Source organism: Manacus candei, unplaced genomic scaffold (genome assembly GCF_025592945.1).
Source record: "Manacus candei isolate 608988 ecotype Guabito, Panama unplaced genomic scaffold, ASM2559294v1 h1tg000050l, whole genome shotgun sequence".
NCBI classification, from domain to species: domain Eukaryota; kingdom Metazoa; phylum Chordata; class Aves; order Passeriformes; family Pipridae; genus Manacus; species Manacus candei.
This window is the reverse complement of record NW_026138098.1, coordinates 28,529,282-29,682,714: the sequence shown is the minus strand read 5'-3', so window position 1 is coordinate 29,682,714 and position 1,153,433 is coordinate 28,529,282. Positions and strand designations below refer to the sequence as shown.

Below are 1,153,433 nucleotides of genomic sequence, written 5' to 3'. Positions count from 1 at the left end.
TGCAGAATGCACTGAAAAGAAGGCTTTCCTATCTGGAAGAGAAGTGGCTTACACAAAGGCTACATTTTAGACTTAAATGTGGGACAAGGATCCACAATCGCACCTAAGGCCTTTTCAATGCAGATATTCAGACCTATTCTTACACTGTGTGATTGGACTTTCCATTAAATTAGATCAATACTTGGCTTCTTTCCAGATGTACTATCACACACTGGTGAAAAGATATTTTCTGTGATCCATAATGAGCCTTGCTGCTATTCCAATACTAATCACTGCTGAATATCAGCCAGGTAACAGATAAAACAGGAAGCTGTATAGTCTGAGTTGGGAAAAACATGGGCCTGAAGGGTCTGTCCCAAGTTCTTATGACTTTTCTTCATATCTTACATTCAAGATTGTAGAGCTGTGTGGTGGGAAAGACATTACTGGTGTTGGTTAAAAAAAAACCCAAGAACATCACACTCAGTTGTTTTATCTTCATGTAGTTTGTAGGTAGGTGAAAAATGGTTCATGCTGAAAAGTCAAGGGGGAGGAGGGAGACATTTTGAAAGAATAGTAAATAGCTGTAGAGCTGAGGTGTTTTATTCAGGAGAGGGAAGAGACAGATGTCCCTTACAGTGCTTGTGCACATTGTTCCTTCTTGATACAACAATATTGCTGGGAACCAGGGCTGCTGGGACTCACAAGGTACCTTTCCCTTTTTTAATTCCTGTAGCTTACCTTTTTTTTGTTTCATGACAGAATTTTTCCCTTTACTTCTTCATATTTACACTGTGCTGTAGACTTGTACAACTTTTGTCTTTTTGTATGCAACAGTGTTTATGCAGCTACCCCCAGGCATAGGGGCTACTGACCCTTCTCTTATTTGGGAAGGAAACTATTAGCTAAAGCCAATCATTGTGTATATTTCATATAAGTTCTCTTTCCTTAAGTGTAAATTACAAGTTTTTAAAGCAAACTCATCTTGTTTGTTATTTATAACAATAATTCTGTAAGTGCCTTGCTTAGATGTATTAAGGCAGTTATTAGTAATTAAATATTGATGCCTAAAAATTACTGAGTTTCTCCAAGGATAAAGGAGCTAGATATGGTCTGCAGAGTGTTACCTCAAATGTTACTGAAATGTTGAGCACACAATTACACTCTTATTAGGGTAATACCTTGAAAGAACTGTTGAGACATTTAATTGGTATCAAACAACATGTGACCGTTTGTTGATTAGATATCAATTACAGCAAGGCACAAACAGACACTTGATAAGCATGTTAACTGATAGGTTGCTTTTGTTATGCCAATTAAGTGGCTAAATAGAATTATAAATCATTAGAAACTTACTAAAGAGTTTGGCAGCTTGTCAAGTCATCTGTAAATATGGGGGGCTTCTGCCTGTGTGAGTGGAACTTGGACACTTTTTCATGAATTGGGACTATCTTTAGCATAGAGACTTTGGATAACCAAATACCCAATTTCATGAGAGTTATGCTTTTCCTCACTAACCAATTAATTTGATGAAATGAAGGTATAAATATTTACTAAGTTAAACACAGTAAAACCAGATAATTCACAAGATCTTCTTGCTCAGTTTTGCCAGCAGACATCCTATCTGACAGTTGTTCCTCATCATGATTTAATCTATGTATATCCATATACGTATCTGCCAACAAATTGATTTACATTCCTCCATATAAATTAAGACTTCTTCCTTTGTTAAGTTGACTAATGCTGCAAGAGAGTACAACTGAAAGTCTTGGAGGAGAGAATGTAATTCTCTTTTGCAATGCAAACAGTATGCTATTTTTCCATGATCTGTAGAAGAAGGGTTTTGTTTCAACCTTGAAACCACTTAGTGGAAGTTATAACTGTGATGAGAGTTTAATATAAAAAGTAAATTCATGAGCTTATAGGAATGGGAACTTCTGAAAGGAAGGAGAGAAATCTATGTGCATATACCTTGATGAGGCTCCTCATTAAATGATATAAATGAAAATATTTCAGGAGTTATGTTTCAGCCCAGGGCTTATTTGGACCAGTTATACTCTCATGCTGCAGCACAGAAAGGTAAGGAATGTGTGTTCCTGGAGATCTTGTCAGGAGATAGGTCTTGCTGTCTGTGTTATCTTTCTGCAGTTACGTTTACAAATACATCCAGTGGACCTTTCCTGTTCTGCCAGAAACTCTGAAAAGACTGGAAATATTCCTTTTCTGCCCAAGTTCCAGTAGATTTTTTTTTTCTGGATGTCCTATACTGTCCTGTGTCTGACACTTGGCAGCCTTTCCTCTTTGTTGAGTCACATAATGGTGGCCAGGACAAAAGGTAGTGCCAATGATCCAAAGGGACCAGTTTCCCATTTCCTGTTCTCTGTCCAGAGCTCATTCCCTTGGGTTTTTTAGGACCGTTGATTGCTGGTTTGGGGTGCCTTTCCCCCTTCATGTTTGCTACCACGCAATGGCTCTGGCATTCTGATCTTTGCATCTGCACTAAAGAATAGACATGGTTTATAATATTTTTTTTTTCTCAGATAACTCACAAGGAACAAAGGAAGCATTTCTGTCAAATGACAGATGATGGTGGTATTTTTCTGAATTCAGAAACTCCTGAAGGTTGTGTCCTATGGCATATTTGCTCAGATAGCCAATTCGTCTTGCATACAGCAGTGAGAATAGCTGTGTGGTTAGCATTTTGGTGGGGTTTTTCCCTCTGTGAAATGAAATTATATTTATTGCTTATGACTAAAATTAATTCATAGCAAGAAGGCTTGTCACCAAAATGCTGTAAATGTCAACAAGTGTTGTTATCATGATGCGATGTCAAAATTAACTTAAAATAGCTCTATTACATGCAAATGAAATGTTTCTTTGGGAAACGATCCATTCTGTGTCAACTTCATTACCTAAACTGCCTTTGATTACTTTGATGTGTAACATCTTTCTGTAATTCAAATACCTTAAATGAGAGCTCTATAATCATTGCTGTGCTTTCAGCAGAGGCAAGGTAGATGATTATGGGCTGCAACCTGCACAGAGAGCAGGTAGTTCTCAGCTATTTGTGTAACTGGGTTATTGCCACTTGTATAAAACAGTCTTGCTTGAGGAGTAGTCCCACGATGGGGAGGATGGGTAGAACTGTAGTTTTGAATAATTTCAGAGTTTTTTAAAAAGTTGTCACTAAAAGAGTTGCTGATCACTTTGTATAAAATATTCCAAGTGCTACTGAAGCCAAGAGCAACCTCCCTTTTTGTTATAATATCAAACAGAAAACTTGTTTTTTCCTTGTTTCAGATGCTAAATATGTAGTCTTCCAGCTCTTCTGTGCAAGATGTTGCTTTTTGGTGAGAGAAACTTAGCAGATGGAACATTACAAAGTTGATGTGTTTGGAGGGTTTTGGTTTGTGTTTTGTGGTGTTTGGTTGTGGTTTTTTTTTTTTTTTTTTTTTTTTTTTGTTGTTGTTGTTGTTGTTGTTTGTTTTGTTTTTGTTTTTGCTTTTTTAACAACGAAAAAAAAGTCCAGACTGGCAGGAATTTTTTGACTTGTTTATTTGTTAGAGGAACTTCCCTGGAGTTCAAGCTCAGTCTGTGCAACCCTGTCTATATATCACTTTAGAAGAGAAGAAATAAAATCAATCTGATGTTGGAACATTCTATTTCAATGTTTCCCAAATGGCGTTTTGTTTTCTTTTGGCTGTGATTTGAATGTTTTGTCTTTAGATATATTGATACAGAACAGAGAAGTAAAAATCAAAACAAGGCTTTGCAATTCGCCTGCAAAAATGTTTTGATTAGTCAAAAAGGAATAGAAATAATCACTCCTTGCCTTCCCACCTACAATTTGTCTTCAAAATGTTTAAACTTTTGAGTTTTTTCTGTATTATATAAAGCAAGAGATTTGAAACAGAGTAAACTTCTGTTGCCTTAGTGCTGCTTTCTGCATTGCTTCAGCTGTGCTCCTCTGATGCCTTTTGCATTGAGTACTTTCTGTTTCAAAAATATATTTAAAATAAGTACATAATTGCTGTTCATCTTACAGCTAAATGCAGAATATACTGTATGAGAGTCACATAAGTGTGTTGCTCTGTCAGCTGACTGCATTGCAGTAGGTCAGAAGTCCTTCATTTCTCCCTCATTTCTTGCAGACTAGATTTTCTCACCCCTGTCTCTCATGGTGCGTTTCTTGAGTACTTGAAAGATGTTACTGTTAGTTCTTTTGAGCAAGGAGTCATCCAAAATGAGGTAAAGTTATCACAGCACCATCTCCCTGTTTCTTCACTATCTTAGGAAAAAAATCTTCCCCTCAGAAAACTTCGGAGAAAGCTTTGAGCAATCAGTCTCATGCTTGCATTGTTGGAGTAACTTCTGTGTCCATCTGAGAATCTCAAGTTCTGCTCATGGCTTGGTAGGAGTTGTTGGGGAGGGGAAAGTCCTGTTCTGAGCTGCTGAAGATGATTAAAAGGCTGACAAAGGGTGGTAGTTCTTCAAGTGGAGAATAGAGATGATGTTAAGAGGTGAATTTCTGGGCCCCTTCAAATCACATTTGGTGCAAGTACTTCGCTGCCATGACCACAGCCCTATGGAACCTGAAGGTGAGGTGGCAGAAGCAAGTGCCATGTCACACAGCCTTGCTGCCTACGAGACGAGACAGCCCTGCAGCAGGCGCTTTGTTAACACACCTTCTGATTCAAAAGATGATGACCAGAACAAACAGAGGGACTTAAAGAACTTTCCACTTTATAATTCTTCCTAACGTGTTGCATTCTGATCCACCTTAGGAAAGGAGCCCTTTTTCCATTACTTTAATAGAGATGAACGGAGCTGGATTCTGTTGGGTACTTGGCTTATCTGTTGTTTCAGTTTGTTTCCTGTAGTGTTTGCTTTCCGTGGGAACTTGTGTAGAAATGTGATTTGCCAGTGAGTGAGTTTGTTTTTTTAATTAGCTCTTTCCTTCATAGTATATGATATATGTCAATGGAATAGCAACGTGGTACTGAAAATCAGTAAAACTGAGCTGTTTTGGGATGGGGAAAGAGCAATATGTCCTAAGTAGCTCAACTGCTGATCATTTTGCTTTACCAGATGTCACTTTTCGAGACCTTAAGAAGAGCTATCATTTGAATGTATATGTTCTGCTCCAGCTGCACTGTAAATTGGCTGGGTAGGACATACTGCTTTAAAAGATTACATTTACTGATAACATGGAGTGGAGGTGCTGTGATGGTATTAGAAATCCCTAGTTTCTCAGCTTGTACTTTGAGGAACATGTGAAGCTTGTGTTCCTGCTCTCAGTAGGACAGACCTGACCCTCTTCCCATTACAGATGATTTATTCTCAACCTAAATGCCCTTTCTTACTGGCAGAGGTTTCAACCATTCCCTTTCCCTGGCTGGTTCACAGGAAGGAAGGCTGCTGGTGCAGTGCAAGAGGGATACAAAGAGCTGCTAACAGTGAGAAAAACAAACCTGCACCTTTGAAAGTGTGTGGGACTATAGACTCCTACTAATGTCTGTGGCTCTTAGATCACAGGTGAAACCCTACATTCGTGTTCTTTCAGTTCAGTGGTAGCAGCAATACCTTGAAAATAACAGAGGAAGTAAGTAATAAAAGATATGGTGATGTTATGTTGGGGCAGATTATTAATTTGAATTCTCTGTCTTAACAAAAATGCCCATTAGGAAATTCAAATTAAATGTAATAAGCTGAGGTGCTGAAAACTACCTACCAGAAAAAAATCTTTCCTTTTACACGGGCTCCTTAAACTGAGAGAAAGGCAGAGAGTAGGGACAAGAAGCCAGATAGGCCCATTAATCTTCTTTGGACATCAAGATGGAAATACCATTTACTTATCTAGGATTTGTTTGAACGTTATGGACTAACACTGTAAAACATATTACACAGATCTGCCAGGAGGGAAAATAAAAGCACTTTGGTAAGAGCTGGACAGGGTCCTTTTATTTGACAACAACCTGTTTTATTTTTTTCTCACAAACTGCAGCCCAAAGTGCAAAGTTTGTCAAAACTGTTCAGCAGTTTGGGACAGTGGTGTGTCATCTTGTAAAACAAAGAGAACTTCACTTCCAGACTTGCCACACTTCTTGTTACCATAATTGTACTGAAGATGAGTGGAATTAGCTAGTTAGGATCTATTTAACACAGAACTATCTTCTGATAAGTATATAAGGATGCATCTCTTCTTCAAGACAATCTAATTCTGTTCTCTTTCCCAAGAGTAAAACAGCCCAGGTCCTTGTCCTGTATCCTCTGCAGCATGTATTCCAGCCCAGGAATAAATGACTGTACAAAACTAGGGGAAAGGATCAAAAGCCCTACCATCAGAAAAGTGTATGTGAATAATGAATGATCCTATTTTTTTTTTAAGCAGTTGTCTCAAACCCAGTCAGCAGCAGTCTGTTGAAAGAAGTTTGCCCTTGAGCTGAGAGTAAGGATGATGAATGGCATAAAGGATAGCTTTTCAGTTTTAAGTATTTGAAGATGAACTTTTGAAAAAATTAATAAAGTGTAAATTCCTGAACAAACTAGCAAAAAACAGGCAATGTTCTGTAACAACAATCAAAGATCTAGGACAGAAGATGAACTCACTGTTCTTCTCCATGCTCTGTTTCAGTTTGCTGTCTATAGATATGTGTATTGAACCTATCATCTGAGAAACTCTGAACCAGAAGCACTCTGATCTAATGTTTGCACTCCCTCACCTTTTCCTGGGGAAGTGAAATGCTTGCACTGCAGCTTTATAAATGTAAGTAAGGATTGATTAAAGAAACTAAAACCTCAGCTTACAGAAAACATGGAAATTGCACTCTAGAAACATCCACAAAAATGTATCCTCAGTGAGTAGTACCACTGGGCCAGATTTATAAAGTGTTACTTTCTCTGGTGAAAAAGGAGTAATCTAATTTTGTTGCATTTGATTGATTTGACAGTGCATGTTGCAGCATGGAGACACAGTTAAAAAACCTCATGACTCCCATGTGGCCCCGCTGCTGGATCTCCCTTCGGGGTTTATGATATAGGTCTGAGTGAGGAAAGAGAAAACTGGTACACATTCAGATCTTGTCTTTATATGGAATGTGGTCATACTAAAAGGAAGAAGTTGTATAAAAAAATTTAGTTATAACCCTTGAGGTAAAGCTGCTTTAAAGGTCGTATCTGAGCTTGAGTGTGCAGTGTCTGGGGCATACTTTGCTTATTGCATGTTAACATGTTCAGTTCTGTTATGAAAATATCTGTCTTTCAGTTTAGTCCTATTAGACATCATCATTCCGTGGATAAAATCTTTACCTTGTTGAAGCTAGTAGCAGAACACTTATTTTACTGGGTCATGATCCACTGCCAACTAATTCTGCATTTTACTGACACTAGATGGCATTTAAGACTTTCATACCAGCTGAAAATGGTCCAATGTCTATTAATTCTTTTCTGTAGTAGCCCCAGTTCAGGGAAGGTGTGGTCCCCTCTTCTGTGCCTTTTTTGCTAACAGAAATTGAATTCTGTTTGCCAGCTTGTTATTTACTGGATTTACCACTACTTGCTGAAATCCAGATGTGTTTTCTCTGTGTTCATTCCTCTTCATTATCCTGTATGTTATGAAAATCTTAAACGTGCCATGCCCTTTGCATGCAGACAGTCCTCCATTCATTCAGCAGTTATTTCAAGACAGTTGTTATCCCTTGTCATAGCTACAAGTTGTTTCTTTTATTTTTTGAGTCCAGCATGGTGGCCAATGTGAAAGTGGAGTGTTATATGGACAATTGTCACATCCATTAAAGGTTATGTGTAAATATATTAAGCCTATATTTAGTATTTCTGGGCCTTTGCTTTTCATTTGAAACACCATTTCTTCCTCTGCTGTGCTTTGGAAGGTGTCCTCTGCTCACCTGATTTGTCTCTTTCCTTAGCTGTCTGCCTCCAGTTCAGTCTGACTGAAAAGTGCACTTGGACTGCAAAATTTCTGTTGAAAGCCTTTTTTACTAGAGAAAGTCCTAAGGCATGTATTGTTTATATTCCTTCAAGATTAGTCATGATGAAGTGGAACACGAGAGAAAGATGAAGGCTCTCTGCAGATTTGCATCTTCTAATAATCCTCAGTACAACATGAATAGTTTGCCAATGCACCTCTCCTACACGAATATTTAAGTTACAAATATCTCTTCAGACCCAACACAACTGTGTTAAGCTTGTGTTCTGACAGCCTCTCTGTCCCAATTCCCAACTTCCTTGGGACTACAATAGCTATTTGTACTGGCTGACATTTTTAATAATACAAGATAAGTAATGGAACAATGTCAGACCAGAAAACAGGGGCCCACTTTTGGTTCTGAGATCATGAGAGAAGGGCTTGTTGTTCACTGTGTCTTGTAACCCACCACCTCCTCTTTTTGCAGTCTGACATTTGAACCACCCTTGCAGGCATGAGTTTAATTCATAAAAATGGTTCTGAGATGTGCTAGCCCATTTAATAAAAGAAAAAAAGTCAGAGACCAAAGGTTCAGCCTTCTCTGAGGCCACACTCAAGGCTGTAATTTGGCTACAGGCCTGGGCTGTCTGCGGGCCCACGTCTTGTCTCTAATTTCAGTCAGAATGTTTTCCACTTAGGACCTGTGGTGCTGATGAGGTGTTGGGCAACCTCCTGTTCCTCCACTTATTTTGCTGCTTGCTTTTATATGTTCAGGTCATTTAAATGTCTTTCAGAATAGAATTCAAATGCTCAGATGCCTCTGAAGTTGAGAATAGCTTAGACTCTCGTGTGTCAGGCAGAGGTGTACCAGACTGTAATTAATTCCTAAATTTCCCATGAAAGGAGTGTGCTTCTGTGTCCTTTATAAATGCAAGAAACCAAAGACTGAATTGCAACCTAGAACTTCAATCTTCTGTCAATGTACTTGTGCTTAAATATGTATAAGTAGCTTACATAACTGTTTACCAATACAATGAAGGCAGCAGCAACTCCTTCTTAAGTTTGACTTGATGTTTACAGATAGAAATTTGCTTCTGACATAGCAAGGAGATTATATTGTTTGTGTGACATGGGATGGAAAGGATTACAGTAATCTGTTCTTGTTTTACAGCCCTATGTAGGAGGAGAAGGATTATAGCGTGCTTCCATAGGAACATGGAAATGATGGGGAAATTATCCACAACGTTTTGAATAATGACCTGGCATACATTATAATATTGTGGCACTGCTGCTTTTGCCATGTAACCAAGTACCTTGTGAGCCAGTGGGTAGACACAGCTCTTAAAAGGGAAGAGAATTATCAGTTAGTTTTCTGTGAGTGTAGACAGTAGCAGTTTGAGTAAAATCAGGCATTCCAGTGGCATGAAGGAAAAGGCCTGGCTGCTTAATAGAAATGCACATTTTGAATGAACTGACAAAGACATCCTATTACTTGAATGTGTACATTCCTTGTTTTTTCCCCCTTAAAGAAGTCAGTCAGGAAATAGGGACACATTAGCATTATAAACGGTATTGGCAAGGAAGGGAAAGGACTAGAATGATTTATTTTTAACTTTTTATTTCATGAAAAGCTGCAGATATCCTTTTTTCTTTTCTTTTCTTGATATTTAGTGTTGTTTTACTTGGGGTTTCAAATGAAGAGTGCGAGGTCTTTGATCAAAGGATCAGAAAAGGGTGTTTGGTTTCAGAGAAGGAAGCTTTTTTTCCCCCCCCCCCCTTCATGGAAAGCTCCTTTGTGAGCTCTGATAGCAGGGTTTGTCAGGGGATCTCCCAGACTTTGTTGCAATTACATTAACAAAACTGAGAGTTTCCTCCAAACCTGCGGGATTGTTCCCTCACAAGTGTCTGAGGTTACTTCTCTGAACAAAATCTCCATTTCTTTCTTCACTCCCACCCAAAGGCAGGGCAGGAATACCCTGAGCCAGAGAGTAGCAGGCAAAGCCCTGTTGTCCTGCATACCTAACACTCTTTTTAAACATGGTTGTCTACTAGAGTCAAAGCATGAATTTTCCTTGTTAACCTTAGTGGGTTTGGGTTTGTTTTCTTTCTTCTTTCCTATCTGGAAAAATCCTTGCAAAGTGCTTCTGTAAGATCCAACAGGCGGGCAGGAGTCCCAGGCAGTGGATCCCCAAAAGAGTGAGCCAACTGACTTGGTTTTGGCTTGGTCTTGAGCTAATACTCCTTGTGTGCTGCTGTTTGATTGGGCAGGGAGGGATTTTGTTTGGTTGCAGTTGCCTGTGAGACCTATCCTTCAGGAGGCTGGCGTACAGCAATGCGTTATTGCAACATATCTATTGGGGCCTGGTTTCTTCAGTGATCAGGCAATGTGGACATTGCTACCTCTGCTTCTGGAGGCGGGTAGAGAATCACTTATGAAAAAATACTCTGAGCTAAAGCTCTGGGCTTCTTGCATTAACTCTACAAATCATCAGAAACTTCTGCTGGGTGGATGATGTAATTTTACTTGCATTTTTTGTTCTGTTTAATATTTATTAAAAAGAAATATTTGGTACTGGAGAGGTGAAAATAGGAGTGTTAGTGAGAAGGCCAAAAGACTGACAGCAGGAATGAAAAACAGACTGTAACAACTGGTGGAACCAAATTGTGAATATTTAAGAATCTTGTTACCTTGGTAATTTAGAAACAGTGGGCTGCAGTGCAGAGATGGGAATAAAAGCAGGTTGTAAATATGAACAGGTCAAGTCAAATCTGAATCAAGTGAAACCTGTCTATAAATGTGATGTACCCCAGGAGAGCCTTAAAATCTCTGTTAAGAAAACAGTTAATAAAACTCCTGGGCAGTGCAGCTCCAGGACAGACATGATACATGAGAAGTTTCCCTCCTGTAGCTACTATGCCAAACCTGCTGCAGAAGAGCTTGTTAGACATGTTAAGTGCCTGGTGCTGCTGGGTGGGTATGTGATGCCCAATGTTTGCCCATAGTGGTTTTCCCTTTTATGTCAACCTGAGGACAAGGACCTTTAAATCTTCAGGTGTCACAGGTGTCATGGTTGCTGTTGGGTTTACTAGGACTTTGCTATTTCAGAATACAGGTAGAATTCTTCCTATTTTTCCCCCTTCTTCATTTTCCACATTTCTTCTTTACTTTTCATACCTCCTCAGTATCTTGCAGCAGAGGTAAATTAATATCTTGCTCTCCAGTGAAGCTCTTGTTAGTTCAGAACACCTAAGGGAGTGAGAGCCTTAATATTATTCTGGAGCTGAAGTCTTCCATGGAAAAATCATTTATGGCTCAGAAAATTGCAGGTCAATTGTATTCAGTAAATTAGACTGTTTTACATTGATTCTTACCTGGTAAAAATACCACTAGCAGAGAATCCAGTCAGAGGTGTTTTTCTTTCTCTCTTCTGCTTTTCTTGCCATATTGAGTTCTGCTTCTGTCAGGAATAAACTAAATCTGTGACTGAGCCATTCTAGTAGCAGAAGTAATAAATTCTCACTAGAATTAGGGATGTTTTGTGGAAATTTCACTAAGGGATGTAAATGTGACTTTTTCCTTGAAGGATGCTTGTCTGCAGGTTTTTAAGAATTTCTGAGTCTGCCTCTTGCTTCCAGTTGTTACAACCTGTTTCAGAACAAAACCCAGATGCCTTTGAACTCCAGAAGATTCTGGGCTGCAGGAATGTTCCTGTCACAAAGATGTCACAGCTAGAATCAGGATAGGCAGCAGTGAGACAGCTGCTGCTTCTCTTGTCTTACCTAAGGTAGACACCTCAGAAACTTTCCTTGAGGTGTAGTGGAAAGAAGAGGGGTTTTTAAAATTTATTTGAAAGAGGAGACTATTTTTACAGAAGATCCTGAAAATATACTCTGAAATATACTTCAACTCCACAGAACTTTCTGTGATGGAAATGTGTTTTAATCAAGTCCCTGTGGAAAGGTTATTTCCTGTGCTGAAGAGGATGGGAAGATCAATGTCTTATTTCCATTCCTGTGGCCAAAAGACAGAGCTGATTAGAATTGCCTTGTGCCACTAGAGCTGAAAAAAAAAGCAGTGTCTCCTTTTGGTTTGAAGATGCCAGAGGCTAGCTATGTAATTTGTGATGGACAAAGGACAGTCTCAGAAGCTCTGGTTGCAAAATTTGTGATTTGCATAACTGCATTCATGTTTACTTTTACCCTGCAAAATCCCAAGAAGAACAAGAAAAAAAGGTGCCCCAAAGACACCAGTTAAGAATCACAAAACATCATCTATAATTTAAGTCATTAATAGGCCTCTTCATTATGCTGTAATTATTTATTGACTTTTATATAGTATGACCATTATGCACAGCGCTCACTGAACTGATGCAGTAGTCAGCAAATTTTAAAATCTTCTTACCTGACCTATTTTTAGCAACTTAATCCAGTTGTATAACAACAAGATTCTAAATTTTCATAAGTGAAAATAAAAGGAAGAGGAGGAGTGGGCAGAAGCAATTGGTAGAATGTGATGCTGTTTTTCCTGGTACTCTGAAAAGCCACGTGTGAGCCAAGCTCTACCAAAAAAGCTTCTGTAATATTTCTGTTTCTTAACGATTGCTTCAATTTCCCAATAGCCCATCCAGTCTTACATTCTATCCCAGAGAATGACCATTACCAGTTGCATCAGAGGGCAATTCAAAATCTGTGATGGAGATAATCAGTTCAAGGCAGCTTTTCTTCTTGTTCAAAAGCAGCTAGCACTGAGAAGCAGAAATTTTTTTAGTCCCACAGACTGAATGTGAAATACAGCCTAGAAAAGGGAGAAGAGCTGCTTTACCTGCTAGATTGTGAGGTTCATAGGTCACCACTGCTTGAGTACCTTGTATTCACCATTTGAGTTTGACCCTAACATTTACACCCATTCTTGTTTCATATCCCATTTCTACCGTGACACCCAAAAAAACCCCAAAAACCTGGAGAAATATTTGAAGAGCTGGAATTTCCCCCCTATTTGTTAGTATTTATTTTAAATTTTTGAAGGTGCTTTTCTGTTTTCATTTGGAGGAGGTTAGTGCAACAATTTTTTTCTCCACTGGACAGGACATTTTGCAGTATTTCATGTGTGCATACGTACAATTGTGCAGAATAATTTTACGGAATGTTGGATGAAAGTTAAATGTCTGTTCACTTTTGGAATTCTTAGATTAAAAAGAAAATGTGGGGATACTGGGGAAACTATGAAATAGGATTTAATGCTTACACAAAATAAAACCTGCTAATAAAATTGACAAATTCCCATCACCGTAGTTTGAGGTGGGGCAATTATCATTTGTGAAGCTTCAGTAGCCCTTGCTTTATCACTCCCAGAAGTGTCTTGACAGAGCACATGGTTTTGTAGAAATAAAACTTGCTCTGCCTTGTCTCTGTCCTTCAGTGATCTTAAATAGATGAATGGACTTAAGGAACTTGCAGGTCTTAGACTTGTGAACTTGTTTTGCTTTCTCTTTGGTGTAGTAGTCATAGAATCACTGAATATGCTGAGTTGGAAGGGACCCACAAGGATCACTGAATCCAACCCTTAGCCCTGCACAGGACCATCCCCAGGAGTCACACCATGTGTCTGAAAGCATCATCCAAATACTTCTTGAACTCTGTCAAGCTTGATGCTGTGACCACTGCCCTGGGGAACCTGTTCCAGCGCCCAAGCACTCTCTGAGTGAAGAACCTTTTCCTAATATCCAACCTAAACCTCCCCTGACACAACTTCAGGCCATTCCCTCAGGTTCTGTCACTGATCACCACAGAGAAGAGATCAGTGCTGTGACTGAAGGTGCCCTGTTGCTCTCTGAAGAGCCTGCACAGCAAGTACAGCCCAAGATTGTTGGCTGTGTGACTTCTAATGTAACTGTCATACATGCTGACTTTTGATGCATATCTGTTGTAAAATTTGCAGACAGGTCCTTTGGGGATCAGAGAAACCTCAAAATAGAAGCAGAGAAGTAAAGTGCTGGCAGGGCAGAGGTGAAAGCCCCTGCTCTTTACTTCTTCCATCTACACAGGGCAAATAGACATTCTCTTACATTCTTTGGAAACTCTAATTCTCTCCTAGGCAAACAGTGCAGCAGTATCCTTGAGGGGTTTTACCTCCAGAAGCTGTCATTGAAGATAAATCTACAGGCTATGAAAGAGAGCACAGGATCAGCCATCTGCTGTCCTTGGGGAATGACAAATATTTTTTGCTGTGGGGGAGGTGTAAGAGGAGGAGGAGGACAGGGATTGCCAGAAAGCACGTTTTTATGTGTAACCGAAGTAATGAACTCAAATGAAAGGAATAAAATAGAGGTTTAGAGTGGAAGTGCCATTTCTCTTTTAACTACAGCATTGCTACTGCAAAGCTATAAATTAGAACAGGGTAGTTAGGTAGGATGAAATAAAGGAAGAAAGGCAAGAGTTCTTGGTAATAGGAAACTCAGAGGAGCCCAACCTCTAGTAATTAAAGTACATCCCACACTGGCATTGTTTCAGGTCTGCTCTCAGCTGGTAATTAACAGGGTTGGCAGAAAGATGCAAGGACCAACTTGTACAGGAGGGGATGTGCTTTCCTTTCACAGCAGGAAACTTGTTTTTGTTAGTGATTAAGTGCCTGGTTTTCCAATCTTGGACTGGAGATTTGTAGCTGGTTCCTATGGCACGTTTTTCTGACAGTGGTGCTGAGAGAAATCCATAGGTCACCATGCAGTCTCATCTCCAATACAAGTTCTGCATGTTTTTTACCTTCAGCTACTCCAGACCTCTATACCATCTTTGTGATCCAGAGTTGTTGAGACCTTGAAATTCTACCATCTTGCTCTGCCCAGACAGGTAGAAGTCTGTGACCTATTCGATCTCAATATCAATATCTGTTTTTTCTCCCTTCTGCTTTATTTTCTTGTGGATAGAAACTCATTTTCAAGAATTCCAGGAAGGCTGGGGGATGGGAAAAAACTTAGAAACTGTTCTTTAAAAAAAAAAGTCTCAAAAAGAGAGAAAATATTAATGTGGGTCAATTGGCAGTTAATAATGGCTTACAGACAAAGAATAAGATAGGCAAATCCCACTGAACACAGAGAGAATCCATTTATTTTGATTTAGTGTTGCAGCAGGTGGAAACGAAAGACATTCAAATGCAACCTCACTGAGTTTTTGCTGCTCTGCAGCTCATTACCACTGCTTCATTGCTAGTGCTCAAAAGTGCCCATTGTGGTCAAAAGGGTATCTATAAGCATTAAAAAGAAGGTGAATTAAGGAGCTCCTAAATCCCAGGAAGTAATGCACACCATTAGTTTACAGCTTACTCTGCTCTAGCATATAAGAAAATGCTTTATTTTCTCTAGAAATCACCTTTCATTTCCAAGTACTCCCCCGTATTTCAACTGCTTTGGATGCTATAGGCCAGGTTTCCAGCTTGCATGCATTCATGTAAACCTCTCAAATGAGACCACTATGCCAATTTACACTTGTGAGAAGGTGTTCTGTTTATATAAAGTACCAGCTATATATTGTCTTATAACTGCCTTGTGTCTAATACATGATGAATGAAAGAATGGAGGTTGAACGAAGTAATAGCCAGTAATGTCTGAGTACTTGAAATGCTGTGGGTAAAGTTCTATGTGCTGAACCTGGTCAACTTTTGGATGTATATAAGGATCAGTGTCTGTCAGATCTGCTTCCTTCCTGTGGCAAAACAGAAATACTTCTATAGTTCTAATGTCATAAATGAAACGTGCTGCTCAAGGTTGAGATGTTCTTGTCACAGAAAGCTCATAAGGGTCTTGTACATGCTTGCTTCTGTCGAATTGAGTTTAAGTAACTTCCTACAACTGCTTTCATTCTGAAAAATGCTGACTCACTGAGCAGACAGAGGTCTAAACTTTCTGAAGGAACAGTGAGGAGACTTAGTGAGTTTCTGGCTAGAATATCATCTGCTGCTGCTGCTTGATTCAGGTAGGATGTCTCTGAATGACTTGTAGTGACCTCCTAATGCAGCATTAATTTTACTTGCATGGGAAGGCTTACAACCCTGTTCCAAATCGGATAACCAAGCATCAGTTCTCAACACAGCTTGATCTCTGCTTACTTTTCAAGTTACTAAATGGAGTGCCACAAAATGAGCATCTGTAGTTTAAGTTACACTTCCTTTTCCCTTTCCTCACCCCAGCCTGGTGTAATGCCCCTGTCTAGTAATTGTCCAGTTATGGCCTGAGATTTATGAACCTGACTCCGAATAGCCATTCAGCTTTACCCTGCAACTCAACATGACAGAGCAATAAGCTGGAAATTCTTCTTGTATTGAAAGGGACATTTTTCAAGGCAGAACTTCTGTTTTGGAATTTGAGTAGGGTGGATAGTTCTTTCCCCGAAATGCATAGAGACTGTAGGTATCAATGTCTTTCATGTCTCTTTGCTAATCTACTCCATGGCAACATCTTCCACTTATTTACTTAGCATAGGACTCAAGACATATCCATCTGTTGTCATCCCAATACACTTGCCTGAAGTAGAGGGAGATTGCTTAGAAGGCTCACATGCAGTCAGCAGCAGGGCCTTACTCCTGCCTTTCTGAGAGCTAATGGGATCACAGCCTGGGATCAAAAGGTTACAGTAAATCAATAGTCACAAATCTGCACTCATAAATCTCTGTGCAGAGAAGAACTACATAAGGGCCTCTGTGCAGGGTCTTATAGATAGATCTCATTCATAAAGATTTTGACTTCTTATTGTGGTACAGATATTTGTTTTGACAGAATATCGATGCTATGGTGAGCAGCCTTTATCAAGCTGTTCGTGCTGAGCTTTTTGGAGATGACATGTGCACCTGCCTGTCATTGCCACAACTTATCCTCCCACCAGATCTGTTCAGTGTAGTCTTTGTATTAGTTCTCATACCGTACAACTAAAGGGGATGGGAAGGAGCACCCCATCTATCATTGCAGTGGGAGGAATTACTGGGAAAAGTGAGATAATAGTTTCTTTTACTTAGTCTCCTTGAAGAATTCAAAGAGTTGTGTGTAATTTTTCAAGGGACAAAGATCTAATGTGTGGATGTTTTCTGTGCAGTCTTTTATGGCAGGAGGAGCAGTTTACAGGGACAACCTACACACAAGAATTAGGTTCACTCTCAGAAATAAGCAAATATCTTGTGTTCAGACGTTAGGTGCGTCTTCACATCTCATCTGCTCCTCTTAACTCTTCCTGTAGAGTTATTTCTATGTAATTCAGAGACTATTTTCAAATTATGAGGCTTGAATCTTGCCCAAATTATTCTTGGCTGCTGGAAAGCAAGCAGACAATGTTCCTTCCATGGTTGCTGTATCTCTGGTCAAAAGCTTTTCTCATTGTATTTCAATGCCAGGTTTATTTCAGTGGGGGGGGAGCTCGGTTGTTCCAGTTCTCTGCACAGCAGATGGGCAGAAATAGCAGGTGCACTTCCCCTACCCTCTGTGTCAGAGAGCCTCCTGTACTCAAGGCATACTCTTTGTGAAGATGTAGCTCATCTCTGAGGGCAGGGATAACAAACCCAGTGTGACCAAGCACAGGTCAGTGCTACTTGGGGCACTGCTGTAACAGCTTGCTGGAGCACATTGCCATAGATCATCCTTTCCTGTCTGTTCGATTTTTCTTGATGAAATAAATCACTTGGTTGTAGGTGAGAAGCCATGTGGCTTTGACACATATTCACTTCTCTTTTCTTCTTAAAGGAAAAAGGACTGTGCTTATGAAGAGATTGGACAGCGTTGTTCCCTTGATTTGTTATTGAATGTGGAAGTGATTTAAAATAGGATAAAAGGTGTGCTTATGAAGTGTGTAAACTACAGTACATAACTTAATGTGTTTTAAAACTGGAGCATATATAGGGCATGTACTTTAGTACGTGTTACTGTTCAATTTTGAGCTCTGGATCAGGTCCCTTTACAATGCACTTACTAGAGAACATGCATAAAAAATAAACATTTCTTTTAACTTAAAACTTTTTGCTCAGGAGATAAAAATACAGTAAGTCACAGCAAATGGAATTTTATTTTGGTTTCTTTGGAAATTTTTGTGTGAATGTAACCTTTGGGCTTCTGGAAGTTTATCTCCCACTATGATTTTTTACTACTTAGTTCATGGCCTGGACTTCTGCAAGGACTCAAGCTGAGACAGTCTAGGAACCTCAGTTCCAGTAGCTGGTGAGCAAAGAGTTGATGACAGAAGCCAAGGCATCTGAAAGTCTGGGCACTGTAGTCAAGGCAGTACTGATAAGCTAATGTACAGAAAAGGAGAAGGAAGGAGAAAATAGTTGATTATCACTAGTGTTAACTAGGTTCCTGACAACTGTAGAATTTCTTTATAATCTGAAATGCAACCTCTAGAGTCTCATATGTGGAGGGTTTTTATCCCCTCTATTGAAAGGACTTTTACAGCATGGTAAGAGTATCTGTTTACTGCTAATTATCTGAGTTTGACCAGCCTCTGTTGGCCATTCTTTCACTACTTCAGATTTGTTGTGTTTCCAGCATATGCAACTCAGACCTGTTTCCTTTTCAAACTGAGCCGTGCAGTCAAAAGTTCTGCAATACACTGCAAACATCAGGTTTCTATGATTAATTTTTTGGGTTGTGTTTTATGGGTTTTTTCCCCCCAAACTCTTACAGAAGTTATGTTCTTATGCCACAGTAATTCAAGTGACCCTCATCTGAACAGGATCCTCATTGCCTGAATACTGCTTACAGATGGTTTTGTTTCTTGAATATTCTCTTGAATATTTTTGTTTTGTTGGTTTAAATCTTGTCATTTACAAGCACAGAAATCCCTTGTTATTCCCTTTTTTTGGCTTAAAACCCTGTTTGAAACAGAACTCTGTTTTTAACCTTGAGATATTAACTTTTTTTTTTCCACATGCACATTTTGGCATGTGGAAAGAGTCTGTCTTTGGTGGCTTAAGAGCAGCTGGAGGTCTTGCCCTATGAAGTTTCTGATTACTCTGCCTAAATTAATCATGAGCTCATGGCAACCAGTACAAATAACTAAAACAGTGGAGGTGAATTAAGGGTAAGAATTAAAGATGCTCAGCACTGCAGCGACTAACTCTGAGTGACTTGACTCCCCAGTTAAACCACCAACCTTGATTTCAGTATGTGAGTTCCCTGGAGGTGAATTAGAGCATGTCCATGTAGTCAAGTGCAGAGTCATGTTTCAGAAGGAAGAGCAATTGACTGGGTATAAATAGTGCTTTGTTTCAACATGTAAAGATGAGTCTGCGTGATTTAGCTTTTTTTTTTTTTTTTTTTGGATGGACTCTTCTCTGAAAAGCCATGTTACCTCTATGTTGCTTTAACTGCAAAACCTAACAGGCTTATGTAGCAGTTCTCATTTCAAATTTACTTTCCTATTTGACTGTGTTTTGTTTGTGAGATTTTACTACACCCTGGCTTAGGCTGTGAAATTAAATTACTTTACCTCTCTTCCTATCACCATGCCAGTGTGTCAGTGATTTGGAGTCTGCACTAACTTGTGGGATTACTGTTTTGGATAGCTGATAATTTAACTCCATTCACCTTTTCAGCTAAGTTTCTAATAGGTGAATAAAATAGCAGGAAGTGTGAAACAATTCAAATCAAGCTTCAAGAAGTACAATGCGGAGGGGGAGAAAAAAAGTTGCTTGTGTTCAGGTGCTTGAAGCAGTGCAAGTTTTATGTTGGTGTCTCTGCCTACCTGCAATATTTGAAACACTGCTCTGTGTTACCTTAGATCCCTCTTATGCTATTTATAACACAAGGAGAACTCTTGCATATCTATTTCTGTCTTTACATTTAGGAATAAATTAGGTTTTAGTGTTCCTTGTTACTTCAGAGTGTTAATGGGAGTAATGTGTATTTCAAAGACTAAAGAGACATTTCACTCGGCAGATAAATATTTTTTTTATTATAGAGATACTAGTCAATAAGTAAATGAATGGTGGCTTTGCAAACCATTTATTAATGGATAGACCTATGAAATCAATCAGCTAAAGAGATAGTGACAGACATCCTGTCTTAAAGATTCACTCTGAGTTGGCTGACTCATGCTTGAAAATGCTGCAGTTTTACTTGAGACAGTACTTTTGAGTCAAGAATATCATACAGTGAAATAGATTTTGTTTTTCGAAGGTTCTCCATGCCTTAAATAGTCTTGGGAAAGAGTTGTTTTATGATTTTCTGGTACTGAGAGTCCCTTTGTACAGCCACAAGCTGGTCCACCCTGTGATTTCTCCTGTAGCCATCCTAAATGTGTCCAACTTCTTTTAATCCTATGGGCAAACTGCTGTCTCTGTGTGTTTTATCCTCTTCATTGTTTTCCTCTGAACTCCTGAACCATAGCTATCTTTCAAGTCATACTTCTAAAAATTAATTCACTAGCAATGAAGCTTTGTGTAGCTTCACTGCTGGAGCCTGGAAATTTAACAGAGTTCAGACACAAACTGGGACATGTGGCATAAACTCATGTGTGAAGTTTAGTTTGTATTATGAAGGCAATTTCATGACATAACCTTCCTTCAATATTAAAGGCAAACCAAATGTTATATAATATCTTCTTTAAGGAATGAAATTGGTTTTGAAAAATTTTCAAATGCTTTCTTGAAAATGGCTATGTTTTCCTATCAGAAAATATTAGTTTTTTCTTAGTCCTGTCAGTTTTCCTGTAGTCAGAGAACTCCTGCCTGTGTGTGGTCTATATATATATAAACAGTATGCACCTATATGTCTCTCTGTATAGGAAAATAAATATATATATACTGTTTTATACATTATCATTTTCCAGCTTTCTGTAATACAGAAAATGTGTAGACCAGATTTTTTATTATTTTCTTCCAGATGTCTTAGCCTGTGACTTTCTAACTTGCCTTTTGCTGGTAATTTCTGCTCATGTTTCTAATCTGGGGATTTCATTGCCATGCTGTTAACTGTCTTCCTGATGACTATTAGAAGCATTAAATAAGACTAGTAAAGATGCCTCCAAATCTCAATCATTTGTCATTTAATATTATATTTTGTTTGCACTACTTAAGCTATCTTGTAATTTGTAGGGTAGACCTCATCTTCAACCTGATAAGAATTAATTGAGAGGAAATTTATGCAACACAGTTTTGAATCTCTAAAAGCCATATGTTTTAAAGCTGCTAAGGGCCTCCATCTTAATAGTCTTTTTTTGTCAATAAGTAATGCAATCAGCTCAGCTCAAAGAATCTTCCTGTTGCAAGCTCATTCTCCTTTCTTCTAGAATTTGAGAGCTGTGAATGCTGCTGGTTCAAAGGTGTTTGTGGTAGTCTGCTCAAATTAAAAAAGTGAAGCTATGTCTCAATTCTGTAATAGCAGAATTCTGGTCTCAGAAAAATGTATGATATGTTCTAAAGCTACACTACAGTTATTGGCTGTGCCAGTACATAAACTAGCATGTTGGCAGGTCTCTGGACTTGTCAGGAAAGTTACATGAAGAGGATAGAAATTTCCATAAGGAATATTGGAATTTGAATGTCTTCACTCCTGGTGAAACAAGAGAAACTCTGTCTCACAGTACTTTTTCCGAAGCAGCAAAAACAATAGTTGCAGGTGGACAAGAACAATGTGAGATGCTTGAAAACTCTTATGAAAAGGTAATTTCAAAAATTTTATTCCTGCTTGTGGGGATTGACACCCCCCTCTCCCAGCTGTTTGCCAGAACTATTTTGTGCCACTGGCTGTTACTGATTTGTGAAGATCTGACTTGCAGAAAACTAGTTTTTTATTTTTGTGACCTCTTGCTGATGGCCCAAGGGGTTATTTATTCTCTGTTCATGCAGTGGATTGCTTATGTCTTTTGGCTCCTTCAATAGGAGCTGAATTTCAGAACTGGTCTATGTGAAAATACTGATTGGCAATTCATTTTTTCCTGCTTGCTTGCTTGCTTAAGACATCACTGAGCTGTCTCTTCCTGAGAAAAATGCTGCAGAGAAACATGATTTTTTTCAGTGTAGTGGGCAGATTTCTGAATTCTTGATAAAATATGAAAAAGCATCTCAATTCTGCCTGGCTTTACTTGCCACTGAAAAGCATAAGCATTGCTGTAAGAACCACATTTCTCAGGGCAAGGGTTTCATCAGCAGTATCCATCATAGGGCAGGAGAAAATGTTCTTCTGTGGTCTTTGTTTTCTAATAAATTATACTGAGTTAGTGGGGGGTTCTGTTTCCTTTTCCAAAATTGAACATCTTCAGTTATGTTGGAGATCTAGAAGCCGCCAATCAGGACAAGACAAAATTACAGTTTCCTTAGTTAGGGTCACTTAACACCAGTTACTCACTTCAGCATCTACTGCTGAACTGGAGGGGGAATCTGGATGCTCTCTAGTAGCACATACATGTTCCATCTTGAACAGCCATGGAAGTGGTAAGACTTTGTTTGTAAGAGTGATGAGAAAATGCCAGTGTAACCTCCCAAAGGATTTTACCAAAATAGATGTGGAAGACGTCTTCCAGAGCTTCCATAATGCAGTTTCAGGCCTTTTCTTCTAGATTAACTTGTGCTTAAGAAGGGTTAGAGAAGAAGTAGGTAAAGGAAGGAAAGCACTGATCTACTCTATTGCCTCCCTTTGCCCATCTCATTGGGGCAAAATTAATCTTAAATATTTTCAATTCTTTCTCTGCTTTTCACTGACTGTGTTTAGACATTTTGTCTTGTTTAGAGACTCTAGCTTCAGTTACTTTATTTTGTAAATTTGGAGAAGAGTTGAAATTTTTGGATAATCAGTGTGTTGCAACACTGCAAAATTACTGAGGTGCTTTTTGTTCGTATCTTTGTAAACTGGTTTAATTAGAGCTTAATGGTGCTATTTAGAGAGAGAAAATCTGATTTCCTTAAAGTTAGTAGTGACAATAATATGCAGTTACTTACTGACCTTTTGAGATAGCAGCTATTTTAGAAGAGAATAGATTAATTTTTAAAGAGCTTCTGAAATTCTATACTACAAAAATTTGTTTGAGGCTACACATCTGCCTGGTTTTGCTCCTGGTTTTGTTAACATAATTAAAATACCATGTTGAAATAAAGGAATCTGTTTCTCTAGCTGGTATTGCAGCATATCCCTAAATTCTTCTGTACAGGAAAGGAATGACAATACATTCTTGCATTATTTTAGAAGTACTGTGCAAGGCTTTTTAAACTTTCTGTTTTCTGAGATTACTCACCAGCTAACTTTTTCCAAGTTTCTTTTACACTTGGTTTATTTGCAGCTTTTAAAGTATAGATATTGGTGTGCTCAAAAATGTAGACTCTATGGGAAAAAAAAGTTACTATGGTACCTAACATTAACTTAGCATACTTCTTACAGTCCTCAAGGGAAATGTTTTTAAAGAATTGTCTTTTTTTTGTTGTTTTTTTTTCTTGTAGGTGGGAATAAAGAAGTGCATGGAAGAGTCAACCAAAGACAGACTGACTTCAGCTCAAACAAGGTATTGCTTTGTGACTTATATGAGCTAAAGCCATAAGTCAATTTTTGAAGATAAAACACTGTGTTGTGGTTTTTGATATGCTACTGGATTTTGAGTGTTTGAAAATGTTTATATTTTTTCCTTGCCTTTTCGCTGTTCCAAATGAATTCAGGGAGACTTATGTTTATTATTAAATCTTTCTATTATGAAGATGTCTGACTGAAAGGTAAGCATTCCACTAATGAACACAAAAAGGCAGATTGCAAATTTTTTCAGAAAGCACAGGATGCAAACTGTTCCTACAGATATCAATGTGCTACCATGTGTGGGATAACAGATAAAATACTGTTTTGTCGTGTTGCAATAGTAACGTCAAAATGCCCTAGAATCACTACAGTCCAAAGGAAAAACAGATTGTCTCTCACAGGGAGAATGATATCAATGTTGCATTTAATTGGTTTAGCTTTATTCATATCTAGAAGCCTTGCCTATATAAATGCTAATATGACCAGAATAATTTGTTATAATGTGTGTTTTTCTGAGTCTTGCTTTACCTTGCTAAATTGAAAGGTACCAATGGGAGGCACAATGCCACGGGAATGGCATCATAAAACACAATACTGATGACTTGCTAAACCACAAGGTAGCCTTTGAAATATGCTGTGTTCAGATTCCCTCTTCCTGGCTTTGTATTCATCCTCAAGGCTTTCCCTAGCTGTATAGATTTGAAGCATGGCTTATTTTCTGAGCTCCAAACAACACTGATTTAATTCAGTCTTCTTAGCCTTTAAATTTAACTTCTCTTCAAGTGTTCCAAACCCTAGAATCACTAAATATGCATGCATCTTTTATCAGTTTGGTTTTTTTTTCACCTGTTTTTGAACAGTGCTGACTTGGAGGGGATGTTAGTTTGTATAGATCTTGTCTGCAGGTAGACAAAGGAAAGACTGCAGTTCAGTGTGAGTGGGTATTGAGGGAGGCTTAATTTGATTCACTCTGTTGTGTTCAGAACAAGTACAGTGCTGGGAGATTAAAGAAAAAGATAAAAATCATGGTTGATATTCCTCTTACAATCTTTTTCAAAATTGTGATGCAAATCTGTGTGGATTGTTACTGACAGAGTAACAATCAGTGGATAAATTTCCTTACTCCCTTATTCATCTGTTTCACGAGATTCTTTTCTTTTCAATGCCAAAGGCCCCCTAAGTCTTCACTACACAGTAGGATATTCAGGTGACCATTTATATGTCTCAAAATATTATGGAAATCTGTGTCTTTCAGTCATTTTGGCCTTCTTTTTTTTTCCCCCTCAGGTTAATGAAAAATGGTCTTTACAAAACATTTCTATGCCCCTTTTTTAATTTTACTTTAGTTTTCTTTTGACTTGATATACGCTTCTTCTTTATAGGTATAATTATTGCATATATATTTTAGCAGCTCTTGATATGGCCCCCATGATATTTCCCCAAGTAAATGGAAAAATAGCTTATAAGATACATGCAAAAATACTGTTTATGTAAATAGCTGCACAAAATGTATCCAAATGTGAGGGAGGATAGAGCAACAACACTGTAAGATGTACCTATGCCCTTATAGATTAGCTGATTAAGGTATTTGAGCATAAGAACAGAAGAATGTGTAGAGTCAACTTAAAAGTCCAACTAGATTAGTATCCTTTTTTTCCCAAAGGGAAAACAACATCACCAATAACAAATGAGTGTAAGAACACAGCAAATCATTAGTAGTGGTGTCCAAGGATGCTCACCCAGACTCCAACGACTTTTAAAATAGTGAGTTGGGATTTGAAAGTTCTCAGTGGATTTTTCAACCTTGAATTTTCACTAGGCTGTCTAAAATATGCAATTTTAAATTAGTAAAGGCTTATGAGATATATGTTAGAGCATATGCACACTTGAAAGTGATAGGAGTAATTCACTGTAGTGTACACGAATTTGCCGTGGTCTTTCCAAAATTTCTTCTTATATGTGGAATTATTAATTCCTGCATTTATGCTTTAGGAATGACAAATAAGCAGATGATGATTAATGAAGCCATTTAATACTTTAATACTCCAGGTCAGAATTTTGCTGTAATTTTAAATAGACTCGTTATTGTCTTCATGTTTTATACCTATTTTAAGATCATGAATGTCATGCATGGATTTATTTTTTTTTTTGTGTGGACCATGTTATCTGATGATAATTAGAATGAGCACATCCAGCAGGCAGGGTAATTTAGCTCGTACGTACAGTTAGAAAACAGATTTTTAAGCAAATGACTGCATTTTTGGCATGGAAAGCATAAGGACATATGGCCATGTCACTGAATGTAAAAGAGCTGATTTAGTTTGTAACTTTTCTGACCATGTCTTAGAATTAAGTGAGAAATAAGTCAGAGAATTGTATATATTAAGGCCATAAATGGCTATGGTGATTATTTGATCTGACTTTTGTGAGCTATTGAACTCATCTGCATGCTGGCTTTCAATCCAAGACCTTTGCTTGAATTAGAGTAGGTACTGTGTGTAAACCTGTTCAATTGTGATTTCAAAGTGTGCAGAGATGGAGAATCCTTGGTAAGCTATTAATGCATCTTACCATAACAAATGTACCTCTTATTTCTTACCTGAATATGCCTGCCTTCAGGTTCAACTATTGTAGCCTGTTCTCTCTTTAGTAACCACATAGAAGAGCTTTCTCTGCCATCAAATTCTGCTCTCCCTGCACGTCTGTTACACCATGATGAAATTCTCCCCTAGTCACACTTTTAGGATAAGCAACTTTTTAAATTTTTGATTGAAAATATTAAGGTTTTTTTGTTGCTTTTTAATTATTTTCAATTTTTCCATATTCTTATTAAAAGCTGGGCATCAGAATTGTAGGTAACATTCCAGCGACTATTTCTGTAGAAAAGTGCAAAATTGAAGTACCTCTTTACAGTGTACCTTGAAGTACCTGCTTTAGGGTGTGTACCTCTTTTGAACTGTCATAGTCTGCACTCACTCTTTCCTTTTTTAAAAGTCTGATACATGCAAATGGGTATGAAAACTCTGCACTGAGCTGCACCTTCACAGCTAAAGAAAGATAGGCACAATTCATTGCTGTTGTTGCTGTGGGAGTCAGGTGCTGAAAAAATCTCCAGAGCAGTTAATTAGGGGTGAGATAAGAAAGGGTTTATTTGCCAAGGCAAAGATGTTACAAGACGCCTGCTGGCCCTGACTGAGATGTTACATTTCATAATACCATCCATCCAATCCCAGATGTGTCCACCCTGTGGCCTTTACTCTGGACTGCCCCGGGTCCACCCCCTGAAAATGGGTCTGGGGTGTGTTTCAGGACACCCTGTTCATCCCACCTTCTTCTCCCTCAGAGCACAAAAGGTACACAGTCACCCAATTCTTGACCATATTCTGTGGTTTAGGCCCTGATATGCTGTTCTGTCAACAATGTAGGCCTTGCCTTGACAAAAGACTAAACATTTCTACTGGATTCGGGAGTAGGGCTGATATAGGGAGCATAGAATGGGGTAAGAGGGCTAAGGAATGTGTAAACAAGGGTGCTACAGAGAAAGGGAAAGGGACAAGGGACAAAGGAGGGAGGGTTGCTGCTTTTAAAATCTACTTATAAAACTTATAAGGCTTACCAATATCAGAAAAATAAAAAAAACATTAGGGGCTTAAGGCATCACTGTTATCAGAAACTTCGACATTGGAAACCTGTATCAAGGTATTTAAAGATTTGCTGTATCTATGGTTTTGGTCACAGGTCTACGACAGTAATTGATAAGATACAACCTTGCTAGACTCCTTTGAAATCAGAAAAAGATGGAACTTAAGGGAGGAAGATGTGAAAAAAGTTGGTAGCAGGGATGTGAGTTTCATACAGTGATTAAAGTTTGGCAAAACAGGATGGAGATGGTGATGCCATCTGTTCTCTCTGTCCCCATTTGATTACATCCTCTTGAGATCAGGGAAAGCTTGATATCCTGGTGGACTGGGGGACAGCACTAGATAGTGGATTAGTTGCTTCAATGGTAAATTTTGCTCCTTCCAGTCCTGATCTTTTCCTGTTTAGTGTCAGATTGAGGATTGCAAAGCCAGGGATAAGGGATGAAAAAGCCCACTTTCTCCATATTTTTCTCACACCTTAAACTTCATCTCTGCCCTCCTTGTGTTCCTGTATTGACCTGTATCCCTGTCCCCTGTTACTTGTTGTTCAGAGAATGATTGACTGGAGTGCTGGACTGAAGTCAGCTTTTAGGGGATAGAGCTAGTTCACACCCTCCACTTTAAAACCCATGCTATACAACAGATAACAGTGGTCTTTTAGCACATTGATTTATGTGGAACTGGGGCTCTGCATGGCAGGCTGTGTGGTTACTGTGGTAGTTATTTTTCTGACTCTTATCTTGAGCCCAAGAACTATCTTTTCACAGATATTTTTCTACTCAGTGTATCCCATAATGTTTCATTTGTTACCTTAGCTATGTTTCACCATGTATTGTCCCAGTTTCTGCTCTTATTTTTTTCCCTGTGACATTTCATTGTTTACATTTCATTTTTCAGTCACTTATAGTCTCCATGGTAACAACTTTAGGGATGGTGTTTTATCAAGTTATTGACAAAATTTTGAAATTATACGTGTTTATTAAGATATCTCTTTGGCAACCACACGTGAAACTCAGTCTCTTAACAAAACTAATGTAACAGTTAAAATTTTGAGACCTCTTAATTGGATAGATTTTAATTGCTTTATTGGCAGTCACATGCTCTTTGATACAATTTTGGTTTCTGGCTATATTCAGCTACTCTTACAGCCCAGAGTAAAGTTTATATTTGGTATAGCAAAAGGAAAGTAAGTTTAAGTCAAGGGCTTCTGAAAACTCTCCATCATAAAGAGAGTGTAAGTGACTAGAACTGTTGTTCCATTTAAATAGCAAACCCAAGAAACCGTAACAAATACAGATTACCTAAATAAGTCAAGGTTGGGATGCTTCTGTTGAAGTGCAAATCTGTTGTCATAAAAATTTCTAGAAAGTTAACTAATTTCCACAAGCAGTTTTTCTATTGGATAATGATTTATTCATCCACTGTTTCTCCAGAGATCTTAGCTAGCTGCAAGAGCAGATATCTTAAATGAAAATAAACCCCATTTTTTTTAAATTTCTGCAGAAAAGGGTGGTATTGCTCTCCAAAGTTGTTTTGAGAATAACTGTTTTGTTTCTATTAAACTTTTCTTTTAGAAACTAATTAGAGGTTTAACCCTCCTATTTATTAAAACCTTGCCAATTTGCTCTGCAAACCTGATAACTCTCCCAGGCAATCTCCAGTGGCTGAGTCAGGCCTCTGGAATGTTATCAAGCAGTTACACAGGTCCTGAACTCTTGATCTTGGCTGTCATCTTCAAAAATATGGATGACTTGAGAACATTTTCATTTTGCAGGCATCGCTCTCCTGGCTTATGCCATCTCCCAGAGCCTCCTGGCTGCCTGTCTCCCACCTGCACCCTCCCTACTGCACAAAGGCCACTTGTGTTTTTCAGTAACAGGTGGGGCAGCTGGACAGCCTGAAATCCATAATGTGTTCATGTTCTTCCGAGCTCAGTCTATTCTGTTTTGTGATTGGATTCTTACCTGTCATAAATACATTTATGTAATTGTTTCATCTCTCCAAGGTGCGAGAGGGGCCTTTTAGATGTTCTGTAGAACATCCAGTTAAAACAGTGTTCCTGTAAGACCATCAGACTGAATGACAGCAGCTCTTTTCTTTCAATCTTGCCAAGAAGAATATAGTATAAAATCAGAGGCATGTAAATGTTTTGGTTTGCTACTTGAAGCTGTGATTTTATTTCTGCAAGTCCACATCATTCTTACTGAGTAACAGTGGGAAGGACAGAGAGGTATGCTGAAATTAAATCACTGAAAGTGCAAGTAATACTTGTGGAAAAAAATCATGGTTGCAGGCTTGAGCAGTTTCTTGCGTTGCCTGCAATAAAAGAATAAAGGACAGTCTTTCTTACTTGCTTTTTTTGACTCTCTATTATTGTACTGGTGTTGACAGTGTGTGTTGTAATCTTCTTAGTAGACTCCTGACTAAATGTTTAAGTAAAGCTTTTTAAAGTCCATAAGTGGAGACAAGGATGAGTTAATCAGGAATTTCATCTCTCAGTAAAGCAGTAGGTGTACTTGAAAAGGAATAGGATAAGTATTGGTGACATTTAGTTTTCATGCTTTTGAAAAGAAGGAAGGAAGCCTGAAGACTAGTGAAAGCACTAAATGCTCTGCCAGGTGTCATCCCGCTCTTTTATTCAATAAACTGCAAACAACAGCTTAAAGACAGAGGCTAGCTGGAATGTTAGTCAGAACTGTTTGCAGGCAAACTATCTTTTTAATGTTTTCAGGTGGCTGAAAACAAGAACAGAAGCATATCCACAGGTCCACCTCTTCAGGATGAGATAATGCACTTTCTTGTTCTCAAAGCCACAAGTTGTCTTCTCAGAGAACTGTTCTGGAAAGTGGCACTGGGTTATGACAGATGATGGAACTATGTAGCTCCCTTTTCTATTAAAGCACAAGCAATACGTGGAGGGTGATATGAGCAACTGTGAGTTGTGCAGTGTAACCTGCACTTCAGTGAGCACTACAGCTGCTTATAAAAGATCCCACGCTGCTGCAGATAATGTTATGACCATGCCATGAATATGGCAGAACATCAATAGCAGTTGCTGAAACAACACTTCAAATAAGATGAGCCTGAGGCTATACATACTCATCGTTATGGTTCTCTTTCAAATTTGGCATTTCAAAAAGTTATTGCAAATATTTTCCAAAGTGGGCCCCTTGGCTAGTTGGCATCTGGCAGTGCAGCACTCCTACAACACAATCCAGCTCCTTAATTATCACAGGAATACTTTAGACTGCTGTATTTTAACTCAAATATGTGTGTAATCTCTCTTCTGGAATGTCATGTCCATAAAATATTTCATGATGAAAGATTTTGTTTCCATAGAATATTTGGATATCTTGTCAATGTAGTGGTCTTGCAGTGAAGTGAGTAATGGAGCTCACTTGAAGTGACTCATAGAGGCAGTTTTTTATTCTAGGTAAGGGCAGCAAAGCCTTCTGAAATCTTGTGTCAAATATTTGGAGATTTGCTTCTGAAAACCCTCTGAAATCTCGGCATGGTGAGAAACTTTTGTATGCTCTGTATTCATAGGGATAACAGTGGTGGGGTTTTTATTCTTTAAGTGTTGCAGCTTCAAAACTTTTGTCACAGATTTTCAGATATTTTTGAAAGCTAAGTATGGGATATTTCATGTAATTGATTATGGTTTCAGAGGTAATATCCAGGTCTATGTGAAAAGGTTTATTGACTAGTTGCTTTCTAGTTATGTAATTGAAATGGAGTCTAAGTGATATATATACAGTTGCTTGAGAACTGACATATATTTCAAAAATGTCAGATTATTTTCTTGTTAATATAGGGTTCAGTCACCTGAGTCTTCACAATAGGAAGACATTAAGCTGGATAACTTGCTGCTGTGGAGCACAAATATGTTATTTTTTGATTATTTCTTAAAAAAGGAAAAGGTGCTTTGTAGAAATTATTTAAAAGAAAAGAAATGGAGTATGACCAAACTTCATGGTTTGAATACTATGAAAAAAATGCCAATTTTTATTTGCAGAGTCACACTCAAATGTGATGGTTTTGTGTGTGTTTGATAGTCAGTGGGTACAGTAGGAAGTATGTGATGTTATGTATTGAAGTGAAGGAAAAAGTTGTTTCTGCACTGTGTTTTCCTGTGAATTAAATAGCAGCACAGCAGTGATGGGGCATTGTATAAAACAACAAACATTATTCAAATTGTGTGCCTGGTATTGTAAAAATAAAACATTACTGCTACCTACAAGGTGTTCCTTCTAATAAAATTTGTAGAGAGAGAGTTGGTGCAATTTCTCAGTATCTTTCATGGTATCATTACAGAATCTATATAAAATGTCAGTTTATTTAATCAGTATGCTTTTCTGGGGTTTTGTTTCTCTTAGATCCTGTATATTCATATTACATCTGGCTCAGGAATATTGTTTTTCATTTTTTGCCTTTTATCACCTTCCTGGCCTGTCAGTGCATTAACTAACTGAAGGTTTGGTGATTTTGCTGTGCCTCAAGGGAGGCAAATGTTTTTCAAGTTCAAGGTATGTTGACTGAGTTGTGAGCTAAGCAGTTTTTGAGAGGATGTGTATGGGTTTACACTGAGTATGAGTGCCATAAGGTGAGTTCCAGCTTGTAGTGCAGACTATGACTAACAGCTCTAGGAATGAGCTTGGAACAGGTGCAAGTACTGTGGACTTGAAAATTTTTTGAAATTGTTGTATTAACCCCAAATTTGATCAGCTTTCTGTGGTTGCATAGTATTCTGGTTGCCTGTAATCACCATGTTTTTCCTAAAGCTTCAGACCCTTTCTGTGAAGAGAAAGAAAGACCCAAATTTGCCAGGAAGTTTTCCCTGGGTAGGGGGAGGAAGCCCTTATTTTAGAAGACAGGAGTTATGCCATACATCTGACTGTGTGCAGTATACAGATGGATGGTCTCTATTGTGTTAGCAACATTATGCAAAAAAAAAAAAAATCTTCCTTCTAGTGAGAGTAATAAATTATATCAAGTCATGTGAAATGGAAACAATTGGTTTTATATCAACACACCCTCTCTTGTTGAATTGGGTGGATATTAACTATGCCTCTTGCATAAATCCCTTCAGAACACTAAGCATCTTTTCTGCTAATTTTAAATTGTTTTTGTGTTGGTCTGTGTCTCTGGTGAGTTTACCTGGGGGAAAAGGAGATCTTCAGTTCTCCAGCTGGTGTGTGTGGTGGCTGAGTCCAATGAGGCAGCAGGGTTGGATTAGCTGTGTTAAGTTTGTGCCAGAAGGAGGAGGCTTGGTTCTGGTTCTTGCTTCTTGAAAAAAAAAAAAAAAAAAAGATTACTTAGTTTGCTCTTTTTTTTTAAGCCATTAAACTGTAAATGTAATAGAATTTAGCAAAATTACCCTCTGTAGAGCCAGATAGCCTAGATATAATGAAATATAAATCTATTATCTTTACAGCAAATGGGACAATCACACACAAAACTGATCCTCTGTGTGCAATAGTAAATAAGATGAGCAGTATATATCAGCTGCTGAGGAAGAAAAAAAAATCATGGAAAAGGAAATTTTGACATGTTGATACTCACCCTGTGATATACTTCTGCATTTCTCAAAAGGCATTGGCCATCTCCATTTCTGGTACTATTGTGTTTTAAAGAGAGGAGCCCACCAGCTAATATTTTTTAACTATTCACCATTGACTTTTAGGCCTTAAGGTTGTTTCTCTCAATATGTTTTTTAAAACCTGATATGTTGTTTTTAAAAATGCGTAGAACTTTGTTTAATTTACTTCAATCTTTAAACAGTTTACAGCTTCTGCTAAATTGATTTTACTGTTCTAATTAAACCTAGTTCTGAAATCCACACTATTGGTACATAGAAATGAGAACCCTCTGAATTACACCGCGTATCTCTTGTTTTTGGTAAGTGAAGGCTCTGTATAAGGCATGATTGTGGATGACTAAGAGCCAGGTAATGTGACAATGAATCAGTCACCTCTCTGCTTTGCTTTGTCTGCCCTCCAGGTCAGCAGTGAACAAATCCACAACAATCTCCCTGCTGGCTCGAGGAGTAGTGATGTACTCCTGTTACCATGGTCATACATGAGCTGCCATAACACATGGATTCTTTGGTGAATCTGTTTTCTGTCAAACTGTTCCCAGAACTGGAAACTTGTAATGATGATGGGATAGTCTTAACAGAAATATCATGGGTTTGATGCCAAATTATTATCTCTTTGTGTGCCTTTTAAAACTAAAGTGTGAATATTATGGAAACTGCTATTTTGCAGGACGCACTGAATATCTAGTCTGGAGCAAGAAGAGAGCATTTGGTACTAAGTACTTCTGAGAAAGGTAGAAAGCCATCTGCACTAGGCAACCATAAATGAATGAAGCCCAAGAGAAAAAGTTCCTCAGACTTCCAATGGGAAGTATTGAACTTCAACCTTCAAGCATCAAAGCTACTTTCTTTTCCTGTGATCACATGCTTAGTACTTAATATTTTAGCTCCAGTGATTCAGATCAGTAATACCAAATGCCACTGAAAGCCTTTCTGTGTTCTAATTGACAGCAAAACTTTGCAGTAGGAAGTTTCTTAAAGTTTGCAGCAATTATTTGCTTAACTGTGAATGGTATGTGAGCAGTACAGGAAGCAAAATCAACAGGAGGGGAGAGATGTTTGCCTCTGCTTCACTGACAGTACTGACAAGGACTGTGATTTTCAGTGCAAGAGCAGCATCAGTCAGAAGGGGAAAAAGCTAGAGATATACCTATTACAACCTGTTTGGAACTGAGGAGATAGGAGGTAGGAAAATGCATTGTTAAGTACCATTTTCAATAAACACCTTTTGGGGCTAGTTTTACTACTACAAAGTTAGCTTTCATATTGTAAATGGTCCTTCACTAAAACCTAGAATTAATCATCTGTTCCTTGGAGCCTTTGCACTAAGTAAAAAAATAAATAAACCAAAACAGATAAAGGAATGTTGGCATTCATAAGTAATGTATTGTGCAGTTCTTACACAGCACCAATGGCAAAATTCCAGCAACAAAAGCTTTGGTGCCTCTGAGCTGCCAGTTATCTCTGAGGAAAAGTAATTATGGTTATTTAGTGCAGGAGACTTAGATTTAAAGACTGCAGTAGCCACGAGGACTGTGTGAAGTATGTGGGAGTAGGAAGCATGTGTCTACTAAGTGAATGGATTATTACTCATGGCATGCACACAAGATCTTTAGACTATCAGGCTCATGCTCTCTATTAAATGTTTTGATTGTTCATTGGTTTTGTGTCAGTAGAAAAGTGATTCACATCCTCTAATTCATGTTTCCTATCAGAAGTGCAGATTGATGGTGCTCTGGAACCTGCATCTTTATCTCACTGCAGATATACCATCACACTCCAGGTGTCCCTTAAATCCTCAGGTTTGGGCTATTTAGAGTTGCGGTTTTCCTTGCCTACTGTTTCAAGGCCAATACAGTGCTCTCACCTTCTTGCAGTACTGCCAAATGGCACTACATGTTTGGAAAGGTGCACCCCTCTTCCCTTCCTGGCTCCCACCCCCTCCAAAAAAAAAAAAAAAAGGCTGGAAAAATGAGTGAGGGAGGAAATACCAAGTAATGGAGGACTCTAGTTCTAAAAAGACCTGAAGGACACATCCTTCCCTAACTGTCTTAGCTCCCAGCAATGGTTACATAGCTTGTAAGGCATGAGCTTCAGAGCAACAACCTTCCACAGCAGTCACTACAGGAAACCAATGTTACTGTTAAGGAAGCAAATACCTACATCAGGTGTCCTATTAAGTAAGCCAGGACACCACAGAATCATAGAATGTTTTGGGTTGGAAGGGATGTTAGAGATCACCCAGCTTCAACCCCCCCTGCCATGGCAAGGATGACACCCACCAGATCAGGTTGCTCAGGGTCCCATCCAACTGTCCTTGTCTGCGAAGCAAAGTTGAGCTTATGAGTATTCAAGGGACATGCTGGTTTAACTCCAGTGCTTACGTACTAATTAGACAGCAGAACGGGAGTCAGGGGAGTCTGGAGAGGCAGTCTAGTCTCCTCTCAGTGTGTATGCAGAGCAAACTACTGAATAATGATGAGTCCTAGTAGTGCCACAAGAACTTGAAGTGAGAACAACTTCATTTCTTTCACTTTTAGAATAGGTCTGTATCTGATAGCAATAAGACAAATCTGGTTAATAGACTTCTATACTGAGCTGGAGGACTCTTGTCTGTGGTGGAGCAGCTAGATTGACAGCTGCATTGACTGTGTTTTTTTTGTGGGGTGCATTGTTTTTCCCCCTGACTGGTCTGACTCAGCTTTATTGGAAGAGCTGAAAAAAATTCTGCCAAAAGCAAACAGTAGAGAGAGAATAACAGATGGAAATTCTTCCCTTTCTGTCTTCTTGTCTCTGTTCATGAAATAATAACTAGGCAAACTCTGATGACTCTTAAAACCCTATTTTGTCTTCTATCTCAGACTGTTCTGCCTTGGTAAGAGCCTTGGAAGGACCCTGACCCTCAGAGATTTGGTGAATTAAAACCATACTTGTGCTGTGGTCACATACAGTTCACTCCTTGCCCTGCTTCCGTGATCCTCTTGACTGGAGGCCCTCTGAAGCATCATACTACTCTGTCTTTGCTTGGATGTCTGAGTTTCCCAATGGAAACTGGATGTTCTGGGCTGAAGGTAACTACCTTTGGACAGGTTATCAAGACCCCAAAGCTGGGTTCTTTGCTGTTTGAAATAGTGGCCTCTATCTTTCTCTTCGAAAAACAATCTCTCCTGCAATATAGATTATTAATTTTGCAGAACAGAAGAAATAATAAACAACTTAATAAGGGGTAGAATTAGACAGCAAAACAAATGACTTGGGCATTTTGCCAGAATGGGAAGTTAAATAGATTATAGATATGGCATTATTAATTAGTATCAAATCTGCTTTTGTGCCATATGGATCACGGTGATTTTTCCCTTTGCCTCTCCTTCTTTTCATTATCTCTGAATTTCCTTTTCCATTTCTGATGTTTGCAAGTGATTATATTACTCTGAAAAGATTAAAAATGGCTTAATCATATTGAAGGAAAATGCTACGATCCTCTTGACTTTAATAGTAATGAAATCTAAATAAAGGAAGATCTTTAATTGGTAGGTAAAAATTGTTTGGGTCAAATTATCTTTATGTGATGGAGGAAAGATCAGTAAAGTGGTCCTAATTAATTCTGTGGTTCATTTCATCAGATCAGTGAGGTAGTGCTCTAGTTAGCACTACCTAGTTAGCTTAATTAGCACTTTGTTATACAGAAACATGCAGAAATGTGCTTGAATACCTCATTTTAAATTTCATTTTTAACAACGTCGTACAGAAAAAACCCATATCATTGTAGTAGAGGAGTTCAGAGTAACACAATCTAAATTTGTTAAAACATTTGAAATTGTGTTTTTGGCTTTGGAGAAACTTGCTTAATTCATCTGTGTCCCTGGTTTTGAACCTGTTTAATTACATGTGGGGTAGCAATTGAGCTCAATGGTAGGAAATGTTATGTATAAATAGATTACACCTAATTTAAAAACAATACAAAAAAACCCTCACACAAACATTTTTTTTCTATATCAAAGGAGTGAAATTTCGATGAAATTGCCAAAACTTTGATTTTAAAGAATATTCACAGAAAGAGGCATCGTTTACTCATGAAGATAAGTTTTCTTATTGGAACCTGACAACATTTGTGAGATTTAGTGTTTGATGGATAATCCTCTTACAGCTGCTCTTCCATGGAAAGCTAGAGATTAAGTTCTCCTCTTTACCTTTTCTGACATCAGTTTTAACCTCCATAACAGACACGAGATTTTCAAGAGTAAAGAAAAAGATATAGAGCCATATAAAGTGAACCACAGTCAAGTTATCACAGAGTTGGTAGACATGCAGCTGTTATTGTTGCAAAATATGTTTTTATCATCTCTGTAAAACAAGCATAGAGATGTAATTCTGTAGAACAGAAGGGAAGTAAGAAAAAAACACATGCAATTACAGGTTTTTTATTTGTACACAGATGTATGTACTCTCATTATATTAAAATATTAGACAATGAAATGTACACCACCAATAACTTCATTTCAGTGCACAGTTTCTGCACTCATTATAAAAACTAGCAGATTTGATTTTAATGAACCCTTCCCTCAAGAAGTGAACGATCAGAAATTACGTGAATGAAAGCACATGCTGAAAAAATTACCCTCTTTATTCCAAGTGAAGAGCCATACCTTCCCAAACCTTGTAATGCTTGGGGAAGCAGCAGCTTCTGTGAGGTGAGATGTGAGATAAGTAGCAAGGAAGCTAAATAATTAGAAAGGACAGGGAATATTTTTGAAGGAGTGAGAGCACTGCATGGAAATAGATAACTGTGATATAAAGTTATGATAACTGGCAATACTGTGCAGCACAAATTGGGGTTTGGAATGATTCCAGAGAGCCTTCCCAAACCTTTTTAGAACTTGTATTAGCTATATGACAGAGAAGTACATCACAGGTAGAAGAAACCAGGGGAAATTAAGACCATGGAAGATGTTATGCCTCTGTTCACCTTATACAGTGTTTTAAATTCTGCTGTGGTATTTAAGGGTTGGAATTGAGAAACTGGACTTATCCAGGAGTGTTATATATTTGTAAGCTTTCTATATGAATATAATAGGTATTTTTAATCAAGATCAGTGGGTTCCTAATGGGAAGTGCAGATTGGAGTGCTCAGGTGGGCTTTTGAAATGTGTCATATTGGTAAAAAAATATCTTTATAAACAACATTCAGGTAGGGCATGCAAAGGACTTATAAACTGCATTCTCTTGTGTTATTTTTGAGGACAGTTTAGAAAGATTTATCTCCATGTGTAAAATGCCCTCTTAATTCAAACTGAAGCACTATCTTATTGCATTAATTTAGCAGAATTTAAAACTGGATTTGTGGTCATAAATAGACCAGCACATCAATAACATTAGAAGGAGTTTTTGATCTGGAAAGATCAGTCAGTCTGGAGACTTAACATTATCTATGCTTCAAGAATCTTTTTCTGCCTATTACTTCATTCATTGGAACTTCAGAACATTATCAGCTTGAATAAATGTCCCAATTCCTGTTCCACCTTGGAATTTTTTCTTTCCCTCCTCCCACACATTTTGAGAGAACATGTTAGACCAACATGAAGGTTTCTCACACTTTGTCCTGTTTAGCTTAATCAAAAGCTTTTGGCACTGCTATGTGAACTGGCACTTGGTTGCTCTTCCACATCAGAGCTTGGTCATATGAAAGCCTGAGTAGTTCTCCGTGCTTCCATGGCTTGCCCTAAAAAGACACAAGAAATATGTATTATGTACTGCCTGTATTCTCTAAAGCAAAATAAATGGTAATTAAAACCAGGAAAGAATACCTTAAGTTCAAAGAAATAAAAAAACTTTTAAGACTTCTGGGTTTTGGTTTAATTAAAAAACAAACAAACAGACAAAAGCCCCCAACAAACCAAATACAAAACCAAACAAACAGAAAAGAAACATGGGAGTTGCATGTCCAACGTAAAGGAAAATAATTATATCATATTTTTTTCTGCTTCAATACATTTCAGTCCATCAGAAATGCTTTTAGTGTAAGTCAATGTATGTAATTACTGCTCAGCTGCTCTGATTGCTCATTACATGACAGACTGTTACAAGGAGAAGAGATCATTTGGCTGTCAAGATTTAGTCACAGTCATTAGTACTCACCTTTATCTTGATAGAGAATAAGATGTTTTACTGTAAGCTTCTAGTGATACATTATATGCACCATTGCATTTCCTAAAGACTGAATTGATTAAAACTTCTATTATCTTGTACCCTTTCAGTGTATGTGGACACTAATTTGGTTCCACTGAGTAATATTTTTTTATTATTCATCCTTTCTGTCGGACTTAGATATTCACAAACAAGATATAGTGGGAAGGTCATGAGAACTGTGTCAGAGTAAGAATTAAGACATGAGATAAAGCCCAGATGCATTTTGGTAACATAATCTCATACAGACTGTCCATTGTTTGAACTATATTACAAAGAATTCTTACTCTATGTAATGAAACTGTATAGAAGAAGGGCAAAATATTTTTTTGCTTATCTTTAGTGATATGTGAATGTGTCTGGTTCTTTACCAGGTGTTTTGTTTCTGGTTCTAATTCCTCTTCATTGTAAAGGTCTCATGGAAATATATAAGTAACATTGTTCACAATCCTGTGATTTCTTTTGGACAGAAATAACTGTCCTGCACTTGAGTGTTCCTCCAGAGCTCATTGATACCAGCTGGTGATTCTGATTGTGCTCAAACACCCTTGATCGGTAATGTCAGAAAAGATTTTGATTTGGTATAAACTAACATAGCTCTGAGGACTCAAAATTTTGATTGAGTCTGAAACATTCAAATTAAACAACTGTTTTTCTCCACATTGGGAAGTTTAATTCTCAAATATCCTTAAAAATTTCAAAGGAGTAAAGTCTACTGTGTTAATTTTAGGTCAGCCCCATAAACAGGGGGTGTGCTTTCTCTGCCAGTCCTGATTTGAGGGAACTAAAATTATTGCATCAGAAACCTGTTCCTTTCTCCTCATATGTGTTCATTTATTCCTTTTTCTGTTGACATTCGTACCAAAAGTGCCAGCAATGTTGTTTTATTTATTCAGGTTTATATGGGGGTTTTTTAAGGGTAGCCTGATGAATAGAGACACTGGTACTGGGTTGTGCTTATGAAAAACAGGATAGGAAAATGTAAATACATTTGTAAATCATGGTTTAGTACTGGACTGGACTGAACTAAAAGCTGGTGTTGAATGCATGTCTCTAGAACGTTCTATTCACTCTACCCCCTGAGCTGGCCTCTCAGGGCTGCTCAACAGAGTGTGCTGCATTACATTTGGACTGATTTTTGGAGTTTTTTCTGGTTACTAGAATGAAGAGAAGAATGAGACAGTATTTTACACAAATATACACATGGGAAACTCACCCTTTATTACTGAGGCTGTTGCAGCGAACAAGGACCTACCTGGAAAGAAGTTATGAAGGAGCATCTGATAGTGAGGCAGGAGTAAACCCTCTCCCAGAATCTGCTGCACCAATGGGTCACTGTGTGGGCTAGTGATGGAAGCAAAAAGGCAATGGGAGGGCAGGGAACAGTGTTTCCCTGTGTTCAGGGCTTTGGAGTGATGTAGCTCCTTGTTATATGGGCAGGTATGGATCTTCTTGCAGTTTGAGGTATTTTAACTCTTCTACGGTGTGCACTTTCTGACTAATGTGCATTTGTCCTAGATGTCTGCCTGTTTTCCCTCAAGGTTCCTCATACAAGGTAGAGTTAAGGGTTTTATTTCAATTTTTTTTAGTGTTGGGAATGAGCTGGGAGAAGGTAGTCTACACAGCATATAGCCCTGGGTGACTTCACCAATGAATATTGTCAGGCATAATACCAGGAAATTCAATTCAATTTTGTTGATGTTCTTTTTTCCACTGAGTGGCCAGGAACAGAAATATGTAATTTCTAAGTGTGGGAGAATGCTCACAGCAAGTGAAAGTCTTTAAAAACTTTGAGAATAGGTACTTGTCAGAGTCCCTGGAGAAGGAATGAAATGTCTGCAACGTGTTGTTTGTGCTGTTTTTCTTTTTAGAGAACTACAGTCAGCCAGTCAGGAAACAGAAACACTAATAGTTCAAGTGATCAGTCTGAAAAATGGATTACAAATAGCATGAACAGATGTTGTTGGACATATTAGTTGCAGTGGATTATTTCTGCAAATTTTTATGCCTGTGTTGGTCCTTAGTGGAATAATTCTCGGTATCAAGTTTATTAACATTGTTTGCTCATGATTTATTTATGGACAGAAAAATGAGCTACATTAGTTATGTAAATGGTGAATACTTCTGGCACAGACGTTTTGTCAAAGTGCCTCACCCTTTTCCAGGTATTAGTCTAAGCAGTATCTGACCAGTGTCTGCATAACTCCTTATGGTAGTAAGAGAACTGATGCCTTCTCATTCTGTAGGCTGTCTGGTCAGACAGCTAGTTCCACAGAAAGATTCAGCATCCTCAGTTACATCATTTTTATGGTTGCTTTGGTAATTTTTATCATAATCCTTCAAGGTTATGTTTGGTTTCATTTTGAAATGATGCTCAGGAGAGGTTAAAGAGGGGTCATTTAGCACTTAAAATTTGTGCTAAAGGTGTTTCTGATCAGTCATACTGAAACCATTGCAGGAAGTCACAATATGACTTCTGCAGGAAGGGTGAGCATCCTTTAGTGTTAAGACCAAAAAGTTTTTTGTCTTTTTTATCCGATTGCAGCCTGGTAGACCAGGGTAGTGTGGTGTCTAGAAATACCACCCTGGTGAAAACTCCAAGGAGCTGTCCTCTTTTGCACGTGTGCTGTACCTTCATTCACTTACGTGCTTTGCATTTCCCTTGCTGCTGTTCTTAACACTGTAGAGTATTCAGTTCTTATTTGCCACACAAACTATATCTCACTTGTGTTGCTTCCTGCCCTCATGTGTGACTGCTAGGAACAGACTGGAAAGAGGGTAGTGGGAATAGTAAATCTCCAGTTAAAACAGAACAGAATTTCTGCAAATTTCAGTCTGTACATGGTGAACTCTGAGCAGTGAGTTTTTCTTGTGTTTAAAGCAAGCAGCTCTTAAACCAGAATAAGACCTACATGTATGCACAAGTGGAAATTAGGATTCCTGAAGCAGGATGGCAGTAGTCTACCAAAATGCCCTGATGATGGGCAAGAACCCCAAAGGTTGCTACTTTAACAGTAACTGGTGAGCATTAAGAGTGTGGATGATTTTCTGTAGTTTTTTTCCTTTCCATTTCTCTACCACTTCTAAAGCTGCCAGCGCAGAACTGAGCAATTCTTTCCACCTATTCACACTGGATAAGTGGACAAATCTTGTTATGCACACTTAACTTGTCGTGGTTTGTTATTAAGCCAGAAAGCACTTTTTTCCTCTCTAAAACATTCATTATCAAATGAGATTTAAAATACAATCCATGTAAAGCAATTCATGTAGCCTAGGAGATTATCCTGGGAATAGTCATCTGATTCTGGAACACTTTAGGCTCCACAACAGCAACTTAAGAGGCTATTTGCAACTTTTAGTAATAACATACCTACATTAAGCAAAACAGAAACAATAGTCTGAGCAGCAAGAACACTAGATCCAAGTAGCTATGCTATAAAGCATTATTAATCCATGAATGTTGCATATTGCCTGATTTTTTTTTTCCTGGGGAATGTTTTCTCTAAGCAATGTTTAAGGCAAGTAACACTTGCAAACAGATATAGCTGGTAGCATATTTTGCTTGTTTATTAGTTATAGTTTCAATTTCTTAGATCTTCTGCTTCTGTGCTCCAAAATGCTAATGCTAATGGTTTAAAAATAGAATTTTGGACTGGAATACAAGTACTATTAGGGAAAAGGATTTGTTTTGCTCTCTAAATGCTACAGGAGAGATTAGTGACGTGGTGTGACAAGTTCTCCATATAGTGAGTCTCTCAAAGAAACGGGCCTTGGTTGTTTGTTCTGTGGTAGTATCTGTACACTCTGATACACAATCAAAAATGACCAGCCCATTGCAATCATATCCTTTGGGTTTTAGGGGTTTTTTTGCCAGATCTGAAGTGAAATAAACAAGGGCCACATTTCCTCAGCAGTCTGAATTTGTGAGTCTATTGAAAAGTTAGCATAGCACGAGGAAAGGAGCTGTGAGAACTAAAAATGATGCCCCACTGAACTGTGACATCTTCCTCGTTTTACTTATAGAATAACAGTCCTGAAATTCCAGCACTCTCAAGAAAGATTTAAAGAACTATGATGTGTTGCCCTTTATGGTAGAGCTACAAAGTATCAATTGCTCTGGATCCAAAAGGACTTAATACAGGAATTCTTGGAGAGTGTCCAGTGACGTATACAAAAGGTGGGACAATGTCTGCTCAGTTGTGAAACCACTGACAATGTGTCAGCATATGAGCATAGAGACACTACAAAAACAGTGCAGGGTGTAACTAAGACTGCTAGAGTGAATAGTCTAAGTTAAGGAGGAGAGGGAGAATCTGGAAGAAGAAAGGATCAAAATCAGTTTCAACTGAACAAAGAAAAAGAGACTTTGTAAGTATTACATGAAAGAAGAAAAAAAGGGGTATGTAGACCTTATATAACACAGGGGAGGGATGGTCTTGGAGAACTTGGGAGAGTTTTACTGCTAACAAATCTTGGTCCTTCTTTTAAAGAATCGTGGGAATACAGTTTGGACAGCACGGTCTTAGACACTAAGACTCCATAGGACCAAACCCCATACGCTGCCAGTTGCTTTCTTCCCATAGGCACATCAGCTGAGGCTTCATTTCTCAACACACTGGTTCACAGTCCTGACAAAGTAGTAGCTGTGTCAGTGCAGGAGGACTAATCTGTCTGACAGCTCCCATGCAGGACAGTTGGCATCTCTGAATTTTGCATCAGCATGACCTGGAATGAAGTACCAAAAAAGGGCAAATGTCTGACAGAACGGAATTAATTGAGACTGAGTTTGCAATCTGTTTTCCTTGGAAAAAATGAGTTTTTACCAGTGCAAATGCTAAAGTATGTTTGTTTGTTGGTTTGTTTGTTTGTTTGTTTTAATAGATAACTAATGAATATGGTATCACTGTAAAAATTTTCCATTGCAGGGATCATTGTTAATACCAAAGTAGGTCACTAATTTCCCATCAGCCTTGTAGCAATTGAGGAGATGCTTTCTTACTGTCTCCATGCAATTTCAAAACCCAGTTTACCATTTTGTTCTATTTAAAATGAGAGTTCTCAGATCCTCACAATAAGATTTGCAATCAACACTTTGTAAGGATGATATGAAGTGAAAAAGTAATGGAGTGTCAGAAAAATAGTACAGAAAAGGGTCCACAGGTTCTTTCCCTGTCCCAGCCATGTTTCTGCACTTTTATTTTAAACACAAAGCAATACCTTTTCCATATTTCATGCTGACATTATATTGTTTCTGATGTTTAAAGTATATGGTTTTACTAGAGAAAAAGAAATAGGAAAAAAAAAAGAATAAGAATTATCTGACTGAAAAATTATTCCAATGCAAAGAGGAGACAGAACTAGAGCGGGTAGTCAGTACATTCATGTGGCCATGGAAATGTATCCTAAACATGGAAGTTGGATTGGAATCATGCACCAGTGAAAACAAGAATGTGTAACTAAAAGTACTCAGGCGAAGCAAAAGCTGACAGGGAGAAAGTCAGAAAGACCAAGACTAAGGAGAATTAAAAAAATCCAACAAACAAACCCCCAAAGCCAGAAAAAATCCAAACAAGCAAATATAAACAACCCTACAGGGATTTTATTAATATACTGAAAGTAAGAAGGAAAATAAATGAAAATACAAACCCAAGTATGTACTCTAGAAAGAACTAGTGACAGGAGGACTAAACCAGTCTTCCTGTTTTTATGTAAGTCATTGGAACATGTATTGGTTATATATTTAATGAAAATGGGATTAATGAGGAGATAGAAGTGCGGGTCAAATATATGAAATAGTAAAGAATGATGTAAATCAGCAGGGGCAGGACCAAGAAGCCCACCCTAAGGCACTTGAGAATGGGCCAATCCCCAATGAATTCCCAAAGGAATCATGGTATCCCTTTATTTAAGGCGACTCAGGTAAATTTGCAGCTGGTCATCTTCACGGGAGTGTTGTGTACTAAATTATTACCTAGTTGATTGTTGTGCAGCTTCAGGATAGTAAGGCAATAAAGTTAAATCCAGACAAAGTGAATCTATGAGTATCAGATTACATTAAGTTAATTTATCCCCCACCCCCCTTGTTTCCCCTTTGGTTACTGGTCTTGTAGCCTTGTCCCCCCCCAAAAAAAATAAATTATTAGAAGACAAAAAAAAGAAAGCAAAGGGGTAAAGTTACTAGAAGGATTCCATGAGAATATTTTCTGGGAATTATGTCATTCCATGCATTCATAGCAGAACAGAAAATGAGCTTGAGGAGTAAACCAAAATGATTTACAATTGAAGAAAAGAGTCGGGGTAGTCCAACATAAATCTGCTTAGGAAGAGTTGCAGAATGATTTTTCAATGCTGAATGAGTAGGTGATACAATGGCAGATGAAGTCCAGTGCTGATAAATGTAAAATAATGATCCTAGGAAAAATAGCTTCTAATGCATATACCATGGTAAGTTTTACATCAGCTACTCCCATTCAGAAGGGAGATCTTTAAGGTTGCTGAGTGTAGTTCACTGCAAATATCATCCGTGTGCTCAGTCACACTGAAAAGGCAAATAGGCTCATAAAAATTATTAAGGGAAAAAAGGAGAACAAAATAGAAAACATCTTTATGCCATCTATAAATCTGGGCTTTCTGTGCACATTGAATGCAATGTGCAGTTCTGGTCACTCCTTGAAAAATGGCACAAGGAAAGCAAATGCAGAGAAGGGCAGCAAAGATGATGAGAGGCAGGGAATGAATTGTATGTGCAGATCTAATTAGGCACACCCTCAGGAGTTGTAGAGAGAATACAGCTGGGATATACAGAGCATAGAAGGCGTATAAGGAATTTCTCTTCAGTAATTCTCATGGCAGTCAGTGGTGCTGAGCACTGCTGTGTTCAGTTATAGCTCCTCTTTCTTTCACTTGGAATTGAGTATGGATGTAGTCTCTGGGAAAATACATGCCTTGGTCCATGCAAGTTCACTCATTTAAGCACAATAATATTTGGGTAGAATCTTCAAGAATTATCTGTAAATGGCAGATATTGATTGTCTTTATTGAAAGTGAACTCGGTACTATGGGAAATGGGATATTTTAATAGTGCTCTTAATGCTCCTCAGCCATGACTCACAACTATCTACATGAATCTCAATGTTTTGGTCAATGTTATGATTTTGCAGTATGAGCACATCAGCCCTTAAAAGAGCACCCAGTCCAAGAATAAGAGATTGGCTAATTTGTGAGTTCTATTCTGTCAAATGTCTCTTTCTCCTTACCATGAGCTCTGTAGTTTCTTTTTTCCTAATGTGAGATTTTTTTTTTTCAAGTAAGGCTGAAATGTCATTATCTTTTGGTATCAAGGACCACAGTGATTAGAACAGGAAAGACTTATATACTACAGATATAAAAGAAATTGTTTCTCATGGGTAAAATAATGAGCTGAATTAGTAAAGGAGTTTTAATAATCTAAATATATTTTACAAGGGATAAGAATAATCATTCTTGCTTCGTCTTCTGAAATAATAGTGATAGACTGCAGTTTGTATTTTAGTCTGCTGTAATGATGCTGTTCATAAAATATTTTTACTCATGATATGAGAGGCAAAGCCTTACCTTGACAAACCTTCTGCCTTCCCCACTGATTCCCCAACTTTGCTCACTGAATATAGCAGTCATCTGGGAACAGATCTGTGCATGAGCCTTTCTTGGTGTCTGTTATACCACACTGGAAAGGTGTCAGCCTTCACCATTATTGCAGAAAAGGCACTGAATACTTCAACCTTCTCTGCATCGCTGTAGTTATTCAGCCTCTTCTTCCCTGAAACAAAGTTTGTGCTAAACTTCTGTGAACTTAATTTTGGGCAGAACAGCTGCATGCTCCATTCCTTGAATAAGGATAGGAAATTTGTGTGGGTTTCTCAGATTAAAAAGCAAAATACGATGATAGGTTTTACATTTCAGTACTTGGACTGGAGGTTTGGCAGAATCATTTGCTGGAGATATACCCTTTTTTTTTAACTGTGAAGTCTGCATCAAGACACAGAAATCTCAATAATTGTCCATTTAATACTCAGAAGAGGAATGGGATTTCAAAACAAAAAAAAACTATGACCCTATGATTAAAGATTCAGTTTGGGCTGACATGGTGAACATGACCTGTTGGAGCAAGTCCAGAGGAGGCCATGAAGATGATCAGAGGGCTGGAACACTTCTATGGAGAGCCCTGAGAGTTGGGGATTGTTCACCCTGGAGAAGAGAAGGCTTGGAGAGAACCTTAAAGACCCTTCCACTACATAGAGGGGCTACAAGAAAGCCAGGGAAGGACTTTTAATAACATCATGAAGTGATAGGGTGTGGATAGGAGTGACTTTAAACTGAAAGAGGGCAGATTTATATTAGATATGAGGAAGAAATTCTTCACTGTGAGTTTAATGAGGCACTGAAGCAGATTTTCCAGAGAAGTTGTGGTTTCCCCATCCGTGGAAGTGTTCAAGGCCAGGTTGGATGTGGCTTTGAGAAACCTGGTCTAGTGGGTGGCATCCCTTTCCCAGAATCACAGAATATTCTGAGTGAAGGGACCCACAAGGATCATAGAGTCCAGCTCTTAAGTGAATGGGCAATACAGGGGTCAAACCCACGACTTTGGTGTTATTAACACCATGCTCTAACCAACTGAGCTGATCTTGGGGATTTCCATGGAATGGGATTTGGAACAAGATGATCTTTTAAGGTCCCTTCCAATACAAACTATTCTATGATTCAATGGTAATTTGAGTTTACAGCCTCCAATGGCAAGGTTAGGCAGTGAGTCCCTTGGGATTGAGCCCTCATCAAGGCAGGGAACTACAATATAGAGTTTTTGGAATTAATCACGAGAGGCTGTCCTTGTGCCTCTCTTGTGTCACTGGAGCCTACTGACATTGGAGACCTGGATGAGAGATCTTAGAAAAGGCATAAGCCCAGTTCACAAAAGGCTGTGTACAGTCATGAAAAATTTGTCAGAAATAATTAGACTTTGTCCCAGACACTGCTTTTAATCAGCTTAATCAGCAGCATGTGATACTGTGGCACTTCATTTATTTTAAACCCAAATTAACCTCTGTTACAGAGCCTCTGCTTAGTTTCCATAAATTAACAATGAGATATGACTTTTTGTGGCTGAGGTTATGTTAAAAAAGTCCACATGTGCAGAAAATAATAGCTAGCTAAATGGGAAGCTTGTTATGCTTCTCTTGCAGTTATGCTCATAATTACTTATTTTAAAGACAAAGTAGAGCTACATGTTTTCTGGTACCTTTGCTTGAAGCAATTGCCACATTGCAGATTACTGCCTATTTTTTTTTTATTTATGTTTCCTTCTTCCCCTAGTGCTTCTTCCCCTCGAATTGCCCATTTTGCCCAAGCAAGCACTGGAAACACAGTGCAGCAGGACAACATTGTCCCCCCTCTGCAGTGACTGGAAGACACTGCAGGTGAAGTCAAAGCCAGGGTCTTGCAGAGCTGAGAATATTTCTTCAGTACAGTTCCTTCCCAGGGATGGTGTGCTATTTGCCCCAAGTCTCTACCTGACCCTTATGTATCTCACCTTGACTCCAAATGTGTTCACCTTCTATCTACTACCTCAAATTGCCTCTCTACTTCTTTCCCTTGAGTATTCCCCCTTCCCATTGCTTTTATTTAGCTAATCCTCTTCTAATGTAATTGCTGTTTGCAGCCTTCTGTTAACCTGTCCTTTACATCCCTTGAATGTTACCTTTTACCTGGTCCAACGGACTGACATCCAGTCCCTCTGGAGCAATCCCAGCAAGATGAGTTCAGAGGCTGATGGTTACCTGTCAAAAGAGGTGCTGCAGCTCACAGGGAGTTCCTAAACATGTGGTTCTGACCTGCATAGGTGTGGGGTTTGGGTACAGCTTCGATGAGACACTAAATGGCAATAGACAGTATTGTGTTCTTCTACCAACTACCCCTTTGAGACAGTGTGGTGGCTTCTTGCTACAGTATTCCTAGTGCTGACTTCAAATTTGAAATGACTGTTCCTGTTGTGGTCAATTCCTGTCATCCTTCTGCACACAGAGCTGTTCCTGCTTCCCTCAGCATTCAGTTCAGGCAGTACATAGGTTGCTCTTAGAAGTGATTTTTTGTTTGTCCTATGGATGTCAAAAGAAGGAGGCCTAGTACAGAAATGGACAAGTACAAGTCTTGTACAGTTGCTGTTTGGAGTAATCTAAGGTAGATTCTGGCTATATATGTTGAAGAGTTTTGACTTTGACCTTGTGAAGTAGGTAGGGGAAAATGCATTTGAAAGTTAGAAAGTAGACTAGGAGAGAACAGAATATAAATAGATTTATGGAAGTGTCACTGAGTGAAGATGGAAGACAAAGTGCTGTTACAATTGCTATTTTCAAGATGAAACCTATTAGGCAGAGCGAGTACTGTGCTGGCTGTCTCAGCAAGGCGATGCTGCCAGAACAGGGTTGCAACACCAGCTTGTAATTTGAAACTCAGAAGCATTGGAAAAGATAATTTACCCATCCTTTTGTGCACTTCAGAGCTGGTTAAGCATGCAGGTGGGTAAATTAATCCTTATGTTGGTATTAGGACTTAATGAATCCAACTGTTTCTATTTAATCTGTTATAATGGGGGTTTCTTAATATGCCTGTATTGGAACTGGTTTCCAGCTCTGTCTCATGAATCTGTGGCTCCATGGTGAAACACAAACTAGTTTACAGCACAGCAGTTGCTCCTGAACTATGCCTTGAAGTCACATTGTGAGAGTGCAGAACTCCATCAGCTGTAATTCCAAAGAAGGATTGTAGTGATATTGCAGGCAGTATCATTGCCAGTGAGTAGCAATCTTGAATGCAAAAAGCCCCAAAACTTTGGTTTCATTTCATTAGGAAATCTTTAAGGACTGAACTAGTTACCTGTTTAAACTATCTGTTTTCTATCATATCAGTAAATAGAAGAAGTCTTGAATCTGCTGTGGGCTGCTGGAATTTACCAGCATATGCATTTTAAGTAAATATTTGAGGGGCAGCTCTTCAGCTTGTGTGAAATGTCAGAGTATTAAAGGCAGCTTCCCTTACCTGCATGTCTCTCAAGACTCTCTTCAAGTTCTAGCTGTGAAAAATAATAAAGAATTGTGAGGAAGGGAAATGTGAGCAGGCTGTGATTGCTTCCTGTCTTTGAGGGGGACTTATATTCACCGCTAGTGACATGAGGTAGCACATGCATTTAGATTTCACTGCGTATTATACCCCCTTTGCACTGAAGTATGTAACAGTGCAGGGATGGTAGAGAACCAAGAAGCTGTATGTTGAGCTTTGTTACTGTTCATGCAATATTTTTCATCTCTGCTCTTTCCTTAAGCCACAGGACTCTTCTACTTGCCACTTGGAAAACCTGCTCAGTGAGATTATGCAGAAACTCATAGGCCCAGCTCTGGAAACAGAGTAGAAAGATGCTCAGGAGCAGCAGAGGATGTAGGGCTACAGTGGTGCTGTGAGATCTTTTCATAGGAGGCAGATTTCAGCCAGGAGAACACTCAAGGGAAAGCTAGCAATGAGGGGATGTTTGTCCATTTGGTTGAAGGAGAAATGAAAAGAAGGATGGAGACAAGGCAGCTTCGCAATTGCCCTTTCAACTGAGATTTCTTTAATGATTCAAGTCTCACCTCTCCGCTGTACTGACAGAATGGGATTAAAAATAAGGTGAGTGGAAGGAGAGGAGGAAAGCATACTGAATAGATTTTAAGCAGGCCAGCTTCACAGTTTGGAACAATGAGCAGCTATAAGTACATGTATGCAAGTATTAAGCATTTCATTTGTAATATTGATAGATTGCATTTTTCTGCTGAGTTTTGCTACTGAAGTAAAAAACTACACTTAAGTAATTCAATAACGTGTCAGTGATAGCACATATTGCAGTATCTGAGTCTTGACGTTGTGGGTGACTGAAGACTCATTAAGCTCCCTGAGAAAGTGAAGGTTGTGTACCCACACTTCTTGTGTGGTATTATTTTTATCACCTACTTGTAATGAAGGACTAATTGTTTCTAAATGTTTTGAATATAGAGATACAGGATACATTTTCTGGTGTTCTCACTATGTAATAAAAATGGTGTTTCAGAACAGCGGTGAAGAATCAAAGACAAAAGCACAGCTAGAGCTTGTTTTGTCACACTATAAGCAAATGGTACAGCTGGTGAAGAGACTGTGCAGGGTGTGCCAGTTTGTACCTTTCTGTGAACACTGGGACTGTGCAGGATAAACAGGAACTGGTTGTGAACCTCCATTCATTGGCATCTACCCTGAGTACTGGAAGGAAATAGAGGGGTAACAATTCACTCTGAGTAGGAACTGAGGAATTAGGGTTACAGTTGCCTCCCTGCCAACAGCTGCTGAGTGTGATTGGGAATCAGTTCATGAGATGATGCTGGGAGGTTTTCATAGCAATGTTGGTGCAACTGAACCAGCAGGTGCTGAGATTTGTAGGATTTGTTACGCATTATTCACTAAAGGAGAATTGCAATCAAAACAAGTCAGTTGTTGCTGAAGAAATGTGAGACTCCACTCAGAGAGCTGAAGTAAGATAAAAACCACGGGAGCTCAACACTCCTCAGTGGGATGCCAAATCTGAAAGTGTAAGATTAGATCATTAGATTCAGACAGTGGTTTATGATATAATAAAAACACTAACGTCCTTTAGTACAGCAGAAGCAATAGATGTGGGAGACACCTGCATCTTGTATGATGCAGTGCATAAAAGACAGGGTGAATTGTATGGTTTAGCAGATGAGAAGTTCACGGAGACAGTCAGGGTCTGTGAACTTCGCAATGTACTGCCGGAGGGGCCAAGTGGATTTCCCTGCATGGAAGAGAGGAGATACAGTGTGCTTGGCTAGTTAGTGACTGAATATTCAGTGATATTTTTGTTGTTCTTATTCATTTGCTTCATGTCAATGTCAACTTTGTCAGCTGCTGTAAAAATATTTTTGACTGGAGAGCGGAACACCAGTGAGGTAGTGTCTGTGCTTCTGATATTTTAAACTGCTGGTATTGATAACTTTTGCTGTTTTGACATCCTTTATGTCATAAAATAGGCAGGGGAGGGGTATCATTGTGTATCAGAATAATTCCAGTAAAAAGTTTTAAGCATTTTAAAAGTATTCTTTTATATACTTTACTTAATTGAGATTGAGATATCATTAAGTCAAGAGAATTAAACAGTTGTTTCCAAGCCCAAATTCATGTTTATTTGGTAATTAATTAAAATGAATGTGATTGTCTCAATCTAGTTCTCTTTTGTAGCTATTAAAGGACCATATTTCTGATTGACTATATACTCCAAGGGAAATATACAGAGTGTATTCAGAATTGAAAGATGCACTGTAAGGACACTTGAACAATGTTGCCCTATCTCTTCATACTGACTGTAATCATGCTGAGAGACAGTTAAGGTTGAACTAGAGTCAAAGGAAGTAAGTATGCTTGGATAGTTAACATGCTTACTGTGTTCATTAGTGACAGATAAAACAGTCAAGGATGTAAAATCCCTCTCTATATTCTTTACCTCTAGAAAAGAAAATGGAAATAAAGTGCTATGTTTATGTGGAGAGGTTGCAAGTAGAAACCAGGGAAAAATGATTTTTTCCTCAAACCTTATCCCTAAATGTTTTTTCTATTTAATTTATAAAAATTCTGTGAATACAAATGTTTTTTAGACTCTTCAAAATATTTTGACAACATTTTTAATTACTGCACAGTTTACAAACACTTTAAAGCTTTTTTTTTTTTCAATCACCAGCATGAAGGCTGATATTTTTTTTCTGGGAGGTAAGAAACAGGAGAACAATTTCCATCAAAGGCACAGTCTGTTTGCCATAAGGCAGAGGGAGAAAATATCTGCGAGCTATCTCACTTCTTAATAATCATTCAGAAAGACGGGACGGAGATTTTAAGGCAAAGGGTAAACATTTGGAGAAACTTCAGTGGAGTAATTTCAGTATTCAGTAATTCCTACAATTCAGTAGGAGAATTTTTCATCAGATTCTCTGGGCAGAGGCTATGCCTGAAGTTTTTTTGAATGTGCCTAGAATACTGTGTGTTTGTAGGTGAGCTGGATCTTTGGTCTCCTATAAGAGAAAGTTATGCTATTTACCTGCTGATGGAGGTGCTTTATTAACTAGGCTACATAAGCTTTCTCTTCCAGTGCAGATCAATCCCATACAAGGGAGGATGACCTTCTAAGTCTTCTGTCCAGAATGCCCTGTGATTGCATAGATGAGATGTGGTTCATGGAATTGTGAGCTTTAACTTGATTTTACTTCTGTGATATGACAGGCAACTTGGCAAATCTGGTTATTTGGTTTTGTTTTTACCTCACTAGAAAAGTAGGATTGATGCTTTTGCTGCCATCTGCATCCTGGGGAAATAGCTCAGTTTGTAGACTCGTATCTATGTCAGGTTTGGGCCACAGGCACATATTTGTATGGTTCATCCCTGAGGTCATCTTGATATATTTGGGCTAGTTGTATGCAAACAGAATTTCCTTTGAGGACTGTTTTATATATATTTTCCCTTCACAGAATACTACTTTAACTCATGATAATTACCTCTATCCTTCCCAACTTTGCTAGTTGTTTTCCAACAGACAAGTATTAGAAGAGGAAAGCCATGGCCTAGCTTTGTTTTATGACTGGTGGTTGAATCTACTTACTGTTCAAAACAGCATGTCAAATCAAAGTCAAAGGGAGAGTCTTCTGGGTTAAATCATGGAGGTGGGGAGTGGAACTCTTCAGTGTGCCAGGGAGAATGTATGATGAATACAGTGTGATTCTGATGACTTTCAGATGGTGTGATGTTATCCTGCCTGACATTATCCTATTAGGTACATGATGTGAAATGGCATAATGTTGCATGTGATAAAACCATGTTGGATTAAAAGCTAGAACAGTAATGACAAAGCCAAACAGGCTAACAATAGCTTTCTTGTAAGCCAACAAATAAAACAGTTTTCTAAAATAACTATGGATCTTCCTATTCTGCTGAATTTAATAAGATTTCGTGCAGGCTTAGATTTTACCGTTGCACGTACCTTCGCACCCACACACAGTTTATTTCTGGTTCTGCCTATGAATTCTTAATGTTTAAGGTTTAATAGGAAATGCATTGGCTGAGTCAATTAGTGCTGCAGCTACTACTTTTTTGAGCCCCACCGTAACTGTTGTAAAGGAAAATGTGTCATAACCTTCACTGCTGTCTCCTGTATCAGTCATGAATAAAACAGAAGTGCAGGTTCATCTGGTTTGCCAACCCTCCGGTGTCTCAGAAAAACACACTTGAGTTTGATATTACTTCTTTAAAAATTCAAAATTATTTTACAATCCAGCCCTTCTCCAGGCTGTTGTAGCAATCAGTACATCCAGACCCTGCCTGGGTCCATCTTCACTAATGGAGAAGTTCTGTGAGTTGGACTTGTGTGAAATTATCACCGGCTTTAGGGGAAGAGGAAAGTTGACCTGTGGTTTTAGACTACAGGAGAACGTCCCAAGGATTTTCCTATATGTCACATTCCAGCTACTGGCAGCTGTCAGGATTAACTCCTTAGGAACTGATCTTTTATTCATTAATGGCACAAGCAGAGCACATTTTTTTTACGGTGTGTGTGTTTTAGTGAATTGTTTCTCAGCGTATCATTTGCAGGTGTCATGTAATTAAAGTTTAGTCTGGCCTAAGGTTTTTTTAATAGTACTTTTCCCATTTAGACTATCTCAGGGTACTTCATTGGATTGTAGAATGATTATATAGGCAATTAACTCAGTCATTATGTGCTCAGCAATAGTTCACACACAGCTTTGTACATTACGACCTGAATTTTATAGATGAATCTAATGTTGGTCTAGACATCAGAGTCATTCACTCCTCTTTTGGAAGAAGCCTTGTGGGACCTTTAAACTTCTACTTAGAGGCCAACAAAGGGTCTAGCTTTATGATTGCTATTAACAGAGAACAGCAGCTGGACTTTCCTAAGCATTAAACAGTTCAGTGTCAACAGCTGGTTACAAAAACATGTCCTGATCCCCTTTAAAGCCCCACAACCTCCTTCCCCAAAAGGAAGAAAGTCAATCCGAGAGCAGGACTGTGACAATTGTGTGTTAGCTTATAATTGCTTGGAACTGTGCAGTTGGCTTTCTTGGATAGTATATAGCTCCAGATGTCCTAAAAGTCCTTTGCTGTTCTTTGATGATGAGTATTCATCTGTGATACTGTGATTTTTTAGGCCCAACATTTTGACCAATAAATTATGCCCATCAGTCACACATGGTAGATAATGAAGCTTTCCTGTAAGAAACCTACTGTGAGAGGAACTCCCAGAGAAAGGCAGTCTCACATTATGAATAAATGTAAGGAGCTTGTTTGTGGGATTGATTTTCTGTTTCAAAATGGTATAACCATGAAAGGTGCTTCTCAGCCCAGACTAAGGCAATGTGCCAGATCACACTTGCTTTGAGAATAAGATGCTGATGTCCTGATTGACAGGACGTGCAACTTAACCTTTTACCATAAGAACAGAACTACTTTGTGTCAGGACAGGAAAAAAGGTCAAAACCAAAAAAAGTGGGTGTCTGTGTAAGAAAGAGTAAGCTCCAGCTTCTCGGAAGCAAGCAGAGATGGACAGAAAGAACAAACTGAACATCTTCTCAACAGTGGGCAATTTACTTCATTTTTTAGGGAAGGGATGTAAAAGTCCTTGTAGCTGTTTAAGTTAAAAGAGAATTTACAGCTGTTGTAAATACCCATTGGGCCTAGCTAAGATGATTTTCTACTGCATGCTTATGAACAGTTTGAAGACTTGATAGTATTTCTGGCTGTGGCTTTGCAGCAGCAGGAGCCACAGAACAAAATAGATCTGTTGTTACTTGTAGCTTGAAAAAGGAAATTTGGATTTCCCTGCGGTTCATATATAATTTCATGGCATTCGTTCATACTTTGTGCTTTATGGCACCTCACCTCCTTTGTGGGTCCTCTCAGAGGTAAGTAGGGATTTTATTAATTTTTTTTGCATTCCTGTGTAAATGCTGGAAGATTGAGCCAGTTCTTTAAAACATAGCTTATTGATACACTCCCTGTGAAACAGAATCTCAATTGGGCTTGTCAGTTGGAAGGTGACTGTCTCTGTGATGAGGCTATAAATGGTAAAAACATTTAAACCAGGCATGTAAGAAATGCTTTTGTAAGACAGGATTTTTTTGGTAGCCACGTTAGGCAGTGAGATTCCTTTAAGTGCATGGTTCTGGTACCTGTGTAAGAAATACAAGTGTAACAGCTCTGTGTTTGCCACCAGTGCACTAACACACATACTGAACGGAATATTATTTAAACACCAATGAACATCAAAAGGGTAAAAGCCACCCCACATTCCTCTGGCTTGCAATTCATATTCTCACACCTGAAAGTGGATTTGTTTTCAAATACTGTCTGAAGTCAGGATACAACTATCAATGTCCATCTAGCACCAGATCATTTAGGTCTCTGGAATTTTTCTGTATTATTTTCAGGCATTTTTATGTTAGAATATTCTGTCAGGCATTTCTCTTGCATCATGATTTTTAAAGTGATGTTATCCCCATACTTTTTTTTTAATAACCATTTGGCAGCTGACAGCACATATCTGTTTTCTTATATATTGTCTTCCATTCTGTATGCACTATGGTTTGTTTATTTTGTTGCCATTTATAGAATTGTGTTCCACAAGGCTGTGGGCAATGGTAATGATTTTTAAAGAAGAGATATATCCTTACAGAAATTTCATAAATGGAAAGTAATGCAGAGAATAAACAGATGCAATGAGAGAGCTAATGCATATTACAAATTGGCTTTTCACACCCTCATTACTCAAAGAAATGTCAGTCCATGAGGCTAAGCTGAAATATTATAGGTCTGTCTCAAGAAATATATGCTTATGTCTTCCAAATATGATTATTTCCCCTGTCAAAAGAAAATGGCATTTGACCTACATTGCTTAGGAAATTTAAGTAGTTTTAATAAGGAAAACATGGAAATTTCTGTAATTTGCATGCAACCATCATTCTTTTGAGTGCTTTCAATAAAGGACCCCATAATCTATAACACTTCGATGAGAAATAGAGGAGGAATTCTGGTGTTTGCTGTGATGGGATGAAACAAGTCTTAAAGACTTTTTAAAAATGTTGTAGTCATTGTATATGAAGTATATTATAATCATTGCAGAGAAATATTACACTGAAATGGTGCTGTGATTTCAGCACAGTAGTAGTTCATTGCTTAGCCTGTTCTAAGATACTGGCAGTATTTAAATTCAAGACCAGTTGCTCACCTGGCCCCAGGTGACAGAAGTCAGCCCTCCTCAGTTACAGTGTGGCAGTGTGCTGGAAGGTTGAGCAAAGCAAACGCTACCCTCATTTAGGTTCAAATTTCAAAACTTTTCTCATGTACCTCTCCATAAAGAAAATAAACAGGCAAAGAGCTTCAAGGACCTCTCAATCCTCCCTGACTTTCTCCTGTGGCCAATTTATAAGGATCCCAAAGCCAGAAGTGCTAGGACATGCTTTTATACCCAGAACAGGGTTTTTTTTGTACTGTCTTCTCAGAACAGGACCATGTGTTTGCAGTGCAAATGAAGAAGGACTGACCAGACATCTCTTTGACTTTTAGTATTTAATAATTGCTTACATTTCCAAATAAGTTAGATTTAAAGTTCTCAATCTGTATCCAAATCTCAGACTAGGCATTCACAAATCTAATTATAGTGTAAAGCAAAACATTTACATTAGGAACAGATGCCTCATACTAGGCACCTAATATTGGGCATGCTTCTTTTCTTGCTTTAAGCAAAAGGTGACTGAGCTGTGGGAGCCATTGCACTCTTCAGGTCAGGTGCTGAGATGTTGTCTTTGGACAGAGCCTTCTTTTTTTCCAAGCCAACAATATGTGTAGCACACAAAATGCAGGATCACAGCAGGCAGGCTTCTTTCTTCTTAGAATGAGAATACCCACAGGTGACTAGCAATGATAACAGGTTGAGGACCTGGAGTTTAGGGTTTGATTCAGCATTTTGATACCTGACTTAAAAAATGAAGTGGTTTGCTGTTCTGTTGCTCTTCTATCAGTATCTTCCAGTATATTTCAATATTTTTTTACTTCTTCCTCACAGTACTTCAGCATCTACAAGAAGTTCATTAGTAAAACTGATGAAAAAAAAAAAAAACGTGCTAAAGCCATGTCAGCTGCACTCTGTGGTACTGACAGGTTTTTCATGTTTCTAAAGTAGCTGTCATTTGGTCTGAATCACAGGAAAATTCTAATTGGGTCTAAACCAACTCTGAAATGTTGGTGCCAAAGGGCCACTTCAAAACAATTTTGCGCTTATGCTTAGCTGTGTTAACGTAACTACTGTCCTGTATTAAAATCAGATGCTAATGGCAACTCACTGGTAATAATGGGCCAATCTAGGTTTTAAGTTAGGTCTTTGCCATCGTAAAGCTTTAGGCATACAACTCTTTATGTTAAAGATAGCTCAAGAACACAGGATGAAGTCTTTCATCTGGAAAAAATGGAAGTTTGTCCAAATGAATTCACAAGTGTGATATGTAACAGCTTCCTCAGCTCTTCAGCACTTTTCTCTCCCATTCTGTCAGTATTCAAGTAGAGACAAAATTATTTTAGCTGCAGGTTGCATTTTTATTCAGCTGTGTGCATTAGGCAGTTGGTTTTCTAAGTTATCACTGTGAATTTGCCCAAGCTATTATGTAAGCACGAAAACTTGGACTGATGCTTGTTTACAGTTTCAGTACTTAAGTGGCCTTATGTTAATGCTGGGGTAAAGCATGAGCAATAGACTGTCTCTTGCCAAGGTAATGAAGTGGCTTTATTAATTCCAACCATAGGAGCCAGCACGAAGTAAACCACAACTTTCATATATTAGATCAAATTTTTCTATTTCATTGGTGCTGAGATCAAATGTCATGGTATTGGTGGGAACACTTTTTGGATAAGATGCACATAGTTTTCGTCACCAATACCTTTTAGAAAGCTCCTGATCAAAGCTTGGTAGGAATTGTAATTGAGCATATATCTGTGGGTATAGATATATGTATTGGACAAACTACCAAATGCAGTTAATAATCAACTGATACAGAGGAGCACCTAACTAGAGGCAAATTATCAACACCCCCCACTCCCAAGCAGATTGATGTTGTTTCTGATTTTTATCATGTGTATTCCGATAATAAACCTTTTTTTTTCCCTGTGAAATATAATTTTAATTTCAAAGGAGACAGCATTTCCTTGACCATGGATCAGTGATCAATCCAGCAGGCACTTTACTATATTGCATGCATCCACATTTTACTAGACAGAATAATTACAACCTAAAATATACAGCTTTTCTAGAACTGGGAATGTGATTAAACCCTGTGAATTAAAAGAGAAATTTGAGATAATTGCCAATTTAAAACTTATTAGTATGTTCCATTATGTTGGTTGTGTGCTCAGTATATACTCCCCATAATAACAGTCAATAGAGAGGACCAAATGTTGTGCTGAAAAAAACTGGTGAAGATCTAGTGAAGGCAATACAAATGTGTCCACTTGCAAGAGTGTTTCATTGCTTTGGTCTCACAAAAGGAAATTTTTCCCTTCTATATGTATAACCAGAATGTTCAAAAAGCCCTGAAGAAGAGGGGCAAGAGATTTGATTCAACACAGTAAAGAATGAGGAGTGATTTCTTAAAAAGAAATATTTGCTCTGGTCCATAAAGCAAGGAGGATTCCAAATTTTCTTTGGTTTCCTGGCTCTCCTAAGATTGTTGCAAAATCCTAGTGTTTTTGGTGGTAGAGCTCTGATGTTACCAATGCTGCAGAGTTTAGTGATGAATCGACCCTGTCATTTTGCCTTGCAGTTTTTTGAGCAATATTTAGCTGTCTTGGAGGAACAACTTTAAAAGGGTTATTTGGGGTTCAAGGTGACATTCTGTTTTGATGGTATCTTTTTCCTGTTTGTAGTTAGTTTAACTGGTTGGGAGCATTAGGGACAAGGTGTAAAAACTAATTCACTGTCTGTCTGCCTTCTGTTCATTTGAGGAAGCAGTGGCTTTCTGGAGCTTTCTCTTTCTCTTTTGCCTGGATTCGCCACTTTGAGGGAACTTTAGGCATTTGGTTTCACATGTCTCCATCACAGTGGAGCCTGGGAGTTTTGTTCTGTTGCACATTTGCAATCTTGTAGAAATCCATGAATGTTTATGGTGTTTGTGCTGCAAACAAATCACACGTTCTGGAAAACCATTACTAGATGTGGTTATTTCAAGGCAGCTCTTTCATATGGCTCCTCAGTTTCTTTCTCTTTTGTCTTCCTTCTTTAGAGCCTGTTTTTGCTAAGTGCAGCAGTAAGAATGGAGTTCTTCAAGCATGCACAGAGAGCTTGAACAGTAGTATTTGCTTATTAGAGCCTGCTTACTCTGCATCAGAGGCTCCAAATTTGGCTGTGGGCTCTAGCCAGACTGGCACAGAGTTCATGTACTCTTCCAAAGTCTGCCGAGGGTCTTGATGGAAATACAATTCTATCAGTAAAAAGCATGTTCTCCCAGGATCCAGGGCTTCCTCTGTGTATTGATTTTTATTTTTTATTGCTTTGAAATTCTTCTAATCAAAAGAAGAACCAGATGCTACGTTAATGCTTATTTCTTTCTACCGTCCTCCTGGTGCCACACATAGTCTCCTTCCACATAATTGAACAGTGCAGTTCAATTTAAAAAGATACTTTCTAGCAACCATTACCACACAGAAACATAGACTAAAAAGAGAGAAAATGCTCTCCACCATGATGGGGATTTTATGTATCAGCCATGTTGCTTAGTTTAATTGTGGATATTTGATGAGTCGAGATCTCTGTCAAACAAGAGCTTCTTTTCTTGGCTGGGGTATGTTAGTGAACCCAGGACACCTGAAGCAGGGTGAAATGGAACACAACAGATGGTAAATTTTTAGGGGTTACAGAACCCCCTGTTTCTTTATCCAAAATGCTCAGACAGTTTTTATTCTCTTCCTAATAAGCACTGTGGGTATTTTTGTGGAATAAAAATTGTTTCCTCAGTGTGATGCCAGCTCAGCTGGTGCTAAAGAAAAAACTCAGGAGCAGTTAACTGAGGGTGAGATAAGGAAAGGGTTTAATTGTGCCAAGGCAATAGATGTTACAAGATGCCCGCGCAACTGTACCTGAGATGTTACATTTTATAATAATATCTGTCCAATCCCAAGTGTTTCCACCCTGTAGCCTTTGCTCTGGTCTGCCCCGGGTCCACCCCCTGAGAATTGAGTCTGGAGGTCTTCTGGGACCACCTCTTCATCACCATCACCATCTTCAGAGCACAAAGGGTACAGTCACCTACTTCTTGACTCTGTTCTGTTTTTCAGGCCTAGATATGGGTGTTCTCTAAACAGTATAAGCCTTGCTTTGGCAAGAGACTAAACATTTCTACTGGATTCGGGGGTAGGAGGGTTGAGGAATGTGTAAACTACTTGTGCTACAGGGTAAGGGAATGAGGGCTGCTGCTTTTAAAATCTACTTCTACTACTTATAAAACTTACAAAAATTAGAAAAATAAAAAACTAAGAGGGGCTTAAGGCATCAGTGTCTTGGAACACCTCGGCTCTTTTTTCTTGATTTGGATTGACTTTCCAAAATACACATCAGGGCTTAACATGTATTTTGTTCCTTTAGGGTTCATTCATCACTGACAACTGCAGCTATTGAACGGCTGAGTAGTGAGATAAAAGGCTAGGTGGGACAAATGGTCTTCTCTTGCAAATATCTCTAGGGTGGCTGCAAGGTAGACCTCCCTTCCTAATTCTTTCTAGGAAATTCCTGGCATTTTCAAAGTAATTTTTGAAGCTCTTGCTTGGAGTTTCTCCACACTGAGTGAGAACCTGATACCTATTCCTTTCTGCTGTTCTTCTTTGGGATCTAATGTAGGTTCCTGTTGTTAATGATGGACGTCTGCCTCTCCTGTAGCCTTTGAAGCCTACTTCCTCAATCTTCTTGTATGCAGAGGGATTGATAGCTGAAAACTGATTAATTCTTATGAAACTCTTGTTTACATTGAAGGTTTCACTAACACATTTTTATGAAGGACTTAGAAAATTATTAAAAGGCTCTTTAAGAAGTGATTAGTCATTTGTTACAGGTTTTCCAATGCATCAATACCATGATTCTCATCAGGAGCCTTGCTTAATGTTCTGTATTGCTGCTGGAGGAATCAGTCTCTCCTGTTGGGTGTATCACCATGCTAAGAGCAGCATTTTAGCTCAGGTGGCTAAGGCAGATGCCAAGAGCATTGTAGCTGACTCAGGCTTCTCCACCCCTGGTCTGTTTTGAAGCAAAACATTTCTGTGATCCTAGCTGAAAAATCAGGGGATTTTTCTCGTGTGATATAAAATGGCTGAATGTTTTCGTGTAATTGAAGTTGGACAGCTTAACAGATTCAAACAAAATAATTTGGAAATTGTATATAACAGTTTGTTTGTGGTTTTGCATTCTATTCTGAAAACCAAGCACATTTCAAAATGTTAGAATTTTCTGGGGAACTGAAGGTTTGAATTTTAATTAGTTCTAATGCAGAGACCATCTGGGTCTCAGTGTAATCTGTGGGTGCTGCAGGATTATTCCAAGAGACATCTCTGTGTAACAGTTGTAACATTTGTAGCTCTGGTCAGTGTTCAAGCAGCTTCTGTCCTGCAAATGCAACCAGGTTGTTTTCAGCTGAAGTAACCACATATAGCAGTCCATCATAATTTTTAATAAAGGTAATGGAAGTGTGACAAGCTAAAAAATGATTAATGTACAGTTTCCCTCAGAAGCTTCCCTGCATCAATAGCAAAGTAGATAGGCAAGAAAAGACTTATTTTTGATGGGATTACAGACTCTCCTGTAATCTGGGGCTATACTCACAAAAAGAAACATCTCAAGGAACCTTATTTGTGAATTCTCCTTTTATTATCTTTTTCCAGAGGAAAAAAATCACCTGCAACATTTTATGCTCTCTATTGCAGTCTGTGTATAAAAAAATCCGTAAATAGGCAGTAAGAAACCCAAAAATGCAGTAAGAGCTCTCTGATCTCTTGGCCTTCATGCTGTAATGTGCCTTTTGTTCCCTGAGCTGGGTGGGCTGCATGGGCTCACTGACACGGGTAGTGTGGGACATGGAGGTGAAGAAGTGTGGTAGTAGTCTGTCCAAATGAAAAACAAACATCTTGGAAGTTGATGTGTCTTTTAGCTGTGTCCTGACAAGTTGGGTTGCATACTGTAGCATTTCTCATACATGGTTCAGTGTTGAGTTGATAAAGTACACTGCTGCTTTTCTCAGAATCACTTCTACTTAGGCTGGAAAACTCTGTAACTGGTCACCATGGAGGGTGGTGGCCTGCTACAATTGAACCTTTCTTTGCTGTGTTAGAAGACATTAGTATAAGAATTAATCATTTAGTGCAAAAGGTCAGCTTCCATACCATGGCCTCTCAAGGGTCCTGATTGTGTTTACAGTGCTAAATGTTAACAGATCCAAAGATATCAGGCATTTACCTTATTATTGGCTTCTTTGTACTGAAAGAAGGGAAGGTCAGGTGAGTCAGACCTGTTCAGTGCATAGCAAAAAAACCTGTGCTGGAATCATTATGAGCTGAAAAGGAAACCTTCTGCTGGAATTTTCTTACTTGCAGGTTGTGTCTGCAAGTGCTCTCTGCAGTGACAGTTTGTTGCTGGTGTTTTGCCCAGGATTTTGATGTGGTACGCTCAAGGGTTAAAAAACTAACTTGGAATAGCCCAGGCTGAAGAAATAATAAAAAATGAGATTCTGTAGTAGCTTAATTCTTGTACAAATATGTTCACTAAACCCAGATTAAAAGCAACCTGATAATTTTGAAAAAATAGGGAGATATGACTACTGTTACAGGTCATAAGGAGAACAATCTTTACATCAGACTGACCCTGTTCCAGGAGATTTTGAAAAGTAGCCAAGTTCTCAAACTCATGTTGTCTTGCTCCCTGTATATGAAAACTACATATGCTTAAAAAATCTATAAACTTTTGAAAACTTACCAGTAATGCACCTCAGCCCAAAATAAGGGACAGAACTGTTATACTGGGCAAAAAGCTGACCATTATGCAGAAATTGTAGCTATTTCCTTGGACAAGCATCAGGGGTGGTGTGCTGAGGATTTGCTTTGGGTTTTCCTAAGACACCAGGTAACCTTAGGCCCTTGTGAGGACAGAATGCAAATCCTCAAACAATGCCAGATCTGGCTTCTTTGAAGAGGCTTTACTTCACTCTGAAGGAAGCCCAGCTGGCCAGACAGTAGTGGCTCCTAATGTTACCCTCAACCCCTTGCTTTCTGATAGTGTGTACAGCCAAGTCTGCTGCCTCCCTGCCCTCCAAGGTGGAGGAAATAAGAGATGGAAAATGGACCAGGTTTTTCCTGCAGCTAAACCACAAAAGAGAGCAACATTAATTAACTGTAAAGGACGTAGAGGCCACTGCTACTGAGTTTCTGCAGCCAGAACATGTATTATTCCTAGGAATCCCAGAAATAAGTGACAAGCTCCTTTTGAGAGGGGAGTAAATTCACAACCCTAACCCTAAACCCTAATCCTGCCCTAATTGTAATCATAACCCCTAACCCTATCCCTAACCCTAACCCTTGCTAACCCTAACACTAACCCTAACACTAACCCTCACTCTTGCTAACCCTAACCCAAACCAAAACCCTAACCCTAACCCTATCACAAACCAAACCCCAAATCCTAACCCTAACCCTAATGCTAACCCTAACCCCAACCCTAACCCTAGCCCTAACCCTTGCTAACCCTAACCCAAACCCAAAACTAAACCCTAACCCAAACCCTAACCCTAACCCTAAGCCAAACCCTAACCCTAACCGTAACCCTATCACAAACCCAAACCCAAATCCTAACCCAAACCATAACCCTAACCCTTTCCCTAACCCTAACCCTTTCCCTAACCCTAACCCTAACCGTAACCCTTACTCTAACCCTAACCCCTAACCCTAACCCTTACCCTAACTCTTACCCTAACCCTAAACCCTAACCCTAACCCCTAACCCTAACCCTAACCCTAACTGTAACCTTAACCCCTATACCTCACCATAACTCTAGCCCTAAACCCTAACCCTAAACCCTAACCATAACCTTAAATCCTAACCCTAACTGCTAACCCCTAACCCTAACACTAAACCCTAACCCTAAATCCTAACCCTAAATGCTAACCCTAACCCCTAACCCTAAACCCTAAATGCTAACCCTAACCCCTAAACCTAACCCTTAACCCTAACCCTAAACCCTAAGCCTAAACGCTAACGCTAACCCTAAACGCTAACCCCTAACCCGTTACCCCTAACCCTAAACGCTAACCCCTAACCCGTTACCCCTAACCCTAAACGCTAACCCTAACCCTAAACCCTAACCCTAACCCCTAACCCTACCCCTAACCCATAACCCCTAACCCTAAGGTTAGGGTTAGGGAACAGGGTTTGTGCATAGCTTGCAGTTGCTGTGTGGACCAATCAGCGCTGACTTCGCCCAGTAGGGGTAAGGGTCTTTAGGGAGTAAATTCACAATTTTAGTCTTTAAAAAAAAACAATTAGGGAAGCTAGGATTTGGTAGCTATGGTTACCACATTTTAGTTTGGTTCCTTTCAGTTTAATTTAGTTTGGCAACTATGTGTTTACTATTCTGTGCCTAAAATGTAAGCAGTAAGCGGATCTTGGTAGCAGTGACCTGCAAGACTGAATAAACCAGCTCATTTGAAAACTCTACACTATGTTGTGAATTGAAAACATGCTCAGCTGCCTGTTTTTTCTGGATCCTGACTGGCTTGCTTATAATACCAGAATCATAAGCCTGTTTTGTTTGATTCTGCAGAGGGTGGAAAAGGAGAGACAACAGGAGGCAGGGAACTGTTTGTTATTTATGACCATATGTCATTGTACTAGCTATGCAGAAACCAGAACAGTGAGTTTAGAAGGAAACTCACTGAAAAGATTTGAAATGGATTTAATTAATTCCTCCCTCCCTCTCTTTTATCTCCGTCTGGAAAGAGCTGGCCCGTGTGGCTTTTGTATGGCTCTCTGCAGGATCAGGTGCCAAACTGTGGTAATTAAAATTGAGAGTGAGGAGGAGGTGGTAAGACAAAAAGCCTTTTTTCTTGGCATGCACCTCTGGTGCAGTATTACAAAAATAATTTGCTCACAATTTTTTCCAATTATTCAAAGCTTCAAAATCTCCTTAAAACTAGCTCCTTGCAGGAAGAGGGGGGGGATGGGGAAAGAAAGACAAAATTTCACACATTAGTTACCTTCTTCGAACTTGCACATCATTTCAGAACCTGTTCTCATTATAACCAGTTTTAAGATGGCCTGGCTTCAATAATGTGTATAGCCAGAGTTTCTGAATGGGGATTGTTGTTCCTATGAGTTGTTCCTATCTGTAGCTGTCACATCCCTGCTGTGTAGGGGTGTTCTGTAGATGCAAAGAAAACTGTCACTCAAAAGGTAAGCTCAAAAACTGGTGTTTCAGGCAGATACTAATCAATATGAAATAAGTGAGGACAATTTGTGCCACTGTATGTCAAGTAATTTGAAAGACACAAAGGTTTATTTCTGAAGAGGAAATCAGGCTGAACTGATACAGGATAAATCAGAGGTGCAGAAGCACTTATCTGCACTCCACTGTTTCTTTTAAAATTACTGTAATATGTTTTATTGTTGCTAGGATTTATAGAGAGTCTAAACAATGGTCACCATCATTGATCTTAAAGGGAGAAGGAAGAAGAGCCTATATATAAAAAACATTAATGCTATGCAAGTATATTCTTTACACTATGTCCCAGCATAGCCAGCTTTGTTATTTTTTATCTGTGGGAACCACTCTGAACTGCTACTGTCAGTCTGACTAAAAGCCCTTTGCTACACAATACAGCTAAAGAAAACCAGATCAAGGTATTCTATTAAGAATTTCTTATTCTTGTAAGTAAAAGTCAGCAGAGTATGTGAAAGAGTTGGCACAGCAGTTTGGACTCCCAGGCCACTAATTTACAGTCCACCATGAGGGAATTGCAGTGTAATACTATCATATGTAAGCACACAGGATGGTCACTGTTTGCACAGTTTATGTAAAACCCCAACATTATTTAAGGGAGGAGGGATATCACTGGTTACACAGGGAGGGTGTGTCTAGACACTGTTGAGGTGAAAGCTTCAGCACAAGTAACTTAAATACCCCCAAATATTTTTATCACGTTCTATGCCCTTTCCTAAAAAATAGTTTACAAGAAGGGTTCTTCAGAAGCTAAATAGATTGTAATACTTACATTCACATTCATATGAAATTTGTCACAGCTAAGACACAATAATGAGCTATTCAGAAAGCACAATCAAATAATGTTTACAGTACTCTTATTGGCCTTCTCCTGTGAGTTACAAGATGCTTAAAGACTGCTTTTGTCTCCTCCAAGTTGTGTCCTTTTTCCTATTTAATAAACTCTGATTTGTGTCTCCAGCCAGCAGAGCTTAGTGTACTGTTGCAGCTATCATTTTACTTTATCTTGATAAGAAAGTGTCCTTTGCAAGCAATACCAGGAATACTCACAAAGACAGATGGGTCACAATGGGTGTAGAGGTGGAGGGCAGAACTCCTGAGTGCTCAATCCATTGCTGGTGCTGATTCACTCTAGGATTGTGGGCATGCTTCATTGCTTGTGAAGGGCAAGTGCTATTTTTCGCTGTATTAAGTATATAAGTGGCTTTGCAGGATTAAAGTAGTTATTTAGTCATGTAACAGGAGAGCCAAAATGTCACCTTGCCTCCCTCCTGGAGATGAATGTGTATCTGTAGAAGGTGTTGTTGGAAGAATGTTGAGGTCTTCACTGAGATGGTATGGGTAAAGTTTTTCTAGTTGGACTCTAGAGTGACAGCAAATATGTCTGGAGGCTACTGTAAATGAACCTTTTTGGTGTCTGACATAGCATAGATAGGGTGATGAAAGCTCCAAAGAGATTTAAATGGGAGTAAAGTTGTGATGGTGGTATGAAAATGTCCTGAGAGGGAAAAAAACACACATGTATTTAATAGGTTTTGTCAACTGAACTCACAGTGTGTGTCAGCAGCTTCCCACCACCTCATCATAACAGGTACCTCAGGATCTTGACCCATTTCTAGTCACAAGGTCAAAGGCTAGGGAAAATTAGCAAATGACCTGAAAAAAAGGTGTGTTTTCAGTAGATCTTTTCAATGAAGTTGTGCCTATTTTTCCTTATTTATAACACTTGCTGACATTAAATGATAGGGTTTAGCTTTGTAACCAGGGATGTGTAATACCTTTTCATCTGATGTCTCACTCCATCTGACTGTCTCCAAGACTACCTTGGACTGCTGCCTAAAAAATCACATGTAACACGACAAAGTCACGGAAGCAGTGGTCAGTATGTTGGTCATAAGCGGGTATGAATCTCCTGGAACACAGATACCTTTCCATAATGTAGGTTATTGCCATAAGGCTGCTACCACTGTTAGTCTATTTTTCTCTGCCCAAGGAGACAGTGGGTGTACTGGAGTACCAAAGAGCTCGACAAGTCAAAGAGCCTAGGTATATATAGAGGTAAGCAGAGTTTCTCAAATCAAGGTCTAAAAAAAGTAAGAACAAAAGCGCACTCAGAAACCATTAAGCATAGTAGGAGAGCAGTTCATTGAGGAACAGTTAATCCAGCAAACATATGCACTGAGTGCATTTGACAGTGAATGAGAGAGAAATTGCTTCCTCTCATGCTACACGTCTCTACCTTAATTTTGAAGCACTAGACCTGCTAAGAATGCAATTGGTTTAGCAAGAAATAGTTCTGATCTACAGAAAATAATAAAAAAAAATCAGCATATTCCCCATCATGGGTGGTAGAGATGGATGGAATACCATGGGTGATGGCCTCTTGCTTCCTTTGTCTCCTAAATCTACCAAGCCAAGCATTTATTTTGAGATAAACCAGTGATTTGTACAGAAGCCTAAACACATGGGAACACACTGTCCTGCTGAGTGACAGGCAACAGATGAAATCCCCAGAACAAGCCTCTGCAGAGAATGGTTACTTGGTGCAATCTGACAACTTCATCAAATAGCAATTTGAAATATCACCAGAGAAGATGTTGTCATTTGCCTCCTCTACACTGACAAAAAGAGAAAAAACTTTTCTTGCTTTCTGCAGTGACATCTTGCTGGTTGTAAATGTGAAATTTCCAATGTCTGTAATTCACTGTCTTAAAAGCACTCTCCCTGCTTTGTGTTGTCAGCTCTATTATAGAGAGGTGTGATGTGCCAGAAACAGCTGACTATCTAATGGTGGTCAAAAGACTTGCAAGTGTGAAATGGCTTTAAAGGGACTTAAAAGGATAAGGCTGGGATCAGTTCCAGTCTTGAGTGGTCATTAGTTGATGTACTCTGCACAATTACTGTGTCTTTCACCTGCAGTTACAGAACTCACAAGCTTACAAAACCGGTTTTCTTGTATTTATTGAGATTTTTTTCCATGGGAGTCTCTGAATATACAGTATTAGTTTTTTTTCAGATTTTCTTCTTTTCAAAGAATTCTTCTGCTGTCAAGACTTTTCTGGATTCTCTTCTAAGCTTAGCTTAAAAGAAAGGCACAGCTTTCTTGAAGACCACAGATGCCAACATGTATTTGGCTGTAAGGCAACTGAAACAGATTCTTCTCTGAGCTGCCTGCTCTGCTGGATGTTCCTGGTGCTGCAGAAAGCACCACTGAATGGGACATGTACCTGCTCTTGTCACCCTGCACTTTACTGTCCACCACATGAACAGCTGCACTTTTGGAGTCCTGTTAATACACCGGGATCTCATGTGTAGTAGCCCCTGCTCTGTTCAGCAGAGAGGAACAACTGCAAAAAGAACTACTGCTGCCATTAGTCAAATATGCTGGAAGGCATCAAACAGCAATGTTTCCATCTTGCCCATCAGCTCAATTCTCCATTGTCCAGCCAGCATACACAGTCAAATATGCCACAAAACTTCCTGTGGTGCCACATCACGTAGTGTAGGGATTGCTACGCAAGCAGTGTTATTTATTATTTGAATCTACAGCTCATGGTCAGGTTTCTTTGTGCTAGACAATGAAAAAATTTTTTGGGAAACAAGAAACAGAGGGACCTCACACTGTTGGTGAAATCCAGCCATAATTCAAAGTTACAGCATAGTTGATTCCTACTTATCCAGGTCCACAGATTTTGTGTTCTTTTTTCTCATTGTTCACAGGGTTGCAGAATTGTACACGTAAGAAACAATTTGAACCTGATTTTTGGTGAGACTCTGAGAAATAGATGTAAGCATGTTATCCTGTACTGCTACCTTTCCAGAGTTTTTTTCCTCCCCTTATTTTGTTTTGCAGTAGTTCTTTGAGAGTGGAAATGACTTACCTACCTGGTTCTTCAGGGGAAATATAAATTAAAAGCATAGACTATTTGGGTAAGATATATGTGTTTATAATGTTGTATTTGGCCAGAAAGAAACAGTCTGAATATAGTAATGCAGACAGGTGCACTTCATGTGGTGTGATACCAAGCTTAGTTTATATTTGTGAGCGTGAGGTGCGAAGTTATGAGCTCTGAAAGTAGTGAAACATCTGTAGGCATGTAGTGCCTACAGTAGTAGGCATCTGTAGTGCTCAGAAAAGGCATACTTAGTTTCATAAGAACCTCCTTTCCCCTCTCCTACGCCTTTTGTTTCAGATGCATCGAAATTGCAGATCCACAAACCAGTGAGTTTCATGGGTCAAGAGATTTTTAGACTCTTTGGGATTACATAGTATTAATAATCCACTTTGTTTTTTCAGTCTAGTGAAGCAGTGACCTTGTGAAGGAAAGAAATGTTTCCACAAAAAAAAATGTACTCTTCAGTACATTTGTGATATTTTATAGCATTTACATCCATTAGGAATACACTTTCGGAGTGCAAACAAGCATAGCAAGGTGAAATGCTTGCTAGGAAATTGCCTGGCTTTTGACCCTTAAAATTCAGATTGTTAAATATAAGAATAGAGATAAATTTAAAACAGGATCTCAGTTTAAAGGAACCTGTCAAGATACTTTCCCATCCTCCCTAAGATATCTCCCCTCAGGCTGTTCCTTATATAACAAGACGCTAAAGAGCTTAAAATTAAAATCTGTTTTGGCTTTTTCTTTTTAATTTGTTTTTAATGGTTATTTTTCTCTGTCAAATGTAGACAATTAGTTCATTGTAGGGCAACATGAAAAACATGACTCTTGCTTTAGTGTGATATATGATAGAGGAATTCTGAAGAATGTGTTTGAAAGGGAAACCTGGAGAAATAAAGAATGTGAAATCCCATTTAAGAATGCTTGCTGGAAAATTGGAAAAAAAATACATATATTACATATATAATATAGATATATCGATTCTGATTTGTTTGAGTATGCAAACACATAAATGAATTAATCAAAATATTTCTTTCTGGTAATGCTGAAATTAGTCACACACATACTGCCAGTATGCACTGTGTGTACCTGCACAGTTCGTGTGTTTGTGCTCACATCAAGTAATCCATAATAGAATCCATAATCATAATAGAACCTGAAAATGTTGAAACAAAATATCCTTTTTTGCCTTTGAAAATTCTCTGTCAGATTCACTGAAACTGGCAGGCTCCCTCCCAAACTCCTTCACTGTAGGTAGAACATATTACCTGTTGTGGGGGAAAAAAAAAACGAGCTGACTAATTTCGCATGTAGTTTTAAGGATTCTGTATGAAAAAGCTTGTTTAACTTAGACATCATCAGCATTACATAGAAGAGTGCAATGTTATTTTCAAGGTAACTTTTGCTCTGTGTTTTTGTGCATGCTTAGTTATCATAATTTCAGAAAAAATATATTAATTTGAAATCTTGTCCAGTGCACATGGATATTTATAGATGAAAGGGTAGAACAACTTTAATTTGATTGGTGGCAAAAAAGAAAGGAAGTTCAGGCTGTACCATGGCAAGCTTACATGTCTGTCAGGCAAAGGATGCAGAAGGTTTAAGGGCAAGTGCACTGATTTATTTGACTGAAAGATAAAAAACTGAAGGAGCATTAATTTTAAAATCACTTGTTAGAAACATTTGTAAGCATTACAAGGGGGTGTTTCCATCTTACAGTGACTCCTGAAATGAACAGGGAGAACTAAATTTTAATACCTAACCATCAGCATCTGCCTTTTACATGTACAGTCATTTGTTCAGTTTCTCAAATCACTTTGCTATTTAAAATATTGAACACAGATCAGGTGTGGCAGACTTCCCAGTGGACATGAATATTTAGCTTAAACATCAGCAAAAATGGTCAACAGTGGTCCATGTTGGACTTTGCAATTTTGATCTTAAGAGAATGGAGGCAGGCAGAACCATCACCTGTGTGAATAGCACAGGAATGGTGGGAAGCCTGGCTTGCCTCATTTTGCCAAAGAGGAACCCTGGGCAGGAATTGCCTCTTGTATCTGCACAGCTCTCAGCACCTCGTTGCACAGCATCACTGTCAAACACTGCCTTTATTTTAATAAGTCTCCTTCAAAAGTTCACTGAATGTGAAATCTCCCACCAGCTGTAGCAGTCTTTGGATGGGCATTTTTTAGTACAAAATGGGAATTATGGCAACCACACTTTTTCAACACCCGTGAAAAAGAACCATGTTCTTCATTAGCTTACATTAGAAGTAACTTGCTAGCTCAGATATTTTATTTTAACAAGGGGGGGGGGGGGGGTGTGTGAGAGTTATTTTTGCATTTTTATTGGTGTCTATAATTATTTTTTCCTCTTTCTGCTCATTTTTTCACCAATGGGCGCAGCATGCTCATTGTTGCCTGCAGGTCAGGTTTCAAATGAGGCAGCTGTTCTGATTTGGACACAGGGTGGACAGCATCTCCCTGGCAACTGGAGCTGCACAAAGGTTGCCCACATGACCTGATACTTTTGTTTCTCCCCTCATTTTAGTAGCCATCACTACCACGGGAAGGGGTACTGCAGTACTAGGTAGGATATAATGCACAAATACATAAGTAATGACATGTCTTCATTTCCTGCACAATAGGACCCAGATATCTTTTCAAAACTTGTTTTATATTTGAAATGTATTCTTGTATGTGTACTCAAACATATAGATATGTGCTTAGGTTTCATTGTGTGTATGAAAATATTATCCAGGCAAATGCCATCAGCGTAGGGTTTGCTTTAGCTAACTACAGCATTGGAGCCAGCATAGAGCAGCAGGACAGAAACTGCCCTGTAGAGTAAGAGGCCTTTTTGCACATGGATTGTTATTTTGTTTTTATAATTCTCTGATAGAGAAAATTAGCAGTTGTTTTTGTTGGCATAAACTACTTCTGAATTATTGGAGACATCACTGTATTCCTGACATCAGCATCTCACCTGATGCCAGCTCCCTCACTCACTAGTGAATCAGTGGAAACTTAATACCTTTAAATATTCTTTCCTTACTGTGAGTCCAGACTGTATAAAACAGAAAATCTGAGGTCAAGTGTGAGCTTGATGTATAGTCTAGAGATACAAACAAACCAGTTGTATTTGGAAAAATGTCCTGAAGAACTGACTCTCCATTTGCTGTCAGTGAAGGTACACACATAGATTACAGCTATCAGTGAATTTTCTCCACTCTGCCTCCATATTTGGCCCTGGGAACTCCCAGACTTGCTCTTTGACTTCAGAGGTAGCTCTTGGCTTCTCCGGTTTTGAAGGGTCCTTCACTGTACTGTAAAACTCTTTCATACTACCTGGAAGAGTAGGGAAAGCCACATTTCAATGGTTTTCATGTCCTTCCCTGCTGAGAGAAAAGAGAGAGAGGAAAATGGTGTACCTTATAAAAAGTGACTGAGATCTCTTTAGCAAGGTGAAGCTCTGTGTTAGCAGAGACCCTTTTATGACTGTGCCAACAGCCTCATTTCATGGACTTGCAACTATCGCTGCTATTTTGGTGTCCTTGCTGCCCGTGACACCAAGGAGCACCACCTTGGCTCAGAGTGGCAGTTCTCCCCCTTGACTGTGACCCAACCCACCTGCTGAGGCACCCACCTGCGTGGGAGCTGCTCCCCTTGTCTGTGAGAGCAGGGCAGAGGGATGCCTGCAGGAGGAAAGTGCAACTGTCAAGTGGGAAGGACAGATGAGGATGGGTGAAAGATCTGGATCCAAAAAAAAAAAGAAAAAAAAAGGAAGTAAAACTGGAGAGAAAGTATGTAAAAATAAGTTACCATGGCTGTTATCAAAACCCTATGTGCCTGTTCCCACAATTAACACTTTTAATCCTGTCAGTTCAATTCTCTCTCCTCATGGAGATTTGCCTCTTAGACACCCTTGAAAGCATTTTCGTTACTTTTTTTCCTGTTTGCCTGTATACACTAGATGGGTTGCCTGGCTTTGGGTGTAATTGCTGCCAGATGCCTAGTTAGCTTAGGAGTGAAACATATACTACGTGAAAAAAAAATAACCTGCCAAGAATACTTACTAATAATCCAGCCTCTGCTAATTACTTGCTAGTGCACACAAGAGTTTCTTTTAGCATATAAAGTGCTGAGTGGTGCAAAAACTGAAACAAAACAATATTCATTTGAAAAGACGTTTTTTGGGGGGATATGGACTACGGTAATTGGCATGTCCAAGAGCACCGCCAAGATCCTTCACCCTTCTTGCTTCAGGGGGTGATTACTTCCTTGTGGTGCAAGTGGGTGATAATTACAGCCTTATGGCAGCTAGAGGGGCTGGGGGAAGCTGGGTCTTGGAGCCTTGCTGCTTTAGAGGGGATCTTTGCTCAGGACAAAGGGCTTTTCTGTCAGGAAGAAGTAAGAAAACAGATTTCCCTACAGTCGTGAGGTCTCTGGCAAGCCAGAAGGCATCGTACTGCTTTATTAGAGAAAGGGAATAGAAAAGCAGCATGAGATGGATATGACTAATAACAACGGGAGCCCTCAGGCCTGGATTTTTGGTTTGTTTTTTTTGGTAGTTTGACTCTCCCTGTGAAGGTTAACTAGGGAAAAAACCACTTCTCCACCAGAAAGCTTTCCCGACTGAAATATTGCAGCCATGCCTTCTGGCTCCTTGGTCTCTGAAGGCTGCAGAGCTCATTGTTCGGTTGAACAGTTTTGTGGGAAACAAAGGCAATTCTTGTTTTCCTACAATTTAGAACTTAAATAGCTTTAGAGTCATTTCCCTGTAGGAAAGTAGCCCACGCAGGCTATTCACCTGTTTTATTTTAATTTAAAGGTAAGACTAATTTTTCTGCCTCTCCTGAAATTCCTTACTGTGTTGGAAAACCTTAAATGAAAAGGCTGAGAAGAAGAGAACCATCTAGTATAGGAGTTTGGAAACCAACAGTAAATACAATTAAAATGTTTGGGAGAGAAAGTTTGGTTGGAAACTTGGAAAATCTAGCTTGGAACACAAAACTGCCCTCTGTCAATATAAGCTTTAGAAAGTATTAGCAGAAGAGTAGTAAAATAAATTGATATCTGTGGCAACTGGGCTACCTCTGCCTGTGTGTACAAGCATGTAACAGGCTAGTTGGTGTATTTAGAACTTTTTTGGAGGAGGTGAGTTAAATTCTGTGAGCACTGCTAGCTTCCCAGCTGTACAGCAGAATGGGTCAGGTGGTTGCTGTCTAGCACTCACGTATAAAAAAGGCTCTTTATTTCCAAGGGCAAAGGAAACGTGAGCTTCCTCAAACTGGCTGGCTGATATGCTCCTTTCTGCTCACTGTGTGCTGAAAATGAAAGACTAATTCTCTCTGCATGCCTACTTAGTATTTCATCTCTCTTGCAGAAGTTTTAGGGACCTTTTGTGAGTTAGTGTCAATATTTTTGTGCCAGCAGCTGTTGAGAGCGAGAGCTGCTGGGAGTAGGGCTTGTTAAAGTGCAGTCCTGGCTTTTGCAGATAGGCTGCTTGATAGAATGCTTTTTCTTGGTGATTTCTCATCCCTCTGAGGTAGCAAAACAAACAATGGAAATAATTTATGCTTGACTCTGATCCACAGCTTTTCTCAGCCCTTGGCATATATCCATTAGGAAACAAGTTGTCCTGGCTGAATTCCCCAGTGAAAAGGAGCTGAATACTCCATTTTATTTCCTATCAGTGTATATCACAAAACTAGTCTGGCATTAGTTGCACAGAAATCGTTGCAACAAAGCACCTCTGACTGCTGCAATGGGAGGAGAGGGTGGTGTCAGAATGCAAGCCTGAAGTGCCCGAGCTTCATCGAAAGCCTAATTAGATTTAGAAGACCTTTCCATTTGGATCAGGCTTTGGATCTGACCCAAGAAGAGCAGCCTGGGGCAAGGATGATCAGAAAAGATAGATTCAGAGAGCTGGAGGAAAACAGTCCACCTCTTGCCTGTGCTACTCTTGACTGAGATCATTGTTAAAGTCCCAGCTTGCAGGAACATGAAAGACTTTCTCAAGCTCTACACTGAGTTTAATTTGTAATCTCTGGTGAAATCTTTTTCTGCTGTTACTTCTAGGAGGAGAAACAACCGAGAAAAAGTTATTCATGGGAATGCATGAAGGCTATAATATCCCCTGGGAAAACCTCTCTGTTTCTGCCTGCCTCCTTTTTTAAGAAAGCTTTTCCAACTCTCCCTTATGGATAGGAGAAGCAGGAGAAGTACTTTTAAAAAGGATCAGAGTTCTCAAACTTTAATAGTTCTCAAAGAAGAAGTTCCAAAAGGCCCCAAAGGGATTATTTTAATAGGAAAAATTTGTTCTCTGTATATCCAAAATGGTTTATTAAGATCCTAGCATTTCCCTTGCTTCATGCCAGAAGAAATCTCTCAGTCAATGTCCGAAAGTCTGGTTCCACAGCAACACTCTTGTTTTTGCAATTTCCCATTGATTTACTTCCTGGTACCTGTCAAATCACATAATCCTAGTTATGTGCTTCATCTTTCTGCTTCCCAGGGCTCTTGGTATTTCTCTTGAGTCTTTTTTTTCCCCTTTTCAACCTTGTGTACATGTTCTGATCCGTGAAACCAAAATTCACCTACTTTTCTTCTGGCTTCCCTGTTTCAGACATTAGTATCCTTGTCTTCCGTGTTTTTCCTCCCCTCAGAGGTCCAGAGGGACAAAAATGTTTTGCTCTGCAGTGTGCAGACTTTCTCCTGCTTATTTACATTTCTCTTGCTAAGAAGTTAAAATATCAACAAAGCAAGTAGCAATCCTAGAACTTCACCTTTTGAAAATCAGAAAAAAGAATGAAAGTAATCAACTAACACTGTACAGTTTTTTTAGTAGCCTCTTGTCTTTTGGGGTTTTTTTTGGTAAATTTTCCTTATGGATATGTATCCAGCTGTGACATTTCCTCACTAAGTCTTAGGAGGAAAGATAATTGGGTCAAATGATGTAACATGACATTCAGTCTCAATTCTGAAGACTAACAGCTTGGCAGTCCCTGGACTTGAAACTCCAGATTCTGGGTATTTTTTTTCTGATCAGAGTAAATAAATACTTTAGTTTTCAATGAATCCACCAGGTAAGTACTGTGCTGAGATCAGCGAATGGAAGACATCTGACTGTCTCCAGATCAGTGATATGTGAGAGCATAAACAAAGACAGAAGGGCTAAACTCTAAATCATTAAGGTTACTACCACCAGGTATCTGTGGCAAGTGTTAATTACCTTGAGACGTTGCTATATCTGTACAGTTGTGGAAAAACCTACTTGTTTAGAGAGAAGCAAACAAATAAAAGTAGTTGGGGACTCTGGAAAAAAAAGTAACAAACATTAGTCATAGAAAATGATAATCCTTTCAATTTGCTTTTGAATAATTTTCTGAAATTCTTTACCAGAAATGCAAGCTTACATAAGAATGATGTTTCTCCCTTGAATTTTAGAAGGGTATTCCCACCACAACTAGCTGAAAGCAGATCTATCTACATGTCTGCTAGTGGGGACAGGAACAGCACTTGACTCCCACATTGTAAGGTAGTTCAGTGAATTGGTGCAGGCTGGTCATGTTCCTCACAGCCTGGGGGTTCTGTGGCAGTACAAACCCACTGACAGAGCTGCAGAAGTCGAGGAAGATGATGGTAATGTCTGGGGCTGCACAGGGAAGGGTGGGAAACCTTAAACTGCAGATTAAACTCATGTACCAGGGTACATGAGAACACATGTTTTGCTGTGAGAAAGGCCCTGATTTGCAACCACCTTGGAAGACCCCCAGGTTACTAGCTGTGGTTTCCTCCTGTTTTCTCTCAGAATTGTTTTACATATCTCATTTTGTTATCTTTAGGCAAATGAAGAGCTTGGGAAGTTTCTCTAAGATGCATTTGCAGTCCCCTTTTAAAGATACAGCAGGGATGCAATGTTTAAGGATATGCAAAAAGCACCTCAAATTCTCTGGAGATATTTTGACACAAGGAGCAATCCTATTTTCCCCTCAATTGACTCAGTAATGAAAGGATGGAATCCTGGAAACGTTTATTAGCTGCTAGGTGAACTGGAGAGAGACAAGTACTTTGATGTGGTCTCGAATCTCTATCAATCAGTAAATGCCGATGTCAGAGAGACACCAAAGGATACCAATCCTGTTTGCATTGCCTGGATTTCTGCAACTTAAACAAACTCCCTGCACATTAGTTTGGAAAGAGATGATAATTTAAAAAACCATTACTGTTAAATCAATGCTATTGACAGAAGATTGGTTTTCTCAAAAGTGTTAATAACTCATCAAAGCACATGATAAGGTGGCTGTTTTAAAAGGCATCTCAATGGGAAATCTAAGTTTGATTCCACATGATGTTTGTGTTTTTCAGAGATGAATTGCAAACAATATTTTGCTTGCTTACCGGGCTACATACAGCAGCATATAAATTGCTCAGACAGGCAAGGTGAATCAGAAGATAAATTTGCAAAGTTTAGAGCTTGATCAAGTAGTGTGGCTCTACCTTTTTCCTGTTAGTAAAGGGTCAGTCAGAAAGCATAACAGGTTCCACACTCTTAATCTTCTTAGGGTGTTGGGCCATCCCAGAAGCTGAATGCTGGCATGAGCACAAATAGCTGCAGTGCTGACATGACCTGTCAGTAAAAATATATGACTAAGGGTAAAAGGCAGTGTGTCTCAAAATCCAGGCTGGAATAATGAGTAGGACTTTGTCATTATTTTATTAAATGATTTCCTTCTGCTCGAATTTGAAGTACCCACTGCCCTTCTGTGACCTTACAGGACATGTGTCTTGGAAGACTTCTGGCAGAATTTTCACAGCCGAGGGTTGTTCCTGCAGTTGTGGAGTCTGACTTTTACAGTAAGCTTACTATAAAGATATATTCTTTACTCAACTATTTCATACACACCTCTCACTTGGCAAGTTTACTTCACTGTGCCTTTCCATAGGCTCCTTCCCGGGGAGCTTGCCCACACAGGAGCCTGCAGGACTGCTGGCTGCCCTTGCACTAACAGCTTGTTTCACAGTCCCTTTTAGCAATTCTGTGTCATCCTGAGCTGGTTTCTGACCACCACACACCCTGTGGGCATGCTATTCACTCTCTTTTGTTTATTCATCTCTCTACCAGGGTAATCCTGAGATTAGGGTACATGAGAACACATGTTTAGTGCTACTGTATGGAAACTGGATGTACTGATGGGATGCTGTTACCTCAGCAAAATACAAAAGCAAGACCATTAATCTTTCATTTGGGATTCAGACCCTGGATCTAGGCATTCTGTTCTTTTGCCTGGAAGAGAGAAATGTGAACCACTGATGCCAGAGATTAGTGTACATTATGTCCTATGTTTCTATTTTCTTCCCTCTCCTCTCCCAGCTCTGGTATTCACCCCAATGAGTTAAAGGCACTATCATTCTCAGCCTATTGAACAGTACAACTGTAGTTCATTAGCATCCAAATACCTTTAAGCTGATTGTATCCTTGGTCACACTGCTCCAGAGCTTACAGGATGAAAGTACCAAAAGTTCAGAAATAATGGGTTGCATTTTTGCTGAAGGGAATCTCTGATTAGTGAAGGCTTGCACATGTCCTGTATTGAGGAAATAAAAAATGCAAAGGAATTTTCTCTTTATTATTCGTGTGTAATCACATTAAAAATACTAACAATTAGGAAAATATTGCTGGAAAACATGAGGAAGTTTATTCATCATCTTCATATGTTTTTGCAGAGCTTTGATATTGTGTGGGTAATTAAGAAAGAGGTTATGAACTCGAGTAATTACCAGGCTGGTCTCTTTTAAGGAGTTAGTTTGGAGTGAGGTAAGAGAAAGGATTCTTGCTAACTTTTCTCTCTCAAATTCTCACCTATGCCAGGCTGGAGTTGAAATGGGGATGGACTCACTAAGAAGAAAACAGGCAAGCATGACTGTGTTTTGTTTAGCAGATGTATCAATCTGTGATGATTGAAGCATAACTGATGCATAGTGTTTTTTTATTGGGATAGGTGCTCTACTTGTTCAGTAATGGACTGAAAGGAGATACTGCAGTGTGAGACTGAAGAGCTTAATGTGAATGCCTGAGCTGGGATAGCTGGGGTACTGTGCCTCAGCAAGGAGGTGCATTAGCAGATCCATGTGAAAGAATTTCTTATGCCTGTTCTCTCCTGGCAGCAACATCACTAGAGGTTCACTCAGTGATAAAAAAATATGATAACCAAATGGTGCAAAGACATAAAAGCTGCTATCTGCTCAAATAAAAAGGTCACTAAGGTCATAAAAAAAACCTTTGCTGGAGCCATTTGCGTTGTCAGCTCTTTTTTGTGAAAATCCCTGACTGCAAAACTTGAAGTGACCCAACCCAGCAGCTCTGGGATTTACTTTCACAGGGGAGAACAAGCACGGCAAAAAACAAGCTATTAAATTGTCTGGATTGCTTGCCCCATGGAAAATGAGATCCTCTGTCTCCTGTGGCAGAAGAGCAGAGGAAATATCTGAGGTGGGTGGGAAGCAACACCCACCAGTGTCTCCACAACCTGCTAGGTTCTCTGTGGCACCGAGGTGTGGTTGAAGGCTCTGTTTCACCTTCTGGTTTGCTGACTTGGGTGCTGGCAGCTCACACAACCAGCTTAACCCACGCCAGGAATATAGCTATGACCTGACAGCTTAACCTGTAAGAGGAGCACAGCATGGACTCTCCATCTTGCTCAGCTATACACTTTATGCTTTGCCTGGTTGCGCTGCTGGGGCACTGTCATTTTTCAGCTTGCTGAACACAGATGTAAGTAAGTAATGTATACATTTCAGGCCTGCCACTGCCCAGGGTTATTTATGAATTAACATTTTTCTTTATCATTAGGTAGAAGTAGTTTGAGTGAATACATACTGAATGCATAAATCTGTCAGCTCCACTCAAATAGGGGACAGCAGCTGGAAAATAACATGCCAATTTAGGCAAATTTCAGAGAAAATCTTTTTCCTGTTCTCATGGCCCAGGGTGAACAAGATTTGAAGGCTCATTTCTGATGTAGTGGTACAGAGGCATAGCTTCTTTAAACAAAATAAACCCTTAGATAGCAAAGCCTGCTTAGAGTATGAGAGTGATTGTTGCAGGAGAGTTGATACACTAGCTGTGGAGGCAGGGGTTGCAGTCCAGCCATTTTCTCCAAGATAACACTGGGAAATGAGTTACCCACCTGATTTTGGCTGTGTTCAGCGTCTCAGTTCATCTGTGCCTCAACAAGGAAGTGCATTAGCAGATCCATGTGAAAGAATTTCTTATGCCTGTTCTCACCTGGGAGCAGCATCCCTAGAGGTACTAGAAACTCACGGCATCCCATGACATGTCATCACCTTGTGATGAATCTCTCCTGTTGTAAGAAGGTGTTGTCTGTTTTAGAGCAGCAAACAGTTTAATTACTGTCCTAGCTTGCAAGGGTAAAAACTAGAAGAGTCAGGATGCTGAAAATCAGGACTGTGAGACATCACAGCAGTGAGACACGTGGGGAAAAAAAAGGGGTGCTGGGCTGAAGCTCCTAATGAGGCTTTTATGGAATACACCATCCTCTGGTCTGCTGGTAGATCATGCTAGTAGACCTGTGGCCTGTGCAGTGCAGGGCAGCAAGCCCCACCTCCCAGGGGCTAAGCCTTCACCCAGCATTCAGATGGTGAATACATTTTTTTTCCAAGGCTCAGCTGCATTTTAAGGCTGAATCATTTTGAGGGCTGTTGGCTGGGAGTCTGCTGCCGCTTGAACTCATGGGGTTATGTGCAGAGTGGGGCTGTCCTATGGACTACAGATGTGCTTGAAGGAATATCAGTATTGTACAAAACCTGCCATCTTTGGTAGGGAGGCTTGAGACTTGGCTGGCAACACCCTCTCTGGAGACTGCTTAGGTTACATTCAGGCTTGGACTTTCTCCTGCTCTGCATGATACATAATCCCCCTAGGCTGACCCCATCCTGGCCAACTGGCTGCCAGCTCTAAGGCCTCTGTCACGACTCCTGGCCCATTCTCCTTCTCTTCACCTGCTCAGTGGAGGCTAGAGGGTCATATCTGGCTTGGCAGCTATTGCACTTACCAACCTGAATATTTCTGATTGTCACACCATAGTGGAATGATTGTCCTCACCTTTCCAGCAGGAAAGAGATGGCTCTGTGACAGAAGGAAGAGCTGACAAGTTTGTAACACGTTTGGGAAAAGGCTTCAGTGAACTCTGGTCTGGAAAGCGATCCTTGAGTAGACAGAAAGCTTTCCATAGTTACCTTGTTAGAGACACTCGTGTCTTCAGAGAAAGGCTAAAATAGTCTGAAAGAGGAATTGCATTTCTAAAGAGTGTAGCCTTTAAAAATATATATATTTAATAATAATATATATAATAATATATATATTATTATATATATTGATAGAAGGCACTCACTCTCTCCTGCCTGCTTTCCTCTCTCAAGATACTCTACACCAACACAAGCCATATCCAACTTACATGCTGATTTCTGCTTCTAGATGAAGGAATCTGAAAGGTCTGGAGTTCAGTTGGCCATTTATAACAACCAACCTTTTTTAAGAGATCTTTGTATTTCTTCCTAAAGCGCTTATAAATTTAGAAGATGAGAGAGAAAGGCAAAGATAATGTTATAATTTATTATCCTTATTCTACAGATAGGGAACAGAAACTCTGACTGTATTTTTACCATCTTTTGAGAGGCAGACAGACCTACTGCAACCTGAAAATCCAGAGTTACTGTCTATCTGGACAGCTGGAAGTGAGTCTCCTATGCTGACTAAAGGCTTCTCTCCAGTAAATGCAATATATGTACCCAAAAGGGCCTGGGAACCTGGGTCAGTGTGGCAGCAGCACACAACCAATATACTAGTTGCAGAACTTTGGAGGTAACCAGCTTTCTGCAACCTGCATGAAAGTTTCTGTGATAAACTGACTGCCTCCATCGTGTTTTCATGAAGAAAAGGTGGCTGGATCTGATAGCTCACTGTCCTCAAGCTGTGCCATTGTGTAAACCTTGTCACAGAGCTTTCGTGGTTTGTTCAAAATGAACTGAAGTTCCTCTGTCCTCAGAATGTAAACTCACTGCCTTAACAAAAGCCCTTTATTTCTTCTCCATAGCCTCAGCTATGTCCCTTTAGCAGCTGCCTTTTACTAAGATGTGCCTTAACACCTCAGCAGACCAGACGTTGAGATGTTATTAAGGCAGGCAGGTAAATTGAGTGCATCTCCTTGATGGCACAGTTCCTCCCCAGCATGTGGCAGTGAGGTAGCTGCTCCTCTGAGCTGTAATGCTGTAAGGACTTTGAGACCATCTGTTTGAAAAAATGCCTCTTTTACCTTGCCGGGCATGTCTGATGGAAGCCATCACAGCAGAGCAAGGTACTTTAAAGCCATTTATCTCACTGAATGCTGCCACTGCCCTCCCTTTCTCTTTTTATCTTTCATTCTTTCCCACTCTTTCCTTTGTGAAACATCAAGAAGTGATATCAACACATTGCACTAATCAAACAAGCATCTGTAGCACCTGCTTTAGCTTTTGCATCTGGCATGAAGGAATGCAAAATGTGACAGGTTTGACAGATGTAACTGTCATGGAAAGGAAAGCAGGACTTGCACTCTGGGGCAAGCACAGGGAGAAAAATTGGAAGAGTGAAAAGGACATGCTTTGTATCACACTGGCAGCTTACATCCAGTGCTTTCTGCTTTCCCTATTAGCATGCAGCAAAGAAGAGGGTTTCATCCTGGCAAGGACTTGGGGAAAGATAGGGAGCGGTCAGAGGGATGCACTACATCTCTTTCCCTCACAATATATGAGGAGATGGACCTGTGGTCAGCCCTCTGAATACAGCTCTTGTTCTGTAGCACTGGCCAGGAGGTCTTACGAACTGATTTGACTTGACAAGGCACCCCCATGGGCAGAGTTGCTACTCTGCGCTTCATCTCAGCCTGTGGAGAGTTACAGAGCTAAACGTGTGGCAGCTCTGCAGTCTGTCCCTGCTCCCTCCTGAAGCACGGGGGGCCACAGAGACAGGCAGCAGGTCCAGCTCTCCTCAGCCCCGCTGTGCCACTGCCTTCTCCTGCAGGGAAGCTGAAAACAGAAGAGTGGGATTTTCCAGAATCTGTTTTGTGCCATAGAATTGACAGCGATGTTGTAATCAGAGCAGCAAAGCTCCACTGAACTAGCAGACAAGAGAAGCACAAAAAAGAGGAAACTGTGTACATGTGGGGGTTTTTAAATACCAACCTTACATCAATCAAATATATTTGGTAATTACCAGGGGTGACCGGTGAAAGGACAGAAATAAGTGAGCAAATAGAAGGCACAGGGTCTCATTTCATATGAAAGGAATCAAAGGAGATATTCTGACATGTTCATAGTCCAGATTGGGCTACACTTACTCAAATTATCTCTGACCCCGTGAAAATATGCTTTCATTTTATAAAGATTTAAGTATTATTATGAGTTAGGAGGGTTGTATTAAGGGCACCGTTAGAAACTTTAACTGCTCCCAAGCATCCAAAAACAAGTCTGTATGCATGGACTGGGTTATGCTTCTGTTCAAAGGCAAGAATATACAAAATAATGGTATAGCCAAGTAACATTAAGCTGCATGCTAACAGGAGGACTTACTATTCTCAAAGGTGCTTTATTTGATCAAAACCAGGCTTTAGTCTCCTTGGCCTTGTCCACCTACACGCAGCAGACACCAACAGCAAAACAACCAAGACTTCACTGCCCACCGTTTCCGGTGCTGTGATATGTGATTTTGAGCAGAAGCGAACAACATGAGTGGTGACTGGCTCTCCAGGGAACACTGTCCTGGCACCCAATCACCTCTGAGCCCCTCGAACTCTCAAGGGGGGCCAATTTCAAACTATGACAACTGTAAAGGTTACATGTATCTGTGTTTCTTTCCTCAACTTTAATTCATTTTACTGAAATGGAAAAAATTAAAGTACTAAGGTGTCGTGGATCCAGTTAAGTCAGAAACTTTAAAAATATTTTTACCTTTACACACCAAGAAAATCGATAGATATGTCGAATCTCAGTCTACAAAGCACGTTGGAACCAGGAGGACAAAGTGACTGGGAAGAATGAGTTAGAGAAATGACAATTCTGGCTTCCATCAATTTTCTCCAGAAATGACATGTTTATCATGGAAGTCAATCCTGAAAGCAGCTGCATGCACAGCAAGTGTCATATATCTGAGATGATGCAATCTCTCTTTCCCTAATGTCAGATATATACCCAAGTTGTTAAAATGGCCTTCGGGGGCAAGAAAATTTGGTCTTTTTCTTGAGCTGACAACACATTACTCATGCATTAGACACTGTCTAGATGGTTGTGAGACTTGAGAATCTTTTTTCTATTTTTTTTTAGTAGACAAACATGAGCAATAGCATGAGGGTCAAATTTTTTCTTTGCCTCTCCTTTCTGTTGTTTCCTCTATTCTTCGGGCTGTGTATCTTTTTAAGCATGACATTTTGATGAGTGAAATACAAGAATGTGATACGTGAGAAATCCCAAAAGGTAGGCAGAGCTTGGTACTTGACTTTCTCTCCTGTTCACCTTAAGCAACAATTTGGTATTTTAAATGGTTTCCATTCTGTTATTTTGATGATGTGTGATATGGAGGAGGGAGGCAAAAAGGAAGGATGAGTAATAGAACAGCTCAAAAAAGTGGTAACTACTAGAAAGCCCCCTTGAGGTGGTTGTGATTTTTGGAAGGAAATAATTTATAGGAAGCAAAAAGAATATTCAAATTTAAAAAAAAAAAAAAATCCTGCTTTTAGGTTTTATATTTTACAGGACTTGCAGTCAGTTGTGGTAGTTGCTGCAGCATTTATGTTAGGTATGAGTTCAGTGCTGCAGGGTCCAGGCCACTGAGTGGAAAGAAAATGGAGTGTGTCATATGCTTTGAAAGCTCTCAGTTGTTTTAGCCTTAGTGGAAATGCAACCTGGGGGGCACCACAGCATGGCAGCCCAGTTTTGGCACCAGCACAATCTTCATCAAGTCACTTATCCAATCCATTTTGTTTGCTTTATTTCTGTGAACAAGGGATATACTGCAGTGATTACAGATAAAACTTGTTATGGAGTACAAGTTACCATCCCTGCTTGTCATGCCATCTATTTATGTAATAGGTAGTGCTATCTTTAATTAGAGAAAAGTGTATAGGAGTAAGAAAGTACATTTGTTGCAGAGTATAGATGCCTGATGAACAAAGTCTTGAAAGAAAGCAGCAACTATGTCAAGTGGAAGTGTTTTATAAATAACTAGCACATTTAAAGTCCATTAATGTTTATAACTCTTTCATTTACATACGGACTTATGTTTTTGAAGGTTTGAGTCACTTTTAAAACATTTGCCTTGCAAATTCTTTTGGATTTATGTAGTTAGGCTTTTATTGTTTGTTTTTATTCCCTCAAGACTGTGGAGTACTAGGGAGACTATGAAAAAAGCAATTAATGCTGCTAGTAGGTAAAATGCCATTATGGAGGGATGATGGCTTTCTCTTCAAACCTGTAAGAGTATTTGCTTAGACTGATGCAAACACAGTGGTTATCCCTGCTTCAGTTCCATGGCTGCCTGACAGTTATGCTTCCCTTCCCTTTTCCTGTATTATCTCTACCCTCTAGAAAGCTTATTTGAGCCTTTCCCCTTGGTTTTTTTTCAGTTTTCTTGTTTGTTTTTCTGTCTGAATAGGAATTTGTTGGTTCTGGCAATTCAAGTTCCAAAGGACGGCACAACTCTGGTCTGTTCTGTTCATGTATTGTAGGATGTGGGCACACAGCTGATTAGTGGTTCCAGAAGCAAATCCTGTTCTGCCCAGCTACTGTCTTTCCTATGAGACTCTGAAGAAATGGGTACCATATGTTCTTTCTGATTATTTGAACCAGATCAATCACAATTGCCTGGAAGAGCATGGGTCTGGCAGGATTACCAAACACTGTTAATTTAGGACCTGGTTTTGGTGAGAGCCAGGCAAGGGGGAAATTGTTTGCTATGTATCTAGCTATTGACTTTTAGCATTAGCACACCATGGAGTTTCAGAACCAGTTTGAATCTCTGCGTAGGTGAAGCTTGTGCTTTTTTTGGGGCTAGTTTTGAGTAATATGTTTGGGGATATTCACATTTGATGATGGGTACTGCTTCTCTCAAGGGGTGCTGGGGTTTGGCATTGAAGAGGGCAAGTTGAGCAGGGGATCCCAGTGGATGATGCCACCACCAGATTGGCTATTTTGCAGACAAGGAACCAACAGTGAGCTGCTCTGCCAACCAAGCAATCCAGGAAGTTAACACTTTAAAACTTAAATGCACAAGTTTCTCTCTTCATGAGCTTACATGAAGATCTCTTACAACGTGAGAGAGATCAGGGCAGCTGCATGGCTGTGAGGCCTAAAGCCAAAAATGGATTAAAGCTTTTGCTGCATGCAGCATATTTTATAAAATGGCTTATGCCACAGGTCACATGTATCATCATTTCTTTTGCTCGTTTAGCTTTCAAAAGGTTGGGAATAAAGCAATTTTAATGGAGTGCCTAGGAAAGTATATATGTTGTCTCTCATGTATGTAAATAATCACACACAATACAGGCTAGTTTTCATTTTCATGCCAAGAGTTTTCAGGAATTCTGGGGTTTCAGAAGTAGGAGTTAAAGATCTGATGTAACAGACCTGACCAAGAAATAGTTTGAACCTTGAGAAGCATTGACATTTTTCCCCCAACTCAAACTGAAAGAGTTACCGTGATTTTTTCATAAATCAAAGCTCTAAAATATTTTAAAAAGAAAAAAAAGTTATTTGGAGATGGAAGGTCGGATGGAAGATTTAAGTGGTCAATCAGATACTGTATTTGATTGCAACTTTCAAGATGTGAGCAGTGATCAATAACTTAAACTTCATCTCACAATTAAGAACACAATGAGCACTTTTCTGACTGATCAGGCTGACACTTTCTGAGAAATCTCAGTTTCATTGCTTTACCTGGTCCTCTGGGGCTCCTAGTCACCTATTTTGCTGAGCAGGGTGTGCAAGACTCAAGTCTTAAAAAGCATACACTACCAAAGCTGAGAAGAAACAAACAAGTAATGCAAGAAGCATGTTATGCTGTAAAAGAATTGTTAAGGCAAATTTTCATCATTTGGTTTAAACAGATTTTACATGAAAGTGAACATGTTTATCAAAAAAAACCTTATTCAGACAGAGGATTGGGTTACAAGAAGGAAATCTCAGAGCTAGTTAAGAATTTGTCCTGAAAATTCCTTGGAATGCTTCATCAAACTGTTTTTTGTTGTCTTCCTCTTTTAACACTGCTCTATGGAAGGAAGAAAATTTACTTCAGGGAAATGTTCAAAGTAGTTTAAAATATATGCAGTCCATATAAATCTTTTTAGTTCCATTTTTTAGCAACAATGATTTCTGTGAGCTGGCTTCAGCTTGAAATGCACTCAGGCAGTGTGTTTGTAGAAATAAACAAGTGAAAGTCCCTCTTTTTTTTGCATGTCATCAGTTGTTCTTGTTTTCCCCAATAAAGAGGTACTGAGGAAACATTATATAGGAGAGAGACAAGGGCAAATGAACCTGAAAGGGACCAGTGTTTCCTGGGCCTCGGAGGCATCATCGAAAATGTATCTTTATTTTTCAACTTCTTCATAAATGTTTGCCCTTCTGAAATTGTTGATAAATTGGCATATAACCTCTCTTATAAAACACAAGTTCATCTTCATTTCAAGATCTATAAAGACTTCAAGTTCTTTGTAGGAAGCAGTATAAATCCTGTGGTAAACTTTCAGGGCATCTCAATCACAGCAGGGCTTGAGACTGTCAGTTCAAACAGCTGAGGGTGGGATGGGGAGCAGACAGACTTTGTTGTTGTTGAGGACCATTAAAAAAAAAAAAAAAAAGAAAGAAAGCAATCCATGGTAGATTTTTTTTATTTTTGTAACAGAGCTGGCATGAAGCAGAAAAGAGCGCCTCAAATCTTATCCCAAAAAAGGCTTGGAAAATGTAAAATAAGTGAAAAAGACCAAAAGTCAGCAGTGACAGAATACTCAGGCTGCTTGGGAAACTTTGTAGTTTACAATAGCATTGCTATTTCTGAGCTTATACCATGAGCCACTTCTCCTCTAGGGAACTGTATTGACATTAGAGATGGGAACGTACCCCTGGTTGCAGTGATGTTTTGGCAGGAGGTAGAAAGAAAGTGGTTTACTTAAATATTCAGACACAGCCACTGCGGTGTCTCAAAGTATTGTTGGTTTCTGCCCTTCTTTAAAGTGATTCTGCTTTGAATCTTGTCTTAGTGAAGCCAGAAATGGAACTTACTAATGAAGAAGCCAGGATCCTTTTATCAAGTCTCCAGGGGAGTGCAGGGAGTTTCAGACCCTTTCCACGTCAACTATTCCAGTTTGTCTGAATCTCATAACCCAAATGAGTCTTTTAACCTATTCAACTAGGGTTTAATGCAGGGTTTTAAACCTGAACATATTAAATCACATCTTGCTAAGACAAAGGATTTCAGTAGCAACAAAGAACATCTGTTGACGCAGTGCATATACCCTGGTAGGGTTCTGCCCCAGGCATGGCAGAAGACCTTGTTCTAGGGCATCTGGAACTGCTCTGCCCTTCTAAAGAGAGAAATTTGTCCAATATCTTTGTACCATTTTATCCAGTTTCCAGGTATGAGATTAATTTCAAGACTGGCTTACTACCCTGACTCACAGTGATGCAGAAAACCCATAAAAAGACCACAATGAGCATGAGGAAGGGTAGGATTTTCGCCAGACATTGCAATTTACCTGAATACTGCACAGTGGAGTCTTATCATCTGGACTTACAGAAGGATCAAAAAACTAACCAGAAAATACAAGAGTCTCAAAATACTAGAGGAGACTCCCCAGCATAGCTGAGATGTTTTCCATTTTCACATTTCCTTTTTCAATTAAGAAACTGAAGTAGCTTGATGAAAATGCAAGGTATTGATTGCATGTATAGAAATTAATTTTAAGTGACTTTGGAGATAACATGCAAATACATAAGCACGAAAAGTACAAACTCCCTCTTGTCTTTTGCTCAGCATGTCATTATGGGAAAAATCCTTTTTTCCTCTCCTGACTGCATTTGAAATCTTCCTGAGCTGCCAACTGCAAAAACAAGGAACCAAGCTGCAGCTGAGGAGAATGCCTGAGCATTTAACTGAGTGGTGCCTGCACTTGGATTGGGATATCTTATAGCTGATCCATAGTATGTCCACTAAATATCATGAATGTATTTTTTAAAATTGAGATTTTTTTTATTGGTAGAATTACCCCAACTTTGGAAATTATTTGAATCTGAAAAACATTGTCTTCTACTTCCAAAGTTTTGAAAGGAAGCATTATTTCTATTTAAGAATAGATTTTGGCCAAACATTTAACAAGTTTGGAATTTTAAAATAAAAAATGCTTTGTGAAAATTATTAATACCAGATAAAATGTAAATTTTGTCAGCTGCCTTATATGTCAGCTTTTCTTACTTAAAAAGAAAAAGAACCAAGAAACCCCCTTCTCCATTGAGATTTCTACTTGTCCAACTAAGCCTTGTCAAATTCTGTCAGCTAAAGATGATTGTAGAGCAGCAGGTCAGACAGGAGAGCTCAATATCCATATTGCATGCCTGTCTCTTTTCCAGATTCACTCCATAATACCTGAAGTATCATCACAATCAGTAAATCTCACTTTGGAATTACAATATAGTATTTTTCATTAAGACCAGAGAACTGTTGTGATAGGGACTTACACAAAACCAGAACAAAACTAAAACAAAAAACCCAAAGAAACAATCCTCCATACGCAACAAAACAAACAGCTTGTTTATTGAGGAAAAAATGGAAATTTGTGTTGGGATATTTTCAAAAGGGTGGTGACTGGTTTAAGTTTCCATAGGGCAACTAAATCCTTGAGGTAAAAATTCTTATAGAGGCAGAATTCTCTCCTTGTCACACCTGTGCCACCCACTTTAGCTGTATTTATACACATGTACCATATTTATATATTTCTCTAGACAGTTCTCATTATTACCAATGACCAGGGATAGAAGACGGAAAGTGCAGATGATGAAATAAATTGGAGTGGAGGATGGAAATTCTGCTTTTTCATAGAAAAGCTGTCAGATGGATTAATGACTGGGCTGAGCCAAATAGCTCCATTATCAGATCAGATAGAGACCTCTCCCCTCTCTGGCTAAAATAATTGGAAGGGGGGCTCTGATATGGATTTTGTGAGAGCTGAGCTCCTCGAGAGTAAATTAAAGACAGGATAATAGAGTTCCTCACTACACATGTGTAACTACTACTCTGATAAATAGGAATGAATGTAATCTTACACAGGCCAGCAACATCCAGGTCTGTCAAAAATCTAGATATATCTGTATCTATCAATACAGATGTGTTTTATTTTCTTGCAGGACTAGGAGGGGACCTACAGAGCACAGGAATGAAATGGAAAATCACTGCGGTGGGTATGCCTTACCCACACAGAGAGAAAACTCCATTATCTTCCACTCACCATAAATAATACCTTTGTTCAGAAAAAGTGGGTGTGGGGAAGTGCAACACCCTCTCCCAACCTAGCAAAAGGAACAGAGAAAAGAAAGTAAAGCAGTGAAGAGAATGAGTTTAGTGTCCCACCCTGGCTCCCACCAGGGGAGTAGCTGGGACTGTGTTTGCCTTGAACCCACATTGCAGAGAAGTGCTCTGGGAGGAGTTCTAACCATCTGTGCTTGCAGTGGTCACTCAGACTGAAGTGACATAAAAATGTCCTGTGTAAAGGGCTGCTGAATGCTGTAATGCACCATTTAATTCTCTTTGAAGCAGCTGCATTGCACAGGCCACCTTCCTGCCGTTTGTGTGTGACCAAGTGAGTCAGCTCCTCACTGGTCCCACGTTGATTGCACAACGTGGAGAGGGGGAGGCTGCTAATCTGTACTTACCTCACAGGGGTTGGCGTGTTGAAAAATTAATAAAACAAAGTGAAAGGAGAGGTCAGAGAAACTAATTGACAAAATGAACAAGACAAATGATAAAGGGGGCTGGAAGAACTGGCTTGCTGTGTGCAGAAAGGCTGTAGATGAGATAGGAATGCTCCAAACAGTGATTGCAAGGTGACTTGACAATGTTCTGCAAATATTTGAGGGAATAAACATCACTGGGGAAGAGAAATTAGTACAACAAGATTTATCATGGAGAGCAGGAAGATGATCTGCCAGGAAAACTTTTTCAAAGACATTAATAGACGGTGAAATAAGCCTTTCAATGGCAAGAGGAGATGTAAGTCTGGGTGAGATTTTTTTAAATGTAATTGGAAATTAGCCACAGAGAACAGTCCTGCTTTGGGTGAAAGAATGAAAGTGTAGTACCAATGTAGGCATCTTCTGGGTTTTGATTCTCTTACACACTATTACTTCACATGAGTTTGTACCTCAGGGATGTGGGGTTCTAGGGAAACGATAGGAAATAAGAAAAGCAAGTTTGACACAAAGAACCAACCCTTTAACAGCATAAGAATCATACTCAACCTTGCTCAGAAGTCCACAATAACAACTGACAGTTGTCTCTGTAGGGGTTTTGTCCCTTCTTTGCAGCCAGAGAAGCCCTGTGTCTCATGATGAGCTTTTCCCCATGGAACTGTGCCCACTGCTGTCCGCCCCAAGACCTCAGCTAGAGAGTGCTCTGGTTCCCTTCACCCAGTGTGTCTTGCTTTTTTTCCCAGAGAATCAGAGTTGGGACGGGAGAGAAAGCCCACTGTACACCTGAGGCTCAGCCCCCTCCAAGGTGATTTCAGTCAGGGTGCTCCCATGGTGCAGGAGTTCAGACTTTGGACTTGAATGGACAGTCCAGCTGCTCCCAGCTCCAACACTTTATTTTGTAGCACCTTATTTTCTTTAATGAGCAGCCCTACTGAGGACTTTTCAAATTGTAGGTGTATAAAATCACTTGGTGTGTACTGACTCTTTGAAACCGAAGTGTGACACATCTTTGTTACACAACTTGTCTTCAAAAAAGCTCTATTAATTCCCCTTCACTACATTTTGGTGTGTCTCCTGATTTTGATATTTATTACAGCTTCTAACAATTTATATTCTATTATGTTACAACTATAGCTGTCTTTATGCCACCTTGTGTCAGTGGACCCGTGGAGGATTGTTCTCAGCAGAGCTGGGTTTAAAACAGCATCTCTGTCAGATTAATGGGTTATGAGCAAGCAGAGAGGCAGAAGTTTTCTCTCTGGAGCTCTGTAATTTCTGTCTTCTCCACCTGGCAGTACTTCTGGCTGGTGCAGGAAGTGACTCCTTGTTTCTGCTCACCAGGTGGAACATCAGATGAATGTGTGTCTGAGCAACTCTCCTGGGTGGACCTAATCTGCTTCTTTTTCAGAAGTATGTGTCTTGTCACAGGAATACTGTCTGTATTAAGATCTGAACACTGTTATTCTTTTCTTTCATCCATGCTTGTGTGTTTTTCTGTTTATCTTCCTGGATATGCTGTATGCCAGCCCTTTCCACATTCTGTATCTCCCTTTTTCTTCTGTTGAAACTCTCTTCTGGGATTTGATTTGTCTCCAGAAACCTCGTGATGCAAAACCAATTTTTTGGTGGGAGCTCTGATGGGGGATCTGATCACCCTCAATGAGGTGTAGTCCACACTTGTCATCACTGCTTCTGTTTTTCCCCTTATCCATCATTTCTGAGTCATAGTAACAATTCAGAGATCTCATTGAAGACGAAAACCTCATACTTGTCTTTACCATATGATCTCTTTCCAAACAAATGTTTCATACTACATAGTGCCTTCTCTCTGTTTTGTCTTTAGCTAATTTTTAATTTTGCATAAATTAGTTATGTGACCTTCATAAGAAATGCTAAGAAGAATTCTCTCTTCAAACACAGAAGGATTTTCTCATCATCCTACCCTACCTTTATTCTATTCCCTTTCGATAAGAATTGATAGTTGGATGTGAGTCTGTCACAGCATGTCACAAAGTGCCACCAGAATGCTCTAGCAATCATTTCCTGTAATAGGGATATTCCCACTTTGCACCCTATCAGAAGTTTTAATTTTCTGACCCCTGTTAATTGCAGTGGTGCCTGTCTCTAACTTGTTTGCAGAAGAATGCTTAAAACAAGGTATAGTGCTATAATCTGTTCTAAGAAACCTCTCCAAGAGGACTGGAATTGTGGATGCTGACTTGCTTTCACATGTTGAGAAGCCAAGTGGAACAGAATAACATACTGGTACCACAATTTTGAATCTCAGTGGGTTCAACTTGTTCTTCCTCCTCTGACCCAATTAACTGTATATAAATTTGATTCTGTGTGGCATATACCTTTTGACTGTTTTAAAATCTTTTCCCGATGATGTTGAGACTTTCAATAAAACATGAAATTATTTTCGTGACCAGATTACCTAAGATACTTTTTCATATAGCACAGTGTGAATAATGAAAGTGTGAAATATGCCTAAGTGATCTCCAAGACTATAATATCCGTGCTACTTAAAACTTACTTAAATTTAAAAAAAAAAAAAGTAGTGATCTGATTTTACTCCATCCTTCTCTCTGAGAAAATAACCTGCATAAAAATCAGATGCATTTTACTTCTTGATTCTTTATTACAGGGTTTTGGAGAACCAAATTATTTTTTTCTATCTCCCATCCAGAGGTTTGCTCTGAATATTGGAATCTGTCACACTTCTGTTATCTGGCTTTTCAAGTTCTCATTTTCAGAATATTAAAAAAAATAAAAATATTTTTCCTCCTCTGCAATATGTAGAAGGAAATGGAAAGAAGGTAAAATGCTGGGCAAAGCTTGTGGGAAAGCAAAGCAGTGATCTTACATCCCTTGCTTCATCTCATATTTCTCTTTGCTCTGACTACACGACCTTTTTTTTCCCAAACATCTTTCAGTTGTTTTCCCTCTAGGCCATCTTAGATACACACATCTCTTCTGTCTGCTTCCTACAAGAGAGGCACCGGCTCTTACCCACGGATTGTGTGCCAGTGTCACAAAGCATGTCCTCTTTGTTTGTTAGCAAGATGACCAGCACTAGCAGGCTACTCAGAAATGCCAACTTTAATTACAAATTTTACCTTCAAGAGGAGTACACAGATTATACCTGGATATCTTAAAAGCGCCTCTTGCCTTTTGAACTCTTATACTTTGAAAAATAGTAAAGCTTCTCCTCTCACAATTACCAGTCCTTACTTTCACCCTGTCCTGAGAGGAACCCAAACAGAAACAAATGACAACAGGAAATCTTGTGCATTTTGAGCAGGTAGGAAATAGTGTAATTTCTCATTAAAAACAAATAAAAAAGCACTGGGAATATGTTGCTTTTTTTGTTTGCTTGTTTTCTCCAAAGAAAACTGCCCCTTTGGTTCTTGAAGTTAACCATTGCAGAGGGTGTCTCAGAAACACTCTTGCTCCAGCTGCAAAACATAGTGCCAAGTGCCTCAGCCTACCTTAGTTTTAAACTTGCATGACCCACAGCTAGAGACTCATCACTATGCACAGTAATGTGAAAACAACTGGCTACTAATTTCTTTCTGGATGATGAACTACTTTGTATGTAATTTTGCTTAATAAATGACTATATAATAGATATATTAGTCACCATTTTGGCAGAGTAAAGTAGATGAAAATATAATGGTGTTTACTCTGTAGACCCATAACACTGTTATAGCACTATAAAGCAAGTCTGAGAACTGGGTCGTAGAAAAATATATTGCCTGAGGTGTACATCTATTGTACTATATTAAAATATATATATATATCTCATATACTTACTGCAGCATGGATCCAGGTATCAGGTGACGATGTACTTCAGATTCAAGAAGCTCTACACTAATATTGACTTCAAACTCTTATGTTTTTGGGCCAGTTTTACTGCAGTATTTAACTCAGATTGTTGAATCTTTCCATGTGTGACTTGAGAAAGATGGCTGGCAATTGATCTGCTTACTCAGAGTTCGTTCTTTAGGGACTTTCACAAAGAGGTGTTGTACATGCTGAACTGACCAAGGAGTTCAAGGTCAGTCCAAAAGCTTGGCAGGGTTGTGTTCTGTCACCCATGTTATTCAATTATCTTGCTGACTGGATGTGGAGATGAGCCCTTGGTGTTCACAAAGGAGAAAGCAAAGTTTGGGGATTTTATTAGTATGTTGACAGCTTTTGGACTTTGCTTCTGACCTTGGTATAATCAAACACACAGAATTTTTGCAGAAATCACTGCTTTAAAGGGGAAATGTAAGTTATCCTGAAATATGGTGCTAAGGGTTTTATGTTCAATGATCAGGAGAACTTTTTTCATGTCTTTAAAATTGTAGGAGTAAGGAAGGTTGAAGAACAAGTCAATCAAATGGCTTTCTTTCAAACTAACTATACTTAATCCATTGCAATTTTCTTGGATTCTTATCAGCTTCACTGCTGGTATAATTCCACTAATTTTCGATAACATCTCAAAAGAATGAATTGTCCCTTTACTCAGGAGATATTAAATAAAGCTGAAGAACATGATTTGCATCTGTCTGAGCTGCCTAGTGACACTATTTTTAGCCTTGGAAGGTTATGGCTGCTCTCCAGCTCTGAGAACAGACAGAAGTGCATTGATTCATTCAAACAGTTATACACATACTTAATATTTTCCCTGGGCTCTCAAACTGGTCACTTAAAAAAATTTCTTGATGTGAGTTTTTTGTTTGTTTGTTTGTTTGTTTGTTTTGTTTTGTTTTTCTGTAAGGCAGCATAAGATAATGTGCCCCAGGCTGTGTAGGTTCTAGAAAACAAAGTGCAGGTCACATGCTCCAGAGGTCAAAAGACACAGCCCTAAATTTGCTGTCTATGAGTTCAGGGACTCAAAGGTGTAAGAAGAAGAGAGAGAATTGAAGAGTGCAAGTTTATTGCACTTTTAATAGGTAGGGATAGAGTCAGGTAAAGTGCAATTCTTACTTCAACATTTTTTTTTTTCTACCATAACTGTCATTAATGAGATGAGAGGAAAAATTAAATACGTTGCTATAGGTTGATTTTCTTCGTGGATCTTTTAGGTCTAAGTTAAAATCTGTAAAGTTCCGGAATGACCTTATATAACTTTTAAAATAAGGTTTCTTTTCCCTTTTCTTTTCTTTTCTTTTCTTTTCTTTTCTTTTCTTTTCTTTTCTTTTCTTTTCTTTTCTTTTCTTTTCTTTTCTTTTCTTTTCTTTTCTTTTCTTTTCTTTTCTTTTCTTTTCTTTTCTTTTCTTTTCTTTTCTTTTCTTTTCTTTTCTTTTCTTTTCTTTTCTTTTTTCTTCTCTTCTCTTCTCTTCTCTTCTCTTCTCTTCTCTTCTCTTCTCTTCTCTTCTCTTCTCTTCTCTTCTCTTCTCTTCTCTTCTCTTCTCTTCTCTTCTCTTCTCTTCTCTTCTCTTCTCTTCTCTTCTCTTCTCTTCTCTTCTCTTCTCTTCTCTTCTCTTCTCTTCTCTTCTCTTCTCTTCTCTTCTCTTCTCTTCTCTTCTCTTCTCTTCTCTTCTCTTCTCTTCTCTTCTCTTCTCTTTTCTTTTCTTTTCTTTTCCTTTTTTTTTTGGGAAACAATCTGGTTAAGACTTTCTGAGCCAAAGCAGTTACTTCTAGAAGAGGCAAGCTGCCCACTTTATTCATATTCCATTGCAGAATATTGACATCATGTGAAAACAGTGGTAATTAATCTTAAAATACTCTAGTGGAAATCCCTGAGTAGTTAGTGTCAGGGAAATTAATTTTAACTTTGAAAAACTACACTTTATATTGAAAAACAGGGTAAAGTACTATGTGAAATTGAGGCAATACTGAAGCTTCTTTTGAAGCTAAATATTATTTTCTCATCCACTACAGTCATTTGAAACTGGGAGTTGTATTTTAGTCTTGAGAAACCCCTCTGGCATTCCTTAAGTTTTCTTCTTTCTCTGTAGTCCATGCTTTTTATTAGTGCCACAAGGACAGGATTTAGGTGACCAAACACAGACATCAATGTCTCACTGAAGAGTCACCAAAAAGCAATAAGCACTTCCAGGGCATGCTTTCTCTCTCTGAAAGTATTTGGATGAAAGTGTGATGAATTCTGTTCTAAACCATCTCTTTCCTCCTCCTAACTCCTGGGGAGTTTCTGGTCATTAGCACAGACTTAGGTATCTATACCGTGTGAGCTCCTTGTCACTGTGTCTGAGCCAATCTCTAGTAGGATCATGAGAAGGATTCTCAGACTGAAGGGAGTCTAACTATATGAAAAAGAACTAAGTAGAAAACATTTAAAGAATTTTATATTTCATAATAGAAACACTTGTATTTTAGTGAAAAACTGGTAGAGCTTTCAGGTTTGGCTTGAATTTCCTCCATAAACAAGCTGCTTGGTACTTTTTTCTGATTGGAATACTAAGGATATTGATGCTAAGTTTGGTCTTTGAGATACAAGAGTCACTGGATCAGTGGTCACCCTTTTTCAAAAAAATAATATTAACTGCCATTAGTACGGATTAAAGGATATCCTCCAAAAAATGCCAAAGTGCCATGTAGGGTGCTCAGGATATCTCCTGGCTTATTTGCTGATTAAAAAATGACTGTGGAAGAAATCAATATTGCTTGATCTAATAAATCCTTCATGACCTCTGTGGTGACATATGCTCTCTACCCAGTTTTCTCCTAGTTAAACTTCTAGAATGAACATTAAATACTAACTCAATATGAGTCAGTCCAAGCCCTCTATTTGTGTAGTTTCAGGTAGAATGACTGGATTTTCAGTAGCAGAGTTACCACAGTGAGTTGGAACTAGAAAAAGAAGTATCACAAATCCAGCAGAAGTGAAGCCTTTGCAGAAAATTGAACCTGGTGAATGGACTGAGTAAAAAGCTGTATTGTCTTCTTTTAGCTAGTCCTGGTTTATTTGGGAATGCCAGAAGCTGCTGGACTGCCAGCTACAAGGGTAGGAATTGAATATCCATGGCAGAGAAAGCATACACAGTGCCTCATTTATGTTAGCTTGCCTACAAACCTGCAGCATGCCCAGAGGTAGATCCAGCTGTGGTAGGAAGGGGAGAAGTATTTTCTCTTCCAACTCAGCCAGTCTTTAGATCTTTATGGGATCTGGGGAACTGTTAGAACTGATGGGAAAAAAAGTAAGACTATTAATAGGAAAATAATAATTAATATGTATTAAAGGAAACTAAAAGAGGTTTTTATAGCTTTATAACGAGTGCACCCAGCATGTGACTTTTTTTGACTGCAAGAGAATAAAAGAGCAGCAGCCAAAAGGCATGGAGTTAGACTTGTTCCAGCATGTGTTATAAAAAAAATGAAAGAAATAGAAATGGCACGATCATCTTCATCAGGTGTGCTCAAAGGGTTCTTTGTGCTGCTTAGTGGGAAAGGGGAGAATGCTGGTGTGCAGTGGTGGAGTGGCTTGTTCCAAGCAGCTCTTGTGGCTGGAGCAGAGCATTTCAGAAGAAGCCTCTCAGGGCTTTCTCCATGTAAAATAAAATACCTACAAGCTTTTTTCTCTGAAGGAATATAGCTGTGGTCTCTTAAACTCCCTTCTGCCTGCTGCTTTATATTATATTTCCCAGAGCACAGTGTATGTTGTAGCACTGGCTGGGAGCTGCTCAGGATGCTGGCAGACAGCATTCATCTTCACTGTGCCATTTTATACATGTAGGGAGGTGACTGTACCAGCCTAAATACCACTTTGAATTTCTTAAAGTTGGAAATGCTATTAGTTACCTGTCTACAATCAACTTTCCAACATCCTGATAATTCAGAGTAGAAAGACTGATATTTCTTTTCAGTCTGAGGCTCTATATTATCTCGGAATTTACATTTTTTATATTTAAAATGACTGCATTGCTATAGTAGTATAAATAAAGTTAGACTAGAAGATGGTTCATGTCCTGCAAGGATACAGTTGGACATTGCTAAATAGTGTGATGTAGGAACGATATGGATGCATTATCAAAAATGTTAATGCAAGTTCGGTTCCATTAAATTAAAAAAGTAACACAGATACAAGAAAAACTCTGTAAGAGAAAATTTATAGGGAAAATTTCAAAACAAAATGTTTTTAAAGTAGACCACCAAAGAGTTGATATTTTAGATTTTAATTGTATTGTTAAGATATAGCATAAGAGTTCACATGGCCTAATCCAGGGACTATACCACAGAACATCATGCTGAGCAGTGTAAAAGCATGTACAGTTATATCTTTTTTTCCCTAGGGCTTTTTTTTGGGTGGGGATGAAGCCATGCAGATGGCTTCTCAAAAGCATCCTGCTCCAATCACAAGAGCTATTTGAAATAATTTGTTTCTCCCTGCATTGAAGTGGTTCTGAACAGGCACAGCACTCACCAAAATATTTTTAATTCCCTCTAAATACATTCCCTCTTAATACATTTAAACCTATATGACAAATGAGTTCATCCATGATGGTTTTGTGCATTACTCATAACAGACCACTAAGGGTAAGTTCTCCAGCAGTATCACTTCTGATAGTGCTACATCCCTGTGACTCCAAATATTGACATGCTGTGGCTCTCCTTCTAAGCTGTTTTTTTTTCTTTTTTGGCAATCACAAAGTTGCAAAACATTAGAGACCCAGAATCAAATTTCACCTCATCTACTTCTGACTGTGGCCCATACTAAGAGTTAGTCCCTCCTAATGAAATGCTTGTGCAATTCTAGTGGTTGTAGCTCCACTGTGTCTTTTCTTGAGAGCCTAAGATTCACTATATGGCCTTTTTTTGGTGTCTTTCTTTTTACATCTTCCTTTCACACAATGAGTACACAAGATGATGCTTTCCCTTTGCCAGTGTCTGGGCTCAGGGACAAGTATTCACATTTTCAGACATTCCCATCAACACAGACTTGCTCCCAAGGCATGTCGGAGGGAGGCCAAGGGTTGTGTGGGAAGCAGAGCTGTCTGCTTTCTGCACTGCTCACCTCCCCTGGGTGGGGATGGGAGGGCAGGGTGGAGTAAGTGGAGTGGGCTTTGCTTCTGACAGTGCTGTGTTGGCTTGGTGGGTGTCAGGTAACAGCATCTCTGCATGTGTCAGTCTAGCAGCTTTTTAAAGAGCAGAATTACTGTTAAATTGCAGATAACATAAGATTTGAAGATCAAGCCCAACTATTTTCTTTCTGTAACTTTTGTCACCTGTTGCAACCTGTTTAATTAGTCTAGTGCTGGGGCCAGTTTTATGCACCCTGCCAGACTTACTGGTCTGTTTTCTTCCTGCAGTGCAAAAGAGAATTGGATGTCTCTGACAGAGTGAGATCTGCTTCTCAGATTCTCTGTTTTCTTTATAGCTCCTATCTAACAAGAACAGAGCTTGTTCGAACTTGTATCTGTGGATCACAGCTTTTCAAGGGCTTCCAGCCTGGGATAAGTAGTGGGTTTATCCCCTCCTAGTGCTTTCCCTGTAGCTGAGTGTCATTGGAGAGGGCAGCTTCTGGCTGCTGTGAACCTGCTTGAAACTTCTCTCTGTGATAAGATTATATCCAACAGAGCAGTTTTCCAGAGTTTGCTGAGTAGTATAAAAGGAGCAGAGTGTTACAGCATGGCAGTGAATCTACCAGTACATCCAAAGTCTCGTTCTAGTTGCCAACTTCATCACGTGCTCTGTTGTTTAGTAGATTCATTTGTATTTTAACTCCACAAAAGACTGCTGACAAGTGGGGGAAAAGAGGCAGAACAAAGTCATCTTCACAGGGCTGGTAGTGTGGAAGAGGTTCCAATTCCACCAGTGGAAATGCTCCAATCTAATTACATTTATTTTCTTTGCCTTATTTCTGGCTGCTTATTATAGGCATCAAACATAGAGAAGCTATACTGTATCAAATACTGACTTCATATGCCTGCCAATAAAAGATTTCTCCCACAAGTCACTGTTTAATTACAATTAATCTTTAACCAATTTAGTTTAAAAAAAAATTCAAATGAAGTTTCTGTTATTTCTTCTACTAAACTAATAGGATATGTGGCATTTCATCACTACCCATATTTCTCATTGCTTAAACTGTTTTCAATCCAGAACATAGCATTAGTACGTCATCTTTTTCTGTTTTATACTTTCTGGGACATTTAACTCAGATCCAAACACTTACATCCAGCCTGTTCTCACTAACTTTGTCATTGCAATATCCCAGTCACTTAGGAAAATGTGTTTTCTTCAACTAAGTTGCTTTTGCTGGTGATAGCTTTACTTACAAGTAGTCATGCCTTGGTGAGTGGAGTGTCTCTCCAAATCCTTCCTGACTGCTGGGGTGAGAGGTGTTTGTATCACTTATTGTGACTAAGGGGGTGTCTGTTATACCTGTTGTACCTGTAAGAGGAAAAGGTCTTCCCAGGACAAGCAGAGAACATGCTGAAAAGACTAATTTAGAGGGCATTTCTACAGACTGAGTTAACTTGAGGTCTGGAATAAGAGGACCAGGATAAAACAGAGTGAAAACAAACAACAGTCAGTTTAAAGAAAAGGAGGGCCTCTGGGCTTGCTTGCACTGTAGAGCCTTTAGAAAAGGTGAGTGATGCCTTAGCTTGTGTGGGGACAAGTGCTGCCCGTGGAGACAGAGCGGTGTTGCCATCCCTGTATGAAGCAGTCGGGAGAGGTCGTCTGGGATCCTGTCTGCAACTCTGATCCACCAAGTGCAAAACTGAGGAGGCTGAACTACCACAGGCACAGTCTGCAGCATTGACAGCCCTGAGGAGAAGAGATTAGAAGAGCTTTGTCTCTTCATTTGAACCTAATGAAGGGTGAGAGACAATATGGAAACTGTCTATAAATCCACCAGGAAAGACAAGAGCTGTGTAGGTGAAAGGAGTGTGTTGGCACAAAAGCCAAGAGCAGGTATAGTGGTATGAATGAACACAGGTTGCAGTGGAGAAACAGGTTCTCATCTCTAACAGATGGAAGTCTGACATAGTAGAGACAAAATGGTTTTTAAGGAGGAACATGACAGGTTTATGGGAGAGTTTATTTGATAGGTTGTCTACAAGAGCAAGTGGACCAGGCTAGTCAATCTAATCTTCTGTCACTGTCCTGAACTTGCTTTCAATTTGAGTCTACCAGTCAAGTCAGTCCTCTCTCTCTCTAGCTTCTTCTCTGTTCCCTCTCTCAGGAGTCTCCTATGCAGGAATGTGTATCCTTCTACAGCCAGTGACATCTATGGGAGGAGAAGATGTCCCCTTGCAATGTCCCTTTTGTCAGTGATTGCATCAGACCCAATGATGAATGTGCAAAATATTCCATTTTCTTTCAGTGTTCTTCTAAGAAGTTGATTCCCTTAGGCTGGGTTTTGCAGTGAGATCTTCCTGTATTTTCCATACAGAGAAGTCCTTTTAGCACCTATCACTCTTAGTGTGTCTCCCACATTGCTTCTGTGATAATCTAAGTGTCTAATGTTATACACTGATAATCTACTAGATCAGAAAAGGAACTTTACCTAGCATAGTAATAGGAATATGAAATTAAATTGATTGAATTGGATTTAGCTATTAGACTATTCATTCTCCTCTCCATTACCCTAACTTCAGTATCCCATTTATTTTAGCTGTGATACTGTATCCCATTTATTTCAGTTGCAATACTTTCCTTATAAAAAAGGCATGGTACTTCAGCTCTTGATGCTTCTCTGAAAGCATTTTGGCTTCTAGCTTTTAATCTAACTAGTTAGAGAATACAATAAGTGCTGAAGAGAAAGATCCATGCCTTCAAAGCTCAGTGCATCCAAGGCAAAATTGCAGGCATCCTGCAAAGGAATGTTTCTGCATTGTCCTGCCCAGCAAGCATCAGAGATCCTGTTTTAGCTGAGGTGGATGAGAGCTTAGAGGAATGAATCTGGACTGAAGTGTGGTCTCTCACGTTTTCCAGTTTAGGGTTAAGCAGTTATGCCCATTTCTATGGTGCCTGATTTTACTCTCCACACCTCATTAGGATAAAGGCAAAGAAAGGTAAAGTCTCCTTCACTTGGGTGTATCATGCCAGTGTGACAGACCTGTCTCTTCACAGGCATGTGATTTCAGCTCACGTAGCTTTAAGCTATGGCATTGTTTCCAAATAGATTTTCTTGCTTCTATTCTTATTACTGATCATTAATTATGGTGGATAAACAGTACCACACTCTCCATATGTTTTTGTTCTTCTTGTGAATTTTTAGCTGAAGTAAAGTGTAGAACTGTTACGGCAATTTAAAACGTCAGCTTTACAAAACCGAGGATAGAGCCTGATAATGAAACATGAAAGCAATAGGTATCTGTAAATTCTGCTTGCCTTCTGCAATTCTGGTTTAGCTTTACAACATGTTTGTTACTGCTTTTGCTTCGATTTTGTTTAATTTTAGATATTTAACACAGAAGTTTGTTACCAAAATGGGGTATGTAAAATATTAGAACACGAATTCAAACATCAGTGCTGCTTTCCCAGACTTAATGTTATTGCATCCTTGCTGAAACACTTGGAAATCTGTTGGCCTTGTTTACAGTCTCACCAGGGTTAAGGGCCACAAGATGTCAGTGTAGCACCAAACATGAAGAGATGGCAAGCCCATTTTCTGCAACCACTTAAATAGTCATTCTGCTAAAAACCTGTTGACTCCCAACTACGAGGTGAAGCACAGTGGTCAGGAAATGGTCCATGTGATGAGTAGTCACTTCTGAGCCTGGAGCACAGGGAAGCAGCAGGGAAAGGCAGGCACTTAGTAGGAGCTACATATGGAGGTAAAAGTCTGAGTATGCCTGCAGAAGTTGGGCAGTGCAGCTCCCATTTTCCTGTAAAAACATGCCCCAGGGCTTGCCCAGCTCCATTAGTTTCACTCAACCTGTTGATTGTTATTAACTGGCAGTCAAGAGAAGTGTGTTTTATTTTGCAGGGCCTACTCTATTACCATGTATCCTTGCACTATGAAACAATAATTCTTGATACTGTGAGGGAAAAATATTGATTAGTGGTGAGAAAAAGCAAGTGATAGAAAAACAGTTCCTTGCATTGTCTTCTGGGTGACTGCTAAAGAAAATCTAGTTCCTGAGTTCTGAGGTTGATAATACAAGAACTTGGGTTGGTTGTTATTTTTTTTCCCAGTCTTCTGTTTCTTTGAGAAACTATAATGTGGATACCATAGTGTGAGTCCAAGACTGAACAACCAAACTATTTGGAAAATGTGTCTTAGCACATCAGAACTCTGCTTTTCCAGGAGTGACCATTTCTCTATGCAAAAGGAACACTTGCTGTTTGCCTGCCTGTATCTGTACCCCCAAGTGTGATAACATAGGAACCCCATAGACAGTGGCACTGGAATAGTCCAGGGATGTCTGGGCCTGATTCTGTAAGTTAAACCAGCTGGCACAAACTAATCTGTTCTCTCACTCATTTCTTTTTTCTCTTCTATTTACTCTTGCCTCAGAGTTGCTATCTCTTGGATACTGTGTGCTACTTGGTAACTGGCAGCTATATAATGAGGGGTAAAACCATGCTTTCCCCTTCCAGTTCAGATTTGTTCAGTCACAGTACAGGTGACTACAGAAAAGAGAAAGAAATTGCAAGTCGTGAACTCATTGTTGGGTGTCGGATTTTTAGAAATAATTAAAGGATTCCAGATATTTTATGATCTGCCAAATGAATAATTCTAGAACATATTTTATTAAGGAAGATGAAGTTTTGTGCTAATCTCCTTGGGAAAGCCTTTCTTCATTAATACAAAGCTGTTAGCACAGTTGTGGCCTGGAGCTACAGTTTTGACTAAGCACCACTCTGAGACTCAGACACCTGCTTTTGGGATCTATTTGGCACATGTGCTTCCAAAATACTCCCTGTCTGTCTTATGGACTGAAACTAGAGCTCAAAATCCAGTGCTTGGCCACCATTTCCAGTTTGCACTTCTTAAATCTGGGTTTTTTTTGAGCTACCACTTTCCAGGCAAGTTTTTCCTTAAACCAGGTTATGGTATATCCCTGAGAACTGGGAAAGGGGAGCCATGGTTGGGAAATGAAGACCCTAGGGGGAACTGCTAGCTCATCTCTGTTTCTTCAGGGCAGAGCTCATCTGTAATGACTGGACATAATGACATGCATTTTTTTAGCTAATATTTTCTCACAGAATTTGAGCTCTGTTTAAACAAGTCTCTCAGTGCTGTAGTCTTTGAAACTGCTTGGGAAATCTGAACTGAGGGTAACAGAAGACCCTGTGTTTCTGTGCCTTTAAGTTAAGTTTAAAGCAGTATTTCATGCAGAGCTACCAGTCTCATCCAAGGCAAAGTAAACTTAAGTAACCTAAAGGACAGAAATTTCTGAACATCACTAAAATGTGATTTTGGTGGTATCTCACATAAGTAGAGTTTCATTTCATTGATGAAAATTGTTAAAAAGTTCAAAATGGATAACAGTGACACTAAGATCAAACTTTTTCAAGCACTTTCTTATCTATTAGGCCATGCAAGCCAGCAGTTACTGAACGTTGCAGGATAAGTGCCAAACTCTCAGCTTTGATATTTTTGTAAAAAACACTGTTTCAGTGACATGATAAAACTTGTTTTATTGCTATATTACTCGATCCTTTTCCTTTTTGATCTGTGCTGATCGGATACAGCAATCAGAATAACCAGGCAATTTTGTTTTGCATGATAAAACCTAGTCAGGTCTTAACTAAACACTTTCTTACCATTGTAAGTGATGGCAACATTTGATCCTATTTCTACCAAAATCAGTACATGAAAACTCACAAAGATAATACATTAAATAAACTAGGTCACTTATCAATTCTCCTTTTCTTTTTCTCTAATTTTTTGAACACAAAATGTTACTCTTTACATTGTGGGCTTTTAAAACATGCATATGTTCAGATTTTTTTGTGGTGAGAATACAAAGTGCTAAGCCTTCATTAATGTAGGGGCCCCTATAAGAGATACATATGGATAGATACTGTGATTTTGATTATAGCTTGTTAAATTATTACCAGTTTACTCAGCCAAAGTATTATGCTTTAGGTAGAAGAAATAAGTATAATTAGCTTGCTTTGTTATCTTCATTGGGATAGTGGAGATGGATGAATAGATTTTTGTGCTTAAGCTGGCAAATATTCTTGACAATATTTTAGGGTAGTTTCTATTTACATACTGACTAAGGACAACCTGGTGTTGGTGAAGCAAAGTGAGCTGGGAGAAAGAAAAATCAAACAGTTTAGCTTGAGGTAATGTTCCTTTCAGTCTTGTCAGATATGTACACTATATTCACTTTAAAAACTGCTCTTTAACTTCACTTAAATGATGTAATTACATATTGTTATCACCCCAAAGAAAAATGGATGTAAGGAAAAATAGGGATCTTCTAATCATATGGTAGATAAGAAAGAAATGGGTTACTTTTGAAGGCCTCATTTGAGAATGCTGAACTGAAGTATGTTTCCTGTGCTTAGTGATTAGTATCTATCTATAAATCCAGGCATGAAAAACTGAGAGTGCTAATGCACCCACAAGAGCACACCCAAATGATACAAAGATAGCTTTATGCAATGCATTTATCTGACAGAGAGAGGAATGGATCTGTTTCTCTTCCTTCTGTATTAACGTACTTCGGTTCACTCCACTATCCAGCCACCTTTCCATGGAATGGAGGTAATTACTTCATTGATGTTCTAATTACCATCAGATTGTGTTGTCGTTCAGTGACAGATGATCACAAAAGACTGTATATTTGACCACAGGCTTTAAAAATCCTCTCTCCTTCGTGTTGGTCTCATATACATTATACCTAGCACAAAATCTGCTGTCATCTTTTGTGCTTCTGGGAAGGTGTCATTTACAGAAAGGCTGGATTTTAGAGTTAATCTTTGCCAGGTAGGGTTGTGTTGCTGCTTTATCCCTTCAGTTTCCTATTGCTCTTCAACCTCATTTTCCCAGATACACCAGAAACAGAAATAACCCCCAAATCTTTGACCAAATAGCCACTGCCTGACACCTGCACCCCTCTCCCCCAAACCCTGCTAAGCTGCAACTCCAGGAGTTTAAGGTTCTAAAAAGAAGTTTTGGTCCTGAATAGGAGCAATTTCCCTTTGCTCAGTGGAACCTAGCTATTAAAAATACATACACACTTCTTTCAGGGCTGACTTTGCCATTTTGGACTATATATGATGTCAGCAACTGCTTGTCCTTCCATATCTCAATCTGGTTCTAAAGAAATGTAGCTGTGAGCTTCTGCCTGACTGGCACTGTTTGTCCTGCCAGGTGATGCAGTAGTTCTGAGATCAGTATTAATGAGTGTGGGAACAGAGCCATAGCTACATGATGCTATCAGCAGGTTGTGCTTCCCTTGAGAATGGATGACAAATTATCCACATTGTGTATCCTCACGGATTTGCATGCATGCGTCATGTTTGCTTCCAGTTAAGATATATTTCAGATTTGCAGTATTCCAGTGCAACAAATAGTGCAGGCATGATGCCATGCAGCCAAAGAGAATGTCCACTTTTTTTTGGCAGCAGAATTTTCCCAATATTAGTGTACTTATAAATATACTATTTAAAATGGGACCCTGAAAACTAATTGCTGTTAAAAATATAAAAGGTTAATAATGCCCAAAGAGAGATTATGAAAAACAGAAAGTGCTGTGTTGAAGAGCTCTCCAGTGTAATTGCCCAGATAACCTAGGGCCAGATGATATCAACAGTGTCAACTTTGCTCATGCCAGTGAACACCTACTTCATTCTATAGTCCTACTGCAACCAACAGCACTGCTGGGAGTGCTCAAGCTAAGGCTGTCAGAATTGTTGCCCTTAAGATCTTGGGAAACTTTTAAATGTCATTAAAGTTCTATTAATCTCAGTCACCTTACCAACAATGCCTATGGGAGGGTTGACTAAATACAGGCATTGTAAGCCTGACTTCAGGTACAGTTTATGAGTAAAATTGGATTAATGAAAGTATTTCTGCTGTGTAAAATGAATATGACAATGTATCTGCAATTTTTAATTCTTATTCTACTAAGGTTAGGCCAAAATCATACAGGCTTTTCGGGGTCTGTTGCAAATTCAAAACATGCAAATTTGCCCAAGGATAAAAACAATCTTGAATAAATCAGTTTAGGTCAATATTCAGGTCAATATCATGAGGAAGTGACTACAGTGTCTGAGCTAAATTTCAGTGAAGATTCAGGCTTGGGAGGACCTTAAACTTGTTTAAACTTGTAGAGAGAACTGTGAATGCTCATGTAGAATTGCAATGGCCTATAGGAACCTCTGTAGTCCTATCTGCTACCTATAGCTGGTGTTCGGAGCAGAGGTGTGTCGAAATATAGCTGCAGTTCAATTAATACAGAGAGAAAGGCTAAGAGGTAAAGTTAAAGTTAGCTGAAGTGAGGCTTGTTCCCCCTAGAAGTTTGCAGGAAAACGACAACACGTTTTTTTAATAACCCATCCAGTCACTGATTTGCACTTAGCTTCAAATAGAAGTACTGTATTTCCTTTAGCATTATATGAAATGCTTTCCTCCTCCTCTTTTTAAAGGAAAGCTTCAAAGTTGTCAACCTACAGTGACAATAATGCTGTTTAGAAAAATTCTCTGTGGCATGAAGTTTCACACCAAATGCTACGAAGTGAATAAAATCATCCTGAAAAATAGCACTTGAGCATGAAAGGCCATCTCAGCATGTTTGAATGATTCATGTGAGATGTAGTCAAGATTTATTTGATCTGAGTTTTTCTTATGAGCATAGAAATTCCTAATATCTAGAACAAAAATTATTCCAGTAACATCTTTGTGATACTATCCTCTTGTTGGGAAACTTCCTGGAGAATATTTAGGTTTTGTTTCACCTGTGGTAACCTGACTGGGTACATTGCTACATCATTCCTCATCTTTCTCAGGAACCAGGAGGAAGGCAGTCTGCCTTGTGATTTACCCAGGAGTCAGGCTGTGCACAAAGCAAACCATGTAGGTGCATGAACCATGACCAGACGTATGTTTATTTTCAACTTTAACAGCCCCAGCAATCCCTTTCAATGAGCTCCCTTCAAATATGAACAGAAATTGTCTAATAAACTTCAGACTGCATTTTTACCATGGAGAGTTTTCTGTCTTTCTGGCCTTTTCTTAGAGGTTTACTTTCTTTTCAACAGATCAGCAATGCCAAAAAAATCTGTTCCCTGCTTTTTTACTTTCTTTTCTTTATGTCTTCTTGTATAAAGCAAATTAAGTCCCTCAACTAGGAGTTAGGTTTTTGAGTTTGGGGCTTTTTTTTTTTATAGCAGCCTGGAGGAAGAGGTTTGAACACCTGCGGCCTCCTGATGGAGTGTTAGAGTTTGATTTTCCTGGGTCCTGATGTTCTTTCCCTTTTCTTTCTCCTCTTTTGGTGTCAGGCTAATATTTGTACCTTTTGATAAGCAGGCCTCCAAAGGGCCTTAACCCTAGCATTCTCAGGCTGTGTTACTTTTGATAGAACTAGACAGTTTTCTGATCACCAAAAGCTTTGAAGAAAAATTCCAGAAAAAGTAATTTTTTCTTTCTTTTTTTTCCTTTTTTGGGGGGAGATTTCAATCCCCTTAACACTTCTCCAGGAGAAGGAATAAATTTAGATTTTAAAAAAATAAGAAATAAAGGGAACTGCTATTCCCTTGGAGCCCTGAATAAAGAGCAGAGCAGGGAGCACAGAATACTTATGTGCCTGATAAATGGCTGTGTTGCTGAAAGCTAAAACTTTGAAATGGCAAGACAAGGCATGGAGGGTCTTATCTTGTACAAAGGATGATGTTGTACACTTGTTTTAAGGTAATCAGATTGTTAGGCTGACTGTGGGCTTTGAGTTACCTGGGACTTGATTAATACAGCAGATTACATATAAAACAGTTCACATGATGAAAACAGGAATAGTTCTCTGTGGAAAAAAAAAAAAGGCATTTGATAATCCCCTAACCAGCCTATGAGAAAGAACGTTCTACTGAGATGATTCCTTTCCATATGAATACAGTGGGGCTACTTAGGGAAACCCTCTTACCACCCTGTAAAGAGGCCAGAACATCACTGGAGCGATGAAGCTTCCCTGGGGATTTTAATGCTGGGGAAACTTTTTGTCAGCTCCTGCTGAAATTACATTTGGATAACACTGCCCAGACAGAAACACTGGTTGCTGGGAATCTGGTAAGAGGTTTTACAAGTCCTGCATGTTGATTTATGCCATGTGGAACCCCTGCCTTGTTTGTCTACAGAATAATATATGTTGTATAACTTCATAACTTCATAACTTTATAAGTATTGCTTATAATTTGAGGGAATGAAGAGTAGGAGTGGAGTAGAGCACACACAAAATAGCATCAAAGACTGGAAACATGAGATGTGAAGGACGGGGCAAGACCATGAATTGAATCAAATAATGGAAATGTTACACTAGAACAGAGAAAGACAGGGCCAGAAACTGGGAGATGTACAGATTCTGGTCGTCAGCAGGGACCCAGAAAACTCCTGGAAATGGTCTTTCAGAAGGAGTGTAAAAAATGAGAAACCAGCAAGAAAATAAAAAGCTTGGAAAATAAGAGGTTAGGTTTTCATCGTGTCTCCTCCACAGGATGGGGATTATGGGTAATGGGGCTGAAAAAGCATGGAATGAGCAGTTCATTTTGAAGTGGATCAAAGCCACTTATTTTGGACGGAGTAGGATTTGTCAGGATTGTGACAAGGTTAGAATGTGGGCCCTGAACTACTTTAAGGCATGCTCAAAGCTCTGCAAAGAGAGAGAAACTAACCTACTGCTACAGCTCACCCAAGAAAACTGCTGTGTGACAACTTCAAGAATTTAGGCCAAACTGACCAGGGAAAAGCAAAAAAGTCTTTAAAATTTAGTTTGCCATTTTCAAAGTTGTATTGTATTCCAGAAATACAGGAACTTTTTTTGCACAGAACTTATTGTTTCCCAATTACAGTAAGGCATTCCAATTTCACTTAAAAGCAGGCCTAATAAAAAAAACCCCTCAAAACCTTTCAGAAAATTGAATAGCACCAAAATCATAGTGTAGTGAGAGGTTTCTTTTTTAATTAAACTCCCAACTATCAAAATAAATAAAATTATTTGGATTTGATCTACCCTTTTTTTTAATTTAGGTTCATCCACCAAAGTGAAAAAAAATAAAAATCCATTACTCCCCAGATCTAATTAGTTCTGGATACAAGTACGGATTTTCTGCCCTTTTCTCTTTTGGTTTCAGCATTTACCCACCCAGTATCTCTTGATCTGTCAATTTTTTCTGAGCCTTAACTTAAGGAAGATATGGTTACTGTTGAAAAGTCTATTGTAAAGAGAAAGATTGATCTAATACTAACAGAGGTATTAAACCTCAAGGAATTGAAAGACACCTGTGGATATAAAAATAGAGGAAACATTTTCTGTGCCAATAAACTGTGAAAAGAAGAGTTCTATTTACTGCATCTGGCCAGCAGTCCCCTGACATCAAGGCACGCGTTCAATGCTGCATCCAGACAGGCTTCAATGGTGCTCAGGAAAAAGCTTGGAGCTTTAGACCTTAGCCAAACAATCAGTATGTCATTTAAGCCACATTTCTGATACTTGAGGCAGCTGTATATGTTACATAAATTTTCTTCTAGAAAAGCTAGTAAAACCACCCAGAATTTTCCCTGCCTGATGTCACGGAGTTAGACTGGCTTTCTGCTTTACAGAACATCCCAGTTTTCAGCTGTGCTCTGGGTGTAATTTGCCATTCTTAGTGGAGAATGAAGATTTGTCTGCACATAAAAGTTGCCTTTGCATAGTGTTGCTCATACAGCGGGAAGACACTGCATTCATATGCACTCTCTCCTGTCAGTGCAATATACAATACGTAAGATAAGTGTTTAATGAGACTCCAGTCATTCACTAGATTCTGTTTCTTCAAAGCAAATAACAGTGCACTTCAGAAAGTTAAACAATTGCCAAGCTCAGCAAATCTGTGAGAAGGCAATTGTGTTCTGCAAAATTTTCCCCTGCTCTCCCAAGTGAAACCCATGTTTGTTTTCTTTCTCTTGCTGTCATACACATGTGTCACAATCTGTCATACACATGTGATTAACACTAGGACCAGGGACTTGAGTGCTCTGCTAAATCTGACTGAAGCAATTTAATATGCTACCAAGCCCTGTGTTCTCCCTGTCCTTTGGCAAGAAGTTGCCATGTCTGTAGCCGGATTAGTGGAGAGGAGCATATGCAGCGCCTCAGCTATGACTGAGCAGCTCCTGCATAATTGCAGGCCTGTTGTCATTGAGTGCTCAGGCTAATTAGGCCAGAGAGGTGAGATCACACTGGTAAGAGAGTCTGTGAGTGGGAATGGCTGAGATGTTTGCACACATTCACTTCTGCTGCTTTTCTTCAGGTGTGCGGGAGGTCAGCAAAGGAGCAGGGAGGTCAGCAGGGTATGGGAACATCTTCAAACACTTCAGCTAGTTTCACCAGAGCTCAAGAGTCAAGCCTTAGGCTTTATCCTTGTGGGCTTGATCAAATTGCCTATGGTTTCAAGGTCTTTCTTGAAGATATTTTTTTCCTGAAGTGCTACTTTGTAAAGAGAAGTGGGCACACTAAGAATTAGAATTAAAAATATAGTCACACAACAGGAAATTTTCAGGTCAGTTTAAACACTTCTCTACCTCGTCTCTTAAAAAGCATAAAACCAAACACCATCATTAAAAATCTTTTCTTTTTTCCCCTCCCCAAACAATACTTTACAGTGGGGTTTTTTTTCTTTTCCTTTAATAGAATATACCCTCTTCGCTCATTCTGCTTTCTTTAAAAAAGAACATTAATCAAAAACACAAGTGCAAAATTTTCCACTCCATGCAACACTCCTCTATACTCAACATCATCTTGGAGAATGTCCCATCTCCTTGTGTCTGCTCCATTTGCTGATCTGACAATGTTAGGACATCAGGAATATGTGACCAGGGATTTATGGTTTGGACTACAGTGAAGTATGGGTGTCTATGCCCAACCTTTTAAACTTGGTTCTCTCTTTTCAAGTGAAAAAGTAACCAGAGAAAGGAGGTTATGAATTCCCTTGTGTTTTCTGCCTCCAAGAATCCCTGGTTAGAGTTCATGTATTTGTCATTGTCACCAAAGATGCATCATATCAGGTAGAATTATGAGGAAATGCAAAAAGAGTCATTTTCTTCCTTTTTAGTAGTTATCTGGCTGTGGAGAGGGGACATCCTGCTAGAACAACCCCTGGGGACTCAGTGTTGCTTGACCCAGAGCAGATGTGATTTTTCTGAGAGACTGAGCTGTGTGACAAGGGACAAGCTGCTAGAACAGTGTGGACAGCTGGTATGGGCTGTAGGAACAGCTTTTCATGTTCAGAAGATGTACAGAAAAGTGGCTGCAGCTTTCTGCACTGCCAGTAGCTGCCCAAAGCAGCACAGTAGGGAAACTCTTACCCCTAGGATGAACTGTAAATGGCAAGAACAGCTCCTCTCCTGTCTTGCCCAAGAGCAACAAAACCAGGATCTGATCTGGCAGGCTCAATGTCTATTCAATTAAGATATTTCACAGAGATTTCTGTCTTGGCATAATAAAACTACAACTTTTGTAACTGCAGACATAACCCTTCCCTTCTACATTCATCATGGAGCGATGGGACAACTTTGATTCTTTCCTTTCTGATTCCATTTCTCAGATCCAACAAAAAAAAGAAAGTAGTCAGCAGGGGTAATCCCTTGGGAGCACGGTATTTAGAACTCATTTGGCAGGTGATATTTACCCTGTTTTAAGAAGATTAGACTCTGTCATAGTCTGGAATACCTGGCAAGGTATCTCCAACATCTGTGATTGCCTTGCACAGTCTTTACCCTTTTAAGCATCTCTTTTGTAACACTGGAGGCCAGTCCTGGTTCATCCTCTGTGTGGGGCCCAAGGTTTTTCAAAAAACAGGAGTGTGAGAGAGAAACTCTGAGAGAAACTCTGAAAACAAGACACATCAGTGCAGTTGTATTGAAGTTACTATCGAGGCATTTATTGGTATGCCAATTGCACTTCAGCTTTCCAACTGTACAGCTCTCTTGTTTTTTGAACCTGCTCTTGCTTGTAGCATTTAAAAACACATCATGGACAAACAGTTTAAAGGCAATAGTGTAAAATGCCAACAGCAAAATAAACAGGGAAGTAGGAGAAATGAAGGAGTTTGTCAGTTCTGGGTGAGTTTTTATTTATTTATTACTTAATTTATATTTGGAGTGGGAAGGATGTGTAATCATGTGGAAAGTAAATTAAGACAGCTCACTTGTAGGTGTTAAGGAGAGAAACACCTAATTTTTCTGAAACAGATGTCTGTTGAGAGATGATAAGGTAAAGCACATTTCCAAGTTGAACTCCACTCCAGAAATTTTTGTAGGGGAGTGAGGGCAGAGCTCCCTCCAGCCCCCACAGTAGCAGTGGGGTCAGAAGATGATCCTGTCTCTGCTTCATCTGAGTTGGCAAAGCTGTTGCAGGACATAGAGGGAAGGAGCTTCCTTTTCTTTCTGTTTTCTTTCTTTGCTTCCTTCTAAATCCTCTGCACTTTCACTTCCTCTCCCCTCTAGCTCAGCTGGTGCTGCGCTTACTGGGCTACCCAAAAAATGCTCAACTGGCAGCTGTGTCAGGCAAAAGCCTGTGTAGAAGGAGTGTCTGAGACCATGTCAGTGGCAATGGCCCTTGTGGCTTTTATCTGCTTTATAGAAAGGGAAACTAGCATTATTCAATCAGTTATCTGAACTCTTGAATGGGTAATGAGAGTAACACTGAATCTCTTGATTAATGTTCATTGCAGAAGTCAGACCTGCTACCATAAATGCACTAAAAGGACAGAGTGTTTAAACCTTGGGTAGCAGATTCTCTTGAAGCCTTGGTAGAAAGGAAAAGGAAAACCTTTCTTTGCTATGTTTTTTTCTCAAAAGCATGAAAAAGGAAGCAGGTTGAAAAAGAAGACTCAAAGACTGCTACATCTGTAACAGACAAACAGATGGGGGATTGAGCCCAGGGCACTGGGGAAAAAATATCCACTGAATGCATTTCTTGGTCAGGTCAATCCTTTTAGGCAAATGTGTCAGATGTTTGAGGCTGCACATGCCTCCTGTATCACATATGAAAAGTGGGATGTGAAGCCAGCTTTGGCTTGAGAGGCTTGAATGTTAGTCCATGTTTGAGGCTGTGCTAGTGTGAAATGACAGCTACAATCAATGGTAAGACTGCCTTTTATGCATGTGTTTGCTATTCCAGCTGCTTGAATAAACATTGTGTTCCATCAAATTTCAGCCTGGGGATTGAACCTGAACTCGGATTATATTTTGTTTTGCCTTCCTTATCCCTTAGCTTCACGCTAAAGGTGGAACTGGCACCTTGGGGCCAGGTCCACTCAGTTATTTATTGTGGCACATAATAATTAGACATCTGACTTGGCAACTGCAAGCCTGTGCAAGGTACCTCCATGTGATATATGGAGCATGAGAAGTTAGTTGTCTCGGAATGGGAAAAAAAGGTAGAGGATATACTGAGTGGGGAATTTCAGTCAGAATTCATCAGTCATCAGCCAGAGCAATAAAGATCCTAGAAAGGTTTTACTACCCATCAGGGAAGTTCTGCACATTTTCTCAAAACTAAAAAGATACAGTGGGAAAGAGTGAGAACTTAACGTCTCATTTTCTAACGTTTGTTAGGTCACTTCATCCATCCCAGGAATATTTCTCACCTTTTATCAGGCCCACTTTTCATTTCTGTTTCATGTGCTGAGCTGCAGGTACATCTGCTTTAATCATTTAGTTGAATTTTCCAAATATGCAACAGTAGAATGAAAAAGCTTCATCAGCTAAGACACATATTTTCTATTAAATTTACATATTTTCAATTTTTCTTGTTATATTAAATAAATTTTTGTGGAAAAATCACTGAAGGAAATACTTCATTAAAAAAAAAGAATTTAATATCTTTTTATCTGACTTAAAAGAAATTGTAAGAAAGCCAACATTAAAATGCTGTAAATTGTAACAAATGGATTGCTTTTCTTTCTTTCTGGTCAAGCAACTGCTTTGATAAATACTTCCAGTTAGTCATAGCTTCATTATGAATTCCTACTAATAAAATAATATTGTCCCATAATTATTTGAAATTACATGAAACATTTTTGGGAAAAGATATTAAAATAGCAATGGTGATTATATAAGCAAATAGGAAATTCAAAAAGTACAGAGTGGGCATTTTTATTGCTTGTTGCATTGTGGGTCCTTTTTTGCCCTGCTCAGAAAGCTGACAGTGGCAATAAGTGTGAGTATATCATAAATGTAGGGTTGTGTCCACAGCCAAGGCTGGAACTGAGTGGGTGGGATTTAAAATGTGCTAAGCCTGTGGTAGGTTTCCAAAGGAAGTCTTTTAGCTCTGATGCCATCCAAACTCATAGGATGAATTAACTACAGGGATGTTGGAGGAAGTGGTGGTGCTGGAGAGGTTGTTTAGGGAAATGTAAACCTCACTTGCCAAATAGGAAATGAATTGATGAAGTAATTTTGGCTCTCTGAGTCAGTGAAAATGCCACATGTACTCATTTCTCAAAATGTACTTTTCTGCCTGAACTTGAAACACTGCCGAGTTCAGTGGGAAAACTAATGTATATAAACATACATTCCATATCCCCCAGTGACTCCAGAGGGGGGCTGTTGTGAGTGAAAGCCAGGGGCCCCCGTGCAGGACTGTGTGAGCATGGGGAGTGAGGAATACTGGTGTTGTGGTCTTGACCTTGACTTGCTATATGGCCTGTCTCGCTCTCTGTTTGAATCTGTTGGGTTCTAAAATGAGGAAAATATTGTTATTTAGCTGAAATAAGAGCTGTGCAGCTTAATGAGGCAAAGTTTGTAAGGTTTTCAACTACAGAACCTGCTATAAAAGAATGGTAATTGAAAAGAGGATCTGAGGGGCCAAGTCAGTGGCACAAAGTAGAGGATTCAAAGCCTTTGTAACACTGGGTGATGATCTGGTAGTGCTGCAGAAGAAAAAGTGTTATCTTTAGCCAAAGTCTCACATTATCATTAACTGTAAATTGGGTCTTATATCTTCTAAACCAGGGGTGACATCTCTGCAGACACACCCTGCCCTGGACATGATGGGAATTAGAACTTCACCCTGTGGTTACCCTGGCCTGGGCAGGCTCTCCTGTGGTGCTGAGCTCTGCTTGGGGCAGCGAGGAGGTTCAGCTTGGCAAAGTTATTCCGTGCTTTAAATGAGACCTGTGTTTTAAATATTTTGCTGGATGCGAGCTTTTAAAATAAGCCTGTTCAGTGCTATGCCCCACTGCTGATCCACAGCCAGTGGTGCTGGAGCATGGCTGGCAGCATCCTTTCTCTGCCAAAATGCATGAAGGAGCATCAGCAGGGTACTGGCTCAGACTTATGTGTTTCCTTTCTGGCTAATACCAGTGTCACAGTAACATTAACCAGAGCACAGGAGTGAAATGAGCCCTGAAAGTGTAAGTGGTATACAAACTTTGCTTGACCGATATGAAATTTTTCTGAATTTAAAAAGAATTTTTAATGTAAAGGCTTTGCAGGCCAGAAGAATTTACCCAGCTATTCTACTGTGTCAGGCAGCCAGTTTGAATTCAGGATATGTTTCTGACTGTTTTGCAGTCAAATAGAAAAGCCAATTCCTTATCATATTTTACATGTCTGCCTCAAGAAAACCAAAAGGTTTCTATACCAACAGTGCCATTACAGCACGAGCATCTAGGTCTGCTGTTTTGTAGGTTTTAATGTGCCAGTGCTGTGCTTGCTGCTGTCATTCTTTACCTACTTTCTACCTCGTGTATGAAGATGAAGGTTTTTTCCCCCTCTTCAATACAGTGCTGAGCTGATACATGTTTTGAACAGGGCAGCTTCAGTTCAAACTGGAAGTACTGCTAGGGCAGAGCAAACTGATGAATTGTAAATGCTGTTTCTGGAAAGATGTGTCCAATGCACTGCAGGTCATTTGAACTCTAAGAGACCACTACAGTTTCTTTTCAAAAAGAAGAGAAGGAGAGGGGAAGGGACAAGGTATCTGTAGCAAAAATATATTACTGTTGTAGAACATAATTACCAGGGCAAAATGAAGGATGTGATGTTGAGATGGGGCCTGGGGTGGGAATCACCCTACCTAGTGTGAGAAAACTGGTTGTCTGCCCCTGTGCAGTTGGCACAAAATTTCCTTCAGAAACTACTCACTTGACCTTCTTGAGTGTCAGTCATAAAATGAGATTAATTAGGATCTAGAAAGAATCTGTGGTTAATACACACAAGCAGGACTCTACTAAGGAGAGCCTGGCCATGTCCTGGGCATATCAGGTGATTTCCACCCGGGTCCTACACTGGGGTTGCAACCAAGCAAGGAATTTTTGCACCATTTTAGAAACACTTTAGCTGCTGTAGGGCCAAAGCACAGGGACATCCTCAGAACCCCCAGGTCAGGAGGGTAACAACCACATGGGGAATGTATGTGGGCACCATGTATAGCACAGGCTGAAAAGAATTGCTGTACATCTGTGTAGTACAACTGCTACTTTTGGGTGAGCGTTGGCACAGTGCTGGCTGTGAGATGGAGAGGGGCTGCTCAGAGCCACCCTGCCCTGACACTGGGAAAAGCTGTATAACCCACCTTACTGAACAAGGAGAAGCCAGGGAATTTCATTTGTCCTGTACTACCTTTCCTGATGTACACTAAGCATGGTTCTTCTCTTCTTCACAGTGCATAGTACAGTATTTTCCAGTTTAAGACCCTGATCTGAAGCCAACTCAAATAAATAGGAACAGTTTAGACAGCACTATAACTTGAATGAAATCTTTACTGCGTTTTCTTCTCAAGTTGCTCCAAAATTCCCTCTGCAATAAATTCTTAAATCTGGAGGCTGATTTCTTGTTAAATGCCCATAGGGAAAAAAAAAATAGTTTTCTCTAATCCAGAATCAAGAAACATGTAATTTATCTCTGGTTAGGAATCTTATTCAGTTTTCCCCTTCTTTAGTATCTTCATGGATTAAAATATTACCACCATAATCAACCTTTTTATTTTCATCGTGCATTTAGAAAGTCCATTCATTCACAGGATAAATTTATCTAATTGCATCTAAACCCAACGTTTCTTTCATTATACAAATAACTATAGAGACTTTTCCTGCAAGTAAGTGCATAAATACCACCTAAAAATTCTGTTGTCATTCCTGATTAGGAAATACAGCTACAGTCAGGCTAAAAGCCTGGCCAGCTTCAAAGTAGCTGAGCCTTACTGTTTTGGTTTTTTTTTTTCCAGATCAAAAACCACTAATGTATCAGTGCCCTTTCTGCTCTCTCTCTTGTAACCACTATAATCTATAATCTTTTGTATGCTGCATATCCAGGATGTGTTGTTAAGCACCAAGCAAGGAGAGATTCAAGCTTGAATAGCAGAGTGCAAAATTCTGACATAGCAACTGGCAGAGGATGGACACAATTATGTCCCTCCTCTTATTGTGCAATCCCCTTTTTCATTTCCTCTGTTACCCTCTCAGCTTTCACCAGAGCACCAACTGTCTTGTTAGGAATGTGTCTCCCAAATGGAGACATGGATTTGTAAAGATAAAACTAACTTGTAAGAGTTTTTTTCTTTTCCTTTACTGCACGCTGATGAATACAACATGGGCTTGACAAAGGGATTCTCCTCCTGCTGATAGACTGCAGGTCTTATCTGGAAACAAAAAAGAATTTATGGAAGTAGATGGAAGCAGTATTTATGTAGTAGTATTTATGGAAGTAGTTGTTGCTTTCCATAACTGCCTTGAGGCATCGAGCAACTGTGAGACTATCTGTTTTAGGGCTTTTTTTTGCCATCCATCACTCCAGTATTTGTACATATACTGTATAAAACAGATTAGGAAAGCAAAGACCATCATGGAACTCCTGAGTGTTTGACTCATCAGCTCTTTTTCTGCTTACAGAAAGTTTGTCTTGGTTGAAAAATATTGCCTAGGAGTGCCAGGAAAAGTTTTGTGATCCTTTAGTATAGTTTGAGATTTTAAAACTATTAGAGAGCAAGGAATTAAAAAGCATCTTTTTAAAATACCCATTGAGACATGAAGCTGTTGGATTATTCAGAAAGGTGTCCAGGAGGAAACCTTTCATGGGTTAGCAATTAGATTTATTTCCTGAGCAGCTTTGAGTGTAGTATTGTTGCCCGTAAACAAAGACACAAACCAACAGAGTGCCGGTTTATGGGTGCTTTATTCGGGGCCCCGGGAACCTGCGGGCTAACGCCCCAAGTCAGGATTCCGACGACCCTCGTTCTCAGTTCAACTTTTATACACAAACAAGTTTACATGTATTCTCACGGCTAAAACAATTACAGTTTCTATAGCAACCCAGGTGCAGTAGTTTATAACAATTAACAATCATCTACTTTAATCATAAATCTGCTTAAGTTGTCCTACCCCCCTAGAAACTGTTTAACAGACCCTTACCACATCTAAGGTACAAATCGTTACGTACATGCTTGACTACATCTTTTGATTATTGTTTCTACTTCTTCAGTACATTCTATTCCCACGAACAAGGCTGCTGCTTAACTCACTACTGTAATGTGTTGCTTTCTAGGCCTACCCTTTAACTTAAGCCTTAGCCATTCTACTACTAAATTTAAACTGCTTTGCAACAGTATTAACAGAGTGTCTGACATGTCAAGATCAGCCTTGAAACAATGCTCCAAACCACAAGAAACATCAACAGGGATAAATACATAGTTTCTCTGCCAGAATTTCTTTTTGTGAAATCTTTGTATTACTTGTGATTTATTGCCTACTTCTGTGCTCAGAAAATGATTTGTCTCCCACTATTTTTCATATCAGATGTCCATAATGTACGACTGTTGGATTTTATTTATCTCCTGATTTCCAGCCTAGAGTCTTTAAAACAAGCTTAGGTTCCTTCCTTTTATTGGTTACCACTGGCAATAAAGATTATACAGGCCAAACTAGAAAGACAAGTATCAAGTTTAACACAGAAGGAAAACAAACAATCAAAAAAACCCACCAAACCATAAAATTGAACAACAAAGATTCTCTCATGCTTTTTTCTTTAAATGTGTCTACCAGCTTCACTTCCAGTACAAGTCAGTGCACTCTGGCACCTCTCAAAACATGTCAAGTAAATAGGAGGGGAGACATGGAATGGAGAGAATGTTTAGATCAAATCAATTTTACCTGCAAATAGGTAAAACTGTTAAGGCCCAGCTGGGCTTAACTCTTACTGCTGAAGGACAGATGAAAGGATCAGGGAGATGATGTTTGTGTCACAAGCCCTCTCTGAGTTGCCAGCTGCCCAGCATTTCATCTCAACAGAGGACAAGCTCTGCCAGCTGACTTGCTCTGGTTGGATAAGTCAAGTTTGCTGAAACAGTAGGGTTTTGTAAACATGGCTCATTTTCATTGAAATTACTGAGGAGATGATTATGTTGGCAGCTTTGCAGCCAGATACCAGGGGCAGTGACTTCTGGAAGGCATTTTTCCAAGCTCTTTTGAGCACAAAGCTATTTAACTGGGTGATTTTTTTTTTTTTTTGCATAAGTAATGCTCTAAATGGGATGTAGCCATTTTGTACGCTCTTATGGCTGTTCCTGTGTATTAAAAGAGCAGTCATTCTAATTGAAGGCCTAGCTGGAAAAGAGGAAATGCCCATGTGGTCTAAGTATTCAGGGAATACAGCAATGATGCTATGAGGTCTCTGAGAAAAGAAATTACAAGCAGGAGATGGGATGAGGAAGGGAAAATGATGCAAATGCAGATACTCTGTCCAACCTATGAAAAAGAATGCTTAAGACTATCAAAGTCTGTTCTGTGATAAGTCAGCAAGTGAAGAGAGGACAATAAATCTGCCCAAGATGATGATACTGAAAGCAAAGATTTTGAGGGAGAAAATGGGAAAGGAGGTTTTGCTGAGAATGATGGCCAGATGTTGACATACAGACTTTTTTTTATTCAGTTGTTTTTTCTTTAATATTGTAAATATTAATTAAAGTATATGCACATCAGGAGTGCAAAAAAGAGAATTTTACAGAAATGGTTGGTTTTTTTTTTGCTTTTTTTTTTGGAGGAAGGTGTTTTGTTGAAACTAGGATGTCCTTGCCCATTATTACTAAAAATATTATGTAATAAATGAATAAATCTGAGATGTTTAAAACCCCAAGGCTGGCTGTGTGCAGCACATGGTTCACCTTCTGGCAGGGTCTGTGCTTCTGGGCTATGTTTGCTTTCCCTCCAGAAGCAGTCCACGGAGATGTCTTTTTCAAGTCCTCAGTCAGAGATGTGCAGTGCATCAGAATTGCTGTTTTCTGGCCAGCCATCATTGCTGTAACTCTGGATTAGGAGGTACTCAGAAATACACTCGCAGAGTTATTCTTTTATGCATCCCATGAATCAGTGACATCTGTATTCCAACTTCATCTCTTTGTATTTTTTTCTTCTGCTGGGGTCACTGTCATTGCAATTGTTTTAATTGCAGCTGATGAGTCGTGGGCTTTTGAAATCATTAGTGGTTCCTATGAGCTCTAGAAACAGAATAACATCATTTCTTTCTTGCTGTTCTTAGTCTTCCATGAAAGTGAAATCTATACAGAACTTAATTACATTTTATATCTTATGTGTTGTTTCAACTGAACTAATATTTACAAATGGATTTGATGAATATCACTGCATTTAAAGGAAGGACCCCCTCTGTGTTATCTTTTTAAGTTACTGAAAAGAAATCAGAAAGAATGAGTTCTTTAGAAAACTTTAATTACTAGTTGATTTCACTGACCTGGTAGGCTGGTGGCATCTGCCTTCCAGCCTTTTTCAAATCATTCTTCTTTCATGTGTATGTTTAGGGATGCATTATTATGTGACCATAATAATTATAAATTATAATGATTAAAAATTAGGGGCTTTCTGCTATCAAGTGTTTTTCTTGTTCCAGCCAAAGGCAAAATACAGCCTCAAATTTCTGTTCTCTTCTTTGTGCTAAGGGGAAGAGATTTGCAGATGAGTGTAGGAGGAAGGAAGCAGCTGATGGCAAGTTTAAGGGGGAAAGGAGGCATTTCGTGGAGACTTCTTGAAAGCCCTGATTCACATCCTTCTGTCAGAGGACAGTTTGATTTCTTGTTTCTGGCCACAACCTGAAGCAGCTTTTGAGCAGCAAAGGTTGTAACCTTGGTTTCAATTGTACTTTATGACTTCAGTTCTCTGACCCAGCCTTATCCATTAATTTCCTGTTTTGCCTCTGTGTTTCTAAACTTTAAAAAATGGTAAAGGAAGAGACTGTAGGCATTTAATTAACAAATACTAACAAGTTCATCTGCTGTCTTCAGCTTCCTTTTAAGTAGTTGTTTATGGCAAAGAAAGACAACTGTGTGTTGATAAAAGCAAACTGTATGTTTTCATAAATGAATACATCTGTCAGTTAAGGCAATCCTTGAGGTGACCCCTGAACCATCTCTGACCAGTTTTCTGACCCTCTCATCTGCTGTCAGACTTCTAGTTAGAGGAATTGGTTTTTTGCGCTTTTCTGAAATCTCAGTCTTCAAGATATCCCAAGACATTACCCGTCTTACAGCTATTCTATACTGGAGAGGGGGACCACCAGAAATTGGACTGATTCTGTGAAGACAATTATCCCATTCCTCTCCTAACTGTGATAAAAAGAATTCAATGAGGTCTACAAGGCAGTTGGGACATAAGGGATAAAAAAAGTCTCTATTCCTCTTCCAGTCCTGAATTTTTCATATACAAGCCCAAGAGAGAAGACAGGGTAGAAGCTCTGAATTATTTCTCATCCTCATCCTTTGGCTGTCAAATGTGAATAGGTTGGTTTAGTATGGGCAGCCAGCACTGCCAGAGCTTCACACTTTGTAATACAACTTCTGACTGCTGTAGCCCTTCTGTAATGAATTCTTCAGTAAACAGCCAAGTCCACAACAGACCAAGCAGCCCTTGCTTGCCCTTGTGTTCCCAGCTCCAGAACCCGGTGTTCACACACTGCAGAAATGGAGGTTTGGTGTGTGCAATACTCAAAAGGCTCTGCTAGGAAACTTTGGACCACAAACTTGTGGTTTTAACTCTACCACTTGCCTGTCATTCTTAGTTTAATAGTAGCAGCTAAGTAAAAGTTTATTTTCTATACTTTTTAGGAAATGTAATGATCAAACTAATTTTTAACCTGGCTGCTTTCTCTGTCCCAGTTTTACGTTCATACTTTTGCTGCTTTTTTTCTTTTGTTTGTCATATTTGTAGGCAGCTGAAATATTAATTTTACTTTAATAATCCAGTCCTTACATCTTACATTAGGCTAAATCAGGAAGGGAAAAATCCCTAAGCCAACCTGAAAATGATTCTTGCTTGATAAATGAATTCATATCTTTTCAAGGAGAAGAGAGAGCAAACCAAACCACAATTAATTCAATAAATTTTCCATCTTAATGTTTCAGGGGAGATTGACGCTGCTTACATAACAAGGGAATTTGCCTACCTCTGTTCCAACACAGCTGCTCTAGTTAGCCAGATGTGACCCAAGAGTTGCCCTAGGTGCCCTTTTTTTTTTGTTTCATTGGGCAATATATCTCTTTTGGGGCGTGTAAGGTGTGACTGACAGACATCTGTCATGAACATGGCTGTCTCTGCATTAGCAACATGGAAATAGATTTGCCCTGCTTCAGCAGACACTGGCATCTTCTGGAAACATTTTTAAATGTATTAGTGAATATTTAGAAAAGTTTCTGACTTGAATATTCCATTTCCTCTTATTTTATTCTCTCAGCATCTTTTATTAGCACAGTCATTTATGGTAAAGTTGACGTACTGCAGGGATTTTTCAGCTGGTTTTGCTTTAGCTGATGCTATTATTGGTAACCTTTTATTTTTTTAAATATCATTCATCTTTACTACTTAACTAAAATCTACAGTCCCCTGGCTGTGACATCTACTTCATCACCCCTGCAATGTATGATTTTTTCCAAGAGCTTACTTTTCTTCTTTTTAAACAGAACTGTACTGACGTATGTGGTGAGAGTTATATGTAAAGTAATTTAAGAGTTTCCGTTATCAGGGTTATTTTTTAATTATTTACTTTAGTGTCAGTAGGCTGCTGCTTTCTAATGACATTGCTGTCTTTCCCTATGACTTCCATGGGAGTAGGATGCTCTCTGGGGAGGAAGGAGTAGAGCTGGAGGGATGTAGATTTCTCTGTGGTGTTAGGTAAATAGTTCCACCTGCGCAGGTTTTCTGATTTTTGTCAAAGTTTATTTGTAATATTTATTTGTTTCCTTCTTTCAGGAGAAACGAGAAAGGGAAGCTCTCACAAAACATCATCAGACTGTCCTAGTTAGGACAGCTGAGACCAGTTCATCACTGGATGGGTGTAACCCAAAACTGTGTATTCTATAGCCTTCCATGCCATTTCCCAGAAACTGTTATCAATGAACCATTTACACCATCTGCACATAGAGCCTGACTCCTCAGGCTATAAACTAGGTGCTAAGAGGCCTGCGAGATAGAAGTTGCTCTTGTCCTCACACTCATTAAGGAACCCCCCGCCCTGAGGGAGGTACTGAGCATTCCTGCCTGAACTGGAGGATATATTATCTTGGAGTCTCGGGACCTTTTCTACCACTCGTGGGATCCAGAGGAAGACTGTAGATCACCGCTCTCAACCAGACTGCAGACCACTGCTCTCAACCAGACTGCAGATCACCACTCTCGACTGGACTGCAACCACCACTTTTCAACCAGACTGCAATCACCACTCTTGACCAGACTGCAACAGCATTCTCACCAACAGGTTTTCCCCTCTCCTTTTCCTTTGGACTCAGGGGGCCCAATGAACACCACTCTGTTCATGCCCCAGGGTGCTGGGTTATATATTTGGGTTTTATGGGTTAAAACCAATTGTTTGTCTGTATAATTATACTTATTGTATTATTTTATTAAATTGTTATTCTGATTTATAATCTCTCTTTTGAGTTGAGTTCATTTCCCCTGCTGGTTTACCTTTAAACCAGTACACAGACACAAACCAAAAACACAGCAGTCAAAAAGGCAATTTTCCCAGTTTTTCCACTTATTTTTTGTATCTCTTAGTTAAAGGAGCACCACTACAGCATTTTCCTCAGTAAGAGAGTACCAGCATGTTTTATGGAGGTTCATGTGTGACAGTGTTCCAGTCAGACTGGGGACTGTGATTGTAAGGGTGCAGGTACCTCAGGCAGGGACACTCTTTTGTCCCAATCTGTGCCAATGTCACTTGGGAGCCATGGGAATGTCATGCCAGGAGTCTGTATGAGGGAGGGGGCAGCTGCAGAGGATGAGGTGGGGCCGAATATAGTTAAAAACGATGGTAAAAGTCTAGTGAACAGCTCATTCCTTCATTGTGGGCTGCTAAATCAGTTGTGGGGTCCCATGGAAGGACAAATAATAAGTGATCTTATTAATTAAAGGCCGCATTATCATGGACTTCCCAAGGGGGCAGTGTTAACTTTGTGCAGAGTTAAATCTGATGTTTCTCAGTTCTGTGAGCTTTGTTTTGTGGCTAACTTGACATTTATTTATGTGAGTTTTAAACTTCCCAGATTTTGATCCTCAAGTTGTTTTCACATAATGGGAAGCAGAGACAAGCATTTCCAAGCATTGAGAAATACTCCCCACAACTCACCGAAATGGCATATCTCCCAGCTGCTTCTGAAGTCTGCCGTGGAACAGGCCCTGGTATTGGCACTCATTCTGCTTCTAGTTTGAAGGTTGTAACACTAAACTGATGAGTAAATTTGCAAAGCAGAGTTGAATGGATTAAAAAATCCCATTGCTCACACCAAATTTAACTTTTGTTCTGTTTTGAGGAATGATTTGGAATAGTTACTAACAATGAGGCCAACAGGATTCAAAGCAATATGAGAAATGGTGTACTTTTCAAAATAGACCATTTTAAACAAGCTGCTGTGGTATCGTACTTTCTTTTTTTTTATTTGATAATATGATTTTAAATCAAATCCAGCATTCAGAGTACAGTTTTCTCTGTGCTGGGTTCACTGTATTGTCCACTTGAGTCTCTATCTTGCAGCTTTACAGTTTACAGCAGGATGCAGTTTTCTGAATTAAATGTTAAGGATTGCAGAGGGAGTAAGGCAAATTCAGCAGTCACTACTGCATCAACACAATGGCTATGAAAATAAGTTTTATTGATCCGCACCTAAGTGGGTACATAAAGTATTTTTTGTTTTATAACTAATCCCTGTAGAAAAGGCTAAGATATATTTCTAAATAAAAGCATTTCCTGAAAGAGATGGGTATAGTTCAATTCTAAAATATTTTCCTTCTGCAAAACTTATAAAACAGCACTAACATAAATCACAGAGTAATTGGTCACAAAGCAACAACCCAGGTTATGGAATACATGCTCTCATGTAAATAGATAACCCATAGATCCTGAATGGATTTGTCTGTCTTGCTGAAGAATCTGTCTTCATCTGCTTTTCCTTCCAGATATCTCCTCTTGATGATAGAAAGCAGCCTATGGCTGGCTTCCATTCTGTCTTAGCATTGTACCAATGAAAGCTGCTTCACCTATTTTGTTGCCACTTTCAGGGAATTTTGTGGTATAAATCAGTCATTCCTGCTTCATAGGTAAAACCTGGACAGAATTAAAACAGGTCTGTCTTTCCTGGGGAACTCTAAGATGCAAACTACTCCCTATGCCAAAGACTTGACAAGTGACAAACCAGCTATGCCAGTCTGGAATTTATGTGTGTCGTGGCAGAGAATCCATCCTTGTCGGGCATTATAAGTGTTGCCATGGCCATGGTAAGGAGTTTATCCATCCAACTTGCACTCACAGATATGAGATGTTCAGGAAGGAAAATACTGCATTGTGGCTGAAGCAGCCCTGGCACAGAAGCCTTCCTGCAGCATGAACTTGTACTGTCAGAGCTGAGCTACTGTTCTGATGGTTGAGAAGCTGCATAATGCATTAAAATAAGAGCTGGGAAAGGCAAAATTTTTACTGTTTCTGACACAAGGGCAAAAAGACAATTACATAATACTTGTTTGAAATTCTGGAAAAGGCTGATATGGTAAAATGTTATATACTGACAATCACCAATGCTTTGCTGCTATTTTTTAATAGAGTATAGACTCCTGGCAGTACCCACATAATTTAAAAAAAAATAGTTTATGCACTAAATGTATTCCTTTTATATTAAAATGTCTTTTGGGATGCCATTCTAGGACCAAAACAGTTTGTCTGCTATGTAAATTAATTTCGTTCTGCTTGCTTGGATATATACAAAATGAAGATGAAATATCTCTAACATGTCACAGGTTTTTCCAGTTGCTAGACTGGAAAAAGACATTTTTTTTTCATCCCTGCAGACAGTATTATTTTCTGAACAAATTGGGAAGCCCTCCTTTATTTTTACCAAATAATTAAACCACTGATGGATTTCAGACTGATAGCAGACATTTCTGCAGTTTTGTGTGTTTGCTTATTGACTTCAGCCAAAATTCAGTTTACCTTTGAAAAATAATTTAGATGAAAAATTTCTAACCTGGCCTAGGTGCTTTCCAAATAATGGATCTGTGACCTTTGGAATATTTCTTGCTTTTCCACTGATCTGTACCTTTCTGCAAATGACTTGGATTAGCAACAAAATCTGGCATTGTGAGAAAATAATGATCCTGTTGGCTTTGTCAGGTAAAACAGTATATGCTCATGCAAAAGGGGTCCATACTCCATTTTCTTCACTTTGTGATTGTATCAACTAGCAATTTCCAGGAACATGAAGAGCAAGGGCTGCCAGCAGGTCACCTGCATCAGTAAAAAGGAAACACACCTGGAAAAGTGGGAGAATTTATAAAGAAAAACTGTTTTCTTTTCTATTTTGTTTTTGTTGGTTCTGACTGTGACCCTCAAAGGAAGGAAATGTCATCTCAACGTATGTGTCCAGAAATCTCAAAATCGGCGAAAGGTAAGGTTTATGTTTTTTTTTTTTATTATTTTTTTAGTGTCCACAGCTTATCTCTAAATGTAGTAGTAATAGGCACAGACAAACCTTTTCAGCTGTAGTCTCTGAAGACTTTCCAGAACAAATATTTAATGTTCCAGTTTTTCTTTCAACCTTCATGAGAGCATAGAGATCCCATCAAGAGCTTCAAAAATCACAGGGAATTTCCTTAGCAGTTTTTGTTTCAGCACTGTATAATTTTTGAAGCTGTGTTTTATAGCTTTCCTCTATCCACAGACAGCCATTTTCTACAGAATGGTCACAATTTTTTTTTTTAATGAACAATTGATTTGATCATTATTTGAACTGCAAGTCATCAGGCTCTCTACTTCTGTTAGCAAGCATACATGGCCTCTTGGATTTTGGCCTGTGTGTCTGTCTCATGTTACTTGTGCTCCTGTGTAGATGCGTAACAGCTTCTATTTCTGAGACAAGGTAGGAAAGAGATAGCAGGAAGGAAAGCAAATTAAGTAATTTCTTTGAAAAAGCATGAGAGAAAAAAAGTTCTGCACATCTCTTTGTCTCTTTTAGGTGATCTTATTAAATTTTCTTGAAGCTAGAAGGCAAGTTAAAAAGAAAATGTAGCCTCCTTAAACACTTTCACTGCTTTAGGGAGAGTTCAATTGCGATATAGTGCAAGGTACAATTAACACTTGCCCTGGCAGTGGCTATAAAATTTATGTTTAAAATGAGTAAGAGAAAAAATGTAACATAATTTTACTATTACTGTCAAAAATACACATTATTATTAAAAAAATAGTAGACAGTTTATTCTAACAAAATTACCTGTTTTAGAAAAATAGGAGCATGTAAGATAGTGATAAAGCACTGCTGAATTTTTGTAATCGTATGCTACTTTTATTACCATCTGAACACCATATTTAATCTCCTGAGTACAGCAATCAGGATAGGTGATGTAAGAGGTGTTTTCGATATTAGTTGGGCCTGAAACACTAATGTCTTCCAGGTTTTTTTAAATACAAAAGAAAATGGGAAAAAAAAAAGGCAGAAATAAAGGATAGTGTGGTGTACTACAAGGAAGAATGAGGTAACAAAATTACTGAGAACTTTAGTAGCATAAGTGATGCAGCTGGTACCAAATACTGAAAAGAGAATAGGTGTGATTAATGAGCCAGTGGCGTGATGCCAGTCTTGCTAATGAAAGGAGCATGGGCAAAAGTGGAGGAAGAGGAACTTCTGGTGCAGAACCTGAGGGTGGATATCTAGGATGGCAAAAAACATGCTGGAATAAAGGGTTTAATTGCAATGTCAAATTTGAAGGACCTGTGCAAATTAGGAGAAGCAGAAAACAACACTCAAAAAAGCACTTTATGCTTATAATGGGGTGGAAGTAAGACGGGAAAGCACAGCTGAAAAAGACATTTCTGGACTCAAACTGCCTAAGGAGGGGATAGTAAAGTAGTTCTTGGATACAAGCTACACTAAAATTGTTATTAAATATATAAGTTAATTAAACGGAAGGATAAAAATAGATCTGTAAATAAGTATAGTTGAATTGGAAATCCTGCACTAGAGGCAGGAGCAAAGTTTTTTAGGACAAGAGGAAAACATTTTAGGGGCCATTGTAAGAGCTGACACAGGAGAAAACAGGCCGGTTGACAGGTAGCAGGGAAGGGAGGGGAGCTGGGATGGCAGCAGAGAAACTTTCCAGTAGCTGAGGAGGGAATTGCATATTGCAGAAATATCTCAGCCTGTGCAGGTGTGGATGTGCCTGGACACAGACAAGTACTTCCCTTAGTCATGGGTTAAGAACAACAAATTAGGATTAAGAAAGGTGTTTGAGGACTCTTTGGGATTTCTCTGTTATTATAGTGCTAAGTAGCTGAGGTTCTCTGGCACCACTGTTGGGGAACAGAGGAATGATCAAAAGATCTAGGGAGGTACCCATTGTATTTAGGCTCTTGAGTTCAAAAAAAGCTTTGCAAAAATGTCTGCTACTCTAAAGCATTTAAATGCTAGCAGTGTCCTCAAGTTACAGGTAGAAAAGTCATCTGGAGTTTATTTTAGGAACAACAGAAAAAGCCTTCAAGGCAAAGGGCTGTGCATTCAAAAGGGTTATGAAATTACTGAAACAGAAATCAGGAGTTATGAGTTAAATACAGAAGAATCTAACCAGGAAATTAAGCTGCATCACAGAAAGTAAGAACAAGGTGATAATTATTTCATCACCATAACTGGTCTGCTCTGGCCTCCAATCGGGAGGCCTGGAGACACACCATCTGTAACGCTGCTGTCTCCTTTGAGAACACACGCAGGATCACTCTTGAAGAAAAAAGGCAACACAGAAAGAACCGTGTTTTGCAGAATACACCATCTAAGGGGTCTTTCTGCTGTGCCTTTTGCAATCGGATATGTCTGTCACATATTGCCCTCATAAGCCACCAGCGAGCCTGTAGCAAATGTGGATAGAGCCTTCCCAAATCTTCGTTCGCGAAGCCTGGCCATGGTGGGATTGAACTGGACACCCAAATGGCTAAAGAAGAGAAAAAAGCTTGTCAGTGATATATATGGGAAAAGGTGTTACTCGTGGCCCCAAAACAAAATGTTTGTTTTCAGTAAGGGAGAGATTATTGAACCTGAGAACAAAATAGGATAGCTGATGAGGTGGAAACACATTCAAGGTAGAAGAAAACCTGGAACAAATCACAATAAAGAAGGCAGGGAATTACTGCAATGACTTGGTCCTGCGTTAGAAACCAGCTCTGAAGGAGAGCACTGAGCTCAGATGTGCAAGTGAGTTCCAGGATGTCAGCTGGGATATCTCAGGAGGCTGGGTGTGTATCTGCAGCCTGCTCTAGTTTGGAGGAAAAACTGTTGTCTCAAAGCACAGTGAAAACTCAACCCTCAGAGCAGAAGGATGATGTTTCCCGCCAGAGCAGTGGGCACAAAACCAAAAACAATAAGCTTGCTGCTAGATAGTTCAGTCAGCCTAAAAGGCATGTATGATACAATTGCCTAATACAACAGGGAACTCAGCTCAGTGAGCTCTTTGAAGAATATTTTTCTATTGTAGCCGATAACAATATTCATTGCAGGTGTAAAATAATACTGCTCTTGCAGTGGTTTATATTCTTATTCAGTGGTTTATATTCTTTGACCTAAGTTTCTTGATCCTTTAACCTGTCCTGTCTAAAATGAAATCTCTACCTAGAAAACACCTTGAAGAGCACTTCTGAGCACTGTGGCAACCTATGAGCCTTATCAGGTCAATGAATTAAAGCTGTAGCAGACCTTGTTAGCCAGAGCCTGGCAATCAGTGATACAATGTAAAATCAATTCCAGGAAACTTTCTATGCTTCCAAAAGAAACCTGCAGGCTATAAAGTTAGTCCAGTTTCTCCCAGCTTTTGCAGACAAGATAGTGGAAGACAACTGGAATAGTTTTTCATATGCCTTTCTTAGAACACTTATGATTAATGCAGTAGCAGCAAAGTCATAAAACTGCACATACTGTGGAAAATGTTTATTAAATATGAGAAAATAAAACCATATGATTTGCCTTAGAGCCTAAACAGTAGAGCAATGGGTTAAATTGAACACAGGTGTCTATCCTAATCCATTTCTTTGAATATGTCCCACCTGTGTCAACTGTGGTGGGAGGTAATCCTTAAAGACAGAGTATTTGAGCAAAACACTGGTCAGGCAAAAGTAGGTCAGGCAAAACCAGCACATGTGCTGTAGGGCAGCCACTATGTGAGATTCAGGGTGGGATACTTCATTGGAATAGTATCTCTATCTTATCTCAGAAAGGTGTCTACCCCCAGGTAAGTTTTGTCCTTTATTTATCCATGAGTTTATTTTTGGAATTTATTCTTTTTATGTACTTATCTACTAAAGTTGTTCTGACTCAGCTGTGGACCGTACTCTACTGGCATTGGAAACTTTTATCTAAATTCTTGTACTCAGAAGTAAGACCCCAATAGGACAGTGTGGATAGCTATGCTAAAGGTTGTTGCATTTGCTTAGGAACCAGAAGGGTCAGCTACACTCCTGTTAGTGCATAATTCTCTTAGCACTCGCTTCTAAACAGAAGTTTGCAGAGCATGCACTGATTTCTAGCTAAGAATTGTCTGCCTTCCTCTTTTAGGCAGATAAAGGTCTGCCAACTGATTTTCCAGAGATGATTCAGGAGAGCTGGGTCTCCAGAGAACAGTAAACACTCTCATACTTTTTGTACTGATGACTTTTGTAAGACAGCAGCTTCATCAGAAATAAAAGCAAATTAAACTTAATCACAAAACGCTATAAATGAGATGACAAATGACCAAATGAGTATTATCTAGGTATTCATTTGATTGCATAACACCATTGATCTGTCAGAGAAGTCACACCCTGGGATGAGATCAAATGCTCAAGGTTAAATCAGTAGAGATAATTTGTAAGCACCTGAGAAGCATCAAGAAGCAGTACCGTTATATAGTGGTATTAAAGGTTAAGTGCCCTGGCTGTGAGTGTCACAGGAATGCAAATCTGTCCAAAGGACATTTTAAAACAGAGAGAAAATGACATGTTCATAGGCTGCTTAATTATCCATCTGTGAAATCTCACAAACTACTGTTGATTATTGTTTTAACTCTCATGCTTGCTGATGTCTGTAGGACTGATGAGTATATATTGCATTGCTTTATTTGTTGCAGAAGAAGGGAAGCAAAATGGACTAGATGCACTAGAAAAATAAAATAAAGGTCCTTTAGGCAATCCTTTTTTCTACATACCAGAAGAGAGCTGAGAGCTAATGGGTTCTGATTCAGATCAGCAGAGTGTTAAACACAAAAATAATATATTGTGTTTTGAATGAGAAAATGTGTTGTCTAAGCTGAATTAGAATTCTACACTGGATCACAAGTTTTTAAGCCTTTTAATTTACATTTGTAAAGTGATCCGGCTAGAGAGACATTTGACAGCAAAACAAAATAACCTTTCTGAACTAATACTTCCTGTTACCTGCTTAAGAGACTTTTTCTTTCCAAAGCTGAAATAAATAAAAGATGGGAAAAAATCAATATGCAAACTGGTGGAGAAATTTATTGGTTGAGAGTGTGGGCAGAACTAATTTAGATAAGGCTGTGTTTCTGCAGTAATCCAATGTTTCAAAATAACCTCCTTTGCAAATGCATGACCTTATGAGTAATCCACAGTTGATGAAAGTGTACCAGAAAAGTTTGCTTCACTTCTGGTACTTATTGCTGAAGTAAAAACATAGGTGTTAGTGTTATTATTTATTTTAATCAAGTTTTCATTTTGGTGGGCATTTTTTTGCCTTTTTGGTTTTTTTCTTTGGTTTGTTTGGTGGCTTTTTTATTTATTTGTTTTATTAATTTCTTCTAGTAATATTGTAATGGCTTTATTCTTGCAGGGCCTGTCTGCTTTTCCCATTGTCTTCTGTATCCCTTCTCTCTCACTCTTGGACATCCAAGAGCACTTCATGTATGTTTTTTATAGGCTTCTTGAAGTCAGTTGAATTCTTTGTCCTGAGTAACTGATGTGGTTTGAAGCTGGCTCCCTGCCAAGTCTCCAAACCTTACCACCAGAAGTCCGTCCCCCCCCAAAAAAAAAACCTCATGGAGAAGAGGGAGAAAAAAAAAATAAGAAAACCCGAAACGAGAGAGAGACAACCAAAGTGATATATATAAATATATTTACACTTATATACAATTAAAATATACAATTTCACAAGGGAAAGGGAACAAAACTAAACTAAAATATATATATATATCCCAATTAGTGACCCAATATCTAACAACTAAAAGAGTTAGCAAAGAAAATAGCTCTCTACTCTCCTGGGACAACTGAGAGTCGCCCTGGAATGATCGCCGGCAACCTCTGTCTCCCAAGGTCAGCAAGGCCTAACCAGGCCTCGCTCCCCAACACGGCAGACTCAACAGCAGGGAACCTGCACCTCCAAGCTGCCAGAAGGAAGGAGAGCGAAGGCCTCTCCTCCTTTCTTTTTATAGCCTGGCTTACGTAAAAATTGTAGGGAATACTGGGTAAATCCGGACCCTTCCTTGGTTACAAACTGGTCACCAAGGAAGGCCTAGCCCAAACCACCACAGTAACATACTCCGTGAATGCAGTATCTTGTGGGCTAGAGCAGAGGGTGGTACCAGTGTCTAATAGCTTAGAGAATCTACATTCTACTGCCTGGTCTAAGGGAGCACCTTGAGAAGGGTGGGATCTGTTTTTCCATGTGCTTACCAGAAATCCACATAGGAAACCATTCAATCTTATTTTCTCTGGACTCCTGAGAAGCCTGAGACAACAGCATGCACTACTTCCCCTGTGACAGTTATAAACCTAAATGTTCTTCCTGAAGCAAGGTAACAGTTTTTTACTAGTATCCCATTTAGAGGGTTTTTTGTTTTGGTTTGTGGGGGTTTTTTTTGGAATTAGGTAGAAAAAGCATATTTATTCCCCTGATTTCAATTGTATGAAATTTCAGTAGTGAGGATCTTTTTGAGATAAACATTTCATTAAAAATCTTAGATGTGATCCTTTATAAACAGTTTTTCCATTTGAAGATATAACTTTAGGCATGGTTCTATTTCAGCCAAAGACAGGCTCAGTAAAGCCTTCATAGCAGGACCTAAAGAAGATATTTGCTAGAGCCATGTGCTGTTGGACTCCTACTTGGCCTCAGTGGGCTCTGTGTGGGCTCTTAGTTTCCAATTCTCTGTGTCAGTCCAGCCTGTGGGTTTCCCAGCTGAAGCCTAGTTAGGCAGATCTAATTTTCCCAATTGATCAGTCTGCAATACAATAAACACAGCATTTCCCAGAGGTCTGTCAGGGAGAAACAGGTATTGTTTCTGTGTTGGATCTAAAAACTGCTATAGCTAACAGGACCAGCTGGACTCTTTTCCCACCGAATGTATTCAACAAGTTATGAATCACAAAGTCTGTTGCCGATCCTACAGTTTTGCTGTTTATGCCTTGCCTGCATCTCCAAAATAGCCAGGAGGCAATTGTTACTTCTTGTACCTTCCAAGTAACTTTGTCAGCTGCATTTCTAATCAGCCTTCACAAGTTATCTGTATTCTGCAGATCACTTGTTTCCAAGTTCTGTCCTTCTTGGAGTTCAGACTAGAGGAAACAGCTGTGAGATCCATCTTTAGATACCCAGAGTCTGTGTTTAAATGGGCAGTTATTACACTCTGAGTGATCTGTGGTTTATTTAGTCCTGAGATAAGTACCAGGATGTTTTCACTGGGTTTTGCACCAAATTGGAGATGCTAGGCAATGGAAGGTGAATGAATGAATATTCATATCTCATTTGGAAAGAGAGATGCACAGAATTCCTCATACCAAACAGTGTGCAGACTTTGAATTGTCATGACAAATGTGTTAAAAATGTGTTCTAGCCATGCTTCCAAGACTTCCAGCTTGGAATAAAGGAATCGTTCTTGAGGACGGGATGAAGGAATTTGTATAAATGCAAGCTGGTGGTTTGGAAGTTTTTAACAGCACAGCAGGGCCACTCCTTTTCCTTCTGTTTCTAGGAGAGGTCAGGAAGTTAACCTATGCAGAAGACATCCTAATTTCTGTTCCTTCTCATGAAGCAATTTTATCTGACTACCCACCTGCTAGAATGTTTTCAGTTTTGGGTAAACAACAGCAACAAAATCAGTGATTCCACAGGCATTGTTATACCTTACAAGGCCCATTACAGACCCACAATATCAGACTTTCAGTGTCCCACCCACAAAAATACTTAGTTTAGCAAAAAAATATTAGTTTTGCAAATAAGACAAAATAGTTGTTTTGGTAGGACTTACTCAATAGACCAGGATCTCTAAGATTTTTATTACATATTTGTGTGAGTGGATGTTCAAACTTTATGAAACTTTAGCATTGAAAACTCAGATGAGAACAAATGAGTAATATTTAATTGGTGCCTTTTTCCATAGCACATTGGGCCTGCCACCACTGATTTCAAATAAGTGATTAGAGTAGCAAAAGCCTTAAATTTTATCACATCCTCTGCTGCCTTATTATAAAGAGATTTCAGACAATAATGCCATCATTTTTCTTCCAAGTCCTCTTATTTCCTCATATAGTAGCTAACACTGGAGCAGGGAGAAGGGTCTTGGATGAATGTGTCAGCCAGATGTGGGAGAACATGAGTTTTGACTTATCAGAAGTGTCATCAGATCTCTCAAAGCTTAAGTTCTTGCTTGGGTGATATACCCATATTATTTCAGACCACTGAATAGCAGTATTTGATCAGAAAAGGAGAGGAGCTTGAGATCTGTTTCCTTCACACATTGGCAATAAAAAACCCACTGATTTTTTATGTTCTTTCACACTCCTTGAAACAAAAATTCTCTCAGATGTTTTGTTCAGAGCTCAGCTCAATGGGAAAAGGCATGTATGGGGAATATATGATTCAGCATCTTCACATTACAGACTTGTTTACTGATAAATATTGTGGAAAGTCTTGGTCAGAATGTAAGGTCTTTACCACCAAATAGTTACAAAAGTGTGGTCCTGTATGATTCAGGATTTCCCCCCTGGCTCTAATACCAGGAATTCCTGTAGTTTTCTTTTGACTCCTGTACATCTCAGCACAGTATTGCAAACTCCATCTCAAAGCTTCCTCAGCAATAGAACATTGCCACAGGCATCACTGGATGTGGGAGCTCAGGAAAATTCTCACAAGTACTTTTAGGATTTGAAATCCTATAAAGGTCATAAATCCCAATCTGGAATAGTTGGGAGGACAACAGTCCCAGGTATTTACCTAAATATTTCAATTATGTTTAGAAAGGGAGAAGTTGATGCCCTGGACCTATGAAAGTGGTTAAATCTTTCTGAAGAGAGAACAGGCTACAACACAATTTGGCTCACCATTGAGGGTTGACCTGATTGACCTTTTCGCACTGGAATTGTTTGGGATCTTGTACCAAAGTAGTAAAATATCGATCTATGGAAAACACCACTGGGTATTAAGCTACTAATATCAAATATTGTTTGTGTTATTTTAGAAAGTTGCAGTAATGGATACAGAGCAGCGCTGTGGAGCTTGTACACTGTTTTTCTTCTGCCTTTTGGAGAACAATGGAGTACCTTCATCTTGAAGTCTAGAACACTGAAATATTAATAGCTCTGTAAAGTTCCTCCCACCCTGACCTGTCTGGGCTTCAGTTTCCTTCAAGAAATCTTGCTATTAACATCTGCTATCCATCATGGGGAGTTGGAAAAAAAAATTTCTAACATTAAAGAACTTGAATGTCTGAATTCGCATAGACAGAGCTGCTAACCTTGCTGCACTACTTCTCTGTCCTTCTCTAACTCAGGTACTGACTCAGTGTCTGTCTTTGTATTTTTCAACTTTCCAAACAGGAACACAATTAGAAGTATCACTTAAATAATAAACAGTCTATATCACTCACTTTTCTGACAAAACGATATTTAAGAACACATCTGAAACATTCTATTTTACATCTGTTACTTCAAAGTGTTTCTTTATGATTTCCATCTCACTTCTGCATTTCCTTCCTTAAGCAAAATCTTAGTTTCCCCTTTGAGTACCTTAACAAAATCCTTGATTTCTCATTTCTCATTGTATTCAACTTCCTCTGAATTATTTTCAGATTTCTGCAAAAGAATTTTTACAATGACAATAAAACATTTATTTGAATTTATATGATCAAAATATTTTACTTCTGGGTTCCAAGACACTAGGAATTTTTTCTTTGTTTCTTTTACTTTAGATCATAATTATTAACTTGATAAGCCCTCATTTTCAAATTCATCAATTTCCTGTTGCTAAACTCATATTTAGTGACTGGCCAGTTCAATCAAGTGTTCCCTGTAGGATATTTTTTCTACATTTCTGTGTATTTGTTAGGGAGAAAAAAAAAACCCACACATGAAATAATCTATGAGAAATCTCAGGAGGCTGAAAAACCCGACATTTCTCTTATTCTTTTTGTTGTTGTTTGTTTATTTGTATAGAAATACAATACCAGAATACAGTCTCTTTTACCCTTAAACTCAAAACAATTTATTTAACAGGGAATCCTATTGCAAATAATTTAAATACATTGAAAGCGAAAATTAGATTTATATAAACAAGACAGCTTGAGTAACTTGAAGGGAAAGTAAGCTGAAATAAATTTATCATAGGGATAATTTAACTTTACTTCGATTTACTTTAGAAGATACATATTTTTAAGTTATATTATATCAGGGCTTTCTATGCATATTATTTAACATTAAAATATATAAAATAAATTAGCAAAGTAATGTGTTATTTGAACATTCAGAACTGGTTGACACTGTGTGTGTACTTTCAGAGATGTGCTGTATCTCTAAGGAGATGAAAAATAATATATTATTAGTGTATATTCTTATAATCTAAACATTGCCCCAGATCATCAAGTTTTGGAAACATTTTGCTTGCAAAATCTTTCTTATGCACTGTGTCGTGCTTCAGGTTGGCAGGAAAAGAAGAATTGACAGGAGATATTTACTTGTTGTACATTATTGTTCATAACCTGATGAAAAGTAGGGTGACCACTTTCTAATACCTGCAATTTCAACCTTTCAAGAAGTCACCAGGAGTCTAAAATATGTCTTCTGGTGATCACCATGCTTTCTAAAGGAAGCTAAATCAGAATTAATTTGTCTGTCTCTTTTCCTCATTCTTGAAATGAAAACAGCAGCCCATATGCTGTTTTAAGATGAGCTAAAAGTAATGATTACAGTGTTTCTTATTTCATATTTCTGAAAAGAGAAAATAACTGCACTTGAGTTGTTTTTTTTGGATATATGTGTATATATATATATATATATTAAATCCAGTAGCAAAACAACTCTTGTCTCAAGGCGAATTTCATATTTTTGAAGATTAAAAACTAAGGACTGAGAAATTTTTTCACTTCAGAGTCAAAAAACCTACAAGAAGAACTCGGAAAATTACAACATATTCAATGTTTGATCCATTCTGTTCTCAGCCTTAAAAAGAAATGATTAAAAATTCATTTTGAAGTTAGCTTTGCGTGTGTCCTGTAGATACAAGTCTGGTTGAGAGAGTGGGTTCAGATTTGTAGACATCTTTGTACATGTAAGAATAAATAAACAAGAAGGCTAAGAATAGATGAGAAAGTGCAAACCCGTTTGTTGGATTTTGCTGACAAATTCTCAGGAGTGACATGTAATACTTGGACTTGATGCAACTTTACCATTATCATTATAGCTTTAAATATTTAATGTGATATTATGAGGCAGTTTTTCTCATGAGGTATTCACACAGACAAACTAGTTTACTTTGCCTATATACCTTCTTTAAATAAGTTACTTCTGAATTTTATTGCTTCAAATACTCATAAAATGAAACGTAGAATAAGGTGTACTGTCTAGTAGCTGGAAACCTAAGTAAGGATTCATTCTTATACTTTTACATGCTACTAGCTATGCTCTTGTGCAAACTGAAATGCTCAGGTTGATCTTTTTTTAGCAGAAAATTGGTGATGGAGGCTTGGTCACTTCTGAGAGAAAACTGTTAGGGAAGGAATTTACAGTCAGACACAGAAATGTTGCCCTTTCATAGAATCATAGAATCAACTGGGTTGGAAAGGACCTCTGTGATCATCAAGTCCAACCCTTCATTTTTTTTTTAAAATTTTTTTTTTATAAATCCGGTCTGAGTTTCCCCCCATTCCATACTCCAGGTAAAATCCAGTCTGGGTTTTCCCCCGTTCTCTACTCCAGAAAATTCCAGTCCGGGTTTTCCCCCATTCTGTACTCCGGATAAAATCCAGTCCAGGTTTTCCCCCATTCCATACTCCAGCAGAAATCCAGTCTGTGTTTTCCCCCATTCCATACTCCAGATAAAATCTAGTACGAGGTTTCCTGCATTCTGTAGTCCAGAAAATTCCAGTCCAGGTTTCCCCCCATTCCATACTCCAGCAGAAATCCAACCCGTGTTTCTCTTCCCCCCCAGCCCCCCAAGTGGCCCCAGGTCGTGGGGACAGAGGCACTGCAAGGTGTGAACCCCCCAGGGTGACAGCAGAACAGTGTTTTATTTATTGTAACAAACTTTGCAGACTCTATTCACTGAAAAGTGAGGATACTCTGATAGTGGCGCCCTTCTGAGGAGCTACTACAGTGCAGAAAACTGATTCAAAGCTGGTTTTAAGCATTTTATGTTCTCAGTTAATGGAAAAATGGCATAATTAGCAGATTTAGCAGGAGAAAAGCAATTCTAGCCTGAGAATGCTTTCAAGCAGCCCATTTATTTATTGCTCTTAAAAGACGTCATTAAACTCCTTCATAACTTAGGAAAATGTGCCCCATCAGAAGCTTAATATTATTCTATTGCAAGGTAAATTTTAGCCATAGTATCTTCACCTCCCTCTTTTTCCCTGTGATTTTCTTCTCTGTTATGATGAGGATTAGTGGAAAGGGTAGAGGCTCCTTGTTCAGATGAATATGAGGTAAAATCAACATCAGTTGAAACCCAATGAAAAATGACTCAGGGTTGAATCAGCATAGAACTGCTGTTCCTTTCTGGTGATGACCCATTCTCTAAAATAAGGCTTAGCTGACTCTATGTGATTTTTCTGGGGACGTACCTGCTGTAATTGATACAGAAACGATAGGGCAGAAATGAGAGCATCTTCTTACCCTCCTGTCTGCTCTCTAAATTTCAGCTGCTTCAGCATATTTTTCTTTTCTCTTTATTCCTAAGATCAGATTTGAGTGTAGCTAAGAACTCTGGGATGAATTCCTCCTCTGTTAGGGTAAGAACTGAATCACTGAAGTGTAGTTCAGGTGGGAAACTGAGTTAGAGGAACTCACCTGCCACTGCACCTAATACATCAACCTGTAGGACCTTTGTAACACACTAGCCCCATATTCTTTAATTTCCCTTCTTTAGCAGGAGAATGGGTTTGACTGTTTCAGAGAGCAGAAATCAGGATGCAAGCATGGCCTGTGGCCTCAATAGAGAGAATATTGGTGCTGTGCTTGGGAGCTGGAGGATGCTTTTGCTGGAGTATCAGCTGAGCATTGCTTCAAAAGGCAAAGACAATAAGTGAAGGGGAAGGAAAAATAAAATTAAGTCTTATACACACCTAGAATTTAAGATTTGCTTGAAAGTCAGAAAAGATGACTCAGGTCTAAGGGCCCTATCCATGGACAACAGTATTGGAAGGCTAAGCAAGCAAAAAAATGCAATGAATATTAGTGGACAAGTATTTGATACATGGGATTCTAGTTTTGTTGTCAAAACAGCTTGTTATCTACAGTATGTACTGTTTTTCCATGTTGTAGTTTCAGCTTTCCAGAGCAAAAGTTCCAGGGAGAAAATGCCATCAGAGTAAAGTTTCAGCATATGAAGGATAGATAGATTGGAGAGGACAGGAATGGGGGACACAGGACTCTCTGACATATGCTGACAGAATTAACATGGCATGTGAAATCCATATTTCAGTACCTGTCCTGAAGCCTCTGATTGGCATCAAGAACATACTAAGACCTAATTTTTGTCTAGATGAGCAGTGAAGACCAGCGGCTGTGATTTCTCTAACAGTTCATGCTGCCATAGTACTCTGCTGCATTATTCACACTGGGCAGAACTCCAAATCCCTAACCCATGTTTTCCTGACGCATGAAATGTTTGGTGTCAAGTCCAGAACATCTTTCAATTTTTAAAAAAATAATATTTAGAATGGGAGAGAAGGACAAGGAAAGGGGGCACCAGGCCTGATGCAGAACTGTCATTAGCTGTGTAGGGATAACTGGCAGCATGATCAGGGATTCTGAAGTCCTTACTTAAATCAAACTAAAGCAGTTAACTTTTTGCTGCTTTGTTCTTTTTCTGCTGTTTTGTAGCATCACATTATAAACACCTGGGATCCTTAGAGAGTGACACTGTGGCTTTTGCTCCCAGTATCATCCTGACAGCATTAGTTTATGCCATATTTCTGATGTTCTCCAGCCTATTGCCTTTACCCAACACTTTGGCATATTTTTTATTTTCCTTACTTCCTGATAAACCTTTCCACTGTGTTTTCTCTGGAGGCTTTCAAAACTTCAGGCTGCACATTGCAGTCTATATTATGTCTGCATGCATGCCCCAACAACTTTGCTCTTGAGTTATATTTATCATTAATTTGAACATTTGGTTCTTCCCTGCTGGTCAGCTGTCAAATAAAAATTCTCTCTTTACTGTGCATGTTGTTGAGGGGAACACACTGAGTTGATGCAGATATTTGAGCATTGTCAGGAAATGCTTTAGTGGATTGATTTTATTGTACATGACTATTTTTTTTTTTTTTTTTTTTTTTTTTTGTGGTGAAAAATGCTAGTCTGGGAGCAAGAGAGACTGAAACCTTCTAGCTCCTCACATAACACCACATAAAACATTGAGTAGCAATAATCAAAGTGTCCTCATATGAGTTCAGCATTTCTGCTAGTTCTAAATCAGAAGAGATTGCTTTGAAAGACAAGACACTAAACAGTTTCCTGTGGTTTCTCAGTCCTTAGTCTCTGGTGAGATTGTAAGTACAGGTGAGAATTTCTGTCAACTGTGATTGCATTTTGAAAACTACAGATACTCCTTATTTAGGTAATTCTGTAATTTCCTTGGAGTTTTCTTTTAGTAGTAGCTCACTTTCTCCGCTCTGTCTTACTGACTTGCATGAAAGCTAATTAATGGTATATTCTGTTTGATTCTGTCTTTTTTCTTTTTTTTTTTTTGACAAAAAGTTGGACTTTTGAGTAATAGGAAGATCTTTGGAAAGCAAAAAAAAAAAACCTCTCTGAACTGTTCTACTGAAATCTGAGTTGTCACCAGAGAAAGTAAATGGAAGGTATCAATGGTTTAGTGATGAGAATTGTTCATCTTTTTGGTTACAAAACCGTGATTCTGATTTTTTTTTTTTTTTGTGATACAACTCTTTCTTCCTTCAGTGTCCTGTGTCAATTTATTTCAAAGTACACGGCACTCCATCAGAGCATCACGTCTACTTCTTACTAAGAAGAAAAAGAAATAGAGAAATTTATAGCCACTCTGCAATTGTAGTTGAAGGACAAATAAGATCTTACTGCAGACTGGAGGGAGCAGGGTCCTCCATGCTGACTGTAGACTTGAAATGCAGGAGTATCTTTAAAAAAAACAATTGAACAACTTCCTGAATTCCCATTTTGGCTTTTCGAGCTCTCTGTGTCACGTTAAGAGCCTTTCTCCTTCATCAGTTCTTTGCTATGAGAATAAATGAGTTGTCACACACTGAGTACTCTGGGCTAAACCCTGCCTTTAGATGTCTGGAATTTCATTTGTGTCAATGGAAATTTCATCCATGTGCACATCCATGTATTTTTGTGCCTATGGAATGGAATTTGCTTAACATTATGGATTCAGTAGACAGAGAATGGGAGGAGCTTTAACTTTTAAGAGAAAGTCACTAGTTCCTCTTCTGCAAATGGGATACAATTTCTACTTCTTATTTTTTAAGTCACCACATGAATTAATGAAAAAACCCCACAGTCAAATTTAGTGAACTCTTTATAAAAATGGATGATCTTTACAACAGCAAATTAGATCAGATTTGTTTTGTAATGCATATGCTTTTTAAAGAAACATGAGGTTGCAGCTGTTTACACAACAGGTAACTTACAGCAAGATGTATGAAGTGCAATATTAAGCATTGGAGGTGTTCAGCTGCTTAGAGTCATATCTAGACCTTATTGAAGACAAACATAAATTTTTTAGTTGATTTCATTAGAGATGAGTTTTCCAAGAGCTACCTATCACAACACCCTCGCGGTGTTTTTTACTTAAAGGGATTGACATAGAAATAAACAACTGTTGCTATTTCACCATCATATTTTATACTTCATTGCTAACATTGAAAATACAAGGATCTATGCCTTCTTTCTGTAGTTAACCTTTAACAGAATGTGGAATTCTTCACTAGTATTAACTTTCTAAAAATCTGTTGTCTTTACAGCAAAGTAGCATCCTCCTATCTAGATCACAAGTTTAGAGTAAAATCTATTGCTGTGGCACTATAAAAGAACATATCAACTTTTCTAAGGCTAATGAAGCTACTGAAATGAAAGTGTTATATTTGAGAAATAATACATATCATGAAAAAGTAAGTCAGTTTTAACAGAAGTAGCACTCAATGAAAAATCAAGAGGGTTGGGGGAGATTTTGGTGATGAAGTCATTGTAGCAATGCTGTAATAAGATATTTTCATTAGTAGTGACTTTCTTCCTTCCCCTTCCAACCTGAGTGTGGTGTTTTTATCTCTGTTTGGAAATGAAAAAAAACCCAACAAACTTAACAGGATGGATCAAAACTTGGAGGGAATATTTTTATTTACTTTTGGTTTTTTTTAGTTTGTTTGACTGAAAATGTCATCTCTTCCACTCTGAGAGTTGTGACAAGGATGCTGGATGTGCAAAACCAACGCTAAGATGATTTGTAATACAAAGGTCAAAGTAAACTTTACAGGGTAAATAGGAAGGGTGACAAGTGCAGCTATTTCAGAAACTTTTAGAGTGACTCAAAGCCTGCTGACTAAAATCAGTGGGAGCCAAGACTGGGGCATCAAAGAAATGTGAAGAGAACTTTGTTTCTAGATATTCTCTTGCACATAATGTTGTTCCTTTTATTTTTCTCTCTCTCTTTGTTCTTTCAAGAGTAGGACTTTCAGAGGGGTTTTTCTGAAAAGTTCTTTTGCTCTAATTCCTTAGTTCTTCTTTTAAAAATCAGCAATTTGAGAACTGAATTGCTTCCATCTCACTGGATAGAAAGGAAAAATTATCTGGTTACCCTATTCTTTGAGGTGAAATATGTTAGTATAATTTCCTTTTTAAACTAAAAACTTATTATAAGCTGTGTGCAGAAAACTGCAAAAAGAAAATATTAGCAAATCCTCCTGAATAACAGTCATGTCCCCCAAAATGCATTTTTTTCAAGAAAAAGGCTAAATTAATCCAATAAAGTAATTGACAGCTTTATTTACAGCAATATATTAGATATAAACTGCCAAGAAAATATTAATTAAGAAACAAACATTGCAATATTTATGAAACTATCTTCAGTATTAAAAACAAAAAGACAAACCCCAGAAAATGTGTGATGAATAATAGAGCAATTTCTAAATGGAATTAGTTGTTATTTTAAGTTCTCTATGTCACATCGTGACAGTTTTTTGAGATGTGAAGTGACAGGGAAGACTCAGAAGCCAGTCTCTCCCACTGAGTACCTCTGCATCTTGCACACTTTGTAGAGGTAGCAGTGGTTTCATCTAGGAAGTCCTTGCGTAACTGCCTTGGATCTTTTAGAGCTGAATTTGTTTGAATGTATGATTTTGAAATTTTGGAGAAAATAGAGGTCGGAGAGGGTCAGATATCTCAAACTAGAGGCTCAAAATGAGAAGCAATGTGTTCGAAATGAGTGAAAAGAAACATTTTCTACCTCTCTTGGCCAGTATTCCAAGTATATGCTTGAAGGACTTGACAGTATGTTAAGTATCCATTAACACACTTCCCTTTTGGAATTACTGTCACTAAAAGGGCCGAGACAAAGTGGATATATTCAGCTTACAACTGCAGAAGCTGACACGAGGGCCACAGCGTGAGCTCCTCTGACGATGGGCTCTGGCAGTGGCCTTGGAAACTCTCACCTGTAGTCTATAAAATGCATTGTAGCTGAGCTGTGGAAGACTGCACAGGATGGTTAAAGGCACGTGTTTCCCTATACAGAGACACAAGCAACTCTTTCCCCATCTCCTTTGTCACTTTATGCTCTCTTTCACTTAATAAATGAGCAAAGAGGAGAGAGAGGAGCTCTGAATTATACATTGCTGGCCTGGAGACTGTCAGGTTTGCACACTGAGCCCAATGTATCTTGTACAGTGGCCACACAACATCCTTTATCAGTTGGGTTCTTAGCTTCAGGGCACAAACATCATTATTTATACTATGTAGGAAGCTGTGTCACATGAATCAGGTGCATAATATTTCTGGGAATTAATGGTGACCTCTTGTAATGTAACCATTGACACTAACTCTAGAATAGATGCTTATTCAGAGGAGAATATATGGGGTGTTCTTTCTACTTCCAAAGAGTGAGATATGCAGGTAATATGGAAATTTTCTATCTTTATTTATCCTACCAGCCTGTACCAACACTCAATTTTCAATATCTTTTCCGTTCCTTTGACCATAATTTCTAGCAACTAAGTCCTTGCTAAAAACCTTATGATTTACTTGAGTTGTGTCCGAAGATATGCTCATTTCCAAAGTGCTTGGGAAAGTGTCAGGTGACTTCCATTATATGACCTACTCTGTTTTGCATCAGGAGAACAGGCATTTAGTAACAATTTGTAGAAGTTAAGAGTTCTCAAACTGCAGAAATGACTTGCAGATTCTGGAGTTTGAATTTGTATCCTTTGTTGGAACTTTCTGACATCCTCAGGTATTCCTTTGGAGTCTGCAATATTTCATGAGCTGGAACATCTTTCTCATTCAGTTTATGTCTCTCAGGTGGATCTGTCTCATTGATTTTATCCCCTGAAATGAGAAAAGGGTGTCTGGGACTGCACACATGCACAGGATGTATGGCCCACTCAGTCTGTAGGTTTTAGTTGTAGCTGTAAGTTTTCATACAAAGGTGAAAGGCTAAGTTAACTTTCCTAAATAACTTGCAACGTGTTTGAATGATGTCACTGCTGTTTTTCTTCCATGTATTCAGGGACTCTGAATTGCCGTAGCTCGTTCTAACATTAGCAACCCTTCCAATTTGTTTCCTTTGTTCTGTAAGTTCTAACACATTAATCAATCTTCTCTTAGATATTCTAGGGGAAAAGAACATGTTTTCATTTTATTTGCTCTTTTTGACATATGTCAAAAGTGTGGTTGTGCTTATTTTTTTTTTTTTTCGGGGAAAGAAACCTTTTAGTTTTCCTTTTATTCTCTTACAGAAATCAGCAATGTCAAGTAAGGTCTTCCCTTTTTATGCTGATGCAGGTCCCTCATGATAGAAGTAAGATATGACTCATACATATGTTACTGCAGAAACGTCTCCACACAAATAGGCTGAGGTAAAAGCGCTCACTGGAAGCTTCTTATGTATGATGTATGATCCAGTGTGTAGCCTGATTAAAAAACTGACCAAAGGAAGGAGAAGAAGGCAGAGAACTGGAATTTTTTGGCAGACTTCTCTCTATAGTGTTCATCTGACTTTTAGCAGATATTTGAACAAAGCTAAAGTTCCCTTCTGAAGGTAAATGTTAAGAGACTGACAATAATATTTCTCCTCTGTTTCTCTTACTACAGGAGTTTCTTAGAACTCTTGTTATATAGCATATAGAAAGACAGGCCTAAGACTAAATTGATGAACTGTCATTTCTTTTTAAGTATATTTGGATGAAAGAGCATTGTAAAAGCAACTCAGACTTCCTCTGGGAAGTAACATCTAAAAAGAAACATCTGGAGTATAGGGCTGGATTTGATTAATGGAGCTCTGTTCTCTTCCTCTTGTTGCACCATGAGTGCCACCAGCATCGAGCTGTGTAAGCAGGCTACTAAAGGCTACATGAGAGGATGTCCTGGTGGCTGTGAGGTACCTACACTGAAATGAGGTGCCAAGCAAAACACTGCTCACTCCTCTTTCATGTCCTGATTGCATGTACTCAGTGTGAAGGGAGAGAAAAGTAAGACTGTGGGCAATTTTTGCCTGCAGTTCTCAATGCTGATGCAACTGAGAACCTGATACTACACACAGATAACCACACTGAAACACTCAACACTGATTGCTTGTCTTGCTGAGTGCCAGATAGTAGGGTCAACAGAGAGCCTGCATACCTGGTCCCACAGCCATTGAGATTGGCAGAAATGGTGTGATTTTCATGGGGATAAATTTAAACTGTGTGTGTAAAGGGTGTCATTTGGAACAGGCTGTTGCACAGGACAGAAGTGCTGCACTGAAATAAATGGGTGAGATGAAGGCACTGAATGAAGTGCTTTTTTGTCAGGCTCCTTGGCAACATCCGTGTTAGTAAATTATACATGCACAGAAGCATCCTCTGGCTCTGAGCCCAGCTGCACAGGGTGACCAGTCCTCCCTGTAATACTCAGCCTCCAGACAATGGTGGGTGTATGCATACTGCCACTGGGAATGGTTTCCAGCTAGTATTAGTTCATAAACTGTGCTTGGGAATTGTTTTGGGAGATTGCTGCAATTTTGGAAAAATAAGTGCAATGCTTTGACAGGAGGACCATCAGGTTCCAGTGCCCGGGAATCAGTTTAAACATCATTTTTATATTTCAGGGCTTTCACACTGAAGTGCAGTGGCAGGAATAATACAAGCAAAGATGAAACCACAAAGGAAAGTGTGGAATACTTCTATGAATAGTCTTACCAAACCAAAAGCTCTTAGAAATGCTGAAGGCATCTTCTGTTACTCACTCATTGGATTGAATCTACACATATGATGTGACGTGGCATAAAAGGTAGTTGAACTGGCCATCTGCAGAGACAGACTAGTCTTACTATTCATTTAGTTTTACTGCAGAAGGCTTTAAGCTACAGTGTCTCTGCATGCAACAGGTGGTAGCAAGGAGAGTGTCAGAAGATAAACTCCCTTCAGCTAAAAGAACCAAAAAGCTAAAAGAATATTTTCTCTTTCTAGCTGGAGGAGACAGTAATTTCTGAAGCATTGCTTACTAGGAGAAAAATGGAACATTTATGTATTATGACTTTAAAAGAAAGTTTATGAAAGGAAGACAAAAGAATAAGTGTTAGTGACTTGTTAACACTGAGGGAAAAATCAAGACAAGAGCTGCCTGAGTCCCTGCTAACTGGCTACATCAGAACTGAGGCTTGGAGTAAAACAATCCTCTCACATGGCACTGAAAGGCCCTGACTTAATATTTGATGAGTCAGTTTGAGGCCTTCCCACATGGCAAATGCAGTAGATTATCATAACAGTATCAGAATATGGCACAACCAGAGTAGTTGATTTAGCACCAGATGAGGAGAGTGGAAATGATATAGGAGGAGGAAAGAGACTGGGGAAGGTTTGTCTTCCAGAGTGAGAGTGAGTGGGAGCCAGTTGTTACAGCATCAGTCAGAAGCTCTGATTGCTCTATGCTGCTGTGTTAATTCTGACAGTGGATGAGGCAACCCTCGGTCAGACTCTTTGGCTTAGAGCTTTTTCTGAATAGCAGAGGCTGTGTCCACCACAGAGATCTAAAGTGTGACTTATGCTTGCTTTCAGCATTACCAGCATGGCTGTGTTTTCCACTGCCAAGTACTAAAACACAGCAGTTGTCCTCCAGTGTGCCATGTTAAAGGAATGCCTCTCGCTAGTGGTTCCCAATCTTTATTGCCCTCACATGATGAGGACCTCTTCTGCAGTCAAAGGGTAAGGGGGGAGGCTTGGCACAGTGAGGGCTGTGTGAGGACAAAGGAAGTTTGTGGAGTCATGAGAGACATGCTGGATTGTACACCAAGGTGTGAGTGGGTCAGGAGGGGCTTTAGCTCAGGACTCTTTTGTCTAGTGAAGCTCTGGCAGTAGTTGCGCTACAGGACCACTCCAGGAGCCACACCACATACACACGATAAAAGATCCCACCCTAAACAGCTGCATCTGGTACTTAGGATCTTACAGTGAGACGGGAAGCAAAGATGTGACATAAATGTGCCCAAATGGAGAAGCTGGAGAAAGCTGGAAAGAGAGGAATTTGAGGTTCAGGAGTGCTGCAGTAGTTAGGCAACTCCGTGCAGCCCTTTCAGACTGCTGACAAGAGGGAACCACAAGAGCTCAAGAAAAGTTGACTAACACCAATTTGACAGTATTTGTTTTTGACAGACCATTTTGGTGTTTTTCTTTCGCCTGAGACTCTTTTAATAGCCTAAAATAGTTCACTTATGATTTTATTTATCCCTGCAGCAAGTAGGGGATCAGGAAATCAATGTTGACTTTTAGAACTGTAATTGAACATCAGGATCATCCCTTCCAAACTCTGTCCGTAGGTAGATGGTTAGCCACAACTCTGGATTTGTTCTGTATTATTTTATCATGATGCAATGATTAGAAATGTATCGTAAAATACAATCCTTCAGGCTACTCATGCTATAAGCAACTAAATAGTAATCATATCATTTTTCTCTAAGTGCATACCTAATGGGAACAGAGTACAAGTAATTATTGTACAAGGGGAAAAACGTCTGTTGTGAATATGATATAGAAAAGATAAATAGTTAAACTGCCTATTTGAGAGTGTTTCCAAGAAAATATGTGTTCAAACTGGAAATGTGTTGCCATGGTAGATATATTAATTATGAAAATAGCAACACATGAGTGAAAAAAAAGGCTTAAAAATTATTCTGATTTCGTGGGGGGAAGCAGTGGGCCAGAGGAGGAGGATTTGTCTTTTTAAAGTAAATACATACGTTAATGCTTTTTACTGGCACAAACAATTATCTGGGCTATTTGCAGCTCTCTCCTCTTTATCTCTCTGATGCATGAGGGACTAGGAAGCAGGAGAGTAGGGATGACATCTTCATAGCTGTCCATACCTCAATCAGTCTGTTCCCTTTGTTAACACACCTCCTGGTCAATAGGGTGTCTCCCATACAGCAATGAGGAGAACATTTATTTCCAAGAGAGAGTCCATTTCCTCTTTTGGCAACAAGCAAGGCTGTTTTTTATCACTGAGCTCTGCTGTATCTGCGTACTGAAGAGAGTTTTGAGATTTTTTTTTTTGAACCTTATAATGACCACCTTCTTTGAAAAAGATATCTATCACCTGTGTATGCAAGTAGACAAGTTTCCTGACTCCAAAGGCATTGTAAACCATTACTTGTTGTCTAATATACAGGGTTTTTTTAAAGAAACTAGTGGAAAAAAAGTAATCTGTCACCATCTAGTTCTCTGGAAATCTCATGGTCAGTTCAGGTGTTTAGAAAAAACAGCTGTAACAGAGAACTGTTGGACACTTAAAAGGTCATTAGAAATAACTCAGACGCCCCTGCAGAGCTCATAAGCCTTTGCACAGATGTTCTGAACTGAGAACTTGGTGTCAGAGGTACAATTTTTCCCAAATTAAAATCACTGTCAGATCCCATCTTGGATGGCAAAAATAGAAGAAAATGTCGGTAAGATCCAGCTCAACCCTTCCTTCGGAGTCATAAGACAGTTGGAGCTGCAGTGTAAGAACCTCTGAGGGGACGCAGCAGAGCCTTTTCTCAGTTGTTCACCTTTCCACCACATGTACTTTAAATTTCTTCTTTTGAATGACGTTAAGATGTAAAATGACCCAAATGCCACACAAAATGCCGGTTTTATGAAGTTCTGAGATCAGTGGAAGAAAAAAAATACTTCAGTAAAACCAATGTGGAAAATCTATTTTTAGTCACAGAATTAAAATACTGATCTAGAACAATGTCCCAGATAAAAAATATTTCTATACTTTTCATAAAAACATATACAGACACATACACACAGACTATGTCTGATGCTAAGTATGGTAGTGGTGTCCAGCTTTTATGGATGTAGAGGTGGTGTCCAAAATTTAAAATGAACATTCAATGAAGCAAGTTTTGGAGAGGTAGGAAGAATGACTGTACTTCAACTCTGGCTCTGAGGCATAACAGTGACTGTGTAACTGTCAATGAATAATTTGCATTTTTAATGCAGATACAAGATGGCCTTCAGCATTGGTTGTTTTTACTGTTTCATTCCCTTTCTTCCCATGAAAGTCCACTCTATAACAAGGCTATTATCCATAGTGGGAAAGCCTCAGCATGCTTACTAGAATCCTGGGCACTCACTCACCTCTTGATCAATAACCACAGAACAACAAATCTACCAGTGATCAAAATTCTTCCAGTAATCAATGTTAACTTCCATAACATTTGCGAAATGGAAATTTCTGTGTAAAATTCTTTGAGGGGAAAAAAAAATCCAAATTTTTATGGAAATAGGTACCAGAAATAATAAAATACTGAAATAGAGGAGAAAAGATTAAAAAAAAAATGGAGAGAAAAGAAGAAAGAGAATATGTTTCTTGTAAATTTTTCCTAAAGCTTTGCCATTTCAGCATATGATAGAATCCAGTCCTCCTTAGCAGCATGTCTCAGGCATTTTCATATGAATTAGAGCTCTTATAAAGATTATATATAATGCTTAGTATTTGTTCAATGATTATTCTTCTTCTAAATACTATTGTGGGTTTTGTGAACCTTCCTTCCATTCAGGTGGTTTATGAATACAATACAGTTCTTTTATTAAAGGAAAGAGCTGCTGGCAGGACTTTGAAAAGACCTTATTCATGCACAATGCAAGAGAAGGAACAGAAAGTCAATTAACTAGCTGTAAAATTCTCAAGGAAGGCAATTTTAGTGAATAAATCCAGAATTGAAAGACTGGAGAGGAAGTGCACTGGGAATGAATGATTAAAATTTATCAGGTAGGCTAGGGACTAGCAGTTATGTTCCATGAACATACACCATCTCCTCCCTAATCCACTCAACACTAATAACTACAACTATAAAAGGACTGTTAATGAGGGGCTGATCAAGCTAGATTGAATGAACTTGGCCATACCCCAAACAGACTTGGTGCAGCACCCTTTCCATCCAAGTTTCCGATAGTTTTCTAGGCAAGCAGACACCATAGCTCAATATTCTGTCGTAATTAGTGCTGGTGACTGTGTAGCCCTTAATGCTTCATTAGGAAGTGCAGCTTCAATGGTAGAAAACCATCCATGGGGAATGTAGAGCTGGTGAAAGAGAGGTGATGTTTCAAACTCCAGAGTAAGAATAAACAGCTGGTCTTTATTTCATTTTTTCCTTGTGAAAGATAATGCTGTATCATTCCTCCCACTACAGGAGGTGAGGGTATCAGACATTTGTTGTAATGGATTAGACTTCTCTTTCCTTCTTCTGTTGTTCTCTGGGGAAAGGAAGCTGATGCTTGCATTTTCACTTACTCTGCTGTTGACCTCAGTCATATTTACTCATTGTTTAGTTATTCTGTTTGCTTTAAGGTACATTTCTCTTTCCCTATCTCTAGTGTCTTGATGTGTTTTTCCAAACAAGTGGCTCTCTGAATTAGCTGATGTTGAGAGTCACAGATGGACAGGCTGCACTTTAGAGTTGGCAGATGGGGACTTGAGACAGAAAGATAAATCTCTTTCAGACTGTTGGGTTACTGGGGGGAGTTGATTAGGGGGTCTCTGAAGTAAACACACACTGCTACGTATCTAAGGTACTGGGAGATTTCAAATGATACTTTTAGCTAGATTGAGAGTTGTACTCAGCTGCTTGACTTGCCCCTGCGAACCAGAGGGGGCAGGCACACTCACTGTGTGAAGGCACAGTGAGCAGGCTGGCCCAAGGGAGCAAAGCTGCTAAGGTTGCATCACTGCAAAAGCAAGCCATAGTACCTGAAAGCTGCAAGGAACAGAGTTAGGGACTTAGGAGACATAGACATCCTGTTTTCAAACCATATTGTCAATTCCTGACTATCTAAGTTTATTTTTCTTCCTTCTTGTTTGGAAGGAAAATGTACTGTAAACAGACAGAATGGCATTCAAATGTCACCACTGGCTGTCCTTGAAACTTCAAAGGAATATGAGAAAAGCAGGGTTAGTTATACCAGTGCTTGATGTGGGAGTCCTTTGCATTTCCTTTGCTCCTCAGTGTCAACAGCAGCAGCCCAGTGAGAGCTGTGGCCCTGAGTGGGATATGTCTGTTCCACAACTACACTGGTCCTCTGTCAAATCCTGAGGCGCTTCTTAGCGACTTTCTTAGGGCATAGGAAAACAAAGAGAAAAATTGAACTCGGGGAATTGGCCAGTCCTGTTTCTGAGACTGCACAGTGAGTGTTGGTTGTTTGTGTTCCACCATAAGAGGCACGGTAGTTCGAACTTTTTTGATATTTTCTCCTCCCACATAATGAAACCCTTGAATTGATAAAAAGGAAAAATCACTTGAAATTGAACTGAAAGAAAGAGATAGATTAAAATACATTCTTCATTTTGTTTCTGCTTTGAAGTTTGGTCAGACTTTGGCCTGAGCAGAAGAAACATCCAGGAGTTTGGACGTGGGACACCTGGGACGGAGACCATGCAGTCTTATGGTAGTCTCTTGGTGGATGTGCCCTCCTGTGTGGTTTGAGATCCAAATAAACATATTTTCTAAGCAGCACTCATTGTTTCTAAAGCACAGAACACAGCTACTCCTGCCAGGCATCTGTTGCCTATGATTGGAGAGAAATGTCTTTATTATTAGTCAAGCACTACTTCAGTTTCAGCTGAATATGCACAGCTTGTTCAAAAATTTTCTTCTCCTAAAAGTAGGTTAATTTTAAAGGGTTATCCCTTTAAAATCCTTTTGCTATCCTTTAGAGTTAGGGTTATCCTTTTCAGGATAAAAGGGTAGCAAAGACTCTCATGCCTGTCAAACATCCAGAAGAGAAAACGATACATATTGATTTATTGACTTCAATTCACTGCTAAAACCTTCTTTTGTGACTAACAGTTGTCTCAGCCTCTTGCTGGTGATTAGTATGTCATGAGTTCTTGCGAGTCCTGATGAAAATATTGATGCTGTCATTGTGTCCAATGGGCAGGTGTGGAGCCCTGTGACTCCTGCAGATCTCTGCCAGTTCCACTGGTGGACCAAGCATTTTCTCCATGGCTCAGGCCTCCTTTGTCATGTTTGTTTGGAGAAGGACCAAAAAGAAAAAAGGTCAGAAGGAAGAATAATACAAAGATCTGGTTTTCTCTCTTACTTAATTTATTTTTAATGGGAAAAAACAACAAAACTAGGATTTTTTTTTTAACGTCAAACTTAATTTGGTTTTGACAAAAAAGTAATCTATTATTTCTATAGAACTTCCAGGAAAGTGATGATGAGTCAAACTCTCTTTGTTCCCTATGTGTGAACTTAAATTTGTCATTTTAATATAGGTCAGTTTTCAATTTGCTGGAATCTTCAAATACAAGATTTTAGTTTCTGCTTGTTCTAGGTTCACTGAGTAGGCTCTATTATTTATTCTTGGAAAATTGCATTGGCAAAATTAGAGGGTGAGCTGAGATTTGAAGAAAAATCCAGAAGTTCACTGCAATCTTGAGAGAGAGAGACAAAATATGGAAGGGTGTGTGAGTGTGTTTGTGTATCTATTCATACATCTTACAGAAGGTAATAAATAAGTGCCATCATCATCCACTTAACACGAGTATATTCCAAAGGCAAGGGAAGACTGGTAATCTCAGAAGGTTTTTTTCCAGGCTGATGCTGATCTCTCCCAAATGTGCACTGATGTATGAGCCTGGCTATGAGGCAAGGACAGTTACCTAGAAATGTCAGGTTACAGTAGAAAAAAAATTAAAGTTTATTTTCAATGTGTATTTATGCCATACTTCTCTAAAAAAGCAATATCTTTATGTTTTAATAATTATAGGCTTTTTATACTCACTCAATAATTCAAACATTTAATGTCCTTTCAAGCTTTAACTTTAGTTTCCTTTTTAATAGCATAAACTACATAACATAACATAAACTACATAACATGCATAATATAAGGGAAAACAATTTTTTTTCCCCTGTAAGTAATTACTCTCATATATTAAGAGATACACTTGAAAATGTTTTCAAATACACTTTTCAGGGAAATAAGAATTTCATAGAATATAAATTTCCTTTATTGCAACTCACAACTTGTCTAAACAGTAAAAGGGAGGGGAAAGTATAGAGAGAAAATGCTGCACTTTGCTCTGAACCTTAAATCAGACTTAAAGTGTTTGCACAGTAGTACCCTGGCTTCGTGAATCTGAGGCCATATTCATAATTCCAGCTTTTTTAGGATGGTCCTAACACTAGATTGCACCATACTTAAAAGAAGGAAATACATTTCTGATAGGCAGCTTATTCAGAACTTCAGGGAAGGACATGTAGTGTCTTCTGAGGATGGCAAAGAGCTTGAGCAGAGAGACCTTTTTTTTCTAAAGCAAGGCAAAATTCTGAAAAATCTGTGGTTTATTTTATTCCCCTCCCTATTATTTCTTTTTATATCTTTTAGCAAAAAGCACTTGATTCTTCATGGAACCAATTTTCCTTTCTTCATTAATGCTCATGCTTGACTAGAAAAGCCATCTCTGCCAGGTGTGCTGAACCTGGGTTGTCTGATGATTAGCATGAGGGTAATGAATCAGCCCAGGATTAACATCTGTGGGATAAATGATGCACTCCAGTTGAATGTAAATAGACAGTGTGTTATTCTTCTATTTTATAGTATTCTACCAAAACCCTATGTTTAAGAAAGAAAGAGGTTAAAAAACTAAAATCTCCAAAAAGTAGGGATGGGAAAACATAATATTTTGCTTTCAACAAAATTTGAAAAATATTTTCACCAGATAAGTTTTATAAAACCCTTTCTTGGTTCATGATCTTTTTCACTTCTAAATATGAATGCTATGTAAAGCTTTTTTAATATGATGAAAAAGCATTTACTTATTCTCCTAGGTTTCGTAAGGGAATAGTGTAAAAACAAACCCAAACAAAACCTGTATATTTTCATAAAAGCTAGATTAAATTAAAGCTTCAAAAGTTTCAAGTTCTGCTTAGAAATTCTGATTTTTATTTACTTTGCCACTTTATCACCTTGGTATCTCTACTCTGTGCAGAGTGGCACAGTGGAAATGTGTGTCCCAATTGCAGTTTTTAAATTCCTCCTTTAAAAAATGGCTTCTAGAACTTGCAAGGGTAGAGGAAAACTTTACCTGTGAGCACTTCAGTCTTTTTCTCCAGCTTTGGTGTTTACATTTGTTAACATTTATTGTTAACAAAAGAGAACAAAAATAACCTTGAAATGTTACATGTACATCTTGCTCTACAGCCACCTTTTCGGTGATGTGGACTGTAATATAATGAGAACCTTTCCCCATAAGGCAACAAACTGCACTATAGGAGCAATACAGGCCACTCTTACTGATGCTGAAGTATTAAGTCTTTCCTGAGACACTGATGTAAGAGAATACAGAGAGACACATATTTCTGCAAAGCAATAGTTCAGCTCAGAATTTTAATAAAAAGAACACCAAGGCAGTATCCTGTTATCTGAATTTTAATGACTGTATCTTTTTTATTCTGTCAGTTGTAGCAAGGATGTGAGATCTTTCATGAAACATTAATGACCCTAACTGCAGTCCTCTCCCTTTCCTCTTTTCTTTCTTTTTTTGTTCTCCTGATGTGATGTAAAATATAAATTTTTACAGTGGAGCTGCTATCTGCACAGGGCTGTATTGCTTGCTTGATCTTGCAGCAGTGGCTGTGGTTCCTGTTTGGGTGGAGAGCTTCCACAGAGCCTGCCTAGGGAGAAGTAAAAGGGTGGAGGTGGGTGGAGAGGAAGGTCTTGCTCATGACAGATCATAAGCAATTTAAAATATGGTACGTATTTCAGGGACTTTGAAATGAAGGACCAGCTGGATGTTCTCCATTAACCTCAGTCTCATCTGTGGACTCCTTCTGGTTGCTGGCTGGATGAACTGTCAAAAAGGTAGAAAGCCATGGGGGTGTCAGGTCCTTTCCCCTCCTCAACCTCCAAGGAGCAGGATGGAGAATGGGGTAGAGAGGGACTGAAGCTGAATCATTTTGAAGGCTCATTGGATGCAAGGGCACACCAAAGGATATGGAGGTTACTGTACTTGCCATGCACTGTAATGGGACTGCTGGGCAAAGTTCTGAAGGATAATGAATTCCTCCAACAACCAGTCTCAAACCTAGAAAGTGTTCAATGAATTGTTGGCATTTGACTGAATGCTCTCACATTATGACTTCCCAGGCAGCTTTGTAGGAAAATACACAGTTCCCAAGCCACGTGAAGAAACCTTGAGGCAAACAAGCATAGTTTAACACAAGGACAGAGGCCAAGCATATTTGGAATCCAGTAGTACGTGAAGTGCTGTAAAAAGTAAATTCAGCACTCTGATCCACAAAATGCATAATAGGAAATGTTCCTGTTTACTCAGAGAAAGCCTGCTGCTAACGTAAATATACCTTGTATGATGCCATAATATAGTGACTATAATGTAGCAACAGCAGATTTAAGTAGATGTGTTTATTTTCTTCCTAAGACAGTATGACACCTACATTTTCCATGAGAAGGCCGTAACCACACCGTTGTGACACGTTTATGTCACACTGTCTGCGATTCACTGGGACTGAGATATTTCCCTAGCAAATGTTCTGCCTTCCATGAACATCATCCTGTGAAACAAGGACACAAGGCTTTGGGGAGCAAATACAGTGATAGTGGCTGTCAGGCTGTGTGCTCCTGTGCTCTCATTACCTCCCCATTCCTTAGGCAGCCCCATGAGCTGGAAATAGCCTGGCCTCCAAAAGTTTCCCTTTTGCTGTCTCTAGAAAATATGATTTGCTCTTGCAAAAGCTGGAGAGTAGTTTTCTTCACCCAGTCTATCTGGAATTTGCGTCTGTCTGGGGGCTCTGGGTGAATTGGGATATCAGGTATATGCTATGTGAAGCTGAGGCCTCTACCTGAGCATATTTTAATTAAAGCGGGGGTTTATATGGAAAGGTGGACAGATTGCCGAAACTTTAGTTGCTCTGTTTTGCTTTTCAATAAGCATTCTTTCAGTTTTCTATGATTTTCTGCTCTGGGAGCTGTGATGAAAGTTGGAAAGGTGCACTGGTCTGTGAGAAAGAGCTTGGGGTTTTGAGTCTGCTCTGGTACAGCAGTATTTAGCACTGAGTTTGGTTAACATGGGCACGCTGAACAGCTGGGAAAACAAATGGTGTGGTAATGTAGTGTGCTGTTTAGCCATGGACTGGTGAAGTCTGCTGCTCTCCGTAGAGCCAAACTGATAAATGTGTGTCTGTATAGGTCTGATGCATATTTAGATTTCGTCCATTAGGATGATCTATTTTGGAATAAACTTGCAAATGAATAATGAAGTTATGTTCTCTGTGGAACAGACTTGACTGCTGCTATACAGCATAGGTTTGATAACAAGAACTACAGAATAAGCAAGACCCAAAGAAAGTCAGTGTGAAATAAAATTTAATTCACTCTGGCTATGCTAATTAAGGGAGCTTACACATTTTACCATGATTAAGTGAGATGCAGTGGTAGAGCTCAATATATGTGGGAGTTCATTTAGTTGTCCTACCTTTTTATTTAACAAGTGTTTCTTGATTTAAATGGAAATCTCTAATTGCAGAACAATCTCTGATGCAGTATGTCACAACAAATACACACATTCTGATACAAAAAGAAAATGCTGTCTATTTATATTATTTTCACTATTGTCTCAGGCTTTCTCAACTCTTCCCCTTTCCTTTATTCAGCATAAAGTTTACCATATGTCTACCTGAAACAAAAAAAAGGTAAGGATGCCTATTATCAATCAATCACTGGCATTTACAAGTGGAATTTAAACAAATCTGATGTAATAATTGTGGATGGTTGGTTTGAAATCTGAGGTTTTTTCCTGATATAAGCAGGAAAGTTTTTATGGAAAACAAATACGGACAACATGACATTTTGTGCTAAGAGATATAAATGAATTTCTTTGATCTTTAGAGAGATGCTCCTTATTGCAGAACCAGGGCCAAACTTAAGAGAATTATGAGTTTCTATGAAAGGCAGTTGTCAGAGACTGAAATGGTTGATGACTTATGCATTCTAGGAGGCTCCTGCAGGATTTTGACCTTTGCATTGTACCTCTGATGGGCAGTTGGGCCCATCTCTCCCTCCAGTGCTGAAGGTGTCAAGCCCTGAAAAGCCCGGGCCTCTGATGGCCCATCAAAGCCCATCCCCCCCTCTGCCAATCTTGAAAGGCGGGAACCAGACCAGACACAAAAACTCTGCGCAGGCCCAGGAGAGGTTGGAGGCTCGAGGCATGGCCCGTGACACTGACCATGGATATAATAACTCATAACTTCTTGGAGTGTGGGGGCTTCCCTCCTTCACCCCCGGCAGATCAAGGCCACCACTTCAACTGACAGACATGGAAGTGGCAACTCCCAAGTGTCATCGCTGGACCCCGTGGGCGGTGACTATATACGTTTTGTCCACTCTCAGCTCTTCTTTTTCCTTACTCTCCCTTACTCTTATCCTGTCTTTCTCTCCCCTATGCATTTTCTCCCCCCCCAAAGGTTATCTATGTCACATTGTTATATGACAACACCCAAAATGCTAGCATACCTGTTAATGCAGAATTGTTAAAATAAACCTTACCAATATATGTTTTCAGACACTGATTATTCAGTGTCTTTTCACTCTAATCCACCCCAAGGGAATTATTGATAAAAACCTGAGTTACTCCCACCCCCTTTTCCTGGGATGGGTCATAACAGCATTAATAGAAGGATGTTAGTGGAAGGAATGATAGATTGTTCTAGGGTAAAAAATAGAGGGAGAATTTAAAGTGAAGGAAAGGAAGGGTAGAACAGGAAAACCCTTATAACCCAGATAAAAGGAAGATGAAAATCCTCAGAAATGGAGTAGGCCAGTCTGAGGACTTCCACACACTGCTGTTTTCAGGGGGAGACTGTATTTTCATGCAGTGCAACAAACAGCAGAGGCATCCTGTGCCTGACTCGGTCTATCCTACAGTGCAGCAGGAGAAAGGCTTGCCTTCAAGATTAATCTGAATTCACTGAAAGCAATACACACAGGGGAAATACTTCTGTTGCTGTAATATTCTTTGGGAAAACAGGAAGCACTTGTAATGGAAAATGTGCACTACGAGTGATAAAGAGGGTCACTTCACTGAGGTTCAGTCCTGCAGCAAACACGACCTTTGTTCGTTTTCTAAGTATGAAGCAGTTATGGAAGGAGATAATGTTTCCACTGTGTCAAAGCTGGTTGTTCTAGAATTAATGTGAAAACCCCAGAGTTGGAGGAAACAGATTACAAGAAAGGACATAACAGCCAAAGAATAGAATGTAGACTAAGACAATACTTCCTGTACTAATTATTTAATGATATTCATGGCTTCAGCTGAGAACACACATGCAATGTCTGATCAAATATAGAAAATCTGAGTACACAAAGAAAATGGTTTTCTCATTCTATTAAGAACTTTATTAGTAAGTGGTAGCTTTATCGCAATACACACTAATTACATGTAGAGCTACATTTGCGTAAGACCACAGCTACCAATTAAAGCAAATAGATACTCAAATGTTTGGTAGATCTTAGTATTTTGGTTAGATTTCGGAAAATGTGGCTGTTAAAAGATTTAAGTAGAGCATGAAATAAGACAGTCTCTGTTGGTTTTGTCTAAGTAATTCTTCAGCACATCTGATGAGGAGATAGCAAATAATGAAGGAGATACATTTTTCTTGCCCTAGGGTCACTGAGGAGCCCCTTTTTTCTGTTTGGTAGTAAATTCATTACAAAAGTAATACTGAATGCATTTTGTTCAGAATGTTCAACAGATACAGGGAGCTTTGTTTTGTTTCTTTGTTTTTTCTGCCAAACATTAAGTCCTCAAACAGGAAAATTAAAGACCTCATCTAATTCATGTTTCATAGTGATGGTCTTTGTCATTACTTTAGAAACTTGTAGATTATTGCCCTGCCAGATATGTAATATTTTAAATAATAGCTGTCTGTGGAGGCAGCAGGTGTCATTTATCTCAGCATGGACAGACAAACAATGCAGAGCTCCAGGTCTGCCTTGCTGGTCAACTTGGTGTACAGCTGGGACAGCATTAGACAGTCCTGGATGAAACTAATGGGGGTCCCCTGGGTATTTTAGGAATCCAATTGACAAGTCACAAGACTTGTGTCACTGCAAACTAGTTGTATATTGGATCAGGATTTAGCAGTGGCTTTTGCTGCTGCACATTCAGACAAGAGTTCTTGTCAGTAGGGCACCAGTGACTGCTGTGATTACCACCTTAAAACGGCTTGGTGTGAATGGAAACCCCTATGAACGTTTCCCAAGCTCATTTTAGATGCCCTGTGGTGCCACATCCTGCATCTGTTACAGTTCTTTGCAACACTGCCTATGAAGTCTGCACATGAGACAGGTCTTGCTTCCTGGATCAATGCCATCACTTAATGTCTGTCTGGTGGAGCTCCTGCTTCTGCCTGAATTAGTGAGCTGAAATGTTACCTTTTCAGAAATTCCTGACAAGAATAACTGCAAGAGTGGCAAGAAAAACAGCAAGAGTTGAATGCACTGGTTACTTCCAACTCTGTTGCTGAGTATGCAATGCTGTTGTTTCTGTCATGCTCCTGTCTTGCATAATACTTTTTCATTTTTCTCTTCTTTCTACTGAAAATGAATTATTGTGTCTGTGTGTAATTGTAACCTCATTCACCATTGCACAGAGCACACTTCCCAGAGACACTGAGAGTATTAGGTTGCAGACAGGTTTTCAGTATGTTTGGGGATCTATCTTCACACAGCTACTGTTCTCTGTAACAAATTCTTGTTAAATACTTGCCTTTAGGTGTTTTTATTGCTGGAGATCCAATTTCCAGAAAGTCACTTGTCCATTAAATGCTAGTTGCACAGTTTTCTGGCCTCGTATCTCTTGTTCTATTTCCATTGACAAAACGGATTTCAGATGAGTTGCTCCAGGTATAAATCAGTGCAATAGAAGGCAGAATTTGCCCCTTTCCTTTTCAACCAAAACTGTGTGCTTTCAATACCTGGAAAACTGTAATCTTCCCTCTTTCTGACTTGTGTGATGCTTACCAGAATCCCCTGAAATCTATGACAAAGATAAAATAATCCCCCCTTACTTACTGCCTCAGTGATGTAATCCCTCATTCTTCAATACTTGCACTGGTGTCCAGCCTGCTATTTCAACATTTTTCTCTTTAAATACTCCTTCTGGAAGTGAAATACTTGTATGACTGATGCTTAAAAAATACATGTCGGGATAGGTGCTCTTCTCAAAGACAACACCTTTGCTCCAGTTTGTCTCTTGCCTTTCATTTTTGCTTTCTAAGCGAGGTGCTTTTCTCTCCAACCCTTGCACACTATTCCTCCCTTTCTTTCACCTAATTTTGAAAGCCTTCTCCTGAGCTTGGAATTTCCGCTTGGACCAGAATGATCTGCTGCAACTTTTCTCTTTAAGACCATCAGTATTCAGTACTTGTTCGATACCATATTTCTGCTGCTGACCAATATGTCAAGGCTTTTCGGTCAACTTGCCTATGGCATATTAACCTAAAAAGCTAACTATCAAATGTCAAATTCCTTTTGAGTCAGCTGGTAGAAACCGATCTAACAGGCTGGAACTGGGACTGTATGCATATGCCTTATGATCTGGGTGTATGCATTGTATTCCTTTGCAAATGGAAAGCAATGAATACAGAGCTTCTGAAAGGGAGATATGATTCAGGTCCCAAGTGCTCTGGGTGTATTCCATGTCAGGATGTGGAATATTCCACGCTCCACACCCTGGGGCTGATTGGCACTGTAAACAGTCAGCAGTTTTCTGCCGGATTTTATGCCAAAAGTAGGTTAACTGCAAGGAGAAACGAGATCAGCCTGAGTCAATCCCTGGTCCTGAAGTGGTAGTTCTTACTTTCTTAAAGCAAAAATTGGCTGTATGTAAGAAGATATAATCTCTGTGCTAAAGATAGTATGTTTGTTGAATATAAATGATGATAAGCCTTGTGAATATATGGCAGAGTGCCAGGGTGACACAAGTCTGTTCTTACTCTGAAAATCATGAGGGTTGGCAGAACTCAGTGGGGGGCAGATATTTGCTCTTGTCGTGTGCACAAGAGCCATCTAATATTGTTCCACATACTCTTGTTTACTAACACTCATCCTAGCAATGAGTGGGAATGACTTTCCCCTTCTCACCAAATAAAGAAGTATGCAAACATGTCTCCAAATAAACCAAGAAAACAAAAATAAACCCCCTGACGAAATCTGTGTAATGATGCAATGTGGTCAGTTAATTAAACCACATGGATTTCTGTGTTCGCCTGGTACTAACCCAACTTTCACAGGTGTTTAGAGCAGGAAAGTGTTTCCTTGATCTGGGTTCTTATCAGGGTTTAGGTTCCCCCACTCTGTGATTTTTCTCATTTCACGGAAAACTACTGGACAAGATCAGATATTTTTAAATTCCTTTTCCACTGAATGTTTTGGGGTGCAGAAAAATAACCTGTAACTATTTCTACCTACTTTTTTATTATTTCAGTCATTTAAGTACCTATTCTTTGGTTCAAGCAAACAAAGATTTCCTGTTTTCCATACTTGCATAATTATTCTGTAAGAACTTTAACATTTCAAAGAATGCACTCTTCCTAGTCTTTGCTAGTATCTGCATATTCTCTTCAGATTTCTGTCCTGATACTTACACTTAATGTATGAACATGAACCCAGACTCCTGAGGTCTGATTAGCTTTCTTGTGATTGACTAAGCCCCAGCAGATAAACTTTTATGTGTTGTTTCCTTTATTAAAATCTAGTCTACTCCAAACTGCAGTAGTGGAGAATTTCCTAGATGCCTTACAAGTTGTGAACCGTTCAGGATTTGAGTCTCCTGGCTGCAATAGTGGGCAGGAAAATTTTCCATTCTAAGTATTGGTGTAAATTTTGTTACAGCACATAACAGTGTGGCTTTGTGAGGACCATGAGTGAAAGAAAGGGAACCAAAGCTGAGCATTTCTAGGCCCACACAATGAATGAAATCACAGCTGGACTATTGGTTGTATATCTTGCATGTGGGTTTTTGTTTATATTTTTTTAAATATCCTGGTATGATAAAGAAAATGGTGTATGTGTGTCCCTGAAGAACAGTTATTCAAGAACAGTGTTTGGTACCTGAAGCCCACTGGAAAATTGCAAAGAGTTGCCTAATGCACCATTAATTTCATTACCCAGGTGGCTATTGGGAAAGAAGATACTGTGTAAGTTAGGGCAAGTATCCAATGAGATATCACCAGATTACAGAAACCTAGGCTGTTATTATATAATGTAAGAAATTGCCCTGAGATCTTCCTGGTTAAATTTGGGTTCAACATGTGTAGCTAAAGGTAAATTACCTCAGCAGTTATTGATCTGTTTATTTAGGCAGGACTATTTCCTGTGGAGCTCTGGTGCTGTTCCTCTCAGACTAAATCACATCCTCGAAGTTGTTCCTGTAACTATGTATCTGCTGCAAGGTACAGAGGCAATTGGCATTGACTTCACTGGTCTTTGGATCTAACACAGGAAAAGCCGCAGGAAATCACTGGAATGCCAGGTTTTAAAATGCTTGATCATTAGCTGGCAATCAGCTAATGATCAAGCAGAGACTGTGGTTTTTGTGGAGACACTTTCTTCATGACAGAAAAATTCTCTTAGAAAGTCTTAGCAAAATTCATTGCAGCTACAAGTACTTTCTACTCCCAACTCGACTACCTGTAGGCTCTACTCTGTCTTGCTGCATTTGGAACAGGTTTCTGTGGCGTGGCACCAACTCAGCTGTTGGCATAAGCAGAAGGGGAGCTGCTCAGCAGCAGCTGGGAAGGGCATTTCAGCAGCCCAGACCTAACCTGTTACCACACACTGAGCCCATTGATCCAGAAAGTGTTGTCATTTCAAGGTTAAGTGCACAATCTGGAGATGTTATGTGGGACGGCTGTCCCTGTGTTCATACAGTGTGTACCTAATGTGTTTATAGATTTACAGTTATACTAAATACATAGAACTTTTCCTCAGTAAATAATGCTGTATGCATTGAGTGTTGAAAATGTTATTTATGGATAAGAAACAACTAATACATGTTTGAGAATAAGTCTGTGTGTGTGTGTGTGTGCGTGTGTGTTCACAGATGCTGGTGTTGAATTATCAGCGAAAACAGTCCTTTTATAAATATGTAAGAATAGTTCATGGAGATCACATATAATTTCGTACTCTAGTAGCTCCACAAAAGGCAATAGAGTGGTCTATGTTACTAGGATAAAATCACAATATTAAACTTAATCTACCCATAAGATTAGGGAAAAATTGCTAATTTATTCTCTTTGATGCCTGTATGTGAAAATCTTCTGTGTCTCCTGTAAAGACATACACATGTACTCTTCCATGACAGAAGGACTAGAATCAAAAGTGAGAAGAAACTATTGTTAGCAAAAAAGAAACTGTCACCATCTGCAAAGGCAGCAGAAAGTCTGATAGAATATTTATATAAGCAGGTTTTTGTTTTACTGTATTACTCTGACCAAATAATTTTCGTAATAGCATATAGCAGTTTTTGTAGGCAGGAAGTAGCATCAAAAGACATTTTAATAAGAATTAGGTGAAGGTATTTGGTAGAAACAGTTATTCATTCTTAAAAGTGTAATAGAGAATAATTCACTTTTTACCGTTCAATCAACAATCTGATTTATTTGGGTTTTTTTGAGCAAAATAGGTCAAATCTCTATCTGGATATTTTCAAAATATCTTTTTTTTTTTTTCCTTGTATCATCGTGGGATATACTCTAGGACTAACAACAGAGTCTAATCATGAACGTAATGCACGCGCAAAGACAAACTCAGCCAGAAAGGTTTATCAGCTGGTCCATTTTGATTGCACTAAAATGGAAATTCTTCAAGTATATCATAATTTTGTTCTTCATGAAGCAATGAAGTAGCACAGTGTCCAGTGCAAAAGCTTAGCTTTACCCCTGTGCAACTGAGCTAAGAATTCTGAAGGAAGGGAAAACTGCAGCGACACTAACATTTTTTCACATGCTGAGACAGAGCTGTAACATGATTATTGTTAAACATGTCATAATATTTGCAACACAGAAGTTCATTTTTGTAGTCTTTTAGAGAGGTCATAAGAAGTAAACTTAGAAGCCTCATTGTAGATGATATTCTTTACTTGCTGTCTGAATCTATTGCAGTTAATAATTTTTCTCCCAACAATAGACTGTAATTTTGTTATGGATGAAGAAATTTCTGTATGAATGTGCTAACGGGCATAATTCTCTAATAGCATAATAGAGCCATAATAGATTTAGTTAATCTTCTGTTGTTACATTGTGAGCCATGCTCATTAATTATAGGGAAACAGCACAGGATTATATGTCTAGCACTAAACTGCTGTTACTGGGCTCTGGCCTGATGTAGAAGCTGCCACAGTGTCAGGTGAAGTCAACTCAGAGCTCCCATTAATGTCACTGCGCAAAATCTGTGCCAAATAGATGCTGTTATTGTAGGGGCTTTGGAAGGTTTGGAAGTTTTGTGTACTGGTTTACCCTGACAGAAGGTGATGACCCATCATGTCCCTGCCCCAAAGAATTGGGGCAGATTTCCTGCCAAAAAATGCCAATATTTCAGACTGTCTCTCAAAGTTTAAAGAAGGATTACATTTGACTTAGAAGAAACTACTAAAAATTATTAAGAAATATGGAAATACTTAAATTTTTTAGCATTTGAAATTTAAACAAACAACAAAAAAAATCTCTAGCATAACTTGGGTGGGGTGGGGATATGGTTTGTGGAAATATTTCCAGTTAATTTTGTTCAAAATCATCCTGAGCACCAGCTCAATCTCAAGTGTCAGCATTGCAATGTTTTAATACCATTTGTCTTTCTCTCTAGGATTCTCCAGACAAGTTGCACATATAAATCCTAATCAGTATTCTCTGCAGGACTTTTAAAAATACTACTGAGATCAATTTAAAATAACATTTCCAATGAATTTTTAGGCTGCCTACAATTATTTAAAAAATATTTATCATATACAATTAGGTTATTAAATTATTATCCCATCATAGAATGGAATAGAACAAAATTGATGTTATATAAAAATACAACACAATTTTGTACTCATTAAAGGGCAGGGTTGTAAAAATGGGATCTTGATATAACACACCACAGGCATCTTCTATATATTTTGGTTTATGCACGTGCTAAGCTTTAAAATCCTCCAGGCTGGCCTTGTCTTCAGAAATGCAGAAGTTAGGATCACTGAAATGAAAACGGGGAGAAGTGTGTGAGAAGCAGGTGGATGTAAAGAAGAGATACACTCTGACATCCCTCAGCACAAATAGATCATTGGAAAGAATAAGTTAGTTTACTCTCTCTTATTAGCTTTCTCTTCCTTATTTTTTCTTGTAATCCTCTCCCCATCCTCTAACCCCCCAGTGTCAGACAGTTACATCCTACTCCTAAAGAAAAGCTTTTCCATCTCAAGTGGCCTTCCCAAGCAGAGTCACAACAACCTTGTAGAAGTGGCTCTGATGCAAAGCTTGAGACGTGCTGGAATAATGTGTCAGAGTTTAACTCAACACTTCTGCTAAGTGATGCTTCTGAGGTGATACTGCCTTGGAGTGGATGAGGCTGGGGGTTTCTGAGCAGCTGATAAAAGCTTCCCAGAGGCAGAATATGATGCTAATGGGATTCTAGGGTTAATTAACTTCACATAATGAGGTTAATTAACAGGGTAGCAGTTAGAAATAAAGTATGACAGGTTACTGATGGCTTAGCACGTTCTTGTATTGTGTCAGAGACTCTCCATGTCAGGAGATGGGATTCCAGACCAGTACCTCATCTAGGCTTCAGTCTCATCAGCAGAAAGTAACTGTCTGATTAGTTCCAATGGTGAGAAATCATTTAGGTGACAGTGATCACAAAATGAGTTATGATAAAGGAAGGAATGAGAACAGCAGAATAAATGCAAAGGTCCAGACAAAGAAAATTTTTAAAAATGGCTAATAAGTTGGGTTTTTAAGGTAATTTTGGTGATTGAAGTGTACAAAATGCTAAAACAAACCAAAAAAAAAATCCTAGCAGTTTTTCTGAGGGATTGGACTGGAAGAAAAACATTGATGAAAGGCAAGGAGAAACAGAACAATAGTAGGAAGTAGTATGGCTCTGGGAGGAGTTTTGAAAGGACTGGACATTGAAGCAAAAGAATAAACAAGGTAAAAATGAACCAAGTATAAATAAGACATGGGGTTAAGGATGATTGGCATGGATATGCTGAAAAAAACCTGGAATAGCTGAGTCCCAAAATTAGTTGCTAGAACACAAAAACTGAGTAGAGGGCTGGCATCCTCACACAGTAGCTCTCAGTGCAGGAACAGCTGCCAGCCCAGAATACAGAAGGGCTGAGATGAGGAACCTGTAGGGTTGATGTGGCAGGGTGTGAGGATTTTCATCAGAATCTCAGTAAAGACCTTATCAAAAGAAATCTGAGTGTAATGATCTGAGAGACCTCTCTGAAAATTAATAGAGGAATTGGTTCTTCTGCTTGACTCTTTCCTTACTATGGCACCTCTGCCTCCTTCTTGTTCTGTGATGTACTCAGACATCCCCACTGAAAAGAGCAAGCATGGGCTCTTGCTAGCCTGGAGATTGAGTTTGGCTGACTGGTTACTACTGAGAAGTATCTGTGTAGTAGCCAAGTTCTCTGGGCCTTGGTCCCTCTCCTCTAGCCAAACACCAATTTTCACAACAACAGTGGCATGTTTGAGAGTTCTGCTTTTCTTTCAAACATGAGCTAAATTGGTTTCCAGGCTTAGGGGCTGGGTGTCTGCCAGCTGATTTGCACAACCATTGTCTCTTTAGGAAGCCAAGACAAAAAGAATTGGGAAAATTATAAACCTTACTTGTAAAAAAATAAAAAAACCCAAATAATTTAGTAAATTTCTTCACACCAGAAGAATAACATGCTGAGAAGCCTGAAGTATTTCTTTTCATCAAAACAACATCTAGACTAGCTATGATGTGTTTTCTAGATATCCTCAATTGAACTGTGAGAAAATCTTCAATATATCCTATTTGTGATTTCTGACAGCAAAAAGACTTGTCCAGCAAAAGGTGGTTTAAGAAAAAAACGCAAATATGCAAACCAACTCTCAGGCTAAATAGGTTGCAACACTTCCAGTGGAATCATGTATTTAGAAATACATGATTTCTAAAACATGTAGGCAAACTGCAATTCCTTGTTTGTGCCAAAGACACGGCTTTTATACAATATCAGATAAGCTGTTAGGAAACCTTGAGGAGTATTGTCCTGCACAGCTGAGAATGTGAAGCCAGCACACATCTTCCTGGAGAGGTTTCAGCTCAGGGCTCAAGTTCTATGAGGAGACAGTCACCGCTTCCCAACTGCTGTAATAGCCATGTCTGATCTGAAACAGACCCAGAGCTGCTCATGATGTCTGGGCCCAATAATATCAGGCTTTTTTCTTTGCTAGTAAAAACAGTTATTTTCACAATAAGACGCGGTGCTTGCCGAAGGAGGAAAAAAAATGACAATTTTTACCTTAAAAGGAGCAATTTGAGAAACTGGAGTCATTTTAGGAACATACTCCAACACAGCTGGAAATGCAATAAAGGTGTTGGTGTTTGACTTTGTTGAAAATGAGGAGAGCTAGCAATAGCCAAATTGAAAGCTAGAATTACATTAATAGAGCTCAAGCACATCGACACTAGCAAAGCTTTGAGGGGTCTGAACAGTTGGTGCAGAGGTGGAAAGCTCAGCAGTAGAGTGTGCAGTCTGAGTAGGGAGACTCTAGGGTGCATTTGTCTTTTCTAAACATTAATTTTTAATAAATAGGACTTCAGAGATTCATTCATGTCAACTCATATGTGTATCTTTGCCATTTCCATCCAGCTGTGTCATTCCATATTTGAGTAAACAATGTTTGCAGTCGTGCTCCTGTGACAACCCTGGCAAGCCAATGGCAGCAAAGTGCTGGGACTGGGTTGATAGTTGATGGCATTCTATGAAGTATTAGTAGTCATAGCTGGCAGAAAATTACACTGTAATGGCTGCAGGGAAGGTGAGCTGGCATCTTGGAGATATTGTTGAGTCTGTTGGGAGTGCATTATAAAGTATTAACACACTTTTCCTACACAGAGGGTGTCTGGTGCTACATGAGTCTTAGCAATAGCAAAAGGGGCTTGAATGACAGCTCTGGAAACTGTGATTTCTTTGTCTACAGCACAGACACTTTCTAAGCAGTAGCTGTGAGTCTCTTTTCACTGTCCTTGTCATGAAATAGAAACTCCCTTTTTCTGACCTTTGCTCATTTGTTACCATGGCAGGTGACACTCCAGACAACCCTTCCATCCCACCCTTCCCTTCACTAGGATCACCAGGACAAACATGACTATAGGGGATGATCATTACCTGTATAGATATGCCAAGCTATACTTTGCTTTTATGTTATGATTATGAATAATTAAAACAACACATCATCTTTAAAGTGTATTACCAGTACATTTTAGTATCCATTAGCCCTTTAAAAATAATTGGATATCTTCTTTGTTAATTTGCAGCATTTGGTAATTCACACTGGGTGATCTAGTCATTAGTGCAAATTATGCTTAAGAAGTAAAACTTAAATATATTCTGTTCTACAAAACCTTCCAAGGATGGTAGGAAAATGATTGTGCTGCCAGTTACTTGATTTGTGTGGTAGTATATTAAAGAAACCCTAGTAGAATTTAATTTGATGCTCTGGGTTTATGGCATATCCCAGGCTATGTTATGCTCAAAGAAGTAAAATTTTATTATAACTGAAACAGTAAAGCAAGTGTTTTTTTAAATATTGTCAAAAAAGAGATTAACTTATTTTCTTTTTCTCCTCCAATACCTGGTTGGGAAGGAGAAACCATCTCTCACTGATTTTTTCAGAGTGGAATAATAAGCACACAGACAGACTTACAACATTATTGTTAAAGACTGTAGAAGTATTGTCTTGAAGAGCTCTGCAATTGGTACAGTAAAAAAAAATTCTTGCAGCCCTGGTGCTGGTATAATTTCTTTCGACATACAAATAAACAGGTTTTCAGCAATAGGGAACATGTAATGAAGGTGTTGTCAGATCAAAAAAGAGGGGTTCACATTAACTCATTCTGAAAATGTAAGTTGATGTTTTCTGAATGGATACAGTCGGAAAAAAAATGCTTCTGCTGCTTTAAAATCAAGGAGTACTAATGGAGAGAAACTGAAATTACAAAATAAGTTGAAGGAAAATAAAATATCAGAGAGAGTTCTTATAGCTATAGGGCTGAGGTAAGGACAAAATGCATCTACAGATCTTTACTTTTGTGTGTGAACCATTTAATACAGGATCTCAAACACGATTAGTGATAGTGATAATAAAGTGTAAATTTGTAACACATTTCTCCTTCAAAGTGGCAGTCAGAAAAGGACAAATTAAAAAACAGCACTGCTATTTCCAAATGTTTTGTTTGTTAGTGGTTTGGTAGCTCTAGGTCCGAATCACAGTGCAGGAAGGGAGGCTACAAATTAAACCTGCTGGGTTTAGGATGCAAATATCTATTCAGTGTTCTGAAGAAGAAAAGGATAATTTTCTTAAGTAATGAAGCTGACACAGCGGTGCCAATTCCTTCTCTCTTCCTGTGTCCTTCTGTTATTTATCAGAGAAATTAACAGCTGTATTTACAGCCTCTAAAGTACTCGGCTAAGGAGGGGTCCTTGGAGACTGCAGAAAGACTCCTGAAGGATGGTGCCTCACACACCACTCAACTTTTAATTCAAAGGAAGTAAGACATGAAATGAGAGCAGATTATGGGCACAACACCAGCATGGCAGCATCTGCAATAGTATCTGCCACTGTTATTGGCTTGAGAGACCCAGCATGTTCAGACAGCTCTGTAAGGGTGGGTGGATGCACCAGCCCCCACATGCTGCTGTGAGCTTCCTAGACTGTCATATTTCTCTGTTCTGTATGTTTTAGGACTAAATTTTTTCATAGCCTTTTACAAATGTGGTATGGAGAATCTACAATGGTCAGTTAAGTATTTGTTATATATATATATAATACTTATAATTATTGATAGTGCTGTTTAAGTACCAACCATGCTGTGTTTAAGGTACAGTAGTTCTCCTTTTGCTTCTCACCCTCCTGTGTGGCAGGAATTGTGTTCTGTGGGCAAAATAATACAGATTTATTCATGCAGGCATGGGGGAGCAAACACCAGGAGTTTATTTATCATCAACTAGGATTTGACTATGTCTCTTAAAATGGTTGTATTAGAAGATTTTAGAGTTCAACGGCTGAACAAAATCTGCTTTTGCTAGCCGTGGTAAGTCTGACACAATTATGTCAGGCAACAAACTGCCATTTCATGAGCATATGCTTAAGCCGTTGCAGTGAATTATGGCACAGCATATCCCCATTATTCTCAGTCTGACTTGTTGAGTGAAAACAAAATAATAAAGTGTCTGCTGAAACGGTGATGGAGGTCAGACTCTGACCTATATTTAATGTTGTTAAATTACAGAATGACATCAGTGGAGTATGGATTGTCATCTGCTGACATCTTGTTCAACAGAAAACTGAAAACAGGGTTGTCTGGGCTCCTAGAAATGTATGTCAGAGTCAGTGGGTCCTTGCAGACATGCAGAGCCACAGTTAAGACAAAACAAAACCACCCACTATGATTTAAGGTCCCAGAAGCTCCAAATGCTTCACGAAAATGAAGCTGTGCACATCTGTGATGGGAAGCCCCTGCTGCAAACAGCACAGGTGTCAAAACATGTAGCCTTGAATAAGTGTGTGTCACATCACTCAGGTGCATCCTGTGGAGAACTAGGTGACCTTCCAATCACAGCAAGTAGGAGATACACTAAATTGGTGCCACGGAGGAAAAAACTCCAAGGTACTGCAATGAACAGGGTCTGGGATAGAACAGAAGCAGAACACTCAAAATCAATAGAGAAAAAAGAAGTCATGCTTGTTTCTCAGCACCGAGAGACAATGCAGCTCCAGCCTGAAAGGGGTGACTGTGCAGTCCTGTGTCTACAGTCCTTTGGAAACACCTACATGTCATGCCAGGAGAGCCGTGCCCAGCTCCCACCAGGTGCATCCTCCCTCTGACATTGAAAATTACCTTGTCATCTCTGGGGGATGCAGTTCTTTACCTTTGGGGGAGTTCTTAATTGCAATGGCTGTTTCAGCTCTTCTTTTTCTGTGTAGCCTACTTTGTGCAATGGAGAGTCAAATATCGAATTTATTCATAATATATTTTCTCTTGAATACAGTGGCTGGCCTAGTCTATACAACTATAGCACCATTTCCTTCTTTACTCCTTTGTTCTCTCTTAAAGGGAAAGGAGGTTCTCAGGCCTGTCATGGGGTTTGAATTGTCAACTTGTGAACTCCATCAGGTTATAGTATTCTTTGGATCAAGTTTTTCTCCATAGCCTCATACTTTGGAATAATACATTATCTAAAATTTAGGGACAGAATTGAATCTTTGGGAAACAGTGAATCTTAAGTAGATTTTTCACTCCTTTCTCAAAAGCAAAGATTTCAGGGTGTTTCTTGGGGCTTTTTGTTCTTTGTCTCTTTTTCTGTCTGAGCATATGTTTATTTTCAGTACCTGGAAACATACGAAAACAGAGAGGGGAAGAAAGAAAGGAAATGGAAGAGAAAGATCTTAAGGTCTACAAGCGTGTAGACCATGAGGTTAATGGATGCACCAGCATTCTGCCTATCTGTTCTAGATCACTAACACTATCTTGATGGTGCCATTTGAGAGTTGTTCCAGGACATCAGCTTTCCTTTAAGAAATACCCCACCTCACCACTGACCTTATTTTTTGAACATAATGTTAGACCTAGAGGATAGAAGGTAATGGATGGGAACTAATTTAATCTGAGCAGTTGTGAGTGTTGGATGAAGCTGTTCTGACTGCATGTTGACTTTCCAGGTAGTGTCAAGGTACAAAGTTTTGTTCAGATTTCAAAACTGCCATCAGTTCAAATTGCTGTGACAACACATCGAGTCAAGTAAGGATGTTCCAAGACTCTTCCTTAGCCATCCTGACAAAGCTGCTATTTAGCATCCCCAAATGCTGGTGTTCATTTCTTGGTCAAATCAGTCTGAGTTTCAGATGTGACAGAAATGCCATGCAGGAACTGAGATTACTAATATTTTTTTGTTGCAGTTGTTTTTTTCTATTTCCCTTTCAAATTATGACTGCAGAGAAAATATCTTTAAAAATGCAGCTGGATTCTACTCTCATGCCTTACTAGTGTAGTTTCATTACTTTGATGTGTTTCCTCCTTACATCTGTGTTAGTATCAAAAGAATACAGCTTATTATTTTTGGAACATGGAAACCGTTCTGAATAGGCCACACTTGCCTCCAGCACATACTCTCAACTCAAACTAAACGTGTTTTGATATCTAAAAGAGTAATTAAGAAAAAAGTCCTTTGTAATATGTCCCCTTTTTATTGGTGTTTCAAAATGCTAATGCTGAAATATACCATAAAAGAGTAATGTCATTGTGCTTGTAGACCAACAGAATATAGATAATACAGGATCCCTCTACAAAATTAAGTCTCTTCTTAAAATACCCACAAATTAACCAGAGATCACTGAGTGGTTCAGTAGCTATTGTGGGAGAGTTCTGAAGGTTTTTTGCTTAAATAATCACTTCCTACTAGTGATGACTACTGCTCTTAGGAGGGAGAAGTAACATGAGAGAAAAATATCTTTTTTGTGTTTTAATATATAATTTTCTGATGTTTGCAAATTGCTTTGTATCTAATAGGTATATGTAATAGTGATTAAAAATATTGGGCTATAAAGAAGTCAGATTCTCTTAAAAATATGACATTTTCTGGGGTGGAGGCATATGTAAGCATATTGCATGATTTCTGAAAAAAGGTGAAAATTTCTAAAAATATAGATCTTAATTACTTGAATAACGTATTTTCATGTCTCTGTGATCTAAAGTGCAAACTCCTTGAAAAACTTCATGTCATATATATTATCCCACATGTAATATAATTGGTTTCAACTACAAACTACCCACATAGGGAATCAAATGTGCTTAGTGCTCTTTTGGAAGAGGCACTACATTGCAGAGATGGTGTTTCTGATCCAACAGTGCAACTGTATGTGCTCATACCTTCCAGCCCACAAGTGATCCCCATGACCTCAGCACCCTTAGTCACAAGTGTAATGCACTTCAAATGCTTCTCTGATTTCTTGTTTTAAGGCCTATTCCAAAAATATCTTCCTGCAACTGCTAATTTGGGTTTCTCTCTTCAACCCCAATTAGTAAGTCTACAGGTATTTTTGGTTGTTTGCTTGTCTTTGAGATGCCTCAAGATATTGGCAGGTAGAAAAGAGATACACACTGACAGGTTGTGTGGTCTTGTGAGCATCACTTTCCCCTAAGGGAGGGAGGTCCTAAAGAGAACCCCAAAGAGGTCCTTAGTGCTCAAATGTATGCTCAAGTGCACTGCAGTATTTCTCAATTTCCTCTTCTTCTCAAAGATATTAGTCTGCCCTTCCTCCCCACTCTCCAGATTTTCAGTCTACATCTCGCTCACTTTCTGAGTTTCTCAACCCTCTTTAAGGAGCAAAGTTTGCCAGGGATAATGTGTTTTCCAAGCTATTTTTCATTTGTTGCTGGATTGCATTGTGTGGCCCACCTTCACTAGGAAGTGACATTAGGTGTCACTTCCTTGCTTATTACATGGTGACAGGACGTGGAAAGTACCCTCACAGAGCATATGGGGGAGTGAGAATCACAGAGAGCTGCTTAGTAAGTGTAATCCTTTAGAGATAACAGAAAAAATAAAAAAAGGTTTAACCTGAAGGAAGAATAGTATGGCTCAGGGGATGGGAGGAGGCTCAAGGGCACAGAGGGGGAAAACTGTCAGGCTGGAAATAATGGGGTTACAAGGATAAGAAAAGATCAGTTTGATGCTGCAGACAGAGAAGGCTTGGATATACATTTCAGCTTTCAGTGCTTGGACAAGCAGGAAGTTCTAATAGCTTTTGGCTACTTCCATTAGCAGGTTTTCAATGCAGCACTCTGAAAACAAGTGGTTAAACCAGCAGTGCAATAAATATTTTTCAAGCTCCATATAAGAATCCTCATCTTTCCAGGACAGAGAATCTCCTGCACTGAGTGGAACTATGGGATCTAAAAATAACAAATGCTTTGTTCCCTGTGGTTTTTGGAGAGAACCAACAAGGAAAAGCTCTTTTACTTTGCCTAAAAACAGGTAGCAGGTCTCACAGTTGTCTAGCGAAGGGAAAAGGGAGAGAAAAGAAGATAGCATTTGCATTTTAACTACAAACAGGGGAAACAGATGTTGGCAGAGTTGAGAACTCAGAAGTACTGGGACTATTCAGGCAAAGTTGCTGTGGTTTTGTCTATTTATTTTTCAGAGAGAAAAGGAGGGCTTTTCATTTTTTTGGAGTGTTTGCTTGGAAGGGACAGCTTGGGGGGGGGGGGGGTGGGCAGGAGGAAGAGGAGGCCTTGAGATAGCACACGAGAAGGAACATGAAATGTGCCCTAGGGCTTGCTCTACCTCATCACCACCAAAAATGCGTGCCCGGCTCAGATTCTTCAGACTTTGTGTCTGAGTACTTTCAGCAAGTTGAAAGCAGCCTTGAGGGATGTCAAGAGGGGAGGAGAGCTTGTCACACAGAAACTAGCATTTGATTAGTTTGGGTATGCAAGTGCCCTGAAACCTGCTGACTGTGAGCAGAGACATTAAACTAAATTAAGATTTCTTCCCCGTTTACCTTCTTTAAACTCATAGCCTTTTTCTTTCCACCATTTCGTTGGGAATAAACCAGAATATTGTTCTTTGAAATATCGCTCTAATCAGCCCCCCTCTGTCCCCTGTCCCTGATTCTGGCTAGATTACACCAGTGAAACTCTTTGGCACAGCAAACCAACTACCAGCTACATAGAAAATTTCTTTCGGGTAGACTTAGGATAAGCAGAAACACATTTTTAAAAAAATGGATAAAGGAAAAGGAAGAAACAATGTAATGTATTGTGTAAATTCCAGAGATTAAAAAAGTTCTTGTACAATTAGGAAGCAGAAAAAAAACTATCAGTGACACAATTAGAAGAATATTCATAGTACTACTACTAATTAATGTGTGAAATATTCTGAAAAAAGCTTTTGAATTATGTATGATAGCTCATTGCTTAACTGGAGACAAAAAAACTTGGCTTCTAATTCTGGCAAAGCCCTTTATTATGCAGGGTTTTGGTAAATCACTCCCTTTCACTTTACCCTTTAGTGTCAACGTGGAGCAGCAGAGACAGAATTCAGATCAAGACACAGTCCCATGGCAGGGAGGTCGGAACTAGCTGACCTTTCAGTCACCTGCCAACCAAACCACTCCATGACCATACTGGACAACACCCCAGTATACCCCTCTCTCTCAGATAGAAGTCACCTTCGAGTCACGCTTGGTTTTAGTGTTAAGAGAGAGAGCAGGGCTCTGCATGCTGTGCACACAGGCAGCGTGGGGGTGTGTGTGCACGGGCAGCACCTCTCCTGTGCCATATAAAGCAGCCTCAGAGATGCTGAGGTCGGGACCATCATGCTTCGGCTCTAAGACGCTGCTTTTGCTTTGCAAGGGAAGCTTGCCAGTCCTTAGCAGATGGGAGCAGCTGAAAGCACTCTTAGGGAATAAGGGAATTTGTCCATTATGCAAATCTTGTGTTTCCTTCCCCAGCAGAACATGCTTGCTGCAGATCAGGATGTTGCACACTCGACTTCGCAGCAGATTTATTAAGTCCTCCAGGCCTGCATCTACTTATAATTGCATTTGTGCCACATACCAGACATGACTGCACTTAGAACTTCTTGTAATAATACTCTGTAAGGGAGGAATCAGGCAGTGGCTATTCCAAAGTGTGTTCATACATGTGGCAGGGGCAGTGATAAATCTGTTCTGTTCTTTCCACCTAAATATTAAAAAAATATACTTTACTGGCTTTACCCGGTGTTTTTAAATGGTGAAGGGTCACAAGACTGTGAGAGATACACACATACAGGCATTAATGAATAATGCTTTGTTTCTATTCCATAGTGTTGTATTTAAAACTCAGGCAAAGTTTTCCCAGCGCTTTGGTTTTGTTTCCAGCCCTATTTTTATTTACATCGTTTCTTAACTTCAGTGCTTCTGGGCTCCCCTTGGAACAGAAGGTGTGTTCATCGCACTGGCGTTGGTCACCATGGTTACCGGCAGCGGCTGCGGGGAGGAACGCTGCTCCTATCTCTGCAACTTTGGGGAAGTGAAATTAGACATATTATAACCTGAAAGAAATATATGAAAGGGAGACAATTGAGGTTATGTTGTGCTGCTTTTCAGTGGTGTGCCTTGAATTATAACCGTCTTCTGGGTGATTCATGTAGCAGACCATTACTTGAAAACAAGGCATTAGTGATTAAAATTCATCAGGAGTAACAAAAGGCAGAAGTGAGCCTGTGTGCTCGCTGGAACAAGACGAGCTCAATGTGGAGTCAGGCTCCCGAGCCCACATGGCACAGCCCACGCAGCACAGGGATGATGTGCACAGCGCAACCCGCTTCACTAGCCCATCTTAAATGAAATTTTCTCGTCCCAATTAACCCCATCTACTACTCGCAGGGAGTGGCTTACTTGCCACAGGAAGATAGAGCAAGAGGACAGGCAGGCAGAACAGTGGGGGCAGGCTAGGACGAGGAAAGAGTGTGGTGCTGTGGGCTGTCTACAGATGCTGTGAAATGCAGATCATCATCTGGCCTCTGTGCTGACATGGACACTGCTGGCTCTCCTGGCAAAAATGGAAATATTCACAACCCCTGATATTCGAGCTGTTCTTTTCACAGTGTCTTCCACTTCTTCCTGTGGAGGTGTGTGCTCTAGGCAAGGCAGGTGCCCAGCCTCACTTAGGGAACTAGCGCAGAGCTTTCATGTGCAAGTCAAACGCAGCTTCAGACAGGCCCTTTCCCCTACCTAATGCTTTAATAATCCCTCCTTGCTGCTCTATGCTTTTTGGCCTAAACTCTGGCTGTTGCCTGCAGAGCTAATCATTGCCTGTGTTGTTCTCCAGAAATGTAGATGTCTGAGGAGAGATTCCTGCAACCCTCCAGCAGCCAGGCTACCATGGCAGGGAGTGACTTTGCCTTTGTGCAGCTGGTTGATGGCCACTGGGGCCAGGCACTCTGCTTCATATTGGGACCTTTAAATTATCCAGGGGCAAGTCTCCTTTGCTGAAGCTGCAGTATGCCTGCAGCCTTTTCTCTTCCCTAGTGTAGTGGTTTGGATCTTGTTTTCCCCCAGAGGCTAAGAAAAGTGGTAGACCCCAAGGGGTGGAAACCCCTGGAAGTTTTGAAGTTCTGCCCAATGGGCGCTCCTGCAAAAATGTCAACATCCCACAAGCTCACCGGAAGAGATGAGTTGTGTTTTGGTTGTTGTTGAAGTGGCCATGTTGTAGAGCCACGAGGAAGGGGCTCTGAGCCCCTTGGGCCCTCTGGGGCCTCCCAGCCCCTGGCTGGGGGGGGACTGCAAAGACTTGGAACAGTGCTAGGCTGGACTAAGTGTCTGTAGTTAAGCCGGGGGATGTTTTCTCCATGGGCGCAGAGCAGCAGCCGGCAAGCACCAGAGAAACGGTGGCAGAGAGCCAGGACAGATAACACCTGAACTGAAGGAGCAGCAGAAGCAACATGCAGCACCAGAGAAAGGACTCCTGAAAGGAGAGCCGGGAGAAAGAGAGCCAGCAGCCTGAGAGACAGAGTTCTGGGGGTAAGACTGTACCAGATCCCCTAAAACTCCCTTGAGACCCCTCTTGGAGAAGAGGGAGATGGACTCCTATTTTGGAGAGCAGTTTTGGACATGCAGCACCGGAGAGAGAGAGGAGCTGAGAAGCTCAAAAGATGTCCCGGAGCTGGACTGGGACGGCCAGATGGAATGCAGGGGGAGTTGACCTTGGCTCCCCCCTTGCACTGCTGCCACGGTGGCAGCCTGAGAGACAGGGCACAGAGGCCCTGCAAGAGATACCAGACCATCACGAAGACCCCCCTGTGTCTTCGTGATATGACGTGGTGATACGACCTTGTCTGGGGTTACGAAGCCCACGGAAGACCCCTCGGTTGGAGGCGATGGGGTCGAGAGAGGCTTGAATACCTCCCTCGTGAGTGCTGGCAGAAAGCCAGCTATCAGCTGCTGCATGTGGAGAAGACAGACAGACTGCTGCCTCAGAAGATGCTGCTGCTTAAGGACTGGAAGGGATCTGTCCTTCTTTCCCTCCTGGACTTTTATTTGGAGGGGAGAAGAGATCTGATCATTGTAAATACTATATGTCATGGTAGAGATAGTTTGTGATCGTGTGTATAATGTGATATGGTATTTATTTGTACAGTCATTGTAATATATTCCCTTTCCCCCACTTTGAGTCTGGTGTGTTTTGTCTGGAAAAACCCATCTCACATTAGGTTGAGATGTGGGAGGGGGAATGGAGCTAGGGAATTGGATTTTGGGGCTATCTCAAACCATGACACCTAGTGACATTTTGATCAAACAATGCTATCTTTGGTTATTTTTTGGGGAAAAATCCTTTAATTCCCACTCCTCTTACTCTGTCACTGCTGTTACCAGTCTTGTAACCGGCTCAAGAGGCATCTGAGCAGACAGGGACCACTTCAGGCTGTTGAAAGGTGAGAGAAAGCAAACAGGCTTTTTATTATGAGCTGTATGTTTGAGTGGTAGAAAATAAAAATCTAAGCAAAATTAAAAGTTAGTCAGGATTTCCCATCTCCTGTGAATTTGGGGATACAGTGACCATATTTCGGCCTTGTGGCAAAACCACTTTGCTTAGTTAACTTGACCTAAAAGACACTTTTATATGGAATTTCCATATCTTTTGGAAATAACTGTTTAATTAGTACCTTGAAGTCTTATCTGGTAACATCTAGCAACACTGATTCATTCTTGCTGCCTACTTAAGGAATATTTTATGTCATACAAATACTGAAACTTGTTTGAGACTACCGTAACGAGCTGCTCCATATTTCCAGGCTCCCCTCCTGCTATTTCCCAAAGCATCTCACTGAGTATGGATCTGCTTCACTGCTATTGACAGATTACCTCTATGGAGTTATCAACTTCTGTCAGTACCTTGAGCAGTTTAAGAGATTTTGCTGTACTGTACAGGTTGAATGTCCAGTATTTATCACCAAAGCTTTTTGGAATTATTTTCACTGAAATTACACACAAAATGATGAGCTCTTTTCTTCCTAGATTCAAACAGTTTGGAAGCTAAGATAAATATTTCTGGATAAAGAGAAGAATGATGAAACCTCTAAGGTCACTGACACCAAGATTTATGGCTGAAAAAAACCCCAAACCTGCCTTGCTCCAGATGATGCAAGACACTGAGTTTTTGCTCTGATTATCTTCATTACTGTGCTGAAAGGAGGGGAAGTAACCAAAGTTTCTCTTCTCTGACTTATTTTACTTTTTCCTCAACTAAAAATTCTTCCTGGGAAAACAAAAATATATTTAACAATATAATAATTTTCTGTGATTTGTCAAAGGGTGATTTATTAGGAAATTCCCAAACCTGAAATCACATTTTTTCCTCTTTTCAGCTTCCAACCTCTCCCTCAGGAGTTTTTACTTTAACCAAGGTTAAACACACATGAATGAGTAAGAAAGAATAAGCAAAACTTCAAACTTGAAAAGTTGAAAGTATGTAAGAAAGCTAAGCACAAAAATTAATGCAGCTTCATTTTCATTAAGATCTTTTTTTGGAGAGCAGACTACAGTTCTCACTTAGGTCTCGGGATAGTGCTGCACTAAGATGAGGGTGATGGAGGAACTGGTCTTAGTGGTGTTTGTGAGAGTGTAGGCAGCTAGTCTGCTCACAGTGGTGCCCAGAGTGAATGTGAGCAGACAGAGGGATCAGGCCCTGGTGGGAGACAGGGAAGAAAGTGTTGAAATGCCCTCCTTATTGAAGCTCCAGGGCTGTACCTTCAACAAAAACTGCTTATGTTGTGGGTTTGGGGATGGCAGTGAAAATTATTTTTTGTACACATATCTTTCTACTCTTTTTGGTTTTGGCATAAACAAGGAAACAATACTTGTTTGTTTCCTGCTAAGCTATTGTAATTTTCTCTAAGAATTGGAAAGTTACTGGAAACTTCTGTGCAAAACTGGTTCTTGTTTCCCCCAAGACCTAAACAATTATAGGCTCACCATTTTATTGTCAATTGTTCTAGAATTATTCCTTTGCAGAGTTCAAAGACAGCTCTGAAACCATTTAAACAGTCATAATATCCCCACCGCAGCAAATCACAGCACTAGAGCAGCTCCATCTTTAGCCTGCAACGACTGGGAGTTCTGCTGATCCTATGGTTCTGTCAAACACATTTGTTCAATCTTCATAACTTAGAAATATCAACTTGACAGTGTTTAATGAGGATATTTTCTGTTGTCCAATGGCTTTTCAGTTACACTTTCTCCAAAGTGTCTAGTTCAACGATCAAAATACACTCTTGGAAAGCATTTTGTCAGGAACGGTAATTTTGTAGCTCACCTGTAAACCCTGATGTTTTTCTTTTAGGTGAAGTACCTGTCTGTGCTCTTTACTACAGCATTGGATGAAACTGCATGAAATTGCTAAGCTAAAGCTACTTTTTCTTTTTTTTTTTTTTATTCACATCTTTGGGGTGTATTAGTGAACAGGAAATCATACACATAGCAAAAGAGAAGGCCATGCCTTTTGTCAGTATCTAGTTTCAGTGTAGAATTGATATTCATCATTTCAATCAGTAGACAACATTGGTACAATATCTGGAATATGATATTTGTTCTCTGGCAGTTTTTGTAAATATGTTGGCAAGTCTTCATGCCTGTTTCTATCCCTAGTCCATAGGCCAAGTGCTACCTTGCAGGACCCTGTGCAGGTCAGTGTCTTCTGGGACTCCTGCTGTCTTTCTCCTCCTTCCTCTCCTCATCATCTCATCTCTTTGGTTTTCCACTTTGCTGGTCCCTTCCCACCAGAAGTTCTTACCTTCACCCACCCCAGATCAATCATGACATTAGGAAAACAATAAAGCTATTCCTATGATCCTGAAAATATGTTTACCAGGACAGCTGTGTTCTCAGTCCTCTTGTGTGCTTTTCTTCTGCAGTGGCTTTTGTCTTGTCTGTTTGGCTGCAAGCATTTCTGAACTCACACCAGCTCCTACCCTGTGTTGCACAGTGGTTTTTGCATCACTGGGCTCTAGACTTGCCATGTTCCTAGGCATGACTGTAATGAATATAACAAACAAAATAACTTAGCCACTTTGTTCCACTTGGCTGAGCTTTCCTTTTCACTGTCACTTCTCCACTTATAATGTGTGAAGATAGGTCTGAGTGAAGAACGTGTTCTTTACTACCTTTAAATTCTTCTCTTAAAAAAAAATAGACAGATGGGATATTCCAAATGTACACAACAAATTATGTTCAAGGGAGATTTCACTGTGACTTTCAAGTCATGAGCAGCCAGTACAGGGCTGTCCTTAACTTCTCAGTAAAAGTGATTGGAAGGATAATTCTTTTTACCAGGTCTCCTGCTTTTAAATTTCCTCAAATTCTTACCCTTAATATGACATCATTACAGCTTTCATGGATAAATATGTATTCATTCACTTCCTTAGCATGGGAAACATTGGGAATTCAAACTTACTGTAGTATAAAAACAAAGTTTGTGTCTTAGAAAAAGAGGTATCTATATTACAGTACTGTATTCTTAGCCTAGGGTCTAAGTACATGCCATAAAAAAGCAGTAGTCTTTGAAATTCATTATCAGTGGGCCTGAAAAATATCCCACAGGCACTTTTCATTTTTGGTTTGAATCTGTTCCCTCCCTGTCAGCTGTGTTGGCTGCACTTATTTACACATCTTTAGGGAGAAACAGATGTCAGCAATAAAGGCAATAATGGAGCTGATTCAGTTTTTAGCTATTAGCCAAGATCTGCAAGCAGATATCTTGATGATACTCTGCATTTACCATGATAAATGTGAAAACATTTAACTTGGAAAGCCTTCAAGACAATGCAGTTATTTCCAGAGGGATTTACTGTAACTGGACCATTATCATCTTCAAAACCATCTTGTTTTTTTCTTTGGTAAAGCTCTGTCTTCACCTTTTGAACAATAAATGGTATTACCTAAGGGCTACCATGTCCAGGGATCCTCCCTTGGAAATGGCATTGGTGTGACTTCTGAGATTTTTTTGTCTCTTTTTTAACTTTTATGGGGAATAGAATTTTAGGTTATACATACTCCAAATACTTAATTCTCATACTGATCACATACCAGTCCTGTATTGTATGGGTTAAACACCACAAGAGATAGTGTTCAGTGCATGGAAATATATTACTAGAAATAAATTCAACTCTATTACTGTAAGTGTTTATTCTCCTCTTGGGGCTCAAGTGCTCTGTGAAATGGGGTCTCTGAGCCAGCCGCAGCAGCCACCCAAGGCATTTATGCAGTAAGTCAGGACAAGTGTGAGACAGCTCTCTGGCTGCTGTTGCCCTGAGACGGAAACAGCAGAGCCAAGTGGAGCATCAGCTCTGCCAGATGCCTGGGAAGGAGCTGAGGGCAAAGCCCAGGGCAAGCAGGAAGAGTGAGTCCGACTCTTCACTGCTTGCTGTTGTTTTCCATATAAGAGGTGCTGCTGCTGATCCCTGCAAGGCAGTAATCACATACATTCCCAACACAGAGCAAGGTAATCAACTGACAAAGTGATATAATCTGAGAAACCATTAGCTTTCTAATGACTCTTGGAGGTCTCATTAAAATTGGTCACTTACTGATTGTTCACATTACTGGAAATTTGAGCAAAACGTTTTGGGCTTTTTCCATGGCTGAAAAGTTAGGACGATTTTCTGTATTCTACAAACAAAATTAAAAAATAAAGAATAATGGATTTCTCTCAAGAGGCTTTAAGAGCTCCATTTGCAACCACTCCCTTTATTATTATCATAGTAATCCCAGTACCAACACTAATTTTTCTCTCTCAGTTCCTCCTTTCCAAAACATGGCCCCCCCCACCAACCCAAACATTTTTCAGTGTGGGGTTTATTACCTGTGCTTCTCTTGGTCAAGGAACTTGACAGTTCCCTGAGATTTTAGATCATGCTTCCTCATCAGACTGTCTCCTGTTAATTACTTTTTCTACCTAATCAGCACTAGCCAATTTTGCTCCCTGATATAAACTCTCTTCATGGATGGCAAGTAATCCGGGAAGTGAGTAAGAGAGAGCTCATTCTCTCAAACAGGGTACCGTGTAGACTCCACCAGGAAGAGGGAAAATCATTAATGCAATACAGGCTTTATGAATTTTGTGTTTTCCTTAGAAATTTGGGTAGGCTTAACTATTCTCTGACTTAGACCTAGCTCATCGATGACTAACTTAGGATAAACGTTTTTTCTAAACATTATTTTGACCTCTCTATTCTCACGACTGCACCTTATTAAGTGTTCATAACATCATTTCCCAGAGTGGCAGAGTGAGGTCCACTACATTACAAAGTAGGACAGGTCTCCCAGCCCCATATTAGAGCAGAATGACCTCAGTGGGGAGTGAGTGGGACTGTAAAAGGAGTCAATTTAGAAATCTGGTGGCTAGATAAAAAAAAAAAAAATGATGTATGTATTCCTGGGTAGCTGAAAAGATCTTTCAGTTTAATGCTCCATTGCATTAGCTGCCAATAATCAACAAGTGTATTTATATATTCTTACAAATAATATAGACATGTTTCTCAATTTTCACAGCCATTTTTTTTTGTTTGGTAATAGAGTGGAAAATTTTTGTGAGCCTGGAAAGTACACATTTGCTCAAAATGCAGAGAATTACTTCTTTCCTTTTATACTGTGCAAGACTGTGCAGTCCAGTTGATTTCTCCAACTGTTAGATGAAATTTCAGTTTACACTGGCTTATCTGCATTGTCTGGCCCCAAGCAGTTCTGTGGTTTGTTTGTGATAGTGTCCATCAAAATAAATCCATACTCTCAGGCAGCAAATGAAGCTTGATTTGTGCCAAATACATTGTACATTTACAGGTAGTGAGTGGGCTGTCAATGCACGTTAATAATAGGGAATTGGTTGTTAGGGAGTAGGCATTTAATAATGCCTGGAAACTATCTGCTAGCAATACTGCTGGAAATAAATAACCACCTGAGCTGCCTCTCCAGACGGGAGCTGTCTGGCATGGTTTACTAGAACTTTGCTATTGGGGTTATAGAAACTGAAGTATTTTGTGTTTTGTGATATATACAACCTGTCTGTGCATCTCATATCTGGCAGGGCCATCAATTCCTTTGATGAATGGAATACCGAGGATTGGTGTGTGACTATCTGCCCCCCTGAATAAATACCATGGAATATGTGACACATACCCCACCAACGTGTCTCATCCATAGCCTGGCTCGTGTACCATTCCCACAGTGCTCTAAGACTAAACTGTGCTTTGTCTACTCACTCCAAATAACACCTGAATTTGCTGAATTGTTCTCTGACAGACAGTGCTACTACAGCCTATGCTGGGTGGTATCTCTTTGCTCCCATGCATTCATTCAAGAAAGCTTATCCGAGGTGCAAAGCAGAGTAATAGGTTTTGTTAATGCAACCCAGACCTTTAGACAGTCTGGAAGCTTTATATTAAAGCAGTCTTTTTTTTACCACAGTAATGAAATGTAGTCACTGACTATTTTTATCTCCACACGTAGTGTCAAATTTAATAAAAATACAATGATTTCAGACAGGCAGCTTTTACAGAAATCTGATTCAATATTCAGATAATCATGTCCTGTCGTGTTTCATTGTCAAGTCACAACTGAAATCCTTGGTCTCACTCCTAAACCACAACACGATATACACTGGATTTGGGATTCCAGATAGCCAGGAAAGCACAGGTGTTGCCCTTGTTATGACAGACTTGCTGCTACTATGCCCTCTTCAAAATAATTTCAAATAACTTTTGAGGATGTGTCCTGATAAGAGCAACTGAGGAAAACATACACCAGAGAGGGAGTTAGAGGGATCTTGTTTGAGAGTTTTGTTGCATATCTGGAATAAGGATTCTTTCCAGGATTTTATTTCTCTTTTCAAGGTACTTTGAATATTACATGAAAAAGAAAAACAGGCTTTCAGTAATACACTGCAGCTGAATAATGTTTTCTTATTCAGTATACTACTTGAGCTATCTTTATCACTAAAAATATGCTGTATGTAAGGATGGATAGTGAAGTAACTGGATATTTATTGATATTTTATGGTGTAGCATCAGTTACCGGGTTGAGAAAAAAGTTGCAGAAGTTGCTGTGATATAAAGGTGACCCTTGAATCTGAGCTCCCTTAGAGAGTCCAGAGCCTCTATCAATGGATAACTTTCCTTGCTGATAAGTTAAATGAAAGTATGGGCTAAGCTTTTTATGCCAAAACCCTGCCTTTTTAGTAAAAAATTGAAATCCTATAGTAATTTCTACTACTGGAGTTTGAATAAGAACTTTCCCTTTCAAATGCATTAGTTTAGTAGCCTACTAACAGTTTCTAAAGTACTTTATCTGAATTTTACTGCTTTTTCTTCAAAGAAAAGGTCTTGTTTTAGTTTTGTTTGTTTTTTTTTTACTACGTTTTGTGAAATTCTGCTTGTCCAGTTTTCATTGATCCAAAGCATAAAAATCCTCTTTTTATTTCTTCTAAGAAGTTTTTTTCATTCTTTTAAAAAATCTTCAGGAGCTATGTATGCACTTGGATAACTCAGAAATAGATTCTCTTAGAACTTCTCTCTTGCCATGAGCTTGCTCCTCAGCAGAGAAAAAGTGGCTTTGACTCAGTTGAGAAAAAAAAGTCTCTCAGATGTTGCAAAGTCAGTGTTTGAGAAGCTCATACTGTGCATGTTCAACTTGCCACAAAATTAGCAACAGGCTCCTGCAGAGCCCCTGATGTGGAGGGACAACACAACCCACTGGTATGAGAAAACAGTTTTTGGAGGCTTCTCTCTGAAGTGCACAAAATCAATTCTAAAGCATAACTGAAACCTTTGACCAAAATACAACAGAATAATACCGGAATCTGGAATTTGTTTGTTTTTCCTTTGGATGTGTATTGTGAATTTCAGGTTCTCAGCTCGTCCCTTAGTAACTTATAAGCCACCACTGAAGACAGGACAACACACTTGAGGGATCTTTTCTGCAACCACCAGTTTTTATGTTGTGTGACTGTTCCTTCCTCACCCTAAACAGTTGAAATAACAGGACAATGAGAAAGTTGTTCTACTGTGGAGTTTGTGGGATGTTCAAAATACACATAGTAGGAAATGGTGAATGAAGAAAAGTAGAAAAGCATTGGTAGCTGAATGTTTAACCTTAAAACCAGTTTAATTTAGTTCAGGATTCCAGTTGAAGGCTTTGGATTTATTATGCATTTTTGGAGTTGATATTTTGCCTCAGTCTTGCATGCATTACAATGCCATTTCACCTTTTAAAACCTTTCAAAGGTATTCAGACATTTTTAGTAAGTAGACCATAGTACAACCAAGGAACAATACCAATGTACATTAAATTTCAGAGTTCCATTTTCCCTGGGAATTCAAGCTAATGCAAGATCTAAAACCTGTTTATTTATGGCCTGTGCAGGCTACGGCCTTGACTTTCAAAAGCAGTTTTGAGCTTTCCTTTTCAGCAGCAGTTTTGAGGGCTGAGAGCATCTGTCAGTCAAACATACAAAAAGGCTGTCGCTTGTCCCGGTTGCTTCTGAGTGCACCAGCCTCAGCTCTGAGTATGCAACTTGCCCTTCATACATGACCTTTTTATCAAAAAGATATATTTATCTGGAAGCAAATCACAAGTTTTGGTTTAATATGTATACAGTGAGGAGCTGAGAAGAGGGAACTGTAGCTTGTTGATAGTGTCAGAGATTCAGAATAGAAACTCTGCAAAGCTCTTTCCTCTCCATCCCTAAAGGTACAGAACTTGGGGAGACAGAGCTGTAAGACCAGCCAAAAGGATCATGGAGCCAGAGCACCTGCCACACACACGTAGTTCTGCCTGGAATTGTGTCTGTTCTGAGTTGTGGGTTCAGCCCTGGCAGTTCATTTTACTGAAGTCTGATACATTTACTTTCCACTCAAGAGCTGGCAGCCACTCAGAAACGCTTCAAAGTGAAACTTCCCAGTGGAACATATTATTAATTTAATGTCCAGTGCCAAGGCTGGTTGTCATTCCTCCAAAATAGATGTGATAAAACTATGGATCTTGCTATTGTATTTTTATACAGTTCCTGCAGAACTGAGTGGTTTGACATTTCCAGTCAAGTCCTGATGGTACAATGTGGCAGAACAGAGATGGGATGTTTTCAAAAGCAAAGCTGGAGTTGTTAGGTGATAATGCTTTCCTCTAGCTTGATGATGTTGTAAAGAATTTGAGAGCAACCAGAGATTAATAATGAACAATATCTGTCCAGTCTTGCCTTTTTTATAATGATGCTTCCCAACACAAATACATCCTGTCCAGTGGGCTCAACACAGCGAACATCTCAGTTCTGGTGTCTTGATAGATTACATTTTATACAAAAACATTTTCTTTGATGCTCTTTATGTTGTTCAACCAATAAAAGTAGACATAAAATTGTATTTTATTCCCCAGAATGCTAAGGAATGTAACAAGAGTGAATGAATCAGTATGGAAAATACAAGACTGGTCTTAATATGAAATTAAACTTTTGCAGCAAAGAGGTGGTCCATAAAAACTGTGTCTGAGTTTGCTGGGTATGATAAATTCAGGTAGAGCAACACATATAAGTTACTGGTTGACAGTTAGAAACCCTGCTCTTCAACAGGAGAGGGAATATCAGGATCAAAGGAATACTAACAACTTGATAATTCCTAAGTTTTACTTGAGACCACCAAAGAAGTCAGTGATGAAAGACATAAAAAAAACCCCAAAGCTAATTTTTGAGGTGACGCTCAGATCAGTCCGTACAACAGTGATGAATTGGGGAGTTTGACAGGCTGAACCCCAAAGAGATATTTGGAGCAAAAACTACCAATATAGAGGTGATTTTATAACAAGTGAAGAACATGAAATTATGGGACATGATACATGTGAGCATCTGCACAAGGGTTCCTTCTCCATCCACTGAGATGTTCTCTGTGTTTCCTAAGGACCCTTTTAGCACAGACTCGATCAAAAAGTTGTGATTAGAAACACAGAAAGAGGAAAGACAGAGCTTCATTGATGAGAAGGGAATTCCAAGTTTATTGTATCAATTTTACCAAAAGAAATAAGGAGACGAAAATTACAAAGTTTTATACCTTTTAAGGTAAACAGTAAATACAGGAGGTTTCTTGTTTGACAGAATATATGAAAAGTGTTGAAGCTTATGAAGGAAATGACAAAATCCTATTTTCTAGAGCTCCACTTGTTTTGTCTCACTGACATTCTTTGGCTGATTTGGATGGTGTCTTGATTAATGTATTTAATAGATAATAAAAGGGCAAATTTTGGGGGGGGGAGGTTGAATTATCTGTAGAGAAGCTTTGAATATTAAAGACCGACTAATATGAAGTTGAATTTTATGACTTTTTATTCCCAATTATTTTATAGCCAGATTTGCAAAAGTTTGTGTTCTTGACATGAGATGAACTACTATCAAATCACCAGGATGCTGAGGAAATTAGAAGTTTCTACAGTTGGTAAATAAGAAGGCAAGAAAAGATGATCAGTACAAAGGCTTTTGGTTTTTTTTATAACTTCATGGGAAAGTTACATGAAATTGCACCTTGAACTAAAATATGGATTTATATCAAACAGAGAGAACATAGGTTTTGCTTCTTTCTTACCTTCACATTAACTTTCTTTATTTCTGAACTAGAATAAAATTGGGAATGGAGTACTGCTGGTCCAATTAAGACCACTGTGTTGGCATTTGCTTCTGCTCTTGTTGCTTTGAACAACTTCAAATTATGAAGAAAAATATTTTTTATAGATCAAATAATGTGTGGAATTAAGTCAAAAGCGTGTCATAAAATTTGTATTAGACAAAATCAGGATGCAAGTAAGGACAGTGAAGTGTGGTTAGCTGGGTCTGAGAATCAACTATCTAACTATCTCCATTTTTGGGAGTGAAAGGAAGTAATAACTAGATATTACAAGTCTACACATGTATAGGGGCAGTCAAGACTGTTCTCTGTGTGAACTTAAAATTCTAGAAGAACCTTCCTCTTCTAATTAAAATAGGATATACTGAACAAATTTGCAATATTGAGGTTTAATAAAATATCAATAATGCTGCTAGCCCAACTTGCTTTCTCCTCTTGTGTCTAGAACATGAAAAGCTGTCAAGAAATGGTCAGAATCCTCATAAATAGTTTGTTTAATTTAGTCTTATAAATTAATTCATTAACTGTACTGTAGATTTCTGTTGCTAGAGGTGAGGCATGTATCGATTAACTTAGTAAAAATGTTATTCATCACACCATTTGAGTTGAAAATATAGATCCAGAACGTGTAAAACTATGGATCTGGGCTTGTGAAAAGGGAAGTCAAATATTTTCCAACCTTTTGACAGCTGCATTAGCATCAGTCATTTGAGAAGCTTTACATGAAGAGCTAACTGAAGAGGAATAATATCACTGAAAAATAATATCTTTTAAACTGGAGACATAATTACTTGCACAGAAAAAAAACACAAGGACTTAATACTTTTTGAAGGATTGAATTAGTATTAAAGGGATAGGTAAATGCAGAACTATTTTTAAAAGTTCCTCTAGAAGTTAAAGGGATGTACCCAGGAAATTTTTATCACAGGGCCAGAAAAACAAGTAGACAAGTAGATTTCCTATGGCAGAAGTAAAGTTGTTCTTTGTCTGCAAGGGCCACTTCTGACTTTTCTGAGACCAAAATTAGGAGGCATGATAACTTGTGTTCTTTTGAGTCAGAAATGACATGACTAGGTATTGCAGATACTGCCAGGGGCCTGTCTGAAGGAATGGTAAGAAAGGCTTGACCCTATTCTGTTGACATTATAAATAGATTTTTAGATCTGTAAAACCTGTGGTAGTAGCATTTATTTTCTGGTTTATATTGAAAATGTGTTTGTTTCTTTAGTTTTGCAATGTCATTTTATGATTTTCTCTTGTTTGCATGATTAAATTTTTCTCTATCTCTTCTCCCTGTATATTTGTACTTCTGTTTTGATGTGGGGGTCTCGTAGTGATTCTCTATTGAAGAATCTTTAGATAAATTTAGGCTACAGTGAATGAACCAGCCTGGTAACTAGTAGCAGGTTTTCTCCTTGAGGCAGATCTATGTTAAGCTTCCAGGGCAGCTCCTTAAGTCTGTTCTTTCACATCTCTTGTGATCTGGCCCTTTCTGTGCAGCAGAACTTGTTGCACTTACAGTCAGGTTCTGTCACTTCACTGCTGCTCCAGGGTGAGGTACCTTGCATTTCACGTGCTGAGGATGACACGTGGATCCTGGCTCCTAAATCTGGCTTTGCTGCTCCCTGGTGCTGTGGATCTTTGAGCAGCATCTTAATGTGTGCTCCTCCTTTGTTGCTCTGGGCCTGGGGTCCGTGAGTTTCTGCCCAGCACAGAGACAAGAGGGTGATTGGCAGGTTCTGGTCTTTTTGAGAGACAGCAGCTCACCCCTTCTGCTGCCATTCCCCAGCCATGCTTAGCTTCTACTTTGGAAAAGAAAAATGTAGTCCAGCTCACTTCCCAAGAAAGCTTAAGAAATTCTGTGAAAATAAAAAGGTAGGGTTATGGAGTCAAGGAAAAGTGCAGACCTGTGCTGAGCCCGGGACAGCAGTGCTCTGCCTGTTGGGGCTGTATTGAATTTCCTGGGCACGCTGAGGTGCAGCTGTAGGTATGGCATTGATCCTGGCACTGCAGACTGCACCGTGGTGGTGCCTGTGTGATCACATCCATATTTCACAAGTGAGTCATCGAAGCGAACTCTGCTGGCGCAGAGCAACCCTCCCCGCGCCAAAGCGGGGCACGAGTGGGTGGGGGCACCGAGGGCTGCTGGAGGTGTTGCTCCCGAGTCCCTAATTTGTCTGTGCAAGCAACAGATTAATACCATCAGCAAGGGAAAAGCGAATGTTGCAGTGCTGATTTACATGCTGTGAGAGGAGGTTTCCACAGGTTCCTTTTGCTTAGTCACCCGCAGGATGCTCATTTAAAAAAGAACAAACACGGAGTCTGATGATTACTGCGGGTAAAGCCTGTTCAGAAGCTATTAGGTACAAAAATCAAATACGCTTCCAAAGCAGCCTCACACAGCACAGGCATCCATCTTTTTACATGGATATAAAATTACTCTTTTTTCCCTTTCCCCTGCACGTAGAAAAAATATTATGTAAACATGCTCCTGAGTGTGGAACCATTTCTCTCCCTGTGAACATCTGTGTCTGTATCTAGTAGTTTCCTTGAAGGAGAAGAGAGCTAGGGGGTTTTTATCTACTGTTTAGCAAATAAAGCCAGTATGATCACCCTCTTTACTGTACTATATCCATTTATACTCCTTACACATACAAGAGATTTGTCTTTATGAAGTTCTTCAGCATTAACTGTCATATGCAAAAAGCTTGAGTGGCCAGTCAGCGAGTCAAAATGTATTAGAACATTGTAGCAAAAGCATTCCCTGTCTTTAGGGAAGACCTTCAAACAATAAAAACTTTCAAACAATAAAAAAATCCCTCTAAGCTGAACAGAACCCCAATAAACAGTCTGGCAGGAATGGAGCAGCATGAGATTTGCCTTTTGTAGACTGAATATCCTGTCTGGAGGCAGAGGAGCAGCTGGTGACTGATTGCCCTGGGCTCCAGTCAGCCAGCAGCATCTGTAGAAAAATGGCTGATGACAAAGAATTGTCCCTGTGAGGAAGGGAGAGTCACATATAACTCACAAGTAACAGAGTCTCCAGTTTAGAATGAAGATTATTTTATCTGCAGATTGACCTCTTACAGGTGGGAAACTTTTCTATTGCTGAAGGTCAAAAGTGTGGTCCACATTTATTTTACAGGACATAGAGCAATATTTACCTTAATATTACTCTGTAGTAACAAAAAGGACAATAAAGCCAGAGACAAGAAATATGTGAAACGAAGTCTCCTGCTGTATGTAAATTGGCCTATAGATTTCCAAGTCCCTCCTGAGTTCTTCATCTGACAGCAGGGGCTTGTTTATTCCTTCAGTGGAGAGCATGAGAAACTGGACCAAGAGACAGTGGGAATGGCATGGGTACGTGGTAGAGACTGTATTTGACTCCAGGAAAGCAGTTTTGGATGGATTTTTTGGTCTCTGGAAAACAGGTAACTAACTGATGCCTGACCACAATTAACAAAGCATGCCCAGTGCTCTCAGGCTTGTTTGAAAGTCCTGGCCCGAGATGAGCCCTCTGTCTCAGCTCACTATGTGTAACATGCAGTCACTAAGCCTCCCCTCTTTCTTCTTTCTGGCCACAGAGATACTCCTTTGGGAGGGGCCTAGCTCTGTGTTTAGAAACTAGTTAGCAAAGTGGGATGCTTTCTTCAGTCATATTTGCTAAATAAATGCTGCCTTAAGCCCCTAAGGATATCAGCTATACAAGTTCTCACCAGCCAGTGTGATTGTAGGCACAGTTGGCAGGAGTATCTTGTTCCACTGAAGGTTTGACGAGGCTGTCCTGGGCACTGCTGTGGAGCAGAAGGCTATTTCCACACCTGCAATAGAGTAGCAAGGCTGGAACTGCTCAACTAACACAACCGGCCTGCTTTCACAGAAGAGATGCAATTAATGCTCTTTAATGGAAATGAAATTCTATAGCAGCTGGTGATCCAAAATGTTGACCAAAAAAATGGACTCTAATGAACTGTGCAATCCTCTTAATTTAGTTAGTTTACATAATTACATTTCTACCTCCTACTCAGCTCAATAATTGTACCAATGACCTATCTTGAAAATGCATCTTAGTGCCTTAATGGAAAGGTTTAAATTATGTTGATCCATTATGTTAATAATAGTGATCAATAGTACTACTTCATGGCTGTTTATTTTTAAAGAACTGTCTATCTTGTGTTATTGTCACTGTAGTTGGGATTTACAGTTATAATCAGCTCTTCCAGGTGTTGCAGAGATAGTGAAGGATAGTTTCTGTGCTGACTGTTTGGGACAGTTAGAAGTTTGTTTCTTCCCTTTTTCTTCTGGTTCCTCAGTGTTTGAGAAATCAGTGAGCAATCCCCTGTTGTTCTGTAAACAATTCCTTGGGAGCAGTTTAACTTTACAAAATAGTAGCTTGGGGCCAGCCAACCTGTGAGAGCAGCTCTTCTTATGCCACATGGTGACATGTGAAGGCAATGTAGGGTCACTAATTTATACCAGCTGAGTATTTGACCTTACAAATCTCAGGTATTTGTCTACCTGGGATCTCTCTTCTGACATCAGGCCTATGACCAACATCAATGCAGAAGAACAGACAATAGTTTTGAGAAAGGTAAGGTCACAAAATCATACTTCCTGTTCGAGGAAAAAACCCAACATTCTGCTCTTGGCCTTGGGCATGTGGGTTTTTTTGTAGTGGGTTGGTTTTGTTTGTTTTTTTCAGGCTGTTTCAAGATGAGTGATTAAAATATGGAATCTAAAAAGCTCTTATGAACCTGCAGACCTAATGAATGTGCTCTGTAGGAGATGCTTATAATTGCATGTTGTCCTGAACCACTCCACATATATTATTTTTCTTGTTGCCTTTACAAGCACCACCCCCCATTCTGCTCAAGTAGCAGACACTTAGCCATGGTAAGCTCACAGGCTGGGAGCAGACAGGCTGCAGTAACTTTGCCTATTTATTTAATTTATAAATTAAAGAGATGTTAATACTTTCAGTGTTGTAAGACTTTGAAAAACTAGATATACAGTAATTGAGCTAAAAAAAAAAAAAAAAAAGAAAAGAACTTGTTGAGCATAAACTCCAGAAGAATTTTTCCTTGGTGTCTATCCTGTAGTATTATTTGAGCTATCACTTTAAAGGAAGCCAGGAAAAATCTTGCTAATGATAAATCAGTATGCCATAAATCCTTTCAAATCCCCTCCATATTAATGATACCTTTGTCAGTGCCACTGACGTTTTGTTTTGCTGCTCTTGTTTGGCTGCTGTCCCTCTGTCATTCAGGGGTCATTCCAAGTAATTCCCCTTTGACTTCTTCACCCAGAGCTGTGCTGAGGTTTTCACCAGGTATGGTGAGCCATACAAAAGTATCTGCCAAAAATTCTGTCAGTTTTCTTTTCCTATATATCTGTAGTCAGCTGGGCAGACCGGACAACAGTTCATGTTCACGATCACTGTCCATGAGTCAGATGTATCAGTAACATACAGAAATCTCATCAGCTTAAAACATGGCTTTGTGGGAGACTGTGAAATACCCTGAGAAAATACTTGCTGCCATGGCAAAGCTGTTGAGATCTAGTGTTGGAGTCCCTTGACAGCTTTCTTCACTAAAGTTTTCCCTTATTGGAACAAATCCTTTGGTCACTACAGGATAGTAATGATGCTGCAGTTCCTTGTGTGACTGTGAACTTCTATCAGCAGACAGCTGAAATTGTTTTTGAACCAGGAAGGTGAGGTATCAAACCTAACTGCAAATGGAGGCCTTCCAGTTTCAAAAGGAAAAACATTTTCATCAAACTTTGTAACAGGCCAAGGTAGCTGCAGACAATGGTAAATCACTTCTCTGGGAAAGGAAATGTAGAAATATTTCAAGGCATGAGGAGCAGGCATGGCAACTTCAATGCATAGAGAAGAACATGAGTTTTCTCTGTCCTTATTCAGTGTGGCCAGGAGGTGTGCATGACACATTCACTTCTATGCAAATGGTCATTCCTCAGCTTTGAAGTATGAACACAAGAAGGGCAGAACATCTCAGGGGCTCACCTTACTGATGCAAGTGCCTGGAACCAGGCTTAGCAAAGATTCTGTGAACACTCTGAAACAAAGAAGCCACAAAAGCAGCCTCAACTGTGGTAGATCATCAGAATTATGCAAAATTTTTCAAGAGAAAAGAAAAAAACCCCCACATATTGTCATCATTAGTAAGTGCACTCCTGGTGATATGAAGAGGCTTGAGTTGACTTATTTTATAAGTGAATTTAGCTTTGCAGTATGTGTGCTTGGATGCTAAAAAAAGTATCAGGTTTCTTCACAGAGTGCATAATTTTGCAAGTTTTATACTTATTTCAGGCTGATGATCTCCTGATTATACTGTGTCCTTTTGCTGCAGAAGTTGTTGATCTTTGCAGAAAAAAAAAAGAAAAAAAAAGACTGAAATGTAGAAACTGTAGTGCTGTTATTTTGTGTTGACAGGAAAGATGCACCAGCATGCAGGTTTATTCTTATGTGACACATAATTACTCAGAAACTATTTTTAAAACCAGGCTGAAAGAAATCACAAGGATGGCATAGATAAGCTGTCATTTGACAAACCTGCTTGGGTTGCATGCAGGGAAAGTTTTGAGGGCTGTAGGGACCATGGTTGCAGGTACCAACTCAGGAGGAGAGAGGGGAGCAGAGCATCACCTGCCCAGCCTGCTCAGTTCACATTAGTGACTACATCACCCTGCCTGTAATGGTCACTACTTCCTCCCTGCAGCATGTAATGTGCTCACAATCCCAGGGAAATTCTGGCCAAGGAAAAGCTTTCTGGCTGCTCTGCAGGAGCCCATCTCATTTTTTCTTACTGCAGATACTTGGCCCTATAGGCATTTATAAATTCTTGTAATGCCAGACATTCTTCTAGTTAATATACCTTCCGTGTTCTTAGACCATCGTGACTACAACAACATTATCCCCACTGTATCTTTAGTGTTTGCAGAGCTTTGTGCCAACAGGAAGTTTAGACTAATGGCCTTTTAAAAACCAGGCACAGAATCATCCTTGGGTTTGTCTTTATTCTGGGATTTCCAGGCACTCCATGTAGTGATCCTGTCCCACTGCTGCACTGAACTGACAGTAACCTCCAGAAATGAAGACAGCAAGTCTGGGAGACGAGCCTCTCTCACATACTGACTCCTGACACCTCATCCTCCAGAGGGGATGGTGCACAAGGCCACTTGCTTGTGCCAGTTCCCTCAGCTGGATGAGCTGGTGTCACTGCTTTGTTGGCTGTTGGTGTTTGAGGGTTGTGACACTTCTGTGACATTATCTCTCCACTGAAGTCCCCTGCACCCAGACCTGTTTGTTTATCCTCTACTGTACCCATCTCTCAGAGAAGGGAAGCATGTTTTTCTTTTATGTTTAAGAAACACTTTTCAGTTTTTCATCTCAATCAAGCAACCATTACATTGTGTTCCTCGTTTCCTACACAAACCCTTGATGTGCAGCTCCAGGTATGCAGGATTCAAAGGCACCTACTTTATTTTCATGCTCTCACACATCCAGCAGTTCCCTTCTTCAGTGAGAATTGATAATGCCTGAGTGAGATTGTTTCTTTGTCCTGTATTGTGTGGGTATCTGACATGACAGTCAAATGTCCTTCCTATCATCTCCTTTAGCATTCATCAGAGTAAAATATGTCCCCTCACCAAATGACCGCTGCAGCTGAACATTCAGGGATGTGTCTGCTCTGGGTGAGAGTGAAGAGCTTCAACTCCCAGAGTCGTCTACCACATTGACAAGGTTCTCCCTGTACCAAACCTCATTTTACTGAGGCTCTTGGTGCTGGCAAGAACATCAGAAGGGTTACCTTTTGAACACATGTGCAGGTCTCCCATGTTCAGTCAACCATGATAAATTATCATCTTGGAGATCATCTGGCAGCAAGCAAGCTGAACAAATATGATTTTACATAAGGCACAAAACCTCTGTGATGTAACTAAAAAACTAAATTATTGCTTCTATCCCCAAAGGTTGACTGTTGTTTAAAATTCCAAGTTATTGAGTTTTATACACTTTGCAATACAATTTATTCACTTATTCTCCTTCTAAATTTTCAAATACAAGTATCAGAACATGATGAAGGGTACTATGGAAACAGGCTGATTCAATTTAAAGAATAAGGAACTAATCCTTATAGAGCTGTGCTTCTATAATTATATATATATGGTTTTGGAAAATCACAAGTAAACTTGGTGAAAAACATTCAGTTAATGTGAATTACTCTAATTTATCATTGGTATTAGAACAGTCCCTAGAAACTCTGAATGATAGCTGATAACAGCGTGCAGTGCAGTGTTCTACAGAAAACAGCAAGAGAATGCCCATGCAAAATAGCTTCTTGTCTATATAGCCAAGACTCAAAGAAAAATGGATGAAAAATCACTATCTTAGCCACTTTCAAATATGCTGCTGACATGGAGAAATGAAATGACTTGCCAGGAGACATTAAGAAAATCTGAGGAAGAACTTGCAACTGAGCTAAGAAGTCTTCTGAGAAATTTCTATTGGAACCACCTTGTACTGGAAAATTTGGGGGATTTTTGTATGCATTTTTTTATCTTCATAGCAAAGATGTGCTTTTCACATTTTTTCTATGAGTTAAAAATGAAAAAACTGACATAATTAATTTTTCAGATAAAATATTGCAGATTTCAGGCAACATTCTTGGAAAACTCACAGAAGAAATTATAAAAAGCTTGTTTTATGTCATGGATATTTTCTAACTGAAAATTGCTATTCTTCAATTAGCTCTGGTTTTGAGGCCCTAGCATTTTGGTGATCACCAGACCATCTGTGTGCTCCCTGAAAAGTAGCCACAATTGCTTCAACCAGAGAGTCCATCCAAAAGCAAGAATAGCTCAAACTCACTTCCTACCCCATGTGTGTAACCTATGAAATGACAGCATATATTTGTTGAGTTACTTCTGTGCAGTCTAGGAGAAATGAGAGAAATAACGTGCCTGAAGGCTCTATATCTATTTATTTTTAAATCTAGGTTGAACATATGATTGTGGAATATGCAATCCATAGAGGAGAGGAAAAAACCCCACCTTTACCTTATAATTAGCAACAAATGAGTACAGTGGCCTAGGGAAAAAAACAGTGTTCCAAGCTCTTGTGCAGTAAAGTCTCTGGCACGGGGACAGTTCCCTGAGAGAAGACAATGTGAATTTAAAAAAAAAATAAAAAATATTTGTAACTCTTAGGCCAATCTTTTTCTCCTTATTAAAGCTGGAATACCTTGAAGACTGCAGTAACCCAGTTTCTCAGCATTCAGATAAGCTACTTTGGAGAGAGCAGGCAAGGGATGCTGCAGCAGAGCCATGCATTTCCTAAGGCTCTGGAGCACTCAGGAAGGGGCGATGAGTAGCTACATTGGCTTTGCTCTGTGCAGGGCTTGACCCGTTGCTGAAGGGATTTCTGCAGAATGTGGCTTGATAACCTCTTTGCACAAGAGGAATGGCACAACAGGGGCTGTAATACAACTGAGAACTGGGCCGACAGTGTCCTGGAGCACATTCAGGCAGGAACTGTCTGGTTTTGTGCTTATATACAGCTGTTTCTTGTAGCTCTGGGAATTATAAAATGTGCTCCGCTTTTGCTGTCAAAGACCCTAATTTAAAACCATATTCTTTAGGAACTGGAGAGGCTGTAAAAAAACCAACCAACCAAACAAAAAAACCCCAAGAACCACCACCAATAAACAGACTAAGATAAAGTAATTTGTGTCCATATGCCTCTCTCATCACGTTAAAAACTCATTCTTGAAGTTCAAAATGACACAGCACCTCAGAGATCATAGCAAATAAGGATTTTAATGGCTGGTTACAAGATAGAGGGCTGCGCCTTGTAATGCAACTGTTCACCTTTAATAGGCTCTAGAAGAACATTGCTTTGGATTTGTAGGACTTTTCTGCATTCTTGAAGAGGCAAGGGCAATGGCCCTACTTAAAGATAATATGAAAAAAGAGAGGGCCTATGCTTTCTTGAGAAATGTATTTTGCATGCCGTAATAAACACCTGAAGAAAAGCACCAAGATCAGTGTTTACAGAGCCATAGTGTTGTCTACTCTCTTGTATGGTTCCGAATCATGGGTCATCTACCACCACCACCTGCGTCTCCTGGAACGCTTCCATCAACGCTGCCTCCGAACAATCCTAAACATCCACTGGTCAGATTTTGTGACCAATACATCTGTTCTAGGACAAGCAGCTGTCACAAGTATAGAGGCCATGTTACTGAGAACACAGCTGCGATGGGCAGGGCACGTCTCAAGGATGAAGGACCAACCACCGCCTCCCTAAGATCCTGCTCTATGGTGAACTTGCCACTGGCTGCCGCATGAGAGGAGCTCTGAAGAGAAGATACAAGGACTCCCTGAAACATCTCAGCCTTGGCCATATTGATCACCATAACTGGTCCACTCTGGCCTCCAATCGGGAGGCCTGGAGACACACCATCTATAACGCTGCTGTCTCCTTTGAGAACACAGCAGGATCACTCTTGAGGAGAAAAGGCAACGCAGAAAGAACCGTGTATTGCAGAATACACCATCTAAGGAGTCTTTCTGCTGTGCCTTTTGCAATCGGATATGTCTGTCACGTATTGGCCTCATAAGCCACCAGCGAGCCTGTAACAAATGTGGATAGAGCCTTCCCAAATCTTCGTTCGTGAAGCCCAGCCATGAATTTTGCATGCAGAAAATGATCATTAAGTGATCCAGTTCTTTTAATCAGCTTACGCTTGCTGTAAAAATACAACCTGCCTTTGGGCCAGTCATCTAGGAACAGGTGACACAGTAAAACATTAACACAAAAAAAGAGTCAGGAGGACAAAAACTCCATTTGATGTAAATTTCCATGCTTCTAACACACCTGAGGGTTAAGTTTGTCAGCAGAAAAAGAGGAGGGTTTACTGCAGAATGGAAGCTTTTTCCCCAGGAAACCCCAGTTTCATGTATATCCTGACAGGACTAACAGTTCTGTTTTCTTCCATCTTCCTTGGTGCTGTTGCTTACGAGATCAGTGTCTTCTGTAAGGTAGAATAGTGGTACAGGGCTCTCCAGGGGAAACCAGCTTGTCCCTCTGTGCCTTCTCTGCACGTGCTCTTGGGCTTTCTGTGCTGACACCTCCTCAAAGCTATAGACATGATGTTTTTCAATCGCCTCACTGTTGACATGGACTCACTGGTTGGTGATGTCCTTCTTAGCTTTTATACATTTCAAGGTAGCCTAGTAAAGGATTCTTTTATTTTGTTACTTTCACCAGAATTAGGTAGCTCTTTGATTTTTGGCTCTTTTCTGAGATGCATGACACAGGAATCTAGGGACCTTTTTTATGTTTTGGTTGTTTGTTTGTTTGTTCATTTGGTTTGGCTTTGGGGGTTTGTTGTTGGGTTTTTTTGTTTGTTTGGGTTTTTTTTTTTTTGTTCGTTGGTATTATTTCCACTCATGGGCACAGATACCTCAAAATTCATCAGTAGCTGATCAACTAGGTGGAATTGTGAGACAAATCTGGAATCTCTTTCAACAGCATGTTAAGTCCCATGAATAAAATTAAATACTGGAGAGGAAGCTCATTCTTAGTAAGACTGCTGAGTTTCTTAATGCTGGGAAAGATTTTTGTTAATGCCTATTTAGCTTAAAATGATCAATGGCAAAACCAAAGAAAATGCTGATAAAGATTCATATACTTCATATCTCAAGTTGGGTCTGGTAGTAAACACTACTAAGGCCATTTTGAGCTTAGAAACAGAAACCAAAGCTACATTTGGTGTCTCTGTTATTCCGATCAGCCACAAGCTGTGACAAGCAAACAAAACCACCATTTACTTTAAATCTGAAAGGACAGGAGACACAGTTTCAGTAGTTTAGCATAGCTTATGCAAGTCAGCTTTAAATATCTTAGAAACTGCTGTAACTTAGGTATTTATGTTATTGTTGCTTACCTCAGTTAACACTGTGGTTGGCTGTAGAAAGCACCACAGCTGGCACAGCTTTGAGGAACATATGTTTAGAAAACATCAGTTTGCCTGGAAGCTGATTTTAATGGGGTAGTTCTGTGGCTGATAGCAAAATGGGAAAAAGATTCAGAGCTTTCTTCTTTGGGCTATTTTTTGAATTGCAAACCAAATTTCCTTTTCATGCTTTCTGAAAGGTAGATAGAAACTTCTGATACTGCTGAGGAAACTGCAATTTAATAAGATTACTTAACATTCTCTCTTAAAGTAAGGGAAAGCTTCTAGCTTTTCTACTGTTTGTCAGGGCTGTAAGGAAAGACTTAAGAGATGTGAGAGGGAAACCAAAAAGACCAGACAACTATATAGGTAATCTATCTACCTACAAATAAAGAGAAGTGATCACTTTTTCTCAGTAAAAGGTAAAGGGTGACAACAGAAGCCTTAGATGTGATAGACTGAAGACGCTTCAGTAAAATATTTGGAGAAAACATTGTTATTTATACAGAGGAGAAAGAAACTGCAATGTCATTTATCAGCAATTTGTGGAATAGGTGGATCATCTTTGTCTGCTGTAGCCTAACCCATGATCAGGTACTTTGTCTTTCTGAGAAAGAGTAGGTTGAATCTGTAGTGTCAGAGAAGCAGAGGGAGGTACCAGCCCTTATTAGAAGCTGTGTTTCTGACTCAGCAATGTGGAAAACAGTGACTTTTTTGGGTCTTTTTTCTACTATTCTTTTTTCCTCTTCCCTGTCTGTGCACTACACCACCCCCACCCCCCCAGCTACCTACTACAGTGTAGTATTTGTCCTTAAAACCAGCCACTGATGGAAAACCATTATCCTCAGGTAGGGGCTTTGACCTTTCAGATGGTAAACTATGAGCATGTACCCATTCTGAAACAAAAATGTGCTTAGTCCTTCTCCTTAGCTTTACCAGTGCTTCCACAGGATTGCTGTTGGATAGCTGTCTTCATTAGCCCACTCCATTCTGCAGCGCAAAAACTTGGCACTCTGGCTTAAAAGGATAAAAGATACCTGATCAATCATTAGTTACCACCAAGTACTTCTGCTACAATAGGTACCAGAGGTGAGGAACTAACTGTTATAAAAAAATCGTATCCTCTAGTTTTAATTCCAGGGTTTACAATTTAGCCATACATTGAACCCTCTTTCAGCTTGGAGAATAATTCAAAAAGTACTTTCCTGAAAAAAAGCGATTCAAGGACATAAAATGTTTCCAAATATGTCAGAAGATATGGAGATTACCATTAATTATGAAAAATGAGCAGAATGCGTGTGAATAGCCCTGCTTTGCAGTCACTTGAGCAGTGTAAGAGAGGGAATACTGTACTCCTGTGTTTCATTTCATTTCTAGAAGGATCCTGGGATTTGGGAAGTGTTTGCTGAGCCTACTGGCAGTGAAAACAGAAGTAGACAGTGACTGATTTAATTAAATGATAAGAATCTATCACCACCATGCCAAAAAATGTGCTGGCGGTAAATAGCACATGGAGAAAGAGGCAGATGGATGGCTGTCCTTTCTGTCTCTGACAGGTGCCCCTGGATTCACTCTGGGGCTGATGTAAGGCACTACCAAGGGGTGGCAACACGAAGGGGGAAAGTAATTTATTCTTCTTAAACACATGAATTGCCAAAATTCCAAAAGTGTGATTTATGCACAGTTTCTTAGCCTGCATCAAAAGACCCGAGGTAACCTCCAGCCTGCAGAGCTTCCTTTGAAGAATTTTTTTGTATGTGAAAACTGACCCTTGTGGGGACAAAGAATTGAGGGAGCTCACCAACATGGAGCTGAAAGGGTACTTTCCTTCTTCCTACATGGTGTGGAGTCCATGGGCTGCTGCTCTACTCTCACGTGCTTCAGAGTTACTAACACGCTTTTATTTTCAGACAGGAGAAAGAAAAATGATACTGACAAATCTAGCTAGGCAAAATAAAACACTGAAAATTTCTTGGTCCAGAGTTCAGACAATCAAGAAAACAGGGGGATTCCCAAAGCTGATGAGTCTAAATGAACAAGCCTTCATTAATCTATAAGATGTCTCTAATATGATATGAGGTGGTGGGTAGAGATTGAGCTGCTCTGTTGCTGATGTGAGGACCTCATGCTCATGTAATGGGGTCCATTTACCATGGTAATCACACAGGAAAAAAAATAATTAAAAAAGCTAGTAAAGCAGCAGAACTCAATATCTCATAAAGGTAGTCAGTTAGATGAACATATTTAATGATTTGAATGAAAACTGACGCCAATTTCTGGCTGCAATCTAATATTATCTCTTTAAAATATTTTTGTAGGAGGTCAGTGTTCCAGCTAATTTCAGCTGTCTATTTTAACTTCTCCTGAACTAATTTGATAGTGCAATTTTTTTCTTTTTTTTTCTTCCTCTGAAGAAAAGAAAAAAATTATAATTATTGCAGTAAAATTATTTTAATGGGAAAAGTATGTCCTGAAAAGAGATTGCAGGGTTTATCAATAGACCCCAAGTAGCCTAATCCCCTTCCATCCCACTGCTTTTAGAAATTTCTTTTAAATGTAACCTTAGACTGATTTAGTGTGCATACAGTGTATATATAAACATGTATACATATATATATATATATATATATATATATATATATATATATATATATATAGGGATGCATATAGCTAGCCCAGAAACCTGGACTATCTTCTGGAATTACTTTTCCAAAGGTGGTACTCTAAGGGTGCTTGTGGGATTTTATTTTAGCTACAAAGTTGTTAAGAAAGGCTGAACTGCAAAGAAATTAACGAGTAGAGTAAAGCAGTGGGAGATTTTACACCAGCTGAAGTGAGAGCTGACCCTCTGGGAGAACTCAGGAGAGCCAGAGAGATATCTTTTCATTGAGCCTGTTTGTGGAGAAACAGCAGTGATGAGCTCCAGCTGTCTCTCTCACTAGAGGCAATTACAGGTGTACTTCCCCACACTTGACATCTCATTTTCAAGGTCTGTAAAGCTAGGATAGCATGTAGTTCATTATCTCCCAGTGGTGGTATATATATAATTTTTTAGGTTTTAATGAAAGCTAACCATAAAGCCATAATACATTCTGAACTTCTCCAGTGCAAGGAAACAGGAATTGTTTCTGACAGCTCCCGTAGCTGCTATATTTTAATATACTGGGATAAACACGGCTGTAGCCTATATGAGCACTAAGGAGGAGGGGGTAGAGGTGGAAAAGTTGGTATCTATGTGAAGAAGTACAGGATAATATGGCTTTATAAGTTTATTACAGTCATTCATGAGGGAACCTGTCAGGATTGGTGTCTTGTTGTGCTAGACAAGGTATGCAAAGAATATCAAGAAGGAAGGATGTTTTCATGAGAATTGATCCTCCTGTCTAAGTCATAGTGGCAAGAGAGGGGAGACAAAAGGAGAATTCCCTTGGTACATGCTATTCAGTCTTCCCTTTTTTCCCTCTTTTATTAAGTCTCCTCTTCCCTGTCACATGGGGGTTTTCCCCAAAGAGTAATAAAAATATGACATACTCCCTCATTCTCATAATTTTAGAATATCTTTGTAGAAAGTTCACCCAGTCCCAGAAGACCTGGGAAAAGGGACATGTAGGAAGAGAAGTAAACAAGTAGACTGAAAATGAAAATAAAGAAAAGAAACTGTTAGGACCCTCTTAAAACTCCTCTCAAACAGAAAGTTTTCACTAGATTACAAAAAAAAGTTGTTTGGTGAGGGTTTTAAAGCTTCTTTTCTGGTCTTGGAAATACAGCAAAGGAATCTTCCGATTCTGACAGGTGAAGTTTCTGCCCAAATGTAAGAGGAGAAGATCACAAAGTATCATGGAACACCTTCTATTTACAGAATTCCCATTTTACTTGGGTGGAGTCAAGAGGATATCCAGTGGCTTCACTGTAAAGCATAACAGTGACTTTTGAAACTCCAACACAAAAATGTTTTTAGGTGGATAGGTATCTTAGCTGGAAACAAAGCATGGACACGTACAAAGCTTAATTGTGGCGTTATGGATAAAGCAAAGTTGGGAACTTCAATGTGATTTCATTAAGGTTGGAATGAATTCTTAGGATGAAACTTTTGATTAAGAGGTGCATCCCAAGAGTGCCCTATGATATGCTCAGACCCTAGAACACATAGATTGTTGTTGTTGTTATTGTTGCTTGTTGTTTTTTTTTTCTCATTGAAAACAGTAAAAGCTGGGGTAAACTCTGGATATGAAAAGTTCATCCATCCCTGAACTGTTCAAACCTCCAGCTTTCACTGGAAATTTCTGCAATGCAAATTTGGTTTACAAATAGAGGAATACAATAAAAGGAGAGAGGAAAGAAATTGGACAGAATATCTAAACGACTTTATATGCAGAGGAGTTCCCACTCTGGCTGTGCTGTTTGTGCACACACAAATTTCAGTAAAATGCTTCATTTTTAACACTGGAATGAATCTGTCAGCTCATTTGCAGTCTCTCCTGCCAGCCTACTGTGCACCTCAGGGACCCCACTGTAGCTGAGACCCTGCCTCAGGTGGGCTGAATTGTTAGCACAGGAACCAGGAGACACTGCTGATTCTCTATATTACTTTGAATTACAGGATGTTTTTGCTCATGGATTGTTGTGCTTCCACCAGAATCTTCTCTGGGCCTTTTGCTACTGGTTCAATGCTTCTTGGCAGCAACTACTTAATTAGGACTGCAATCTTAAATAAAGCACAAGCTCAGAGGCTTCTTTTTGAGAGAGTTTTATATCGTGCTTGCTTTAGATCTGTGTGCCTTATTGCTTTTGAATAATGTACTGTTTTTACTATTACTTGCCTAACCTTTCCTGTGCTTCTGGAATGTGTGTGTAATTTCTTTACAAAATGGACATAATTTAGCAATGACAGTAAGAGGTTAAGATTGAGGGTTTGACAAGAATTACGGGTAGAGGCATCTCTGGAAGAGGACCAAGAGGGTATGAGAACTTGTAATGTTTTCTAAAATATGAGGCAACTGCTTCTGTGACAAATAAAGGACGTGGTCAGGACAAAGACATCAAAGCTTTTTTGTGGCAACTGATTTGTGGATGTCGAGGTTTTTTCTCAGTCAGAGCAAATGCAAACATGTTAATAGCTCCAATTTAATCTCTCACAGTTCAAATTGCTTTCAAAATTAGTAGTTAATTCTCCTATATGTTAAATAAATCCTCTGTATCATGATGAACTTTGTATCAACCAGAAATGTTAAATTGCAAAAACAGTGAGAAATTAGAATACAATAATGGAACTGAGACTAAGGAAACACATCCTCCAATTAGTGTATTCATGCATGCACTGCTTTTCTACTGAAATGCTATTGATTGAAAAACAGTCTTCTCTGAAGGTTATTCTACACCTCAGTGAAGTTGTTCATGAGCTATAGATTAAAACCTTAAAGGCTCGAAGAGCAGCAAAGTTCATACCACTGTTGATGTATAGATCAGTCACTAGGAACACAGTCTGGTCTGTGTCAGTAACACCACTTTAAGTAATGTGAAAATTGCATGTTTTCCCTGTAAGTACAGGTGAAACAAACAACTTCAATGAGCATGCAATTGTTTTTTGGCTAAGGGCCTTACAAGAGATTACATAGAAAAAAGAGTAACATCCTCCTGAAGTTTCAGCAACACTGTCTCATGGTTAGCTGGCTCTGGTTGTAGTGTATCAGAAATGTTTTTAGGGCAGGCAGTAAAACAGTAAATTGAATACTAGATACTGGGCTTTTCTCAATTTATGTGTGCTCTGTGTTTGCATGGATGTCAGACGTGAAAATGAGAAAATCACAACTGCAACCACAGCCTAGGATGTCTGTGACTCTCTTGGTCAGGAAGGGCAGGCAAATCCTAGGATGGAATAGTTTCTACACAGAGCTATTTGGCACTAAACATCACACAGAGGTTTGACATGGCAATTACCTTTCCTTAAAACTTCACGTCTTCTCAATGTTTAGCATCAAATGTCCCGCCTTGTTCTTTTTCCCCAGATCGTGTTTCTAGTTATTGCATGGGCTGTTCCTGAGCTCTTGTGTAACTCTTCTGTTTGCATCTCTTTCTGAGTCACTCCTCTGCAGTAACCACCCCCTCTCATCCCCTCCCTCCACTTGGCTTTTGTATTGGCCAGAGACTTTGGTCTGTGTGGAGCTTATTCTGTTTCTCAAAGAAATGTAGCTCCCTCACAGGGCGAGATGTAACTCCTTAACAGATCATTTTCTCTACATAAACACAAAAAGCATATGTTATTTCTATACCCATAAAAGTGCCCCAAGCCTTCCATGGGCCTGATCTCATATTAGAACTTCTCCAGATATGTGAAGAACAGCAGTTTTCCAGACATTTAGAGTTCATTTTCCTGTGTAGATCTTACTGTGCTACCTGCTGTAATACCTGACTGAAAATCCTTAAAGTTTTGTTTTATCTGCAGCTGAGAACTTGATTGTATTGATTTTTGGTTTTCATCTTTGCAACTTGTCAGAAGGTCTGGATATACCTGTTAAATTAAGATAGTTCAGGCTCTGGTGTTCAGAGCTGTGCATGAAAGACAGCAAGCAGCGCTCAGTGGTGTGTTCCTGGCTGGCCAGCAGGTGGTAACCAGCAACTGCTGTTCCCAGAGGAGACACTGCTGTCTTGAAGTGATACAATTTGAAGCATTGATATTCAGTGGGAAGGAGGAGCATGGAAATCAGTAATACTGAAAAGAAGAGCTAGAAATAGCCAGCAGTAAATTAGACATGATTTTGTAGGATGATATGTTGGGGAAAAAAGCCCAGTAGGATTTTATGCTTTAAATGTAGGCTTCTCAACACACAGCTGTGACATACTTATTCCTCTTTCTTTAGCTCTAGGGGTGGCAGTACCTAGAATAATTCACTGTGTTCTGATAATGGAATATACATATACCCCCAAAGGAAAAAACAGACAGCCCTAAAGAGATCAGGCACGAAGAAGCGTATTGCTAAGACAGTCTGCAAATAAAAGGCCAGCAGAAGTCCATGTATTTGTAGTAGAATTACATGTGGACAGGAAAAGGCTAAAGGATAAAAACCTAAATTTATGTCAGAAAGACGTGAACATGCTAAACAAGGAAATGTATGGATGTGTAGGAAAACTGAGTAGAATAAAGTTGTTAGTCAAACTGAACATCAGGCAAGATCTTCTGAAAGTGAGAAGTCAGCAACCCCTCGGTGGAATTTTTAGAAGTCTTCAACACATTTAAAGGTTGGAAAAACCTTTAATGTAAAGAAATAAAGAGATGGAAAAGCTAGCAGAAACATAGGCAAAGAGAAGATGGGGGTGTGATATCCAGTTCCTTTTCTGGCTTTGACTGGAAAAGCAGTAAGATGCAGTGATGCTTTGTTTTAAAAACATATTCTGAGTGTTGTTGTGAAGCAGTACAGTAGCTAAGATGTCTATGCCTGAGTTCACAAACAACTGTGCTTGACTCCTGAAATTTGCCAAGTAAGCTAATTTTCTCCTAAACCATCAAAGTCTTGATAGATGAGTTAATACTCCAGGAGCTACCACTAAATGTGATACTGCCGTCTCTGTACACAGACATAGTTCTCCCCTTCTGTGAATGTTTGAATTCCCAAGTTAAAGAAGATGTCTGTTAAATGTCATCAAATGGAACAATTCAAACAACAAAACAGTGACAGAATAATAGAATAATTCAGATTGAATAGGATTTCAGGAGGGCACTTTGTCTAATTTCTTGCTCGAGCCAAGGTAAACACTAAATTCATGCCATACCAAGTTTGTTTACAAATTCTTAAGTATAAAGTATCCAGTCTACCCAGCACAAGTACTTCTGTAAACAATTGAGCAACATGTCTTTCTAAAAGACACTGAGAAATCTGATTTTAATAAAAACTTTTTCCCAAACTTGACCTTAAGTAGAAGAGAAAGCATTTCGGAAAACTGTTAGCACTCACCACCTTCTGCTGAAAGTGCATTTTTTCCTAAGCCTTCACTGTTAGATATCATGGCTAGGTAAGAAGTTACTTCAATATCTCTTGTGTTCAGACATGTCTTTTTTTTCCCGAGATGGGAGAAGTTTGACCCCAGTTAAACATGGCAAGGGCTGTCCCTAGTCCCTTAGGAAGAGTGTATAAAATCATAGTTCAAGTTTTCATACAGGAGTTTGCTAAACTGAGAGTTTATAGGAACAGAATTCAGGGAATTTGTGGTTTGCCTGGTGACTCTGCTCTAATAACCTGCACTTTATTAGGTTCCCACTATAATGCTTTAAGGCCTCCTTCTGTGTCCCCAGCTGCACTTTTTTGGGTTTTGTATTGTTTGTCTTTTCTCTACCAGTTTTCTTCTTTCACTTTTCTTCTTGTCTTCTAACCCCTTTGTGTCCCTAAAGGCATAGCATTGCAGCCTCTAGCAGAACCTAATCTGAGGCTACCATAGTACAGTGAACTGGTTAATTCTCCTAGACATTTCCCTATGGCAACTATCCATAAAAATTTGTTTTGCTGAGGGCAATTCATGTCATCTAATAAAGAACCGCAATAGGAAATCTTATTTAAGGGAAGAAGGCTGTGCACTTCCCATATCATAAGCATGATGCTAAACTCATTTTGACTATCATAGATTTTCAGTTTTTCTCTGAGATTATTTCTCCTTCCTGGCCCTTATTTGAACAGAAATAGCTTCTCATATTCTCATACCCATGAAGTTTAAAGGAACTTTTATTCCTTCTGAATGATGCTCAACAGCAATGTTCCTCTCTTCCTTGAACTACGCCCGTCAAGAAAACAGTTTGGACAATACCCTCTAAGACAGCTGGCTCAGTGAGAGGAAGTAGAGCAAGAGCTTGCATTAATAGTGAGAATGGATCTCAGAAAACTTGCACAATAAGGAAATCTAGTGTTAATAACTTTGCAAGGCCAGTGAAATAAGCCTCTGTTTACAACTGATCGGGCAGCAGCAAAACTATTCTCGATTGCCCTGCATGTGGATTTTTTGCAATTTTTTTGGCTTTATGTCTCCTTGCAATACTCAATAGTTCCCAGGGGTGTTGTCTGCAGAAAGCTAAGGCCACTATGTTGTTGTTTCTTAACATAACCCCCCACACATGTCACGTATCTCAGCTACCCATCTAGACTTTCATTTATAGCTATTGAAAATAAATATTTCCAAGGTATAATGTAGCCCATTCTATACAGAGAGCTTTGACATCTGGTCTTATGGGGCAGTCTTTGCTCAGGGGGGGACATCTTATCTCAGAAACACTCACCCACCTTATGGACATGTACGTACTTTGAATCCTACCCTGTGAAACTTAAAGCCATTCGTTTCATTCAGTCTTAGGGTAATAAAAAACAGGCTGTGAATTGTTTTTAAAATCTAGTTTCTGTTTCACTTCTTGAGTCACATGATGAGTGCCAACATGATGTCGTATTGAACTTTATGTATGTCAGTGCATATTGGAGCTTTGTGAAGACCTGCTTGGTTCATGCAGTTAAGGAATCATGATGTTGGATAGATCATTCTTTTCAGTTTCTGAAAAGAAAATTAACTTGTAAGGTGAAATACCATAGGAATAATTGCTACAGTGTTTATTGCATTATGAATCCATCTTCTATATAAGCCAATATACTTTTACATGGAAAGATCACAGGCATTTTTCTTCAAGGGTAAGAGAAACAAAAATGTAAAACAATTTCTTTCCTTCTTGCCACAGAATAATCTTCAAACAAATCTGATATCATAGGGAATATGGTTGTCCCTCAAACACATTATAATAACCTCAAAGTATTTTCTTAGGTTTTTATGGAGAATCAGACCAGAATGTCAGGAATTAAAGATTCTACCCCTTCTCATCTATATATAAAAAATATCCCAGCTGGCACAGTTTTCCTGGCTTACAGCTTAAGCTTTTGAAATCAGGTAATTATTGGGAACTCTTTGGGTCTGTTTATTTTTATTAAAACACTATCCCCTACCCCTCATATACATTCTTTTAGTTTTTGCAATTGTAAAGAAAGGCTTGAAAATGTAAGTTTCTGGTACTCTTGAGCAAACTGAGCTTGAAAATTTTGATGAACAGCAATACAAAGGTAATGAGAAGACCCTCCCACCTTGTCCCCCTCCGTCTGGCCTAGCTGGTTTTGCTGGGAGCAGAAGGTGCTTAGGAGGAATTCAGGCCTCTACTTTGTTACATATGGCCCTACTATTTTAAAAATTTCCCCTAAAATCAGCCATTTCATTCTCCTTAGCACACTCTGCTAGATTGTTATTGAGGCGTCAGCTACATCGCCAGTCTGAAGGTGTAAGAATTATTTGAACTGAATGGACTTTTCCAATAGATAATGGATTTGATTAATGTAGCTTCTTCATCTTTGAATTGAACGTAGTGTCCATCTGCAGATCACTGTCTGGTTGAGTTAAGTTCTTACATTAGGGCCTATCATACAGCACACATACACATCATTTTCTCATTATTAAAATTTACTTGATAATTTTTGTTAATATATCTTTCCATTTCCTTTGGCCTCATTATGAAGAAGTCAACGACTACACATAGCTTGTCTAACCATGATGTCTATTAGAAGCTACTGAAGCTTTTTCAGAGAAAATTGATAACCAAACACTATAATAGAATCTTATAAAATGTCTTCTTTCTAATCCTGTCCTCACAGATCTTGCAAAATACTGACCTCTACCAATATTGAACTTATGTGTTAGGTATGTCTGTATATATAAATAAATATATATTTTATATAAATATATGATTATGTATATAAATATATATATTATATATGTTTTCCTTGATTCATTGTATTTTGATTGCTTTAATGACATCTTGGTCAAGAACTTTGCATGAAGTTTAACAAAAGTATCCTTTTAAGCTTCAACTGAAATAAACAGTGTCAAATAATACTGTTGCTTCCATTTTCCTAAAATAGCTGTAATCATTAAACACTCTAACAATAATATAAGTCTAACAGTACTCCAGCAAGCATCTTTATCAGAGTGGTGCTATGTTTGTCCAAGCTGATGGATATTTAGAAAGGAATAAATAACCAAAATGGTGATATTATATGTTATGTAACTGCTCACCACACATTATCCTGTTCTGAAAAGCAAAGTTCTGTCTCTTTTTTTTTTCATGCTTGATGGATGTTTCATTTACATCCAACTTTCTGAAAATGCTTCCATCAACAATTTTGGAATTTGGTCTCCACTGATAATGATGCAGGTGGCAATTAATTTTCTGCCATGTTTCCTGGAGAGCAATGGAGACGGAGTGCACACATAGCAGAAGTAAAATTATGCTTACCTTGGGGAAGTATTCCCCAAGAACAGGTTACCTGGCACAGTGAGCCTGGCAGTGACTGTTCAGTTGTATCCACTGGAACAAACCTCCATTTGTTGTGACTCGACTAACAAACAGCCAATATAATATTCTGTATCTTTAGAGGTTCTTTTCAGCCTGTAATGTTCTCTGGAGGTGCCATCTCCTGCTTATGACCCCTTACCTAAGTAATTTATCTCTTTTAAGCACAGAGCAGTGTGATTTCCCTGTTGTATCAGGCAGATGCACATATTCTGTAAGATTTCCCATTAAAACATGTTTCCATCATTAGGCAGGAAGCTGCAAGTTTGTTGTTTCTGTCTTAGTATAAAAGATGTTTTGTGCTTCTCTGTGTCTGCAAGTGTTAAATGGAAAGTGAAGGGTGTTATTTGTTTGTTTTTTCTTTAATCTAGAAGGTAACATTAACAAGTTCCTCTTGTACTGTGATGGGTCAGTACTTGTCATTCAAGAGTACTTGCTTCATCTCTAACTACATCCAGTGAGGTACTACAGGACTCTTAGTGAGACAGAGATTAAGGTATAGTTGTATTTTGCTGCTATGAAATATCAATGTGCATTTTAAAACATTGCGTTTTTCTTCAGCTTAGATAATTTCTTTGTTTTGGAATGCACAAATCCCATCTCCAGATGACTTTCTCAGTTGCATGGGTACTTGGGCAATATTGCTTTGTCCAAGCATTTACAAGCAATATTTTGTGACATCACTTAAATCTTTTCTCATCTTTGCCAAGAATGGAAAGTTATCCATTTCATGTTCTAGAACCTTAGACAGACTTCAGGTAGAAATTATAGTACAGTCCATAATAACTGGAGATTAGGTGCCATTTCTTCTCCAGTTCAGAGCTTCTAGATTCTTCCATGGCAAGAAATGTCCACGATGCACAATTTTTCTTCAGTGATTCTGGTCTAGCTGGTAACGTATCAGTCCTGTCTTGTCTCTCCTTAATTTCTCACTGTACTTCACGAGCAGCAGTGACTGAAAAACTGTTGGAAGAAACAATAAGTCCTTGACAAACTCAAGAATCCAAATTCTAAATAACCAAAGGGAACACAGACCTACTATATTTCTTGTGACCCAGATTTCTTCATCTTTGTTTTACTGTGTGACAACAGTAATTTCACCCCCAGGGTTTACCAGGACATTAAGGTATTTCTTCTGCTGCCTCTTCGGTCTACCAGGCTTTTGCATTAACATAAAATACTACTGTCCTCAGATTAATCTTGTTTTCTGCCTAGAAAGACACAAACTCCCTGCAGCTTGGACTGAAATGTACTTAATTAGACTAACTTGAATATAATGCTGAAGAAATACACAATTTTCCATAATGAACATCACTTTTTTTCCTTGTTTACTCCTTAAAATCAACTAGCTTAGCTAGTCACGTTGCTGTTTCTAAAACACAGTATAGCAAATCTTGAATCACTGAACTTAAATGTGACCAGAAAACAATGACTGATTTAATGGACATCCCTGCAGTGTTGAAATATTTGTCCAACTTTTCTGTCTACCAGCTTGAATGAACTTTTCAGAATTCCCTGACCTGTGTGTCAGCAAACACAATGCATCTGCCCCAAGCATATGTTTTCCAGGCAGAGACAGACAGACCCATCGTCAGGATGATCTCCATCCTGTTCAGATATTACATTTATTACAGATATTTCAATTCACTCAGTTAGAACTACAATCTGGTTCCACCTTCTAAACCTCAAAATACTATTTTTCTCCTGGTTTATATTAACAAAGAATGAACACTTGTTCCTAGAAGAGAAACCACATCATTTAAGTTCTCCATTTGTGCAAGGTTGGGGACACAAATAATTTGGGATAAAATCTAAGTGGTTTCCTAGATGGGTCATTGTTTTTAATGGTCTGTTTCATCTTTACTTAGGAATTCTCATTACAAGGCAAATGGGAGCAGTCTGATGGTAAAAACCAGACTCTTTAAGTGCTAAAATTTGCCAGATTATAATTTCTTTCACAATGATTTGCAATATTATGCCTTACACTTAATAATATGTAGGCAAATATATATATTTTTAAAAAAGTATAAATTTCATCAGTTTTTGAAAAATACTGAAGTATCACAGAAAGTATCCACTTCCAAAGAAATACAGTTTACATAACCAGTCCTCAAAAAGCTTTGTTGGAACTTTTCCAGGAGGGCAAAAGTACATATTTAATGGCACAATGAGAAAGTGAGAGAATAATGCATTAAAAAAATTAAATTCCTCTTTTCTCCTGTACCTTTCTTCACCTACAAGTCATCAACCTGTCTTCTCAGGAAATATCTGAAAGTACTATGCAGTCAAACTGCTGAGCTGCATATAAAACTCAATAAATAGGTCTTGATAGTCTGTACTTATGCTGTATAGAATATGTAACATGAATCCTAGAAAATCTTGCCTTAGTTGAACAGAGAAAAAATTATAATGCTAAAGGACAATTAAAATATTCATATGTTGGCTTGTATTTATGGCATAATGAATCTATTGGTGTCCCTCATAATTCTTCTGCTTCACTCTACCTTGGTTTTTATCTAATTTAAATCTAAATGTAACAACATAACATTTACATATCTGTACTTCGAACATAAGTATGTACAAACATTGTCCTTGATCGTTTTTCAGGAAGGATTTCTCAGTCTCTGGGGTATGATTACACTCTGTAGTGCATGTCAGTTAAATTTGTCAAATCTTGAGAACAATGGCAACATCCCTATTCATGTCTCATTGCAAGGCCTGGGTGGAAACAAACAGTTTCTGCAGCTTAGCTCCCAGGAATCCGAGATCTGCCCTGCCACATATGAGTTGTTACAGTGAAGTGTGTTATAACTTCAGAAACGGGGGCTGCACCCACTGCAGGCAGAGCTGCTCTCTGTTGGGGGCTCTGCTTTGGGCACGGACCGCTGCAGGATCCTGGTGACGAAACCTGAGGAAAGAAACAGCCCCTCCCCAGAGCCTTTCAGAGCCCGTGCTCCTCCGGGGTGCGTTTCCAAGCAGCTCTGTGTTTTCCTTGGCAGCAGAGCCTGCAGGGATCAGCTGCCCCCACCAGGGCTGCCCCGTGCAGCCCCTCACTCTGTAAACCACAGAGACCTCCCTCACCTACAGATTTGCTTCTCTGCTTTCCCTTTGGCCAAGGTCAAGCACGATAATTTGATGAGTATAGGATGTGCTGCTGGCTTTCTTCTTACACAGCTGATGGCAACCATTTAACTAGAAGGCCTCTGTCTTAGATCAGCACAGCAATGGTTATAATCCCACACTTTTTAAGTCCATTGCTAACAAAGGGTTTACAGAGGCCTCCATCTTTCCAACAAACTTCCTGCCCCCAGGCTGCTAAAAATGCTATCATTCTGCCAATAAATTCACTTCTCTCTGCATTCTCATTATTCTCTGCTGTTATTTTTAAAACATTTAAAAAGCTCGAGCCTTCAGTGGGAGTGCTTCTTTGTATTTTATTTTTTTTTTATTTTGTCGTAGTTGAAAAACTAAATAGCTTTAAGGCAGATGTCTTCAATATCTTGTGATTAAAAATGTGACCTCTAGTAAATAGCTTGTGCTATTTTGTCTCAGATTTCTCTCAGTTACTGCAAAGGTCACATACTGCACCTAAAGAAAAGGTTAACTGCCCGAGACATGTCACCTATTTACCCATGACTCACGATAACCTTGAGACTTCACTGTGAAAGTGTTTCTGCTTCAGATCGCAAATGGAATTTATTTTGTCCAGGGTCTGAGAGTGTGTCTTGGTAACGGGTATACTATTTTTTTTTTAAACAGTTAATAATTTTCATGTTGTTTGTGGTTTTTAGTTCAAACTGGGACTGGAAATAGAACTGCCGTGATGCACAGAATGCCATTTCAACCTTGCAGTTCCAAGGTGTAACAGGTAGTCATATATAGCACTTGGAGTGTGCACCATGAGGTATGCTACTTTTTTATTGAGTCTCTTCCTGGCCTGCAGAGCTTGGGATCTGCTGGAACAGGTCACATAGGGTGGGAAGCCTCCTTCTGCCCTATTGAACATGTGTCTGCAAACTGAAGGCAGTGCTCTTAGTCCTCATAACCGGGGAGAGCCTGTCAAGAAGAGCCAAACCTATGCAGAAGACCATTTGTTTGTCTTATATGAAATAATTTCTGGAAAAGAAATAGAAGCAGAGGACAAACCCTCCAGCTGTTCAACCCACCCTGTCTTCTCTCTGTGATGCTGCTTTTTACAATTGTGTTTAGCCAACGTATGTTCACCCACATGCGAAAACTAAATTACAGGTGCCTGTCTACTTTCCATGTGTCAGGGAGCAAGATGTGTAAGTCTTCAGGCCAAACCTAAGCAGCTCAGAGTTCACAAACCCAGTTCCTAATGCCCAAAGGGTTCTGAGGTCAGAAGAAAAGGGCTTGGTGAGTTTTCTACTTACAGATTTGAGTAGTCATTGGGTAGACATTTTGGGGGCTCTTTTTGGGTTGTGCACTGAAAGTCTTCAGCTATTTTTTATTTGTATGTCAATGCTCCTTTTTGAATCTGCTCCTGAGTCACATTTGGGAACTTGAACAGAATGAGCACTGCCTGTATTCAATACCTGGCAGTAAGTTAGCACTTCCTATGCAAGAACATTCTAGTACTTTGTAAACATTAATTACATTTTACAGACCCTCTGAGGAAAGACAGAAAGCTAACTCTGGTTTTGGAAGACATGCTGATTTGTTGATTGACTGTATGCTGAAAGAAATATAAAATCAACCTTTATGTTGCCCAGATATATAACCAATGTAAAGTTAAAAGAGAAAGCAGCAAGATTCCAAATCCTGCTGCTTCAGTGCCAGAGAAGAAGAAATGAAAATCAGTTTGTGACTAGAAAGGAGTACTTTGATAACTGGGAATATCACTTTACATATGTTACCTGATGGGTCTCTGTTTTTCTCAAAATATATGACACTGTTTTGTCTAATTATCCCTGACATATCTTTTGAGCTTTATTTTTGTTTTGTATATACATATGGGAGAAAAAAGGTCTACCAGTCCCTGGGAGTCATGTTTAATTCAGAATAACTATTAGCCCTTTGATGGATAGAAAGCATATTTAAAACATAGGTGCAGAGCAGCAAATAAAATAAGAAGGCAAAGAAAAGAAATGCAATTAATGTGCTCAGCATAATGAGTTCCCATGTTCTGTAACTGTCTGAGAGAAAGAAATACTGCAGTGGGATATTGGCCAGCATGAAGGAAAAGAGGAAGCTTGTAGGACTCCCTCAGAGAAGTGTGAGACATCATAAGATGTTATCCAAAATCATTCATATAGCCATCCTCCATTCAGTTCGTGGTGTGGAAGTTTATACTCCACATCCTCCCACACTTCCCTGTAAGCCTGTGCCTGAAGCAGCTCATTCCTTGCTGGTTGTCGTGATCCCCCTTACCAACCTGCCCAAGCAAGAGATACTTTGATCTTTGTTTTCTAAGCACAACAGAAGAATTGACAGATGTTATTAAGGCAGAAACAGCTTTTAAATTATGTGTCTGTTTAGTCGTTCTTTTACTATAGTCCCTTTTGCAACACATTGTTCTCTTATTATAGCTTAGACATTTCTTCTAATGATAATTGAATCCTTTTGGGTTTTCAACACCTGTGTGAAGGATGTGGTTACTAATTTGGAATAAAAATCAAGCTGCTGGAAAACATCTCACTTGAGGTTAGATTCATGTTGTGTTTTAACAGAAAGAAACAGCCCTTTGTACTTTTATGGTTTTTTACTTTAAAAAGATATTACGGAGCTAATGTACTATGATTTTACTCATTTAATTAGAGATGGAATAATGCATTGGACCAAGTAAAATCAGTAAACTCTAAATCAGTAAAACAGTTACTTCAGCTGGTACAAGCAACAGTGTAACACAGCAGGTGATCGGACTGAATTATGAGTATGACAAACAAAAAGATATTTGAGTTGGTTGTGGAATGAGAAGGATATAACAGAAATGGTATTTTTGCAGAGTTTGTGACCATATTTTTTTGGGTGCAAGAAAGGGTGATTAGGTTCTGGTCGGACCAAAAAGATATGTCTGGCATTGGGCAACAGTCTGTGGAGCAGATAGACCTTGGCATTAATAGCCTAAGCAAGCACTAATGCTATAGCATTTGAAGCAAGCCATTCTCTGTGAAATGCAATGTGTGCCTAAGAAGGTAAGATAAATTATAGTATTGACTCCCTTGGGAGTGTAGCAATTTCTAAATTATTACATTGCAAAGAGTTCCTGTGGTGCTATGTTTGTAAGCACAGCCTAAAGTCAGGAATTCTTGCCCCTTCAGTCTGGGCTTGTGAACTGCTCATCCCCTACCAGCACTGACCCAGGCTGAGCTTCCTGCAGACTTTATTGTGCCTTTATGTATGTCCCGGAAGGACAGGGGAAACATCTTCACAAATTAAGATTAAAGTAGTGAGATGTCATTGTTTTAGAAGCAGCAGAATGAGCTCATACAGTATCAGAACGTGACTGTGCAGCCTTGAAGTTTTGCTGTAGGCATAGTTGTCCTATCAACATCTTTTATGTGTCCTCATACCGTGGTCCCCAATTACATTGCTGTTCACAGGACTGAGTTCTTCACACCTTCGGAAACAAGAACTCTGATTGAGTTTGGTGGAGAGCTTTGAGCATTTGTGATTCACAGAATGGGGTGGTTGTGAGGCTGAGAGTGCAAACCAGGGGTTATACCTGTTGTGCTCTCTATTGTTGAGGCAAAAAACTTAGCCATGGTTTTCTCAAAGTCAAAGAAGGCGGGGGATATCTGCATGTTCTACAGAACAACAGTCCTTCCCAACTTATTTGTAAGGCTAGAGATGATAATTAATGAAGAGAGTAACACTGAATTTTAATTGGGCTGTAATTATAATACTGCAATTTATATAGTGAGACTTTCAAGATTGTTCAGCCCCTACAGCGTTTTGTTCCTCAGCTAAATCTGGCTCTAAAAGTTAGAGGGAGATAAATAATTGGTTCTGAAACATACTTATCATAAGTGGGTCGAGTGTATGTGTGCATGTGGGCACCATTTATCATCATTTACATGGAGGAAGCACCTCTGTGTCAGATCTGATAGACAGGAGACCAGACAATATAGTGCATTTGCTAATAAGCAGGCAGAGCTGATGCTGAAGCAATACTGGGTTTATCAGAAGTCAGGAGACATACCAGCTGGATCCAGTACATGCCCTGAGACTCATGGAGAATCTAAATATGACACCCAATATTGCTAAAAATATGAGTGGGATTAGGTGCCGGGATTCCCTTTCCTGGAATGTTACAAACTCCATCTAAGGGAAACTTCAGACTGCATAAACTCAGAGTAGCCAAGAGAAAGAGCAATGAAGCTGATGTGGTTCTGTAGAGAGTGATCTTCTTAATTGGGCTTTAGATGTCAAGAAAACTGTAGGTCAAATCTCTTCACCTCACTTGGATTTTTGTGTTAGCATCACGAACTATGCTGAATTTTTTCTGCTGAAAAAGGTATCAGAACTTATGAATGGGAAAATCTCAAAAATGTCCACTGCTGGACTGGTTCAAGAGATAAGAGGCTTATTTCAAACACGTGACCGTTTGAAGACCTTAATCTCAACTTCTCTTGTGAGATCTCTAATTTTTCTTGCTTCCAACTGGGCTAGAAGCATTAGAAGGGCAGATTTTCCTGTAGTGTGGAAGAAAGATGTAAGAATTTTGCTACTGCTTGCTTTCATAATTATTTGTAGAATTCCGTCTGCAAATTCTGCTTTTCCTCAAGTAAAGGCAGTCTCTAGGATAAAAAAATCAAAAGATGACCAGCTGGTCACCTTAGGGGTCAGCATTAAGGATTCCTTCAGGAGGAAGGTGCAAACAATTACCTGTCCTTAAGTAGAAAAAATCCCAAGAAAAATAACAATAGCAAAGTCCATAATCCAAGTTGAATCATGAAATGGGTCAGGTCCAGAAGGCTGCACAGACCCCTACCTTCAGCTGGCTCATTATCAGGCCTCCCATCTCCCACAGGAAATTTCTCTTGTTTACTGAGGTTTCAACCCTGAGATTACAAATAATGGAGAAAAGTAAATACCTAAGTATGTTGGAGCAGGCTTTTAAACCTGAGCTTGTAAGAGCATGTTGAGGAGCTGGAATCCCATCACTGCATTTTGATCTTTTGAAGCAGGTTGAAAAAAAATCTGTTAGGAATGGAATAATGGATACCCCTCTGGAGAGACCTAAACTAGTTAAATTACAAAGGATGTTGCCAGACCTACTTTTCTATAATTTGTGCTTAATCATGGGCTATATTTTAGATGGAACCATTATTTTCCATTAGCAATTGATAATGAAGGGATTTCTTATTGGGTATATCTGGAAAATGCTGTGGTTGAATTTGGGAAAGATCTCAAAAACAGTGAGGAGGAAAAGGAAATACCTACAAATGCCTCCAGATTAATAAAGGATATGTAGTTTAAAGCTGTTGTCCTGATAGAAATACAAGAAACCTTCCTGAAAAAACTCCCTCTCTTTTCAGTCAGACACACAGACTTTCACCACTAATTCTTCATTAGCTACTTCTGCTTCATACAGAGAAATACTCCATTAGGAATCTTTGCATATACCAAAGCATAAAGCTCTTGACACAAGGAAAGCAATATATATGGCCATTGTAACTGTTATTTTGTACGGTTGCATTTTCTTGTCACTCTCATAGAAGCTAATCATTTCAGTGTAATGTGGAAGTCAGAGGCATCTTTTCTGTGCAAGAGTTGAAAATATTTGAAGTGACTGACATTTGGTGAAAGGAAAAAAGAACAGAACATGAACCTCTCAGAGCTGAAGCTTTCTTCTCAATAAAGCGGGGAGTTTTTAGAAAAGAAAAACATGTTTCTTCAGTGATGCTTGATTATGATTTCTGTTATTGTAAGCTAGCAGAGGGGGGTTGATGTATATTGTTTTGTCTGGGAAGGGGTTCTGCCTTTTCTATATCCACAACAACAAAATTGAGAATTATCTTAATTCACCATGGAGAACTTAATGAATTCAAACTGCACAAACATGCCATTTCCAACAAAGACTTGTGTTTTTTCCTTTGGTTCATGGTGTCATGAAGCTATCTCTATTCTGGAAACTATCAAGGCTATGCAATTTGGCTGCTGATAGAAAAATTTCCTTTTGTTATGTTTCTTTTTTCTCGTGTAGGAGCATTTAAGTTACTGAAATTAGTAAGAATGCTGGAGTTTGTTTCTTCAGAGGTATCAGTTAGCAACAATTCAATTTGCAACTGCCAGTCATGTTTAGCCAAGCAAGTGAGCAAGTGAGCCAAGAAAACCAAATTGTGGTTGCATGTGCTGACTGGTTAAAATATACAGCTCAAAGGAACAGCTTGTGATCAGAAAAGAGATTTGTTTAACCAGACCACGCTCCATGACCAGTTCTCATTTGTGTTCTTGTTACAATTGCTATTCTTTCCACTTCCATAGGAATTAGTCAGGCATGGACACTGATATCTAGATGGTGTTCCACCAAAAGAAAAAGCTTAATTAGGCTGCAAGTAGCAGCAGTGTGTATTCCACAGCACTCCACAGCAAGTGACACAGTGTCTTGAACAGCTCTGAGGCTCTGGATGAAAATTATGGCAAATTCGAGCTCACCTTGTCTTTTATGATGACTGTAAGCACTTAACAAGTACACACTGTGTAGCCAAGTTTACCACATTCTCTCTTACTGGGACTTGCAGTAATGATGTACAAGAACTGGACTAGGTTGGATACTTTGAACTCAGGTAGTCCTGGGAAAAGCATCAGCTCACTGAACGCAGATTCAAGTGCCCTAGGACAGGCCATATGGCTAAATGCAGATAGATTCAGGGATGCACTGAGTCTATTGCCCCTAGAGATTAAAACCTTGATTAGCATGATAAAACAAGATAACAGGATTAGCAGATGATATTATTAAGACATCCAAAAATACTGCCTGCAGGTGGTATAAAATCAGGCCTTAAAAAATGTTTTGCTATGGTTGGGTTTGACTGATTAGGGTAAAGACCCTTTTTACAGAGGGGAAAGCTGGGTCAGAAAAGACCAGTATGATTTGGAGTTGGATAGTAGATGTCTGATGTCATACCACTGCTAACATGACCTTGAACTTTAAGCTCTGCATATCTCCCTGCCTTTGATTATCTGTCATAAAAAAGCCAAAATGATGTATTATTAAAGTCTACAATGCTTGTAAGCATAGGAATACTGATACTTGTAAACAATAACCATTTTGGTTATTGCAGATTAATACTGAACACCTTTCAAAATGCATATATGTTGTAAATATAGCATGCATATGCATATATGAAACAGCTAATCAGCTTTACTTGTTAGGGTCTGTTGTTTTAGGATGTTTCCTAATGTTACTTCTTAGTCTTTAAAATCCTACAACATTTTATTGGAAAATTATAGTCATCTTTGGCTAGTTTAATGAACATAGCTCATATGGAGAATCTAATATACTGCACATTCATGCAGGAAAGAAAGCCAGCAGTAAAACCCAATACCATGGTAACTTTCTAGCAACACAAGATCAGCAAGAATTTTCCAGGATTTTCTAGAGCTCTGAAATGGTTAGTTGAGGAAAAAAATCTCCTTATGACAGTGAGAAATTTCCTGTTTATTTTGGCAACAGGTCTATGGGAAAGTGATAATCCACCTATTCTTAGGAAAACAGTGTCATTGAATACTAAATTTAGTTTAGTATGCAAACTTAAATAAAATGGGATTAATCTTTACAGTTTTAGTGAAAATATTTTAGACATCTTTCCTTTTACTGTTATGTTTGCTAGAAAATATTGTAGTGTCAATTTATTGGGGGCTTTGGTATCTTCAAGAAAAGTTCCTGAAGAAATGCAAGTAAGGAAGGCTTACACATAGGTATTTTTTTATAATAGATTATATGTTAATATACTGAAGCTACTCTATAACTCAAAAGATTGTATTGACTGTTCGTTTAGAAATTAAAAAAGTTTCCTATTTCTCGAGTTGTTCAGATTGCTATCATGAGGATTTGTTTTGTTGGTTTTTTTTTTTATTTTTATTTTTTTAATTTCTATTGTTTTTGTAATGAAGTGCAAGATTAATTTACAGTAAATACTTTACAGTAGTAATAAGAGCTGATACTGGTTTGTCATAGATGTAAAGAAATGATTTGTGTTTCTAGAATTGGAGAACTTTATATGCAGATCACATACAAGTTTGGAAGTGCTTGAGAACAGAAATAATCATGTAAAACTGAAAATGTAAAAGAAAAGATACAAAGACATGCATGGGGTAAATAAATTTTAAAGCTTTCCTCAGAGCAATGTTTTTGTCAGAAGACTTTCTTGCTGTGCCAGGTCATGCTAAAAGTAGAGAAGAATTTATGTCAAAACCATGATGGAAAACTGCTTTGATTTTAATAATAAAACAATATTAACTTTGTCTTGTTCTTTTGCTGTAGGAGGTCCAGAATGGCTTATCTGAGTGGCAGGTCAGAGCCAAAGTCAGCAAAAGTTTCAAAGGCCATCTGAATCACAGTCCGAGCTCACAGTCTGTAAGGCTGTTCCAGATTTCCCAGATCTGACTGTGGGACTCTGTATTACTGGAATGTAGGGAGCTGAAGCCTCTTGGATGCTCCTGTTTCACTGGGCTGGCCGATACAATCTGCAAATTAATTAAGGGTATAACCGATTTGGCACTGAATTATGTGTCCTCACAGGAACACTGTTGGCTTCCAAACAGATTGCTTCTGCCCCCAGAAGCCTTGTTTCCAGGTACAGCACAGAAATCAGCATATTTTCTAAGGAAATTATTTTATTTTTGAGTAGTACTCACACTGAGCTTGCTATAAAATTCTGCTCTGAGTTAATATTCTTGGAATTCAGTTTAAGATGCTGGTCTTGGCAGAAACTTGTTAAGCAAATAATATCCTCCAGATGTAAAGTCTATTATGGAAAATATTAAAGAATGCATCTCTTTGAGTGCAGGTAGAACATACAAAGTAATCTATGTAATGTCTTTTTATAATAAGAACCATAAAATATAAATAAGAATTGTGACAAAAAAATATACATTATACTGCTCTCACAAAGCTTTGATGCTGCCTACATTTCAAACAGGGATTTTTCATGATACTGTTCCTGAAGTAAGTTCCTTGTACAACAGTGTAAGTTACTCAGGGTTGGATTCATCTGTAGAATGCATGCAGTCATACTAGATGGGCACAAGAATTGAGGACAGACAGACTTGGACATCCAAGAGTTCATAATGTACCATTGGCTTGGTATTAGCCCACAGTGAGTCAGAGAGCTGTGAAAACGAAAAGCTTAGGAAATATAAATGAGATCTTCTCTATTTCAAGATCAGTTTTATATAATTTGGAAACTGAAAAATGAAACTCTAATTATTTGTTTATACTGAAAGCGCAATACATTATTCTGTGACAGATTTTGTCTTGAAATACAGAAGCAAAGACCCTGAAAATATATACAGAATAGCAATCAGCTTTGAAATCTACAGAGCTCCTATTGCAACATGTGAAAAATCTGATTTCTTTTGTTTTGCAGCAATTATTGTAGTTTAGGAAAACAAATAAAAGTTCTATACTGTAACAGGGCTTAAGCTTCAGGAACCATGGGGATATGCACCATGTGCTATGCAACAAAGCTCCATATCAAGTGAAGATGTAATTGTGAAAAAGAGGGGTAAAGGCTGTCAGGATACAGCAGAAGAGAAATGAAGAATTCAGTGAGAAATGCCCAGTCTCAGCTCACAACCTGTTTAGCAGGTGCTGGTGCTGCAAAGCACAGGGCTGACCCAGAAGAATGAGGACTCTTCACCACCTTGCAGCCTCATGTCTGTAGATAATGACTGAGAAGTCTTTTTAAGAAGGCTGATTAGATGGTGTCAGAAATAATCCAAATCCAAAACTGCTCGTCAGCAATATTTACTTATTTTAGAAAGTTTTCCAAGGTCCTTTGATGGATCTTTAAATTGGATCAGCAATTAAACAGAGGAGCTCATGATGCACTTTATACAAAAGGCTGTATCCTGACCAAAGATGGTCATAAGCCACAACCTGGAATATATTTTTGTCTTCTACCTTAAGAGAGTTTTGTTCCTCTTCACATCATAATTGTAAACTTCTCTGTATGTTTCAGCCTGCTTTTTTTTTTTTTTTAATTTTAGCACAGAATGGAAAGTAATTGTAACTCAGTAAACACATTTTTTATGCGAGGCTTTTATAACTATCCTAGAAAGCTCTCATTTGTTTCTTTCTTCTGTAGGCATAAAGTTTGTTTATTAAATATAATAATAATAATAAAGTAGAAATAAGCTCTTTCTTAGGTGGCATTACTTCAGATTCCAGTGTATTTTTCCCCAGCCTCAATTCATTATAGCTCTATTTGCTAGTGTGTAAGCAGCATGTGTCACACTGAATGAAGGCTGGCTTCAGAATAACCTATCAGTAAGATGATTGCTCTTGGAACACATGGTGACCTTACTCTATAATTAAATGCAAAACCTGTGTGGATAAAATTAATGTTAAAAGTCTCAGCTTATGCTCACCAGAGACTAGTAGTGTAGAGAAAAATGCCGTCATATTAAACTTAGTTGCTTCCTCTGTGTCTGGTTGTGGGTGTTTTGGCACTCTACTTCTCCTTTATGAAACCTGAAGTGGGCTTTATGGGCTGAAGTGGGCGTGGGGCTGAAACAGTGCAGCCTTCTAGTTCAAATGAATTTGTAGTAGACAGAGCTTTCATTGACAAAACTTTATTAATTTAATTGTCTCTAAGGATATTAAAGCCTCAGGTTCCTAGAATGGCATTTTCATACAGGTGCATTGAGAGAAAGTTGTTCTGAGACAGGAAAGAAAAAGGAGGGGACTATGCCAGGATTTCTCACTACCAGGGCTGTCCATCTTGCACTCCTTTGTAATTCATTTCAAGTATGCTGGAAGATACCTTAACAGAATCAGTCCAATTCTGAATGCAGAATATATTGTAATGTTCTGCAGAAGTAAAATGTATTTTAGGACAGTTTAGAGTGTTTGTAGTTTCCTTAAATTCATTCAAAGAAATCTGAAATTAGGTAAATAATTTTAAATAGTAGCTTCTAACCCCACTTTTCCAGTGGGGTACATCACGAACATTCAGATAAGTGAACTGGCTGTCTACAAGGTGAACTGAATGAAATTATTTTAAAAATATTAAAAATGTATCATGTTTTTCTCCTTATGTTTCCTTTTGCCGTACCCTAACCTTCTTAGTAGAAGTGAACAAAAGTTTGTGTTAGTCCAGGACACCTTGTAGAGTTTGAGATCTGAAGTTTCTATCTCTCTTTGCCTGTAATGACCTATTTTTATCTTTTGAAGTTACCTTCATCCCTACCAGCCCTTCCATTTGCTCTGTTCTCATGAGTTGTAGCCACATCATACTTCAAATGAGTCCAGCACTTCAAGGCTGTAAGGTGCAAGCTCCTGAGACAGCCGACAGTGTCTGTTTGTTTGATACACTTTGTGTCCTCTCTTGAACTGGCTCCACCATTTCCAGAGCCATATTTTTTCCGCCTCCTGAGACAAGACGTTCCCTTTTGATCTTGTCTCTGTCTTCTGTCTTCACACACAGCTTTTGTATTTGAGAAAGGCCATCTCAGTCATCTGTTATTTGGAGGAGGCCACTTGATTTCTTTCTTGACTTACCTTAAGAGTTACACAGCAAAAGATCAAACAGCAAAAATAGTCACCTCAGTCACCAACTCAGACTAAGGCCAAGGCCCTCTGAGATGTTCAGTGAAAGTTGGTTGTTTTTTTTTTTGTTTGTTTGTTTGTTTGTTTTTGTTTTGTTTTGTTTTGTGGTTTTTTTGGTTGTTGTTTTGTTGTTTTTTTTTTTTATCTCACACTATCTTTTAAAATCTTTAATTTCTGGTCTTTGTTTTAAGTTGAGGAAGTCTAGTTTTGGAGTAGGCTCAGCTCATAACAGAATGATGTATGTGGCTGAATCAAGCAGTCTGTAGGAAATGAATGGCTTTTGTCAACAGGTTCTTTTGTCTGATGAAAGTAACAGTGAAAAAAGAAGTGTGAACCTTGTCTGTGTTTCACTGGTATCACTGTTTATTTTGGTTTTGACATGAAAATGCCATAAATGACCAAGAAAATGATCTGGTAGGCACCAAGAAAATGTTATGAAGAATTCTGTGACATTTCCAGCTCCTTTCACTCCCTTCTCTCACATCTCTAAAGTGAAGTTGTGTGAATGGATGAAGTCTGATAGTCTTCTGGGGCAGGTAAACCTTGAGGGTTAGATTTTGTCTGGTCCTTAAACTGTTTTTTACCAGTAGGAAACAGTGCCATTGGTAGCCTTTAAAAACTCTAGTAAAGATTTTTTTTTTTTAATTTTATTTTTAACTGCCATTCCAGGCTATCAGTCAAGGGTCTTCATTGTCCTCCCAACGGGAGGAGGTCTCCATGATGGTGGGTAACTGCCCAGGTTACGTGTTGTTAACTTACCTAGTTCTCTGATGTTTTTATCCCAATTCCATTGAATCCTGAGATACTACAAAACCCAACATGTACTAAAAGGCTTTCACTAGGTTTATCAGCAAGACCTCTAAGAAGTTCTTTTGGAAAGGATGGTGTCATAAAAAGAAAGAATGGTATTTTATGGATTAAAAAAAAAATGTGTGAAAGTTGGGAAAAAAAGTAATGACTAAATGGTTGGTGAGAGGAGTCTGAGAGATGTGTGCTGGGATCTCCACTGCTCAACACACTTATAAATGATTTATTAAAGGAGTGACTTTTAAGATGGCAAAATGTGCTGATGCTAGTAAGTTGCAGAGGGTGAAAAGATGAGGCCTGGCTGTGAAGAACTGCATGAGGCTCTTAAAAGAGTGGTTATTAAATCAGCAAGTAATATTCAGTGTAAATAGTTGTGAAGTGATGCACCAGAGGAATAAAAATGTCTTACCTTTGCATATAAAATAAGGTCTGAGCTTACCACTATTGCTTGGGAACAGGATCTGGGAGTAACGGTGGTTCTGACAAAAAAAAAAAAAAGAAAGACTAAAGGACTAATAAGGATTTTATTAGGAAGCAAATAATAATAATAATTTTGTTGTTATAAATTGTTGTAGAAATAATAATAATGTTGTTATTATTATGACCTTGAATACTCCCCAGATTAGCTTGTATCTTGAATACTGCCTGCATGTATGCAATTCTGGTCTCTGTTTCCAGAAGAATAGTGTGGAAAAGGTACAGATTTTTCCATGCAATTTTATTATGTCTCTCTGACTGTGAGGAAAGTTATTCAGATTAGTTAACAAGTGTTCAAACCTTGAACTGCCTTCAACTACTCTCCATGCCCCAGAATATGATTTTTCTCCTCCCTTTTATAGTTAAGAACAGGTTTGTAAGCTTCTAAACCTCTCTGAGGGCACTCACTCTTGTCAGACTCCATCCAGATTTTTGAGAGGGCACATTTCTATTCATTTAACATTTTGGCTCAGAGGTGAGAATGTGGCTGGGATTGTGGGGGAAAAAGAAGGGAAGTACTCATGTTTTACACCCTGTATCTTTTGTCACATGCACATGTCTAACAAGTTTGTGTGAAAGCCACATATGTACATCAGAGGAGCAAGTCCTGCATTGATTTCCAGCAGCATAACATTTAGGTAACTCTGAGGTTAGAAAATCAGTAGTAGACTCTTTGGAGACTGGAAGGAACAAACTTACATACAGCAGTATTTAAGAGAAGTGGAATCTACTGTTTCCCTCATAGATTCTGTTTCCCTCATATATTTTTTCCCCTTAGTAATTTTTGATTTTTAAATTAATGATGTCAAAGGATCTGAATGGAAGACATAATACTCATTTAAATTATGTATTTGTACCTGAGGGAGCAGAGATTAAAACTGTACTGCATTTATCACAGAATTGGAAACCTTTTCCATGTGAGTAAAAAGAGTTTCCTTTCACTTATATTGGTATTACAGTTAATTTCTATTTCACAGTGAGTATTATCCTTATTCCTGTAATGTCATACCATCACCTCTGAGATTGCTAGCCACTGGAAAGGTTTTCAAATGACTGCATTACCTACATTTTTCTACCCCTGATATTCTATTTAGTCTTTGCAATAAAGGAGCAGGATATCCAGCAGCTGTCTCGAAAGTCAGCTGGTTGCTGCTGTGTGATCAAACCTCTTAGGAACTAGCTTTTCAGCTTACAGATAGTCAGGATTTGAGAGACCACATGAAAGCTCCTTTGGTTAAAACTTTGCTTCTTCTGATCCAGTCAGCAGCCAGTAGAGAGCAATATTGCACACACATGAGAAATGAGTTCACTACACTGTATTATTCTAAGGGGAATTAGCCACTATAATTATTGCTTTCCTTTTCCAGTACTGCTGTAATAACTAAGCTATACATAAAGGGTTTTAAGCTTTGCTAATTTTTTCATTCCTCCCAGTACTTACTTTTTATCTTGTGTATAGTCAATGGCTTGTCAAACCTGAAGCTGACTTATTTGGTATTATATACTTAAAATGATTTATTCTCTGAGAACCCACTAATGGGATGTAACACGTAAAAATTAGATTAAAGAGCTATGGAAAAAAAATCCTTTAATCAGCTAGTTGAATAAAGATTTCTGCTTCTGTGATGAATTTATATAGGCTCTGTATTTTGTATAAACTAATATTATTTTCAGAATTCAATTTGGATTAGATTACCACAGGGGAGTCACAAAATTGTTATGTATGTGCATGTATGCATACTAGTACTTCAGGATTTCTTCAACTAGTTTTTTACCATCTTCTATTCCAAATTTAGTCTGAATTTTTTCTGATATAATATTTATGTGATATATATATATATATATAAATTTACAAGATGACTCAATTTCTGAAGTGAAGTAACTTATTACCTTAATACTTCTCCATAATCACAGTTTTTAATCTGGAGTCTTTCAAGTAAAGAATGAATGATCAAATAATAATTTATCAAATATATCCTGGAGTCTCTGAATGTGGTGATAGAATAGAGCACTAGATACACACTAAATATATCTATATAATTTTATAATATACCCTCTGTTTGAATGACCCTCAGTTGCCCCATCTTATCTCACACAGCAGCTAAATAAGTTCCTACCAAATTTACCAAGACAGAGGAAGGTCCTGCAGTTGCTCTCCCGCAAGTTTGCTTATGAACCTTTGATTCAATTTCCAAAAGGCTTTCAGAGACTTTTAGTAAATTTGGCAGGCAGCACTGAGGAGATGATTGGAAGGGGAAGGACTTAGACCAGCCTCCTTAGTACATGAATTGGAAAGAAAGGTACATGGAAAGTGAGGTCAGTCTATTTAGCATTGGGATTCACTTCACAGGATGACATGCAACAGCCTTTTCTACATGCTCTGAGAATGAGAAATGCATTCCTAATATTAATATCAAATAGAAACAGGGGAACCTCTGAGAGCAAAGTTCTTTGCTCCTCTGAGTGAAAAGATGATCATCTTCATTCCAGTATGTTTTTTGTTATGAATTCTTACAGACTTCCTCTACCTATGGGTGAGTTAGAGAATCTAGGCAGTTATCATTAATATGATGGAGTTATATGTCTACAGACAAGCTTTAAGAAGCCCTAGTTCATTAGTTTAAGAAACAATACTTTTTATTTCATCACTTTCCAGATGTTTTACAGCAGAGTCAGCAGAAGGGAGTATATGATTCTGCCCCAGTCTCTTCAGTGTCATGTCTGTCATTTCAGTGTAAATCCACATTTCTCTGCAATGATTTAACTTCCCTCTTCCATGATGCTGCAGGATCAGCCTACTGTTGACAGGAGCTGTAGCATAGATGTACTTTCTGTACAGAGAGGCTTGTCCCTGGGCACCCTCTCCGTGGGCAGCTGTCTGCCAAACCCCTCCAATGTAAACCACCTGCTCACCTCTGCCAGGTGAGTCCTGCTGAGCACCACTCACCAGGACTGTGGGAGGAGATGGTAGTCTAAAGAACAGAAATTCCTAGACCATAAAACAGTACTTGTCTTCTTTCATGTACCTATTCCAGAACAGAAATGATTCTGAACCAAAAATGCCAACATCACTCCTTATTTGGGTCCAGACTGCAAATGGCCTCTGTCTTCATGATAAGTATTTCAGGTCTAGCTTTAGGACGTGAGCATCTGCTCCCAGGAGCTGAAAGCCTGTCCCTTGCCTGACAGGAGTACACTTAATGAAATTAAAGAGCAATAAGATCAGCTACATTACTCAAGATTATTACTTTCTGCCACATTGTGTATTCATACTATAATTTACCACCACAGGAGATCATAGGAAAAAACTCAGGGTTTTGCAAAGGCCTTTGTGGTGTTACAGCTGTAATCAGAGTCAGCTACACCAACTGCCATAATGAGGGCAATCAAATCCCACACTTCAGCATGCAGAGACCACACTGGAAGGACTCTCCTCCTCTTCCTCACCGTCCAGGTGACAGTGCACTACTCGCCATGTGAGTTACATGGATCTAGGATTTTATTCATATGCCAAAAGCCAGGTGCTCCTGACGGCTAAGGAAAAGGTTAATGGGATAAATGTACATCAGATCCACAATGAAATTGCCTTTTCTTTGGGAATTTCGAATAGACTGTTGAAGAGCTATTGATTTAACTGCTTATCTGCCAGAAAGAACATAGTAGTGCCCTTTGAAACAGAGAGAGATACAGAGATACAGCAAAAGGGGAAAAAAATGTGGGAAAGAGCAAGTATATGTCTGTTAACAGAAATAGACTTTACCATGTGTTTGTTGTTCCCATGGAAATCATTCACTGACTTCCAAGGCGTGCAGTTTTTTATCTCCAGATTTTGGGTGACCCCTTCCAGCTTTCACGTTTTGAGTCTTACTTTCCCAGAGAGAACTGCCATTACCTTTGGGATATCAGCATAAAGGTCATGTGCCCAAGAATGTCTGGCTTGCTGGGAATGGAGGAAAATTCTTTGCAGAATCTGTCCAGCTTACACAAAGACAGACAGGGTCATAGATGGGCACAACGGGCTGAAAAAGAGCAAGGTGTCCCTGTTTGAATCCTCAGAACCGGCCAACAAAGCTCAGCTCATTATGATTACTTCCCCTGCTGTCCCCATGTCTGTTTGCCACCCCCACGGGGTGTCACACCTGGTTGCTGCCCTGTGTTCATTCAATGTGCCTTGTGGTCGACAGTCTGTATCCTATTCCTGAATAAAGGCAGCTCAGTCTTTTGCTCTCTTTGCTCTATTGTTCAGGCTTTTCTTTTTTAGACACTGGTCTTTATTAAATTTTAATCTTCCAAGACATGATTGATACAATGACTGGAGAAAATAAAAGAAGGCTGCAGAGCTTCCTCCTTAGGTCAAAAAGCTGTGACAGGATAACTTGGTAACATGAAGCAGAAGAGATAACAAATTTCACTCTCTTATTTCTCTTTCTTTCTGATGAAGTCTTTTCAAAAGCTCATTAGTTAAACCCAGATTCTTACTATCTTCAACAGGTTACCTAAGTAAAGATCAGGAAAGGACCTCGGGAGGGCATGTTGGACACCAGAACTTGAGATACAGGGTCAGCTGGAATGAGACTCTCTGCCATCTCTAACATTTGTGATAACAGGCTTTCCTGTGAAAATGTGGGAGCTGGGAGGTGTCTGTGTAGTGGCTAGAAGGAAATAAAAAGAAGCCCAAGGTCTCTGCTGTGTTTTATTCTGGAAGTCTGCACCTTTTTATAATGAGGGGTCTTGGCTTTTAGCTCTTTATAAATATTTCCTTCTATCAAAAAGAAAGAAATACAACAGAGAAGTATTTTTAACATGTAGCAAGACAAATGTGAATAGCAAAAGAAATAAAGGGGCATCTAGCCAACTCCTCTCCCACTTCAGAATTCTGGCTTTTCTCTCTTTTTAAGATGACTTCACTATATTGTTGGGGAGAGAGATGATGAACCACTGAAAGTAATTTAGGATGACTTTCTAATAAATTAGATTTATGAAGAGACCCAAGAGTAAATTAGGATGAATTTTTCAGGGAAAATTAATCTTGAAAGAACTATGAGAAAAATGTAACTTTCAAAACTTTTTGAGATTTTCTTCCGATGACACACCTTAGGTTTGTCCTAGCTTCCATCCAGATCATTATCTAAAAATGTTTGCTGTTCAATTAGATCCCTTAGTCATTTAAAAATAAGCCTCTTAAAGAGGTCCTACAGCCAGCCCTGATTTGAGACACATACATACTTATGGAGACACTTATATTTGAGGAAAGGTCAGGTCCTCTGTGGTTTGAGTATTCTCAATTCAAACATTTTTCAGAGGAAGTAAAGGGTCCTCAGAACTAAACATAAGCCACCAGCACTCTCAGGAACCTTTTTACCATTTAAAATTGTTGCTTGACATTAGTACTGCCTCAGTTTGCAGCCTTGAGACTACCCTCATTACCCCAGCATTTTGGGATGTGTCTGTTTTCAAAGAGGAGTTTGCACTCAATTTGAATAGATTGGGAGTTCCAGGTAAAAATATCCTTGGGACTAAAAGTTTGATGCTCACAATGAATTAATTGAAGAGGAGATGAATGCTCACATCACAGTGTAGTCACCAGCTGTGTTTTTCTGGCCTGCTTGGGATGCCTCCCGTGTGGTGGATGTCTCCCCTGCAGCTTTCCCACCCTCTCTGTGCTGCTCCAGCAGATTGTGGTAGCTGTGTATATTCATAAATGCACAGAATTGGCTCACTGTGCTCAATTTAAAATAAATTGCTGAGCAAAAAGCAAGTCAGTCAGGCTCTGATCAGAATCCAGGACCTACTTTGACAAGATTGCAATACAAGCAGCAGAAATACACTGTTGTTTCCTTCATGTTCTTGAGTTCTTTTTCCCTTGTATGTTTTTTTGAATTCTGTTTAACAGAACTGCATCATGCTGCAGCTTCTCCTTGCCTCTGAGGAAAGCTCCAGGGGCTTCATCTAGACAAAAGCAAAAGATTTGTACTGTGAAGGTCTAGGGAGAGATTCAGAGAACTGAAGTTGACACTAAGCACCTGCAGAGGTGAGAGAAGTAAAGCTTGAGAGGCAGAGAACATCCCCAGCGTAAAAAGCATGAGAGAAAAAGAGAGATATTGTCCCCAGCAGGGATGATATGGGGATATGCTGGGCCTGGAAGGGAGGCAATCCTGAACAAATTTCTCCTTTTAGCTCATGGTATTATAAAAGAGTATTATAAGAGGTTATTTCGAATTCTTATTTCAGATATACAGTAGTTAATCTAATCAAATTGGTTGAATAAATAGAGCTATGCTGCTGTCATCTAGTGAACTAAAGAAATCTTACCAGTTTAATTTGGTGATTATGATTACCTGCATACCAGTGAGAATAATAGTCACTCACAATTAAGATCATAATCCCAGTACTTAATCTACATTACCTGCCATTTATTTTTCTCAGTCCCTTTAGGCTTTCCAGTCCTCTGAGGCAGATCTGTGTCTGTGAATGTCTCACAGAGCAAACAGACAGGTAGGGTCCTGTTGGCACAGCCCAGCTCTGTCTCCAGATGCTCTCCCTGGCTGTCAGGGTGGGGCAGTGGTTTCCCTGCCTTGTGCACCATTATTCCCAGGCTGCCACAGTGATTCTACAATGTCAGCTCAGAGCCCTAATGCAATGAGAAAAGAAAGAAAAATAGATGTTGCTGCTGTCTGAAAGTTCAGAACAGACACGTTATTTTAACACTGTGATGTCACTTTGACTGCGAGATAATCTGTGGACTAGAATGTGTTTCTGAGGTACTTCATGTACAGCCTACATGTATAATACAGGCACATTATAAAATGACAAAATAGTTCAACACAGTGAATAGCCAAATGTCATATAAAATTTTTTGCATTGATTCAATTCCATTTACAGCTCATAAATTCACTTAACATTTCCACACACTTTTGACTTTGTGCATTCCCACAGCAGTCACATTCGAATTCGGAGGAGACACTTGCAGTCTCTTACCACAACCCATATTTATGACAACAGTGATGGGAATATGTAAATGTTGCCACCTTCTTTTTAAGCCTGCATGATCACGGGAGCACAGAGCTCTGTGGTCTGTGTGTGTGAGAGCTCAGGCAGGGAGCATCCCAGGGAGCAGAATCAAGAGATCAGGGAGGACAGCGCAGTCATCCCTGTGTAAATGTTATCTGAAGGGAGCTGCAGCCAGTGTGCTCCTTTCCCGGGAATGCTCAGTAGCTCCTGCTGACATTTGCGTCCACCATATGGTGAGTGCAGTGTGGCTATCCAAGGCAGAACCCCTCACCTGAGGGGTGAGGTGGCTGCCCTTCACCTGAGCCCTGGGTTGTGTTCTGGCATCCTGTGCTGCCAGGTGTGTCGGTGCACCACCATACAAGCCTGCCTCTTTTTTTGGGAAATGCCATTATCCCTATTAATGCTCTGGAAATATGCAAGCTGCATATATACAACTCACACAAAGGGTAATTGGGTGAAGCTGTTTGTGGTCGTTGTGGAAGTTGGGCATGAATGGCAGTTTTTGGTCCATGTGCGTGCTCTCCTCAGCAGTTGCAAAGGCAGTCCTACCACTGCTGGCTAACAACTCATCTTGTCTTCCATTTAACAGTGTGATAGAAAAAACACAATTATTTTGATGTTTTCTTTCGAAAGAAAGTATAATTGTGTGAGTGCATTCGTTTATACAGAATTCTGTGTGCAAGGAAAGTAGCAAAAATAAGATACATTTTCCTAAGACTCTGGGGAGCAGCATGTAAAAGATTTAATACAGAATTTAACACATAGAATAATTTGTGAAAACTCTTTGTGTTTATTTCAAAAGTATCTGATTTGTTATTATAAAATCAAATGTATAAGTATACCACAATGTGAATATTATATATTAATATATTTTTAATTGGCTAGAAATGTTAGCTTTAGAAAAAACAGTTTTGATAAAATAAATTTATGTGATTCTTTTACATTGCAAATATATTTTCTTATTTTATTATGCCTGTAAATTCATCTCAGCAGCAGCTAAAACAAACAACAGAAAAATGTTACATATTTGTAGTTGCCAAAACAATTGATTAGGAATAAGGGAGTTTTAAGCTCCTTATGGGCATGTAGTGAAGGCTATGATATTTCAAGGTGATTTTGAGGGCAAACTTTTATAAAGATTTTGAGATACATTGATAGACTTATCCAGCTCACAAGTGTTGCATATCAAAAACAGTCCCTTTCCTTCCTCCTCCCACAGTTAGAATCCTGGTTGCACCTTCTTGTTAGGTCACATTTGCAAAGAACAGATGTGGAGATAAAACCCTTTCACCTACAGAGCTATTTCTTACAGGTCAAAGCGCAAAAATTTTAATGAAATAACAAAAAAAACAACTACTAGCTTTGTAAATTCTTAGGTCTGGATAAACAGAGGTTATCACTTGCTACTGCAGTGAATCTGGCATCTTCTGAAAGCATGATTCTCTTCTAAAAGGAAAAGCAAGAATTAAGGTTAATTCTGCCCTGTACATTGCATTGGGAGTGATATATGATTCTTATTAGTACATACAGATTTATGAGAGAGCATACAGTCTTTGAGAAGAAAAATCTCTTAAATTATTGTATTTTACCTCTTTAACCTTTGTTCTGATGCAAGGTCAAACTGCATATTTAAAATGTGTACTTGCCACATACTTTCTTTAAAGATTAAGACTGCTGAAGGTTGTGCTGAATTTGCCACCCTGATCACCCTGAACACTGGAAGCAGCATGTAGAGTTTGTCAGGTCGTGATTCCAATTTGCCTGAGAGACAAAAAATTATTGCATTCTGTGGCACTCAGATTCCCATTCCCATCGAGGCAAGCAGAAACTTTTTCCAGAGATGTTATTTAACATAAGCAAATCTTTCTTACCATTTGGCACTCTTCTCTTGGTGAAACCAATTAACTATGTATAGAAGTAGCAAACAAATAAGTAAATAATTGTTATTTGTACTACTGGAAGAGGAAATTAAATGTGAAGCTACTGAAAAAACAGAGACAGTGGAGATGAAAGGAAAAGGTAGAAGGCAGGAGAAGTGGAACTAAATTTCTTGCTTTCATCTCACAGTAATTTGTGTGTTGTAGTAGCCCATTTCAGTATAAAATTTTGCAGTATATTGAAAGTCATTGGCTATGGGTGTGGGAAGATTCAATAACACTTATCTGTCATTGGTAGATAAAGAAGAACTTTCTGAATCTGCAAGAAGGTTGTCAGGGAAGCTTGTCAAAAGGCAGGGTTTACCTGAAGCCTAACCATGAACAAATTTAGGCTACTTGAGGCTTAAGGAACTGGTTTTAAAATTTAGCCTTTCATAAGAATTTTCATTAAAAATGCCCAAGCATCCATCTCAGCAGTGAGATGGAGCTTTCCCATGCTGTCAGTGCTGCTGGCTCCCAGGGCTGGCTTGGTCAGGCCTTGCTTCCCACAGTAGATCATTTGGTGAGAATCTAGGCACAAAAGAAAATAGATTTAATAGAGTTGACTCCATGATAATTTCTAGGAAACAGCACCTCATTTAAAGGAGCACAAATGAAGAAAGCTATTTGTTATAAGATTGTCTAATGCTTCTTTTTAATGATCTGGATTTCATATATCAACTCATACTAAGGTTAAAATGAGATGGAAGGAATTTCAATCTCATTTTGACACAGAGTAATTAGGCACTCCCCAAGAAGCAGATGGCTTTGTATTGTAATTATAGTGCCCCCAAATGATCACTAAAACAATACTCACAATTCCTCTGTGATATATCTTGACAGATTCATAGATGGGAGAAAAGAAAACTTTCTTGGGTCCCTTACTGCTGAGGTATTTTTAAGTTTCATTTGGAAAATGCACTTCTGCGTATATGTTAATGACTTTTCCTGCTTGAATTCAGTTACTAGAAGTGCTCTGGAAGAGTAAAACCTTTTATTTTTGCTGTATTCAGGCACCTGGGGTGTGGTTCTGCAGAGTGGATTTCTGTGCACAGGGCATGGTGCACTGGTTTCCAAGGAGACGTGTATATTGTGCTTGGGGTAACGGAGATCTTGGGAGAGTGAGATTGGGTAGAACAGTCCTCTGTTTATCAGTTTACTCACTGATTAGGAATATAAAGTAAGAGCCTTGTAGCTTTCTAATGACTGTACATCCAGCAGGCATTTCCTGATGTGACGGTGACCAACTCATGGCACCAATGCCAAGCTGCTTCAAGTCCCAACTACTTCCTTGAAGGAGTGACTTGTGTGGGGGCTCCCTGCGTGTTAAAAATTATCGTGGTGTTTGTCATCAGTAATATGAGATGTTTAAGATGCATATCTTTCCTCTCTACTGGGCACCTAAGACCAGTGATGGGGTTGTGGTTACAGCGCAGCGCAGGCACGCAGAGCTGCTCCTTGCTCCTGTGTCACCGACCCACCTTCAGTCTAGAATAATCTCTAGCAGTGTAAACAGCAGCACGTGGCAGGGCTCAGATTAGTAAAGCAACACTGGTCTCTGCCATCAAGAATCAGAATAAAACCCCAGTGTAGACATTGCCTTTAATGCAGTAAAAGCTTGTGGTGGAAATCCCCTGGATGAGTGCTGGAAGTGGTCTTAGAATGATCTCACCAGAAATTAAATAGAAATGCCGTCTAGACACCTTGTTCTGAAATAATCTTTTATTCTGTGAACAATTTAAATGGATTTTCTAGTCAAATTACATTAAGCCTGAGTTTAACTGTGTGCCTGTGAACATACATATGAGATAAGGTACAAAGCTGGAAAACGTGGTGTTTCAAATTGTATCCAGCAGAGATTCAGTGTAAAAACCCAATGTCTTAATGGCTTTAGTGACAAGCCATGTTACGGCTAAGTGGAATTCTTTTTATTCCTCCTCAAAAAGTGAAGTTATTTGTAGGTTATCTTGGTAGGTGTTCTGAATGGAGTGCATAAAACCAGAGTGATGTAGCTGACAGGTAATAGGTGGCAGATATGGACTATAAAAGCAATCACATTCCCATCACTGGGTAGGTTGCAAAATCTAGATTTTTCCTTACACTGTGAATTCAAGCAGTAACGCTGTCTGGAGCAGCTCAGGAAGTAGCTGTAAAATACACATTTACTACCAGGTGCTGCTTTTAATTCCTTTGATGTATTATGTCTGTCAGCTTATCCATTCTCCATTCATGTTGCTCTCCAGAATCCAGATGAAGCGTAGATAATGCCAATAGTCACAGGGGGTTTTTTTTGCCTGTTGCTAGATAATAATGTATTTATGAAATTACTTACAAGAAGCCAAACCTTTCTAATGCATTGTTTTAGTAGAGAAGGTGAGCATAATATCTCCATTTCTTATATGTGCCCAGGTGACAGTGCTGTGAATTCTCTTCTCTCATCTTAATTCAAGGATAATTTCTACAACTGATTTACTGTTGTACCTTCTCCAAATATGTTCATTGAGATAATAGATGGGCAAAGAAAAACAAATCAATGCTCACATCATAGTACATGCTATATTTTTCTCAGACTAAATTATATGTAGTATTCTAAGGACATCTTTCTTGCTTGAAATAAAATAAGTGGAACAGACAACCCTTTCTGGATCGAGTAATTTCACAGAGGACTTTCTGTAGAAGATTCTGGATCTTCTTTTAAAATTCCACCAAAATTACTGTAAAGGAAAATCTACACATAGCATGAAAGCATGAAATAGAATGCAAGGGAATGAGAGGCTCTTCTAAAAAAAACCCTCACTTGTCAGGGTTTATGGATGAATATTGGTGTGGATATGTTCAGATGGTGCTCAGCACACAAAGTATAATCTTTCTGTCCTCGGGATGGTAGGAGGCACTCATGCTTGCTGAACTGTAGGTGGATCATGGGTTGATCTTACCTGCAAAGAGCATTCAGTCTAATAGTAAATGCGTGGGACATTTCTAATGTAGTAAACAGCACTGAGCACGGATAAATGTCTTCACAGGGAAGGCAGAGGAAATGTCATGAGGGGAGGAGTGTGAGTAATGCATGAGATGAATGCCTGTGTGGGCACAGGAGGACAGAGAAGAGTAGTGAACTTTCTGAATGAAGCACATCAGAGCATGTTAGCAGGATTTTATTTTGCAGCACTCATGTTCTTTTTGCAAACATGCCAAGGTAGCTAAGCACGTTCTGAAACCCCATACCAGTTATTAGGATGTCTTTTGCAAACTCGCTGATTTGGAATGCATATGGTCATTCCAAAACCATAGCTTTGGCAGAGCACTGTGACCACAGGAGGACGATCATTATTACATTTGCAGTTGTTACCACGCTAGTGTGGGACTCTGGGAGACAGAAATGCCGAATGCGAGTCTTCTATAGTCAAATTGGAACAGTTAAAGAAAAGGATGATTTGAACACACAGAGCATTACTATCCTGAGGTATTTTGATGCAAAATGTCTTCCAATTACAGGAAATATATCACAACTACAGGTTGACTTCCTCAGAATTTCATTGAAGGAAAAGGCAGCATTCCTGCAAGAGCAAATATTACAGTTTGGCATTGCAAAACACAACACTTCAAATATCATTTAAAATGGGATAAAAATGAAATATTTGTAATGGGGAGAGGAAGAGGCAACATCAGAAGGAAAATGGAAATGGAATGTTTGGATGAGATGCAAACATTCCCTCATCACTGCCCCTGTTCCACTCATTGGGAAACACCCTCATATCTGACCTGGTTTTAGAAGAGATGATGTTATATCTTCTACTAGCAAAAAAAGAAAAAAAAAACCACCACATACATTTTTGTCTTTAACAAGTTGATGATATTACTTTCAGTGTTTTTGAAAATGATGTCACTAGTCTAATCTATGAAGATAGTTTATAGTGTTCTTAAACAGGATTACTTGCTGTGTTTACTTCCAATCTCATTCACACAGGCTGATGGTAAGTAATATAGATCAGGTCACGGTCATGTTTCTGCAGCTGGATATTTATCCTCTCAAGGTAGCTGTCCATCAAGAGCTGGATTTCCTGACAAGCAAGGCTTTTAAAACAATATGTGGGTGTCTTGCAGTGCAGCAGGTGTTAGGGTGTCAGGCTTTCCCTGGCTGCCAGAGCACAGGTCCAGAGTCTGCCCTCCCTCCCCTCATCTCCCGTGTGGGTTGAAGGAGCAGCTCCCGTGGGGAGGCCAGGCCAGGTTAAATGCTGGGAGGGCAGCAGGGCAGTGGGCAACCCTCCTCCAGATGGTACAATGAGTAATCTCTGCTCTAGATGAGTGAATTCTGAAAGACATCCCCAATGTGCAAAGTTAATCAAGTTCTGGCCTAATTAAACCACATTGCCTCTATTATGTCTTTCTTCCTGCGGTGTCCAAGACAATAAGCTATAATAAAGGAGGGCTGGCTGTGTAGTTTTATGTATCTCTTAACAGGTCAAATAACTGTGGTATATGAGTGCTGATCCTACAGAGAGACAAAAAGCTAAGATTTGTTAACTTTATCCCTCCTACTAAGTTAATTTTGGTGCCTTTTTGACAGTTTTAATTAAACCATATTTCATTCTTTTCCACTCTCTATCAAATAAATACCTACAAACAGAACTATTGAACAGCTGAAACCTGTTTAAAACTACTTCTGCTTTGCCATATATTAAATTTTGTGATGTATAAAACATTTTAAAGTCAAAAGAAAAGTTTTTCTTTTCAAGACATTCAAATGTATTTATGCTGTCAATCCCTATGAGATCTCTAATAATCATCTAAACACACTGAGCATCACTAAACTATACTTTGTAAGTACTTTCTCTGGCTTTGTAGAAAAACACAGACAATCCAATGCTGTTCAATGGCTGATGTAAAATTTTCCCTTTATGCCTTTCAAGTACTGTAGCAATAACTGTACTACCACTGTAAACAAGAACTATAAAAACATAAAAATATTTAAGAAGGTATGAAATTTTGGACAAACATAGGCAGAAATCATTAATAAATTATTAACTTATGAGTTAAATCTTGGTTTCTTTCTTTTGAAATGAATTCTTAGTTTATTTCTATCAAAATAAAACTCAAAGCTTAATTTCAGTTATCTTTATGTCACCCGAGAGTGTAAGAGTATAATGTTGGCATGTGGTGTAGTTTTCTTGTGATTTTTCCATACCTGGTATTTCTCTGCAAGTCCAGAATTCATCCAGAACTCCGGTTTGTCTTTCTTTTGTTTTCGTTCTTTTTTAATGTTTTGGTTTTTTTCAAGCAAGTTTTTGACTTGCTGAAGGAAAGAACTTGAAAACCAACTCTAATTTTTTGACAACTAATAAACTAAAGAATTAAAAGAACTCAGAATACAATTACTTTTTAGTATTCTGATCTCATGCTTTAGAAAGAATTTTGTTCATGAATTGTCACTATTTACATTTATCAGTGTAACACAATGAATGCTAGACCATTTTTTTTTTCATTGGTAAGTGATAGAATAATCCTCTACCAGAATTCCTTGTCAGTTTTGCACCCAAAATCATCTTGGAAAAAATAGAAAGTACCTTTAAATATGGACCAGATTATGATCTTGTAATAAAATAAATCAGGTACAGTTAGTCTGGAAGCAAGAGAACAGAAATTTCATTAACTGTTATGAGACCATAATGTGGTGCTTCATTTTTATTCTCTCTGTGGTATGCAGATCACCTTATTTCTTATTTCTTTAATGCATTTGTTTTGGTAACCACTGTTACCTCTCAATTAATACATCAAATACCAGAATACATGCTTACCAAAATCATCCTGATTTTCCCTGTAAGCTGGTCTCCCCTTTCTCAGGAAAGCATGAGAAAAAAACCCCAAACAAAATACTCAAACAAAAATCAATAAAACAATACAACAACAACCAAATCAACCAAACAAAAAAAAAAAACCCACAACAACCCAAAACAAAACAGAAAAAAATCAAAAACAACAATGACAAAAACAAACCCAGAATTGAATGACCTAATATTTTTATCTGAACAAACAGTGAGCCACTTCCAATTCTTTACCTGCTGGAACCACGAAGCTGACAGAACTGTCACCACAGAGGGGCAGGGCATTTCTGGTTACTTCCCCTTTGGGCTTCTGACACTAGACTTTCCTGAGGGTTTTGTCTTTCACAGAGCAGCTGCTCAATATTTTGAGGACCTGAAAACTACCTAAATAGAATTTTAACACTTTAAACCTGAACATGGGTACCTTCTGGGAAATGAGAACTCAACACTGAAGGTTACCTAAATCAAGAGTCTCTTTTCCAAAGCTTAGAATCTGTAGAGCTGCTTTAAACATTTTCCCCTGGTAAGTCCATCTTTAATTTGTCCACAAATTTGTCCCATCTAACAGAATCACAGTGCATGTGTGAGAGTCTCTTGCAGGGTCACCAAAACTGAAAGTTATGTTTTCACTGATGAGGGACAGGAGGTCCCAGACTGGCTTTCCCTGAGTGGTTTGGACGCCAGGGAATGTCTAGAACCTCCTTCTTGTCTCTGTAGTATCCTCCTGAATTTGTGCCTCAGAAATATTGTTCCTCATATCTCAATGTTAGACTGCTCTGGAGTCCAGGACCTGAAGCCCTTCAAGTACTCAGATGAGGGAGGAAAAGAGATGGAATTTTGTCAGTGATCACACAGATTCCCATCAAAAATCCCATTTTATGTTTGTTGAAAATTCTTGGAACGGTACAGTTTTCCAATGAAATAGTTTTGGTTGATTAAACACAGATTAATTGGAACATTTTTTTGACCACCTAATTAGCCAGGAGTGGCCATCAAAGGTTGTGAAATCAATCTGATAATGGGAAGAATTTGCATTAAAAGGCTCGTCAGTCTCATAGTGGCAGAGGTAACTGTATGTGAAAGTCATGACATTTTAGCGGGTTAGTATTAATGTGACAGATGTGATTTAGAAAGAAATGTTTTATATCCTTTATTAACGAGTTTTATGATGATTTGCTAAAGAAATCTGCCATCTCCAGTTGTGCTAGGTGTCCTTTCATCTGCCTGTCAACTTCTCTCTGAACCTGATTAGCTTGACAGTAGGACAGACCTCAGACAACCATGTTACTGTCAATGTACACAAAAAACATGTGCCCAGATAATTTCACACCCTTTTAGAGGGAAGGCTGCAATGTCAGCTTAACCCTACTGGGAGACTCCAGAGAATCAGCTCTTGAGAAACCTGAAGAAGAGTAGCCTGTGTAAATGCTGCTAACTGAGCTAAAACTGCCTTTTTCTTGTGCAGTTTGCTACCACTGATTAGCAGAGAAAAGCAGTCAGCTCAGACTTCAGTTTTTTTGCTCAGAAAGGAGGAAGGTTGCTATGTGAAGTGAAAATTGAAATCAACTGACCAAATGCTGCAGGATTCCTCTGCTGTGTAGGTTATAACAGCAACCCAAGAGGTGGCTTCCAAGGCTTGGCTTATTTGCCAAGCCGGCTGTAGGTGCATTTTGATCAGATTGATGGTTATTCTGGCAAGTCATGCAAATCTTGCCATGACACAAGGGACTGGATATATGTTGTCAGATAGTATTTTCTTTTCTATTTCCTCCCCTCTTACCCTGCTGCCTTCTCTTGCTTCCAAGATTTTACAACATCTGAAATGACAATGTCAGAAATGACACAAAACTACATCACACAGGATATTGCCACCGCAGGAAAAGATGACTGAGGCAAGCTCAGGCTGTCTGAACTTCTACAAGAGCACTGTCATGTCTCATTCATTCCCTGATCACAGCTGCAGGACCAATGATTTTTCTTAGCACTGTGCTTTATTTTTTGTGAGAAGGCTTATCTGAATGAAAATATTAATATAAGCAAATTAGTTTGGGCATGCTGAACTGAGGTAGAACCATTTGGACTTCTGATTTATTTTCTGTTCAGTAATTCAAGAAGTATATATGTATTCTGTCTCTGACTGATTTCTCTTCTGATGAGACTCACAGAAGGGTGCATTTAGACTGCATTAGCTCCTGTAGCCCTGAAACTCAGCTTCTCCATACCAGTGTGCTGATGCACTGAGACCAGACATAATGAGGTTCTTCTGCTCCATCCTTTCCTCTGCAGAGTCTCTAGTAGATGGGTCAGAAAGCCAGGAATTTTCTTTCTGACCATACAGTCTGACTTCAGGCATCACACAAAACTATTACCTTCCCACAATAATACATCCTTGCTCTCATATGAGTTGTATTTATTGCATTGTCACTTTATTATGTAACATATTTTCTCTCTGTCCTTTATTAGCTATGGTTGTTGAAGCCTTTCATGGCCTATGAGAAATAGAACACAATACACACTGAGGGAGATGTCATGGGCCTTCCACACATTCATTCTCAGCAAGGTTTTGTGCAAGAAGTAGGGAAAGGACCATGATCTATATCGAAAATGCATGTGGTGGGGCAGTATTACTGTAGCTGTCAGATTCAATAGGATTTACTCAAGGAACACTTTTGGGGATCACAGCCTACAATCTATAAGGATGCACACCTCCAGAGGGAAAGAAAAAAGTCTGCTAGGGGTTACTGTGTTGATTTTCTTATCAAAAAAAGAGATAGCAAGGGTACAGTGCTGAAGGGACTGAGAAAGTCCAGCAAGTCTGTAATAACAAGTGTCTTGAAGTATTACAAAGCTTAAGTAAACCAACTGGACAAGTTTTATAGATGTTATTTCTCATTCCTTGAGTCTAGTGCTTCTGAAAATAATTTTAGTTCTGCAGCACACTAGGAAAGAGGCTGTTGTCATCCTAAATAACCTGAGGAAATGTGAGAATTACAAAAATAAAAATTAAATTAGGAAAAGAAAGATGAAATAAGACAAGCTTACATTCAGATTATGGGCCCTTGCTTCCCTCTCACTGTGACTGGGGAATAGCTCCTAGCAAAGTCAAGGTGTTGATAAAGTTAAAAGAAGAAGGGAAGATTGAATAATTTCATTTTCTAATGAAATGTGTCCTTCTTTGGAGGAAAAATATGTTCGTGGTTAAAGGAATAAAAGAAAAACTGACCATGAGGTTATAGAAAAGTGTTGAAAACCACCTCAGAATTCCAGCAAACCTGGACAATGGGTGACAAGGCCAGCAGTCTGTTGTAAGAGCTGGAAAATGGGAGCACTCCTCCTACTCCTCACTGATCTCAGAGATGCAGTCAGAGCCAGCTTCTGACACACTATTTTTCTGCCAGTGCTTCCCATTCTTCCTCCATCCATCAAGCTTCATCTGGTGAAGTTTCCATGTTTTCATTGCTGAAGACTGAAAGCTGCAATGTGGCTGGAACAAGTGATAAGAAAGTGTATTTACAGTGCTGCAGAAGTTTATTTCATGGGCACTTTTGCAAACAGAAGTCCAGAAGTAGGGGAGGGAAATTTGGTATAACACTTAAAAATGGTTTAAAAAAAATTATATGAAGAATTGTACAAGAAACTTAAAAAAACTTGTCCTTAAAAAGAAGATATTCTAGAATCTAGTGGAATATGGTTTGCTATGAACTCTTACCTGTTGTTCTTTTAACCCTTTTTTGTCTTCTCCACTTGCTTCTTGTAGGTAATGTGCCCATTGGCTGCTGGGTGAATACTGTGAGATTTCCTGGCTTGTTTTGGACTTTTGCAGGATAAATCTACGCTGAGTTATCAATGACTTTTCTCCAGAAAGTAAATAATTGTTTCTATGTGACACAGTTGCTGACTAATGCTTTTAGGGTTTGTATTTGAAAGTTACCTCTGTTGAATTTGAATTTGAAATTGCCCAGAGAGTGACAAAAATTATTAGTGAATGGACTGGAACAGACATACATAGATTGACAGCAAAAGTCTTGGTTTAGCCAGAAACCAGAATACAAATTATGTAAAAAAGATATAATTTTAAAGAAGGGTCATCTGGGAAGTGCTGACTATCTTCTCCCATGTGCTGTAAATCAAGGCTTGCTTGTCCAAAAAAGAGAGAGAGGTTGTTAAAGAGTTCAGTTTATCTTGCTCATCACATATATATGCTAGTTAGGGATTAAAATAAAATATTTAAGGTACCAGAAAAACAAGATGACTTGCAGTGACTGTTCCCCCAGTAGACTTTTCCCAGACTGCTCACGTATCTTGGTGAAACAAAGCGGCGCATTTGCTGCAGTAGAAAGACTCGGTGCCAGAGGGCTGCAGGACACGTTGCTTCCTCTCATAAGGCTGCAGATACCTGCTGCAAGATGTGCTCATCATTTTGCTACCCCTTTCCTTAAATAATAAATTTGATCACTGTTGTTTCCCGGCCTACATGGCTTGGACTGCTGGGCTTTCATCTGAGTTGTGGTTTCGACCAGGCTGTTGAGTTCGTTTTCAATGTAATGAGAGCTTGCTGATCCTTGTGATGCTTATTCATGGGATCAGACATTACCTGTATTTTAAATAAAACTGTGGTATGCATTTTATGTTGAAGAAAAAAAAAATACTCTTGTCAGGAATAATTTTTTGAAATCCAGTTTATAATTTATCCTTTTTAATTGCTAGTCGTGTATAATAAGTTTGAAATTATCCTGAATGTAATGTAGTTATTCCAACTATTGGTTGAGTAATTTCCATGAATAATTCTTGGCTTAGGGTTTCTCTTTTGTGAAAATCAAACAGACCAGGTAACTGTCTATTCTCTGTCCAGCTAAACCCTTCAGAATGATCCTTCTGGTAAATACATGTAAAAGTTCAAAAACCTCTCCAAGTTCATGAAGCATTTAATTCACTTATTTACAAAAGGTACACAAATGTGAACAGAGTGGAAGTAATCTAATGTGCTCATGCAAATAAATATCCACTGTTAAAAAACACACCTGTGCTTTGTTGCTTCTTGTGGTTTATGTTTATAAAATCTATGAGTGGCATAGGCAACCATAGGAACATAAATTCCTGTTAAAATAGTCAAACCAAGATCTGGATGGTTTGGAGGAGACATTGCTCAGCTAAATATGATAACTGGACTCTCTAAAAGGTTAACTTGACTAAATTAGGTGAGATTATTAGCTGATCCAGTGGTGTCTCTTTATTTAAAATCTCATGTAGCTGTTGCATAGGAATGGTATACACCTGTATATCCAAATTATGTCTTACACTTAACTTCCCAGTGGTACTCAGCATTAATGGGAAAAAGCAACTACATTTTAAAGTGGTTTCTACTGTAAAGTAGTGGCAATATCTATGCAGACTTGTAGGCTGCCCATAAATATAGTACCTGTATATAATAGGTACAAAATTTCCTTATGTGTTGAAGGTAAGAGAATAAATTTGTGGCATGCTATGATTAAGAAAAAGGCTGCCATTTGAAGATGCTTCGAGGTTGGGAGCTTTAGCTTTGGTCCTGGGAGAGAAGGATTGCAATAAGGCAATTACAGATGCGTACTAAATTAATTAATCCCACAGCTTTATCACACAGCTGACATTTCTGAGAAATAATTTGCAGGCAAAAAAGCTTCCTCATATTCATTCACATATGGGATTTTCTGTTCAGCAGCGTGGCTGAACTGCAGGATTCTGAATGTGCTCAGTACCAAAAGAGGTGAGTAACAGGGATGGGAAACCAGATGAATAGATGTTGAGAACTACGAGGGCATTGCCAGGGTGTGCAGAGATGCAGTGAGAAATGCAAAAGCTCAGCTCAAATTGAAATCGGCCAGAGGGATCAAAAACTGCAACAAAGGGTTTCTTCAGGTATGTAGGAGCAGAAACAGAAGGAAAACTGGCAGCTTGTCACAAGTGGAGGCCCCCAGGAATCCATATTTGGCCCGACACTGTTTAGTGTCTTCATAAGAGATGTGGAAGTTGGGATCAAGTGTACCCCGATGAAGTTTGCCAATGACACTGAACTGGGTGGGTAAGTGGACATTTCGGAAGGGAAAGCCACCCTGCAGAGACACCTGGATAGGCTGGAGGAATGGGCTAACAAGAACCTTATAAAGTTCAACAGGGACAAGCATCAGGTCTTGCACCTGGGAAAACATAACCCAGGAGTGTAGCACAGGCTGGAATCTACTCAGCTGGGGAGCAGGTCTGTGGGAAGGGAGCTGGGGTACAAGGTCAGTATGAATGAGCAGTGTGCTGCTGAGGCAAAGCAAAGCAACAGGATGTTGGGCTGCATCAACAAGGGCATCACCAGCAGAGTCATTACCCCATTCTACTCAGTGCTTGCCCGGACACATCTGGAATATTGTCCTCAGTTTTAGTTCCTGCTATATTAAAAGGATGTGGGCAGGCTGGAGACGGTCCAGAGAAAGGCCACAAAGAGGATCAAAGGACTGGGAAACCTGCCATAGGAGGAAAGAATGGTATAGCTAGTTTTGTTTAGCCTTGAGAAAAGAAGGCTTAGGGGAGACCTTATCACCATGTTCCGGTGTTTAAAGGGTGGCTACGAAAGAGATGGACACTCCCTTTTTACAAGGAGTGTAAAAGGAAAAGATGAGAAGTAACGGGCACAAGTTACTCCTGGGTAGATTCTGATTGTACTCAAAAGTAAAATTTTCATAATGAGAAGCCACCTTTGGAATGAACTGCCCAAGGAAGTGATGGATTCCCCAGTGTTGGACCCTTCGAAGATTTGCCTGGACAGACTACTGAGCCATCTTGTCTATACCCTGCTTTTGCCAAGAAAGGTTGGACCATGTGATCCTTGAGATCCCTTCCAACCAGGTATTCTATCATTCTATAACATGTTTCGCTTTATGTCAGCGATACAGAAGATTAAATTCTGGGGTAAAAGCTTATCTATTTATATATTATAAGTTTTATTGTATTTTATAACTCTAAATTACAAAGGCAAATTTTTGTATAGTTCAATGGACCTAATACTTCTGGTTGCAAAATTACCACAGAAAATAGACTTTAAAATTGGCAGTTCTTTCTATATAGAACTAACATTTTTAGATATATTTGTGGTTCTTTGATAGGCAGTTATATAAAGATTCAAATCAAATGGCATTAGGCATCCAAATAGCAAGCATTTAATCCAACAAATGTAAGATGTGTGGGGTTCAGCTACCTGCCTAGGATGGACTGTAGCTAATGGAGAGAAATGGGAAGGGCCTAAGCTTCACGTGTTTCCCACGGGGAGAGATGAGCCCCTTCTGCTCATATTTGTGTTCTTCACTGACTTGGAAGAAAGCCTAGAGAAACTACCTCAGATAGATAGAAATCTGCCCTAGCTGAGGAAAAAAGGATAGTTCACATTAAGGTTTTTAAATAATTTTTACCAGAGAGAAAAAGAAAAACAGGATCATTTATGTGTACTTTATATGCATATTTACAGAGAGGCACATGTGTGCCCTTCGTATGTTTGCCAGGCTCTGAACCAATTTACAGTAATTGTACTTTAGAGAGTAAAAGGGCTGGGCTGGTACATGGGGTTATGGCATACTGGCACTTCTCCCAGGCTGTTGACACATACAATTGAATCTTATCTTTCATTTCTGCTCCTGCTGTGAAAAATAAGCCTTAAAAACATTTATTGACTGATGCAGCTGTGTCCACCCACATTTGCAACCTGAACCAGTGCCAACAATAGATGTGAGCTGGCCCTTTCATTTCCATGGTTATCACAGGGTTTATATGATAGTAGTGCAGAAGTCAATATTAAGTGCTACTTTGCAAAAGAGTGGGGAGGAATCACATCAGGAAGATTTACACATCTATCTCTGAGTGGCCCTTCATTTCCATGAAGTTGGAGCTAGATAACACTACAGCTCGCTCTTTTTAAAGTCATAAATAGCATCCCTACATGCTACTGCATATCTCACCCATCTCACACTTAATTTTTAGGCTACAAATAGATTTCAAGGCCAGATTTCTGTTTTGTTTCTGTTTGTTACTCCTTCTGCATCTGCTTAGCATGAACAGCATTTTTTACTACCTTTTGAGTTAGATTTTCTTATAGCAAAAAGTTCACTTTACTGTATTCTAAATTAAACTTTCATGTCTTTTCAGCCTGCATATATTTTTTAGTCAAGGATGATACTGAAAATATTAAGGAGTTCATTAAAAATTATGATTAATCAATTTTATTACAATAGCACTTAGAAGCCCCTGCTGAGACAGGAGACCTATTGCACTGGGCACTGTAGGGACACATAAAAGAGTGAGTTTCTGCTTCAAAGAGCTAAAAATTGAACCAGAAAAGACATGTTTCTCTTGGCTTAAGGGAAGCTGAATAAGGGCTTTTGTGATATTCTTGAGCAAGCTGGAAGCACCACGTTTCATTGAAACCTTTTCTTTTTAATTCCACTGTTTCACAAAAAATATATAATGAATGAAGCTGGATTCAATTTTCAATTAAAAGAATCTCAATCTGCTGCTCTGTCTGCCCATAGCCTCCTCCTTTTGCTTTCTTCATTCTTCCTGTGCAGGAGCTGTATGACAGCTGTTCCCTGTTCCTATGTTCCCTGTTCAGCAAACCTTTTCAATCAGTTACATTTGTGTCTTGTCATCACATTTCTAATATTGAATTTTCGTGTTTCAAAAGGCATTTTCCTTCTCATTTTTGTTAGTTCTGTAGTTATGTGAAAATATTCAAAACTTTCAAAGTAATGAAGAAGAAAAGGAGCAAGTAGAGAATGTCCTCCCCTCTCTCATTCTCTTTTCTACCAGCTCTGTTAGCAAAGGAGTTATCAAAATTCTATAGGAGAAATGCAGTAGTTAAAGTCTATGCCCTCTCTTACCACTAAGCTTGAGTTAGTTTTTCTTCATTGCACAAGAAGAGAAAAAAGGAAGGGAGCAGAGCTGAAGGCTATTGCCTCTGTTAATGCAGAGAGAAATCTACCTTGAGAAACAAAGTAGAATGGCAAGCTCACAGAAGAAATCTTCCACTGTGCTTGGATTTAGCCTTATACTCTCTAGGTTCCTGCTCTGCATCTAGTGAGTTGTCCCTCTAAGCTCTCTCCTACCAGTCTAAGAAGTTGTGAAGAAGTTAAAATGGGAGGGCAAGGAGAGGCTATGTGCGAGGGGCAGCCCCAGAGGGTGCCAGGCAAACTTTGAAGTGACTGATTAGTGCAGACAGTGACAGAACAAGTTCCAGCCAAGCATGATTGCTTATGAGAAGAAATGGCCTTGTTTTTAACTTGACCACTGTTCCCTGATAATCTGTGAAACTGGAGAGGAATTCAAAGCAGCATTGGTCTGAGCATTAATCTAATGCACAGTGATTCCTTGCAACTTGCTCTGATCTCCACTGCCTTTAATCTTGCAGTAAGTTTTGATTTCTCTCTATGATGCATCTCCCCATGGAGACCACAGACACGGAGCTGAGGGAAACTGCCCAGTCTAGTTGGAGTACTGGAGGACCTGCTTGAAGCCATTGTGAAAAATAAAAAGACAGTTTCTTAGGCTCTGTAATCTATTTTCTCTTATGAAAAACAGGCTGACAATTTTAAATTGAATAAAACAAGTGGCTAAATCACCTTCTGAAAATGAACTACTGAACAGGAACACAATCTCTCCCATGACTTTCTGTAGACGACAACCAAGCTCCCTGTAGTCTGTCTCTGACACAAAAACCTGTTATTTAGTTTTCTGCAGAACCTGGTGAATTATATTAGCTGACTCAGAAACTCCATCAGGACTACTTCTGTTGGCTTCAAAGCATCTGGCTTTCAGGGGTATAACCATGGTTTCCCACTCTGAGCATAAAGTGCCACAGTCCCAAATCAGTGGCAGGGCCTGATGCTCACTCAGGCAGACTAGGACTGGGTGGTCCAAACCCAGGACTTGGGCTGCAGTGGGAGAGTCAGCTCTTTCCCAAATTTCTTGTTGGCAACATCTACCTGCTTCTTCTGGGGCAGGGAGGCTGCAGCCTTTCATACGTGACTGTGCTGAGTTCTGGCATGTTTTTGTAGCCCCAAATTACCCTCAGTTGGGTGATGCTGCCCAGTGGCAAGTGTGTCTGTGCCCTGCTTCCCTTCAATGCAGCATGTGCTGTTAACAGCCCTGTCTTTTACTCGGTCTAATGAAAACTTGGGATCAGTTGGGGTCTGCTATGGAAGTTGTCACTTCAGTGTTTCCTCAGGAAATCTAGCCAGGCAGCCTCTTGCCAATTGCTCGGATACGGAGCCAAAGGGAGCCTCTGAAAATATTTTAGACTATTTACATTTCCTCCCCATCCACAAATGTTAAGAAGGTTAAAAAAAATTTAAGAATCCTTGTAAACTCAATTATGCTGCTGTGATAATTTTGTTACCTTCTATTCTCATTCTGTACAATTTCAAAACAATGAGCAATTCTGTAATGGAAAATTAATTGGAATCTTTCAACACTTTTAAAATGCTTTCACTGTTTTTCTCCCTCCTGTATTAGGAATTTTATTATAATTGGTATTTCCCATTTCTGCTGGGTGCATTCCATCTCTTTTCATAAAAAAAAAAAAAAAAACAAACAAAAAAGGAAGGGGAACATTTCTGGCTAGCTTGTGGATTATTTAGGAAATAGCACAGCAAGAATGGACTGCTCTTAGCCACTTACTCGAATTGGCAGCAGCTGAATCACACAGAGAAACCCTTTATGCTGTGCAGGGCAAGGGTGAGCAAGCCATTTCTGTACCCTGAACACCTGGGCTGCAGCTCTGTTTTCCTGTCCTGTGGCTATATCAAGGGACTCTAGTTAGCTGAACTGTCAGCAACAAATTTTAATAAATAGGATTGTCCAAGAGACATGTCTGGATTAAACGTGAAGCGAAGGTGAAAGCAGGAGGTGTCTTTCAGGCACAGGTATACGAGATTTACAGAAGGAGGAAGGAAAGTAGGCATAATAGAATGAGTGGATTATTTTGTTCATTTGTTTGCTCTCTGGATGCCCTAGACACTTCATGTTCTGCTGTTTCCAACTTCTTGGTGTGTGCCTGAGTTTAAATTTTCATAGTACTCATATCACCACTTAGGCGTGTCTTGTTGCATTGCCCTGGAGCACCAGGCATCAAAACTTAATTATGGAACAAAAACTAAATCACTGTAAACTAATGTTGCTCCTCTTTCATTATGCAGCAAGTTACATCATGAGCTGCTGACAAGGATGATCTTGGAACTAAATTTAAACGCATTATTTACGTAAAAACTCTGCGTGTGTATGTAAGTTAGTCATTTCAATGCTCTTTTCCTGTACACTCTGTTCTCCTCTTGGGAGAGAAAACGTCCTCATTCAGTACATGAGTAAAAGGAAGAGGGAAAAGGTACAAACATGAATTCTTGAAGAAGTACTTTATACACATAATGCATATCTTTGAACTCCATTTCTTTTGTTTTTTTGAGTTGTGCATCAACCTTATGCTTAATATTGCCTTATTTTACAACTGCAGTTTGTAATATTATTCTACCCTCACAAGCAAATTTAAAAAAACTAGAGGGAGATATTCTTGGTGCAGTGGCTCAAGGATGAGTTAAATCAAGATTGTGCTATTATTGTGTGGTGAAATATTTATAGCTCGTTGGTGTTGCGATTTAGGAGAATAGCAAGACAATCCCAGTGGCTTTTTCTTTCATCGCAAAAATGCTGGGACAACTAGTGTGAATGGCAGAATTGCCAAAATATTGAGCTTGCAAATGAGCACAGTAATGAAATAAACAGGCAAGTTGATCACAATACAAAGTCATTCTGATTGTTCACTTGGTACATGGATTTAGCACTAATTATTTATGATACCTCATACTGTGATAATGAATGTTCTTTGGTATGCTTTGGAAAGCTAGTGAAGTTCTACTGTCAGATTCTGACACCTTTATTTTTAATTAGCCATCAGTTATCATGTATATGGCCTCACTGATTTAAGAAAGAGTACCACATCTCTCAATGTGGGAAAGAGAAACAGACCTTGGCTGCCCAAAAAGTTGGACCTATATGTGACATAGGACAATCTGGATCAATGAAAGGGTTTGCACTGATGTCCTATGAAAGCAAGAAATATATCTATTTTGATTCAAGAGAAGCCTTGTCGGAAGAGATTATCAAAAAGAACTCCAGCAGAGGACACAAAAGCATTTAAAAGAGGTACAATGAATTTTGACTGCCTTTGAATCTATTTATCAAAGCCAGAGCTGTTCTCGTTTCAACGCAGGTGGAACAATAATAAATATCGAACAAAGCAACTCAATCTGTATTCAGAGCATTTCAATACATGGGAAGTTAACTGCAAAAAGAAAGAAAGCTTGCAGAGTCAGACCTATTGACTCCTGCTACTTCTGTTCCTCATCGAAAATGAATGGTGGATGGCACACAAAGATATGCAAGATATTTACATTATTACGATTAACATATAATAAGAAGCACATTCAGAAATGTGACTCTATTATTTCACTGAATCAATAACCTTTTACATCATAGGAAGGTAATTCAGCTTGTCACTTTCTTTCATTTTAAGTGACTAACTTTACATGTCAATTTTCAGACCCAGTAGGGCCATATTATTTCCCTACCTGCCATTTATCCCTCTGGGATAAACGAATGGGCCTGTGCATGATTAAAAACTGCCTCTTCTGGACAGGTAGCAGGAAGACTCCAGTTTTGAGTGGCGAGTTCTGGCTGCTACAGATACCATCCCCTGGGAGCAGGCAAGTATGGCACCAGCAAGTCTTTCTGTCAGTCCTCATTCATAATCTTTTTAAGATCATAGTGTCTGCACACCCTTCCATCCTTGGATTTTTCTCCCACTATCCCTATTGTAGATACTTAAATCACTGGAGAGAATTTCACCTTGCTCAGCCAGGGTGCAGCTGAGGCTGACCACGTGCCAGGCACTCAGCAGAGGCTGTTCTAATCAACCCTCCTTCAGAGGCTGCTTGGGTTTTCCATAATTCCTGCTTCAACCAGAAATCCAAAGCAGGTCCTTGATGACATAAGGGGAAAACAAATGAACAAAACCTGAATATATTGGGTCATTATAAAACGCAGTTAAACACCTAAAGGACATCATCAGATCCCCGAGGAAAATGACTAATGCTCAGTACAATGTTGCTGTCTGAAAAAAACCATAAACAAAAAAACCCCTCCCCCAAAACCCAAAATACACCCTCTCTACCCTCCAAAACAACTTAATCAAAAACTGCAGTGTATATGTCTTCTGGCCAGATCTAAAGTGCTCTGAGACCAACAGCAGAAACCTCATTCCCTTCAATGCCTCCTCTGGCTTTTGGGTCAAGTCATCCAGTCTAAATGAGTCTTTTATCTCCATGATTAGTGCCTTGCAGCAGATGATAAAAATTCAGTATCTCTCTTTTGTCTTGAAATTTCCAAGGCTTATGGGTTTAGTCTGATTTCACCTGAGTATTCAGCAAACAGCCTAGCACATCACTGTTTGCTTTTGGTCATTTGATCTGTCCTTTGGGCAGTCATTCAGGTGTTTTTCATTTCAGAAATCCTCATCCACAGTGCGCTGCAGCACTTCCTCAAAGCTGGTTCAGACCCTTAGAGCAAAGCAGAGCAGTGGATTTTAATTTTGAGTTGCAGCTGCTGTTGTCAAAGTTCAGTGCATTAAGCATGGATTTCATTTTCATTGCTCTCTCATAACACCAGGAACTACATTAACTACAAAACACATGTGCTTAAAGTAAGTAAAGTAATAGAGAAATATATTGTTCTCGTTATTTGAAATGTCGCACAAGATCTTGGGTTCATTTCAGTAGCACAATGAAACCAATCTGCAGTTTCCACAAAGGCATAGTTAGAGATGCCTAAAATGCATAGATGAAATGTTCTTTTGTTTTCTTTTGCTGTTGCTTCACAGCAACACAAGAAACAACTGCCTCCACATTGTAGTTATGAAGATTGCTGCCTTCTTGTAGCTGCCTTCAGTTTTGTGGGAGTTCAGAGGAGGATTTGATGATCCCCCCCTCTTTTGCAGCCATATCCCCTCTGTTTTGTGTAATTTTTTACCCATCACTTTTCTCAGCTCAAAAGCCATATTAAACTCTAACTTGAATAAAATGGAAAGGGGAAATGGAAGAAAGCCCACAGTATATGTATGTCAAGATATAAAGGTATATGTATATGTAAAGGATGGTTTGGACATCAAACATACCTTAAAGTATAACTTCCCCAGCTGAATAACTTGGAAAGAAAAGGTAATGCTGCACAGTCTTGTGAGGCTGTCATGAGTAAAAGTGTGCAGCTGCAACCTCAGTCTCTGTCTTTGCTGATTTCCCACCACCCAGAAATGCTTCTGTTCCTTTTGATAACATTTTTAATCTTTCCTACTCTACTTTCGGAGAGTTTTCCTCACCCTTTTCATTCCCTGGCTGTGTTATTGAAAAGGTGAGACAATACCCAAGACAGTCTCACTGCCTGGCTGGGAGAAAGAAGGAGGGAAGATTGGTGTTGCTATGGAGCACTGCTAAGGTTACTTCAATCCCTTTAGTATCATTTTGGCTGCAAAAGTGTTGCAGGAGAAAGTGCTTTTCAGAAGCTATAATAATCCTATTATTTCTTCTATTTTTTTCCACATTTGACTTTGAAATGTAAGTTCTCTAGAAAAAAAACCCACAACATTACAAGGCAGGAATGTAAACTTTTGTAAAGTTCAACCTGTAGATCTGATTGCTCTGTTCCACAGAGACATCCTCAGTACAGCTCTTCCAGCGTGTATATATATTGACATGTATGCACATACATCAGTGTGTTTGTACCTTCATATATGTTTAGTGTACTCATACATTTTGTGCATGCCCATCAGTGTGTTTATGGAGAGCAAAAGTTTCAGCAACCCACTGGAACCCTCTCTCTGCTGCTTATTAGTGGTGGATTTCTTTGTTGCAAATAAAAATTAAATCACTATTTGAACTGCTGGCTATGGTTGATGAAATTGATATCATATTATCAGGCAGAAATCTGTAATAAAAGGATTTTATGGCATCAAACAGTTCTCAATAAGCAGATGTTCATGACAGAGAAGAGAAAACATTTTTGTGCTTGTCATCTTTATTGGAAGTCTCAATCCAAAAGCCAAGAAATGAATATAGAAGACAGAAGCATATGAGTGGGACTGTGACACTCACTAGTTCCTCTACCATTTCTAAATTAAATTTTCCACCTAGGCTGCCTCTGCAACAAGTTTCCTCAGCTGTGGTTAGGGAGTACTCGCCAGTGTACCATGTGCAGCTCATGCTCAGGACAGATACATAGTGTTATCAATCAGGCAACATGGACCAGCTTGAAATATCACTTACAAATCAATTAACTCAGTGATAAGCTATATAAGCTATAAAGCTTGGCCAAATATGAAAATGCCCTGTGTTCCCCCTTATTGACTTCTTATCTCCACTTATTGACCTGATTGCATGAAGTATAGAAACCATCCTTCAGAATTCAGGGAACCAAAGAGGAGTTTCTTCCTCGTAGAAGATTTTGAAGACCCTTGCCATGGGGTTGAGTTCTTGACATTTTCATGTACATCTATTCCAAATACAAAGGTACATTCTCTCCTTAAGTATTTGAAAACTTTTCTTTTTTAATTAGCTTTTCTTTATTTTGTTTTTTTTTTTTCCTCAAACACTTCAGAAGCACTTGAAGGCCACAAATGAGTATAAACTCCCCTCAGTAATGGACATCCTATGAGCTGATTGTAAGAAAGTTTTCAATGAATAATCTCATCACTCTTCACTAGCTTTTACATCCTTTTCCAAAGCTGGAATCCTGAATGTTATTCTTTTAATCTGTTCCTGTCTGATACAATTTGTGTGCATCCTGTGGAAGTCTCTCAGTGCACAGCAGTTTCTCACTCTCTACCAGCTATTACAATCACAAATTTAAACTAATTTGAATGACTTGCAACTGCAGAGATGTGAGTAGAAACTGAGAAGAGTCCCATATCTACTCTTAACAGGTCTGGCTGTAATGCAGGTGAAAGCAATCAGAAAAAGATATACAGGCTTAACTTCCTTCTTTGCCTAGTTACAGAGCACAGACAGACACATATGAAATATGAAGGATGTCTCTTTGCCAACTTATGAATAAATTATTAGTTACTCATCTGAATGATCGGTTTAATGTGGTTTTGGATTAGTGTCTCATGACATGTAAGGTCAACACTAAAAGTCTGATGCTCAAAAGTATCGATGTTCATGTTTTCAGTACAGACCAAAGCAGAAGTTTATAGACTTTTCAAACCTGAAATTTTGTACCTTGAGATCAGGACATTTGTTTTATACAGGCAGGCTTTGGAAGCCTGAATTCACAAACAAGGAGATGCCCAGAAAATGCCAGGGAATTAAACTATTCCAGAGTAGTTTTTACCACATAATTAATAGCAGAAAATCACATCTGTGGTATGATGCAGTTGTCTCAACTACAGTCCCTCAGTGTGAGACAGATGATGCATGGAGAGCGTCAGGAACTGCATAATGCATGAGTTGAGAAAGAATAGTTTTTGCTGAAATGTAAGGTTGAGAAAAACGGCACAAAATTTAAGAGGGAAGGAAATAGGCCAGACCTATTTTTTAAGGCTTTACTTTTTAGATGTTTCCTAATGAAATTAATAACACAGGTGCAAGTTAAAACAGTGTAATGTGAAGCCACTGTATATTATGAAGCCTGGCAAAAATGATGGTAATTCATCACTTCATGCTTCATGGCATTTCCCAGTTCAGACTGACATTTTACATCAATGAAGTGTTGTGCTCTCTGCCTGAAATATCTAGAACACTGTACTTACAGATGAGAAAGGACTTTTGCTCCACTTGTGTACGTAACATGAACATGCAGAGTCAACATATGACTACAAAGTAATCTTTACATGTTATGAGAAGATAATCCAGACCATACAATGAAGTATGAGCACTGCTTCCCCCCCCCCACCTCACATTTAGGTTCATCACTGTATTCTTGAATCTTTCCTTTTCCCTATGATAAGTGACATCACCAGTGACAAGTTGAATGTGCAGCTGTTGCCATAAATGGGTTACTATATTTCTACTAGGAAAATACGACAGACTTAAAAGCTGAGGGTGGGGAAACAAAACATCAGATGATTTCAAAGGCTTTTGCAATGTTGGCCACTCTTTCAAACACCATATGTTCAATATCGTCTGCACCCACAAAAAATTCTGATATTTCAAAAGCTGTCTCCAAGCGAGGTTTGCAGCACAGATGCTGTACCTTCCCTTGGTATTACCATGGAAATGTATATGTTTGGAGGCAGAGTAGCAGCTCAAGATCTCAGCAAACTTTAGATAGTCATTTTCCTTTCCCTTCTTTTCTTTCCCTTTCCTAGTCAAGACTGGGATTTGTTATCCTACTGCTGAACCTGTAGCAAAGGAAACCATAGATGGAGACCAAGAGGATGCATCTACTTGAAAAGGCCAAAGATAGTTCTGATCATGTTGCCCATAAACCCTCAAAACCAGCATGAGTTAATCATATAACTGTCATAAAATATTTAATTTGCAGTCCACTGAGCTTATGAATTGTCCCAGAAATAGTCAGACAAAGGGATTTGAATTTTGGGATGGTCCTGAGCTATTATCATTTATTTTGATCTGATAATTAATTCAGTGCTGCCCAGTGATGGCAAATTGGTAGTAGCAACCTTGGTAGTACAATTTGTAAAAGCACATCTTCCAATAGTAATGGTGTACATGCATGTATGAAGAAAGGAACTTTGGGGTGAAGGGAAGATGTCGTGGAGTTAATGAAAACTTTTTCAACTCAAGTAAAAAGACAATAATTCTAGACAAGGACGATAAATAGATTTCCACAACAATAGGTAAAGTTATCTCCCTCTTGCTCTTTTGTCACCTGAACTCTGCAAAACTGCATGTGGTACAGGAGGTTTATATGATAATATATGTGAAAAAAATCCTGACTGAGCAGTCTGCCCTGAGTGGAGCCATAAATGCTGTCTTGCTGTGTAGTTTGCCATAATAATTCAACATTTTTTCTTCACAGTTATGAGTGTTCCTTTAGCAATGCAATAATTTTTTATTCCATCATAAATGCAGTTTTGATAAGACAGAATACTTAAAGTGTACTCATATTTATTCTGTACCTTACAAGCTCTGTTGGAATTATTTCATTTTTAGATTTTTCTCTTGCTTATGTATCCCAGAGCTTTCTTTATAGTACCATAGTTGCAAGTGACTTTTTCCTTGGGTGTCTTCCTGCCCTATGCCATTCACCCTAATCATCAAAATTGAATATTAATGTCAATGAATCCCCCCTTGAAAATCAGAGGTATCTTTATGTATTCTTAACAACTGGTAAAATAGAAAACAGAAAGGAAATATTTAGCCTGTGATCACAGTGAATTACACAGAGTTTGGACTAAAACTCCAATTTTTTAAACCAGCAAAAAGACCCAATGAGTTCAGGGCTGTGTTGTGTAGACCATGGTGCTTCTAGTTGTAAAGGTGTTTTGGGCCCTTCTGGCAGGGCACAATGTCCTCAGTGTTAACCCCTCCTCTCCAATGCACAATCTGTGTGTTTGTCCCAGTGTTTGAAAACAAGCACTGTAACATCTCACACGCCTTTTCCACTTGTATGAACTTAGAAAATGTAGTAGAAAACCTGTACTATGTTTGCAGAGCTGGTTACAGAATAGAAAAGCAGAAAGAGGTAGAATAGAGGGATATATATGTAGGTGAAAAGGACAGAAAAAAATTATTATGAGAAGGTTATTATTTTAAGAAATTCAGATATTTACATTTGTTATTGTTAGACTGTTATTTAGTGTTCACAGTTAGTTTTGGCCAGCATACAAATATATATACTTCAGTGCCACAGGGCTGAAAACTGCATTTTGCATATTACTGTCTTCTCCTGTTTCCAGTCAGTAGAAAAAAACACAATCTCTTTTCAATTACATATTTAATATTTTTTCTTAAATATGATAATTTATTAATAATTTGAAACCATAGTAATAATAATAAAATAATAAAATGCTGAAACATTACACTGCAAACTTTGGGAGATATGAAACTACACTTAGTACTTGGCAGTCAGCTTAATCTGGAATAATGTCAGTACAGAAAATATAATAGTAATAGTCAGAAGGGCTAATACTCAGAATGTCAGTTCCTCTCTCTGTGTAGGATTTCAGGATCTGCCAGTGCTTGGCTTCATGGATTAATTTTCTTACCAAAAATGGGCCATCTGGAAGAGGGTATTTAATCTCACTTGAGATATTACCTTCGGGAAAGTAGAAAAGAAAACGAATGGCCTACCTGAGTCAGATCTGATAATGAGAGGGAAGAAAATGATGGTGGATGATTTAATCAGGGCTTTCTCACAAAGGTATATCTTAAAAACCGGCAGTAACAACAACAAAACAAGAGAGGGAGACTGGTCCAAAACAAGAGGGAGCAATGGTGGAGGAAATAGCATTGTGCTTTGCACTTGAATCCTGCTATGGTCAGGACTCATAAGAAGTATATCTTTGGTCATTAACTTTTATGAAGTGCTGATTTCCCTTTTGGCTTCCACCCGCCTATCAGCCCTGCAGCGAGGGCTGTCTTTCTGCACACAGCTGAGCCCAGTAATTGCTCACTGAGATCCTCCAGCACAACATTTTCTCACCACCAACCTCTCCCCATCTACCTAATAGCTCTGAGACAGCCGCGGTCTGTCTGACTGAATGGCCACTAATGACCCAACTGTTCTTAGGAAGACATAGCAGGTTTTTCTGCCAAGACTTAAAATGTTTCTGTTATGTTTAGCACTCACTGGGTATATGATGCAGTGCAAAGCCAGCACAAAGCAGCCGGGTGTTCTCAAAGCCATCTTTCTTTCCCCTCCTTGTGTATTGTAGGTTCTTTACTCACTATAAATTACCTGAAGCTTGTGTCTGCAGCACTCTGAAAAGTGCGAGTCAGGGCTGGTGGAGCTCTCTATGGCCATTTAGAGCAGTTAGTGTGTTGGTTTCCAGAAATTAAACAGTTCTGAGAGGAGAAAACTTTGACTATCCCACGTTAGGTCTTTTCTGACATGTTACAGAAGAGCACAGGTGGGTCTGAAGCCTAAAGTGCAGTAGCATAAATCACAACTTCACAGTTATTTCACAGTTCACAACATACTGAGTCTAAAGTATCAAAATGTAAAAGGTTCATGCTATGTGCTATGTAAATATCCAGGAAAATTAAAGGATATCCCTGTAAACTGTATTCTATACAGAAAGGGTTTTGACACCTTTTCTGAGTGACTATGGTACAGAGAAAGAAAAGCACATGTCAACAGTGGTTGAGGGACTCGATTTAAAAAAAAACACCTAAAATCCCCAGAAAATGGCAGTCATCTGATGACTGATGGAGGGAACACGGATCTGTGTGTGTGGGACCTTATCATCACAAACTTGTCAAGCAAGGGAGTATCAAAGGAAAGCAGACATTCCTAAAAAGGAAGTCAGGGATTGGTAAAGCACCTGTATATCCTTAAATGACTCTTAGAAAGTCTTTTATTGTCTTTGTTTTTTGTCACACCAGGAGGTTTAAAATCGTACTTGGATGGCAATCAGAATGACAATGGGTAGAAGCAGAAGGGGAGCTGAAAATAAGGAAGCCACCCTTAAAAGCTAGGGTGCACAGAAGTGTTTCTAATATTCAGCAATTAAAAATGGAACTTTGACTGAACGATTTGCTCTCAGGAGAGAAGAAGTTTTTCATCAAAGGTTGTGAAGAAACAGGGATTAAACAATAGATTGAGTAAATATGCAGGTAGATTTATTAAAAAGTATCTTTGCTTAAGTGTCTGCCCTGGGGAAAACTGGGAGGAAAAAAGAAAAGGATACATTTTCATACTATGAAAATAGAATGAAATCCATGGAAGAGACATAAGTTTTTAAAGATTTAAATAAATGTTGTCTCTCACTCATTTTTCTCTTAAAAATAAAACCCAAGCCCACTTTAATTAGGTATTCTTTTTCAGTTTCTCCTTAGAAACAAATAAAGTATCTCTTTTTAGACAGAACTATTTTTGCATCTTAAGTGCTAAATTGGCTTCTGTAGCCTGAATTCTAAATCTCTGCACTGAAAATCAGAATTTGTTTTGAGGTTTATAAATTCAAGAAATAAGTAAAGAAAAAAACATAGTGCAGTAAGGCTTAAATAAACTAAACACTTTTCTCAGTGATACACTATATGGAGCCTTCTACAATACTTAAGACATAATAAGAGCCAATTTATACTCATTCTGCACCATTTCAGTGTATCATTTCTGTGTCACTTATTGCTAAATGTCACTGTACATGACCAGCACATCATCCTCTCTTTTTTCCTTTAAGACTGTGTCTATATTTGTGCATAGTAATGCAATGTATGAAGTACACCAGCAAATATGCCTCTCTTTCTGAGAACATATTTCTCTGGGCTATATCAGACTGATTCTTAGAAAGGAAACAATTCATCTCATGCTTCTACTGAAGACGTCAAACTCAGTGGCCTTATTTGGAGTGGGGGATTCTTCTGTCACCCCCCTCACCAGGAAACTCAGCACCTTGGTTTTTTCTCTTTGCAACGCTGTTCTCACATGAAGGATAAACTTCCTAGATTCTCACTGTCAAGGAGCAGCAATCACAAAAGTCCTTCTCCGTGAAACCTGGCAATAGATTGTTTGAACAGAGAAGGAAGTCAGTGATGCTAATAATCCTTCTGCAGCAGGGAGAAGCTGATATTTTAATAAACATTGCCTTTTAATATGAACTTTTTCCCTCTCCTAGGTTATGAGGATTGTTTACAGATAATGAGGAAAAAATCCAATTCCCATGTCTCAAAAAAGTAAACTAATTTCCCCTCTGTGGGTCATCAGTGCTGAAAATAAACCAAGCTGGCTGCCTTTGGGGATTTATTGAACTTCAAGTGCCCATGACTCATTCCATGATTACAAAAAGCAGAATAACTTTCAAATTTGCTACATGAGAGACTGAAACAAGGTTCTCAGTGCTGTTGTGTGGCTAGAAAGAAGAAGAATGGAAGGGCTATACCAACTCTAGTACAAAATGCGGCTCAGTTTTATTTCCCTAGCATTCAGTGTCCACTGGAGTCAAGGGAAAAAGGTTTTCCAAAAAAAAATCATGTCTGATTTAAAGAGGAAGAATTTAAAAATAGCTGTGCATGCACTTCACAATACTCTTTATCAGAAAGCAAATGAACTCTTTGTGTACTGAGCACAGCGGATGCAGAAAAAAAGATGCTGTTAAGAGGTACTTGGAAAGACCAAAATATGTGGCAAGGCCATTTCATCCTGATTCTGTTGAGCATGGAAGAGAAAGATCAAAGATCATTGCTGCAAGCAGAGCACAGATAGATTGCTATGCTGGGAGCATTTCCAAATTTAATGGCAAGAAGTTCTCAGAAACAAGGAGGCCTCCAAGCATCATACCCTGCTCTACTCTCCTTGAGTCAGGCACTGAAGAGTTAATGCTACTTGTCAACTGCCAGGTGGGAAATTAGAGTAAGAGGTGACAGCTGTGCCTGGGGGTAGCACATCTTTAAGAACCTCTCCTCCTCCAAGTAGTGTTTCCCTGTGTGAAATGCAAATGGTGCCTTTGTAAGCTGGGGCTGTGCTTGGGTTTGTGTTTGTCACATCTCTTCTTCCTTAGGGGTCACACAAGTATCTTTTACATTTTTTGCAGTCAGTAAATCCTGAATCTTGTCTTCTGACTAAAGACTTGTTGTGATGATAGTCTTCAGCTGCTTGGAAGCCGTGGATGAAATCTGTGAGTACCTTATAACTGTTCATAGCTCTGCAAGTCATAGATGGGACACTGCAGTGCTTCATTTATGCTGAAGATACTGGAAATGCAGGGCAAATCTACAAGAGTGTGAGAGAGGGCTGCAGTTTGAAAAGAGGGCAAATCAGGGAATATGAGTAATGTATTTGAACTTGGACCAGCCGATATTCTTCAATGGGTGGATGTGTCTGATGACCAAGGCCTGGACCTCCTCTTGTAAATATATCTGTAGTTTCTTGCACGTGAGGTGTCCTCGCACAAATTTCCAGCAGTCAGACAGCTAAGTCTAAAAATCAATGCACCAGTAAAAAGGAATGCAGACTAAGGCTGCTTACTTCCAGTCCTTGCTCAACCAGTCTTTCTTCACCCATCGCAGCAGCAAGTACCTTACTGAGAAAGTGGAGGGAGCCAAGGAGAAAAAAAATTGACGGTATCAGGCTTGAAGAAAAAGAATGACTTATATTTTTTACATTTCTTATGCATTTTTGTCTTTCTGGGAGAATTATGAGGGTTGATTACTCAACAATGAGTTCTTAAGGGAATTAATAAGCAGTGATTAGCATGATGACCATCTGTTTCTGTATTTTATGCCTGCATGCCCCGGTACCAAACTCTGCAGTGGTGCCCTAAAATCCACCACACAGAGCTCGGGGGAAGCTGCCTCCAGAGGAGCTGAGTGGGTACAGTGGGGGAAAGTACTGCATAATGTTCCTAGCCTGGGCAGGTGTGGGAGCTAATGGGTGGCTGTAGCTCAATAACTTGCTTTGGGAGCACAAGTGACATGGGTCACGTTAAAAGAGGCTTAAGTGACTCCTCTTCTGTATAATCACAGTTGTAAACTGATTTAGTTTTCCTGTGAAGTCCTGGATGTTTTCAAAGGAAATAGCCAGAGAGGGCAGATGGAACATTTGTGGAGTAAGAAAGATGTTAGTGGTAATGGTTTCAGTGTCTCTTCTTTTTTTTTTTTACTTTCTTTTTTAAGTGATTTCAATCTCTAAACTGCTGTGCTTGTTGAAAGAGGGAAAATTTGCTCCTTCTGCTGGAGATAATATAGAGGAATGGGAAGGGAGACATAAATAGGGAGCCAGATCTTCTGTCTAGTGAAGGTAGTAGTATCCATGATTGTGGATATAATCTGTAAAAGACAACGCAAGGAAGATGGGAAGGACTGAAAGAAAAAAAGAAGAGCTTCTAGAACTGAAGTTTCTTCTTTCTCACCCCAGCCCAGCTGCTGAATCCACTGAAAACCTGGCTTTTAACTCTACCACCTCTCCTGTCTTTTTATGTTGAACATCTCACCACTAATAGACAATATGATACAGTTTGCTAATGGTTGACCAGTAAGATCATTCCTTAATGGTCAGGTCTCTCACACAGGCTCGTCTGCATTGATCCCAGCATCTTTGAGTGAGGAATATTCCCCAGGAGGCAGACTGACATTCATCTGAAGACAATATGAGTTGTCTACTAATTCACTGAATATTTTCATTTCCAACTCAGATAAGATCTTTAGAATCTGCTACAGAAGATACTATGCATTTAGTGTTAGCAAGAAACTACAATCTCTGTAGAATTTCAGAGTAAAATGCAAAGTAGTGAATGTGAAGTGTAGACTGAAAAAAATAATTAAATGAAATTAAGATTCAGGTCTAGCTTTTTCCACACTTATTTCAAAGTCTGTTGTCATAGCTACTGCAGCATAAGCTGGCTCGGTTTGTTCGCTTTCTCTTTAAAGACATGTTCACCTCTTTAAGAAAATTGAAGTAACAGAGCAAATACCTGGAGAGAAAAAAATCAAAATTGTCTTTTGTGCATCCATAATTTTATCATGAGTTATTATTTGGATCAGAGATGTTCAGCCTTGATCAGCTAAGAGCTATTTATTCCAGAAAATAATTAGATGTGTGTTAAAGTACGTTGTATTGCAAAACAATTGCAACCTTTGAAAGGGTCAAAATTCAGAATGGTTGTGTCCCCTCAGTCTCAGTTGTTAACATAAGTTATCTAAACATATTATGGCCTCAAACTTTTGTCTCCTAGGAGCAAAATAACATTTTTATTTCTGGACTCAGGAGGTACCCAAAGTTTAGACATATCTGAAAACATTGACCTTTTAAATTTGGCTTAGAGTTATGAGAAATATGTGGGATTACTTTGCTCTTTGTTTATACTGCTCATTTTATAATCTCAATCTTTTACTCTAGAATTAGTTTTTACATCGCATTATTGGAGTACCTTGAGAAGACAATTAAGATGAAACACTTTGCTTAAGTAAAAATGTTGTCATTAGATTGGAATGGAAGGTGGAAATTAATGATGATTTTGTTGCAGGTCAAGTACAATTTAGTCACCTGTCTAAATCAGTGTGTGTCTGGCCTGTGAGCTTTCTCCTGTATCACTTACCTCTCTTGTGGCTCTGTCCCTCTGTGTGACTTGGGTTGTCTTGACTTTCTTCACAGGTTAGTGCACTTTGCCCCTTAGCTGAACTGTATCCTGCTTTGCCATATTTGGGGAATTCCCTCTGGTCAAGAATTGCTTTTTATCTACAGTATGTCAAATAATACGTACTGGCAAAGATTTTTGGGTTTTTTGTTGGTTTTTGGTTTGGTTTTTTTTTTTTTTTATAATTCCTGTAATGATCTGACAGATGGATGTCTTATCTCAAGAAAATACCAAAAAAGGACTGTCTAGCTGTGCAGATAGGAAATATCTCTAAAACCCACATGTCACCCACAAGTTGATAACACACCTTGTTTCTACTTTGCCTGGAAAGCAGTTTTTTCCTTGCATAGTGTTTTTGAACTAAATTCTGGATACTTTGAATCATAATTTTTTCATATTTTTAAATGTGGCTATATCTATAATTTCATACATGCTGTTTCCAAAAGTCTGCAGTGCTGAAATTTTTTTTTCCTATAAAACTGAGTGAGAAATGAGAAGGAATTAAATGGAGTCTTAATCAGCTTCAAGGCAGTTTTCTAGAACTTTCTACTATGCAATTCTCTGACAAGAGGCAAAGCAATGATTGTGCAAAATGCTTGAGCATGAAGATCATCCTAAGCATATGAGAAATCATATGAAGAAACTGAAACCCAGGTCATATTTAGCTTTATGTTCTCTTTCAACACAGTTATTTCAAGTTTTTTGATGTCCATAGGCTCCCTTCACTGGATCTGGACCTAATTAAGCAAATTCAATCTGGTTTTGCCCCTGGCTTTTTTGGCTGATAGTGATGCAGTAATTCATGGGGACTACATCTTCCCAATTTTTGCTCAGTTCTGAAAAATTAGATAATTAGCTGTGTTTTCTTGAGTACTCTTTCAAGACACGTAGAAAGGTCCTTCACACAATCTACAAAGAAATATATTAATGCAGTATTTTACATATGGCAACAATTACATGCTACATATTGCCAGTTATGAAATAATGAAACATCTGTCTACAAGTGAAAGTTCTTTGATTTTTCTCAATTATAATATTCTTCTGTTCTGGCACTTGGCACTCCTTAAGTAGAATCCAAGAGACCCACTGTTGGTTCACTGCCTCGGCTACGCTGTTGCTGAGCTTTTTTGCCCATTATGGTCCCTTGATACAGCTGAATATGCTCTGTTCAGTACTTGGAGTTTAAAAGAAGGAAGATTCCTATGATAGTAAGAGTAAACCTGGGTGGTTTTGTGTGCTCTGGTGTAAGGGCTTGTTGCTAAAATGCCCAATGAACAAGATTTAAGAGAATTGTGTGCTGTGCTGGGAGGTGGCAATATGCAAATCCATGTAAATAAGCATGCAAACACCCACTGATGTCAGAGAAATTTTGTAGTAAAATCAGGATTTTTTTTTTTCTAAATAATCACTTTATGACACTGATTGAACCATATTTTGATATAAAAGCTAAAAATGCTTAATGTACACCTGCTCTTTCTTCCTCCTAGACATTTTTTGTGCCTAGCATAGCGTGGATGGAATGGTATCTCATGCATCTGTCTGCTTGAGGTGAGGGCAGGGAGATGGATTTAGCAGTTCATATCCCCTTCCCCCCACATGTTAGGCAACATCTCTTTAGTATTTAAAGAGCTGTATCAGCTTTTTCTGGACTCCTTTTGTCTGGCTGGGAGGCTTTCATGGCAGACTCAGCTCTAATGTGACTGAGAGGCCATGCTGTGCTCTCAGGAGGACGGGGTTAATGGAAATCCAGCCAACCCAGGGAGTACCTTGATGTAAACCACTTGTATAGCACAAAATGCTTTCACATCGCCTGCACAGAGTTGTAGAAGTATATGCTTGACTGGTGCAGGATGACACTGGGAAAAGAGACAACTGTGCACCAGGGTCCCACAAGGCACAGCACAACCAGTCTCCTTTTTTCTGCAAACAAGCAGGTCCAGGCCATAGTCAGCAATATCAGAGAATTATAAGTAAGTGTCTTAGTTTAGCATGTTGTACTAACTTACACTTCACAAAAACTGTAATTTTACTGAAAAAGCTTTGAAGTCAACTGTAATGAGGAATTTTGCTTGTCAGCTATCTTTGTGTTGCCATGAAGTTATCATTGCCAGATCATAAAACAGTATTAGGTAGCTGATCAGATCTGGAAATACAAATTTTGGCTCTATCTCCCTTTTCTTTCTCTAAGGAGTCACCAGCCCACATTGCTGCTCCAAAAAAGCTCCTAGGAACCTCTATTCCAGCACTCCTGGGTGATGGGGTGGTCCATGAGGTGAAGAAATCCCTCTTGGCAGTAAAGATATTAATGGTGGTATGACATCAGGATAGATTTCTACTGTCTTAGCTTTGCCCTCTCCTACAAAATGAGATGGCCAGAGAAAGCTTGAGGTGTAGTATTATGTCCAATATTTTGCCCAAACTGCTTTAAGTAAAATAAAGTTGCTACAATAACCTCTGTGTTCTGTTCAATTTAGTAACACTAAAACTCCTTGGTTTTATGAGAATAGATGAGTAATCTGGAGAAGACTTGAAAGGTGCAAGATAAAACTCTCTCTGCTAGTAACTGAGTTGGATAAAACATGCTGCATTTGAACTCTTAGATGATTCCTGGAGTCCTGGCAAAGACGCTTCAAGCAGTGGAACTGTATTTTTCCAGTCAGGCCTATAGATATTGGAGGCTAATGTTATCATCATTTAGTTGCTTTAAGAAGCAGTCTATCTCCCTATGGCTTTTCTTTGCTAGCAAACAAGCTCGCTCTGTTCTCCTCACTTTGAAAACTCAATCATGGTGCACCATTCACGAGGGAAACTTCTCAGTTGGCCAAGGTAGGTGAGGGGTTCTAAAAAACTGATAAATTAGCAAGAAGGAAGAAAGATTTGAAACTCTTTTGTAAAGATCCCATTAAAGCTGGAAAAGTCCTGGATTTAGCCAAGTTGTGAGCAGCGTTAGTATGATGGAGGCATGTTGTCCAGGAGCAAGTCATCTGCAAGGAAATATCACTGAGGCTATTGGGGGAAAATTTATCCTAGTTGCAACGTTTGTTTGAAGAATATAACCAAGTTTTTCCATCATTTGTTTCATGCATTGCTTGTAATTTATTTGCTTATCATGACCTTTGTTTTTGTCTTTGGTTTCGGTTTTTTCCTCCTAAGTATCTTCTGGACATACAAGCACATATTTTGGTTTTGGAATCCAGTAACTTCTGCTGATGTTGTTGTTCTCAAGCATATTAATTCCATGCACTTCCTTTCACTGTTTTCCCAACAATCAGTTACAAATGCAATTTGCCTCGCTTTTTGAATCTCTGTAGTCTCTCTGGATAATGAGTATGAATGTTAAGCGCCCTAGTCATGATGCTATGGCTTATAAAGTATGTCACATCTCAATTGTCTGAGCAGAACTGGGGTTTGACCCACTCTTAGTGCTTTCCATCACAAGCACACACTGCTTCTCCTTCTGCCACCTTTTTCTCCAAAGTTTTATGCAGAACACTTCTGGCTTTCCTGCCTATCAGGTTTGCGGCTGTGTTAGCCACTCTGAAGTCCAGGACAGGTCTTTCCAACAGCTGCCTTCAATCAAGAAGTTCTAATTATTCTTACATCCTCTTTGTGAGTGGCAGTTTTCCTCTGTTAGTTGTTAGTCCCTCAGATTTGCAGTGAAAGCCTAAAAAGTGCTGTAAAGATGGAAATATGTTACCTGACACGATAGAAGGTGGTGCCTCAGCCTGCTTCCTGCACACGTAAGCCATGCCAGCTCCAATATAACCAAAATCACTGCTACTTGGAAAAGTGAACCTTTCTCAAATCAACATTACAGTTAAGAGCCTTAAAGTGAGATCATATTTTTGTTTTGCAACTTTTATTAAGAAGTTCAAAACAAAATATATTTGTATGATTAGCTGATGTGCCTTCTTGGAGGAGAAAAAGGTGAGAAATTAATTTGTTAGGTCAGTGATAAATCCACTGATAACTTAATAGTATCAGTCATCATGAAGGTGGTTAAAGATGAATTTTTAGAGTATAACTGGTTAGTGAAAAAAGACTCAAGTTTTTATCTGAGGTGTTCTGAATAACCACTTGGCAAACATCCCTGAGAACACAGTGTAGACTGGTAGTTTAGGTAGCCAAGCTAAGCAAGAACAGCTCAGCAAGTGCTCCTTGATTTTATTTTTTTTTCAGCAATAAAATGTTTGGATGATTTTATGTGGGATATTTTTCAGATAAAGTAATTTGTTATGTCACAGAAATATCCCAGTAGGTGCCCATCAGTTTTAAGAGACGCTGCTAACTTTATTAATATTTCTCATGGTTGTTTCCCATAAATTCAAATGCTCTTTTTAAATGACATTTCTCAACTTTTTCATTTCTAATCCTTTGATATTTTGTCAAGGCATTGTGTTCTTTGACCTTGTGCATCCATTAAACAGTGATTAGGACATATGGGTATATTCTCCCACTGTGATCCCTGCAAAAGTGTAAACCAGTTGTTCATGATCATTTTTCATGTCTCTATTTCATTTGCTTGTGTAAGCACACTTTCCACTTTTAATTTTTTGAACACAGCAATACAGCTTCACCTGTAACTTTGCAAAAAAGACACCTGTGAAACACAAACTCTTCTCTCTGCATCCCCAAGCTAGTTTCTCTTCAGAAACTCACGTTTGAAGATGCCCAAGGGTGGTGGCTGCGGACAATCTAATAAACCGTCCCAATGACATGAAGTCAATACCACATTACTCAGGTGTGTGTTAGACCCTCTACAGGTATATTGCTTCTTTAAGAGATATAAAGCTTTAACAGCCTGGTCACTCTCTGGGTATGTAGTGAGCAGCACAGATCAGGCAGAACTCTTTGGGAAGGTTGCAATAGAAGTCAGCGTAGATCATCCTTTCTTCTGTTAATTTCTATTACTGGCAGGTATCTAAATCAAAATAATGTGGTAAGAGAAGGAAAAAGAGACTGTGGCCTTCATGTAAATAAGACGACGTGCAGCCTGTGGATTTTTAACCAGAAGCACTGCAGAGAACAGAGCCGTGCAGAAGGGCACAAACTTCCCCACCACGGCTCTTAACTAAATCCTCTTAGTTTTTAAAACTTTTTAGAAGGAAGAAAAAGGGTAGATAAAGAGCATGGGTACTTTGTGGAGGTCTCATATCAACAGACAGGAGAAGTCCAGATAAGTGGTTGATTACTTTTGTTTTCCAAACAATAATAGCTTCATGAAAACAGACTTTGTTAAGGAAGCAGTCAAGGAATATCCAAGACAACTAATAGATGTATAGCCATGAAAAATGTCTTTTGCAGGTAGAATTACTACAGTAAGGGATGGGCTCACATGTATGCGTCAGAAGAGCACAATGAGCTGCCCAAAGCTCCCAGGAAGGGCCTTTCCCCAGCAGGTGTGACCTGAGGCAGCGGGAGGAGTGACTGCAAACGGGAAAACAGCCAAACTTCAGTGCCACCACTGCTGCCAGGGGAGCAGGAAAAGCAGGGTGTACTGTTCAGGCCAGCTCAAGCAGCTGTGGAGAAAGAGTTGGTTTTGACTATAGAGGAAAATGAGGGAAAAAATCTTTTTCTGACTGTTCAATAAAGTTCTCAGCTAACATCAAGACAAAAATAAACTGTGTGACAGAGATGAAATACAGCAAAGGTTCAGCTTGTAGCACAAATATCTCTTTGAGATGTGGTAGAGAAGCTGTTTTGTCTGCATGGGAGGGAACACCACTGATGTGCACAAGAGAAAATGTTGCCAGCTGGGTGCTGTGTGACACATGCATCACAAAAAAGACAGTGGAGAAAAAAATTGTTATTTTGCTAGATGTGTGTTTCGAGTAGTCTACTTGGCCATTGCAAAAGCTTCAAGCACAAAACTGATTTTCCTTAAGAGTGAGGGAGGATAATGAAATAAAGGAATTTTTGTGAGGTAATTTATGTCTATTTTAAGGAAGGGATGGTAGATGTGGCCCAGACCTGTGAAAATTATCAAAAGGAAGATACTGAAATTGCGTGATTTATCCAAACAGATGGAAACTCTTTTGTGCTGGTTTTGTGTGGGATAGAGTTTTTCCTTCACAGCAGCTAGTACAAAGCTGTGTTTTGGATTTATGGTGGAAACTGTGTTGATAATACACAGATGTTTTCATTAATGCTGAGCTGCTCTTACACAGTCAAGGCTTTTCTGCTCTTCACCCCACCCCACTGGTGAGAAGGCTGGGGGTGCATGAGGAGTTGGGAGGGGACATAGACAGAACAGCTGCCCCCAAATGACCCAAGGGATATTCCACATGGTATTATTGCTCCATGCTCATCATATAAAGCTGGAGGAAGAAAAAAAAGAGGGTGGACAGTTGGAGTGATGGCATTTGTATTCTGAAATAACCACTGTGCATGATGGAGCCCTGCTTTCCTGGGGATGGCTGAACCCCTGCCTGCTCATGGGAAATGGGGAATGAATTCCTTGTTTTGCTTTGCTTGCACACAGAGCTTTGGTTTTCCCTGTTAAACTGTTTATCTCAACCCACAGATTTTCTCACTTTTACCCTTCTGATTCTCTTCCCTGTCCCACCTAGGAGTGAGTGAATGAGTGGCTGGCTGGGGTTAAAGCATGACATCTATACAAAAGTATAAAAATACGTGTATTTACTCCAGGCTTGGTTAGATAATTGAGAGTCTATTATTTCATTTGGTTCAGTTGGAAAAGAAACGAAGAGAATTTATTGCTTTCAAAACTCCATTTGGTAGACAACATTTCAGGGGAACATCTGCTGTCTGTTTAGCACAAGAGATATTCCAGAGCTGATACTGTGTAGTTTTTGCATATGGCAGGATCTGAAAGAAGCACAGGATAAAACTATTGCATTGCTACAAATGAAGGGAACTTGGATGTTAAAAGCAGTTAAAAGCAACAGTTCTTCCTACCTCTTGTTTCTGACCTTTAGAAATCAGGTTAGGAATGATCAGACACCACTGATGTTACTCCAGGTAAGCAGAAAGCACAGCACTTCTGTAACACATTGGGGATAAGGATGTGGGTGTATCTTTAAGGAATAACTGGAACAAAGAGAAGACTTTCTGAAGATAATTAAGTTTAGAAAACAGAATACTAAAAATCACAGCTTCAGGTGTAGTAGCTGGAGAAGTATTGTTGCAAAAATCCTCCCTGGTGGGATTTGGCTCATGAGTGCAGATGTCAGCCCTGCTGTCCTTCGCTCTTGTTACTGGATGTAAGAAACGTGTCAGGGTGCTGCAAAGGGAGTGTGTATTGTGTGGTTGTCTGGTTAAAATATATCACAAAATACAAAAAAGTGTTCTCAGCATAGCAGCAGCTTTTACATTGCTGAGATTCCTGTGTTTGATCTTGATGCCACAAAGGTGAAGCCTAAGGTGCAATATTGTCCTGGAAAAAGAATTTCCAGTAGCCAATCAATTCTTGCACTGTTTCAGAGAGATTGAAGTAAAAACAACAAGAACAAATGATAAAATGTGAAAGACTCAAAAGAACAAGTGAATGAGATACAATAACTGTTCTGTAAAAAATGTTATCAGAAATAGCAATAGAAATGGGTAAGTGCTTATATAATTGTTCTAAAAGCAGCAACGCAGGCAAGATCCCCTGTAATGAGTTCAGGCCAGGTAATATTCACCTGGTGCAGTGCCATTTAAATTGTGTCTAGTGGATCTGCATGTGCTCTTGAAAAATTTCAGAAGCTGGCCAAGTAAAGCAAGTGAATAAGGTTAGAGGAGAGGTTCAAAACCTTTCTTGGTTTTGCAGAGCATTCAAACCTTGCTTGTGTGGCCAGTTTCACCCATGCATCTTGAGCATGATGCTGAAATCAATAACATCTGCAAGAATCTCTCCTGATTCCCAGCATTACCAGTCATGGTAAAATGAAAGATGGTTGTATGGAGGAAGGCAGTAAAGGTCCTGTTATAACAAAATGCCATAGCTCTGAAACCTCTGAAAAGAAACTTCAAAGCCAGGCTGGGAAGCTGATGTATCTGGAGTTCAGCAGCAGAGCAGCTGAGTTCATGTGAAGTTAGGGAATAAGCATCTATCTAAGTGGCATGTCAGACACCTGAGGATTGCTCCTATTAGTGCAGCCACACCTGATGATGAAAATACTAGCCTAAGGTGCTGAAGCAGCCAGCAAAGAGAGGACTTGCTGGGATCCTGAGAAACCATTAAGAACCACCTGCCGTGCAGAGAAGATGTGAGGACACTCTGCAGTTACAGCCGCCACCACACGATCCTCGGATCCCACTAATGGCCATGTGCCCAGGCCCAAGCTGCAAGGCTTCCTGCACAGACTTGCTCAAAGAGTGAAAGCCTTGTGACACTTCTACATAGGATTAACATGCAGCTTCATTAGTAATGACATCTCCTACTTACCTGTGTGATATAAGCAGATATACTCTACTTATACCCACTGTGGTGACTTCAAATTAATGTAATCAGGTCCTTGCTTTTCTGTTTCAGCTTTAGATCAGCTTTATGTGTAGTACTCTGATCTCAGCTCACTAACTGTGTTTAAGAATCCTGTGAGTTCCTGTCCAGCTATTTTTTAAAAAAATCTGATCCTCGTGTGCAAACAGCAATAGTGGGGATTCCATGGGAAGAAGGCAATTCATGACCCAGGGAATGAAAAAAACATCTTTACTTTGTTGCTAGCAGGCTTTGTGCCTTGAGTGTCCTTCCCAGTCACTTGTAAACTCCTGGAAAGCATTTCTGCAATGCTTTCAAGTCAATAAAAAAATTGCAGGGCAAATTTGGTAAAATGGGTAGAAAATTAAAATAATGGTGAAGAGAGCATAGCAATCAGAATAGTAAAAATGCTACTATTAGAAAGAGTAAGAAAATACAAATTTTTTAAAAGGAGAAGAAATTTTGTTCGAAAGGTTGTCACACATATCAATGTTTGCCTCATATTTTGGGGGGCATCTAAGTAGTGATGGCCAGGAAAGCAAATACTGTCATTAGGGATAGCGTTAAGAGGTAAGGAGTGAAGAGCAGATACAAAATTGTAAGACTTCAAGATTTTTAAGATCTTAGGTATTCAGTTAGTAAGGTCAATAATATTTAGTCATAACCTTATAGATAAAGTTGAAATTTAGCTACTGTGTTTATGGGCGAATTTAATCTGAAAGATTCTCCTCCTTCTCTCCTGCAGGCTTTCATTTACATATATTGAAATCAGCTCCCCCACCCCATAAATAAACAAGTAAATGAAGGGACTTTTCACGGTAAGCAGAGGGGTTTGTTGGCAGAAGTAGCTGTGTGCAAAGGGGAACAGAGGCTTTAGGGACAGGAGCTGTTTTCTCTGAGGTTAGCTGCAGGGAAAGGAGGACTTCTGAAGGCTTCTTCCCTTGTGTTTGGCCAGCTCAAGCTGAGAGACTCAAAAACAAGACTGAAAGGAAAAGGGCACTCTTGACAAGTTAGTGGGGAAGCAGCTTTACATGGCTGGGAGGAGCAGAGAAGCTGAGAAGTGGCAGCTGGACCCAGATGAGGGAGATCAGACCCCAGCTCTTGAAGCATGTTTAACCTGTAGACTTAGGGTCTCTCTACGGTGTGATCAGTCACTTCCATTTTTGTTCATAATGAGCTAACCTGCTGTGAAATGTCAGACTCAGATTTTTTCCCTGCCTGGACTTTGAAGGGAGCCATTGTCACCTACTGAAACAGAGGAATCCATATTTTCAAGCTAGTGCTTAATTTTCCAGTCTCTCCGCTTTAAACAGCTGGATGATTTGGGCATGGGAATGGAGGAGTCTCTAGTACACAGAGGAGTGGTTTGCAATTCTTACTTTGAATAAGTGTTACAGGTTGATTTTTGTCCTTTCCCTGTACCTAATGTACTTATTTCGTATTCATATTTATTTCAACTACTTCGTTTTCCATCTAGAAAATCATTTGTTGTGTCAGTTGTAGCTCTGTAATTCCCGAAAGCCACAGAAGCATCTGCTTCTATCCAGGCTATGTTGCATATCTTAGCTATTGTATGACACAGAAACTGAGTTAACTGCTTTGTGTCATTTTATTTAAGCTCTAATACTTTCTGCACAAGCTAAGTATAATATTAGAGGCAGTCAACCTCAAAACAATACCTGTCGTTTGAAATATCAATAAGCACCCTATTAAGAACAGTTTTTAGCAATGTCCAGGTACATGTGTTCTGAGATCAGGACAGGGGAGCCTTTAGGCTACAATGTTATTGTCAGAAAGTGATTTTGTTGGTTTCAATTCTGTCATTTCTCGGGGCTCAGTTGTCTTAGTTTTGTAATTTTTATTTTTGTTTGTTTTGTTTGTGGTTTGGTTTTGTTTTTCTTCCTAACTAGTCTCTCACCTTCCAGCTCATTACCTGCATGTGCCTCCCTTTTGTTGTGTGATGTAGAAATAGCAGAACTCTCCTGTCTGAACTCTCATCAGACTCTCTTTGATGCCACATGTACTTTCAACCGTTGTTTCCCCTTAGCATCCCCATGGAATTGTTTTCATTGAATCTCTTGACTGGTGGTGTTGTGAATAACACAGGCTACCCCCATTTCTGTGCATCTTGACTTTGAGCTTTATAGGTGACTTTCTGGCAAACTGCAATCTCTTTGTGAACACTTCATTGAGTCCTGTGTTCATGGCTGAAAAGAGTGTTCTCTCTCATTCTAAAAGTGCAGACAAGTTTCATAATAGGGATTTGTGTAGGCTCCCAAATTCATAAGATGATTTTCTGAGCTTTAAAAATCCTTTCCTGTTTTTTTAGTTTTTACTGGATCAACTATATGTTAAAGCAAATGCAGCCAACCAAACAAACCAATCAATCCCTACTCCCAAAAAACCCCCAACCGAACAATCCCCACCCACATTTGTATTCACAGAGTCCCTAGTCCTCCAAGTATGCCAGTAAGATGTTACATTAGGCTCCAAAGGCTATAAGAACTCAAATCCCTTAATGTAAATGTTCCTTTTTGCTGCCACGAAGCTTGCACATGACCTGTTAAAGGGCATTAACCTTCTCTGGTCATAGTTCTCACTGATGAAAGGTTTGTCTCTGATTTTTTTTTTCCTTTCTTTTTTTTCCCCAGCTTTGGCAGAGCTGTTTACTGTTCTGAGGGCTTTTTTGTGTTTGTTTCCATTTGGAGTGCTTTTCTCTGTTATACTCCCAGTAACAGAGCCAAAGTGCCTACTGGGTCTGCTTCATTCAGTGCCTGATCAGCAATGCATAACATGAACCTCACTGCAGTGTAACAACCATTCCCAGCTGCCTTTTGCCAGAGTAATTTAAAGCACAGTTCTCTACAGCTGGCACGGAGAGTTTGGTAAAGAGACAAAGCCAAGCCTTAAGGGAATTAGGGAAACAGGGAGCCTTTACAAAGGGAAGCAGCAGCTTTGCTTGGACAATTATGGAGCTAATAGACTTCTTGGGAAGCTTGTGGGCCCTCCAGCAGTGAGTGACCATACAGAGTCATCACTTTATCGGTGACCCAAAGTCATTTATCAGCTTAGCATTTCTTTGCAGCCTCTTCACACTGACAGTGATTTAGCTTGGTAACTAAAATTAGCCAGCGTTGCTGTCACAAATACTCTGATACTTGCAGCCTAGCAGAATTTAAAGACACTTTCCCTTCCCAGTAAGGAAGGCCTTATTCTCCAATCTGACTCCTGACTTTCTAAGAACCAGAATCCCAAGCCTGACATGAAGGCAAAGCAGTCAATTATATCTCTGAGGTCACCAGAACTCCTTAGGTGTCTCCTCTAGAGGCATCTTTGTCTTTTGATCTTGAGTATAGGTCTCAGACCTTGTAGATCCACAGTACTGGCAAGAATTTGCTTTATGATGGGGAGTAAAAGATATCAGTAGTTTTAGCTGAACAGCCAAGGACTGAATTCACATCAATACAATTTGCCTTCCAGAGAAGGGCTGAGACATATTGGCAAGAGAACGTGCAGAGACTTGGCTTAAAGTCTTACAGCTTGGCTTGTGCAATGCTTGTAGTGCATGACCACTTCATATTTAGCATTCTCTTATCTGCCAAATGATGCTACTTATATTTTTTCTCCTTTTCTTTTTTTTTCTTTTAAAGATGCTGTTAATTTATATATTTAAATTCGCAGTCTGAAAATTAGTTGATCACATTACAGATCACCTCCTGTCTAGAGTATCTATTGCACCTTTTCTAACTCATAACCTGAAAAGGATTGGAAGCAGTCACCTCAGGCCAACCTCTAGGATACAGCTGTTTTGCAATAGTTTTAACTGGACTCTTCTGATGAAAAACACTTTTATTGCCACAAGGACTCTATTGTTTTAAGTTTTATTCTGTCACTTTGCACTGTTTTGTTTCACTGATGGAAAACAGGAAATGCATGTTTTCTTTGTTAGGAGATGAGAAATGAGAAACATTAAAGGTTATATTATGGTATAACATCTTAAAATATTTGATATTTAACAATGTTTACAAAGAATAATATTATCAACCACATACTTTTGATTAGTGTACTTACTTTCACAAAACTGATATTCGATGAAAAATCAATAAACAGGATTATATTGTTACGTAACCAAATAACTATTCAAACGTTATTGGTTGCACATATGATTAATAATAACTTGGAAAAATATTTCTTTTAGGAAAATTATGGAAAGCCATGGTATTGTTCTATCTTTCTATTTTCACTTCCTGAAATATTAATTTCTTACCATTCTACTTTGCAGGAAGGCATATTACACTTGGAATCTGCATGCAGTCCAAGGGAAAACCCTTATGGGAGACAAGAACTTGCCATAAATTAGTAGCTTTATGAATATTTGAACTGGTTGCACTCATGGAGCATCCTGGTGGGTCAGGTCTGCTGATGCTGTGCTGTACAATTATGCTTCTCTGTGATGTGCAAGTACTGTGAGAAATGGATCAGGGCTGACTGGAGGCAGACTTTCTGTACACTGATTAACATCTGAGCATGAAAGTAGGGAGAGATTAAAACGAGGATAAAGGATATTTTCTGTTAAATTATAAAAGAGGAACATGCTGTATGAATTGCCCTCCTGTAATTTTCACTGTGTATGTATGTAACAAGGCAATGCAAGTTAATCCTTATGAATCAATCAGGAACATGTTTAAAAAGTTAACTCTTTTCTTCCTCCTGTGGATGATATTTTTAAAGATTCTAAATACCCTGGGTGTATTCCTTCAAATGGGTAAAACTTGAAAGAATAATAGCTGTGAACTCAACACCCTATTTCACCTAAGAAGCCCTGAGTAATTTACAAACAGCCTATTTCTAAGGTGTGAAAGTGTTACTACTTCCCCTAGAGCTATATAAGGAACCAGCAAGGCACACTGGTCACTATCTAAGGGATTATTTTTCTGTTTCCTATTGTATAAACAGAAATTTGTGGGTTTAGAATGAGATAGATGACCTGAAAAAGTCAGTGTAAGAAATCAGTGTCCAGTTCTCAGGGATACACATGGTTTGCTCCTACACAATTTCATAGCAACACCAAAACAGTGAGGGTTACTCTAAAGCTACTTTTGAGTAGCTAGAAATAGAGATTCATGGCACAGGAGGATTCAAGAGGAGATCCAAACAGATCTCATGCTCAATTCTGCATCACCAAGTGCTCCCCAGAAACATCTAGTGACTAGTCCTTCTGTAGCTATGGTTGGAGAAGAGCAACATATAGTTTGAAGAGTAATAGAAATAAGTTTGGTACTTTTCTTACATATGCAATTAATAGAAAGCTGTTTAAGTAAAGAAGGGCTAAAATTTTGTGGGAAGGGGTTTGGGTGACTCCACGAACATGAAGTGCAGAACAGCAGAGGTTCTTTCATTGTTAACAGATGCAAGAGCCCTGAAAGACAATTTTCCTTTTCCCGAATATTGAATTTTTACTAATAAGGCACTAGAGTGTGTAGGCAGTCTGTTCCTGCTTCCATTGCCATGATGTGCTGATAATAAAGCAAGTCTTAGGACTGATGTTGTCAGTGAAAGGAACTTTGCTGAGAGAATTGCACATCTTTTGGTCTCGCTTTTAACAAACTCGGCACCACCTTTAGAAGTCTCTTTAAGTCTGGTAGATTTTTTTACCCTTCTTCCCTAGAGCTACTTATGTTGCATCCTCTATATTAGGTAGAGACATGCATAATTCAAGAGACATAATTAGAAAATTGAATATAAACACTTTGCAGTAACTGTATTATGAGTGCTGGAAATGTTATCATAACGATGTAAAGCTGTGTTCGGTTTGCATGCAATGTTACTGGTTTAAACAAGAGAAATGGACTACCTAACTTGGAGAACTAGTCAGATCTGGGACTTCATATGGGATCAGCCAGCCTGACAGCAGTATTGTACCCTAGTTCTGAAAAGCCTTTCCGGGTGACTTTCTAGAGAGGGAGGAGAAATAGTCAACAATACACAGAGTTGCTAGTGTGACTTGTCCTAAAAAGAAACATCTGTGCGTGCAAGTTTATGAAGCACACAGGTACTTATGTTTTGGAAGAGGTTTTCTTTGTTAGACAGTCTTCCCACCCTTAAAAGCTCTCAGATTAATCCTGATGCAAAATAGAAAAACCTACTAGCTAAAAAAAAAAACCCAAAAAATTAATGGGAAGGAAAATCCATTTTATACAAATTCTTATTAGCTGTATCTTCTCATTGTAGCAGAACTTTACTTTTCATGCCTCTTGACAGGTCTCAGTTTGACAAAGGCAGCTTAGCTTCACTAGAAAAAAGTCAAATCCATTTTTTTTCAGATTCTAATTAACACTGTGACGTTGTATTATAGAGCTGGAGGTGTATGAAATTATTCCCCAGGAGTTTGCCACCACTGGGAAAGGTGATTGATTCTGCTACCTGTAGAAGGTAATAGATAATGTATTAAGTAACACAGAGATGGTTTGTTTTGTTCCTTCTAACTAAAAGACAAATTTCATCTTCATTTTAATTTTTACATGAGAGGCAGCACCACACAGAGGCACAGCTGCAAACCTCAAACTTCTGCTGCTCCATATTGGGACCCCAATGAAGCAGAACATTAATCTGTATAGCAAACAAATGACTATCATTTACATAATTACATTTAGTCACAACTTATAACATATTCATAAGCACATGAGTGAGGATGATGCATTTGCTATGTAAGAGATAGAAATCGTGCATCAGCTTGGGCTTTGCCAGGACAGGAGGAGTAACAAAAAGAAGTGATTTTTCCAGTCTGTTAGAAAATTCACACATGTGGTTTTGGGTCCAGCCATCAGTACTCATCCTTTCTGCTCTTTTTATACAGATGGGTTTTACTTCTGCAAGTGAGATTTGAGGCTCTTTTGTGCAAACCCGTGATAATTCTCACAGATCTTCAGGGAAGAAGGGCAGAAATTTACCTTTCTCCAGGAACGTTTCCATTAACGACTCATGATTTACTTGAAAATGAAAGAAAGTGGCTAGAAATTAGAGGACTTTGCAAGAAATCTGTCCTGTGTCTCTAACTATGGCTCTTATGATTATCATAGTTCTCCTACCTCAGTGACTAAATAGCAGAGAGTAAAGCTTCCACAAAGTTTATAAAGGTTTCATAAGGTTTAAGTAAATCCTCTTTCCCCAGAAGTTTATCAACTAAACTAGGCATTGTTTTTATCCTTCACTGATTGCCAATGCTTGCTTCCTCCTCCCTACCATTTTCCCCCCCATTTCTTTTGTTATATTAGGCTCTTTTCTGGTTTACTCTCCTTTTTTCCTCTTGATGTTTACAAGTCAGAAGGGAAACAATCATCCCATCAACTGATATAAGCAATTGTTACAATATTTCCAATAGTTCCCCCTCACTCTCCATATTTCATATCTTTTCCTGTAATTCTGCCACTGTTTGAACTACTGGACAACAATTTCTGACATTTTTTCCATTTTTAATTTCAATTATTTCTCTGAAGTTTAGGCTTCTCACATAAATGTGTCACAGCACCAATTCTGTAGTTCTGAAGAATGTACACCCGTAATTCAGGTTTTGGAGAAAACAAAGTAAAGCCATGATATAAAAAGCACCTTATCTGATAAAATTAATTAAAACAAAAAAGGATCATTCAACTAAAACCAGTCTTTTGTTTTCTCCTGGAAAATAGAACTCTGTCAGATAACTCTCTGTACAGAAAAGAATCTATCTTCTATTCAGGTTTTTTTGGTGGGGTTTTTTTGTGCCTTTTTTTTTTTTTTTCTCCTGTCCAGCAACTCACTGAGGGGTTACCATCCACTCAGAGAGCAGATCAGTAGCACAGCCAGGAAGAGTAGGTTGGACATTTTGATCCTTATTTCTGGCTTTGCCAGGACACTTATCTGACAGGATGTTTTGAGGCTGCATATCCAGCTCTAGATGTCTGAGGGGTTTGGTGGCAAAGGAAACGACAGACTTGCAAAGAGTAACCCTGCAGTGAATGAGAACTGCTCAGAAGGCTCTGGGTGAATAAGAGTGTCTCAGTTTAGACTGTACAAGATCTCACGTCTCCACTTTACAAATCAACAGAGCCATAGATACTAATATATCCCCCATGAATAGTGTTGCATTTAAACACCAGGTGAGCAAGAGGCATGACAGTTTTTCTTTTGAAACAAAACCTGCGTCTAAATTCAGCTTTGGGAAGGTTGCCTACCATGAGTGCTAATATTCCTCCAACTCCTGCTTACATCTTTTTACTGACTGAGTTATGTGACTATGTTGTGTTCAAAGGAGATGCAGGCAAAGAAATCCCAAAGAGAGATTTTAAATGCAATAGCAATGTTCATATTCAACTCCCACTCATTTTATAAAAAATAAATTGTAATAGTTTTTAGAGTAATTTTCATGAAAATCTATTGCATTCCTCATAAAGTTCAAATGGGTGCAACTCAATTGCACTTCACATGGCTTCCCTGTTTTCAGAGATTTAAAATGCTATAACTCTTCAAGAATTCTTAAGCACTGCTAAAAAAAATTAAAAAAGATATATTGTGGGAAGAAAAAAATGTTCCTCAATCAATTTCTTTTTTTTTTTTATTCTGGAAAGTCAACTTACTAAATTTAGAAGACCCATCTTGGAAATGAATTTGAAAATTGTGTGGGTTTCTTTTCTTTTTTTTTTTCAGGCCAAGTAGTTAATCTGTTGGGGAACATAAGAAAAGTTCTGTGACCTGTGAGCTACTTTTGGCTTCAGCCTTTTTTTGCTTAAATAAATCTTTTGCCTTTGTGTAACTTTTTATTAACTCCCTGGTAGTTCCCATGATATAAAGCAGGACATTATTTTTCCTTTCAGTGGGATATCTTGTATTAGCTTATCTTGTGATTAATCTCTGGCCATAGGCAACAAATGAAGGCAGTAGTTACACACTAAATTACTGCAGTCTGCTGTAAATGAGGTTCTATTGAAACACCTGTGGAGTTTCTATCAGGGGCTCCTGCTTTATCCTCTGGTTTCATTTTGATCTTTGGAACTGTAGGTGTTCAGTTTGAGTGGCCACCTGGCTGTATGACTGACCAGGACATCTGAGATCTGAAGCATCAAAGAATGATTAATACTGTGAAAATGCAGACCAAGCTTTGGAGGCATGGTTCCCTTAATTTAGTTCTAGATGAGAGATCAGATGACTTCAGGCTTTCCTTTTTGAGTATTTTCCCCCAAGAAGTCAAAGGCAAATATTTATAGAGGTCCAAACTTCGCTAAAACTTACAAAGAAATACAGTGAAAAACATCTAGTCTCTGTGGACTTAGCCAGTCCTTTAAGTCATGTGTGACTGATATGATACTTGATATAGAGAAAATAAACATAACAAAGATTTCTAGGACACCAAGAGAAAAGGCCAAGATTTAGAAAATGTCAGATTCATGAACAAGTGAAGAGAGTGAAAATCAGATAGTGGAGAACACTGAAAGGAATGGAGGAGGGGAGACATAATACTACAAATATGTAAAAGGCTTCTGTATATAGGCAAAAAATGTATGGAGAGAACAGTTATATTCTGGAAATGGTATTCCAGAGGAAATGGTAGACACTTTATCACTGCAAGCCCTCTTAGAGAGGGTTAGATCAACAACTAACAAGGTTTTGAAATGACAAGCCTATAATTCAGTCTGTTATGGACCCTTTTATCTTATGAGAGCAATTTCTTTTCTTTTATGATTGCATGAGGTACTCTATGTCTCAGCCTGAGGTGTGCTTGGTTCTCAGAAATATGGTGTAAATAGGGTACCACCTCATGAAAGGGGAGGGTTTACTGTGGGTTTCCATAAGCAATGTGAAGGGATCTAATGGAAATTATTGAAATGTGTTTGTCTAAAAAACTGTGAAAGTTCCTCTCAGTTGTACCCTACTGTAAAATGTTTAGTTCAGAGAATCTTAGAACTATAGATGAAATAACTATAAGTATTTTTTAGTATTAGTAAGTTTAAGTAAAATTTAAAAAATAGGTTTAATACTTTTTTGGTGGGGGTAGCAGAAATTACAGTAGAGGCATATTCCAGGTGATCGGCAACATTATGGCTTAATATAATGTGTAGTGAGTTGTTTTATTACATATAGTAATGTGTTATTGGGACATAGAGACACCTTTCAACATATGCTTTTGTCAAAGAAATGACATAAAAAAGATCCCTAATGTCAATCAGCCTGATCATTTACTGCTAATAAAAAGCTATCTGCTCATTTATATTCACTATACAATTACTGAACTGTATTTCAGTAGGAAGCTGACAAGCCCCTTGGAAGTAATAAAATAGAAAAGTTCTTGATCACATTCCAACCCAGCCTTCTATATCTTTATAATCTTTAACAGGTTTCAGAACCTATGAGATTTCCAACTGAACCACACAAAAATGATCCACAGTTTTGAGGATTAGATAACACTTGGGAAGAAATCTGTTCTCAATCTGGAAATGATCAGGTCTGGAATGGTGGTGATATATGGCAAAGAAATATGAGAGGAAAAATGTAATGAAAACTTTTTTTCTAGCCATTATGAAAGGGATCTCCATGCTGAAGAGACAACATCTGTACTGCACAGGAGAAATCCAGAAGCTTAATTTTCTTCTGTATATGAACTTGCCCCAGCCCTGCCAAGAGCCAAGTTGTGGTACTTTAAGAAGAGAAGAGTGAGAGGATGAAGGAGAGCATACTTTTAAAGAAGGGTCTATTTTCTCAATCACTTGAGAGGATTTAGCTTTCATTTCCTGATGACATTCAAAATATTATCTTGGGCAGCTCTTAAAAGCTAAGGGTGCCTCAAGTATCCCATCACCCTGATAACAAGCTCACAGCTCTAACAAATGCTGTGGGATGGCTTTTGGCTTTGTTTATAGCAGTAGGTACTTGGTAAAAAATAATTAAAAACCCATACATTGAAATGACTAGGGAAGGCTTACAGCTTTCTGTAAAGCTACTGTGGTAGATGTGGGGGAGCAGAGAACAACAGAATTTACCACACAGCAGTGATCAATAATATTATGAGTTAGTCATAATTTATGCAAGTGCTGTGGAAATTTCTTGCCTCTGAGATTTGTGAACACAGTCCAAGTTCAGCAAATGAAGTGAGCTGCTCATCAGTCAATGCAGAGTGATAGTGTTAGTTTTATCAAATCTCTGGGAGTTACATGGCAATTTTATAATCCAATTCAATGTACTGCATGATGGCATCCAGGAGGTGTTTTAGGATGTTGCCAAGGCCTCCCTTTCTTGTAACTTCGAGGAGGAAGCATCTCTTTTGCACATTTCTCTTTACACTGTCTCAATTGCACCTTTTGATGCCGTTATGGTGCCCATCTCAAAACCCAGGGTCCTTTTTCTTCAATCTGAACAAGTGATTCAGATCATGGTTAGTTACAGCTTCCTGCTCTGCTTCCTTATCCCTATTCCACAGTTATGTTTTAGGAAATAGAGGGCCCTGGAAAATAAGTAGAACTTCAAAATTTCCCCTGATATTCAAGTGCATCTTTACTACAATGACCTATGCAAAGAATAGGGCCTGATGGTTGTTCCTTTTAAAGTAACACAGCTCAGAGCATATCTGCTTCCCTACAGAACACAGTTACAATGCAGTTATCATGCTTAATGACACAGTCAGAAATCCATCTGTAAGAAATCCTGACCTGATGTGCTGTGCAGCTTAATTTGAGCCCTGGTCTGGCAGAGCTCCGGCCTCTGACCTGTCTTTATCCATCCAGTCTGTGCCTACTTCAGACACATCACAAAATGACAATGTGTTTACCTCAGGACCAGTTTCCCTTTGTTGTCTATTGACTTTAGACTTTGCCCATATCCTGATCTCTTTATTGAAATATTTCCCTTTCAGATCTTAACACTGAGAAGACACATGAATTATTCAAGGAACAGGTGTATGTATGCAGTTGCAGTAATCACAAAGCTCTTCAGAAGAAGAACACCTTTTTTATTTTTTTGAGTTTCAGAAAACTCTAAAAAATATCTAACAAGCTGGCATAGGCAACAGTGTATGCAATATTGAAAGAAAGCAGTAATTCAGCAACAGATGATAACACAAATTAGAATTATCTTTTTTAGTACATTACTGTAAATTATGAACTTTAGAGGTCATATGACAGACTGATGGAAGATGGCATAGTATAATAAGTAAATCTTTACTTCTCTGGGGGCCTGCATCTCTTCTTGTGTCTGAGGCTTTCTTCAGCCCCAACACACAGTAATTACCACTTTCACAAGGTTCAGCTGATTAGAGTATCTGAATGTGTCAGGGCAACGGAGGGCACATTGCAGCTGAAAGATCAGTGAGAAAACAGCTTCCCAGGAAAAGTACCCTGTAATTGAAAAGAATGACTAGTTACAAATTAATAATTTGCCTTCCCTGGGAATTACTGGGTGTGATTGCACTTCAGGCTTGTAGTCATTCCACTAGCTGTTGGCCAACATTTAATATTTGCTCCCCGTGATCCCATTAAACCAACAAAAAGAGCAGACAGCAGACTCCTGTGATTCTACCCAGTGACCTCTTCAGAAAGGGGATGGCTAGGCTTATATGGAAATCAGTTTTGAACATTGGATTGGGGAAGAAAGGGATGGATTTTTGCATGGTTCACCAGCTTATTTTTGCATCTGGGCAATAAAATAAATCAGTAACCAACAATTCTGAGGCAGTGTGCCTGTCAAAGCATCAGGATAAGCTGAGTAAATTAGAGTTTCACTTGAGTTCCACAGGAATGGTAAAATGGGCAAGTTTCCTCTTTCAAGTGGGTGTTGCCCAGAAATTATCAGACTCTGTGAAAGTTTTGGCAAATCTCCACAGTACTGGGCAGTTTGAGATGCTGTCTTTAAGGCAGTCTTCGAATCTTTTACAGTCTGAGGCTCAATATCCTTCTATTTTTTGTTGCCGGAGATCTGGAGACAGACACATTGGTACTCACTGAATAACTTTTCAGCCTTGATACTCTTAACCTAAACCCTCCTCCTCATTCCCAAACTTTCAGTGCCTTTTTAAAGACACTACTTTGAGCTAGCTACAGTATAAATACATTGCTGTTTAGAAGACTTTGGGGAAACTCAGCAGTGAAGGTGTAGTGAATCTGTCCTTGAAACAAATGCTGCCTTTAGTATGGAAGGGATATGGAAGCTTCAATTTGACTGTGGCATTTGGAAAGAATGACATAGGAAAATTCAGCATAGAGAGTCTCAGATACTGTACAGTTACTTGGTTTTTTTAAGGAATTTCTTGTGACAGACATTATGGAGCACTTCAATTTCAGATAGTGATCTCTGCAGAGAAAATCACAAAAAAAAACTGCACAGAAAAAAGCCGTTAAGGAAAACATTCTTAAATGGAGTAAGTCAAAGGGGAAAGAGGCTATGTGATTTGGTTAAAAGGAACATCATCTCAAGAGGAACAAGCCTGCAGAAATAACTGGAAGATGGAAAATGCAGATTGCAGGTCCCCTTAGAAGAGTTTATATCTCGATCAACACATTTTGCATCTGAGCTACATTTTCTCTCTGATTACATGATCTTCTGATGAGAGTTAGATATTTGTTTCCTTGTATATCCCATAGGGCACTGAGCACTCTGACAACTGGAGAGTTAGAAATAGAAAAGGTGAATTAAAGGCTCATTTATACATATTGCAGAAACTGCTTCATGACTTAGTTTGCAACAGTGGAAATGCTTGAAGTTCAATGAAAAATCAGTATGATTGGCATTATTTATTGACATTATGAACCCTCAATACAGAGGTCTGCCTTTATGATCAAAAACAGTAATTGCATTTTAAACTGACTAACACACATTAGGTGGAAAAAAATCGGTGTTTTAAACCTCAGGGGCTGTAAGCTGAAGCAAAATTTAAGGTAGAATTTCAACTGAAGAAGTGTTTTCCTTGGAAGTAAATGCACAAAGGTGGATGTAGCATACCTCTTGCTTCAAAGTTTCTGAATGAGAGTGAAAGAAATGTTTTGACTGATTAGACACTACTCTGATCACTGTGGGAGGAAATTGTGCTACCTCTCAGACTGATGGTTAGTTCCAAGGACAGTGTGATCCAGTCTAATCTCAAGTTTATAAAACTTTTATCTGTACAAGGATGTTGGCTGCTGAATCACAGAATAATAGAATGGTTTGAGTTAGAAGGGACCTTAAAGATCATCTGGTTCCAATCCTCCTTCCCTGGGCAGAGAACCTTCCACAAGCTTCACTGCAGAGGGAAGAAAGGAATGCATAAAGAACTGCACAGTCAGTGCTTTAGGGTGTAGGGCCAGGAAATCCTAACCTGTCAAGTAAACCTTCAGTGGCTGACCCAAGCCCAAATTCCCCCAGGAATTTTGTCAACAGTGCTTGAAAATGCAGCTCCAAATACTGTGATATGTCTCCTCAAGAGCTGAGCACAGAGCCTTTGACACCTTGTCGCTGCTGCGGTGTGTTACGAGTACGGCCAACAAGACAGGGAGGCATTTAATGTAAATATTTCTCTGAAAACTAGATTAATTAAAAATACTTGTCTAAGCACTTTCCCCGATTCCCTTGCTGCAGATGAAGCCATCAAAGTGCTGCACCAAGCCTGTGGCACAGCCAAAACCCTCATTCAAATCCCTGTTGCCCTGGCACTGAGCAGGCTTCCTGTCGCTACCTACCCAGTGGTGCTGCCTTGCATCCCACCTGCTTCCCAGTAGGGGTCTCAATGGCCTCTTCACCACCTTCCTGCAGACATCAGCACAGAAACAGCCTCTGATTTTTCTCAGAGATTTATATTTTTTAACCAATTAATTTAAATGTAGTAAAAGAAATTCTTCCACTTCTATCTCCCTGTGCATCTAAAAAGCAGCATTCAGCGTGAAGTTCTGCAGGCTTTGCTTCTCCACAATTTTGAAATGACCATAGAAAAAGTATCTCTCCTTTCTTGGTGCTGGGGTTTATGCACCTCTCTGCATTGTGGGTTTCCACTAGGCCATGATATAAGGGATGGTTTAGTTTAATTTGTCTGGCCCGGTGTCATCCCTCTTCTCAGAGTATGCTTGTTTTTCTCCTTTTAAAAAATGGCAAGATTTGAAGGTTTTAAAGGGTATTCACGTCTCAGTGTTTAACTTCTTTCTGTGGCATCCATTTGTGCTGGTTTACTGTCCTATTCTTGGTCAAAAGTGATGGGTTTACAACCTTAAACATTATTCATTATTACTGAAAAACGAGGGTAAATGAAATGTGGATAATAGTAAAAGAATTTTAAATATTTTTAAAAAAGAATTAAAAAAACCCAAACAAAAACCAAAGAAAAGTGTTTTAATCTTGTCTAAGTTTTGAGTGTTTCTTCTGAGCTTCAAAGTGGAAGTACTTACTGTTCTTCATTGATTCTAGAGGACTGGGAAACTAGTATCCTTCTGGGTTACAGTCTTCACAAACACAAACCAGAAATGCTTCCTTCTTGACATTTTACAAATTTATCACAAGAGTACCCTAGTTTAGGCACACCACTCTCTCGTGCAACACTCTAAGATTGTCAGTGTGTGTTATCTGCTCTAAGAAGGTGCACCTTTGAATGACTGATCTATGTGCTCCTTTTCTTTGCATTTGTCAGTCATATTTATAGAGGGAGCAAAGCTGATGGTCAGCTGTCAATCTGCTCCAAAGGCAAATGAGGAATAGGAAGTGAATTGAAACGTGGCTTGGGTACCTGAGCAGTTAGCAGTGCTTCTCATGCCTATGCAGACAAAGCCTCTTGAGGAAGATGTACACCCATGTGAATGCTGCCATTCTGCTCATTTCCTGTTGGAAAAATGGATAAAAATTGTTGTCTGTAGCTCAGGGCACATCAGTAAGTCAGAATGAGTTCTCCCTCATCAGCCTTAACCTTATGTGCTCTCAGCTTTGCTGGATGTGAAATGAGTAGGTGTTTTAGCAGTGTAACCAACTTCTTTCCCTACACCACCAAAAAAACTTCTGTTTAAGCAACTTGCTGTATCTTTGTCTTATAGCACAAGCAAAGCTCAAGGATATGCAATTAGGGGAAAGTTATCTGAAGTAACAGCAGGAAGTTATATTGAAGCTGGTCCTTTCCTTCATTATGTTCTGCTAAAGATGTGATGAGTGAGACCCGTTTTAACTCCTACTGTGTTGAAGTTCCATATTTCTTTCTTCCTCCCTCTCCCCTTATCGCACATTGAACTGACACTTTGCTGAAAGTCTTTTTTGGAAAACCAGTGTTTAGTATTCCTGTAGTTTCCACTAGATGTGAAGTCATTCACAAGGTTAACAAAATAGCTTTTTTATTACTTTAGATCATTCTTAGTGGTTTTCTTTCTGTCCTCAACATCCCAAATTGTATTGCTTTTTAGAGTCTTTGACTAGATATCCTATTTTATTCAGCTTTATAGTACATTAATTTCTCATTTGTAGCCAGTAACTTACTAATTAAATAAATACTTATTATAAAAAGCATAGAAATTTATCTGGTATAAAACTAATAAACAGGCATTATGTTCCACAGAACAAATTCCATTAAACAGCTCTAAATTCCTGTGTTTGTTCCTTTAAGGCCAGAGTATATTTTCAGAATTTGGACCTGTATTCTGATGCATACTTCTAGTATATTTTGTGTGTTTTTAAGATAACTCTTTCTTCTTGAAAGCCTTTTTCTGTTTATTGTAAGCAAGAAATATTGTAAAATTAAAAATTTTTAATATTGTATTTGTTTAGTTGCTAAGCCATATTTAACATTTTGCCTCTGTTTTCATTATTTACTACATTAGCAACTGCTTGATTAAAATCTTCCCACACACAAAAGTGCAAGTCAAAATATTCAAGTGAAAATACAGCTTGATTTTTTTCTATTTATATTATTAAGAATTGAGCCTTGAAGGCAGGAGGTAAATTATTTGAGTAGGTTACTGAATCATTGCCTCCTAAATATAATTAACACATGATAGTGAACTTATATGGTCAATTTAAATTTTTAGTGCTAGAACATCAGTGTTAGCGAAATTGGAGCTTTCTCTTGCAAAATTTCTTCCCAGTTACTCAGTCAAGAACACCTTCTAACTTGTCTCTAATTGGGAAGCAATGATTCCTTAAATGTAGTGATCTTTGTGGGTCAGATGTATTTGGGTGGTTTTGTGTCTCTCCAACTCTGCCTACATTCACAGGTGCTGTAGGTCAGATTCCCAGTGTAAATCAGTTTGTGCTGAGACTGTGGATGTCCACATGATGAGCATCTCGGGGAGGTGCAGTTCAGGTTAGGTCTAGTCTGGCTTTGGGGACTGTCTGAGGGTAGAGGATATCCAAAAGTGCTCTTGGACTTCATTTTCCAGCTATTCTTATGCTCCAAAAACCAAGTTCAAGCAAGATCAAGCAGATAAAGTAATATGGACTTTGTTACTGGACACCTCAGAAAGATATAGTGAGTGACTGCAAATATTCACTGTTGAAATTCCGACCTAGTGTTGAGCACTCCCCTTGGCTGAAGGATATTCTGCAGACATTTTCTGGATTTTTTTCTAATCACATTTCATTTTTCTTTAGCACTATTAACTTGCATTGTGTTAAACACAACTGGGATGAGAAAGTCATTAAAAACAGAAGTTTTCTGCCTTTATATATGTGCATATATATATTCAAATGTGACAATAAATGTCACACTATTGCAAAGTGCTTTTACTTGGAGGTAAACAAATAGTATAGTTGTTTGTGTCCTTACCCAGGGGAACTATGACAGAACCTGCTTTGTGTCTGTACTTGCATTTGATGTGGAAAGTATGGTGTGATAGGTACTGCATAAAGTAATAATGAAATATAGTTACCTTTGATGTGCCATTACTTAAAAGCACACAAGTCTTCCAATTCTCTTCTATCAATGAAGTTTTCTCTTTTTGGCTCCTCTTGCAGCCTCTGCATAATATTCCTAAATATCTCTAACCTCATTGTTCATCCACACAACATCTCAGAGCATTGATGTCCATCCTATAAAAACAAAGAAAAGAAAAGAAATTAATTTCCTTTGATGTTCTAGCAGGATTTCTAGATGAGGGCACTGTCTAAGGCCAAGTTCTTGCTTTCCCTTGTAGTCTCTTCAGATCTGGACAATAAAAGCTTGAACACTGAAAATCCATTGCTCTGAATTACTTCAGTCTCTATTCTCTCCCAAGAAGAAATGTCAGTGGAATAGAGTTCTGGAAAAGGTGTCATACCTTCCCCATGTTCAGGGACCAGCTGTGTGTCTATTTTGCGGATTGTTTCTGAGTCAAAGTACTGAACAAGCTACTCTTCTCTGCAAGAACCTATTGCATGATCCCAAAGACTCTTCCAAAGTTGCTGCTGGCACCATGTAGTTCACACGTGGTTTTCTCTCCCTTCTTGAGGTGTCGTGGGATGCCCAGCTTTGAGGGGTGTGCATGGCCAGTGGTGAGACTGCTCAGAGAGACTTCAGTGCTTTTTAGTTCCTGGAAGCCTGTGTAGACCCAAGGCAGGAAAGCCACTTGTTCTGTGTGGTTATACACTTTCACAGAGCATTATAGGTGTGCTGTTGATACCATTTAGAGGCACATTAGTTTGCTTTTGGAAAGAAGTACCTTGGATAAACATTTCTCACCCTTATAAACTTTCCATTCCTTTGACATATGAGACACAACAAACAGGAAGGAATTCTTTCTGTGAGTGAAGGGAAAAAATATATTCTGTACACTTTTTAAAATCAACAGAAGGTAAATTATGTTAAAAAAATTGAACAATTTTTATTTTTTTTAGGGAAAAAAAACCCAAAACCCCCAAACCTCTACACTGTGCAGTTTTTCACTATAAATAAATAATAAATCACGTGGTAGAAAACTATGATTTTTTCATAAACTTGCCCTTTCAGTTGTCACTGCTGAGTTTGCCTTATGATTGCACAATGTGATACTCCTCTTACCCCTATTTGCATCAATTTACTTTCACGTATTCCAAGATAACATGTAAAACTTCTCCTACTTTTTTACTTACTTAGCAAATACAGTGCTCTAGAATTCAAATAAGTAACACCTCTCCTCTGACAGCTTTCCAGTTCACTGCAAATATCCACCAGTGCAAAAATGAGAGCAGAGCGGGGTTGGCTGGTTTGCTTTTACATAAAGCCAAGTGTTCTATGTATATATCCTGTCAGTTAGAAACAACAATAACCTATTTCTCATTTGTCATTTGTTTGCTTGTTCTAGAAAGTGGATAAAGCTAAAATAGTAGCCTCCTTCTCCACGTCAGGAGGGTGACCCCTTTCCATGCCCCATCAGAGGTAAGAAACACACCTGACTCTGTTTGCCACTTATTGGTTTACAACCACGAGTAAGGTGACATGAGTAAAATCTGTATGAAAACAGGCCTCCCTGGTTTAGGCAGCAATGCAATTCCTTCAGTAAGTTTAGTGTTTGTGCACTGTAGCACACAAGTACTTTTTGTGTGTTGCCTCTGAATGACTTGTAACTGAAGCAGTTCCGTAAATACTCAGCGCTCAAAAAAATGTTCACTGCTCAAAAAAAAGTATAAAAAAGAGGACATACAGATGCAATGCTGCCTTGGAATGGATCTTTGTCTCTGCTTCCCTAGTTTCCCTCCAGATTGCAGTGGGACACAGTGGGTGAAATCTGCACTGCCTTTGTTCAGCTGGTTGAGGGGGTGCTGCAAAATACAGAGAAGTGTAGGTTTAGGAGCTGTCAGGTGATAGGAATACTTGCCCCCTCACCAAATTCAGCTCTTTATTACCCAGATGCACAACACTGTTGAACACAAGACAGTTGTAAGTTTTCTTAATTTTGTGCATACAGACAAGGAGAGAGAAGGAAAATTTTGTTTTCAAAGAAATAAAAATGCAGCATTTGCTCAGCTTTGTGAAATTTTTACAAATATACACAGACAGGTACACACAAAAGATATTTTGTACCTTGCACTTCTTTGTAACAAAACCTTGCATCACCTGAGGACCTATAAAATATTTTGTATTACAGTAAAGTTGTTAAAGGGGTTTTTCTTATATACTTGGGGAAATGAGGGATGGGAAGATTGAGGGCCATGGGCAGATCTCCTATAATATTAAGGCAATCCTATTACCATATCTTCATGTACTTTGGTTTCAGCAGCAATTTCTTGGGTTTAGGATGAGGAGTATGTTGGCTTCATTGTTTGTTTGGGGTTTTTGTTTAAATCATAGAGAGGAGTTCAATTTTCAGTGTTTTAAAAGGAGAGATTGGACTCCCTGTACATTTGCACTTTAAAGATCTATCTGCAGCTGTGAAACTAATTCTGCAATAAAGGGTTGGTTTCAGTGCATCTGTTATGTTACTCTTTCCTATGATTTCTTAATTTGTGGAACCTGAAGGGAGTTGGAAGTGTACAATGCAGTGTGAGAGGATAGCTAGCCAGGGTGGAATTCATCCTGGATGTATACCCTTTTTCCATCTATGTAACTCCTTTGACTGCAGCAGTCACAGCAGCATGTGACTAGACAACATGTTTGTATAAATTGGATTATGTAAAGTAAGAATTTTGGGGCATGAATTTCTATGGATTATTGTCGGAGTGAGATCAGGAGCTCCCATTTTTGTACCTCCTTCTGTTCTTAGAAAAAATGTAATTTTGGCAGCACTGGACATATAGGATAACAGAAAATATGTATTTTTCTAAAAGCACTGTACATTCTTGAGTGTTCAGCCTGTTGCATGTCCCTGGCAAACAAGCTTTAGATTTGTTCTTGAAAGTTTGTCATTGGCAGAAGGCTCAGCAATGTGGTCTTGGCCCATTTGTTCCTCAGGATAAATGACTGTCATAGCCTCACATGGCCACCTGCCTGCTGGCTCCCTGCCAAGGTCATTGCGTTTGTCCATCCACCTGTCATTCCAAATAAACCTTTTCTGTGATACTGTCATAAGAGAGTGGATGACACCTGTGACAGGCATCTGGGATAGGGTGTGAAATTTTTGATTTTAAGTGCACAGGACATTGGGTGCCTCTGAATTATGTTAAATTTCTATCTTGTTTAGTTAACTATGCACAACCTACCTAAACCCATGGAAAAACATGATTTTTATTTAACAAAGTGGGAGGTTTGCTTTTTTCATTCCATACAGAAGTATACGTGGGCAGATTTCAAGGGTAATAGAGGCACAAGAACTGAACAAGGTGGAAAACAAGGACACAACCAGTCCATACTCAGCCAAGCAATTCTGATCATGTCATAGCAGCCACAGCACTTGTGATTTGAGCGGTGACCTACTTGTTTCCCCACATTGTTAATCACATCTTACATTTACTGTGTCAGCTTCGGTGCCTGATGGATATCAAACTTTTCACTTAAAACTATTTTAGATTACCCTGAATCATATTCCATCCTAGCCCAGGGGAATATTAATCACCCTTTTATTATATTTGGCTGAAGAAGTTGGAATTCATTATCATCATTTTAAACTAAACTTTATGGAGTAACAATGAGATTGAACTAACATACACTTATTAATTAGCATTAAAGATAATTAGGAGGACAGAAAAAAATTATGCCAGCAATAGATTTGCCCACATGATTCTGAACAGGGTAGCATCGAGCCATCTGAAATTACCCTTCTTTGAATACTTTATAAAATTCATTGCTCAGCATTTCAGAAGTAAAAGTTCTTTCATTGTGAAATACAGGTCAGATTGTATTAGACTAGAATCTAATTTAATGTAGCTCCTACTACTCCCTTAATTTCCCAAAGCACTTTAGAAAGCAATAACAGGAACTAGTGGTGTGATACAGAAACAGGTAAATCTATAACTTATTTGCAGTGGGCCAGTTCCAGGTTTGTTGTTAGCTCATGTAGCTCCACTGCCTGTGGTGTGAGGCTGATTTACACTAGTTAGGATTTGGTCCAAAGCCAGAGGTGTGCACATAAAAAGGCAAAGCATATGAAATACTATTTTAAAAGAAAAATGGAAAGGTAGACAGGAGATTCCATTTATTCCTATTACTTTTTAGAGCCTTGTGATCCAACACCCACAGAATTAACTAAGAGTTTTTGGCTCAGATCCCACATGAGCAATAAGATCTTAAATTTTTCTCTGAAGGACACTAGCAAAGGGACAAATGTAGATGTCCCATCCACTACAAGCCACTTTTATAAGAGAAGGTGTACTGCAGGTACAGAAAAGCATGTCGAAGAACACGAATCATTATGTGCTCAGAGGAGAAAGATGGAAACACAATATTGTTTCTTAAAGTGTTTTATTGTTTGCCAACTTAATAAATAACTGGCATTTTGCACTCTTAAGTGAGAAGTGAATTTGAGGACAAGAAGTCGGTATACCCAAGTACTTGCCTGAAGTATTTGCAGAAATATCTGTAGTCTCACTGTCTTTGTAGACCCTCACTGATAGAGATCAAAAGTTGAATGAGGAGTTTTTCTTGACACCACAGTTGTTTTTTTTATTCCTCTGTCTTTTCTCACCATCTTTCCCCACTGAGGGCAGCAGCTCTATGTCCATAAGTCAGGTGCCATTGGTGTATACAACCCCAGGAGCCCAGACTTTTTCATTGTAAGAAACTCTTATCTTTTTTCATTGAAAGAAAGGCTTGTGGATCATGACTCTGTCTTCTAATGTTAATACAAATCCAGTGGCCACTGCAGACAAACTTTAGTTTACAAATTACTTGTACATTCTTTTTCTCACTAAAAATACCAGCTCTGTTTATACCATAGCAGCTTCTGAAAATCCTGAGTTCAGCCTCTGGTATTGTTGATATCTGAATCAAATGCCTTCCATTTATTGTGTGCATGTTTTATTTCGTGACTGGATAGCAATATCATAAATATACCACAGAAAAAAAAATATGATCCTTGTTTAGGCATTTTGCATGAAATTTGCTTTGTTATAGACTACTTCAGTATTATGTGCACATAACAAATTCCCTTTAGCTGTACATCAGTTTGAACTTTCTGATTTGAAAAGTAATATTGATATTATTTCAATGTACACTATATATTTTGTTTATTTATGTTGAAATATCTTGGAACAGGGAATTGCTTTTTCTGGTGCTTTTTTCCTAATAGTGTTATGGTCATTCATTTTCTACACTAAAACATTGATTTAAAAACATTTTTCCTTTTTAGCAAAACTGATCTATTTGTCACTTTTCCTTTTCCCCATTCATAAGTGCATAATCTGTGTTTGAAAATACTGACTTTTAAGTGGGCTTAGGATTTTGGTGTTCTTGTTGTAATCAGCTTCCAGGTTGTTAATATTTTTAATATTAAAAATCAATAAAAGACACTGAATTTATTTGAGCTATGTTGGCCACTGTTTTGGTGCTAATGTCTGCTACTGGTGCACAAGAAGTAATTAAAAAATGATAGGGGTAAGAATAAAAGTTATTTTTCTTCTCCAGAATTCATAGAAAATTAAAAATATAAAAGAAAGCAAAATTTAATGGCTTTGGCAACTTTTATCAGGACTTGAACACTGTGACTTTGATGGATACCTCATATAAATATGGTTGCTCCTCTGGACTGCATAAAATGAGATATTTGAGACCGGTTCAAGCCAAGCATTAAGACATTAGTGACAGGCCTGACCATAAGGGCTGGGTGTGGGGGTGGCATAGAATAACCCCTTCACTAGCAGACATTGTCCACACTGCAGGGCTTCATGCACGTTTCTGGAGTCAGCTGGGATTTTCCACATTTTCTTTCCCTTGGTAGGTGTGGGAGACATGGCATTCATGTGGAATGGACATGCCTTCAGCATCTTTCTTTAGCACTGACCTCTCTGCTCTCAGAAAACAAAAGCAAATCTGATTTGTGTCTGCATTCAGGAACAATCCCAAGTGCCAGTACAGTTGCCAGAAGAGGGCTTGGTTTCACACACATGTAATAGAGATATCACACGTGCTGTTGTCTTTATTGCAGTCACAGGATCACACAATATGCTGAATTGGAAGGGACCCACAAGGATCACTGAGTCCAACTCCTGGTCCTCCACAGGCCCATCCCCAAGAGTCACGTCATGTACCTGAGAGTAAGTTAACTGCTTAATAATACTTTCTCCAGCTTTCCAAGTGAGTTCTAGCTTTAGAAAATTGGAAAAGTTGACTTTTTCAGCATTTTAGCTGAAGGCTTTGGAAATACTGATTATTTCAGCTTCTCCTTTATCAAAATGTCTACACATTCAGTCAAAAATATGAAGTGCTAGATCTTAGAGCACTGTGAGGTCTTCAGGGAAATGGGAAGGGAAGGAATCTCCTGTGGGAATTTCCCATGAATAGACAACAGCAGCACATCAGCTATTTTAGCTACTTCTTTGCAGATGGTTTGACAATCTGTTGCAAGTTATACCCCAACACTCCGTCTTCCCTCTCTGCTTTTCTTCAAGTGATGATGTCTCCAGGTATCCAGCTCCAAAAAATAGTCTCCGTCGATCCACTTCAAATGACACTCTTTGTGTGATGAGCTTTCTACTGATACCCACTGATCAGCAGGATGACTCCAAATCCTATTATAATCTACCAGGTAGAAATAGATAAATCTATTAGCCTAGGCTGGGCTTGTTTCATCATTGTGACAGCTTCCCATGAGCTGGCATTCATCAGATTCCTTCAAAACAGCCAGCTCCACATCATCTGACAGCTAAATTTCCATGACTGGACTCTAGGTTACTACGTCTTTAATCTGCATTTAATTACTCATTAATAAGCCAGGTACTAATCCACCCCACCCCCCTTTTTATTTTATTTTAAATTGATTACTGGATGTTGACTGGGATACCAAACTGATGGCTGAAGTTACTGCCATGGCATGACCTTCCTGGCAATTTTGTCAATCAAAATAAAATAAGCACCTAGGTACCTTTTGTGTCTTATAAAAAGACACTGGGCACATCCAGTTAAGCACAGCAACAGGTTTGTGTCTAACATAAGTGGTAGAAAGATTACTGTGCAATAGTATATGCTGCCACAGCCACTCTGGAGGTCACATCAAACACATGTGTAAGCACTCTTTCTAGAGACTTACAGCTATTTTGCCTCTCTTTGCCTCCTCTGTTAAAAGAAGAAAAAAAAAAGATCAAAACCAATGTGGGAACAAATACCACTTTAACCACAATTTGAAGATACTATGTTTTCTGAACTGTACTATGTGAAATATTAAAATTATGTATATCCCAGTGTGTTGCATATGGGAACAAAAAACACTATTACTGCTTTGATTCAGTCACGTGAGAGGACAAGTGACACACTATCAGGTTTCTGCATGGCATCCATGTGAGCTTTCCTGGTGCCCGGCACTAAAAGGATCTCCTGCAAACTCTTATTGAGATATGTATCAGCTTTAACCCTGGAAGAGTCAATTCTTTATTAAGTATTTTAGTTCTCAGAGCTTTCTGTCTCACTCAAGTCAGAGTCATGAGCCATTTTCTATCTCCTTTTCTACTATTCAAGTCACTGAAGTTAATTTTGCACGTCCAAATCACTTCGTTGAACAATTATGAAATCTAAAATAAAATAATTTATTTTAGTTCTCTGCAGATGGAAAAATGAGGGATGTTGATAAACAGAGCATTGCTGTGGCTCTTCACTAGAAGGGTGTATTTAGCAGGGAGGTGTTCCCAACAATAATCCCACTGGTTTCGGTTACAGTGAAATATCCGTGGTCATGTCTCAGCTTTGCAGCTCTCTGTGGCTGCAAATCTATTAACAATGACATAAGATCATTGCATCAGGCCAGCCTGAAAGTATATCAAGGCAAGATATTTTACCTCCTACAGAAGAAAGCAGTAGACATCTAAGAGTGATATTTCCCAGGTATGTTCTCCAAAATTCCTGTGAGTTGGAGCTTAAATCTTGAGACTTGTATAGTACCTGCATGGAGAGAAATCTTAGTGGATTTTTTTTTTTCCAGTATCTTACTCTTCAAACTCACATAAAATTTTAGCTTTTCCAGCATCCTGTGGTAATGAGCTCCACAGTTTTAATTGTATTTTCTGTGAACTTTCTTTTATATGCTTTCTAAAATCTGTCATCTGTTCATTTAATTCCCCTTAATCCTTTCATAAGAAGAAAAATGAATAATTGTCCTCTGTGCACTTTTCCATTGCTCTATTGATTTTACAAACCTCTGTCATGTCTTCCTCACTTATCTCTACTCCAAATTGAAAAGTCTTAATCTGCTTAGCCTTTCCTCAGAAAGGAGAACTGTTCCTTACCCTGGTAAGATCACTATCTCAGAAAGCTATGTAAATAGAGATTGCAGTAAGTTTTAACCACTGAAATTTTTTTTAATTATTTTTATTTTAATTTTTTTATTAATGCTGGCTAAAATTTTATGCAAAAGGTAACAGCTCTGTGGTAAATATTTGCCTTCAAAGATTTTTTAGTAGTCAATGTCTCTTAAATTTTCTGCACAGTGAGGGGAAGAAGTGCTCCTAGTCTCCAACGGTTGCATAAATATTTTTCAGCCCTAGGATCCTGAATTGATTGAAGGTACAGCTTAGAGCCTGTTACTCTCTATATTAATCCACAGATCTCATCAGATATCATAGTCCTCAGGCAGGAGACTTCCATGGAAAGCAGAGGAAGTGGAAGAAGCATTGTGGCTAATTAGCTTAATGACAAGAATATCAATTACTTCACTATTAAAGCCACTATTTCTTCATGCTAGTAGAGGGAGCTGCCTCATGAGCAGCAAAACCTGATTCATGGTTTCTGGCATTTGCAGTTAACCTATGGCCCTTGCCTTTTTCTGTTCAGCTGCAGTGTCTGACAGCAGGGATCCATCCTTCCTGCCACCCTCCCAGGGCAGCAGATTCTTCAGCTATGCTTGATCATCTCAGGGCACTTTGTCAGATCAAGTTCATCTTCTCCATAGGTCTCCAGAAATTAATCTGGTCCATTTTAAGCCACCGTGTCTTTAAATGAGATCCAGGCACACCTTCTAACATGCAAAATTTGCTTCTTTAGAGTTTTATTTTTAAATCTCTTCCAAAGGACGGTGTGATTCTTAAATATGACAGCATTCCTCACACTTCTAGTCTACAACAAACATGAGAAAATAATTGCAGTTTTTGAACCAAAACTCAGAGGCCTGTCTGAGAATCCATCCACTTGGAGAAACAGGATTGTATCAGCTTTCTAGGCCAGTCACTATACAGCAAAACTGTTGCATATCTTCATTCAAATTCCACCTCAGGAATGCACTGTGGCAAAGCAAACATAACACCAAAGCCACGTCTCCACATGAAGATGCAGAACAATTCTCTCCTCCACTGAGTTTCTGGGCTGGGCATCCCTTCAGCAACACTGCTCCAACAGGCAGGAGTTTGTCCCCAGCTGTCACATATTTCCAAATGTTGGACACACAGAGGTATCAAACTGTTAAAGCACAGGGGTGCTCTTTGATTTGTGTTTCTTGAGGAAACTGCCAGTGATCCAAGCTCCATGTGTTTGGCATCTAATGACTTTCTGGAGCAGAAAGAGGCAGGGATGAGGAATGTGGCAGGGAAAGGGCATGTGCTGTAAGTCACGCAGAGTGTAACATATGACAGCTAACAAGTAGATAAACAGAAACTGGTAAAAAAGAAAAAGTTGGCTTTCTTTATTGATCTGAGTGGTAGAAGGGGAGTCTCCAATATCTTCACAAGACACTGGGTTTTTTTCTCTTTTGAGAAAAAGTCCCCAGTTTGAGGGATTGAGTTCTCATCAAAGTGAAAAACAGCTAAAAAGAAAAAACCAAACCAACCAAACAAAACTCCAAAAACCAAAAAACAAACATCAACCAAACAACACAAACACGGAACTGGATATAGATAAAGAAAAGAAAAGAAAAGAAAAGAAAAGAAAAGAAAAGAAAAGAAAAGAAAAGAAAAGAAAAGAAAAGAAAAGAAAAGAAAAGAAAAGAAAAGAAAAGAAAAGAAAAGAAAAGAAAAGAAAAGAAAAGAAAAGAAAAGAAAAGAAAATTTATATCAGCTAGCAGTGGAGACAGTATTGTGGCTCTACCTTTGAGATGCACACCTTGACTTGAACTTCTCATTTGTGGCTCCCCAGGTGTCCAACAGAATACTTCAGTGCTGATATGAAACACCAAAAAAGACTGAAATCCTGGGTCTTCCCATTCATTGATCATACTTTTGGTGAGTGGAACAGTTAGTGATTAAAGCACCTGAATTAATTTTCACTTGTGACTGGAGTTGGAATATTCAATTTAAATCTTAAAATCTGGCAGTTAAAAGATGTCAACCTAATTGATTCAGTACTCAGAATGGTTTCCCTTCCATTTTCAAGCAAGGGTTCAGATTGATTTTTATTTTTAAATCCACATCACTGTGTCTACCCTGTTATGAATTACAAAGGACTTCCTTGGCTTGTTCCAATCCATTCTAATCTGTCAGTCTTCGTCAGAGACTGCAACTAGAGACACTTGAAATTAGATTAATTTCTACTAAGGAGAAAAGCAATTGCTGTTTTATTGTTAGCATCTGTGTCAGAACTTGGCTTTCTGAGCACCACCTTAAGCCCTCTGGGCCAACCCTTCCCATCAGTACCACAAATGTGCTCTATCTCAGGTCTTATCTGATTAACAGCAGGATTAGATCAATCTCTTTAGTGCTGTGGTTAATTCCTGTCGATGTCTGACCAGCATTATCATATACTGACCATGGCAAAAGAAGCAGTACAGCTGCCCAGTGTCCCGATGGTTCTCAGGGTGCTGTTAGTGTGGGTAGGAATTTATTGTGCTGCGCAGACCCTTTGCTTGAGAACATTCATTGCCAATTATTTCTGCCTCCTCCCACGCTCCTGTAGATTACATGGGGTGTGACCCTGAAAGTCTTTGTCTTTTGACTTTGGTAGTTTGTGGTGGGATGTATAGCTCTGCTCTGGATACCTAAATCATGTGTTTTGTGTTCCTTCTTATGCTGTCTGGCTAAATCTCTCGGTTTTAAATCTATGACTGCTCAATCAAGGGAACAAAGGAGAAAATGCTGACTGCATTGTAAAACTCTCTGAGCTGTGAGGCTCGTAGATCAGCTTTATTTGAGCAGTAACACTTTTTGGAAAAGCTACTAGCAATATATCCCTGGGTTAGATGCGCGTTGAATGTATAATTTCCTTTCTACCTTGTCCAAAATGATGCAGATTGAATAGCAACCCAACACTGCTAATAAGCCCTTTCTCCTGTAAGGACAAGTTGTTCTCTTCCTCAGACTAGAGAGGAGCTTGCTTATGCTTTTGGCCCTTTCAGTTTTGAGAGGATTTCTGGGAGAGGAAGGCACAAGTAGGTAGTATAACACAAATTTAGAATAGAGACAGCAAAGGTTATGTGCTGGTCAGAGGCCAAATTAATTACCTTCATATTTTATAATTCACTAGCTTTTCTGATCACCTTCAGGTTAAGCTGGTGTGGTTTGTAGGAAAAATAAAAGAAAAATAAAAGCAGGAAATAAAACTACAGCATGAAGTTGCCTGCAAACTCAATCTTTTGCCTCCGTAGGAGATTCCCACACCTGTCTGATGACAGCCAGCCTTTGGAAGGAAAATCAATATACCTGAATCTATTTTTTTTCATGTGACTGGACCTGTGCAATACAGGGAGGAAAGCTGAGCAGAAAGGTGGCAAGCCAAACTAAATTATTTCTGGATGAAAACTGGTTTTCTGTGAATAAATGAAAATAATCCTTTTAGCACTTTCTCACTGGAAATGCTGCTCATTCAGGTTAAGGTACTGTTGTAAATTGGAGCTCCACTTAATTTTAAGGTAGTAGAAGCTAAGAGACACTGGATTGATATACAACAACCTAGAAATAAATAGCTCTGTCTACATGAGATTTTACCTCTCCTTAACTTAAATCTCACAATATGAAGCAGATTTCACATAGTGGAAGAAAATCTTAGGAAATTTTGAATTTAGTCTGTTTATGTTTTGCTCCTATTAGACATTTCATATCCATAAGCATCATCAGGCAGAGTTGTATTTGTGTTCTTTCCATTTTCTAGAATGTGGAAGAACATTTTTGGCTCACAGAGAACAGAAGAAATCTCTGGTATCTTTCACGTGGTTCTTTTTCTCCATGGCACATATGTGATATATGAGCTCATTTTTTAGGAGTGAAAGATTTTTACAAATATTTTATCACTTGTTGAATTTGACTACTGCATTCAAGTAGTCCATTTAATAAACATTTACTGAACAGTAAACTATATTCAGAGTGAGTTCAGAATCATTAACTACATTGAAATCTGAATGAGATGAACATACTGAGGTCTGATCCAGTCTTGGATCTGTTAAAGAGTTCTTTTGTTAAGAACAACAGAAGACAATTTGCATTAGTGAAATGCAAAATAGGGAAATTAATCAAGAAACATATTTTCTGAATAATATTCTACCAGCTCAACTTATGATGGATTTGTTGTTGACAATAATGCAAGATTAGCATGCACAACAATTCCATCTCCCTGTAACAGATCCATGAAGGGTTTGAGTGGGAACATCTGGCAGGGAAGAATCTGTAGCAAATCAGGAGGACACAATTAATGGGAAGCTGTTTGAGAAGAGGTGGACTTCAAAGATGTACATCAATCAGGGTACTCTGGAGATGGGAAAGCCTAAGTGAATCTCAGTCAACATCACGCCATAAAGATGGATTTATCATTTCAGGGCTTTACATCTCCATGAGTGCTGTTTCTGCAATACTGATGAAATACAATGAACAGTCGAAATCAAAATGGTTTCTTTAGATACACTATTATCAAAAGATCCCTGCTACTCTTTCTTCTTACCTTGACAATGCCATTTCTCTCTCCGGATGTTGGGCCTTGTAACTCTCTCTTCTTTTTTAAACAAAAATGCCATGCTGAAAATAAATAAGTAAACGCATATCATTGCCACCTGAAGGTTCAAACACTCTCTTCTTATCATTCCTTTTAAGCTGCTGACACCACACCATATTTTGCCTACCTATGCCTATGGATCACAATCTGATCTAAGGTGTTTTGGCTTGCTTTGATCTGCAATGCAGCAGCTCATGTTCTGTACTCTGCTCTCTCCAACTGGAACATTTAGGAGTAAAAAAAAGGAAAAAACATCCGTGACAAGGAATTTCTACAGAGAGCCCAGAAAAGTGTTCTGGCCAGAGAAAGTACATAGAAGGCTCAGAGTATAATCCCAATTGTTGGTTGTAGCAGCAAGATTGATGTTTTGCTAGGATTTCTTGTGCTCTGTTTTCTGTGATGGTGCTGTGCTCTGGCACCTCTCCTATAAGCAGAATAATTACCATGATTGACCACATCAGTAAATTTTGAATATCAGTTATTTATATTGCAAATAAGCACCAAAAATACCAATTCTGGGTGCCATTGCCAGGTTATATGTGTACCAGTGGTGACCAGCAGTGGGGAAATGCGTGTCCAAATTTAGCTCTATGAAAGTTCACCATCTAAGTGACCTCAAAGCAAGTGTTACACTCTTCCTCAACTTCTCACATAGTCAGTGGCAGAGGGGAGGTAGCTACAGTGACACATTAGTACCCAAGAGAAGTGAGTTGCACACCCTCAAGAAGTGTGACAGCAGGTAGTTACTTTAGACCAGACATTTAACTTTCCAGTAGGCAAGATTAGCCTGTTTTTAGGTATGCAAGGGCTGGCACACAGCCCAAGAACACCATTCCTGAATATTTTCATCCTGACGAGGAGAAATAACATCCTCAAATCTTACAGCAGAAAGGACTCTTGTTAGAAAGCAATGCTAACATCTGCTGTAATCTTTTTTGAGTGAAATTAATCCCTACCAGGCACTCCAGTAAATCTGTATTCACAACCTGTATTTTTCTCACATCCTCTCAACAGGATTGAGCAGACGTTGAGTGGTGCTCTCTCCAACAGTTTGGCATCCTTGGCATGTAAATAATTTCAGCAGTAAATTGTGGGATCTTGTGGTTTCTTTAAAATCCATAGCACTATGAGAAGATGAAACATAGAGAGTTAAGGAAACTTTTAATTAAAAGGAATCTGTGATGAGATAAGGAAGTAGTAGTCAGAGGTCTGCAGTATGGGAAGAGGGTCAAACAGCTAAAAGTGCTCATTGGCTTTTGGTGTATCTTCTTGGTGTAGTATCTCATCATATTAATGTGAATTAGGTACATTAAAGCCACAGGAACCTAAGAGGAAAACAGTGGCTGTTTCAGATAATCCATGGATTGTCACTATAAGAAGTGTTGCTGATTATACATAAAAATACCTGGTTTTTTTACCTTACAGTGAAAGCTCCGAGTAAAGCTACAGTTAAAACAGGTTGTTTTCCTTTCTGTCTCTTTGCTTTCCTGCTGTGTTTTTCAGCTACCGTGATCTCTTAATGTCAGACCTCATAACAAGAGAGGTGGTGGACATGATAGGGATAAATGAAGTCAGTAATTTCAGAGAAAGGAAAAACATCTCACACAGATAAGTCGTATGTTCCAAAGCAGTAAAGAACTGACTGCAGTAAGATAAAGAGACAATATAAGATTATTAACTCAAAAGTTATATGTAGAATGCAAGCATCCAGTTTAAAGATAAAAATATCTGGAGTCAAATTATGTGTGCTGATTGGGATGAGTACACTCTAAGGCTTTTTGGTCCAAACTATTGAAAAAATGAATATAATTCAGAATTCTATAAAATAGCCTTCCTACTTTGTCTTACAAAACTCATTAGATTGATTCTCTCAGCATATCTGGTTTGTAAAATGACAAGCACTAATGTTAAAGCAAGACAAAGTAAACCCACAGCACATGATGTGCTGTTTAACCCATGACACAAAGATGTCCAGCTAAACATCACTCAAATCATTACTTCTTCTGAGGAACCTGAATTTTCTTCAGCTTTTGTGTGTATGTAATGTCTGCTTCAGATGCTGATGTATTTTTTCACGTGATGTAAGTTGAAGACTGCAGTAAGATGACTTTCCAACCAAAATCATCTGACTGGGAGGCCAAAGCGTAGGCTGCAAGACATTACTTGCTGAACTTGTTACCTAAAGGCCTAAAAAAAGGTCAAAGACAGTTCAACTGCATATAGAGAAGGCATATTTCTCTGGCAGAAACAGCAAGAGTTTTCCTGCTTCTGCTGATTACATCAGAGGCTGCAGGTGAGGGGAGACTCTGCCCTCTCATCTTCCTTGGTAAAACAGCTCCATTCTAAACCCGCAGCTTCATGGTGTGAATGTTCCACATCCTTCTAACATGGTAGCTACTCATGGCTGGTCAGAGCTGTAGGGACCAGTTCAGCAACACATAAAAGCCATTTTAACACAGGGAGGTGTCTAACAAACAGGTATTTAATGCTAAGTGCAGTGAGAATTTACCCAGTGCCAAAGGTAACCAAGAGCTGAATTACTATTCTGAAAAAAGAGGCTTCACTCGGGGATCTGGCATAAAGTTAATTTTCTTAGCAGATGCTTGGTTTAAGTTTCTTATTTTTCATGGTAGGAAAAAATTAATTGCATTATATATATGATTTTCTACCATGTTACCAGGTGATTTTTTTTTTTTTTAAAATTTCTGGAGCTTTTCCTTTCTATATCTTTGGAAGGACAATTAAGTAATAAAATACATTTAAAAGTACAAGTGACCCTCCATTAGCCAGATATTTCTAATAAGAATCAAATTATCTCCTAGTCAGTATCACACCAATACACCTGCTTCCTCTAACAAAATTTACATTAATATAGATAATTCAGTCTTGATATAAAAAGTGAAATAATATTTTCAACTACTGATAAATATATTTTTCAAATTATAATAGGCAGGAAAGCAGGAGATGTAGTTATAAACTATTTTATCCCAAACGGCAAATAGATGAGGCTGCACTGAAGTTTGAAACACTGAAAACTACATCAAGAAAATTATCATAGAATATTGAAATCATAATAAAACTTGGATTTTAAGTGCAAATACCAGTTATTTCAATTCAGAGATATTAATATTTCATTCCCAACTGATGTTAATATCGTCTAAAATTGAATATTCTGAGATTACACGGGCAGAATCTAAGGTATTTTTCCTCTCTCTAAGGACATTGAAGATTTATCTGTAACAGAGACACATTTTACTTGCAACAAAATAATGAGGAGTGCCTCGGTTTTTATTATAACCTAGTTGTAATGAAACTTTCTCTAACCCAGTTATTCTTTCTGGTTTTCTCTTTATAAAGCCACCCAAAATATAATTCCAATTTACTCAACATTCATAAGGGTTGTCCAGAGAAGCTGTGGATGCCTCGTCTCTGGAAGTATTCAAGGCTGGGCTGGATGGGGCTCTGAGCAGCATGGTCTAGTGGAAGGTGTCCCTGCTCATGGCAGCGGGTTTGGAAGTAGAGGATCTTTAATATCTCTTCTACCCCAAACCATTCTACAATTGATGTCACCAGTGTCGCCTGATGTTCAGACGCAGTGCCAATGTAGCTAGTCTTAAGAATAAACATCACAAAGTTAAAATGAAGAGTGCAATTTGAAAAAGAGTTTGGTTATGGTTCTTGAAATTCATGGTACAAACACCACGTGTGCAGAGCTCTCCAGACGTGAAACACCCATATGTTACCTCTTGTGCGATTTCTGGGACATCACTGAGGTACTTCCTTCACTTTTACTCTACAGAGAAAGGGTACTTTAACAATTAAACAAACACACTTAACAAGGCAGAGTAAAACATGTAGTGACTGTCCCCCTGCAGCGAAGGGAAATTCTGGTTCTCTGATTACTGTACGAAAATTATGGCCTCCCCTTCAGAAATTCAGCCACATACAGCATTGGAAGAGAGTTAAAAAAAAATATAGTTTTGAAAACAAGTGCCTATGGAGGTCTTTTAAAAGCCATTCAATAGAATATATAGCTCTAAACTATAAAAATAACATTATTTTATGTTAAGAATTTACTGGCAATATGGCAACAGAAGCTCTAAAAGGGACTGGGGAAGGGAGAAAGAAGAAATGTGTACTGAATGACGGGTAACTGCACACTTTTAATGCTTCCTAACAGCTACCTTCTGTGTCTGTGCAGCACTGAAGTTATAAGTTCAAAGATTGATTAATCATCCACTCAGATGCACCATAAAGTTTTAGAGTTTTTCCCTTGGTAGATGTCTGGAACATTTGAGGGAAAAAAAAAAAAAAAGTAGGCAATTTACAAACAAGGACAAGGAAACCTGAATAGTTGTTATGATTTAAAACCAAGCATTTACTGATAAAAGCTGCCTACTCACTTTCAAGTGCTTTGATCACAGAGGATTGAGGGAGTTGGCTGTGGTGTATCCTTCCTTACTGAAGACTTCTCTAAACTGGGGCATGCCAGTCCTGTGAGCCATTATTGTTTCTTGGTGTGACGTGTAATTTCAGAATGTGTTGATTTAGTAAATGATGCACTTTCATATTCAAGAGTTTTTCTGAAAGGTTAAAAAAAAAAAAAACACAAAAGGGAGAAATTAAAGCTGTGCTAATTCAGGCTAAAATGTAACAACCGAAAAGCCGAATGAAAGCATTTTGAGGAAGTTATATCCTATTGCTGTGGTTTAACCCCAGCTGGCAACTAAGTACCCTATCCCCTGTCTGGAGGAGAATTGGGGAAAAAAGTAAAATTCATGGATTGGGATAATAGCTGTTTAATAATTTAAACAAAATAAAATATGATAATAATAATAATGGTGATGATAATAGTAATGAAAAGAAGAGAGTGAAATAAAACCCCAGAAAGACAAGTGGTGCCCAGTACAGCTGCTCACCATCCTCTGTCCAGTGCCCAGTCTGGGCCCCAGCAGCTCTTGGTGGCTCCCAGGCAACTCCCCCCCTGTTTATATATTGGGCATGGTGCTCTGCAATATGGACTATGCCTTTGGATAGTTTGGGTCAGCTGTCCTGGCCATGCTCCCTCCTCGCTTCTTGTGCACTTCCTCACTGGCAAAGCATGGGAAACTGAAAAATTCTTGATTTGGAGTAAGCACAACTTCACAATAACTACAACATCACTGTGTTATAAATGTTATTCTCCTACTGAATCCAAACCACAGCACTGTACAGCTACTAGGATGAAAAATTAACTCTGTCCCAGCTGAAACCAGGACACCTATGCAGGTTTAACCCTGATAATAGAGCTGAGTTCTTTGTGGAAATAGTTAGGAAAAGACATAGAATGGAAATATTTTTCAGGTGTCACTGAAGAAGTGAAACAGCTCTGTGCACTTGAGTCTAAGACATCACTATATCTTGAAGGTCATCATCTGGACATTGGTCATAATCATTCTGCATCCTCTTGTTCACTGTGACTCTTGCGTGGGAAATCTAATTTTTAGTGCATCCTTGACATTTTCTCCCTCAGCAATAATTTGACATTTTCTACATCTTATTACTTATGAAACCTGACATCATGTCAGTCTTCTAGCATGAACCTTCAGCCACTTCAGTTTTCCTCCTACTTAATTAGAGCCATGATTGAAGTAAAAATGTTAGCTGCTCTTGTACAGCAAGCACACTTATGGGTAAATTATGACATATCCAGATCATGTTTCTAAATGTATTAGAATATCAATCTAAGGATAAAAATATATGTGTGTGTGTATATATATATATATATATATATATATATATATATATGTATATTTGGCTGTGGATGCATGAATACACATGTATGTAAACATTTTGCAGAATGTGCATATTTGACAGTGAAAAACTCTTCTACTATTTTCTTTTCACTCTTGTTGAAGTAAACACTTCCAAAGCTTTATACATCAGCACTTTGGAAAATACAACTGGTTTTCAATTCCCACAAGTTACCTGTGGCTTGGTTACCCCTTGCAGGCAAGGATTTATCCAATGGAAAACTATGCCCTAAACAGAAACGAAAGTAGTGTGACTAATTTATAAGAGATCCTTTTGACTGTTGTGCTTTGATACAGCATTAGCAGAAAGATAAAAAAAAAATTCCCTGTTGTGGTTGTGTGATCTCTAGAATTTCAGTCTTTGCACCTGCAGGTTTTGGTACTGCTTTTGGCTATTTGGAAAGCATTAAGTAGTAATGAATTTAAAGATGTGTCTTCTGACTTGTTTTTACATAAGCAGAACTTATGTAAACGGTCTGATAGTAAGGTAGCGATGAGAAAGATGTATATGGTGAAAAGCCATACTGGTTTTCTGTAGAGAAAACCACAGAAATATTCAGGATCTTCCTGTGGATAAATGCCTGTGACAAGAAACACGCTGATGGGGTCATGGTAGTGGAGCAGAGGCCTGTGACACTCAAGACAGGGATATCAAATCCTGTTCTCACTCTGCTGCTCTGGAGGTTACTGAGTCCTGGGTGAGATCCCAGAGTCTTTGGGACACTTTGGCTGAACTCCAAGGGTGGCTGGACAAGCAGCAGTTGTACCTACCTCACACTGTGCCCCTTGCCCTAACTCTTAAATTCCCACTGCTTCCTAACAAAGTTGTGACCCCTCCTGGCAGATCACGGGTAGCACATAGCACTGCATGTAGCTTATTCTCCTGCTTTACTCTCACAGAAAATTCAAACCCTGGTGGACTTACTTCCCAGAATAGATATTTTATTCCACTGATTGGGGATTTTGAAAAGTTTACCCATGCTCCAGATTCAGGCAGTGACACATCTCCTGTAGCCACAGGACCAAGACCATGTATGCTGCTCAAGCATTTTGGGATGGGGAGCTGGCGAGGGAGTCTCAAGCTTCAGGGACAAGCTGGTTGGCTGGAATGGTTGTGCTGAAGTGGCAGAGTGCCTACTTAAAAATTGCTCAGCGCTACAAAAGTGGATTGTGCATTGTAGGTGAAAATGACAACTTAAGCATTCCTAGTTTTCTTGTAAAAAAGCAAACATTTCTCAGACATTTTCAGTCGAGTTTCATTACATGTATGTATGTAGGAGTGTGTTTATACATACATTTATGTTATACATATATATGTGTGTGCATGTGTACATACTGACATATATGCCTCTTGTTTCTTCCAAATATAGATTATTTCCAAAATTTATGTTCTTCCCTAACTTCAGTCCTTAAAGTTTTAGATCCTTTTTTCTCTGCCCTTCATTTGTAGCAATCAGTGCACGGAGTGAGGACTGTTCCTTGCTCTTTGAGTCCTGTCCACTGTACTGGAGCTCAGCAGTTCCATTCCACAATTAGCCAGGCTCCCACCTTAGCCTGGAAAGATACTCTCCCCATTCCATCCTTCCCTCTTGCTCCCAACTGACCATTGAAGCTAAATCAGGATGGGGAGCGTGACATCAAAAATTAACCTCTGTGAGTATCAAGATGAAGGCACAGCAGAAATCTATAAAGTACTATTGCTACAGTGTGAAAAAGCTTCTTTGAAGCTGTTGAGTTCCAGAATCCAGCTTCCATATGGACATGGTAATGGAGAATTCTGGGGTTTTAATCTTGAGTGTTCTGTACAATAGAAAATTTTCTGCTTTCCCTGGTGGCTGGGCAGAAACAGCTGAGACTGATTTTTTTTTCCCTTACTACCATCACTCACTTTTCATCTAAAAATGTCAACTGAGTTTCAGAGCAAAGTCTGAATTCATCTGGTCAAATTAACCTTCTCAATAGTCTTAAAGCAAGAGCTGACCTTTGCTGAGGTATAACTTACGTCAAATGCTTTAAGGAAATCTTTAGAACTTGCAGATTGTTCTGCAAGTGAGCTGCTGTCTTGAAATTAGAAACACTATTTATTATATACAGACCTTGAATTTTGTAAAAACACCACACAAAAACCCCCAATATTTTTCCTTGCATCCTGAAACAGAACCTTTAAATAGAGTCTCAGTTTGCACTGTAACAAGAAATTTCAAACCATGAACCTGTTTGTTCCTCTTATATGATTGATATTGACTGTGCACTAGATTTCATTTTCAAGCATATAGTTTTCACCTCTGTCTATGAAGAATTAATCTTGAGTATGATTATATTTCAGCATTTTGGGAGGAAAGGGAAAGCCAAGAAAAATCCCTGCCTGTCCCAGAACAGAGAAAGAAGAAAACCCATAAGTGACATCCAGGGTGTTTGAAGACTGAACCAGTCTATTGCAAACTCAATGATGGATTACATTTTACATAGCAAATGAAAATGAGAAAAAATACTGGTGGGAATGATAGAAAAGCTAAATTTGATACAATCATGTCTGGGTTTAGATTTGGGTTGGTTTTTTTAAGTTGTTACAATGTTCAGGGCAGCACTGCTATGTGTCCCTGTTCTGCCTGTTCAAGGGCAGTTTAATGCTTTCTCCTTTTTGGTTTGAAATCTGAGTCAACATTGATTCTTGACTTACCTTGATCAGTATCTTATATTAAAAAGGGTTTTTATGGAAAAAATACCCAGGGTCAGCTGCAAGAATTCATTGAGATTAAGTCTTACACATATGACACACTTGTTTTAAAAGCGTGAATTGTAGGAGTTGCAGATTCTTTGCTATTCTCAAACACCTGTCCCACTTTTCCTCCCAGGACTACAAGGGGCTGTTTAAAAAGATCCAGGAGCATAGAAATACGTCTATAAGCCCTGCTCTGCACTCAGAAGTATTTGTGGCATTTTCCTTGTACTGCAGATCTCGAATAGATGGTTATTTCAGCAACCTAAAACAGAGATGATCACGCTGAAGTTTAATTTTCCCTGTGAAAATCTCAGTTGGAATTACAAGCAGCAATTACAAACAATCTGAGAAAAGTAGAAGAATGTATTTTCATGTATTAATCAAAGAAACTTTACTCCAAGTACAAAACAGCCTTAGGAAGTGGATAGTATAATTGAAGAAAGGAATAGCATAGGTAGAGTTAGAACTTTTTACATCTGTCCATCTTGCTGCTTAGATGGGCTATAGAGCTGACAAATCTCCATGTCCCCCATTCAGTGGAAGTGTGCCTGTTTGTGCTCTGAGCTTGTGTGCCTTACTGTGAAGGATACCAGGAAATCTATGAGGGCTGGCAAGAGTGTATGTGTGTATGTGGCTCTATATGTACAGGCAGAAGGAGGCTCCACCATTTAAGAGCCCTTCTTGTTCTCTTTCAGTGCCAGAAAAACAGATAAGCATTGCTTTGTTTATTTTTGCTATTGTATATGGGGGTCATGAAGGTCAAAGCAGACTTCCTCTGTGTTACAACTCAAAGTGGCGAGGAGGAGTTATCAGTACCAGATTTTTAGTATCAATTTGGATTTTAGGTACCACGGAGATGGATGGAGAATCACAAAAAAATGAGCATCTGTTCAGCTTCCAGTGATGCTAAGCTTAGTCCTCTGGCACAGATTTATTTATATGAAGTGAAACACTGAAGCAAAATGTTGGCTTAGCCTCAATCGGGTTTTTATTTTTAATTTTTTTTTCAATCCAGTGTCATGAAAACCATTTTGTTTTGCTGCAATTGTAAGTTACAGCTCCATTTTCATTTTTGGCATTGTGGAAAATTGCTCTCGCCGGTAAATATTGACGGTATATAAAGGCTCGTGTGAAAACTGAATGGAAATTGTGTGGAAATTCAGGAGCTGTCCTCAATGTTATAAACCTTTCTTGCCACCGTCCTGTAGGAAAATAATATGAAACTATACTTGCATTTTCAAGTGCTTCAGTACGTGAACTCAAAAGCCCAAGGTAGATTTCAGATGCAGAGTTTTTGGTCAACTTGGAAATTGAAAAGCAGCTGTGTTTCATATCAAATAAGCCCTCCAAGGCTAAATACCTTGGTTTAAAAGTAAGTTGTTTTGGATCTACGGATAGCCTAAGGATTTCAACAGAAAGATTCAAAGGTCTTAATGAAAATTTGATCATTGTCTCCTGAGAGCAGAATTTTGTGAGAGAATTCAGCCTGTCTGCTGGGGTTGGAACAGCCCTTGCAGCTGCGTTTCAGCACCTAGCCAGAACAAAAATGAAAACATAACTTACTTTTTCTGCAGCCTCATTAAAATTGAACTAATTTTTGAGAACATTATGCTGTAGTTCCATACTTCATAATAAACTGTTTATTTTTTCACATATAAATGAGCATGAACCATTAAGCTTTCAACAACAGCACCTAAAATAATGAGGAGGAACACATTTTTATAATGAGGATAATTGTAATTGCAGAACTTTTAAAGTGATACAGTAAATTTTCTCTCAGCTGTAAGATTGGCCTTTTTGTAAAATAAATGCTTTAGCTTATCGTTAAGTTATTAGGCTCATTACAAAAGTCACTGTATAAAGTTTGGTGGCCTAAATTTTCCAGAACAAACTGACTAAAGCTTATCTGATGCTTAAAGTGTTTGAGTCTTTCAAAAAATTATTTACCTCCTCATCGAAATCCATTGCATTTTTGCCATTTTTTTCCCACAAATTTTCCTCTGCTATCTGCAGTTGCTGTTGATAATTAATATACATTAAAAATATTTATAATTATGAGTAGGAATCAAAATTTTCTGGACAGGAAAAAAGCCGAAAAAAGGTTAATCCACCCTCACTAACTGCTATCCTCATCAAGGATTCCCTACTGTGTTCCCTATTGCCAGCCATATAAAATGTTAAAACTCATGTATCTCTGGGATGTAATATAAAAGTGACATAACTGCAACTGGATCATTACTTGCAATAACATTTTTTTCTTGCTTTTTTTATGTAGTAGCCACAGAGTTAGAGGTAGTCAATTAGACAGGGGCTGCTCTGATTCGTCATTAAGATAAGCAAACAGGAAGACAATGAGTAAGAACATGTTCCTGCAACACAGGCTGTCACATTCACTCCCTTCTTTAGGGTTCAGGTCATGAAGGGGTGAGAAAGGCTCCAGTTCTTCTTCAGTTTCCTGTTGTCCTTTAATTTAGTCAGCAGAGCTTTACAGAATATATGGGTGGTTTTCCTCACAGGTGCAATGAATTCGTCTTGTATTTATTTCTAAGGATATGTTTGATTTCCGTTTTGAGGTCAAGGCACATAAGTGATCATACAGCATTTGGTGCTTCCAACTAGTAGCCTTTCTGGTCCAAAATCCAACATCAAAACCTAATGAATGGCACTTCAGGGTTTAACTGAATTGCCAGAAAGAAAGGAACAAATCTCCCCACACTCTGTGAGGAACTTATTTTTCTTCCTCCTCTTTTTCACCTCAGCTTTCAGGAACACAGATGCAAAGGGCTGAGCTGCTCCGAGTAGCAGACAGATTGATTTGTTCATATGTCAATTTAACAAAACAAACAGAACTGACATCTAGATAAGAAATATCAGAGAGATCTGGGAAAATGTTGAAAAACACTAAGTGATGAATCATAAAATGATGTGGTTATTTATGTAAAGGCTTCCACCCCCCACGCCCCTCTACCCACTGCAGTTCAAACAGGTTTTGCTTTTGAACCAGTTCATCATATAAAATATGCATCTAGATCCAGTGAAACGTTTGTTTAATTAACTGTCACCAGGCTGAGACAAAAAGGGAATTCTATCAAAATATGCTAAAAATAAGGATGGCAGCACAACAAAGTGACTGTGTCAAGGATCTAAGCTTTTGCGCAGAGCTCTCCTGAATATTGGTTTGCTTTTTCTGTTTGACTGCTCTCCTGTAGTGTTGAACAGTCAAACTACAGCAGCAGGGCCTCAGGCAATGGATGTTCATTTTCACCAGACACCCAGCCCAGCACACTGTGATTAGCACCTCCAGATTCAGGGCTTTGCAGTTCAGATTGCTAATACGCTTTTGGGCTGCCAGTTCTGATATGTGCATTAGTCTGAGTATCATCCCCTTTAATGTCATTTTTAAATGTTTAATAATCTGATTCTGATAAATGGCCTGGATATTTATCTCCTTCCTCACAGAGAAAGATCCCATTAGTGAATTCAATAATTTCAAGAGGGTGAGGTTTCCTTGCCAGAGGCTCGGGTCGAATTTAGCACAGGATCCATTTCTTTCCATGCACTGTATCCCTACCAGATGTATCGTAAGGGTCCATTTTTTCACCATCAAATAGAGTGTGAGCTGCCAAATATTAGTGTAAAAGCCATTTCTGCTGAAAGGATGCCCAACAACCCTGAGGCCCTTCAGCATAGCTAACCCTTTGCTTCCCCTGACACTTTGGATGTTCAAACATTCACATTACTTATTCCTGGCTAGGAGACAAATGTATCTTTTCCTTCAGAAGGACACCCATTTCTGCTTGTCTCATGGAATAAAAATTCCATTTAAGTCAACAGAGAGATTTCAAGTAAGACAGAACACAGCCAGTAGATTTTTCTTGTAAGATGTCCCTGCAAGACCTCAGGAAAAGTTTTGTTAATTATGTAAATAATACTAAATTACTGTTGCACTGTGTGATTCTTTCTTATTACCACTCACCCCTTTGTTCTAAAAATAAAATTTGGCACATGTTTAGATTACAATGAGATCACTCCCGTGCTCTAAGAATCTTCTTTCAACTATTTATTGCTCATGCCAAAGTAGTAGCTCTAGGTTTGAAAAAAGTATCTGAGGTAGGAAAGTTTTGAGAAGGCCTACCTGAGACTGCCAGCACACACTTCACTGAAACACACTGATTTAGATGAAAGAAATTCACAACTGCAGGGGGTTTTAGACACACTGGCCTTCTCCAACTCATGTTTTAATTAGATATTTGGATTTGATTATGGTGACTCAGAGATCATTAAGAGGGTGAGGAACTGCTTATCCTGGGACTGAAATGATGATATTGAGAGGACTTTGTGTCCCAGGCTTGTTGTGACGTCTATCTGCTGCCATCAGTTTTCTCAGGCTATTAAATGGGTCTCATAACACCAATCTATCTTGCAGATTTTAGAGTCAGCTGATTTTAATATCACTTACTTTTAACTGAGTGCTTCTCCTTCTTTTGCACACGTGTAAATTCTTACAGTGAAATCCTTCCAGAGCAGTGGCTTATGTCCTCAATTTCCCCCTCTGCTGATGGTAAGAAGCTATTTGAATGGTTCTCATAATTTTCCTTTTCATGGACAGGAATGGTATTAAAATGTAACGTAAAAAATTACAGACAAAACAGGAGTAATGAATGGCAGCTTTTGTCTGCTCTGAGATTTACCGTGCAGTTATTAACTCATCAATATATCACAGACTAGTTTGTCCTGTGTGCACACACACATGTACTTTTTTTTGTCTGGTGACTGTCATGAGGAGCAGCTGTAAATTCCTAGGGAGAGACACTGTGAAGTATGAAATCAAGTCTTTCATGCAGTACCCTGGACTTTCTTTCCTTAATAAGAAAAGCCTTGCAGAGGACACTGAACACAGTAACTAGTAAAGACAAAAACTGTGTCAGCAGAGGAAATGCCAGTATAAGAAGAAAGGGATTTTTGTACCATTGGTCCTTATGTTTTCATGAGGCAGATGCCTCATTCACATTCATGTCAACACAAGGAAAAGCCAAACCTTTCTAGTCTGTAAGGATAAAAACCATGAACTTTGAAAAAAAGAGCAGGAAGGATCTTAGCTGCATCTCCAAACTACTTCTTCCCTCTGGCAATCCGGTGGGATGCTTGAAAACTGGGACTGTTAATGCCTCTCTCCAGAAACCACATCGATGGTGCTCTGAGTGCCAGAGGGAGGACACACTAAAGAAAGTGGAGTTTTGCTGTCTCCTTCCCTGGACGGGGAGGGTGTCACCTTTCCCTTCCTGCTGTGATCTCCTCCCGTGCACTGGGCACATACCACAGGGCACAGGTCTCTGCTGGAAACAGAGCTGAGCTGATCACTTGGCTCCCTGGCAGCCTCAGCCAGAGCCTGCCAGTGGGGCTAACATTTTAGAAATCACTATTTGAGAGTGCAGACAGGCAGTCAGGGTATCAAGATAGACAACGCTAGACACAACTTGATTCCCCTGGGATATTCAGGGTACAAGCTGGATTCAGAAAGGCTTTTTTTAGTTATGACCATCTTTCTATGCTGAAAGTCACCTAGTTCTTTTTTCTTTCTTTCTTTTTTTTTTTCCTACCCTGCAGGTAGATACAGGTTCAAAGACATTTACAAAATAGATCTGAACTAGTGTAATGCTTATTATTATGGACAAGTACAATCTTTCTTCTGGAAAGTGTTTAGCCTGAAGACTTGCATTTTCCCTCTGCTTTTCCTAAAATTGAAATATATACAGCAAGGCAAGTGATCTTTCACCAGGGTGAAAATTATGACTAGATTTCAACTTGAAGTCCAAGAGCTGCTGAAAGCACTCAACAAACATTGTTACTTGAATTTATTATGCATATCTTAAGGCATCTTGTTCAGTTGTCTTGACACCTTGGATTCCATCTCTGGGTGGTGGGTCTTTGTTACAGGAATCACCCTGGTTTCTATTCCTAGCTTTTCCTTGACTGTTGACACAAACCTGAATGCTTAAGTGACTCTTGTTGGAGAAATCTAGGTGTTTGTACATGTTTGTTTTTAAATGGTAGATAGAGATTTGTGCCAGTTTGGGGTACTTTGTTTGCTATTTTCCCAGTTTAGATGCTGCCAACATCTGTGCTTCTATCTGATTTGAGTTTGTTATGTAGCTGTGACTACTCTTGTTTTCTGCTTTTCTACCAGAAAAAGATGATTGAGCCTCTAAGAAGCCTATGCTGAACAGTGACCCCAAATGCTTTGACTGTGGTGAGTTGTTGCCTGTTACAAAGTATTAGCAACTCCTGCAGAGGAGTTTCCTCTCCTTTTTTTTTTTTTTTAAATAAAACATTTTATGTTTTACTCATAGATTTAATAAAGATATTCAGCTTCCAGTTATCATCATCTAAGAACACTGCATGTCTCAAAAAAGCGATGCAGAATATAAAGATATAAAGAAAAGATTTCCTAGGTGAATGAATGATTTCTTGACATCAATGAAGCATGCTTCAGCTAAAATTTTACTTAAAATAGAAGGTGCATCCTTTATAGCCTATTACTAACTGAAGTAGCCACAGAATATCTTCATTAGTTAAACCAGCCTATATCTTTTTCATAGAACTAAAGCTTGGAAGACAATATGGGGTGCACTATGAGTCCATGTGCCTTATCTCAAATATGGATGGTAGTATCCACTTACAAATTGTCTTGGTCTAGGGAAACCCATGGGATTACAAAAAGGAGACAGCATAAGAAAATCCAAGCTAGTTGTGAAAGTGGTATGTTTTGGGTGTGATGAAAAGAGCCGGTGGAAAAAGATATGACTGTCCTGGCTCTTAGTGCATCCTGTGCCCCAGAGCACAAACAGGCTTAAGGGTGGGGACAACTGGTTGTCACCTCAGCAGCCCCTGAATCTGTGCTGGGTTATGTTCCTTTGGAAAAGAAATAATGGCATGTAAATATTAGTGTGCAAATATTTTGTGTGCTAAATGGTGATGGTTTCAGACAAAAGTACATATCCTTCATTTCATTCATTAAGCAATATTTTTCTTTTTTAAACAAATATGAATGGCCCCGCCATTCACCTTCTAAACAGAAACCTAACTAGGTAAGTCCTGGGAAATGGAAATATTTGTGTTAGATATGTGTAATCATGAACATATAGAAAGTTACTGTAAGCCTAGGGAAGCCATTGTCATTTCATGTCAATTTTATGTAGGTTTTATAAGTCTGTTTTACTCTACTGTTTCCCCCAAATGATTGTTACCTTAGCAACTGCCAAGTTGCATACAAATACTCACTCCGAGAATTGGTGCTTAACAAAGTAAAGCACCAATGTTTAAGGAGTCACCAGGAATATAGTGTATGTTGTGGATTTTTTACCTCTCATATACTCATCTACAAAAATGGTACGTTCTTTTATTTCACATTTTCCAAAACTTGAAATAAAGAAACCTTCCAGACCTTTTAGCAGTCAGTCAGCCATTGCATCCATTTTGCCTTTTCTTCTTCTTCCAGCTTGCCAACTCTTTTCAAAAACTAATATTTCATTTGTAATAAGGGTGATGAAGACTGTGAGGTCAGTGATGTGTGTGCACTGGGTCAGGATTGAGTTGAGTTGGGTAAAACAGTAGGCAAGGCTTCATGTGCCAGATGGTTCATATTCACTAGTTGTGTCCCTCTGAGATACATTTTGGTTCACATACAGACTATTGCAGTTAGCATGAAGGAATGTGTTGGGATAAAATTCAAATTCATTTTGAACTTTTTACCAACAACTTAAATCTAGTTGTTATTATTTTGTAAGATTTGAAGTAAATAAGTTAGAAAACCATCTACTAATCTTTTGCTGTCTTGTCCCGTGTGCTGTAATATTTAAATGAGCAGGAACTCTAACCTTTTCTGCAGTAAATGAATATAGGTGCATTTTGCATCTGCCATGTTTGGTTATTGTACCCCTTCCTCCACAACATACCCATCAGGCAAGGTTCTATCTAAAGAAGTACCTGTCAATAAGGGATGCCACAGGAGCACGTTTCAGCTTGTTCAAAGCAGCTCATCAGAGAGGGCAGCCTTTATGCTTGTTTTCCAGCTGATTTCCCAAGATGTAATCAGACAAGTGATTTATCCAAGGTCATAGACCAAGTTACTGGCTAATCCAACACTGTAAGATCCTGAGATGCTCCTCTTTAATACGCTTTTATTTTGTTTACTTTTGCCATAAGATTCCATTCCTGTGCTGAAGTCCCAGGACAGTGATCTTAACATTGAACATTATTAATATCAATGAAGTCTCTTCTCCCCAGAGCTGTCATGATTTTTTTTTTGTTGGTTTATTTAGTTGTTTGTTTTAAATCAGGTGTCTTCCTAGATTTGATTTTTAGTGCAACACTTGACTGGAAAAAATCAATTCCTTCAATTTAAATATCCTGGTGAATACACAATATGGAAGATATTTCTGACTTCATTTTCTTCCAAATCCACTAGGGGCCACTTCTGCAGGATGTTATACCTGTAATAAAAAGCGTGAACCACTAAGAAGAAACAGACATCAGGAAATTACACCAAGCTGCATGAGTTGATTTGAAATATTTTTCAAATTGTGTTTCCCATACACCTAAGATTATCAATTTAAATCAATTTTCTGGAAAAGTCGCATAGTCACACTATTGGTACTCTCAGATAACCTGTTCTTGGGACTATTGAGATTTTTATCTATATAGTTATATAGGCAAATAAAGAAGCAGGCAAGGGTATGCCTTTTAATTTTATAAAAACCTTTTAATTTTGTATGTGCTTGAGTCATAGTCATCCAATTCTATTTAGCCAAGGGAGGGGAGAAAAACATGAAGGGAAGGAAGAAGAGGAAGAGAGATATTAAAATTCAAAGCTTCCCTGCCTTATTACTTTCTCTTACAGATTGCCCTGTCATAGGCAAAAAGTCAAAATCAGCATTTTAATAAAGTGCATTACAAAGAATTTGTTTCCTTTTCCTGCAGGTGAAACAGGATTGAGTCCTCCATTTATCACAGCACCTCGGCATTCCAACATGGAGTTCAACCAGAGTTTTATTTTATTGAAACATAGTTTTAAAGTTAAGGCAATTCTGTTTTATCCTATTCTCTTTCAATCTTCTAGCTCTGGCCTTTTGCAAATATTTATATTGAAGTCTTTTGTGTGGTTTAACATTCTAATCACGTTTCTTGGGCCTGTGTGGTTTCTTTTCTGAGCAGACTGAAAAGAGGTGCAGGACCTCAGAGCTCAACATTGAAATGGCCTAAGTGGGAATCCAGTCATTCTCTTGAAACAGACTTTACAACAAAATTAAAAAAAAAATATATATTTAGAGTCTGATGACACCCATGATCTTCACTGCAGGGGACTGCAATTCTTTCTGCCTGTCATAGGTCTATTTGGGGTGTCAGGAGATGAAGCACCTATGCAAAGCTGGCAGACGACTAAAGCCAGAGGAGAATAAAACAGAAAAGAATTGTGTGTTTCCACTCAACGTGAGGAAAGAAGTAAAAAAAGGCCTATCTTGATAGCTTGCAACCAAAAATATTATCAGACAGTGAGCAGAGAACAAAAAAGTGCAGCTGGAGTTAGTGCAAAAGGAGATGTTCAGCCATGTTGTTTCAATGAAAAACTTGAAAGAAAAATGGTGAGGTTTTTTTTTCAGCTATCAAAAACATGGCAGCATAAACCATTTTTTAAAATTGTCTTTCCGTTCTGATCTCTTTTCTTGGTTCCAGAAAACACCATGTACACTGCTAAATACATAAATCAACATTGTATATTCTTTTCCCTTCTTCACCAGTGGTCTCTAAAATACAGCTTATCAAGTATAAGATAAAAGCTGAAAGCTGTATTCTATATAAAAAAAAAATCCACATCTAACTGAATTAGTTTTCTTGGGTGCATAATGGCAGTAGGCTAGGGTACCATACTGATGTAGTGATTAACCTTGCTAACAAACTAATTAGTCTGCCTACACATACTGTGTTCTTTCTCAGTGCTGAATCTGATAAACATATTTGAAAATAAAAGTATTGTCATGGGACAGAAGAGCACCAATCCTCTGGTTCTTACCCAAGCTCCAGTTTAGCTATAGCCTGTCTCACTCAGATTTTCCTTTTATTCTGCCACACATAAACAATCTTTTTATTTTCTGACTTTGGTTTTTAGTTGCTTCTTGAAAATTAATAAAATGTAATGGTTATGAGAAAGGACAATAGGCTAGAAAGTATCAGACATCTCAATGAGAAGCTTTGGAAGAAATTACTTAATATATTTGGCATTTGCACTCTTTATAGGGAGAGTGACCTAGAGCTGTGTAAGGGTTAATATTTGCCAAGCTTTCAAAAATACTTAAATATAGGCTATGCTACAGTTGAAAAATAATATTTTTATTTTTATTAATGCAAATAACAGCTGAACTAACCAACGTGACAGTAGCTTTGTGTTAGCAAAATTTGAATACGTATGAGTGGAATATATATTTTCTTAAAGTACTTTTAAATAGTATCTGATAGCTTATGAAATGAAAAGTGCTAGTCATAAATCATTATTCTCGGAACTAAAAAACTTCTTTCACGTACTTTACTTTGGGAGGGGGTACATGGAGGCTAAATGCTCTAGTTCTTACAGAATGGGCTGCATTAGACTGAATTCAGAAAAGCTCAGTTTCTGCCTCTTAATATGTGCTTCACTGCTAAGTCTATTAAACATTCTGGCACAAATGCAGCAGCTGTCAGTTCGGGTGGCTCCCCGTGGAAATGGACTTTATGCAAGTATCTGTGGATTCAGTCCTCTCAAGCATCCTTTTCAGTGTTTTTTCCAGAAGAAAGGATGTAGTGCCATAGGTACCATGGGGGATCTTCCTATTGTATTTCTTTGGGGTCATTATAGTTTATGCCAATAGCAATGTGGAAAAAAAGAGATGAAAGTAGAACAAGATTTTAGCCCAAGCCCACAACAAAGTTCAATTCAGATCCTGTTGTCGTAAATGAAGCCTTATTTGAGGTTGGGATAAATCACACTTTACTTTTCTTCCACTGTCAAGGCTTCATTGGGGATTTGAGGTACAAAAGATCTATCTTAGCCCAACTTCACTCCCATTCCCATCCCAAACTTCACCACTTTTGAGCTCTTGTATACCAGTGCCCACAGATGTAGTTTAACAGCTATCTGTCATTTAACAGAGTTTGAACTACTTTTGAACTACAATCCTTTGTGCAGCCAAAATGCAACAAAACAATCATTCCAAACAGGGAACCGGCAGAGGGGAAACTTGACTTTGTATTTCTGAAGTGTCAGAAGATCTGGAGGATAATAAAGAGGCTCTTTGGAGAGCAAAGCACCTTTAAATTCATTGGTCCTTTTTCAGTCGAAGGAGCACGAGCTCAGCAGCAACCACACTATCTCAGACAGGAGAAGCCTGCCAATCAATCATTCAATAAGAGTGAGTTCAGCACCAGCAGAACAGTTTGTCAGATCAGTGCTAAAGAAAGTGGGGATTAAAAAAGTTAAAAGTAATATTGGGCTTGAGGGCTTTTTCCAGAGCCCACTGTTTCAAGAGGAAGACAGACTGAAGCTGACTTCAGGACAGCGATGATGTCATATCTTGAGCCAGACATGACTTTCATATCTGATCTTTTTTATACTGTGCTTTTAACTGGGTTTTTTTTCACTTTCTGGTAACATACTGAAAGAGAAAAACCCAAGAACTAAACAAATAATGAGGAGGAAAAAGTCAGGAATGGGAGTGTGATTCAAGGTAAAAAGGGTTATCATGTCTCAATGGGATTTATTAACTGAGTCTGCTGCTGAAAACAACAATTGGTGGTTTTTTCTTCTTTCCTAAATTCTTGACTGACGAAATTAAGTTAGAGGCAACTCAGATAATCTTCCCAGCCTTTACCCAAGGAAGGTGTAAAGTTTGGGGTATAAAGTTACAGGATGGTGTGAAGCCCGAGCCACTGGAAGCAGTGAGACTTCTCCACAAAATGGGGCCAAATGAGCTAACAAAGAGTGATTTTCTATGGTTCCCATATCCCTTCCTCTGCTCCTGAACATCTTCCCAGGACAGCTGAGAAATGGAATAAGCAGCTTCTGGAAAGAGTCAGAGTAGTGTAACAGCAAAATGGAGGCGATACTGGCATCCCGCGTGTTTCCTTCATTGCCAGAAGTTGGAACAATGGGTTTAAAAAGGAGAGAGAGAAAGGAATACAGTAATTATCCACACCAAGGACTACAGCAGGGATGGAAACAAGCAAAAACTAACACCTTATTATAGTCTAAGCTGCTATTGTGTGCCAATACTGTCAAGAACACAGCATATAAGGCTAAAACAAAGCCATGTACAATTACAGAAATCCATATGATGATCTCTGTGGGGAGGTCAGAAAATCCAGCAGAAATTCCTACTATGCAAATGGCTCTAAAATCTTGTGGCAGTTGTGGGGATGAGGATTGTTTCTGCTGCTTTGCACAGAAATTCCCTTGTCTGTACCACGTCTTGGAAAAGTAAAGTGAGAAAGCTCACTTCTTAGCCAAGGATTTCTTTTGTACATATACATCCATGCATTGCAATCTTCTAAGCATTTCAGTTTTTACTACTCTTTCTAAATCTTCCAGGTTACAATATGGTTATGATATGATATGACAAGCAAGACGTGATTATTGTATTTTTCCTCTATTACCTTCTCTCAAAAAACCCTACAAAATGAAACATTACATGGGTAAGCTATCTACATGCTTGATATTTTCATTCCATAAATGGAGAAAAGAAAACAGAGGAAATTATGATTTGTGGAATCTCTTTGTTCTGCTGATCTTCTTATTCCTTGAGCAGTTCTTCTCTCAGTTTAAGAAAAAAAATCACTTCTCATTCCATTTCTTCAAATATGTATCTATCTTACTGCAGGAGGGAGACATCACTTAGAACTGGAGATTTATCCAGCTCCCAAATCTAGTTTTGTGTACTGCTGTTAGTGTCTGAGCAATTCCCAAGAACTACACCATCTCTTTTCACAATTATTTGAGATTTTTTTCCTTATCTCCTTCTATTTAGTCATCAGGATTATAACAGAGAAGATGAACAGATGATGTGCTGGATGGAGTGATTTGAACTTGGTTGTCCAAAGAAGAATTGTGGAAATGCAGTAACCATGGACCCAACCTCAAGTTTTTCTCTTTGAAAACCGTTTCCATGGTAAGTTTTCAGCCAGGTAAATCCAAGAATTACTACTAAGCTAAGAAACACAGCAGTAAACACATTTTTACAAAAATTTTATTGATATTTGTATGCTACCTTGTAATGAAAATATCATTCCAAATTCATACTTTTTCTCTTTAATTTTTTTCCTGGTAATCCTTCATTTATGTGACCATACATATTTCTTTATAAGAAACATTATTTCCCTTGCCATTTCTCTCTCTCCAAACTGTACCTCATTTCTGTTTGTCATACTACAAGCATTTTTAAATTAAGATATCCGAAGCTAGAAATTATCTAAGCCAAGCTTCTGTGACAGGTGAGAGTGTGATGACAGGCCTTTACCCAGTTGCCAGTTCATATTTGTTGGCAAATCTCACCAGGGCCAGTAAGTGGTAGTCAGGCACTGAAGGGCTCACAATTTCTTTACATAAGAGCTTTCTCTAAATACCATCCAAACATGAACCACGTTTAGCAATAAAGCCTAGTTATGAGAGCCCTTGGGGAACCTGTTTATCCTGTGAGTTTGAGAACTATAATTTCTGCTTCATTCTTAAATAGGATAGGAAACCTTATTTCCTAGGAGCTGCTGAAGTGTAGAGTGATGCTGTGGGTTTTGCTCTGACATTATTCTTACGTCAATCACAGTTTCTCTGAGAAAGACAGGGCAAGGCTAGTACTGTCCAGCAGTTCTATCTGGAAAAGGCACTGTTCCCTTCTTATCTTTGCCCAGCCTTTTGTAGTGTTGAGCAACCAGCTTATTGCTCTTAAAACTGAACAGAATTACTTCAGCATTTGCAGTACAATAAGGATTGATCAGCAGGTGATGGAAAGTCACTTGTATTTTTTTTTTGCACTGTAAGATGGACTCTGTCTTACATTTATTTAATGTCTTTCCAGTCCATTTAAATCTGCAAATCTTTAAACACTGCTTATTCAGGTGTTTCGTAAAACTATGTTTATTAAATTATCTACAAGCATTTCTATAATCAGATGGGATGTGACAGATATCTGGAGTACCTGACAATTTATGGATGTGTAAGGGAAGTCAATTACATCATACACCGCAAAATTAACAGTACACATAACCCAAATATTTTTCATAAGAGCACTGAAATACCTTCCTGGTCAAGCAAATAATGACAAAACATGACTGGTTTTGAATATTTCAAAGTGGCAGACCGAGGAGCTGCAGTATTTCTTATTTTGCAGGATGATAAACAGAGCTATGTTATGAACCCTTCTCCTTCTGGTGGAAAAGAATTTGTGCTGCCTCCATTACCTTGGATGAAAAAAATAAAAAAATCTTCTCAGTTAATCCTGAAGGCTTTCAAGATGAAAGTCAGTAAGATGAATGAGCACAGAAAAAACACCACAATATGTGAGCTTACTTTTTCCCTACTCCGAAATGGAAATGAATCCTTACCCTAAATACTGGGAAATGACCATGTAAAGGATAAAAGGGAGATTAGAAATGTGGGATTTCTAAAAATTTTATTTATATCTGAATTATTTGGATGTCTGCTTTCCTAATGGGAGAGTCATGGAAGAGGAACTGCTCTCTGTCCTGAACACATTTTTTTCAGAAACATGTAGTTCCCTTAAGAACCAGTAACAAATTCTGAAAAGTGTGTAGGCCCTCCCTAGGGTGCCTCATGTTTTCTTTTACTGTTAGGCCTTAGAGTTCTCTTGTAAGCATTGTCCCTGGGAGTAAATTCAGCAGTTAAACAAAAAAAAAAAAAAAAAAAAAAAAGGAAAAAGAAAAAGCATGATTGTGAGGAAAAGATTGCAATGAATAAGAAGAGCAATGAGAGACCCAGAAGGCAGCTGGAATGTACAGCCCAGAGCCCAGGGTGGAGGTCACTTGGCCATTGAACTAACTGTGAGGACAGAAGAGGAATGTTAAAAAAAGAAAGCTGAGAACTGGAAAACCCCACAGGACATTTAGGAAATTGTACTAATGCATTAAAAAAAAAAAAAGAAGTGCATGGAGAAACAACTGCCTGTGTTATTGAGATCTAACATGTACTTGAGCAAGGTTTCAAAGGAGAGAAGGGGATGGAAATTTGAGATGAGAAGGCATTAGTGTTGGAGTACCTGGCTGTTGTTCTAAAGATGAAAAGCAAACAATAGGAATACCACAAGCTGGAAGGAAGTGGAACAGGCTTCCCAGGGAAGTGGTCACAGCACCAAGCCTGCCAGAGTTCAAGGAGCATTTACATGATACTCTCAGGCACATGGTGGGGGTGGGCCTGTGCAGGGCTACTGGTTGGACTCGATGATCCTTGTGGGTCCCTTCCAACTTAGCATGTTTAGTGGTTCTGTGATTCTGTGAAATCAGTACCTACATTGGAGAGAGTCTGGAAGTATTTTAGAAGCCTAACCTTCAAAAACTTGGCATGGGACACAAACTCTTCTCCTTAGGACAAATCACTGGTACAGTTCTGCAAGGATATGTTATGTGGGTTAGCAGGAAAATGACAAGATATAAATCTCTTGGAGACAACCATTAGAGATAATTGAGAAATGGATGATACAAGGAATGATGAACTCACAAGCTGATACTGAATTCATATTCATTTGTCTCATCAAGATCTATAATTATACAAAATTACAAATTAAGTGTACTTTCATTAGGCTTACACGTACAAGGAAATGGCTTTTCTAATGATACAAGTAAATTTGCACTGGAGGCCCCTCAGTACCAGAGCCAAATCTTTTCTGGAAGCTTAGAAAGGGTCCCATTGCCTTTTTAAGGTGAACTGGAAGAGCTGAACCCCACACTAAATTTGAAAGTCCATTAAGCATAAGTAATTACACTGAAACCTCCCCTCAGCCTATCTCCTGTTTTGTCTCTGCTGCTGGGACTCCTGTGTCTCATTTGTGAAGTAAATTAAGGCCATTGATCTGGGATGAGCCACTTGTTTCGCCTCTTGAGCTCAGGCTCGTGTAAAAACACAGGAAGACAAAATTTAAATAAATAAATGGACTTATTTTGTCTCAGTTTTTGCATAATAATATTATAATTATGTATTAAATGCTTTGTCTCCTATCCCCACAAGTCTGGTATTGCTTAGCCAAACAGAATAAAATACATTTGGAGAAGACAAAAGAGAAAAATCAAAATATTCCTCTCAGTTACCTGGATTCTTTTCTTTGTGTGAAATGGGTGCAAGACCCTTACCTGGTTGCAAACCCTGGGGCCAAATCCACTGAAAATATAAGTGAACGTTTAACACATAACTAATTGCAGTCAGTTTGATTTACTGTTTGGTAGCCACAGCCCAGTGGAACCAGACATTCTTTGTGGGAAGCACTTTGTAAAGTCCTTACCTGGCCAGGACTGCTGTCTAAAAAAGTGGCAACTTTAGGAAAATTCTCATGTTGCAGAAAAAACATTTATATCTAAAGAATTGGAAAAATTAATGAAGGTAACATCAGCTCTGGGGCCTCACCAACCTGCCTTGTCAGAAGCATTGCCTTGCATGTCTCCACAAACTGTGGTCATGGAGAACCACCCAGCAGGACACAGAACTTCGTCTGCTGTCTGTATGCAAAGTATGAGGAAAGCTGAGATAAAAAACATATGAGTAAGGTCAGTGGTAAGATTATTAAAGTATTACTTAGAAAGATGGAAATTTATGGGCTTGTAATTTTGCCTCTGTCATCACCAGAGTCAAGATCTCATACAAAGAAATAGAAATCAATTAAAATATATGGAACAATTATGTCAATGAGATTATTGTAGATTTGAAAGAAACATGAAATCTTATAAAATATGTCAGTCTCTTGTATGGGAGAAAGTTTAGCACTTCCTTAGATATAGTAACTGTAGGCTGCTATGATGAATAAAAAAAAAAAAAGAAAGAGGATATTTATAAAGCCAGAAGATCAGTATTTTCTGATTTCTTGACATCTTTTCACAGCTCTAAAATATCCTACTTTCCTATGGAATTTACCCTGAAATAAAACAAATATCATAGCTGCAGCATCCTTTACAGCACAGAGACATCATAGGCAGGCAACGGTCTCTGAAAGGTTGCTGAAATCAAATATGTATCAGGAATCTGTCTAATCCCATTAAAATAGAGCTTTAGGAAAGATGACTTTGAAATAATCCCTTTGGATCAATTTGCCAGTAAGTCCCCATTTGCCACACCCTCCTCAGGCTGCATTACGCAGCTCATTTTCCTCCTGTAATTCCACCAGCCTCCTGTGTACTGCAGATTAAACAAAAACAAGAATCACAAAAGCAAGGAGATAAAACTAAATAGACAATTGGCAAAAGTGAACCAAATCAGGGAAGGCATACTTCTTCAGCTGAGGAATTTTAATTTTCCCTGCTTTTTAAATGGAGAGAATATTGTGAAGAAAAAATTCAAGTAGGAAAAGATATAAAGGTCGATAAAGGAATGTGCCCACTTACTGCTCATGCAGAACATAAGAAATACTGTCAATATTTAAAACCTCTTTACTGCTAGGAACAGAGTGCTATCAGCAGCTGATCTGGAAAGAAAGCATTTCCCTTTTCAGCAGAAACCCAAATTTTCCCCTTCCTAAGTGCCAAAAAAGGTCTGTGCAAATATGCTTTGCTCTCAGCACTGTGCAGATGAGCAGCAGGCAGCTTCTTGTTTCTGTGTTGTATCTGAGAAAGTCATCATTTATTAACAGCTCTGTTGACAGAGTCACCTGGAGCCCCTTCATTTCCCCAGATTGCCTTAAATCCAGATTTGTTCAATGGTCCCTACAATTAGAGGACCAAATATGGAATCTATTCTCTTTCTAAGTATTCATGTCTAGGGCTCACATTTTTGCAGCTTTCCCCCAGCAGAATTACTTTGCTTTTTCCTCTCCAGAAAGACCTCATATCTTTTCCTGAGAAGAGGAAAGAACAGGCCATATTATCAGCAGAGGGCATCTTCCTCTTCTTGGGGATGGAGAAGCAGGTGGTGGAGATGGGTGCAGTTGTCATCTTTTTTTTGTGAGGGCCTGCAACTTCACCTCTGCTCGCAGAGATCAGAGATGCTGGGTGGCAGAAAGGAGACAGAAAGTCCCATCTTACCGCCTCTTTTGGGAAATAAGAAAGAGAGAAATTTTGGAAGGGATTCTCAAGAACTTTTAAGGATTTAGGGATATAAATTTAATCAGATAGTGAGTATTCAAAGCCAAAACATTTTTAAAAAAAGTTTTAATTCAGTTCCAGTGTCATAGCATGAAGGAAGCTGATGAATAATAGGTTTTACATAGTTAGAAAACAAAACTGTAGGCTTCAATAGACATCTGTGTTTAAATTTCTCAAACTTTTATGGGAAAGGAACGTTTCTTTTCACTTTCACTTCTTTTCACTTCTCTGCCAATGAGTTTGCCCCACACTGATACAAGAACAGAACAGTGGTAAAAAAATTTGACAATTCTCCCCTTTGCCTTTTTTCTATAACTGAGCCATCAGCAATCTAGCCAGTGTTTTTAGATATCTTTTTATTAGGCAATAGAAATGGTAGCACAGTTTTATAACTACACATGTTTATTTAGGTGTTGTCAAACTGTCCAGTGTTCCCTGTGGGATGGTTGGGATCACCACTTGGGTGACTGATTCTTCATTGCACTGTCCACTTTTTATTGTCTGATTTCATATAATCATATTTATAAACAGAAATAGCACCCTGGATAGGAAAATGTTATAGACAAGGATGTACTAAGAAATTAATATTACCTCTCCATGTTATCTCGGAAAATTGTACATCTAGAAACACACAGCCCCATTTTTCTGGATATCTGGCCTTTTTCCTGTCAGAAGTAGAAAAAAATGATCTCTGATCTACTCCTGCTGACTTCATTTCCTCTGTGTACAAAGTTGTCATGGCCAAAGCTCTGTGTTGTAAGTTAGTTTGCATGAACAAAGCAGCACAGTCATCCTGTTCTGTGAAGACCAGACAAAATGGGTTTCTCCGTAGCTCAGTAGTAGATTATTTTTTTTTCCCTGAAATCTCTTTGAATTCTGTGGGGTTTTTTTCAGTTTTGAAATAGGCAAAAATATAACCTAGTGTTTTTGTGTAAGTGGTTTGGTCCAAGACCCCACCAGTTTAAGGCTGAAGAGATTAAGTGATTTTTATTGGTTGTGGAGTTTGCATTATTGGTCAAATAGAGATGCCTTCAAATGGACATTCCTAGAAATGAAATACAATTTCTGTTGAGTTTGGAGCTGAGATTAAGAACTGTAATAATGATGATGGAAATTTTCTCTGTTCAATTACTTATTTCTCCACATCATTATAATTGCCATCATGACTAAGCAGTCTCAGCACTGATCTTGGTGGTCTCCACAAGATAGATGGGGTTACATGTGAATACAGATACAGTTGCTCTCTTGCTCTCTTTCTCCTTTCCTATTCCAGAAAGAAGGTGGAGTGTGCACTGCATATTCACAAGACATAACATTTCTGACCAGGGCCAGGACAGTACTGATGTCACTCATCCTTCACCTGGCTTGCTAGAGCTGAAATGAAATAATTTAAGCAGGGAACAGCTCCACTCTGTATGTAGAACTCAAGCAAAATTTGAACAATCTTTCATTAGATTTGGCTATCTCTGATACTGCACCTGATTTAAAGATGATACTAATGCTAATAATAATATTAATAATATTTTGACCAGTGTTATCTATAGTATTTTTCCCTTGGTTTTTGTTCATTCACTCTTATCTGACTTCAGGGATTAAAAAAAAAAAATCAGGGCTGAAGAGGAAATGTACTCCTCAGGTGAAATAACTAAGCTAGTGCTGAAGGATTCCTAACTTTTTTAGACATTCCCTATTTAGTGATTAACAATGTGCCTAAGTCTCCAGGTCTACCTGTCCTTGTAGCTCTGCCAGAAATCATATTCTTTTACTCTACTCTTTTCTTAATCAAGTTGTAGTGTCTTTAGTGAGGAACTTCTTTGTATGTGTACACCCAGTTGAAGTTTCAGCTCTGTTTTTGGGTGTTGGGTTTACACACTTTTATACTCAACTGATTGCTGAAAAGTGAATGTGCAAATATTTGTTTTAAATGAGGATTTTTGCTTTGAAATCAAGCTCAAACTTCCAAAAGGATTAAATTTTCCAACGATTAATTTTCAGGCTATATTGAATATAGGTTATATTGAATAACACTAAAGGCAAAAAGAAGAACCAAGTGCTGGAGATCCTAAGTCAATAACAAACTGATTTTTCAGGTCTTCTCTTCTGCTGATTCATCCAACAGCTATTGAGATTTATATGGCATTGGAGAGAGACAAGAAAGAACATTGATCCATTTGCACATGCATCAGATACCCCTGACAACTGCAGTTAACTCCTTCACTCTATGTTTTTGAAGTCTTAACTTCATTCATAACAGTTCTCACCTGGTTAAAGGCACCCACCTATATGAGTTTCAATCAAACTAAACACCAGGCAAAGTTCCAGTTGTATTCCTTCAGTCAACTAATACCATATTTAATTATCTCTTCTGGAACTGATGCTTTTCACTGAAGGGATTCTGCTCCCTTAGTCCATTCCTACTACTGGCAGGAACTAATACTTCCTCTGTTATTCTTATCCAAAATCTTCATTGAATTCTGGAGCTTTATAACCCAGTGTATGAAGGATCACCAGCACTTGGGCATTAAACTTAACATTATACATCTGCAAAGCATGGTTTGGTTATCTTGCATATTTAATTTCTTCTCTTTGTCTCCATCTCCTCAGCTTGCCTTTTTTAGTTGTCCATAGAAATAAATCATTTTCCTGTTTCACGTGAACTCTCACAAAAGGCAAATAAACTGCAGGGAAATTATTCAGAAAGAGACTTAAGATGAGATAAACCTTCCTGTTTTGATAACATCTTATTTTTATTGCACTCCTTTTTTTTTGGAAAAAAAAATCGTGAACATTCCCGTGGCTGTGGGGAACTTGCACTTCACTTGTCTGTGAGAATTTCCCAGAGATTGTTCCTATCAGGCTCATAAATTGCAAATGAGAAATTTGTGTGGCTTCTCTCCTTTACCACCAGCTTCTCAACTGGTGCTTCCTAATTTTCATGTGATAACACAGTTGTTTCTACAGCTAACATCCTTGATGCTGGAAAAACTGGATACACTGGCTGCTTTGCCCTGCTGGAAATAGAATAACAAGGAACAATTCACATATGTTCCTCCTTTGTGTTCATCACTGAAATGCAATACTGACTGGGCACAGAACTGTCTTGGATAGAGTTTTGATTTCTGGTTTCCTCTGATATTGGGCTTCTACAGTAAATTGAGAAGTCTTCTTTGCACAGAAGACTATACTGCAAAGGGATGCTGTTAAACCCTGCAGGCTTTTAATTTCTGAATAAAACCAGAGGCAATGGGCCTTGATGAGATAGGGCTCCTTATGTCTCTCTCTACATGAATAGCTGGCAGTCCCACCTGCTTACATCTAGGTGTTTAAAAATTCCATAAATGCAGATGCCCAGGTAACTGCCTTAAATCCTCAATATCATACTGATAATAGTATTGTGAAAACAGGAAGGTATTACATAGTTGTAATGTGCTCTCAGTGACACCATAAAGTTTGGTGATTAATGCCTCCAAGTTCCCCAGCTTTTCCTTAAGAAAATGAAGACATAAGAAACATAGCAGTATTATTTCAGCTGAAGCCAAGCATGTGCTTTCTGTGCTTATGGTAATTTCATTTGTCCCTAGCAATATGAAAGGCAGAACTATTTAAATTAAAATTTATGAAGAATTCTGAATTCAGTTTTTGTTTACTGTCTCGATGCTTTATTATTACATACAGCTAAAGCACAGAATATAAAGAGACATTGAGAAGAATTATCAAACCATGGATTCTTCAGAGTCATTTAGAAATTTTTTAGAGAAAATGTCAAGATGTGGAAACTGAAGGATGGTGGCAGTTGGAAAACTAAAGAAGCTTTAGACTGTGGTTAAAAGGAAAGCCAAGAAATCAATCACAATTGTTAAAAGTTGCTACAAGAAGCACTGCATATGACAGAGGAAAGGGCACACTCAGAATACATCAAAGAAAATAAAACATGATCAAGGCATCTTAGAGAGGATGTGATGTCCTCCTATTCTTATTCTATTGCAGAGTAGAAATAAAGACATGAGAAATGGGGAGCATTTAGGTCACCTCAATCACATGCAAGAAAATTTAACAAAAAAGGATCAAAAAATTAAATAAGATGCATGTCACAATTAGGGCTAAACAAATGACAAAATAAAGTTACATATCATGATAATAAAATGCCTTTTGAGATGGCATGACCCTCAGGGATAAAATTGAAATGCTCTAGATATTTCACTGCTTTCAGACTAGCCAGTAATGATGAAGAAAATCACCCCCATGAGAAAAAATAAGGAAAAAATAAATGGGAAAGAGAAAAGAGAAGAGAGAAATTAAATTTCACCTTTCTCATGAAAGGCTTTTCATATTTAGATGTATGCTTCAGCCTCTCCCAAGTGAACACAGTTAAAATTTCTCCTCTGTAGATCTGACTAGTTTTCTGCCAGATGGAGCACTGTACTCCCTCAGCTGGATTTCTGCAGAGAAGAAGTGACATTCAGTGACATTGCCCCCCCTGTTTTAAGTGAATTTGATCTGTGTAGGCAGCCCACCTGTTGTGGCTTTTCAGGAGCAGTCCCTTTTTTTCACAGCTGAAGTTCCTCATCCCAGACAAATGCTCATAAATACATTGATGTATTCATCCCTTCCTTTGACACATCTGTCTTCTTTCCTGTGGACTGGCTCCCTTCTGCAATAGTTTTGCACGTTTTAATTCCTTCTGTTCAAATGCAATCCATTGTCCACATGCCTTTTGAGAACTTTGTACATTAAGTATTCAAGATTACACAGGCTGTTTAGAGTGACATAATTGCTGCCATGCGTTGCAAGGCTGAGAGTAGCAGACTCATTTTCCAGTCATACACATCGATTTGCTTTATGAATTTTAAGAAGAATTTTAAGGAATTCAAAAGGGAAATAACAGAGCAAAGGTGATTAGAGCAGGTGATGATGCAGACATCATTTGAGAAGAATAAAAATGTAACACAAAATGTAAAGAAATGAGTTCTATGAATGAAGTCCTCTCACAGTGAGTGACTTGGGAAAGGTCTCAACTCCGTGCAGTAAGGGAAATGTAACAGTGCCCTCATGACCATTGACTACATATGCTTATTTGTCTCAGTAAAGGATACTCCTGTGAACAAAACAAATGCTGACAACTGAATTCAACTCTTATGTTCTCCCCACAAAAAACCATACGGTAGCAGAGCTAGAAAGCCTTGAGGAATGATTGCTAGATTAGTATAGGAACTTGTAGAGTGAAATTCGTTTGACATTATATCAGAAGTGTCTCAGAACATGTTCTGTTTGCTTTAGTGAAGTGTTTTAGAAAATAGGTGTATACGCTGGTAAATATGGATTTACTATTATTGAAAATATGACGCCTATTTGGAGAGCTGGATGACTGGGCTCATTTGAGCTTCTGCATTTTATTTTTACTTGCTTTATCAAGATCATTTATTGGGCAAAAACTTTAATGGCAGCAGTCTCACAACCTACAAAGTCACTGGTACAGATGGTTCAGGGCTTTGATCTTTAGACTAAGTTTACATATATTTCTTTCAATTTCAGGCAAACAACATTGAACTACAAAATTTCAGCCAGAAGTTTCTGCATGTAAGTTGATCATAACAACTGTAAAGCTTTGACATTTATAAGGGACACTGAATAAGAAAAAAAAAAAAGACAATTTAATATAGCTGATGGAGCATATAGCTGTATTTGCATCTTTTACCCTAGTGCATTACAGATATGGACATTCAAACAAATCAACCAATTTAAATCAACCCATCTTAATACACTATACTCCTTGCCTCAAGACATCAATAAGGCAAGCAGTGAAATTTTTTAAAAAGACTAGATGCATATCGAATAAGAACAAAAAGCAGACCAGCTCTGTTGTTCTCAGACAACATTCTTTAATTTTCTTAACTTTTAAAGTTTCTATACACAGTAACTTGACTCAATAATATCTCAAGGCAGTAATGAATGCCTAGCTTCAAGTCAAATTGCAACCAATGGTAAAGTCAAGAAAATCAGTGTAACTTCAATGGAAATTCAGTCAGGTCTACAATTCTGGCAGGTAATGGTTCCTGGACAAACTGCTGGATTATGGTCATCCTTGTGCTGATTTACTTCATCAGAACCAAGTCCCACAAATTGAAATGCACCTAGAGGACTGCAGTTTTGATTCAAGTAAAACTAGTTTGATAAAAAGAGGGGAAGGACTTTTCTTAGCTCAGGCTTCCATTGTCCTCCCATGTTTTACAGCACTTAGTCACCATAATAGTCATCTCTCTCACAGTCATATTGACTAATTTACTTTCAAACAATCTGTCCATCTTTCAATGTGATCTACTAATGTAAAAACAGGCTTGCATGGAACAAAAGGACAGAAGACAATTTATGAACTTAGACCAAAGGTTTTGTCCTTCAGCCCATGTGAAAGATGACTCTCTTGTGTCAGTAAGACTACTTTCAGGTTGAGCGTTGCAGATTTACTTCTCAGATTGCGATCCATTTATTTAAACTAGTAAATACCTAAGAAATTAAATGGCACATAGTTGAGAGCACTTCTTTGTGCAGCAGTGGGGTACAAGACAAGATCTTCCTGTTTTAAATGAAGCTCCAGCAGTATCTCTTAAAGGAAAATAAAGAAAACAAAAAAGGTAAGCAAGACTAGAATAATTACACTATACTTTTACAATTTCCTGTTCCTTCACAATTAGCCACTAGGGTAATGGAAGAAAGCAACCTAGCTGGGTAGATGTTCCCACACTTTGTAGATTGAGAGTGATTTTGGCTTTGTAGATTGAGAGTGATTTTTTTGCTGTTGTTTTATGACATTACCAGGGGCATATTGAATTAAGTCAGATCTTCAGTGGAGATTCTGGAGAAGGAACCTAAAAGTTCACAGGACATTGGTTACATCTATGTGAGCTGTAATTTAGTTTCAGAGGAGTGGTTGGTTGACCAAAACTACTCATGCAGAGCTATTAAATACTGATGTTATATATGTCTTGAGGGGTTTACACGAGATGAGAGATAACCTAGTCCTTGCGGATAAATGCCCCTAGGTTTTGTGTTTTGAAGCTTTGTGGAAAGAAGAAGCATTAGGCATGTACTGGGACAGCCATGGTGAGGCTGTGGGGCCTCTTGCATGGCATGGTTGTGGCATGGAGCCATCATTCAGGTTTCTTCCGGGAGGAATCTACATTGGGAGCATCAAGTCACTGAGAACTGAACCAAAGGGCCATCGGGGGATACGCTTTGCAGTTGCCCCCTTGGTCTTCAGCAGAACACTGAACACAGCCAGGCACCCCCCATTCTGTCTTCAGACACTGTAGGAATTCATCATTTCGCATAAATAATGGGATAATAGGATATTTTGATGCAAATGAGTTTTGAGCATCTTTGCAGAACAATGGTAAAAGGAAAAAAAAGTTAAGCAACTCAGTAGGAAATGACAGGGAATCTGTCTAGAAATGTCACTAAGAGGTTTTACATTATTAAATAGAACTGAAGTTACCAGTGAGATAACCCAGAAAGAGCCAGCCCTAAAATTCCCTGCATGACACACCTCAAAGCAATGTGAACAGTAATGCTCACAGTAGCTCTGTTCCAGTTCTTGATTTTTATCTCATTTATCCCAGTGGAACAGCATGGGGCTGCATTGTAGGAATCCTTATTTCCACCAGCATTAGTAAGATCAAGACCTTTTTTTGCAAATGAGGGAAATCTGACATTTGGAGGTTTGCAAAGAGCAGCCAGTTGGCTTGTGCTTTCTGACAGCTTTTATATATGGACCTAATGAATGGTGGAGAATGATTACAGTGGAGGCATGGAAGTAAGCATGGGTGCTATAGCAATAAATAAGAGCTGATATAAATCAGTGGCATTTTATTGACTTCAGTTCTGCTGGTCTGATTTAAATCAAGAATGAATTTGGCCCTAGGGCCTTGCAGAAAAATCTCTGGGACTGAATCCTGCTGTCTTGGCTCAGACAATTTTTTTTCCTAAATTTCAGTGAGAATCATGGTTGAACAAGGATCTTGGGATTCTGCTGTCACATAACACAAAAAGAACAGCTCTCTCATCAGCAGCTCATTTAGATTTGAAATGTATCTAAATGTTTTATGGAAATTATAAGCTTTAAAATTGTTCTCATTGTGTTTTTAATGCTGAGGCATTTCCACTCTTCCTATGTTCAGAAATGTAAGTCACATTCTCCAATTAAAAAAAATCAGAAGCATATATGGAAACCTCCAGACAAAATAAATTAGCTTTTTTTTTGGTATGTTATCTAAAATGTAGAAGTTGCATATTGAATAGATACAAGTAAAATATCAGTGGAGTCATAGGTACACAGCACTGTAGGTGGGAAAGTCAAGTAATATGAGGTTTCTTCATTTTCCTTTCTTGCTTCTTTTCTTTTGGTGTTTTCAATGCAGACCCATCAACTTTACAGGAGTGTCAGACTCTGAACAGAATCACATGTTAACATGATTGTTAATTATGGGAAAAGGAAAAAAAGCACAAGAAAACAACGTGAATTTTTTAAAAGACTCAGTTGTCTCTGCATTTTGAACTTCCCAAGGAGAAGTACTTGCATTGCTCTTGAAATCACAAACTAAGGCATGAGTATAATTTCATATTGCAGTAAGTGGTAAAGCAGATCTACAAGGGATCTATTTTTATGATATTCTGTCTCATTTTTAGGAGGCCATTCATATCTATATGTAAAAGAAGGAAGGCAAGTCAGACTCAGGGGGAGCATAAAGCACAACAGTGCTTGCCTTGCTCTGAGATACCAATGTTCACAACCTGGCACTGAGCACGGGAGCACAGGAGTCTCCCCTGGCACCCTTCAACAGCATGGCAACAGCTGGAGGGGAACAGAGGACAGAGAGCACAGGAACTGCCCTCACACCTGGGCCTTGCAGGTCTGCACCCCCACACCCTTAATTAGGCTCAGCTGCAAAAGTACCAGTCAACCTAAGGAGGAAACAAGGTGGCAGGGCAGGAGGTCCAGAACTGCCTGAGCTGCTGGGTAATCAGCTCAGCTGGTTTGGGACTTGTACCTGTGTTGTGTTGCAAGGAAGCTTATGTTTTCTAGAGAGAAGCATAAAAGGTAATTTTCCTTTTAGTCTATGAAATATGTGGATGTAAATGAACATTTGAAGGGTGGTGGGATTGAGTTGTTTTGTCAGTTTTTCATGCAAGTGGCTCAGACCAGAAAAATAATTCAGAGTAAATAGGAGCACAATTCCTCTTTATTTTTTTGAGAGGGGGGAGAAAGAAAGAAGATAACCACTGCAAGTAACTAGCCAATTTAAGATAATCCCAAAATAAGCATTTTACTTTCTCTGGGGAGCAGGAGACTGTGTTAAAAAATAAGTTCCTATGAATTTCATAACAAAATTCTTATTCCCTAAGAGAAAAGGAAAAACTTTATTTTTAAGCTGTTGCCTTGATTATTTTCATTTCCTTGCTGTTTTGATCTGTTGAAATTGCTTGACCAGTTGTTGTAGACTCATAAAATTGATTCAGTCAAATGCATGTGATGGGTTTTTTTAGTGTGAACAAAGTAGTCTTCTGAAATATTTTCCTATTTCTTCTTCAAAGCACATATAAAAAATTCTGTATTTGATCTTTGACTGGATAAGGGGCTCTGAAGAGGTCTGAGTGTCCTGCTTGCATTGAAGGCATGAGATAATGTTCTGATAGCGTGTACCATTTTCCAGAGTTAGGTTGCCAGCTCATGCTGAGACCCTTGTAAACACTGCCTACTCCCATAACTGCATGGCTCTGAAAAGTCCTACTCAAGAGTGCTCTGTTTGTGTGTTTGAGCAAATACATCTCTTTTTTTGTGCTGCAATATCAGTAGGCAGTGCTTTTATTTTGTAGCAGATAGCTTTGTAGTTTGGGTTAGGGTTGAGCAGCTCAGGGACAATGGTGAAAATATTTAAGCTTTATTTCTTAAAGACACTATGAAGGGGTATCCCTCGGTCAGAAATCTGGCCTTATATGAGTGGCTGCTTGCTGTCCCCACCCAAGTCCTTTCTGGAAACCCTGTGTATCATTTGAGATGTGACCATGCACGCTTTGCTAGAAAGAGAAGAGTCCTCTTTAATTTACTTTGAATGTGTCAGGCAACCACAAAGACTATCGTGCAATTCCCCCTGGGCCTGAGCATCAGCTCAGCCATCACCATTTCACTCAGACTCCTTGTTTTCAGAGCAGCCCCTTTCTGCTCATCTCCTTCATATTCCTGACATGTTGAGCTGTTGCTCATATTCTCTGACCTGGCTCAGCTCTAAGGCTGGAGCCAGCAAAGCCAGGTTTACTTTGCTGTTTAGGTTTTCCAGGAAAGTGCATATGGAACAAGGACCAGCATTAAGCCTGAAGGTACTCACTTTAAAGCAGCAGTTGGTAATAGCCTGATCTGCTGTCTGGTTTCTGCTGCTTGTTGCTGTGCCTTTATAACACAGGCATCATAGGTGTGCAGAATGCAAACTGCAGAGGTGCCAGGGCACTGCAGATGAGTGTCAGAGTTGCCTGTGAGTACGAAAAGGAAAGGCAGTGATGCCGGCGACGGGGGCAGCAGTTGGCTGTCAAGCGTCGGTCTCTGGCACGTTACACAAACTGCACTTTGTGTCACATTCACTGCCTGCACCTGCCAATTCTGCAAAGCACAAACTTTGCCGAGGGAGAGTTTCAGATGGTTTCTTGCTGTTTTGTGAGGATTTCGGGTTTTTAGGGGAAAAAAGGCATTTTTTTTCTTTGTTAGGTTGTAAAAAAAAAAAAAGGATAGTTAATGGAGGATAGAAAGTTGACTGTTGAAGTCAGAAATAAATGTATGTTAACTGGTACATTTGCATTGGAATACTTATGTATGATATTGTCCTCTGAGTTCAAAAAAGGAAGGTGCCCTTTATGTGCTGGATAAAGCTATCCTTGGCTATTACCATTTACTTAGCCCTCAAGTAAGAAAATGTTGCAGAAGAAACGAGCAGAAGTCAATGACATTTAGCAGAGTGGAACGATTAATCCTGAATTATGTGGCTTAGGCATAGTGAGTGTTTCAGCTGAAGGAGAAAAGCTAACCTAGTCTAAACTGCACAGGACAAGCAGTAGGATATAGAGGGAGGGGATATTTCAGCTAAGTGGGGTAAAAGAGCATTGGGGACAAAGGTGAAAGCAGAACAGGATTCTGCAAAACCAACTGGTAAAACAAGGGGCTTTACACCTGGAAAAAAATACCTTGTGATCATAGCCCTCCCTGTTTCTTGAAACTTTGAATGAAATACATTTAGTTCCTGTAACTATCTGGGTGAAGGTGGGATGTTTGGTGTATGGTCCCAGCCCAATTTTTGCAGTTGAGGTAGGTGCACATGTCTCCATGTGTAGGGATGACTGCCTGAGCTGCAGCAAACTTTAGACTCCTCTGAGGCTAATACATGTGCTAGGTCTGGGATGCCCCAAGGTGTTCATCTCCTTGTCATTTCACTTCAGTAACAGAAGTCTTTGGATTACATATTCCTGATTTATAGTCACGTACCTTGATTACAAGAATATATAATGTTCATCAAAACTAAAGAGAGAGTTAGAATACCTATCTAAAACCCCAACTGTGAGCTGGGAAGAAGCCTCTAATGTTGGTGTGGGTAGTTAGCAAAGAGGCTGTTGGGATTTGTGTATTTTAAGCCTTAGTACACAACTGCACTTTGTTCTTTGAACCACTCTTTTCACGTACTCCTCGGGAAAACACGCAGTGACTTGTGGACAGCATATCACTCTCTTGAAGAGTAATGTTTTTATTATTTATTTATTTATTATTTTATTAATTTATTTAATGACAGAAGACAAGGGAGAGCTCAGCTTTAAAGTGGAGCACCCAGGGGTATCTATCCCAGGAGCCTACCACCTAACCCTTCCCTTTGGAGTGCAGCAGTACAACTGGCTAGACTAGGATGCTCTTTCCAGTCAGAAGGTTGAGATTCTGAGGAAAGGGGCATGGCCCCCACCCATGGTTCATTCCAATTGGGTTACAGGTTAATTATTCAGAATGAGTCAATTTTTGTTTTTACTGGAGTATGATATGAGACCCTGTCAACAGTGTTACCTCTAGGTGTCTGACAGCCAACATTTTGTCTGCTTAAATACTGATTCTCTCCTAAGATCAGTCAAAGTGATGGAAGGGCCTGGATTCAGCTGAAAGAAGGCTCCTCAGAGGGGCACATCTGCCAGCTGCCGAGGAAAAAAACCCACCTTCTTTTACAGAGCAATAATGCAGCACAAAATATGACTCTGTGGCTGAGAAGTGGCCATTTTATCCCTGACAGGATACTGTCCACCCACAGCAATCCCCAAGGAAGTAGCAATACCTGTTGTTGCTGAAAAAGCCTTCCTACACCTTCTGGCTCCCTGGGATAGAAAGGTGGGGTAATGCCATAGGGCACAGAAGGCTGGTGAGAAACAAATGACACATAATAGAAGGATGTTCTGGGTTGCAACAGAATGGGAAGTATGTGGTTGCAGGCAAGCACAGATGATATTGAGATGCACTTCCAAAATGTGGAGGTCAGCGTGAGACACTAAATCAGTGTCCCTTAGCTAGATGGATTAAATAGCTTAAAGACAGGGTCTAACATTAAAGTGATATTGGGGGGAAAAAAAGAAGGCAAGAAAAAGACATCCTTCCTTTGGCATGTAGAAAATAGTCTTAAGTCACAGTAATGCTCAGAGCATGCTCTAAGCACAAGGATCTTGTCAGTTCTGGTGACAGCAGCCACCCGCCTATAGAAAGGTGACACAGTGACACCAGGTTGCCAGTGCTTTTGATTTGTATTGTCATCTTGATCCTTCTTGATAGATCAGGTCTGCCTTTTGTAAGGCCCATAATCTTATGTTGAAGTGGAAACTTCTTTTTTCTCTGCAGTGGGACTGTTGCCAGATGTGTGTGGCCTTTTACATTTAGAGCTGAAAAGGGCTTTACAGCTCCTTTTGGACTCTGCCTTAGAAAGGCAAAACTGCCACAGTTTTGTTAATTTACATGCACATGAGATCACCCCATCTGAGCTTAGGCAAATTTGATTCAGAAACTGAACTATAGTTTATTGTCATTAGTGTTCTGAACATCTTTCAGATGGGTTTTGAATGATTTTGTATTTATCAACTTAAACCATGATTTATCATACAAACTTTCCTGACAATATCTGTTTTCTGGGAGACATGAGTTCTAAAAAATGAACAGTTAAAAAATCTACATTTATCACCTAAAATTTTTGATGGTTCATAAAGTTCTGAAATATCTAAAAATTGTCCTCAGTTTTAGTTCCAAATAGCCCTAGAAGACCTCAGACAGTAGTTTTCAATGGAAACACTGAGAAATTTAGTAATCCCCCTGTTTTACACTCAAAATCACAAACACATAGAATATTTAAAATATTTTTACTTTAGGTTTAGCTATCAATATGAGGGTGTAAATAAAGAATTACTGTGAGAAATGTCTCTGAAAGAATAGTTTATCTCTTCTTTTAGCAAACCATAGTTTATGTGAACATTTATCAGGCTGCCTCCAGCTGAAGTGTGCCACTGCTGCTGTACATGGGATAAAATAATGTTAAAAAAAAGAACAAACAAACACCTGTGACTTATGACGTTTCCATACACAGGGTTTTCTCTTTCTTTTCAATGTATTTGGTTTGTTAGTTTGCTAGTTGTTGATGGGAGAAGTTGTGTTAGTTTTGTCTTTTTGGATTAATACTCCTTGTATTTTTTGAATTTCATCTGAAGTAAGAAACTCAAAGCAAGCTAAGACTTAGAGAAAGCATCACTTCTAAACTGTATTTAGGGATTAAGATTAAGAAAGATAATTGTGGAAATAAAAAGAAGATATTGATGCTGATGTTTGTGTCTTTGTCCAACATGCCTCAAGAGACTAGATTTTCTGCTTAAATTAATATCAGAGGAGATACAGTAATTATTTAATAGTATTTTGAAATTAAGCTGAAGATATTTCGTGGATTTAGTTGGTTTAAAGTTAATGCTGTTTGAAGATTATTAGTGTTTTCTTAATTAAATGTGATTTCTACTGCTGACTAAGCTAGGACATCCAAATACATTCTTTTGCATCACAGCTCTTTATTTTTAAACCTTGCCCCTTATTCTTCATAAGATTTAAACAGCAGGAGTATAATCTCCTATGTTTCTGCTTGTGCACCATCTGAAAGGCAAGGATCAGTGTTATATAGCATCATGGAAAATCCCATCAGTCTTCTCTACAGACTTGGTATTCTCTGCAGAGCCTCCTGACATGAGGAGAGACAAGGAATAATCTTATATAGCAGCTTGTGGGAGTTTTCTCTGAGATGGGCTGAGACAGGTTCTAGAAAGGTGGTTGTTTTCCCAGCAGGGTGCTGGGCTCTTTCCAGATTTACTGGGGTAAGCGCCTGTCTGGGATGAATGTTAGCCTCTGTTTTAGGTCTTGTGTCCAACTGGCCCTCCTGGAGCCAAATAGGAGCCTGGGAGCTCCCCAACATGCTCCTGGCCACATGTACCTGTGCCAAGGCCTTGCAGCTTCCTACAGCTCAGCACAAGGGACCTTCATGCCCTCCTTGTTCCTCAACAGCAGCCCACCACCCACGTCCCATCTGGCTCTGTGTAACATATAAGTACCCTGATTTGTTATTCTGAGATTTTCTCCCAGATGTGTTCATCCCAAATGCCAGATTTGACCCTTACCATTACATCTTCACTGTTTTTACATCTTCTGACGTGGTGTTAAAGTACTAGTCTATTTTGGGGATGTGAGAGAAATACCTAAAGGTGCTTTTGGTAATTTAATTTTTATTTTCACTGCCTGGTGAGTCAATTATAGTGAGAATGGAAGCAGATAAGATTTTTAGTGCAGAGAGTGACTTCAGCTATTCCAGAGCTAAGTCAGCTCTTCCATGTAGCCAGTGGGAGGGTTACATTTTAAACTCATGAAGATAACCCCGAGAAGACTAGATTAGTTCTGATGTGTTATTCCAGCCTTTACCCATTATACAAGCAGCAGATGGTTCATCATGTTATATTTTATTGACCTACAGGAAGTGATAGAAGAGGTGTTTTTGTCACTCCTACTTGCTACAAAGCCTATAAAAGTTGCTTTTAGCTGTTAACCAGTGACTTTAAATTGGGTATCTGTCTTGTTTAATGAGGAGAGGAAAAAAGTGAAAAAAATCAATGAAAGAAGGGTTTGTAAATATGTTATCTGAATCCCCTGGGCTTATTAGGTAGGATAGTCTTGTAGACAGCAAGATCCATATGGAAATCCTTGAGGTAATTTCATGCAGTGTTGTTCCAGACTCGTAATTCTGTGGCTGTGCAGATGATTTCCTATCTGACCAGACTAAGTAAGTCGGGTGAGTCACCCATTAAGAGGATTAAGTGCTTCTGGCTAGAAGAAAGCAGAGACCAAGCTTTCATATGTGGTGTGGAATTGAGCTAGTATAATAAAAGAAATGCAAAAAAAAATATCTAATTTTAATTTCTGACGTGCTTAGATAAGAGAAGAATTTGAAGCTGCTCTATTTTATTGGGAAACATAAATGGTTTACAAAGGACCATTCAGGGGTAAATGAAGTTTAGAATATAATCTAAGTACCTAAAAGAAACCTTTGTAATTTTTCTGTGAGTTGTTCTCCAGAAACAAATGTCATCTGTCAGTCTCTTGAATGTTTTATAGCCTTAAAAAGCTATGTCAAAAATGTAAACTTTGACAAAATTGTAACCTCAGGGTGTAGGAACTCCACTTTTTAACTTGTACAGAGAAATGGTTCTGTCTGAGCCAAATGTGGCTGCAGTTACTGTAAGTGTAGACAAAACCCATCAGATGTGCAACTGGTGTAGCTCAGTAAAATCTACAGATCAACCATAAAGCTGGAAGGAATTTATGGATATAAAATATTCATTTCAATCAGCAAGGCACAGGTGGCATTTATATGTGAAGGAGTGAGGCAACAGGGATGAACAGATAGAAAAGTAGACTAACAGTTGGTAACAATCCTGTTTCATAGCCAGTTTTCATCTGTTTGGCCACCCTGAAACTTCAGGGGAAAGTTGCATATATTTAAATAGTTTCTGAATGATGGAGACTCATAGGAGTGGCTCTACTCTGCAAATTGCTTGACAGGTTGTATCGCCAACAAAAATTTTCAAAAGTGAAGAGCTCTGAGGAAAGGTATTTAATTACCCTGGAGTGGCTTTTTAGAGCCTAACTTGTAGCAATTGGCTGTCCAACTTTACTGTTCCTCCATGTGTACCTTGAATAGGTAATCACTGAGTGCTTCATGCTTCAAATCTCATAGTTTGCTGGAGGATTGCTGGTGATGACTTGTGTTTTCTTACAGTATTAAACAAGCAAGGTGCCCCCATTCCACACAAAAAACCCAAAAATAAAAATATCAGTATACTTCAACAACCCAGAAAAGAGAGTTAATTTCAAAGGGGCTCTTGAATAACAGTTGGTACTGAGGGTAAGACTCCTTAAGAGCAGGCAAAGAAAGTTCAAGGCCAAGGCAACTAAGGACCTCTTGAAGGCCTCATGCCTCAGTCTATCATTTATACTCTAAAGAGACACAGTGGCTGCCTGATGAAATAATGCTCAGCAAGGTTTGGTTGGCACTCTGTATTTTTCAGCTGGGAAATTTCTTGTCAGCTATATAACAGCTTCCACTGACTGAGCAGAGAAGTCCAACCCAACCAAAGACAAGAAAAAGAAGCAAAAAGTAATCGATTTAGAGTAATGCCCATGTCTTCTGAAAGCCTGCTGTAGTAAAGAGTAGAGCAAATCTGCTTAAACATTATTTCTACTTAAGTGTATTTTGAGTTGCTGAAGAAATGAAGACAAACAGCAATAAATCAGGGACTGAATGAAACATGCTTTTGAGCCAATTTTCCCACGCATCCCAGCAGCTTTACTAAAACAGTTTGGTGTTGGCATTTGCCTCTTTCATCCAACAAAGCTTTGCCTTCTAAATGCAAAATAATTTTTTTTTTTTAGTCTGGAACAAAAGCAGTTTATTATACAACCTCAAAGCTTGGGGTAGGCTCAGAACAGAACAAACCCCTCCTTCTACTCTTGTACTACCTTTGTGCTACCCTTTGCTCAGAGAAGTTGCGGATGCCCCATCCCTAGAAGTGTTCAATGCCAGGTTGAATGGGGCTTTGAGCAACCTGATCTAGTGAGTGGCAACTGACTGGACAAAATGACAGGAATTTGGTGGTCAGAGACTCAATCAGTTTCTTAGAGGAGGTGGCAGGCTTTCTTGTGTTGGAAATCCAGCCTCCTTGGGCCATATCTCTTCTCATACACTGCGGCCACATCCTGGTGTCCTTGAAATGGATACCCTTGCACCTAATTCCCATGTTCCATCTTCCTTGGCTGTAAGAATGGATCTGATTGTCCAGTCCATAAGGGTCTAAGCACTAATGTGTTGTGTGCTGTGAGTTATCCAGAGCCCAAATGGAGTCAATGTAAGACTGAGGAGGTTCCAGCTCAGGAAGTGTTTGTATATGTGTTAGCTCTGTAATGTGCTTGGACTTGAAATGCAGTAGCATGGAGAAAAATACTCAGGGTCAGAAAGGGAGAAGCAAATAATGAAAAATAGAGTGGTGGCTACAGGAGGTACTTTATCTGATATTCTTGGAGAAAAGCCCTGCAGAGCTGTTGAGATGTTGAGTTCAAACCAGTACTTTATTTTTTTTTTTAATTCTGAGGTTAACTGCAAAGCTGTGTGAAGTCTCCCTGCACTCATGAGCAGTAGCTTGAGGCCTGAGAGCTCAGGGCCTGGCTGGCTGATGCCACGATTCCTCCAAAATCTACTGCTTCATTTACCGTCCTCAGCAGGCAAGTCTTGGTCACCTTATTCACCAAATGACAGCTTGGGACAAACCATGGTAATTTTCTGTATGAGCTTTGCTTTGAGGGACTTGTGGATGCCATGAAACATACCTGAATTGCTAAAGTCTTTTTCCTAAATTGTTAGTCTGCAGTCATACTGAGAGCATATTTCCTATTTAAGAGCTGGATGTGTACTTCCACTGTTTAGCAAAGGTTTTCTGAGTAATAAACAGTTGAGAAACCCAGTGTACATTGGTGATATACACAGCACAGGTATGTTATGTCAGCTACGTTATTCATTACAGATTGTTCAACTAGATCTAATATACTTTCTTTCCTTCTCTTGAGAAAAGACCAAAGAATATGTTCTACAGTATATTTCTGTTTGATTTTTTGCCTCACTGAATGGGGTTTACATTTGAAAATTATAATCTGCTGCAGATAAACTTTGTGAAAATGGCCTATTCCCTTATGTCAACCTGCTATTACTTTCTCTTTCCTCTTTTTTTTTTCCAACCTTCAAAGAGTAGAATTGTATTTCCAAATTCCCAAGCTACAACTCATTACCCTAGGAACATCTTGCATCCAGAGCTCTGCAAGGTGAGACATCAATGGGAATTTGCACTACTCTTGGAGCAGAACAGACAGAAAAGCTGATGTGCTGTTATTTTAAACACCTATGTCTTCTCTTCAACAAAGTAAATAGACCTGTGCAGAATCAACTGCAGTGAAAAGTGGTTTCTTCACCCTACTATTGCTAGGAAATGTTATTCTTTTCTCTTTTTGAATTAATGGTTTAAATCCTTTCCTCCCAGAGCAATGAGGGCTGGGGAAATAGAGAACAGGGCACCTTGAAGTGTGACAAAATTAGGATTTGCTCACCTCTCGGTGTTGGAGGCTCAATGGCAGTGAGCTGTGTCTCCATCCAGCTGTTGGCAGAGCCCTCAGAGCCCGTGCAAGACACAGTCAGTAGCTCAGATAATTCAGTATCATCTGCTCTTTCACACCCACTTTGCTGGTAGCTCTACACTAAACAGCAAGAGCTAAATCTCCAAATAAGAAGCTGTCATAAACGTGGCTCTATTAACATATATAAATGTGGGTACTTTCTTGTTCTTGGTTGTTCCCTCTGGGCATCCTCAGGGATTCTCCTTTTCCTCTGCTGCTGTTCAAGCCAGTGTGTGGGGGGTGTTTAATGTTGCTTCCCCATGCTCCCAGCCAGGGCAGCGTGGGCTGGCTCTGCCTGGCACGAGCTGTGAGTGCTGTCTGTGGCATGGTCTGAAAGCTTGACTCCTCACCTTGTACCTGCCCTGGGGCTCCAGGGCCCTCTCTGCCAAGCCTGTGCTTTCACAGCCCTTGACTGCAAGCCAAAGGGCCCGTGGGACTAATATTTGTTTATTTGCCAGGTGGCACTTAAAGCAGTGTGCATGGTAGTGCTGCATGTGAATTTACAGCCCGGCAGAGCTGTGCTTGTTACCATCTCTGACTTTGGAAGAGAAGATAAACCAGCTGCCTTCACCTCAGCAGCTTGAAATAACAGACCCACCCCGAGCTCCTTCAAGAAGTGATAACTCTTCTCTTCCCCGCTCACCTTCCCCTCAGATGCTTGAAGCTGTTACCATTTTGAGGTACCTGAATTAGCAATCCTTGTGTTTGTGTTTATTCTTTGAGTGTTTTCTCCCATTTCTCTGATCTGGCTTTCTCAACATGATATTTGAAATAAATTATATCTTGAGGTGCTTCAATATTGGATGCTTTCCTCCCAGCAAACTGTGGGAAGGCATAGGCACAAACATACACATTTTCTATTTTGATGTTTGTTGCAGTAAGTGATATCTTTTCTTCCTCGTTGGTTATTTTTATCTGCTTACCCATTTTCCTCCTCTGTTGCTGCATCGCAGCTTTTCTAACCCTTCTCCCTTTCTGTAGCAAAAAGGACACTCAGACTAAGAGATCTTTTCCAGCTTTTGCAAAGTTACCATGTTTCAGTTGTCCTTTTCAAAAGTGAGATTGCCAAAGGTAAAGAAAAAAGAAAAGACAGGAAAAGGCATGACTGATTCTATTATATGCAGTAAAAACTTTTTAAAGTTTAGGTTGTTAAACTCTCTGCTTTCTGGTGAGGGGCTGGGGGTGGACTGTATTAAAAAAACTATTGAAAAAGTGAGCATTTGCTGTTGTGAAAAACATGGAGAATTCAGTATTCTCCAGCATTTGGATGATTAGCAAGAAAACAGTTTCAATATTTCTGTGAATAACACAAAGATGATCAGGCAGAATTTGTCTTATTGCTATAGCTGCTTCTGGAACTTATTACACTCTATTAATATTCAATAGATTACATGAATGTAGTTTGAAATTAAAGGTTACTAAGAATCAGGAACAACCAGAAGATGGATTCTCATTTTACAGAGCTGGCATTTTACCCAGTGCTCTTTTCTTGCTGGAAAAGAGACATTTTATTGTTTACTGAATCATTCAGTAGCTGAAGGTTTGAGCCAAATGTGTCCACCATACATTACCCACTCATGAACAGAATATTTCAGCTCCCCCAAAAACTCTGTGACAGTCTGTGACAAGGAAGGTTTATGTTCCTGGTGAAGCTGGCAATGTTTGACTTTGTAGGAAATTGAAAGGTTGCTAAGGAATACTTGGCTTCTCCAAAGGCAGGGCAATACTGGGGGATGAAGTGAAGCTCATAACACCCTGGGATTTTTACCATGCACTACCCCAGCATTACAGGTTTGTTCATCTGTCTCCATCTGCTTCCCACTATAGACCTAGCTAGGTGACACAATGAAGCATTTTATTTTCTTGCTGTAGGGTTTGAGAAATTCATGGCCAGTTACTGATGCTTATTTATATTTGGATGTAAACACTATATCAAATGTGCTTTTACTGCCATTTGTTCCAATAAAAAGGTAAAAGTATATAATCTAAATGTAAATTTGCAGTGAATAAAAGAGGACCACAAAAATATCTACAAAGGTAACAGTCTTGCTGAACATGAAATACCATGGAAAATCTTATAAATGCATACAGAAAAAGAAATGGAAGAAAATACATTTATCTGGGAAAAAAAACTTGCAAAGGAGGAGACAACTGTACTCCATCCTGTCAGAACATAATATAATAACCTCTCTTGATTCTTAAAGAAAGGCTTTCAAGGTAATTTTCTTTAGCTTCTAAAACAGTAGATAATAAAAAACTAAGAGTGAAACATGGGTTACTCCTCTCAGGAGTGTCTGCGACTTTAAACTTTCTCAAAACCCTCGTCAGTAGAACTTCTTGGCAATTATGTTAGGGAAGAGTGTATTTGCCTTTGAGATCATCTTCAGAAGAGCATAGCAATAATAAGATACTTGAGGCAACAGGAAGCTTTCCAGCATAGAGCATGGTAGCATGCTGCTTCTAAAAGTCTGCACGACTCTGGTGTGCAGCCCAGTCAGGCTGACTTGTGCCCATCTTTGCCAGGGACCTGGTCTGGAGCTTTCATTGAGCAGCACTATTTGTAGCAGTCTCAGTGTTAGCCATATCAATCTCTTCCACCTAGGGGTTTTGCCACCATGCCTTTCAGATTGCACAAGGATAACGCAGAGTGATTATGCAAAAAGCTGGTGGGAGCCTTCCGTGGAAATGCATTTGACTAATTTTGAAGAAATCACTCATGGGTAGACTTTCAGTCAGTCTTTGTGGCTGCTGGAAAGGGAGGTAGGGCATGGGATCGAGGGAGGAGAGTTGTTCAATCTCAGCAAACGCAGAAGGAACCACTATCTAAATGTAACTTCATTCAGCATCTTAAAAGCAAACCTGCAAAGGCTTTCTGTGTTAAAGCTGTGTCCTTCTCTGGGCTCATACAGGCTTAATGGTGCTGCAGGGTAATGCATTACTGTTCACCCTCATGCTAGTTGAGACCCTGTGTAATTGCAGCAGAACAGATCTCCCTTGGTCTCAAAGGGTACTACTGAATAAACACAACTAATGAAACTGGTTTCTTCTAGACTTCTGTCACTTGGGTCAATTCAGTTATAGGTGGAGTTTTTTGCTGACTCCACATATACCAAAATGATTTCTCTGCCTTTTTTAACTCCTAAAACCCTTCTTCTTTTCCCCACACTGAGTATTTGTCAGAGTTCACATGCAGAAAACAAATAACCACACTGACCATCATCTGGGTTTTGTAAACTGCCAGCTTTCATTCCCTAACTTCCTACTTCTGTAACACTCTCAGGAAATTACTGATTTTTGAGAGGCAGGAAATGTGGGCATATTCATGTAGCATCATTGTGTCATTCCTGTACCATCAAAATCCCTTGCCCTCTTCCTACTTCTGCATGAGTAGCAAGTGGGTTCAGTAGTTGTGTGAGTATTTGCAGTTGGGTGTATCCATGAGTGTCTTTTGTACCAAGGGAACTGCATCTCAGAAATAAACCTGGGGAACCTGTGCAGAACACCTGTCTGTTCCTCTATGGTCTGCAGCCAGGTCAGCAATTTGTGAAAGGCACATGCTTTTCATTCTTATAGACCTTAAAATTACTATTTCTCAACTTTGAAATATTGCTTGAAATCATTAATAATAGGATATTTCAAGGGCTGCTTTCCAGAAGCTTTGGCACCTGTAAATACACCTCTGTATGTTTAACCCCCATGTGAGGGAACAAACCATGATTGATTTAGGGGTTTTTCCATGCAGCAGTATTAATTTTGGAGGGTGAAGGTTCTAGCCACCTAAGCTGTAGATAAATATTTATCCCATCAGATTGCATCTCAGGATGGGTTTTGGTCCTTTTCTTAGCACATAGTCATAGTTATGCTGCTCCAACGTCAGGTAGGAACATTGCTGAGATTAAAGAGCTGTTTGACCATGCAAGTAAAAAAATAGACATCAATTATTTTTATTCTAGATTGGAACAGTAGATTAGAATAATATAACATTTTAATAGTGACTTATAATAAAACTATTGGCTTTTATCACTTGTAAAATTATTCAGAAAATGCACCAAAGATTTTAAAGCAGAACAAACATCAAAGCAAAAGGGAGTTTTAGCTAACAGTGACACAGCTGAATAGGATTCTTTTGGTTTATACCAGTTGTTCATATTCTTTAAGTTTTCAGTCTTGTGTGTTTTAGATAGTAATTGAAAGATTAACATATTTAGGTTTTCACACCATAGTCTCATTTGAATACACTTGAACAAATAAACTAATTTTAGGTTGACTTTAAGAAAAGTATTTATCAAAATCTAAAGGCCACCACTGGCAGTATCACCTCAGAAAACTTAGAGCAATGTAGTTGTCTAGTAAAATCTAAACAAGAATGGAAGTGCATTTTTTTCCCAAGTTCTTAAATCATTCCTTTCTTAATTATATTTTTCTTATTTTTTTTCTTGTCTCAGCTTTCCTTTTGACATCCTAATGATGAATCTGGTGTCCATAAGAGGAGCTTTTATCACTGTATTTTGATGACAAAATTCTCCTGGCAACTAACCAGTAATTTTTAATTTATTTCAATATTTCCGGTATTTCTCATTATTTTCTATTAAACTAAGCCATATTCTTCCTGTGATAGTATTTGTCCACCTAAATATTTCCTTTGTTTCCAGGAGCACTAGTGATGATTCATTCATTTCTGCAAGAAATTTCAGCAAATCTTTCAGCCACAATAAACTCATGTACTGCATGTTAGCAAAGATTAGGTGCTTTTTCTCCTACAAAAGCTGATGGGCAGCACAAGCATATTTGTCCCACGTGCTGATGACATAACTACCGTGAAGAATTTTTTTCTCCTTTCAAGATAGAGGAGGACTTGGAAATTTTAATCTCTCAGTGCAGAGAAACACCAGCCACACGTCCTGGAAGTTGAACAAGTACCAACAAGTATATTCAACACAGGGAATGTACATCAAGGCCTTTCCTTCTTCCATAAAACTTTTTCTTTTTTTTTTTTTTAATTCTCCCTCATCCGACTGCAGAGCAATGTGATTTAAGGTCATGCCATGTCAAAGGCAAAGGTTTTAAGGTTCTGGCCACTGTTGACATTGCAGTTGCACTTCAAGGCCCCCCAGTCTGGCTTCTGTCAGAGCAAATGCTTCCATGAATTATGAGGGTGGCACTGAGACAGCGAGGTGGAGACAGACCAAGAGTGCTGAACATTTCTGTCCCTGTCATGTTGGCTGTTGTCCCTTCTTTTTCTGGGAAGGTACTTAGAGTATCTTACCTTCACAGACAGCATTTAATTTTGATTTGTGTGGAATAGTGTGGAAATGGAGACCAAAGTGATCAGCTACTGAATTGTGACTCCTTTACCTCTTATTAGAGGTTTTAGTTCACATCTTGATGAAGGATGTATTGCGTGATAACAGAAATAGAATGGATTTAACTCTTTTTAAATGCCTTTTATCAATTTCCTCTTGCCATAAAGTATGAATTATTGACAAACCTCAGGCCTTCTGTCACACCTACTTCTCTGGTTTAATAGCCCTCTCCTACATGCCCTTCTTGCTATGGTGCTCCATTTCACAGCTACAATGCCTTATATATTGTAATAAGTGACATATGTTCAAGGCAGGCCAGAAAAGTAAGCATGCTGGCAATTAATACGTTTGAAATCTTTAAGCAAAAAGTTTTCAGGGCATAAGGCAACCAAAGCATTGACAAGAATGGCAAAGATGCTCAGGAGATAATTCCTGTGCTACCTACTATTTTTCAAATGCATTATTGGATGAGGGATTTGCCTAGAAGTGAGTAAAATATTGCATGTGTGCTGCAGAGAGATAGATTTCTCAGATATAGATTATCATATTTTATTGATGGTTTTAGCTGAAAGTAAACAAACCTATGTCTTATGCTGGTTTCCTTCTGAATATAAAATTGGCAGTAAGAATGATGAAGTCTTAAATGTGTAAGATCTCAGATATTCTGTGCAACAACTTGAAATGAAAAATCTAGAGAGGAAAAAACCCAAGAAACTTCCCAAGAAACTTTCTTACAGTAACAACTTCTATTTTGTATCTTTAGTGTGCATAGAACTGCTAGGATTATTAAAAAAAAAAAAGGAAAATCAAAACTTATGTCTTGGGAATTGATCCTTTTGTATCTTTCTGTGTAAATTAATGAGATGTTGCTACCATTTATTTCAGAAGCATTAACTATCCATTGGGACAACTGTCCATCTAAAAACCATTTGCAATCACAGGTATATCAACATGTACATTCATTGTAACACTAATCAAAAATTTAGCAAAGCTACATTTATTCACTGAATATTAATGTTGATAATAACAAAGCATACATTATTAATGTGCAATAAAGTGAAATAATATAAGCATATAAAGTAGTGTTTGACAGGAACTGCTAAAAAAAGTCAGAGAGAACTGGATCCAGGTATAAATCAATTCTTGCTATGTTAAAACAGTTGCCAGGGGTCTTTTTACATGAGTATTAATGCTAACACCATGCTGAAGCAAAATATGTTGTTCAAAACATTTTTCTCTCCTTTTTTTTTTTAACCTCAAAATATGGATTATAAAAGTGAGAAATAAGCGTGATCTTAGTGTAAAGATCCTGTTTGCACAAATCAGTGGAACTGGAGCACAGGCTCCTGACTCCCCCCTGCTCAGTCAGGCATGGTCTGTGATGAACTGCCTACACAATTGTCAGCCTGTACAGGAACACCGGTGACAGACTGGCCAGAGCTGGACAAGACTTATATTTTAGAGAAAGTGTTGAGTGTCCAGAGCATTCTTGGTGGATGTTAAATTTTCTGGCAGTAGTGAGTTCCCTGGAGGGCATAACCCACTTAGGAAATCCTGCGAAAGGAGAGGTTTATATATGATTTTTTTCACTGAATTTGCTGAATCTGCTAATCACTGTTTTTCGAGGCTTTAAATGCCCAGCCCTTTTCTGGCTGCTTGGTGCTTGTGCTGAGCTGATTCTCAGCTCTGCCAGCCCCTCTGCCAGACGGGGTGGTGCTGTGCTGGCACCTCTCCCTGGCAAGGAGGCCAGGCAGGTGGTGGCCACCATGACTCGCCAGTAGTGACAGTGCTGCTGCTCCCCCTGTCCTGGCCACAGGCTGTCTATCTCCTGCTGCCAGCACATGAACGAAGCAGACATCAGTGTCTCCCTTACTTTTCCCATTGTGCCAGCTTGTGATGTTTTAGTGAACAGGAGTAACCTTAAAAATAACTCTTGTGAAGAAGTCTAATGTTGGCTTTGTTCTGTCTTTAACCTCAGGCAGACTGTGTCAGCAAGAGGCTTCAAAGTGATTTTTTTCCCATCATACCAGCTTTTTTTTCTGCCAGATAGCACTGTACTGAGACCCAGAGACACAGACTGTATTCCCAGCTCTGATGTTTTTGGTACCTCTCTTTATCCTTTTCCAAACCTTCCACCATGTATCTGGCATGTCATACACTGCCCCTCCTGGGCATTGATTTTTTGCTCTTTACTGCACAATTTTATACTACCTACCAAGTCTCTACTGGGGTCTCTGGTTGCTTGCAAAAGGTAAATAACAAAACTAAAGGGAAATTGCTAATGGGACCAGTCTCAGTATTTTTTTTTCAAAATATCATACTAAAAAGCCTTAATAAAAGGTGGCAAGATGGGTAGATAGGGAAAAGCACTTTATTTTAGCGAAAGTTAAAGTGATTTGTGTGCATACACTGCAGCTGCCAGGCAGAACTTAACTCCATGGAAACTTCTGATCCTGTAAAATGTATTTTCAACCCAAAATGGACGAAGACTGCATTTTGAGAACCTTAGATTAAAATGCTTCCAGTTTTGGATATGTTAGATCATTTTTCAGAGTGCAAAAGATATTTCCTTGCAGGGAACCAAAACAGGAATCTTTTTGGAATAGGGTTGAAACTTTATGATACAAACATCAAATGACATCAATTATTAAATAGGCTGTATAAATAGCAATTACCACTAAGTTCTTTGACTCATTAAATCATTGAATAATTTAGGTTAGAAGGGGCCACTGGGACAGTTAAACAGTCCAACCTACTACTCAAAGCAGGGCTCTTCAAAGAGCAATCAGCTTGCTGAGGGGCTCATGCAGCCCAGCACTGAATACCTTTGTGATGGAGACCTGCAGACATTTTGGACAACTATTGCAGGGCTTAACCTTTTTATACTGTTTCATTTGGTTCTTTTCCTCCTGACCTTATACTCAGCTGTGATTTATGAATGTTGCTTTATTCCTTCACTGACCACTTCTGGGAAGGTCAGGCTCTGTCCTTCCTGGACCCCACTCCAGATGGTTGGAGACTGCAGCAGGTCAGCCTTTCTCCTTCTCGTCTTGAGGCTGAGCAAGCCCAGCTCCCTGGGCTCCTCCTGAATTGTGTGCTCCATCCTCCTCCACGGGGGTATTGATACCTTTCTCCTAGTGAGGGACAGCGTTTGGAGCACTCTGCATGCAATGTGGCCTTTCAGATGCCCAGTGGTAGGAATTAATTTCCAGCCTACTGGCTGCCCTCTCGCTAAAGCAGCCCAGGATGAAGGTGCACAGCTTGCATTTGCCTTTGCTGAGCTCCTTGAGGCTCCACTGGGTCCCTCCTTGCAGCCTGCCAAGTTCCCTGAACAGTAGCCCTGCCCTCTAATAGACCTTCTGGGAATTGCAATGTGGTGTCACTGCAAATCTGCCAAGGATGCATTTTTTTCAATTATTTGTTGCCTGATAGAGGTACTCCAGTATTGATTCCTAAGGATGCCACTCATCACTGGCCACAGGTTTGAACCACTGCCCACTCGAACGCAGCAGTGCAGTTCAGATTTTTACCTATGCCTAAAGAGAATGAATCATTATGGTGATTATAATGTTTATTTCTAAAAATATAATTAAAAGTAAAGACATACAGAATGAAAATGGGAACACTGGCACATTTTCCAGAACTGAGATGGTGTTTCAGCATGCTTTAAAAATGGTGTAAATTATTTTGAGATATACACCTTTCCTTTCTCTGCTTTTCATTTAAAATTCAGATTGCTAGAATCAACTCCTAAATTATTGAATTTTTAAACAAAATTAAGTAGAAACTGTCTTGGCTGTTTGGAAAGTAAAATTAAGACATAAGAATAATTATTAGAATTTTAAAGGAGAGTTTCAGGATTTTTATTTTTTTTATTATGTTTTTTAATTTTTTGGTAATTTTTTTTGTTGTTGGTTTGGTTTGGTTTGTTTTTTTTTTCTTTTTGTTTAAGAAAAAAAGCAGATATGGTTGCCATCCTGGATCTGAAATTACGAACACCAAGGAATAATAGTACACTGTTGCTCAGTTTCCTGCTTTTATTGGCTTGTTTGAGTGTTATGGCTGCTATAGAGTATCAGTTCTGCTGAGAATGTGTTTGACAGCAGCCAGACAGGTTCCCTCAGCAGAACCAGCACAAGGCCAGCATCTGAGCTGCTGCTGCTTCAAATTCCACGAGGCATCTCTCCAAAGCTGGTCCAAAGGTTGTAATGTCCAAGATTTATCTTGGTAATTTTGGTCTTGGCCTACTGGAAACGTTTTTTAGCCTTCAGACATGCTGCTGGTCAAAGCTTTCCAATGGGATGTGAGCCACAGACTTTCTCAGTCGTCGTAGCTGAGTTATTTTGCTACTCAGCTATGCAGTAGCAGCAGGCCTTTAGGCTAATTAATAAATCATCAACGCATTTGTGGTGTGAAAAATGAAATATTTATGCTTGCCAGAGTAATGTTTCTGTCTTGCAGCCCCATGCTCTGTTGATGCCTGATGGAGGATGAAGTAAATACCAGCTGGTGTAGAATGAGTAGAATATAATTACTTTCTACAAAGTTAACTGAATATTAAAAATAGAAGTCAGAGAAGCTGGCAAAAAGAGAAAAATATATAGATGCATGCCTGTAAGGCAAGACATAGCCAATACATGAAGGGAACACTTGCCTAACTACTACCATGGGAATAGGAAACCTGCAGGATCCATATTGTGTACAAATGTGTCATACAGAGGTCTTTTTACAGAGCACTTAGTGACCAGCTGGAGTAGTTAAAGGGCCTGAAGGGAAGCCAAGGATGCTCTACTTTTCTGGTCAGTCATGATTAGGGGACCAGTGAAGGACTTAAAGCTTCAGCTGTTGTTGCGTTTCAAAAATGTGCCCTCTAATAAAAGAAAGAAAACATTACTTCTAGATTTTAAGGCAACCAGGAGCTAGTTTTGTTCTTTGTGTTCTGACACAATAGTAGATTTAATGGAGCTGTGCTGGCTGTCATTTTTGCAATCACTGCCCTAGTCCTTCTCCACGGAGTGAGCACCAGGCCAATCAAACCCCTTGACGAAAAACATTATCATGTAACAGAAAGAGGATTTAACCCCTTATTTGAAGTAGAGACTCTTTACAATAATCAGCTAAGAGTGATCTACACAAGTGGCTGATTTTATGTGCTGGCAGTTGCAATCAGAGGGATTGAAAGAATGAGCCATCAAGAAAGCTTTTCAGGTAGAGGGGTGGCATTTTGCAGGTCAGGCAGCATCCTCCCTGCATCTCCTAGTTCTAAATGAAGATTATTTTTTTCCTGGGCAATTTAGTCTGACTATGTCCCTTTGTTTTGTGTGCACACTCTGAGGTTCTGATAAAATCCAGGAAGAACATTTCATTCCTGTGAATTTTTTTCATTTGCTTTCACAGCCCTGTCAGAGTATGTTGTTCAGAGGTTCAAGTTCAGTTGTGCAAATGAGCTCCTGAGTCTGCCTGAGCCAAATATCAATGCTAAGCCCTTCAGACTGGTAATTGTTATATATGTTCAAGTTGGATGATTTATAGTAGAGTCAGTATGGAAGGATGGACTTCTAACATGGATTATTGGTCTGTTTAGCAGTGAAGCATTTATTTTAAAATAGCAAAGAAACATACTGTTCCCTTTTGGCTATGACATTTCTGAAAGCAGGCACTGACCTGAGGTTTGCACACAAGACAGTGGACAAATCATCAATCTGTTCCTCTTAAGGGGAGCAATGGGCATCAAGAGGAAGAAAAAAGGTTTGCAATTTGTGTGTTTTGTTTTTTTTTTCAGCCAAAGATTTGCTTTATAATGTTCTTATAGCATTACTGTAGCTGTTTAGTAGTACAGTTGTCCCTGATGTATCATCAGGGTTGTGTTATGATTGACTGTACTATGGGATGGAGCTGTCAAGGCATGTGCTCTCTGCCCTCAAGCACCTTGCTGGGAGTGGAGGAAGCTGGAGTTTTGTCCCTTTTCTCCCCGTCACTGTGAGTGTGTGAGCATCAGGGCAGTCATGCAGAGAGGGAAAGTGAAACACAAGAAACTGAATTCCTTTTCCCATGTGGCAGCAGCAAAGATGATGCAGCCAGGTCCTTTCAATCACCATCAAATTGCCTGCTAATTACGATTTGAATGAGCCAGAAGTACAGGAACAGAATGGGATGAATGTACCCTTTTGCACTTGTCTGCCAGAATAAAATCAACTGCATTCAAGGAATTTGAGAAACAGATATAAATATTTCAGGAAGAGGTAAATTTAAGATCTTCAAATGCTACTTTAAAAAGATACTGGAGCATTTGAGAATACCCATTTTAAAAAGAAGAATTACAGAAGTAGCAAATGATATCTCTCCTCCTTTCTATTTGCAACAGGGATTAGAACTAAATGTCATATTTTAGGTCCCTGCTTCATGTTTGCTTCTACAAGAACAGACAATTTAAATGTCAGTTATTATAGCTTGTCAATAAATTTCAGGATCTAAGCAAATCTGGCAAACATAACTGACAGCTACAAATTAATTTATCTTTGTTAAATAACCAGCCAGCACTGCACTGCCATTGCTGACATGCATCAGAGTATAACACTGCTAATTCAGAGTGTGAGCTGCTGTTTTGTCATGAAGTACAAATTATGCAGCTTCTACTCATCTCCTAGAAAGAGAGAAATCTTTGAAGCTGTGATGCCCTTTAAGAGAAGTTATCAGTTATCCCAAAAGTTCTATAGTTTTATATTCAACAGAGCAGTGTTTAGAACAAAGCAGGATATCATCAGTGCATAAAATCATAACCACTAGTGTGGATGGTAAGAATCAGTATTTTCTGCTTAGAAAGAAAAGTAATATTGTGGAAATTAAGGCCTTCACAAAGTTACAAGTCAGTTAAAAGCCAGCACGAGCTACTGCCAGATAATCAGAACTTTTGAATATGAAGTTTTTTATTTAAGAACTTAAAGACATTAAGCTATATCCACAATGGGGTGTTGTACCTGAAAATATTAATAATATTAATGTCAATTATGGGGGTTAGCATTGCCAGATGGTTTTGTTGCAGAGTATACAATAAATAGTTTTCTTGGCAGGAGTACTATAACAAAGAAGAGAAACTGTGTAAAAAGGTGTTTTATTAAAAGCAGGTGACCAAACAGGGATGATCTAAAAATTCACAAATTTCTTTGTAGATTTATAGGACGGTTTGGGTTGGAAGGGACCTTAAAGACCATCTAGATCCAGTCACCTTCCACTAGACTGGGTCAAAGCTCCATCCAACCTGGCCTTGAACACTTCCAGGGATGGGCCATCCACAATTTCTCTGTGGCTGGAGCACATTCTGTTGAAGACTGAGGCAAAAAAAGTCATCAAATACGTCAGCATTCTTCATGTGCCACTATATATATTCTGCTGAAATTCTCTGGAAATATTTGACTTTTTTGTTTCTCTTTGACTTCTCTCTATGTTTAGTTGGGTGGGGATTTTTTGTAATTTTTCACTGTTTAGCAGAGTGTTACGAAGAAGGAAAAGAAATTCTAGTTGTGCTTGTCATGAGGCTACTTCTACACTTGCAGAGGGATTCAGCCTGATGTATTTTCTCCCACAGAAACTGTAAAGTCATTAATCCAGAAAAAATACAAACTCCTCAGTTATCTCAGCTAGCTGTTAGTCCCAAGCTTTAATGACGATGGTGCAAATTCAGCACTAATAATTATTTCATGGAGATGTCTCGAAATATTTCTGTGATTCGAAGCATTTTAAGAGGCCAGTCAACAAAAGTTAACTTTGGGGCTATAAAGGATCAAATAATACTCCTATTAAAGATTTCTGTACTTCAGCAGAAAGCCTGAGACGAAAGCAGGTGGATATGGGATTTGTAGATCTCAGAGGGGAAATAAAGATATTCTAGGAGAAATAGAGGGACTGAGTCATTTAAATAGTCAATTTTATTTAAAACCATTCAACCACATGTACAATATGACTGCTGTATTCTATAATTTATTTGGACTTTCAGAGGTGTTGTGAGACCAGGTTTGAAAGCACTTCAGCAACATTCTGAGGGGAGAACATGGTAAAGTGGCTACAGTTTCTCTGTATGCTCTAGTAGCCACCTTATCATGTATTTTAAAGCAACCCTTTCTCATTATTTACCACTTATCTGGCTGAGCATTCTTCAGTCAGACCGCCACCCTACCTGGTGCTGAGCATTTTGAAACTCCAGCTGTTTCTTTAAGGTCTCAAATAAGAAATGGTCCTTGTTTTGATGAAGACTTCCATGGGGCAGCCTAGGAAGGGATATCCCTGGAAGTCAGGAAGTGCTTTGAATGTTTTCAGGGCTTGCTTAGGCTATTTTCCCTGGCTGTAAAGTTTTTCTATTAATTTCAGTCTTTTCAAAGCCCACAAACATCCCTGTGATGTCTTGAGTTTCAACCATGGGAGCCTTATCTCCTCATGCGTTACATGAATGTGTTATGACAAATAATGCAATATTTAACACAGTTAACCTGTTGGGTTGCTGGGTTCAGAGCTTTGTCTCATCTGTCCAAGGGCCCAGAGTCACTGTGCATTTGATAACCACTGTAGTTAGCTCATCAAATTTTCATGCCATAAACATGTCAGGGTTTGGGTGATGTTTTTTGGTTGGGGATTTTTTCCCCCCTGTCATTCAAGGAAAAAAAAAGGTGATATAAATAGAACATGTAATGAAATTGGCCTGAGCATGAAACTCATCAATCTGGAACTCATAGGTGCTGTAAACTCAACAGGTAACAGATAAAAGGTCATCCTATTTCATGGACATTGCTTTAGATAAAATACCTGTTAAAATTAATAACTCTCACTATAAATCTTAGTAACATAAACATCTAGGTTATACAACTGTAGTTATTTTCACATCAGTGACCCTAATTAATATGAACCCTTCACTGTAACAGATTTTGCTTTGTCAATGGTATGCCCAGAGTGTAGAAATCTCCAAAATAAACATTAGGGAAAGGATTTGGTATTATTACAGTATTTAATTTGTGTCTGTTACCTTAAAATCTAAATGTACCTTAAACCTGAGATGGACCAGAAATTAGGCTCACTTCAATCACAACTTTGGCAGGGAGCCATATAAAGCACAGTCAGTTTGGACTCACAGCCTGGTTTCAGCTTCAGCTTACCTTGAAAAGAGGTTTCAAATATGAAGAAGGACCTCTGCAACATTTTCTGTGCTTTCAAGTTATGAGAGTTAGCCTAATGAGAGCTACCACCTCCCAGTATGAACCTGGCTTCCATATAAGATCATGTTTATACAAGTTAAATTCATCCATTAAATGTAAGATTAGGCTTGGGCAGCTCTCTGGTCGATATTTCATAGGGGTCCTGTTTATTCTGCCTGCACTACCGAGTTTTCAGGTCAATGTGACCCTCTCACTCTCCTGAAGCCATAGAGCCAGACTACCAGGAAGAGGGTAGCAAGGAGCTGAGGTGGTCACTGTTTAGTTTGAATTTAAGTGTCTCTGGTCCTGGGTTGTTTGCTGGCATTAGGTGCAAATGTGGAATGTTATTCTGATTTATATAAAGCTTGCTTTATTTCTGCACTTTTTCTGTTTTTCTATTAATTTCTTGAAAGAACTGAAAGTTTTCTTTTTGCATGGAGGAAGGTGAGAACCACCTTGGGGGATCAGATGCTGAGTGCTGGTGGTTTGCCTTAGCAGGCTGCCAAAATGAGCTCACTAGAAGTAACCACAAATGGAAAGCATGTCTTATCTGTCTCTTCTTTGCCTGAAAACAAGAAACAGGGAATTACAGAGAAGACTTCAGGTAATCTCTAGGTTATTGCTTTTCTAGCTGTGACTTCCTTCTGGTATTTTACTTGTGTTTTACTGCACAGAGATAAACCTTCCTTCCTTCTTAGATCACCAGTTTCTTTCATGCCATCAGACAGATCCTGCTGTAGGTATCACACCAGTCATTTGTTCCACACCTTTGCTGCTTTGTTCATGAGAAAGGCAGATGTGGGATTAGTTTTTGAGGCTCCAGGACTTAGATTAATTCGTTGAGAGGTCTGATTCAAACTGCTGTAATTGTGCAGCCAGCAAGTACACACTGCATGTGTTTATTTTTCTCTACTTCCAGCCAGAGGGCTGGGACCAAGTTGCTTAGTTAGTTTCTGAAAATAGAAAGAAACTGTTGTTCCCTCACTTCCTACAGAAATGAGGCACATTGCATATGAAATAGGTCACTTGACTCAAAACTTACTTATAGATGGATAGGAGGATAAAGGGGATTATATGATCCCTTAGGTATCAGTTGATAGGTGTGCTGCCAGCTAATAGCTTATAGATGTGAAGGTATAAATAAAGTTCTGGTTTTGGAACACTCAAGATTATAATTTCTATGCTCTTTTTTTTCTTTTTTTTTTTTTTCACCAAGACAATTCTTGCTTTCTAAGAAATAACAAGGAAAAAGAATTTGCATTGCAGTAGAGTACTTGTGTGCAAAGTACCTACGAAGACTTTGTACTGAAAAGCAGATGAAAAATAACTTATAAAACATTCTCCACTACTGTACTAGATTTCTTGGTGTTTAAGTTAAAAGCAGAACTATGTGAACTGTTATGCTTTATTAAGTGACATTAGTAGAAAAGGAACTATGGGAAGTGAAAGCAAAAGAGTTGTAAGCTAATAGAGTTAAACTTGCAAATTTAACATGGGACATTTCAAGTTTTCTGAAGTAGAGATAATCAAACCTTGCTAATGTATTTTAAAAATTCTCATCACATAAGGATGATTATATTAAAATAACTTCTTAGTATAAAGTAGGATTCACTACCCATATTAATATGATAGATCTCTCAAACTATTTGCTTCAATCAGTGCTCCTTTAGTATGGTTCAAGGCATCTGAAAAGCTTGCAGTGAACTGAATAAGGTGCCTTTGAATACTTTAATTATGCATGGCCATCTTTATCCTATTTAGACTAAGACTTATCTAGATTACATGATTGGTTAGCCTTTCAGAATAAGTTGACCCTCAAATTAAAATGTTGCATCTTTGAAGACTACCAATCATATTAAAACAATCAGTCACACTTTAACCTCTAAAATAAATTGGTCTTTAAAGTGTTCCCTTTTAATGATCAGTTCCTACAAAATAATTTATAATTGTCAGCAGTCCACACTACAGAAATCCAAGCTCAGTTGATAACTAGGATTGTGATGGGCCATTCATCCAGCACTCTCTGATCTTTAGAAGTATGATTTTGGTAAGATCATAGAACAAATTAAAATAACACCACTCTCTAAACTGGGTTCATGGCTGAGATGAACTAAATAGAATGTCTGAAAACCAGTCCACTTCTGACCACCACATGAAGAATTCTAAATGCAGAGTCAAGAGCTCTTCTTCCACTGTTTAATAAACTTTGGCACATTTGGAGGACTTTCCAGCACACACCTAGTCCAAAGCCTTTTCAGAAGTTTCTACTTTTGTACCATGTCTCTGTAGCTGGCTCTAAGCATAACCCCAATGCTGGCAAACTCCTTTCCTCCTTTTAAGTGTTTTTCAGGTGTTATCACCCACAATGCCAGAGCCTCCCTGAGCCTTATCATGTTCTGTGACTCCAGAGATCAACATTTCTTCCTCCTCCTCTTCCTCTTTGCAAAATTTAAGTTGATCAGAAGGCAGCAGATAAAAGAAGGAGAATATAGTCTTTTTAATTTTTTTTTTTTAATTTCTATATAATCTCTTTTAAAAATATGTATTCTGTCAAGTACTCATACAGTACAGCTAGAACTAGCTGTCAATAGCTACTTTGTATGTTTTTGTTATTCACATGCCATTTCTCTAACACGCTAACTGTGAGAGAATTTTATCACTGTATTGACAAAACTGGTAATTAAGAGCTGATGTAGAATTCTTGCATAAATCTTCCACATCACTCCTTTAGTGTATGATAATAGCGACTTTCTATTACTCAGCCTCAACACTGACAATGTGAGTTTGCATTCAACAAATGTGGTATTTGATTTAAACCAGAGTGTTTTTCAAGTATGGCTGCAAAAGTTGTAAACTTGGGGGATGTCCTGGCTGTTCCTACAAAACATCTAGTTCTACACTGTTTTTACCACAAGTGATCAGTACCTTTAAAATAATACAATATTGCAAAATAACTTTATGCTGAAAATTTTTTTCACTGTAAAAGATCTCTATGTATCATGGTGCCATACATGACATAAGAGGGATCTGCTGGATCTTCATTCTGGTCTTTTTTTCTTGCTAGGAAGAAAAGTTGGGGACCTCTGTGAGGTGTTTCTCCTGTCATTCTGATTTCTGTCATTTTTCAGACTATTTTATTACACATGTAGTGCATATGAGGTTATGCCCACTATAGTTAGTATGTGTCATCTACACTGTTGCAGCAATGGCCAAGTATAGCCACAACTGTTTCAATATTTCCATCATACATAGATTAAGTGATTTTGTTCCTGTTTATAGTTGTTATTTTAACCAAGACTTAGATTTAAGTCTTGGGTTTGAGCATAATATGCAAAGACCTCAAGAGCAAGTGTTTATGCAAAAGCTGAAAGCACAAGCAAACTATGCTTGGTGTGGCTACACTCAACAGTTTTAGGTGAACTCAGCTAAAGATGATAGCAAAATGTAATTCAGGGAGTGTTTAGCTGGATGGATTTCTTCAGTTGCTAGTGAAACCAGGAGAAAACTAAGTGCATGAAGGGACAGAGCATCAACATCATTACGTATGGAAAAAAAATCAATAATTATAAATAATAGAAGGTACCGTAACAATGAAATAACCTTTAATGCCAGTTCCCTATCCACTTCTGCAAACTTCTGAGATGATACTTCCTTCTTTCCCATCTCTCACACCATATGTAAGGTTATGCACAATTTTTTATTAATGGACCCAAAAAGCAAGAAATACAATGGCCTAAATACAGAAGTGCAGTCAGAAAGGCTTGTCTTCCCCAATTGAGGAAAGAGAGATTCTGAGGTGCTACTATCTAACCCAGCTGTATTGATTTCTGCCTCTTACACATTGAGTAGGAAATTCTCTCCACAGTTTATTTGTACAGGCTCTTTGTTACCTTGAGGTTTCACTAATTAGCTGAGTTTCACCTAGAAGTTGTTTCTTTTAAAAATATTCTTTTGAAGAAAGCAAGTAAATGGCAAATAGGTGAAAAGGTGTCTACTGCTTTACAGCTGCATCTTCTCAAGAATCTTCCCCCTTTTTGTTCAATATTACTTTACAGCTGCAGCTCTGGAGGCAATTCAGAGCATCATTTGAAAGAGTGATGTGTAGAAAGTTTATGCAAATAAACTTTATTTTTGCTTTCATCTGTTTGCTACTACACCTTGGCAGAATATTTCTCCCCTTTTTCTCCTTAGTCATCAAAAAAAATTATAACGATGCCCTCTTCTGAAGCTTCCCTTGCGTTCTCTGATCTTGTGGACTTGGCAAGTTTTACTGGTGTAAACCGAAATTGCTTTCAAAAGCTCTTAATTGGTTTGTCCTGGCTTAGCATCTGACTTGTAGCATTTTTGAAGGTTTTGTTTGGGTGTTTGTTTAAACCTCCCACAACTGTCTTGTTGATCTAGGACACTTGATCTAAAGTGTTGCAAAAATGACATCATGACATTCTGTGCTTCTTTGAGCTAAAAACCATCTGTCTGGAGTCTCCAGGGGGTCCCAACTCAGCCACTTCAAAGAAAGGGTCTTCTAGTGATTTAATCTCTTGATTCTACTTGGTGTCTATAGATGTGTATCCTCTCTATTGCTCATGGTAAATGATGCTTTGAGGACAAAAATATATAAGTATACACACACATGCAAAACCCCAGCAATTTTAAACATGCTGAATTTTCTACCTTTTTTCCTTTACTGTTAGAGCATGCGAGCAGAGTAAAAATTAGAATGCTATTAGTTGACACTAATGTTGACCACAAAGCAACTGCTTTCAGAACAGCATTCTCATGGGGATTATTGTTGCATAATTACTTGCAAAATGGTTTAATTTTATTTTGACCTTTTCTCTTTTATTGTTCGAGGTTTACTCAAATGTATATAATTGATTTTTATTTTTTTTTGCTTTGTGTAATAATGTGTTGGGTGAACTACTTCAGTGACCTATAAAGCTGCCTGCATTGTGGTTTTTTTGTAACTTATGGCCGTTGTAGTTTGGAGCCACTGGACAGGTGGTTTCAAATGTGAATTGAAAGGATTTAACCTGGCCAGAAGAAAGTTTTGATTAACTGTACAGCAAACTCCTCATGTATCTTCCTATGCATAAGGATGATTATTGCTGTTTGTTTCTCAGCATGCCACACACGTTGCTTGGAAACATCACCTCCTTAAAAAACAGCAGTTTTAGGGGCACACTTGAAGTGTTCTTTACCCAGCTCGTTACTGCAGAAAATTCATTAGTCTAGTCGTATATTTGGGGAAAATGGGAATGCTATCTGAAAAGATTAATCCTTGGCACACAATCCTGAAAGCAGCCAAGTCTGTGAGAAAAGATTATGACTGAAGTTTGTCTTGATTCAAATTTCTGTGAAGGGCAGAACTAACCTTGGCAATGCAGTCCATGGAGAACATAATGGAGCTCTACAACTCAGTGGGTAATGCCCCTACTAGGAAGGGCTTATCAGCTTCTGTGTTAATGCAGTTTGGGGTTTTTTTAAAGCACACTGAATTAAAAGTTTTAAAGCACCCCCTCCCAAGCCATCTTGGAACACAGTAAGTGAGAAAATAGTTTTCAAATGTATTTATGTGTTCTTGCATGATAAAAAAAGGTCTTTTAGGAAAGCAGTTTCAGAAACATGTTGCAAGGAATTGGACATCCTTTCCCATTTTTCAGTCCTTTTCTAGCTGTTGCAGTATCCTCTGGTAAAGTCACACAGTCTGCAGGGAATCTCAGAAATTATGTGTTGTGGGATTCTTTTACTTCATGCTGGAGCAGCCAACACTAGGATGTGGTTAATATTTAGGTGCTTTGGAAAAAAAATCTTCTAATTATGTGTAAAGCCCTTGCTGAGTAAGGTTAAGGGCTTTTGCCATTGTCCTTTAGGGAGAAGCTATTAGAGCTGAGGTTCTAGTCCCTTGCCTGGTTTCTCTCTCTGTCAGATTTAATGTTAAGGTTGCATTCACGACAGAAGCTGAAAGCCGACTAAGTTTAATTTCTCCATCTACTGCAGAAAATTGCTCATAATTTTTTGATAGCTGTTTAGTCTTGCTAAGGTCGCGTCTTCCAGCTAAACGAGGCTTAAAACATATTTACTTATGTGTATTGAAGGCTGATAATAAACAATATTTTAACTTTAACAAGTATTTATAGTCCAGGATCTGCACCAGAGTTTAAGCCAGGGCTGAGACAGGTTTCTGGAAGATGTGATCTAACCTGAATTAGGGCATGTCCTGCCTGACGAGTGACCTTTTTCGAGGGATCCCAGAAAATGGGTCCATTTTCTCATCTTAAAGAGATAACTGTTTGCTATCAGTTACTTAGATGTGGACTGAAGAGTTTGGTGAGCCGTGTTTAAAACCAAGGCCACCAGGCTGCACTTAGGCCCCTGCAATGGCACAAGGATTCTGCTTACTCTTGTGGATGATTGGGACTCCTTGAATAGGATTTGTCACATTGAGGGTTCTGCATTTCTTAAGTGAAGACTTGAGACCTCATGAAAAATGGAATTGAAAATAAAAGCACCCACTGACAAGCACCAGCTCCAGTCAGTAGTAGGTGTTCTATTACGTTTGCCATCCTTGGGCGAAAAAAGTACAGTACATTACAGAATTACTTTATGGAAAGGCTTAATAGATTTTTGCCTTTCAAAAGCTTCCAAGTAGTTTAGAAGTTTGCAATTCATCAAGAAATACATTTGATGTTAGTCCAAAAGGTACTTTCATAACTTATTCTTTCTCTGAGAACATAATTGAATGTAAGGTAAAATATCCGGTTGCTAATAGGTAGATAGGACAAAGGGTTTTTTCTAATGGAAGGAGAACAGAAATAATTCTAAAGGCAGCTTTGCCAAGTATCTAGGGGCAGGGCTGCTGCTTGGGATGGACTGTTCACGAGCTGTCACTAGTGGCAGGGAAATAAACAATCTCCTTCTCTTTTCCATTAACTTACAGGCTGCATCTACGCAGGAGCAGAAAATAAGATTGTGCTGGCTGGAAAAGGGAGCATGAGGCTGATACCAGGAGGTGCTGATACTGAGTCAGCAGCCTCCACTAGGCATTAAAACTGCCATGCTTGGTAGACATCTGAGGAACTCCCAGAGGACTCCTGGAGAGGCCACCTGTGAATTCTGGCAGCATTATATCAAGGTGAGAAATATAAAACCCAGTAGAGATGCTGGAGGTCTGCTTCCCTGATGAAACAGATGCAAATAAGATAACCATGAGTGGGACCATCAGGAACACTGTTTCGACTATTGAAAATTAATATATTTGTCATATAAAATTAGGTTTATGTAAGAATGTTAGATTTAATGTAGGATTTTATCAAAAGTGTGATGTCTCTATGCATTGGATAACTTAGCTGTGGAGGTCAAGATTTTGCCTCACTGTTGAACTTCTGTTGTGAGAGCCAGCAAGGGTATAGTCTGTTGTGACCTTACTGAAATTTGCTGTCTCTGCAACATAAACAGCCAAACAGGTCTTTCCCAAGTGAGAAATCCTTACCCTGACTGAGAAACTTTGGACTGACCCATCAACCATTTATAGCAGTTAAAGGGGCACCTGCAGAAGGTACTGAGTGAATGATGGGTGAAGGTGGACACTGAGCAGTGACCTCCTGAGGTACCACGAGGCTGTGACAGAGCAGGATCATTAGCTGTCGTCCCACATGTAGCAAGGGTGGCACCTGGGATGTCAGTGACTCAGGGGACTGGGGGTTTCCTAGACTGGGGTCTGTCCCGTGATGCCTGTAAAACTCAGCAGGGCATGAGAGCAGTGGCTAAGCTGGTCCTTGTGCTGATGATTGTTAGTGATGAGAGCAGACTGACATCTCCCCGTGCAGCAGGCTGCTTAGCTACTGGCATCATAGGACCCCTTTTTGATGTTTCATTAGCCTTTAGCTTAGCTTGTCATTAGTTGCTGGTAGGAGACTTGCAGTTCACAGCTGTTCCATGCTGCCATTTGATCCAAAAGCTAATATTTCAAATGAGGGCACAAAAGCTTGCCTTCTGGCCTGCAGGTAGCTGAAGTTTCAGCTCTGTGTCCATGTCCAAGCCTCACACTAGAGATACAAAATTCTGCACAGCCAATGTAGTCTGATGTGTGTGTGTGTGTGTTTTACTTCATAGCTAAGGCAACGTGTTCCTAAATATTACTTACCTATGACAAAGTAGGTATTTAAGAAATAGTGATTAGACACATTTAAATAATTAACATATATGATTAGTTTATGTTAATGTAATACTTTTTAGCTGACATCAGCAATGTTCATGTCAAACTCATTAGTTGATTACTAATTATTTTAGTTTGGATTAAAAAAAAGCAAAAACCACCTTTTTTTGAGAATTAGTATCCCTGAGCTCCTCATCACATTTTCTAGACACTTTAACACTGTTTTCCAAGAAGCCACTGGCAGCACAGCCATCCTCACTTTTGGCACTGCGGTGTGAGGAGCCTCAGGGGCAGCAGTGTCAAAGGCTGTTCTCCCACTTCAGCAGGCAGTGCCCAGGCTGGGCTCCCTTTGCCTGCAGACTTAACACCTGATGGTGACTTACAGCAGTAAGTTTTGTATCCATTCCCCAGTTAACTGAAATGTCCCAGGGTCCAGACAAAGAATGGTTCTCCAAGAGCAGGCATCACAGCAACAGCAATAACCTGCATTTTTTTTTCTTTCTTTCTTTCTTAATTTGCTCTTGTATTGTGCCCAAAGGAAAGGATGCAGCACTGCATAGCTCTCTGGTCTGAGTGTAGTTATGTGTCTGTATGAGAGGAGAGAAGTGACTTTAGCTAACAACTGCAAGTGCTCGTGTAGGTAATGTATGCATTGATATCAGACAAAATGAAACCATTCTGGTCTTGTGAGTTGTCTGAGTGTTCCTTAGAATTGAATTATTTAAATGACCTACTATTGTTCCGAAATTAAATATTTAAGCTTTCTAAATGGCTGTCATCCAGGTTTAGTTGTTAAGGTGAGATGATTGGTACTGACAGAACTGGAGTTGGATGCCAGAGTATTGGGGGGAACTCAACTTGTCACTGTTTCCTTTAGTACCACCCCCACTGTGAGGGCCAGTTCAGCACCCCGGTATTGCACCAGCAAGACACTTCCATGAAGCTCTGTTTGCATTGTTGTGCCTGGGCAGAGGAGTTTCTGGGGCCAGCTACAGCCTCTGAAAGATCAAGTTGTCCTCCTGCATCCACACAGGAGCACCCCATTCACACGTGCACTAAATGGGGTATTAACTCCCTTTTAAGTTGCATAGCTCTTTCCACCCTGAGTGAGTCCAGGATGAATGGCCTAGCTGCTGGTGCCCTGGAGGTGTTTTTATGGAGCTTCAATGGACCCTTCAGGTGCAGGAGATGAGGCTCTAGAGTACTCACTGCAAAATTTTCCCAGGTCCTTGAGATGAAGCATCAGTCCTGCTCATTGCACCATCACCCTTAGTGATGGAAAGAGAATCAGATTTCAATCAGGAAGAAAAATAACAGGTCATTTGGTTGTCATAAAAAGGAATATGGTTTTGTGTGGGTCATTTCAAACCCTGAAGACACTAAGGTTTAATGAGTACTAAGCCTGTACTCATGAGCTTAAATTTGAAATAAAGAAAAAAGCAAAGATTTTTAAAATCCTTTCTTAAATGAAGACTAGGGGACAGTCACATTTTCTTGAATATAATGCGAGAGATTCTAATGATAATTAAAATTATTCATAAAGTCTAAATAATTAGTCAATGTAGTTTGCAAGCAGACAGACGAGGGATATATACTGCATAACTAAGGTTAGAATTCAGTTTTAGATGTTATACATTTATAAAACATATCTATTAAGAGGTCCACCTTGTGCTTTTAACAGCACAAACATAACATATTTCTTCTGATATATCATCAAACACAGATTCCATGCTAGCAGAATTTAATAGTTATAGCAACCTGAATATTTTTAAGCCCTTTCATTTGCTGGTTATGCCACAGCAAAGGTCTGAAGGAGAACATGAAACTGGCCAGGCTGTGTTAGCTCAACATGCCCCTCATCATATCGCCAGCAGACATCTGAGTATGAGCTTAGGAACAAGGCAATGCAGACTGATGTCCCCAGGGTACTCTGCCACCCATAAAGGCTTTATATGGCAGCTAATTTCTGAGACACACATGTCTATGTCCTCAGTGTTTTTTTTTCTTCCATGGCTGTGTCTTGTTCACTCTTGATTCTCTGCAGCCTTTCAACTGCAACCATTTAAAAGCAGAGCTTTTTCTCAGTGTGAATTCATACCAAGAGAGGGAACACATCCCTTTGTTAGTTCTGAAACTAGCAACCATCTGCTTATTTCCTTCTATTGTTCCTAATCATTGCCTTAGAGACAGCTATGATTACTCCTGACACACACCTTTGCCCATTGCCCAGGCTTCATCATCCTCTACAAAGTCATACTTAGGCACATTACACTTTGGAGTGGTCTTGTTTATAGTCCATCTAGGAGAAGATGCTTGATATCTGATCAACCACCTTTTGTTTCTCTACACCAGTTTATGAGATGGAGAAGAGGGAGGAAATCAGCACTGCAAGCAGTAATCATAATGTAGGCAAAATAGAGATTTATATAATTCCTAATGATGGCCTTTCTTTGTGTTCTGTACCTGGCACAAGATCTTAATATCAGTTTTCCTTTATTTTGTTGTTGTTTGACTGTTAGCACTGTGCTGGTGCTGCCTTAATGCTAGCTGGTAGGTATGGCTCTTCTGGGTTGTTAGAGATGATACAGAAGCATTCAATTAATCTGAAAAGTTGCCGGGGGGAGTGGTGGGGAGGGTGTGTAAGGGTCGTCCATGCTCATTTCTGTCAGTAAATTTCCTCTGCTATTTTTTTTAAGTGTCTTAAAAATAATTTTGTTTCAATAATTTAAGAGTCACTAAGTTTTAGTGGTTCTTAAATGTGCCCCTCTCATTTGAGAAGTGCATTTGCTGTCATGAGCAGATGTCATCCCCTCCACGTTCAGCCACTTTTTGAGTAATTTACAACAGTGTTCTCCTGCATTGGTCCCTGAAACCTCCTCTGTAGCCCTAATCTCTTCTGTAGAAAATGGCATTCACATGTCATACTTGACCCTATTCTTCAGGATCTTGCCTGGAGATGCTAAAAATTCAAACTGACATGAAGCCTACCATTTTCCAGTTTCTATTTCCAGGGCAGTGCTATTTCACATGGATTACACATGGCAGTGAGGTGTGCAGACACTCCATCCCTACAGTGGGTGACAGCCACTGAGCACCCTGCTCTGTCACCATTGCTGCCTGGCACAGAGCAGGGCTTTGGGGCAGGGGTGCCTCCTGAGGTCCCTTCCAACTGGAGTGTCTATGGGGCTGTGACTGCCACCTGGTCCTTGCAATTAGTGTTCATCTCTTGGTCCCATAGTGCCTTCTACCACTAACAGGCGTGACAGGGTCTTTGCTATTTCCCTAATCCTTACCCCAAAGGAGTGTTTCCAGTGCTGGACTCAGTAGCATTCTCTCACATCACCAGAGATACCAAGTTATGATTTATTTTTAGAATTTATTTTCTGGTGGGAAGTCAAATATGCACTAAAAAGAAATGAGTAGCAATTGTGAGTATTCTAAATCTAATGCCTGTAGGAAGTGGCACGGCAGTATCTCATTGCCCACTTTTACGTGGATAAAATATGACTCCCGACTTGTAGATACCATTTGAATATTTCCCTGTGCAATATGCTTGGCAATGCAGGAAGGGCTGGAGCTCCAATACATTTTCATGTGTAAAGACTGTAAGGGAATTTCCTCTGTGGAGAAAAAAGAAATGAGGCACTTGAGAGCAGAGCAGCCTGTAAACCATGCAGAGATTCACTCAGAAGTGACCAGTTTGAAATGAGGGACTTGCTTATTTTCGTGAAACTGAACTCTATTTATTTCAACTCTGGGAAATGCAGATGCACATGTGACAAATGTATGTCTTTGTACTTTTGGACAGAGAAATTGATAGTCTTCTCTTGTTTGTATCGAAGTTCTAAAATCCACAGGACTTAATAAACCCAGAAATGTTCTCACAACTTTATAATTACGACAAAGTAATACTTTTTTTTCCTTTAATAAGCCTGACATCTATCAACATTGTTAGCACTTGGCCTTCAATTTATTTAAAATTATTTTAAATGTCACATGCTCTCAGTAGAGAAGGAATGATTCCTAGTAAGACAACAGGATTGAATCACTCTGTAATTGTAATAATTATATTTACAGAGGAACAAGTTTTGCTCATAGGGAGAATATTTTAATTTGTTCTGCTGTTTGTGACACCTCAATTTACTTTTTTTTTTTTTTCTCCTAGTGAGTAGATTAAAAAGTAAAAAGACAGAATTTTCCCCAGGAGACAGATTCTCCCCAGGCAGAATATATATTTTAAAATGACTACCATCAATGTGATGTGGTGATAGACCTTCATCCCTAATGCAAGTGCTGGCAGCAACTAAGGCATCTGAGGCATCATTTACTAGGATACATCTGAGGATGACTTTTTGTAGCTTTTTGTAGCAATCTGAGTTCAAACCATAATCAGCTAATCACTGGCAATTTTCAGTACGAGTCAAGCAGCTAATTTCAAGACAATCCCCCTTAGTTTCATTGAACAGTCCTGGAGATGATGTTTATGTTGATGTCCATTAGTATTCCAACTGACAGTAACGTACACTCCTCAAAAAGAAAGACAGCAACAACAAAAAAATCCCACCAAAAAATCCCTCTCTAAAATGAACAATAACAAAAAGTTTGCAAGCTTGAAGCGCAGAAAATGGAAGTTTATTTTTCCCCATCGGCGTTCCCCGAGCAGGTGATGTAATCCTCAGGCTGAGCTGTGTAAGGAGGCCATGGGTCGTTCAGGATATGCCCCCTGACTGGAAATGTAGCTTAGCTTCTCTTCAGCACTGAATGTCAAAACATTTGCTATGCCTAAAAATCATAGAAACTAAAAGTGGGGTTGGAAACAAAGCCCTGCAGTGTGTCTGTTACTTTTTGAAAGAGCTCTTAAATTCAAACCACACACAACTTCCCTGCCATGCATCACCAAAGTGGGTAAATGAGTCTAGAACAGTGCTCGCTTGATTGAGGGGGCTTTTTCCTTGTTTTTCCTTTTTTAACCATGACTTGAATTTTTTCTCCTGTCACAGACTAGAGACTTAGATGTGCATAACACCCCATTTGCAGAGAAATATCCCCCACAACACAGAGGGATGAGTCTCGGAGTCATGTAGCTGAAGTGAGATGCTGTGAGACTAAAGTGGACAACTTAACCATATGACCAGCTTGCTTTTGTGAAAACACTGTATCAGTCCTTGAGTTTATGAGCAGAAATTGGCTGGGTAAAGCCTGTCCCTGGCAGTGCTAACCACAGAGAGGTGTTTTTTTGTCATCTATTGCAGGGGAGGTAAACTCTGAGGTCCACTTTTTGAATCAGTATGATATCGTTAATGCAGTACTAACTTCACTAGGAAGTATTTGTTTCCTTTTGCCATTGTAATTAGAAAATACAGCTTTGGAGCTATTGTGATTGCTTTCTTGGCATTCAGTGTGCCATTAAGAGGAAATCCAAGTGCTGTGGTGTCTCTCAACCTCTGCCTGGGAGCTGCTGATAGAAACCTCCCAATGCCTCTGTGTCAGAGATCTTATCTGTCTTGGCACCTCATTGTAGTGGAGGAACAATCTGGCATTGTAGCATGGAAGAGCATTTCTTACACCTAAAACCTGATGGGAATCCAAAGAGACAGGAGTCTCTTATTAAAGCTACTGTTATTTGATCAAATGAGAAAACAATAAATCCCACAGAAACCCTGAAATATACAACTTTAAAAAAAAAAATATTTGTTTCAAATCAGTCAGCACTCTAAGCAGACTGAAACGAACTGTAAAAAAAATACAACCCCTGTATATTGGATAATCATATATTCAGTTCTTCATACTGAGCAACACCAGCCAGGAAACACTTACATGGCCATCTCCTGTTTGAATCTGAATCAACTGTGATCACTGAGGAAGGACACCTGAAGCCATAAACAATTTTGCTCAATCTACAAGGGTGGTGGGATGGCAACCATGGCTAAAAAAAGGAATACAGATTAATAGAAAGAGAACAGAATGCCATTTTCTAAATCAGTGCTCCTTCACCCTTAATAGTGTGTTCTGCAGAAGAGCAGAAAGAGATCTTCAGAGACTGGAGATGAAATGATGGGTTTCACAGAAAAACTTTCATAGGGAGAGAACGTGAGGTGACAGTACCTGTTTACCATGGATACGATAAATCAGACAGAACAAGCTTCTGTTAGACAAAGTAGTTAATGGCATACTTGTTCTCAGAGAGGTATTCTTTAATGAGATTTTAAAAAGCAAAACACGATTTAATTATGGTGTGTGACAGCATTTGTTAGGCTTGCACTAGTAGTACATAATATATCATACATTGTACATTACATGACGTTACATATTATATGATACATGTCACATGTATGTGTTACATGTATCATATAGCAATTTACAGAATATGTTATGTATCACATATGTTGTTATATAACATATTGCATATTACATAAATATTCAAATGCATTATATTAGACCATACATTAAATTTTATTGCAATATTACATTGTGATACATTATAGTGTGTGTATATATATACACATTATGCATAATTTGTATGATATATGCGCATATAATATTATATATAAATATATAAATATATAGTTATATAAATATAAATATATATAAAATTTAATCAAACAGAGACTTAATATATTAACCCCAAGTTTCTTTTTGGTCACATAGAGTCACTGGTAACAAAGACATAGGAGAAAATAGAAGGACATGTAGGTGGGAGAGGAGAAAATCCCTAGGCATATTATATGAGTAAATATAGTTTTATAAACTGTAGTTGCTGAATTATATGTCTAAAATACATATATTTAAAATAAATATACACACCCAAATAGACCATGTTATTAATTATTCTTAACTATTTATAAAATACACAAATCACATATATGTATGTATATATATATGCATATATACAGAAAAATAAGATGTATACAGAAGAAGAGATGTCACTATGCTCTGTGGGTATATCAGCTGATAATTATATTAGATAGAAAGCAGTTTCTTACACACAGGTCATTCCATAATTGTCTACCAGGAAGGAGGTTACCTGAATAACAAAGACTGAGTAGCAACAGAAAAAAAAATACTGTGTATTACTGGACACAGATTTTTCCCTGTGTCAACCTGACACACAATTTAATAGTTTCACACTGATAATGTCTTAAAGCAGTTACAGAAGAAAGCTTCAAATAAGGTCCTTTTTTAGGCAGCCCCTAACACACCTAACCACAAACCCCAAGTCCAACTTCAATAGTTTTGAATGTCATTTCTTTGCCATTGTATCTGCTGATGCTGCAGCCAGGAAGGCAGACTCGGTGCTATCTGGGTGCCTGGGGATGTGGAGGTGTTAAGAACAGACTTAAGCGCATTTGAGAAGAAATTGCTGCTACCTTAGGAGACTACTGGGTCCACAGTGAGCTGCAGCTGATCCCACAGGGCATCCGGTGCCATTTGGGTCTCAAGGGGAATTGTGAACGTAGTGCCAGTGTGATTAGCCCTGAGAGTGATTTAAAATACCTTCCATGCAGATTTTGCCCAGCAGAAACCAGCTGCTGGGCAGCTGCTACTGCCACATAGGAAGCAAATACAAAAGGTATTTGGGCAAAAAGAACGCATTTTAAAAGGAAATATTCAGAGGAAATATGCCTAGTATGAAGTAGGGGACCAAGTCTGGAGTTACTGACACATTTCCCCAGCTTTAAGCACCTGCTTGCAGCCAGATTGCGGCTCCTTAGCTTCCTGAGACAGCTCAGATGCATGGATAAGGAACTTGGGTCATCAGAGCTGAGATGACATTGTTATTTCAGTGTCTGTGTAGCTGATCTGCTGACTTGCTTTGTGTGGTCCCACAGCAGCAGCACTGCAGAAACACTGGGTCCAGTGCCCTCTCTAGGGCTGAGGCAACTGCAGCAGTGCAGTGCAGACCCTGATGCCTCCTCTCCCAGCACCGAGGCTCTAGAGCTGCCAGAGCTCTAGTGGCTGTCACCCAGTGAAGCCGTGGATGTGCAGCCCTGTCTGACAGCACTCATCTTCTCAGCCCAGCAGAGACAAACCTACCCGGCAGGAGGCTAGGAAAGCACAGAGACAAATCCTTCTGGTTTTTTTGGGTTTTTTTTTCCTGAGTTTAATGAGATACACATAACTTAAAATTTCAAATATAGTTTCCATTCTCCGTGGTTTTTTTTTTTTTGCTTTAGTTTGCATTTAATATTAAACAGTTTGTGTCTGCTCTCAGTAGTCTCAAGAAGTTTGGAGGAGTCTGAGATGAGACAGAACTAACAGAATTGAGATCCTTTGAGGTTTTTCTGCATGCATAAGCTGACTCAGGCAGTCTCCTGACCTGAAAATGGTCAGAAAAGGGGAGACTACTAAGAACAAGTACCAGATCATTTGGACCTCTGTTCAAGCCTCACAGAGATATTCTGATGGAAGCTCTCACACTCAGTGTCATTCTTGGCAAAAATGATGTTAGGTACTGTGAAAGGTTAAGGTCAGATGTTCATAGAAGTGTGGAATTCCATTGAATAAGTAGAACAAATGGAAGAATATGAATACAGTTTTGCTATTAAAATAAGAATTTAGTTCCACATTTAAACAACTTTACATTAAAAAATACAGGTCAAGTGGTAGACAAAACAGTAGAAGAAAGGCACTGTCATGTTTGGTTGCAGGAATGCTAAACTGTATATGTCTGGGGCTCCTCTCAGTAATATCTTTTAGCAGAATTAAGATTTATGGAGCCTTGTTTGTTTCAGATGAACAATGGCTTCCCCTTCATAGCTTTTTGCTGAGGAGAGAAGGTATTCATTCCAAAGGCAAGGAAATGAATCAATATCCATTCCATTCGATATTGATTTATCTCCATTTTAAACTCTTCCTTCCTTGAGAAATGATGAAATATTTTCAGCATTTGTGTGTGTGGAAATCACCCAGTAAAGCTTCCAACTGGATCAACATTATTAAACGATGCTTTCAAGTCATGGCAAACACAGAGACCACAGAGATTGCCTTTCTCAAACTGATGTGTGGAGTATTTCAGAAACACGGGTGTGCAATACCTGGGGAATGAACCTGGAAGGCTCTGAGGAATGGAAATAAAAGGCTGTGCTTTAGCATAGTCCCCAGTAAAGGTTGGGGCACAACCAGTAAGCAAGGGGTGTAAACTGGGAAATGAAACAAAAGCAAAGGCCAGTGTCAGCCCAGGTGTTCTGTGCTGTGGGTAGGGATGGGGACAGAGTGCCCCAGCCTTTTCCATGCTCAGCTGGCCTGTCGAGGGTGCAGCTCCAGCCAGCAGCCCAGTCTCACCACTCACCGTGCATCGTCTGCGTGACTTCAATGAGGATGAGGAGCTGGGTGCAGTTAGACCTGCATCATTACCTGCAGGGGCAGCCTGAGATGCAAAGCCTCCAAGCCCTCTGAAGTAATAAACAGTATCACAAAGAATCCTGGTGATACATCTTCCTGAAAGACACGGACTGGGAATAGTCTTCATATTCATTAATTTATTAATGAGTCAGATGGCACCCAAACAGCTGAGTTGATAGCGGGAAAAATCTGCAACAAACTTGAGTTGCCTCCAGGCTAAAGGCTCAACTTGGAGTACTCCTGGGATGACTGAGAAAGGGGTACACAGAGACACAATTGTCTCACATGTGCTCTTATCAGCACCCACACTTTTACTGCCAAAGGGCACCTGATGTTGAGATATGCTATAAATGAATTGCAGAAGTCTAAATAATGTTTAAGTAAAAGCAGCATAGGCCCACATGTCTTGGTACAACTTAGAGTTGTGATCGTTCCTTTTCATTATTACAACTGGGTCTGCTCAGATGCCCTTACAGTGAGTTTCATCTCTGTCTTATTTTTTTTGAAGTTAAAAGTGAAAGTTCATATGATAAGAATCAATGAATCACACAGTATTGGCATGGGGTTAGTTGAGTGCTGCTGTGGATGGCAGCTCAACTGGGCTTTTATTGTAGTAAAGAGATTGAATTTTCAGTAAAACTGGCATCCTTGTAGAGCCCATGGAGAATTACGGCTCCTGTGGGAAGTTGGCCTTTCCTGGCAAGGAGAGAATGTAATCAAAAGCAATTTTCAGTCAAGAATTTCCTTTCTCCAACTCCTGATGAATTCTGGAGCAAGTCTTCAAATTTCCTTTTGCCTGACACCCACAAATACAGGGCTGAACAACTGCAGCACTTACTGGAGTAATAGTTCAATACATGGAGAGATAAGATGGTGAAAGTAGTAGTGGTTACAAGCATTATTAGAATCACATTTCAAAGAGATTCTTTTTGTTTGGAGAAGATTTGTCTTGTGCAGCAGGACATGTAGGTACCACCTCTAGACAAAAACTAATCACCTTCAGCATTGGTTTAACACCAGCAAATCACCAATTCCTGTGGATTCCATCAGTCACTCCTGCCGACTCCTGTCGTGAACAAATTAAACCCACTATTTTTTTTCCTCTTTTCAGTAACTTTTTCTATTAATAGCATTAGCTGATCACAGTAAAGGACAAAACTGTAATCACTGTAACTGAGAGAAGAGACAGTCCAGAAGAAAGTAAAAGAAAACCTTGCTCTAGGTTGGGCCATACCTTTTTTTAAAAAAAGGATCTTAAACTCTGTGTGAAGTTAATTGACAACAATACCTTTTTTTTTTTTACTTTATTTTTCTGTCCCACTCCATCCCTGTAAGCAGGCTTTTTACTTTTTCAGGCAGTTGACCTAAACTTTGTCCCTTGCTTGTGGTGGCTATATATAGTATATGTGTCAATCAGCTACACTGACATACATTTAGTTGCAAGTAATTATGTTTGGCTAGATGAAACTGTACAGTTAAACTTAATTATGACCAGATGTGTTTCAATATAGCCTTTCAACCTTTGAATTACCCAATATGCTCTCACACATACTTTTCCTTTATCTCATTAATTGACTCAGTAAGTAATCACAGACAACCATCAGTACTGTAACCATAATGAGGGAGCTACTAAGCTATAAGACTGCAGGCTGTGGCTTTGCTTAACAATTTCAGAAGGCTGAAAGCCTGGCTTTGGAAAGGCCTGGCTTATGGTGCCGAGTTACTCCTGTGACTCTGATGTTACCCGTTACCTTCCAGCCAGCACAACAGTCACAGCTCCACTGAACTGAGGAGGTGGGTTTGTTTGTGTCTATATTTATGAGTCAGATGAAGCTGGGGACAAGGAACAAGAGTTGAATACATTACACATTCCCATTCACTTGGGTGAAGACAAGGCAGAGGAAGAGTTTTGCCTCAGTTTGACTTTTGGTTCCCAGGACAGTCCCAAGGACACTTGTCTGTGGTGCAGTCCACGTATCATTGCTGGTCTTAGCATTTGTGTTTTCCTTTTTCAGAAAAGCCCCTAGGATGCTAGGAGCATGGAGATCCTTTGAAAAGAGAGGAGCCACACTGCTGAGACCTTTTCTCTCTCAATGCAATTAAGTTCTTGCCTTTTTCTTTTATATGCCTCCTAACCACTTCTTTTCTAAGCTTGTATTTCCTCTAGTAATGATATATACCACTGGGGGAAAAAAGGGAAAACTTTTACTGTTTACCCTGGAATCTTTTCTGAATGGATTAAAGGTAGGACAAAATACTTTAGAGGGCTTATTACCATGTTTTATTTAATATGGTTACATGAAAATTCCAACACCAAATTCTATGCAGAAGAGATGATTTAGAGGGCTTTTTTTTCTATGAGAAAGACAGTAAAATGAAGGCAACAAATCTTCCTCATTCAAAGTATACTAATGGCCAAATTGCTCTGTACCACCAGTAGTGTGCTATCACTTCATTCTGTGTGCCAAAGAAATTATTACTAGATAGGATTACAAAAGTAAATTCATATTGGGCATATCTTTCATCTCCATATCAACAGGGATGTAAAAATGGAGTCATTAAGTTTCCCTTTCTTAGAGAAAACTTTAAATGATGAAGGTAACACGTTTTTGAAGTGTGTTGACCCGAAAGGCCTCAGAGAACAAGGTTTCAACTGAAGAGGTGGAGGAAGGGTGGGAGGAGGGGTGTGGAATGATAATGTCAATTAAACCCTGGGTTAGGGAATGAAAAATGACATCACCTGCATATTTCTGACACCCACACCAACACACAGGGCTGATAAATACAGCAAATTCAAACTTGGTGAAGTGAGATAGTTGAGTAGATTTAAAGGGACAGCTTTGTCAAATGTACTATTTTAGAGGGGGAAAAAGAGAACAATAAAACATTTTGGCTGTGTTGTACCTTTGATGCTCATCCAAAATGATTTTGCCAGGCTCCTGAAATAGTAAGCTGCTTGCCTTAGAGGTGATCATTCTTTCCATCCTTTGCTTCTTGCTTTCCCTGCTACAATATCAAGCTTCTTACAGAAAATTAAAAAAAAAAAAAAATGAGCGAGTACATCATCTTCAAAAGACTTTTATAAATGGAAGCATTAGAGGTACACAGTGAAATTGAGGGCTTGGACAGGAAGGACAGGAAGACAGAGTGGCATTTATTTTATTTCATGTGTGCCATGTCACATAAAGTATCAGATGATCTCAAACGTGTTGTACTCAGGTTTCTCACTAAAGGCCAATGATCTTTCTTGAGAAGGTGAGGATAAATCTCCCCTGGAAGCACACAGGATTTTAGAAAGAAATTACTCAGCCAACAAGCTGGGAGTTCCTGGCTTGCCTTTGAGTCCTAACCAACAGAAGCATTTAGGAACCTGGGGGAGAAAATATGTCTAAGCCACTAATGTGGGGTTTATGAACGGGATTTATGAACATTTGGCATTTACTGAGTGTGCATAGACAGACTATCAGGGACAGGAGATGGGCACAGGGTAGCAGCTCTATGCTAAAACTTTACAAATAAGGTAACTCAAGCCTTAGAAACCCACGAACTCTGCTGGTAATGCTGAACAGCAAGACACCTGGACGGATGCCTGGATGGTCAGACCTTTTTCCCAGCTGTGTGGTCAGTGCCAGTGAGGAACAGCAGAGAGAAGGGAGAGCCCAATGCAGCCACACGGGCATCTGAAGAGTCTCTGTCCTCAATTTTAAAGAGAGAAATAAAAATCAAACTAATAATAATAATTACAGATAAAATGTAGTTTGTTCAGGAAGTACTGGTTTCCAAAATCAGAATAGGCTCCTTCTGTAGCAGTAAAAGCCTACTACATTAATAAAAATAAAAAAAAATTGCCAGGCAGCTGCTCAGATCAGAGTCGTGAGTCAAGCATGGTGTGAGCAGCTGCCCTGCAAACCTCCCCAAGCCCCTCACTCAGGCATCTCACATCCACCCTGGCTGGCTGAGAGCACCCCATGTGGCTTCTACAGCCCTGCCCAGTGCCCACCCGATGCCCACCACACCTGGCTGGGCTTCCCCAGTCTGGGCAGGTCTCACCACTGCCTGCAGTCCCCAGCCCCCTCCTGGGAAAGGATCAAGCACAAAGTGCATTTGCAGCACCATATCCATATAGCCAAAGAAAAGCAATTTTCCCCTCAGGAGGTGAGCCATCTGAGCTCTTCTGCACAGTAACCTCACCAAGCAGCTCCAGAAGCACAAGGTTACTGCACTAGCTTAATATGCAACCCAGCACTGTGTATTTTCATACTTAATATGCAGATCTAATTGCTTGCCTGCATTTTGATTACCTTCTCTTCCTGGAATTTGCTCTTGTGTGGCTAATCCTAGTGAACTTCAAAGCATGAACTCGGTGGCTTTTATTTTTTTATTTCTGCAGTTTGTGTCTGAGGCCAGTGTCAAAACTCTTTGTAAGGAGCAGGACTAATTTTTTTTTAGTATAGAAGAAAAATAAAGTCCCTTAGCATTCAGTTGTCCTCCTTTTTTTAACCTCAGGACCTTTACATTTACTGAACTGGAAGGTTACCCATTTGGTCTGGCCACAATTAGCACTTACACATTTAGTCCCCTGCCAGCATCATCCTCAGTCCTGCCTACCTAATACTAGTTTCAAGAATGGTTCATATGTAATACCTTTTAAGAGAAAAGCTATTCCTCATTTCTGAGTGTAAATGTGAAGCTATTTGTCGAAGTACTTCCCTGTCTCTAACTGCTAAACCCAACCCACATAAATGCATTTCCCTGTAACTGTCCCCACTTCCCACTCTCTCCCTCACTTTTCACTTCTTTTCCCATTATCCACCTCCCCAGCAATAAAATACAATAAATTTGTTTGCCTCTTTTGATGTGGTGAATGTCTACTTTAAATGCCACCTTGTTTGAAGACTTGGGGAAAAAAGAAGAAAAGAAAAATAGCCACAGAACAAACTAATCTCCCTTTCCAAATATAAAATAAAAGCTGTCTTATTTTTGGCTTTGCAGCAGCTCATGTGTCATTTTCATCATTTCTCTCTCTCTAGATGACTGAGAGCAGTGAGAGGAGGCGAGAAAAAAACTTTTTTTTTGTTCCCCCTAGAAATACATATTCAAAGCTCTCCCTAACCTGATTTCTTTCTATATTAAATCATGCATAGCCAAAGCTAAAATGAACCTCAATAACCTGATGTATTTGTCAACTTTCCGTAAAATGTGTATTGGTGATTATACCAATAAAATGGCATCAGCAAGGTGATACATGGAGGCTGTAAGTTTTAGTGTTATAATTGTTAGATTTGCAGGGAAGGGAAGCAGGACTACCAGGGATGGTTACAAGCAAGCTGTGAAGTAGGGCAATTTGATTAGCTATTAACTGTCCCTTTACCCCAACAGCAAAGGGGAAGAAGTGGTGCAAGAATCAGTTTTAGGCAATACTGGGCCTACTTTTGCTTAAGTCCCACAGGGCCTGACTCCAGCTCACTTGGATCAACAATGAATTGCTCCAGCAATCCCAAGAACAGCAGATCCAGCCATTAACTCTTTCAATTTCTTGGATTCTTCATTAATAAAAGGAAGGGATTTTTTCCCTTTGGGCTTTTTTTCAGTACCCTTCAGCAGGCAGATGACAACACAAGATGAGCTTTGAGGTTCTGCTCTCTAAACTTAATCTCCCCAAAATGACAGATAATACCTTTACACAGGTAAAAAATACAACACAGCAGCATTTACTGCAGATATTGGTCCAGTGAATGCAGGCAGTGATTAATTCTGATGTCTGTATGTCTCTTCATATGAGGTTTTGTTAGCCAGTGTACTATGATAGTAGAAAAATCTAGTTGGGTTGCACAATTGCAAACACAACATTCTGTCTCAAATATTTGACTTTCAACTTAAACTGCTTGGACAAAAAAAAAAAAAAAAAAAAAAAGAATGCTTAGTTCATACCACCACGACTGCTTTGTATCAAAAAGCCCTTCCAGTGTGTAAATATTGTCAGCTGAATTTTCCTAAATGTATTGCTACCTTGGGAGAATAAAGTATGAAGATGTCCAATAAACACTCTTGAAATCCATGCTTCTATCCTCTCAGCTGTAACAAAGAAGGTTATTCAGGGAATCTGCTGGCTGATGTACAGTGATGTTATTCGCCTTTTGGGACCTTTGGTTGTTGATTAGAAGTTCCAAGCGTAATGAGCGAGTGCAGCTGCAAATGGGACTGCTGTACTGTGCCAGTGGGTTTGTCACTCTGCTCCTGAACAGCAGCTCAAAATCTGGCACCGCACAACTGTTGTAAAGTAGAAATGCTGCTTTCCCTGAGTTCTATGTATAACTCCTCCTTCCAAGTCCCTAGCATCAAACCTATTTTCTTGCTGTGGCATTTAACCTAGATATTTGCTACTTAAATCATTACCCCACCTCTTGCTTCTGCCTTATTCTTGCTCCCCAAGAATGCAGCCTGAGCTGACCTCAAGCTTTTTGCTTGAGCCTTTGCCCCAGCTTACCATCAGCCATACACAGCCCTGATCCCTCTGTGTTGGACATACACAAGCTTCTGCCACAGTCCTGCCCTTAAAATAGAACTTCTGTTTCTCTCAAAGACTGCTAATGTCTCTAGTGGAGGAGCTGGAATAATGCTTATTCTTTCAGCACACAGCTATCAATTAGCACTGATGCTTCATCTGGAAGTTTCAAAGTCTGATAGATCTATTAATAGTAAAAAGTCAAGGCACACTATTTCTGGATACTCTAAAATTCAATTTCAATTCTATTTGACTGTCCTGGATTTTTATTGAAAATTATCATCCATATGTTTCTGTTAAACTGTTTCTATATCCTGATGTTATCTCGAGTTTGGTGCAGATTCGTTCAATGCATGATCTTGATAAAATGGGGAATGTGGTCATGCCTCAAGTTCTGCTGCAGACTGTTCTCATAACTGATGCAAGATCCAAAAGGACTGAGGAAAATGTCACTCCCTGAAAAGAAACCACTAAACCCCACACCAATCTTCTGAGAAAAAAAGCAGGAGGCTCAAAAATAAGATGTCCTGATGGGTCTTTTGCAGGACTCCAGCACTGGACGCTTAAAAGGCACAATTTTCCTTCAAGACCTGCAGATTAACCTCCAAGGTTGTCAGCTATTGAAAGGGCTTTACTCTACCCTGATCATCAGTTGGAGTTGGCTGAGGCCCAGCCTAAAGCACAGGGCAGCACAGAAGCTACATTTAGCTGTTTTTAACTCACATAAAGAGCATTAGGACAGGAGTAGCACTGAGATGCACAAAAGTGAAAATGTACAAATCTCTTGCTTTCACCCTCCTGGTTCTGATTTCCAAGAATGGCTTCCAAGTTTCCTATATGTTTTACAAGCAACAAATTTAAAGCCTCTCAGTCATACCAAGTTGGTAGTCAAGTCGCACCATGATGTTCATATTCCTCCAAATTCCCCACCCTTTCTTTACTCCATGTGTTAAAAGTACATCCTTGCTGCCCTGTTTATGCTAATTGCAATGAGCCCTAATTCAGGTAGTCCACACGAAGATTTAATAGGATATAATTGCATAGTTACATAGTGTGAATCTGAATTTAGGCCCTAATGAAAACACAGGAATTGCCGAAGACCAGCCTTAAATGAATTAATCCAGTCATACTATTTTATTTATTTAAGGAATTGTATTTATCAATAGTTACCCATGTTCTGCAAAATGCAGAGTCTTTCTGTCTTTTACATTCACAAGTTCATGGTGCCCTAGAAGTCTTTTCTTCGTATAGTGAAGGAATTAGTTTTCTTTCATTTGAGAAAAAGAAAATGTGTGGTTGTACAGATGATGATGATGATGATGACTAAATAACATGCATAATAATAATAATAATAATAATAATAATAATAATAATAATAACAATAACCAGTCCCTTTAAGAGACTTCAGGTGCAATGTAACATTGCCTCTCAGTTGTTTTTCCCTTTTATATTTGCTATTTACCTATTCTTTTAACAAGGCCTCATCACAATTAGAAATCAAAGTTCTCATTCATTAGCACTTAAAACACACCATAATATTCATGGTAATTGGACAGAACAAACAGACATCTTGCTTTTAGAATGATGGCTCCTTCTGTGTGCATTATCATTCTTCTCATTCTCATCATTATTTTGATATCTAATATAGTTTGCATTATAAAAAAAAGAACCAACCAACCAACCAAAAAACCCCACTGCACTCATGAGTATATAAATAGCATGAATCTGGTACTTTGTATCTTCTAACAAAAAGGAGTTACATTCTCCTTGTTAGAGAAAACACTATGTTTCTGAAGGCCAGAATAAAGATTTAACAATAGCTTCAAAAATACAACATTAGAAGTGAGAAATGCTGAGAATGAACAAATTACTTTGTAATTTTACACATCCATGCATGATCGTATTCACTTGCTCATCTCAGACTGGATGTGTTCCTCTGTTGTGCACTGTTCTGGACTTAATGCCATAGAAACTGATAAAGATAAATGATGATAAAGAAGCAGAAGCAAAGATGGAAAAACTATGAAGGATGAGGTTTTTATAGCCAAAATAGGGACCTGACTTTTAAAGATAACTATACCAAATATAGATCAATACAGGAGTAAATTAGATTTGAATTAGGTCCTGAAATGAATCTGTGGGACTTTGGTCTTTTTTATCTAAGTCTATATCAGTCTGAGGAAGCTGGAACAGGCTGTTTGTCTGATCAAGAATCTCCAAGTCAAACCAAGGGCATCAACTGCAGAAACCCAGATTAACCACTGGGATTGTGGGACCAGGACCATCCAAAAGAAATGCTGAAGTGTGGAATGAACTCTACAAGGACAAACTTTGCAAACAACCAACCAGGGCTGTGCCAGGACTATACCCAAATGCTTGTAGAAAAGTAGAGAAGAGTCTTTTGCTATAATTCTGAAAATCTGAATTGCTCTGTTTTATTGTATAAACCCATTTTATTTTCTTTCAGATGTTATTCAGGAACTATACACCCCTGAAATAGATGAGTATTTTTCATTAATTATGAAACTTCTCTATGCTTAGCTGTCCCTTATAAGTAATAGCTCATTCCTCTTATCAAACACCAACATTTGGATCACATCCAGAACAGCAAGATAAAAATCCAGACCTCTTGGGCAATAACTCACACCTCCTACCCATGCTAAGAATCCATCCAGAAGCATAACTGTCTAAACAGACTAAATAGAATTCATTCTTTTTTATTATAGTTTAATGTTCTGGTTTTTAGCCATTTCTCAAGTAAAATCTCTCTCTCTCTAGTAATTAAAGAACACTAATTTCAGACTCAGATGTATATGAGGAACAGTACAAAGGTCAGCCTCCATAAGATTCTGCTTTGTGATAAATGTGAAAAATATCATACATTTATTGTAGAGAGATTGAAAGAATAGCACATATATGGGTGTCAGATATAGTAAAAAAAAAAAAAAGTAAAAAGAGACAAGACTAGGATAGGTGTAATTCTAAACTTGCTCAAGGACAGAATTTTAGAATTCGATGATTTTAAGGCTTTTCTCTTTTTAAAGGTAAAAGTCCATGATATAAATACTTTCTATCAGAGCAGTTGTTTAAGCCATTCATCTATATCACAATTTTCACAGAAAAAAAAAAAAAAGGGTGACACCAAAGGCACCTTTGTCCAGACAAGACATTTCCTTAAATTTTGTGTATTTCTCCACCCTGGACTTGCATTTCTGTCATGCAGTTGTCATTCTCTTGATATGAAAAGATGAAAGGCAAAGCAATGTTTCTTAAAAGTAATGTCTTTGTTAGAAGTTTTGAATAACATTTAGTTTGGAGTTAGATAAGACCTTTCAATACGAAGGTTCAAAAGCAGGTATTTGTCACAAAATATCCCAGAGGACTACTATATTTTTAATATCTACAGAGGCATCTTTGGGGCAGGAGCTCTTCATTCTTTTTCTCTCAGTTTCATGACCTCTTGATTGGGAAGGAAATTTTTAGCCATCAGGATGTTTTTAATGAGAAAAATTAAAAACATCATTACTGAGAGAAAAAATTAGGTCTTTCCTTTAATCTGCATAAGACATGACAGAGAATGGAGAAGAGAAAAAATTACACACAGTAATACCGTATTTAAAACTAAGTCTCTGTTCTTCCAATTCATTAGACATCTCTATCACAAGTCCTAAAGAACAAGATTTACCCCTGACATGTAATCTGAGTTGAAAATTGAAACTATAAGCTTTAAATTAAGATCACAGAATAAGAAAGGTTTAGTAATAAACAGAGAGAAAAAATTACAGAAGAAATAAAACATTTCAGCAGAATTTTCAATAGTATTTTTCCCCCAAGTTTTCTGTAGAGAACCTGCACCTAACTTATCTCCAAAGACCAATGGTGTTTATCACTGACTGATTCCTGATATCAATTCTATCCAAATTTCCCAAATTATCTAAAAATATCAGTTGTATAACTTGATGTCAGATAATTTAATTACATCCATAGAAAGAGGGTTTTCTATTTATTCCTATTGCCTTTTTCATCTCCATTTTTATCTCTTAATCAGCAGTAGTAGATGCTTGGGTTCAGAAAGAGTAAAAGCCATAATTTCTCAGCTATAAAGGGGAAAGTGTACTCACAGTACACATAACTCTGCTTGTTTGCTTTTTTTTTCCCCTATATGGAGAGATAGGACCCCACTTGCAACACTTTGGCTCCAAACCCCTCCTGCTCTTTTATCCTGGTGGGCCCTGACAAATAGACTTTGATGCCATTGGTCCACAGTGACTGAAGTGTGCAATTTACTACTTACCTAGAGTGAAATTTTGAGGGCTAATTGCACACCTAGGTTCCTGGTTTTCCATGAGGATGAGACTATTTATCTCTTTTTTTTTATTTTTTATTTTTTTTAAAATATTTTTATTTTATTTTTTTAATTTTTTTTAACTTGATAAAATATTTTTTTTATTTTTCAATTACCTTATAGTAGGTCCAGCATACTCTGTTTCACATATTGAAGAGCAATAGCAAAGTTACTCCAGTGCTGCACAGAATGTCTGATGCCAGAGCAGTTAGATTGACATTTTCTGAGAGTACTAAATAACCCCATGGTCACAGTTGTACACATACATCCAAGTTATTAACATAAATTAAAAAAAAAAGTGATTGTAACAGTTGATTTGACCTGGTCAAATTGTTTGCTGGCTAGAGTCACCACATGGTAAATAATTTGCTTTTTCTCTTTAGCAAAAGACTTCCTTGGTAGTGGAGCAGTGATAAAATATCGGAGGAGAAGTAACCAAAAATTCTCTGGCTTTCCAAGCAGTAAAAATTTTGCTATTTTACAAAAATAGAGTAAGAAAAATGTATAGCCTGGAAGAAAAAAAAATAAACCGCTATGATTTTGATATATGCCATTTAAAATTCATCTGATTTCCCCCACTTTCCTTCATAAATCAAAACTGAGTACACAGATCCCAGGCATGAGGAGCAGGTGGTAAAAGAGCATAAAAATCTCTTTCCTATACTTCACAGAGAATTAATTTCATGTTGAAAAGAATGGGTCATTTTTAGAGTTAGTTTAGCCACATGGCTCCCAGGTACCAATTTTGTAAAGTATTATCCCTTTGCACTGTGGGTCATTTGTTTCCTCTGCAAATTTCCTTGAGACTTACAGAGTTGATATGCATGGATTTTTCTATGTGTGCTTTTGAGTGTATAATGATGATTGGACAGGTTATCTTTAATCTGTACAAGACACGACAGAGAATGCAGAAGTTTTCTCATCTGTAACATAAAATAACTTACAGCACCTGTAAGAAACACCGGCACTGATACCCTGTAAATAGTCCATTTCCCACATTCCTCTAGGCCAGAGGTAGCTGCTAAAAACTGTGCTACCAGGCAGAGGTATTGGCTTGGAAATAGATGTATATAGTTGGAGATTTTCTGTAGAAAATTATAGCTTCTATTAGTTTGAGAAACAAGAGCTTTGTGCTCGAACAGAAAACACTCTTTCCCTTACTAACCTCAATAGTTGCTTCTGCCCCAATTATAGAAAATCTTTTGATTTTCCTAATTCTTGAATATCTGTTCTAAATCTTTAGGCTTAGTCCCAAGTTGCCAGCCCAATGTATTTCACATCAAAAATTAACGATATCAAGACTAGCAAGTCCTATACCCCTGAGGGACAGTAGGTGAACTTGGATGCCACCGAGTCACAGGTGTCACTGAGACCCCAGAGTAAGCAGTGACACAAGAGCCCTCATGATACTGTCCTTGGGGACAGTCCAAAGCAGAAATCTCAGATGGATTAAGACTGCCAGTTTTTCTACATTTCTATCTATGCATATCTATAAATATCTTCATATCTATAAATATCTACATGTGTGTAAACAGAGCATGGGGTGGTTGCTGCACAGGATAAGACATTTGCTGAGCTATTGCCAAGGTGGGGCTGTGCAATCCTGGGACCAAGGGCAGGGCCTGAGAGTTAAATTCTTCTTGGTCATGGGAAGGCAGTGTTGAATCCCCAGACACGGGAAGGGAAAAACATCACCACAAAAAAACCCAGGAGAGAGCAAGGCAAAGGAGTGCAAGGCTGAGCAAGCATTCTGTTTCCATGATCAGTGTGTTCAATCACACAGCACTGGAGAATTAAGTAGTATTCAATATGCTGAGTGCACTGAATAGAAATTCATATCAAGTTCATTCTACGGTATCAGACATGGTATGTCACCACGTAAGGAAATGTATTTGAGCTACATGAAGGCTGATGCCTTATGTTTTTTAATAAAGTTGAGAGGACAGATTACAGACCTTTGCTTTCAGCCCGAGAATGCAGTAGATGGAAGCTATTTCCTTTGACACACTGAATAATTTGCCTTTTTTGAAGTTACAATAAGATAATGTAAAAAGCTTTGAATACCACATGATGTGAAGTGGTAAGGTTTTAAACTATAGCATCTGAAAGAAAATAGTGTTCGATATAAAAGCGATAGGGTGCTAGAAAAAAAATGGACCAGCGGAATTAAATCCAAAATGCTCATGTGGTACCACTCTGAAAGGAAGGGCAGACTGATATTTTCTCCTTTAATCATGATTTCTTAGAAAGTTTTAACGTTTTAACTCAGTGCTCCTGGTTCCTATTTTCCTCTTGGGAAGAAAAAAAAAAAAAAAGCAAGCAAACCCTTATAGAGCTACTAACACAATATCTGACTCATCTCCAGCTGCTCTCCCCTGACCATGCTCCTCAGCCACCAGTTGGCCTAAGCACAGGATGGTGATGTGTCTTGTTTCACAGCAAGTGCAGTCAGCAACAAGGAGGGATGCTGCAAGGACTTGGTTGTACAGGGTGGGCAGGAAGGATCCTGGAAGGAACCCCCTGTGGAGCTTCCTCCTTCTAAACAGTAGATATGTAAGACAAGTGAGGATATGCATCAGGAACTCAGCTACCAGCCCAGTGAAGTGAGTGAAAAAATTTTAATTGTCACCAGGAAGCTCAGAATGTCACATTAGTACTGGGATAAAGGCAAGAAGGATGCAGGTTACAGGAATAGTATGACACAGTTACTGATCCCTTGAGGCTCCGAGTATTTTGAGATGTTGTGTGTGTTGTATCCAGTCTATCTGAAACAACAAAGCTGAGTGGCACAAGTCCCTTTTTAGGCATCTGGTTTGTTTTGGGATTTTTCTTTTTTTGATATTGCATATGCTTTAATTTAGTTTCTTAATTTCAGCCACTGTTGACTGTATAACTTTTTAAGAGAGCTTTTCAATACTGCAAAGAAAGACTTTACAGAAGCAGCTTTCAGAAAGCTGTTTAAAGATCTTTATCTATCTCACTAGCCCTGGCATCCTCCCACCACAAAGCTTTCCGAACAAAAATACATTCATTTTTATGATGTTTCAGAAGAGGTATGTCAGCCTTGAGGGTTGGTTCCTCGTGGTGTTGGGGAACTGTACAGCAGATGTAGGAAACTAAATCAAGCCAGTTGATTCCTGTCCAGTGTCATGACTGTAAAATCCTCCAGGAAGGGTAATGTGGAAAGCAGTTGTATTTGTGCGTTCATCACGCATGCTGTGACAAATGACAGTTTTATGGTTAAATGCACTCAACTGGAAGGTTAAGGTTCATCTCCTTTTCTGCCCTAGACTTCATATATCACCTCAGGTAAAAGTAAGAATCAAATAATACCTTAAACAGTAGATTTACTTTCCCTTGCCTGGTATTTCCAACTCGTGTGTAGTAGCAATTCTTCCCAACCTTGCCTCTTTAGATTAGGCACGTGTGCCTGGAAGTTTCCTTGGGGCTTGGAGCAAGGGGAAGCCTGAAGTCAGCCAGGGACACTGAAAGCTATAGCCAAAGCAAAACCAACAGCACATAAAGCCAGCAATAAACAAGCTCAGTCCCAGCTCCAGTGAGAGACAGTGTTATGCTATCCCTTTCTGATGCTGAGCACTTCCCCTGAGCCAGCTGAGAGCTCCTACAAGAAATGAGGCCCTTATGCTTTTCCACAGTTGTAGCAGGATGACAAAGATTTAATTAAGACACTGATAGTTCCTGTGGCATTAGGCAGATAACAGAGAGATGTTATTCTCTTGTTTAAATATGTGAGTTTCAAAGTACTCATAAATCTGTGATGAGAAAGTACCCATATTCTATCTATAAAATGAGGAACTTGCAATGGCAGAAAAAGTTTGTTAAGGTTAAATTAACTGAAACAGAAAAATACATAAATCAAAACGCTTAAATCATTTTTGAATAAACCCAAAGGTAAGATTCTGGACTTTTATGAAAATCAGAAGGCCATGAAATTACGGCGATTTTTGTTACTGACAGTTTAGCACCTTAAGAGTTTGTTTGTGTCTCCTCCCCACTGTCTTTGCATGTTATGAACAAGTCTGTTTCTCAGTTGCAGAGGTCCATCAGTTTTTTATTCAATCATGTTTATATACCTTGTAATTTTTGGCAAGGGTTCAGCAGAATATAAACTTCTAGAGTCTAGAAAAGATAGTAACAGATGTAATGTATACTTTATTTGCCATATGCCATACATATATCAAGAGAATCAGCAAAATATAGGTAATCCCAAGTGGAAATATATCCTCCCAAAACAAATAGAGATTTTGGAAAGATAACATGGTCTCTGTAAGAACAGAGGAAAGAAAAATGGAAACTCAGCTTAGGGACACCATGCAGAATTAGAGAGCGAAATCAACTTTTTGGAAATTAGGGCAACAGGGAGATAAGTTCAGTAAAAGACAGACAACATTGGACCACATCGCCAGATAGAATGTGGATTAACATAAGGCCAGGTGCCCAGGGACATCCAGGCTGAGGACAAACCTTTAGGGAAGTGCACTGAAGGGATGCTCTCAACAGGTCTTGCTGCTGGGCAGCCCAGTGGAGCCTGTGCCTCAGCAGCTGGGAACACCCACCCTGCACACCAGGGTGTGGGTTCCAAAATGGATCAGCAAAGGATGGTGACAAAAGCTGACCTCAGAGAGTACATGTAGCCTACCCTGAGTGCCAGAGGTTTTCCCAGGTGAAACGACAAAGCACATCTAGATTTATTTTTGACTCATATCTGCTGTAAGGAAAACAAGTATTTTACACCCCTGAAAAAGAGGAAGAACCATGTAGGTTAAACACATGAAGAACTGTTGGGAATGGTGACAATTCTTGGAGCTAGTCATTTCTCTGTGGATAAAATAACTTCTGAATTTATGGATTTTTTTCAGCATAGTGAAAGATAAAGCAGGTACCAGATAATGGTTAGGCAGAGGATGGGCTCCAATAACATTGTGGACATGATGGAAACTATATAATGCAGAGATATTGCACATGCTTTGTAGATTGTGAAAAGAGAAGTTTTGTGGAGTTTTGTACATTTATCTGTATGTACTAAAAGAAAAGGATTTATTTAACAGGCTGGTTGGTACACATCAAGCGGATAGCATTGTACCTTGCAAGTGTTATCCTCATCTACTTAAATAGATTGAAACTATGTTCTCTTCCTTGTAGCTCCCATCCTAGAGAGATGTTTTAAAGGCCTTGTGTGTTCATTCTGCATGCACAACTGTCAAGCAGATTTTGCTGCTTTACTGCTAACAGTTAACTAAATGCCACATTTCTCCACTAGTAAGAGCAACTACACTTTGGCATATTGAATAGGAATCAGAGGGAGACAAAAATAAAACTCAAGGAAAGCATAGCAGCTAAGAGTACTTACCACAAGAGTAATAATAGTGGATGACACATAAGATAGAGGTATAATTCAGACAAAAGGAAAATATATTTGCTAGAAAAGATTGCAAGAAACAATCTGGGCATTGATTATCCATGTCATAAACAGCTTAAGGGAGGAGAGAGAGAGTCCTGAGTCAGTATTTCCCATGTTTATTTCTCTGCTGAATTCCCTTAGTAGTGTAACAAAAAATTCCTTGCTGGTCCTTATCTGTCCTCATTATGTGCTTCCATTTCTCCTTTTTTTTTTTTTTTGTGTGGTTTTGTTTGTTTGGTGGTTTGTTTTTTGTTTTGTTGTGTTTTGGTTTTTTTTTTTTTTTTTTTTTTTTTTTGTTGTTGTTGTTGTTGTTGTTGTTTGGTTTTGTTGGTTTTGGTTTGGTTTTGGTTTTGGTTTGATTTTTTGAGTTTTTTCTCAGGAACAGCCTGAAATCTCAGCATCTCACTGGTTCCATATCAGCTGTTTCTGCAGGAGTGTGCCCTGGGGTGAAGAGGAGTGGAGGATTTACTGGGCAAGGGGGAAGATGTGAGAAGCCCACACTGAGTCCAGACCTGGATCCAAGAGCTTTTCACAGACATAAATTGTGAACTACCAGGAACGGGCTCCTGGGAAAAGGAGGCAATAGTTGCCCAGTTTGGGAATCTGGAGCATTTGGAACATTTTTCAGGCATGTTGCTGTTCAGGCTAATTATTTCTCATTTTTAATCCAGAGATGAAGGTCACGGTGCATTGAACTATCATCTAAGGGCTTTGGGGCTTGGAATGACAATTGCTCCATTATGAATATCAGCTGTGATTCTTCCCAGTTATGCTAAGAAATGTTAAACCCTAAGAGAGACCTAAAGAAACAAAACTTGCCAAATTTGTAGGGTACTGTACCAGGTGCCAGTTGAAACCAGCTCTTCCATCATACAGTTGCAGCTGCCATGCTCCAGCATTACTCAAACAGAGCTCAGCCCCTAGAAAACCCCTACAAAGCAAAAATTGCCAACCAGCTTCTCTTTCAGCCTCAGTTCATCAATGTTTCTGAGGCTTTAAGAGTTATCCTGATTTAATTAATATGCAAAGCTATTAATAGAAATCTCCATATGGATATTCTTTGTATTGTTTTAATTTCCTAATCCAATAGCTTTACTAGAGTCTTGAGAAGAGCAGGTATAGCTTGATCAATCAAAGTCTTGGATTTTTCAGAATGGAAAAGATGCAAAGTGTAGGAGAACAATTGCCCACTGAGGCTAATAAAAGAACAGAAAAAATTAGTGTTTAATTGGCATTCAAGGCCTTTGAGAAGCCATTTCTGTAGCCAGAGTGCAAATATGACTGTGTATTTACTCAGGTTCTGATGTCAAAAACCACCAGTGTCCTCAAGGTGGACCTCAGACCAGAAAATATTTGTATCACTATCCACTGGTTGCTGACAGCTCTGTGGTAATATGCTATTATAGCAGTGGATGGAGAAAAATATTCAGTACATGATTTACTAATCTGCAGTGAAATGGTTAATTTTTGTGAGTTTGACTGCACATTCATCATGAGGCAATTTGGCTGGAAGTTTAATGGGATTATTTTTGACTGGCTGAGGTTAATGGCATTACCTGTTTGGCTTTTATAAAATCTCCGTAATTTAGTAATGTTTATCTAAGTCACCATAAAAATATAGAAATTGATAGTAAAATTACAGACAGCTGGGTACAGGATGAAATGAAACAAATTAAACCAAACTCATGCTCTTAGGAAAACACAAATGGCAAATTAAATATGTTAGGAAAACTGTTTAAGTGATCCAATTTAACTCTAATAAAGGTACTTTAGACCCAAGTCCTGTTTGATTTTATACAGTTTGAGTGTGCAGAGGAAAACATCTGCAGAGAGGCAGACAGCCCGGGCCCAACAGGGATACCCAGAGAACAAGCAGCTTAGACCACTGCATCTTTACATACTCATTTCACAAATTCCTAATAGTTTTTGATAAAAGCTTCACTAGAGTAAAGCATGAAGGCAAAAATTTTGTTGTGGAGTATTACTACAGGGCAGCATTTATACTGGAAAAGCATATAGAACAATATATAGTGGTTTTTTTGATGTTTTCAAGGCTTTGTTGGACAAAGAAGCAGCACTGAGGTATTAGGTAACTGAAAGATTTTGGTTTCAGATGAGCCTGGCCCCTACCACCAGGTAAAAGAATCTAAAATGTTTCCACAGCCAGTACACAAGCAGTGGACCAGACCTGGAACTTTCTTTCCACAGAGTCTTTGGTGTGTGAGATGCTGAAACCAGCAATGGCAGAGCAGAGGAGGGGACACTGGGAAAGGTGACTCAGTCTGGGTGGAGTTAAAAGAGGGTGAAGGTGGCAGATAATCTTATTAATAAGACAACATGTTTGATTTTTCTTGGCTATAACTATCTTGATTGTCATTGTCTCATGACTAATACGGGCCTGATAAATTGTAATATTTCTAATTGGTTTCTGGTTTACACAGAGAGCCAGAAGCTATTTCATTTGTAGGTTTGCACCACTGCCTCATGGCTGCATCGCTGTCTAAAAGAGATGATTCCAAAAATTCTTCTTCATGACAAAGTTATTATTTGTAGATGTAGATTCCATCTAAAAGTTTTTGCTTATTATTTGTCCCTTCATTTTCTTTAGATATTGGCAAGGCCATTAAGTGGAATACCTACAGGTTTTACATTGCTATGCCACTTTATGAATTTTATACAATTGCTGTTTCAGACAGTGTTCAATGCATACAAATTTTCTACTCCCACAGGCAGAATTTAAAGAAAAGGAAATTTCTTTTCAGGTTTTGAGAGCTTTTTTTCATGGATGTATGGCAAGTGACCAGGAAACTAAAGTAAAAGAAATATAAAGAAAATTGTTACATGGAATACATCAAAACATGTCAACAGTTGTTTCAAAAAGCAAAATAACTGAATATGACTATCATCCACAAAGAATGATGATGCTTTAACTTTCACATAAGATGCAATTTTCAGAGATCCTTGAGTCTTCTCGCCACATGTGTTTTATACCTTATTCCCCATATTCATGTGGTTATTACACTCTTCATCTCTTCCTGTTTACATATAAAATGGAAAAAAATTATATTGGGGGTACTTGAGATTTTTTAAATGTAAAAAATCTATTTGCATCCTGGCTAGAAGAATGCTCTTGTAGGAAGTCTTACTCTAGTAGGTAGTCCTAAAGTACACACTAGCAAATACCAGGAGAGGTGACATTTCATCATGCATTTTTCTCACAGAGGAGAAAAAAAATCCTAGATTTATAGCCTTGGAAAAATTTATGTGTTTTTTTTTAGAGTGTAGGCAAACAGAAAGAAAAAGAAAACAAGGAAGGGAAGTTAATAGATAAAGATGCTTCATAGAGACACCTTCAACGATTATCAATGCATGAAACCATTCCAATATCCTCCTTTGTACAAGTAATTTCAGAGACATCAATACTTCCTCAAGTATTATTGAAGAAGCTTTTACTATAAGCACCTTAGATTTGGAGCCTTGTGAGTCTAAGTCTCCTGAGGACTTTTGACAGATTTACAACAGAGAGAAGGTTGTGTGTGTTGACTTGCTAGGAAAAAAAACAAACCCACATATTTATATTGCTGCATAAATATTAATAAAAATGTGATCAACTACAGTTCTAGAGATATGCCATGTGGGGAATTCCTGGGGTGCAGTATCACAAGAAGAAGACTAATGATACCTAAATGTAGGGACATCTGCTATTTCCAATCATAGGATTGTACATTCAAATCTCATACTATGGCTGAACTCCTAGAGATCAAGATTAACTTTTCCTTGTTTTGGCTAAATTGAAGAAAAATATTCTAAAAAAAACAGGCTAAACGTAAGAATAAGGAGAGAATTTATTTCTTACAACTAGTTTTTTTAATAACTATCAAGAGATTTGAAATACTTCATGATTTTGAAGAAGGAGTAGCAATACAGTTCTGTGCCTAGACATCCTTATGGGGAGATATTGTCTATATGCTGTGAGATGCTCCAGAGTTGCATCTATGGGACTTTCCTGGCTAGTGCCAAGCTGGAAGAGCATCTTCTTCTTTTCCTGCTGGAATTTGAGCAGCAAGAAGGAAGAGTAAGCCAGGAAAGTTCATGTCAGGAAGAGAGAAACTCATTAAGTGCAAATGGGTCCTGGAAAATGGAAAAGATTCCCCTTGACCAGACAAGGGGATAATGGGAAATACAGAGAGGGAAATGCAAAGCCCGGAAAGAGGGAGGTGCAACCTGTGTTAGCATTTTGGTTCATACTGCCCTTCTGCCTCTGCAAATCCCTGTGGTTTGGTTTCCATCAGCAAGCAGTCTCAGGACATGCAAACTGGGTCCCTTTCTGATGAAGTTAAACTGGGAGGTGTGCTCCAGTTGGTCCCAACAGGACCAGGCCAGAACTTGCCCAAAGCACAATCTCCTAAAACGTGTACAGCGTGGATTTCAACCACCAGCTGCATGCCAACCTCTATCCTCTTCAGATCCCCTCCTTTGGGCTGTATTCATTTGCTAACATCAGCAGAGTCCCAGAGACCAGGACTTCTTGGGATACAGGAATGGGAGGATACTCAAGGTCTGCAGTCTGGGACTTTGCTGACTAAGAAGCCTAGAAGGGTAATGTCTGGTGAAGCATCAAAATAACAACACAGAGGCTTGATCCCTCTTCAGCCAGTAGAAAAGAATAAAATATAGGAGAGGAACTGGAGTGAAAAGAAAGAGCTGGTGACCTGGCAGAAAGGTGAAGATGGAACTGAAGGGAAAGGGGAAGGCTGAAACAAAAAAGAACTCAGACATTTTAGCTTGAAACTGTGCTTATGTTTTATGTCATAATAAGAATTTTATCAAACATTTGCTTTGATGCCAAAGCAAAATATTGTTCCTCTCCAAAAACTCTTGCCCTATAATGGCATCTGTCTAAACTATTTTTGAAATAATGCTGAAAATGCATCAAGTTTCTCTGCTACCAAATTAAAGCTCAGGGAGTTAGACTCATAGCCTGTTAGAATTCTGTTTAGCATGCACATTTTAACACAAATATTTCAATAAAAGGGATTTCCGTGTAATTATCTAATGACTTGCTTTGTCAATCATGACAGGTCCTAGATGTGTGACTTGCTGCTCCTGAGAGTTAAACAGAAAACAAATATACCCGTTCTTACCTGCTGCCCTTCCAGTTTGAGTTGAAAGCAGTAAATAGTCTCATGGATATATCTGATTTGATTTGCGTGGCTGAGAAAGAAATCCTATGAGAGAGAAAACTAGGCAAAAAGATGTGCTATTTTCTTTTCATTCTGTCAGTGTTATTCCATGTTGGATGAGAATATACTGTGCCATATCTTCAGTTTAATTACATTCTTCAGTTTCTCTGCTCCCAAATATTTTCATCCAAGGGTGTAAAAATGGTTACAAGTCCGCAGATGTTTGCATTTGGTGCCTGAATATTACTTGACTGAGGAATAGGATAATGAGATAGTTTCCCTGTGCCATATCTTGGTATGACCAGTTGTTCTCAAGGAAAACCAATCAGTTGACAAGCACCAGTTAAGAAGAAACAGAGCAAATCAGACAGCACCCAACCAGAGGTGCACAAGAGGAGATGCAGCATCAAGCACATCAGGAGGACAGCAGTGTTTGAGAGATTTATCTCAGCCAGGGGACTAGCTAAAGGTTTCAGGAAACTGGACAGAGTTAAACTGAGACTGAAGAGCAGATTCTTCTGTCTTCAGCATCCAGTACTGTGCACCAGAAGCTGGAAAATTGCTTTGGTCATCACCTACCTGTGATTCCAGGAGAACCCTAACTCAGGCCATGACTTGCTAAAAAATGCAGAGCTCAGCCTGTCTGGCCCTGGTAGACCATGACTGATTCCAGACTGCAGAGCTACATTGATATCTGGTTAACTGAGGGCAGAGCAGGGAGATTTGCCGTTCATCAGGACCCCAAGGAGTAACACCCCCATGGTTTGCTGTTTTATGACAGCTCCAACAGTCACCCATCAGTCTGTTGTTGCCTACAGGTGTCAGTGCAACAAAGGCAGTAAAAAAGGATGCCATGGTACTCTAGCCTCTGCATTACTGCTGGTAGTAGCATTGAGGGAAACAAATTCTGTATGTAATCAAGATATTTTTCTGAAAAGTTTCTAAAAATCTAGAGTTCTGCTTACAAGAGTAACTTAATTCACATACTGTTCCCATGACCAATCCTTACAGACACCCAAACAGGAAGATTTATAGCAAGGACTGGATAAGAATTTGCATATCCAGGTTTCTTCCATGTATTTTCATGCCAGCCATCAGACTCATTTTCACTGCCTCCCCTTTTCCCACACAAATATGGCTTTGCACCTCACTGTCCCTGCTTTCGTGCTGGGGACCTTGCATGCTGCTCAGCTGCCTGCCCAGTGCACATTTAAGAATGAGAGCCACTGTTTTTCAGCAGCCAGTGAGGCTCTCCTCCTCTGAGGGGCATTCGTGGTGGTAGACCCTCCCTGCAGGACATCTAGACATGTGTGTATCTAAATTGAAACCCAGGCTTAATTAGTGTTCTGTTCCAATATTGTAAACATGTAAAAAAAAATAACACATACAATATTATACAAGCAAAATAAAGAAATAGGGAAACTTACCAAAAATACGGAGGTAATATTTATGTGACTCATCAACCAAAAACTGTATGAATGCTGTGCCCACAGAACCTTAGAAAAATTAAGAAAAATAATATCATTTGCATTTGTTTACCAAACAGTTTAGATTTATCCAGTTAGAGGATTATTTTCCCCCTTTTCATAAATAGAACATTAAAGGGAGAGCTCATTCTCATTGTGCTGTTGCAACATTTGCACTAATAGGGCAAGGAAGCTACAGTAAATTGTTTAGGGAATTCACCGTTCAGTGCTTCCCTCAAATGTTGCATCCATCTTTTACTGATTAATAATAAAGCATTAATGAAAATGTTTCTGAGTCTCCATGCTCCCACCAATTAAATATGGTGGAGAAAAAAATACAGCCTTTGGAAATTGTTATTTGTCTCGCTTGCCAGACAAGCAGCAGAGAGAATAATTCTTTACTGGGAATATTGGTAAAACAAGATCTGCATTTAGGGGTTTCAGATTGGTAAAGATGGATTCTTAAGCTGACATTTAAGAATCACTGACTCTCAAATACCACATTAGCAATCAAGAAATCAACAATGTTTAGAAGAAATATAATTAGCTCAGCATGCTCTGCTTGAAACCAGTACTGTAGCTATCAGCTGCACCAAGCGCCAGAAGAGAAGAAATGGGGAATTTGTTTTCCATTGAAATACATTATATTTTACCATATTAAAGCCATGAGAGTTTGAGACATTAATATTTCTCAGAAACTGCTGGAGCCAGCTTAGATCAGGGTGAATTTTTCTCCATTAACTGAATGAATTCTGGGAAAGCAATCTGTCTTCCTTTTGCTTGGTCTGTACTAAATGCATTGCTGTGACACAGTGCGAGACAGCCGGGCAGCACGTATGGTGGGCTATCAATATGTTTTTATTTTATATGTTTTATTTCATTTATGCACAGAAGTTACTGAGATTTTGTTTTATATGCTTTATCTGAGTTGACCTTCTTATCCTGAAATTAAGTGTGGAGGATGTCAAGTGGACAGACCACGAAAGCCAGTACTTCTGGACACAGATGGTAAAGCTTACTTGTAGAGGGAGAGGAGTAATTGGAATCAAAGTAGTAAGTATTTACTCAAAGCTAGTCAACATCAGTAGGGCTTTAATTTGGCCAATGCTTTGAAGTTTATTTGAGTATATAGTGGTCTCAGATCCCTGCAGATTTGAAAGCTGCCACCGTTCCTGGATTTCTTAGCAAAGAAGATGTGGATGAAATCCTAAATGTGTTTGGGAATTGAACTATACTGTATACTCAAAGCTGATCCCTTCAATATATAATGTAGGATGACCTTTAACTTCTACTGAACCTCTTCTCCAAGCGAAAAGGGGCTTTAAGTTCTTCACTGTCTATCACTTTAGCACTTTTCACAAGTATCTTTACTGCACTTGAAATTGTAGAGAGAGCTGAAGCATGAAATCACACTTCCTTAACTTGCTTAGTGCCAACACCACACTTTTCTCGGTACAGAATAAAAAGGAAGTAACACCTTTCATGCCCTTGGACCTCCCCATCACTAAAGGCTCTGTCCCTGCAAAAACCACAGGGTGCAGTTACCCGGGGGAAGCAAGTCACCCACCCGTTGCTGATAAAGCCCCACCTCAGCCAACTGGTACTTAACCCTGCCAACACAGTGAGAAGTCTGTTGATAAAAGTTTCATAGGACCAGAGAATGACAAAGAGTTTTCTGGAAGAGTCAAGAAGAAATTTGAAAAGTACTGGGTTGGAGAAGAGTGACAGAAAAAGGAAATGTGCATTTGTAGGAGGAGGAACTTACAGTGAGTGTTGTGATGGTCTTAGACTAAGAGCCAGTGTTCCTTGGTGCCCTGGTCAGATAAACAGCAATGGATTAGTTTTAAAATGCTGGGTCTGAAATGTCACCTTCGTCTCCATTGATCTCTTTTACCAAACAGGTCCTTCGCTGTCACTTGTGACAAAAGGCATTAGTCAATGAAAAGCTCTAAATAACTTGAGGAAGACAAGCAAGCTCTTCTTTCTTAGCCACACAAAATAACATTAGAAAAAAAGACTGAGGAAGTAGGGCACTGAAAAAAAGAACTATGTACTGAAACTACAAATTGAAATATTCTATTCTAATCCTGTCAGGTTTATCAAAAATATTTGGTGGTGGTTATTTTTTTCTCCTCTAGAAAGGATTTTTTTTTGGCAGTGAGGAAATAGCCCAGTGAGATGATTTTAGTATTTAATCATCACATTACACCAACCAGGGCAACTGGTACCCACAAAAATCTACTTCAAAGCTAAAATTTAACCAAGATGTCCCATGGCTGAAGTTGCATTTGAACCACAGAACCATCTTCAATGAAACATTGAGAAAGAACTGATAGCTGGAAGACAGTGACAATGCAGGCTACTACAGCAGCCTTCTCACAACAGGTGTCCTGTATCCCCTCTTACTGAAACACAATCACCACACACACTGGCATCTCTCCTGCTGCATGACAAGATTTTCACCTAGTATGTAACCAGAAGGATGTGTTCCTCTGTATACTTAGGAGTACACTCTGGACTGTAGGATAAGCAGCTCTCTGGCATTTGCCTCAAACAGTATGTGCTCCCCCTCTTCAAACCCAAGTGTCCATACATCGTTCATACAACAGACAAAACTTGTATTTTGGGTGAGACCAGGTCCAAGTGCTCACAAATCAAACTCTGGAGCTCTGAGCTTCGGAAATGTGTCAGTAATGTTTAAGTCCAGCAGCTTATGGGGGATGAGAAGGCACTATTTATATTGATACATTGTGGTTTGCAAAATTAAAGCTCTATTTTCCTGTCCTAATAGTCTATTGCAATATTTGTTCTCTGAGCAACAGACTTCGTCTTTGTGGTCAAGATATGTGGTGCTGCTCCCTGTAATGGTGTTCAGTCCAACCAACACGTTAGTAAACCCAAGGTGACTTTGCTGTGGTGAACAAGCACTTTTGACCATCTGCCTGCAGTGAACCCCTCCCAGGCTGTGTTCTTCTGGCCACGTTAGCTGTGGATGACTATCTGCCTGCCATTGTAAAGACCATGGCACCATTTTGGGGGCATATAAAGTGAAAACTTGGTTTTAACAGAGCAGTTATCCACTGAGGGTGGGGAGGGTTAGGTCATGATTTGGACAGCTTGTTGCATCGATTCCTATGATCAGTTTGGACAGGCACAGCTACATAGGAAAAAAACCTCATCCAAACATAAAAAAAAAACCAAAAAAAAAAAAAAAACCAAAAAACAAACCAAAAAAAAAGGAAAAAAATTAAAACACAACCAGTGACATTCTTGTCATTGCTTCAGGTCTCTGTGATGAGCTGAGAGCAGTGGCACTGCTGTAACCCCTAACATATCCATGAACTGCCACCACATCCATCTGTCAGAGCTTGGGTGTTTCAGAAGCTGTCACCAAAGAGGAGTTTCCAGGGAATTATGTTTCTCTGTTCTTCCCTTAAATCTTAAACTGAAGGCAGACAAAGGTGGTTGTAAATCCCCATGATGGTTGTCCAGTCAGAGGGACATCTCCACAGCAGTGAAGGCTGAGGCACAGTTCAAAGCAACCCTTTGTGTAACACAGCCCCAAGACTGATTCTCTCTGCTGACACATCCTTCATAGCAGAAGAAAAGCAATGGAAGCAAGAGGATGTTAGGAGGGAGAGTGTGCACATACTGACTCCACATCACCCAGTGGGATGCAAAGGAAAGTCTGGGCTCCCTGCAGGCCACCCCAGGGGTCACCACCCTGCCCTACAGCTTTTCACAGCTCAAAAAGTTCCTGTGCCCCTATACTCTGCAGTATAAATGCTGAAGTACAGCTTTTGTTTCTTGTTTTCCATAAATATTGCAGTGGAGAATTAGCTGAATTTAATTACAGTTGTCATGAAATAACAAGCATTAATCAGATGCCAGTAGCAGCTGTATTTTGCTCTTCTGAAAGCAGAAAACTATTTAAAAACTATTTCAATAAAATCATAAAATTATTTTAAAAACAAAGAAAAAAAGTTCTATTTATAGAGTGGCATTATCCCAGTGCACACAAACACCTCAAAATAATAATAAAAAGGCCCTCATGATAGGATGTTGTTGCATTAAGAACCTCTTACAAGGTCAAAATCTAAAGAAATATTTAGCTGGACAGTGCACTGGATCTAAAAGAGACACAGAGAGAACAACATAAAATAATAGCAGTTTTCTCATCTCTTCTTATTTAGGCTGCTGACATGTACTTTCTGTAGAGATGCCCATCTAACTACAGAGTTAAAAAGTTCTTTAAATGTGCATAAATTGCTCTAGTTCACACATCAGTTCCTCCTTTGCATTGCATGAAACTTGTCAGTGCAATGCAGATCAAGCCCTTTATAGATAAAAAGCAGTTTGCTTTTGAGATCCTCTGCTCATTAGCTTTCCATTTTCCCTCCTCCTCGTGTAACGTGGGATCCATGTGGGATCAGATGTAAAAGTGCAGAAGTGCTGTGGGAGGTTCCCACCTGCAGACCCCTGAGGACAGGGGGCAGGACAGCCTGTCTCCAGGGTGTTTTTGGGAAGTGGCTGCACATGATCACACTGGGCACGGTTTGCTGCCTGTCTCCTGCCACAGCTTCAGGGTTCTGCACCCACTGGATTCTCCTGCAAGGTTTTTGTATACATTAAACTACAAACATGCATAACCACTGAGTGAGTTCTGATTTAGGCTCAAAATTAAGTCAAACTGCATGGCACGTGGAATGTCAGTTATTCATCGTTATTCACACGAATTATGATTTAGATCCCTTTTTACCTTTCTAGAAGCTGATGATCTCATTTTAAACAAACACCTCTTGTAAGCTGAAGATGCCATTGTTATGATGCAACTATTGCTACTTAAGATTAGAACACAGACCAGACAGTGCAGCAATTCCATAAAGCTGTGTAATATGAGTTACATGCAATTAGCTGGGCAACTACGTGACAGGTAGTGGGGAACACATTTACTGTACAGCTATACATCACCTCAACTGGGAACAGAAAGTGCCCCTCACTCATAGTACAAACAATGCCAAGCAAAACAAGCCCCCAAGACTTCTCATGTACAAACACAGGGGACAGTCTCATCGGTCCATTGTCCACAGGCAGATGGGACGGACCCTGGGACTTGCACTAGCATTCTAACAACTAGTTTATTTCCCTCCAAGCTGAAGTGCACTATAAAATGTGTCAAGGCAGGGTTGCAGTGCTTTACAGACATGCAATCTGGGGCAGGAGGCCAAGGTAAGTTATGGCTTTGCATAACTCTGAAGTTGTAAAGCAGTTTACACAGATTGCTATTTTAACGGTGGTACTTTTAACTCTCCTCCTGTCTTTGAAACCTCTTCTGTTGCTTTCTAGGGCTTCTCATGAGAAGCACCCAAGCTGTAACATATTTCAGAAGTGCAGAGATATGAAAATGTGAAGCATCAAGTCTCTTTCTATCCCAGATGAAACTTCCTGTGATTCTTCACTACAGTGACACAGAAAGACTTATCATCGTCAGGCTAATACCTTGAAGCAACATAAGCAATATAAACTCCCTTCTCCCCCTTCCAAGTTAAAAGTTAAAGTTAAAATCATCCTTATGAGATCATATAATATATTTATTTCTCCAGGCCACATACTTACATTAATAGCTTTCCACTTCTAACTCCTGACACACTTTAGGGAGCTCTTTGCACTGATTATTTCCTCCCTTTTTCTGACAAATGAGTCCACCTCTTTAGGATAAGTTTGAGACCTGTCTTCCCAAAATCCAGATATTAGTTTCCATATGTAGTTCCTGAAGAATACTAAACACCACAAGCACTTGCTGAGGACACAGGTGGATTTGGCAAGTAACAGAAAGCACATGCAACAGAATGTACTAGATGATCTTTAAGGTCCCTTCCAACCCAAGCCATTCTATTATTCCATGATTCCATTTACAGACAATGCATCCCTTGGCACCAGGGGGCCAAGAAACCTTCCTGCATTGAATCACTTTTATATAGGGAAAGGAAATGGGGCATTAAATATCTCTGACTTCAAAGGCAAGATAAAAAGGGCATATATATATATATATATATATGTATGTATGTATGTACACCCTTATATATAGATATACACATATATCCTATATACAGGAACTGACTGCCTCCTCCACACCATGTCCCCTCCCTCTTTGCCAAAAAAGCCCCATGCTTACCTTCTTCTCCATCACTGCAGACTTGATCCGGGGCCCAGTCCAAAGTCTTCAGAGCCTGAAAAGTTTAGACAAGTGTAATGGTGAGGGCGAGATGCTAAAGAAGAACTACCCAAAAATACACCTGCCTTCTGATGCAAGTCCCACTGCCTCCTGTTTTTCTTGGATGACTCCCCATGCAAATTCTCACGAGCAAAGCCTTATTTAGCGATAAGATAAATCACAATTGTCACTGCAGGAAAACAAAATGGCTGATTAAAGTAACCCCTCTGAATCCTAAAAATAGTGCTTGGGTCTTTGAGACAGATTTTAAAAATGTCCTGTTGTAGGTAAACAGAGAGATAGAATAGGTCCTTGGATGAATGAATGATGATAGCCCAAAAAAAAAAAAAAAATTAAAAATCAAGTTTTGGGTTTGGAGCCTGCTGTGCATCAGAACATTAACCTACTTTGGGTAAAGTTTGCTAACCAAGCAGCAGAGAAAGCAAGCAGGGCATGCTAAAGGGAGTTGCATGTAACTCCTTTCTTGTGCCTTCAGAGCTGTAGGGACTAAACATGAGGAGAAAACTCCAGCTGAAAATCTGGCTGCTATCCAAAAGTTTAAAGCCTTCGAAAGAGCCCTGTGGTGAAAATGAAGCTACTTAACATTTTGATATTTTCCCATCTGTTTGGACAAAAGGAAAAGACTGGCTTGAATTAAAATCAGTGGTCAAAAATTGAGAAATTTTTGGGTGCATGAATTTTTGCATTGGTGACTGTAAAAACCTGCCCCAGGTTGTTTGCAAGGTTCAGATACCAGTTTGTCTCTATGAAGAAATATCAAAAATTATTACTTATTGAAATGTGTAATCCCTGCTAAGAACGGCACTGCTGACATTTCCATCTCCTTCTCAGCACTATTGACATTTCTTGACTGGAGGAAGTATGGACCCCAAAACATGCTGAACACTTTTATCATGACAAAAGACAAGCATTACACTGTAAAATGGGAAACAGCTTTAAAGACATCATTTTCCTGGCAAAATTACTTTCTTTTATGGATTAACTTTTACAACTCTGCAATAAACGCTTCAAAAAAGGACTTTCCAACTGAATATAAAAAAAACTTATATGCCTCTTTAACACAACTCCATTGACTTTTCACTTGTTGTTTGCCTCTTCATGCTAATTATCATGCGCCCTTTAATTATGGGAATAGATTCTTGCAGGGCATGCAATTAAAGATATAAAATATATTTCTACGCAGGTTTCTTTTTTCCTCATGGAGTTTTTAAGTTTCTGGCATTTCATTTTTAAGAAAGCTTTTAAGTCTGAATGTGTGGCATCATAGTTTGCAGAGCAGGAGTCTCTATCATATCCCAGATAGCAGCTGATGAATTTCAAAGGCTTCTTTCCAGATAAACATGTAAAACTCTGGATAATTATCCAGCTCACCCAGCCTCCTTTTCTCTGGAAAGCAGTGAGCTGCGTGTACAGGCACAAACTGTAGCACAAGCTGCCCAGTAGCTGAATCTCAGGTTGTTGATTTCAGACAGGTCAGAATTCCTGTAAGGAAAGACTTGCTCTTTCGAGATTTATCTTCAGATAATTGAGATGTTCGCAGAACCGGAGAACACAGAACACCTCTTAGCTTTCCCCAAACAACCCTGAAGCCCCCCAGAAGTCAGTTATAAATTCTGTTTGCTTTTTATTTAACCCACCCAACTGAAAGCAAGCCCAAATATAGTGCACTAAAGCTTTGTCTCTGCTTGAAGCCTACAAGAAGATAATATTTCTATTTAGTGCATATACAATTTAAAGAAGTACAGTGATGAAAAGGAAAAAACCCAACAACTCAGGACTGCAGTGTTCTTCATAAAATCTCCAACCTCGCCATTTTAGACTAAGCTTAAAGAAGGAATACATTAAGGGGTGAAGAGGAATGCTAGACCAGAAATGATGAAAAGCATTTGAAAATTTTCCTGAAGCCTGTGGTGGAGGGAAATCAGTGTTACAAACTATGTCATTGCCTGGATGGTGACTGAAATAAATGAAAACAGGGCTGCCTGAATCCATGCCCAAAGCACTGAAACGGTGCAGACACTGACATCTGCACCACATTCCCAACAGCCCCTGCATGTGCACTGAATTCGTGTCACCACACAAAGTCCTTGGTGGGATCTTACCGTATATGGGATGGAGATTTAATTTCTTTTTTGTTCTTTTCCTTTTCCCTTTTCCTCTCTGACCTCTGTGGACATTAAAGTCCAAATACCTTTGGTTCTTTGGGAACCAAACAAAACGCACATTGGGTACAGGCTGCCTCTGCTCTGAAATGTGCAGTGCCCAACACTTGCTGACACAGTTGGGGGAAGGATGTGTGAGCAACTGGCTACATGGTACTTAGTTGCTAGCTGGGGGTTAAACTACAACAATAAGGGACTCTTATTTTTCTGTTTATGAAATGGCTGAGATACCAGAAATGTTTCCAGATCACCTGCTGGAAAGGTGCTTCTTGGAGACAGGCTTGTGAATTGCTTTGCACAGCACTCAGTGAAAAATTCCCCAACTCACTCACTGTGATGACTAGATGTTTGACAGTGAGAGAGGAGTGTTTCTTACAGAGGAAAAAAAAGTCCTAATGAATGTTGAATGAGCAACAGTGTGGTGAGTTTAGCAAAAAGCCATACAACCACTGTGAAAAACAGTCCAGAATAATGGTGTTGGTGAAATTACTTGTCAAAGAATATGGGGAATTACTCAAAGGTGAGAGTCAGACTTTCCCTGGGAATTAAGGTTAATTCCACTTAAAGTTTCCCTCTTTAATTGCTACCTCAGGCATAAATGTTGCCCTGACTCTTAGGAGAGCACTGCAGGCACCAAAAGCAGATATGAACAGAAATTTCAAACACTTGAGGGTTTCCCTTTTTGTCTTTCTTCAAAATGGGCCTCTCTTTCAAATCTGGTTGTCTTTCTGGGGAAAAAAAGATCAATTTTTAGGGATTCTTTTAAAATCATGTTTAACAAAAAAAAATTAAAAAGAGGAGAGCAGGTGGGTAAGTTTTTGAAACGTTTCAGGGGTAACTCTGTTTCAAATGCATTTGAATAGGAAGAGAAACAGCAGGGAGGCAAGAAGAGATAAGGACAAAAGCCTGGTCTGTTTTTTGTGTGAGGTTGTAATTATTCTGCTGTACGTGGGAAGAACAATGGGACACGAAGAAAGTACACAGATAAATCCTGAAACTTACTTCTGTGCATGGAGAGGATGCTGCAGCCAGGCTCTCTCAGTGGCAAATAAAGCCAAGCTGAGGAAGTTTGCAAGGATGCAGCTGGGGGGGACCACACAAGTTTATCACCCCAGTTTTCATAGAAGCCTATCACAAAGGGACAAATCAGAAGCTCTTCCCGGGTGGAATTTCCACAAAGAAGGGTGTTCAGGGCTTGCAGTCAAGATCAGGAGATCAAGGTCAGGAGGAGGAGGTATGCTGCAACACTGGTACACTCCTCAGAGCTCAGGGGCCAAGGATGGAGGTGGGTCCTGAGACCCATCATTCCCTGAGAGTTTCCATATGATCTCTAGCTGATACTTTGAAAGAACACCACTTCAAAGCTTATTAAGAGAGAACTCAAATTCAAATCACACAAAGCTGGATTCATCCATCCAGAGCAGACAGATCTGTTATTTTTCCCTCCTTGGCCTTGAAAATTAGCCTCCATTCAGCCTCCTGAACATATCTTGCTCACACCCTGCTATGCACAGAGGCTTCATGCAAGATCAGGATTGAAGCCAGCGATTTTTCTTTAAGTAGCACTCTACCAGGCTTTGCAAATCACTTCCTGATGATGTTTTCCTGGCTGACTTCCAGGACCTGGAGCAGCAGCAGCAGCAAGTTGCTGCTGTGCTCGCTGAGGACTCACCATGCAGGGGACAGTGATCATCACTCTTGGGCTGCTCCAAACCACATGCTGTGCTTTTTTTACATGTGTGTCCATCCTTCCTGCTGAGCTATGAAGTGAAGGTCCAAAAACAGCTTGTATGGAGACACCAGACTTGGGTTTCCTTCCCCATATGCCTCCTCAGGGCTCGGGGAGATAGATGTAGTGCTATCTCACTCCTTGTTTCATGCACCAGATGATTTGGGGAAGCCAGAGGACACTGTTAATGAGGGAATCAAGGGAGTTACTTTTATTCTTAATGATCTTTATTTAATGATTTAACTTCAGAGTAATGGAAGATGAGGTGGTTTGGGAAGGTAAATTGTGGCTCAGGAAAATGTAAGAAAGGAAGCAAATATGCTGTAGGTAACAAGACCCCCAGAATTAATTAGACCAATGAATAGATGGTACAAGGCATTTTGGGCATATTTTAATGAAATGAGAACTTAAAAAAGAAAAAACCCAGACATTTCTGATCAAAGTTTTTGTGAATTGAACACATTTTACTCTTTGAACCTTGGAAAAACAATATATGTTTTTTTTTTAATTGACAGAAAACAGTTCAATTAGAAATAGAAAAACTATCATCTTGAGTAGTATGAAACAGTTTGTAAGTGGTGCAAATTCTGTTTCAGTCATTGCTTTAAAATACGTTTCTAAATTGAAAAAAAAAGAAAAGTGATCAGGTTTCTTTCCAGTGTAACCTTTACTGCTAGTGTTCATCTAGAAATATATTTTGTAGTATTTCCAGTTCAATGAAAACCTGTAAGGGAGAGATTTTGGAGGTGAAGGATGGGTTATTGCAAAAAAATTTGAGGTAAAGACTGACAGGTGCTACAGCTCTCCCATTTGTTTTATATGTTGTGTCCTGAATCAGAAGCAACAGTTAAAAAAATGCCACTATAGTAGCTTTTAAAAACATCAGAAGAAATATAATTCTTTTCTTTTCTTAAACATCCTACTGGGTTCCTTTCCACCATTTAATTTTATCTAAGAAGACAGCAGAAGACAGCAGCATAGTATTTTCAGATGCTTACATGTACCTGTCAACCTCTTTAGAAGTTCTTTTGATTTCTGATAAAGTGGATAGAGTTTATTTTCAAATATTACTATTCCAATAACAATGTTTTATTACAAAAACCATATTCCAGAAAAGCTCAACTGTGTTTTCACAGTAGGAATGAACAGAAATGACCTTTAGAAGTCGAAAATTACGTGTCAAGTTTCAGTCTGAGGAAACCACCAGTGCTTAAGGAAGGGATTCAAAGCGTGACCCAGTTCTTCCAGGAGAATTAGATCAGACTGCAAGTTCAGTAACATAGCAGCTAACTAGATATCACCTGCAGTCTCACAGGCATGTTCCTCTGCAGCCAGAGGAAAGGTGAGGTAGAACTCGAGTACCTGATCTCTCACCTCAGTCCCATCACTCTCTTGCTGCAGACACAACAGGCACCTGCCACCAGCTGTCTGTTAGCAGCTGTTTCCTCCTTCGTGCACCACAGAGCAGCCAGCCAGGCACACACAGTTAAGGAAAAATATCTTCATGACCCTCATAACTACAGAGCCCTGCCCTCTAAACCAGAGCACTGGGATTAGGCCTGTGCATAGAGGAGACCACTGGCAATATTCCACTTAACACATACGACCACATTCCCTTCCAGATTCAGAGAAAGCTTTTCCAGAGAAATGTGCCCATAACAAGAACTTCCTTGGGGTCATTCTGCACAGTTAAACACATGGCATCTTTCCAGATGCAGCAGTCTGCTGTTGTAAATATGGTTATATCCAAAGCTGCTCCATCTCTCATCTTTCCTCTCCTCACTCTGAGGAAGTCATCCCACATAGTGTGGTAAAGTGTGTTTAACCTGATGCATAGAGGATGTAAAACACAAAGGGGGGTGGAGGGATGCAATCTAAACCCTAGTTTTACTGCTTTTGGAGTTCATGTCAGTCTAACTGTGACTTCTGGGCTCCTTTTACCAAAGAGGACAACAATTGTAACTCACAACATACACCTGTACCCATGATAATAGTTGGGTAGAAATAGTATTTATTTTACATACCCTATCACTAATAGAGAGTAGTTGGCTGTTCAACTACACAGCCACATTAGACAAATGCTTTAGCATGAAGTATACAACAAAATCACCTATATACTAGAAAATATTTCTTGCTTTAGATGGACGAGTGTGCAAGCAGATAGATGAGAGAAACCCCAATCTCCAGGAAGGAGCAGAGAGCATGGAAGAGCCTGTCATCCTGGAAATAAGTCTATAAAAATTAGTAACAAAAGCAGTGAAAAATTAAATGAACTTGGTAAATTCATAACCTGAAGATGTTTGAAAGCTGATATAGTTGAAATAGCACATTTTTTTTACTAGAAGGTTGAAGCTACTTCCAGTTTTGGAGGGGTGTTTTTTAGTTTTGGCGGTTTTTTCCCCAAAAAATTCTCTCAGTGGCAGGACACCAGAAAATGAAAAGCTAAACTGTCAAGTCCTGTTGCAGCACATTTATTGATCACCCTGCTGAATACACATTTTGTTTTGATTTTGCCCGTGCTGGGTTGTACAGTGCTATTCACTTCTGTGCAAGTTTCTGAAATGGCTACAGGGCTGTATGGGCCAGATTGACTGCTGCCAGGCACTGAATGAGTGTTCCTGATGTTTTCAGTGGCACTGGCCCTGCCTCTCCGGGGTCTCCACATCTAGCACAGTTCACCTTGAACTCAACTGGCAAAACTCCCAGGGCGTTTCCCATCCCAGTCCAGCTCATCTCCACAGCACCTACAGCAGGATTGTCTCTGTTGCACAGTTTTTTGAGGTTTAGGAACAAACCATATGCTGCTGTAGGTATGACTATTAGGGCATGAATAGAATGAGAACATTTGATTTTGTCATTAATCACTCTGTTTATATATTGATGGAGGGGAACAAAACAACATATTTATACTTATTGCTCCGGAAAAAGTATTACTGAATCACAATGTTACTGATACATAATGTTTAATTTGCTTCTTTCAAAGGATGTTTGTTTCAAGTCTTTTTTACGCTGATGACTGTTTGTGTTTGAGGATATGAGGGGGACAAATTATGGCAGAACGAGTACTAGAAATCCACTGAGATAATAACAAATGATCAGTTATTTTTTTGTGGTTGTAAGGAATTTGTTGAAATCTTCAGCTACTTTGAGGCACGTACCAGGATGTAGACTTCAATTTACATTCACCTAAGTACAATGACTATTAAGTTTTCCTGTACAGAATTTCTGTCTCATTCCTTTTCAGGATGTTAATGCAATTGTAGTCCTCTCTGAATAGATGTTCTTACCTAAAATAGTTTTCACAGAAGTGACCAAGCTGAGCTACAATTTAATGTACAACCTGCTACTCTAGAGCAGTCCAGATTTTTTCTGAATTTAAACCCAGTTTTACTTCACAAATTACATGGTAGATAACATTTTAACAATGTAAGATATCATGAAAGTAGATTTGATGTACTGGTCATGAAAATTACATCAGTGGCTCTTAGGATCTGAACACCAGATAGTACAGGAGTTTCATGAGTCAGGATATGCTCAGCTCTGACAAGGTCTTTGTGGCTGTGGTTTTTGCAGCTTCCCTGGAGTCACACAAAATCACAGAATCATAGAATAGTTTCAGTTGGAAGGGACCTTTAAAGCTCATCTAGTCCAAGCCCCCTGCAATCAGCAGGGACATCTTCAACTAGATCAGAGTCCTGTCCAACCTGACCTTGAATGTCTCCAGGGATGGAGCATCCAACAACTCTCTGGGAACCTGTTCTACTGTTCCACAAGTCACATTATAAAAGACGTCTTCTATACATCTAGTCTGAATTTACCTTTACTTTGCCCCTTGCCCGGTTGAATCCTTTGGACTTGCTCCAACAGGTCCATGTCTTTCCTGTACTGGGGACCCCAGAGTTGGATGCAGTACTCCAGGTGGAGTCTCACAAAACTTGACCTTCATCTTGAAAATTCTGAATATCCAAGCCCTCCAAAATCTGAAATGGGCCTGAAAATTGTTAAGTTTTTTCATTTCCATTTCTAGAGTGAGTTCCAAGTTTTCTTATAGTGAGATGCTGCTGATAGAATACAGGTCAGGATCTGCTGCATCAGGATGTCAGAGGGTACTGGGAAATCCTGCCATTGAAGCTCTCAAGGAAGCATAATCAGAACACATGCAATATCCATATTGTGCTAAATAAATGGGATTTATTACAGTGAATAACAATTATTAATAATAGAGATGCCTGAAATGCAGCAAAGTGTTACTGAGCTAGGAAGCCTTTCACTAGAGAAAGCAGTTAATGGAAAAGCCATGTAATGACAGAAAGAACTTGGTTACACGCTACAGTCATAGCTGGTTTCTAATAATAATAAGATTAAGTGCAAGAATCCTACAGCTAAGATTGATTTATTTTTTTTCCCCACCAACAGGAAGAAGGTTGGAAGAATGCCGTGTCTCATAACTTTGTCAGGTTAGTCCATTACACCAGTAAGAAACCAAACTTGCACATCGAGGGGAAGGGTCAGGTCCTGTCTCTGCTTGAGTGCAGCCAGCATGAGCAGCAGCAAGCGGCAGTGGCAGTGCTCTCCCCACGCCTGACTCAGGCAGTAATGAATGTGGTGTGTCAGTTTTGGGGACTGCACAGTCAACAACCCCGCCTGCAGCTCTGGCTGCTCCTCAAAGCACAGCGAAGGTCACAGGCAGCGACTTCCCGATTCCAGGTCAGCGTTGCGCAGAAAGCCTCCCTCCAGCAGTATATGCATTTCACACCTAGCTGATCCTTTTGTCAAGCTGTCATATTTAATTAAAATGCTGACAGCCTTTAAGGATTTCTACAATGTGCAAAAAAATACATAAGATCAACACTTCACACTTCTAATAGCGATTATTCTTTTCGAACAGTAATTTAATTTGCTTCCTCTAGTTCTTGAGGTTTTTAAATTATTTTTTCCTTTTGCTGTTCTTCATGAAAGACAGAGTAGGAGACCTCTAATCAGCACCTCCAACTCCTTCATGCTGGTCTGTTCTCAGCTAGGACTTTCTCCACGCAGAGAAACTCTCCTGCCGTGCTCACCATTAGGTTTCTGCAGAGCCCGGGGTGCTGAGAGTTCTCACTGTGCACCCTCTCTTGCTCCCTGATCAGAGAAGGATATTTTTTTTAAAACCTGCAAATATTTCACTTGGCGTTAAACTCATAGCTGTTTAAGACATCTAACTGTGTTTGAGATCTCCAAAAGCCTTTTCCCACTTCTGTGTATTAATTCAAGTGCTTGGTTTCCTGAAGTTGTTCTTCAGGCTGCACCATGAGGTGACAACTTCACTGCTGTGTATACTCACAGACAAACACTTTCACATCTCTTTCCTCTAGGCACCATGAAATCTCAAAGTTATCATCTATTATATATGATATTATACATCATCTAATTATCTTTTTTTTTTTTTTAAGACAGCAATAAGGTGCTATTGTAATTACAAATAATTTACAAGAGCTAGAATTTCTCTCTGCTTTCAAGGAGGTCTATGAGATATTAATCTTTACCAGCACAGGGCCACCAGCACTATAACTTTATGCATGTCTCTCTGTCTCTGCATTAACCTGTGCTTTGTTTTTGCCATTCATGCATAACTGGTGACTAATGACACCGTGTGATATTGGGTCCCAGTTGCACCTGATGCTCCACCTAAATAATTCCTGTTACAGTGCACATCTGACAACCCTGACAGACAGACTGGGCAGGCTGAGAGGAGGAAAGCTCTAATCCCCAGTGTGCATGGTGTAACACAAGAAACCAGAGACAGCATCTGAAACGGGCCTGGTCCTTGTGAGCTGCAGTAACTATGAGTCCATCTACCCCTCCCATTCCCACATCTTCTTATCCATGTGCAAACTTATTCAAGGTTAGTTTGCTCAGGCTGTGAGCTTGGCCGTTCACCAAGGTAAACTTACACATCCCAAAAAGCATGACAAAAGTGGAAGACAGTTGAGGCAGAAAATACTGACAAAATAGGAATATTCACTCCCAGCATCCCCATCCATGAGGAAGTCAGTAGGAAATCACTTATTAAACTGTGTCTCCACTTACAGAAGCATAAGTATTTGCAAATCCATGGCAGCACGAGTGTTTCAGCACAGACCAGAAGAGCAGCCAGGAGCCCTCCATCAGCCACACATTGCATCCCAGGGTGACCCATTCCAGGTGCCATGTCTCAGGAGCCACGGGGGACTGGTGGCTTCCCCAGCCCTGCTGCTCCAAGGCACGTGAAGGGTCAGCCTCCACAGCCACAGGGCACACCTCAGTGACACCTCCAGCCTTCCCCACACACTTTGGGGAGCCCCTCTGCAAAGGGTCAGTGCCCAGGCTGTAGGAGGAGATAAGATGGGGCAGATTGGCCCCCTCCTCCAACCTAATCACCTTCAATTCCACCAACTCAGACAAGCAACATCTATTCCCAGCCTTAGCTCCTGTAATCCATTTGAAATCAGGTGCAAATAATGTCTAAAGCTGTTCAAGAGAGACACTTAAAAATGGCCAACATATTCAAAAATAGTGCCTTTCAGCAATTCATCTCTATAAAAAATGCTCATGGGAGCATTATGGTAGAAAATGGATTTTGCTTTGCAAATGTAATGATTCATATCACGATTATCTGTGCATTCATCCAGTCACAGCAGAAGAACAATGTCATATTACACATCTGACCAAACACAACTAATCAGTATTGATTGACTAAAAATTGAGATACTCACTGAGGGGTTTTGTTGTTTTCTTCTTTTCTTTTTTTTTTTTTTCAAAATCAATCTGTATAGTTACATAAGAGTAATAACAGACACTGAATTGATAAAGAAAATTATAATTTTCTAATGAAGTCTAAAGTAGAAAATCTGTATAAATTACTCATTTTGATTTAAATACTCAGGTGTAACAGGTACTATATATTTATATAGTTTGAGGCAGTAAAATAAAACTGACTGGAAGATCTAAAGCTCAAGAGGATATACTTCAAATTTTTTTTATATCTATTAATTTAGAATATAAAACATTATTTGAGAACTTAGAAGTGAACTGAAATTCTTTAGCATACATCAAGATTGTTTAAAGCTTCCAGCCCACGGTTGCTGATTTTAAAGGCCATGTTTTTATGAAGCTGAATGTGCAAAACTTTTTGCAAAGACATTCATATTCATGAAAGAAGCTAACAGGAGGTCATTCATAAGGTCTTTGTGTGGGACCTGAATGAACACACCTACAAAGGTGAATAAAGATAAAGGAGACAAAGGAATGTGCTTCAGACCAATCTGCTTGGAAAAACCTCCCTATCTGAAATTTTCAGAGGGCTCATGCCTGCAAAGTTCTGACTCCTGAGTGTCCCTGTGCACTCAGAGTCATGACAACGTGGGGCACTTCCCCCAGCAACAGGTCTGCTTAAAGCTGGCTGAGCAGGTACACCTAAAGGCAGATTATTCCGTTGTAAGCCCCCTTCAGAAGCAGAGGGATGTGTTATATTCCTAAACCACAAAATATAGGCCTTTCGGCTCAGCAAAGGCCTGGATCCAACTCTCTCTAATAGCTTAAATTGATTGTGTCATAGCTGAAGTTCTACATATGTTAGGAATTAGGAAACATGAAGCTGCTGAGCCCTTTGGTGACTTGTCAAGCTCCAGGATGCTCATACACAGGCACTAAACCAGGCAGGATTTCCAGATGGCATGTGGGCACCCCTTCTCCATGGCTCCTCTTTGGAGGTAGTCCATTCACAAAGGCTGCTCCGGGCTGGGGACTTGAAGACTCAGATCCTACCTCTTAGTCAGGAGGCTCAGTGAAGTGCTTCATGTTTCCTACAAAGGATCTTGTTTTCCAGCTCTCCTGTTTTAGCCAGCTACAGAGCTGGTGCCTGTTCTCTGCCCATTAGAGCCGGAAAGTTTGGCTGCACCTGTGGCCAGCTGCAGAGTGGAGGAGCCCGGTGTCATCTGCTGTGCTTGTCACATCTGTTTCCTGATTTACCCAGGAGTCACCAGGTAATGAAAAGCAGGCTGTTCCCAGTCCTTGCAGATTTCTGGCTGACATTACAGGACTCTGCTGCCTGATGAGGTCCTGGCATTGCTGTGAGCGTCAGCTGGTGAGTGGCACTGACCCACAAAGTCCAGTTCTGCCCCTGCTCCCAGGGACTGCATGTCACCCTCACCACACCTGCCAGCCGGGCTGCGATGCCCTGAGGTAGAGATCTCTAACCCTTCCTGTTGCAAGCAGAAATCTTGAGCAATGACAGCTCTACATATAACATCATTTCCTCAACTAGGACTGTTCACAGGGATACTGTTCCAGAAAACATCTAAGAGCCTCCCAGGGATCACGTTGGCCAGTACTACTGGATGGGGACTGCTGGCTAAGAAAGAATTAAAACAAAAGATTTTCAAGATTTAGGAGGGGGGACGAAAGGAGACCTCCAAGTCATTTTATACACTGTCAGAAATTAGATTTCTGGTTGACTCTGTTGTTTCCTCAGTTGTTTTTATTGTTTCCTTTGGTTTTTTTTGATATTAAAGAGTGTAATAAAATAATCAAGGCCCTCATAATACACAGAACTATACTTTTGCAAGACACAAGCATATACTCTTTACTATGATCACCTAAAGAGACACATCAAAAAGAGCTACTTTTATGCATGTGCTTTTTTTTTTTTTCTTCGTTCTTTTCCACCTTTCACTTGAATACACTGAGGTCTATTGTTCTCAGAATGATTCAAAGTCACTGAGAATGCCAGTGACGTGGCAGAAGGAACTGGAAGAGAAGCCTACCTAGCAGGTGTCAGGTCATTGTCAGCTGCCTGCTCTTCAGCTGAGCACACGTGTGCAAGCTGCTCCCGTTTCTCTGTCAAGCTCTGCTTTTTTACCAGCATATCTCAGCACAAGCCTCTCTCTCCCCTTCTCTCCCACGTTGTAGTTCCTTCATAAATCTCAGCGTACAATGAAGTGTCACTGTGTTTATCCAGATCCAGTAAGGCAGGAATATATCACAGCACACAGAACAGGCTCTTAACTCTTCCCTTGTTTATTAAACTGCTTGAAATGCATAGGAAGAACACGTCAATACTGTTAAGGTTAATGACATTGATTCATAGCAAGAGAGAGCCAGCATTTACAGTCAAATGATCCTTAGTAATTGTTGTAATAAAGTCTGCAAATGAGCTCTCAAGGTACATAGTTGCACAGTGTCTCTCTTCAGCACATCTCAGAGGAGTTCAGGCTCCTTATGGAGGAGTGGCAGGTGCTGGAAGGAGCAGAGGAGATGTCCAGCATATGTCTAATTGCAATCAGCCTAAGTGATCATACCTCCTGTGATATGGGGCAGTGGAAAGCCCACTAGTCTCCCCAAAATCTGCTGACAAAGAGGTTGGTACCTGTACTTCCCACACTACAAGAGATGATGCTGAGGACCGATGCCTGCTCCATTTTCTGTGTGTTTTATAATAGAGATACATGGTGAGGTGAAGAAGAGTTGACTCCACAGAAACATAACCACTCTTTAGAACAGATTTGTGTCATTAAGCAGCATGGGGGAATTAACAGCACTCAGTCACTGTTCAGATAATAATGCTGTCCCTTTCTGTAAATGAAAATTCTAGCTATGTATTTTGTGTCAAAAGGATGAGATTTGCTGGAGAAATGATTTTTAACCTGCAACTCCAAATTCAATGGCAGAGAAAATTATCACAATTCCCACCAGCAAACTGATGACATCACTTGAGTTGTGTGAGGATAGGCCAGGCACAAGTGAAAGAAGCAGAAGCAGCTTTCTCATTTGATGGCTTAGAATCAACAGGAGGCTACAATCACCAGGAGGACTTTATCTCAAAATGACAACACCTAAAATCAGGGCTTTTGGTGGCTCCAGGTTTCCCCTGCAGAGATACTCAGTGAATCACATACTGCTTCTAACAGACTAAGAAAACCACCTGAACTCTTCCTTTCTCAAAGATCATTGCCTTATTTTAGCTGAAATCACAGCTCTGAGTCAGGGATGAGATGAGATTCAAATCTGCTTTGCAAGTTCCAGGAGTCCTTTAAGCTCTGGGCTATTAAGTGCAAGAAGAGCAGCTCAGGGCTGCTTTGTATTATGAGGGCACATTGTGCTGGCCTGGCCTGCCCCAGAAAGTGCCACCTTCACTGCCGAGAGGGCTCTGTCATTGCATACAACTGTGTAGCTCAATATTCAGGCTATTATGCATGTGATGAAATGCAGAAATTGAGGCACTTGCTCTTCTGCCAGCAAATCTCATATGTGCCTTTAAAGCTGACATGTTTCCAAGGTGAGACAAGGGAGAGCATCACCCTGCCAGCAAGCACATACTAACCTCACTGAAGATGGTTCACTACAACACCAAGTGGCAATAATTTTGTGACAATGTGGGGAAAAAACTCATACTTTGGCTGCTCTTTGTCCTCTGAAAATTCTGTAGTTTGCTGGTAGGTGTTTTCATGTTTTCCCACCAGACCCACCTGAGAGAGGCAGTGGTAATACATGGCCCTATGCTGATTAAAGCCACAAATCCATTTAGGCAAGGTAACCATGGTCTGGTTGACATTTCATTAATTTGCCTTGCCTGTTCAACATCAGTTGTCCTAGAGCAAATTTATATAATTAATTTCCATCTTTTAAGTTTTGCAAGTTGTGTTTTTAATAACAGCATAATTGTTCCCACACAGACTGCATAGAAAATCACACCACTTTGCATAGTATACTTGGAGTATTATCGTGACCTTCATTGACATGAAGTCAGATGCATTGTTCTCCTCGTAAATAGAATCTCCCTCAGTATAGGTGTTTGGCAGAGGTATCAGTCTCACCTTGTCCTACTTAAAACCCCAGAAGAAAGAGTGAACCTGTGACAAAAGAAAAGCCTTAATCCAATTTTAGGCTTTAAGCACCCACCTCCTCTCTGCCTCTGAAAACAAGAACATCCCTCCCATGCATTCCTGCATGGGCCAATCTGGATTTGAAGAGCAAGTAGGATCTGTTGTTTAACTTCAAGGACAGCAAAGGGAATGGGATTTGGACTTCATTTAACCTGCATCCACACACAGTGCTAAAAAGAAGATTTGAGCTGTGGCTGAAAGGGAATAATTAGCAATAATTAATTTCTGCTGCAGATCATTAGCCATTTACAACCCCTATGAGCAAATGAAAGGAAAACCACGGTTCATCAAACTCCTAAAATTAGCCCTAACTGAGTCTCTAACACTGAGGATGGCAGCTCTTTCTAAAGGCCTAGAAGGCAGCACAAGAGACGTCCTGTCCAGCAGCTGCTGGCTGCCTGCAGTCCAGCACACCTAGAGGGCTATATTTGAATTTCAGCACGTTCTTTACACAGGTTCCCCAGCACTGGCAGGTCAGAGTCAGGAAGGCTCTGAGGGCTTCAGATATTCTGTTTTCAGTAAGTGTGACTTTTGACACAGCCAATTGCATTCCTGGTGGTTCCTCTTTTTCTCATTAACAATTTTTCAAAGTTAAAAACTCATCACTAGTCAGATGGATTATGTTAAAGCCCTCCATTTTTAGAGTTATAGTTGGGAAAATTAGGTGAAACAAGAGTTTCTGTTCAGCAGGTCTGTAGGATATATGACCTCAGCTATTTTCTACCTGGTGTTAGAGACTTGAGAGATTTCTTTCAGACCACAGGAATGTGATGACTGATTAATGTAATTTACTTCCATGCGAATCCTAACTTCTTTTAATAGAGACCTCAACTGGAATACTAATGTCCTTCATATATTACTTGGGGAAAACCCCAAAGTTACTGCATAAGCATGAGATAAGTTGTATAATTTGAAATTCAGTATTGCCAGGATGCTAGAAACTACAACAGAGGGCTTTACTGCATCTCTCATTTTGCATCATGCCAAGATTCTCTTCCATCAGGAATTCATTAACTGAAACCTGGAGCAGGTTTTTAACAGCCTTGCCCTGCCAACAAAACAAACAGTCCACGTGTGAAATCCCTTTAAGAAAAACGTTAAGCCAGAAGTTTTCTTGCCTCTGCCCACAGAAACACGCACGTCTGCACCTGAGTCATACCTGGCATATATTACTCATGCTGATTTCACTGGAACTATTACTGAGGATCTATCAAAATGGATGGGTAACATTTAATCAGCTCAGCTACTACAAGCTGATTTGTGGTATACAAAACAGACTGAGCTCCAAGTTTTCCATAGCACAGGCTGTCCCCATTCTTTGCAGATGTTGCTTTGATTAGACTGTAACCTAAGGCTTTAAAATTTCCTGTGGCTACTGAACGTAGCTAGGAAAAGTATTATTTATCTTTAACTGAAATCCTCAGATAACCAGAGCTTTCCATCCCTCTCCTGTGCAGCTTTCTAGAACCAACCATGACCTGAGCCATCCAGGGAGTCCTCCCATCACGCCCCAGGGATGCCACAGCCCAAAGCCTGCTGGAAGCAGAGGACAGCCCCCTGGGATCCATCTCACTGCTCTATGGGGTGAAATGTTCCCCTGCAGCAGGACTGTAGTCCCTCATCAAGACAGAAGGCTATCCTGAAGCCAGGATCTCTAATACATTTAATGATAATTAGTAAAAATGACAGCAGCATCTGAAAACAAAATGTTATCTGTTATCATTGCAAATGCTTTCAGGTTAGTCTATATACTGTGCATATAGATCAAGAGTTTGAGAGACTGCTAAATTAAGAAATGTAATCTATTTCTGCAGGGCTCAGGTTTCAGCTTCAGGTAGCCCATATTCATGAGCATAGATCTCCATCCAGGAAAGATAACTTGATCTTTTAACTTGAACTTGAATAATTGTAAAATGGCAGAAAGCATGTTTTAAATTCTACACTTGTAGATTAAAACACTGTAATCTCTTTACTTTAGAATCAGTTACTGCACTGCTTTATTGTTATTTATATATATATTTACAGGCACTCAGTATCAATACCTGTGTGAACTGTTAGTACAACTGACTGTTTAAGGATACGGTCTAAAATCTGAGGCATTTTTGGCTGAATTCCCAGTCTCCTGTATGAAATTGTTCTAGACCCATGGAAGAAAAAAAAAAGTCTATTTCGAGTTTCCTATCTGAAACAAGAGAAAATAATAGAGTTGATAATGCCTCTTTAGACATTTTGTATCTTACAGAATTACATATAATAATAGTAACCTCTTTGAGAACAAAGAATTTTTTACAGTATAAATTTGTGCAGAACTAGCAGCCTTGGGGGATCAAGGATAATATTGTAATATAAATGATAATTAATTTATATTTGACTGGGAAATTTGTACTATAAATATGCCCAGAACGGCAGTCAATGGGAGATCATGCTATGAATCCCCAAATCAGATGTAGATCAGCTAATGTAAGTATGTGTATTTCCCTAAATACAAGAAAGCAGCAAATCTGTGTTGCCTGTGGTTTTAAACAGCCAGTGCACTGACCTGCATTGCCAGAACACGAGGCTCTCTGTGCAGAGCTCCCTGGCGAGGCAGTGCTACAGGGCTTTGTGCAGGACAGGGCTTCCCAACTCTCAGGGATTCCCCACCAACGCCCCAGCCACCAGTGCCAGCAACCCTGCTCCCAGCTCTCCTCCTTGTTCTGCTGAACACGGCCTGAAAACACGTGCTCCACCTGCATTTTTGGTTCCTAAAAGCTTTAGGAACTTGAGCTTCAGTAAAATTCAGCTTTAAAGTCCAGTCCTTTGGCAACAGCAGTGCTGACCTCCCCATTGTGTCAGCTCTGCCTGACAAAGCATGCTCGAGTTTGGGGAGTATTTTCCCCTTCTTTTTTCCAGCTTTCCAGCTGGTGGCCTCCCCATTTCCTCACTAAGAGTGAGTGAAAGCAGCCTCGGCAAGCCCACAGCAGCGTCCGAGGATTTTCCATGGGCTATGACAACACATTGCCACGTCTGTCATCATGCCTAAAAAGCCTTTGGAGCGTGCTCCGTGCTTTCGGTGGCAGATCTGCTTTATCACTTTTTTTTTCTTTCTTTCTCTCCAGGGGAAATAAAGGAATGAAGAATGTGCTGAAAGACGGCGGCTCCTGGGTACCCCCGATCAGCTGCGAGGCAGCGAGCACAGGCTTACTGACACCACGCGAAATGCTTAGGAAACCAACATTAATGTAGTTGCTCTGGGCAAAGTTAGCAGCCCAAAACTTTCTAACTGCTCCTGCCATCCTGTGCAATCCCTGCTCCTCTGCTGATCAGCACAACCAGCAGTGACATCTGCAGCACTTAAGGACCACTGTCAGGACACATACCCGGCTTACCAGTAACTTCTACCCTTGATGAGATTCTTGTGACGTTGTATCAACATGCACCACACAATCTCAGGCATGGAAGTGCTCTCCCTTCAATATTTTCCAGGGAGACTTTATTTTTCCATTTTTATGATTGGTTATTACTATTATATTGGTTCCTAGAATAACAAATACAATTTGGCAGAGTCTGTAGGCACCTATGAAATATGAAACCAACGGGACCACAGTGGAAAAAGATGGTTTTTATATCTGCGCCAAATTTATCCTTGCAAAAAATAAAATATCACATTCATTTTCTTCTATTTTTCTTTTACTTCACATATTTTAAAATATTGCTAAAAATACTTTCTAATATAAAGTCATATATAATGATAAGTCAATACAATATTTTAAGTGCTGAAACTAGAATGTTGAATCTTTCAGAAATAGAAAAAATAAATTACTGGTGTCAGCAAGTATTAGCAAAACATTTTACTGTTGTCAAATTTGCATATTTCACAGAAAAGTTTCCTTATAAAAAGTTTCACTCAGCCCTCTGTCTCCATGACTTTTCCCTTTACAGTCTGTTAGATGTATAGCCTTCATGTTAACCTCCTACAGAAAGTGTCTTTTGACGGGTCATCACTATGGCTGAGAAAGACAGAATTAGATCTGTCTGAAAATTAAATATTTCATTCTTTTTGTTTACCACCATCTCAGCCTTATGTGAGCATTTCTATGCTACCCCCACAAATTCTTCTATATTCCTTTTCCTGATTTGTGTCCGTTTAGCCCTCCTGAAGCAAGGATACTGTCTCTCCTCAAATACTACCTCTGCTAACACAGCCTCAAGAAATTATTTGAACAGTGCCTAGGCTGTATAGAAATAGGAAATTATGAGCTAAATCTCCCAGGAGGGATTCGAGCTGCAGAGCCCACGGCAGAGTCTGTTGGGTAAAATTCAGCTCCGCGGCCGGAGGGCTGTGGGTGCCGGCAGTGAGGCAGAGACGTCGGAGGGGACCGGCCCCAGTTTGGTGGGGGCAGGTGGAGCTGAAGCTCTCTTTGACTGTGACCTTTCATTCGCCTGTGAAGACATCAATAGCTAAAACACCATCACTTGTACCTCACCTGGCAACTCAGCTTGAACCATCAGAGGCTTGTTGGCATTTTTAAGGCTAATGATGGGCTCATGTGACAGCAGACGTTTGAAGTCACATCATTTGTATTAATCGCCTCGTGAAACAAGATCAGCCAAAACTGATTTTATAGTTTTGAAATCAGATTCTTTATATTAATTGTATGATGAACGACATAAAGCAAAATAGATTTTATAGTGTCACAGACTGATCTATTCAGCAGTGCATAACAGTCATCATCCAGTGCCTATAGCCTGCCATTAACAGGCACTCTGAATGCCCTTTCCAAGCCCTTCTTGCATCCACTTGACTATGATTACAAGTGCTATGTATAAATCAATTCACCTAATTATGATTAAAGATTTCAAAAGAAACCCTCCTGAGATGACTAAATCCATCTAAGTGTGAGGAGAAAGTACAGCATAAGAAAGAGTTAAAGTGGCAAAAAAAAAAATCATAGCCTTGTAGCTACTGCCCTGTAATAGATAGGGACAATCAAGGATTTCCTGCTGGGAGTCTGACAAAGCAGACATTTTCTCCATTCATATCTGCTTTTGCACAACTTGCTTTTCTGAGAAGGACTCTTGGCCTGGAGACACAGGGCACATTTTGGATCCCTCTCTAGCCCCCATCCCATCATAGGTTTTCTTTCTGTTAATTGCAAAGGCAGTCAGCACAGAATAGCTTCTCCCTGTTCGACACGACTCACAGTGGATCAAAACCCTTTTTTTCTGCCTACTGTAACAGCATTTCTAGCCAACACAATAAAGCTTAAGAGGCAATCTCTTCATTATACCAAAAGTGTTAGAAATTGTTTTTGAATGTCTCTTTTTCAACTTTTTCATATTGGTGTAAATTAAGTGACTTTCATTGAGTTGTATCAGATTTGTGCAAATTAATTATTGGTAATAAGAGTATTATTGTAACGTTTTGGTATGTCCTAAATAACCCCTTTGTTTTCTGCATATACTAATTTTAAAACTCTAATTTAAATATATAAATAACACCAGAAAGCAATCAAGATTTCTTCACTGTATGCCTCTCACAGGATAATTTTCTCATACATATGCATTATGGCTGAAAGACATGTTCTGCATACTGACAGTAGTTATACAGCTCAGTGTTATAGTTATACAGTTCAGTGCTATGGTAGGTCAACATTTTTTTATATTGAGTTTATAACTGAACATTTTTTAATGATAAGATATTAGCTCCTTTGGTATAGTATAGTTCACTTTCTTATCAAAATAACAAATAGCAAAATATCTCAATGTGAAAAAACCATCAGTACTTCACAGAAAATGAATGTTTCTTTTCCCCCTTTCTTTTCTTTATCTGCCTTTAAATTACATTCAGTCATCTAGCACCACACTCCACTAAGTCCCATCACAAGAGAAAAATCATGATGCATTATTAAAGATAGAACCCAAGAATGGCAGAGACAAACACAAGATACCTAAATCATCTCCCCAGAGGAAACACAGTGGTAATTCAGAATTAAAATATTTTTTCATTCGCTACTGGAATATGTCAGGTTTTGATTTGCAGCTGAAAACAAAAAACATTTTCAGCTGAAGCTTTTACAGAAAGTTCCACATTTTCCAGTAGTCACTTTTATTGATGATTTAAACACCAGCCAAGAAGAATTTGTAACAGCTGAAGAATATGCACAAACTTGCAGTATTTCTGGAAGAGAAACTTCAATTCCATAAGGAGTTGTTGATAATAAACTTTCTTATTACACATCCATGATTCACAGTGTGCAGACTACAGCCAAACATAGCCATGTGAGTAAGGAAAGGGGACAGTTCTCTTCACAGATGTGATTGATAATAAATAAATATGGTTTATATCAAACACTGAAATAAATAGACCCCTTACAACACTGAAGTATGCTTAATAACTTACTGAGAGTGACAATAAAAATTATCTAGTAATTTTTTTCCAGTATCTTAATGTGCCTCAGTGCATCTTTTTCAGGAAGTTGTGTTTTAAAAGCAAGTACTCCTTTTCAGCAATGACTTAGGTAGTGAACTAGGCCTGATTTTCAGAAAGGACTAGGCAATGAACTAAGCTATTTTTTCTTTAAATAATTTAATAATACCGAATTTCACTGAGCATTGTTTGTGGATGCAGAACTGTCCTACCCTATATATCCCACCAGCAGATGAACTACTCACTGAATGCACTCAGAAGTGCAGTAACGTTCACACTTCCATGTGCCCAATATACACAATATCCATGGCCACCGCACAAAATAACAGCTTCAACAGACAAATTTGGGCAGGCTTCAGGGCAGATTTTTACAGAGCTGACTAGTAGGACAGTTCACACATGGGCAGGGAAGCAGCAGCCCAGACTGCCTCTCATGGTGGAGGACTCCATGGCTCATGTCAGCGACTGCAAACGGCCCCTCGTTTCATGCAGGATCTGGTCTTGTAAATGCAGTTTGGGATTTCTCAGAGCAGGATCTGAAGGTGAAGTAAGGACTTTCATGGGGTTTGTAGATCCTGATAATTCTTAGGCTCCAGCTGCCTAGCCTGTAGGGTTTTTCTAGGCATACTTTGAAGAAAAACCGTCTGTAAACAACGGAGTTTTGCTAAGAGAACCCTGACTAGTAACACAATTAAAAGTAGTCCAGAGTTAGATGCAGATGAACAAATTATGGTTCATTTGCGTGTCAGGCTGTCACCTAGGAAGCCATTAGAGACAAGGCATCTTCTCCCTGTGAATCTAATTATTATTTAAAAGAAGTGGTTTTTTGCCAGCAAGGATGACAAAGCAGTGGAAAATTAAGGATGAGGTTTTCTTGGAGGTAAACCTGTGTATGATCTCTGCCCGGGACGCCAGCAGGACATTCCAGGAAAACACACCTCCCTCATCCTTCATTCCCAGGGAACCACAAATCACAAGACCATCAAACGGTATTTCCCTCAACTATTTATAAAAATTTAAAATATTTAGAAGAGTGAAGAAAAACCCCCACCTATGCAACAAAGTGAACAGGACAGCCATTTTGCTGCTGTAAGTAGTACCCTCATTACTGACCTTTAGAGGAGGTGGGGAGGAAAGGCAAGAAAGTGAAAATTAATAACTCCTTTTTTGCACAGCAGAGAGCTGTCATAAGTTATGCGTCCTAGGAATTTTTATCCACTCCCCCCATCTTCCAGAAAGACATAATTAATTTACAGTCATTTTAACCTGCAAATGACACTTGTGCAGTTGGAGGACTGACAATCAACCTCCCATGCTACCAGCAGGGTGTAAAAGCCTGTGAGTGTTGCAGCATTCATGCGGATGCATTGAAAAATGTAATTAATGGGGCCTCCTACCTTGTTAAGTGCAGTGGCACCAGCTATAACTACACACAGGCATGAGGGATATACACATTTCCTTAGCAGAGAGAATCAAAAGTAAATAACATAAATTAAACAGTCTTTTAAAATACTACCTTAAGAAATAGTTAACATGATACTTATATCTCTCTGTTTGAACTCATAGGATGTAGTTGTGTGTATACATACACAAACTGTCTGGCACACAATTTTATCTGCTTCAGATTGCAGTAAAATTGGGACATGATGTACATAGCTTCTGCTAGAACCACTGTAAATTACAAAGGTTAATGATAGATCTGTGAGGGGAAAAAAAAGAATAGTGTGTGTATGTTTCTATAATTCAAGGAACCATGGGTGACAAGGTCTCCCCAGAAATTGTTCCAATAAAATGAGCCCACTTTAACAAGATTGTACATACAAGACAGCATTCTCAATACTAGAATAACCAGAAAACAGCCTTAAACTTACAAATCTCTCCAATTATCACATGTGCACTCAGAGATTGATGGCCAACACTGTATGACAAGCTGGAACTGCCAGTCTGAAGACTGGGAAAGCCTTACAAAGGCTTAGGCTCCTGCTTTATTGAGTCAGACATTTTCTGTGACCCTCTTGGGTTACTTAAGTAGCATTAAAGTGTTTGAGTTGGCAAATACCCTTAATATTTTTGTTAATGGAGGGCATATTCACTACAAGATTTGTCTTCAATCAAAAACTTCAGTCATGTCAGGCTAGATGACCCTACAGCTATTCTCTTGTCATAATCACCAGAAAATCTGTGAACCAGTCTCACTTACTGCATTAGGTCCTTAGTTATACATCTCCATACCCTCACCCCACTTCTTTTTATTCCCTCTAAAGCCTGGTCTTACATCCAGCACACCAGGATGGTGAATACCAGTCACCCCAAGAGAATGGCTTCAGGTCAGATTTTGTTCAATAGCAAATAAAAGGCAGAGTGCCATTCAGTTCATTAAATAAAGATCCCCTTCCTTTCATTCAGGCTGAAAAGTTTCCTTTATGTACTGGGGAAGGAAGACCTTCCCACTTTGCAAGAGTACATATGCAACCAGCTCTCTTTATGCCAGTTCTGCCAAAGCAAGACCTTCCCCTTCACACCCTTTCCCAGCCTCAGGTATGGTAGTCAGCAGTACCACACCCCTCTCCTTGTACTGTGTTGTTTTGCCAAGCTGCTAAAGGGACAATGTTCTTATTAAAAATGTATCTGGTGCAGGGTTGTGGTCTCCACGTCAAAGGAATAGCCTCTGCCTAAAAATGGGAAGGAGTGGCAGGCAGGGGAGACACCCATCCTGCTCTGAGTTGGAAAATATGCACAGGATATGCTTTTTACAAAAAAAATAAAAATCTAGAGCAGCAGGCTCAAAGATGATAAATTTGATGCTGCTGGTGGTTTAAAGTGGTGGAGAAATAGAATAAGTGGCAATCGATGCACTGCTTCCAAGCTCAGGTACTTAAAAGTTCTCTTGGTTATAAAATGTCAGGTTAGTCAGGAGCTCATTATATTCCTTCAGTAGCATAGCAAATATGAGCCTGCCTTCTGGAGGTGGGAGTCCTCCTCTTTTGTGGGAGCAGCGGATGCCCTGGGGGCAGTTAGTCATATGATACTGCACCAGAGAGCTAAAAATAGGGAATTGTGTCAAACTAGATTTATAAGGGATCACATTCTCTGTGTGCAGACAGCCTGATTTTAGGTTTACATCCGATCTATGCTCCAAGTGCTTGAAAGCGTTTCCTCCTGAACACTTGCAGATGCCATAAAAAAGTCCAGTGTGATACAACTCTAGTGATACAACTGTCCCACTGCCACTCACCGGGCTAAAAAAAACCAAAAAACCCAACAAAACCCAAACCCAAACAAACAAAAAACCAAAACAAAGCAACACCCGAAATACAAAACAAGAGAGAATGAGGGGAGACCTGCAAAAAATATGCAGCAAATGTGATGAGCACCAGTTTCTGATCCTTAAGTACATATAAACTTAAACGCTTTAAAAAGCGGCATCAATTTTATCAGGTCAAAACCACATATGCTTTGGTCTTGGTGGTTTTTATCAGCTCCCCTTTATCTAATCAATTTTCTTTTAATCACAGCTGAACTTAGCTTCTATTTTAAGTCTTCCCTTAAAGGATCTACAAAATGTTTCTGGTATGCCTCTGTTTATCTCCCCACCCCAAATGTAGAAGACATGACAGCAGGGTATAAAAGTTTTATTGGCCTGTATTTTGGATGACCAAATTACTCATGAGCAGTGAACTCATGAATAAGTTATGAAAGTCATTACTACAAGTGCCAATAAAACCTTTTTTATATGGGATTGCTGTATATTCCACATATGCAACTTATTTTACAGGAAGGGGAAAAACTCTGTATAAGACACTTTTTAGAGAGTCTTAAAAAATTTTATGGGGACCATTTCTTCTATCCTTGCAACTGCAAACCAGACTTTAATTAAAATAAGCCATGCTGTACTGTGCTCAGATGTACAGAAAATTTAAAACATCTCTCAAACTTACTGCTGTACCTTTTACTTTCTCAGAATTCATGACCCACCAGAACTTGAAGAAAGTGCTGTGATGCTGGAAAATCACAGCTTTCCCTTTCCCAAAGGTGAAAAACTTCTAGGTACAATTCCGGATGGTCATGTAGTTAGAAACCTTATGTTCCTCAAAAATCCAAATATGGCACATTCTGAACATTAATCATTACAGTTTTCTAATGGAGAGGAAAATTCCAAAAGAGGACCATGTTACGGTTAATGTAGCTTTATCAGAAAAATACCAATGTTCTGCTGATGCTTAAAAAAATCAAATTCCAAGAAGATGAGTCAGGAGAATGTCAAAGATATGCTTTCTCCATTATCATTTACCCCACAATTATGGGACAAGAGGGGAAGAAGAGCAAGAAGGATGGGTCTGTGCACACACTTTTTTTTTTTTAGAAGATTTACAAAACAGTCTACTTTTAGTTAACCAAGTGTGATAGCAAAGATGTTTCTTGATACATGAACCTGTTCAGCATTCTTCTCAGAGTTAAATGCTTGCAGGTTGTTTTTTTTCTCACTGAAATATCAGACAAAGGCTCAAATCCCCAGGAGCTGGTAATTGGTGTTGTTTTCAGGGAGCTGCGGGCACACAGGGTGCAATTAAATATAAATATAGACAAATGTGGGTTTCTGCATCTGAATGGATTATCGACATTTCTTTTCTTCAGTGAGGAATAAAACTAAGAACTTCACCAGCACCCAAAATAGACTAGATTGAAGTAAAATTTGAGCTCTGGAAGTGCTTTCTCTCCCATGCCAGCAGAGACTCTCTCCATAGCTCTCCACCTGCCCTTTCGGCATCTGCAGGCAGGTAGAGATGAATCCAACCCACAGAGTCTATTGCTGGCTGCCGACTTCTCCACCAGTTTGTTCCAAACATAGCCACTTACACACAAGTAAAATTAGTCAAGGACCTTTTAAACTTGGTAACATTATTAATTCAGACTCTACCAGGTCAGTGACTGCAGAGTGCACGTCAGCAGTTAATTTGTCTGTGATTTTCTTTCCAGCAAGAGTAGCAATCAGTCAGTGACAGGGCTTCTGCTGGTGCTGGATCTGCAATGTGGACCACATTTTGACATGCTTGCTAGATACATGAAGATATTTCCTGGTGACTTTTTTTCAATTATCAATTGCAATACTGTAATACCCTTTGCTTGCCTATTTTGGTTAATGAAATGATTTGCCACTGCTGCCAAAATACCCACAAATCAAAGAGCACAAGTGTAGACATCAGCACTCCTCAGGAACTGCTAGTTCTGTGTCCCCAGTGCAATTCCTTCTCAAGCTTACAGGCAGAATTCACAGAATTCACTTAAGCTATCAGTACTTGTGTTTTGTCTTGCTACCTTTTAAACTCGGAGATGTTAACTGGGCTCTTGTGCTCTTGCCCAGGGATTTTCAAGATATAGTATATGCAGACTTTGGGGTAAAGAAAAGGAATGCCAAACATGTGCCATGCTCCTACTGTTCTCCTGACTGCTGTATGGAGCAAAACCTCCATCTTCCTGCCAGAGATCCCAGGGTCCTGCTGCGGAACAGGCTCCTCATAAAGCAAGAAAGGGCAAGATGTGACAGGTAATAAAAGAAGAGCACGATGTATCCAACAGCTAAATAAATAAAAGCCCTGGTAAAGCACTCCCTCTGCCCAGGCTGTCAGCTGGACAGCCTGCCCAGCCAGCCAAGGCAATTAAGCCCTAGAAAAATTGGGCTGCTGACTAAAGAGCCAATGGTGAAATCCTCCCTCAGTACAGAGTGGGAAATGTTCAGTTCACAGCACGGGACAGCAGGTACACATGAGGGTGGGACATTTTACAGTAGGATTTAGTCTGCTATGAAGAACTAATGTGGCTGCACTCTGTGTCATACTGGCATGGACTGAGACCTACAGGACAGTCACTCATACGCTGATGATTCTTGGCTGACCATCATTTAAATTCAATGTGTGTCCATTATGTTAGCAATAGGAGGCAGTTTGGGATTAATATGCCAGGGCAACACAGCATTCAAGCTGTGAGCGTGTGGAGCAATCTACATTATTTTCATAATGGCTATTCCCCCAAATTCTTCTGAAAACATGATCTCTAATCCTGGGCTCTTTCTTCCAGCCTGCCATCTTTTAGCCTGTGCTTTGCCTCTTGATCTCCATCACATATCATTTGAAACAGCCTCACTTCACCCCGCAGTTGGTTAACTGCTTTAGGGATTTTTTTTTTAATTTCCAGTTAAAGTGAAATGACAGGGAACTGCACAACAAGGGAACAGTGCAGAGCGCCAATGGTGCTGAACTGCAAAAGCTGGAAACACTTGGGAAGAGCGTTCCTTCAAGCATCTGTCACAGCAAGCTCTTATCATCTACGATTTAGGTACTTACATCTAAACTCCTTGGGAGACAGGGGGAAGGAAAGCAGCATGAAACATATCTGAGTTACAGCGTTTTAGCAAGAGTTAAAGTAGGAGGTACAAAAATTGTTAGGGGGAAGGGAAGAACAGTAGGGAAATGGAGAACTGTGGAAAAGAATGTTTATATTAGCTGGGAAACAAATCAGAAAAAGTTTGTTTTTAAACTGCACACCACCGACAAAAGTAAAACACCCAAATCAAACAAAAACAGCAACAAAAGCACTCAAACAAAAACACACACCCCAAAAATCAACACAACAACAAAGTAAGCTTGAAAAAAGCAGATTCTACAAAACCATATGGTGTGGCTTAAGAATATCCAACCATTCTAAATATAAGGCATTTTCTCCAAAGTCCTATTGATATTTGATATGGTGTCCTGCTCTCTAGGTTCTGAGCCCAGTCACTTCAATAATACAGACAAAAGAAGCACAAGCAACCCCTCTCTCAGGATAAGGAGGAAGGCTGGACTAGCACCCAAGCAGCAGAGCAGAGCTGAAGGCACCAGGCAGGATGTAAGGCAAACTAGGGTTGCTCTAATGCCTACAGAGGGTTAGACTGGCCTCCAGCTACCCCCAGGTCGACAAATTTGCAAGGGTAATTTATAGATATCATATCCAGGCTTAACAGGACTTTCTGTTTTAATAGCCTCTTCAATAATTGCAATAAAACACAGCCCATCCAGTAACCCAGCATCTTACTATAACCTGAGTATTAAAGTCCCCAAGCATTCCTGGAGAGTGGGCTTAAACACCACACCTTTCCATTCCAACTCAAAAGGTGCAGTAATTGGCCTGGCCACACCAACACTTTCATGTTCCCAAGGCTAAATTGCAGAAGCAAGAAGCTGAAAGGACAGACACCTTTCTTCTTTTGAGTGCTTTGTTCTGCAGCCCTATCCATTCCTGCTGTTGTTTGTGTTCCTGTTCAGGTGTGGTCCTACCTGCAGCATGGTTTAGCAATGCCCAGCCTCGCTCAGCACATCTGGTGCAAACCTGAGCAGGACTTGAGACACCGAAAGTGGGAAGCTCAGCACCAGCTAATTTATTGTGGGCTCAAAGTCCAAAGCTGAGCTACATTGTAGCCTGTACCCTAGGCATTCTCATTTTGTTTCTCAGTCTTAAAATTCTCTTGTCTGTTTTTCCCTTACAGTTTTATTTGCCCTGATCTGACATGTAAGCATCAAGACGGAAAATAAGTTGGAGAACACAGAGAGAATGTAAAAATGTTAGATGTGCCATTGTTATTTATACCACAGTGACCCAAAATAACTTCTGCATATGGATGTGGCTGTAAACACTGACTGCATTTATGCCAATTATTCTGCCTGACTCATTGATTTTCAAGAAAATTCTTCATAGCTTTAACAGTTCCCTGAACTTTTCTAAAACCCAGGAAAGTCCTGTCTATCTGCGGTGGCAGCCACTACTTTTCTTGTCAGGACAAGCTACTGAGGGACCAGGACTCAAATAACATAAAAAAAAAAAGTTCTAAGGAGACAAGAGAATCAATATCAGTCAGATAAACCTGACCCAGCTTCTAATCATAGTCTGTGGTCAGCCCTAAGCATTGGTGGTGTTTTAGGAAACAGTCCTTCGTCAGAGATCTTGGCATTCCTTGTCAAAACATAATCAACTCAGGGAAATGCAAATCATCCTTAAAGGAGACTGAAAGGAGACCAAGTACTGAAAATACCAGCGATACATTCCCTATGTAGGGTAGCAGTTTTAGGCTACACAAAGGTTTTCCCAGCCCCAGGGGCTGAGACAGGCATGGGAAGCAGCAGCTCTGCCTGACGTTTCTTCAGACAAGCAACCAGCCTCTGCTTGCCATTGCTCTAAAATCTGGGGCAGTTTATTCATTCCTCCAAACTGAATGCAAATGTCTCCCTGGAAATCCAGACCCAGCAACAGTGGGTCATGCCAGCCCAAGGCGGTTCGTGTGTGACAGAGCACATACACGTACGGGAGAAACTAATCTCAGTGAAGTCAAGGGTTTGCCTCGAGTCTAGAAAGACCATTGAGTTATTCCAGATAAAGCAGGTTATCTTTGATAGCTTATGGAAACCAGACACAGGCCTGCTGCATCCAAAGTTGTATCCATTGATCCTTCACCCCAGCTCTGAACTGCCAGCCATCCCCTTCCGGCTGAGCTGGAGGCAGCTCTCGTGAGCTCAGCACCAGACTGGCACTCAAACTCCTGAATCCCAGCTACCATATCTTAATCCATATGTGCTCAAGCAGCATCCCAGACTGTGCAACAGATGGCTGGGAACAGCTGTCCACGAAACACTCTGAGAAACAAGGATGAGCACCAGAAGGAAAATAAAATTCCCAGGGACTTCTTCCTCAGCAAAGGGGTAAGTTACAGCTTGATCTTCTAAAAACCAGATAGCAGACAAGTTCTTCTGCTCTCCAACAACAACTTCTTGAAAAGTGATCAATGCAGTTTTATGAAGTTACTCAAGTAGTGAATAACTTGCAAAATGTGTTCCAGAGCAAAGGTGAGCAAAAAAAAAAAAAAAATAAAAAAATTTAAAACTGCCACTTTTATTCCACTCAGAATATGGTTTCAATTCAAAATTAGTTTCTACTCCAGTATAAGGTGTGATATAACGCTTGAAAAATGTGCCTGAAACATCACCCTGAAGAATATTTTCACTGACTTCCTCAACAGAAATATCTTTTATCAAAGATTGTATCAACAAATCTAGACACATTTAAAAGACTAAATTTAAACAGAACTATTGATTTTTGAATCACCTTCTCAAAAGAGAAAAAGGAAGATGAAAGGAGAAGATACAAAGCTGAAATATGCCTTTGATAGAAGTACTGTACTTTTTTATATGTTTCTATATGCCTGAGAAAAATATAAAGTTACATCAATATTTAACACAGGCAGACACAAGTCTAGGACAGCCTGGCTATGTCACTTCATGCCTTTGGTAGCATGCAGAGAATGATGCCTCCTGAGAACTCCAAAGGACAGAGTCCTGCACAGTTGGGAATGCATCTATGGCAGCAGCTTTGGAAAACTGAAAATAAGCCACAAACTCCATCCAGGAGCACTTTATGTGTGCAGCGGGGATTTCAGCTGATTCCTAAACATGCTGAAGCACAGCAGCAGGCAGGGCAGCAGGAGGTGCTTCTAGGGATTGCAGGGCAGGAATTGGCAGCAATACACTGGCAAAAATTGCTGGCTCCTGGGTGGCCACGAGCGAGGTGGGCGGCTGGACCAGCTCTGAGGTTCCGGAGCAGCGGTGGGTGGGTGGCTGTGGCCAGGCTGCCCGAAGGGGAGAGCTAAGGCAAGAACACTCACAAAAGCCTTCCTGCAGGTCTGATGATTTCAGCAGGGGTAAATTCAGCTGGGATAGGGTGGCACAAACACTAAAAGCAGCGGGTTGTTTATAGCAGGAGAGCAGCCTGCATGGCAGTGGGGTTCTCCCAGCCTCAGGAATTAAGCATAGTTAGCAAGGTCCTTAGGCAGGCACAGCTGTGGGAAGAATCCCAGACCAAAAGTCCCAGGCTGATGTAGCTTGAGTAGATGAAATCTGCTCATCTAATATAGAATCATAGAATTTTTAGGTTGGAAAAGAGCTTGGAAACCATAAAGTCCAACTGTTAAGCCAGCACATACATGTTCACCACTATATCCAAGTGCCAATTCACGTGCCTTTTGAACATTTCCAAGGATAGTGATTCCACCACTTCCCTGTTTCAATGCTTCACATGATTTCAGAGAAGAAATTTTCCCTAATATCCAATCTAAATCTTCCCTGGCACAACTTGAGGCCATTTCCTCTTGCGCCCTGTCGCTTTTTACCTGGAAGAAGAGGCTGAGCCCAACTTCAGGTAGTTGTAGAGAGCAGTAAGGTCACCACTAAGGTCTCCTCCAGGTAGGAGAAAAGGAGACATAAAAGGAGCAACTGAAGGCACATTTCCTGGATTTTACTGCATTTCTTTCTGTACCACTCTGCTTTTCTTCTTCTAGCTCTTCAATTAATGAATGTGAAGTAGAGAAATGCTTGGCTCTGGTGTCACTGCATGTTGTTATCTCACTTCTTACAATTCTGTCTACTGCTAGTTTGCATATCTTCAACAGAAACCCCACCAATGGAATCTCACTCATTTTAGAGCCAGTCAGTTCCCATCAAGCTGACAGACTTTCTCATCTATAGAAAAATATGCATTTAACCAGCTAATACATATGATTTACTCAATACAGCAGACAATACATTGAGTATTCAGTGAGTGCTCTTAACATCTGTGAAGAGATTTGCCTGATAAATAGCAATACTCTAAGTGTTCCTGCCGTATGCTTTTTGCTACAATTTTAAGCAACAGACTGGGATGTTTTTTTTCATAATCAAGGTTTGGATACCTCTCCAACAGCAGAAAGACCACAGAGAGCTGAGAAGGCAAAGGGTCAGGCTGTTTAGCTTCCAGCAAGCACCTTGAAAGCTCTTGTAATTTGGTTTGCCTTCAAGGAGAACATTGGGAGGGAAAGAGATTGACTTTTCTGACCAGTTCATATTGTCAGCTCTGCCACCGACCTTGCTGTGAGACCTTTTGCAAGGCTTTGTTTCCCCACGTCCTTTCTTATTCTTGACCAGTTTTTTTTATTTAGAATCAAGTTTTTCAGGAGGCTTTTTCTTACTACATATTTTTGCAAGTCTTGGCACAATTAATCTTTAATCTCCAAATGATGTCCAATAACACAACTGTGACACCGTAGTGTTGAGAGCAGAAAGGCCAGACCCAGGCAAGGGGGCATCCTCCAGAAACTCTCTCCACTCCTTGGGTTGGGGCCAGGTCTCAGCATGATGCCTTTCCCATGCATTAGGAGCTCCTGGTCTGCAGACACAGACCAAACACCCTCTTGGGGGGTGTCAGTGTTTAACCAAACAGCAGAAGAGTGGACATGGCTGCCAGCCAAAATCCTCCAAGGTTGCAAAGTACCTCAGAGACTTGCTCCCAGGGAGTTCTTCCCTACAGCTTCTTTCTGTGGTTGGACTCATTAATTTTCCCATTTATTACTTTAAGGGATGCACTGGTAACCTGTGCATCTTCTGCAATTACATGGAAGTGGTTGGTTTTATGCTAATAACTCTTTTCCAGAAATTTGATACTGGTACATCAAAAATACTGGTTGCCATAAAAAAAAAAAAAAAAGAAAACACAAAAAAACTTACTGAGAGTTACATCCAAAACTGGATGCAGAAAACCACAGTGGACCTAATTTGGCTTCATTTTGTGCATGATCAGATTGCCTTAATTTTGGCAGAAATTAGCCCAACACTGGGATTACTGAAGCCTGTCACTGTGCATAAACAACCCTGGGCAGGAGCCTGAGATCAGCATTGCCCTTCTGTACTTCACAAAGCCAGTAAGAGTCTTTATACTTCGCTTCCTTGCAAAAGGCACAAAAAGATGTAGCCCTACTTAAGGAAAAACGAATGATATCTTTTATCCCTGGCACCAGTTCTGTGGTTGTTTAGGAGCAGGCAGCAGTGCTGTGGGAGCAGCTCTGCTCCTAGCCACGGTCTTTGGAAGCACATGGCAAGAGATACCTGCAAGGGTAGGCAGACAGCTGTCCTTAAGTGCAATAGGATTCCTTCTCTCCCTTCTTCTCTTCAGAGCATCACTTTCCCCCACACTCTTGTTTGACATAAAAGCAGTAAGGTCTCATGTAAATAAAGTTAAGTACCTTTTTATTGTTTTTTTTTGTTAATAGAACTTTTAGAAGAGCCATTCATTCATGCACACTAACAGTGTTACTTCAGTAGTAGTTAAGGACACAAGAACTATATTTCTTTAACAACCCCTATCTCTGCTAAGAATGATGGGGCAAGATTGCTGTGCCTTCAAACAGCCCTTCCTGGAACAGAGGGAAAAAAAATAAACTAATTTCCATTACAAGAGCTTTCTGTTTGAGAAAGTAGACATGTTAGTAATGCCTTTCATATCACAAAGGTGACTAAAGAAGTATGTTAACTTCTAATCCAACAAGAAACATCTTATACTGCAAAAATGGCATATTGTTTATTACAGTCCTTGCAGATGGTTCCTATATGCTTTGAAATCTTCAAAAGCCAAAAACAGCATGGCAGGGATAAAATGCTTTCTACAACTGTCATGTCCCTGTGTTCTTCGTTCTCTGAGCAAACCAGGAAATCTTCACCTAGACATTTTCTTTTTCCCCACAATTTACATGACCCAGTGAGCATCTTCCAGAATTTGTGGATTTAAAGTAAAGAAAGATGTGACTAGACAAGTTTCAAACCCTTACATGTGTTTCAGAAATGCAAAAGAAAGCAAGCTATGGAAGCTGAATATTTGTTCCTGCAGTGTTTCTTTAGGGCAATTATTCCTGTGCCCCTTGGTCTCATTCACACTTCTATCATCAAATATTTTCACTGTGTGATCAACAAGCTATGGGTGAGGTGACTTGTTCTGACTGCTTTCCCTCCTGCTGTATTTGAACAAATGCAGAGATTTGCAAAGGCAACCTGGAGTGCTAAATGCCCATACTTCTTTCAGCTTTCTGTAGTGTAAAGGATCTAAGCCAGGTATTATGGAAAAACATATTACCATCTGTCTTAAATGCATATTCTAAGATGTACTTGCTTGCAGAGATTGCAGGATTATTTGCCATTTTCTGATTGAAGTTTATCTACTGTCTGTGACCACCCTGAAGCCCTTCCAGTGATTTCTGCAAGGCTACTCTACTATTAACTTTTACAAGAATACTTTTGTGCTGAGTGCTTTCTTAGAAGTTCCTAACTGTACAGATTCCATAGTCTACTAGTTTATGGCTGAAATCCAGGAGGAAATGTATATAATTTAGCAAAGTCTGAAACCCCCTTGATTTTTAGCTGTTAGACTGTCCCCAATACCAACATCCCTGACATTCACTGGGAATGCAGGGTAGCCACTCTCCATGGTGGTAAATGTTCTCTTATCACTGTAGTAAACTTGCTGAAGCAGTTTAGGCTTTCATCGTGGAATCATAAGAAACAAATGAGCTTGGACTCAGTTGATGACCAAGTTTTGGACCTGCAAGATGAACAAGTACCATGACAGCCTTTTTTCAAAGGTATTGTAGCTGCAGATCACCTAAAGAGCTGAAATGAGCAACCTGAAGCCTGCTTTTTTTCCATCCCTGCAAATTTCCCCATGACTTCTTTTAAATATGTTCCTTTACTATAGCAACTATTATTTTTTATGCTTTTCACAGTAGCTGAGAAAATCACCAACCAGCTTCCCTATGTGGGAGCTGCACAAGTGGGAAATATTAATTTCTTCACATATTGTTCTGCTTGGTATTACTGCTTGGCATGTTTCTTCTCTCATGTCTCTTTCCCACTTTTCTAGTAATCATGCAGTATTGAGCATTGTCGTAGCTACATAACTACACTTAGCTCCAAATAAACTTTTTGGGCATCTGGAAAGAGTGACTGTTTTAGTAATGCATGTATTTATCACAGCCCTACATTGGCTGAAAGCATGAAATGGATAGAGTTATAAACATTTTTTGTTGAGCTGTGCAAAAAAAGCTAAAATTATTAACTTCTGACATGCATACCACTCTAAATAAGGTAGATCACAAAAGAGAGAGAAAAAGACCACTAAAACCTTGACCAGCTGTCCTCCCACCTGCTTTGCCTTTTCAGGCAGATTCATTACATGGTTTTATTTGCTCAATAACTTTCTGAATCACTAGACACAGGACAGTGCACTTTGGACCCTAATAAAGCTCTGCTCTCACCTCTGAAGCCAATGTCCCCGCTGCCCTCTCCTCCTCATTGAAAAGACCTGCAGTGAAAGCTAAACCACCCAGCTCTGCCTCCCATTCCCATGGGACTTTCCTTTTCTTCCCCCACACAGGCCCTGAAGGTGCCTGGGGTTAGCAGAAGCCCCCCTTGGCCAGTTCACCCTGATGCTTGTGCAAGGGAGGGCAGAATAACTGCACAAAGCAGGCGATGAAAACACTCTGCTCCAGTCCTGGCGAGCAATGTATTTATCACAAGGAATAACATAGCCTTGGGCTTCTTGTCAAGAAGAAGGAAATACGGCCCACAATGTGTTTCAAAATCTTATAAAAATTAAATGCAATCAGGAAATAACAGCCTGTTCAAACGAGAAAGAAAGAAATCTCCCTTTACACCTCTGCGCAGGCCACACTGCCTGTGCCTTGCCATATGCACAATAATGAGGAAAAATTTTGTTCCTCTGCTGCGGGTGCCCCCCAGCATTATGATGTCTGAGAAAAACTCATCTATTAGCCAGGACATAAGTAACATCCTCTACAAGATGTACCCTAAGAGGCTGTTGATATTAACGGCCAACATGATGCCTTGCTTTCCTAAAATGGATTGAGGAACATCAAAGCTCTTTCCAGTGCAGACTAGAGCCATTTGGCCCTATTAATTTTGGAGCAGAGTCAGGGAGAGAGTGTTTTCCAGCTGTCAGGTGAATATATATTTATTTGCCTAAATCCTGAATGAGTGATAACTGATCCCACCTTGCTCAAGGGTGTAAGTATTGAGTCACACCCAGCCCAAGCAGCTTCCTGGGTCAATTGGAGGATTCTTCACTCATCTTACAGTCACAGCAAAATTCTATTTTCCCTGGGATGAAACTCGCCAGCTGCCATTCTCACAGAAATATTCCTGCTTATCCTTTAGGTAATTTTTAAGTTCTTGAACCATATCTGTGCTGGATGCAATCCATGTAAAGGGACTCTGCTTTGCCCTGGCACCACTGCCCACTCCTGAGCTACCATCCCTGCCCTGGTCAGTGCCAGGGTGCCAGCTCACCAGGAGCTCTGCCACAGCATCACATTGCACTATGCCAATTACTGACACACTCTTTGTTAAGTTCAGCAAATGTAATTGTCCTTGTTTTGCCTTGTACTTTCCTATAAATTGATTTTTCCCCTTTATTTCAGCAGTTCAAGCTGAGCTTTGACTTCCCTAGCTTTTTGCTTCCTTTGAACCACGCTGCTCCAATTATTACCCCAGTTAGTGAGGCTTTAGTGTTTATTTTGTACAGTATGCCTGGGTTTGCTCTGCGCCCTTTTATGAGCATGTCTTTTGAGTATAGAGTGTTTTTCTTGACTATAAAAGACTCAGCCTTCAATTTTAGAAATCTTTGTGTTGTAGCTTTAATCATTGAATTTTACTAGTTTCTCAGCATTTTCTAGAACAGTTTAAGAAACTTATTACCAATTCTATACTTTTATTTAGATTTGAGGTATTTCTATACAGACTGGGTAGCTGTTGTAATTTTTATCTTCACTTTTCCTTACTTTCCCAGACCTTTCACTTGCAGTTCAAAGCACTATTTAAACATTTTCCTTACCTCCTCAACTTTCTCCATAGTTTCTAAGACCAGTGAAGGACCCACAAAAGCACTATAATAAAAAGAAAAAAAAAAAAAAGAGAAAAGAAAAAGAAAAAAGACAGAGAGGAAAAAGTTCTCCCCGAGTAGGAAGTTTACCAAAGCAATGTCATCTGCTCCCTCTCCCCAGACATTGCAGTTCTTTGCTTCTGCCCGTGCACAATTAAGGATGGCTGAGAAACAAATAAGGCAGCACATGATACATCTTTAACAACAGAAAGTAACCACAAATCCAGTATACCTCTCTTTGACAGCAGGACCTTAATAGAAAAGAGAGTGACCGAAATCAGTCCATCATATATCACATCAACACTGATATAGTGTAGCTCAGAGTTTCTTCCCTTGGTCAGAGGCAACATCCTGAGCATAGTTTCAAAACTAGGTACCTAAATAACACAGAAACTATTCAGGGCACCACAGTTCACTGCTGACAAAAAAATTCACGTATTTTTTGATTCCACCTAAAGTTGTCATGTCAGTGTCTTTCCTCTAAAAAGCCCTCAAGAGAATGCTCTTCACTTACATGTGACATGTTACTGCAAACCAGAAGTAGAATATACCTCCTATTTCTAATGCAACAGGCCCTGCCAGAAGCACTGGGGAAATAAGATACTGTCCTTTATTAAAACAAACAAGTTCCCAGACTCTTATATCTAGTGTTAAAATTTCTTATATATTTTAGAATTCTCCCATATAATTCCATGATTGAGCAAATCCTCCTTTGCAATACCTTTATGAGCTATAGCACTGTTGACCCTGGGTCAGAGACAGGAGGAAGAGGAAGAAGTGCTTTACTCAGCACAGAACATAACATGAGAACTTGGCAGCTTCCTCGTGCTTTTTGCACTGCTTGACATTATCACCCCTCAGTTTATTTTACACCTGCCCCTGTGCTAAGGGTCTGTTTGAATTCTGCACTAGTCCTAAGTTCTGGTTTGACAGTTCTCTGAGCTGAAATAATGTATTTATCTAGAGAGCATGTCTTGCTGCCCTATTGAAGACATTCAGTTCCTAGTTGGCCTTATCCTGTAATAAGGAGGAAAGAACAATTCATCTTCCCGGCTCATTCATTTCTGCACAGATCTCTAATGAGGCTCCAGCAGAAACAGCCAATCTGCATCAGGTGAGACAATGGCTATTGCCAGGACAGGACCCTTGTGAGACCAGGGGTTCATTTCACACTGTGCTCGGCTGCTGGTTACAGGAGTGCAGGTGGTTGCTGAAGATGCTGAAAGTTAATTTAGCTCTGGGGGCTTCTAAAGAAAAAAGAGGAAAAAGCTGAAACCAAAAGAGCCTGAAATTAATTTTCTAAATATATCTGGGAGCTGTGCAGAGAATAATAATTACCAGAGAGTTGGAGAGTGTTAGTATTTTGTTTTATTCCAGTTAGAATATGTTGGGAATCTCCAATGGTCCAGGAGCCTAGAGCCCCAGACACATTATTTTTTAGAGTTTTTAGATTTTTGTCTCCCCTCAGCCCACAGATGGAGTGAGAGGACCCAGACACATAGCTGACTTGGAAGTCTTGGTGCTGGTACCTTCAAGGAGATCATAATCTTGAGGTCTTACACAGCAAAGCAAACTGATAAGGGGCCAGAGATGACTCTGTGAGTCTCTCATGAATCAAAATAGTTCCCCTGGGACAATTATATCCCAAAGAATCTGCACGTACTGACATACCTCTGTTGCACAGGGGGATTTTGTACTGGGTCTAATCTAATGACACTCAGAAGCACTGACCCACTGCCACTGACCTTTGCAGAAACACACCTCTGGAGTGCTTCTTCAAAAAGAAAAACATCAAGGAACTATTTCCAGTCCCTACATAGACATTCAGAAACCTTCCTTCAAGTGCCAATGCTTCCCCCTGTTTTAGGTCGCTGTTCACTCTAAGTATCCCTTTAGAGAGAGAAACAAAACTTTGAACGCAAAGGAAAGGTCCTGAATCTTTATCACTAATTATCTTATGAGGTCAGGGCAGAAGGACCTCTGGAGCACCTCAACTGGAGTCTCATCTCTCTGTGCCCATAAAAGACCCCTTTGAAGCACTGCCTCACTCACTACCATTCCATTTTATTTGACAATTGCTGACCATCAGTGCCACGAGCACCTTTGAAACTCTAAGCTGCCCTTGAAAAAAATCCCTGACAGCACCATCAAATGCAACTTAGGAAAGATTTCCCAGTAAACACAGCCACTTGTCACTGCTCTCCTTATAATCAGCCATCAGCCAAAACAGCAAGCATTTTGCTTTTGTTCTTCCCTTTCAAAGAGAAGTTGCAAGTGCAAGTAGAAGTATGAGGCTTAACTGGGTTAATCGGGTCCAGAAAAGCAGGGATAACCAAGATACAGCAGAAATGGCATGTATATTTGCCATGGTCAAAGGGTAAGAGCAAGGCTCAGTGACCTCCTAAGGCAGAAGGGGGACAGGGAAGGGTGACACTGAGCTCAGACCCTACTCTCAGGTACAGGCAAGGAACGTGTGGTGAACTTGGTCTGATTTGCCTCAACACCCCGGTTAAAAACCTGACAGAGTTGGAAACAGCCTTTGGTGGGCACTTGGCTCCTGTGCACCAAAAGAAAGCAGTATGGTCAGTATGGTAAGTGCCCACTTCCATTCAATTCACCTGCCAGGCTTCCAGGAACTGTTTTTAAGAAGGGTCAGGTGAAGGCAGGTCAAACAGGACTCAGAGCCCCCTCTCTGCATTTACAGTGAAATGTTTCACACTCATGAAAACTACTATACAGTCGCTCTTCAGTGTGCTTTTTCCTTCAGAAATCTCCTTTGTTCTTTTTCCTTCAGAAATTAGCATGCACCAAGTGACTCAGTCTATTAGAGAAAATTGACCCTGAAGTCATTTAGCTAAGGATTTGCCAAAGCCCAAAGGTATTTATTATTCTTATAAGCAATGAGGCATATGGTTGACTTTTCCAAAGGCCATTTCAGAAAGAAAAGTAAATGACCATTTCTTGAAATGGAAACAAGAGATATTTAAGAACCTTTAGTCCAGATCTGGGCAGGGAGATTTCATCATAAGGCTATACAAAAATGTACAAAATGTGGAAATTTAAATCTTGAGAGACCACATGCTGTGGCTTCTGAAAGGCTGCTGGTACTCTACCCATACTGCACAAGCACAGAAGTGGTCGGTGTCGACAGACAGGCAAGTGTTTATCAAGTGGCTTTCAAACCTGTGCTCCAGAAGTTAAACAGAGATGGTTGGCAAAACTATAGGAGGGTTCTTTATTTAAGAGACAACCAAGGTCTATCACCAAAGCCTGGAGAAATTTCAATTTGAGTGAAGTTTGTAACTCAGATTTGAATCTGCATGAGGTTGGATTAGACAGTGGGTTCTGAATATTCACTTTTTTTGTTTTGTTTACCAGAGTTCAAATCCTGTCCGTGATGTCAAATGCTGCTAAAACAGTGCTTCAGCAAAAGCATAAATCAAAAAATTTTCTTTGATAGAAACTTAACCAAAGCTAAACATCATTTGTTACCCAATAATGAAAGAGTTATAAAAAGCAAAAGAAATATAGAAGATACCATATCCTCTGCCTCAAACCAGAGTGATATCTCTCTGTATTTTACAACCTTCTAGTCATTAGTCAAGAATTTCAGAACTTCTTTGCACAAGAACAAAGTAGACAAGCCAAGTTTAAAAAAAGTAAAGAAAAACACTTATTTTTTTCAACAGTATTTTGAACAGTATTTCTGCTTTGAAAGTCAAGGAAGGCCAAACTTGCCTTTAAGAGATAGTGTAATAGACTTACAGAGTATAATGCAACATTATACTTTGAAAATAAGGCACAGTATATTTAATGGACAAACTCATTGAACAATTTTATGAGCATGGCTATCACTGAACTTTACTGTCTGTATTTAGGAAAGAGAAGTATAAAACAAATGATTTTTTTTTTTTAGTAGTAGAATAAATTTTATTCTCAAAAAAATCCAATGCTAGGTTTTTATATGGACATAGAATAAAAGATATTCTTCAAATATACTATACTCAGTTGGCTGCCTACGGCAGGAGCTGTTGCTGCCAATTTTAAGGGCTACTTTCCCAGACTTTAAACAGCTCTGGTTAAAAAAAAAAGAAGAGCAAAAATATCCAGACTAGAGAGTTGCACAGAGGAGCAAAGCATGAAACAGTGCAAAGAATCCCACTGCTCAGAGGGAATCCAGAGACCCCTTTCAGTATGTAAAGATGTTCTGTGCACTGAAATATGCACTTTTCTTGGGGACTCTGAAAACATATTTGTCATTTTTCTGGCAGATACAAACACTTCTATAAAAAGGGCTTGCAACCTGCTTGGCCAGTAAGTAGTCCTTAAGTTTAGAGCCCAGGTGCTGATGCCTTTTCTAACAAAATAACTGCACTGCTCTTGTGTTTCCAGTGCTGTACTCAGCCACCATCAGCTGCCAGAATTTTCACTGCTATAGAGAGCAACACTGGCCTACCTTGGAAGAAAGACAGAAATGCCTTAGCTTCTGAACTTCAAGTTATAAAGAATTATATTTTGGCATGCACGTAAGAAAGAAAGAGTGCCAAAGCATGTTAAAATACCTACAAGAAAAACACAAAAGTTGTGGTTTTACACAACAGGAACATTCACATGACATGGAATATTCCAGGCATGGCTGGTTCAACACACATTTTGCTTCACTGAAAATATTAAGAATGCACTGGGATGCCAAACCAAAATGCATTAGTTCCTATGGAACATCACTTGCTGTGGAAACTCTTGGAAATTTTACTTAGACATTTCTCCACCAGAAAATAACACTTTGTTAAAGCTCAGCTACTTGTAGGAAGAGAGTCACTTATAGCAAGTTTTGTTTGTTGGATTTTTCAAAATATTTAAGTTGAAAGTGTGGACTGTTATGACTCTGCTAAACACAATTCCTTTTGATGAAGGAGAACATCTCTTTTGTTTCAGAAGATAGGTGAATTTAGAGATAAAGAAACTAAGTGTTGTAAATGAACTTGATTTACATGACTGTTGGGCATTTTGGACTCCTGAAAATTTCCAAGACAAGCTGTTCATCCTAATCTGAGACCCAGAACTAAAACCATCTCATTTCCAAAATTTTTTGCATTAAAGGATTCATTTCGGTGACCAGTTCTGTTCAAAACTTTTCAGAGCCTGGTCAGCCTGTGAACCTGAGGAGTAAGTCTGATTCACAAGCTTCTGCATGGCAAATTGAATTCATTTCAGCCCATTTCCAATAGGAGAATTGTTTGATTTTTAGGAGTCACTTTCCCTGTTCTACGCTCACAATGCAAATCACTTGTGAGTAATTCAGGATTAACTTTCTTTGACTCAAGAAACTTGTTAGGTGCAAGCCATTACAGTGTTCTTTAAATTGCTAATCTGGTGGTGCTAATTAAGATTTGCAAAGACTGTTGCAATATTCTAATTACAACACTATGCGTCCTTTAAATCCATTTACTGTAGAACAAAGAGGGGTTTGCAATCCACACTTCTTGGCACTACACTCAGAGCAGTATGCTATCACTTCCCCATGTTGAGATTATTTAAAAATTCCAACCATTAGACAGACGAAGGAGGAAGAACTGGAGAGGGCAGTAGATACTGGATATCAGGGTTATTTTAACTAACTCTGCTCCTGCAAAAAGTGTTCTTGCAATTATACATCAAGCTACTGTACCTGTTATAGGCACCCTCTGAACCCCAAATGCTCCTGGGATGGCAGAACACTTTCCTCCCACCCACATCCTCCTGCTCTAGCCCCAGGCAGAGAACACCTCTTGGTCCTTGGGCTTGCAGGCTCTGACAGAGACCTGGAAAAGCTCAGTCTGGGCCTTTCACTACCCTTTTAAATACCATCTCACAAGGGCACAGGTAGCGTCACTCCCTCCATGGTCCTCAAACACCTTTGCAGGCCTTTACGATTACCTACATTTACATTATTTCCTCATTACGAAAAAGCAAACTTTCTTCTCACCCTCCAGCACTCACTGCTCTTTGCAGAAACATAGCATTTTGCACAGTACATGACTCTGGCCTGGTTATTACTCACAGCAAGAATAAATTGGTCCTTCCTGGACTTCTGCAGGGTTGGCACTCCAGCAGTTCACAGTCACATATCTCCATCACACAAATTTGCAACACACGATCAGTGCTCTGCCCAGACAGCTGGGTGCAGGTACATTTCCTAGGACACACAGCTTTGAGGAACGAAGTGTTCTTTCTTTTCTAACTGAGGTTTTACTGAACATTTAATTTAGCGATTTCTAGTTAAACTGAATGCTCCCGATCTAATATATCCCAAAGCCTCTGGCTTTCTTGCTCATGCTCCTGAAAATGGTAGGTTCTCAATTAATAGTATACAATGTGGTTTCGGCTCATGGAATTTTAACCATCTCCTTCTTATCTTTTGCAATCATTTCTGATCTGGCAGAATTCAGATGGTTTCATGTTAACTTTACCTCTTTTTGCCAAATATGCTTTGTTCTCAGCATGGTAAGACATGTAGATGGGACAGTCAACTTCACTCCCTTATTTCCATCACTGTAAGCTTGCATGACCCACTTCATCTCACAGGTGTCAGAACAATTCTGCAGTTCTCGCCATTCCAAAAAGTGGGTTAAAAAAGAAACATCTCAAAGGAACAAACTGAAAATCTGAAGAAAAAAACCCACACATTCAGTGTGTTCAAAACACTTTGTTTTTATTTCAGCTTCCCAATCAAAAATTCACTTATATTTCAAACTGGAAAGCTCTCTTGACGTCCAAAATCTCCCTTTCTGTATGTGTTACAACTAAAATTAAATCCACTACAGTGTGAAAAGCAAAATGAAATGCAGTGCAAAATGTATGGCTGGTGACACACTGAAGGGCTGGAAACCCTTGAGAAGTTTTTTAACATTGTTGAAAAGAAGGGGAGGCAAGATCATTTTGTAGAGTGTCAAAAAGTTTTCATTTACTACAAAATAAAATTATTACCTGGCATGCAGCTGTGAGTTAAGGATCAACCAGGGAGGTGATGCTGTAGGAGTATGTCCTTTGAACAGAGCAATGAACTAATCTAGTTAACTAATGGCAGGACAAAAGGTAATTTGTTCCTAATCCTCTTATATAGGGCTGTCAGAGGCAAAAAAAAGAGTAAGACTCAATATCAGTAATGTAACCCCCCCACATCCTCAGCATAGAACAAGGGACTCCCAGAGAGCACTCCTCCTAAATCTCAAAGCTATTAAAATACTACATACAGGTAAGTGTAAAGAAAGCCAGGTTAGTTAGGCGGCCAGTCTGTATATCTAATGACAGTTGTCTTTTAATGTTTCTCTTGTTTCTGTCATTTGCAGTGTTTTCAACCATGTTGTTTGGAGGAAGATGAAAAAGAACAAAGAAAGGGGAAAACTGAGCAAAACAAGAAAGTCCTCAGCATTATTTCTATCCCACAATTAATATTGATTCCTTTTTGATTTTCATAGAAATTTGTCAGAATCCTGTCAGTGCAAGATTGATTTCTGTGCTTCTGGGAATGGTAGGTTATCAATATAATTGCTACCATCAGTGCGTTTTCACAATCCTTCCTGACATTTCTGCTCCAGTGGCAAATTAGTGTCATGTTGACTATTTGACTATTTCCTCACCTAAACCAGCAACCAGTGCTTGAGGATTTTATTTTTTTGTCTTTCCTCTCCAATAGCAAAGGCAAACACTCCAGCCCCAAAGCACCATCTTTCTTATTGTTACTGAATACTACAGAAGCATAAACCAAAAGCCTAAAAAAAACCCCAAATATCTTTCCTAGACTTATTTCTGCAGGTGGGTTTTTTCCAGATAGCAATTCTGTATGCATGCAAATTGCAACTTCACAATTTTTTACCTCCTCTGAGAGCACAGGGAATTCAATGAAAGTCAAAGCTTATGCTGCATTACAGCACTTTGCAGGTAAATAACAAAGCAGCAGAGTCAGACTGGTGTTGATCATGCAGAGAAACCAAGCATGTGTTGCAATCAAACCCCAGAGGTGCTGAGCAGCTCCAGCCCCACAGGAGGTTTCTGATGCTCGTTGTCTTTCTGCATCAACCTGCTGAAACGTGCTCAATCCCCTAATAACTAACACCACTGCACAGTGGCCCTTCTGCTCCTCCAAGCTTGATGACCATCCCCACTCCAGTTTTCTTAGCCAACTTGTTTCTCCAGCTTTCATTGTAACTTGTACACAAACTCTCCCTTCCCAGGGGCCTGCAGATAGTGAATAAAAGGATCTGCAGCTCACCAAACAGATCATGCACGGGGCTTGACTTATCAGCCTGTCCACAAGAGGTGTTCATCACCACCCTTTCATAAATACGGCACCCAGATTTTCATCATTCTGTGTATGTTATTAGAGGAGAAAGCATGCTGAGGAGAGAAAGTACTCATCCACACATGAACCAAAAACAAAGCAGCTCCCTAAGGCTGAGCCAAGTTTATTTATGACCTTCTTGCCAACTCCCACCAAGAGAAAAGCACACCATAAGGGCTAATTGAGGACCTATTGAAGTCACTGGGCTTTGGAGAAGGCCTTTAATTCCAGCCATCACAGCTTACCTGTGCAAGTAAGTGAAGTGCCTTGGAAACATCACATCCTACAAGTCTCAGACTCCTACTTCAATGGAGCTTTGATTCACCTCTCAAGTGCTAAAGGATTTAGGATCTCCATTGAGAAGCAATAGTGGGGGAGCTTTACTTCTGTGGTATCCAAGCCTTTGCAGTAGCACATCCTCTAAAATACAGTAGGTCAGAAACCTTCCATGAGAAAAACAAACAAACAAACAAACCAAAACAAAAACACAAAAAGAAGTTGCTGTTCTTTCCCTTTTTGGTTTGAGGATTTATTGAAGCAGAAACTTTCTGTGAGAAAATACGAGTTGGAGAACAAAGTATTGCTCAAGACAGCATTCTAAATGGAGACCAGTGCTTAGCTTCTGAAAAAAAAAAATCCAGGACATACAACTGAGTAGAACATGACTTAAACTCCAACCTGTTTGCCAAAAAGGCATCTGTTAGTAACGTGCCATCCTTATCCCTGGGATGCCCTAAATTTCTGTGCTCTTTCCGGAGACCTCCCTCAGGCATCTGAGGCACCAATAATACCCTTATTGTGGTGAACAGGAACTCACAAAGTCTCTGATAAAACCCTGCTTGGCTCTGTGAAGCACAGGGTTCCTGTAAATCTCTGTAATAGGTATAAAGGTGGCCTGAGCCAACTCAGATAATACAGAGTTTGCTGACAGCACAGAATACAAGCTGAGCTGAAGCTGTACATGACACCAAGGTGCACACCATCTCCTCAGCTTTACAGTAGGTGCATAGCCACAAATGATTTACCCTGTGTTCAGTACAGAACAGTTGTTTACAAGGAGGAGGCTCATTTAAACTTTAGCAGGGGTGGTGAGCAGAACTCAGCACTGTTTTGGGCTGCAGAGACCTCTGCACCTGAGAACTGATTTGACAGCGGCCATGGTATTACAAGGTTAGACAAAAATTCTCTTTTACTGAGCTCCTGACCTATCAAACATACACTTACAACAGATAAATATGTACAGCATAAACAAATCGGAGGGATTACCAGGATTAGCCACAGTCTCCTCTGCTACTGCCAACCTTTCAGACAATCCCTCCTACAGAGCGAGGGCAGCACGCCACTGATGCACGGTACCTGTAAATCACAACCACTTGATGAACAAATGCACTCACTGGGAAATGTCAAAGACATATGTAAAAAAGGTTTTGATATCTGCTCCTTCCCCCTCCTTGCCAAAAGGAAAATACTGGAAATGGTGCATGCCTGTGAACAGCATCACAAGGTCAGCTCAGCCACTGCTGGGCCCAGCTCCATGCTGTAGCTGACAAACCAATTTCAGCACCAATTTCAACCTTTGAACACATTAGCTCTCCAAAACACTGGGGGGACCCTCACTTTGGGAAAGCTTACAGAAGTTGTTCTGCATCTAGGTTTTGCTTTCTGATGGGACAGGGTTGGAGAGCCCTGCGCAAACATTCGGCAGTTGACTGCTTCATGCTCCAAACCACAGGATGGAGAGGAAACAGCAGAGGCTGCTACCAGCACTGGAGGTTAGCTTCAAACCAATTAGATTTTGTGTGGTTGGGGTTTTTTTCCCCTGGTTTTGGGTGGGTTTTTTAGATGGGTTCAGTTTTTTAGTTTGTTTGTTATTTTGTTGGTGTTTTTTTTAAACTGGAGAACTTGGCAAGTTTTGTTTCTATCCATTACAATGTTAACAAATAGCTCACGAGCATCTTATAGTATTTGGGGTGACTTTGGGTGTTTCTGTAACAAGTGACTGTGGTTAATTAGAAAGAGACCCCATTCAGAAAGCTCAAGGGGTTTATCTTCTGTAAAATAATATAAAATAAATGCTCTTCTATAATATATAGATACGGACACACACATCCACACCCACACACCACTTATGTAATAAATAATGCCTCATTTATTAATATTCTACAGTAGTTAGGCTTGTCTAGTGAAGCATTAATATAACATTTCTCAAACAAAGTTCTTGTTCTGCTTGATCTATTTTGTAAATGTTTGGTAATCTATCTTGATACGTTCCTGTCTGTCAGGGGCTGCTGCCTACTTCATGCTTTTGCTAGACAAGGCAGGCAGCAGCTCTGTGAGGTACCTTCCTGGGACACTGTAGCCTTTCTTCCTTAATTATACATGAGAACAGTTTCACTGATTATGAAACTCATGTGAAACATCAATAATTAGAAGCAATATGCAGTATTTATGGTCAGCATTTAACAGTATGTAAAGAAATAGCGATGCTTAACATGAACTAGAAAAGTCTCCAGTCTTTCTTTCCTAAGGGTGAGTACAAGCTTTTCACCAAGGATTTAATACTGTAAAATTACAGGATAACTTGCATGGAAACAGATGGCTTCATTTTGAAATTAATTTCTGCTATATGTACCTTTTTGGCACCATTTTTTTGAGGAGCTTTTTTGGTCCTACTAATTTTGGATTTTACAATCTAGGTTAATTGTATTTCTTCATCCAGTTACTATAAATCAATGGTGTCAAATTTGACAGACATATAACATGATTCACCACAGATATTTTCAGAGAAAAGACTTCACTAAATTCCCTCTGTGAGGTTTGCTGTACATCTTCCAAGATGCTGGCTGCCCATATATGTTTTGATTTCTCAAGAAAATAATAAAAACTTGTTGGGTTTTTTTTCTGTGAAAACCATGACAAGCCTCTAAATTCTTCTAAATCATTGAACCACTACAACACTTCACTACCACAAGACTGTGGCCAAATAACAACCCACAAGACAGTTCCTGACATATCACACCATTCAAAACCAGTGACTGTGATAATATTCATGGTGTTTTGGGAATCTTCTGGAGTAGACACTACTAATAGGTGACTTCCAGCACACCAGCTGTGCAACTGGTGCCATACAGCCTGGTATCAAGGCCTGTGTTCCTAACCAGACAACCTACCTTCAACTAAAGGAGCAATGCCCAAGGAAAAAACAGTGATTAGAAAAAGAGGTAGATGGAGATGAGGATTTGAGGAAATAAAGCACTTCAGCCACCTCCTGCTTCCTCTCCTCCTTCCTCTCTTCTCAGTTGCTGCAGGTACCTGTAACTTCTGCATTTCACTTTTAATGGACTTTAATTGTTCTGAACCCCTTTTCTGAGTAGGGATGTGCAAATAATAGAAGTTGCCACCAGGGCTATAGCAGTGAGTTGTAGCTGGCCCCACAGCAGAGCCAGGATGGGAAGGGAGCACTGTCAAGGCAGGGGCAGGTGGGCATGGCTTGGCTGAGTAGCACTGGACTGATACAAAGTCAGTAAATAAGATTTCTCACAACATCATTATTTTATCTCATGTCCTGCTCCTCTACTCTCCTTCAAACACATCAGACAGACAGCCTAGAAACTTTTTCTAAGGACCTTCAGGTCTGACCCACAAGAATTTAATTTGTTGACCTCAAGCTACTGTCTGCCTTCCGAAAATGACCACAGCAGGACCCGTGACAGGCTTTGACAATGGACAAGTGCTCACCATGTCACTTAATGCTTATTAACAACAGGCTAAAATCAAGTTCCTCAAAAGCACCTACATCCTTCTGATCAAACAGGAAATAGAAATCCAGGCACTTCAGCACACTGGGGGTTAGAGGGGATTAAAAAAAAAAAAAAAAAAAAAATCGAGAGGCAGAAAGAGAAATTATTTCACTGTTTTTTTTTCTTGCTATAACTTCAACTAAGATAGTAGTTCCTGTTCTCTAAAATTTAGTCTAAGACAAGTTCCCTTGCACAAGCATAAATGTCACTGCACAGGGAGGGGTGGGAGGCAGGGTATAGCTGTCCCTGTTGGCTGGGCTGCACAGCTCCAGCCAGGACCACATGGTGTTCCCCTGAAGAGGCATAGAAAGAGTACTTCTGAACAGCCACAAGAATCTGGGAAAGGTACCTGCAACAGGGTAAAAGAAAGGAAGGAGCTGGATGGGGAAGTCAACCAAATTAGCTTTGACACTAATGCAAGCTGTTGTTCTTCCCCTCACACAAGTCCCCTCTCCAAAGGGCAAGAAGCCTGCAAGGCAGTTGCTTAGCTACTATACCTGGACTTTGTGCAACTCCTAATACTTCTTGCTATCAGCTAACAGAATTTCATTGTAAGAGTTCCTAAATTACCTATACGTGCTGTGAGTGGTATCTTTTTCATGCAGCCTACTAGCACAGTCACTTAAAAACCAAACTGCAGTTGCTACCTAAGTTTCTGTACATTGGCAGCAAATTGAAAGTAAGAAATGAAGCCAGGGCTTGGGGGTTTAAGAGACATGATATGTTGTACACAAGAGCTAGGATTGTGCATGGTGTGCTACTGAGCCTGCCCTCAAAGGAACACATTCTCTGGGGTTTTTCTCCTACCCCAATAAAAGAGTCATTGAGTTCCTCCTTTTTGATGACACTAGTATAGTTTCCTTTGAATTCTCAAGTAGCTTGCCCTTCCATTCTGTGCTTCTGCACAGAAAAACAGGGATGATTTTCAGAGGAACTTTAGAGCTGTAGAAAATTAGCCTCCCTTTCTGAGGAAAAGTAAATCTCCTGGCTGTGAGCCAAGGTCATTTCTAATCAAAGAAGGAGACACAGATCGTGTGGAGAGATGCCTGTTTTCAGGGAGTCAACACCCCTTGGCATGTGAAAATAAACAAATGGGGATTTCATTTGACATCTCCTCTACTTTTTAGTGAAAAGAGAAAAGGACCCTTTTTCTGTGAGAAGCCCTATTTCATTTTTCCTTTATGCAAGACAGTTTCAAGTGAGGTGTATTAATTGTTTCTTCCTGCATGTACTTAAAGAACTGCCATGTTCCCCTTGTTTTAAATATACTGTGTGAAAGTGTGTGTACACAGGTAGTCATATGCACAGGTAAAAAGATTACTTTTGGGGAGGAGTTTCACCATGAACTCAGTATGAAACAGTCCCATGTTTTCCAACTGGACATATCTACCTAGTATTAAAAAGGATTGGAAAAGTAGAGCAGAAGAGGTGGATGGCCTTTAAGATTTTGGGAAAGATTGAAGGGTATGGTTCTTTGTCAGTGAAGTTAGATCAGTGTTTGGAATTGACTTCTACAGATCTCAGGCCTGGGCACCTTGAAACAAGAGTGGTCACTTCTCATTCCTGTTTGACCTTGAGATCATAATTGCTAAAGCAGCATCTCTGTGTTTCTGTTAGTAATTGGCAGTTGCTGGGCTGAAGATTAAGCTAGCACGAAGACTGAATTACCACTCAAGTCTTATAACAAATTGGAAAAAATAGCTAACTAGCCCATATTACTGCATAAGAACTAAAGGTTAAAAATGGCAGCTTCTGCTCTTTGGGTTCATGAGTTACCTGATGCACTGAAAATAGAATCAGTATTGACTTTAGCATGATACAGCCTATAGCGAAGATCTTCCGCAACTATGAGGAGCCATTATACAGGAACTCTGCCTTTTCTTTTCCTGTATTTTATTTTAAATGTTGCATAAAATATGAAATGATGCTTGAATGTTTTACATGGAGTTCCTTGCTAAATCTGCAATTTTCTAAGAAGTATTTCACAGCAGCAGAAACTGAAGTTTCTGTAGTTATATAACTCCAGAAACAGAAGAATCAGACCAAGAAAATAGGATGTATTTTGTGGAATCGAAGTGCACCTCAGCCATTGTTTACCTCTGCTCATGGAAGCAAGCCAGCTTCCACTTCACTAAAACCAAGAAAGCTGAAAGGAGAACCGATAGACTTCATCTGCTGTCTACTCAAATGCATTTGTAGTTGCAAGCTATAATCTACCACAAATAGCCACATTTAAAGAATGCAATTACACGGAACAAAGCTGATGACTCTTTCAATGCTCAGAGATCATTAGAAAATGGTAACCAGTTGCAACCTATTATTTCTTCGCACCAGAGGAGTAAATTGACTACGTGTCGTCTTATTTTCTGTCACACATAAGTGGAAGTGTGCTTATAAAGCTACTCAAGCCTTCCAGCTCTAGCCCTGATGTTCACAGGGCAGGCATACAGAAGGAAATAAGCTGGTTTGGGGATGCTGGGAGGCCCCAAGAACTCCATTTCCTATTGCAGATACTAATACCCTGTAGGGCTGAGTAGTAATTACAACATCATTAGAGATGCACCAGCTTGCCCCAGAAAACAGATTACTGTCCAGAATTAGGGCTAACAAATGGTTTAACACACTAGTAGTGCATTAAGCCTAAATCCAACCCCAAACCTAATAAGACAGTTTCTGAATGAAGCTGAACTTGGTACACCTTCATTTTTTGCCATCTTCTTTCATCAAAAGTAATGTGGTTAACACTGAAGGATCTCCTTGCCATTTATTGCACAGTCAGTCTCTCACTTCAAAGTGAAGCAATCAGAGTTTACAACAAATGCTGACCATCAGGTGACTTTCTAGTTCTTTTCCTTTCTAATGACTGATTTTTCATCATACATCCATCTCACCCAATAAAAGAGAACTTAAAGAAGTTTGGACTCATTTAAAAATGTTTTCTGTGCAAAGGCTGGTGACATCACTGTGGTTTTCCAGGGAAATCAGAAAATAGTTTAGGCTCCAGGTTTTACAGCATCCCAAAAGAGTGTGCTTGGGTGACTCCCAAACCATAAGCTTTAGTAATTAAGTTCTGAGGTGTTTGCTACCATTAACCAGGTATCTGTTCCATTTACTTGGAAGCAGCTATCCCATCTCCAAAAATTACTCCAGTGTCTTTTCCCATGTGGTTCAGCTGCCCTCAGTGCTGAAGAGGTTGTCATTCATTCAGAAGGAAGGTTTATTGGACAGAAAATATTCCACCCATGTTTCATTTATTTCAGTCCTATTGTTAACTATCAGTATAGGAAAAAAACTAGCATTTTTGATATAATTTTTCCAATACTTTGCATTCTAAGAAAACTGGATTTGTTCCCCATTTTAACTGTAGGAAAAGACTTCCAGTAGTGATTAAACTTACTCAAACCCAAATTTCACATAGGCACCACTCATTTTAAAAATTCTTCAATGAACTTGTAAGACTTTCAGAAGAAAAAATTTTGACCATGAGTTAAATTATCAAGTAGTTCATGTACAGTAAAGACAAATAAGCACAAAAGAAGAAAACCCAAAACCAAATAAAAATAAAACAAAATAAACAGCAAGAAAACCAAACCACTCCCAGAATCTCACTTTAAAAATAAAACCCCGGAGGAAAAAAAGCCAACATCACAAAAAAAAAAAAAAAAAAAAAAAAAGAGATCAAAATGGTCCCTTGAAATTCTGATAAATCTTGGGTTACTCCATGCAGCTCAAATTAACAAAGCCATGGGATTGAAGTGACCTGATCCCTGCTCAGGATCCCCCAGCATGCCAAGGCAGGTCACAGCCTCCCTGGCTGCCAGAGCTGCACTTCTCACAGGGTATCTTGGGCACAGCTCTGCCTGCGAAGCAGGTGCTGCTTATCTCTGGTGTGAGGTTCTGTCCAGAGCCATGATCTTGAAAAGTAATTTTGTTGATCAATACCTCTTAGGGCTGAGACTAAGTGAGAGCATGCACTGCTGGGGAGGCTGCAACAGCTACCAGCCTGGTAAAGACCATGGTTTTGCCGTTTCTTTTGTCTTTTACTCTGATATTAACTGCTACAGCCATACAACCCATTCGACCCTTTTTACCTCTAGTTTGCAACCGCTTGTACATATCAATATTTTTACCTGTCTAAAAAATGAAGGTTTATTGCACTAAGCTTGGCTCTGGAGCCCAGCTGAGAGACTCTTAAGAAAACAGGGAAGCAGCAATACTCTTACCTTGCACAGAGCAGGCCAAGCTACCACCTTAGAGAAGGGGCACAGAATAGCTGCAGAAGTCATAATGGGCATTTAAGAGATACCAAAAAAAACTACTGCTTCCACATACAGAGGGAACTTTATCCTGGAAATCTGGAGATGCTACATCCTAAAAATCAGTTCTCTTCCTCTTAACTGGCCTGCTTGCTTGCAATAAAAGGTTAAAAACAGTCTCTCTTGGAGGAAACACTAAATTCCCCACTGGATTCAGAGCAAGATTTGTTTCAGCTAAGTAATTTCAAGCTTTTCAGACAGATGAGTTATAACCAAAGAAAATTTTGCAGCAAGTAAAACCTTGGGGAAAAAATAAAAAAGTATTACTTTTTAAAAATACTTAAATAAGTATTTTTTATAAAACGATTTCACAGAACAAAACCAAATAAAATACTGTTACAGAAATGTATTTTCCAGATATCATGGTGGTATGGTCACAGCTTCATTACTGTCACAAAAAGCTTAATTGCAATAGACTTTTCCCAGCTCCATACCCCTCTCACTTCCCATGCATACAGCAGTGTTAAACATAAAATAGAATGGCTTCTCTTCAGGAAGTGTAATTAAATAAAATGGGAATATAACTAAGGAAATGAGCCCTTTAAGATTCATTTAAGAAACAGCACACTGGTGCTGGGAATCTATCAAAGACTGTAAATCCTGGCTGAAGAACAAGCATAAGGACTTCCAGAGAGATTGTTGGGAGTCTTTTTTCTTCAAGAGCAAATAAATGATTGATAAGGTAGACAGAAAGTGCTACACCAACAGAGGGACTTGAATGCAGACCCTGCTCAGGGAATTTTAACACTCACTCTTTGGCTTCTATATAAGCAGAATATTAGTTATTAATTGCTCCCTTCTCCAGGAAACAAGTTTCTTGCAAAAAGATAGTGCCTCCCAGAAACACCCAGCTGAATTAGAGATGCTGGTGCCAAGTCTTTGCCTGCTCTTAAATGACCTCAGATTCAGTTAACCACTGGCATATGTGAACAGAAGGTAACTCAGCTATAGTTTCACTCTTTTACCTTCTGAGGCAAGAGCTGAAACCTCTATTTGTATAATCCTCCAGGGCATTTTCCTCATTTTACACAGAAATTGTTTTTTTTTCATGTTTAAGAACCATGATAACTCATAATACTATACTGGTTCTATGTATAATAGGGATGGTTGTATTTTCTTAGTTCTTAGCCTGTGAAAGTAACCCACTATTTTCTTAGTCCCTAGCCTATGGGAGGACTCTGAATCCCATAAAAGGTCAGATTTCACAGCCAACATGGAAATCCTTTCAACAAGATCGCCCTGAAAAACTTAAATACATATATTTTAATATACATATCTCTCTCCCCATTACCAATCAGCTTCCTCAGTGACCAGGAGGGCCAACTTTGCCATAGAGAGCTGCACTGGGATAGAGAGAGCAACATCTGTGAACTATTTCTAGCTAGAAAGGAAACTGGAGCCAAACCAAGTGACAGATGGGGCAATGATTCTTTACCTTGGCCAGGACAGGGAGGTTACAGCTGTTAACAAGCTATGAAGGCAGCATTTTGGTTTTTCATTCCAAGTAGAAGATGGTTCCCACATCCAGCTCCCCCATAATTAACCTTTATAGCATAAAGCTTATAACCTTTTAGACATGCCTCAAACGAAAAGAATCTGGTGACTTTGGTAGGCAACAGAGGCAATACTGCAGAGGACAATTTCTGATATTCTGGAATGAACTTGTCATTATATTTGACTAAAAATCTTTCACCTTCCTTCCATAAGAATCACTGCTTTGTAGACCAGGGCAGGGAGTCTTCAGCAACAGCTGTCATGAAAGAGGCTTTATTCCTCAGATTAGCTACTGGTACAAATAAAAATACTCTGCCTAGGAACTGGAAAGGGTTTACCCTAAACTCACAAATCATTTAAGGCTTTTATTTAACAAAGAAAACACTTTAGTGACAATAGCTAAAAGGATAGCAAGATATGCAAGGTAGGAAGGGGAAGAAGCTTCAAATCTAAGTAGCCTGTAAGGAAAACAAAACCACTTTCTAGCCTTCTCAGATTTTCAGCAGCACCTGACAAAAAATATCCTTCCTCAAGATGACCATCAAGGAACAAATATGCTGCTTGCCATTTTCTCTGCCTCAGTGCCCTTGGCCACTCTTGACTCAGTAGCACAAAGTGAGGTGTGGGTTGGATTCCAGCTGGAAACTCACAGGGACACAGAAGGATCATTACCCTTGCACACTCCTGTCAGAGACCTCCATCTAGCAGTAAAACAGTGTGTTCTCACCACGACAATCCACCCCTGCCACACGTTCATTTTGAAGGCACACAGGTAACCCATCAACATAACAGTCACTGAAGCCACGTGAAACAAACCCATTTTCTCCCCAGTTGTACAGGCCAATCTTAGCTCAAAGCTGTGCAACCCAAACTGTCAGGCTTCAATTTGGGATTTAAATACTACACTAGGGGGAGCATGCAACATCGGTGATCCCCTGGGCTCCAATCCTTAGCACACATTCATCTCCTGGAAATAAGAGCTTCCAAAGTCTGCTGTAAGGGCTTTAACTAGACTGCTGCCTTTATACAGTTGTTTGAAATGAAAAACACTGACACCACCACAAAGCCATCTGATTCAGGCTGGACAAATAACGGTTCCTGGAAACCAATATCTGCTTGAAACAGTTTTAGCTTTATCGTGAACTTTACTTAAAAATATTATTCAGTGCATCACTCGACAAGTGTAGTGAAATGTCATTACTCTCTCCAAAATACAGAGCAGCTCTGAGTGACAGGCCGTGATTACATCCTTCCAGACAAGAACACAGAGAAAGGCAGTTCCTCTCTCAAATCCCTTCTCACGGGGAGACTGGCTCAGGTCAGAGCTAGCAAATCCTTTGGACCAGAAATCTCCGAAGGATCCACTAACATGGTTCAGAGCACAGGCAGAAGCTTTATGGGGTGGGAGATGTCTACAGACAGGGAAAAGATGGAAATTAAAGTGAAGGACCCCCAGTGATGTACAACTGGATCAAGGAAGGAGGATCCTGTTCAGTACTGTTTGCCACTCATTTATCCCTCACCAGCAGTTTCTGCATAGACTTCACGCCCACGAGTTGTGCATTCCTGACCAAACCAGTGACAGGCATGACCAGGACACACAACATCACACCGAGGGGAAACACGAGTCAGGGCAGGAGCAGAGCTGCAGCCCTGCAGACCCTCTGCACACCCTCAACCCTGCAGCTCAGTGGGCTCTCGAGGCTCTCAGAGGCAGCCCCACTGCAACCTGCCAGGGAAGCCATTGCTGAGCAGGAAAACACTCAGATCTTGCTCTTTTTTCTAGTCCCCTCCTCCCAAATTACCAGCGTGGCCAGTGCAGCAGGGTTTGTACAGGAACAAGTGCATAGAGGGGCTGGCAGGCAGCGGGGAGGACAAAAACCCTGCACTCGCCCCTCCATCTTTCAGAAGGAAAAAGCCATACTTCTTAAATCTAGTGTCCTTTTGAAAGGGTCACAAAAGATGATCCAGTCGACATAACAAAGGTGCTTTTTTTAAAAAAAAAAAGCATTTCAAGCTGTTTCTCAAAAGTGTTTCTTACTGTAACTCAATTGTTAGGAGACAGCAGAAGATCTTTTCTTGGATTAAGAATGGATTTATCTTTTAGCAACTTACCTCTTTATACAGGACTAAAAGATGAAAAAAATAAAGGGTAAGCAATTAGTCAGTTTTCAAAGGAAGTGCATTGCAAGAAAAAGTATTTCCTAGCTTTCTAACCAGAAATATTATTCCAGTTTCATATTTCAAAAAATGAGGGTATCCATTCTGAAGTTCTAGAGAAAAATGATAGCTTTCTCTATACATAAAAAATCTCAAGGATACATCTCAAATAGCAGTAAAAGATAAATCTATTTCTGACAAAGGTAGGATTTATTTAATATAACATCAAATCACTTGTTTTTTTAATTATTTAGCATTGAAAGAAGGAATTGCTGTATATAAGTAAATATTTCAATTAAAATCCACCGGAACGTGTCAGAGCACTTCCAAACACATCTATATGTTTGTAATGGATCAGTGATATATCAATTATTACGTACCAACAATCTAATTAAAAATACATTCTAAATAAAGAGTCTGGTCCAAATCCAAATTTGCAGACTATTTAAACAAGCTAATGGAAACATTAGGTGCCAGGCTGCATATTTTGTTTTCTAATTAAGGTAGTATTTGGCTGACATAGAACCAATTTACATGTAAAAGCCAAACAATTAAAAAGGTCACACAACTAAAACTTCAGCATTTCACACAGGCAAATTTAACTACCCAGTAGGAAAAAAATCCACACAGGCAAATAAGGCTGAGTTACACTGCACGTGTAAGTACAAAAAAGAGCCAGAGACATGTACCCAGCCTGTGACTTCATCTATGTCTTATAACTCCCACAATAAAACTTGAAAAGCTAAGACATCTTGCTCACACAGATGATTATTTAGATGTAAAGCTGTTAATAAACTGTATTTAAGGAACCAAGTTGCAAAACTGTACTAGCTAAACAGAACTATCCACAGACATTCAAACTCAGATTTTAAAAGGATTTTACAATTTATTTTCTGCTGAATTTCCCCCCTTGCTCTTCTCCCTCTCATTTTTCTACTCCGTCAGCTGTACATCAGCCAGCAAGAAAATAGGTATTCTTAAGTTCCCAAGTTACTTTGTGAAAAAATAAGTGACTCCAGTGGAAGAAATATCATTTATGTGAGCCATGTCAAATGTAGAGCAGACCACTCCCTCAGGAAGGAAAGGATTTTCATGCAGGCAAGTCCTAAAAGGAAAAGCAAGGGGCAATTAGAAAGCTCTCCTGGATAACTGTGGCTGGGACTGTGGAAGTACATGGGAAGGACAAAAGAAAAGGCCCAGTCAGAAATCTCATCTTCCTATAAGGTAGACTTTCAGCTCCAGCAAATCTTGCTTACAAATAAGTCATTATTCACCTGCAACCCCAGCTAAGAGTCATTCCCGGTGTGTAGGCATACAGAACATCGCTGCGCTGGGATGAGTGGAATGCTTCTCCTTTTCCACTGATTTTCTTTTCCTTCACTTATAACCAGACAGGGTTTTTATTGTAGATGGAAAATTTGAGAGAATTGCAAACTGTGCCTGTCACAGTGCAGAGGGGTCAAGCCTCGAGGTGACACAATTAGGCACTACGTGATAAAGTCGCATTTCATAGCAAATTATCCTCATTTACACCAGCCATAGCAATACATCAAAGTTTTTGGTTCTCTGGGAAGTTGAGTAAGAACAGATTATGAGTGAGTCACAAAAATGACAGATCCTGCAAGATACAAAATAATTCCCTGGTGTTAAGGCTGAGACCTTGGGACATTTTTCTTCATCATGAGACCAAGAAAACCTACACAACCCACAAAGAAACAACAAAAAGTCCAACCTTACAGTGTTCCACCCCCAACCCCCCCAGTCTTCATGACACAGGTTATCACAGCAACCTTAAAGAAAAAATGCTAAGAAAAGCCAAAGAAACATGGCACCTTTTGTCTCTCCCCTTCCAAGATAAAAAAAGACAAAAAAAAAAAAAAGACATTTCAAACACTTCATAGCAAAACTAAAAATCCACCTAAAGAGATTAACACAACATTTTAATTCCAAGGTTTTCAGACAGGCAGAAGGACCCTATTTTGTGTCCCATTCCTCAAAAGTGCTTTCACTTTTTCAGCCAGATCAGTTCACTTACACAAGTCTTTGTACTCTTTAAATTATTGCACTTTGAACAATAACTGCAATATAGCAAATACAGATAAAAATAAATATTCCTTCCTATTTCCATTGCAAAGTAACATTGCCTGTGTTTATGTGCTAAGAAATATTGAAAAAATATGTATGCAATATCAGAAGCTGCATGAATTATTATAGAATATAGGTAATATTTACTACAGTTTATTTAATGGCCTCTGCATCAATAGTCCTTCAAATGCACTTTCTCTATATGTAACACTAGAGTGAAGGAATAGCTGTTTATAGTGTTGAAAGGTTTCTGTATTGTTTTTATTTTTGAAGAGTTGGATCTTTGTGGGAGCCACAAAGGTGGGCTATAGAGCATACCTAATAGAAAGCCAGCATAAGTAAACATTAAGTATTTGAAGAGTTGATGAAACTGAAACATTTTGCATTATCAGAATTCCACAAATACACACCTCTTTCTATATTGTGTCTTGAAGCACAACAGAGAGGATCCCACAGATGACCAAAACCCTGCAGTACAAGGCTCAGCCCAATGACAGAGCAAAGTGGCAAGTACTTCAGGTGTCTTAGTTAATAATTGCGATTTAAAGCCCTTTTTTCAGTATTCTCTCCTGATAGAAGAATGCAAACCTTGTCTGAAATTTTCCAATTATTAAGATGAACACATATTCAAAATAATTAATTTTCAAAACTGATGAAAGTTAGCTCCTACCTAACCCCCCACCAAAAAAAAAAAAAAACCAAACAAAACAAAACAAAACAAAAAAAAGAAGGCAACAAAAAAACCCAAACCAACCAACCAAAAAAACCCCCTACCTTTCACAAATATTAGTGAATTGGTAAATCTCAATCCACACATCTGACACGACATGCACGAGATAATAGTGAGCTGACTTCTACTTTGATCAGGGACTATCAAAGAGGCTCTGTAGAGTTAAGCTTATAAATTCCACTTAAATTTAATAGTTTGGAGACTTTAAATGTCTTCGACTCCATCATAGCATCAATTTTTATCGTATTTTTTTCTTTTCTGTCAGAAGACCTGAGCTATTTCTTTCTAATGCTTGAAAAAACAAAGACAAGTGACATCTAAACATAATAAATGTGCCACCATTCAATCTCTCAATAAAGACTTAATAAACCCATAATAACTAAAGCCAGGTGAGCAATTCAATGCTAATTGTTTCTAATTATCTGGTTCTTTTAAAAACAAAAACAAAATGAAATTTTAATGTTTCTTTATCAACTATGAATACTTTTGATTTGCAACTCACAGAATAGTCATTTCTACTTTTGCTGGTATCTGCGTAAAACTGATCAGCTAATTTAAAAACAAAATCCTATGCATTTCCCATCTAGATCAATTATAGACACTCGGCTTACATAGTTCCAATGTAAGCTTTGGTAAAAATTCAACTAAAGAAAATTTCAATTAATATATTCTAATATGAAAAGACCCCAGAAGCACAGAAACTGCAGAGCAGGTCTTGGTTTTTGTTTTGTTTTTTTTTCTTAATACATTGTTATCTTATCTGTTCATCAAATCCTGCATATACATAGGCTTTTGTCTTTGAGAAAATAAGCAATTTATTGGTGAGGAAAAAGCCAGAATTTTCCCTTAGGCTTTATAAATATTTCTTTTTAATCTATCTTCGCTTAATGTTTATTTTTATAACAATTTGAGGTCAAGCCAGAAAAAGAAAGTGCCAACCACTGAAGTAAACCCACTGCCCATCCCAATCTGCCTGGTGTTGTGCCTGCTCCTCCCAAAGAACTGTCAACACAGACTGAGTGTCAGAGCAGAACCATTTTCCATTCCCAAACTTAAGGCAAAACTAAACCCCAAGATCCCAGTTCAAGGAAGGTGTAATTCCTGGCTGCTGACATTGCACCTCACAGTGCTGTCACTGCAGAGCAAGGCTGTCTCCTCCATCAGCCCTCTGTCTCGCTGCTCGTGCATTGGTCCTGCTGAAGTCCAAGTCTGCCTCCACCCCTGCAGGAGGGTATTCCCCAATTCCCCTCCTTCCCAGAGGACTTTTGCAGTTTTCTCAGTTCTTCCCCAAACAGCAGAGAAGGATTTGCCTTTGGCAAGCCACACAGGTAAAGGGATTAAGTGATAAAGAATAATTAAATTGACAGCCTAATTTAACACTTTACATTTTGTGTGTTTTCACTGTGTGTGCTTTGAGTTCTTAATAAAAGGTTTAATACACTTTTCATGGCACTTAATACTGTGGAACTAAGCAGCTTTATAACTAAAGGTCTGGGACTTGCCCAACTGCTTAATATCCAAGCTGGCACTGTAGGATGCTTCTTTTCCAACCGCATGGTTTCACATGGCAAAATACCCACACCCTGCCAGGAGCTTTGTTCTAGGACCAAGCAAGCTGTTAACCTGCTCCATGTTCTGATACTGGCTCTCCCTAATTTTTGAGGCCTTTCTCCTATCACTGCCTTCCACTACCATTTTCTGGCTGTGACATTTAAGCCCTTAGAGGTGTATCTCAACATCCAAATCCCACCAAGCAGGGCACGGGGAGTCTTCACCTTCAGTGCTTCCATGGACTGTCGCTAGACACTTTCCCACTTCACTCCAGACACTCCCTCTTGCTGTCCACAGGCAGGTGGTCTCTCCTCCTGAAACCCTGGCAGTTTTTCAGGTATTGTCTCAGAATAACTGAAATTATTACCCACACCAGCCTTCAGAGCAGCCCAGGGATGATCAGCACCTGCACTGAGCTGTCAAGAGCCACAAGTGACATGCCTGTGGATTAATGCCCTGGCCCATCAGGGTAGCAAGTGTTTGCTGCGTGCAAATGATGAGACATTCTACTTTCCAAAAATCAGGACTTGCTTTAGAATAGACCTCTGCAGTGCCCAGAGCAGCAATATTTTTCTGTCACTGAATGTAAACAATCTACAGTCTGGAGTAAAATATGGTATACTAAGCCACTGAATTCATAGAACTTCATATTCCTCCATGGCAGATGTTACAAATATGCAGACAGTCCTTATTGATCCAAATGGTTTGCAGAAACTCCATTTGAAAGCATATGTTTCTCTGCTTGACATTTTGACATGAATGACAAGACAAAGCTAGGAATGCAAATGCATGAGAAGAAACTGTTCTTGTGTTGTAAAAGCACATTGCCCCTGTCAAAGAGCTGGGTAAATGTTGCACAACTAATCACAGCCCAGAAAGATGTGTGAGCCGACCTACAGACACAGAACAGGAGGAGAAATCAAACAGGAAGGACTTGAAACAGCCACTCACGGCCCCATGCGATCTGCACAGCCCAACGCAATCACTATTTCTTCTCTCCATGTGCCAGGACCAGTCTGACTCAAGTTTTCCCATTTAGCATCATGTGAATTTTAGGAAACCTTTATGTAAATAACAACAGCATCATCGAACAACCTCCATGTTCCACAGTCCATAGCCTGGGGTGCATTCATACTCCAATACAGCATTTTGTCCATTTCCAGGCCTCACCAGCCCTTATCGATGGGTATTTCCCACCTCACCTCCATCATCAGCACTCCTCTCTGGAAACCTGCAGCCTCTCCCAGTTGCTCCCCCTGCTCTCCAGGGTTGCCTCAGATTCCCTTTCCCCAGCAGCTCCCCATGCCAGTGCTGCTGTGTGGTTCCCCTGCCCTCCTCTGCCCCCACAGCAGCAGGCAGGAGCTCTCCAGGAAACTTGCAACACACACTGCCAAATACCACCTCACTCCACACTCACTTTGCCACCATCTCAGGGTCCCCACAGGGTGTGTGCTGAGCTGTGGGCTCTACTGCCACATTAGTGTTTGCTATACTGCAAGTTGAAAGCTTTCACGACCAAAGCACCCTCACAAAAACTGTTTCTCACCATCGTTCAAACTGCCTTTAGAATCAAGCAAAACTTTGCATTATATTTTCCTGACCAGTTCTTAAATGGCAGCTGAAATCCAGGAACTACTAAATTCCAACAGCTTGTAAATGCTATACCTGCCTACACCTGGCACTTCTCATGAGTTTCTTCTGTCATGTTATCTGCCCAGCAGCAGCAACAAAGCCAACACTGGAAAGCAGCATCCTTATAGAGAGGCAAAACCACAGCACACATGGACACATTGCACTGTCACCCAGAGCAGGACACTCCTGTCCCTTCTTTTCAGGGCAATGGGCAGCAACCAGGACCCAGCTCACTCCTCTAAAATCCTTACTAATGTCCCCAAATGAAAAAGGGTCTGCAACTGCAAGTGATTTTTCACCTACAGTCATCCCAGACTTCTTTATGGGCGAGGACTCTCTGTCTCAGGATGAAGCAGTAGCTCCCAAAACTAATTTCATGCCCACTTCCCTGTGTGGCTGCTGATGGCTGTGGGACACTACACCACAAGTCGGCACAGAACAGTGCTACTACATGCTCAAGTTCTTTAAATCTTTAACCTGTAAGTATACTAATTTCAGCAGCCTAAAATGATGCTTTCTCTACATAAGACAGGGAAACCTTTCAGTGTCTGCTTAGATTTGCATTTCAGCATTTTGGTGGGCTGGAATATTTTGCTTCTGGCAAGTATTCAACTTGACAGGATTGATCCAATATAAATCACATAAAAAAACACAAAACAAAAATCAAATCTTTTTCTGCTGATACATAGAAAAAGCTACATAAATCTGGGATCTCTGTTCTTTGCAGTTCATTGTCATGGTTGCACAGTCTTTTGTTCTTTAAGCTGCACTTCTCACCTGCAGTGCTGGGCTCTACTTAACAACTTTGAAAATAATTTCATCACAAAACAAATACATACATTTTACAAGAGAGAAAGAAAATAAGGAAAATATTTAAGTATAGAAATATCTCCAAGATATTAATCACTGACTTTCAGAAAGAGAGTCTAAAAGCAGCCGTTGTAAAATCTCAGGTTCCACATCCCCTCTCTTACAGCTTCAGTTATGACATTATAACAAAATAATTAATAATAATAATAAAAAAACCTCTTGAAAGCAGCTGGGGGCATTTTGAGCCATGGTCAGTAGTTTCCACCTCGAAATGTTTCAGATGATACCTACAATACACTCAGATTTAGCATATGATTCAGAAATCAGATTCTGTCCCATCCAAGCACTCAAAATTTTGGCAAGATGTGGAGAGATTTTGTTTTTTTCTTTTTTGTTCAAGTTTTGTCCTTAGCCTGCTGATTTCCATGTCTGTATCTATGATTGGGGGCACTTATCCCCCTTCTCACGTTACAGAGACCAAAACAGACAGAAACCTTGACACCCTCAAAACTACAGAACTTTATAGCTGCAACAACAGAACTAGTTACTGAAAGATGAGTCATCTTCCAAAGAGCTATGAAAGAAAAAAAGGAATTAAAAAAAGACAAAACAACTCTCCCACGGTGCTGCTTCCTTACAACATGACGTGAAATTACAACCAGCATTAATTGATTTCTAAGCAAGCTATCTAATATCAATTTAAGTGGGGATAAAAGAAAGTCAGTCAAGTAGTACCCTGTAAGCGAACAGTTAAAAATAAAACTTTAAAAAACTCCTCTAATAAGGCTGCCAGTAAACTTAAGAGAAAATAAAACTCAGTAAAATCTGAAACCGTACACATTATTTGCTTCTGTTATTGGTTACCTTGCAAGCCTGAAGTAGCCACATTTCTGTTCTGCTTGCCTCCAATGTGAACAGTAGCAAAACAGCGTCCTCATCCAGGAATTCAAAGACAGGTGCAGCTGATACTGCTAAGCCAGGACTCTGACCCAAAGCCAGAGAAGTGAGAGGTTTATGGGTAGCTGATTGAGGCTGATTTTTCTCAGCTGCAGACCTGAACAGCCCCTGAGAGTATCTCCCAGCAAGCAGCCCACAGCTGGTTTGGGTGCAAATCACTGATTGAAGCTGATTTTCCCCAGCTGAGTCACAATCAAGCCAAAAAACAGGCATCACCAAAGAAATAATTCCAACTCTTAAATAATATAACAACTGTTTCTGGTAGAACAAATGCTGTTTTTATTTGTTTCCTAAAAATTAAGGAAAATAATAATTAACTGAGGCAAATGCTTGTATGATGGAATTGAGGCTTCTCATACAAGTAATACAGCTTTGCTAAACATGAGTTGTAGTCACTCTTTTCTCCCTCCCCCTTTACCACGTTTGTTTTTACCTTTAATTTTGCTTCTCTTCTGAGTTTTCTTCTGCCTTTCTCCTTGTCTTTCCCAGGGTTGCCAAAGGATGTGGATTCTTTGAGAAATTTCCAACAGAGTCCCCCAAATGTGTTGTGTTTAGATTTATGTCATTCTTTAGCTGCTCACAATGTAAGTTCAAGTCAGTAAAGCAAAATAAAAGAAAACAACAAGGTCTGAGCACTGTAGTTGCTGTGCTGCCCCACTAACATGATTTTCTCTCAATGGTCCACTTGTCACCAACTCAACAGCTTAAGCCTATCTTAAAGGAGAGCCATACCAGAATTCGAACAGATTTGAAGAAGAAATTTTTTCTCTAAGCAATTTTAGCATACAGTTTAAGCTCTAATCCATGTTACATGCTCAAAATTATAATAAATGTTCCGCTTTCTGGTTCATTTTTGAGACTCTCAGAACGTTTTCCTTTTCAGAGCTCTCGCTGAATACAAGTTTGTGGAAAGCAGTGCTCTCAAGATCAATATTAAGAGGCAAACCCTCACCTGCTGAAACTCAGTAAGGTTGACCCACTCAACGGAGGGATACTGATTTACACAGGTGAGAACCCAGGTTTAAGTGTTTTATTCTATCAGCAGACTGAGAAAAAGTGAGTTGTTTCACTGAGGCTTCCTCTACAGTGCAGCAATGGTTATCAAAGCAAGGCAGATACTGGGAATTTTACTTTGCAAGACAAGTATTGCACACATGTAGTTGTAACTCAGCATAAAAATGTTCTATTGAGTTTCAACTCTGAAATTAGAAAGCACAATTACTCTTTTTTTCCATTGCAATAGGAAAACATGACATACTAAGAAGTAAGAGCAACGCATTCTTCAGATTGAAAGCAGATTGCCCGTGGATTGCAAGCAAATAGAAGAAACTGAGTCACATTTTTGTAAGAAAATAAAGTAATTTCTAAACTAATGGATTGATAGAACAAGACACACTACAAGTGCTGTGCCACAGATGTCAGTTTTGTGAAAGTTCATCATCAAAAGAGCACAATAAAAGGAAGGTACATTTCATGTACAATCACCTTTGCAATGTAAACATCCCGGAGGAGCTAGAATAGTTGAGATCATACATTATTCCCTTTTTTTAAGTGTAGTCAGGAGAAGTTCCATTTGAAAATCAAGGGCACAGTTTGGTCTTCAAAGTTTTCAGAAGTTTCTCCAGTTTTTCTATTTCAACTTGCCAGATATTAAAAGTTGAAGGGTCAAATCTGCAGGTGGTGTAAATAAGCACAGCTCTGTGAGAGCTTTCACTTATGCTCATTTACATCACATGGAAATTATGTTTCTCACTTCTTCTGTGAGTAACTGCACATATATATATATATATATATATATATATATATATATATGCATGTGTGTGGTGAATACATATTATATAGAAAGTGAATGCTTTGATCTGTCAAAAGGAAGATACAAACATAAAACAGGAGACAGGGTATGAAAAACATACATTCTGCATTTACTTTGAAAACTGAAAGTTGCGGGGAAAGAAACATCGTTTATGTTCAAGGAGAACCTGGTGATTTGCTTAAATAATCTAAACCCAAACCACTATCACATGAAGGATTTAACAGCGCCCTGTCAAGGCTGACAGGATTTGCTATCTTTTATATAAACAAATAACTAGACAGTGACAGATCCATCGTAGATCCCTACTTTTACAGTATAGACCCTGGTGCAGCAAAGCACTCAAGACAGTTAACTTCAAGCAACTGAATAGTCCCAGTGAGGTTGGCAAGCTCACTCACCTGCTTAAAATTAGGCACATATTTATTTTGAGATATGCATTTTAGTTCCATCATTAATCAGTGAAGCACTTCAACCTGTGCATAAAGCAGCTGCTTTCTGGAGGGCTTACATACATGCTTCAATACTTTACTGAAAGAGGGCTGTGTGGTTTGATTCTTTCAAGATCCTGATCATCTTAAATGTAAAGCTACAGAGCACTCAAACAGGAGAGTCACAGCACGTGGCAAGACTAAGCCAGGAAGAGAACACTGAATATGAAGAATATTAAAGTTAATCCCCAAAATAATCTGTATTCACCATTTATCCCACAAATGCACGTCAGTTAAAGTTATCCAGGATAACCAAGCCCAAGCTTTCAGATTGCACCCTTGTAGCTACTCAAGCACCTCCGTGCACCTCTTCTGGAGCGTGTTCCTCTACTACTGCTAAAATCTCAAACTGGTAATAAAAACAATAGATTTTTCCAATGCAAATAGTTGCATGCTTTCTCCTAAGCATCTTTACAGATTTCTGTGTGTGCATAGTCTTATTAGTACAGCTACTTCTGTCATAACTAATTAATGTATTCACAAAAGATGTTTTTTTCCTGTGGCAATGGGTTTGTTAAGATAATGATAAGAAAAAGTATGATGAAAGAATAAAGAAAAAAATCCCAAGTTTGTGCAGGTCAAGTCTCTAAATAGGATAAATCTGGTCAGCTGACTAGAGCATTATTAATTTTTAATTAGTTTGAAGCAAATATTGCAGCTTGTGACAAGCTGCAAAATCATACCATCTTCAGGAGGAAACAGCTTGACAACAGAGACAAATTAATTCCTATAAGAGTACTCCTTCTGTGAGCTTACCATCAATATTCCTCATTTAAAAAGTAGTGTGCTGAGTATGCTCTTCCATTAGGCTGGTTTTATGTCACAGTTTGACTTTTCCTCCCTATTGCTTAAACTAGAAATGTAAAAATTTGGGGACTTTAATCACCCCATAAATATACCTGTTGTGTAATTATGCAAATCAAATTAGGGGCAGTCAATGGAATGTTTATTTATCAAAAAACCTGACCCAGATTGCCTGCTGACTTTCTTGGGATGTGAAAGCATTTCTACCTCTGTTTGAACAGAATTTTTCACCTTAATGTAGACAGAGATTTCGCTGCACCAGGTTCTACAACCTTTTCCAAATAGCAGTGTTCTAATAAAGTGAAGAAATCCAGCTGGGAAGGGAAATTACAACCTAGTTATAGGGATACATTTGAGAAGACACTAAATTATCCCCATTTTGAAAGAGGGCGATGGTCCATTAAGCATAGGTGGGGGAGCAGGGAGCCATCATGTTTGGCATTCCAGCTACTATTTGGGAAGGAAACAATGTGTTAGGTTTTGATTTGATTTTTTTTCTGTCATATGAAATTGCACTGGTAATATTTGCAGAACAAGACATTAAATTCACTATATGGTTGCTCTATCTTTGTCCTCTGTGTTTCACAGACAAAAAAAAAAAAAGGGGTTTTACATCCATTTCTACCACAATTATACATATGGCTATTAAAATGTTTCTCTCTACAAAATCAATGGAAAAAGAAAGCAGAGCTGTGCTTGTAGTCATGATCTTAGCCTTGCCATTCAGGGATATGACTTCAACAGAGAGCATTGCATCCATTATGCAACAAATTCATTGAAATCTTAAAGAAAGAAATGGCACCAGAGGGCACAGTCACTGTAACACCATTATCTCCTGCCCTTACAGTTCCTCCTTGCCTCACCCCATGGGTTCCTCCCCATTTTCAGTCATGTATATAAGAAACAAAAAAAAAGCTGAGGAGTTTTTCTTAAAAGCTTTCCCCTTAACCTAAAACATGTTGTTCATCAAAATGTTTATATATATATAATATATACGTCATAATATATATAATATATATTATATATATGTATAACAAAACACAGAAAGTTAAACAAAAAGAGCCACACAGCAGAGCAGACATGTAAAACCACAATCCAATAATCCTGTGCTTAAACTTAGAAACAGTGTGGAAGTTTAAATCCTTGTTAGAAGGAAAAAATTTTCTTTTTTCTTTTCTGTTTATTGTTTGTTGGATTTGAGTTATAATTCACCTTTAAAACATTTGTTACTGCTATGCTAATACCAGCTGTTAAGTTCTCCAAGTGAATTGTCATCTTGACTATAAAATAGGGTTCTGGGGAAAGGAGAGATCTGAGTACGGTGAATTTTTCTAGCAAGAAACAGATAATTTTTTTGCTCTTAAAAAAACCCAAACCTGTAAGGGAATAAGTGTTGAAATACACGGAAAAAAAGAAAAGTATGGCCCTCAGTCCCAGTAACAGGTCTTCTTTGGCACTTGAGAACAACCACAAGTAATTTGCCTTTTTATTCATATAGAACAAAATTTACAAAGTCATTCATACATTTTTGTTTGTTTTTTGTTTTGTTTTTTACTTACTTCGAAAATTGGGAATATTCAAAATACACTTTTACCCCACTTCATTCTTTCATTATTTACAAGTATATACAAGAAAAACGTAAGAGTTTGTTTGCTTTTTTTTTTTTTCTTTTTTTTGTTCCTTTTAAATTTTTGTATTAAAAAGCTCTGCTGGTTGTTTTACTGTTTGTTTTCGTCATATGGATGTTCCGTGCGAGGGCTCCATCGCTTCTGGAATGACTCCCCCCGGCACGGACTGGAATGACATTGGGATGGGGGTTTTCACGGGGCTCTGACGAAATAGTCCTCCGTTTGGTGACCTGTGTTTGCACTGTATGGAGGGCATGGTGGCTGAGCTGCTCAGGGGCAGCGGCAGGTTGCTGCCGGAGGCAGCTGTCAGTGTCCTGCTGGCCCCATGAGTTGTCTGTTCTGGTAAAAAGGTGGTGACAGAAAGTTGCGTGTTCTGGTACTCGCGCACGGGCTCCAGGGTCTGGGCTGGCTGCATGCCACCGATCTCCAGGGCTGAGATTTCAATGGACGCTGGAGAGATTTGCTTGTGGGCTATGTCTTCGTCAATTAAACTGTTCATGCGCCTGTGGACCTGCTCCAGATTCACTTCTTTGTCCTAGTGAGGAAGAAACCAGAACAATCAGTCCAAACACAATCTCCAACCCCGTCTGGCCCCCCCGTCATTTCCTGTGTGTGACCGGAGTCGCTGATCAGTCGTTACATCACTTTGATTTCATCTGTGCCTATGCAAAACCTCAAGGTCTGCCCAACAGCTCCAGCTGCAAAACACGTTGAATTAAAAGCACCAGCTCAATCTCAGCCTGCAGAAGGCCCTGTGCTGCCAAACCCATCCTCCTTGGAGCTAAACAGATGGCTGTGGTTCAGCTAACAGGATCTGGCACCAGGGACCAGCACATCCTTTGCTCACCTTGCACAAGCCCGGAAAAAAACATATGTCAGACAAACAAGCAAAATTGGGACTTCTAATTCCAGTGGGCAGCTCACCATCTTGTAACTACATGACAGCTCACCACTGTCTCATCTCTATGCAGTGCATTTTCTAAAGAGCACATCAGTAAAATATGTCAGGAAAAAATCCCCCTGACTTCAGGGTAGTTGCTTTGTGTGTCAAAATCTACTGGCCAGGGGTTGTGGTGCCGAAGAATTTTTCCCTTCCCATCAGGAAGCCCTGGGTCACCCATGTGGCAACATAGACCTACTGGAGCAGCACTGAGAGAGACCTACTCTGTGAACCCTCGGGAGGGGACCACATACTTGTTTTTTGAACAGTTGCATGACCAGCAGTAAGCTGTCTGTCACCTTGACACATCGTCTGGAAGAAGTCTGTCTGTGGTCAGAGCTTGGGAAAACAATGCTGGTCTTTACATCATCTTCAGAAAACATGTTGCCTAAGGTTTCCAAACTGGTCTCTTCAACAGACTTTCAGGACCACTCACTCAACACATGAGTGTTTAGCTTCCATGAGGAAATACAGAAGAAAAAGTTGTCTTTTAAGCCTGAAGCAGCAAAGACCTGCAATGGGCTGTTTATCACTTCAGCACAGCATTCAGGATGCTCAAATTGGAAAGCAACAAAACTGGCAGGGTAAAGTCAACCACCTGGGATGCTGTATGACTGAATTTTAACAGCCAGCATTGAATTGCCAGTAAAAAGGTATTGTATTATATAATTTCTCTACATTTCACAAAGCACAGCTATGATCTGCAGTTGTAGTTATTTGATGCAAGTGTAACATACAGCAGAATAGCAGCAAGGCATCTATAAACACCCAACAACCCTGGAACTGGAGAAATTCCCTGCTCTGACAGAAACCTGTAATTACATTAGGCAGCCAGCAAGACCCCAACCTAGGAAGTAGGACTACCCAAAAATTCTGTGTTCCAGTAATCCCTGACTGCCCAAGGTCAATGTGTACTTAGATGTTTGTTAAACCCAACAACAGCAATCTTACTGATTCAAACCAAAATCTCGACTCTGGGAACAGAGAAGTGTCACTGCCACTAGCTCCTCATAATCTTTTGCCACTGATGTTCAGGTGGAGAAGAGGGAATTAAAATATTATTCCAGTGGCATCTGCTATGCAATTTTGCTTCCACCTGTGAATTGAAAAGTCAACTCCAAAGTCCTTGATTCCAGTCAATGTCAACTACAGATTCGATTCTATTCTAACCTTGTGATTTAACACCACTTCTATGTTACTCAAGAACTGCATGGATTTGGAAATGAATTAGTGTTACATGATGTTGAGTCCAAACCTGTGTCCTTAGCTAAATCCATATTGATTTCAATTGGAGTGCTATTGCCCCACAATTACAGGGCTGAGCTGCGTGTTGCAACTTCTTTGCTAATCAGTAAAAATGAATTCCTATTTAATTTACATCACGAATACACCAAAATCCCAATGAAGCTCCCAGAAACCCAGGGGATATAATCATCTTCACCAAAGATACAACCTATTTTTTTAAAAAATGCTAGTTTTTCAGCCAAATCCTCTAATCAGATAATTTTGAGTTGAAGAAAATCAATGGAAAATAAATAAAATAATAAACTTTTTTGACATAAAGGGATCACACGACACTTGATCAGATAACCCCTGCAGCTGCATCAAGTCCTTCTTGCCAACACCTGTAGCTGACCTATCAAGCTCTTCATTCAATACATTAGACAATTAAGCTGGCCATAACTCAGAGGCTCTTTCATGAACTCTGTAGCTAGGTAAATTAAAGATTTATGGTACAGCAGCCAGAGGATTACATGGATTTATTCATAATTTCCTTTGTTTCTCTTTCTTGAACTAAAATTGTGGACTGGGGACAAGTATGACAAAAGTTTTTATATTCCCTGATGAGAGGAAGGGCTCGACCTCCACGGGTAAGTTCCTTTTACAGTGATGTCCAGCCATTTATAGCTGCATTTTCCTCACCTGTCTGCCAACAAAAGCTTGCTGCAAAGCTCTGCCTGTCCACAAACCCAGCACGTGTGATACCTTTGTCTCAGGAAGCTAAATCCCAGAAGCCCATTATATAATGCTTTTTTAGGTACCTTATGCTTTTTATTTTCTAAATCATGTTGCTAGCTTTGACTGAGACTCCTAGTTTGGATTCTAGTTATCTGGGACCCATATTCTTGTCAAGCCCCTACTACAAAACAAAACAAAACCAAAGAACTCAGGTTAGAACTGAGCAAATATTAGAACAAATTTTCCTAAATGAGACTTCGGAGAAATGTCTCATTTACATTTTTCTGAGCTTTTGCCAAATACTAATGCCTTCTTCAAATCATTTCAAGGGAAAATATACATCACCATTTTATTTGCATTTGAATTTTTCAACTGCAAGTACATCCTCAGTGCCTTCCATCCTGCTTTTTTATGGGAACAAATATGACGTGACTTGGATAAAGCCAAGCCAGCGGGACAAGTAGGGTTTCAATAATTGCAATATGTAGCATTAACTGTTTGCAGAGTAAAAATAAATTTGTGAATGAAGCAGGCTCTTCATTTGGAGCATCTGTGCCCAAAGGGTCATAAAATTCAAGGCATGAATTAATCCTGGTCATATATTTAGCTTAGCCCTTTCAATCTGCAGGCACAAAGAGCCACAGATGGGATGCTCTTAACAGACATCTCCAGGTCCAGACCACAGGGATTGTTAAGGACCACATTATATGGAATGTTCCCCTCCCTTGGCCTATCAGGCCTTTTCTTCTACTATGCACAATCCAGCATTCCTCAGAAAATGGTGGATTTGCAGTTGCTGATGTTTCCCAACAGAAACTTATGCTAAACGTGCTAAAGTTTTAATTCTCAAGAAAAGTAAAAACCAATTCCTGCATACAGACATCCCATTCTATCTACAGCAGAACACTTTATGCAGTAAGTAGAGAAGTAAATGCTTGGGTGAGGATTTCATTTGCCTACTTCTCTTCAGCATTAAGGACAACTTTCTGGCCTTATTGAGATCAGAGAAAACTTTTTAAACTCTTTCAACAGCTCAGGAATTCACATTATTCCTTCTTTTCACTGTCAAAATAAAATGTTTGTAAAGGTTATGGAAAACAACTTGTCTCTGAGGAATAATAAAACCACATTTTTAAAGGTTCTTCTCTTTTTCTTTGTCTTATTAGATGAAGAGCAACTAAATAACTAAATGTCAAGCTTTGTATGACACTATCTTAATGTTGAATGAATGACTTTTCAAATACTTTAAAAAAACCCTAAGATAAAAATCAGAAACCCTTGAAAAGATTAGTTTGTCACTGCATACTATAAAACTGTTTTGAATCCCAAGACTTACAGAACTGAATGTTTTGGGATAGCTTTATGTGACAAGTCAACTTTCAGAATTTGTAAATTCTGTAGATCTAATCTTTACTTTCCCTTTATTGTTCTTCTGGAAAATTCAGTAACAAAGTGTATGGTATTGAAAATTAACAAGCTAAATGGAAAAAGGATTAAATGGCAATAAAGCCAGAAAAAGAACTTCTAAAAGTTATGACATTTTGCTCCTTTTTCAGCTCAGTGCTTAGTTCTCTAATTCTCATTAAATATGAGTTGTTTGTTATAATTTTTAAGAACTTGGGTTGCATTTTCTTTTTCATTTCCTCAGGCTGTATCACCTTAATTGTCCAATGGTAATGTAGCATTGAAGATGATTTTCAAGGTTTCTGATGCTCTAACTGTTCTCTATTTTTTGCATCCCTCTATGATAAAATTAATGAATTAAAATTAATAAAATACTACCAACTAATACATTGAGGCTTGGAGCTAGGGAATGGCAGAAGTACTAGACCTGGCAGCTGGATGAAAAACAGGCTCTGGTGAGCTGGTTTTGTATCACAGAGCCCTCCCTTACCCAAGGAGAGCCCCTTGGGGGAAGCCCTACTGCTACTCTTCACAAATCTTTCTGCCTTCAGCTCCACTGAGCCTGAGTGAGGGCTCTCCAAGAGCTGAATGAATGAGCTCCAAACTTAATTCCTCAGTGTCTGTGACAGACATGTCACCAAAGGTTGCTCCTTTTTCTTTTTTGCACTTACTGTACAAAATTTAGTTAATATTATAAATATGTCACATCTCAGATGTTTCGTGCCAATTCATTTTTCATCTTATGGCCACACTGGATAAATGTATATGTTTGTGTTGCCATAAGAAGATAAAATATTTCTCCTTTGCTGGCTTCATAATTCTATTTTCAATATTAATGTTGTACTCCAAATAGATCAGTTGAAGAAATTAATCAGTGAAGGGAAGAAACGTGTAAGGAAAATGAATTATACATACAGGCTTATCCTCTGCAGGCTTAAGGAAAACTGCTAACCAAACATTGTTCCTGGTCAGGAAATTATCTTATTCATAAATACCAATTGAAATGTCATTCTTTCCCAATGAGCTTGAGTTCTGGAAGGGTGATTGAAGGGCATGTTTCTGATATGTCCCAAGCACTCAGTGGTGAGTGACAGGTTCAGTGGCCTGTGACTGACAGCAAGAGCACACCCTGGCACCTGCTGGAGTGGATTTGAAGGATGCACACCAGAATTACCTGGGAATGATTAAACCTGCATGACCACGCCTGCAACCCACTACCATTCCCTTTCAGGACTAAGCAAGTTCGGCCTTATCACGCAGAGAGAAATTATGGCAAGATATAAATGCAGACGGGGTGATTTACGGAGTAATCAATAATTTTTTTCTAGTTTATTTTCTGGGATTTTTGGTAGTGGGTTCTAATCTAATAAAAGCCCGTGGGCAGTCATATCGAAAGAATATGAAACTACTTAGGAGGTTTGGAGGCAGTTAATGTGATCAAATTCAGGAGACATCACACTGAGTGTTGAAAAGGAGCTGCTGGCTAATGTTTTCCAGAAATTGCCTACATCACTGTAAACACAATTAATTAAAAGGAAATATTGCTCAGCTGACAGGTTGCAACACTTGGGATTTTCCAAAGGGAAGATTTTTGAGAAAAATATTTTTATTAAAGACTCCCCTGTGGCCTCTTGTTCTTACTTGTGATTTCTCTGAGCTTTTAGCAGAGTTCAAGAGAAGCCAGTTGAAGACATAAAAATGCTACAAGCTGATGAAGCAGTTCCAGGAAGGCAAAAAAAGGAAGACAAATGACCAAAAAGAAGATTGAATACCTGCAGAAATTCAATGCTAAAACTATGCCAAAACTCTGATAAGTTTCATCTGCATCCCACACATGCAAATAAAAGCACACTGAGCTATAGAAGAAAAGATTGATGGCCCTGGTCCTAAAAGAACTGGAAATTCAGAAATGTAGGCAATATGAGCAGACAGGCTCATACAGGGAGGGACTGTCATGAATGTGTCAATACCTCCTAGTCAGGTGCTGATAACTGTGGCAAGAATTAAAAGTTTGTTCATGTATTTCTTAATAAGCCTCAGGATATATGCAGAAAATAATGCTTTTAAAGTAATATACCCTTAATGATCAATCATGACACATTTCTGTTTGGCTTGTTTGTTTGTTTCTGTCTTGGGTGACAACATGAAGGTTACCTTTTGGTGAGAGACTAAAACCAAGACATAAGTGCTAATATTAGATTTTCATCCTGTGAAAGAACTACTTAGAAAATAACATAATTTTGTGATAAGGACTGGGGTTCAAAATTTGAGCCAAACCCCAGCCTCAGACAGACATTTCCTCTTCTGACCTTTACCAGGATACATGCCAGTCTCTCTCCCATTCATATGAAAGTCTTCTTGACTCGTACATGAATGTTTAAAAATACAGGTATCAGAGGTCATGAGACACAGGTGATGGAAGGCACACTCTGAGGCACTTCCATGCACAGACATACTACATAATTGAAAAACAAAGCAGAGAAATGAAACAGTGACATTTCCATGCTCAGGTACCCACAGACTATTCTCTTCTTAGCTCAGCATTAAAACCCACAGCTCCACCCAGCTACCAGCTTCTGTCCATGGGGTTCCAGACATCATGGACTCAAACATTTATCTTGTTAAGGAGAAATGAAGCAGCAGCAGCAGCTCTGCATATGTACATTTGTTTAAGATTATTTTGAAATCCTGTATTCACCCAGGTTCATTATCATTACTTTCAGCTACAACTACTGCGTATGCAAAGCTGTAATTTTAATTTATTCCAGGAGGCTCTGACAGACTGGCAAAACCAGGCATAATTGGCTTGCTCAGGAAGAAAAAGTAAGGATGATATATGTAATAGATGTGCTGCAAAACAATGACAACACAGTATGGTGTTATATTAATACAAATAACCTCTTTTTAATACGACTCAGTTTGCCACGCTCATTATTGCAGAGATTCCACAGCCGACAATGCAGTGAAATGCAGACAGACGTGTAAACAGATGCAGTGATGATGTATGCTTGCTGTCATTAATTTAACACAGGCAACTGACCTAGTCAAATAGCACTTAATGTTACATAAAATTTTCTGAGTGGTTTCTCAGGGTACTCTGCAAGATGCCAGTTTGACCATAACAGTAACCTATTAGAAATACGTAAAGACACACCTTGTCTACTTGAAAAACTGCTTTTATAAATAGGCCCAATCCTGCAATCAAGCTTCTGCTCTTCTAAGTGGAAACTATACCACATATTTTAAATTAGCAATTAAGTAAGTTATCATCCATAAAACAGATGTTAGAAGAATGCACTGAGACTGACATCAGTTGAGGTCCAGTTGGCTGTTATCTAATTGAAACAATAAAAGAAATGAAAGTTTTGCAGTATGTTAATTGCATTCAATGTGTAATCATCTGCAAAGGAACAAAACTTCATAAAAATTATGTACAAGAGGCCACCTTGTTCACTAGGTGATGCTCTCCTCCACCAGAGAGCAGAAATGCCTTTATGAAGAAACAGTAACATTCTTTTCCCTTCTAAGTAAACCTGAAAAAAAGGTGAGAAATAACAAAATACTGCGAAAATGATGTTAATGTGTTTCAAATACATTGCCAAAGTTTATTCCCAATGACCCATGGCCCGAAAACAGGTGAAAGTAAGAAATTACCAAAAGCCTAGAGACCAAACAAGTAACAGTGACTTGCTACAGAATTGCTACAGGTAGCAAGGACCTTCATGAAGCAGTTCATATCTTCCCACACCCTTACCCAGGTTGGGTTTGTCTAACCTGAAATGACATCTAACCAGGGATGTAACTCTTCAGGTGGCTGTAACTGTCCCGTGGTTCCTGCCTGTGAGCCTTGTCCACAAACGCAGTGGACAGTGAGCTCCCCAGCCAGCCAGTGAATCTGGCCATGCACACCAATTTAAACCAGCTAAACCTCTCTCTTTGTTTTATTTGTCCTCTTCAGCTGCATCCCCATGCTATGGTACTGTGTGAATCAACGTGCAGGGCACAGTACTGATGGGAGAACATTGCACATGAGGTGACAGCAGCAGCCCCACAGCCTCCTGCAGTGATCTATGCCCACAGTCACCACAATCCATTAACTAAGTGCAATCACAGAGAAACAGTCTAGTCCTCAGCTCACAGCACATCCAAACCTGCAAGGTAAGAGGCTGTGATAGCATTTTCACTTGTTACTCAATACAAAAGGAGACACTCAGCCTCGGGTTGAGATATTCAAGCTTTAAAATCCTTACCAACCTTGGTTCACAAGCCAGTAACCCAGCTACAAAGAAAATGAATGACTGGTTCACATTATACAGGTGTTTCCACGGTTTTCAAGAGGTTAAAAAGAATGCAAAGAAACATATTTTCAACACAAGCAGCAAAATGCAGTACAGAATGAGTGCTGGTGGATGAGCATGCCCAGGTCTCTGCAAAGGAACTCTTAGGAGAAAGGAGAACTTGCAACCTTTACTGTGTACACACCACATACATTGTAGTTACAGGCATTTCCAACAACACAAAGGTGAGGTTCAAGGGGAGTTCCAGGGAGAGATAAAGATGAGGAAAAAACTAACAGGTATTCTTCTGTGCAGGCATTTTCAACAAGAAACTGATTATCTGTATGTTTATTATAAATTCTCACCATGCTTCTGAGGCCCAGCCTCACATCATTGGCCATCTCCAGATGGAAAGGGAAAGGAAGATGTGGGGAGAAAAAAAAAAGAATCAAGATAGTGAGACTAATAATATAATTAATAGTTCACTCTTTTCAGCAAACATATACTTCTTATTTCTTATAGTTCTGGTCTGAAATAGCATGGCAACAAAAGAGGATGGCCCTCAAGAGGGTGGTGTTTTCGGTATTTGACTACATCTAAAATTACCCTGTGAGGTGACAGATTACTCTTTTATGAAGTAAGAATTAAATTCATGAAGGTTCCATTCCAAAATTCACTAAAAATTAATGAATTCTTTACATTGCTTTGCACAGCTTTTTAATCCTAAATTGTTATCTAGTCCATAAGGGATGTAATTTTTCACTCTAGTGAGCCCAAAGCAAAGCAATGGTATCCCTCAACAGTCTGATTTACTCTACTGGAGCATCAGGCACAACAGACTGCTCTACATCCTCCTTCTTTACCATTCCGGTCTAGTCAAATCCAAATCTCAAAAGTTCCCATTTTTTCCTATTATGTCAGGAGTAGAAGAGAAGAGTTAACACAGGAGACAAAGACTTGCTTCTACAACCTGTTAGATGCCCAGTTATTGTTGCCTTACAATATGTGTAAGGCATAGCTTACATAGCTTGCCAGCTATGTGAAAACCTTACCCCTGATTATTAGCCACATATTTTTAATTAAAAATTGAATTTTGAAAAGGTTTCTGCACCCCCCCATTCAGGGCTATGTTTTGGCAACTGCCCAAGCTCCTATTTTGACATAAATAAATACGTGACCAGCCAAACCATTAAAACAGAGCAGCATAATAAAAATCTGGTCACCAGTTTCCCAGAGGAGAACTCTTGCATACGGAATAATTCTGATGAAATAGTACTTGTTATGTTGAGTGAGTTTGAATAGCTCTTTTCTATCCATGGGCTTACAAATATGGTCCTGAACTTACAGAAAATCATAACCAAACCATCGATTATTTAAAAAAATATATTTTGCACAGTATTGATATCTGTGATAATTAATATTTTGCTATTATTGACCACAGGTTATTTCAGGTACTAAAAAATTATTTAAATTCAATGGATAAATTTATAAATTGCATGTTAATATTATTGCATGGTAAAGTCAATCTTCAGCAAATAAGTTCAATGCACAGGTAACTTCCAATTTCTGCTTTATACATGTTGGTTTCAAAGCATCTGCAGTTTAATCCTGTACCACTAAAAGGAATAAAAGTGTTTTGGTGATCTGGGTGAGATCTGGATACACATCTTATTTATTTTTATGTACATGTTTAAATGCTTAGTCAGATCAACACCTAAGGCATTTTTCAAACCACAAAAATGTAAAAGAAATTTGAGAAAAAGGTCACATTTTATGTTTTTTTTTATTTTAAACTTTAACCGATTTTGTTATTTTACACCCCCTTCAAAAAGTCAACTTTAAAATAGCACTGTATGCTGAGATAAAACATACAAAAAATTAGCTCTGTAAACAATGTGTGAAGAATCTAAAAGAATCTGACACATTAAGCCTCCAATTCAGTAAAACACATAAGCTCATGCAGCCCATGAGTAGCCTCAGAAGTTCTCTGGGATAGATGATGTAATGCAAACTAAACAAGTACTTACACTCATTACCAAACTGAAATTCTAAATTTGATTTCCCTGCGTGGTACATTCATTTTTTAAGCTTATTTCTGTTGAATAATTTTTTTTACCCCCTAAGATTCATGCCAAGTAAATCCAGATTATATCCTTAAGAATCCCGTTAGCAGGGTTTTCTCACATGGCTGAGAGAAAAATTAAACCAAGCACAAAAATCCCTTCCTTGCAGTTAGGGAAATATGCTGGTACCAAACTGAATTGCTTCAACACTGCTTTGGGTAGCAGTGTCATAAATCACAGGGATGACATGTCACTTTTAAATCCATTACAGCCTTGACTGAAATCTATAGTGATCAGTAGCAAGAGTTGACTGATTTCATTGGATTCTGGATGTGCACACTGCCTGTGACCAGATATTATGGAATATCTGCTTCACTGCAAGACACTTCCAAAAAGAAAATCTTGTTGTTTCACTTATGTAAAAAGCCAACACAGAGTTAGTTAAGATGTCCTTCCAGCTATTATCAGTTTATGTACAAGGCAATTCATATACTATATACTCCTCTTCCTTTTTTTATCTTTAACTGATTTTTTCGAGTTATACTTTATCATCAAACAACATTAAACTTTGCATTCTGGGGTGACTGATTCCTAACACCGCTTTGCTGATTTAAAAATGCTAGTTAAATGAAGTTTCTCAGCTTATTATATTCAAAGCTAGCTTGAAACTGAATTTCTGGATGGCATTAAAATGCATTATTTTGCCAGTGTTTGCGTGATTTATTTTCCCCAAAAAACTTTATTTATTCTTAGAAAAGTAGAATACAATACAGTGGTACAAACAAATGATAATTTATATGCGACTGAGCAAAAAAATGTACAAAGATTTCAGACATGTCATTAAAATACAGAAAAAAAATAACTTAAAATAAAACCAAGATAAAATATAGAGAACATGCAATGAAGGGAAAATAAAATATCTGTTTGATGATCTCATGTTTCCTTTCACTTTGAAAAGGAACCATCCTGGAGGGGGGGGGATAAAATTGTCAGATAAACAGATAACACCACAAAGGAGAGAAGGTAAATGAAGTGACAAAGAAAAAGAAAAGGAAAGTGAAAATAATGGTGAAAGCAAGAGACTCTTTAATAATCAAACCCAACACTGCTGACACCAAGCTGAAGGTACAGAAGCCTCAGTTGCCATGGAATAGTATCTGGTTGGAGAACCCAAGTGAGATGAATATGGTGCAAAACACAACTCTTAGCAGTGACAAATTTTGATCCATTGGACTCGTGTCTGCCAGCTCATACTTCCATTTCTAAGGTACACTGAGTTTCAGGCTCTTCTAATGCCAGAGGAGAGTCTTAGTGGGTAACTTTCATGACTGCTAAAGCTAGAAGTATGGATTTTTGAGGTAGGCTGGAGTCTGCACATCACTGCACATGGAAACAAGGGAACTTAAGGCAGATCACACAAGGCTGCCCTGGCCAGAGATACAGCTTTTCTTTCTTTCATCCTGCATACAGCCAAGGTATTTGTGATAATTTTTAGAGTAATTTTGCTACCTCCCCACAATCTTATAGAGCCTGCAGAGTCTAGACTTTCTGAGATTCAATACATTTAAAATATTATTAACCTGGAGTAGCAGGAAACAGGAATTATAAGATGCTGTTTCTAGTACATGAGTCAGTTCCCACTATGGACAGTACCTGAATTGCTACCCTGTTTTAATAATTTAAAAATAAAAAGTAAGAACAGAAAAGTGAAAAGAGTCTACTGAACAAAATAGTTTTGCAGAAGCATGAGAAAGTTAACAAATAGCAAACTAAGCTGTGATTGTTAATAAATTATAAATTTGACACAAGTTAGGAGACAATGACTAGGAGCAACTCAGGAGATGGAAAACTATCTGTTTCTTAACCAACAAGAATCCAAAATCTTCTTGCACTACAGAATCACAAATGCACTATGTACAGTTTCTGAAACACTCATATTGCTAGGAATAGCACAGCAGGTTTAGGAAAAAATAGATTTCTGATTTATCACATGCATTATCTGAGCAAAGAAAGAATCAAACCAAGAATTTCTTGAGGTCATTCTAACATTGTCTTTCAAGAGCTATGGTAACTATAAGTGAATCAATATCACCTTTATGAGAGACGCAAAGGGTTTCAGTTCCCAGGAAAAAAATTATCCTGCATAAATGATTAATTTTGTTTAATATGGGTGTTACCATTTCTTTTTAATGAATACACCTCATGCACAGTGAAAAATATGGGAATTCAACTTCCTTTCCATGAAGAGTAAGATATTTTATGTTTGCTTTAAAGTTTCCATTGTTTTGTAGTATGTGGATGAACTAGGAAGGATTCCTTAATAGTTCTGAAGAGATCTCAGAAGTAATAATCTTCAAGAGCAATAGCACATCACACTAAGACATAGCTGATAAAGCACAGTGGATGCTGGGGAGTCCATTGCAGTAAGCAGCTACACTTGATCATAATGACAATGGAGATGTGAAAACTGTCTTTCATTCTGTCAAATGCGATAAAAGATACCAACAATCTGATGATGTGGCAAAGCCTTTGGCAGTTAAATGATCCAAATTACATTATGGCTTTCTGATTTTGTGAAATAAATGCATAGGACTCATATAAAAAGATATAGAACTCCAGAGATAATTATTAAAAGCTCAGCATTTATATGGTACCGGAGTTTAATAACTTTATCTGATTTCTCAGTTATTTAAAAGGGACACAGAGTGACTGAACAGAGACTCTGGAATAAATATTACTTTTTTACAACTCCCCAATTTTCTGAAGCTTATCAAAGTTAAAAGATGAGATATAACTATTGCAGGCTGGGTAGCAGCTGTGTAAGTTCAAGGTTTTAACACACAGAGACAGATGTATGAGCTGGCTAAATTTCACTGTGGGTATAGGGTGGTTGTGTATTGACAATTAGGAGAGGGTGATTATAAATTCCAGAAAATCTGTTTTGAAAAAGATGACCAAGTGTAAGTTTCTCTGAATTAGATATTAAAAAGGGCACTTTAATCCTACCAGATATCTTTCCAACTTTGAGATTGCAAACTTGATCCCTAATAGAAGAATGTGGCAGGGTGTTGCAGATACACATTTTTTCCTGATGTTGGAACTAATCTTTCTTTTGTTAATCTGATCTGATAAGGATTAAATGAAGAATTAATAAGGATAACATTAAGATTTGTAAAGCAGAAATACTTAGAAACATTTTTATAAATCTGTTTCAAATAGAATAAAAATATCTTGTATCAACATCTTGAAAAAGAAGATCAACCCAACCTTCACTCTTCTAGCAAGAAATGTCACTGTTCTTCAGATGACACAATTGTGAATCAATAGCAACTGTGTCTTTGGGAAAATAAAGGAAATTCATCTTTCCTGGAGGTTTATCTTAATGAATTGACTTAATGGGTAGAAAAAATACTACCTTTTTTTTTTAATTTTGTGGGGCAGAGTTTCTTCATACGCAAATAATGTAAAAATATCACAACTGGAGGCAGTCTTCACCTTACCTAACTCTTCCTATAACGTCTCTACAAAAGTAGGTCATGTTAATGTCAAAGTCCAAGTTGCATTGTCAGGTTTCAAAACACAGGCTTCCTGCTCCCCCCAGGTACACGGTTAACACTATATTCTTCATGTTCATTGTAATTAAGAGCTGTGATTTATACCATGCAGACATCTAAGTCCCTGAACACCAATGTACTGGCTCAGCCTAACCTCCACAAAAGCCTAAGGAATACAAAGTGGAAAAAGAAAAGAAAAACGAACTGGCAAAAACCCCAAAACCTTAATGTCAGCTGAAAACATTTCTCCAATGCTAATGAAGGCTGTGCACATTCTTCTAACCCCAGACTTCACAGACCCTCGACATACAAAGAGTTTTCAAAAAAATGCTTTCTCTCTCTCCAGCAAGATGCACACCATCCAACCCTGTCATGAATCTGCCATAGCAGTTGTGCCTCCTTCTTCCCAACATCTCTTTGTTTTTGAATTGGCAGCTGTTGACATGATGCAGCCTACTGAGTGGCTCATGCCAAACAGAGAACGTTACACAAGAGCTCTGTGGGTCATGACAACTCCTCATTCAGTTCTGATCCACTCCAGTTCTGTACAATGGATTTATAAAACTCCTAACAGGCTAAGGGTCACAGCAGCCAAATGTTGCCACCTTCTCCTTCGCCTCATAGGTGTCACCGAAGTCTAATGTTGGACTGCAAGAAAATCAACCTCTTCTGTGACCCTCCACAAGCTCTGCACTTCTCAGAAGAAAGCAGCTGGGAGAAAACCCAGTTCCCACAATTTCTAGGTGATATCACAACACTCATGTTTTGCCAAAGCCTTCCCAAAAGCAGAAGGAAATCGGCAGCATGACTTGAGTTTGCAGCTGTTGCTGAACTAATGACTTGGTTGGAGTATTGGATACAGCTAAGAGGTGGATCTTAATATTCTGTATGTGCTGCAGCTCTGTCATTATGGTTCTTGCTGTAGAAATGCCAGAAACAGTGGTAGAAATGAGATATCCTGAACATGCTCCTCCTAGATATCAAGTTCTCCTTGTGCCCTACATCACTTGTCCTGGCTCAAGCAGGTGAGTACCCAGGACTCCATGCTCCCCTCAGTCCTGGATCCTATCCTTCCCAAAGTTATGAAACTTAGGCCTTCTTAACGTGTCAAAACCCTTCAACCCATGTACACCATCCCTTCTGAAACTTGGTTTCCCATCTTAATTGCAGTAGCTATCAGCAATCCCACTTTGACCCCTCCTCACTGGTAGCACATAAATAAAACATCTCTGACTCTTAACCTATCAGGAAATACCTGCCACATTCATTTGCTAATTTGGTAGAGTGGATCTTGTGGTCACTGTGACCAGAACCCCCAGCCCCTGGTCTGCAGTGGGATCAGAGCTTAGGTTGCAACTGTGTGGCTGTCTCACATCTGGGTAGAGAGTCCCTAAGCATCCTGTCTGTCCATGGTACTGGGGAGCAGTCACCCTTCCCTCTGGCTGGATCCAAAGGTGCCTCTAGCTGCTTGCCTTTCGTTGCACCCAGCTGTCCCTGTCAGGGACCTCTCATTCCACCCCACCCTGCCTGCCTGGCACACCCACCATACGTTTTCCTCCCAACCAGCTTGGCTCAGCCCTGTGCCCTCTCATTGGGAACATGCACTTCCTCATTCAACCTTAACACCTACTTGTGCCAGGGCTCCCACTGACTCTGTTCCCTCTCTCTCAGCAGCACCCACATCACTGATCTTTCCAGAATCTGTCCATGTGCTGTACCTGAGTTTAATTTGCCTCCTTAACCCAGCCTGCTTGTGCTCCAAAGGCAGAGCCAGCCCCACACACAGTGATTTTCCCAAGCACGGCTGTACCACGTGGGTAACTTCAGTAGACTTTAAAACACAGAAGCTTAGAAGCATTCTATTGTTTGTCACAGAAAATGCAAAGGAGCAGTACAGATGTACAGAGCAACCCTGATCAAGAATGCACTGGAGGGAAGGGGGAGAAGGATGAAAAAGGGAGAAGAGATGGGATGGGATGGAATAGGCGGGGGTATGTAGTACTCCATTTAATGGTTATAAAAAGAGAAATAAAGGGTAAAGGCAAAAAAGACAATATTTAAACTTGGCAAGACAGATCCTTTTTCAGCAATGGCAAACGAGTATTTAAAACTCCTTGCAATGAAAAAGCAAATTATTTCACCTTATATGAAACTGCCATTGAGTCATATTTTCATCTCAGTCTACAAAGATACACAAAGGTGAGTCCCTGAGCGTAGAGAGGGGAACTCACTGCATAGTCTGGCCAGATTTGTGCTTGTGCACACGCAGCAGTAGGACACCTCAGACAACACCCCTGTCCCTTGCCCTGACAGGCCTTCACAGTGGGCAGTGAACCACCAACCTCTGGGCTTTAGGCCTTCACAATGCTGAGGTGGGTGGACCTCTGGGGTTACACCAGGAGCGACTTTACACAGCAGCAGGGCAAAATCATGGGATCATAGAACAGTTTAGGTTGGAAGGGACCTTGAAGATCGTCTAGTTCTAACCCCTCTGCCATGGGAAGGGATGCCATCCACTAGATCAGGTTGCCAATTTGCCAAAATTGCTTACAGGTGATAGGTATGTCAATTAGTCTAGTACTACTGCAACTTGAGAAACATAGGTTAGAACTGATGGGTTACATACTATTTTCCAGCTGTAGTGCAGCTCACTGCTATTATTTGCTTGTAACAAACATCTGTTCCAAGATGAAAGCACCTCAATGTCTCCAAAATAACAAGAGGTTAGTTTGTTAAACATTTAGTATAAGTAAACAAATACAGGCTTCATGCAAGACAGAGCTGAGCATGGACTGATTATCCTATCATAGCGTTGCTAACTATTACTACTGCACATGAAAACTTCAAACCCAAGAAAATTCTCAGAGGTATTTTACTAGGTAAAACATGTTATATGAAGGTCAGTTTTCTCAGAGGCTCCTAGTTTTAGAAATAAAACTGAATACAAAAGAAGAGAAGCATTTAAACAGCGTCATGACAATATGGCTTATTCAATTTTTAACTAGCTGGTTTATTTTTAATTGCTCATGTACCTCTCCAAACTCAGCCTAGGTCAGCTGTGAAGGAAAGAAGCTACCAGATGGCTGGCAGCTGCACAGCCTGCACAGGATGGACATTGTTCTCACAGCCAATGGGTGGGGGCTCAGATCAGGGAAAACATTACCACAGATGGCACAACTGGGTGCCTGTGACTGGCCTCCCTGTCACTCACAGCAGAGTGGCCAAGGGGGTTTTTCTGAACTACTCTCTTACCCCTAAAGGTGGTCTCTCCAGGTCAGGGTTGAGGCACATTGGTGGGGCAATGAGGGGAAGTTTGCACTGCTGCTGCCCATGCTGTATCTGCTCTACAAATAAATAGAGGAATTTAGTCTCCAGGGCCGTCAGTTTGGCACCTTCCACGTGCACAAAAGACACATTTGTTTGCTCTTTTATTTGCTTAGAAACAACCACCCAAAAAGTTATATGCAAAGCTTAGTATGGCGAATCAATATAAATCAAATTTATTGCATGAGAGCACCTAAAATCCCACAACTGTAACTCGCTCTCTCTTTCTTTTGTGTTTTCTACTTTTAATTGTGATAAGAATAAAAGTTATGGACCTCTTTCGGTGTTTCTTGATGACAACGGTTGCTGTTCCACCACAACTCCAATGCTGCCACCAAGCAAGCAAGAAGAAGGCCTATTGCTAAAATGCAGAAAACGCCTGCAAAACTGTGAAGCTTGAGTGCCTTCCCATCTGTCTGTGCATTGGTATGGCTATTCAGGTCACAACGTCCCATCCGTGGCCACCATTTCTGTTTAAGAACATCCAAATCTCCACTTTCTTGCAACTCTAGGATCCTGCAGAAATTTCAAAAGACAAGCATTATTTTCAGTGATACTTTTTCGCAGTTTTTTTGTCTTTTCCTTATGCTGCACAACTCTTAAACCTATCATCCCACAGCTCAAAACTCCACCCCACCACCACCACGGTGTTTTATTTTTCATCTGAGACTCCACTATACCAAGACTTCTTTCTACTCACAGCAGCAGGTAAACTCCACTGGGTAACTTCAGAAAAAAAGAGACTGTAAAAAATTCTGCTGCAATGCAAACAGCATTTCCATGGGAAATCATCAGTTAGTCATGCCTGGTCTGGCTACATTCAGCTGCAACAGCTGGTCCCACTAGTGAAATGCTCAACCCACTCCACTGCTGCTCTTCCACAATAATTTCAAAATCATGGGAGGCTAAACATGCTACTGTTTGTGCACCACTTACTACAAATCTGTTTAAGCAGCGACCAACTCATTTACTTCAGCAAATGTACTTTATTCAAAAGGATTTTACTTCAATGCTGTTACACAATGCCTGAATTACTGTGTTAACAGTTGCTAATTAATCACTGTTTTGTCTCTTGTGAAGTGTCCCTTCTCTGCATGAATGATTCATTTTGGATTTGGTTTGATAACTGTTTTAGCTGTTTACTAACAATCTGTTCTCTTGAGGCAGCTTTGTCTCTAGTTAGGCAGCTGGAGCTTTGCTCCTTTTTATAAAGAAGGAGCAAAATGAGGAAATCTTGCTTCAGTTCCTTGCCTGGAGCGGAGCACCAGCTCACCTTCTGCCTGCACCACTGCATGTCTTCATTTCAGTGTACACATTCATATGAAAAACATATTCCTAGCTGATAGCTCAGAGATCACTAAATGGCATGGTTTTATAGCCTCGTGGTCTTGGCAGTCCCACGCAATACTTGGCAAATCTTGATTCCCTGTGCCATTGTGAATCTTCGACCTGTCTCTCCACCCTAAAGGATAAGCCAGGGCATTACTGCTTGCTTACTGCAGGGAGCAACACATTGCTTCAGAGCCTGCAAAATGCAGCATGAATCAAGAATCTCTCTTCAATCTCTCCTCTACCTCACACAAAGCTCTGAGGACATCAGTCCTTTGTGCCAGAGGCAGCACTGCTTGAAGGTGTGAGGCCACAGATCAACACATCACCTCTGTTCCCTCCTCCCAAACCAGATGCATGTGGAGCAGAAGTAGCAGCTTTGTTGAGCCTGAACTCAACCTCTCTGCTGTCATGTATTCATTGTCCTTTATCAATTAAATTCCAAAATTAGTGTGAACCACAAATGGTTGCTGGCTGTAGAGAGGAATCCTGTAAAATGAGCTTTGTTTCAGTTTACCTCTGGGAGAAAAGATCTCTGTAGGGACTTCCATGCTGAAGTGCTATCCCATATCCTTTGCTGCTGATGCTGTTTCCAATGACTGTCACAGAGCACTCATCATCTGTCAGCGCAGCATATTCCACCACTGTCACATCCCACAGGAAAGCATAATTTCCTTTCTTGGCCTGTAAATACAGCATGAACACAACACAGTCTAAACTAAACTGAAATTCTAGGTAAGACAAAACCCCAAGCCAACAAACAAATCCAGACCTTGTAATTATTCCTTGGTGGTATTTCCTTAGGTCACAGGTTATCTGTAGACCTCCAACATCTTAATGTATTTCTAACACTCTTCGCTCCCAACAGTACCTCATCTACTTCAAACTTTGCTAAAATATCTTCCTTTTTTAATAGGAATGCATAGGATAACATAGCCAACTTTAAGTATAAGTAAAGTTTGTGTAACAAGTTATTAATTATAAATGAAATCTATTGCTTTAGATGATGAGATTTCATGTATGTTTTGTAGGAGAATTGAATGTGCCGGTTCCATACATTTGTGTAACAAGACAGGCACAGTATGAGCACTAAGTGATGTTTCCTCATCATCACAGTCACCAAAATTGTAACTTTGTAGTTTTGCTGATATAAACACGTAAATAAAACCAATTTCCCTTCCAAATAAACAAAGCCTTTCTAAGAGCTATGTTAGTCCTGTAAAGAAAGGCATGCTCTGAATTTAAAGACTTCCCTCTTTTCTTCACAGGTAAGAAGATTCACAAGAATCTCCTATTATCTCAGTTTTGGGATAAATATTGTTTTATTTTAACACACACCCATGCAGTGGTCCTTAAGCATCAGACTTAATTGGGATTGAAACCAATGCCTGCACACGGGGCATACAGTGAATGTAAATCACTTTACTTAACACAAGAAGAAAGAAACATCTCTGGATAGGGATTCAATAAAGTAAAAATAATAATAATTTTCTTGGTTAAAGTAGTCATTGGTTTCTTAATATATTTAAGCAGCAAGTTTTTAAGTCCCTAGTGAACAATAGAACAGATGGGCTGGAACATCTAAGGTAAATACATGACTAGTCATGAATGTAGAATTCTCTTTTTTTTTTTTTTTCAGATCCTTCTTTAGGTCAGATCAAAGCAAAACAGTGAGCTGAACTCCTGTATATATTTCTTTCTGTGAACCAATTCACCAAGCTCCCCTAGCAAATGACTGAAGCTCTGGCACAGTATTAGTTCATCCCTCTGCATACTTTCAATTTCTGTATAAGTTCAATTTTAAATTCAACTGTAAGTTTGTAAGACTCTGTTAGATGTTTTATTATATTGGATTCCTCAGTTGAGCAAATAAGATAATTTTAATTCACCGTGCTTTGATATAAACCATAGACTTCTGAAGTCCCTTACAGTTGCTTACACATGAGGATAAATCAAATGGGTGGGTTATCCCCCAGTGGGTAGAAATCGGGGAAACAAAGATTAAAATTATGGTTCCTGGATTTTCTGTAAGCTACTTGCCACAATCCACCTCTTTTCCCATCTTCCCTTTTATCTGCATCAAGGCAATCAAAGATCCACAAATTCATTTGCTTCTGAGTTAAAACAGAGTAGAAATGTTCCTCTTTGGTAAGTTTTAAATGAGCCTATATAGTGACCCCTTTAAAAATACTATTTTATTTTTTAAGGGTATACCACTAGTGTGAGTTTGTGTCCACTTTCTCCTTTGACATCTCCCTGGCCAGTTCAGAGTAACAGTCAATGATTCATGTAGCCCCAAACAGCAATTGATATCCTAGTAAAAAATGTCATTAAAATCTGAACTATAGTATGAAGCAACTCCTATTACAGGAGTTATTCAAATAGAAGCCACACTCTACTGTTAGAATCAGTCATTGATTTAGCTCACACAACTTATTAAACCAGCATTTTCATAAAAATATCTTGCACTTTAATATCATTGTATGAAACTAGATCAGAGTAAGACTTCCATAACTGCATTGTAATACTCCAGCTGGCTGTTTACCTAATCTGGTAATGGTGGCACAAAAGAGAAAAGAACAAACAAATCACTCTTTACTATAAGCAAACCCCAGAAAAGGCTTCAACATCTACCAACGCAGGGACGTGTACAAAATTCAGAATGCCAAGGAAGTGGTTTCTCAAGGCATTTGGCCTATATTCCACCAGCAACCTATGTTCTTGGAAGCCTACAAGATACTCTTCAAAGGTATTTTCTGAATGATCACGCAGCTATAATTAACTGGGTTTTTAGCTGTAAATCTCTGCATCTTCCTCTCTTCCCTTCCTGTAATGGGCTTCAAGGATTCCCATTTTACCCTCTGGTAGCTGTGATGGTGCTGATAGACCTCCCACCTGGTGAGGGACCCCTGGCAGTGACCATCAGTCCCACTAGAGATCCTGGCAGGGGAGGACCATCAAAGGCCCTCCTTTTGCATATCTCAGGCAGGTTGTGTTCTGTGGTAAACAGTACATAGGCTTTTGATACCTATGACAGGAAACTGCAAGTTCAAGTGCGTTAAAAATACGCACTAGTGGGAACAAAGACAGCAGCACTTGTTACTGCACACAGAATTTATTCAAAATCCATGCTATCAGAGAACAAAATCTCGCCTGATGGATATACAGAAACTGGACATGTGTCTTGCATTTCTCTAGGGGTTTTTTTGGTTGTTTGTTTGGGGTTTTTTTGTTGTTCTTGTTGTTTTGTATGTTCATTTGGTTTCAAGAATTGTATCTATCTTCTGTTCTTTCAGAACTGCTCTGTAAATCTGCTTTTCAAATTTACAGTTTAGAAAAGAACAACACTGACAACATATAATACATTCCTCACCTATTTTTTAGTAATACTTGAGGAACACAATCTTCCTCAAATATTCGATTTCCGTTATAATACAATGACTACAGGAAAATCACATTATTGATTCTATTTTTCAAGCCTCTGTTTTCTGTGTGTTATTTTATATAGCAGAGTTTTCTACACTGACTTTCAATGCTGGACAGCAGATCTTTTGTAAAGGTCTGCTTATCTTTTGCCTGCAGTGTCGCTATCCCAAATTACATCCTACAGGTGTAAGTGGTCAAAAACAAAGTCTACCAGATATCTTCACATCTATTTTATAGATTTTTTTAATGACATAAATCATTCTATCCAATGTCATCACATCTGTAGAACATTATTTCTCTCACAGCCTGGTCATTTTAGCATAAACAGGAATCTGAGTCTTAAACTCTTTCATCTCCCAGAAATAATGGGTGTAAGACTGGTCCCCCTCTCTGATGCCAAAAATGGAATCTCTGAAGATCCCTTTTTCTTAAGGAGAGATTTGTTTCTTCTAAAACTTCTTCCACTTGCTCAATTTTCTTCTCTGAAGAGTGGAGACCTCATTCTATTAGCGTGCTCATTGTGTGGAAAGTTTTCTTATAACAAAACGTTTAGTTGCTCTCTAAATTCAGCATCATTCCCTTCCCTGTTAATATCTGTAGTGACAGCTAAGCAGTATCATTTGTTCAATTTAAAGAAAAGCTGTCAAACTACAAAAAAATATGTGCAAGACACACAACTGCACACATAAGTGTGTGTTTGAAGAATGTTTACTTTTTATATACTTTCACTAGGCAAGTGGTAAAAGCCAAATAAAGTCAAATCGACACTTATTTTCAAAGAAAAATCAACCCAAAACTTTTAAAGGCTTTTTAAACTTTTCATTTCTTTTTACATGAAAGAATGTATGTGTGCACATGTGCATGCCTCTCAGCTCCCAGGCCATAGGGAAAGTAGGAAGACCTGGCACTGACCTATGGGATGGACGAGCAAGAAACCCATCAAGCTCCCCAACTGCGTATAACACAGATGTACCTACCCATGTAACCAAGTCCTGATCACAGTACAGCAAATATCCACATCCTCAGGCTCTTGCATTCAAAGCTCAGCCATCTAAAGCCTGAATTGTGTGGGTTTAGGGCCCATAAAAATGTTCTAGTGATCAGACATCATTGCAAAGGTAGAATAGAGAGAAAGCTGGTAAAAGGGCCTGTGGCAAACCCCAGCTGAGCATAAGTAAGATAGCTTGAATAAAAAATGACTGAAATTAAATACAGAATAATAAGTTAGATTTTGTACTTTAAATCTATAATTGTCTTTCATATTTTGCTCTTTTGCTATGGTCTTATAGTGACTGCCAGCATATAGACATGTTGCAGAACAAAACAAAATCACTTGGTTAAACATTCAACATTCTCTTTATCAGAAAGCCAGCCAAAGCAGCACTCATTTATCCTACCCAGGTAGAACAACTACTTTGACTTACATCAAAGACACCAGATTTATTTTTAGTTTAAGAGATTTAAGAAAACAGATTTAAGAAAAAAATGACCCCCCTGGGCAAAACTTATGTTAGAAAAATGTTTCTTCTTCACAATCCTAAAAAATTAAAAGGCCAAAGAAGATTTCTTCCTAGACATAAGAAGGACCACAAAGGAAATAATACTCCAGGAAAGCAGTAAGCAACCTCATAATGTCACTCTTCAATGTGGAGGGAGACAGAAGACTATTGTTCAAAGGGTCCTGGCTTACTGATGGTTAATTATGTTATTCCAAAGAAAACATAGTAAGAAATAATAATAACATGAAAAAAAATATTAATTCCAGATTAACTTATGAAGAAGCTATGATACTAAGGACACAAGTGCCAGAATAGTGCAAAATTTGTTATTAATTTACTGCCAGAACAGAGTGTCACTGTGGCTGATCCCATTATATGGCTGGTACCACAGAAATATCAAAAAGTGACTTTTACATTGACATTAGTGGAGTAGTTAAAAAACACGCTTGGATAACATTTATTATCTATAAAAAATGCTTTAAGAGAAGCAAAACAGTTATAATAAAAAGAAAGGCATGCCATTTAATCCTGTTGAAATGTTTCCAACATTAAAATAATTAAGGAACCACTACTGGATGCAATAGATTCAGGTTTAAGGAAGCATTTGCTTTTACTTCAAATGGGTCAAGAAATGGAAAAATTTATGAGGGTCCACGAAAGCATATGGATGAACAACCTCAATTCACAATATAAAATTCATTATGGACAATAAATTATTGGAAAAAATAGTTTTTAAAAAAGTCATATTAATTGAAATTTTAAATTACTTTTACTCTCAAAATAAGAATGAATAGAAGTGACTGTTCAATAAGATCAGTCTGATTTAATGTTTGCTTTTCATCTGCAGTCAAGAGAGACTTTTTGAGGGGAGCAAAAAAGGGAAGGAATAAATTCTTACTGTGCTATTGCCTAAGTTAGTGATGCATCCTCATTTTGTGCTCTACTTGGCTTTGTTCACTTTTGATCAAAAGTGATACACAGGAAGAAAAGAAAGGATTCAGAGAAATTTTGGCACCAAATTGATTGGACAGGGGAACAGCCTCAACCAAAGCAGGGCTTTATAAAATGCAACACCAACAGTTTAATTCTCCTAGGTGTATATATAGCAGATATGGCATTACATGGGGATCATATTGCTTCATCCTTTCAAAGCAAAAATGGGTGCCCACAATGACAAAACCACGGGTTATTGTATATGTTGGTGCAATCAATAATTACCCTGAAAATGAATTGCCATTGGGTATTATGCAAACACTTTACTGAGATGTGCAAATGGCTTAGAAATGCATGTGATTCCAGTACAAATGTCCACCTGGGATGAGATGGCAGGAGTACTCACTGCATGATTCCTGAGGATCCTGGCTGGAGTTTGACCCAGAAAGAAACTTTCCCTGTGACAGTGTCAGTCAATCATCCTCTGTTATAATACCGGAGAGCTCAAGTGGCAAAACAGTATTTTGTATGGACTGGTGATTTGCCTGGTAACCTGCTCTGATGCTGTGAAGAGGCACTGGTGAATAGGAGGAGGTTTTCAAACTTCAATGACCTCTTTCAACTACCTTGGAGCAGAACAAAAGCAACTTGCCTCCCCTACCCCTGTCTCTGAAACATCCTCCTGTCGCTTGTGGCTACAAGGACTGTGCTGGCTCTGAAGAGAGACCTCTGCCTTGGCAACCAAACACCTCAAAAACTCTCAGGACTTTCTTCCACTGCCATCCTTTTGACTTTCAGATAGTCAAAGGGAGTAGGAAAATCTCCATGAAATGCAGGGAGATGGAATAGAGATAAACACCTGAAATACCTGCCTGTAGCATAAACAACCAGCACTCCCCTGTTTTGCATTGAAGTGGCATTGCTCTGTTTGTAACCACAGTTGAACTGTGACACTGTCTGAAGAAAATGGAAAGGAGGAGAAGGGAAGGGAAGAAAGGAGAGTAGTGATTTTTTTTATTATTATTTTTGCATTGCGTCAGGTAAATCCTTATTCAGAAAAATGTTTTATGGATCTTTTTATGCTAGAGAGATTTAGATTTCCCATTTCCTATAAAATACATTTTTAAGGCACGTTTACATCTCTTTCATGCAACAGTATGCGTTTATAGATGGAAACTCTCATTTCCTTGGCTGACATCAATTCTCCTTTAGAAAAAACCAGAATTTCTAGTCATAATACTTGACATGGAAAACTCGTCTGTTTATTGAAAGAGCTCATGAGCTAGGAAGAGTGGCACCTAAACTATAAACACAACAGTTTAGTTGACAATGTTATTAAATATTAATCCCCATTTATGTAGGTGTCTAATCAAATAGTGGCCTCGGTCATCTTTGGGGACTGCAGTAAAATTTGCTTGTTGACACTAATTCAATGAGTTGATCTAGTCGTATAAAAATCACCCTGCAATACTGAAATCAAACTTCATACGAAAAGTTATTATCACATAGATAAGACGAAGCTGCCAGTTCCATACAGACAATATAATTGGTATTCTCGACAGCCTGCCAATCTACAGTTACATTTCTGGCTTAGGTGAATCTAGCTATCATAAATGGCAACATGCAGTAGGCTTACAGAATAAGAGTATTTACAATTTCATGGATAAAGAGCACCCACTGCCATAAGAATGGTATAAAAGAAAAAAGAAAATAAAATACTGTACATTTTTCTGAGGTAAACTGTTTTATTATTGGCTTAAATGCTAGGGTACATAGAAAAGTACTTAATGTCTCCATTTCTCCTTTAAATGCTACCAAAATCTCTCAAAATAGAGGCCACATTTTCATAAGGGGCTGAGCAGATCAAATAAATAATTGAATAAACACACTGCAGACCTTGCTATTGCCAGAGCTCTACGTGGTACCAAGGGAGAAAGGCTGCTGGAGCTGAGGGCAGAGGTCTTTAGGGAAGCTCATCTGGGAGGTGAGTGAAAAGGCAGGGTGAACCAAAACTTTTGACTAAATACTCCTAGGCTGAGAAGACATAACAGTCTTTGTACAAAGATTTTTTCCAAAAGTCATGCAAACAGTTGGGAATCTTTTGCTTAAGGATAATGAATTGGGAAATGGGTTGGCTTGTGTTACTGTGTTCACCCTCCTTAAGGCATTGTAAAAAAATAGTAGATTTTGGATACTCTCCCTCTCACTGTTCAGAAAAGGTTTCAAAAATCCATAGTAAAAAAAGAAATGGAAGACTCAACCATATTATCATTTCCCACTTACAAAAGCATAAAGAACTAGTAATATATATTAATTCAGAACCAGTGTTTCACTGACAAGAGTACATCTGATCAAACATTCACTGTGCTAATAATGGCTGTTAGCTTGTTTTACAAAAAAAATCAATTGGCAGATAAAGAGGACACCTTTCACTAAAGAAGCAGCACATTAAGCTTACAACATGTCTGCATCCCTTCTGCTCCTGGACATGTGTGGTTTGATGTAAGGTACTATCTGTTTTTCCTGAGCTTCAGGATGGGAAGCAGAGGGGAGAGGCAGGCTGTGAGAGAGTGTGGACATTTGTAATGGTCTGATCTGAATGAATACTCTTTATCACAGGACTTGTCACAAAGATGTAGGATCCCAAGCTGTCGTATATCAGTCCTTGAATCTCACAACAATGCTCAGTTTCACAAAAGAAATGTGTAGTCTTATCTGAGAGCAACAAAATGTAGGTAAAAACACAGTGTCAGGTGGATGCATTTTTCAAAGTTTGGAATAAACAAAGAAAAACCTTGCATTAAATTCTGTTTAAGAGAAATGAGTATATGTTCTGTGAATCCCCTGATTTCTGCTCATGTTTCCAACATGTTCAGTTCATGAAAGCAGAAAAAAAATCCCCAAAAACTCAAATGAGCAAAAGGACAAGAGTCAGTACCTGGATAACGTAAAGAATGACACTAAAAAAGGCATTATCAATACTCCCAAGAAACTGAGAAACCTTATGACCACATTCAAAGAAGGACTTACATGCTTAAGACTTAGGTAGAGCTAAAGTACTTACTTCAAAGCCATGACACCAAAATATGATTCTTATCTGCCATCAAGGTACTAAAAGGAACTTTAGATATGAATTCAGGGTTTTCTTAAATGACTGTAATTTCTTTCTTGGAACTTAACAATAACTCCATAGAAACAACAATGATACAAAAATTAGATGAAAATCCCTGTGATCCAGTCTTACCTTCCTGATGCCTTCAGAAGGGTTCGATACGCAATTATCTGCCCCATTATTCTTACTGATAGTCCTCCACAGTTCAGCAAATGTGTTATCCTGCTCCAAAGGGTTTGTCCCTTTTGCTTTAAAGTATTCATACACTGCTGAATCCCTGACTGTACCATAAGAAATATCCATTTGTTTGGACAGATCCTGAAACGTTCTGAAATTCAAGCAATATTGAGATATTAGCATTACGTGCACAACAGCAAGATTTCATTAATTAAAGGGTTTCTTTCTATGTCTGTCATTAGTCAGAAAGCACTTACCCTCACCAAGTAACATTTGCATATCTCATTCCTTATCATACAAGAAAACCAAGGAGTTATTTAATTGTATTGAGATAAAATAATCTTAACTATACCCAAGCTCTCTTTCGCCCCAGTGAAGATTGTGTTTTTGGACAGATAACATTCATGTTAAATATTATGCCACCAAGATCACACAAGAATATAACGTGATAAACACTTACCTGAACACAAGAAAAACTCATATTATAAACATAAACTTCCAGCCCCATCAGCATCACCAGAAATACCTTGCAGAATTCAGTGGAATTAGTTTGCAGTTACACCAATACTCCCTCTGACTCCAAATCAATAGGACTGTTCTAAACAAACAAATAAAATCTCGCTTCCAATTTCCACTAAGTCTCCCTTGCTCTCTCTTTTCACAGCCTCTGGTAAAACAGGCATTTTTCATTCACACACAGGCCTAACTTTCATTTACTCATCATATACCACTCTGGAAGTGTAAATAGGCCTCACCCTGAGTGGCTGTGAATGCGCAATTTATTTTCAAATGGTACAGAATGTAATTCACTCCTGTTTTACAGCCTTTTCTGCACTGAAAGGTGTAAATCACTGCCTGCATCAATGAAAACCAGACCAAGTTTGAAAACATTTAAGGTGGCATCACTGCCTTCAGAAGCAGCATCATAGCTCTTTTCCCCTTCAGACATTAATTCCCATTCCCGTGCCTTCTTCCTTTGCCCTGAAGTATCACTCCTGTGCAGTGCTACCATTTTTTTCCATCTGAGCTCACATACACACACACAAACACACACACAACCACTGACCACCACACATGGCAGCAGGGACAAAACTAGATCTCAAAAATAATCGTTTCTTTTTTGTTTTATAAACACGTGACTTCACATATTAACAACATTTCTGATATGACCAACTAACGCTGTTTGAGATGAGTCAAACTAAAGCAACTCTCCCTGCCTCCCCTTCCACCCGTGCCATTTCTTTTTCCCCAAAACAATCTTTTAGAATCAAAAATTCCTCCTCAAAACATCTGAAAGGCCCACTCATGCCACCTCACTCCTTGCCTCCAACTCCTGGAGCCACAGAACCAGAACATTTTGCCTTGCACCTCGTGTAGAAGATTTCTTCACAATGCTCCTGAGGAGCCTTCCATTGGCCCATGAGCCAAAGTTGTTTTCCACAGCTGAAGACTTGTCATATACAATATTTTTCTGCCACTGTCTTCCCTGTTTCTCTGGGGAGATGCCACTGCTGACACCTCTCATCCCGGTAAGATTCCCTGCAACACTATTTAAAGCAAAGCAATCTGGGCATATATACAATTCTATATAAAAATATGTAGAAAACTCTTTTCTCTTCTCCATCACATCTCCTCCAGTTCTCCAAAGTTTACCTGCAAAAGGACCCCTTTGGTGGGACCCTGCCAGCTCTGTCCCCAGGCCTGCAGCTCAGCAGGTATGCTTCCCACCATCACCCCCCTCCCAAACTCTTCAAACTCAAAAGCTGCTTCAAACAGTTTAACTGGTTTAAGTTCTTAAATTGTGTTAAGGACTTTTATCATTTTAAGCTGCTAAGCAGCTTTAAGTAAGACTGTGTGAACATTCTCTATATACACAGCACACTTGTGGATTTGGGCTACCTCTAGGAGTTCCACCAACCTCCAAACCTCCTGTTATTTCCCTAGCTCTCTATATGGAACTCTGCTGAAGTACAAAACAAACATTCCTGAGGTTACTGTAAATTCAAAATTCTAATGAAATATGAGAGAATTTGTGCAGGTTTTATTTCTTTTTTTTTTTTAAACAATTCTGAAAGGTCTATTCTGGCCTCCTAAATGTACAGGTACATTCCATGGAATAGGACTGGTTTTCCTCCAGTCGTGATCTACACGATTACATACTGTATTTAGTTCTGTCTTTAGTAAGTTTCATCATATCCCATGGAATTACTTCTGTCCTGGGAATGGATGATCTGGCTGTTAAAAGACACACTTCTGTCTATTTTATGTATAAAGGACAAAGAAAGCTACCAGATAAAAACAGAAGGGTTTCTGTGGCAACCTTTTCATACCAGATTTGGTGTACAGATTTTGGCATGTGTAGGAGAGCATGTTTGGTAGAAGCACAGTAGCATAAATATTTTAGCTAATATTCTTTAACACAAGTGTCAGCTGGTAACAACAAATACCTACTGCTCATACTGCCATTCTCTTTGAAAGTTTGAACACGAGAGTTTGGATATTTAAAAAAAAAATAATTAAATCTGCAATTTTAATATCATCAGTATTTTCTGTATCACTTCTACTGCCTCTAATACTTCTGAGGTTTTTACTCAGAAATGTGCCTTTTGTTTTAGCTAAATTGTACTTTATTGACAATCGGTATTTTTGTTTTAGCTAAATTACATTTTATTGATAATCAGTACTGTACAAAAGCACACTACATGTTGCAGCACAGTTTTTTCAATTCTTTAAGCATCACAGGGCAGAGTGAGCAAATTTTGGAGTTTAAATCAAGTGCTTTGCAATAAACAGACTATCAGCTCAGGTGGCAGGGAGGGAAGCACATCCTTGGCCTGGGTGTGGGGAATAAGGTGACTACCACTTTAGCATTTCCTTGGAAGGAAAAACGTGGAGTACTGTGTGTCCTAAGGATTACAGTTACCTTTCTCTCAATGAACAGTTTGATGTATTATAATGATTTAGGAAATTCTCCCATCACTGGAAATATCCTCTGAGAGACACAGATGGACACCAAAGGATACAGTGAGGGGCACAGTAGGTAACTAGGCTTGCCAGTGACTCCTGTGGCATAAATTCAGAAGGATGGTGACTGACTGAGAAAATAACCTTATGCCTCTACCAAATGGACCACTTAGCCAAAAACCTATCTCAGAAATTATCCTGACAGACAGTGGTCTAGACCATAGTTCTTCACTCTGAATAAAAATTCTCTGAGCTGCTGTATTTCTGTACTGAAAGTGGAGGTGATGCTCAGCATCTCCATGGCTAGAGAAGTGATCAAAAGATTTGGGCATGTCAGTATGGTCACATGCAAAAAAAGATACTGAATAAAGAGGAATATCTCCTACTTTTTACAGGATGAAGTAAGATAATCACAAGTTCAGGTTTTAAGAACTATTATTTTAACTCCCTCAGATCTGTCATTGCCAGACAAAATCATTCACTACATTTCAGATACTGGCTGTCTCTTACAATTTTGTCATTCTCTAAAGGCAGTTGCTGTCGTTGTTCTTAAGCTTTATTTCTGCAACCAGACGTTAGCTGGATGCCTCTCCTTTAGCCACTCAAATTCTCGTCTCACTTTCCTGTTGCAAAGATTTCACGCAATTTAACATATAAAATTATTTGCAACAAAAACCCGTAGCATAACAAGATGCCCCATTAACCTTACCACCTCAATTATTGGATCTCACAACCCATTACAGGCTCTCTGTAAGTGTGATTAAAGATGAAGCTAGTAAAGCAGAAAAAGCCAATGTTCCTCACTTACAGTTACAGGAGCCCAACTTCAATTTGTAGATAAATACATCCACTGTGTGATTGCTGTAATTGACAAGTACATGCAAACCAATGGATTTAAGTAAATGTATCTGTGGTCTATCTGAAGAAAAAGGATATCTTTTAAAATCAAAGATTTGGCTTTTACCAGCCAAAATATTTAATGCCTGTAGTTATGCCTGCTCGATCAACGCAACAATTGATAGCACTTCCCGGTGAAATTGCAATTACTTCATGCACAGTCAACTGAAAACTAGGCTCTCCACTTGTTTTGTCTTTTAGAAACAAAGTGACATAAAACATATGCTGTAGAGGAAACAACCAGGCAATACTTGTACTAGCATTTATAATTAGATCACTAGAAATAATTTCCAGAATAACAATACTGGTTAAGATACTTTTTGGAGATATTTTCTTACTAGTAAAAGCCTCATGTGGCTGTGGATATATAGACTAAAAATATGTTACCCGTAGGGGTTTATTTTACTCTTCTACTGCTATAAGCCCAAGACTTCTGGATGGATAATTAGTGACAGACTAAACTTGACACTAGGTGCTTTGAGGTAAGTGCTGATCAATTAACTCAACTGGAGCCTTCAGGATCATCAGATGTGTTCAAAGTATTTTTCAAAAAAAACTCAGGTTCCTGTTATTTCTAAAAGACGGGGTCTGTTTTAAAATTAAAATAAGGTTTACTAAACAAAGAAACAAGGAAAAAAGGCAAAAAATTCTTGCTTTTCCTCCTCCTTACTGTTCATATTTTTAAAAAACATTTGTGGTAAGCTTCACATCTGAACTCCTGTGTGTAGAGTCTATTATTGTAAACAGGCCAGTGGTTGGCACCACAGTGTCATCCAGGAGTGGTCTTTTACACCACAATAACAAATGCAGCATTTTATCTTGACTTCAGAAAAACCGTCATGGGAAAATCCTGACAGATTCTTGATTTAGAGGTAGTTTCTCCTTAGTCTTCACAGCTGCCCACATTCTGACACTGTAAAATTGAGGACATTTCCAGTCTGTTGTTGCTTACAGAAAAATAATATTTCAGCATTTCTGAATCCACAGTACTATTTTAAAACTATGCAACATTTTCCATGTTGTGCTCCTGTCCTCATTCTGACTTCTTGTGAGAACATTTCACAGCACTACAATTGTCAAAAAACAAGTATACATCATTCCTCTCAACTAAAATTAATTTTCTTAAGGAATATTAATCCCTAAGCCATATACAGACAGCAAAATAAATTTACTGATTTTTCCAAATTTGGAGAACAAGCTATGTTCTTCTTTTACTTTAGGAAGCCAGTACCCTGAGCTTTTTGCTCAATGTAGCATAACATTTTAGGTGATGGCTGCCATCAAGATAAAGTGTCCCAGATATGATGAGACTTTTTAAGCTGCTCTGCCTAAATGAAGCCTTAAAAATACATGCAAAAAAGGTATGGCACAAGTCCTAAATTTATGTTTTTAAATACCTTGAAGCTATTTTTTTTTCTTTTAAGCTTTTTTTTTTTCTCCAAAAGTTAGGAATTCATTACGTCTACAGAATTAAATATAAATACAGTTCCTAACTAAAATTATTTTCTCCACAGGATATATGAGAGGGAAATACCTGTTTTATGCACTGGGAGAACAGTAAACCCATTAAACTTCTAAGTAAAGATGAAAGTACCTGAATTGATCTGACAACCTTATAACACCAGTGTAAGCCCAAGAAACCTAGAATATAAAATCCTGTCTGAAGGGAGATTTATTTGATAAAGTCATCACCAGTGGAAAGCAATGAGAATTCTGAGAAATTGAAAGAGAATTCTACCTACTGTGAACTGCAGAAAAGTAAAGAATTTTGAAACATAAAATTGATCAGAACTACTCCCTCCATGAATGAATTTTCCATGACAATGAGGACAAATGACAAAATGGCATTAATTGTTGTTGACCATGTCAATCCACCCACTGAGACATGAACTTGGAAACCAAGTAAGCTTTGCCAGATCAGCAAATTTTGTAGATATCACCAGTGAAAAAATCATCTGCAAAGCTGAATCAAGGTTGAAGTGGTACTGTGGTGCTACAGACAATGTCTACATGAACGAGAGATTCTACTATTCAGAATCTCAGTTCTGATCTGAGTCCTGATTAATTTTATATCCAAAAAATATATTTCAAAGGATTCAAGCCTTCATCCGTTATTCACAAACGAACAACCTTTGGATCTCCAGTTTTAAGTAAAATTTAGGAGTGGTTAAAGCATGTCTTAAGACATCTGAAACAGAGTTCAAGCTTCCAAGGTTGAACAGTTTAACTGCTTGACGGGTTGGAGAAAAAATAAAAATCCCTCTGTTATGGATATAAACTGCCACTAGGGGATGACAGTCACATTGACTTAGAGACTTGCTTGAAAAGCTTCACTGTCCTGCTGAATCCAAGTTACAAAAGCACAGGCCCACTTAAAAATGGAAGAGAAAATAGCATTTAGTGTCTCTAAACTTTAGTGCAACTGATACTTCAGAAGCCTTCAATTTTATGAGAAAGAGTGATATATTAGCTGAACAATGAGGTAGCAATAGAATTGACCTACAGGTCTAAAAAGTAAATAACCTTAAAAAAAAATTATATATCTATGGATTTTCAACATTTGTTCCAAGTCCATAAGGAATGTTAAAAGTGTGTGTTAAATTGGACATACATGAACTAAAAGATGGGCTACTTTAAAGATTATTCTTAGTGAAGCCAATAAAACCATTCAAATTATTGTTAGAATGGCAGTAGCCTTATACAGAGAATATTAAAATGAAAGCAACTTTGTCTCCACACCTAATAACTTTAGACTTCAGAAGAATTGGGTCCATGGTTTTAATTTGTGCATCTCTGACTTTCTTTGAAATCATGAATAATCAAGCTGAGTTCTTAAATCAGTTGTTAAATTGCCAGCTTCTCTATGGAGACATGATCAAATCCTGCATTGTTCCATTTCACTGCAAATCAAGTCACTCTAAATGCTCTTAATTCTGTCTCTGTGCAGTGATGTGCAGAGCAACAGATTCCTTCAGCAAATGCAAAAGCAAAATCTTAACTTTACCAATTAGAGGTAAGTCCAGTAGAAATAGAAAGCAGCACTTGCATGCCTAGTATACATTTTGCTGGCTCAAGTCCTTCACCAGCAAATATATACTGTTTTATAGTTCATATAAAACTCATTTTATCAGCTCTCCATGAAAAATACCATCCACTTTAAACAAAAGCCTCAACAGAAAAAGCCTCATGGGAGTTTCTACAAGGGAGGCCATCAGTATTGACAGATTAAACTGCACTGAATCAGTGGAGTTGCAGCCCTTCACACCAGGACTGAACCTTTCCAAATCACAGGAGGAGACAAACAGTGCAGACAGTTAAGGCTGTGTCTTCTCTTTTCATCATCAGTGGGACAGGAACTGCTGCTACACAGGATTTCAAAGAAGCAGGATTTCCTCCAGCAGAAAAAACAATCAATTGACGTGTCACAGAAAACGTTGCCATGTCAACTACATACTTTATTACAGCAGAACCAAACAGTGATTAAACTCCTCAGCAGGTAATGGCACTGCAGTAGCTTTTTTCATAGTGGTAATGGTCATTGCTGCTAATGTGGTGGCATCTATGAGACCTTGTCTGGACTGGGACTCACGGCCCTATGTGAGGTCCAACCAAAAACCAAATGCAACACTCAGGTATGGATTTACTGAGGAAAGGAAGCTAAAGTCAGCTTTATTTCTACCACAGGAGGAGGGGGCTTGCTACACATTTTGTGTGCCGTGTGTGATGGAAACAGTTGTAGGATCAGGGTCCTTTCTCTACTGTTACCCCAAAGAAATTTCCTTTGTAGGCTACCTAGCAGACTTAACAGGTAGATCAATACTGCTGAGATCTATTCAAGCACACTAAAGGACATGCTCAAGGTTTCCAGGATTGGAAACAAAAACACAAACAGTAAGAAAAATGCAAAACAAAACAGCCAAATAATATGTACAAAAGATACTAGAAGCACAGAACTTGTAGAGTTCCAAACTGATTTAATTTATTTGAAATTACTCCCACTAGCCTTAATTCCTAACATACAAAGTGAAAAACAAGTAAACTATACTAAACTGAACTGTCTTCTTAACTCCTCATACAGCAATGATTTCCCTGTTTTCACTGGGACTCTGTTCCAGCAGAGCTACTGCACGATTAATTTTTAAAAGACAGGAACAAATGGTATGTATACCCACTAAAATGCAAAGACAGTCAAGCCATTAATAAGTGATACACTGTCATGTTTACGATATTAACAGTAAGTAATTACTAGCTACACACATTGTATTGGCAAAACATTTGTAGGATTTGTGTACTTTCTAAGAGTCTGAGATGCAGCAGAAATACATTCTATTAGCAGCACTTGAAATCTCACTTTCTCCTTAGTGAACCCAAAACAGTCTTTAGCATTTTTGCTAAAGCCAAAGTGTGGAGAATGTAGGACAAACCCACATACAACTAGGCTGTGTCCCATTGCTCACAGAACTTCTTGGTATCTTCCAGCAGTTTATTTAGGAAACATGCCCACTTTCCAAAAACAGACTTAGCAGTATTTCTGGCTGTGAGACTCAAATTTGGATCCAAAAATCAAACTGGATTCTCATCATAATCAGTAAAGCAGGTTCTTCTGTAAACAAAATTAGCCCCCTGGGTATTCCTATCCATTGCTGTTTCTAAATGATGCCCTCGGGACCACCGTGGCAACTCGAGTCATCTGCAGTGATCTGTACGAGTGCGACTTGACTTGTCGCTGGATCATAGAAGTTCATTTTGCCTAGAGCTGACACTGGCTCTGCTCCAGCACTGCACATAAAGAAATCTGTTAAACAGCTCGAAATAAGCTAAACATCTCCTGATTGCCAGTCCAATGTTTCTAACTATACTTCCAAACCTCCTCTTCTCCAAACCTCCTCCAGGCAATAAAAGCAGAAGTCACTTAGATTGCTGATTTTTTCCATTAACTAGTGGTAGTTTTTTTGGTGGTTTTTTTTTTTTTTTTTTAGCTTGATGCTGATTTGTAAGTACTCCTTGTTTGGACTACCTTTGAATAATTTTTTTGCTTTACTTTTAAACTACTTTGCCATTGTGGCCTTTCTCAGAGTAGCTTGAAGGGTTAAACATGTTAATTAAAGAAAGGTATTCTACTCCTGAAATTATTAATTAAAATAAAAAGTGCAGCTGGTGTTTAACAGCAACTCAGTCCCAACGGCAGGTTTTAGTCACTTCACCTAAATCAAACATATCATAAAGTTGGCATGAAAATAATATCGTCTGAATCAAACACATCTGGCAACTGACACATGCTTTTACCTACAATGAAAATAACAAACTACCTATATTATATATGCAGATGCACTTTAAATTGTTTGCTATGCTGATGTCTTTTACCACTCACACTCGGAAGCTAAAAATCCTAATGAAGATTAATGATTAAGATCGAGAGGGAAGAAATTGCTTTTTTCCTTTTCAACTGGTATTATAAGTACTGATAGCACTGACATTCTGTTTTGCACTCAGATGGCAAGGAGTAGCTTTTTAATTAAATAGAGTGGGGAACAGATAAGCTTGGCATCTTGGTGCTGGCTTATAAAGTCTTTACTTGGGGTTAGTGGTACTTTATACAATGACTGTTAGGATATCATTATATTGTGAGTAGTTCCATTAAAGTCCGTGAAATCCCAGTGTGGGATGAGGTCCTACTCAACTCTTTATTAAGTTATGATTTATCAGGAGCTGTTGCATGGCAGCAGCCTCATACCTGGGGTGGAGGGGCTGGGTGAGTATCTGCCAAAGTCACAATGTGATGCTGGAAAACAGCACACACCCTTCCCTTACAACAGGGAGTAAAGCAGAAGCTATCGATGCTGGCAGAAAGAAGAGAAGAAGACAGAAAAGCTCTGAAGAGGCATCTTGATTGCTAGAGCATGTGCTGCATACTCCTGGGAAATCAAAATATAGGGCTCTTCATTAATACTGAAAGCACATATAGCATTCATCAGTTATTATTGATGTCTAAAGTGCACACATCACACATGCATATTTTAAGGTCTGGAGGCTCACTTGCTTGTTTCTCAGAGCACTGCAAGCACACAGTATTTGGTGTGCTTCCCATCACATCCTGATGGACAGAAGGGTAAACAGAAGAAGAGACGTTGCCCTTTGGCCTCTCCCTCTCCTCACCCTGAACACAAGTCTTGCCTGAATATTGAATCTCATACTAGAAACACTGAAAGCACCACGTCAACACCAGCTAGCTGTTCTTTATATTGAGATTTATTAGTTTATTGGGTAGCCTAACTACACACCTTGAAATATGAGCTTGGGAATTGCATTATTGCCACATGTGAAAAACACAGTGGTTAACATCCACCCCATTCTAACTGATGGTTTTCTATTCTTTTCTAGATAGATATGACTATTCATAAATCAATTAAATTACATCAGTGGCATATTCTCTTAGGCTGGTTTTAATGGCTTAGAAGGCAAACAACTTTAGTGCACATAATTACATTTCTTTTAATGTAACAAACTTTGTCAGCTGTACCAAAATAGCTTTTATAAGGCAAAACCATTCTCTCATCTCCAGATGAGCCTGGAAACACTCCTGTGTTATATTATAAAGGGGGCACACGTGCAGAAGAAGAGAACATTGCTCAATAAGGCAGATGAGCCCAGGAAAAGGAAAGAACACATGCAACCCTTCTCTTAGCAACACAGTACTATTTTCAAAAATGTTTTCTTTCTTTTTAGAAAATCTTTTGCAACACAAGAACGAAGAACTAATAGGAATGCAATCATGGTAATAAAGAGTAGTATCTTAGTTCCCAGGAAAACTAAAAACACCCAGCTCCTTTCTCTCCTAAAGACCCATAACCCACATCAGTTGAAAGCGTTTTGCTCGTATTTTTTGATTGGTTTTGGGTTTTGTTTTTTTTTTCTACATACACGGGAATAATTTCTAAATTTCCTTATAAAGATACTCAATTTTTAAAGCCTTTTCTTTAAATGGTAATTTTACAGATTTCCACCTCATGGCAAGAGAGTCTATAAACATTTTAGAATGTATCAGAGCAACTTTTATTTCAGCAGATGAAACACCATCCTATGGATCAGTTGAAATGTTAAGAGTATAAGGTGTGAGAATTAATGATCTCCTATCATGAAGACATTTATAAGGCTAGTAGCTATTTTAGATTTGATAGATTTGAATGGAATGTCAAAGAGAAAAGTAACCAGATTTAAAGTGTTTGCAGACAATGGAACTCACTAACCTGAGGGAGAAAACCCAAACAAAAATTTAAAAATAATACATTTCAAAAGAACAGACTCAAAAAACTTCAAGAACTGGAGGAGAAAATCTCTTGGGGTGTTGCTTTAAAGATAAAAGGCTACAGAAGGGCTGGCAATTCCTGAAAGAAACCATATCAAAGACACAGATGCAAACTATCTTAACATGAGGGACTATTAAAAACAATTATAAGAAGCTGTTATACTGTCAGCAAAAGCTCTTTCAGGACCTAGAAAACCAAAAGCATTCTCTCTCTTGAGTGATGTCAAAGAGTAGTGCAACCGTTCGACTAAATATGTATCCATACTACAAATGCATGAGAATTGTACAAATGCATGGGAGGAAAAAAAAAAAGACAGGGAATCAAAAATAAATGCTCCTCAGAACACCAGTGAACTTAGCTTGTATGATTTAAGATGTCACTGCAGAGGGCCTTTGACTGAAGTTCCAGTGTCCAGAGCAGAGCTGGCTAAAAGACATGTTCCTGTGCCCCAGCTATCCCACACAAAGTTTGATTTGTTTAATTTATGGCTAATTTCATCAGCGTAACATGAAACAGGGAACTGTGCACGGAACTCACCAAAACTGAAACTCTTAACTTCACAACCTACAGCACAGGCATGTTCAGCCTTTAGTCTCTGAGAGAATGGCTACTGAACATCAGCTTTTGAATTGCTTGTATGAAACTGAACTTTTAGGCTACAAGAAGGTATGATCTTTACTTCATTTTTGCAGCAGGCTATCAATTCAAATCTTGCAATGTGAAAGAAGGTCCATCTGTGTTGAGCACAGGGCTGGCCATGGCACAGTGGCACTGGTCAGTGTTAGTAACCAGCCATGGCTCTGGGAGGACAGCTGGGCCAGCATCCTTCCCCTACCCCATCAGGAAACTTCCCTTCTTTTCCCACTCCTCTCTCTATCCAAAATAATCTAAAGAAATAAACAATTCAGTGTGTGTTCCTTGTACTCACAGTCAGCCTGCTGACGTTGAACACATGGTAATGAACAGAAGGTGGGAAAATTACTTTTGCTGTCAGGTGGGTGAGAAAATCTGATGCTGAACAATCATGGTATAAGAATGACAGAACCACTGCTCATGTGGGGATGTTTGTGAGGAATTGTGCAAGGTGAGAAGACATTTTTTACATGAGAAAATGAAGCATTTCCCAAAATACAGCAGATTAGCAGAGTTGGAAGTCCATGTATTTCCTGTCTGAGCTGACAGTAAGTAAAAAAAAACAGGTACAACTCTCCCTTCTTAAAAGTCAGTACACTGACTTTCAGCTTCATCTCATGGTTTGAGGAACGAACTTACTGTGATTAAACGTTTACTAATTATTGGTAGTTTTGTGAATGCAATTTATTTGCTTGTTCTGGTTTCAAGGTTGCTAGATGGTCTTCAGGGATGCTCTCAGAGAGACCTGACTCTGGAAAAATTGGAAACCTATGTAGTAATATTCACTATCTTACCCTCTAGCAGACAAACCTGCATGGCTTTTACAGTGAAAGTCACACTGATGACTCTGACCAGCACAGATAAATGATACAAAATACAAGCTATTTTACAGGGGGTTAATTTTGTTTTTTTTTTCCTGGCAGCAGCTTCACTAGCAAATATCATAAAGATCTTTGTATATTTTCTGGTTCTAACTGCCTCTGAGAGTGGTTTTTTTTAAATACTCTTCTGACAAAGATATATATACCACAGTGGTATGTGACAGTCCACGTTTGTTCAAAAGAATACCAAACATAGCAAGCAGGTAAACACATGTAATAGTATATTAACATGGAAAAAGAAGTTAAGTAATTTTGCATTGTGGGTCAAGGAAATATCTGCCTGTTACAGCAGAAAAAAATACTAATGCTTTTGCAGAAGTGAAATTCAAATAGATGAACACATATGCCAGCCTCACAGAATCATTTCCAAAACAGAATTCACCATGAAATTTTTCTTCTTACTCCTGTTTTCATCTTTAGAAGTGATGGATTGAGCAGTTAGGAGATGTCTGAAGCTTTAAGGCTGTTTCTATTTGATTTGTTAGAGTAATAATTATTTTGCTTTTTTAATATCCTGCTATATTAGATTGTATTATCAATTCATATAAGACATTAAATTAGCTTCTTTAGAGACAAACAATAGAAGTATAAATATCGTATAGAGCAAAAATCTTCTATTACTGCATTTTGCACTGTTTATCCCTTAGGAGTCAAATAGAAAATATAACACAACAAAATAAGCCAGAGGTACTATCCTTGTAATAAAAAAAGAAGCCTCATACTGCAACAACGAAGATTTAAGTCAGGGGCCAATGTGATTTAATGTATGCAGAAAGCATACAGCTACTCAATGGGCAGCCACTGAATAACCCATATTAATGTGAGACAATCTGACCCAAAAGGAGACTCAATCTGAGCTGAGAAGAAACTATCAAATATCAGATTTAAACCACTCCCTGTACATTTTGATGGGCTGTCATGAGGGTTGTTACTCTTGCTAGATTTTCATCCTTTCAAAGCAAAAGAAAAAATAATAAAAAAAGATTTTATTACCTGCACAGATGGTAGATTTTGCTAATGTTATATCCAAATCATTTTCTTCTCTAAACTGTGCATGCGTTTGAATTTTAATGCCTCAACCCACCTAAGTCCCAGAACTTCTCAGTTACAGGAACAAACGAAGACTTGCTATGGTATAGGTGTTGTAAAAGTCAAGTTGGAGAGTTCCGGAATCAGAAATCTCTTGGTTTGCCATTGATCTCCAATATACGCCACATTTTTTAAGGGCAACTGGAGAGATGGAATGCAAGCTTGAGTTTTAGCTGTGCATTCTCATTTTTCTCATAAAAAAAATTGTCCTTGGGAAATATTTGCACTTAGATGCTTGCCTGCTTGTTCAATTACAGGAGCAATTAGGATCCATTTTAAGCTGTGGTCGAGCGGCATATGCCAACATTCAGAAAGCTTTTTAAAGGGCTCCAGACTCTGTGAAGCCCTGGGTTTCCCAGAAGCACCCACTGGGCAACACCATCAATAGAAGGGAAATGAAAAGACAGACAATGGGGGTTCCAGCCCTGGCAACAGCACAGTGCCTTGTCCTGAGCAGTGCCTGAAGGCAAAGGGCTGGCAAGCTCTCCCCCTGAGCACAGGCTGCAGAGCATTTCCCAGGACATTTCATCCATGCACTCTAAACAGGGAATGTTCTGGAAAGGAAAAAAGTTTTGAGGTTTTGTCCTTGCTCATTTGCTTGCATCCTTCTTACATACTTTTTTGGCCTTCTCTTTTTATGGATGAACTTAATCTAGTTATTTAATGATTGAAGCATTTGCTCACAGGCCTTAAATAATAATAACTGTAATTATTTTTTATCATGCTCTTTCATACATGCCTCCTGCCAACGTGCCTGAGGTGCTGCACAGACACCACAAAACATAGTACAAGTTAAACATAACAAATGATAATGCAATGAAATATTTAAAAAGCCACGTATGATATGAACAACAGAAAGGCTGTTTTCAAATACAAGGAATTGCAAGAAAAAATTGCTGAAAATACAGAAGGAGGTTCTTGCTGCCAACCCTATCAAATTCACTTAACTACAGCAGATGAAACCTTTGTTCATTTCCCTCTAGTTGGCATCTTCCAAGTACTTTCCTCATTTTCTTTTAAAATATTTTGAGATTGTTTCTGTTTTGTATGCAACCCAGAAAATCTATCTGCTTTAATACCTGCAGTGCTACTATAATATGGTCATTTCTGGCCATCATCTTTAAAGCAGCTAGACTGACAACATGCCATATAAGATAAGAAAATATTAGTACTCTGTAATGCAGAAAGAGAACCAAGAGAGAGAGGAGGCTAAGCTTGCCAGGATCAAACAAAGCGTGTGGTAGAAAAAGAATTTGTACCCAAGTCTTCCAAGTGCCAGCCTATCGCCCCAACTAAGCTGCAGTAAATCTTCAGCTGTCACCAAAACACAAGAAATTTGGGGATTAAAATGCAAATAAGGAAATCCCAAATCATGAAACAACAGCTGCAAACTTAAAAGGAGACACAGCATGCATTTGTATGCAGTCCATGAATGCATTTATACAGATGCCTGCCAAAACACCCATAGCATGTACAAATGTTAAGGATCAATTTGATAAAATCTTCAATTTAAAATCTTTTGAATTTGCAAATAGAATACTTTTTAATGTCCTATTTTTTCTTGCTTGATTCTTAACCTATTGTCAGACAAGCTCTCCAAAACCTGCACAGTTTCAGAATATCTGTGCAGCCATTGAACTGCTTGTCGTCTGCTTGTTAGCAAGAAATGAGGCTGGAATGTAAGTCACTGCTAATTAAACTCATAATTACAAATGGAAGGTCAGACAGCAGATCCAAGAGCTGTTTGAAAATGTAATAAGACAAAAGAAAGAACAAACTTGCATGTAATAATTCTGCCTTATTTGGCAGTCTGACCTATTAGAAGACTCCGCAGCTGCTTATAGTACTGAAGGCAAATATTAGAATAATAAATGCAAATTATTTGGGTCTAAATGAGTTTGTCAAGGATTAGCACAGGCTCTAAACATTACCTAGATTTCCATTTCAAAACAAGAATTGAGAGCTACTCATTTACAAAGTTAGAACATGGATCACAGCTTCTTGGCCTGAGCTCCAAAGCAGTGGTCACCACCACATTCACACAAACAGCCTTCCCTCTTTCTAATTGGACTGGGTAATATCTCAATCCTCTGCCCACATGTGGCCGGGGTCTATTTGATGTTTCCCTGCCTTGCCTGCGAATCTCTACAAACGCAGAAAATCTGAGCTAACCACGACATTGCCTTTGCTCCCTTGTTGTGAGGTTGAGGCAGAGAGAAGGTGAGAAGTGCAGGAGGCAATTTAGACAGAGGGATTAGAGAAGCAGCATTATAAGAGCAAAGGGGAGCAGAAGCACAATCTGCTAGAAACCAAAAATGGAGGACAGCCAGGGAAGGTTCACATTGTTTCTTGCTAGACTCGATCTCCTGAAGGGACAGAGCTTTTGATATGGGTCTTAACCTCCACATTCACACCCTCCCCACCACCCTGTCACACCAGGATGAGTGATGGGCTCACAGGACACGGGAGGAGCAAGGCAGCACGTGCTGCCATGCCAGGCCAGAAAGCCAGTGCCTCCTCCTGTTAGCGAGCGTGTGATGAAGCCCTTGAGGATTTGGGAAAATCCAAGGAGGAGGATATTTTTTCTTTCCAAGATAGACACATCTCTTACATGGGATTTGAGCACCTGGACTGTACAGCACCTGGGAACCTGTTTAGGATTTAAGAAGTATATTTCAGGAAACAGAAATACAGGTGGCATATTAAAACTGCTTTCTGTCATGCCTCCTGCTCTGGGTAGTTCACCTTTCTGTGAGACACAGGAAGTCTCTAAAAGTCTTGTCAGGGTGGAATACTCTTGTGAGACTTAACTACCCCAGATTTAAACACAAAATTATTCACCTATGAGCAGGTTTTCATCTGACATTTTAATTCTAAAAAGCTGCCTTCCAACAGCTCAACTTTGCTGCAGCGAATGTCTCACCAAGTCCCTTCTAATAAATATCATTTATGATTTCTATGACACACTTGTTTTTGCAGTGAAATTGTAGAGGCAATGATCACTGGGTTGATTGACACCTAGTTATTCAATCAAACATACTTCTATTTCACTAGTCACAGACCACACATGCCAAATTTGATGCTGAAACAACTTTTATTAAGCATTTTGGAGAGGGCTTGGGAAGAAAATCAGTCTTGTAATGAAAATCTTAACTACGTAGCAGCTACTGCAGCACCATAATACTTATTTCTCTCCTGCTGGCAATTGAGCTGCAGCAGTACTGAACACCAGAGGACTTCTCTATAGAAGGAGAGATAACAGCACACATTTACTGAAATGATGGAGGTTGTTTTTTCTTAACAATGGAAGTATACACAGATGAATTTGGTAGCTCTCAGCTGGTGAGCAAGTTTTCACTGTAATTCATTGTGCCTCTTTGGGTGGAAAAAATGGATTTCACATAAGTATTCCTTTCTGGGTTCATGAAAGATATAATGTGGGCAAGCTGAGGGGAGAGTTAGAGAGGTAAAAATAGCCACTCCACATCATATGATGCTGAAGCCAGTTAGTAGTGGGAGCTGAGACACAATGAATTCAGGTAGGGCAGTAATTTACTTTCTAAGGAAAATGATTTGCTCTAAATCTGACAAAACATTTTATAAGATGTCTCTCCTGAAGAGTAGGGACATGAAAATATCTTCATCATAACTTAGAGATGGATGAAGAGAGACTTATTTCTTTACCCCATTTCCTCTTTCCTAAGGCAATCACAGTTTTCAATGAGAGGGGTTAGTCCAGACCTCTTTCTCTCAGAGTAGCAGCATCTTGGGGAAATTATGCAAACTTTGTAAAATAGCCATAGGCAAGCCAAGACAAGCCACTCTCTTAACTGTCTCAGTTATGCCAACCAGTGATCAACTCAGAGGGTATTCTGAGAGTTCCATTTCAGATTACCTCAGGAATGATTTGGGTACCTAAGCCACAGCATCCAGGACCACTTTTGACATCTCAGGCAATATGAACAATCCACATTGTGGTTGACAACTCCTGATGGAGACCCCTGACCTTGTAACCAAGTAGCTGGAGCACAGGCAGTGAGCCTTATAGCAGCTTAAATTACTTTTGGCATTTACGTTTTGGCACCTGAATGACTTTGCTGATGTTTTCAAATCATAATAGAGTGATTTCTTCCTCCTGTATCCTCACCTTGTACAAGGGGATAACAGGAACCTGCAAAGCAGCAGGTACTGTTCGATATAGAAAGGCATTTCATTACCATTTTCCAGCTGCATCTCTAACAGTAGAAGGGTGCCTGAGTCTTTGCTCCAGAAACAACACTGAGCAGTTCCTTTACCCAAAGAAATTCTCTCCTTCTCAAGATTCTTAGTAATGTCCTTTAATTTTAAAAAGAAGGGAAATCAAAACCCCTTGTAAATGTTGTAACAGCTCAGCCTCAAAGGCCTCCTCTAAAAATTCATAGTTCTGGCTCTTAAACCTCTGTCTTTTTTTGGAGGTTCCTCACGTAATTGCACTCCAACTTTTGTCCTCCTCTGAACTTTGGTGAGTTTAAGGAAGTGCTAATTAGCCCAAACAGAAAAACTCTTCTGCAACGAAAGAAATAGCACTTTCAGAATTTTTTAAAAATGTCATTTTTCAAGCTTTCTGGATAGTTATTTGTGTCTTGGTTTTCAAGAGCAATTTATTCATTGAGTTTAACTTTTTCCCAGTACCTCCGGGCCTCACACATAGATTTTATTCACACAAAGTTTTATTCTATATAGTTTCTCGTGGTATTTCCAGAAACTACTTGGAGTACTTATTTCTATTACTGTTAAGACCCACTTATTTTGGGTCTAACAAAATTAGCAAAACTAACAAACTAACAAAATTAATTTAAACCCAATGCTTGTTATGGTTTTGGGGAGGCCTTATTATTATTAAAAGACTATATCTATAAAAAATGTTACATTATCTGTAAGTAAACATTGACAAGCTAAAAATGGGAAATTCTGCTCAACTCAGGTTTATGAGAAATGCACTTATTCATGTCCTACTGTTCAGATACCACAGAAAAGGCAAAAGCAGCTTTTTAAGTACCAGCCTCACCTCAGTGACAATGCTTCTGTTTCAGGAGGCAAGCACAAACATTCAGTCCCAGTCTTCCCAATGCAATCCCAGAGGAGACCAACAACTTAACTGTGTCACCCTCTAGCACCTGAAATCCTTGGCTCAGAATTTTCTAGGAGGAGAGCCTGTGCTGCACTGCCACCTCTCTGCTCCATCGCCATCAGATCAAACATGAGCTATCAGGCTCTTACCCTGTCAGTTCTGAGTGTGAAAAACCAGTGCCCCAGTACTCTATGCCAGTGTGAAGCTGGGAATTTTGTCTACATTTTTGTGAGGGGAAAAAAATAAAAACACTTTTTAGCTTTTAAATTTGATGAAAAACCCCCACGTTACATACACACACACACACACACACATCACCGCCAAACAACCAGGAACACACGAAAGACCTCTCTTCTGGAAAAACACACAATTGAAGTGCCATTGTCCCCTCCATGCACTTGTCAAAACTGCTTGGGGGTTGTTGGAGTGAAGGTGGAGGGGGGAGAGAAGAGAAAAACAGACACAGCAAATAAGAAGAGTATTTTATTAGAGAGTTATCTCTTTCTTGCAAGAATGAGTGCTCAAATGGATAATACCGTCCTGTGAAATCCAAGTTTCTAGCTTCATGTTAAGAAGAGGCTCTTACCTGATGGGATTATCCATCCTTGATACTGTGAGAAATGCTGCTAAATTCGCTGTGTAGGAAGAGCACACGATAAGGGTGAAGAGCCACCAGCTTCCCATTACAATGCGCATTGCCACAGAATTGACAGTGGATTCACTCCCTACAAATAAACAGAGAAAATAAGGGTCTCTCAGTAGCTTCCATTTACAATCACCCTCTGTGTGCCCTGTTGTGTTAAACTTTGTTGGAACTCCCTCTCTGCTCCCCCTCCAGTCCTCCCTTTCACTGTGGAAAAAGCATTGGTTCTGTTGAGACCAATAATTAAAGTATTTTTGCCAGTCAACATCTTGCCCTAGACAGTGTTCTAGAAAATCATCTTTCAACACATTTCCCTTGAGAATTATTGAGGATCAGATCTAGAGAACATGAAAAAAGTTCTGAATAAAGAAAGTTGAATAGTGAAGCACAACTAATATGCAGGAATTAAATCAACTACAGTGCTCAGAATATAGTAATGTTCTGTTTTCAATTATAATTTTGGAACTGGGGAAAAAAAACCACAGAGCTGCCCAATGTTTTGTGTGCTATCTTTGCTGTACTTAAATCTGCAAAGACTGAAGCATTAGTGTTATTACTTGTTACTCTTTGCAAGATTTCAAATAACGTGAAGATTTCTTTCCAGCAGTCTTCAAGCACATTCATGCTTGAACATCATTGGAGGCTAAACTTTACCATAGAGCTGGTGCTAGTCAATTCAGCATACATTTGTGCTGACTATATCTTACTGCACTTAAACCCGTCAGGGATGCCACCTTAATGAGGTGAGGGACCAAGTTTCATAGCAATAGCAAGGATTTTCCAGTTGAAGCTTTATAAGCTTGCAATCACAACAACTAAAAAATGTAGAAAAAGGTTAACAACTTACCCACATATCAGCATTCAACAAGACCTGTCTTTCAAGAATAGAACTAACATTATAGATATGGCACAAAAACTGTGTGGGCAGATTTTGCAAGCAATTAGTAACAATACTAACTTTGTTAATGGTAACAGCCCTCCTGAATTCAGCAGGTTTAGTCCTATGCCTAGAGATTCCTGAGGGTAGTTATAAGACCACAAATCATTTTCATAATCAATTCAAAGAACCAAGAGTTGAATTGTCTCACATAAGCTCAAAAGCATATAAATTTCTATTTATATTTATAAATGAAATTCAAATAATTAGAAAAAGTGTTAGTTTCAGAGCTGGAATAGTGTTGTAATTCTGCACCAAGCAGCTCTGTAGTTTATTTCTCGTGTAACAATTTTCCCAAAGAAAAAGCCTCCTACTCCTTTTTCTGGACTTACTGAGAGGCAGAAAAGCCATTTAAAAGAAAGAAATACATCCCCCAATCTTACTTACCTCTTCCCACTTTCCATCAGCTAGGCTAATAAAACATATTACCTCCCCACACAAGCCTCCTCTTTCATCTTTGGCCCACTCTGGCCAAGACTGACACGTCCTGCCCTGCTTTACCCAAGGCAGACCATTTCTGAAGGGCTTTCAGTGGCATTTATACGAGGGTAAGTACCTTGCTGAACAAAGGCTCCATACACAACCCAGATGGCACTGTGGAGGGTGGAGGACACAGAAGGGCTGGGCTGGGCAGCATTCTGGGCCCTGACTGCCTGGATGCGGTTCAGGACGAAGATCAGGACGCCGACTATGGGGATGGCTGCGGCGATGCAGGCCCACACCGCGAAGTCGAAAGGGGCAAAGAGAGAGAAGATGTTGATTTTCTCTTCGGGCTTTTTGATCAAGATGCCCACAGAGTAGTCCATGTAGCGCTTGCTGAAGTCCACGACGCTCTCTCGCTCGGGCGTTATGGTGATGGCTGAGATGGCCAGGTCTGCTCTCTGCGAGACAAGCGCAACAGGTCAGAGCTCTCCCTTTCACCACCATTTTGGCCAGCCTGAGCCTTAAGGAGACACTTTCTTTCTATAACTTAAAACATTTAGATGTATTTATATAAATTGGCTAAAAATAAAATCAGAATCTGTTTCATAATTGAAGCATTAGTTAATTGCATTGGTCTAAAGCAGAGGAGTGAAACATAACCTGTCAAGGTACTTTTGAACTCTCTGGAAGTGCAACTTATTTAACCTTTATCCCTCACTTGTTTTCCAAACCATGTTACCTTGTTGCACTGCAAGCAATAAAGAAAGAAACACCATTTATTTAGCTGGTGTATTTGGTAGCAAGGTGTGAAGAGCTAGTGTTTGTTTTTCTCCCTGCAGAATTGCCAGCTTTCCATATTCATGAAGAGACTTTATATGACAACTGGGGAGAAGATTTTGTTTGTTTTTTAAAATGAATAAAGTGATTGCAAAAAGTAGTAACAGGAAGAAGGCACCAAAAGCAACCTCGTTCTTGAAACTGCTTTGACTTCAACATTTAAAACAAGTAGGTTTTACTTGGAGATGGTCCTTAAAGAGTATGTAAACTTGATGAAGGAAAAAAAAAGAAGTTAATAAATAAGATTCCCAAAGCTTTTGAAGAGCTGCGGTTAGATTTTCAATATTTTTCCATCTTAATAAGAAGAGCTCTCTTCAAAACACAGAATGTACATTCTGTTTCTTATCTCTAATTTTGCTGGGAAAGTAAAGCAAATATTAGATGAGGGAGGTCTGCTTTAAAATCCTTTGGAGTCAATGGAACAACTGGTAGCAGAAATACTTTTTAAATATACCACAATAGACACTTTATTGCTTCAAAGAAAGCAATTTCCAAGGAAATTTAACAGGATTCCTTAACTCATTTTTAAATCAATGAAAATCAAACAGCTTATGTCAATGCAAAATAAGGTAAAAATTCTTTATGTATCCTAGCACCAACCAAGAGCATCCCCTTATCACACACATTGGTTATTGCTTTAATTGCTTCTATTTCTTTCTAAACATCTACTTACCAGATACTGAGCCACCTATTTACTAGACAATGAGAAAGTTTTAATTTTCAGTAATAACTCCACTGCAGAAGAGTAACCTTTCCTACAGAGGGCAGTAGCATGGAATATTAATTCCTTTGATTCTTCTTCTTGATTAATATTTGTCCCATGTCAGATAACAAGAACATTAACAAAATATACTCTAATTCAATTTTCTGAGAGATTCTAAGCTACAAGCTTTCCCCATCTACTTGAATGGAGTATAGTTAATTTACTCCTGGATTTTCAAGATTGTCTTTAAGAAAAGAAATTTGGTCCTCTCTGTTTTAAATGAATGAATAATCTTTAGATCAGTACAAATTCTGGTCCCCTATTACTAGGGTCACTTTTCCTGTGTTGGAGTCAAACAAAGTGACAGAAATAAAGTCCTATCTACAAAAAAATAGCAAACACATAATGACAAAAAATAAAATAATAGAAATTCATATTGAAGAATACCTTTTTTCTCTATTTTCTATAGTCATTCCCTCACACAAATGCATGTCCTCTCTTCTAATAGCTATATAATCACACAGATTTACACTGATATAATTTATGTTGAGAGCAGTTGGGAGTAAATAAAACAAGAGCCTCTTTAGTTTCTATCCTGTATATAGGTAGGTCTTAAATTGCAGTTTATATCACACTCAAACCATGCATAGCTCAGAAGCATTCTGCACTGATGCTTTCATCCTAATTCATTCTCTTGTATTTTGAAATGAGGAAAGGAGAATATTTAAACACCTTTACGAAGCTTTGACACCCTACTCCAAAGAGTAATATTTTTTCTTTTTTTTTTTTCTTATGGTGCAGCTTCTTCTCTGTGTACCTTGTTAATAAGTTCTCCAATCATGCCATTCCATGAGCTGTTTTGGAGCTGGTGTCCGTATTTGCCATCAGGAGCTTGATATATCTCATACTTGAAGCCTAGATTCTTGGCAAGTGCATCCAGGACATCAATGGAAAATCCTTTATATCGTTTTGGCTGCCCAAGTATGTTCTCTGCCACCATCACAAAAGGTTCTTCCTGAGAACAAAACAACATCTTAACTGACACTTGAAACAAGATTTTTAGTTTGTTCCTCTTAGCAAAAGGACGTTTTCTGAGTTAATTCTGAACAACTTGGCACATATTTTGAGACACTCATAAACTTCTGAGGTAAAAACTGTAGGCAGTGTGGGATACTGTGAAGCATCCCAATCAGACACCACCACCTCAGCACCTGAGCACTGTCCATGGCCTTAGGTTTCCATAGTTCTTGAGAAGAGGCAAAGACTCCAGAAGACAACTCAACCCCCTCTAGCAGCTTCCTGGCGTCCACAGGATTAGTTCCTCTCTAAAAACATCTGCCTCTTCTCACTGGTGATAAAGGAGGCACATAGACCTGACTTAGTGTCCTAAATAGCTGTCTAGAGTACAGATTTTAAGTTCAGCACATCAGTCCTAGATAGGAAGATTACTGCTGTCCATGTATCTCAGATAATATTAGATTTAGAAAGTCATCTTTTACATACAATTCTTAATCTTTTATCCAGGAGACATATTGAAACAAGAGCTAAAAACACTGCATTTAGCGAACACTTAAAATTTTGAAAATTCAAAGAATAACCTTCATGAGTACTAGTTTCTGGAATATTTTAATTTAAAAGTATGCTTTGGGACCAAGGAAATGCAGCATTTTGTGGGATGTTTTCTGTTGGGCACGAGTGTCCTGCTCTCCTGCAGGGGAATGCCAGGGGTGCCAGCAGCACAGCCATCACAGCTGGCTGCCTTTGTACCCTGGTACTCGCATTGTCTGCTTACCTCTCACATCAGCTACAGCATAAATAGAGAAAAGTAAACTGAGGGCTGGAGGGAGAGTCTTAATGATCTCATGTAGTACTGCCTATTTGTATCATGATTCAGAAAAAGATGATTAAAAGCCACAGAAAGACATCACATTCTGCAATCTGCAGACTACAATATTTCAGGCAGGAATGCATTTAAGCCCTAATTTGCCCCTAATGTAGAACTTGGCTGACAGGAGCTCTTCTACCACTCAGAGTCTAAGAGACAGTAGTCCCAAAAGCATAATGATTTTTTGGAAAGATGTCACCTTTCTAAAAGATATAGTTTATCTCAATGGGAATTTATGAGCTTGATGGAGGAAACACTTGATTAAATTTTACAGCCTGCAGTGTACAAGAGCCAAGATTAGATTATCATAATTGGCCCATCTGATCTTAAAATCCATGAAATGCTGGAAATTGCCTATCCAAGTTAAAGCACAATATCTGGAATGCACCCCTGTGGACTCAGGCCCTGTGCTGGTTCTGTGCCTGGTAGGAATTACAATGCAGAAAAACAGCATAAGCAAACAAACAAATGCTCTGTATCTCTGACAGCGCACAGCTTCACATCGAATAATAAAAGGCCATCATCTATCCTCCATGCTTATGTAACTGATCATCCAAAAATACAGAACTGAAAATGATAGGCAAAAACACTGCGGGAAGTGCCCAAAACACCCAGTCGGGTCCTTTTTATTTTGAGCGTTTTGTTTCCTGAAAGATCCTTCAAAGAGCATCGTACCAAGACAGTCACCACTTTGAGTGTCACTCCTTGTAAGTCGTTGCCCAGACGTCTCTCTTGTAGGCTGCCGTTCAGTCCCTTCTCAGAGTCCCACGTTGCCAACTAGAACAGAAAGTGCAGTGAGTCTGAAGGCCTGGTAAGCAGAAATCTTTCAGCATTTACATAAACATTTAATGGTAGCTTGGCCCAATCCAGAACTGATATAGAGAAGTTGAGAGGTGTGTGGCTTTTTTTAATGCAGAATCAGAATTAGTGAGATTCAGAGGATAGACATAAACAAGTACCTTGCCTGAATGTATTTTCATGGATGCGTGCAATGTAACTACTCTATTATCTGTGGTAGTTGTCATATTATTTCGCTTAGATCACTCTGATATGACATTTCTCTTCAGTAAGTTTATATTGCCTGACAGTCTTGAGGATTATCTGTGGTTTCACTATCCCAGATTTCCCCCTCTGCTCAGATTCCTGCCTATTTTCAAATAATTCTCCACTGTTTATCAAAGACTGACCATTTTTCCTGCTGCACAACATTTTTGCTCACTGATAGTAATAAATTCTTGACATAGGTTCTATGGTGTCAAATTGCCTCCTCTCTCAGATTTTCTTCAGATCCTATCCTAAGTCCTATTTTCTCTGTTCTTGCCCTACTTCTAACTCATTTCTAAAACAGTAGCAGGCTATTGAGGTCCTAGGCTCTGATGAACAAGTATCTCATACCTACCACTATTTCATGCATCTGCCAGATGTACCTGGATGCATATTTTCAGGATATCTCTCCGGAATATTATATCTAAATATTTTATTTTTCAATTAAATATATAATTTTAAAAATCAATTTTACCACAATTTCTGAAGAGAAATGCAGTCCAACTCAATAGAACAGGTTCAATAGAAAAGTCAATCTTAAGTGACCTTTGGATTGTTGAAACTAAATATGCTCTTGAGCAGCAGCAGCAGTCAGATATTCTTTTTGCCTCCAAACAGAATCCACAGTGTCATTTCGCTCAGAAGAGTCATAAATAGTATCGAGTAGAAACTGCTTCTTCTTTTTTTTCCAGCTCTACTCTTAAACACCAATACTATGTTGGTGTATGTGGAAGCACTGTTGTTAGCTGAAGGCATGCCCTGTAGAAATTAAACACAGTCCAAGATCTGTGAAATGTGGATTCCTCCTGCCAGAAGCTAATTTTCATGTAACAAGTCAAAACCTTCTTGGAAAGAACTTATTTCACTGAAAATGCGTATGGCTAGATGTCTTACATGATTTATTTCTATGACTTCAGTTTTATCCTAAAGCCTTACAAATCAAATCAACAAATAAAATGTGATGGAAGAGATCTGTACAGTTTTATTTTTGTTTTGTTGCACTAAACTGATAAACAGGGAACTAGAAAAAGAATGGGACATTCAGTGAATATTGAGCAACTATCACAACTGATGAAAATTATTCCATAGCCACTAAATATTGAAAGCTGAGACATAGGAGAGGAAAGAATTAAAGTGCACCTCATTCTATCCAGATGACCTGGAGGATGGAGGAGGAGAATGAATGAATAATATTCAGCTTTCTAATGACACACCTGAAAGCTAAAGTATCTTAGACTGAAAACTCCCCTGTGATGCCAGTTTGGAGTGACAGATGAGCTTGTACACACAGAAGTGTCTGCAAAAAAAACAGGTAGACATATACCTGTAGCCATGGTATCTTCTGAATTTGAATTTAGGTGCTTGCTCTGAAATATTTCCAGATGTTTCTTACTCTTGCTATTGCCAAACCAAACGGACAGTTTTTCATTTGACATAAAACAACGTGGTTCAACAGACTTCACAGATTAGTGTAGGGGAGTGTGGTATATATTGTGTCTCAAATATGTAAAGAAAGTTCACTGTTTAAGCCTTCTTCAGCAGTCCTAGGCAGTAAGTATATGATTAAGATTTTGGCCAAAATGGTTTGCAAAATCAACAAGTGATGAATAAATATTTATTAAAAAATGGGAAATGTAAAGCATTCAAATTATTACTTCTCATGGACTGATGTATTAATTCCTTCTCCCACACATTCACATTTCAAAAACTATCAGGGCCTTGGACTTCTTGCATACCTTATGTTTCACATTCTGTACTAACTCCAAGAATTTCAAAAAATACTGGAGACATGCCAGTGCAAAACCATAAACTTATTCCTTTTGTTCAAAGGGAGCAAGACAAAGATTCCCCTTTTATGCAGCAGGGATAAGTGCAAGGAGAAGGAGCATATTTCACTTCAGAACAGAACTCCATAGTGTTCTCTGTAGAGGCACAAACTTTTCAGTCTCTAAAAAGCAAACTATGCAGATAAAATTCATAAATGGAACATAAGGAAAACCATTTCCAGAAGGGATTTTTTTTCTGTGCATCCTTGTGCTTTGGAACATTTCACTTGTTCAGAAATGTGCCAATTTTAGCCTCCACTTCTCGCAGACACAATTTTGTTTATAGGACTGATGTATTTACAGATATGTCTATCAATTTGTGACAGCTGACCTGTCAAGATCAGTGCCTAAGAAACTAATTTCCAGCACTGTTACACACAATGAGTACTGCTGTTAAGGCCATTAGAGTTTCATTCTTCGTAAAAATATGTGCTGAGTTCCTACCAGAAGTCTGAAGCCGAAGATTCTAGCACAGCCATCAGGTGATAGGAGATAAAGGGCTTGCAGAATCAGCAGTTGCAGGATGTGTTTTAAAAAATATCAGTGGTCTCTGGAACATGTATTGAATGGCAGTCTGGGTGGGAATTTTTTGGTTCTCAAATTACTGGGTTATGTGAGTTCAAGTTTTGAAATCAGCTACTCTATGAAAGGTTTTCAACTTAAACCTTCCTAACTTCTCTTTCTGAAACAGCCCTGTTGCTGGGAATCCCATAGTTCTAGCCATACATCAGAAGTTAAATCATCCAATAAAGACTACACAGAGGAAACAAATGTAGAATTCAGACAAAAAGGTAATTTGTTGGAAAATACTGACTCAAGACATGCTTCTGATCTTTATCAATATTTATGACATTTTCAACCAGAACTTCAAGGAAAGGCTTGGAGAGAGAATCACAATTTTAACATTTTAACCCTCCACAAGCAATGCAGAATGAAACAACCATACTTACTCAAAACACAGACAAATACAACCTAGGAATATCAAATGATAAAGGACATCATCCAAAGTATGTCTGTTGAACCTGCTGTTCAGGACTTTGCCCTGAAAGGTATTTGTATCTGTCAGGAGCTCCAAAGAAAACAATGTCTATGTAAGCTTAGGGTTCCTGAGTTCCCTTTGATAAACCAGAAGTCAAATTCTAAAAAGTAATTTCATGACTTTGTTAATTATGTAGCTGTTGGCTGCCCAACATTTACTTGAGTGATTAGATCCCCAGGGGAAATCATATTGTGGTGTCATGGCAAACTCACACCAGAGAATATCAGAAACAACTCCATGCAAGTGTGAGAACCCTCATCAGCATAATGAGGCAGACAATCCTGCTCAAATAAATCAAGGCTGTATGAATTAAATTCTGATGTGCAAGATTCACTACCTCCTATGAACCTGATCAATTAGACTGAGAGCCTGTGTGCCACTTCCTTTAGGAGATGAACGAATGATAAACTCAGTTATTTATTACACATCTGTTTGTCTGCAAAGTCTGCCTGTTCATGCGACTCTATTACACAATAATTACAAATTCATTGAATCAGGAACTGGAATTTAGATTTTCTAGCTCTGCTGTAAACACACCATTAAACTGTGGCAAATGTCTGTCTCAGGCCCAAACAAACTGAGATGCAAATTACCCCAAACTACTGGTAGATACAGTTGAAAACTGACATTAGCAAAAAACTATTTGATATTTCTATCACAGCATTGAGTGATCATCTACACTATTTTAGTTTATGACATGGTAGCTACTGTCCAAATAATACATGTCACTGCCATATAACACAATTTTAAGTATGACACCACCCTAAACATGATCTACTTTTCAGGGAAAATGTGATTCCCATAAGAAATAAAAAAAGATAATTATCAGCAGATGTATAGTAATGTTTGAAATGGTTATAATCTATCCAGAGCATATATCTTCTTTTTTACCAAAACCTGAAATCTTCTATCTGTTGACTCCTTTAGAGTTATACTATCCAAAGAAATTAAATTTGGGACCCCCTGCCTTGACACCTGAAAAACTTCTAAAAGACAGGAAAGTGAAGAGAGTGCAAGGCAGGCAGTTCTCATTCTAGGAACCAGAGGCACACATATAGACCAGAGTACATTTTCTGGGAATATGAAAGCTGTTCTGTCCAAGGAGTTAAATAAATTCATCTATGACATTCACAATCTAATAATGCTTTTAGATTAAAATTGAATTAAAACAGATTTCACTTCAATGACCACGTGCTTCTTAACCTTGACCTCAACACAGTGTATATCAAGTATGATGCTCTTAATAACATCGGTGCCTCACTCCCTTTGCCAGCCTTGCCATATAGCTAAACTCTTACTGAAACACTTATATTATAAAAACAGATTTTAAGTGAACACGATAATAAAAAATTACACAAACAAAACATAAACAAGAAAATTAATGTTTACAGGAAAGAAATATGAAAGAAGACAGTGGTCCATTAAATACATGGAGTAAATTGAACACTCCTCTGCTGCAGTTCTAAGGGATAAGAGGAATTTAATTTAAATTCTAAAACAAATTTAAGTCCACTTAAAACATTTAAGTCCACTATTTCTTTCTAAATGCAGTATAACAGTAATCTACAGAATTTGCTGTCCTACACAACAAAGTATTAGTAGGACTCACACTTCAGATTGTGTGCCATTATTAAAGAACTGATAGGATTCCTGAAACATCATTTCCATTTTTATGACTGGAGTTGCCTTGAAGGCACTAACATCTTTTAATTTAAAATATAAGATAACAACTAATAAAAGTTTAAAAAACGTTTTGGACTGTATATTTGTGTAATCCACAGTAATATAAAACAGGACTAGGAAAATAAAAAGGTATCAATTCTCATACTAGCAAGCAAATCCAAACACTGATGCAATTTATTTCCATCATGGCTACATAACTATTAGGAATATTCTAACATTTCTACTCCAAAGAATAATCTTATAGTTATTATTATGGAAAAGATACTGGACAAGATTTATCCCACCCTGTTCCATGGCCAAGATGCTCCTTTACCATTAAAGGGTCACACAGAGATTGCATCTGCGTGGCAAAAGTTTAGAGAAGGGCAGGGAGATCATGGGAAGCTGCCATCTCCCATTCCTGATACCACAGCAAACCATCTCCTGAGAAAGTAAACCTTCAAAGGCAATGACCAGCCAATATAAAGTGAGAAAAATAGAGGAGAGGGAAGGGCTGCCTCCCCTGGGGCTGTCATGCCACTGATGCTTCTACAGGAGGACCCTGGTTTTCTGTGAAGGACACAGATGTGACTGTTGATGCTTTAATGGGCCTTTAAGAATGAGAGATCTTCAGGGAGAAGAATGCCATTTATTCCAATTTTAGTGCAAATTTAATTTTTTTTTTGCAAATTTACGGTGCTATATCAATGATAATAAAATTTCTGCAGCAAATCACAGGAAGATGAGTATGAGGCAGTAAGACCTAAAAATTAACAAGTCATTCTGGAAAAACTTTACTGCTTTTTCAATAGTACTGCAGAATTAAGAGCACAGAATTAAGCTGTTGCTGAAGAGAAGAGCACAGTATGCTTGTATCTGCATTTTAGTTTTAGTTCACACAAGGTCTTATGAAATCTCACATAGGAAAATTTGATTTTGTTTCCTGAATAGGGACAATATTGCATGATTTACAGACTAGCTTCTAAGCAACAGTGAAGAATGACCAAGATGAGGAAAAAAGTTCTTAGGTAGCTTAGAACAAGTCAATATCAAGATTTTATTAAAAGCTTTTTTAGTGTTTTGGAACAGGAAATAGGAAATTAATAAAATTAAAATGTCAAAGATGCAAAGATATCTCAAAACTACAAAATGTTAAAAATATGTCAGAGTAGTACAGTGAGAAAAATAAATGGGAGTGGTAAGAATTCAGAAATGAAGAAATAATATACATCTTGCATAACTGGAAGTGAACGCTGATGGAACAGAAAAATGGGAAACAGAGAGACTTCAACTGAAGAAATAAACACAGAAAGTAATGTTGACAAATTGTGCAGGATGAGCTGCAAATGATGGTGAGCCTGTAAAAAAGGGCAGCTGCAGGAGTATCACTGTGGTTTTGGACTCCACATCTCTCATGGTATAGGCTGCACAGAGAGCACTCACAACACAGCTGAGAAGAATATATAGTCTTAATACAATATTTAGCACCTGTCTGAACAAGATTTAGGCATGATGGAAGAAAACCAAGGGAGAACAGGACAAATACTGCTGGGGTGGAGGATTCAGGTCATAAAAAACCAATAAAAGATACAACTGTGAATATTGAAGGTAATGATGACTAAGGAACAGAAAAATTAGAAACAAAATTAGCTAAAAGGCAACAGAACTACTGCTGCTAACTTCTAATAATCTACAGAGACCCTTTCACATCAAATACAAACTGTTGCCCAGAAACATTTATTCATTCTCAGTGCAGACTACAAAATGACAGACAAAAGGGCAGAGATTTTTTCAGTATCTCTAAACAAAACAATTTTTTTATGGGAAAGGCTTGGCACATCCAGGATATGAGGAAGTGCTTATATAAAGGAAATCAAAGAACACTCTCATGGTTCCTGAATTCACCAGAGGTATCAGATCTGAGCCAGTGTTTCACACAACACTGGATCTCAGCCAAAGGTGATCAGGATACTTTTGTCCTGTGTGGAACAACTTCAAGTCGCAAAGTTCAAGGTTTAAACTGTGATCTCATCAGTTTGCCATTTCTCAGATGAGTGGATTAATCACCATCTTTAAGCCTATTATAGTTTTTCACAGAGGTAAAAGATATAGGTGTAGTCTTTTTGAAGAATGTCATAATTCTTGAATACTTGAAAACCTCATGTATTTTCAACTTCAATAGAAAAATCCATTCCCCACTGCTGAAATGAAGCCATTCCTAGAACTCAGCCAGGGAGAAATTATGTAGAAAGTGCACAGGAGCAATTTAAGGTCCCAGCCTACAATCGTTAACTTGGGAAGCCTACGTAATACTACTGAATCCTGAGAGTTACACTTATATAAAATTAATTGAGCATAGACCTAGAATAGAAAATAAAGAAAGTTCAAGAAAGCTGAAGGAGGGATTTGAGTAGGAAAGAGCAATTGACCTGAACTGCCATATCTAAGGAAGCAGATATACACCACTGCTCGCCTGAGAAGCCAGCGAGATAAATGGCAAATATCTGGGATTAGGATGCCACATAAAGTCTACCCTTGAAGTAGCATAATGCCCTTCAAACTATGTAAGGCAACTGGTTCACAATTAAGAGAGAAGAGTAGAAGTAACTGAGTCGCTACCACACAGATAATCCCACGAAATTCTGATTTAAAATTTAAGAAAACAAATCTCCAGTTGTGCAAACAAAATGTACCTCAGCAAGAAGCTCCATAGTAACGAGGAGAAAACTTGTACAAATGGGAATAAAAATTTCAAAACAATTCAAACAGCTCAAAACCGAAGAAAAATTATAAAAATTACATTGCCTTAAAACCAAATACAAATTATTATCAGAAACATGTTTTTGTCATGTAAGATCACCTACAGTATTTAAGAACTATCATCATCAGAGAGTAACTAGAGTCTAGGATATAGTCTCTCTCTCTCTCCATGTCATTTACAGTAAGTCCTACATAATAGATAGAGAAAATCTTAGAAGGGAAGAACTACAGTAGCTATCTCAGAACTGACAGTTTAGGAGGACAGAGACTACAAGCAGAGGCTTTGGTAGAGGTATTTCAGCATTAAAACTGTGATTCTCTAAAAGCCTACGTATTTACTCAGCTCTTGTTCTATAAATTCTGCTGTCCCCTGCAATTAACAATTTTGACCCTACCTATCCTAACTCAGCAGTATCTTGCTCAACAACTTTTATGGTTCATCATTGCAAAGAACATCAAATATTTTGGTGTGAGAGGACCTGTTTTCCCTTATGTTCTTCATTAGCCAAAGATCAATTTAACTAATTGTAATGACCATACTATTAAAAGCAAACTATTTTATATATAATAGAGCTCTACAACATAAATGAAGATTAGACACATTATGCTTTATACTACTAATATTAAAGAAGCCAAGATATTCTTATACATGCATTTCTGTATACTGCTTTCTGCAGTACCCTGACTGAAGAGTTTCATGGAAAATTAAAGCTGTAGTTTTCTGTAACCCTACAGGTTTTATTATCACAGTGTAAGACTTCTTATACTCCTTGGAAATGGATCAGCATCATATACTTCATATTGCATATACATCATTTAATATTATGTTGAAGGACACAAATTATGAATATCATCATTTTTTGCTGAAATAAGATGCTGCTCCATTATTTGGCAGAGTGAGACATTATTTTGCTAGCAAGTAATGGAGGACCAATGATAGCAGTTCAGGGTTGCTCCTCTTTCCATATTGTGATAGCTGGTGAGCATCTCTGACCTCTCATGCAACACAGAAGCACCCAGGTTCTGCTGTGCTGAGCCTGGGCAAAGCATGTCTGGGGCAGCAAATCCACACTTAGCAGAAAAAGGAGTTGAAAGGACATGACAAGATAAATGTAACCTGTTAATATTCATTATATGAAACTATAAATAGGCCATCTTCAGCTCTGGTAGAATAAATTGCTTCAATTAATACTACTCTTTGAAGGAGCAGTGACTGCAACATGCTGATGTTATTAGTGCAGCAACACAGGCACTGAAAAAGATGTAGCACTAAATGAAGCAATCATAAGAGTGATGAAAACAATATGAACAAGAATATTATCCTCTGATGGCTTCTTTATAAAGTACAGGCAAGTATTGCTCCGTCTCCAAATTTTTTGTATTTAGTTTCCCTAACACAAAATCAAAACATAGTGAAAAAGGTATGGAAAATAAATCTGAGGTATTTTTTCCTAGAAGCTCACAGGCTTCTCTCTTGCAAAGCAGGTAGAAAATTTGCACCCCTGTCAATCTGCAGTTTTGCCACTTTTCAAGGCTTTAAGATATGAGTAACATGCTATAGTGTAGAAACGCTGCTGTTGAATCAGATGACAGCATTGATATAGAAAAGATGTATGTGCAGCACCACAATTCTTCTAAGGGTCAAATAAATTAACTGTGAGTACCCTAGATTCTGCTGAGTCAGGCACTTGCCAGGGGCACTGTAAATTACCCTGTGATATGGACAACCAGGTCGCTAAGCATAAAATTAAAACTGTTAAGTAATCATAAAAGTTAGACCAATCCAGATTTAAACTCCTCAACAGATGTCACTAGTTACCAACTTAAAAACCCTACAGCATGAGCTCCTTGCCACTGGGTTACCTATTTGAAAGACAAACAAGCCCCTCTTCTTTCTTTTGACATTTAAAAAGCAAAGTCATTGCTCAGTGACAGTGAGAGACAACAGGTGCTGGACTCCAAGGATACTCTGAGTGCTACAGCTAAATACTGGAAATCAGGTAGCTCAAAAGTAGCTGCTTGTGAACAAAACTGAACCAATTCCCAACACCATTACTCATTATGTGTGGGTAAAACGGAAACAAATCTGTTTCACACAGAGAACAGATTCTTTTCAAAGCTTCCAAATGCTTTTTGGTGGGCAATTACAAGCTTTTGAGAGAAGAACTTGTTATCTCTGCAGTGGTGAACTCAGCAGACTGTTTTGTAAACAAAAAAGTCATCGAAAAGTTGGATCTAACAACAAACACAAATTCTTGTTAATTTTCTATAGGTTCCTGTACTGCTCTGTGCAGTGTAGTAACCAAAGACCTCCCTGCAGTGACATTCTATTAATTCTACTGGGGAAGGAGAGCAAGAGAGGTTTGTGCAGCTGGACAGCTGTTGGGACCTGCCGTCCTCTCCAGTTGTTCTACACAAGAGCTCTGCACTTATGGATTAACTGGTACACTACAACTGGCTACGGCAAAACAACTGCTCTTTTTTGCAATTCCTTACTGGATTTCCTGGAAATTATCTGAGCTGAATGCTTCTGATGTCTCGCTACATGTTCGAGGAGCCCATACGTATTTCTGCGGTTCTAACAACTGAACTTTTCACAGCCTGGCCCATGAGAAACAGACTGTGATTTCAAAAGGTGCAGACCTTCTGAAGCTTGGCCATCATGAATTCACTTTCTGATTCTGGGTGATAGCACTGAGTCATCCCAGAACAAAGTCCAAATTCAGCCACTCTTTGGTGTCATGTATCGAGCCAGCTCCCATTTATGTATTGAAACCGCTCTTCTGTCACGCTCCTGACAAAACTCCACAACTTCAAGAGTATTTTTTTTGTAGAAACTTATTTAAAAAATAAAATTCTATCTAAAATTTTCGAGATTCGAAAATTCTATCTAAAAGCTTCGAGATTGTCTTACATTTTTCCCTGATATTTGTATACATTTGTTATTTTATTCCATTTTTCTACCGTTGCTATTATCTAATTACATGATGATATTTTGGTGGTCTTGATATAACAATAAGGACAATGTTCTAGACGAAAAGTGGATTTAAAAATGTAATTTATAAAACAAATAACACAGAGGTCAAAGTTTTAGATAAAATGTTGGTACTTTAAAATGACCATTTAAAAAACCCAATATTTTATCAGAATTACTGTCAAGACAAGTTAATATTCTCTCTTAACATCAGTCACAACCCTAAATGTCAAAGTTTCACTGCTAAAGATTTTAAATTAATTTTGGCCGGCTGTGTTTATCACACTGGTATCTACACTCATATCCATGAAACATTGAAAATTCTTGTCATAAATTTAAAAGTTCTGTTTTTTCTGAACTTTCCTTATTTAGATCTTTACAATATGACTTTATCTTTATCCTTGCTTCTCTTAGAAATGACAAAAAATGGTTTCAAAAATTTGCAGATATTTTTCTCCAACAAAGAAAACCACTGAGTAAAAAAACCCGTAACTCGGTGTTTGGTAATGGATAATTACCTCTCCAAGAAACAGAAGAACAGTAGATAGTATTAAGGATAACATGGCTTTCCTTCTGTACAATGATAGGCATTTAATGGTTTTAATTAACAACAAAGCTATATTGAAACATCTTTCAAAAATATATTTATCCCTTGGGCTTTGTTACATACATAGAGCAGGTTTTGTAAGGCAAATAAAATCATCTTGCTCATGAAGTCAATTAGCAGAGAATATACAAACATTATATCCATAGATATTATCATTTATATAAGCTATATACCAGTTGCTAAGTATTCACAAGGAATATAGCAATACACTTAGCTAATCTTTGAATAGCCTTCATAAAGAAACCGTGGTAAGCATGAAAAATATTTTTACATGTTACTGCTTACTGCTTTTGCTTACAACCTATTGCCCTGCTTCATTTTTCCCTGCTTCAAATCAGCATTCAGGAGAATTTTAACTTTTAAAAAAAACAAACTGGAAGTTCAGAACTTCTGAGCAATTTTACACAGTGACAGACAGTGCACATAGGGTATATAAGAATGATTACAGTAATAAATACTTTTCCCAAGCTCCACAAACTGACATGTACCAGTGAAACTCCATCACTAGAAAGGATGTGGTAATTTCAGCGAGGTAGTTAAAGGTAAGAAATGAAAGCAGGTAAGAAATACAGCTTGTACTCTGTGTAATGCTTGAAGGCCTGCCTTCCAGATTCCTTACTACAGCTTTAAAAATAAACACTGATCTCTAAGAACCTTTATAAGAGCACCCTACATCATGTTTAAGAGGATTCAATGATTTAGTAAGTTTATATAATTACTACAAAGCTCATTTAATATTGCACCTGATGTGCTGTTGTTCTCAAAGTCTTGAAAAAGGTTCTAGAAAGGTCAGGCCCGATCAAATTAGAAAGCAGGACATGATTTATCCATGGTCCAAACTTCTCAGTGGGAGGAGACAAACTCTTTCAGCCCATGGAGGGCCACAGATAAGCAGCAAAGCCTCCAGTGGGGGAAAGGCAGCAGCTCTCTGGGAATGACCCAGCAGTCAGACCTCATTTTAAGATCACCCTTCCTTAAAGCATTACAAGATTTATTTCTACAGTGTAAATGGCTCTTGGTCACTGCGGGGCAGGCAGTCTCTCAACAATGAACAGCAGAGTATTTGTATGCAACATTAGGACTAAAATGGGCAATGCCCTCAGAGAAATATGGATGCAGAAATATGGCAAAGAATTACTACAAACATATCTGAGGAGGAAAAAACTACACACGTTACAGTCATTAAATCCCTTTCTTACTGCTTTAACCTGATATTCTTTTTGTTGCTATGGTGATTGCTATCCAGCCATTTATACGTTTAAAGAAAAAATCAGTATTCCCTCTCATGAAATTCTAAGTGTGAGAAATATCTCCTTAATGCAATATAAAGACTATTTCCTCAGTGGACTCATCAGGTATTCATTTTCCTAAGGTCTTCTGAGTCCATTTAAACTTCTCTCTCCCACACATTCTGTGGCAATGAATTCCAAAATATAAGCATACAGTCTCTGAAAATGTACTTTCTCTTACAGGTTGTAAGCTGGCCACCAGTTCATTTTATTAAGTATTATCTAGGTTTCAGCTATGAGAAAAAATGAGTAATTGTTCCCATTTCATCTTTTTATCTCTTTGGTTCCTAAGCACCTGGTCACACTCCCTCCTTTTGCCTGCTTACTGAGCTGAAAAATAGTGGCCTGTATACTCTGTTCATATAGAAGCAATTTGATATCTCTAGTCACCCTTTTTCCTCTTATATCTTTTCTAGTTATTCCAATATTTTCTGGAAGTTGAACAAAAATAAAAATTATAAAAACCCAACCCAATCCAAATTGTAGCGACTGGCCAAAAATCAGCCCATGGAAAATTCAAAATCTGACCTTAAGGAAGTCAACTTTCTTAAACCTTTATTTTAATATGATCTTAAAAGAGTTGTCTTAAAAATCTTTGACACTGCATTTCAGCATTAAAACACAGAAAGAGCTGAACAAGAGAAGTGGAAAGCAAATGTCAATAATGGAAATGGAAGATATTTAGATAATATATACTTAGAAAATGGAAAATAAACACCTACTATATGGACAGTAAGATGTAGAATTATTTAATGTTTCTTGGAAAAAAAACCCTCTCATTTATTAGAAAAAAATTATAACATCCTCCATTTTATTTATTGTTAACTCTTCCTTAAACCTTTCCCTTGCATAAGCAGAAGGTGGTATATACAAAACAGAAAGCTATGAGCTATCAATAATCTCCCTCCTCTCACTAGATCTACAGTAAAATAAATAATTTATTGGTAATTCCTTCCCATAACTCTTCAAAAGGCTAAGGGGAATTTGCAGCAATTGCTGAACTTCCAGTATTTCTGTTTCCATAAAGCATATCAGGCCTTTACCACTGTTCCAACCAACAAGGATTTTCTTGTAATTCACAAAATTGCCTTATAGGCCCCAGAATGTCTGAAGGCTACAAACCTTGCTCACAAATCAAATTAATTAAAGGAAACAAAATTAAGTGTGTTAATACTTATGGGGTTTTGTCCACATCTCCATGGCAAAATATTCCCAGCTGCTGGAGCAGGCCTAGGACCAGCACTGATGGCTAAAAGCCCCTGCAATCTGTGGCTGTCCATCAGCTTAGTAGCTCGTGATACTTGAGTGAAAACTTGCCCATTACCGACCTCTAAGGGCCTGCATTAGAGATCAACAACCAGCTTCCTGGCAGACTTCAAACTGCAGCAGCTACAGGGAGGGTTGAACGAATAAGCAATAAATATCATCATCATATCAGCCCAGGAGACGGTCCTAAAATGCCTCTAATTGGTACTCCCAAGGTCACATTTAGTTGTCAGTCCGTGCTTTGATGGACACACAAAAGTGACACAGCCAAGGGTTGGGAGGGAACTCCAGTAGCTGAGGCCCTTCCAGAACTGGCAGCTCAGCCCATGAAAGCTGCTCATGGCTCAGAAGCAGAAGGCCTCCTACACTGGGGGCTGTCAGTCTGGTACCAGCACAAGCACACACTCACTTTTAGAACTCCAGGGAGGGAAAAACATTTGACTGTTTCTCATCCAAAACATATTGAAAGGCCTGGCTAGCCAGATGGGTTGGGTACCCAGGTCACAGGCCCTGCATCCCAAGAGTAGGAAGATGCAAGTCTTCAGGTGGTCCTTCTAAAGGCAGATCCTGATTAGAGACAGCTTCTCCAGTGAAGGACTTTTCCAAGACTCAATCTAAGATCATAACTGAACTAGCTAAAATGTGCTCTTGTAAAAATATATCCCTTCCCACATTCACCTAGGGCTGTCATAAAAATGGCATTTCTTCGTCTCTCCTTTAGGAAACATGCAGTTGTCATTAAATATATATATATATATGATATACATGATATATGTAGACAGATATATACGTATATATGCATGCATAAAGAAGCCTGTGCAATTACCCCTTGTAAGAATCTGGCAGAGCTTCAATTGCCTTTCAGTACTGAATGTCACAGTCACCATAGAGAGATACAATTTAAAAAAACTTATAGAACTGAAAAAAAATCCCCAATACTCTAAACTAGTTTTCAGAGCTTTTTTTAACCTAGTTACTTGTTCTTCTTTTGGGATGCTTCTATCTCCTTATGCCAAGTTTCTGGTCTTGAAGTGTTACCACATCAGCTTCGGAGAAAGAATATTGGACCTCTCAATAAGCAGGAGCTGCCTGTTAGTATGAATAAATCTCATGTTAATGACTTTCATCAGGACTTTGGTATGTGTTAGTCTGGCAATATTACAGAGACTGCGTGCGTATATAGAAAATCAAAGAGAACTAATTTGTATAATGGGCTGCATATGAGTACGTCAGAAACTATTGGTTAAGGAATTGGGTAAGACTAAAAGACCAGCAACACATCAAACAATGAAAGTCACCAGCACATCATTCCTACCCTCATAACAGCCACCAAATCAACACAAATTTCTTCACAGGCACGTTAAAGGTCACTTAGTGGATTGTGTGCAAAGTGCTGACATTACAGCTCACGCAAGATTTCACATCCAATATTCTTCAGTAAAACAAACTGACACTCTTCCTATCTCTGGCAGATATGGCTTAGGATCTGATAAACATTTCAATGATGGTGTAAATTACTACAGCAGACCAGCTATTAAAGTGTTCCAGGCTATCAGATTGTTAAGTCAAATAACCAAAATGAGCCTAGGATTTTTTATTTTTTTAAACAACTTTTTTCCTACACTTTCCCTGAAAATGTAATAGTGCTGTAAAGACAACCTGAAAAACAAAATTTTCTACACCAGAAGAAAGCAGAGAAAACACTTTTCTCTACTTTTTCTGTGTAAAGAGTTTTACTAGTTATATTAAGCAACAATTTTGAACAGAGGCATTTTGGGACAGGGAGAAATGAGGAAAGCAAAGTGAAGAGCATGTGCTGGCACTTGCTTAACTAGAAGTTGCACCTGCAACTCAGTGTGACAGTAGTCTCCGTGCTAGAAGTAAGAAGACTAACACCAGACTCATATTTTGACCAGATTTCCTATGTAACAAAGCAGTTCCATATGAAAGAAATAAGGTAAAAGAAGGAAAAAAGAAGATATAGTAGATTTCCTCCTCTTCACAGATTTTCTGTATTTAACTTTTTCCATTGAGATGTAAAGCTAAACTGAAGCCTGCTGTGAATACAAACCCAGGAAACTCAGCAGATCTGCACTTATTTTGTTTGTGCTGACCTGTGGTCCTAACCCTTTTTGCTGCTTTATAGTAAACACCTTAAATTGTTACACAAAGCAAAGGTATCTATCTACCTCTCTCTGCTACCATTCCTGCTTTGTTGCCCTGACACACATGCTCTAGATCTCATTAGCTTTCTCCCAGGATACTTGCCCTAACATGAGCATGAAACTTCATCTCAGGTAAACTGCACCATGACATTCCAGCTGTGGAACTGCTTCCTAAGCATTGGCACTCGTTTCATTTGTTTATGTACGACTCACAACTTTTGTAGTTCCCAAGAAAAGGTTCTGACAAAGCATTTTAACACCACTCTGGCTGTTATCCTGGTGGCTTCCTCAGTTTAGACTCCAGCCTGACACAGGGGTGGAATTGGAAACAGAAGCATATTTCCATAACTAGTCCAAATCTAATATGAAGAGGAATGGAAAACTGAGAAGAGAAGACTGAAATGGTTAAGTAGGAGCCTTAGGGTTGCATAAGTGGATTATTATGAAATATCAGCAATATATGATAGTGCAGTTCCTGAAATATCAGAAGGAGGAACAGTTATTTTTCTACTCCTGTAACAATTTGATTACTCCTGGTTTCTTCTCAACAGTGATACTGGAATTGATTTAAACACATTAACATCACAGGAAGTCATAAGGGCTTTTGGCAGAATCTATAAAATGGGGATGGGAGAGTCCGTATATTCCATTATGCTCATGATATTGAAAAGCAAAGTATGCCAGCCAGAACCTACCCCACACAACCCCAAACCTTTAATTAAGAAAGCCTGATATTAAGTTGTACTCAATTACAACATCTGTAATTTGCCACTGTGCTCCCAGAACTAGTCCATGTGCTTCTGAGACACCTTTTCAAGCTCTCTTTTGGGCACACTATGACTATCATACAATGTGCTTGTATTATAATTAAATTTGGCATAATTACTTCACAGAGTGATCAGTGACAGTCTATTGTTCAGGAAGAATTAATCCTTTGAGCCCTCCAACATCATTTTAGTTTGTGGTTCTAAATGAGATTTCAAAGAATGTAATTTATAATAACCCAAATCCCAAATGCATCCTTTAATATAACCTTCCTTTGTTATAGCAGCTCACTAGTAAAATGCTTCTGAATTAGGACACTCCTGGCATAACGATTTACCTGTGCTGTGCAGGACCACCCAAATGGGAAAGAAACCCAACAGGAATGTTTACTGATCCAATTTGATGCCTTCTTCTTCTGCCTCCTTCTCAAAACATGGATGCTCTAGGACCCTTTCAGAACCAATTCCTTCCCCTAGGAAGGAATTAAAGTAGCATCCTTCCCTTGGAGAATGCTTGCCTTTCCAGAAGCAGCCCAAGAAATCCTCCCATCTGAAATATCCCACTAACTTATGTATATCTTTAAAGGAGGTATGACAATCAGACTTGAGAAAAAGCAGGAACTTGCTACCATAAGAGAAACCAGGCAGTTCGATTTTCTCCTGAGATGCAGAGCTGAGCTTTTCCACAGAGAGAAATCTAAGTTGGGCAGTGTCAAAACATTATGTTTAGACATTTTTAATTCAAGTAAAATGTTTTGACAAAATGGAATCCTTGGAAAAATTCTCTGCAGATCTTATCTATTCCAGAATTAAAACCTATTTCCCTGTTTTGCACTCACTGCAATCCTAGTTCTCAAATTCTTTCTATGGACCCAGTTGTTAAGCATACTGTAACATCTCACTGAATAAATTCCTACAATTGCACTCCAGTCCCTCAGGATCACCATGTATAGGAAATATATAAGAGAACCTGACTCAAAATAAAAGGCAGATGATATTAAACCAGGTCAATATTGTGAGTTTTTTTAATAATCCTGTCAAAAGGAAACCCTACTGTCCAGTTAACAAATTCTATATTTCAATTTAATATTTTTTAAACAAAATAAATGCTTTTCTGTGCAGCTTTATCCACCAGAAAATCATTTCGATGAAAAACTGTCAACCAGCTTTTACTACAGATGATTTTTATTGATCCTATTTTTCTAAACACCTTGTTAAAAAGCTCTCTTTTAGTCTACTTGACTAATTAGGTTCTCTTAACTATAAATGTTCAGTGCTTTTTACTGTCCAAGGTTCACCTGTGCAATCAAGGATGCTGGTTATGGTTCTGGAGGTGAGATCCCAGGAAAATTTCACTGTTAGGATGATTAGCACTCAATAATATGTGATGTTGAAACTGAATCAAAAGTCATGGCAGAACACCTTTTGGGCAAAGTCTGAAAAAACCTGCTTATTTCACACTTCTGCCTTGTTCTGGTAGAACAAAAATTTGTTCAGAAAGCATGTAAATTCTTTTTTGATTGGCCAAATTAATTTAGCAAAATAAAAGAGAAGAACTGACAGTCATGCAGCATGTATAAAGTTGGCTGATTTATGAATTAGTTTGTGAACACTAACTGCAATGTTGCCAGCAATTATGATTAAAAGCTCAGAAGTTTCCAGATGCCAGAGTCATATGATTACGAGGCCATCAAATCTCTAATTTTAAAGAGGAAATCTAGCCTTTATGACTGAACAAAAGAAAAAGAAAAAGACTGACAATGGTACTTACATGTGAAATGTACCTGGACAAATTAGAAAGCCCTAAAAATTCTCTTCCTGTCTTTCTTCACAGAACTATGAAGGGAAATATATGTTGGAAAACAAAAGAGGCATCAAATACATTTGCTGGGAGAAACAAAAAGTTTTAGGTAATGGCACTCAAAATGATTTTTGTTCAGAGTTCAGCTTACCTTCTCTATGTAAAGTATATTTTGGTGAAGAGAGGGATGTGAGCAAAATTATAGGAGGAAATAGAAGTGCTGAAAGTAGGTAACTTAGCTGCAAAATCTCTGGGTCCTATGTGACTTCTTACTGAACTTTTCTGAACTTAAACAACAGTACTTTCTGGCTTATCAACTTTCCCCTCTATATATGTATGGAAAGCTCTAATACACAACACTAAATGCAGAGAATGAAAAAATGAAACCTTCAGCTGGAACAAAAGCCATCAACACTTCAGGTTAAATCTCAGTTGCACATTATGTGCCTTCCTCCTGCAGGTTCCCTGTCAATATCCCATGATAATTTTAAAGTCTAATATTACAATATTAATTTTGAATATTCTCCATAATCAAATTCACTGTGTGAAATTTCAACTGTATTTTCATCTATGAAAACAACACCAGAGGCTTTCTTCTAAGATCTCTAGAGAAGTCACTTCCCAGACATGGAGATCAAGCATTCTTCAGCAAGAGAATTGAGCTTTAAGACAAACTTCCCAGATGAGGAGTAAAATAAAATAAATATATATTAAAAAACCCAAACAAACCCTCCACCAAGCAAACAAACAAACCAACCCCACAATTTCTTTGAAAAGTACACTGACGGTCTTTATACTAATTAACTACAGAAACAAATTGCATAGAGTTTAAAACAAAAACAGCTAAAAAAGAAAAGGTGACAGGAGGTTTTTGAGGACTTGATACTATGTAGTTGATGGACATAAAAGAGAAAACATGCGTGTTTGTATGGACACAGTTTAAACCTCCTAGATCAGTGGCACAGAGGGTTGAGGAGGAAGGAATGTCCAGGAAAAACAGGAGCAAGAAGGCCAGGAGGTGGGAGGAAGATGGACAGAGGGAGAGAAAAGGAGAGGCACTAAGGACTGACTAGATAGAATACCACAGCACAGGAGAGATGGCAGGCAAGCAGACACATGCAGCTTATTTTCCTTAATTGCAGTCATCAGAAGCATCACTTACTGCTAATGCACCTGACAGGCTGACCAGCTTATTAGCCAAATAGCATCCCTCAGAAAGAGAGGAAACCTTGTTTTTTCCTCTTAGAACACCCTCTGGGTATCATGGCAAAATATTACTAGTTGTGTCTCTGATAAAATACCTAATAAAGACATTTTTGAGGCTTCTTCTTTTTGACCATTCTGCAGATACCATAAGGTCACTCACTTCAAATTACTTGGTAAAGATGCTACATTTTAACTTAAACTTTTCTCTAAAGCTGAGTAAGCAGAACTCCAAAATATGAAGTATCAAGCATTAACATCTGAAAGTATGCCTATGATTTACATTAGGCAATCTCAGTTTATTATTTCAGAATAAATATTCAAAGGAAAACAGAAGACATATAATGATTATGCTACTTTTGTTCATTTTCTCCCTTTTCTTTATTTCTTAGAAACTGGGGATATTAGACAGTTTTGAATGTGTCTAACTTATTAACTATAACAGTAGCACTGACATTATAATTTAACCCATGGTACAATAAACAAGTTCAGTAAATTCTCTCATGTTCACACACAAACAGTATTATCTTTCAGCATCAAGAAATGCCAATACATGATAAAGAGATATTGATATCGCAAGATAATTACAAAATTATAGATTGACAAAGTCATCACATTCACTCTAGAATTTCCCTGTGGGTTGGAATTTATGCATTACCAGCCATCTCCCCTTGGACACAAGTGTGAGGCTCTCACTGCAGTCAGCAAGAACTGGGGACAATGGACAAAGCTTCAGACTCTATTCAGCAAAGAATTTAAACATGTCAACAGTCACCCTGAATTTTTGTATTAGATTTGGGTTAAAGGCCTTGCTGCATCAGGAAGTTTTGAACATCATAACAAATAAATATGATTATTAGCCTTTTTCGTGAGCTGTCTAGATAATTCCTCTGGTGTTTAGAGAGATCTGGCAAGAACAAAACCCACAAAATAAACCTCTGATTGCGTAATCAGAATCTTATGAGCAATAAAAAATGATTCAGAAAAAAAAAACCCACCAACTAGTCCCCATTGTGAATTTAGTATTCTGATGCTTTCTATGCTTTCTAATTGTGACTGTTATTGTGGTAAAATGTGAACATTAGAGACCAAAAATAATTCCAGATCAGAATTCTAGTCTTCAAAGTCCCCACAATCTTGAATTTATCACAAGGGGTGTAAGAGACAAATCCCATCAACTCCATGATGTGGTAAAAGACAAGCTTTTCAGAGGGAATGTACTGTTCTTAAGACAATGAAATATTTTAGTAGAACACTGATATTCTCCTACTTAACCCCCATCTATTATCATACTGCCAAAGGTAACACAAAATTTCATGAATATCAGTAGGTTTTTAGCATAGGCATAAGTGGGTCTTGCGGTCCTTGTATGAATTTCATGGTGCCATGGAAATAAAACGAGCAATACCTAAGCTAATATAAACTTAGGTTAGATATGGTTGGGTGAACTGTTATTATGCAGCCTGCAGAGCAAATAGATGTTATAACCCTACTGGAAAAATATTCCAGGCAAGATCCTTAATTGGCAAAATCTGATCAATAGCCCTTGACTTCACTGCTCTTACACAACTGTATGAAAACTGAGGTTCCAGGTGACTTTACCAGTGATATCTTGTTAAGTGCTCCTAGTGATTTTCTGTCTGTGTTAACAGGAACATTTCAGGAACATATACTCTGGTACATTTGCTTTTAAATTATTGCTACGATATTCTGGACATTCATGTCATAGATTATATCACCAAACTGTCATCATAGTGAAATCTCTGTGAAAGTGGTATCTTAGAGATTAATTATTTTATTTACAGCTTTTTATTTTTGAAGGCATTTTATTAGTCTCATTTGGTCATTCTTAACTTACCACTAATACAAATGAATGGTAAACCTGTCTCTTTACACCTCCTGAAGTACAGTAGAAATCTTAAATTGTTTTAATGTGTTGAAAGTGGTCATCATGCCATTCCATTTATAGGAAAACTACAGTTTGGAACTACAGCACAAAAATAAAACTATGTTTAACTTTACAGAACTAGAGGTTTTTCCAAAGATTTGTATATGAAAGGAAAAAGAATTTTTACAAATATGGTCTTAAATGTAATGTTTACTCAGCTCAGTATTTTGCTCAAGACTGTAGGCTCTCAGGAAAATAAGAATGTTAGTGGTTCTCTTTCTTTTCTATTCTACACTGATCTGCTTTCTCTCCTCAGTTAATTAAAATACGTTGAATAAAGAAAAAGCATCCAAACTATCTGATGCTTATATCCACTATACCAGCAGAAATATGACAAGGTTAATCATCTGGTTTAAAGAAGTCTAACTTCTCCTTGCAGGCAATTGCTGCTATCAGTTTTCTTGTGGAAGAAGAGTCAATAATGTCCTCTAATCTCTAATAGCAGACATGGAACAAACTATCTATTACAACCTAAATAAATGAGAGAAACTAATTTTAGACTTGTCTATCAGAGGGCTATTCCAGTATTAGTATGGCTATGCTTGACATCTTTTTTGTTTCTCCAGGTTTATTTCTTTTTTAGCTACTGTTTCAATTAACTATCATTATGGATACAAACAATGGCCACATTTTGAGATGAAAATACAATTATTTGCCACTTATCCCGTTTTCTAACTTTAAGAACTTTGTTCTCCTCTTTTCAGTCACTTCTGTGGCTTGCTCCACGCTGCTTTCTCCTTATTCCTCAAGTCAGTTTATGGGGACCAGCCCCAGGAGGGGCTGGTGGGGAAGGTGAAGCTCCAGGGCAGCCTTTGCTGCAGTGACCATGAAATGGTGGAGTTCAACATCCTCAGGGCAGCGAGGAGGATGTACACTCACCACCATGAACTTCAGGAGAGCAGACTTTGGCCTCAACAGGGATCTGCTTGGTAGAGTGTCATGGAATAAAGCCCTGGAGGGAAGAGGGGCCCAAGAAAGCTGGTTGATATTCAAAGGTCATTTCCTCCAAGCTCTGGAATGATGTATCCCAGCAAGATGAAGTCAGACAAAAACACCAGCAGGCCTGCATAGCTTAACAAGGAGCTCCTGGACAAACTCAAACACTAAAAGGAATCCACAGAGGGTGAAAGCAAGGACAGGAAGCCTGGGGGAAATACTAAGAAGTTGTCTGAGCAGCCAGGGATCAGATTAAGAAAGCTAAAGCCCTGACAGAATTCAGTCTGGCCAGGGACATCAAGAGCAAGAAGATAAGCTCATACAGGTACATCGTTGATAAAAGGAAGACCATGGCAACCCCATGATGATCTTTAAGACCTTTCCAAAACCATTCTATGATAATTTATCAGGCTATTTACTCCATATTTAAATACAACTTCTGTTGTATTGCTGTAGTCAAATAAGTTTATTTTTTGAATAGTTACATATAAATTGCATATCACCAGACATTTTGGGACCTGTCCTCTGTATGTATCAGAAAGCAAGATGTATTCAGGGCAGATATACCACATAGAAAAAAACCTGTAGCTCAAAACACATAAAAAAATGCAAATTTTTGAGAGAGGATATAAAACACTACCAAGGTTATGCTTGTTCACATATACCTTCTATACAACATGATTTTAGACACGATATATCAAGTCTGAGGGATTAGAAGCCAGCAAGCTCACATTTCATTTCCACTATTTATGTACAAATATTAGGCACTGTCACTATTTTGCATCAGATTTTTCTGTCAGAATGAAAGTGAACTGAATAGATTCCAAAATTCTGAATTAAAACCAAAACTGTAAACAACACCTCTACTAAATCCAAGCTCCAAGTATTTTTCACTCTCACACTACTAAAAAGAATACAAGCCTATTTTTGAAACAAGGCTCTATTTTTAGTAAGGTGAAAAATATCAGATAAATAAATATATTTGGATATTGAGGGATATTTCCATGTACTTCTAGGTGTGAACCTGACTTTTAGATAAAAAATAAGAATCTCAAACACAGTAAATCAGAGGCAGCTGAAATCCAAAACATGGGGGGTTTCCCCATGATGGAGACCAGTTGTGAAAGCCAGATTTTGGATGTATTAGACTTGATTTTAAAGCCAGAAGAGGTCATCATAAGTAGTCTATTTTGGATTCCTGCACTGTAAGGATTGAAGATAGACACTTAGCCTGTAGTCTCTATTAAAATAATATAAAGTCTCGTAGACTTTACCATGATCAATGAACTCACAGAAACTCCATGTGTCTGTAAATAGGTTATTCAACTTGGTTATCCTCATGCAGAAAAACTGAAGAGGAGAGTCATACATGTCTCTCCTCTTTAAAAATGGAGAAAAACCACAAAAACATGCACAGCCAAAACCCAAACAAAACAAGCAAAAGCTAAAAGAGGTTTGGGGCTTACAGATTTTTTTAATAGGATTCTCCTCATTTTAATCAGAAATACATCAAAACCCCAAAAGAGACACTTCTGATATCAATCAGAATACTAATCATGTTAAAATTGTCCAAACCACTTTCAAAATTGGTCCACAGAGTAAACGAGATGAGAATGTTCTGCTAGGTTTTTCAATACTTGTTGGAAAACCTTACCAGCAACACTTGATTTCTGTATGTTTTGATTCTAGTTCCCCACCCAAAAGGGCACTTTAAAGTATGAAAATAGTAAAATAAAAGGACACAAATGCCATCTCTCAAAGCTATCTTGATAGCAGTGAACATACCTTCAGCTGCCTTGACTCTTTTCTAGACAGAGAGAAGACTACAAATGTACTTTGTATTTTTGACAATTTTCAATTTCACAAGACTCAAACCCCCAGTAGTCACATACAACAGAACTACCCTCCTAACTCATACCATCTTGTCTTCACAAATTTGGAAATGCCACTGTTCTGGGCTCCACTGTAAATTCTACAATACAGAATAATTATTATGGCTGTGGTGTTGATAACATTAATCCAACTACCCTGAATGTTAACCAAACATTATGTATTTACTGCTTATGAAACTGACCCCCTGACATCTTTTCAATGTCACCAAAGTAACAGGTGACAGAACAGCAGTGAGAGAACACAGATCCTTTGATTTTAACTACAAAACTTCCAACAGCACAAATGGCAGCTATTCTTGTGCAATGAAAGAAACACTCTTATTAATAATTTCAGTCTTTTTATCTTCAACCTACTAATTTTCAATGCATTTTCTAAGAACTTATTTCTCCTTTATTACAGTTCTTGATTCAACCCAAAGTTAGTATCTTGTTTCAAGCATGTTGGATCATTCTACCTCACACTGGCAAAAAGCTTTTAAACAATCATCAATACACTATTACATCTACTGTGCTATTACCATGAAAAAGTCTTACTGCTCAAGAATATTTCCTCTGGGTCATAATTATAATAAGAATAGGTTTCTGAGGGCATAATCTAACAAAGTCCTGAAGTTGAAAGATTGTTTAAAACCTTATTGAGGTAGATGTCTATTTTATTTCAAAAATGGCATCAGAAGTTATAACACATCTGAAAGTTTTAATTTTTTTTTATTTTTGTCTTGTTTTGAAGAAAAAAAGAACCACATGCAGTTGAGAATTTCATCAATCAGAATATTCATTGCAGTACAGAGATTTTCATTCTAAAGAGCCCTTCATCTTTTTGCACATCTATTCTGTCAGTTTTTGCAGTGAAATGTAACAACTGCTTCACAATGTCAACAGTTTGAGACATGCCAGGTAAATTATTTCAAAGTACACAAGAGGTGGAGAAGGGGAGAAAGTCAAAGGAGTTTTCAGAGGGATGGATGCTAGCAGCTCATATTTCTCTCAATACAAAACAGTTTGCATCAGGTATTAACTGATACAGCAAAGAATCTGCTTCAAACACAGAGAAACAACACAACTGAAAATCAACTTCAAGGAGAAACTAGCTAGACACAAATGGGCTGATTTGCACTGTTGTACAAGCAAGAAGGTTAAGCAAAAGATTACGGCCAATATTATACACGTAAAGGAAACGTAAGCTAGGGTAGGAAAGGGACAGTGCAGGAAGGATAACACCATCCCTCAGAGGTGTGTGGCAGGAGCACAGCTGTGTGAGCATTCACCATGGGGCAGGTCCAATATTTTAACAGGACAGTACCCTGGCATTGTCCTCTCGTGGTACATGCGAGGCTGGGCACAAGACACAGAACCCCGGGGTCAGTCATACTGTGATCAGATCCAAATTAATTTGGACTTCATTCATTTGACTTTGGTCACCTTAAAGGCACCTGATTTTCATGAGAAGTCAGACAGCTGCTCTTCTTGGACATCCTTTTCCCCCCACCCCATATTGTCCAGAAATATCCCTTAAAACACGGATACAAAACATACAATGCTATGCTGGTTAGAAATATTTTGATAAATAAGGCAGTTTCTATATACTTTTATCACGGTCCCCTGTATTTAATTAAGAATTTAAATTACATAAGTGAGTCCCTTACAACTCAAGATAGCCTATGATTGTCTGTAAGTCACTATCTTCCAAACACATCTATTAAGAAAATTAGAAATTATCTAGCTGGGAGATGTTCAGGTAGATCACACCTTCTGACATTGCAAATAGATTTTTTTTCTTTAAAGCAGATTACTATAAAACAGTAGGAGTTTTGTTGTTTTTTTTTTTTTTTAATTATTAACTGATACAGAGTACAGTGATGCCAAACACCTATTGCCATTTGGAGGCAGCTGGAGTGGTTTGGGTCCTGGAGTACACCTGAGATCAGTGTGACTACACACTTTGTTCTCCATCTTGGTGTTCAGGAAAGAAGTTCATATTTATGCTATATACAAGGTTGGTTCAGAAAATTAACTGCTTTGTATTACCATTGAATTCTGTTGGAACAGTCTGACATAACTGCTTATTGTTTCTCTGCAGCCATGACTCGGTCAGTCACTGGCAGTGTCCTCATTAGGTAGGAGAGCTGATAGATACCACAGCTGGGTCATGGCCTGGGACTGCCTTTGCAGGAGGAACATCCTGCCTCACTCACTGGGGGCTGCTGCCTGTGCAGCATCACAGCACTGCACACAGGCAGTAACTTCACTGGGTAAGCGAGACTACTCCCCCCCTGCTCAGGAGATCTGTGCTGACAACCTTCATATGTATCCTTTCCAAAAAGTTGTGGCTGGCTACAAGTAGCATTGTGAAGTCTTATCCCATATGCTGTGACCAAAAGGTCATCATAGTTTAGAAAAAGCTCTGTATGAAACACTTCTCTTTGGTTATTCTTCTTTTCATTACAAATTAACTGATTTTCTTTGACCAACAGAGAATTTAAAAATCCATTCAAAACCCATTTCCAAGGCAGCCTCATTTCCTCCTAAGGAAAATAAAGAACTGCAGATGTACAAAGGTCTTCATGTGAAGGTAACATCAGGGAGACAGTATTTCTACAGGGACAAAATACAGCAGCAGAAAGACAACAAAATCCAGCTAGCTAGGAATCAATATTTTTAGTCTTTACAAAGAAAAATGAAAAGGGAAAAAAAAGAAGTTTGTGCATAGTCTCTCAGATAATTAAAAGAAATGCCTAGTGAGAATAAGTTTTAATAAAGGAGACTTTATAAATTGGAATCAGAGACGTGATTCATGAATAGAAAATACCTGTCTAATAATCTCTCAGCTGAGGCATATATATGCCTGGTAATGACGCACGGCCAATCAAACGTCTTTAGAATGGCTGCAAAGAGAAACAACAGGCAGAGAAAAACAAGCTAGAGGACCATTATATGTTTTGCATGTTTATCTAGATTGCCTTACATGTGGTGCCTTTCTGGAAAAGGAACCCCTGCTTGCAGTGGTTGTACTCACTGCCTGCCAGTTGCCGTGGAAGGAATAATTGCTTATTATCGGTGCAACCAGGCTAACATTAGTTAGGCTCTTACATGAAAGCCTTATCCTTTACATGAAAGAAGCTAATGCACGTATATACATGTGTATAAAAAATTCCCTGTATGGAATTAGTGCCTGAAACTGAAAATCACAATGAGAAAACTGATAGCCAAAACATTTCTTGACTTTCTAAAAAGGAGAGAAATTTGATGTAGAATATAATCTATCTCTTAGTCTGCGAAAAACTTCTATTATTTAAAAAAAACACCATCTGATTTAAATAAGAAATAGTTGCACATGTGTTAAGCTAGTCTGCATTTTCTATATATCCAAAATTGCCCCCTCTATTTCTCCTTCTCAACTGTTACCAGACAACCCGTTATCAATTTTTTTGGCATGGTTCAAAACTATCTATCAAATTCTGATCAGTCTGATAAGTGATCCAGAAACTTAACAATTTCCTATAATAAAGGCAACTGAAGTATCCCAGTAAAGTAAAACACTACTTTATAGTATTTTCTAGCATATCTGTCCACCCTCTGAGCAGCTGTGAGGCTGTTCTCCCTGTGCAGTGACCAGACCAGGAGTTACCCCTACGTGTTACCTTGATGGGTGCCAGAGCTCAGATCTTCTGCTGAGAGGAAGAGGGAGAGCTGAGCACTGTCTGTGCTCTGAGCAGGCAGCTAGGGCCAGCCCAGAGAACTAGGAGGGAGACTGCAGGACTGGCTGCAAAATATTGTGCAGAGAAAATAAGGAAAGGTTCTTCCTCACAGCAATATTAATATGAGTTCTAATGTAAAGTCTGGAAAGCAGAGCTGTATTTCTAGCTAATAAGCTAGAAATAATAAGCCAAAGGAAGTACTGATATTGCCTGTCAGGTTTATTGATGACCATTATCCATAAATTCTTTCTGGTTTTCTCACACCCCTGTATTTCCACTGGGCATGCCTTGTTTCTCAACATTGTATTTTTGACGGCATTAGTCAGCACACCAAAGTAGAAGAAAGAATCTTACTGCTATACTTTTTTAATCTTTAAATGTGTCCATATAAAGCTTTCAAAATGCTCCCAGAGGAACTGGTTTTTTGTTGATTTGTACTTTTTTTTTTAATTGACTGGCAAGACTAGCATATTCTAATATGCCACAGAGAAAATTAAGATACAGTGAAATCTATATATGCATGTATACATGTATAGGAGTTTGCATATTTTATAGTCTTTCCCACAATTTAAAGACTCAGCATTTTTATGCAAATGGTTTACAGTAACAAAGAAAGGGAGAACATTTGGATTTACAATTGAGGACATTGTGACATAAAAAAGCCAAACATAGCCAAGACCAGGCATACTTCAGTATAAATATACATCAGGAAGGCAACAGAACTAGTCCTGATGTGGATTTCAGTTGAGATGTTGTCAATCAAACCAGTATTTAATTCAACAGATTTTGTCAGCTTGCTTCAGTTACAGGCCAGCTGGAGGTCCTTTCCTCATCAATCACTGCACCCCCAGCTTTCTGGGATTACTCAAATTAGCTGCCTGTGCTCTTGGTGCACTCCCCCACAGAGCATCCTGCTGTTGCCTGGGTCTATGCCCCATTTAATTTATCATCAGGCACTTTGAGATACCTATGGAAAACTAAAGAAATTCTGGAGCTAATATAGAACAAACTAACAGACATCCTAATTTCTATGCTGGAACATATTGCTGACACTTATTTTTGGTGACAGGAAAGCATGGGGAGCATGGAAGGATTTGAAGCAATGGCAATGGGCAGGATTGTGGCTGTACACAAGCACACAAATGGCTTTGGATCTGTAAATTTCTAATGGAGAAGGAGGAGAAAAGAAAACAATCCTTTGCTCGTTGATCTAGAGCATCATTAATCCATACACTGTCTTTCTGGACTGGACCATGCAATACCCACTGAAGCAAGCCGGAGCTAGAGAAGTGAGATATCCTACAGTGGTGTTTCAAAATCACAATCAAAACAGCTCACTTCAACTGGAAATCTGCCTCTACACAGCCTTGCTGCTAGTCTGATCCTGAACTTCCAAGTCTTGGAAATACTCACGGTTATTACGAATTCAGAACAGAGAGGATTTCTGAAATAATTAAAACCAGAGAGGCAGTAGGTACATTGATGTACCTATTTTATACTACCTGTGTCTAGAAAGTTAATTCAGATTCAGGGAAGGATGTTTAATCTTTGCTGTAGCCTGACTAACTGCCATGGAGTAATGAGGATTGTTCATGTGGGCAGGCAGGGAGACACAGGAGGGAAGGGAGCTCAAGAGATCCTTGCTGTTCCAATTCTTCCTTTCCTTCCAGAAGATCCTGCTGACTCTTTTTTTTTACTTCATAAAGGGTGAGAAAACAGGGCAGCTTATCTTCAAAATCCAGTATCAATACTCAAAAGAACTACCATAAATCCTCTCATACAGAGACACCAGTAAAATGAGTACAGGTTCTTAAACTTTATTTTGCTCAAAATCTGTGAGAACAGAGAAAGATAATCTGGCAGGAGCAGTGTGCAGGTGAAGATCCTCTCTGAAGTGCTATAAATGGTGAAGAAACCAGGCTCTACCTGTTCTCTTCAAATGAAACCAGAAAATATGTATAGTAAGGGCCACTGATGTATTTTAAGCCAGAAAAATCTTTTCCTGATAATATTAGGATAAAATATTACAAGGGCAGCTATGGATCAATTTATAAATGTGGTGAACTCCTCCAACACATTATAGCCAACCTGTGCTATAAATAACAAAGAAAAATGAAGTTTTTCAGACAATGCACTGTTTTTTGAACAAGACAAAAAGCAATTAGACAAAATCACAAGCATGCAAATAATGCAAATAAGAAAGAGAAGATTTCTACTTTATGCTAGGTGGCACCACCAGGCTTCAACTTTATGTGCTTCATGTATGTCAGAGAGAGGGACAGAGAGAGGAAGGCCCACCTTCATTTTCTCCACCATTATTGAGCCTTTCCCTTAAGTTGAAGGTTATTTATATTCCAAAGCAGGGTCACTCTGTGGCAGATAAAAAGGTTTTACTGATGATGACTCTGACTTTTCACAGATGGCTCAGCTGTCAGATAAAAATTACTCTCATATTCTCATCATACTGTCCAATATTGAACTATGCCATACTCAACAAATTCACCTCAAGATGACACCGAGTCAGCAATGAGGAAACTGTGATTTTCTAGGATGTTGAGCATTCCTTTCCTCCGTAGTTAGCTCAGTAACACACCACCTTGAAGCACAGAGGACATTTATACGGAGATGTTGAGGAGAAGCTTGCAGCCAGAAAGCCAAGTGTGCCCTGATGTGCCAAAAGCAGCATGACCAGCAGGTCAGGGGAGGGGAATCTGCCCCTCTACTCTCTTCTGGTGAGACCCCACCTGGGTGAGGCTCCAGGGCCCCCAGAAGGATGTGGCCCTGCTGTTGCAAATCTAGATGAAAATGATGATCAGATTCTGTTTTGCCTACAGCACACTTGTTAAAACAGCACATTAGCACTGCAGGAAGCTCTCTCTTGTGAACCTGGAAAATTGTAATAAATTATATCCAAAACCTGATGCAATTGCAATAATCGTTTTAAAGCCAAAACTACTTAATGCCTTAAAGTTTTGATTATTTCTAAAAAATGACTGTCTAGTCTAATCTGAGCTCCTTTCCTTATGAAATCTCACTAAAAAGTAACAATATATAAATTAATTAAAGGCAATCTAATCCATATTTTCCATTTGTCCTTCTCTACTGGCTACAACAAATGACTGTTTTGCACTGCAGCTTGGGAATGGAAGACATAGACAAAGAGCATGGTATGTGGATAATTAGAGAGATTCAACAGGAGTCATCATGAGTAAAGTGTTATGATGGTATAAAGTCATGGCTGACACAGCAATTGATAATAAAATCTTGTAATATCTCCCATAGGAAAAATATACAGAAGTACATTACATAATGAATGAAAATATATATGAAAACTTCTCTCTGTCTTCTGAGATTTAACAGTAGGTGTTTTACATTTTTCCTTACTTTTTTAATAAATCAAACCATAGTTAAAATAACGTAGTAATAGATCTTTGAACAACTCATCTGTCTTTACCCAAAACCTCCATCAAGATTCAAAATAGAAATGGGGAGGAAGCCTTTTATGCAATGGATGGAATATATTTAATCTCTCAGTTCAAGTGTGAATATATGTTGAGTTCTAATAAAAAGTTGTGGTTGGGCAGCCGAGGAAGGTACCAATTTTTCAGAGCCAGACTGCACACAGAGTCACACTGAATTGTTTGCTGAAATGGAGGACATTGGGGCTTCCATGGAGACAACTGACCACCCACAACAGAGAGAAGCTTTCAGGGGACAGGATGCAATACAACAGTGAGGACCATGTAGCAGGGTCTGAAACTGGGGGATGCATGAGAGGAGGAGAAGCAAAGTCAGAGAGCAAGCCTCTGACATAGGAGATTCATCTTGAGATCTCAAGAGTAGACATTTTGTTTTAATGAAGAAAGAGACCAAAATGTCCTGTAATGAGGGCCACACTAGAGTAGCAGACTCTGTGGGCTGTACCCTAGATTCAGGTTCATTTTAAGCCAGGTCAGCCAGCAAATCTCTGTTTTCCACTTCATTGGCTACTATTGTGTAATAGTGTTCCTATTTGTGTTCAAATAAAAAAGCTCTGAATGTTCTTTCAGTGAGTCTATCGAGGAACAGTCCTCCTCTGAACACTCAGAAACCCATCAGAGTTAATGAAAAATAATAATAAAATCTCAGTGCACTTCCCTCATGCTCATAAAGTAGCTGTTTTATGCTCTCTTTTGCCCTCGCTTGTCCAAAGAAACCCAAAACAAAACCAACAACCAACCAAAAACCAAGGAGTAATAACACTTGTTTCTCTAATGCAATTACCTTGTCTTATCACTGTGAAAGTTTGGAAAACCTACTATGAAGTACTTCCTCTCAATTATTTATTTTAAAATTTAGGAGAGAAGAAACTAAAAACAGACACAACTTCAGATTCTGTTCCAGAAGTGAGCTGCTCTGTCTGCAAGTTTCAGGCATAGGCAGCACTGTTTGTTATACCTACCCTGAAATTCATACATTACACCTCATCCACTGAACTATTGCCCCCTATCTTGGCAAACACCCTGAGGAGTCCCAATACTGAACATTCTCAAAACTTAGATTATGAAAGCATTTTCCTGTCAGAATGGCAAAACTACAGCAGCAGATTTCTGAACACACAACTACATGGTTTACACAATAATAATACAGTTAAATACCTGGGCAACTCCTGGTACAACAAATCCATAGACTCCTGGTGCTACTGAAATGTAAATAGCTACAGTGGCCTTGTAGACTGGTATTGAATGGCATCATGAATGAGAGTAGAAAGTTTACATTCAGCACAGCTCAGACAGCAATCTTGCAAAGCATCCACTAGCTTATGCCTTATTGTATTAATCTAATGGCAGAATAAATTACACATAAAGCTTTAAGATAATTATAGATGGTGCTAGAACTACTCAAACTGAAATGTTCTCATATGATTAAATATCACCCATGCTTCTAGTTACTAGATATGAGCATTTTTAACTTCATGTAAGCAATTGCTGACTGTTGTGCTCATCCAGGACTGCTCTGTGTTAAGGCTCCAGGGACTCAGTGCTTCAGCACCTTCAGTCACTATCTAACCAAGCACAGTATTGCACAGGAAAGCTTTAGACTGCTTTGTAAAAGTACACCTATTTTTGCACTTTGTCAACCTTATTTATATTTAGATAACAGTCCTTACTTAAAAAAAAAGAAAAATCCAAACAAACAAATGCCCATGAACTGATAACAGCTAGACACCATCCCTAGATGGTATTACTTCAACCATTTTAAAACATAACCACTTCTCTCACAGCATTGTAATGAAATATTATCAATTAATAAAATTTGAAAAAAAAAAAAGAGACTTTACAACGAACAATGCAGGGAGATACAGTAGTCAAGCTGCTGAAACCAGTAAACTATGAAACACAAAAGTATAATCAATGCTTTCATCACAGACCCAGTATCCCAGAAAACAGGGCATGTGAGAGAAAGGATTTGACTCCCCACTTGTTTTCCCAGAGTTTAAGATGGTGGAAGAAAGGGCAGGACCAGGCAAGACAGCACAGAAATTTCAGACACAGAGGGATCAAGTGGGTGTGCTGTCCTAAGTAAAGCACAACCTTTTAGGACCTTTTGGAAGTATTCCCAATGAGAGGAATTTCATGATTACAGCAAGCACTCTCTTTCTTCTCATAGTGCTCATATTCAGGGAAACTCATCTTGGCAAGAAATTTTAAAGCAAATAACTGATGTCAGATTTGACAGTTTTTATGATGCTTCTTTTCCTAAAAGAAAGTCTGTATCTGGCTATGTCCTTTGGTCAATAATAAGCAGCAGGATATTTTCCTTAACTCCTCCACTATAAAAGAGAATCCCTGGATTATATGTTGGGGTTTTTTTTTCCTTTACTCTTCCTTACATCTGCTTTCCAACAAAGCCCAATATTTGCAAGCTTTCAGACCTCATCAACAAACTCTTTTGGGAGTTTGAAACTTACCTTTTCATAGGAAAGATATTGTTGTGAGTTAAGTAAATGTTTGTGCATCACACTCATTAATGTATTAGAAATCCAGACATACCAAATCTGGTAGCCTGTCACATAGCTGTAAGGTTCAGAAAGAATATTCCATTTTGACTGTTATTATCTATGCCTGATACCATCCCCATTCCAGCAAAATGATGTTGTCTCAAACTGGAGAACAAGTTTTATTATGTGACATCTGTGTATTTTACCCAAACACATAAATTAATTCACTCCTACTGCAGGAGATATCGTGGTACTGGACCGGGCATATTTTGGAATTCTTTCCTTGGCACAGGCTCACATCGATTATAGATTGTACCTATTTTAAGGTAAAACTGAGTGTTTTCTGTCTGAAAACAGCAAGTCCTCAATTTAAAGGCAGTTCTGTCAGGAACTGGAACAGCAGCAGGCAATCTCTGCCAAGTACTGTAATTGCAGTGAATTAGCCAACACAGACAAAGAAGTTTAATCAGAACTCCGATGCCCTTTTGAAGGTATATTTCCAAAACAGTAAGTTGACAAATTAAGGTTACTCTTTTTAAAGCATAATGAAATTAAAGAACCAAGCCAAAGTAAGTCAGATAATTTGTGGCACTTTGTCACACAAAATTTCCTCATGTTCCACATTTGGGCTGACCACTAAGATCTTTCTGTGAAACTTGTCTTTTGAAAACCTGCATGTAAAATTATTTACTCATACACAATAATAAAATCCAACATGAAATGGTAGAAATAAAAACACGAATATAAAGGCAATTTTTAACTACTTCTATTTATGTTCTGTATTTCAATAAGACTAAAGAGAAACCATAAAATTCTTTCATTTTTCTTAAAACTGTGATGGTGGCATGACCAAGTAGCTTAACTACCTGTATTTAAACATCCACTTTTGACATATCGAATATATCAGAGCAACATACAGGTGACATTATCCTGGATTTTAAAGTTACTGCTGACATAAATTACTTCATAAATTATACTTGACCTACAGCTATTTGCTGTTTACCAAATGGTACAGGGCAACAATCGTTAGAAGAATAAATGCATTTTCCAAATACTACAGAAAACAAACTATGCATGGTCTCCTTCGACATACAGTCCTTGCAACTGTCCCTGACACTGAAATCATGCCATAAAGGAAGTCAGATCTCCTCAGTTTATGCACTTATGAAAGTCAAGATGACTCCTGTTTGATTTGACAGCTTAAATAGCTGTATTTTGGCATTATCATTATTATCTTTCAAAGAGATTTCACTAAACAGACGTTATTAAAAAAAAAAGTGCTATTCTGACACTAAACAGAAAGTTCTGGATTGGTGTGAATGTTTAAATAATCATGTATCAAAGACATTTCTTAGGGCAGGAAATTCAAAAAGAGTGACTGTCCCTCTTTTCTGGAGAAGTGAGCTTGTTGCCTTTGTTCAAGATCGATGCTGTGAAAAAGAAAATAGCAAATAATCTCTGTCTTTCGATTTCCAAAAATGTAAAAAGAATTTGTGCAGTTTTTTTTGAATACTTCTCTTTAGTCTATGTTAAACTCAGAAAATCTTGACCCATTTCTCTATGAAAACACATTTTTCTTCATATTGTCCACATTTCAGTACAGATTCTTCCTGAGCTGAGCTACAGGAAGGGTCTTTCTTGTCATCCCATTCTGAATACTCTCCTAGGATTCATCAATAAATTATAGGAGCTTTGATGAAAACTCCGTAATTAAAGATGTACCTGTTTTTATAAGGCTCATTTTAACACTCCTCATATCCCAATTCTATGCAGTATTGCCTAATGTGTTAAAAAAGGACAATGTTATAGCCAAGATTCATTATAATCTGGTAGGTAGGATATAGTATGTGACTCACAAATTAAACAGAATTTCCAAACATACAGGTAGTGGTGTATGTGGGCTGTGGAAACTTCAGCAGTATCCTAATTGCTCTAGGTATCCTGGCCCCACTCTTAACTCAGATATGGCTGCTTTTTAAAATCTAGCCTTAAGCTTCACACTGTGAAAATGTCATATAAACAGCTGAACAGTCTTCCAAAGGAGAAGACCAGCATGATCTCATGCTTGGAGAAATTCCAACTCAAATTTACAAGACATCCCATTTACTTGGGGTTGACACTGGTATAATTTGCAAATATATACAACATTTTGTATTTGCCAATACAAGTAACAGTTTATACACGAGCATGAGTCCCACTGTTTTTCAAAAACATAAAATAAAATAAAAAAACTAACTTTAAAAGAACTATTTATCACATATCTGCAACAGAAAATACATTTTTAAAATCGCTTATCTCCTTTTCAGTGAGTGTAATAATTCAGCTAGAATTTTACAATGAAATCATACAGAACATAAAGTATTACAAAAAGGCCCAATTTGCAGAACCTGAGCAAACAGAAAATAAACACCCCTGTTCATCATGTTTCTTCTCTAATATTCTGCTATAGTTGATCATAGCAATTTCCTATATGTTCAGCTGTATTTTTCACCACAAGTAATTCAACCTCTGGAATTTGCAAGGTATGCATTTATTTTTACTCCTCACAGCCATCTGGTAGAGAAAATTACTGCTAAACATTAAAGGAGTTTTATTATTTTAAGTAAAATACTTCAGTTCTTTCTTCAGTTTGACACACGTATTTATAGGGTGAATCACAACACTCTTTTTCCAAATTATGCCACCATGGCACTCAATCAACTCAAACAGAAAGTTTAACTAAATGTAAATGTGGGAAATCGTATTTTATATGGACTGAGAGGACTATTAGCCCTTTCCTTTGCAAAGTAACAGAGGGTCTTTAGGGATCAAAGTAACCAAGACTTCAGTCTTACATTTCTGCTGAAGGATACTTTGGCCACAGAGGTTAAACCAAAATATTACATCCAAGTACATGTTTATGAAGTGCTCAGATGGGATGCAGGCATCTGTTTTATAGCTAAACTCAGGAAATTTAGTTATGTATTTGTCCATATAAGCAAAACTGATTCAATTACCATTACATTTTTTGGTGTATATATATATATATATATATATATATACACACATATATCTTTTAGCAGCATACGATGTGACTTGGCAATATTCTTGCAGATAAAAGCACTTGTTACTGCAGATCCCTAAAAATACCATTCCTTTTTGCAATGGATAAGGAGCATAGGATTTCTCATCATGATAATGATGAGATTTTGTCTAAAAGTAACAATCCCAATAAAACCATGCTTTCAGAATTCAAAAATGGTGTTTCAACAACTCTGAAACATATCACAGAAACTACTCACAGTGAATTCTGCAATCTGCCTCAGAAGTGCTGTAGGAAACAACTATAACTGTTTATGAAGTAGTTGATATTTAAAGAAAATCTAATTTAAAAAAATTAAAGCACACCAACTAACAGAAATTAATAACCACTCCCAAACATTATCATTTTGAGCAGAATGTTTCTTATGAAATACTGAATGTGTGCAAACCATTAATTCTGCCTTCATTACAGCCAGCTTGGTAAAGAAGTGCAGATTGCTTTAGAAAAAACATGATCCTTGTCATAAAGTAAACTAAATAACCACATCATTTCACACTTACAGAAGATCTTCCTGCCAAGGATGAAGATGAAGATTATCATAAAGCTCCTCACGGGCATCATCTAACTAAGCCTAATCACATCCCTACAAGGGCAGTTAGCTGTTGTGGTGTTCTCTGCATACATGGTCAAATGAGAACAAATATGTTTACACCTCAGGAGCTCACTGTGAGGTAGTGAGTTGCTAGGAATACCACCCTGGATTACCAGCTCCCTTACTTTTGCTCTCACAACTGAACCATCAGACTATTGCATTGTGTGGAATCCATCCAAGTGCAGAAACACAAGAAGTACAAACCAGCTCAGGTGTTCTGACAGTTACATGAAGGTTTTCATTAATAAGAACTAATAGATGGTCACCAAGGAGTGAATTAATGTAGTCCTGACCTGCTTTCCTACTTTATGTCCCTTGTTCCATGGAAGTAGGACATCAGCTTTATTCTTACTTCTTCCTTTATCACTTTCTGTATCTAATTATTTTTATTATATTTTTTTAAAATATAGAGATACCCTGGTTGCTATTTCTAAAGGTGTTTACAGACAGCAGGAACATAAATCATAGGGGTAATTGCCAAGCACTAGGCATTTAAGCCTGGTTTGTCTAGCAATCTTCAAGTTTCAAATGCCCTGATAAACCACCACACTAATCTCTTTTTTAAGCACAAGTACACCATGCTTTCTAAATCTCCACATAGACACAGTGAATAGAAGGCAATTGCCTGAGCCTGTTGTTAAACAAGGTAATATACCTTAAGGGACATATCCTGTTCTTTTATATTTCAACCAAAGAAATTAGAGCATTTTCTGAAGTTTCCCTTTCACTAAAGTACACCCAAAGGAAAAATAAATGGTGCATACAAAAGCACTATAAGCCTTTAGGAAAACCACATGGTGTTAGGCTTGTGTACCAAAAGACATACTAAGTGACTTGTTGAATAAAGCAGAAGGTATACGAAGCAAGAAAATACATATATTTACTTGCACTCCTGCCTAAATCACAGCTAGTGAAAGCAACAATTGTCTGCAGAAAGACCTGATCTCAGGGCAACTGGAGAGTCAAGATGCCTCTACAAAATAGCTCTGAAAATTCCTGCTAGATTTTAGTTACTATCTTGCACACCCTCCTAGAAGTCTTTCTGGTGGGAATGATCCCCAAGAAACATTGTAAGGGATGTTGAGAGTTAAAAGTCCACTTGCTTTTGACTGGATTCCGTCTAAGGTTCAACACTCAATGTTATAGTCTTTTGCCTTACCCTGTTACAGATCCCAAGTGCAAAGACTTTTTTGTAGGATCTGGAGAGGGATAAATAAATACAGATGCTCTCCATGCAGAAGAAAAGAAAACCAGGTAGAAGAACCTTCTGTTTTCTATCCAAAATATGTGCCTCCACAGCTAAAACTGAGCAAAGGAAAATGGAAACAACTGATAATAAATAAGAATTGGTCTCTCACTCAACTAATATAAACAAGACAAACATGACTTTCTGAGTTTTTAAAAGTAATTCTAAGCTATAACATATATTTGCTGCAATAATACAAGTCAATTCAAATAACTGAATTCCAGTAGTTCCATGGTAGTCATGCTCTGAGAGGTATCATCTCTTCCAAGTTCTTCTATAGACTTCTCGGGCATATTGCTGACTTTTTACTCTCACTCTAATATTAGACTAAAAGTATAATTTTATTTTATCTCAGAGCAGTATTCCACAGCCATTAGCTTTTTACCCATTTAGAATTATACTCCCTTTCATTTTTGGGAACTGTATAATGTTCTGGATTTGACATTCAAAAAGTTAGGCCTCCTACATTAAACACCTAATCCCAAAGTAGCACATTAGGGATCAAAAGTGATCAGTAGTATATCAGGTAAGCCATTTTAGCAATTTTTCCATTTAGTCATTTTACCTATTTCTTTGCCTTGTGGTCCTTTTTGAGTGGTATTTTAGTTCTCTGCACTTCACACCTCTGGATTATATGTCAATGTGGTCAGTCTGCTACATATGCCAAAGTGAGAGCTTTTGTATCTGTGTCACCATATTTGAAACACACATCAGAAAAAAAAAGTAATAACATATACTCACACATCATAATTTGCCTTTAAGGCTCAAACCTGTGCTGAGTGGTGTTCATACCAAATTTACTGAAAGGGAAATCAAAGCACCAAGCCACTATGTGACTTATGCAAAGTCACTTGGGAATTCTGTAACAAAATGGAACCGAACTGAAATGCCCCATGACATCCATGTGCTAAGGATAACACAGCACTGGCAGGACACTCCTGCTTTTCTGTAGTGGCAGCTGGAAACACAGTAGGACAGTCCACAGCATCTCATGTGGCATACTTGTGCATAAAGGGAGGTGCATACTTCTGACTATCAGCTGGAATTGTTTCCTAGACCTCCTAAGCTGACTTTGTTTTCTTAAATATACAACACTTTTCCAAACTGAGACAATAGAGTATATATTTTTTAATAATTCAGGTAGGAGTTGAAACTTAAGACTTCCTAATTTTCAATCTTCTAGAAGTAAAAGCAGACTGAGAAATAGCCTTTTCTGGCCAGTACAATATAGGAGGGTGCCTAGCCAATCTGAAGTGTTCAAACACATTTTTTTGGCAAGAGAAAATTTTCAATTATATCTCCTGGAATTTTATGCATTTCCAATACTTATCTGCCTTCTGTTGAATTTCTAATAGATGTTGAATGCCTTTGGCTCCACGTCCAGAATCCTTGTGCCAAACTATACTCTGAAAGAATCTCATGTTTTGCTGATAAAGATGATATTGCAAATACATTGTTTTTGCATTATTGCTTGTTTTTCCATTTAGACTTCCGTAATTTAGGTGAATCAAAACAAATCACAGAAACCAATGGTCAAATGAAAATAGAAAATGTCATATCTTTTAATTCTTCATGGAAAACCTCTTTGTTTAGCTCTGTTTAATGTAGGATCCATTAATCACACAGTGGTAATGTCTATGTTTCAACCAGCTGACCAGTTTAGAAATTATTTGTATCCTGGGTTCCAATCAGTACCTCACTGTTCAATTGAGAGTTTCACACACTTTTGGAGCATCCCCTCTGCATGACTTGTTCCAGGTAGCCTTCTTAGCCCAAGACAATTTATGTTAATAACACCTTGGAACCATTTTAACTGCCTTCCAATCCACATCAGTTCTTACTCCACCAGCTACCACTCATGAATCATCCTTTATTTTTCAGGATATAGCATCATTAATTTTGGAAATTATCTTCTCTACAGTTTTTTATTTATGCATCTCAAATTCTTGTAGTAGCTATACTTGGAACATCTTTGTGTGTTTAGGTAATTTATATTCTCAGTTACTTTCCTTAGTAAGACAAGTGCCAGTTGTATTATATTTTCCATATTTATATTATATCAATCATATCTTAATTAACAATAAAATAGATGAGCAGAATTGTGCAGTCTTCACTATTATGTTCACAGGATTGTTATGGCACTTCATTATTACTGCACATGGGAAACAACTTGCAGAATTCCTGCCTACCAATATAAAATTAGTTTTCAAGATTTAAGTGTGCAATAAATTAGAAAATATTTCTCTTATAGTAAATTTCTTCTGCAGCATACCACTAATTCATTCTTCAGAATAACATTTTCACCTGTGAAGCAGAATGCACTTTATTTAGGTGAAAAGAAAAGAAAGAAACAGCATGTCTTTACCCTCCGCACATCTTTGCCAAAGGTTTCGCTGTAGCTTGTGCCCAGGATTTCAAATTGAACATAGGGGTTGGCACCATCTTCTCTGAACTCCATAACACCAGTAAGCCCAGTTATATGGCCCTGAGGAAATAAGTTTTAAGAAGTTTAGAATGGAACAAATTTACCTTTATAAACACTCCTCTGCATTAAAGATAGGCAAAATCTGCTTTGAAAATGCTTACAGTGAACTTAAATGTAGCAATTACATGTCCTTAAGTAGCTCAAATCCCAAACCAGTGCCAGACAAAAGACTTTGTTTTTTCTTTTTTTTTTTTTTTTTTTAAATTACTTTAGCACTAACACATCCACTGTTTATGGCCATCAGGGCATCATTGTTCACAGAAACAGAGCCCAAAGAAGAGGAGAAGGACTTTGGTGGACTGTGAGATAACAGCTATTTCAGTATCTACTTGAACTGAAGCATGTTCACTTCTGGGTCTGAATATAAAGGCATGAAACTCCAGTCCAAAAAAAAGAGTATACCTGCTGTGTTCCCAAGAGAGGCAAGGAAAAAAAAAAGTTATAATTGGAAGTATCCCTGTGAAAGTATCACCGAGTTTGATTTTGGGTTTGTAGCAAAGAAGCTGGAAGTGACATCAAAGTTTGAAATAATTTAGCAACAAAGAATAGCATCATTAGGACTGATCAAAATGATCAAACTGAATCTTTTTACTAGAGGAAAATTATTTCATCCATATATATTGGGAAACAAGGGATTTCTTCATAATAATTTCTAAAGTTAGGATAGTAAAAAATGAGGGGGTTTTTTCCACTAGTACTCGTGACCAAATAACTTTCATACAAGAAGCTGCCATGCATCTACAAACCACAGTACTGTCCATATTTGAGTAATTCAGCAATGCTGCAAGACAGTGTAACTGTTAGTGACAACTTAGCTAAATCAGATCCCTACAGTACACAAAAACATACTTACCAATGCTCAGCTAACATACAAAGCTAGTTGAGTTTAGTAAATGGAACAAAAGTCTTAAACCACATCACTGGTTGCCCTCCTGAGCTCCTTAGGTTGTTCTCTTTATAAAATGCATGCTTCCATTTCTACAAGTGACTACTCCTAATTGTGGTATCTCCACAGAAGGTGGCTGTGAGAACAACAGAGGTAGAACACACACCACTGGAGCAACACTGCAATGTCTGCAATTTGTTTGTCATAAATCATTCACTCATTTAATAGCTGTGGATCATTCCTGGTAGTTGTAAATCACTTGCTTTCAATAAATCAAAGAAAAGTTGAATAAAAAACCTCTTCAAATGATCGAGTAGAAATGAAACAATTCTTTCGATTGCTCAAACAACTGTGGTTTTTCTTTTCTCACCTTCTTAATAGTCTCTAGCATGGATCTCCCTCCATTCCAAGGTTTGGTGGATTTCCTCATGCAGTTCAGGCTTGCCATGCTGTGCCATTTCCTGTCCTCCAGTTTTCTGTGGAAAGCATTGGCCAGCATGAGCACACTGTCATAGAGGTACAGGTTGGAAACCTGCAAGCAATAATAAGAATGAGCCTCTTTGTTTATTTGAGCACCTTTTAAAGAAACTGCAAAAACCAGCTAATAAAGTGAACAAAAGTAAGGCATAAGTAAAAACTAAAAGCTGGGAATGTTTGACATGTTCAACAGTCAGGGCATTTGAGACAAATATCAGTGAACCTGGGTCCTGCTGGCTGGGGGACTCTGGCTCACATACACTGCCTGAGCATTACCTACACCACTGCAATGCAGTGCTGTAAAGTAAGAGATCACACTTCACATATAAACTCAGCTAGAGAGGGAGTACAGCTATCTATCAATGAAAGACAAGGATTGCTACTTTGTCAGTCCTTTCAGCAAGGAGAGAAAGATGGAATAGAATTAAGTTGTTGGGGTTTTTATTCATTTGAGCAATCTCCTTGGTAATTTCTGGCACAGCAAACCCACCACAGTGCATGAATGCAAACTAATGCAACTGTTTAGAACAAAGGGAGGGGACATTACAGTATTATTTTGGTCTTATCATCTCTCTCCACCAAGTATACAGGAGACTAGTTACTATGCTTCTTTCTGTGGAACTATTGATTTTAGTCTCCTTATTCTTCAATTTACATGAGAGATAATGAGAACAATAATGGAGGATAATGGCTTCAGTAAGAACAGAACACCACACTAGTAATGCTGAGCTATGTATTTCATTTTTCAAATCAAGACATGGCCAGCAATACAAGATCAGATCTTTGACATGTAGTGGTATGCAACACAGCTGATAAAACTTCAGCAGTGGGAGTTTGCTGAGAAATGATTTAACAAAAATAATTAAATACTCTTCACCTGTTTCCAGAGTTCACATGCACTCTTCTTCAAACCTACACGCAGGAGTTTTGATTTACTCTTTACTAGATTCAAATCTCCAGTTCACATAATTTGTAGAATACGGCATTTTTTTATTATTATTAAAAATATATTCTCCCAGCTGAAGGCTTTAATCAGGGTGATCCATGAATATGCCATTTATCTTCTGTAATATTTCTAGTTCACCTTAGAAAGTGATGCCTCGAGACCAGGAAGGGGCTACATGTGGAAGTTAATGCAGCTGCATACTTCCTATAAAAATGTCATTCTCTAAGTGTGCCAGTAAAAGTGTCACTCTGTGAAAGCTTAAACATGTATTACTGTTGCATCAATGGCTCCAAATAAACTCCTGATATCTCTAAGATTCTAATCTTCAGAAACAAAATGTTTCATGTTCCATAATCTGGAGTTCAACATAAATTGATAACCTAGGCACTTTAAAAAATATTCTAGTATAAGTAAATCTGAACAGAAGATATATAAACAAGAATTCATTTTGAAAGAACCAAAATACAAAACAAATACATGAAAAAAGAGGTTGAGAATACCCACAAATTTGACTAAATATAAAAAGGGATCTTAATATGAAAATAATACAGAACTTATGAGAAACTATCAGTGAGAATCACTTCCAGCTGCCACTGACACTGTTATTCCCTTCTTTTCTTCTGAGCCTTGTTGAACAAGCAGTCCACATTACCTATATTTGCTATTTTATCCAGTTAATCCTTTTCCTTTAAAAACAGTTTTCAAAGTAGCTACTTTCCAGATTTCCTTAGTAAAGAGTTAGTAAGAGTCCCAGCAACCAAGTTTTCTTCTTCTCAATTGCATTTGTTTCCCTAATCTCCAGATATTTTCCAAACAACTTCCAAATACAGCAACCAAGTGGATCCTTATTATTCAACAGGGTACTTTTCTTCTTCTAGGTTAAACTACTCCTCACAGAAAAAAATCAAAACAAACCTCAGATCCCACAAGATAAACCACACATCACAAAATCCACTTGCTTAGAAATAGGTTTTACATGCATAGGGAAAAATACCATTTCTTATGTGCCATCATGGTCCTTTTTGCTCCCCACTGAGTTTTATTTCACATCCTCCCTTTTAACTGGCAACTCATTGTCTGTTGCCTTGGAACTGCCACAAATCAGGAATGCTTTGGGTTTTCTATGTTTATCACTTTTCTTTTGCAGTTCTAGAAAACTGCAGCCTCACACCCAAAAACAGTGTGCTTGGTATGCTAGCAGAGATCTCTAGGACAAAACAGAAGATGCACTTGGGTACATTGTTTTCTTACTCTTTCTACTTTTTCTGCTTTTGAAGAAAACCCCCCAGTTCTGCAGGTCTAACTTACTGAGAGCTTGTGAGAATTGTGTTGAGGATCTCAGCCTACATGACCATGCATCCAACTCAAATTACCTCATCCTGCAGAGCAAAACAAACCACACCTGTGTTTACCAACTTAATCCTTATAGTTTAGCTAGAGTTATAATAGAATTTGTATCACTATTTTTCCATTAATTTCTTTTGAAAAAATTGTATAAACTGAGTGACAGCAAGAAAGGGTCTGCACAAGAGGAGTCTCCCTCTACTTATACCCTTCTATCATATATCTGGAGGTATGTACCAAGGCAGGAGGAAATGTTGCAGAGAATACAGCAAGTTACTTTTTGCCATGAAAAGAATATTCTGCACGTCTTGTTGTACGCAAATATCCACTGGTATTTTGCCACTCCAGTTCTCTTCTACTGAAAGCCTCATCCAAAATATGAGTATATGGTGGTTTTTAATCAGCAAAATTCCTTTCTTCATATAAACATACTCTATCTACTCCAGAAATAACCACATGCATATATAACTACATTTTCTCACTGAAGGTCAATATCGTACTGAAGAGTAAGTTGAATCTTATTCACACAATCAACACTTCTTTTTTTTAGAACAGAAAATGTGCAAGCTACTAAAAACCCAGCATCAAAACTTCCACAACTAAGGCTGGATCTGTAACATTAAGAAAACAAATTCTCTTCTTTTTTTTAAATATTTTCTTTGTTCAATCTGCTAGTTAAGCCATAACTTAACACAAAATGTATAACTCCACTCTATAAAGGACAGCCTTTAAAATTTATACAGCCTATGAGTCAAGGCATCTGGTTTTGCACAGTGATCAAAAATCAGTGCATAGACAGTGTGTTTATGTAGAAGAAGAGAAGACAGGATGTTCACATGATGTTATTGTTTTGGTAGTCCTCTAGGCTGAGTCTCTTTGAAGTGCAAAACACAGTCAAGAACAAAAAATATCAGGGTGCCTCAGCACAGCGGGCAGAGCAAAACCCAGCTCCTGACTATCCACTGTAGTATAAAGTTACTGTCTTTACCTAATTCCAAATGGGAACTAGATTTATGCTAGAAAACAGAATTATGCAATCAGGTCCAATCTGATGCCTGAGTTGTGTTCTGTGACTGTAGCTGAACAGTTGATTCCTTCAATACCTACAGTAAGATATATTATTAAATTACTATAAGGTATATTTTTATCTACTTTTTTTTTCTAATTCCTTTCTGAGGTAGACAAAAATACTTAAACACCTCAGATATGATCCTCTTCTCAAAATAATATTCACTTTCTACTTGAATTCATTACTATATATGTATTCTCTTGTAGAAAAAAAATTACTTAAGATACAGAAATTCTGGTCTGATGTCCCAGTAAATAATATATAATATTTCCTCTGTTAATATAATGATATATTATATTAATCTGTTAATATAATGATATAATATTTTCCTCTGTTACATTTTAAAACAGCAAAATCTCTGCAGATGTCCTAGATCATATTTGCAATCTGAGTTTGCTGAAACCTCCAGAACAGTGATGCTTTGAGAAGAAAAAATATTCGGCAGTCATAGCCTGTATACACTTGAAACTGCAACTGCACACATATTTTAATTTTCAGTGAACTATCAAAACCCCTGTGAGTACAGACATGACATTGAAAGAGAATTTGTGAGATATCAGTGGTTAAGCCATACTCCAACTCCACCTGTACTGTCAGAGGCATGAGAAAAAAGTAAACTTAAAAATTAATCTTCAGGTAGCATTCAGAATTCATAGCAAAGCAAGAGACAAGAAAAACAAGGAAACGTATTTGGCTTCTTTGGGATTTCAAAGCTCTGGAGCATTTTTTATTTCCCCTATTTGTATATTCACAGGGGAACAGGGGAGGGAAGGACATATATCTGCCTGAAGAGATTCCCCTTAATAGAATAAAAATTCCTAGACTAGAACAAAGTGTTTAATTTCAGTCATGTTTGGAGGAAGAGACAGTAATTTTCAGTTCTTCTTTCACTCCATTGCTGACAGTGTAAGAGCAGGAGGTACTGAAATGCTTTTTAATCTATCTGCTATAAGAATGATGGTGACTGCTTCACCAATATGTTAAAGATTGTGCCTGTACATGAGTAATTTTAGGCATGTTCTAGTTTATCTTCTGGAAATTATTCCAGACTTTATGAAGCTCTCTTTCATATTAAAGAAATAAATCCACCATACACTAGCAGACAACAGCAGAAATTTTCAACAAGAACGGAAATCTATCACATTATTAAATGTCATTTCATAGAGGTTTCTATGCGAATTTCATGAGATTATCCAGAGTGATTTTACTTTTAAAGTTATGTAGGAAGACAGCTTTTAGCTCCTTCAGAAGGACTAATCAGAGACAAGTGTTCTTCTGGGAAGGCCAGCAAGCCACAAAAAGTGACCACAGCTTCTGAGTTCTCCAGGAGAACCAGGAGTCCAGCCAGAGAAGAATGCTGAAGAGACCAGCTGGGAAGGCAAGCTGACACTGAGATGCCACTACTTCAAAACCTCATTCCCAAGCTGGGCATCTGTACCTTGCTGCTGCCAAAATTGCTCTGTGAGTGGCCACAGCAGTCAGCTCCAAAGATGAAGCAGATGGAAGAGGAGCTCAGATCAAGTGCAGCCTGCCAGCAGCAGAAACACTTGCTGCCTGGGGAGTGGTATCATGGTGGCTGCATATGCACAGACCAGCATGCCCTAAAACTGTGTTTCAACTTTCAGAGTTCAAGTACTGCCAGAGAGAGTTACACACTCGTGTCTCTAATGGCAGAATGCATCTTACTCAGCAGCGAAGATGGGTGGGTACTTATGGTGTAATGGTGTGCTTGCAAAGACATTGTCGGACAGAGAGACTGAAAATTTAACCTGTTTCATTCTCTTAAATAAGTTTCATAGAATCATGAAATGTCTTGTGTTGGAAGGGACCTTAAAGATCATCTAGTTCCAACACCCCTGCCAGGGGCAGGCATGACATTCACTAGAGTGGCAGGTTCACTAGAACGAGCAAGTTGCTCAAAGCCCCATCCATCCTGGCCTTGGACACTGACAGAGACGGAGCATCCACAAGTTCTCTGTCACTGGAGCACTCGTCAGTGAAGTCTGAGGGAAATAAATCATTGAGTACCTCAGCCTTCTCCTTATCCTGGGTAACCAGGTCTCCTATTTCCATTCAGAGAGAGTTCACAGTTTCCCTAGTCTCCCTTTTATCACCAACTGTACCTATAGAAGATTTTATTTTTGCCCTTGACTCCCTCTCCAGTCTTAATTCTATCAGGGCTTTAGCTTTCCTAACCTGATCCCTGGCTGCTCAGACAATTTCTTTGTATGTCTCTCAGGCTTCCTGTCCTTGCTTCCACCCTCTGTAGGGTTCCTTTTAGTGTTTGAGTTTGTCCAGGGGCTACTTGTTCATCCATACAGGCCTCCCAGCATTTTTGACTGTCTTCCTCTTTGCTCCCCTGAACTCCAGGATGGTGAGGTTGCTGTGCACCCTCCTCGCTGCCCTAAGGATGCTGAACTCCACCATTTCATGGTCACTGCAGCCAAGGCTGTCCTGGAGCTTCACTTTCCTTACCAGCCCCCTCTTTGTTAGTGAGAACCAGGTCCAGCATAGCACCCCTCTTCTTTGGATGCTCTGTCACTGGAAGAAGAATGCATTTCAAGAACATCTTGGGTTTTTTCATGCCCTGTTGTGATGTTTCTCCAAGAAATACCAGGGTGGCTGAAGTACCACATGAGGACTAGGGCCTGTGAATGTGATGCCACTCCTATCCATCTGTGCAGAACCCTCATGCTCTCAGTCTTCCTGGTTGGGTGGCCTGTATGGTCACTATAATGCCATCTGCCCCTGTCCTCCCTTTAATCCTGACCGCTAAGCTCTCGGTGAGCTCCTCATCCAAACCCAGGCACAGCTCCATGCACTCCAGCTGGTCGTTGACATAGAGACACTCCCTCCTCATTTCCACTGTCTGTCATTCCTAAAAGCCTGCACCCTCCCATTCCAACAGTCCAGTCACAAGAGCCATCCCACCACATCTCCATGATGCCAATAAGGTCATAGTCCTGCAGGAGCGTGCACATCTCTAACTCTTCTAGTTTATTCCTAATGTGTGTTTGCATAAAAACATTAAAGTTGGGCCCCAATGAAGCCAACTTACTGACTGAAATTCCTTTGTGCTGCTCTTCGGGTGGTCTCCTGCTGAGCTGTGATCCTTTTCCAGGCTCTGGACATCTCTTGCTGGTGCTCACATCATCTGGTAGGAGTGGGATGGACTGAGATTCCCCTCCCATGGAAACTTTAGTTTAAAGCCCTCTTCACCAGCTTGGAAAGCCTATGAAAGAGGATGCTCTTCCCCTCTGTGACAGAGGGAGCCCATCAGCTCTCAGCAGACCAGGTTTCCAAAGAGAGCCCCATGGTCCAAGTATCCAGACCCTGCACCAGCATTTGGGCCCAGGCACTTCCTGAAGTTTGAGGTCTACACTTCAGCCTCTCCCTCCAGCAGCTCCATCTGGGTGCAGGCACCAGCCCCCACTGGGGTAGATGGTGCAGATCTCCACTGCAGAGGTGCAGCCTCTGCCTGCAGATGATGCCCACCATTCTGCACTGAGGGTCAGGTAGGATGAGTGCCCTTGACCTGTGCAGATGGTCACAGAACTGCCTGGTTACTGCGTTACATGGACTTCAGCTCTCTCCACTCAGCTCCTGGAATGCTCCTCCCTCCAAGGAGGCATCTTCCCTGCGTGCCCTCCAGCATGAATGGCTAAGCAACTCTGCCCACCCCATCCTGGTCCACACCGCTCCCTAGGGCTGCCTCTGGGAGAGTGTGGGCTGGTTCCTGCTACCCCTGGCCCTGCCCATGCCTTGTCAGCATCTCTTGGTTTGCAGAAACCACTGTGAGACTTTGCACGAGTATGAAAATGTTGTAAATACTCAGAGAGAACAAAATCACAGCCATCAGCCTGGCATTCATGAGAAAAGCAGAGTCAAAAAACAAACATTCATTAAGGACTCAAATGTCAGCTTCAAACTTCCAAAGGGCTATTTATTTATTATCACTGAGGCAACTGAAATAAAATTAATAAAATACCCCTAAAACTGCAGAAAGACAGGTCTATTATTCTGACAGTAAGGAAATCTAACTTGTGTCTGATTTAGTGCTTTGCCCATTCTAGTTTTAAGCATCTCAAACAATGGGCTTTCCAAAGATTTCTTTGGAAAAATGCACTCTCAGAATCTCTTTTTAATTCATAAGCAGCTCTTATTTGCTTTTTCATTTTATCCTGTTTTTACTGAGTTATATATTTCACAACACTTTTCCCTATCCACAGTTTCTATTCTCTGAATGTTCACTGTCCTTCAGCTGTTCATTATGAGTAATTAACATAATTATGAGTGTTTTCTTCGCCAGTATGTTTTATAACAACATGTTAACAATAATACGAGGCCTGGGTTACCCTGTAAAGCTCAAGTTTGTTAGCTGGAGGCATTGGCTTCACTCATTAAACATCTCAAGAATTTGGCACAGCTAACACTAATCATCCAGGGAAAGTCTGGTAGGAGACATTCAACAAAGAAAACAACTGAACACAACTAAGAGTCAGACAGGAGGACAAGAGGTAATGTTGGAATTGCAAAAGAGAATATAAGATTATAATTTTATTCAACCTCATTTATAAATAAATATGGGTGTAAATTAGGTTTCAGAGGCAATAACAAATGAAAAATGGAGGTACTAACCCTTTCTTCTAGCCACTGTTGTCTGCTCCCTGATAGAGCACTGAACAAAAATTCAATGAAATAATTATGCAAATAGAGAAATCCAGCAGTCAGGAGAGGCAGTCTGAGCAGAGCAGAAAAGCTCACCTGGGGTTTCAGCCTCCAGAGTGTTCACAAAATTCCTCATGGCCACAGGAAACCCACAGTGCTTTGTTTTTTTTTTAACAAATTCTTCTGCTAACACACTTTGTATAAAGCACATGTCATTGGGCTTCAGGGAGAGATTATCTTGTGCAATGGGCAGTAAAGTCAGTTCAAGGATATTTTTCATTCATGTGGTACTCCTAAACAATTTCCCTATGACTGAATATCTGGCAAAAAATCCAAATTAAATTTTAGTAAAGAGACATGTAAATGTAGGTTTTTAATGAAAGAAAAAGAAAAATGTGGCTCACTGATCCTTCATTGGAGAAACTGAATGCTTTAATAGGGGTCAATCAATATTTACTGCCTTCAATACCACCCACAGCCGTGTAATAACAGCAGTCTAAAGAGGTCAAAGGAGAATAAGGCCATTTAGTTGTAAAAACTGTGGGATCAGGCCCTTAAATTTAGGCAGCCAAACACATTTTCAAACCATAACTTCACTTACAGAAGTTAAATCGCAGTGACTCCTGAAAAGAAGACAGTTCAGGAATAAAAACACAGCTCTGTAGGAACAACTGCTAAGAAATGCCTACAAAGATATCTGACGGACATGTCTTTGAAGAATGAAATTTTTACACAGGGAGAAGAGTAGCTCTTTCAATGAATAACCTCCCACACTTCATAATATCTTCTCTTCAAATATGTCAAAGCAACGCCTGGAATAGTTCTTCAGCAGGGATGTTGGACCCTCAATCCTGTCAGCAATAACATCATTAATTTTGTGACACAGTATGCTGGGGTTTTCATTTTGCCTTTTTAATCTTACTATATATTTTGGACCATTCTAAATGAGTTCAGATACACTGTGTCCCTGTCATACATTTTAATATGTTTAGAATCTCATATAGATTGAACTCATTAACTGTGCAAATGACAAACTTGGTAAAAAACCCAAACTAATGGGAATTACATTTCTAAAGAGAAATCTTTCTCCAAAACCAAAAAACAGGAGAGAACTGATTCTGAGCTTATGAACACATCATGAAATTAAAAAAAGTATCTTCATCAAAAACCCAAGTTTGTAGAGAGGTGTCAAAACTAACATTTATTTAAAGGGAAAGATTTTGGAAAGCAGCAGGTTATGCAGCAAAATTTCTTCCAGCTGACTCCATAAGAACATGTCTGAAATAAACTAAATAGTTTATAGTAGTTATACCACTATGCACCGTTCAAATGCTGTACACGGATACATACTAAGTCTATCCAGGACTAACTAGATTTAACTATGAATCCTGAAGTGCTTCAGTATTCTCTCTCCAGATGAGGCAATACTGAAAACACTGATGGCCCAAACCACAGGATACTCGTGGTCAATGGAAGACAGCAAGTCCTAAACTGTGTCTTTTCCATTTACAAAGAGTAAGAGAGATGGACAGAAAAAATCCTATATGAAGAATAAGGAAGAGAGAAATGTAGTCTTCCAAAGTCAAATAAAATGACCAAGACAGGAAACTCTATAAAGCTTTTTCTCCAGTCCAAGCAGAAACCCAGCTGAGTATGTTATACGTGCAAGAAATAAGGGCATGAGCAAAATTTTGACAAGTGGGTTGATGGAATAAGATTGGATTTCCACAAAGCATTCAGAACAGATGACTTTTTGGATGAGCTTGCAGAACAGCCTGATCTTTAAACGCCTTGTCAGAATGCCAAACCAGGATGATCACCCACTGAAAAACAACTTTCCAGGATATGGTACTAAAGACACAGAGAACAAAATCATTCCAAAAAGATTTTCATTAATTTAGCCAGAACAAAGTTAATAATCTATGACATAAATGTTTCTTTCTTTACTAGCTTGTTAAAAATGCTAAATTCTCCCCTATAAAAATATTACAGCTAGAGGCTGACAGAGATTAGCTTATTCTTCTTCAAAGTCATTAAATAAATAATTAACCAACAATAGCTGGTAAGTTACCTTGACAACAAACAATTATTGATATGAGACTGCCCAAGGGAGAATGAGCCAGGGATTTCCAAACTGTGGTGTTAATCAAACCACTTCAAAGCAACACAAAGACTCAGAGCTGGCAGGCGGTCACTGCCTCTGGTGGATTCATGCAGCCTGACATGGAGCTTGGAGCTACTGCAGCCTCTGGCAACAGGGGTAATTTAGTGATGTACTTCTGTACAGCAAAAGGTCAAAACTATTTTTTAAGCAAGAAGAAAGGAAACAGAAAATTGGAAGTACCTGAATTACAGGACCACTAATAACATGTCAGTCATACTCAGAAATGAATATGAGCCGCACGTCCACAAGGTGTTACGTAAGATGTTTTGGCAAAGCCTATGAAAAAGATGCAGCTATGGAGCACTTCAGGTACAACTGCACAGCATAAAAGCATCCTGTATTCAATCTGTAGACACTTCAAGATAGCACAAGGTATACTGGGGGCAGCTAATTTGAGAGTTCTCACATGTGCCCTTCATCTTTCATGCCAGTGAGACTGGACGTGAATGTTATGGACTCAACTTCCAAAAGGCAAACATTTTACCTCTGCACTTCTTTGTATCTCTTTCTTCGAGGTTCATAGAGAGGAAGTTAATGGGCAAAGCATAACATTACCATACCATTCTCTTAAAGACAGTTTCTAAGGTGGTATAAATATTTCTGGAAGACAGAAACTGAGAATGTTTTGCTTCTCAAAACCCACATTTGGGAATCAGCAGGAAGAGGGTCCTTTTAAAAGGGTTCTTATCAAAGAAATTTTGTAACAGGACATAAGGCTGTTTGTGCTAGCAAACCAGCTAATACATTAGCAAATAAGAACTTGCTCAGAGGCCTGTCGGAGCCCTTCAGATGAGTCTCTGAATTAGATTATGCATAAACCAGCATAGGCAGTAATAGTCAAAATCCTGCTGTAATGGAAGATTGTTCCCCAATGAGTGATTTGTTGGTGCAGCATAGATAATTTTTTCATCATACTGGAAATTGCTTTGATCCTCTGAAATGAGCAGCCCTTGTTCTCATTACAGCATACCTCAGAGTTACTAACAAAGATCAAAAATGTCCTTTCTGAGCCAAGACAGGCACAGACTTTCACTTGTACAGAAAGAATACACCAGTGCTCAGAACTACAGGATGGGTGATTGGCATTTCCCAACCTTTGCCACCACTAGGACAGAACCTGAGCCAGCAAGGTTCTCTTCAAGGAGGAAAGGTCCATATCCCTCCCTTAAAGGATTTCAGCCTCTGCAGCTACAATTTTTTAGTAGGACACAAGAAAGTAAAATGAACATCCCTACCCATGTTTCTTGGGAAATCTTGACCCACTTTGCTTCCTGACAGTGTCCTGCCTCTCGTGGTTTTCCATAAGCCTCACACCTAGCTCTTCAGAAGCTCTTCCAAGCCAGGACATGAGTTCCCTCTTTAAGGACCCCTCACCACCTTCCTGACCAGGCTGCAGCAGCCCAGACTGCCAACAACCCCCTCCCCACAGCCTAATCAAACTCATTCTAGGCTCACTCTACCACACAATACCCACATCTGTCAACCCACAGGCTCAACCAATGTGTCCTCACTCGATTCATCTCAGTTTAAGACTAAATTTTCAATCAAGTTTATAGTTTTGTCCAACACCTTCAACAGTGACACAAACAAGATCCTTAATCGTGTCTAAAGTAAACCAAAATCCATGGAGTCCCCATTGAAAGTCAAGACCTTTGTTTCTAAATTATTGTACTAGCCTTGGAAATAGCACTTTGAATTATATTTAAATTATAGCAAGAAAAATTCTGATGTCTGGGATAAATTGCCAAGAAATTTCAAGATGCTGCTTACATCAGAGTCAAATCTGTTACCAAAATCTGGAACTTGAACTACTAGTGCATATTTTACATGCTCAGTCAATTATCAACTGCTGGAGACTTCTGAGACTATTGAGACAGGACAGATTGAATACATCAGCTGGATTCAGTCCATTTAACTAAATATGAAATGCTCCACAGCTCACTACCTATCAGAGTTCTGTTATCCTCCCAGATTAACTCTTTCACAACAGATGTTTAATAAGCATAAACATAATAATCAAGGAGTAATACCACAAGACTATGACAGCACGATATTTTTCAAATAGAAAATATTCTTAAGAGAATGAGATATGAAAAAAATCAGCTCTGAGTTAGTGCAACCACTTGCTGGTACTTCATGGACATAACATCACACCTAAAGCACTTGGTCCCAGGAAATAAATAATTAAGTCCGGAAAAGTTGACCACAGGTTACATCCTCAGATTTATCTCAAATGTACTCATTTTATCTTTCCTCTGAGTTAATACAGTCACAGAAAACTATCCCATGTCAAATTCCTAAGATGGGCTTTTCTGCTGGGTACAGCTACTGACCTGCAGCATCTGAAGGTAGCCTTCCTGCGGGTCGCACAGCAGGGACGACACTCGGTGATTGTTCCTCATGCACCTCTGGTTGTTGTCCCTTGAGAGAGGGAAAATTTGCCGGATCACTGTCATCCTCCCCAGAGCACTATGTACCAACTCCAGTATTTCATTATCAGTGATTTCCTGGGAATGGAGATACAGTCTTTTAGAAACATATATATTTGTCCAGACATTTTATATCCTCCTTTTATTATTGGATAAATGTTTTAAAAAAAAAGACAATAGGAGAAAAACATTTACAGAGGCGCATGCTTAGTCTAGGCTAAGTGTTACCATTTTGTGCTTAATAACAAAAATGCTATTTTTTTTATACATCATCTGAAACAAAAGAGAACAGCCTAACACTGTACCATCTATCTTGGCAATACTAAAATTCTACATAGAAAAGGGTTTTCCTCATAGAAAAGCACCAAGATGGTCTCAATAGGTTTCTAAATAGAAAAAAACAAGAGCCTTGAAACCAAATTTATATAGAAAGAATTCTTGTTTAACAGACTAGAACCTCACTATATCCTCAGGACAAAATAACAATTGGAAAATATAACAGTCTTCAGGAAATATGGCCCTTACACCTTGAACAACACTACAAGTAAGCATTTTTCCCATAAGAACAGTAGATCATTTCCACAGACTAATCCTGATAATGACTTGAGGAAGCCTTTTGAGGTTGTCTGTAATAGGAAACAAAAAATAGGAGAGACTTCATGGAAGGATTTGACACATTTAGGAACACCAGTTTCTGCACACAGAGTAAACTGGGATGAGATACAAGGACATCTAAAGGACAAGCTGCTCTTCATTCCAGGCTTTGCACTTTCTGAAGTTTCTTTGTAGACCTTCACATGCCTCAGCCTCCTAATCCATCCTGGGACAGAGCTTGCATGAATGGTACTCTTCAATGGTGACTGAAGCCGACTCAACTACATGCTTCACATATTTTGTATTTGAAGAAACACACAAAACCAAACCCTCTTTTTTTACCCCAGGATATATAGTTTGAAAATCACCGGCTTAGCAGATCCTGAAATCATATCAAAGGTGCAGCTTGTGATGTTTTCCTCCTGGCAAGAGTTCACTGAGGAAACACAGACAGTGGCTTTGCTGTCTGCACTCATCCCCCAAGCACCTGCTTTACATCCCAGCTCCTCACCACAGCCACCAGCAGCATCTGGAATTCACATCAGCCCATCTCCAGCACAGGGGGCTGTCCCAGCTGCACAGTGCCCAGCTTGTACAGGGCTGGCTCAGCCCCCTGCAGGGCAGGGGCCTGCAAATTATTCCTGTTGCTGCACTTAGTCAGCAGGGACCACACCTTGAGAGGTGTCATCAGCAAAAGTGAACCTGGCCCCAGACATTTAAAATTCAAGAAAAAATTGTTTTGTTTTCTTGCCATTTTCTCTGTCAAGCTGTGAGTGAAATGACCATAGGGTTATTATAATTACTTGTTACGGTTGACTAGTACTGTAGCTTTGGCTCAGGTTAGTCCTTCTTTGCCAGTTTCCCATCATTTTTTAGGAGCATGAATTTTTAACTTTGCAGAAGGTGAAATTCATTGCATTAATGACAGACCAACTGGCGTGGCATGAAAACAGTAAATCAGAAAATAAATATATTCTTATAAAAGAAAAGATTTTGAAGCTTAATAGAAAATGCTGGGCAGCACCTGTAGCCTTGCAGCAAGATACTGAAGCAGATCCACAAGCTCTACGGATTCCTCCAGGCTGCTGCCTTGAATTTCTCTTCTGTGGGGCTGGGGGGTGTTAAAACCACTCCCCATGTCTAAGTTACAGTCTGAGGGAGAGATAGTTTTATGGTACAGCTTTAGTTCATAACCTCCTAGGCTGCATCCCTTGGCATGCACACTCAGACTGAGTGGCTGGAAACAGCAAAAAAAAAGAAGGAATCACAAATCATCCAAACCTTCAGTTCAGCTCACACCAAACACATTTTGTGTCCTCTCCAAGTGATACACAGCCTTTCAAAGATATCTCATAACCTGTGTCAAAATGCTTCACCTGAGACTTTTAAGCCTATCTGTAGCAGATCAGAACTGATTCCTCCATGGGGTTTCCAGAAGTAAGGTAATAAAAGAGATCAGTCATGATAGGCACATTAACCCAGGTTCTTCCCGCTCAGCTGTAGGCACCAAGTGAGTCCTGAATGTAAAAGCCATGTCACTATACAGCCAAAGAAAAATGGGAGTCTCTGGAGGGAATTTCAAAACCTAAATTTGGCTAAATCTAACCCTGAAAGTGCCACCTTTTTCTGTGTAACCAGCTGAAAGTAGCTAAATCCTTCAATGCCTCAGTTCACCACATAATAATAAAGGGAACAAAGCTCCTGTAATTTTTTTCAGCTGATGGATATTTATTTAAGCAAACAATCCATTCCTTTGAGAAACTGGGGTCCTTTCTAGAAATGTAAAAGCACGGGGGAAAAAGGTTCCTGTTGAAAGCACGGGGAACAAAAGGCTTATGTCTGTGTTTTAGAGCTGCTGCTTTAAACACTAAAGGCAACTCTGGGCATTCCCAAGCCAGTGCACAGGGTGGTACAGCCACAGGCAGCATCCCAGGGCACTTAAGCAGGTCCAGGAGCAGGGAGAGCAAGACTGAGTGCCTGACTGCAGAGGAGAGCAGGTCACAGCCATCCTGCACGGGCCTTGCTGTGGACTCCCCAGAGGGGGAACGTGCATCCCTTCCTCTTGCCTGGCACTGAAGGCCCTGCAGGCTTGTTTCCAGAAAACTTACAGTCCTGGCTTAGTAACACGTGAAATCTTAAATGTCACATGCAGAAAGGTCACCTATGTCCCAACTGAGATAAATACAGGAAAAAAGAAAAAAACCTAAAATAATAGAAAGCCAAAAAAAGGGGAAAAGAAGTACATGTGAAGTTCGTTCTTACTTTTACACCCAACAGAATAGCATCATATATCCAAAAAGTAGTTCTAAGATTTGTAGTCAAAAGGGAAAACAGATTTCCCACTGATCTTACAATTAAAATCTATTCATCTAGTTATTTGTTTAAAAGTAATGTGTTTCCTTCCTGCAAATGACACAAAAAAAATTCTTTACACTGTGAAACTGAGCAAATTATTTAATTTGGTCCTAGAGGGTTTCCCCCCCCAAACAAGTGCATCTCAAATTTCCAATTTCGTTCTTGGCTCATTACCCAGCACTCAGTTATTACCATTTATACCAGGCATGAATGAAGTAGAGCTTATCAGCTGGTTGGGCCAGGCAAATACTCCTTGAAAAATTCTGTATCAAATGCCCACTTTTTGGTTTCTATGATCCCATGATGTTGCTACTGCACTATAGGGTAAATATTTACTTAATGCAGATGGTGTGTTCTGCTTGTTTCAGGGATATGCTTTGTGCAAGGTTAAGGAGCCCAACCCTCTATTGCTTGGCACATATAAGAGTAGTTTGCCCTAAAGCCTGTAAATATTGAATTTCTTGAATGAGCATGGAGGTAGAACATTTTACCCAGTGACAAAAGATGCTCTCATATCTAAGTATTCTTATCCTCACTTTTTCTTTTAGTAAGGGAAAGACTTTACCTATTCCCAACATAGCAGGGAGCACTTAAATATTTTGGTAGGCAGACATAAGTGTACAACTGACTATTCACCCAGGCTAATAGTAGTTCTCACCACCTGACTCAATGCTTAAAAGGTATTCCTTTAAACACTGTATTTTTGTTCACGTGGCATATTAATAACAAATTTTTGTGGCATTATCTATTTATTTGCACATAAATATTGTTTATTTGGGGAATTCGTTTATCTGTTTATTTATCTGCACACAAAGAACTTCAATTAGTGTGCAATATTTAGTCATACTCCTCAGGGGAATATTTAAATCTGCTCTAGTTGTGCTCAACTATCATAACACAAATTGCAAAATGAGACAATTATGTTTCACATTACAGTCTTTATTTTCCTAGAGGTGATGACAGAAAATGATAAATTTTAATGAAATTAATAATTTAAACAACCAAAACGTATTTCCAGAAAGCACATCCCTGAGAAAACTAGAGGATTAAACTGAAATGCTCATGGAGACAAGTTACAGATTTATATGTGGACTTTTTCCAGTAGTATCAACGCTGTTTGTTGGTTTATTCTAACTCCCCTCAATACACTATTTGCATCTGAAAAGGGACACTAATTGAAAATCCAGAAAACATCATTCAATTAATTATTTAAAAAAAAAAATCACCACAGTTTACCCTGTACATAGATTTATTCAACATTTACATTATGCTGCCTTCTCTGCATCCCACATGAACAGACACAGATATATCCATAAAGATTAATTCTTTAAGGAAAGGGCACTGTCCATTTTTCAAAGCACAGAAAGCATTCTAATACAAGTCTGCATGACCACCTGTCCTACTCTCATCCTCATTGTCCTCCCCTACATCCAACATTACCTCACTTCTCTTCTTTTTACCCAATGCTCCTAAAAATCCCTACAGGGTTGTATCTATAATGTAGTTGAATTAGCTCTATTTCTAGATATAAGGGTTCTGCACTGGGTGTCCAGATGTCTGTCTCAGATCATGGCGAGTACCTATGCAGTAAAAAATCCCTGATTTAACAGAATATTATTACACACTAAAAATTAATTCTCTCAGGGGAAAAACAATAAAAAACAAGCACACAAAATGATAGTTAGTAAAAGCTGGACAAAAATGAAAAAAAATCCATTAATTTTAGAGTGGAATTCACTGATAAAACAACTCATCAAAATTCATCTATAACCTTGCTCCTAGCTGACTAATACTCCAGATCAGTTCTAAACCCTAATTTTTTTGAGCTTGATGCAGATATACATGCAGTACACTTTCATATGTATATGTATATCTTTCAATCATATATAAGCAAAAAAAAAAAAACTAAACAAACAAATAAACAAAAAAACCCCCAAACAAATGAACAAAAAAACACACATAGATTTTTTTGTGAAAATAAATAAGTAAGATACAAATTCTGCAGTGTCAAAGATAGCTGCCAAAAGGAAGGAAGCAAGATTTCCTTAGGCAAGTAATAAATATAGAGTACCTGGAATACAATTGGAATAAATTGTAATTGTAAATTGTTATATTTTGCATTGAAATATGTAATTTTCTAAAGGTTAAGAAATTTTCACAGTGTGTTGCTTGTATTTTTATTCAATTTTTTTACTTTTTTACCCTGTTCCTTTTTGTATAATTTTAAAATATCTTAGAAGTCTGCCCCACTTGCATTAGTAAGTGATCATTTAAAAGTCTGCTTTTTTCCAAGCAAAGGTCCTGGGAAGTGTTAAAGATTTACTAACTTTTGGTTATCAAAGTAAACACAAATACCATTACACATACTGATGCTTTAAAATGGAAGAAAAAAAATATTAGGCACTTTAATATGAAGAGAAATCCTAAGAAACAATTCCAGTCTATCTAACAGTCGTGGCTCTACCCAAGTAAAAATCAGACCATAACATTTTTCACAGGCAAATTTGCACAGGGCCTAACTGTTTACAACCCAAAATGCATTTAAAAGAGACATTTCTAGAAAAAAAGTATCCAAGTAAAAGTGAAGAACAAGCACTGTATTCATAAGGGATTTTTCTTCCGAAGTCAGAAGTTTTCCTAATATCGCTCTACAAGCCATGTGCCAGGAAAACTTGGCTCATCATTCATTATCTAACACCTTCCTACATGCTACCCCTGGGGAAAAAAGTAGCTTGCTGAGATAGACTTTATCTGATAATTGCTATTCTATTTTCTGCTCCTTTCTCTCAACTTTTAAAAATATTTTATAGAGAAAAATAATAAAGAAGTGCCCAGATGACAGTTGAGAAGCCATTTGTTTCGCAAATCAAGAGGATGAGTAATTACGGACATACTGGGCACGTCTGATGTGGTGAAAGGAAAGAAAACAAATAGTGGCAGAAGCAATGAAGCTGCAGGATAAAAATGGAAAGCAAGAAATATGTCACACCAGGAAAGAGATGATGGGGCATTTTCTAGTCCCTCATAGAGCAAACTGCCTTCTACAGGCAGTGAAACAGTGGTGAAGAGAGACCTATTAAAACAGCAGAAATAAGAGAATTGAGCCTGAATCCAGAAAAATATTAGCAGAAATATGCTTTGAGAAAATGTTCAGAAGGGAAAGGAAAAAGCATCAATAGCCATTTTTTTGCACTGTGTTCTGACTGATCACCTAGGCTAAATTTGGGAAAGTTTTATGAGTCAGCTGAAGACCTACAACTTAATCTGCTGGCAAAACCACCAGCATCATTTGGACAGTATCATCTGTCCAAACCGGAAGAATAAGGTCAACTGCTGTCTAAAATTTTTGACTTGTATTCAAGTGATGAGGACAATATCATCTCCACATGGCTCAGGGTTCTCCAAATCCCTTAGCACTTTCTGTCTAAGGCTTCTTGCCACTGATGAAATGTGTGCTCTTGCTATATTTCCAAATATTTTTATTACTTTTCCCACAAAAAACTCCAAGAACTTTTCTTTCTACTCTATTTTTCCCTTCCCCTTCTAAACTACAAGGGCTTTTCTGAGAAGTATCATCATAGCTGGGAAGAATTTAACCAAATACTTTACAGCTGCAATTGCTATAGTAATTTCTCTCTGCTTACTGACTCCAACTTTTCCAAATTGGGATCTTTTCTGTGGATTGAAAAGAGAAAATATTCAAAAGCATCCTCTTCTGGGTGTTAATGTGAATTTACTTTTATTTTTTAATTGAAGCTTACAAGAATTTCTGTTGTCTTCTAAATACCGAATACTTTGCTTTCCTACAAATTTTGAATCTGTATAACACACTATTTCTACAGCCTCATGATATTTGTTTCAGATTTCTTATTGAAAACAGATGTTCACCAATAACAAACTGGTCCCTGACTTTTTTTTTTTTTTTTAAATATTGTAGTGGGTTTGTTCAGCCAAAGTAAACTACCACAAATGTATTTATGGTTAGCACTGGAAAAGCTATTGATGACTTTTTAAAAGCTCTATTTATTAAGCTCAGGTTACTACAAGATTAACTGGTTTATCACATTCTATCCATTAAAAAAAAAAATCTTTGAATTTGCAAGGGTCATTACAAATACAGCTTCCCTCCCTGCTATCCTCCCCACGATGCTGCAGCACAGGCTTACTGGGTTGATCTTTCTTGCTTTGCTTTTAAATGGGACAAATGACAGCACAAGTTTTTCTAAGCAATAAAGAAGGTTGCATAGCATTAAACTGTGCGTTGAGCTGTAAAATTCAGATACAGTCACCCCCTGGGCAGTCCCTGTGAGCACCTCCTCCCTTCCAAAACTGGTGTGCTGTGACAAATACCCACAGGGGCTGGTGCTTGGCCTACAGGGAGGACTTCTGTACTCCACAGTACATTCCTTTCTAGAGAGTACCTGATCATTTGGATGGTAAGGAACTAATGTGATGAAAGGGGGTATTGTCTGAATTTCAGCATTTGTTAATCCATATGGTAGAGAATGTGGTGATTTTAAGACTATAAAAGAAGGTAATTTGTGTTAATAACAAATTCTCCTTTGTATCTGATCTGATGTGGATGGATTTGAAGCAACAAGAATCAATACAATGGAAAAGCAGCAAATGAACACTGCAGTCAAGTAAAAGCTCTAATCTTTAGCTTTCAGACTTATTCTTTACACCTTACAATTAAATCTATTTTTTAAAGCACTGAAAGTGCTAGTAATCCATTACTAGGGATTCTTCTATCAAAACTACATACAATTACAGTATAATCCCCCATTACAAATGACTGATATCAAGAAATATGATGCTAGGTTCATCCCTGGCTAAGTCAAATCACTGAGGCGGCCCCAAGGGTGGATTTGGCTGACAGAATCTAATCAAACACAATCGTTCCAGCTTACTCAGTAGTAGACAGAGAAGGATGGAGTTCCATGATGGCTGGAAATCAAATAGCAGTCACAGTTCCCATACATTTATGTGTGCCACCAAAAGTATTGAATAAATGGTTTGATACGAAGTATATGCAGTGACTTTTTGTATAAACTGTCACTGTCATAAACCGTATTGAAAAATGTTATGTGAAAAGACCTAGAACAGAAGGTGCAGATCAGAAAATACCCAGTGGCATTCAAAATACACTTGTATTTGTCTTTCCATACTGACATGTGAAAATATTTAGCAGACTTACATAATGTGAGTAGGACGCTGAAAAACAAAGAATAAAAAACAATAGCAGAACCAGGTGTGAAGAGAGACAGATGATGAGAAGAAAGAAGGTAAACAGGGAAGTTGTTCCTATATACTATCATATTTAGATCATAAACCATTTTCCAATACCAGATCTCATTTTTACTGCAGAAGACTAAATTGCGTTTCCTTTATCTTTCCAGAGTGAACAGTGATAAGAATTTTGTTTTATTTGTACTGGTATACCCTTCTCCATCTTGAGTTTCACAAGAATCAAACCTAAGATTTTCAGCCTTTTCATATGGGTCATATTTTACTGAGCTCTCATCATACCAGGTGCTCTCCTCTAGATTTTCAGTATTGTTCTGCAATCTCTGGTTTCGTTTTAAAGTGTCTTGCCCCAAACTTGCCACACTGTTCCAACAAGGCCAAACTGATGCCAAACACAGTGAAATAATTGCCTCCTTCATCTTACAAAGAATGTTTCTGGTGACATATCTGAATGCTACATTTGCTTCCTTAGCAAGACCACAACAGCATTGATTGTCATTCTGCTTTTTATCCACAAGGATTCTAAGTTGCTCCTGCAGATGCTCACCAGCTATACCTCATTTTGTAGCCACAAATGAGGCTACAAATACCCAGCACTTCTCTATTGAATTGCATCTTGTGAAGTGCCTCAGATTTTTCTCAATAAACTGAGTCTACTACAATATGTTTTTAAGTCTGGTTATAATTAATAGTTTCTACAAAGTCAGTATCAAGGGACTCAGTAAAGCCATTAAAACCTCATTTTCCCATCAAGTAATCGCTTTACACTTTCCTTTATCTTCTGCTACACCTAAATGTTTTCTGGTTGCTTTTCATGATACGTAATGACTCATTTTGAACCACACCCTGAGGTTATAATCACTTACTTTGTTACACCTTTACACTCCTCCCTTTGTCTTCTCAACACTTTTTCTTTAGAATTCACCTCTATTTCAAGTTCTGTAAAGTTAACCCATTGGAACCACGACTATACCTTGTTATGCCTTCATCCCCACAGAATTCCACAGTTCTTTTGCCATCCTTTACTTACTCTATTATCTTTCCAAAAGCGCTACTAGTTTCCTAAAGTTGTGAAGTCTTTTTATTGATTCCTATTATCCCCATTGACCTTTTCCCACCTCTTTCTCTTCTCCAAACAGTGAATGCTACCATGTCATAATCACTTGCACACCAATTATCTTCTGGATTTCTCAGCCCATTCTTCCTTAGCCATAATGAAATCTGAACTGATGGCTGACTTAAACTTTTTAAACATGTAGGGATAATGCTGTCAATCACAGGAAATTGTGAAGCCCTGTCTGTATCCAAACATTACTTTTTCAAATGCCAGGAAAATTAAAACCTTCATTTTAATTTCTTTTCTCTGGGGCATTTCTTTAAAAAGAAAGAAAATACACTTCCAAAAGAAGGTCTTTCTCAGTCTTTCTTTCTTTTGTGTATTTCCAGGCAGCTACTGAACAAGGTTTGTCCCTCACCTCTCCCTAAGTTCAGAGCAGAAACATATGGTTAGGGCATGCAACACTATGTTACCCTCTCTTCATTCCTACTGGTCTTTCATGAAAAATAATCTCCTATATAATCAATAGTTTTGTGCTTTGTCTTGCCATGTCTTACAGCTTTCAATTAAACTTCTGAATAGTGGTGGAAGTTTGTTGAAAAAGAAATTAAAGGAAGGATGAGATAAGAGTGGAACAACTCTGAATTGAACTATCAGTCAAATTCAGTACCCATTTCTCTTCCATGAAGAGTAGTTCATTGCTTTTCATACTGATTTACACATAAAAATAATGAATGTTTAGAAAATTAGAATTAAAATTACATTTATTAATATGAGGGAATAAAATACTCTGTTTAATTTGACTATCTGTTTTGGTCCATATTACAGTTTTGCAGAGTAGTATATTTTATCTTTTCTCTATCCTTGGAATGCAGAAAATTTCAAAACCATTAAATGTCCCACAGCCAGAGAAATGTGGTTCCTAATGCTATTTATACTCCCAGACCTACTGTTGCTACTAATAAAGAAGCAGACACAGGCTCTTAGAGTTCTGCTTCTGGTACAACCACATACAAACTCAGTTTCAAGTAGTGCTCTTGTGCCTCTCCCACAGATATGTGCCCTGGGGAAGGCACAGAATTTTCTTAGAAAAGGCAGAAAAAGAGAAAGGGAGAATGAAAAATGTCTCAAGGAACCAAGAGAGATGCTTGATGCCAGGTATGAAAGAGAAAGAAAAGAGAAAAATAAAAATAGGAAGGGAAACTAGGAAAAAAAGACAGCAAATACATATCCAAAAAATGGGGGGTGTCTACAACTGTGCCAGTCATACCAAAAGAAGCAGCAACACACATCTATCAAAGCTGGTGGGTCACTTCAGCAATTAAAGGCACAAACAAAAATTGTACAAGCAGAAGACTAGATATGTTCTTGCAGATCTTCCATAGGGTCCAAAATGCTGGTCATTGGCAACTCCCAACCCAGGTAATAAAATGTTTTGGACTATTCTGGAGACACAGCTAAGCATGTCATTGTTTGGAAGAGTTGTTTGCTTTTGCAAGGATTTGTACAGAAAACACAAGTGTTCTTGCTCTTAAAAAGCTACTTGGCATGTTTAACCCAGAATTCAGGTAGAATTGCTACCTAAATGGAGGCAAGGGATGATTTAGTATTTCTAGATGAATAAAAATAAAAGTGCAGATGATGAAATATAAATCTAAAAGGGGTTGGGTAGTTAGAAAACCATTTTTCCCCCTCTAATCTCCAGTACTTTTGACAGTTCTGCAAGTTTGAAACATAACATGTCTGAAATCAGAAAAGTAGACACACTTAAAATTATATATTTTTAAAGCAGTAAGGTTTTTATGACTTGGCTTCAAAGAGGACATATGAGGACATGATATTGCCTGCAAAGACCCATCCCTGTGTATTCCCTTATTCTAGAAAACTTGCCATGTAATGTTTCAGCCTTCCAACCTCATGCAGTAGATTCAACTCCCAATTCACTGAGATGATGGAGTCCTTTTGCACCAGCAGTGGCATCCAAACTGAACAGATACCCCAGCACAGAGACCTGGGTTATTGAAAACCAGCACAGGGATTTTGACAGAACAGCTCTGTAATTTGGGAACAACTCTTATATTCTACATTTGCTCATTTGCTGGGCAATAACCTTACCAACCATAGAGATTTAAGTTATCTCATCCTAAGCTTGGTGGTGTTGCTCACCTAATAAAATTTAAGTCTAACTCCAAAACCTAACTCCTGTCTTACTGTATGGGAAGATACACAAGGGAAAAAACCCACAAATTGTCAGTACAGAGATAGTAAAGTAGATTTAAGTGAAGTAAGACAATAAAAAAAATCTCTTATTGAAATAATAGCATGCCATGTAGTCATTCTTACTACAGTAAGGTAAGTCCAAGTTTCAGATCCTCATTGGCTTGACAAAAGGTGGGAGATGGGGCAAATAAAAGGTGTTCTAGACCAGCAGACCTCAGCAGTCTGAGCTGTTCAAGGCCCTTAAATTCTTCATGGAGGGGAAAAAGGCCTGAAAAGCCTGATTACAATCAAATGCTTGTCATACAAGGAACCCCAATGGAAAAATCTGTCACTGTGTTCTCTTCCTACTACTGCCCCTTCAGTTCAGTCAGCCTTACACCTCTCTTTCCTTGCAATGGGATCATTAGGTCACACAGAACATAGGGTGAACAGAAAAGTGAGGATTTTCCATCTGCCTGGGAGAAAAAAAGGTCTAGTTGAGTTTTTGGTCCATTACATAATGGGACTGCTACTCTTGAGGAATTACATCAAAAAGAGCTGATTTGACTGGGAATAGCTGATTGTTGGGAATCAAAAATTCATTCCATTCTTCAAATCACAGCAACAGCCAGTATTATATTTTCTATCAAGTACTCATGTAGTTCTCACTACTACCAACTGGAAACTTGTACATGGAAAGGGTGATCAGTCTGTCTTCTTACCAGCATGGGGGTATTCACATGCACACTTAAATAAGAAGCAAGCCATAAGGAATCTCCATCTGTCTATAGATGCATTCATATGGATACTTGATGTACCTTCTTTTCATAGCAGCTTTAAGCAAACTCACGAAGACCAACACTCTTCTGTTAGAGAGAGGACAGTCGAGAGATTTTTGCCTGCAAAGAACTCTCCAGAGTTTTATGACTCTAAAAAGCTTCTGTAATTGTCTGATGGAATTTCATTTCATTTTATGATATTTATAATTATGTGTACTAATATTTTTCACTAGAAAGTTATACTTTAGATTTACATGTTGCTATCATGGCTTCCCTACCCAGGCTTCAGCCATAAAAGAGAAAAAATAGCAGCTCCCAAAATAGAAGCAGAATTGACACCCTGTGTGATGTGTTTGTGCATGTGTATGCATGCACATGCTAGTGCATGAGTGCTGAAGGCTTTTATTTTGATTTTCCAGACTCAGGCATCATGAAGTGAGTTTTAACATCTGAACAATAACACAGCAATAAAAAATTCACAAACACTCCCTGACTATAAACATTTAGGGAAATATGCACTGTATTATCTTTATGTGAATATAAACACTGGCTCTCTGGGCATCTTGCTGATGTTTTGTAGTGGGTCATTACTGCAGCTGACAAACCAGGAGGTACTTAAATGTAACAAGGACCAGAAAGAATTTATAAAGCCTTCACAAGCTGGGATTTCACTCGCTTTCCCTAAACCCTGTTTAATTACAGAGCCTTTCTAATGCCGCACAATACAATTTAATGTTACTATTAAAAGTTGCCTATCCAAAATTATTAACCAGGTGCAAAGAAAGGAATGAGAAATTAACCAAGGAATTCGTTATTAAATTAAAGGTTGTGTATTTATAAAATAAAAATAAGACAGTGAACACTGTTCTTTTTAACTTAGATATTATGCTATCTTTTAATGAATCACTATTAAAACCACAGATATATAAAATACTGAAATTTACCAGTGATTTATACATTATTATATATGATAAAACATTTCACTGCTTTTAAAGTACAAATCTGAAATCTGAACAGATTCCCATTAGAGTATCATGGTATTAAGGTAAAATAAATAATCACAGTAGCAGGACAGGACACCATTTGCTGCAGAGAGGAAACATCACATTTTGAATCTATGCTGTTCTGGATCTTGGCCAATGCACCAACACAGTTCTGCACTAGAGAAAACCTGTGTATCATGTAAATTTGAATGAGCTGAGCTTGCAACCACCTCAGCACTCTTGCCTGTCCTGGCACCTGTGTGAAGGCTTTCATAGCAGTGAAGAGTGAGCTCCTGGTAGACAGAGATGCCTATATTTGAGGTTTCTTTTGATATATTCTCTGTTTCCTAAATTACTAATGAAATAGCATCAGCAGGCAGGTAAAAATAAAGTCTCCCAGCTGCTATGAGGTGTATTGGAAGCTTTATCTTGACCTCTGGTGTTCAACCTGTGCCAATTCAACTAAGACAGGTAAGCAGTGACACTGCAGAGTTTGCACCTAGTGCCATTCAAAAAGCAAAAATGGTAAGTATATGCTCAGTTTGGTGTGTCAAAACATATGAAACAAAAAATGGTGGTGAGTCAATGTAGCAAACTGTGTTTTCTCTTTTGACTTTCTTACCTCATTTACATAGACCCAGTGACTATCCTTTGATGCAAGGTTGGTTTCCACAGCCTACAAAAATAAAAAGAAACATAATAATAAAAATAAATAAAACATGTGAAATATATTCCAGAAAAAAACTTATATAAAAATGTACTATAAAGCTCATTTTGATTGTTTTCATTGGTATTGGCATTGTTTCAGTATAGTTCTTTTCATCTCTTCCTCTGCTTCTTCATGGGACAGTATCTTATTAGTGGTAGTCACTTTTCCCTGACTTCAGTTCCTAACCCAAAGCACCCTGGCCATGTATATATACCACAAAAGCATCCTGCAGCAGGGTGGTACATCAATATAAGGGCTTCTGTGATGAACAACTGAATACCAAACATGCAGTTCATGAAGTTTAACTTTTGTATGATATATTTAATGCATCCTACTAGGTTGGGTTTCTTTTCAACGTGCTTCCCAAAACATACTGTCTCTGCCTCACTGCAACTCTGATAGTTTAATTGTTACTTAAGCTATTTCATGGAAAACACCATGAAGACACTCAAGTGAAATTCATATAAGTCGTCATCTCTTCATGTTTCCACAGTACTCAAGGTAAAGTTATGATTTGCATGGTCACTTTTTCTGGCTTCCTGCTATGGGCTTGGACAATCATTACATATTATAAAGAAACAGCCCATCTCAGCAGTTAGCATATTTGTCCACACATAAGTAACCCTCATGGGTCATTAGGAAGCTAAAACTAGGAAAGATTGCTATCACAAACAGCACTACTAGTACTGAGGACCTCAGAGGAAAGATTTGGCAATATACATACAAGTTCCTAACTGTTTGACATAGATAAACTCACTTGAAGATACTTAGCAGTCTAATAGGGCAATAGCAAGCACCAAGAGGTGTACATTACACTGCTAGAGATATTCTTAATATCCTGCTTAATACATGGTTAAACAATTACTATTGTGTATTCATCTCACCTAATAAACCAGGACAGTCCCAGTGCACACATGTATTTCAGAAGGTAGTTCATTACATGAAGTTTTGAATGTTCCTGCCTTCAACAACTTCTTTCTTCTGTACCAGTATGACCCCATTTATTGAACAGATATTCTTATTGCTCTGTTATAAAAGGCCCTATGAATCACTGAAATGAACACCTTTAAAAAATCAAATACAGATCAACAAAATGCTTCTAGTTACTGCTTCTTAACCTGCATAATTTCTGAACTCTGTTCAAAAACAATTGCACTGATACAGAGAGACTCTGTAGACTGGGCTGAGCAGGAACATCATCAACCACCTTCCTCTTCAGAACAGATTTGCATAATAAGCCTCTCAGACATTTAGCATCAGATGGGATGAATCACCTTCTCTGATGACACTGACTACAGATGACTGGCTTAGAATAAACACCCACTACTTCTAAGGCTGCAGTGAAATGACAAGAGATCCATCCCTAATATAGGCTAAGGGAGTACTGATCCCAGAAAAAAACCCAAACAAGTAAAACTTCACTAAGTAACCAACACCAACATTTTTAACATTAATCATAATTTATACTGTGCTTTAAAAAAAAAAAAAAAGTATAAATTACTTGCCTAAATAAATGTGTTTTAAAATTTTACTCATTTGCATAGCTCACAGAAACATAAGAAAAATTGTGGGCAACACACATATCTCCATCTATTTCTCATGTCCACAAGGTGAAGTACTCCTTTAAAGAGACAAAAATCCCAAAACAGAAATTGCAAACTCACGGAAAGAGAAAAATCAACACAGACAGAGCACAGTAATTCTCTTCATCATCATAAACAGCATTATGGGAAAATAACGAAAACTGGTGCCAAAGCAGATGAGAACCACTAGAGACAACACTTCTGATAAAATAATCCTCTTCTAAGCATGCAGTGAAAAATTGTCCCCCTTGGTAATTGTCTCCTTTGCATTTATTCTAAGCTGGCAGGAAAATTAAACTGACCACTTAATTGAGGAATAGCAGCTCTTAGGAAAACTAGCAGTGATGAACAGGAGGGCAAAAACTTGTACATTTTCTCCCTATTCACCCCCAAACATGTTCAGACAAAGTCAAAATAGCCAGGTGCTATAACATATAGAGAAAAATCAAAGTACTGCCAGCATTTGCAACACAGGATTAAATAATGCTCAGGTGTAGAGTTATTGCACTGGCTACATTTTGTGATTTATCTGCAACAGTGAGCAATTTATATGAATAAATGCTAAGTCTGGGGAGCTGAAAGAGCCAGGGAATTTGAAATGAATTATTGTAACTCATTCTGCTGGGTTCACATATCTGGGCCAAAGTTTTTAAAATGAGGTGCCTAAATTTAGGTTGCTAAGAGTTTCTCTTTAGTCATCAGAGTGCTAGACCATTCAGTGCTCCTCCTACAGAGGCAATGGCTCTGCATTCTAATAGCTTGAAATGTATTTAGAAACATCTCCGTAGATAGTCAATTTTAAATAGCTCTAAATGTCTCCAGTTAAGAGCTGCAACACATAGCATGAACTTTTACTCGAAACCCAAACATGCTGAGAGGGAGCAGAAACTTCTTGCGTTTTGTGCTTCAGATTTTGCACCATGTTTACCGACTTGATGTCTTAAAAAATCCTAAAAAAATAATTTATTGTAAAACATCTCTCAGAAGTTTCAACTTTCTGATAGCACCAGTGTATTGCTGGAGGCTCCTAAAAGTTAAGAAGTGTGAAGAGTAAGGTCCTGGAGACCTGTGATATCATAGGAAAATTTACTGAGAATTCTCAGAATAGGAAAGAAATTACATGTTTGTAAATTATGGAGTTTATTTTACTTCAAAGAGCAAAAACATATCAGCACTTGGAAGATTATGGTCACCCATTTTTAATAATTCAAGCTGTTCAAGGTCTTGCCATTTGCTTATGTTTGTGTCCAGCCATTCAAAAAGAAAAGAATGGTTTATGAAGCATCCTTGAAGAATCTGTCACTGCCTATTTCATAAATGCGCTCTATATAAAGGAAGTAGACTAGGAATTTGTGAGATCACAGTGGCTGAGGAAAAGTGCTGCCATCTATTGGGGCAGGATTCACATGTTAAAGTATGTAATGGGGATTTTTATGAAAAAACAATTAATATATGTTCAAAATGTCCTAGTTCTTTTTATACTTTATATGTGCATGGGGTCTAGTTGGCACTTGGGAGTAATGCCTCACAATATTCCTATCAAACAGAAAATCTGTTTTTGAGATAAACAGCACACTGAAAATTAAAGAGCATCCATCTTTCCTTTATTTTCTCTTAGAGTAGCAAATAGCTTCTACAAATTTGGAAAAAAGAGGTTTATTTGAGACGGAATGCCCTTCTTCCTCCCCAACTACATTTCAAGAGCCAAATGTAAAATGCAGAACCCAAACAAGAGAATTGTAATACACTCAGAGGACCACTATTAGTGACAACATATAAATGATATTATCAGAACTGGGCCAGAATTGGAAGATGGGAAGGGAGCAGCAAATGTAGAAAATCGTTTACAATTTCTCAGAAGAATGCATTTGCAATAGCAATGAAATAAGAAGACACTGGAAATCAAAATACGACCATTAAGATTTCAGATCTCATAGCAACAATGACAAAAGAAAAAAATAAGATGCTGGATGAAAAATGGTCAAAGATAGTTTCATGTATATGGTTTCGTTTACTTTTAAATATATAACTTAAAATAATTTACTGTCAATAATCCATGACAACATTATTTTACTGGAATACAGCGAAGAGCAAATATTTACATTGCCTTTATGAATAAGTAACTTGGTTCATTATTTTATTTAATGGTAGTGGCAGGATTAAAAGGAGAAGTTAGGAAAGTAAGCAATAAATACTGCTATGTTTAGAAATAAATCAATTCTGCAGAGGGAAAAAAAAAAAAGGAACAGAAACAATCCTTTCCTCTCCAAGGATATAATGGGTGGCTAGTAATGGGGAAGGCTCTTTTCCACAATACCTGGCTGCTTTGCCAGGGTCAACACCTTGCTGTTAACAGCAACAAGGAGCCTGCTAGAAAGGAATTCAAGGATGAGTGGCCAGACACAACTGAGAGAGATGCTGGTGAGTGTTCAGACAAACGTAGGCAGACTGTTTCAGTGACAGCAGGATGTGCTAAAGAGTTTAGAATTACATGCTTCAGTGTTATAGTTGTAAACCTGTTGTCTCCTTACTATGTACCCAGGGGAACAGGCAGTAGGAATGTCTGGAAGCCCCACAATCAACCCCAGGATCCTAGAAGGAAATGTCTTGCAGGTGGCAAACACAGATGTTCCTGCTGTGTCTCAATTTTTGGAAACAAGAGTTGCCACCCTGAAATCCATGATATAAAAGAACCACCAGACTGTTTTACTGGGAGGGATATGAAAGTAGCAAAGGTTATTACTTGCACATCCTTTACCTTAATGGTGAGCATAAAGAGCATCATAGCTTTCCAGAATGAAAAAATGAAATAGAGTAAACTGGGGTGTTCGCAGTTCGAAAATAATTGGAAAAAAGTGTCCTGAGAGATACTGGAAGAACATAAAACCAAAACTATTGCCAGCTGTCACAGTTTAACCCCAGCCAGAAACTAGCCAGCTCGCTCACCACCCTCACCTATCCCTGTGAGATAGAAAGGAAAATCAGAAAAAAAAGGTAAAACCTGTAGGTTGAGATAAGAACAGTTTAATAATTGAAATAAAATAATATAATTAAAAAATAACTGTAATTAAAAGGGAGACAACAAAAAGACAGAAAAATAAAACCCCAGAAAGGCAAGTAGTGACCAATACAGCTGCTCACTACTCACTGACCGATGCCCAACCCCTTCCCCAGTGATTGGTGGCTCCCATCCAATTCCCCCCAGTTTATATACTGGGCAGGATGCTCTGTTGTATGGAATATCCCTTTGGCTAGTTTGGGCCAACTGTCCTGGCCATACTCCCTCCCGGCTTCTTGTGCACCTCCTCTCTGGAAAAGATGGTAAACTGAAAAGTCCTTGAGTAAGCACGACTTAGCAACAACTACAACATCACTGTGTTATCAACATTATTCCCATACTGAATGCAAAACACAGCACTGTACAGCCAGTAGGAAGAAAAATTAACTCTATCCCAGCTGAAACCAGGGCACCAACCAATGACTAATTACAGCTGTCATCAGAGAGCAGATACACCTGCAATGAGGTGAGTGCTCCGTGTCACTGGCGGATACATCGGATCAGACTCCAGCTCCAGGAACCAGGCCCTGTTAAAAAGCCACTCCTACACAGTTGTATTCCTCTTGAGACACCACTGCAGAGCGCTACCAACCAGACAGACAGCCCATGGCCAGCTCCAGGATGGTTGTGTTAAGGAAACTTCCCTGTCCGACCGTCCAGGACCCACTCTTGGAGTCACACTCACACCACCCAGAGGCACTGAGGTCCCTGAGCAGCTACATCTCCACACTCTCACACTAAGGTTTCCTCACCAGCTCAGCCCCAGATTTCCCATAGCATAATCTCAGATGAACTAATCTTTAAAACAGCTTAATCTTGCTGCAGTAACTAAATAACAGCTTGAGCTGGTACACCTGAGGAGAGACCCTAAACAAAGGAAACCTTGGGGTTTTATACTCTCGCAGTATCAGCATGGGACAGCCTGGGGGTTGTCAGCTCCAGCCCTTTCCCTCAGTGTCCCTCACTTGGCTGTGCTCAGGTCCCTGGGCCCTTTGTCCTCTTGGCTGGGGCTCCCACCCAGAGTTCAGTTTGGAGCTGGCACTGCAGCTGCACCCTGAGCTGCCTGCACTGGATGTGTTCCTCAACACTTACAACAGAAAACCAGGCACAGAATGTGCTGGCCAGTAAGCATCTGAAGAAGCAGCCTGCAGAAGACCCACTCTTTTTTAGAGACCAGGACATTGGAGGATGAGGTTAGGAAATACTCAGGGTCAGCTCTACACTATGAAATTAGTAAAAAAAATTAAAATACACCTTTGTCACATCATCATAGGCAAATATCTCAAAACTCTGGTTCTTCTGAGGGAATTTGTCAGCTTTCCCTTCATATGTCTAAAACAATCAGCATGGCAACGACAGATAAAACCCTTTTTTCACCTTTTCTTTCCCTCTTTTTTTTTTTAATTTTTTTTTTATTATTCATAATGAAGTTGTAAGTAAAGGAGGGTTTGGGGAAGTAATCCTGTCTAAATCTCAGCTCTTTGCAAATCTTTCATAAGGGATCAGTCTCAGCCCTTACAATTCATTACCTGCTCACTTCACATTTGCCACTGAACAGGTTTCAAAAGAAAATTGTTTCCAACTCTTATCCCCAACAAGGTTGCAGCTAGTCACCTGCTTCCAAAAGCAGCTTGTTTTTCTTTTCTCTTCATATTCTTGCAGAAATTATTTACCTACTGTCTTATCTTCTCCCATCCCCCCAAAAATAAGAAAAAATACTTCAGAATCATTTTGAAATCTACTATAGTAAAACTGCAGAAGGGAAGAAAAAGAATCACTATCTTCTTTATAGCATTTTGTAACCCTGAGTCAAACCTAGGTCCTGCTGCTGGTTTCATTGTAGGAGATGGACTTATATTTTTTAAAATGGCTTTGTTCTTGATTTAAATATCCAGGAAAGCATCCTAGGAATCAGGGAACTGGTTTTGATCCCAAAGAAGAGCTACAGACCAAGTTTCCAATGTAATACATCTGACAGTAATTAATTGGATAATATCGAAGTGCATCTGTTTATCTGAGAAGCTTTGTGTGTGTCTTGGATACAAATAAGTTAAGATAACAGATACAAAAAAGTCGATTTTAGTAGAACAGATGGGTTCACTCTAAATCCCCTAGATATCCAATTTATATTTAGAAATTTCTTCAATTAAAATAGTGCAGTCCTTGTCCAGGTGTGATTTGCATAGGTAATAGAACTTCACAGAAAAACAGTTTCTCTGGAGCAGTAAGTATAATCCTTATACTTCCCTAGAACCTTCTTTCCCCTGCATTTTAAATAAATATCTCTTGGCTCAGTATCTCCAGAGGACCTTTGTTAGATTAAAAATAAAGTAAGCATTACTAGCCACAATAAATAAGTTATTTATATAAATATTATAATTCTTATACTAAAGAACACTCAAAATGGATATTGTTTCTAAAGCTTAATTGGTAATAGCACGACAAGAACAGGGATTAAAAAAAATTTTTTAGTACAACATCCCAACTCTAGATGAAAAGTCATAAAACTATGACATTTTGGAGTAATAACTTTGAAGAGAAAAAATTCAATTGCAGTAAACTGGATCAGGTCTGTAAGTTTACTTTTCTTATTTAATACAGGTTCATTAAAATTTCTAAATGTCATTTCAAAGTGAAATATTAAATTCTTCCTTCTCTAAATGGAAAAAAGGGAATTCAAAGAGTTTCCATGACATATTTTTTCAGATCAGAAAATCCACTGAAACTGTCCCTCTCTTACTGAATATCATTTTCCATGAAGAATTGGTACTTCTTATAAAAGTAAGTTTTGCCAGAAAATCTATATTCTTCCTTTTTCTGAACATATTTCTAGAAATGTGCATGTACATGATTTTTAAGAAGCACTTTGCAGGCTCACAAAGTCCCTGTCTTTAACTGATCACTACATCTCATCTCAGTAATACACTTAATTTCCCTACTCTTACGATAGGAGCTGTCAATTCCAAAACTTGGTATGTATTAGCTTTGTACAAGTCATTAATGAACCACAAGTACAATGTGCTTTTAGCATCCACATTTTTTGATAATTTACTACGAGTAGTACTTCATTCTTAGTATACACTCTACAAACATAGCACTGAAAGCCCTCACCCAGTGGGGCCTTTTTTTCAAGTTATGCACTGTTACATTAAAATATGGAGCCTGATATTTCCCTCTTTCTCTTCTGCAGAACTGCCCTGCTGAGAAAAGCTATTCTTCCCCCCGTGGTACTGATGAAGCACAAGTAGTAATTGAAAGGCTGTCATGAGATTGGGTGGTATTTTAACCATTGTAGGCTCCTCCATTAATATAAGCCTGAAAACCTGGCATATTCAGCTGGAATCTCCCACAAAAGATAGGCCAGATTGGTCACGTAGATCTCTATACTCTCCTACTCAGGTGCCTGGCCATTAGTCTAGATAGCTATCCAAGGTTCTTGTTCCCCATAAACTCTGTAATATTCCATTTATGGGCTCTGTCTAAATGATATGATGTCGTCCTTTCTTGACCTCCATTTCAGTTCCTCCACAAGCTAAATAACTCAACTTAATGGGAGGAGGGGTGAGGAATAAAAAGAAAAAAAAAACCACAGGGGGTGGGAGGGAGAGGGAAAAAGAAAAAAAAAGGAGAAAAATAAAAAGTGTGGGGAGACAGAAGATACATCCCAAACACCGACCCCAACTGAGTTCCATTTTTGGTTGCTAACAAGACAGTTTATGCAAACAGGAGTAAATATGACCCAAACCTGCACCAGCTTTTAGCACACACCCCTACAGTTCATGAATGCTAACAAGAAGGTGCACCCAACATTTTGCACAATGTGATTTGATAACAACACAAACAAAAATATACTAATAATGCATTTTGAAGTCTGCACTGCACTAGTTGCCTATTACTTAGGTCATAGGGATCAGAAAAAAAACTACACCGAAGAAAATCTGCATAAAAGATTAGTGTTAATCAAGAGAAGTATTGGAGATGAAGAAAACTGTAAGGAAGATTGGGAGAAGAGGAGCTATGGACTGCAACTTCTCCTGGCTGCACAGCTGTAATATTCTTGAGTCACTACTGTAATATAGGTGGCACTGCCTATTGTTCTAACTTGAATCATTTCAGTGTAATGCACTGGGATTTCTGTTTAATCTGATTCCCATTTTATATGTAATGCTTATTACAATCAATCTGTGTTGCCATTCCATTTAGTGCATATTCCACTGAATGAGGCATAAAAATACCGTACATGGAACTCTTCCAAAAGCATTCAGTAAGAATTTGCTTTTCAAAGCTCAAATGTCACACACTGTTTATAAACATGGTAACTGTTGACCATTTAACTACACGGCACAGTAGTGACACTGGGTAATTGCACAGCTGTCAGAAAGCAACATTTCTGTAAAGACATAAATCTAATGTTAACTAAAGAACTAAACCTCTCAGAAATACGGTATTTGAGATTTTACCATAGCCACATATTGAGTTGAATTTGAAGACCCAATGAAATCTTTGAGAAGAATAACTAGATTTTGCTCCTTGACTTGCTGAATTTCTTCTTGAAAATAACAGGCTTGTACATCTATATTCTATTAAAAAGCCTCAGGTTTTTAGAGACAATTTTGTAATGCTTTGTTAAGAAATGTACACTTGAAAGAGTCAAACTCCAGAGAATAAATTCAAATTCATCAGAACTGTCCAGCACTTGGACTTGGGTCTTTTTTTGGTTGGTTTGCTTTGGTTACCCTCCTCTCTCCCATTAAGAGAAGAAATTGCCACTGAAACAATTTAATAGTTTAAGTCTTCAGTTTGTAATGCCTACAGGGGGTTGAGTGGACATCGGTCTGAAGGTTGAAAATGCTTTTACAGGCATAGACCCCGGGTAGACAAGCCTATTTTCAGCATGGATGATTGGTTTCTATTCTCATAATGAGCAGCCATTCCACAGTCAGGATATAACATGTTCCAGTGCACACCACCAGTGTCATACACTGTGCTTTCTCAGCTCTACTCAGAACAAAAGCCTAAGCTCCAACTTCAGTTTCCACTGTAAGTTCAAGATAACTTTATAGAGTTTGCACAGAGTTTTCCAAAGTTTGATTTTTGTCGGTATAAACAGCAGATGGCAACTATATCATTAAAGGAAGATTTAAATTTCTTATATTTTCATCATAAACACAACTTACACATTCCTAATTTCCCCTATCAAAAGACATATGCTTAGTCTTGACAGTATGATAACTCCCAGGATCATCTATCACAAACTCTGAACTGAAAGAACCAGCTATAGTGTGAAGAGACCACGTTGATTTTGAGGAACTTACAATTTTAATACTGATTCATTACCTCAAGCACAAAGTACCAAATGACAATGCAAGGCTGCTATTTTGCATAGGTTATGGGTTTTTAAACTCAGTGAACTTGGAAAGATATGTCAACATCAAAGGTTACCCTATCCAATATCCATCTTTTCATCTATTGATATGCATGCTTTCACTTCTCTCAACATTTTTAAAAATCATGTCTGTTTTTAAAGGAAAGATGACACTAGTCAGCCTGAAACATAAAGACTTTCAAACCAGTCCTTTTCTGCCTACAGCACTCTTATTTTAAATTGCAAAATAAAGACACAAATAAAGCAAAATCCTTACAGGTCTGAGGACCTTCTTGTCAGTCACAGGGCACTTTAAATGCACAAACATGCCACAGGCTGTGTGAGCATTAAAGCACACCTTAAAGATCACCTTAACCATCTCAAACCACGAGATTCTGCCTGATCAGCTTTGCCAAGAGGAAAAAGTATTTGCTGTTCTTTGCACTGCCTGAGGATACTTGCCTGCTGAGTATTTGCCAAGTGACAACTCTTTCCTTCCTCTAGGAAGAAGGAAAACCATGGGGAGGAGCAATGGTGGTAATGGCAGGGCTAACTTTCCCTCGGGATGTCCAGTCTTAGTGAAGACTTAGAGGCTAATGAAGGTTGTACAGAGGCAGCAGGCCCCCAGCACAGTGCAAGGGTACAGTTCCCATGCCAGTGGGAAGCAGGCACAAACAAATTTACTTTTTGTTCACAGATTTTTCCTCCAAGCAGGTGTTCAAATATTCACCATATGAGTTCAATCCCATGATGTTTTGCACCTATACTTTCTCGAAGTTTGCATAGGTGCACTGGAACCCCCATGGTGATCTCATTACTGCCAGTCTGTATCAGACTTTACCTTTGGCAGCAAGAATGATATTAAAAATATATATTTTAGTAATGGGGCATGAGCAGATTTGACTGGAAAACATACTTACTTTTCCCAAAGGCTTGCACACAGTTATTCAGAGGAGTATAGCAAAGTTACTAATTAAAAAAACAAAACAAAACAAAACCAAAACAAAAAACAAACAAACAAACAAACAAAAAAGACCAAGACCAAAACCTTTTGAATCCTCTGAAACATTTTCTGCTTCATCTAACTAACACAAGCTCACACAGTATTTGCAAGGTTTTAGACAAATGGGTTTTTGAGAATGAACCATTCTACACTGACTGGAGGAACAGCTTATCTTCTGACTCAAGGGAAACCTGCATTCATTAGACTATGTTTTGATTCTGTTCTCGAAACTAAATAATTTTTAGCATTTGAAGTTCTTCAGGTTTTTTTCCCATTGTTTCCGAGGCAGGATTTAGACAAAATGCAGATTTGTTTTAGAATTTCCATGTACCTGAGTTTCCCTACAAATCCAGAGAAAAAGTAAAAGAAACTAATAGGTTTTTGATTTTAAAATCTGAGCTTGTTTGGCTGGTGATATCCTACCCTTAGCACTGATTTCTATCATTCCATCCATGTAAGTATGAAAGGATTCAAAAGGGAAATTTCTATTGCATCTAATTAAAGTAGCCTGCACCTCACTGACAAAAAATAAAGTACGTTATATGGTATATCCTTTATGCAGGACAATTTATATAGAGGCACATTGGTCTATGTTGTAAAACTCTAATGATCTGCTTAGAGGAGGAAAACAGTCCCCAGACATCATGGAATGAACACAGTTTTAAGTTTGTGACAAACTATGACTAGAAAACAAAAATTATTTTAATGTTCAATGGATTCAGATTTCAAGCTAATATACAAAAGCATCCATCAAGTGTTAATTTCTTTTTCTGAAGATAAAGTGACAGCAACCTGTTGTGTAACAATACAAAGAGAGTGCAGAACACGGAATTTGGCATGTAATCCATCCTCCTTGAGGGAAAATCTATGGGAGATGGAAACGAGAATCATCTGTTAGTTGATGGTAGCTTTATTCCTAAAGTCTGTGGTGTGGTCAGGTTTCCATGTTTGCAGAATCTACACTGAACTTTTGAGTGAGACAAAGGCCATGTATTTGAGCACATATTATAGGTATCTTTGGCTATGACTGAGCAGCAGTTAACTGCAAAACTGGGAAAAAAGAGAAAAGGTTTTACCTAAGAAAAAACTTAAAAAAGACAGTGCCTTGGAAAGCCAATAAGCAGAGAGTGTCAAAACAGAAGTTTGAGAGATGTAATGTTTGTGCAGATGTAATGATAAAGAGAGGAGGAAGAAAACATGACATCAGAATGGACATTTTTAAGTCAGGGTTGCATCTGTTTTTACAGAAAACTCAAAAGAGTCTGACAAGAAATGTTACTAGCTGAAAGAAACTGAATAAAAACAGATCCTTGTATAGTTACCTGATGGAAATATAGTGGAAATATAATCACCTGACAGAAAGCATGGAAGAAAAGAACTAAGGACTAGAGATGCATCTGGAGACATGGGAAAAATTATCTTTTTTTTTTTAGTAAGAAAATGCACACAAAGAAATAATAAAAATATTAATTTGACCTGCTGTGAGTTGTAAATACCTGCAAACAAAAAGATCTGGAGCATGTGGGAACAAGATAAGACAGAGGAGGGATCAAATATAGCAAGAAAAAGGGTTGTTAACAGGGCAAGGCAGCTGATAAGAGAAACAGTGATGCTGCATAGAGCAAAAAGACAGACAAATAAAGAGACCAGAAGAACTCAGCAAGCACAGAGGAAGGTAAAATCCAAGGGCTGAGACCTATGGTTGATGAGGACAACACACAGAAGATAAAAAAACACAAATGAAGAAGAGGGGAAAGAGGACAGGAGAGGTGGGAGGCAACCACAAAACAGATGAAGGAAAAAAAACTTGAGAAGATTGGAGATTCACACAATTCCAGGAACTGTTGAATTGCATGAGGGACAAATTGACTGGCCTGTCATCAGAGAGCACAGAAGGAAGAGGTCAGCAAGCTAGGACAAGAAATATGGCTTTGAGGCAGAAAAGAAATAAAAAAGAAAGAGGAAAAAAAAATCTTTCTTCACTTAGGACAGGTGTCATTGTAAAGTTACTTTCAGATGAAGTAATATTTATATATAGGTGAGATAGATGTACAGTGCAAATTAAAGTAGGATGCAGCTACTGAAGAGGAACAGACAGATCAAAGACTTGTGGTAAAAAGAAATGGTTAGTAAACAAAACCACTGAAAAGCATTTTCATTAAAATGAACATTTCTGTGGTCATTCTTTCAGATAAGACTTTCAGTGCCAGCCTTCAGGGAGTCTGAAACTACTAAAAGAAAAATTAAATATTAAAAAGCACAGAGGGCTCACAGTCTCTAAAGCTACTTTTAATTTGTGAGACTATAAAAATTTTTTAATGAGGATATACTAACAGCCATGTCCAGAGAGTGCAAGATGCAAAACCAGCAATAAGGTAAATACAAATATAATGACAGAGTCAGAAAAGGAATGATACTTGCATAGTAAGATAAAAGACAACAAAGAAATAAATAAGGAGATTATGGCAAAATGGACTGAATTTGTGTAATGCAAGGGAAGTTTAACAAAGGAAAGAAAGACTTCTTGGGATAGCAGCCTTACAGTCAAAGTTGAATATAGAAGAATAACCCTTACCTACTAAAATGTTCTGCAGGTGTGGTGTTCATATAATAAATTTTAAAATCTCAAAGCCAGAGCAAAAAAATAACTACAATAGATCTTGTAAAAAAGTGTAACCATTAGTTAAATGAAGTTAAGTACAGTGAAGGTTCATAGCTTCACAAAAAAGGACCTTAAAGAATTTCCACATTTCCTGTGTCTGCTTAGATTTTGAGCTTTTCAGTTATCTTATTCACTCAGCAGTTACTCCCTGTGGAACCTGAGAGCTTTAGTTGCTTATTTAATATTATCAGCAATGAATCTGACAAATACTATTAGAGGAATTAACTATGACAGAAAACTAGGAAGTATGATAAATACAGAGTTATTTAGAGAGCATTTAAAAAGATGATGAATTCTGAAACCAGGTAAGATAATTATGTTGAAATTCACTACTTTGAAAAATAAGGTCATGCACTCAGATAACAACAAAAAAATCTATTATTTGAATCTTCGTCAATTTGAAAAATACCAGAGGCACTATTACAGCTTCATTGTCTGTGATCTAGCAATTTTCACACCCAGGAACAATTAGATGTTTATATATATATATATATATATATATATATATATATATATATATATGCATATATGTATATTCATATCAGTTGAAATGTTGTCATTAGAGTAAGAAAGCATGAATATCAACACAGAGAGAGATTCCTCTAGTCACTAGCAGGTTGAGAGTAGAGTTTAGGTTTGGATAGTTTAGTAGCAGAAACATAAGACAATATGCTTGCTGCATTTCAAGTACTATATTAAGTACCTCAGGAGGATAAAAAGAAGGCATCCCAACTGCTAAGCTCACAGGGCCATGCTAGCACAAAGACATATGGATACTAGTAGGATCACAGATATATTCTGGCCAAGAATAGAAAGGCTTCTAAGTATTATGGGGAGATTCTATATTCACCTCACAACAGTAGTGGCAGGCCAAAATACACACAGTTCCTTTTCAGGAAACTGCATGATTAGTGTATGAAAGTGTGGAATATATATTTATTCATCATGGTGGCCTCTGTTCTCTGGGGACAGCAGTGAGCAATCCAGGAGGTAATTTCCTATCTTGTACCCCTGACACGGTACAGAGACACAGCAGCAGCCTCCCAGGTGAGAAAGGCACAAAAATATGCACTTTATATATTACAGACCATGGCAGAGCTGAAACAGTTAATACCGAGGACCCTGTTTCTATTAGAAGCTCATTCAAGGTTTAATATCTCACATGTTGTTAAATTGCATCTCCTGGAACTTGGCAAGCATCTTGTCAGCTTCAATGCAATTTGTTTTTCCAGATCCAAATTGTTTCTAAAAGATTAAGGTGTTCTAATTTTTTAAGGCATTAAGTACAAAAGCAGTAATCCTTTACCATTGTGATAAAGGTTGTCTACCATAATCTTTATTATTTACTAAAGCTTGACTGCCAAAGAAAAGGAACTTATTTTTCAAAGTCTATTTATTTATGTAGCTGAATTGCTATATTATGAATTTGGGGATGAGAAAAGAAGACTGATTACTTCAGTTCCGAAGAACTTGCACAGAAATAAATATGATTCAAGACTTAATAAAGTAATATGGCATGAATATGGCTCCATTCAGGTCAAGGGGGACAAGATTTCATCCTCAGGAGTCTTTTGTCTCTCAAATATTCCTTCAAATCCTACAAAACTGATGGATTTAGAAGACTATTAAGAGCCAGTTAGTCCATATGTTTTAGTAAAATAGTTCAGTTAATAGTTCCTTGAAAATTCTCTTACAAACCAAAGGTAAGCAAAGAAATCTGAGACTCTACTTTCTTGACGGGAGTAAGTATGACAGAATTCTAGAGAGGGTTGTCAAATTCAGGCTGGTACCACCCCCACTGGTGAAAATCAAGATGATAAAGAAAGAGTTTTCAATAGAAGGGAATAGGAAAAAAATAAATACAGTATGATGATACCTTTTTTTGCAATTGGAAATTAAGGCAGAGAGATCAAGTGCATGCTAACCATCACCCACAACACATGACAGGACAAGGAGACCTTCAACAGTATCATTGCTTTAAAAATCTGGAAGGGTTCATCACAGCAAAGGATGTGGTTGAACCTACTGGTTTCTGCTCCAGAGGAGGGAGAAGGCAGCACACACTTGGAGATACACTGTCAGTGTCCCAGAGGCCCTCACCAGAAACGCATTCTTACCATTGTCTCTTTTGGTATCTCTGCTTGGAAAGTGCTTTAAAGATGTGTACTCCTGGTTATGCACATAAATCTATGTCTTTTACCACTTTCTCTCTTACACCATTCAAACTGAAAACAAAACCTGAGCTTATAAGAATATCACTGCAAGTTTGCACTTGCAAATTCTATCCCACTGCGTCGCACCTGCAGCTACTCCTAAGCCTGTGGTTTGATTGTTTATTAATTGAATGCTGGAAGGTGGCAGAATGATCTCTCCTTCATGAATCTGAAGCTCACAGCCAGAACTGTCAATCCATAATCCATATCTACTCCTTCCCTGGGTAGATATACACGTGTTTGTGTCTATGCACATTTGTATGGATATACTCCCACATATATACATATATACATATATACATACACCCCCCTACGTGGCTGTCTGGGGACAGGCACATAAAACAGAAAAAAGGAAAATGGAAAGAAGAAAGCACAAAGGGTATGCTCCAAGCATAAAGGGTATTTTAAACAAAGTTGAGTTCTCTCCACACTGGATGGGGACTCAGAAAAATTGACTCTTGGATTTATCATAATATTCCTGGGAAAATACGAGCAAATTTTCTCAAATTTGATATATAGGAATAAGAAACTCTGTAGTATATGTGTGCATTTTGATAGATACTTATACATATATTCATGCATAAAATGTTGCAAATCTAGGACTGACAAAGGTAGGCAAACCACTGTTGCAACTGTTCAGGGATCTCTATCATACAGAACAGCAGGATTGTATTAGTAGCTATGCTAACAAGTAAACAATGTTTGTACGTGTTTTTTTACTATTGACTTTTAAGTTTGGCTATGTCTAAATAAGATTTATTGATCAAAGTATAAATTTACCTGAAAATCCAATATAAATTATTAGAGCACACAGTTTGTTTCTGTTCTACTTATATGTCATGCATTCATTCCCTTCTGTAGCTTTAGGAAAAAGAAAACAGAGGAGGGCAGTCCTTTCAAACCCATTTGAATATATACATTTTTCTGTCATCATCTGTTGGCTTCTGGGAGAGAGATGCCTTTCCCATTCAGGGCGACACTTCTGGGACAAGTGGCAAGAAGCCATTTCCCCTGCTAGATTTCCTACTGCCTTGCCTTTGAGAGCACATTTCACCACTTCAGTTAGCTGTGTCAGATGAGATACCACATGGCTGAGCTCTGTGCAAATTGCCTCTCACAGCAGCCTTGTACCATGCTCAAACATCACCTTCCCTCACCTCCCATTGTTCCCTGTTTCTTTTCATTAAGTCTCTTCAGCAATTCTCTCTAAAATCTGTGTCTTGGCTGTCTCTCTGTCAGCTGACTCTTTCCTGTCCCTCTCAACAAGCACAAGACATTACTCACCTGTCTGTGCTGCACAGCTGAAACAGAAAAGCTATCCATCAAGTGAGGAGACTGCAGCACACTCCTATACCATTACTTTGCTTTCTTTTAGATGCTCCATGCTCCCTATTCCAGAGAAAGATTTATTTCCCAAATTAATTACAAGTACACTGCCAGTCTTTATTCTGGAACCCTCACCAGCTATTTACTGTGTTCCAAACTCAGAGACAAATGGAACTGTTTGCAGCCAGCTGTAGATAAACTTCCACAAACATAAAACTCTTCCTCTCCTTCTATACCACCTTTATTCCCTTGTCTCACCAGACACATTGAAGTGTCTACCATAGCTGTGTGAAAACCCCACACCATTGGTTCTCCTGCTCTTTTTAAAATGAAAGATAACCTGGAATTTTGAGCCACGTGTATCTTGTTTTCTGGGTCTTGGTTAAACAAGGTATATTAGGGTTTGTAAGGTATACTCAAAAAGACTATCTTCCAACATAAACTTTTATTTATTCAGTTTTGGTTATTCTAACACCTGTTCATACTTGAGCCTTCTTGCCCAGAGACCTCTGCCTCTATGCTGGGGATGGAGCCACTGACAGGATTCACCAGCTCTCACCCTCTCTTGTGTTCAGAGATGTGACCCTACACCACCTGAAACTGTGCTGTGAGAAACAAGCAGAACGAGCCTTCATCAGCTTTCAAAAACCAAGCAAATTTATTTTCTACCCCATCTGCCTATCTAGTTAAAAAACAAGGAGGACATTTCTTGGCCCCAGTAAACAGGAGTAAACAGCCATTGCAATTCTCAATTCTCATTTAGCATAACCACAGAAACTTATTTGTGCAAAAGCTATGCATATATGTATGCACACTCTTCCAAATACCCTCTACCACAGGGTACACCTTTAATCCAAGCCAAGTATCATAAGTTTGTCTGAAAAATTATACCTGTTCAAAAAAACCAAAACAGTAACAAGAAAAAACAAGCAAAACAACTATCTGGCACTCTTACACTGTTCTCATTTGAAATTCCACTGTTATAACCCATGGTGGACTAAGAGCAACCAAAAAACATAATCTCAGGATGGATTTTAAACATTTATTCCTGTAATTTAAAATCAACTAGGACATCATACAGCTTTTCCAGGCTTCACATGGGCCTGCATCCTTCTCTGTGACTACTGAACATTATTAATTAAAAAATTTGAACTTTCATTTAGTAACTGATTATTAAATGCTCAATACACTAATTGTTTCTCAAGTTTTACTTTTGAGCTACATGCCTGGTCAACTTGGGAAACCACTATATACAGTCTTAAGCTTTGTTATTCCATCCTATTGCCAGGGAAGTTTCACAACCTGTCTCAAATGAATAATTGCAGTAATAACTGAAATAAACTGAGATGTCTTGTTTTTATCACTGATTGAATTACTACCACAGGAAAAGAGGTGCCTAGGAAAAAAAAAAAAGATGTTAGAAGCATCTGTCTGATGCAAAAATCAAAGTTCCTTCAATGTTTTAAGTAAAGTGACAGCAAATCAAAAATGGCTGTAAATTTTCAGTGCCATACTTTTTGAATCAGTAGGCTTTAAAATGTATGACTAATTGGGCTGATACAAACTTCCCTGTTGAATTTACATACATAAATGTTTGCAGAATTATCCTTTATCTAAGTAATTATGCCACCCTCAGTTACATGATATACAACGATAAATTACTGATCAATCTTTACGACAAGCTTTTCTTACTGAGTGATCTAATGACAAGAATGGGTACAAGGAGAAAATCAGAACAAAGCATCACCACTCCTTCCATCTGAGTGTGTCAAAGGCACACAGTGAATACCATGTGGTATTTTCACAGCAAAGCAAGACCTGTCAGCTTTTCCTCAACCTTCACCCTCTGACAGAGCTGACAATGTGTTGCCACCACGGGAGTGCTTCCAGAAGACCCATCATAGAAATATGTCCTCCCTCTCTCTCCCAGACAGGACTGCAATGCTGAAATCCTTTGTGCCACATACAGCTCCAGGCTGAGGAGACAGACTTGATATCAGGAGCCACATTTGATGCAGGAAGAGCAATAATTGAAATTTTCACCCTTGTTTAAACAGGGAGGTGGTAGTGGGGCTGCCTAAGAAGAGAGTAGCAGGAATGCCCCTCCATGCCCTGTGTAAGGTTTCAGAGGAAATGCTGGAGGAATGTCCACCATAATTCCAACAGCTCTGAGGGGCCTGGCTAGCTTGTTTGCAGCTCCCTGTAGCTGCTATACCATATATGCAGCCTCTCTGACCATGTAGTTTCCAGTTTGCTTCTCAAAGAGCAGTTTTATAGCCCTTTCTGAAACACCTGCACTGAGGATGTTTTGCAATGCTGCTTCATTCTTTCTATTCAGTAAAAGGGGAAGTGGTTCCTGGAAAAAATATTCCCCTCAGCTTTCTTTAGATATTAGTATTTTGATCAGAAATCTGCTGAAATTAGTAGCTCTTCAGTTGTTTTCAATAAGCATTGGGCCAGACTCAGAAAAAAAAGAATGTGGAAAAAGCAAGTTTTCTCTTTTTATTAGACCTTATCATAATCATCCTGGCAGAAGAAATAATGGTTTAGATGAGAGGACAAATTAATATCTAAACAATAAACTCTCCATGCTCTGGAGTTATCTCTTCACAACTGAGCCCTCTATGCATAATGTTTGACTGCTGAGTCGATGGCTTTGAATAATCACAAGTGACCTGAAACAACAGCAAAGTAATACACAAAACTGAATCTTTACCATTGTGTCACTGTCTCCCACAGGGACTAGAATCTGTTGTTCCACATTGTAAAATGTTGGTTTTATAGATAATAATTTTATCTTGTCCAACTTTAAAGTTCACATTTGTAGGCTTTTTTGATGAATCAAATGGCTTTGACAGCCAGCAGCTCCTTTCCAGTATTAGAGAGAAAGCGGTGGGTGCCAATTTACAATTATTCAAACCAGTAATCTCCTGTGTCTCTGACTGCTATTATTCCTTTGCCTGTGACCCAACCATTTAATGAAGTGAAATTAATTTACAGTAATAGAAAATTCTCAGAACTACATGAAAGCATAAGCTTTAATATGGGAAGAACAAATGGCCATTTCATGCAAGGCTGACCACAAGCATTGTAAAGAAATTTGAAAGGACTTTATACCTTTTTAAGTAGGTAAGGTATTAGCTGAAACAATATACTGCAGTAAATATGATAAATCAAATGCCTCTTCAAAACAGAAAGCACCAATACAATTTTCTCCTTTTGTCACACAGCAGAATTTTCTCATTTACATATAAATGTATGACATACATACTTTTTGTAAAGGTAAACCCAAGATCTTATAATCCTTCAAATCCCTTCTAACTCTTCTATCATAATACCAATGACAAACTTCCAACAGCAAACCAGTAACAGGGAGGTTGACATTTATTTTGCTTACTCATCCTTTACAAATAAGTGCATCAGTATGCATTAGAATTGAAATAAACACGGTTTTATCTCAAATGGCAAAATCCAGCTCACATTTTTGCCCGAACATATTGTTTATCTACAAAATGCTGTAAAAGGTTGAAATGGCAACTCAAATCCCCGGCATTCTTGTATTTCCTTTTATGGTGGAAAAATATCACTTTTCTCAATTTTGCTTTAGCATTCTTTCCTCACCTCTGTCCTAAAAAAACAAGAGGGAGTGGAAGCAGACAGCAAGAGGTGAGCAAGAGCCACAGCAACTGGGACTGTGTTTTTTCTCAAAATAAAATCATTCGTTGGAAGCATTAAACATTTCTGATCATCTTCTAACTAGCTCTAATATTCGTTTTGTTCTCCCTCATATACTCTGTATTTTTACACTAATTTGTCAAGCCTTTAGATCCCTGGGGGCGAAGAATGTTTTCCAATGCAGCAGTTAAAACAATGATCCTTCCATGTGTCTAGAAGGACAAAAGCCACCACACAAGGATTCATGTATTTACTTACTCTCATTGCACATGTATGGTGGTGATATTCAAGCAAAAAACTGAGAACACCCTTTGGCATTTCACATCACCCTCTTCCCCAAACCCAAGACAATCTGAGATTTCTGGTGCATTGTCACATAGTTCCTCCTCTTTCTGTTTGGTTTTTCTCTCCTCCTAGTGTTTTGGAGAACAGGATAAATCTTTTCCCTTCAAAAACCTGAGGTGGCAACACTTCTGCTCCAAGTAGAGACTTTTCTCTTTTGCCCAGAGTTTCAGATAATCTCCAACTAGGATCAGCCTACCTCTGCACAAGTCTTGGCTTTACAATTACTAAGGCTGGAAACTAAGTTGTTTTCCAGTGTTACAAAAAATCTGAGCCAACTACTAACCCTGGATGGCTCTCTTTTTTTCCCCCAAGAGATTGTTAATAGTTTTTTTGAGATGTCTCGTGGAAACAAGGATTACTGCCTACCAGACTTGGTGATCCTTATGCAGAGTATGCACTACTGCCCATGGTATCACTAACAGATATAACAGGTCCAAGCTTTCTTCTGAACATCCAGTCAGAATCAATACAGTAATCTGTTTCTTTGTCACAAAAGTGTCTATTCAATACAAATGCAGATTACCAGGGACAACCTACAACAATGGAAAGGCAATTGTTATTGCCTTTGCCTCCTGTGCCAACACAATGCAACCTCAAGCCTCTTTCAGATCCTTAAGCAAACTGACTGATTGACAGCCAGCCACAGTGAGATAACTGAAGTCTTTACAAGATATCAAGTGATTCATATCTGAGGATAATTCTAAGATTTCTCTCTCTCCCCCTGTATTCATTTACTTGTTCAAACAAATTGAAAAGCTCCTCAGTATACTTGATATTACAGATTCATCCTTTTAAAAACTGTTTTTCAAAACTGCTATTTAATTTCTCTTCTGGCAGTGCATCTAAATCTCCTGTAACCCAAACATAGCATACACACATTACTCCACTACAGCTGAGTGGGATGCGCTGGTTTGGCAATGTGTTCAAAGTAGTCTTTCCTCAGGAATCCTAATAGATAAAAATGAAGAATTTTCATCTAGTAGATGACAGTAGCTCAGAAAATACATATAAATATATATATAAATATTTCGGTATTATGAATAAATAAAAAAAAAAAAAAAGACAAAACAGAATCTTAAAGGAGTTAACTGATGGGTAGTTCAAACCAGTAATTCCAATTTTTAAAAAATCCCCAAAAGCCCAGGAAAATCCAAAGTATTATTAGTTCTAAAATACAAAAATAGAAAACAATTAAGTGAGGATGTAGAGAGTTATATACCATGGATCAATCCTGATATTCATGTCAGGTAATAATATAAAATAATTTATCTGTGACTAGTCAACCAACAATTAGATATTCAAGAACATATATATAGGGGCTTTTGGATGTGTTGGGGTTTTTTTCCTTTAGCAGTGTTTCTGGTAAAATCCAGAAAAAGTAATTATTGATACAAATTCTTCAACTATATACAATGTTTGATCTTTTAACAGAGATTTTATATCGATTAAGGAGAACAAACAGTGGAAGGATTAGTGGATGTTTAACTGTCATTGCCCTACCACTGGTAGGGCAATTCTGGTAAAAAGTGTGGAATAATTTGGATGCCTTGTAATAACCACAAAGGCTAGATTATCTTATGATACCTTTTAGCATTACATGCTGTGAAGTTATAAAGTATAGAGGTAAACTCAGAGACAGTTAGAAATACTGTTAGAAATCCCCTCAACCCTCGCTGTTTGCCTGTCCAGCAAAAAGGCAATACTGGATTTACACCAGTTTCAGTAAATACTTAAAGCAGCATTTGCTAAGGTACTTGCCACTTGTGCTTAAATAAAACTTGGGGTTTGGTCACCAGAGCAACCCGTGTTTCTGACACATGAAGGCTGCAGGTCACAGGGAGGAAATTCATTTGCACTATTACACTTCGGAGAAAGAGTAAATTTCAAATTTGTTCAAAAATATGCTTACAAGTACTAATTGCAAATTGAAGCTCTCCTCCAAAGCACAGTGCATTCATCAGGAAAAAAAAAATTAAATCTAACTGGTAATCTCCAATTTGCCTTTTACATAGTGAGTGTCAGAAGTCATCTACCTCTTCTACGAAAAAAATTTAAAAATCACGACTATAGAAGCAGTAGTTTGAAGTATTTTTACTGTGAATATTTGTATAGTTAAGCAAAATATAACTTTGTAAAAATAAGCAACTCTCCTGGGTTTAATACATATTATTTTAAACTCCTTGACCTCCCCAGATTTCATTTCTAACCTTTAACAGGTGATTCAGTATCTAAATACTTGCTTGGCCAAGTATAAATATAAATGCTTCCTTGGATCATAATGGTGTTGTGTGTATAAAATTTTTTGTTTCTAAGGGCTCAGAAACTATTAAGGCAAAACCCAGAGAAGTACATAAGATGCAGATGCATGCTTTGGGGTACAAAGTTCTCACTTCAGATGTAAATACAAACAAATTATACTCAATATTAAAAAAGAATCTACAGCTTTAACAACTGAAGCAGTCTGGAAATTTGTACGCACAAAAGTTAAAAATATCTAACTTCTGCTATCCTTTACCTTATAAATTCTCTCTATATATTATGTATATAGTTGTATCTCAGCATCTGAAGGTTGATCACAAAAACCACGAGACACAGAAGACTGAAAAGCCACAGAAGAGCCAAGGTCCTTTCTGAGCAGCAGGCTCACCACAGCAAAAACAAAGACTAGACTGAAGAAAAGAGGACCATGAATCATGAAAACACATGAAACTCAACTGCTTGTAGACACAGATCTTCTGCAGGCAGTTGCATATGATTTCTAATGGGTAAAGTGTATTTGGAAACGCATTTATTATTTTGGGGGGATAATGGTTAAGATTTTCCTGCAAAATTCAGGCACTGCCTGAACATCAGTGAGTCTGGACTTTGATAAAACTCTGGGACTATGATCCAGCTATACAGGGAAATGGATGTTAACTTCAGATCCTGAACAAGGAAAGTGAGTGTAATGGTGTGAACTTCTAAGCAGCAGTAAGATCTGCCTCTGATTCTCATCTCCTTGGACATACAGGAGCTGTGTGTTAAATGCTGTCTAAACCAGTCAAGACCATCTAGACACAACCTCAGGATGAAAAGCTTCAAACACTGCTGGAATGGCTGTAAAACAACAACTTCTCCCAAATATATGCTTCAGAATTTGTTTCCATTTCCCACTGAAAGAAAATGAAATGTCTCTAACTTATTTTCACAAAGGATATTGTCTCCAGCACCTCAAAACAACCAACAGAAAGGTAGTTCTGTCTTCCACCATAGGTCTGAGAACTATCAGCTTTGACTTAAAAGAGATAATTGCTCTGCCTGTCTCTGATTGGAACTTCCACCCTGCATCTAAAGCACATTCCTCATAACAGCTTGGTCAAATCCGTTATGTTGAATAAAATACCTTGCTTTTAACAAGTAACCAACTCAACCCATGACATTTGCAACAATTGGTAACAACAGGTGAAAAATCCTGTTAAGGAATGGAAGTATTGTTTCATTGCCCTCCTCCTTCTCCCCTTTCAAAGGACTCCTCAGCATTTACCCAGCTGCTATAGAATCATTAAAGTTGGAAAAGACCTTTAATATCATCAAGTCCAAATGCTTCATTTTGAAAGAGACCCTAATTATAAAGCAGATTTTCAGAATGAACTCTTCTTGTGAGCTTCCTCAGCTACAAGGTCTGTATTCAGAAACGAATTTGCAGTCTTTTTTTCAGTGGGGTTTGGCTGTTTTCTGCTCTGGATGTTCCAATAGCAGCTCCTTCAAGAGCATTCATTTAAAGCTATATACGTGCAAAGAGATTTTCAGAATAAGAGCTGATATCTGTAATAAAGGATCTTTCAAAAACCCAACACTCAAATCCAGTGCTAAAAGATTATTCACATGAAAAGATTGCTCATAAGTATTCCTGAAAAGAAAGACCTTAGAGAAAAATCAAGAACACCTGAAAAATCTTCTGGAGGTGGACTTTTACATATTGAAATACAAACTGAACAAGTCTTTCTTTGCCAATAGGAATGCACAAATTCCTTGAGAATTTACTCATGGCAGGAAATGAAAACAGACCTTTTGTGTTCCCCTGCAGACTTGGCAGCATATACCCATAGCCAATTCACACTTGAATGACTCCAGAGCTGATCCAAAGCTCACATTCCCTCCAGCTCTTGCCAATGGGCTTTAAAGAAAAATCAAGTATCCCACAATTAACTACATAAACAAAGGTAATGTCTGATATCTAAAAGTGACAGGATGAGCAGGAAGTTTTGATACAGTATGTAATGACAGAACTCGCTAGGATCACTAACAGCTGAATTTTGGAAAAGGTCTAAAAAAATAGTGCTGGAAACCTGAAAGATTTCTGTTTGGATGAATCAACTAGAAGCTGGGTAAAATTTACATGACACTTTCTCTGTTAAAGTAATCACTCAGACTTGTTGATCTGCAACTTTTGAATAGGTCTACGAATGTTTATACCCTACAAAATTTTTATTTACCTACAAAATTGATATTTACCACCTGTATGCTTCACCTGCTCTGAAACTGATGCATTGCTGCAATGGCAAGATCCTGGAAAATCTGGAGCTTGAGTACTCAGAAATATAAATGAATACGGACATTATCTCTTTACATATACACACACATACATATATATATACACACACATACATATACATATTTACAGAATTGCAGAGTATGCTGAGTTGGAAGGGACCCACAAGTCCAACCCTTAGCCCTACACAGCACCATCCCCAAGAGTCACACCATGTGCCTGAGAGTGTCATCCAAGTGCTTCTTGAACTCTGTCAGCCTTGGTGCTGTGACCACTGCCCTGGGGAGCCTGTTCCAGCACCCAACCACCCTTTGGGTGAAAAGCCTTTTCCTAATATCCAACCTCAAACTCCTCCAACAACTTCAGGCCATTCCCTCAGGTCCCTTCACAAGAGAAAAATATGTCCCAAATTATGTTCCAGCATTATGAAGTCATTTGCTGGTTTTTTCAGTATTCTCTAAAGATTCTTCAGTTCCTCTTTGTTATTTGAATATCTCTGATTTGAACTTTTACTCCATTACACCATTTTAACAAATTAGAGACTAAACACATAAACACTGCAGGGTAATATTTGGATGCCTGTAGTAGCAGCAGGAATGAACAGCAGCACTCTGATTTTTCTGTATAATACTGGTTTATATAGTGTTCTGTTTGACATTTTAGAGCTCTATTACTTTCTGCTAATTGCTGTGGCAAGAGAAAATTTTCTTCTTTTTTCTCTTGAAGAAGGTATAGGGAAAGATAAACAGAACCAAAACTCAAACTGTAAACCTGTTTCTGCAGCATAGATTTTTATCTCATTTAGGGACTGTAGAGAGAGATGAGAAAAAAGTCCTAACTGCTGAAGAATGTAACAGTATGTCTCACATTATCAGAGGAAAGAAAAAAAAATAAGACAAAATAGTAACTTGAGTTTGACATGAAAAACTGAAAATTATCCTATAAAGAATAAAAGGTGAGCATTTATTGTTTTACTACAGCAGAAAGTGGCTCTCTGTAGTCCAATATTAAGATCTTTATATAAAAATGATCCTCTCAGTGTGAGTTCCTGCTTTTCTCCAAATCTCTGTATTTATTGCTAACAAAAACTGTTTGCTGTCTGAAATTATATCAAGTCATTTACTGTGAGTAAATATCTACGTTTTAACATATTTGTAAGTCATACAAGGAAAAGCTAAGTAGACTATTGGTATGAAAGCACCTTGACAGGACTAGGTGGGACTTGTGGTTTATCTGTTTTAGAGACAAAAATGAAATCCAGTCTATAATCCTCTTTGTATAGCATTTCTGTGAGCCTCCAGCATTGTATCTCCATGCTCTGGCACTTGGGATCTTTACAGTTCACAAATAGAGTTGGACCAAATTAACTGATTTCAGAAGCCACAGTGTATATTTAAAAATTACTTCAAACACTATCCCAATTATTCCACTCTGTCCAGTCAATGCTGACCCAGTAAAAATCAGTGTCCAAAACTGAATAACCTTCTGGCTCCATTGCCATAGTGTTGCTCAAAGTCCTCTCCTATTAACATCATCATGCCAGGAGCAACAACCTCTACTGTTATTGGCACAGTATTTTGGAAAGCAAGCCGAATTCTTTGAGACAGGATGGACACTACTGGGTAGTACAGCTTCTAAACTCCTGTGCTGTCCCTTTATGATATAAGGTCACCAGTTTCTTGCTAGACACAAAGAATTTCTTGGGCATCCTGAAATGATTCCACACTTCTGCAGTGTGTTATGGAAATGCAGAGCAGTAATAGTAGAGTCAAGGACACAAGCAAGGACAGGAAGATGGAGTATATTTCCAAGGTCAGAGATAGTCAGTGTTGGACATATGAAGAATAACATATCTACCAGTAGAAACGTTTAGGTTTCTTCGAGTTTTTTTCTTTTGTTTTGTTAAGGTTTTTTTTTTTTTTTGGTGTTATTTCCTTCACTCTTCTACCACTCCTTCCAAAAAGCCCTAAAAGTAGTTATATTTAAGTACCAATTTCTGACCCATAAACATTTGCTTTAAAATAACATATGACATTCAGCTTGAATGACAGTGTAAATGCCTTTTGGTCTTAACTGCCCAGTTCTTTAGCTCACAGAAAATAATGTCCTTTCATTTGAACAGCAAAGGGGAACTTTTGAAAAGACTAGTTAGGAAAATATCACTAATGACTCATAATATTAAGCCTCTTCTAAAGCCAAGGATATTTTCTTGAAGTGTAATTATTTTTTTATGCATTTCATGCAGTCCTATTTAGTGTCTAAGATACTATGATTCCAATACTTTGCTTTTTATAAACAATTTTCATGAAATGATCATTACTGTCAACCCAAATATCCCATGTCATTAGGTGACTCAGTCACAGTCCCTTACAGAGATCTGTATAGCTCTCAGCACCACCAAACGACTTTTCATTTAGGTAAGAAAGCTAAAAGTGGTAACAAGTAACATTTTATTTTCAACAACAATTTTTCCTAGCATTAGAAAAATTGAAGTATTTCCTTCTTGTCCACTTCTGAGAGACTTAGCTAACTTCAGGTGTGTATAATCAGGTGCATCATCCAAGCAGCTCACTAGAAAACCGAGTCAATAGAAATAGATGTACAGCTCCAGAATAACTTATCCTATTAAAGACAGGTATAATCAATCACCCTTTGAAGTTTTCTTTCTGTTACTATGGAAGAAACCTAGTTGATAAGTTTAGAGAAGGCCAGAGTTCTGTAGATTTCCCTTGTTTGTCCATTCCTTGTTTATTATAGCTCAGAGATGTTCCAACCAAGATTGTCAGGTCAGCAAGCCATGCCAGATGGTGGAGTGGTGAAGGGAGTTCAGCTCCTCAGCCATATCCATGACACAGGTGAGGAAAGCAGCAGACTGCCAAAGCAGTGAAGTGGCAGCAGTGCCAAAACCTGCTTTGCCTGTGTCACTGTTGTCATGGAGGGGAAACAAAGGGACTTGTAATATGCTTCTCTCAGAAACAGCAGCTGCAATCTTCTACTTCTAATGGCAGTAGAAGACATAAGCACAGTTCTCCCAAATTCTTTTCCGTTATGGCACTTCTCTTTTTCCACTTTTAATGACAGGACCTCTGGCTCTGCACTGCAGCTCCTGAGTTACAGACTCAGTAAAGACCAAGGGACCAGTGCTAACAGAAGGAAAGCAGAAACCAACCACCAGAGACATTTTAGAGGAACCTCCAATAAAGAGGCCAAATGGTCTCTCAAAATCAGCAACAAAGTGTGAAGACCATTCAAAACAGATATTTGCATATTTATGCAATGCACAGTAGAAAATCTGAGAGTGGTCTTCAAATACTGAGAGCTGGTTGTTGAAACGAAGACACAATAAAAAAGAAAAAAATAAACCAAACAAAAAGCTGCCCAATTTGTGATTTCACAAAGTAGACAGCTTTTCATTACCCAATGTTTTCATGGGAGTGAATCACACTATTAAGAAACAACTGTGCTATGAGTCACACAATGGAAATCTCACTATAACTCATTTCTTGTGACTGCTTGCACTGCAAAGCATACAGAAGAAATGTATTTCTGCCTGAACCACACCAGAACTGCCAGCCATGCCCTTGATCCAGCAAAGCTCTTAATTAATCATCATTAATTCTGAGTTAGTTATCTCTCAGTCCTTTTTCCGAGGATATCTTTGTTCCTTTTCAGCTAAATGCACACTTCGGAACTTTCCTGAACTAGAATCTGCTTTTTAACTGAAACATAAAAATACATTTAATATGAGAACCTAAACTATAAACATTTAAAAACATAAACTCATTATTAGATACTGATTTGAAGTGCCACATTGTATAATTTAAAGGCTTTATATTTGCTAACTTAAAGGACAGCCACTTAAGAATATAACATTAAACACCTATAAAAAATGCAACAGTCTAATGGAAAAGAAATAAATAATATTGTTGTAAATAACACAAATATATACTAATCAAAACTAAGGAACAAAGATTTTAGTGCTAAAAGGCTAAAAATAAGGAGCCTTAGAAAAAGGCTTCAACATTAAAATTCCACTAAAAGTGGTTACACAGGAAAGGTTCCGAAGGAAGCTGTGAAACTTGATTTCTTTTTGTGTCCCTCAAGACATGCTCTTCCCTTCTACATTACAGCCTTTCTGCAGTTTCTCTCCTTTCTTTGACCATCTCTGTAAAGGCAGAAGGATTTCAAAATAGTTGCTTCCAAAGGTCTGTTTGGATCACAGCATTATTTTTTTTAAATTCTTATTACAGAACAAATAAAAGTGAATCATATACATAGATAATAGCACTATTAACATTTAAAGTTTACCTGATAATACAATGCCATGTAAGCCTCAAAAGAAAATACCATTTTGCAAAGCTGGATTAGAGATGCTGTATGACAGCACAATTTCTCTCCTACCATTAACAGCTTGCTGCATTATCTTTTCCTGCCAGCAAGGAAGTAAATATTTGAGGATCTCACAAGCTCTATGCTAAAATTTTGAGAGAGCAACTTTTACCACAACTTGTGACATATCTTTAATACAATATTTTTCTCATGTAATATATCCATAAAATAATTGGCTAATACATCAGTCGAATGTATTGATGTTTCCACTTCAGGACACTGTTATAGAAGAAATTTTAATGAATAATAAATTTCTTGTATGAAAACTCAGGAAGTTTTTGTTTGTTAATTTCAAGAGTAATTGTAAAAGAAAAAAAAAGCTGCCCCATTTATTCCTAGTATAATTTAACAGTAGAATTCTTCCTTTGTACTAGTTTAAGATCACCTGTCTTTTCAGAAAAGATTTTGCTGAGGAAGACAGAGAGGGGGTTGTGTTATATACAATTAGGAACGTTAAACATTATGGGACACTCAAAAATGCTTTGTCCTTTCATGAAAACACTTTTTTGTGATTGATGCAAAATCTGTTTTTTATGCAATAACATCTAAGTATATGTTATGTACATGTACTTATATGCAAGGCAAGTTATACGCTGCTATAATTTCTTGTGTTTAAATACCTTTGCTTAGAGTTCAATTAATAACAGCAGGGTTTTTGTTTGTTTGTTTGGAGACAAGTTTAAAAAAAGCATAAAACATTTTCAACTTAATTGAAACAGTCTTTTCTTAAGAACAGGTTTTCTGACAAAAATTTTTTAAAATAATGAGAAATTTAATTTTAGGTCAGCTGACAGAAGTCATTCATGCCAAGAGTTTTGGTTAGTGTCCTAAAATGTTGTTTTTCTCCTTTTGACAAAATGTTCTTTTGAAACAAGAGAGAAGTTAAAACACTGCATTTAGAAAATATCAAAACATTTTCTTTTCTCTGAAACACAGTTTTATTCTAAAATGACCAATAATGCCTATATTATATGCAGAAGGATAGACTGGAAAACAGTTGGATGTGGTGCTTCAGTACAGTTCTGCCTTTGACTTAGCTACAACAAATGCATAAATTAAAATCATAATAGGAGTCCACCAAGCAGCTTAAAACAGGGCTTGGAAAGTGAAATAAATCCCTTCTATTCCTTTCCCACCTCCATTTGTGCTGAGCTCAGTCATAGCATAACACTGGCATATGTACTCCATTAGAAAAGAGGGGAGACATCATGGTAATAGTCGTAGAATCACAGAATATCCTGAATTGGAAGGGACCCACAGAGATCATCCAAGTCCAACTCCTGGCCCTACACAGGACAGCCACAAGAATTACACCATGTGCCTGAGAGCATTGTCCAAACACCTTCTGAACTCTGTCAGGATTGGTTCCAGTGCCCAACCACCCTCTGGGTGAAGAACCTTTTCGTAATACCCAATATAAGCCTCCCCTGGCACAACTTCAGGCCATTCCCTGGGGTCCTGTCACTGGCTCCCACAGAGATCAGTGCCTGCCCCTCCTCTTCCCCTCCCAAGGAACTTGTGACTGCAATGAGGTCTCCCCTTGGTCTCTTCTTCTCCAGCTGAACAGACCGAGTGAGCTCAGCCACCCCTCACACGGCTTCCCCTCAAGGCCTTTAACCATCTTCGTTGCCCTCCTTTGGACACTCTCTAATGGCTTAATGTCTTTCTCACACTGTGGCACCCAAACCTGCACACTGTACTCAAGGTCGAGGCTGCCCCAGTGCAGAGCAGAGCAGGACAATCCCCTTCCTTGACCAGCTGGTGATGTTTTGCTGGCCAGCTGGCCATCGACCAGCACCCCCCCTCAGGTCACCTTCCACAGGGTGATTTCTCCAGTCTCTCATTCCCCAGGTTATATTTCCCCATTTCTTTACTAGAGTGCAATGAAGCAGCTTCTGGTAACTCCCAGTAAGTTTTTGTCAAAATTCTGCCAGAAAAATTAAGGGATTTTTTTCCCAGAAAAAGTACAAGTTATGTGTTGTTTTGCCCCAGCTGAGAACCTCTGACAGAATGGGCATTTTTTAGGGCACTGATCAAAATATGATGAAGAAGTAACCTTCCTGAATGCAGTAGGCAGCAGGTAGACTTCTCTCCAAAGGTGTTTTTAGTTGGTGTCACTTTTACTGGGCTGAGTATCTTTATTCAATATGTTGTGAATTCTTTCACCTCTGGTTTGGCTCTATAATGTATCACTTCACTGAAGCACAGAGCACTAGTGGAGCTCAGGAGGCTGCCTGAGTCAGATATGATGCAGCAGCGTGGATGGTTCAAGGTTTAATAGACAGTTTCATTAGATACTGGGAGAAAAGCATCTGAAAACACGTTGTACTGAGTTTCATCTATTGATGAATTGATGTAACGATGAATCAATAGAAATCTTCTGTAGCAAATTCTGGACTTGACATAAACTACATAATCATATCAATACTCCTTCAAAAGGCTGAAAAAAATTATGGGGTAACTGAAGATATAAGAACTAGAGGACAAGACTGGGCTAGGCCATAAGAGTTTAAAGAGGGACAGTATAACCTCCATAAAAAAACTAACTGGGTCAGGATTTCACTCCTGCAGCCTCAGGGTTTTTTGCAAAGATATTCCAGTCATTCATTTTGGCACAAGTTACTGTTAATTTTCTTTTCTTTATGAAAAAAGGTTTTACTAAAGGTTTCAAAAGAGTTAAGCCAAAATCAAGCTATTTTAAATGTCCTCTTTTTCATCTTCTCCTTGTCATTTGTGTATTTGTTTATTTAGCATCTCTTGCCAGATTTGAATTTCTAGTGCTGATGCCTCATTAGGCTGTAAGAACTTCAAGGAGAAAAAAACAAATTGCAAGATAAAAAAATTACAGCTTTTTGACCCATATTTATGACTGAAAACTGTAATAATGTATCATCAATGATCCTGGAGAGAGGAAAGAATAGGTTTCACTTCTGTTGGCTTTGTAATAAAACTAAGTGCTTCTTTTGGGGAAAAGCTTACCAGAATTTTCTCTGTATTACTTCTCTAGATCATTACTCCTATACATTATTATACTCCATATTATACTTAATGAAAGTATAATATAATGCACAATTTTTAAACCCCACATAAGGTGTTCTCACCTGCTAGGTTCCATTTAAGAACCCTAGAATAACTCTTGCTAGGTAATAGCAAGTAAGTACTTGCTCTTTGACAGTTTTACCTTATATTTCTCTAGTGATCATGCTTTAATAATTTCCAGGGAGGAAATTTCACTACCCAACACCACTTTGTTTGTAACCTGAGAACTTCAAGAACACTTCAACCACAAAAATGACCAGACTTTTTAATTTGTTTCTGCAAATGAGGCTTTAAACTGCTGTGAAACATTTCCCTTTCCAAGGGTCAGTACACATTCTACCTCGAGCACATAAGAAATTAAACCAAACCTTTTAAAATGTGGGTCTTCTAAAGAGAAAACATCACGTTTTTCCTAGCAATAAACAAAAGTCTCTATTTGTCAGTTGAGGAAGAATGATTTTGTGGTATCTATTACATATACAAGTTTAAAATTAATATTTAGCTCTTTTATTGCACCTGAAATGTGAAACTCAAAAAAAGTTACACAAATTCATGACCGAAGTTGAAGCTATTACTTTTTAATGTATGTTACAAAAATTATTTACTTTGATATCATCTTTTCCTTCAGGTGATGGATTACCAGCTTCATTCTGACAGGAGAGGAAGCTCAAACACTATTAACATTGTAAGTTTTCCTTTCCTGCCCAGGCTTTGCTAACCTCAGAACAGGCAGAGCCTGTCTATGAGCCATGTCTATGTGGACCAAAAGCATCCACGTTACATAAAAACAATGATTAGAACATGTTACAGATTTCTTTGCTCAAAGTCAGAATAGACAAGGCAAGAGCTGGAAAAAGAAAGAGAAAGCAAGCAGAAGAAAAAAGCATAAGGATACAAGTAAACAGAAAGGTACAGATTCTTTCCACTCTATTGAGTCTTAGGGTGCTTTGTTATGTTTATAAACTTTAGGTATATTAAGAAAAGATAACTTGTCCTACAGAGGTCATGTAGGGCCACAGCAGAAAGAGAAGATGCATTCTTTAACTTCAAGCTAAGATTTACCATGTTGGAAGTTCAAATTTACTGCTTTACTGCTGAAGCATCTCTATTAGTTGTCAAGATCTTTAGCAAATTCTGGCAAGCAAAGATTCCTACTGATAAATAACCGTCAGCAAAATTTTACTACCCATATTTCCCACCAAATGTTCAAAAATTTATATTTATCTAAAATTATCCTTCACATAGTTGAATGATATGTCTTAATGCTTTACTACTCTACTGCAGCAAATATAAAATAAGTGAAGGGATTTGACATTATTCATTGAGTAATTTTTAAGAGGGTGTGTTAGGAGGGTTTTTACTGTGCATACCATGTATCAAACTGCATCGGCTTAAATTTGTAGTTTCTTGCTGCTTAATCACCAGATCAGAAAATGACAGAATATATTTTTTAAAATATAAAACAATAAATAAAATATTTCTGTTTACAAAATACATGTTCCAGACATTACTCTTAAATCACAAGGAATTAGCTCTTTCCCAAATGTACATGGTTGAATAAATGAATAATAATTTACTTATGAAAGGGCTACTAGAAGATTAAAATAATAAAGAGAAAGTTATAGACGTTGGAAGCAAAGCTTTTGTCGGGAGTACATTCTATTCCTACCCCACATCGGTATAATTACCTCCCTTGGTGCTATGCATAACCCAGAGCCTTGATTAAATTATTTTATTATCTCTCATGAAAATTTAATTTCAACTTTCCCCTCCCACCTTTCTGAAGTTTGTAAAAGTATTATTTTTTAAAGTAATAAATAATTTTAAATAAGAGTCTTGATTTAGCAAATATTAAAACAACTTTTTTGATTATTTTTCCAGCATGACATTCTTCAAAAAAGACCCCGAAAATTTAATTTAATGGCAACAACTTGATGAAAAAGTTGACATCAGAATATTGTCCTCCATGTCTGGTGTTGCACATAGTGCTGCTCATTCCTAGTAGGTTGCTCTTTAAAGTTTTTTAGTGCTTTGAGATGTTTTGTTGAAAACCCCCATGTAAGTGCCAAGTACATTATTTTGAACAAAGTATGGGATTTGCAAGCATGCAAATACAGACACATAAATGCAGATCAGGGAATCCCCTGATCTGTCCCCTGAGACACATTTATACATAACAAGAGAGTTTTGTCCCAAGCACAAGATCCATCTAAATCTGTAAGGCCCTACTTGTCATAAGTACAAATAGACACTCAGTTTTTCTATTTTACCCCAACCCTATGAAAAGCACTTTGTGTAAGTTCTGAGTAGCCAGGACCCATTCCTTTTGTAAGGAAAAACTTAAGTACCACAATTTGCTTCATACCACTTCTTCAGAAGAAGACTTTTGACTGCAGCTGAATAATTGTACTGTGACAGCCCAAATTAGATACAGGGATCAAACCCCCAACCTTGGTGTTATTAGTACCAGGCTCTAATGAACTGAGCTAATCTAAGGGCCTTGGGTACAAAGGCAGACACTATTAGAAGGGTGAGAGTATTTCATTGTGCTGCTGCTCTCATCCAAATGGATAAAATTCCACTTAACTACACAGTGAGGGTGTGATTTACACTGATCACAAAAACGATAATGACCAAGTCCCATAAGAACAGACCAAATAACAAAACCAAAAAATATATATTCTTATTCAATCTGGAGAGATCAAAGCATTGCATTATCAATAGTGATAAAGCTCCTGATGAGGAAGTATTCCCTCTCCTGTCAAAAGAGGTTTAATTTCTTGTTCATCACTGTGAGAAGCATCACATCCCCAAATGAAAAGACAGATGAGCTCCTGAGCTCACCCTAACAACAGGTACAGGTCACAGTAAGACAATTCTGATTTCTCAAATAAGGGGAAAAAAAGAAAAAGTAGGTTGTTTTTGAAAGCTGATTATTTACTCTGCACGTTACCTCCATGCGTCCGTGAAGTCTGGAATGTTTCTAGTTACATACACCTTTCTGGACTACAAGGACAGTGAGGCAAGAATAAAATATGTGTCTGAGAAAGTTGACATTTTTGCACTTGACTCTAAATAATAACATTTGAAATGGAGAAATTCACACTGTCAGGAAAAGCATCATGCAAAAAATTGGTGTGAATTGTATCTCCAGAGAATAAAAATCAACACCACCACCCACTAATTCTTTCCCCACCCCACTTCCATACTAATCTGAGATTCTTTTATGACTAAATAACTCAGAGTAATTTCAGGGTAGTGAGACATGAGTCCAGATTGAACACCATCATGTCACAAACACAAACAATGAGCATAAGCCTAACAAACTAAAAAACACAGAGAGAGAAAAAAATGGCACTGCAGGGATCCAGGGGCCTTAGGAGTAAATTGAAGATGAAGCTAGTTCCTGCTAGAATGGGAATCATCCTTCGACATTAGCTGCTAATATTGCAGTTACAGATGAGATTACTGAAAAGCTGCCTGGCTGATGCCCACAGCATCTGAAACATGGACAAACATGTCAGCTGCACCACACCCTCACACCTATACCACTGAAAAACACTGTAATACTGTTAAAACACATTCTGGAAAGAGAATGGCTACAAATAGGATGGAAATCTGTCCTTGATAAATGAAAATACAATGGACCTGTGTTATGCAGAAGGTGTAGACTGTTTTGGGGGTTTTTTTCCATTGAGTTTACTGATGTGAAATAGGACGGTTATTCACTAAAATTCTGCAAAGTATCTATTCTAGTGAAGAGAACCATCTTATAAATGCTTCTAAGTGCTTTTACAGAGCAAATGTTAAGTAATATCTACTGTACTTTGGAGACTTGTGACTCATACCCCATCTCCAACAATCCCTGATTTCTGTTATAATTAGGAAATACTATTTGTTTTCGTGGTAGTGCCTCGAGACCCTATTTCTTGGCTCAAAGCACCACAGGAATATATAGGTGACCTTTTTAGTGTAATCTCACTGAAAATACTATAAAAATAGAAATAGCAATATCTCTCTCCACCACTTCTCAAATGGAACATAAGTAGCATAAGAGTCTCTGAATATATTCATGATTTTATAAACGTACTCAATTCTGAAGATGCTGAGCACTTCAGTGCAGGAAGAACTCCATAACATATGGCAGTCCTTTGAAAATCCTGTTTATAGTGACCACAGGCTTCTTTGTGCTGGGAAAAAATGCTGATCTGGGATTGAAAAGGCAGTCCAAATCCATAAACTACAGCTGTGCTCTACATGATTCATCTCGCTCAAGTCCTTTGCTGTCTCTGTCCCCTAATTCCCCATTAAAGAGGGAGGAATCTCTCAGGCAGTGAAATTTAGGACATTACAGGTTGTTAGGAACTTAGACACTCTGATGGGAAGGTGGGAGAGGCATGGGAGACAGGGGAAGAGTGTGTGCACAGAACTATCTTAATAGACAGATAATTTAAGCAGAGAATATAGAATTCTTGGGCAGTAATACATTCACTGCTGTTTCTTCCTAAGCCTCTTCCACTGTGCACAATCTCCTGGTTTAAAGATACAAACGATACTTTCACTGTGCTGTTTAAGTAACCGTGGTTTTTGCAAAATATCCCCCCAGGACAACTTTTAAGTCACTCTGAGCAGTGGGAAGTTAGATCTCAGCAAGGCAGCTGACAGCCTTCCACAAGCAACACCGTGGATGCTAGATCAGAGCAGTGAGAAAGCCATGGCAACAAGTGATCTTAACTGGAACACTGTAACTAATTGCAATAGGCAACCTTAATTATAAGATATGCAACACATTAAAGAGGTCTCTGACCTCAGCATTTGCTTATGACTACTGTCTTAGAGTTTTCTGGAAAAAAAAATCCAAACCCTTTTGGATTCTCAAAAGTCTGATTTACAAAGTTAAAAATGAGGAAGGGTAAACCAGAATACAATAATAAATGTAATTTAAAAAAATTAACGAACAAAAACCCAACAAAAAACCACAAACAAACAAACAAAAAATGACAACCAAGCCCCAGAGAGCAACACTCTGGCTCAGTAAAATATTCTCATTGTTGATTTCTAGCAAGCTGGAAGTTTTTATTTAAGTGAATAAGATCAACACATCTCCATCACTACCTAAGTCTTTTATAACTCTACATTGTACCCACGGACTAAGCAGGTGCTAATGTTATATAAATGTCATTTTTCCCTCAACTCCTGACAATGAGTCTTCTAAAAAAGCATGTAAAGGCATTCTGAGACTGCATAAGCCAGCTTCATAGCCATTATGTAGAAGTGTGGTCTGAAGTTAACTGAGAAGCTATTTATCCATCAGCCAAAACTGTCAGTGTTATACTGGTGTAAGAATATCCTCAAACTTGTAGCCCAGTACAGGAAAATAAATGTGACAGGCAGAACTTGGAGTTCTTTATGGACAATGCTAAAATACAAAGATGTAAATCACATAAAAAGTGCACATATTTTCACATGTTAATTAGCTAGAAAATTTCCTTTCTTCCGTTTTTTTATCCTACAGTCACAATACAATGATGACTTGCAATCTTTGATGCAATGGGACGTATAAATACACTTGAAGCTCACATCAATTTTAATAAAATAATTTTCTGTGGAAATTACATACTGAACAAATAAAGATAAGAAATAATGGGTTCTTTCTAATATTGCAACAAACATTTTCTGAACATTATTTCCTCATAAAGTGTGTTAATAAAAGAGAACAAGAACTCTTTGTGAACAATCCTGAAGGAAACTGAAAACTTTTTAGATGTAAGGGTACAATATTTCACCTGTGTAGATAATTTACAAATCTCTTGAACATATATTATGTTCATTTTCCATGGAATGCTTTCTTCATAAGATTTCATCTCCTCCTGCTACTTATCCCCTTGACATTTATGCTCTCACTATAATGGGATTTAGTAGCACAAGTGGGTTAAATTCTTATAAAATAAAACCCCATTTCATGGAAATTTTCCTGGTAATTACAGCAAGAATAAGGAGAAATACAGAAAATGCATTGTATGTGGCATACAAAGAAAACTGTGTCTGCCTGGAACATTATACAATCTCAACAGCTCTAATGTAATTCAAAGACTGAAGAACTGAGGGGACCAAGAGAATAAACAAGCCATAAATTCTCACAGCCTAATGTAAAAATAATAATGAAGAAGTAAATTCGATTCTTTGATTTCAGCTGAATTTAAAAGAATAGTGACATTTAAAAGTAACACCGTGAAGAAATAAATGCCATTCTATGAACTACTGTTAGTTTGCCTTGTATCTTGTTCTTGTATCTGACAAAGAAAATGAATCATATCAGGTATGTTTATGTTCTGTTTGGTTTTCTCTAATGTTGTGCTGGATGGCAAAGAATTCAGGGATATTGATTTGTTTTAAAACAAACTGTTTCAATTTAAAATTAATAATAATAAAAAAAAAGAACAGAACATTTCTAATCACCTTGCTTTTTTTCAAAAAGTTTGAGCTATCCAAAGCACATACTGTCAACCACATGTTGACAGGATGCTAGTTATTATGATTGTCTCCAGTTTTTTTAGCAAAAACATATTACCTGCATTTACAGAAACACAACTTTCTGGGGAATAATATCACACTGAATGAAAAGAAGTCTACTTATTCTTTAGCACTCTATCAGTGGCAGGTCGTATATTACCTCCCCACGTCATTAAAAATAATAACTGCAAGCATCTGGCACTGTGCTTAGCCGAGTATTTTGTGTAGATGGTGCATAATCAAATTTTCTAGACTTTGTTGGGTCTCTTTTGTGTTCTACTTAAACACTGAACAACTGGTTGTCTCTGCAGTATCAGAAGAGTGCCAGCACACCATCACTCATGGCACAAATTAGGAGTGAAAAAGTTAATTCATGGAAGATAATGCATGCAGAATGACACCACCCTAGAAAAAGCAATATACCTTTTCTTATGTAAACAGCTAAATTTAGGTAGAACAATGGGGTAGAACAAGGGGAACAATGCCAGAATGGTGGACTTGAACATTATATTTTAGTGAAGGAAAAATATTCATTTACCCCCCCCCAAAAACAAACCAAAGAGATCTAGATAAACAGCCAAGCTTTAAGATGCTTGTTGATTTCAACTTTTACATCACATTAAGTCCACTGTCATGAATTTACTGTTTGTTTATTTACTGTATGCTGAGGGAGAAATAATCTTTCTAGTATCAAACTTCAGGGCAAAATAGCTATAACATCTGTCTCATCAGTTTGGACATATATTAGGGAGCTTCACTATCTCAGTACATATGGAAAAAAAGCCCACTAAAATGCCCACTAAAAGCATCTCTGATGCTTTGTCATTTGCATCTGTTGTTTTGCAAGGGACTTCTGTTCCATGAACTAACTTTAATTCTTAAAAAAAATACTGTTTTTTAAGTTAATGAATTCAAGAAACTCCCTTGTCCAAGTTTTCACAGTTTAACTGACAGCAAAGCCAATTTATCAAAATAGGAGAAAAAGAAGCTTATATAAGCTCCTAAGTATCATTTAGTCTAAGTGTTTCAAATACAGCTGGTCCTTTTGATACCAGGGTTCTGGCATCTTCATAAGCCATTATTAACCATGTGCATTTAGTATTAGTAGAATTTCAGCTTCCAAAGGAACACAAACAGCCATTCTGCACAGAAATCCTGTTTTACAAGACACTTAGGAGCTATGTGAGACCAGACCATGAAAATTATTAACCAGGAACCATGTTCAATTTAGCATTTTTCCAATTAGCAATTTAAATTATATCACAGTTAGTCATATTCTACACTGTAACAGAATGGTGTTTATTTTAACTGAAGAATAGCAGCAAAGGACAACTCACAGAATGAATCTTTTATCAGTAGATCTGCACTTTGCACTCTGTGTCTACCATAGTAAACGTGGGTCTAGGGAGTTTTTCCACATGGAATGCTGTGAAAACCCAGCTTCTAAAAAAACCTAAGGGTGCTAGCTAATAAACTTAATTCCTTCTGCTCAGTTCTCAGCCCAGTTAGGAAACTCTTTGACATGGTATCTCAGCAGCATTATTCATGCAAAATAGAATCAAATTATCAAGGGGTAGACAAAAGAGGACACACCAAACCAAAAATGCATGCTAGCAATACATAGCAGGGTTGTTGTTCTGAAACTTCAAACCAAATTCTCCTGGAGACACAAGGAATCAACTCCTGCAGTGGAGATAAGCTGTAACGAAGCATGGCAGAGACTTTGAGCCAGATCTAGTGGGAGTCCATTGTAACAGAAAGGGAGCGTAAAACCTTCTGGCTCTTTAGCTCAGGAAAAACAGTACAGCTGGGTCTCCTTTGCTTTACTTTATTACCAGAAGAAAATGCAGAAAACAGGAGCTATGTGGTAACTACACCCTGAAAGTTGGTCAAAACTTCTCTCCAAGGTAGACAGAAAAGGTAGAGCAGAAATGAATCTACCTGAAAGGTCTGTGTTGAGAAGAATCATAAAATAAATCCTGAAGGCCCCTATAAACTCAGATATAGAGCAACCGTGCTGCTGCTCTCAAGATTTAAATCAATGGCAGTGAGGAGTCAAAGTATTAAAATAAGAAGTATATGTTAAAGTTTAAAAACAGTTAAGAATTAAATCTAAATTAGCTCTTTGTGCACTGGTGTATAGAAATCCACTTCAAAAACCACAGACTAAAAATGCTGTTATTCAAGTAGGAAAAAACAACTTTCTTTTTTTAAACTTCAAAATCAGGAAAAAAGCAAATACAATTCAAAATAAAAGGTGTTATTATTTATACTAGTTATATAGTCAATGTACTGGTGGGCCAGTGTCATGAGAAAGCAGATTCATCTTTCAAGTTCCGACCTGACTTCAAGGTCAAGCCTGCTCTGAGCCTGGGATTGGACCAGGATAGGGCCACTAAAACAACAATCATCATCACATAATAGAGAATGGATATTTTAGTGCTCTTATTTTGGTAGACTACAGTTAATGCTGCTTCAACCATAAACAATTTACTATGAAGTTGGGGTGTTCTATTTTGCTTCAACCTGCAGCAACAACTTCTGCTAAATGTCAAATGTGAATCTGTCAGAAGGAAGGAAGGAACAGAACTGATAGAACAGACATCCTCACAGTAAATTACTATACATAAAACTTCCTTTTGAATTACTATACATGGGTCTCTCCTTGGGTTTGGGTTTTTTTGGGGGGGAGTGAGGTAGGAGGAAAGCAGCAAATTAGGATTTTATACCATTTCTGCAACCTTTTTGGTAGCACAGTACAATACTTTAAGTAATTTCAAATAAAACATGGTACTTTCTAAATTTCTTAATGACCTAAAATGGTTCCAGTACACTGACTTTTCAGTAAAGAAAGTTGAAACAAGTCAGCTGTGTCAGTCAAATGACTCCTCCACATGAGAAGAGGCTAAATAGACTGCAGCTTTTCAACTGGAAAAAGATATGACTGAGGGGATGTAGAATAACCTCTCTAAAATTTTAAACAGCCTGGAAAAGGTGAATAGGAAATGATTATTCACAATTCAAGAACCAGACAGAGCCAAATGATGTTATCAGCCTGCAGTTAAAAAAAACTTCTCCACACAAAGCACATTAAAGTAGTAACTCACTTTCAAAGAATGAGTAGAAATCAAAAGATCTGCTTTCAAGACAGGAGGAGGCACATTCACAAAGGTTACCTCCACCTCTCCTGCAGCTCCTGGCTCCAGGAATTTTGAAACTGCAAAGCAGCAGGTGCTGAGAGTGCACCTCTTCACATGCCCACTGCCTGTGCTGCCAACCATCTATTACTGGCCACTTTTGTACAAAGTCTAGATGGGCCACTGCTCTGACTCAGAGTAGCAGATGCTAAATTTGTAATTAAGGTGTCTACCTCCCTTTGCAAGGATACCTGTGTGCTAGGCTGGGCAGGAGAGCAGGAAACAGAGAGAGCACCTTCAGCTGAATTAGTCACAGGAGTAAAGAACAGACAGTAATTTTCACATGTGTGTTTTTCTTCAGACCATGGGACAATCATAGAATTGTTTAGGTTGGAAAAGACCTGTAAGATCATTGAATCCAACTATTAACCCAGCACAGCCAAGTCCTCTGCTAAACCATGTCCCTGAGTGCCACATCTACACATGGACCACCAGGGCTGGTGACTTCTCCCTTTCTCTGGGTAGCCTGTTCCAATGCTTGACAACCATTTTGGTGAACAGATTTTTCCTAATAACCAACCTAAGCCTGCCTTGGTGCAACCTGAGACCATTTCCTCCCGTTCTGTCACTTGTTACATGTTTACATCATACAATTGGCCTTGACCCACTGATCCAGGCTGTCCAAATTCCTCTGCAGAGCTTTCTGCCCTCCAGAAGATCAACACTCCCACACAACTTGGAGTCATTTGTGAACTGACCAAGGGTGCACTCGATCCCTTTGTCCAGATTGTTGATAAAGATGTATAAAACCAGGGCTGGCCCCAGAACTGAGCCATGGGGGACACACTTATGACTGCCCACCAATTGGATGTAACTCCATTCACCTCCACTCTTTGGGCTCAGTCATCCAGACAGTTTTTACCCAGGAAAGAGTCACCTGCTCAAGCCACAAGCAGCCAGTTTCTCCACAAGAATGTTCTGAGAAACAGTGTCAAACGCTTTACTAAAGTCTGGGTAGATGACATCCACAGCCTTTTCCTCATCAGTTAAGTCAGTCACCCTGTCATGGAAAGAGCTCGGATTCGTCAAACAGGACCTGCCTTTCCTAAGTCCGTGTTGGTTTGGTCTCGTTGCCCTGTAGTAGCTGTCTCTAAGGACACTTGTCCTTCTGCTGCTTCAAATAAACTCATTATGAGGGTGAAGAACGGCTCACCAATTCCAAGATTCCCTCAGTGACTACTCCCCTGTGCAAGGGAAATAGCTGAAGGACACCCAGCCCCAGCTCAGCCCTCGGCGCCGAGCCTGGGGAGCGCACAGCACCGATCAACAGATGGCATCCCTCATTTGCATCTCGTCAGCATTCACGGCCACAATTTTCAATGATTAAACTATCAGAAAGATGTAACAAGCTCTTTAATTGGGAAAGAGGAAGGGGAAAAGAAATGATCACGCTTGGCCTCCGTGTTCTTGACAGCCTGGATGACATGCTTACATGATGGTTATTTAACAGGATCGTTACTTCCAGGATATGGCTGCTGTCGGCTGAAAGCTTGGGGCCGGATCCAAGAACACCTGGTGAATACAGAGCACCACAGAGAGAGAAGACAGACCCACAATCTGCAAGCACAGCAGCCTGACTCAAGCCCTCTGGCAGCCCAGGGTATTCCACAGCCACAATCCACAGCCATCATGCTTCTCCACACTTTGAAATTTTACATCTGTTCAGGAAAATTTTGATGTGCCATTCCTGCCCCAGCTAAGTCTGGGTCCTGGAACCGGTTGCTTGGCTGTTTAAGTCTGCCAGAGCCTGCTTAACACAGCCCAAGAAGGAGTATCCAGCCAGAATCACGGCCATACTTGACTTTGTGTCAATGCCTGGTCACACCATTCCCCTCCTTTTCTCTAGCACCTTTTCTTTGCAAGAGGTATTAACATGCTCAGATTCTATACCCCAGTGCTCCTACTCCTCCAGACCTCCTGTGTCCAGGCTGATAACTCCCACTGGATCAAGTCTTTCCTTCAAGGGTGGTGTGCTCTGCTCTTGCTGCCCCACTCAAGGCCATGCTCAGGCAGTGGGGCACTGCAGTGCCTGAGCTGAGGTGTCACCAGTGCTGAGCAGCACTGAGGGGATGAGCACATGCTTATCAAGTCTGGCAAGTGACACTGCTGTCAATAATTCCCAGCCTAATACACCAGTTCTTGCAATGGCAGGTTTCAGTTTGTATGGTACTTTTAGGAGCATCAGATCCCTTCCCATTGACCTGGTGTCTCTTGGTCTCAATGGTTTTTACCTCTTTCTAAAAGCAGGCTAAAGCTGATTGAGACATACCAGTGCTACACACCCCAGTTGTCAACTCTTGTGCTTTGGTGTTTGCCAAAGTCAAACAAATAAACTGATGGTCAGGGATTTCACCCAGCCTGAAGTTAAGTGCCTAGGAGTAGTTTAAAGAGACAGTTTTTTAAGATTTTCTCTGTACCTCTTCTTCTAGGCTAAAAGATATGTTTTGTCAATGGTTTTAGTCACATCAGCCATCTGCTTACCCTTGTGCATTTTATCAAGGAGAGAAGGACTGAAATTCTTACTCCCTAAGTAGTTTTTAATTTGATTAGTAAGTAGCTGAAACACCTTAAACAGAAGAGCTTTGGCATAAAGGACTCACAACACTTAGGGATGAAACTCTGTCTCTGAAGTGTATTTCTAATTCTATCCTTTATTCAAAGTGCAGCCTTCATTTTGAGTTCTTCTCCTGTTTTTAAACATAAGCTTAAAGCAAAAGCAGAAATGTCATAAGAAAGCTCTGAAAGAAATGCAAAGATTCTTAAAATATCAGTCATGGGGATATGTGAAGATGAGAAATATTAAATTTGAAGACTGAGGAGAATTTTTAATTATATATATTTGAAAAGCACATTGATAAGGATTTCTGGTATTGGAAAAGAACATAAAACAATGTATCAGTGTATGATATGTATATATAGAAAATTATGTGTGCACAACACATATAAAACAGCTATGTATACAATATTATACATCAGGTATTTTATATTTTTATGTATGTGATATAATAGTTGATTCAAAAATGTTATAAACCTGTTATTGTTACATTTTCCAACTGTCACAGCTGTTGTTCAGATGTCTATTCTCAACACCACTTCATCACCTTAGCAAAGCTCCCTCAGAGATTAAGCATAGTCTGTTGATGAATGCAGAAGGAAATCATAGGTATGGTAATTATCTCATACTCAAGAGATATAACTTCAGTACTTCTAATTGATAGGCATTTAATTTTAGAAAAACTTTCCTCATTTCCATTTTGCCTTATTTTCCTCACTGTAAAATACACAGGACATATATTAACTATGCATAAAACAAATAATTGCATAGTAAATTATTTAACCTGTCATCTTAACTCACCTAACACAGTTACAATGCTTAGATAATTTGCATGATGTTTTCTAAATGTGTACTTCTGCTTTTCCCTAACTAACAACCACCTTGCATTATAATACAAAAAAAATTTAGATTAATAAGTCTCATGCTATTTGGTAACCTGGTGGTAAGACATGAAATTGTCTCTCATTTTAATATAAACAAAGCATACAAAAAATAACGCATAAAGACACTATGTTCTTTAAAAGTTTATCCCTACAAAACAGTTACAGATGAGATGAAAATTCCCCTTGTCACCAGACCAAGTCTCATGTAGTTCAATTTCATAAACAAGGAATATTTACTTTTATCAGGAAAGCCTCTGAATCCCTAACAGCATATCTACCACTTGTGAAGGTTCAGGTTTGTGTGCTTGGTCACCAGGACCACTTCATATTTTCAGTTCCTGAAAGAAGCAGAGGCCACTAGAGCAGCTTTTCCCTCCTGATATTCTAATGCTGTCTTTGTCAGGAGAACTAAATGTTTATTGCGAAAGAGGATATAAACTGCCTGCCCTCCCTGACATTTATTGAACCAATACTCAACATTAAATTTCCTCTCTGGCATCCTAGAGTGAGATAAATAGGGATTAAAATGGCAGCAGAGCAGCAGAGGAACAGTGGATTTTTATTTATGCATTCATTCTCCTAGACCTAAGCATAAAGACAGACCAGAAAACAACATGCACAATGAAAAGTCAACATTGCCATCAAACTACAGGATTTCTAAAAGAAAAGAGATAAATCAGTCTCGCTCCTAAAAGCTGAACCTCCCTTTATAATCTGATTTGCCTAGTACAGAGCTTCTAAATAAGAGAATTTTATACAACAAATGAACATGAGCAATAAAGAGATGGTGTTGGTAGCAGCATCTTCAGAGAAATATAAAGAACCAACTCAAAAGAAAAAATTGTCTTATCCATGTGGATTTCTTTTCTCTGCAGAAACTAAGCGGCCTCAGGAGTTTCTATAAGAAAAATACAGCCTAGATTTCTATCTTTCTAAGTCCCTTGAACACATTTCCCTTTTTGCTTCCATGCAATACAACATGAGAGTTGTATTGAACTCAGCTATTTCCAGAAAATTCAGAATGTTATATATATATATATATATATATACATATATATATATTTATAGATAGATAAATTCAAAATGTGAGTATAAAATACTCACTAAAATGGGTTTAGAGAGTAAGGAGAATCAATCAAGATTTGAAGGCAATATTCAATTAGCAATAACATATAATGCACAATGGGGAAACATACATAACTAAAGCATTTCTTGAAATACATCACAAATTCTAAGCCATTTACAGCAAGAAACGCACAACATAAAGGCTATTTCTTTATGACAAGTACCTGAATTCAAGATATGAATATTTTTAATCTATCTGCCACACATACTGAAAAGAAAGATTAACTCCCTAGTTTTGCATCTCCAAAAATAAGAATTTTGTTATTGTTTTTCATATATAACTTTGCCAAAAGATACTTCTCTTTCAGGTTCTGACACAAATATGGGATGATAGGTATTGTCTCCCCACTCAGCAGGTTGACTGTTAGAAAATATGCAGCTGTGGGAGAAATAATGCATTTTAGGAGTCGCTGTTATCCTAAGAATCTTCAGACTATCATCATAATTTGTCATTTTATACAGCATTTCAGGAAAAAAAAAAGATATGGGAAGTTATGATCTTCTCAGCCTATTCAGTCACCTACAAACTTCCCCATGAGACTGCTCCCACTGAGGCCAACCCCATTCTGTTGCCATCCACACTGCAGACCCCACTGCTCCCTCACCGTTCCCTCTTGCCATGGCCCTTCAAGGCAGGGCACAGCTGGCCTCACTCCTGGCACACACTGCAGACACATTAACAGTGACCAGCTGGCTCACTCTGCCCCAGCCAGCACCTCAAAACCCCTGTCATCACCCAAATCTGAATAATGGGTATGGAAGGAAGAGGGCATATGTCTTCAGCTGTCCACACCTGAGAACTGGTCCAGGATGGTCCAAGTCAGTCTGTCTGAATCACATCTCTGGAAATGCTCAAAGACCAGTCTGGGAAGTATCTGGACTCAGAAAGGAGATATCCCTGATGGTGCAGTGGTGCTGTGTGCTGGGAGAACAGAAGGCTCAATATTCTGAACTTTTTAGCTGAAGATGTCAAAGCTGCCCAAGCAACTCAAACACTTAGTTCTGTCAAAAGAAAAGGGATGTTGAAGTGCTGTAGCCAACTTAAATCTCAGCCTTCAGCTCCACCATGTCTGCAGACAGTGTCCACAGAGGGCAACACTGCTCAGAAACATTCCCTGGAGAGTACCAAGATCCTTCCAATGGAATCTGTGCGTGGATGGGAATTATGTCTACAAAAAATGTGAGAGGTAGTGGTGACACACCTCAATATTACTGTTTTCATTTTGATGTTCTTGTCAGTTAAGGTTGCTATCCCCTGAACAAAAATACTGCAATCACAACTGTATTGACCAGGGAGCAGATGAGACCACGTATTTTAAAATCCAGTCAGTGAACACCATCACACTTCCATTTTGACCTCTTGTCTCAGAGGTCCCATTACTGAGAGCATTCCACCTTTTCTTTGACTTCAACATTTTTTAATTTGTAGTTTTATCATTTGCATCCTAACATAGATCTGAAATCAAAACAGTGATTTCACATAACCATACTCATTCCACTGGATGATTCCACTTCAATCTTCATTTCTTTAAAACATCATTGTTTAAATGAATTAAAATTAAAAGGAAATAAAAGTATGTAAGACATTATTCTGGTTCAAGCCACATTACCCACCAGAATATGACTGGCCTAAAGTCAGATTTTCTAAAACTACTGAATATTTCTGAGTTGCTGATACACATTAAACTAATAGAGGTCCCTGCTTACTTCAGCTGGTGGCTGTGTAATATTTTTCCTTCAAATAATTTTAAAGAATTGCTGACATACACAATAATTCTGAGACTCTGTACTCTTTTATAGATTATGCTTATTTAAAAAGTGTTTCATAACATCACAAGCATTATATAGGTTCTTTTCTATGGATCCTGCCTTCCCCAGTGAAGACCAATGGTCAATAATCAACTCAAAACACTGCTTTTGTAAATTATTTTTGACTGTAAAACATTCATCCAATACAAAGAAGTTACCAAGTGATCTTTTTAGTGAGCAAAGCTTTTAGATCTCTACTAGTGAATAATGGAAAACAATAGAAGGCAAAAGTAATACTGCAGAGATTTTGTTACTATTATTGGTGGTATTGATAGTTATTCAAAGATAAAATCTAATTTTAAAACTCCAGTTCTAAGGGTAGCTCTAAGTGGTCTGTATATTAACAGCCATAAAGGGGCTGCTCTTCCTGCCACAGGCTGGTGAGCAGCCACTGCCCTTCCCTGGCCACAGCCCTGCCTTCCTGGGCAAGGAGATGGGCCCCGAGGTGGAATCAGCCTCCCTGCTGCAGTGGTTCTCCACTCCAGGCAGAGCAGCATTTCTATACTTTCAAAACACCACCAGGACACAACCTAGTTCAGTGTCTGGGTGCAATGAGATATTTTTCAGTAGTTTCAGTATATTCTGTACCTAAAGTAAATCTTGTTAAAGCCAACAGAAAAGTCCCTTCCATCAACATTAATGAGTTTGTTATCCCATGCTTTATAATATTTGCAGATGTAGCCCATCATAGCTAAAGCCAGATAATAGTGTTTCTCGAGTGAAACTGAATCTTGACGAAAATTAAAGAAATAGGAATGTTTGTATAGATAAATGAGACTTGCTCAGATTTTGACACATTATATATTTTCAGTATGCTGTTCTAATCAATAGCATCTAATTAGTATGGAGAAAAGAGCCAAGCCTACCTAAGGAGAAACAGTTCTCCTGCTACCATTTATTTCAAAAAAATCAGCCTGGAAAAAAACAACGGCTTTGAGTTTTATAAATATTGAAATGAAACTGAAAAAGCACAGATATTATTTTCATTTCACATATGATGATGAATGAAGCTATTAAATATGTTTTTGTCTAAATACAAAAAGCTAACCAATGGGTATTTCAACCTAATACTTGTAACATAAGCAAACATCTTCTATTTTCCACAACCCATAATAAACAGAATCAACATACCTTTTCTATATGACAGTGGTTGTTACTTGTCCAAATGGCTATTTCACAAATGATTTGCCAAAACATGTCTGTGGAAAAAAACAAATAGCACAAACAAACCAAAACACTATTCCTCAGCTAAAGACTAGGACTCTGAGTTAGTCTAAAAAAATATGGAAATATTTTCTGCATAATGAAAAGGAAAAACAAGTCAAACCAGTTTATTTCTATGTTTGTCAATATTTTTCACCAGAAAACATTCAGAGTCAGAACTAGTCTCATACGAAATAAACTCCAAACAACTAGCCAACCAACCTTAAAAAGTCAAAAATAAAAAAAGCCCCACAACTACAAATATGGGATCAAATCAAAAATTACAACATGAAAATAAAAATCTTTACATGGCTCTCTTAGTCAGCAAAGTTAATAGGAGTGGGTAATTCTATTTTGAGATCAATTTCATATATTTATAATCTTCATAATGGAGTAATAAGAGGAGACATAGATTGAAAAAGAGACAACCTATTGAAAAATGTGATGCATGCAATGGGAATATGACAGCTAGTGCTCAAAAAGTGGGAGCAGATAGAGGAATGAGGCACATTTTCTGCAGTGTGTTAAAAATAGTCAGGTGGAATATGCCAGACTTTTAATATATACTTTCTCATCTGATGCATGTTCCCTCAGCAGTCACTGCAAACCACCCTTCTCTAGATTTTTAAAACAATGTTGATTTTCTCCAGGACTTTTCTGTTATTAATAATACCCACTTCCCCCCAAAAAACCCTAAACCAAAGGAAGAGTTACAAAATAAAAAGACAGGCAACCACAGCACTGCATTATGCTGCTCAGGCTCCCAGTGAAAAGTCCAGGAAATTTACTGGCTATCAAAACTGTTTTTCCAGACTTCTTCTAGTCATTTAAAAGCCTCATAATATTATTCTTGAGTTCCTTTCAAAATTATCTTTAAAATTTCCCTTATTTCTTTATAGCACAATTTATCCCTTTGTTTACCTCTTGGTGTATAAATCCAACTTTGTTTGCATACTTATACTGCATCTGTTACTGACTGCCATCCTACAGGCATTACTGTGCTGCACTTTAAAATTCAGTCAAGGCAATCCATTTAGATACACAGTTGTCTTTTATATAATTGGAACTAATCTATGAGAAAAGGTGCTTCCCATACACACACTGTGCGATGATGCATCAGCCAAATACCTGCAGACATTACCTTCAAACATGAACCAGTTTTATACATTTATTTTTAAGCCCTAATATTTCTGTGATATGACTCTTCACGTGAGTCAAATTTTTCTGCATGTGAGTTATTTTTGCAGATTTTTAATAGGAACTATGTAAATATTGACCTCCTTAAAGTCTTTTCTAATAAATTCCTTTGACTTTAGCCTCCCTGTCATGTACATCTTCAGCTTTCAGCTTGAGTTTATTTCTTCCTTAACCTATTAATAATTCCTGTAGCAACTAAAACTATGGGAAAAAAAAATCCACCCTGGTCACAAGATTCACATATATTTTGCCACAGATAGGTCATGTGTGCATTGCTTTCCAAAATATTTACACACAAATGAAATTTTCGAAGATACAGTCTTACACAAGGCAGTGAAATTCAGAAGATATCCTACCTCTGTTAAGCCAAAATGATAAATTCCCTCCACTGTTGTAACTGCACCAACCACTTAATAGCTTGCTAATTTTTAAAATCTCCCTCATAGAATGTACTTTCATTAAAATGCAGGAAATTAAAAGAGTTTATTGGTGAAAGCTCTTGTACACCCCAGTGGGAAGCTGCTGATTTTTCACATTTGTTTATTCTGCAGAAATTAAATACTTAGTGCTGAAATCACAAAGGTGACTTGGAGACCTAAACACACCTTTCACTGCTGAGTTCTGATGTCTGGTAAACTGATGTTCACAAACCTCTGTCACCAAAAAACTCAGGAGGCCTTCCTTGATTGAGGAAGATGGGAATTTAAACCTCTAGAAAAACTTCCAGCTAATGACAATATTTTTTCAAATTATTATCCTTATTTTCTATTATGGAGAAATTGTTTTGGTCTGTTTCCCAACTGTACAAGTAATACTGCAATTTAACACCACCAGCAGCAGCAAAGTTTGAAGAAAAAGAGACAGAGTTGCTACTCAATGATGAGAGAAGAGGTCAAACAAGATCACACAAATGCCTTGGGTGATGCCATCAGAAGAACAAACAGACCAGCAAGAAACACAGGGTAAGGTAACCAAAAAAGAAACACCAAAAAGAGAATGAGCACTAATTAGTCCAGCAGGGTCTCAGGTCATCCAAAACAAAGAAAATATTATATTTTACATTATTCATGCTGTAGGAAAGAGAGGATGCAATGAATGGGACTGGTGATGCAGTCAGTACCTACAGAACATTCCCAGTAAAGACTGGAGTATTACTTGAAATTTGACATAGCTTGGCTCACAAAAATCTTTTGAATGTCTTGATGCATGGTAATAGCTAATAGCAAACAGACACTATCCTCTTTTTAAGCAGTTGGTGATTACAGATGGCACATTTCAAACTGCTGCTTTCAAAAGTTGGGAACAGATGCAAAGTGCTGCCAGTGAAGTATCAGTTCTGCTGTCCAAATCTACAAATATTAAAATTTTTATCAACAGGATGCTTGTTTTTAAAAGTTATTGATATCTGGCAGAACATTACATAACTGATTAAATAAGTCTCAAAGTTTTCAGCTTCCACAAGTTTGATATCAACTGTATTATTCATCAGTGTGCTTTAAAGTGAATAGTGAAGACAATAAACTGCATAGAAATCTAAAGGGTATCTCTCTGCTTCACTAATTTGATAGAGTCAACTCATCTTAATGCCTATGGAACTGCATTATAACAGGAGAAAAATCTCACAATTTCAAAATCTCCTGCAGCAGAATGATTTCTGGACAAATGTTCTGCGTGTGATTGAGGAGAGTGCAATATTTGAAACATTTATATTTGACAGCCTAACTTTCAAAGCCATCAATTTTGCATCATAACTGTAAGATTATAATGCAACTGTAAGTCTCTGATGGTGAAAAGATCAATATGAAATTACAAATTGTCACTACTTGCATGAGCACACACACACCCCCTTACATGTAAACCACTGCTTTGACAACAGGAGTGCAGTTCTTTCACAAATTATTTCCCATTAACCATGATGCTCATGAGGCACAATTAGTTCAGCACAGTATTCAGGAAAAGAAATATTTTTAGACATACTCTTTTCAACCTGAATGCATGTAACAAATTACATTTTATAATTAGTCACTAATTGATGAGGTAATTCATAGTATTATGCAGTGACACTTGAGAAACCGTACCTACAATATTTTACTTTGAGAGAATATTTTCCTACGACAAGCACTCCTAAAATAAACAAAGCAGGTAATGTACAACACAATTCAGGACTTAGTTGCTTTAGCCCAGAATCACTGTGGACAAAACTTGTGAAGCAGATAAAGAATGAAAATTTCTGCAGAATATTAAGGAGAGATTTGAGCACACAAAAGTTGATATGGTGGGAGCAACAGCTCATAGCAATTCATAGGAAGCATAGACATTATAGTAACCAACAGTTCAGTTACTAAAACACTGTTTTGCCTTTCCAACATTGAAAATTATCAGCATTAAGGTTCTTTGGAAACCTTTGACCAAACTCTGGGTCTTGAGAATTTTTGTTCATGTAAATTACTGATCTTTTAAAGAGAACTTCAAGTCCTCATTTAAATTCTATTAGCTAGTAAAAAGTGATAATTTTCCAAAGCATGCATGAGAGCAGGAAAACCACCTTGACTTAACAGATTATTCCTGGTTACATCCTCTTTGGGAAGTCTTAACACGGACATGTTAACATTCCAAAGTCAGCTTTCTTCAAAATCTCTGTAGGTTTGGAAAACCATTCCCAAATATTAAATTCAATCCTACTTCACTGCACAACCACAGAAGAAAAACTTTGTTTCCCAGACCGGATTCACAGGCAATTTCCACAATCTTAAGCAGGAGCATCATGGGAGATTTTGATCACCACAAAGAAATGCAAATCCAGACTTTGGCCCTGATTTAATTTCTAATCCAACACATAAAATATATCTGATTCTGATAACATCTGCTTTTCCAGCATGAAGGTACATGTTCCAGAGTAACATATTGATAATTTAGCCACAATCCATCAGTTTCTGACTCAACCACCACCTCCACCACTTGAAATCCCATTGACTTTTAATTGAGAAACACTTTCAGGTTGCAAGTTTACTCTTATTCAACTATTACCAGAGTAACATTAGCTTAGGCTTTAGCACTATTTCTGGATTTGTAGTATCAGAACTTGACCCCATATCTTAATCAGATAAAACCAAATGCAGCAAATTAAAGTTCTGCACAAGAAAAGTCTGTAGGGATCAAAAGAAAATATAAGTAGAGCAAATAGTCAAATGAGTCTTTTTTTGTAATTTTTTAACTTAAAGCAAAATTCCATGGCTTTTGTACTAAAATAGCACCAGTTTAAAAATGTTCTAAATTAGGTTTTCATTAAAGTGACCTTAAAGACTAAAGTACAATTAATGAGAACATCTTTCAGGATGCTCATTTTAAAAGCTTATAAAGACAAATTATGTTTATTACACATCCAGTTTGCCTTAAATTCCTTAATAGCATTTAGTTCTCAAACCTTAGCTTAAAGAAACTTCACAACTTCTACAACCATCTCCTAAAATTTTTGTGTAAATTTAGCAACAAACCTATCAAATTCTTGCAGATGGCAATGACTTTTGATCACTGCTGCAGTGGCTCTTAAGAGAGCTGAAACTGTGAGTTTCTGAACATTCCTAATTTCTTCTTTTTTTGAAACAAACAAACAAACAAAACTCCAACTTAACACCACAGAAATAATTTGAATAACTTTTAAAAGTAATTTAAAAAAAAGGGGTATTTTTAATCAGTGGTTGGGATCTTAAGTTTCTCTGCAGATAAAACAAATATAGAAAATTCTGATGGCAAAATGTTGGTAGGGAATGTCAACCATTTAATTGTGTAACTTCGAATAATAAAGGAAACACAACTACAAAAAACTCTGTAGTTCATTAAGATTGAGTAATTCCAGCTATCAAAAATTATCAGGTTTTACTACTTTGACACAAAAAAAAGACTTCAAGACATAGAACTGCAACAGGCAGTTTAACACTACTGTAAAAAAGCAAAGAAACCAAACCAAACCAAACAAAAAAACCCCACAATAAAACCCAGAAATCTATCAATACCAGGACTGATTCAAGAATACTTTTCACAAATCTTTCTCTAATGCACCATCATGTATTTCAAATAGAGTAGGCTACCATTACCCAAACTATTTCTTTCAAGCTAGCTACCAAGGGAGAACAAGAAAAGCAAGTTAGATATTCAGTGTTTAAATGGGTCAATTTTTAGATAGTGTTGATAACACGTGAAGTCTGAAGTTTATACCACAGGTGTGATTTGCCTCACTGTCCCAAAATCACTGAATTTCAAGCCTGAAAAGCTCAATTTTCCTATTTCATCTAGTGCTCTGCACTGTACAACTTTCACTCTACAGACCATTTTCTAGTGCTTTGACAATTCCAGTCATAAAAATCTCAAGTGAATGTGCTTCTAACATTTCCCTAAGATGACTCTTTCACAATCTAATATTTCTCTGCCATGAAGGGTTTTTTGCCATACACTTAAATTTCTCCCTTGCTTGTATTCATCCCATGGGAATAGTTCTCTGACCTCAACATAGATCTGCATGTGCTTACTTTAAGCATTACATTAAGATCCTGGCACAAAACACCTTCATATATGCAACAAAATGAGGTAATGGAACAGAGCTAGCTGGGGGGGGAAGGGGGGAAGATGTTGCATTATTAAAGAGCAATTCACCAGCACAGATAAAGTTCAAGTACATAAAGAGAAAAATGCTCCTGTATTTAGCCTTGTAGAGTGAAATCCATTTTTTACATCTAACGACAGTAATGAATTTACTTAATTCCACCAGTACAAGAGAATTCATATAAAACACCAGGAAAAATTATTTTACTTCTGCTTCAGTTTGCTTTGTAAAAGAGAAACAATGCTTCCTTAACCAGGGATTATTATCTGCTTAGAGGCACTGGCTAACCATGAGGATAAAAATTGTACAAAGAAATAATATAATATCTGCATTTCTTTGAGCAGTTGCACAGAATATTCTTATCCACACCAACTTATAAATACATACAAAATACTGGACTGCAATTTTGCAAGTTTTGTTCCACACTTATGCACAGATAAATAGTGTTCACACAAAACCAGGCCATTAGCTATTTGATTATTCATTTATTCATTTTTATAACAAAACTGGTTTAGCTTTTCATTTTATATTTTTTAATTCATTTCAGCAGGACTTACTGACTAATTTGATTACAGCAAAGTGAGTGTTGCCATTTAGTCAGTATTGAAAGTTGAGCAGCAGATGTGAACGAAGAAAACAAGACATTAGAGGAAGCTGTAATGGTAAAAATACACAACTGCATTTTCAGACTTTCATAAACACATTACATGGAGGGAATCTGTACAGCACTCAGATTGCATTGGCTCGTGTGCTTAGATTCAATGGGCTGTTTAATTAACATTTTTAATATAGTTTTAGATATGGATAATCATAAACAAGTTATTGTTAAAAAGTCTACTGTCTTTACACAAGCTTCTCTTAGGGTATTCAGAACTTCATTTCCTGTTCTGGAAAAGCAGTGTAAATATTTGTCTGAAAACAAATTAGCCACAAATGTTCCGAAATTTGGACTGAATATCAGAGCTATGAGTAACACTCTGGGTGTACCATCAGCCATCCTTTGGCTAACATACAGTCACATTAACTTAGATTTTGAGTCCAGATCTTTCAACTTCAGAACAAGAACAGACTGCAGCTATTCACTAGCAACATCAACTTAGCTTTGTGGAATACACAGGAACATTTTCTATTGGTACAGGAACACACAAAACTGGTTTGTCAACTAAATGATTTCCTGGGTGCAGATTAAAACCTTGACATGTAGAGAGCTCTGGAAAGTGGCTCACTGCCATCCCTGCACCTCGGCACATTAAAGTTCACAAATCTAAATTAACTTGCAGACACGTTACTACACAAACCCAGGGAATAAGTGAAGCGGAAGGTTCGTATTCAGTGAGCTGAGCACAGATCATAAAAACACAAGCCTGAAATCACTTATGCTGCATTATTGTGATTAATGATTCTGGCCCTTTGCTACAGTATTGCAGCAGCCCTGAGAAACGATGCAATTACTTCTTTTGAAGAATGAAGTTAAAAAGACTTGCGACTAAAGGGCAGTGCACACAGTCTGGTGCTTAATTAAGACTCTCAGTGAATGGTTTCATTACATTTCTAAACACCATTCTTAGTCTCACTAATTTTCCAATATTTCCATTGTTACAGAGTAAATTGCAATTAATAAATTGACTAACTCACATTAATTAAAAATGGTTGTAATTTAAAGTCTTTTAACCACCTCAAACCAACCCTCTCAATCTTCAAACACCCCAAACTTAACAACATTATGGAAATTAGACAGAAAAGATTCTGTAGGTTTCTTAATTCTCCCTTTGACAGTGACTACAGGTTTTTCTACTCTTTCTGGCATGACTTCCATAATTTATTTTTCAGCTTAATATCATTAACTTTTTATTTTATAGTCTGCTATCTCTCACTCTTCAAAGGCTTACCCTATTACCTTTCCTTCTATCTACCAAATACAAATGCTGTGGTAAATCTCGGGGCAAAAAACTCTAAATTGCATTTCAAATTCAATAGTGTGCTGTATATGTAAGTGAACACAAGTAATTCTACAAGCTCAGTGTGGTAAGGAAAAGAGATGTCTTCTATATTAATACAGAATCATTTCAAATACAAAATATTTACTTATTTAATAACCACTTGTGATCTATGCAGACATTAACCATCAACTTGTTATATCCTTAGCCTAGAGCACCGAGAACTTAAATAAGCAATACATTAAAGATTAAGCATTTGCACCACTCAGAGTCATAAAAAGGAAGGTTGAATCAATTGTTATTTGTGAATGGCAGCACATTCAACCACTGCCTCAGTGTCTTTAAAGGCGGTGCAGAGGAGGATGAAGGCACAGCAGCGACATGTGTCTTAGAAAGCACTGAAGTTCAGTGTGGGAGAAGCCAGAGGAAAGTACTCAAAGCTGAGAATATCCCAGAATCTTCCCATCCCTGTCTTTTTTCAAAACTACCTCCACAGGACACAAGTCTTTTTACATTTTCTGAGTGGTGTTAAATGCACAGGATCAGCACCTGAATTTGCATTATGAACACGCTAAACAATCTTTTCTTTTCTTACAAGACATAAGTATACATGAAAATGTTTAAAATCAGTAATATGCATATGGCTATTTTAAAGATCAAAGTGTTAAGTAACCATGTCAAAGAAAACCCCCAAAACCCAGATGAAACCTTCTAATTTTACTGAGTTCCTCAAAGTTAATCATAGCATTGGGCTAATTGTTGGAAAGTAACTTTTGTCAGAAAAAGCCTATGCCTTAAAGTTTGTTATACTATGGACAAAATTTATGCTGAATATCTTTTTGCCTGGTTACTTAGGTTTCTTATAGGTAAAATTTGGTTTACAAGTTTGCCCAAAATCCATTCAGTCACAATCATCAAAACATGGAAAATTTTGGGTTTATTTCAGATGAAATAGAATAGAGAATGGAAAGAAGAAACTAATTTTCTTCCATTCTTTTCTTGTCAGAATTATTTATCAGTAATTTAACAGTAATGGGAGAGCAAAAAAAAAGAGAATGCATCAAATACCCAAACACAGTGATTCCCAAAAGATTATAGAATGATGAACAAGCCAGGTTCAAAGCCACCAATAATGAAAGGGAGCATATCTTTAAGCGCACAGCCTAGTTGCTATCAGTTTTGTTACACTGCACAAGTGTGATGGAATGGACACAGCTTTGGTGGCAGATCAGAGGTTCTATCTTCCCTCTGACACTGTGCTGAAGTTGTACATCAGATCTGTTGAGAGTTCATTAAGAGCTTGTCAAAGAGAGAGGTAGCTGTTCTTTTCCAGGTATCACAAAGAAATATACATTGATGTTTACAAGTGGAAGCCAATCTATCCCTACCAAACTCCAAAATGAGTTGTTCAATTATATAAATTATGATTAAGTTGATTTGATTTACTCTTGTTCAGTCAAGCCTGTCAAATATCCTTGAAACCCTCTCCAAATGTTACCTAACTATTCAAACTATGTATGTAATACTTGAGTTCTGACTAGTGAAATTCAATCTAAACAATACAAGTTAATTTCTTTTCTTGACTTCACATTCTTCTAGAGCTGGAGAAGTAATGTAATTTTTTCTTCAGCAATCCTTTCAACTGACAACATTTTATAACTGACAGAATATTTTGAAAAGATAGTTTTAATAGTTTTAGAAGCATGAAATTGTGCAATCCTTTAAACAAAACTTAAGACTAAAAAGTATTAACTCACAGAGGAAAATATTCACATTTAGCTGTGTTGGGTTATATATGTAAGTGTAAGATGTTACTGTAATGAAATGTTCCAACTTTAATAATTAGTTAAAAATTGTTAGGTTCCCTTGCCCACACTTTCTCATATAATTCAGACTGTCCATCTAAAAACTTCAGGAAGAGATGTTTTTCATATTGTACATCATGATAATATTTTAAGTTCACGAGAAAAAAATAATATTTATGCAATGGCACTCTGATGTTCTGACAACTCTCTAAAAAGTTGAAGTTTGTCCCACTTTGAAACTGAACCTTATCTTGGACTGTCTCACACAGCAGGTTCTTTTGGCAGGTGGAGAAGCACGGCCTGGATGAACAGGCAGTGTTATAGGTTGGAAAATTGCTGAACCAACAGGTTCCAAAGGCAACAACTGAGAGTACAGCACTGGTTGTTGACTCTGGCTTGTAGTGGGCAAAGTATCCTAGAGGCTGGTGACAGGACTCTTGTTTCATTATCTTCCTCATCAACCTGGATGATGGCACAGCAGCACTCTCAGGGGGTTTGCAGGTAACATCAAGGAGAACCTGAGGATGCCTGGCAGAGCAAGGTAAGAGGGAAGTGCAGGGTCCTTCACACAGTGGTACAGGCCAGGACTGGATGGGTAGTACCTCTCCTGAAAAGGATCTTTGGATTATGGTGGACATCAGGCTGAACAGCTAAGTCCATACAATCACCATATGCAGGCCAAAGGAGACCAAGAGACTTTTAATAGAGTAATAAATGGCCAGGAATCACAAGGAAAAGGCACACATGGAATTTGGTTTACCCAATTAGGAAAGATACAGTTTCAGATGTGAAGCAACACATCTGGAAAAAAAAGATTAAATCTATTATATTTTAATGTATGGACAAAGGCTCTGCTTCTGCTTTGGCTCCTCTTTCTCCACGGGGTGCTCTGTGAGCACCCAAAGTGTTCTGTGCCACCCAGCACAGTGGCAGCCACGAGGTTGTGCAGACCTATAGAAGCTGAACCCTATTTGCTCCTGTAAAGTCAATGCACTTTATTAAATTTAATGCCAAGTTTCACTTCAGTCTCAAAACATGATTTTGGAAAACTATAGCACTTTGAAATAGAAAACTAGAAGATTGAAAGGCAGAGAGCAAATTACTATTTGATTATCAGTGACTGTAGTTAACATTGATACTTTAAAATTACTGACTTAATCCCTTCCCACTGGTTTGATAATGAAAATCATTTCTACTGAAATTCCTCTCTCAAGACTGGCCACAGATATGCTAAGCTGTCAATGCAGCATTCAAATTAGGTAAATATCTGTTCTTAGTTTCAGGTTTAAGCACAGTCGAATCTACTGTCAAGCCTCCAAAATTCTCAGTGGCAGTTCTTACAGGATCTAGCTAATGTCATAGGGTAAAACTGAGATATTACAAGGAACACAGGCCCAGCATCTGTCTTGGAGAGACGAGTCAGAGTCATGTTATGAGCACACACAGGAATCATAGTTAAGAGTGAGAGCAAAGAGTAAGTAAAAGGATAAACAAACAACTCTTCAGGCTCAAAATCAGACTTACAGAGAAAAACACCCTATAAGACTAACAAGGTACCCTGGGAATACACAGTAGATGATGGTTTTTTCACCTGTAAAATATATACCATATGGTTTGAATCAAAGCCTCAGGTCTTCTCTGACAGGAAGGAGTGTTGGGTTTGTGTGGCGAGGCTGGGGGGAGAAGGAGGCTGAGGACCTAGAGGGGTAGCCTCTATGAGAACCTTCTAGAAGCTTTCCCCATGTCCAGCAGAGCCAATGTCAGCTGGCTCAAAGACGAACTAAGCCCATCAGCAATGGTGGCAGCACCACTGGGATAACAGAGCTAGGGAGGGGGGAAAACTGGGCAATTGCAGATGGAGAGAGGAGTGAGAATACGTGAGAGAAACAACTCTGTAGACACAAATGTCACAAATGGAGAAGGAGGGGGAGGAGCAATCCACAAAAGACTAACAAATATCTGAAAAAAACACCTCTACATGCACAGATGAGGCAACATCTAAGGAAGATATCTCTGTAGGGGGACAGCACTGGGCACCAGATAGGCATAGTACTCACAATGTTCTCCCACTGCCTGAAAAATGAACCCTTTATGACAAAAACAGCATTGGGTTAATCCTGGTTTCTGGGCAATATTGGCTAATCCATTATCCCAAGAAGGTTGAACTTAGACTGCAGAGCAGCCAGCAGTGGCTGGGTGGGATGCAGGGGGCACTCTCTAATATTAACACTGCCAGCAGCTGTGGCCAGTGACTGCTAGGTAAGGGTGGCCATTAGAAGAAACAATTAAAATAAGGAACCCTTGTATTAGGGAAAATTGACTGAATTGATCTTTGGTAGATGAAAATCATTTGGAAGTTTATGTGATATGTTTCAATTCTGAATGATGAGTTTTAATACTGAGAATCCTACCTTGCAAATAGGGAATCAAGGGCAAGCCTATGCTGTGCAATGGATACCAAGCTAACAGAGATGGAAGCTCCAGCTCAGTAACACGAGAATAATCCCACCTGAAGGATGCAATTTCAATGCCACTTGAAGCCACCTATAGTCCTTTTCAATCTACAGTAAGCACACACCATGGCTTGCTCACAGGTCGAGGTGGAGGGACTAGGGTCAAAATTCCTTAAATGTACTAGAGTGGTTAAGTAAGTTTCCTAGAAATGTAGGTATGTCAGCAGGAGAGACCCAACCCAGCTGGGATTTGGATTTCAGCTGCAAATAAAGCACTTGACCTGGTCGGGCCCAAGTGATCCAAACCCAAATCCACTCTGTCCGCTGACCCCCAAAATTTCTCAGCCTGTGATATTCAAAGGCCATGTTCACTTCCTGGGACATGGATATTTCCATTAGAAACACACTTGTCTATCATAGCCCAAGAAGGTAACATAAGGCCTCATGGCTTTAACTAATTTGGTCTGTTCTGTATGTACCAGAATTCTTGTACCAATAGAAACTGTCATAAATTACAAGGGATTTTATGTGTTAACATCATAACTGTTTTAAATTACACTAGGCTAAGTCTGCTGATGTCTTTTAAGAATCATATTTAAACAGTGGTTAACATAGCATTCAGTTTCAATTATTACTACAAAATAATACATGGAATTTTATTTGTCATAGTTTGACTTCATTGGAAAAAAATATAGACCCTTTAGCCTCCACACAGTAATTGCCATTACCTGGGGATAATTCTATGAACATGGATTGCCTCTGCAGCCATGACACTGCTTTTGCACCCATCCCTGACTTCAAGCACACAATTAAAACTAAACCTCATTTTTTGTTAACACTTCATATTGTTGATTTATCTGACCAATGCTTCTCTGTCAAAGCTCTGAGGAGCTAATGAGCCTTGGAGAACATCTTAGCTTAGGTTGTTTACAAATTCCATGAAGTGAGATAAAGGAAATGAAGAGTGTATGTGTGCTGAGCCTTCCAAAGTCCTGATAAAGCATTAATAAACCTTGGCAAATTCTGATTATGTCTGTCTCATTATGTATTTTGTTACATTTCCTACAGATAGCAACGTTGGTAAATTAAACGCCAAAAGTGCAATGTTTGAGTCTGCTCACCTGAGTGAGCAGTGATAAGTAATAAAAGGCAACAGACACAATCTCCCTGCTTTTTCCAGAGTTCACTAGACCAAAACAAATTTGTAGTTGTTTAAGTTCTCTATTTTATTTCTAACAAGTACATGTCACTTTTTAGGAGGCAAAAGTGCACAAAATACAGTATTTTATTATCTAAATTCTTTAAGCGCTTTACCTGAAAGCCCAAGTGCCACTTCTAATCATAAAATAGCACACACTAAGCAAATTCTTTTGCCAAAATCTCTCACATTCTTTATTATTACATTGTATTAGGAAACTGCTGACTCAACAGCAGCTATTTTTCTGTAGAATGGATAAATTCCTAAGTAGGCACAGATGTATCACACAGAAAATATTAGCAAAATACTTTACGATTATGATATAGGTGCAGAGACAGAAGTAAATGCATTCTTATTAAATAGTCCTGTTTATACTAGGGAACGTGAGCTGTGTAAAACATCAGGGTACCTGCCTTTACACAGACTTTTTCATAAGCAGGACAGGCCATATGATTGCTTCTAGCATTTTATTCTGCTGTTAGTTTGGCTGGGTGACCCTGGGAAATCAGCCTGTGTTCTCTGCACCACTGTAACAACCAGGAAACAGAGATGGGAACTGTTTAACAACTCTAGATCTGCAGATTAAAAAGCCCTACATACACATACAAAAAAATGAAACAGTATTTTTAGCTCTTTCTGCACAGGAGCAGAATACTGGTTGACAGCAGTGTGGTGGAGCCAAGAGAAGTGGATCTTCACTGATGAGTGAGAAGTGGCACTGCAGTGACTGACAGGGGTATGTGGGACATGGCAAAACTGCTAGAGAAGTTAACACAATGCATCACACAAAACAAATGCAATGGTTTGTAAAAACAGCAAGGAAGAAAACAGTGATAAATAAACTTAATCAAACTTGGCAAGATTCTCATAAAAAAAGAAAAAACTAAGGCTGCAGGTAAACAGGCAGGAGAGGAAATACAAGGAAAAACAAAGATTATTTGTCCCATATCATACAAGAGGTAAGTAAGAAAAACAGAGGCTAGACATTACGAACCTAGAACTAGTGCTTACCAGACTGGTTTCTTTCTTTGCCCAAAAGCTCATCACCTTTCACAGAATCATTAAAAGAATGCAAAATTAAAAGACATGAATACACACATAAAAGAGATTTTCTGTTTAGGTAGTAAAAAATGTTTTATGAACCATCAAGAACAAACATAGGGAAAAAGTCACATTTTAACACTGTTGATCTCAAAAAAACCCTCAAAACCCTCACTGGCTGCTTTTGCTTTCTTCCCCAGCAATTCAAACATTTTCTAGAGAGAGGGGGAAAAAAAGGCCCTCAGGTTTATCCAGTTACTGTTGTTTCTATTTTAGCACCGCCAACACTTACTGGTAATACTTAAGTTTAATTAAAACATGAGCTTTAATGAATGTTTAGGGGAATGTAATACTTAAATAGTGTCATTCAAGGACAACTTTGTTTTCCAAGGTAGCAATCAGTCTTACTCCAATCAAAATAAAATCAATAAAGTGAAACTCAGCATATCAGACACAGCATTAATAAATGCAACAGTAGCCATCCTGTGTTCACCATGAAAAAGAGTTGTCAACTATGTGAGTGAATCTGAAAAAAATCCCCTTTTATGCCATGTCTATACAGAAAATCATTGCTTGTTACTCTTTTGGAACATATGGAGCACATTCACTTATCCTTCATTCCAGAGTGCAAGAACAGAAATACAAATGATGCAACACACTGTCTCCCCACACTTTTCTCTCTTCTTGATTTGCAATGATAATTTTCTGCAGAAGGGGACAGAAACTTGCCAAATTTATATATTTCTTGGGGAGGTGTCTGGGGGGCTGTGAGCACTTTTTTCTTTTAATCATTTCAGCAAACAGCTGTTGTTTCCCAGGTCAGTCATTGGGCTTCTCCATTCTGGTACTATTTTGTAGTCACTCCTGCCTCTGCAGATGATGTGATGGCTGCAGAATGTGGCAGAGGAATGTGAACTGAATCCTAAGCAGGACAAGGCTGTTGCTAAAGCTTATGAACAGCATGGGTTATGGGTGCTGAGTGGAATATAATCAGCACAAATGCACCTTTGTCTTACAGCTGCCCAGCAGACCACATACTCCAACTTTTTTTATGAGGCACTGATTTTTAATTGTATTATTACTGTAGGAATATTGGGGGAATTACTTCACACAATACAAGCTTCACAGCATTGGCTTTCTACTCAACACACTTTCCTACATAACTTTATTCATGATGTTCCAGACAGATCTACATTTCTTGCAGAAGCTTTTTTATTAAGGACTTATAAGAATCATAAAAATCTGCTCTGGACAGAAACTCAGCATATAAAGGCTCAGTGAGGCAACACTCACACCATTTACAGTTAATTTAGTATTTGTAAAGGTAGTGTAAATGAAAGAACCCTCAATACCATCAGTAATTTTACAGTTCCAATGATAACACCAATACAAAATATCTCCTCTCTCTTTTCTCTCTCCTCCTTCCCTTTTTGCTTCCCTCTCAGTATTATTCCACAATGATAAAGCACAGCATTTTCTCAGGGTGGAGAATAATTCAAGAAAACTGACAATTCATCACTCAGGCTTTCTGCTGGACCTATCATTGAGGAAGGATGCTTCTCCATCCTAAAGGGACTCAGACACAAGGAGCAAAGGGAGGTACAATCTGAAATCTCTCAGAGGCAAATTGTTCAAGTTTCAGGAGAGCTAGGCTGGAATATCCTACTCCAAGGACTCTACTCCACTATACTTTATTAAAAATCAATTCCATGTCTATACACTTAACTTTATCAAAAAATCTCCTATAAAACCAATTTTCTTCCTCTACAGGAAGATAAAAAGGCATTTATTTCCAACTTGATGTCACCTGGTCAGCAGTACTTGCAAATATACACATTAGAAGTGGCAAAGTGAGAAAAAAACCAATGTGGCTTGAAATGCATGACAGCTTCCTCGACACTGTGGAGAGCAAGTGCACCCAGGGTCTGCCCCCTCTTAAAGATAAACAACTCAGCTCCCTAAAGATTCTGCCCAAGACTGATTTTTTCCTTTTTTTTTTTAATTCAAAGGAAGTGCTTCTGCAACCAGTCATTAAGGAACACAATAAAAGGGGTTTTTCCCATAGCTCTGATTTTAAGAGTAAGTGCCTTCTGGCTGCATGGAACCAAAGTGACTGTAAAGAAAAATGGTTCTTAAAGGCTCAATCAGGACCCTGAACAGGTCCATGGATTCCTCTTATGTCCTGTTTTCTCATTAACCATTCTCACTGCTTACACAGTTTAGGTCCTCTTTACATCCTCCCACAATCCTCTCTTCTCAACTGTTTTATCTTATTAAAAAAAAAAAAACAAAAAACAACAAACCTGAAACACAAAAGCACTAAAAAACCCACACTATGACAGTTATATAGTGCAAGAAGTGGGACATTTCTGTGCCATGAATTGCATGCAGGCCATTATAACCTACTTTCAATGTTCTGCCAAAGATTTGGTTAATCGACTTGTCCAGTTTAAAGAAAAGGAGAAACTTTAAGAGTAGAAAAGTGGCACTCAGAAAATATTTGGTATGTGCACAACTGGGTATGCAATTCCCAGGACTCAGCACTTCCACCAAACTTTTGAGAATGCATGGAAAATGTTTACTGGGATTATAAAGATTTATTTGATTCTTCTTCCAGAAGTCAAAGTCAGAAAACTGTAATTTGCCAAGTGCAAATGTTCCTCAGCACCTTGTACCAGGTCTGATACAATACAAACAGTTTGTGCTGAGAGTTTGCTGCAAGTTAGACCAAACCTAAGTTTTCCAAGCCAGATTTCATGCTGTACTGCAAGGAAAGGCTTCTGTGAATGGAGATGTAAGCCTCTCTTTTCATTTTCTTGGCTGTTTTACTGACATGAAGATTCTAACTGGGTGGTGAAAAAAATTATTTTGTCAGACCCGTTATTTGTTCAGGCAGAACATAAAAACTTTCTATATTTTATGTGGGAGAATATGATTTTTTTTAAAAAATTAAACCATAAAAATAAGATGGGGAACTATTTCAGGTGCATACAGAGATGTCTAGGTAGCTCTTTACATAGAATAACTTAATATGCTATACAAACATGTCCACTTAGACCAGCATTGCCCCCCCTGAGCAGCAGACTGGTGACCTTTTAACTCATTTGTGATGACTTCAGAGTTACACAAAACTAAACTGAAAACAGTTTGCTTAAAATCTAGTTTGAAAATCATAATTAGGACTGAAGAACATGTTTTGTTTAATATATATTTTTTTTATCTCCTTACACAAAACATGTTTTAAAATTTCATCTTTTACATATTACTAGAAAAAAACTAACCTCTTTTTTTCATTTATTCAGCTCCAACTAACGGCATTTTAATAATTACATAAACTTAATATATTTATCCACACATCACCCAGAAGAAATGTGAGGAATAACTGATTTTAAAAGTTTTAGAGCGTGAATATTATTAATTGATCACTTAAAGAGTATTATTAGAAGTTCCTTTTTAAAGAGTCCAGTACTGCTTCATAAGGAAAATCTCCATTTTAATGGAAAATATTAAATAAACTAAGAATATTGTAATTTTTATGATTAAATGAAAAGTGAAGAATTACAACCATTTGGGCTCTCATAATTTATTGCATTAATCTATTATATCCATTGCAATGCATGAAAAATGGTGACTTTGAAAAATTAAGCATTTGTGTTGTTTTGCATCACAACTTTATTATCCTCTCTTAGCCCTAAAAGAAGATAACCAGGATCAGACAACAGATTATATATAAACAGAAGTAAACAACAAATGCGTATAAATCAGATTATTAGGATGCAAATCAAGGGAGTGATTCATAGTATAAACCTTGGAAAATAAAAAACTGTTTTATGCCTTCAAGGCATTCTATTTATTTTCATTATATTTTAAGGAATATTTTATAAAGAAAAGGTTTGATATAAATCTGCCAGCAAAACTACTGTAGGGACAGCAGATCACAGCCTGCATCACTCAGTTTTCACTATAAAGCTAAAACACTTCATTTCTTTTGCTACACCATCCCAGACCAGAAACAGTGGAACTACCAGGTGTGATTATTATGGACTTCCCATGCTCACAAGCCTCTTCATATAAACCCAAATTTGTGTATATGTGGTCAGAGACTAGAATCTCACCTACTATTAGATTATTCCTGCCATTTTCTGCCACCAACTGGTGAGCACCTCGTCCTTGTAAGCCTCTGGTGTGCTCTAACAGCCCTGTCATGTCCTCATGTTAACCAGGACCCACACTTCACTATTCTCCTTGCTCTTTGGGTATTGCTGAAAGAGCACCTGACTACCAAACAGCTGCCTCCAGATGTATTTATTGGGATCAATATATTCCACAGGAAGGTGGCAAAACTTGAGACAGAAAACTCTTTAATTATGCCATAAAAAAAAAACTGTCAAAGGAGGTACAAGAGCAAAGAAAATGAAAAATTCAGAGCCAGTGAGGGCCATGAACACCTACATATTTCTTCATATAATGCAGTTCAGTGTCCTTCCAAGTCCCTTTCTGCAAACCCCAGTAGAGGTAGTAGCTACTACAGCAAGTACCCAGCCTAAACTGTGTCCTTTGTGCAGTCTGCAGCTCCCCCTGCCAGTTATGCCAACCCTTCAAAGCCACCAGCAGCCTGGAAATGTGCTGAGAATGTTGGTAAAACCTTGGCTTTCTATGTCAAGAAATCATGCAAACAGGTACTATTAGCACAGCTCTCTGCTCATGGAAAAGTCTAACTTGTGTTCTTAGGCCATAATGATGGTGGGAGATACTCTGACCCCTTGGCAAAGAGGAATTCTTGAATTATCATTGTAAGCTACAAAAAAAACATGCTTTCAAGCCTCACAGGTAATGCCAACAAACCCTTTCCTTGCATTCCATGACAGACACCCATCAGCCCACGACAAACAGTGGTGCCTGCAGTGTGGACTGAAGCACACACTTTTTTCCCAAGAGTCTGAAAACGTATCAGAGAAAGCTCTGAGGTCTGCAGGAAAAAAACGAGATGACATTAAAACTAGGAAGGGAGAAGGGTCACTGCTCAGCATCATCTTTAGAGCATTTCTTCACACAGAGAAAGGTGCCAGGTAGAAACACTGAAGATAACCAAGGAAGACCAAGACTTCACTTCGGAGCAATAAGCACGTGCAGCTCCTGACACTTGAGCTAGAAACACGTTAGCATCATTGAGTCTTCTAGGTCAAAACAGACTGTGGTGCCTGTCCTCCAAAAGGGAAAACACTGTGTAGGTGGGAGTAGTAGATGCCTATAGGAGAAAGGATGGATGCTGTGATAAAAGGATACAAAGCATCATCTGATGTGGCATTGTAAGCAAGCTTCTCTCATTCTTCTCCTGAAGGGTCCAACCCACAGTAGATGCCATTAGTATAATATTGTCATGTTTGAGTATATACACTTTAAAATATTTGAAGTTCTTCATTTTTCTTTAAAAAAAGCAAACCATACTTTCTGATCAACTACTAGAGACAAAATAATGAACTGCCCAAACTTGCACTGCTGAATACTTTTTTGAGAGAGCTCAAGGAAGAAGAGTACACTTAATTTAAACAGAGGCTAATAATAGGACTAAAGAAGGAAATACAAATTATGGGGGAAACCACTGTTAGAAAACAATAATCATAAAGTAAATGAATCAGGAACATTTTGTAATGACAGTTATTTTCTATACATTTGTTAATATATTTCCAAGAATACATTTGTTAATATATTTCCAAGAATACCATTTTACAAAATATCTGGGAATAGAAGCAGTCTTCTAGTTTTAGAGATTTCCTCTCTTCCTCTCACCTCAAGGATGTCTATTTTGTGAGATCTTTTTAAACATGGGAATGCCTATATCATGTTCCAAAATTCAGCAGAAAACTTCCAGATCCTTTTTTTTAATCTGCCTTGTTTCTATGCAACCAAAAACCAGTATTGTGAGCAACAGGCTGACAGTACTGGGTGTTTTTTATAATACATACCACTCTAGTCACGAGAGCACAAAAATACACTTTATCATCTAACAGAGCAAGCACATAAAAAGTAGATGAGAAGTAACTTCTCAATGGCTTTGTAGGGGAGCAAGGTAATGCAGAAAAAAGATTGGTAATGCTGAAAAAAACCTGGCACTGCCCATTTTGAGCATTACTCCCATTAGAAGCTGATGCTTGATAGCACCAGCTGACCAGAACATCATAAGTGTAGTTTAAGTACACTCCTAATGTTCTTCATTGAGACAAGCTCCAAGTCTTTGACTGCTGGGTTGAGTGAAATAGAAGGATTTTTAAGCTTTATATTATTTGTGCTTGTAATTAAGTGGAAAAGACTTCCAAACAGACAGACAGAACTTTTCAATTGCCCATGAAGTTCATTGGTGACAGGCAAAAAGCCAGAGAAGGGGAATTGGGAACGAACAATCCCAAGGCTTAATATGCAGGGGAAAATCACTTATATAGCTAGCACCCACAAGGAGGTGATGTCACATATTTAGGCAACACCCTGACTAAAAGTAGTGTTCTGAAACCAAGCATTTTATCTGGTGCTTCTGGGTTTAGCACCTACACTGCTGAGCTCGTGGATCTCACATTGCACGGTGCCTGACACAAAAAGCCGGCATGTACACCTGCAAGATAAATGCTGACAGGTGCTGCTTTGCTATACCACTTGCCTGCATAATACATTTTCTCATATCTTCGCATAAATAGCAAATTTTAAAATTTAGCTCCGCTTTAAATCAGATTATTAAGCAAGTTTCGTCCTCCTCTCAGTTCCTATCCAACACTATTGTGATGCAGTAGAACAAAGCAGAATTGTAGATGAGCTTTACTTTTGCAGAGAACACAAGAAAATCATTGAGAATTGAATTTTCTCATTGTCTTTGAAGTTCAGATTATAAAATAACTTTTGCTGTCTCAGGCACAGGTAGCAAGTTTATAAATACATCAGAAAGAGGATAAAAAGGAGGGTCAGTATGATACGGTGACTGAATTACAAGCTCACTGAAAAGGCCAGTTGTATGGTTCACTGCACAAGGTGCTCAGTAATTAGATAGCAAGCGTTTGAGGCCAAACAGAGAGATGAAAAAAACACAGCTACCTCACCTACCTACAGCTTTATTGGAGAGATCATTTAACACTGACCTTCCGGGCCAGTCTCCGCTGTGCCGCCCTGTGACAGGCACACACAGTTTACAAAGAGGCACAAGAACAAGGGATCTTCTAGAGACAGAGTTAAGCAAGCCACCAGCAGCACAAGGTGCCCTGTCCCTGCAGGACAGAGCAATAAGTAGAAAATATGGAGGAAGGCATGAAGCGAGACAACAGGGGAAACACAATCAAGAAACATGAAGCCACACTCCACACCACAGACCAGATGTGTTCCACATCATAGACCCCACACCATCAGGCTGCCCCTTCCCTAACAGGGGTCCCCCTCCAACAACCTGCAGAAACAATGTTCAGACTGTGTATGACTTCTAATTCTCATTCTCCCTCTAATCACAGGTCCTGCACTGACCCTTCACTTCCCAACACTATCAATCCACTTTCCCTCAAAAACAAGGTTTCTTTAAATATCCCTCATCAGGACCTGCTGTGCCCCTTCCTCTCCATTCTACAGGATCCTATGTAAGCTTGAAGTTCTCCCTCCTCAATCATCCAATTGATGCCTGACTCCCCCTCTTCAAGGGGTTTCTACATGTATGCACATCTTTCTTGTGGCACCTCTTCCCTCCCAAACCTCATCAATCTCAGTGTGCCCTGGCAGACAGAAGGGCCAACCCTGTCTCGGGGTGCATAAGGCACAGCATCGCCAGTCAGTCAAGCTGGTGACTGTCCCACTCTACTCTGAACTGGTGGGGCCTCATCTCCAGAACTAGGTGCAGTTTTGGACTTTACAGTGTAAAAAAGATATAAAACTATTAGAGAGAATCCAAAGGAGGGCTACAAAGATGGGGAAGGGCCTAGAGGGGAAGCTATATGAGGAGCACTGAGGAGACTTGGTCTGTTCAGCCTGGAAGAAACCAAGGGGAGATGTCATTGCATTCTACAACTTCCTCTGGAGGGTAAGCAGACAGGCAGGCACTGATTTCCTCTCTCTGGTGACCAATGATAGAACTTGAGGGAACAGCATGAAGTTATGTCAGGGGAGTTTTACGTTGGATATTAGGAAAAGGTTCTTCCCTCAGAGGGTGGTTGGGCACTGGAACAGGTTCCCCGGGGAAGCAGTCCCAGCACCAAGCCTGAGAGAGTTCAAGAAGCTTCTGGACATGTGGTGTGGTTCTTGGGGTTGTCCTGTGAAGGGCCAGGACCTGGACTTTGATGATCCTTGTGCATCCCTTTCAACTCATGATTCTACAGTAATTTTTATTCTACCACAAGGGCTCTGTGCACCCCTTTCCACACTTTAATCACTCTTATGCACTGTGGACCAGTCAGGGACTGTCCCCTTCACTGTGCTGCCCTTGAAGAGCTCCAACACCCAGGCCAGTCCTGCACCAGGCAAATCCCCCACAGCTAGACTTGCACATGAATACTTATACATTTGTTCCACATCTTCTGTCTTCCACCTATGGTATTAACTAAAGCAGAACCAGTGAAGAACATTACTTTCTGCCACAAAAAAAAAAGCTTTTGATCCACTTACAAATGCAAATATGTTCAAACTCTGCTATAAGGTGGGTTACCTGTTTTCCCTGGGCTGATGTTCTGATATTTTCCCAAAGCAAAATACTCTACCAGAGATGCTAAGAACATTCTCTGATATTATACAATTGATCAGTGCAGCCTTCAAAGCTAGCAGTTATAGACAGATAAACTAGGTCCTGCAGCAAGGTATCAGACTAGGAGAACAAGCTCTCAGATGAAATTATGAGGAAAAAAATGCAGACATAGGCAATGAGGCAAACACATTTTTACCCTCAGCTTTTCTAAATTGTGCTTTTTTAGGGTGGGCAATACAAGCTAGATCCTCACTGAAATCAAAGTTTAACAAACAAGTTGGGGGGCAAATATTAGAATTAAAATAATGACCTACTAAAATTCTTGAGGGCTGATTTAAATTTTACTATGATCCTACCAAAATCTATCACTCCAATAAAGAGAAGAAACTTGAACAAATCATGCCACAAATACTTGAAAAACAGTACTTGAAATACTTCAATGAATTCCAAAATGTAAACGTACTGTGAGTATAACATAGCAAACACTGGGCAGAAATTTCCAAGTTTGGCCCCACACTGCGTAGAGAACTGTTGACAGCCTCCTAATTATTTGGTAACAGCAGAACAATAAAAATGAGAGCAATGAAGTGAAATATACTGTCTAAGTGTACACCTCTACAGCAAAAGTCCTCCTTGAGTTCATTCCTCCACTCAAGTCACACAAAACTACTCTCCTAATCATTCTTTGCAGTATCTTCCCACCCACACAACAGTAACTGATGCAAGTTCACCTCAATTAAAAAATTGTTTTTCTGAAGTTGGCATTTCTTGTTTCCTTTAGTTTTCTATTGTATTGTGGTTGACACAATAGCATTTCCAGTCAGCAATTAGCAAGGAAAGCCAAAGAGTAGTCCTCAAACTTCCCCAGAGCTAAAATTAAAATATACATAATTACTCAGCTAAAAGTTTTGAGATATGATTGCTTACATCTTAAAGTGTTCTTACAAAAAGTATATTGTATTAGGGAGCAACTTAATTAAAATATAAAAAATAAAAAAGCTGGCAAAAGACCTTCAATTGGCTCTTTATTATAGAACACCTACCTTTCAGCTGAAATGTTTTATATTTTATATATTTTGTTCCAGTTATGTTTTTTTAATCTTCCAAATTAATTTATTCCTTGAAAGAACAGTATTTGCATTTTTATGGAGTACTGTTGTGGTAATTTTTTCTTTCTGTTTTCTTTAGACTAACACTTCACAAAAAAAGGTCTCCTCAAATCTTTTATAAACACAGTCTTTTTTCCATTTGTAAATACAGCAGTCACCACTTCAAGGTCAGCGTTCTCTAATATTTATGTAAAATGATCAGAGATTACAAGGGGATCATCTGTACGTAAGTTGAAGCTGTATGCTATAATGGAGAGGCAACAGGAGACAAAAGTTGGATTTCCAAAGAAAAATATGTTTTGTCTTTATTTTGTGTGTTGGGGTTTTTTTTTTAAGAATTAATAAGACAGTCAGTGGAGTTATAGAATTTCTTTTTATAGTGTACACGGAAACGTACAGAGAAGGATCTTGAAAAAGCATCTATAAATCATAAATATGAGCATTCATCTGTATGAGTGCATGGAAAACTGCTTCAAGAGGGCTATGGGGCGTCATGTGTCAATACACGAAAAAAGAAAGAAAAAGTGCCAGAATGGAATGAAGGAAGAAACGCTGCTCCATAAACATGAACCACCCTTCTCAGAGGCAGAGCAGTGATGGCAAGAGCAGGGTCCCCACTGACAGCCCATGTTCCCAGGACACCTGGGACAGCGGGCCCAGCCTGTGAGGGGCCCTGGCCTGGCCCGACCCTGTGCCTGCAGAACAAGTGTCTGCTGCCCTCGACCGAGGCTGGCAGCAGGCAGGGAGCACAGCAGAGCAGATGGCTCCAGACACAGCACATGGGGCGTCGCCTGCCTGAACGGAGCGTCGCGGGCCAGGGACCTGCTGGGGACTCCACGCCCGCTTCCTGGCAGTTCTGTTAGGCTTTTTTGTCTGTTTACTCTTCATGTAGACAAATGTCTGACACAAAACACAGTCAGGCTTGGAATGAAATTCCCTCTGTGCTATGATCCGTCTACTGCTCCACTGCTTTAAGTGTAAGACCTTGTTAGGGGTGAAAATCCCTCAAGCACAAGGTCTGGCCGCAACGAACAAGTTTTATAACACACTTATTGCCTCACAGCCAAGGACAGTGCTGAGATAGGTGATTCAAAGTAAACAAATCTCAGTTTCCACAACATATTTTACATTCCCTGCACAGTCTGCCTCCAATCCACCCCTTGGAATGGTCCCATGCCATTAGCCATTCACATGATCAAATGTTCAACTCTTCCATTTCCTGTTTCTCACCTGAAGCTGCCACTCTTCAGCACAGTTAAACTTCTGTAGGAACAAGAATAGCACACAAATTAAAGCAAAATATAGATAAATATTAACTACAATAAGGGAAGAAGCTCTTGAGAAAGAAAGAGTTGCTATACCAAATAGGAGTTCTTAAAATAAATAATGAGTCAGGAGAAACAAAATATGTTCAGTTACCAAAATTGTTTCTATATAGACTACTCTAAAACTTTCCATATGGGCTAAACAGATGTTAGCATGTACTAGGCAACAACAGATATCCCTTGCATGACATCTTACACATTATTTGATTGGATTATATTTTTATCAGATAAAAATAGTGCTTTCTAATGTAATGTGAGAAAGGGTCTATGTGTTCAAGGAACCAGCTTTGGATGTTTTAGAGTTGTTTAGAGCATGCTTTATCATCTTGGGCATTTCATATTTTCTGGGCTCACATGCATTTTTTAGGCTCAGAATGGTCATTTTTCCCTCCCACCTTTCTTGGGAAGCACAGAAGAGATTCCAATTGCCTTTGTTCATCAACTCACAAGTGTCTCTAACATTCAAAGCACCCACTCCAAAGTGCTCTGTATTTGAATAATCCTGTATTTGAATAATTTCTTGCAGCATACACTAAAATCTAAAAAAAAAAAATACCCAGAGCTAAGTGTCAGATGCCTTTGCAATAAACTGATGAAAAAAACAGATAGGAAGTCTGAATTGACAGCTGCTCTTCCCTTCCCTAACCAACAGAAGAATAAGGAGGAAGCTAAATCAAAATCTAATCAATATTCTCCATGAACACCAATTCCTAGGCTTCCTTGAACTCATGAGAGGACAAAGAACATATTTGATTTCTTTATTTTTGAACATGGCAATGATTAGATTTCTCTGTTGACCAGTAACTTCATGATCTCCTCCTGGGAATATACAACGAGGCTTAATTATTTTACTATTCCATCATTAATTTCATTCTTCAATTTTGAGGTCTTTACCACTTGGTCAAAATACTAAATTAGGAAAGATGTGAGTCTTTATGTGAATTGGTTTATGTCTTTTGACTGTGCTTGCTCCCATGGGTCCCTGCAGCACTAACCAACCACACCATGGAGAGCCCCCCAGGAATGCCAGGCCAGACATTTCCCGGATTTATAACGAGAAAGTTTCACTTCAAAGAGAGCAGGTGCAACAAGAGCAGCTCTAATGGCTTACAATCAGACCTACATTGTGCCCGAAACACTCGTGCCTCCACATGAAGGGAGAGCAGGAGAAGAGTACAGAAAGACACACCAATCCTTTCCCCCTTATTCCCAAGAGATTGCAGCTTTATTGGCTTCACTGGGGACATCCTGGAGCCTCTGCAGTTCTAGGTGTCCACAAGTCACCCGCTGATCTTGGCTTATACAAAATATCATTTGAGTAACTGACAGAGGGTCTCTCAATGGCAAAACACAGGACAGTAGAAAATGCAGTAATGTCATTTTCTACATCATAGCAAGGTGCAGTAAAACTATTTCATTGTACTGGTGCAATACAAAGAGGTTTGTGGCAGTAATTGGAAAGAGCATTTAAAAGTCTCTCTGACTGTCAGGCATTGTGGGAGAAACAATTAGCAATGTGGTTTTAAAATGCACTGGAGACTGTTTTGAGTGAACCTCAAAAGAAAAGAAATCCTTTTAAGTTTCAAAATATTTGGATCCCAGGTGAGTTCATCCCTTCTTTTGCAACAGCTTCACCCCTTTTCTTTTTTTTGAAGTGGATTGTGTCCTCCTTCCCATCCTCATTCTACTAAAGCTAATTAACTATATCATTCTGAAAACTTTTGTTCTCTTTTCCCAGTTATGATTCTTTCCTTACTCATTTTTTTCTCACCAATGACTGTCTGCATGTTACCAAAAGAAGTTACACCCAACATTATGTCTCATGGCATCAGAAACTGAGAATATCTTACCATCAATCTAATATTTAACAGTTAATAAACACACTATAAATACAAGTGCATGCACCATTTTGCTCTATTTGTTGTTTAATATTGCCATTTGTTCTTAATAAATAAATTTATGGAATTTAAAAAGAAAAATGGGAAACACTGCTTCCAGTAATGGGTATCATATATATATATATATCATATACCTTCCATTAGACCCTTAGTTCTCAAAATTACATTTTTCTATTTTGCAAAAGCCTTCTATGCTTGGCAATCTCCAAAAGAACTGGTGCTGTAGCCCTCTCTCCACACACCATTTCTGCTCCACCTATATTCACACCTGTTTCCTTAAGACTTGCTCTGACGACTTCTGAGGTTTGGTGAAAGTGAGAAATGGTGTATTTATCCTTTTTAATTACAAAATATTTGGACCCACAGATCTAACTATTCATCCCAGCTTGTTTTATCTCGAATCCACATTTTCTCCTTGCAAAAGCATGTCCACACACACGCATTCATTTTATTATTAGGGAAATCAGGGGAAAACACGATTGCTGTTTACCAGCAGAGCAGCAGCAGTGCCCACAATTAGGAACCCAACACGGTCAACCTTTGCTTTGGTTGAAAGGAACTGATTGAGATACAACAGCACATAATTATACACTAAGACACAGCATAACAGTGTGAAAAGCCCAGCAAGACCCTAAAAGCAGCAGCACCCTTCCATAAGAAGTGCCAAAAGCAGAGTTCAAGGCAGCTGGACCAAAGAACATGGTTCATGTGCACACACACAGGCATGAACATCATCCATCATGAGTACATTAAAATAACCTTTTCCTATTTACATAACAACTTACATAAGAGGTAAATGTCAGGAAGTCACTTAAAACTCAAATATGTTCCTGAGCAGCTTAACTGACATGTTGATGCTATTCCCAGAGTCTGAATTCCTGGAAACCAGGAGGCTGACACAAATGAACAATTTACATTTTTAAGCCAACATGATTTGATTCATCCAAGATGAAGATTTTGATTAATTGTGTTCAGTGTTCTATTTAGAGGAAGTGCATTATGTTTCTGTAGCCTCAGCACTGGATTGATTTGTTCATTTATTCTAAAAAGTAAATAGTATTTTTTAAGTGGTGCATTTGTTCTGGCTTTAACTTTTGAAGTGAAGGGCCAGGTCTATGCTCCTGCTCCCTCCTCCCTCCCATAAGACATGTTGGAAAAGTAGCAACTCTGATGTTTCTACTTCCACATCAAATCTGCCTAAAATAGGTCAACAAGTTCAAATTTCTAGATTTATAAGTCCCACATGATTTCATCATATATTCTCAGTTCATTCTGATTGTTTAGTATTTTAAAAAGTTGGGGGAGAACAGGGGAAAGTGGTGGTGTGGAGAGGTGTTGGTACCATTTAAAATCTTAAATAAAAGTGTGGAGTTACCTCAGATGAAAACATTTTGTTTTGGGCAAACCACAATTATTTATTTGGACTGATTTTTTTTTTCATCAAAATTAAAAAAAAAAATGCTTTGATTCAATCTAAAGTAATTCTGTATCTGACTTTCAGGGTTCAGACTGACAGTTCCCCTGTCAGATGTTCAACTGTATGTTGAATCTGAAATAAAGCTGCAAACAATGGATTTTTAGGTGAGGTTTGGTATTTTTAAAAATCTACTCAGGAGTAATTTTCCAGTAATAATAATAGAAGCAATATGCTTTGGCTGCATTATCCTCTTCAACAGTTAGAAGCAGAGTCTTTGTAATGCTATAATGGTCTGAGTTTCATTCTTCTTCAGTATTTATTTCAATGACATACAGAGTTTTTCACCCCTGTCACTTGGGATGTTCAGACTTTTACTGTTTACTTCTAAATGGTGTGTTTTGGGTAAGGAAGAGCAAAAGGGAAAACCAGGAAGAGAGGCAAAGAAACAGAGTAATGAAGCAGTTGTCGTCCTCAATAGGTAACAGCTTTCTGATAAATAAGGTGTCAGTCCATGCTCATACAGTTCATGTTGAGATTCATTTACCTGACAAATTACTCCCCCAGACTTCTAGCTTCATTATTTCCTTAGATAATTATGCCTGCATTTTTTATTTCGGGAGTGATTTGTGATGGTAGGGAGCATCTGGCATCACGTTATACACAAGTTTCTTCCCAATTAATGTGGGGAAACAAATGTCATTTTCAGGATGTTTTGTTTTCCGAAAAGGTTATGTCCTAGGTAAGCTTCAAGTATAAATGTAAACACATACATACACTTTTTCACGCACTCAAATCCAGTCCAGTGAATGCAAAATCAGTTGCATAACAGAGCATTTGTAACCTTTTCACCCCACTATGATTATAACAAATATGGCATGAGCTCTTCAGAAAGAGCAGTAGGAAAAAAGTTATCAAAGAGCCACTTTCAATAAAAGCCAGCAGTTGATAAGCTCTGTGCTTAACTGAGGACCTCCTAAAACTACATTGCTCCGGAAGCAGTTATTGCCTTTTCAATACTCTACTTTTTTGCCTTTTTTTCCTCACTAAATTCAGTCCTCTGGTAGAACTCTTATCCCACTCCTGGTTCCCGAGTCAGGAAAACCTTAAAATGCATATGAGAATATTTATTACATGTAGAGATATTTCTGTCCCAGAACTAACTGTGTGTATGCTGGTGGATACTCAATTCAAGCACATCCTCCCTGCAGATAGTCTCTGCACTCGAGTAAAGATATCTCTACGGAGCCAAATGAGGAAAGGTAGCAGGGATGCCTTTGAGTTCTTCAGATTTTCCAATCCTTTACTGAGATTCATACCATGTGTTCACCCTATATTTGTGCCCTGTAGTGGATTCAGACTAGATGAACAGGTAGATTAGCCAAATTTCTCTAGACAGTTTGCAGTTGCAATAAGCCTCTTCTTTGTCCCTTGGGACAGTATTTTACAGGTGGCTTCTCCTTCCACTGCATTTTGTCTGAGTTTAAGATGCATCTGCCTTTTATTTGCTTTTTGTTTTGTGGAGGGGGGCGTTTGTCTTAGCTCACTAGTCAAACTATATTTAAAATTGCTACATGTTACTAGTCACATATTTCTACTGCAGTTTCCCAAGGTAAAAATGTCACCTCTGTAGACCACATGCACTCTGCTACTCTATCAAAAACTCTTACACTACCTGTATCTCACAAGGGAAGATTAAAACAATTCCAGACAACCAAGGAAATTAGAGTTTCCTTGGGATTCTCGACTATTTCCTAATAGGTGCACTGTTTGTTCTACAACCCTATCCCAGATCTGGCTAGATATCCATCCACATGCCCTGAGCTTGCTTGGCTACAGGGTTGCACAAAACCCTGAGGTGGTATTTTTCAAGTGTCAGGTTAAAAGTGTTGAGGATATAGGAGCAGAGAGCTTTGCTGAAGAGAGAAGTCTGATAAAAACAAACCCAAATTAACACTATAGGAGTGTTAGTGCTAGGGCTGAAGGGTTCCCAACTGGACTTTAGCCAATGTATCTATGTCTGAAGTCTTAACATTTGTAGGAAATACAACATGGAAAATTTCACATCACATACCAGACATGCACTCAGTTCAGCAGGTCTTCTTTCACTCCCATTGACATCTGTTGAATATAACTACCTGAGAGTACCTGAGTTCTGCCTAGAGAAGTTCCATCCAAATAAATATCCAAATTTGCAATGTGTAGGGGTTGGCTGCAGACTAATTTCTTATTAGAGTACACCCTGAGCAATGGAGCAAGCCAGTTTCCACATCACTGCTTGTGACTAATGTGACTGTGGCATCAAAAGAATTTCACTGCATCACCAGAACCTCAGCTCAACGTAAGAGGAAGAAAATCATCTGTAAAGATGAAAGGTGTATTTAAAAACTGAGGATAATAAATTGGCCATTAAAAAACTACGTGTAGCTAAACTGTCCTATAACCCAGTCTTTGCAGGGACGGGCACTACACGTAAGCACTTGCAAATAACAGCAAGGTTAACTGAACCAGCAGCTCGAAGAAACCACAAAGAGGTTTTAAGTCAACTCGACAGCTGTTCGTCCAATGTCTTGTTCCTGACAGACTCAATCAGCTACTGTCTGAGTTCCTAAGGATGTCCACATCTGAAGCTGTGATGTTTATTCTCTATTTTCAACTTTCCAATATACAACTCATGAATGCTGCAAGATAAGGCTGTCAAATTTTAAATATATAAGGGGATTCATAACCTGAATGTTGTCCGTTGGCTGACTTCTGCTGTTCTGCTTACAAATCCATGATATAAATTAAATGCCATGAAAGTGCTTATTATCTTTTTTTTTTCCATTCAGATTTTCTGGATCTGTTATTTGCAGCTAATATTATTTCCCCCACTATTGTCTGAAAGGATGGGAGGCAATTACAGGTGTATTCACTAAAACTATGCATCCTTTTCAATTATATTCACACTGAGCTTTTAAAGTTGGCAGTTTGGTCTTTATTATGAGAAAATAATTTTTACAAGGACATATTGAAATGGAATGAGTATTTGGGGGGAGAGGCAGGAAGTCTTTTGCTACTTGTGGCTACCTCATTACAAGGCTGAAATTGCAGCTATTTGTAATGCTGTCTTTGTACAACATACGGCACCAGTGTCAGCATTGTTCAACATGCTTCAACACAGATTTATTACCCAGAAAAATTTAATACTGGTAAATGTTTAATTTATAGCTTCATTTAAAAATATTAATCTAATAGCAAGGCAGATGGATGGAAACTAGTTACCGTTTCCTCATGCAGAGCTTTATGCCATGTCACAAACATTGCCGTCTTCAGCTAGGAGTATTCATCTGCTGAGGTCAATACAAAATGCAAATTTACTTCAATGATACAAAAATCAATTCTTAAAACCTGTGATGTCCCCAAAACTTTCAAGATAATTTATTAATGTCAGTTGATACAACCCCATAAAGATGCTGCTGGGTGTAAAGAAGAGACTAAATCAAGGTGAAAGAGTCAAGAGTTCACACAAGAAAGAAAGAAATGCAAATATGTTCAGCTTTCTTGTGTTGTTATTCCTATAAGACAAATGACCATATGCAGAAGTACAGCATAAAATTCAATAGAAACATAATGAGCTTAAATGGGATTTTATCTATCTTTTCACAACCAACTTCTTTCCACCTATGAAGAAACATCAAGGGTCACACTAGACACAGCTACCACTGAACATCAAAGGCAATCTCTCAAACCTCAGTGTGCATCAAACAAATAATTGATGTAAAAAGCAAGGATCCACACATCATATTTTGCTCGAGTGAAGGGTATTCAGCTAAATCCCCAGGGCAATTTTACATTGCAAAAACTAAACTGTATTTACAATTTTCCCCATTTACTCATTTCAGTCTTTCATCAAACTCCATGACACCTTAAGCCTTTCAATAAAGCCAAAAATGAACATGAACAAGTGAGTGAGTTTCCATGACGGAGACACTCACACATAAATTGCATGGTAAGGCAGTGCACTGTCACAGGTAAATTCCTATGCCTGTGCAGAGGCTGCAGAAAAGTATAGTATTAAACTGTTGGAGTTTGTCCTAGCACATAATGTTCAGTCTTAAATGATCTGAAATGAGTGAGGTATTTAACATTTTCTAGGTTTACATATCTGTCACTCCTGCATGTATGTTTTGCTTCCTTCCCTTCAGGAAAATGTACAATTCCATTGACAAGGGTGCCGTGGGAACCAGATCGTTTTTCAGAGGATAGTTATAACAGAGATGATTATTCCATTATCAGCATCAAAAACAGGACTTAAAAGAACGTACATTGGTGCCTGCAGAATACTATCTCAGTAGCAGCTTTCATGACCTGTCAGGAAAAGAAACATACCCACTGAAAGCCATGGTAACCACTTCTAGGAAAGAGTAAACAAATCCTTTTTGTCAAATCTCTGAAGTCTGCCAAGAGCTCTGATATAATTAGCAAAGGTTTCTTTGACAAGGCAAGGGAATCTAGCAGTTACTGGATTGGGTTGAGATGAAACAGTTTAGAGCCGATTCTGAGTCTGCCACTGATCAAGCAAACAGTGTTGGGCAACTCACTGTTCAGTCTGAGAAACACGCCTGCCTGCCCGTGAGTTCCTGTGCCTTTTGAACAGCATTTATCCTCACATCCTTCCAGGCAAAGTAAAACTTCCAGAGAAGAAACACCTCACCGGGGAAGAAAGTTTAGTTTGGAAAGCTAGAACATGGTCATTGTGAGGCTGTTGACATCAAACATTCTTACAAAAGAAGACTTAATCAAGAAGGAAGTATGGATCATGATCACCTAAAATATCAGCATATATACATACATGTATATATATATATATGTGCATATTTATACACATGTATGACATCCTGTAATACTTTTATTTTTTATTCCCCTCCCAAAATTTGGCTGAGCATTTTGCAGGCCCAGCTGAAACCAGTGATAAAATCAGTGCTGACAACTCAACGACTACCTGCACCCTGAACCGAACCCAAACCATGTCGCATCAGTGCTACAAACCCAGATTTGAAATGCCTTGATAAGACTCACAATATAACTGCATTTTGACTATTGCATTCTCCCCTATTTCTGAGCAGAGAGGTTTACAATTTTTCATGAGACTTGTGATGTAACGAAAGCCCCAGTGGTCCTTTTTTTATAGCGTACAGAGTGTAGAGTGCAGAGCCTGGGACTGAAATATAGAAATAGCGATAAGGAAATTTACAGCCTGGAAAATAACGTGCCTTTTTGTTTCACTGCTGCTGTAGATGAACTCCTAAACAATGCCACTTATTGGCAGAGAACCCCACTATTGTGTCCCTACAATAAACTAACCCATCCCAGTACTTCAGTGAATGATCAGTCCCTTTACAACTGCATTTATTCTACAAAAAGGCTTGTACATTTGGAAGGGCTATAGACAGTCTCTGCACTGGATACCATCAGCATGATATATTTTCAGAAGAATTTTCCACAAAAGTAACCAGGGGAATAGAAGAAAGCCTTTAACTCCATTTAATTATTGCGGCATATATAATTGCACCTCTGTACCTCATCTTTACTACAGCACAGCACAGAAATAGCCCAACAGAGTAAATATTTTTGACCATTATTTAGACAGAGGATGGACAGATGGAAATTTTTCTTTTCCATACAGTCATTCCTATCCTGGTTATCTAAAAACACTTTACAGTCGAACAAGTTAAACATTAGCAGACAAGCAGCTATAGCTGAAATACAGCTGGGAGCAGCCAGGTCCCAGTCCTGAAATGTGTTTATCTGCAAAAAGTGAGAAAGTTATTAACCACTGTTGGCTTCATTGTTCTCATTTCGCAAGTTGTCTGGAGAGAGCATGAATTCATAAGGAAGAAGATTTGAAAAAAAAAAATTTTAAAAAAATCCACATATCTTACTTCTGGGCATCAGGTATGAGAAGGAATGTCAATTAGAAAAAAAATGTTTAAATGCCTCACTAGTGCAGGGAGGTGTACTTCAACATAATCAAATTATTGACTTAATTTCAAAATATAAATTTGTTCTTTATCACTTCATATAATTTGGTCAAGTATTATTCCCAGTTTAAAGCTGAATTAAAAACATTTGTGTTTTTCTTCTAAAATCTTCAAATGAACATCTGTTCTCCTCAAAGCCTGTTAAAAGCAATGAAAGGAGTCTCCAACTACACTCCCTTTGTTCTCCTTTTTTTCCTCACAAGGGTTTTGCTAGCCTAATTAACTGACATGCATCATCCCATTTTTAGAAAATTACATGCCTCAAGTGCATCAACAACTGAAAGAAATATGGCAACAAAGAACTAAACTACACAGAGAGACCACCTTGAAAAGGTTAGTAAAGACAAATCAGGGATTAAAGCAGGAATGTCATACAGTTTACTCATGGCAGTAGGCTGAGCTGTACAATAGGGATATTTGGGGTTTTTTTTTAATTTTCTGAAAAATATGGTTTCATCCTGTAAATCAACATAGGAGCTGTTTTGAGGTTGGCCAAGTAACCAGTGATCAAGGGGAGGGCACCATTTTCCCAAAGAGTTTTGTTAATTGTCTTAGGTGGGGATAACAACTTGTAGCTCCATTCGTCAAAAAAGTTGGCATTTCAAAATCTTCCCACAGATACCAAAATCCCAGAGGCCAAACCCTTCCTTTACCCCTCAGCCACTCTACCTTTCATCATCTTGAGTTGGCCACACACTTAAAAGCAGTAGCTGAGCACAGACAAACAGGAGCATGTGACATCATCTTCACAAAGCACATAGTGAGATTTATTACAAATTACAGGCAAACTCAATTAATTTTGACAATTGAACATGCCCTTATTCGATGTTTGGCAGAAAATTGCTGAAATCCACTTTATGTCTGCATCATTAACTTGTGCTGGGGCTTTAGTCTTAATTTTCTGAATCCACTTATTTCCAAAACCCAATCAACTTTGACCCTGCATGTTGACATCCCTTTTTAATATTTCTATTTCATTTTTGTCCACAACCATTGATTCAGATCCTTCTACTGGGTCTTATGCCATCGGGATCAGACAGCTGAGATCATACACCCAAACGCTTTTAACACATCCTCTCTTACTCTTAGGAACTTTACATCTTGGGTCACAAACTTGAATTTGTTGTTACAGAAGTCTGTGGAAGTAAATATTTCCAATAGGTTCAAGTTAATAAGTAACAGGGGAATAAAATTTAGTATCCTTGCCTTTTCTCTTTAATATTTCTAATCCAATAAATGGATGCTGAGGAGATGCTGAGCAGTATAGGGCAGCCAGGTTTGTCTACTTTCCCCTGTCACCATCAGAAAGAGGGAACTTTGGTATGACCCAGCAGGGAAGTTGTTGTTATTGTTGTTTCTCTGACAACACATTTTTGAGCTCAGTCATTTATTTTACCTCAACTTGATCACTATCTCTAACTTTTCTTCTCAGTTGTAGTCAAACTTTCTAGTCTACAAAATACCTTATTTTTAAATAAAAAACACTTCAACATTTTGTTTTTCTGTCTTATGTTGATGAGCCATTTTACTTCCTCCATGTAAAGATCATGTTTACTGCTAAAGCACCACTCTTCTACCTGAGTGTCCAGTGCTGTGACAAACTGTGTGCAGGACTGCAAACTAAAGAAAGAATAATTTAGGACTGGGGCTACTTCATTGCAGTCAGATTGCAAGGAGTATGATTCCACAGGTTTAAAAACGATGAAATGCCTACATCTCATACAAAGCATTACATGGTCAAAATCAGAACTGCAGCTGAAGTGTGCAAGCCAACACAATGCAAGTAACAGCCTAGCACTTGGCTACTCAAGAGGTGAATATTCTCTAAAAAGACCCATTTGAATTCAGCCTTATGTGATAGACCCAGACATACACATGCACACAACATCAGGGAACCAGATAACAATGACAGAAAATTAAGCCATCATCGTGTACTCTACAACTTGGCAAGATCTGGTGAGCCTCTAGGAAGAGGTTAGAGAGAATTTCTGAATTCAAGCTTGAAGTTCTACTCAAGGCAAGAGAATGATTCTACATTCTCATCTGGAAGATATGCTTGTCTAATAAATATTTTCATGCACAGAATGCACCCATGTCCTTGTACTATGACTTTAGAGTTCACTCTGTCAAATTACAGTCAATTTAAACAAAAGGAACAAAGATTTCTATGTATGCCTAACGTAATAATACACAGGTGTGTTTGCTGATCTTTACCTATTTCCTTCAGAAGAATCCAAAGTCTGTGTGGTTAGGTCTCTTCTAAATGCAATTTTTTATATAATTCAGTAAGTAAATACATGGAAAAATACACATTATTTAAGTACATGATATCCAACAGAATTTTTAAATATTCAGTATGTATATGCAATATGAAAATATTACATTTAAGAATATAATAAGTTTTAAACTATTTTTTCTAATGCATATATCATAGCACATGTATATATATATATATATATATATATATAAAAGTGTGATCAAATATCTATAAGAAAATGATGGATGATATCCAAATGCATTAAACACATAATTAGTTAAGATAAATAGTCCTTAAATTATTCTGATTTATTATTCAATTTTGCAAGAAAGCATATTTACAAAACTAAGACAGGTTTTTAAGACATGAAACTGGATATAAATCACTAACCAGAAAGCCACACTTCTCACTCTGAAGCTATTGAACTAGAAGTATTAATGATGGATTAGAAGTACAACTGATGGAGGATTCTGAAACTTATCATTACAAAGTGGCAAAAAAAAGTAAGGAAAAAAATGGTGTAGAACTTCATTTACACATTAAGATTTAACATTTGTATCCAATGACTCCTTTACAGCTGAAATCCTTACAGAAGCCTCCTCAAATATTGGTATCCTTAGGCCATGTAGGGCACCAAGTTTAAAACACAGCACAAGTAAATTGTATCTCTTGTACAGCATTTTTTTCCTATAGGTTCAAAACCACTTTAAAAAGGTGATGATCCCTATTTGACAGATGGGAAAAGAAGAAACAGAAGCAAGATAAAGTAATTTCCTGAAGTCAGACCTTCTGTCACAGCCTGGAACAGAAAGTGCTGCTTTCTGTGTCTGCGACCGACCAGGAAACTCTTCCCGTGTGAAGATGAATCGTGTCAGTCTCCTTTTAAACAGAGGTGCAAAGACCAACCACTGCTTATGGTTGTCCGTAGGAATATGTTTGATCTTGGATATGTTTTAAGGAGGAGGTCAGTATTATTAAGATTATTCTTACAAAGCAGAAACTAAGGCAGGCAGCACAGGGATGGCTTGCCAAGGTCCAAGGTCAACCAGCAAGCAAGAGACAGAGTTGGGAAGTGAAATCCAGACAGCTCAATATAGTCATGAGCCCAACATCTAAGCTCAGAAATGCTTACCAAGGGCATACAGTGCTGAAATAAAACTCCAGATAAGTCATGTGTGCCATGTTCAATGTTTGGGGTTTTTTTTCTTATCTACAGATTTTATTTTTCAAGTCTTTATATTTAAGAAACAGTAGCATGTCTTTCTCACCTGCCCCCCCAGACATATAAAAAGGTGGGATACCTGTGTAATAAGGTAGAGAATTCACAAAAAAAGTCTGAAACTTCAAATGAAGTATAAGTTTTAATTATTTGAAACTCATGTACTGCCATTGTATTATATATTACATCATTCATCCTAATTGCAAGTATCTAATTTCCAATGTAATGCCAATATTCTCATAAGCATGAAATATCATTCTCTTGATTACAGGTTTTAAAATATATATTTTATTGGGTTGACTGATATCTACTCATCAATAACTCATTCAAATGTGCTGAATAACCTTGCTTTTCTATACTTTCACTTAGGTCTAACTGGCAGATAATATGGAAAGGAAGATCAATGATGGACAGAAGTGAACTGTTCCATACTACAAGTTGCCCATGTCTTTAATCATCAGTGTTGTCAAAGACAATGTAACTAAGAAAATCTTTAATCATTATTAGTAAACTTGATGAGTATAGAAAAAAATAAATTGTAACAGGCAGAACTTGAGTGATGGCAACTATCAGTCATTAATGTTTCAAACTGAAAGGCATTTTCCATGTATCATACATTACACCAAATTAAATACGTGTCTGCCAGTCAAATAAAGGACATTGATTCATTGATAGAAAGCCCAAAGACAAATAGTACATCTGAATGAGTCCATCAGTCTTTACAGAGTTATTTAAAAAAGAGCCACAGTATTTATTAAAAGTTTGAATTTGTCTTTGGTTGGTTAATGCAGGCTGTTCCCAATTCAAATTAGATGAAAGATTAAGAAAGTTATCTGAGGTCATCTCTGTCCTACACCACTTTCCATCTGGTAATTTCCATCCAGTAATACTCTTTTGTACTGCAGCCCACTTTGCTTCATCACTTTACGATTAGATAAGTTGCAGACATACTTTATCCTCCCTTTATTCAATTTCCTGGTACATATATATGTAAAAAAAAAAGGCCTCTCTAGAGCTCACCAGTTGGGAAAGTTTGTAGAACAATACAGACAAAATCACAATAGTTCTAAGTTAGGTAGAAGAACTTGAAGAGATCAAAGTGAGAAAAATTCTCAAAAGCCAAGGAAAACTAGTAGCAAGAAGAATGTAAATGATGGAATTGTATTCAGCAAGATGGTTAATAAAAGGGAACGTAATAAAAATACTCTGAGCAGCCTCTGAGCTGTTTTGTTTGCCTCATGGCACAGTAATAGAACATTTTTCTCACGTGACATTAAATAACCTAAAATTTTATTACAGAAATCACCAAGATCAAAAATTTAATGAGCTTTAAAAATAACTGACCCTAAACCAGACATAAGATATACATAGAATTAATAAAATTAATTACAATAAATATTTTGGAACTGGTTTCAAATCTAATGTTACAGGTCCTCACTCAAAGAGTATCAGTAACTTTAGCAAGTGACCTTACCTTTGCCAGAATTCTCATGATTTCCTCCAGCCTACATGATTCTAGGCACCAAAAAAACTTGATTTCACATAATGAGTTTCTAAGATCTGTTGTGGTCAGGCCATTGCTACACTGCAATGCTTCAGAGCCAGAAGTATCAATTCACCCACCCCAGGACAACTGAGGCCATCAGGAATGGATGACTGAGAGTGTAATGATTCATTTCTTGGGTCTTAGCAATTGTTGTATTCCCTCCAGGGAATGCAAGGGTGATTTCAGAGGTACAAGTAGCCTGCCACATTGAACGTCTCTCAGGAGGTAATTACTTTTGGTCAATACCAACTTATTTGCTGCAGTCTGGCAAGTGTTTGCCTAAAAACAGCACTCTGATAAAAAGTGGTTACCTTATTGGCCCATTGTTAGGGAAGGAACACTGTCCCCACCACACTACTGCTGGGAATTTGCTTTCTGAGGGGACTGAGACCACCAGCAAGGAAGCCTGGGAGCAGTCATGAGGAAAGAAAAGCCAAGGAAAGAATTAAGAGGAGGATTTTCATGGCCTCCAATTTGAACTCCTGTTTTTAGAATGAAAATTTAACCCTGGAAAATGAATGCAATCTGACACAGCAAAATCTGTCTCAGATGCAAGTTCACGTAGATGTGATGATACAGACCTGAGACTGGAGAAGAAGAATTTCCTATGTCCTGAAGCAGAAAGTCCTAGTTTCTTCAAGTGTTCAGGGTCTGAGAACCAAAAAGAATCCAACCCTGTATTTCAGTCAAAGCAAATTTTTAGTTCTACCAGTTGTGACAAAAAAACAAGCTTTCAGTGTGTGAGCCGAGGGTAAGAGATGTCACAGCACTCCCCTGAGCCTGCAGTCAGCCCGGAAAAGTGAAGTGACACCAGGAATTCCCCTGAGCCCTTTCTGAACACACATTTTTAGAACCTGCAGCCCTGGATACATTGGTATCAGCAGAGGAAAAACTTTGTTTTTCACAGAAATTAATAGTGCTACTTCAGAAGGTATTCCACTCCAAAGTGCTAGGAGTTCATCCATACACACTCTCATAACCATTCCTTCTTTTCTACACATGACAGAAAGACGGTCTTTGTGATGTTGCTCTTCTATACAAGGTCCCAATGTCATTCTGGCATCTGAATTTCCCCCTCATCTAAGACCTCCTTGAGTTTCATTCAAATGGCATTATCTCTGATTGACGAACTCTGTTGATTTTAAGTGCCATGGAATCAGCTCTAACCAATCTTCAAACTGATATATGACCTAGGCTTGTGCTAGAATTCCCTAAAGAACAATTCAGCACAACAAGGTGAACTGAAGTAACTCCATTATGGTCTTCTGCTTTATTAATAGAGGGCTCCATTTCCCCTAGTTTCTCTTACACAGTAAACACATGGGTTTGCATCACAAAACAAACCCATTTCTAGCTGACTTACATCAACAGTCCAGCTCCTTGATTTCTTAGGAGCAACAATAAAAACAGTGTCACAGCCTGTGACATTCACTGACAAAGGGACAGAGCATCTGAACTGTACTTTATTTTTGAAAGACCACGAAATAATGATAGCCCTACTACGAATCAAGCAAGGGACAGAAGGGCCTGAAAGACCCTAATGTTCAAAACTGCATGTATGTGAGACAGCTGCATCTGTAAACAACTGTGCATTTAAGTATTTTCTATTGATCTGTTTCTCCCAAGACCCAGCCAAGCTCTTGCGGGCAGGCAGGACAACTAATGATTCGTGAAGAAGTTGAAATAACAAGCCATAAGGTTAAACCAGAGATTGGTTAATTTAGTATAACGTAGCTATCAACTTTCTCATTAGGAAAAAAACACTCTGTGATAAAACACTGAATTAAGACAGTAAAATAAAATCTGTCAAATGCCTCTGGCACTCTCTAAACACATTCTGTAGATATGACAAGTTTGTATTGGCTGCTTGGGGTTTTTTTGACATCTAGTGGCAGAAAGTGTGATCTGACACTAAGTACAACTTAAATCATTCATAAATTATTATCAACCTAAATTCTTATTATCAATTTTGTCTAAGAGAGGCAATGCCACTAAGTAGAGCTCCTGGTATTTTCCAATTGTCTAATTATCTCGAAAGGAACATTTGCATGGCTAAAAAACGATTTTGTATCCTAAAAATGAGGATCATCCAACCAATTTTGAGATCCAGTCAGATAAATGAAACATGGAAATCTGTGTTATACTTTTTCAACGTATTATTCCAAAGCAAGAGCTATTGAGAACTGCAGTCTGGGAAATGAGGAACACTGGAATGAATTCAGAGAGGGTATAACTGTAGGCTAAAAACCGTAAAGTAGAACCCAAATTTCAGAGGAAAATAAAATAGTCCCATTAACAAAACTCATATATTTTATTGGACAGAGCACTTTACTGGCTGCATTTATTGATTTCTCTATCAAACCCCTAAATTAAAAGATTTTCTTAAAACTATGTGGTTGCATGGAAAAATCAAAGTTCACTAAAAAAGTACAAGCAGAGAGAGATGGGCTTGGGAAGTCTCCAGGTCAGGCAATGCAAGGAAAATTAAATCAAGAAAACAAATAACGAGGTCCCTAGACAAAGACCAAGGGAATCTGGAACCACCAGAGACATGTAATAATGGATACACACCCAAGTAAACCCTGCAATAAACCCATTACCTTTCTCAGCCAGAACGCTCCTCTTCTGTCTTACCCTTTGCAATCCCAGATTTTAGCAAACATTAATATGAGGTTTTGCCTTCTCAGTTGGACATGTAAGATGCCATGCACTGAAGATGTCTAAAAATGTTGCTTATTTGTTGACAAGTCGACATTCTACCCAAAACTCAAACACAGAGATTGTCTTTCAAATGGCACTGAATATCGTATACAGGACAGTTGGTACAACTTTCTAACAGTGATAAACAGTCTAAATGCACAATAAAGTATTCAGATACAAAGAGGGTAGTTATATGTCACCAAATTATGAGTCCAGCTGTAATCGCATGTTAAAAATATATAAATATTATAGTCTATGCGTATAAATTCATACTATATAACTATACTCATAACTACAAATAAGTCAATATACATTATTTTCATCATATCAGGTATAACAAATATGTAAAAGTAAACGTTCAGGTCTACATAAACATGTATATAAAAGTTGCTTATGAATTTGAAGAAACTCATTTATAACCTTAACAACACAGTTAATGAACCAGATTTCTACTGGTAGTATTTTTAATAGCTTATATCATACTCCATTTGATAATCTTAAAGGGAATTTACTATTTACTGGGAGAACGAGCAGCTAACTCAAACCCTTCTCATTGAATCATATTTAAAATTCACTATTTGCTCATAAATATTTAAATTAAATACAAACAGGATTTTTGCAAGGCAAACCAAAAAGACTCCCAAAACACAGATACAAGTCCCTGCATGCTCTCTCCAAACCTAGCATTTGCTTTCATCATAAGTTTGCCTTCTCAATGCTTTAGGGTTATAATATATATATATATGTATAAATATATATATATAGTAGCCAAACAATAGTGCAGGCAACATTCAAATTATGAGACAAGCATAAGCTAGGGAAATTCAAGATGATTGTTGAACCCTGTCCTTCCATGACACAACTGTTCTTAGACATCAGTGGATATCTCCAAATATTCATTTATCTGTATTAGTGTTACCGTCGTCTTCACAAAACAAGAAGTCCTCAATTTTCAGTCTCAACAGTTTAGGATTTCTTTTGATCTTTGAGGGCTTAAGGGTGAAATTCATCCTTTTTTACACAGTTAGCCTCCCATTTAATCCTGCTGACCTCCTGAGCAGAGATATAACATGAATATTAACATCATGAATCTGCAGATAGTGTTTCCTGATTCCAAAAGGCATTTCCCTGAAATCTAACAAAATCCTGTGACCCTGCAGCCCTTCTTGATCCTCCTTGCCTGTTTTCAAACTATTCTTTAAGCACCAACAAGCACCCTCAGCAACACATTCTGAATTCTCATCTTTATACTTTCTCTTTTGTTACTGTCCCATGAGGTGTGATTTTGTCTTTGATGCATAGTCAGTTTTTTTCAAATATTTTCTCCCACATGATCTGGAAGAGTTTCAAGAGAATAAGAGAAAAAATAGCTCCTTTCTTGCTCTTAGAAAAAAAGCTGCTCTTGTTTTGAAGAAAAGTGCAATAAATACACAACCAGACAGCTCTTTGCATAGATGCCTAAGAGTTCCCTTTGACCAGACAATCTTCTAATCTTAGAAGGAAAAGACTGGGAGAGCCCTCACCTGCACCCCAGCCTACAGAGCTCTTGTTTTGGCACCAGGTAATAGGGTTGCACTCAGAAAAGAGAGCGAGGGAGAGCACTTCAAAAGCCTAATATAGATCAGGTGGAAAAGTGGCAATTTCCACTTTCCATGGATATACAGAGAAATTTGCTGCCATTCTGTGCCTTGTTCAGCCTAACTGTGGTCCTTGACACCAGGAGCCTGTTGATGTGCTGTGGTGGAGCTACTTTGCTGAACGTGCATGTGCTGCTGGAGACCGAGTGGGGACACACTGCTAAAGGTTTGGAAACATCTTGAAGGAAGATGGGTGCTTTTCTATTTGGTTTTTAATTCAATTTCATCCCCAAACCCACCTTTAAAAAAATAAAACTAAAATTGAATACCTCTTTTTTGAGGGGATTATGAACCTGGGAAGAGTGAACCTGGTCATGGAGACAGGTACTCCATGGGCTCCTGTACTGGGGTAAAGGTGTTGGACAGAGGAACATGTAGTCTGAGTACTAATATAGGAACCTAAGGAATGAACAGTGGGCACAGGCACCTCCAGAGACTTAAAATACCCATGGTGAAAATGGCTGGCAATTCAGCAGACAGGCAGTAGTAGCAACTGTCCATTGTCAGGTCACCACAAGATCACTGTTTTCATTCATACTAATGATTTCCAGTAATTTTTAAATATATATACACGCACACCACCCAAACTACTACGATAAAAAAGACAGAAATACCAGAACATGGCTCTGTTATCAGCAGCAGAACGTTGCTGTGAACAACCCAACCTATCATCTAAAATTTGCTTTCCGTCTCAAAAGCCAGCAACAATGCATCAGAGCCTTGTGGTTGTATTGGTCAATAACACATCCTACTCCGGGAGCAGTTGTGGAAGCAAATTATTTGAAGCAACCCAATGAAAGCAAGAGTTCATACTTTTTGTAAGTTTCTTCAATGAAGGCAACAAATACTACAGAACACAGTGGAAATATTGTACTCAGTGGTAATCTGGCTGAACCACACTGACATTTAAAAGCTTTCTCTAGGCAAAAGAGATCTGAAGTCTGTGATCATTCGATATGAAACAGTATCAAAAAGAGGATTTTCCCTATGACAATATATGGCAGGATTTCATTGTATATTGTAGAGTTACAATATGGGGGATCTAACATTGCTCATTGTCTCAAATCAATAGATTAAGTTGCATTGTATCAGAAGTGTAAAATATATGCTTATTTAAATTTCTTAATGGTTTATGTCATTATGACATCACTCAAAAATGTCAAGAATTGAAATTTTCACTGTCAGTGAAAGCACTGAAACTGTTCCAGATTTTCACAAAAAATCTGCAACTTATTTTCCTGTTAGACAAATGAAGTGAAATAGTGATAGTTTGTGTTACTCTGTTGGATATTCATAATAAATGGCTTATAAGACTGATCAGTGAAAACAAAGCAAATATATCTAGATTTTCTCATGAGGTAGTCACTGCTTGCGGTCAAGAAAGTACAATAAATTATTCTTTAAATAACTTAAAAATTCTATGTATTTAAAAACAAAAACAAAATTCTGGTCCAGAACATCACCGATTCTAGGACCTTACCACAGGGGAAAAAAGCAATCATGTGTTTCTCCTCCAGCATTATATAATCTCAAAAGGTAAAGCACAGAATTGCAGAGGTGGCTGAGCTCTCAATACAAACTCTGCTGAATCCAGGATTCTCACCAAGAATATTTCTGGTGTCAGAACAAAGGAGTTTTACAGAGGCAGAGTATGCAGAGAGCACAAAGAGGAAAGCAAGGTCAAACTCAAACGAGGGGACTGGCACCATGTCTCTGGCTACCTTTGCTGCCAGAATTCTAGATGAATAGACTCTCCTTTAACCTTTCCAGATGCCATCCTGCCAATATAAAGCAGTAGAAAATGCACAAAACTGGCCATTTTGATATAGTTCTCTTGCACGTGAGAGAACTTCATGTACCCTTGTCAAGATCAACAAAGAGCTGGAGAGAGATTGCATTGGATTTTTCTCAATAACATTTTGATATTCTTTAGGCGATTCAAATGTGGCACTCAGCTATGCCATTCTCTCTTGCTCTTGTCTCACATGCAGATGATGTCAGTTTGCCCAGCTTCTTAAAAGACAAACCCTATTCCATTGCCTTCATTGTTGTGCACAACCAAGGGGGAGTAACACAAGACTGAGGGACAACGTACACAACAAACAGGCATGTTCAGGAGAAGGGCAGTGCTTCAGAATCATTATTTTTTCCCAGGATTAACGCACTGTATGGGAACAGGTCATTCTTGATAACTGAAGAAGTTGTTGGTTAACATAAAAGTTTTCAAAGTATTCTCAAACACTCATTATATGAACATTTCAAACCCAAGAAACTGATACCCATCCCCTTAGCTTGTCTTGTTCTCTTTACTTCACTCTCTGGTGTCTTATGACCATCAATGGATTTTACCCTCACACTTTTCCAGTGATAGGAAAAAGTGGTCCCTGAAATATTGATATAGTTACACATCTTCTGCAAATAGAGGCTCCATATCCCTGATCTAGAAGATTAGCAACAGTTTTAGGACTACTTATATTAACAAGTAAATAATGAACATTACTGAAAGCAGTGGCATACATGCTATGATTTCCCACACTCCATTGCCTTTATTAAAGCAGTTGAAACATCATTGCATCCTTATTCCTTAAACTTCATTTAGTTATTTTAAAAACTTGAGTACCAAAGTAATTTTCTACCATGCACTTTTTTGCTCTTTATTTGATCAACTGTTTTTTTGTCATTGCAAGTCCCTGTGGTTAGGTTGCCTAACCTTCCACAAGCAAGCGACAGTGATAAACAATGAAATCCAGAGTCCTTGGAAAGCTGCTGCATCTTGGCTGGAACACTTTGCTGAAGTAATGATGGTTCCAATAAACAAATAGGCATATTCATTTGCAAATCAATACCAATGAGCTGAGTGGGAAATAAAGGGTGTCATTATGCTCTAGAGCAGCCCAGTGGCCTCTTGATTTAACTGTTTGCCCATCACCATGAACAGTGTTCACAGCTCCAGTGCTGAGGTAAAGCCACTTAGGTAGGACCTAAGTGTTCACTTCTAATTACAGCAGTCAACAAGAAAGCTTCAGTAGTTCATGGGGGTCTTGTGGGTTTGTGTGGTTTTGCTTTTTGGGGGGAGAGTTGACAAATTTTTGTCAAGGTGACAAGAAATACCTAAGCAAAACTCCTGGACATGGCAATTGTTTAACTGGGTCATTACCTCTCTACAAAGATTTATATGTACTCTTAATTCTAATTTTAGATTAGCAATTGCAGCAGTGCAAACATATCTCATTAAGTGCCCATGTAGATCATTTTAACATCAGCAGCACTGTTATTTACTGTAAGGATCTCTGGAACTCTTTATTTATCATAAAGAGTGAGTTAAATTTATAACAAAGGGAACCATTGGAAAGGGCAGTGAAATAAAGAGAACAAGAGAAAGACATAAATTCTCCGGCTAGAAAAGCTGAATTTAATTTTTCAAAGTAGCAAAAACCAGACCAGAGATAAAGTTTATGTACACCATGTTGTGGCCTCATCAATGTGACTGCTAATACTCCTGACATACAAGGCAACTGTTATCAGCAACTCAAGCTGTCCAGTGCAGCCAGCTTGATATAAACACACACATAAATTTTTCTATTTCAAAGACTATAGAGCTCAACACTCCCTCTTATATTCACAGTAACTACTAATTACAAGTAGCCAACCAGGCCTTTCCTCTTCAGATGCCAGGACAACGAGCCTTGAAATGGCAAACCTGACTCTTCAGCCTCATTTGTTGATGTTTCGACACTTCCACTCAGCCATCTCATTCAGGATTGTTTTCCTTTGCATCTGTGACTGCAACGTTCCACAAATTTCATTTAGAAATCACAACTAAGAGTTTCTGCACAAGTCACCATCAAACTGTAGTCTTTTGGGACCGATGCCTGGCTGACATTGTCACTCACACTGAAGCATTCCTCACGTCCCCTAAGAGACCTCTGTGCTTTGTGAGGAAGCCAGCCCTGGCACAGCTTTTCCCTGCTCACTCGTATTCAGGCTTTGACCTTTAATTTTACTTTTTGTGTCTTCATCGTTCACAGAAATCTCAGAGCCAATGAGCCTCAGTGAGGCAGTTTTTCTATGCTGTTTCTGTTCCATTTGGTCAGCTTTGCAAGTCCCCTGCATGAAACAATAACCAATTCCAACAGGCTTTTAAAAATGCAGTCCTTCACCTAGTTTACACTGAAAAATGTCAACACTATTGGCAAATATCTGTAGAGCACATCAGAAATGTGAATGTTCTTAATGAGCTGAAACAGATCAACTCTGAAGAGCTTGCACTCTTTAGTTCATTTCTGCTCCAATATCTTTATTTTTCTGTTCCAGCTGCACAGAACACAAACATTTAAACTTTTTTCTTTCATATTTCTGCATACACAAATTCCTCCTCAAGTGACTGACCTGGGCATGGTATAATACACAAGGTGTAGTGAGTGTGTGTGTGTATATATATGTGTGTATATATATATATGAAATATATACAGTACATATATATTTTTATATTTTTAATATATATATAAGCATATGTATTTCACATTAATATATATTATACATAAGCATATATATTTTACTCAAACATGGTTGGTATGAAATATAATAGTTATTAACTGGCTCTATTAAGTAATTAATTATCCTTAGTTTTTATGTATTTTTATGGTTCTCCTTTTATTGCAAATTTATTTCCTTTATATTATTATTAGCATTTCTTCATGCCACAGATTTTTCAAATTAGACACTTCCACTGCTTATTTGCCCTGGATGCTGTAACCATCTTATTTACACAGTGACATTTCCAGTGTTAGGGTGCCTCTTGGTTATGGGAGCCATCAGGGATGAGTCTGTCTTGAACTGTGTACTTTTATTAAGTATTCATAACTGCATCCTGGCTGAAGTGCTCTATTTGCTAGGTTGTTCTTTCAATCAAGATGCATTCAGAACTGAAATTGATTTTTAAAATAGGTTGAATGTTAGTATAGTTTAGAAAATGAACACTATGGTGTAATGGGTTTTTGTTTGGTGTGTTTTTTATGTGCTGATGTACATCTCAAAATATTCTCTATACTCTTTAATAATTTTATGGGAAAACACATTGGGGAACTTGTAATATTTTCAAGCCAATATACTTCTATTAAACACATAAAGTCATTATCATCCTTCAAGGTTTGAGTTTTTTCCCCTTACAATATTATCTAAAAATAATTTTAACATGATTTTTGCTTTGGAAAGCTGGAAGTAAAATATGAATTATATATCAAGACCAATCACTCAAGGTGCTTTCCTAAAGAGTGTCCTTGGAACCCAGTTGCTATTTGCACACCCATTAATAAAGTGCAAAGCTTTTAAATCTGATTGCTTCAAGTTGAATGGATGGGTCAGTGCCAAACATATTGATCTCTTTCACAGTGCATGGTCTATAGCAAACTATAACTCCATTACAGCGAAAGGACTCAATTCAATAAATAAAATACAGATTTTTAAAGTTACCTAAGCATCTCTAAATGCTCTGTAGGATTGCACGTGCAAGCAGCATTATTTATCTGAAACTAAAGCCAACATCCACTATTCAAAGAGAGTTTTAATATTTGACACAACATGTATGGGTTAAAGGCTGCATGTCTGACAAAAGGACCACTGGAGTGACAGGACAATCAGTTCTGTCAACTGAAACAACCAGGGGTCAATGGTGGCAAAGACACACCTGGCAGTGTCAAATGAAAGGATGACCTTTTGGGCAAGTTCTTGGTTTGACATTTAGAACTTCAGTCCCTGCTTCAGGTGAACTCAGTAAATAGCCTACTTTCTTTATAACCTCAATGCCTCAGCTGGTAAAAAAGGGACTAATAACCCTTTACCTCCACATTTTATATTCTATAAGGATAATCATTAGGTACCAGTTTCAACAGGAAGAAATCAACCTTGAAAATTGATCTTCGAATAAAAGGTTTGAAAATGTATCTTAACAAAACCCTGAACATGCAGTGAACAAAAACAGTGACAAAAACAGCAAATCTGGGTATAGAAACCTGATTATATTTCCTTCTATGAAAATTTCAGCATGATGACTTTTCCAGTAAAGAGACATTACTGAAAACTAAAGCTCCATCAGAAAATGTCCTTAGGACACAAAGTGTATGCCCTTTCCCACAGAGGATACTGTCAGATCTGCTTTTATTCCCTTAGTCATCACACTGCAAAGGAAATTATCCAAAACCTGTAAAATTGTCTCCTTTCCCAATAAGATTAATACGAAGGAATTCTGCACACAGCAGAACAACCACCACCGAGAATGGGGAGTATAATCTCTACTGACTATGAATACACAACTTCCCAGTGCTTGGAGAGCAGCACACAGAACAACTGCTCACGTGGTAAGAACTGCAAAGACAAGCAGAGCTGACAGACCACACATTGCCCATCCAAAGAGATGATGCAAGCCCCAGCCCACACAAACTGCTCCCACTGCCAGCCTGTCTCTTCACCCCATTCTTCTTCTCCCTTCTACCTGCAGACCCTTAACACATGGTTCACTTAACTGAAACTGTTCCTGCTATCATTCACTTTTCTTAGCCACGCTCTAAAACTGTTACTGTCTCCTGTTTGACTCGCCAGATATTTCTAATACAGCTGATCACATTTCTTCTTGATAAACTTCCTCTTCTCAGCACTTCTCTCATGGGTTTCCTCCTCTGACAGTTCAGGACAGTCTCTCCTGGGGACACTTTCTCCAAGTTCCCAAGGAGGGTTCCAAATCCTTTCACTCTGTAATCTTCTTTCTTCACATTAACTTCATCCAGTGAACAAACTAGCAAAAAATTCCATGGTCATTCACATGCTGATGAGTCTTTATCTACTTCTCTCTGACACATTTTTTATATTCTGTTTAGTCTAAATTGACAGCCTGCTTTCTGGATACCATCACAAGCTTCATGTGGATAACGAGATTTCTCATCTCTCTTCCTTTAGGGAAAGAAAATCCTTTTTCTCAGTCAAAATGAACAGCCAGAACATCAGACTTGCCAATTTGGACTACAAGTGTCATCCTTGACTCTCACTATTTTCAAAGCTTCTCATCCAGGATAAACCCAAAATCTCACAGATTCCTTAGATATAATCTTTTTAATAAACAGTTCTTTTTACCCATATGTAATGCTAAAATTCCTTTCCCAGCTCTGATGATATTACATATTGATTACTTCCAAGTTCATCTTTCTGACCTTAAGAATTGCAAGCTCTCCTCATATGTCACTAAAACTTCTGCTACAAAGAGGATCTCTAACCCCTTGCTTTGATCATTTCACCCATCTCTTCACATTGCTTCAATAGCTCCCTTGTTACCTGTCACATCAAAGATATGCTAACTATCTTCACTTTCAATACTGTATACTTTTTATTCCAATCTTTCAGGTTACCTCTAATTCATCATGAAGATTCTGGCCTTGGTTTCAACCCTTTTCATGTATTCTTATTTATGAAAACATGTCCACAAATATCTCAAAATCCTTCTTTTATTTTCAAAATGCTACCTTCTAAGATCCTGGTATGATGACACTATTGGTGTCACAGAACAACATTCATCATCAATCCATTTTACCCCCCAGACACCTCTATCTGTCACCTCCTGAATGCTGTAAATTCTTTGGGGACACAAATACAGCACCCAGTAAAACAACATCCAAAATCATAACAAGCCACTCAAGTACAGCAAACATACTAGTTATAATAGCACCAGCAGTACTAACAGTGGCAGTAGGAAAAATAATTATTAGCATAGGACTATACTCTCTTTCCAAAACAACTCTCAAACCCTTGCTAATTTTGCAGTATTTGCCATCCTCCAAGGTACAAAGGTAAATGAACTGACACATCACGCTTTATGCTGATGATACACCACTCTATTCCTTTGACACAGAACACTCTTTGCCCGAGGAAAAGACAATCTTCTTGCACAGTTACCACACTGTCTCAAGTTATAAGCTGAATTGAATCAGATCTAACTGCTTGTCCTTGATGAACAAAGTTTCCGGATATTTCTTCCCTTGTATTTCTAGAGAGCTCCCTTGACTCTTTATTTTTGATTTTTTTAGGAACTCTAAACTTTCAACTGTGAAGAAATAGGCATAAAATTCAGTGTTGTCTCCTACACACCAGGCAGTGCTGCATCAAGAGCGCTAACCCTCACACCTTCACACTGTGTGCTGCCTGCCAGCACAAAATAACTTTAAGAGGAACAGAGCACCAGTCCTAGGACACCTTGATTGGGATTAGTCTTCTCAAATCATGGTAAATCTCACCCAAGCTTTTATCTCGTACACAGACAGCATTATCCTGTGTGCTACGAGTAATTAGTGAAGGCTTAAGTAATTTTTCAAATTAGTTTGAAACTAAAAATAAAGTCTTGGGTAAATATAATTTTATTTCACCTACTGGAAGTGATTAAAACCCTTCGGTGAAAAGGAGCTGATTTTTGAAGCAGGTGCAAATTATTATCAGCAATAATTACTCATCCCTTCTAAGGATAATGGCCTTCTTCTATAACCTCTGGAACAACTAATGAAATGAATCAGTGGTTTTCTCAATCCAGCACAGCAAGTCTAGAAGTTTATTTTAGGGGAGAGATGGTTGTTCAGAGTCCTGTGCTCCAAGCCAATTCCTGTGCTTAGAGACACGGAAAAAATCAACCTGTAGCTACAGTGTGTACACACTGGTGTTGTAGGTTCAAAAGTTTAATACAGAATGATTACAGTATGTATTTTGTAACCCTCAAAGTCAAGCTTCTCTAGAACAGTCAGCTAAACAGTTCACTAAATTTATATGAAAAAGTAAAACCAGAAGATGATAAATAGCTTTTTTTTGACTATTACTTTTTTCTGATTTTTGTGAGGCAAAGACCTTTTCTCATGTACCTGTACTGCTTCTGCCAGTGCCTTACAATAGGCAAATGCTAGTATAGGGATGAAATGCAAATGCAGGAGCATATTTAAAATTAATCATCCATAATTAATTACTAATTTCTCCTTTCTGGTAAATTATACCTAAATTGCAGAAAATTATCCTTGCTGGGAATGATAAAGTCATCAACAGATTTGCAGCATTTCAGAGAAACATTTTGCATAGTGACCACAGATATGTCAGAGTATTCAATCTCACTTTTCACTACCTTAAAAATACATATACATATAATTTTTATTTTAAAATTGCACATCAATCAAGGAGTCAGCCAAACGACCTGAAGTAAAATGATTTGGAAAACAGAGCCATGAAGGAGTAGGTGGAGGTGGGGTTAGTTTTTGACAGCTATTTTTTAGTGCCCACTGGACTTGTCCTGTCTCAGCTCTTGCAAAAACCAGCACTAAGACAGTACTAAAGGTGCATTGCCTGTGGCCCAATACAACATTTGTGTGTTTCCAAGTCATTGATAGCTCCTGTTCCTTCAAAAAAACCCACCAAACCATAAATGCAGCCTCTCTCCCCCCATCTTGAGGTTAAATCTCTTCAGAGATCTGGATTAACAAATAAAAAAATAACAAAAAATAATTAGCTAAAAATTGTTTAGTTCAAAAAAATTAATGAAGCTCATGAGACAAAAGTTAATTTCAGATATTTTAATAACTTTGTCAGCCAGATGTTTGGCACAGTTTCCTTTAGACCTGACATCCTTACATGTGGACAGCAGGGAAATTTTGAAGTGAATCCTGTTTTAGCAACCAAACACCTGCAATAAAACAAGGACCCAAAAGTACACTGGATATTAAGCATTTGGAGCAAGAGGAAGACCTGGTTCCTGTACATACAGATTTAATGACATTTAAAAATACATGATCCCTTATGCATATGTGCCCTGTCATCAGATTCAGAATATGAGCTGGGAAATCTGGTTCCTTCAGACCAGACATATCATTACTGGCACGAGAGACTTAGCAAGACTGATAGCAAAGCAGGTTCTAGACTCACAAGGACTTTGTGTGTCTCTTGCCATTTTTCTCAACTGACCCACAAAGCCTCACAAAACTCCTATCAGCTGTTGTTAGAGACGCACAAAGTTGGATGAGAGCCTCATGTTTCCCATCATTTCAACATTCAGGTTCAACATCTCATGTAACGTTCTACTGGAGTAAAAAAAAAAAAAAGGGGTTAAAACTGTCGCTTAAATATACCAGTAGTAGCAAAAGAAATGCCATTTAAATGAAACTAGGTAAGGAATTCATAAAGTCATTTATTCGTCATTTTTTCCCCCTCTTAACAGTGTCTACAAGTCTGTGTAATTGATCACTCCAAACATATTCACAAAGGGATCCAACAGATTGGGATCCCTGTGAAAATAATCCCACCCCTTGGATTAATCACAGTGAAACAAAATGTAGGAGGGTTTGTGTTTTGGGGTTTTCTTTTTGGTCCAGTGGAAAGAAACTTGCTTCAAGGCCAATTTATCCCAAAATGGGAGGGCTTTGTTTTCACTTCAGTTTTAGCAGTTCAATGAGATTTGCTTGGGCTTTAATTATAATTATTATTCTCTTTAAGCAAAAAGAGTCTCAGCATATTGAAAATGTCAACAATAGCAGACAAGATTTTAGCTCTAAGGAAGAAATAGAATACCACAGGAGGATTTAGGAGAAATAAGGCGGGCATAATTTAACTTGAACCATTGAAAGAAGAATGTATTATTTCTACAGGTCTGTTACCAGCACTCACAAATCACCACCAGCTCTTTCAACATAGAAATTGCCTTCTAAAAACAGAAGAGGCATAATATTTTTTCCCAAAATTATTCACCAATATTTCAAGATGTTTATATGCTGCAGAGAAAACAGAGATATGGACTAATATGCTGAATGTTTGCAACATAAAATAAATAAAAAAAAGAGAGACGTATGCCAATATGAAATGTTAAGTGCCAGAAAATTAGTATTGAACTTTTTCCAGTTAAATTTTGAAAACTGAAGGTCCCTGAGAAAAAACATTTCATACAATTGCTTGTGGGTGCAAACTGTTCAAGATGCCATAAATAATTCATTCAGCTCCAGTCAAGTAATAACATGTCACCAGCTGCAGAAGGGAAAAAGAGAAGTCTGGAGCACTGTTCACTAACAAGTGCCAACTGAGAGTGCTCTGGGAGTAAGGTATTCAGCATTCTCAATGACCAGGAATGAAGGAAGGCCAGAAATCACTGTGAAATGATCCCAAAAGCCCAAACCAAAAGCAGGATATCTCTATTTATTTCAAAGAATCAGGCAGAACACTTAGTGTGAACTAGGGTAAAAGAGAAAGAGAGAGCAGTCTTTGCTCTCCTGTGGGGACACAGAGGTTACTACATAAACAGGGCAGAGATAAATTACAAGCTGTTTAACACAGAGTTAGTCTGGAATTTTTTAGCTTCAGCTCAATTTGGAATTGCAGTGATTCACATAACTCTGCTGCATCGATACAGGGGTTTTGTATTAATTTTTAAAGCAATTAATCTGCTCTCTTTTATTACCTTTTTTTTAAAAAAAAGCTTATTTACTATCCTAGGTATGCAAAAAGTTCTGCTTTCATCTGGTTTGCTGCAGGGACATGCATATATACAAGGAACCTTACTGCAGTAAGCTTACTAGCTCAGAGGCAAGGCAGGCTCACAAGTAACTACAGCATTTTCAAAGATCCACCTCAACAGAAACATTTTTCACTTCAGTGAAGATGCCAAAAATACAAGTAATGCTGAGTTAAAGGTCTTGTAAAGCCAATAATGTCTTCTCCTTACAAGTCAACAATTACATGCAAGTGGGTTACAGCCTCTATTTTACTGGTTTTAAAAAGTAAAGTTTATATATATATATATATATATATATATATATATATATATATATAATGAAAAGAAGGGAGATTAAAGAATTAATATCACCTATGGTTATAAAGAAAAATGTCATAAAAATACATATCCCAAGCAAACCATATGTCTTCTGTGAAGAATTAAAAAACCAAACCACAGCCACCAGGTACCACACACCTGCCACAGGAAACTTAAGAAGCACTAAATTATAAGACCTTTTCCTCCTCTTCAGATATGTCTTGTCTAAAAAGTACAACGTCTAAACTTATTCACGCAACAAATGTTTCAAGGTAAGTCTTCAGAAGAACTCCTGGATCACCTAGAACATCCTTCAAACCGACTCAGGAAAGTCTGCTAGCCTAATTTACCAGAGTGTTTTTATCCAGTGAACTCTTGAACACCTTGAGGAATGATGTCTCACTGAACCCTCTTGCCAAGCACTCCTGTTGTCCGACTGACCTCCCTGCTAGAAAGCATTCCCTGGTTAGCTTTGGGTCATTACTTCCTGTTAGACAATCAGGATCACCTTAAAGAATTCCTCCTTCTCCTCTCATGTTCCTTCTCAGGTACTCATCAGTTTATTCCCCTAGGGAGGCTGTATATAGCATGTTCCTGAGGCCTCTCTTCACAGGTCGTACTCTCCAACTCTTTTATCATTTTTGTCACCTCTTTGAACTATTTTTCCATTTATTCATTTCACTGTACAGCCCTTAATGATAAAAGCAATCCATACAAATTTACCTCTACTTGCAACCAAAAAACCCTATCGATTGGTAAGTGAAAGAGAGAGGTGAAACCTGGCTGCCACAAAGAGGGGGCCTTTGGAATCTCAGAGTCCTGTGTCTGGGCCAAAGAAACTAACAGAGTAGCTAAAAGTCACAAATTTCCCATTTCTGAATTGTTAGTTTTTCTTCTTTTCTTTCTATATATTGCCTTGCAAGAGGATGGCATGGCCTTCAAACTACAAAATTGTATTTGCTGGTACCTGTACATCTGTACCAACTGAGACAAGAATAGCCAGGATTTTTGCAGTTGGAGAATGGAACATTTTTCTCAACTGATTAAGAAGGGACACTCTTTACAATAGGTTTGCTTCAGTCCCAAAGTGACTTTTTAATGCAAAATCTAGGTTAGTTAACATTTTATAAATGCATTTACCTTTTCTTTTCTGAATAACAGCTGATTCCGTGTTTATACCTATATCATTGAAAAGATATTTTTCCTTTCTTCCTCTCTCTGTTCTTAAAGTCAAAGCAGTTTTTATAGTAAAATAATAAATCTTGAAAACTTATGAAATGACTCCTGCTGCAGTAACTTTGACACATGACAGAATCAGGTACTGAAATATTAAGAGAGTTTAATGAAAATTAAGAGATAATCCTAAAATTAAGTTCTTTTAGAATTCAAAGCTTCTTCATGTATGACATGGCAGAATCCTCTAACTTTGTGCATCCAAACTCAGATGAGATCTCTCTGGCCCACCCAAGAAATGATAAGTGAGGCTGAAAACTGGATCCATATTTTTTAGCAGGAAAAATGTATCACTTGCAATATCAAACCAGGCAAAATAAATCTTGTACCAGCTTCCAATGGCTGATGTCTGTGACTTGTGATAAGAAAAATTTGTTAAAACTGTTCATATCAGGGTTCATAGTCCAAATACTGTTCTTATATCTGTTCTACATTCCACTGGAGGGTCTACATGCAACACCTGTTTTTATGAAGAAATGTTATTAGCCAATACACCTTAAAAAATGTAGTTAAAGCTTTTCAGACATTTTTCCCCTACTACAAAATACTAACTCAGCAAAACTGAAAAACTTAATAAGGAACCTATTTTTCACATGAAATTTTCCATTTCCACAAGTTCGTGGAAACAAAGCATTAAATCCAATTTCTTCTCTTTGTTTTTCAGCTTTTATTTCTAACTTGAGTTAAAGAAAAAAAAATAAATATGTGCAAAATATAAAAATAATATCTTTGCATTTTTTTCTAATGCTACTACTTAGGGTTTTTTTGCAGAGCTAATTTTCCCCCCAAAACTGAAGAGAGAAATTGTTCTAATTTTTCCAAACAATTTTCAAGGTGCAGAGCCAGACTGGTAATAATACTACTAGTATAGAGCTCTATGTTATCTATAGCATGAAATAGTTACTGCAGAAATAAGTAAACCCTTTGAAGGCACTTATTGCCACACACAGTGAGTGATGCATTTCTGTAAATTACATACAAATGCATATTTCATTTAAGTTGAAAGCTGTTATTCTAGACTCCCTGAAAATGTGCTGTAGATAATTAGTTCCACGTATTGACTGAGATCTTGAAGAATTGCAGTTATTTGCTAACTCCACAAAATGTAAGCCCAGCCTCTGCCAGAGAAAGATTCTCCCCTACACTGTGCACCTCATATCTCAAGCCTTTTGAGAGTTCCTTTCTAAGATTTAAATTTTCTTTTATAAAGCTTTTCTGAATCAATCAAGATTCAATATAGGAAGATTGCCAAATAAATTACTTTTCATTTCTGCCCACTGTTAAACTCCTGCAGGGAGCTGGAAATATATCAGAGTCATTAGTCTTAATGCCTATAATACACAGTGCTTTAAGGTGAAGTGAGTAGTAAAGCAGTTTAATACACGAGCCTTTACACTCCAGGCACCTCAGGGTCCTGACAGTGCACTCATCTAAGTCTTAACAAATAAATCTGGAACCTTGAGCACTGAAGGGGGACACACCTTCCACCGAGTTTGAGTCTGAATAAAACACACATGTTTATTTCTTTTTCACACCTGGTTTGAATACTTTGTTAGGACTCACTGGAAAGTTCAGCAATGTGTATTTCTGCTGGAGGTCTGCTACGAAGCAAATAAAACAACTGACTGAGCTGCGTAGAGCTTGCTACACTCTGAGGGCATCTGTTCCCTCATTCTTCTACTGGAAATCCCCGTGTATGCACAAACACTAGTAGAGTTTATCCCTGTGCTTAGTCTTTTCCAAGCTAACTATTTGCCTCATTTGTTTCTGATAAAATTTACCTTATTAATTTAAAAACCACTGATGAACATAAAATGTGGATAATTTACTAATGCCGTTATGGTAAAAAAACCTTAATAAGCTAATTTGAGTTGATTTTTTTTTTTAATTTAGCAGGCTTTGATGCAGCTAAACTGATAATTGGAAACAGGTCTCACCCACATTTTAATTTCTTGGTTCAGTCTTATGCCTGGTTAGCTAAAAAAAAAAAAATTAAAACCCCTACTTCATTGCCAAAATCTTAGCTAATGAATACACAAACTTATACTGAGGCTTCAACTCTCATTCTCAATTCTGACATATGAAACACTGTAAAATAATTCATTATTTAATATTAAGAAATCTGGATAAAACTAATTAATGCCAAAAATTAGCCCACAGCACACTAATTAAAGTTTGCCCAACAGCTACCTCCCTGTCCTAATTAGCCTCATTGATTTCAAGAAACCACTAAGAAAAAAAAGACAAACATCTAATTCCCACCTCATATTTGATAAAATCTCCTTGATTCAACTTTCAAACATCCGTAATGCGCCCTTTTAACATGAATTTGGACATTTCCACAACAAAGGCATTTCTCTAGGCACATTATGTTTCATTTCTAATGGACTATTGTAGATTTTCTGGTCACTTGTCAACAGCGGTCGAAATCCAGGACAAAATTATTGATACAGAAGACAACCAGATAAAAAAATAATTACTCCAGAGAACTGTATATTATACTGAAAGTGCCCATCTGGCCCATGCTGCCCCATTTGCATCAACCACAAAGTATGCATTCCATGGAGCATGTGATCTTTCAATTCTCTGGCACCAGAGCCTTGCAATCCCATCCGACATTTAACAAACAGCACTGTCGAAATGGCAAAACACAGCAAGGTATCACATAATAAGTCACAATAAGTCATAATACATGCTTCTAAAATATTGCTGATAAAAACAACTGTGCACTGACCTCATTAATAAAAGTCTGGGCTCCCCGTGGGCTCAGCAGTAAGATAGCTCTCCGCAATGTGTCCCGATAGCGGTTCAGCTCTTCCGTTTTCATGGTAGTAAAAAGGTTGGAAAATACTCTGCTGATGTTCCTGTCCACTTTTTGTAATGATACATCAAGTCCCAGTCTTGAGGCCTGATCGAGAAATCCCTGCAGCCCACGTATATCTGTAACACAGAGGGAGAAAAAAAAAAAAGAAAAGAAAAAAGCCACTGCATCAACCTTCATCAGTCAGACAAGCATCACTAATTAGGTGGTAAGCATTATTAATTAGGTGGAGAAAAACTTTTTTACTTTTTTCCTGCAATGCCATTGGAAGAGTAGTATTCCACACCACCATCTTCCATGCCTCCCTTTCATAGCCAATACCAAAGGGGAAACTCCATCAGTTACCTTTCCCCAATCATCTGTGAATGACTCTCAGTAAGGTCCAATTGGTGAATTTGGGTGGCTGTGCCAACCTCCCCAGAAGCTCAAGGCCACAAGGCTTAACACTGCACAAACAAAAAGACAGTCCCACCCCAACAACATAACAGTTCAAATGCAGAAAACCAGGAGCAGATAAATACACAGAGGATAGATCACTCACTCCTAAACTTCTCATTCTACCACAACCTCATACGCCTGCTTTTTTCAAGAAAAAATTACCATATCCAGAACATACACAGCCCTCCATTTGACATCCCTGTTTTTCTCCTGTCCTATAAATAACCTACCTAAACAGAGGTTTACCATTTACCTGCAAGCCCATGAAATAGTGCACAAAGCCCCAGTCTATTAGAAGAGAAATCATGCAAACAAGCCCATTCAGAACAAGTTTCTTTGAGCTCTATGCCTCAACTTCAGGATGACTGAAAAAAACACATTTCATATTATGTTCACGCTGAAAGCTGCTTGTTTGAACTGTATTCTTTTTTCCTGACTCTCAGCATTTTTCTGTAATAAATGTTTGAATTTTTATTTTGTTGTGAAATTTAGAACAAGGTCAAAGTTTATATTGCACCGGGTTGCTCTCAAAATTAACAGTGACTTGATCACAGCTGTGCCATGTTATTACGAGACCTTAATTTTATGGGAAACATGTAAAACTTGAAAAAGAAAGTATTGAAGCATCTTTTCTCACATTCATTTCTCACACTTTCATCATTAAACTTCATCTCCTGGGTGAAGCCGAATGGTTTAAGTTAGAGCACATTTATTGATCCAATAATAAAACTCACTCTTCAGAAAACTTTACTATAACTCTAACAATCTCTGTAAACCACATCATAACACCTGGTGGTTTGCTTTTTTTTTTTTTTTATTATTAATCATGGAAATAACCATCTTCTGACACTGTTCAGAGAGCTGAACACCATTCCAACTGAATCAATAGCACTGCTTGCTGCCCCCCCTGAGTGGGCTCCTAAACCATCACCCACCTTGGTGTTTCACAGCCATAGAATACATATCATCACCTTTTATGTCTCCTTGGAAAATGTCATATGAAACCTGATATAAGTAATACCTTGTGAGGATACATCAGGTAAAGAATTTAGCTCACGAACAAGTGCAATATGTTAGTGTCAACTAGAAAATATCAGATCCAAAAGAAAAGCATTGGAATTTGCCCTGAGTAGCTTCACACTTCTGTCCAAACATGGCAATGCTTGTTAAGGTGATTACTTCAGCTTCAGAAATCAGCTGAATTGCAGAGACACATCAGAAATAATAGAAACTAAGCTGGGATTGGGCCAACCACAGTGGACTCCCTATTGCCTTTTTAACTCTGGTTTAGCTGACATGATCGTCCCTCCAGCCAACTCCCCCATCAGGAAAGGTGAACTCATGAGGGTTTTGCTGGTCTTTTGCTGCTCAATTTAGGCAGCTAAGTCTATAGCAGCTTTATCACACTGTCAAATACATGCCAGACTAGCTTATTGTCCAAAATCCCAAGTAAGTGAGGATATTAAGGGGTTTATTGCTATGCAGGAATTTCAGGAAAGCATCAGAAGATTTTAGTACTTGTATAACTGTTAAATATTGCAGGTGTGCTGCAAAAATGACAGTGACAAACAACTATCATTGACAGGTTAAAGTATTTCACCAAACTTGTCAAAGTAAGTTTGGATTTTGTTAATTTAAATTCAGTAAGCTATCATTCATTCCTATACACACTTTATGGATATGTGGTATGCAAAACACATAGATTTTTCTTTTAATGATGTTTAGCCCTTCAAAATTACTGCAGTGCTTGATAAGCAAGTATGAGAGAAAGTAAGAAAACTCTTATGATTTGGTAGCAACTTGTCTTTTCCTGTCACCCTCTAAAGTTATCACTGCACAAACAAAAGCTGTTTATAAAAGATTAACTGTGCTGATATTGCTCTAGGTTGGTTTTCTTTTTGCCTTATGTTTTCAGCTGACCTACTGAACTACTGGTTAGAAATATTCTTGTAGACCAGTGCAAAATACTTGATGCATGCGGTAAGACTGTTTGGACTGGGAAGGGTATTTTATATTCCCTTACAAATCTTTCCCCCAAGGAAAACAAGCTATTTCCCAGTTTGAAAAATGAAAAAAAAATTTACTTTTTCCAGCTTGAGAAAGCAAAACCTAAGATGGAAGAGACTGTCCAAGCTCAACTGCACAAGCACAATCTGTGAGTTTTTCGCAGATATAAATGAATGTGAATTTATTCAGTGTTGGCAATTAAAAAGAACTGTGTGATGGTATCTTCCTGAATGCTGACATGCCTGCTCCTACATGGCACTGAGGCACTGAGGAGAAGGAGAAGGTTTGGTGGGAATTCAGAGGTGGAAGTGGGAACTGAAGTGTTTTAAGAGGTGACTAACAATTTTAGGTGCCTGCATAATGGGAACTTTTCTTCATAAGTAATTATCTGCAACCATTACCAAGAGGGCAATCATTTCTTAAAATGTATCAGTAAACAAATACAGAAACACATGCCCATATGCAGGAGCATCTGTTTAAAAGACATAATAAATTAGGCTCATTTTTATTTTATCTGACATATCACACAAGGAAGAGAGTACCCTCATTTTTTTTCTCCATTTAGTAGATCACAAGTCCATGAAACATTAAAGAAAAACTGAGCTTTGTTCCACAGTGGCTGAAACAGAAATATTCACAGATAACAGTTATGAATTTCTTTTCATTTCTCATAATCTAGGACAACTCACCCTTCATTTCCTTCAACACTAAAATGAGTTTTATAAAATTCACATAGAATTTCATAAAAATAAAGGGTTCTATAAATGCTTCTGCCTGTTAAAATACAATTGTTTCCTGTCTCTTGTAGTCTTAACAGAGACTTTTTATTAAGTTCAGATTCTAACATTAGAGTTATCCTGGACCATTACTAATGAAATAATTCCTTGTCCCCATTTATTTCATGTTTTCTAGGAAAAGTATACCACTTCAAACTTTCACTTGTGCCTAGAACATCTGAAAAAGGACAGACCAGTTTGCAACCTTCAGCCATCTGCCTTCAGTTTCACAGTTACTTCCTTTTGCTCAGGTTGTAGCCTACACTCAACATTAAAATCACATAGTCATATTTTAATTATCTAATTGCCCACCTGAGTTATGCATGCTCAACATGCAGAGCTTCAGAGGCAATATTTGAAAATTTCCCTTTAGAGAACATGAGTTTCTTAGAGATGATAAAACACATACACTTCAAAGAGAAACTGCACTACAGAAAATGCACTCGGGTGAGCACCTCTCATAGAAGTGATATGTAAAACCATATGATAATTGGATATGTTTACAACACTCTAGTGTCATCCACCATCATGTGGAATCAGCAGGCTGGAATTAGAACTAACTCAATAGATCTTCATAAGGAAAGCAAATTTCTTATGAACTTTGGGCCTCTTCTGTTAAATCTGACTGGAGAGAGAATTTCTGTGGCCCAGAGCCTTCTTCCCAATGCTGACAGATATACCGTATGTCCAGGTCTGACAATTTTAGGGATAACTATTACAAGGAGGGAAGGAAAGTCTTGATGCACTGCTAAGATATGAATTCTGTCAGTGTGACTACAAAACTAATGCTTGCCATAAATAAAGGGTGTTATTGTACTATAAGGAATAATGGGATATGTAATTTCCTGCCATAGGTTAGGTTGGTTACTGCACTGGCTGATTGGATCACAAACATAAAAGAATAATACTAAACATGGCATTAGCTACCTGTAAAGCTCATTATCAGGTACTAAAGTAATTAATTTTTATTATATTATTTATAATCTTGCTTATGCAAAACACTTCTAGAGTCTACCATAGCATTCACCTTTCATAAATTCACAGGATCTGATTCTTGGCCTTGACAAAAGCAGGTTTAAGCTATTATTTTTCTGGGAACAGCTGTGTGGTTGGGCACAGCTGGCCTTTTAGGACGGCTCATTGCAGAAAGGAATTTCCAGGAGGTAAAGAGCACTATATTGTCTTTTCAACACCAGTTCCTAACCCCACTTGACAGAAATAGAGGCAGCACATGGCCAGGAAACATTTTACTTTGGGCAGAAAACAGCTGGAAGCAAACTGAAGTATCAAGCTGGAGCTGAAAGCAAGGCTGAAGAAGCACCAGGATATAACTTCACGCTCTGTCATTTTTATCCAAGTAAATTCTGGGAGGACTAAGTATTGTCACCAAGTTCTGTTTTCAAATATCCTACACCAATCCTTTCACCTGTACATTTGTAAGAGGGAAAAGTAAATAAGTGTGAAAAACAATGAGATCAGGTGATGGTGAGGTTTTGAGTTCTCATTTGCAGATTGTAGGCTCTTCACACTTTTTTTTTCCTTCCCATACCAGTTCTATTTGAGCATTATTTTGACGATATTTAAAGTATTGAGAAGAGTGTAAAGGAGACTTGGGTAGTTTCACTGTTCTAGCATTATGCACTTATAAAAATTCATTTACCTTTTCCAAAATTTTAGGAAGGCTATTCAAGGCATTGTTCCTTATACTTAAAAGCTCCAAGAGAAGAAAAAAATTGCTATTTCTTATCTTTCATACAAAAATCCTCTCCTTTACTGTAGGTTCATCTCTCTTGACTTCAAATTGAACAGAATACTTCCCACTTATTATTTCATTTCTTGAGACAGAATAAAATACTCACTCCAGGATTCACTGATTTGGAAGATAACCTATAAGCACTCTGAAACAGCTTTCCTAAACCACTTCAGTTTCATGGATTTCATTCTTTTTATCTTACATTGGCTGTTCTCCCTAATTTTCACAACTGAAAATTGTTTGTATTAGAAATAAGGGATAATATGACTGGTGTTAGAAACAGAGACACATATCCTGATGATTAGACTCCTGCTGCACTACCAGCTTTCTGAATAAATTATTTCGAATACCATCTTTTTGTCCTTGCTGCAGATAATAACCTACTTGAGGGATTTGAATATATTCTAGTATTTTAGAAAGATGAAAGTGGACATACTTCAGAAGTAGCTCTTATTTTTCAGTTAATAAATAACAAAATTCTTTCTTCAAACAATAGAAAGAATATTGCTATTTATGCTTCCAAAAGGGAATTATTTCATCCAAATCATCTAGAAGAATTGGACTTCGAGCAAGTACTGAAACTTCCAATCTAAAATATTCACAAGATGATTTTAACTGTTCAAATAGATTGATTAGTCCAGAAAGTATAACAAAGATATGACTGCATTAATTTGAGAATATAAATGCTGATTAGTTCCCAGTGCAAATGTGAGATTATATTAGTGTAGCATATTTTCTACTTTTTTTTCTCTGCTCTTACAGCCTCCCTCCAAACATGTAACTTCTCACTTTACCTACATCATTTCCTTGTATGTCTCTGCCTGCTGTATTCCCACAATCAGTGTTAAGATAATTTATTCTACAAACATTAGAACTCACAATTTCAAACTATGTCTGATTTAGTCACCTCATTCTTAATTAAGTTTTAGTTCAAAAATTTTCTGCTAAGGAAAAAATATTTGGCTTTTTTCATGCTTTTAGATATGCCAGAGCTCAAAGTAACACTCTGCAATTATATTCCATTTTCTTTTCATTTTTTATAAAGAAATTAAGTCAATAACTAGGCAGTAATTATTACAGCAAGTAGATATAATATCAGGTACAATAAATTCATTAATTAAATTGGATATTGTTTATTATTCAGTTTAGATAAGAACAGCTGTACTAGATGTGACCAGACGAGAAGTTCTGGTGAGCTCCAGAGCCTGTCTCTGACAAACAGAGTGTAAACCAGGAGCAAATCATGGATATTTCCCTATAATATTCTCCTGATAATTCAGTTTGCAGTGCAGGGAATTCCTCAGGCAGGTGTGGTTTCTATGTATTTCTATGCACTAAGGGTCTGTGTAACTCTCAGGGGGTTCTCCTGCATAGAACAGCAGCAGCTTCCCTTTAAGCCCATGTGAACTATGAGCATCCAAATCAGTTCACAACCAGCATAACAACCTGAGAATTTTCAGGATCCCCCTGGACTTTCCCATTTCCCAATTTTATCTTTCTCTTCTGGACAGTTCTACTAATATGGATCAAAGACAGAGCAACATGCCAGCACCTTCACTGCCTCACCAACCAGACCTAGAAGCTGTATAGTCCCTTCTCAAAGAGATGAGAGAAATACCAGAAATCAGATATTTCTGCAAAGAAAAAAAGCAGGCTATCAGAAATTTAATCTTTGAAAAATGCACAGAATACTGATTCATCACTTAAATCTAGATCACAAGCTGACACTTGACCACCTTTTCATAGGAACTAAAAGTATTACATGTGTATTTGGATACAAGAGTCAGCATTAACCAGATGCAAAGACCTACTCCAAACTCCTCGTGATATCGAAGGCTGAAGTTCGTATAATGGCTGCAGAAATTTTCTATTGGGCAGTTATACCGCCCACATTGATATTATTTTCATGCTTTCAAATATAAAAAGTACTTTGAAAAGAGTTGAATCACATGTATTGGTGATTTTCACTCCTAAACAGATGGGAAAGGTACAGAATGCACCATAAAGCCAGATGTGTTGCGTGCACAAACAGATGTTTTTCAGACCTGGCTTATCATAGAAGGCAGATATCACTATTAACAATATTTAAAAGTTGCTCTGCACAACTGGTGTTTCATACCTGAAACAGCTGATCCAATCTGAAGGTAACTGGAGCTTCCCAGGAGGCCCAGAAGCACAAAGTCTTTTTAAAGGCTACAACAGCCCTTTCACATTTAGCATGAAAGGTCAACTACAGGTCTCTCCTGCTGGATGTTAACACTCAGCATTCAAAAGCACAAGGAAAATCAACTCAGGAATTTCATTATTGCTGAAAAAAACCATGGACATATGCTACAATTGATGTAAAAAGGGAATTCACTGAAGAACCAGCATTTCCATTCAAATCATCCATTCAATTCTTCCAAGTGCAATAATTGCCAACTGTTTGCCCAATGGTAAACCACTGAAATGAGCTGTAATAGCTTCTCACCTCACTACTGCTGTTTATATACTAAAATACATTACACAGTGGAACTGCTGAATCTTCTTATGAGACCAAAAATATCTGTATTGACAGAAAATATACTTTTCCTGATGTACAGACTCAGTTTAAATGAAGTATTTCTTCCACCTAAACTAATTCTAATTATGACATTAAATTACTGAGCTTAATATTTGCTATGACTGAGTACCATAAAATCTAAACAACCATCCATCAGTACCTTAGGAAAACATATCTTTCTTCTCTTGGAGGGCTGAGATGCACATTCCTGAAGCCATATTATTTTACATAAATATGTGAATTAATAGTGCCCATTTAAGACATTGTGACTGTCAGCCTATCTGCTTTCACACAAATGTAGCTGTTATGTTAAGCACCTGTTACTGCCTGGTAACTCTGGTTACTGTACTTGGACCCTTGAAGAACATCCTTCCTAAATAAAACCAGCAACCCAAAACTAGGGATAAGTTTGCAAGTAAAAACATCCTGAAACAAACCAAGTGTGTAAAGGGCGTGCCTTTAATAGAGAGGCAAAGGTTATTTCTTCTCATTCAGAGAAAACCAGGTGTCACCTGAGAATTTGAGAGAGGTTCATTCTCTGCATGTATACATAAGTGTCAAGCAAAGAGAAGGTAGAAGCATGTCCCTTTGGATTTAATGGATTGCAGAGCAAGTCTCCCTCTTGTTTAAATGAGCATTAAATACCGTACATTCCAATCTCAAGAGAGGTGGCATTAAAATTATTGCAGATAAAGGAATTAAATTCCCCCTTGAGGAAAGGCTACTGGCAGGAAGACCTGATTCTTTTACATGTGTGACAGTAATTATTGCTTGTATTCATACAACAGTCTTTCAGTTAAGGGTCTCAGTGTACTTTATAAACACCTGTACAGTATAAAAAAGTATACTCTATAAATACACACTAGAGAAGCTAGATGTTCTTATACCTGCTTAACTACATGTCAGCAAATAATAATTCAACTCTCTGTTGAAGAAACTTTCTCTCATTTTTGTAGGTTCAAGAAAAAGTCAGTTGCTCTGGGCACAGAAACAGCAGAAATGCTGCCAGAGCTGCCAGTTCTAATGTTGGCACCCTCCAGGGATGGAGTCTTCACTGAGGAAACAGAAATTCTCTTTGTTGTTACTATTTCTCAACCAGTCTCAGATTTTTCCCAAGCAAGTCCTTACTTGTTGTTAATTCTGTACTATCTCCAGTCTTCTGCACTGTGACTTTGGCAGATGCCCCAGTTTCACTCCAGTGCTCACTTTTCAGGGCATTCAGTACAAGGTGGCAGAGGGGCACCGAGCCCACACCTCCCCTTGAGCCTGACTGCCCCCAGCACAGTGTTCTCTGACCGAGGCAGCTCCTGGCTGAGGTTGTGACTAAGGCTCTGTGTCCCCACACCACACACCCCATATGGACACCTCGCTCACGTGGAGTCTGAGCCTCACAGAGCTCACCTGCCCTGGCAAGCCCATCCTGAACTACTCCGCCAACAGTTGCTCACCTGCTGGCAAGGCAAGGACAGCAGTGACCATTTTTGGTTCAGAACTGAGGAAGAAGGACCCTTTGGCCAATCTTTATTTTATTTGCATGATGTCCATCAGGCCATAAGGACGATGGTAGTATTGGAAGTTTAATTTCCTTGGATAGCCACTTGACTCACAAAATGCATTTTAATATAGACTTCAATATTAATTGAACTTGAAAATGGGAAAAAAAATGTAACCTTCTTTAATTTCCTACTTTTTTTAAAGCCCATTTTTGCAATATAGCCTCCATAAAACTCTGCACAAAAACGTGAAGGAATACAAAAATCAATTATAGACTGTTCTGTTCTCCAGTGTTTTCTGGTAAAAGCAAGATGAGAAGGATCCCTACCGAGATAACAAATCTCTTGGCAGAAGCAGGAGGGAGTTGAAAATAAAAACTAAGTTCATGTCACATATAATGACCACCAATTACTCCCTCTTGTAGGAATACACCAAACACAAACGAACAGGGAAAAAAATAATCAATTGCCAATTATTCATTCGCATTATGACAACTACTTTAGTACAATGGCAAATACAAGTACTCCATTCTCTAACAACAGAACTCTGATTCGGGGGGGGAGAGGAAAACACAAAAAATAACATGCTAGAAAACAAAACCACAAATCTGCTTGTACTTTGTCATCAGCTAAAACCTCCTCAGGCATCCCTCTCTCAGCTCCATGCTTTTGGAACATAATGAGAAATGATTACTGAAAAGACAACTGCTAACTCTGAGGTGGTACTTTGTACCAAGACTGGTGCCAAAAGATTCTCCGCTCATCATATTGTAAACAAAAGTAATACATTTTAACAGACAGAAAAATTAGATGTTTCAGGCCTTAGTCCTACAAACATTCGAGTGTGTATTTTGCTTCGTGTGAGGAAATTCAATGCCAAGTCTCCTCCCACAGACAAAATCTCCCAACACACAAATAAGTGTTCACATAGCTCCTGCACACTGTAAATTATTCCTGTGAGGATAATCAGGACAAACACTTTCCTGGATGTGAAGCACTTCTTTCTCAAAACGCCAATAAATAAAAAATAACAATAATAATAAAAATATAAAAAAATCACAACAAACTGAAAAACCAAGCAAAAAGCTTCACAGCTTTTTAACCAATGCTCCTGTGCAGCCCTCCTCTCCAAACTACTTCCCTAACAGTTTAACAGCTTATATCTATGACAGAATACATGGCCTTTGTGAAAGCACTGTAAACTTGCTCTTGCCAGGCATGCCTAGGACTGTTTCATATGGTAAATTTGGGTCTAGAGAGTAAGTCCTATGAGGAGCAGCTGAGGGAGTTGGTATTGTTTAACCTAGAGAACAGGAGACTTTTCTTGCTCTCTACAAACTACCTGAAAGGAGGTTGCAGCCAGGTGAAGGTCAGCCTCTACTCCCAGGCAACTAGAGACAGGACAAGAGGCCTCAAGCTGTGCCAGGGGAGGTTCAGGTTGGACACCAGGAAAAACAATTCACTGAAATGCTGGTTAGGCATTGGAACAGGCTGCCCAGGGAGATGGTGGAGTCACCATCCCTTGAAGTGTTCAAGAAATGACTGGAGGTGGTACTTAGTAATACAGCTTAGTTTGGCGTGGTGGTGTTTGGTCAAAGGTTGGGCTCGATGACTTTGGAGGTCTTTTCCAGCCTTAATGATTCCATAATGTGCCCAGACACAAAAGCAAATATCCAGTTTTCACAGAGATACTCCATTAAAAAATTAACAACCATGTGTAAGAATATTTTTTCTTATTCTCTTTACTATATTTTATAGAGCAACAGCAAAGAGAAATATTTACAGGAAAACAGTGTCTTCTCATTAAATACTCAGCTGTAGAAAAGGATAATGGGAAAATGGGAGCATAATGCTATATAGAGTTTTCTGATTCCACTAATGTGCCCCTCTCAAATTTAATTAAAATACCTTTATTTGAATAAAAGTAAATACAGTAAGTATCCTCTGTTTACTTGGCAAAACCATTCCCAGCAAAGTAAATCTCAAAAAACCTCCATTCACAATTCACTAGAAAGTTATTTTGAGATCTGCACTTACAGATACCCAAAGAGACAACAGGAAAACCCCCTTCATATTTTTCAAAAGCAAGAAGTATTCAGGGTTCTCAGTTTACTTCAGTGACAGTAAGGGGGTTTATTTGCATGTCTATAAAACCAGGACTTACTAGAGTGTCTCCTTTATACATATTTATGAGTAAATGAAATGGGAGATCTATATGCCTCAGTAAATTTAAATTTGATTGTAGGACTCAAAGAGAAATCAACTCTGCAAAATCTGACAAGCTTTTATCTACTGATGACAATCATTAATCTGAAGGCCATTTAGGAAGTAAAATATACCCTAAGGTTAATATTTCAAGGGGTCTTATTTTTTTCTCCCCTAATGAACTTAATTCCTTAGCTAATATCTTCTAATTTACTGGAAAGGAATTAGACACCTCCAAAAGTCACCAGGAAAAACCTTATCTTTAGAAAAGGCTGAAAAGGACATCTCTGGCTGAGCAGAACCACGCAGGTGCTGCTATCTTTGGTGGGTGCTGGCAAATCTGCACATCTTAACATAGTTCACAGAAGCAGACACTGTGCTAATTTCAGTTACTTTAAATAAAGCAATGGCTTGGAAGAGGACAAGATGTCATGCCAGAAAGGATAGGATAATATGTTACTGCCAGGCATCTAAAAAAACCATTCATCAGGTAAAGACAAGACTAATGTAATCACTGATTTCTCATTTTTCTATTCTTGTAGAGTAGCTGGAGAGGGAGAAACAGAAACCTCTCCTTAAGAAAAGATTACAATTGCTACAATGCACCAAAAGGAAAACATAAAATATTAAAAATATAGCTAATAAAGCTAATTACTTTCACATATTCCAGTCATCAAGGGGAAAAAAAAAATCTAATTCTGCTGAGTTCACGAGAACAATTCAACTACATGATGTTTTAGTATAAAGGTGTGGAAAGACTATTTGAACTCTAGGTGAGCCATACATAGGGGTTTTTTATTTTTATTTCTAACTTTTATTCTTCTATTCACTCTGGGCAGAATCAATCCCAGGTTTTTATTCCTGGGACACAACACATCAAGCTCTGTATCTTTCTAGCTCTAAGGTAACTTCCACATACTGTAATTAATAATAAAAGGACCAAATGAGAACTAACATTTTTCACTCTACTAGCTCATTTATTCACCAAGTGTAGGTAATATATTAGTTAAGGTTTCAGTTTATTCGTCATGAAAATCATTTTGCTTTGATCCTACATAATATGTTCAAGCACTTCTCCATCTGAAATATATTTGGTCAATATAGTTGACAACTTGAAGCAGAGGGGGAAGCAGGGTGAGAGACTTCTTGTCAGGAGAATGTGACCCAGATCTCTGAAAGGCCACTTAAGAATGCCAGCTGGAAATCTTTGGAAGGCAAAATAGCACCGAGTGTTTTTCTTAAGCTTAGATTTCTTTGTTATTTTATGATCCTCATTTAAGCAAATACGAGGTTCTTTCCAATTCAGGTATTTCTTCAAATCTCTTCATTCACTCATATAATCATTTCTCTCACTATCAAGAGGTTGTTCTTGGTCACTGAGTACATTAACAGGTTTCATCTGCACCTTCTTCCTTCCCTAAGCATTTATTGAGATGCATTTCCTGGCTTATAACTACACTGACTTCTCCAGCAGCACAGACAATATAGCTGTAAACTTCAGGGAACGAGACAGCCATGTAAGCTGCTGGAAACACCCTTACTTCAAAACCTTCTAGCAAGAGGTTGCAGATACAGTTTCACACTTCATTTCTTTTGACATGTCCCCAGAAACACTGCTGTGGTATCCAGTGACAGCATTTGAAACCACACACCCCAGCACCTCCGAGGCTTTATTACACTAGCTACTGTTCCCATGAAAAAGAAACATTTTTTTTCCCCTGAAAACAAGTACTCAGTATTTGTTTGAACAGAGCTCTTTTGCTCAAAAGAGTGGAATGAATGATCAGCAAAATGCGCTTTAACACCGGAAAAAGAGAGAGCTGGAAGTTAGGCTCTTGAGATTTAGGAGGTCACTGATTACATTCTTTATACAGTAGGACCTTTTTTTTTTTTTTTCTTTCTTTCTCATTTTTCATGTAGAAAGAGTCTAATACTAAAAATATAAGTTTCTGGTTGTTTTATAATAGTATCCTGATTTATGTTTTCTTTCACCCCTTATAACCAAGTCTTACACATTTAAAAAAAAAAAAAAGACATTTTCCTCTGCTTTCTAAATTTATATCATCTTAATTCTTCTGTGTTATATTTCAGTGATTGAAACATGCAATTTTAATTGACTTTCAATGAGTGGAATAAACCCTTACTCTCCTCTTACAGAGTACTCATTCATCTCTATCTGAAGTGATCAATGATCCATTTATCAATCCCACAATGTTGAGAGGTTTACATATATATACACTCTTTCCCAAGCCCACTAGGAAAAGTTTGACCAAAAACATGAGTATCTGTTTAAATCTCTGTAGTGTGAGAGGTAGGGAGGTGTAAGAGGACTCCATTGCCACAGCAATAAATAGCAAGCAATAAAAATATTTCCCTTGAGGAACTGTGGGATAGTTAAGTGCAGAAGCTGAAGGAGGAATATTAGAATGAATGTAGACCAGTTAATTGAGGATAAACATATCGAGGTGGGAGGGAGGGAAGAAAGACTTCTTGAACTTTGCAGTATGCTAAAGACAATTTGAAGAGACAGTGAGTAAAAAACCTACTTAGAAGAGAAGAGAATGAATCATCTGAAATTTGCAGTGGATTTAGTGAAGTGCATAGTCCCATGTGCTAAAAAGATGTGAAGAGAGATAGCAAGGTTGACTGTGAAAATGAAAGAATTGGACACTGAAGAGTGCCGTGGGAATTTTGAGGCAAATTCTTCTAGCAACTACTAAAGAACAGAAAGGAAAGAACCAAAGCAAACTAAAGAGCATCCTCGAGTCTACTACTTGTTCACACTTTTGACCTGGTTCTGAAGAAAACAAACAAAAAAACTCCCAAACCTCCCACAAACCAAAACGAATTGAAAATAGTCCAAATGAACTGTTCAAAAACTTTTCCTTATTTCTGATTTTATAATTCACTACTGCAAATTATTTTTGCTGATGTTTATCTGACACTGCCTTTGCTTCTTTGTACCTTAATTTCTATTCTTCCTTTTTTATCCAACCTATCCCTTATTCCCATTTCAATAAATAGTCACTTTGATTTACAATTCCCTTCAGCCAACTGAACAGGATTATATATATATACATACATAAAATAATTAATAAAAAAATAAATGAAAGATCATATTTTGTAGGGCTTTTTGTAAGACAAGGGTTTAAAGTTGCTTTTTTTCAATTTTTAATTTTGTTTGCAACTTTAGTGTGATACTGAGCATGGAAAGCTTAAAATAAACTGCAAATATAGCCTTTAAGGATACAAGCAGATGTTTGTTGCATTTTCTACATAAATAATAGGACTGGAGAGTTAAAAGAACAAGTCATGCATTGCTGATTTAAAACTCTAGGTTGAACATCATTCTGTTTTCAGACCACTTTCTCCTTTTTAAAGACTTTCCAAAGGTCTGTATACAAACTCAAATGTCTGATGTCTCATACTCATCAGATGTCCAATGCCTATTTTTGTTGCAGCTTGCACTTCAACTAATTTGAATGTCTATTATTAGTGCTCTAATTATAGATTTCATATAATCTGATTACTGTTACAAACATAAAGGTCATGCTCCTCTTCAAGTTGCCCAATTTCTTTTTAGCCTCTTACTAAAAGTAGCTGAAAGCGATGTTAGAATGAAATTTAAAATTATTGTATCTGCAGGTACATTAAATGTATCTGATACAATTTTTTCAGGGTTATACTACATGGAAAGTGATAACTTTGTACTTTTCCTTTCAGTAGCTACATATAACTTAATAAAATTAGAGTTTGTTGGTTTGGTTTTTTCCCCATGGTAGCAGTTAGCAAATTTTAATGTCACTTTTTTTGTGCAATTCTCTGGATTCAACTGTACCCATCTACTCACCTCTACACGAGGGCACCCTCACTCATGTTCCACACTCACCCCTCAGTCATTCCTCCCATGAAATCATTAGTGGTCTATCACCTTCTCCCTGTTCCCCGAAAAAGACACCGCCCCCCACTATGAAATGTCTCTAAAGCAGAGTGTGACCCCTTAGGGATTCAGTCAAACAGCAGACAGAGCTCTCCCCAGCACTGTAAGTCAGCCAGGATGGCTGGAGGGCCCCTAAAGCCCTTCCTCGTATGTTCTCACTCTTGCAGATCAGCTTCCCCCAGAAGTGCCCTTGCTCCAGGTGACTCTGCAACATATTAACAGTTTCAACAATTCAACACCAATTTCATTAACATTGAGCCAGGATCCTTTCCTGTGTCCCTGAAGATGCCTCGGTGCAGTTCCTGGCAGCTCCACAGGAGCATTGGTTGTCCTGCACTTCCCAGAGCTGCTGCAGCAGGGGATGGCCCGATGGGGGAGAAGGCAAGAGAGCTACAGGAGCGTGGAAGGAGAGAACCAGGGTGATTTATTCTGCAAAGGCAACCCCAGGACTGGAGAACCACTGCCTTGCAGGGTAGGACCTGGCTATAGCTCAGAAAGCAAATGGTAATCCCTGAAGGTCCAGTGTGCCACTTCAGCAGCAGCAAACTCATGCAAAGGTTTAAGAACTCATTATGAGCAGACCACGATTATTTTCTACAAGAAGGAATTAATTCCGAAGACACTTTTTTTCCAAATTTAACAATACCTTTTTTCAATAAGCTGTTGCAGAGTTAAGAAGGTGACATTCCATACCACACCTCCAAATTCCCCTGGTACAGTCCCCTGCCTCTCCTGTGGACTGTAAGACTCAGTGTGGGCAAGGCCTTAGCACAATATCCCCCCTCCACTTCCTCTCCACTTGCCTGGCAAAGGCTAAGATCAGAAAAGACAGCTTGGTCTACCGTTTCCAGATGGAGAAAGAAACAGGCAGAACCAGTCCATTTGGATAGAGATGGGATGGCTAGCTTACAGAGAGAGAAATGCCAGCCCTCCATACAGGAGCAGATGATTTTTTTCATGGCTCCCTGCTGCCTTTATCCTGAATAATCTGTAGCCAACTGTGTTCATCAGTCTGTGCTCGTCAGGCTGACATGCCCTTCTCTGCAGGTGGTCACTCCAGCAAACATCATCCAACTACTTGAAAAGGCAATAATATTAAGAAAGCAATGCCTAGTACCTTTTGGTACTAGCAGATTTTGACCATGATAATGCTTATTAAATCTGATACACTGGATGAATATACACATTTATTACTCATCTATGGAATTATATTATCATACATAGAAATATTGAAGTTCTGATATTAACCTTAAACAAGTACTTGGGCTACAGTGAAAGAGATAAAAAAATCTAGGCAAAAACTTTGAAAACACTGGACTACTCAAATGAGAAGTCCATGACTTAAGTTATGAGAACCCTCAGTGTATTCATCACCTAAGGTGGAGTACAGGTGCAGTTGAGTATTTTGGCCACCAGACACAGCACGCCTGGCAGTGCACAAATATAACCTGTATTAGAACGTGATTTATATCGCTGGTAGTGATGCATTTGAATCAGTTTTAGTAACCACAACATTGGAAGGCTAAATTCCATATGTTTATTACCAATGAAGCGGGTATGTGATCATTAATTTTTAAAAACATCCTGAAGGGCATGAGCCAGAAAACAAGAGGGAAAACTTCCAGGCTCCATTTTTACTTTCAAAAATGCCTAGATTACAGTAATGGTATCTGTAACTATGATTTTAGACATGCAATACCCAACTACTACTGGAAGAAAACAAATCTTTTCAGCATTCTAGCATTTAACTTTATCTAAAAAAAAATAAATCTTGATATCCAAGGCACAGTTGCATAAATAGTTTGCCAATGTTCTTCATGGTTTTTTTTAATTATCAAATCATCCTGAATTTACTTCTTTGTGGAACGGGCATGTGGAGGCCTAACTTGCATGTTATCAGCCAAGTGATAGGTGCTGTCAGCACTTCATGAGACAGGATTCCTTCTCTGAGGAATTATATATGCAAACAGAAAAGAAAAGTGAGGAAAGCAAAAATTAGAGCCAAATTATTTACTTTTTAGGGTTGCATTAGAAACAAACCAGAGATCTTAGATCCTTCCTACACTTAAGCTATTCATCAGTGGGTGCTGGCAAGTCTCACAGGATCATATTCATTGACATACTCAGAGGTCTTGATGTTGTAAAGAGGTGCCTCGTGACAATTTCAGAACTTTACAGTCTACTCCTTAATAAAACTGTTAAACTGCTAGAAACTTTTAACACCGTTCTAAAAAAAAATAAAAATTTATTTCTGGATGTCTTGCCTCTGTTCCCCATCTAAATCATTAAAAGCATTATTTTACATGGTTATTGCAAGGACAAAGTGTTTTAAAGTGAATAAATTATCCAGATTCTACGTTAAGAGCAGCAATATTCACTTACTTTAAATAGATCATTAAGAAACACTCCAAAGGCTCAGAAATTCCTTGCATTTTATCTTCATTAACATCCAAGCATCTGTGGACCTGGCAGAGTTTGGTTAGTGGTTGAACTTGATCTTAGAGGTCTTTTCCAACATTGATGATTCTATTCAAAGTCAACCAAACAAGGGCAGAGGTATACACATATATATTTTTGTCTTCTCTGCCTTGTCCACCAACTATATATCCACATAGCCCACATAAAAGTTGGATATGTTTCTCCTTTTGTACCACAATGCATTTTACAAAAAAAATTCAGCTGTATCTATGCTATTCTAGGACTAGGACAACAAGCTGTGCTGTAGTCAGAGATATTTTAAAATTAAGTGAAAGAAGTATTTTTCCTTTACTTGAAGATCCTTATTTTAGATCTGCCCTGGAACACCAGCAAGTGTTAAGCTCCTATAAAGCACAGTATGGACTGCTCTGAAGAAAGACAACTCCATCCCAGGCAGACATTTGTTGCTGTTTCACTCCCTGTCCTGCCTTAGAACAGCCCCAGAATTTTACCCAGGGACGGATTTTCAACCTCACAGTACTAAGAGACAATCAAACCAGCACCATCAACTAAATTTTAAAATTAAATAGTAGCTAGATTTCAGTTATTAAGATAAAATTAAAGAATATAAAAATCTTTAACATCCAGGGACTGAACAGATTAAAACCATTTGACTTTGACAAAAATCTATTTCCTTACATTGTTTACTGCCAGCATAAAGGAACTTAGTCTCTATAGTGACTTATTAGAAATATTACCAGTGATTCTTTTCAAAAATCAATTCTTGCTGATAATGTCAAAAAAACCCACTAATTAAAAAGCTATATTGGCAAAATAAAGCTGGTCTAATAGGATCCTGGAAGAATCAATCACTATAATCATCTGCTGCCATAAACTCTATGGGAAGATTACAAATGTGATGCTTCAAAGGAGGGGAAAATTCTTTTAAAATATAATTTGAACTTTACTTCTGAAATATCATGACCGTCATGATCCATCACCCACAGTCACTGCCCAGACTTACAATAAATCAAGGCTATGATTCAATGGTTACAATTAATCATTTGAGAGCAAATCGTGGGAATGGTACTGCCATGTCCAGTCCATGCATTTCAGATTATACATGATAGAGTGAGTTAGTAAATGGTAAACAAAAAGTTGAGAGTGAATGCACAGGACTAATAGAACCTTACACAACAACTAATTAAAGCAAAACAAACTAAAAAAAAAGACAGAAAACCATCATACAGATGCAGCTGAAGCAAAGCTACCTTGCCCAGGGTGTATGGGAGAGTGTGATTATTTACACATTGGAAATTAAAAGCTTACTAAAAAAGAGATGTTATAAACCATTCTATCAGAGGAAGTAAATGACCTTGGACGAAGTTTATGCTGTGAAGGACTTATTCAGGTAGAAAAAATGACCAACTACCAGAATATAATTGGTGGTTGTTTTATAGGAGCCTCAGAAAGGGAAGATTTTAGGAATGGAATTTATACAGGAACCAAGATATTTGCCCATTTTTTAACTTGTGAGACAGAGCCATTCCAGGCTATTCATACTTGTGAGCAAGTCAATTAAAAAAAGAATCAGACCAGGTCAGGTCTATAATACAGTTTAAGTCTCAGATAAGCCTACGTGAAAGAAAATCTCACTATGTATGTCCAAAAAAATCCACAGGTGAGTAACATCATATTAGGTTATTTGCCAGGCTATTTCAGAGACTTTTTGATCAGTATTTGTATATCTACAGCCATGTATCTTGATACCAGGAAGCATTCTGGCAGTCTTAAATGCTGCGTTGAAGAGCTACAAAAGTCAAGGTGCTTTAGTCAAATACCTTCTGCAAAGACTTTACCAGGACAGATGATTTTATAATTGCACTTTCAAAAAATAAATCTAAATTCAAAAATTGAAGGAAATCTTCTTCACAGTGTGCTCATATAGTTCGTGCAACCTATTTGAAGTCTTTTCCTTCCATTCAAAAAACTGTGAGAAACAAACCATAAAGCACCATTTCAAAGCAGGATGTATTCTAGCCTTCATTCACCACACAGCCTGAAATTTTAATACAGAAATTGCCATCATTTCCTGTGAGAAATTAGAATGGCTTTTGTCCAGTAAACTGTAGATGTCTATTAAACAAAGTTATGGTGAGAAACCGAAGATGAACATTTAAATTCACTGTCAAGAGCGTTCACTTTAATTATAGCAATTTCCAGTTTAAAGGAAATTAATATCCAGGAAACCATTTAAATTTAATCCTTCCCCTCAGAAGTAGCACTAAAATTCAGTTAGGAGTGAAATATGTTTATTTCATGTCAAATCTTGTAATCTAGAATAAAAAAAAATATTCAATTGTGCATTTATTTGGCAGTAGCTCACTAGGCAGAGTAAGATATCAAAGTTCTTAACACAGTTTTAAAACTCCAATTTCAGCTTTGCTGCTTTCTTTCATAAACTATAGATCAGTGATAATTATGGTAACAATCTAGTTGTTCCATGTTTTCTATCTTCAAATTCCAAGTATAAATACCAGTAAGGAGCACTACTATATTTTAAGGCAGAAAGAAATTGCAAACCCTCTGTCTGCATAAAGGTCATCTTACCTCTTCCTTTTCTAATGCAAAATGAGACATTTGAGAAAAGACAAAATACACAGTTAAAACATAATAAGAAGGTTAAATGCCATTTCAACTCTGTCTCCAATTGCTGCACAGAATAAGTATTAATATTAATAGGAGTTTAGGGAATCCAACAAAACAACAACTTGAGCCTGAAACCCTCATCATCCTTGGAAGGGCTGTCTTGGAAATACTGTGCTTGTCATTTTGACTAGAATAAGCCTATAAGAAAATTGGCTATCCAAAGTGATACATGCTTATAAAATCACTTTAAGCAAATTGGCATGTTTTAATGATATTTAATTACAGACAAGGCTTAATATTTTTGACCTGGTCAAATGCTAATCTGTCTTCCAGTATCTTTCCTATATGGTCTTTCTTTCATCCCCTTCCCTCTGGCTGAACCACAGAAGCAGAGTTCCATTCTCTTTCCCAGGTACTTTAATGTCTACACATTGGGTCAGCCAAAAACTTGTTGCTCCTTCCTTCATAATATTTTTACTGTCCGCTGTCGATACTGGGATGTAATCTCTTATTTTTGACAGTGAATACATAATCTTTTGAGCTTTTCTAACAGCCACCACACTTTTTCTATTCCACACAAGGTGCTGGTTATTTTCCTGCTAGACTCTATCACCCTTGTGAGAAAACTTTCAGCGGCACAACCAGCAGTCTGTTAGTTCAAGCTTGGAGCAATGTCCTTCCTCATGCTGTTCCCTCTATATTTCCCACTCTACTCTTTCACAGATTACATGTTATCCTGAACATGCTTCACCAAAAACATCAGTTTTATCTGCCAATGTGCAAGTTCCTAACATCTACCCACCTGTACCTTTTGCTGCACTTCCAGGAACTTCAACTAGAATTTTATCCTCTCAGGTCACAATACTTTTCTGACATGAGCCTTGCTTACAGAAAAGCCAGCATCCACTGCAAAATCCATGAGAAATATCATCATTAATTACAGACACAGATGCACATGAAACGAGAAAACTAATACATTCCCATGTATTTCATTTATACACATCTATACACACACAGGCATTCTCTCAACACATATATTACTTTTAAAAGTTCAAAAGAAAGGCTGATAACAGTTATTTAATGTCTAGGAACTCAAGAGAAAGCTGAGATGAGCAAAAGCTCATGTCACACCTGGTGCATAATGAGTCAGATTTCAGCTGTTATCAGTGGGCACCATTTTGCATCCTATTGTTGCACTGACTAGAAAGGAACTATCTTGGATACAGCCCAGTAAACACTCCTTAGCTTTTGCCATTCTTGCAGTGCAAAGCTCACAATGATTTTGCACCAGTGTTTAAACCTGCCCTCAGCACGGTGTAAATCCAGTGAAGATGCACCTAAGAGTGTATCCAATTCTACAACTCAGGAAGTTCGTAGGAAGGTAGCACAAAGCTTATTTAACTAATCAAAGTTACATTAAAACCACCAAGTGAAGGGATTCTGTGAGATCATAGCTTTTCAAAACTTATACATAACCACTTTGAAAAATGACGTAGCAATATGAATGATAGAGACCTCATTTTGAAAACTACACTGTACAGAATCAAAAAGATATCGCTCTGCTAAGGAAAAAAACTCTCAAAACTTTCAATCTCCCCTCAGTCAGACGTCAGGATTCTTTCATTGTCTTCCCCATTTTAGATGGAACAAAAAAAATAAAGGATAAACTGGACTATTTGAAAGACCTATTATCTGTTTACTACCTTACTGACTTGGGCTCTGTGTGCAATTTCTAGTGGATTGTTCCTGAAAATGCCCCTACACTGACAAACTACTGTAAAGAAATCTTACCCTAACAGCAGTTTAATCAGTGAGACATAACTAACACCACACTGCTCTGTTTCTTGGGTTACCCTGAAGGTAGCCACAGTCCACCATGACTTCAACCTCACCAAGTAACAAACTCCCTTCTTTCAGAATCAAATACAAATCTATCAGCAATCCTAGCCCAGGGAGCTGTTGCTGACACATCCCACTCCATATTTCACTTATACATGTAAACATATAGGAAAAAATGTATGAGTTAATATACAGAGCTCACCACTGATGGAAGCATTTTTAATAGGGCCCCTTAACAGTTGCTTTTTAAACTATTTCTCCTTAAATGTCTTATTTGTATGGAAAAGCCTTGCACACTCCAGGAACTCTGCAACTAGCTAATGATTTGAACTAAAACATTTATGCCACCCTTGTCACCATGGTATCCAGCACACTATTTGATGATTCCTTCCTGTTTGCTTATTTCAAGCATGCTGGTCCAGCAATCATGAAGCAAACTCCTTTTGCTGGTTAAAACATATAATCCTGAAGATTTCAATACTAGCTTGCAAACCTTAGCTCTACAGTTTTCACTGATTTGTACATTTAAAAACGTAGGCAGAGGTTGGAAAATTTGAGGCTAACATGACATTTCTGACCACATCAGCTCTTACTGCTGGCTGTGAAACAGCCCTTAAGCATGTAACCACTTCTCAGTAGTGCTGGAAACACACCCTCTAAAGTATTTGGTCCTAAAGATAAATAGGACCACACTAAAGGATTCAGTAAACAACAGTAACATGGATAAAATTGTATTGACCCCTCAGTGAACATGTTGCATGAGCTTCCTAAACAAATTGTTTTACAGTCTCCACCCTTTCCTCCCCATCATTCTACCAGCTCAGGCTTCACATCCTTCAACCTCTGCCACCTCACAGGTGCAGACTAATGCTCCCTCAGCATATGGCAGACACACAGAGACTAAATCAATCTCCTTTTTCTCCCTGTCTCTTTCCCCAAAATGAGGTCAGACCTAATAGCAAAAGACCAGTTTTTCACTATCTACAGCGCTGAATTACTTTGCAGTGCCTTGGAATGGACAATATCATTTCAAGAACACAGAAATAGCATTATATAGCCACCTGTCCCAGCACACCTACATGCATGACTGCACACACACACTCCTCACTTGATGCACTCCACTTCCCTGGGCGAGACTACCATGCTTCCAAAGTGCAGCATGCTGAGCAGGAGCTCAGAAGGATTCCTTCCTCTTCATTATTTTTATGCCCTGTCATGATAAGCACAGAAGGCAGGAACCCAGGAGAAAGGGAAAGAGGCAATACATGCAACTTCTGCCAGATTAATTTCTTTTTAGGCTGGTGGAGAGTTAAAAAATAAAATTAAAAAAGCATGATTCATTTCCTATTATTCACCGTGAGATCCATTCAATTACTGCTCTAACAGTACATTGGAGCAAGGATAGCTCTCAGACACAGGGAAAGGTCAGTCTGACCTCTGCTTCTAAACTCTGCCTAACACTTGCTTCCAGATTGTTCTCTTTCAAATGCAATGGCAGTGAATGCACACACAAGTCCAGCACCTTTTCAGCTGAGGATCTGTGAATTTTTAAAGAAGAAATTATAGAGGATATTTGCATAATATTGGCTGTTGGAAATAAACTTGATTTGAGGAGCTTGGCTCCAAACACAGAATAAGCCTTCCAGTTTCCTAGCTTGCTTAAATACAATTTGTTCTGGTCTATTGTATACAAACTAATTATGCCTATGGGTAAGCAACAGCCTCAATAACATTCAGTGGGACTTGTAGCATGGAGAACTCACAGAAGAAACAAACTAGCAAAATCTGCTGAGAAAGGGGGAAGAAAAACCCCAATTTTGTTTTATAGTTCCCTCATCCCTAGAAGTAACACACCCTGTGGGGAATCTTGCCAGGTAGGGAAGGTGCTCGGGGTAAGAAGTCTCTTGCAGCAAGTCTTCCACATAAAACTGTTTATGTAAGAGGCTTAAGGGTCAACTTCTGAACAAACTGAGGCTGACAGAGATGTGGATGGAGAACCATGAAGATGATCTCTCAGAGGGAGGCAGGGAATAGATACACCAGAGCACCAAAAAAAGGCATTTGCGATTTTGCAGCTGTCTCTTAAGTGCTCATATCTTCCTGGTTTGGGGCAGGGAGCTCAGCTACAAAAAGAAAGGTCAAGTTGCTCTTTGTCAGTGATGAGCCAGCAGAATAACCTGTGGATAAATACTGAACTATGGAGACAAACACCATCTCACCTTGTGGACTTCATTTTCTGGAGCCGTCTCCAGCTCCCACCAGCACATCTTTGCCTTGACCCCCATCCTTCCAGAGCTTCCTGCCTCCCCACCCTGCCTCCTGTCCTTCTCCAACTCGTATTTCCACTCTGACATTACAAAAAACCGCTGTCCCACAGTCCATTGAGACTCTCAATCCAAAATGGAGAACTAAAATTGGTACCATTATCTTGGTGTAAGATGAACTTGCTTCTCAAGGAAAAGCAACTGGTTACGTTAGTATGACAGATCATATCGTGTTTAATTTTTTAAGTTTAGTAGGTAGCCCATCACTGTTTAATTTCATATATATATATTAATATTAGATTAAATTTTTAATTGTTTGCAGTCAACGATCCTCGTGGGTCCCTTCTAACTCGGGATATTCTATGATTCTATGACAGCATTCAGAATTTGGACAGGGTGGATGCAAGATCAATGCTGACAGAAGGAGGAGACAAGCATGTACCATTTGACAGCTACACAGTTTTGTAAGCTCTGCCCTGATCTGTTATCATGCACGTGTGCCAATTCTCCTTTGACGTTAACAGGAGCCTACCAGAAGAATAATAATACACTTGAGGCAACGAGAGAAAAAGCTCCTGTGTTTTGACAAGATTGTGTGTATATGTTGTCTTGTATAAAACGCCTTCACAACTGTATTCAAAGTATATTGTCTCTAAGGTTACACAGGTCACCCACTTCCCTGAGCACACAAAGCAGTGGTGTTTCCATGTGCACTTGGATTAAAGCAAAAATTGAAAAACCCTGTTTGCACTGTACAAAATGGGAGTCTCTGTTAGCAGATGCAGCTCCTCAGCTTGGATGCTGGGCAGGCTGTGATTGACTGGGTGATTAACAGGAAATGGCATTTGACTCTAGTCTGTCCATTCTGAAGAGCTGCAGCATGAAGCAGCCAAAACTCTCCCCTCCAAAGACAAAATCCATCAGCTCCATTACACAGCATTCTCCTCCAGTTCAGTGGACCAAATTCTCACTGAGTTTATCAAAATGTCTCTCCTGCTTGGCAGGTTGGGATACAAAACAGCATACATATCTTAGAGACTTACTGACAGTTCAAGGGAAATGTAAATAACAGACAATTTAACCTAAAATGATATTTAAGGGTTCTAGCATTCCCCAAGCAATTGACCACAGTTTGGCTATTAAATTATTAATATTGCAATGGACATTTTCAAAACAATTTTATCTGATTGAAGAGGCAAGCTGCAATCTTCTGCTCCTGATGATTCCCTCCCCTGTAGCTACACTCCTGTATTTTGACACAGTCATTATTTTAGCTCTAACCAATGAAGCCACTAAGTGACATCTATGACTTCAGGTAAGGAATATATAACAGCAGCTACTCATTGTATAGCACAAAACTGTGGAAAAGGGTTAGAGAAATTATTTTCTTTCACATTTCAATACATTTTAATGTTTCAGCCCCCTTAGGCTTGATCTTGATCCCGAGTTTCATATTATCCTGTGTCAAAGTGCAACTGTTGCACTTGTACTACTCTGCAATGCAAGATTAGAGCAAACCACTGAGTTTCAAGTAACTATGTTAAAAGTCATGACTTCGATCAGTGGTCCTCAAATCTCAGCTAGGAAAAACCAAAATGACAGCAATTAAAGAATAAATATTTCCACTTACTCCCTGAATAAATACAGCACAAAAATCTCTAACAGAAGCTGCTACTGTGCTGTTCTCCATGCCTCAGTTTTGACCCACAAGGATCTTTTTGTAAGAAGTTCATTTATTCAGCTCAATTAAAGGTCCAGCATATATGTAGTTCCAGCTTAATTTCTAGTATGATTTTTTTTCTACAAGTAAAATTCATATGGATGATTAAACCTGTATCATGTACTTCAAATATTAGTGTTCACCACAGCCACATAAGGACAAGAAGCTTGTCAATTCATAATAGAATGTTCACTGCTGCAAATGAAAATTTAAAAGCATTCATACATCTAAAAGTCTGTGTCTTATTTCTAAAATAACATAAGTACTCAGACCACATTCTTGGACATTTGAAGAATATGGAACTTCCTAATTCACACCAATTGTTTAAAAGAGTCAGAGTTCATAGAGCCAGCAATCCATCATAGGGGTAAAAACTGTTATAAACAAATACATAAGCTTCTATGAACTGGTCTGATAATCAGAAGATTCCTGTACACTATTTGTATGTATCAAAGATAGAGTAAATGCTTAACCCAAAGTTTTCAGAGTGCAGTAAACCAGTATTTATTAACAGGCTGGATGAAAATGACAAAACCCAATGAAAACAGGAAAAGGAAGAAAAAATAATCAAAAAACCACTTAGAAATCATCAGCAGCAAAAATTCAAACAACAACTGTACAGACCCTCGGGTATTTTTAATATTAAAACCAAACAGCACTGGAAGTAAATTGAAATGGTTTTAACTTCTTAGACACCAACAAAATATAATAAGACTTTATTACATTACTTGCACAGCACTGCATCGTGGAGCAGATCACTACGTGCTACCAGTGTGTTTAGTTTAATTGCTTCAAAGCCAAACCAATGGTGAGAATCTTGGTTCACCTGTGAAACCTAAGCCCACAGCTAAACAAGCAGAGAAGCAAACAAATAAAATCACCTTCTACGTTTGGAACCATCTCTCAATATGAAACAACATCTTCCTTGGCAGATGAATACATTTCACATCAAATTAGATCCTTACATAGTCTTTATGATTTCATACTTTAGCATTGAGGAAAGCAGTATATAAATATTTAGCACGTGTGAAAAAGATACAAGTCAAATTTTGTGAAACGTGTTTGGAGAGCTTAAACAAGCATTACTGGTCATAGATTTTACTTTTCTTTATTCAAACCAATGTATTCCTCTCCACACCCTACCAATTATACATCAATTACATTATTTGTGTTTGCACACACACATTTCACTACATGTGAATGCAAATGCTTAAATGGAAGTTTGTACTGTATTCAGTGGGTCTGTGATTTCATAGCAACTGCTTCTAATAACATTTATTACCATTACTTATTACTCAGATCATACCCCAGGTGTGCATGGGGCCTCACAGGCAAACAAGACAGATGTCAGAGCTAGACAGCTGCCAGGATCAGACGTCACACTGCTGAGGAAACAGCAAGCACTGAGACAGCGACAGGACTGACAGGGTGAAGATCTCTGCAGTGATCATAAAAATGTACATAAAACGAAATGCAATTTTAACAAACTAGCCTTGCTCCACAGCACACTTTCTTCCCTGTTTAGATACTACAACAAACACCTGCAGTGTTCCAAAGGGAACAGGTGGTAGTGGCTTGCTGAGGCAGGACTTCCACTTTCCACATCCCTACACTATGATTCAGAATTCCAGTTTTTCAGTCACAAAAGTTCCTGGTGATGTAACTGGGATGGAGCCATGCAAATTGCAGTCAGACTCAAATAGTTGAGGAATATCCACTGCTCTGTTCTTTAGAGGTGTCAGAACTGCATACCTGGTTTAACAGGTGCAGTAAGATATTTTAAAATGTATTTCACTAATGACCAGGGCCTGGCAGAAAGCATGTACTCTGTATTCATGTGATATCTGATTTAGGACGCATCTATGAGTGGCCTGTAACAGAAATTCATATCTTCTCTGATCCATTCAGCCTCAAAGGCAGAGAACAGGCACAGATCTCTGTTAGCCTAACACACCCTTTCTCCACAAGCTACCAAACTGTCTGAAAACACCCCAAGGAGCTTTGGAAAACAGTGGGTGGGGTTTGGCTTCACCAAGTCAACCAGCCATGGGAAAAGAGCTCAGAGTGAAGACTGAGTTACACTGTGGGAAGCACACATGGTACTCACTTCCCACTCTGCCTTACTGGGGGCAATGTAGCACCAAACCTTCCTCTAACACATGCAGGGAAGAAAACCTCCAAGGCCTTTGCTTTTATCATGTCTTCACTTAAGGAAATGTAAACCTTGTAAAGGGTAAAATAGTCCCTTTATCTTACCAACTAGGCAAGCATATGCCACTTTTCAATGCAGTTATTCATACCCATGTCTACTTTACACACGTGACATTAACACAGGTGTAATGATGACAACAGAAAGCTCCATCATAGTCTACCCTCACTATTAAAGGATGCACAGAATAGTACTGACCATACATTTCTAAATAAAACCAATAGGGTATATTTCACCCTCTTTTTAACTTAAAAAATGACCCCAAAATGTTGTTTCATCGTTTTTTGGCTTGGGTTTATTTTTTTTTTAATGTGCCACTAACAGCCTATTTTTTTTGCCTCCATACTTTCTCCTTCTGTTGTGGTTATTAGAAAAGCATTATTTGGGGATTTTATCTCTTCTTTCCTTGTTTAATACCTTACAATGTTGTTTACAAGAAGAATTTCAAATAAAAATAAAAGTTTATTGGGCTGTATTATAAAAATCCTGCAATAAAGTCTCCTTGCCTGAGGCTAAACATTTTCCTTGGTTTTTATTCCCCTCCAGATTTTTACAAGACACCTGTTCAGCTGCATTCAAAATCACACCAGTGAATACACAGCAGTGGACGGTCAAGATTAATTCCTTTGTTTCTAGCAGCTGGACAATATTTTTATTTAAATGGGGTAAGGTGTGCAAATGATTTGTATGATGACTGACTTTGCAGTAGTATCATTAAGTTGGAAAAGTTTCAGAAGCCAATGTCCTATTTTGTACTCCTTTCTAGTTTGAACTGTTATTTCCAAACACAGCTTTCCTTTTTGGCATGATAAGCAAGTAGGACTTCGAAGGGTGTTCTCTTTGTACTTCTTTCCCTGAGACTGAACAAGGTAGTGAACCAGTCAGCATCCCTCTGCACCATGTGCTCTGAACAGAACACAAATCAGTGCAGGGATACAGCATTCTCCTAAAGAGTGAGAGAAAAACAAATGGAAGGAAAGAAAAAAAGCTAATGATGTCTTGTCAGAAAAAAAGTCTGACATTCTAACCTGAATGCTGTACTAAACCACTTGTTATTTAACATTCTGGAGTGTAGCTGGAAATACTTGATGTTTGTCCCTTGTTTGAAAGCACCCTCTTATATCCTGCTGCTCCTCTTTATGATCAATGCAATCAAATTACCAAAGTTAATTTGACAACTGGCGTAATTTGCTTTCCCTTATGGCCTCAAACTGCCCTACATGCCCCAGTGCTGTGGTTGGACCTACACAAACTCCACCCTCTTTCCTGCCTCCCAAGTGTGTACAGCATGAGAGACAGATAAAGTTCTATGGGGAGAGGTTTGCACCAGATTATGCTGCTCAAGATGAATACAATATACTCTGAGTTCTTTCCTCTCAAATCATGCAATAATTTTTAGTGTGTTTGCATGGGATCCAGCTTAGTAGCAAAGCCAGACTAAGGTCATGTCATAATAAAAACTGATTCAGACACTTAAATTACTTTTAAAAAAATCTACTTTCGTGGATCTACTATTTGTCACTTATTTTTGGTCTAGATACCTTGATTGCTGGGTATAAGGTATAAGAATCCTTCACAAAAAGCTTTTGATGCAGGATCTAGAGCTCACAGGGGACTCTGTCATGTAATGGCTGAGAGGGAAAGCAAAAGTATCATTGTCTGTATGTTTAAAATAACTCACTTATGGTTGTGGTCATTAGTCTTTCTCATAAATTGAGTTCTATTGCACACAATATCAGGATTTTTTTCTTTAGGATTGCCACAGAATACTGACTTTCCACTTGCACAGCCATCACCAGAAGAGGTGAACAAAAACTCATGGCTTCCACCTTCCTCTTGGAAACATAACCACCAATCTTACCAGGAATAAAAAAAACCCAACCCTGGAGTTCCTCAGAGTCCACAATCTAAACCACATTCTGAAGAAACTTATACATTTAAATGTTCTGGAAAAATCCAGAGCACCTCAAAGAACAACGAAATTATTCAGTCATATCTCATCTAAGATTCAAGTAGAGTTATTTTTCAGACTTTTTTGCTTGTGCATCTCATTATTTTCCATGGTCTTTAAAATTAATGTCCACAAAAAAAAATCTAAAACCCAATTAAATATCGCCATCTGTTACCCATCTTTAAACTGAAGCTTTTGTTGTCAGACCCTTTAGGAGCAATTCAAACATCTGCAAATAGGTGTCTCATGACATCTGAGATACAGCACAGGGTCTGCAAGTGACCCCTGCCTGTTTTACAGTGGGCTAATGGAAGATAATGGAGATGGCCTCCTGTAGATACCCCAAGCACCTACAATAGCACTAACCACTACTTTTATGTACTGAGTCACTGCCTCCATATTTTCAGAGGGTATGCAGACCCATACATTAGTTCTATACTACCTCAGTTCACAGAGCCAAAAATGCCAAAACTCCAGTCTGCACGTCACAGCTTGATTAAGCAGTGGTATAATCATGCACTCGAAGTACTCTCTAATTTAAGGGTACATGGAAATCCAAATTAAGATGGTGATGGAGAAAGCACACTGTCATTCGTAATGAGAAGTAAGGGATAGCTAGTGCTCTCCAATTACTTTCAGAATAACATGTTTTTCTAAGCATACTCAGAAAATAAGTTATTGGCAATGTATGAATTTACTTATTTTGGTCTCAAAACGAACCAACTTTATGTAAAATTTCTAAGCTACAAAGAGCCAATCCCCACTTGGCTCCCCCTCCGGAAAAGATACAACTTAGCAAATGTTCAGACTTTCAGGGTTTCATTAGATTCCAAGAAAAAAAAATTCCACTCATGACAGAGGGAAGTACGGAAAAGTAGCCATTTTCTGAGATTCACTGTTCTTTGACAGCAGAAAAAGTACTGAAATGTAAAGAAGAAAAATTAGAAAGCCAGTCCAAGGGGGATAACTCTCACATAGCTTCCACGTGTCCAGACCCATCTTTCCTCTAATTTTCTCACTATATGGTGTAGACCTAAAGACTTTCTTCCTAAAAAAGAACATGTTCTTGTTCAGTGAGGAGGAGGAAAGGAGCACATTCTAGACTGGACTAACAGACAGAAAAAGAAATACTAAATTGTCTTGAAACTATACACATATCCTGAACCCCCAGAGTCTAAACATTCCAGCCTTAATCCATCTCTAGCTGCAGTTCTTTGCTAATCTTTTTATTTCCCTGAAAACAGCTTCTTGGAACCAAAAATTAGGGTGTTTTTCTTTTCCCCCAGCAATGTAACTTTTCATTTGTTCACTTTGATGACTACTTTCTTAATGATTCAAAGCTGACTTAAAAAGAACAAATGTTGTTCTGTTTACTTCCTTCTGGTTCTGCTGTGGCACTCAGTTCTGACAGAAAAATAACTGTAACATCTTCATCTGCAGGCAGTAAATATATGAAAATAACAATGTCTAGACCTGAGTCTGGTGGTTTAATCTTGCTAGTCAGAGAGCAAAGAGATCGTACACACAAAAAAGGAAGTACTTCTCCCACCAATCTTTTTGATAGTCTGAGCAGCTACTTTGCAGTAATTCAAATACACTGACAATTTGGCATTATTCATGTTTTACTATTTTCAGCTGGGTCATTTTTCTAATCTAATCAGCTAAACTTTGTCTTCTGAAATCGTTTTCAGAACAAGAAATACATAATTCTCTATATTCATTCCACAAGACAAGTCATGTGTCAGCTCAGAAAATCTGTGGATAACACAGGATGAATTGCTGCCAGGCTAAACGTGGGGCTGTCCTGTGTGGCAGTGTCAGAACTGTGTAAGAGCAGCACATTGCAGAGAGGTCCTCCTCACTGTTGGGCTCAATGACCTTAAGGCTCTTTTACAACATAAACGAGTCTCTAATTCTAATATTGCCAATATACTCTAATTCTGACCTTAAAAATTCTGGCATCCCAGGCTCCTAAATCTCTTGGGGTGACTTTCACGCAAATTTGTGATGAATTTTAAGCCAATTTGGGATAGATGAAAGATGTTTGATTGACAGTGATGTCAGTGTTTTACAGGAGACCTGAAGGGGACGCTGGCAGGGCAAGTGAAGCTGAAACAGCATGAAGACAGTCTCATTTTTTCACATAATCTTATTTCTGGGACAAAAGATTAGTTGCCTCTAATGCCCCATACTAGTTTCTCTATACCAGGATTTGAGAGGTATTAGTCACTGTGTAAATGGCCTAGTAGATTTTAACTCCACATGTTAGGGGGTGTAGAAGGCACACTGCCCTACCTACAACTGAAAATGGCCAAGTGATAGTAATTCACATTAACTTGTGTTTCCCAAATCCTAGACAACCCAGATCTTTCTGACTTTTCATGATTATGTCTGAATAGACAGCTGTTCACCAGAAAGCTAACTTTCCATCCAGTCATTTTGCCAGCAACAGTTTAATTATCACCACTGCATTTTAGCATGAAAAATGAGTATATAAAGAAAAATTCTCCCCAATTAGCAATTCAAAATATATACATTCTGAATATATAAAAATATATTATCACAAATCAAATCATGCAGACTAAAACATTTTTAAAAATGGTAACACCTCTTCTTGTGCTGTTTAAAATTCTCTATCCATCCTGCTCCATCCATTTGTCTTCCAAGTCAATATAGCTGAATTTTTCTCTCCGTATACTTCACTAGAGAAATTCCTTTCCTTCTAATGAAAGGAACTCTACCCTTAAGAACTGGTAGGAGCTTTTCAGCAAATGCACTAATAGCAATACCTGCTCCTTAAAGCATGAGTTTCAATTCAGTGGGGTTTTTTTACCACTGATTTTTATCCTTTAAAATGCATCGATTTCTTTTTTTGCTGACCTTTACTGTATAAATGTCAATGTCAGATAAAATAATTGAACCCAGTAACCTACGCACAGACTGGAGAAAACCTTTCACTGATTTCAACATGATATATCACAGTCTAATAGGAATCTAACTGTATTTCTTGAACAGACAAGTTTCTTTCCCTCAGTCTGAACCAGGTGATACACGAAACACAAAGTTTATACCAGGGAAATATTCTGAAAGTGATACCGGTTGCTAGTTGCCATGGAAATAATAAATTATTAACGTGGCAAACGGTGCCCTCTCTTTGGTGCACAGGCAACTGCACAGAGCACACTTCATCCCCCCAGGATGCAGGTGGGGAAGGAGGGAACCAGCAGCAGCTCGGCTGTCACAGCACTCAGAGCCCAGTGCTCTGCCGTGCTCAGGCAGAGGGTGCATTCATTCACATAATTTTTCCTGAGACCAACACTAAATGAAACTGAAGTCCACATTACCACCAGCCAGGCAAGCTAAAAGCTGTGTCATTTTTTTTATGCATCTAAATTTAATACCTGCCTAATCCCATTCCTCTAATCCACCTCATTAATGCACAACGTTGATGAACTCACGTGCTCTCTCTTCTCCCCTGTATTTACCCAGAAACCTCTTATTTCCCTCAAAAGGTATCAGATTAGGCCTTTAAGTAATTAGATTCTTGAGCACAAGTCCTATTTTCTGTATGCTTTCTGCTAAGGGCAGTGACCAACGCTTTACAGAAATAATAAGTTTGTCTATTCACTGTAAACTCACAGACATCTACACATGTCAGCAGGGGGGAAGCAACTAACAGTCTTCTCAGCCTGCCTGCACCTCTGTCAAGCTTCGTTTTTATTGCTTTGGGTCCACCCCCTCCCCATCCCCTCTGCAAAAGCTGTTCCACTGCAGTGAAAAGCAGGCAGGATACATCGATCCAAAGAGACAAAGCACAAACAGTAATTTTAACCCATTAGAAGGCAAAGCTCTATTTTGAGAAGAGGCACAAGTGGCTACAAGTACAAATCCCCTCATTTTCCTCCTTCCCAGGGCAGGACACAGCCACAGTCACAGGTATGCCCTGGTCCTTTGGAAGCTGTGGAACGCTACAGTGCCCAAAGTCACTGTAGTGACCAATGGCACTGGCTGCCATTGCAAGCAAAGCATCTGTGAGGCTGTGCCTTTCAGAAAGCTTTGGTTTGGGATCCCAAAACAAGCCTAGGTTGACATGCACTCAAGGTGCCCAGTTCAGTACAGACAGGAACATTCTGGGCGTGTGCAGGAAGGGAATATTTTGTGCCTGGCAAACTGGTGAAAACATAAGGAGCTTTCAGTGTGTATCCCTGATACAGCAACTATTATGCCATGTTGACTCCGTCCTGTCAAGAGGTTTCTACTCAGGCTTTAAAAATATTCAAAAGCCATTGGAAGTTAAAGCTGGAACCTTATTTATCTGCTTCATTTACTCTCTTATGAGCCTTACTGGAGCTTTACGAATGATGTCAGTCCTTCCTGGAGAAGACAGAGAGGTTGTACGAGGTGTTCAGTCGAAGCAGCTGCTTTTTCAATCAAGAGATACTTAATTAAGCAGAGAGGAAGAATATATAATGTACAGAAACAGGCTAGCTAAGGTTTTTAGCCAGGTAATAAAAAAAAAAAAAGTAAGCTTGCAAGAAAAATATATTCCCCTACCTCCTTTGTATGAAGCTGGTTTTCTAAAGGAAATCTGTGAGTGCTACGAAGCGTGTTAGAAGCACAACATTCATGAAATAAGGAAGGACACTTCTGGGGAAAGCAGTCCATGGTGCACTGTGATCAGGAATGTGTGCTCCATGAAATTTCGGGACGACAATTAAAGTTTATTTCCAAAAACATATAGCTCTTTAAAGTAAATGAAGCATGAAGGAAACCCAATTGCAGTTTAGTACAGGAACAATCTGAACATACAGCAAAAAAGTCCGTGGTCTTGCTGTGCAATAGCACAATGTTCTGTGCCTCCTACCAGATTATGGGACTGTTTAAATCTATTACCACTTTTTAAACACCCTTTTCTACATTTAATTTCATTGATACATAAGGGGAACTCTCTTCTCATCCTTAATGAATTCTGCAGTTTTACAATTACTTTATGAAATGCAGATTCTCAGAGCCCAGGCAACCAAGAAATCAAATGATCACAGTAGGTGCAGCAGGCTCTCATCTGCCTCTGGGCATTCACAAGCCTGTTATCGCTTGAAATGCCTGCTTGAGGTTACACCAGTGTACAGTTAAATACTGCATTTTCATCACAAGCTCACCTAATCTGGCCTTGCACATGGTATGCAGTTCCTCCTCTGTCATGGTGGCTTAGGTGTGCTTTTTGGGATATTAGCATGGGCTGTGACATGTGAACTGAAAACACAGGTGGCGATCACGGCTTGTTCCCACAGACTGCTCATGCTTGTTTGTACTGATGAGGTGCTCAGCTCTGCTCAATTTTACCACCCAAGTCCCCTGAAGCTAAAAAAACAACTCTAGCTATGTTGTAAGACACACTGCAACCATGCCACAAAGACAGCAATTTCGGTAGCATTAGTCTCCCATATCAAAGGGAGGCATAATCAAGCAGAAATTTTTCAAAAATGATGGATCTGTAAGTAAATTGATGTAGGAAGATATTCAAATCCATAGCACACCATCCTTACCATGACCTTTCCATACGTTCAACACAAAAGGACATTTTAGAGTAGACTGCCCCCCTCTCTACAGAGAGAACATAAAAAGGCTTTTCATGTGAGTTTTATACTTCATAGACTGAAAACATATTACAACAATTATTTCCATAAAAATTAACACCTGAACTGTCTCTGCCTGTGTAACCTTCCTTCACTAATGCAGAGCTGTTACAGTTTCTTTCTCTACTGTAAAAAATGGAGGAAAAAATAAATGTCAAAGAGAGTGGATAAATCGCTTGTTTCAAGTTTTTAAAATCTGCTTCAAAAGTCACCAGTGAGGCAGTGAGAGTCCAGACTGTTCTGACAGCACTTTATCCCAAGTTTACCACTTTGAAATTGTCTACACACAATCAGTTTGCATTCACCCCTCAGAGCTGACTGCTACCTGAATAATTTCAGGTATTGCTAAATCTATTCCACACTCACAGTCACCTCGAAGATGACTCAGTTTCAGTGCCAATCAATGGCATCAATTGTGTAGATCATGAACAGAACCGTAAAATTACCATTAACAGCTGAGCAACCATGGAACTGATAAAATCACTCTGATGTAATGGTGAGGAATCATTGCTGAACCTTTCCACAGGAACTGGGCAGGAAGGGGTGGGTTACTCGTGTGCATTTCCACTGAGTATTACCAATGAAATACATGTGAGCCTTAACAGGTGGCAGTTTGCAGTCCAGCTGACTTTCTTGGAGGAATCTGCAAAGGTTTACAGTGGTCACAGGGTTTATACACATGCTAATTAATTCTGATGTCTGCTAAAAGGAGCTTGGGCTTAATGCGTACTTGATTAGCCAAGGTATGAACACCTGCCTGGTAGCAAGATGTATCCCTGGTTTTACATGCTGTTTACTATGTACAGGCTGGGCTAGCGTGAGCCATAAACAAATGACAAGCAGAAGCAACTCCATGGAAACACAGGGGGTTTTTTTTATATTTCATCATTTGTAAAGTCTGTGTTGCTAGTCTCGACCATCCAAAAATAAGGACTCCAAAACCAATAATGCTTACCTGAAAAATGCGGATACCTAGGGAAGACATGCAAAATTATTTTTAATTCTACAGCCATATTTTTAATCTTACAGTTTTCTAGCATTGAAGTTTTTCCCCTCCCTAAAAATCAGGCACAGGAGATACTCATGTTAAATAAACAAATAAGAAAATAAGAGTTACAATGATCACATTCTGTAATTACTCCTGGAACTGTGGTAGAAAGAGAAGAAACCAAAGAGCACAATGCTCTTGATGAATTCACAGAACTTGACAATACACTGCTGACAAGACAGGAGACTTTGAAAAGACCAAAACAATTCCTCTGATGATAACAACCTGAATTTTACTGAATCTTCAACACTCCATCCCAAATGAATGCTTTTTAAAATGTATTAAAATTTATTGCAATAATGTCTTGCTGCCCATTCCTCTACTTATAAAGCACAGAGCAGTCATCTAAATCTCCCATGATAGCATCTTCAAGACAGGAGCTTATCAGCAGCACAGAGAAGGAAAAAATCCCGTGGGTTGGGATTACACTTTTGATTATAAATTTTCTGAGAGAAAGATGTCATCAATCTACATTCTTTATGAACTCTACCACATAAAAGCACTTTTTTACTCTAATAATAGCTGTCAGGTTTTGTGCAAGCAGCACCTGCAACAATTCTCCTATGTAGAAAAGAAAAACTTGTTAGATACAAGCCCTCAAAAGAAAAGTCAGTCAGCATTATTTTTTTTTGGTAATGAAACCCATTTATTTTTATCTTTCCATTGTCATCAGCATACCAGCTGTTACACATCCCTTTAAGGAAGATTAGAGATTAATAGCCCTGTTTTCAAAATATATTTGAGTACTTCCTTGCTCTAAAATACACACATCCCAACACTGGAAAAATATGGAAGGACTATTCCTATTTCTAGACATCTCACAAAACAGGTGATGCAACAAGTTCATCAGGATCTTCCCATGCACTTCTGTCAGAAATGTCAGTCCTGTGTTTGCCAATCTGGCTCCCGTTCAGCTTTTCTGCAGAGAGCAATGGCAAAGATCACAGCAAACAACAAGTGACTGAGAGCAGCAGGAAGCTCAGGAGCCCCTAGAAGGAGTCCAGTTGCCCATTTCAGGGGCTGGGCAGGTGCCTCAGCCTGGTGTTTGAGGCAGGAGGGAGTACTGCAGAGTGACTTAGCTCACTGACAGCGTGTTGGCAGGACACTGCCACACTGGGAACTGTCACAGCAGCTGAACATGCAACACCAGGGAGAGCACAAAGATTAAAGAGGCAGTCTAAACAGTGAGGGCCTGTTCAGATACCCACTAACCCACATAATTCTGCACCTATAAAAGCACACTGTGCTACCTCTCATAACAAAGTCAGTAATGAAAATAAGACTGGTTAGCTCTCTGACCTATCCATACCACTTCAGCATAACAGGTTACCCTTTCCTCTTGAGCCACTGCTGGCATTCTGGTATCAACCTCCATTGAAACCAACAAGTTTACACACAATATTGCATGGAAAATGTTGCCAAAACCCAGACATATAAGAACCACTGCATTTATTATACCTAAGGAATTAGTGGGCTTACCAAGATCCCACATTAGTTCATCATATATTGCCTTCAAAAATGTGGTTTTATCCCATTTTCTTTTCTTATGTATGTAAATATGCATGCATATAAATGTATGTAAACTCAAACCCAAAAATATCCTGCCCAAATTTTTACTTTCTTTTCAAGGTAGACTTATAAAGTCTGTTGTTCTCTGGATTATTTTCTCTCTCTCCTCTGCAACTCCACTACAGGAGCTTCTAAAGTACAACTCTCAAATACACTACTGTGCTTGCTGTTCATTAATCACACACTAATACTGCTAAGTGGGCACACTCATCAGAAATGTACTTCTGCATTACCCTAAGCCAGTTCTTTACAAACTCCAGTTGAGAGGTTAGCAGGTCTCTCCTGTAGAGCCATACCACACTGGTCACACTGTGTTGCAGCTTTACTTGTCCTGCTGTCCATTGCCTTCTCCTCCCTTTGTTTAACCTTTCTAATTTTGTCAGAATAGTCAATATTCATCAATCTTGCTGCAATCCAAACACAAACTTATTTACTGAACTTTGTAAGCCTTGCTGGATCATCTCCTTTTCTTTTTCACATTTATCATTTTTTTCTTTGGCCAGAGAACATTTCATTTATATGAATTAACTCCTCTTGAATTTGCCAATTCTCTTTTAACTCTAAAATGGAATATACTTCAGTCATAATCTTTTCCTTCATTGCTTTTCCCCAAGGTGATCATTCATCCAGGTTAATGGGGGGTGTGAGTTGTTGCTTTAAAGAATTCTCATATTTCCTCAATGCTGAAATTGTTGAGCTATTCAGTTCAGCAGCATTTGAGACTCATCCCCTTTACTTTTCTTAGAATTTCACCTTCTGAAATAAGGAGCTTTAGATATAGATAATTTTTTGTCTTTCCGCCTAATTTTAAATAAGTTAATTTTTTCTCTCACTGTTCAAGTTTCTGTCTTTATCCAATTCCTCTGTAACACATTTACTATTACTGGAAAAAAAATCTGAAGTAGTATTTTGTTAGGTCAGTGCACATGTAAATAATGCCATCTTTCCTGAGATAAAACACCCCATATGGTTGAAACTACTGTCTCCTCTCAGTTTGGATGGACCTCGGAGATCCAAATGCTCTACCTTCTTGATCTTGATACGGTAAAGAAAAAGTGAAAAATATGAACAGACAGGAGAACAAGACTGTGTCTCGCTTTAAAGAGAGGGAATGTGAAGATCAGAGAAAACTTGAGGAGGGGATTGGCGATTGTAGCACATTGTTAAGCTCTGGGCTCCGGGCCAATCACCAGCTAAATCTGTGCCCTGGGCTTCAGTCGGCCACGCCAGAAATAGTGAGGCTATTCTGGGGAAGGTGCAGCTGGCTCCTTTTCTGTGGCTCTGGTCACTAGCAGATTGCATAAAGGGACTAACACAATTAGCACAATAGGCTGGGCAGGGATGCTCAGCACAAGGATCACCTCAGTTTCTGCACTAGAACAGGAAACCTCAGGCTTCAATTTCCTTCCAGAAATCTTTAGGTGGTGATGCCTTCAGCGTTACTTCAAACAAAAGTTTTGTGCTGAATCAACACACAGCCAAAGCTACTTTTCATTTCTTTCTTTGAGACTTTAATTGTATGCAATTGCAAATTAGAAGAGACTGAAATACTGCATTTGCAGTGTTTGTTCTTTGTTGTTCTTGAGAAAAATTCAGGGAGTTACTTCTTGCTATCATGGTTCTGAAGCAAAATGCTTTCAGAGCAAATCTTCTATGCTTTCTATTAATGCTATTTATTAACCTAGGTTTTAAAGAAACATTTTATAGTAAATACATTAGTGTTTCACTGACTCCAACTCTTAAAAAAAAAGGAACCGAGGGTTTTTAGGGCGTTCACTGAAAGCATCAACTGATTAATCAGATGATTCTTAAACAGCAGGAAGAGAAAAAAAATCCTCCTCCCCTTCCCCCCATGAGAATAAATTCAGTGCCTCTACTGTAACTTGTATTGTATTTTCTTCTAAACAAATGTTTGCTTAGCTTTTCTACTGCCCTACGACAAAATTGCTCTAAAATAATTAATTAAGAATGTATCAAGATAGTTTTGGTACTTGCATAAATCTGTATTCAAAGCTACAGGTGAAAGACTGTAATCTAATCCCCATCCATTCTTTTTAAAAATTGAAGCAAAAAAACACTTTCTGAAAAAGCCACATATGAACATGGTAGGGGAATGCTTAATATCCGACCAAACTATTCTTGACTCATGCTTTACGTTGTGCAGACATAAGTGATAAGATACTTAGAAATAAAGTAATAGCCATTTATCCTTTCAAAAGCACAGTTTCTTCATTCTGTGCAGTTCAGTGCACAGCAACATAACTCACGAGTACAGCACTTACCTTGATCTCAGCTAGATCAGTACATCAGTAGCCTGGGAGATCAACACTGACAGTTATCAGGCATGTACACGATGATCATATTTCACAGAGGTGCTCACAATTTAGCCCACACATTTTCAACTCTGCTCCTATTTTTCAGCATGCAGACTGGAACAGCATCATTTCTCTACCTGGACGCATCTTAGCAAGCCAGGAAGACTTTCAAAGTTGAAGCTAAATAATTTGAAGGGGGCCCCAGAAATGAAATACCATTTGACAAATACTAGGAACATTACTGCTCCAAAGTGAAATGCTTTCACAGGAAAACTCTAACACAGCAGATCTGATGCAGCAGTCAGCTAGAATGAGAGTCTAACTGTGGCACTGCAGTGTGCATTTTACAGGTCTGTCTAGATCAAGACACCTTTGAAAAAGAATATGTTTAGAGAAAAAGCAACTTCATTATCCCTGCTAAACTTGGAAATGGGTATCCTGGATTGTACTTTTGTTCTCAAGCAGCAATGCTGCAGCATTTCCTCAAAAGATCACATGGATACAACCACCAGATCTCTTGATGACCAGCCTTCCACACACAGTGCTTTGGAGATCAGAAAGGGTGAATAGCAGTGGAAGTAGCAATACTGAGAGAAAGAAACATTTCATATAAGAAGCCAGCTGCAGACTAGCTGGAGCAATCCCTACAGTACAGCACTTGTGTGCACAACTGTCACTTCTGCTGCAATTCCTTAGCAGCTGCTGTATTTGACCTGATGAAGGAAAAGAGAAAAGTGAAATTGGGACAGAAAAAAGGGGAAAAAAATGCCACCACAGTAATACAGAAATAAATACGTTAAAGAACATATAAAAAAGGACAGGAGAAATATCTCGCCAAGTCTTTTCTCCCATGCATTAAAATAACCTAATTTTGGCATGCTAGGTTCTACACCAACTCATTGTTTACATCTACACTTTGTATATTTTATACATTATATACTGGGGTCTCTTCCAGCGAAGAGACTATTGTTGGAAGATTGCTAAACATTTACAAATATTAATTCAGCCATCCAACACGCTTTCCTGACACATCGCTTTTGTTCTTGTTTTCCCCCAAAAGTAATCTTCCTCATTACAATAAAAGTATGACATCAGCTACAGACCCTGCTAATAAATCTTTGTGCACAAAATCATCTCTCAGTATAGTCTGTGCAACACAGGAAAGGACATTTCTTTAGTTTCATAGAAGAATTTATGTCACTCTAAAAGGACCATAAAAGGAACAGTGCCTAACACAAGACAACCATCTGAAAAGAATGATTCATGATTGCATATAAATTCCAGACCAAGCTGAAGACAACATGGATTTTCAACAATCATGTAGGCAATAAGCTTAAGAACCAAAAATGTTCTTTTGTGACCTTTGCATGATTCATTTGCTTTCACACGCAGCAGCAGAACTACAATTAGTGGTTCTTGTAGCACATTTCCAAACTCATTTTTTGAAGCCTGTCCCATTGTGATGAGTCTCACAACAATGCTTCTGCCAATGTTCCTTTCATTTCATTAAAGCTACAAGATCCTGCCATATAGTAGCCTGTTTCTCCTTGTGCTGTGCTCTTAAATTCAGCTGAAAACAGATGAACACAGAAACACCACTTTCAACAATGCCTTCTCAAAAGCTTTAAAAGACATGCAGCTGCCCTGCCTTGGCCACCACTCGTGGACTCAAACATCAAAGAAGAGCAGATCAGAAAGGAAAGGTACAAAAAGGAGGAATACCTACCAATTCCTCTTCCTTATTGCAACAAGAAAGCTAAGAGATGTATTGAAGTAAAGGTGGAAGATGTGTAGAAGGGTTAACAGAAAAAGGTAGAAAAAAGGAATCAAACAGGTGAGACAGAAAATTTCTTTGTTTTGGTTTGGTTGGTTTACTCCTTTTCAAGAGAGGACCAAGTGCAAAGCCTAAAAAGGCAAGACAGAGAAAAGAGGTGAGAACCAGACTAGTGACACCAAGAGAACCATTCACCCGAGGCAAATGGCAGCTCCTCCTTCATGTGAGATCATTTGTTCAAGGTGAACAGCTCTCCTACAACTCAATCAGTCTGTTCCCTAAGTGATATTCGAGATAGATCAATTCAGATAATCCCCTCTGGCCTTAAAATACGTGAATTTATAAAAGGCTCAGATAAGGAAGGAAGTGAGCAGAGGGTACAGCATAGGAAGGGCAAAACTTAAAGAATGATGTAACATATTTCAAAAAGGGTAAAAAAGAAATTCTCACTGTTTTCAAGCTTCAAAACAAATATGCAACCATACTAGGAATTTTAAGTGTCTAATTCTCATTCTCATATAGATATGTACTCTCCAATATTATTGTTTTCCCAAGACCGTGAATAAATACAATTATCTCTGTTGTTTTAGTTAAAAAAAAAAATCTAAAATTTTATGAGGCAACTTTCCATGACAACCTGCACCTTTGAAAGAAGATATTCCATACTTCATTAAACAGTACCTGGAAGGTCTCAAAGCTTTCCAACTATTTTCTATTTACAATTAATGACTTCCTAAAGTTCAAGAATATTCTTTCTTCTGTAGAGAGCACAAACAACTTCAATTAAATACAAGTTGCCAGAAGACAGATTTAGACCTTCTGTATTTTCAAAATTAGCAAGTATTCTTTTAACAGTGGATTTTTTCAATCCAAGTTTGCCTATTTTGCCTGAGAATCCATTGCACACATGATTACAGTTTTCATGACAGAAAATTTATATTTAAGATACAAAGACATAACTCAGTGGCAGAGACTTCAAGCACACAAAATAGCAATAAAGTAGCTATTACTAGCATTGAAAGTTGCCTCAGAACATTTCATGTTTCACAGTTTATGTGAGTTTAAATTTATGGTTGAATATATATCTCTTGTGAAGTTACACTACAGTTACTGTATGAGTCAATATTAATATTTCTCCCTTTTTTACACTGAGATTTCTCACATGATGTTTTGTCTAACAAAGTAAGGTAAAAAAACAAAGCTAGAAAAAAATATGTGCTGGCAGGAATATACAAACACTGACTGTGCAACTGAGATTTAAAGAACTGCACATTTAGTTAGATATACAACACCCATTTACTCAAACATAAGACAAAGGACAAGACCTTGGAACAAAACAGTTAACAGGCAACAATAATCTTGCATTTTAAATGGACAATGGCATCATTGGAGTTCATTTCAACACACAGAACTCCCAAGACAGCCACAGGTGTTGTTATTCCACATCACCACTGCTACTTGTATTTGGAGCTTCTGAGTCCAACATTGGCCTGTTGAAAATTAGGCAATAAGCAATGAAACAACATTTATATCCTTACTCACAGAGAAGACTTTTCTTCATTAAACATCATGGCCACAGTGTGACAGAAGTTCCTTAAATATCTTACTTAAATTGTTGAAAGACTTTACAAAGAATTTAGGGAAAATATTACTTGGAGTCTAGGAAAGTATGTCCAGTAAACAAAACCCCAATATAAATGCATTTTCTCTCAAAGGCATTCTGCTAGTACAGCACAAATGATGGTCAAGCAAGTAGCACCAAATTGAAATACAATTTTCTAAAGAATTTACCATACTGACAAGAGCAGCATACAAGAAAAAAATTAGCTCAATAATAATTTATTTGAAATTATATACATCATGAAACAGATGTTTAGAACCTGCCTTATCAGCAAATTCAAAGTCCCTTGCAGAAACCCTACCTGTGTGCACTCACAGTACTGTTCTATACAAGAGCCCTTTGTCTCAGTCCCATCACACAGCTGAGAATTGCCAAGAAAGTAGCTTGAGGTTTTCCAACACTGTGTCATCAACCAGAATTGGAATTTAGAAACAGAGTCCTTGAAAGGTGGGTGACTGTTTCAAGGCAGGCTGTAGCCAGCTGACTTCTGCCACCACCCGGGTCTCAACAGCTGCCCAAAATCTCTGCCTGCCCAGAGAGTTCCAAATATTATCAAAAGTTGGGAACTTAGAAGCCAGATTTTGTTGTAAGGGCTAGTGGGAGAAGACTGCAATAGAAAGCAAAGATGCTAGAAAGAGCATTCAAGATTTTCTAACTACCTTCTTGTGTTCCCACAGAGAAACCAGCTAACTAATAATGTTCCTCCCCACATGAGGGCCTAATAATTGAAGAGACTGATTATGCAAGTGAGTTCTCTGGATAAGGTCATGTCTTTGCAGCAGCCACTACATGAGTGAAAACCAGAAGTTGAAACACATTTGGTTAGATCAGTTAGTATCTGAGCATGCCAGAAAATCATTGTGCCAGATTTCACTGCAAATACTCACTTTGAGGCAAAAGACTAAAGCCTAGGACATTTTTCACTCTGCTTGGGGTAGATCAGCTCTCCACTGCACTGGTCAAGGTGAAAGAAGTCATGAATTTAATTTGCACCATGGAAGTAAAGTTACAAGCAAACCTGATGGGGATTCAATGCCAATATATTGCCTTTAAAGTCCCTCCCTGCACTGTTCAGGCAGACAAAACAACCTGAGCATCCTATTCTTTCGGCTCCTCTTTTCACTGCTAAGATACTCCTTTCAATTTATCAGTCCCTATTATTCTTCTCATATTGCCAGAGAAAAATTTTGAAGACAAAGGAAAAAAAAGGTTAAGTAAACATGCACAAAGGAATTGTGGAGATGGAGTAAATTAAAGTAATAAAAAAAAGAATACTGACAAAATTATTAGAAATCCAACAAGTACTACTAGTAACATGGTAACTTCACCTTAGGATTTTAGTCTCTCTCTTGGAGGTAATGCTCCTTTCATACAGTAAAAAAAAGAGAGGAAAAAATCCCTAGGAATATGGCTTTTGTAAGACTTTCTTCAAAACAGTTCACCCAAGAAATAAACAGTATTATCTTTAAAAACCCATCCAATACACAGAGCAGATCTAAAGACATCACATGCAGTCAGCAAAATGTTAAGTGTCCTTCACAAATTGCAAGATCAAGCTGAAAATATGAAGAGCTAGCGTGATACACTTAACACACACAACATCTCTAAGAGCACAGTGCAAGACATTGACATTTTGGGATGCTGATCATCTCTAATTCCCAGCTTCACACTCTCTCTGCTGAGCTGATCAAGGCTTGTTGTTGCCATTCCAGTTTATGAAAAGATGGAACCCACAAGGACACGTCTTTTGCTTGATATATCTGCACATTCTTAAGCACACATAGTAGTTTTATCCTGCTTTAATTGAATAATAGGGCGGGGTTAGAGGGTTACTGAAGTACTTCAGAAATATTTTCATGTTTATGTAGAAAACTCTATTTTGTTCAAATAGATACTAATTCATCTTTTACCTTATTATGACTAATATGCTTTCTAAAAACTGATCTAAGGAAGTTATAAACATCTGAGAAAAGTATGATAACTTAGAAAGTCAATGTCTACTTTACCTATACCATCTGATGATGGCAGTTTAGTGAGAAAAATTACTGAATATATGTACTAAATCCCTTCCCTGACAACCACAAAAACACTAGTTTTAGAGCAATATTGGGGAAGAATTGGGGAAAAGGTTGATTTTGTTTCTCTGCTTTTGGTTATGCTTTTTTTAAAAAATTATAAATTATTAATCTGCACTACTATGTTCCTAAAGAAATTGTGCAATCTGGACAAGAATTCAGTCTTGATGGAGCAAGAGACTTACTTTATTTGATCACAATATAGGTGGCAAATGATTTGGATTTCAAGCTTCTACTGTCACTAAAGCCCAGGTATCTAAATCATGTGCATTCAAGCAAATAAAAAAGAGCTATTATTTCCACACTTAAGCAAAACACCCATACTGAAAAAATTAAATTCTTTCAGATGAGGAAGCCAGTCAAAAAAAAGCAGGAGTTGGATACTGAAGTATTTGGTCTGCTTTCAATTTGTATATTTATTTTCTTTTTAAATAAACAACATGAAAGCTATGGGGATCTGAAACATAAAAGGTAAATTAACTGATTACAAAAGATTTTTATTTCCCAAACACTGATATCAAGCTTCTACTCAAGAGACCCCAGAATACCTGAAAACAAAGTCCCAGACTACAGGTAGAAAAGTCAAAGCATAACAAGACAGAGAAAAGTCGGCAACAGGCCAACAGAAGACCCAAGGATAAAACCCCAGTCCATTGCTTTATTAAATTATCTTTATTTTCAGCAAAATATTTTTTACCTGATGTCTTATCAACACAGTACTACAAAACATTTATTCTAGGGTTTTTTTTCTAATCAAAGAGAAAAATATGCGTGACATGCAAGATTTTCCTTAAATTGCGATTAATCACAGTGGAGGAGGAGAGGGAAAAAGCCCTACAAATATTTTCAGTGCCATGTCTGCAAATCCCCCCACAAAGGGACATTATATTCACTTGTACATACCACCTTTCAAGGTTTGTGTTAAAGCATCTTTTCTAAGCAGAGTAATGAAGGAGGAGGAAGGTGTTGAAAAGGGTGAAGGAGGCAGTCTGAAAGACAGCTCAGCCTGGAGGGATAAAGGAATGGCTACCAACCATCCAATCCCCAAAGAAATCAATGCAAACTCCAATTTATACTGGAAGTAGAAAGGAACAGGGTGGATTTCTTCTGTTCCTTGTTTCTATGTTACAAAAGTACACTGGTTGTTGATTTTCAAAGAATCCTAAGGCAAAAATATGAGATAGGCTGGTGCTAACATACAAGGAAAAAAGACTGCAAGTTCAAGTGCCGGTTCCTAACTTCAATAAACCCTGGGTTCACTGTTAACACATTTTGCAAACATGTGCAATATCCTCCAAATTATATTATATTGTAATCTCATGTTAGTAATCACCAAGGCTGAAAAAAATTACAGGCATTAAAAATGGTAACTAAAACTCTTTGGCATTTCTCAGTGATTTTTCATGTCTGTAATTTGTCACTGTAATTGTATCACAGTTATGCCAATGACACTCAAGCCTACTTTTCTATTTGTGGCAATATATCTTGCAAGACAGAATGCAAACTACTGTCTTTTGGCTCTGAAGCTGTGGTAGTCAAATAATTTTTTAAACCAGACACTGATAGCCCTGGATATGGCCTCCTGCTCTAGTTACTTGCCTTTGTGTTTTCTGATGATTTTGCACTCAAGACATCATCCCATCCTTTTGGGGCAATAGTTAGATTAATTCTTGGCTTTAAAAAAAAAAAAAAAAAGAATTGAAAAATATTAGTCCATAAACTGTCCTTATATGCAGTTAGAGAGTCTCTCCTCCATCAACCCACTCCTATAAGTTTGTAAAAAAAGTAAAATACAGGGAATCAAACCTCTGCAAAAAACAGAAAGAAAAAACTTGTACAGTAGCTGGTTTAGGCAATAAGACCTTAGGGTAAACCTTATGAGAAGAAAGATAATTATTTGCTCTTTTCCATCACCTTAATCTCAGGGACAATAGACATTTACCATCCATGTCCCTAAAAGTAAGCATAATGTTGCTTTAACCACTGAAACAGCACACTAAATGCAAAGTTCATGTTCAAGGTAAACACCCCAAACACTGAAGAAATAAATAGGTTATGTTCTGGTAAGATTGAATTATTACTTCACCTTGCCATAGTTGGTTTTTTTTTTAAAGCAGTTAGATATAAAGAATTCTTAAAGGTTAATCCCATTCCCATGAAAGCTGATCTTAGTATATATTTGCAAACTTCTCTATCATGCTCCTTTAGGACTTGCCAAGGTATGCACCAAAAAGGAAGCAAAGACTTCTCCACTGCACAGTCTTTTATTGACAAGACCTTTCTTTCTTTGCACAATACCTCTGCTGTGCTGCTTAACTTGTCTTCCAATACCACTCCTTCAATTTGGTCTTTATATTTAAGCAATAGCAAAGGAAAACATATTTTTCCATTTGTTTCCAAATTTTACGGGGCTAAAGACTTCCTTTTGGAATGATTTACCGGGTTTGGAAGACAGCAGTTCTATTCTCACTTGAAGACCAAGAGTTATTTAGACTAATAATTTTTAAATCTAGATTAAGAATATTTTAATGCAACAAGCTTTGAGAATATGTGCCATTTTTTTATCACTTTGTCAGTCAATGGAAGATAATTGCTTCATATATGGGCTAAAAACTAGCAGAGAGTTCTGGCCAAGCTAAAGTTAAAAATTTAAAAAACAAAATTTAACTACCTTGATACTATTATAAATAGTGAGAAACCTTATCTAACCCCTTGTGACAAAAGCTCCTGAATGGTAAAGATGCTGAGTTCATCAGTATTACATAATTTAAGCCCATTTATGGCAGCACACAAGATGATCAGGTTGTCATCAGCAAAAAGGCTATTTACTGCCTGTCTCCTTTTTGTTTCTAAAGAAAAGTAACAATAAAAACTGAGAATAAATCACTTTCTTCAGAAGAAAAACAGTGAAACAGTGTCACAGGGTCTAAAGAGGCAAAGAAGGAAAGGAGCAGTTTGAGACACCAACCATTTGTTGTTCTGTTGGTTCGTTTAGTGGTTTGTTTTGGTTTGGTATTTTTTAAATCAAGTCAGTAGGAGCTTTGCTTTCTGACACTGGCCAAATAGAATCAGAATCAGTTTGTTAGCTAGCTGCATATCCTCTCACCAGGAGAGAACAGACCTGGTTCTTTGCTGGAGCTGTGCTTAGAGAAGATTAATAATTGGTCAGAGAAAACAAACCACAGTGCAGGCACCTGTCATGACTGTCCAGAAGAATCTTTGCTTTCTGTATGGGATTCTTTATAAGCCAAATCAGTGGAGGTTTTCTTTGTCCACAAATCAAGAACTGCTCCTTCCCATAAAGTATTGCCTGTAGGGGGAGGTCAGAGATGCTGAACCCCATTATAGAACCAGTGCTGTATTCCCAACTGGAATTCAAATCAACAGAATACTGTAAAGGCTCTAAGTGTCTGCTCTAATATTCTTGAGAAGGAAAACAGTATAAGAACTTGCTTTGCTCAGAAAGTCAAAGCACAAGAACATTTCCAACCATTTGCAGAATAGTATGAAGGAAGCCACTGAAAAAAATTCCCCATCATCTTTGGAATTAATTGAGCCAGCTGCTCTGTACATTCTGTCCTGCTTCACACATCCTGCCTCTTTGTCTCAGTGCACTTGGATCAAAACACTGTTTCTCTCCTTGTGGGCAGAAGCATGATAGCAGTGTGAAGAAATCAGATACTTGAATCTATCTGTGCCAGACACTCCATTTTACAGCAATGTACTTTGGATTTGATCTTCTACCTGCACAGTCTCTTGTAAGTCTTTCTTTCAGAGATAGCTCCTAAAAAACCATTGATATGTAAACATCTCTCCAGAAATAAAAAAAAAGAATCAACCACATTTAAATTATGTCAACAATTAAAGAAAGGAAGAACAGACTGGGAAAGAGATAAGAGAGTAGCCACTCTTAGAAGTTTACAATCTCCATCATACAAAAAAACCTAAACTAAACAAAAAAAGAAAAAAAAGATGAAACAAGCAACAGCTGAGAAAAAAGTCTTCAATAAACAAAGTCAGCTTAGCAGCTGACTTTTCAGAATGATCTCTCTTAATTTCCACCTCATTACCCAGGAGAGGTAGCAGAAAAGTTGGACATATATTAATGGTCTGCAGTACATCTGAACTCTCCTGCATTCAATTACAAAGCGTTCTGCCTGAAGCTATTACATTAGCTCTTTGTCACAGACACCTAAAAGCCCACCCACCCTATATGAATTCAGATGTGATACTGTAGGATAATTATCCATTCAGTGGAAAGTCAATGCTAATCTTCCCAAGGACTCTTCAAGTACTATCTGTGGTACCCACTAGTCACTTAAGAAATATATAAACAAATTTGAAAACTTAGTCTTTGAAGCTTCTTCTTAAACTTGTTAACAGTCCCAGAGAGTTTTGGTGAAGGCAATGAAATATCCAGTCTTTTGGGAGTGGTGGGGTTTTGCATGTCTATCCTAGTCTTATTAAGGAGTATTCATAGCTTTTAATTACATATTAAAGCTAACCTTTCTTATTTTTTCATGCAATGCACTGGAAGATACTTCATCCAGTCTCCTCGCAGTTTGACTTCCTTATTGTGTCTTGATTAGAGATGGCTTCAGAGCCTGTCAATAATTACAATGGGAATTACTCTAGTAGTGCATCCTATATTTTTAAAAGAGAGTAAGAATGGTCTTCCAGAGAGAGAATGACAGGGATTGTCAGAAAGAATTGACCTGAAAGATTTCTTTTAAAAAAAAAAAAATAGAAAAACACTGTGTAGCTGGAGAGATTGCAAGTCAGCAATATCATTACAAATCCTCACAAAACTTACATTTCCACATTCACCCAAGAAGCAAATCTGTCTGGTTGGATATAGAAAGGTGCTCCCACTGTATAACAGAGTAGACAATAAAAGAGTGTCTTGAATAGATATTTCGGTATCACAGATACACACAGCATATGAATCAAAACAGGCAGTTAGGACCAGCTACATCTAAATATATTTTGGAAAAGAAAGAGGAGGAAGAATTACACAAGAAAAGAACATGGTAAGAAATGTGATGTCCCCAGTTCCACTACTACTTTCTCTTTGGACAAAGCTCACTTTCAAGAGTAAAAGTCACAGCCATATTAATCCACAGGTATGGACACTTGTGAGATCTTTGGCTGAAAGGATTCTTTTAAATACCAAGAACTTTTATGGATATTAGAGTGCAATACACTCCAGGTTGCAAATGCCTCACTTGGACACCCAAATCAGCATCAATATTTCTGTGACGTGTGCTACAAAGAAAGTAACTCTGAAATTGTCTCTATGCTCACTAGGAAGTGGAAGGTAATTGTAACAAAGTAGAAAATGCCTTTCTCATAATTAATATTTTCAAAGGAAGGCTATTCACAATGAGAAGTCCTCCAGTGTACTATAAGAAACCCTTCATGGAGCTTCTAGACCTGCTGATTAGCATTCTACCCAAGTTATCACAACTGTAAAACCTGGCACTTAACCTTTGAAGTCGAAAATACAGATCTAAATATCTGTGGATAGAAGTGTGCAATAAATGTAGCCAATAATCTTTTTTAATGTGACAGTTAAAAGGAGAACACAGAACACAGGTGATGAAGAAATTCAGGCTTTGCAGCCTTCACAATGGAAGGTACATGGGCCTTGTGGCATTTTGAGGTTTGCTGGAGAGGACATAGTTAAATATATGCTATATTCTCTTTTCATGAAAGGTAAAACCAGAAAACATTACAGGACTTCAACTTGCAAGTCAGCTTCCAGCCAAACATGTTATATTAAAAGGGGCTCTTCATTCCTGACTTTACAAGCAAACAAACCAAAACCAAATAAATAAAAAAAAAAAAAAAAAAAAAACAAAAACAAAACTAAACAAACAAACCACCAAAAATTAACAAACAAACAAAAAAACCAGAGGGTTTCAGACTTTCTAAATTCTCCAAACTGTTGTAACAAAGATGGTCCAGGTTCATCCTTTTTTTTCTTCTGACAAGAAGTTCTCCTGTGCATCTGCATTCAAAGAGAACAATGTGATTTCCTGCACATTCGGCAGACCCAGCATGAAGGAGCACCCAGAGAATGATGGATGGAAACTGAATGGACAAGCAAGATGAAACAAAGAATCAGACCACTGAGACATCTCAAACAGGCTGCTGAGACAGGCATTTTGTTGTCCTTCTCCTCTTATAATTTCTTATGGAGACCAAAAGGAAAGGCCACACCTTTCCCTTCCTCCAGGTCAACAGAGAGAGCAAAACTTAAATCAAATTTTAAAAAAAGATGCCAATGTTCTTTCCTCACCATTAATTTCCACACTGGTTGTAGCATCATCCTTGAATCACAAACACCTTTCCCCTAACATTTGATTGACTCCCTCCCCTTCTTTGTCTGTGAAAGTATGTTTAAGTGTTCATTAACATACACGTTTCTCACAGTCAAGAATATAGGTTCCAACACTGGACCCCTACTGTACTGGAGCATATCTGACCCCTGAAGACACAGAAAGTGGATGATGTTTCTTCCTTACTTATTCCAGTGACAAGATCTGCATGTTTTTGACTGTTTTTATAATGCCTAAAGCTCCCTGCAACATAAGCCATTCTCCTCCACCTGACAAGTTTAGGAACTAAAGTCTAAAAAATGAGCAATGAGAGCCACAAAAAAGAGAAGATAGTTCCAATTCTATCCTGATGCTTTTGCTGCTATTGGAAATCAATTTAATCTCACATCTGTGAAAGGAAAATTTAATTAGTTTTATCAGTGGTCTTAGCTGATGGCTACTCAAAACTGCCATATTCAAACTCAGGCCAATTTTTAAGAATTATATTACATAACAATGTATATATTGAGTCTTTTTCCTGTCATTTCTTGAAGTGACTTAGGCAAAGAGCTGCTTCCATCACATAATGTGGGATTAAATCAAAATCTCACACAAACACACCAATTTAAGTTCTAGTTCTGAACTGGGATTTTTTGAGAATTGAAGTAAATGGCTTATTTTACTCAACTAATAATGCCAGCTGGAACAAAACTCATCTATCAAGCATTAAGAAAAACATCTCACACATTAACTTCAGGAATAATTTTCCCCACTGAAACCTTTAAGGCTCCATTCTATTTTATAAATCTGGGACAGCTGAAGTTCATTCATTGAGGAGAAGAGCATTGCACTGCTTAAATCTCTCTTCTCAGACTTCTCCATTAGACACCATCTTATTTAGCAGCTTTGAGATTTAAAGATTTATTCTGATAAATATCTTCTAGCATGAGAAAATTTTGTGCCTTGAACTTTGCTTTCACAGATAAATATTCACACATGGGACCAACTTCTCTGTCTTACATTTCAAGCATTTTCTGGATGTTGGTTGGAACTTCCAAAGTTAGTCAGTGAGAACATTGTTGGGAAGTTTCTTTCTCACACAATTAAAGCAAGTGACAGAAAGCAATTCTGGTAGCTGGAAAGTGGCTAAAACAAACAGCAGATCTACTTTCCCCTTACAGGAATGCTGTGTGACTGTGAATAACAATAAGCAGCTGGATCTGTAGTGATTATATCTTAGTTTGCCTGCACTGCAGTTAAAAGTGGGGCTGTAGCTTCCACAGTCATATGTAAATCAGCTTTCAAGTAATAAACCCCAATACCAATTATGCTGTGACCAAGACTGCCTGAGAAAACCAGGGTAAAGAAGGAGGGCACTAAGACCACATAAGCTTTTTGATCTTGGTATCTGAACTAATAAGAAAAAAATTGGACATGCCTTCAAAAGCTGAGGTACAAAAAAAATCCTGCTCCAAAGTGTATTTCTAGAAACATAGAGCCTTTTCCAGCCATTCAAAAAACTGTATTACAGCTAAGTTAGCAAATCAAACTAGTTCATCTAGTGGGTTTTAAAGTATATATATAATAACAAAATTAAAATTATCTGATCATCAAATGATTTTAATCCTCAGTCTCATTTCTGCAGGGGTCTTCAGCTCACCCATGGCTTTATTAAGATGGAGACAGAGACCAATTTGCCAGGAGTAGTTCCTCACAGCATGTTCTCCTGCTGCCTTTCAGGCTGACAGCGCCTTGGCTTCTGGTTCCTTAACCCACAATTGTACCTGTTATTGTGTAAAAATTTTCTCTATTTCTGGTGAATGCATGGGTGGATGACAGCTTTTTCCTTCTGACTCATTTATTTCTCCTTGGGCCTTTAGACTGCTCCTTTACAGTATAATCAGCCTCAGCAAATGACTAGTAATTACCATGTTAAACCACACATATTCCAATAAAATAGTTTTTTACTATGGGCTGTCCAAAAACTAACTTCACATAAAACCCCAGGTTTACTCCATTTTCTCCAGCACCCTAAGCAGGAAAGAGGGACAAGCTTATTTTTTATATTTTCTCTAGGACCTTTCCCCCTTTCTACCCTTCTCTTCATACTCCAGTCTAAAAGGCCAAGACTTTTCAGTGATGCCAAGTTCCCTTAGATTGTACATAGGAAACCACACCTTTTGTCGAGGAAAATCAGTCAAAATATTCTTCAGAAAAAAATGATCACAATTCACTTCCTAACTAAAAGTTCTCCTGGATGTAGAGAGACTATTTACAAGAGCATGTAGTGACAGGGCAAAGGGGAATGGCTTCAAACTGAGAATGGGTTTAGGTTAGATATTAGGAAATAATTCTTTAGTGTGAGCATGGCAAGGCACTGGATCATGTTGCCCAGAGAAGTTGTGGATGCCCCATCGTTGGCAGTGTTCGAGGCCAGGTTGGATGGAGCTCTGAGCAATCTGGTCTAGTGGGAGGTGTCCCTGCCCACAGCAAGGGGGGTAGAAGCAGGTGATCTTTGAGGTCCCTTCCAACACAAACCATCCTGTGATTCTGTGTCTTCTCTCAAAATCCCTTCATGTGTAAGTATGAAAATTAAAGAATGCTATTGGTGTCATATCACTCCAAAACAATATCACTTCAGCATCTCCATATTCAGGTCCAGAGTCTTATTTGAAAAAAAAAAATATATATATATATACATATAGAATGAAAGGCTGGTATTTCCTGGGGCTTTTCTTAGATACCGTGACTCATCAAGCACCTCACTTCAGTGCAGAAATCACAACACACATAGAGGCTCCACAGAATCATTAAAAGTATTTGTACTACATTATTGCTAGAAATCAACTCTGATTTGATTCATTTTTCACAGTACTGGCAGACTAGTTTTGACAGTGAATGTCAATGCTCAAAAGGTAGGATAGGCACATTGTAGAAGATAACACAAGAAGTGGCACAGCCAAAACCCAATCCATTGCAAGGATTCTTACAATGTTATATTCTACTAACTGTTCTCACATTACTGCTGTCTATTTTTTTTTTTTTTTATCAAAGGTTTCCCTTTGCTAACTAGCAATTTAGCCAAGAACTCAGTTCCAAACAGTTTTAAGGAGTTATGGACTTTAAAGAACACAGTCCTATTGATTTAATTTTATCTCATAGTACAGGTAACATCCACAGGCAGATCTTGGGCCCACTCTTTTCAGTAGCATTACATACTTTACTACTTTCTCTAAGGTTACCATGTTTGGGGATTTTGTTTGGTTTTAATACTGAAGTGATCACATTAAAGGGATTAGACATTATTGCAGTTTAATATACCAATACTGAGCTTTTGCTGATTATACTTGATTACTTTCACAGAGGTAATTGGAGAAAGTTTCCAACTGTTTTCAAATCCAGCAGGTCTTTGACTGTATTTTCATGTCTTGGTAAATTATTGCAGAGGATGAAACCAGAAACAAGAGCATCCATTTTCAAGCCTGACTTACAGAGTTTACTAAGTGAGCAAAGCAGGCCACGAAGCCAAAAGCTCATTGGCTTGTTGAGTGGCACCATAGACCCCACATGGGCTGCCTCTAACTGAATTTGCATTTCTGTTATGTCAGGCCATGTTAAGTCCCATAATGCTACATAACATCAGCTTGAAGCAGAACACGGTGCAAGCTGACAGGGTGAGAAACAACCGTGCAAATCTGAGCTGAGCTGATGTGGCAGACGATACACGAAGCACACATTGGTTTCAAGAGGAAAGGCAGTAGCACACTGACCATCTAGAACTGACCCCCTAGAGAGAGAAGATACTAGGTGATCTTTCATTCTCTCTGGAAATACGTTATGTCTCTCTACGCTGTAATCTGAGAACTGCCAAGGAACACGTTGCTGAATGATCTCATGGACAGCAGGTCAACAGCAGAGACCGATGGGCAGGTGGCTGGGAGCCTCAGGCAAGGGCTCTGTTGTAGGCATAAGCACACAGTTCCAAACTTTGGTTTCTGTATTGAAGATATGGATAGATAAATCCCTCCCAAAACCTCAGAATACTTTTGAAGCTGCTCTTATCAGAGTAATTATTGCTTTCCTCAGACGAAACAAACCTAATGACTGCAGGAAAATCAGGTACCATCCAAACTTCTCCTTATAGCCTATAAAGATCTGTACTTTCTGATAAATATAAAAATATGCGAAAGAGTTTAACATACATGTCAAATCATGCTCCTTATAAATACATTGGCATGCATGTGCATGTTCACATAAATAATCAAACAGCCCTCAAACGCACTTTTACAAGACATCTACTTGGCTACTTAACTTCAACAGAATTTAAAATTAACCAAAAAAGTAAAAATCCAAAGAATTGATTCTATAAAGACATGGAACAACTGGAAGCATTTCTGAACAAAAGCAATTATAAAATGCTTTTTAAAAATTGGAAAACAAGGCATAAAATAAACAATCCTTCATAGTCAACACTTTTTGTTAATGTTTAGTCAATACTAATTACTGATTCAGACAATTTAAATTGGAATGTGTAAACTGGAAACAAAAACTTGAAATCATACAAAAACCCCACATTTTCTTTTTCTTCCTTTTTTTTTTTTCAAGTAACAAATATTGCAAACTGGGCAGAAATAGAGAAAAATCTGTAGAAAGGGAAGAGTAAAAAAAATGAGGTCTTGATGTAGAAGTCTAGCTAAACCAAGCTCCCTAAAAAGTTCATCCACAGTGTTGTGTTTCTAAGGCTGGAGATTATTTCCATTTTATTAGTGGCACAGAACATGCAAAACAGAATAAGGTTGTAGGGCTTGATATATTTATTGAAAGGGCTCTTCTATAAATACAAGGGTTAAAAGGAAAAAAGCAAGGGAAAAGATGTCAAATGTTGGTAAAGTTTGCACTAAGTGCCTGTTTAATATAAAGATCAATGTGCTGACTGAAGCTCTGCAGTAATGAAATACAACGTTCCTGCCTGTCAACAAATAGAAAATGAGGGAGAAATAATTGCAGAGATAGGAGTAAACATTTTCTATTTACTTTTCAATTTAAGATATTTAAAAACACAGAAAAGTTCTAGAGATAAAATGAGAAGTCTGCCTTCAAAACACCACTAATCATTGTTCTGGGAAGGTCAACATAAAAAAAAAGTGTCTGCATTTAAGAATATTTGGCCCTTTTCTCCTAAGTGCTTTCAGAAAGAGACATATGCAAGACGAATAATATTTACCTCTATAGATGAAAACTACATCTGTTGAAACACTTTATTGAACACACCAACAAAAGTAATTCAAAATGTCCCCCAAAAAAATTAAAAATTAAGTAAAATAAAAGCAATTTTATATTTTGAACTCATGATCAAGGTATTAAATTATTTTCTTCCATGGACCAAATAGGCCCAGCTGACCCAAGTGTTTATCAGTAGCTGGTCTCTCTTGTCACAACAAAAATAGCATTTCTGGAGTTTCATCTCCTTGTTAATGCCTGATATAGCCATGTCCCTGTACTTCTGGTGGACAGGAATTACTAAGAAAAACTATTTCTCACTTTTGTGAAAGAAATATATTAAGTTTTCAGAACGCTTTGCTGAAATGATCCAGATCTCAGTCATTCTGCAATACATGGCAGCTGTTTTCTCATCAACCCTAACCTGCAAGATGCTATTACTGGATGTGGAGACCTCTCCCATACAAACACCTAAACTCAGCCATGGCTACCATTGTGAAACTGGAAGGCAGAGCAGATCCATTTGTGTTGATAGTTTGCATTGAATCTGTGTAATTCATAATGATCTGTGACAGAGAAGAGCTGTGGGAAATAGATCATTTTTTTTCCAAGATCTAGACTCACTTTTCCATGGTCGCTGCCACTTTGGTTTCACAACACTCCTTTTGGAGCCTTCTGACACTGCCCAATCCCAAGCCTGTCCCGATGCCCAACCCTTCTTCCAGCAGTGCAGCATGAAGCAGAGTGCCATCAGCAGTGGCATCACATCTTTCATTCCCAAGGGCATCTCCCACTGTCCAGATATAATGTTGTTCAAAAGATTCTAATAAATAAATTATTCTTTGGAGTGCTATGAAACAATTCTTACCCTGATACACTCTTAAAATCCATGTACACAAAAATAATAACCCTGCTATCCTGCTGTTCTTTCTTCCCCCCTTTCACTGAGAGATGCCTTCCATAAAAAAAAAATAAAATCTTCAATCGTGAGAAGAAAATAGGAAGAATGATTAAACATTTGCTACTTATATATGCCCTGCTTTCAAAAGAAAACATAATCCCTTTTATGCAGGAAACCTCTCTGTGTAAACATATCAAACTTTCAATCATCAGTATACAAGGACATTAAAGAAAAAGAGTATTACCTAAGGCGGAATTACCTTCCACTCATAATGTTTGCCATATAAGCATCTGGGTACAATGAAACAAAGACCAATACAATGGAAACTCAAAATTATTATGGTGTAATAGGCCCAAGATCCTGCAATTATTGCCCTTTTAATACACACTGGATAGCAGAAACACATTCTCAATTATCAAAATGTCTCGGGGAGTGGGAGTTAGAATAGAAAGCTTCACTCTGCTGTATTACACTTACATCTCCTCGAGACTGTATGCCTTTTGTCAACTGCCTTAATAGAGGTATCAAACACTACACCTGACAGAAAGAAAATTGTGGAGGGCTTTATTATCACTTGTGCTAAACTTTCAACAGTAAACAAAACTCTTTAAACAGGAAAACCAGCACAGCAGGGCAATGTCTCTTTATGGTCACACCTGAGCACTCATTCTTCTTACATATGGACATTCAGGTTGAAGTTCTTCAAAGCATGATTAAATTCACACTAAAATATTCTACTACCTCACAATTTCAAACATCTTAACATCACATCTAATTTTTATCTTTTAATTTAGCACAGGAGATATGTCAATCTTTAAAAAGAAGTTGAATTTGTCCTTGAGACAAGTCCTTCAGTAATTTTACTTCAGTATCATGTAATACAACATATTTCACCTTGACTATCATCAGGATTTACAGCCAATCATTTCCAATATTTATCAGCTTGTCTGACTTCAATTATAATAAGCATGGAGCCAACTTCCACTGCCACATCTACCAGGCTAAGTTCTCAGAAGCTTTCGGCAAAGCCTAAGCATGAACCTTAACATGGACTTCCTTGTGCTTCCCATAAGTATTGACTGAACTAGGAGATGTCAGGGAGAAGACACTTGGCATACCCAGTGTGTGGTAAAGGCAGCAGTACCAGAGCTGTCTTACTGTTGGAGGCCCCTGACAACAGAGTGCTTGGTATACATTGTGTTGTATGATGGAAATCTCAGATTTTCCAACTGATACACCAGAGAAAGAGAAGGAAAAGCGAGAATAAAAGAAATTACTACAAGGTAGTCAACCCACAGTACTTAAAAACACAAACTCTTCTGGGTTTGCCAAATACTTTATGTTCACAAATCAACATCACAGTACCTACATAGCCTGACCTTGACAAAATAACTCACTCTTCAGGACAAACTAAACACAACAAATTAAATCTGAAAAGCAAAATAGTAAAGGAAGCTTCCAGGGCTACCTGGAAACAAAGTTGTAACTTGAAAACCTTTATAGTTCTAACAACAGTAGGCACTACTTGTTACCAGGGGGTTCTGTGTTGGCTTTTTACATGGGCACTTGCAAAGATGATATTTGTAGTTCACATTTGTGCTGCGTGCACACAAAGGAACTGGCACAAGAAATCATACAGTTTCAATGAAGGCATGTTCCTCAAAGCCTGAATGCCACCCATTAGTTCCTACCCTCCAGCTTCTCAAAACTGATGTATTTGGGAGCCTGAAAAGCTAGATGTTGATTTGCAAACAAACAAAACCAAACAAGAAAGTTACATTTTTTCTTCTCTGGAAGAATCACCTTTTTTTTATATGTCTAAATGCTACCAAACCAAACTCTTACTTCCTCAAGGTCTTTTGTATTTATGCTACCTCTGTATTTAAAGCTTAATTTCTAATTACAGATTCCATGTAGTTGACATCCATCAATATAAGCACAGATTGTCTTTTCTCTTCATTTGCACGTTTGTATGTACATATGCACACACATATACAGAGCAATAAATAATGTAGATATGTGTGACACACTTGTATGCAGCATGAGGACGTGAATGCAAACACAAAAAATGCACTACTTTCTAAGCACATATGTTCATGGGTGTTGTGTGCATACGGGTTTATCCCATTTTTCTCCTATTCTTGACTGGTCCCTCAAACATTCCTAATTAGTCTCAGCAACAGGTGGCTGGCCGTAAGGACAGGCTTGCAAAACAAACAGCACTCTCTCAAAAAGCTGGCTCTGCTTTGTCAGTGCCACAGTACAGGCAGCAGCTATGGCCCTAATTGTGAGGACTGCAGGGAAAGGAAGACAACCTGATTAGCCCCCTGATTAATGTTGCCCAAATGACTCTATAGCTTCTCACATCGTGAGGGAAAGCTCACAAATGGAAGAACAGAATCACAGTAACACAGTCCACAAGACTTGCATTTCAGTGAAGCCTCAGAAGCAAGGTGTGATCACAAAGGGAGAAATGCAGATCATTTTGAAGGCTCTGACATGCAGCCTCAGCAAATAAAGTGGTATAAGCCTCACTGCATAGTGTGGCAGCAGTTATGGCTTTTTGCCAATTAGTTCTAACAGGGATGGCTCCATTTCCCCATTGCTGTGTGAAGCAAGTAGAGAGACAAAGCCTGTACCTTAAATAGAAATACTAACTGCAAAGTGTAGGGCTGTCAGATGAACCACAAATGAACACAGAAGCCACTTCAAACTTAATAAATACTAATCTAACTTCCTCACCTGCAATACAAGGAGAACAAAACTACCAGTGAGTACAGTGAGGCACTATCTAAAGCTTGTGGTTTGGAAGAAAAATCCCACTACTTCAAAAACCTCTTGCCTCATTAAGCCCTTTGGGTCAAGGTATCAAAGAGAGGAGGAAGAGCCTTCTTAAATGGAAATGCTAACAAATACAACCCCTATTATGAAGTAATAATCAGAGTTTCTTCTCAAAACTGATGATAAAGTGGGGTACATCACCTTTTCTCTAAAACTAATAATTCACGTGGGGTTTGTTTGAAATGTATGAACAACTAGATTTTAGGTTGGCTTCAGCTATTGACATTTTAATAAGAAACATTAGGGGCTGGTTTCAGCTCAACCCTCACCACAGTCGTCCTTTGTTAAAAGTATTTATCGCTCTTTAAAAAGCAAACAAATCTAAAAAAAACACACACAAAAAATGTAACCAGAACATTTTGAACATTTGAGAGTGACAGAAAAGCTGTGGAAAAGAAGGAGGAATGTGAACACTGCTTGGTCTTAGATTTAGAGCTGCTGCAAACCTTGTGGAAACCAGAAGGTTCTGGTCCATGCACGTAAGCCTGATGAAGACCAAGTGCAAAATACTCCAATTAATAAGAACAAGGTGCATTAAAGTCTGATTGACTCATGGGATCAGGTTTATTATGACTGATGAGAATACGTACATGCAATTGCAGTTGGTAGCGGTATTTATAAATCCCTCTCTGTGAGGGCCTGCCTCTCCTGAGACATTTGAATGATATATGGAAGATTCCCTTCAATTTCAGTAAAATCAAGTTTTGTCACATTTTTCTAAAAGGTCTTACTAAAAACATATCCAAAAGGCAAAATAATTAGTGGACCAAACACTGAGATGACATTAAAAGCCAATGAAACTTAGTCATCTCCCTGACATTGAAATTCAAAATCCTTCTCCTTGGGAATTGAAGTTCAAAGATAGGGACAAAGTATCTTGCCAGCTTCTGTGGTCTTTAAGTTTAAGGACTGTTTTGGCTTCATTTTATTTTAAACATATGATATTCCATAGAATAGGTCAAGTTCTGCAAGAGACACCCCACCATGAGACAGGCTGTAGGCAGAATCTGGTGTCTGACAACACAGCTACATCCTACACAAGATTTTCTAATGAAAAACTCACTTGTAGATGCATTTACATGTCTCAAATAAATAAACTAGGAATTAACATCACACATTACCACTTCTATACAATTACCACAGTAATTAACAGCAATAAACATTAGCTGTTTAGAATACTTCTTTCAGATCATTATCACCAGAGTTTCTCCTTTTTCCTTAAAATAAATAAATAAGTAAAGATATTTTCCCCTAACACAACATCTCTTTAACACATAAAGAATTAGCTAAATAGAAAGCAGCCATCCTCCCACCCAAGACATATGGGAAAACAAAGCTATTTGCATATATCCCCACCGGTTCTCCTTTCGCTTGCCAATTTCCAGTCTTTAAACCATTATTAAGGAAAAACACATTAAGCTGCTTATTTTTGGTAGCGTGTTCTGCTAAAGAGAATACTCAAATCAATATCAATTCCTCATAGCAGCATTCCAACCATTTTTCACTTAGATGGGTAACATATATAAGAACACGCAGGAACACGTCGATCTAAACAGCTCCAAAATCACTCACACTTACATGTAAAACCCTTAGGTATTCTTACCTCGTTTTCTAATAAATGTATGACAAAAAACGTGTCTCTATAGATCCTGCTGAAGCAATACTTGAAAACCAGCAGTGACCACAAATAAGAGGAAATTCAAACTGGGCTTTTTGTTTTCTAAGCGATCATTCAGAATGCCCAGATAGTTGTCTTGATGTTCTAACACTTTAACTTTCATCATTATTCAGAAATAAATATCTAATTAGCTATTGTTTTTCTAGATAGCAAGGGTAATCTTTCTTCATACACTAATATTAAAAACCTGCTATGAAAATGCATTTCTCTCCTGCAAAGGGTCGTAGCTCCTCAAATGCTCCCCCTGCCCAAGGTGATTATTAGTTTTTTAAGGATTTTCCTTTCCCTCAGGTGGCACTGCCAGCCACTCTGCAGCAGAAGGGTCTCAAATTTGTCTGGTTTTACTATAAAGTGATTAATGGCCACAGTGCACAGCAGAATAAATTGCATGCAGTCCTAAGCAAAGGAAAAGTCCACCTTCAGAGGAATTTAAAAATGTGAACAAGAGAAAAGTAGATCTTGCAACAGCCATGATTAAATTCAAATATTTTTGGCAGACCCTAAGACAGCACAATAACTACTGTAGAGCCAGGTTGTTAGAACTCTTTTAGAGATGGTTTACTCCATTCTAATCCATTATACAATATAAGAATAACAATGACTTTTTCTGACTGAGAAAGATGAAACACAGAAGGTTAATTAGCACATAAAAAGCATTAAGCACTGGAACATTAGGAAAAAACCCTTTCTTGAGCAATAGCAGTCACTAGTCCTGTGACTTTGTGCTGGATGTTTGGATTACCTCATGTTTAACAATGTCTGATTAAAGCTTTTAGTACTCTGGGATATTCTACAAGACCTTTTCTTTTGGAACTCCCTGATGTCAAATCTAAGTGAGCACCTGCTGCTGCTGGGTTGATTCTTTGCTGTCTCATAGTTTGCAATCAGGTTCACAGTGCAACCTTTTGCTCAGCAAGAATCTGGAGCTCTTGCATTGCTCACTTATATTTTCTACGTGTATAGTAAAGGCTTGAGGCCTCTGCCATAGGAGATTGATCTGAAGATAGTCAACAAGGTCAGCATTATTCAGAACACAATTCAGACTGACACATGATCTCACACAGAGTGTAATCACAGATGCTGTATTTTTTCAGCCAAGTAAAACTCAACACAAACTGAACAATTCAGTCCTTGCATACATGTAGACAGGTCATTGTGCAAACAATTTCAGTTTGAGGTTATAGCCTTTACAGTCCTTCTATTCTGTCTGGAGATGGAGCACTTAGTACATGTGTTTTGCAGGACAGGAGCAGATACTGTCTCGTGGGCCTCCTGGCATGGAAGGTAGCAGGCTCTGTTGCCTAAAAGTGCCTCATGTATGTGCTTCCTCAAATCAGACAGACATTTCTGCAGCAGGACTGAAACTCAGGAGTCATTCTGAGAGTTCTAGACAAGTTATAAATTCCTTAATTCCCTTCCTGCGATTATTCATTTATATCTGGATTTCAAGGAGACTATTCACTCATTGCTAGTTAGAGTGGTACATCAGTGTTGTAAAATTAGAGAAAAAGAAGCTTGCACCACAAAGACTCCCACAGATACTGCCTTATACAGCAGAGACAGACTATGCCACCAAATACTCCTTGCTAAATAGAGTGCACTTCAGGCAGTCCAAACTATTTTATTTTTTTTAATAATTTGATGCACTTATATATGCTTCCATACAAGGTAATCATAACAAAGCATCCTTAATGCAGAGCAACAGGGAAGATCTTCACTAAAAATTAAAGCACATTTCTTTTCCTTCAGCCAACAAGATTTCTATTACACCACAAGTGCCTGGTGGGGTATCCAGTTAGGTGTTGGTGCTCAGGCTGCACTGACTCATGAATACAATGCCAGAATTTGACCTTTAATTATTCTACCACTGCAGGAGGGATTAATATGCCTATGACAAAAATAAATGAAAGACAGTTCCTTCCTGTAAAGATTCTGTCATTTGAAGGATAAAGGTGATTGCAGAGAAATGTTGGTTCTAGTTAATGGATTATTCCTTTCTCAACAAAAGTTCCCTTGATGTTATTATATGGCTTTTGGAAGACAAGATATGTCTTAATTCCTTTTAATGGCAATGTCAAATATTAATACCAGTGGGCCAAAGCAAAATGACTTTCAAAATCACTGAGGAGTTGCATTAGGACAAATGAGATCTCTGGGTTATGGTCTGTTATGCAAGGAAAGCATTTTGTAATTCAGAGGCTGGATATTTCTTGGTCTTTAGATATAAACATAACAACTGTTCTTCCATAGCACAGTTTTTCTATTTTCCTGACTCTGCATGGGTGCTTTGTGAGGAAGACACTTTGCTGCTGAAATAAGCTAATGGTGGCCAGAGGCAAACCACAGAAAATCAGTCACATTGGAAATGAAATTCAAGCCAACCACAATACACACCAGCACTAATTACTATCCTGAATTCCCTTCCTCCTCTGCTCTGTGACAGCTGGGGATTTATCCACCCAAAGGTTCAATTCTTATTGATAGATGAGATAGGGTGCTGGGAAGGGTCTGGGAAGGGCTAAGGCAGATTGAGTCCCATCACACGGTGCATGCAGGACAATGAAGCTGGGGAAGGGTCTGGAGCACAAGTCTTACAAGTGTCTGAGGGACCTGCAGGTATTTAGCCTGGAGAAAAGGAGGTTCAGGGGAGATCTCCTCTCTCTCTACAAATACCTTAAAGGAGATTGTAGCAAGGTAGGGATCTGTATCTTCTGCCAGGTAACAAGCGGTAGGACAAGGGGAAATGGCCTCAAGTTTCACCAGGTTTAAATTGGATATTAGGAAAAACCTCTTCACCGAAAGGGTTATCAACCCCTGGAACAGGCTGCCCAGGGAAGCGATGGAGTTGGTGGAGTCACCATCCCTGGAGGTATTTAAAAAACCTGTAGATGTGGTACTTAGAGACGTGGTTTAGTGGTGGACTTGGCATTGGACATAATGTTTGGACTTTATGATCTCAAAGGTCTTTTCCAACCTAGATGATTCATGGGAGTGGGGACCATCAATAGCTCCTGACTTCATAAGATCTTCCAAATTGATGAACTCAACTACTGTCTCCAAACAGTGTTACACTAGCTATGTTTGCATTTAGTGCTCTCTTGTCACAGGGAACAACCAATGAAATTATTGAGAGGGATGTCCCCACCCTATTTTTGCCTTTTTGAGGTTTTGTTAGAAACAGTCTACTTGAATCTTGATAACTAAAGCAAGAGACATGAAAAAAAATATCCAGGATTAAAAAGGATCTCTGTAGGACTCAGTGTTCCCCAGTAGTGAGACTAATCCTGTTTACTCAATTTGTACACAAAAAATAATACTGTATTTCCATTTAAATAAATGCTATAATAACATGATGGATATTAAAATGCTCTCCAATAGAACTCAGACATCTAGATTACATTGCTAATGGGCTCTGACTCACGATAATCCAAACTTTGAAGCCTTTTTTTGTCTGCCTTTTATTTAATTTTTACAGTCTAACGATGCATTTTCTCCTAAAATGATTGAAATAAGTCTTAAAATAACTCCCAAAGCAACAGATCTAAACATTAAATACAGAAGTAAATCAGAAGCTAAAATCAGAAGGTAAATGCAGAAAGCACAAAAGGCCTGCACAGCACAACTCAATTAAGAGCAAAAGTACCACGTTTTCCATCTCTGACTGGGAGGGGAAACCTATGCAGCTGTGGACAGCTGGTTAGATATTAAAAATAATTTGGAAAGAAAGCCAGCAAACTCACAAAAAAGTTTAACTGTAAGAAAAGGAAATAAATAAGGGGAAATATGTAAATACAAGAAATGCAAGAAGGAGAAGGAGTGGGATTTCTGTCTCAATAAGGAAAACACAAGGAAGTGATGGGAAGCCACGTCAACTCTTAAATGAATAACAAACAAGAAACTATCTCCAACCAGGAAGAAAGCCAAAGAAGTCCTGCCCATAGTGGCATCAGAAAGATTACTGGGGGAGACTGGGTAAAGACAGCAAAGAAGCAGAGGAAATATGTTTTCTAGATCCTATATATGAACTCAGGTATACATTTACACACAAGTAAATACATATACATGTACCCAAATATACACACTGCTTTATTGCTTTCCCTGAAATTCATGCATAAATATATATATGTGTGTGTGTACTTATACATGTGTATACATAGATGAGCTCTCTCCCCCCCTGCTTTTGTGAAAGGCAATAGAGACTGGGAACTTATTCAAGGCTCATTGCAAATTGAGATATGTGAATATATTTCGTCAGAATGATGTCACTCTCTGAAGCCCTCCAGGACAAATTTCTATCCTTCTGTTTGTTTTCCAGCTACACATTTATTGAACAAGGTCTAAATGGATGTATAAACATTCAGTCTCTAATAAATGTGGACTAAAGAGACTCCCTTCTGGAATTAGGTCCTCAGGTTACCTGCTCAAGTACTCCAGATCATCCTTACTTTTCTCCTTGTTTTTTTTCACATGCCTGAACAAACAGTTCAGTTTTATGCCATGGCTCAAAAAGTTAAGAGATTCAAACTACCATCAGTCAAGAAAAGAGAGTCAAGAGCTTAGGACCTTTTTCAAATGACTTCTACAATTTTCAAAGACCTCTCTGTTCAAAATTAATTAATTTGTGCCCTCTGGTTCCAGGCTGCTGAACTCTGCACTTTCTTTGGACAGTGGGTGTTGTATTATGAAACATTTCTCTGTTTCAGGCTATGAAGGGGGGAAAAAACAGAATCACCACTAGTTTCTACAAAGTTGTGCCTGGAGACTGTTTGCTAAAGTGATACATTGAGTCGAAAAAGAGACAGTAAAGAATACACAATGAGGGCTTTCAGGACTAGATTAATACTCACTTTTGACCAGACGACTGAGCCGAAAAAGTGCTGGAAAACTGCTTTTAATAAAGCCTTTAATTTAATTTTTTCATTATCATCCCCTCAGATACATATTTCTAAAATTTTTTAAAATACAAACTGATTTTAAAAATAACTAATTTGAATACAGAGTGCAAGCCTTCTGTTTTAAAAGTGTCAGTCCATGGTAAACTTTTCTTTTTTTTCTTTTTCAAAAGAACTTGGATCTTCTCTTTGCAACACGTTTTTCAAGCTATTTGAAAGGTCAAAATTATTTCCTTAATATTTATTTGCCTTGAATTTATGAGTGAGATAAGATGACTGAAACTGCCCAAACTCTTTGTCCAGAGATCTCTGACTGGCTTTTGCCACCACTGAACTTCCAGGTCAGCTATGACAGTACACATTTAAAATATAGGTTTTACCAGAACTGGAAGATCATTTTTATGTCCCTTCAGGCAGTGTCCTGAAGGAATTTAATAGCTTTTACGGGAAACAACCTCTGCCCACTGCTCCCATGCCTTGCTAGGAATTCTGGAGAGGCTGGAGAGGGGGGAATCTTACTGCTGCTTTTAGCACACATACTCATATACCTTACAAAACAAAGTACTAAAAGTAACGTATATGTAATAATTTGAAGTGAAATTGACTTTCTTTAATTACATTTGGTGTTATATACTGTGATGCATTACTAAATAAAGAAAATACTATCAGAAATGACAAAAATCTGTGCTTAATTCAAGCAGACCAATTACTTTAAGTGCTGCTACAGTCAGAAAAGTGATTCAAGGATAAGTATGGGAACACACAATGCTATTTCTTCAATAGCTTCCAGATCAAATTCAATGTAAAAGTCGAAAGGTCAATTTTTTTTTCACTACCCCATGGCATCACAAACTCCCTGTTGGACTTGAAGAACTTGGCTGAATTCTTTCTTTCTTGGCATTCTCTGCAGCTCCAATGATGATCATACATTAAGTTATGAGACACAAACTTTTTACAGGAAAGTCTTAATTTTTTCCAGGTAGATTTTATGTAAGTCTGGAGACTAGACATCCAGTATCCCATTATGCATTATTAACTAGGTAATGCACAATTGGCATGGAATAAATACTGAGAGGATTCTGTTCCTTGTTGGGTGAAAAGGTTCTTAGCCCCAGTCTATTCCTTCCTTTCATCGTCTTATACAGCAGCACCAACAACAGAGATGTGCAAGGATTCCCTCCCTAAGTGAGTGCTGACTTGCAGATAGATGACCATAATATGGTATATATTTCTCTGTAGCTGACTCCTTAAATTCTATACATTCTACTGTTAAAAAGCATCAATATCAATTGAAGCTTCTCTGTAGCAGTTCCAGCTGGGATGCATCAACCAACTGAAAAACACAGGTATTTTAATGACACATGCAAACTCAACCACACAGCACATGCACTTCCTGGTAGTGTAAGATTTGCTAAACAGGCACCTACCAGTACACGTGCTATTGGTTCAACACTTCAAATGCCAGATTCCCTGTATTTACATTAAACAAGGCATGCTCTGGAAAAGCCTGTTGAGAAATATGGCAGCCCTAGTGATGCAGAAGTGGTTGTCTGACAGCTGAAATCATGACACAGAAAACATGAGATAACTTACATCATACATCAAGGATAACAGGAAAATTAAGTAAAGCAGGTAAGGTGAAAGCAGCTTGTGTACAAATGCTCTACATTGCTTTTTTTTGTGACAGCCAATGCTTCACATCACAAGTGATTTCCAGTGCTACATGTGGACTGTGTAAATGCATGCACTTCTCAATTTTCATTACAATACTCCTTTGCAAATTAAATAATGGCAAGAGTAGTGGCCTGCACAAAGGGACCTTGACAAAGGAGACCATTCCAGGATCAATAGCAAGTTGTAAAGTTATTAATAGCATAATTCCTGTAACTTATAATCAAGGGTGAGGCCCTTGAAAAGCAGGACTCAGAAATAAAACTACCACATAATTGCTGTGGGAAACACGACTTCCCACAAAACTAGTCATATTGAAAACTAAGTTCTTCCTACACTGCAAGAATGATCAAGAAGTGTTCCAAGTTAATTCTTTTTATTGATGCTGCATTATCTCTAATCCTAAAAAAAAAAAAAAAGAAAATAATTTAAAAATCAATAAATTGTGGGTTTGGGGTTTTTTTCCCCCCAGTAGGAACCAAGCTCCATAGACTTGGAAGGTCAAAAATTCTTCAGTGGTTTCTTCTGTAGAACTTTCATACAACATTTTTCTTCAGCAGATGACACTCAATGACACCAAAAATTAAGAATAAAATATTACAGCTACTTTTCACAGGTCTAATACCATTGTCATTGACCAAAATGGATTCATAAAAACACCTTTTTTGTCTTACATTTTGTAATATGGATATGCAGACATGTAGGTAGGAAAGCAGAGCAACAATATAACTACAAAGTGTTTTAGACAGTAAGATTAAGGTGGTGAAAACATAGCTATAAACTCACATTTCTCTTCAGAAATATGACTTAATATTCCTCATTGTTTTCATTTTTGCATTCAGCTTCCAAAACTCTTCTCAAATCCATGCTCTAACCATACATCTCTTTATTTGCTCACCCTAGGAGCACAGTTTCAACTGTTTATTATTCAACCTCATCTTACTGCGGGCAGCACATACTACTTTTAACTTATAGTCATTTTACAGCTTGGTAAGATTCTTTATGAAACTTGCCATGCTACCAATTTTTCTGTCAGAAAATTTGATTACTGATGCTTCTACATCCAGAAGGTCAGCAAAATAAAACATTAAACTTCCCAGAAGGCCTTTACACACTGTTACAATATATGTAGAGGCACAAAAGACGCTCCTGTAGAGCAAAAAGCAATTCAAAACACATCAGCACAGTTGAAGCTTTCTAGGATGATAGACCTGATCTGAATTCTGTTGCAGGTTCTGTAACAGGTGGGTAGACCCATTTCCACAGAGCTCCACCTGACAGCCATTGACAAACTCATTTTTTCCTGCAGAAAATGAATGTCAAATACCATGATTTAGCATGGGATCTTCGTAAAAGTGTTTAAAGTAAAGTTATGCATTTAACATGACTCTGGTCCCTTGAGATCTTGCTGGAATTGCCTTATTCTTGGCTGTGCCACTTAATTCTGTTTCCTAAAGAATTTTAAAGAAATTTCAAACACTAGTTCAGTCACACAGGGAGGAAGGCTTTTCTTTCACAGATGGGAAAGGGAAGAACACAGGGGGTAGAAAGCCTTCTCAAGACAACATGGCAAAGACTACAGTGCCTACCCATCATTTTCTTATCAGGCAGTGGTCTCAGCAAGAGAAAAGTTCTGTTGTGATCAATGGGGAGTAGATTTCTGTGCATCTTTTAAAATTGCTCAGAAACCATAAATGAGAGAAGTGGAAAAACAAGGTCTAAGTCATGAAGATGCTTATCTATATGAACTCTTATCGTTTCTTCTATGAGTACAGGAGAACCATATGGATGAAATATCAACCAGCCTTTCCCCTGTTGGCGCTGCTCGGCAGGAGAACAGTGTATCATCCAGGAGAATTTGAGTGCTGCAACCATCAACCTCAGGGTCTTTAAAAGGTCACTTGTCCAGAACCAAGCCATTACCTTTGCTTGCTGTTACCTGTTCCTTCACCACAAGTGACAAAATCTAAAAGCTGGTTTCACAATAGGATAAATGCCACAGTTTGAACCTTGTTTCTTCCACTTCATTTAGAAAACTTTTCACTGAAACTTCCACATTTTTTCTGTAAAACCTCTCCATTTCTTGTTGCAGACTTAAAGGCATTTTACTGGAAAGGGCCATATTCTTTCACTGAAGTTGTGCATCCAGATTTTTATCTGTCACTTCAGCGTAAAACAAGGCATATTTATAGTAAGCACAACAATATTAAGGGCTCATTAGGCTGTTCAGTGACTACTCTATATTTCTAATCATCAAGTTCATTACTAACTTTTCCTTAATTTAGCCAATGCAGAAATTATAATCCAAAACGTATTTCTGATAAGGGACAAGTAATTAACTAAGTAAATAATTTTCAGCATCAACATAACACAGCACTACTGTATATATAAACACGGGACTTCTTTAAATTGTGTAATGCTGCTTTAGCTTCAGAAAATCTGACCATTTCCACAAGGAAGACACCAAGGGATTGGATGGCTTTTAGGGATCAGCAAAAGGACAAATTAAAACACTACTCCAAGGAACAGTATAACTTTCAGAGATCAGGTAGAGAAGGACCATTTATTATAGAAAACCACAAAAGCCCAGTGCTGGAAATGCTCTGTAATCCACACATGTGACCTCCCTCCTCACAGCCAGCAGTCAGCTCCTGCCTGTTGAGCAGGGAAGTGCTGCTGGAGCTGCAGGAGCAGGGCTGGGTGGGAGCTCACTGCTGAGGGCAAGGGGCATGCCCTGGGAGCCAGGCATCTGCTCCTGAGCTCAGCATGCCCTAGCCTGGGAACTGGGTTATTTATCCTCCATTCCCTGATGCCTGCCCAGAGCTGGCAAGGTTCAGCTGGCTTCGTTAGGGAAACCCCTCCCACCAAATTCTTACGAAAAAAATTATTCTAGTGGAGTTAGTATAAGAAGGATGTCACATCCATGAGGAAAAGGAGAAGAAGCAGCACATGGGCAGCTGCAAATGCACACCACACTCTCCACTGGAAGGAGCAGAATGCCTGTGGCAATTTTCCATAACGTTGACGTCTTACTAATACAGTTTGTGGGAAACAGAAAAGATAAATTCGATCATAATTGAATTTACACAGTATGTGAATTAAGGGTTTCAGGATTTTGTACTGAGATGATAAGCCTGTGCAAAACAAAACAAAACAAAAAAAAAAAAAGAAAAAAATACAAAAAAAAAAAAAAAAAAAAAAAAAAAAGAAAAAAGGCCAAGAAACATAGATGTATTACATGAATAAGTGATACCACAGTTCAGTAACAAAACTGGCAACGGCAGTTTGCACACAGAGCATCTGGGGTGTTTGTAAGACATCCTTTTAAGATTTCTTTTTTTTCCCCTTCATTCTTGAAATAACTGTTAGAAGAATTTTGAGTCTTTAAACCCAATTTCCTCTAAAGAGCAACTTTCTCATCACTACCAGAAGTCCACCTTGTACACTTAGCACATACCTTGTAGCTTTGCCTTTCAAAGCATTCACTGTTAAAGCATTACATACGATAGTAATTACTTACTGGGTTGCTAGATTTTTGAGTCTGCAGATTAAGTAAGTCTACAAGCACCATGGCAGTCTTCTCATGCTTAAAATAATCTGTATCATTAGAAAGATGTTACAACCTCATTTGATCTCTCACTTAAAACTGTTCTCATTTTTGTTTGTTGTTTCTTGGATTTTTTTTAAAGCAGGACTAGCCCAATTTCAAAACAAAAGATGTTTTATTTCTCTCTGATTCACCACCAGAAATCTGATAGTATATAGAGAATGCAAATAAAGATTTATTGTGCAGTTGTGGAAGACTATGTATAAAATCTAAACTATATGCACAGACACACATAAGATTATTTTTCCTACTGTGATTTAACCTTAAGTTGCCTTTCTTTTTATTCTGTTCATGGTAAGTCACCACATCAAAAGATTATCCATCACATTTTAAGGTAAAAGTATTTGCAGGGTTTTAAAATATACCACAGAGAATTTATAGTTCCCACTCCCCATTTATTTTCCCCATTACAGATCCAATATCCTAAGACCACAGAGCTGAAAATACCACAAATTAAACATATAGAACAGTGTTTGTATCAGTTGAGTGGGAGTCAGAGAGAATATAAAAAAAAAAGTATGCACACAGTTGCCTTTCACTCCGAGAGCCTGGCACAATGAGAGATTTGGTTTTCCATTGTTCTTTACACCCATCATAATGCACAAAACATGCTTGGGCAGAGATTACTTTTCCTCAAGTTTCAGCCCAAGCAAAAATTTTGCTGAAGGAAATGCTTCAGGTACAGTGAAAATACTAACTCTACCCGTTGGTTTAATGCCAGGAAGTATATCCCTGTGAAATTTGGTCCTAACACAGAACAGTATGAGGAAGCGTGTGAAAAAAGAAACGGTAATAGTTATTGTGAAAATTAATTTTTAAAGAGAACAGTTCTCAGCTTTGACAGAAAGTGTTTTCTGGAGTGGGTAGAGGCCATGTTGAACTTCCTTGCTCGCCTGCGCGACCCCTGCCTATCAATGTCAACACTTTATTAATATTTTACTGAAAAAGTGCGAGAGGATTCAAACTTTGTCTGTCTTGGTAGGTGTTGCTAAGCAACTTTGCTCCTTGTCTGAGAACTAGTTTTCACAGCAACCTTTCCTTCAAGCCAAAGATCTGTGTCCACTTGAAACACTGTCTCCTCTGTCAATGAAAACCCCGGCAAGTTATATTCCACCCTTCCCTTTATCCTTTCCTCTCTACCTCCCAGCTGAAAAGAAAGGGATTTAACATGCCTGAAGTCCTCTACTCACCATAGTCACTGTCATAGAACACTATGAATTTCTGCCACCGCAGCTCAGTGACCAGTCTGAGCATGACGTCGTTGAGGCGGACGGGCGGGCGGGCGGCCAGCGTGTACTCCTCCTCCTCCAGGCTGGGGTTCAGCTGGCAGGCGGTGCGGGGGGAGCCCCCCGTGTTCCGCTGCACAAAGAGGTGTGGGATGTGCATGGCATCCGTCAGGGACTGCAGGGCGTTGGCTGAGGCACAGCCTGTGGACGTCACCAAGGCCAAGATCCCCAGGGTCATCAGGTCACAGGCTGGAGAAGACAAGAAATAAAGCAGGGTTTGAGTAAGCTCAGCAATGCCTCTGACAACCTAGACACTAGGAAGGGAACAAGACGAGCTTTGCCCTTGCCATCAACACAGAGTTGAAATTATTTATATTACAGTATCAGCTGAAGCCTTTCAGAGTTAGGTTCTGCACCTTTACAGTAGGAGACAGTATCTGCAATCTGTACTGATATGTCAAAATGGAGGACAGATAATGTAGCTACTGTCAGTTCTTGAGACAGCAGCAGATATGGATGGAGATTATGGTCCTTGCTTCAGGTCATTCCTGGTGGAAGCAGGAACTGAACTCCCATCTTTTAAAACTCATTTCACTGCTTTAACCCCTTCATCTTCATTAGGCACATTGGATGAAGATTTTGGACAATAAAGAGCAATTTCCATTTCAAGGATTTGTGTTACACAGCAGGGTTGTGAATAATTTTTTAAATTGATGAAAAAGACATTCACTGTAAGTCTCAGAGCAACGAAGAAACAACAGAGGCACTCATTAGAACAAAGACAACTTATGAATGATTAAATAATTATTAACAACACTGTAGCTGTCCTTAAAAAGATCTGGAAAAGCATATACCATTTAAAAACAGAACATACAATTTGACCCCATCTGCTTTTGAGAATGAAGTATTAGGTGAGTTTGAAGCACAGGCCATGCAGGCTGGGCAGAGCCCTGGGAAGCTGGTTCTGCTGCTCAGGACATCCCACGTGGCTTGTTCTTCCCAGGACTCCACCAGGTAAGACACCCTGATATTAAGCTGTAGTTGGAAAGTGTTTCCAGCCAAGGCCCCCGGGTATAACTCAGCAGCTATTTAGTCAGTGGTGGTGCTAAGACTGTGTAAGAACTGCAAAGCAGTCAGCAATGCCAGTTTTTACTAACTCTCTTGAGTAAGTGGCAGCAAAGTTGGCCCTGGGAGCTGAGCACAGCAAACATCATGGGGTAGCATGGCACCAGCCCTGAGCATCCCCCAGGGGCACTTGGAACTGCCTACTCCTCTCTGCCTTTGAAGAGGGCTGGAGGCAAGCTCAGGGTTCCAGTAGCTGTTTCAGTCCCCAGCAACCACCTGCCCAAAGGAAACTTCTGCTCTGCTCCTCCGCCACAGAGTCCTGCTGTAATAAAGCCAGACCGGAGGTGACTGGAAATGTTCCACTGCAGTCTGCACAAGCTTGCTAACAGTGGATAAACGAAACAGCCTCTGGGGTGTAATTCAGAGCCCCTCCAGGACACACAGAGAGCTGAGCAGGACATTCAGTTTTCATCTGGGAGGGGGAGGCTGCCCACACCGGTGCTGTCTCGCTCCAGGGTGACAGCCCTGGCACACGAGCCAGCGGGCTGCCCACGTATGCCACGTGCTGCAGGACTGCCAGTGCCTGTGTCACTGCTGCTGACCCACTGCCTCTGATCTCCAGTGGAAATGGGCTGAGTGCAAAGGTAGAAAAGAGAACACAATCTATTAAAAGGATTTATTTTTCCTCCTCTAAACACTTTTAAGTACGTCTCCACTTTTGGAGGCCAGAAAGTCAAAGGAACTGGACAGGTTATGAATAATTAATAGTAATTAACAGTTAAGTATCAATTAATATTAATTATGTAACAGCTCAGTAATTGAATGCATAAAATTGTTTCTAACACAACCAATGAACCACTTCACCAAATATCTTCTTAGACCAGGCAGAAAATAGATATATTTCCTTTTGATATGGGATAACAGAAGGAAAATGTTTGATCTTCTCTTTGCACAGAATGTACACCATGTATCCTGATGCAACAGAAAAAGATGAAGAGCTTTTAAAATTATTTCCTTGATGGTCTTTACAATAAACATATGCCAGCAGCATTATCTAAATTTACTCTGTGTTGATTATAGTTATATGAAATTGTTCTTTGTTTTTCCTGAGAGCTGACCTGATTTAACAGCAGGGAGGCATTATATTTGCCAAATGGGAGACCCAGGTTCGGGAACAGATTTGATTTCCCAGGCTTCTTGCCAGAGAAAACTGAACATGTCATACAGGTAATTTATTTAGTCACAGTAGGGGAGGGAACGGCGAAGTGGGAACAGAGGGAGAGAACAGCAGAGCTGAGCCATAAACCCCTGCAGAGATCACCAGCCAGCAAGGTTTGCTGTCAGCGAGGGTGAGAGAAGCAAGCAACACGGGTTTGTAGCAGGAACAATTTACTTGCAAAGCAGACAGAAGGAGAGAAAAAACAAAGCCCTTTCTGCTGGGAGGCTGCATTCAGAGAGTCACTTATTCGTGCAATATAGAGCTGATCACCAGTTGTTTAACAAGAAAAACGTCCATTCAGTGGTTGACACTAATCAAAAGCTGCTTGCTTATTAGCAGCGAGACCAGAGAGATGACAGATCATGGCAAATGGGCCCCCTTATCTCCCAGCACAGCCCACCAAACACAGCTGAAATATCTCAAGAAAGACCATTTCAGTTGAGGCATTTTCCCAATGTTTTCTAGTTTGTGTACATGGGTTAAAAATGAAGAATTAGTCAATATGTTTCCACATTCTGATATTTTGTCAATTGATTATGTTCTGCCTGAAAGCATATGCTACATAGTGTTTTTTCCTCTTGCCTCTCTGTTTCAAGATAGCAGGCAATAAAAACTGGAATGACTAAGTAAAAAAGGTTTCGTGTTTTCTGAATTGCTTTCTTTAGTCAAATCACAGAATGTGAAACAGAACGTGTCATTTCTAATAGAAGACTTTCATTATATAAAAATACAATGGATTCCAAGAAGTTCAACCTCTCCACACTTATTGCACTGAAGGGTGAGAATTAGCTTTGAGCACACAAAGTATTTCTTTTTACATGAGTAACACAGTGGGTTACTACTACATAACAGACTCCATTAAAAAACTCATTAACTCTTTAGACACCTCAAAATTCCTTAGCAAGGGAACATTCAAGGATTATACAATCTCAGAAGAAAACCCTGGTGACTTCTCTTTTTTTTTTTTTAGGATTCCTCCCACAGTCCTGCACTTTCTTTTACAGAAAACTAACATGAGAGAATGTATGTGATTTTCTGTTTTACTTCACACTAGCTATGGATTTGCAGAAACAATCAAACATCCCTGACTATGAGATTGAATAAATCACTAATTCTGTATATCAGCTGCAGCTTCACAAGCACTCAAAAGAACCTTGAATTTTTGCATACAAATTTCATAACCCTGATCTTGATTTTCTTAAAGCTGAAATACAGAGATTTGAAATTTTTTGGTTCATGTCAGCCTATAATGGAAAGGGGAACCAAAACACCTCGAGAACTTTAGTGATCTTTAATTACTATATTTATAGTTATAAGAATTTAATATTTTTATAACTGAAATGCTTCATATTTATCTTGCATATATATATTCATTTAGGTAGATTTCAAGAGATAATGCTTTTAAGGTATCTGTTCCATAGATAAAAAGACACAAACATTCTAGCAATCCTGCCTCTGGATTTGACTTCTATTTAAATAGTGAGTTATAAGTTTGCTGTACTGAATTCCTTTTAAGAAGACACCAACATCCTCAAAACTATACAGTAAGAGAGGTGCATTCTAATGATGAAAACATAAACATCATCATACCTAAAAAATAAACCTGCATTAGCCCATTCGAGCAACTTAAATCGTGCCAAGCAGCTTATTCAGAGTTGGCCTCTATCAACCAACCATCTCTCAAGGTTATTCTTGGATTTCATTAAAGTATTCCAAATTATTGATTAATCCTGTTCTTAATCATTTTGGGGAAGTAACTCTCCTAACCTATTCTCTTCAAGTCTCTTTTCAGAAATTCCCCTTTTCACATCTGCTTGACATTTTATCTCTTGAGCTGTTGTTTCCATTACAGTGTTTCACAAGACACTGTCTGCTTTCTTCTCCATCTATTGCCTTGGGTTTTTTCCATTTAGCTTCTCCGTGTCATCTCTGTCATGATGTTGGCAGAAGTAACACAGATTAATATATTTTGGGCATCTTCTAGCTTCCACTTGTCTAACTTGACTATTACATCATAGCAACATGTACTAAACTTTTCTCTCATTCTGTGACCCACATTTCTAACTCCAATCACATCCCATTAAGCCACACTTAAGTCTGGAAGAAGAGCAGCTATTAGATTTAAGACTGAGCCTTATCCATATGATCCTTTTCATCAGTGGGACTCCTCATGGCACATGAGATGATGCAAGAATTTTACTTTGGTGCAATCATGCTGCTTGAGGTCTTGCTTTTCTACCACTGCCTTGTGTCCTGCCCTCCTATTTCTGAAGACAGGTGCAGATGGCAAAGTCCTGATTTGGCACCCTTTTCATAGGGATATTTGCATTAAGGGCTTTAGCTCAGATCTCTCTATAATTAAATCCCTCTCTCTCCAAACCACAGGGAATTAAAATACTCCAAGAGAAACTGTTATCTTGCTCCTGGCAATGTGACAACATGACCATCTCTCGGTCTCCCTTTCAGCAGTCTCCTATTATTCAGAAAAGAGTAGAAACTTGTTCCTTTGTTCCCTCCATTATCAAAAGACCAGCTGCCAGTGTAATTTCAGATCTAACAATATAGCCACCTACTGGCATTCACACTGCCTCTTCAAACTTCAATGTCATTCTGTCTCTCACTTTTGGGTATCACCATAGCTGGCCCTACCCACTCTGGACACCACCTGATACTTGATAAATCCTCTCTAAATTTTTTTGTTGACTTTTTTTCCTTATTTTTCTCTTTGATTAACACTTAGGAGCTCTTTACTGCACTGCAAAGGGAGAATCATCCTAACCACGAGTAACTTGCATTTTAAAAAATGTCGCTGAAAATTGAGAGGTTTCTGCCTTTTTGCTTGGAAAGATTTTCAAATTAAGAAAGATAACTTCAGATCTGCTGTAACACTCTGCAATGAAGTGATTAACAAAGTTGGCACTTAAGTATCTGTAATTAGGTTTGAAAGCCACCTCCCTGCTGAGATGAGGGACTTCGTGCTTGCCTCAGTACTACTGCCTCAGTCACTCTGAAAGAAAACTCATTTTTCACATTATTTATTTTTGAAAACCAATAGGGGAAAAAATGTATCATTAAAACATCAAAGTAAAGAGAACATAGCAAATTCTATGGAAAAAAAAAAAAACCAAAACTAACTATTTTTGGGAACCTAAATCCTACTATTCCACAATACTATCAAGGCCTGTAATATCTTCTGCTGAAAGTGCATAGTTAGCAGATCCACCACATGAACTGGCAAGTACATGCAGAATACCACCAGTTAGATACACAAACTATTGTATTATTCATGTGTACAAAATTTAATCAGCCATTTTTTCATTATCAAAATTATATATAAACAGATACACAGAAAACTTGGGATGAAATACTAGAAGAGCAAAGAGTTCTGAGATAAAAATATATCAGTTCAGAAAACTAATAAAACTGTGTCTTAAGATGTAAGGTCTGTGGGAAACACACCCATAGAGGTATTCTCAAATTAAATGGAAAAAATCCTTCTGGGAAGTTGTTGGAGCACTGAAATGAGATAGAAAGAAAAACAATACAAGGAGAAAGACTGCAGCCACCAAGGAATATTTAAAAATCAAGAGGATGATGATACAATTCTTTCAGGTTAAGCCAAAATAACACAAACCAGAGAACTAAGCATTTTCACACATATCCAAACAAAACCTAAATATTTCTGCTGCAGCACATGAGAAATTTCCATGGAGTCAGGGCACAAGCCCACAGTTAATTCAGTCACACAGAAAAATGGGAAAAGACTACTAACTATCTACATTTTTTCCTCTTTATACCTCAAAAGGCCCTTAAATGCTTTTGTGCAAAACCAGTTGATGAGGCAGAAAAAAATATAGAATAATCTCATTAATATCACTGAAAATACTTCTATTAAAATATTGAACTATAGAAAGATTCACTCCTATTATTGGTGTATTAAATACAACATCAAAATTAGTATTCTAAGCACTCACAGAACCTAAATGGGGTTTCCTGAAGAATATTTTACTCCTTATTTCACATTTTATGGTGTTTCTTACTCTTCAGCTTCTTTCATTAACTAGGAAAAGCACTTCACAATGAATTTGCATCATTTACACTTAATGCTGTGCATTTATTCTTCCTTTGGATACTCAGCAATTATATTTTAATATAATATATTTAATATAATATATTTTTCTTTTCTGGGTGCTTTTACTTATCTTTATGTTCTGTACTCACACTATTTTTCTACAAATAACAAAAAAATTATTATTTTTATTAGGAAAACCCTACACAAAGCTATAGTTACTTGTCACATGGTAATTTATAATATAGAGAAAAAAAATAAACATAGCAAAATCTTTTCTGTGACACTTTCATTGCTTTATCATTTTATGTGTAGTGAAGATGGATATTTATTACTCCATTATCAGAACAAAATACATCTTAAAACAAGAAAGAAAATTCACAATTAGGCAATTAGTCCTCTGTGGTTTGATAAAAAAAAAAATTTAAAAAAAGAAATCAAACCAACCAAACCCCCTAAGTACCTCCACTTAGATGTATCCTTTTTTTGGATATAATACTTGAGAACAATAAATATTGTTCCCTTTCCTTTTAGCAATCCTTTGCCTGCATCCAGAATCAGGATACAGGCATTCTTAGATCCTGCAGTCCTTGATGTGATTATTTTGGAAGCCACAGGAAAGTCTGACACAGCGTCACCATAGTTTCTGACTGCAACTGTGTTGCCCTGCTTCCTTGCATTCAGAGCCCAAATGTGATGCCAAGGCTTCACCCAAGGAGTGGATTTCACACCATGAAAGCTCTCCCTGCATATAATAACACATTGTGAAAAGGGCCTTGGAGAGCATGGCACGAGCCCGGCATTCAAATGACAAGTGCAACCACTGACAAGTACTGCAGACTCTCTTGCAATAAAGATAAATGAATAAATTGATAGCCAGTCTGAGTATCAAAGAGGACAGAGCATGCCTGGAGTTTTTCATATAGATAACATTCTTGCTGGACTTCACAGAAACACGATAAAAGGAACCATGTGCTCAACACAAAGGCAAAGCAGACTAATGTTTACCTCCTCAAAATCCCCATTTTCATGAGTCTCACAGAGAACCCTCCCTTTACAGGTCCTTTTTCTGAAGCCGTGAAACCCATACTGGGAAGAATTCACAACAATCACTGCAGGGCGCTCTCCGGTTCCAAGAAGCCGAGAGCACCTTCTCCTGCCAGTTTGCAAGCTCAGGAAGAGCTTCAAAATCCAACACACACCTCACTGCCAGGGCATCTCTCAACAAGAGATACTTTCCCCTGTGTAAATATGTGTGCTGTAAGGTCCTTAACAAGTGACAGGCAACAGCAGTAAAACCTGGGGCCACAGTTCCTAAAAGTCACAGATTTAGAGTACCAAAGCTAAAAAAATGTGTAAGTCAACCTGTAACAGGACCATTAACATCTATGCATGAATGAGATGCTGCCAGTAAGGCACAGACTACCACCAAATCCACGAAAATTAGAGAAGTTCGTTGCTGTCCTGAGGCAAGCTTGAATTTTTCCTCTTAGTGCAACTGTGGAGGAAACACAGTATTTGCCAGCAGTGGAATTGCCTTTGGGAGCCCTCCATAGGGTTCTTTTGCAGCTTGTCTCCTAATAACTACCAACCAAAATTATTATGCTAGACAACATATACTGAAAAACCTAATAATTACAATTTCTGTTTCTGAATTCTTTCTCCATCCTTCATTATGTTTTTTCCTTAGAAAACCAAGATAAGGGAATCTTAGGTGTTTTTTCCTAGCAACTGAATCTTAGCAACTGAAATAAGACTGGCAAATCAGTTGATAAACATTTTCTTTTTTTTTTTTTTTTCTTAGAAAAACTTAGCATAAATTTTCTGAGTAAAGTGTATAGCTGGACTCTTTAGCCTACAACTTTGATAAAATTCTCAGCAGGCCAGCTCAAAGCATTTCATGATCCAAAAACTAGATATGCATCATTGTTTACATGTTCTAAGATAATGATGATTGTTTCAGCTGGCCATCACTATGAGGAAAAGATTCCAGAAAACCAGTACATACATACATTACTGTGCATAGTTAAGAGTTCATGTGATCAGTATGTCAGAATATCCCTGAAAAAGCAGCATCAAAAAACACCTCAAAAGCTAAGGAAAACATGAGATTTTGAAAGGTTTACCAAAAAGCCCTGGGAAAATTGCTATTAAAAATCCTCCCCCAGTTTTTGGGCTGTCTTTTTATTATTTTCCCATTATGCAGTACCCTAAGCTAAACAAGCAGGAAAAATAGGGGAAACATTAAAAAAAAAATCAAAATAGAGTTTTGTCTCTATTTTTGCTACTTTTTTCTCCTCCAGAAGCACGCTAACCATTGCTCACGGAACAGAGGCACACTGGTGATATGGCCTTCCTTGTGCTGCTTTGCCCTCACTGCCTGTCAACCTCTTTTTGGGGTCAGTAGCTGATCCATCTCCTTTGGGTCACTGCTCAGGGCCCTAACAGGGTGCCTCGTTACTGCTCAATGACACTGGCTGCTTAGGAGAAGCAGTTTTTGGGTCTCCAGCTTCCTTTCAACCATGTACTGTATGACCTGATGTCCTGTGGGCCAGTTCTCAGCACGTGTAAACTCCCAGAGCTCCCCTGACACTCCCAGAACCATCCTATACATCTAAATAATAGTCACTGTGCCTTGTTTCCTCCATTACCCCCTTGGTTCAGCATCTTCAGTACACTGTCATTGTTGCCATCTGGACAACTCTTCTGTTTGCATTTATGGAGATAAAGAAATTACTCCAAAGTGGTAAGTAATGTACCACAGAGAAGGAAAACAGTGATAAAAACAAGAGCTGTGGATTTTGTTTAGTTTATGGGAGTGTATTAATAACTCTCTTCACTCTTTGATGGTCAAAGATAAAACATGAAAGTCCTCCCACACCAAGCACAAGTAAAACTACTCTACTGGCAACACAGTTTAGTTTCCGTACAACTGAGTGATGCCATCAAGTGGTCAACGAATGCACCAGTTGTTTTCCAAGTAAGGTTTTTGAGTTAATCTTCATTGAACACATTGCATTTTGCGTGGAAAAGCTACTACCATGAAATCAGCACAAGGCATACTCCACTGATCAAAGTGCATTAATTGGGAGCACTAGTGGCAGATAAGAGATGGCCTTATTTTTCCAAAGGACAGCTCTGATGTTGCTCTCTAGCTCCTCCTCAGAAGGTAACTCTCTGAGAGCACAGACAGCTTTGTGACTGCTTTAGAGCTGGTTTTTGCTATTGGCTTTGCAGTTGGGTGGATTTGGAAGATACCGCCAGCAAAGATTACATAATGTAGATATTAAAAAATATTTTAAAATTTCTTTGAAAACAATTTAGCAGTGCGAGTGCTTAAGGATGTGAAACATACTGGAATAGGAACCTTTATCTAGTTTTTCTGTATTAATAATAAAAAGATCCTTAAGGCACATAAAAAGAACTTTGATGGTTTAGAAATTCTGCAGAATAACTGTACTTCTGTTTTCTCAACAAAATGTAATTCCATTAGTAACGATTTTCTCCCAGAATCATAGCTTGGCGTGCTGTTTGGAAATATGAATAAGCATTGCTGTTAATTTTGAATAGTGCATGGTTTTACAGAACTACACATTAATCTCAATAGCATCAATACTATTTTAAGGCCCTAGGTGGAACTGAATCAGCTTTGACTTTTTTTCTTTCCCCCCTTCAACACTAGTTCTGAGGTAGAACTGCAAATCATCTTAATTATTCAAGGGACATAACTGCTTTTCTGAATGCCACATATTTGATCTCCATTCTCTGCAACTTCTTCAATAATTATGTTTTCTTTTGCCCTCCAACACAGAATAAACTGCGCTTTTTCACCCTCTCCTTCTTTCACCTGCCTTTCATGACAAATCATAATGACACAGAAGTGGTTTGTACACCTTCATTAGCATTCTGCCGGGATGCTTGACTTTGCTGCCTCCTTTGGGACTATTTCGCTTGCACACGCCGAGCATTATTTTAACGTCAGCGAGGCTCAGGCTCAGTTCCGGCAAGCACAAAAGGAAAACACTCCTCTGCCATTTACAGAAAGCAGTCAAACACAGCAGCTCCAGACAAGCTGATAAAACCTCCCAGCTCTTTGGTACTGAGGAACTCATTTGGATTCTGAGCGGCATTGTCAACCAAGGAACACGTTAGCCCTGCTCGCCTGTGTGATTAGCAATGATTATAACAGACACATATGCAACAAAAAGTGCCAAGACAAACTTCCATTTGGGGAGGGGGCAGGGGAGGCTTAAATTCTTCTGCTTTGTGTCATGCCTTATGCGGAAAGCAGGAGGGATGAGCATCAGCCTAAGCATCACGGCATTGCTTCTGAACTAACCACTAAAGATTTCTCCGGTCTGTTTTTTCCCCAGCACGTGCCACTCGCTGCACACTCCCACTCACCCAGACATTTTAGGTAAACCAAAACACTGCTGCCTGATCTCTTTCCCATAACCAATTTGCCATTGTGCTCAGTAAAACGCCTACTTGAAAACAACAAAATCAAATAACTGCAAACATCACTCCAAAGCAGCATTTCGCGTCCTCAGACTTAAAGGAAGACTCTGGGGTTTACATAATGCTATTAGGGCTGCTGTGTTAGGAGAAGTAGACCATTATGAGGCTGAAGGTAAATTCACAAAAGCTACCATTGTCTCATGCATGGACAGCAAGTTCCTTACTCCAACAACCAGTTCCAGAAATGCACAGCCTTAAATCTTATCATTATTGTCCTCTCTACAATTTCCGCCCTCCAACAGCTGTTACTTCTACCAGCGAAGAGGACAGCAGTATTACATGAGGCAGATGAGACACCAGAAATAATTCACATAGCCAGAGAAGCCCACCCATGGTGAAGGAGCCTACTTATCTCAACAACTTTTATTTATTTATGCCAACTGCTCAAAGACTTGTTGTGTTTACGAATCTAGTTGTGACTCGGTGCATATTTATAGTATATATTTATTGACAAACGTAAGGGGTTGGTCTGTTGAAAGATCTCTGCAATGTATCACATCCTTACAATTGCACTCAAGGATTATGCAAAAATCTCAGCCTAGCAACAGTCTAAAGCTGCTCTGTCATTTTCTAAAATCAACTTTAGAAGGAACGGTTTCTTCTTTCCTCACTCATGAAAGACACAACGAATGCCAAAATTATTTTTGCTCAATACTAAGAAAAATTTCCTGTCCTCACTCAGCCCCAGTATTCCTGACATAAAACCCACTTTGTTCGCAGACCTCTAATACCCATGACTGTCCAGTGCTACAAGACTGGGTGGCATTAAAATACTGCAAATCTGTGTCCTCCAGTTTTCCTTTTAGCAGTTGCCACAGAGTAACTTCAAACACCACAATAACTTTTCCAACATCTAATAAAACTACTTTAAATTATTGGAGTATTAATCTGAATTTCTCTCTCCCCTTCATCTCTGCACATCACAAATGTGGGGAAAACACCAACATTTACAAGTTGTCAGGATTTCTCATCTGAATACAAGAAATTAGCCAGCTGTCCAAACGTGTTTAACACCTGATAGTTCCAACTGCAAACCTGAGGGTAGATTTTCAAAAAGTCTCAATATTTACACACCTCTTTGCCAGAAGATGCTTCAAGACCAGGCCTCTCCTTTTAATGCTTAAATGAGACCTGAGTTCTTGAAAATTTTTCCGGTTTTGGACTACAAACCTTTTGTTTTGTTTTTAACCATCTCAACCTCCATTTCTGGAGATAAACAGGTATTATGCTGGTGACAGCCAGGCTTACCTCATACCAGTACAAACGCAGAATACTTTTTTAATATCGCATTATTAAAAACTGTTCAAAAATTGGTGTAATTACACCTTGCACCTCTCCACGTGAAAGTCACTCTAGAAAGACACTACTTAGACTAATCCAGAAGAAACCACGTACAAAAGACCTGCTATTAAATCACCTCACCTTCCTCTGAAAGATATTGTTTCACTTAAAGCCTTTCTTTTCAGCTGTTGAACAATTCCTTCAAATGTGTCTGATTTCGGTAACTACATAATAGAAAACTGTCAGAGTGTATAGATAATGCAGAATAACTTGAGCCCTGTGACATAATCTGTACATACATATCTTTTTACACTTCTGATTAGGTGCTCCTTAGGCTTTATTACTAATAAAGCTTAAGTGGTTGTTACGTTTTATGTTTGCATTCATATAACTCGTTATATAGAACCCCCAAGGTGGCTTTCTTTAGTCACAGACTAAAGCCAAAATAATTTTGTCTCTGTCCTCTTTCTCCTGCATTTGAATGAATCATATAGAAGACCAAGAGAGCTGCTAGAACTGTGGTCAGAGGCACAAACAGTTACTAAGGCATCATCACATGTGATGGGACAAGTCATGCTAGGTAAGAAATTCAATATCACACCTTCCTGAATCTACAGGGCATTGTAACACCTGTAACCATTGCTTGCACAGAGAGTTACACACAGATGGAAGGAAAATGCTTAAACTGACAAGTTAAACCCCATACCAAAGAAGTTGGTGCCTGATTCCAAGCTCTGTGCAGAGACTGATTTAAGAAAAGGAAAAGATGCACCTTAAATATAGAACCAGAAAGAGTAGGATCCTGCTTCCAAATATAAATTCCTTTTTTTACCAAAAAAGTAATAACTGATTTATTAGAAAAATGAATTCCTAATCAAAAGTACCAGTACAGATGTGGATTTTTTGTTTGTTTATTCATAGGTCACCAGCTTCCCACTAAAGGCTTTCGTTATTGGATCATACAGATTTTCTGAGAATATGTCTTACAGTCACATGCTCAAGCCACAAGCCAAATAAAAAAATTCAAAAGTCAAATATTAGAAAGCCACAGCACTTACAGCCTTCTTGCTATTCTCACACTGGCATAAGCATCAGAGAATTTTACTCTGAGAAACACTCAGATTCTAGAACTGATAAAAATCAAGTTCCAGCAGGGTGCCACAGACAGCACAGTGTCAGCTCTAGAGCCTGGATGTATTGACAATAACTATGACATACTCCCTGCCGGGCTAAGGTGGGATTTTTTCAGTTGTCATTGTATGATTATTATACTCTGATTTCTTTTCTTTTTATTGCACATCATCTTTAAAAAATCACTGTCTCATTCAGAACATAAGCTATATACACCACCTAACTTGTCACATTCTTAATACCATCTATTCTTCTCTCATAATCGCTGAATTTTTTCACAAACTAACCTGACGCTAATGTGGGGGGCTGCAAGGAATCAATATCCAGGCCTGACAGTACATTCTCCTCTAGAATCTCACTTGTCTGACTGCTAATAACCTGCACAGTTGTGGGCTATTAAAGTTTCTCAAATATCTCTAAAAGTGAGGCATTGCCTTCTGAGATTAACTCTCCAGACACATGATGTCTGAGAGCTCTAACACTGTAGCCTGGTTCTGCAGACTCAATGGTGACTATTAGCTCCCCATTTCCTTCAAATAACTCTTTCCCAAAGATCCAATTTCACGAGCGTTAGGTCAGGAGTTAATTTTTTGTTCAAGTATCTCTAACAATCTAAACACATACCATAGATTTAGAAAACACATACTCACCCACCCCTCCCCACATCCCCTAAGGTGAGTTCCATAGAGATCCTGAACATTTTCTACAGGAATTTATTACACATACAGAACTACAAACCACTCATATTTTGGGACCTGATTCATCTGCAGAAGTAACTTCTTTGAAATCAAATTAATATATTCCCTCACAGGCTGAAACTCTTTTGTGGTACAAGGAGAACTACCTTACGGATAGACACGTCAGCTGATTTCTCAGGGGGACTTTCTGTCACAGAGACTCTCCATTTTCACACAGTAAGAATATTTTGATAGAGTCCAAATCTACATCTTCAAACTGTCTGGCAGATAACGACCTTGTACATTTATTACGCTTGGAAACTCCCTGGAGAACACTTTTATTTTTCACATATATTTAGACTGACAACTATTTCTCTTTTCTAAAAGAGAACAGTGACTTATTTTGTTTTCTCACTACAATAAGAGGGTTCTTTAACCGTAGAGCCCAAGGCATAATACATTATCCTTGGCCACAGCACCAATGGAAGGTGTTAATGAAGCTCTGGCCCAAAGCAAGCTTAAAGCTTGGGGAAAATTTGACTCCTTCTCGTATGCTTTACACATTACATCAAGGTGTAATGGAGCCCTATATTAGATGCTCCTTCCTCACAGCCCTCTCCTGGTGCAGGGTTGCTGCAGACACAGCCTGAACACTCTGGAGACCGAGGCCAACACCCACTATAAGGATTTGTTGCTTCCTCTCTTCCCTGAGATACAACAAATCATAACTGATGTCACAAGTGAGCTGCAGGACTGGACTGTGCCAAACAAGAGAGTGATTGTCATATACACTCAGGCCTCCTTCATCACAAAGAACCTGGGCAGTTAGGGAAAAATATTTTTCCTCACTTTCCCTACAAGTCCCTTCCAGTCTAAAAGATATTTCTGTGGAATGTAACAAAAACCAACTTGTTTTTCTTCTCACTTAAGATTTTAACACCCCCTTGGTCCTCTGTGCATGCAGGAGACTGCATTGTGCACCTGTTTATGTTGGGAAAAGGGGTTTCTAAATGGGAGGACTGTTTACCATTTTTCCTCAGATTAATGATACACTTGATTAATTGCACTGATCACAACTACTCAGGTAACTCGTAGGACTTACATGTCTTGAACATCAAAGCTGGATGAAAAGGTTTTTTGTGAGCAATGACCAAATACATCAGTTAAATTGTCAGAAAGACTAGAAAACAAAGATAGATAATAAAAGTGTATAGAGTCCTAATAGAGTCTTCATTAACTCCGTCTTGAGAATGACAACTGGATCATACCATGGGCAAAACATTTTTTAAGACCTGTTAATAATTTATTTATTTATGCTCAGTTTGGCATCAGGCTAGGAATTTGGTAGCATATGAATTAGCTCTCAAAAAAAACCCAAAACCAAACAATTATTTTCAACAAGTCTGAAGATTTCAACTGACCAACCAGATCATTTGTGATACAGAAAACCACATACAGCTTGCATCATATCCATCTTTCCCCTGAAAAGGTTCACTCTGAATGAAAAATACTCAACATCCCTGCTCAAGCAAGACCAGATGACCCACTGTGGTCCCTTCCAATCTGTTCTGTGGTTCTGCAAATAATGTAATATTAGAGTAATACTTCAGATACGTGAATGACTGATAAGCTCTTCATGTAGGTACTGTTCAATTTATAGGCTAATATTAGAACATATAGAAATGCATAATGAAAAGAAAGGCATTTTTTTTTCTACCAGTGCTCTCAGCTACTCTTCTCTGTTTTGCATAAATTGGAAGGTAACTTTCACATTGTGTGAATATACCCTTTTTATTATTCAGCATAAGATGCTCAGTATCCAACCAGCTGAACTGCACCAAGCCCCAGGAGCCAACACAGACTTCTAAACAGGGACCTGGGGTGTACACAGAGCCCCATATTAGACAAGCAGTTAAAAGGTCTCTTTGTGCCACACAAAGAGCTAATTCACTGAAAAGTAAATATGATCCAAAAAGAGTAAGTATTTTGAAGTGACAAGTTTCTTGCCCACTGACCCATGCAGAAGTCATTTAAATATAAAGCTCTACAAAGCAAAAAGATCAACCACAAGAAGTTTCATATGAAGAACATATGAAACTTTTTCTAAACAAAGATTAAGCAATTTTTATTTTAAATCTAGTGTTGACATTTCAATCCAGGTAAGGCCTTTTTTTTTTTTTACCACTTATATACTTGAAAAAACCAAAACATAAATGAGTAATTTCATTTTGATTCCGAAACTGCAAATCAGCAGGACTCAGCTGAAGTACAATGCAGCAGCCAGAACTTGCACTCTCAGCTGATTAATGTCATGCTACATCCAAAATCTTTTTGGTACCTGTCCATCCCAGCAGTCCACTCCCACAGAATACCAGTGGGCAGCACAAACAAAAAGTCAGTAACACTGGTTCAGTGGCTCAGGTTCTCTGTGAAGGCCTCAAGAAAGAGTTTGTGCAAATGGGACGTTGATTTGCAGCACTGGCTGTATATTTATACACCACAACACACTTCTCATGTTTCCAGAGCAAGTCAGTGTTGCTAAATGCCTTTCAAACTGACCTGCAAGCTTTCTAAAAGGTGTGTCGGGCACCAAACTATGGTGACTCATGCACTGGTTTTTTCTAGCAGATGTCTATAGCATCTGTTGATGCAGTTACGAGGCAAATTCCTTGCGGGCCAATTTTTAACATGCCAACACAGCAAACTAAACCCTGCCACAAATCCCAGAACAGGTGTGCTCACACAGAGCACTTTATGTTCCCTGTGGGCTGATGTTCAGGTTGACTGTGTCTCTGGGGTGCCACTGACAGGGTCACAGGTTCTTGACATGTCAGCCAGGGGCCATCACAGGCCCTGACAATCCTCATCAAGTTGCTTGATGAGTTCCCCAAGACTTTTGGTCCCACTCATATCACCACCAAGTTCTTCCATTCCTCCCTCCCCACTTCATACTCAAGACAGGATTAGGTTGAGCCCTCTGGTTCTGACCCACACTTAACATCACCCCTGTGCAGCCAGGAGATCCTGTGATGCTCAGTTGCAGCTAAATAACCAGTGCCCTCACCTAACACTTCATACAGCCCACGTGCAACTTCACCCCATAAGACAGTCACTTTTGTCACAGGTCTGAAAGCTAAAAAAATTTGGCAACTGATTGGCCTCTGTGAGCTCCATTTGCGGTGAGCATCAGCTGGCAACTTCTTGCTTCAGTTCTTTGCTATGAAAACTGTGAGATCTCAAGGGCAAGTTATACAAAGCCTCCAGCACAAAGCATTGCCTGGCTCTCTTCTACACCTTGGGTACATGCCAGCTAAGATGGTGACTGAGTCTGCCGAACACAATTCCCAGCTTCCGTCACTCAGAAACCCTATCCAAAAATGATTGGCTTTCTCCTTCACCAAGAATGCCAATGTTTGTTTAGAGTGCAGTGACTGCCACAATAAGCACAACACTTTATGCCACTTACACAAATCAGGACAGACTAAACTTTTGTTATCTTCAGGGTCAATTGGATTTAGCTGGGAAACTTCATTTCTGATCTGTGCACATTTGACAAAAGAAAAGGAGTTACATGGATAATTTATACATGAATGATAGCAAGGTCTAATGTCATTTGTATGGTTATTTATTTCTTTTATTTGTGCTCTTCCTGAAGTGCTTGTATGAAGCATGCTATTGCATTCTGTTTGAGTGGTTAATACAGCATGAAGAGAAATCCATACTTGTCATGTCATTTCAGGCCCTGCACAGCAGAATCACATGTTAAATTATTTTTGGCTACTGAAAGCAAAACAGTGAAGATGCTATAAAAAGCAAATGACCAGAAATCTGAACTGCTATAAACTATTTTTAATGTAAATAACTGTCCATGTGTCTCTTGTACAGTCCAGGATCAGCCCTCTTCTCTCACAAAGCGTGATATAATGATTTTGCAGTCATCTCTCACAGTTCCACTGAACGATAGGCAAAGGATGAATGTTTTTTGAGACAAAACTTTTGGGGACATTTGGAGAACATTTATTGTCCCAGAATTTTTCCTCTGTCAGGGCTCAATTTTGTACTTGCTGTGTAAAGAAAAACCTTCACTGAAGGTAAATACAATCTTGAATTCATCATATTAGCTAGTTTGGTTTGTCTAGGCCAGTGTCTTTTCCGTATCTGTCACCAATACCACATCAGTCTCACCCAAGCTTGCAAAATCTTCTGCAGACATGTACAAGATCAAACTCCCATAAGAGAATATTCTTCAGAATATTGTCATATTCAATGGTTTTTGTGCTGAAGCATGAGGATTTAAACTCTTTATAATTTCTTAATCCTATCAAATATATTTGTGCATTTTCTAGTTATCTGTAGAGAGTCAAATCCTTACAAAAAAACTTAAAAATGAAATAATCCTACTAAGATCCTAAGCATTCAGTACATTAATTTCAAGACTTCAGAAAGTTCTTGCTGTTTTTAAGCCTTGACTCTGCCTCCTGTGGGGTTGAAATAAAATCCCCCTTGCTCTCTTTCCATCACCATTTTCCCTTCTTCAATTATGATATTTTTTAATTTTAATAGCTCCAATATTCTGCTCTTTTCCACAGCTTTAATCAGCTTTTGCTTCCCTTTGAATGCTCGAGTCTGTGTTGTACAAACCACTGTCAAAAGGAAAAACATGATGTTCCTAACATGTTTACATTGATCTTTATCCAGTGACACTTTGGTCCTTTCTTCCATAAACAGCATTACAGTCATTAAATTCATTATTTTTTCCATGAAAAAGCATAACTTTGCAGGTCTTAACAGTGAGTTTGATCTGCTTCCCATTCACCTACTCCTGTTAGAGTCACTTTTGCCAGAGTGTGCTTTTTCCATATGGTGACCCATTGACCTATAATAGTATTGCCTGAACATTCTGAAAAACAAAGGTATATCTTAGAGTGAGTGTTTCCATCTTGGGTGAAGATCACATTGTCCTATAACCATGTATTTAATTGGGTATTGCTTTGGGAAATTGTGTTGCAGCTTCAGTGAAAGCCATAAGCTGTGTTATAGGATCTGAAAGGTGTTGTAGCAGTCCTATTTTAATGAAATTGCACTTGCAGTGCTGCAGCAAAACATCTCATATCTCATTCCAGTTCCTTGAAAAGATGATGAACAAAATCAAAAGAACAGTGAACTGACTATAATGCTACCCCTACTTTTTTAAGATTTGATAGTATCAAATCTTGCCATCTCTGGAAAGACATGACAAGCAGAATCAACATAAACCTACAAACAGATTTTTACACCGTGCAGTTTACAGCTGCATCAGCTTCTGGTATGTGAGCTAGGTCATTCTGAAGTCACACAGAAGGTTTTTCTGTGCTACAGTGCACTGAGCAGTGCAGACAAGCTCATAAGTGGCACATCTCACAAATGCAAAGTAGGGCAGAAGGTCTGACGTACTGGTAAAGTCTCATGTGTTTCTGACACAGCTGATGCAGTAGTTACACTTCATTGGTTTCCTCCATCAACAAATCTTGCAAAATATGATGGAATTCAAGATTCAGAGATGCAGAACCCACCCTAGAAGCCCACATCATTTCCTGAGGATAAGATACTACAAAAAAGGAACGATTCGTTGTTGAATTGGATCTAGTTTGCTGTTACCCTTGCTCTGGAATTCATGGGCTAAGCACATGAGCTTTATAACATTCAAAATTCTGTGCAGAACTTTTCAACAAGGTTTTCACCCCATTACATGGCTGAAATCACCCCAGTACAAATCTTTATGCAAGTCACATAACATTTACCACTTAAAAGTGGAAATGAGGGTTTCTTCTTGTGGGTGAGATGCAAGAAATTACCATATGCTGCTTTTGTCAGCAGAATCCTTATGACTCATTTCTTTTGCCCTCATAAGACACTTTAAATGGAAACAAAATTTCAGGATGTACAGATAACTCCTTTAACACAGTGAGTGATTTATTATGCCATTATGAACTTTTACAGTGCTGTTACTGGTTTTAGAGAAAACTTTATCTTATATTTAACTTGAATCATGACTGTACTGAGTTTTCAATTCAGAATATTTGGTGTAGTTCAATAAAACACGTGCAGATATATGCATGTCACATAAGTTAGTATTTTACCCCAACGCACTACTGAAGAACACCAACTACTTAAACTGCACGTTTAATAATAAACCTCAGGGAAATTTTTAAAAAAAAAAAAAAAACCAAATAAATAAAAATTCAAAGTTTTTTTCTGAACCAAAGAGCAGAATTATGGTCAGAATTTTCACTATACTGCCTCCATAAGCATCAATTAAAATCACTGGGCTTGTGTAAACCATCAAATAAAACAATAAGCAAATAGTGGAAGTAGAGCTTTGCTGCAGCATCAGGTGTTCCTTTGAAGAGGAGCACCTCAGAATGCAGTGTTGATTTTGCTCTGTTTGATCTACCAGTTGTAGCTTGCACTAAAGTATTCACTTACCCCGGACAAAACACTCTTCTCTTTGCAATATCTTTGCTGGACTGTCATAATGCCCTCTTCACTTCAGAAACTCTGAGAATACAGAGTAGAAATTCAGGTCTAATTTATCTTACAGCAGTGAGGACATATCTACTATTCAGAGTTGGAATAAGAGACATTGGACCAGAATAAAAAGAGGAATTTGAAATTATTAGCATTACGATATTTATATGTGTGTGTGTGTATATGTACATTTTAATGCCAACTGACTTAGAAAATATTCTTCTATGACCATTAATAATTGACTTACTATATGTGGGCTGTGCATCAGCCACAATCCAGCTACAAACATACAAGAGAAACAGTGGCACTGTCAACAATTATAGACAAAGAAATTAACTCCAATGAGTCCTGCTATTCACTCTTTGATGGAAATATCACAGCTAAATAGCACTACTTTGACATTATTTTTAAATCAGAGAAATAAGTCAATACCTGCTTCTTAGGCCTAATACTGTGGTAACAAGCTCCACAATTTAATTGCACTTTCCATGGAAAAGTACTTATTTTAAAACTTCTATTTTTGGACACCCCTTAGATCCCATAGTACAACATGCAGGTAGTTCTTATTTCCTACTTTTATTTCTCTACCATCTACATTTTATATACTACTATTATGCTATTATCATATCCTTTCATGCAGTAATCGTAAATTAATTTTGTTTCTCCTCCTGTACAGGCAGCTCAACACCTTTAACTGTTCCTCCTGTCCCTCTTCTAGATTTTATCCACTTGACTATAACCTCTGAGAGACAGGATCATCAGATCTGCACACAGAATTCAAGATACAGAAGTACACTTGAAAAATGAGGTTGATTTGTTCTCCATTCCCTTCCTAAGAATCCGTAAGATCTGACTTTTCTTACTGTTGCCAAGCATTCAAGTAGTGGTTTCTGAGAAATACCCACATTAGATGCAAGATCTCTTTCCTGAATGGTAATAGCAGTTTTCAAATTTACTGTTGTGTACACGAACACATATATATTCTGTGGGAAAACACACACGTAGCATATTGCAATAGAAAATGTTTCTTGACAGCCCCACAATGCTAAGAAAACAAAATGCCCGGGAAAAAAACAAACAATCTGTCATACCCGATCAAAATAACTACTGAACTTTGTGCATCTACCCATCGCTCTGTGCATTACCCCCAAAATTATTATTATTTATAAAAGCAGAGTCCTGAAAACAGGAGGACACACGTTTGGTGCTTGGACAGTGTCCAAAATGAAGTCAAGCACAGCTGTGCCCTCATCAGCTAATAGGCAGATTACTATCAAATGCTTTTGCCACCACACAGCACGTGTGTTGCAGGTGGTTGTCTCACAGCAAGGAGTGTCACTGCTCTCAGACTGCTCAAACTGAAACACCACCTCAGCTCAGAGGTAAATAAGTTACTTTGCCAGCTATTATGAAGCCTACACAGCACAGGGACTGCAGGACTAGTGTACAGCCTGATCCAGAACATCCCACGATCATTGGAAGTGGTGCAGGCAGCACCAAAGATTTTGATCTGCAGGTGCTCCCAGGGCAGTGTAAGGAGGAGCTGGGGGCCAACACGGTACAGCATGTGCACAGATCCACGCTCGGGCTGGAGGCTCCTGCACCCAGAACACAGAGCTGTTTTCTGCCACCTTCACATGTATCTTTAATACATCCATCTGTACTCATGCAGTAACTGTAGAACACATGACAACAGGGATGAACATGCCTAATAACAACCACGGGGTAGACACACCAGGAAGAACAGGCACAAATGCCCTTGTTAAGAACACAGCAAGAAAAAGTATATTCTGCAGAAATGCAGAAAAATAAAATTCTTTTGACTCTAGTAGCTGCAAATAAATATGAACATGTTCCTTTAGAAAAATCTTTCTCTGTTACATTTAAATTCATATTTTTCAGAAAAACATCGTGAAAATGTTTACCTGCCTCAGTGAAAGCAAAGAGCATATTAAGAAGCACCAGAAGTTATTTCCTTGCCAGGTTTTCTATTTGTGCTTCCTGATTGTCTGGATGCTTTTTCATTTGCACCCAATTGAGCACTGCTACATCACCAGTTCCTCTGTACTGGCCTGCTCATCTGCTGCAATAACTTCTTTGTTTTCAAGTCAGTAATTCCATCTTCTACCATCTATCATCCTGTTTGGCTACTTTATTCAATTTTACATAGTTGCCACTGCAAATTATTTGCACAAATGGAGAGTGATTTCTTTTTACATTAGCTCTTCTCTCCTCAAGACTTGCTCCAACAAAGCACTCAGCAATGCTGGAGCAAATGGCAGCAAGGAATAGCACAAGCACAAATCAGAAGTACTGAACTCGAGTGTTCAAGGAGAACTACACACTGGCAAAAGTAGTATTCATTTTGAAAGGCACAGGAAGCCAAGACACCTTATCTTAGTCCTAATCATCTTGGAAACTTTTTTTTAAACTATTTTATAATCTGTACACGCAGCATAAATCCTCTATTATCCACAGTCAATTTAAAGGACAGAAAAGAGTAGTGAGATACTTCATGTTGTTTCAAATAAATGAAAAATTACACTACAGCAGTAAACAACAAGAGTCTGCTCTTAACATCAGAAAGATGTACAATCCTAACAGGATCTAAAGAATGGGCTATATGTAATCTTGTTGTCTTCAATTTCTGCTCCTCAATTGAAGCACTCCTATTAAATGGCCTTTATACGCTCCCTAATTCAAAAAATGCCAAGAAGTTAATTTGATCCTCAAAGCGGATACTATCACAAGTGTGTCTTGTGCTGTAAACAGATAATGGAAAAAAGGGGCTTAAATTCAGGAACAGAAAATTTCAGGGTTTTTGCATAATATTAACTTCTTACACTTCCCTACATGTCTTTTGTGCACTTTCCAAGCAGTACAAAAATTCATACTCTAACAGACACAGCTGTAGATAAAAAGTATCTCCAGCCAACCTTTTAACCTTAACCACGTACCATCCCAGTTTCAAGGAGTTTAAAACACTTTAATTTTTGAAACCCCCTTTCATTTGTTTCAGAAGCCTGAATTACTCTGCATTAAAAGTTCAGGAGAATCAAATTCTCACTCTGAGCATTCTGATATATATATATGTTTATTTTTCCTTATTGAAGTAGCATCTCAAGAGCATCGGCTCAACTCAGTTGTTGCCCCTCAGGGGTCAGCCCAACTTGTATTGCAGACAACTGATGATACTCCTGTATTTACTTCAATGCTATTTCGAAAAAGATAAGATGGGAAACAGAATGAAAACAGCCTATGTCTTTCAGGGGCTTCATTTGTCAGAGATATCTTATCAACAGGCTGAGGCTTTATAGCTCTATTGCTCACAGGGTTACAGATGCAACTGCAGGAGAAAGCAGGATGTGGAGGAGCAGCAAGTAGACAGGCTGAAGGATGGCTCCTATCCAGGCAGGGATGAAGAGTGCCCAGGTGATGCCCAGAGGACACAGGGCCCCCCAGGTTCCAGGTGCTGTGCAGTAAAACACACTGGCTCACAGCTGGGCAGCGTCTCCTTCAAGAAAACACACGGCTACATTTTTAACTTGCTGCCCATGTGTCTTTGGGCATATGTAGCAATCTGTCTCATTTCAATATTTAGGAGGTTTATTCATAAAATCATTCATTTTTAAGTCTTGATGATGTGAATCCTAGTCAGTGGTTTTCCATTTTTTGCAGGGTTTTACAGTGGAGGGACGGGACACTGGAAATTTCACAGATGGCAGCACAGCAAATGTCACTACCTCATTTCTCCACCTTTTCTGAAAGGCACAGCAGTCCCCCAGGGCCCCCCAAGAGCCTAGGGACAGTTGAATAAAAATTAGTTGTGCAAGCTTTTTTTTCTAATTCAGGGAAATGGTATGGAAGTGACAGCAACAATTACAAGATGAAGGCACTATTAAGTGGCCTACAATGAACAAGAGTGGAATTATAGAATAAATCAGAATGAAAAGAAACACTTGGAAAACCAGAATAAACTAGTTTGTCCTGAAAAATCTATCATCTCAGTATTCAAAAGTTTGTAATATTTGGAACAAGTCTTGCAGGAATAATATTTTAAATGTATTGTAATGAATTTTTTATGATTACACATCATGAGCAATATTGAATAACACATATTATATTTTTAAAATTACTGCATTCAAATATGTATAATAAAGTTGGGGAGATGTTGGCCTTTTTCCCCCCCAACAAAGTCATTATCCTTCTGCTATTGGGCATATCAGCAGATTTAAAACAAAAAAAACTAAAATGAGGATAAAATATATCTTCTGGAATCACTCTTCTTCTCAGCCATTTTAGTTGTAACACTCCACTGCATATAGCAGAGCAGAAATCATCTTGTGATCAAATCTATAAACGCAGACCTGTGCAAATAAAATTTAGAGCAACATTTCCAGAAATTTGTAGCTTTAGGAGTGTAATTAGAGCCACCATAAAAGGCAGCTGATATTCAGGTAGGAGGTCATCTGCACATTTTTAAAACGAGAATTTTCCACACAAAGCGAAAGCGCCAGTCTAAGGGGCAGGTGCACTAAAAGGCTCTGGAGATATTCCCAGCTCACTGCAGCTCCCAAATGTCCCCAGAGGAATTCTCCAGGCAGCAGCAGCCACCACGTGCAACCCAAAGCCTAGACAGGGCTGTTGTCAGTGCAGAGGGGGCACAAGCACATCCCTGCTTCCTCAAGTCTTCACAATGACAGCAGAGTTCTTCTATCCACCTTTTTCCATGCAAAGACAAAACTTTTAGCTGTGATAATTCTAGTGGATCTAGGGAAAGGGCACATACCACTGTACTCAGCCTCTAAAATATAAAATACCTGACCAAAAAAATTTTTAAAAATACACTTAGGCCGAGGGCATGAATCTCTGGCTGTTGTATACAGAGGAGATGGTTGGTGAGATTTTGATGATGTTACAACAAGATCATTGTATGTCCTTTCAAATTCCACAATAATATTTATATATCCCAAAATAAGCTACATTAAATTCACCACCGTGTCAATATGGCAGCTGTCACTGATCACTTGGAAAAATCTAATAGAGACAATAATAATATAAAAACAATGATAATAATACTTCATTCTTTAAAAAAAACTGACATCTTCATTTCACTAGCTAGAAATTACTACAATGAATATAAAGTTTCATATTTTTAAGGGCAGAAGGTTTCATTAGAGCCATTTAGTCTGAGCTTCTGTACCATATTGCCATGAAATGTTATCAAATGACTCTCACATCAAGTGTAGAGCTTCTTGGATCCATCACATGCTCAACTTCACTGATCCAACATTTTATCACTTGCTATTTCAGAAAGTGTCTTTTGTTCCAGCCTCAATTTTTCCTAGCTTCAGTTTCCCTATTTCGTAAAGGCTTTTTCTACAAGAGTATAGAGCAACTTACTACCAGAAATATTGCCTCAAAGTCATTACAGAGAGATTGTCAAACTTTCTGAACTAAGACAACCTTTTTTAAGTTCTTAGAGCAACAGAAACAAATGTCAGATCAGCCTTATATTTCTTTACTCAACACAGTGACTCGCCCATATCCTCTATAAAGCCCACACAACTGAGACACACTATTTTAAGACTGCTGACATAGTGGTACTACTGCTATTACTCAATATTCTGCTCTCATAGCTGCTATGAATCTTTAAAAGCTTGAATTTAGAAGTCACAGAAGGTAGTGACCCATATTGTTTACTAAATCACAACACACTCCTATGTTATGCAAGTATGATACACATCCCACATTCCTAGAAACATGAGGTCATAGCACTTAACATGATTGCAGGAGAGAAATGCTCTCTGCAGTTACAGTAAGGCACAGCTAAGTGATAAATCTTCTAGTTAGCATATTTTATAGAAACTTCCCACGTAATTTACCTGAAAAATAACTTTTTTTTACTCCTTAATGATTAATCCTCCTTTTTACTGAGATATTAAAAATTATTCATGTTCAATGAAGCTGCAGTTGATTTGTACCCTCCCAAGATAAAAATCCTAAGCAGGATGTCAGGTACAGGTAGGCACCTGAATTATTAAAAACCTAAGTCACAATTTCCCCCAATCTTTGTCTGGATTTATGCATATGCAGACCTCAAACAGGATTTGCTTCATCTTTTGGTAACACCAGCATCCATCAGCTAGAGGGAAACTATGTAGAGTGATAGAAATGCCAAACTGACTTTGCCCATAGTTCAGAAGGGATGTGAACAGAAAATCTAATTTATAGGATGATCAAAGACCTTCAAAACCTCAGAGGTAAGATTACGTGTTCCTCGAATCCATAGTCAGAACTCAGCAGGTCTTCCTACACTAATTAGGATACAACTCAGGAAAAGGTCAACTTCATAACATACCAGGAGAATTAATACACAATGACCTTGCCATTTTCTTTGATTTGATTACATGTACACTGCCAGAGGAAGACTTCATGGGCTGCATTTTATTCATATCCGCTTTTGTCAAACACCTCTTGTAGAAAATGTATTAACCCCAAGATACATCTATTGAGATAGAAAACTTAAAAGTTCACTTGTATGTCAAAAAAGGCATTGGTGGCTTTTTTCCTTTTTGTTGTCACTTCTGTGTCTCACTGATGCTATATTTATCAATGTTGTGCAACCATAACACTGAAAAGAATTCCAAGTGAACAGAAGCCCTTGTGCTTTCATCCCTCACAGGGGTACAGCAGCCTACCATGTCTGGGCTGGCTGAAACTTCCCTTCATATTTTGTGTTCCTGTGGCTGCAGGGCTGGGCTGCCAAACTGACTCCTGCCCTTGGGAGCACTTCAGTGTGCCAAACACAGAGCCCTGGGGTCTTTCTGTGGCATCCACTACTGATTCAGCTCCACAGCACAGCTCCCTTAGACAACAAGTAGCACTACCCAAAACCCTTTTGGAGGAGACATTTCACCGCTGGTCGATGCTAGGGCCAGGTAATGATTTAGGGATGGGTCACCATAGTGTCTTTGTATTGAAAGAAAACTTGTCTTCATAAAATGGGAAGGTTTTTTTGTTTGTTTTAATAAGAGTTTCCATATTTCTATTTTTTTTTTCACTCACAGGCTTCATAGTGACAAACTGTTTTAGGGGATTTAAAAACAAAAAGTTTTACGAACAGCGTTTTAGTCTTTGAAGTCTCACTTTCGTGGACAATATTAGTTTCTTTCAAAAAGTAGTCTCTGATAGGTGATAAATCTTGTAAGAATTCTTAGGTAAACTCTTTTGCAAGTATAACTGCCTCTCCCAGGCAGTGTATTTTAGTGGTCTTTGGGTTTGAGTGTTTTTTAAAGGGATTTGATTGTCTTTGTGCCCAACACAGAGAAGCCCTCAAAAAAAGCTTTTTCAATCTTCAATTAATTTGAGTTAATTAGAAAAGGAAAAATCTATTTCCAGAGTTTCATTGTTTTGTTCTGGCTGTTCTGTTATGCATTATTCTTCCCTTCAGCCATGATAGAGATTATGTTTTTCAGCATTCACCTTCCTATTTTTCCTCCACATTTCTACTCTCTGTCAATATTCTTTTGCATTATTTAACTATTTCCTCTATACTGGAGATATTCATGGTTCAGTACTTCCACATAACTTAGTTTATATTCTTATTTTCTTATGCTATTAACAAAGACATTAAACATTAGAACAAATATACCATTATTCCACTGTTAGCCTTCTCCAAAAGCTCTGGCCTCATCCATTTAAGATTATTCTTCATTTTACAGTCTGCCTGCCAACCCTTTGATCATAGGGCAGCATCTCCAACACAGTCTACTTGAATCAATTTTTTCAAGTAAGATTTCATGAAGCAGATTATCAAATGTTTTACTTAAGTCCAAATCCATTATATTTACTGCATTCCCTTTATTCACCAGATCTGTAATTCTATCAAGAAAGGTAATCAAGTCTGATATGCCTTTCACACCAATCTTTTAACTTTCCCATTTTCTAGCCAAAACATATCCATCACACTGTACTTGCAAAATGCAGAACCACCGTACATGCAAAGCTGAAAAGAATTAGTTTTGTGGTTTCAGAGGTTGAGCAAACTTTACCATGTGAGCACAGGCTGAACTTGTTTAAATCTCATCTTCCACGTAAGAAAACTGACCTCTCATTGTGACTCTGCCCACACACAAATCTTGGGTGATTAAGGTGCCTTTGATACAATTTGTGCAGTCGTATACAGCTCCAAAATCCAAATCACAGAGCTGTGTGCAATCACCATCTATACCCACTTGGCTCTGCATCCTGTTAATTCTAGGCAACAAACATGTCCTTTAATCAACAAACACTACAAAAGCTATGTTTTTTTTCCTTCCAAAGCCAGACATCATGGCTGCTCCTGAGGTCAAGCTGTGAAAACTGTGGAAACAAGACAAATTACGGATGGCTGTTCTCATCTGCTGGCTTCTCTCATTCTTGGCTCAGAAATGCATGTTATGATGGCTGGGGAATCACCCTCACTCAGCTTGCACCTGGAGACTCCTGCATTCATTCACATATGGAAATACACACATGGACTTTTCAGCACGTATTTTGCACTGGAAAAGCAACAGGCTACAACCACTGGACAAAGGTACAGCCTGGCTGCTGCAACACAGGACTTTCACTTCCCTTCTCAATTACAACAGTATAGACCACCCTATTTAAAAATAATAAAGAGTAGTTGCATAAAGAATGCAAGTCAAAGACACTTTCTTGTAGAAAACAACCAACATTCCACATGAAAAAACCAAACTGGGCTTCAAGTCCCACTAAGTGAGGCAGATTCCCAGATAAGGTGCATGTGTAAATTACAACGTACTGGCTCCTCTAGCCATGTTTTTCAACAAAAATAAAAAAAGGCAAAATTATCTATGAGATTACAGTTCCATCTTTGTCTAGAGTACTCCCAGTTCCTGTCCCATTCTGCCCTGATTTCTTTGTGATCTCTATATTCAGGTGTGCACTTAGGAAAACGATCACTTCAAATCCATCAGTAGGACATCACTCCCTTGTGAGAAGCCCATCCTCAAAGACATACAAAATACACTGTGATGCCATCAGCTGCTCCCTGCAGCGCAATTAGATTTGCAAAAAAGTGAAAACAACTAATATGCCCATTGGTCTTTAACTCCATACAGATTTCTGCTAAACCACGTCCAACAAAAGCCTTGCTCAACCACGACACAACCACACCACGATAATAACCTACTCTGCCATTTGCTTTTACTGCTGTGAATCCTTCGGTGGCAATTTCTCCTGCCACACTGCTTGGTGGGAGTCCTTTGTCCTCTCTGAAGAGACATTGCCACGCTGACACACAGGGAGGGGAGCCACCCTTCAGGGCACACTTGGTTGTGTGCCTGAGGCTGAGCCTCATCCAGCAATGTTCCTGTGAAGGAAGTGCTGCCATTCCTCTTCCCCTCCGACTGAGGCCTCTTGACAGCACAGTCCACTCAGTGCAAGCACTCCTGCAATCAGATCCTATCCTACTTGAGCACAGATGACAGATCCAAATCATGCTGTCAGGCTTCCTTAGTCCTTGGAGCAACAGGCTGAGTTTGACATCACTGCCAGCCTTTTTCTCTGACAGCGCCAACACTGCACGTTACCCCCTGTGCCACACAATGCACCAGGGTGCAGCACAAGGGACCTTTATCAGAAGGAGCTTTAATTGACTACTTCAAACTCTTTTCAAACTAGAAACACTCGGATCTGTCTCAAGGATACAATTCCATTTCTCTGCTTTTAAAACGCTCACCAACAATACCTTTAGGTTTTCGAAGTACACATGCTTAAGGAAGAGAACAACAAAATGTATTTCATATACTTGTCATTGGTATCTGGGTTGACTAGGGAGGTAAATCTAGGAGCAGGAAGCCTTTGTAAGCATACTGCCAGTCATGAGGAGAAAAAAAATTAAAATGATGGACTAGTTGTATTCAGCCAGATTAGTAATATTACAATTAAGGGATTTATAATGAATACAGTCTAAATCATGATGAGAACCCCTATTACATGCAAACTCAAAACAATTATTATTTTCAAAAGCTTTAGCATCAGCCTTTGCACAGGGTAATCCACATCAGCTGACTATTGCCAAGCACTTTTGAAAGGTTCTGTACTCAACCAAGGATGAGCTGAATGTAGCTGAAGTCAGAACCATCAGCAGCTACATGAAAAACAGAGTATATCCAAAATGAACTGTTGTCTAGCTAACTTATATACAAAAGTTGTATTTAAGGAAATAAACCAAGGGAAAACAAATTTTATCCATTGAAGGACTTGCATTTCCTACAGAGATACAGCACAGATAGTTAAAAAGACAAAAACAACAGGATGCTGATCAATGCTGGTCTCCAGCAGTGCAGTAGTAAAGAAGTACAAACCACCATCATTTCAGTCTTAATCACAGTTTGGTACAAGTTGGACTGAACCAGCCTAACACCTCCTCACTGGCATACAGCCACTTCTGTGAATGGAGCTGTTGATCTCATTACAGTTTCTAGTAAATTATAGTAGACACATCAATAGCTATCAGCACTACTGTGACATTCTGAAAGGAAGTTAAGGGTTGGAAAGCTCTGGCCCCCAAGCAGCCTTTTTTGCCCCCAGAAGAGTTCCCATCACATCAAAGTTGGTAAATACTGCTAGATGTGGTAATAGTGACACAGGCACTGACAGATTCAATTCTGTTTTGATGGCAATCCAAAATCTCTATCAGGAAATTAATTCATGCTAAAGAAATAAATCTACTCTCTTTAAGAGGTCACTTTATAATTAATTTTACTCCAGCTTTTAAAGCATTTTGCAGAGTGCAGTTCTCTCTAACATAATTATCTCACAGGCTGCATTTTATGGCAAATCTGAATTGAGAACTCTAGTCTGGAATGCCAGGAGTGAGACTACTCTAATATGAAGCTTCAGTAGATGATTATATATAGTATTGAAAAAGCAGGTAATAAAATATTACACCACCTTGAGAGAAAAGTTAATGAGACAATAAACAGCAAGAAATTAAGAAGCTGGCATGTATTCTGTTTCGGAAACAGAATTGACACAATCAGCTGTCTCTTAACTCTGGCTTTCATACCAATTGTAACGTTACAGACCTTGTTCAGACATCTGAACAGGTCCTTCCAAAGCACACTGGGTAACCCTCCCCAGAGACATTCCCATTCATCTTTCCACTCCACCCAACTCTTCTTCCCCGGCATCCATTTGTTGCTTCACCTCTGCAACTTGGATTTTTGGTCATCTTTCTTTCACCCACTGTCTCCTTCAGTATTTGTTCCCTTACTCATTCCAGTTGGCCAGATCCTCACTTTTTTCTACTCCTCTAAACAGTTATTCTGCTCCACTTTCCCATGGAGTAATATGAAATATTCCTTTTTCTCAGAGAAACACAGCTCAAAGCAATTAGCAATTACCCAAGACTTCAATAAGAGTTCAAGCTAAATATTTGAGAAATTCAAGACAGATTGTCTTTCACCGGAATTCCATTTCTCCTTCACCTCATGTTGAAAGATCCTCCTCTGTTTGCAGGTACAAGCAAATTGGAAATAATGAGACTGAAAATACATTTTTCATTCTATATGAAATTCTGACATTTCAGATCATCTTTTCTAAATCAGTACAAAAGACTAAAGGTCTAAGGCTGCTAAATCACATTCATTTCATAGCATTACACAATACTACTGTAAAATAGTAAATCAAACTCTCAGACATGAAATATTAGCTAAATTAGTTTCAAAAAAGCACATGTTGAAATAAAAATAAGCAAAACAGTGTAACATAAATCAAAATAACTTGCTATTATCAGAACCAAAATTAAAAAACTTTTGCATCAAAATACAAACATTCTCACTATGGATTTTTACCAAAACTGCATTTTTCTTCCACCCAGATTTGCAGGCAGAAAGGCACTGTACAGTTTTGAAAGGTTCAAGGTACTATCCAGATTTCAGGGTACTCTAATCTACCCATAATATTACAGTTACTACACATGTGAGATAAGTGGCCTTCACCTTGGTCAAATTCAACCTTTTCATGATACACTTCACTTAACAGGGCTCTACATGTACCAACACTGATTTTTTTTGCATGTGTGTGCTTATGTCTTAACTCTCCTCTTTTACAGTAGTGAGCATGATATTTTACAAATATTCCATAGCAAGAAGTTTTAACCCACATCTCCCCATCTGCATCCCTATTACCCAGCTGCTGATTTGAACAACAAGGTCTACTGGAAACCTGTCCACACAACTTTCTCTGTAACTGAAAATAAAATACTTCTCAAAGGGCATTTATTTTATATGAAAACTAACTCCATTTTATTACTTCAGAAAAAGTTGCAGAATTCAACTTTTACACTTCTTCCTGGCAATCACAAACTTGGCATTTCTGAGAAAAGTCTCAATGCAAATAGCATTTTAGGCTCTCTTTAGAGACTTTATTCACTCACGACCATATCAACCCAATTTGAGTTAGAGATCCCACAGAATTAAGTACTCTACTTCAAATAGCCAGGTCAGGTAACAGCTTCCTATCATATACTCCCTCCATATACTCCACTGATGTCCCTTTACACAGAGACTAGTTTTTCAATAAATGACCCTTGAACTAAAATCAGAAAAGGTGACATAATTGACTCACTAAGGCCTTGTGGCTTCTTTCACACAGACTGAAGCACAACATACCACAGAAAATGACCAAACTCAATCTTTAAGTTCTGATAAAAACAAACCAACCACATGGATTTTCAGTTAAGGAAAGAAACTAAAAGATTTTCAGAGCTTGTCTGTCTCATGGCAATTTATTAGAATGCTCTGGACCCCAAGTCACAGAGCAAGCCTCTGTAGCAAGCTGGTACATGGTTCTGCATTCAACATCTCCTGCAGATGTGAATGAGTTGCTAGCCAGAATAGAGATTTCATAAAAGATTTAAAGAAAAAGTTTTCTAAGTTATTTGCAATGATTATGACAAATTTGTCAGTGAAGGTAGTAACTATGTAAACAAGAACATCTTGGCAGTGCCCAACACAGAAGACACTCAAACACCATTTTTTAATAGAGCATTTAATACTAAGTGCTGTCTGTTTAGTATTAACTCACACTGAACTACTGTCATCTCTATGGTACAATAAAGCAGCAAGTACACATCCTGTAACCACAAACACCAATCTTTGGGATGGCAAGCTGTCTTTGGCCAGGTCAAAGCACTGATTCCATCCATCTGTCCTACAGCAGCAATGCTTTTTCAATGGAGATAGACAGAATACATATGCTGGCAGTTCACATCTACAGGATCAGAGCCCAGAATCATTTTTGTGAGCAGTATTTGACCAGTATTTACCTAACTCTTTAAATAAATTTGGTAGCCAGATTTTAAGTGATTAACCAGAAGTACAAGACTACATTACTTTAAAAAGGCAATTTAGAAAAAAACTTACATTATCATAGAAATTCCACTGATTCTGAAAACCAGCTGTAGTACAGAATCTATGGTTTCAGAATGTAATTTCAGAAAAATACTAACTACGATCTGAATATAATTTTATTTTCTATATTCAAATTTGGTTGAACACACTCTATGAGTATTGTCTATTAAAAAGCCCATACAACAATTTTCTATATATCTCATTTGCAATTCTGCTCTATCATTGAAAATTTCTAGTACTGCAGCTGCAAAGGCTGCTAAGTCTGCCTGGTTTTCTGGCCATTTGCAGCTACACACAAAAATATTTGTGCAGCTCAATTCTTTCAGTTCATATTTCTGCTAGATTACAGACACTTTTGCTCAGTCCCCTACCCTCTTTCTCACTGTTGGGGCATTAGGTTATGTAATAGGCTGTGACATGACACAGTAATAAGCAACATAACCAGTGCAACACAAAAAAAAAAAAGGTCTTATCATTGGTATACAGTGGTGCAAAGGATATTCTCTTTATGATGTTTGTTCTGCCATCATGTGTCCATAGGTTATAATATGTTTGATAAAAATACGAAGAAATGTTTTCTTAAAAAATGCTTTACTAACACAACTATAATCTCTTCTGCTCTGCTGCTTTAATCCCTGAAGATCTTTTTTAATAAGCCTTTCCCACAGAAACCGATTAAAATCCACATCTTTCATATCTTCTGAATATAAAAAATAGCACAAAGAGTAGTTCATATAAAGTGTTAGTAATTATGCTGAAACTGCACTTTAACAGACTCTTTCCTTTGATTTATTTATTTCTGGATATCCATGAATGAGTCTAGTAGGCCATTATACGACAATATTTCAGCGTCAACAGGAAATCACACTGGTATATAATTTACTGGATGATAATTCTATTATAGCAAAGAAATAGGAAATCACCTATATTGCTGTTATTAATTATAAAGGAAATTATCTTGGTACAATCTAAAATTCACTTAAAAGCATGAATATTTGCTGCTTATGGTAAGTAAAGCCATAACTCCCCCATTTCAGGCCATAGGTCAAAAAATAAATACAATTCTACGTTAAACTTAACATTCATCTTCTGTATTTAAGAGCAGAATAAACTTCTCCGTGATGGGACATGTCAGCTTTCTGTTAAAGCATCTGCAAGTTGTATTCTGGCTCTTTTGTATTAAATAAATTATTAGAAATTAGGTTTTAACTACTTGCTTTTCAGTTCCTGCTTCAGTTTAGAGAACTCCCACAGTCGCACTGGTTGTGGAATGGAAACTGTCAGGCAAGAGCACAGCCTGAGGGAGGGGAACAGGATCTTCCCCCTGTTCAGCTGAGATTTGGTAAGAGGCTATGAACGGGGCAAGGAAGGAAGGAGCCCTCACAAGCAGCAGGGATAACAAATCAAAACCAACCCCTTTTGCTGTATCTATTTTTTCCCAAGGCCTTCTGAAATCACAATCTCCGAATAGAAGCTACATATATGGGAGAAAGTTCCTGCAGCCCAGAGTTAGAAATCCTCATGAAGTGCAGAACCACTGCCTTCTTCCAGAGGAAGATGAATGGCACAGCCGACACTCAGACCTGGACGTACGCGCTACCGAAACATCAGGGAGACGTGGCAGACAGCACTGAAAATATTCACTCAAAATGCATCATTTACTGTACAGTTCCTCTGTATTTATAGCTAAGGAAAAAGTACAAGGGAACAAGTTCACATCTGCAGCCTTTTCCTCTGTGACCTCCTCCTTTGTTCCCTAAGCAGGTCCGATCTAACTTCTCCCAACACTCCAGAGAAACGTCACCTCGAAGGGGATCTTTAGGAGGCCTGACTTCTTGTGCAGCAAAACAAGCTTCATCAAATAGGTGCAATTTAGCATTAAACTGAAAAAAACTGAGAATTGTAAATTCTAAATACATACAGAGTAAAAGAAGATCACAATACATACTAGGGATTGTTAACTCAAACTTCCTTGGTTTAAGAATCCAAGGATGAATCTCACAGTGGAATCCACTGCTAATTATCTGAAAGCAAACAGGAGTTTAATATGGTCCAGGTTGCTCTAATTTCCAGCATTCCATGTCTTGTTAGGATGGCATGGCCTCTGGTATAAATTACTCTAATCCAAACCGTCTGCAGAATGGGGAGGTAAGGGCAGGTAAGCCCTTCAGCATCATCAGGTAGGCAGAAGAGAGAAGTATTAACATAATCATATACACAACCTGGGATTATCTGCATAAAAAAACAGATCCTTCCAAATCAAGTAATATTTTGCATGTCTGTGGGTAATCATGAGAGAAGTCCACCACACAAATGCTTTACTAATAGTTTCCCAGTCTCTGACTCGCATCTCCAGCTCCTGAATAGCAAATTCCTCACCCTCAATACCAAATTCTGTTGCTTTCTCTGGCTTTGTGCAGGTTTTCTAACATCAAAAAAAGGACTTTTAAAGATATCAAATTCATGCACATGAAAATGTCATTTCTTTCCTCGGTTTACAGCTCAATTTTTGATGAAAGAATAGGATTTTGAATAATTCCAACAACTCTGAATCTACGTATGAATAACTCATGGACAGGGCTGCCTGACCAACCGTGGCTGTCTCCAAAGAGCACCTCTGCAGTGCTCTGCTGAAGCATGGTTAGCCATTTCTTACAGCACAACCAGGAAAAAGGGCAGAGTGACCCTCAGCTTGGTGACCTTGCCTTACAATTCAGAGAAGGATAAATTCTATCACGTTTACTCCTGTTAAAACTTCGTGGAAAAACACAATTAGATTAAATTTCAGGTGGCCTCACACTTGTAAAAGTAATATTGCTTTTCCTGCTTAATCAAAATTGACATAAGCTTTGGGCGAATTCATTTGCTAACAGCCAATTTCAAAGTGGTAAGTTTGTGACCTCATTCACAAAGTGAGGTGATAATTATTTGTGTCTTGTTATGAATTGTTGACCTACTATACACAATATTTACTCACAGTTACCCACATGATTGTTCCTATTTAATACTTGACTTCTGAGACTACCATTCAAGTTGTCAGGGTCACAAGGTTTGTACAGTTGTCCTGTAAAAAACTAACAAGCAGTAAAAAATACCTACCACCTTTCTTACAAGCCACCTAACAGCTTTATCAGGTGATTAAAATTGGACTGATGTGATCGAATTGAAACTTATGATCCAGTGTGGAGGAGGTTCTCCCTCTCATTAACCATCCCCTGGAGCAGTTCCTTATTAGAAAAACATTTTGGTTTCTCAAATAGTTTTGTCACTGAGTAGAGTATTTCCATCAATATTATGTAAGGCTAAAATAACAACTCAGTGAGGGAGAAACCCAGAAGAAAACAAAGGTAGACTCAATTGGCCCTGCAAAACAGGCTGCAACATATGAATAAAATTCTCTACTAATGAGTTTTCAAGTCCCTATAAAATCCCAATATTTGGCAAAAAAGCATTCCATTTCCCATTTTAACATCCTCTGGCATAAACTGTCATGCTTTAATTAAACACAGAATGCAAATCACGTCCCCAGGAGATGGTGCCTCTCTAGCTGCCTCTCTTTCAATAAGTCAGTATGGAAATCAGCCCGGGCAGTAAAACAGCACAGGGAGCAGGGCAACTGTGCCCCTCCTGGGGCTGAGCTGCCCAAATGCCACTCCAAGGGGCAACTCCTGAGGAGTTGCTGCAAACATTGCTTCCAGATAGGCTCCCTGGTGGCAGTCACAAAGCCATCCATCCCTGCTGCTGCCCTCCCAGCTGGTAGGCTGCATTGCTGGCAAATATGAGACAACGTGATGAGCTGGGTTAAACACATTTCATTGCCTTCAGCTGCAGGGGAAAAAAGTCTGTACTCTGAGGCCTTGTCCACACTGCAGTTCCCCATGAGCAAGCCCCCAGCAAGCAAGACTGGGAAAACATAAGAGCTATTTTACATAGTGCAAGTAGCAGACAACACTTTGTTCACCTGCCATTTAAAACTACCCTTTGGAGACAGCACCGTGCAAGAATTGCACTTCCATTAAAAAAACATTTTGTCTGGTGACTGACTACTTTTCTATTGGGAAGCTAAGAAAAATATAGATGCAATATGGAAACTGAAGTCTTGCTGGCAGAGAAAAATTGTGTACTTGCAAGTACCATATCTGGATATTCAATATATCTTCATTTTCTTCACCTCAAATCTACCACCTCAGGAGAATCAGACATGTTTTCACAATAAATGAAACCTGATGATGGGAATAGAACCAAATTGTATTTAGTTTATCACACATGGAACCAAACAGAATTCTTCCAAGGTTGTTTTAAAAAATAAATTATATATAGATACTGCTTCCACATAGTCAAGATTTGTTATGTACATCTTGGTGAAGTATTTCTTCTAACAGCTAATTCAGACATCAAGGAGTAAGTATATAACACACTATGCCCAGTTCTGGGAACAAACTGTTAAGCCCCCTCTTTTACTTCAAATATGATTTATGAGACATAGGAACTCTCTATAACAGCAAGAAAAATCCTCAGGAGTCTTTCATATGAAAAGATTGTCCAAGATAACCAACCAAAGCGTGTAAAGTACAGCTCGTCCTACAGTCTATGCTGCATACACCAAAAAATACCTGAAGCACTAATATTCCAGAGTACATTTACCCTTTGAATTAAAAAATGAAGCAAGGAAAATCTACTCCACAACCACGTACATCTTTATAGGTTGATATTCAGAACCTATATTCTCTGCCATAGAGCCACAACATACCCAGCTCTCTCGGCATCATCAGGAATTATTTTTTAAACCAATATTCTGTAATCAGGGTCCTACATGAAATACCTGAATGCATAAAACCTCAACTTTCTGCAATGTGCCTTTGGATCTCTCAGGGTGGCCAGTGCCACAGGGTAATACAGCTTCTGGCTCCCTGCAGCCATTCAGACCTCGTTAAAGCTGCTGGTTACCTCGTTCTTTACACTGAAACATTCCACTGATGCTGTCAGGAGCACCTTGGCTGAGATGGACATGCAATACAACTGCTGGTAAATGGAGAGTCAGGGAAAGATGAGCTCGGGAGGAAGCATCTATTTCACAGGAAAAACAAACTAATCCCTCCAACCAAGATAAAAAGGTGTGAAATGTTAGATGTCTTTCATCTTGGGTGGGAAAAATAAAGACACTTCCAATTAGGTATTGCACAAGTTGTGGAAATGTCATAAGTTCAACCTTTAATAAAAAAATCATGAACATTTATTATTGATGATCCTTAGTGGCAAATATCTTCATCTAAAACTCTTAACTGATAGGGATTTTCAGAATTTTTTCACAGGGCAGCAAGAGGAATATTTCACTGGGGCATCCATGGCTGTGCATGCTTTCCCTCTGAGGAAAAGATTATACAGTTTAAGTAAAATACAGAAGAAAGACTATGTTTAGACAGGCATGTCTATGAATGCTAAATAAGGGGAGATGCTCTGAAGCTGGTGAAGTTCTTGAATTTCCACACTGGCCATACAGGATACACGGCATTAGTCCAACATTAATGAACCAGAATAAGGAGACTGGAGTGCCTATGTGTCAGAGCTTTCTTTAACGATTAGGCAAAAGAACTACTCTTCAGGTCAAGATTCTTTTCAGTCTAAGAATCAGAAAAACTTGAATTTTTAAGTGGGTTTTTTTGTGGGCTTGTTTTGGGGTTTTTTTTTTTTGTGTCTCAACTGATGTACTGTGACTGATATATCCAGGATCTGAATTGCTGTGATTCTAGGCAAAATATTACAGTTGAAATCACAGTGCAGTTAGCAATACTGGAAAACACACAAAGTTACTTTTCTGAATTAGAGCCCTCATCACTGATGTGATTTTTGGGAGATGCTGAGCCTAAAGCTATTGTGGATTTCAGTAAAGTTACAGATGTTTTGCTCCTCAGGGCAAGGGGATGATGGGAAAAAGCACACAACAGCAACCACACAGAGACAAATTTCAGGTCCTCTCTGTGAATCCTTTGGCCTTCTATAATAAGAATGAAAATTACTTTGTGCATTTCTTAGGGTTTTTTTTTTCTTTCACCTTCATTAAAGTCTTATTTCCCTGGAAAGCATAAGAACCAGAAATTACTGGTAAACCAAAATATTTGCAAATGCTAATCCTCAGGCGGTCAACTAACACAAACAAGCATGTATCTTCTCCAAGCATATCCAAAATCCCTTTTGGGTGATTATCAACACAATTTCGCTGCAGTGAATCATCAAAAGAGACCAATTTCATTTGCAAAAGGCAAATGCTGATTCCAAACTGACATCAGTACACGTGTGCACTACTTAGGGCAAACGGATGCTATTTCAATATTTAACTGGAACAATGGCACATTTGTTCTTACAGGTTTTGATCTACCCTAGAATTCACCTAGTTAAAGATATCCTGTGCACATGCATGCACTTTTTACACAAAACGTATTTTTTTTTAATTTATCATTGCTGTACTGTAATAAAATACCCAGACTTAGTCTGTTTAAGTATTGAACACAACTTTGAGGGAAAACTAGAAAATGCATTAATGACAAGTCAGTTCCTGGGGCTCTGTTTTATGCAATCTACAGCTAAAATCCAAAAGAAAAAGCTGTCATGCTGCATATTAAAGCCACTTACAGCTCAGTTCATTTTCTCTAGGTGATGTTCATGTTTATTAACATTGTGCTGTCACCTTATGGAGACCTTGTTAGATAATCACTTATATTTATCTCAAAGCAAAATAAAAATTCACGTTTTTCTTTGGTTTTATGAATATACACACGTCTCAAAGCACCGAGAAAAGTCATATTTTGAAGGAAAAAAAGTATTTTCTTCCCTCAAATTTAGCTTTTTTCCTACCTGCTTGCTATTGCAAAATACTTTGCTTCTAAACAAAATAATGAAAGCAGGGCTTCTGTGCTCAGAGGTTTTCATTTGAATAAGCAAGGCAATTTCCATTTCAAATATATGTTCTGCCATGCTTCCACAAAACAAGAGAGTGTCACTTCTCATTTAATGCAGATGCCAAGTTAGAGGTTTTTACACCCCTCCAGGAAAATGTTAAACAATCTCAGCTTGCCTGTCGCTGGGCACAGCAAGATTCCTTGTCCAACCTGAAGTTTGACTGCAAAGTTTACACATAAAGTCTGCCCAACCCCTGGTTTCTATTCTTAAGTCTAACTTGGCATACAAATTTTCTGAGGTTGCTGCATCTCAGTTTCTCCCCTCATTAATTTCCTCACTCTGGGATATTTATGACCTAAAGTTCGGAAGAGACTTTGATATACTCAGATAAAAGATGTTGAGTGTTGTTCTTATTGAGTCAAGCTATGCAACAACCTGCTTTGTCAGTTGTGCAATGTCTTCTCCACCAGTTCATCTTGTTGGAAGAAATAAGGCAGACATTTAAGTGAAACTACAGATCAAAATTTCATGCTGAAGTTCATGTTTTAAAAAAATCCTCTTAGAAAATATCTTCTTTAAACAGCAGAAGCAATTTGGCAAAGAGTGCTTGATAGGTCGCTTTGTTTCACAGTGTAAATCTTTAATTTCATTTGCTGTCCTTGTTACTCTGACCCTAGCAATAGTCCATAAATATTTAGGTAGCTTTCGACCAACATGCTTTCAGCTTTTGAATACTAATGCCAGCTGCAGTGAAGAAGAAAAGGAATTGCTGTAATGGACCACAGAACTAGCTGTGAATATCTAACCTGCTGTTTGTAAGGCATCCTGTTTGCTGGAATTAAAGCAGTCATTACCAGCACACAGGAGCCCTTCACATTCGTAATGAATTGTGAGGCTGTCTTGGGAAAATAACAAATATTTTTACCTGAATAAGCATTAATGTTGTAACAACCAGCAAAAAATCAATAGCCGTAGAAAGCCCAAGGCTAAGAACAGAAAAACAAGACCGACATGCATACAGATAACCTCAGCAGCCAAGAAATCAAAGAGATTCTGGTTTACTCTGCATCTCATCATGCTGCCTGACAGATTATCAACAACTTGAAAAGTACCCTTTGATATAAGTACAGTCTAGGCCCAGGGATATGACCTTTTACAACCCATATTCCCCGATTCTACAACACCCCAAGCTTGTTAGACTTCAAAGAAAAGATTTGACAAGACCACTCCCGGCAAGGAGTGGTGTGCAGTAGTGTGGTGAGCCTTCCCTCTGCTCCAGCCAGGCGAAATGCAGGCTTGAGAGGACAGTCACAGGATGCTCCCTGTTCCCCTGGTCAGCAGGTGCAGCATCCACATTCAGTCTCCAAGGGGATGGGGTCATTTAATCTGTGAAGGGGAATTTCCCTGCCAGCTGGCCAGATCTGTCAGACAGGCCATGTGCACAAGCAATCATTTGCCACTTCCAGCAAAGAGGGGTGCTGAGTGTAAGAAAGAGTAGCAGTGGAAAATATGCCAAAATTCATCTCTACCTTGTTCCCAGCTTCTGCTAGAAGCCTTGTGCAGGCTTTAATTCCTTCCTGTCTCCACCAGTGAAATCGCCTTAAGAAATCATCTTGTTAATTTGCTGCACTTTCAGAACTGCAGGAGGGAGTTGAGAACACTGTAACACAGCCCTCCCTGCTCCAGAAAGTTCCTATTGCTTCATCTTGACAGTAAAATCTACCCTTTTTAGATGCCATCCTTGTATTTTTCTGTGCACGTAGGCTTTGCTCCTTACATTCTCCTTTCCTATGTTCTGCTTCTTTCTGGGGACTATCCAGAGTGGAAAAGGAAGTACCAAGGATTTATCCGTCTTTGACATGCACCAGAATTCAGTGACAGTAAAACTTTACCTTTTCTTTTTTAGTAACTCTGCAAGGCTAAGTGGAGCAAGGAATTGGACTCTGCCTTACACAATAGCAGAAGAGTAGCAGAGTCTAAAATTCGCCTTTAACAGTCACTGGAGCAAATTATGTTGGTGCATATCCTCCCAAATCCTCCATTTCCTTTCACCCTGGACTGAAAACTGAAGTCTCTGGCTGCTAAAAATTTATGAGCAATGGCAAAGCAACAAGTATAACATTAAAGCAACAAGTAAAATGAAACTATTTTCTTCACATCATGTTAAGAAGCATTTGCACGTGTGGAAGTTACACTGCAAACAACAGTTAAGCTGAGCTCATGGTCTGGCCTGTTCTATAAGGCTCAAAACTGATGTGACTGGACTAACCCATACTCCTCCCAGCCCCCCAGCACTTTTCTTCTTTTCTCAAAAGGCATAAAAATCTGCAAATTCACTTTCCAACTCCTCTTCCAAGTTGAGTTGGTAGGTTTCTGCAATGTAGAAGATGGGTTTGTAGTTACCAGCAAGAAGATGGTTCCCTAAATTCTTTTAAGAATTAAAGCTTTTTCTCACCTTACACAACTGCTTCCTGTTTAGACTGTATTTTACACAGCTCTCTCAAGCCCAGCATGCCATAGTGGGGTACCATTTTATCTTTTGAGTTCTGCTGCATGAAAGGGAGCAGAGCACTCAGCAGAGCTGGAACAGTATGGCTCACAATAAAGAAAAGCAGGCTATCTTCACCATAAATTTCAGTCACCACTGAGATAACAAGTACCCACTGAGTGGGGCAAAGAGCATTAGTAGGTTGGAAGTTTCATTTTTTTATTCATGTAAAGGAGTTCTGTTGTTACTGTTGCTGGATTGCAAGTTCTCTTTTATAGGAAGAGTTTAACAGTAAATGTGAGCAGCTGTTATTTGCTATATAGTTTGTACTAAGAGGATTTTCATTAAAATATCTTTTTTTATTGTAAAATCAAAAAGTACTTAGGTACTATTTCTCAGAACACATTGATCCAGAAAAGCACAGCTCCCAGACAGACCAGAGCTTCAGAATCCTAACACATATTTTCAGAACATAAGCCTCTAACATTTGAGGACAAAATCACCTTCTGTGATACATCTTCCTTAGAGTATTTACACCTAAAATCAGTGTCTGACACCCACAGCTGCCTGATAGAAAATTCTTTCCGATATTAACACTGACCCAAGGCTTCAAGGTCTCTTTAAGCTGCAAATTGTCTACTCAGACTAACATGAAAATACATGCAACCAAAAGAAATTGATAAAATAATCAGTAATTACTGAACCACAAGAAAATTTCTTTAAATACCACCAGTTTTCAAGGAGATTTAGTGGCACAGTGGGAAGAGTTAATAGTGAGAATTTTTTTTCACCCTGAAGGGCCTAAGAAGATAGAAGACATTAATAATAGTATCAAACCATGGTAGTTTCTTAATGATGTGTCATTCAAAAGCACTCAGCCCAATTGTTTTCAGTCTTTGCTTTCAGAAGTAACTAAGTCACTGTCAGGCCCACACAAAGTTCCTAGCGAAATATCTATAATATAAAACAATGTATCTCCATTCAAAGCAATGCAACTTTACTGATTCAGATGCTACAGCTCACTCCCCAAAGCAAACACCTAATAAAGCAGGTGAGCACGCACACACCTCATCAGATACAGCATTTTCCAAAAGCACAATCTGGTCATTCAGTATTCAACCTCTTGTGCTCTGCACACATGTAAAATCTCTGCTTTAAACTTTCTTTGTGCAAAACCAACAGGGTTTAAAACCCCACAGTATGCTATCATTTCTCTTACATAAAGAATTTGGAGGTTTGCTGTTGCTAATGCAGACTGAATGTCCTTTCAGTGCCATATTCTGAGCACTGAGTTGGCAGAATGAACTGCAAGTAAAACCTGCAAGTACTGTTAGCCAAAAAACCTGCACGTGTGCTACAACAAAGTTTGTCAGAGAAAGAGTGTCTTTCAAGCCAGTTGCCTTTTACCCACAATTCTTCAAGATTAGGAACCCAGCAGCACCAGCAGTGTGGATACAGAATGCATTAAGCACTTAATCAACAACATCAGCTCAGAGGAGTCAGAAGCCTGGCTGAACTAGAAGGGAATCTTGTGTGGAAATCACCACAAAAACCTGCACTTAAAGTACTCCTGCTGGTGTGCAGCACAGCATGGGGAAGTTGCACAGCTTAGAAGTGCTGCCTTTCAGGTAAGTACTTACAAGGTCTCTTTTGCTTACCTCTAGTGACTTGTAAAGAGAAATTAAGGACCCTAGGACTCTTAAAAATGTGCAGAGGGAATTAATCGTTAAGTACAAGCCAACGCAGCCTCATTCAATAAAATGATACCATTAGCCATAGTTTTAGTGATTCCTAGCCCTCTAATAGCTGCTGGGATTCGTCATGACCAGTGCACTGCTACCACTTAGTTTTCATTGTGGATAGAGCTTTAGGACACTTTGGGGAATCTCAAAAACTACACAGCCAACATCACCACTGCCCTATGTAGTGCTTACTAGGTTAGCACCTGTAAACTACAAAGAGAAAATGCAGAGCCTGGCAGCACTGGCTGGGGCTACCTGACACACAACTGCACTCCCTACAACTTCCCCACCCTTAATGGGTAGTTCACTGGGTGCTCTATGAGGTAGTTCATTTTGCTCTGCTTCCCAGCACAGAGTTAACACTGGCACCTGCACTCTTTTCACCCAGAGGTAAATGAACTCACTGTGTGGGAGCTGACATTTTGTCAGAGACTTTCGAAGTCCCAGGAACATTCCAGAATTCACCCAGTGTTCGTGGTAAGGAGCAACTAATATATCCATGACAGACACTGTCTTGTGGTATTTGTTCTGCCAGACTATCCTGGAGCTGGAGTTAAATAACTGATTCCCCAAAAAGTAATCTCAATCCACATATTCCTCACAAAAACAACGAGTACCTTTATGGCATTTAGTCTCTTGGTATCAGCCTGATCAGATGATTACATTCAGGGAAACAATCTTCAAGGATTTTCTCTATGATAGTTTGGAAAAGAAGCTGTTTCAGTCTTTTCCCTTGGCAGCATGAACTTTTAATGAAAGGAAATCAAATTTCCCTCAGCCCTCTAAATATCTGAACTGCCAATGATGGTCTAAAAACATTCAGTTCCTCAACCAGTTTTCTTTAAGAGGAGTTGCTTTACCTGATTATCATTCCTAAGCTATACCCCACTTGCAAAACTGCCCTGAGAGAACCAGGTTTACTTTGTCTTTATATTCATCAGCTGCATCTCCAAGCTCTCTTTAGCTGCTCTGTTAGGCTTGCACAGCTACAGACAGCAATGTCTTCTTTCTCCACAAGCAGCCTGCGCTCCTCGCCTGCCCAGGGATTTGATCACTGGTCTGCAGCCAGCTATGACTCTTAACAAGGCAAAGAGGTTTTAGATTTATAGTCTGCTACATACCAGCAGTTGTGACCAGATCCTGTATCAAATACCTCATTAAAAGCATACAATACAACAACAAGCCCAGCAGATTTGTCCCATGCTTAGATCAGGCTAGGCAAACTGACCCCAAGTGTGTAATCCTCCAAGTGTGGGATTAGGGTCACTATCAATTCTGTAAACTACTGTCTTCCAGATTCAGAGACTTAAGTTTACCATGCTATTTTTTCCCCCAGAAGACCTGTAAAACCTTAGACATCAAATAGAGTTTTAGCATCAGAAGCAAAAGTGCTGTAAAAGTCACTAGTGTCAGTAAAGTGACATTGCAATACAAAGTCAATAAAGTACTTGCTAGTATGTTTTTAAACTTCTCTCACATCTGTCTTTGCCAGAAGCTCCCTGAATCAACACAGAAAATAGCACAACAGTCAGATCAAACACATACACAGCATTCAGAAAATAAAAGCACCTTCCAGCTACTTTACATTGATATCACACTCCTGAAACAGTGTAGAAAGTGACCTTTTCAGTTACCTTTCAGATCAGATTTTGCTCATGATTGTGTACTATGCACCTGGTCTAGTCCCTCTAAGGTGGTTTTTCCTGCTGCAGTTTTCCCTCTGTGGTTTTGCACAGCGGTATCACATTGAACAGATAGCATGATCTGCATCTATGTTCTGCTGGATATGAGACAAGAGGAGCCACAATTCTATTAAAAGGATCTTTTATCTACAAGTTTCCAAACACAAGGTGCTAGAAGATTGCATTTAAATTCAGCACTTAATTCCCTTAAGTCAGTGTTTAAATTTTTAAGGTGTGAATGAGGTGTTCTCTATCGCTGAATTGTTCCATGTGATAGGAATATATTTTTTGGAGTAATTGAATTTCATAATGGGGAATAAGAATTCAGTTAGCCTGAAATAAGTTTGAATTAGTAGATTTCAAAGCAGCTGTACCTAAAAACAAGCATGACACATAAAGTAAGAACAAAGCGTATTGTCAGAGTATTTTACTGATTAAAAGCTGTAAATTATAGATTAAGTAACTAGTTAAAGACTCTGCAGAAACAAGTAATGCAACAAAAAACTGAACCCATATCTTTAGGATACAGACTTGTTTTCAAGCTGCAGAATGAATTAAAGAATAATTATTTTCTTTGTTTTAAGTATTTGTTTTAAAGCATGTGTGATTCAGGCTGACTTCAAAGCCTGAGTTGTTTTTTTCCCCCTTTGGATAATTACTCTTATTAATATTTTGCCATTGTTCTTGTTGGATTTGTTCTATTCTGGATTGAATTCACCCCTGAAAAACGTTTAATTATTTTGTGCCTGCTTTAACCAGGTTGAAATCTCATTTCATAAATTTAATTTCATATATACACAAACATCACACGCCTTTACTAAGCGACTGCACATGCAGAAAAGGCACCCAAATCTATGGAGATACTCTGTAGGCACAAGACCTGATCTAGCCAGAAGCACACAGGCAGAAGGGAGGCTGTCATCTGCTCTCATTTACACAAGCACAAATCAGTAACAACCTCACAGGGGTAAAAAGAATGACCCTCATGTTTTAAAACACGTATATAAATGTAACAAATACACACACACAGTGTTACAGGTATTATGTCCCCATGTTTCATCACTGACTGGGACAGCCCCTGCTGCTGTTTTCCAACTGCAGGAGCTGGGGGCTCCAAGACTTTCAGCTCCTGCTGCAGGAGCAAGGACATCCCACTGCAGCAGGGGGATATCCAAGAAACTGCCTGCACACAGGGTCTCTCAATGGAAAAGGAGAGCACAGCCAAGGAAGGGGCTGTGCATCAGCATCTTTCATCCCACTTTGTGGGAGGCCAGACTGAAGCTCTGACCACCCAGCACCCTCCATGCTGCTTCCTAATCTGCTTCACAGCACAGCAACAAAGGCAACAATTCCAAGGGTTCGTGGTTTACATCCATCCAGCTTTTATTAAAGTAAAAGTAGTACAAGGCTCAGTGTAAACCTTTAAGAAAAAGCCATCCTGTGGCATAACCTGATGAGCTACAACTCTCCTGTTAAATTTTTTGAGTATTAGAATGAAAAATAATAGTTTACTTTCCACTTTTCAGAGGTTTATATTCAGCTACATAGCCTCTTTTATACTGTCTTTATTTCTAACCTATCTGTATGAGCACAGCTCTCTTGCAATTGCTACATAAGAATTTCTGAATAGAAAGAAGTTGACAGTGATGTTTTCAGATCATGAAAATATTCAAATCAACATTCAGCAATGTTTTTCAAAACAGACCTGTAGCTGTACCAATGCAAATCACTTCTGTACCCAATCGGTCTATTATCATATTCATACAAGTTATTTGGTTTATAGACTTGAAATCCCTCTGTGGTGGATTTCATTATTTACTCTTTGTTACATTAGCACTGTTGTGCCCTTGGAAATACCCATGGCATTAGTTTCTGAATCTTTCTCATGTTATCTATTTCGACACGAGAAAACACGTTGTTTTTCCTGTATCTCTTGAAAATAACAATAATATGGATACAGGAAAGAGGATTTATACAAAACAAGGTGAAGGAATAACTGAACACTCAGAATAAGAGGTTCAGATAAACAACTGAAACTCATGGTTTTAATAAGCATGTAATGGAAATGAAAATTCTGAGTTAGAATGAGCTTCAATTGGCAATAAAAAGGTATGTTGTGTTCTGCCATGACATTTACCTCTCCTATAATTTAAAGATGCATTTTAGTGGTTTTCTAGTGAATAGCTGGTAGAGAAAAGGCACATAGATCACCCTGATAGAGACACATGAATTTGGTGAGGCAATAAGTAATAAAATTTGAGACATAACGAATCCTATTATTTTCATGCAAACACAGGGAGATTTTAGAATTCACTACAAGCTCAGGAGAAAAGGGTCCATTTTAAAAGTTTTTGGTCAGTTTCTCATTATATTAAAGATTCTCAAAATAAAGGGCTGTTAAACAACCTGAAAACATCATAAAGGTCCCTTAAGGCACTCAATGTTCAATAGCAAATCCATCTCAATGTTTAAAATGTAGAGATCCTCATAATTAAACAAAAAATTCAAGTTTTTTTGAGCTATATTTCTGCCATCTTCTCTTTAAAAATCAACTAGAAATCTTCACATTGTGCAGACTGGTTTAAACATCTCACAAAGAATTTTCTAGAAACCTTAAACCACGCAAATTGCTGAATTCGGCTAACTGCATGAATTTTGGTTTTCACATGAAGTTTTATTTTCTAAACATAATGAAATTCAGCATTAAGAAGTTGTGCCACTCATTTCAGAGTTCCCTGGTATCTCCTCCAAAGGAACAAAAGCTCCTCTAATGTCAGTTCAAAGCACAGTCATCTCTATTAAATTCAGGTTGTTAATCAAAGCACAAATTTTACTCCACAAAACTTCATGACCATGCTAAAGAGAAGGCAGATCAATTCACCTCTTTGAGCTGTAACAGAAAGATATTCTGGGCAAAATCCAGTTGTCTCAAGTTATCTCTTTGGGCAAACTCAAGTTAATTCCAGCAGAGCAATACAGTGGCTGAGGCTGAAAGGTGAGATCACCAAGTCCACTTCTACACACACTCAAGCAGAATCAACAACAGCAAGTTGCTCAAGACCATTAGAGTAGAACAACTTTCCCACAGATACTGTCATGAAAATCATTCTTCAGGATAAAGGGCCTCAAGTTTTGGGGGAAAAAAGAAAAAAGACAAAAAAACCCACCAAAACAAAAAATAACCAGTCGATTTAATTCTAGACTTTTCAGAGAAAGTTCTGTACTACCTTTCTGCTTTCATTCCCACTAAATTCTTAGACTCCTGTTGTTAAATATTATAGAAAACAGGTACAACATAATTTTATTTAAAAAAGCACGTTTCTCAGTAGCTGTTCTTTCGCACTGTTACACAACATATTGCCAAAATCCAGACAGATTAGGTTTTCCTAATCATTTAGCATACATGGCATAATTCCATTTTCAAAGCAGACCAGATCTAGTTAATCCCCATGAACCTCATGTTTTATACCGTGCAGAGGTCAAAGAGTCAGTTGAAAGACTCTACATTAATTTCCTCTCTTGTTGGAATATACATGGAAATCATGTTGAAATCTGAAACTGTGAGGCATACACAGATTAAAGTCTCTCTCAGTTATGACAGACAGGATTATATCCAAATATTTTATCCAAGTTCCCAGCTATTCAAATGATACCATATAGAATCAAATGTCCAACTAAACACACTAAAAACACTTAAGAATACACTGGAAAAATTATTTTGTCAAACTCCTTCCTCCTGTTTAGTGACTACTGACATGGAGAACTGTTGTTGAGCAAGATTTCATTCTTAGAAATACATTTCAGTATTTCTCAGCATGCAATAGCAAATTGGTTTATTTTAATAATCACATCCCCCAAACCAATTCGGATCAGTAATAAATTTTAAAAAGTAAATCCATTTACATTTTTAGGGAGGCACTGATAGAGAATTAAAGAATGGCAACTCTGATATGCAAGCCAAAATAAGCAATGAGAGACATGGACAAAAGAAAGCCAACAGCATAAATAGAAGCTGCAATTGAAAGTCCTCAGCTCAAAGGGGACATGTGGCTATTTAACAGTCTGGAAGTGGCTTGAGAAGCAGCAAACCGTATGTCAGGGGACATGAGTCAGTAGAAGAGTAATTGTCTGTTAAGAGCAATAATGATTGAGACGTTATAGCCATGACTTCTCTGATACAGATTAAATGGGATAGATAGTATGAACAAGAAATTGTACTCTCTTTAACTTAAAATTCGCTTACATACTTGGCTGTTATACTAACCACGACAATATTGCCATGGTTTAATCTAACCTCCATCATAAATCTTCATCTCCAGCAGAGCTTAAAACTGCAGATTAGACTTAATATGCATGTCCTCAGCTAGGATACAAGGAGATTTTTTCAAGGACATTTCCCAAAATTAATCATCTGCAGAGATGAGAAGTTCTTTTCACTTATTGCACTACTAAAGATATTTGGAAATTGAACATACTGCCTTTTAGAAGATTATTAGACAAAGCATCAAGATAGTACTTATCATAAACATAAGTAACATGGGTTGAGCTAATAAAATCTGTGTATGTACATTTTAAGCCTTGCTGAACCAAATTTTAACAAATTTCATAACACAATCAGTGGATCTACCTTCTTATTTGCTGAGGTGTTCCACATACAGTTGAAGAACGTGTTTAAGTTTACAGATTTCAAAGGAATGGTAGTAATGAAAATTGCAAGTTTGATTTCCTGGGAAATAGTGTGAGTTCATTTCATTAGGTCTATCTCATTGATTCAGTTCAATTCTGAAACTGTATGTCTGTACATAGCTCCTATCACAGAAACAGAAAAACTGCTCAGAACTCTTTTGCATCTCCTAACCCAGTCCACACATATGTTTGAACAATTACACAAATGTAATAAAGAGTATATTTAGAAAAATCCAATTTTAAATACGTGTTTTATGGCAATAAATTACTTTTATAGTCTAAAGTTAATGTTGTTACTTTTGGTGATTTCAATACACCACATGACTGGCTCCTCTGTGCTACTGGTCTTACTAATGTTACTGTTTCTAGGGTAACCCACATTCTACTCGAGGCCATATAGTGCAGCTACTGTCTTTAGAGACCTCAGGCCTGTACCTCAAACAGATGAATATTTAATGTGCTCTAGACTAGCTCAAACTCGTACTGTAGTGTTAGAAAAAAAGAAACCCCCGAAAAAACAACCTCTACAAGATGACTCTAATCACACAATCTGTAGGATTCATGTCAGAATTTCACCAGAAAGTCAAGAACAGTCTTGTCTGTTGACTTCTTTTTTTCTCCTTCTCCCTCCCTCTTTCCCTCCCCTAAAACGAAAAAGAAAAAAACCCAAGATGAATGTTTGCTTTGGACAGATATCTGGATGCAGTTCCTCACCAGCAGAGATTTATCTGTGCCTCAATTAATTGTTGTGAGCACAGGTACACCTATCAACTGATTTACTGACTTCAGAAGTCTGGTTCTAGATGGTTCATGGCCTGTTTAACAACTCTCAGACAAAAAAAAAACCCAAAACCCTAAAAATTAGAGATCATTCTGTTGTCAGCAATTTGAAGCACCAAGTTACGTTGGCTGCTAAAGAAAACAAACCCACTTGATCTCCCAACAAGATGAAATTGAGCTCAGCAAAGAGACTTCACATGTCATTATTCAGCCAAAATGCAATGCTTTGCAAGACCTTGTTCAGGGCACAGCTACTTCAGTAAATTTCTTCAGACTATTCAAGCTGAGCATATTTTAAGAACTGAGTTTATCTCACTGCCAAGAGTAGCATGAAAGGCCAGCAGATTACTCCCAGAAGAACAGGGTTACAAACAGAATATGCCCATGAAACAGCAATTTTGGGGAATAAATAAAGGAGAAGCAGGCCACTTCCCCCATAAGCAGCAAGAGATTTTGTAAAATACTTTAATATTCTCCAAAATGGCCCTGAAGCAAACATGAGGTGACTCTGCATGAGGAGAAGAGTTCAGAGAAAGGATCACCAGCAACTCAAAGCGAATGAAGATGCTGAAAGCCACTACTCTACCACTGGCTTCTCTGCTCACTGTTCCCACAGGTCACACAGGCTGCAGGACAGCAAATCCCCCAAACCAAGTCAGTACATTTGCTTTGTGCAATACAGTGAGCAACAAAACCCAGGCAGGTGAAATGCAGCACCACTGATCTACTGCTGAGTAATGCACTGCCCAAGTGCTGCTGATGGAGTAGGAAGAACAGCCAAGTCTTGGAACTTTGCTCTATTTGAAGTAGCTACTTATTAACTACAAATCTAATGTCTCTCAAGAAATTGCTTTGGCTTTGTGGAAAATGCTTTTTTCCTGCTGTTTGGCTTTTTAAACAGCCTTCATTAAAAACTGTTCTGCAGTGGTCTTTCATTTGTGAGAAAACAGCAGCCATGGACACCCAGAAATCAGAAATCACTTCTGCAAGAATTAGGATCCTATATAGCGAAATCTTCAGTTTTTCTTCCAAATGCAGCGTGCAAACATGCACGTATACGAAATTCTTTTATTTAAAACTATAGTCAAGGCTAGACACATTATACAAGTTAGAAGACAAAAAAGAACAAATCTGTTGGTAATTATTTAGCAGAGGCTTTGTTACTATGGTGATGGGTTTCCTATAAGTACCATAGTCAGAGACAGCAACACACATTTTTGGCAATGTACCCTTTTTTCTTCAATTATGTTCAGAACTGTCCTCTTCTAATGAACTACACAACTATCTTTGTCTTCCCGTAAAGCTTTTAAAATCAACCAAAGTATAAAAAGCATTCAAATAGACAGATCTGACAAGTGGGAAGTGCTGAGTAGAAAGAGGTTGCAAAGAAAGAGATTCTCCATGATTTTTCTAATCTTTTGATAAGTGAATGTTAAGAAAATACATTACTGAATTAAACATAAACAGTGATGTATTTATTAGAAGCTATTAGCAATTGAATTAAAACATAGGCAAGAGACAGTAAATTTTAATATTGACTAAAATGAGCACTCATGTTCTTTACAATTGCATGCTCTAAATTGTATTACAAATACTTACTATGCCATAGGTGCAATTTTGTTTCTAAGTTCAAGTTCAATACACGGGCCTGCAAGGAATGGGAGTTTTGGACTTGGATAATGCCCAGAGTCTCTAGGGGAATTGAGAACTCTCTTTGTAGCTGGGTGTTTGGAAGACACAGGTGACCTCGGGGAGATGATTTCCAGCTGGCCTAAAGGTGGCAGCAATCAGCTCCGAACAGTTCACCTCCTGTCTTACCCACTTTGCCATTTCGGAGTCAAGGCAGGGCTCCGGGGCTGGCTTTTCCTAAGGGATTTGGGTGAGATGGAAATATCTGAGTGCCAGTTATGCAGCCAAACTCCCTTCCTATAACAAAGCAAGCTAGAGCCTGTAAACACTTCCTACATACCTATCCACCCATCTATCTACCCAAACTCTTCAACATTGCTGCTTCCTCATACATCATCACTTCCCAACGCCCTGGACCTTGACATTTAGGATTCAGATGTGGACAGATAACTTAAACCTGGGAGTTTGGGGTTTGGTTTCGTTTGTTTAATGGTATTACTTTCATCACTTGCAAACTGGCTTTCTAGACAGGATAGCTATGGATAGTGTTGTCTGTCAAGCTGGAAGTGCATTAATTGAGATAAACAAAACCACAACACAGTACTTGTCCACTAGACCATATTTTCCATTGCAACTGTATTTTGTGAGAGGATTAGCTGTGCTTTGTTCATACTTCTTAGGAAAAAAAAAAATAAAATAAAATAATTAGAAGCAGCAAATGCTGTTTGCAGAGGATACAGAGGTCCCAAGCACCCTGAGCTGCAGCTGCCCTGGCTGGGCTGTCAGGGCAGGCCAGCTCACAGGATCCAGCCCCACGGTCTAATATTAGAATGGATTATACTCGCTGCACCGACACTCTGCTCTACTCATCTCATTGAGACAGACATTTGGCATCAAAAGCAACATAGTAGCTCAAGCATGTGCACATCACCATAACAAACTGGCATATGGCTATTTTCAGAAAATCTGCATTTGGCATATGAGGTGAATAACGTTTCCAGATTCCAGAATCTGACCTTTTTGACACCAGAATGACAAAACTTTGTCTTAGTCCTCTAGCTGAGGACTGATTATAACCACCTGGGAACAGTTAAAGGTTTCAAATACTGTAACAAATGAGGCTGATTCCCTTGCACTCTTGATATTTTGCTAAATTCAATAGCAATGTATAAAAGTACACAGTCCTGTTCTCACTGCTTGCAATGAGCTGCTCAATGCATCCTCCCTTAGAAAGGTAAGCAATCTTTACATATGTATTTTTCTAAACAAAGATGAATAATTATCTACTGCTACTAATTGTTCCTGTGTATGCATGTTGATAGCCTTTTAATGTGAGATTATTCTGTTATAATGAAAAAGGCAAAACTGCACATAGATAAACAGTGGCCACAATAAATGTTTTGCATTCTCTTCCCATCTCCCAGCTGTGTTGGGTGGAAGGCACCAAATGCAGCTGACCCATTTAATATCAGCTACTTACAACCTCTGTATTTGAACCTGATTTACCTTAATCCTCAGTGACAAGATGGGTGTTACAGTTACTAATGAATGTCATCACTGGAGTTTTACTGAAGGTTCTCAAATGTCAGCCTGCTGAGATGCTACTAATTAGTACTCTTTGCACATCATTTTAGAGAAGCCAAGAACTCAGCTGATCCAGCTTAGCTCCTATTAGAGCTGGCTTTTCCAGGCAAGCCTGACATTGCCTGGTATTGGAACATTTAAACCATTTCTGGCTGCTTGGTACGTAGAGGACTGTATTTGCCAGGACTCATTTCGCCATTAATTAAAGAACATGATATCTTTTTCTGCATATTGATATAACTCAAAGCAGGAAAGGGAGATTTTAAATCAAAACTATGAAAATACTCAACATGAAGAACCACTGAGGAAAGTTTCCACTTTCTGTTTCCCCAAACGACAGTCATGCTGGTTTTGATATTAACACAGGAGCAATTTTAGTTGGAATTCACTCTCTCCTCAAGCTGAGAAGGCAAAGCAGACCCTCTCACTGAAGGTGGGCTCTCAGGTTAGCAGCCAGCTCAGTGAGCTGTGCTACTGAGCTCTGGAACTAGGACCATCCAGACATGAACCTGAAGAGAGAGAGATGGGAACAGCTCATCCTTTTTCTCATCTAATTAAGTGCAGGAATCATAGCACCCAGGAGAAGGGCCAGCAATAACAGGGAGCACAGCTTGGTGGAAGCATTATTGGGCAGCCAACTCAGGAAGTGGCTGTGATTTCGAAGCCAGTTTTACTCAGCTGGACCAAACTGCCTCCACAACACAGCCCAACACGCATTCCAATCAAAGAAATGCATGAGCTAGTATGATAATAAGATATAATTTTTCTTTTATCATTTTACATTTTGTGATGAGCCACGCATTTTTCCAGGTGTGCCATGGCCAGGTTATTTGACTTGTCCTATACTTTGGATTTCAAATTAATTTTCAACACTAGACAGGTTATTGGTCACAGATAAAGCTATCACCCCTTCTAAAATTATGCCCTCAATGAACACTGGCATTTTTTAAACCACTTTTCTTACTTGTTAAACGCCTCTTTAACAACTCTACAAAAGTATTTCCTAATCACTGGTTGTCATTTGTCATTCCTACAACACAAAAATGACACCCTCCTATAAACCAGTCTTTTGCCTGTCTCAGAAATCTGAAAGAACTTTGCCATGATGTGTTTGCCCAGGATTTATCCTATTATTTGATAGAGTAAAACAGCATTATTTCAAGGGTTGTTTGTCAGTTGAAAGGTTATTTTCCAGCAGTTAAACCAGATCATGTAATTGCCATCTAATCGTATTTCTCTGATCAGTCTTGAAGAAAGTTCTACTGATTCAACTTTATCAACACAACTAAAAAAAAGAAAAAAAAATCAGACTTTTTCAGGTTGTATAGAAACATTTTCAGTTCTAAAAAACTGAATAGAAAAATATTCCACTGTAATCAGCCAGTTCTAGGTTGCTACAACATTGCCAGGCAGTGCTGACACCAGGGCTTGGGAACAGCCCTGACTCTGCCGTTGTTTGTTGGCTGCACAATCAACATAGATCAGATTTAGGGATCTCTAAAACTGTAACTTCCAGAAGAGTCCTAATTAGTGGCGGTAAGTAGGGGTCAGAAAGGCAGAGATATGGAAAGAAATTAGGAAGACATAAGAGAAGCATGAAAAGCACCCAGCGGGCAGGAAATGCATGGCTGGCAGAAAAGTTAAAGCACTGAGGGTACAAGAATTAACAAGTGTGTCTGGCCCAAGTTTTTTGAAACAGAATTCAAATTGCAAAAGGTGATCATCCCCAGAAGACAACGTTCTCTGCTTCCCTATTGCTAATAAAACCTCCACTAATTTTAATTAACCTAATTACCACATCCATATCATGCAAAATTATATGAGCACAATATCGGCTCCCACTGGACCAAGACAGGAGAAAAAAAATAATTCAGAGTTTTTGTATGATTGTCATTTTGTCTTTCACCTTTATATTCTTCTTTATTAGTGTTGCCAAGGAGTATTGAGAACTGAGAAAAAGACAACTGAAAGAACCAACTTGATTCATTTGAAATCACTGAAGAAGCTGTCATAAAATTCTGTGATACCTTTTTCTTTCACTCAGCCTGCAGTTCACATAATACAACAGGCTGACTACACAGGACAACCAGTTAAGTTTGAGTGGCACAGGCAATACCCAAAGATTTTACAATTTGTTATGTAAGAGGTACTTAATGACATTAGACTTCATGAAGGCTTTAAAAAGACTTTTTTCATTTACAACTCTTATACTGTACTCACTTCTGTTACTGTACTATGACTTAATATTGAAATGGAAAATTTGAACTGGGTGTTTGCTTCTGAAGAAACAAACACAAGCTAAACAACCATAAGATTAACTATGTGAATATAACACAAATTCAGCTTCTCTCTTTTTGCATGTTACTTAAAAGAACCGTCATTAAAATAATGCAAATGGCATAAATCATATAGTTTACATATTCAATAAAACCTGAAGAGATGACAGATCATCATGGAAGGTCAATACTGAGTGCCCTTATGAACTTAAGGAAATAACTTCCTAAGCATACAAGTAATATCCAAATATTTTTAACTCACTGTTCTTCATTTCTATGTTTTTTCTTAACTATCTGCATTGCAACCAACAGTAAAATCACAGCTAGTACAGCTGCTGCATCATGTGCAATATAGATGCTGTGCATACACAAATCACTTTTGCTACCATGTAAAACAAATGCATAGTACAGCTGAGTAAACCACAGTGAGACACCACTGCTCACTCCACTGTCTTCCTTTTTTTACCTCCAGTAGGCTTTCAGGGCCTCAAACACCAGGTACCTACCTACAGCAAGAATTTATAATTCTTGCCAAGCCTGAAGAATAACTTCATCTTGTGTGCCCTCTCCCAGCCACCACGTTGGCCACGTCCACCTCCCTGCTCCACCCAGCCGACAGGAGCGGGCAGGGAGGGAGCCACGCACTGGGGCACTGCTGGGGAAAGGCTGAGCATGGGGCAAAATGTGGGGATGTTTCCATCATACCCAACTGCTGTGCTCTTAAAAGGAATGTGAACTTTCTTGTCCATGCCACGCATTCTTACAGAATGAATACATTTCCATGGGAATGCGTGCAAGGCAAGTCTGCTTTCCTGTCACATCATTTTTTAAATTGCGCACTCGCTAAGCAAACCTGTGTAAACAATCAAATCCCTAAGTGCCAGAAGAGGAAACACCACCCATGTACCAAATGGAGGGAACTGGGATCCTGCCTGGAATAAGCCCAAACCTCCTCCTTCCTTTTCTATTTTTATAACGGGTGCTATGTGTAAGAAAAGGAATTAACAATCTGTCGACTTGCTTCTACGCCTTTTGATGCCCAAAGAACTGCAGACAAAATGCAAGCAACCCCTGCCTGTTGATTGCTTCAACCCTGCAATTTTCTTGCTTTTCTTATCATGCAGTGGAAGAGGTGGTCATGCACTAGCTCTTTTTTATGCTAGACCAAATCTGAAAATCAGCATCAGGACTTTCTTGGCATAGCTGCTTTCATGTTAGCCAGCTGTCAGCTACAGAAAAAAAGTAAATTGAGAGGGAACTGCTAAGTCACATTCAGTAGTAACTCCATCCTGAAAGTCTGGAGCAACCACTGCCAGGTTCTGCCTGTGAAACACTGTCCTGGAAGGCTCCTGTACAATGTACAGGATACAAGTCTTGTCACTACTGGTCACAATACAGTTTAGCACACGGCAAGGAAAGCTGGCCATGGTCAGGCCATGCAATTCATTGCCATTATCACTCCACTCATTTTAAATAGTTTAGACCATGCTCCATACTGGCCCAGTTAGGGCTCAGTAATTTCACTTGTGTTTCCAAATCTACCAAATGACAAACACAACAAAAATGGCAAATATCTGACAAGTATAAATACTGACATGGACAAAGGTGGTAATGGACTAAAATTTCAACTGCCAAGCCAATAAACTTTCATCTTTGTAAGCTGTTTATTTTACAAGAGAAAGTCAGTCCTTAACCAACTCACTGAACATCAAAACCAGAAAGTCCATTCAAGACAGTCAACAACAATAAGTCTGTACTAAAATAAAAAACATTTTCTTCTGATTTACTGTACGAACACCAAATAGATACACACATCCAAATGCATATACACATATAGCCACATTCAAAGGGGGTTTTCAATATATACATATACATATATGCAAAGCAAACATTTGGAGATGCATTCCATGCATACAAGTTCACTAAGGTCAGCTGGTGTTCCTGGAGGGACAAAGTGGCAGCCTGGGTAGACTTTTTACTCTCTCCTCTTCTCAGAGCTTTTGGTATCCCAGAAAACTTTCTATGGACTAACAATGGATTTTGTTGCTTTTTGAATATATTATTTTCAAATTCTATATTCCACAGTGTAAGATATTATCAAAGCCTAGAAGTTCAGAACAAATAAAAAGAACATTCTTAAACAGGTTAGTTTGGCTTCCAGCGCTTGTTTCAGTCCAGGAAATTGAAATCTTATTTTAGCTTGAAAATTTCTGATGATAACTTGAGCCTATGTCTAGTCACAAAGTAAGGGTAAAAGTTAATTTCTTGATTTTAGTGCAGCCAAAATATACTAGAACTTTTATGAGCCAACCGAGGTTGTACAATTTTCTAGGCTAATTTTCACATCTCTAAGATAAACCCAGATACATATTTTCTGCCACTGTGTCCTTCATGGGTTCAGAAAAAAACCTCCCCTCCTATGCATATCCCTTAAATGCTTCAGAATCCACAACTAAAAGGTTTGTTCAGCCTGAATTGAGCTTTACATTTTATCATTTTTCATCAAGAAACTCTCCTAAAAAAGAAAAAAAAGTCTCCTACCTTCCACAGAATAATTATGAGGCAGTTCTCTGAAAAACTAGTTCTAGCAGACAAAAGAAAAATAAACACTCTTTACTTGGTTTCTTTTTTGTTGTTCAGGAAATTACACAGTCTGGCATAACCCTTCATGGTAAGTCTATATTTGCACGGTTTGTAATCCCAGAGATAATGTTATGGTCTCTGAGGTGTCTCTGGTTTAATGCAAGAATTGGAGAATAGTATGAATTATCTCTGCAGTGATTTCATGCCGAATTTGCAGTGGTATGTAGCAAACGGAAACAAATGGACACACACACACACACACAATATTTTATCTTCCTTCCAGAAAATAAGTAGCAATAACATTTGTAACATGCTTGCAGACAGAACCCCAAGTTCTGCAGAGATAAGTCTTATGACAAAGTACTTAACTGGGATGGAAAATGGCATAACTTGTGTTGAAATCAAAATGAGCGTTTTGCCCTAGACAGTTTAAAAAGAAAGAAGTCATTAGTTACCTAAAGTCACAATGAAATCTCCAAAAGATACTCTTTAGTAATTATATTTACTGTAGCTATAAAACCCAGCAACATCAAGTGCTTTGTAGGTGATTCTGTGCAGATATAAAATAGTATTATGCTTGGCCAATATAGGAAAAAAAGTGATATTCAGTGTTTTAGAAACCTGTTTGTGTCTCATTCATAATAAATATTTTTCTGGAATAAAAGAAAATTATGAATCCGCTTTCTCCTTCCTCTCCCATTCTTGTCTCACTCCTCTTTGCTTTTATGCTTCCCCCCCCCCCTTTGTTTGCATGTTTGATTTATGAGGCAGAAAAAATGACAAGAGAGAAATACACATACAATGCAATGAGCTGTTGCATTGTTTCCAGTATTTCATATAGAATAGAGTCATTGCTCTTAAACTCAGAAATTGTTTGCAAAATAACTTAAACTTGTTTTGGCAACTCTCTAAGCTGAGGGAGGAGAAAACCAAGAACATTATCTAATTTATTTTTAAAAATTAATTAAAACTAACCTGAGATCATAGACACAGTAGTACCATTATCAAAAACCTACCACAGAATTCCAAGAATTCTGACTGAGAATTGGACAAGTATCATTTCACTTTTACAAGCCTGGACTTCTTTGAAGAATAGCCTCATCCATCAATTTTCTGCTTCTGATTATTTTCCACTTACACTGCTTCACTTAAACACTGGTAATCCCAAACTAGGCTTTGATTCCATCTCAGTCCATTTGCCTTGGTATGACAGGAATACTCTGGTTAGTGTACCTCACTACCACGTGCTTAAGTCAGAGAGGAGAGTTTTTAAGCACTTGGTAACATTTTCTCTTTATTGCACAGTATGAACAAGAATTTAGATTACAGTCTGTTTAACAATGCAAAACTCTTAACAACTCTCTTTAGACATTTTCCTCTACAATCTGAAGTACTACACGTCCAGGCCAAGTACAGATGCCCAGGAGAACAGGTATCAAGGCAACCAACTCCAAGGACCATGTTCTGCTTCTGTTCGTTTTTCAACATCTCAGGTCACTTTCCAACTAAGAAATTAGATTTTCCAAATTAACAAGAGGAGTTTAGACAGGAGTTTACTTAATTCACCATATATTTCTCAGAAATTCACTGAAAAATCACTGATAGGAGCTTTGAATCAAACTTCTCAGGTTAAGGCTAACACAGCTGGTTTCTTTAGTTCACAGAGGAGACAGAGATTGTCTCATGGGACAAACATATCATTGAGTGCATGGTGCATGTTAAGGCAACCAAGAATTACAGGTGAATGAACTATTTAAATATAGTCTCTCTGCTAGTTGTAAAGTCCCTTACTCCACTTGGGAATTTAGTTCTGATGATCTATTTTCCAGCCAGTAACACCCATCAAAGTTGAGCTAGTTCAGGAAAATACATGATAAACAAGAAAACTGGCTGCAGGAAGAAAATACAGGTGATGACATGATGCAAGGGAGAATTATGTCCTCTTTTAGCCTTCCCAAATCAGGGAAGCAGAAGGAGTACCCACAATAAAAACCTCCAGATATTGATTCTAAAAAAAAAACCCCAGAGGATCTTTGTTACAAGTATTAAAAAAAAAAAAAAATAAAAGCTGAACATGAAAAACAGTGGACTCTTTGGGTATTCTGAAAATAAACACTACACTGTATCACCAAATTGTGGTTCAAAATGACACTAAAGCTCCCTTCCTATGTCAGTAATAGGTGTAGGGAGAGCAGAGCCCAGCACTTCACTTCCCTATACCTGAGTATATCATATATATAGTAGAGTCCTATTCTACTGTTGCTCTTCTCAGGCAAAATTTTGTCAAGTGTGGTATTTCTACAAGGAGTTGGCTTTGATGTGTTTAAACCTTCTAATTTCTCTGTTTTTAGTGTTTATCTGGTACAATGTAAAGTGAGGTACATGTAACCTAAATTATAAGCAGCTCATGAGAAAATGATCTCTCAACTTTCAGTCCAGCAAGTTAGTCATATGTTTAGCTTCCCCCATGTATCTGTAAAGCATAGAATAAATCTAAAAACTGAAGAAAAGGCCATCTGTAGCCAGTAAGCTTCTATTATCAGCCTATACTAGAAGAAAGCTCTATTTTAAAATGAAGATTCCTATCCATTAGACTTACTTTACTATTACTTTAGACAGACAAGGATTTTTGAAGCGAAATCTGGGTTTTTTTAAGTGAGGGAATAAGCCTGAGACATTCTGAGAAGTGACAAATCAAGTTCTGTAGAGCTCAAATCCACATTACACCATTTTTTTAAGAGCGCAAAAGTTTGGAAAACAGCTGCTATCACAGAATCAACATGACATTGCATGGCTTTGTGTTTTGTCAGGTATTTCTTTCCTCTAATGAAATTAAATTTGGACTCCTGAATACAGAAGAAAATCAGGACAATCAACCACACAAATCTTCCATTCAGCTAGCAAGGGCAAAAAAAAAAATCCTCCAGAGACAGAATTTTCCTTGTTAATGAAGTACACGCATGCAATTCACAGAAGCTCACAAGGACAATAAAAATATATGTATAACCTGGAATACTGCTTGGGAAAATTACAAATTAATTTTTTTTTAAACACACACAGACTCCCACCTGCAGCACAAAATGTCACAGGAAAAGAAGGAAAAAAAAGGAAGTAAAAAAAAATGTTATTAAAAGGCTTATTGTTATTAAAAACACTCTAAGGCCTTTCCTGACAGTTACATAAGTACTGTAAAAGCAAGATGTTCTTGGCAATCAGCAAAGCTTCACTGTGCTTGCTACACTGGTTTCATTAACTATTACATCATGCTTAATTTCCATAATTGGCTTCAACTTCATTTTATAAGCTAGTCTAATTTAGTTTTTATGCATATTTCAATTTAATACAGTTTGTTCTCCACTGTAAACCCTTCATGGGCCACATATTCATCCTGTACTACCTCATTTAGAGCTTTCCCTAAGAGAAAAACTCAAAGGACAAAGACCACAGTGTCTAGGAAGTGACCTTTTCTTTCAGCTCTGACAGTTAAAACTCTCATCCAAGCCCTCATCACACAGACTCGACCAGCAAAACCTTCTCATTTTGTGCACCCAAGACACAAGGACACACCAAAAAAACCAAACCAAAACAAAAACAAAACAAAAAACCCACAAAACTAACAAACAAAACAAAACACAAACCCACAAAAGAAAACCAAAACAAAAAAAAACCCACTGCTAAGAGTAGCATTTCCTCTATTCTTTCACTAATCTAAGTCTCTGCACTGATTCTCTTTTCTTCACATGAGAGAAAGTTTGTTTGTTTAGCCTTAACCTTCTTGACTTCTCTGTATGTTTAAGAACATTTTCACTCTTTCATCCAGCTTCACAGTTAAACATGATCAAATATTCAGGGATTTGGCACATCAGGCTCCACAGAGCACTCGTTTCTCCCATAAAAAAAACCCCTTCTACTTCTTGTTCCCAGTTTCGCTCTTCAGCTACAGCACACCCATCTGCTCCACTCTCCTGATTCACATCTCCTCCAGATCTGCTTTTGTGCTGACAGCTGTAATGATGAGCTAACAAAGGTCATTCATTCTTTTACGTACTTTTCCTTCCACGCGCTCCACTTTCACTGAGTAAATTCAGAATGTTTACTGATCTAATACATTCAGTTCTCACCTTTTTTCCCCTCGTCTTTACTTCTGTTATATCCTGTTTTCAAAAGTCTAATTTTAGAGTGATATCTCCTGAGGGAAGAGCACACACTTTGTTAGCTAGAGCCTGACAACTTTGGTAGCCCAGCTTTTGCAGATACAACATCATACACAACACTATCACATATGTAATAAGTGAAAACGTGACACTAACGTAATGCAGAGCCCAACAGACCGTTCACAGCGATTGCCTTTCAGAAAAGAAGTGCACTCTGAAGAAAGCACTGACCTAGAAAGGGAGGCATTATTTGGATGGCTTTGTTATCCACTATGCATCAAACCTTACTCACTTGAAAGACACAGAAGTCATCTATGCTGGGGAAATGTTTACTTTGCTAGCATGATTAAGCTCAGTAGTTACTCAGAGTTAAAGTCTCAGCATAACTAGGCCTCCAGCTGCTATTTGCATTAATATAATAGGTACATGCCCCCTTCTCCCGTGGCCTTATAAAAATATATTGGAACAAACTGGGCCATATTAAAAAGCTCTTCCTGTGCACCTCTCTCTATTTGAGTGATGCAGAAGCTGATAATGCTCACCAGACAGGGAGCAGAAGTGTTGGTCTTCAGTAAGAATTAGATTTTCATAAACCCTTGGATTTTAGGCTGACATTGTCAGTAGCTTATTTAAAAGAGAGAAGTTTGTGATGACTAAGAATAAAATTACATTATGTATCAACTTTCAGAAAAAGAATCTTTATTCTTAGACTGAATGTGATCCAGCCACAACAATTTAATATTCTCCAGTAATCCTCTAAATCTTAGATTTGTACATCACGCAACCCACAGCACTTCCCAAATCGTTCCAAAAATAAATAGGTCAGGAGTCATATTTATCTGTTAATATGTTATTATAAGACTCAGATTAGGTCAGGGACATTGGGAAACTGGCCACAGAGTCACTCTTAGCCATAAGCCAATAACCCATCAGCCATGACACGCACAGCTGACTGAGGCCAGGAGCAGATTCGTGGCAGGTCTCTGAGCACTCAGGGACCATCCTGGTCTGCCAGTAGAATCCCATAGTGATGGGAGATGCAGGGATGTTTCACCACACTGGTTCAGATGGTTCATGTTTCACCACCACAGTCTAACTATATTTGGAAGTAACAGAAGGAAAATTAATATAAAGTTTGGTGACTGAGTTCCATATAGTATTGCCACCAATTTTGGTTCTGATGAAACATGCAAGTAGTTTTGAAGGGGTAATTTCGAGCAGGCATGAGCCACACAGTATGGATCCAGACTAGAAAATAAACTTTACTTATCCCTTCCTGAACTAATTACAATAAATTTACTCACCAGCATTAGTGGCTTCAGGATCAGGATTTACAAATGGTCCAGAGAATGCAAACAGCTGTTGAGCTTTTATAGCAGTTCACTTACAGTTCTAAAGTGTTTTCCAGGTCAAGATAATTTCCTCTTCCCCTTCCCCCACAAAGTACTGATTAACAAAGTTTTGAAGCTGAAGACAGTCCACCAAGTAACAGAACCTTAAAGCAGTTTTTTGTTCTAATTTTTTTTCTCTCTAAACTCTCATAATGCCTAAAGCCCTTCACAAGTCAGTATATACTGTCATGTTTGTCTCAGATGTAAGGGTCCCTAGAGGGAATGGCAGACAACTCTGGAGCAAGAAGAGCATTAAATCAAAACGAAAATTATCAGAATAGGTTAGATTGAGACTTTCAAGCTATTCCTGTGGCATCAGGGAAGCACATCCTATTCCCAATACCAAAGCCCACACCAAAGGGGTTTTTTCTGCCTCAGAAACTTAAGAACTCACAAGTAATTTTTGCATGGATCCAGTTCAGCTGAGCAGTAATTCCTCTGTCTGAGTTAAGTGAGTTCCTACTCAGCTTTGTCCTCGCCAGCAACAGACTCTCCTCATTGTGGCTCCTGCCCAGCAGGAGCTTCCTGTCCTAGATCTGAGCAAAGTGAGCTGCATTCTGACAGTATTTATACCACGTTTGTAGGAGTTGGTGTTCAGCCATTACAGCACACCAGATACCAAAACAGAGCCCTTAGTCAAGAAACTAAAAAGCTTCAAAGTCTCTTTTGTGCAATGGAGTCAAGTACTTTACTTGTAGTGCATGTTTTACTTTTCTTTCTAAATCATAGGTATCCTCTTGACAATACTGGATGCTTTATCCACAGTAAGTTTTTTAATGCTTCCAAAAACAGATATACTTCATGAGCCAGTTATTTCCTGGGCACAGTACATAACTCATTAGAGTGTACAGTCTCTCAGGAGATCAGTAGCTCTAGGATTTTCTGAAGATAATGGTCAAGTGACAGTTCCAAACCACGAGCAAGTAGCAGGGTGTTTTTTCCCCACCTCCTGGACAAGCTCTGAGCTGCCTTCCCACAGAGCCCTCCCTGTGCCATGGGTCAGCCCTAACCTGCTCATCCTTCTGTTACCCCCCTCTCAGCCTCTCCAAATGTAAGGCAGCCAAGCAAGCCAAGCAGGGGATGAGCTATGAAGTAGGGGAAGGTGCAGGTGAGACACAACCTGAAAACAGCTCTCACTTCCAAACAGTAAAATCAAGCACAAGCAGCTGAAGGGCAAAGGCTGGAGTGCACACCTCCATAGCTGCCAAGGGCCTATCAACCCTCAAACTGTTTTATCACAGACAAAAGGAGATTCTCTGAACTTTGAAGATTCGGAATAGTGCTTTTTTTTTCCTCACACTAGTTGCTTACTTCAAGAAGATACAAAGCTCAGGTTGGGTGATATCTTTCAGTCCAGGTTTTCCTCACAATTCAGAAAAGTATGTAAGAGTAACACCAGGACTTTTTAACATGGTGATGAAAGGAATTTTTAAGATTTGCCTTCATAAAATCAAATTGTCTGTACAAAGTTTTGCTGATCTGTTTTAGAAAAGCATTTCAATTTTTAATTGGTTTTTAGCCTTTTACATTGATTTTTTTAGCCCTTTCATTGATTTGTAGCCCTACATTTCACTGACTTTAAAGCAATAAAAGTTCCATTTACAATGAATTACATTTGTTGACACAGATTTAATACATCAATATAATAAAACTAATATTTGGGCCAAGCAAAATGTTTCTTTCAAACCTAAAGACTTTTTCTACTGTTTAAAGTCATTAACTACTTTCATGCTTTGTCAAACCAAGGTGATTTCTTCCTCCATTTTCAGAATTGCTAAAGTTAGCTAAGAATAATTTTAAAAAACAGTGCAATATTCATATATGCTGTACATCAATATGTTTTTGTAAAGAGATTTCTACATGGACTTTCCAGCTTTCTAAAACACTGTGTGGTTGGGGTTTTTTGTTTATGTGATTTTAGAAGTAAGAATCCCACATGATAGAACCAGTCAGTTGGTAAATGGATTCATTTTACATACTGTGATATCCCTATAGGTTTATGGGGTTTTGTCAATGACATCAAGAAGTTAAAATTTCTCTTTGAAAACAAGGTATTTTGAGCTTAACACAGCTGTATAAAATTATATAAGATTTAAAAGTGCACAGATTACTGCATACCTTGTATAGTTTAATGCACATATTTCGATATATAAAATTGAGTTGTACAATTATACTATAAAAAATTATAAAATACAATACTCAAAACATTACCTAGAAATTGCAGGGAAACCTATTGCAGGAACCAATGCCTAAAATAGCAGAAGACTACTTGGTTACTATTTAGAATTACTCTATTGGGAGTTATGACTAGAGTACAGAATTGAGGGAGTTTTTCCATGTACTGACTTACCTTTTGTCAGTAAATGTCCTTTAGGAAAAGTAATGTTTAATTGATTCCTAGCTATCAAACAATATTCACTTATAAAATCACCACATGGTTTAATTAATGTTTACAAACTCCCCACTGGTTTTGCTTTGCAAGAGAATTACACAAATCTCCACAAACACCCCCACATCTCCACCAACACCCCTACAACAAAAAGTTACTTACACAGCACAGATTGCCTAATCAGACTTGGTTCAACCTTGTTTGCAGTGTTGTACAATTCTTAATTATATGATCTTACTTCCCCCCCACGAGCCTTCCCATGCCATCCAAGGCACTGTGGAGAAATGGAACTCACCTACTAAGCAGACTGAATAACACAGAAAAATACTGTCTATGCCTAGGTCTCATTTCTCAGTTTTACCTTCTAAAACAGATGTTCACTTCCTACCAGGATTTTTCTACGGTGTTGGTTTTTTTCTAGTGTTTGGATGTTTAATAAAATTATTTCCCTCATTCTGCACAGGGGATGGTGTACATACAAACATACAAAATGTTTAAAACCAGTAAAACCAGCCCAGATATGGTCCTCAGTATTATCTGTTGCATAGCCTAGCTCAGCTCCCAGCCACATTTCTGACACCTGTTAATGATCTGCAATTTAGCAAAGCAAACTAAGGCATCGTGACAAGTCAGAGAGAATTAGCAAACTGGAGAAACTTTGGCTTAGGGAATTTGCTCAGCCTTATGCTGGAGGTTTTGCAACAAATGCACTAAAAAAAGGCTTCACAAACAGTTTTACCTTTTTGACACTACAATACAAAACATTCTCCCCCCATTTCAGACTTAAAGGCTTTTCAGATATCTTTCTGGTTTGGAGTTTGGTGTTGAGGGGCTTTTGGGGTTTTTTTGTTGGTAGTGGTGGTCGGTTCTGGCTTTTTGCCTTTTTTTCTTGTGCTTGTTTGAGGTTTTCTTTTTGTTGGTTGGTTTTTCAGTTGTCATTTTGGTTGATTTAGGTTTTTGGGGTGTTTTTTTTCCTTTTTGTGAGGGGAAGAGTTGCTTTTGCAGGGTTTTTTTTCCTCCATTCTGAACAGCAAAGATCTGTTTTAAGCTTTGAAAGAGCAACAAAATTGCGATCTCTTATCTTGGACCTAAATCAAGCGGCGTGTAGGTACCAGGAGCGTGATAGTGCCTGAGGTTATCAGCCAGAGCAGCCATGCCTTGGCAGTCAAATCAGAGCTTGCACTGAATCCATGGAGTCCAGCCTCTACCTGCTTATTACATATTTGAGCAACTCATTTTGGTTGCTGGCATAATAAGGTCAGCAGAAGGTGAATCCCCCTCTCCTCCTCTCCCACTCTGCAGGTCTGCAAACCACGCTCAGAACGCTGTCCCATCCAACTGACTGCCAGCACACAGATGATGCTCTTTTGGATGAACAGTCCGAATCTCCCCACCACACATTCCCCTTCACACATGCCTCACAGAAGGAGATAAAGATACACAGGCAGAAGCCAATTACTTCGGATCAAAAAGAGAGATTAGCACAAGAACAAACGGCAGTAAAGATGTTCAAAGTCAGCGAGAGCTGGGCACCTAATTCCCATTTGGCATCTCCCTGTCACAGCTCAATCATTTGCCAAGGTTTGCTTTCAAAAAAAAAAATAAATCTGTATTCTGATGCTCACATTCCTGCTAACAAACCCCACGGTTTCATGTAGAAAAAGGGCATTATACCAAATGTTCTTATGAAAGGATTTTTCACAAAAAAAAAAAAAAAAAAAGGAAAAAATCCCTTCCTGAGCAAGTCTACCAATTAAATATCATTGATATTCACTGAATATGCTGCTCATGGCACAAGATTTTCTTCAAAAGAGGAAATTACTTCCCATCCAAGAGAAGACGAGACTAACCATATAAATCCATTTTCACTGGGTTTTATTTGATATTTGTTTCTGAAATTTAAACCAAATACTTTAGATATACCCAACGACTTTCATAACTGGTTACATTTAGAAGTCATTCATTGGCTGTCATTCAAATGTGTTTAACACTACAGACACACATTGTTAAGTGATTACACTTTGTGGTGCTTTAGTCTTTGAGGATTGCTAATGGGATACAAACTTTTCCACTCCATTTGGGTAATTAAAAACCACTTTTCCCTGTGTTCAGGCTCAGACAATGTTCAAATCCTATCTGCTTCCTGGCAATAACAAACAGCACAGGATGAAGAACCACGTAGAATAAAAGGGATTTATATTCTCTTTTGAGAGGGGAAAGCATGCAGCAAGGTCATTTCCCACAGATAAACTGGAAATTATCACCCTCTCAGTTCCTACTATTTTTTCTTGACAAGTGAATAAGTCCTAAATGTTTTCAACTTGACACTGTATGCTTTTTTAAAAGCTAGCACTGAACCAGAGTTCCACATTACATTTTCTTAGTCTGTTGAGCATCAGTTTTCTTCCTGCTTCAGAAAAATCCCATTACCTACATCAACATCTTCATCTCATTAAAAGCCATACATAATTACTCAGTCCCCATGGATTATTCAAAGCACTCACATAAGCTTTCATTCTGCTTACTCTGCTGCTTCCATCCTCAGGCCCTTATATCCACAGCTCTGGCCAACAAGACACTTGGCTGTAAGAAAAGGGGCACTTGTCATCTGCAACAGAAACAGGCCAGGTTCATGAAGTCTTGCCAAGGCACACTTTCTCAGAAACTGGCATAAGAAGATCATCTTGCCTTCCTAAGTCACTGCAAGAGCACACTAAGAAAAAAATATGGTTTCTCTTCTAAAAGAAAGAAAAAAAAATTACTCAGCAAGACATTCTTTTCATTTAGACCAACTCATTAGCTGCCAAAATTGACCTCCATTTTAAAACTATGTATTACCCTTCCAAATGGCATTTTCATTAAGATGAAATGCTGCTTGAAGCCTTTGGAGAATTTGCATTTGGTAGACGCAGCACACTGTCATCAAATTGTATACGATTAACCTGAAATTAGAATGAACTGCAGAAAAGCAATTAAAGCAAACTATCAAAGAAATGAAAAAAAAAAAAAAAAAAAAAAAAAAAACAATTTGGTAACTCTTCAGTGAACATTTTTTTGGAACAAATACTGATGGGCTTTCAACAGGTCCAAGACCACCACACAGCCCAGCATAAATCTGTCATTCTAAAAGCTTTCCAGGTAAGTCTGTCTTGCTATGCCAAATTTTGCTCAAGTTTTTCTTTTCAACATCTGTCATTGACGCTTGAACTGGATGAAACCACATTCTTCTTGCCTTATTGAATCTCACTGCCTAGTGTAAAAATGGACACAACCAGAGAATACATTCTCTGGGGCTTGACTGGCAAGGTGGTTTTTGTTGTTTTGGTTTTTAAACAATGCAGAAAGCAATTATGGAACCGAGACAGGAACAAGTCCTCATGCAACACCTGATGGAGGACTGTCAGTAGAAAAGCATCCAGGCTCCTCAGCTCAACAAGTCCTGAGAAGCCACTAGGGTCTTTGCATTTACTTCACAGTGGTTTGGACTAGCTCCTACAGAGCAAGATTTTGAAGACTAGACTCATGTCACTTCAGATTTCACGGAAACCTTCTTCCCATTCCATACCTACAAAGCATCCAATAATGTTCTCGGTGAGTCAGAGCTCTAAAGCCCTGAGGCAGCAAATGATTGTTCTCTCTACCAAACAACAAACACACAGGGTCCTCTTCAGGCAAACAAACTTACTTTCAAGGCCTGATCTTAAAATTGCCATTAGTTGAGGCGCTGACATCATACTGGCAGATAAACAGCATTACAAAGGGGGAAAACACCAGATGATGCCTTGACTTTTGTTTGCATGATGATCAATCTTCCATTTCTGTGTCTTCTCTTCAAGGGCCTCCACATACTGCACGGGGTTATATTTCAACATTAAGTCCCTTCTCTGCATTCTAATGGCCTTGCCTGTTGCCACAGTGGCACTTCACCTTATTTCTTTAAGTAGAGGTGGGAGTTTTCTCAGAGGAAGCAATAGTCCCTGGGCATAATGGATAAGCACTGGGGATGGATGGGAGGAAAAGGAATGCTGCATCTCAGATCAGCTGGATTGCTGCCACATTCTGAGGGCTGCAAGCACAGAGGGAACCAAAACCTGTTGCGTTGCAAGAGTAGTCCAGTCAGAACTTCCACATGCCTCAGGGTGTGGAGCAAACTGAGCACAATGGACTGGATCTCTATGGTAACCAAACTGCTTTTATTCTTTTTTCACCCAGGAGACTCTTTTTAAAATATAGATTCTTAAAGCACATTTCACAGTCTGGTTTTGAAAATGTGGATGGAAATAGAAGAGCTTTACTTCACATTATTTAAACAAAGAAAACAACCTTACAGCATAAGCATTACTGCATGTCCACACTCCAAAAATAGCACAACAATTGAATGTCAACCAGTCACAACAATCTGAACAAGTAACCCCAAGACATGTATTTTATGGCAATCCTAGGGGAATATTGTGCCTGTGAGGATATCCTCCTGAGTTTTGACTAATTCTTCAGGTTTTATAAATAATCCTAAAATTCAGACCTCAAAGAAATGTTGACTATCATTCTTGTGCTGCTAATTCACGGGACATAAATTAGTTTCTTTTCTCTAACCTTTAGCCAGCTTCAGAGAACACAGTTGAAATGCTAACAGAAATTTTAACAGTGGCAGGCAGCACTTTTAAACTGCCATTATCATAAACAAATATATGTACAAATTTCATAGTTTGAGAAAATATCTAGTGCATCGAGCTTTGTCCCCATCCTACCCTCCTGCAGATCATTTCTATACTGCAGCTGTACCCCTTTGAAAATGGCATAACCTTATGGAAACTGGACATTGGACTGCCATGCTTAACAAAAGCACCCCCTGTTCCATAGTCTCCTTTTCTTATTTTAACTATTTCTGTAGTCTTACTGTGACCACAATATCAGATGTTGGATGGAACATGCAATGTCCAAAAGGTTCATTGTGCAATCTACAACACAGGATGACAATTACAGTGCAGCATTTGTATCTGATTTTCTTTTTAAGTACTTTTAAGGAGCAGTTTCCAAATCAAAGGATTCAGCCTGTTCCAACACAGGCTGGTTCATGACCTCCATAGCCAGATGGAGCTAAATTACTTCCAAGTCAAACCTGAGGGGGGTTGGCTCATGGTTTAGAGTACAGGAGGAGGAAGGAAGATGTCAGGGGGGTGTTTGGGGTACACAGGACTTTTTCTGTACAGATAGGCAAGGCATTCTGCTAGTCTCAATCATGCTATTTGTTGCAGGTAAGAGAAAGCAACAGTAATGCAAAAGCATCACATGAGCTATACAGATCACTGAAGGCTGCTCCTAATTTTAAAAGGGACATAACCTGTCTCTACTTCATGATCCAGGCATTTAGCACACAGTTATTCCAACATCCTGCCTCCTAGAGCAAAGACCAGATGAAAATCTCATCCACACCAAGCTCAAAGGGGATGATATAGCTGGAAACTAAAAGGGGGGGGAGGAATGATTGCACAGTGTTCAAGAGGTTTGAGCCAATACATTCTCCCTCTCCCATGGCCAACAAAACCAGAAGCTATAGGTTCAAACAATAAATGAGGCATTAAAAATATCCACCTCTTTTCATACAAAATAACACAATTTGTAAGGACTTGGTTTACTACTTCAGCCTCTCCCAAAATGCTTTTATTTAATTCCACTTGGCTTATCCAGTTAGTTGGTATCCTAATAGTGCTATTTATGTTGTATCATTTCATTGATTTCCTTAATATCTATGCCTGTAATTGGGTATTAATTTTTATATTTTGATTATAAATTCACGATAGAAAGGGCAGAACTAACTACTGCAATTCACAGACCAGTAATAAACCAGTAAATTAACGCATGTAAACACTGACTTTCTGCCAACAGCTCTCAAGCTCTCAAATTGTTAAGTGTGAATTACAGTAACAAATAGATGAGGCAGGAAGGAAATAATTTTAATAATTACTGAATTATGTATATTAAGATAAGACTTAGAATCTTGATTAAAACTGTAGCCTTTCCTTAAGCACTGTATAGACAAGTAAGCAAAAGAATTAATCACCACAGCCTAACTAAAACGGGTAAGTATTGATAACTGCAGGCAGTTTTCAAGCAGACCTCCACTGGACTATGTATAAAACATAACAAAAATTAATTGAAGTGTTCTGTATGAGTGATAGCAAAAGTAACATGCCTAGTAAAAACCTCAAATATTTTGATGCAATAGAGAACAGCAATATATATTCTCAAAGTTTTCATGCATTTTACCTTGTAACTATGCAACAATGCTTGTTTATATGCAGAACCCTGCTTAGGATATATACAAATATAACAAGGAAAAATTTTTCTTTTCTGGTTAGCTATCCCTAATTCCTCCTCAGCACCAGCAGCTGGGTGAAGCATGTAATTTTGTTTACAAAGTGGTTTCTATGCTGCATTTGTTGTGTCTGCAGTGCCACAGGTGCCCTTGGTGCTTCCCAGACAGTGCAGAAAGTCTCTGGAATGCAGATGCCGGGGATGTACCTGCTGCCTTGTTTCTGAAGTCTGGAAATGCACCTGCAAGTCTGGTTTCTATGATCTATAGCAAATGAAAACTGCACAGTTTACTCATTCCCACAAAGGAGCTCAAAACCAGAAATGTTTATGCCCAAAAGAGTGGCACACAATTTTGTGTGAAAGGGAAAATGCACAGTCATCACATATTAACGTGTCAGAAACAAAATTCCTTTTTCCAGTACACTGCTCTGACTGCTGACAATCAGAGAGAAATCTTCACTGCTCCTGATCCCACCAGTGAGGATATGAACTGCTGCTGAGTTTAGCTGGGATTGAAGGAAACAGCTGCCCACACCCAGAGCCCCTCAATGCTGTGTCTTACCACTGTTGATCAAGTGAGGCTGGGCAAGAGTCTTCCAGCTTCTTTCACTGCTACCACAGTTTAGTGCACAAGGAACTAGTAAAACAATCTTTTTGGCAGAAGATATTCTGATAGTTCATTCTCCATTTCAATTACACCTTTGAAAAATATACATACAATATATACATTGCTGGTTATAAGGTTTCCTTTAAATTAATGTTCAGTAGTTTGTCACTAAACCCACAGACAAAAACACATAAAATATAGTCAGCTAACCAGATCAAACCTCGTGGGCACCAGTTTAAATCACACAGAGAGGGAAGCACCAGCCCACCTTCACCAATATAACAGCAAACACATTTGAAGGTTTTCATATTATTCATTATCCACTGCTGTGAGGTCACAGTTCAGCTGCCTCTGATAACAAAAAACAAAAAAAAAAAGCAAGTCAAGGGTGAGCACAGAAGGGAGAAGGGAAGACCAGGTGATGGAAATAGGTACAGAGAGTATATTTGTCCCTTTTTTTGAGTTTACATCTATGTATGAAGCAACAGCTACCGCAAAGTTTCAACTTCCTGAGCTAGGAGGACTTTGCTAATCCTTTCCTAAGGGAGACAAGAACTACAGGACAGACCTGGGTGTGATAAATAAATAAAGCCACATCTCCAATATACCACAGGCTGATCCAGTAAGTGAGTTGAGCTGTGGTAACATTACCCCTTTCCCAAAGGTATGGCTGTTCAGCCTTCCTGCACAAAACAGAGGAAGATGAGACAGAACAGCATTTGATCTTTTTTCTACTTCCACATATATTTGTCAGCAGACACTTCCAGAAAAAAAACAATCTTTGTGTACCTACTACATCCTGCATACAAGAACTTTATTATACATCCCCCCCTGGCAGACTATGTCCACCTCAACAAGTAATGAGAATATTTCACACTCTCTCTCCTGCTGCTTATACACAACATTTTTTCTGCTCCTTACCAGTACAGAAGGAAGAAAGCTCTCTGGAATTTTTATTGGAAAGGAGACCTGAACTTCAACTTCTTACCTACAGCTCCCACATTATAGTGTACATGATTCAAATGGCATGTGAGCACTAGATTTTGCTGTAATAAGTTAGATCACCCAGGAGGTGGTCCTAGACTACTGAGACTGGGTTGATTTTCAAGGGCATTGTATGGCTGTTAAACTCAAGGGGACTGAGAGTGAAGGCAAGAATTCTTATATTATTACAATTCCATTCCAGCATCACTCAGAGTAACTTCACAACAGAGGGATTTTCACCTCCATGACAAGACCTTACTTTGAAAAGTAGTGGAGGGTTTGTTTTAAATTCAAGTTATCTTACTGTAGAAATAAAGATATTAATGGTAATCTTTTTGTACATATTGAAAATAGCCACAGTGTAATTCCTACCATGAAAACATCTTTCAGATCATTAAGAAGTCTGCTACTTGACAGGGTGCTGGCAATCCTAAAGTAGATGCACAGCTGGACAAGCATAAATCCCCTATTTTAAATTGGACTTATCTCTTTGCTAGTCAGACAATAATTTCAATTTTGCAATTCCATTGCCCAGGCACTACATGAGTTGGAAATCCTCTCTCATAAAAAGCTGAATTTCTTTCTTCAAGTATTGTTATAGAACAAACATATTGATCTCTGACACCTTTTAAAGCAGGGAACCAACTCCAGTAAAGGAAACTAAAAGTTATGCTAACATGAAATGTATTATTCCTCCAAATTTTCTATAAAGTATGTAAGCAGAGAGGACAGTGCCTCAGAGGAAGTTAGAGACAGCACACCTATGTCAATCTTTGTTTGAATGAGAGCACTTTATGGCTGGAGAACCAACTCTACTACAGTAGAGAAACCAGCTGTACCTGGAGATTAAGGATTTCCCCTACAGAATGCAGATGTGGTACATGTAGGCTTCTTGGCATGGAAGGTCCAGCAGAGTCTGATTTCAAATCATAAATCAAAAAGCAATTGATGGATAAATGCCTACAGATAAGACCTGGACTATTTCCCATACTTTTCTCTTTACTTTTAATACATGACAGATGAAAACAGGCTATTTAATAGAATCAATTAGGTTGGAAAAGACATATGAGGTCACCGAGTCCAACCTATGAGCTAATACCACCACGTCAACTAGACCACAGCATTAAATGCCATGTCCAGTCTTTCCTTAAACATCTCCAGGGATGGTATCTCCATCACCATCTTGGGCAGTCCATTCTGTTTACAAGATCACTGTTAGCTACAGTTTCACCATCACATGTTATTTTATGATTAGGTCTTTATATGGGGAAATAGACACAATATAGAAAGCTTATCTGTTCCATAACATATAACATTTTGCAGTAAGAGCCTGAATATTTATAAATATGAATGCTGGTGTATGTTCTATGTCTCTGACTTTCCAGAGAAAGTACTTATGATCAGTGCTTACATGTACACATGTCAAGAGGTGGTTTAGCTAAAACATCTTGCATTAGCAGGTTAGAGAGGGAAAATGTCTATGTGTTCAGTGCATCACAAAGTTCCAGTTTTCATTCTGGATGATTTAGAGGAAGGAAGCACATGATGTCAGCAGATCATCCAAATGTGGAACAGACTGCCTGCTAAATAAAATCTGTTGGGGCTGCTAAACAAAACTAAGTTAATTTGGCATGTGGACTCCTAACCCAGGTTGCTCGTAATTCACAGACGTTTTTTGCCAGACGAGGAAGTCTTGCTTACAAGGCATTCTCAGGGTACTAGGATGGAATGCAGATTCAAATATGTTTCATTGTTCCTCAGGAAAATTCCCCAAAGGGTGCATTGCACTGGAAAACAACAGAGCAACATGCCATCTGGAAGTTCACAGTAGCATAGATGCAAATAATTAGAGTTCAGAGTTGCAAGGAGAATCCCTTCCCATTTTCCCACAAGATCTCCACAGATTTGTTTCTTCCAATTCAGCTAGACACCCAGAAGCTTGTGAATGAATGTAAGCAAGGTCAACCCTGACAACAAGCAGTCCAAGACTTGTGTGGCACTTTTACCCCTAGAGCTTCCAGCCCAGCCCTCCTGCCCCACCATTACAAGTGTGCAGCCCATCTACCTTGAGCACAGAGCTCACACCACTGCATGGAGTGGCTTCTTGTCTGCTCATCATCATGGCCAAAAGGTACACAAAACTTCACAAGTGCAAGACCAAACTCTCCATCAAAAGCAGTTGTGTACCTCCCTGAGCTCTTCCAGACAAGGATGGAGGCTCAGGTCCTGGTAACTGAAGTGTACAGTAAGTATAGATACAATAAGAGGGTCTCCAACAAAACTAGCATTGCTTCCTCACTGCAAAGTACATTTTTGACACATCAATTTTCACATCAATGTTCATATTTAAGGATTTTCCTTCTGGCTGCATGAAAGAAGAATTTGAAAAAAAAAATTATGTGGCATCATGGTGACTTCAGTGTGCACAGATTGCACAGTTTAAGACCTTCAGCACACAGAGATGTTAGTGATTAGCATCATCCCAAGGGCTGCATGTTTGATTCACAGTTCCTTAATGACAATGCAGTGTCTCTGCCTTAGCAGTTACACAATCATTCCCTTTAGCCCGTGACCCGATGACAAGCCCAGATGATGTGAATGAATGTGACAGAGTCCATCCACTTTTTTCTTAATTCTTCTGAGATTACTGAGTGCAGGTTGGCAGGGTTTCAGAGCAGCAGAACTTAGCAATTCAATCTTGGTTTTTTCAGACTTAAAAATCCTAGTGTGTGGTAGGGAATACAGAGAGGAGTGATGGGTCAAGACAGCTAGACTAGAATCAGTTCTTATGAAAAGCTAAACAGTTACACTGAATCTTGCTTTCAACCAGCATTTGAAATGCCCAGAAAAATAACTTGGGACTCATCACAGTGAAAAATACATAAATCATGTTTCTGACATGCGTGACTCCACGCTTAATTAAAACCACATATGATTGTTATTGTGTGTTAAACAGCATTTTAAAAAGTACCGAAGTTGAAGAGCATTAGAGGAAGCATGTATTGACTTCTACATTCTAACTCATGCACAGTTTTAACAGGTTTAAAATGAAAATATATATATTTTCAAATTTAGGAGGCTTTAATAAACTATTATTCCTCTTTTTCACAAACTTCATTTGAAAGACTTGTTACATTTCCCATTCTTCACTCGACTAGTGATCACCTTTACTAGTGAGTTTGATGATATCCTAAATCCCATCAATGTTCTTCCCACTCCTTTTTCAGTTCTGTACAAAAATCTTTCACCACTCACCATCAGCTTCATTACATTCAATCTAAATCCTGCCCAGTAAAGACCAGCTCTGTACTTCTACAGCCAGAGGTCTGCAGGAATAAGAGTATAAAAAGTCTTGGTTTTCAAGTCTTAACCTGTACTGCAGAATGAGAATGAGTACAAAAATACCCTAAAAAACTATTTTTAAAATCAGGTTTTTTCAAGCCTTGTGGGGAAGGGCATTCATCATGACTTGATAAGTAGAGGATTCATTAACTCTTCACATTGCTTATTCAGGTTTCTTCTAGGCCACGAATCAAATTCAATTCCAGGGAAATGACCTGGTTGGAAAGGGAAAGCAATCAAAACAACTGTAATAACTCCATATGTTTTGTTTGTTTGTTTTTGTTTCTGTTTTTAATTAAAAAAACAAACAATAGAAAGAGCCATTGAACCACAACTTGAAGAGGGGGAAAACAACATCTCTGTATGAGATATTCAAACAGATCTTGAAGTGGTGTAAAACAGTATTAACAACCCTGAACTGAAGAGAAAGAGACTTAGCAATGGCAAAGCAAACTGGACATGCCCTGTAGAGTGAAAGAAGCAGAGGCAAAGCTGAATCTCCATGACATCTCCATGTCCATGACCAGTATTTTACTTGCTAAACCACTTCTCATACTCATACCATAATATTGTAACTCTGATAAATGGTATTTACTAATGGTAGACCTTTAGAGATTTCACTGTCAGAGTGCAATAACAAAGGACAAATATGTACCAAACCAAATATTGTAGAAAACAGCCTCTTTTCCATCTCTGTTACATGATATACTGCATCACAGCATGAGGCAAGTAAATGCTTTCCAAAAGGGAGGCAAGAAGCAAAGGCTAGCAAAAGTGTGTTTGGAAATATTCCCCGATTTTCCAGGTCATATCTTGAAAATATTCTTTTTAGACCACAGAGAAACCTTTCCAGAGCCCTTAACCTACTATCACGCTGCTTATTTGAGAACTACTAAAAACCACCTGTGCCCAGTGCAGTCACCCTATCACCACATCCTTCCTCCAGGATAAACATGAAAAAACCTACAAAGGATATCCTCCTACTTGTGAGGTGAGTAGCCATGTTTCTCAATTTTGGAGATACAGCCTTCCATCTTATCAAAAGAAGAGTAAGACATGTTTTCCATGTACTTGCATGTCAGCAATTCAACATTCCCTTACCCAAATCACTCCTTCCCAGTAAGAAAGTAAAGGATGTTGGTTTGGGAATAGATTTAGGAACAGGTCTACCAATCCAGGAAGGAGGGTTTCACTAGAGTCACTCAGAGCTTCATAAAACATCCATTTTTCCCAAATTTCATTGTTGGCAGAAAACACTTTTTATGAGTAACCAGCTAGTTGGGGAGTTCCCTTTGATGAATTCAAGATAAACTGTAAGCTACACTGAGAGGACTGCTTAGATTACCAGTTAAGGGCAATGTAGCTGCATCAAAAACTCGTTTGACTATTTTGCCTGTCTTGCTTTTTTCTTTTCAACACCACACCACTGGCACAGCACTGTGAAGTATTGTTACAGCTATGCCTTTTAGGACGTGGATATGTCCTAAAGGGTGTATCACTGATTGCTCTGAATAATACTTCTAAACTGCAAAGGAAAAGTTATAAAAGGAATAAAGAGGTCTCCTACTATATAAAAAAAAAAAAAAAGGATGAATTCTTCAAATATTTTAAAATCTGATTATTTTATGATGGAGATCATGGAGAGATCCCTTTGCATGAGTCTTTAAGTCCACCTGTAAAGTACTCTGCCTTTATCTGACACACACCATTTCTAATAATTAAACTTCCTGGACTACTGATTCTATGTTCTGCATGGTGACTTCACGCTGATATCCTTTCAACATAAATTTTATGATATATTACTGATTCTTTGCCAGCTAAGAGGTAACTTTCAGACAGTGAAATTGAATATTAAGCAACACAAAAAAAAAAAAAGGAAGGTGAAGATTTAAAAAAAGGAAAGCTTTTATTCCATTTGTTTTAAAAAATTGTTTCTGTTTCTGGTGTAGTAGACATTTAATAATAGTTAACTGTGACTGCAAAAGTCAAGAAGAATTGCTGTTATACAATTTTATTCTTGACATAGGTTCTCAAAGAAAAGATTTTCAGTTGACACAAAATACAAGGGAGGGCAATAAAAAAAAGTCTTGCTTTAGATACAAGGGCACCACAGGAGAAACACTGATTTCTTTTACTTTTATGGAGCTATGAACCTAAATAGTGCAATAGCAGGCAGAGCTACATCACCTGTTCCATACAGCTGGGGAAGAGTCAGAGCAGACAGTGACAAACCCACTGCAATGCAAATCATTCAACAATGGAGAAGCTGGGAAGTACAATGCACCAGAGGAGGTGGATTGGCTCCCTGGTGTTGGGTTTCTGTTTGAAAGCCTTACCTCTGAATACAACTTGCAGGGAATGAAATGACTCTAAGAAAGGTAGAGACCATGGTTCTCTCCAAGCACAACCCACAGTCTTGCTGATGGAAGAACTTTCATGCTAAGTTCACTACAAGTTTTAGCTTTAAACAGACCCTCAAAAAGGCTTCTGAAAGCAAAATGGTTTTCTATTCTTTTTGGTATCCTTCCTCACTAGAGAACTTTTCACACCTTTGTAAAGAACAGCAAGACACACCACAGCCATTCTTTTGGTAGAAACAAAAGTACATAAGATTAATTGGCCACCTTCAGGCAGTAAAAGAGATGAATATTTGAAATAAACATAAGGGTAAGAAAATGAGAAGTAATTAACCTTTTTGGCTCATCTGTCTCCCTGTGCTTGCAACTGGGCTTACAGCTTTGTCACATCAATGAAAAAATATCTGATACAGGTACTGGGACTTTCATCAGCTCAGTACTCTTCAGTGTTCTCTATGAGATGAAAATAAAGCATATTCCTCTTCTGAACCATCACCATCATGGATGTGAGAATAGAGACTCTATTTCCAAAAGGCAAAAAGCATTAAAAAAATTAATTCTTTTTTACAGGAAGAGCTTTTGTGTCACATTTCAGTAGCTGGTACAGGTCTGTATTGTTGAAAAGTGTCCTGCAATAGCCATTTTTGAACCAATGTCCTCCATATGAGGTAACACCACCTTTGGAAATGGGGAGCTCAGCTTTTTATCCAATCAGTCTCCTCATTTTATAAATCTACATCAGTCAGAACTAGCTGACTCACTGCAGGACTAGGTTAGATCACCACAAGAGAGTTTTGGACAGAAACCTGATGAAGACTTATTCAGAAACAGGCTTGCAATGAAAACCAAGAGAGGCCACTATTGTTTAAATTACAGAAGGAAGAAAAAACATAAGAAAATTCTGCATTTTTCTGAGCATAATATCAAAATGCAATCCCGTTGCAATTTGTTTAGATTACTACCATCTTCCTGTGATGTCAACAGAAGACTCCTTTCAATAGAAACTGTTTATATATGGCCAACACTTGTTCTAATTAAAAATAAAAGAAAAAAAGAAAAGCAACAAACTTTCCTCACATCACAGTGCTGTGCTGAGTACAATCCATTGCGCAACCCAGTTCTACACAAACAGCCAAAGAATTTCTGAGTTAGTTACTGTCACCTTCAGTACGTGGGCTGGGGAGGCCCATCCACAGCCAGAAAAGTGATCCCTCAGATATTCAGCCAGAGAAACAGGACAGCAGATTTGGGATAATTAGCAGTTGTGAGTCAAGGTAGAGAACGTCCTAGCACAGAAACAGTTTTTTTGGAAGAGAAACTCAAAGAGAGACCTGTGAGTTCTGAATAGCCTTCCAGGCCCCTAACAAGCAAGGACTAAAAATCTTCTAACAACTGAACTGAAACTCACTTGTCTAAATTACCTTAAACTCTACTCCTATTGTACTGAGAGGGAAGTAGAACCTCCTATAGATGTTTTCAAAGCTCACAACAGAGAAGAGTCCTTTTTTCTTTAGTATCCTTTTTATCTTAGATAACAATGACATTGTGAAGTGCACACAGTGATGAGAACTGTGGAATTTCACATACATCCAGACTCCTTCCTCTTTCACTCCCACCCACTTCCCCCACCACTCCCCAGAGTGACAATCTTTTTCAATTTGTCATATCAAAGCCTGTCAAATGAAAATTTATTCTCCATCACCATATAATCTCCACTGATGAACGATCAGGAATCCCTACCAATTTACACAGACACAGACTTCTGAAAAATACAAGAGCTTTTCAAACTAACAAAGACTTGACTTATTTGAGGTGTGTATAATCTCTAGTCATCTTGAGCTTTACTTTTCCTGTCCAAAAAGAGACAGTGACTCTGCCCTGGAGAGCACAGTCACTAATCTTGCATGCCTTGTTCCCTTGCTGCATCACACACACGGGGGGAAGATCGATGCTGTGCCCACAGTGCAAAAACAACTAGTGACAGCAGGACTGCAGAGCTTTAAAGACAAAACCTTGGCAGTACAAATCCTACCAAAAAAAAAAAAAGCCTTTTTTTCTTTCTGTCCAAGTCAACACTGCACAAAGGTTGTTATCTGATGCCTGATCTTGTGAGGTGCTAAATGACCTCAACCTTGACAGCAGAGTCGCACCAAATTTAATCTCTAGGAGCTACTGCAACATGTCTGGAAGGGGTGGGTGATTGCATTTAACTGGACTGAGCACAAACCCTTAGAAAAGCACCCTTATTACAATTGACACCTCTATATCCAGCACTCCATAGAGAAGCTAAAGGCTCCAGCAAGTGACCTCATCTCTCCTGCAGAAATTCCCCAAGGGCTGAGGCAGCTCATGGACAAATCTTTGAGATTACAACCTATATCCGCTTCACAGGTTACAATTTTCCATTTGGTTAATCAAGACCTTTTTACATAAGGCAAAAGTTAACGCAGTAAAAACTAATAGAGCAAAAAATTAACAAGTAACACCTTAAAAGTACAAGGAAATAGGGCTAGTGGACCTAATAATTGCAAAGAACACATCAGATTTCGTTGTTGCTAGTGAGGACAGGAGTATCTATTAAACCAACAGAAGTATGCAAAAGGCAAGAATCCCAAGTCTGATGGAGTTGAAATGTTTAAGCTTCTCTTAATATTCATAACATTTGTAATATATGACATCCAATAGATACAATATTCACATTAACATCTCTAACAGGCCTAATTCCTGAAAAAATGCACAGATTTTTACATTGTTTGTTTACCCCAATATTTCATTCTGGTCCACTGCTCCAACCCAGGGTTTGAAAATCAATGAATACTGTCCTCAGCTAAAAAAAAAAAAATAAATAAAAAAATAAATAAAAAAATTACATTCGATCTCTTGCTCCATTTACAGGTTACAGCATCATAAAACCCCATGCAATTAGAAATGGGAACTGCCCAATAAGCAGCAACACTTGCATCTAGCTCTGGAAGGTCCCCAGATACGTGATTTACAATCTGTAACATTTTATAGATCATAAGGCTGGTTTACATAGCTTTTATGAGATGTTTTAAAATTTATAAGTTTTCATTTTCCCCTCCCTTGGAGTCCAGTTATTAACGAAAAGAGACTTTATAGGCAGCAGAGAACAGGCAAATGATCAGATTAAAAACAAACAGGAAAAAAATCCTGCAGAACATTTCAACTCCTTCATTCTACAAAAGAGGCTGCTTATGGGGAGTACACTAGTTTGACATGATGCACTGTTTAGTCTTTCAAGATACATTTGGACACTTATGAATCCATGTAAAACCTATGTTATACAATATGACATTAATATTATAATTCATTCTAAGTATATAGTCTAAAAACCATAACTTTAGATTAAATATTTGGTTTACCAAATAGGTTTTAATTGGTAAGCAAAAATGTATGGAGAACTAGAAATTTAGGAAAAAAATTAACCTCTAACATTACAAATAATTTTAATGCAATAAATTACTGCTCACTTTTGCTGTCATGCAGAAGAAAATTCGTACTTAGTAAAAAAAGAAAACCTCACACAAATCTAAAATACCTTTGTTCCAATATTTAGAATGGTTTTTCTCATTCTTCTCTTTCTTTGGTATTTAAAATATTTGAACTAAGTGACTAAGGTTATTTATGGGGAAAGGAGGACAAATACCAATAAAAACCTTCAAATAAGTATAATTTATGCAGCTGAATAAGAATAAAGCACAACTATTGAGATTCAACTTTGATCAACCCAGCTCTGAGCTACACTGATAGATTAGGATCTATGACTTAATCATACATTTTCCTCAGAGGGTTTTACAATTTTTTAATAAATATCTTACTATTAATAACATGTAGTCTCCAGATCATTTTAAGATACTTATCTTGAAGAACAAATCTTTGTAGTTGAAAATTATTCTTTTATCTTATTAATGTTTCCTTGGTTTTTAAAATCTTAGCTACTTTATTTTACCAAGGTATTATTCACCTCTATTTTGTACAGCAGTCATCTCTATCTTTTAAAAGAACAGTTCAACAAGTGTAAGGAAACTAAAGGTGTCTTGTTTTTAAATAGGTGAAATAAAACTTACTGTAATTATTACTTTAAAAAAACCAAAAAGCTGTAGTAACCCCTATATTTATGTTTCAAAAAAAACTTAGGAACCATTTTTCAGTAAGCTGCAGACAAGTCTCAGAAGGCACATTTTCAAATTAAATTGAATAGCTTAACCCATGTCATACAACCCTAATCTAGTAGAGTAGTTTTAAAGGACAGATTTTCCCAACAAAAGAAAACACTCAGCATTTGAAAAACACCCTCAACTATATGTATATGTAATTACATTCTTAATACCAAAGATAAGCCAATAACATTCACATAAGTGGAGTTTTGTGGTAAATACAAGAGCAGGAACCTGAACCAATTTCCATACAAGCAAACATATTGCTAGAAGAGCAGTCACTTAATATAACACAAGTTTCTGAAGAAAATACTTCCAATTTAGAGTGATATTTTTAAGAAAAAAATATGTCCTTTATTATCCTTCAACCTGTCTGTCACTTTCTTAGGAAAGACTCAAAAGGAGAGCTGGACAAACATGAAGCTCAGAGACATGTGGCTCCCCTTGACTTCACATAAGGCACTTGTGTGCCTGCTCACAACTGGACAACCTCATGCACTATCCTGGAAGGCACTGTGAGAGAGGCTTTCAACCTACTGAAACAGGTCTCATTTAGTTTAAAGAACAGAAATAGTTTTTAAGCACATAACTTTGCAAATTCATTACCCAAAAGGCCCAATTAAATTTGCATTATTTGCATTCCTCGAACAAGAAGGACAATCACGTGTTCAGTGCCCTATCAAAAGACAAATAATGCAGTTGTATAATCACACAGTCAGATATCAGTGTGTTCTGCTTGAAGCATGATAAACACTTTTCAGAACTGTAGTCTAAGTGCTTAACTCTTTGCAAAGCCAGCATCTTCCAAGGCAACTGCTGAGGGACCACATAAATATAAACACACAGTTCTGGTAGTAGCCAAAAAAACCCTGTGCTCCTTCAGACCAGATTAACAGCAAATATTATTACTGGCCTCTTTCCACAACTCCTGTAAGAGATCTGTCGTAGTTGAAAAACCTGTAATTATCTCTTTCTCAGTATTCACTTCCCAAGAGCACAGGAGTCATGCAGTTCACTACAACTCAGCTTCCAATATCTCATCCAAGACTTAAGGTGTTGCACATAAAGCACTAACTCTAAATAGAGCTTAGAAGTACTTGGAACATGTCAGTTCACAGTATATAACAGCTGGATGTTTTACATTACCAGTGCTCTGGTAAACTCATGAGTACTTTATCAAACAATTCAGCATCCAAGACTCTGGCACTCCAAAGCATTTGTAATCTGCCTCATATATTGTTCCAGGAAACGATAAGCAGCTCAATATCTCTCCTACTGCTTTATGAGAAGGTTAGCCTTTCACTGGTTTGAAAAATACATCAGTACTGCTGAAATGCTCATGCCTTGAGTTGCTTTCAAAAAAGTTAAAACTTCTTTCTCTTCAATCCAGTCCACTACAAAATAGTAGTAAATCATCCTTATCATAAATGCAGGCTATTTTTCCAGCTACATTTCCCTTCCAAAAATTATTTTTTTTTTGTTTGTTGTTTAACTAATGTCATAGAATCACAGAATTGTTAAGGTTGTAAGTGTCCTCTGGAGATCATCCTGTCCACATCAAAGTAGGGTCACCTGGAGGAGGTGACACAGGGACACATCCAGGCAGGTTTTAAACACTTCTGAAGAGGGAGACTCCACAACTTCCCTGGGCAGACTGTTCCAGTGCTCCACCACCCTTAATATAAAGAAGTCCTTCCTCATGTCATTCAACATCAGATACCACAAAAGGTTTCTGCCCCCTCTGTCTAGTTCAAATACAAAGAGCTGTAAAAAGTTGATATCAACGATGCAGAACTTTGAAGTATCCCAGAAGAAACTTCTAAAGTAGAGCAGCATTTAGTATATTTGCTTTTATTGCTTCGGGTAATGTTGTTCAGATATTCTGAAATTAATTTAGCAAGATGATCAACAAAAAGCTTAATTAATTCAAATTATTCTCTCTACACAAATCAGATGTTGCAATCCACAAACTACTTTAACAAAACACACTTCCTAAAATTTACTTTTCAAGAACTGTTCTGTGGTGGTTTCAAGGGGCGAGGTGAGGGGGGATGAATGGGGGTGAAGTGTAACAAGCAATTCTTTAAGCAGCAGAACTAGTCAAGTGTCATTTCCAATAGATTTGTGTCCTGACAGTAGCCAACTTTGTAGTCTAAAGCATAAACTGTTTCAGCAAATGCAATGGCTTCCATGGCCAAGAAGCAGACAAGACTGCCTACAATATCTGTTATGGTAAAAACAAGGAGACACCAGCCCCAGGCATGGGGCCTCCTTCACAGCAGGGAATGCCAATGGGATCTCCCCAAACCAGCCATACCTCGAGTCTGCCCTCCTGCCAAGTTCAGGTGAAATTAAACCTGACTGCAAGGAAGAGGAAATACACATGTAAGCAGAAAAAAATGTCCTTCAGAAAACAAGATTGTGAAAGTAATATGAAGAGTTTCTCTTAGCTAGAATTAGCATAAAACATAGTATATGTTTCTGATTTATAATTAGACTATGTTGTGTATGCTACGAGTTCTCAAAATTGTCTGAAACTTCACACTTACATAAATAACTATGTGCATATTTAAACATAAAGGTTCCTGATTACATGCACATATAAAAGCCAAAATAAGTTACACTATTCCCTCTTTTGGCTACCCAGTATTATTTACCTTTAAAATGCATAAGCCTGGAAACACTGATTTATCAGTTGTCTCATGCAAGAAAAATGTTTCATCATCAGAAAAAAAAACAAAAAAAAACTCATAAAAACAAAACAAAAAAAAATCCACAAAGAAAAAGAATCCTTCTAAAGAAAGGACTTGAGATTGAATTACTTTGCCCAGGAATCACTACTCCCTCTTTTACTTGTTTAATAATTGGCAACATCCCATGTTATGAGGCACAAAAAAAAAAAAATAACTTCTGCATCATTCATGAAAATACTTTATTATAACTTCTAGTGAGGATACATAGTTTCACATTTTGATTGACAGTACTTTCATCTCATGCTCCCTTCGCAGTTTTTACATTACTTTAAGATAGAAAAGCGCTTACAGAAGACCTACAAAAATTGCTAATATCATGGGCATAAATGATTTTTCCAGTATGCTGGATTCCTCTTTCCCTTACAGCAAACAGCTCTTCGTCACTGCAAAAGGTATAGTCCAGCCCCACAGCAAAAGGACACCAGGCATGTCAAACCCTAAAAAGCTTTGGCGTGCTCTCAAACTGGAAACAGCATAGAAAAATCACAATTCATCTTTGTGAATAAATAGTGGCAGGAAAGGAGAAATGGCACACTATCCCCCACAGTCACAATGGCATAACAAGCTCTCAGGAAAAAATATATCACCCAGGAGACAGATTAAAAAGAATCCATAAAATGTGATGAAGAGTAAAATTGGAACAGTAGAAGGGAAGATGAAAGCGATACATTCACAAAACCTTAATTACTGAGTTTGGGCCTTGCCTCTCCCTCCCCCCCACCAAAATTCCCATCTGCATTTGCTTAATCTTCTGGAATTCAAAATAATGCTTTCTTTAAATATTCTTTTAAATATCATCCTAAAAGTGGCACTCAGATTCATCTTCATTATTAACAACATGACACATGGAACGCAAACTGCTAAAGCTGCCCCATTTTGCATTGTAAGATTGGAGCAGAAACTGAGACCTGGAGTCTGATTATCAGGTGCTAGAGTCGTTCTTCTTCACTTTCAGTCTAGCAAACACACTGTATGCAAAGTGAAACCTCTACATGGGAAATACTGGGAGCAAAATAACCCCCCCCCGTCAGCATTTATATAGCTGACATTTACCTTGCTCCTGAAAGAGCTGAGGGATGCTCAAGTCACATCAAAGAAGAGATTAAGAGATGTTTCTCCTACATCTCAGGAAAGCACCCTACATGTTTCACTGACTACTCTCTGAGGGAGTAGTGCTGCCATAATCATCCCTTGTCCCTTGTGAACAGTGAGAAAGGCGAGATTTTCATTTATCCTTATTAAAATAATAAAAATCCAAGTATAAATAGTTTTATTTAAATAAGAAACACTTCTAATCCTTTCAGTTTGTCTCAGTAGATACTTGACACTTCTCCATCCCTCAACTTCAGTCTCAAGTAACTCCCTCCTCTTGAAATAAAAAAATAATTAATTCCCATGCTAATCTGTATTAGCAAGTAACTTAACACAACATGAGATCTCACAGTGTAAGCAGTGAACCAGCTGGTGCTGATCACCAAGTACTCACAGAATAGGATTACAGGGTTTTACTTGGGACTAGCACTGATCCAGTGCTGTGGGCTAGCTGCCCCTTATCAGCTTTAGGAGCACTCCTGGAAAGCATCTTCCTGTTGAATTTAATCAAAAAAAGCCTGGTTTGTGAAGTCTGAAATTGCTTCAAGTAACAAACCAGAAGGTGCTAACTGGAGCAAGGACCAGCTTCAAAACTATCTGGTGATTCAAACTCACATCTGCACACTCATAACACTTCAGTCCCTGTTGTGATTTCAATTTTTTTTAGTGATGGTCACCCAACAAAATGTGTGTAGTACCTCCATCTGCATTAGTACGAGAAACAAAATATTCTCACAGCTCTCAACTGTGCTGAGAGGTACAAAGGAGAGGCTCAGTCCCAGCTGGTGCAAAGGCAGGTACAACACAGGTGCTGCTTTCCCAGCCCCTAACATTCTTCACCTGACTCTTCACTGCAGGATCCATTTCTCACCTTCTAAAACATAAAATGTTTTAGAAGATGAACTTGCAAAAAACCATTATGTCAAGAGCTTAAAATTCTTTTGGGGTGTATTGCTATCAATCTTCACATCATAAACATCAGCTTCCATGTGTACCTCAGTTTCTAAATTCTCTACAAAAAGTCACTAACAAATCTGAAGTGGATTTAAGGGAAAAAAAAAACCCACAATTTTTCTTTTAGCTAACAGGCTAAAACAAGCTGGAAGGCTTAATCTTACTAAGACTAAAACTACTCAATATACTCATAAATGTACTAACTGTACACCCAAACCCTCAAAAAAATCAACAAGAGCTTCTATGTCCAACACAGTGATTTCTTCAGTTAAAACATTTAGATTTCAGAATGTATTTCTACATTCTTTGGAATATCACATGTTGACTATTGGTTTTCTTCTTTCAAGAAAGTAACAGGAGCTCTTCATTATTTTCCTGTCATGCATAATGCAGTTACAAGAAAACCTTGAGAAATCATAGCTCCATGGTTGAAATCAATCATATTTTTAGGTACCTGTCAGTTCAGAATACAGATCATAACTAAATTGAGCTTTTGGCTGACTCGCTAAGTTTAGGAAGAAAAATTCTGATAAAGTTAGTTTAAAAAAAAAAGTTATTTAACTTGGAATTTTAAATTTAAAAAATAATTAATTTAAAAATTGTTCAACATAGCACGTAGGAAAAACAAAATACTTGTTTATGCAAGACTATCATGCTCCAGCTTCTGAACAGGACACAGCTTCTGGTAGCTCTAACTTCTTGTGCTGAAACATATGCAAAAATTCACTGCTAATGTACTGCCCTAGTTGGACTGTGGCACCCTGCAGTGACACCTGAGGCTTACTCCTGAAATTTTGCATGAATAAAACAGTGAAGATGTTAAGTCATGGAAAACAAGAGTGAAGAGAGAAATCAGAAATCTCTAATGTACCTTATATTTGAACAACTGAATCCTCTCCACATCCTTACTTGTGGCAGTAAGAAGAAACTCCTGGCTCAGGCTGGTTTTCAGCTAATGGAGTTGGTTTCTCCTTATCTTAGGGCTGGAGGAGATATCTCAGTTTGTGTTCTAGGTATGAAGAAGGAATGGGTTTGGCTCACTGGGAGCTGAAGGCTTGGCTGGAGTTCCCAAGGGCAGTCTGCAGACCATTCACCATTTCATTTCATTATTTTCCCTTCTTCCCTTCCCAGAGCTGCTTAGGTTGGATTTCAATGGCAGTAAACTTGCCAAACAGAAAAAATAGTACCTCCCAACAGGCAACTATAGTAGCTGTCCCTGACAATTGCACACATCACTCCCTCCACCCTTCAGGAAAGATGTATTGTTGAGAAGTAAAGCAACCCATTCTACCACACCAGAGAGAGTTAATAACAGTGTAAGTTCTCTCATTATTAGTGCCACTCCAGATAAGAGCTTTCAGAGATGACAGTGATGAAAGTTTATGGTTGCTTAAGCAAAGTATAAATACTGCATATGAACAGTAGGAAACAAAGTAATCAATAGATTACATTTATGTATCTACACCATCAAGATGTGAATCAGTCATTCAAAGTGTGAGCTAAAATAAAAACCTGTCTCTAGATGAGCTGGTGGGATCAACAGTAACCCTTCACAGCTGGAAACATGCACCCTACAGCACTCCACAGAGCTCAAAGAATACAATCTTAGAGTTCAGTTACACACTGGTAGTTTAAGAACACTGAGCTCCCTTTCAGCTGATAGATGTCTCACAGTTTTTACAGCCTCCAAAATAAATCCCTGTAACTCAAAGTGTTATATCATTAGCATTCACAAAAGGTGAAACAGTCACCCCAAACAAAAGCAAACTTGAATAACTGAATAGTTACTCAGAAGCCTTTGCAATAAGTTAATGCAAAAAACTTCTCTTTACTCACAGTTAGCAATTAAGGCCCCACTGAGTACACCTTGTTCCATTTCAAACTCTTATAATTTCTATGAATAAAGTCTCTCAGAGAGAGAGAATAAAAATGAAGTGTCTGTTGAAATGCAAGAGAGCTGTACCTAATTATAAACCACAATAAGATTCAACTGATGCTTGAAAAAATTTGACCTCAGTTTCCTAATACTAGAGCTGAGAAATTGCATAGTCAAGCTTTTCCAGTCAAACTCCTAACTATATATCCTCTAGTTTTCTAAAGGGGATATTGTTACAGAAAGGCAACTACACATATCAATGTATTGTCTTGCAAGTTGTATTGCTTTTTACATCCATAGCACCATTAAGAGTTAGACTTTGCTGCCTGCCTTTTTACACTCACTCTTCACAGGTGCAAAGGATTTCATAAAACAAGCAGGAGAGAACAGATCCATAGAATACAGGGTGCAGTGTCTGCCACACAACAAAAAAACAGATAAGCACATCCAAAGTCATTCCTAGTATACATACTTCACAATCTGTACCACCCATTTGAATTCCATAACCTAACACACAAAATTCTTGATCTCATTCTAGTTTACTAACAATTAAGCTAATCCAAAAACTAAGCTGCACTAAATCAATCAGTATGCAAAATTAGTGAAATATACCCTAAAATATTACATATAATCACTTAACATGCAATAGAATTGCCTTTTTGTAGGCACAACAGTTATCTGTCCTTGACTCCCAGGTAGACACCCAACATACCTAAACACCAGGTAAGTAGCAATCCAACAGCTCCCCACCCAAAGCGGTTGTTTGGTCTGAAACATGGATACTTTTTTTGCCATTCAGTCTTTGAACTTATGCTTGAGTTTTTGCATCCCAGATACTTTCTACACATTGGTCTTCTCACTCTAAGATAGTCCTAGAAAGGATTTATGCCTCATCTAGCTCACAAATATAAACCAAGTTTCAAACATATACAAATGCCTAAGCTCACAAGCAAAAGTGACCCAAAATAAAGCATTTGTTACCCGTATAGATGAGCTCTCATCAACTTCTAAAATGCAGAAATCTGACCTGAGAGCTGTTGTTCAAAAGCAGGCAGACCTTCAGCAGACCTCTGCCTCTCCAGAGCACACTCAGCTCCCTGCTCCCAGCAAGGCCACTTCCCCCCAGATTCCCCTCCACAGGCTTCATGGCAGCTGCTCGCATAGCCCACACCTGTTCTCCACCTGGAGTCCTCTGCTGACCCCCAAATGCAATCCATAACTGCCCTGCATATCCAAGCCATGTATAAAGCTGCCAAAAATCCTGTAACAACCCACTGGTGGTTTCAAGGTATCAACAAAAAGAATTTAATTCCTGGGCTTGACCCTGCTCCTGCTGAAGTCAGGGGTAACTCTCCCCGCTGATTTCAGTGCAGCAGGGTCGGTTTTCGTGCTGGGAAGCTGCAATATTCCACAGTGTTCAGAAAGGAGTGTCCAGAGAAAAGAGGCAGGTTTCTGTCTCACAGCAATGGGAGCAATCACTCTTTACACTGCCAGGCAGAAGTTCAACCAGAAGAACTGCTGCCTATGCAAAAATCTCTTCTCATCAGAAGAAAATACCTTTCTTGAGTCCAAACAGCTGAGTATCCTTGTCTTTAAGAGAGACAGAATTGCAGAAGTTTTGTTACTCACCTTGCTAAAGCAGGATCAAGAAGTCCTATTCTGCTTAGTCACTGAATCAAAATCGTGAACAGAAAGACAATAACTACTCATTTGCTCTATAGCATTTATATGTTTGTAAAATATTTCTGGTGGTTTTCCTAAACACCATTCTTTCCTCAATACCAGTTTTAGAGACTCAAGAAAGATAATGGACCTTTCCCAAAGAGATGGAAACTCAACATATAAACTCAATTTCTGCACAAGATGAAAGTCTTGATAAATCGATGATGCCAAACAAACACAGACAGTTGTTTGCCCTCCACATCTGAAAGCTCAGATTCTCGAGTTTGTCAGATTCAATAAACATGATCCATTAGATAATGGAGGAAATGAATCCTGCTACATGCAAGTAATATAAAAAATTCATTTGAGATGCTGGATTTCATCTCAAAAACATGGCCCTTTTCCAAGGGGAAGCAGTAAAAAGTAACACCATTTTCTTTAGCACAATAGATACTTTATCTGGATATACTGTTCTTCATATGTAGCTAGATTTTACTCTAAAAATTGAAACCTATACTGGACTGTCTTATTTTCTGCACAAACTAACATACCCATAAGCATCCATAATTCAGTAATCGTGCCAAGAGATGCTGAAAATAATAATAAAAATTAAAAACGTTTCATTTAATAAATAATAAATATATGGGCAAAAGTTCACTTCATGCAGAGTGAGTTTCAGAAAGAAATTATGCATTGGCTGCATCCATCAGCAGTGTTACTTTCTTCTTCACTGTGTAAATACAGAAGTAAAGTCCCAGTCTGCTGAGTCAAGAAGCTCTGCATCTTTGAACCAGCCAACACTACTTAACCCCTTGAAGGTTATACAAGCACAGCTCTCACCATTTCACAGAAGGAAAAAATGTATTAGGATTAAAAAAAAAAAAGACCAACCACTGCCATAAAAATAATAGGCATACTTTAAAGGGGCCTAACTCCAAACAAAAAGAGCTAAAGGAGAGCAAATGTGGGTAGAGCAAGAAAAGTTGGTCAGGCCAATGAGGAATGAAACCTGGTTCCAAGCTGTGACTCCACAGTAAGTCCAGCAACTCCTTAAGAAACTTCTGTTTGGAGTTCCTTGTCTGTAGGAAAATCATCTGCTCTCTGAAGGTATGGGAAGGTCAGTTCATTGACATTTGTGAAATGTGCTGGGGTATTTATATTGCAGGGCCACAAAATAAGAAGCTTTATAAGAAACTTTGATGCAGTCATGACAATTACATTGTTTTATTAGTACTATACAACATTCATCCAAAGTAGGGTATAAATCCCTCATTCTATAATTTAAAAACTCTCTCTGATCCTAAAAGCTCACAGTCTTAAACCTTGATCCAACACACAACTAGAACATGCATTCTAGAACCTGAACCAAGATCCACAAAAAGAGAATGAAAATATCTCACTTTTCACTGACCTTTCTCTTTTCTTCACCTGAACTGCAGTAGAATCAATATCTTATAAAATCAGAACCAATTTTCATAACCATGGATTTCATTGCTCAGATAGCAATAAAATCTTAAGATAAATCATTCTATTTGTTCACCATAACAAATACTTAAAATTAATTCTTCATTGACATTATTACTTTTTAATAATAATTTATGTAAACCATACAGAAGGGCAAAGAAAAATATATTTGAAATTGTACTGCTTGAGTATCAGACAGCTGAACCCTACCAAGTGGATTATTGCCTGCTCTGATATTCATAAGTGTCTCTGTACTCCACAGAGATCCAAGACAGTGAACACTTTCCCTGGATTTGAGGCAGTAAGATGAAGGAGAAAGGTAGAAAGAAGAGGAAAACTATACTTGAATTTTTTGGGGTCATATCACTGCATCAAATATCCTTTAGCCCTCCCAGGCTCTTCTCTTCTGTACCAGAACAACCTCTTCTCCCTCTCCCAGGGTGAGCACACAGGAACACTGTCTCCTCAGTTCCTATCACCGTTATCTCCCAGTGACATGGAGAGTGAGTGCCCATCACGATCCATCTGAAACACACTGTAAAAGTAGTTTATTTAATGCACCTGCTATGAAACATCCCTAAAAGGAAGGTTTGTATTTCAAAAATTGTCTTCTAATAAGCAGGAAAAACTTAGGTAATTCGAGTTTACTTTTGCACTCACTACTACTGCTGTGGATGGTGTACTGCACTTAGGGTTCTGAGGACTAATGCAAGATTGAAAAAGATTAAAATACAAGCCTTAAGAGCTCTGTTGCCATGAATGCCATTGAAACCTCTAAATTTGCAGACTGTTTTAAAATGCACCCTCCTTTCTAGCTGCAAATAGCAAAGTCCTGATGTGGTTGCCAAGAAACCAGAGTTTGCAATTCACAGAGTTCACGTTTGAGAGATATTTGCACTCGCAAACATTGACAAAAGCAAAACTGAAGCAAACCAGAAAATGTGCTGTAAATTCCTCTTATGATTTGCCAGTATCACCCTAAAACAAAGCCCTCATCCCAAACCTCCCCTCCTCAGATTACTCTGCCATCAAAGAAGTGCTTGTGGACTTTTGTTTCAACTGTTTCTCTGAAATAGAGAATTGCCTGCCCATGTTCTCTGCCACACCTGGATTTGATGGTTCCACTGACATCTCCTGGGTGGTCACTGGGGTCCTCACCAACATCAAGTTCTTCTAACTCATTGTCCCACTTTGTGAATTACTGCACTAGTTCACTAATTAAATCCAGAGTTAATCATGATTATTGTGCTGTAAAGCACCTTGGGAGACATGGCACGAAAAGTACTAAAAAATGCAGTTGAATTTGATTATGCTGTATATTCTTAAACCCATTTATATGTTAAAGATTGTCTTTTATTACATTCAATATTATGTCTCATACAAAAACCAGTCTCAATCCAATTTTCCTGTGCCATTTTTAATTATTAATAATACTATTTGCAAACAAGAGATTTGACAAGGTTGGGTCTCTTTGTGCTAGGCCCTATACAGACATAAAATAAATGGCATTTCTGGGTAAAGATAATTCACAAGGTGTAACAACCAATAAAATATAAGAAACATGAGATGAAACAACTGTTTGAAATAAACAAAAAGAAAGGTGGAAGGAAACTAATAGATAAATGACAGACTATCCATTTAACTGTTTTAAACAAAATTGGTTGCTGCTTTTTAACTTCCCCAAAATACACCTATTCACTATCTCTCAGTCAAGCGATGCTGGTTTTGTTTTATATATTCATTCATTCTATGGGGTTAAGGATAAATAAAATGTGTAGTCAGAAAAGTTACAGGTTCTGAAAACCTAAATCTAAAGATTTAAGATTTCTGTGATTCACTAGAACACCATTACATTTACAGTAGTGCAGTAAATAGTATCTCATTGAAACAGAATACAGTTGGTATCCTATGACAGTTTTCTGGTTTGGGGATTCCATAGATAAATACTTTAGAAAAGGATATCATAAGATGCTCCTTGACAGTTCAACTCTTCTGGAGCTACTTTGTAGTTTATTAGGCAATCCTTTGCTGCACTTACTCAAACAGATGTGCTTCATCACTTCACCTTTTTTTAACCTAGTTTTTTCCACTTTTTCACTTCTTTTTCAGTTTTGTCCAGTGGTGGTGTCGTTGTAGAGGTACGAAAATGAAGGAAGCAGTTACTAAGGTAGCCAGAAAGGGAAATATGTATGAAGTATGAACAGCAAAACTCTGTGAAAATCTTTCAGGCCTGAACAGTAATTCAGAAGGGCCACAAGGCTTCAGTCATTGTGTGATATTTTCCTAAAGTTTTCCTAAAGTGCTTTTCAACACAGTTTCAAAAGGGTGAAATCAGATGACCACCTTCCCTTTGAACAGAAAGCTTTTCCAAGAGGAAAGTAAAGATGGCAGTAAAGACTGCTGAATATTCCAGCATTAGATGATGACACTTCCTTTCCAATATCCATTTGCAAGGAGAGAAAGACCAAATAATTGGTATAACAACCCAAATAATCTAGCCACAGGTTTAGAAACATATCTAAGGATAAACTTACATTTCCCCTTTAGGAAATGTTACTTTGTTTAACAGAAGAAAAAGAGAATTAGGACAAAGCCAGGCTCATGGCACAGCTTTGGCTTACTTCAGTTACACTGAGTCTACCAGTTCTTATATCCTGAATACAAGCATAACATCCACCTATTTTTAATAAAAAAAACATCTTTTGTGAAAAAGTAGTCTTTTCTCTATTTAAGTTTGTTTGTCATCACTAGCAGGTTTCCTTTACCAAAACATGTAACTATAACTAAATGATTTTAAGTTGATAATAGCATTTATCTGCAGTAAAACATAATAAAAAAAATGCAGAAAATCAGGTAGAAATGTTAAATGCATAGAAGCCCATTAATTCTTATCTGATTAGTCTTGTCCATCTTCATGTATTAAGGTTGTATAGTTACAGCATTAACCTATCTGTAATCTTAAAACACACAGGGCTTTAAGACAAGCCTCTCAAAATATCAGTGACAAGCAAGATTTTATTCTGCTAAGGAAGGATTATTGTCTTCCTGTTTAAGAAAGCAAGTGAAGGGGAATCAGGAAAAAATTTAACGCCGTCAGTCTCTAAAAGTCACCGTGATTCACCTCATTTTAGTTCTGCTCTTATTAAGGCCTTCACCTGAAGCATATCAGCAGAAACAGCAGAATAGAAATATAAAGTGATACTGTAAGAGGTTTATGCTGGTGATGACTGACGACTTGTATTCATCACTTTTTAGTCACTAGACAAAGAAAGGAGGAGGACTGGGGAGAGATTGTATTATAGTAATTAGAAGTCCAGGTTTATTAGTAAAGGCTGTTTTATGCAGTCCAAAAGAGCATTTTGTACCACAAATCAAGAAAATATGCACACATGCAAAACAAGTGAGGAATTTCTCCATAACTTTTTATATAAATATATGAAGTACAGTCATAAAGCAAAGCAAGATAATTGTATTACTGATTTACCTAGTCAGCAGCTATGCCAAGAATGAATTCAGTTTATTAGGTATCTTCTTACACTGGAATAGCATCCAAATTTCTTTTATATCACAGAATGTACTCTTTTAAATGATTGAGGTCACTGTTTAAACAGACTTCTTCCTTCCTCCAGTTGTGCCTGTATCAGCCTTTAAAGAATGTAAAAGGAGCAGTAATTTTATTCAGGAGTTCCTTAAATACTGTCAAATTTGTATCTGTTCACTTTAAACCAGATATTTGTCAAAGTGAATCAGCAACTGGCCACTTGCTGGCTAAAGAAAGCTGAGTCACTTCTGATCTAACAGAAATGTTCTGCATCAGATTCAGAATACACATCACTATGTTGTTTACCAACCTAAAAAGAAAATAAGTTATTGCTGCGAGTCATAGAAGGAAGGGAAAAAACACAGAAATGAAGATGAATGTTTGGAGCCCAGAACAACCAGAAAAGATAAACAAAACTCTGACACACAGAGAAGGCAGGAATTGAGTGCCAGGAAAAGACAAATACTGCTATAGATTCAGATGTCTTTCTCTGATAACAACCACAAAGATTGGTGTTTGCTGCCAGCTAAATCACAAAGAAAAATCTTCTTCTGTCCTGTACTTCAGCCTGGATTATTAGATTGTATTGAACTGTATAATTAGGCCACCACCAAATTAAGTACAGCAAAAGTTCAACTGCACTTCATATAAATATAAATATGCTAAATTAAAGGGTTTGCTCACTGAAAATCAATAGTGATATAATCATGCATCACTTTAACACTGAAGATGACATGTTTCCTTTCCATTAAAAAACTGAAGATTTGCCATGATTAGAGAATCAAACCAAAAAAGATGAACCTTTCAGAGTCAGGAAGGAAGGAGCAGCTCAGCTGTGGTTCTGAGAGACAGAAACTCATAACCAACAAAATGAACTGAGTAAGGAGGGTGTTTCCAGCATATCAACTAAAAAATATAATCAAGAAGCAGATTATAAGCATGCCTGTTCTGAATGATTCATGAAACATGATTTCTGCTCTTGCCTGGGTAATTAAAAGGTTTTCAACTCCAGATATCTGTTTTGGAGCATTTTTCATTCTCAAAACTATTCAGCTAGCAGAGTTTTTCTTGCTTTCAGATAGTGGCATCAATGCAAGAGAGGTAGAAATGCAAAATAAGAAATACGTTTTTATCAGTTACTAAAAGTTCAAGGTTTACAATTCCTCAATACCAGTCAAGGGGCAAGTAAAACCCAAATCACTTCAGGGAGAGTTCCCAAAGAACCATCCTAAACCACAGCTCCATGGTACCCTTGGTTGGCAAGGAAATATATGGAAAAGGCAAACAATGGGCAATTTTAAAGGATACCTATAGGGCAAAATATGTCACATTCACTTGCAAGTTTTTTAGACTCTGACTTCAATTATTTAGAAAAAATAAGAAAGCCAATAAAGCATGACCAAAACTTTACTGCTGACTCTGCTTAATTATAAACTACTTGAAAATTCATTACAACTCTCAGCACAGAAGTCTGTTCTGAGTGCCTATGCTGGCAGAATTTAAAAGCATTGGGCTTATAAAATGGATCTGTAACTTTTGTGCTCTGTAATGGGCCAGTTTATTAGATTAATTTGCATCTTGTATTACATGTTAATGAATGTCTTGCATAGGATAATGCAGAAAAATTGTAATAAAAGATGATGAGCCTTCAGATGTAACATTCTCTTTGTCAGTGGAGCTTAGAAAAACAGAAAGCTGATAACAAAATGAATGTCACAGATCTGTTGATGATGCATGAAAAAGCTTCCTGAATGAACTAAGTCAGTCTCTTGGGAAAGGGAGAAAATACTTCCTCATACAACAGCAGAAGGTCTGTCTTGTTTTTAATTATTCTCCAAGTTCTTTATTTTATTAAGTCTTTGTTGCTAGAAATTGTGTAAGCATTTTGTCATGAGGTATACACTAGTGGTTCCTTTCCAATTTCAGACTAACATTTTTTAATTCTAAAAGTCTGGTCTTAAGAATTCCCCTCATTCATTGGTGTTACAATAAATATTTGTATTACTACAGAAATCTAAAACATAAGTCAACTTTCCATAAAGTTTTAGGTTTTGTAGAACATACACTTTTATTTTGCATAGACTGCTCAGCAACTGTCAGAGCATAACCCTTCTACATTCTCTGGTTTAAAAAATGACAGAATCATGAAATATCCAATATTTTCATCAATCACTTCAGTCATACAGTCACAGGTCATTTTTCTATCACTTCTGTAGGGTTTTCAGACTCCAGAAAGATTATCCATAACAACACTTAAGGGGAGAAAAAAATCTATCTGTTCTCTAATCCTTTAAAGTGATTGTTTACTCTGTTCTAAAACAAGGTGGTCTGCAAGTTATTCCAAGCCAGAGAGTACTATAATGTCATCTAACCTTAACTTCTGGCTCTAGAGTACCCCTTGGTTAAAACTCTGCTCCCTTGGACACTTCTGTCTCTGTCTGCTGTTATGTTTGTCTCTGCATGCCCACAGCCTTCTGGCCAACCCACATTCAGGTGGTTTACTCTTAAAACTTTTGTGGCTTCTGTTATGGCAGCAAAAGAAACGAAGTATTTTAGCCAAAAAAGTATAATCACCAAAATTTAGTGAAAGTAAAAAATTCATCAGTACGTTTATTGACAACACTATTCTTGACCCCTCCAAAATCACATCTGTGACAGGCATAATGCAACTTTCCTCTGGAAGATATAGAGAGCAAGTAACAGAGATTAGTTTTAAATTAATAATAACAAACTTATTTTTCTGTTTCAAAACATTAAACCAGAGAAATATCCAGCTTTCATTCTTCCCTGCCCTCTCCCAGGACTGCATTTCTAGACATGGGCAGGATACAGACACTGTACAACATCTATTCCCTATTTAACAGCAATAAAGCATTCTGGGATGTTACAAATTTGTACAGGCTCAATGGTCTAAGAGACTTTGATGTGTATTTTTATGACTGTGTTCCCCTGGCTGTGGGCATCTAACAGACATGAATTGTGGCACTGTCCAGGGCAAGGAAACCTTGCCTTCAGCTTACAGCAGGAGAACTGCAGGGCAGGGAGAGGAAGTGCCCTGAGCAATGTTACACACCCCTGTATCTGTGTCACAGCTGGGAGATTCTGCTTAAACTAAGTCCCTGAACTTAATAAATTAAGGACACTTAGAGTACAAAAGCATGTTCTCTCACTCCGTGGAATGTGGTACATTTATACAATGAGTATGTTTATACAACACACTACAGTGCAGTGAGCAGACCCTAAAACCACCTTTACATTAGTTAGACTAGGAATATAAAACTAGCTTTTCATAAAGATCAGTAGAGGACATAACCTACTGAGATGAGAGGCAGAATAATCTGGACTGCACTGAAATCCATTCTGCCACAGAAATTGCTACCAGTTTGTTTAAACCCAACCAACCAGATTCTACTGCAATATCAAATACAGATAAATTTGGGAGCCTGAGACATGGGAAACCAAGTTGCCACTTTCTGCTGTTTTACACGTCTTCCTGTACCTTGGGAAGGGCACAGCCTAGCTTGTATTTCAGTTCCCCAGCTTTAAAATAAGGATATTTTTCTGCTAAGGAGAGGACTTTTCTGCTAAGGATAGCACTTTTCTACCCCAGAGGCGAACCAAAATAGATGATCATAAAAACTCAGGAAGCATTATGGGCATCCCAGAGAAATACTACAAAACATACTTGTAGACTTTGTTTTTCCAGAAGTTTCTCCAACCCATCATTCCCCGTGAAAGATAACTTACCACTGCACATTAAATTCTTAAATTTACTGTTATTAATGTCGTGCATTCTAAATGTAAATATATTCAATTAAACTTCTGTTGGATCTCTCTTTGTGAATAATCTCTCATTTATTTTTCATATAAACAAACTTAAAATCCTTCCTTCCCTAAAGTCACTTATTTGTAGATTACATTGGCATATGCAAACACTTACAAAGACAAGCAAGCTGCTGAAGTTGCCAGCAACATTTTATGCAAACCAAACCCCAAAAAGAAAACCAAAATAAATTACAGTGTGCATTATAGATGGAAAAAAAAATAGGGTAGAACAACTGTCCTATAATAACTGTAATAATTCTAACTCATAGTTGCACCAAGGCAATACCCTTGATAAATAACCAGGGATCTCTGTGACCTTCCTGAAGTAAGGTCTTGACATTTACTCGCTCCCTCTGATGTGATAGAGTACTGATTATGCTCTTTTTGCTTCCTATGAACTACGGGGGAATGTTCCACCTTTCTTTTCCAAAGACTTCCTTTGAATTATTCTCTGGAGACTCATTTCTCTCCCCTAGTAATAACAGGCATGTCTACACTAATCCTTTTTGCTCAAAAAAATTAGAACCTCCACTCGTGTGTCTCTTTCACTGTGCCACAGCATTCATTATGCAGCACATCTCCACATTCTAAGACAACAGGATGCTGATCCAGACAACTTCTGCAAAACAGACTGTCTCTTCTATCCCTTGCAATAAAGCCATCACAAAATACAAAGAGATAGATATTGGAAAACAAATCCTGAAGGACATCTCTGTTATCACAGCCGGTGAAATATATATAGGACACAATAAATAAATCAATCAGTAAATAAAAAAGTAAATAAAAATAATTCAGAAACTCAATATGGCAGACAAGAACCAAAGAATGTCCTTTTCAAGTCTGTTCCCCTTGGACTTCACCAGGTTCCAATGGGATAAAAGTTTTAATATTACATTTATAAAACCTTTATGATACATCCTTAGAAATGCTCTTCATTTAAACATTTACTGACAAGAAAAGCACAAACAGAAAGAAGTTGCTTCTTGTATTTATAAATGAACCCAAGATTAATGACTGTAAAAAAAACAGTGAGGAGTGAAGATCCTTTCATTTATTATTTCTCTTTTTTCATTTCATTTCATTTCCATAATTTAATTTTATTTATTTTTCATTTATTATTATTGCTTTGAGGTGAATATGTCCCTTTTTGCAGCAAATCCTTACCTTTGGGATTATACAGTTGCACAATAAGTACAGGATTATCTTCACCTACAGGAAATAAGGAGATCAACTCTGTCCTGCATACTCCACAAATGACTTTTTATTATTAATACGGTCTTCTTCCCACTGAGGCATGGAGAAAACTACAGCAATTACTGTCCTTTCTGAATTACTTTTCCTAGGTATGGTCAACTTCTTGGGGAGAAAAAAACCCCAAAATAAAATGAAGCTGTAGTCTAACCTGGTGGAAAGATCTTTGTAGCCAGAAGAGCCCTGTAACAGCTCTGTGTGCTTGTACTAGCAAAGCTTCAAACTCTCAGCTGTAATTATTTTTGAAGATGATGAGCACAGCAGCCGAATAACCTGATCAGATTTGCATGGCTGAGTCAGTTCACATACACTGGCTATTAGTGATTGCATTATATGGAACCCACAGAACGTCTTGGAGGGGATTCCCAATCCTGGGAGAAGATGAATAACATGGCAGGACCGTTTGTGCAGTGGCTGGACAATATTGATTTGAGCAATAAACAGCTGCAATTTGAACTTCTCTGCCTTTATAGAGACAGATCTGTACTGTTTAATAACTGGGGGGAAATCAAAACACAAAATGCCAAATGCATTCCTGTCATAAAACCCTGTGAGGAAGACAAATATAAAGAGTGCAAGCAACTTGTGATTCAAAACTCACTTCTCTCTGACCTGTGCTGAGAAATGTGCACCCCACTCAATAAAACTTGCATGTGTTGTGGAATCTACAGTCTTGAAAATACTCAAAATTTAATTTGACAAGGCCTTGATCAACCTTATCTTCACAGGCCCTGATCTGAGTAAGAGGATAGACAAGAGGATCTCCAGCTATTCCTTCAAGACTAAAATATCCTATGATTCCTCTTACATCTCTCAGAATTAACTCTTTGCTAGGTTGTCTCCTCTTAACCAAAGGATTTCAATTTAAGTTGCCACTTTAAAATGCAACCATTGTCCCTATTATTCGAGCTTTCTTATCTTACATCTCTATTTCCATTTCTTTTAAAATAACAAAGTGACCAGGGTTGAAGTGTTTCAAATTACCACTAGTCACTAATACAGGGAGAAAGCAATTTCTTAGGGGCTAATTTAATGCACTTCTGAATCCTGTAATTTATTTTGATTCTGTGCTCTCTCTTCCTTTCCAGGCACTCTGCCAAAGAAGTTAAAGAGGGTTTTTCTGGCTAGATTTCCAATATTCTTCACAGTTTTGGGGGGGCTTTTTTGAAGTCTACAGGCATAGGTGGATCCATGGCACAGAGCCAAGCTGCAGTCATTAGAGAGGATTAAGCCATGTGAAGCTGGTATTAAAGCAGAGAAAGTAAACACCTCTTGCTGTGTCAAAGTATACTTTGAGAACAAGGAGGTAGACATCTTTTCTTTTAGGGCAAATAAAGGGAGGAATATTTCCTGAGAAAGGAATATTTGTTTCCTCAAGTGTAATCTTATACAGAGAGCTCTTCAAGAGTTCAGGAAGAGACCTGAAGAGTCTTACCTCCACATCCACAACTTGTATACTAGACAAAATGCAGGATATAAATTTTAGACAGTTTTTAAAGAGTGGGCAAAATGGGATCTCAGGCCCTAAACAGGGGCATTATGTAATAAAGTAACTTCTTTATCATTGTCTGGTCAGCAATAAGCACTGGATTTAAATACAGATTTTATTTTACTTTCTAGTGACGTGCAGTAAATGGACCAGACACTCCACTGACTGCTTTTTAAAAACTCCTTTTTTTTTTGGTGAAGAGCATAAAGCAGTGTGAAGTGTAATTGAACAGACAAAACAGGAGATCTTCAAGCTCTTCACTTTCTCCTAACCCCCTACCTACCTCAAAAAAAAGTAATCAGGCACATTAAAGACCTAAAACACTGTGTCGCATTTTCCAGGATCAGCTGGAACCTTCACCTCTGGAACACAGGGCTCTGCTGCAGCTCCCATCTGCAAACAAGAAGCAGCAGCTCCAGCTCTGTCCCTGTGGTGCTACCGAGAGCATGTGGGCTCTGGAGCCAAGGCTGCACGTCCCCACAGGTCCCTAACAGAGCATTCCTGGCTGGGGGATCAGCAGCTGCCTGCCCACTGTGTGCAGTGCAAAGCAGGCAGGGACAGACACACAGACACAGCAAGGCCACCTCTCAAATCCTTCTTTCCGTTTCTAAGGTTGTCCTGGAGCACACGGATCATCTGTAGCTGAGCAATGATCCATAAAGGGATGGCAAGACCAAACACCACAGTTACCTCCTGATGGCCTTTGCAGGTAAGCCAGCTGGGGAGGGATGTAAACTCCATGCAAAGAGAGAAATGCTTTAATTCTGAGCATGGGGATGACATCTGATATTAAGTGCCTACAACTGTGTGTCTTTTGCTCTCTTTGCTGAACAGAGAAACTATTCAGAGACAGTCACTGTCCCTTATAAAAAACATATTAACCTACAAAATTCAATTACATGTCACAGGCTCACAGAAAATTTACTGGTGCTCCATTTAACCTCCACAGGATACCAACTACGGAAAAAGTGTGATCAGCATTTTTGAAATTTGGTTCAAGTTTTCTTTCTCAATACTGGATAAAGAAGGCAGTTTCTCAGAGGAAAAAAACACCACACACACACAAAAAATCCCAACACAAAACAACAGAGAATTTCAACACTAATTATCTGACCTCTCTTGTCACAGTATCAGATGCTAGATATTAAGCTCTCTGAAAATGCTGATTCTCAGTAACACGCCTTAAAGGGGAAAGTGGAATGTCATGAATCCTCATCCTTGTGTACTGAAAGCAAGAGACCAAATTTACAATTAGAACAAGTCTAAGAAGGTAGATTGTCACCTGTCTAAATCTGACCCAGTCAAGACTACTCCTGTTACCACACTACTGATGAAAAAAGAAGAGATAAATGGGAAAGACAGATCTCTCGAGCTCACATTTAGCTCAGAACATATCAGAAAGGAGTGAAGGTGGCATGTATTACTTTTCCTTGAGATGGAGATTTCTACTGGTTTTAGGCCACAATGAGTGTAAATGCTCTTCAGAGGGTATAACGACCTCTTAGCAGAAAATATTCCTGATGATATCTGCACTGTCTTTTGGTTTTGAGGTTGCCTGATCCACCCAATGTAACCTGTTTTAATACTACTGCATTCTCTACATACCTTGAATCAATGAATATAAACACTGGAAAAATTAGGTCCAGAAAGGAAAGAAGAGGAAGATAAGGAGCAAGAGCCTGTAGAATAACAGAACTTAAGATTGCTCTCTGAATGAACAAATTATATGACTTTTTTTTTTCTATCTGATCCTGAAAAGATATTATAACAACTCTTTTTTCCTGAGGTGGAGTAGAAGACAGTAAAAGGTCAGTTCAGTGACATCTCCTTTTCAAGGGCATGAGTAGTAATACAGCACTCTTCAAAATTTAAACACTTAAAAAATATTTAGAACAAAATTGCAAGTTGCTGTTAAAAAAAATGATCACTTTAAAATTGAACTGTATGACAGTAGCATCCTGTATTTGTCAAACACTGTTCTTTGAGTCCTTGATATTGATTAGTATTCCACTTGAAGGAGGAGATAATGAAGTAGATTATTTTTTCTGCACTGCACCTGACACAATCAGAAAAGCTGACACAGTGTATTTTCCTACTTTCCAATTTGTCTGCCCCACCTATTTTCTTTTCTTTGGAGGCCATAGGGGAGAACGAATGGGAATTAAATTAAGACATTCCAGAAAATAACTGAGAACAGTAATGAGGTGCATTTAAATTCTGCACAAGACATAGGAGGAATGAACTGTAAAAAGCAAAATCAGATGTTGTATCCTTTCCTAACTATGAGAATACAGAGTTGAAGGTAGTTAAATCATTTTCTAAGGTTTGCTCCTCAATATAAATGCTAATATAGTAAGACAGATGTTTCATCAAAATAACATTTCTCTCACTTTACAGCTATTTTTCCTTCTGACTACATATGCACACACAGAATCTCAGCCTGCATGTTCATGTATTGAAGATGCCAGAATAAGTGTATAAGTAGCTGTGACTGTTAACTAATTCACAGAACAAAAAGCAGACAACAACCATATGGATTTCTTCAGCTGGAAAGCACCTGGGGCTGGATGGCAAGGAGAACCCTTGGTGAGATATGGGACCACACAGCCTTGAAGAGGATCAGCCTACGAATCCTTCTTTTATGTTACTATTTATGTAGCTGCTGTCCAGCCAAGTGCTATTACACGGCCATGTACTCGTGGCTTCCCAAAACACTTATGTTTTCTGCCAGCTACAGAGTAAAATAATCTGCTTTGGCACCTGTAACTAGAGCCCACCATATCTGGAGCCCCATTCTCCCTTACAGCAGGGCAATAGGAGTGGGGGCAGCACAGCAGGACCCTTGCAGGGGTACAAGGGGCACTCAGGGAAACAAAGAAAAGAAGATACTGATGTGTAGCACATTAAACAGGATTGTGGCATATAGAAAATGCAAAGGATTAAAATGCACCATAGTCAGCAAAACAGTCAGGGGAACATTTCATTTCTTTGTATCTCTAAGCCTTACTAATTTCGGCTGAACTCTGGGCTTTGCTGACCTCAGGCCTGCAGCAGAGGAAATATTTGCTTGCTAGTGACTGTAGCTGCTTGGCTGCCAAACAGAAATAAGACAGAAGTCCTTGGGAAAGGCAGCAGAATCCCTGCTTCCCAAAACACATTTGTGGATACACACACAAACAGAAATATAGAAACATATCTGCAAGTTTTTCTTTACCGGTGTACAAGTCTCTAGATGAACTCGCAGAGCTGGTACCATCCTGTGTTGGCTCTGGAGCCCAGCATTTTTGACATGTTTGAATACCAAATTGCAAAGTACTAATTAGCTGGCCATAGTCTTTCAATCAACCATGTTGAGAATAGCTCTCCCATCACAGGCCTTGTTTTGCTACATTAGCACAGCCACCTGCTAAACACACTCCATTTTTAAATTTGCTACAATTTGTGCAGTTCTGGGGATTACCCCACGTTCTCACACGTTTGGGATGCTTGAGTTTAAAATAAAGAAGACAACCTTTTCTTAGAACGCCCTTGAACATTTAAAAGCAGTCTCCTGGCACTATTACAAGGTAAGTCTTATTTAGGTGCATTTTTAGGCTGCTAGATGTACAGAAGTTACCCTTACTTGGTTGGTGTTCTGCTTCCAAACACAGTTTGATCTGTACTGTGACATATCAGCTATTCAAATCTTCATGTGACACTTGTGTTTATCAGCATCTGTAGAAGTAATCCATGAGAACAAAAGTCTGCCCTGAAAGTAGCTGCTTTATGAGATTAGGTAATGACTGAGGAGAACATTTGCATGTCATGGTTTAGGATAAAAACAGCCTGAAATGAAATGTACAGTTTTGTTCCCATACTAGTCTGGTGCCCAGCCCTTACTCTTTTTTTCCCACAGTAGTCCCAGATGCAGAGTCCACTAGATCAGCAAGGCTGAAGGAGATGGGCAGCTTCTTCCAGGCAAGGCCTGCAGGGCTCAAGAAAGACTACGAGCATTTTCCCTTCCAGAAGCCATTCCAAGTCTCATTTGTGTTTCACACAATATATAATGACTGTGAGGTGCAAGTAAAGCATATCCAATCTGAACAGGGTTTTTGTCATGTCCTGGACCTCTCCCCAACCTGTCCTCACCCGTCAGCTCTTCTCCTGGGCTACTCTGACCTTCATCCCTTTGGGGAAGTCAAATTTCAGGAGACTTTTTTAGGTTTGGGAATGTTTAAACTGCCAAATTTGATACTGTTGAGAATTGACATAATCCCTTTTACCAGAAGATTGAACACAATTAAAAATATATAGCTAACAAGACACTGTATTCTGAATATGAACTATTTTTCTCCCTGTGTAAAAAAAGTTGGGTTTTTTTTTTAACTTTTACAAAGTACTTCTCAAAATCATGTGCCAAATCCCAAGGACTGGGTGAAATCATAACTGTGTTTCTATTTACCTGACATTCCAAATATATCTTGGAGTACCAGAGCTGCTTAGCTATAAATAACAAATTCCAGCAAGTCTTGTTTTCTTCTGTTATTTTCAAACAATGACAAGTTGTCTTTTTCAAACTAAAGAAAGTTATCATCCTTCTTTTCAGTTTTGCCATTATTTCCTGTACTACCTTTACTGACAGCTCAGACTGCATGGTCTGCAAGTGTGTGAGATACACATAACAATCTCTTGAACAGCCAGTGTTTGTTGCAGAGTAACAGCTAAATAACATCCCCTTCAGGTCATTTTACTTGTCAATTATCCTGCAAAATTGCACTTGCTTTTTTATTCCTTGTAGAAAGTATTCATATTGTGAAGTATTACATTAATTACATCTCAGACTGTGTTGAATTAGTCATGTTGCTGGAACTACATTTGCTCTGTGTTATAATGTTTCAAAAGCGATCACGCTGTGCTAACTGTACTCTAAAAAAATTACATTTCTAAGAAATGTGAAATAATTTTTAATAAAATGTATTTTCTTAGAAATTTGAGTGTATGTTCCAGATTAACTTTCAGGTCATTAAGAAGCTCATAGGAAAAGCATAGAAAATAAAGAGGAATGGAATTAAAATGTTCCTTTTTTAAAAAATGTATTCTGTAAGCTAAAACAGTATTTCACAGAATTCACACTTCACATTTTAAATGCCTACTAAAAGATTCCAATATGGGTATAGTGTTGCTTCTACAAAATACAGCCTTTAAAATAGACTGTTAAGATATGGTTTTGAAAAAAAAAAAAAAAAGAAAAAAAAAAAGAGGGCTTTAAATTCCTCTAAGTTGACAATCAGGTCTTGGACTTAACAAAAAGGGTCACTTATAGGTCAGGCAAAAATCTTTACCATATTCCCCTTACCATGACTCTGCCTTTGGTGTGTCATCAAAAGGTCCAAACAAGAGAGATGGCAGAACATCATGAAGAGGTAGCCATTGGCTTTTAGCCTTTCACACATCAATGTTAGGATAAGAAACCACCTTTCTTGCTTCTTCAGAAAAAATAAGAGTAATAAGAATTTCTTACAAAGGGATGAAGTATGTTTGGAAACAGAAACATTTCATTAGTACCTAACAGTACTAATGTATCTGACAGTTAAGAAAACAGAAGGTCAAACACAACTCTATGTAATGTAGCATCAGTGTTAATGAGCCTGAATTATTTGCTTTCATAATAGTAAATACTTAATACTTGAGCTTATCCAGATACTATTTTCTTTTCCTAATTTGGCTTGGATCAAAACCACCCTCAAATAAAGGCATAAAAACTGACATAAAGGACACTGAAGCATTGTTATCATTATTACTAAAAATCTACTAGTCTGCTAAAACTAATCTATTAAAAGTAGAAGACTACCAGTCTTTCACTGACTCAACACAACAGTCAGTCCAACAGATCACATCCCAGAATCACAGTCACTCCTTATCTCCCACATGGCAAATTCTGTATCCCTTCACCTTTGGCAGAAGTTGGTTTCCAAACTTCTCTGTTTCCCTTGAGGTGTACTGGAGATTGAAATGAAAGCTTGAAGCAGTGGTGTTCTTCCTTGGCAGTTAGCCTCAGCTGAACAAAGCCACACTTAAATCAGCAATCCATTTATCACCCACAGTACGCTGACTTCAACCCAAATATGCTGTTGTACCGAGGGTGAACCAAGCCTTCCTACTAAAATGGGGAGATCTTCCCCCAGGGACACAGCTGTCAGTGCCAAACTCATCCCTTCACCAAGAGGAACCCAGAGCCCCATGGTTGGCCCAGACTCCTCAGACTGGGCAAGAGGAGCTCAAGCACCCACAAAAGCAAATCATAAAAGCTATGGGGCTTCTAGGTACAAATTGAACCTGCAGAGTATCTCAGATGGGTCACACAGAGAAGAAGAAAGGAGACCAGGAATGGATTTTAACTGAATGGGTCAGTGATGACAACAGGCCTCGGGAAGTAAGGAATCTGAGCTCAGCAGTCTGATCCAAACCAGGTAGAGGAACCAACATTTGAGCACAAATTCCCATCCTCTGAGACAACATCCTGTGCATGAACAGGGGCAGAAATTTGGACAGAGAGTAACTGCACACAAAAACTTCATCCCATCCACAGAGTGAGAACCTGCTTCAGTAGAGGTGATGGGAATCTTCATGGTATCCAGTACCCAAAACAGTGGCAAAGGAGTTTTCCTTAACCTTAAATCAAGGTCTTAAGCACAGTTTTTATGTTCTGTGAACACCTTTACCAGCCTTTAGACTGCTACATTTGAATAACCTTCATCATTGTACACCAGGCACAATCATCTTTAATTTTAATCTCTGATTGACATTAATTTTAACATTGCTTAAAGAAAGACAAAACTTACTTAGGGACTTGATAATATTTAATTTGCAAAGAATAACTTGCTTCATTTGGAGGAATATTTAATACTCAGGTTTTTTATGCAGGGTATTGTTGGCTTTTTCTTCTTTTGGGGGGAGGGAGGAAGGGGAAGCTACAAGAATAAAAAGCATCTTCATGACCATAAGTATGTCAAGTAGTCCCTATGAAATAATAATATTTGGGGTGTTCCAACGGGAAAATAATTGTGGTATTCCTTCACTGAGGATACAATAGCTGAGTTTAAGAATTAGATATGGCAAAGGAGAGTTATGTTTTACTGTTTCCTTAAAAAAAAATTTAATAGTAACCAAAATTGCCAAGAAAAAGAAAATTATTTTACTTTTCATAGAAAAAGGGTGATATGTAAATTCACTAATTGGAGAGTTCATTTCACATGGGTTAGCTCTACAGGACATTCTTCTCTGAAATAAAAAATATTCAAGTACCTAATTACAAATGTTGCTATAAATAAAGTACTTTGGGCAACTATTTTAGTCATTATGCTAAATAACTACAGTAATCATTATACTTTAAAGATGCTGAAATGTAGCAAGTGTTCAGATTTGGTACCCTTGCATTTTTACTGCATGTGGAATATAATGCTAGGAAATATTTAACTTAGTAAATCACATTCAATTACAATTTTTTTCTCGTATTGACATATTCATCTCCAGTTCCTGATTCATTTCAAGTCATACTTATCACAAACAGAGCTTCCAACAATAATATCATTATACTGACAATGCCTATCAATTATTTCTTTTTAGAGTTGTTAATTTTTGTGTTGTAAACATCATCAATAATCAGATGGAAAAAATTTACTAAAGCCTTGATAACCATTGTCACTCCATTCTGTTTTCTTCTCTCCATGTCTGCTACACAGACAATAAATTCAGCATAAAGTACAAGCAACACTTGAAGTGAAGCAGACCTGCCACCCCTGCAATACATATTAAATTTCTGTAGGTGCTTCATCCTTCCCCACCTTCAGGATTTCTCATGTCTGTGCTGAATCCCACTGACTTCTAGGTAAGGTTAGTAACTAAACTGTAACAAAAATAACAAGAGCAAACATACTGTCATTTGTAAGAACATTAATCAGTAAATCAATTACTGATTGACAACCATATTTCATAAAGCTTCTGCAGCCCTGCAAACAATGAGGGAACAGACTGCTCTGTGGCCATGAACCCCTCTGTACACTGTTCTACCATACAGGCAGACATTTCATACCTTGAAACAGAATTTCAGGCTCTGTGGGAAAATGCAAAGGGTTTGAGAATGGTGAAAACACAGAGGTGTGGTTTTCTCACCGAAAAGCAGACAGGGGAGGGGACCAAGTGCTGCAACAGCAAGTGGAAAACACCAGTTGCAGAGCGAGGGAAACAACCCAAGCACTGCCCAAACATCAAGACTGACGTGGCACTGTGTCAAGGTGAAGGAAGGTCTGCACATTCCACTCTTGCAAAATATCTTGGAACTGTTGTTAGTATGAAAACAAGGAAAGAAAGAAGGATGTGAAAACTCAGGTCTGCTGGAATGAGTACAGCAGAAGGATGTCAGAACACAGGAAGACTGCTGTAGGAGACCAGCTGCTCCTCAATAGCAGCAAAATTTGAGTCAACATACTGGGATCATCTGATGTGATACGTTACTTTAAAATTAACCTTACTAGGGAAAAAATGATGGAAAATTTTTGGGAGTGTTTTCTGAACTACTAAGACAAAGGAAGCATGATAGTTTAAATAAATAAATAAATAAATAAATAAATAAATAAATAAATAAATAAATAAATAAATAAATAAAAAACACAAGATGCCGAATTTTGAGCCTATCCTTGAATCACTCTGCTACACACTCAGGGTTAGCCCTGGGCTTCCTTTGTCTTGTTGTTTCATCCAAATCAAGCCACAAAATAACACCTTCCTTTCTATCTTCTTTGTTTTCAGTAAGAGTCACTTCCCACTCAAGTCTTATGGGACTCTGGAGCATGAGGAGGGCCAGCCCACTTGAGACTGAGATAAAACCAAATACTCCTTGAAAATGTGGTTTCAGAATAGGAAAAAAACATCCAGGTAGTGTCCCCTCAAGACTGTCTCTTCTAGATGTGAGTTACCCTGGTACTTGGTTCATGCCTGTAGCTTTGTTAGGCTATCAAGGTGACACTGCTTTCATATAAATACATACATACCACACTCATCTTTAAAATACCTAGAAATTCTTATAATCACCACTCCCATATTCCACATCCTTCTTATCCACAGGAGCCTGTCTGCCAAACAGCTAGTATTAAAACCAAAAGTACCAATTTTATACAATTTTCACATTATCAAAATAACTTGCTTGGTACTACATTATCTCACCTTGCTTGGTTTTGCATGCATTTAAAGGAGTCTATAGCAGCTTTTGTTTTACTTAACTTGTTTTTCTCAACTTCAAAAGAAATTAGAGAGATTCACCTAAGCAATAATGATCTCAACTAACAAAACCAAGGAAAAATAAGAACAGTCACCTCCAGACACTTACTTTGCTGCTCAGATGGCCTATCTGCCATCTAGTCTATGATGAGTCTACTACCACATTCAGTATTAGGCAGTCCTTCAACCTGGTGTTGGAACATCAGAGGCTATTTAGAACATGTAAAAGCAGTAATGGTTCCAGCTGGTTACTTTTTGGTTTGACATGGAGCAGGCAGTCTCCACTGACTAAGGTGATAAAACTGTAAAACATCATGACAAGTCGACTGAATTTTACAAGCTTCCCCAAAGTGCTTTTTCATATTGTTTAAAGCCTCCCAGGGAAAACATGTTGGCAGTATTAGCTGGGCAAGGTGCTGACATGCACAGCATTAAAAGGGAGCTAATACAGAGCTCTCTGTGAAAAAAAAAGAATGATGCTACCAGCCTGTAAGCAATCTCCTTCTCTTTGTGTCTTGTATGGCTTTAACAGAGAGGGGCTGCAAGCACCTCTAAATAGGAGCAAGGAGAAGCATGTGTGATAAACAGATACTCCTCAAAGCTTTCTTCCCCCTGGTATTTGAACTCTTTCACAACCTTACAGAAGACAAGCACTTTGACAGGGTCCTGTTCAGGGCATGTTTGTTTTGTGCTGCTTCTTCTCGTGGTGTTCAATTATCTTCTGCACCAACAATTTAATTTCTGGCAGCAAAGTCCTTCCTCACTCTTTCTTGAGCATGAAAAAGCCCTCCAGATGTCTTTTAAGATTCCTTAAGTTACAAGAGGAATGACAAATTAAAAAATATGTGAATGGGATAACACATTTCTGCAAATTAGGCAACAACATAAGAAGAAGCAGCTGGATGGGTGGTGGACTCAGCCAGGACATCATTCCAAGAGGCTGTAGAGTGCTACAACTAGAAGAAAAAGGAGTGAAAATTGTCTGCTTATATTCATGCTTTCCTTCACATGGAAATAATACTTGAAACCAGAATATAAACTAAAAATAGACAGAACTGTGTTCTCTACTACACTTTTCCTGAGCACTGCTATATATTTCAGCTATTGAAATATATGCCTGTAAGTCCAAATGGTTAGCCAAATACTCATCCTAACTCACACTCCAACACTCAATCCATTTTAAAGCTCTCTTCTGAAATAATCAGATATTCACCATCTCACCAACACCACTAAACTAAAATCCTCTTCCACTTTGGCAATACTTTGGCCTAAACAGTTTAAAACACCATTTGCTTTGTGGCATTTTTATGCCAATTCTATCTACCATTACTTTTTCCTACTGAAACAGATATAGAAGGTAGATAGCAAAGCATTAAATAACTGATTGGCAAAAGCATGCTTTGTATCTTGAATGAATGAAAATCTGGGTATATTATACCCAAGAGCTGCAAAACAAAAAAAGAAATTACAGGTTACAGACAAGGGACTATTTTTTTCTTTTGATTTCACTATTTTCTGAGAAATATTTTAAATTCTTGACTGGCTAAAGTTTATAAATATCTTTCAAGTTATATAGTCACTAAATCTGCTCTTTTCATCACCAGTTTGGCCATGGACAAGCAGATTGCTCTTCCAGGTAGAAATTATACTGTTTGTATCCATACCCTTACTATCTCAACTGTCTTCTCCACACCAGGGCTCATGAAAGGATTCCTACAGAAGAGAGTGAGAACAGGATACACTTGTTCCTTGCTTCAACCTAATACTCAGAGCTCAGAAAGACAGCAGGTTTCAGACTACAATCTGAATAGTTTCTCTGCATTTAATTACTCTCAATACTTTTCTCTCATTAAATTTTTCAGATATCCATGTATTGATGTAAAATTTTACCTCCATCACAATCTGTAGCAAGAACAGCCACATTCTCTTGTGTGCTTCAAACTCACCACCTACTATTTCACCTGTTGGACACTCGTGTTTGCATTAGAAAAAACAGTGAGGAGCTGATCCCTCTCCACGTCAGCCAAGATTTTATACACTTCTATTATATTCTGTTGCAGCTGTCTCTTTTCTAGACAGAAGAGACTCCTCCAAATTACTTTAAATTGATTCAAAAAGTGCTAGTGGTCATAGGGAGAAGGCAAGATACCATTCTATTTCACCATCTGGCAAAACAAAACTAATTAAAAATCAAATGCTTCTATAAAACCTAAGCAGAACTGTCCACTATGTAAACAGATAAATTGGCAGACTTAGGTGGGAAAATGGACTTGGTTTACCTGTTATACAGCTGATTGGAACCCCTCTTGTATTATGCAAAAGCATTAGGCATGTTATCTCAATACATGCTCAATGACCTATTTCCAATGAGCATTATGGTGCCCACTTTGACAAGAAGATTCCCAAATGCCAGAAAAAAAAGGAAGCTCTCACCCAGTGACCAGCCAACAATAAGCAGAGAGAGGATTTCTCTAAGCTAACATGGTGATATGGAACACTTTGAAATTTCTGGAAACACAAGCCTAAGTCAGCTCCTAATATTTGATGTATGCTTTTTTATTTATGCTTCTTAATATAAATAAGGTATAAATGTGTGCATATATATGCCTACACAAACACAAATATATCTTCCTGCAGAAAGCCATTCTCATTGAAAAGGTGCTTTAAGTGTCTCATTTCTGTTTTGAATTTGCTATTTAAGTCTTTGAAATTACTTCACCACGGGACTAGAGGTTCTTTGCTTCCTCCCACCACCACCAAAACAAAAAATATTTGCCAGAGACCAAGAAGAGGAGTGCCTTTAGAAAATGTAAATACACTGTAGGTGGAATCATCTACTAGTATGGCAACTGACATGCCTGAGAGGGGAAAAAAGCACCTAATGTGAAAGGTACTAAATGTTTGTCTAGAAAATGTGTATGACTATTTGATGTTTGATGCTATCTCTTTTAAAATTTTAACCAGCACACTACACCTTGGATGCTAAGGTGGTTTTTTTAAGCCTCCTAGTAAAACTTCCTGGAGAGAGAGAGATCTTTAATATCTCCTTGGTTATTGCTAAAGTACAGAAGACAAAGATGATGTGGGATGCTGGTGGATGAAAAGCTGGAGGTGAGCCAGCAATGTGCACTCACAGGATGAAACCAGCATGACCAGCAGGTCAAGGAAGGTGATTCTGCCCCTCTGCTCTGCTCTGGTGAGACCCTACCTGGAGTGCTGCATCCTGTTCTGGAATCCTCAGCACAGGAAGAAAGAGAAGGACCTGTTGGAGCAAGTCCAGAGGAGGCCACAAGAATGAGCAGAGGGATGGAATACATCTCCTCTGAGGATTGACTGAGAGAGTTGGGGTTGCTCAGCCTGCTACAGGGAGACCTTAGAACAACTTTTCTAATCTTCAAGGTGGCTTAAAAGAAAGAGGAGGACATCATTGTTGCAACTGGTCAAGGGATAATGGTTTTAAACTAAAAAAGAGTAGATTTATACTAGATACAAGTAAGACATATTTTACAATGAGAGCACAGAAACACTGGCACAGGTTGCCTAGAGAGATGGAAACACCCCAACCCTGGCAACATTCAAAGTCAGGTGGGACAGGACTCTGAGCAACATGATCTAGTTGAAGATATGTTTTGCTCATTGCAGGAGAAGTTAGACTAGATGAGCTTTGGAAGTCCTTCCCAACCCAAAGTGTTTTCTGATTCTGTGATTGTTGAATGCAGCGTTGTAAATGCAGTGTTGTAAATGGCACTGAATCATAATCTCCATGTTTTGGACAAAGCTAACATGGTCTGTGTCACTGTACACTTACATTTTCAATTCTCTAATGATTTTTATTTTCTAGGACTACTCATTGAAGTATGACATAAGAGACAGGGCTACAAGCCTATCGTAGGTATGCTGAGTAGTTGATAAGTACACTGCTCTTACAGGAAATTTTTCTTCTTAAGTTGTTTATTCCCATTCCCAAATAATTATTAATAAAGCCTTTGTGAAGTGTGTGTCTTCATTTTAAATGATTAAAAATATGTTCCCAAAGCTCAGAAGGAATGGCCAAGTTAAGGAAGCAACTAGTTAAGTAAGTCTCATCTCTACCAAAAACTGTGTGCTGTAAGTTAGCATCTGCACAAAGAGGATACTCTTTTTCACTGCATATTTCCCGTTGCAGGATCTGCAGAGCTCAGAATTATTAGGTTACTATAAACTTCTCAGTGTCTTTAAATATGATAATAAAAATAAAAAGATGCCTCTATACTTTGTGAACATAACTGAAGAAATTATGAATACTGTTCCTCAAATAGGACCTTCGGGTGCAAATCCAGCTCAACTGTAAGTGCATTTAAGTGTATGGAATAATTCCAAGAATAAATTTGCCCCACTATCCAGAAGAGTGCTTGCTCTATTGAATTAGGAGAATCAAGTGCACTCATCCCATCCACAGATCCATTAGTCAGTAGTTATGATGGGCCATAAGCAAAATCTATTATTAGCACATTTATTGAAATGCAGTTTTTCACCTGCAGAACTACGAGCCATGATCTTAAAACTATTAAAAGAACACTGGAGCCTACTGAAAAAAACAAAGACCCAGTTTTAATTTCAACTTCAAAAAGGTGATACATGTGCAGGGTTAAAGAGGGGGATCTTAGAACACACTAAAATTCAAGACAATCGAACGAAACCGGTTTATTTCATCAAAGTCAATTCTGTATTTCAGGATAATAAAAAGGAGAAGCTTCCCTGCTGAATCTATGTAAAATTCTCTGCGCCACGGTGCCAGGTGGTGGCCAGGCACTAAAGCAGAATTAACCAATTAGCAAAGTGTTCCATCTGGTACAGCCTGGACTTGCTGTGTCTCCACACCTCACATGACCATGACAGAAACTTCTAAAGGGACATCTTTAGCAAGAAAGTATCTCACCCTCTGAAACATCTTTCTTTTAACCTTTTCTACACACAGAACCAAACATGGTCACTTTAGAGTAAGCCAGAGAATTCAGTTGGTCTGTTCTCACCATGAAAGTTCTTTTTTTTTATGTAGGCTTTGCTGTAAGTCAGTTCAAACATTCTTCATCTATGAGAAGTGGAATATGATCCTGTATCCTTTTGGGAGATGCAGTGAGTCAAGACAAATGGTTTTAAAGTACTGAGTAAAACAGAAACTAAGAGACTTTAAAATGATGCATCAAATTTCACGTGCTCAAGATTTCACCAACTATTTATTGCAAGAATCTAACAGAAGATTCCAGCCTAATAACTCTGGATAACAAACCTGTGCTAACAAACTCATGATCAGAAGACAGTCGAAGCACAGGCTTCCTGCAGTGCCAGTTTTGCACTTCTGTAAACCTAGAAAGGTACTTTTATTTTTGAAAGAGTAGATTCCATATTTACACTGACTTTTGTCATTGCTGAAAGTGCTAATCTACATATTAATTAATAGAGACAAGCCAGTAACATGGATAAAAAACACAGAGGAAACAGGACTCCTGGCCAAACAACAGTCTGGTAATGAGGTTTCACAGTCATTCTGACTCATGTGGAACCTGAAAGGGAAACCTGGAAATTAAAAGCTTCAACACCTCATCTCCTAAACCACCTATCTCCCTCCCAATTTGCATAAGCTGAAGCAGAACTCAAAATGGAGCATTCATGTCTCTTCTGGAAGAACAACAAACCTATAAATCAAAGTCTCTTCACTGCATCTGCAATTTGCAACATTTCAGTAGTCCCTTCCCCTCTAAGGATGGGATATTTAAGCTGTGCACAGAGTTTGTGCCATGGTGTTAGACAGGATCACTGCAGTGGGGTTGTTAGGAAGCCATGGGAATGTGCTCATGCTAAGGGATCCATGCATAAAAGAAAGCACATCATCCCTTGCACTGCACGTGTGCTCTGGCAAACTGGGACAGTCAATTCCCCACTCTTAAGATCAGAAACACAACCCAGAAAATCTGTCAATCTTGTATCTATTTCTTTCCTTATTATCATTTCCTTATTATCATCATCATTACACTCAAGTTTAAATATAAGATTCTCAGGCAAAAATTGATTTGTCATTTGAATCAAGTCAATATAGAAAGAGAGATTTTGTTTTCTTTTCATGACCAAACCGCATTTCTACCATCTTGAGTTTGTAAATCTTGCTCACAAAATTTGCTAACAAATATAACAATGACAAAGCTTTCCCTATTCAAAATCAGAAATAACATGCTTGCAACGCTGTGGCTATAAACTGTTCACCAGAAACTTGTTTTCTGAAACTAGGAGTTTGTATATGTATGTGTCTGTGAATGACAGGCATTGAATTTAGAAGGTTGAAAGAGTTATTTCCTGTGGGTTTTTTGGAATAACTTTCTGTGGGAAAGAAAACCAAACAACCAAAAAAAAACCCAAACCCACAAAAACAAACAAACAAAAAAACTGCAAACAAACATGAAATTCAGAAAATCATCTAATATCTTTGTCCTGAAAAATATTTTGGTGATTTAGAAGGTTTCTGAGACATCTAGAAACAGAGATGCCTTTTTTCCAAACATCATACTGATTAGAGCATTTCTTTGGGCCACAGGAAGCTCTACAGCCTCCTCCATCTTCTCAGGACACACACAAATCAAATCCACCTTCTGATCTGAGTCTTCCATTTCCAAGGATGGTATCTCATTACTGACAGCCAGTATGGTTAGGGGTGAGCTCCTGTCTCAAAAACATCATCGAGGAAAAGGGAATAAAGGTTTGGACAATCATCTTGAAAGTGGAATATGAATTTTTCTGCAGAATCTTACATTTCCTCTAAACTTATTTTTAACCTTAGCACATTCTAGACAAAAAAGGATTTCATTTTACAGGATGTATGCAAGACAGTAAAAAATAATAAACTCGTATTATTCTTTCTAAAAGCTTTAGTGTTTTCTGATACATTCTATCAATTTTAGTTCATTTTTTTTGTTGTTTTTTCCTTGTCAACAATTCTTCAGGAACAAGGAAAGTAAGAAAATATAATATCTGAAAATAAAGCTTAGATTTCAGTGCAAATTACCCGATTCAGTACAACACAGATGAAATCCAAAGAAAGATAAAGAGTTGGGATTACATCTGCTGTGATTTGCCAGATGAATTTATAGTAACTACTGATAAAAGGAAAAGAGTTGTTGGGGAAAGGAGTAGATTTAAATCAAAGCCCAAAAGTAGGTCAGCTAGTACTTTAGGTATGAAAGTATGTAAAATGACAACAGCCCCACTGCTGTGCTCAGGAGCAGGCTCTCCATGGCAAAGCAGGGCTCTCTGGAGGGGCACTGCTGGTCACTCTGCCCCGGGGCTGGGTTGGCAGGCTGAGCTGAGCAGCAGCACTGCCACCAGAGCTCTGCTCAGAGCTCACCTCTTTGCCAGGACAGCAACATATGCACAGAGCAGATGTCTGTTCCAATCAGGAGAAGAAATATATACCGAAATACGTTAAAACCCACTGAAGATACAACATCTATGTCTTCTTTATAAAACAGAGGAGAAAAAAAAGGCAATGTTCACGTAATGGAATGGGGGACAGACAGAGAGTAACAACCTGTGAGACTGCTGGTAGCTGGCAAACAGAAAGGAGATTTTCACTGCTATGTAAAAAAATTGTTGGTTAGTAGAATTTCACCACTCAGCTGGCAAGTCTGATTTTTTGCCATAAGCAAGGGAATGGAGCACCCCTGAGCAATCCTGATGGAATGGGGAATACTCTCTACTTCAGAAAAGCTATTGTTGCTTTTGGTTTTTAAAGCAGTGTGACTGCATAAATTTGCATTTCTCTAGTATGCATACAATGTTTCATTTTCTGAGATACCAATGACACACTTGAGGGAAAAGAAAAAAAAGTCATGGTATTGTTATGAGACAATAAAACAGTTTAAAAAAACCCACTCACACACCAACACAAAACAAGTAAAACCACCACATGCACAAGAATTTTTCCTATCAAGCTACACCAAATTCTTTTCAAGGATGCCTGGAAAAACAATATCCAAATATTGTACTTACGTTCAATCAGCATGAATACACTATCTACATTCTAAAGGCAAATTATCTGTTAGATACCCTTTGATAGATTTACAGAGCTTAATATATCTCAAATAATTTTTAAAAGTGTTTTGGTGACCTTACTCTGAATTGCATTTTACGCTACAAATAGTTCCTTTGACAAGTTAGACTGTGCTTCTGTCACACAGACATTTATCCTTTACCTGAAGACACACAGGAAAATGTATATGTCAGTAAAAATTTAATATGGAGGGCAGACATATGACCATCTGGAGGTAAATTTGGACTACCTGGTCACAATCCTTACAACAAAAACATATCCTCTGAGACACTGTCAAAACAATAATACTTTGTAAACATACAGAGGCTGCAGCCACGCAAATGGTATTTGGCAGGGCTGCCCCAAGGTTTGTTCACCAACACTGCTGTGCCTCTGAACCAGCCTTGACACAACCCTGAAGTTTCAGCCATGCCAGGGAGTATTCAAATGAAAAACGAAAGCATAAGTCAGTTGTGAAAAGCTGCTTTGAAAACACCACTTGCCTAATACACTGGTGCTCAGAAAACAAACCAGGCAAACAAAGGGATGAAGTGAGGGAAGTGAGCAAAACTGAAAACTCTTTGCTAAGAAAAAGATAATTTAACTGAATCAGAATCTTTTAGAGGAAAACAGCAATGCCACAGAAAATTTCAGTGGAAGAACACTCATCAGTCTCTGCCTATCTCACCTCACAGGGTGCTGGTGTATATAAACCATCTCTGCAAGGTTTGTTAGCATACTCCAAAAACTTGGCATCTGATAAAATTCTCCCCAAAATCAATAGGGCAGAGGAAGAAGGAAGGAATTATTGCTTGTTTATACCCGATTTTCTGCCCCTTGTATGCCCCTGTTTCAGTTTTGCAGAGAAAATTAGTTCGAAAGGAAGAGAGAGTAAAACTTAATCCCTGTATATCTGTCCTCCCAAAAACTCACAAAACTCCAAGAATTCTGACTTTTTGGTTTAATAAAGGTTTTTAGGCTCAACATCTAAATAATGAACATGTTGTTAGAATGATTAATATTTATGGCTCTATACATTTACTAGTTTTAGAAAAAGCTCTGAAAGATCACTGAATAATTGCTCCATTCTTGCATAATTCTGTAATTTCCACAATATCCAATAAGGCCTCATTAAACTGAAGTTCTTGATGAAATGAAAAAAAAATAATTTGAAAACAACTTCAGGTCCTTAAGGTTATACTGTATGTTAAGGAAGACATTCATGTGTGCAGCCACAGCTCGCAGGAGAACCAAATTCAAACTCCCATTTTTCTTATTTGGAAGAGGAACATAAATACAAGAAACAACTGAGAATAATAAGTTTAAGAAATAAGCAAACAATCTGAATCCAGGAATTGAGTTGATTTCTATGGCCACATTTCATTAAACTTACAAGTACCAGAAACTGCTTCTGTAACAAACTCATCTGGTAACTTGGAAGACTCCATTGGGAGTTTTTTTGAGGGGTGAGAGGATGTTTACTTTTTCCCATTATAACAACCTGATTTTGCTCATGGATATTTCTAATTGACTGAAGTTCTTTGGCAAAACCACTTGAAATACAGTGTCTTTCCATCATCTTCAATTGGGTTTGGAATAATCTGTTTGCAAGAACTGTGATAGCATAAAAATATTCCATGGAGAACCAGAAGTAACCTTGTGGTGCTTTACATTCAGCACAAAGCACACAGTCATTAAATATCTGTGACCATGATAGATTTCAACCCCAGCATCCTGCTTCTCCCTCATGAATGAATCTCTGACTAAAGTCCCCGAGGTCTGTACTCACCTTAACAGCTCCAGCTGGCAGTAATTACCTTACAGATTGCAAAAGAAAATATTTCTGTCGTTCTTTGAGCCAAGATATTTTACATATCCAAACTTTACTTCACGCCTGGATATGCCCATGAGTTGCTGGATTTTTTCTTACAATCCTACAAATAACCCTAAATTATCAAACCAGTCTCTGGCTTCAAAAATCAGGTATGCAACAACATCTCTAACAGCAGAGATCTAAACATGAAAAAGAATCTTTTGTCAAGATCCAAGATGAAAATGCACATGGCAAATAAAAAATGTAATTCCTGAATTTTAAAACTTGTAGTGCATTGTCTGAAAGTCAGAAGCTCACCTAAACCTCTGAATTCTCAAAATCCTCACATATAAATCCTGATACATAAGTCTTATTTGAAAACCTCAGAGCCCTCTACTAGAATGACCATGAAAAAGAAATTATTAGCAGTGTTAGAACCATGTAATTATACTTTTAAAACCTCTTACAGGTTTTGCTATGTCAGATAGCTGCTCTCACTCACAGGGAAGAAAAGGTCACATTCCTGTCTCCTAATTTATTAGGATTATACAAATAAATATTTGAAAATAGCATGAATATTTGATTGCCTATGCAACACTGCTGCCTTGGGCTTTTTACTGCTGAATATATTAGGTGTGAACTTTCAAAATCATGTGAAGAAAGGAGGTGAAGTCACAAATGCCTTAGGAATATACAAAGACAGAGGAGAGAAAATTAGACAGCAAGGGACCTTATAGTAAAAGAAGATCCTTCATTTTTGGCAGCTGATGTGTATTGCATACATTAGTATGCAACAGTACCCAGAAACACTAGCTGAGGTTACAGTCACCTCATTTTAAGTACTGTTTATAGTAGGAGACAGTCCTAGCTCAGACAACTTAGTGTCTCAATAGGCAAAACAAATTGTGTCCATTTATAGAACTGCATGTCAACCAGAGTCAGAAATAGCATTACATTAGCACTGAGCTCTCAAAAGCAAGGGGAGAGTCACAGCTTGTGTTAAACACATGTTTTATATTAAATAGCTTACAATAATTAGTGGTTAGGATTACTTTTAAATAAATAAAATAAGAATGCACCATATAATGTGAATAAATTTCAATAAATCAAACACAACAGAGAATCTGGTCAGCTCTACAGAGTTTACTGCGTGCTAGCTATATCTGTGTATATTGGTATGTGGCTTTTCAGAACAGCATACCAGCATTGTTCCTAATACAGCAAAACAGGTGCATATGTGGACTACAACACAACCAGTATCTCCCACAGACTGAAAGGAATATCAGGTGAAGTCAGTTGTCATCTTCCAAATAAAGGTGGTTTCTTTAGTTTGATTTTTGAGGCAGAAGAAAGGGAGAAGGAAAAAGAGGAAAACAGCAAAAAAGATGAAGTAATTTTAGAACAGGAATTGGGCTTCTCAAGCCCTCAGTCTGTGTCGTATCTGTATTCTGTACCACATTTTAAGAACTAAATTATAAAACATTAGTATTCACACACGCATGGCATTTGTTGCAAGCTAAACTATTTCTTTAAAACAAGATAATTAAAATTAGTTGTGGTAGGCATGAAATGCCTATGAAATCTTTCTATAAATGCTTGCCCTTGGACACAAGCTCACAACTGACAATTAAAGCACCCTGACTATGCAAAGAAATAAAACACTTTTATAATTTTCTGACAGCAGAGGCTATTGAATTAAAGTGACTCATTATTAGCGTTTACCCTTTTGAAGTTATTTCTAATTTGTTTTGAATGTTCCAAAAGAAAGTATGTTAGACCAGCCAGAGGTAAGGCTTTCAATAATCTATGTCTCCTAAAGCAGACTAGTAGAGTTTTACTGGACAACTACATGGACTCATTTAGTATCTCGGTGCAGGGAGATACTCAGGAATTTTCATTCCCTGGGGAACAAATCCAAACTCAGAAATGACTGAAGGAAGAGATGCCATTTCACAATACCATCACCTAATGCAACATAATGCACAGTTCCTGCTGAAGTCTTGGTCTCATACAGAATAGCTGCCAGCACTGTACACAAGCCTGAGACACATAAGCAAAACTTGGAGGGGAAGGTTACCCAGAGCATCACCTGAAAAGCACCTGTAGAGCAGCTGACTCAAGCCAGTGCTGCTGAGCCCTCAGCAACAAATGCACTGCTGGAAGAAAGCAGGTGGTTATCAGACCACCCAATGGTTAGAGGGTCATAAACCTTTCATATAGGGATGCATCCTTAATGAAGGTGTGCTGCAAGAAGCACAAGAGGGCACAAACCTTAACCACAACCCTGGAGCTAATCAGAAATCACAGAACAAGCATTTATAGCCCCAAAACCACAAAAATATACTCTGTGTGTTCTCTTTCAGTTACTGTCATCAGCAATGGCTCAAGTGACCCACTTTGACCCATGGGGAGTCTGGACACTCTTGCATTAAAGAAAGTAAGCTCTGACATTTACTTCTTTTAAAACATCAGTTACTTTCCTGTGGTACTGAATTCCTGACAGAAAGGAAAAAATACTGTTTGACTGTAATTGGTTAAAGATGGCCATCAGCAAAGCACTACTGGGAGACAGACCTTTGCTTTCAAATACTGAAATCAGCAACACAGTGTTTAGAGATTATGTTTTGATCATGAAATGTCTCACTTTAAAAAGCTATTTATGCAGCTGACTTCTGAACAAATTTCCTTACATAAAGTACAACATGTGGTATTCCACTGCCTTAGAACTGTCACTACAGGAAACAGTTTAGTTTCAAACCTTTTAAAGTTCTTGAAGTACATAGCACCAATTAAATTTATTTCTTCTCTGTAAAATTCTGGATGATTAGGTAAAGTTGTAGCCAGCCCTGGATGACAAACAGTCTGTTTCAAGTCTCGTGACATGGAGAGAATGAGGTGGAGCACATAATCTACTTCCTTATGTCAATGCTGTTCAAAATATTCCACGGGAGCCCCTGGTGATCTCAAACACGAGGGGATGTGAGCAAGAAGGGTGAGGGCATATGCCTGTGGCACTTGAGACCACAAAGCTCCCTGTGAGTAATAAATCTGCCTAGCACCACACTCAGGAATTTTTCCTTGGTAAAAAAAAATAAAATGGAGCTACTAAAAATTACTTGAAATATCCACAATGAGGTCCTAAAAATACCCAAAATATTCCCGAATGGTCAATAATATTGCAGATTGCTAAAAGGTTTAAACAATAAATACAGATACCTGGCATTAGTCCATTAACCAGAAGAAATCAGTAACAACATGAGAACTTGAATAGCATTCAGCACACAGAGGGAAGCCTTAGCCAGTCTGGAAAGGGTAGAGGAAACCTGAGGACTCCAGGTAACATCAGATGGGAGTGGCCTTAAAGTTATAAAAGAACTCAGCAGGGAAGGACAACATTTTTGATAGGGCAGCATATGTTTAAGTGAATCAAGAGAACATTTTTGAGCTTTCACTTCTTATTCATGTGAAGGTAATTTTCACTTCTTTTTCCTGGAAGAACCTTTGCATCAATAAGAACTCCTCCAAAACCTTGAATAACCCATGAGAGGTATGGGCAAAAATATAACTCCATATTCTCCAGAGCCCAGCAACAGAGATTTTTATTTATTACATTAGTGAAGATATTCCAAAGGTAAGCAGACACTCAATTAACGAGTGACGTAGAAGAGACCAATTTTCAGGAAATACACATCATCTATTTGAGCACCAGATTTTTCGTTAATACTTTGCCCTCTGTCTGACATGATCAAACTGTAAAGCATCAAGTCTGACTACCAGTCACTACAGACATATTTATTAGGTAATATTTATTAAGTACTTACCATCTTAAGTGAGTCACATCCTTATATGAAACCACATTAAAAATTGCAGGAGACTGAAACAATGTTTCAGAGTGGACAGTATTTTACAAAGCCAACACAAGCCAATTCTTGTAAAGAACTTGACAGTTGTGTCCCCTCAGATTTTATAAGAGCAGAAGCACTGGGGCTGTTACCACCACTATGCAAAACAAAGCCCATGCCACTATGCTAAACTCCTATGCTCTTCTTTTTTTCAGTTTGAATTTCATTTTGCACAATTCTCTTTTCAAATGGCATTTATATTTTCAAATGGTACTATGAAACAAGCTCTCAGACTACACACAGTAAACTTTCTGACAGTGCTTTTATCCCCCCCCCCCCAAAATTTCTTAAGCCATTCTGCTTGATTTGAGGGTTTTCTACACACTTCAAGAAAGTCTTATTATTTACTATGAGAACACAGCATAATAAGAAATGGAAGTCTCTTGAAGAGGAACTCCATTATGAGCACTTAACTGAGTCAAGTCTTTTGCTACCTCATCTGGGATTAAAAGCAGCAAACCCCAGCACAAAATTCACAGTCCAACCTCACAGGCTCCTGGACAGCAGTGAAAACACTGCCAAAGTAAGGAGGAGGCTTTGGATGCTATTCCCTGGCAGCCACTTGATTAGAGTGAAACAAAACGTATCAAAACATGAAGGTGGCAGGTGGGCTTATTGAGGTCCTTCCTGTTTTCACAGATGAAACTCCTGTTTATTCCAACAGTGTAATGTGAAAGGAGGGGGGAAAAAAGATGACACGGTGTTATGCGTAAATCTAAAATGCGAGAAAGTGAGAAAGCAAAAGTTTCATGGGTGCCACTTTCAATTACCATGAATATTGAATTATAGAAATCATAAACTATGAACTCACTTAATCAAACACTCTGCAAACGCATTTTTCATTTCTTAAGTTCATCAGAGCTTAATAATAATAAGTTGTGTGAAACTTCATAGTAAATAACTAGACATATAATTTTTTATCCTTCCATATACCCGATAAAATGAAAAATGGCAATTTATCTGTATGACAAAGAGTCTAGAAATAGTCATTAATTCAGAGCTTATAAAAAGTTCTTGGAAAGTATTCGTGTTTATAAATTGAGTGGATATTCATGATAGGGCTTTACAGAATGTAGAAAAGAAAGCTCATGATTTTGTGACTCCTGCTGTTATTCTAAGTAACATAAAAATATAAATGAAAAATTCAGGAATAAACATTGAATAAATGTTCAGAATATGAAAAAAAAAGTAAACTGTAGGGCCATTATGGTTAAAAGAAGAGAACAAGTACTAAGGAAAAGTTTCAGCTGAGATTATAATGAGACTGAAATGGATAAGTAGCAGGTGGTCACAAAGTAGGATCATGCAATATCTGATACACACTACTATAAAAAGAATAGAGAATAACTGCATCATTTTACAGCAATAACTTGATAAATTCTTTCCTAGAGTTTTAACTGAAAGTCCTTTTTCGGGAAGAATTTTAGTTCTGATCTTAGTTACACATTTACATAAATACCTTCTCAGGGAGCAGGACTTTTCCTACTTGTGTTCAAAATTAATGCAAAACGTTGATGAAAAACATTTCGAAGTATACAAAAAAAGTAGTAAGGAGAAAATCATATGGGATAATAAAAGAACTTGCTTTAGATCTTGTCACTTAAGATTTGATATAAAACTCAGAAAATGAAAGTAAAGGACATTCATTGGTAAATGGGGATGTGCAATAAACAGGAGCGAGGAAGGTAGGAAAGTATTTAAAAATACCCAAACTGATATGAAATAAGTGCAAAAAGATGACATCTGGGAAAAGAGAACAATCAATTAATCAGGGAAACAAATAATTCCCAACTTCAGTAGCATTAGAAAGAAGAAACTCGAAAACTCTAACTAAGAGAATCTAAGGATCATTGGGAAGAAACAAAGTAGTTCTGGGCTTGACAAGCACAACGACAGCAGAAAATGCCAGTGGGATGTGGAATAAGCTGTCCATCTGGGAATAGTTTGGGGTTAGTGACTTCAGTAGGTGGCTCTTCCCTAATGGGTAGAATGATGAGAGTTGGTGCTGTTCAGGTATCTGAGCTGTGAATCCTAAGTTAATATCGAGGGAAGAGCTGGAATGACATTTGGCAGTCCAGACCAAGGCAGGAATGTCCAGTTTCAGCCATCCTCCTGCCAGCCCCATTTCAGTTGCATTAACACCTCTTGGGCACCCAAACTCTGTACAAGAGACGAGATTTGTGCCTTAATTGAACAGCTCCTGCCTATTTTCAGCAGATATTTCAGCTATAGATTTGGCCAAGCAGATAGTGAAGCAACTGAGAGACTTTCTTTCAGGAAGACATTGCAAAGATGGTGTATTTGAACTGCAAAACTAAACACATTTTATCCCGATTTGCACTTTAAATACCTCTCAAGATGGAAGAAAAAGGTGCTTTGATTCTTGTACAGCATTGTTAAGGTATTTTTTGAAAAACCTAAGTCTCTGTTCATGTGAGAAAGGTCTTTGGCAAGGCTTTCTTCCCTCCACACCCCAGATTTTCTTCCCTGATAATGTCAAGGACTGTCCCCTCCTATGAATAAGTGTCATTGCTCTGGCTGATACATCTTACAGTGTGTAAGCTTTGAAACTTAAGACACAAAGATAGCATTGTAACAGAGATTGTGCTCTCTTGTGAAGAGGGTAGGCAATAAAATCCTTTGCTAAGAAAGACAACTAGAAATTCAGCTCAGTGCAATTTGATTGGAAGGAGAAGCACTTTATCTTTCTGTACAAATTACTGGCTTAACTGAACTGTGTTTAGTTCAGAAGTTAAGAGCATTGCAATAATCCTCTGAACAATTTAAAAGCCCCTAAACCCTCCAGAACTGACTTCTAAGAAAGCTACCAACAGTATTGATAAATAAATATATATATACATATATGAAGAACTCTGACTGTATTTTTGTCTCAAAATTTTATCTCAGAGCTGGTTTATACTTTTTAATGTCAGATTTATGCACCCAAAAAAGAAGTCATTTTTCTTTCCTTCCAATGGGTGAGGTTTGATTGAGGACAGAAATAAAACACAACCTCCAGGTCCTTGAGCCCTGCAGCAAACCCAGTGGGATTCATCCCAGCAATCATTATTTTACACAGCTCCCAGGCAATTTTTCTGACTATGCCTGACCTGGGGAACTGTGCTGGACAGGGAAAGAATGGTATGGGATATTTTGCCTCAAGATCAGATTCTAGGTGATGTGTCTAGATACACACTGCAATATTATTTTCCCATCAGTACAATTAATGTTTTTCTCCTAAAAAACACGAAAAAAGCATTCCTTAAACGCATAAGTAATTACATAAATGCTTCTAAGACATGTTAACTCATTACTTTATTAAGATATTCTAAAAAAACCCAAACACTTTCTCTGTAAAGTGCTGATCCTGAGAAAGATACAGTTCTCTTTCTCTTCTTCTTGTCCAAACACTGAAACTGATGTTTTCTAAGCAATAGTTCCTATTTTAAAATGTCTAATCACCAACTAAAAAAAAACACAGAACCTAAAACAAACAAACAAACAAATGTAAAACCCCAAAACAAAACACCACTTTTTTCATAAAGGAAGAAAATTATTTATCATTTGAGCTGTTCAGAGACTCCAAAAAAAAAGGGCAAAGAATCTTACTAAGTATAAATTAAAGAAGAAACAAACAACTCCATCGAGTTGGCAGCATGTCTAAACTCACAGTGTGTTATTAAATTAAATCAGTGACATTTAAATGAGTGCACCTGTATGCATACAAAAATAATTTCCTAGTTAATTAGCTCTGCAGCTATGGATGCCCTAATAGGTCAAAAGTACATCAATTATATCTAAAGGAACAGAAATAATTTACAGGTGGCCACAAAACCAGTAAATATATCTTAACACTTCAGATTCCTGCACTAGGAGATAAGGTCAAATATTCACTTATCATGTTTTTCAGGTGTAGAAAATATCATTGGAGGCAAGATGCTGTATTATAACTGAATACAATCTACAGATGGCACAGCACAAACACATCAGACAGGACTGTCCTGGACAGAGGGACCTGCACACCAGTGGAAACAGGTTCAACTCTGTGCTCTGAATAGCAGCACTTTGGGAAAGGAAGAGGGGGTGTCAGAAAAGAGCCCAGAGCTGGGAGAGAATGGGGGAGGGAAGCATTGGACCTGAGAAGGAATCTGAGAGATTGATAAACACAGAGAGCTGCAGACATGGTGATAAAACCTGCAATTACTGGGGGAAAAAAAAAAAACCAAACAGCTGAAAGGATGCTAAATGTTAATCAAGCATCTGCACAGCCTGGCCCTGGCAATCCGTTAGAGGACCTGCAGAGCATGTGCATCTGTTTGACCAAATTGTATTCTCTGAGTTCTATATTTAGAAAACAGAATAACATGGTAAAAATTATTGGATGTTCCAAACCTGATCAAGACTGAAATTCCCTTTTTATTTGAATTTAAAGGAGGGAATTCATGTTCAAGCAAAACATCTATGTAATCACAGTTCCATCTTTCTCCAAAGCAAAGCTCATTCTTCAACTTTTAGCACAATCTTCAACTGAAGAAGCAACAAACTGGAATAGGAACTTCCCCTGAAAGTCCCTGTGAAAAGTCCTATATATTCTTTCTATACTTTTTTGGTTTATAAAGAGATTGTAACAACAAAAATATCTGGACCCAAAATATCCATGAACCTAAATGAGGAGTTATATGTAAAAGCCTCTGATATCCTGAAAACATGTGTACTTCCAGGAGGCTCAGAAAAAAACCCACATGTAGCCAGGATCACTAATTCTTAAGTAGGAATACAGCTTAGAGGAGTATCAAGCTTGTGTTGTTAAATTCCTCTGTAACTTTCAAAACTTTTTTCAGCTCTCTATTGCAACAGATGACCTACAGGAAGCTGCAGAAATCACACACTTCATCTTCAGGAGGGAAGTGAAAAAGAACAAATACCAGAATAGCTGAAAACTGGTGAATACCTCTCAATAACAATAACTATACAACAACAAAGAGATCTAAGTTGCCTTTTTTTTTTTTTTTGGTAGATAAAGAACGTGCATTTCTTTATTTAAAATCTGGTATGTTATCAAGTCAAATTCTTACTGTACAGTTTTTGTGACTGGCCTAGGCCCAGATATTACACATTTCCTGCTGTATCCAATCTAGGCTGCTAGTTGTTTGCAAGGTTTTCAGTGGAAGAGGAGGCAGTATTCCCAAAGGTAACTAAGAAATGGGACTGTCATTCAAATGACAATAAGATACTGGCTACATAAAGTGCAACATCACTACTGATTTAAACATGTACCACTTGGTTGCATACATTAGACAAGCTAAACTTTCAATTAAAAGTATCCTATGATTTTACTAGAATTTTACTATACTCTACATGAGAGTTTACTCTTTCATCCTGGAAATAAAGTGGGTGCTTCCCAAGTCAGAGTGAGCCAGCATCACCTAAATACCACGGCAAGTCTCAGCTACTGACTGGGTAAATGTCAGCCACTGTTGTACAGACTTCCCAGGCTGGGCAGAAGCTAGAAAGTGTTCCACATATTCATAGAAACACTAAGTAAAAATCACAAGTTCTTCTCAGTAGTTCAAGCTAATTCCATTGTACAGATTTTTGCTCCATGAGGACACAAAGTTTTCCTGAATTTGAAAGTAAACCACAAAAACTATCATAAAAACACAAAGCGGTAGAAAGCTGGCAGGTAGACTCTGAGGAGCCAATCCTAAGCAATCGTGGTTTTGAACACTTTCAGGTGCTAAGAGAAGTGGAGAATAGAGCCTGTCTCTGTTTTTCTTTTCAAAACATTTACTATACAACACAAGAAACCCCCCAAACAGAACTAGGTCAACCTGCCATCCGTGGGTTGACTGTTTATTGTGTATAGCTCTGGGATTGTTCAACTATTGTGAGCTGTATTCTTCAGTATCATTGAAAGAGAGGAATTTGTTCACAATTTGTCATTCTGATAGTTCCTTTCACATTGCAAATTCACCTTCTTTTATTGCTTTATTAAGATTTTTCTCTCTGGGACTTTCCGTGTATCAACCATACTAAGCAGGGCCAAGCGTGACAAAAGGAATCAGATGAATCCTTCCAAAAATTAGTCTGGTCAAGGTGAACATAATATAGATTTCATATTATATTATATTGTTTCAGGGTTGACTGCATGGTTTCTTCTTTCAGAATAAATAAATCAAAATTAAGACAACAAAGCAATTCAAAACTCTCGCCATCAAACCACATGTTAATCAGACCAAAGAAAGAAATTTAACTGATCAACCTAAAAACAGTGATTTCAAGGCAATGCATGGAACTGCAATTTCTGCAAACTATTTGCCTTTGCATTGAAAAATAGTACTAATCAGTCAAAAATGAAGAAATAGCCAAACTGTTATGCAGTTTCCCACAAAAAGATGAACTGACAGCATTAATAAAAGACTTGCATAACACACTATTGATAATCCAATTTCTAAGAGCCTTTTAAAAAACTGAAAAATAGCAACTAAACAGATCAGATTTTAATGAAAATTATTAACCTTGACAGAACAATTGCTTTATTCCATTCTTTTCCCATCTCTGTGGATTTTTAGCAAAAATTGACACTGAAGTACAACCGTCTGCATATGAACCCATGTTGCAAAGTAACTGAGGGGTAGGTTTGTGACCTTCAAAACTCATCTCTCAGGCCAGTGGGGAAATTATAGCAGCAGAGAGTTTAATAAGTTTTCTTAGCTGAATGTAAGATTTTTCCCCATAGCAGAAGAATTAGCCAGTGCCTGTACTTAACTATGGACAATACAAGGTCACTGGCACCTCGAAAGGCTGTCACACTGCTGACATGGAAAGACTGGCAATCACATCCCTAGTCTCTGATTTTCAGCCAGTTCTGAGATGCAGATAAGCTATTTAATTACAGCAATTTTAGGACAGGAAACGAGGAGACCTATCATAATCATTAAAAAAACCCCTCAGATGATCGTATTCTAACTCATTCCTTATAATGAAAACACTGAAAGATGATGAAATAGCCTTGCAAATGGGGAAATTGCACTAAAAGTAAGCAGCAACCACCAGCGCTCTCACTGTGTGTTATGAGATTTCTAATACTGTAAAGTATTTTCTTTATTACCCATAAAAGACCACCTCCAGAGAGAGGTGAAGAACTGGAACAATACAAGTCCAAGTAATGATGCACAATCATCAGACTACCCTCCAGCCCGAAGATGTGACCCTAAAAGGCTCCCATACCAGAACAGAACTGTCCCAGCACAGCAGCAGCGGGCAAAACTACTGTGCATAGTGACCAAGACAAAGAGTGAGAGAGCTAGAAACTACAATCTAACTACCATTGTTTTGTGCAAGGCATGTCATCTGCTACATTTGCCCCAGTAGTTACTGGTTCACTGAAAGCTAAACACCTCATTTTCTGGAAAAACTTTGTGATTCTGCAGTTGTGGCAGACACCACACAACACAATTGTATTGAAACCAACTTTAGTAATGCATCCCTCGTGAGTGAAGAACACAGTAGCAGTCCTGTCAGCCTTCACAGCTACTATCCCCACATCACTGTTTTCTAAGGTACATAAATGTACAATACTTCCAAAAGCAATCCATCAACATAAAAATTTTCATGTCACACCATGGAGAGATTTCACAGTAACTGAAAAGATGGGCAGTATATTATGGGGCAAAGCGTCTTTGTCATCTTTGTTACAACATTTTTCCTACACCACAGTTCAAAGCTGAAAGCTGCTCAACATGGCAGGAGAAGAATGAAGAAAGAAAACTGAAAGGAGTATATTTCGCTGTCATTTTGTTTATAGGACTCCCATTTCCTCTGCAAATACAATTTTAAGTACAGTGTTAAACTAATCCCTGTAATTTAAGCCAAAGGCAAGCAGCTGAGAAAGGGGAAAGAGGTGCACTATCCTTGGTATTGTTTAGCTCTTCCATTATTTTATAGAAAAATATTACTATTCTCTTTGGAACAATTACTGCCAAGCAAGGTTTCAAGTGCACTAAGAAATAAAAGAAAGAAATTTTGTTGCTTCACTACAAATGCTTCTCAGATTAGTACTTCCAGACATGTTTATTCAAGATCCTACTATGATGTCTGACTTTTAGGGTCCCAAATACACATACATCTTTCAGAACTTCTAGCTACAAGGACACTTAACACATGATGGAAGGAGTAATCATCTCTGAAAAGAAGTTTTCTCTAAAAGAAGACAAAGTATGCTGCCACACAACCATTAAATTACTTTTCAGAGCATAAATATGTTCTTTGACTTCACCAAAAGCAGCACACCAGAATGCAACTTACTCAGTTGTAACAGAGCAGTACCATGGAAATTTCCTTCTCATCAATGAAGCAGCAAACAGGCATTTTTGTTGGTGGCTGTGGCTATGAGCCACCTCCCACACGCTTTTGCTACCCACAGGAGCTGCTACTAAGAGATCAACATCATTATGTTGCTAACCACTTGGCTCTATCTGCAAATAAAACTAAAATATATTTCCTCCATTACATCTCCCCTCCTCACCTATTTTCAAAAAAAAAAAATACCCTGAAAAAGGGGCACCCTTTGCCAAAATGCAGATTCCCTTAATTTCATTTTGGTTATCAAGCTGTGAGAAGCCACTCGGTGTCCCAAGAAACCAGCACATTGAGCAACACCATAACTTTGTTGGTCATGCTAAATTCCCACTTTCACCTGCAATCTCACAGGTGTTTTGGCACTGTAAGAGCAGTAGAACTCTCCCTGCAGTGCATAAAGAAGGAAATGCGTTTTGCTGAATGCGGCTTAAAATATTTGGGTTTGTGTCAAACCTCCAACTTCTCGCCTGATTATGTAGCTCTGATTATATAGCTTTACAGCACAAACTGTATGATTTTGTCACTGTCACACAGCTGTGCTAATATACACCAGAGCACATGTTGGCATTCAGCATAGCAGTGGCACAGAGCTTACTGCCCACACGAGATGAGACAGGAGGTCATGACTGCAACAAGCAATCACCTCTCTGACTGGGAATATGAAGGGCAGTTGGAAAGAGAAGTATCCTCCTTTTTCCAAGATCTGGGAGACAGTTTGTTCCCTCATATTTCACCAGGAATTCAGCAAGGAGAAGCCTAAACCTGGGTAAGTGCTTGTAACATTTTGCTATAAAATTGACTTACCTGTTGCCAAGGTTGATTTTCAGTTCAGTAAAACTATGCCCAGTAAAGCAGAGAGTTAGGTCTTATCCTCTCCACTCCTGCATGGGAATAAGGAGGCTCATTCCAATGGTTTACAGAAGGATTTGTTCTTCCCTTGACACTTGCATGGAGTTCTCATTAATGGAAGTGTGAGTTTTGTCGGTGCACAAAGGGGAAAATTAGACCCATATAGACCTCATGCTGCTTAAGGAACAGACTGCTAATCACTACTTTTCAGTAAAATCCACTCCTTCCTATTAATTTCTTGTCAGCCTGTAAATCTCCAAAGGAAAGCATTGGTAAACAGAATTCTCCTCAGAGGATCAGCAGCACTTTAACCTGTTCAGGAACGTACACAGGATCCTCTAAAGCTCATCCCTGAGTTCTTGCCCTGGAAGACTCTTGGGCCAGTTCCTCTAGATCACCTTGTTACATTGATTTGCAACTAAGTACTGTGGAACAAAAAACATACAGAACATTAAGACACTGACCCAACCAGCATATTTTCCATAAAGCCTCTGAAAGTACCAACAAGTTCAGGGGAAAAAAAAAACAAAAACAAAAAAAACACCCCCAAACTTAGCAAATTTTCTCGGTGCTGAAGGTGTAATTAGGATCGTGTCACTTGGAAGATATTACACACACTTTACATGTGACAAAATGCAGTTCAGTCATGAAGTACCAATTGAAAACTTCATTTTTATATTGTCTTAAATGAAAATACATTAACTCAAATTTTGAGGTCATTCCCAAGAGAATTAAACTCTTTCATTTAGCTGCAGTTTCTAGATTGATCATTAAATAAATAAAAATTGTTGAGTGTGAAATATTTTTCCCTCATGGATAAAACACCACAAAACCAACATCAAAATAAGAAAAATGAACCCTTAACATTACGTTACAGAGAAGGAACAGAGTTTCTTACCAAAATCCTGAATAAAAATAAAAGAAAACAAAACAAAACAAAAGCAAAACAAAGAAAAAACAAACCACCATGACCAAAGACACATCAGACAGTGCATTATCAAAGATTTTATTTTTTTACACTGCAAATCTAGCTCGAAAATAGAACATACAACCTTTGCAAAGCATAAAAGTTAACACTGTCTCTGGACAGCCATGCCATCAAAAGATGCTGCTGTATGTCATGTGCAAACAATGATCTTGTCCCAGAAAACTATCCCAGTATAAGGACAAATGCAACGACTTCAACAGATTTCCCAAAAATACCCAGTCAACAACAATAAAATACAGGTAGAGACGAGTCAAGAAGTCAGAATAGAACTGTCAGTGCAGAGGGCATAACAAAGTAGAAAGTGATACAACAAAACACTCTACAAAAGAGTACAAAAGAAGAGAAATTTATTTCTCTCAGACTGACAAAGATCATAATTTATTCAAAAAAGCGAAAGAAAAAAGAAAGGACAGTGATACAGCAGGAACAGAGGCCCACCTTTCAGGAACCTGTTACTAACTGAGATACATCAAGGGTTCAACAACCTATACCCCCCTGAAGGACAAATTTCATTCTTCCACACTTTGGCATGTTCTATAAAAGAGCACAGCAACACAGCCTAAAGGAAGGGGTAAGGAGAATGATGGTTTATATGCTGCAAATTCTTCAGCATTTTTGTCATCTGAGATTGCTGAGCTCTTAAAATCTGAACATTTTATGGGATAACTAGTTTCTAATTTCTAAATGGGAAGTTTAATTGTAATATTTTTACTTACAACTTATTATATGCATTTTTAAGTGAAAGCAAAGAATTCTGGAGAGTATATTTCAGGTTTCTTAAATAATATTAATAATTGCTTTTCTTTTCAAAATTAATCTTAATTAATTTCATTAAATTCATAGAATTTTACAAATATTGGGTTTTCTCATTGTGTTTTTCTGGATCAACTCTATTTATCTGTATATTTCACGCTCAGACACCACAGTAACAAGCGCACACTGAAAAAAGTGGACATAAAACTGCCATAAAAGAAATAGCCTAAAGGAAAAAAAGCATAAGAATAGAGAAATTTGAAGTGACATCAGAAAGACCTAATAATAATGAATGTAAGAAAATAGGGAGTGGTTTGTCACATTTCAACACATGAGTAGTAGATATTATATTTACACACAACTTGTTTCACTATATTATTTCATGACCTTGGGCAAAGACTGCTTTAATCCTGTGTGGCATATTTATTCCAGCTTCTATAAAACAGATGTCATTCCTCTCCCTCCATAAATACCGCTCTCACCTCTCTACTAACAGGAATTACCTAAGATTCTGGCAAGAAGGTGAGTCAGGTTCAAGTCAGCTTTATTCATTATGCCATTCACCATTTCTGGTTGCAGATCTTCTGCTGTTGTTTTTCAGTAAAACTTGCAATATACTATAAAGCATGCTGAAGCTCTATCTTTCTCTCCAAAGATATCAAAATTCCACCTCTTAAACAAATTAATTCTGTTGGCAGTACCAGTCCAGCATATAAAAGTTTCTGATTCTAAGAGACAACGAAAACATTCACTCCTATAAATCAGAAAAATATCCTAGGATAAGACAAATTGACAGCCAACAATTTCAGAAATCAAAGAGACAAGAGAAGCGTCAACCCTATGCTGAGTTAATAAAAGCTTGTTCATGTAGTTGTTTTTCATGTCAGAATTCTCTGTTTTAAAAGAACATAAAAACTTTGTTGTTGGTAACTCTAAACTTAAAAAATTAGACACTTGATTTTCCTTCAGCCATAGCTCAAACTTTGCATTTCACCCTAAAGGATTATGCCTTGTTTTATCAACATTTAAAAATGAGTTGGTATGTAATCAACATTTCTTCAGTTAGACAAAACTAGTTAGAAACACCAGTTTAACTCAACAACAAAACATTTACCTGCCAAATGGATAATGGGAAGTTAAATGCTTGTTGTATCTCATAAACTACAGTATTAACAATGAAATTACTTTCCCACCTCCCTTGAATAACCATTTTTGGTTGTCCCATAAAATAGGAAAAATGAATGCTCCTGTGCATGGTGAAAACTGAGGGAATTTGACAAGCCATCAAGCCAGAAGCTATCTTGCCTTGACAGAAGAATGGAAAGAACATTCCCTCTTAAGCCCTAATGCAAAGCACACCAATTAGTATTTGTGTTCCTGTAACAGGTAAGTAGCCTCTTTGGTGATATGACAAATGTGACAATCTAAAATTACAAATGTAATTCTGAATTCAACTACAATTCTAACAGTACTATGACTACTGAAGAATATTGTCACTATCCCCTTTTATTGGCTGGTCATCCCAAATCATCCTAAAGTTAAATATGTGTACTATGTAATTTTGCAAATTTGCTATGATCCATTTGTTTTCATGACAGAGTGTAAAGAAAAAGATAGGAAAAGGATATAGATTTCTTGTAGCTGAATGATGACAGAATGAAAGACAGAGAGGAAATCAAACTGTAGATCACCCACTGCTGACAGTGGTTAGAGAAACAAAGTTATCTATTGATGTTGCAGGGCCAATGGGGGACAGCAAGAATAAACCAAACACCAGAATTTGCAAAGTTGGTGATAATGGAAGGCACAAGACTGCATGTCATGCAGGTATATTATACATTGCAAGACAGGTCTTAAGCAGAGTCCCGGGTGGGGTGATATGCAGTGCCCCATCACAGCACCATCCCTGGGACACAGAACACCCACAGGCACCCAGCAGCAAGGAGATTTCCTCCTACTCTGCTTGGGAGAAGGGTCTCACTAACCTCCTCCTCAGTCTCCTGATGGAAGGCTCCATTTCTACACCTCTGCTCAGCTCCCAGATTGCCATCTGGAGGAGGCAATTCCTTCAGGCATCAGTTATCACTGTCTTCCCATTCTCCTAATTACTTCTTTTTCTAACCTTGGCTCTGACAACAAACAAGCCAACATGTTCAGAGCAAAGTGGCCTCACTGCACGGGGGGTGGCTCTCACCAGACTCTCTGAGGGTCTGTTTTTCACACGTTAGACCAGTCCAAGCCAGTCACTGTCACCGTGGCTGTCACAGGCTGAGTGACGCAGAGCCCTGCGGGCAGCTGGGACTGCAGCCCACCAGCAAAGCATATGGGCTGTTCCTCAGGGCCACTGTGACTGTCAGCTCTGCTCTCCAGGGTGCCCTACTCATCTGCCACTGCACTGCCAGGGCATTAGTGGGAAGCACAAAGGAGAAGCTCGACGCAGCAGAGGCCCCATGCTGACCTGGAGGTGTCAGAGAAGACACAGGAGACATGCCTCCTGCTCTACGTCACATCAGCAAGGTCACAGTGCTCACGTAGTTGTGCCTCACCCTGACAGAGCCAGCTGAGAAAGCTACCTGGGCTCCCTTGAGATCCTGAGTCAGTAGGGCCAGAGAATGGGACCTTTTACTGCAATAAGATAAAGCCAATTAGCTTCCATCAGCAGACACTTACCTCTGGGAGAATAAAAAGATTCTGAGATCCTATTGATCTAACAAATACAGCCTTATTGCTAATCTCCACCTTTCTTTGTCTCTTTTATCCCTACTGTACTCTCGATTACTCACGCTCTAAGAGGATATATCCCAAAAGGCAACCCTGCTACAGCCTGGGAAATCAGCAAGTCCAATTTACTGGAAAGTCCAATACAAACCTGCAAATGTACGATGACTGCATTCAGGAATCAGTAGTAAGAGTTTGCACAAGCAGACAATGTTTAACAGGCATTTGCAAAACCGCTTTTTTTGGCCTAAGCACATATCTGGAGTGAGGAACAAGGCCAGAGAGAGGAAAAAGCAGACATACCATATGAGAAAAGAGGCTAGAAACATCTACTGTATAAATAATGAATGCTAACCAGTTATAGTGTAAGGCTGCAGTAATGAAGGGGAAGAAAGGGACTGCAGCTTAACTGGTTCAGTTTGTTATCCTTTAGGATTTGATAGTGTGTTAATCACAGTATGTTAATGATATATAAATATTAAACACATTAAACAGCTATAAAACCTTTAGTTCTAATGCAATGGTTAATATATGTCTATAATATATTTGTTCCTAACTGATTTATTTTGCAAGTGATTACTCTACTATTAAATTCAAATTAAATACCTAGTTCTAGACACCTATGCAGTTAAATTTAATGGTGTCTAACTATATTCCATTTATTGTCATTATTAAAAAGTTAACATTGACTAACATTTATGTTTTAAATACTTGTTCTTGATTTTTAGATTTCCTAAAATAGAAGTAACTAAGTTTAATGTTGCTGTCAACCAATCTTCCACATATTCCACTGTGTATAGAAGGGAGTATGGATCATATGGAAAAATTAGGATGCAATCTTGTCATGTAAAAGTCTAACAAAATTACCTGGCACAACCATCTAAATGAATGCCACCAAACCATGAATCTGGCAGTGTTTTAGTTCCAACTGCTGAATTTTACAGAAAGTAATAGAGTCTAAAATCACTCCTAGTTTATCTAGGAATGCCTTCCCTTTACCCCATCCTCATTCACAGAGCATCACCTGGCCTACCATTCAACTCTACTTAGTGCTCAACACACGACAGTAAATTTGCCTGCTTTGTGACAAAATACACCTGTGCTTTGGCCAGAAGACACACATGATGCTTCCACTCCCAAGGTGCCATGAGACCTTATGAAATGGAGCAGATAAGAGGCTTTTTGAACAGTTCTCCCTTCCCTGAGTAATTACAGAAGTCCTGAGGAAAGAGAAAGGAGACATACAGGCTCCTGGATCTCTCCATGGCCTCCTAGGTCAAGTACCCTGCTGAGAACATTCATGCTCATGTCACCTACTATTTTCATTGCAACACGAGTCTGGCTATGACCTGAGTTTATAACACAATCAGAATAGAATTAAATAGAAAGACAAAAGGGTATTTATCTCCCTTACAAGCTTTTTCTCTCTGAGGCTCAGAGGCTGCTGAAGTAGAAATATTAGGGCTGATAGAGAATTTGATGGAGTTCACTGTTAAGTTGTGGCTTGGTTATAAAAGGCATTGCCTACAGAGTATATGTAGTGTGTCACACCTCCTCCAGGCTACAGTATCAGTCAACAACATTTGCAGTTGTATTGCAGTTGTATACCCACTATGACTAGTGAAAAATTCACTGTCCTTTCTCATCCACACATGAAGCATAAGCATAACATAGCTTTGCATTCGTTCCACAGAAAAGTAATTTCTAAGTGTTTCAAGATCATTTCTCTATACTTTCATGGGAAATGGAGAGCAAAAAGAAAACAAAAACACTATAAATTAATCAGCCACAAGTATTTCACCCTATCAAGTTCTCAGTTGTCATCAGATTTTGCAAGGCTCATTTTGAGACCTTTATTTCTTCCTGCTTTACTCTTGGTAATTTCTTAAAGTAAAAGAGTGACCTTTACTTCAGAGTCATCAGTCCTTTTGATTCTATCAAATCAATAATTTCTTCTGACTGTTAAAAGAAAACTAACCTCTATTTTAAGGACTGTATGTTACAGTGCTTAAAAAAAAACAACTAACAACCAAAATAAACAGAACCCCACAGACCCATGGGTTAATATTTATTGCCTCTTTTATCGAGCTGAAGGTATGTACTTCTTAAGACTGTTGACAAATTTGTTTACTGGTCCTATATTAGATGGCAAACAGCGACATAAATAGAACAAAAGGGTTTCTGGGTCCTCTTTGCAAATAGATTTGTTTGTTGCTTGGTTGTTGACAACTATTTCCACCACTAGATCAAAAGATAGAGATGGAATTTTGACAGAAGTGAAAGGACCAAGTTTATCTGAAACGTGATACAAAAGATAGTTTCTTGTCAAATAACACATTTTCTGAGGGATGGGTGCCATAATGAATGGTGCATAATTCCCAGTAAGATATGCATGCTGATATAGACATAGTTTACTTCATAGTAGCTGGTATGGGTCTGTATTTTGAGTTTGTGATGAAAACAATGTTGATAATTCAGGGATTTTTCCACTATGGCTGAGCAGAGCTTGCACAGAGCCAAGGCCTTTTCTGCTCCTCATCCCACCCCATCAGCTGGGGGTGCACGAGGAATTAAGAGGGGACACAGCCAGGAGAGCTGACCCCAACTGACTCCAGGGATGTTCCATCCCACATGGCATCATACTCACCATATAAAGCAGAAGGAAGTGTATGGAGCAGGTAAGACTGACAAAAGTTTTAATAAATCCAAGCCAGAGAGCATCCACTCCTTCTCACCTACATACAATGCCTTCTCTTCCTAGCACAGGGGAAGATCACACTTGTTTGACCCGAGTGGCAACTACTTAATCTCCTCAAATCACAGGTGTTTGCAAACAGCTTGTGTGTTTCAGAAATGTATGTAGGAACTGAATGGCCCAAATTAATTCTCCTTCTTCTCTATGGCCCCTTTTGAAGATGAAGAAACCTGTGACTACTTTCAACTTCAGCCACCCTCTGCAAGCTCCCAAAGGATAACTACTCCTGGTTCTGAGGTTCATCCAAGAAGGTTTTAAAAATTCTATCTTGAAGTTATACTGGGCTGATGTGAAAACATTTTTAACTATCAAAGTGTTAAATGCAAAGTTCTTTCCCAAGCTGGAACTTATCTCTTCCTTTTATTGTTAGCAATAATTTTGCTACCCTCTTGTTTATATTTGATCTCTTTCAAAAGACCTTAGGAATAATGGCCTTCTTAACATCATCTCCTGAGAAATCTCCCTTCTGGTGACAGAGAAGTCCAAAGTTTTTTCTTTTGCTACTGAAGTGATTACAGAGGTATTTCTTGTCATCCTTAATGTTTCTTGCTAAAAACCTCTAATTTTGAGCCTCGGTTTTTGAGTACCTGTCAATAAATCAGTGTTACTTTTTTATTGCTGTTCTTAGTAAACTAATATTCTTTTCTACATAAAACCAGTGGGGAGTTCATGATTTAGTCAAGTTAGTCTTTAATAATCTTCCTCTGCTATCCTTCCACACATGGATAATTTTAAATTATGTTGTTAATGTCATCTGTTTGCAAGCAGGTCATCTTACTTTCTGTTTTCCTTAGACTGTCCCTCCCAAGAGATCTATATCTGCCTTCTTAAACCCCTTTTTTCTCTGTCCCTGTAGCAGTTGCACCCAGCCTATCTTCCTCAGTATTAGATTTTGCTTGATCAGATTGAAGGCTGTTGAATAATTTCCATTTTTGCACTGTCACTATCAACAATAGATCAATAAACAAATACTTTTCAGTTCATAAACCTGATGAATTCTAAGACTTTGCTGAGCACCCACTAATTTTTTACCCTCCATACTGCCTTCTTATTTAAACTTCACAATCTACCTAACCTTGGATTCTGTGTCAACATAAAATCATTTATTAAAAACCATCTTGCCAGATTCCTGATTTCATCATCTTTTGTAAACTCTCAAAATGAAAACTTTTCTCCTTGCAGTGTAACATTATGATTTTTGATCTTTATACCATTGTTCAGGTTGTTGGCATTTTGCTCATGGTCTCCTCTAACCTCTGTTTACAGCTATTTCCCTAAGCCAGTCAGCAAAGATCCCACACCACCCTTGCCAGTGCCTAAATCAATGTGTGTTTAAAAAGCCAAAATTTTCTTGGTGACATATAATAATGCATTAAATATCCCCTCCTGCCCCCTCTCTTCCACAAATATATAAAAAACTGAAGTCTCTTCAATCAAGAGCTCGATATCACGTCCCAGTCTTCCACATGCATAGACCTACCCAGTCTGTTTGGCCAGTAATTTTACAGGTATTAAAGCTTTATTTGATGCAAATTAAGGTTTCCATCAACTGTTTCTAGCCTTCAGGAATTATAGAGTTCAAAATTTATTGTACATGACCAGACATTTGATCTGTTCTTTCCCCAGCTAGAGTAAAAGGCTTAATGTATACTTATCACATAAAGGAGGGGAGGAGAAGCAACACACTGACAAAAGCTGCAACACAAAGAGCTGAAAGTTCTGCCACTGTACTTTGTGTTGTGCTCACATTGCTGCACTGTGCTACATACCACAGTCTCGCTGATGTACACATAAAATCCTCTCACCTGTTAACAATAACAATGAAAAAATTATTTACCCTAATTCTTTTAAACTCATCCAAATTTCATTGCATGTTTTCCACAAAGAATTTATACAGTCTACTTTTAACTAGACAGACATATGGAAGAAAGCAAATGGGTGGTATCTTAATAAATTAAAATGGCAATTCCACTGGAAATATTATGCCATTAGCAGAAAGCACTTCTTCAAATGAAAATAATTATGACAGCACCATTTAAGAATACAAAAAGAAAACAACATTCACCAGGAACATTACTTGATTATTCAAATAATGAATGAATTTGAGGATGCTTTATCTGAATTAATACTACTTAGAAACAGAAAGTAAAGTGAAATTAATTCAGCAGATAGTCCTAAACAATGTCTTCACTAAATGTGAATATTTACATACATGCAAGAAGTATTCCAGTTCACTCTGAAAAGTTTGAAGATTAAGGATATGAAAGCTGTTGCCATTATCACTGACTTATATGGCCAACAATAAGTCTTTTTTATATATTTTGAATATTGTCATCAGGGCCTACTTGTTGGATATGCAAAACAGACTGCAGGGACAGAGCATATCATTGAATGCATCCCAAATGCCCTTAGCAGCCTCTCATGTGAGCAGCTTCCTAAGTGAAAGGAGCAACCATTAGGGATGGCAAAGCACAGGAACAATAGACAAGAGCTGGGACACTTTTCCTCCTAATATATTCCAGACCTCTGAGTTCTGTGGTTCAGCTGAATATTGGAACGGAATTACCTGACCTTCTTTTTTAGATGATCAGGTTTATTATGTCAGAGTTCTCCTTTGTGTTGATGGAAGTTTCTCCTGGTTAACATTTAGTTTCTCTTCTTAGAACAGGTGCCTAGTTTATTATTGTCCTCATTTTTTGGTTTTAACCTGAAATACCACACTGTCAACTTAAAGTCTGAATTGTAATTAAGGACTTCAAACAAGAAACCTCAAGATCAGTGTTTCAGCATAGAATTATGTAAAAAAAGAACAAAAAGAACAGAAAGAAAGAAAATCCCATTACATCTCATTATGACAAATAAAGACAGATCTATAGTGAAGATCACACTATATGAGAGGACCTCAAGTTTATTTTTGTAGTAAATCTATTTTCAGTCAAAACATTGCATAAAGGATGGACTTGGGGGAAAAAACTAACCCTCCAAGACTAACTTTGAAACAATGCTGGTTCTCAAAACTATTTCTGAATCTAGGAATTGAAATAGTCATTTATACAAATTTCTGAGCCTAAACAATAGACTATGTCCTTAAAGGTAACAGTTAGTGAAAGAGGGAGTCAGAGGGAAAGTCAGCTGGATGTATTTAGAAATCTTGTTATCTTAATCAAAGTCTTCTGGCATCACAATTGTTCCCAAAAATTCATATACGTAGCATAATCAAGTAAGTCCATCAGGGACTGTTTCCAGATATTGCTTGGAACGAAGTAAAGATCTGAGTCTCTGCTGAAGTCTCTTCATAAAGCAGTTACAGGGAAGAATAATGAGGGAGAATTGGAAGAAAAAAAGAGGCAACTCATTTTTTCATCAATTTTTACTCCAAATTTGTTCTTTGTTCCTACTACAGTGAAAAATTCTGCTGAAGTATTTCAAGCAAAATCAGTGCTCAAACCTGTTGATTTTCCTGAGTTGCAGTCATGAGTGTGAAACTTTGCTCAAGATCCCTTTTCAGTTTGAACTGACTCATTCTGTTTCCTTGTAATCTTTAGTATAACTGAACTGTGAAGGGCTACCGTTCAGTGTGAAGTTAATAAAGGTAAAAGAAGGAAAACAAGACTGCTCCAGATGGCCTACCAAAGCTGCAGACAAAATATGTGTGATGCTTATAAAATTAAATTAAGAACAAACTGACTGCATGTACAATAATAGTAAAACAACTTTGCCTGTGCCAGCACAGGAACCTCACAAAAGAAGCTTCGATACACAAATTGCAGCTCAAGAGCCAGGTGTGTGTTTATGAGCTCTGGGCCCTTGAAAAATGATAAATTCACCATGGGAAATAAAGACAACTAGCTTTAGAGAAAGTTTGGTTTTGTCTTCCAGCACTCATGTGCAAGCAGTACTAAAGACTCCCTTCTCCCTCTCTCCTCCTCTCACCTCCCCTGGCAATTCATCAGCCATTCTGGGCCATTTCAGTGCTTTACCCAGGTGAGTCTTGCCTCCTACTCCAGTGAAGTCTCTGCACACAGACACTGCAGGAGCACCTGTTCTAGCAAACATCTCCCAGCAATGGGCAAGCTTGTGAGGTTTTTCAGCAGATAACAAGCACCAGCAAAAACATTTCTCCTGCTCCCTCAGTAAAAGAAAGATGGGCTCCTGCTCCATCTATGACATGAATAAAGGTTTGGGGAAAATGAAGTATCTGGTATCTTTTGTTACCATGGTGACCACCCCTTTTGGAAGGCCAGCTGATCTCAGTTTGTTGACAGAATGATTTGTAACTGAGTTTCAGAAAAGTGTGGTGTTCATCATATTTTGACTGAAACAACTCATTTTGAGTTTTGCCTTTTGCCTTGTCTTTGGCTTGCAGAACAATATGGCTAAAACATGAGAAAATCTGTTGATGTTATTTACTGTTCCGAAGCCCCTGGCACTAACAAATGAAGAGGAATGCTGTTCAGCACCAAAAATGTCTTCAGTGGTTAGCATGAAATGCCTTGTCACTTGGCCCCAAAGGACCAAGGAGGAGACAATTTATTTTAGATACACTGTGCAGCACAGTCTGTCTGCAGTGAAAGACTGTCTTCAAGTGCTTAGCGAAAGTACAAGAGTGTACAAGTTCAGCTGCAGATAATAATTGGAAGCTGCATGCTTGGGACATTATCCCACACAGAAGGGAAAACAAGGAAGTGCTAAAAATCATTTTTATGCAACTTAAGTTCCCAGCTGGTTGTTTGACAGCTGCTGCACAGGGCCAGCCCATGCAGTACGTCTGGGCAGGCAGTGTGTGCTGCAGAGAGGGGCTCCCAGCTGGGGCAGTACCAAGCCTGCTACTCAGAGGACTCCGGGAACAGCAGGACTTTAAATATTTTAAGGCAGCAAAAGCAATTGCTGTTACTCAGAGAAGTCCTGCTTTCCTCTAGTCCCAAACATTCAACCTAGTCCATGACACAGTCTCTGTGCCAGCACAGCCCTTTGTGTGGTTGCAGTTTTGTCTGGATCCCGAGGCTGAAATAAAGTCTAAAGCAAAAAGGCTCATCATTTGGCTATAGAGGTATGAAAAGGAGAAGGAGGTAAAAAGAAGAGGTGGCTACAGACTTGCTTCTGTTCCAGTGCTAAGCAAAAGCCTTCCTTACCTCCAGCAATTTTTTTTCTGGGTATGCAGTCATAATTGGATATTTAATACAGGAGCTTTTATGGCATGTGAATGTTAAAAAATTACTAGCAGGGCTTTAGAATATTTTTTACAATATGAATTACTTTTTCTGAGTTTCATATTTATGCCACAGTATCATAATTCTTTTTTCTTTGACATTTACTAACAGGAACATTATACTAAAGCAATGCAATCATCAAGAACTTTGAAGTTTGTGAAGAGCTATTGCTGATCCCTCAAGCTGGTCATCTGTTTCTCTTTCAGATATTGCAGTCAACATTCTGGAAAGTATTACAGTGCCAAGTAAAGAAGATTCATTCCAGTGCAGCAATTCATAGCAGGAGATGATACCTGAAAGACTTAACAGGTGCTTGCCCACCACCAAGCCAGCTGTAACTAATATACCTTTTCAGTTTACTGCAAAACTAAAAAGCACCAAGCAAACTCTGTTAAAGAGTCACTGATGAAGATTTCTGGCATTCATTATTTTAGGTGTTGATTGCTTTTGGTTGGAAGCCAGATTTCTCAGAAGATTTTACAGGGGTCAGTGAGTCTCACTGGAAATGGACTTTTAGATCCAGATTCAAGACTAGAAAAGGTGTACACCACATTTATTATCCAAGTGTCTATGTAACTCAGGGGGATATGGAAAGACAATGCTAATGTTTCTGTTCTGTCACTCCAAAATTGGAAGCGATTACCTTCACTTTTTTTAAAGAGTATATCTTGTCTCTCAAACTTTTGGAGCAAAAGTCCTACACAATCATTCATTTTGACATAAAACAGAGTTTCTCAGAATCATGAATTTTTTTCAGGGCCAAAACCAGCAACAAATTGAGAGGAAATTCAGATTATACTGGAGCAAACACTACTATCCAGACAAAGGAGTACAATACATCCATCACAACCATTCTAAGTATTACAGAGGCCTATCCTACAGTATACAGAGGATAACTCAAGTGGATAAAAAAAGTAAAAGTAAATTCACATAAAATATTTTGGAATTTCCACACCAACTCGTTTGCAACAAGGCTAAACTACAGAAGCCACACTCAGAGTGTGCCCAATTAACATTCAGAGATGCACAGCAAGGCTTGTCCTAAGAAGCCCTGGAGTTTTTGTAAAACCAGGCAGTAGATGAGAATGAAACAGATAGATGTGTGGTGTCCAGAGAAGGGCACTAAAATCCATCATTTAAAATAAGGTCTGCTTCCACATACTGCTGAGCATGCCAATGCTCTGGCCTCATTACACTTGAAAGTAAACCCTCCAAAAGAGGGAATTAGAACAGTAGCTTGATATTTATCATGGAGATGCCATTCCCCAGCATGTGAGTCGGTTTACTCTACACTAATACTGAGCATAAATTTCATCTTTTATTGATTTATAAATACTTCATACTATGTAAAATATTGTCAGATTATAATTCTCTCTCCATAAAATGGCAAGCAAGCGTCCAGCCATCTGTTTGGCTAATGAGAACAATCACCCAGGCTACTTTTCAAGCATAACGCATCCCAGTCTGAAACTGCTTTCAGTGTAAGCACCTGTTCATACACATCAATTAAAATGATAATTACTCCGTTAGTGACTATAATCAAAACAAAATAGTTACAGCTCTATTGTTTACCAATTAAGACTTCAGAGTTCACTGGTGATATATTTCTGTGCTCATTTATATTTTTTCCTTACTATTCTAAAGCCAGATCAATTTCACACTAATTTAAGCCAATATATGTTTTAACATCAGAGAATTTGTATTTATAAAACAGCAAAACCACACATACTCTCCTGGAAGGTGTCTGTCTTTGTGATAGATCTTGCTATTGTTCCATGAAAGAGAGGGCCATCCTTTCCAAGTTGAACAAGTGAATGATGGAGACAAACAAGAAGGGGAATTCTGCTCTTCGTCCAGAGTTCTCACTACAGGATAATAGTCAGACTTCTTTTTCTTTTTACTAACAATTATTAGCAATTAACTCATGATACAATGAGTTAATTAAATACTCATTATCTCTACTCTGATAAGTACAGTTTCAAAGACTCCTGTTTGCGAAAATCAAACTGTCATGGAACAATAAAAACAGCCTGAAACTTCTGCCAGTGCTGCATGGGCACCTCTATAAAGACAGTGGGGATGAATTCAGTGAAACCTTTTCACAGTAAGAACACATTCTTACTGACTTAATGTCCCTTTAGTTATCTCCTATGTTGAGATCAAATCACAGCTTCCAAATGCAACAGCCTCCTACACACATTTTCTGAAATGGGCTTCAGGTAATGCTGGAAATTTATTTCTTCTCTAATTGATCCTACTTCAGTGTTTGTGAAGGTAATTGATGTTGAGAATGCAGTTGCTGTGAATATGGATTCTATCTTTTATATGACTTTAATTTGTTTTAATGTACAAGAAAAAAAGGGAGCTCTCCAAAACAATAACACTATATATGATAATATGAATAAGTTTCTTCCTTGCTGACATGTAATAGATTTAGCCAGTTGACACAAGTAAGAACTCCATAAAGAAAGAAATGTAAATCCAGGTATTACACCCATAATCACATTGATGCATGAGCTCCCAGAGCAATATTTGCACATGTGTAGGAGACTCTCACGTTGAAACTACTTTTTTATGCAAAATGCATTCATTCCCCCTAACAAGCTGAAAAGCAGCTTCTGTGTTTCCATGAAACAGATCTCTAAGTCTTATTCTGCCTTTTGTAAACTTCCTTCAAGTGCCTGTTTTCCATTACTTCTTCCACTCTTACCCTTATCAGTGTACAAGCCACTGCTGGAACTGAATTCAGGGGCCTCATTCCACAAAGGTTAAATGGGGTAACACGTGAGGTGACTTCTCTGACAACTGTAGCTACATGAAATTTATGCTGGAACATGCGTGGATGAGAAAAGTTTGCTATTCACATCTGCTCATCTTTGTTACCTAATGGAACTCACTACATCTATCAAACAAGAAAACCGTTTTCTGCTTTATGGCTATAAAGTTGCTTTTTCCTCCAGGGAAATTCACCTCGAGAATTACGATGCAAAGGAACATTTATATTTCATATAAAGTGTGCTGTAACTAGCAGCACTGTAAGAGATAACACACTTTGCCCATAGTTCACTGAAATGTGGATGTTTGGTACAATAGATACTAAATATTTTCCTTAGTCCATTTACTCACGCAATCCATCACAAGCAGACATCAGTAAACATGACTATGTTAACCAACTGCAACACTTTCCAAGACAGTAGAGGAGCCTGGAATCTGACAGTGATTTTAATATTAGCTTTGACTGAGATAAATTCTGACATAACTTCCACCATATATATAATTCTCTAAAGGCCATGATAGACAGAAACCATTTTATGTCCTCAGAGCACCAAGTGCACCCTGTCATTTTGAAAGATTTGTTAGCCTGAAGTCACCCTGAGCCATCACGAGAAAAAAAAGCAATTGTTTCGTGCAAGAAACCTGGAATGAAAGAAAATTGATTTTTAAAACGGATCATATGTACCTACTGACTTTTACTTATGTGGAAACAAGCAAACAAATTCTCCTTAGAGAATTGAAAATGTTCCCTAGTTTGTTTCCACATAAATAATTATTCTTTGACAAAATAACCACGGAAATAAGCACCCTTTTTGCACAAAATTGCCATTAAAAATGGAACAGGTAACTGTGGTCATATGATGGACAAAGAAAACATTTTCTTTCTCTAGACCTAACATATAAATTACCACTTTTTTGTACAAATAGTGCAGAATTCATAAGATTTTATTGCAAAAAAATTCATACCTAATTTAAATTCACAGAGATGCATGAAAAATTTGCATCTGGTCTCACTGATTTTTCTGTCCATTCCTCTTATTTCAGCTTGCATTTTCAATATCCTGCCTCCCCATAGATTTTGTAATCTTCTTTTTGTCAATCACATGAACTGTGTACTGGACATTCCACTTTTTTGGTTCCTGGTCTTTCTGTAACTAACTTATGATAATTCACTTTCGTCAAATTTCAGACCAGCTTTCATTCAAATGTAATAGAGGTAACATCAAGTTGCATTAATGACATTAATCAACTAATTCTGAAACTCACCCAAATAAAATGTGTCTGCTAGGGTCCTAGCAGTCATTGACCATACTGAAAACTCCATCATCAGCTTCACTGTACTTTAGATTTTCTCCTAGATAATATCAGCACCATGTTGAGCTCAACATGTCAAATATTTTTTGCAGTCATCTGAGAAAAACTTCATTATGCTAAGCATTCACAGAAAAGTCTTAATTATAAAAGAAAAAATATTATATGGGAAATTCAAGTTTAATAATGAGATTTATAAAAGAATTAGTTTTTTTAACATTACTTGGGAGTTTGTAATGGAACTGACAACATCGGTTCAAAAAATATTTCTTTGCTTTTCCACTTATAGACAAGGGTTGAGATGCATTGTCCTAAAACAGACTATATGGAAAAATTCAACCACTGGCAGTGATGACTAACACCAAATCAACAGCAGCTTACCTTCTGAGATTGTTTCTACCGGCTGGCTCAGCATTCCTAACCAGAACACATCCCTGATATTTAAAACAGCCGCTTCTTACTACTCCCCCTGGAGCTGAGACTCCCCTTTTTTCACCTGTAGTCTGGCTGCTAGGATACAGTGGATTGCAGGAAGAGAGGGTAAGAAAAGCAGACAGAAGAAAGGCAGCAGCCTTGGTGCTTTCCTACTCTGCTTCCTCTTTCCTCAGATATGCAGCTTTGGAAGGAAAAGAACAGAAAATATTATTTGAATCCCCACAGTCAACACAGATCTTTCCTTGTGACTTTCCAAGACCCCAATTCCCTATGATAGCTCCTCCTGTGGTAGGGAAGCAGAAGGTCCACAGTGCATCACCCTGGGGAGCCTGGTGTTCAGCAAGGACAGCACAGTATTTTACAATTGCCTTAAGGCTTTTCCTCTACTCTGATACCTCTCTCACAGTTCCCTTCGAGTCTGCTTGCTTCTCAGTGACTCTCAGCCACAGCCTGAGCTCTTCATGCAGCTAGATTCAAAAAGTAGCACAACTTGGTGCAATCTCATCCGTCTTTCTGTTCTTCCAAAGTGTCTTTCCTTCTTCCTTTCCCAGTACTCACAGAAGCCATCATATTTGCCTTTCTGCCTGCTTTTTTTTTCCCCAGAATTACCTATAGCTCTTCTTCTGACTGGAACTTCACCATGTTCAACTTATTGCTTCTCAATACAAGTAGTTTATACCAGCAGTACAGCGTGGTGCCCCCCCTACTCATCACTGAGCCTAAACAACATACTTTATATTACTGCTTACACTGGGATGAATAAAGTCATCTGCAACAAAACAGTACAGAGACTCACTTCTGGGAAACAGTGTATCAGCACATGGAGCACAGAAACTAGCAGCTAGTGAGAGGAAATCCCAAATGTCCCTTAGGAGACAGATGTCCTCTTCTATCCCTCACTCACTTGGCTTCCTGGGCAGACCCAGCTGCTCCAACTGCTTAAGCTTAGGGTTGCTGCATGGGCCACTGCATAGACAAAACATCACAAACAATAAATTGTTGTCTTATTACCTTGGCTTTCCTATCATGCTCTATTCAGTGCTTTCAGTTGGAGCTAAGGAATCCCAGATCCCATGCTTGTAATGAACAAGTGCAGAGGTACTCCAAAGCAGACATTTTAACTGTGCACACCTGTACTCAGTGACAGATCCCTAAAAAAGTGGAAAACTAAGAGTCACTATCAAATACTTCTGGGCTGCTCAGAAAGTATCTCCTGAAAACATCAGCAGATAAAGCTTCTTTCAATAAATGTTTTTTAAGAGGAAATGAAAATATGCTAAAGACAAAAGCCCCAGATATGTCAAATACCATTTTGTGTGGTTTTACTTTATGAATAATAAATAAGGCAATTAATTTCTCAGAAAATAAAACTCTGCTGCAACCCTTATGCATATGTTTTAGCAGTGTGTTCTATTTAATTCCACAGATGTAATTAAATGTGTCATTCATTTGTTCTCCATTATGGTATTTCAGTCAAACATAAACAGCCTTCAGACTTCATTTGCAGGAAAGCTACTTTGAGCCAAGTATTTGCTAACTTCAGAGCAATAGCTGGAGAGGTCTTCACAGGCATTTAGCTGTTCTTCCATCTATCCACAGAGACATTGAGACTGAACAGCTATACCCATGTGTAGGTAAGCACCAATTTATCACAATACTAACACAGTATAAGTTGACAGATTCTTCCTCCCCACATACACTGTGACAGATGATGCCTTAATGGCGTGTTCCTTACGTTCCTGGTAGTTTGTAACGTATTTAATCATGTCTTTGATTCACCTATGCTCAGTGGTTTCCATTTCATTTGTGCAATTGGAAATCATGTGCTGCTGGCAGTTAGGTAAAGGAGTCTGCTACAATAAAGACTGAAATGGAGAAGAGGGGAAGGGCATAAAGAAGCTGTGAGTGGAAGTGGAGTACAGCATTTAATTCTTGTGTTTTACTAAACAAGTCCAGAAATCCAGCCCATTGAGGAAAGTCCCTTTCATGTTACAAGGGATGTGGTTTGACTATGGTGGAATTCAGCTCAGCCATCATCTGCCTGAAAAAGCCCATTTATAAAGGGGATGATGATTGCAAAATGAATCCCTGGAAGCATTTTTTCGGAGAGGAGGCTATTGACAAGGCTGTACTGCAGAAAGAATGGACTGTGGACAGAATTATCTGTCACAAGATAACTCACTGCAAGGTCAAACATTGACCTTGTACTGATGAGGCAAAAGAGGCTCTCAGGAGGCAATAGAAGAGGAGTTGTTTGAAGGTGGAACTGGGCCAGATCAGCTTCCTTTTAAAAGACTGTTGCTGCTTTCTGAGAGGATTAGCTGCCCACACAGGACAGTTAGAACCTTTTGGGGGGTTCACCCTGATGTGTCAAAAGTGAGGATTTTCCATCTCTTGCCTACTGCACTTCATTCTCAAGAGCTCACAAAAGCCTGCTCTGAATATTTTCCATTAGAAAAAGGTCAGCATCTCATACCAAGAATAAATTAATTAGGACAATATAAATATGAGTCACCAGAATAATTAAGGAATCATCCATTAAGTTTTCAAGGCATGCCCAAGATTAACCAGAAAAGGCTACCTCGTTCCCCTTCACAGGCTGCTAACCAGAATTTCCAGAGTTCCTTTCTAAGTTTATTTGAAGTCCTGCAACATCACCTGAAGCAATGTATATTCCAGATTCTCCACAGACAGGGAGACAGGAACATTTTGCATGGTGGCCTCCCCAAGGCCTCTGCTGCCACACAAGTGCTTCAGCACCCGCGTGACGCCCGAGCGGCTGCGAACCCGCTGAGCCCTTCGTGGCAGTGAGACATTCAGCCCTCAGCACAAAGGAACCCAGTGAGTCACTGAGCTCTGTCCTTCACCTTCTGCAGAGGAGAATCCACACAGTGCCTGGAAACAAAGAACTGTATTCAAAAATCTCTGTCGAGGCCCACAGCTGCTACACATCTGTCTATCTAGCTGCTATCCCGTCTTTAGCAGGACTAGAAAAATTTTAACCTTTTGCTGGGTTCTCAGTTATAAAACTAATGATGAATTTGCAACACTAAAAATCAGCTTCTAAAATTATGGTCTGTGCCTTTGATTACAGCCTTCTTCCGACTGGATAATACAGGCAGTAATTTCTGGGTTTTAGGAGAAGTTTGGGGTTGTTGATTAAATATTTACTACTGCTAAAGCAGTACAAGATTTTAAGATACAAAAGATCTCCTTTAATCTGAATCTATTTCTGTACTCCTCACACAGCGTGCAGCTTTTTAATTCTCTGGTTTAACCTAATTGCACATCATAAGTGAAATGCTTAGACAAAACATTGTGTAACTATTGGCCAGGGAAAAATCCGAAACTTTCGTCTCTGAATCTGAGAAAGTAAAATGTGATCTGAAACAGAAACTGAAAAAAAAAGTGAACACTATTGAAATTAGAACTTGTCCTAGCAGTACCAGTTCAACTGGTTGAATTCAATTATTTCTGTTTGGGGGTACTGGAGGTGGTGGGTGGGTTTATTTCAATATAATTTCATTTTGAAATTAATTTGCTACGGTCTTCCTTTATATTTTCCCCCACTAAATTTAACATTACACATCATATCTCTGTAATTACAAGTTTCAGTGGGGAGATGACATATAATTAGATGTAATCATTCTCATTATGTAAATGCAACACTATAAATTAAAATATATGGGGAAAAAAAACAAAGAAAAAATCACAAGGAAAAAAAATTTAAACAAATCCATGTGGCAATAAACTCAAAAAAAGAAAGAAAAGGAAATTGATAAAGTAAAAAAACCAAAAACCTGTCCAATAATGTAAATATCTCTTTCTACCCCTCTTTGTAATTTCATGTTACTTACTATAGGTTTTTATTTTACTTCTTGAAATGCTTGCAAGAACAGGACCAGATCAAACACCTTATCAGCCCTTAGATTAAAAGCATTTAGAATATGAATCCCTCTCCTTCCCCAAATGGAAGCATTTCTATTAACCAGGCAGTAAAAGTCCCTGGACTTTTTTATCACTGGTATCTGAAGAACCAATACACTTCTGTTTTAGCCTTTATACTTCATCCTCTTCTACTGCACTGCACATTGTACACCCAGTCTCCTACATTTGCTGTAATCATTTAGGTTCTGGCTACCCGAGGAAGTAAAAGTGGTTGTCTGGCTTCACCCAGCAGACACCAAGGGCTTAAAGCTACTCCCCCTGTAACTGGCAATAATACTTCTGAGGTAAATTACACAGAAAATTCTGACAAAATTAGGATATTAGGAGTCACTCCATTGTGACAGAGTTAGGTCAGGCTCAGAGAATCTGATCGAGAAACCACAGAAAGGTGCTGGCTCTGCACTGGATCATTTAGTACTTTTCCACTGTGATCAGTATCTTGCAAAAGAAATTTGAGATTGCTCTTTAATGTTTCTTTGGTAGTGACTGGAAAGCACAAGCTGGTTTTGTCTCTCCTTTCATTGCTGACATTGTCAGATATATTGACAGGGTGAGGTACAGAATTAAGTACTTGTTCAGGCAAGCAAAATGGGACAGTTTCTTGCTTAAAATTTGGGTAACTCCCAGTTCCTAAACCTATGGTTCTATTCTGTTCCTAACCTACAGGTCTTTAAAGTTGTAAGAACTATTTTTTAAAAGCTTAGCCACTCACATTTTATGAGGGCTTAGCTAACTGTGAAAGTACCATTTGATTTAATGACTGAACTTTTGCAAGGTGAGAGGAAGGATTTTTTCTTGTCTGTGTCTGCAGGAGATGCCAAACACTCTCCAGCTCTCAGGAATTACAGGTGATCAGATGCTCAATCTTCATGCAAAGAGTTTCAGTAGCAGTAGGGGCTGCTCACTGTATTCCTGCAGGTGACTGATCCTGCAGTCTTTTCTGAAGGATTCAGCCCAAAATGCTTGTGAATTCTCCACTGTGATCATGGGTAGGAGTTTAAGACACCTGGATATTATTATACTTAGTATCATTTAAATAAACAGAAGCTGTATCCCATAAAAAGTTAATTATGCAAACATTTCATAACCATTCTTTGGGACTCTGAGGCAGAAGCCAAGGCCTATAGGTAACATTTGCTTCCAAGACCAAAATGTGCAAGTTATGATTTTGTGGCAGCATATGGGAGGCTGTTGGTAAAGTAACAGATGCATGTTAAAAATCCAATATGGGCTGGAGGAAAACATTTGTTATTTCCCATAGAATAATTCATCATGTGCTCATAGAGAGGATATCCACAGGGCTCTGCACACCAAAGAAAGGGGAGCCATTTTCATACTGCAAACCCATACTACCCACATCAGACAAGACAGAACCTGCAATGGCTGTTGTTCAAGCGTATCCTGATGTCTTTGAAGAGTGACAGAGTTTTCATCTTCTAGGAAAAAATACAAGTAATCAGTCATGCCTTTTGTTCTAATTACGCTACACAAAAAAAGCAACTTTAGCAGTTTTATATTTCAAGCAGATTTCATCAAGTGCTCTTTTATACAGTATATTGCTGAATTTGGAGCTCTGAAAACTGGATGTACTAGAAAGAGACAATGTGTTTGTTTCAATGAAGAAGTTACCACTCCTTGTACCCATACATAAAGTTTAAACAAACACAAAATAAAGGCTTTATCCAGAAAAAAAACCAAAAGTGTTATAAGATCAAACTCTAACTACACATTCTAGAAGCCTGGTCTGAACTCAGATTTGACAGAAATAAGAACAATTGACCACTTAGTCATACCCATAAAAAACTTGTACAATATTTTTAATTTAAATTAAACCAGACGTGATGATCATGCCAAAATCCGCTACTTGCTCCAGTGTAGCCACATACAGCTTTTAACATACCTCAAGTTTCACCAAACCCATAAACACTCTAAATTTTAAAAAAGGTTTAGGCAGTAAACTCATGGTGCTTGACCATCTAAGCAAAAATCACCCAGATAACTGTGATTCTGTTCTGCCAGAGCTGAAAGAGCTATTGGGGTGCTGAGTAAACAGTTCCCTTGTCCCTCCTACCTGCACACTTGTTTCCTGTACTTATTCTCAGCTTCATGTCTTCTTTCATGCCAGCACCCACACTTGAATCAGCCCACCCACTTTTCATCTGCCAAGCAATCATCCGTCGCTCCTGAAATCTTACAGCTACTGGGCAAAGACTCCCAACACTGTTCTCCAAGGATACTCTCATCCTCCCCACTTTGAACAGGGAGCAGTGTCACACAGGTATTTACAAATGCTGTAGTAGACAGCTTAGAGCACCATCTCCAAATGGAATAAAGCCTTGTCCATGCAAGAGTTAATAATAAATGTAAATATGCAGCGTTGCCTAGAGAGTGCCATCATTTTTTCCATCTATATTCCTCCTTGGAGAGCCAGTTTGAGCTGGGGATTTTTCACAAACATAATACTGAGCAAGAAAGGCAGGAGAAAAAAAATTCATTTGAAAAAGGAAGGTGATTTGGAAGCCAGGACTGATGGGTTGTGCACCTGATGCTGCACTCCACATTAGTGTTTTTGGTGGAGAGTATCAATTTAGCTGACATCACCTTCTTAGGGTACATTCACTTCATCAAAAGATTGCTAAGAAGGAAGAGGAAAATTCCCAGGCTGTGACTTCTTAGAATTTTTGAGTTAAGGCTCAAAAGCAAAGGGCTCCATTAGAAGAAGGAAAAGCAGAGAGTGAGTACCAGAGAGAAGAGAGCTCAGCAGTGGCAGGTACCTCTGCTACTGTGATTTTTGAGAAAAATTGGGAGGTCCTTATTATCTGAAGGGTTCTGCAATCATTCTGAAAAGTCAAAAAAACTATTGGTCTCAAGTAAGCAGACAATACACCACATGTACTTCACAAAAAGTGGAGGTGAGTATTTGCAAAACGTCCTCAATTTCATAAATCAAGGACCTAAACAAAAAAAAATAATCAAATCTGTAGCTTTAGCATAATATTAAACTCTAACAAGACTATTTTGTATACTATTTCCCTCCAAACTTTCTTCAAGAAAACCAGCTAAAGAAATGTAAAATATTTGGAAACAGACAGCAAAACACAATTTTTCCTCTTGCTGTATGTCTCATTCTGAAATAAAGAATAATTATTTAAATAATGATATAAAATATAAGAAAACCTTGCTCATACAAAGATAATTCACATAGTGTATCAGTGTAAGAAACAGAAGAAAAAATGAAGCAAGCAGCTCCAGATCACTGTATTCAGTCAACAGCATGGCTTTTTCAGTAGTTTTACTAGTTTCTTCTCTGATTTTGCACCTCATCGTATGTGCTATTTAAAGTTTCAGTGGCCAGCTGCTCCTCTTTAAGAAACATCACACACAAATAGCACTGCGTAAGCAAAAGTTCAGCAAAACAGTTTGATAGGTACCAGAGCATTAATTGAGTTATTGATGGTTAGCAATTCATAACTGTCCTGTTAAGAAGACTATCACACAAAACATTCTACTTTTGCTTAAATTCACCTTCCACAGGCCATCTCATGAACTCAATTAGCACAGTCATGCACAACTCCAAATGCTGATACAATACTTTACACAAGTGTTCCCTCCTACAAACAGGCATTTTTTCAAGAGTTCTTGGGCTTCTGAACCTCTCAAGCAACTGGAAGTCAGTTCTGCAGCTGACTTTCTGAGAAAGTCACAGGGAAAGAAGCTGAGAAGATCCCACACATGCAATTATGGGTGACAATATTTCCATAAATTCTCCTGACAACATAAAGGGTATCCCTGATTAAAGCTCTATGTCCAAAGAATTAATTTAGTATGGCAAACCAGGAACTAGCTCATGGCATGTCCCATTCACACTGTACAAGACACTCAGGGCTTTTCTCTCCCCCTCATGTTGTTCAGTTTAAGTTAATGATTTTAAAATAATTAAGTTCAATAAACCATGACAGATTAAATAAAAACTAATCAAAGTACATAAATTACTGTTTTCACACGTGTCTTTTGTTTGGGCAACAGAGCAAAAGGAACTAGATGATGGGAGTGAAAAAAAGTGAATCAAGTAAGAGGAAAAAAAATCGGTCTTTGAGGCACATTACAACTCATTAACTTTTCTGTCTGTTCTGCTGCAAATAGACTTTGTATCAGCTAACAAGACAATCTAATGAGACCTATCAGGGGACTGTTATAACAAGATTAGGAGAGGGACCAGTAGCAAGGTTGTTTCTGTACAATGGGGAAAAGGATTTGTATTTAATTAACAACATTTATCTCAACAGTCCATTCCTAAGGAATAGTCTGATAGAAGCAGCCAGTCTCCTGAATCAATTGGTCATTTAACCTCACAGAGAGTTTTAAAAGCAGAAATCTGGGATAACTCTTCTGTTGGTAACTGTGAGCATACACTAGAACTGGCATTCAGTTGGCAGTAAATTTAAAGAAAGTTTGATTTAGCTTCTTCCATTTTCCTCACAAATAATTCTTACCAAAACAGTTACAGTCAGTGTGTGCATGTATATAGCTAATTTAATAAACAGAATGGACTGAAGACTTCAGGGTTTTTTTGGGAATCCAAGCCACAGTGATCTCAACAGGTTTGTGTTGGAATGAAGAAAAGTGGGTGCAATGAGGCATGAAGATTAACAGCTAAAGGCTAAAGATTGGCTGACAGATAGTAATAAAAATAACTTTTGTAGTAATAAGATTCGTAGAATCCTAGGAGAAGTAAATGCCTTAGAAGGATTTGTTTTAGTACCGAGATGGAAGGTCATAAGTTTCTGCCTGCTAGACCTGCATTTGAATGATACTTCTAGTAATTCTTCACTTTTTTCCTATTGCTCCCTGAAAAGATACTGGCAAGTTCTTTAAAAGTAGCTCCACATGTAAGTACAAAATGAAAAATGTTGAAATATTTAGAGAACAAGTATCTACACACTTCTGAAGAGTTCCTGAACTTGAGCAATTTAAAACAGGCAGCATTCTGTACAGTTGACTGATCTAAAAGTAAGAGAGACTCTTGTACTCATCCCTAGCTGCAACAATAAAAATACAGTGAAGATGATTCTTTAATTCATGTTTGTTCAGAACAATTGAACTGACATGCTCCAGTGTGAACCTCAGGCCCTTTAAGAATCAGAGCAGTCATCACTCAGGCAAAACAAAAAAATATCTTGTTCCCCCCCCTCCTACCTACCTTGAGCAAAAATAACAAATAGCTGGATAGTTACTCCAACACAAAAAAAAAATAAAAAAATAAAAAAAAAAAATAAAAAATAAATAAAAAATCCTCCTGTTGCTTATCTCTGCTGGGACTTTCAGGTGTACTGTCACTGCCATTGTCACCTTATTTGTTAATTAACTTACAACCATTATAATTAAGCAACTAATTGGCATATAAAGCTTTGCAATGATACTGAAGCCTCTAAGCCAGTTTATTACATAGACAGCAAAAACTATATAACTCCTGTTGTCTCTAACTTTCATTATTAACACTGCTGTCTGAAATTACACCTGTAATATGGCTGACACTTGGTGCGAGGCTCATGGCTATGGCAGAACTTTTTAAGGCACGAACTTTCTACGAGATCATCCCCTTAGTTTACTCCATGTCCCTTTCAAGGGTTCTGATTCACTTCACAAACTGGGAAATCCTTTCACAATTGTCCCTGTGAGGAGCTGCTCAGTAGTAGTAACATTTTGCGTAAGCAGTAGGATAATCAGATTCTGCTTCACTGTATGAAAACAGGAGTAAATCTTCAGCTGCATAATTCAACTGTCACACACACCTCCCTGTGGCACACAGGCCATCAGGCTTCAGATAGTCTTAGACTAAGCAGTAAATTTTTTTTTACTAAATTATTCCTGAAAGCTCCTATAAAGTAAATGTAAAAGTGTAGAAGTCCTGGTATAAGCCTTGGTTCCTCGGGCTGACAGCAATAGCAATTGCCCCTTAGATCTGACTGAAACCTCCCAGATCATTTCCTCCAAGCCTCACTTAGACAAAGGTATTTTCCCACTTGGAAAAGGGCTGTACTGAAAACGTGAACTCAGAGCCAACTCCCCACTTCTCCTGAGCAGCACTGTGCCCGTTCCCTGCACACAGTTTGCAGCAGCTGAAGGCAGCTCTGTGGCCCTGGGGTGCACGGGCACACAAGGACACAGGACCCAGCTCCCCAGCTGGCTGTTGTTGTTTGTGGTGGGCTGTGAGCCATTAGCATTCCAAAGAGATCCTTCCCCACTCCCTTCTAACCTGCTATATTGATCAGTGGATGCTTGTACTCACTGGAGACCTGATTTCACCGCCTTTAATAAATTTAATTCTCTTAGCTTCAGCTAAGGAGCTTGACACCTTTTTATTACGTAGAGTCAACCTTTTGCAGGCTTAATCTTATATAGTTTTGATCATTAACAACATGCTGTTCCAAAGAACTTTGAGTTCATTTAGAGGGACTCCCTCTACCTCTCGTGTCAGTGAACACTGGCAATCTTACCAGATTTTTTTCTTGTTTTCAGACTCTCCAAAGCATAAAGAAAGTAGTTAGTCTTGAATAAATTGCACATTTTCTTTAATGGAATCCAGATTTATGGAGTATGGATTCTGGGAGTTTCTTTAGTCTGTCAAAAAAAACACTTTCAAGGCATATCTTCTACGAGACTTGGCACTGTACTGCTGCAGACATGAAAGCTATTATTGTAACTGAACAATCAGATGTCAGTAAAATACTGTCTGCTTTTCATTACAGCATCTGATGTTTTCACAGGCAGCCCTTCCCACTTTTTATAACAATGCTTGATAATTCTTCTGTAATCCAGATATCCCTCTGTTCAGAAGAAAATGGACAGTGCTGATGAAAAACTATTACCTTAGCAGAAATTAAAGCTTTATCAGTCACTTAAATGTATCTAATAACATTTCAATATCTGTAAGAGCTAAAATAAGCCCTGCAATGTTTTATTTTTTAGATTATTCGAAAAATGTTAAAAAAAAAAGAGAAAGGAATAAATATTTCAAACTTTCACAGTAAATACCATGTCAGGAAAAATAAACATGTTTTTCACATATGCAATGCTGTTAAATTGCATAATGCATCCAAGTCACAAATGGAAAGACAGTACTTGGCTGTCCTGAAGTTTTACTGCAGTCAAATCTAATATGATGCACAGACTCCATATGCACGTGCCCATACATGGGTACATGTAAAAAACAAACATTGATAATTTCATGGCTTATTATCACTGTCTGTATAAATGCATCTAGAGGCTTGACAAGAAAGAGAAACTCAAATGAGAGCAATTAGAACACACTGCACCTGTCACATTTGTTAACCAGAAGAGTACAAAACCCCTTTTATATGTTTTGTGAACATACTGCACTACTTGGATTCCTCCAAAATACTGTATATATTGGGTGGTGACCAGACCAAGGTAAACTAATCTCCTATAACTCACCATAAAACAACCAATAGAAAGAAATTCACCCAAAAGAGAACACCCACCTCCTAACACAGGCTTGGTTAGCCAAGGCTTTAGCTGAAACATTCCTCTTAGTCTGGCAGTGGAAGCAGAGACAGACACTGCAGGATTGGGAAGCAGCAGCAAAAGAAACATTTCTCACTTCCCTCTGAGAAATCCAGAGAGCACCAGAATCACCACTAGGCTTGTGACTCATATAAGCACTTTATGAGCCAAATTTGATTTTCCAGTTTTCAACATTTCATCTGTTGCATGGCAGGTGATTACAGGTACTTACAGTGCAGTTTTCAAGATGGTGATGCTAGCAGTAGAAGTAGAAATACAGAAAGAAAACCAAGTACTGCTGCTTTTTAGAAAAAATACTGACAGTATGTTAGAAGAATGGCCTACTGAGCAATTAGAAAGGTACACAAATGGAAGTGGGTACAAAATGGGGAAGTCAGTTTATTCAATACACATAAGCTATCACTTCCTTAATTGAAACCAAATAAGAAGTAGAACACGCTTGTTAGTACTGTACCAGTCATCATATAGGTGGTCATCATTTGAGCCAAGCAATTGATCTGCTGTTAAAAAATTATTCAAGCCATTTCACTTCCAAAAACACAAACTGCAAAGTGCAGAGTCACGCACCTTTATTCTCCCTTCATCATAAATTCCAGTAAGAATAGTTACAACTCTAGACTTCAGAGCATTCTGGCTAACAGTAACAAGTGAATTACATGTTAGATCCTGCCTGGATCTGTGTTCTACAATGTCAAAAAAGCCAGCCTTGTGGAAGCTCAGCAAAGCATCCAACCATGTGCCCCTTTTAAGTACTGGTGCTGACAGGACCACCTTGCAGGGTTACCTTTCTGTAGCCCATCAGCAGGACCATGTTCAGGTTGAGTGAAGGGGCATTCCCTCCTTCTCAGCTTTAGCCAGCTGCAGGACAGTGTGATGATACAGCTAAGGGCTGTGGATGTAAGATACACACAGGGCACAGACTCTGTGCCAACTACAACATGACTAATGCTCAGTTTTGTCCAACTTTATCAGTACTTTCTTTTCTTCTGAAAAACTGTATTTACTCTGCCCATGTTATACTGACCAAACAAAGCAACAGCACTAAGTATTAATATAAAAACAGAATTAAAACTAGAAGGTAGTGACAGACTCTGGGAATGCAGAATTGCCTGCTGTCTTAGTGTTTAAAATTTGCAACAGCAGTAAGAAATTCAGAGAGTGACTAGTTAATCCTACAAGTTGCCCTGTGGTATAACCAGGCATTAGCAGAAGGGAGTCACTAAAGTGGCCTTTGCATGTGTAGGAGCACAAGCTGTGTTACTGAGCCACTGCAAAGAACCTTTGTTAAATGACATGACTACTGGGGAAAGGCATAAGGGGTTAATTATAGTCAAGTGCACATGAAATATTTTGCTCTCCATGATTTTAACCTGAAACTAATAGTGCAAGTAAAACTGTCACCCTCCTGTTAATGACATCCTACAATATCATTTATATTAGCTTTCCCTCAGGTATAATAAGCTTTCTGCTATATGGGGGTTGTTAACAAGGGAATTCAGTAGAACTCAGAGTCTTATAATTCCTCTTTTACAAAAGCAATCACAGTAGAACTACAGCCATAAAGCTTTACGTTACATTCACGTGAGATCTTCCAGCAGGTTTGCTCCGCGAACGGTGTAAAAGAACAAAGGTTAAATATTCTTCAGATACTGCATTCTGCAAAGTGATTTGGACGTATCTAAGTAGTGCCAGACAAAACAGTTTGGCCTGTGACAAGTCTAAGAAGTGTAATACCACTGAGTCTGAACAGTGCCAGCAACTCTCACTCTCGCTCCTTATCTGGCTGCATCCTTCAGTTGTGACACAGGCTTTTCATCAGCACAAATATTACAAGGAAGGTGTCAAATATTTCACACAAAGGCTGCAAAATGAGAAAGATCCCAGGAGGTTGTTTCCCATTTAAAAAATCACTACACCCAAATAATTTTGGAGAAACTCTTCTTTTAATACCACTTACCCTCAACAAGAAGTTGTAAAGTCTGAACACAGCACAAATGGTCCCAGTGTTGAGGAATCTGTTTGCAAAATGACACCTGTGGACCTGCACATGCCCCCAACAACGCTAAACCTGTGTGGTGTCAGCAGTCTTGTAACATATAAGCAACACTAAACGCAATAGTATACAGCAAGTTATTACTGAATCTCATCACCAAATCCACATTGAGTCTCCCAGTAATATCCTGGATCAGACAAAAACCTCACCTCCTAGGACAAGAAAATCTAAATCAAGTCCATCAGCATAAAAAACCAATCATTACCTCACCATCAGTTTAAGTGTTAGGTTACACATGGCTTTGAGGATCAGATTAGGTGTTCATTAAGAGCTCTGCAGACTTCATTGGTATGCCTCGGGATCAAGCTGGTGTCAGCTACACAACGTGTATCAGTGAATTAGCAGGACTGCAAAGAGTGAATTAGCAGGACTGCAAAGACTAAGTTTTCCTGCAACATTAAGTAAAATAAAGCATTAAAATTACAACCTCCTACCGTATTTTATAATTTGGTTAAAAGCCAGCACATATTGAATTTCATCTGTTCTCTCACTGAGACTCAGCCTCCAAGTGACAAAGTAACACGGTTTCATGCACCACACTGAAGCACAACCCAAATAGACATATACTTATTCTGGATTTTTTCTGCCATGAAGAAATTCTGTTTTCTTACAGCAATACATCTGCAAGCTGTTCTTTCAATTGGTATATTTTTGCTGCCCAGCAAGACCACCATATGCCAAGCAGTTTTTTCTCCACTGATCACGGCTACAACTGAAATACAGACTGGGAACAGTTGGGATTAAATGACATCCTAGAGACAGTATGTGCTATTGGAGCAAAAACTAGGTTTCTTCCACATTAGCATACTCTAAAGTATCTCCCTTCGTAACAGTTGCACAGAATAACACGTAGAATGAGACGAGGTCAGCACACAATTGTATTTTCATGGTAGAAGAGAATTTTCAATTTGCCTCTTTCTCCTTTTTAATGCTGACCTGCCACAATAAAACACAGTGACAGAGACACAGGTTGAGAACCACGAATCGTTATGTAGAAAACTGTCCTCTAAAACAGCACTGTAGTTGGAAAACATATCCAAGACTGGATTCATCGCTTCAGTTTCCAAGTGTCTGTCAGCATTTATAGAAATTGCAATATCAAAATGAGTACCTCATAAAACAACACGATAAATATTTACACCATATAATACCCACACCTCGCGACCAAAAACATTTAAATGTCTATCTGAAGGCTGAAGAAATTTATCTATTTGGTATTTCAATATCCTGCCTACTCCAAGCAACAGATGCACAATGTTTTTGTACAAAGAATTAGGACTGCAACCTTACTGAAAAACCTTGTATAAGAACAGAGAAAAGCTCAAGGATTAATCACTAAACTGCATTTTAATATCCGTTTTATCTTACTGAAGCCAAGAGTTAATTGATAATTTAAAAGGCTCTGAGTGATATATAGTCAAGTTTGGTCATATTCACATCTTCAATTTTGTGAAAATCAACTCTGTTATCTAATGTCGGCATAATTTTGTTCCATTAAGCAATCTGTGCTGAAAGTAATTCTGGGATTATAAATCTAATGAGAACAAAATAAGTCTTATCCTATCTGAGCTAAAAGGTGCAGTCGATTGGCTCTGAATCTTCAGTGTAAAGACAATCTGCTACTAAGACACTGCAATATCTCTTCCTTGAAAATAATGGAAAATTGAGATCCAAGTTTTTCTTTTTAACATCACATAAGCATTAGGCAGTGTGAATACATGGATTAAACACATAGCTTTATATCTTTTTCACCCAAAAGAATTGTTTTCAACTCTGATTTTTTAAATCACAAAGCAACTATTCAGAAATAAGACCAATGTTAAGCTGGGTTAGGTCCACACGGACAGATAGGGTGCTGTCCTGACAAAGACTGTTGACTCCCTGCTAATTTACAAAATCCAGATGCAAGACTGGATAAATCCTGCAGTTATTACATGTTTAGACTGATACTAAAAGAATTACTACGCCACTCTTTCAGATATCAGGAAAAAAATTAATAAAAACAAAGTAAGAAAGAGCAACAACAAATTTATTATCATGAAATCATAATGTCAACACCCAATTTTATTCTCTATCATTAAAGTCCAGATAGATGTCACATATAAATGAAAATTGTACTCTAAGTCTCACATTACAAAGTGAGTTCTGTTGCTTTCAGAAGTAATTCATTCGAAGAGAATAAAATTTTTTATCCAATTTGTAAGAATACAGTATTACCTGTCTTATTTCATGACAAGAAAAAGTAAGTATTATCAGTGCTTTGCACTAAAATAAAAGATGCACTCTTTTTTACTATAACTAGAAGAAACAAAACATGAAGAGGTAACTATTCTTCTATTGCTTTTGTCCCTACACAGACAGTAGAATCCTTCAAATGAAATATAGAAACATTAGAAATGCTACTGTGTTGCTGCCAAGGACCGTTGACTTTCTAATGACGACCACAGTTGATGATTTTCTAGCTGCCTATATGGAAGGCTTCACATTCACTCCAACCATCATCAGTCTGAGTATCCCAAAACACAATGGATAACCCACTGCCTTTAGGAGGTGGCACAGCACTCTGGCACAGGCAGCTGGTATCTTTTAATTCTTCCTGTATAGGGAGGGTATATTCTGAAGAAATATCAGTGCAGTTGATTTTTATTAACGCATTCCACATCCCCTTCCCTCTTCTGCTCCCACTCGGAACCACCTCTAAAGATCTCGGTCAATACATTAAAAAAGGCAGTTTTCCACTTCCCAGCAGGTTGCTTCTATAAAGATCAGTCAATATACCAATTCTACAGAGAACAAAGCACCACAGAAAGCAGCAAAGATTTCTAAAGGCAACGAGCAAATGCCATTAAAGCAGTTTGTTTCAGTTCTGGAGTTCCTATTCCCTCTGGATTTCTCCAAGTTTCATTTATTTATTCTGCTTAATAACAGCTCAAAAATTCTTCAAGCATAGGGACTGTGAGTGGTATAATAACCTGGATTAGAAATCACTGGGTTAAAAGTTTTGTAGCACTTCTCAACAGCTGGAAGCCCAGAGTTCTCTCAAAATCCAAACAACTTATTTCCTAATTAGAAAGCAACCTGAATGAGACAGCTTCCTTCTTATCTACAGTAGCTAAGATTAAATGCTAACTTCTTTCTTAATTCAAACTAATGTACCTGATAGCTTTAAGCTCATATTAGTAACTGAGTTCCAATATCACTGCATAAATTACAAGATGACCATATCAAACTGTTCTGCTCCATCCCTTCCAAAAACCAACAAAAAAACCTCCCACTAAAAGTCTATAAGGAACAGATAAAGAGACCATCAAACTATACAATGCAGTGATGTCGATGTAGAAATTACAATTAAAAACAGTACAAGCACTTTAACATTGCAAAATTAATAAAACAAGCTATGACTGTTGTGTTCTTGACAAATTAATTCTACTGTATCAGATAAAAACAGAACTAGAATTAATAAAACAAGCAGTAATTAATAAATATCTGTTTCAAACACATCATTGTATCAACAATGGAGTGTTTGATGAAGAGCCAACAGTCACGGAAATGCTTGTTCAGATGAAGGATGCAAGTGGTTCATAGGGAGAAGAAGTAAAAGCACCTAAACTCTATTTTATTCAAAGGTCAACTACAGTATAAAAACCAAAAAATGTATTTGGAAAGTTAGAGTCACAGGCAAGTCTTTATCTTTGCTGAGATCATATTATATCCTCTTCAGGCCACTCACACCGTTTATATTGGAGACATCAGTGACTGCACAACAACAGGTAAGCTTTCTCTACTACTTCTACTAGAAGGAACTTGGAGAACAAAGATATTATAAATAACCGTTCAGAAGTGTATGAAAAGAATTAAATACTCTGAAATCAGAGAAAAAGAACTGCTCTTCAGTAGTAACTTCTAAATATGGTTTAACTTTCAACATGGTTAATTCCTGTATGAGACTGGTTGGTAATAACTGGAAATAGGCAAAGTTTGAGAAAATACTGAAATTTCCCAACCCAAACAGTAATTATGGCTAATCCATCTGGTGTTGGGTCAACAAAACTGATCCTATGATACAATTATTGAAGAACTGTAAAAAACCCCACACGTTTCTAGTTCTTAAAACTGATATAGAAGACTCCGATCCAGAATATACCAAAACAATCATGTTTGAGCAGATTGATGTGTAATGGGAGCTCCCTTATGATTCATGGGAAAACAAACTTGTCAAAGAACCAAGGAAGATAATCTTATCACTTGTCCTATTAAAATCCCTGGTTTATATTCATCAGGGCATTGGCCAATAGCACATTACTTTTCTGTCCTCATTTTGTTTGCAAGGTTTGAAACAAAGGGTACTGCATGTAAAAAACACATGGATCAAAGACAGTCCCATAACACCACCTGCCCAGTATCTGTGTGAGGTCCTGAAAGTTGCATACTGAGGTACAAAGGAAGAGGAGAGAACTCTTCTTCCCAGCCATAATTCTGGATACTGCTAATAGGTGTTATTTCAGTCATGACAGGTGAAAAGATCCAAGGAAGCTGACATCACTCTACTGCAGAATGGCCAAAGGCAGCCTCCAGTCCATAAATGCAGTGAAATAAAGGAGAGTCTGAGTTCTCCTTGGCCCTCCCACTGCAATTAATCTGGACTACCAGAGCTCCAGTGAAGCTAATTAGTGGTTATTAAGGAACATGGTTAATGACACTGTGGGTATGCATCAACACAGACACCCCATTTGTAGCTTTGCCAGAAATAATGCATTTTTATGACAGATAATTTGCAGACTCGATTTCTCACAACGCATTCCCTCCCTGAAGGGAATATCAGAATGCCAGGCTGTCTGCATGTACAGAAATATGCAGAGATATTTCATTTACCGGTGATTATTTACCAGTTACAGCTCTTAGAATTATAGCTGGAGCTAGGTTTAACAAAAAAAAAAAAAAAAAGAAAAAAAAAGAAAAAAACAAACAACAACAACAAAAAATCCACTACAGGACCAAAACACTGGGGGAAAAAGAATGTTTCTTTAAAGCTTTTTTTTTTCTTAAAGACTGAATGTTTAATGCAAGGTATATTTGACATTTTTTATTCTTTCAACAATATTTCCTTTTAGTTTAGGGAGTTCTTAGAGTCAAACATTGGGATAGACTGGATGTTTATAGCTGGAGATAAAAGGAAGTTGGCAAAGGTACAGAAACTTTCCAACCACAGTTTTACATAAACTACTGTTAGGGTTCATCCCCGAACGACATAATTTCCAAAAGCAAAAAGTCAAAATATTTTGTGTGAAGACACTGCAAGAAATGTAGCAATACATTTTAACTCCATTTCTTTCTGTGAAAAATTTCTTGCATTTCATCCTAAATTTGCCCATTTTCTGCTCCTATCCTGAAACTCCAGGTTTTGCCAAGTATAAAATCTGCCAGGATCTGACTAAGAGTTCACATGAAGAGCACAAGCTGGTTCTCCATAGCCATGTAGTCTGACGTTATGTGGAATTCTTAATGCATTTCCATATTTCTAACAATGAAAGAAAATTATATTTAATAGGTAAGTTCAGGACTTTGGATCTTCTGAATACTCTACAAAAAATCAAAATGCTGAAAGCACCTTTAAGCCCATATTTCCAAAAGTCATAATGTCACAAGCTGTCAATCTGTTTTGGTATCCAAAACACAAATCTTGAATCTCTGGTGGAAACCTAAAGTGGGTACTCAATAGAATGGCCTGGGTTAAGGGAGATTCCCATTTTATTATCCTTCTTACTATTAATGCAAGGAAGATTTTTTTTTAATATTTCAGAAATCTTAAATTTCACTTAAATTGTAAAAACAGAAAAGCATAGAGAGCACTGCCTATTACAAGTATTTGAAAACAAATTTTCATTATATCCTTCCTATCTCTGTCTTCATAAAAATGCAGAAGAATATTTTTATTTTTAATAGAAAGACTAGAAACAGAAGACACTAAAAATTTATAAAACAAAACCCAACAAGACAAACATACAAAAGAAGCATGCTTAGGGACAATATGATATAAATCATAATCCTCCCCATACTGACTGTGCCACATCAAACTTGCACGTTTAGCAGCAGGAATTATTGTATAGCAATGGCAGCGTGGTACATATTTTTTCCCTCCCAGACAGAAAACCAGGGCGAATCAAACCACAGGAAGAGGGAACAAATGCTCTCCCAGTGACTCTAATTTCCCACAGTTCTTTTATGTCTACTGGATTCTGTAAGCTGTTCCCTGCAGAAACAACACAAATCTTCAGAAAACTGGAAAGCACAGTATAAATTTCACATAATGCAGCTACATGACAATGACTGCATTGGTCTGGAGCTGTTATTTTCCAGACCGTGCAAACAACCCTCATTTTATGGCAACAAACTGACTCCAGAGCCTCAAATAAACTAAGAACGTTAGTCTGCAGATGCACAACGCCTTTAAATATGCATTTTGACTAACAGAGACTTCAAATCAGCTGTCTTGAAGCCACTGGAATACATAAAGCTGGAAGCTTGTCTCACACATGCAGAGAACCAAAGTCTTTGAGTCTGGTAAGTCAAACCATAGCCCACTGTGAACGTCCCAGTTGCAGCTAATTCATCAACAAACAACTACCAGTTACACAGTTAAGAACAGAGCATTTGTGCCTGCTCTAGTCCCCAAACTAAGCAAACTCATCCTACTTCACAAAATGTTCACAGACAAATGTAGCAAACAAAAAGCAAACTAAAGCTTCCTTCCTCTCCCTACAATAGAAGTTCCTCTCAGTTACTGAGCATTGTACTCAAAATGCACCTTCTACAGTGCATGAAATCCCCACCCCTGCTTAGAGAGGGGAACTGAAATCAGGAAGACCAAAATCCCATGTCTCTCTACCCTGCTCAAGCACCATGTTCTTAAACAAACTGGAGATTGGCAGAGTTTGACCCTAGAGCACTGTCCTGGTTTGATCCCCACCACTGTACACCCCAGATAAAAACAAACACTCCTCATTCTTTCTGGTTCAATGTACTAGATTCAAGTCACCTCAATCCCGGAGAATAATCGAGCATTTCATGTTTGCTGATAAAATTCACACAGCCAAGTTAATATGAAGTACTTCCCTCACTGTTTGGAAAACAGGCACTGCCTTACCTGACTTCTCTGAAATAAAGTTCATTTGAAACACCACTATTTTCCTACAGAAACACAGATTCCAAAGTACTAACCAACTCGTGCCAAATAGCCTGAAGAATGGATGATTGTTATTAAACACAGTTCTGAAGAGCTTGTCTCCTCATTGTGTCTGCAGACAAGATATGCTGTTTAAAGATGAACAATGGAAATGAAAAGGGAATCCATGGCACTCAGTGGGAGGCAAGAGCCAAGCTAGAGCCTATGATGGAAGTGGTTTTGTGACTGTAGCGTTTGTTGCTGCAAACAATATAAGAATTCAGCACTCATTTGAAGTGTATCCTTTAGAGTTCCAGCTGTGATGATGCACAGATGGGGGAAAAAAAGAATCTTAAAGTATGAGATGTATCAGTTCCTCCACTTTAAATGGGAATACAGCCTGGATAGAGAGGGAGAAAATATGGATATCAGGGTATATAAAATCCAAAAGCATGATTGCTGTAGTAAAGGTGTACATGTGATGATCTTGAGACCTGGATGGTCCAAGACAGTTTAAACGGTTCCTGCTATTTTTATCTATCTAGTCTGAGAGGAATGTGGACAAAATGCAAAGGTATGTGGAAAATGTTTTCCTCCAGGTGAAGTCCTCAGATTTCTCCTGAGTGAGGAACACAAGGATTTTCTTCTGACACAAGGACCCCTTGCACACTGGTTTCCCTCACCTCTAAGCAATCTGTGGGTTTGTGTCCTTTTCCTTTTCACATAAGTTTTCTGAAAGTACTAAGGCAAAAGACATCCTGCACCACAAACATGTGGTGACTGTGACTGCCTTGGGAGGGGAAACAGAAGAGAAGGGAGGTCCAAAAGTAAAGGCAGAGAAGAAAAGGGAAAGGGACAGATGAGGAAAAAAAGGGAAAAAAATAAAAAATCAGTAAAGTCTGGAGTGGCAGGGAAGGAAAGGGATGAGCCTAAAGAAAGCACTTCATGGTGCAGGAACGCATGACAAGACTAAGAGGGTCCAAAGAGACATCAATACATCCAAAAAGGGAACTTGTTTGTGGTGCAGTGATTTAAAGAATACAAGGCAAGTGTTCTGGAAAACTGCTGTTATCCACACATTCAGGAAAGGGAGAAAACAGAAGCAATGATGTTTGTAAAGACAAAAAATAATAACATGATGAAATAACATATATAAATATATATATATATTTGCTTCCTAAGGCAGTAAAGTTGCAGAACATAATGAGATCTGAAGGGAGATAAACTCAACCTTCGAGGAAGCTGGAAATGTAATCTGGCAGTTATCAAAGATATGTAGCAAATGAAGATCAGTTTACAAGGTAAACAGAAATGGTGCAGTCTTCATTTATTTCCCTTTAGAAAATTACAGGCAGATTCCAAGGCCAAACCATACCTTGACATAGCTCTCTGAGGACAACTGTAAACTGAAGGGACAACAGAAAGGTCACAGAAAAGAATTGAAAGGTTTGATGGACTTGGCCAGAAAATTTTTATCAAATTACAGGATACTGCCTCTCTCAAGATGTAAATAATAACATACTTTTATTAATACCATATAAATTCCTTCCATGCAAAAGCCTGCCACCTCTATCATTTAGTAAGTTTTCCAATGAAGAAAGACCTTCTAAACACTGTATCTGATCATTGGTAACTGAAGAAAAGCCAGAAAAAAAATGGTAAGACCAAGGATAATTACTAGGAAAGCTGGGAGTTATTTTAAATAAAGGTGATCCATATGCAACTGAAGTCCTGCTATTTTTTGTGATCAACTAACTAATAAAGTATTACTGGTTGTTCTTCATAAAACCTCAGACAAATATTCTCAAAATAGGTACCACTATGCAACCAGGTGGTTGCAGTTTTGACAGGACCTTGCTGGTTTTCTCACAAGACATGCTATCAGCTTCTCTTTGAGCTTCAAAGTCTGATGCCAGTAGAGAAGGGACAGCTACACTCAGAGAACTTTCAGTGCAAACCCATCAAAAGGCAATAAAAACAGCAATTTCAGAGACAGCCTCCCATAAGTGGTGCAGCAGCCAACCCCCACCCCACCATCTGAACACATATCCCTCGTGTCAAACAGTGCAACACTCTTTCCTGACCTTTTATTTTAATACATATGGGGGAAAGAAAAGCATTTCAAGTTCTCATAGGGAAGGCAAGATCTCCCTGAATAAAATGCTTAAGAGTGTGCTGAATATTCTTATCAGGACTTGTTAATTAATTCTCACAATACTCCTCACAAGTAGGTAGAGAAGAAAGGTTGTATCATTACAGAGCAATATTATCAGTATCTATGCAGTGATAGGCAGTAAAATGGTCTAGAATAGCTAAAATATTTCTGGTTAAGAAAATACAGATTTACTGGAAAGTGACTGCATTTTTTTCAGATAAAGACTGAGACTTTTAAACTCTGCCTGACAAGCCCAAAACTGGTAAACATCCTGAACAATCAATGCATTTACATGTACCTATCCACCTTTCTCTAACATCTGGGCTATAAGAAATTTTGACATTGCTAAAACAACGAAGGCTACCTGTGAAACAAGCCCGTGCTAGTATCACCTTGTCTTTTAGTGTTCATCTAAATCCCTCTTGATAAAAGCCCTTTTAGAGTCCTTCACAGTGACACACAGCTATTATATAAAACACAAAGAAGTTTTATGCCAAGCTGAAAACTTTGTCTAAGCCAAATCCTGTACTTTGTTGTGTGATAGGCTATAGTTTGAGGGGTTTTTTACCGATTTCAGTCATTAGGGGGTACATGAAGAAAAAGAAAAATCCTCTACTGTGCAAAGCTTTTCTTTTTTCATGAGATCTTATGGCCCTGTGCAAGCAGTGATCTCCTGTTCTTTTCAAGTGTCTTTATGGAGACTCCTGGGAAGATTTCCACTGGATAAGAAGGCTTTGAGGGGCTGTAAGTCAGACACACACTCCTGAGCCCTTCATGTCACCAGGGATCTGGGGAAGGAGAATTATCTCTCAAGACTCTTTCAAAGGGGGAAATCCACAGTGCTGTCTCTAGAGCAGTTAACAGCTCCATCTCTGAGGCCTCCCATCAGAGGCAAGAATGACAGCTTCTCTATTTCCTATGCTTTAGAAGTGTTCCCTAATCAAACACACAGGGCAGGCACACAGCAATCTCCCTAGATATGCTTACCATATTTGACACCTCCTTATTTTTTTCTGAGCCTCTAGCTAATTAGTCATTTCTGAACAGAAAATTTTCAGTATCAAAAAGCTCAGGCTTGTAGAGGTAAACCCAAGCACCACAGCTATTTCTGAAGCATTTGGCTGAACAAATGAAGAGAACAAAAGTACTCTGAATGAAAATATGCCTTCTTTCTGTTACACCAAATCATCAGGAATTGTCTTTACAGGAAGTTAAGCATCACAGCAATTCTCCATGGGATTCAAGTCCTAACTGTCCTAACCACAAGGATCTCAGGAAGAAATTCCTACAACTGCTGTGTTTGGCATAAAACAAGATATATCTTAGAGGAAACTTTTACTGAAAAAAGAAAAAATACAATTTCATGAAAACAACAACTTTAAATCTTATAAGAGACAATAGAAAATAAGAACACTGACTCTATCATAACAAAGTAACAGCTGGGAATGGAGAGAAAGCCTTTCAGAAAGAAAAGGAAGAGTTCCCTAATGTGTACATAATCTTGTAGTTATTTTAGACAGACATAGATAGATATACACACATATATAGATGAATTTCACAGAAGTGGAGAAATATAGGTCAGTTGATTGGTTCACGTTTCAGCTTTTTGGACTTGTTTGCCTCAGTTTGTAGCTTCCTCACTGAAGTTAAAAGGGAATTTTGCCAACACATACAGAGTTTTCACTAAAAATTTTTGAGAGGTCAATCAGTCATGAGCAATCCAAAATATTCTGCTCCCTCATTAGACAAAAGAGTCCCAAGGACAGTTTGTCAGGGTCCTTTTGTGACTGGCCCCAGTCAGACCAGAGATCTCTGGAGGTTGACTGCCTGCAAGGCTCTGCAGCCCCTGGCTGGGTGCCCAAGCAGCAGAGCCAGTCCCACCACTCTTCTCCTGCCTCCTTGCCTTGGGAGGTGCCTTGGGAAAAGCTGGGTCTGCAGCCAGGCAGGCCTGGAGCAGGGGGACAGCACTACATGTGCCCCAATGAGCCCTGGCACCAGCTACCGCTGACTATGGGGACAGCAAAGCCCATCAAAGTTTTTAGGTAAAAGTCATTTCATTTGCTTTAAAATCTTCTAAGTTACAATAGGGCTCTGTTGTCAGATATCCAGTTACAGTAAAAGAATTAACATCTCCCTGGAAATTTAGTTCTCAAGATATAAAACAAAAGGAACTTCAGAAGTTAAAAAATGGCAGTGGTTCTACCTACGGACACTACCCAAACCTGATTAGCTACTTAGTTTTCGGAGCAAAAATGTTCCTTATCACAAGAAGGATCTGCACTGACAGCAAGGGCTTCCTTAGATTTTACTTGGAAGAGTGAGCAGAGGTAACAGAAAACATCACTGTCACCAAAAATTACACATTCTGAGGCAGGAATAATTTTTTTAATAAGAAGTCTGTAGGAGAAAAAGTGCACTCTATTCAGCTTTCAAAGAAACAAAGATGAAATAAAGGATTTTTCCACCACTCTTTCACAAATCTCATTGAATGAATTTTTAAAAAAAACGTTGTGGGGTTAATTTTGTTTGCATTTTCTGGTTTACATTTTCTTAGAAGCATGATAAAGGAGAAAAAATTGCCTACGCGCCTTTTCAAAGAACCTTTGTTATATTTTGTTGCCGAAAGTGCTCAAAACCTGACCATGAATCTCTAACCCACGATGGAATTCATTCTGTGCTACATGTAACCATTTCTGTGTATTAAGAAAGTGTAGCCTCAGAACTCCTACCTTCTGTATGATTTGTACTCCCCAGTAACAGCAGCTCTGCCATATCTCTTGCCATATCCATCCCTAGATTCGCTTTCTGAAGCTTCAGTAAATTAGTAAATGCAGTGTGGCAATTTGGAGTAAGTAGAACCTTTCTCTCGTTACAGTTTAAGGATATTCTTGAGAAGGGATACCAAGCTTCATCTGCACAGCTGATGACACTAGGGCCTGGGAGACCCTTGTAGGTAATTTTCTGTTCTCATTCTATCATTGTCCCTACTTGGCTAGCTCTTGCTTACTCTTTAGTAAGAGTCAGCTACAAGCTCAGAAAAACATCTGATACCAATCATAAATCTGCAGAGTCTCCTTGAAAGAGCCAGATACTCTCAAACACAAATCTCTGAACTCCACAGTTCAGACCCTTTAAAGCCTCTTTTTAGGAATTATTTGTCAATGACTAGTAAAACAGGCAATAAATTTTTAAAGCTATGTTTTCTATAACTTTTACAGTCAGATTTAATATGTACTTTGGTTACCATAAGAACTGTTGTAACAGATGTTTTGGGTTTTAATGAAGAGAGTCAAGCAGATTTATTGCCTATTTCTTCTAGAGGTGACTGAACAATTTTCAGCAAATAACTTCCCCCAGTATAGTCTTTGTTTTTGTGCCTATATTGAACAGCATATATCAGACTGCTGTTCTTTCCCTTAGAAATGAACCACTTCAAGTCTGCACAGATCAGCCAAGTCTGTTGAGACACTGTGGCTTCTGTGACTTAGCTGGAAGCAGTTCCTCCAGTGGCAGAGCCCTGGTTGTCTTTAGCCATCAGCAGCTGTGCTCACCACCACCTGTGAGACGATCACTTGTGTCTGAGCTAAAAGTTTGTAACTCTGAGAACACTTACTATTCTTTCAACTTTGTTCATAGTGCAGCTCTGCCCTTGAAATTCTCTTCCCATTGGCTGCACCTTTCAGAAACATGGAGACTCAATTCCCACACAGGCCAAGTTTGAGCAGAAGGGAATTTTGATGCCACAAGGATAAGAAGTTATTTCTGGCCAAGTTCTGCTGTTTCTTCCATGGGAAATAAATACAAAGGGACAAGGTGAAGTAGCAGTGGTGCACTCTGGTGATCAGATCCTATTGCTCCTGAGGTCAGCAGGGAGAAAATGGAAAATATGAGGAGGGGTACTCCTACTCTGGCCCCAACAACAGCTACCTTTCCCAAATCCCAGCCCTTCTCATGGGACAGTGGCAATGCTGGCAAGCTTCACAGAGCAGCCAAATTCATCACTAGAACTAAAGCTGGTGCTACACTTACAGTCACTTGCCCCTTGCCCCAGAGCTGCTTGCTTTGCCTGTGCTTTGAGCCATCCTGCCTTTAATCCCATGCATGTGAAAGGTGTGCAGGATCTGCCTGTGGAAGGATCAAGTATCACACTTCAGAGATACCTGCAAAAGACTGCGAGTGACTGCAACAAGTATAAGCAACAAACCAGTTGATTTTTTCTACTGTATAAGAGGCCCACTGGCTGAGGCTGAAGAGCCAAGCTAACTTGGAAGGAAAGAAGAAATGCATCCAATGAGTGTGTCAAGCTGGACTACAGGTGGCATGGTGGAAGTAACCCTGGGACTCTACTTACAGGTAACCCCAGGACTGGATCAGGTTCATGTTCACAGCATTTACACTGTATTGATCACAGGCCAGACCTAAATGCACATGGGCCTGAAAAGCTTTTTTACGCACAAATTCTGAGCCTGATTTTCACTATTTAAAAACAAAGAGTTGTCATGGGGTTACATGTTGTCTAGAACCTCAGCTGTAACTTGGCTGAGGATCAACCCAGGTAAAAGTTCACATGGTTACAGATGGTTATAAAAGTTGTGCTTTCAGATATCTATAAACAAAAAGAAAGCAAGTTGTGGTTCTCATACTAAGCTTCTATGAATTGAAAAAAGTTGCAAAAGCATCTAATAAATTTAATAAATTAGAGCAGTAAAACATTCTCACCTACAATGATTTCTTTGAGGGATTTATTTATATTTATGTACAAAGTTGAGCTCCTCAAAAAACTCCCAGAATTAATTCTTTATTTTTTATTTTTTTAAGTAAATGGTCAGGGGTTTTACAGAATCATCAACCAACTAGTGTTTGCTATCAATGGCAACAAATACAGTCAGCTTCAAAAGTTCACATACAAGATATAGAAGGAAGAACTTCCAAGGAATTGGCTGCAATCGGTTCAAATAAGGCAGATGGGTACGAATACACGAGCCCTGTGCTTCAGTGAGATGTGATATTAGAAGTACTCAGAAACATTGTTGTACAAGAGACATCCCATTGTAGCACTCTGCATTAACAGCAGCAAACCCTTGAGAATTTTCCTGGCCTTGTCAGCCCAGACTGCTTCAATGAATGGTATAAACAGAAGATGAAATAATCACTCGCTAGTTTACAAGCACTCAGCTACAGCCACTAAAGATTTCTAATCTCTCCTATGACAGAGGAACAGTCATGCTTGGCAAACAGGCCAATATTTGAACTTATGGCTGTCAGACATCCTGAAATCTTTTCTTCATTTTATGTCTCTGAGGCCTATAACTCCAAAGACAGAGGGTTCTCCTTCACATTCTATTTCCCTACAGGAAAGAACTGAGACTTCAAAACTCAAGAGAGTTGTTCCTCTCCTTGTCAGGGCTTAGATAATGGTTTATTATTCCTGAATGCCAGTCAATTCTTCTAGTCCTTGTAGTTAGCTAGTGATAAGAGGATCCCTCAGTGCTACAAATAAAGATTTAACAGACCATTTTAAGGAAAATAAACATGAGGTCAATGACAATGAGCATACTGTCATTTTATGGTTGGAGTCAATGATCTTAAAGGTCTTTTCCAACCTAAATGATTCCACAGGTCTGTACTTATGGTCCATGCCAGGGGGGCAAAGCTGGAGAGTTCATTGGAGTCACTGACTCCAGTTCTCTGAACTCACAGGAAAACACAATCAAGAAGTCAGTCACACCAGGGAGAAAAATTTCTTCCAAAAACCACATCTTGTTTAACCCAGCTCTGGTTTAAGCAAATGCAGTTGAGTGATAACAGAATTGACCAAGAGGTACCAGATTAATACACCAAATATCTTATTGCTTCCTCTGGTGCTTTGGGCGATCAAAGGACGCCAGAGATGAGAATGCAGGGAAAGAAAAAAAGGGATGAAGTAAAAGACTACCGTGCACCTTAAGCTGTGTTTCAAGAGGAATATCCTTCCTCAGGCCCTTCTTGGTCAGAAGGAGGCATGAACTATGTGATAACACTACATGAGCACCAGGAAGAGGAACTTCAATCCCAAAGACACAAACAGATGTCACAAACAAAGTTTTGTCTTTCTTCCTATATTATACACATCAGAGTTTGGAAACTATATGAGAAACTGCAGTGGGACTCCCATTTCTTTTCAACTAGGAGTTTTCATTCACCAGCAACCAAAATTAGAGTCAGACTTCTACAATTTAAAACTTAATCCAGGACCAGCATCCAGAAAACCAACTGACCTTTCTGTGTATCAAAATTACTGATAGCCTCAAAAAGTTTACTTTCTATATTAATCGTTTTATATAAAAAGGAGATAAAATTAGTTTCCTGTAAAATCTCATCAGAAATAGAATATAATTATGGGGAGAATGGAATAATCCTTTTTTAAGCCAATATATCCATCTTGAGACAGCCATCGATATCCTTAAGAACATTTTAAGCAATTTTATCAGCATTTAGGAAGAAAAAAGAATGCCTTGAGGCCAGTCCTGTCAGCAAATATTTCCCATCTTCAACTTAAATCTCAATATTATTCTAGATGAATGCATCGTGGACACAATTTTTTAAAGCAGTGTGAACACTCTATTACATTGATGGCCACTCTTTCCCACAGGAACTATTATTTGCAAATAAGGATACCCTGGGGAAAAAAGATAACTGGCAATCTTTTGGAAAGAACACTTGGAAAGACACGCTTCATATCAGCAACCTCTCATGAAGAAACTCACAGAACTTTGACATATTAGATTTATGAGACCAAGATCAAACTACGTCTGCAAAGATAATGTCATATCTGTTAGTAAACTTTCTGACCAAAAGCCAAAATAATTTGACCTTTTTTTCAATAAATATAACATCACCAAAAATATTTAAATAAAATAAAAGGACTGCAAAGTTCACATATGTATAGATCTTTTTTGAGGAACAATTTCATTTTCTCTCGTGTATGTTTATTTGAGCTTTAGAAAAGCTTCTTCAGCTTGTTTGCATCTTATCAACAGAATCATATGTTTTTCTATCAATTCTCAAGCTATTTATCATTATTGTAATAACATGCTAAATCTTGAAGATACCACTTTAAATTCTTAGCTTCAAAGTGCATTTTTCAAAGGCCCTATGGTCTATGGCTATTTCCTAGTTAATCTGATAATCTGACAAGATATTTGGAAATTACACGCTCAAGGCAACCTTGAAGAGATGGAGATATGGCAGAACTTTCTAAATGCATATATTTATTTGTATTTCCTTAGTCTGATACACCTCACCAAGAAAGTCTCTGGGAACATGTCCATTTAAATGGCAAATCGACACAGGACTTCAATTTGCCTTAAGGCCCTTTTCAGGGACACTGGAGCCAGCAGAGCCTTTCTGACAGTCCCTGTGCTATTCTGCACTCCTCCTATTTCCTCTTCCACCTCAGAGAGAACAATTGTAGCTTATTAGTTCACCCAACTGTCCCAGAAAGTGAACTGAGCAATCCAGGCTCACTGCCTGTCCCTTGATCATCTTGAGACTGAGTTTAACTTGAATTTAGCCAGATAAAGTGTTGTGTGCATGTATGATACATATTTTTCTCTAGGGCCTTGTACAATAGTTCTCTGGGCTCATGTGCTGCATTTTACAGTGTATGAATTTTACAGTTAACTTACACTCCATGCACAGGTTTTGTACAGAGGTAAACTACACCCCTGGGCAATTTAGCAGTGCTATTTCTGAAACAGGGGGAAAAAAAATAAACTCAGCTTTCTACCTTGTAGGTCTGTCACAAGTTACAGACTGTAAGCTTCTCTCCCCTACAAGCACAAAAGAACAGCAACATTTTAAAGTACATTTTCTATTTTTACAAATACAAGAGATCCAAAATAATTTATTTCTCTGTCAATTAGACCATGTCACAGCTTATTAATTTATTTTTCTGAGAAAATATATTTCAGAACCAACCATGACATACACCTTGCTTCAGACTGTCCTCTTACAGCATCCTTTAGGAGATGTGCCACCTCCACTGACTCAACACAACCCTCTCAAGGCAAGAGACAAGACTCCAGATTACAAATAGTCTCCCTGCAGGCCAGCAACAACAAAAAACTGATTATCAGGGTTACCAAAATCCATCTTAGAGCCCCATTGCCACCATGAGTGCAGGACAGGAACACCAGATTTTGATCCACAAACTATTTCTTGCATGTCCACCAACTGCTTTTCTGCATATTGAGTTGCCTAAAGAATAACATCTCTTTGAAGATGTTTAACACAAGGAAGAATATACAAATACCTTAAAATTATGGCAATACATAATCTGCCTTCTAGTTTATGGGCATTTTATGAAGTGGTTTTTGACCATTTTAGTCTGAATGCATTCAACTGCTAACCTTGCCAGAAAGCCCTATAGCAAATATAACTGAGGACTGTTGTAATTTATTTTCACATTCCTGATATTTTGTCATTCTTTAAGGCTACTGTGATGCCCTCAAGGAGCACCACTGGCTTCTTGTCCATGTGTGTTCTCCATTTCCTTACAATGTCAGTCATACACAGCTTTAAAGGATAAAATCTAAAATAAAATTTTTTAAAAAAAGAGAGAGAGAGAGGAAGATCACCCATCACTGAAAGCAGGATGAGAGACTTAATTCTGTAATACAAGGCCCCGTGCAGCAGGTAACACAGAGGAAGCTACATCGAAGTTAAAGGTTTCCCCTGGTGGTCAGTATAAGGCAGTAAAGTCTCACAGAGACACTTCATTTCTGTAATGCAGTGTCACTTCTTTTAACGTAAATGAAAAAGACAAAACCTTAGTTGTGTCATGTAGATACAGTAATTTACAAACCTTAGAATATACTCTGAAAAAACAGCTGTGTACTGCTGCCAACAGATGTTGTCATCACGATGATTAAAATGCAGTGGAAATAGAATAATCCAGCAAATCACAAAAAGCCTGTTCATAAAATCTATTGCATTGAGCAGTGGCAGGGAAGAGGGAAGTATGGGGGGAACACCATTGCTGCCCAACAAGAGAAAACAGGTAAAAAAGACATCAGAATTTGGAGAAATAATTTACATTTACAAACCTCACCAGAAAGCAGAATGATAGACCTGCTGCCCATACAAAATGGGGCATGGCTAGAAGAGATGAGGTGGCTCTGAAAAGTAGAACCACAGGCAGTGGTCTGTGTCTCCCCAGCTATATGCCTTTGAGAAACTGGAGTTTTGGTTAAGAACCCCAAGCATAAAGATGCCAGCTACAGCTGTACAATCCCTGACTTGGCAATAAGACACAAAGAACAAACCAAAAGGATAACAAAAGGAAACCCTTCCTGAGAAAAATATTAGATTACTGAAAAATTAGTCTAACAAAAGACAGTAAAATGCCTTTTGAGAACTAGGATTGCAGATTTGATTCTGGAAGAATCAGGTATCAGTAGTCATTGTACTGCCCAGATGACTCTGAGTTTTACCTGACATCACATTATATTCTTAAGTAAAGTGTAAAAGCAAAGAGAACCCAGCATGGTCACAAAACTGTAAACTGCCCTCTACACATGACAAGGCATTAGGCCTTTAGAAACCAATTTGTGAACCAAGCTTTCCACACCCTGCCTGCCACAGGCAGAGAAGGGAGAGGGAGATTCCTCCAGCCACCACTTTAAGGAGGCTGTCTCTAATCATGCTTGAACCCACTTTAAGGAAGCTGTCTCTAATCATGCTTGACAACAGCACCTCTGCTTCCCTGTGCTGCTGACTTGTGAGCACCCATCCAGAGGCAAGGGAAGAGTCCAGTGGCTGTCAAAGCACTCTAACACATTTAACAGGTGCACTAAGTCATGGCTGAGGATACTGCTTGTCTAGAAGCCTTGCTTCAAGACCTTCCTTCCAAATGTTCTAAGAGTTACCACACACAGTCCACTAGCTCCCTTAAAATTTGTTGGGGGCCTTTTAAAGAAAAAAAAACAACAACCTAGGTAGTGCTGAAACGTGAAATCACTTTTTATGTGGACTATACAACACTTTAACCCAGACATAGGCACTCTCATTTCAAGCTGTCCTGGGCAAGTGGCTTTCTGCAAGCTGAGATTTAGTCAACTTTGACTTCTGGTGGACTATATCTTTCCCAATCTTGTCCTCTGAGCACATTTTGGAAATTCTTTTTCTTTTCTTGGAAAGTGAAATGCCTGCCATGGGCTGATTACTTGCAAAATGATTCCTTGGTTAATGCTGTGGCACCCCTGCCCTACTCCAGCCTCTTTAAAAATCCAGACCCATACTGTGCAAGCATCTTGCTCAGACCAGAGGAAGAGCAAGTTTTTTCTGTCTCTGTGGGTAACTAAATCCTACCCATGTCAGAAACAGTGTTACTTTCACAGTAACTGAAGAACTTCAGGACAAAAGCAAGCTAAAAGCAAATAAAAGAAAAAAAAAGTTTCAGTAAAAATAAAGCATTGGGTTGCTCCCTTTTATTTTTTGTGCACTTCAACACCCTAGCCCTTTTTGGTTTGACCCTTGCAGACAACACATCCTATGTTCCTTTTCTCTTAGCCTCCTAGCCTCTCATGGAATGGTTTGGAATGGTCCTCATTCCAAAAATACTCTCAACTAGGATAACAAATGGGCGAATCATCAATCCTTTCTATCAAAATGCAGCTAATATTTCACACAAGGCAATGTTCAATTTATACCTTAGCATTCTAAACCATTTTTTAAATAAATGTAAAGATTAAGTCAAAGGTTTGCAAACACTAAAAAACACTGAGAAGCTCTCCCTCCATAAGTCAATTCCTCCTTCCACCATCACAAGTTTTACCTTTATCCAGGAGCAGAGAGGTTAAGAAGACAAAGGGCTGTGGAAGTGCTCTAGATTGTTACACAGTTTTTCTATTGAAAGTATTATCAAGCAACAAATAATTGATGTTTCCTAAACATCTAGTAATAGTATAAAGTAGAGTTATTTACCCACTGACAAAGACAATTCTCATTAACTTCACAAGCATTCACTTTTATGGAAAATCCTTTTATTCAATTTCTAAATAAGAACAAACCAGATCGTCAATGAGATTTTGAGGATACGGAAAGCATTCCATCAGCAGTGCTACTAGTTAAAATCTCTAAGACTCAGATAAGTAAGTTAAAAAGCAGAGGATTAAATGAGTGGACTGAGAAACAGGATATTTAATGAAAGCTTGGGCCCACTGGGAGTTTTTTGGTTTGAGACTGGCGTATTTATAAGAAAAAAATTAATTTCTTAGATATTATTTCTCTTGAATATGGGGGAGGAAGAGGAGGGAATCGTTTTCTTACTGTCCTTTTACTCTCTCTATGAAAGGTTGCTAAGGGAATAGTTCTCAGTGAGGTCAAGCAGTAGAAACCCTGCTGTGTGTTTTAATGCAGCCAAACAGCACTTGAAATTAATGCCTCTTGGTTCTTTCTACCTTTAAGGACTGGCTGGTAGTGCTTTCCAGTATTCTTACTGCAAAACTAAATATGTGAAAGGCCAAAGGAGAAACACAGACAGGCACCAAGATGTCACAACAGGGTCAAAGGACTGGAATTTCACAAAGGCAGTGCTAGCACAGACAGCAGCTTCCTGATCAGACAAACCTTTGGGGCTGTAAAAAGCACCCCAAACCCACAGACCTGAACACTCTTTCAAACACAGCATTCAGGTCTCCAAATTATAATTAAATGCAAGCTATTAGGAAAAACATAAAAGAAATCCTTTCAACATAGTTCTCATTTCAGATATTTATTGCCTGAAAGTTATGTAAATGAAAGAAAACTTGGCATATTAGCATATCATTATCATCTGCCTTTGAAATGATTACAGATCTACATAAGATATAAAATGAGGTTCTCAAAATGTTGCATGCTATTTAATGGTCTCACTTCAATTTTCTCATCAGCAAGAATCCTGATAACAAAAGAGCTACACTAAGGATCAGCCTCAGCTGCTCCCGTTCCTCAGTGAAGAGAGAAGAGGAAAGGATTCTCAGGATGACACCCAGGATTTCAGCCTCAGAGCTGACACATTTTTGTGTCAGGTAATCTGATGTACACTGCATAACTCATGTGTGCCCCATACATAAAATGTTTCATTTCTCAGTCTGAAATCTGGCCACCTTCAACAGGTGTCCAAATGGAAAGCACCACACAGTATTTCCATATGTAAAAAACTCACTGCAAGTATTATTACATAAAAAAAAAGGTGAAATTTAACATGCAAACCATTTTTCAAATGAACTTGGGAAAAAGAAAGTATATAACAACTCAAATAACTGAAAATTATGGAAAAACCTCTTGCCAGAAAAGCAAGACCTGAGGGGGTTATTTCTAACAGGGCACTGTCAGATAAACGCAGATATTTTCAAGTTTAAAAAAAAAAAGTTTAATTTCCTATAATTACAAGGCTCCCACAGCATCATGATTCCAACAACATAATCTAAGTAATTTTTTTCCTGAGGGGTAAATTGAAAAAAACACCTCTAAGCATGAGATGACAGAGACAAAGACACAGCAGGAATTCCCCTCAGAGGAAATTCATTATGAATAAAAAGTATAAGAAACATTTTGATCTTTGCCTAAAAAATGAGTTTGACTGTGGTTGCTCTGAAATGATGAAAAGTTAAATCCAAAGTAACTGTTTCAGCCACAGTCTTAGTGTGCTGTAGTCTTACAGCCAGGCACTATTACAGTTGTATATTGTATAACTGAGCTTTGAGTCTTTGTTTTGTTTTCCTTCCAGTAAACAACTATGGTAACTCTGAACAGTTTAATAAACATGATAATATCCCCTCTGTTCAAGGAAAGTGTAGCTTTAACTCCTTTCACTGCGTGGCTCAAGCTTAGCATGATAAATCACATCAAAATATTAAATTCATCTCATTCAGCAAGTGTGAAGATGCAATTTAAAATGTAATACTTAGATAGTCAATCCCCTAATCATCTGTAGGCTTGAAGATTCTGAACAGAGAAAGGCTCAAGGCATATTCCCTGCTGGACACACTACAGTAAGTCTAGCAATTAAGTCATTTGTATGGAGTATATGGGCCAGCATGTGTATGCATATATACAGATTGTATTTCACAGCTCAGGAGCCTTGTCTTGGGCCATCATCTTAACCAGATCAGGCTGAGGCGGTTTTCTATACTCATTTCACATTTACAGATCCTCCTCCACATTAATGACTGAGAACAGCTGCCACAGACAAACAAACACTCAGAATTTTTTTTTCTTTAGAAAATAAATTAATAAATAATTAAGAGAACTATAAAGAAAATCTTTAACCCCAAAACACGTTCGCTAACATTTTTATGAACAGCGTTTCTTTCTGAACTTTTGGGATAATTTCCAGCATACTAGTTAATGATGTAGCATATTGTCCATAATGAAATCCCAGAATAAAAAAAAACAACTGCAGCTCCTTGGGAAATGAGTAGGATCAGCAGCAGGATCAGTGGGAAAGTCCATTAGGTACTAAAAAAGAACTGTAGCCCAACCTGCAGCTTCTCTTTTTTATGAGACCCACAACCAACATGGAAATAAAGGTATTAGCAAGTCTGCAAACAGAAAAGAGAGAAGAATTGAGTTTAACCTGTGATGCAGATGAAGTGAAAAAAGTAAAAACTCTTTCAGACTAAAAGTCTTTTAACTGCAAAGCATGAAAATAACAAGGGATACCCTGATACCCCACAGCAAGCAGTGCTGAGATACCTCCCATGGCCACTTCACCACCAGCATCCCCCAGGCTGAGAAAGGACTCTATGCCCTGATCAGGTCCCATCCACACTGGTGGTGTTTCCACAAAAAAGACTCTCGCTACCTTGGGATGCTGAGCTGCGACCCCACAGCACCACATCCTCCTCCCCTCACTGCTGCACCCAGATGTGTCTCACACTGAGTGTGACACTGAGCTCTGGGAAGCTCAGCCCCAGCCTGAAATGATTGGAGCCTCCATAAAAGCAGAGCACGTGGCTGGGGTGGAACTAACCCTGGCACAGCCTGTAAAACACCCAAGCTGTACCAGGGATTTGTCTGCTGGGAATTCCTCCCGAAAGAACCAAGTATTTTGCACCTGCAGTTAATCTGTGACCAGAACCTGAAGAGCTGTTGGCTACAAAGTAACATCTTTGGATGTTTGCCCCATAGTCTGTAGCCTGCCTTCATCCTCAGCACCCATAGACTCCATAGGCTATCACTCCTTTTCTTCCTACTGCAGGTCTTTGCTTTCAGCATAATAAAACTACAAGAATGGGAAGAGACAGGCATTTTAATTTGCTGTTTTCTTTAGCTCAGGAAAACACTTGGGTTTATAATACAATGAAACATGCAACTATAGAGCCTAAAAACACAAGCACAATGAGGTGACAGTGTCACAGATGTCTTCACTGTGGCAGTCCTTGACAAGTCGTTGTCTGATCTCAGAGGGCACAAGGAGGTAAAACTGTTAAGCCCATTCACCCCACTGAGAAACAGCTTTTCAATGCAGCAAACTAGTAGAAAAAAATGTGTAGTTGCACGGCAAGGCCTCTCTGACCATGGGAAGGAGCCCCCAACTACACTCTTTCTGGTTGGTTTTTAAAAAGTGTTGAAAGCTGAGACTGAATTTAGGAAAAGAAAGTACGTAACAATATGTGCTTTTCCAGAGAGTTCAAATTGCGAACTTCCAAAGAGGACCTCGCACCCTGATGAAAACAGTGTGAAACTTGTGCTCCAGCAAACCATGGAAGAAGAGCAGATAAAGGGAGTTACCTGACAGTGAAAGGCTCAAGAGAAAACATTGGAGAAAAACTGACAGTACATAAGTATAAACCAATCCTTTGCAATTCTGGCAAAGATGAGATTTTATATTTTTTTTTATGTTTTACATTAAAAATCTAGGTACAGTCTGTGATTTGTATCTGGAACCAAGTTTCCCAATCCAGTGCAGTCAAATCAATAAAGATTTGTTTGTTTAAAAAAAAAAAAAAACAAACACACACATTAATTTGTAAATGTAATATTTCACAAAAAAATGTAAATAGCAATAGAGCTGCTGAATCCCATTCTCCAGGTCTGTATTTCATCTCAGTTATCTACATATTGATCAATTTATACCCCGTGAAAAAAACCCAAAACTATTTGAAAGAAACTGTGATACTAACATGAAATATATGTGCTAAGCAAAAATGGATTAGGAACCATGTGCTGATCTCTTCTCCCTGGGACCCTGTGATAGGATGTGTTCGGATGGTTCAAAGCCGAGCCAGGAAAAGTTTAGACTGGACATGAGGAAGCATTTCTTTACTAAGAAGGTGGTCAAACACTAGAACAGCCTTTCTGGAGAGCTGCTTGATGCCACAAGTCTGTCACTGTTGTAAGAGACATTTGGACACTGTTCTTAAAAACATGCTTGAACTTTTGGTGAGCCCTGAATTATTCAGGCAGTTGGACTAGATGATCGTTGTACATCACTTCCAACTGGAATGGTCTATCCTGTCTATTCTATTCTATTTGTATGTATCAGCACCACGTGCTGCAGACTGTGAGAACAGATCAGATTCACCCACTGGTATACAACACAGACACCCAAAAAGTTATCAGCTCCGAGTTGCTCTGAAACCACAGCAGTGTGTATGGGGCTGACAATAAACCCATTTATGGAACATCATTCCTGATCTCAAATCACATTCTGGTTTTCCAAATGTGTTCTGGTTTGCAGAACTGACAGCATTTTAACATCAACAAGCACACATACAAGGCTGCCCAAATTAGAAACAATTCATTTGAAATTGCTATGCAGAGAGAACAGCAAGTTTCAGCTCCATAGATATGTAAGCACCATCCGCTGAGAAACAGGGTTTGAAAGTTTTGCAGTTTCTGAATAAGTCTCCTCTGTATCCACTCTCCTAAGGGCACTACAAATGTTAAGTATTAGCTTTCTTATGCCCCAGTTTTGACCTACAGCTAATTATGCCCCCTTCAAAAGCAACATGTTAAAAACTCACACGTTAATTCTGTTTGGTTTTTTTAGTTTAAACATGTCATCATGTTTTCAAGCCCATCTGGAAACCTGTTTGCCACCCATATGTCATACACACAGTCCCTTTTCAACGCCAATGGCAGGCTCAAAAATCCCAATCTGAACCGAAAGCTTCAAAGTTTCTCACAGCTTTGAGATTATTTGAATCCTTGAATCACAAAAAGGTTACCACAGTAGTAGCTTCAATACACACCACACACACACAAGCACTTCTGACCTCACATTGCAATCACTTAACTCAAACTGAGCACACAGCTCTTGTGGAAGCAAGGATACAGTTTAACTTCATGTTTGTGATTTGAGCTCATTTCTCTAAATCTTATGAGAAGAACAATGATTCCCCACGTGTATTTCCTCCCATGACAGTCAGTGAGAAAACAATTTTTCCCTCAAGTAATTGCCACATACATAAAAGCAATATTCTACAAAATGCAATGATTGCTTGCAAGGGCAGACAACAAAGTCCTATTTTATGCATACACCAGGGTCTGTTTATTCTTTACTGTTACATCCCTTGCCACTGGATTTCCTTCCACCCATTTGCCACACTTTGTTATAGAATGACTTTGATGGGGCCAAAATAATCTCATTATTTATCAGCACAACAGGATCTTGTTTATGCAATATATATTAAAATGAAAAACAAAGAATGAAACACAATTTACACCTTTTGTTAATTACTGTTCACTGGCACCTGGCTACCATTAACATGAGGATCCACCAAGACTTTGAAGAAAAAGCATCTGAATTTCATTTACCTAATTCAGTCATCAGAGATTATCACAACAGTGCCCTTCTCTCCCCCAAAGTGAAGTTCCTACAGTTTTTTTATGAGGTTTGTTGTTGGTTTTGTTTGGGTTTTTTTTAAATCTTGCAACACTTCTCAGCACTATCCAGCACTGAAAACTACTCTCTATACAAAGCAAGGTGTCTTCTGTTTGATCCTTAGTTCTGTGAATGCACTGCTTCTGCTGAGAAAACCCTGCAGGTGCTACCCTTCCATGTTTCCCACCCATGCAGACCTTCTCCAACTGCACAATAAATGCCAGGTCAAATACATGTTACTCCATCAGTATTTAAAGTTTCATTATTGTGTAATAGACCTTGTTACATGGAGTGGTGACTCTCCATCATTTTACCAGCACAAAATCTTTGAAATAAAGGCCCTTGCTTGCAGCACTCTTTTAAAAAGACTTAAGAAATAATTTACGATGTTGTCTTAAAAGATTGTGCAAAAGACAACTCAAATATAAGCAATATTTGTGATTGGTTTGTTCATGTGAACTATTCTGGTAGTAGTATCACAATGGTCTATTTTTATTCCAAATTGGTTTTTACTATGAAAAGTTCCACCCCTATGAAACTAAGGCTTGCAACATTGATTTCCATGGTGCTGCCTGGGAAGACGCTGCAGAAGAATAATGTGGATGTCAGGGCATTTTACGTAGCAGCAGCAAGATTGTGTGAGCAGTCTGGGCGGTGGATTTGCTCCAGGTTATTTTGACTACTACATGCAACATTTTACCAAACTGAGCAGGACATCTGCAGGGTGAGATACAGCGAGATTTGGAATAGTGAGAACAGCACCAAGTAACACTGGGCAATGTGACACAGCTCAGTAAGAACAGACCAGCAACTTGGACATGCCGTGGATCATTCTGTCAGCATGGTGTATAATGATTTCAAAAGTAGGAAATTAAACGTAAATTAAAGAAAACAAAGACCTAAGCCAATAAAGCAAGCCAGGAAATTGAGCAAAGTCTGACACTCTTTGCTTAGCTCTCCCATTGTGGCAAGCTTTGGCTTGCAGATAGGATCATTTCATAGTCCTCCCAAAAGAAGACACCTTGATGTGCCTTAATGAAGTAGTGATGGAGAACAAGTTTTTTTTTGGAATTGCAAACCTTCGTCAACCACATCCTTAATTGTCCAACCATTGTATCAGTTCATCAGTGAGCATTTCTAGCTGCAATGAGCATGTGAGTCCTGAAAGAACATCTTGGGAGGGACAGTAGAAAACATCTTCATTTACATACATTGAGGTAGCACAAAGATTCTATACCAAAAAGCTTGAAAATCTGACCAGATTCTTTTCTGTGGATGCCGCACAGAATTTCAACAGGGAAAATTTATTTTCAAGATAGGCTTCAAAAACGCAGTACTACCAGTCTTCAAGTTTAGCAAACAACTAAATAAATAAAAAAAAAAAAAAAGCAAACAAAAAAAAAACCCTAGATCAAGAAGAATCCTCCAGTGGGTCATGCTTTTCTGCTTTCAACAAAACTGAGCAGAGACCCCATCCACCAGACTGTCAGCTCAGATCCTTGGGCATTCAAAATTGTTTCATAAAGTTTAACTTCTGAGAAGAGACATTGTTGAAAGCAATTGTTCAGCCAGCCAACTACTGTCACTTCCATGAATATGAATAAGCTCCAATATAGGACACTGAGCTTTTTGCAAATGTAAGAAGATCCAGTTGTTCAGTTATTCTTTGCCAGTAAATCAACCCGCCATTATTTTGAGACTTTTATTTTCCTCTGATGTCTGAATACGTGGGTGGAGTTTTGTTTTAAAGTCCCCTTCTTCCCATTTCATAAAGATTATTTTTATACCACCTTGATAAGCTTTCAGAGCAGCAGGAGGAATCCTAATGTCAATGGGATGAGGCCCTTGAAAAGATATCTACTGCTATTTCTCCTGAATGTGCATGATATTAACTAGCTCTTACTCTCAGGAAAAGAGATAGCTAAAGAAATTGTTCAGAGTTCATGAAAATTAACATTTGATGTAATTTTGTAGCCATAATTTGCATGTACACAACTTAGACATAAATACATATGGATTAATGCAAATTTTCATACCGGGAAAGATTCACTGTGCTCTGTAAAACTAAGGGTAAGGCTGGTGATGAATCATTTTTTTTAAATATTCTAGTCTGGATATATAAATAGCACTCTGTTTCTAGAATAATTACTACTGAAAAACGCAGCTTCTGAAATAACCTAGGCCATAATTAACCTTCGCTTCATTAAATCACAAATAATATCTTTTTAAAGTCTTATTTGTAAAGGCAAGCTGATTAATTTAAACGTTTCCCTTTTGCAAAAGATCTAATTGAAATTATTTACCCACATAGGGACTTGTCAGAACTCGTATGCTCTGGGCAGGTTTCCAGCCGGCTCCCTTGCCCTTTCCCCAGCTCCCCGGGATGGAGCTCCGCGCTGCCCCCGTCTCTGCCTCCCCTCGGGGGAGCAGGGGCGGATGCTCGGGGAGAGACGCCCCGCCACCATCGGCGGCCGCAGCATCCCCGGCCCGGCCCCTCGGTGCCGCACGACCCCCTCCCGTCCGGCGGGCCCCGCTCGCCTGCCCTGTCCCGCTGCGTCCCTGCGGGGGGATCGGGGTGGCGGTGGGGGCCAGGGCCCGGCCTTCCCTGCGCAGCGGCGGAGAGAGGGGGCGTTTGCGGATCCCGGAGCGATGCGGAGCCCCCCATGCCCTGCCCTACCCTCTCTCCCAGCCCGGGCTGCCCTCGCCGCACGGCCGGGCTGAGCTGGGCTGGACTCGGCGCCGCCGCCACCGCACCGCGCCGTCCCTCCCCTTTCCTTGTAAGACAGCGCCGACCCCCGACCGAAGGAAAGTTTCCAGCCGAGCGCCAGGACAGGTCTGGGCTGTCCCCGGCGCTGACGCCCCCTCCGCGCCGCCGGGACGAGACAGTCCCCTCCAGCCCCTTCCCGCTCCCGCACCCAGCCCCGTGGGTGCCGCCCGGGGCGCTCACCTTCCTGCACCGCATGGAAGGGGTTGTTGGCCTCTATGAGCTTGATGGAGTAAGTGATTTTCTCGCTCTGGAGGATGTCGTCATTGAGGTTCAGATCCGACACCGCCTGCTTGAACACCTCGTCGTCCTTGGCAGCATTGCCCTCGAAAATGGCACCTGAGGGGAGGAAGGCGGCAGAGGGTGAGGAGGGTTCGGCCCCGCTCATCACCAGCTCGGCCCGCCCGCCAACCCAGAGCCCCCGCTGCCCTCCGGGCCGGCTCGCACGGCGCCAGGCAGGGCATTCCCGGGGCATCGGGGCCGGGACACACGAGGGGGCGGCCGGGCACGGGGAGGCTCAGCATTCCTCCGGGCCACTTCTGCTCCACTGGCATTTACGGAGCCCTGAACGGCAGCCACGCCGGCGTGAGGGACTCGCTTCGCCAGTGACGAGAAAGGGAGCAGGCTTGGGAACTCCACCAACTTTTTGCTCGCTCTGCTTCGCCGCTCCTGGGATGCCGCCTTTCAGGCCGCAGTTTTATTGAAGCTTACAAGCACGCACAAACGTCAAGTCAGGATTTGCGTCCAGCAACCTGAAAGCTGTAATTTTACTGTCCTGTTTATGCAGTTAACGTGAAAACATCTGGCGATGTGTGTTACATAAAATCCCTCTCTACGGAGCGTGTGTGTGCCCACGCCAGGCTTACTGCCCTGCTGTACGCGGCCGTGGGAGATCTTTAGAGCTGGCAACAAAACAAGCAAAAAAAACGTTATTCCCCAGCCTGGAAAAGTCCTGCTGATTCACACCGTGCGTGCCTGGGCACTGCCCGTGTGAAATCAGAGCCGTGCACACAGCAGCTCCTCGCTCCTGCCCACCGGACCGCTATTTCTGCCGGCACTTAGCAAACACTACTCGGGCCGAAGTTCGTGCGGGGAGAAGCCGAGGTGACACCGTCCACGCGCAAGAGAAGTGGGGCGGAGGGGAAGACCCGCGGAGGTTGTTTCGCCCACCCCTCTGCCCCCGGCCAGGGCACTTCTCCAAGGCCGCCTCCCTGCCTCCCCGCGGGGCTGGTCCCGGTGCCGCCGGGGTCTGCCCTGCCCTGAGGAGTGTCCCTGGGCCGGAGACCTCAGCTGCGGTCAGGGCTGACCCCGTCTCCTTAATGGCTCCGCAATGCTGTCTGCCTTGGCTGCGCCCCCAGGCTCCGGAGGCGAGCGGCGATGACCGGAGCCTCCTCCGCCGGCTCCGGAGCTACCCGTGCCGGGAAACTTGTTACAGGGCTGGTCCCCCTCTCCCTTTCCTCGCCCCGGGTCGACACGAGAGTTTCCTCCCGTCTCAGTGGAGCCTCGCCTCACCACGATGGCTCCTGCCCCGGCCCCCTCCTTTTTTTGATCTCTCATCCTCCCCGAAAGGCTAGTGGGAATTACGGCTTTTCATTTCCCGGCCGTACTCCCGTCTCCTCCTCTATCATCCTCCACAAGTGATTCTCTCCCCCCTCTCCACCCCTAAACATCCTCATTTTCGTTCCTGCTGGTACCTTTCAACACCAGCCAAAAGGTGACTGCAGAGACTCGCTTTTGCTTGCCAGGCTTCCCGCGGACATCACCGTGCCTTGCTCCCAGAAGCCATAAAAGTTCACATCAGCCTTTCCTTAGCCTCTTATTCATCCCTCTCTTCCTCCCACTGCTGATCCAGCCTTCTTGCTGCCCAGGGGTTTTAATGAGATCTTATTCAAACCACAACAGTTGCGCGCACAGACACACACGCACACACAGAGCCGCTGCAAAGCTCGCCTTTCTAACCCTTTCCCAGCCAAGTTCCTCCCCTCCGCATTCCGGCTCGGCTGACACCTGCTACGACAGGGGATGCAAACCAGGGGATTATCTCCCCGAAAGTTTTCCCTGTGAGCACGTTCAGATTATGCCTCTCTCCTGCTCGGGTGATGGGGGCGGTTGTTTGTTTTCGGTGGCGAGGAGGCGGGGGGTGGGGGGAAGAAAGCCTTTCCACGCAAACAGGTCCAAGCACAGACTCCCCAGGCACATGGGAGACCGCAGCGGCGGCCCCGGCGGGTCCCCTGCCCGCTCCTGGCCGGGCAAACAGGCGGCATTTCGCCCCTAACTTTACAATCAGGAATAGCCGGGTGGGGAATTCAGCCGCCTTTCTCCCATCCCTCCTTCTGTCTCTCCACGGAGTTGGGTTCAACCGCTGCCCGTGACATTATCGCGGCTAAACGAGATGCTCCCTTTATATATTTATATATCTACCGCGTCTCTCTCCAACCCCCCCCGTTCCCCGTCTTACCAATGTGGATGATGGAGTCCGCCCGCACCGAAACGCACTGAAATATCCAGGGGAAAAGCCAGAGCATCAACACTTCCATTTCCAGCCTCTCGCACAGCACATCAGCCCGGGTTTGGTGGGAGAGACAGACAGGGGAAAAGAAGAAAAAAGGTGCAAGGGCAGGTGGAGCAAGGCAGCGGGCGCCGGGGAGAGATGCCCAAACACCCCCCTCTCAGAAAAAAAATCCCGAATTCCTGCAGCGACCCAAGAATTTCCCAAAATCGAGCAAAAACGGGCGACGGGGACAGGTGGAGGGGGGGGAGGGGAAAGGGGGGAAAAAAAAAAAAAAAAAAAATCACGGAGGTAGATCCCGGTTTGGCAGGCGGCGCGGCGGAGCCTCCAGCGCTCGGTGTGTGCCGGGGCGCCGGCAGACCGCGAACTGCGGAGCGGCCCCCCCGCCGCCGCCGCCCGCCCCCCGCGCCACGTGACTGCGGAGCCTCGGCGCTCGGTGCCGCCGGGGCAGGCGGGCGGGCGGGCAGCGGGGACACCGACCGCGGCCGGCACAGCTGGGCGCATCCAGAATCACATGTACATGTGTATCACGCATAGCTCCCCGAGGAAAGGGGCAGGGGGCCGGTGCTCGCGGCGCAGGGAGGCGAGGCGGGGGGGCAGCTCCCCGTCGCCGGGCGCGGGAGGGTCCGCGGGGCCGCAGCCGCTGCCCGGAGGGCGCCCAGCACCGCGCGGCCTCCCGCAGCCCCCGGCCGGCTCCGCGGGGTGCCCCCCCAGGTAAGGGCGTGGGGCCGCGCCCGCCGCCGCTCCTACAACTTGGGGGCACCGCGGGGCGGAGGGATTGCCCCTTCCTCCTCCCGCACGCTCGGGCCCGGGACACGGACCACGCGTTTGAGGAGCGAAATGGAAAGGAGAGGCTTTTACCCCCGCGCTGGGGGCGAGGGGGTGGGGGAGAAAAGTGGTACAGCATAACCTTTTCTTGTTTTGTTTTGTTCTAGCTTTCAATGAAATCCAATTCATAAATTGGACATGCTCAGGCTCAGAAGACTAATTCATCCCCTAAAACAAACGCATCAGTGATTGCAGGCACCCAAACGTGACAAGCGTCTCAATATACCGAGGATCCAGAGAAAACAAATTCATTCAGGAGCCCGAAACGTAATTAAAACTACTGCCAAGAAAATTAGTTGAGTGCAGGATGTTACCAAGATTATTAAGTTGCTGTAGGGTTGAGGCACGGACCGCTATAGCGATACATAGAGATAATGTCAGCCTTTGGATAACGGGAAGCAGAGCGATTCCTGGAGGTCGCAGTCTTGCAAGCGCAAGCCTGGTAACAGCGCGCTGTGGCCGCATCCTGCTCTCGGGAAGCGAAAGGCAGAGCCCGAGGGCTCGGCGGGGAATGACCGGGTCCCCGCCGCCTGCTGAGCCCCGGGAGGCTGGGCACGGAGGGTCCGGCGGCACCCCGACCCCTGTCACTTACTATAGCATCCCTGGGACGTCTATTCAGCACACTTTTTGTAACCATCACCTGTATATGCTCTAGTAAATTCTCCGGATACTTAGCATTGCTTGCTTGCAGGAGCGATAGCTGCAATGTATTTATTCCATATAGAAAATATTTTTTTCCACGCAGAGCACAGTACAACAAGAACTGCTCCATGCTAAAGGAGTAGGAAATCTAGATAAGCTTTACAGTGGCTGGGGAGGCAGAAAGGGGAGGGAACACACAGCATAGATGGAGCAGAGTGAAAGGGAAGGAAACCGAAATGGAAATGATACGAACAAGAATCCCTGTTGATCCACATGCATCAACAACCTCTTATTCGGTGGTAGTTACAAGCACAGCTTTTGAACAGGGAAGAGCAGGGGGTAAATAAAACAAGATATGGTTTTTAAAAATAAATCACTTGTTAACTACTCTTACTTACAGTCCTTGTCTTAAATATGCAATTTCACACTGATCAATGCAGAATGATATATACTATACTCTGCATTTCATGTAATAAAAACACTTAATCCAGATAATTGGCTTCTGGGACAGAGATCAATAGAAATGTTCCTTATTTGACTACGTTAGCAAGTCAAAATTAATTCTAATTTACATTTGCTTCAAATCAATATGCACTTAGTGACTTACACAGGCTCTTTAAAAAGTTAAGCACCTATATTGACCAGAGTCATATATATGTCAGTAACAAGTACATGTGTGGGAATTAGAGAGGGGGAAAGTGTTACCACAGAACCAGTCTCTGATTTTCATAGAGTAAAGGAGGCTAAATTTATTTGTGTTTGAGTAGTGCTTTGGCATCCTAGCCTGAGAGCTGTAGAAACATGCAGCTGTTAACCCTGTGATTTGTGCAGGCACCCAAGCACCCGTCAGCAGCACTCCAAGCACTTGGGAGCAGGTTTGCCTCTTTCTGTAGTTTGCACAGTGAGGTCCTGACCTCAGCTCAGATGCCTCTGGCTGCTACTTTAGTAATAATAAAATAGTAATATAAAATATTAAAAATCTAAACCCAGTGAATTGGACAAGTTACAAAATTTCCTGTGAACTCCATGAGCAAACACTCTGCATGCAGAAAAGGATCCATCCCTCCCAGCCAAGGGAGGGATGGGGGAAAGACAAGAGCCCAGAATACTGTAGAACAGACCAACTGAAACAGGCCCCAAAACAGGGCAGAAGGCTACAGTCAGAGGACAACAACAAACAAGAAAAATGCCTAGAAGAAATCTCAAGTGCCATAAAATCTGATATGCAACATGCAAAGTACAATGAGACCTAAATGGATCCACTACAGCAAAGAGAAGAACTGCAAGTTCAGTAGAGTCTCTTCAGGATAAAGAGTTGCAGCAGTCAGGCTGCATTGCCTTTTCTTTCCCATTATTTGCATAATTTTTTTCTTTCTCCTCTCTCACCACTCTTTTTTTTTTTTTTAAACAACAACAACAAAAAAAAAGCCAACAACTTTGACTTGGATTATGTCTTTCATAACACTTACTGATTCCCCTATGATTTCCCTCCTTCCCAAAAAAGCTATCAATGTTACATTTCTAAGCCCAGTGTAAATGAGACCACTCATTTCAATTCTGCCACTCATCATTTGCCATCAGGAGAGTGCTGACATTTTGCAGTGGGTGAACATTGTTTAGATGCAGCAATCAACACTAAAAGGCTAATCCATTCGCCAACATTTTGCATATTAAGAATGTTGTAGGTCACTGTGATATTCCATCATCGTTGCATAGGGGACTCATAGCACATTGTTACCCAAGGTACCACTGGATTTACAGTGCCAATGGAAGAATGGCATCTCGTTAGCAATATGCAATGTAAATACCCAACTCAAGTGACAGACACCACTCAAAATTCAACTCTGTGGCAACAGATGTGATTCTATGCAGATTTCAGACAGCTCTATTACCTTTGCAAACCACTGTGGTGATTTTAGGCTTACCCATCATGAGTTATTGCTGTGCTTATTGCTGTTATCTGAATGAACATGGTATGAAACCTGTACCAAATGGGGTTTGCTACCACAGGAGAATGGCCTGAGTAATGCTCCAAAAACTACATTGCAAATAGAAACATAAAGTATCCTATAAAGGTAAACTGAAAGGCTTGTGCAGTACCACACTCAGAGCCTTGTGCCCAGGGCTCTGTCCCTCTGTGCTACCACAGCAAGAATGAAGCACCTTTTGAAAGACAACAGCAGAACTCTGGCTGCAGGACATGCCTGGGTCTGGAAAGCCCCTCACGTTCACTGAGCATTTACAAAGCTGCTTCATAAGCAAGAACTCTGCAAGACCATAACATTGAGACTGTTATCATACTATACCCTATGCTCAGAAAAAATGGAGTGCTTTAAGATTCAACACTTCTCATGTCTTCTCTCAAGTTCCACCCATTTACTGTAGCTAAGCTGAGGCTTCCACATATGACAATATGTGCATATATATCTACATCTGTACACATAGCAATTATTATTATTCCTTCTGAAAGTAAATAGAACTCCTCTAAATCAGTTATACAGGTGTAAAGATGCAGCAAATACCTCCGGTCCTTAGCTGCTCAGGAAGAATGAAAACAAAAAATAAACAAAAATATGATCTTATGCAACATGGTAACAATCTCAAACCAAGATATCTATTGTTAACACACACAAAAAAAGGTCAAATTTCTCATTCTAAAATGCAATGAAGTTGAACAGCTGTGCTTCACTTGGGAAACAGTAATGCACAATCTCAAACCTACTATGCATTCCTTACTTTGTGGATGCTTATGTTTAAAAATTCATTTTGATTGTCATTCTCCTGTGTTGACAACCCCAAGTTTCAGTTGCTTTATTGAAGCTTCTTTAGATTACTGAAACCACCTTTTCTCTTTTCATGATTAATAGCATAGTATGATAATCTTCCAGGAGTAAATGGACTAAAGTCTGCAAGAATTGGTTGCTGAATTATAGAGTTCTTTGTGGGACAGTCAACATTCTTGATTAATTTGTTGTGTGCCTACCAACAATCTGAAACTTTGCTACAGTCAAACTTCATTTGGATTGACATGCCTTTTAAGGTGCCATAAAGAAGGTAAAGCACTATTATTTCCATATTTTTACCTGATTTAATTCAGCAGAGTACACACAGCCTAGATTTGATTTAATTCATACTTATGTTTGCTTAATTTCATCAGTTCAATATCTGTTGCATCTTGATAAGATTCGTATTTACTTCCCTACTCCTCTCTTCCAGCTGTGCCTTTTCACACCTTATTTTACTCTAACAGGCATTTTCTTTACAGTAGGTAAGGGCCTATAGAGGCTTTTCCAGCCTTCCACAGTTTCATAATTGCATAAATGCACTCTTAATGCAGTCCAAGGCAAGTTTTATAGGTGTTGGTAAGTGTAATCTCTATCTTGGCATCTGTATTTAATAAACACTTTGATTCAGAAGGAACTCAGAAAGGAATCTCTTTATTCACAACATTTTAATACCATCAATATGTATTTGATTGAGAATTCTAACACACAAGTGGCTGAAGAATCCTTTGTAATTACTATAAGAGATGTGGATGTAACTCATAGTTAGGGGAAAACCCTTTTCTCTTCCATTTCTAAGCAAGCTCCTTGTCATTATATCCACTGAACACTTACTGGAAAAGGCTAAACTCTGTAAGCTTTTTTCCTGAGCAGAGATCCTTCTCTTAAAAAAAAAAAAAAATCGGAGCAAAGTAGGTCTGGTTGTCATCTTTGTTACAGTACAGCTGCACAGGAATGCAGGCTCTCCCAGTAAAAGTGTTTGTCCTTTGTTCCTGATTTAATAGTAGCCATATCAAGATAATCTCTGAACTAACTTCACTGGCATCTTGCATGCCTCATTGATCCACCCAGATTGTACACAGTCCAGTCTCGTGAGCTGTTCAACGAGCTGCCTATTACAGATGATGAGACAGTGCTAGGACAGCAACCCAAAGAGGCAGACACATCCCAAAAGGAAAACCAAAACAAGAAAAACCCTAGATATCCTTCCCTGTCCAGCTGCCATAAACACATACCGACCAATCTTGCACTTTCACAGGTAGCAATGAGCCAAGAATGACCACTATGTTTTATAGGTACTTCACTGCAAATACGTTTCCCAGCACTTCCACTATTATAAAATTTACCAACACCTCACCATAAAAATATATCCTTGCTTTGTTAGAACTGATTGAAACTGCAGGGTGGGTATGCCAGACAGAGGAGAAAACAAGTTACTAGAATTTAACCTGCAGTTCACCTCAGTTGGGTGAGGACTCTGGAGAAGTCACATTTTTGCTACTTCTCACTTTACCCCCCTAGACAGCAACAAAACCAGTAAAGCAGATGCTGCTGTGTGGTGAAGCCCATAACCAGAGAAGTCTGAACATGTTCATTTGAAAAAGTTCTGCCCTGCAGCCAAGACACAGTAACTGGTCTCATGTTTGTTCCTACTTCACTGCAAACTCCACCAAGGAGTGATGTAAGCAGAAAATTTTGCTACAAGCCAGAAACTGCCCTTTGCTGCATCTCAGGCAAAGAATAGGAACATTTTCAGTTGCACTAATTCCATCACTAAATAGTGATTCAGTCTGTGGGTACAAAGTCCTTTAAAAGCCTCACAATGGAAAGTACTCTAAGTGGAAAGTAATTTTACCTTAAAAAAAAACAACCCTGATCCTCCTCAGCAGTCCATTCTAAACCATATTATACTTAGGGACTGTCCTACAATAGGTCACTTCCACCAGCTGATAAGGTCTCTTTTTTTGACTTGCAATGCTGTGTCATGGAGTTGATGGGTTGGGGTTTTTCTTTGTTTGGGGTGGGGTTGTTTTGTTTGTTTGTTTCCCACTGTGTTTTTATAGCATCTACTTTGCAGCCATTTGTGCAAACAAGGGCATATTTGCCTTTTCATTGACTCCATTAGCATTAATGGCAGTCACACACACAGAGCAGGAGAGAATATATTCTCCCAGGGATTTGTGTTCTCTTTTAGAAAAGGTCCCCAGTCATAGAGTTCATAATTCATACTCATGTTTCCAGGAAGGGAAATGAAGATTTTATACCAGAACCATCAGCTTGACTCTCACTGTATGCCTGACTTCAAAATTTATCCTCACAAAGCTTTTGCTTGTTGTAATTTTTGTCTCTTAGAGGAAACAAAACAAACCATCAACCAACAAAAACAACAAAAAAGCCAGACAGTATGGTAAACTGTCATGGTATATCTTAAATTTCCTATTAAAAAAAGGGATTGTTTTTAAAGGCAGTGCAATCCAGCCATTGGAGCAGAGGGGCCATGATTCCTGGGCTCCATTCCCACCACAGTCACTGATTCATTTCATGACTAATTGAGTGGACTGTTGCATGAACATCGTATTCAGTTCTCAATTTAAGGGTGAACAAGAACATCAAGTTCCTTTCCTTAGTTACTGCACTCACTCAGCTGTCCTACTTCTCTAGAAGGTATAAGGGAAACATGGTATGTTTATTTTTGGCTGGTCAAACAAGAAATTTTAAGTAGTTTCAAGTTGGTATATCATACAGAAACTACAAAAAATTATCTAATTTAAAATAATTTCCATCAGAAAACGCTTCTTGTGGTCCTTGGGAACAACCCATTCCATGTAGCTGAGTCTTGATGCAAATTTTCAGTATCCAAGTTCCATTGCTGACCCAAGTGATGGGTCTTCAGCTGTCTAATGCTTTTGTTTCTTTTCAACCTTTTAACCATGGTGGGGAGGAGTGTGTGAAGTGGGGGAAAATACCTTATATTGAAATGGATAAGAAAAGCTCTAGAGACAAACCCACCCAGAAATACAAGCTTGGTTATACTCACCTCTTTGTTACTTCTTCAATTCTGCTGGACTAGGCACCTGAACTAGGTCTCCCACCTGAGAAAGGGGTGTCCTGAGGATGAGGTGTTGGAAAAGGAGTGGGGGAAGAACATACACCTCTTTTGAGAAAGAAAAAAAAAAAAAAAAAAAAGTAAAACCACCTTGAAATATTTCCATATGGCCTGGTGAGAAAAGGGGAGAGAAGAGAAAAATCACACTGCTTCCTTCCCACTTTTAGGCTGTAGAAGGTGTTTGTGAGCATGAACAGAGTAGCAGCTTTCTAACCCAGCTTTCCCAGTGTCGAGAAGTTTGTTTATGTCAGGTTGATTTTCTGTGGGCATTTTATGCCTCTCCCTGAAAAGCAGCTTCTTCTATGAACACTCCTGCCTATGAACACACCCAGGCATTCACAACCTTTCCCATGGTTTAAGTCAGGTAAGCCACATCTTGGTGCTGCCTCATCCCTTCAACACCCGTCCCTTCCCATTTATACAGCCTCAGCTGCAAACACAAGTGTGTCAGAGACACAGCTGCAGTAGTTTTTATAGTGTGGTCAGTGGAAATGCACAACCCAGCACCACATGACTTTGTAGACTTCCACATAGAACCATTTGGGTATTATTGACATAGTGTAGAAGTTTAAGCCACAGAAAGAAGTACAAATTAGTTCAAGAGTTCCAAAACATTTCAATTCCTGGTACACAACACCTGAAAGCACTGGAAACAATGACCTCTTTTTATGGATTCTAATTAGAAATGAACTTCAAACTATTATTTTGCAACCTGACTCAACAGTTCTGAAAAAACAAAGCCAACAAAAGCTTCTGGCCTTCTGAAAACTTGGAGATATTGTGGTAAAAGGCTTATGAAAAGGGCAGGGAGGATAAAAAAACAGATGCCACTTTAAGCATTCAGCACTCCCTGAGTCACAGTCCCTTCATGAAACCTCCCCAACCAATGGTTTCTAAAGTCCCCACGTTCTCCAATGTCTTCATAATATCATTAAATACACTCCTATCATGCTCCCAGTCCAAACTGTGCAGCATTATACAGCAATATATTTTACTACAGCTACATGCTACCCAGCTGAATGCAAGCCTGCAGTTGAAATAGCTTTATTTGCTGCAGTGCTGTATTATCACACATGACTAGACCAGGCAACATTGATTTTTAAGCAATAGCATTGATTACAATCCTTATTTTTAAAATGCTGTCAGGATACAGCCCTTAGATAAGTACTTTAAGACCAAATTTGAATTGCATTTCCCAGCAGCTCTCCTTTTTTTACAGAGACCATATAATAGAATTACGAGTAATGCTACTGACTTCAACATGTACTGAGGATTTACACCAATGTGGTCTCACTAATAGAAGCTTTTAGCACTCCAAACTTACACACCTATAATACACTTCAAATTATTTTTTTCCAAAATGCAAAATAATTTTTTTTAGCTCCACCAGCTAAAAAAGATGCTTGTTTTCCTGAGAGATAAATTTATTAAATTGAATTTGACCTTTTAGAGCATAGTTAGGTAGGGATTTCTGTTCCCTGGAAACACAAGAAGATTTTTCACTTACTGCTCTGAGTCATGCAAGAGTCCACAAGCAAGTAAGCAAAGCACTCTTGGAAGAACATTTTACATTAAATAAATTATGCCAGGGGAGGGGGCAAGGAAAAAAAAACCTCAACCTCAAACTAAAGTACATCCTTACACCTACATTTTAAATGACATACTTAAGGGTATAAAATCACCAGAGTTTTCATGCTCCCAAGCAGCCCTCCAGATTTATCACCCCCTATATCATTATTTGACCAGTTTCCCTGGGTAGTGCTTGCTCCATTCCAAAAATAACCTTTAAACATTTCTCCAAGATTTCTATGCAGATTGTGCTTTTGTTTTCACAAGTTGGTAAAGACCTCTTAGTTATTTTACTGCTTTGCTAGCTTTACCACAAGAAACCCACTTTGCAAATTGGGATCATATACAAGGACCTTACTTTTCCACTTCTGGCTTCCTCCTGCTGGGAATACTGTTAAGTGAATCAATGCCATCACCTGTGCTGGTCTATCTGCACATCCACAAAACCTGTTACCCAAGTAGATGAACACCCTTTTCCTCACACAGCAGTTGGTAAAAACTCAAGAATAGACAGTCTTTACCCTCTTCACCACAAGTCTCTTGTTTCACTCAGAACTTATAAACACCAGGAATAAAAAAAAAAAATCACAGGTACACAGTGATCTTTGTGTCATGTGTTACAATAAAGCAAAATTCTGTTTCTGAGCCTTGCTTGGCACATTATCTTTAAATTGTTTTTAGGCATTTATGCTTTAGATGGACTTACTATTAGAGACAAATTATATTTTACTTTCCTCAGAGATCTTCGACTCCACCACCTACTTGGGCTTATTAAGAGACAGGTTTCCCTCTCAAGGGACAGATTTACAATCAGGACCTAAAGAAAACCAGTAGAAACACTAAACGAAGATGCATCCACTATTTGATCATTTCACATCATTCCTATAATTTACCAAGCAAAATATATTTAGGAGAGATAGGTGACATAACAGCATTTGCCATCCTGTTGTTTACTCCAAGCATCTTTTTCCAACCTGCATTCATGGATGACCCTTAATTAAGGGCAAACCAGTCCAAAGAAATTAATAAAAGCCATAACTGCTCAACCACCTTCATCTATGTCAACTGAATTAACAGGGCTTACAGAAGGGGGCTCAGGAGGATCAGCAGCAAATGCCATAATCCTCATGAACCTCAGAAGCCTTCTGCAGTTGATTTAGGAAAGTCCACAGAACAGAATACCTTACCCTCCCCTCAGCAAAGCAAAAACAAAATTTCCATGCAATAAGAGAAGAGAATCAGACTGGCCTAGGATCACCACAGTGGAATTGTCACTTCTGCACTGGTGCCCTGTTTCACTGCCATGGTGATTCAGAGCCTTACCCCAACCCAAAGGGGTGCAATGGCTTCAGCATCACAACACCACGGAGAGCAGCTGGACAGTTTTCCCTCAGCCACTCAGTCTAGTCCCCCTGCTCTCTTGGCACCTACTTGGATTTCTTTTGAAAGCTCAGAAGTTCCTCTTACTGCCAACTAGCTACCAATCACCTTTGCACTATATATGTAAAAGAAGCCTCTAAATAAATACAGTACAGATGCCTTTTAGTGAACTTCCACTTCCCTCTAATTCTGTATTGGAAAGCTATTATAGAAAGGAACAATTATAACAAGATATATCCCTGCAAAACCCTGCTCCTTGGTGCACTTCATGAATTCACACTTTAACAAAGCAAACTTTATAACTTTGTTTTCTTAAAGCCTGACAAGCAGATGTGATTACTAGGTGCAGTACTTGGTTTAAGAGACACACTTTTTTCCCCCTCTTGTTTTTCTTTCAGCCCAGCATGCTCTGAGGCACTCAGTTCAACAAATATTTGGCAATGCCTGATAAGTTAGTAGTGTAGAATTTTCCTTTTCCCTTTTCAAAGTGAAAGTGTATATGGATGCATGGATTCTGTGTAATAGTCTGAGTTAGACGAGTAATTTTGCATTATAATCTGGGCTCAGTATTGTTTTGAGCAGCAGCATTTCTAGCCTCAGGAGCTGAAGCCTTCCATCAGCAACATATTCCTTTTCCTTTTGCTCAACCATTCACAGAATCACAGAATATGCTGAGTTGAAAGGCACCCACAAGGATCATCAAGTCCAACTCCACATCACTGCCTGACTACAAAACCACCTAGGCAGAGATAAAAATCTACTGGGTCTTTCACAGATAACCTGCCAATCACACACTCAGATCTATCAAGATCATTACTAGCAAAGACCACTAAGTCAGAAGTTTCCTTTAGTGGTTCCATACCCTGGCTGTGTAGGCCAGCTGCCCTGGAGAACCGCCCTAGAAATTTGCCTGACAGTGTGAAGTAGAAATAGGACACTGCAAAGCACCCTGCTCCCTCCTGAGGTCAAGCTGCACGACACCGCTAACCATGTACACTGGCACAAATCCACAGCTTCCCTCTCTGTCAGGGGCAGTAGCCCTGCCTGCTCAATTCTGTCAGTGTTTGCCACCATATTTTATTGTGCTTTAGCTAATGTGGCCTGAGAGGATGCATTTTAAAAGCACAGTGAATGATTTCTTCTATTTAGACGTCTAAATGCTGGAGCGGAAGTTCTCACTATCTGCAGTTAGGGGTGAATCGTGGAGTTGTGTACACGGGATGAAAACACTCCTCTGTTGATGAAGGTGGCAACACAGCAGCTCAAACGATTTTCCATTAACACACAATCAGACTTTACAATGCTTAGAGAAGGGAAACAGATTCTGAATACTGCCTGAGACTAAAAGGGACTCTTGAACACTGGTGGGAAAACAAAAGCAAGTGGCAAGCAAATTTCTTATCTGTTGCTTTCTGTAACCTTGAGCACATCTTGTTGCAATGTAGTGGAATACATATGTACAGTACAATTACGAATTTCATTTCAAGGTTGAACAAGAAAAAAAACATTTAAATAACTATAGTTGTTCTAAGCTGATTCACTATGCAGTTTTACTAAAGATGGAATAATACAATGAAAAAATTGAGTGAAAAGTTACAATTAAATCAATAGATTCAAAGAATCAGATCACTAAATTAATACATCAACTGGTAACCAAATCAGCTCACAACAAGAATAAGCTTTCTAGTTCACGGGAAAAAAGACTTAATTGCTTTGGATTAATGCTAGAGAGAGAGGGTTTACAGGAAGAACAAACTCCCTTTCAACTCAAGGCCACAGCCAGCACTAGCTTGTTCATAGTTCATAAACCATGCTGGAAAGGAGCACGGGCAACAGCTCAGTAGACTGATTCAAATTTCAAGACACAATAAAGTATAAGTGAGGAAACAAAGCCAAAAGGCCAAGAGCAGGTCTGACCTCAAACTTGAGCCAAGAGAAGTATATTAACTGGGGTGGCATCCCCTGGTCCTTGACCAGCAAGGCTGTGCTCACTGAACTTCACTTCCCACTTACCCTTCTTTGCTACTGGGTGCTACTGCACAGTGATAATTCTTCTTTTACAGTAACCAAAAGAGGATCTTTATCAGTAGCTTTTCAGCTTTACTGCTTAGTTCTCAAAAATCTACTCCTTCACTGATGTGTTTACATTTCCTCTCAGGACATTTTTTGAGGTGGTCTCTCCGCACAGCCACTAATGCAAATGTGCTTCTGTACAAAACAAAGCTTTGCAGGACTGTTTCATAAACTTAGTGTAGCCTTATCCCAAAAGAGTTATTAATTTTGGCCTCTTTTCTCTTTCTGCATGTTCATTGTCATGGAACTTAGGTTTGGATTTGGTTTTTTTATATTTTAAATTACTGAAGAAGAGGTGAGAAAGTGACTGAAACACACATATACACTTCAACCAGCCAAGCCTTTCCCATCTTTTACAAAACTAGGCAGGAGAGTAAAATAAAGAGATCTCCCTCTAGAAACAAGAAATAAAAATTAAGAGCTCACCTTTCTGATGCCTGATTTCTTGATCTCTAGCTCACACAATAGCCAGAAAATCTTTGCTGCTTTGAAATGCATGACATTTTTCCAGGCTGACTTCTTACCTACTGCTAAGTAGCTCAAATTTTCACCTCCCCATTTCTTTTTCTTTTCCCCCACCAGTGAGAAGTTTATAAAGGATACTCTTCCAAAAAGTATGACTGCCTCTAGTACTTCAATAGTGATATGTAAGTTAGAACAGAATCCAGACCTCTATATTTCTTTGCCCTAAAAAGAAAACTGGAATATAAAAATCCATCCCTTGTTTATGATTTAGCCATTGCCCTCAAACAAGAGAAACAAACTGGTTGACTGCACAAGAACTGAGTCTGTGGGCTCATGACAGGGCTGATTTTAAGCCCAGATTTTGGACCATTTTTCCAACCACCACACTCCTGGCTGGATAAGCACAGTCCTCAATAGGCACAGCACATCCCCTGGCTCTGGAGAAGCCAAGGCAGCTCTTGGGGTAACAGAGTGGCTGCACCAAAAAAACTGTCATGTAAGCTCAAGTCCCATAAACAGCCATCCATGGCCAAAGGTCCAAATCCCAATTCTATGGTCATTCTTTATGCATTTTGACTAACAGACAAATAGCTATTAATGAAACTGTTGTCAGGCTACTGGTCTCACTCCTCTTTAAGACAAGAGACAGTTTTGTTCCTTTCATGACATTTTCTGCTGACAAACAGTGCAAAACAATTCATGAAATAACAAAGCTTCCCTTTATATGTTTGCATGACATCTTCCTCACAAAAAAAATGTATTTCCTGGAATAAAATAAAGCAACATTCAAACTAAGTATAACTTCATGTGTAAAAATCAACCCCAGACCAACACAAACCAAAATAAACAGTGGTAGGAACCATCTCTCTTCTTCAGAGGTGAGGAAGTCTAAGATGAGACCTGTTATCTGGGGAGAGATTAACCTTTGCCAAGGAATCACTAGGGACTGCCAATGCAAACCCAAAACCTTTACGTGGATGCAGCATCGACAAGGCCTTAAATAAGCAGATGGGACTCCAAATGCACAAGGAAAGGAGATGTACAAAATAGTGAGGGTTCTTTTCTGTGTGATACCTTCTGTGTTCCAGAGCACACTTCTGATTTGCTGATCTATTTTGTTTTAACAACATGGGTTAGTTCATTACTTCTTACATGACTAAAAGCAAAACACTGCTTTCCTTCTACAAAAGACAGTAAATAATATTAAGGGACTTAGAGAAGGTAGAGTAACTTTATAAGAGAAAGAAGCTCATAATGGCAGGATACAGGATAACAGTCCTAAGGCAACATCATAATAAAATGCACAGTTTTTATGTAACACCCTTTTAGATTGATTTTTCTACACTCCAAATGCTCCCATAACCATCTTTTGACGTTTCTCCTGCACAGTTGGTTACACCATCCATAAGAAATCTCTGTCTTCCTGGCATTATTAGTATTTTAAATGCAATTTCTTTCACCTCCTTTCAACTAAGACTTTAGTTATATCTAACTGCCAGTTACCACCTTCCCTTCTAGAAAAAGAAAACCTGATTCCTAACCATTTGAAATCCATCTTTAATGAAAACTACAATATAATCATAATACCAGTATATGCACATTACAGGATAATGATTAGCAGAAGACCAAAAAAGTAGGTGTTACTTGTGCTCTGTGTCCCACTTGAAACGTTAACTCACAGATGAGCACAGACCTATGATAATAACACCATAACACCATATATATTACACACAGAACTACCAGTAAGAAGCAAAAAAGGTATTAGTTGCTTGCTTATGATTAATAAAGTGGTTAACACAGAAGGAATATTATTCTTGCTGGGTGCTCATTATGCATTTGATAATCTCTATTTATAGGACAATGAAACATGAGGCTTCTAAAATGCCATCTGTTGGTTTCTTTTTAATGTATAGGATTTCTGACTTCAGGAGCTGCAGTTCAGCAGTGTTGATAGTGCTACAACATGTAATACTAAAGCCCTTGGTTATGGGAATTTGAGACATTAAAACACCAATAAGCAGGTTGGATACACATCCTGAATAGTCTATCTCCTATCTCCTTATTCTAATCTATTTAAAACTCAATTTATACTTTCATGTATTTTGATCAATCATTCAAGTAGCACAACACACACAAAATTACATATTGCAACGATCCACAAATGTGATAGAAGTGATTCTGGGCTTTGATCTCCACGAGATAAAAAAAAAATAAATAAAAAAATCTTTCTTAAGGCACAGAGTTAGAATCAGATATATCTGCATTAAATTCATCAGTACCTAAAGGATTCATTTTTCTAATATATTAACTTTGAAAATAAAGCACTTGTGATAAAGGTCAATATTGGAGTGTATCAGCTCTAGTAAGTTCGACGGTCATTGACTTCTATACCTAATTAAGTCATCAAAGAGCCAATATCCAGAGCTTGGGCTCCATTTGAGCATAAACTACTGGATTAAATACAATTAATGAAACCGTGATTGATGTTTTTGAAACGGGTCACTGTGTATTCATATCAGCATGAAGTTGGAGGGGGTTGTATCACTGGCTCAAGGTCTAATTAGGGCTACTGACCCCAACAGGAACCATAAACACCAAGCTGTTCACAGGGCAAGCGAACACAGGAAGCAATAGCCGAGCACTCTCAGGGACAATTTACACTTTGGCAGTTTCTCAGGGATATCAACATGCAATTTCTGTTCCCTCTTTCGTTGCTTTCCCCTCGACTGCAGCCTGAGCTGTTGCCTCAGTGTTCACCCCTGCCTTGCCACAGCTCTTCTTTGTGCTGCTCCATCACAGTGTGTCAGACAACTGGAAGCAGAACTGCCCAGGACAGGAGCTGTCTTCTTTGCTATTTCTCTACAGCACTTTGACAAAGCAGCCTGATGTTTGAACCAACAGGATTATAATGCCTTCCATCCCAGAACATAGGATTTGCTTCCCTCTCAGAGGTTAGAGAAATGGTAGAAATCACTGCATTTCTACAAAAAATGAGGTCACTGTGTTAAGCTTAAGACATGTTGACATAAGTATTTGAGCAAAGTTGAAGTTTTGACAATAAATTTGCATTTGCTTTTTTGATACACAAAGAGCAATACGTGCTGTTTATAGTTTGGAGTCAGTCAGTCTAAGAAAGGTCATCAAGAACAACAACAAAAAACCCCAAACAAAACCCACAAACAACAAACAAACCAACAAAAGCTGTTTCATTAAAGGGCACCTAAACAACTTCCAATATCCATATTTTCAGTGATGTACCCGAAAAGCAAATTAGTGTTCTCCTTTCTCTCAGAGAGACAGTTTACAGTAACCACTGGAATTTGACCAGATGATCAAGACCGAGTGCAAATGGACTGCAGTTTTTGGGGCGGGTGTGGAGAAGCCTCTATTTGTGTCCTATAGATGTCATATAAACGAAACATACTATTTTTCTAGGCAATCCACTGTCAGTGGGGTATTCTTATAAAACTCTGAGTGTCTTTAACTAATGGTAAACAAGTTTAGCAGGAGATCAAGGCAATTCAGTAAACCATGTCGGCACAAATCACAGCATTCGCAGTTCATTATGTGTGATGTGGTAACAAGATGAGGAGCAATGAATAATATCAAGAATGGCTGAGATGAGGAACTCAAATGCTCTTAGACGGCACAAATAATGCTAAAATGAAAATTTAAAAAGGTTGCCTGTAATTTAGTTATACAGCACTACTCAAAGTTTGTTCACACTCATTGAAATTAATGGTGGTTATGTCTAGTTGCAGCAAATAAATAATCAATGTACACACATTTGGAAATCTCTTTCAAGTATAACACAAATAGATATCATTTTCACGTCTTTGGAGAACATATAGTCATGATTCATCTTATGCTTGCTAATAATATCTTTCCCTTTTTCCCCCCTCCTCTCATTTGTTAGGTTAAAGTCTGCTCACATATCATTTACCACAGAGTATTTTAGTAGTAACTAGTGGTATGGTTGTTAGAGCAATGTTACAGGTTATGCAACATCTTTTCATCCCTATATTTTGTTTTGTGTTTTTGCAGTAGCCTAGAATCCCCACATGCTTTATCTGTAAAAAGTCACAAAATTCCCTAAATGGAGCCCTAGAGGGTGATAATATCCACTCTCTTAGCCTGGAAAGACAGGTCTCCAGAGGTATTTTGCATCATTTTAATAAATTGTTCCAAAGGTCACCAAGGTGCAACACAGACTTCAGTTAGTCAATACTGAATGGTTCCCACTGAACTGGAACTCCTTATCAACAGAAGCCCTGTAATTAAACAGTTATGAAAGTTAGATTTTTTTAATTGATTGGAATGGAAAGGCAAATAGAGGGTTTAACATTTCCAGAAAGAAAGAGGATCTGCATCAGCACCATACAGTGTCCAAGTCAAGAGTAGTGTGCTCGCAAAGATGCAAAGTAAAGTACAAGGGAGTTTATTTACAGGGTGTACCTTGAGCCTTGTGGAGTTGAACCAGCGAGGTGAAAAGCACACATAGAGCTCCCTTTGGCTGAAACTCTGCTCAGGCAGGAACTTGCTGCCTTGATCTCCCCCTCACTCTCTTCAAGGGCTCCCAAAAACAGTAAAGTGGAGCCATCTGGTTAACACACTTCCTTCCCACACATCCTTTTCCCTCAGCCCCTGCACATTACACTTTCGAACCTGCCATCCCTTCGACCTCTCATCTTGAAAAACGTGACTTTGGTGCCAATTTCCCCTTTGATCACCTGCTCCAAAGAGAAAAGATGCAGGGATGGAACAGCCCAAGCAGTGCTAACAGTCACTATGGTTTGGCAGCTTTAATCATCACCAAGGACAGTTTCATTATGGGTGTCTATAACTCAGTGACCTTTAATACACAAGTCAGGTCCTTCTCTTCTTGTAGTGTAAGCAATATTAATTGTGAATTAAACACTCTAAGGTGAATGAAGAGATAATTAAAGCACTTATTTCCTGTCCTAAGAAGTGAAACATGCATCTCTTATTTTTGAATTATGACTGATCACAGCAGAGCAGCCAAAAGAAAGCCCTTATTTGTTTGAAAGGTGTAACAGTTTTACAAAAACAGCCTTTCTGAAGACCAGTATTAACGTGGCCATCACTCACACTTTATTTTCACAAGTATAAATCACAGTTGCATAGGGAGACATTTGTTTCTCTTGATACCTCCAGACAACATGGCATATCAAGTCATGGAGTGGGAGAAGGAAACAGGATCACTCAACCAGTTCCTTGAAACGGATCTTTCATTTGCAATACACACTTTAACAACTAAAATGCATTATGCTGTTAGGCATCAATACTAATTGTTTAAACAGATCATGAAGCACAGTTTCCATAACAGTGGTCAGACAGATCCTAGGAAACAAGAACCTTTCATATGGCCCTGGGGTCTAGACACAGTGAGTAGGCTTATGATCCACCAGTGTTTGGCCACACTGGGCTTCACTGTGAAACAGTGCACGAAGCACATCAGAGAACTTCTAAACTAATTCCCCAATTTCACATTATACAGCTGGTGCAAAAAAATCTTCAGCAGACAATGCACAAATTCTCCTAATTAAAAAAGAGAAGGCAACCAATAGATTGTTTCCAAAGAGTAAAATAAAAGTATGTTATATTCTCAAATAACTATTGCTAGTCATAAAGCATATCTGAAAATGGTTCTACTCCTTATGCAGTGACAGTAGATTTTCATTTGCCTTTTTAGACTCTTTAGCAAGTACAGTTTAAACCGTGTTAGTCAATGAACATAATTAAAAAACCCCAAATCTTCAGATTTCTGTGGTATGAGGCAAATATATGCTTTAAAAATAGGCATGACTTCACCCACCCCATGTGCTGGACTGCCTCCTGGGCAGAAGGCTAGAATGGACTCCTCCAGGGAAGCCCAGCAGGGAAGCCTTGCATTCCCCAGGAAAACATTAAATTCTGCACAAAAGAATCTGTGGAGTCCTAGGCTAACCATGAAAATGTAGGTTTCATAGTCACAGGCCCAGAGCTTAGACACCTAATGTCTTCCAAGAAAGTGCCCCCTATTTTGTTTTTCTGCATATAAATACTATGTAATTTAAAGGAATTTATCTACAGAGGAGGAAAAAAAAAAATTAAGATTTCGGGCTTGTAGTTCAAATGGATGAGGTAACACTAATACAAGGATGTTGAGAAGGAAAATTCTGAATACTTATCCATAAATCCACAACTTAATCTTGTTGGTGTAAATACTCCCTCTGTAAAAGGATAAATAAGGTGGAATTAAACTTTCCCTTTTTGAGGTCTCTGTCCCAAATCCCTGTCCAAACAGAGCTTTGAAAGAGTTTACATCTTGAAGTCCAAACCAGGGTGCTTTGAAGTGGAATGCTCTATGTATTTTACATACCTCTATGTAAAGGCATATATGTCCAGGCTATAGCAATCCAGAACCAAGTTTAGGCACTGAACAACTGGAATCCAGCAGTATTTGCCTCCAGAGTTCCACTTCATCTTTACCTGTGGTAGATATACAACCAGGACATTTCATAGATGCTTTTCAAAACATCAGAACCACACAGTTCAGTAGTCTTAAAATAAATAGTGTATCATCAGCTAGTGTAAAATAAATAGTGTATCATCATAGCATTGAAATAAACATTTCACCACTTTATGCATCCTCAGTCTCAATTGGCATGGCAGGCCATCAACATTTTGACAGAGACTGATTTCAGCAGCACTAAATGCATAAGTGCTACACATCCTAGATTAGTTTCACATGGACATTCCTCACCATGAATGACAGGCAGAACCTTGCTGGAGACAGCTCAGACAGGATGTTCCAGAGAGATTTCAGTATTGTCCAGGGGAAAAAAATACAAGGTGCAGGAGGAACACCATGATCATGTACCTTGGCTTGCTCTTAATGCAGAACACTTGGAGTTTTGTATGACATTGCATGGAATGTTTTCTAACACAAATGGTGAGTTTGAAGTCCTAGGTTGAGCTACTAATTTTTGTAAGTGAAAAAGTTTAGTTCTTCTTTAACTCCCTGAGGTAATGTTATGTTCTAATATTTTTAGGAGGCCTGGCCTTGACAGGAATGCAGTGAGTAAACTTGAATGCGTTTTTCAGCATCTGTGCATTGTTTCCCCCTTTCTGAAACAGCAATAATGATAAGAAATAGCATTACCATGTTAATACTTATCAAAAAGTCAAATACAGATACCTATTTTTTTTCTCTAATTTCTTCCATTTTATTCCTGTATTACTTCAGTGTTATTGGTTTTACAATATAATTTTAATGATTTTTTCCAGTCTAGCTTTCCCTATTTCAAGTTAAATCATTCTCATTGGTGACCATCTATTTACCACAAGTGAAGTAATTTTTCAATAGTGCTTCTGCCTTTAAAAGTTCACTTTTTCCATTCCCAGTTCCCAGGAAGGAGTCATCACATAACTGCACACACAAACACACATTGCATGATCAGGTGAAACTTAAGGGCAAAAAATTCACTTTGCTCCAACATAATTTTTTAGAAACACTCTTCAAAGTTCAAAACAAAACAACAAGCAGAATAAAGAGGACTCTGTTCAAAACAGCACCTGAAAGATTATTCCCTTTACTATGCAAGGCCCCAAAGAAAACAAAGCTGGGACATTTTTAGTGTATTCTATTCCTGCCATTGCCAGGTTAAGACGTGCTGAACACGACTGTGGTGGCACTGCATAGCCAGCAGGTAGATGAGAAATGTTCTGAGACACCTCCCTGGCTGCTCTGCTGAGCCTGACTCTGCCCCTGAGCCTCTTACTGACTCACTGAAACTCAAGGAGTGTTCAGGGGGGAAAAGTTGAGCACTTGTTCCACTGAACTTGTGTAATCGTTTTCTAAAGGAGTCCTAAGGACAACTACCAAACTCCTGGTCAGCAATGACCACCAGCAACCCAGGAAAGACAGGCTGGACACAGTTTTGAAAGAAGCACAACTTCCCAACTAAGGCAGGTGGTGAGATATGCCTTCCTTGCACTTGACCCTTGCAATCTAGGTATGGACTTAGAATAAGCCAAAGGATTCTTAACTAATTATCTCTTCCTAGTGATGGATGAGAATCAGATGTCTTCTAATAATGCTGCTATCATTAGCTTGATTGGTTGCCTTTGATATTGTCACAGAAGCACACAGGTTATCTCTAATCTGATTTGTCTTGTCCAGAAAACAAATTGACTTCCTCACAGCAGGAAGGCCTCGGAGTTGAGTCACCTACACACCTCAGCAGGCAGCAATAGGGCCTGTCCTTCAAATGAGAAATCAAGCTCCAGTAAAGCAGAAAGGATGAGGATGGGGAGAGGTGGGTACAAGCTGAGAAAATTTTTTTTGGTCCCAAAGCAAAGCATAGCAAACTTTTTATATTTACTTTTGAAACCAAATGTCACTTTGAAACTTCTTTTGTTTTTAAGTGCAGTGCCAATGGTACTAATCAGAACTACCTGTATCTTTTCCCTTTCCCCTCCCAAAAATACTAAACGATGCCACATCACACAGATTGTTTCAGGTAAGTCAGTCAGACATTTTCAGGGGAAGAAGAAATTATTAAAAAAAAAAAAAAAAAAAAAAAAAAAAAAAAAGGAGAGAGAAAGGTAAAGATTTTGATGCAGTTTAAGTTTTCTTTTCCAAGGTTTCATTCTTTTTGCATAAGAGGCTCCTGCTGATAGTCATAGACATGGTCTTTTTTTTTTTCACTAGAGGTTTCACACCAACAGTTTGAAGTGGTTGGTCAGTGACAAGGGGCCTAAGCAGAAAACACAAATGCCAGTGTTTCTTGTGTACTGGCTCATGTCAGCTTTACAGCTATACTTTATCCAAATTGTACAGTTTATTTTAGGATTACAGCCCATGCCTTGCTGAAACAAAGGTGCAGGTGAACATGAGACAACCACCTTTCAGGTAGAGCTAAGGGAGTCGCAGTGGACTGGTGGAAGACAGACAGAGGTAGCTGCATTCCTCCAAGAAAAGAGACAGAATTGTTGAGCTAATTTCAGCAACAGCTTGCTCAGCTCTTCCTGCCATCTGTATTTTGAATGCAGACTTTGCCATTGTTACCTACACTTTCATCACCTCACGACTGAGGCTGTTAACAACACATCCCAGATGGGACTCCATCTGAGGATCATCAGACTGAAGCAGAGTTAGATACCTCACTGCCATGTGCTGATGTCAGTACACAAGTAACAGCTCTGACTGCACTCAGCTCACAGCTAAAGCTGAAGGTGCTGATCAAGGTCTATATTGCCTTACATGGCAAAAGCCTGTCCTTCAAAAGAAATAATCTTGGCCCATCTGCCATGTTGCTATGGCTGTGGTGAGAACCAAGACAAGCAATCTGAATGCTGCTTCCACACCCACCACATGTCTGCCCACATGGACCAGGCATTCTTCAGAACTGGCCTCTTGCCCTAAAGAATTTCTGGGTGAATTGCTGAAGAAAACAATGTACTAAGGCTTCTGAGAAAGGAAGTTTGCATTTTCCAGAATAAAAGAAAGGTAGAAAGAAGCTTAAATGCTTGCTGGTTTCATTTTAAATCTAAAGTAAATAAGAGTGCCTTAAACTATGTCCACTGCTAACATTCAATTTAGATGCATGTTAACACATTCTTTCAGGGGTTTTATCAACATATAAACTTCCCAGTAAACCAAATCTGATATTTTATGCAGAATTATTTCAAGAAAATCTTGCAGTAATGCATCTGGTTCATCTGCTCCCTTCCTGGTAAATACCAAGCCCTTGTTATAAATAGAGATAGTTTGGACGGAAGGCTGAGGAGCTACAGTGCAACAGTGCCATCCCCTGTCTGCAAAAGTCATTGTCTCTCTCTTTCGGTACAGCCGAGAACTAAAACGCTCCAGCAGCGCTGTATCCACATGGAAGGTGACCCGAGAACACCAGCACGAGCGCCACGTGCACTGCATCCCAGTAATGCTGCTGGGGAAATCCTCCGGACGGGCTGAGCTCTGAAAGAAGTTTCTTTCTAGCTAGTGCCATCAACTTTGTGTCAAAATGAATCTCCAGAGATTCCACAAATCATGCATTTAAACTCAGTCTTCATGTTATACCCAGCATGCAGTCTGGGGCAGGGAAAGAATTTTGCATCTTTTTGTAATAAGCAAAAAGGAGGAAATTCCCACACGCTGACACTCCTGAAAAAAACCTGTTCATCTATACCAGTGCTTTGAATGTCCACTTCTGTTTCTACTGGAAGCAAGAAGCACATTATTAAATGTCTACCCAAGCACTGTACCAGCTAGAGCACCCCACAGCTCAACATACATAGTTTAAAACCTGAATTAGAATGGAATATTGCAACACAAACAAGGAGCCCAAAGAAGTTTAGGAGTAAGCAGTCAGAGGTACGCCCAAAGGTATTTCTCTACAGAATTTCAGATGTTGTTGTGCATCTAATTAGAATTTTCATTTACAGGACTTCAAGAGGGGCTTCCATGTGCAAGGCACATTTACTCTGAGCCTTTCTTTTTTTGGTCTCTTTTAGATGCTAACTTTCATCTTTTGCACAGCATCAGGACAAGAACAAGAAGAAACTGAAATTAAGCAACAAGCTGACCATGTCATTGATTATGCACAGTCACCAATTCCCTGCACTTAGCATTAGAAATTCAAGCTGATCATTCTTTGCTAGAGTAAGGAACAACTTAGGTGCTGTCTACTGGGAAGATTAAAAAAAACCAAAAAATTACAAAAAATTCCAAACAAACAAAAATCCCCCCAAATACCCACACCACACAACTTGTACATCACACAATTAGTGCCAATTTCCTAAACATACCTCAGATAAGTGCAAGTAAAGCCAGAGCCACTTGCACAACCTCCTCCAATCTCTTTTTCTTAGAGAATAATACTAAATCAGTCCTGCAGACCAAGAGCAGGGCTACCTTCTAAACAGAGGGAAGCCTTCCCTTACATGCTATCGATCCCCTAGTACAGGCTACCACTCGATTACTTTAAAGAAAAGTTAAATCATAGGTGTCAGACGTTTACCCTGATTACCCTGCTTCAATCATCGTTCCAAACTACCTCTGAAGCAGCTGCAAGGCTGATTTGTTGTGTTTTTCATATCACCTTTGCTGTGGGGACTTCCACGGAACAAGTACAGGGAATTAGAGCCTTTTAAATCACTGAAGTCCAAAGTATTGCCTCTTACAATTGGTCTCTCGGGAAACTGCTGCTGCAACATAACTGCAGATTTTGCAGTTCTTACGCAGCAGCCCTGTGATTCCCTTGCTTCATTAGGAATAAATGAATTGTCAATGACCTTCTCCCTTAGCTCTTCTACACACACATTGCCCCTCCTCCTAGGGACCAGTGATGGGGCTTCCCTGGGGCTGAGCATCCCTGCCAAGCCAGGTCACATATGGCCTTTTCACTTTCTTTTCAGGGCAACAAAAGAAAAGCCTGAAAGGAAAAGCAGAAAATAAACCTTACTCTTCATTCACCGCTGTCCCTAGAATACTTCCAAGAACCCTCAGCTTTTTTTCTTTGTGCTTATGGGTCCTTGTATTAAAATGATCTTCTAGATAATCAGCCAGCAACTCAGGTTCAGCTTGCTATTAATGTTCCCCTTTCAATCTGCAGCTGGTATTAGCTCAAAGCTCATAAAGTGATTCCATGAGGGATATGATAAAAATGACAGACACATGGCCTGAAATATTTTATTTCTTATTTTCATAAGCCTGAAATATTTTATTAGAATCCTATCTATATTAGAAGCAGAATCTGATAGTTACCTAATATCTCTGCTTGAACTAAGCAAGTCAGCTTCCACTTTGGTGTGAACAGCTTATTATAATCAAAGCTAACCACCAGAGCCTTTCCACAAAAGAAATCCTGGGGCACAGGACATGACACAAAACAAAATCTAACCTCCAAAGTTAATAAATTGCCAGTTAGCACACAGGAGTTAACTTCACCTCAGACATAACTGGCCATCTGTACATTTTGTGAAGATTGATGTGATCTCTTCCTCCAGTATTACATAAGCAAAAAACCCCAACTACAGGCAAGCTGATATGACTGAGAATTAGCTATGACACCTATCCCAAGGAAGCAGGTTTATCAGTTATAATTTAGTGAGGAAATATTGCTAGAGCAGTCACCAGGTGGTGCTGTTAAAAATGCTCATTTTACTGGAGAAATTACATCTATTCTTTGAAGAGGTACTGTCTTATTAAGCTTCGTCTCTGTTTTAGATGTAATCTTGGAGTAGGATTATACTAGGAAGTAGTCTTAGTACTTCTATCAAATTTCTAAAGAGGTGCTTCCTCATGCCATGTTCCTGAGTCCCCCAATCCTGGACTGAATTCATAGGAAGCCTTGCTTAACTTACACTAAGCAAATACACAGATTTTGCCTCTAACACATAGAAAATTGACTTATGCAGTCCAAGCTCCAGGATAAAACTGAGGAACAAGATTAAGCCTGTCTTATGTCTTGGATCTAAGAAATAGCAAGCTATTTCCACCAAGTTTAGCAGAATTGCCTGGTTAGTTCTGAGACTTTCTTCTTCATATGGGGTTCCTTTGTAGAATATACATACTTAGTGGTTACTAAACAGAAGAGAGACCATTACTTGAGACATGGGATAGAAATTTTTACCCCCTACAGATGGCCTTTTCCCATTCTGACCACAAGCAACCTAAGCATCATCCTTGCTGAAGACAATATGAAACTGAGGCTGACATGGAACTGCAACTTTTCTTAGTTCAATATTGTGAATTGTGGGGTGCCTAAAACAATTATCCTAGAAGCTGGCAAAGGTGTGGAAGAACTTTATCACTGTCCAATTAAGATACTTCGAAACAACTTTTTCCAAAGCAACTTATTTTCTTTCTACACCCTTCAAACAGAACCTTAAACAACTGGAATGGTACAAAAGTGACATTTGGATCCAGGTTCATGGAAATTCTTCTCTGGCATCTTCTGTGATTAAATGAATATACATGATGCCACTAAAAAAATATATCCTAATGAATTCCACCACCTTAGCAAACTGGAGAAATGTTACAGCAGAGAAGGTAAAATACAGAACCTCTTCCAGCAGATCCCCTGCTATATATTCATTGCTGCTACTTGAAAAGTGAAGAAAAGTATTTCCTGAAGCACCACTCATATAAATTTTTCATGGGCAATTCATTTTCATGCTTATTTGATTCTGGGTAGGATACAGTTATTTTTGCACTGGGTGGAAAAAGGTCTGCTTCAAGCCAGTTCTCAAAGAGTGTGATTTCCTTCAAAGCTAAAACAATCTTGCTGGCAGAGAGCTTCACCTTCAAAAGATGGTAAGATAAAGCCAGCATGAAGGAAGAATAAAATATCCTATGGGATACAGCATGTGCCTCTCTATGGTCCATCCTTCAAATATTTGTATCGTGCTGACAGCCACAGATTCTTTTCCAGAAAACAGTTCTTACTTTAACAGTGCATCACAGAATAAGCTAATCCAGATTCAATTACCAGACATCAACCCCCACAGGATCTTTCAAGGCTTCATAAGAAAGGTCAAGGATTTAACTGCACTAGACATAAAGGTGTAATATAACAAAGGTAGAAAAAAACCCAAACATGCAATCCTCCCTGGCTGGCCTCCAAAGCCTTTTGTTAATCCTTAATGTCACCATGTTTCAATTCTGGTATCTGTTGACCCCAACTGGAAATATTGACAAATCCTGAAAATCATCATGTTTGCAAGAACCCTCTTTTTGTATAATTAAAGATACTATCACCGAGTTACCTCCTGTGCCCACACTGTTCCAGACAGACCTCCAAGCATGACCATTCTGCCTTGGTCAGCAGCACTGTTATTCCCCATCTTATGCCAACAACAGGAGTCTGGGGCTGCTTCAGATTTTGTGAATTCTACATGACCATAAAATCTCTCTGGATTGGAGGAAATATTTTAATTTTGTTTTAATTAAATTTTTTTATTTAAAATTTTGTTACAACAAGGGAAAGGAACAAAGATGGAAAAACTTGTTTCCCAAGGCCTTGTTTAGATTTTCTTTAAAACTCTACACAACTGTCTTCTTAAGCATAGTCTTCCCTGCTGCTCACTAGTATTTAATTAATGTACTTCACAGTTTGCTGCTTGCACTTCTCAGCAAGTCAGAGTTTTGCTTTAAACCTCTGCTCACTCAACTCTCTGTAGCCCATCTTTCATGCCAACAACAGCTCTCTTCTTTCCAGTTAACCTCACTTAGGCCAAATTCAACACAGCTACATGCTCAGACATTAAGAAGTCAGCCTGCTAAGCAGATCCAAACAACAGGGGCCATTAAAACCACACCTGGATTAATGACTCCAGCAATAACTGCATCAGAAAAGGGTAGGTCATCTTCAATTTTATGTTACATCAAAGCAAAATTTCAGCCCACTACTTCAGTGATTTTTGAAAGAACAAAAGGTCTATAGACAACACACACAACACTGGGGCACAAAAATTAGTTTCCAAGTGACCAGTGAGAAGTTAGAGCAATAGTTCCCACAAAGAAAAGGGCTTGGGAACACATGCCCTTTACAAAATCTTTTCTGGTAGGTCAATTTTAAGAAAAAATAAGGCTAGTGAGAGCCTTCTGCAAGAGTAATCATTGTCCTACCTCCTACCTGACAATAAACAACTTCTGATGGTAGTAAAGGAGCTTAAGGGTCCAATATTGAAGACTCCCAAGTCCTTGGGGGAGGGAGGGGGGAAGGTTGCTCTCTTGTTGGCCGAAAACACCCAAGCCACAAAGGGAACACAATAACCTCACTCCCAACTAGGGGCTCTCTCCAGCTGGGGAGCTATAATTCTTTTTCAGTGGCTACATTCTGCAAGAAAACAAGAATAGCCTTTTATGGCAAAGTACTGAAGCAGCACATTGCTCTCCTTTTACTGTTTGCAATCCCAGTTCACTGCCAAACCACTTTCTCAGGGGTGCAAACAGCCCAGGCTTCTGACTACACTGGAACACCTGGGCTAATGAAATACCTCCATATCACCCCATACTTTCAGACCACTCTGAGGTCCACGGAATAAAGTCAGTCACTAAACTTTGCAAGAGATGTGACTGGGAAATATTGATCAAATGGTGACACTGTCTAGTGCCTACCCAGTCCTTAAAAGTACAGATCACAAATGTATCAATTCCTATGTTCATTGCCACATTAAACAGATGTTTCTGAAGTCCAGATTCTGAAGTCCTGATTACAAATGAAAATCCCCACAGATGAAAAAAAAAAAAAAGAATCCAAACCAAACCACAAAGGCAACCACCCCTCTCTATCTTAGGGGAAAACACATCCCACAAGCTCTGTAACCTAGAATGTTGATTTTAATACTACTCTTGAGGATAACAAATAGCATAAAGCACTTAAATACTCTTTGAAGCCTTCATTTGTAACACTTACCATAAAGTGTAGTACATAGTGTTGTATTGACAGTGTTTTCCTTCCATTTTAAACAAAATGATTCCCCAAGCTTCTCTTAAAAGGCTCTCAATGCAATTACCAATCACTCTCACATACACATCAGTTTGCAAGCTGTCATTACCTGTGCCAATCACAAGTATTGATCTCACACTTCCTCCAGCCCACTCTGGCATTTAGCTCCATTTTCAGTCCTTGTGATAACTCCTGGAAACTGAGTGAAAAATAACTCTTTGCTCCGACTTTGGAGCACACAGCCTAATATCCAACATTTAAACTCACATGGCAATAAAAACAAAAGCCCTGTTAAGCTTCAGATTCTGGTATTCCTGAGCATGACTGAAGATGGCAACTGCAGCTGTTATTTTTCTCTCAAAGCACACTATGAACAAAGAAAGAGTCATTCCATGTTCCCTATACACCTGCCTTCTCTGTAGTTCTCCAAAACACATTAGTATGCAGTTTAGGTATTGATCCTGCAAGGTTTGTGAAATTCATGTTACTTCAGACAGTGGGGACGGGGGAGGGAAGGAAAAGCAACCTAGAAAACACAAAAATGGTCACAGTTTCCTTCTCACTTCCTTCAAACCAAACCCTCCAAGTCCCAAAGAAACCAAACTGATCAAGTGTCCCATCAAATCAAAAATCCCGTTAAAAAAAAGAAAGTCTTCTTGCCAAGCTGTGAATATCTGTCCATAAGACATTTCTCAAAGAAGCTCCTGAAGAGCAGGTGGGAGTAGAGAAACAAGGACCCTGGAGGAAGAACAGATTCAAACAGAAGATGAATTTGACCAAGAGTTTTATGAAGCAATTCAGAATCTCTCTTGTCAACTTGCTTTCCCAAAATATAAGGGGGTCAGAGTGACCAACCAGAAAATTAAGAAGAGGCTGCATGTCAGGCTTCCTGATATTATGACCATCTCCTAAACTTTCCTCAACTTAAAATCCTTCTTGTGCCATAGAAGTCCTTTAAGGCAAACACTCAGCAAGGAACACATCTCTTTAAATTAAAATGTATGAGGGGAAAAAAGCAGCTGTCAGCATCAAACATACTATTTGTGAATGTATCATAGAATGAGCCTCCTGACACCAGTTTTTTTCATTTAGGAATATATATCTCAAGGAATAGGAGGGAGTGCCTGTTTCCTAAGCAATTTGAATCAAGATATTAGATATAATGAGTCACAAGACACCTACTCTTTTCTTTCAGAGGAATTTAACTCCAAATAGTCTATCTGTACAAGATATTAGATATGAGTCACAAAATACACTTACTTTTTTCTTTCAGACAAGCTTAACTCCAAAGAGTATATCAGTACAAAAAGATTCAGTATTCCGTTGTGTATTGTAATACCAGAGAAAAATGTTGTAACTGAATCTTTACCACAAATTTATAGGTGTAAGAAGTTTGAGTTCTTCAGCAGATACACAAAAAATTAGTAATGTGTACTCACTGCAGATGTAAAATTTAACAAACAAAAAATTTCAGAAAAGCAAAGAAACTCCAAATTTACCCATAGTCAGACGTTGGCAACCTGTACCTCACAGGTGGTTTTCTACTCCACAGGAAAAAAAAAAAGGAAGTAGATAGACACATAGATAGTGTCACATATACAACAGGTTCATTTCCATGCAACCTATATCTCAATTACAATACCAACACATTGGAAAACACCTGCTGAAAACACTGTTAAACACTTCTTCTATATCTGGAGCATTTATCCTGCCAGTTAAGAAACTGCCTTTGCTAAGGAGTTTTAGATCTCTTTAGAAGTCGTGATACTCAAGTTACTGAAATTGAGCCCTCTTTTCTATCAGGAAATGCAAAAAGACAGAGTTTCCAAGCAACAATTCTGCTGCTGAGGCTCACAAATGCAAGAGCAGGAGGACTGAAAACAGCCCACCTATTGCCATCTTCCTGTGTGGTCAGTGTTGAACCCTGGCACTGTGCACAACTGCTCCTCCTTAGGCAGCTTCTGAGCCTCTCTCATACTGAGATTGTGCTTTGATAGACTCCTACTTCTCCTTAGTACTTTTTAAACAGAAAGTCTGGTATGACAAAAAGTATCCTTCCTGCATTTCCAAAGTGTTTCTGGTATGGCTCTTAAGTCTCCATCTTGTATACTCTCAGATATTTGCTTCTAAAATGTGTCCCTCTTGAATTTGGGATGTGCAGACAGGAGCAAAATTCAGCTCAAGCCAGTCATGGGTTAGGGAAGTGGATGGAAATCAGGGTAAGACCCAAAGACTGCTCTTACTCTTAATGCTAAAAAAAGAGCACAGTTTCCTCTGTCCAACAGATTGAAAAAGGAAACAGGAGGTACAGTCAGAAGATAGAGGGTTTGCTTTATAACACACTCCATATACACAGCTTTGAAAAGCTGACAAGCACTGTAAATAAACACAGTTTCCTGGTGAAGGAGAAAGAGAGGTACATTTTCCCCTTCTCTGAAATGATAAAATTCATCTTAGCCTTGAGTACTCTTAACCTGTTTAGCAAGAGACTGAAATCATCAATAGGTTGTTGATCATGTGGGCCAATACTCAGTCTGGTTTTAATGGTCTCTCAGACAGCTGGAGTGAACATTTCTATGCAGAATTTTGCTGTGAGAAGGCAATAATTGTCTATTATCTATCAAGTGATGCTGATCACTTTTTTAACCAAAAGGCAGTTCTCTCATTTTGAAAAGATGCAGCAGAGCTTAGCTTATTCCTATTGGTTACCATTAAAGCAACAATTGGTGATATGAATGATCTCCCAAATACAGGGCTTTTGCAGTAGGGTGGATGTAGCACATACTCTCTTTCTACAAACTAAGTACCGCAGAAACAGAAAAACAAAAACAAACAAAAAATCACTCACAAACACTGCATTCCGTTATTTCAAATGAGAGGTACAAGAGAGGTACCATTATCTCTTAAAAATCTCTTTCACCCCTCCTGTTTCACACTTTCTCTACACTTTTTGAGTGAAACAGAACTGGAAGTTGTCACAGAGCAGAAAGGGAATGCAAATGACCTTAAGTCAGCTCTCCCAGCAGGAACCATACAGACATATAGAGCCCCTACCTCTGGGCATTACAGCTTCACATCTCAGTTTTGCCTCACACCTGTGCAGACTCTTCCTCAAAAATCAATATGAGAACACAATGCAGAGAGCAAGACACTAAGCCTACAAAATATTCCCTGTAAATAAGGTGGGACTAGGGTTAATTATTGCTTAGCTTTCTTCCCCACACTCCCACCCTTTCCTATTTTTGAGAGGAAAAATACTTTGACGGGATGAAACAACTGTAAACCCCTTCAAGGTTCAGGTTCTTTCTCTTTTTTGGAATAAAAGAAGCAGTGTTAGTTTAAGACCAGACTAAAAGGCAGAGGGAAAGAAGGCACATAACACAACTCTGCTCACAGCACAGCAAACTAAACAGAATTTGAATTCTCCGCCTTTGAAACATGAAGTAACTATAAATCCCACTAGGAGAAGGCCATTTGCTGACATAGATTGTAGATAGCAGGTGTTAAATTACTTACTGTCCATTGCCACAAATACAAATGTATTGAGAATTACATTCCAAAAATAATAAACCAATAAAAGAACAGAGTTCAAACTGACTCACTGGGAAATGATGTAAACTAGCCAAGATAACATTTCACAGATTATAGCTGTTCCCAGACAGACTGGCTAGGGGATGTTTGCCCAGCATGTCTTTAACATTACATTAACCTACAGTTAATGTGAGACTCATTTTCACAAACACCATATTTAGATAAGCAAATTAAAAAAAAAAAAAAAAAGGAAAAATTAAAACCCAAAACACAAACACAGAGGATTCCCTGCAAATAAACAGGTGATAACTGATAATTATTCATAGTGTACAATTACAGAGGAAATGGAAACCCAAATCTTTTCTTATGCACACACACAAAAAAAATCTAAAGAGCCAATCTTCTTCTACAGATAGGGAGAATAGGCATTATATCAAATATGTCCACAATGTACTTGTCACCATATGAGAACTATGTTTTTCCTAAATGGTTAACATTGGGATAATCCACCTTTCGGGTTCTTACTCATTCCAGTAACATAGTCCGTAGCACTGCCCTAATCAAAACATATTCAGTGCATAAACCAGATAACTGCATGGATAAGCTCCCATTGCTGCAGCTGGGTGGATATAAATTGTAATGCACAGGTATAACCCCTCACAGAGCAAGCTACACGTGAAGAGTGACAATAAAAGAACATCCATCGAGGTTGGCTTTTTTTTATTTTTTGAAAGGAGCAGGGGGAGAAGGCGGTTGGAGAAAGCATTTGATTTTATGAACACATACATGTTACTCCTGCAATGCTCTTCAGTAGGGGATCACGAACAAGAACCTCTCTCCTATGAAGGAGGTAGTGTTTCCCTGGTTACAATGCACAGTGCCTCTCATTATTGTTTCAGCACATCTTAACTTTTTGCCCCCACAGAGATACAGAAATTTTCACTGAAACTAGTCACAGATTTCTGCAATATCATTTTTTAATCCCATATCCTGCAAATATTTGTTTTTGTGAGTGCCGCTGGCCAAGTGGCATTTGATAAACAACAAATACTGCAGCACAGTTTTCTCATCAATCAAGCCATATAAAAGGCCAATCCAGCAATTTAATCTCCTGTTGCTGCAAGCTGTCTAAACACAGTGTTTTTTAACAAGACAGTTTTGTTCTAAGAGTATACACTCCATCCAAGTCTTGTCATTAATTTGAAAAATTACATGCATGATTCCCAGCCCCTGAGAAACACAGCTATCTTACAACTATTCTTTAGAACTGAACTTGTTTTAAACAGAATTGAAATGATCACTAAAATAACAGCTGTCAAAGCAGAAAAATAAAATTTAAAATCCATCAAATGGTTTCTTGAATGGTTCCTGACTTCTTAAAGGTTTTCTTTGGTGGTTGGTTTTGTTTTGAGAAATGCCCAGACTATAATTTTAAATTTTAAGAAGAGGTCAAACAACTCAAAACTAATTCCTTAGTCACACCTATTACAAAGGCTTGATGTTTTAGAAACAAAAGAACTTGCTTTCCTCCCCACCGTGCTTTTCTAAATCAGAAAAGAACTCCAATCATTGGAGCCACACATAGATTACTTTCTTGCTCAGAGGGTCAATAGTCTGCTTGATGTCTTTCAGTGACCACAAAATTTGCTACTGACACTGGATTTCTGTATTCAAACCCAGTGTGGCACACTGCTGGACACGTGTGCCAAGTCTGCCCTGCAGGACAAAGATGCTCCTAGGCCTAGAGCAAGAAAGTCAGCCCAGAGCAGACTGGAAAGAAGGCCATTATAGAACCTGGGGCATCCTTCCAAAGGGAGCAAAGGGGGCAAAGGCCCAGCCCAACTCATTCTAAAATGGAGTCTCAGTTTATTGCAAAGACTATATTACACAGTTGCTGAAACTCAGCAGCCTTTTCAGTCCAAAAAGATATTTCCCTCCTCAGATTATACCACAAATTCGCCAGATTTTCAGAAGGAGAATTTTAATAAACACAAGATTTTCAGCTCCTCTTGAGTTCAAGGTGATGTTCACTGCAGTGTCATCATCCTCTCCGAAAAGAGGGCCAGTGATTACCAAAAGACCACCCCACAGCTGATCAGTACCATTGACTTCTGCTGGATTCAAACTGATGATCTACTGTGGAATCTCTCTACTATTTTATTAATCCCTCAAGCAACCCAGTGTGCCTATTCCCTTATCTTCTACCCCCTGCAGTAAAGAGAAGTTAGGAAAGGACAACCAAACCTTTGCTCCAGGAAAGTTCTCTTTGAAGTTATACATCATTCATGCATTATGTAGAAATCCCTTTCATTTTGACTTGTAAAAGTTAAAGTCTCTCGTGACCTGAAAATGGGAGCAGGAGACCTTTTAAATTTTTCATTGTGGAAATCCATTGTAACAAGTTAACTTTTTAATCCACTTCCCTTCTCGAACAAATTTTAAAATGTCAAGTATCTCACACTAAATGTATCACCATGCAGAACATTTCTATACAAGAATGCTGGAGTGTCTTTCAGAATTATTCAAAATAAACCATCCATTAGTGAGCCTGATCTAGCTGGAGATGTCCCTGCCCATTGTAGGACTAGATGAGCTTTAAAAGTCCCTTCCAATCCAAATTGTTTTAAAATTCTATGAAAGCTTCTACTTCACTGTTTTATTGCCCAGGTAAGTCTGGTTTATAAGCAAAGAGGAGCTTTTTTTCTTAGCTGTGACCCTGCAAATTCAACCCAAGGCCTCAAAACTTAAGCCATATTCCTTCATTATTACTGATTATCTGCAGATGTGGCTCCCTGCAGTTCATTACTGTACATACCATTGTCCAGGCAATGCTTTGGCAATGGGACCACTGATAATGGATCCCTAGGTTGTGCAGAGAGCCAAGGACAATCTTGTTTGCTCTTCAGCACCTATTTGTTCCTGCTGTCTGTACTGCAGACCTGAAACATCCATATTTATCATTTATCACAAAAGTAGACCTGCCAGCTATAAAGGTACTACATTTTTACCTTCCTCAGGATCCTTGTGCCTAAATAATCTAAACTAGACTTCTTATTCCTGAGATAAAGAAATATATATATCACTAAAGAATTTTGAATTTGGCTTGTATCCCTGGTCTCTTTTCCCTGCCATACTCAGGTAACATTTCAACTGTGCTCACAACATGACAATGTACCTTGCAAGTTGCTTTAATCTGATCAGGCATTTGAAATAATCAATGATTATTTTATATGCTTATATTTGCTGGAATAGCCATGCACACAGGGAAGAGCTAAATGGGGTTTGTCTGTATAACTGGACAGAATCCAGCATTTGACTTTCTTAAAGCAGTATTTTCAAGGTGTGTTTTCCCCTCCTCCCAATTCAAAATAGAGGTTGCAATCATAAGCCTCTATCAGTCTTATTTCATAGTGAATGCAAAAAAAACTAGGTTAAGGCATTATTAAGCTTGTACAGATAGACACACAAATACACCATGAAAGAGGGAGCTGAACATGAAAAAGGTCTATTCTTTTCCATTGTCTGTTCTGATGATATGCCCTGTACATAAAAGCATAATTCTTTTAAACAAACAGAAAATGTATTTAATATAACATAATTATGAACCTGAAGACTATCATAAAAAACATTCAAAGGGGCAGAACTGGACAATGCAATCGCTCTTCAGCAGCTTGTAATGCATGCAGCACACAGCTCATTTCATATTGATATAACATAATGCTTTTTTAATATAGGAGACATAAAGAACAGAAAGATAGAGAAAATTAAAGCCCCAATATTCCAGGTACAATTTGTCCGGCTATTACCTCAAAAATATCTTTATCAATGTAAACAAGACATTTAAGAATTTAACTGAAGTAGCACAGAGTTCCTACATGTAGTAGGTCCCATTCCAAGATGAGAAACCATTACAGATTTTCCCCAGAACAGTTGAAGAAATTTTCCTTTGAATTTGCAGCTCTGGACAGCAATCCCAGTTGTCCCATCCTTCCAGACCAAGTAGAGTTATCAAAAGTTTGTAACTGAAACTCACCTGAAGCTTTGGTTAATGATGGGCTTTCTTCAGAAGGTACAACATTCCTCAAAGTAAAATCCAGGGCCCTCTGTGTCAGAGGATGGCATAGGTTTAAGGCAAACACTAAATAACTTCAAGTTTAGCAACTTATGTCTTTTCTCAAGGGAACAGGTCAGAAGCCCTCTTTCATTCCAACAGCAGCAACAAACCAAAAGTGCATTACCTACTAAATCCTGCAGCAAGACTTCTTTTCACTTCTTCACCCAAATAGCTGTCTGTGTTTGTCAAACAATGAGATCTAAAGCACATTAATTAACAGCAGCAGAAGGCACTCACAGTAAATACAATACTGAGACATTTTGAAGGAAGACTGAAGTATTCAGGTGTGTCTCATGATGGGCTGAGTTACAGCAGCTCTGCTCTAAGGGATCCCATATGGAGCTCATTCTGGCATCAGATATCCCAAGCAATGGCAAAGCAAGTCTGGGATACATCCTGTGCTAATGACACAACTGCCCTCAACAGAAAATTGATGTTTTATTAAAATGGAAGAAACAGCTTTAATGCTGTAATTGCCCTTAGCTTTTTTCATACAAACAGCACATTGAGAAAGAAACCCTTCAGGACCCTTCAGGGACACACTATTGAAGTGCAACAAGTAGAACTGGGATGCTGCATGGGAATGCAGTTTGTTATCTTAGCTATCAACACCCTACCAACAACTCATGTTCCTGAAGTGACAAATGTAAATATGATTATTATTCTCTCCCTTCCCTCATGAGGAGCACCTCTGCCTTTTTTCAGTTTCACAAAGAAACTTTTAAACCCTGGACATGCATCATATGTCAAATCATTTATCCACTTGACCCTTCCTTGGCCAAGAAATAAATGGTCTTCATGATAAAAGATTCATAATGTAAAATCTAGAAGACACAGGGCAATTCTCAAGTCCTCTTTGATGCAGTTACCCACTGCAGGCCCCCTAGGGAGTGGCAGCCCTATTAGGAGACAGCTGTGATCTCCATTCTCTGTCACTGGGCAGGATATTAATCCTGTACCAGTAAGTATTTGAGGGGACCTTGCCAGCTAACTAGTTTTTTGAACTCCCAGTGCACTAGGGAGGGGTTATTTACTTCTTTGCGTTGGTTGGCATTCACACCTACTCTTCTCTTTTTTCCTCCCCCCTTAGTTAAAGGCTAAGTAACCACAGATTCAACAAAACACAAAAATTAACTTTTAGATTAACTGTGGGTTGACTGGAATTCACAAATTCCCAAATGACTCAACAGAGACTGCACAGGAGGTGGGTAAGAAAATAAACATTTTTCTGGCTTTAGGGTGATCTTTAGGAAATACTGAAATTAGATGCCTCACCTTCATTCAGTACCAGAACCTGAATTGCAATGTTTCCTTTGCTTATTTTGACACCAGACTTGCCCTGTCCTAAAACTCTGCTTTGCCATGGGCTGATACATGCTCTCAATTTCTCAGGTATTAGCTGATCTGCCCCATAAAAGTATTCAAATATTCAGGAGGCCAGAGAACGGGAACGACTCGGTCATCCCAATCCCAAATGGCTAAAATACCACTCACCTGCAGAGACAAGGGAACGTCCCAGTTCCTCATCTTCGCTTTGACTCACAGATTTCAACACCTCGAGTGAACTGGCCCCAGTTCAGGCACAGCTGCCAGCTCAGCTACCCAGGCAAGAGGAGTACAGACTCCTCAATACTAAATTCCATTGCAGGTCATGTGTGGCATCGCTCAGAGCTGCAAATGGCACTGGAACTTAGGCAGGAACAGGATTAGGCAGCAGCTGAGCACAGGTTTTTGTAGTTGAGGGAAACGAGGAGTCCTTATTAGGTAAATGTGAAATTAGAAACAGCAGTGCAGCAGTGGCTTTGCACCTGAGATAATCAGCTCTGTGGAGAGCACAAACATGAGTGCCTGGACAGGCTAAACCACCTTATACTGGTAAAGAGGAAAAAATACCTAATATCACAACTAACACTGCTAATGTGCCTCAGATCTGATCATCAATATTATATATTCTCTAGGGTCAGAGAAACTATGAATAAAAATCAAGGAGTAAAGGATAGGCCGACCTCATTAGACAGAGAAGTAACTCACACTAAAATGCTCAAGTTCTAGAACTTCTGACCTGCTAAGGGAAGGGAAAGCTGGAAGAATTAAACACAAGCCCTTCATAGGGTATAACTGAGAATTCTTCCTATGCTTGTCAAATTCACTGAATTTATGCCCATTACGTAAACATATCCAAGCTAATATAAGGCAAAATTTAAAAATATTGTTAGTTCCTGTTTGAGCAGTTTGGAAATGTAAATAATTGTGACAATTTTGGGGGGAGATTACTTGTTCAAAGTTATGTATAAGTCAGAACTATTAAGTAGTTTCATTATCAGTACAGAGACTTTTCTTGCCCCCTTAGTTGGAATCTCTCATCTTGAATTGTCACTACCCAGCACTCATCTCCCTATCGCAGTCTGCAGCAGCCAAGTGATAAGGCTTCATGTTTACCTTTAACAATGCCAATTGTTCATGCTGTCAGTGCTCAGGTTTTATCACTGCTTCAGTGGCAGGGAAATTGAGTTCTGGGAGGAGGGAGCCTGCATTATGTGAGAACACTGAGATGCAAGGACAGCAGTATTTTTGTGATTGAGAAGTCAGCTATAAAGCCAGCATTTACTATCCCTTTGAGTCAGCTGTGACCATAGAACAGACCCTGATGGCATGATGATAGCCAATCTCATTGCAGATTTCCTGTGCACAGAGAATTGTGAATGTTCAGTGATTCTCAGATTTGGCTGCATCCCACACGTGGTCTGCAGAGTAGAAAGTGTAAAACACGTATTATTTTTCAAGCCACAGTGCTCTCTGCAGGAAAGTAAGCAGTCCAAGACTTTTCACAGGCTCTCTATAGGTAGGCTTGTTTGTTTAAGTATATTTGGAACCAGGAATTTTTATCTGTAGCTTATCTGATGGTTTTGTATGGAGTTAATTTAGAGGATGATCTCACCATCAGAGGAGTAAATGCATTCAGATAGAGAAAAGCGTGACTATAAAGCAATGTTGAGACACGTAACAACTGTGGTTACAGAGAAAAAAAGTAGCACAAACAAATTAAAAAGGCCATGGCTCCAGGGAAGGAAAAGGCACAGAAATATACAGGAGGATGATTCTCAAATAGATAATTTAATCCCACCTTTTGCAGGTGACCTGCATAAACCGGGGGGGGGGGGGGGGGGGTGTAAAATCTCCCTTATTTTTCAAATGCTTGGATAAAATTGGAAAACAAGAATAAACAAAAATAAAATAATTTCTCCATTTCAAATGCTGTCATCCAATAAGCTTGAAGGGAGCTCAGTGCATCTGAGACCATTCTATTTCACTTTCTACTTATTAAGGAATAAAAAAAAGCTATGGTACAACTTTTGTTGCCTCCAATACACAAGACATTTTATCTGTTCTAGAACAATAGAAAGTCTTATCTTAACTGCAAGGTTATGTGACTGCTGCTACTACAGTTAAACACAGAACACTGCCCTGTGTCAGTGGAATGGTAGGAATGAAAACAATAGAACTGAAGAGTTTGTACTCCAGCTGGAGCCACTAAATCAATAGCACATGAACATAGCATTCTGTGAAACACCCATCACTGGTTACATCTGCTGCATCAAAGTCCTCACAATGCACTTAGAGGGGCTGTGAAACCAGGATCAGTGGTCTGATCCTGACTGTTGTATCAGATGGTAAAGCTAGATATCTCTCTGAGTTCCTAATGGGCTAAACTTTTGCTAGTTTAAAACTTAAAAAAGGAAATATTAGGAGAGGGTATTTGTAATTGGTACATATAGTTTCTCTAATAAGTAGAAAATGTAAAACTTGCCCAAACCCTTCTAACAGGAACATAGCCTGTGTGCCCCTGTGTGGTTACAAGCTATGCTGGCGATGGTTCATGCCTTCCGTAGGGTCGCCCATGCCAGACAGGTCAAAACAGCAGGGTCAGGTACAATACATCCTTGGGCAGGATGAGCTCGTTAGCCTTCTGGCAGTCATCCTAGGAGAAGGACAACTCTAATCCCAAACCCGGGCAGAGCTCGCTTAGCCCTGTAAGGCCATCCATCTAAGAGGTCACTCTAATCAAACCCACGTCCTGAGGGCCTCACTGCCACTGTCCAAGCTCACTTGGCCCTGGCAGATGAACCTCAGGATTAAAGGGTGGGTTCAGTTCCGCCCATACTGCATCTCACCTAAAAATCCACTGCACAGGCTTGAAGGCTTTACCCACATGCAGAAAGTCCTGTAGTGATGGGTGAGGGTCGAAATGGCAGGTGAAAGGTGCACTGGGAGCCGCAGCCCCAACCCTGCATGCAGGCGGTTCAGGGCATTGGTCATTGGAGACTGACCGGAGTCAGTCTCTGACCGGAGACTGTCTCTTGGGGCAGCACCCTGAACGCTGTCTCCTTTGAGAACACAGCAGGATCACTCTCCAGGAGAAAAGGCAATGCAGAAAGAACCGTGTCTTGCAGAATACACCATCTAAGGAGTCTTTCTGCTGTGCCTTTTGCAATCGGACATGTCTGTCTCATATTGGCCTCATAAGTCACCAACGTGCCTGTAGCAAATGTGGATAGAGCCCTCCCAAATCTTCGTTCATGAAGCCCAGCCATGATATAGTTTCTCTAAAAGTGTACACAAAAAACAAACTGAAGGGGTGGATTTATCATAAGATTCATAGGAAGTAGCATAAGCCCAGTGGAGTGACAGACACAAGGTCAGTGACTCGTAAGATTCAGAAGTCCACCTTCCCTGCAAGCTTAACTATTCCCAGAGAATGAAGGAAATGAAGGAAGGAGGCTGCAGTGGACACTGTTCCTATCTGCTGAAGCATTTATCACACTTCTCATCTTACAGCTGAATTTATTCTACCCTCATTTCACAGAAGGAAAACTGAGATGTGGAGCAGAGTAAATCAGGGCCCCAAGGGGATAGAGGTGCTTGGTGGCTGAGTTAGGATCCAGGTTAATTTGATTTCCTTAACCTGCAAACAAAGGCTTCTAGCTGCTATGATTAGGTCTGTGTACCTATTCTCATTCAAGGGAGCCAAGTCAAGAACTCTGTGGGGAGCAGACAAGGTGCCCATGCAGTATTTCGGTTTAAGCAATACAGATATATCAATATCAGTGATAAGATGGGAACAGGTGGGACAAATCTGCAGCACTGAGCCCTCATTTAAAGAGCAGTTGGATAAGAATGCAAGAAAATCTTTCTTATTAGGATTTCCATGTATTATATAACTGGAAATTAATACTGTTCAAGATGGAGTCAGTAGGTTGTAACTAGTTAGAGAGCTATGATCATGCTAATTCTTAAAGTCAATGATGCAGGATGTTTGTTAATTAGACCAAGAAGATGCTGAGCTAAATGAGCTCAGAGTAGTACTTCCTCTGCTCTTCTTGAAATCAATAAGGAGAGGGGGGAGGAAAGGAGACTGTCTTGTCTGACAAACACATTCTGTTCAAACAAAACTGTCATGAGTGCAAGGACAGCACAAGTCTTCCTCCTGACGTGACTGACTCAGCAGAGCCTCTGCGAAAAGCTTTGATGGCATCTTACACCCCAAAACCAAAGCCCTCCTTTGATTTGCTTGTAATTAAAGCTTTCACATCTGCTACCATTTGGCCTTCCCCCTTTTCTGCATGACATCAAGGTAAGCAATTAAGTAGCTATTACAGCTGTTCCCACAGACATCTAAAGCACTGATCTCAGGTAACAGGTTTTGTTAAAATTATTGGACTAGAGTTGTCATCTGTTACTATGTTGAGAAAAACCTACATCTCTCTTACATGCAATGTATAATAAAAAGCTTGGTAAAATCCTACAATATACACAACTAAAACAAATCTTTCTTTGTCTACCAATTGGTAATCTGCTTGTCAAATTAACAGAATCCAAAAGAGCACCTGAGGTGCTATGCAAAGCTTTTGAGGTATTCTTAGCTTAGAAACAATTTTGCCTCTTTGTTGAGATAAGGAGGTGTGTTTTCTGATTGTATTATTATGGTAACTAATATGAAACCTGTATAATTATTTGACATTTCTTCTGTTCCTGCTGCTTATTCTCCCCACCTGAAAGCACATTCTTACACCATAATCACCTCAGTGGTCCTGAAGCAACAGGAGCCCTTGAATTCTCGAATACTGAATCCCATCCCCATGCAAAAGTATTTGACAATAAAAAAAATGAAGTGAGCGAAGGAGAACAAAAACAACTGTCTGCAGAATTGCAGCTCGACAATATGCTTTTCAAAATTTACCAGAAGGAGTCAGTAACTCTATCAGTAAGTCTGTCAGAAAATTCATCAGTGTGATGAGGTAGGATTACTCCCAGGCAGAAAAATCCTCTTAATAAGCTACCCACTGCTAATAGTAATACACTTGGGAAATTGGTGGTTCCTTTTAGGCTGAAAGAAGATGTGCTCTCTTGCTTGGATTTTTTTTTTTTAAGTTTATTTTGCCTCTGCTTTTCTGGGAATATTCACATCAGACACTCACTTTGCCTTGCCACCCATATCAAACCAGAGAGAATTTGAATGGGATTGCATTACAGATACTGTGGAAGAAGTCTTAGATGAAGGTACATCAAACAAGCCATAATTAACACTCAGACTGGATAAATTCATAACCATGGGTTTAACTAAGGGGCATACTGAAAGTTTATCAAGGTAAACAATATTTTCCTCAAATAGAACAGAATAATCTCCTCCTTCTTCTGCTTAACAACAGCAAGAAGAACCTGTATGAACACCACTTTCATTTGATATTGTTGCAGCAGCTGCAATAACAGTGCATTAAGTGTTCTAACAGCTGTAGAGTGTATCCATATTGGTAAGTGCCTTTTATTTTCCTGAGTATAAATAACATACTTTTTTTTTTAAGAGAAGTGAAAGAATAAAGTGTATCATCACAATTTCCATCAGAGGAAAAGTTGTCAACTACACTAGGGAAATGGATTAACCGACAGGAGAGCTACAAATATCTCCTGAACTGCACATAATGCCATGAAAGTACATGAGGAATGCTCTGAGAAAGACGGGGAAGAAAAAACTCCACCAAAGCCATTACAGCCACTGCAATAATTCACTAATATTTGGGGTGTGCTGCTCAGTTCCCTCAGTATTCCTCTGGCAGAGTGTGAGTAATTTGACTCTCACAAAACCTAAGTAGTCAAACACATAAAACTGACAAGGGTTTGAGCTGGAAGTAAAAAACCTCAATGGTTTGGCATGAAGCTCCACCTGATGAAGGAACGATAAGGTGGCTTTTAGTTGCCCATACTGGACCTGATCACTGCCTTTTACACTAGTTTACTAAGTTTTGGCATTTGGTCTATCCTAAGTGCCAACAAAGACTCCCTTGCATGGCTCCTCCCCCCCATTAATTAAAATCCAGAGCTGAGGAATAAATGGGATGCAGGGACTGGTACTGAACTTCAGAAATGGGTGAAGTTCAGTGTTCCCTGAGGCACAGAGAAAATCACTGAACCCCAGTGTCCTTCCTAGCAGCAAACCGCTGTGCTGAAGTCACTGCTGCTCCCATGAGGCTGCAGAAGGGTGGGCAGGCACCTCCAGCTGCACCGTGGAAGAGGAGGCACAAATGGGAGGTGTCACCCTGCCCGTGCAATCTGAAAGTAACTCGTAGGTGGTGCTGTGAGCCAGAGAACTGCGATGGAAAAATGAAGTTTGCCTTGTGCAAGGGGATGTAACTATGTGACTTCCAAGGATGGGCTTTCAGAAGCAATGATGCATCTTCTCTAATGTGCAACTTCCACTGCACGAATTCTAAAAGCCTGCAGACACCTACACTTTTGGGTTCTGAACTTTAAAGTGTAACTCAAGCACAAAGATAATTATATAGGCTTTCTTCAAGGCAAAGGATGATAAGTGACTCAGCAAAGCATTTCATTGGTGCAGAATACTACACACACCCCAACCAAAACAAAACAAAGTATGGAGATGAAAATTCTGAAAGAAACATGGAGCTTGGGAAGAAGCAGCTTAATGAGCTACCTCACTACAGGCAGTCTCTGTATACATGATTAGTTTGATGTTTCCTCTCACATTTATTTTAGGAAGGGGAAAAAATGACTGTAACTAATTTTCTAAAAGGTGAACATCAAAGCTCTAAAGTGATGCTATTTCTAACACTGTGTGTATATGCACAGGTGAACGATTAGCAGCTAGCTTTATAATAAGACCAATATTTAAAAAAATAATTAGCAATTAAGTGTCTTGATTTTTGAATAACCGAGTTAACATCCTCACAAGAAGCTGTTTTCTGAGGATTTAGGTCTTTCTTCCCTGGATTATGGATCCTGGCAGCAAGACAAACTGAAACTCAGAAAGAATTACAACTTCCAGAAACCTCAACCAAAATACAAGGAAAACCAATAGTCCCAATTTCAAGGCTTCTCTTCTACATTGTCCTATGCTACATTGATCTTGTAAAGTAAGAGGTGGTAAACAAAACTACTATTCTCAGCTGCATTTCATTTGCCTTTGCAAAGACATCATCTCCTACAACAGAAAAAAGCGAAGCAGCCCCAAGGATCTGGCAGGCAAGTGAAGGATGAATTACTTTTGTTGAGATGAATCCCTTGTGATAAGAAAAACCATCAGCTCAGTTAAAAATGAGGGAGGTAGCACAAGCTCACTCTGCTGATGCTAGTTAGATATTTATGCAGTTGTGCTATCTCCAGGTTTCAGAGCTTAGGCTGTCTATGTGCACTGTAATACATGAACATTGTGTCTCTGGTGTAGATGAGAGTCAGCAGCCACAAAATCCTGAAATAGGGGGTGGAGGAAGGAAACTCTGGGCCAGACACAACCACAGACATCTGTATGACATGGCTGTGTTTCCAGCTCTGCTGCTAGGAGCTAAGATGTAGACCAAAAGCTACATCCCACAGAGGAGAAAGGACAGAGAACTCAGCAAAAGTCTTCACTGAAATATGATCCATAATAAATTCAAAGCTGCTTAATTCTCTAAGTTTCTTCCCCAGTTTCAGTCTGGTTTGCTAGAACTTTTCTTTTGGTCTTTTATTTAGTTATTTGATGGAGATTCCAATAGCACTAGAATTGTTCTTCAGACTTCCTGTGTCATCCAACAGAACTTTCCCCTTTAGGCTGAAGTTTACTAGAATAGAATCTGAAATTCAACATCTGCTGGGAGAATTTAAGCATGTCTCAAGCAACATATCTCAGTTTTCTCATCAAATACTGATCTATCAGAAAAAACCTAATTCCTACAGAGAACCTGAACATTTACAGTTCCTTTCAAGTGGTCTTTCTTAGCAGTAAGGAGAGTTCACTTTTACCAGTGTATAGCATTGGTGCAAAACCACCCACAGCATACATCTAAAGAGAAGAAGCATTATTCCTCCAGAGCTCCAGGGATGATGTTATTAGAGGTCTGATTCCCATAGTAAGTACACTGCAACCTTAATAAACCATGTATTTGCATCAAAGGATTATGTCCATGAGTGCAGGGGAGTGGACTCATTTAATAGTCTTTCTCTATCCCTGAATGCTCTGATCCCTACAGCAACTCTGCACTGCAAAAAAAACATAGCTCCAGAATGACAAATTGATGCTTTTCTTCCTTTTAAAACAAGTCACTTCTGATTTTATGGCTACACCAGATGCACTTTCCTCACTTAGATTTAAGGAGGACAAGCTGGTTTTATTTCTCTCTGTTTTTGCCAGAAGCTTTGTATTTTGTGCTGGATGCCTCAGGACAGGGCTGATGTAATTCTACAAACCATGGTTGATCTGTTTTGCTTTTGCTGAGCAATAGCTCACAAAAAATAATCTTTATGATTCTGACTGCAGCAATTGGGCAGGATTAGAAAGTCAAAGGTCTGACACGCACAGGCATGTACCTTTGTCTTTAATTCTGTGTGCCTCCGTTATCAGATAATCTTCCCTTTGAATTTTAGATAAATAACTCCTTGCCCCTTTTTTCTTGGCATAACTAATGCAGTTTTACCCCCTCTGCATGAATGAAAATACATTCAGAACTACTACTGTGAAAATAAAGCAGTCCCCTTATGCTGGCTTAGGGTGCCTGATTTGAAGAGCCTCTCAGGACTAACAGCTGGCACTAGCTCAGAACTTCCAGACGAGCTGCCAGTGGCAGAGGGAACTGAAGACTCACTGCTCTCATGCCTCCAGAAAGGTTCTCACTTTCTGCAGCAATGTAAGGGCATACTGGGACATGCAGGCAGGGTAGTTTGTACTGATAATGCCTCTGCTGTCTCTATCACGCGAGTAAACAGCTCATTTCAAGATACAGTGCCACCAAATTCACTGTCCAGAACACAGTTTAAGCCTTTTCCTCTTACAAATTCAAAGTTCTCCATCTCCTCAGTGAAAAGTATTTTAGATTTGTCCTATAATGGAGTCAGGCAGCCACATGCAGAATTTTGCTCCAGAACCATATCTGTCCCCAGGAATGTAAAATTCCCTCAGTAACACAATTTCCCTTGGTCTCCTTGCTTTTGGTAAGTGTCTCAGTGGAGGAAAGTGAGACTTCACAGACTTATACTTCTACAGATCCTAAAAAAACTTTTTCTTGCATAGTGAATATTCAGTTGGAATGGAAATTGTGGAGCACATACAGAGATACTTCTGTGATACTCAAGTGGCTCAGTCCTTTAATCACTGACCAGTTCTGATTTTCCCCAAACTACTGATTCCTTCCATTCTGATTTAGCACAGAAACTACTATATTCTTTCTTTAACTCACAAAGGAAGCTCATAGACCTTCAAGACAGATTCTATTTTTCCCAACTGACTATTTCTGTTCCTGTTGTTTCCTCACTTTCTAAAAGTTCATAGCCAATCTCTCAAACATTGTTCCCTCCCTCTGGTCCCTCACTCAGAGTGAAATTAGCCCTCTGAGCTAAGGAGTCTGAAACATCCTTCTGCAGTCCTAGTCCACCTTTCTCACTCAAAACATTCTCTTCTCAGCTTTAGCCCTCAGGTAGGTGATGTGATGCATTTACATCTCTGCTTCTTTCCCTCCATTTTTATTGTTGCCTGCAATTCCTACAGACCTTCTACAAACTCCAGGCCTTGGAACATCTCAGTTCCAGGCTGATGTAACTACAACTTGTCTTAAGGAACTTCACTGCTTTGCTATAACTTTCTGATTTCAAGGGCTAAAAGTGCCTTCCCCTAATCCTTTCATATTTTTTTTTCTCAAATATTTCCTTTCTTTCTATTATTACTGGATTCTGACAGCAGTTGTCCTGTTTTATATCATGTTTTACAGCCAGGTATCCTCTCTTAAAATTCAAAAGAAGTGCTGAATAGCTTTCTTAGCAGTAAATGCCTGGGGATGTCACCTCTTTTATTCTTCAGTCTGGGAGGGCTGCAGCTCCCTACTCAGTAAACTGCTAGATTTGTCAATCTTGGAAACGAGTCTATTGATTTTATTTATTCGGGAGGTAAGGAGTATGATACTCTTAATTTATAAAAAATATTCTTTTTTTATTTTTGGTTGTTGAGTGCTCTGTTCCATTCACTATATATTCTACTACATTATAGACTGGAAGGATGGAAGAACCTGCCTTCTGTTTCACACTATTTCTTCACCTGGCTCTGTAGGTGTTTAGGAATCAGGGGCTGCTGTAGAGGACTAGTTAATTTAAGTTGGGGTGTTTACTTTTTTGTTAAATAATCTAAATAATTACAAAAGTATCAGAGCACTAGAGAAAACAGTCCCTCATACTAGCATAAGATGACAGAAATAGCTCAAGCACCAGTCAGGAGGAGGGAAGAGCAGAAAATGTCCCTCAGACTTTGCTAATACTTAGCTGCCATGATAATAATTTTTTTGATCTCCTATACTGCCACATCATACCCCATGCAAAAAATAATACCCTGGGGATCTATACACTCTTAGTATAATTTTGATTGGACTTGCTTCCAACAAAACTATTATCTGGTTAACTACCACACCAGCTAGGGCAATGTTTGTGCAGAGGGAAAAAAATAAGTCCAAATATTTCCTTTCTATGCAGAGGTTTTCCTGATTTCTCACCTTTTTAACTGTAGTGTTTGTTTTTTTTTCTCTTAGGTTCTTATCCATTAGAAATCTTGACCTTCATAATGAAACCCCTTGCATTTGAGACAAAATTTGAACATATGAAGCAATCATACAGGTTCAGAAAGAAGGGAAAGAGAAGCTAAAATGCATATGTAAATCTCAGGTTTTCTTCAGAGCTTTCTTGGAATACAAACAATAAAAATAGATGTTTTATTTTAAAAATTATCCAAAAACTTCCATTGCTTTAGCCATCTGAACTGCAGAAAGAACTCCCAGCACTGTGGTAACAATATATAAGAGGTGAATGACCATCAGCATTTGAACTCAGAATGATGATCATCCCAGTTCTTCAGCACTGAGAACAGGAACAGAAACATAATCTCTACAGAAAGTGCTTTTGAGAAATATAGCTGGTGCATCCTCACCTGTCATCTGACTGACCTTCTGCTGGGCTTTAGGGCTCCATCCCACACACTTGGATTTAAGGTACAGATGTATCAGACTACAAATGATCCAAGTTAGACTGTGCTTGACAGATTGCAGGCAAACACCTATGCAAACATCACCTTCCCAAGTAAGCAATTTATATGGATGGGCTGGATACACCACAGTGTTATATAGTCTTTAAATGAAAGGCAGCAGTGAAGACAACATCTGCTGCAGGATAACGCAGAATTACATACTCCAGCCAGCTCCAAATCTATTTCCCTAAAACATCAGGAGTAAAATTTTAACCTCTGAAGTCACAGCAGTTACACTTTGGCTCAAACCAGCATTTAGCCATTGGTTAGGGTAAGTATTATCCAAACATAAAAAAAATATTAAAAAAAAAATAAAAAGAACTTTGGAGGTGGGTTTTTTTCTTATATCATCTACAATTTTTCAGGTTGCTTTGCCTGCTGTCATGTGAAGCCTATATATTTCCTAAACTTATTTTCTCCCTTTGGAAGTGCATACACTGATTTGTTGTACAGTTTCCCTATATTTATTCACTTATGAGAAGTGGTTGAAGGATTTAACCACATAAATCTCTTTGGCTCTCAATGGGATTTGTTTTCCAGAATTCTCTAGAGGCTTTTGAAAACTCTAAAACCCCAGTCCTACAATAAGTCTGCTTTGTGTTCTCTTGTATTTTTATTTCACAATCGTTCTACTGAACAGGCTTACAGTCATGCATATTTGCTGATCAGCACATTTTAAGGAATCCCAGAGAATACACATAAAATTCACTGTCTTCTGTAAGGTAGTCATAAATCCCAACAACAGCATGTTTATGTGTCTTATTCTGCCCCAGCTCACATGTCAGTAAGTCCACCAGAATTCAGGGAACTGACTCTGAAGGATCTGCAGAAGCCAAGAGTGAGTGGGAGAAATGTTGCATTGGGTAGTTTTAAATCTCCACTCATAAATCAGAGGAAACTGTGAACTGTTTGGAATAGAATATTAGCTACTTTATTCCCTGTCACACATCAGGGCAGCATTTTGGATCACATTTGCCCTACTGAAAATACTGAATTCCTCAGCTCTACTGAGCATTTCAGAATAATAATACAGAGGAGGCAGATGAGGTGAATCACAAAAGATCAGAAAAGGCCAAATCATTGTACTGACCTTTCAGCTTTCCCACATGACAGTGCTCACCAAGGCTGGGGCACCAGTGCACGAGGTGGAATAGTGGCCAGGTGTGGTGGGGTTAAAAACCTTAAAGATCTCAGCTGGGATCACACACAAGTAGGTGACTCCAATGGAAAACTGAACCCCCCTCCCACCCCACCCAGGTCAGCTTGTTGTGATCAAAGAGAGAATACATCAATTGTAAGGTCATTAAAAGACAAGGGAAACACAATTGATATTGATGTAAGAGGAAACAAGCTTAGAGAAGTCTAACTGGTGATGCAGTCATTTTAATGGAAGAACTACTCAAGTGGGACAGGCCCACTCCCTGCCCTCAGTCTCCTACAAGAGACAGAGGTCTCTGACTATCAGTGGACATGCCTGATTAACTCCTCACTCAGCCACTGGTCTGGCAAATGACCCAGCTCTGTAACTGAGCCCAGTGGGACCAGCAGGGCTTCCCCAGTTGTGAGCAATTATTGACTGTTCCAGGATGGCATTCAGCTGTCACCCCCGTGCCGAAGAAACCCCACAAAATGTTTGTGTCATACTGCTTTTGTTCACATGAAGAGGCATTTTGTGGAGCAAAATAACAATAGATAAGCAATTGGAGTGAATTAATTTTACCTGATTCAACTGGTAGCCATTATAATTAGAAAACAAGCTCAGCTTGCTATAGAATTCTCTATTGATCCACTTTTATCTCGAAGAGGGGTAGAAAAATAAAAACATTTAAAGGCACCTTATTATCTTCCTAATTACAGAGGAGGGCAGGAGTTGAGTCTGGCTCTCACTGTAGGCTAGCTTCAATAAGCACTGTGTCAATAAAAGGAACAAAATGTAACAGAACTCGGAGTCACTTACTCCATAGAAATAATGGTTTAGCAGTTAGTTCCACCATTAAAGGTCAAAAAGAAAAAAGAAAAACAACAACAACAACAAAAGTCACACCAAAATTGGGGTAGATTCAGGAATTCAACCTGCAGGTTAATTTATCCCAGCATACCCAAAGTAAAAGGTAGAAGTTTGACATCACAGCTGACATCTAAGATTTGAACTTTAGCATTTCAGATTACTTTGATTTAAATTCTATCTGCAATATCACTCTCAAGAGAGTTATGACATGGAAATGAAGATTTTTGTCACATTTACTTATTATATTTCTAATGTATAAGAAAAATATACACAATGATCCTATCTTCCAAAATACAAATACAAATTGAATTGCTCTTCTGAAATTATCCTGAATTAAATACTTGCAAATTCTAAACTTATGTGTTCTGAAGACTTTAAAGGTAGTAAAATAAACTCATTATCACAGTTTCACACAGACTGAAATGGAAAAAGAAATCCTATGATAAATATCTTGCAGCAGCAGGTATCAGTGGCCTAAGGATTGAAACTGGCCAGAGAATAAATAAATAGCAACAGACTGGTTCACTCTTTCCCTGCTTCTTGTGCCATTAAATCTTTCTTGAAAGAGAAATTGCACCTACCAATTTTCTAAAAGAATGGATCTCTGGAAGTGATAGAAAGTCAACAGCAATTTATCTACATAACTCTCTGATAGAAGACTGACACATTTTACCAGCCTGTTCTCTTAAAGATGCAACATGATAGATACAGTTATTTTGAAGGGCACTATTCCTTTTTGCCCATATGCTGAGAGGAGCTTTTGCCAGAAACACAGGAAGTATTACAAAGTTGCTCTGAGAGATTTAAAAACAAGCACATGCATATTTAATTACTCGTCTATGTGAGAAAAGAAAACTCTGTCTTAAGAAAACCAGCTACCAACTAATTTTCATTTTCTAAATGGTCAGATATTATTCAAGTCCAAAACATGAAAAGAACATGCAGGTAGCCATCAGATCCAATTTCAGTGTTGATTTTCAATGGTCTTCTGACGTTATAGCAATACCTGGCAGTAAAATGCCCTGTGCCCACAGACATATCACATTTCAGCAAGCTGCTTAGAGCTTCCCATTTGTATATTTTTCTGACTTTTATTTTCTGACTTCTCTTTTTATAAGCAACATGATTTACAGCAGACTCAGCACTTGATTAGACAGGGCATGAGTTCAAAATGGGTGGGGTGTGAATTTAGTGCTCACTAGCTACTTTACAAACTAAGTCTGAATGTGGATAGAAATTTTAACTGTTAAGCCCTAGCCAGTCTTTGATGAAACACATACAAATTTCCAGTGTTTTGATAATGAAAAATTCATTGGGTACAGAGTAAAAAGGGTTCTCTGATATGAAGAATCATTCTTACTGTACAATAAGTCTTTCTTCCAAAATAAGAGATTACTACCCAAGTAAAAAAAAAAAAATAAATAAATAATAAATAAAAATCTCTATATGTTTTTATTCCAGGAAAAATTACCATCGATATAAAAAACTTCCAACCAAATGTTTTATTTGAGCTATAAAGCACTAAACAAATGCTCCTAGAAACCAGTGTCAGTAATTCTAAGTAATACCAGCCCTACTTGTATTGGGAAAAAGATCAAGCCTATAAGAGTGCTGAGGCAGAACTGAATCATACTCTGGCCTCATAATTGCCCAGCACAGACTTATGGAACACGACACAAACATGAATGTGCAAGCAGTTGCCTGAAATCTTTTGTCCAAACTGGGAGCAAATCATGGTCAGACTCCAGACCTGTGGCAGGCAATAGGAAAAGTCCCCCATTGATTTTAAGGGACTCCCGTTCAGCTCTGCAGTGTTTGTTTCCATGTAACCCAAGCTATTCTGCAGATTTCAACCTGGCTAAACTTCTGAGCCTGAATTACAATGGAAACTGGAAGGCATTCAAGTGTTATTGACTCCTCAGAAGTGGAGCCAAATTCACTAAAAAGTGCTGTTTAACAGATAGGAATATGCTGATTTCCCCCAAAATTGTGTAGATTAAAATGGCAGTGTTACAAAAACAAGAATTCTGTTTTCAGGCCCAGGGAGAGAGGGGAATAAGCAATCTGAGCCTGTTCCAGGCTCACAGAACACAGAATATTGCTGGGCTTGCAACACATCCAGTGATAACAGAAAGTAGCAGGGATCACTGTGGAATTTTGTGGTCATTTAAAGGCTGCTTTAATCAGTAAGTTACTTACATGTGCAATTTTCCAGCTTAACCACAGAAAGGTAACAGTAAATTGTTCAGAGGTAAATAATGCATATTAAAGTCTTTTCAGCTTTCTTCCTTATATGTGCAAGTTGCTGTTACATAATGTTTAACACAACATATTTCTGTATTTTTAAGCTGGTGCTTTACTTCTGAGACCCTGTAGAGGGCATTAGGAAACACAAACACTGTCTCCTCCCAAGTCCTACATTTCTGGGACTGTAATAGGAGTAGAGCTAATGAGGATGGACTGAAATCCAGCAGATACACCCACTTCTTATCACCTCTGCTGCACACATGGAGAATCACCATTTTTCTGCTGCCAGTAAACCTACCAGATATAGCAGGGTCTGTGATCCATTTCTTTGACCTGAAATAATTTCTTTTCACTTTCTTGCAAATGTGGAGTTTGCCTATGAGTTTGCTACAATTAGGTTCTACAAGTTTTACTCCTAATATTCAGGGCAGAAATACTGAAGTGACATTTCCCCTCCTAATCTCATTATTTTCCTCTTGGTCTTTAGTATTTTCTGCAGTTGCAGGGCTTTCTCTAACTTAGGAGTATGTTTCAAAGATGCTTGTTTCCCTCAAGTAATTCTCACCTTATTTCCAACCTAAGGACTTGTTTATAAATCAGCCATACATAACAGACAAGATTAACTGGGGAAAAACAAATGAACTGAAATTCCCAAAGGCTCTGAGTGATGGAGGGTTATACAGTGAGAACATACAAGCTGTTAACATGGCTGATCTAAAGATACTTTGAATTCTCGAACCAAGTAGATCAAAACAGGTTATTGCTCCCTTAGAAAAAACAAGAACAGTGGAATCAACAACATATTGTGTCCTATGGACTTGAGGCCACCACCACTATCTTCAGTCTTAGCAGGAGCAGCAGCAGCTCTATCTTTTCTTGTGATAACTCCGCAGGAAGGGACAGCCAATGCAGGATTAAAGCTGTGCTGCCTGCTAAGCTGTGAACACAGACAACCTGAAATCAGTTAGTATTTCCCTCTGGGAAACTACCCTTAGGGGTATTTACCTCCTTATTGAGCCACCAGCTTCTGTGGCCTTTAGGGACACTCTGTCTTTGAGATAACTCAGCTCATTGTGACCTATGGATTCAAATGGCATTAGGAAAAATTGAGCAGACAGACAGTGCAATAACACACATCACTTACTCAAGGTACAACCATTAACACCAGGAAGTTCACTAAGAAAAGCTCGACCCCTTCCCAGTCCAGCAAGTGGCACCAAAGCTTTTTCTTCTTTGCTTTTCTGTTTTAATGCAGAAGAGAAAAGTGAATCACCACAAGACTGGTGTCCATCCTGGAGGGTGATAATAGCAAGTCTGTACCTGAGAAAAGATCCCACGAATTTCCACCTGCTGTAAGATGGGTCTGAGGAAGAGGACAGGCCCAGACAAAGAGTCTTTCCCATCAGGGGCCATCAAGGACAGTGACAGCTCCTTTTTGATCTTTCATAACTCTTCTATTCCCTGGACACTCTGTTAATTGAATAAGCAAAACAAGCCAGGCTGTCACATCCTCTTCCTATCTTGCTAGATTTCTGAAGCAGTTGAAGCTTGCAACAGTCTTGAGCCCATTTCTATTCAAGACCATGTGGAGGTACAAAGCACGATGGGAGGGGTTGTCTTTCCAATAGATTCACATTGGATTTATCAAAGTGGAAAGCTGTATGCCTCTTGGTTTTTTTCAAAAGTGTCTAAGAGGATTAATTTCAAGGCCATGATGTGAGTTACCATGTTTTCTTCCAAGCAAGGTAGAGAGGGCCATGGTGCAGGGCATTATAGGGCTCCCTGCCAGCCAGTTCTGCTTCATGCTTCTTTGCCAATTAGTCTGCTCCAAACAAACAGGTTACCAATGAGCTTCTCCTTTAGCATTTCTGTATCCTATTTTCTCTCTACAATCACTTGTTTTTATGCTCTGGAGTTGACAATTCGGAGACAAGAGATGAAAGGCAGGAGAGGGACAGACACACAAAAACACATCTGCATCACCTCCATTCTTATTCCAATAGATCTCATTAGGGAACACCTGCCTGAATTCCTCAGAAGCAGGTTTGTACAGGGAAGGTGAGAAGCCAAGTGAGCTCACAAGGAGCTGTCCAGGTGTCAGTAGAGGACAGAGGTAATTGCCACTGCTCTGAGACCTGTAGGCCACACAGTATTTAAGTTAAAGGAAATGTGTATTTGCAGCTACTTCTCAGCAACTTTACTCTGAAAAAGGACATTGTAATTTATATTAACCATAAAAGCTGGATATTGCCTTTTTGAGTTGAGGGTGGGGGTGAGGAGTGGAAGAACTGTGGCATCTCTTTTCAAGAGAACAACTGCATTTAGAGGTGCAATTAATGGTCATGTACCATATTCCCCAACTGAGTTTTGATAAAGATCTAGACCTAGGATTTATAAAAATCTGGAGACTCAGAGGAGCTTAGGAAAGGAGAAATTAGCCTGTTGACAAACCTCATGCTAATAGATGCTTGCAATTTCAAGAGTCACTGAACAACATAAAGCCTTTTTGAGCTACGCAGAAAGGAATCAAAGCCAGTGCTCCCTATTCCAGCATTCTCTGTTGCAAAACATCAGTCTGGGTCATCAAAGTAAAAAATTCTTTGAGTTACATCTTTGCTAAACAATACCTATGCATGGTAACACTTTGTTATGAAGACATAGCTCTGAAAGGCTACAGCAGTTGGATATACCCACTGGCTGAATTTTCATGCCTGCTGTTTCTCATTTCAGAATCTATGGTTATCATAGAAAAACATCTGGTTCCTCTTTCTGCTGAGCACTACCTGTGATAAAAGACATTGTAAAGCTTCTCTGGGCAAGTATTTACATCTTTCCTACCATTCCCAAAGAATTTCTTTGAGGACTGCTGTAAGTCTGATGAAGTGTTTGCTTCATATATTGTACTACATCAAATTTTTAGGAAGTGCTGTAGTACAGATCTCAGAACCATTAATATAATCTGCTCTAGAGGCCTTTCTAGTTTTCTGCAGGATCTCTGTAGCCAGGTAAGAGGGCAGCTAAGAAACTGTTCTGCCTCTGTCACAGGGTCCCACATAGTGTCAGCTCAGCTTGGAGGAGGTGACCCTTGAATATGAACCAGCTTTCTTGGGACTCTCTTCCCTCCAGGGCTTTATCCCAAGGCACTCTACCAAGCAGATCCCTGACAAGGCCAGAGTCTGCTCTCCTGAAGTCCGGGGTAGTGAGTTCACTGTGCACCCTTTTCACTGCCCCAAGGATCTTGAACTCCACCCTTTCATGGCCACTGCAGCCAAGGCTGCCCTGGAGCTTCACATTCCCCACCAGCCCTCATTGGTGAGAACAAGGTCCAGCATAGCACCTCTCCTCATTGGCTTCTCTGTCACTCAGAGAAGGATGTGACCATCAGTGCATTCCAGACACCACCTGGATTGCTAATGCCTCACTGCAGTGTCCCTCCAACAGGTATTGGAATGGTTGAAGCACTGTGTGAGGACCAGGACTTGTGAACATGGGGTCACTCCTATCTGTCTATTCAGTCTTTTGGGTTGGACAGCCTGTAGCACTATAATGTCACCTGCTCTGCCCTCCTTTTAATCCTGAACCCTAAGCTGTCAGTCAGCTCCTCATCCATTCCCAGGCAAAGCTCCATGCCCTCCAGATGGTCATTGACACAGAGGGTACCCCTTGCTTGTCTCTACTGCCTGTCATTTCCTAAGAGCCTGTATCCTTCACTCCAACACTCCACTCACAGTAGCCATCCCACCCATCTCCGTGATGCCAATAAGATCATAGCCCTGCAGGAGTGGGCACACCTCTAACTCCTCTTAATTATTCCCAATGCTACGAGAATCTGCATAGAGGCAAATTTAGCCCCCAGAGAAGCTGGAGAGTGGCTGAAATTCCTTTGTCCTGCTCTTCAGATGCTCTCCTGCTGAGCTGTACTGGATACTCCTCAGGTACTCCTCAAACTGCTCCTGGCTGTATCACTGGTTCCCACATGAATCAACAGTGGATAACAGTCGATGGACGGTATGAGGCTTGGTAGTCTCTCAGTGACAACCCTGGCATGACCCCCCAGCAGGCAGCCCATCTCTCTAGAGAGAGGTCAGATGAGCAAATGGGTGCCTTCATGTTTATCAAAAGAGTCACCTGCTACTCTCACACGTTCTCTTTTCTTAGTTGTGCTTAGTTGTCACATGAGGAGTAGATGGGGCTGCCTTACTTAGCTCCAGTGCCTCTCATGATGTGAAGGGTCTTTTCAGCCTGCAGAGTGGTGAAGCAGTTCTGCAAGGGCACCTCAGGCTTTGAGGGACATCTCTTCCTCCTGCAGGTCCTTATCATTACAAGCTTTTATTCTCCTGCATCACTTGCCCCCCTCCCTCCCTCCCTCCCTCCTTCCCACCCTTCTGTGTGTGCTGGTGGGGGAGTTTGTATTTGTTTGGCCGTGGGCTGTGGGTCCACTGCAGGCTGCACTTGGAACCAGCTCTCCAACTCCTTCCCAGCCTCCCTGATGTTACTCACTCTTCTCACCACCTCCTGCAGCTCAGCCAACTGTTGCAAATATGCAAATTGTAATTAGAAGGAAGTGTTAGAGCAGCCACATTAGCACTGATGTTGCAAACACACTGCAGCTTGATTTACACAACAACATTTTGACAGCACAATTATGTCAGTTAAAAACAGGGAGAAGAGTGTGGCTACAGCATCTTAGCTGTGACAGACAGACCTGATGAAATCACTCCTTTTTGAGGTCACAGTGAATCTGACATTTTTTTTCTGAAGCAGAACTAGAGCTGCACAGGGACTGCTCAGTTGGCTGTCAGTGGATAACAAGCTGTGAAGGCAAGAAAGTATAGCCAGGGAGCAATGATGAACAATTGGAAGCAGCACAATTAGCACATAGAGGATCCACATAGCACATCCACAAGAGGATGACCTTTTCCTTTTTTAAATGTTCATAATTTTCACTAGAGGAGAAACTCCTACTGAAATCAGTAGGCTATTGAGAATTTGCCACTGGGCAGGGTCTATCTAAAGTTCATAAAGCAACTGGGATGAGCCCATGATTATAACAATTAAATTACTATAATTAGGAACCTGGCTCAGCTCCAGTTGAATTTCACAAATGAAGTCCACTCATAAGCCTTCCTATACTTGTAAGTACATACAAAAAGTTAATAACAAACTGGTTTATTATCAAAAAACATATAGGATAAAAAAGAACAGACTCAGTAGAAACAAAACCTCTTATTTAAATTATTGCTATAAAGCTAATATTTACCTCATAGTCTTTTGAGAAGTCAGGCTCTGCATGAACATTTTACACTGTGAAATCAATGAAGACACCAAGTTCTTTTTCCAAAATGAAGAGGTAGAATCCCTGTTTTAAATGAGGAAAAAAAGCATTGACATTTCAAGAACAGTACAGTTTGTATTTCTATGACAAGATGTGAGCAGCATGAATTATGACTCTGATATTAAGAAGTTCTGGTCCATCTACTACTCTTCCCTCAAGAACAACTTCAATTTCCATCTCCATTGAAGCTAAAAAAAAAAGACCAAATTAAAAACATGTTTCTTCTCCAATTCAATTCTCTTTAAAACAGAACAGGGGAGTTAAAAATGTCTTGGACAGAGGGCAAGGAACTATGTATAGCTATAGCAAAGTCAGCAGTATTGTAGCACAAAAACAAACACTTGAGTTTTAAAATAGAAACTGCATGCCTGGATTTTAGCAAGGAACCTCTTACAGCCCTTTTCATTCCTTGTGTAATGGACAGGAGCAGGGAAAAAGCCCACCTCAAGACAAGGTATGTATTCCATCTAAGATGTTTTCTAACCATAGAAATTAGGAAGAGATTTTGGCAGTGACAGCCCTCAAGAAATCAAAAACCTCCTAAGCTTCCAAAACTGAGTAAAGAATTTGGTTAAAAGAGCAATTCCTTTCTATGAATTTATATATCCCACTGGAGTCTTCAATCTGCAACACATCTGTATTTTAACAAAGTGCTGCCCTGAACCAAAGTGTCCAAGCCTCATCTTCACTGTGTATGCACTGCAGTAGTCACTTCTGCATTACTTAGCAAGTTTGCTTCTCAGGTACTATCTTCTACCTCCTGCTTCTTAATTATTAATTGATTAAGCTCCAGCCATCACCTGTTTAGCTCCTGCTGTGATTAATTAGGTCATTTTCCATTTTATGCAAAGGTCTTAAATGGTATAATCATTCAGATCACTAGTCAAAGCAACTAACTAGGGGTTTCTTGAGTACTGCATCATTTTATTTACACATGTGTGATGAAGAACCCTTCTAGAGGCCCAAATGGGAACATTTCAACATTCATTTTATTGTTGCCTTTTCATCGAGGTGAGAGCTGTGCCTCCCTCAGCCCTGGTGCATTCCTAGGGCCCAGGGTCTGTTTCATGCTTAGTTTGCAGCTTGCTGCTTACGTCCTTTCACACAGAACTCCCACCTACAGGAGCAACAGTGTTTGATACTGAAGTAAATGGAACTGAGTGGATCGCGCCATCAAGCATGGATCCCCTTGTTGGTAAGCTCCCTCAAAATATCACCTGTTTCACACCAGCACCACCTACAAATTCATAAATTAAAGCAAACTATCAGTACTGTTCACGCTCAACTTTCCGCATCCAGCTTTTCCACAGTCGTACTGCTGCTGCTCTGCACTGCACACACATAACCCTCAGCTTTGCATGGAGTGAAAGCAGATCACGAGCTGGCACACAGGGCAGGGACCAGGATGAAAGAACTGTGTGGTGCATGGTGGGGAGATGTGAATTGGGTAGCAGCAAACACTGCTGCACGGAGATGCAGGAGCACCAGCAGCTCGTAGGAGCCACAGTCCTACTCCGGAGAGGAAGGGTCACAAACAAACCTTCAGAATGGGGATGTTAACATGTAGAAACATGTTTTACTCGTTTTGTCTGGTCTCTTAGGAAAAAAGGAAAATATAAATTTCCAAACAGAACAGTAAAACAAAACAAATATATTTCTGTAAATATTAGTGAAACTGGATATTTCAGGCATATACAAATAAATACTTTTTTTTTCTTTTCACATCAGGAAACACAGAATTCACAATTATTTTCCTACAGTTTCATCTCCAACTGTAGGAGATGATCATCACTTTTTCCACGAGGGAAAAGGTTTCCATGGGAAGTTCACAGCTAGTTGTGGCTAGTATGCCCCAAACACAGCCCAGGACAGCAGCAAAGCAGCTGGTTCATGGATAGGTCATAAAAGAAAATGTCTTCTTTACCTACAGAGTTTTATCGTGAGTTCTGACCTTTAAAGAAATTTAATGCCTCGCTTCTATACTTCAGAAGTTAAAATTTCAGCATGTCACCCTCTGGTGGCTACTGAAGGCAAATATAAGTGAAACACCTGGATGCTTTTAAGCCTTTTGGGGTCACACGGGGTGAGCTTAGCAAGGCCCTCGTCAGGGGAGCAGCCAAGCACAAGGGTGCAAAGCCCTCTCCTCCACGTGTGCTGGTGTAGGGCTGCCACCTCTCCCCAAAACCCAAGGGGAAGAACCAGTGCCCAGCACCTGCAAGCGCCACGAGTGCCCTGCCCGCTCGTGTCCTGAGGAACCTTCCGGAAGGTTCCTGGCGGGAAATGGCAGCGGCTGGGGAGGAGCCCTCAGGGCTCAGGCGGCACCCCGGGCTATGAGGCAACACCCCCCCTCCCCTCAGAGGAGCAACAGGGGGTGTTGTCCCACCCAGAAACCAACCTAAACCGAATGAACATATTCACCACTTTTCCTCTCCTCTCTCCCTACCGGGTTGTTTCGGCTCCGGCCCTCCCTGAGGAGCTGCTCGCAGCTGAGCTGCAGTGTGAAGGGGAGGGTGGGGTTGGGTGGGATTCACGCCCACCCCACATGCCACAGGAAGCAGCTGCCAGGCTGGGGGGAACCAGGGAGCCTGAGGGTGTGAGGGCTGCCCACAGGCAGCCAGGACAGGCCGTTGGGGTTGAAGCCCAGCTGGAAATTAAGCACCACACAGCTGCTCCCTCAACCCCTCTCACTGCCCCTCACCCCGCTGGAATGGGGAGGAGAATCAAAGTAAACTTGTAGGTTGAGATAAGAACAGTTTAATAATTAAAAACAAGGTAAAATACAGTAATGATGCTAAATAATAATGATGATGATGATGATGATAAAAAGGGAAAGGAAAAAAAAATCAAACCAAAAGGTAATGCACAATTCAACTTCTAACCACCTGCTGACCAATACCAGACCCCCTTCCCAAACACAGATCTTCCCCCTTCTGGGTAACTCTCCCAGTTTTCATACTGGACATGACATTCTCTAGTGTCCAGCTCGAGTCACCTGTCCCAGCTACGCTCCCTCCCAGTTTCTTTTGGGTACCTCCTCACTGGCAGAGTATGAGAGAAGAAGTAAGTCCTTAACTGAGGATAAACACATCTCAGCAAAGCCAAAACATCAGTGTGTTATCAACACCATTCTCATTCTGAATCCCACAGCAACAGCTACTGAGAGGAAATTAACCCTATCCCAGCTGAGACCAGGACAGAGCCCACTGCCACCTCGTGTAGGGCCCGGCCACTACCATGGGAAACACGTGTCCTCATTCTCCAGCCTGGCCTAGAAGCAGGATTGCAGAGACATTTAAGCTCACAGCTCAAACACAGCGAGCCTTTGGGGATTGGGGTCAGGGAGAGCTGGTAAACGCTTGACTCAATCCCATTTGTGAATTAAACTAAAGCATGGGCTTAGCAGCTGTGCTGCAGGTTTAATGAAGTTCTGGCTGGTGCAGCCTCACCTTTCGTTAACTTGGATGGACTTCCTGGAGCGCCCCAGGTTGGGGAACGTCAAAGGACACTTGGTCCAAGTTGCTTGAGAGGCCTCTGGCCGAGCACAAACCACTGTCTCCCACCTGCCAAACTGTGCCTCAGCCCCTCCTGGCTGAAGGCACATCAGGACTACTGCTTCCACCCCCGGAGACAGAGTTCAGCTGTAGCCACAGAGAGATTCCCAGCCTCTCGGTGCTTCCAGTGAAAACCAGGCATAGCTCCTGAAAATAAGCAAAATGTTATTTAAAAAAAGATCTGTCTGAAACTTGGGCTGTTTTGACAACCTTTTCATAAAAACAAAGCGTGTTTTCTACATTGTATTAATTTTTAAAAGCTTGGCACTTGGTTCTTGTGAAAGCAGCATTTCCTCTGCCAATATTCTACTCTCATAGCACAGAGGTAACTAAATCCAGAAAAGCATGTGAAACAAAGACTCTGAGAAGGTTTACCCAATTATATGACAGGCAGAGGCATTGCCTCATTTTGCCTTCTATTTTAATAATGAGGGCTCTTCTCACTTCCCTGGGTTGAACAGGCTGATCTCACCAGTAAGCTATTTTTCCACTCAAGCATCTGCCAAGCCAACTTGGAGCAAGACTGTAATGCCAGCCTGGGTTCTTTTATTGTATGAGCAGTAATTAAGATCCCAGATGTTGCTGCTTTGCACCTTACAGCCTTGTTTTTGTCAGCAGGGCAGGCACTGCTGCCATGGCAGCTGGACTGTGACACAGCAGCATTACAGCAGCAGTCACTGCATCCTGCTGATGCAACAATTCCTGCCTGGAGCCCTGGATCAGGTACTGCCCCTGCCAGACAGCCCACGTGCTCTGCACTGAGTTTGCAAGGCCTCAGCACCGAGTCACGCCCGCCCTGCCTTGGCAGAACATTTGCTGACCCGCCTGCAAGTTTTCTTTTAACTTGGCTGAGCTCTAACAGCATTTTTTATTCTGACCACGTGGCCATGGATGATTTGGTTTTGCTTTTGCTCATCATTGTATGGTACCACCATAGTCATGTAGAGACAGGAAGAGCAAGTTGTTTTTCTCCAAGGAACAAGATACTTACAACCAACATAATGATGTGGTGCAGAGAAACACTGACCTGGGGTGATAGCAGAGGCCTGGAGAGGTGGAGACACGGGATACAGTGAGGAAGAACACGGGCAGAAGATGACAAAAGATGGGGGTTTGCCACTGGAGACCCCACATCTATGAACAAAACAATAATTGTTTTCCATTAAAAAATACAGACCAGGAGTTAGACAAAACCACCTTTTCACGGATAGCAGAACAAAGAACAAGTTTCTAGCATGTGCAAGATGCATCATGTATGGTAAATTTGGATATCATGTGGGTTGCAAACCAGTGAGGAAGCAGCAAGGTGTGAAAGCCTGTTGGCAAACATAAAAAGGACCCCAAGTGAATCATGGAGTGAGGAAGATGCAGCCATCCTCACATCCCTCCCAGCCAAAAGACCCCACATGCTGGTGACCAGCCTTAGCAGACCCCCACCCCTGCACTGAAGGCAGAATCTGAGGACCTCGAGGAGTAGTGGTAGGATGAGTGCAGCACCAGGAAAGGGGCAAGAATCTAGGAATTGTGAGTATTCAGTTTTAGCTGTGTTATTGTTATATTATTATTATTTCAATTCTTTGTATACAAAAGCATTTTTTCTTCTTCTGTAATAATTAAGTCTAGGCTAATAAGGATTCTTAGATTAAACGTGAGATTTCAACCATACTAACAATAAATTCTTGGCTTTGTATATATGATTTGTTTTCTCTCTCTTCATAAACAAGATTTTGAGGGTAATATGCTTTAAGCCTAGTCCACGTTGTCACAGTCCAACTCAAAGTGCACTCGGAGTTAGTAAGAAGAGAATTCAGCAAGATTTAAAAGTTGTCATGGTAATGTACTCTTACATGTAAATTAGTCTATGAATTTAGACAAATAATACCAAGAGCTGCCAACTGTTTAAGGATTTTAATTTCTTTTGTTAGAAAGATTGCAACTGTTGCAATTATTTTTTAATTTGTTTTTAAAAGTATACATTTTTTTCCTGGCAGAATTGCAGATTATTTGTTGAACTTAAGACATTTATACATTTCTTTGAAAGAATCGCCATCTTCTTGTAAACCAACTGTTCCTGCCTCCTCCCTTCTAAGGATTTTTATTCATATCCTGGGCAAACTTGCCACTCTGCGATGTTAGAAAGCATGGCTAAAACTCATATACCATTGTTTAGGTATATGGCAAGGGGGCAGGAAAGGAATCAAAGGGGTTTTTAGGAACATTTCTACTAGTTGCACTAACACCTTTAAAATAAAGATTAAAATTAATTAAATACTTGACATTGTGATGAACTTTCATGGGAACGAGGTTTCAGACAGGTGGAATCTATTGCAAATACTGACTAAAAATACCACTCCTTAATAATGAACACAGGGCTGGACTTACACCAGCAGTACACATTTCGGGGAGCAGCTCTTTGAATCTCTGTCACTTCCACGTGCAATTGAGTTTCGGGAGCCCTGTTTAAAGCCCGGCTTTCCTGACCACGCTGGAGGCCTCAGGCACCCTTGGGCAGGCTCGGAACAAGCAGCATGTGATGGTGCAGGGCTGAGCTCAGCGTTGCCCCTTCCCGGGGCTCTGAACTGCTGTTCTCGGCTCTCGGACCGCCCCAGCCCGGCTCTCAGCGGGAAGGGAGCGAGCCGAGCCGGCTGCTCCCGCTGCCCCTCAGCGATCCCCGCGGCTGGGCATCCCGCTCCCGGCTCCCTCCCCGGCACTGAGGCAGCCGCAGGGAAAATGGCGCTAAAGGAGGAGCTGAGCTGCCCTGGAAGGCGTGTGCTGCACCAGGCAGGGAGCAGCAGAAAAGCTGGGTAAGGAGGTTTCTCCCCAGCCTGGTTTCATGTGACCCGAACTGCTCAAGGGGATACGTGTGAGCACTGAACTGATCCATCTCCAGCCAGCAGGAGCTGGAACTCTACCCAGGGTCAAAGTGGGAGCAAGATCTGCTGCCACGGCATGTCTGTCTGTCTGTGGCATTTGTTCAGTATTTTTGGAAATGCAATCTGAGTGTAGCAGATTATACAGAGGGGACTTGGGCTATTTTTGAAAAGAATACAAATTATTTACACAGGGGTTGGGAGGCATGTGGAGGCTGGGAGAAAGCAGAGAGGTAAAGGGAAATTAGAGCTAGAACAGAAGCAGGAAGGACATGAATGGGAATACAGTGAGCTCTGGAAAATATGTACCAAAATTATGGAAGAAATGCGAATAGACCCATGTTGCCACCCAAGCAGATGCAAGGAAATACTTCTGTAGGATGTAGAGTGCTTTGGCAGTGGGGGTGGAAACCCTCTCCCTGCCCCATGAGGGAGCCTGGGCCTGGCCAGTCTGCCACTCCAGGATTGTGAGCCAGGGACACGACCCTTTAAACCCAGCTAATCCTGAAGCATAGTGGTGTCTGGGACACTGCTGGGTAACTGAGGAATTAGGCTCCCAGTAAAGCTGCTCCTGCTGCATGTGCACCCCGGAGAGCACACGTGCTGCCACCAACAAAGGGCACAGTGGGACGGTGAGGGGGCTGGGGCAAGATTTGAAAGGAGACACCAGTTCTCTAGCAGAGAACTGCAACTACTCCCTCATGCATTGCTGTGCATTTGAGCTGTCTGGTATGCAAAGGCAGCAAAATATTCAGAGTGAGCTGTTCCCAGGATTGTGGGGGAGCAAGTTTCACAGTTTAATTCCATGCTGTGTTAAAATGTACTTCCTTTTGCTTATTTTAAATTCTCATACCTGGTAATTGCACTGGGCTCCCTGTTATAAGAACGAAGGAAAGCTCTGAGAGAAGCAGTCATTTCCTATCTACGCTTTCCACATCATATTTGATTTTATCTTTTTTTTTTGTTGCCCAGTCCTATATCTCCAGTCATTATTTCTTCTTCGAGCTTAAGAATTCTTGGCTATTTAACCTCTTCTGGCTATTCCACATTGCTGGTTATTCAGTGTATAAAGCAGAAGAAAGGAAAATAAAGAGGCTGAGCTTTGTATCTGCTCCTCTTGCTATTTCCTAAAGTCCATGCTGAGGTCAAAACAAGGCAACATCATGGATGTATCCTGTGATACAAAAATGGCTCTTGTTTTCTTCTTCTATTTGTTTCCTAATAACACCTAATATTACAATTATCTTTCTACCCTCTGCTGAGTTTGAACAGCAAGACTCTCACCTCCAGGGAACAGTTAATTTGCAGTTTAACCTGCTGTAAGTAGGGAGCTATCTTTCCTCAGGTGCATCACTTCCATGTTTATCAGTGACAAGCTTCACTGAGCTTTTCATCAAGATGTCATTCATTAGAGCCTCTCCAACTCTTGGCATTCAGGTTTGTACCTGACTCTCACAAATACCCAAATCCCCCCAGACTGCTGAAGGCCTGCAGTCCACCACCCCTCCCACCCACCACGCTCCTCTCACCAAGTCAGTCACAAACCCCTGCAACAGCACAGCACTCACCCCAGGCCCTTGGGAATTCAGCATGTCCTCCTTTCCCACAGGGATGAGATTATTTCTGCTCAGCTCTTCCAAGCCCTTGGACTGAAGGTTATGAGTCCAAGAGAGGACTTGCTCTTTCCACAGCTTAGGGTCCGTAGGAAGCTTTAGTGAAAACTCTGAATTTTTTAATTTTTTTTTTTTTAATTTGACAAGTACACCCTACTTTTTTTCCACTAGGAGAGGCACAGCCCTGGTGTGTATTACCCAGAGAGGTTGTGAAATCTCCATCATTAGATATTTTCAGCTCTTGGCTAGACAAAGGCTAGGGCTTTGAAGAAGCTCGAACCAGCTTCGAGCACAAGTGGGGACTAGATGGTCTCCCAAGTTTCTTTCAGTGAACACTTGCCTGTTTTTATATTAACTGTGTCACACCTGTCTGAGCTTACTCATAAGCTCCTCTGGAGTTTTTAAGAGTAATCCCTACTTACAGTTTCTCTTGTTCCCCCAATATTTAGCTAAGTACCTTATCAGCTGCCTGATATTACAGTGTATAACTTACAGCAATTTCTTTTGGAATGAAACTAAACTTGTTACCCTGTGGTTAGTAGGACTATTTCTGAAGCTCTTTTGAAAGCTTGTGGTCACAGTCTTTCCTCTAGTTCCAACTGTGACATGTTATAAACCACAGCCATTTGCTGAGTTGCTTTAGGGCTCTTGGTCCATACCAGTTGGGCCTGGGAGTCACTGATAGTCAGCTCTTTTCATACCTACAAAGCTCTTCCCTGGACACTGGCACCTCCTTGACACTTCTTCCTCCTCCAAGTTTCCAAGAAGTCTATTTTTAATCAATGTGCTCTCTGTCTTCAGATCCTCTGCACACAGTGACAAACAGCAAGAGAGTAGAGCACTGTGTGTGTGGCAGACACTGGTGGTGATGTCTCCTTAGTAAATCCTGTGTTTAAGCAGCAGTGCTGCAAGGAACTCTATACACACACTACATTCACACCCCATCTCTTTCATAAAGTCATCTGTTAACTCCAGCAAGTGTGGTGGCTTTTCTCATTTAACCCTCTGCAGGACACAACTGAACACTTTGCCTTTCATAAAACCTCATATTCCCATCCCAAATCCCACATTATCTCCAACAATCCTATGATCAGAAAATCTCCTCTGAACACTCCCAGAACTGACCAGAGTGTGGTACCTATTATGCAGTAACAGGAGTTTCCAGCCAGTGTGACCAGGGCAGCATAAACCAGTACAGGAGCTTCAGAGTAGCAAGGGACTCCTCTGCTCTCCCTGTGCTGCATCCCCCAGGAAAGGCTCCAGGTGCATTTAGAGCTCCTTGCATAAATAAGGCATTCTGGAGCCAAGCACACACACACCTCCTCTGCCCTTACATGCATAGCAAGGCAGAGCTCAGCTCTCCCCCAGGGCAGTGGGGAAGAGCATCACAGAGACAGGACTCCAGACATAGTTCAGCAACTCTTCAAGTGCCCTGAGAGGCACAGAAACTCAGCAAGAGAATTCCTGGGGGCTGCAGGGGCAGTCAGAGGAGACAGAGGAACAACATGCTTCCAGCAGTTACTGTGGTTCTAGAAAGATGAAGGAGTGAGCATGAAACCTGCTGGAGGAATACTTGCTGCTCTTGAACTTAGGATCTTGAGCTTGTTTTGGCAAGATGTGTTTGAAGCTGTGTTGTTAATGTTCGTGGGCCTCCTGGTTCTCACCTTATATAAGTAAAAAGAGCAAAATACCTGTAAACTTCCTTTTGCTCCTTGCAGTTTGATGCTTATGATGGTTTTTCTGAAACACTGACAGCAAGAGATTATTTGTTTCACACCTTTCACAACATCTCTAACACCTAGAGTTATAATCTAGCAAGTATTATTACAACTGGACATCATGGCTGATGAGTTCACTTCTGAGTAAACCACCTCTTCCACTCCTACTGCATGGTACTGTGCAGTCAGTCAGTGCTGGTCCTTACTGCTGTGTGAAAATTAAGGACTCATAATTTCAATTTCTGTGTAACTGGCCCTGGAAAGGTGGGCAATAAACCAGGTGCCATGAAGCAGCCTGGACCTTAGACCGAAGGAAGCAGACCTCAGCATCCTGAAATGCAGTAATGTTAACAGTCTTTCCAGTAGATCAGGATGATTCCCGTGCCCTTCTCTCCTTTCTCCCCAAGGCAAGAAGAGAAATTCTAGAAAGTTTCTTCCTGGTGCTAAAGAACTCTGAGATACTCCTGCAAAGGGCTTCTCTCTTGTAAAAACCTACTTCAGCACTGATACTGAAATGAAATAGAGGCAGATGTATAAAGATTTCTAAGCTACGTACTACAACTTTCAACTGCATTCAATTGAAGAAAGCAAAGCAGCTTCCAAGGAAAGCACCTGGCAGCTCAGTGCCAGTGTTGTCCTGGAGCCTGACATCATGTTTGCAGATGTTACACTTTGCACCACCAAACTCAGAGAGCAGGACACTGACCTGGACCTTTTTTGCCAAGTTCTCAGTGTTGCAACACTGCTTATGGGGCAGCAGGGTACGTGATCTCCACGGCAACTGCTTGTGGGTGACACGCTTTGCAGTATGTTGGGAGACAGCAACCTCATCCTAGAGAGCAGACAGTACTCCTGGAATATCATTTGGGAAGTAAAAGGCCCTCGCAGGCTAATTGCTGGTCCATTTGGAGACCCTCAGAGCCTTCAGTAGCACCTGGTTTTTTGAAGAAATACTTGACACTTCAGAGCAGGAAGTGCTGTGAAACCACACACCAGGCCCAGATGTTGATCCAGCTTCTGATGTCAACTTGCATGACGGTTCTTCTTCACCCCTCAGACCTCTGCCTCTCTGATTTCATCTCCAGGGAGAGCTTGTTAACTGAAGGTATTTTCCATCCCCGCTGTTGGCCACAGGTGGATGATAAGTTTTTAGCATGCTAGTGCTGAAACATCCTTTGCTTTCACAAGTCTGAATCTGTAGAATTCTTATTTTATCTCCAAGTAATCAACAATTCCACACACTCCTGAAATAATCTGACATTTACTGGTGTTGAGGAAGCTTCATCAATTAAGAGAGTGACTAAGATGCACAGAACAGTTCTGCTCTTCCAGATCTGTTTGTCTTACATATGACTAAATTCCTGTTTCAAAGAGAGAAAATCTCCACCTCTCTAAGAGTACAACTCCCATTTGGGAATTCAAGGCACATACACACAAAGTCTAAGTAGAATCTCACATATGACAGTAGTTACTGAAAACTGGGTTCACAGAATTCCTTCAAGTCTTTTGGTTGTACTTGCCTAAAATCTTAATGCTCAGATTGCCAGACCCAGGAGAGAAAGCACATCCCAGGGGTGCCCTGTGCTGCTCTCACTGCCATGGGGCTCACAGTGGCTCAGCAACCAGGTTTGGAAGCCAGGCCCAGGAAACACAGCAGGTTCTGGGGTCAGCCAAACCTGCTGTTCAGCACAAACAGCCCGAGCAGGTGCCCTCCCCCACTTCCATCTTAGACCCCTCCTTTGTGAACAGCTCGAGCTGTTTGTGCACAGCCAGAGCCCCAGATGGACACTTGCAGGGACCTCAGCAAAGCCCTTATGAACACTCCAACTGCCTCAGATGGCCTTGGCACTGTGCCCCTGCTCACGGCACTCCAAGCCCACGGGCCTGGCCACAAGCCAAGCCCCCGAGCTCTGACCTCACGTCTGCTCTTGCTGAGCACTGAGCATTTTCTGAGGGTTTCTCCCAGAAAAAGGGACACAGACTGAGCTCAGCTTTACACAACATCAGCATCATGTAGGACAGACTAAGGCTGGTAACTTCAGGAGCTGAACTGAGCATTCTGAAAACTGTCCAGGTGACATCTGCACAGGGTAGGAATGTGTACACACCTGTGGCTCAAGAGCCACTTTACTTGGTCCCAGGGACCAAAGTTCAAAAACCAAAGCAGATTCTAAGTGATTTTCAAATTTGAAAAAGGCTAAATAACATACATTATGTATGTTAATCAAACAGCACAAACCAGTTCTCCTGAGAACCTCTGAAGGCTAATCACAAGTTACATAAAATTAGCATATATTTCATCTTTTTATAAACATCTTAACACTGCACACCACCGACAGGACAGCTGTATATTTGTGTCTTCTTGTGAGGAGCATCAAAATTGATTCAGGTTTTTTTATTTACAGTCCTCGACTGGATGTATACCAGACTAACAAACCATTCTAGAGCACTGGTTTGCCCCAGCAATCTGTTCTACAAGAATATATAAAATGGCTTGAAGTCCTGTGATACTTGAATAACCATTATAACTTACACTAAATAAGGAACTTTTATGGTTACCTGGGATAAAACAGCTACGAATTTGTTCTTGCAAAATCCTCACTAAGACTCACTGTAATCTAAGGTATCACTAATGAAAAACATTGTTTTGCAAGATGAAGGTCCATCTTAAAACTGGATGTATGACATGCATGAAATGCATGAATATGCTCAGCACACAAATTCCAACTGGATTTTTCCATTAGAAAGATTAAATTTTTTTCTTATTAAAAATGTATCACCAGGTTTTAAAAATAGTTAGGGCAAAGGAAACTAGAAACAATAATTGCATCAGTTCTATTTAATTTAAAATGCTCCATTTCTGCTGCTGAAGTATAATGTCATTATAGCACTTTAACCTAGACATTTTTAATTTGGGTAAGAAAGCTTTGCCTCAAAATTCCTTGTTGAATGAAGACAAAATTTAAAATACAAGCCAACAAAATGACAACAGATGTTTTATAGCAGTTTATGTAACACATTACTGAACTACTTTTTGAGGCTCAGCAACCTGAATATCAACCTTTTGAACCTAAATTCATGCCTCAGAGCAAAGCTCTGACACAAACTGATCTTACTGTGAGTTTTCCTTATGATTTACACTTCAATTCCAACAGAGGCTGTAACTTTAACAGCAGATCAGAAGACAACTTAGGCTGGATATTTTAAAACTTTTTTGCCTCGGAAATGCTTTTGAGAGCCACATGTTTGGGGTAAGAGGCCAACAACACATCCATGAATAAAAGCCCAAGTTCTACAACTTGGGCATCATTCCCAGAGGCAGGAAGGGGGGTGCACTGCTCCTGAATGGTCTCACTTGACACAAAAGCAACTCCTTCCTTTCCTTTCTCATTCAAACTCCTGCAGTGATGCCCTTCACCTTGATTTTCATGCCTTATGTAGTGGTAACAATGAGACACAAAATAGCTAAATGTGTGTGTGTGTGTGTGTGCACATCCATACCCATATTTTTTCATCAAGGCTTGCTAAGCACTGAGTGAACACTGTAATGCAGAAGGACTGCAAACAGCAGCAAAAGGCACTAGGACACACCACAGCCACATTCACAAGCCCTTCTCCCATCAAACAGGCTACTTAAACACATTGTAATACATTTCAGTTACTGGCTGGGAAAAAATAAAATTATTTATAGCACCTGTGTGTTTGTTTGTTGCCTTTGTTTTTTTTCTTCAAATTGTAGCTCTAGCAGTTTTGCTCAGGTACTGGTTTCTACTGATTAAACACTAGGGAATTTAAACAATGCAAGTTAAGAATCCATTGAAGAAGTCTGGTTTGGGTCTTCAACAGAAATAGTTATACAGGTGGTAAATATTGATCTCCCTGCTTAAACATTAACACTCTGGTGCATCTTTGAGTCAAATATTTCCCCTGGTAGGATATCCTCCTTTTTTCATTGTCTCTATTCCTCATTTTCAGTGGTGAGAATACATTTAATCCCCTTAAATGGGTGAAATGACAGAGCTAGAAAGTTCAGGGAAGAGAGCAACACACACACACACACACCCCCCATTATTACTCACTCATCTGACCAACACTAAACTGCTGTTCTAGGACACAGTCACAGGATCAGATTTATAGGCAGAATAAAACCCATTTAATCCACTTCACATTCCAGATTAACACTCTTCCTCCTCACTTTTAAAAAGCTAAATGCAGAGACACAACTAAATCTTCTGTCATAATACAGGAAATTTAAAAGGATTCCCACACTTAACAGCAGACCTAAATAAAATTCCTGTTATTCTTTCCTTTACTCCAAGCAGAGTTCTCTTTTTCCCTGTCATCTAATTTGACTCTGCAGAAGTTCAATGAATCTTCCTTAAATAACTGATCCACCTTTGAGCCTACATGGTGGCATGAGAGGCAATAGGTACTGCTGTGTGTACAACTCTTCAGTGTTTAAGCAGTGTAGCTTTTCACACACAGAAAAAAATTCTTTGGCCATTACTCCTCCAAACTGATGACATGGAAGTTCAAGCTGTGGGTTGGGTGACTTAGAGATACAGTTTTCAGACAGGAGGTGACAGATATGACATGTCTGTCTCTCAAATGTCAGGTGGTCTCCAGTGTAGCTCCCTTGCCTCCCAACAAGGACTGCTTTTTCCAGGGCTCCCTCCTGCAGCCTCTCAGCACCAGAGCCTGCTGTCACAGACACGTGGATCCTATCGAGTGTGGACACCCAGGGCCTAACCTAGAGCTGAAAAGTTCAGTTTTCACAGTTGGAACAAGGATTCTGTGGCATTAGTAAACCAATCTACCCTTCTAGTCCTTCTGGGTAAGTTGCATTATTTATAAGGGTTTCACTTTTATTTACAGTAAGACTATCTGAACGTACCGATGCTGCAAACATCCTAATAAGTTACAGTCCCTTTAGCAGGGGACCTCTAGGGCAAGTAAAAAAGAATATGTATGAAAGGCTTCTGTTCCATGTAGCTAAAAGAATCCAGTAGTGTCCTTTACCCAAAGACAAATTAACATATTACACAGAGGAAGAGAAGCAGCAAGATCAAGAATTACATTGGCCTGGTTTTGAAAACACTTGGCTAGCAGAATTCAGGGCAAATTCCAACCTCATTATCTTCAAAAACCCAATTAACAAGCCATCCTATAAGGAAGGGCTTGATGCAGCTACTTAAGTCCTCTTTATCTTTTCAACTCAAATACACATTTTTGTTTTCCATACCCTTTAAACAGGAAAAGTACCACATCCATGAAAAGAAACTTTACTGTGGCTTGGCTAAAAGTAGCCCAGCTAACCAAGCATGCTTTGACTTCTGCTTACTAAAAGCAGGAATTGGTGATGTCCAGAAATGAAAAAGGAGGGAAGACAGAATGCTCACTAGTGCATCTGACACCGAAAACATCTTTATCAATTCAGTGAGGTACCCGAGCCCAAAAACATGGTTCAAAGCCAGAAATCCTCGTAGAATATTCTTTTCCAGGAACACATAAACCAATGTAACACCCCAGAGCCCTGAGATTGGCTCAGTTGGTTAGAACATGCTGCTAACACCACCAAGGTTGTGGGTTCACTCCCCAGATGATCCATTCACTTACGAGTTGGGCTCCATGATCCTTGTGGGTCCCCCTTAACTCAGAATATTCTGTGGAATCTGTGAACTCAGAATACAGAGGTGATATGAGAATCCTCACTGTCACCCTGCCCACCCAAAGAGGCTGTGCAGCATTCCTCAGCCCCCCAGCAGAACCACACTATCCAGCTGTGTGCTTGGCACTGATGCTTGGCTTGGGGGGGGAGAGTGAAGCTTTTATACCTTTGTGACCACCTTCTCCTGACAGCTCAAAACCAGCTCCCTCAGGCCAGCTTAGGGAATCATCTCCAGCACTGCTGCCTGCTCTTGGGTTAAGCTCCTGGTAAATCAGTGTCACCACATCGTGCCAGATCACTTTGCTATTATGCAAATCAAGCATTTCAGACAGACTGAAAGGGAAATAATTTATGTGAAAGGCTATGACTCCCAAATCTTCTGCAGAAGCTTCACAATTGTCCTGTTAATCTGAAAATGCTGATGTCATCTCAAAGCATCCACACACAATGCCTCCATTACATAACTACCAACAAAATAAACAAGAGGAAATACTTTTACCAGATTTTTTTTAAACATTTGCTTACACAAAGCTGCATTTGCCTCTTACAGTACCACATACCAATAACATACCACTCAGTATTTCAAACTCCAGTAACGTTTCCTTTACAGCACAGAAATAGTTACATTATGCTGAAGCTTGTTGAAGTGGCAAGGAGATGACACATCACATTCAACTCACTTTACAGCTCATGAATTATTGCATATTGTACCCGTATCAAGTTGTACCAATTAAGGAAAAATCCATGGGAAAAAAAAATCCATCTGGAAATTAAAGCATCGTTCATATTAATCGAGAAACAGAGCAACGCTCATGGTAATTTCCTCATTTTTCACTGAATGAAGAAGCCATTAACATGCCCCTTGATGTGAAAAGTACCACCAGAATAAGAACTGCCCCATTTCCCCTACACTCTACCACATTTTTGTTATTCTGACTATAGCTCCTGAGAGTTGTTACTGAAAGATCAGTGGCAACTTAGGTAGAGAACTTCAAAATGCATCAAGAGACACAGTACATCATCTCCAGAAAATGTCCAGGCTTGGCTGGTTTGACTGACCACAGCCTCAGGTCCAGGCACTGAATTTTGTTATCCAAACACACAAGAGAAAAGCAAAGCACCACCTTCAGGATGCTCCACTATTATTTTTTGTCTTTTTTTTTTTTGTCTTTTAGCAATTTACCTGACACTGCCTTCTTGCTGCAATCACTCAGAGGAGTGTTTTATTGCATGTTAAAAGACAAGATATGTATTGAAAGTAGCAATTTTATTTGAGTTAAAATTATTTACAAAAACCCAAAGACATACTTCATGAAACTGGTACAAACTATTTTTCCTGCCGTTGGCTTTTGCTCCAAAGATCACAGCTGAGAAATACTGTATAAAATAAAAATAGGATTGGATTCAGAAAAGTACTCTACTGTTCTAATTTCCAATTGAGAGTATTTACACAAATATTTACAGTGGAAAAAAAGTTACTTTAAAACTTTAATTTGCAAGTTGGCCTCAAGTACCCTTTAATGCAGAGTTATTTGAGGGTCTAACACACAAAAATGCACTGCAGTTCACAGGGTGATTTCTCCCCCCACCCTCAAAAAAAAAAGTATCTGCATCTGTCAGTGCTTGACAATTAGTTACATTTAAAAAAAACTGTTAAACACTGAGGTAAATCAATTCCCAAACAATTACCAGTGTAACGAAGAAAGGTAGTTGTCCCTGCTTTCCCCCATCATCACATTTGGATTTTCTTTTCTCTTGCCATATCTCCACAGAAAACCATATAATCAATTTGAAATTCCATTATAAGTGAAAATCTCTAAAATCACAAAACTAGATGGGCCAAATATTCAATCATTTCCTCCTGATATAGACCATTTACATCCAGCTTCTCCCTCTCTCTCAATACTGGTTTTTTGTTTTGTTTTTTAACAAAGGGGAATACAACCTCAAAAACTTTTCTAAGTTACACTGATACACTAAGTTTTAGAAGGTGATGAGAGAAAATGCAAAAAAATATGACCAACATAAGATTTTTGCCGCTAATCAGTTACTTCCTTACAGAATTCCCAACAATCTGCATTATCAAAAATAGGAAGACATAGAAGGCAGCCACTGTATGTAAAAAATTTACAGCTGGCACTGATACAAAAGCACAAGTTCTTAACTTTATACATGGAGATAACACAAGATCTAAAAGCAGGTTAGATTTCCTGTTATTTCCTCCTCATTATACATAGAACTAATATTCTTATGGCTTCAAGTTTTACAAATCATGGAGTAACACGATGTAACTACCTATACAGGTATTTAAAAATGTCAGCGAAGCAGATCTCAGAACAGTCTGCAAATATTCAAGACCACCTTAATAAAAATAATTACCAATTCTGTTGGTCTGAATAGTGAGTGCAAGAAAAAAATTGCTAAAAAAAGTCATGTATTTTCTGGGATTCTTTGTTCCACTTCAGTCTTCAAACACAATGCTTTGCTGTGAACTAGACCTCAGACTGAACAAAATCTTAGCTATATCAGCAATTTAAGGCTTTGTGTTGTATGCATTTCAACTCTGTCATACTACAGAAGAATGAAATAGAAAGATTATGTCAGCTGGAAACATTAATCCCCATTGGTGTTTTAGCTTCTTAAAAATTCTTCCCCCTAAAGCATCCAAATTCTCTGTACTGAACATTATAAAACACACCTTGAGTTCTTCCTCGAAACAAACTAAAACAGCATTTCAAAGTTTTTGCTTATTAGAAGTGTAAACTACCCTGGGATTAAGCATCTTTTTTTTTTTATTTTTTAATATTTTTTTTCCTTTATTTCATTTGCTTTTTTAAACAGGGCACAACTTTTTCCAGTCCCTATTTCTTTAGTGGATAACATCCCCTCAGAATGGCTTTGTGTGGTGCTGGGGCTGCATGCTTGGAACTACAAAGCATTATGGTCTGTCCCGTTACAGTACATGGGCCGTGGGAGTTGGAGAACTGAGAAATAGCTCAACGACCTAATTTCAATCAAAACAGTATAAAAAATAAACTATCCAATCCTCGCCTCTTTGGATTCCAACAAATTTTAAATACAGACAGTAGTTAAAATCACAAAAGTATTTAAAAATTTATATTTTATGATTTTGGAATTATCTAGTAATAAAAAAAGCAAGAGCAAATTAAACTCAAATAGGAGCGGTGCTGCTGTCCAGAACTTCTTTATTAGAACATTTGTTTGATACCTCAGTAGCTAAGCTGCCTTTGCACCTGGCTGGCATGAAACAGTGGCTCAACAGTAAACAGCAGTTGCACTAATCAGCAGCAAGTTTTTCCCCTTGAAACTTGTCACGAACAAAGCAAGAAAAAAAGATAGGGAGGGCAGACCCTGCCAAAAATATTTAAATACTGCACTGCATCATAAACAGCAAGGTTTCTTTATTTACTTTCCTCAGAACCTTTTTCCCCTCATTTTTGATAGTTGCAGATTGATGTAGTAACTGTCTTTTAGAAAATGCTGAATGCATGGTTAAGAGACCAGGTAGCCTTAAAAATCCGAACACGAATGACACAGATGAATGCTCTTGGTATATCCTTCAAGGACTTCTTTCATGACTTCTTCTTTTGTCTAAGGGTAGCTCCAGCATTAGAGTGCCTGCAGCGGAAGTTAAGTATCTAGCAGTGTTCCAAGTATTCAATCACCCTAGAGATAGATTTCTGGCCTGTTGTTCCAACAGCACACTGGAAATGTAACAGAAAACAGAAGTAACAAACAAGCATTTGTAACACCTTGTTAAAATATTTGAGAGCTATTCTAATTTCACAGTTTTAGTGTTTACAATTATATCATCAATAAAAGCAACTAGGGTTCAGGCAGACAATCAAAAGTATTTTCCTGACTAATCACAATATAATGACAGGTAAAATTATGACAGTCAAATGGGTTTTCAGTATTTAAAAAGGGAGTATCATCATGCGCTCTTATCAAGGCAACAACTGAAAACTTAATGCTTTTAAAAATGGATGAAATATTAACAAAAAACACAATTACAAAAATATCTACATACATCAATTTAAAATATATATTACTTACAGTAAGGTTCATAAAACTGAGAAATTTTTTGAGCATTTCAGTCATTATCGAGAAGTCCCCTTCAGGTAAGTACTCCCTCACAGTAGTCACATTGATCTAAGAAATAAAACAACCTTTTTTCATTTGGGAAACATTTTTCTAACACAGAACTATAGTACTCTGCATGTGACATGCAATAAGACAAGCATATTCAGAGGATTATTAAGATGGTTTTTGCTGTCATCTTTATGATTTAAGTCTCTTTTAAGCAATATTCATATGCTTATTGTGTTTATATTTCTAGACAACAACAATTGCTAAAATATTTTTTGTTGTTGGTTTGATGGTTTGGGTTTTTTCCCCTTAAAAAATAATAAAAGAAAAAAAGGACTGCCAGACCTCCCCCAGGACCCACAAGATTATCAAGAACTAAAAACCCCACCAGATCACTCTTCTGACTTGGAGAGACTCTCCCTTTACAACTGTTAAGGGTTGAGAATTACTGAATTTATTGTCAGTCTCACCCCAAACACTAAAACTGTACAGACACTAATCAGTACAAAGGCACAGAACAGCACCTTAAAGACCATTTCTGCCACCATGGCAAATATAGTCAAGCCTGAAGGCAGGTCTGAACCTCATTTTCATTTGAGCATATATTTGATAGGAAACTTTAGGAAGTTCTCAGCCATTAGAGTTCTGTACTTTTAACTTCAGCTTTCTATTACATATTTCCAATCTGAGGCAATCATCTTGAACTAATATGGACATAGACAATTTCATGTAATTTCAATGGAGGAAAAAAATAAAGCAGACTGATAAAGAATAAACAAGTCTGATGGTAACTTGCTTATTTACTGAGAAAGCACAGGCTTGCCAATTTGCCTTTCCAAAATAAGTTCTTTTGCTGGCTACAAATAAGGGGAGAGAGGTGAAAGAGGTTAAATATTCAATTCCAACTGTTTTTGAAAAAACATACTGATGTTCAGAAAATTTGTTTTGGATGGAATACATCTGGCAACTTTTCCCAAAGCTGTATACATCAGTGTAGCTTCATCAGTGTACCTGCTCACATTGAAGCCTAATTTAACCAACCCCTTTCAATACAGGAAATTATTACTTCACTAAAAATTATACTGGACTTAAGAGCAAGTTATTCCCTTACTGGACTCTCCTGGCAGAGACAGCCTAGAAGCAATGCTGTGTATGAGGCCACAATGCAGTCTTCCATGTGCTTCCCAGCATGCTGAAGAGCTGTAAAAGAGACAACTGAGTGTATTGTATTCTCTAACCAGCTGCTATCTTTTACTGCTTCAAATACAATCTTTCATTATCACTTTCCAGAATACTTTTTTCTCAAACAAAACGAGCTCTTGGACTGAGATTTCAGAGGCAGGAATCACCCTACTTACTGACTCAGCAGCACATTCTCGACAAGAAAAATGGTTTTCATTCACTTTTAACTCATTCTGCTGGACAGTATTTTACTGTCTGCCATTTCAATGTGCAAACTTTATGCTGAACACACCAAACTACCAGTGTAAATGTTTCATGTGATACTATAAGCCAGTAAGACTTCTACCCAAGGCAGTTTATAGCATTAAGGACAGCAGATATAGCTTTTTTTTTTTGCTGATGACTCAGCATTTTTTGCAAACTACAAATAACTGCAGACACCAGTTGGTGGAGCTACAAAAAGGAGGAAGGATATAAAGCAAGGTTGGAGAAAGTAATATACCTAACTTATGAACAAAAGATTAAAACACTATTAGAAATAATACACTGCACCTACATTTGGAAGATTAAAGAAGGACTGATGTTTCAGACCTGATACATTTTCAAGAGACAAACTACATCACAGCTTAGAGATATTCAAATTCCTGGGACAAGCTACCAAAGATGCAGCACATGAAGGCATTACAGATACCTGAGATACCACTGATGGAGTGAGAAGACAGAGAAGATGGGGACAGAGGAGGCACACATGCAAATAGGGAGAGGAGGGAAAAAAGCTCCAACCCTTAAAAGTAGCTTAAAACAAGAACCCTGGGAAACAAAATTAAGGCAGATAACTTACAAGGACAAGGTCCCTAAAAAGGTTTTGGGGTTTTTGGGTCTCTTTTTTGTTGTTTGGTTTTTTTTTTGTTTTGTTTGTTTTAGATTTTTTTAAGAAACTGATAAAAGGTACTACTAAATAAGAAAGAGCAACATTTCTTCCACTTCTCATACTTCAGCTCTGAACTGCTCCTACTTATGGTCTGTAGCAGTTTCACCTGGAAATCTCAGCCCAAGAGACTGCATGTAGGTGGGAAGCAGAGGACAAGGTGGACCTCATGCAATCACACAGTTCTTTGCCTTCGCTGAGCTCATCACAGCCAGACAACGTACCTTTATTAAGATCAAGTTCTTCATCATCTTCTTCCTTCTTAACCTTCTCTTCAGTACTATCTGGCTTTTCTGTGGAGACCCACTGGATCTCCCCACTTGTCTCCTGCCATTCCCCACTCTTATCATGCTGAGCAGTAGGAGCTTCTTTAATCAACTCGTCTGTCTGGCTCTCAGCCAGCTGTGCCGCTCGCTCACACTCCAGGAACAGCTAACAGGGAAAAGTTCAGGACAATTTCCATTATAAATTAAACCCTAAACACACTGAGTTAATACTGGAAAGTTTATTCCCCATTCACAATTCACCCCTTAATACAGTTAGTCTTCAATACTTTTCTTAACAATAGCCTTTTCTTCTTCAAAGGAAAATATAATCTGTCCCAACAGCTCCACAGCAAGATCTCCCTCCCCAGTGTTGAACCAGCTGCCAGGCTCCTCTTGGGCACTGTAAATGTTTCATTGCTTTCTTTGAGACATGGTTTCAAGACTAAAAGTTGCCATAATTTCCTCTCCATCTCTGTTGTCTACCAATTTTCATCTTCTTTGGACCCTAGCTATGCACTCTTGGCTTTCTTAGCTTTGACCTTGATATGTAAAAAGCAAAAGTACGAAGGAGTAATTTAAAATGACTTATCAAAAATGTGAATGAACCAGTAATCTCATATTGTGCATTTATATCCTGTCAATTATTTTCCAAATAATAAAATGACCACTTTTAAATATTGCCAAACTGTATACATTAAGATATTTAATATCATTACTTTTATTGTTGTTTTTTTTGTCTGCTGCTGGACAGTTATTCCATATAGTTAACAGAACTGCTAAAAGCAATCACAAAATTAACTACATTGAAATAAAAAGTCTGTCATTTCCTTTCCATTTTTTTCATTTTAGTTTGCATGGTGGAACTCATTCACCAAAATTACTGGTGGATTTCTTTTTTTTAAACAAGCCAGTCAATACAGTGTTTAAGAATGCTGTTTCACATCCATAATAATTACATCTGTATGTAAGAGAAAAGTAGCTTACAGTTGTTACAGCTGGCTTAAAACAAAAGTCAAAGTAAATCATTTAGGAACAATAAAACTAGAAATAAATCGTATAGTAACAAAAAAGCTTTATGGACATGAGAGCAGCCTTTGGATGTCTGTCATAATGATACCACTGTCTTTTACCAGGAAAGCTGTTTCTGTAGTGGACAGTATGGTAAAAGTCAGAATTTTGAGCAGCACCCCTCTCCCCCACTATGTTGTATTACTCAAAATACTGAACAGAAAAAATTCTGACACATCTTCATTTCCGAGTTCTCCCTTCTCCCTTGACAGTGTGATAATGAGAAATGGCAGCTGTCAGAGGACAAGCATTTCTTACCTGCACCAAAGCCTGAACAGCATCAATCTGTCCAGTTATCTTCAGGCTCCCGTCCCCTTCGCCCGCGCACAGGGAGTCAAAGGAACACGACGTCTCCATATTGACGAGACAGTGCCTGTTCCGGGCACTGTACTCCACCAGATTGATCAACAGCCCCAACCCCTGCATGAATTACAGAGTCAAAAAGGATTGCACACATTAAAACAAGACACTTCAGCACAAAATGTCTTCTCTAGTCCTTATCTGAGGATACATAACTTACTAACGCACCCTTATGAAACAGTCTGAGAGACAGAGGGAACAGGATTTAAAGAAATACAAGGCAGAGATCCCTGTACAGCAGAACTTTCATAGAGGTATCTCCATTTTTCCAGTTCTGAACATGAAAACAATTCTGGAGCTGAGAATTTCTTTGCAGGTTAGGGATTCATGTATCCAACCTTCAGATTATGTTCTTAAGAGATCCTTCACATACACAATTTCACTGTTGCTATTTAGGCCACACTGGCCTATTTTACATAAACTGAGGTAAATTTGACAAAGCCTTTACCTTACACAATAACCAAAGTTCCAAAATTGAAAAGATCTTTGAAAATTAGTAATTCACAGTCTTATTTAGCTAAATCTCTTTGTTCACCAAGCAGTGCACTTTTTTCCCCACCAAACACAGCAATAAAAACCTCAAACTCACCAAATCCTTGCAGAAACTTTAAATACCTCACTAAGTGTATATATATATAAGACAATGAAAACTAGAGGAAACTATTCCTTAATGTGGAACCAAAGTAGTTCCAAGGGCAAGAAGGGGGCAAACAATTTTCTGTTAATGTAACAAACACAATAGCTTACCAGCACCCGAATATCAAATCTCTGTTCTTGAGGTAGGAACTTTGGAACCTGAAGCACACAATTCATTGCTGTGCCTATCAGACCATCTTGTTCACCTGTTTTTGTACTACCCCATTCTGTAAACAAAGAGAGTTGAGAGGCTCAATTTTGAAAATACTCACGTTCATAATGGTAAGCAGATTGAGAAAAACCTTTTGGTCCTAAGGACAAAGCAGCCTCCCCCAGCCTAAGCACACACCTCAAACACTTTACACTTGCAATTACTCATCCAGCTTGTAAAGACAAATTACTGATGGCTCTAAGCAAGCATCTATCATACATAACTGCTTCATTGCACTGTACATGGAAAAACCCTAATCAGGACCAAAAAAAGGTTTACATTAATGTTTTATTCGATGCTTTATCAGAGAATATGCAAAATAATTGCTGGTTTACCGTTATCATTTGTCAGGTTGAGCAAGACCCCAATGATGGCCCTCATACAGTCTTCCACTGCTTTACCCACGTGGTTAGTTACATTCTGGTGAGGCAAAGGCTTGTTGTCTGGTAGACAGATACTGTCTTCAGCACGATTATATCGCTGGATTAACTCCTCACAGTGCTGCAGGGCTCTGCAGGGAGAAGATGCAGAACAAAGTTATCTTCCCAACATAGAGAACATTCCACTTTTATCCTTCTTTCACCAGGAAAAAACTCAAACAGAGCTTATGCACAATTTTTCTGATATCCAGATGCCCACTCTGTAGGTAGACATAAACTTATCACCCATAAAATCTTTCATAAGCTCAACTGAAATTATGAAAAACAAAAACCAGGGAAGCTTTGTCGCTTAGAGCTTTATCAGCTTGGTATTTCAAGAGCAAAAGTTAATTTTCCTTCCCAGCTTCAGCTTGGTCTTACAATAGATATCTCCCCTTCCTACAAACTCAGTCTCTCATATCCTCTGGCCATCAAGGCAGAATATGACTCTGACAGTGTTATCTAAATTTTCTCTTGCTCTCTTCTCAGAGCTATTTCCCTTCTGTAAGAAATGACACATGACTTCCTACTAGTACAATCTTAATCTTGTAACACTAATGGACCATAGGCACAATTCTACTGCATAACATCAGTTTCATGTTAAACCGCTACACTGATTTAAATTACAAATAAAACTAGAAATGTCCAAAATATATATTGGTCTAAATAGCATATTAAACTGCAATTTGGTTTTTTTTTTTTTAATTTAAAAAAATACTCCAATATCTAACCTACAACCATTAAATTATTTTTCCAATGAGGTCTGTAAAGTCAACCTTTCAGCTTCATTTGTTCTCTTATGAAGAGCAATACAAGGGGCAGACAGTCTCTGCCAGCCAGCTGAGAACTCACCCAGATTGATAAATGGGTTAGAGGTGTTTGTATAAGAATCTCTGTCAGGGAGAACAGCCAAGAACAGTATTTCACTACTTTAATTCTTACTTACACTGTCAATTCTGTTATGCTCCACTTAAGCAAAGACATAAGCATAATGAAAACACAGCAAATAAGTGTAGCTTCATAACTGCCCTCTGCTGTGTTCCTACTGAACTTGGTCCAGATGGAGCCAAATCCACAGTTTGCAGCTTCTACAGAACCAACAGTAGCAGCACTAGACATTAGTAGTACTCTGTTAGTTGCCCATACCTTCATCTAAATTAACTTCACCATTACTTAATGGAAAGTAACAGTGGAAATTGTGGTATTATGCCCCCTAGAATATTCTGGTATAACTTTTTGTTTATTTTTTCCCCCATCATGGGAAGTGTTGTGCCAAATTGTCTTTTTTTTTTACAACTTACTTAGCAGAGGAGACTATGAGTTGTGAGTCTTTGTATGCTATCAGATAGCTCTGATTTTCTGGATTATGCACAGTTACCTAAAAAGAGAAGGAGAAAGTAATATTAAAAATAGGAGGGGTTTTCTTTACCTGAAAGAGAAGCAATCCCTTTCACTACTCCCCCACTTTATTCAGTTCCACATTTCTTGGTTATTATCCAGTGTAAATTTTCACTTCTCATTATCCATTACTGCATCACAAACCATCCTGAAGTTCAAATTTGAATATTCTAACACTAAACAAGGCTCTTCTAGTGTTGCTTGGAAATTCTGCTATCCAATTTAAAAGCAGAAAATCGATCTGAAAATTTTTCTCTCACCTTTGACAAGGCATGTAATGAGTATTTTTAGGCAGACACCCTTCACCAACCGTTCAGCTTTCTCAGTTTTTAGCTTGTGCTTATACTACCTTTGAGTCTGTCCTTTTATTTTAGTGAAGAAAGTTACCACTGTAGCTATTTGCCCTCTAACCTGGGTTCAATGTGTTCAGTGAGATTCATTGAACTCTGATCCCAAATGTCGCTGTCTGATAGGTGGAGATGTGTTGCTAGAACATAACAATGTTCTCCTGCTTGCTTATGGTATTACAATAACAGTAACAAACCAGTAACAAACAGCAAACTCAGCAGAGAAGCACCCACTAACCATTCCTGTCAATTAAGCTCTACAAAAGTACCATATATTTTGATTCTGCTGGAAGTTCTCAAAGAAATATTTACCATCTCCATTTACATGCTTAACTGATGACAGGACTACTTTGCCTCTCAGGGCAGTTTTCTCTTTCAGTGTTTAGTCAGATGATGGTTCAAATTAGCAATTCTTAAAATATACATGGGTTTATTGCTTCTAAGAAAATACTGCTTCTATAATGATCAGCTATTACTAGACACACACTGAAGAGTCAAACTCACGCCATGAAAACAACATCCATAAACAGCAGCTTTTCATAGGAACTTTGGAAAAAGCATCGTGTAACATTTAGTTATTCTTACCAAAAATAAACCTGGAAGGCAGTACATACATACAGAATAGTAAAACAGATTTTCAAACATTCCAGAAACACTGATAAACATCAGAAAGTTAGTACAAGTCTACGAAAAAAATCAACATTCTAGTGTTGTAATGTAACTATATCCCAAGAGACTGTTACAATGAAAAGGTCTGCTGAAGAAGGGTTTTCAGAAATGCAATGTATCTGCTCATACTCACGCTTTCTAAGACCCGTAAACACCTTTCTGCACCCCATAACGAAGCAACCAACTTCTCCTCATTTTCATCACTGCTCAGGTGATCCACACATTCTTTAACTAAACACAAAAACAAGTTGTTTTCCACTGTCAGAAAGAGATCTTCAAAAGCCAATTGTACAAACTAAGCAGCTACTCAAAGAGTTGCTATCGACCTTGTTCTACACTTCACACACCTGCAATGAATGCTTGGAAACAATTCTGAAGCCACGATCAGCATTTTTCATTTCTCCAAGTAAATTTAAAAAACAAACCTTAACATTTGGCTTTGCAAGTTTGTGATTGTTGCTACAGATTACTTATTCATATGTTTTATTTTCTCCTGACAAAGAAGAGATTATCCAGCACACGACTATGTTCCTTAACTGTAGTGGACTGTCTTTTAGCAGAGAAAAGAGATACAGCAAGCACACGCTCCCCACACTTCACAAATCTGAAATCATAACCTGAAACCACCTGCAAGTTGAACACTTTCATCTCTCCAATCCTTCTTTTGTTCTTCCTCTGCTTACTTAAGACTCAGCTTTATTCAGTTCAAGAATTCATTTTAAAAATGTCCCTTTTCCTACCTGTGAGATGCTCAAAAAAACCTGAGACATATCTTTGAAAAATGAATTAAAACAAAACCCCCACCATTTTTTCTTGAAGGGCTGACTTCCTCTGGGATATTTAGTTTAAAAACATTAGGTCTGAATACAATTCTAGAAGACTGCAAAGGAGATCTACTCTACAGAAGTGTGCTGCATTTGTGTGCTGAGCAGAGATACATAACACAGTAACCTCTAATCTAGTTTAAGACATTTTTAATCTCACACATTACATGCAACATTATACACATCCTGTTTAACATTAAAACTGCTTTCTACCCCACATGCAACAGAATAAAGTCACAAATATTTCTCAATAACTTGATATTGAATTGTGTACTTTATTTTAACACAGCTAATAATTTTTCTGCTTTTAACCACAGAAAATGAACATTAATAAAAGCAAACATCTGACTACAATTCACTATTTTTTCCCACTGTCAAAGCAGTATCTTCAATGTACCTTTATCTACAATATGATCCAGACCACCCAGAAGTCGCAGTTCTTCTTTAAACCAGTCCCCAGCTCGCTTTGAGGTGAGAGACAGCAACGTCTCCATTGCCAAATGCCCGGTCTGAAAGAGAGGGTCTGCAATTAGTGCAATCATCACAGCCAGCTGTACATACCAAATCATACAAGCACACGTCACATAAAACCCATAAAAAACAGCAGTAGAGATTCTGAGTAGAAGAACCAGCAGAGGGAGCAAGAACAGACTTAAAAAATATGCATATCTTAAAAAAATGTCGGTACTGATAAAAAGCTACTTTGCATTTTCAAATTTTCTTTATTTTATTAATAGCTTAGAAAACCCAAACAGGCTCCTTTCATTTGTTTCTTTTGTTATCAAAAGAAACAACTGGAGGAAGGAAATGGACAAATCAGCCAGGCAGGAAAAAAAAACAAGAAAAGCCAGAGTGAACACAGCTTCCCTGGCTCACAGATACATTTGCTCTGTGCTTGTAGAACACATTTGCTTCCAACATAGGTACCTTGTGTTTTTAATTTTAAATGCATAGAATAAAGCAATTAAACTGAAACACTGCAGACAAATGTTACTCTATTTACTGATTCAGTTTTCTTTTAAAAAGAGGAACACATATAGAAATTTAGCTATAGCAAAGATAAGTTCACTCCCTGCAAGTAGAAGCTGAAGAGACTTTAGGTGACTATCTTAAATAATCCTCTGCATTGTCTTTAACCAAAACCAACACCGTTTGTTAAGTCAAGACTGTAACTTATTTTTCCAAAGGCCTCTAGTTAAAGACATGTTAACAATAAAACATTTGTATACATACAGATTCACACCTATGCAAAAGGAACTAGTATGGATTTCTTGTAACACCTGGAAAACACAGAGGCAAATCTGAACTACCATAAGCTTAATAAATTCATATATGGCACGTAAATACAACAATGAAAGGCTGAAGAAAAAGCCATAAGATCTCACTAAAACCAACTGAATTTTACCCCTCTCAAGTCACCTTCCTTCCCTGACAGATTGATGTGCAGTGTTCCAAGGAGGGCTGTGCTTTCTCTGAGCTGGGCTGGATGCTCCAGGACAGCAGTTCAAACTCAGCCCCTCCTGGGAATAACAGCTCGCCAGGCTTGAGCTCAGGTGATTCCTCTCACTTTACAGACTGAGCTTGAAACATGGGGAACTGAAATCATGCATAATCTAAACCTGACTGAAGGAAGCTGATTAAAAACTCTCCTTGGAGATCTTTACAACTACAAAAGATGTAGTTAACTTCCTAAATACCTTCACCACAGAAGCTCAAAGGCCACACAAGGTTTGAAATACGGCAAAGGGCAATAAGACTTAAAAAAACTCCAGGAGAATATAATCTGATATTTGTACTACCAGGCATAAGAACATCATTTTTTTCTTATTTTTTTTAATAAAAGCAATGAAACCTTGTAAGCTTTTTGCTTTTGAGGAAAGTAGTCCATTGCATTCAATTTTTATGTCAATTATTACAAAATTTTAACACCAAAGGTTCAAAACATGGTTCCCTTAAGCTTTCAGCCCTATGTTTATGTTGACAGTGAAAACCAGAATAACCTCTTTCATCATCTGGAAAGAGAAGTCACTTCTGAAGGTTTTTGCTAGGATGCAAAAGAGAGGAGTCGGCTACAAGCATGAGCTACAGAGGGCTGTGCTGACAGGCAAGGGCCATTTGCTAACATGAAGGCTGAGTTCTTCAGGTTTTATCTTCTTCTAAGCCAGCACAAAAAACCTGGAACAAATTCAACCCATGGAGAACAATTTTTTTTTTCATTTCTGGGTTTATATTTTTAATATTAAGAGCAGAACCCTTTAAATACCTGTTTGAGCACTCAAAAACCTAGTTTCTAGACAGTCACATACACAACATGGTCTGTGGGAAGAGAGAGCCAGTATTGATCATCTTCACTTGATCTGTGCAAGATTTGAAAAACTGAAGGTGTAACTGGTTAGGCAAAAACTGGAGTTATCAAAACATCTGCTGCAATCCTCCTGTTTCTCAGTTGATACGTCTGAGTCTGAAAAAGCCCAGATCTTTTCTTTACTCCCAGAAGATTTGCATTTTTGTTAGCATTTTCTGCCTGTCATCTGGTACAAAACAGAGATTACTTATTGTATCTCATGACAGAGATCCATCCAAAAGCAGCTTGATCTTCTACATATGAAGTTCATTATTGTCTCAACTTACCGTTGCTACTATCTTAAAATGGAAGAGAACCTAATCATCTCATTTGGCTTGCAAATATTCTCTGAACACTATATAGTCTCTGCTTCTAGATGGTGCAGCTGGGAGGAAACCAGTTTCCATCTGTGAGGTACTACAGTATTCAGTGCATTTACAGCAACAGCTCAAAATAAATTTAAAAAATAGAGCTGTCTCAGAACCCCCCCCCAGATAAAACAGCTGAAATGGATGGCCTAGGATATTATTACTCATGAACAGCTTCCTCACAAGACAGAGAGACAGAGTCCCTTTTGATATATCCTCTCCCTTTAAAACCCATGCCTAAGAAAACACAAGAACAGAATTACAGTTCATAAAAAAGCATCAGGCTAGATCAGATTATGAATATGAGAAAAGCTCAAGCAGGAGACAGTGGTCTTTGTGGCTGGATGCTTTAGCAATGAGGAACCTGTACCAGCTGTTCCATGCTTAATAAAGGGAGCTGTCTTACATTTTATAGTGCAAGAGATATCCTGGCACTGACAAACTGTGTGCTATGTGAGCTGCCTTCAGTGCCAAAACAGCACTGAAATAAGACTCTGATTATACCAATTCCTAGCTGATCACCACCTAGAGAACAAATTTCATTCTGTGTTGGTATTTTCACACTGTAAATGCAAAGTGGAGAATATAATCTCAAATTCATTCTTCCTTTGCAGATTTCCAAGGTCAGAAAACTAATATGAGCCCCCTACCTGCACGTTTCATATGTTCACAGGGAACAAAAAATTGAAACTTCTAAACAATTCTCCACTATCACCACAAACTGATTACCAAGATTAAGAATGATGTCATCAATATTAACTTCCTCACCCAAAATTCAGCTCTTGCTATTGCTACATAATACTGACTTTTCATACCAACTCAGCAATCTGTTCCACAGCCAGAATTTGGATGGAAAACCCCCAAGGTAAACCCTTCCTAAAGTGACACAAAAGTCACAGAAGCTACAAAAGAAAATGCCAGCTCAACAAGGCGTATCATCCTTTAGTCTAACTGCATATGAAATACAATCTTGACTGCAGATTACTGGCAGGAGTTGGAACACTACTTGCACAGATAAAGCTCTAAAAGACTCCCTTCATAAACAATAAATCAGAAGCTTCTCCTGTTGGGTGTATTACAAGAAAAATGGCAAAAACCTAGTAAGAATCTTGAACAGAATGTGTTACAGGATGCTAAAATATTAAGATCATACCAACATTCCCTACACTGAAATATGGTGAATGCAATGACACATTAGTAGATTTTGTCATTTATGACCACTCATCTAGTCAATCTGTCAATCAATTCTTTAAATATACTCTTTTAAAAAGCCTTTGTAACTTGCCCTTTATTTTCTAAGCTAGCATCAAACCACAGCTAAATTTATTTTTAAACAAAAACAGTTCACTCTGCTGCAGCTGAAGGTATTTTCATGAAAAGCAAGTATGTTGAGAAAGGGAAGAAAAAAATTCATCCACATTTGTGGTAATCAACAGATCTGCCACCACACTTTGGGCAGGGAAAAATCAGTTTCTGTAGGGCAGATTGTTGGTTTTTTGGTTTTTTTGTTTTTTTTTTTAATGGGAAAACCTGCACCATATTTTCAATTTAACACAAAACACTCTTATTCCCATGCACAACCCCCTATTTGCTTGTGAAAGTACATATAAAATTGAGGCAAAGAAATGGAGTCCAATAATCTAAGCATGGTCTTTAAACACATGGTTATTTAAAGTGGTACTTCTTGGTAACTGCTCCCTTAGAAGGGGCAAATGGACACTCAGAGAGCTGAAGAACACCACACCTTTATCCTACTGACAGCCTTTTAAAAAGGAAATTTCAAACTGGAAGAAGAAAATACTTGCAGTGCAGTCATGTACACATCAAAGGCAGACAAAGTGTCACACCTCCTTTGCTGGGGATACAAAATTCAAGATGATGCTCACAAGGTCCATTTTATTGAGCATTCCACAACTGCCAAGGCTTTCCAGCAAAAGCACGTTACCCACCGTGATGTTTTCGAGATCGAGATGTTTGTTGTGAACAGTTTCACACAGTCTCCGAATTTTTTCCTTAATTTTGTTCATGTCTTTTTCATTCAGCAGCTTGGCAGAAGAAGCATCTTGTTCCAACTCCAAAAGCCGTATCATCAGATCTAGACTGGCTCTGTCTAAGTCCATGTTCAAGCGATCTCTGCTCAGGATGTACATCAGAGCTGCTGTACAAAGGGACAAATTCTTGGGGTGGCAGAGAAAGGAAGAAAGAGACCAGTTAGTTTTTAATAATCATTCTAAGCAGACCTTTTACCATTTTTAATAAACAAGCTGAAGATTTATGAAAGAAAATGCCTGACAAGTCCCAGTGTACACGAGCACTCACATGAGCACTCGCTGTTGTACAGATTCCTTCTAGCAAGTTACCAATGCTTTCTCCTAGCAAATCAAACTGAGACACAAAGCACTCAGTGTATTTACACAACCCTAGTGGAAAAGCACAGGTTTCTACTTTTGAGGGGCTCAGTGCTGCAGACAGAATGAGAAACAGAACCTCCAGTAACACAGTATTACAGAAGAGACAGATGGCAGGGGACAAGGTGAAAAAGCACAGGGTATGTGGCAAGGTGGGTGAACATTCTGGTTTGAGGGGATGAACTGATGACAGCACCAGAAAATACAGAGATCATAGAGACAGTGTCTGGGGGGGGCAACACAAGGGGAGTGCCTGGTGACATAAATTCTGATTCTGCCAAACAAGTCTGTCAGTCAATAGTTTATCCAAACCTTTTTAGCATAAACACATTTTAGTTCCAGGGGAATTCTGCTTTTTGGAAGTAGCCAGAGCATAAACCAGCTTCCCCCCTGCCCTGTTCCCATCAGTCCTTAACATGTGAATGTTATTATCCTATCTCATACAGCATGGGTGTAAAGGGATCTCTTACTGGCTAAAGAAGATTTAAGTTTCCTTAAAGGAGGAATTAAATTTCATCTTCATGAGGATCCAGAAAAGCAAAAGGAGCAGTTGACTGTCAGGAAGGGACACAGAAGACAGTGAGGAGAGAGAGAGCAAAGCTCTCCATCCCCAGTGTTGTTAAGTACAGCACTTGCACCGAGAGCACTGAGCTCCAAGTCATGGTTAAGAGAAGAATGTTCCAGGGAACTGAGTTGTGCTGGGCACAAAACTTTCAGAAACCTTTGACAATAACTGGAGGAGAGGAGAGCTGAGGTGTGTGTGGGGTATGTGTGTCCTACTGAGATCAACTCTCAAGAGCCAACAGGCTGCATGCATCCATTGCAATTGTTTCTGTATAAGGTAAATTAAAAATGGAAACAAACTAATTCTGGGATGTGAGTGTTGTACAGCTCAACAGCAAAGAGCAGTATTTCTGTGTCAGAGCTGATTAACATCTTTTTAGAGTTCAGTCAACCATCAAAGCAATCATTAACTGCTGTTTATTTGAGAAGCAAGTAGTGATCATACTTGGTCACACTAAGCAGTATCAGCATTTCCAAGACACGATTAGGCAGATGACAGTCTATCAAAAGCTATGTTAAAACTCCTTCCTGTCTGAGTCAAGGAAATCCTCAGGTGAATAAAGACTTTCATCTGACCAACTACCAAAGATGCACTTGAAGTACTGAAGGAAGGAAGTAAGAGTTTCCAAATCCACAGCTCCTTTTGTGAATACAACCTTGAGACAGAGTTGTTTAAAAAAAAATCCAACAAAATCTTAGCTGTGAACATCACTACTCCAGCCTTTATCACATCTGTGATGCAAAGCAGAAAGCAATCTATGCGACTTAACTACACAGAGAGGGACACACTGTTCTCCCTTAATTTTTATTAACTTTCCCCAGTAGGCCTTGCAATTCTATAATTTTAATTATAGAAATGTTTACTCTTGATTTATTTGCAGCTGGCTTATCCTGTAATAAATGTCAGGTTCCTGGAAGACTCTGGAAGACGAGGTTCCTTCAGAACGACAGCGATTAAACAGGACACAGGATTACTCCACTAACCAGTGTTCACCCAAGGTAGACCTAATAAAGCAATATCTACAAAGAACTATTTTCTAATGACCAGCATTATCTAGGTGGGTTTCTTGCTAAAAAAAAAATTTGCTTTAAGCCCCCAAAGGAGTTCCTATCAGCTAGAAACTATGCAGCAGTTAACAGAGGGAAACTGCTGAATTTATAATCTGGGTTGCCAATATTTAGGTATTTCAAAAAGTTAGAGACTGTTCTTAGATCACTACTCAGAAATGCTTTACAGATATTCCAAAGTCTGATAAGGGCAGTCACACTCATTCTGTAAAGCTCTGTACCAAGGTTCCCTTCTTTTCAACCCATCCAGCTTTCCATTATGCAGGGAGTAACAGTTCTCCCTCCACATCAGCTCTGCCAACACATCCCTTCAGATCTGCCTCCCAGGTTTTAAAATACTGAAACGTTTCAGAAGTGACCAAGACATGATGCAGCAGGTCTCAGGCTGCAGGACTGCTGGAAAAGCAAAAAAGGAGAGGACTAGCTCTGTGTAAGAAGAACCAGGCTCCTGCCACAGCACACACACAGGAGGGACTCGGGCCAACAGGCCTCCAAATGCTGATGTGCAACAGGAAAAGAGTGATGTTGTAAAAGTAAGGACCTTAAATGTGGATGGTGCTTATGACAGAATAAACCTGCTTTAGCTTCACGTCAGTGATATGGGTTTTCTAACCTTGGTTTCTCTTAGTCCCTGTAAGCAAGTTGGTTTCATCTTGAATGAAACAACCCTACATTTTCCTCTGATCTGTGTAACCACCCTGCCTGAAAGCTATTTCATGCCCTACAGGTACAATACACAGAATTCTGAGCTGAGAAGGAGGGAAAAATTGTTAGTACAACTTATTTTTGATCAGTATCCTAAGAAAACAAAGCAGCCAAAGAATCCAATCAATCCCTCAAAATCCCTCCCTTACAGATTGCAGTACAGGGGCGTTTTTTTCGGATGAGCTTCCCCCATCCCATTCTATTCCTCAAGATGCTTAAGGCACATTCTGCTTCCAAAGAAATGTGGAGAGAGGAAAAAAATTAAAATAAATAGAATTTGCTCTAGACAGAAATTTTATGGCATATCTAACTATGGATTTGCACTCCATACTTCTACAGAATTCAGGAAAACATCCTAGTTGAACATACACTCCAGAAACAGCAGACCATTTACACCCACTCTCATCCTTGTCTTCTCTTGCTTGTTCTATTTATACTCCAGCTTGTGGGAACAGATGGTTATTTTCTAGGGTTCAGCACTACATTTAATGCACTTTTGGTTTTTTTTAAGTTATTCACATGCTGAAGACATTACAAAACCACGTTTCTGTGCTTAACTACTGACAGTTATTATGAAAATATAGGTTTTATTTTCAAAATTAACAATACTTCAAAACCTTCATAGAGCATCACTGAAGAAACAAAGTCAATTAATAACTTAAGCGTAAACACAAGTCTACAAGAAAAATTTGGTGGAACAAGTAATTTTCATGTGATTATTTTGGGGCATAGCTCAGTAAGATAGCTGGTTATTTTGTTTTCCTTGCTGGTTAAAGAAATGGCAACTGCCAATCTGCAACTGCTATTTTATACTCCTTATGGAAAGTTATAGAGTCCCCTCCACCCTCAGTCTCTTCCACTGTATCAGAACACTGAATGCAGTATATGCTCATATCTGTTTCTATTAGCAATGTAATTGTGGCAGTTTTCCCATCTCCAAAACACTTGAAAGAAAAATATTAACTAAATAATTGTGCATTTTTTCCCCTCAGTCCTTATTCATCTTAAATGGATTTGAGCCACGCATGCAAAGCCTAGTGTGATTTATTATTCTTGACTTACTTCAAACTGAGATTTAGTGGAGAAATTTTATTCATTTTGAATAGTGAAATGATGAATGAATGGAAGGGTAGCATAGAAAAACAGCATGCTTATACAGAGAAGACCATGTTGGAGCATATACTGTCAGTAGTTAGGGCACATGTATTAGCATTTATCAAGAGTAGTTTAATAAATCAGTAATTTCAAAATACTGTAAAACCTGTACCAAGAACGTACTCTAGCTATATTAAAACATTAACTACAATTCTTTTTCCCTGGACAAAAGGGAGTGTTTCATCAAATATACTGAAAATAGTGAACATAATCAATGCTTTTTGCTACTGCAGACTAATAATAGCAGGCAATTTCCTTTTGAACTGCATGTGCTGCTTCTTTGGAAAATGAAGGAATAATGGTAACTGTTAAAAGACAGCCAAAAATACACCCAGCAAGCTTGTACACTTTCCAAGGAACCAAAGCTGTCCTCTGCCCATCTCCTGCATCTCAGTGGTGGCAACTGTCCTAAATAGCATGCCTGTACTTTATTTATTTCTAGTATCACTTGGCACTATTTTGGCAGCTCACAAAATAATGAATTCATTGAACCTGGTGCCTGTTTTACAGTTAGCCATCGCTAATTTTTGAGGGAGATGGAAAATAAGCTATGACTTTAAATCAGTTACTGAAGACTCTACAGCTTTTCCCTCCACCCACAGTAAGATGTCAAACAGCACCTCTGAAATATCTATTTCTGTGGGTGCAAAGTTTCATTCTGCATTGTATGTCATTCTTCTAGAGCTATTACAGAAAATAATAAAGCTGACTGGATATACAGATCTACTACCCATTTCCAGTGACATCTTCTGTGTTCAACTTCTGTAAAAATATCTCAAGGGACACCCCACAGAGGTAACGTTGATAGGAAGGAAATCCAAACTGCTTCAGTTTAACTCTCAGGTCATGTTATCGTAAGTAGATAAAATTTACCTTTCCTAGATTTCTCATAGAGCACTGCACACACTCAAGGCATCCCACAACTGCAATTACAGCAGTGCTCAGGAGACAGGCACAAGACATGACAAATTCCCCACAACAGCTACAGAAAAGGTGATAATTCACATACAAGCAAGTCTGGAGATGAGCACTTAGAGCCACCTTTAAATACAACAAGGAAAGATTCCTTCCAAATGTATTGTATTTGAAAGAAATCATAAACACAACAAGAAAACAACGAAAAAAAGCTTAAGAGATGCCATAAAACAGTAATCCAAAGTGCAGTCAGTTTTTTAAAAAAGCTTAAATGATTTCTTAAAAAAAGAATTTCCAAACCCAGAAGCACATGAACAGCGGAAGAGGAATTTGTCATTGGAACACAGCTTTCTCAAATGGAGCCACTGATCCCAGATGCACACAAAATTAACACACAGGTATCAACTAACTCTAAGGAAATATGCAGTGTCTCCTTACCTGGTGGTGCTGAGAATCATCCAGTGTTTTGAAAACCATGGCTACCATGCCGTGTGCTCTCAGGTGCATTCGGAAGCTGGGCATGGCGCACTTGGTCGCCAGGCTGATTACACTGCAGAGAATTCAGTCTGCATTAGAACAACTGAAATGGCCACACTTAGCAAACCAGCACATCAACAAGCCCACAGCACAGGACTGACCAGATGCCTCACACAAAACTCTGTTGGGATGTTTCTTCTAAAATTTATATAAGGCAAGTTTGCAATTGGTGAACAGAGTAGTGTTTTACTCAACAGTTGCTTACCAGCACCAAACCATGTCTGCTTTATTCTAAGCCTGGCTAAAAACAGGATTTGAAAGAGCACCTTGAACTTGCTTCTTAAACAAAACAAAACCAAAAAAAAAGGTGAAACCAATAGTTAAATTAAAACATTCATGGATTAAGCATGCAGGTCTGATTTAGAGACACATGAGAGCTTATTACAGACCAAGGCATTATCAGAAACTGTAAATGTGAACTTCCACTGCTATCTGATGGTTATCTAATTGACTGACTAGTCCCACTTATTGTCTGATATTACTTTTACAGGACATTTTTTTTATATTTATTGTTGCATTTATGAACGATGGAAACATTACAGATTTCAGAAAAAAATCTGACAAATATATTAATCAGTGACCAGCATAGCAGTTCATTTCAAAAATGGAGCCTTTCCCCTGGTTTTATCAGTAAGCTGCCACTTCTAGCACAGTGAAACATGGCAACTATTAAAAATATATTGCTTTCAAATGTGCAGTAATGTGGGAGTGATTCTGCAATCAAGTCTTCCATGGCTACTGAGGACTCTGATGGTAAGGGATGCACACAGTAAGGTGTTGAAAGAACAAGAGGCTTTTCTGTCTCCAGTCACAACAGCACCAGTGAGAGCTTACCTACCAGCTTCTCATTCTTTTATGTCTATTCCTATCCTTACACACTGATTCCCTCTGGAAAAACACTTTTCTTTTAATTTGTTAACTGAAAGAAAAGATTTTTATTGTGTTTATACAAGTTACATTCCATCACATAAATTTGGAAAATAAAGAATTCAGTTTAAGATCTTAGTACGTTTGCCATATGAGCAAATTAAGAGCACTCAATATGAAAAATACCCCAAATTGTCATTATAGTAGTAATTTATTCTTATCATAACGTATATACAAACTGGATAACAGAGTTCTTATTTCTATACTCCAGCAACAATAATCATTGATAGTTTCTGAAGAACAAAGAATAAATTTTAAAATAGCCCTCTTAAAGGCACATAAAGCTTTTTCTCAACCACAGTCAAACCACAAATAAAGCATTCCCATCACCTGTCTCTGTGGGTTCAAATTTTACCTTCTCTGTTATTTCAGTTTTACTGAACAGAGAGGAAAATTTACAAGTATATAAAAAATATTATAAATGGTTATTATATTTAGCAATTTGATAATTACTTTTATGTCCAGGGAATGGACACCAATATTAATTCATAAACTTTGTCAAAGCAAGACTAACATTTTTCCCACCAGCTTCACAATAATGTGTAACTTGAATATTGAGAGTGCAATGAGTAGTCTAAGACAACTGAAAGGAGCCTCTGATTAACACTGAGGCCTCTTTACTTCCACTGTTATTTCTCAACAGAAGATAAAGAACAGGCAGTTGGATTTAAACAATAACTCAGTATTACATTAGTTCTAGATTACCATCAGCAAATTTTCCATTCTTAGGGATTTTATTTTAGAATTGAATTTTACATTAAGAACAGAAAAGACATCATACATTAGGTTGCACTAAACAAAGAAAAGTTATCAGAAAATATTTTTTTAATTTATAGCTGGGATAACAAGTGTGTCATATGTCTCTTAAGGTACAATTTTCTATTTCATCTTCATGGTTATACTGTTTTTGATTATTCACAAGATACCATCTTGGTTATTATTTTCAGATTTTATTCTTCATAGCAGAAGTGCCAGGTAAGTGGCAATGACATTTTAAAGCATGGTCTCTTCTCTGACGAATATTTAATTCAGTATCTCTTAAATATAGGTTCAGTGTTTTATATTAAGATATCTTACCTAAGGCAACGTGTGTTTAGGGGTTGATTGCTCTTCAATCCACTTAGCAAGTACTCAATATCATCTGTGAACTCTTGATTTTCACCAAATTCCACTACATCATTGAAGTGCTTTACATGCTGAACAACAGTGTATAACTGGAAAAGACAAATATTTTGACCTAGGTAAGTTGCTCTTGGGACTGATTATAATCTTAACAAGTACAGTTTAAAAGTCTATTCAGTTTTAAGTGCAAGGAAACATTAAGAAGTTAATGAAGGCCATTCAATTATTTAGATAAAAATATTATTTTTAATAGGAAAGCCAAATTTCATTTTGAGACTGTTCCTTCAGTACTTAGGATTACCGAGAATTCTTTATCTTAAAAATTTGTTAAGAATACTTACTTCTTTGTCTTCTTTCCTACATTTCAATGCAGTTACTATCTCTTGGTAGGGCTGAGTAGGTATTGTCACAGTTTTTATCACTTTGGGAGGTGGTGCAGGAGCCTTAAAAACTCCATCATCTTTATGAATTGCCTCCTTTGAAGATAGCCTTACCTATTAATAAGAAAGTGCTAAAATGGGCAGATGTTTTGAGCACGGAAACATACACTAAAACATCAGGAAACATTACAGCTGTGCAATTGTCAAACTCACATTTTGGGACTATTTAGTCCTTGCCTTACACTACCAAGATGTACCTAAGCTGTGGGATAATGTACCTATGCTTAAATTAAAAAAAAAAACAACAAAAACAACAAAACCAAAAAACATTTCTAAGTATCAAGAAAGCTCCAGTAGAATTCTGAAACTAAAAAAAAATAAGACAAAAAGGAGTCTTTTATACTGGTTCCTTAAGTTTTAGGGTAAGTAAACCAACCAAATTCAGTGTTTAAAAACAGTTAAAAGTTTGTAGCACCATAAAAAGTGCCACACAGAGAAGTGAGAGGCACGGTGCATGCCTCAAACAGGTACTGCATGCTCTTGTAAATTCATGGTATTTCTGTACACGAGCCTTATTCCTGCTGTTAACTACTTTAGGAACAACACATCAGAGCACAAAATACAGCAAAACCTGTTCTGAAGTTACAACAGGCAGGAGAGAACTTGATGTTAGGTCTAGAATAACTACTGACAGGTTTCCAGACATCTCAGGCAAGTATTACAGGTTTCTCCTCAACCTACTTTGCTGTATTAGTTTGAGGCTACTATAAGCTTAAGTGTCAGCTTATCTTCAGATTACTACTTTGGCACAAATTCAGATATGAAGACAAGCTACAGAAAACAAGGCATACAGGAAACAGACCTCCAAATGCCAAATTCTAAACGTAGTGCCAATGCCAGTGGTCATTTACTTACCCTCAATCTTTCAGTAACATCATGCACTTAGTTTCCTTACACAGAAAAATGAGAATATTTTTAATGTGTGGCTGAAAAAATAGAATTAATATGCAGGCATAGAAGAGGCATGAACTGTTACTCTCTCCAGAGGGCAGCTGAAGAGGAAGCCTTCTTGTCCATTGTACATTGACAGTTAAAAATAAAACACAAGCCAAAACAAGCTGCTCTATTAATGGAGTATTCTTTACATTCTGCCTCTGTCAATGTGTGGCATTTCAGTATTCACTCACTTAGGCAACGTGGCAAAATGCTAATAAACCACCCTGAAAAGCTGGTTTAGAGCACATACTGGAGGACTCTGATCTTATCAGTCTGTGAACACATGAGATCCACTGAAGTATCTCATCCAAGTCTTGGTCAATGGCTGCCCCTTCAAAGCCAGTTCCAAGGGAGCTCGGAGAGGCCATAAGAGAGATTACTTGGCATAAGCAGTTGGCATGCTGTGGGTTTCTCACCATAAACCTGAGACAAATTTATCCCAATCTTCAGGTAACAAATTTATAAAGAAATTAAAGAGGCAGGATCATCTGCACAGGAATTACCACTGAATATCTGGATTAAGGCTCATTTACCTTGCAATTTTTAACCCATGTAATTTACACACACGTAAATCAAGGTTAAAAAGCGACTGAAGTAACTCCAGATGTACATCTTAACATGAGGAGCAGACACAAATTCCCCTAACTGGTTTGTTCAGCCAAACCTCTGCCATATTCCTGAATTAATATTTTGATGGTGCCAGTTACAAAGGAGAAGTCTGAGAGAAGACAGAAGTGCCTGTCTGAATGAATGATCCAGACATTTTCCTAGCTTGAAGTTATATTCAAAGTCTGTCTGAGAAGACTCAAAGTCTGCCTTTAAGTCAGTTATCAGAGTACTACACAAAAATCAGTATCAATACAAAGATTCAGCAAGCAACAAAAACTTCAGTTCAAATGTACATAATTTAAATTGAGAGAGGGGTTTAGGAAAACCCTAGGGCTGAAATTTCTGCTCTGTCCTCAAACTCTAGTAGAAATTGTTATTTGCAAATGAGTCATCTGCATTTTCCAGGCAGTGCAGTTAGCATCCAAGGAAGGCTGTTCAGAGTACTGTGAGGAGGCAACTAAAACCTACCACAAACCCAAGAGGCAGTATCAGAACACCATATGCAGAGGTAGAATTTAAAAAAAGAGAAAAAAACATCAACAGAAAGAAAAAAAACCAAAAACCTCACCACAAACTGGTGACAAAAACAAAAGCTGAAGACTTGTTGCAGCAAAAAAAAAAAAATCTCCTTTCTGATTTTCTGTTCTCAGGCAAGCACTGCCAGAAAGGCACCAAATGAAATGAAGTTTACTGACAACGTACAATGCTCTCTTAGCACAATCAGTAATTTCTACATGCATAAGCCCAAGACCCTGAATTCTCAGGGTCTCAAAAGAGTTAAAAAACAATTACTTTGAGCCTCAAAACAATCACTGACTTTTGAACAAACAACTTCTAGAAGGGTTCTCACCTCTTGTCCATTTTTTGTACACATGCTTATATCCAATCTGTTCATATTAGCATAGCTGACTGTACACAGAAAATGTTGTTTCTTTCACAGTATCTAAAGCCTCAAGTCAGTAACTGCTATCACTCCATTAGAGAGGAAAAAGAAATTAACTCTCCTTTTAAGTTTCTCCTTTTTGATCTGCAATTTGCTGATTTCTGTGGTCATAACTTGCAGTATTTTTTGGTAACTGTATGTCGAAGGGATGTGGAAGATCACATTCTACAATATTTTCATTGACAATGTCTTTTCTAGCAAATACCCAATGGCTCACATCACAAAGTGGACTTCATTCTGAATTACTGTGACATTACCAGACACCAAGAACTTATTTTTTTAAAGAAAATATAAATCAGTGAATCTTAAAAGGAGATTTAGTAAACTTGAGAAAAAACCAACAGTCTACTTACTGGGACACTGGGAGTTTTCAAAGCTGGTGGTGCTGGCAGAGCCTCTGATTCTGGCTGGTTCCAGTGTCTAGCATTATACACAGCTTTTGTGGGAGACTAAAAGAGAAAAATAAAAGTTATTTTTTAAGTAAATTTCCAGTAGTCACCATATATTTCATAAACTACTGTAGCAATAATGTAGCCAAACAAGGAAAATTAGCTTCATTTTTCCCTTTCTGTATTCCTAGCAACACAAGTTCTAAACATCATATATATATATATATATATATCAGAAAACGAGACAGATTGTGAAGCATCTGATGGTTTGAAAGACATACAGACCCACCCAAATGGCAAAAGACATGATATGTACATATTTAAAGAATTTTTCAGTTGTTTAATCTTTAAAATTTATTCAAAGGCAAAAGGTCTGCAACCTTCCTATAGACAAAAACAGACAGCTCTGGGGGAAAAAAAACATGCTAGCAAACATTATGTCAGTAGAAATATGACTAGTTTAGAATCAAAATGCAGAACTGATACAGACTTTGATGCTCTGGGGAATAAAAACATCCAAATGAAATGTCTTAATCCATATTAATAAATTAAGAAGCCTTTTCTTTTTGTCTTGCCAAAAAATGTGTCAAGGCAAATCTAAATGCATCAACATTTACTGTCCTTGAATTTCTGGGAAACATAATATAATTCTTAGAGAAAGCAAAGACAGACTATATTTCTAGCATTTGAGTTTATCAATTTATTTGCATAACAATACTGCAGACTAACACACCACTGCAATTTTTGCAATTTCCCAACATGCCACGTATGGAATAAACTGTATTATCATCTGTCTCCTCACAGCACTTATACAGTACTTAAATGGGGAAAAGTCATTTAAAAAAAAAAAAGAAGTTAGGCAATAAAAATATTTTTCTGTCAAAATATAACGTTTCAACTCTTTAACCCAAGTACAGCCCACGGAGGGGCTGTGTGAGGTGAGCCCAGCAGCAGCAGCCAGGGACTGAAGCCACCTCGTGAAGCGTAACAAGGTTCTGGCAGGTCAAAAGCTACAAAGCAGATTTTGTAAGTCAAGGGTTTCTGTATTACTGTAGAGTAAAACTCTACTGTGCTGCATCCTTCCATTCTCCACAAGAGAAAGCCCTGACTAACAAAATTTCAAGGAATATAAGCAGAATGAAAACCTCTACGAGGTTTGTCAGCAGAATGAAAATCACTATGAGTTTCAAGACCTGAAAGACCTGTCAAGCACTAAATCATTTGAGTTTCCAGACAAGAAAAAAGCCTCTTTCCCTCCTAGAGTGGTCAGGAGAAACAACTTCGATGGATTGTTAAATTATGTTTTTAAAGCAGTGCTCATTTACCATTCTGCAACACACATACAGTAGTTATTAAGCTTCATCAATTTTTCCAAGGAAGCTCTTTTAAACAACATATATTCAGCTAAAAAAGTTATACTGAGAAACCAGGTTCATGTTCATGCTGCTACAGTTACAAGAGGACATCTGGGCCCACAAATAGGAAGACTGTGCCACACAGATGTTTATTTGAAAAAAGTTAACCAAAATAAAAATGGTTAAGAAGCTAACCATTTTCTCCTATGTTTCAGAGCAGCAAATTTTTACCCACAATCTGACTCAGGGTCTGCAATGAACAAAGGAAGGGCAATTTAGTAACAAAGATGGTTTTTTAATGAAGAAAGATGCAAGTTTCACAGATGTCTGTAATGGAAAAGAACCACTGAGTATTTCTTAGACGTTTTTTTCCCTTGAATTACTCACAACTGTTCCACAGTTTATCTCAGAGTATATTTAACATTGGGAAGAGAGGGTGTAAGTTTCTGGGTGCCCTATCCTGGTATATGGGATAGTTCAAGGAAATAGCACACTCTGTCCAGTAACCAGCATGGACATTGAGCACATCATAGAATCAGAGACTAGTTTAGGTTGGACTGGAAGGGACCTTAAAGATCCTCTAATTCCAAACCCCCTGCCATGGGCAGAGACACCTTCTCTCTTGCAGTTTGATGCCATTATTCCCTGTCCTGTTTCTACAGGTGCTTATAAAAATGCCCTCTCCAGTTTTCTTGTAGGCCCCTTTAGGTACAGGAAAGGTGCTCTAAGGTCTCCTCAGAGCCTTCTCTTCTCCAGGCTCAACAACCACAGCGCTCTCAGCCATCTTCATATTTGAGCTATCCCAGCCCTCTCATCATCTTTGTGACCTCCTCTGGACTGATTCCTACAGATCCTTATGCTGGGGGCCCCAGAGCTGGATGCAGTGCTCCAGGTGGGGTCTCATGACAGTGGAGTAGAGGGGGAGAATCCCCTCCCTCGATCTGCTGGCCACACTTGTGATGCAGCCCAGGACACAAGTGGCTTTCTGGGCTGCAAGTGCACATTGCCAGCTCATGTCAAGCTTCCCAAGTTGTTCTCCTCAGGGCTGCTCCCAATCCATTTTCCACCCAGCCTGTATATTTAATATCAGTTTCAGCTGATGCGTAATAATTCTTAATCTTGCAGGGAAGCTGAACTGCTGCAACTCTGACAGCAGTGTACTGCATTACAGCTGCCAGAAGTCCTATTAGCATAGGATATTCTTTATTAGTAGTCCCAAATCTCACTTATAGTCTCAAATAGTATTCTATCCCTGCTTAAAGGATACTAATATATTAATATTCCTGAATTTCCTGTCTGGGAGCACCATGCTGCACAGACGCTTTTCAGGTCCCTGCAACAGCAGTGTCAGGCTCAGCACACCCAGGATGAGATGCTGAAGGGAGGTGCAACCCACACAACAGGATCCTACATCTGTGGCATTCTTTTAGCTTCATGCAGCAACAATGGGGCACAGACCCACGCAGGCTCTGCTGCAGGACTTTCATGAAGTTCTGGGGAAAAGCACGCCATGCTTGGGACACAAAGCCTCTGCCTGCACATTCCTTGGCCTTCAGACCTTGTGCTCCACGAGGAGCCAAACACAACCCTGCAGGCACAGGGGCAGCAGAGTCACACTGGCATCAGAGCTTGTCTTAGCAAGGCAGCAGCTGGGACAGGCCCTCGCTGAGCAGGCAGCAGCAGCACCTGCAGCCTCGGCTTTTCCAAGCTGAGCACCTCTGCTGCACACAGAGAGGAGGCACAGCCCCAGAAAGAGAGGCCAGTGCTCTGGTCTGGAGGAAGAACAAAGCACACAGACAGCTGGGCCAGTGCAATCAAAAGGTCCACAAAGCATCAGGGTGTTTTCTTCAGCAGAGAGCAACAGCTGATGCGTAGGAAAGAGTTCAACAGGGCAAACAGATAAAACCAAATTCTTTCTAAATACTCTGGGCTCAGAGGCTTCCAAAGATGGTATGCTTTATATTTAACAGTCAAAAATGGGCTTTTCTTCCCTGGTTTTCCTTAATCCCTTACTGAACCAAAAGCTAGGGTATCCCAAAGTGTTTTGTGACATGGCACTTTACAGCTTGCTTAAGCATTAGCAGTGCAATATAGAAAAAAAAGCCACATTTTATGTAAGAAAACGAATAATGCCACCAATAAATGCTTGCTCTGAGAAACAAGGACATCTTCATTTAATAGCTCTCTTGTAACAGAATCAAAGTGTATCTGGAAATAGTAATAATTTAAAACCTCAAGTACCTATGGTTTTAGGTAGTTTAGGTTAGTTTTAGCCACCATCCCTTGTAGTATCTTCCACTTTTAGATCAGAATTGATCTAAAAAAGTGATTAGGTCTGTGATTCCATGCCTTCCCAGTAATATTTCCTTAGACAGCAGACAGTGCTCCCCAGCATCCCTACCTACTGGTGTCTGCTCAGTCTCACACTGCCTGCACACAGCTCTACCTCCAAACACCCCTGCAAAAATCCAACACTGCTTTCCAAAGAAATATGTTCTAATCAGTTCTAACACATTATGCAGAGACATTGGAGCCTCTCTTACTACTCACATGGACTTTGACATGGCAAATACATCCCTGCTTTACAGCCACTGCTTAAAGTAACCTTCACATTGTCCCTTGCAATACAACATTCAAGATGAATTTCCCAAACAACTGCAAAGAAACTGTGCCAATACTGATCAACCAGTGAGCACTGTGTAGACCTGCTCTGGATTACTGTGTGACAGAACTGAAGGCAGGAAAGGCATCAAAGACCACACGAATGCTAGTGAAGAAAAACTTTTCAGAAGTGCTTGATCACAAAAGCAAAGGGGTTGGTTGGTTGGTTTGGTTTCAGTGGTGATTTTTTATGGCAACTGAAATGCTTGTGATAACAAGCTTCCCTGAAGAAGCAACACTGTTATTTAAGCAGCACTGATTTAAAAAACTGACTTTCTCTTAAAGACAAGAACCTTGCAATTATTCAAATAATGCAGACTTTTCTTTAATAAGTCTTTCTCTCAAGATTAACTTAGAATAGATGCAAGCTGAAGTACATCACTCCTTTGAATTCTGTGTTCTTAAGGCAAATAAGTTCTGCAATATTAATCAGCTGTAAGAGCTTCTGCTGAATAGCAGAAGAGATTCCTTTTTCATATGTATAGCACTGACAGCTGCTTACACAGAGACACATGTCTGAAGGAGTGCAAATATTCCAGGGAGGGTAGAAAGCATATGGTACTGTGGGACTCTGCATGTGGTTCTTTGGGGGTGAGTGGAGATGCAAAACCAGAACTAATGCCAGGGATTTCACAAAATGCACAGAGCTGTCACTTTTATAAGATCATCTCCAAATGGCATCAACTATGGGTCATGCTTAACCTCCCATCCCTGAAAGCCTCAAAGCTGAAATTTTCAAAAGCTGGCACTCTGCACATACTGATGCAGCACTGCCTGCCATTCATAGATGTAAGAATAGCAGAAAATAAGAGCCAGGGATATGAGTCACACAGAAAATACGAGCAAAATGAGAAAGACAGCATCTATTAGCAGGCAAGAATGCTTTCCAAGGTAGAAGACAATGGCAAAAGAAAACCCAAGAATATTTTTAACAGATATCCTGATAAATGCATTATTTATATCTCAAGTGCATTCAGTAACACTGTATGCCAGATGCTTGTCAAAACTACAAGTTCTAAAAAAAAAACCCCAATAAAGGAAATATATGATTTACCACTTAGTATTCATAATCATTAAGAGTACTACCCTGTCCTGCATGACTCACTTTGAAAAGGAAAAAGGTAACAAGCATGTTTTGCTGCACAGACCTGTTCATAATGGGTTGTTTCTTTGAACAGTGAGAGGAATGAACATCATTCAGAGCAACGAAAGAGAAATCACACTTCCAAACAGGAAGATGGAGTATCAATTCAGCACAGGCTGAGCCATGTGTATAGAACAGGTAAAAAAAAGTTAATTTAGGTTCCAGTAAGATAATGGTTTCCAACAGCAGTTTAAAACCAGAAGCAAACCAAGACCAAGCCATTTTTCCAGTGTTCAAAATGTGACCCAAATCTCCATTACTTGGATCACAGTAGCGGATTAGTGCCAATAAGCCACCTCTTGGTGCCATGGATCATTTAACTGTGAGCTGCTACACCATTTAAACACAAAACACACTATGCACACACACATAGCCAGACAACTACAAGCTGTTAGTCAGACAAGGTGGAAGAGTATCAGCAGCAAACACAACGAGTAGAGGAAGAAAATGTCAGTGCAGCTTTTCTTGCATCAAACTTGTGAAGAACTGCAAAATCTTTTTTCTTCCTTGAAGCTCAAAAGGAGGTCCACAGGGCACAAGACAATGGATCAAACACCCAAGTGAAATACAGAAACTGAACTTGGAGAAACAGGATGGTTTGATAAACATGAGATCAATTCTCTAACAGAAATAACTGATGGTGTTCTGTATGCTGCTTGCACTGAGTGTACTCAAACCTGGTCAGCTCAGAAGCAGAGGCCATATGGTTATGGTCATTAACTCAGCCTGAAACCTATGTCAAGTCTAATTGAAAGGGACAGGGTATCATAGTTAAGACATATCAGCCCAACACTGGACACATAATGCCTTCAGTCAAGAGAAAAGAAAAACCTGCATTCACCTGCAAGAAACTGCACTGACAAAAACACATCTAGTACAAATCATTCAGACAAATTCCTGCCCTCTTGGTAGCTAAAGGCAGAGAGACATTGCAGACACAGACACCCATGTCCCCTACACCTCCCCCCCATTAATTGTAATCTACCCAAAGTGTATCACTCTTCTAAGAGCAAAGCCTTACAAAACTGGAACTGCAATGAAATTCCAGAGGGCACACAGCTGGGGTGTGCATACACCCACACAAGGTTTTCCATTTGGATCAGTAGAACACTGTCCAAATAAATCTCTCAGATGTCCTCAGTTGCAACACTGGGGTTTGCATCAGGGGCTGAGTTCACTTACCTGATTCCTCCCCAGTGCAACCAAACTTCAGATGCTCCTCCAGAGAGCACCTATCTCATGGCAGCTGCCACTGGGCATTGCCTAAATCAGGTCAAAATAAAGCTAACTTAAAGTAAAAACTTTGAAATGTGTATAATGAGGACACTGGGCCCTCAACCATTTCACACTCAAGGCGTGCTCATGTTGCATTGTGCAATTCTCTCATGTACATCAAGTCACAGACAGAGCTGAGTGAACCAACCATGCTCACACAGTACACAGGAGCTGGGAAGACAATTTTGCATATGCATCTGCATATAAATTAAGCTTCCTCTGGCAAATGAAACTGGTATATTTTAATCTCTTTGAGTGTTTTTCCCATCTGAGAACTTCCTACAGGACTGAGGCCTTGTGCAATGTAACATTTATCCTACTCAGCTACCCTGATTGCCAAATTACTAAAACACTGAATTAATTACTGGGAACTACAAAACTGGGGGGGTGGGGGGCGTGTGTATGCAGGGAATGTGAGGATGCAAGAGAGAATTTAGTCTCAAAAATATTTTAATGCATCTTTGCTTCTTGCCTAAGAGCTAATGCCAGTAGGAGCTGAAAGTATAAAACACCAAGTTTCCACTGTGACATTAAAGTTTTTCCATTCAACTTGATTTTTCTGCTTCTTGAAAAGCCTAAGTACACATGGGGGGAGAAGGATTTCCACACTTATTTTTCATTTTTTCCTCTTGTCTCTGCGAGGACTAAGCCTGTTACCTGTGTTGCCCTTTGCATCCCCACCTTCTCAGACAAAGCTGGTAACAACTCTGTTGGCACTGCAGAGATGCAGCTGCAAGAATGTTCCTACCACAGTTCTACCCAACAGTTGCATATGGAGGACACCCGAGGAAGCAGTTTTGCCAGGCTGAAGGATCTCAGCTCAGCATCTACCAGAACACATCCTGTCCCCCACTGTTTAACAAGAAGGAGTGGGAAGAAAATAATTTTGATCAGAATCAAACGATTACCTTGAAGTTAGGAGACAAATTCCTGGCATTTGCTTTCATTCTGAAATGGTTTCAAGGTGCTACGTCCCAATTGAATTCAGTAAAATTACAGTGGCTACCTCACTCTTCAATTTAGGTGACTAATCTAAAAACCTGCCAGTCCTCATTAGTATCCTGCTTACTAGCTGAAACATGAAGAATTTCTTTTGGTCTATTTACATTAAGAATAATAGTAAAAAAATGCCTACATGGTAAGCATTTGGAATAGTATCAATATGAAGTTGTATTTTTTAACAAATCAACTATTTGATAAACAGATTTATTCTTACCTTTTGTCATATTTTATCCTTTCTTAAAATTGATTTTTATTCCAGCAACATAAAAGTGGCTTACAACACACAAGCTGTTTATAATTGGCTGGCACTTAGAACAGCTCATCTCTCGTGCCTCATTCCAACAAACAGTATTTGTACAAAAAACCCACAAAACCCACTTCAGTTCAGGACTGGGCAAACGATCTGCCAGAAGCACCACCCAGCAAATGAAAGGAATGTACTGCAGAGGCAGCAACATGCAGTCCCAGGTTGTCAGCTCTGCTGACAGACCGAGCGCGGGCTCAGCGCTGCCCTGACACCAGGAGAGACTGCCCAGGGTATTCCCATTGTCCACACTCAGCTCCACTGCTCAGCAGAGTCAAAACAGCACACACCAACTAATAATCCTTCCTGTCAAAAACATGTGATTTTGACTTTCTAAATTAGGATGTAATATCACTGATAAAAATGCTTAATTACAGCTGTTCATCCTTTCGGTAGGACACTCTTTTCCTAAAGGTTACGCAAGATGAAGACAAGTAGTTCTTTTTAAATTAGTTCTGGCCAGTCTACACTGATCCTACCAATAAATTATAAAAAGGGTTCTGACTGATAGAGCAAAACTTCAGAATCATGACTCCATTCCTGCTTTCTCAGGACTATTTACTTAAAATAAGCTATGAAAAAATAATTAAGCAAAACCACACAGGGTTGTGCACTTAGGAGAGACTAATCTTCACCTACTTTAAATCTATAAAGACAAAAAAACCCAAAGAAAAGTATTTAAAATTTAATTCAGGAAAATGCTGATTCATTTGCAGGCCAGCAGAAAGAAATGTTACTTGCAGGATGCCTTTGATAAACATCTACTGTGAAGTATAACACAAGTGGAAAACTACAGACCACAGCTCAGCCTAGCTGCTGTCCCCTCCCACACACGTCAGTGCCACATTAGCCCTCAGACCACGCAGCCAAGCCAGGGCCAGGCATGGGCTTGTACTTCTTCAATTTCAAAACACCTCCAAAGATCAGGATAAGCATTTCATCTTGAACTTCCAGTTAACTCGACACAGCATTTGTTTTGACCCGGTATTTATAGTTCCTTCCAGTCAGCAGTGGAGAAAGGTCCCCTCAGCCTGTAAAAGATCTCCCTGGTTATACCCATAACACATGGTTACTGCATGCACGCTTGCACTGCTGAAATTCTCTGAGCAACAACAGCATCACAGGCCAGTTTTATTTTCAAGTACTGATAGTTTCTCACAGTGCCTAAAATTTATAACAGGAGTATGGAAACTCAAGGAAAATAACCTACTCATGGAAAAAACCTGCCTATAGGACAAGAAAGATGCAATTAAGTAACAAACTATGGACTAGTTGCAGAGCAGACAGAAGTCACACAGAAAGGAAAAAAAATTTCTCCTTTTTCAGCATTTGGTAACTGGAAATAAGTGCTCTTTACAGAGTAGTGATTTAACATTTGCTTCCAACTGACCTGTCTAAAAACACTTGGAAATCTTGCACATATTTCTGTACTTTGTTGGGTACAGAAGTTATTCTTAAAACATTAATAAAACATGAAAAGCAATAAATAGTTACAGGGTTATGACTAGAGCAAGTTTTTCTCTTGGATACCGAGTTAGCAGCAGTCTGTTGGCTAAGCCATGTCTGAATTCAGCAGTGATTTCCTTCATGGATTCGACACTCCTGTCATGACTAACTCCACCAATGTCACTGATCAAAGCACTGCACGTAATCCTGCTAACGCCGCCGGTGTTTAGTGAGCATTTCTCACTTGCAGTGTTGACTTAACCAGGTTAAGACGACTTAATCTCTCTTCTTGGGTTCCTCAACTGAGTAGATACAATTGTTAACAGTCTCCCAGTGAACTGGACTGAGATTTATGTTACATGTTTCCTTTTTAACTGAATTATTTTTATAGTAATTCACAACGTTGGGAAACTCAAGGAGCAAGAAAACAGGAACGAGCAGGTGGTGCAAAATGAGAGCAAAAGCAGCATAACCAAATGCTTCTGTCAGTATTTTTATTGTTTTAAGCAAAACCAGCCCATATAGCAGATGGGGTTTTGTTAGGCTTGGGGTTGGGTTTTTTTTTGGTCGTTGTTTTTTAATGAATAATCCAAGAAGATCTCAGCTTTTCCTGACAAATGCATTCCACACTAGTGGAATAACCTTCAAGCAATGCCACTGCTAAAAGCACTGTTATCAAAATGTTCTCAGGCACAGCAAGTACCAAAAACAAAAAGCAGCCCCTAAGGAGCACAGTGCTCTGACACAGTAAGGCAAGCACAGCCCCCTGTCAATTAACAGCTAAACAGCAATAACAGCTATAAACTTGATCTAGCACATCCCAATCAAATGTGTTGTTATCTCTTAACTCTTTGAGCCTCATGCTGGGTGCCAAAAACAACTGTGGTGGTTTAACCCCAGCCAGCAACTAAGCCCCAACCCAGCCAATCACTCACTCGCCCCCTGGGTAGGATGGGGGAGAGAACTGGAAGGGTAAAAGTGAGAAAACCCATGGGTTGAGATAAAAGACAATTTAACAGGGAAAGCAAGAGCCATGCATGTGAGCAAAACAAAATATGGAGTTCATTCACCAACCCCCATGGGCAGGCAGGCGTTCAGCCATCCCCAGGAAAGCAGGGCTCCATCCCACCTCACAGTCACTTGGGAAGACAAACACCATCACTCCAAATGTGTCCCCCCTTCTTCCCCAGCTTTTTATATTGCTGAACACCATGTCATATGGTATGGAATCTTCCTTTGGGTTAGTTGGAGTCAGCTGTCCTGGCTGTGTCCCCTCCCAACTCCTTGAGCACCCTCAGCCCCTCAGTGGTGGGGTGGGGTGAGAAGCAAAAAAAGGTCCTTGACTCTATGTAAGCTCTGCTCAGCAATAACAAAACCATCCCTGCATTATGAATACCATTATCAGCACAATTCTAAAACAGCCCCATAAGAGCTACTCTGAAGAAAAGTAACTCTATCCCAGTCCAAACCAGCACACAGGAGACTCCACAGTCCAGTACCTGAGTGGCCCAAAGAAAACACCATGATAATCAAGGTAGTGGCCAAGAGATTCTTCCATATTTTTTCCTGTACAACCCCATGTGCACAACAAGAGGAAGAAAAAAGCACATTCATGTATTCCCATTCACTGTGTACATGTGGGGATGCACAGAGTCACAAACCAGACAGGTTTTCTAGAGCTAAGACTTCAACAAGTGAATTTAGAGAAATTTTTCCAGGCATAGCAACACAAGAGAGTAGGAAAAAAAATTAAGCTAGCTTACATTCATTAATAAACATTCAATTCTCATTGCAAAAGTGAGTAGTTAAGGGAAATACACACATTTTAACTGAAATCTGGAGATAGACTAGTTCTCTTTATCTCACACTTTGAAGTTGGTTTTTTTCCATGTTCCTATTTAGAGACAGATATTTTGCATAAGACCACTGGAAACCATCCCAGAGTATTCCTACAAAATCTGATTCTCTTTATTTCCTGACTCCAGCTAAAATCTGTTTTGAGAGGAGCAAGAGCAAGAAATCTCAGGAAGTAATTTTTATGGTCTCTATTTTCAAGTCTTTAGTCTGAGTAGATTTGGACCACAGCAACTAAAAATTTCTTGTCTCCCTTACAGGGCCTTGCCTGATAATAGAGAATTAGTTTCATCTGGAGAAGGGGAACTAAGCTCCAAGGGGCCAGCAGGTGGGTGTATCCAGAGCTCCCAAACTTACATGCTAGAGCAAGAGTCATCCAACCAGTTGAATTAAAATTGTAAACAGCTGCAAACAAACTTCTGCAGATGTTACTCACGTATGCTTCACACCCATCATTTGCAAGTCAAGTAATGCCAATATTTATGTACTGTAAGTACATAATTATGTTGCTATGGAACGTGACACTCCTCCTGTAACAGGGGCTCAGGATAAAGAGGTTTAATTCACTTAAAAGCACGGCTCTGGTTAAGGCTTTACATACCCATCATAATTTGTGGCTCCTCCAACGAGGCAGTGATTTCAGTGAGTCTCCTTACACTAAAAGCAGTGTCTAGAAACACTGTTATTCACTAAGTCAATAATGCCTGTAATATTTTATTACACATATGCTCAAAGTTTCAAGAACTGGACTTTGACACTAGAGGACAATGGTCAGGTTTCAAAAGCACTAACACGGGTGAGAGTCCTGTTGACCACAAAGTGGAAAAAACAGTTGAGCTTTCTGGATCTACTGAAATTTAAAACCCCCCCACTGTTGTTTCCTGATTAACAGAGCTGTTTACTTGGCAGCTCAGTCTGATGCAAAGTGTCACACCTCTAACATCACCACCTAGCAGAAAATAATTAATAAATACTGCATCTGCTAGTTCCTACCAAAAAAAAAGAAATGGTGCTGAGACAGTGAAGAAGTTCCAGAGACTTTTTTTTTTTTAGATCATTTAGTTATTATGGTCAGGTTAATACTTTTAGTTCTTTTTTTTCTTCATTCCCCGAATGAAAATTCCCTTAAGATACAACTGAGATTAAGAGTCTATATCTATAGTTTAGGAAGATAATTATAGCATCTCTAATTACCATCAGAAGAAGCTTTACAAGCTTTTTTAGTAACTCCATGTAACAGCCGTATGATTAGAGAACATTAAAGTTTAAAATCTGAATCTCAATTACATCACTTTCTACTTCTAGGTCCATTATATCACTAGAGGGTCAAAAAGGCTGTTTAATTCTCACCTTTCCCACTTGAATTCAGTTTATTCCCAACTGACAGTTTTCTAGAGTTGAAATAATTTTCTCTTTTATACATTGTTGTCTTTTTCCTCCCCGTAACTTCACGATACATGCATTCAAAATTAAGTAAAACCATTTTCACATAAACTCTCAAGTATTTAAAGAACAAAAATTAAAAAAGAAACACGTGAAATGCTATTATAGAATAATATTTGAAGCATGTAAATATTTAAATGCTAAAAAAATTTCTGTATTTACCAGAACACTCACAGCTGTTTTATGCTGTTAATATACAGCAAAAACAGGTACTGTTAAATTTACACTTCCTGTACTTCTGTCTCTCTGTCTACTATAACGTGTTCTCTCATAAGAAGATGGTTTTTAAAAAATGATTATTTAAATCAGCAGAAGCTGAGTAACTTTTCTCTTCAAGAAATACTATTTCAGTTCTGAAAAGACTCTCCTCACTTTTCTGACTTCAAACTCTGGAGGCAAGAGCTTCCCATTCTGCCCAGTCACAAAGCAGCAAGTGACACTTCTTGTCCAAAGAGCATCACAACTGACAGGACTTCTGGTCATGTATCCTCCCACATGAAAATATTCCCTTGCATGTTTTGAGAAATAAAACAAATCCACATTTTTAAAGAAAACATTATGTATCAGCATAGCTGGGGAGATAATAAATCTTCTGGTCCTGGAAGACCAAAAAACTTTAGAGGGATTTAATTATTAGAATTCCTTAGGAAAAATAACAAGGAAAATAAGTAAAAAAAGACCAAACAACTTAGGACTGTTGGACTGATGAACACATTCTGAACACATGCAGAAGAGAGTTTCTATAATAACATGCCACTGCTGGGTCTTGTAGGAACTATGGAACTCATAGGGAAAACACAAGTTCATTTCCCTCTTTCTCCTACTGCAGCAGTTCTGGATTGCCAGGATGGTGACACAGGTACTGTCTTCAGGTAACAGGAATGAGTTATACAAAAAGCACTGGAAATGGCTGCCTGGACAGCCAGGTCATAAAAGCTCCATTTAATGGAGATTACATGGATCCCCCTACTGCAAACTTTCCCCTAACAGTAAACACAATTTTTGCTGAATGTACATTTTTAAAAGCCTCAAAATACCGAGTAACCAGAATAATAGGTAAGATAAACCCCACCTAACATCAGTAAAACGAATAAGCTCCTTTTACAGTACAAGAGTGTGAATTCATACTCAATACTACATAGTTTGGGAATATTGGGGTGGGATCAGGGATTATCTTTTTTTAACTGAAAGAAGATCTCAATATTCTACATGCTATAAAGGCAGTTGCCCTCATAAAGACTACACCCACCAATGTCCAATTTGAAGCTTTCAGAAAAGTTCAATTCTATAATATGATAGATGTTTCTTGGGAGAGCAAAGAGAAGAGATGCAAAAAATTCTCCACAAATGCCAACAAAATAAAACACACAGCATTTACTGATGCTTTGCTTTAAAAATCACCTACATCCAATCATCACAAAAAACATCTGGGTCCAAACTCTGGTGCTGTGCAACTGCAATGCAAATCTGAAAAGAGAAACTTCCAGTAACATATCCACAAATTTTGCACTTAAAGGTTTTACTTTTCCAGAAATAATATTAAAAGCCAACAAATTATCTCAAGTGTAGATATAAACTGGGACAAAAACCTGTTACATATATAAGAAGAAACATCAATACTGAAGAGCTTGTTAAGATAAGAACTCAGTCTCAGTATTGGTACTCACCCGCTTCGGCCCACTAAAAATCTTCCTGGTGTTTTCCTTAGATTTATCACCTTGTTTATTTGTGGATTTCTTATTGCCTTCAAGCACACCAGATGCATCCTCTGAAAACTCCAGATCTGTTAAAGGTAAATATAGACATGAAGCAACCATGTTGAAAGCTGCTGAACTGCTAAAGCACTTCTCATATCTGACAATTCCACATGTACAGCATCTGAAATTATATCATGAACAATCAGTCTTCATCAAAAAAATCAGCTTTAAAGCCAAGCACAGTTCTGGCTGGAGCTCAGCTTTACTGACTGGACTGTCATAGCACATAGAGGCATGACAAGGTACACAGCCACAACCACCTCTTGCCCACTGGGTAAGCTTCAAGCTACTCCTTCCCATTCCAAACTCCTGTGAATCCCAGGTTACCTTTTACATGCGCTTACTTATGGCTTACTGACAAAACTCTGAGCAGCAGGTGAATAAAACAGTAGACTGGGTTCTTCAGAAGTATGAGATTAAGAGATTTAGGAGAACACTTCACACTACAATTACAGCACTGAAGAATTGATCCTACTTCATTTCTCACAAAGGCAGCCTGTTTGTATTTGCTTATTCTGTGTTAAGCAGAAAAAACTCTGGTCATCAGCTCAGGAAGGAGTCAGCTAGAAGGGACTGCTGACATGGCCTTTCAGTGCATTCAATACCTGCCTTACCAGTAATTCCAGTACTCAGTCTTGGACTGTAAATCTGCAATTCACTCATCTAATTATATTTTTCTCCTTATTTTGTCTTTAAACCTGTGTTGTATTTGAAGCTTTATCCGTTGGAGACAAGGGAAAGTGTTTACTTGGCACAAACCAAGATGGAAATCAAGACAGGCACACAGGCACTGCTTCATCTGATAAATTGTTTAGCAAATGGATCTATTCCAGAGAAGCTGGTGCTATTTGAAAACTGCACTGCCAAAATCCAAGCAGGTTGGATTGGTTACTCTAATCCCAAGTGCACCCACATCCACTAAGCAGGATTGGCCAAGCACCTGTGTAAGAAGGGAAGCAAAGGCAAATCAGGCAAGCAAATTTCTAATGGCACTCTCAAGGATACAAAACTTGTCTGAAGGACATAAGTATTCTTAAAGTAAGGCCCAGAAGTTTCTGAAAAAATTCCAACAAGCCTGGCAGCACCAGGGCAGGCAGAATGCTCTACTGCAAGGCACCCACTGGAATCAGCCTCTGGCATCCCAGCCCACTGGTTTTCAGTTGAGTTGTGTGATGGGAGCATAAGAGCTTAAGAACACATGTGAGCTGTCCCTCTGAAAATAACTGACTTTAAAATAACTGACTTTAAAACCGACTCTGAAAATAACTGACTTTTATCTTTTTTTGATAAAATTAGGGAAAATATTACAGATCAATTTTCATTAACTTACATAAAGCAAATCTGCTTCCAAATCTATATAAGAAGTCAACTTAGTCCTTGTTGGAACTTGCCAATTTAAGGAGTACAATCAAAATGCTTTGATACATATCCTTGCAAATCCTGAAATACTTCTAAAGAAGTCAGGTGCTGAATTTAATTCCCAGAGAAAGCCAAACCAACAGAACTGGACATTCCTATTGTAGATTAAAAGCTGAAAAGTAACTTGACTGCAGCAATTACAAACATGCAAGTCACTCTAGAAATGCAAGATGTGTTTCACCAAATCAGCTCAGTAATTTGTGTCCTGTGCTAAGACTTGGAGCTGGTACTGTCTTCAATAATGATTAATAGAGCTCTGGATCAAGTAAGTCACAAATTTTAAAATCATTTTAAGTTTTGGTTTTTTTGAATTCTACTCTTATTTAGGTAACTCTTTGATAAAAACGTTTCAACTCCTACTTGCAATAGGATAATTCTGATTTTTCTGATGCTGCTAGCACATCAAACACTTACTAGCTTTGTAAGATCATCTGGAATGCTTTTATTTCAGCAGTGCTTTTGGAAGCCTTCTGGGTACCCTAAAAGCACTCTGCATACATTATCATAGCAGACTTTCAAATCTACACTAAACAGGGTCTGGAGAAGTGTTTTGTTAACACTCACTGAGTGAGGCAAACACATGAATTATTTGGTAAGCAGTGCCCCTTGTTTCCACTAGCTCTCTCCTGTATGGGCTTTTTTTGTCCCCTCACGGAGAAGCTGGGCATATGGACCATTTTCTCCATATGGGAGCAGGTAAGGTCTTTGCTCCTCTACCCAACCATTTTCAAGGCATTTATAATCTTCGAGATAATTTGCCTGTCTTGGCTAGAATTGGAAAGATGTTCAAAGATCAACTAAGAAGACAACAGCCACAGGAAATTTCCTGGGGAACAACAACATAGTTTTGTTTTAGTGTCTCAGAGTAATTCTGCAGAAGGTTTTGAAGTCCAAACAGGACTCTGCCTTGGAGGACTTTGAAGTAGTTTTAACTGGCTTAAAATATTTACCCAATTAAGGTGATTCGGTTTTTGAGAAGATGCAAAGGAATTAAAAAAAAGAATAGGGCAAGTTGGCTCAGCAGAAATGAACCCAGTGCTAGATACTGATATACAAAGTTCTATTATCCAAAAGGATTACAGGAATCCCATCTTGATCACTGAAAGTAAAAGTGAATGCATGACACAAAGGTTAAGCTGTATACCAGAACTGATTTACAAAGCAAAAGACTAGGCTGCAGTACAGACTTCTCCTGGATACAACTCCCCATTGATTACTACAGTCAAGTCAGGCATTTTCTTCTGGTATTAAAAGCTCCTCTTCACTGCAGTCATCCCGTGCTCTGGTTACTGAGATGACAGGGAGTGTTTCAGACCTAGGAAAGTCTCACCAGCACTTTTAGCCCCTGGCATTCTGGTAGAATACAGCTGGGAAGCTCACGAGTCAAAGGGGCTTTTGCTGCACTGGGCTGCTGCACTGGGCTGCTGCACTGACTAATGAGACAATTTTAGGTTACAAGGGCAAAATAAAAAATAAACTTAAACTAGAACTCAAAGCTTCAGGAAAAATCTAAGGCTAATAAAGTTATGAAGTATTTTCATTAAAAAGAAAAGCTTGTGAACAGCATCTAGAAATTTAAAATCTGAAGCTTTTTTCTTTATTCCCCCCCCCCTTTTTTTTTTTTGAGTTGGGGGTTTTATTTGTTAAGCTTTTTTTGAAGATTTTTAACCACTTCAGCAGGAAGCCTATCATAAAGTGAGCAACGGAAAAGACATTTCAGTGAAAGACAGTCTAACTAAAATTGAATTTATCCATTTTGTATTTTTTCCTGCACTAACAACATTGTCCCTGTAGTCTTTGTACCTTCTTAAATTTCATTTGTAGAAACATTTAAATACGTATTGTTAAACTTACTTTCCCTCAACTGTGAGCTACTAGACTGGAAGGAATAGTCCATTTCCTGTTCTACTGCAAAACCTTAATAAGATATTGTAAACTAAGATTCTGAAATATGTTTCATAAAAATGCACCAAATCAGTATTATGGCAAAGTAGGCCTGAACAGAGAGCAGAGAAAGCAGCAAGTTTCTTGCAGAACTGACTATGCCGTGTAACATTCCCTATGCACGGAACACCAAAAGCAGTCTTAGGAATTTCTGGGAATGAAATTCAGAGAGGCAATCTGGCATCTCACCTGTCACACTGGAACAGGAACACTGCATTTTTCTCTATGCACTTGTTCATTAGCACAAAAAAAGAACAGCACATCCAGAACTCAGGTGACATTAGCAGCTCTCAGTACTGTTTGTCGTTTCAGGGAAGTTTTATCATGCAAGATGTTCTGAAGGCTTTTGCTGAGGCTTGGAGTCAAAGCTGGCATTTTTCATGGACACAGAAGTCCCTTTTTTCAGTATGTAAAGATGATACCTCAGAGCAATGTCACTTCTACTGCACCTTCAGGCTTAGATCTGAAGTCCAGAATTCTCAGACTCAGCATCACTATATTTAAGTACCTTAATATGGTTGTTCTGAGTGATCATGATGCTCAAAATTTGCCAAGATCTGAGAGAAGACAGCATGAACTTTATCAAGGAGTCCTACCAATTTTAGGGCAGCATCAGACTCCCTGTTTTTCAAATCTGTACTACAGGACATCACCCTTACAAATTTCAGAAGAAAAACTGCAAGTCAAATCCCACCTGGCTACAGCAGTGCAAAATAGGAATCAAATGAGCAAAGGAGATGCAAAATAAAGGGGAAGCATCTCTCAGCAGAGGCACTGAGAGGCAGCTCTTACCTGAGAAGTGGAGAAGTGTATTAAGAACTAACAAAACATAAATTTACATCTACCTGTGCCACGGAAATCTCTTAGGAAAATATTGCAGAGAAATAACCTATGATACCTCAGAGTATAAAGGCCTGCTCAGTAAATGTAGTGCTAAATGTAAACTGTAGATATTTTGAGACTCCTGAGGACAGCAGCTGAAAGGATTATTTGATGGGTCAGCATCTCAACTGCATTAACTGTAGAAGCAATTTTTTCCCATGGAATAAATGGCTGAACAAAGACTCATCAGAGACAGGGACTCAGAGTATTTCTTAAGTGGCCCTGTAAGTTAAGCCCATTTTCCAAAGAGGCTGGAATGTGTCTCATCAGAAGTAAAATTTATGAAAACAAATCAAGGTCTTTTTTGTTAAAAACACAATCTTTTCATAGAACATCAGTATCCATTTGTTCCTTTTCAAATCTAACAAAAACCCTAGCAGTGACATTTACCTTTGATTAAAAGGCTTACAAAAAATTCTAGTTTTAGAAACAGCTATAATTAGAACAGAGAAATGAACATTTTTTCCTTATGAAATTTTATTTCTGGATTATATTAGCAGAAGCTATTTGTAGGAAAAAAACCCTCCAACATTTGCAAGGCTTAGATTTGAGTTCCCCCTCTCCCCATCACAATGAAACACATCTTGCCAAAGTCTTAAAAATGTAACCACTTCAGTGAACGGATGAAAACTTCTTATGCTTCATGCTCCAAAATGGAGGCCCAAAAAGTTCCACAGAACAGTGGCAGTGTTTGGAAATACTTACTCCAACATGCATGATTCTTTGGCATAGGACTTCTTCAAAACAAAAAACCTAAAAGCAACCTTTCACCAAAGTTATTCATTTTGTTCTTCACCAGCACACCTCAACCTTGACCTGAGTCATTCCTCAGGACCCAACTGACCACCAAGCAAGTCTAATTTTTCAAAGGATCTCAAACACCAGAACTTGCTCAGCAAATGCCACGTGCACAGTTTGACTCACGTATGTGTGTGAGTACAAACACACACACACAGTCTGTGCACAACAGGGAGATACCCAAAAACTGAAACACATGAATATGCAGAGGCTCTCCCAAAGCCAGTTATCTCACTGGCACTCCATGGGTCCCCACAGCCTCTGCAGAGCTGTGCATCCTCAGATAAGATGGAACTCGAGAAGGGTCCCAACTGCCTACAAACACATGCAAAAGCACAAAGAGATATTTCACACCTCCTCAGAGTTACTGAAATTTCTGCACTCAGCTCCATAATTCTGGGTTGATGTGGAGCTTCTGTGGGAAGATATCTGCCTTCCAGGCATAGGCACTGCACGCTCAACACACCAATAAGGTAAGAATCTTCTGTTCAAAAGGAAAAAAAAAAACTACCTCTGGCAAGAGATCAAGGGGTATAAAGCATACTTCAAGACAGATATGAAACACCAGACAGGCCCACAGCAGAAATAAGTGAATTTAACTGTTAGATTTCCAAATAGTGCTATTGCTCAACCAACTCCTAGGTACACTGCAAACAGAACAAAACATTAAGGTCAATTAAAATGAAATGTTAAATATGTATTCCAGAAGAGTTCTACTTACCTGCATTAGTACTGAGCTGGCTGTCCTGGGAACAGTTTTCATTGCCCTCAGAGGTTGACTGTAGTGAAGAAGATGGTACAGTTCTACTTTGTTTTTTGTTAGCCTTCCTTTCTGCTACCTGCCACTCTTCATCTTCGTCCTCGCTTTCACTCAAGTCATCAAACCCAAAGTACTTGATTTTGTAATTGGAACTCCCAGAACTTCTAGAGGCGCCTTCATCTCCCCCTCCCTCGTCTTGATCATCAAACCCAAAAAACTCTAGTTTGACATCCTTTTTGGATTTGGTATTGCTGGGTCGGAACCTGGTTGTGGTTTTTGTGGTGGCCATGTCTGCTTTCTTCCTCAAGCGTCCAGCTTCTCCCAGGTCAGTGGGGGCCGCCGTGGTGAACTCGTCGATGCGCTCCATGGTGTCCTGGATGGTAACGTTACAGACTGACAAGCACGATGGATGGAGAACAGTGTAGTCTCTAGTCCGTCCCACCGTCCCTCTAAAACTGGTCCCACTACTCAAAGAAACTTTTTTTCCTGGGTTCAGACCATCATTATTTGACTCATTGTTTGCTTTGGATAAAGACTGACTAGTGCCATCCATCAGCTTGTCAAAATTCGTTGCCCCCTGCAGTTTTGCTTTGTTGGATCGACAGTATGTCCTACAGTTGCTTGGCCTAGGAATAGTTTGCACAAGTTCTTCACTAATGGCTTCCTTTGGATTTTCACTGTCTTCTTTATCACCCTCCTCATCCTTGCTCTTCATCTCTGAGAGATGTTCATTGTCAAAAGCTAATATATATTCTCCAGTTCTGGTGTCTTCGCTTTCATCCTCCCATTCGTACAAGTGAGTTCTTAATGGCCCCTTGGTCTGAGATGGTTCTGATGGAGAGTCTGCTGTTTTCCCCAGCTGGGAGTCCCAGGAATCAGTCAAGTCCTTGGCTTCAATGTTGCATCCAGAAGTGTCTGTAGTCTCAGCATTGGTTTTGTTACTGTCTTCGGCATTCCCGTAGATAAAATGACTGTTCTCATTATCTTCATTCAAATTCTGGATTTTATCTACAAGAAAAGATAAACTTATCACTAAAATGCAATTACAAATAATAGTCACTCGTGGGCAACTTTGAAAAAGTCACAATATAACAACAAATATTCAGTGATCAATGACAAAAAACACTAAAAAGGTTTTTATCCATCTGGTTTATACTTTTTAAGCCCTCCAGCTGAAAGTTTTTATTATAATAAAGTCTTCTCATAATTTCTAGCAAATAAATCCTCAAAACAAGTGTCACTTTGAGAACATGCACATCATGAAAAAGACAGCAGTAAACCCTAAATATAACCACTTATCTTCCTAGACAAACCACACAAAAAAAGAACGTCTGCAGCGAAACTTTCCAAGAAGATTATTACCAATGTTTCACACACAAGTGATTTACAGGGAATAATTAGAGATAAAGAACAACTACAATGCATTTTTTCATTACGTAAGAAAATAATTTCCTTCCTGCACACAGGTTATAAGACTGTTTTATTTCATTCTTATGTGAACATACTCCCCCAAAATCCTTATTTACAACAAATTATTTCAGCTACACTTGTGTTTCAAAGGAAAGTTTCACAATACATAGATTTTAGTGTCTGATTTGCTTCAGACGAACTTTAAGTGCTTTTAACTTTTGCGTAGAACTTGAAAAAACAGGTACTGTCATTAGAAACACAAAACATCCATGAATCAATGACTTAGCTACGTCTGCATATTCACACAAACTCTGAAATGCAGGTTCTTAAAATGAATTTCTGCTTCTCTGAAGAAAAGTTGCTGCCAAAAATTAGTCTTCTCCAACCTTACACTGTCCAAGAGAGCAAATTCCTCTGTAAGAAGTCAGTCTGTGTACACTGTTTGCAGCCAAGCAGCATCCACACAACAGCAATGCCGGTACCAAGTCTTTCACCTCTTGTCCCCCTGAACTGGTAGGGAAACCATTCCCTTTGTTTTCCCAGAATACCAACAAAAGCTCAGTGGATTTGGTGACAGTTTCACCATGACTGCACCTGCCCTGCTCTGGTGTTGACCTCACACACACACTAAACAATACAAGTGTGTTATTTTCCAGAAACAAGGATTTCTTGGGAATTTCTGAGACAGTATCACCAGACACCAGCACCAAGGTGTCTGCCCTTTCCAACCCTCCTGATGAGGGAAGTGAGCATCAGCACCAGCCCAGGGACTTTTGCTCATTTGTTCTCAAACCAAAACGGCATCATCTCCAAGCCATCTTTGCAAACACAGTTCATGGAAGAACTTTAGGGTACAAGTTGAAAATTCCAGGAAAAGAAATGACTACCAAATCCAGTTTTGCAGGATACTGGTTCAATCCTAGACAAAATTCCTCAGGGAGCCAGGACAAGTAGTATTTCACAAATGGCATCTAAGTTTCCTGAGAATTCAGCTGAGGTCTCTCACAGAAGTACACATACTCAGCTAGAAATAAAAAAAGTTCTTCACAGAATATATGAAATGCAAAACTACATTCCTCAAAGAACAAGGAAACCTACCCCTGTCATCTCAATGATGGAATCTTGGTTAGCCTTTTTCAGTATCAACACGTTATACAAGAAATCTTATTATTCCCATTTCAATCTGATGCTTGTGATAATTGAAGAGGCCCAACCAAAATGAATTTCTTTATCAAGCAGTGAGTTTGACAGTGTACCTCTTCCCCCATCTGTTTAATGTTATTGTGCAGCTGAAGACTACCACAACACTTACACATGAAAAACAGCACATTCAATTAAAATAATTTTCAGAACTTTCTGTTCCATATCTGAGTGCATATTTACTTGAGTTAATAATGTCTAAGCAACACTAAAATAAGTACATTTAAAATATGGCTGCCTTGGCTCACTAAACAATACTGAATTGTTAGGAAGAAGTGTCAGTATGTGCATCTGGGAAAGGAATAGTTTTCCCATCCTAAGAAAGTCTAGGATCATAAAAGAGCTGCATTTCATACCAGGACCAAAACAAATCTCATCTTCCCAGGAAAGGAATAGACTATACATGTATGTGCATTACAACAACCCAAGGGTCAAATAATTCAGGAATCTGTTTTGAGATGAAAAAACCTGAAGTTTTATTTTACGTTGTCTTCACTTGAATCACTGTGATCTCAGGTGCAGTCTGTACTCTCAAGCAGGAAACATGATCAACACATGGAGTCTGGAAAACTGACTGAAGAGGCTGATACACATCAATAGCATTGATAAAAAATTAATGGAAAAAATTATCAAGGAATCTGCTTCCAAAGAAATGCTAATCAATTATTCTGAAAAAGTTTAGCCTATTGGGTTTTTTACACTGCTACTAGCAGATCACAAAAATCATGATTACTCTACAGTACATAATTTCACATATGCTCTCTTAAAATTCCAGGTTTTTTATCTTGCAAAAAGCAAAGATATTCAGGGAGTGCATATTTAACTCTTTCACTTCAGATCAGTTCATCTAAAACACTCCCTAAATTCTTCTGTCTGTTCACCAGTTCTGACACAGTCTTCAGCAGCTGAAGCCACTTTATTTCTGCAGTCCCTTGCCAGGAAGTTACTCTGGCAGTAGCCAAGGGCTAAAGCCATCATCTACTAGGCCATCACAAGAAAGAGGATTCTTATGACATTTATATCAACTAATACGATGCTTTTATTTTAAAAAGTTTTTTCAAGATGCATTGGATATTTCACCAAGTAATAATAAAGTCAAACAGATAATCTTTTCATTAAGAGTGAATTTTAGTTAATTTTGATCATGTAGTTACATACAAACAAAAACTACTGCACAAGTTGTTCTAGAACAATTTAAAATTAGCCCAATATTTGTAGGAAAAGCAACAAGGCAAGCAACACAACCCCATCTAGTCTGTGACCTATTAAGGGAGCAAAAACTTCTACTCTTATTGCAGCAGCCTCATTTGGACAAACTGAAGCCTCAGTTAAGAGATGCATCATGACAAGAACAATCCCACCTCCCATCTATTTTCTTCGCTTCAATTTTTCTTGTACTTGCTGTACTGAGGTTGTTCCATTTTTCTTCCCAGAGTGGCTCCTACTCTCATCTCCAATTTCACACCTGCCCAACCCGCCTTGCCCTTCTTCTCATGCTTGTTCCCAACAACCCAAAAGCAAAACCAAGGAACCTGAGCCAGCTGTTCATTCCTCAGTGCCAGTCTCCACCAGCTCTGTGGAAACCACCAAAAATGCAGAGGCACTTCAAGGCATTAGTACACCTGAAGATGAATAAAATCTGATCAGACTGGGTTAAGGCAGTAGCACCACACATCTAAGCTCTTCCAGCCTGGAATTCTTTGTTTCTCTTCATCTGTAAAGGTAAGATCACTTCCTCAGGTCAGCTCAGTTGACTAATAACTAACAAATCCATTCTCTTCCAGTCAAATGGCCTTATTGATGCTTGCTTTACTACACTCCCGAGGAATGATGTGAAAAGGCAAACACCACTAACAACTCTTTGTGTACTCAGCAGGACTCCTGTTGCCTTTGTATAACCACCCAACGTTCTGAGGATGTGCAGGAGCAACTTGGAATCCTGAGTTGTCTGAGAAGACTCCACAAGCACCAACGAAGTGTTGCATCTCATTTTTCACTTTCAGTTAGTAATTTAATACAGCAGATCAGGTTACTCTTAAACAGCAAATAAGAGGCAGTTAACCTCCCCCTTCATTGTGAGGCATCAAAATTTTAAAAATACACAGTACTTCACAAGTCTTACCAACTGCACCAGGGAGATTTTTCCATCTCCCATAATAAGCAAGGCTGATGGAAAATGTAACTACTAAAGTGTTTAGTGCACACCAGGTAGAAACTTTGGCTTTAAAACTGGATCATCATGATGCATTAGTGGCACACTAAGCAGTGACATTTAGAGGAATACTTCCTCAAAGGATATTTTGTCAAGCCACTGTTCTCATCTCATCAGTGGGTCAATAGCTGTCAGACTGAAGCTTCTACACTAGAAATTACTGCAAATTACTTGCTAATTGCCCAAAGGTGTACAATAACAGCAATTCCAATAGCCTTGATTTTAAAAATTACAGCATTTACTAATAGTAACTATTGCAGCAGAAGCTAGCATGACTGTAGGAAGAATATGAAAAAATGAACTAATGGCAAATTATTAGATGTTCTGTAGTCCAAGAGAGGCATGTAACTTCTCCCATTTTTAACTGCAATTAGGCTCTTCTGGGTCTCAAATAACAGGAGTCTCCCAAGTAATTTCAATTCAGTGACAGCACACAGCTTTCCCTCTACCCTGCCCAGGTACAAGCACAATATCCCCAGGAACCATAACAATGTTCTGTGGTAATCATGATTTGTTTTCTGTTTAAATCTCTTATACTCTGGTAATTAAGTTTTAGAGAACCAATCCAAAGGACTGACAGGTCTAAATGGAACACAAACTGATAAACACTTCCATACCTCTTGCTTGATTTTATGCTCTAGTTTATGTCACCCAACAAGACAGAGATGTCTTTACTATTGCGGATGAATTAAAAGAAAAAAACCAAACAAGTGAAGCTTCTACTTTTTCCCACCAAATACAATGAGATGTTTTCACACACACAAAGATGCATATTACCAAACTTGTAAAGCTATATTTATGTGATTATGATGACTACTGTTCCAAGTAACCTTTATTAAATGACCACTAGAGACAAAATCTCAAGTTCAGACAAGGCAAGACATTTGATTCATTCAAGATAATAGACTTTATGCTCCTCTACACATATGAAAACATTCAAACAGCAGGAATGTAATATAGTTGTCAAAATCCCACTGCTTTTTCAGTAATAAACCTTTAAACATTTGAAAAATATTCATCTAGACCTGTATTAATTAGACTAGATGGATAGAACTTTTTTTAAAAAATAGATACTTAATATGAGCACTCACTTATTAGATGAACAAATGCTACTCTATACATCCAACAAAAACAGTAAATGCCTTGTGACTACCACAGTGGTACTACCTCCTTCCTCTTCATTTTTAAGATAATGTACAAAATGAAGAATGCAATTCCAGACTTTAAAAAAACCACACCTCCTTTTAAAAAAGAGAAATTAATTCTTTTTTAGAGATGAGACACCTACATGCTTCAGCTTGACATCTCTGACAATTCTGACATTAAAATGTCTCACATTTCAACTTCATTTTTCTTTAATTACCTGTAACACATCTCACCCTTTTTTAAAAAGATTTTCCTTAAGAAAAAATGCCTGAAAAGGTGTTTCCAAATAGCCCTCGGAAACAGTACTATTTCTTCTTTGTACTACACGAGAAAAAGAAGGAACATCTCCCCACCCACAAAACATTTAGTTTGATCACAGTAATAATAAAATACATCATATAATTACAGACTTGTTGAGATGGTGGAATGCCTAAAAATTGCAAAACTTTCAGGAACTGACAGAGTGAAAAGAACTACCTTTCCCCCACCCCCATAATTTTATTCCATAAAACAAGCAGGTAACAGGGCAAGGACAGGGGACTATGGACAGGACAGGAGCTTAACAGGTTGCACAAGAGGTCCCAGGAGCCTGAAGTGTTTTTCCAGGATTTGTGACACAGCTTGTCAGAGTTGCTCTGTTTTGTCAAACTAACACTACTTACCTTTTCGCCTGGACAACTTCACAGGTTCCTCAGAGAATTTTTTTAGACAGCTCCAACTGGTATACTCTGTTATCATGACTGATGACACACTAGTATATTTACAGTAATGAAACGTTTTGTTTTCCCACGTAAGTATTTTTGTCCAAGTTGCACCTATGGTCTTACAGCTTGCCTTTCACAGATGGAATAACTATCATTACTACTTCATTATTCTCTCTAATCTTGCTTAAAACTCTCCTACAACACTTTTTCTAACATTGTTTCACATCTGCATCTAACCATGTTCATAATACAAATTATAATGTGACTCTACAGATACCAGTATTATATAAAAACCCAACATATCATGCAGTACAGTACCAATGCACACTCCAACTTGCAAAATCCACAACTCTCTCAAATAACAGACAAACTGCAGTTTCAGTAAACAGTGCTAAAACCCCTGTCTACACAAAGAAGACTTTTGTCCTCCAGCAAAGAATGAAGCTTTGAAAAACTCTGCAACACCTCAACCAAGACTATCTGGTCTCAGAAATCTAAAAATAAAATGGTCATGAAGAGACAGAAATTATACAAACAAATGCAATGGTCAGAAGAGCTGCTACACCTTGGAGCACAAGAGTTGTTAGAGCCTGAACGAGCCACATCACGTGTTCACCTCTGATGGAAAGTCCAAACATGTTCTTCCTCCTGGGAGCTCACAAGGGCATCTGTTGCTCAGAGCAGCAGGAGAAAGCTGATCCAGGCAGCTAACTACTGCTAAGTGTTATGGACAACAGTGTGCTGGCACGTGGCAAAAACACTTGTTTTCACCAACTCTTCTAGGGTGAGCCTCTATGAAAAAAATTCAAGTATATTGTAACATAGCAGCACTAATAACTGTCCAAACAGATGTATACTTAGCCTAAGTCAGTCTGAATTCAGACAGTAGTCATAAATATGTTGAAACTCTTTACTGAACACAGGAGCAGTTCCTTAAAAGAAAATATAAGCTAAGTTTGAATTTGAAGAACATTTTCCATACAGTTAATAAAATCTCAGCAGTTTGAACCCATCCTTATTAAAGGGTTTCTGCTCTCCTGCAGCTTTGGCCCACTTTAGAGGTATGCAGGTTAACAGGGTTGCGTTGTTTTCTACAAGCACCAACCGTTCTGAATGCAAAGTTATTTCAACTTTTTAAACATCCAAGTTAAGCAGCAGTCAAAAGTATGATCTTTTAAAAACTCACTGTTTGTTGTACAAGTCCATAAAGAAAGTATGTAAGGCAAAATTCACTTCTGTATGGGAAAGAGGAGGTATAGATTTAGGGGAAGGAAGTTTCATGTGCTCTGTGCATGGACATACATAGTATGATTTTCCCTGTCTTTAGAAGAAATATGTTGCAGATTCCTTCCTAAATACTGGGGTCTTTTTTCTGTATTGCTATTTTAGCAAACCAGTATAAACACTGGGATTTAAAGAGAATTTCAATCATTTGAGACTTTTGAAAAACACCCCAGGAAAAACCAACAAGCCACCATCAAAGAAATATCAGACAAAAAATAAATAAAAATTTGAGAACAATAATCACACCAGTTTAAACTTGGGCTACTGACACAGCATGACAATTCTATCTGTAAGGGGAAAAGGGCTATCTTCAAAAAGGGAAAACATAACAAAAACACAACTAAAGAAGAGAAGACTTGCTATCTACATACCCATCATAACTACTACCATCCAAACAAACCTCACAACACTGAAATTCTACGGGCACACATATTTTCTGGCAGACTTTTCCCCCTCTCTCCTATCAGTTCCTTAATGCTTTGACCCAGCCAGAGGACAGCTGCAGTTCTTTTTAATCATGGTTGCTGCCAGCTGTCTCCTAAGACAGCCAAATGCTCAAGACCTCGTTCAGTTTTCCCCAACTTTTTGTTCCATTTTTGGACAGAAAAATGACTAAACTGAAATTCTTCCTCAAGAAGTAAATAACTTGAACTCAACAACTCTGCAGAGGAAGAAAGATAATATTACTCTGACCTAACTATTATCTTAAATGTCCATGTCACGTTAAACACAAAATAGAAGCTCTGAAACAATTTGAAAGCAATATCCTGCCCAAGCTCGTTGTCCAATGCAATTATATAACAAACCTGCATTTGAGAAGTTGAAACTTAACTCTAAAGATAGGGCTCCCCACCCACATAATCAGGATGCAGAGGCTTTGCACACACAGGCACCGAGGTACTATCAGGATAGTCCCTGGGGAACAGACCAGAGGACTTAAACCCTCTCCTTGCCAAGGGGCCAAGGGCAACCATTTTCTGCAAAGTGCTCTGTGCTCTCTGGGCTTTTCCAGCAACTCAACACCACTGGATCCTGCATCCTGGGCCATGGAGCAGCTGAGCTCCTGCACACAAGCACAAGCCATGAAGAAGGATTGCATCTGCCATTTTGATTTGATTCCAACGCCCGCACCGTCCCCAAGTGAAAAACCAGGGCACTGAGACCTACCTAGAAAACAAAAGAATCCAATGCAGTCAACAGGCAAATGCTTCCTTAAAGCACCAAGAGCAAAACTACTGCCAGAACAAAGACCTGTTTGAGTACATAGCAACAAATGACAAGATGATGAAGAGCTATTTTCATTATTACTCTAAACGTTAGGAGGAAAAAAAAGAAAGCAAGTATCACAAATACACTACATGCAATAATTTGTTCTTTTAATCTTAAAAAGCCTCAAAGGGCACTGCCAAGACAATAACCACAAAATCTGTACTCAGCATCACAACACAGCAGAAAGGGACACTATTCCTATGCTGTTCTGTAGTCTGGAGAGACATTTTAAGCCATTCTATTTTCTATTTCTCCACAGCAAGCAAAACACATTTTCAGAAAATAAACTCACAGGCTTTAAAACAAACCAGACTTAATCCATGCACAATTAAAAAACTTTTCATTAAAAGCACAATTAAACACCTAATATTTTCACTCAGAATTAATGTAAGAAAGGAATATTATTTCATAGTCCATCAACAGGAATACGAGGTGTGCAAAGATGAGAGACATCTCCCAACCCAAGTGCCTTCTCCCATGACCAGCACCAACCCCATGGACTAGATCCTCCAAAAGTCTGAGTTACAGAGCTCAGCACTGTGCACGAAAGCAAACGAGAGCAGGTGATCACAACATCCAGAGTCAAAATGCAAACCCTCACACAACAATGCCAGTATTTCCCTCAACTGAAAGAGCCAGAGTAGGCAAAGAAGTTATCTAATCTGAAACATATTCGTACACTCGTTATGAAATGCCACACCAACTTTTTAAATTCATCCAGCTTTGACTTTAATTTTCATCTGAAAAATTGTACTACATTAATTTCAACCTACAAGCTAATATAAATATTATAAAAGTTTTTTAAAACTAGGACCTTGTGATTTGCTCTGCAAGGCCATAAGTGTGTTTATATTAAAGCTTGTGTGCAGCTGAATACAGCATGAAATACTGTTTGGGTTATGCCTTACAGAATAAGTTTAACAGTTAAAAAAATAAACAAAATCCCATCAGAGTGTTTCAAAAATCCAAGTAAGTATTCTCTGCATGTTTTCACCTTACCCTACTGTAAGGGTCTCCCATAACAACCTCACTTTCTAAGTTGCTGCATTTTTGCTTGATATTAATTATCAGTGGGGTATTTTTCCAATGACACAACTTATTTTCTAGATACCAAGTCCTCCAGCCTTCACAAAGATGACCTAACAGATACTATTAATACTGAACAGTCTTTTGTTGTTTCAAATTTACCTGAACGCTCATCTCTAAATTACCTGTTACACACAGGATTACTCATGGACATTCTTCAGACAGTATTAAGCAACATCAGGGTAAGATTATGAGAAGCTTTACACATTAAGAGCTTCTCAAAGCCTTTAAAATAAGATTGTTACAAGCACTAGCTGAAGGCTATAAAAAAAAAAAAAGAGACCAGTAAGTTCTACCAATTTAAATAAAAGATACAGATCCTCAACTGTTACACAGCTGCACAACTACTAAAACAAACCCCCCAAACCAACTGCTTTTTACTATCAAACATTAGTTAAAATTAACCAACATTGCCTCACCTTCATTTTAATGTCCAAAGGAATGCACATGGAGGCAGAACTGGAGCAGGACTGACTGCACCTCTCACTTTGTGCTTGGCCATGGTCAGACACAGTTTTCAACACTAATTCTTAACCTTATTCCACCCAGGCTAAGAATTAAGGTACATTAAGATACAAGGATGGCACATGCTCTCAGGAAGTCAGGAGACCTCCACTCATGCACTGTCTAATCAGTGTTAGGACAAGGACTAGCAAACTGCACTTTAAACAAGTCAAGCCTTTTCCTGAATATCAGTACCAACATAGCCTAGTTTTCTACACCTAGAGATACACTGCTGTATGTGGGTTAAGGTTGAGCTCACATTGCAGTCTCTTACACTGGGAATATTAATATTCTTCTACCTGCTCACTTTCCCCACCCCCATTTCTTTCCTCCTCGGGAATAGTCAAGCTTGGAAAAAATGTGGTTGAACCTGGTGGAGTTCAAGAGTCACCAGAAAGGGGGAAATAACTACAGGGAGGGGGAGGACATGTCAGCAGTAGAAGTACTATACCTGTACACTCCCCGTGGTTCCCTTCCCCTCCAGAACCCTGCCCCAAATCAACCCCATTGACTCTGCAGTTCTGAAAGGCAGCCTTCCCAGCAAACCTGACTGAGCAGTCACTACAACAAAGAAGCCTTTGAAGCACCTCCATTTACACTGGCTGACTATACCACTATCTCTAATTGCTCAGTGTTCTGAGCAACATCCTCAGAGACAATTTTATTTGTTTTGGATCGGTTTACACACAAGCATAACAGCAGCTTAAACCATCCAAGTTCCATTTACACTAACTGTCAAAAAGAAACACTATCACCAAGACTACAGCCTTTAAATAAGGGTAAGGAAACCAAAGACCCTCCTAGGATGTTCTGCAAAGATTCATTCTCAGTTGATTTCAATTTCTGAAGACACGAAATGGCTTTTTATCTTCATTTGTCTGGGTGTCAACAGAATCTAATACATTCTGAAAGAACAGGTCAAGATCCACCTTGGCCTTCACTGCTCCTGGTTGAACTGCAGTGATTAACAAATATTTTGAACAGCATGCAGGAACAGAATTCCTTCAGTAAACTGTTGTTTAAGGAGTCTCCCTCTCTGCATCCAGAGCACCACCACCACACTCAGCAGCCACTGATGGCCTTATCCACCAAGACTCATCAGCTTCCTTCCATTCAGAGCTGTATATTTATAGTATATATAATATTGTCTTTTAACAAAGAGTTCTAGAATTTAAATAAGCATCAAATTAGAACGTTTTTCTGTGCTAAATATCATATTTTATTATTTTTCACAAGACTGGAACCAGGAAGCACCAATGCAACAGCTGAAGTCTGTTCCTCCTGGCCTCTCAAGCACTACAATTTTCAGAGCTCTATTAACTTTTTCTGCCCACAGCTCTCTCACTTTCTTTTCCAACCTGAAAAATACTGTTCTAACAAAGCTTTTCTACAAGGAAACCATTTCACTGCAAAACCTGTTCTGCTACAATGTGCTCATTAACAACCAAGGAAACTCATTACTATTTCTTGTCCTTGTAAATACTGGAGGATGAACTTATTCAATCACTCATGAAAACTATATTCAAACTTAAAAAAAAAACATTTCCAGGCTGAAGATAAATCATACTTACAGATAAACTGCTGAAAACCATATGAAAATAAGAAATACTTCATCAGCAAAAATAAGAGCAAGATCAAAAGGCAACTACACATCCCACCAATGTGTCTGTGAAACTACAGTTCAAATCAACATTTCTTGTGTTTTGTTCAATTAGATCACTAACAGAATTATACTGCAAATAACTGAGCTATGCATATCTTCTACTATTCAGTATCTTCTTGTCCACTGTCTTATAACTGAACAAGTCCACTCAAATTTCTGATCCCAGGGTTAACTATATCTGAGAAATTAAAGTTATATAAGTTCTTCTCATTAAAGCTCATTTTGATAACCCAGAGCAAGTCAGTAGGTGTCATCTTCATCAAGGTTCAGCTAATGTGATCTTCTGCCCAATTACAGAAGCTGTAGTTTAATCAGCCCATTATACAAAAGCCTCTCATGAGATATAACAACATCTGATCTCCTCCAAAAATGACTTGAATAAAATTACAGAGATGTTCAGCTCCATGGGCCTTGTGAATTCTCTCTCAGAAGCATTAAGGTACCTTACAAACACTCAAAACAGCCCCTAAAAGACATTCTGACAGAATTCAGTTTCACAGGCCTGAAGCTTTTTACCTGCACCTTGATAAAGATGTGTTAATTACAAACAAAGCCAAACAAAAAACCTTTGTGCAACTGAAGTTCAGAAAACTACTTTTTCCATCCAAATGATGAAATAAGACGTGTTATAATTTGTATCTGCACCTGCCTGGTAGTAAGCACATACCTGCACTAAATTAAAGCCAGAAGCTTAATAATAAAGCCTTCCATTACCACTAACTCATCCCTCTTCAAAACACGTGTTTAAAACCCACAAATGCACTGAGCAATTTTAGAAAAGGAAGATGATGATTCCATTTTATTCCAGGTGGTCTAACACACTGCACTGAATCTAAAGCACTGTACCTCAACCTGCAGACACAAGGATTAGAGTGCCAAGGATCTCACACCAATGTGTAAAATGCAGGATGCTTCCAAGTGTTTTTAGTGTATCCTCTACAGTTTTCTGTAATTAATTGTCCCACGATTTTATTAGAACATTTAACGATCCCCTGAAAACACAAAGTCTAAAGGCAGATTAGCAAAAATCAGAGGAAAACAGAAGTATCTGGACAGCTGAGCAAACATACCTGCAGCTGCAAGTTTAGCACTGCTGCCCTTGCATTCTCCATCTTCCATGTTTTTGCTTGTGCTCTTTTCTTTTAAGAGAGGAACAGTATTGTCAAAAGGTATGCACTTGCTGGATGCAACATTTTCTCCAGTGTCTGGCTGATTAATTCTGCTGTTAGCTTCAAGTAGAGGAGTGAAGTCCTCAGACTGAGCAGCTTCACCGGGTTCCAGCTGAGAGGAGCTTTTAGCCTGTGCCACATTCTTTGAAGACACAGGAAGAGATTCTTCATCACTGTCAAATCCAAATGGATCCTCTGTTACCTCATCTTCAACTTTGGGTCTTTTAGGAACTTCGGAAATATCTGGTTTGACACTGGGCCTCTTCTGTCCTAATTTGGCCATGAAGGTGGTTTCTCCCCATTTTGTACTAAGGGTGGTCCGTTTGTTGGAAAACACTTCATCAAACTTGGAACTGCCGTTTCCCCCTTTCCGGCTGTAGGTCTTTCCAAATCGGGATGTCATTTTGGCTCCTGTTTCATATTCTCTGGTGGAAAAGAAAGAAGAAACATCAATTCACCAACTTTTTAGCAGAAACGATTGTTATTTCCACTCTTTAGTGGGCCTACAAGCACCAGGCATGCACATTTCACATGAGCAACTGATACATCTTCTGCTTCGTTCTCAGACTCACCCATTCACATGTGAGTGTCATTAGATCAAAAGTTTCTGCACTAAGTTTCTACCAAAGTAACTCAAAATTCACAGAATCATGGAATATGCTGAGCTGGAAGGGACCCATCAGGATCATGGAGTCCAACTCCTATTCAGTTGCTTGCACATTTATAAAACAATGGAAAGCTGCTAGGAAGACATTATTTTTGGTACTGCTTTGCTCTAATTTTATATTTTCAAGTATTGAAGGCACTGCTATTATGAAATATCATGAAACAACTAAACAGTATTTTCACCACATCTGAACACGTAGCTCCCTGCTAGAGTCCAACAGCACAGCATGGCTTAAAAAAGACTCTTTGCAGTTAAATACAAAAACTGTCAGAATATTTTGAGCTGCTGTAGATATTTTAAGTACTAATTAATCAGAAATAACAACAGCAACTCCACCCCATGTTCTTCTCTGATGCTCAGACTTAATGAGCAAGTACATTACTCAGTAATACCATGTGGTTGATGCCACCTGCATCAGTCCTGCTCAGGACTGGTACACAGCAATGCCCCCTGAGTAAATCTGACCCACCACGGGACAGGAACAGAGACACTTCTAATCCATTTCTAGGAACACAGAGGCCACCTCAAGCAGACCAGCATAAACCATTACTACTGTTACAATTGTAGCCAACTCACATTTAAGTATGAACAGATTAAAGAGGGACACATTTAAGAGTTCCTTGCATGTGTTCTATTTCTACTTTTGTTTAACTCAAGAAGAAAGACAAACCACTAGGTTTTTGTTTCCCAAAACAAATACTTCAGCTACCAGACAAATGACAACATAAACCCAAAACCATCATATCTGTTTTGTAAACCAGTATTTCTCTCTTTTTGGCCCAAACCCGGATAGGAAATTGCAGTTTTTATAGTCAGTCTGAATCTAATCAAGTCCATCTTTCTCTCTGAAATTCTTAACTAACTGCCTTAAGAAAGGCAGGCAGTTATTTATGCCACAGAATCAAAGAAATACAACTTTAAAAGTGTCAACTACCTTCATATAAAGTATATGAAAAATAACTTTTGAAATAATTGCTAGTATACTTATCACATGATTTATTTGTTCAATACAACTCTCCTTGTTTGTGATATATTTGAATGAATTTGTGGTATACTGTCTTGCTTCCATACTTCCATTTTCATCCCAAACACTTGCAGTTTCTCAACGTGAAGTGCCAGTCCAGCTTCTGCCAAAATTGCCAGACTGGTTCCAGAAGTGTCCCTCTATCACTTCACTCCAGTTGAACTGTCTCACTAACAGACCTTTATCAGACCAGGCCAACCTCCACTTATTGTACAAACCAAGCAATTCACAGGGAGGAAACCCACAGAGAAAACGTGAAGTGAACTGAAAGGATCAAATCTGAACTCCAGAAGTTTACCAGGTGGATGCTGTTGCAATGCAGAGGAGATACAGGAACACAGGAACAACCCCACTGGGAAAGGCTCTTCTCCCCCAGGGGCTCAGCAGAGAGATGGCAAAGGAACATGCTTATCTACTGAGCAGAGTTCTGCTGGCAAACCCCACTCTGCAGATGGATTCTGTGTGCTCCCAGCACACAGTGCTCTTGAACCCCCTCTCCTCTTTTCCCCCCAGTGTCACCAGCACAGTGCTCTGTGCTGCTCCAAACGCGTCGCTGCCAAACTTAAGTCTTTTTTTTTGCTTCCCTCTAGGTAGCTCTAGTTTTTTATTTTCTATTCATGCATACTTCAGCAAACAAACAGCAAAACAAATGTAAATGATCAATTTTATTTTGCTGATGCTTGAAAATATTTATAACCAAAATATTTTAGACCAGGAAGGCTATGTTTTAGAGCTACAGAAACTAAAGTGAAATGTTTATTAATATGTCACTTTCTATACACCTCTTACAGAAAAAAAAAAATTTCACTCATCATCAGCACATTTTCCTCCCCTAAACCTTCAATATCCACATATAAAGATTATAAAAAAAAATACTCAAATAAGTATTTTCAACACTAAATTTCCAGCCCATGCAAAAATAACAACAGATTTAAATTATGACTTGTGGTTTGCAGTCATTATTACAGAGAAGATTCCTGTAGTCAAGAGGGCTTCATTTTCAGGAAGTAGAGCCACATTTTCCTATTTATAAATTTTGAAATTAAGATCGTCTCATAAAAAGCTTTGAATCAAAATATCAAGACCCACACTAACATTAAATATGATATAAACTGGTAAAAAGACGAGTGAGATTAAAGATAAGTAAATACATTGGTGCCTCCCTACATGAGAGCATCAACAGAACAGGATTTTTACTGTTTACTTACAATTTTCTCTTGCTTTTCAGTCAGAGTGAAATAAAAAACTTGGCCAACTGCACTCTGTTTCCAGTCCCTGCCACCCTCGCCTGCATTGTGCTGCAATATTCGGAGCAGTGCAAGCAAAGTAAATACACGTAAAAACTCGACACGCAGTTGTCCCGCATTTCCCAGCGTTAACTCGGAGGGCCAGCTGGACACAAAAAAACCCCGGTAATTCCCCAGGAAGCCCATCAGCCGCCCCTCCTCATCGCTCCTCTCCACACCGCTCCTCTTACATAACCAAAGGAACGAAAAATAGGTTGAATGCACGAAGGCAGAAGGAGCTGATGAAATCCCACGGTGACAGTTTCTTTTTTCCTCCCTCCCTCCCTCCCCCCGCGGCGGGGGGGTGCGAGCGGAACCGGGTCACCCCCCCGCTCCTTGATGTCATTTCCCTTCCCGCCCGGCCGCTCCCCCGCCCGCCGCCCCGCCGGCCCCATTACACAAGTGCCCGGGGCAGGGGGCCCGGCACGGCCCGGCCCGCGCCTCGCCCCCGACCCCACTCCCGCCCCGCAACTTCCCCGCGGGCCGGGGCGGCCCCGCAGGGCCCCGAGGCCGGGACAGCGCGGGGGCCGCGGCTCCGGCCCGCGGGGAGCGCCCGGGCCTCGCTCGTCCCCGCCCGGACCCACCTCGGCAGCAGCGGTGGCGGCGGGTCCCGGGCGCGGGCCCGGCCGATGCGGCTCCGGCCGCGGCTTCGGGCCGCCCAGGCGCCGCCCGCGAAAAGGCGCTGGGCCGGCGGGGCGCCGCCTGCGCCGCTCCGGCAGAGCAGGACCCTGGCGGGGTGTCGCGGGCGTCAGGGCCCCCGGCGCCGCCTCCTCCGGCGGCGCTTCCTCCGCGCCGGGATTATCGCCGCGCTCGGGACGGGCCCCGGGACCATCTCTCCGCCATTTGCCCCCGCTCCTTCCTGCCGTCACGGCGCGCGCCCCGCCCGCCCGCGTCGCCGCCAATCGCCGCGCGCCCCGCCCGCGCCGCCCCCGCGCCTGCGCCGCGCCCGCGCGGGGCACGACGGGAGCTGTAGTTCGCGGCGCGGCGCCCGCCAGGCCCCGGCGCGGCCCCCGCACCCGGCGGGCGAGTCTCATGGCATGGGTGGCACCGAGGGGTACGGACCGCTGCGGCGGGACCCGCCGCCGCCTCCGCTACCTGGTCCGGAGGGCGCGGGCCCGGGCCCGGAGAGGGGGTGGTGGGGCGGCTCGGGGGGCTTCCGGGGCACCCCCGGCACCGCCGGCGCGGAACGGGGAAGGACAGAGCCCTCCCCGGGAGTTGGGGAAGACGCCAAGACCGCCCTGCGCGGAGCCCATTAAAAGTTTGCCGTGCCTCGCCTCGGGCACGGAGCCGCGTTGCTGCTGGCGGCACAGCGCGGCACTGCCCGCGCCCACAGCCCGGCCCGCACGGCGCGGCCCGGGAGAGCCCCCGCGGCCAGAGCGGGGCCGCCAGCGTGCGGCCCGGACACGCTCCCGCCTCCACGGGCTGCTCCAGCCACCCGCCTGCCTTGGATTTATCGCACCTCTGAGGCTTTAATCAGTGGTACGCGCACCGTGCGGAGCGGAAAAGCGCTCCGCGGAGGTTGTGCCATGCGGCAAAGACGTGCGGGCATCAAACAGCCACCAAATTCAACGATTTACGGTCCGCAGGCAGTATTTCGTAAAACGCTTGTGGAATAGAAAACTAGGGATGCACGACTAGAAAAGCAATATATTAAAAAAGAACATCACGCTCACAGATGTAGTTTGGTAATTTTTCAGAGGAGTGAGGAACTCGAAAAAGAAAAAAAAGGAGCAAAAAACCCTCTACAACCTTGAGCCTAAAATGGCCTCACAACATGTGCTCATATTCGCCATCCATCATTTGAGGCTTTATAGTACAGGTCCCAAATGCAAAACAAAAAAATCTAAGAGGCTGATTTCACTGCATGGAACAGGTTAGAGTTGTCTCAATACCTCTAGTTAAGAAACATTACTTTTTTCTTAATTTTATATTTACTTTACCCAGTGCAAAATCACTGGCCTTCAATGAGGAGATGCAAGACTCTGGTTTTGTTCAGTGATCCTGTGAGTCAGTCTGGTCTTTACTTGATACCTACTCATGTGTTGGCAGCTTCTAAGTATTACTTCTGATGGACAAAATGTGCTCTCTAAAGCCAATGTACAGCTGGTGCTACCAGAGAAAGGGAAGATAAAATTGACTGGGCCTTGCGAGGAGATGTACAAGATTCATTGGAAATATGGTTGGGATTTGTGTTGTGTGTCAGAGAAGGTTTACAAGCTCATCTGTATCTCACCACCTGACTCAGTTATTGAAGAGCCACTGGAAACAGGTTACTAATTTTAAAATTCATAATTTGGATACAAAAAGTGAGATATTTTTTTTCCTGGGACTACTCTTGATCAGAGCTACTAATAAATGCATTTAAACTTGAAGAGTAAAATGGAGAGCTAAACCAGTTTGAGTTTTGCATAGTCTTACTTGGTGACTAACTGATCTGTTAGACAAAGAGGAAAACACAGGACTGTGAGAGCTCAAAATACCTTGAGGCTCTGTGAAGTTCTTTACAACACAAAGAAAAGTTTGTCCAGAGAACCAGAAAAAGTGAAGAATGTGGCCAGAGTAAGGAACTGACACCAAGAAACTAATAGGAAATAGTTTCTATTTTGATATGAAGTTAAAAGAGTTGAAATTAAATTAAAACTGTTTCTAACATAGAGCCTGAGCTACCTAAGTCACTTACTCTGTAACTTAAAGAATTTTGCAGTCTAATGATAGTAATTGGATGTCATTTGAAAGCTCTCACATACCTTATACCTCTGGGATAGCTTCACATTTCCAGTCTTTGTAGACTCCCCATACAGAGTACTCTAAACCACTGCAGATTCATGGTCATGATGGAATTTCCCATGTCTAACAGCAGATAAATTAAACTCATTTATGTGCTGCCTGTCCTATCTTGGGTATCAGCAGAAGTCTCCAAGCCTAATAAAGCCTTTCACTGGGATGATGATGGAAAACAAACATTGTTGTGTTCAAGAACAGCAGAGATGGGCCAGTTTTGCTGCCCCTAACATACTTGAGATACTTTTGAAAATTTCACATCTTGTGTCTTAATAGGCTTGGCAGTTAACATGTTAAGCTTTGCTATTTCCATTTTCATCTGGCTTACCTCAAATATGCAAGTACCAAGGCAGAGCAAACAAAAGCCAAATCTCATCTCTGTTTGGCAGTAGGTAAGTTTAATTCTCAGAAGGTGGAATTTAACAGGCATCTTATGCTTTTTGTGAAATTCCATTACTGATAGTTACCATCTCCCTTCACACACACAAAAAAAAAAAAAACCAAACCAAAACTCATCCACAAAAATCTTTTACAAAAAAAAAAAAAAGCCAGACATGAAATACTGCAGTTTGGCATTTGCCTCGGTGAGAACAGCAGTAGGAGATAAGCAGCCATCTTACAACTGTAGCTTTTCTACCTTAAAACTTTTCTGAGAAAGGCATAAGTGAGTCTTACAGCTTCCCATTACTGTCCCCCATCAAGAGAAACTATCATCTGTCCTACTTATAATAAAGTCAGAAAGCCCTGAAAAGCACAGCTTAAACACATCAAAGCTACTGATAAGAGAGATGAAAGTATAACAGTAGAAGGAACATATAAGAGGGACAGAACAGTTATTTGGATGCATCACATCTTAATACACTCTAGAACCCTCCCAGTTCTCTTTTTGGGGTTCTGGTCCAAGATCTCTGTGGGGGGAGCAAAACAGACTTTTCAAAATGAGCTGTAACCTAGTACAGAGTCTTTCACATAATTCAGTTTTGAGACACCATTGAAACATTTTAAACTGTCTCAGTTTCTTCCAGAAGAAAAGGTAGGCAATGCAGCAGGAAAATGGAAGGTTTCCCATGCAGCAGATACCCTTGGGGCAGATGAAGACAGTCATATCCTTCCAGAAGCTGTCAGGAAGGTTTCTCAGTGCTGCCTCATGGGCCAAACCTAGCATTTGACAGTAATATCAGCTTAACTGAGACTACAGGCTTTAAAGGGACCATAGCACTAGGTATCCTTCATACCAAGTACATGAATTAAAGCACAATACATCCTTGCTCCACCCCTTTTCCCACAAAAAGAGAAGGAGCTCCATAATCCCTTGCCCTGTTCCCCGTGAGGCGCTGCCCAAGCAGCAAACAGCAGCTCACAGGAGCTCTCCTCATTACTCCTCACGCCCACCCCACTCCCCTCACAACTGTGCAAAGCCAGCAGCCTCTCAGTCCCCTCATTGGCTTCTCCTTTGCCTCTTCCCTGTTCTATCTCAGCCTAGTCACGATTTGCCTCCCAAGCCCTCCCCAGCTTCCTCTAGTGCTTCCTTCCTTGCCTCTTGTCCCGGTGGGAAGGGATGGGGGTAAGAGGATGTCCTGCTGCACTCAGAGCTGCTGCAGTGCTTTCATGTCCCAGTTAGCACCACTCAAAATGCTAAACATTTTTTGGTGCTTTTTGCCTTTCCTCTGCAAAATGTCAATCCCCTCCTGTTCCCGTCCTTCAAATGTCACCGGGCACACACGGGTGAGAGCACACAGGCCCTCGACATTTCCATTCACCGGGGCTACAGTGTCCCCCTTGCTATTTGCATAGCAAAGGTGAAGGGAGGGTAAAGAGCCACGTTAAGTAACTAATTACCATACTTTGGTCAACTTCTCCAAAAACAGTCACTCACGCGTTCCTTTCGTTAGCATTGCTATTAACGCTCCTCTCGTTAGCATTGCTATTAACGCTCCTTTCGCTCCTTTCGTTAGCATTGCTATTAACGCTCGCAGCAGCAGCTCCCCCGGGGACTGGGCAAGAACAGCTGCACTGAGAGATGCAGCAGCTGCATCTGGGCACACTGGTGGGTGCACCCAGGCTGGACACTGGGTGCCCACCAAAGCTGCTCTGCCACTGCCCTCCTCAGCTGCACGGGGGGAGAGAAAATATAACCAAGGGCTCATGGATCGAGATAAGGCAGGGACAGATCACGCAGCAATTACTGTCACAGACAAAACACAATTGACTTGGAAAAATTAGCTTAATTTATTACCAATCAAGTCAGAGTAGGATAATAAGGAAAACTAAATCTTAAAACACCTTCCTCCCATACCCCCCCCTCTTTGCAGGCTTAACTTTGCTCCCAATTTTCTGTACCTCCTCCCGCCCTCACATATTCTCACTCCTCCAGCTGCAGTTGTGCACTTTTCTTCTTCCTCTTTTTAAATCCATTATTCCAGTGGTGCTGCCACCATTGCTGATGGACTCAGCCTTGGCCAGTGGTGGGTCCCTCTTGGAGCTGGCATTGGCTCTATTGGACACCAGGGGAGCTTCTGGCAGCTTCTCACAGAGGCTCTCTCTAGCCTACCTGCTACCAAAACCTTCTACACAAACCCAATGCAGCCAACATAAAACAGAATGTACAGGGGCAGGGAAGGAGAGGGAGATCTGCAACCCAAGTATGATTTCTGTGAAGAATATGGCTTTTCTTAGTGAGGCATTTCCAATGGATAACATATTGCTTATTTCTGACACTGACCCCTGAGAAGAAAGACTGAAAGGGATTCAAACAGGGGATCTTTATACAGTTTGGGATCATTTTTCCAGTATTTGCATCCTAATGGAGCTACCTCCTCATATGAAGTGGTCAAGCCAAGGCATTAAGTTCAGTAACTGAAAGGTTAAAACAAGTACTGTTGGACAGAACAAAGGCATGCTCATATGAGTCCCAGTTCTCCATGATTAAACAAAAAAAGAAAAAAAAAAAAAGAAGTTCCCCGGATTGTGGCATTACTGAGCCAGGCCCAGGCAGCCAGCAGAAAAAGTTGTGCTACTCCACTTTCTCTCTGGCCTCCACACCCCTCTGTTGCAATCACAAGAGGCAGCAGCATCTCTGCAATGTAAGAGCCTCTGGAAAGACTCGTCTGACTCGATGAACCAAGAGCAGTCATTCACCTACGGCTAAATTCTCAGTGGTTTGCTGGGCAGGTTTTTCCCCAGGTGATCAGCCTGTAAGTCTACTGGAAAAACCTGTGGTGAAACACCAGTGGGAAAAGCACAAAGGAGCTTTCACCTTGTTATAATCATCAAGGTCAGAACTTTATTCTGCCATGCAGTTTATCCCAGCAAGCTCTGCTGAGAAAGCAACCACCTGCACTGTTTCCCACTGAAGATTTTACAATGTGCCAACACGTTTCAGGGGAAAAAAAAAACAAACAACAAAACACAAACCAAAAGCATTTGTAGTAAGGATGCAGCCTATCTTAAAAAGCTGCAAGGGAAGTCTAGGTTCCTTGGTCCTTTGAACCAAAGAAGTTCCCATTTTTTGTTAAGGAATGAAAGGGGGCTGACTCTCTCAAATGCCTGAGATCTTTTGCAGCCTTATAGGAGGAGCAGATTGAATACCAACCTTTTCCTCTCTCTGAATTTTTTGGACTCCTTCTTTTAAGATCTTATTGTTTCACATTATTATTGAATTTCTGTCTGCCTTTACAGCAGTAGCCCTTAAGGAAAGCTACCAAAGTACACCAACATAATGCTTCTTGGGCAAAGAGAAACATGGGAACACAAGGAATTAGTGTTTTAAATTGTTCTTATAACAAGCTCATTGGTGGAACTGTCATTGTCCTACTCTATTTCTCCTCCAGCAATAGGGGAACAGCCATTTCTGTTGCCTATTTTGCTACTTTGCTTCCTTCATCTTTTAAAAAGGGCAGGTATATGACCAACACTTTATCTCCCTTTGTCCTCTAATGTGGCTTTTATGTGCAGATCCTATAACCTGTAACATTACCTTTTGAGTTTTAATTTATAAGATTTTTGTTTTCGCCTTTTATTTCCCAAGTACTTGTTTCTACTTTTTAGAAAGAGTAGAACTTGCCCAGTAACTAAGCACTTCTACAGCAATTACAAAACATTAAATCCCAGCAACAGCAGGCCAACAATTATGTTGGTGCACTGAGACCAGTACGTGTGGCCATTGAGGGTTGTGTGCAATGCTACACAGGACAGCAACAGGAACTACAATGGAAAAGAAAATCCACAGAGAATTAAAACTTGTGGGACTAATGAGGTCTGCATGGACATGTCCTTGAACGTCATGACAGAATTAATGAACTATCTAGCAAATTTAGCTGATAAAAAGAAAATTTAAAAAAATAATGAAATGAAGATTTCCTCGTGAGAAGGTAAGAGGCAACAAAATACCTACAAAATCACTACTTTCCTCCTAGAATACAGAATAAATTACTTTCACCTTTATCAGAATACAATGCAGCACTATGAGGAAAAGCTGCAATGCCTTCTGCCTCTTGCACAACACCCTGGTACACATAGGGCCATACATTGTGCCAGTCCTGCAAACCTGTTCACACTTAAAGATTACTGCCTACAATAGAACCTTGTCCCATTAAATGGCCAAAGATCACTCTGCAGCATCAACAGAGGGCCTGTTAACAAGTGCTGGCAGAGTATATTCAGAAATGTATTTAAAGATGATAACGAAAGGCTAAAAACAACCTGTGCACTGCTTGGTTCTTTAGACATATCAAAGAAATGACTCATTACTGGACCTAGGCACATGTAAGGGCAACAGAGCAGGCAGTGCATTTACTGTCCAAAAGCCCATTATCATTCTAATAATACACTGGCCTGCAGGCAGCCTCCTTAGGCTGTACTTCTCTGCTGGATCTGTGACCTTGAAATTCTGAGATAAATGTTTACAGTGCAGCAATTTTTTTTTTTCAGTAAACATTTGAAAGAAGTTGGAGGAACGTATTGATGCAAGAGCTTAGGCTCAAACTAAGATGCTTCAGCTAACTCAGAATGTCTCCTTTCTGGTTTTCTAACAAATAAGCCCTGTACCACACCTGGTGGACAACAAAAATTAACTCCCTTTTTGCCTTTTGGTGTGTGATACCCAGTGGCTTGAACAATATGCAGTAACCACAGGTAACTAGACAGGTGTCTAGTTGGTGCTTTCTTGTGCCTTTCAGATAGTAAATACTTAAGCATACTTGAAAGCTCATTTCAATCAAAATACCTTTGCTGATCACTTGGTAAGCCAACACAAAGCAGACAAGAACTGCAGTTCATTAAAGAAGGCAAAATCATTCCATGGGCTACTTTACCACAGTGTTGTGCCTTCTAATGCAAGGTATAGGAAATCTTGCTCCCTACCTGCTTCCTCAGTCTTGCAGAGAGCTGCCTTCCCGTCCCATTCAGCTCCCAGACTCTGTAATTTTCAACACAGACCACTCCCCTCCCCCCAAAAAAATAGTATTTGGCTTGATTTTCTATATTATCCCCACCACCAAATGCAAGATTGGGCAAGGGCTGAGTAATCATACAGGACTTCTAACTGGTTTCATCTTTGCATAAAGTAATCACTTTGGTCATTATCAGCTTGGACCAGATTCAGGTATGCTGGAGAGAAAAAAATCAGAATTCTTTCTCAATCCATTAAATTATCCACCAACAGTCATCAGCAGCTGAGACAGGAAAAAAACCGTATTTGAAAGAGCACTGATCCCTGTTCTTCATTTTTATTGGGTGTACATCAGCAGGTACAACTACTGAATGTTTCTCTATGAAATAAATGTTCGATTAAGCAGAAAAGAGGTTTTAAAGCAACAATAGCTCTGTGCCGGGCTCCAGTGACACCTACTGGTAAATAAAGAAGTTACCAAACATTTCTCGAGACTGTAGCAGCAATAATTTATGCACCTGCCCTTAGGATCGCTAATAATTTTTTTTTTTTGGCAGCTCGGGCTATGAACCATGTTACAATCCGGTGTTAGAGTTGATGAAACTGTGTTTATTTTTCAAAACGGGTTTTTGACTCCATCTGACTATTAACTACGTGAAACTGCATTTTTCTCACTCCAAAGGTATTTTGAAGTCATACAATTTACAAATGTACTGGCAGCAGTAGATTAAGATAGGCCAGTGAATTTATGGCTTACTAGAGTACACTGGCACATGTTTGCAATGATCTTCCTAGTAATTTCATTAATATGACTGTAGTCAAAAAGTAAATAATACATCTCCATTTGCTTTCAGTTGCATGCCTTTTAGCATGGATTCCAAAAATTAAGATCCCATTTAGTAGCACAGCTGGGCTGAGCTCATGGCTTTGCTTCTGACACATCCTTGCTGTTTGTAGTGCTGAACTGGTTTGTCACAGCTGTGTCAGTCTGGTAGGTCACACAGACAGTTCTGAATGTAACTTCAGCCAGCACTTGCAAAAGAATAAATACCAGTAAACTCCCCAAATGACAGTTGGGGGACCATGATTCAAATAAGGTATTTCCAGTGGCCTTTTAGCAAAAACTGGAACAAGCAGCTCTGTCTATGGTGGAAATACAATTGTCTCATTTCTACATGCCTTTTGATTAGATAATGCAGTCAAGGGTAACCAACTTCTTTATAGGTACTTGATTATTTTTATTTTTTTTAAATGATATCCACTACAACTCTTGAAAAAACCCCACATGATGCAAGACTTTCTCCACAGAAAATGGATGCAATATGCATGCTGCACATTCAGAGACACCACAGCTGCCAACTGGAACATGCAGAAGCAACACAACAAGCAAAAGCAGTCCTACTGCTTCGTGCACCACACTCATCTCCCTGTCTCCATCAGGCTCCACTGTGTGAACTAGTTTAGTGTATGGGCATGAATATTTCTATTTGAGGCAATCTGGGACTGAGGCATTTCTTTTGAGGTTGACAGGGAAATAACACAGGCAAGATTTTCAAACCACAGTCTGGTCAAGCAGTTGTCAGGAAGCCTCACTGATGGAGGTCTTGCCATTCACATTGCTTTAGGAAACTTTGCCCTTACTGTATCTGGCAAGTGTAGAGTTGTCTCAGTTTCACCTCTAACACTGAGGTACTTTCAGATATGGCTGATCAAAGCCACAAAGTTTTTATCCTTCTTTCAAGGAACTGAAGCTTTCTATCCAAAAGCCTACTTTGGTAAAGTCTGCCAGTCCAGTGCAGAGTGTCCCAAGGCAAGAAAAATGCTGTATGGAGTGAGGAGTCAGCATGGCAATGAGCACCCACCACCACAAAAAGCACAGCTCTCAAAGTATCAGCCCAGGCATCTCAGATCAAAGACTGCACAGATTTTTTGAGTACCAAACTTGAAGTTAAAAATCACTCCTGACAGAACACATCAGCCAGATTTGCACAGGCAGGAATATGGTTATAAGTTACTGCAGAGCAGACAGGCAGGAGTAAGGTAGCTTAGTTCTGTGTAGAACACTTGCAATTAAATGCTGATCCCAGTTCTCAATAACAAAAATCTTCTAAGACAGACTATAAAGAGAACAATTTCTAAAGGAAGTGTAGAGCCATTTTTTAGAAGTCAGGCTATACATCTGTTAAGTGCTAGTTCAACATTGATTTCTACAAACATGCCCATAATAATGACTTCACAAACCTGTGTACATAATTAGAATAAGAAGACATTACAGAAATTGCAGTATGTTGCAGCTTGAAGATCTGGTCAAAGAATGTAATTCTTTGGTTTTAAGCATGATGCATTAAACCTCATCAGAACAGAACTATGCATGCTCCCATGGAAATCAGATGCCCAGCTGTTACTCCCTGGCCCTCTGCATTCAGGCCCTGGGTTAACCACAACTTCTGTGAAGTGCAGTGTCAGGCAAACTCATAGGAAGTCGTCATGGTGACAAGCAAATGCAAATAAAGAGATGTATATAGAAAGAACAAGCCCATAAAAATCAAAGAGACTGTGTATTCATACCCTGACTAAACAGAGATTCACATAATATATTATACCAGGATTAATGATTCTCATAAATTAGATGTTAACTTCTCCACAGTGGAGAAAAAATATTTAAATGAAATGGAGGAAAATTCATCCAGTCAAAGATAAGTGGGAAGTTTTTCTTGACAAATGAGGGAAGCCCAAGTAACCTGTTTCCAAGTTTCCATTTAAACCAGTAGTTTAAATTTCTCGTTATTTCAAAAAAGACAAGCCCAAAGATATCTTTCATGTGAACAGATGCTGCGCTGTTTTCTTGAAGCTTCAGGCTTAGAGGCAGATTGTTCCTGCAGCTGCAGAATGCAGTCAACAAGCCCACTCTGTTCCAGGGTTCCTATTCAGACCTTTGGGGCAGCAGTGAAAGAAGATCACAGCAATTTCATGCTGGTTTTGCTGCCCCACAAAGATACAAGCAGCAGATGCAGAAACGACTCATGCCTAGATTGCAGGGGAGGAAGATGTGCCAAACTCCGTAGGAAAACAAGGTATAGAAGATTTAATCAAGTGCAACTTTTACAAATAATCTCCTACTTCAGAGTACTTTTGGTGCCATGGCACTGCTTTTGTAACAGCCCACACTCTGGCTGAGTTACAGACATTGAGTTCCATCTGCAATTAAATACCACATGAGTAGGGCCCCTGTATCCCTGCTGGAAGAGATTCTACAGACATTGGGCTCTCTCACTGTCAGCAGCACTTCACCTGTGGCCCATGTAGGTTCTCAGCATTGTGTTCTGCATCTGACATTACTCCTGAACCACCATCCACCACACTTGTTTTACAATATGAATGTAATAATAATAACAAGAGGAATTCCAACTGCAGATAAAGAAAAACCTTTGCAGGCAGGCAGGGGAACAAGGTGCCCAGAGAGGCTCTGTAGTTACCATCCTTGAAGATTTTCAAACCTAACTGGATAAAGCCCTGAGCAGTTGGGTCTGACCTTAGAGCTGACCCTGCTTTGAGCAAGAGGTTAGAGGAGAGACCTCCTGAGGTCCCTTCTCACCAGGGCTATTTTATAATTCTGTGGTAAATTATATAACCAAGTAAGTGCCAAGTGATCCATATGCTACTTGAAAATGGCACCCCATATATACACACACCCACACTAATACCTATACATTAAAATATACTAGCTTCAACTCTCTATGATTTTCAGAGCCTAAATCAGAGCCCACAGGATACAGCATTCTTTGTAACACCAATGCTGTAAGTTGGGATGGCTACAGTGCATGAATAGAAAATATAAGTCTCAGCACTCACTGGGTTGTTCAGATCAATAGAATAAGTGTGCATTGTTAGACATTGTCTTTGCAGTATTCCAAGGGAGAGGATATAAAGAATTAGTAGCAATTTGGAGGTGTATAGACTGCTTTGTTTAGCCATGAGTTAATAGCAAACCCTGGCATTTAGGGAGTTAAGAGTCTTGGAAGCAAAGCTTGGTGAAAAGCAGCCCATTGACTAGATATCAGAATGACCCTAATCACTTAGCCATGCTGAGATATGAACTTACAAAATTAGATAAAAGTAGAGGCACAACAGAGCTAGAAAAGCAAGTTGTTGCAGTGGAGTCTGTCAAAATCCAGTTACTGAGCTTTGTCATCTCCCTGTTTTTGAGGGCACTCAGCAACCTCAAGTGAGTACATTCATGTTATATTACACTTATGTCCTGTTCATTTGTACTGATTTCCCATCTTCCATGCTAAACTCCAGAAATCTAATCTGTATTTTTCTCTACAGCACAAGGAAGTTAGTGTGAAGCATGCCTGCTAGTAGCATCGATTCATCCAAAGAGTCCTCAGATTGGGAACTTGGACATAAAAAAAGAACAGAACTTCAAAAATCAGCTGGATGAACTGCCCCTGGTGAAGCAGGTTTGAAGTGTAACCTTCGATCTGCTTCAGGCCATACTTGTCTGTGTCCTTGATTCCAGACAAAGGCTGAGCTGGTACAACTGGAAAGTCCTCCCCCTTCCCTCCCAAAGCAGCAGCTCTGCCTTGGTGGCTGCACCTGCACTGCAGGCAGGCTGGCTGTGGCCTGAGCCTGCACACTCAGACCAGCTCTCCCTCAGGCAGAGGGCTGGAAAAGCCAGAACTGCCACAGTGCCCCTGCTGCTGGCACCCAGGGTGGGCAGGCAGATGAGAGAAAACTGGTGTGACTCCAGCAAACCTGCTCTCATATCCCTCCACAGGAGCCACTTGAGAAGGTACAAGGCAAGCACAGACCTCCTTCCTCTCTGCTTATGTTTCATTGTACTTAGACGTTTACAATCAACATTTACTGTTCTGCTTGTTGGTAAGTTATGAGTCAGGAGACTTCAGCACATTCCTTGCTAGAGAACAAGGATTAAACTATCAGATCTTACTTGGTTATATGTTTATGCTGAAAACTAATAAGGGAACACTATTTTACAAAATATATTACACTTCAAACCTGCTGAACCCGAGGCAGTTAATTCAGTTGAATTTTGAAGTCCAGAAAGGTTTTACCCGTTACCATAACAATGGCTGCACCACATTAGACTGTAGAACCCTTTAATGCAATATCCTGCCTCCTGCCCAGGAAATAGCTCCAGAACAGGGCAAGTGTGTAGTAGTTTACAACTGATGCAGGAGAGCACCAAAGGGCTCTGCAACCTGCCACCCCACCTCTGGGTGCCCTGTGCTTACAGCCAGGTCACATACAGTGCAGCTGCAAAGACTCCATTTCACTTTAAGCTGCATTTAAGTTCAGACCCTCACACTGCTCTGGCTGAGCAGGTCTGAAGTGTACCATTTAATCCTGAAGTATGTTTTGGATAAGCCTCACTATGTGTGATGTGCCTCGCTGATCTGGACCCTGACTCGACTTTTCCATTAGACCTTGGACACACCTCATCACTATGGTCCCGTCTAGTGAGGACTGTGGCTTGCCACTGGACCTTCCCAGAACTCTCATGGGATTAGCCACTTCCTACACCTGCCTTGCTGTCATCTCCAGCTCCTGGCTTGCCTACCTTGCAGAGCAGCCCACTCTTACTACTCCCTGACAGCAATCTCTCTTTGAAACTAAACAGGAAGCCCACATCTAACCTAATATAAAACCAAACACCGATTTGGTAATAATTAAGGTGAACTAGAAAAGTCCTTGATGAATGCAATCCCTTCTCCCAGGTCCTTCTTCAAACTCCATTAAGAAAGCATAAAATGCAAGCTCTCATATATTCTAGGGACAGAACAATTTAGGACAACTGGCCCATAAAAGCCACACTTCAGAAAAAAAGTAAGATCAAGCTTCTCTACAGCTTTCTGTACACATCTACTGGCTGGAAACCTGCTGCATGCCCATGGCACCTTGTATGAGAAGTCAGCCTCAGTAATCAGTAGGAAACAGAATTAGCAGTGAAGGCAATGATATTCACACAGTGCAATTTACAACAAGGCATCTGTCTGTGCATGAATTAGTATTCTCCTTAATTATCTGTAATAGGAAATCCTGAGATTCTCAGCTGGCCCTGTCAGTCAATATTAACTACAGACTTGGAAAATGATACAAAAATAGAAAGGAAATTGAATCCTGCGGAGGCTGCAGTAGCACTTCACAGGGAATGTAAATAGAACTTACTTGGGAGTGGCTGTATTGGCACTGTTGGTCCCACTCCACTGCAGAGTTTGCCAACACACCACACAACAATACAACGTGACATCCAGTTAACCTGCAGCTCTCAAGCAGTGCAAAAAGACTACCAGGGATTGAAAAACTGGTAAAAGCAGCAAGTTCAGAGCAACACATGATGATTATCCACCTACACTCACCTTTTAATGTGCAACGGTTTGTCTTTTCAAAACTCTGAAGATCTGATCATGAAGGTGATGTAGTCCTGTAAAGAACTGCGTAAGGCACACCCCAGATTTTGCCTGGTTGGGGAAATTCTGCAGTTGCTGTTCTTTAACAACAGGGGATCTATTGTTCCTATGTCAGACCTGGCTGTCTAATAGCCAGTCACTTGCTACAAAAGATGCAATCTGCACCTGGTAAACTTTGTCTGGGGTAAGACTGTCACTCAGGGATATTAGGTGGTCCCACTTGAGGTTTCAGAGTAGAGCTGGCACAGACACTCCTCAGACTGCATGACACAATCCATCTGCAGTTGCACAGGTTAAAGAACATCAGTTATCAAATACAGCAACTACAGACACAGTCTACAGACTTTCAGATCAGCCAAGCACACTTATCTTCACCGAGGAGCAGCTATAGAAGACAGGTCATACAGCATCTTGCACAGTGTCAGTCCTGCACCATGAGAGCTGTAATCATCATGGAGGCAAAGGAGTGAAAGCTAGCAAACCAGACACTTCTCCATCACTCTTTCACAAAAATAAAGCATGCAGTCATTCCCATCATCATTCCTCATTCATGTGTTTCATCTGCTCACTATTCCTCTGGCATTTCACATCCACATCCATCTCTCCTTACCACATTCCTTCTCTTCCTTTCCTACATCTGTATTTTCTACGATGGCTTCTCTGACATGTTTAAGAGGAGAATGGATGGCAGCAATGCAACTGTGCTATTTCTCCATCCCTGCTTGGCTTTCATCCAGCTAGATACAGCCTGGTTCTTTGGCTAAATCAGCAGAAACAGTTTAGGTTTGTCTAGAGCACGGAAGTTTAGTTCCTTTAAAGGGAAGCAAGCACAAACAGGTGAATAACTAAACTGGACTAAGAGCTTTGTTTCCTCCTCACAGGCAAATCCCCAGCAGCAAAAGACCAGCCCAATGCACGCCACCACACATCACACCATCACATTGCTTTGCTTCTTACAAGCCAGTAATTCAAATCAAACTCACACCTTCCCCACAGCCAACAGTCTTCAGGGAAGGCATTCATCACCAGATAACTGTAACTTACTCAGACATTACTTTATACCTTAAAAAAGTATACATTTTATAACAATACATTTCTATGTTAATTAAAAAAGGGTTTTTTCACCTCCAAAAGACAAACATTTGATTTCTCTTTCAGGGAAAGAGTTAAGTCAAGTAATTATGTTGCAAAAGAGAGCACAGTCAATCCTCTTCTACAGAACTGCATTTATAGTCAATTACTTATTAACAGTGCACTGTGTCATGCTAACTTCAAATATCGAAATCCATTGTTTGCTCCCAACCTTTTCTGTTATATAATTTGTGGCTTGGAAAATGTCCATGTAGGTTTTGTCATAAAACCATAACAGCTCCAAATATCAGTGGGAATTACTTCTGTTGAGTAGGTTTGAATGGCTCTGCTTGTTGTACAAGTGTACGTAGGAGTTACACTGTAAACAGGCCTTGATGTGCCAGAGTATTACTGCTTCCACTGCTTGAAAGTGTCTGTCCTTATATAAAACCCTATGTATATTTAATATTTACTTGATAGCTTCCAATGCATCAGTCATTAAGGAGGATTTAAGATAGACATAAATCTAAAAGTTTTTCTACACACAAAAAAAAGAAATGTCCTTAATTAAATTAAAATAGCTATGAAAACAAAAAATACTTGCTTTTTGCTTCAGTTTTCCTACACACTTTATATAAGAGCTCCTATCCAAACTTAATAGCTAACTTGTCATTCCTTCACAGGTATTGTATTGTTTATCTTTTATATTCTTGGAAAATGTTTTCCCTCCCTTGGAAAAAACTAAACATTGCAATCTGTAACCTAAAGTCCTACAAGATAAAGAAGTTGCACCTCTCCCATGTACGATCTCTGTCAGTGCAGGAGTGTTCCTTCTGATACTGGTACAACAAAGCTACACACATTAAATTACACAGAGCACTGGGGCCTGAAAGCTTGAGAAGAAAAGGCAGGATCCTGCTCTGCCACGGGCTGTTGGTGTTGCAGAAGGGAGCACAGAAACAGTTCCCACAAAGCAGAAGACTTTAAAGCTTTCTGAGAGCAGGTAACCAGATCATTCCGAGATCATCGTGGCACTGCCTCCCCAAGGGAAACACCCAGGGCCACTGGTGCCCTCCAGGCTCTTGCCTTTAAAGGGTTGCAAGGGTTGAAGACAGGCTGTAAGGAAGCTTGAGAACAGCATGAAAGCTAAGTGCAGAGCAGTATCCTTGGAGATACACCAGCCTGACATGCTAGGAGAGCTGGTGATTTAGGTTGAACATTAATTCCTTTGACCGTGGTTCCATGACAGATTATGTATCGTATGAACAGGATATAGAACATTGTTAAATATTATCAGTGTCTTGTGGGGTAAAAGTGATTTAACAACAAACTGCAGACAACCTTTAAGAGGAAGGTGGAAGAATGTTAAGGCTGTGAAAACTGCAGAAGTGAGGAGTGGGGGGAAAAGAAAGTAGTTTTTCTGCCTAAGGGCAGGGTCCTCCTCTATACTGATGCGAAAGAAACATACTTGATACATGTCCTACTCTGAAAACAGATTCTTCTATCTCAAAAAGATATCATTTTCCTTCCTTGTCTTTTCTAGAGCATCTGCTAGAGTCAGACAGAGTTGACTTTAAATATTTTCTATAACAACACCTATGATGATCATCATTAGTATCCCTGAATGTTAATAAATAGTTCCCACATGCCATAAACACGTGGTCTGTTTTGCATAATTATACTGCTGAGGCAGCTCCTGCTGCCATAGTCCCCATCTGACGAGGCTGTACCTGCTGCACCACCAGGCCCCTCCCAGGCCACCAGGCAGTTAAAGCCAGCAGCTTGTCAAGCTTGCCTTCAGCTTTGTCATCCCTCAGCAGATTCACCCATGAACACAGAATTTACTACTGACTTTCTCTTTAGCAGTGGCCATGAGGCAGAATTAATTTCTTTTTTCCTTCTAGAAAGGACCAAAGACAGACAGGCCTCCTAGACAAAGCTGGGACTCAGGCAGCTTCTATTTCTGCTACAGACTTTCTGAACAGCTTCATGTAACTCTTAATTCATGTTTGACTTCTGAGCTACAAGCAAAAGATACCACCTTTGCATTCCTGCCTTTTTTGTCTTTCTTCTGTGTGGTTTTGGACAGGAGGAAACCCCCTTTTTGACACTCTTAGAATGCAAACCTGCTGACCCTTGCAGGCTTTTATAGCTTCCTACTAAAAAGAGCTCATTCTGTGGTGAGAAATGTGGCACTGGGGAAAAGGGAATGTTATTACTTCCCTTTCCTCAGTAGCCTGCTTTATGAGAACAGCATCTGGCATGGCAGGCCTCCCTCATAAAACGGGGTAGGACTTGACTGGAGTGGTCACATTTGAGTTGTAGTTTGGCCCATGGTGCACCATAACAAACCTTTACCTTCTCACATTTTTAAGATAAGACAGAGTTAAAATGCTCCTGCAGTAATCCAGCACCATATGGATTGTCCTGTCATTATTATACTCCTGGGATTTGGCAACAGTGCTACATCAAACACCAAATAAAGTAGAAATCCTCACTAAAACAATTGCCCTGTAATTGCTCTCTGAAGCAGTAAAATCAACCAAAGCCACTCTGACTCCTGAAGAGGTAGGAAGAAAACTTCAAGTAATTTAATAGGCATATATAAAGAAGCCAGAATAGGGCTGGATCATCACTCCTGCTCAGCCTCCATCAGCTCTCTGTACTCACTTTGGCTGCACTTGATTTTCAGTTCTCTGCCCTGGTTCATTGCACAGGAAGGAGGAACCATACCTTTAAGAAGCAATATGATAACACATTACATAAATGACAGACTGTAGGAAGAGGCTGAAGGGCAGTTAAGGAGAACAAGCAGAGAGATTTCTGCAAGCTGTAAAGCATTGCTAGCAGTAGCATTAGAAAAAAAATTTACATTACATAGAAATGTAGTCAGTGAAGATGCCTGGAAGCTATATAGACCAGTTCTATAGCTCCTGAGCTTTATTTTGTCAGGGTGCAGTAAGGATCAGCTGTTCCCTAATAGACAAGGGGCCAGACACAGTAACAAAGCTGGCAGTGCCCACAGCACCTAAACCAGGCAGATCCAGAGAGAGCAGCCAGGCTGGATCAGGTACCCAGGTTATCCAGCAAATTATGGCAGCAGTGCAGGTCCAAGGTCAAAACAGAAAACTGATCTACAGATCATGTCTGGTCCAGTAAGAACCACCGGGGTCAGACATTGCTTATTAAGCAGTTAGCAGACCCCACAAAGA

At 38.9% G+C, this 1,153,433-nt stretch overlaps 2 protein-coding genes across 7 annotated transcripts; both read right to left on the bottom strand.

The window, feature by feature from the left end:
- Nucleotides 1-486,180: 486,180 nt before the first annotated feature.
- GRID1 (glutamate ionotropic receptor delta type subunit 1) lies at nt 486,181-996,772 on the bottom strand. 4 transcript variants are annotated; one of them, XM_051799805.1, is made up of 17 exons: nt 996,468-996,772; nt 994,193-994,348; nt 796,449-796,733; nt 721,800-722,005; nt 611,397-611,450; nt 597,465-597,638; nt 584,834-584,995; nt 583,458-583,577; nt 541,994-542,095; nt 540,251-540,448; nt 538,027-538,351; nt 536,477-536,615; nt 516,965-517,160; nt 508,380-508,546; nt 506,809-507,049; nt 506,462-506,548; nt 486,181-489,547 (listed from the first exon to the last, which is right to left on the bottom strand). In XM_051799805.1, the coding sequence occupies exons 1-17, from the start codon at nt 996,544-996,546 to the stop codon at nt 489,119-489,121; spliced, it is 3,120 nt and encodes a 1,039-aa protein (XP_051655765.1). In that variant the 5' UTR covers nt 996,547-996,772; the 3' UTR covers nt 486,181-489,118. The 4 variants fall into 4 exon arrangements, with proteins under 4 accessions (XP_051655765.1, XP_051655766.1, XP_051655763.1 ...); XM_051799806.1 differs by lacking the exon at nt 506,462-506,548 and adding an exon at nt 497,958-497,993; XM_051799803.1 differs by lacking the exon at nt 506,462-506,548.
- Nucleotides 996,773-1,070,520: 73,748 nt separating this feature from the next.
- Nucleotides 1,070,521-1,135,423, bottom strand: WAPL (WAPL cohesin release factor). Of its 3 annotated transcripts, none has more exons than XM_051799785.1 (19): nt 1,135,131-1,135,423; nt 1,131,471-1,131,994; nt 1,117,884-1,118,930; nt 1,112,030-1,112,145; nt 1,097,843-1,097,938; nt 1,094,903-1,095,055; nt 1,094,517-1,094,653; nt 1,092,414-1,092,525; nt 1,087,110-1,087,337; nt 1,082,846-1,082,957; nt 1,081,758-1,081,855; nt 1,080,512-1,080,588; nt 1,079,127-1,079,302; nt 1,078,692-1,078,807; nt 1,077,843-1,078,004; nt 1,076,475-1,076,682; nt 1,075,252-1,075,340; nt 1,074,108-1,074,203; nt 1,070,521-1,073,755 (listed from the first exon to the last, which is right to left on the bottom strand). In XM_051799785.1, the coding sequence occupies exons 2-19, from the start codon at nt 1,131,970-1,131,972 to the stop codon at nt 1,073,690-1,073,692; spliced, it is 3,591 nt and encodes a 1,196-aa protein (XP_051655745.1). In that variant the 5' UTR covers nt 1,131,973-1,131,994; nt 1,135,131-1,135,423; the 3' UTR covers nt 1,070,521-1,073,689. The 3 variants fall into 3 exon arrangements, with proteins under 3 accessions (XP_051655745.1, XP_051655746.1, XP_051655747.1); XM_051799786.1 differs by lacking the exon at nt 1,135,131-1,135,423 and adding an exon at nt 1,134,469-1,134,799; XM_051799787.1 differs by lacking the exon at nt 1,094,903-1,095,055.
- Between the last annotated feature and the right edge of the window lie 18,010 nt (nt 1,135,424-1,153,433).

What these genes read in the sequence shown, in the direction of transcription:
- GRID1 (XM_051799805.1), bottom strand. Translation starts at nt 996,546, where the DNA reads ATGGAAGTGTTGATGCTCTGGCTTTTCCCCTGGATATTTCAGTGCGTT. An exon ending in TGCTAGAGACTATTAAGAAG is followed by an intron (nt 583,578 to 584,833) that starts GTGAGAAAAGAA and finishes TTATTTCCTCAG; the next exon opens with GGCCATATAACTGGGCTTAC. An exon ending in ATCAAGAAACACCGAAAGAG is followed by an intron (nt 506,549 to 506,808) that starts GTCCATAACTTT and finishes TTTGTAGAGCAG; the next exon opens with ATACAGCATGGGCAGCAGCA.
- WAPL (XM_051799785.1), bottom strand. Translation starts at nt 1,131,972, where the DNA reads ATGACATCCCGATTTGGAAAGACCTACAGCCGGAAAGGGGGAAACGGC. An exon ending in CTAAACACACGTTGCCTTAG is followed by an intron (nt 1,092,526 to 1,094,516) that starts GTAAGATATCTT and finishes AATTCTCTGCAG; the next exon opens with TGTAATCAGCCTGGCGACCA. An exon ending in CTGTTCAGGCTTTGGTGCAG is followed by an intron (nt 1,076,683 to 1,077,842) that starts GTAAGAAATGCT and finishes TTTCCCTGTTAG; the next exon opens with CTGTTCCTGGAGTGTGAGCG.